We start from the raw sequence: 1,007,456 nt of genomic DNA, 5'->3' as shown, positions 1-1,007,456 counted from the left end.
GGCCAATGGCATCCTGGGGTGTATTAGAAGGGGGGTGGTTAGTAGGTCGAGAGAGGTCCTCCTTCCCCTCTACTCTGCCCTGGTGAGACCTCATCTGGAATATTGTGTCCAGTTCTGGGCCCCTCAGTTTAAAAAGGACAGGGACCTGCTGGAGAGAGTCCAGCGCAGGGCAACTAAGATGATTAAGGGAGTGGAGCATCTCCCTTATGAGGAAAGACTGAGGGAGCTGGGTCTCTATAGTTTGGAGAAGAGGAGATTGAGGGGTGACCTTATTAGTGTATATAAATATATAAAGGGGGAGTGTCACGAGGATGGAGCCAGGCTCTTCTCAGTGGCAAACAATGAAAGGACAAGGGGTAATGGATACAAATTGGAGCACAAGAGGTTCCACTTAAACCTGAGAAGAAACTTCTTCTCAGTGAGGGTGACGGAACACTGGAACAGGCTGCCCAGGGAGGTTGTGGAATCTCCTTCTTTGGAGACATTCAAGACCCGCCTGGACACGTTCCTGTGTAGCCTTATCTAGGTGTTCCTGCTCCGGCAGGGGGATTGGACTAGATGATCTTTTGAGGTCCCTTCCAATCTCTAACCTACTGTGATACTGTGATACTGTGATGTTTCAGGAACTTGCAAAGGTGCTTGGCTGGGTAGATTAGGTAGAGGAGTAATAGTAAGTAGATGCACTGGGGTGTGTTCTGCAAAGCCAGTGACAATTAAACCTGCTGAGAGGTGTCTTTCTCAGGGAAGTTGTGGAGCAGTTGCTTGGAGCAGTTTATTCAGCCCATTTCTTGTTACACATAGCTGACTGATCATTGTTGTGTAGAGACTCAGAGATCTTCTTGGACCTGAGAACTCTCTCTTACAGCCTCCACAGACTTGAAGATCCTCTTCTGATCCGATTTTGCTTTCCTAAAAAAAAATAATGGAGGGGAATGGAAATGTAATGATTATCATTGCAGGCTAAATGCAAATCAGGACTCATTACACGTCAAGGTGTAACTGCAGTTCCAGATGTTGTAATGTTGATGACCCTCACACACTTGTGGTTGCCGTCTTGTAGAGATGCTGTGGTTCAGTGCGGTCAGTCCAGCCCATGGCATTTGCCTGGTGGCTTTTCCCCCTCTAAAGTCACAGGTCTAAGCCCTCCCCTGATGCACATACCCATGAGCGTGCATTGGTGACATCGTTTTCATATTGCAGCGATCGCGAGTTGAGATTTACGAGAGGCTTTACAGGCTGATATTAAGGCAAGGAGCTATTGCCAATATTAATCTATTACTGTATTAGATCATGCTAATTATATTTTAAGCTGAAATGATTTCAGAAGGTTTGAGAGGCAGTGAGGGCTCTCACAAGCCTTCTCCCCCTTGCAGAGGAGGCAAGGTTCAAGTATTATTTTCTCTTCCATAGGGGAAGAACAGCTGTGTCAGGGCTGGGAAGTAAGTTTATACTGATTGAGTTGAATTGCAGAGTGCCTTTTAGGTTGCATTCAAATCACAGCAATTTTGCTTCCCTCTGTGACAGAGCAAGGAGCTCTCCACTTTGATCCTTGATGTAGACTTGGAGAGAAGGGGGGGAAAAGAGCAGGGAAGCTTTTGTTTCAGGCGTGTTGCATTTTCCCTGCCTGACAGCGTGTCAGTGGTAGCTGTGCTCTGCCCATGTTACACACCCTGTGGAGCGTGGTGGGGATCAGGACATGCAGAGGGACCTGGTTGTGTCTCTTATAGGGTCTTCCTGGTGCTGAGCACTGTGTTGGCGACTGCGTCATCTCCTGATGAACGAATTGGCTGCGTGTGGAAGCAGATCTCAGTCCAAAGTGAGCAGGGTCTCTCTTTGCCTTGATGGGGTTTAGATGAGACCCTTTAAGGAAACTGTTTTGTGTTTTGTCTTTTTATTCCTCTAAGATCTTAGGGTTAATGAAATCAGTGAAATTGGGAAAGGCTGTGATGGACAGATGGCCAAAAGCACTTGGAAGTGCAAGTGGGTTTGTGCCAGAAGGATCTGGCTGATGGGTGGATGGTGTGTGCTGTGGGCATGGACAAGGACCAGTGATGCCGGAGGAGCTTCTGCCCTGCTTGGGTGACGCCGGTTGGCTCCACCTCAAGGTTCCCTTCCTTGCCCTTCTAATAAGTTCTATCCCTTCCTTGGAGGCAGTGTTTGATCTCCCAAGTAAAATTCCTTCTTCTAAATAAGCCAGTCCCTGTCATGATTAAACATATATGTGTGCTTGCTTTTCCCGTACGACTTCAGCAGCTAACTGAATGCACTTAATAATGTTTTTTGCTGTATTTCAGTGGTGTGAGTGTACATGGAAATTACAGCAAAGGCATCATTTTTTTAACAGCTGTGTTTAGTTGAATAACAGATTCAGAAAGTGCAGACTTTAATTAATCTGTGTTTTCTGCTGGGATTTCAGCACCATCTGATTTACTTTTCATGGCTGAAAAGTGTAATTGTAGTTTTTCCCTTTAGCTGCAAGTTTATGCTCCCAAGAAATTGATTTGGTTCTTTTCCTTAAAGCAAACTCAGTATCAAACTAATGGTACCTGGTCTGCAGTACAGATGATGCCCTCGCTTGGATGGCTGCGGGGCGGGGAGCAGGAACCATCCAGCGGCTCGGTTTGCTGGGAGATGCGGCGTTTCCTCCTCCCTGCCTCACTGTGTGTCGCAGCGACACAGCTGCATCAGCCATGCATTCCCAAAGGCAGGATTGGAAGGGCTGTTTGTGCAGCAAGCAGCCCAAATCCTGGCCTGTTCTGGGGCTGGGGGGCCGTGGGTTGGCTGGGAGGTGACAGTGGGTGTGCCTGGAGGAATCACTGAACAGGAAAGATTTTCCCTACATTTAATGTATTTTTTGAGTTGGAATTATGGTAAGAAGACTCTCTGTCTCTGTGCTTGCTCATCATTGTAAGAACGTGTTTGTGTGAGACTGTTGCAGTAACTCTTCAGGTTTTACACAATCACAGAATTATTTGGGTTGGAAGGGACCTTAACCATCATCTAGTTCTATCCCCTGCCACAAACACCTTTCTGTTGCTCAAAAAAGCCCTTCTCAGATGGAGATGCTGATGTGTGCATGGGGTTTGTGCACATAGGGGTGAAAGTGAAGCCATGGCTTGAGGGTTCATGATGCTAAATTGCATTTTATTGTGTGCTGTTGATCACTCTCTCTCTGTCAGGATGAATGTGAGCACTGCAAAGGAGCCCTTGTTTGGGAATTTTCTTTAACAATCAGCCTGCCATGGAAATGCATCCTTCTCCCACCCCTACTTTTGCCCTGGGATGGGGTTCCCTAAGCTGAGGATGAGGAACTGAGGCTGGAGCCCAGCCCGAATGGTCAGAGTTGCTCAGGCAAGTTGCTGCTCTCAGTGCCTGCTTGCTCCAGAGAATTTGCAGGGTAAAGTCCTTATGGTGCAAACCCATGTGCGAATCAGCCTTTTGCTGGTGGCTTTCTTGTGCAAGAAGAGCTGATTAGACCCTCTGTTAATGGTGGTGTGCTTCCAGCAGTGCTTGTTCTGAGCTGGGTTAAAGGGAAGCGGAGTCTAGAGAAGGGCAATGAAGCTGATGGAGAGCCTGGAGCACAAGTGTGATGGGGAACAGGGGCCGGGGGGGTTACTATTAAGAGAAGGCTCAGGGGGGACTTTATCGCTCTTTACAGCTACCTGAAAGGAGGATGGAGCAAGGTGGGGGTAGGTGTCTGCTCCCAAGGGATGAGGCAAGAGGAAACCACCCCAAGCTGAACCAGAGGAGGTTTAGATGGAGCTGAGGAACAATTCCTTCCCCAGAGGGTGCTCAGGCATTGGAACAGGCTGCCCAGGGCAGGGATGCAGTCACCATCCCTGCAAGCGTTCACACACCGTGGAGACAAGGCCCTCAGTGCCATGGGTTAGTGGTGGCCTTGGCGGTGCTGGGGGAACAGTTGGACTGGGTGAGCTTAAAGGTCTTTTCCAGCCTGGTTCATTCTGTGATTCTATGAAGGAAGGTTTTTGCAAACTAAGGGCATTACTTGCATTCTTTGAGGAACTCTGTCAGATGTACTTCTCCCCCATTTTTATTTTATTAGGTTAGCAAAGGTTTTGATGTCTTAAGGGCTTTGTGTGCAAAGCCCCCAAGGTCTAAGAGAAGCAGTACATTTAGATTCAGAGTGTAATCTTCGGATGGCTGCTAATCTGAATAAGATAAGGAAAAAATAAATCTTGATGGGTTTTAAAACTTATTTTAATTAAGGTTTTTCCTTTCATCTCACCAAAGCCCTGAATTAGCTCCTTCATTCTCCCACAAATATGACTAGTCCCTGTTGTGTGTAGACACTCTCACACGCATGGGGCTTCTGCAGAAGCACCAAACCCAGATTCAGAAACACTGAGGGAATTAAAGCAGGGTTTGTGCTAAGTGGAAAAAAGGCCAAACTAACCAGAGCTTTGCTGGAGGATGCCTGGATTCCTACAGCTTTCTCTGTTGAAGACTGTGGGACTAGGAGAGGCTGTTACCAGCCTGGGGAGCTGTGGATTTAGCAGTTTGCTGCTCTGTAGTGGCTTGTCCATCCGCTTGTGTCTTACTCTGGCGTTGAGTGTCCTTGGATGGTTTTACTCCACGTGCTTTCCCTTGGACGGGTGTGGGAGATGATGCTGAACACAGCAGGGACATGGACCCAGGTTTCCCTGGCTGGGAGATGATGCTGTAAGCTGCTCTGGGCATCTTGGGTTTACAAGACATTCCTGGTGAGATTTCTGCTAAAACTGATGCATTCCTGCACAATGTTTTGGCCTTGATTAATGTTTTTCAACAGGAATGTTTCTAATAGCTCCAGTTTGAAGCTCTCCTGCACTCTCCTTGCCATGCAACGGTTTTGCTTGGGCATCATTTGATAAACACTGATGCGAACCCCTCGCCGGAATGACAGTTGGGACTGGGGGTCCCAGACTGGGGCACAGCCGTGCCTCCAGGCACCGGCTTTCCATTCCCTTCCCATGGGATCTCCAAGAGACCATTTGGTGATGCTGTTTGGTGGGGTGACCTGCTTGCTGCAAAGTTTGGCCTGGGCTTGGTGCCAGCCAGAAGCAAGGCTGAAAAATCATCGGGAATCAAAGGAGCCACCTGCACGCCACGGGGAGCTGCTCACCGGGTGGTACGCGAGCTCTGCCAGCGCTCATCGGAGAGCCTTGTTCTGCAGCCCCGCTCCCCTGGGGGAGGCAGCGCTGGAGGAGGCTGCTCCCTCTCTGGCTTCGTTAGGGATATTGAGAGGGGGAGATGGATCAGATGGATCTGCCAGGATACTGCTTCGTCTGGGGGAGAACCAGGGGGGAGATGCTGAGAGTGATGGGCTGGAGCATCTTTGGGGATGCTGATCCTGCTGCAGAGGAGAGGGGACAGCCTTGCCAAGAGGAGACTGTCACTGTGTGAAATTCCCTCTCGGAGCTGTGTGAACCCATGGGCTGCATTGCCAACAAATAGCTGGGGAGGAAAATTAGGTCTTTTAAAGAGCATTTTTATCCTCTGCTGGTTGGTAAGAATGGACCCGGCGAGCAGGAGGGAGGGAGGGAGGCAGAGGGGTGGCGTGATATGCAGATGCCTGTGTCACATGCACACACACCGGCTGCGCTCCTCGATGTGTTTTCACCCAGCTCGGGGGCTGGCAGCTCGTGGTTCTTGCTTCAGAGGGCAGATAGTATTTATTTGGGAGAGAGGGAGTAAGCAGGAGATGTGTGTGCATGCGCGTAGTTGTTTGGGTTTTATCTAAGGAAGACATGTTAAATCGCAGCCCAACTCCAGCCCTACACGTGTAACTCCTGGAAGGATCTAGCCCAACACATCCAATTTTGGGTCCCATCAGCCTGCATAGGGTCTCCTGTAAACAGCTGGTGATGGAAATTCACACGCCTGCCATTCTTCCAAGGGTATAGTAAGGGATTCAGAGGGGAGTCCCTGCCCTGGAAGGGAAGGGGAAGTCGGTCTGCAAAGCACAAGTAAAACACTTGGAAAGGAAACTGATGCTTGCAAAGCTGGGCCAAAAAGGGAGGATTTTTATAGCATGCAAATGTTACCTATAGTTATTTATACACCCTCCTCAAAGGTTATTTATACCCTCTCCCTGCTTTTGTGCAGCTGGCTGGACAACATTCTTCTGTTAGGTGTTTTCAAGGATGTTCTCCAGCCATCACCCAATTGCAGGGCCACAAGTTTCCAGCACCATTCCTGAGAAAGGAGGGGGATTCATGGCCTGCAACCTCTGTTGTTTTTCATTTATTGTAGTGTAAAACAAGAAGCTGCCATTGGAACACGTTATTTGTCACGCTCGTGTAAACAGCAGAGACCAGAGTCGGGAGTGAAGGGGTGAGGCGGAAGCACTGGAGCGCTGCCCTGATTGGGATAGTCAGTGCAGTTTGTCACTTCATGCCTGAGAAGCGGTACCTTTGTCTTGTTAGAAGAGATGATGGTGTTCACAGGGTGGGTTTTATTTGCTGCTGTCACAGGAATGAGGTGGTGGTCAACTGCTGTTGTCAATGGGGAACATCACTGCCTGTGGTTCCTGTGCCTGGGATGTAGCTAGTGCTGCATCTTTGTAAGGTGACAGCGAGGGCTCCTTTTCCCTGCTACTGAGCTGAAGGTGATGCTGTTTCATTTCCATCTGTCCTGCTTCTATTTTACCAGTGTCATGGCTTTGAAAACCATGTTTGCATGTCAGATGGTACTTATTGCAGCAAAGGGGATGAATATGCCTGACAATGATAGTGTTAATAAAAGCAATCAGTTCACATAGCTGAAGGGGGTATCTCCTTGCACCAGGTATCAGGAGTAAGTTTTCCCCCATTTCCTGCATCGTGCACTGATCAGGAGCAGCGTGTGGTTACTTTATTGTTTCCAGGAGCACTGGGCCCAGCCACCGTGCTGGAGGTCACAGGCTTGGCTGGCTGCTTCATTGATCCAGCCTGCTGCAGCAAGTTCTTTATTCCTCTGAAAGGTGGACTTGCACTTAGAAAGCAAACAACCTTGTAACATTTCTGAGGCTGAAAGTTGCAAAACTAGTGGCTTTTGTGACCAGGGATGCTGTCTTTGTTGGTCCCTCTGGGAATAATACATGAATCCAAGGGAATGTGCTATCCAACAAAGAGGGGTTTTTAAAAAACAGGGGGAAAGGGAAGGGATTGTAGCTTCCTGTGCACTCAGTAATTAGGGCTGGTCCTCTGCAGTTCCATGGCACGCCAGTGACTGGGTTTGGAAGCTGAATGTGGGTTTCCCTGATGCACACCATAGTTTCCAGTTCCATGTGGACTGTCCGACATCAGTGTGCCGACTTTGTCAGCTGCCTCTTGCACGGCGCTTCTGCAGTCCTGGGTATTTGCTTATGACAGATGAGCAAAAATACCTTCATTGTCTTTTGAAACCCATCGTGTCCCATTGAAACAGCGACGTTGCGTACGAGATGGGTTTTGTTTTTAGAACTGCTGAAGTAATGGCTTTTGTGCGAGACTTTTCCCTGGAGGAGGCTCAGGGAGCTTAGCGCATGGTTTAGCTCCATCTCTTGTGTTTGATTTTTGTCTTCCTGCAGTTGTGGTCTCTCCTTTTGCTGCCCTTTATTTAAGGTGCTTTAGCGATCCTTTGTTGGACATGGTGGGTCATTACTATGAGGGAGAGCTCCTGGATGGCTTGGTGAATGAGACAGCGTTGAGCTGCTTTCAAATAGCAGGAAACTGGGCAATAGCCAAGTTAGCCCTTGGAGTTGTCCACCTCCTGCTGTTCAGCTGCTGACAAAGGAGATAACCGTGCAAAGTTATCACAGATTAGACTATGAGTTCTTCCTACCCCGAGCTGAACTTCTCCAAAGTTCCCTGGAGTTCCCATGCTGGAGGGGCAGAGCCATTGGTTGCTGCCGATGGAGACTGAGCGATGTTTGTATATCCAAAGCTTTTCTGTTTCCCTCACCATTGTAGCTGTCCCTTCTGCAATGCCTCAACGAGGAGACGACTTTCTTATCATTATATTTTGCAGGAAGAGCCTTCCGACTCCTCCTGAACCTGCGAATGGATTTCTCAACCTCCAGCCATCCGAGGTGTAAATGAGATAGGAGGGGAGCTTTGCATGAATCCTCTCTTCCCGCCGGCAGCCCGCTGTCTGCCTGCTTAGTTCTGCCTTTTTCTTCCATTGCATGGATTATTTTTCTCTCTTTCATTGTAAATGCCCACCAAATCTGTTGCTAATTCTTGCCAGCGCTGTTGTTTGCTTTGGGAGGTGCAGCCGTTGTGCAGCACAAGGGGCAGGGACCCCCAAATTCTGAACAGTCGTGATTTACCGTGCGGCTTGGGCAAAGTGCATTTGTTGCCTTGGAAACAAATAGCAGCAGTGAACAACTAAATGAAATTTATGGAATCAACTTCAATAAATCTTGATGATAAATGTGCAAAAACATACACAATTTGATGAAGATCTACAGTATGCAGATGTGAAGGATGATAGTTATAGAACTGCTTCAGCTCTGATTTTGGGCTGCCACAGTTGGGTTCCCATAATCCAGGCGCTTTTTTGTTGTTTCTGAGGAAGCTGTCTGTTTCTTTTCATAGATATGGCATTTAATTTTAATTTCCAGGGTATCTTTTAGTTTAATTGGCATGCTGGCTGATTGCAGTGTGCTGTTTTGTCTTGTGCAGATCCTGATTCATATCTAACTCAGGATAAAAATAAAATTGAGAACTGTGGCAATCTGAGGGAGCAACAGAAGTGCCACGGCGCACGCCTCTGAGAAGGGGGCAGAGCTTCACAAATTAATTAAGGCATTTAGATGTAGGACAGCTCCCTAATTCCTTGTATCAGCCTTTGTGTTTTACAAGGCAGGGACAGGTTAGTGCTTTCATAGTTACAGCAGAACTCTAGAGCAGGCTTTCATTCTCACGAGGAAAGGTCTTTGTATCTACCCGTGCACAGGGACAGGGTGGAGGGTTTTTTTTTGTGTCACAACAAGTGATATTTCCTAAAATTGGTAATTTTTGCTTCTGGTTTGACCTGTGGGTCCATAAAGCTTCTGGAATATCAGGTCCAGGAACTTGTCTGGAGACTGTTGTAAACCTTTAGCACAGCCCTTAATGCAACTTGATGTTTTCCATTAGTTCCCTTACCTCTTGTTCTTACAGGGTCTTATTTTCACGATGTTATGCCACGTGAGGAATCTTTGTTTCTTCCTTCCATGGGGTGTTGGGCCCCAGCTTCGTGCTTCAGCTGCAGCAGCGTTACATGGGCCAGTATTGCTCTGTACCTGCTGTGGTTTCTGCTGCAGCCACCCAGTAAGTGACCGGGGGGAGGTTCCATGGTTGGGACCCAAACCCAAGCTTGCTCTTATGGGCAGGGGTATGGACATCAGTTCCTTTAGGAAGTTGCCTCCCTGTATCTTCACCCAATTTCTCTGCAGAGGCATTTTTTCCCCACTGTGCCTAATCGGTGCTTTGGTTTTGATGAGCAGTGGAGGTCTGAAGGATGGATTGGACATATCTTGACCTTAGCCATCTCTTTCCCTTCTCTTATAACCCCTTCATCTTCTTGGCTTCCTCCTGGAATGAGAGGTTGTTTCTGAGAGTGAAGACTTCCTCTTAGTGCTGTACTTGGACTATGGGCAAGTTAAAAAATCAGGTTGTAACAGAGGATCCTGCTGCTGCCTCAGTGCGTGGTTTGCTGCTGTTATTTCAGATGCACCAGTTTTCCTTTGTTGCTTGGATCTACCCAGATTCAGAGCCAAGCCCTGAAGCTGCCAAGTATCTTTCAGCCCACAGACTCAGTGCTTCACCATGTCAGCCATAATATGTTGTATGGGTTTAGAAAATCCCTCTGTATGTTAAGTCCCTAACCTGCAATTCATCCCAGGCCCACCCCGCTCCATACCGAAGTTTGCAAAGCAGCTCCACAGAGCCCAGTGCTTGCAATGAGCCCATTGCAGTGCATTTTGCTTTATTTTATGCTCTCCATGCTCATAACCTTGGCTGGGATCAAAATTGAAGTTACCCTTAGATGATAGGCGTGCGAGGCTGTAAACCTGAAGTGTTCTCAGAAAGCCCATGTGTGCGCTGATGGTTTCTAAGCTGTGCTCTGATGTTTACAGAGCACTGTAGGCTCTTCCCATTAACATACAACTGTATAAGACAGGTTGAACTCCATTAGGAGCTAAATTTAGTGACTCGCTAACTTCTTTCTGATATGTTTTTATAATTTCATTGTATTATGACACTTGGGTTTAAATTTGCATGAGTAAATGAGCCTCTCACCAAGTCAGGTAAAAAGATTTTTCACTTATCTACCATGAAATAAGACATTAAAAAAAATGGTGAGAGCAGAAAGCAATGTATCCTTGACATATTTAGTTTACATTTGTTTCAACTGTGCTGACGGAACATTTCTAACCATTAGTGATACAAGGAAGCTGTTTGTGCTGCTTTAACAGGCTAACGGATTTCACATTATGGAGACATTTTGTAATTAGTTTAGTATTTGGGGGGAAAACATTGTTTTTGAAAATATAAATTTACATTTAAATGCATTCACAAGGCAAATTGTAAGACGTAGTGACTGAAAGGTTGGACCAGATGATCCTTCAGGTCTTCCAACCTGGGTTATTCTAGTCTAGTCCAGTCCATTCCGTTCCATGTGGTCAGTGAAGCTCCTGCAGTTGGTTGAAGATCAGACTTCACACCTTCATCCCTGCCATCACAGGGAGTTCCAGCAGCTTCTGTTCCACTAACATGGACTTATAGTCCGTATTTAAGACACAGCCGAACCCGTTATTCAGGATAACCTTGGCAAGACCTGAGCAACGGAGATCTGCAGTTTAAAGGTATTTTTCCCCTCTTGTTTCCTATCCAAGGAGAGGAGAAAGCCCACCCAGGCTCTTGGTGCTGGTGGGATTTGGGGGATGTATCTGGGCAGAGGCCAGCATGGCAAGAGCATCCCTCTGTTTCAGGTGGGCAATTAGCAGCAAGGAAGCGGCAGTGATGCTCATTTGGTCCTGACCTGGGCTGTAGTGACGAGACCATGTGGAGGTGAAAGTCCCTCTGTTAATTATGTGGCTTTTTGCTCTCCCCAGCTCTTGACGTCACCGGTTTTAATCTGTTTGTCTTATTGATTTTTTTCCATTCTCCTTTCCCCCCCCTTTTCATTAATAGTGACAGATGCTTTTAATTAAAAAGAAAAGGCAAAACAAAATCCTGAGTAAAACAAAAAGAGAATATTCTAATTTGGCATGACATTATGAGGCAGAATGGCTCCTGGCATGCAAGGTATGGAAAAGGTCATCTTCCACGGCTACAGCCTTTTGCAACGGTGGAATTAAGTTCAAACTCAGGCTGGTTTTGAAGTCTTAAGTCTCTCCAGGGATTCCTTTCATAACATCTTCGAACTGGATAACACTACAGTAAATGAAATACACTGCACTGGATTAAAGGGTTATTTCCCCTGTGTGTCAAGCTGACACAGAATACCAAACCTCAGGTTGCCTCCGAGTTGTCTCTATCTGCTGATACCCTCTCTGCTTCCCATAACAGCTCTTGGAGTTTGTGCAGGGAAGTTTTGTGATTATTTATTTGGCTTTGCCGCTTGGTGAATGCGGAACGATTTTATACAACAAGGAAGCAAAATAAAGCAGCTAAATGGAGAAGGAATTTAATGGGCTGAAACACGTGAAGGAAGCAATGCAGGAAAGAGCAGAGCTGCCTCTTCAGGTCTATACGCTGCTCTATAATTTATACTGAAATACAAAATATAGATCTCTGCATTGCCACTCATATGTTCAGCAGCACAGAGCTTGCAATAACAACAGGGTAAGATATATGCTACTGCGCTCTTATCTGACTGTACCAACAGTTAAAATTTGTTAAGGATCATTTGCAATGTGTTTTGTTGTAGAACAAATGTTCATTTTGACTTTGAACTTGGTGTGTGCTGTAGCTTGCGCAGATTGCGTTTAGCACCGGGTAACCAAACCACTGCCATCTGCACAGTGCCAGGGACCACCGTGGCTGAGCTCCAGAGCACGTCCCTCCCTCTCCGCGCTGGGGAAGAGATGTGTGGATTTAAACATTAGCGTGTCAGCTCCTCTAGCTCCATCATGGCATGCAGAAAAGGTCTTGGTTTTTCCTTTCCCTACCAAAACACGGATTAAAGGCCCTCTGAAATGATGAAGCACCTGTAAAACACTGATGGTGCAGTAACTTTTCTGACACTGAAAAAGAAAACTCTTTCTTCTCCCTTCTTGCCTCTTCCCATTTTATTTTGTCCAAAGTGGCCCAAGGCTGGCTTTGTCATATGGAAAACTGGAGTTTTCCTGTAAAGTGTATGTATAACACAAAATGCATCTTCCCTATTCTTGATACGTTGGGGTTTCGTAAAAATAGGGCACTGTGCTCTGTACGTCGGTGTGTACCTCTGGTTTCTGTACTCAGTATTGAATCTATCTTATGTCTCTGTGGCTCCACATCCTCCTGCACAGTTTTCTCTGGATTTTCTTAAGGATATCACTGGAACAAACACTACCAACTGCTGCTCCTCTCAACCAACCCCAAAACTCTCCTTGATGGCTTATGGGATTGATGAGGGCTGCTGCCTATGCTGCCTGCTCTTCACGGTGATGGAGAGAGGGGCTGGGCTAATGAAAAGTTGGATTTGAAACATGATTTGTCTCCATTAGCTTTTGGGATATGGTGCGGGCTGGCCAGGACCTGCATGCTGACCTTGGGCTCCATGGAGGATGTTCCAGCAGGAGCTGCATGTGCTGTCAGGGAGGTTCTGCTGGCGTGCTCCTCGAGGAGGTGTCTCTGCAGGCATCAGGTCCCTATGTTTCCAAGTGTTATTCACATATAAACACCCACATGCATTAAAAACATTTTGGAAGCGATAGTTTTGGGTTTCTGTGGTCCATGAGTAATGAAAGCCAACAGCATTTTTAGATTTACCTCTCGCTGAACAATCCAGGAGCAGAAGCAAGGGCAGGGAATTTGCATGTGCTGCTTTTCTGGGTTGGCTGGAGGTATCGGCACGCTCCCGCGCTGCAGCCTTGAGACGGTCTGTGTCTTTCCAGGAGGCCTGAAATCTCTCTGGAAAAGCTGGGACATATTGGAAATCTGCTCGGAGCTTTAGCACTTCCTCCGGATTATTGCTTCAAGCACTTAAAAATATATTTTATAACACTAAAATAAATGTTAATGAGTCTGCATTGCTTATGGCTAACAATAGTGTTTCTATTTAAATAGAGCAGCCTAGCAGGGCGTTCAGCGGTGGAGGAGCTGGATGAGGAGACCTGGCTTTTTGTTTCTGACTTGATCCTTGATGTCTTGAGCAGTTTTATTCTCTTGTGCTTTACTTATTCCCATTCTGCTAAATAGCAGTGAAAAGCTTCCTCGCTTTGTTAAAGCGCCTGGGGTTTATCAAAGGCCTCTGGGCAAGTGTTAAATACTGATCTGGGTATAAAACCTGATATTTAGTATTATGTTTATACCTCTTCAATGTTAGCATGTATTTTTATATACTCCTTGCAGTGACCTTTGTGCTTTTCCAATCAAATGAGGCTGGAAAATGAGACTCCTTTTCCCACCAGCAGGAATGGCACCTTCTTAGTAATTGTGTAAACATGTTTTTTGGGGGGGTGCTTTCGGTGTTTGGGCTGGGGCTCACAGTGCTGAAGGTGCCAGTTACATACAGAAGATGGGAGAGTAGTCATGAGAAAAATGATAGCATGGAAGTCAGCTCCTTTCATCTTTGTTCTTTTTTTTCAGTTGCTTACAATGAAATGTAAGCAGTTGAAAGCAATTAAATGTAAGCAACTTAGCCTGTAGGGACAGGCCAAGGGGAATGACTTTAACCTGACAGAGGGGAGACTGAGATGAGCTCTTAAACAGAAGCTCTTCCCTGTGAGGGTGCTGAGGCGCTGGCACAGGGTGCCCAGAGAAGCTGTGGCTGCCCCATCCCTGGCAGTGTTCAAGGCCAGGTTGGACACAGGGGCTTGGAGCAGCCTGCTCTAGTGGAAGGCATCCCTGCCCATGGCAGGGGTTGGAGCTGGATGAGCTTTGAGCTCCTTTCCACCCAAACCACTCTGAGTCTATGAAATTACTGCTTAAGGATCTCAACTGCCATGTTAAGTGGATGGTGATTTGGGGAGGCAAATGGGGAGGAGAAGGCTATCCCATGGTGAGTTGGGGAGCCTTGGACTGCCTTAATGAGCCTGCTCAGGAGCAGGGCATGGAGTCAGTGGTGGAAGAGGGGTAGGAGTAGATGGGATGGCAGGAATTCAACCTTGGCACTATGTCAGAAGCACCGAGCCCTTCCCTGAGCAGCTGCATCCCCCACAACTGTGGGAAGCCAAATGGTTTGTTTGTGTGTCTACATGGATATGTGGGTCTGTGCATGTGAAACCCACTTAGCAGAAATGCTGCTATTAAAGCAGATGGTGGGAGATTAATCTGGGTTTTAGGGTCTTCCTCCTTGCTGGTACGGTGACCAAATTATGCATTCCTTCCTGTGCTAGGAGTCCTTTCATCATTACAGGGTATGGATGAGTTGTGTTTCCTGAAACTCAGCTCTTCCCTTGCTTTCTCAACAGCAGTTGAGCTGACGCAGCACTTTGGGGTGCAGAAGTGTGTTTGTTGGGTTTGTTTGACCCATGCTCTTTCCACACTGTTCTCTGCCTTTTCCCTGTGCTTCCATGTGGTCTTGACCCATCTCAGTTTAGTGGGCAACTGCCTCCTCCTGCAAACCCATGGAAGCCCCTCTGCTGCTGTTCCAGTGCTGGTTGTTATGCTAGATTATTTTCCCCCCCTTTTCCATTATAGAAATTGCTCCTTCCCCCCCGCCCTGCCATATCACTGACTGCTGCTTCCTCCTTGACACTTGTGATATTTGTGTGTATGCATGAAAACAGTAGGAAGCATTTATGTAGGTGTCACTAATTTAATTTAATCTGATATGGTTGTATAGAGAGGACTGTTGTGCACTAAAATCCTTCTCTTTATTTTACAGTCTCCATCGTCATCAAATACAGCTCCTTTCATTCTCCTCTTCCATTCACCTACCCAAAGACCAAACCTGGAAATAGCAACCAAAAGAGAAGCCCACGTCATACACAAAGCAGGGAAAGGTTGAAATAATTTAAGGGTAAGTAATCTTTTTTACCCTTCTTCTAACTCCCAGCTTTGTATGTAAAGCTACAACAGTAAGGGCAAGGCTGGATAAAGAAGCTCTAAAGCAAATAGCCAGCTGCTTTATGTGTAAAAATGACTGAAAAGCTGATTTGGTGGTGAAAGCAAGGTATAGCAGCACCTTTGGCAGGTGAGAAAGAGCCCTGAAGGGCAGCGTGCTGGCATCTTGGAGTGTTGGCACTATTTGCTCTCACCCTGGTCTGATCTGTGCTTCTGTCTGGGTAAAGGTGATGTCTCTGTATGGGTCATGGGCTTTGGCTGGGTTTGGCTGGTTGGAGATAGCTTTCCAGTGGAAAATGATTGGGAGTTCAGCATCTCCAGCTACTGAGAAGCTCATTTGTCATCTCCTCCTCTCTTTTCCACTTTAAACATTACTCAGCTGTGGTAGCAAGCTACGGTTGATCCGTTTGCGTGGGGCAGGATGTTTTGGCTTGCTGCTGCTTTCTGCAATCCCCTGGGTGTTGTGGGCTCCGTGAGCTGTTCCTGGAGAGCAACCTGGTGGTGCCAGTGCTGGGATATTCCAAAGGGAAGCGCTGATGGGGGCTGGAGGAGGGATAGACCTGAAGGGCAGAGAAAGGAGGGCCTCTCGGTGGAAATGTTTGCCTTAAGGCTTTTCTTTTGCTGTGAGGGTGGCAAATAAGATAGGATGAGATAGAAAATCAGCTTTTGTGATTCAGAACCCTGGGTGAAGCATTAGTAATCTCCAAATGGTAGGGAATGCATTTTCCCACCCTAGTCCCAGATCTGTGCCTGCATATATTGCATTTCCACACATGTTCTGTCGTAGATGGACAGGATATGTGTTCGCTTACATTAGAGAACTTAGCTTTAAACATCTGGGTTTTCTGGTTTATTGCTGCCTTTTTTATATCCTTTTTTTTTCTTACCCCTGCAATGTTTGTTCATGCAAAATTCATATCTGGGAAGGGCATCTTAAATCCCTGCTTCTGAGTCAAAAAGGGAAAGTATGGAAGTGAAAAGAGAGATTGTATCATTTAAGAAATATGATTCATGAATTAATCCTCGTCTGCTACACCATCTGTGGCATGTGTTTCAATACAAAAATCCTGTTTTTATGTCTCTTTAAAAAGCTTTCTTCTTGCTGGCTGCCTGAGTTTTCTGCAACACTAATGGGGAATTAGCTTCTTTCTGGGGAGAGACTGGTGGTTTTTAGTCACAGCCTGGGCAGGAGACCCCAACCTGTGTCCAAGCTGTGCATCACTGGAGGGGACACAGGTTTTTGGGGTGACAGCTCTCTGTGTAATGCCATGAGTCTGACTTGACTGCAAAGCCTGTACACGACTGCTTTTTGCATTGGAAGTATAGCTGGGTCTCCCGCTGCTGTGGTGGGGATGGTGCAGGAGATGGGCAGGAGTTGCAGGCAGCTGACTAGATTGTTCTGCACAGGAGTGACAAATCAGTGATGGGTTCTAGAAGTGGACTGGCAGGGTATTTTGTACCTGGTGCTCTGGAAAATGAGGGATTGAGGTAGTCCCCATCCTCTGTTTCCTAGTAATGATGTTGTAATCTCTCTGTAGATACAGAGAAAGGGTTGCCCATCACTGCCCAAAGAGGAGCTGCTACACTTTGTGCCTTCATGAGAAATAAAGGGGCGCTGGTGGGTTTTGGGGTGACTGGAAAAGAGTCTTCTTTTTTAATTTGATTCCTGGAATTGTTCTCCAGCTTTTTACAGAGAACAGCTTTCCTTTTATTCCGTAAGCTGTACATCTGGTTTGCTGCTGGTGTCACACCTGAGGGGTGTGAGCCTTTTTTCTCCTTTGCAGTCAGCATCCATGGGCGTTTCAGCATGTGGATCCAGCACTGGTCCCTTTCCTGGATCAGTCCCTTTCCTGCACCAGGGCATCTTGCTGCTAGGGGTTGCCCCATCAGTTTCTCCTCTGCTCCACCTGGGAGACAGGTAAAAGCTTGAGTGCTCTTTCCTTTGTTCTGGAGGAGCATCCCAAGATGCTGGAGATGGTGGAGGGCTCTTACCCTTGCCACATCCCATGGTGGCCTCAGCCCATGGCACGGCAGTGCACCCACATGGCTGCAGCCTCTTCTCTGCCTTGGTCACTAATGTACTGTAAGTACAGCTCCGGTGAGCTCCCAGGCACTGATAATGCTGATAGATGGAGGTTATCCCAGAACTCCGTACCAGTGGTGAAATATTGCAGGTTTATTGCCTTTCCATTCATTTTGGTTTCACGCCTTTCTGCCTTCCTGACTCATTGCTGCTCGGCCTCTGCTTGCAATTTCTATTTGCTGCGGGAACACCCACTGGACAAGGCGGGAGCGTTGCAAGTGCTGATGTGATGCTTGCAAGAGCTTTTGGAGCTTTCCTGCTTTTTAATTGAGCAGCTAAAGGCGGGACGGGTGACAGAAAGGAAAACGTTAGTGATGCCTTTTGTCACAAGCATGAATAAAGTATTCAAATGAAGGAGCAGCAGCAGAAATGCCTCTTGGGTTGTGTGTGGCTGGCTGGTGTGAGGAGTTAGGCTGAAATGGCCATCCCTGCATTTAGCATAGGCTTTGACCCTAAAGGCCTCCTGACTGAAACTGGCTACCAAGACAGTATCAACAGTGGGAGATGCTCTGCCCCGTACCCAGGGCTGAGCATATTTAGGCTCTTGCATGATCCCTAAGAAATGTTTTCCCTTTCCCCTCTGTTATTACAAATCCCTTTCTGCCTGCTCACTGGGGAATGTGTAAGTGCACACAATTCCACAAGCACCAAATACCCCAATGCTACCGTAAATAGGGAAGTAATGTCAGCAGATGCTTAACTCAAAATGAAATTAGTCTGAATTACAGACTTCTGCATGGAAAATGCTCATGGAAATGCAAACCAGAACAGCACCCAGCTCTGTCCATCTCACACATGCACCCACACCTTGTCTTTCACAGCTTTTGTCTAACTTGAGCTACTTCTCATGTGCCTTTACAATATTTTGCAGGTTTGCATGTTCCTTAATTGCTTCAGTCATTTTCTTTATCTGGGTTTCTAATGTGGCCATTCTTCATCTGCTGCATGCTGTAGTCTGGGGTCTGTTCTGTGAACCTCCACCTCTGCTGGGTGTTTGCTGCTGCCTCCTGTGCCGGCTGCTGCACAATCCCGTCACCACTATCTCCATAAAATGAGGGTGATGGACGCTGAGAAGGTCCTGTGCTTATGCAGCCAGCAATAGCATCTTGCAAACATCTTTCACACCCTATAGAAATTCTGCTAGTAAAAGAAACGCAACAAAACCAAGCACTAAACCACAGAAATTTGACCACAAATGGGAAAAGGGAAGCAGTCCAAGCATTTTCATAAGCATATTCCATTAGCTATGGGGTTTTACTTTTTATTTCAAGCTCTTATTAAAATTCAGCAGCTTTTATTTAATGAAGAAAAGGGAAATGTTTATGCTCAGCATAGGCTCTTATTTCCATCCCAGTGTGAGCCTGTGAACGTGGGGTCCGGTGGATCTCCCCTGGTTTCTCTTCCCTCCTTCCAAGGTCCCCCCCCCCATCAATGAGGGTCCCTGCCTGGGGCTGAGAGGGTGACGATGCTCAGTGGCAGAGCACATGTGACAGCAGCCAGTTTCTTGTGAGAAGCTAATGAAGAGATGAGAAGCATCGATTCCCCATCTATTTGTTAGGACCCCAGTGAAACAGCTGTTTGTTTCTCATAAACAATTATGCCAAGACGGAAATTGGCTTGTGTCTGTACGTACTTTTTGGATGGGGGAAATTAAGCAGTAATAGCTGGAAAAATAATATGGGCTATGAGATAATAGATGCCTAAGGGATAAAATTAAACAGTATTTTACAACGAAGGAAGAGGTTTTGGCAATAAATAGTTTGCGTTTGACTTCTTTTTGTTTGCCAGAGGACTGGTGCTGTTTGGGAGAGGTTGTCCTGGGATGTGTTTTCCAAACAGACATAGGAAAATAGTGAAGGTCTTTTTATTGTTTTCATTCCTCCCAAGACAGATGGAGCCAAGGCCGGGGTGCAGCTCACACTGTCTGCCCCACTGCTGTGCTGTCTGTGATGGGGATGTGGACACCAAGGCTTGCTTTGAGATACGCTGCTAGTGCAGAAGGATGCTTAAAAGAAAACAGCAAGGTTTAACAAAGCGGACACAGGAGTTGTTTGAAATGCCATAGGGAGGCCTAAAAGCACAGGAAGGGGGAGTGGGTCCAAACAGAGTTTATTCAGGATGCATGTGTGCCGGTGTGGCACTTGGCTGGCTTCGGGCTGATGCAGAAGTCCCTTTCCAGTAATGCAACAACAGTGGGATGTGGTTTGGCTCTGCCATCCCTGCACTACGTGCTTTTCCATACCTGCTCTGTGAGCACCTTGCTGAGGAGTAATGCTGTTTTCACTGTTTCAGGCGGCTGGTGCTGCCATCTCCTCCAGTTTCTGCATAGGGGATGTGCAGAGTCAGGCCAGGCAAGTGCCTGGGCACCATTGCAGGCCGTATTTCGTTCCTTTTCACTCTGTGGGAAATAAAGCACAGTTCAGAGCTGTAAACCCTAATCTCACCCTCCTGAGGACAGATCTGGGTGCAGCAGGTCGAGATCTGAGGTCTTTGGCTCATGCTTATCCCTGCTCTCAGCTTTCAATCTCTCAAACCCTAGGGAAAGCCTCCCTGCCGGGTGGGAGAACTTCCTAGGTACATCCAGGGCTCACGGGAGAGTCCTGAGGTACATAGTGCCTGGGGTCCCCATTAGCTGAAGTGGGACTTGGGATTGCTCAGCACCTCTGCAAATGAGGCCAAACTGTCTAGTGCATGGAAAATGAAATCATTAAGTCACTGTTGCATTAAGACTCTGTTTTTTATTCATGGAGTGTAATGTGATTCATTTGCCCTTTTGCTCTCATGTTGAGGAGGCAGTCATCTCATATGCATCGCTGGCTGCAGGGAGAGGGGTTTATTTATTTATTTCTGGGTTTGTGTGTGTTTATGAGAGAGGGAGCAGACATTTTCATCAAGTGCAGAGCAGCCACGGAGCTCAGATCCTCTGTTTTATCAGTGGTCTCTGTAGCCACTGCCTGCCGTCATTCAGCTCAGCTCATTTCTCCTTCTCTAAGATCCTTGTTCCTGCTCCAGATTCCCTGTGCTGAGGCAGCACTGGAGCATGCCAGATGTGTTACAAGAGCCACTGCACTTGCCCCGAGCCTGAGATGGAGACACGAGGGGCACACCAACCTCTGGAGTCAGAGCATCCTTTGGTGCCCCTGGCAGCCCTTTGCAAAGGTGTGGGTTAAGCTATTTACCACCACTATAGATACCTTAGCACCCACAGCCACTTATGGACATGGCGTGGGATCTTGCTACTATGTGGTAGAACATAGGATGGGACTTCATGAGCTGATTAAAAAGAGCTGATGAAGACAGTGGGTCCTTAGTGCTATGGGTTGCTCTTTTCTGTTAACTGCAGCCCAGGGAAATCATCCCTTCCCGAAGTTAAAAGAAGAAACACACCAAGAGAGGGGAGAGTATAGAAATGAACAGGAAAAACACCATCTTATTAAATGTTAGCATGGGGAGCATTAACTAAGTCACTAATTCCAAAGGAATGGTAATGAGTAAGCCACTTTGAGTCACTGCTTCTTGTGGGGCAGGATGGGAGCAGTTCAGCTCCGGGTGCTGGATCTCCACCTGCAAAACAAGAAGTACAGAATTCCTTTTCAGCCCTGACAATCCCAGCCAGCCCTTTTCAAGCACAGAGCTCTGAACTCTGTCTTGCTGTCACATTGCAAGTGATCACGACACACAGCACAGTGACCATCTCAGAGTCCTCAGGTGACCCTGGATTTCTAATGCTAGAGGGTCATAATAGGTGTAAAGATCAATAAGGCATAGTTTAGAAGCAGGAGGCAGCAGGAGGAGAGTTAATTATAGAATCATAGAATAGTTAGGGTTGGAAAAGACCTTAAGATCATCCAGTTCCAACCCCCCTGCCATGGGCAGGGACACCTCGCTCTAAACCATATCACCCAAGGCCACGTCCAACCTGGCCTTGAACACTGCCAGGGATGGAGCATTCACAACCTCCCTGGGCAACCCATTCCAGTGCCTCAACACCCTAACAGGAAAGAATTTCCTCCTTATATCCAATGTGGTTCTTTTTTTTGCCTTGTCCTTTTATTCCCTTTTTAACCTCTGTAGACCAAACCCATGCTAGGAAGGACCAGCTAACCGGAACACAGCTTGGGAGCAGGAAACGAGGTCTGAGGTGCAGGCGAAGGAGAAGGCTGTTCTGCAGGACATGAGATGGGTGCTTAATTTGGTGATTTTCCTACACTTTGTTGATGGGGATGTGTAAGAAGAATGGGTCAGGTGTGGGTAAAGATAAGGAGAAAGGGTTTTCAGAAGAGCTTGGAGCTGGGAGCCGTTTGGGAAGGGGAGGGTTTTTGCCTCCCAACAATTTGGGTAGACAAAAGAAGGGAGGTGATTTGGAGTGGGGAGGCAATAACACAGACCTTCCCCGCTCTTTGTTTTCAACCAAGAAATGCACAAATCGCTGCTGATATTGCTGAGTGGTTTCCTGCTGCTCTGGGGCTTGATGTGGAGCTGCAGCCGTTCCTAGCCTGGTTCCTGACTTTGCCGTGCAGTAGCACAGGAAAGAAAGCAGAGCAAATCCTCCCTGGCAGAGCCATAATTGTTCCCTGCGCGGTGCCTGCCGGGAGAACCGCGTCGCCAACACCTTCACCTTGCATCGCGCTTTAGATCCTGGGTGGGTTTTGAACAGATTAATGCCTTTTGGAGAGTTCTAGGAAGGTCAGAAACAGAAAAGAGGCTCTAATAACAGTATAGCAACCAGCTGGTTGCATTGGGTTTCATTTTACTGCCATAGTAACACCATGAGCCACAGTGTTAATACCGTGCCCACTGAATGCCATTTCCTCCCCTTTTTTTGTCAAGACACAAGCCCATAAGAAGATATTTTCTTCCCAAAGAATTTCCATGAGGCAGTGATAGGCTTTTCGGAGGGGATGGTCCTCGTACCCAGAGATGTAAGGTGGGTAATTTACAAGGCAGTGTGCAAATGCCAAATTGTTAGGCAGAACTGCTGCTGATTTAGAAGGCAGCTAATGCTATAAATGTGCCAAGTGCCAGTAGAGTGTTTCTACAGATGGAATAACTGGAAATATTGGAGGGATTCCAAAGGTTTAATCAAATTCAACCAGGGTTTGTTTTTTTTTTCTTTTTCTTTTCCTTTTTTATTTTTTTTAACTGCAGAATTCTCTAAGGGATGTGAGTTGAAATAGTAGATTATTCCATTGCTTTTAGTACCATGGGGGAGATTTTTGTAGATGAACATAAAGCACATACTTTCAAGCAGACACGTAAGTGGGTGTACAGATGAGAGCCAGAGAAGCAATGCTGGGAAAGCTGTGCTGGTTGAGTTTAGAGGGAACATCATCTTTAGATACCCTGGCAAGAGGGTTCTTGGAGGTGGACTGCTGGGTTTTCAGTCAGGCAGCACAAAGGGAGCAAGGGGAAGGGTTTGTGAACGTGGCAGCAGCAGTGGCACTGGTCCTGCACCTTTCTTCTGCTGGAGCCACGCAGGTTTTGGTGGGATTCTGGTCATGAGCATCCTCTCTGTGGCTTACTGTGCAGCGCTGGGGCATGCATATGTTTCTGCACAGATGCACACCTTCCTCTAGTCTTGTTGACAGCCTTTCCAAGGCTTCTTAGTTAGCCAGACCATATGTGCTTGGGCATGGAGATAGTGTGATCTGGAAAGAGCATCGCATTATCCTTGGGCTGCAAACACCAGCAGGAGCAGTTCAGAGCAAATTTTGTCTGCAAGGAGATGCAGAGCTCTTGGGCTTGCATCGCAGGACATGCATAATGATCGAACACGATTTCTTTGCTCATTTGTCAAAACCACAAAGCCATTTGCCTTTGTTCTCTCCCCATATCAGCTCTCCGTGTCCATTCCTTAAATATTCACCCAAAGCATGGATGAAAGCCACCAGGGAGAGGAGACATTGTGGCATGTCTCCAGGTAAACCTGAAGAAGGGATGTAGGACCTAGCTGGGGAAGGGGTTGGAAATTGTTCCATGGAGTTTCCTGTGCCATTGGTGCAGATAATGAATAGCCTGTCCCCATTGCTGGCAGGATGTTGTATCAGGGTGCGGTGGTTGGGCCATGAACCTCTGAGGGCGTAGGCAGCAAGGAAGGATTGTACCAGAGTGATGCTGTGACAGGCGCTGAAGCTTTCATCTTGCTGGGGTATTTTTGTGTGGCATTTCTTCCATGGTATTTCTTTTGTAGATGGCTGGATTGGCTCCATTAATTGTCATTTATTCATTCTTTTTGTATGGGAAGAAGAGTTCCCTGCTTTTCCTGGAGTGTTTCCTATTGATCCTCTCTGCTCTTGCTGCTCTGGAGTCAGGGACCGTCTCCCTCCCAGGCATTGCTGTACTCTCTGCCTACTTTCTGTGCAGACCCCCATGTCCCTATGCAGCATTTCTCACTGAATAAATTGCTACAGTGCTATTAGCCTCAATGCCACAGTCTGCTGCTCCTGCCTTCCTGCACCCACCTCCATCCTGCAATTGATCCAGCCTGCTGTCTCCTTGCTGCAGTCCATATTGCCTGCTGCCGCTGCATACAATGGCTTTCGAATGGAATTGTTTCAAAACGGGTTAGAAACATCCACTCCCTTCATGAGACTGTCCATAGTGTCAAGCAGAGCTGGGAGCTTTGACACAATTCTACTTTGCTGAAGGATGCAGAAAGAGTCTTAATTTTTTGTGGATTTTTTTAATTAAAGTCAATGCGGAAATTAAAACCTCTGTGGTGGTGGGAATCAGGTCCCTGAAGATGCTGTTGTCTGTGGATCTGTGTCCTACATTGTGTGTCCTGCTCAAACAATGCTTTGGAGTGCCTCAGCTCCTGGCTCCTGGCTGGCTCTCAGCATTGCAGGGATTGGGGATTGCAGAGGCGAGCCTCTGGTGCCCGTGGTGCTGCGCTGTGCAGTGCTTGCTGGCAGCTGTGTCTCAGGAGGCATGGGGATGATTGTTGTTCTGTTGATGTGGTTGCGATCTAACTTAGAGTTTTGGAGGTGTAGCCCGTTGCGGTCTTCTCTGGAGGTGTTTAACTGTTGTAATGTAACAGAACCATAGAATGGTTTGGGTTGAAAAGGACCTTAAGTTCATCCAGTTCCACCCCCCTGCCACAGGCAGGGACTCCTTCCACTAGAGCAGGTTGCTCCGAGCCCCATCCAACCTGGCCTTGAGCACTGTCAGGGATGGGGCAGCCACAGCTTCAACATAGAAACTCTCTTTGTATGGTATACACCTATAGCTGTTTTCTCTGCAGATGCAAAAAAGCTTTTGCAAGTGCTACAGGAAGAAGGTTTGGAAATAGGGAATAATTTCACAGGTAGTTGTAAGGATCACCCCGGGAAAGCTGTGTTTGTACAAAAGGTGGTACAGTGCTTCCAACAGCTGGTGATGTTCCTTTGTTTCTCATTCGTCATCCGTCCCTCCCAAACTCCTCTTCACTCCAAATACTCGCACAAGAGCCCTTCTGAAGCAACATTTATCTCAAGTGCTGCTATATCAGGATTCATCGATCTTGTCATAAGATCATCCACACCAAATTGCAGCTCTCAGGGTGGAAGAGTGACACATGCACCCGGTTCCCCTAGGCCTGTTCTTTGGCATTGCCAAGAGACTTGACTCTGGGGTGGGACTTTGTTGGATCTTACTTTGCAACATGACCCACCTCAGAATCTCGTGAGTAGCCCAGTTCAACATGATGATCTGGCTCCAGGAGGTGTCAAGGACCCACCTAAGCAATGAGAGTGGATTTGTCCTCAGTTCCCTGGCACCCTCTTAGCCAGTTTGCAAATCCTTCTGGAAATCTGCCTGAATTCAATCTTCTCCAAGCATTCCTTCCTGCCCTTGCCCAATAGCCCTTGGTCTGGCAGTCACTGCCTCTACCACCCGTTGCACCTCCTGGGGAATATCCTGGCTGTGTCTTTCCAACACTTGCAAGCCTATCCTTGCATTATGCTGAAAGTGGTCTGAACAGGCTCCTGAACAAATATCTTTCGTGCCTACAGATCCTCCTAAACTCTCCTCTAGCATCTTGTCTTCAAGAAGTGATGGAATAAAAGTACCACCACAATAAAAGTTACCCTTGTAACCTTCCTGCCCACTCTTGAGCTCCTCCCTGTCTGCTGATGGCAAATGCAGTGATGCTGCATCAAACTGAATTTAGGATTCTGTCATAGAGTCAACAAGGTTGGAAAAGACCTTTAAGATCATTAAGCCCAATTGTTATCCCGGCACTGCCAGGTCCACCACTAAACGTGTTTCTTCCTCAATACCTTTGGGCATTTTACATTGTCCTGGGTTCAGCAGTAGCAGTCATTTTTCTCCTTCCTAGTAGCTGGTGCAGTGCTCTGGTTTTGACTCTCAGCCTGGGAACAGCACTGATAACACCGATGTTTTTAGTTGCTGCTCAGTGATGTTTAGTCTGACCAAGGACTTTCTGAGTCTCATGCTCTGCCAGGGAGGAGGGGAAGCTGGGAGGAAGCAGAGACGGGACACCTGACCCAAACTGACCAAAGAGGTATTCCATACCACAGCACGTCATGCCCACTATATACACTGGGGGCAGTTACTCAGAAGGGCTGAGATCACTGCTTCATTGGGCTGGGTATCGGTCGGCAGGTGGTGAGCAGTTGTATTCTCTTCCCTTGTTATTTCCCTTATCATGATTATTATTGGTGGCAGCAGCAGTGGTTTGTGTTATACCTTAGTTACTGGGCTGCTCTTATCTCAACCCATGGGAGTTACATTCTTCTGATTCTCTGTCCCATACCTCTGGGAGTAGGGGAAGGGCAGGGTTGGGGGGCAGTGAGGGAACGGCTGTGTGGTTCTGAGTTACCGGGTGGTCTTAAACCACGACAGACACTTAATAACGATATTACAAATTTGGTGTGGTTGATGAGATTTTTGCTCAGACAAGACCACCTATAATTGCAGACAGCAATTTCAGTGTTTGCATAGGTGTTGTCATTTCTGTTGAACTGTCAAGCAGGACCTTATCCTGCTGTTGATGTCTATGGCAGGCTCAAAAAGAGGTTCAGTACTAAACCATCTATCAGGAAATTCATGGTTCACTACTGATCTAGGTCCAGATCTGAGCTAGAGGTGAGGTGCTCCTGTCATCATGTTGTGGTCCCAATCCTACTTCTCATCCTCAAACTCTTTCTTTGCATCTGTTATTAAAAGCTGTTACCCCAGGAGTTTTATTTCCTCTCTTCCCCAAAGAACAGAAGTAAATATGCACAGATAATATTGTGTATCTGTATTTTAAGAGCTGACCTTGTGTGCCACAGCTAGATATCATCCCAAATCTACTTAAGTTTACGTGGTTGTGTCATCTTCCCTTTGTTGGAGAGGACATAACAAGACATAATACAAGGTACAAGCTGAAGGTACATCACCCACAATAAGATTATAAACCAGAATCTCCTCTTCTGGGGGAAGTGCCCCAAAGGACAAGGTTTTGAGGCTCTCCATCAGGATTTTCTGTCAGAAGTTACTCATTTTTCTCTGAATGCTGAAATGATCTTGTTCCAAAGGGAAAAAGATGAGGTTGCAGTCCATGTTTGCTTTTGTCAAGTGTAACGTCTTCAGAGCATCTTGTTCTTTTGGTGCTTGTAGCCCTCTTCTGAAGGAGGGAGAGGGGAGTCTGGGTCCCTTGGTTCCCATAATGGAGTCCCTGGCCATCGCTGTCACCTCTTGATCCTCCAAGAATGGCTCTGCAGGTCTGATCCTTCACATGTCTGATGAGGGTCTGTCAGTGATGTGTTTTCTTCAGATGGAACAGAACATTTCTTTCCAAGAAAATACAGACAGTATGTAGGAAAATAACTGTCTCTTCCAGGCTGTACTGATTTTCTTGGGCATTGGGATGCCCACCAGGGACCTGCTTCTGCTCTTCATTCCTCTCCATCCCCACTGCACACTGTGTGGTCTTTCTCCTGCAGCTCTTAGCCAGGCAGAGGTTTATATTCACAAAATTTGGCTGTCCTTGGTCTAATTATTTCATTAAGCACAAGGGAGCTCAGATCACAGTTCAAACGGCTGCAATTTGAGTGAGCTTGAGACAATGTGAGAGGATTAAATAGTAAACTTGTGTCTCTTTGTCCAAAAAATATTCAATTTGAGTTGAATGTTTAATTTTCAGAACATAAGGGTTAGATATTGATATGGTTTGGCAGAGAGTTCCTCACTTGTAAGACTGCACTGAGAGTTCCTCACATGCTGAGACCAGTGCTTGAAATCAAGCACATCTTCCTGGAAATACACTCTGAACAAATAATTGGCCCCAACAAAGAGGTAAGATTTAATTGCTTATTATTGTAGGAGGTCCTCTGAAATGGTCTTCTGGTCTTAAATCCTGTGGATATCCATAAGATATTGGAGGTGGCTTTTCTCAGAGAGGGGAACTGCAAGTGTCTGCCCATTACCCAGACTAATATCTTTGCAGGGGCTGAAGGAGAACCATCTTCATGGGTGGCTTCTGCTGGGGAGGCAGCCATGGGAAGCCCTCCCATAATGAACATGAGAGAAATACAAAGACCTGAGTAGCCTGGAGATTCAAATGCTGCATGGAATACAGCATGGAGCGGGATGAAATGGCTGCAGCCCGGCGCTTGTGCATGTCCCGTACCCCTGCAGCCCTAAGTGATGTTTTCATGCTTTTAGTGGTATTGTGCAAGGCATAGCTGAGGGAAAAATAACTCTTTGCCTGCCCAAGATGGGTTAATGGAGTATTTTATCTTCTTTTATGTTTTCTCTTTTTAATACTGTGTGCCTGCATCTACTCCAGTAGGGAAAAACAATGCTAATTGAAACCTTTTAAGGGGTTTGTAGTAAATGAGAACAAACATTAGCAGGCTGAGGAATTTAAAGGGAATATGGTCAAAATACTAGTGACAGTTTTAGTCAAAATATCTGAGTTTAGGGACTTCCAGAAGTGGTTTTAGTTAGCTTAAACTTGTTGAGCATAGCAAGGATAAAAGGTGGTGGCTGATTTCTGCATCAGCAGCATGAGGGCTGTCCTAGTGCCTTTCATTTTTCCTGTGAAAGAAGTCAGGCTTGAGCATCGCATGGTAATGGGTCAAAAATACCTGGTTTTGACCTTTCCCACTCACTGATGCATCGATGTCTTCAACCTGCGTGGGTGTGATGAGGTGTTGTATTAGCAGATCCTCATTGGAACCAGCTCCATCCCATGCAAACCAGTTGGAGGCTTTCAGGTAACACCAAACTGAGCCCTTTCTGCTGCAAGTAGTCATGTTGCACTGGGGGATGTGCTGAGGTGGCAGCCTTTTCTGCATGGATAAAGTGGTTCCTGTACAGGCATATTTATGGCTTGTAAAGCTTTTGACTGAGAACATGCTGTACAGAGCAAAGGGACACAGACGCATCATAATACTGAATCAAACTCCTTTGAAGTCTGGGTCACTTTACTGGTGGGTTTTTTCATTCTGGCCTATTTTGTTTAGTGTGCCCTTTCTCTTTAGCCTGAAGGGTTGTGCTTGCTTAGTTCCTGTAGTGGACACCTTTTAGTCGACCAGAGGATGATGGCATTGGCTTTGCTAACATTTCATTTATTCTTTCCATGCTAGCTTCTTTGCCTGAAGACTCTCAGTAGGTGAGGGGTTAACAGCACGCTCATGCTTCTTCCAGTTACCCCATCAGGACTGTTGAAAAATTAGCTTCTCCCCACTTACAGCACTATAATTAGGATACAGGAGTTGTGGGGAATGATTTCACAAAGTGACTTGGTGTACTCGCCCATGCACCCCAGGGAGCCAGGCAGTTATGCATACATAATTCTACTCTTTGAATATTTTCTCTTTCTCTGCATAATTTCTCTCTATTCATCTTTCCAGTGTCCTTCTGAGATAAACTTAGAAGTCTCAGCTTTCAGCATTTAAAAAAAGATCCTGTGCCTGCATGTGCACTATTTGCATTTAAACCAGCAGCCGTTCTCCGGGATGGAGCGGAGGGGTGAGGCCAGGGAAGAGGGTGAAGGAGCCTACAGAAGGAAGCAGGAGAAGCCCTTTAGTGCATCACAACTCTCCTGGCTGGGGGACGATCAGAAGGAGGTGATGAGGAGTGTTCCATTCCTGAGCTCCAAACTCATTCATCATTTAGGCTTTGCTAGGGCAAAGCTGCTGTTTAGCTGGGGCAGGTGCTTTGTGAAGGTTACTCTGGTCCCCACAGGCACAGTCTGATACCCTTGCTTTCAGTTCCCACACAGGGCAGTGAAAGATCCCTTTGGCTGTCGGCAGGTCTTGGTTTCCTGCCACCGTCCTTGAGCCAAAACCTGTGACAGAGCACTCAGTCACCTGTGCACAGTCAATATTTTAGCTGCGAGCTAATAGTGTTATTGCACTTTGCATTGGGAGTCTTCAGTCTTTGCTGCAAAGAATGATGTCTTTGTGTCTTGTAATAGCTGGTGTAAGGAGCTGCTCTGGTTTAATTAAACAAGAGCCTGAATTTGAGTCCCCTCAGCTTTGCTCATCAGGAATTGGGGTCTGGGAGCCAGGATCTGGGATGACTGGAGTCACACACATGGATGCTCAGCAGCAGGGGCTGGTTTGGACTTTTTCACCTAGGGGTCATTGATGCACCCAGGGGTGCACCCCAGTGTTACAGAGCTGACCCTTTGAGGTGCAAGTGTGTTTTTGTTTCTCATGCCGTGCTGATGCTGTTCTCAGTGAATTTATTGCAGTGTGATAAGCGAAACACAAAGTAACTGCCAGCATATTCCCACTGTCTTCAGAGTCAGTTTATCTTTATAAACTTGCTGTTGACGTGATGCAATTTCTCCCTGTTGCAGTGTAGCTGTAGAGCAGCAAAGTTGTGATAAAAGACAACTTGTTGAAGGGATTCTTTGTCATACTCCTGAATCATCTACCATTCCTTTTTTTCTCCCCGGTGCAAGAAGTGTGCTGGTGCTTTGCAATTATACCTGCACTCAATGCCTTTTTCTTTCTTTCTCCCCCCCACCTCCTTCCTCTCAAGTGATTCAAGTTCCCTACTGTACCCTTATTCATTCTTTCTCTTTTGGTTCCTTCTTCTCCTTCCTTTTTGTATTTTATCCACCACCTTCTCAAGGCACTGAAGCTGTAGCTGCCTTACTGTGGGCTAAGGAAAAGCCTCTGTTGTACTTCCCGAAGAAAGCTCATTGTGTGGTGCCATGAAAAAAGGTTTAAACAGCACAAGGGAATAAAGGCACCACATTCTCTGAAAGTTTTTCTTTTCTTTTTATTTTATTTTTTTAAGGAATAGTATATAAGCTGCTAGGAAAGGGCAGAAATGTCTCCTGCTTCTCTCTAGTCATGCCTGTCAGGCTGTGAAATTCTAAGGAAACCTGTTTTTTACATGGGAGCTTGAAAGCTAGACTACCCCACCTCCAAAGCTTTGCTGTTCTCTACATTACCCTCATAAGCCTAACAAAAAAATCCTAAGATTGTTCCCAAACAGCACAGAATCAAAGCTTACAAGGCAATAGTGTAATTACTTGCTTTCTTTTTTGGTATCGGTTTATAGCAATCTTATGTAAGATGCTCAAATACTTTCAAAGAGGCCTTTTGAGCAGCGAGAGCTCTGTTATTCTGCTATCAGCAGAGTTGCTGGAGGCTGGCATCAGTACAAACGAGTGATGGGTTTGGATCCTGGCTGCAGTTCTGTGGTGGGGACAGGCCCTGGATGTGCTGGATCCATCACTGCTGGACTGCTGCAGCCATCCACACCACATCCCTCCTGTGTATGTCCATCCCTTCCTGGTCAAAAAGGCTTTGAGATTTTCATTGATTTATATTTAATAATGATGATTATTCATATTCTTCTCCTTGTTGGCAGAATCTCACCCAGCTGCATTGGTGCTACCTGGGGTGATAAGCAGCAATCCACAGGGTCAGTGAGTGAAGGGCAGCGCTGCCACCTGGTTTGGGAAGTGACAGTTGTTTGGCACCTGCATCAGGCATCTTGATCCATGGCACTTCCCTCTGGTGGGACTGTGTGGAAGAGTGAGCTTTGTCCTCTGATGAACACCCGGTGCTGGGAAGGGAGAAAAGGGGAAAAAGGGAATTTTGTCAGCTTCTCCCATCAGTGCTCAGCGTAGCTGTAATGGCATCATGCTGCTTAAGTAAAAGGAACATTAAAATGCAGTTCTCTTTTTTCACTGCTGATGAGGGCTGATTACTGCTGGTACTTGGCTGGATGTGGACAATGAATATCCACCAGTTCTGAGTTTTGTTACTTTTCCCATTATGTCTTTCCCCCTCTTACAACTTCATACAATGCTGTGGATTTGGTGCAACTTAAATCAGGGGAGGAAGGTTTTTGTAGGATCATAGAATCATTTAGGTTGAAAGGGACCTTAAAGCTCATCCAGTTCCACCCCTCTGCCACAGGCAGGGACACCTTCCACTAGAGCAGCTTGCTCCAAGCCCCTGTGTCCAACCTGGCCTTGAACACTGCCAGGGATGGGGCAGCCACAGCTTCTCTGGGCACCCTGTGCCAGCGCCTCAGCACCCTCACAAGGAAGAGCGTCCGCCTAAGAGCTCATCTCAGTCTCCCCTCTGGCAGTTCAAGCCATTCCCCTTGTCCTGTCCCTACAGGCCCTTGTCCCAAGCCCCTCTCCAGGTTTCCTGCAGCCCCTTTAGGCACTGGAGCTGCTCTGAGGTCTCCCCTTCAGGAGCCTTCTCTTCTCCAGGCTGACCCAGCCCAACTCTCTCAGCCTGGCTCCAGAGCAGAGCTGCTCCAGCTCCTGCAGCATCTTCGTGGCCTCCTCTGGACTTGCTCTGGCAGCTCCACGTCCCTCTTGTGTTGGTGGCCCCAGAGCTGGACACAGTGCTATGATCATAGCTATGTAAAATAACACTTCCCTTAAGGCTGAAGGTGCACCTAAACCTACTTGGGTTTCCCTATGAGCATTTATTATTTCTGTTTGTGCTTTGCTTCCCCAATAAATAGGCACAGTGCAAGGGTAAGAATGTTTCTGTGTAGCAAAGTGAAATGAAAATGTTATTGCTTTGTTTCCAGTAGTACTGCAGCCAGCAGTGTTTAGTTGTTCTGGTAATAACATGGAAGGAAAGTCGCCTTGTATATTGGCATCCTTGGTAAAGAGAGTGAAGTAAGTGTCAGCTTTAAAGACAGTAATAGTCCTGTTTGCAAATTAAGAAATGATGGAGAGTCTGTGGCTCGATGGTGTTAGGGAGGAAAGCTAAAGCGGATTTACAGATGGAACTGCAATCTCAGCCATCTCTATTAGCTGCCCGTGAAATCCCTCCCTTCCTCTCTCTGCGCGGGAGCTACAGGACTGTTGTCATGATCTAAACCACAGTAATTAATCTGTGCTTAGAGATACCATGAAGTGAGCTGAATTTCTGTAATGCATCCTGTTTTTCATAGCAGATTCTCCAGGGGGTCACCAGAAATGCCCTCACGGAGCTGAAACACCTTCACAGTGCGGTGGCTCTTCCCAGTGGAAAATTATTGTGTGAAAACAGTCGGGCTGTGCAATGCTAACAGGCAGAATGCATCCTTCCACCCATAGCATCCAGCAGACTCGTCACCCTCTATCCTCCCAGGGGTTGGAGACCCTGCCCCTGCCACCCCAAGGGGAACTGGTGGGATTCCTGTTAGAGGAGGTGCTTGTGTTGGGACACGGGCACAGTGTCCACACCAGTGTCACGTGTGTGTATCACGTACCCTGGCCAGGCTTGCCTGGAATTGCCAATCTGGACTCTACGAAGTACTTTGGATGCTGCATCTTGGCAAGTGAGGGCTGGTGGCAGATGCTAACTCTTTGTTTTTTCCCTGGTATAAATACGTTCAGGCTTTTAGAGGTGGTTATTATTAGCATCATCGTCCACATCTTTCAGGACAAAGTGCCCTCGGCCCGGCAGGGAGTGTGGGCTGCAGCTGGTGACCGGTCACTAGTGATGTGCCCCAGGGCTCCATATTGGGGCTAGCGTTGGTCAATATCTACTGATGATCTGGATGAGGGGATCGAGTGCACCCTCAGTGAGTTTGGAGGTGACACCAAGCTGGTCGGGAGTGTTGATCTGCTAGAGGGTAGGAAGCTCTGCAGAGGGATCTGGGCAGGCTGGAGCACAAGTGTGATGAGGAAAGGCTGAGGGAATTGGGGGGGTTTAGTCTGAAGAAGAGAAGGCTCAGGGGGGACCTCATCACTCTCTATACCTACCTGGAAGGAGGATGGAGCCAGGAGGTCTCTTTCTTCTGGTAATAAAGAGCTCAGGTCTGATCTCTTCTTTCAAGTAATAAGCAATAGGACAAGAGGAACAGGCTGCCCAGGCCAGTGGTGGAGTCACCGTGTAGATGAGGCCCCAGCGACACGGTTTAGTGGTGGCCTTGGCAGTGCTGGGGGAACAGTTGGACTCGATGATCTTAAAGATCTTCCCAACTGAGTTGATTCTGTGATCTCTCTCTGGCTTATCAAATGGCTCAAGCCGGGTTTGCCTCCTTCAGAACTGTTCTGCTTTTACTGAGCAGTGTGGATCCCAGGAGGTCTGACACAGGCAGCTATGTCCTGAGCACACAATGCTTTTTAAGTGCACCGTGTTGCAGCACAGGCATATGCACGACCTACGCGAGACATGGTGTTCTGGTTACAGACAGACCTCTTCCTCTGCAGCCTGCAGTCACTAACCCAGCCTGCCTGTATCTACCAGGTACACAACCACGTGGGGCTGTGTATAGTATTTCATGACGTGCTTTCATTATCTGAACTTACACGACCTATTTCTGCCGTGGTATCTCTCAGTTGGTGGGAGGTAGGAGCACATTATTTGTTTCACCGACTTGTTTGCTTAACTTTTAACTGGCAGAGTATTTAAATAGAGCATCTCCCTCTGCATGTCTTGTCTATCTAGGCATTTGTTCCCGTTGGTGTTACTCTCCTCCTCCTCACATTCCCCCGCCTGTGTTGTAGCACCTGTTGTGTTTTGCCACAAATTAGACTGTATCATTTTCTCAGTGAGGATCATTTCTGCCTGTGCTGCTCTGAGTGTTGCAGGGCTGGATCCCACCAGGGTCTGTGGGTACTACACGCAGCACTGGGGAGGGCAGTGGCAGAGCTCCAGCAAGGGGAGATGGTCACAGTTCTTTCAAGCCCAGACATCATTGTGAAATACCATCAGCAGCTTCAGAAAGGTGTTGCTTTGGTTCCTCACATACCTTTTGCTTGGGTTCCCTGGCCTTCACACCAGACCTTAGAGCAGCTCCAGTGCCTAAAGGGGCTGCAGGAAACCTGGAGAGGGGCTTTGGACAAGGGCCTGTAGGGACAGGCCAAGGGGAATGGCTTGAACCTGCCAGAGGGGAGACTGAGATGAGCTCTTAGGCAGCAGCTCTTCCCTGTGAGGGTGCTGAGGCGCTGGCACAGGGTGCCCAGAGAAGCTGTGGCTGCCCCATCCCTGGCAGTGCTCAAGGCCAGGTTGGACACAGGGGCTTGGAGCAAGCTGCTCTAGTGGAAGGGGTCCCTGCCTGTGGCAGGGGTTAGAACTGGGTGAGCTTTGAGGTCCCTTCCAGCCCAAACCACTCTGTGGTTCCATGAATCCCACTCTGTCACCCAGCAGCAGCACTCTGGTTTTGACAAACATGAGGTCAGTGTGTGTTAACAGTCATTTAACATCTTGTTTCACCCGGTGCTGTGTCTCCTCTTAACAGCAGGCAGTGGTTCTGCTGCAGGGATGGCAAGAGGGAAAAGACAAGAGGCAATGTTTCTCCCTTTGGCTTCCACTGGCTTTGGGGTGTAGAGGGATAACCTGGAGTGCAGGGAATACTGAAACTGCCACACATGCACCCTTTTCAGTAGAGAACGGATTAGGGAGCAATTCCCCATAGAGTATTCACTTCTCCAACAGCATCATGTGAAATCTGGACACTGATATCTAGGATATGCCAAAGGCTGTCAAACCAGAGTCCTTTTTTTATCACAATACTCTTTGATTAAGATCATTATAGCAACTGGTAGCGGCAGTGCTGTTAAGATTGAGTTGGTATTTCTGTCTCAGGGGCTGTAACTCAGCGTTCAAGCTGTCAGCCCAGATGCAATTTCAAAAAAATAAAAAATGAGAAATGAAATTTGAACCCCGAAATGGTTTCATCCATTGAGCTGTTTTGGAGCTGGGCTTTAAAAGAGAGCTTTTAACTTGCTGGGGGGGGGTGTTTTTATGGGCGATACGCGTCTGCACGTTAGAAGGTTTTCAAGACTGTGTGACTTCCAAAAACTCTCTTGTATTTATTTAGTTTTTCCTTAGCTTATAGTGTGAGAAAATGGTCCTATGTGTAAAAGGGACCTGTGCATAGTGAATTGGGTCTAAACACAATTATTTACTAGTTTAAGTCCAATTTGATTTGCTGTCCAAAGACATTTCTGTATTTAGTTTGAAGCTCGTTAAAAAGGGGGAAATAATACAATGTAGTGATAGGACAAGGGGTAATGGGTTCAAACTTAAACAGGGGAAGTTCAGATTGGATATAAGGAGGGTGCTGAGGCACTGGAATGGGTTGCCCAGGGAAGCCATGAATGCTCCATCCCTGGTGGTGCTCAAGGCCAGGTTGGACAGAGCCTTGGGTGACATGGTTTAGAGTGAGATGTCCCTGCCCATGGCAGGGGGCTTGGAACTGGATGATCTTAAGGTCCTTTCCAACCCTAACTATTCTATGATTCCATAATGTCGTGCAGCTTTGCATTTCCGAGCACATCAACATCATTTAATGCACAGTGACATCATGTAGGAAAACCAGAACAGGAGCTGTAGAAGCTGTGAATGCCAGGGTAGAATATGAACAGGCTGGATAAATGGCGAAAGATAAGGAACGTGGTTAATCCTTATGTGCTCAGAAGCTGTAAGAGTGGCTTAAATCACGATTTTCAGAAACATATCTTTATTTCTTCTTTGTGTGTGTTGTTTTTTGAGCCTCTGGGTTGCACTTGGTTCCTATTTTCAAGTATTTCTTTGCAGTCTGGTGGGCTAGACACATACTTTTGTTTTAGGTGAGGCTGTCATGTCATCGCTCGACTCCAGGAGCTCAGGCATTCGGAAAAGACACCAAACAGAGCTGATCGCATTGGGTGAGCTGGAAGCACTAAATTTAGATCATTTTAAATCCCTCACTTCTGTAGCGCTGCGAGATTGTTAACTGAGGTGAAAAAAAAAAGGATTGAAGTACTTTGTGAGTTTCAAATTGATAGCATCCTTTTAAATCTTAGCATAAATTCAGTGGCACTTCACCTCCCTCCCACAATCGGATCTAAAGAGTGAGGGGAACGGTGTCATTTTTTTCCCCCCAAGCTATACAAAGAACACATCTCAGGGATGTATTAATGAAATATTAGCAAATCAATGCCAGGAAAAGCAACAGTATAAGCTCTAAGAGAAATCTGTGCTGGTAGGCAGGGGAGTTACAGCAGTGACCTGACACAACTGAGCCAATTCAACCCAGAGATCTGGTTGCTATTGAGAGAAAAATATGACTCGCTCAAAGAAAGGAGGACGAAAGCCCTTTAGCACGATGGAGTTGCACCGTGTGTGACACCTGCATTCAGTAATGGGCACGGTGGATAATAGGCAAAGAGATTGTGCAGCAAAACATGCGTCATTTACCTTGGAATAAAGAGGTTTAATTTCTGAAAGGCTCTCAGCATATCTTGAAGTAAATGGGAACCGAGGGCATTTGTCACCTGGCAGACTGAGACACGGAACTGGGCTACTCACCCCGTGTAAATAAATGTTATGGGGGCTCAGGTTTGTGTATGGCAATTTCCCACTTGCCCGTGAGCTAACAGAGCACGGTGGATTCCTGCGGGAAATTGGCTTGACCTGGAGCATCAGCACAGGGGTAAAGGGTGGCTGGGTCACCAGAATCACAACTGGGAGCCTGTTTTGCCCACGGAGATGCTGAAAAGTCTGGGTTCCTCCCAGCCCCACTTTGCATGCCTGTTGTCCGTGTGGTTGAGTGACAGCTCGTTGTCATTCCCTAGGTAGAGATGTAGTCTAAGCCATGGGGCTCACAAGCATCCTCTGCACCACAACCCATACCCTAGTAGTTACAGCACGCAGCTGTAAGGGTTTTTTCATGTAGGAGAGCAAACTTGTTGTCATAGGTTATTTCCTTGATGCAAACCTCTCTGTTAAAAGACCATGAAATGTTTAATATTCTCAGACTTTAAAGATGTCTTCAGTCAACGTGAACCTCGGAGATCTTCGCCCTGAGCTGTGATTTCCAGCTACTTCCTTGCTTCTTTGGGTTTGGCTTGTTTTGCTGCAGTACTTGGCAGAAACCCCAGTACCTGCGTGCACGGTGAGCTGAGCCCTATCTGTTTTCCAGCACAGGTTTCCATTCTTTCAGATCTCTTTTTCTGGGCACAGTTGTTCTCTTTGCTCTCTCCCATCGGATGGGTTTTAGCTTTGCAGCCAAGGTGTCAGCACAACCTTGGCAGGGCCCTGGGCTGCGTTTGATTGCAAAATCATAGCGCTGCAGGATGCCTGGACTCCTGGCCTCTCATCCCGTGGGATTTCTACAGCTTCCTAAAGTTATTACACATAAGTGGGGTCTGTCATTTCTAGCAGGTTATTCCCAGACAAATAGCAGTGAAAATGTTTTATGGACTTAATCACTGTGAGTGGTTTAACTGCTTCTTTTCTTCAGTGCTTAGTTTTTGCTGCGATAAGCCAGTCCTCTGTCAAGACCTCTGTGGTTTTTGGGTAGGGGTGAACCTGAAGCAGAAGCCCTCAAACTGCCATCCATCCCGTAAAACCCTTGTAAACCAGGGGTGAGCCTGGCTGTAGCTATCAGAGTGATACATCCCCCTCTGCTTGCTGCTGAAAGAGCTGTTTCCCCATACAGTGTTTTGAAACATCAACAGACTTGGAAATCAACCTTTTCTTTTCACAACGAAAGCCCTTCAAAACTCTGCATCCAGGAGCACACAGGGGGCTGGCCGGTCCTGACAGCTTCTGATCTCATTTAGGTGGTGACAGCTTCCACCTCACCGTGCCCAGGGTAAATTGGCTGGTTTTGAAACAGCTCACATTTCTGTGGGTCTAGTTTCAGCTTTGCAGCCCTAAGCTTACCACAGCCCATTTATCAGTTCCTGCTCAGAGATTTTTAGCATGCACTGGGATATCATGTCGGTTTAGCAAACAGGCAGAGACACATGCTGCCCAATACCTTCTCCATTAACCTCTCCAGCGTGGCAAGCCAAAAGCCATCACTTTAAATTGCTGCAGGCCTTGTCCTGCTGTGAAAGCAGCCTGTCCCCTGTGCTTTAGATATACTTCCACATGCCAATCCCCATTTTTAAGATTCAGGGTGAAAAACCAGGCACTGCCTGCTGCATCATTCACAGCGTCACCTCTCCGTGGTAATGACAGGAATCCTCTAAGTGACTTCAAGATGTCTTTCCTTAAGATGCCTTTTCCTTAAACAAGAACCATGGACACAGCTAGAGGACTAGTTTAAGACCTAATTTCTGCATTGCTCTGAAGTTTTTTCAGTGGGTCATCGCTGTTCTCTTTCTTGCTAAGAGGTAGGCTTGCTTTTTTGTGTTGGTGTCTGCTAGATCATAGGGGAGATCCTCTCCCAGTCTTCAGCCAGGAAAGCATCTCCATTTCAACAGAAGAAAGCCTGCAGTGACAGCAGCGTCTATACTGTGGTGCTGTAGCAGCACAAGATGGGGCACCCAGCATCTCTGCCCACTCACCCTCATCCCTACCATGATACCAGGCAGAAGCTCTTCCCTGTGAGGGTGCTGAGGCGCTGGCACAGGGTGCCCAGAGAAGCTGTGGCTGCCCCATCCCTGGCAGTGTTCAAGGCCAGGTTGGACACAGGGGCTTGGAGCAAGCTGCTCTAGTGGAAGGTGTCCCTGCCTGTGGCAGGGGGTTGGAACTGGGTGAGCTTTAAGGTTCCTTCAGCCCAAACCAGGCTGTGGTTCTATGATTCCTTCAAGCTCTTGTGTTGCAACTGCATTTTGTTCAGCAAAGGGATTTGTTCAATTCCTGCTTTGGAGCTGTAGGCACTTGTGCAGGTAGAGTTCACCTGAGGTCCTGGGCCACAGCAATGGTTTCGGTTGCTTCCCATCCCACTCCCAGCAGAGACTGCCTGCCCCACTTTCCTTGCAGCCTCCATTCCCACCAGCTCCTGCTCCCGCTCCCAGGGGCAGAATTGCTTATTTACTGCAAGTGAGATGCCCACACATCATTTGCTTTAACCGAGATACCTTTGAAAGAATTTCTACAGACTGAATTTGTAATGCACGTCTGGGAGCATTTTTTTTCCGTGGTTATTAGCCCTAATGAAATCCCAGGTCATTTTTAGGCAGCCCGTTATCGCTGTGATCCAGAGCTCTGCACTCATTTCCAGGAGGCTACATCTTCAAAATGAACTTCCTCGTTTTGGGGTGGACCATCCCCAGCACTGATCCCTGGGGGTCATTTCCCCTGTGCCACGGGAAGAGTTTGGGTACAAAACTCAGGCTCTTCTCCCAGATCAGGGTTTACCCAATACACATTTTACGCATATCTTTGGTTTTAAAACCTTGCTGTGTGGTTTGGGTGCTTCTTGGCTTTCAGCTTTGTTGGCTTTACGTAGTGGGGATTTTGCTGTTATTTTTTCATGCATCTGTCTACCTGCAGCTCTTGCAGTGGTACCTAGCTTCTTTCTGTCAGCAAGTACGTGCGTGGTCCGGAGCTTTGAATGGAGGCAGCTCTCATTGCAGGTTTCTGGTTTTCTGTAAGATCTTGATGGCATCAGATCTGAAAAGGTGGATCTTTGCACTGCCCATTCCTCATGTGACATAAAAATGCATGTAGAATTGAAGCTGCAGCATCAAGCTTCTCAGGTCCTCATTATTATAGGTAAGTCTAAAGAGATGAGGGTGGCCTAATTGAATGATTCAGTATAGATACTCCTTAACTCAAAAGATACGGAGATGCACTGAAGCATATAGGACTCTGCTTTGTCCTTAGACACCATCCCTGTCCCTTACTCTGATTGTAATGAGGTTAAATAAAACCTGCACAACAAATTTTACTGGACTTCCATCAAATTGCTGAACAATGGCACCACTTACGGTGCATACAAATACATCTTTCCACTCTCCGATGGAAAGTAATTTATCAACAAGTGGTCCTTGTCCCTGTACATGGAAAGGCTTTGTGAAATACACTTTTTACAGCAGGCTATGATTTGTACAACGTGTTTCTCTGTTACAAATACACCGTATTTCATTTTAAAATGTTAAGATGCAGAGTGAAAAGGAAGCATGTAGTTTTGAATAATTTTTGAACGGGAAAGGTATCCATTGTGCAGAGCCACCTTGAAATGAATAGATCTGCATTAAACGTGTTCTTGAACTTGATGATGGACTTTGATTTAATCCATTGCAGAGGATATTTCACCAATGTAAGTGAAACACATGGAAAGGGAGAACTGGGTGATTTATCCTTCCCTATCGACCTTTGTGTTTATCAGCCAGTGACGAGGGTATTGTTCCCCTTCCCCTTTTATCTGTTGCTTAGGCCAGTCAGCAACTGGGACACCCATCAGCAGATGGGGGGCAGGTTCTTCTGCCTGAAGGTTCCCAAGCCGTGGAAAGCCATTTGCCCCACACCTGCTGATGTTTGTCCCACGCAAACAGCCTGGACACAGCGCATCCCCTTCCCAAGCAGGGTCCTGGCCCTTTGCCTGAGCTTGGAGAGCACCATGCACTGAAGTTGAGCCATGGCGATGGCCTGGACCAGCCTCAGGTCTGTGCCCCTGCTTGGAGTGTGAAGGGTGATGTTTGGTTTATCTAAATGAAGTTTTTTAATCTGGGGGATTTAAGCTTAACTGATGAGCTGGAAAATAATGCACCTTTCAAAGCATGCTTCATGGTGTCATCCTGTCTCCATGACAAAGGAGCTCTTGCCTTGGAGCTGGAATTGGTGCCCCAAGTTCTCCAGGCCCTGGTGGGAGATGCTGGGATCTCAAGGGTGAGAGTGAATGGAGCAGAATGAAAGGAGCCAGCTGTTCCACAGCAGGGGATGGAAACTCAGTCTTTCCTCTCAGGCTGTTAAGAAACAGGAGAGTATGATGCTTCCTAAGGCTTTTTGGGTTTAGAGCTGGGGGAAGGCAGAGCTGCACAGGGATGGAGGGCACATGGAGGCACCCACGTGCTCAGAGCAGATCCCTGTCTTGTCTGTCTCCGGTAAAAGGATTTAGAGGTAACTTGTCATAAGAGGAATTGTAAATCTCCTCCTCGTTCTGTGTCTGTCAATGTTCCCTTGGAGGGATACATTATTTTTCAGCTGTATAAGCGGCCTTTCCCAGGTACTGTTGACACTCTCATTTTCCAAACACAGGGCTGCAGCTCTGCCCCAGTGAGCTGTGTGTGGCAGGCGGGTGGCCTCTTGTTATTGTTGAACTGGTGTGAGCAGCCATCTGGAATCTGGAGCCAGATCACTGCAGAGGGGGAGAAAACAGGCAGGCTGCAGCATCCCCATATGAGCAAGATGAAGGATCCAGAGCAGGCAGCCGCAGCTCAGCACCTCCTGGCTGTTCTTGGTTTTCTGCCTCAGCACTGATGTTATTTTAATGTGGTTACGTGGCTGTGATTAGCAGAGCAATTTGCAGCGCGTTCTTCAAAATTGCCAGTCAATTTGAGCTCAGAATAGATGAAAGCTCCCGCATAAGCAATGTCTCCTGCCCCCAAAAGTGCTAAACAGTTTGGAAAGTCCAAACAGGATTTGAGGTGCCTGTATGGAGGTGCAGATTCCCCAGGCTCCTGCCTTGTCCGCCTTCTAATTGCAGACAGGTGAGTAATAGTGTTAAACCTAAAAGGGAATAAGGTGTTGCATGGATTTTGTTAAATCCCTTGAAGATGGACATGGGATGGGGAGGGTGCATCCTTCCCACCTCCTTTTATCCGATCAGTAGAGCTGGCTGTAGGGTTTAGAAGAGAAGCTACTTGCTCTTCCTTTAGATAATAAACATACCTCCTGGTCATCTTCACCTCTAAGGGTGGAAACAGTTGGATTTTGTACTAGTCAGGCCGGTACTGTTGGCACTGAGTGCTTGAGTGACGTGCACCACAGGTACTGATGGCAGTGTTCAACCAACTTGACATCACTGTTCTTCCTCAGTGGTATCTCCACTGCCAAGCCAGAGCCTTTTTCCTTTGGAAATGGAGCCAAGCAGGCTCCATTTTCCTTGTATTTCCCCTTTTGTCACAGTTTGCAGGGGTCTGTACTGAATATCAGCCATCGTTTTGGTAGGTAGATGGAGGATTTGGTTCAGGTAGCATTGGGTGCCCATCCATCACTTGTGTCCTCTTGAAAATTGAGATGTGCTGCTCTTTGGGCATCGTTGTAGCCAGACATTCCCACTAGGGGGTTCTCCCTTAAATGTTGGCATGCATTTGAGGGCCAGGGCAGCAGAGGCAGGTGATGGAGGGGTGCGTGACAGCGGGGACATGAGCAAAGCGCACCCACAGAGGAAAGCCTCAAGGTGCATTGTATGTATTGCTTTTGCAGAATACTCTATTGGTAGCAGCTTTCTGCACCTCTACAGCAACAGCAGATACCCTCATGCTCACAGTGTTCATGTACGAGCCAGATTCCTCCCTCCAAGCCTGGTTTATTCAAGGTGAGGTTGTCAGTGGCCCCAGTATGTGCGCTGCTGGAGGGCTGCAGCGCTCAGTCACTGGGCAGAGTTTGCCTGATTGGATTGCATGTCATGACTGGTTGTCTTTGAAGAGCAAGCCCTGTTTCCAGCCATGTCAGGATCTGCAGGGAATTCCAACATGTTCATTTTTATCTCAGGTACAACATCAAATCAGCAACCTGAGCAACCTGCTCTAGTGGAAGGGGGTTGGAAGTGGAGGAGCTTCAAGGTCCCTTCCAACCCAACCCATTCTATGATTATGTGATGAGTTATCTGTGATCTGATCTTGGTTTTCCAGCAGAATCAGTAGGAAAACAGGAATTCATCCTTTGGTTTGCATTTCATAGGCTGCTTTTGGTTTGGCTTTGACTTTCTCAGCCTTGTTCTTTAGGGTGTGAGGCTCAGAAGTTTATCTAGAGATAGGATGGGATTTTTTTTAGCTTTACCAAAAAGAAGGAGGGGTTTTTATTTTTAGCAGTTCCTGTGGTTTCCATCATTGCTCCCAGTTTAGCCAGGATACTTGGGAAATGACACTGAAGTGTCCTTGAGAGGCTGGGGACGCATCACTGCTGACTTCTGAGAAAGTTTAAAAAACAAGACAGATTGTTTAATTTTGAGGAAAAATGGCAAAAATCCTGTTTTGTGGAAAGCAAAGCACTCAGCGGGGCTTTGCATGAGGCGAAGACAAAGCAGCAGTCTTAAAACATAGAGCAGAGACAAGGTTTCCCTCCCCGCTCCACCATGCCTTGCCTCGCTCATATTGTGAGCGCAGATTTGGGTACAAATCTTTTATTTTTACTGAAGAATTGATTTCATGGCTGCCCTAAGTGAATAAAGCTGTGATGTATTAACTAATGTCACCCATAGGATGTTTACCTATTTATCTTTGCTGCAGTGTTGCCCCTAGTATTTTATTCCTCTCCTTTCCGAGACTCGTTAACGTTGCAAACATAACCGGGGTCCTCCTAATGAAACAGTTGCAGCCGAGCGGCTCGATGTGCACAGGAACACCTCCAGCAAAAGCTGATAAATGCTTTTGTTTATGATTTTTTTTCTCTTCCTGCTCTGTTTGCATGGAGAAGGAACGGGGAAATGTATTGGCTTCCTCTTAGTTGTAACAAAGTTTAACAAAATGGGGAATAATGTGTGCTGGGAAGCAGGGATGAGGAGGTGGTTGCGGGACCTGCAGAGCATCTCTGGGGCAGTGGCACGGGTATGGCTGGGTGACGCATTTTCAAGGGAACTGTGCTGAGGCTGGTGGCAGCTGGTAAAGGGTCTGTGGTCCCCAGCAGCTCCCTGGTGAGAATCACAGAACCTCAGAGTGGGTTGGGTGGAAGGGACCTTAAAGCTCCTCCAGTTCCAACCCCTCTGCCACGGGCAGGGACACCTTCCACTAGAGCAGCTTGCTTCAAGCCCCTGTGTCCAACCTGGCCTTGAACACTGCCAGGGATGGGGCAGCCACAGCTTCTCTGGGCACCCTGTGCCAGCACCTCAGCACCCTCACAGCAAAGAGCTTCTGCCTAAGAGCTCATCTCAGTCTCCCCTCTGGCAGGTTAAAGCCATTCCCCTTGTCCTGTCCCTACAGGCCCTTGTAAAAAGTTCCTCTCCAGATTTCTTATAGGTCCCCTTTAGTTATTGGAAGATTGTTCTAAAGTCTCCCCTTCAGGAGCCTTCTCTTCTCCAGGCTGACCCAGCCCAGCTTTCTCAGCCTGGCTCCAGAGCAGAGCTGCTCCAGCCCTCACAGCATCTCCATGGCTTTCTCTGGACCCACTTGAGTAAGTCCATTTCTTTTTTGTGCTGGAGTCCCCAGAGCTGAGGACAGTACTCAGGTGGGGCTTCATGAGAGTGGAGTAGACAGCAGAACGCTGGTGGGGCTGCACATCAGGCACCTCAGCTATGCTGAATGGGGAGCATCACTCCCTTGCACATGGGGTTTGTGAGAGCAGCCCAAAGCATCAAACTGCTTTTCCTTCCATTCCTAAATAGAAGGAATTTGCATCCCAGGAAGGGCTCTGTGCATTATAAGAATAACTCAAGTTCCTGAGCTGCATGGTGGTGGAGGGCTGGTTTTCCTGGTGCCGTATGGCTGTACAAACACAGCTCCATACGCATCTCCTGTGCCATTCCCAGCGCTGCTGGCCCTGAGCCGGTGGGACGAGCGGGCAGAGCCACAGCAGCAGCAGGTTGTGCTGGTGGCCTCACCCCAGCCCAGTCCTTGGGCAAATGGCTGCTGTGATTTGTACCTCTTTGTGCCCCTGTAAGCCAGTGCCAGGAGCGTTCCGGTCCTCTGGTGTGGTGGTTATTAATGCAGGGGGAGCATTTGGGGAGTCCCAAGCTGGTTGATTGGTATAGCAGGGTTTGAATTCTGCACTGAATATGACTAATAATCCATGACCTGGCTGTGATTATAGATGAAAGAAAGCTGATGAAGAGACCCTGCAGTGGCACAGAAAGGAATTAGACATTGTCTAAAGCCAGGGCAGTGCTGGAGCATTTGGATTTCACATCTGAGATTCATGGGTGAATAATTCAGCACTTGAAAAAATGCTTCAGCCGCAGTGTGACATCTCCACATCTTCTTTCAGTGATATCCAAGACTTTAACTAAACATCGCTTCCCAGGGAGCTGGGGCAGCTGTCCAGATATTTCTCCTCTTAAATATCAGCATTCCAGATTGTTACCTGGATACGAATGGAGATTTTGGACCGATATCTTAGGAGCTGCAATCTCTCTTCATGCAGGATTTTGCCTTCAGAAATCGCCTTCAGCAGTTGGCAGAACCCAAAATCTTTCCAAGTGGAAATTAAGAGATGTAGCTTTATATTTAATTGATGCTATTGTCTAGCCGGGTGAACTGCTAAGGCATGCAGAGCTGGGGAGAGGGGTTGTCTGGGAATTCTAAATAACTGAACCAGCTCTCAGAGGCAAGTGTTGGCAGATTTATTAAATCTGAATAGGAAAGTGGAGGCAAAGTGGAATGCGTATAAACCAGCCTTGTAAAATGGCTTGCTGGTTTAGAAATGCAGGAGTCCTATAACCTAAATCTGCCACTGTATTTTAAAGCTAAATACAAGGCTATTAAATCACTGTGTTTGAATGGTGAAGTATAACCCTCTGGAAGGGTAAGTGTTAAGTGTTCGTACAACCTGAACTCTGCTTCCTCCAGTGTATACATTAGAATAAGTCTTTAAATAAATGATCACATGTTATTCCTAGCCTAATTCATCCCAAATTATTAGCTAAAAATGGATGGTACCTTATAGCTGTCATCAATTCAGGCTCCTTATCAGGCCTAATAAATTCTTTTCTTGGTCTGGTAAGTGTTTTGATCATCTGCTTTTCCTACCTACCCTTATTCTCTTTTTTAGCCAGAAGCATTTGCTCCTTTAGATGCACATCACAGGATGAGACTAGGAAGTTTTTCAGCACATAAAATTTGGTGGTCCAACTGTGTCAGCTGTAGGAAACTACTAACACTGTTATGAAAATATGCGTAAGTCAGTGGGGACTGTCGTTTCTCTCAGTGTAAGTCACTTTTGGCTTCTCCTTGCTTGGCAGACCCAATGCACTAAGGTGGTCTCTGGGAAAAAATGATGATGATGTATTTAAGAGCTGCTACCCAGTTGTGTAACTAGAGGTTTTGAAAGCAAGAGCAAATGATCAGAAGTAACCCCAGCTTTGTACTCTGGAGCTAAGAAGCACAGGCTTTCCTTTCCCAACGCAAAGAATATGCAGGAATTGCATGAAGTTGAAGGTTTAAAAAGGAAATCATATGGAAGAGCCCATCTGCTATCAATACAGTTATTTGTATGTATATAAAAAGGAAAAAACCTTCTAAAACTTAGGTTGTTTATGAAGGATCTGTCTAGAAACTTGGATATAATGGCTGAAGGATCTTTGTCTTCCATATCCCTGAGGAACATCACCCTTTTAACCAGGGTCTCTCACCTTTGCCTCCTCTCTAACCATCTGCTTTCTGTAGTTCTCAAAGCTGATGGTGACTTGCATTTTAGTACCTCATGTGTCCCGTGGTAAGGGAACTGTAGTGAGGACAGGAAATAAACCCTTCTGCCTGCAGGCAGCTCCTTGTTTCATAGTTAATAGGAGGAGTAAATGTCCTGGAAAGGAGCTTCCGTGGAGGAACTGGGCTGGGTAGAGACCACCTGAGGGTCCAGCTTTTGTGATGGAGCTTCCTTCCACCCACCACATCTAGGCACTGCAGTCATAGGGGGAAGGAGCCCCTGCCACTGCCGTGAGCAAGGATTGTGCATGCAGTGCTCCTTGAGGCAGTGCTTTGCTTAAAACATGGGAGGAATGAGCCCTTCCTCCTCCTGCTCCAGCTTAGTTCCTTAATTCCTTCTTGTGCCTGAGCCAGGCACTCAGTTGTTTGCCCTTTAGATCTGTGCTTTCATGAAAATGACGTATACTTGAGAAATTAACACTTTTTAACCTGAGTCCACCTTGGCCAATTGCTAATAAGAGGCAAATGAGCTTTGCTGAGATTTCCCTTTTCCTATAACATTTCTAATTTGAAGATATTAGAAAAGAGAAATGTTTACCCCACTAGGGTTACTGCAAATATCCTGATGAGCTTTCATATCCTCCTCCAGCACCAGGCAGTGTAATTGCTCTCCTTAGTCCAAACTTTAATATATTACAAATTTGTACAGTAAAAATATTCCTCTTTTGTTCTATTTTTAAAGCTGGTGGTTAACAGGGATGAGAAGAGAGTGTTTCTGATGGGGGAACCTTAAGAAGTCAAAAAAAAAGGTGACTGTAAAGTTTAGGACAATCTTTTCTTCAACATCCCTCTGTGAAATCCCATTTCCTTGTGCTCTTCTGGCTCCATGTTAATCCATATCTTTAAACAAGATTTTACACCCCCTTCTTCAGCTGGGTTATTTGATAAAATCCAGTGTGCAAGGGACTGTAAAACATCCCCTTTCTTAGTAAGCTTCTGTAATATTAATGCACTTGACCTTGGGCTCTCATATTTCCTGATTAAGTTCATAGGAAGAGTTTGCTAAGCTTGTAAGATATGTCTTGTAGAGCTGTCCGTAAATACTGCAGCAGAAAGAGAATTTTGGTGATAAGTTCATTTAAATGAAGCAATTCTGCCCATCGAGAACTCCCCATCCCAAACTGTTCTTTTATGGCTTTTGTTATTTTAGATTAGACTGATACCTAATTAGCTTTGGAGAGATCCCTGTGGGACTGTAAGGTTAATACCCCAGTATGGCACTGAATTTTCAACCTTTGCAGATTTATGTGAGTTGGAGTTTTTAATCATTCCAGCCTGATTTTCTCACAAATAAATGGAGGCCCTTAAGATTTCTGATTTATCTTAACTTTATATCTGCAGACTGAGTGGAAACTGCATGTTTGGAATTACAGTTGTTCTTAAGGTGGAAAGGCAGAAAGCAACATTATGGGCTGCCTTTGGGAAGCCTTTTCTTCTTCTACCTGTAATTGCTGGCAGGTCAGTGACAGCAGTGGGTATTGCTCATATTAACCCCATCAAGGCAACACCTCATGCTAGAACAGCAAGAGCAGCTCTTCTTGACAAAGCAAAAACGTAACTTCTCATCTCTAGAGAAAAACGCTTCTTTCGCTCTTATCCCATTTGTTTTGGCCTGAGACTCCACTGTGGTACCCTGCACGTTATTTTTGTAGCTATCATGTAGTGTGTCAAGTGCCCTCTTAATTCCATCAGCAGTTTGTCCGCCTACAGCGAATCCTCAGTGATCCGGAGTCGCACCCCCAGCTCGGACACCGCCTGGCCATCTGCCAGTGTGACGGCCCACGCTCGGCATGGACATCGATGGGTGAAGTGAGTCTGTAGGACACAAAGTAGGTACAATCTGTCACCTGTGTGCTTCCTACAGCTCTCTTCGGTCCCTTCCAGTGGGAGGAAGTATCACCTCCATGCATAGTCTAATTAAGCAGAGCCATTGAAAGATTACAGAGCCCTTAAAATTCAGCTGTGAACCAAGGTGGATGTGCTTGCTTATCAGTTTGTGGGTAAGTGGTGGTATCTGCTTCCCACTCCCTTGTGGGGTTGTTTAAGGACTTTCTCTCCTGGTTCTGGCTGAGGCAGGATTTTACCTCTCGTCCAAGCTAGGATTGATGGTTGAGAGATGAGGCCCCTCTTAAAGTTGTCCAAAAGTGTCTGTTTTCTCTCCCAAGTGAACTATGTGTTTTCCTTGGTATCTCTTACAAGCAGGATTGACAACCTGGTTTAGCTTTTCCTTGGCTCACCTAGTATTTGTTTCAGAGAACGAGTTAATTTGCTTTATTACTTTGCACAACAGTCAGTTTACCTCTAATTCCCAGTATTGGGTGATTTTTTGGGACCTCTCTGCCAGTTTTTGAACCCTGGGATTGGAAGGGCCTCAATCCTCTGCCACTGTGGTTGTCTCTTGTTTTGCTTCTTTGGTATATTGCTAATGGGGGTGGTTTGTGTTCTTATGATTTGTTAGTAAGCTTTGTCAATGAGCTGTTCATTCTCTTTATGCCTTCCATTACAATTAATTGATTTGATCTTAGATACTCCTGGAAATCTTTGTATGTATCTGGTGTTGAGAGGCAGCATAGGGCAGATGTGCACTATTCCCAAGTATTGGGTGTATCTGAGTTCCTGTCTACTGAAGTCAGCTCTGCTAGGACATAATTAAACCTGCTGATTTATGACCCTCAGGGAGCTATATAGAGTGTTTCAAGTCCTAAGATATGTGCCTGTGCTGTGGAGAAATGAGATCAGGGCTCTTCCTCTTTCAGATATATTCAGGTCTTGCTCTTCCAACAAATATCCTCTTTTTCTCCGTTCTTTACAGTTTCGATGTATCAAGAGCTAAGGTTAGGAAATCCCTAAAATCCTCTCTTGCCTTCCCTCATCCCATCCCAGACAAAGATAACCTGCTTCTCTAAATACAGTAGAAATCCTAACAAGCTGTAAAAAGAAGGAGCTAACCCTGGCTAGATAGCTGCTGCTGTTAATTTTCTTCTAAGGTGACCTTTGCTCAGGGGGGACCAGGAGTCCTCATCCAGCAGCCTGTCTGCTAAGACAGAAAGGATGTATTTAGCTCATGAAATTACAAGCCTGTCCTGGGGATCAAGTGGCAGTTGTACCTGTCACAGTTTTCATCACTGATTTTTTTAATAGGCTTGTACCAGTGGCTTAATACTAGATCTGTCATCAGTTGTAAAAGTGTTTTTCTTTGGATAAGGCTATTCTTTTTAGTAATTGTAGAGACATTTTACTTTAGGCCATCTCAGCTAAACCAAAGTTTGTATTCTTTTTCATTTTCAGAGATGAAAATCTAGCCCTCAGCTTGCCAGTGCTTTTCAGAACTACACAGTGGTGATGATAATTATTGCTTAATTTCCTCCTGACCAAAAAAGAAACCCTGTGACTCTTCTTCATAGCCCTCCCTTGCTCTTTGTACCCAGGAATCCTCTTCGTGCTTCTTGACCGTAAAATCGGGTGTTCTCACTGGAACCCTCACAAGTTTACCTGGGCTCCTGCATTTCCTCACTCTTGTTATTCCCAGGGGAATAGTTCTCTGGTCCCACAGTGTGAAAAGGGATATTTGTTTTATCCCACATCTAGTGAAAAGGGATATCTGTTTCTTACTTACTAGAGTCACCAACTTTCTAACAGGTTCCCCACCGGCATGTCTGACGATGTGGTGTTGAGCTGTGCTCTTCCAGTGCTGGTGTCCTTCGATTTTGGACTTGGACCATCTTTCCCCCCTCCTCGTTTTCTCAGTCTCTCTGTTCTCCACATTACTACTTGAACTTCTATATCCCTGTGAGGTTCCCCCTCTCCCCAGTTACTGCCCTATCCCTTGCACACACATAGTGCAATGACTCCCCTTCTCTGTTTTGGTACTCTCTCATCTTTTGGGTTTAGCTCTCCTTTCCCTAATACAGTACAGTATTATGCTGAAATACACTGTATTTCAGACATTCCCTCATGTATTTCAGCTTCTGAAGGATTTTAATTGCTGCCTTTTTCCCTTTATGATATACTGCTGTTCTTGATGTGTGAGAATACATTTACAGAGAAAGCTCCTTCTGTATTTTACCTGTGCTTTGTCAGGAAGGCTATAATTTTGTTCACTTCCTTCCTTTTTCCTTCAAGTTGTTTGTGACAGGTCTGAAATACTTGCACCTTATGTCCTCCCAGAGTAAGGTCGGAAACTGTCATTTATTTCAGAGTCGGCTCTAAAATAGGCTGCTCTTCATATCCTATCTGGGGGTCTGCTGGAGTTAGGGCTTGGGCTCTGTGATAATTGTTGCATCTGCTTTCAGCTGAGGAAAAAGTGGAGGCTTGCTATGAATATTAACAAGCCATCCATCCTTTACACCTTCTGGGAGCACACTACTTCTTAAAATTGTTTCTTCTTTTCATGGTTTTTGTGTTCTCCATTTTCTCTACAAGCCCTTTTAGTATCAATTTCATTTTTTTTTTATCCCTCACATTTATTCCTGGATTGAGGCTTTTATCTGTATTTATCATTGGATCACAGAATGGTTTGGAACTAGATGATCTTAAGGTCCTTTCCAACCCCCTGCCACAGGGAGAGACACCTTCCATTAGACCCGGTTGCTCCAAGCCCCCTCCAACCTGGCCTTGAACACTGCCAGGGATGAGAAGTGTCAGTCTGAACCCATTACCTATCACTACAGGCCCTGATGAAGAGTCCTAGGTTGCTGAACCTATTCTCAGCTAATGCTGACTCTTATCAAACCTTACCTTCTTTAGGGTGTAGATGTCTCACTGCTGGGATTGACCCACAGAGGCCTTCTTTGTTTTCTGTTTCTCCTTCACTTGACCTTTTCTCCTATGTGCTCACCATCATTGATATAAAAAACCCAGGGAACTGCTGGGAGATACAATTTCCTATTGAGTTTTTCCTGGGAAGATAACTTTGGAACCAGAACCCTTAAGTCCAACATCCCTTTTATGAACTAGAAAAGGACTTCATGATGGGCAGAGCAGGAGGATGGTTTTGTAGTGTACTTTTCCTTACAGATTTCACCTTTCCAACCCTGTTGGTTCTGGTAACTTCATGTACTCTTTATATCTTTTTTTCTTGTCATGGTGCTGGGCAAAATTCAGAGACCCTTGGCCTAAATAAACATGTAAATCCTTAGAAAAACAGGTTTACTTAGAGCTGTACTTTTAGGCTTCGTAGTAAAATACATCCCCATCTGCTGGCAAGTGAAAATTTTGTCACTTCACCCACCAGTTATCAAATTATAGTGAAAAAAAAACAAGGATCAAATGGAATCCCTGGAATAAATTTGGGAATTTCAGAAGCTGGTAGGAAAACAGCATCCTTCAGGTCAGGGAGAGAGCTGCAGCAGCTCCTGGGGTGTGGTGGGATCGTTGCCCCACCACACATTTTCTATGGGAAGATCTCTATCCTGTGTGCTGCCCAGGTTTTGTCAGGACTAAAAGGAAAACCAACCCAAGGGCGGGGGGAGGAATAGGTAAAGGAAAAGAAGACAACAGAAAACCACTTGGCTTTCTCCCTCTGCAGAGGTCTCGCTGCCCACTTGAGCTCAGGAGGAGGCGCGTGATGGGGTGGCCTCGCTTTAGAGAGGAGCTGTGCGCTCAGCGATGCAGCCTGGAGGGGCAGGAAATGTGGTTCTCTGGGAGAGCTTGTTTCTGCTTACAGCTGATCCCTGGCAGATGCTCCTGAACTCTTGCTTTGTGCTTCTGCGGAAGAGTTCATGAAGTCCTGCAAGAGCAGGAGACGCCGTTGTTAGGAAGAGCACAGCATGTTCAGCATTCGTTTGTGCCACGGGTAGAGCTGAATTCTCTTCTACTATTACTCCACTGAATGTAAAAAATCTCGGAGACATTTACATGGTATTTCTTTTTAAGTATATAATGTTTTCATTCAAAAGTATCATAATTCTTAAAAGACCTGTCAGAGGCTCTGACATGTAATTAATTTCTCTAAAGCTCTTTTTTTGAAAGCTACAACTGCATATATGGAACACCTGCGCTTATTCACAACTCTGCAGGAGAAAAAGCCACGTCTTCTCCTTCGCTTTCTTCCCCCACTTCTCCATAAAAAGATTTTCCTTCACTTTCACTACTCCCTCTCCATCTACCCTCATGATCTACAACAAATAAAAAGCACTCAGTATATAAAAGCTGTGTGTAAATAGGAACTGGCACATTGGGTTTTTGTCTGGGTGCTGGTGACCTTTTGTTTATTCAGCTTTAAGCCGAAACACTTGCAACTTTAATTAGGGAAGAGCTATTGCTAACCCCTAATCTAGTCCGTCTAATATAATTCCCATATGTGTAGGTGGGCCTTCAGTCAGTCGAGTAGGCTGTTTATTTTTACCTGGTAGATTATTTTTTTCTCCTCTGCTTAGGAGGAGAGTATTAAGCTTTAACAGTATAATGCTGGTGCCCAGGAAATACGAACAAGGAGATGTTCACCTAGCTGTGGAGATATATATATATATATATATATACACATGGCCAAGCACTGATTAGGTGGTGGTCATGGCTAGCTGGCTTTGCTTTATCCCCTGTAAGTGCTTCCAGGGTGTCACTGCAACCATCACTGCTTCTGCTGGAAAATGCTATCAGCCAAATCACTGCTGCTTCCCAAGGAAGAGCCTGTGGAGAGTCCTCCTTTGGGGGAGGAAATCTGTCCAGCAGGTTCCTTGGCACAGTCTGTCCTTAAGCCAGCGTCTGGGGTACCAGGGCTATCCAGCTGGAGATGCTGAAGAGCACATCCTTTTCCCGTGGCACCTCTGACTGCAGCAAGGTGATGGACCCTTACCTGTACAATTTGTAAATCCCCATTCAGGACAGCTGCATGCAATACTGGGGGGAATGGACATTTTCTAGCTGAGAGAGAAGTAAAGCAGCTTTTTGGTTTCTTTGTAGAGGACAGGCATTGAGCAGATGCATTTTCCCTTCATGGTTGCAGAAATCTGCCTTTGTAAAATTAGTGTTAATAGCAGCATGCTTAAATCCAACATGTGCAAAAAAGTGCCAGTTTTAAGTGACCGTAAGGTCCATCATTTACGTGACTGGAGATGAATGTGGGAACATGTCCAGATGTTTTGGCTTTGTAATTCAGGCATTTCCTCCTCCATTCTATAGGTGAATAACGAGCATTCCTTGACTTCCTTTCCGATAGGGAGCATTGCTCATGTTGCTGTTGCTCTTCATACCCTGTTGAATTTACAGAAAAAGAAATAATCTGGTTTTACTCCAAAGAACATCATCAGAAGGGATGTTTTACCAGGATATTGCTGTATTGCTGTGTTGCTGTATTGCTGAGCAGAGGGAGCTAGTGGGGCCTCAGCTGGGACACTGGCTTTTGTTCTCTGCGTCTGCCTCCACTCCAGCAGCAGCAATGCCTGTAAAACATCTTGAGTATCATGATGAGTATTATGAGAATCAATCTTGAGTGCTTTGTGTTAATTTGCCATCTGGACTGAAAGGAACCTGCTTGCAAGGCAATAGGAAGGTCCATTTTGGGTGCTGCATTTGTATTCTTCCAGATTCATCACTAACAGCTTTCCTACAACTCCATTAGCACAAGCAGTGGGAAAATTGTCAGGAACCATGAGGAATGGAGGATTTTCTCAGCTGTGATGCTGAGGGTTTTTCTGGGGCCCTTGCCATTGTTTACCTGACTGGAGTCATAGGGCTGAAAGGGATTTCTCCAGGTCACCAAGTCCTGGTATTGCTGTTACGGGCAACTGCATCCCATTCTTTTGTCCATTAATTTGTCTATCCCGTGCTTACATCTAGCTGAATTATTGTTTAGCTCCACTCCTTGCTTTCTGCGACTTTGTCCCTTTGATCTCCTTTCTTAGCTGCTATCTTTCTCTGTCGTGCCAGCTGTGATCTTAGCAGACCAATGCCCTAACGTATGTGGTGCAATCAAGAAAAGCCCTTCTGAATTCTTCCCTGGGCCTGAACCACCCGTGACCATCCTTGCAGCACAGCCTGCCAAGCTGTGCTCCTGCCCTCCTCCTCCAGAGACCTGGAGTTCGTATTACTCCATGGCTTTGACCACCATCTTCCACACGCCATCCTCTTGCTCCATCCACTCTAGCTCCAGTCAAGTTCATAAACTTCAAGCTGGTGGCTGATTTTCCTCCTGTCAGTTCTTAATAGCATGACCCCCATCATGTACCTCTTCAATGGCTTGATGCTGTCTGAAATCCATATTCTCTCCCTTTTATACTTCTGTCTGCAGATGGCTTTGTGTTCTGTGCCTTCCTGCTACCTGGTGTATTCTCTGCCCATTGCCTTTATACCTCAAACCTCTCTTGGTTTAACTTTTCTTGCCAGGGACCCAGCTTTTCTCCTCCTCTTTGTTATTCCCAGCCTTCTGTTTCTTCTTGTTCTGCATCACATCAAGCCTCTTTGTCAGCTTTTCTTTCGCAGTCGCCGGTGTTCCTCCTTGTCCCTCTTGGGATGCAACCTTTAATGGTCACACTGCTCCCAAAAGGTCCCCTTGCTCAGCAGGTCTCAGCGAACGTCATAGTGTCTGTGTCATTCGCACTTCATCTCTCTCTGACTGTATGTGAGGATCCCCTGTCTGAACTCTTCTCAGTTCTCTGCAGGTCATTTCTAGAGCTTAGCTCTGCTGTCCCAGTTACTGCAGTCGACTGTGTTGTCCTCAGGCATGTCCCCTTTATTCTGCATTTCAGTGTCTTCATTGTTTTTTCCAGCCTTTGGATCACATCCACTGGAAAAGTCCCTTCTGCGCTTCCCTTCATGCACACACACCCCGAAAAATAATAATAGAGGATTAAAAGTCTCACAGGTTTCCCCACCTACAAACTCTCTTTTTCTGCCTCCTTGGCTGCCCACTGCTCACTTTCTCAGTCCGTTGCCCAAAATGAGCCCTGCTCTCTCCTTGAAGGTTGGCTGTTGAGTACCTGTCAGAAGTAAGGACAGGCAGAAGCCTCCCTCATGTGTGTTTGCAAACTGGGGTCAAACCACAGACTCCACAAACTGAAGGAGCCAGAAGCAGGCAGGCAGAGAGACACAGAAGACCCTGCTCCTTCCTCCTCCAGTGGAAATCCCAGCAATCATAGGGTGATGCCTTCTTTAAAATGCTTGGGATCATTCTTGGTGAGCTTGCTAGTGGTTTATGTCCACGTTATTTTCTCTCTGGAGATGTTTTGTGTGCTGGAAGTGACAGATTTACATTATTGGAGAATTACTGTTTCTGGTTTGTCCTATGTTTTATTCATTGGAAACCATTACTTTGATATGGCTGTGATGATGTTACTGGTTGAAAACAGGCCACCTGTGGCATTTTACACCAAATGGCTATAAACCAGTACACCCAGGCAACAAACAGGTCAGCAAACTCATGCAGATATGGTGCTTGTGCTTCTGAGCTTAAATCTGTGGGTCTCATCTTACTGTATTGATAAAACAAAGACTTGACTTGTGAGAAGAAGCTTTCTACAGCAACACTGGGTCAGGTCTTACCCTTCAACCTAGTTCCTGTGGGTTAAACATTGAACAGTGAGGAAAAGTTCAGTAGTATCCTGACTGGGTTTATGTACTTGGTTAACTTGAAATGTTGCCGTGATTCCCCTGTGAATATGAATATTACTGATTATTTAAATGATGGTCATACTCCAAGTCCTTTCTAGGGCTGAGGCTATGTTTCTCGTGAGACAGCTTGGCCTGTCCTTCGAAGGACAGCAGGTTCAAACCAAACAAAAGCAGGTTTCACACAACACAGAAGCTGCCACGTTGCATTATCACCACAGGGTGCTGTGGAGGCCAGCAGTGTCAACAGGGTTGAAAATAATTGGGGAAATTAATAGAATAAATTGTGGATGGAGTGTCTGAATGCTGAAGCTCTTCAGCTGCAGAGTCTCAAGCAGGGCACCATGGCAGGGCCTCTACCCTTTTACTTTGTGTCTGTGGGTGACTTTGCCTCTATCAGAGCATCACCTCTGCGCTTCAGAAAGGTGGTAGAGATCAGAGTACACAAAAGGGTTGATTGTGACCTGTATGTTGAAGATGATAGTCCCATCACCTGCACAGGGTGCAATGAAGTGACCAGTATGCTCAGATCTGTAAATGTGCATAGCCAAATGTGCCATCCTCCAACCCTACCTGCCCGTGGGTAATTGAAGTGGAAGATCTTTGCACATGTCTCTCCCACCTGGCAGACCATGAGGGTGTGCAAACATATCTACCAGGGCACAATCTACTGAAGCTCCCTACTCAGCTCTGCTTTTCCTTCTCCTGGAGCATCAAACAGCCCCCTCCCAGAGGTCACGCTGGAGCACATGTGGGGCCATTGGTATTTCTCTGGTTTCTTGCAAAGCCTCTGCTTCTCCTGAGGCTTAAGATAGTCTATTAATATTTTCATTAATATACATTTTAAAACCTTCATTTATTAATATTTATATATTAATTAAGATATGTTGAATAGGCAGAAGATGTTATCAAGGAGGCATGAAGTTGTAGGCTCACTGGAAAACGCAGAGCAGCTTTTGCACTTAGAAGTTAATCTTCAGGTTGCATGGAGATAAACTCCCAGTGATGCCTGGTCTGTGCTTTGGCATTTGAAGTCACTCCTGTTACCCATCAGTGATGCTTCATCTGGAGCTTCTCTTGGTGGCTGTGGGATCGTGGGGTGGTGGGGAGGGTGGGGGTTCTGGCAGGAGAGAGGGGTCTTACTGCAGTGAATCAACTGGCATGCCGAGAGCTTTGAAATGCGGATTTGCATCAAATAAAGCTCTCAGGGTTAGTTAAATATTCCTCTAAATATGCAGAGGAATTGAGTTACTGATGCTTGTTATTCTTATCTTACTCTTGGTGTCACAACATCTTTAAGTTCAGTGAAGGTTTCACTTACTAAGACGGTTGTAAAGATTTCACGTTAATTAAGAGGACTCCACTGCAAATCTGAATATGAATGAAGTTTGGCTGCTGCACCCAGGGCAGTGAATGCTGTGGGGAGATCAGACAGTGACAAATGTTGATTAACAATAAAAACACACACACAAAAAAACCTCTAAAACAATGCTTCAATCTAGAACCTCTTCTGTGAGAGAGAAAAAGTTAAGTTCCGGTTGCCAGAAGGAAAAAAAGTAGTTTCTGACTTGAATTTACAGTCAAAGAGGTGAAATTCATCAGGAGCACTGATGAGGGTTATCCCGTGCCACTCGTATGTGGAGTCAGCCATAGCATGGTCTCCCTGTCCTTAGGCAGGTGATCCATTTAATGTTGGGGGATCTTCAATGGAGGAAGAGAGAAAATCTGGGCTTGATTCTGATCTTGGCTTTGTTGCTTTGGAGAAGGATCATAAAGTCTAGGCAGCCCCAACTGGTGGCGACAGAACCGAGATGAAACTTCACCTAACGGGGATGGTGCGGGCAGTGGTAGGTGTCAGGGGAATGGGGCTTCCAAGGAAGAAACTCTCGTGCTGCAGTGTTTCGAGTGAAGAATGAGACCAGAAATGCTTTTTTTCTCCCCAGAAAATCTGCTTTTATGAGGGTGTTTTCATACCTGTCAGTGCTGGGAAGAGTGCACCAGTGATAGGTAGCTAGGGCAATCAGTTGGCACTTGGGATATTTGCATTTCTCTTGCAACTCAAAGCAGAGTTGCTGTTGCCTGAACTAGGGTGAGTCCTCTCCTATTTATGTCTCCGCTCACCCATCTGGAGATAACAACATTTACCTTTGCCTTTGCAAAGCAGTTTGGAGCAATGCAAAGGGTACTGCAGAGGTGCAGAGCAGCGCTCCACCTTCTAACGAAGGACTTTGGGGAAGGAAATGGTGATGTATAACATTTTAACCTCACCCCAAATACATCTGATTTGGCTTTTGGAGTGAAAAAGTGAAAATACAACAGGCTAAATAAATAGTATTTGTCCTCTTAAGCAGGGCAAGGGCAGCATGGGAGGCTGTGGGGGGTTTTATTGTTATTTTTTATCCACGCTTCCTTGAGCCCAATTCTGGGAATTGTCCTGACTGCCGTTATGTTTGTGGCAATGTGCAGGTTGGCCAGATGCAGCGGGGCATGGAGTGAACAGAAAGAGGTTAAATTGATGGATGACCAACAAGAGCAGGATTGTGCCTCAGAAGACCAAGAAACTATCCTGATTAATGGGGTGAAAGAAAATGGTAAGGAACTTAATTACAGTACATGAGGGAGCAGTGACAACTTGCAGCCAACTTATTTCCCTAATTCCTTCCATGTGTTTAATTTTAGCAGTGGGCAGGTATCTTTGCAGTGTGGAGCAGTTCAGTAGATGGGTATTTTCTGCACAGATGTCACTGCAGCTATGAATCTCCACCTTTTTAGGTCTTAACAAGTACTGCTTTTGCCCATACATATGCATGGTGGGAAATGTTCATGTGCACACGCAGTTTGAATTACAGATTTGAGTTTGGTTTCTTAGGGGAAAGAAGTCCTACAAGACTATGCAGCCCTCTGCCTGGTGGGATTTCTTTCCTCTCTTCACAATTACTTCTGAACCCACTAGCTAGTCTCGGCAAAATTTGGCTGAAGGATACTTAGCCCCTACAAACTGGTTTAAAATTAGATTGGGTAGAAGAAACAGACCCAGATTAAGCACCCATGGAAAGGGAAGGCTGCAGCTGTGACTCTTCCCGCAGCCAGCCCAAAATACCTAATGTTGCTGTATCTGTTTAATTGATTCCATATTTGCTTTTGAAAGCAATAACTAATTGGGAGTAACAGTGCTCTGCTGCCTGAAAACCTGATTGGAATAAATATGCCTCTGAGCAGTTTCTCAAGTCATTTGGACTGTAGTCACCAGCCACAGTAAATGCAGGGGCAGTCCAGCACTGAGGCAGAGCTTGACATTCCCATTCTTCACCATGTTCTTATTTTTACTTTCATGGCTTTTTACATTTTCTATTGGCCTGTAAATCTTGAGAGAGAGAGAAGTTTATTTATATATAAAGGTTTGACCTTACTAGATAGAATAGTTAGGGTTGGAGAGGACGTTAAGGTCATCCAGTTTCAAACCCCCTGCCATGGGCAGGGACAACTCCCACTAAAACATCTCACCCAAGGCCTTGTCCAACCTGGCCTTGAACACCGCCAGGGATGGAGCATTCACAACCTCCCTGGGCAACCCATTCCAGTGCCTCACCACCCTTAAAGAACTTCCTTCTTATATCCAGTCTAAACTTCCCCTGTGTCAGTCTCAACCCATTCCCCCTTGTCCTATCACTACAGTCCCTAATGAAGAGTCCCTCCCCAGCATCCCTATAGCCCCCCTTCAGGTACTGGAAGGCTGCTATGAGGTCTCCATGCAGCCTTCTCTTCTCCAGGCTGAACAGCCCCAACTTTCTGAGCCTGTCTTCTATACGGGAGGTGCTCCAGCCCCTGATCATCCTCGTGGCTTCCTCTGGATTTGTTCCAACACTTCCGTGTCCTTTTTATGTTGAGGACACCAGAACTGAACATCTTGTATGTTCAAATCCTTCTGTCACTTCAAAACAAGGTGCTTAGAGGCAAATGCTGCTGTTATTCATTACCAAAAACCTGGAGCAACTCCAGACTTGAGGATGCCCATGAGGACCCTGCAGCGTATGCTGGTGCCAGGTGAAATGTGCACTTGCACTTGCCCCTGCGATGTGATACTGGAGGTAACTGCCCTTGTCAGCCCATCTCCTTCATGACTGCACATGGTAAAGCCACAGCTGATGACAGTGGCTGGAGCTGCAAGGAGATTTTCTAGCTGTCGTCTAATCTAAAGGCAGTACAGTCAGTGTTTACCTCTTCAGTAAAGATGGGTGATTTCTAGAAACTGATACTGTGTCCATGAAATTCAATTAGCGAGGGCTTTAAAAGTGCTTTAATTAAATATAGTTTCAAGACTGGTTTGGGTTGGAAGGGACCTTAAAGCTCACCCAGTTCTAACCCCCTGCCACGAGCAGGGACACCTTCCACTAGAGCAGCTTGCTCCAAGCCCCTGTGTCCAACCTGCCCTTGAACACTGCCAGGGATGGGGCAGCCACAGCTTCTCTGGGCACCCTGTGCCAGCGCCTCAGCACCCTCACAGGGAAGAGCTTCTGCCTAAGAGCTCATCTCAGTCTCCTCTCTGGCAGGTTAAACTCCCAGTTTAAACATGGTTGTGTAGGAGTTGCCCCTGAATCCAAAGCAGTGAGCCACATAGTAACACTGCCCTGGGGATGGGGCTGGTGCTGTTTGCCTCCTCTCACTCTAACCGTGAGTCTGGTCTGTCTTCAGAGCTGGCTGGCAGCAGACAGCTCAGTAGTTTTCCACTCAGGCTGCCCATGTACTGTTGAGTTAAACTGAGAAAGGTGGTTTTGTTTCTCCAGCATTTTAACTGTAGCCCTTTGGAGTATTGTTTACTTCAGAGCATCACCTGAACATGCACCTGATCTTAGCACGATACAAGCCCTAGAAAACCAAGTTTTGGCATTTGTATTCCACAGGAGTTCACTTACACAAGTATAAACCTAATGGAACACCCAGAGACAGTTTATTTCATATAATAGCATCTCTGCACATTGAATGCAGCATTTGAGGTTGAATTTCAGCTTTCTGCCTCTCCCTCCTTTGAGTCCTGCGGCATTCAGAGACATTCTTCTTTTATCCTCAAATTTTCCATGCTTCCTGTCAGCTCCAAGCTGATTCTTATTTTATTTTACTTCTGAAGTGGAACTGCACTGGTTAATTTGTTTTGGTGCTTAAGGAAAAAGACACCACCTCTGCATTTCTGATCTAAAAACTGGTGGGAGGGACTCAAAAATCTGCTCGTTTATTTATGTAATTTTTTAACCCCTTTTTTCAAGGGAAACAGCACAGATTCCAAGCAAGTCAGTCTGGTCTTTTCCAAGCCACTCATGTTGAAGACATGCACTGCACTGCACTTCTGGTTTGATTTGTATAGTGGTCAGAAAGTTGTTTGAAGTCTGCAGAGTGCTGCATGGCTCTGACTGCAGCTTCCTTCTAATGGCTTAAGACTTAACCAAATGGCTCTGTCCCTAAGGCTCCTGTAGCACAAAACTGCTGGAAGGGTTTGGGATGAGATTAGGGGGGTTTTGACCTGCTCTAAGTTTGATGCTTGGCACAGGCAGGCAGCCCTCCATCACATCCTGCTCCTTTTCATGTTGCCCACTTGCAGGTTGCAGCTCTGACCAGCACAGTGGGTATTTCATAGTGCTGGTGTTTCCCTTCCTTTTCTAGCTGTGGTCCCTTTGTCTAACCTCATAGGCAGTGAAGTCAGTCTTTACCTCTTCAGTAAAGATGGGTGATTTCTAGAAACTGATACTGTGCCCATGAAATTCAATTAGTGAGGGCTTTAAAAGTGCTTTAATTAAATATAGTTTCAAGACTGGTTTGGGTTGGAAGGGACCTTAAAGCTCATCCAGTTCCAATCCCCTGCTATGGGCAGGGACACCTTCCACTAGAGCAGGTCGCTCCAAGCCCTGTCCAGCCTGGCCTTGAACACTGCCAGGGATGCAGTAAGAGGCTTGCTTTTCTATCAGTTTTGAATAAAAGCAACCATGTAGGTGCCAAATCCCTTTGGATACCCCATTCGTTATGACAGCCTGGTGCTCCAACTGCCTTTTAAAGGGCTTGTCGCTCCTTGAAAAGCCTGTGTTGCTTCTGCTTTTGCCCCCCCCAGCTTTACATGGAGCCACCATAAAGTCACTACATGAGCCACTACAGAAGGATCGGGCTCAGCTCCACGTCGGCAAAGCTTTATGGCTGGTATGAATGCACACATTGGGGTGTATGTATATCCATATATATTTATATATATATATTTAATACAGAGATATCAGAACATGGTTTTGGATGAAAAGACACCATATTTAAATTTCAAGGGTCGTCTCATCCGTTGAAGCAGAAGTCAGATAAAAGTATATCCATGACTTTATTCTGCCATAAAAGCATGCGACGAGGTAAAAATACAAAATCCTTAGGTTGAAAAAACCCATCCTTACATTGTTAAAAAGGCATTTTTAGAGAGTAGGGAAAGATGGCAAAACCCACAATAACTCTTAACAACAATTGCTTTAAACTCTGTGGGACTTTCTACTTCCCCTTGGTGTGGACAGTGACAAAAAGACTTTTAAAGCTTCTTAAAATAGCCATAATTTTCTGCTTCTCAAGCAGGAACGCAGCTCAGGTACGTTTCAGCTGCAGACACCACAGGGGGGATGCTTTGTTTCTTTAAGGATCTTATTTTTCCCTTAATTTTTTTCCATGTTAATGGGAACATTTTTATTAGGCTTGTTTTGTTTTTTAATAACCTTGTCAGATTGGAAAGGCAGTATCCAGGTAACGGTATGTATATGAGGAGGAAAGAGCGGATGGGTTTGGTTTGTTAAACATACTCTTGTACCTCTTCCAGCTGGCTGCAGGAGGGGAGTGTTTACCTCTCCCTTCCTTGCACATCACCATGTTAATTACATCCAGAAGGGATCTTGTGGGAAGGGTGTGTGCAATTCCCAAAGGAGCGGTTGGGAAAAGGCACAGCATGGGAAATGTCATAGCATCCTAGAATGGGTTGGGAGGGACATTAAAGCTCATCCAGTTCCAAGATCCTGCTATGGGCAGGGACACCTTCCACTGAGCAGGCTGCTTCAAGCCCCATCCAACTTGGCCTTGAACACTGCTAGGGATGGAGCAGCCACAGCTTCTCTGGGCAACCTGTGCCAGTAAAGACTACTAAAGAACACTCTCATAGTAAAGAATTTCTTCCTTATATCTAACCTAAATCTCCCATTTCAGTTTAAACCCATCACTCTTTGTCCTATCACTACAGACCCTGATGAAGAATCCCTCTCCAGCGTCCTTGTAGGCCCCCTTCAGATACTGGAAGCTGCTCAGAGGGATCCACGCAGCCTTCTCTTCTCCAGGCTGAACAACCCCAACTTTCTCAGCCTGTTTTTGTATGGGAGGTGCTCCAGTCCCCTGATCATCCTCAGGGGCTTGCTCCAACAGCTCCATGTCCTTCTTACATTGGAGATACCAGAACTGCACACAGTGCTCCAAGTTGGGTCTAAGCAGAGCAGAGCAGAGGGGCAGGATCGCCTCCTTTGACCTGATCACGCTCCCTTTGATCCCTACCAGGCCCTAGGGGAGAAAGGGAGCGGGGCGTTGAGCCCAAGCAGAGCTGCGAGGTTGTTAAATCCTCTTCTTCTTTCTGTCCTCCCTCCCTTGTCCTTACCCTTCCAGAGTCGCACGCCCTGGACGGCGATGAGAGGCCTTGCACCGCCGCCGACGCCGCGGTCACGTTCTCAGCCTTGACGACAGCTCAGAAGGAAAACCACGCGTGCCACCGGGCGCTGCCTCCCCTGACGTCCAAGAAGCCCTGCTTGCTGAGCCCCCCGTCGCCGCTGCGGCTCACGGATGTCCCCGAGCACGCCTCGGATGACTCCTCTGCCCACGCCATCTCCCTCACGTCCTGCGTGACGAAGGGCATGAGCTCCTGGTCACTGCCGGGTGACTGCGAGAAGGCTCCTTTCACCATGATGGAGCCTGGAGGCATGTCAGCGTTGACGGGTGACTGCTTGATGCAGCCGAGCCGGACCTGTCTGGGCTGCTTTATTGAATCAAAGGACGGCATTGATGCAGAGCCGGGAATAAGCTTGAAAGTGGGGGATATAAATAGGGATTATGACACCTGTTCAGTCTCTGATATAGGGATTCACTGCATGAGCACAGGAGAAACCATGAGATATGGGGATCAACTGCTTTCAGACCAGCTTTTAAGCTTCCCTATGCATAAATCGAGGGCAGCGGACAAAAGAGATGCAGAAAAATCTGACAGTGATTCAGAGGACCCCACTCAGAAAAATTATTACGAGGGATTACTATTAGACAAATGCAATGGTGAGGAACCTTTACTAACAAATCCCAACCAGGAATGGGGCTATTTTGAATCTTTCATTAGTGAAAGTAAAATTGAGCTGCTTGACCTCTGCTCCAAAAATGAGCTTTCTGTAAATCTGTTTTCTGAGGAAGATGTGGATAATTACATGTTCGATGACGACGATTCTACCTTGGGAAGCGATGTCTGCTCCCTAAAGATTAGATATGAATCTTTCCAGGACAACGTGCGGGAGAAGACCACCACCCTACAGGAGGACGCCCAGTTCAACTTCTTCCCCAGCGTGTTTGGGAACTGCACCAAAAGGGACAGCAGGAGCACCCTGAAAAGGGGGCCCAGCGGTGCCACCGACCCTTCTCAATTCAAATCTGAAGAAGGCATCATCTGGGGGGAGGAGGAGGAGGATGGTGAGGAAGAGGACGGTGAGGAGGAGGAGAAAGCTGCCTTAAATAAATCTTGCAACAGCACGGAGATGGTGCAGTACGTGGGCTCCAAGAGGAGCCACTTCTTGGACTCGGTGAATTCCACGGAAGACTCCGGGGAGTTCAGTGACGACAGTACTTGCACAGAGTCCTCCTACGACGTGCTGCGGGATATCAAGGACTGCAGCCGGTACCTGTCCCGGGACCACTCTGGCTCCTTCATTCAGCAGAACTATGGGTTGCGGGCTAAGAGGAAAGTGCGATACAGCGACGACTACCTGTACGATGTGGACTCCATCGAGAATGAGAAGATCCTGGATAAGAAGGAGTGGCTCCCAGATGGGCCCAAGGAAGAGGATGATGATGAGTGGTGCCCCAAGAAACGGCGAAAAGTCTCTCGCAAGGAGCCCCCCGTTATCATCAAGTACATCATCATTAACAGGTTTAAAGGGGAGAAGCATATGCTGGTGAAGCTCAGCAAAGTGGATGCCAATGAGACAACTGTTACCCTAAACGAGGAGCTGCTCAGCAAATACAAGAAGCTGGCCCCACTGAAGGGCTTCTGGCAAGAGAGGCAGCAGAGCCGGCTGGATTTGCTCAGATCGTCTCTCTACCACAAGCAGAATTTCTATCTTAACGGCTCAGATGCTTCATTCCTCCCTCACCCACGGAAGCGAAAATGCAAGCTAGCAAACAGGCACCGGATTCAAAGAATTAAAGCCATCGAGCAGTCAGTGAACAAGCTGGGCTCTTGCTCCTCTGATCACAAGCAGCCTTGCAGCAGTAAAGAGGATGCAGGCCTGAAAGGGCTGCCAACGTTGGCCATCGCTACCCCCAGCTGTGCCAATGGATTGCACGTACATGACATCCCGGGCATCACTGCCGTGAAATGCAAATCCCAGGAACGGGAGCACAAGGGGACGGAGAGGAAGGTGCTCCGCAGAATCAAATTCAAAAGTGAAGCCAGGTTGAAGTGCAAGAAGATCAAAGCTGCTACCAGCACGGCGGAGGGTTCCCCGGCACTGGAAAACCAGGACTCGGCAGTGCATCTGAAGGACGAAAACATACCCTGTGCTTCAGACAGCTCCCATCTCCCGGAGTGCCAGGAGGATAAGGTTGCTAAAAATTCTCCTTTCCTACCATCCACCTCCTCTTCAGACAAGCCTCTGCCATCTGCTAATATCACCACCAATGTACCCCTGATCCCTGGAGGGTATCTGCAGACGTTGTTAGATGCTTCTGATTTGTCGAACAACACCGGTATCTCATACTTCACCCAGCATCCCTCCGAGCAGCAGCAGCACTCGCTCCCCAGCATCGTCCCAGCGGAAAAGCCCTTCCCGGCTCTGCAGCCGGCACAGAGCTGTGTGCTCTCCCCGCCCTCCGAGTCGGAGCTGCAGCAGTCTCCTGGCCACTTGGAGATGGAGCAGAGCAGCTTCGGTAGCATGTGGCCAGCCAGCAAAGCTGCTGGCAGCAACCACCAGGACTTCCCCGGAGACATGCAGGAGGCGGCCGGGCTGCCGAGCGAGTTTGGCAGCGGCGGCAGTGCCACGGGTGCCGACGGCCTCCCTGCCTCTGGATACACTCAAGTCACTCTGAACAACGGCAAACTGCTTTACCAAAAAAATTACATGCCGGATAACCAACAAGTGCAGTCTGATGATTCCTATCAGTCATGTCATTTTAATAATGGAGAGGGGCGCTTTCATTTCCAGCGAGGTACACTAAGTACAGATGATGGCAGGCTCATTAGTTTTGATTCAGTGGGTTCATTGTCAGTTAGTTCTAGCAATTACAGTTCTTTAAGTTTAAAGTCTTGCGAGAAGGACGGCGAGGATGATATTAATGATGATTTCTTGGCCCACTGCAGTCCCAAGCTAGTGATCCAGCAAAGCATAGATGAAATCAGCCCGTTGAAGGAGTCCACGGACCTTTTAGACATCTCCAACTTCACGCCTGATAGGTTCCGCCAGTCGTCGCTTTCGGAGATGTCCCCTCCGGACACCCCCAACCTGTCCCCGCAGATAGCTGGCTCCGACACCAAGCCTCTGGGCACCCTGAAGGGCTTTCAAGAGAACCCCCAGGCCACCCTCAACAGCTCCGAGAAGGTCAAGTGGAACTGTGGGGTCCTGCAGAGCGAGGATCAGGCAGATAATGGGTTTGCTTTAAATAATCACCAGTTCCAGTTCCATATGTTCAACGATGAAGATTCTGTCAGCCTTCTCGAAAAGAGTCCATGCTTGTCAACATTTAATGAGCCATCTGGTCAAATTAGCACCAATAGCAAAGTGTCAAAATCGAAGAGGAAAAGTTCATCCAGCAAGAATGTGGGTACAAACCAAAGCTCTTCCCCGAAAGCCACCCGGAAAAAATCGCCCAAAACCAACAAAGGAACCGATAAACCACCAGGGAAAAACTCCAGGCAAGCTCCCAAATCCACCAGGAAAGGGAAGAATGCAGTGGGAGTCAATGGTGAGAAGGCTCCGGCTGTTGGCAGCAGGGTGGTCAACCAGCTAAGCAACGTGGCCACTGCCACCAAAGGCCTTGCCGAGAGCTCTCAGCACTGCAGCCCAGGCGGGGTGAAACTGGGCAAGCACAATGGGCTGTCTGGAGAGTGGGCGCTGGGAAAAGAGGGGAGCACGGGCTGGTCGGAAGCCAGCTTGGGCAATGCCACCAGCCTCCTGGACGACGATCAGCGGGAGTTTGAGGAACCTTCCAACATCCTGTCCAACATCGCGTCGGGAATGGCGGATGTCCAGCGGTTTATGATGGCCTCCATCGAGCCCTTGTGGGGGCCCGTTAGCCACAACAGTGTTCCAGACATATTCCGGTCACCGGAATCCAACAGTCTGAAACTGAAAACTCTTAAGATTTTGGCAGGGACATCCCAAGAGTCAAAGAAGAAGGCGAATGGTGGCTCGCCACCCGCAGCCAAGAACCACAAGTCGAACAACAAGGGCTCAAGCAAAAACGGCAAAGCAGCAACCTGCGATCCCGGTCGTCCCAACTGCTCAACCGGGTTCACCACGGACATTCCCACTCCCTTTTTTGATAAAAACTATAGTAACCTGAGCACTTTAGGCAATAACGGACCTACCCATAAAAAACTCTACCGTCACAAATCCAGTTCGAAATCGCTGCGGGATGAGAACTGTAAAATCAAGCGAATGGACCGCGAACAGCCCCACAAGGACCCACCCGTGACAGCTGCTTTTGAGAAACTGAGGTAATGCTGCACCAAACTGGCTGGAATGCCCCTTAACCTCCTTCCCACCTGCTAGGCTGCTCCTCAGTTTTTCCTTCCTTGAAAGCAAAAGTTGCATGAAAAAAAAACAAACACAAAAAAAGACATTCCCCTTTTTTATCGTTTTTGTTTTGGGGTTGGTTTGGGGGTTTGTTTTGGTTGAGTTGGTTTGGTTTTTCCTTTTGAAATGCATGAAAATACTTCTTACTTGCAAGCTACCTAAAGAATGACCAATTTTCTGGCTTGGCTGGGGGTGAAAACAAAACTAACAAGGCTACTCTTTCCTGCTGTTTGGCTTCTTCGGTTTTTAATTCCTTATTTATTGGGGGGAAAACGAAACAAACCACAATTTCATGCTGTTTTTAATGATTTTGGAGAGACTTTTTTTTTCTTTTTTTTTTTTTTTTTGGAACATTTTGTAAGAAAAAAAAATTAAAAACAAACCACAAAAAAATTTAAAAAAAAAAGAGAGGTTATGCATCCAAAAGCCAAGATCTCAAAACTTAAAAGGCTGTTTTCCTTTGCAAATGAGAACTCGCTCCTAACTGAGCTTCACGTGGCAATTTTTGAGTGCTTTCTGGCCCCCTCTGCTGTTTTATCTCCTAACCTGCATCATCTAAAGCTGCATCTTCTCCACCCGCCCGCCTTTAGCGCGTTCGCTCCGTCGTGGTGGTGACTCCAGACGAGCTAACTTGAGATGGCATCAAATGTTTGATTTTTTTCCTGCAGGGAATCAGACTCCATTCTTCTTAAAGCAGAAACAACACTTTTGGGTTTTCCTGTATTTGAAGAAGAGACTCCCTTTTCTAGAAAGACGGTTGATGTTTGTTTCCTTTTGGTTTCTTTTTGGGTTGGGTTTACTTTTTGGTTTCCCATCGGTTCCTTTCTGAAATCTGCCTTGTGGTACGTTGAAATGTAAGTGCTGAAATGAAGAGTTTGAAATTGTGGGAATTTTATTCTTTGAAAGCAAAACCTAATCTGGTATTCTCTGTGAAAGACTGTTTTAAAAGTCATACTGTTGTACAGTAGTTTATGCACTATTACCCACAACAACAAAACAATTGTGCCAAACTATGAACAAGTGACTGTATTGTATATATTTTTACTTCTCTATCAACATTGGGTTGTGAGTGTTTTCTGCAGCTATGCCTTTTGGTTTTACTAGAAACATTCCAGTTGTTAAGTACTAACCACCCCCCTTTGAAAGCACCTGTAACTCACCAGGAAAACGATGTTGTTCACTTCTACAACTTACCAAAAGTTTTATGGACATGACTAAAAGTGTGCCAAATTTACTTACCTCATTTCATGGATTCACCCTGTGGTTTAAAGCTCATAAAGGGAAAAAGAAAAAAGAAAAAAAAAAAGAAAAAGGAACAAAAAAACAACAAAAAGAAAAAAAAAAGGAAAAGAACGGGGGGGGAGGGGGAAGGAAAAAGGAACTTTGAAACCGATGCTGGGAAATGGTAACGTCCTCTCTTTGAAACCATGAGCAGAACAACTTCATGGTGAAGTGCTGAGTTTCAGTATAGGAGAGAGCTGAAATGGTGGAGGAGTTCAGAAACCCACTGACACGGTAAGTTTGCCAGGAACTCAAGTGTCTGCATCTAGAGACTACAGAACAGCTGCTTTTCAAGTGTCTGTTTTCTTAAAGCAAAACCTGTAGCTGAAGATCATTTGAAATGCAAAGTTACATTGCTAATTCTTTGTATCTCAGTTTTATATATTTTATAAGAACCTGGGATGAATTCTAAAAGAGTTATAAAAACAGAACTAATACGTTTCGTACCTTTATTGCTATTTACTTTTCCTTTGAGTAGTTTCTTGAACATTTTCGATGCAGAGCCTGTCCAAAGCGCTCTCCTTGTCATAGCTTTGGTGTTTCCTACATGTCTAACCTTGCGATGCCAATATAGTTTGAACTTTCAACAGCGAAGTCATTAGTTTTAAACACAACTCGGACCCTTTTCTTTGATTCAGTTCATAGGATCATAAAAACAAACGGAGCTATTTGTGAAGTCACCGATCAGGGCCGGATCATACATGACTGGACTTTATCAAGACAGCATTAAGGATTGAATGCTAAATGTATTCTCAAAAGGCCTTATTTGTAACCCTACTCACCACACCCTCACCCTCCACCACAATAACAAACCCAACAAATATCTCTTTTCCTTGTGCAACTGAGAGCCTGTGCATTTTGCTGCTGATTTCTTACGGAACCTTGATATGCAAGAGCCCTGCTAACTGGGAGCTGTTGGGAGCAGAAGGACATGAGGCTTGGACATGTTTATGCAATAGAAAATGATGAGAAAGAGGAGCCTTAATAGCAGTCAGACAGGTCATGTTCTTGACCTGGTCGTGAGCACAGGACTACACTTGGGTCTCCTTACAAGTAGGTTTTTCTCAGCCCAGGTGCAAGGCAAAACAGCAGAATAGTTGTAAGTTAATTTAGCAAAACAGCAGAGTGAACACTTAGAGCTGAAGTGGAGCTGCAGAGTGTCGATTTGGAATCAAAATGTTTTCAGCATTTGCAGATCTCCAGGCACAGCTTAGGCTCAGCTCTGAATCCCGCAGAGAACAGCAAGGTAATTGCACTGCATTTTGCTTAACAGATGAAGGAAGGAACTCTGAACAAAACAGGAATTCTGAAAACCATCCTCTGAGTTCATTTATGCCATGAAAAATGCAATGCTGGTGTTGTCCGAAGCAAGTTGCTCTGGATGAGTGCGGTCCCTGGGTACCCTGCAGGGTGCAGCATCCCATCCCAGCTCTGGCTCCCAGGGGTTGATCCAGAGGATGCTCAGGGTTTAATTAGGAGCTGTGCTAGAGCTCCATCCCTGGGTGTTAGGCTCACCTGCAGCCACCATCCTCTCCCCTGCTTCCCCAGTATGTGTCTTTTCTGTTTGTATGGTCATGAGGTGCTACAAGCTCCAGCCACTGCCATGTTCTTGATGTATCCCGTTTTTTCAGCATTCCTTCTGCATGCTGCAGGATGAGGAGCTGCCAGCTCCCTTCTTTCACAGATTCAGGCTGCAGCATCCATGGAGACAGGTCAGGTCCAGGGCTGAGATACGGCACGGCTCTTCTTTTTGACCCAGAACCATCGTTTGCAAGCACATTTCAACTGGCCTGCACTGTGCTCGTTATGCTTAATATCATGAATATAGGACTTATTGTAGTAAGATACTCTGTACTGAAACAGGTAGCAATATTTATTGCTTGTGAGAGATGTTCAATAGGGCATGAAGATATGGCATAAAACATATCAGCTGTTTTACTATATGTTGGAAATCCATGAATACCCAGCTAGGTGTTTCAGGATGCTGTTAACCACAAATACCAGCTGCCTTGTTGCTCTCTGCTTCAGTCCTTCTGTCTTTGGCGGTCATTCCTTGTCCTCCCATAAAATCTCTGACTGGGAACATTTTCATGAGCCTGGCTTCCTTGTGGTGTGGAGCTGGCTCTTCTCTATGTCTGAAAATGTGATCTCTGCTGACTGAACTCCAAATTTGGACCATTTGTCCTCCTCCCTTTTGATCTTGATAGAACCATAGAATGGTTTGGGTTGGAAGGAACCTTTAATGGTCCCTGCCATGAGCAGGGATGTCTTCAACTAGATCAGATTGCTTAGAGCCCTGTGTAACTTGGCCTGGAATGTTTCCAGGGATGGGGCATCTGTCATCTCTCTGGGCAACCTGTGCCAGCATTTCACCACCCTCATCATTAAAGATTTCTTCCCAATGTCCTTCTTCACAGGGCTGCTCTCAATCCCTTCACCCCCAGCCTGTACTGATACTGGGGGTTTCTCCAACTGAAGTGCAGGACCCTGCACGTGGTCTTGTTGAGCTTCATGAGGTTTGCATGGTCCCACCTCTCAAGCTTGTCCAGGTCCCTCTGGATGGCATCGTGTCCCTCAGGTATCTCAACCACACTACTCAGCTTGGTATCATTTGCTGAGATTGTGTTCAATCCCTCTGTGTTACTGATGAAGATACTAAACACTGCTGGTCCCAGTATGGACCCCTGAGGGACACCACTTGTCACTGATCACCATCCAGACATTGAGCTTTTGACCACTGCCCTCAGGATGTGACATCATCCGTCCTCATCCACTGAACAGTCCATGCATCAGATCCATCTCTCCCATTTAGGAAGAAGGATGCTTTAGGGGATCATGTCAAAAGCCTCATAGAAGTCAGAGAATCAGAATCACAGAATCATTACATAGTTGACATCCGTAGCTCTTCCCTTCTCCACTCATGTAGTCACTCCTCATAGAAGGCCACTGGGTTGGTCAGGCAGGACCTGCCTTTGGTGAAGCCCTTTCTATTATTCTGTGCATCCCTTGCCAAGTCCAGCTCCAGCTGCTCCTTGGCCTTCCCAACCCCATCCCTATACAACCAGGCAACATTACTGTACTCTTCCCAGGATACCTGCCCCTGCTTCTACTGCCTGTGCGTTTCCTTCTTGCCCTTTACTCTGACCAGTGGGTCTCGACTCAGCCATGCCAGCCTCTTGCCTTCCTTTCCTGATTTCTTATACCTGGGGATCAAGAGTTCTTGTGCCCTATGGAAAGCATCCTTCGAGATCTGCCAGCTCTGCTCTGCTCCCCTGTCCCTGCAGGCAGTTCCCTTGGGGGGTCCTATTGACCAACTCCTTGAAGAGCTGCAAGTTTGCTTTCCTAAAGTTCATCTCCACTTGCCTATCACTACCTCAAGGTTTCCATCACTCCCCACCCTTGCCTCACTCCTTGCCATTCCTCCTCTCTTTCTCCGCTTACCCTTCTTGTCAGTATTGGTGAGGTTTTGTTTTCTATGGCACAGTTCCCAGCTGTGGGAGGACCAGGACATGGGTCCCATCCATCCCTGCCCACAATCCATGCACTCTGGGGCTCCCCGTGTTGGCTCCCATCTCAGCTCATCCTCCAGCTCAGTTGTACTTACAGCCTCCTCTTGCATCTTCTTCTTGGGCTCCTGCCTGTTTGGGACAACTAATCCAAGCCAGGTAAAAGACTTATTCTGCAGCATCCATTAAAATGTCTTTCCTACTTTTTCTTGTCTCACTCCTACTCTAGAGGCGTCCCACTGGGCGCTGTATGACAGAACCAGTGTCAGTGATGCTGCTCTCCTAAAGCTGCACTGTGCTGGCACACTGTGGCTTGGGCAACCTATAATCAGCAATGAAATTAGGAAGGGGAAACCAGCCACTTGTAAAGGAAGGTCATAAAATCCATCTGAGGAGAACAACGTGGAGCACTTCTTGTGTCTCTTGCTCCACCTCCTGAAGGAGTCCTGTGGAATGGGAGCTTCAGTCTCCCTGCAGTAACTGTGCTATGCAGGGGATGTCCTGCAGAAAGAAACCCTACAGCGACCTAGCAGTAGCCAGCCCACCCCCAGTGACCATCGATTGCTGGAGGTACTTGCATACAGAGGTTTTGTAAATAGAAAAATAATCAATGATGGGGATTCAAGTAATAGGTTTTTATAAAAGAAAAAAAAAAAAAACCTCTTTTCCAGGTTTACATCTTGCTTTTCTTTTTATAAGCATAAAAAGGGGGGATTTCTTGAACAACAGCTTGAGAATAATGACCATGGACCAGATTTAGGCGTTGTTCTGGGAGGAGGAGGAGGTGAGCAGAGCATTAGGGCTGTCCTTGCTGGTGCTGCACTGTCCTGCCGAAGCCAGGCCTGCATTCAGAGAAAGAGCTGAGGCTGTTTTCAGCCCGGCCGTGGTCGCTTTGTGAACCCATTGCTATTGGTTTTTCTTGGCACTATGGCTCCAGTGAGCCACGAACCAAAATAAAGATGTTTTAAGCATTTTCATCCTTTACCTGCTGGACCAGATTCTTCTTTCCCTAAGGTCCCGATCCAGCAAAGCCCTCGGGTGGTCCCATAGGCTCTTCCTCCCCAAGTGCTTTCCTGGATGGCAGCGGCCTTTGCTGCTAAATCATGAGCAAAAACTCCCTTGAGGTCAGTGTAAGTGAGCAGAGGATCAGGTGTGTGGACTTCAGTCAGTGCAGGATCAGGCCCTCGGTCTTACTTTCTCAGCTCGGTGTGTTGGACCTTGTGCAGCTCCCAGGGGGTCCAGTGGAAGTTGCATGGTTCAAGCCGCTGACGTCTGTTTGAGAATGTGCCTCTTTATCTCTTCAGCATATGAAATAATGCAAAAAAAAAAAGGAAATATATATAAAATAATCAAAGTACAATGTCTGTGGTAGAAGCAAGGCTTTCAAATCTGTTTCTCAGGTAAACAAGTGACACTAATGACAGTGGAGTAACAGCCATCTAAGGGAATTGGGATCTAAAGCAGGAGGATGCCCTCCATCTCGCAGGATGCTTGGGTTGCCAGACACGTTTACTGAGCCTTTGAACACTTGGTACAAAAGGAAACCAGAAGTCAAATTGATACTCGCCACTACCCTTCACTAGACAGACAAACGTCCATTGCAAAAGCACAAAGGGAAGACTCAAACATAGACTAAACCACACACACACATATACACACACAAAAGAAAGGTACCAGTTAAACTCCTTTTGTCTCTTACTCCCAGTGGGAAGCAGGGTAGAAATCCAAGGAGCTGCTCCGTTCCGGGGCGTTTCGACTGCTGCCTCCAGAGATGTGAATGTACTTTACTGCTCCTTGAGTTCCCTCCCATAGAACTAGAGGCACCTCGTTAGGAAGTTGCTCCTGTTTTATGGTGCTAAAGAAAACTTTTATCCCCCCCTTGAGCATTTAAGAACTATAAAATGGCCCTTTTTATGAATGTAACATATCCATTTCTGTTCCACATTTTACACTGCAATTTTAACATGTTTGGAAATGATTTGCCTTTTTTCTTTTAGAATAAGCTTTATAAATATTCTGTAGAGTCAATTGAAGTATAATTCTTAAGGATCACTCTAAGACGCCTACAAAATCTTGTATATTTTTAAGTGTGCCAATTTGTAAAATATTTTGTAAGTGTATATTTTTCTTAGGAAAGTGCTGTGAAGTGTTTGTATGTGTGAGGTTTCCCTTTTTTTGCACCTCCGGGTGTTAATAAAAGGATGTATACTTAAAAGTTTCTGGTTTTAAAAACCAAAATACAAAGACAAAAAAATGACAACTTTTGTTGGGAATTTTGTAATAAAAACAACCCCCCCCCTCCAAAAAAAACAAAAAGAGCTGTTGTGAACGAGTGTAGTGATATCGTGTAAAGGAACCTGGACAATTTGTGAGCGCTTTGCTGTTTTATAGATCCTCTTGTAAATTATTCTTGTAAGATTTTGGGTTTTGTTGTTCTTGTTGCAAAGGTTTTAAATATTTGTGACTGACTCTGTATGGTGGAAACGTCATCTTGTTAACTTGCTGAGGTTTGTTATATTGTTTATGGAATAAATAAAAACCTTTAAAATCTCATTTTAAGATCATGTATGAAGAAGAAATTAAAACTGCCGTTTATTGACTATTAGGAATTGTTTCTTTTGAACAAATCACCTTAAGAGATGAGGACCGATCCCCTCCGCGAACGCTCCTGATCCTGGCCTGATGGCTCCATTGGGCTGATGTGCCTTAGCATTGCAGCAGGTTAGAGATGGAGGCACGGCTGTGGATGGGCAGAGGTGTGGAAAGCACTTGGCTCACTTCTGCTGCAGAGAAGTGTATTTTTAATTGAGGAATGGGAACATCAGCAAATTGACACGGAAGGAATTATGGGTTCGTCTTCCAAAGGCATGGAGATGGGCACTGCAGCATGCTGAGACCCGAGGCTCTTCCCAGCCCACAGTGCCCGGAGAGAGGGGTTCCCATCCCATTCCCAGTGCTGGAAGCACCCCCTGCACTGGCCTTTTCCTGGGTAGGAGCAGGTGGGTGCAGTGGAATGCCCCATGGTTGTGAGCGCTGCTGTTTTCAGTTTCTTGTGAAAATGCTCTAGGAAACGGTGGGGTTTTAATTCCCATTCTGGTCATTAACTCTTCATGTTGACAGGAACAATGGGAGGGGGGCATTAATTCAGCCTGAGGGCTTCCCAAGCCCTGCCGAAGAAAGCAGGACATGGGCACTGTGTTTAGCAACCAGGTCAAGGGATCAGCTTGGCACAGGGGCAGGAAATGAGCCCCCAGAAACAGCCTTGGCACCTTTACAAGCTGCCTAAGCTCACAAACTGCTTCCAGAGCAGTGCTGCCTCCCCAGAACTGGGTCAGGCACAGTGGGGCACAGGATTTCAGTGCTTCTCACCGGCCACAGAATCCCAGACTGGTTTGGGTTGAAGGGACCTTAAAGCTCACCCAGTTCCAAGCCCCTGCCACAGGCAGGGACACCTTCCACTGGAGCAGCTTGCTCCAAGCCCTGTCCAACCCAGCCATGCAGATCCCAGTGATGGGAGCCTGGAGCAGTGAGTGGGGCAAGCACTGGATCAGGGAAGCCTGTCTGCAGCTCAGCTTTGAGAAGGACCAAACCTGACCTGGTGCTGTGTGCTGGTAAGTAAAAGTGCAGAGGGACCAAGTCAAGGCCATGGTCACCCAATCCATCCAGCTTGCCCTCCAACGTGGAATCAGACCCACAACCGGCAGACTGGACACAGCTGTAGCTCCTCAGTGCAAGGTTTAGATGGAAGTCTTGGGGATAGACTTTTTAGTAGGGCCTCTTGCCATAGGACAACAATGTCTTGAGCAGGCATTCCCCCTTGGCAAAGCCCCAGCTATCCTGCACAGGTTAATGATGATCTTCCAGTGCCCCTGTGCTTTTAATCTGGGCATTTACTTGCTTTGTTTCGGTAATCAGAACTGGTGATCCCAGGCAGGGATTGATGGAAGGGACCAGCACAGAGACGCCATCATCGCCTTGGCAAAGTAAGTACTAAAAATGAAGATAAACAGCTGGGAAGGGTAAATTAGAGTTAAATTGCCTCCACTTGAATTGCACAGTCCTATCTTTGTAGCATTTTAAAGGCAGAGGTTTGTGCTTGTTCAAAGGGATAAATTCCCACATTTAAAAATCAAAATACAGTGAAAACTACCCTATAAAATAAGGCACCTGTTAGTTGTATAAATCCCCCATCTTTACCCAAATAAAACACATTTAATTAAGCATTTGTATACCTGAGTAATGCTACAGAAAGGGCTCTGTTAAAGTGGGTTTGTATTTATCTAACACATTTATATTAGATGCACATGTAATTAAAGCACATGTAGCTTCTGGATGAACCAGCATCCATCTACGTGTACGGCCCAGCGGCTTTTCCGGGTGAGTGAAAGCAGAGACAGATTTTAATGAGGATGTGATTTAATAGCACTGGGAGCTACTGCCTCAGGCTGCAGACAAACCTGCCCTGGGTAAAAGCAGCCTTTCCTCAGTGGGTCCAGCTGCAGTCTGACTGCCGTCACCTGGAGCAGCAATGGGATTCTGCAGCCGATGCCACAGGACGGCTTAGGAGGAGGGGTTTGCACAGCAGCTTTTCAACCTGTGTAGGTGCTTTGCCTGGTTAACAGGAGCAGTAGTGAGGAGGTAACACCAGGCACACACACATACCCTGGGAAGAGTTAGACTTGGAATCGGTCTCCTACAGCATTTCCCGCTATGAGGTTACCTCTGCCTAAAGGCTACTCTGCTGTACCTTGACTCAAAGCCACCTTAATACCCATGCTCACCACCCCAGCAGCTGGTGTGAGAAACCCACCCTCCTTGTGCTGCTTTGTGAAGAGAACACGGTTATTTCAACACTCGGGAAGTGGGGTGCAGTAAATCACTGCAGGCCTGTCCCCATCCCCATCTGGGAAGCTCATCTGCATCCAGGTGAGAATTCCCACAAGGCATCCCAGATTTCCAGTCTGAGCGATGGCATCGAGCCGCTTCAGTTGATCGGTAACCTGGTGGTGTGTCTGTCTTTATCACCCCTTCAAACACACCTTAGTTAAATCCTGAGGGCTTGGGCACAAGTGTCCCAAAGCAGTGCAGGGTTCCTGCTGTGAGGGGTTCCCGCAGGATCCTGCTGCTGAGGATGGGCCACTGCAGTGCTCCGCTCCCTTTGGCCTGCTATAACCCAGTGTCTGTGGTCTAATCCACAGAGAGGAGACAGCCTGGTTTAGTTGAGCCAGGCAGGACTGTGGTGGCTTTTCACCTGATCAGAGCATGGAATGGGAGAAGCTGATCAGTTCTCCAATGAATTTGGTGGGGTTTTTCCTTTTTATCTTGCCAAAGCTCAGAGGCTCTTTCATTTTGAAGGGCAGGGTCACCGTGGTTTAATGTGTTATTACCCAAGGCATATGCTGAAAAGGGACACAGATTGTTTGGGTGCTGTTTGCATGGATTTGGGACTATGAGGGTGCATTAGATGTGGTTGCACTCATTTTGGGGAACCACAGCTGTGCCATTTTCCAGCTGCTGAAGTACCTGACTGGCTAAGGGTGCACAAGCCCATGAGGGACTCATTGAGGTCTCCCTGTCCCACAGTGGGGAACGGCATGGACTGAAATACATGTGCAAGCTGTACGTTTTGCTAGGGTTTTGCTTTAATGTAATCAGTCTCTTGCTGCAGAGCACACTGGGGGAAGATGTGCAGTACACTAAAACCAGAGAACCTGCAGTGAGAGCAAAGCAGTGACAGGAAAAGTAACTCAACAGCACCTGAGCTCTGCTTAACCACCCAGTGGGCTTCACAAAAACCACCCAGAAAGGGTCAGAAGGGCCAGCCAGGCACAGGACTGCATCCCGAGGGCGCACCTTATGTAGCATTTAGGGTGGTGTAGATCCAGTCAGAGCAGACATCAGAGAGCAGTGCTGCAGCCCGAGCTCTGTCGAACATTTGAGGTCATCCTGTGCTGCAGCTCGGTTGGATTGTGGGATGTATCCAAAGGAAAATGGGCTGGATGGGCTGCAGCATCGCTTGTTCTTTCTGCTGACCCTTCCTGGAGTTGGTAACACCGCATCTCAAGGACTCGGATCTTCCTCTTCCCAACCTGTGCCTATGGGCTGGTGCCTGTCTCGCCAATGGACCGGCTCAGTGCAGCCACCACCCTGCGTGCCACTAGCCCTCCTGGAAAACCTGGAACGAGATAGCACAAGGTGGGAATATTCCCCTGACATGAGCTCACGCTGAAGCGGTTGCAGGCGGGAGGCCTCTAGAGGGTGTCAGGTGATGAGTTTACATCGTGGATGCGTTTCCCTCTCTTCCTGCAAGAGAGCGGATACAGAAACCTGGCGGTTGCTTTGTGTCGGGTGTTTGTAAGCGCTCCTCTTGGATGTGCTTCACACTCGGGAACGACGATGCTTCCCGGGAGCCCTAAATGAGGAGGCCTGTTGCAGTGCTGCAAGCATCTGTGGGCTTTGCAGCACTCGAAGCAGCAGCACGTGATGCAAACAGCTCTATCTGTGTGCTGATGCTCCCACTTGACCTCCACACATCCATAGCCCAATGGCTGGCAATGCCTTATGCCCTACACAGGTGGTTTTACACCATCCAAGGTGGGAATTGGCTACAGGCACTGGAGCTATTGGCAAATCTTATGGTGGGGAGGAGGAGGTTCAGGTGCACCCAGGGCATCAGGTCTCATCCTGGCCCCCATTACCAACTAGATAGCCCACCTTGAGCTTATTAAAGCTCAGCTTCAATAGCAGCTAGCTGATATCCCTGCCATTTCATACCAGAATCAACCACCACCTTCACCCCGTGAGCCTTTGCAGATGCAGCAGTTAAGCTCTTCAGCTCATCTCATTCAGAAACCCAAACAGAATCCCTTCCCTCAGGCCCAGGATGCAGCCCTAGCACCATCTCCAAGCCTGTCTCTTCTCCTGCTCCATAAATGCACCTATCCACTGCAGGGTGCTGGCTCCGGTGCTTGGTGGAGTGGAGGAGGTCTTTTCATCTCCCAAAGTCAACACGGAGCCCAGACCTGCCCCAAGGCTTGGATGTGAGCCCTGAATCTCAGATGTGAGCCCACCGAGCCTCACAAAGCCCAACAGACACCCAAGCTGCTACTGTCCTTTACCCAAGCCACAGATGAGCTCTGAACCCTGCTGCTTGTGCTGCCATAGTCCCAGCACAGCCAATGGTGGTCCACTGGCCTGGAAACACCTCATCCAACCCCAGGTATGAGCTGTCAGAATGGGTGATGGGTGGTTTATGTTGATGCATACTCACAGGCTTCCCCCATCAAACTGCTGGGTTTTGTGTGCAATTACACCTTCACAAATAGATTTTATGTGGCAGCAAAAGCACTGGTTCAGTAAAACACTTAAACACACACTTTATCTTCAGCATGTTGGAGATTATATCCCTCTTTAGCAAAGCATTTAAGTATGTGCTTAATTTAAGGATTTAATTAAGGATTTTAATTGTAGACCTCAGTATGTGCTTACCTGCTTGGCTGAATATGGCTGAGATTACTATGTGCTGCAGATTTCTACATAAAGTAAATGACTAATTCTGAATGAAGATGCCACATTATTCCCACATAATGAAGTTAAAATATAAATAGGAAAAAGGCAAGAGAAAGTTAACTTGATTCCTACAGCTCAAAGTAGAATTCATGACCAAATCTCAGTTTATGAAAATCGAGTATTATCAGTTATAGCCTCTGAAGTGGAATTGCAGATCAATAGGAAGGGGCACCTTAAAAATGAGTCTCCACATCATAAACTCTAATTATGAGGAAGGAAGGATGCAGACATCCCCTCTTTCACTGGAGACAGAGACCTTGAAACATAAATGGTCACCAAATAACAGGGCATTTTCTCTGGTCATTAGAGGTTTTAAGCTGATTTCTGAAGGGAAGAGAGCTTCTGCCATTGCATCGCCAGCCTGTCTTCTGGCCATTTCTGTCACTTCTGAACTCCCTGACAGATTACATCTAACTAACAAAAAATATCACACCCCCACACCCCCCCAACCCCCCCCCAAAAAAAAAAGGATTCCAAAATCACAGAATCACAGAATAGTTAGTGTTGGAGAGGACCTTAAGATCATCCAGTTCCAACCCCCTGCCATGGGCAGGGACACCTTGCACTAAACTGTGTCACCCAAGGCTCTGTCCAACCTGGCCTTGAACACTGCCAGGGATGGAGCATTCACAACCTCCCTGGGCAACCCATTCCAGTGCCTCACCACCCTAACAGGAAAGAATTTCTTCCTTATATCCAATCTAAACTTCCCCTGTTTAAGTTTGAGCCCGTTACCCCTTGTCCTGTCACTACAGTCCCTAATGAAGAGTCCCTCCCCAGCACCCCTATAGGCCCCCTTCAGATACTGGAAGGCTGCTATGAGGTCTCCACGCAGCCTTCTCTTCTCCAGGCTGAACAGCCCCAACTTTCTCAGCCTGTCTTCATACAGGAGGTGCTCCAGCCCCTGATCATCCTCGTGGCCTCCTCTGGACTTGTTCCAACAGTTCCATATCCTTTTTATGTTGAGGACACCAGAACTGCACACAATGCTCCAGGTGAGGTCTCAGGAGAGCAGAGTAGAGGAGCAGGATCACCTCCTCGACCTGCTGGTCACGCTCCTAAAGATACCAACATGCTCCAACAAGCTGAACGCAAACAAGTGCCTGGTTCTTTGTGTCCTCGGTAGCATCTGCTGCCACTGGAGCACTTTGTCCACCCTGATACTGGGACAGAGGTAGGAGTGATGCTGCTGTATTGTCCTCACCTTGCTGCGGGACTGAGGCTTCACTCCTGCATCACCTACTCTGCTGATGTCTTCAGATGCTCTGAAGCTCACAAACCAACTCATGCTCAAGAAGATACACGGATCTGAATTCCTCCTTAGGATGTTTATTTTCCTGCACGCCTGCAAAGCATGTATGATTTAAATACACACCAGTGATACCCCTGTGAAGTACAGCAGTCACTGCGCTTTAGTGCTGAGGGGAAGCAAAACGCCCCTGTCATCTCTTTGCCTTTTTGTTTGCACAGGTTCTTTGTCATTTTACTGTCCCTAGTTAAAGCTACATCATGCGGGGGGAGATGTGGTTGCTGTCTACAAGTATTTGGAGGAGATAAACACATGCAAATGGGAGAGGAGGAGCTGAGATTCCAAAGTGTTGGAGGAAATTAAGGAAAAGGAATGAGCCTAAATCCCAGCAATGTGAGGAAGTTGTTTATCAGTGCTGGATGGTTCTCATCACCTCTCCTGAATCAGTAAGAATTGTTATGCCCGAGGGTTGCGAGGTCCTGGGTGTAAAGCAGCAGCTGGAATGGCCAGCTTCTTCCTATTCTTTTTTTGTTTCATTATATTCTGAGATACAAAAGTTCCATTTCCCCCGCTTCATTTAATTCCTCCTCAATTCTCAACACTTTCTTACCATCTAAACACTTATTTGTCAAGCACTTCCCTCCTTCTGCCTGGGCTTCTGTGGCTGCAAAGCATCTTCCTGATTTCTTCCAAGAGAAAAGGAACAACAGAGACACACTGGGTCTGGCTGAGATGGAGTTAATTTTCCCCTTCATTGTGCTGGGCTGTGTGCTGGTGGCTGGAAAGGTGTTGGTAACACACCAGTGGTCACAACACACTGTGAGCAGTGCTCCACAGCATCAAGGCTGGTTCTCCAACTTCGCCTCTCACCAGGAGCCTGGTGGCAAGATCTTGGGAGGGGACAAAGCCAGGATCCAAACTGGCCAAAGGGATATTCCATACCGTATGATGTCGGCTCAGCAATAAAGCTAAGAGAAAGGAGGAGAAGGGGCATTACGTTTGTCTTCTGGAGCAATCACTGGGCATATCGAAGCCCTGCTCCCTGGCAAGTGGCTGGACATCGTGTGCTGATGGGAAGTAGAGAACAAATCTTGCTTTCCTTTGCTTCTGTGCATGGCCTGCTTTTGTGCTGTATGAAACTGCCTCTATCTCGACACACATGGTTTCTTTCCATCTTGTTTCCCTCCATTCTTCTGAGGAGAGGAGTGACAGAGCAGCCTGATGGGCACCTGGTGCCCAGGCAAGGTCAACCCACCACAGTCCTTTTTGGAACTCAATATGGGGCTTGACACAACAGCAGGTTTGTATTAAGCATGCTGTAGCTGTAGCAGTTATGAAGTGTTGAGGTTCTGTGTGGGTCATGGAGTTTGTTGGCTGCACTGCTTATCTCTCTGTTTTGCTGAGCTTGGGAACATGCCAGTGCAAACAACAGCCAAGTGCTTTGTGCTGGCGTTGATGAACTTACTGTGCTGGGGAGCTGTTCCTGTGGGGAGGATAAAGAGCCCAGATCCCTCATGGTGAAAGCCATTCTCTGTGTCTGAAAAAGTGATCTCTCTGCTGACTGACCCCAAACCTCAGAAATTCTCCTGAGCCAACCATTTATCCTCCTCCTTTCGACCTTCATCTCCAGCTGCCTGTCACTACCTCATCACCAATGAAAACCTGGCTAATCCAAGCCAGGAAAAGACTTTAATTCTGCAGCATCCCTTAAAATGTCTTTTCCACTTCATCTCATCTCATCTCATCTCATCTCACTCCTGCGCTAGAGGCATCCCACTGGGAGCTGCATGAGGGGACTGGTGTCAGTGATGCTGTAACATTGCTCCCCTAAACCCCTCTAATCTGCTCTGCAGCCACCTCTTTGTCTAAGGACATGGAGGGGTTTTTGTGCCCTATGGAATCCTCATACAGCAACAGCAATGTCTTTTTGCTGCCAGCAGTCAACAGACAAGCAAAGAAAATGTATGTTAGCTACAGCTGCTGCCTGTGGCCAGAGAAGATGGCTCTGGCTGTGTGAAGGTACCCAAGACGGAGAGCACAGCATGACCTGGCTTCATGTGCTGCCACAGACTGATGATGATGTGCTCTGGTCCTGCTGGGATGGGACAACAGGGCTTGGTGGTCAGCCCACCATTAGCTGCAGTGATCACAATTAGCTGCAGCAACATTCAGTGCAGTGGCTGAACATCACACTTGGTAATGGCTCAAGAATGGGAGATTGGACACTGGGTAAGAACTAACCTCATAAAAACTGATAGGAAAGAGGGTTCTGCTTATTCGGAATGTAATGGTGTTCTTGAGGGAGCCATGACTGTTTGGAAGACGAGCTTAAATCCGGCTCTTTGCTGGTGCTTTGTCTTTGCTCCTGCCCTGCAGCAAGTTTATATATTGAGCCATCTTAAAATGCAGAAGGAGAAGCAATTGTCATCCAGAGAGAGACTGACCAGCAGTTATACCTAGAGGGTTCCCATTCAATAGCCTTTCCTGCAGACAAGCCACCCAGGGAGATAACCCAGGCAGCCAAAATGACATCGCAGGCTCTTATTGATCTCTGTGTCTGGGGGACAGAAGGGCTTAAACTACAAGTGAGTTCCCATGGAAGTGAGCTCCCATCTTGCATCTCTTTGTTTCCGGCATAAAGCATAAAAGACACTTCTATCTCTTCTTGTCTATACTGCACCTTTTTTTCCTTACCATCACAATGGATTCAGAGGTCTTCCAGACTGCATGGTCAGGCTTCCAGCCTTTTAACGGGAATAACCATAGTGGTGTATAAATAAAAGCAGCTTCAGACAGCAAATCCACCTGCAAAGAGAAAAGTATTTAAGGGCAGTGTTTTCCGGAGCACACGACATTTTATAGCTAGGTTCTATGGCAGAAGTGTCTCAGGAATGGTGGCTGTAAGCTGGCAGAGGGGATGCAGGTAGCAAGATAAATAAGAAACCCAGAGCCACAGTGAGGGCTCAGCCTGTCCTGCTGTCTGAAATGCAGCACGGCTTACTGCAGCAGCAAACAGCCATTTTTGGTGCGAGTTGGTTTTGCCTATCAAAGTATCACCACTTCAGAGAGTCACTCAGCATCACTGAATGTGCCTTCAGATGATGATCCAGAGCAAATAACCCAGGTAATGCTTGACATAGCAAGCTGTCTATCAAACATCATGTGCTTCTTATCTTTTTGCATGTTGCACATCTATCTTCTTCTTTGAGAGGAAGGGAAAGAGAAACCTGTGGCATTTAAAAAATATAAATGAAACGATGTCTTCAAATGTGGTACCAAAGCTGTGATGACCAGGATCCTTTATGCCTTATACTGTGTAGTACAGTGTGATCATGGAAACCTTGATTTGGAGTGCAGGGCTGTGATTGACATGCTCCTGTTTCAATGCACTACCAGTACAGACAGCAGAAAATCTCTGCCAGTTCTGAGCCGTATAAGGTACATGACCTACAGATGAGTCAATCTAATTTTATCCTGTAGCGAGCACTCGTGCACCTGTATAATGAATAGCACATTATCACATCTGTGTTTCACTATCTCAATATAGTATGTTTAGTCCTCATATCCTTCAGTTTATCATGTTATTTACTATTTCATCTAATGTATGCTAGCAAGATGCACCCTATTTATCCTTCTGAGGACAACAATAGCAAGAATAAATGCTAAACTAAAGGAAGGAATTAAACAAAATAGCAGCTCTATTTGTGCTATGCTGAGATGCAGTTCTTGGCAGCCCCAGAGATTCAACAGTCTGGTATTTATCACGACAAAACGCAGAAACGTCTGATGATTACATGAAGGGAAATAAAAAGACTGAACATAAACTGCAGACTGAGAGATAAGGGCAGGTTTCTACAGCAGGCAGCTGCTAAAGTGGTGGAGTGTCAAGTCAGCCCCGTGCTGCATCAGTGTGCCCAGGACAGGGCAGTGAGGGGGGCAGAGCTGAAACCAGTGATAAACAGGACAGTTTAATACCAAGGAGGAGAATTAGGCAGCCTGCTTAATCACAGTATTTAACACCATGAGGATTATTTTTAAGGCATTTATATCACTCCTTCCTGTCCCATCAGATAATGCTGCAAAACGCTGGCATTGGCTGTGGAGACTATTTAAGATCTTTCTTTCTGTGGTGTTCAGTGAGATGCCTCTGTTCAATAGCCCCTGTGTCAGAGATTTAGCATTGACATGAGTCCCTTGAGGACATGCTCTGTCCCTGGCTACAAGGTGGGCCCAGCCTTGAGGCACACACTGGATTTCACCCTGGCTCTGTTAGAAGGTGAGTGCTTGGCTTGACCCCTCCACAATATGCCCTGATGCAATGGGGAGGGGTTGCACTACCATAGATCCTTCCTATGAATAGGCTTAACACCCTCAGGGGGTTTTGGGGGTAGACTGATGGACAACTTATCTCCTTGAGTGTGGGAAGCTTCCGGTTTCTCTTGGGACTATGATACCAAGATCACTGAAACCAAGAGCTGAAGAATAAGATTTATTAGTGAATCTGAAAGGCATTTCAGACAGTCATTTCACAGCTTTGGTCAAAGCTGTTTGAAGTTAGGGTTAGGATTTGAGCACAGGAAGATACAAATCTCTCCATTACTGCCATATGTGTAAAGTTCTGCTAACTTAGAGGAAACAGGCTGATGGAGGCTCAGGTTTGAGCTGCGTCGTGGAGCACAGAGTGATCATCAGTGTAACTTTAGGGCTGTGGTTACAAACTGGGCTATGATTTCAGTTTGACAAAGGAAAAGTGCTGTTGCCTGGATCGCTCTGGACATGGCGCAGGCCACATGCTTAGTGGAAGGAGGGAGGAGGAGGATGAAATACATTATTCTGTGCAGAGGGAGAGAAGCTCCTGGCTTTTAGCAGTTGAATCCCAGTGGTGGTTGTCCTCCATTTCCCTGACACAAGGACAGAGCTGAAATAACACATGATCCTTCAGGTTTGGTTTCATTCCCTCCTTGTAGAGTACAGCCTATTTGATGCAAGATTCAAGGGAATGATGAATTGCACCCTAGAGCTGGCATTTCCTAAGGGCAGTTCAGGAAAAACATACAGACATGCTGCATGATACAGACCTACAGGCTCTGCAGGGTTAACACAGGTACTAGCATGAGCCTCTGCCTGGCAAACTCTTGTGACAGATGCTTTCCTCAACCTCGCTGCCCCAAATAAAACCGCCAGCCTTCTAGGATCAATAACCTCCTCTTATGCAGGTGAGGAGATTGCTGAGTTACCCTGGTAGCCTCCTAGTGCAGACCCTGTTGCTCAACAGTGCCAAGGGCATCAGAAGCAATTAAAGAAAAATGAGAATTGATCTGAAGAATGCAATAATCATCCATCTGGCTGTAGAGAAAAAGGATTTTATCACCAATACACTAGAAAGGGTAACATTTACTTGAGGATAGGTATTATGGCACCCACAGAAGTACCCCTGAAGCCTCAAGGACTTGCATCATAAATGATTTAATCTTAAAGAAGAAGAGAACAATAATGTTGCAAATCAATCCAAGAGGCTATGAAGGCTAGAATTGAGCAGGGAAAGGGTTTCTGCCTCCAGTCTTGGCCCAAAGTAAGCCCAGAATCTCCCTAGACCCCATGCCTGCCCTTCCATAGCGATTTTGCTTCCCAGCATGTCATGCCCAGCTTGTTTTTGTAATCACTCTTACATCTACTCCTGAAAATACAAGGGCATTCACCCTTTGCTGTTCTCCTGTGTCCTGTCCTATGGAGGCAGATGTGCTCATTTCAGGGTAAACTTCAGTGGGGAGACAGAGAGCCAAAGCTGAGTAACAAAACAAGGGGGTTTTGAAGGAGAAACTGAAAAGTGCCACAGCTGTATCTCTGCTTGTGCTTTGGTGGCTGCTCTTGGACAGGCAGTTCTGTCACTCTGTGCTCAGCTTCCCGTTGCACTAACAAGGGACAAGGAGCTTCACTGATCTTAGTAAAGCATTCAGTAAGCACCACATTTTTCTTTCATGTTCTGGATGTCTCTGCTATATGACACACACATCAAACCCTGCCCGCAACGGAGTAATTAAATGGCAGCGCTAAAGGGATGTCATAGGATGGGACTGACTACAGCTCACCCAGAAACGTCTCCCCAAGTCCCAGGCCCTTTGACGTGATTCTCCCCCCTTCCTCTGAATTTCTTCCTGCATTAATTTCAGCCAGTCCTGAGATTATTAGAAAAAGGGCCTTGGGGGACTTGTTCAAAGGCACTGGCACCACGAGCGGCTTTGCTTTCTGAAGCGAAGCATTTCACTCCTATCTGTCTGGACACACGAGCTGCTCAGCACTGCTTCATTAGGCGAGTTATTTTTAAATTCCCAGAAAGAGCAAAACATTGAGAGAGGAATTAGCATTTGCTGTTGAAACAGCTGCAGAGAAGAACAGGCAGACACCCACTGCGGGTCCCCCCTGCCTGCCCTGTGATTAACCAGGCAGCAGGACCCGGAGTCACTGACACACGTTCAGGCTGCATATCAGAGGTTAGAAATCATGCCTGAAGATGAGGATTGGTGAGTGACCATCAAAACCGTGGTTTGGGTGTAAATAAAAGGGCAAGTATCTACGCTGAATAAGAAAATGTCTTTGAAAGATCTCTTTCCTCCAACCCCATCCTGTGTTTCCGACTTTCTCCCTTTTTCTCTTATGGACTTGGACACAAAATATTCCTTTCTGTTTTCTGAGTACACACCAGTGAAAAGATACAAGAGTCATTGCCTCTCCAGGGTCCTTGCCTGCCCAGAGTCCCTACTTCTCCTAAACAAAACCTAAACCCCAGTGAATACACAGCTCTTTCAAAATGCCAAGGCTGCCTTGTGTTCTCACTTTGTAACACATTTCAGTTTCCCGGTGACTAATACTGCTCTTACAGCACAGAGTTAAAGTAAAAGGCACGGCAACAGAAGTGTGAGAGGCAGGTTCTGGTAGCTGTGTTTTTGCACATGCTGATTGCCCTGCGGCTTGTGCTGCTCAGGGCGGCTGTGGCTCACACTGATAATGTTATACAGGAAAAAAAGAGGTTGGAAAGCTGCAGCCTGTTACGGTTATGGCCTAAACCTGGAAAGGGAGGAGAGGTGATTCCAAATGTCCTTTACACCTAACTGGGGGCACACACGAATCACGGCTGAGGCAGTGTGCAGCTGCTCCACCTCCTCCCTTCGCCCCTGCCTGCAGTCACAGTGATTCTGTATTTATTCAGAAGGAACCTAGCAGGAGCTGTTCCAATAACCTGCTCCCGATTCCAGACTCATATGAAGGCTGAATTCCTCTGAATTAATCCTTGTTCAAACTACAGCGTTTCCTTTGGAAAAACCCTATCTCATTACGTGTTTGCAGTGATTCTGCAGCCACAGGCGCTCTGCCAGCCGGCAAACCGTAGGTGGACTGTTTGCAGTGGACAACTTTCACCACTGCTAAAAATACACAGCAGCCTATTTGAATGTCCAGCTACCAAACACCACTTTGCCAGCTAAAGAACCCTGTAATGTCAAATCTGCCATCTGCCCTCCTAGGGACTGCGTTTAAAATGCTCCTTGGCCTTTAATGTCTTAAGAAGCTGTGTTCCTTGGGTGTTTTCTCACAAAGGTGTGCTTTCCGGCCCTCAGGGAAGTCTTCCTGGAGCCCACAACCTAGGTAATAAAATCTCCCTTGTCTGTGTCTCCCTTTTTGGTTGCACAGAAGCATCAGCTCCTCTTGGCAGAGCATCTCATTAGGAGCTCATGTTCAGCTGATTATTCCTCTTCTGAATCAGTGTTTTCTATGACTTTGTCACCCACCCCATCGTCCAGCTGCGGCTCTATTCATAGGCTAACGACTTTACATCTGCTGGCATTGAAAAACATGTTGTTTACTTAAGCTCAGCTCATTAAGTGATTCAGATTAGGTTTGGTATCAGCGACCTGCCCTTAACTTCTGTGCACCTGCAGATCACCAGTAACGATTTTACATCCTGTTGTAGGTCACTGCTCACACACTGAGTGGCATAGGGTCAAGAACCCATAGGAAAGGAGCTGTGCCTCGTTCCGTGATGCCTCTGCTTACAATTACACTTGGAGACCTGTCAGTTCGTTTTCAGTCCAATTAATACTTGTCATATTGACTTACATCGGTTCCTCTTCCTCAATCAAAATACCGTGAGAGACAAGATCAGATGTCTCATTAACTGAAGGTTTATTCTACCAGTGCTACTACTTGAAACCATGACATTCAGGAAAGTGTCTGGTTAACTCGACAAAGCCTGCTTTTCAGAATGTTACAGTAGCTTCCTGAAATGATTTATTAGTGAGGCTTCTTACCTACATTATTTTGCTTGGCACTGCTGTCAGCATGACAGACACACACCACATTTGCTCCAGCAAAGGCCATGCTTTCACTCCCATCCCCAGATGGACTCAGCCTTCAACTGAGTCTCTGTAGGGCCCTCTTTCTTGCAAAATGTGATATCCATCTCTTCTGCAGGCAGGCTTGTGCCTGTTTGTGAGCACTTCAACAGGACACAAGTATTAAAGAGGCAGATCTGAAAAGGGAAACTGTGGAGTCAGCATAATGAGAAGTGGTAGGCAGCTTCTGGTTGTTTAATGAGCACGAATTCAGTGTTTTGGGAGCCTGTAAGCAACTTCCTTTCAAAACCGTGCAAGAGCACTTCTCTACAGCAACCAAACCCACCAGCAGTTACTCCTTCTTAGGTATCCTTGATCCCAGAGCATCAAGCACTGTCTGTCATTAACTTCTTAGGAGACAAAACAGCTGCCACAGATCTCATCTGGCCTCTTCTCTATCAGCTGTTCACTGTGAGAGGCCAGGCCAAGTGTCCTGTGTGCTCCAACCACTGCAGCTCAGGGACAGGGCTCCAAATGAACCATGCTCAGGGCTGTTTGAGTCACTGTTGTTCTGCCCAGTGCTGCAGAGTCCTTTGTGTCTGGGATGGCCCCACAGCTTCCTGCACTGCATCCTGCACCGGGGCGTCTCTGGGCAGAGCTCAAGGACGTTCTCCAGACCCCACATTTGTTCTGATGTTTCCAGCTCACTCCTTTGAGGGCTCAGTGCTGGTGTGTGTGAGCACTGACACCCAGGAGCGGAGTGACACCGAGCAGAGTCTGCCTCTGCCCAGACAGAGAGAAAAGGAAAAGGGCTTCAGGTGGTTCTGACACCTGGAATGGGAGGGGGAGAATCTCTGTTTTGAGCAGTACGGCACTGCAGGGTCTGCTCAATCGCAGCCTCGTGCAGTTGTGCCCTTTCTTGGCATGTAACAATTGGTTGTTGGCTTTTGGTGCTGCTCCTCTTAGGAGAGGCAATGGAACAAGGATTACGAGACTGCTGCAGGTCGATCCGCATTGGGAAGATCCTGATACAGAGCGACGAGGAGACGCAGAGAGCCAAAGTGTACTACGCCAAGTTCCCACCAGACATCTACAGGAGAAAGGTTCTGCTCATGTACCCAATACTCAGTGAGTGTCTGTTCCGTGCAGTTCGACTCGTCCGGACAGGGAGGACGTGGAATTGAAAGGGAAATTGCCAAATTTCAGGGGCTTTGATGAGGTTTTGTCCTTGGTTTAGGTGCCATAGCAGGGAATGTGTCAGGCTGTGCCAGAATACGTGTTAGCCAGCCTGCACCAGCATGAATGCAGAGCAGATCACCTGGGCATGCCTGTGTTTGTGAGAAAGGCTGCAGCATCAAGACTTGGTATCAATTTAACTTTTTAATATGTTCCATGAGAAAAGACTCAACCCATATTTTTCTCATGCTATTAAAAGACATTTTTGGATTAGTATTAGAATCCTAGAAGTAAATTACTTTAGAGTACAGTTAATACTACCAAAAAACCCATAATCTGGTAAGTGTGGTGAGGAGTTTGTCAGGATGAAGTAACTTTTCCAGGGTAAGATTTAATTCTGGTTCTACACATGGAGCTCTTAATTGCTATTTTACTATTTTAGATGAGCTTTCTTGCCTCGGGGCTTTAATCAAATCCACTGCCTTCAGTGCCCAAACCCAGCAGAGCTGTTTCAGAGTAGGGATGAAGTTCCTTCATCAGGATACCAAACTCTTCTACAGTTAATACGTGCAGAGGTGATAGCTCTGCAGTGGGAAAGGATGGTGTTGTCATTCAGTCACACCCCAATGTGAGCACGGATGTCCTCGGGTGGCTGAGGACAAGTTCTCCAACAAGGGGAGAGGGGAGATACTAAACAGATCATTGTTTCCCCTTTCAGGTACTGGCAATACTGTCATTGAGGCTGTCAAAGTTCTTGTAGAACATGGCGTACAACCAAGCATCATTATCCTGCTCAGCCTGCTCTCCACACCTCATGGCAAGTTGGGGCTTTCGCCTTCTTGAAAGATGCCAAATTTATCATCCAGGAATTCCCTTTTTAATGACAGATGTTCACCCTGTTCTACCAACACACTCTGGACGGAAGTATGTTAGAACAGACTGACCCAGTCAGGATAAACAAATGTGACTCTATGACATTACAAGAGTTTCTTCATATGTTTTATTATTGTGGAGTTGAATGAGGGTATGTTTAAAAATCTTTTTGACCAAAGGGGGAAATACTTGCCTTGGGTTGGTTCTGGACAGTTCCAGCCTGAACACCAAATCAGGTATAGTAACAAAGCACTCCATCATTACAGTCAAGCATTAATGCTAGGGTTGTATAAACTGCTGCACTCTCTGCTTTAGCTTGTTTATTCTTTCATAGCCTGAAGTTTGGGGCTGCCTTGAAGAACAAACACACCTTGTGTCTTCAGCTGACACTGTGCTCCTGGACACGCACCTTTCACTGCAGCTCTGCCCTCAGCCTGACCCATGTGATGCAGAGGAACCTGCCCAACTGTGCCATGGCACTGGAATGCAGCACACATAGTGTAAGTGCAAGGCACAGCGTAAGGATCTCGCCTTTAAGTCAGCAGCAGAAGCTAAAATGGAGCTTGTTCAGTCACTCAGACACGTGGGTTTCTCACATGTTCTTCTGCCTCATTTTGATTTTGCATTTGTTTCCTGGTTCATTCTGGAGCTTTCAAACCCCGATGTGTGACTGTTGATGTGAAGCGGTTCTGAAGCTCTCAAACTATTTATTGTTTCTACCTGGACCAAGTGAGATGGAGCTGCTGTTAAGGAAAGGGGAGAATCAGCCATAACTAATTGCAAATAACATCCCTAAGTCACTCAGAAACCTTTAAAGCTGTTTCTAACTCTGAGCCATAGAGCTGTGCTACCATAAAGACATCTGTTTTAACAGTAAGACAAAAACGGATCCTCTACTGCCTGCTGAGCAGTGCTGCAGGCAGCAGGCAGGGATGCTGCCTGTGCATCTTGTAGGCAGCTCTTGTGCTGCTGCTGCCTGGCAGAGACACAGCACTGGAACAATGACATGGCTGTGACCAGAACCAAATCCAGACAGGGCACAAGAACCTGCTCAGAGAATCCACATGGCTTCAGACACAGCTCATACTCCTACCTTAAAACCACCCTTCAGCTAACAGGATGAAATGGGAGGTCACCAGATCATCTTCCTGTTTCTGTATACGAGGAACTGAGTTTTAAAAGGCACAAATGGCACCTCTGTGGGTGCTAAATTCCTACACATTTCCTATTGTGTTTAGCTGCCATCCTCCTCTCACCAGCCCCCTCCAGAACATGTTTTGCTAGCAATGAGGTGATTAATTCTACTGCATCTTTCATCAAACACAGCTTAGGGTCCTCCACGAGATTAACATTAGAAATGCAGGTTTAGGTGGGTAAGACTGAGGCACTGGAACAGGCTGCTCAAGGAAGTTGTGAATGCCCCATCCCTGGCAGTGTTCAAGGCCAGGCTGGACAGAGCCTTGGGTGACATCGTTTAGTGCCCATGGCAGGGGGCTGGAACTAGATGATGTTAAGGTCCTTTCTAACCCTAACTGATAGCGGTAACTATTCTATGATTCTATGCTTGAGGTGTTGGAGCATGCCCAAAGACCAGTGAAGCTGGTGAAGGGTCTGGAGAACAAGTCTTACAAGGAGAGGCTGAGGGAACTGAGGTGTTCAGCTGGAGAAGAGGCTCAAGGGAAACCTTACTGCTCTTTGCAACTGCCTAAAGGTTGTAGTGTGGTGGGTGTCAGTCCCTTCTCCTAGGTATCGCTATATGACACAAGAGGGAATGGCCTCAATATTCCTTACAAAATAAACTTTTCAGGCTTTAAAATGGGATCTCTCAGAACACTGTGGGAATCCCTTCCATCCTCTATGGGAGACAAGTCTGGACAGCCGCAACCCTTCCCTCTCCTCAAACTAGCACTGACACCCAGTATGGCACAAGCCCCCTTGGGTTCAAAGCTGAGACTGTAGGGTTTTTTCTCTCCTGTTTCTATGTACTTTCAGCCAGTTTCCTTCCCACTGGGTGTTTCAAATTCCTGTCCTCTTTTCTCTGCTGGGATGCCATTAAGGAGATGTTCCACCCCTGGAGGACGGATGCCATTTGTAGTTTCAGTGGCAAGAGGAACTGCAGGAAAATTTCGCTTAAGAGCCACCCTTACAACACACTTGTAGTCCAGTGTTAATTCAGTGTTTTACAGAAAACAAGAGAATCTTGCCCTTTATACAGCCCGACAGTTGGCTTTAATACACAACACACACATCTGCAGCAGAGAACACCACGTCGTGGTTACAGGGCAAGGAAAGTGTTCCCACCAACTCACTGCCACTTTTCAACTCGCCCTTTATAACCCTTGCCCACCCCCGCCCTGGGCGCTGGCGCCTCTGCCCCCCACGCGCTGAGGTGACGTGAAATGGCCCCGATACTGCCAGGCCCCACCGTTGTTGCGCTGTAACGGCCCCACGGGCGGGCCCCGCCCAGCGCCGGCACACTCCGCACCACCTCGGGGCAGCGGAAGCCCCATCAACCAGTCCCCCGCAGCCCTCGGCCTGCAGCCCTCGCCAAAATGGCGGCGACTCCGAGGCTGCTGTCACCCCGCGATCCTCCGCACCCCTCTCGTTGGACGCCGCTGCTCCTCCTCCTTCCTTCCCCCCATCCCCGTCCCACTCCTCCCATCCCGCAGGGGGCGGTGACGCCTGCGCAGACGTGTGTGCGCCTTCACTTCCTTTTTGCCGGCGGCCGCTTCCGGGCCCCCGTTCCTTGGTAACAATGGAGCAGAAAATGGCCGCCTGAGAAGGGAGGGAGGGCGACGTTGCGGCTGTTCGGGGACGGACGGAACGGGGCGAGCTGGGACTGAGCCCGCTGAGGAGCGGGGAGAGCAGCGGAACGAGCGCTGGGGAGGCGGCGGCGGGCGGTGGCGGCGGGCGGTGAGTAGTGAGGCCCAAGGCGAACTCTCAAAATGGCCCGGAGGAGGGAGAGGCCCAGGCCCAGGGGAGGCGGCTGCGGCCCCCGCCCGGAGCCGGGGTGGGGGCAGCCGGGGGTTGTGGGGCCCCTCTGCCCCTACCCTGGGTCCTCGCCGTGCGGGCTGCGGGGTCCCGGGCAGCGCAGGGCGGTTCCTGGCTCCGCTGGGCTCGGGAGGCCGAAGCCGCCCCGCGGCAGAGGCGGAGCGGGTGCCGTGATGGAGCTGGCGGCGGTGATGGCGGTCTGGGCGCGGGTGTGCCCGGGGCACTGCGGGGATCTTCGGCCCCGTCTCACCCAGATGTGCCGGGCTTTGTCACCCTGGGCGCTTTTTCCAGTTCTCCCGGGGTGTGTGGCAGGGCCTCCCGCCGGAGCGGGGCGAACCTGTTCCTCCATTTGGAGCTGGAGGAGGGTTTGCGCTCCCCCTCCGAGAGGGCTGCTGGGCCCCTCACTCTCTAGGCATCTGGTTGGGCTGGAGGAAGAATTGAAATTAGCCCCTTTTCGGAGGGGTAGAGTGCTTGGGGGAATTATAGGCACTGCCTTGAGCCTCTCTATACGACTCAGTGCCTACTTAAGGAGTTGTAGCTTTTCAGGGTGGTGTTTTCAGGCTGTTCCCTTGAGTTGAGACGTGAAGTCTTCTTGTGGGACACAGGCAAGAGGAGCCCTTAGCATGTTCTGTTGTGATGGTCGTGATCAGCTTGGAACCGGTTAAAACCCGTGATGTTTGCTACTCCTGCCCTCTGAGTTTCTAGTTAATCACGTCATCTTTGCTCTGTCATCTTAGTTTCCTGTGCAAGTTGTTCCTTCCCTTTTTAATACTGTTTATTGACAGTCAAGGTTTCTGTTTACTGTGTTTTCAACATCATTGTCAGGTCCATCTAGATGTATGTATTATTCTATCTTCAGTGATTTACTTTAGTAGATGAGCAGTATCTGGTTGTATATAATTGTGTGTGTGTATATATATATAATGTTGCTATTAAGGTTTGTTATGTGTTTTTATTTTAGTGTGTAGTAGAAGGAGCCTGACAAAAGGTGTCACAGCAAAAGATACAGGGTTGTTTTTTTATTTCACCATTTTTCAGGAAGATAGAGTCTTTATACAGAGAAGCTTGTAAGCTAGAATTCAGACTCAATTGTACCCAGCAGTACCATCACACAGCTCGTTTATTTTCCCTGTTCATATGACCAGAACTGGTTAGTTTCAATTTGAAAATGGTTGTCAGAATGCTAAAGAAGCTCTGACACCAGTTTGCCCCTGAATTTCAATTGCAGTGATTTGTCAAGCCTTTTCTTTTTACTTTTTTCTTTAACTAAACAGTTGGCTGTTTCTTGTGCATTTAATTGTCATAATTGGAAGTCAGAAGCTTAGTTTTGTTGTAGTGGTCAACTCTAGCAGTTAAACAGACTGTATTCCCTCCACAGGTTTACCAGTTTGGAATTAAAGGATTTATAGCTTGGAATTATGGCTTGCCGGCTCCTAACAAGAGCAAGCACACCATATGTTATAAAATTAAGGGTTTCTTGTTACGTTAGACCACTAAAGCTCAACAACTACAGTGTTATCTTTATCAGCAATTCTGACTACATGGATGTTTGTCACTGAAGTAACCACACCAGCATTTTTCAAGCGTGTAGTGGTTGTAATCTGTATCATGTTTATTTTCCCTATTACTGTATTCACAGACATGCCCAAATGTACTGGAAAGCAGTGTTACAAGTTCTGGAATCTCCATTACATGTCTTTTTCCTTTCCTCAGTTTGTACTGGTATTTTTAGGGGGATTGAGAGTGTGATTCTTAATTTGAAATGGTTTCAAAACACCCATATATTAATGTATCTGCCTACCTTGTTCCTTTATTTCTCTTCTCTTTGGGAATATAGCAAAATACATTCCTTAATCTTAGTAGAATGCTTGTAATTGCTGTGGAGGTGGTGTACTACTTTTTTTACAGCCATAACATAGCATTATAACTTCATATACTTGAGTTTAAAGATTGTGCTTAAGTCCAGTTTAATACGTCTTAACATGTTACTGGACTGTTCTGATTTTTTTTTTTTGTGGAGAACTCAGTTTCCATGTACTAAAACTTTGAAATCCCCAAACCTAAATTATCAGCTGTTTATCTAAGGTTTTGCAACTTAATCTCAGTTTTGAGTACTTGCCATCTCCTGAGCTCACAGAAATGAACCTTGGAAGGGATAAACCCAAACATGACTGCCTCCTTCTTCAAGATAATTTTATGATGGCCTTGTGCATCTCAAACAATACTTCTAAACAGTGTAGCAGCTTCAGAAGTTAGTCAGAAGCTTCAGATGGTGAGCACGTATAGCCAGAAGCATTGCAGAGACTTTACTTAGCTTTTGCATGGGTTCCTGGCTGCAGTTAAAATCGTAAGAAGCACACAAGCCTGTGTCTCCTTTAACCTGTTTAGCTTTACATTAATGAGGTATGTGTTATTAACTTTTTGCTGATGTGCAGTATTTAAGCTCAGCTTTTTAGGGAGGTCTGCAGAGTCATATGGTCTCATAAAACCATCTAACAATAAATGAATATGGAAAAGTCAGCTCACATTTTCTCTTAATTTAGTAACTTAAAAACATTTTGCTTGGAGCACTCTCAATTTCAATATGCAAGATGTGTGTGCACGTAGTCATGTTAAAATGCTTGAGCTTTCCTGCCTTGGTATATCATCAGAAATTGAATACTTTAATTCAAATAAATTTTTGCTTAATTTGATTTTCTGCTCCTCTATTGGGCACTAGACCTCAACAACCAAAATCCATGTATCGGAATTCCTGTGTGGGTTGTGGTTGCAGTGATTGTCAATATCATACCAGCATTTTGCTTTCAGTAGTAGCTGTATTAGCAGCAGTGTTGTGGAGATGGTGAGATTTGGCAGTAAATTTAAAAGTGGGGGGTTCTTTTCTAATTGAAACTCAGTTATGGTTGGCTCAGTGCTTTCACTAAACTAAACTTTCTGTTTCTTTAGAAGTCAGAGCAGTGCATGCTGGTCACTGTATAGTTTTGTGGGTACAACTTCCTTTGGTATCAATCTTCTTTATACCACTGGCTTTCAGTATCAACACTGATTACTTGCGTGCTCCATTACTTCTTCCTTTGAGCTTCAGAGTGGCCTTTCTGCTTGCTGGCCTGGAAGAAAGCTCACTTCTGGTGGAAAAGAGCATCATTTTGTGAGACTCCAGTTCTGGAAACTTGCTACATCTTGTGTACACACTAAGCAGATTATCTGAATTTAAAGGCAATAGGTAGTACTATCTGAATTTTATTTTCAACTTGCATGTGAAAAAGTGTTTTAGTAAGTGCAGATGCTAATGTGAAGCCCTGCATTTTGGCAGTTCTTAGTGCATTTATTTTCAGAGCTCCATCTTCATTCCACATGGGCTCAGTGTTCTGGGATTGCTGAGCTTTACCCTTTCATACAGAAGATAAAATTGGAAAACTGTAATGAGCTTTCTTTGGTTTATAACTAGGTCTTTTTGAGTTGGGAATTTATACAGCAAGTTGCCTGCTGTGCTTTAGATGCTGTGGGACTGTTGGAGAGTGCTGGGATTCTGTACTCCTGATTTCTTCACTTTCTGACTTCTCAGGAGTGTTTCTCTTCATCTCAACAGTTGGTTCCCTTGAAATGTTTTCCTTCCTCTTTTTATTCTGTGGAGTTTTCTGCAACTGTTCTGCAAAAATATTCAACTCCTTTCTATTGTTTAAAATTTAGGTTCAGAACTATATCTCGTTTTAGGGCTTTTGCTTTGAAACATACTGGGGTAGTGAAATAGCTTGAGTCCATGTTTAACACTCCTTGCTAAGCTGGCATTTAAATTCTATAGCAGTTTATATGGAACACTATATAGAAGACAATTCCTTTCTAGCTTTTCAAAAGTGCTACATATTCCATGATATTTTTTGAGGCAAAGAGGACATAGTTCTTGAGTGTTTTAAAATACAGTAGAAATCTAGTAAGAGTATCGATACTGTTCATCTGAGTGTCAATACAAAACAAGAACAGCAGGAAAAGAAAGAGTGTATCCAAAATTCACAATGTAGCTTTGAAAACTAGAAAAGTTTGTTACTTGTTACTGTTTTAAAGATGTAGGTGAGTAAATTATACCTGTGTTGGCAAAGGCTTTGTTGTGCTCATGAAAGGAAACTTGTGCACCTGTACAGAAATTAAAAATCAACAAACCAAACTTGACATAATGAAGCTCCATGTATAATGCAAATACTTCACTGTTTCATTTCACTGGTTTATGGAATCTTTTTCCTTTAATGACAGGGTTCACTGACAGTCAGGTTTTTCTCCTGCTTTTGAGCTTGCAGACTTGAATGATGAAATATTCAAGATGAAAATGTAGTTTCTGTAATGTCTTTCTGCTGGTTTTGAGTATTGAGGAACTGGATGCTGACTGACACGGAAACTATTTTTCAACTCGTAGTTCTAGGATAACCTAGTAGTTGTGAGGTGGGGTGGCTCTGATGAACACTGCACATACAGCTGGTTCTGTTTAAGCATAAAGAACCCAAAGTAACAGAACTGCCTGTTCTGGCTGCTGTTCTGATGTCATTTGAGAAATGGAATTGGAGAGAGTGCTGCGGCTGGTCCTGCCAAACGGGATGGTATGTTAGAGCTGCTGAAGTCAGAGTTCATGGAAAGTGCTTCAAAGAGACAGCTGTGTTGTACTTCTGCTGTAGAGCTAAAATGTCTTTGAGTTATTAAGTTTAGTGAAAGCAGGGAAGGGGAAAAAATAGTTAATCTGCAACAACCCAAACCAGAAAATAAGTATTTCTGGCTTCCACTCCTGAGTCACTTCTTGTAGTCAAAGGGTTTGATAATTTCGGCAGACTGGAAGTAAGCAAGGTGCTCTACCGGTTGAAGTACCTAATTATGATGAAGTTATGAATCATAAATGAGAAATTAGCCTTCTGCTGAGCACATCTATGAAACACTCATATTGCCCTCATCTTTTTTGTTTATGCAAAGGTAACTATGTTGCTGAAACAGGAGGTGATTCAGGCAGCATTTCTAACATACAGCACGCTACAAATTCTCACGTAACATTGAAATACCAGTAACACCTAGATGGGGAGTTCTAGAGGAAGTTACAGGCAGCGCATGAGTGTTTGAGTTGTTTATGCTATTTAATTCAGTGTCTTTATCCTGTTAGAATTTGAGTCTTGCCCCATAAATCTCATGATGGTTTCTAATTTCTAGGTATTGCTTTTTCTAATGTCTAGGTATTGCTTTCCATTTAACCGTGCAAATGAGGGGTTTTTGAGTTTGACACATCTGGTAAGTGTTACCTAGTTAGCTGAATGAGAGTTTTAATGTTACACGTAATCCTTGTTTTAATTAAAAAAATCAGCAGTGCAGGCTAAAGCAGTGTCTTGGTGTTTGATAAAGATAACTGATAGCGGGAGATATTACACATTTTTGAAGGAGGAAGAGCTAGTGATTTATCACTGTGCCTCATGGTCCATTAGTACTTTTCTGGGAAGAATTCTGCAGTATGGAGATACAGGGTTATTGTTGAAGGTAAACGGGTAACATGAGTAAGTTACCACTGCTTGCTGTCCTACTAGGTTGGTTTTAAGCTGTAGTAAATTCCTGATGGGTTGGATTTAGTTTACACATGACTTGTCATAAGGGAAAATAGAAAATATTTATTGTACTTTATTGAAGGGGTATCTGGTACTTTATTGAAGGAATAAGTAGTATTTTATTGAAGGAATATCTAGTACTCTTTTAAGTTTTTCCTTTCCAAATAAGCATAGTATTACTTCCTTTTGAATAAAAGAATGTAACAAACATTATGTTTTGTGGGAGTACTGGTTTAGCTCCTGAAGTCTCTAGCAGCAATGGAGAGACATCTGGTCATTTGTGCTCTGAAATCTCTGAGATTGTTAATGCATAACTGCAGGGAAGATATTTTGCTGACTTGTGGAAGGATGGGAGCACCAGTTAAGAATTCACTGTAGTTAATGTGTTTGGATATTCAGCTGGTGAAGAATCTTCCCTCTCTCCTTTTTATTTTATTGAATAAAATTATTTATTCTAGTTGTGATTCACTTGTTTTCTACAACCTTTAGGCAATTCCCCCTGTTTTTCCATAAAGAGGTTTTCATCACCTGATGTCCCAGCTGAAGTTGGCGGTAATCAGCAGATCTGGACTTCCTGCTCATAGACATGACCTTCCCCACCCTTTGTCAACTCACTGCTGACAAGGAAGGACAGTAAAGAAGGAAATCGTGACTCTTTTAACTTGGCTAAGAACAAAGTCTTCCTCTGAGTTGAACTAAACCCTTAGGAGAAACAGAGTTGAAGCATACCTGCTTATTAGATAATCAAATCTTGGTTGCTGTGTTGTAAGGTAATAGTATACTTGTTGGGTTTCCCTGTGTTACTGTAGTTGGCTTCCTTAAGACGGTCTTAATTTTCTGCTGTGTATGAGCTGAGAGCAGACTCCTGAGTGAGGGACATGTTATTTCACAGTACTGTACCATGGTGAAATAGGAAGGAGGTGATACAGTAACTGCCACCATGGAGATCCCGTGCTACAGCCAGATGGGATCTGTGGAGTCATGCTGAGGCAGTAGTAGTCTAAATATTCTAGTAAGTTCAGTCTGGTAGAGTAGAGCTCTGCAGTGATGTGAGGGGTGAGTGAAGCTTAAAAAGGACAATGAGCTAAGTGGACAGTGAAAAGACAGAAGGTAGCAGAAGCCTTGAGGCAGATTGCTGTCAGTAGTAAGTTAGGGAGAAGGTGCTGATGCACATACACGTGTTTCTGTATTTCCATTGTGTAAACATCCCATATAGTTTCATTGCATTCCTAGGACATTGAAACTAAACAGCATGAAATTGGGGTATGGTGGGGGAGTGTAATTATTACAGAAGCTTGCAAAAGGAAAACACAGTGAGTTTGTCACTAGTGAAAATAGTTGTAATGTAAAATAAATTCTTAATCTAAGAGCCTACTAGTGGAGCTTTTTTCTTAGCAATAGCATCTTTTCAGTCTTGACCAAGAGCTGATCTTATGGTTCAGGGGGAAGAGCTGAGATGGTGGAGGAGAGAAGAGGAGCAAACTTGTAAATCAGTAAGACTGACTTACTCTGAGCATTTCCTAAAGCATCACCTATTAAAGTGTACATCACTCTGGGGGTAAAGAAGATACTTATTTCCCCACGCACACATACTTTACTTGTTCTGAAGCTTCTTTAGAAACTCCTGTTTTCCATGACCAGGAATGGTGCCCCTTAATTTTCTGAAATGGAATAGGCAAATGTATTTGAATCCAGTAGGCATTACATAGTTAAGGTGCCTGCAAGCACTGGAATTTGCAGTTAAAAGGAAAATTTCATAGCATAAGCAGTAAACGAATGTCATGCTTTGTGTGCATAGCGCGGTTTTCTTTCTTAAAAGCTGTTGTAGAGTTAGTCTAATGCTTACAAATATGTTAATACTGCCATCTTTATGAAGACATTCTATGTGTTTTCAAGTCAGTAAATACCAAGGTGGCAGTCACTCGGGGGAAAATATTTTACACAACTTTATGCTGCTTCCATCCCTTAGCATCTTAATACATTCCCTTATTTTCTTAATCTTACTGTCAGCCTTTTTTTTTATTGTTGCGCTAAAAAAGGGGATGCTGGTTAGTTTTGATGTATATCCCTGGAGAACTCGTATGTCTTTCAAGGTTTCAGTTTAGATGAGAGCCTCACTCTACTTACGGCTTTATTCAGCTGTTTCCTTTAAAAACAGCTGTCTTTGTGTTTCTAGTGTCTTCTTGGAATGACTGTGTCTTTAAATGAAGTTACTTGGAATCATAATTCTGTTACAGAAAGCTTGTAAAAAGTTGTTTGAGTTTCAAGCCAAGCTATGTTCTCATTAGAAATACATCTGAGATTTGAAGGGCATACACATTCCATCGCTGAGCCCAGTCAGAGCTGAACGTACCTGCTGAAACCATTGCACAACTTCCACTGTGAGAGGGCTCATTTATCAGTGTATTTGACAGCACGTCACATGCGAGTCTTCAGACAGGCCATGACATCTTCAGATTGCACTAGAGATTTAGGCGTGCAGAGAAAGCTGATAGGCTTCCAGTTTAAACAGTAGCAACCCTAGAGATTGCTGCTGCTTACTGATAAAAAGGTCAGAAATAAGCCTAATTGGTAAAATGACAGAAATTCATATAACCAAGTAACACCAGTAGCCTTGCAAACTGTGTTACTGAGTGGCAACAGGTCACTTATGCTGTAGTGTGACTAACTCAAAAGTGAGTTTTACTATGTCAGAATTGAAGACATAGAGGGTTGGAGCAGCTATTTTATAATTTACACATCTGCAGTAATGAGATGCCCCATCCTCTGGAATTCTTGTACTGTTACATACTGAGGTTTTCAGTGCACTTTAATTTTCTCAATAACAGCTGAAATAAAGTGCCCCTGGAGAGCGTGTGGTGCTGCTCTTCTGTGGAGAAGCACTAATATAAACTGTGGGCAGTCTTGACTTGACAGCTGTGCTGACAAACCCAAAAAAGATGCTTTTTGCACTAGACAGATGTCGAAGTGTTGGAAATGTTCCAGTGAGAAACAGAAAAGCTTTATTCTTCCAGTATCTTTGTGTCACATGAAGTATGGTTTAAATGAAAGGAATGTTTTCTGATGGGGAATGTTATTGCAGAGCTTTTTAGCATGCAGAGGATTAGCTTGCTAATCACCTCTCTGAGTAACTAGATTCTACCAGTTGTAGGGGAAAATTCTTGATGTTGTGAATAGCGAGGCATAGTGATTAAGGAAACTAGTTATTATTTTAACTTCATTTGATATATTTGCATAGTGCAGCTAGTGCCAGAATGTCTCCTGCTTTGCATGTCTTTTGTTGGAATATTTATCCAATATCGACATGGCATTCATCAATAATTTTTTTGAGACATTGTCACGTATCTTATGCAAATGAAAACCAAGGAGGATAAGGTTATAATTAAAAAGATGGAATACAGAAGGCAGCTCTTTATATTGGGAGTTATATCTGGTGTAAGCTGTGGAGTTCCGTCCTGAAAATTTTAGTTAGCAATATTAATAATTCAGTAAATGTTGAAACTTGCAAGCAAATTCTTCTCCTGACTTTATAAAGTTGGTTTTAGAAACCCTTTTCCTTTTTTGAGGAAATGAATAGGACACATGATGTTTCATAGCAGCTTCATCTTCTGTATTTGAATTCTTCATAAACCCCTTCATTCTGTTAAAATTCACTTGGATGGTGAAGAGGGTGTTTGTTTTAGCAGGTAGGAAGAAGCAATAAATGTATAATCCCATGCTCTTTTAGAGGGTATGATCAAGGATGGCTTATGCCTTGTATTGGTATGGCACTGTAAGGCATGCTTTGAGAGGCAATTGCAGTGTTAGGGATATTGTGTGCTAAAAAGCAGTGTCATGGACACCAAGTCAACTAAGTAAATGTAAAGATGGGACTAAGGGTTATGGCATATTCCATGTGTTCATACTTCCTGCTTTATTGATGGGCACAGATTTTTGTTTGTAATTCATTAAGAGGTTTATGCTTGGAGAATGATTTCATTTTTCATCCCTTGCAGTTATGCATCTCATCTTAACTGAAGCTTCATTAATAACCTACTTCTCCCCCCAGTTTAAGGATAACAATTAAGACTGCAGTACAGAGTAAATAGGCCAAAATTCCATGCCAGTATTTCACTACACTGGATAAAGGGTTTGTTTTCTCCTTTTTAGGTACTCTTCCACTCATCAAGATGGAAAGCTCTGATTCCAGTGATAAAGGGAATATCGATCAATCGGAAGCACAGCGTCAGAGGCAGCTGGATCGGTTAGATCGAGAAGAAGCTTTCTATCAGTTTGTAAACAACCTGAGTGAAGAGGACTACAGACTTATGAGAGACAACAATTTGCTAGGAACACCAGGTAGGTAATGCTTGTGTGTGTACATTTGCAAGGATTGCTTGTAGATGATTTGTGTCATTTTCTGTTTTCCTGAAACTGTTTCACCCATTTAGTTTGTGTGCTGCAGTTGTGTTCCATGGGAGGAAGTAGCTTCTTGCTGATTTGCGTATATTCACATTTGAGTGGTCCCCTGACTATTGGAGAGGTAGTCAGGATGATGTGGGTTCATCAGATAAAAAAGCCTAGTGTTCACACAACTTGGTGGGAGCACCCAGAGTTGTTCCAGTTGTGGACCCTTGGACATTTTTGATTGAAAAGTAATCTCCCATAAGCATCTATGTAAAAGTTTTGTGCTGGTGAGTTAAGAGTTTGTAACTAGGGTAAGTAGTCTGGTGTGAGATTCTGCATGGGCATTTTAATGTCAGTTTTCAATTGACTTAATACTTTAAATTGACTCTTTATATACCCAATTCAAACTAGCTCTAATTTAAAACATTGCTTGAACTAACCTAAAATTTTTCCATGCTTCTGAAGGTGTTATTTTAAATGCTTTACTCTGGACAGCCATTTAATTGGTATAGGATGACAGCAGTTGCTAACAAGTTGTAGAGGTTACAGAACCAGAAAGCACATCTGTCTTGAATAGGTTGAAACTGTTGGATCTTTCCACTTCAGCAAAACTTACTTGGGACAGTCGTGCTGAAGTGTCGGAACTTCCCCTTAGCAACCTGCTTGGCAGTCTCATTATGGCAGGATTTAATTAGACAAAAAGACAAGCAGTGGCTTGTACCTTCTGTAGAACCTTTTGATAATGCTTGCCATACATATGATTTGGAAATATTTTTGGAAAATTTTGCTTATTTTCTAAGGTGAAATTACTGAAGAAGAGTTGCTGAGAAGGCTACACCAAGTTAAAGAAGGTCCGCCACAGCAAAACAGTGATGAGAATAGAGGTATATACAGTATTTGTGAAAACTCTTAACTTTAGCACCCCATACGGACCTTAACTTGAGTGCAGGAGTGGAACAAGTTAAGCCTAGGCAGGTGCAAGGTGAGCTTTGGTTTGGAACTAAGTGAACGGTATGTCTGATACCTGCTGCAGAGGTCAGTTTGGGACAGATTTCACTCATAATGCATCTGTTACTGGTATCAAGATAAAGTTTTATTTAGGTTTGGTTTTGTTTTCTTTCAGTTTTTCTTTTTTGTTTTCAAAGGTTGTCTTCCTGTGTGCTCCCTTCTGGGATGCTCGTTGGCAATCCTTCTCTTTTTAGTCACCATTCTGCCCTTCCAAAGGTGCTACATTGCTTTTATCCCCCTTCTATAGAGATCGGTGGAGGACGCTTGGAGCTTACCACTGGGGTTCATTCTTTGATGAGATAGATTTGCTATAAAGCTATTCTTCAAGTGAAGGGTCAAGATAAACTTTAATTGTCTGTTTAGCGGTTGATAGATCATCTAATTGTCTGGAAAGGAAAACACAGAATATTGATGTGTTAAGACACCCGAAATGTGACTTTCCATTCATTTAATAATAGACAGTGTGTTATTTTGATGACTTGCTTGCTATGTGGTGGCCGCAGCCTATCTGTACTTACTACAAAAATGTCCACTCCTGCTCCCTTAAAAGAGCTCTGGTAGCTAAGAATTGTAATGCTGCGTGTGAAACCACAATAGCACTTGATAGGATTAAGCACTTCTAAATTGTCACTTGTTAAACTAAGCAATTACGTTCTTGGAAAAGATAGCTCTAAAATTAGCTCAGTACTCTAATGTTGGTAGTTCCCTGTCTTTTTCACAGGTGCAGAGTCCGCGGAAGATGTTTCAAATGGAGATTCTATAATAGACTGGCTTAATTCAGTCCGACAGACTGGAAATACAACACGAAGTGGGCAACGAGGAAACCAGTCTTGGAGAGCAGTGAGCCGGACTAACCCCAATAGTGGTGACTTCAGATTCAGTTTGGAAATAAATGTCAACCGTAATAATGGGAACACAAATCCAGAAACTGAGAATGAGCCATCTGTAGAGCCTTCCAGTGGGGAGGATTTGGAAAACAGCCAAAGTGACTCTGAAATTCCAAGGTCCGAATCACCATCTGTAAGGCAGCCTGGATCAGAAAGGAGCACTTCAGAGGAGCTAACAACTGAGGAAGCTTCTCCTCCTAGAGGGCAGAGGAGAGCAAGAAGTAGGAGTCCAGAACAGCGGAGAACGCGGGCTAGGACTGATAGAAGTAGGTCACCTATTAATCCAGTTAGTGAGACTCCTCGCAGGTCTCATCACAATACATCATCTCAAACACTTGACCACTCCTCAGTGAATGAAGTCGAGGGAAGCTCTAGAACTAGGCAGCATGTGACTTTAAGGCAGCATACAGTGGGGACTGAGATGCCAAGTGAAAATGCAGTTCTGTTTTCAACCCCTGAAACAAGACCTGTTCCTCAAGCAGCAGGCTCTTCAGAAACTAACGGTACCAGTGAGTCTGCAGCTCCTGGGCAGAGGCCTCCTACCATAGTGCTTGATCTTCAGGTCAGAAGAGTTCGTCCTGGAGAGTATCGGCAAAGAGACAGCATAGCCAACAGAACTCGGTCCAGGTCCCAGACACCCAACAACACCGTCACCTACGAAAGTGAACGGGGAGGGTTTAGGCGCACGTTTTCACGTTCAGAAAGGGCTGGAGTGAGAACTTACGTCAGTACCATTAGGATTCCAATCCGTAGGATCTTAAATACAGGCTTGAGCGAGACTACATCAGTTGCTATTCAAACTATGCTAAGGCAGATAATGACAGGCTTCGGAGAGTTGAGTTATTTTATGTATAGTGATAGTGATGCAGACCCTAGTGGCCCAACTCCAAATCAGAATGTGGATGCTTCTGAGCCACAGAATGGAGGTGGTGGTACTTCAGGCAATGAAAGTACAGATGTTAGCTCAGGAGAGGTGTATGAAGGTGGCAATGAAGGTGGTTCAACATCTGGTGCCAGGCGGGAAGGTCGGAATACAAGGGGTTCAGTCACATTTGAAGAAAGTGGTTCTTTACCATTCCTTAGCCTAGCACAGTTTTTCCTACTAAATGAAGATGACGATGACCAACCAAGAGGACTCACCAAAGAACAAATTGACAACCTAGCAATGAGGAATTTTGGTGAGAGCGATGCTCTGAAAACCTGTAGTGTGTGTATTACCGAGTACACGGAAGGCAACAAGCTCCGGAAGCTGCCTTGTTCGCATGAGTATCACGTCCACTGCATTGATCGCTGGTTATCAGAGAATTCCACTTGTCCCATTTGTCGCAGAGCAGTCTTAGCTTCCGGTAACAGAGAGAGTGTTGTCTAAATGAGATCTGGATTTATGGCCAAGCAGCTAGTGTGATAGTGATGGGCAAAGAAGTCACTTCCTTTATGGCCACTTTTTGAGTGGTACCTCAGTGTATAATAATGACTTGGAGTGAATCTTCCCTCATGAAAGCATTTTCTCTGGATTCAAGCTTTTAAAATTGGAAAGTTTCTTTAATTAGAGTTTTCGAGATTTAGTCAGTTTGGGTGTTAAATTTCACTTGTCCAAAGACATCTACTCACTTTTTTTTTCTTTGTGAAGAGTATTAAGTTCTTTCTCCCACCCAGCCCCTGCCATCCCAGTCCAATAAACATTATGTCCTCTAGATTGTGCTTATGAGGAGTTCTTTGAGAAGTCATCCCAGCTAAATGTACTTGAGTCAAGGAGGAGTTTTTGCAAGAAATCCAACTATCTGAAAGAATGTGAACTTAATTGCACACTTGAACCTACTTTTAAGTTTCATCCTGGGTTGATATTGGACATGTCTGTAAATAACACTAATGTTAGTTAGCCCTTTCCCCATCACTATGACACGCTGTAGGATGAGCTGTTAGCTTAACTGGGATATTTATCTTGTTGTGGAAATATAAGAATTGCCTATGCTTGTTTAAATAAAGAAGAAAAAAAAATCTGTTTTAAAATTGTAAAGCTTTTTTGTAGAAGCTCAGTACTTTTCCAATGCACTGTTGTACTAACGCATTAAGAATTAAAATTGTACCATGCTTAGAAATCAAGAATGCTTTTCATACAGAACCCACCACACAGAGAGCAAACTAAATACAAGAGAGCTGCTTTTGTAACTGTGTACCTGTCAAGAGCAGTGCATATCTGTACTATTTATGTGAACAGCTACTGTAATATAAACCCAGTTGAATTAGACATCTTAATTGCATTAAAAAAAAATGGAAATTAAATGTTATAATTGCAGTGTTTTGGCTTGGTAATGCCACCAAGAAGGAGACTATTCTAGTGGCTGGTTATTTCTTGGTATGGTTGCTAATACGTGATAATACAAACCAGTATCTACCAGTTCATTCAATGACGTTTATGCTTAATTTTCTATCAACTTTTACTTCCAGTTTTTGAGGCAACTTTCTGTAACTATTCAGCAAATAGGTATTGACAGGTTTTGGTTTTTTTTTCTTCCCAAACACCTTTGATTATATTGACAACCCCTGCATCTGTTGAGTGAACATGCAGATATATCCAGTGTTAGTAGCCTGTGACTGGAGTGCCACAGGAAAATAACTGAAGTATTAACTGGAAACCATTATCAGAGTTAGATTAAATTTGAAGATGATAATTGATTATGGGATTACACTTAACTGTAGCGAGGTCTAAGTGTATCAAACTCTTTATGCTCATATTGGACAGATTAAAACAGGATTAATTTACTTCTTAAATTATGTGTGACTTTGAAATGGAGAATTGGAGAATGTGCCTCAGCTCATCTGTGTCAGGGAAAAGATCCTTCACCCTCAGTGATCAGTTTTGGTTTATTCTGTAATGATTGTTTCCTGGCTTTCACATGTGACAGGGAAAGCAATATGTATTTGGACTCCAGGGCAGTAGTTGCTGAGGGATATGAACTGCTCTTGCTGGCTCTGTGGGAAACGTTGCTTGTTCCTCACATGATAAAACCAAAGCTGGCTTATCTCTTTTTTTCCTTTTCCTAATTAAAACACATGTTTGGTGTTTTACAGTGGTGGTCGCATAAACTGTAGTCTGCTCTGAGCCATTTGGACATCTCATCAGCTAGTTAATGATTCCACAATGTCCCAAAATTCCAAAGTTTTCCTACGTGTGCGTTTTGTGGTGCTTGGTTCAGTGGGAAACCCTGACTGGCTCTCGAGCTCGCTTTCCTCCTGGTGGGGCTTCCTGAGTGCATTCTTCTTGAACAGACGAATCAATAAGCTTGTGGGGTTTGCATTTTTCCCTCTTGACATGCATCACTGTATAATTGGAAATGAGCTGTTTCAGGTGCTGGACTCTCTATGCCAAAATTTCCTCAACAAAACAGCACTTCTGAATTTCTTCTAGTAGCCTTCACGTCACAAATACATACACTATCAGTTGCAGTTTCCAGTAGCTTTACTGACTTACAGAGCCTAGAATTAGAAGGAAAAACCCCTCTTTATGTGAATACCATGTTAGATTTCTAAAAGCCTGATGTACATCTCTGAGGACTAATGCTGGTGACCAGAAAGAAAGGAGCCCACTAGTGCAAATCAATGTGAAGCACGGCTGTGATACCTGTCATTCAACATAGCTTTCTTTTTAACGTTCTGAGTTTCCAGTAACTGTTCACATTGGTAGAATCAACTTTACACTTTTGTTATAGCTTAATAGTGGCATGCCTTAACATTTTATCTTTCTGTAACAATAGCAACTAATAAAATATTGGAGGTTTCCCAAATGGTACCAAGAACAAATAATTTAATCTCAGGTCAGGAGACCTTGAGTGTTCTCAATGTTTTCTATGCCTTTTCCTATGCTGAGTGTGCTGAAGGTGCTGGGGGGGGAGGTTCTTGTCTGATGTCTGAAGGAGTTGGCAGAATTAAATTGCTGATACAGCAAAGACCTCTTTTTTGTAGCTGAGTCATCTGTTGGCCTCTGGTAATTCAGTTTCTATTCTTTTAAAGTTAAATGGGAGTTAGAAAAAGCTACTATTAACTCTTGGGTTGCTAACCAAATACGGAGGATGTTCTTAATGTAACAGGGTTCACAATTAGCCTAATTTACGGTTTATGGATCATTTTGCTATTGAGCATTTGTACTTGCCACTTAATCATAGAATCAGAATAGTTAGGGTTGGAAAGGACCTTAAGATCATCCAGTTCCAACCCCTGGCCATGGGCAGGGACATCTCACACTAAACCATGGCACCCAAGGCTCTGTCCAGCCTGGCCTTGAACACCGCCAAGGGTGGAGCATTCACATCTTTGGGTAATTCCATTCCAGTGCCTCACGACCCTTACAGTAAAGAACTTCCTTAATCTAAACTTCCCCTGTTTTAAGTTTTAACCTTTCTCTTAGGTTACACCTTCATGGAGGGATCCAGCCATGTTAAATCCTGGCTGTAGCCACAGAAGGGTTAAAATGGCCAATTTTGCTATGTTCAAAGGCCTGGTTGCACAGAAACGGGGAGTGAAGAGGTAGAGGCTGCCCGCCTGCCTCTGCTGCCTGGTTTGCAGTGCCACCGTGTGGGAGCCTCTCTCAGCCTTCCTTGCTCGGAGCACGGCATCTTCCTTGTAGCAGCGTGGTTCCTTTCACACTGGAGGCTGTGGCTTTATTTTTGAAGGGAGTTCTTTGTTATTGCTTGCCTCAGTAGTTATCGTGGTGGCTTTGTCACACTGCTAAACCATCCACGCTCCTGCTGGGAATATCTTATCTGGTGTGAGAGCTTAATTCCTTTCCTCCTTGTACCAACAGGCCCTTAATACACAGCAAGTCACAAGGCCAAAACAGGGAAGAACGCACAGCGGTTTTGTTATTTAACAGTATGTTTGATAATTTAACTTAGATTATGAACCAATACAGACTTCTGGGTGCTTGCATTCTTTTTAACTGGGGCTTCGTCCATTAAAAGACTGTGATGTTACTCCTGGGGTTTGTTACGTTTCTCTTTGCACAAGTCAGGGTATTTTCTGCAGAGAAGTTGTAGGCAGTGGATTGATCTCATTTAGAAATGATTGGTGTAGGTACTGCACATTGCTCAATAAATGACCTTTTGTAAGAAGGCCGGATGTGCAGGTGCAGCAGCTGCACTGACACGAATATCCCAGCAGTGCTGAAGGAGTTGGAATTGTCCATTGTGCCCACTTGCAGATGAATGGATTTCCCACCACAGCTGGCACAATGAACCACAATGGCTGTCACTCCAGTTTCCTGTCACTTGGCTGGATTATGCAAATGTGGCAAGGCCAAGTGATGTTTCCTGGTGTATCTGTGTCCGTGTTTGTCTCAAAATGGTTGCCTACACAAAGAGGAGGTTCCCCGTGCTCTCCTAATGATGAGGGGCTAATGTGAAGATGAGAAAAGAAACGCAGTTACAGTCTGACGATGCATGTCTGCCTTTTACTGGTGCAATGAGGGAGTTTCTGAATCTCCCAGCATGATCTTCACCATCACTCTATGATGCAAAGCATCATGGTGGCTTAGCCACAGCCTTACGGCTAGGTTGGGATGCTTTTCATTAATATATGTGTTCACGTAACTGATGTTTTTCTCACTGATCATCCTTGCTTGGGGAAGGGTGTGTAGTACGCGTGGAGCTGGTGAGGTTCAGTGGTTATGGCAATGCCTGCCTGCGCCTCTGCCTTCTCCCATGAGGAGGTGCTTTGGATGAGGCTTGGCTTGGAGCCACATTAGGGGAATTTATAACAAATTCAGACATATTTCCCACCCTCACATACACTGGGCTTTTTGTTTGGCTAGGGAGGGAAGGAGAAGGGTGGAGAGAGAGAATCAAGGGTAACTTGCCCAAAGTACATAAAACTTGTGTTTTCATCCGTTATACCAGGGCTTCCCAACCTCCTTTTGATGGAAGTTACCTCTTTTTTTTTTTTATGGGAAAACATGCCATTGAGTTTGCTTTGATTGTTTCATCTGGTTTTGTTCCCTTAAGCTAAAATACCAAGGCCCCATCCTGCATTTCACTACCTGTTAGTAAGGCTGTTGGTTGGGAAGCCCTGAATTCCACTGAGAATGTAACAGATTTCTTTATTTTTCCTTATTTTCCCCTTTTTCGTACCGTGCTTTACATCTGTTTCTACTGGACATGTTTAATACCAAATGGTACTCTGAGGTCATGGGACAAGAGTTTGACCAGATTTGCTAGCTAACATTTAGGAGGCGTTTGTTCCCTATGTAAGATGTCATAATGCAAATTTAAATAGACTCAATAAAATGCATGAAGTGTTCATTTTGTGCTTGATCATCACTCCTTGGGTTTGTCCTTCTTATGGTGGGAACGTGCTGGAGTAAATGATGATGGATGTCGTAGGAATCTATTTCCTCCATAGGCTTTTTGCTTGAGGCTGGGCAGAAAGGAAGGAGCCAGAATGGTAGAGTTGACTTCTTGGAAGGATTTATTGCTCCCTTACCACATAAAACTGAAGCAATAAATCTCACTGTCCCAGCCTAGTGTAAATCTGTCAGTGGATGATGTGAGATACCAAAGCAGTGTCTGCAAATGGTCTTTCAGATCATAGCTGTGACTCCTATGGATGCCTGCCAGTATCAAGGCCCAGTGATCAGGGCTGAGTCTCCCTAAGACTACAGTGTTCAGTGGCTTTCAGGAGAAGCTCAAACCATCCTAAAGTCAGTACCTGATGTACGTGCAAATACTTGAGTGGGAAGGGAATTTTTTAGGGTGTGGGAAGGCATCTTCATTATCAGCTTCCCTCACCTCAGGAACCCGGGAGGGGCGTGATGACAGTAAAACAAAAGGGTAGGAAGGTGATGGATAGCTTGGAAATGCGATACCCGGTGTTTTGGGTGCCATGGTGCTCAACAGCACTGTGAGTGATGCTCTTTGGTGGGTAAGGAGGAAAGTCGTGGGCTTCTCCAAGGTTGCACTGAGTCAGGATTCAGCTCCAGTTCCCTCTTCCCACAGGGAGAGCTCTTGGATAAGGGTGGTTTCTATTTCCCTTCCATTCCCATACGCTTTGTCTTGAGCTCTGTGGTCTGTCTTGCTCTGTAAGTGTGCAGTGCCATCTGAAACTGAGTTTTTAATGCTGGTGTCAACTCTTTGGTGACTTCATCCATGAAGCAGTTCCCACACTCTGTATCAGGAGTTCTTTGCTAGGTCGCTGTCTCCAGCCCCACATCTCTCTTTAGGAAGTCCTTTGGTTTAGGTGGCCCTGTATTTGTTCCTTAAAAGCTGTCAATCAACCCCAGTGGCTGCCCCATCCCTGGCAGTGTTCAAGGCCAGGTTGGACACAGGGGTTGGGAGCAAGCTGCTCTAGTGGAAGGTGTCCCTGCCTGTGCTAGGGGGTTGGAACTGGATGAGCTTTAAGGTCCCTTCCAACCCAAACCAGTCTGGGATTCTGTGATTCAAATTGCTTAGAGTCCAAACCATCCTTGGAGCACGTGTGTGGCTGACTTCATCCCTGTGTTTGTTTTCTTTAATATATTTGAGGTCTTTGTCCTGGCCTGTAAAGCTTTATATAACCTTGTTCCTCCCTTTTGGTGCTTAGACCTGTAACCTTTTACACTGTACTGGTCCTCCCCTCAGGGCACGTTTCTGTGGCAGATCCAGACCTTCACAGGGGAATGTGTTTGGCCCTTTGCTGGTCCTGCCGCTGGGTGGGAGAAGAAAGGTTGTGTTTGGCAAACCTATCCATCCCGGAGTGATGGGAATGCAGGGATATCCATGTATTTGGGGGTGCTCACCTCCAAAAGAGCTATTCTGGAAGAAGTGGGATCCAGTGCTTGGAAATAGGAGGGAAGGAAAGCAAAGGCTGGCTGCTGCTCACTCGCCCTTCCCAGCTGCTTCAAGCGCAGTTGAACCTGTTTCAGGGCTGTTAATATAATGAACTTAAATTCAGCTCTGTTGTGGCTCCCTAAACCCTTACAATGAAGTTATATAGGGAAAATTAAACCTACTTTTTAGTCTTGAACTGGAGGGGCATTGTCTGTGACGCTAATGAGATGCTGGTGCTGCATGCTCCAACTGTTCCCCTGAATAAATCCCCTGTTCAGCCAAGCATGTGGAAACGCAGGCGGCAGGTCCCCTCAACAATGATTACTTCATAAACCAGGAGTCCTCCCATATTTGCTGAGGGTTTCTTGGGATTTGGCACCCTACGCCAGCAGCGTCCTGGGTTCTTGAGGAAAAGGCTGAGGTGGGATAGCGTTGGGATAGCGTTGGGAGTCGGGTTATGGGAGCTGCACAGGGGCTGCGGTGGGTTCTCCCATGGCAGCAGCAGCAGGGACACCAGCCAGGCTCCTGGGTGTCAGCAGGGATTATTGTTTGCCCTGGTTTGATGTCTGGGGATGCATTTGCAGAATGTGATTCCTCCAGGCTGAAGGTTCGAGCCCTTTGGTTCTTTGCTCTGGAGCAGGAGCTTTGCTCATTGTGATGGGTCCTATAGGAAAAGCCATGAGGCAAAAAGTGCCTGGCTCTGTTTCCCGGCTTTAATACCTGCTCTGGTCGTTCCCCTTCACAGCCCTGACACCATCCCAGGCCAAGAGCTTGCCCACAGGCTGCCTGGTACTGAAGGGTGCTGTGGGTGTGAAAGCTCTCGAAATGAAGCTATTTCAGGACAGGGTTCATCTGATCCCAGAGCAGGGATCTGTGACACGAAGGGAGGTGGGATTGCTGCACGCCCGCATTGAGCATCGCTCGCTGCTGGCCGAGGGGAAGCAGCACCAGGCAGGTGAAAGGCAGGAGGATCTGCAGTGGGAGGAACAGTTTAGTCTCTTTGCTGCTGGCACCTTTGGCATCCTCTTGCTTTAATTTGTAAAGATGCATCTGAATAAACTGAAATGTGGGAGGCTGGGAAATGCCCTAAAAGCTGCTTGCTGTTGGCAGTGCTGCTTGTCCATCTTCCCTGCTTGCTGTTGGCAGTGCTGCTTGTCCATCTTCCCTGCATGTGTGGTGGCCAGGAAGGACAGGGTGTGGGAAATAATGGAAGGGGATGAAGGACAGAAGAGGGGAAGGGAAAAAGGAGGTGAATTATATTGAAGGAAAACTAGGTAAAGATGAATAAAGAAAAGGCTTTTGAGCTGTGCTCATCTGAGTGGGACTGGGACATCAACACAGGTGGAAGAACACGGGCGGAAGAAAACCATGGGATCATCAGGGCTGGGTCACGAGGGTGCAAAGCAGGTCTGGAAGAAGAGACCTGGGGACCATGGGCTGGGGCCCTTGGGGGCTGAGTGGAAGGGCTGCAGGCACTGCTGGGGGTGATGTAGGGTCAGCCACAGGGCTGGTCCGGCCTGACCAATGCTCCGGATGAGCAGCACCTGATGATAACCACACAACCCTGCCCCGAGGTGCGTGCCAGAGCGGGAGCTGGAGCAGGTGAGGACAGTGGGGACATGCACACACTCACACACACACACTCACACCCCGCAGCCACAGGACGGGCTGTTTACACAGCCCTGCCGAAAAAGCCCCCATGCTGTGTGTGTTCCCAGTGCGGGATCCAGCGGGGCTGCAGGAGATGGGGAGGGACTTGTTCGGTGCAGCTCTTGTGCCAGCATCAAAAGGCAGCACACCCCGAAGCCTCGGCTGGGATAAAGCACGAACAACAAATGGCTCCCAATGCAGTCAGTGCTTCTTGCAGCCCAGTGTGCTGCTCCGTTCCTGCACTGGTGGGGTGGGCTTGGTCTGGCTCCTGGGTACCACAGGGAGCCTGGTGTGTCCACTCCCTCCCAGCCACACATACCTTGCACTCCCCCCTCTCCTCCTTTTCCCATGCCTCCACTGTGCTGTTTGCCTTAGATCTAAGCACAGATGCATTTTTCCTGCCTGGCTTTGCCCTGCTGCCAGTATTAAGTGGTTTCCCCTATTGCATTTTGAAAAGTCCCTGGGACCCAACCCGCAGGAAGATGAGCGTATCCCGAGCTCACCCCAACGCTCACCCCCTCCAGCATGTTCTTTCCCTTCTTTGACACATCCCAGGACCTGGGGATGGATGCCTAGCGCTCCATTTGGGGCAGCGGATCCCAAACCCCCCCCAGGTCGATGCCCTCCCATCCCTGCTGAGCACGGGTGCCGCTGAACAGCCCTGGGAAGGGATCGTTTCCAAATGATTGATTGCTTTAAATAACGACAGCAAAGCAATGGCTCTAGGAAGGAGTTGTGTTTAGAGGCAGAAAAGAAACACTTCGGCCACTCATCAATGCCTCCTTCAAAGGCATTTGCAGGCTGGGTTTGGGTGGTTTATTTATTATTTAAGGATTATAATATTTAAGTGTCCTGCAGAAAGAAAACAGATGGAGAAGACAATGAAAGAGAGCAAGCCCAGCCCAGAGCCCGCAGGGAGAGGAGCAAAAAAGCACTCTCCAAATGCCCAGTAACCACTTGCAGGTGGTCAGCCTCCCCCACTGGCACATGTACACGTGTACGTATGTGGGAGTAGGCATGTATAAATTAACAATAACAGCTAAATGGAGCTGTAGATGCCATATATGCCATTAGCATACATACAGAGCTAAAACCATATGTAATTTGTAACTATTAACCTAAAACATTGCCATGTGGTTCACATTTGAGATACAAAACATCCATGTAAATGTTGCCTTTTGTAAGTACAAATGTAAACCATTATCTAGAATCAGCTTGTTTTAATCCATGCTCTTGCAATGTTACTGCATGAATAGCTACATAAACACTTAACTATTGTGTTACGGTAATGAAAACACCCTTTTTTTTTGTTGCTGTTGCTCGGTTTGGTCTTTTCTAGTTTTCAGCTTTTCTGCTGGAAAACTCAGGGATTTGCTCTCATCTAAAATACTCTTTTTTTCCCCACTTTTCCAGCTTTCCATCCATTAGGGCCAGCCCCAGGAGCCTGGCAGAGCCTTGGTCTCAGCCAGCAGTGAGGCTGAGTGGGGATTCCCACTGTGCACATGCACAAACACACCTATGGAGGTACATCTGTACATATATATCTATGCATTGATTTACCTGGAGCTTGTGGAGATGGGCTGTGACGAGCAGATGGGCTCACCCATCCCTCTCTGGGTGTCTCTGTGGGTGTGCAGCCCACTGGTATCACACACCCCAGATGTGCAGGGGTGATCACGGTGCTCAGGTCACACTGACTGCTGTGTTACCTGTAAATGAAGCTCTGTGCAGCTCCACGTGTTCACACGGTGCTTTCCACTCTCAGGCCTGGGATGCAGCTGTGTCCCTGCATGCACCGCACCAAGTCCTCCGGAGGAGCTGGTTGCTGTACTCTCATTCCCTTTGAATCTCTATTTACCAGCTGTTATCTCCTGGTGGGTCCTGGTTTTAAAGACTATTTGCAGTAAACATCCCTAACTTGAAAAAGGGTTGAGATGCACTTTAAAATTAAACAAAAAACAAAATAAAAGCCTGAGCTATACAAAACTAATGCATCCATCAGCTTTCATCTAATGGCAATTGAAGCACCCAGCATAAACAAATCATTAATACAAAGCCCTTGATAAAAGCCTTGTTTTCAATGTCTCACAGCCACAGGAACATCACTTATGCATAATCAGCCCTGGTGTTTCCCACCCTCAACCCTCCCATAACTGCTTTTATTGACAGAAAAGAGTAGCTCTCCTGTGATCAGTGCTAACACCTGGGAGGCCTCACCATGCCCCCAAACTGCTGCCAAAAGGGAGAAATGGTACTGCTAATAATAGTTTTAAGACAAGCTGTGGTGCTGTCCCTGTGTGAGAACCCCCATGGAGCAAAGGCACTGGTTGATGGAAGCCAAAGCTGTGCTCAGGGGAATGGATGGGAGCCTGTCCCTGTCACAGGGATCTCACTGGCACCACTTTGGGCACCAAGATGCTCTCAGCTTCTTCATTGGTTTTAGTCCTTTGTGCCTTGGGCGAGACAAGGACCGTCCTCCACCCACCACATCCAGCTTCCACCCTTCTCCATTGCATCAGCAGCTCGTATCTCCTTTAGGTACCAGTACCTCAGCACAGCCTTTCCTCAGGGGGTATTAAAGGCTTGATAGGAATAACTCCCGTATTAAACTGCCACCAACCCAGCCACTTTCCTATGGAGATCCTGGGCAGGCACCAGGCAGAGAGTTGGCAGCAGTCGGGAAAGCCACAGGGAGAGGAAACCTGGCAAGACACAGGCACGGAGATTGTTCCTTTTTAAACTGGTTTTATTCTACACCATTTTTTTAAACAACATTCATAAAACATTAATTACAAAAATGTGCTAATAGGGGGGAGGTTGGGTTCTTCTTTTTTTGTTTTTGCAGTTCAACAACCAGGAATTCACATTTTGAAAGGATACTCATACTGTTTAAGACACACATTCAAATACTTGACTTGCAGATACAAAATGTGAAGGGAATACAAATGGCTTACAAGGAGCAGATGGCACAACAAAAGGAATCATTTTGGACTTCAAGGCCTGACTTCTGCATGGAATTGTGGCTGCTTTCAGGCCACTGCTTTCAGCCCAGGACACTTTGCAGGATCCGGATGGGGCAGGAGCTTTTCCATCCGGAGCTAACACCGACCACAACAGCCCTGGAGAGCGGCAGGGCTGGAGAAAGGCACCACATCAGGCTTCACTAAGCAGGGGGTGATGGCAGCAGGACTGGAGGTCCTGCCTTCAAAACAAGCTGTCTCATGAGTTACCCAAAATTCATGCCTTGCCCCGCTGCTTTTATGTGGAGTTGGCTCCAAACCCACCCATCCGAAAGCAAATATTTGGCTTCATCCTGCTGGATTCCAGGGCAGGGGAGGGAGAGCAGGGTAATTTCCTAATTGCCCTCAGCCTCTCCAGAAATGTCCTGTCTCCAGCTTTATTAGGTTTAAATGGCTGAAACAGGATATGCTGGGAGAGTTGAGGCCTCGAGAAGCCGTGTTCTTTCCCAAACCGATTTGATTGAAGCCAAAAACCCGACGGCACTGAGGCGATCTGGCCGTCACCAACCAGCAATGATGCTACACAAAAACCTGCTCCAGTAAACAACTTGTCTTACAGGCTGTGATTAAAAATGAACAGAAAAGAGAAAAAGCTTCATTCCTTAATAAAATGGACACTAAGTCTTGCCTCTAATCCTATGGTTAAGAGCTACGCATGCCTTGCTGGTTGGAGGTGGATGGAGGGTGAGTGCTGGGAAGTATGTTACACAAAGAGGAGAAACTTCAGAGGTACAAAACATCCTTCCAAAGCCATGTTTCACACAAAACAGGAGGGTCGGTGTTTCCTTCCCTCCTGCTTTGCCTCCACAGGGAACAGGGACCCAAGCCCTGCTCCTGCAGTCAGTGCCGGTGTTTTATGACCCTGGTGGCAGGGCTAGGGTGGGAAGAGGGGACACGGGGACACTGGCAGCATCTGTCCTTGGTGGGAGCACTAAGGGCATTGCAACGTTTGCAGCGATAAAGCAACACATCACCCCAAAAGGAGCTGGGCAGGATGGACCTGCCAAAGCCCAGTGATAACCTCAGTGTCTCCACAACTAAACTCCATGGAGCCTCCGTGCCAAGCTGATAAAGCACCCGGAGCAACGGTCAATCCCTGGCCATGGGGACGGTCACCTTGCAGCCACCCCTGGGGCTCAGCCACAAACCCCACTCAGATCTGCACAGGGATGGCAGCTCTATCCATCCCTGTGTCTACTTTCCTTCCAGAGGCTCTCCAAAAGAAGGGAAACAGCTCTATTTTGGTTTATTGCTTGCCAGATGAGCCCCTCTATAATGGTACCAGCTCCATCCCTGCCCTGCGTTATGCAGAGGACATTGGAGGAGTATTTAAGGAGCACCCATCAATCACATCACTCTCCCCAGAGGTTAAACCAAAGTGCCCAAAAGAGCCACCCAAGTGTGGGTTTTGTGGCATAAAGGCAGCGGCTGGGCTGCGGGAGGGGGCTGCCCCACTTGCCTTGGCAAAGGAACTGGTGCTTTCAAAGTCATTCCAGTTTTCTGCTTCCAGCTGGATAAGGAGAAGCAAACTCCGCCAGCATGAAGATTACTGAAGCCAAAATAACCAAGGTAACCCCCAAACGAAACTGTTGAGTACAGAGGCACGTGAAAGCTGGTGATGGTTGCAGTGAAGGCTGGAGGGGGGAGGCAAGGGGCAGCTGGATCTGCCCCCCTCTGCGTCCAGAGGATTTGGTCCAAGTTACCTTTATGCAGGTTGTTACTCTGAGGTCTGTATGGCCACATACCGATGCAAATGTCAGCCAGGGTTACAATCCACCCTAAGCCTCCCAAGATGCTGAACCAGAGTGATCTGAGCAAGCGTAGATGAGATCCTCAGCACCAAATCAGACTGCCCAGTGCAAATCGCTCCTAGCACCAACGTACCAACGCCAGAAGAGACGTTCTATCACTGTGGCACTGTCAGGCATGGAAGGTCAGGAATGTCCTGGCCCAGCTGCAGGCCACCTCCTGCTCCTGGCTCCTCCGGACCAGGCAGCTCAGCCCGGAGGGTTGCAAACCACCCACAGTGGTGGGAGGCAGAGCCAAAACGTCTTGAAAGTAGGGGTCCAAACCCCATGGTACCGCAGCAGACCTGCAAAAGCCCTCAAGCTTTGATGGCAATTAGGATGTGGCCTTTCCACAGCTCCCACAGCAGGACAATGTTAGGAAACCTCAAGCCCAGCCAATGAGTGGCTAGAATTTGTGAAGTTTCAGCTCTGTGACTTCCAAACATGCATTTCCCTGGCCACAGGACCTCAGGGCAGGGCACGCTGCAATGAAGCAGCTCCCACAGATGGTTCCAGCTTTGTTTCACAACTCCAAAAAAGCTCTAAGCCATGAATCATGGCAATTCCCGAGCAGCTCCTGGAGCTGCTGCCCTGCTCATTTGCCCATCACCAGGAGACCCAAAAGCTGAAAACAAGCACCCCCCGAGCCCTTCCAGCTCGGCTGGTGCTCCCACTCCATCCCTCAGCCAGAGCAGGAGGAGTTAAACCCCAGGCCTCACTCTGCAGCACCAAAAAAACCAAAAGGAAAAGGGAAGAAAAGACAACAACTCAGTTTTGAACACCCTCAAGCTAAAGATTTAGAAAGGCAGCCCCAGCCAAGCCCCGAGCAGGGCGCTGCTGGGACACGTCCCGTGCTTGCTGTACACTTACATAAGGCTACACACGAGCCTGCAGCTCTCCAAACACCCTGGCCATGGAGCAAAGCAGGTCCCTCCCCACTCCCTTCCACCCCTTTCCCACCCAGGGCACTCAACCTGCTCCGTGGTTCCCAAAACTGGCCAAGCCCAGAGTGCCGGGCTCCACCTTCCCCTCCCATGCCAAGGGAGCAGGGCAGGAATCAGAGCCTGGCACTCACAGTGGAGGGACAAGTTTGGGGGGGTTTATTAGGACGCTGAATAAAAAGTAGTTTTCATAGAATCAGTCACAGAACAGTTCAAGTAGGGAAGGACCTTAAGATCATCCCAGTTCCAAAACCCTGGCATGGGCAGGGATGCCTTCCACTAGAGCAGATTGCTCCAAGCCCCATCCAGCCTGGCCTTAAACACTGCCAGGGATGAAGCATTTATCACTTCTTTGGGCAACTTGTGCCAGTGCCTCACCACCCTCACAGGGAAGAGCTTCTTCCTTGTATCACTGTGAATGCTGCCTCCTGTTCAGCCCTTGTTCATCCAGAGGAGGACATGGATGTGCTGGGCAAAGATAGGTAGATCCTGATAGGAAGAAACAGGAGGGGTTTTAGGACTGAGCTTTTGGCACCTATTTGCTGTCACAGCACAAGACTACAACAGGCTAAGAGGATGTTCAGGCGACCAATTCAATTTCTCCCTGTTAATAGACGTTCAAATGGCCACAATCCCACCTCTCACATGCCACGAGTCTGGTGGCATTTAACATTCTTTTAAACTGCCTGAAACTCAAGGGACAAACCACACACACAAGAGGCAGCTTTTAGCTCACAAACCAACCTCAAAATACTCCCCTTTATGTTGACAGACTACTCCAACCTTTGCCCTTCCTCTTCCCCTCTGTGTTTGCAGACAAGGTAAACCTTTCATTGCTGTTGCTCAAACATGCCTTCTCTGATGCAGAATTTGCCCTCATATTGATCAAGGGCAGGTTCTTGACCAGACAAAGATGCTGAAAGCGGTTTTGGGAGGCTGGTCCCAGATATTGGTCCAGGATAGGATGAGGGGTGGATTCCTTTGACGAGACTCACGTAGTCCATGAATGCAGCTCATCACTCGAAATCTCCTAGAGGGTTGATAAAAAGAGCAGTAGGCAGAGACCACAATTCAGGAGGGATGAACATGGGTACCACCATCCCTCTTGGGAGTCTTGCTGGCTCCTGGTTGACACAGAGCTGGTCTGAGGCTGCTGCAGCGTTAAGCACACATTGCAGTGAATGCGGGCTCCTCCTGGGGCAAAGACCTTTGCAGGCAGGCAGAGCATGTAAGGCAAGTAGAAATCTGTAGAAATCTGGCATTTGAAGCATAAATCACCTTAGGACCAGCAAGGTTTTACCACAACAAAGTTTCACGAGTGTGCAGTCATCGGAGGTTCTGCTGTGCAGCCTCCCGCTCAGGCCAGACATGGGTTTGAGGCAGCTCTGTTCGTCCTCTTGTTGGTCTGAATAAGCTGTTTCTTGTATTGAAATCCCTCATAAGCTTTCCTTCAGGGGGCATTAAGATGAAAAACATGATTTAAAGAACTTCATTGAACAAAGGCCCCAACTCACAGAAAGACTTATGATGCAATGTATTTCTTTCATTCAGTTATCAGATGGCTTTGAAGATGCCCCACTGCCAATGCTCCCAACTGAAAAGCACCACTTTAATGCCTTGCCCTAGGATAAACCCAGCAAATCCCAATGCGGACAGAGCATGGACACCATGATTCAGTTCCTGGCAATGTCCTGCCTCCCACTGAAGCTCCTGCTGCCTCCTATGGCCTCCTAAACCAAGCGATGGGTCAGCAGAGCTGTAGCAGATGATGCAATACAGGCAATGAAGGGTAATAACAGTCACAGAAAGGGGTAGAGAAGAAAGAGGCAAATGGACATCTTGTTTTATAGTCATAAACAGACACGTCACAACACACCAGTTAATTTTCCAGCTCATACGGGGACAGAAGGGCCACAAAACCACAAGACCTTCTAATGCACTAGCCAACATGGGTTAAAACCAGGACCAGAGGGACATGCGGGATCCTGAGCCTATATACAAAGGTCCCACCGCTGCTCACAGGATGGCCTCCAACGAAACTAAGTTTCAACAGCAAAGCTTTGTCTTGGTGTTACAAACCCCTACATGAAGGATGGGGGGACTGAGAGATGATACCCATGGCACACATCCCTCTTTAGGTTTCTCACTTTGTAATGGAGATGAACAAAACGAAAATCCAACAAAGGATGGTTTTGCAACCAGGATAAACATGAGCGTTGTTTCTTGCTCTCTCCTGGGTTATTATTCCCAGGAAAAGGTACCCTGGTCCTGGCCAGCACCCCGGACATGGGGACCCACCGAGGCAGGAGGACTACACAAGGCTGAGCTCTGCCTTCGTTCTGTGTGGTGGGTACCCATGGGCTGCTTTCTTGAGCTCTCTCCCTCTCCCCCTGGGGACAGGATTGACCCCGCTCTGCACAACACCACACAGGCTCTGAGTTAAACACTGCCAGGGCTTTTAAACCCTTTGGAAACACTGGGCTTCCCCTGCCAATACTAACATATGGTTATTGCTGCATAATACACAACTGGCCTTAAAAAAGAGCAGTGACACCCTGTACCCTGATCTAACTGCATCCACGCACCCATGGGTGCCCTGTGCCTGGCAGGGAAGCTGCCTCCTGGCATGAAGTGAACCCATAACACATGGGGATCCATACCAAACCCTGTGTGCCTTGATATCTCCAATGTGTCCATCTCAGCTGCTTGCCCATGGCTTTCACCTTGTGGAGCCAGATCCTGTGGGCTGTGCTGGGAGCTGCTCCTCTCTTTCACACCTTGAAAGTCCAATCATTAGTCACTGAGTAAGAAAACAGAGGTGGAAAGTGGCTAAGGGACCTGCTGGTCTCGTCCATGTATTTTTAAGGCATATTTTGCAGGAACATGTTGCTCCTGCGTGGCTCTGGTGGATGAGGGTGGAAAGACTGGAGCTGGCTGAGCTCCCCATGGTCCCAGCTGCAGCTCCCTGGTGTGTGGGAAAGCAGCGGAAAAGGAAACAAGAAGGTTAAAGCAGGACACGCCGACCATTTATTTGGTTTGTGCATTGGACCAAAGCAGCCTTTTTCCTTCTTCCGATCCGCTGGCTCCAAACCAGCCTCTGGTGCTGGACGGAAGGGGGCTGTACGGCTTGGACATGACACCCAAGTGGCACCGGTGGCAAAGGATGGGCAGCTGCTTCCACAAGCTCCATCTGCAGCCTGCTTTGAAAAGGCATTTGTTAGCTGTAAACCTCTGTTGTGACGTATAGAAAACCAGGGAGAGGAGCGGGAGATCAATCAAGTTTGGTTCCTGGTGAGAAAGTTCTCCTTAGAAAAATGGTTAAAGGGAAAAAAAAAACAACCCAAAAACAGGCTTTGAAACCAAAATTGTCCCCCAAAAAGAGCATTTCTGCTAGTTAAAAGCCTTTAACTAGAAGAACTTTGTGTGGGTTTTTCTTTTACAAACATAGTGCATCTGCAATCACTGGGAATTACGGTCCGTTGAGGAAAGGACCTGTGCTTGGGCTATGGACAGGCTGCTGGTGGTGACAGTGAGTGTCAGTGAGCGGGGTGTTATATGTGTGCTTCAGAGGCTGGACAGCCTGGCAGCAGCTCCCCGTTCACCACCGCCTCCGAGGACAGCATCTTGTCTTTGCCAGAATCCAGGCGCTGCTTCTTGAGCATCCTCTGATGGACCAGTGGGACAACAGAGAGCACCAAGCCGCCGATGATGGGGGGGACTCCGGCAAAATAAAAGGCTGCGTCGTAATTCCCAAAGTAATCATTGAGGTATCCTGGAAGAAAGGAACAACAGTGATTATAGCCATGTCAGTCCAATGACCAACTTGTTTCCTCCCTTGAGTGCTCCAACCATCAGATCTGGGTTTTTAAACCAATCCTTTTTCCACTGCATTCCTTGGAGTTTGTATGCCCCTGATTAAAGGATGTGCACAGCCAGCACTGTGTAGCAAGGAAGCCAAGGAAAGCCTCAGCTGTCCTTCCTATTTAACCAGAACAGGACACAACTGGCACACATCCCAAACAATCCCATACACAAGCTGAGGCAGTGTTAAACAGCCAAACATTTCAGGTGACTCTTCCCAGTGCCTCGCTGGCCAGGATCTCATAAGAAAAATGGGCAGAGGCTGTTCCTCTGCAGATGACCTCCATCTGGAAGGCAAACCTCCTTGGTTTGCTTATGGATATTTTATCTACATGGGGATTTCAGTCAGTTACAAACAATAACCGATCCCTTAAAAACCAGTGGGGTTCTGCACTTGTTGGTTTGACAAGTTCTGACACAGCCAGGAATCCTTGGAGAATAACACATTGCTATTTATCAGCACTGGAATATCACTCCTGCCTGGGGATTATGTCCATGAAACGAGCCCCTTCACTCAGCAAGCCTGATGCAAAGGTACTGCATCTGCAACCCCATGTTCCTTCACAGGGGTGTTAAACTGAATTTGGCTGCCAGAAGCAGAGAGATCAGAGGCACTTAAACAGCTTTAGCTTTGCAATTGCTGATGCAGACATTCTGCTGCTCAAGGGCCAGCTTCATCAAAGTGCTCACTGTCAGGGACATTGTGGTTGTTACTATGCTTAAACCCATACCCAAGTCTTGGGAAGACATAGGTTCAGGTGGTTCCATCTTTTACTTTGATTCAACAGTCCAAGGGCTGAAGTTATCTGTTAGCCATCAGTCTCCAGATATCTAAAATGACTTCTAAAAAACTAATTATCTGCAATTTTTAAACTCAGATTCAAACATAAATCAATCCATGTGATCTTGGGTCACTCTCACTGTTCCCCCTCTGGTCACCTTTCATCACCCTGGAGAAAGGCCCCAAGATGCTACAGGACATAGTAATGAAGTGATGCTACACCCATACTTCAACCCCCGTGCAACATGATAACTCAGAAAATTCAAATGTATTCAATATATCTCATCTAACACCAAAATATCACCAGAGCTGAAAGCTTCTACAAGGATCTGCTCCCTCCCAACAGTTGGGTCCAGGTCCAGCACCGCAGCACTACCCACCTGCTATCGGCGTACCCGCGGTCATGGGTACAGCCATCAGCCCCATGAGGTACCCTATGCCCTGGGATGCCTGCATGGGCCCCACCAGCTCGAAGGCAATGGGGGCCATGATGGTGGTGAAGAAGCCATCGCAAAGGCCGAGGAAGAGGCAGATGACAATGACACCCTCAAACCCTTGGCACTGGGGAATCATCATGCAGAGGATGCCCAACAGCACAAAGGATGCAACCTGGGGAGAAAAAAGTGGGCATGTCAATGGGGTGCAGGATGAGTGGGGATGGACAGCAGGAAGTATCATGAAGACGATCCTGAACGGGTCAATGGCATCGCCGCCTCCTCTGGACCCAGCAATGCCATCCAGCCTCTGCTCTCATCTCGGAGAGGCCTTTATGAATAACCTTTTAAGAAGCTTTGGGAAGGATTATCTGCTGGATTAGCTGCTACATTTCAGCAGTTTGTTCTTCAGAAACCACAGGAAGGTGAGAGGCTGTCCAGCAATTTGGGATGAGCTGGGACAGCAGATTGTGATTGCTGAACGGACACCAAGACCCCAAGTCAAGCGTGTTACTTCTCTGCGCACCTTTCTATAATAAATATTCTTCCCTAAAAGCAGACACAGGTGTTAGCTAATAACCAGAAAAGGATTTGCAGTCTGTAGTTGACAGTGATTAAGCAGAGTACAAATATTGATGCAGAGATGCTACCCCCGACCCACAGTAGTTAGCCAGCAGCTACATGGAGGGCTGGACACAACATACCTGCAGGTAAATCTTCTTCAGCCCAGGAATGCAGTCACCGATACGGCCTGCAGTCAAGCGCCCCACCCCTGACATGGCTCCAAGGCAAACAGGGAGGATCCAGTCCTTCTTGGTTTCTTGAAATCGCTTCTCCACGTATTTTACCTAGGATGGACGGAAGGATGCAAGGATGTGAATCCTCAGTTAATCCCTCTCGTATCCTGAAAAAGGGATGAAACTTCCCACAGAGAGCTTGTGGTTGTGTGACCCTCATGTCTACACCAAGCTGACCTGCACGCATCAACCCAACAGCCTCCTCTTTTCCTGTTACCAATGCTTGTTCTCAGGAGCCGTGTGAAGCGACCATTCTGCACACCCAGGCACAGAGAACACACAGCAGCATTAATAAGCTGCTTCCTCCCATCATTCTCCCTGTTTACAGGACATGCCTGCAGCAGTTTCTTAGCTTCAAGGCTTTTGGTGGCCCTTTCCCTAATGCCCATCTCCACCTTCCCACCTCTTCCGTGCCTGCATAGAGAGGGACCTCCCTTCAATTCCAGTCCTAGCCAAGGCTCTTACCAGGTTTGTGTAGGGTACGAGATATCCCAGGACAGCAGTAGCGATGCCAAAGGCCCAAATCCGATAGGTCTTCCTCCGGAAAATCCTCAAGTTGAAATACTTGCGTGTCTGGGACCAGCATTGCTGCCGCATGCTCCGGCTGCCCAGCTTGTCCTGCCCATCCTGCCGAGAGTCACAAGAAGGCAGCAAGATGGGCCGATAGGTCATGGACAAGAATATCTGGATGAGCATTAAGGCACTGAGTATTTGGAAAGTATGTGCCAGCCCAACGGCTTCCCCAACAACCTTCAGGAAGAAGGGAAGTGGCACGGAGATGAGGCAGCTGCCGCCGGCCACGATGCCGTTGGCCAAGCCAAGGCGGCGCTTGAAGTAGTGACCAAGGATGACCAGCGAGGGCTGGAAGGCGAAGGAGCTGCCACAGCCAAAGAGGATTCCATATGTGAAATAACGAACTTCCAGAGACCTAGTGGGGAAAAACCCAAAACACATGGAGGTGGTTATGTTACGCGCAGGTAAGGAAGCCTTCTCCCCTGTGGTCCCAAGTCAAGACCCAGGTTTCACATGCCACAGGTGCTAGACAGACAGCCTGGCCTCAACGAGCTTATTCCTTAGCCAAAGCAAGGATTATCCTCATTTCCCAGCTGGCACTTTAAATCTTCCAGAACATGAAGGCTAGCTGGGGAGTGCTTTCTGCAAAGAGGAGAGGGCAGCAGCTGACCTGCCCTCCTAGGGAAGATGACCTAGCATGATGGTTTCAAGCAAGGTTTTCTGAAGGTAGCCAGGGTGGGTTATTTTTAGCTGGAAATACATTTTTTTTCCCCACTGAAAGGACTAATTGAAAACATTCTGCACCCAGTGTTTGAAAGCAGAAGGCACCGGCCTTGCTGGTTATTAGGCACTTAGGAAGGAAACATTGAGTTTCTGCCCAGACTCCAGGCTGGTTAATTAAGTTGTTGTTCTTTAAGCTGCTCTGGGACCTTCAATTAGACAGTTAATCAATCTCATTTGTACCTTACACTGGTAGCTGCTCTCAAGAAGGGAGCAAAGTGGCTGCTCTACACAACAGGTGGAGAGCCCTTGGATGGAGCCATTTCCCAATTGCCAGCCCAGTTTTGTCAACAAAAGCAGCCGAGAAAGGAGCCTAAATTTAGGCAGTGCAAATAACCCATTGTGCTGCTCACGAGATGAAAGACTTCTCTTCATCCCCATGCAGTATACTCAGCTGCAAGAGTCTGGGAAGAGAGTGTGATGGGACCTTTTGGGCAGCTCACCCGCCATGCATGCTGCACAAACAGGGTCTTTACACCAACTCTCAGACCAACTCGTGCGCTACTGAGAGCTGCTCATGCAGGAAACAAGAAGACAGCAGCCCAGATCTAATGGAGAGTTTGAAGCTGAGAAAACGTTTACAACCTCATCATTTCTTCCATTACATGCTTGTCCCTTTAGCTAGCCAAGCAGAAAGCAGAGCGCGCTTGCTGTACCCAGCGGCTCAAAGACAAATGACTGTCACAAAAGGCAATTTCCAGCTACTCTAGAGTGAAGCCACATCAGAAATCCCCTCTGCAGGAGCCAGGCAAGCAGCTGGGCCATGCAGGCTATCACTGACCTCCCACACACCAGCCCTGGCCATCTCAGCTGGGTCACACCAGCTTTGGCACACCACTAAGCTGACGTGTTGGATAAATGGAGACAAATGCTGCGGTTGGCCATCTGCTCTGTGCTGATGCTAAGACACCCCTGCATGAGCATGGGCTCCTTTTAGCTATGCTTTTTAGCCAGGATTTCCCACCCTGCTTGCTGGGAATTGGCCATCTGCCGTGTGGCGGGATGGGCATCATCTCCCTTGTTTAACAAGGTCTCCCATGGTGATGATGAGTGCAGGAGACACCCTGATGTGTGCAGCAAAGAGAAAAAGCTTCACCCCAACCCCACCCAGAAAACTTCAGCCTTTCCCAGAGCTCTGCTTTTCACCATATTTTGTTCCTTTAGTGGTTTCCATATGAAACTCCCAATACTTTGAGAACAGGAGGTACTGAACATGAGCTTTGGAGGCTCATGGCTGAGTGGGGTTCTGGATCAGCTTGATCCAGTGCTGGGAACACCCTGAACCTCCACTTGGACAAAGCAAACCCATTTTAGAGAAATCAGGGTATAAAGGCTTGTTCAGGCTTGATCCAACCCTGCCTGAGCCCACCAAACCCAGGCTGTGTCTCCCTTTACAGCAGCAGCTCTTGAACAGCAGCTCCCTCTGCATCAGTGCATGTAGCACAGCTGGCAGTGAGTGGGTCATCCCCAGCTGTGGCTGGGGGAGCTGGCAAGGGGGATCAGGAAGAAAAGCTTCTCCATTGTTCTGGGTGATCAGGACTTGCTAGCTCCAAATTTCAGGTCTGGCCTTCGCCATCCAGATGGAGCAGTGCCAAATCCCACAGCCATGCTGCTCTTCCTCTAGCTCGGCTGTGCAGAAGGCAGCTTCCCTCGTTGCAGTCCAGCTGCAAAGAGGCTCCTTTCTCCCTTAAAAGGCAGCCAAAGGAATGTGAACTGAGAGCAAAAAGGCAGGAAATGGGAATTTCAGCTCTGGAGCTCTCCTGGAAATAATACTCCTCTCTGTCTGTGCCGTTGGGTTCTTTTTAAGCCAAACACAACGAACCACTGGCAGCGATACGGTCCCAAGAGCTCGTTTTCTTTGCACGAACATTTTACAAGAGGGGGGAGAATATTACAAGCTTCGTTGATTAGAAGGAAAGCAAGGTTACATGGGAAGCGCCTGTGATCTGCACTGCCAGGAGCCCAGCATCCCTTCAGGACTGACTGCACTTTCTATGATTACTATTATCTTTAGGAACACAAAGGGGTGGCACCTGCAGAGGAAGCTGTGGAGTGTGGTTCTTTCCACACTGGTGCCCATGCTGCTTCCCAAGGTGGTTTTAGCATTCCAAGGCCACTGGCTGAAGTTTGCCCCGCCACCCAATCCCCCTCCATGTAACGGGGGGCTCCCACAGCTGGGGACCTGGGGACCCATCACATAGCACCCGTCCACAGGGAACCAGGGCTGGAGCAAACACGAAGGCTTCAATGACCAGGGTGAAAGGGAGCTAGTGGACTGCTATCCTGTGAAGGCAAGGTGAGCAGGGAGGAGCACAGCAGAGGCAACTTGCTTGCTGGGAAACTAGTGTGTACCTGCTTTAAAAAACCCCACTTAAAGTATTTTTCATTAAAGCAATATAGATTTTAACTGAAATCCAACCCAAAGCAATGCTTTTTCTACAGAAAAATGATTCTTTGGAGGGTGTCTCCATAGTGCCCTTGAGACACCATTTTAACAAGTGCTGCATAAAGGAGCACAGAGGTGACATCTTTTTGCTCCCACAAAGATGCAAATGTCTTGGGTTGGAAAGACTCTCACACCAAATCAGATATACCTAACATCCAAATGCACCCCCAAACTCATTAAGCATTAATTTACTTTCAGTGCAAAATGTGAAATTTGTTGCAAAAGAGAATGGTTTTGCCCACGAGTGTCTCTTTGGAGCTGCCTGCAAGAGGCACCATCAACTTCTCACTGTGTTTTAAAGGTCAAATGAAGGACCCAAGAGCTGAAATCCCATAAGCTAAAGCACCTCACTCTTGTAAAATTTGCTCTGTTGTTATACAAGGACAAAAGAGCAACTTGGTTCAGTTTGGAGAGTAACAGGCTGAGCGCACGTGAGCTGCACATGGGCTGTAGGGATGCCAGGAGCCCTCTCACCTGGATGGACACCACCTGCTTTGCCCCAAAAGGCAGCAGCAACATGTAGGCAGAGGGGTTGGGGGGAACAGCGAGGAAGAGGAGCTTGCTGAGGAGCTGGGTGGCCTCTTTGCAGCCTTACTTGGTGAAGGAGCTGGAGAGCAGCCCGATGAAGGCGATGGCAGCTCCCGTTGCTGCCGTGGTCCTGCAGCCGATCCGGTCGGTGAAGATGCTGACAATGGGAGAGCAGAAAAAAATCATGCCCATGGCCAAGGAGCCGACCCATGCTGGGAAGAAAGAGAAGAAAGGTGATGGTCAGGGTGGAACATTAAACAGGGGCCAGGAGGGGAAAAAACAGGGACCAACTCAAGCTTTGAAGGTGGCCATTCAGAGAAGCAGCCCCACCACGCTGTTACTAATGGCACAGCTCACAAAGAACACTGTTATCAACTACACTGCCCACCAGCATCATGGACAGAGTGCAATCTGCAGTATCTCACTGGTCAGATTTTCCTTCTATTCCTCTCCACTGGGTTCACACGTGTCATAGGGAAGGTGTTGAGCTTTCCACGCCTTTTTCCTAATGGCCCTTGTGTGATGAGGAGCCCTAATGATGCTTCCACTTATGCTGTTTCCATAAGGACCCCCCCCAAGCTCCTCAGAGCCCTCTGCTCCCTGGCTTTAGGTATAAAGGGTTTCCTATCTTGAGCTATAGCTCTGTGTTCCCAGGTACCACACTCATCCAATCACCACTCCCCAGGGACAGGACTGCCTCACCTGCCCCTTGCCCCATGTTCAGTGGGGTTTTCTCACTGCAGCTGAGCTGATGGGAGACACATGGGCTGTGCCAGGTCAGATCACAGCCCTGGCCCTGCCAGGTGATGACCAAGTGAACCATGATCTCATGTCTCCTTCCAACCCACCTCTGGAGAAAACCACTGTCTGTCTGCCTTTTTTTTTTTTCCAGAAGCTTTTATTATTCCCAGATTATTTCAGCTCATCATCTTCTCCCTGCCCTCCGCTGTCTTTAACGGTTTCTGTGACTATTTCTGGGAGGAAAGGCAGGATTTCAAGAAAAGCAATGTGGTAAGGAAAAACATCTCAGTTTACCAGCTCCAAGGAGAAGAAAGCAGTCCCCTTTGGTGGGGCATGAGGCAGGATGGACAGAAAAGGGGGCCCCAGCCCTACCTGGCACCAAGTGGAGGGACCTCCTGGAGCATCTCCCAGCTCCAGCTCTGGGCTGCCAAGCACAGTCTGCCCCACACAGGCCCCCAGACATGTGCTCCCTGCTTTTTTTAATCCCTTTTTTTTGGGCTGTTGTTTTTTGCACCCAAACCAAACACTTTACAAACCCTTTTAGCACAGCCCTGCACAATAACAACCCCTCCTTCGAGAGCCGTGAGATCTTCAGAAAATAGCCAGGTCCCTTCAGAAAATAGCAAACCCTGGTTCTATAAGAGCCTCTCCAAGATCTGCCTTTCAAAAAGGACCACACAAAGAAGCCCCTGCTAGCCTGGGAAGAACTGACCCTTCCAAATTAATTATAAGTTTTCTAGGACCCAATTTAATCTGAAGTCTTCCTTAAGAAATGCAGAGCAGAGCAACGAAAAGAAAAGCAAGGTCCGAGCTGGAACCTCGTGGGACTCGCCAGGCTCTTGTCTCAACACCAGGCAAAATACAGAAGGGTGAGGGAGACAGAGAGGACCCCCCTCTCCAGCTGATTTTCTTGGTTATAAACACAAGGCACAGTGCAATGAAAGTCCTTCTAATAGGATTAGGTGGCACGGCTCCAAAGAGCCGTCCAAAACAACTCCGAGAGGGGGTGAGGGGTGGGAGCAAAGCCAAGATGGAAAAGGCTCGTTAAATTGGATAATATACTTCCAGAAATGTTCCTTCTACTCCAGCCAAGGCAGTAAAACGTTAGATGGCCCCATCATGTTTGAAGTTTGTTATTTTTGGAAATTACTTTAAGAAACGCGGAAATAAAAGCATAAAGCAAAGTATTAAATTTAAAGGGCCAGATTCAGAGCTTAATAATGCAGAGATTTACATGCAAATAAGCAGTATCAATCTCTGGCCCTAAAAACACGCACTCACCTGCAGAGATCAAAGCAAACCCAGGGCGAGAGGCTCAGCAACAGGCGCTTAAAAGCTCCTCCAGCTTTGGGTTTGTCAAAAGGAGATAGCACTCAATTAAAACCGGTAAACACAAAAATAGAGTCCCGTGGCAAATTGCTCTACCTTAGAGAAAGGGCTTACCACAAGCAATGAATAAAAATAGGCTTGGGGAAGAACATAAAGTTAAAATTAGTAAGAACAATAGCCTCACTTCCAGAGCGGGGTTTTGTCTTCCCAGCGAAGCCCCGGGAAGCCAGGAGGGCTGGGCGAGCTCCAGCACTGGAAGGAAACCTCAGCAAGATCTGGGGGCAGCAGAAAGCCACCTTGGTCCCAGCTCTGGTCCCAGCTCTGGTCCCAGCATGGTTCACACCAAGGGAGCCCCTGGAAAAGGAGCATTGTGAGTCCCTCACCATCAATTTATCCTCACTGTGATGGTGGTGATCTCCTTCACCTGGGTCAGGGCAAGGCTGGAGGAAAGCCAAGGCAGAAAACCACAGGTTGGGATAAAAATGAGGTTCAGGTGAAGTGTGGCCCCAAACCTGCACCTTTAGACAGGGAGCTGGAGTCTCTGGATCCGCTCCAGGGAATGAGGGTTTATTTTTAGCCATGTGTGTAACACAGTATTGGAGTTTCTCCTGGATTTTCCTAGACATGAAGGGCAGAGGCAGCTATTCCTCTGGTGGAAATGAGACAGGGCTTAACCAGCCTGAGTCAGGGCTTCCCTTCGGCAGCTCCTCCGATGCTGGAGAAGTTACGACTTGATTTAAAGCCCACGGGATAAAAATAAAAAGAGGGGAATCTTTGCTTCTGATTTCCATAGGGTTTGGATGAGATTGTTAATTCCTCACCCGGCCACACCTCGCAACCCTCTGTGGCTGATAACCTGGGCCAGATACTGAAACACACCAAAGACAAGCCCCCACAAGAGGTGTGAAGCCTTATCAGTGGCATGGTGCGATCAAGCAGATCCTGAAAGAAATGATGGACTGAATCCAGCTGGTGATGGGGCTGGAAGGAGCTCAAGAGCTGCTCAGAACTTGGACAGGATTCAGGTTGAGGCTTGACTGAGTCTCAAGGTGCCATGAGTCCAACCACGTCCCTGGAGCGTCTGGTTTTGGAGCTGCCTGGCTGAATGCTGCAGGGGGATCTGGCTGGTATTGGCCAAGAAACCCCTCTCCAAAGGTTGCCTTTAAGGAAACACCAAAAGCTTCAGAAACCACCTCTTTAGGGTTTGTTTCTGGGGTTTTCTTTTAGGGGAAAAAAGCATTTAAAGTGATCTCCTTTTTTGAGGAGGAGCAAAGATGACTTCTGATTTGGGGCTGATAGCATTAGAAGTAGCTCCACACATGCTGTCCCTCCCCAAAAGCCATCTCCCTGCTCACCCTGCTTGGCACTGTGAGATACATCAAGACCAGCCCTACCCATGCCACCCTGCTCCCACCCAAAATCCCTCCTGAAGGCAATAAGACAGGAGCTGGGGAGCCGTGACTGCCCCTGATAATGTACCGCATTCCTCGCTGCTTACTCTGGCAGGGATCATGACACCCTGCTGCTATCCAGGTCACCGGCAGCCTCCAGAGCTGATGGGACCTTCCTGGTGGTCCTAGGGATGCTTTGAGGTATGGAAAGAGCCCATCATGGGGTGAGTGCCCCTTTGTTGGAGCAGAGAGGTTGACCAAGGGGAGCAGCATCCCACCAGCAGCCCTCCCACAGCATGATCACAGAGGGTGAAGCTCCAGCTATTCAGGGTGGGAATTATTTTTTCCCACCTTGACTCACAAAGACAGCCAAACCGTTGGCCTATGGCAGGTCCACAGCAAAGTGTCCTTCAACACAGACACGGGAATACAGTGGCTGAGGATCTCCAAGAAGAACATGATGCAGTGATCTGGGAGATGTGGCCAAGCTGAACCTTCATCCCTGGCACCGCTCACTCTGGGCTCAAGGCAGTAGAAACTGGGCAGGTGACTCATCTGACCACCAGCCCAACATCACCAAGCTGTGCTGATGATGGAGCTATGGTACCAGGTGTGCTTCAGCCACCATGTTCTCCTCCTGCCAGAGGGTGCCAACGCTGCTGCAGACCCAGAGGAGGACTGGCACATGGGGGTCAGGACCTGCAATAGGGCTGGTGATGCCAACGGACCAGGGAGGGCTGTGAGCACCATGTCCACATGTTCATGGCAGCAAGAGATAAGGCAGGACCCGTGGGGTCAGTCCAGGCAGGTCCCACTTGCCAGACACCGGATCAGCTTTCTTTCATGCGTGGCCATCCCAAAAGGATGAAAAGCTCCTTGATGGCTTTTTCCTGAGCCGAATAAGGTTTCTGGGAGCGGAGCAAGGTGGGTGGCAGGAAGGTGAGAAACAACAGGAGAATACATCACCGCTCCGAGACGCAGATCCTGGTATTTAGCTCATTGTTCCAAAAAACATCATTAAACCCTCGTACTGCGTAGCACTTGCGGCCAAGCCTATTTGTTCCTTTAAAAATTAATCTCCAGGGAGAGAGAAGGAAGGGACGTCGCTCTCAGACGTGCTTCCCCGCTGACCCAAATACCTCCGGCTGGAGGGATCAAGGGCCAGGAGGTGACCTCAGATCCGCCACTGGAGGAAGTGTCTTCCCTCGCTTCCCGCGGCTTCTCCCGCTTGTGCGGTGCAGCCAGGACACGGCGGCTGCCGGAGGGGATGGGGACATTCTGCAGCGGGTCGCCTTCCCCCGGCACTTGGCATTTCTTGGATGAGAGATGCGGCAGCCAAAGGTAATTCACTTCCATCTCCCCATCTGCACTGCTTCTCCAAGGAATAAGTAGCCCCTTGACTCCCATTTTCTGAGGACAGGGAAGCTCTGCTAGCATGATAAACCTCATCACACATCTCCAAAGCCCTTCCCAGCCCGACCTGGATCCCTTTGCGGGTGGCCTGTAAGTCCAAGCAATCTGATGGCCCTACCTACATAGACACTGTGGGGAAGCAGATGACTGTACCCGTCCCCTGTGGAGCTGATGCATGCCACTCGCCGCACATCTGCAGTGGAAATGAAGCAGCTGTTTTATCTTGTGCCCTTAAAAAGCAATTTGCGTCATCCTCTTGCTCAAAGTACAGCCTGAAATGCTCCCGGCGGCTTGGCCCCATGTGCTCAACACCCCCCATGGACCGAGCCCATCCCAGCAGGGTAGGTCAAGGCTTAAATGAAGGCAGACACAAAGTCACATCTGAGGAGGCCACTGCAATGCACAGCAGGAAGGGAAACTAAGCTAAAGAGCAGCAAACCAAAGCTGAGGAGCAGCTGGGCTCCTCTGGATGGGAGGTGGTGGTAGGGCCATGCGGTGGCAGCCACCATGCATCACGTGCAGCTAAAAGCCAGATAAACTCATTAATTGTATAGCAAGCCCTGCTTGGTACCATACCCTAAAGCTTCAGAACAAAGTCCTCCTTTATCAGGTTTGGCTGTTTTCCCCCCCCCCCCCCCCCCTTCTTTTGGGAACAATTCCATAAAAGACTGAAAATTGGAATAAATGGAATTATTCAGAGGAATTATTCAAGGTCAGGTCTGGCTAAAGACCCTTGCAGTGCCCTGTTCATGACAGATTTAGAACAGACTAAGGAAAAGTGGGAATGTCACTGGAGAAGTGGCAACTACCGTTATCACTGCACATTCCCATGACCATGGATAACGCAACAACTTCCCAGACCCAGCAGGCATCCATCCAGTCCTTGCCATAGGAAACATAAAGAATCAGGTTCTACCTGGTCCAGGAGCACAGGGAAGCAGAGCAGGACAGGATGGGAATACACTGTGCTTTAAAACACACTACATCTCTCTCGATCAGGCCTCTCTGACTTCCCTTGCTGTCAAGGACACAGGGGACTTTTAAGGGACAGTGCCCAAGCCACCTCCTGTAACCACTAAGTGGCAGATACCAGCTTATGTGAGAGGAAAGTCTCAATATTAGCTGTCCTGTGGCCATGTTAAGCAGAGATGGAGACAGATCTGTGGTTTTGCTTGGCAAGCAGCAGGCGCAGAGTGTTTTCCTGAGGTTCATGCACTGAGCATCTCAGAGGAACTCAGCCCCAGCCATATTTTGCATCGTTTCATTCCAAAACCATAAAATTCAACCCTGTATAGAGCAAAATGGCGATGGAGCTCATGTCTGAGCTGCATCACGTCCTCCCCATCCATAGCCCGGCTCTCACTCAGCCTTGGAGGCCCCAGAGTTGGTCCAGAAATGCAAATCCTTGTGAAATCCATCCAAAAGCAACAAGGCAGCATATGCTCTGCAGCTGAAACCCACTGTGTGCCCAGGCTGGATCGTTTCTCCCCAGCAATCCCCTCTGCAGGCCAGGAAGGTTTTTCTTCTCAGCATCGCCTCTGGCTTACAATTTCTGAGGGATGATTCACCTACCACACATTAAAGTTACCCAACAAATAGAAGCTAAGGTTGCAACAACTTCGTCTCAACACAGGCTCCCATCCACCATGACCCATCCAGACATCTATCCATTGACCTGCACCCTTGAGGAGGCTGGGGACTGGTTACTCCAATCTCTCCTGATGTTGGATGACTGCAAGTGATGCTGGGTTGGACCAAGTTTACCCATGTCCCATCTGGCTGGGGGAGAGCCAAGGGTTGCAAGTGGGAAGCTCTTGGGGTTCAACTGCTGTTGGGCAAAACCAGTGCCCTAAAGCAGCTCCTGCTTGAATGAACTGGTAAAGCCTCTTTAGTACCAGGGGGAAATCTGGCATGGCCTGGGGGCCAGCATCCCTCCTTCGACTGCACTGTCAAACACCTCAGAAGCCCCTGGCAGCGTTTTCATCCAGCAATTTTATGGAAAACAGAAAAGTTCCATTTTAATTGGTGAAAATTCCCTCCTCCCACCCGTGGAGCGCCAATCTGCAATTAGCCTTTCATGTCCAATGATGTTTATTCCTGACAGAGTTTATCTTGGCACAAACACGCGCTCTGAAATGCGCACACATTTGAAGACTCAAACCCTGCATTTAATTCTCTATCTGCTTGTTAATTCTCATTGTTCCCAAGCCCCTTTTCAAAACACACCCACAGGGAGAAGAAAGTATTTTTTTTATATATATATAAAAAACCCCTTCCAGCGTCAGGAACACCAGCAGTGAGCACAGAACCACAGGCACCAGCCCAGGGTCCAGCTACCCACAAAGCTCCCAGTGCTCACCCCAATACATGGTGCCCAACCCAGGTGGCCTTCATCCTGATTCCTTCTATCTTTCTTTATTGACATAATTTTTCTCCCCAGATGTGATGTCCCTCGGATGTCCACCCTGCAATCACAGAGCCATGGAATGGTTTGGGTTGGAAGGGACCTTAAAGCTCATTCAGCTCCAACCCCTGCCACAGGCAGGGACACCTCACACTAGAGCAGCTTGCTCCAAGCCCCTGTGTCCAACCTGGCCTTGAACACTGCCAGGGATGGGGCAGCCACAGCTTCTCTGGGCACCCTGTGCCAGCGCCTCAGCACCCTCACAGGGAAGAGCTTCTGCCTAAGAGCTCAGCTCAGTCTCCCCTCTGTCAGGTTACAGCCATTCCCCTTGTCCTGTCCCTACAGACCCTTGTCCCAAGCCCCTCTCCAAGTTTCCCATAGCCCCTTTAGGCACTGGAGCTGCTCTAAGGTCTCCCCTTCAGGAGCCTTCTCTTCTCCAGGCTGACCCAGCCTAGCTCTCTCAGCCTGGCTCCAGAGGAGAGAGGCTCCATCTCTTCTGCACATCTTTGTGGCCTCCTCTGTATTCTCTCCAACAGGCCCCTTCTTGCACTGTTGCCCCAGAGCTGGATCAGAACTGCAGGGGGGTCTCCCCAGAGTGCAGCAGAGGGGCAAGAATCCCCTCCCTCGACTGCTGCTCACACTCTGGGGATGCAGCCCTGCACACGAGGGGGTTCTGGGCTCAAGTGCACACTTGATGCTGGGTCACACTGAACTTCTTGTCAACCAACGCCCCCAAGTTCTTCTTCCTCAGGGCAATAAAGACAGTATCCACCTCATGAAATGAAAGCAAGAGCAAAGGGTCTGGGTCAGGATTTAAGGTTTTGGTCAGCACTAGGGACAGGGTAAAGGTTTGGGTCAGGGGACCCAGTTCTCCCCAGCCCAGTGTGATAGGCTGGGGTTTCCTTCAGGCCTCATGTGCTGGCTCCTCACCCTGTGTTTTGAGGGAAAGGGTTCCCATTGCTGACACCAGGCAATGATTAACTCCATCGGGATGGTGTGGGTCAGCCGCGGCCCTGAACACTGGCTGCTGCACGTCCCAAATTTTAAGCCTTTGGGAAAGCCATGACCCGACCAAACTCCACTGGACTTTGACTGTGATTAACCTCCTCCATTCACTTGCACAAGCACACAAAGCACTCGCTGGGAACAGCTCAGCACTTATGCCGCAGCCACCCTCCTGTCCCCAGCAGTGCAGCAGTGGCACCCTCCCTCTTCCCCTAGCCCAAAATCATGACATCTCCTCCAAATCCCCACTGTGGCCACTACTGGCAGGCTCATCCTGGTACCAGTTCCTGCAGCACGCAGACACTGGTACCTACATGAGTGCTGGGGGGACTCCTGAAACCCCAGGAGGGCAGGAGGGTGACCCTGTGGGCACCTCACTCCCTGCCCCTTGCTTACCTGCACCCCAGTGCCCCACCAGCCGCCCCACACAGGTGGCTATTGCGGCACTTCCCTGGCTCAGAGCAGCTTGGCTGCTCTGGGACACGCTGCCGGATGCAGAGGTCGTGGCTCCCGGCCAGCACCAGAGCAGACAGCAGAGCAGTACTGTAACACGTGGGCCAGGCCAAGGGGACAGTGCCAAAGAGGCCCTTTACACTAAGGTCAGCGGTTCATCTCTCGGCCAGGCACAGCATCGTGTGCATCCCTATGGGTTCCTATGCCCAGCACAACCCACCACCACCACAGCTGGCATCACATCTCCATCTGTATTATATCCAAGACTCCAAAAATCTCCAGCATTACTCTGGGGTGAAAGCACCTGGGACATCTCAACCCCTGGATGCCTCATGGAGAAGACAAGACAGCTCCCAGCCACTGATGGAAGGCAGGTTGAATACCCTCCCAAAATGCATCTCCTGGCCCAAGAGTGAGCCATCCCTTGTGAAATCACCAGGCACTTTCTGTCTTCTCTCACCCCCCTCCAGCAAACCCTGCCTGGGAAACCTCTGCCTTCAGCAGGGAGGCTGGGGTGAGAAAGGATGCTTTTTTCCAAGCTGCAAGAGACAGAAAAGTTTCCCTCCTTGCCAAATTTCTCCCAAGCCATCTTCTGTTTCCCATCAACAGCAAGAAGAAACCCGCCAGCTCAGGTCCATGCTCCTCCCACTGCAATTCCCATGGGCACTTGTCAACATCCCAGTAAAAGAAGGGAATTAAACCCACCCAACCTGGTTAGCCATGACGCAGGGACCACAGAGCGAGGACCGGCGGCTGGAAAACAGCCTCTCTGCTCTGCTCTCACATCTCCCCCACGGAAACTTTTCAACTCCAGTTTCTGGCAGGAGCAGGGTTGATCCCAGCTGAATTCCTTCCACTTACCAGCAAATAAATAGCAGTTAAACGGAGGGAAAGAGAAGAAACACCATTTTTACTCAAAGGGAAAACAAAGAGGCCAGGGAAAATAAACAGGCGAAATGTTGGGCTGGTCACAGGCTCATGAAGATCTTTTTCCCCTCCTGGTCGGGTACTTGACAGCCTTCCCTGCAATTCATTATGGGATGCTCAAAACACTTCCAGCCCTTTGCCAGCCCTGACCATTAAGGAGAGAGTCACAGTGCTCTTCAAACCAAACCAGCAGCCCTGGCCACAGCTCCTCCACCTGGCCCAGGCACTTGAACCACCCTTTTCCAGACAAATAAGTGCTGCTGCAGGACATCTGTGATCTCCTCCCAGCCCTGACAGACTTCTGCCCACCCTTTTGTCCAAGCCCTCCAGTGATGGGCATCTCCAACCCTCCCCTAGACATCTTGTACTCCAAAGATCTCTCCCAACAACACCATCCCTGCTGCACAATTCCAAGGCACCACTTTGCAGCCTGTCCCTCACCAGACAGAGAAGATAGATTATTGCCTTTTTAGCAGCTTTTTAGGGAGCTGAAGGCAGTGATGTGCCTTCCCTCCTCTAGCAGGAACAACCCCAGCCTGGCTGTCAGCACTGCACATCATTCCTCTTCCTCTCCCAGTCAGCCCAACCCTTTCGCAGTGTGTGAAGCTTAGCAGAGATACCTTCCCATGTCCCTCTGATTAATTGTCCCTTATTCCTTCCCTCCAGTGCAATGTGGTTCCTGGCTCTTGTCACATTGCACCCCAACAGGCACCTCCCAAAATACCCAACCTGCAGGAGCCCTGCAGGGATGGAGGGCTCCTGACACCCCTAATGGCTGTATTATTCCCAGCCCTGTGTTGGGGTGTCCTTGCCATGGCCTGCAGCCACTGATGGGTTTTGAACCCCAAAGGTTGTTTGACGCTTTGGAGAACACGGCTTGGGTGTGTGTGCTGCAGGTAACCAGGCAGAGGCCTGCCAGCAGCCCTTCTCCGTTGGAATGGGGGTGGCTTGGGACGAGCCAGATCTCCCAAGCACCCACTGGAAAAGGCTGGGGTACCCCAAAGATGAGTGATGTTGAAAGAAAGCATCCCCCATGTTTGTCCCAGCATCAGGCACTTGCACTGCCACTTTAGCCCCACCACGGTGCTGCACAGCAGCATCCTCCCCACAACCACCCCCCATCCCATAACCACCCCATGGAGCTCCCCCAAGTTCCAGAGGGAAAAATGCTGTCATGGCCTCATCCTGAGCCCCCCCTGGGGCAAGCACCCCAGAATGGGGAGCGCTGGGGCAGCCGCGATGCCTCCCCTGCGGCACCCAAGCAGAGCCGCCTACCCGAACATTATCAAACTATTCCAGTTATGTTACTTATTTGCTTACACCCAACATGGCTCCAATTTCCCCCAAGACAAAGTCCGCCCAATACCAGACTACACACGGGGTTAGCGATATGAAAGGGAAAATCAAGGCAGCGGCAGCGGCTGCTGCGAGCATCATCTGAAGGGAGGCCCCTCTCCAGGCTGCTCTGGTTGGCTTTGAAGCTGCTTTGCCCCCAAGCTTCATTCACAAAGCAGATAACACCCCCCTGCAATGGCCTCTTCCATCTGGGCTCTCTCGACAGACACAGCATCAGCTCCCTGGGCTGGTGGCAGTGCTCAGCCCCAGCACAAGGGACAGCGCAAGGGGATGAGTGACCGCAGAGGGGGACCCATGAGGAGCCTCCTCCGCTGAGTGAGCACCTTTAAAAACCAAGCTGCACGAAGAAAAGCTGTTTGTAAGCAGGTTGAGCAGAGCTCTTGAGCAGCACACCTGCCCCAGCCCTGTCCATGCAGCAAAATGGATCCGTGGGGGAAGATCTGGGCTCTTCTGATAGCCATCAAGGAATTATTTCCTCCTCCAGTACTGGAATGTTTCCACGCAGAGACCCTAATGCCTTTGGATAGTGCTCCTGAAACCTACTGATGGGGAAGAAAATCCCCATCAGTGCAAGGCTTGTGTATTAACATTAAACCAAACGCCTGGGGGCCAAAAGCAAGATGAAATATCCATGTGATTTCAATTCCTTGGCGTTTCCTTACATTAAAGCACACATCTGAGAACAAGTGGATAGCTCAGAAGAAATAGACCATGCTGTAATTAAGCAAATGTGATAGCTAAAGGAAACTGAAGAACAGCAATATTTTATTGTATTTAATATTTTCTTTTTCCCCAAAGAGAAACAGGTTATACCCCTGTGCCATTGGGCTGTTACTTTCAGCTGACCTGGTCTCATTTGAAAGTGTTTCAGACACCGAGTGGCTTTGACAGCCCTGCCCTTTGATGCTTGGAGTGGGTAGAGAAAAGCCACAGCCAAGGTGTTGGGGTTTGGTACCCACTAATCAGTGTTTCTCATTAGCATTCCAGGAACCCAGCCCCAGGCCCTCCACCTTGAATGGGGATTCATAATACATACACACACCCCCTATCTATGTGCATATAGACTTGCCTGTGTGCAAAGAATCATAGAATGGCTTAGGTTGGAAGTGATCTTAAAGCTCACCCAGTTCCAACCCCTCCCACAGGCAGGGACACCTTTCACTAGAGCAGGTTGCTCCAAGCCCCATCCAACCTGGCCTTGAACACTGCCAGGGATGGGGCAGCCACAGCTCCTCTGGGCACCCTGTGCCAGCGCCTCAGCACCCTCACAAGGAAGAACTTCTGTCTTCTTAATCTCCCCTCTGTCAGGTTCAAGCCATTCCCCTTGTCCTGTCCCTACAGGCCCTTGTTCCAAGCCCCTCTCCAGGTTTCCTGCAGCCCCTTTAGGCACTGGAGCTGCTCTAAGGTCTCCCCTTCAGGAGCCTTCTCTTCTCCAGGCTGAACAAGCTCAGCTCTCTCACCCTGTCTTCAGAGCAGAGGTGCTCAAACCCTCAGAGCATCTATGTGTACACACATATACATATATATTAAAAAGCAATCCCTGGAGAGCTGTAGCCCACATGATGGCTGTGGGAAGAGCTGCACTGTGGCTTCCCTGGAGCCACACAATGTTTAACAAGAGAGAGGGGAGCCAGGGACAGCCCATTCCACTCAAAGTGCCTCGGCAGCAAAGTGATTCGAAGCCCAGTGAAACATTAATATGCTTCCCTGGAGAAATGCCTTCACTTTTTGCTGCATCAAGGACTTTGAAATCAAAATAAATAACAGGGCAGGTTAATGAAAGTTTCTATCAGTTACTGGGTAAGTTTTGGTTCTCCTGCAATTCAGGTTTGAAAGCCACACATCCTACCTCTGTGGCAGGGAGCCTCCTCTTTCTCCCCATGGAAATAGTGCCTTTTGGGGTAGGGGCAGGAATCAAAACTACCCTGTTTCCACAGGTGCAGGTGTGGGATTGCTGTAAGGTAACATGCTGCAGTCCCTGGGCTTGTTTTCAAGCACCTGAGCTCCAGTTTCTGTCATGAAGCCCATGCATGCCCAGGGGCAAAGGGAAGAGCAGGGGCTGAGCAGCTTCAGCATTGTAGAGCTGAAGCTCTTTCTGCTAACCAAGGACCACCTTTGGACTGGGGCTGCCTGTGGACACAGCTGAGCCATGCTCCCTGGCTGCAGACAAGCAGTGACCACTGCAAGCAACCTGCAGCTGAAATATCCCCCCAATAAATCTGTGCTGCAGCACTCACCAAGGACAGATGCTCTAGCACAGGAAGAAGGCATGGAATGCTGATCCTTGTTTGCATCCACCAGTTGCTTTGACCTGGCCATGGAGCTTCACTGTGCTGAGGAGCTGGGAGGTGCACAAAGGTGTGAGGGAATGGGGTCATGGAAAAGACACCAGGGCTTCTCTGCTGCCATTCCCGCCGGGCAACGAGACAACGGCTGAGGGCCGGATGGGAAGCACAGGGTGTTTGCAGAGCCAGGGAGAGGCTCACTTCTGTCTTGATTTCTAATGAGACTAGCACCAGCTGCTTCTTGCTTAACCAGTCTGACCATCGGGCTGAGCCAAAACTGATTCATTCATAAGAAAATGGAACAAGAGATCGACTCGGCACCAGGCCTGACTAATGGGGAAAACAGCCAACAACCTGCTGCTTGCACACCAGCCCCAGCATCCTGCTTTTTCAGCTCTTTAGCATCTTCCCAAGTTCAAATGCTTGGACAAAGCCTGAGCTTTGCCCCAGCATAGCGGGTGATAAAAGAAAAGACTATGTGCTGCAAGAAGTGTCAGTGTGTGGCCAAGGGGCCACCATCACCCAGCAATGGCATTTTGCAATAGCTAATTCCTGCTTTTGAAGCAGAGGAAACATTAAAACCTTCAAAGTCATTGCTTTTCAAGCTGCTCTGCCTGGCATCATGCTCCCAACAGCTTTTGGGGCTGTTATTTTCCTCCTTCCCTCTTCATCCTGCAATAAAAATCTAAGCAACCGCCCTCATTGTGCAGAAAAACTCCCCACCACCCTGCTGTAAAAACTGCTTCTGCCTTTTTCTGTAGTGCGTTTTGCTTTACGAGCCCAGTGGGGCACAAACAAGCAGGGAGAAGCTGCAGATGGGGTGGCTGGGAAAGCTGGCATTGGGAGGATGCTGCCCCAAGGGAGGGAAACAACCTTCAAAATCCAGACCAGAGCTAATCTTATCTCCAGGTGTATTTTAGGATGGGCCAGAGAGGGTTAACAGCCAGCCACAGAGGTCGAATCAGGACCTGAAGTACCTCTACTCCTTGGTTCATGCTTTGGTTGATGAACTGAAGCAGGGCAGAGTTTAACAGCTTATGCTATGATTTCTTAGCTTTGGGCAACACTTTTGGGTTTATATGAATCTCCTTTAAAAGAGGCCATCTCCAAAAATGTAGATCACAAGGGCCGCGCTCTCCCAGACACAACACCATCCCTTCTGCCCAGATGTCTTGAGTTTTTATCACCCTACCCTGAGGACATCAGGACAAACATGGCAAAACTTCAGCTCTCGGTGAGAAACCCACCCTGCACCACTATGGGTCTCAAAATTCAAGGCAGAAAATCCACAGCCAGGCCAGTCTGGGCAGGGAAATGCCCCAAATCCTGATGCTGGGAGCACACAGTCACCTCGATAGCCACGCAGTTCCATGGGGACAGTGGAAAACTGGGACCCCACGGGTCACAGGAAAGCAGAGCTCTGGGTATCAGGATTGATGCCTCACTCATCTTTCCACACCAGCTCCAGAAGGCTGGGGAAGAGTTGCCAAATATGAAGTTTTCCTTCACCCACGTTGGTGCAGAGGCACTGGTCAAGCATTTCACACACAACACTGGGAGTGGAAATGCTACCTGCAAGGGCTTTAGGATGTACACCCTGCTGTCCCTCCCGAGGGCATCCAGCTATCTAGCATTAACCCAATGCACACATGTGGCAACAAGCTTGCACCCCACAACCTGCCAAGCAGGACAAGAAAAACCAGCAAGGGATGGAAACCACATTCCCAGTGTGCAAGGGAAAAGGACCCAGAAAACAGTTGATGACATCCCTGTTGGTTGTCACCTTCCCCTGCCAGCGGTTCCTCACTGACTGTGGGCGAGCTTCCCTGGCATTGGGATGGTCAGCATGGCCCTTCTTTGATGCTGAATCTCCCTGCGGGCATGGGACATGGTGGGGTAGGAGAAGGAGTTGCCCCATGGAAGACTTCACACCTCCAGCAGCCCCATGGTTTATATTGAAAATAGAAACAGAAACCCAACACCAACAATATCCACCCCTTGGCAACATCCAATCTCAATAACACTGTGCTATTATTATACTCTGCAATTAAGTGATAAGCTATAATTGCCTTATCTGATGGAGCTGGGCACGGCAGCTAGGCAGGAGCTGGCCTCTGAATCCCTGTCCCGCTGGCAGGCAGGGGTGGGTTGGGTTTATGGATGGAAGGCATCACCCCAGGCACTTTAGAGTCCCCCATTCAAAATCCTCCTTGGCAGACAGATGGACAGACAGGACCCCAAAGAAGTACTGGGTTTCTTCACCCCAAACCTGGGTCAACAGCATCACCTCTATGCCTGTGTGCTGCCTCACTTCTATCCCCACAGACTACGGTCGGTATCCAGTGAAGGTACTGGTGGCCTCCTCCAACTTCCAACCAGAAGATGGTCTGCTCTAGCCAGGATGGAAGCACATGGGAAAAAAATAGGGCAGCTTTTAATCCATTCTTCTTGCAGGGAGGTAGAGGCAGATGGTTGAGAGACCAAAGTGCAAACCCATGTCACCAGCTGCTCCCCAGCCCTCCCCAGCCCTGCTTCAGCATCCTGTGAGCAACCTGTGGCCATGCAGCCAGGAGAGCCTGATAACAGCCAGGACACATTGAGAGCAGCCCCCCAGGACAGGATTTGGCACACTCAGCTGATCCCACTGGATCAGGGTACTGCTTCTAAAGGAGGCAACCGTGGTTTCCAAGCCCAACATCTCAGTGTACAGCTCTCAGGCCATAGCAAGTCCAGCTTGGTGTTTTCATCCACACATTCAACACCTCTGGAAGAGCTCTGATGGGCCACGGCATCTTACCCAACAAAACCAGCCCTGATTTAATTTGTTCTCTTAAGCTTGGTGTCCCTGCATCCTTATTCTTGCCGTTTTCCAAGTCCTTCAGTACCCGACCTCAGCGCCTGACCCCACGAGCTTTCGGCAGAGCCGTATTCACCAGCTGTAGCAAAGAAAAACAAAATCCTCCCAAATCCTCCCCACGTGACCATTTCCCAAATATCCCCCAATCTGCCCAGCCAGCGAGGCCGCCAGCTCCCTGCATCTCCAGCCCAGAGGCCACGGTGAGGGGTGCCGGGTCCACACTGTGCCCCTCTCCCTGGGCCAGCGGGCTCCCGGCAGGGTTCAGCCACAAGAGAGGCCGATGCAAATCCCATCGTTAGCATTCTTTCCGTTTTAATAACCCAAGGTGTTACCAGCAACAGTGTTACTGATTTTTATCTCCGCAACAGCGCCTTTTAAGCGTTCCAATTTGTTTTTCTTGGAGATCTCATTTTGTTTTATTAAAGCTGACACCGAAGAGGGAAAGGAGACATTCTGGGCCCCGAACACAAATATCCCGTTTAAATAACCCCGTATTATTTTCTTGGAAACGCTTCTGCTTTGACTTTAATTAAGCTCTCCCCGGGCTCGCGAGCTTGGCGTGCTTGGCTTTCAGGCGAGTTTAATCCCAGACAGCCCCAGTGCTCCCCACTTCCATTGCTTACACAAGCCTTAAGAAATAAACTCGGGTTTGCTAAAATACGTGCATTAATAGGTGGCCTGCCATCAAGAACGTCTTGGCATTGTCTCTTTGCTATCAGCGGACCATAGAGTAAGAGCGCAGCCCCAGCTGCCCTGCTCCCTGCAGCACCAGACCCGAAAACCAGCTTTTCTCTCTTATTTTTTTCACTCTTTTCTGCCATAACAATGCTGGGTATGGAATGGGGAGATCCATCCCTAGTACCTGACCATGCCCCAGAGCTGTCCAGGCTATCAGAGGCTCATCCACCAGCTCAGCTCCAGTGGCCACGGTGCCACTGCTAAGCCTTGTGCAATCGCATTGGGTGCTGCTGTAATATCAACAATTACCCCCCCCCATAGTAGAAGCGCTTTAGGATGATTGCAAGGTTAAAACACTCCAAAAGTTGGGAAATCCCAGGAGGGAGCTTGTCTGGGCATCATCTGGTGCATACCCATTATGTAATTACCGTCAATCTTTAATCACAGATGAGGTTTTTTTTGCCATCGGACCCGATTCAGATGGAGCACAGGAGGCACAACCCTCACTTAAGGAGCTGCCATTCGGTTTGGTTTCCACTTCGGTGGGCCCCAGTGTGCTGTGAAACGAGCTCCTTCTGCTTCACACAAGGTTTGTGCGAACCCTCCAGCCCAAACTCCTGGCTTCTTGGCAAGCATCAACACAGCCACTCACGCAACATCCCCCCGAGAGGGAAGGATTTCATCTCCCTTTTACGCACAGGAGCTGCGGGCGGACAGATTAAGGCCAAGAGCTTGAAACAAAGCCTTTGTTTTGGTGCCTGACGCAAGATGGCCAAGAAAGGGGCTTTTGGGGATGCCACTGGGCAGGGCAGGGGGACTGCAAGTCCCTGTTCCAGCTGATCCATAGGGATAGGGTGATGGGTGGGTGCTCAAAGCAGGACCCTTCACTGCAGGCACTGCAGGGGGGTTGCTTCTCCTCCCCAGGGAGGGCCCCAGTGTTTGCCCAGGGCAAACCCCAACAAGTCAGCCCATGCAGCGAGCGGCAGCACGTGGGGCTTCCCTGCTCCAGGGAGACGGGCTGCTGGCCCTGCTCTCTGCTCTGCACCAGGGAAAGAAAGACAAAAACCATCACTGAGCTGCTAAATCCAAACCCAGAGCCAAAACCCCCACCCAAAGATGGGAAGAAACAGGGTCTTGGTGAGCTCGGCTCCTCCACCACAGGGTTTTGCAGACCAGATGCTCCCACAGCCATGGTGCTGGCAACACCAACCCCAAAACACCATCTCCAAGGTTCCTGCACTGGGACACAGTGCTGAGAGCTTATATCGCAGCAGTGTGGTGCGATGCTCTTCTGCCTGTGTCCCATGGGATGCAGGTACGGGCTATCCCCAGGCTGATGCTCCCATGGAGTGTGCAAAGCAAAGGTGCAAAGAGGTGATGGGGTTGAACTGCCAGCATGCCATTACCATCCTCTCGCCCACCTCACACAAGCCAAAAAGGTTGCCTGGAGCGCCCTGAGTTGCTCCTTGCATGGAGGGCAGCACAGCACAGCTTCCAGGCATGCCCAAGACGAGTCCCAGCGAAGCAACCCGCCACAGGCTGTGACCTGGCCACCCTTCCTGAGGGTTTTCCCCTACGCTTCACCCCATTCTGGCTCTTGAGGGATGTGCTCCAGAGTGGGAAGCTCTGGAACCAGGTAAATTTTTAGGGATCTACAAGTAAAAGGGCAAGGTGGGGGAAAAAAGCCTGAAGATGTGCTGATGGAAAAGCCGCCCTCCATGGCTGCACCGCTGCCCGTGGGGTGTGCTTGACGGAGGATGCAGGAGCTTTGCTGCCTGCGGCCCATGCCCCGGGCAGGCAGTGGTGCGGGCAAGGGCGCTGCGGGCAGCCCCGCATCCCGCCTGGCCCGGGAGCTGGCAGGACCTGTTGTACGAGGTGCCTGGGAGAGATCGGAATGGCTTGCGCCTGCGAGGAGCGTGTTACAGCAATTCCCAGCACACGTCAGGAGGGTTTTGCAACCGCCCCAACTGTCTCGGGGTGGATGAACTGAACGGAAAGAGCCTGGAGTGAACTGAGCTCCGCAGCACCCGCGGCAGGCACCAGCAACGCCCCGGTGCGAGAGGCGGCAGGGCCCCAGGCAATGCCCAGCCCAGAACATGCCCCGCACCAGGCCCTTTTCCATAGGGATGAATGCCAAAAGGCAGCATTGCCTTCCCTTGCAATAAGGGCTAATTGATCCTTCGAGGAAGAGGAAGGGAAAGCCCAACAAATACCTGCTGTAATGGGTGCAGCAGCATTTTTCCATTGGCATACATGGTGGGGGTACCTAAGTCCACTTGCCCCTCATTGCCAGAGCAGGTATGGTGATGCCACAGGCTCATGGCTGTGGAAAGTCAAGGAAAAGTGATTCCCCAGGGAACCACTGGCTGCAAGAGGGGGGACACACAGCTACTGTCCCAGTTGGGAAATGCTGGCATCCTCCTTCATGCTTGCCTGGCTCATAGGAAACTCCTTAGAGGTTGACATCCCAAAAGAAGCGAGTGGAAGAGACTAAGGTATTAGGTGACATGCCAGAAAATTCCCTATGTCACTGAGACACCAGCCAAAAGTGGGCAAAACCCCAATTACTGAGCCAGGGTGAAGCCTCAGTGGTTGCCAGCATCAGGGGACTGTGTTGGAAGCCCACACTGGGGGCAGCAGGCAAGAATAAGCACATGCGGCACTGACTCAAAAGCCACTGAGGTCCCCGTCAGCTCGCTCGTGGCTTCGCCCTATGGCTGGCACATACCCCACAGTGCTTTAGCAGAGGTCCCAAGGAATCACCGGGATAAAAAGCAAGAAGTTACTCAGACCCTGTATCGAGATGCTGCTGACTGATCCGAATCCCTCTGGAGCAGCAGCTGCTGGTGCCACTGTCCCACTGGGATTGGCAACCTGTTGACATGATAAGAGCAGGGCTCCTACCCTGGGTTTACCCATATCCCCAGTGAGAATTTCCCCCCTACGGGATACAAAACCAACCTTGGGATGGTGGAAACCCAGGTTATTGCTCCTTTCTCAAACAGCCTACAGACTACACAGGGAGTTCGGCAGCCCCAGCTCCACATCCACGCCGCCTGGCAGTCTCCATCAGGCCACTGGAGTTTTGGGAAGACAGCTTCTCCCTCCCCTCCCCTCCCCTCGTACCTGGTGGGATGGGTGCCTGAAAGTGCTGCCCCACAAGTGTGATGAGCAGGGAAGGTGTCTGTAACACGTGGGATAAAGAGGGAGGGAGCCAGAGGAGCTGCCCTGGGACACGAGCGGGTGACAACGCCCGTGTGAGCTATGTGCAGCCGGCACAACGGGCACTGCAGCGAGGTCAGCAGTGCCTTCTGGCTACGAGGCTTCACCCAACCTGATGGGTCAGGTCTATTTTAAGGTGCTGGGTGTCAGACACCACAGCTGATGGTTGGCTTCCATCTGCTGAGGGTTTTTAAGTGGATTAAAGGGTGACTGATCAAACTCCTGGATTTCTCCCCAAAGGGGAACTGAAATTGCTCCTTTGCTGCTGTCCCTAAGCCCCATGGCATTGTACATCGCACCCTATCTCACCCCACACCTCTGCATCCATCCCAGCCCCTTCACCCTCCAACCCCTCCTCCTCTCAGCCCTGTCTCAGCGATGGAGCTGAAACCCAGCACCTTCACAGTTTAAACTAGGATCAAATCTCTGCAAGAAGGGGTGGTTTTGTTTGTTTTGTTGTAACTGAAAGGACCAAAAGAGAGACAACAAAGCCAAACCAATTGCACAACCCTATGCACCGCTTCATATACTGCAGCAAGGTCATGGGAGCTGCCACCACTTGAGGACAACGGCCACCGGGCAATACAACAAAGACTGGAGCATCTCCTTGGCTAGGTGGGAAAGTGTCTGTAACACTTGGAGGAGACTTTAAAAATGAATTCAAAGCCACTAAACCAGCAAGTGCGCTGGCTGGGAGGGCCCCTGCAGTCTCTAAAAACAAGAACCTCCCTTAGAAACAGTGCTCTGGCCTCCTCATAACCTCAATCGCTCCCGATGGCCCCAAGAAGCAGGTTTGATGACGCAACTGTGTTTTGTTTGCTTTTCAGGCTGCTTTATCTCACACGGCACCTTGCACACAGCTCGAGCCATGAAAACCCAGCTCCTCCAAAACTCACTCCCATTCCCTTGTGGTCAAGCTCCAGCTCCCAACGCAGTAGAAGCTGAGCTGGGAAGAGCCCAGCACACCAGCATCCCACTGTGGGAAATTCCCAGTAAAGCTGGAAAAGCTCCGTGGTGCCCTTTGCACTCCCCAGATAGCAGGGCTGGGTGATAAAGGGTACCTTTTTGGCTCTTTTTGACAGATTTACATCCCCATCCAGGCAATGTAAATACTGTTTATGAGAGTGCATCCCTCCTTGGGGTTAGGAAATGCAGAGGAGGGCTGGAAACCTGGTTGGACATGAGAAAGCCATCAGGAACGTCGAAGTCCACAGTGCCCTTGGCCAATGCATCTGTCAGATGGGGCCAGGGCAGCTCCCTGGCAATTAATTAAAGCTCCAAATCCTGTGGATTTAGGTAAGAAGGTGACAACCACAGCATCACCTTCAGGAGTCAGGGGCTTTCTAAGCACCAGCACTGGGTGATGACACCCACCACAGGTGTCAGACCTACCACTGGTTAGTAATGTATGTAAGAGTGTCCGTAAGAGCATCCTCACCCTTCCCAAACCCAAACCTCATACCTGGGGTAGGTGCCTTCCATTGCAGCAGGCTAAATGAAGTGCAGCTTCATGGCAGCAACCCCTGTTTGGTGTCACCCGGGCCATGGTGTGCTGCAGAAATTCAGCTGGGACCATTCCCAAGAATTACCTCTTGTGATTTATGCTCTCCTTGGGGTTTCCCTTCCCAGCTCCTAGTGCTCCAGCCACACTCACCCACTCTGGGACTCTTCTTCAGGCCAGAGAGGAGTCCTTGTCTTCTCTCCATCTTTCACTATGACTGTTAGCACTGAAATGCTTCATTTTCTCCAAGGAACAAACTCATTCTTACCAAGGCTCTGTTACAATACTGGAGTAAAACCAGCCTTTTCCAGCTAAGCTCACTGTCCTAAGGATGTGAATCAGTGCTCATGAAGAAATTCCCCCCTCAACAGATGGGAATTCAGGTATAAAGGTGACATCAGCTATGCCCTGGCCTCGTGGGCACAATGAGATATGATAAGCCCAGGGATATGGTCCATCAGCCCAGATTCCCTGGGCATGGGGTGCTCCATCAGCCTCCACTCTGCTAGACTAATGTGGGAAAGCTGCTCTCTAAGCTCCTGCACACAGGCCAGAGGATGCTGCTGGACACACGGATGTACTCAGAGGAGCTGTGGGTAAGCCAGACCAGCTCCTCAGGCCATCCTTCTAAGTGCTTGCAGCAGCATTTGCAGTGACCAAAACATTAAATATTAAGCAAAGAGAGTTAATCTGTACCTGGCCTATTGACACAAAGTGGAGGAGGGGAGAAGAAAAAGATAAAATTCTCTGTACAAAATCAATGTGTCTCTCCAGGCTGCCCCACCAGCACTTGCCAGACCTCCGAGCACGGCATCAGGGATGCATTTGGAGGAACAAGATGCACCAAGAGGTGCCACCCTTCCTGGCTCTCCCCAGGTAGCCAGAGTACCCACTGGGACTCTTGGGTGGCATGGGTGCAAGTGGGTGCTCCTGGGCTGAGAGCAAAGCCCTGGCTGGGGTCAGACTCACCTTCTGCTCACCTCTGCTAGGGTTGGGAGAGCATCCAAGCAGTGATAGATATCAATATCAGTGCCCGGTTAATGCTTACCAGAACCATTCTGCCACTCAAATTGGCTTTTTGGGGCTGGGGAAGATGAGCACACCGGGGCGGCTCAGCATCAGCCTGCACCTGCCAGGACCAGCACGGGAGCAGCCGTGTCCCATAAGATCCCTCAGCACCGGAACAAGCCTTGTACAACCGGAGGGAAACGCTACCATTCATTTCCAGGCAAACACTTTCAAGCATCACTCAGCACCTCTCCAGTGGAGCACACTGATTTTTTTCCTGCCTTGAGTGTTCACATGTATATTATTTTTTCATTCCAGCCCCAGCATTCCCCCCCCCCCCAACCCTTCATTTCCCCCCCCAAAAGAAAACAAACCCGAAAGCACAGAGTGTGCCTTGCAAAAGTCCTGGCACTGGCATCCAGTGGTGAAGGGGCACGCGGTGGTCCCAGCCAGCCCAGTGCTGCTTGTTGACATACGTGGCGCAGTATATTTCTTTAGACAAAGCAGCCTATGCATTCGATGCATTGTTGCGAGAGGGTTTGTTTTCAAAGCCTGACCCCAAACCTGAACTCCACAGATCCTGCATTTCCCAAGATCAAACGCGAGAAAACGTGACCAATGCAAACAAGAAATAAACCTTGATAATTATAGCCAAGTGCCTGGGCGGCTATTGTTTAGTGCAGACGAGCACCCGTTTTAGCATAAACATAACCCTATTTTTAAAGGGATGCCTCACAACATCACTCCTAATTTTGCCTCCGGATCTCCTCTTTGATACAAACCCCATTTTGTTCCTCAGTCCTGAGAACAGAGAGGAGATTTAAGAGCAGAGCCAAAACGCTAAGCGATGTGCCGAACACCAGTCTTGGACCATGTCCTCATCCCCTGGACCTGCTGGTTCACGGGAGACGAGGGGGAGCCCGGGGTCTGGCTGTTGCTGCAGCCAGCAGGAGCAGAGGGATGTCAGGGGACAGACAGCACCAGTCTTTTCAGGAAGGCCCTATCTATCACTTAGCACTTGGAAAGGAGATACAATATTTTCCTGATCGTGTTTGCACGCAAACGAGCGCCGCAGGGAAATTATGCAACCCTGAGCAGGGAGGGGTGGGAGCAAGGGAGGAAGGGTTGGAGGGGGGCCCCATGCTGCACCCCGCTGCCCTCAGCCCCGAGGTACCGCGCTGTGGCTGCAGATGGGCTCCATCACCACCTCCTCTCCCCTCCACCGCCGGAGCCCTTGCACCGCAGCCTCGGAGCAGAGATGCAACCCTCGCACGGCACAAGGGTTATTAATGGCCTCTTCATTAAGCACCCAGGCCAAAATGCATATATTCGTCACTCAGGCAATTTAATTACCGAGCCTGGATTCACCTCGCACACCCACACGATTTCTTTTTCGAGGCCTCTGTGCGGTCATAGCCATAAATAAATAGGGAGCAAGAGGCAAATGTCGACTCCTACAACCCCTGTCTTGGGCATGGAGCCTTTAAACCACCAGGACTTGCAGCATTTAATTTCTTTTGTTACCGCTTCTACCTTTAGAGCTCTGCCTTAGGCTTTCTAGATATGATCACAGAGAGCAGGAAACAGAGCGCTACGCGATGAGCTTCCTGGGGATCACACACACACACGCACACACATAACAGCCCATCAATCACTCTAATTACAACCGGCCACATGTCCTCAGCTCTCCGCAGCACTCCGTTACTGCCCATAATTACACGGTCACATCGTTTCTCCAGTAACAGTATCTCCGAGTTAATTTGTGATTGTAGCTGTGGTATATCTCATAGTGCATTTCATCAGCATGATCACTGGTCATGCATCAGCTGAGCAGAGGGAATGCAGGCAACACTGGTCCCCAAAATAGTAGTTTAAAGACTTCACACGCCCCCCCCCAGCACTACTGCTCTCTGCAGCACACTCACGCTTCAGTTTCTGACTCTGCCCATGTCCCATCCAGGGTGAGGACACACTACAAGCAGATTCCTCAACGCCAAGTGGTTTTCTCTACCCACCAGATAAAAGCAAGCTGGGAAATGGATGTTCATCATGAGGATGGATATAATCTTCTAGGGGAGGATACCAAGACCTAGGACAAGACTAGGCCTGCTAAGACCAATGTCCACCATGGACCACTGGGGACAAGCACCTCGTCAGGCTGATGTCCCACTGCCAAGTCTACTTAAACAGTGGGGTGTGCAATGAGAAACAGCCCTATTAACATTATACAGCCTTGACGCTGGCTGAGCCTGTTAGGTCCTATCAAACCACACAACTGGGTGCAGGTTGTGTGTCTTCCTATTACCAGGTGGTAACTACTGGAGACCTTGCGCCCTCGGCGCGGCCATGCAGGCGGCACTGGCAGACCTGCCCTATGTAGGCTTTCCCACCAAATCGATGCAACTTGAAGAAGGCGCGTTGGTGAGGCTGATGCTCTCCTGCAGCCACCCCCGAGAGCGATCCAGCAGAGAAGACAGACAGACAGATAGACAGACAGCTTGAAAAACCCGTAACAAAATGACAGGGATAATAAAAAATAAAGGGGGTGGCTCACACACACACCAGCTGATTCACTAGCGTTGCTCTCCTTACTCCAAAACACACCAGGCAGGACAAGCTAAGGGCATGCTTTTCAGATGTATTAATTTTAATTGAGTACATAGGAGCTTAGAAACACATGATGTTGTAGGAGATAAATATCGCCACAACTACAAGGATGGAGGGGGCAGGGAGCAATCGCGGTTCAACACATCCGAGAAGGAGCTTTCAGCCGCGAAGCCACCTCGGTGCGCTCCGGGAAGCAGCGGCGGCCGAGCCGCACCTTCCCCCCTCCGGCCGCGGACCCGGCTCCGCTTCTGCAAGCTCCGGGAAGGGACCGAGGAGCCCGTACCTGTTTTGAACTCCAGCGCGGGGTCCTCATTGCCCTCGCCCAGGTCGCTCTGCAGCATCATGTAGAGGATCCCGAAGGAGTTGTGGATGCCGAAGATGGAGCCGTTGCACCAGGCGGCGGCGAAGACCACCACCCAACCGAAGCCACCCTCGGGGGGCTGGAAGGGCGCGGCGGCCCCGCTAGGCTCCTGCTCGGTCCCGGTCTCTGCCCCGGTCCCGGTGCTTGCCCCGGTTCCTGCCCCGGCCGGGGGCTCGCCCTCGCCCGCCGCCGCTACCGTCCCCTTCTCGTCGCGCTGCTCCATCGCGGCCGCGCTCCGGCCGCCGCCCGCAGCCCGACTGCCCCGCAGCCGGTCCCAGATGCCCGCCGCCCCCCCCGGCCGGCCCCCCCGCCCGCCCCCTCCTGCCGCAGCCTCACTCCCCGCCTCCCCTCCACCGCCTCCATCCTCCTCCTCCTCCTCCATCGCGCCGCTCGGCCCCCGGGTCTCTACCTGCGCCGGGGGGTGGCCCGTTCCCCCCCCCCCCGCTTCACCCTCCCCCTTCCCCGGGCCCGAACAGCGGCAGGAGGCGCTTCCCCGACACCGCCCTCGCTCGCCGCCCGCCCGCGGGGCTTAAAGGCGGCCCCGGGCCCGGTTGCGGCCCCGCATCGCCCGTCGGGCCGCCGCACCGCCTCCACCGCCGCCGCCGCTGCATCCTGCGGCGGGCGCAGCCCCGGGGCGGGCCGCAGCCAGCACCGCCCTCACCGGGCCCGGCCGGGGCGAGGGACACACCGGAGGCACCCGCTGCTCCCGCTACCCCCGGCCCGGGAGAGCCCCGGCCCCGCGTCCCGGCCGCCGGCTTGCGGGAGCATTCCGCAGGGGAACAGCCCGGCGGTGGGGCCGCTGATGCTGCAGCTCCTTCTGCCCCACCGGGGTACACAAAGCAGCAGGAACAGGCTGAGCGATAGCAAAACGCAGCCTCGATGAAGGAATTTATTATCTCGTTTCATGCCGGGTTGCCTGTGGGATCTTTGGCTCCCTGGCATCCCCTACCCCGAGAGGTTTGAGAACGTTTTTGTTACACCAGCAAGCTCCATGCTGTGAGGTGGGGAGGTGAGAAGCCTGCAACGTAAATCCCAGCAGCGGGATGCGGGATGTTCCCCAGGGCTGTGGGTCACCCGACGTTACCTCTGCGCTGTGGTTCACCGAGCAGGACGGGCAGGGATGCGGCAGGGATCTACTCTCACCTCGCTCTCTTTTTGCAATAAGCTCTCCCTTTTCTCTTCTTTCAATAAATAATTACAAACCCACCAATATATTAAAGCCCGTCTTTTCACACGCTGAAGGTATTTTCACTTTAATATATGCCAAGTCTAAGTTATTATTCTTTCTTTACCCTAATGGCTGTGTCAGTGTCAGATTCCTATCAGAGTGAAATAATACATCCCAACCTCACGCTGCTCTTTCTTTACCTCCAGGGGTATTAATTACCGTCGCCTGGCGAGGCAGCGGGGCAGGGTGCGGAGCAGGCAGCAGGCAGGGCCCCACTTCCAGCACCGTCTCCTCGCTTCTCCCGCCGCCGCAGAGCAGCACCGGCCCAGGGGCGGGCGGGCTGCAGGGTGGGAAGGCGTTTGCCGACGTGCTGCGGCTCGCCGGACCTGGCGAAGACCCTCCGGGACACGGCTACAGCCAGAAGAGCCTCTCCTCGGCCTGCCTGCCTGCTCCTAGGTGCGAATCACTGCCAGCTGCAGGTCTGCTCCATTGCCATCCGCTTTCTCCCCCCCAGGGATGAGGAGCAGTGAGTGATTCCCTCTGGCTCCCCGCAGCCTGCGTGTGCGTTGGACAGACACAAGCCGGAGGGCTGCGAGGATGGGAGATGCGGTTCCTCCCCACGCTACCCCGCATCTCCGCCACGCCGATGGATTAGCCTTAAACCCCCCCTTCCCTGCAGGGTGCCCCGCGGTGCCGCCACGCTCAGCTCAGCCCCGCTGCCGGAGGAACTGCATTTATTTCCCTTCCTCTCCGGTGCAGTCTCCTCCCCGGATCCCCGTCTCCGCAGCGAGGCTGGGGAGGCTTGGGAGCGTCTTCCACTGCCCTCTGCCGACACGAGGAGCCGCAGAGCGGGATTCTAACAACCATTTCAGCCTAGGGCCGCCTGAGGTTGCTGGGTTTATCTCGTGAAGCCCCAGCAACCTGAGAGGGAAGGGTTTGGGGGACCCGAGGCTGTGGGCAGAGAAGCTGCCCCCCTCTCCAATGCTAAGTCACTGATGCTGCAGAGCTGGGGATGGATTAAAAACAGCAGAGAGAGAGATGGGAGAGCCCTTTGCCATAGCACACACCATTGTAAGGGGACTTCTCCTCTCCAGAGCTACAGAAAGCACTCGTGGAGTGGGAATTTTGGGGTGAATAGTACTGTGGACCTTAAGGCAGGCGCAAAACCCACTGAGCAGCATCTCCAATCATGTGAATGTTGGCTGCACAGGGTCCTGAGAGTGTTTTCTTGTGCTGGTCATGCCAGGTATTGCTGCATCTTTCTGGGCTGAACAACACCAGTGGGGCTGGGGGTAAAATCACAGGGCAGGGGTAAGTAGGGGTTAAAGGGCTGAGCTGGGTGAGCTGGTGGAGGCTTCATCCACAGGGGAGCTGCAGCATGGAAAGCTCAGGGAACATTAGGCAGAAGCAGCTCTGCTATCAGTGTAAGACCAGCTTTTATTTAGACTGGAGCATCCCACCCAGAGGGTTTGCAGCTCAGTAACCATGGCTAAAAATAGAAGAGAGAAAAACACAGTTACAGCTGCTCTTGCCTGGTTACACTCAGTGATAGAAATACCCTCCTGTGTCCATGGCATGGCTTTCCCCAAAGCCCCCAGCCCGCTGGCTTGGTATGGGGTATGGTGAAGCTCTTTGGTACCCACATCCGACATCCCTGCAGAGCTGGCATGTGGCACCTCATGTCATGGTCGAAAGGATTCTGGTTGCCCAGGCAAAGCGTGGCTGTCAGCAGCTTGTTCCTTGTCTCCAAAATGCGGTGCCAGAGCCTCTGCCAAAGGGATTGGCAGCTACAAAACATGTGTGCTTGGCTTTGCGGAACGGGGCAGTGACAGAATAACACATCTTATGCAAACACCTTGGGAAGCATTGCAGTGGGATGTGGCCTAAGAGGAGAATACAAATTCCTGCTGGCTTTGCAACCTGTCTTTGTTTCAGGGGGTGTTGCACAGTGGTGTGGGGACACTGAGGACAAAACATCACTGACAGCATCTGCTGCCTGGTTGAAAGCACCAGGAAAACAGCTCTGGTAGCGAGCAGCTCTAGCAGAGACATTCACATGCTGGGCACGACCCCTTCCTGTCATTAGCAATGCTTTTCTCTTCAGATTTCAGCAGTAGTCAAGACAGCTGTTACATCTGGCCTGACAAAGACACCACATACATTATCCCAGAGGAATAAACAACTTGAGAGCAGCCTGAAGGGACATGGCAGCAGTCACCCACTGGCAGGGATGCTGGGACACAGTGTGCAGAGCCCAGGGCTTGTCATGGTGAGAAGGCAGCAAGAATACCAGAGAATACCAGGACTTGTAACGCTGCTGGTGCTGCCTTCAAAGGAGAGCAGCCCTGACAGCAGGCAGCCAGGCTGTGGGCAGCACACTGCAGGGCTGCTGCCTGCTACACCCAGCCAAGGCAAAACGCACTCTGTAGCATCCTTCCACTGTGACCTTCACAATGGCTGGGATCAAAATACTAGAGGTGGCATTTTCTGCCTCATTAACGAGATTAAAGTCGATTCTACTTAGTTGGGTTGAAAAATGAGGCAACTTAAGCGTGCTGGTGTGAGCAAGCAGGTTTTCAGGGCACTATGCGCCGTCAAGCCCCACATTTGTCTTTATTTGGTGGTGGAAATCACAGCACCATGCTCACTCTAGCAGCTGCAGGCTGGGTAGGGAGCATGGTCTGGCTCAACCACAGTTGCAGCCCCGCCTGATTTACCATACCGTTGAGCAAAAAACGCTATTTCTGACCAAACAGAGCAAGAAGATGGATTCATGTTGTATTAAAGGGCTTCTGAAGTGGTTCAGCTGCCTGCTCACCTTCGCCACACATTTGAAGAGGTGTGAAGAGCGCTTCCTGAGAGTGCTTCACTGATTTTGTGCCTTTCCTTTGAAATAGGAGCTTAAAGGGCATGTTCCTGTGGGAAAGTGGAAGATTCCGTCTGGAGCCACCAATCCCAACCACAGTCCGGCCGCCAGCGGCCACCCTGGCTCTGCTGTGTAACCCCACAGGACCTTGGTGAGAGGTGCCAGAGATGCTTTGCTGACGGGAAGAGCTCAAACCGGCGCACAAAGGAGGCAAGGATCCAGCTGTAAATTAATATTTTATAGAACACCAAGAAAAATCAGAGAGGCTAATTACAGCGATAATCATCGCGGCCCCGAGGCATTTCCATGGAAGTCAGGAATTACCCAGGATTACCTCACCCCTTGCAGCAGCCTGCGCGGGAGGCGGGCGCGTGCAGCAGCAGCACAGCACCAGCACCTCCTCCTGTGCTGGCTGGGGGTCTGTGACCCAAACCATAGAGCAGCCAGGGCTTGGCAGCCTCCTGGCATCCGACTCTGGATGCACAGAGCTTGGTTTGCTGAGCTGGGTGTGATGGAGGGTTGGAGTTGTGGGGTTTTGGGCTCGGTGCTTACTCCAGTGTCAGTGTCCCCAGTGCCACTATTGTAGGAGCCATCCAAATAGGTGATACCTACTTGTCATTGCTAGCAGAGGAGTTTGTGGATGTGCTCCCAGCACAAGCTGTTCCCATGGTACCTTAATTACTGGTAGGAACTGATAACTGCATAGCTTATCCAGGGACAGAGCAAATTCCTCATCAGCTCCTGAGTTTGGAGGTGGAGATCACATCCCAGCTCCAGAACGGCATGAGGTTGGCCCTCCACTGTTTACGGCAAGCCTGGAGCATCTTCACAGCTGCATGGCCAGGAGGGCTGCCTGCTCCTGCCCCATGGCCCATAGCAAAGCCAGCACAAACGTCTCCAGGGCTAACAGCTCTGGGAGCAGAGGAGTATCAGTGCAGCTGGTTTGTGCAGCTGAGATCAAGCAGGAGTGCACCACTGGTCTAAGACCCAGCCTGCAAGTGAGACAGGAAAAAGTACTGGGTAATAAACCCACACCTGGTGTACACAGAGCTGGGAAGAGCCTGGGCAGAAGCTGGTCCTGGGCTGGAGGTGCTGCTCAGCTCTGAGGGTGCTGCTGCCTGCCTGCACCCTCCCCAAACCATGCTGCAGCACCCCTGGAAACAGCAGAGATACCAGGCACAAAGCATCCCTTCCCGTAGCTCTGCAGAGGGCATGGAAAAAGAAGTTCCTAATCTGCAGAGTTGGTAAAGAGGCAGAGAAGATCTGCAAGGACATCCCAGGGAAGGACTGTCTGCCAACATGTTCACTAGCACATGGGCCTGCCACCACCTGAGACTGCAGTAAAACAGCAAAGGCCCCCTGTGTGCGGGAGCCGGGCTGACTCTCCATCGCTCTCCCTCTATCTGTAACAGGAGTAGCGCACTGCCTTTCCCTGCCCAGCCCTGCCATGTGTGGACCAGATGGCCAAGCTGCATGGAGCACCCCGGGCATGCTGCCTGCTCTCCTGCCTGTGCCCTCCAAGCTCGGGCATGTGCAGGGCTGTGAGCACACAGGCAGCGCAGGAGAGGGTCCAGGGGCTCCTGATGGACATCACTTCCTTACAGAACTGATGGACAGGGGCAGAGCAGTTGATACCATCTATCTGGACTTGTGCAAAGCGTTCGACACTGTCCCACATGACAGCCTTGTCTCTACACTGGAGACACATCAATTTGATAGGCAGACCACTCGGTGGATAAAGAACTGGCTGGATGGCTGCACGCAAAGACTTGTGGCTCAGTGTCCGGCTGGAGACCAGTAACAAGTGGTGTCCCTCAGGGATCAGTGTTGGGACCGGTCTTGTTCAACATCTTTGTCACTGACATGGACAGTGGGATTGAGTGCGCCCTCAGCAAGTTTGCCGATGACACCAAGCTGTGTGGTTCGGTTGATCCGCTGGAGGGAAGGAATGCCATCCAGAGGGACCTTGACACGCTTGTGAGGTGGGCTGATGCCAACCTCATGAAGTTTAACCATGCCAAGTGCAAGGTCCTACACCTGGGTCGGAGCAATCCCAGGCACAGCTACAGGCTGGGCAGAGAAGAGATTCAGAGCAGCCCTGAGGAGAAGGACTTGGGGGTGCTGGTCGATGAGAAAATGAACATGAGCCGGCTTCAGTGTGCGCTTGCAGCCCAGAAAGCAACCGTATCCTGGGCTGCATCAAAAGGAGCGTGACCAGCAGGTCGAAGGAGGTGATCCTGCCCCTCTACTCTGCTCTTGTGAGACCTCACCTGGAGCATTGTGTGCAGTTCTGGTGTCCTCAACATAAAAAGGACATGGAACTGTTGGAACAAGTCCAGAGGAGGCCACGAGGATGATCAGGGGCTGGAGCACCTCCTGTATGGAGACAGGCTGAGAAAGTTGGGGCTGTTCAGCCTGGAGAAGAGAAGGCTGCGTGGAGACCTCATAGCAGCCTTCCAGTATCTGAAGGGGGCCTGTAGGGATGCTGGGGAGGGACTCTTCATTAGGGACTGTAGTGACAGGACAAGGGGTAATGGGTTAAAACTTAAACAGGGGAAGTTTAGATTGGATGTAAGGAAGTTCTTTACTGTGAGGGTTGATGAGGCACTGGAATGGGTTGCCCAAGGAAGTTGTGAATGCTCCATCCCTGGCAGTGTTCAAGGTTGGGTTGGACAGAGCCTTGGGTGAGATGGTTTAGTGCAAGGTATCCCTGCCCATGGCAGGGGGATTGGAAGTGGATGATCTTAAGGTCCTTTCCAACCCTAATTAGTCTGTGATTCTATGATTCTATGTAATAGCATCGAAACCTGTGACCAGAACAGGCACATGAGGGACAGCACATGGAAAAGAGCATTTCCCAACGATTGCAGAAGCAATGTGCCCTCTGATCTGCAAACCTGGTGATCACCAGATAGTGATTTGCAAATCTTCCCCTTTGGGGTTCAGCATGGGATCTCTCCCTGTATCTGGAGTCCTCAGATCTATTTAGCATCTTAACCAATGCAGTGTGATCCATCACGACTGATCATGAAACCACACGGACACGTGCACACGTAGCTGCCTGCTGTGTTAGTGCCCTCATCACCATCGCACAGGGCAGAGGTTGCAGCACACTCATCCATGTCTAGAAAAGAACAAACCAACAGTGATTAGGATTCCCTGCAAATCATCTCCTTTCCTGGAGTGCAGATCCAGGACTAGAGCTGGGATCACAGAGGAAAGTAGCTGCTGTCATGGGTTGTCATGGGATGCTTGAGACCAGCTCATGCATAATCCACTGAATTCCTCCATACAGGAGGGATTTGGATCGATTTTAAGTGTATTCAAGCACCTAAACCCAGGTGAAGGGGCCTCTGTACTATGAGGGGTTCCTGGGGCTGAGGACCAAGATGGTTGTGACACCCATCAATTTGCAGCACAGCAAGCCCCAGAGCTGCTCCAGGTATGTTCTGGGTGTGACTGATGGCTTCAGCTCTCACCTCGGATGCATCACCCATGGCAAAAGGGATGCTCACACCTCTTGGCCAGCGGTGAGTCCTCTGAATCCCCGTCCCTGTGACAAGGTGCTGATGAAGGTTGTGCTGGTCCTGGAAGGAGCATCAGCCTGTCTCACCCTGACCAGCTGCACTCCTGGCTCTGTTAGGGTCAGGCAACACTTTTACCTCTGGTAGCACCAGCTCATGCATCAGCATGGGGACAGCACAGCCAGACAAGGAAGTCCCGGCTGAATCTGAAGCAGCCAGCCTGAGCGGCCAAGCTGCTATAGCCACTTGAGGAGGATCCATGAGGACACCCATGGCTGGTGCTGGCACAGGCTGCAGACCTGCCTGAGTACCTCCAGGCATGTCATAGCTGCCCTTACACTGCAGCCTGCAAAAGAGACAGGAGCTGGGATGGGACATAGCCTTGTGCCAGACCCCTAGGTCCAGCCTAGTGTGTATATCAGCTGTCCCTTTTGGGATGTCCATGCCATGCATCCATTCTTGGTTTCTGTCTTTGATGAGGACCAGGAATGGCCACAGCAGTGCTCAGGATTCGAGGTGCAGCACCCTGATGTGCTGGGGAACAGGGAGCTCAGCGGTATCCTCTTTGCAAACACGGCTTAATCCAGCCCTGGAGCGCTCCGTGGGAAAACATCGAAGTGTGAATCATCCTACTCCAAACCTCAAACCATATCACAGCATCCCTCGCTCTGCTGAAGTTCTCCCTCTCCCCCATACGCCCCAGTGGGAAGCAGACACTGATTCCCACATCGTGCTCGTTCTGCCCTCTAGTAGCGGCTGGAATTACAGCAACGGGCTGTTTGTGAGCGGGGCCTCACCGGGGGCTTGGGGAGGGATTGGGGATCACCAGGGCTTAGGGACGGGGTCATTGCGGAGTCTGAAGAGGTGGCGGGGAATCATCAGGAGTTTGAGGATGGGATAGGGGTTCACCAACGGTATGTGGAAGGGGGTCAGCAAGGGTCTGAGGAAGGGGCAGAGGGTCACCAGGGGTCCGAGGATGGGTAGGGGGTCACCAGGGGATTGGGGAGGGGGTAAAGGATCACCAGAGCCCGCCCTGGCTCCGCTGGCATCCCTGCCACGGACCCGCAGCCGGCACGGGCAGAGCCGAGCGGTTTTCCCGCAGTCGCAGCCCCTGAACGAGTCATTCCCAACGCCGCTGCCGAGCCAGCCTGGAAAACCGCTGCCGGGGCGCGGCGGGTGGCACAGGGCAGGCAGCGGGGTCCGCACGGCCCGGCCCGGGGCGCTGGGACCGGAACGGCCCCGGGGCTCGGCCGTGGGAAGCGGAGCGGGGCGGAGCGGGGCGGAGGCGGCGGAGCGGGCACATGCGCCGTGCGCGCACTGCGGAGCGGCGCGGAGGGGCGCGCAGCGGGAACGCGGCTGCCGCCGCAGCCCTGCGCAGCCCCGGGGGCAGCCGCGGAGGGAGAGACCCCCCCCCTCCGAACCCCCGAAGCCGGCGGAGGTGAGCGGGGAGGGATGCGGGAATGACGCGGCACGGGGAAAGAGGGGATACCCCCATCTGTGAGTTGCAAGAGGGGTATCATCGCTTGGCAGCCTCTTTATTGGGGTCCCCCTTGGCTTTGCATCCTTTTTGGGAAGGGGGCATCCGTGCATGGAGGGGATCCCTCAGAGCTCTGCATCCTTTAATGGATGGGGGGTTCTCCACCGCTCTGCATCCCCGCATGGGGGGTCCGGGCCGCTTTGCATCCCTGGGTAGCAGGGGTGTCCCTCATAGCTTTGCATCGTGCATGGGGGGTGTGTGTGTGTGTATGTCGCTTTGTAGCCTCGCATTAGGAGGGGGCTGTCCAAGCTTCTTTGCATCCGTGAGGGGAGAGTGCCTGTCACTTCACACCTACCCACCGGGGGGGGGAAGGATGATCCTTTGCATGGAATGGAGAGAGTCAGGCTGCTTTGCACCTTTTCATGCAGGGGAGCCCCCAGATTACTTAGCACATTTACATTATGGGTCTCTGGGCCTCTTTGGACCTTTGCATGTGTGGGGGATTGCTTTCACTTTGCATTCCTGCATGGAGAGTGGGGTACCTGCCTCCTTTGCACCCTTGCATTGGGGGTGGCACATCACTTTACCTCCTTGCATCGTGGGGAGGGAGGATCCACCATTGCTTTTCGGTTTTACATCATTGTGGAAGATAAGCTGGTGTTCAGCGAGAGGCACCTATAGCCAGCATAGGGTAAGGTGCATCACCCCCTGGCTGGGGAATGTGGGGGGCACGGAGGGGCTGCAGCATGGTGTGAGCCTGGGGAAGCAGAGGGGACAAGGCCAAGCAGGGCAGAAGCCTGATGGCAACTGCCATGCATGGAAGTCCCTAACCTAGGGCCCTCCCTGGGGTTTGGAGCCCCTCCAGCAGCCAAACAGGCAGGTTGCAGGCAGGCACACACCCCCCAAAGAACACAGATCTGGGGCCTCCATCCTCCATGATTCAGCTACTTGCAGCGAGCTTTAATTCTATGGCTTCAAACTCGAGTTCTTGCTGCCTCGTGGTGGTGTCAGCACGATAAAATACCTATGGATTAAGATGCTTTTTAGTGTAGTTTGTGGCTGCTTTGTCTGCGGCTGCCTGGCAGAGAGCAGCCAGGGGCCGGATACAGTGCCGGACACGAGCCGAAGGGAGGGAGCACAGAGCTATGGGCAGATCAGCAATGGCAGAATTAATAATTCATCTCCAAACTTCAGCATGCCAAGGCACACCCCTCAGTTGCTGCATCTCATTGCCTGGGTTTTAGAGAGGTTGCTAGATTCATTAAAATATATACATATAATGACAGCATTTGTGTATCTCAGTAGCATCCCCATGACAGGTTGAACAGCTTGGCACTGAGGAGAGGTTGAAGAGGGCATCAGCCAGGCAAAACTTCATCTGGCAGCTAGGAGGTTAATGTGCACCGTGCTCTTCTGTCACAGACGCAGAGCACGCTAAGGGCTCTCACACATGATGCCTGTGATGCAACTTAGACCCCAAATGTCCGCTCCTTCCCCAAGGAGCTGAAGCCCACGAAGAAAACTCCAGATGAAGCATATTTTGCTTTGAGCTATCATCTCCCTTGGCCCACTTCTGAACCAAAGATGCTCATCCTCCATTTTATGGTGGATGACAAATCAGCTGCGGATGCCAAGATCTTGACAAGTTACGAATAACAGCCCTCGAGCCCAAAGTGTTAAAATAAAACAGGCAGGAATGCTTCCCTTTTTTGCAGAGCTGCTCATCCCAAAAGGCACCCTCTGGGAAGGGACCACCCGAGCGCATGGCACAGCCCTAAGGGAATCACACTTGAGCTGGCTGGAGATGCCAGCTCTCTGGCTGGAGATGCCAGTCCTGCGGCTGTTCCCGAAGGCAGTGAGAGCTGGCTTTCCAGAAGAACCCTCACTACTTGCTGAGGGTTTCCTGGGTTTATCAAAGCTCCTTCTATACTGGGCAGAATAAGGGTGGTTTGTTCAGCAGCATCCTGGTCACACAAACCGCCAGCGAGCAAGAGGGGTCCTTCTGTTAATGAGCTGAGCACAAAAGGGAGAGAAATGTCATTGAGGGTTTTCCTTTGGTGATAGAGAGTCATGAAAAACGACACATGATTCCCTGGTCAGCAGGGATATCTTCCAGCCAAAACACAGCCGGGATCAGTGCCGCTGTTCCCACCACCCCATCCCTGACTCCTCCTCTGGAGGTCGAGACAGGCACTGCTGCTCCCAGGCAGCCTCAGCACAGGAGCCACACACAGAGCCACCAAAGGATGATGGAGGAGGATCACACATAGTTTTTTCCACCCCTTTCTCCCCATTTCTCCCTTCAACATACTGGGGCATTGCATTTGCATGGATTTTGTTTGTATCCAAAGCAGAGACAGAGCCAAAAGGTGGCTCTGGTGCTGGAGCTGGCAGCAGCTTCTATGGGATGGGAAGGACCTGGTGAAGTAGCCCTTGGCTCCACGAGCACCACTGAGAAATGAAACCACACATCAACTAAAACCTAAGGAAAACAAGTATCTGAAAGCCCATGTGCCAAATCACACTGTTTGCTACCCACAAACCTGTAAAGAAGCATCATTTAGATAAAAAACAGTGCAAGGAGCCTGCTTGCTTTAAACCCAACCGGCAGCAGGATGAGCTTTTTATACTAACCCCAAGGTAACGAGGCCGTTGCATTTATGGCATCCTCCTAAGCAGGCTTCTGTTGAAGGTTGGTGTTGCAGAGCCCAGCCTTCAGAAGCGTTTGTGATTTAGAGGCAATTTAGTCGAGTGCTGTTCCTAGAGCTGAAGCCTTCTGCAGTAGAAAGGGAGGGGGGGAAAAAACTACTGTGGCATTTACTAATAAAGCTCTTTAGGAATATTTTTAGCTGTGCTTTAACGTTCTGTTGCACTTTGCTGTGAAGTGTTTGCTCGCTGAAGCCTCCTGGCAGTTGTTAGTTGTGGTAGAGCTGCCTTTAGCTGAGTTAGCAGGGGAGGAGAGCTGCAGATGGACTGGAGGAGAGGTGCTGCTGCGGGTGGGTGGTGTGCCTTCCTATGGGACATGGGTCACTGGTGCAATCCCAGCCCAGGGAGTGATGCAGCTCTGCCCCAGGGCCAACCGGAGACCCAGCTCCCTCCTCCCTTTGGATGGAGGGCCTGACCCTTCCCCTGCTGCTGCAGCTCAGCCCCAATCTGTTCTTGGCAAACAGCAAATATTTCTCTGTGCCACCAGGATCAGGGCTGAGACCTCTCAACTGTGCCCCAGCTTACCCTGCAGATGGGGGACCAGAAACAGCATCCCACATTTTGGGGCTTTTCAGTCCCAAAGGCATTTTGCCATCCAATGCTTTGACATAAGACATACTAATCCTTCTCACTTGGGATGGGGCTGGGATGCTTTCCATGGCCCCAGACCATGTGTCAAGGTGGACATCTGGGTGCGGAGAGGTCCAGGAGGTGATGTTGCTTCTCCCAGGCCCATCAGCCTCAGCACAGTGAGAATTTACTCCCACTGGAGATCTGCCCTCTGGTTTATTTTAAGCAAGGGGAATGCTGGAGATCCAACCAGTTTTAATGCATTTCACCTTTGGACAATAGCTCTGGAGTGATGACCGGCTTCGCACAAAGCAGGGACATTTGTCACGCTGGTAGCATTCAGTCGTTTGGACTAGCAACAGATTAAAAGGTGGTCACAGATGCATTTCATAAATTAGAGCAACGAGTCCTTGTGGTGCAGATCACTCTCCATTTTGAGTGAAGTAAATCAGCAGATCTGGTCCAGCTCTAGCAAGGAGGTTTCTCCGCATTGCAAAGAGCCACCTGCACAGTTCCTGCTGGTTGTTTTTTCCTGAGGCATCAAAGCTTCACCCCCTTTAGGCTACAGACTCTGCTTTCCCTCCTGAGGCTGCTCGTGGTCCACAGCAGCCAAGCACCTGAGGATGAGAAGCAGGAATTTCAGTTCCCATGAGGCAGAGGTTGCTGCTGGTGACCCTGCAGATCACAGAATCAGCTAGGTTGGAAAAGACCTTTAAGATCTTCAAGTCCAACCATTGCCACAGAACTACCAAGACTAAACAGTTATCACTGAGGGCCTCATCCACATGGGTTTTGATCACTTCCAGGGATGGTGATTCCACCACTTTGCTGGGCAGCCTGTTCCAATGCCTGACCACCCTTTCAGTGAATAAATCTGTCTCCCCACTAAGGGGTATTGCAGGAACACGCTGACCCAAAGGAGCTGATGGACAGGCATGGGCTAGGAAGGACAGAGGAGGACAGAGCAGGCAGGGAGAGCAGTGGGACGGCCAGGCAGGCAAGTGGCTGAGCTGGGGAAGGGGAAGGTGGGCAGGGAGCTGCAGTGCTGGTGCCCACTGTGGGCTCAGAGGGAGGTCATGTCATTAAGTGCATTGTCCAGCTCCTCGCTGATGGCTTTGTACTTCATCTCCGCATACACTTCGTCTTCTAGATCTGTCCTGTTGCTCTTTGAACCCTCCTGCACTGATTTCCAGCCCGCTCTGGGGCAGAGCTCCACAAACCAACAGCTCAAAGGGCTGCTGATGCTGCTTTTGCAGCCACCACTTGCATCTGTCTGCACAGAAACATTGCACAGCCCAGAGAGCCTTCCCAGCCCTCTCATACCAGATCTGCTCTGCCAGGCTCCACAGGACAGGCTCCTTCAGGCACCTACCAGCCCAGCTGAGTGTCACCTCTGCCTCTTGTCCTTTGCCTGACTCCAGAGTTGGCTTTTTTCCCCTCTTTTCAATATTTCAGGACTGCCTTATGTCTCCTCCCTCCTATGCCCACAGCCCTTCTGTACCTTGCCATTGCCAGGGTACCTGCACTGAAACACAGGCTGTGGTCCTGAACAGGCATTGTGAGATCTGGCCCTTCTTGTTGGTTTGATATTAATTTGTAACCTCTTTTGTCTTCTGTTCAAGGATAATGGGTTTTTCAACATACCCCTTTGGTTTCTGCACTACTTGGGCTCCTGGCATCCAACCAAAGCTTTTGCTCCCTTGCAAAACCCTCCAGTTCCTGGCAGTGTCTGCTCCTCAGTGCTCAGCAGCACCCTGGGGAGCCCAGTTTGGGCAAGAGCTTTGATTGCAAGGGTAGAGCAAAGGGACTGTCCCCAAAGCCTGGCCCAGAGCTGAGCTCCCGGTCTTTAGATGGCTGTGCTCACTGCACCCTTACCCATGTCCTCCCCAGATCCAGGCTCAGGGCTGGTCTTGGCCATCTGACACATGGTGAATTAGGTTTCTTTTGGCCATCTCATACAAGCTCAGCTGCTGCTTCCTACACCATCCATGTGGGTGTGCACTGTGCTTCAGTACCCTCGCACAAAGTATACCTCAATGGCTGATCATCCTCCCCAGCTCAGCTCCGCTCATTACTGCCATGGCTCCATTCCCAATCGAGGTTTCTCCTGCAGGAAATGCCCAGCAGTAGATAACAAACCCCAAAACTGCCTTCTGTCCCGCCCTGGCCCCATGAAGGAGGATGGCAGCAGAGCATCATCCCTCTGCTCTCTCATGCAGTATGAAGCAGGACACTGAGGCTGAGCTGCAGGTAGGCACAAACCAAACATCTCTCATGGGGAATAGCCAGCATGAGAAGCCTGTTGTCACCCAGCCTGTCCCTTCCTGCAGGGCCACCCAGAGCATGCATGATCCTTCAGGCCACTATGGACCCCAGCACAGGAATCCAGCTTGGCTTTGCAAGTCACAGCTCTGTCTCAGTGGGAGAAGGCAAGTGGGTCTGGGGGCAGAGTGAAGGCAAGGAGACAGTTGTATACATGAAGAGCTATTGCAAAGAATATAAGGAGCAATGGCTGGACACAAAACTCGAATCTTTTGGACCCTCGACAAAACAAGAGCTGCTTGCCTGCCCCTGGTGGACCCCGAGGACTTAAGCTGCCAGATGTGATGTCTGCAGAGATGAAGGATGACATCTGGAAGGAGCCAGCTGTAGGGGTCACCTGTAAGCCAGTCTCTGCAGATCACACTGCTAGTCTGGTCTGCTGGAACCTGGGGCTGGCAGTCGTGGTCCAGGGCAGCACTGAGCTCCATCCCTCCTGTTCTCTCCCCCTGCATGGCTTGGGAAAGCAGGGGTTGCTCCAGGGTCTGGGATGCTGCGGTCAATTTGCTGCTTGTTCCATGGGAGAAATCAGCTTCTTAGGGCAGAAGATAAAGCTTATTCCTTGTCTCATCTCCCCTGCCTGGGTATCTCAGCTGATCTTTGCTTGGGCAGCAGTGAGTTGGATGTGAAGTGGGCACTTTCCAGTTACCATCATCATGAACTGTGTCCTTGGTCCGACAGCTAAGCTCTCACCACTGCCTTTCACCTGCAATGATTCCCACTACTACAAGATCTAGAGTTATTGACCTGTTCAGTAGTTAGGGAGGGAAGATGAATGATGGGAGAGCCCCTACAGTGTGCCTGTGCCATGGCAGCAGCTCCTGGGAAGGCCCCGTCTCATCCCATTCCTGCCTTCCACCTCCAAGAAATTCCTGCTGGGTTTGCAGCTCTCATCTTCCTCCTCCTGCAGCCTGACACTGGCATTACCCCTCTGATTGCTCCCCACTTCCACTGAGGAGATAACAAAGCCTCGTGGATTTTAGTCCACAGGAGCAATACTAGAACCTGCCTGATGTTCCCAGACCCAGCAGAAGAGATGCTCACACTACAACAATGTCCCAGAGTTGTGCATGGAAATGGGAAGGCTCAGACCATTGCAGTTGGTTGAGGTTGTATCTGTGAATCCCACACCCAGGAAGCACCTAGAGAAACTGGGACTATCCATGAGAAATAGATAAAGAGAAGCTAACCTTGCTGCCTGTGGCTGGAAAAGGCCATACAGCCACTTAAACCTGAGTGGGGCTTTGAAGATGGAACATCATGGGGACTTGTACCGTTATGCCAAAGCAGCAGAAGGGTGGGATGAGAGGGACTGTGCTGGGCAGCTGTAGCTGGAATCACCTCATTGCCTCAGAGCCATCTGCTGTATCTCCTAATGCACCCTCAGCTAGAAAGGAAAGAAAGACCTGAGCCCTCTCCTAAGCTGCAATCAGAGAGGAGAGCAGGAAGGGAAGGCTTCATCCCCACCTACAGGCACCCATGGCCAGCAAGGATAGACATGTATCCCAAGGGAGGGTTTTAGGAACTCCTTTCCACACCCATGGTGCCAGAGCAGGCATCTCACAGCAGAACCCAGCCCAGGGCGCAGACACCTTGCACCAAACCCATGCCGGCACACACATGAGGGACCTACCTGGGGCAGGAGCTGCTTGCAGGGGTGATACCTTCAGGGCAGGGCTAGTACACCCAGCTGAGCTTAAATAAACGCCTGGCCCATGGGTGGGGATGTGGATCCCAGGTGAAGCTGCTCAGGGCCATCAAGGGCTAGTAGTGCCTATGGGAAGATGGTAATTTGGTCCTGCAGCTGTCCAGATGTGGCTTTACTGGAGCACTGCCAAGCTGGGCTGTACTGGGGGTGCCATAGTGGTGCTGCTAAGCCTGGTGCACATGGTGTGTTAGTGATGGCCCATGATGCTGAGCACTGAGGTCGGGTCTGGTATGGCCACATGTGTGGGAGAAATCATTAATTGCTCTTGGCCAAACTCTGTCTGTGTTTGGAATATGAGCCATTAACCGGGGAATATGAGCCATTAACCCAGCAATGGAAAAGTTGCCTGCCCTGGCTACCCTGGCCTAAAACTGTGTGTGCCTAACTCCTTGGTTTCTTCTGCTCTGAGTCTTGTTAGTGCTTTTGGGGGGCAGATTATAGGGACCTTTCTTCTCCAGGATGCTCTCCCGTGGCATGGTTTCAAATGCTGTTATCAGACCACATCCCCGCCCTCTGCCCCTCTTCAAGGCTGTCCTTGCTGGGAAGTATCAGACCTCAGATCCTTCTTTGCTTCATTCCCCTCCGTGGTCCCCATGAGGGCTGGAGGCTGATTCCCCTCAGGCCCCATGCACAGGACAAAAAGCCCCGGTGCCAGTGGCCGTGTCCCAGGCGGATGCTGAGAATGGCTCTTTGTTCCCTGTTTCTAATTGCTGGGCCCAAGCAGCTCATTAACTGCTCTGCCCTGCACCCTCCTGTCCCTGCAGCCGCTGCTCCGTGGGGACATGCTGGGGCTCAGCCTCTGAGTGCACATTGTGGGGTCATACATGAAACCATCTTGAGGGGAGCCTGGGGTGAAGCTGCCAGTGCTGCTCCTCTCTTTATAAGCCCAAGTGGGGTTAAGGGGGTGCCTGCGAAGAGGAGCTGTGTGTATCCAGAGCAAACATCCATCAGCAGCATCCAGAGCCTCCCCTGCAAACTCCATCACAGTTTTCCCAGCCAAAATACACCCGGCTGGGAGAAGCCTCTAGGGTGTTTTGGGAGCCAGGGACAGCACCAGCTCCCCACATATGTGCAGTGACTTTGGGAAGGGCACACGGTTGGCTCTAAGGAGAGTTCAGGGCTGGGGTCCTTCCCACGGTGCCCTGAGTGCCCTGGGGCAGAGCGGAGCCCAACCATTCACCCCCTGCACATACAGATCCGGGAGCACAATCAGCCCTTTGGGAAGCTCGATATGAATGATTTAGGAACAGGTTTTGGACTCTTTCATGGAGGGAGCTTGCATTTGCATTTGAAAACTGCGAAGGAGCTGGCGGTGCTGGGGGGGGGACGGGAGCGCTGGCGGGTGCCATCAATGGGAAACTGTTCTGTCGAGCGCTCCCGGGGCCAAAAAATGTGAACTCTGCAGATTTCTGGCTCCGTTCATGGTTGGGATTGCTGTGCCCGGCTGCTCTGCTCCCAGCTATTAACGGCGCTGCTCGGGAGCTGGGTTTCCTTTGCTGCCAAAGCAGAGCGGGCGTTTGCGAAGGATGGGGTGGATGGGGGCGTGAAATGGGGGATTCATCTCACTGTTCGTGCCCTCCGGTCCTTACCGGCCCCGGATCCAATTCCTGGTGATTTCAATGCTGAAGCCATCAGTTTGTCTCTGCATTAGGGGTGGATCTGAGGCCTGATGCACTCGTGTCACGTAACACCCCCTTGTGCAAGCCTGTGTGCTTTGTGCCTGTCCATGTCCCAGTCCCAGCCTGCAGCACCCCAGGAGACACCACCGTGGTTAATAAATGCCCCTTTCTGTGCTCCTTTCTCAGCCTGTTTCACACCAATTGCCCTTTACATCAGTGGGGTGACCTTTCCCCAGCACCCCCTTCCTACCCCACTGCGCCCATTATCCTCCTTCGTTGCCAGCTTCCAGAGGTTCTCTCACTGGAGATGGGACTGCTGGATGCAGGCATCTCCCTACATTTCCTCAAGCCCCATAGAAAATGAACCATCCCCAGTTCAGGCAAGGATGGGGTGAAGCAGGGGGCATGTAGGGTGCTACAGAGAGCTGGCCATGGCAGCTTGCCCTGGTGTGGTGTGTGCACAAATAAAACCCTGGAGAGCTTTGCGCTGAGCTGGAAGTAATGGCATTACAAGCGCTTGCTCGCTTCTGGCTGCTGTTTGGGTTGGATGAGGCTTTTCAGGGCTGCAGCACAGGGGGGTTTGCTCCTGGTTTGCGCACAGCTCCAGGAAGGGAAGTGGGAAAAGCTCCGTGGGTATGGTGGCTTGGCAGTGGAGCACAAGGGTAGGGTCCTCACCTCCATCCTGGCATCCGTGTGCTCACTGGTTTGCACCCGCAGAGCATCCCCTGCTTGGAAAAGCCCTGATGCCACTGCATGAGCTGCACTTGCTGTGTACCGGTGCAGGCAGGATGAGTGCCCTGGGCAGAGAGCAGAGGGAATGGGGATAAAAACAGACAAATGGTAAAAGCTGAGTGTTTCTTGTTCTCTCTTTGCCCAGGAGAGGCGTGAGGGCTCGCCGGCAGCATGCCGCTGGTGAAGAGGAATATCGAGCCCCGGCACCTATGCCGGGGGGCTCTTCCCGAGGGGGTGACGAGTGAGCTGGAGTGTGTCACCAACAGCACACTGGCTGCCATCATCAAGCAGCTGGGCAGCCTCAGTAAGTCCCAGCACAGCGACCTCGGTGTGGGATGGTGGGATGCTGGTGGGATGCTGATGGGACGCCGCAATTGCTTGGTCCAGCTCCCATCACAGAGAAATGGGGCTATGTGAGAGCCATACGGGCTGCAGCCATCCTGAATTCAGTGGGAATTATCCAGCTAATTAAAAAAGGAGGATGCTCAGGGTCAAGCCCAAATGGGGACTTGATGACATTTTTAAGACCCATTTTCCTCCCACAGTTGACCTGTGCAGTGGGGGACAAAAAAGCCTTTGAGCCTCTTGCTTCTCGAGTTGGCCTGAAACAGGAGGGTCAGGTGAAGATTAAAAAACCCCAACCTATTCTTTTTGATCTTAGAGCTTTGTGTGAAAGAGAGGTCTATATAAAAGGTCTAAATCCTCATCTGTCTTCCTATGCTGGGACTGGTTTCAGCAGAAAAGCGGAGGATGAGAGCACTGCGCACACCAGTGTGCAGATTTAATAGGGGCAACCTATTTCACTGCTGAGTATTGACTTAAAATAGAGAAAGAAGCACAGGCTTTTCAGGGCTCCCCCTCTGATTTCTCCCCCCTCCAGAACTAGATTCTTCTCTAAAATACTCCCAGAAAAATAAACCCTGTCTTTAGGGAGCTGCTGGAAGCACGGGAACTCACATGAGCAGCACCCATGGATGCTCAGGCCATGGCTCCTCATCCAGGGGATAAAGGAATCAGATATAAACGTTTGAGTCGGGTGACAGGCTGAGAGGATTCCAGAAGTGCCTTGATCCCAGGAGCCATTTGATACATGGTTTTGGAGGAAACCTGGAGGTGCTGGGCTGGGTGCTGGGATAGGGGATGAGATGGGATGGGTGCTGTAGCCTGCAGATGTCAGCAGTGCTCTGCCAGGTGCCCTGCTCAGTCCTGTGGTAAGCACAGCCCTAATGAAGAGTTGTCATAACACCGAGTGCTGCAGGGAAATAACTGCTAAAGTGAAATAAATGACAGTTTCTCGCTGCTGTAGCACTCTCTGCACTGCCCTGCTCTTGGTTTTCCACCTTCAGGACTGGGTTTCTTCAGGTCATGTTGTGTGATGGCGGTTTTATGGCTGCATCTGTCCTGGTAGATCCAAAGGCTTTTTGTGGCACAGAAAGTGATGATTTAGTGCCTCCCATGGGTACCACTGTCACTGAAAAGGATGCTCATGCACAGAGGAGGGGGCAGGAGCAGGGTGGATGGTTTGTGCTCACCTCCCTTTGTGCAACACTTTGTCAGGTCTGGGAGAGAATGGGGCTCAGCTCCCAAAAACCATGGCTGGGGAGGGAGCCCCATGGAGCCAGTGAGGGAAGGTGTGAGGTGCAGGGATGGGCAGGGCGAGAGCTGCCTGACGTGTGCGCACTGCCCTCTGCCAGGCAGGCACGCAGAGGACATCTTCGGAGAGCTGTTCAATGAAGCCAACAGCTTCTACATGAGGATGAACTCACTGCAGGAGAGGGTGGACCTGCTGGTCATCAAGGTGACGCAGCTGGACTCCACGGTGGAGGAAGGTGAGGGGCTGGGGCTGTTTTGGGGTGGTGGCTGGGTGCTCAGGGCCAGACTGGCCCCAGGTTCATGGGGCTGAGGCCACCCCTGCATTCCCTCTTCCTGCGCCCCCAGTTTCACTGCAGGACATCAACATGAGGAAAGCCTTCAAGAGCTCCACAGTGCAGAACCAACAGGTCGTGTCTCGCAACTCCATCCCCAACCCGGTAATGGAGATGTACCAGCGCTGCGACAAGCCCCCACCGCTCAACATCCTCACGCCCTACAGGTAGGGAGGTCAACACATCACTCCTTGGGGGGACCAAGAGGGTCCTGGAGGTCCTTTCCAGGAGAGACACCAGGGTTGCACCCCATTTGCTGCTCAGCAAGGGCTGAGAGCCTATTTTCTCCAGCTGCTGTGCCACCATCCCCATGGTGTAGGGTGGTTGGGATGCACTGGTACCCCAATAGTGACTCTTGTGTTGGACATGTTCGTGGTGGGGCAACAGCTTATGACTGTGCTCGTACCACCCCACTGTGCTCAAGGGAAGGGGGGTGTTCTCCTATGGCTGATAACCCACTCTCCCAACCCACCAGGGATGACAAAAAGGATGGCCTCAAATTCTACACTGACCCCTCCTACTTCTTCAACTTATGGAAGGAGAAAATGTTGCAGGCAACAGAAGATAAGAGAAAGGAGAAGCGCAGGCAGAAGGTAAGGGGCAGGTGTGGATCCTTGAGGGGGGGATGTCCCAGGACCTGGAGGACAATCACCTTCCTGGTGCATCCGGTGTGCTTGAGCCCATCGCGGGGGACACATCTCATAGTGCTGGGTGGTGGTCATGGAGGAGCTGGGCTGAGATGGAGCCGTGGCTTGTGTGTGCCCCCAGGAGCAGCGGCTGGTGGAAGACTCCACCCGGGAGGTGAAGAAAGTGAGGAAAGCCCGCAACCGGCGCCTGGAGTGGAACATGATGGCGTATGATAAAGAGTTCCGGCCCGATAACAGGTTCTCACCATCCCCCTATCACATGGCGTCGTCGGAAGGATCACTGTCCCCAGATAATAGGCAGGTTTTACCTACTGCACATTTAGCTCACCGCCTCTGCTTTGCTTTTCTGTCTTTGGGGGGATGTGTTGCCTGTAGGAGGGCTGGGATGGTAAACCATACATCCGTGGTAGCTCAGAGGCAGCTGCTGCCTTCAGGGTTGCAACCAGGACCTCAGGAGCAGCCTTGGTGATGGGATAAAGTTGGAGCACTTTCCATTCAGCAGCTAAGGGAGGAGACTCTGTTGGTGTTCTCCTCCCCTCCACTCTCTCTCCGCTATTGCACATCTATATTTTGTGCCCATTTCTTGCTTTGCTGTCTCAACCCCAAAATACTCCCAAAAACCCACATCCCGCTGACACCCCCCCACCCCGACCCCCTTTCCCAGGAATACAACAGTTGGGTTTTCCTGTGCCATAGATCTTACGCATCGGATGCGGCTGACCACTCGTACCCAGCGAGCCCCAACCACCCGGCACAGCTCCTGGCACCAGCGTCCCACCAGGCCCCAGTGGAGCACAAGGAGGGGGTGCTGGTGGCTGCCCCCCCCCAGGAGCACGTCTACCGCCCGTCAGCAGGCAGCCGGCAGAACAGCCTCAACCGGCTCCAGCAGCCCCATGTGCCGCAGCCCCCCGAGGCCATCCTCAATGGGCCGAGACCTCACCTAGTCAAGGAGTACGGGTAGGGCTTCAGCCTGCTCTTCTCTCATGGAGGAGGGATCCCCAGGGGAAGGGGGGCTTGGTGAGGGGTTGACCACCCGTTGGTGGGCTGGTGTAGCAGGGAGAGCCCTCCTCTGCAGCCAAACCCACCAGTGAGACCCACCTCCAAATCAGTCAGGAGCAATTCTGGGGTAACCCCGTTCCAGATAAGGCAACAAGGTGGATGGAGGGGACCATTTTCCCACTGCATGCCCTACTGCCCATCCCACAAGCAGAACCCCCCACCTCCATGACCCTGGGACAGAGCTTACATGAGGGTCCAGAGCAAACCAAGCCACAGCAGAGCCAGTCGGGTGCCCGGGATGGGTGATGGGCGATGGGTGCAGTCATTCCTGTCCCACTGACATGGCTTTGCTCCTGTTGCAGCCCGCAGCCGGTGCCCATGGCAGAGTACTTCGTGCCGCCCGCCCCGCCGCCCCCCCCGCCCGTCATCCCCTCGGCACAGACCGCCTTCGACAGCCCCATCTCGGCTCCCCCTGCGCTGGCCCCCGGCTCTGCTGGCCCCCCATCCTACGCACCCTCACCCCCTCCGGTGCCCCCCGGGCCCTACTCCGCTTCCCCGCCGCAGGCTGGCCCCATGGGACCCCCGGTGGCACCCCCGCCACCGCCGCCAGGGCCCCCCGCTATTGCAGCCTCACCGGCACACTCGGCATCGCCACCGGCTCCCACCGTGGAGCCTCGGAAGCCGCAGATCCCGCTGATGCCCATGAGCGATGCCCGGAGCGACCTGCTGGCGGCCATCCGCAGGGGTGAGTGGGGGCAGCAGGAGGAAAGGGGGGACAGGTCCCCAGTGCTGCCACTTGGTGGCAAAATACCTCTTGGCAAAGGGCTGGCGGTGGTGGTGGTGGAGTGCAAGACAATGTGTGAAGATGGTGGCATCCAGATAGGACCTGGGGCGGGAAAGAAGTGCAGTGCAGGGAGCTAGGGGAAACCCATCATCAGAGGTGGCGTGGAGTTCCACAGGGATGTCCTGAAGCTTCTGTGTGTGTGGCCTCCGTCCATGTTGCAGTAGATGTGCTCCAGGGTCTTTCCCATTTCCCTTTCCTGCAAATCTTAGGTTGAGTGGTGGATTTAACCTTCAAGAAAATTCAGGCTCTTCAGGTCCAGTGGAAGCAGAGGAGGAGCTTTACTCCGTTATGTAGCCCTACAATCTCATGCATCATGTTATCTCATATAGCTTTATAATCCTGTGCATCTTCCTGCAAGGGGGCTGCAGCCACCTCATTTCAGCCAATACTTTCAACTGGTGGGATGCCACACATCAGGTGCACCCATGGGTGCTGGCCACGTTGCCCCTAAAGCCTTCTCCCCCTTTCCTACCTCAGGAATCCAACTCCGGAAAGTCCAGGAGCAATGGGAACAAGAGGCCAAAAAGGAGCCGGTGGGCAACGACGTGGCGACGATCCTGTCCCGCCGGATCGCGGTGGAGTACAGCGAGTCCGACGACGACTCGGAGCTGGATGATAACGAGTGGTCAGACTGAGGGGCCCCGGGGCTGGGCGGGCACGGAGCATCCCAGCTCCGTACCAGGGGTGTGCAGGCACCTTCCCCAACCTCGATGCCGACAAGCGCGGGCAGCCCCGCTCATTCCGGAGCTTTGCTTTTACACTATGTCAAAACCCCTTCAGGCAGCAGCAGCACTGGTAGGATACACCTCGGAGGCAGTGAGACCCGAAGTTAGCAGCACCTTCATGTTTAATGACTGCTCTGAAGGCAGGATTAAATAGGATTACTTAAGGTTTACACCTGGAGCAAGACCAGAGACCAGCCCTGAGTGTGCTTTGCTAGGGAAGGGAAACCCAGAGGCAGTAGTGCTTTGTCAGCTAGACATCAAATGTGTTAATGGGAAGCTCCTGGAAAAGAAGCCTGTTTGCACAGCTGGTGCCACCATGGGTGTGCAGGGGTGGCCAAGCACTCAGTTTGGGGATGCTCTGCTGCCTGCATTTGCAGGATCCGGCAGCTCCAAAGGCTACGAGTGGGCAGGAGCCTCCTTCCCTATAGAATCATTCAATTATAGAATAGCTTGGGTTGGAAGGGCCCCTCAAAGCTCATCTTGTCCAAACCCCTGCAGTGAGCAGGGACATCTCCAATTAGACCAGGTTGCCCAGAACCACATCCAGCCTTGCCTTGCGTGTCTCCAAGGATGGGGTATCCACCGTCTCTCTGGGCAGCCTGTTCCAATATTTTACCCCATTTCGTATAGGAATGGTCACCACTGTCCTGTTGCTCCCTGGAGAAGACCAAGGCATTGGTGACCTGAGCCTGTTTCCATCCTTTAGGGCTACTTTCTGGGGGGAAAAGGGTGAAGGCAAGGCTTGTGCAGCTGGCAGGGAAACACAGCACTTGTCTAGGCTTTGAAAGGTGCAATGTGTGATGTCCTCAGGGGAAAAGGGGCTGCTGGCAAGGGAGCAGAGGTGTCAAGGGAGCTTCCCCAAGCCCAGCTCTCCTTGGCCTTAGTGCTGCACCATTTCAGTATTATTTGGGGAAAAAATAAATAGGCAAAATGCTGCTTTTAGGTAAACTCTCAACTTGCACTTTGCAGCCCCAGAATCTGCACTTGTACAACTGGGATCGGCTCAGATCCAGGCACTAATTCTGACCTGATCCTGCCCCATCCCTTACCTCACCACTGGGCACTGATAGGGGACCCCAGAGAGCTGGCACCCCAGCATGGCACTGAAAATACCACTTTGCTTGTCAAACAGAGCATGATTCATTCAAAGCCTTTCACACAGCTATGAAGAGGGGAGGCACAGGCAGGCAGAGCAAAGGGGTGGGAATACTGAGCATATCACAGTATGAAATAGGGCAGGGAGAGGTTCCCCAGCAGCAGAAAATGGGCCAGGACCAGCCATGGGCTTGCCCATCCTGGTGTCTCGAGGTTCTCTCTTGTGTTCCCATATACCATGAGTTCCTGCGTGGGGTTGAACAGAGCCTCTATGTTGCATCTCTTCTGGGGAGAAGCTGGGCTCTGAGCCCACCTTCCTGGCTCTCCCAGTAGCCATGAGGGTGGTGGCTCTAAAAGCAGTATTTTGACTATCTAGAAGCAACCACACTGCTAAAGGAGGTGGGAGGATATGGCTGGGACCCAAAGGCCAATCCTTACATTCACCCTGAGCAATACAAGTGTGAATGATACCCCAAGTATCCCGGGTTTGCCCCCCCTTTTCATTAGAGAAAGCTCCTCTTGACTTCATCAGGGCTGATTTCTGGAGCAGGAACTCCAAATAAAATCCTTGGATTTAACCCCAGAATTCCCTATCTCAGCAGCACAATTTAAGCTGCTCAGGCACTTGTCCTCCTCCACCTGCCAAGGGCAGCCTCTCCCAGCAAGAGGAAGACCTGACAGTGTGGGATTAGCTGTAGGGATCAATCCCAGTTCCTACATCAGCCTGCTGGGAGGTTCCATGCCTCCCATTTCACTGATCTCCCACTGCAGGCAGGGAGGAGCAGAGCAATAAGATGCATAGAACAGCTCATCTGCAAAACACAGGGAACAGGACTGACCAACCAAGGCATGGAGACAGTGTACTGCAGGTGACCAGGAAGTTCCTGGTGCTTGGCACTCACCTAGACCTCTCATTTCTGATATTAACCCTCTGAGATGCAAGGGAACTTGCTGCAAAAGCATTTGGCCAAAGCCTGGCACCTCTGTCCAGGCACAGAGCCCCTGTGACTGCCTTTCCTTGGGAACGCAGCTGGGATTTGGCCTGGAGCAAGGTCACAAGAAAGTCTTGTAAAGATTCAGAGCAGCACTGAAGCAGCCACCTGGTGGCATTTATTGGGGAGCGTTATTAATGTAGGTGCAATCACAAGACTGTTTGTATGTGAAGAGAAACTGGATCACTTAGGAAGAGTAATAGCCCTTTGTGAGGGAGGGAATAGCAGAGGGCTCTTGGAGCTTCTGTTACCTGTCACAGTGGTAGAAGGGCTGCAGAGCTGGCTGCAGGGACCCAGCTAGGACTTGGGCAGAGCCAAGGAGTCCCACCAGCACATAGAGGCAGGGAAGGGGCTGATTCATCCCAGTAACACAAAGCTGAACTGATCCTGGTGGAAACTGGAGAGGAGCCGAGTGCTCATCGGAGGCTGCGTGCCTTCTTTACATGCACGAGTTGCTTTGTGTGTGCCATGTGCTGTAGCCCCCCACTTCCCTGTCACTTCACAGTGACTTTGCTGTGCTTGGGGATGGCAGCAGTCAGCCAGCCCATGCTACTATCAGGGTCGATGCCAGTGCATGGCAGAGCACTTGACAATCATGTAACCCAAGCCTGCCCTGTGCGGGTAGCAAAGGTCACCCCATTTCCTCACAGCTTTGTGTTCTTACACCATCCCTGGACATCCCAGCACATCCTCATGTTTGTAACCCACTTCATGAAATTCCCAGCCCGATAGCACAAGCCCATTTCACACACTCAACTCCAGAGTAGGACCATAACCTCCCAGCATTGCCTATTGCTTGAAGACATCATGATCCAGCTCTTCCAGGGATCTGAACTGCCTCAGCTCCACTGAAGCAGTCTTAATACCAGGGTTGAGGCTGATCTACAGGGTAGCCTTTCCCCAGTGAGATGTCTACATCAGAGCACACTGGTCAGGTCTTGTGTAGCTGGTGGAGAGATAACCTGCATAGTGAGTGTGGGCTGTAGACAACCATTTCTAGTCTGATCATGGTGCACCTTGCTCTTCCCAGCTCCCTTCTAGCAGCACCACGAGGGGCAAGCCCATGGTGGCACAGAGCCCCAGTCTCATAATACAGCCATTTCTGCAAGGTCAGCTCTGCTGGCAAGCCACCATCCTCAGTGCCTTTGCCTGAGGGACTCAGCCACATTTGAGGATGACCATCTCTATTTTAGGTGCATTCATCTATTTTTTGCCCAGGTGACCTATGAAATCCAACACAAGGGACACAGACTCTTTGGTTGGTCTGGCCTAGCTGTGCTGGACCTGGTTGTGCCACAGTAATTAACACAGGCTGGCTGACCCATATGCTGTGTACTCTGTTCTGCACATATGTGCCTATTTCCATAGACTCTTCCAAAAGTAGGCCAGGCGGTGTTACGCAACCTGGAAGGCTCAAATCCTCATGTGGGCTGATATAGAAGTGAATACTTAAATATTTTATCGAGCTTGGCAGCCATTAAAAATACAATCCAGGTCGCAGACGATTGAACTGCTCCTTTCTCAAGTGTACCAGAATTGGGCTGAGGAGGCTCTCTTGTACATTAAGCTATCATATTCCACATTAAAATATAGCAGTGGCATTTCATTGCCAACAGATAATCAAGAGTGCCAAACATTTAATGAGCCCAACTGATGTCCCAAGAGTTTCTCTTCCCATTTTATCTGCTTTCTCCTACTTGCCAAATGATGGGCATAGATTAAAAATAATAAATACGATTGCCAAGGGAGTGAAGTATATTCTGTGTGCCTACAAATAGATTGGGCCAGAGTAGAACAAGAGTAAATAAGCCAGCTTGGTTCTGCTTAGAGCGCTGTAGTCCTCAAGGTCCATCAGGAACCTCTTGGACATCTCTGATATAGCCGAGAAGGAACATAATGGGACCACCATGCCCATGGTACATTGGTCATGCCTGTGAAGGCTGTGTCAGGTGTGAAGTCTGGGTCTTGAGCAAGTTTCATGAAGGCTGGTGGAAGTCTGGCAGTGTTCACATCCTGACTTTGCGCCCTCAGAGTCTTCTTGACTTTGAGTGAGCATTGCTGCCGACACCGGTGGCTCTTAGATTATCCGTGTCCTGAAGGAAGAAGGGACTGGGTAGTTTCTAACTTTCCATCCTGGATAGAGCCCTAGAGAGGAGCAGTCATCTCATCCCGTGAGAGCTCCTGCTTTTGCAGCTGTTTTGTCTTGGGAAGGTTTTACTCTGGTGACAAACACAAGGCTGAACATGGCTTCCTCAGACAGTTCCATTCAAATCGGAGCCCTCGAGTTTCCTCCCAGTAACTTTTCCATCCCTATCTCTTTCTCAAGTCTCCCAACGGCCTGAATGGAAGCTTTGCAGACTTTATTGGGAACAAAGCCCGAATTAACACCTCAGCTTTAATGATAAGTGGAAGTTCCACTTGGAGGGATGCAGGTTGTAGCAACCAAGGTGGTATTCTGAGGGGTGTTTTCCAGAGGTGTATGGCTGGCTGTTTCCTTGTGGATGGACTGTGGGAAGCACTCCCCATCATGGGGTGCTGGCAAGGGCAACAAAAGCCCTTCCTTTCACCGTGATTCCTGTTCTCCTGTAGTAGTAGTAGTTATGTAGGGGTAAGGATTTCTCAGCTCACACGTCACTTTCCAGATTAAAAGGGCAAGGACTCTGTCCGGAGGATTTCACAGTTTACAGCAAAGACCATATAACCTGCACTGCACTTTAGAAGCCTCAAATGCTCACTCACCCATGAATTTACCCTCAACTGGGCAACAGCACCTTGAGGACTGTTGTCCTTTCCTTAGGTGACCCCACAACCAGCACCACATCCACATCCCCCACCGAAGGCATCAGTGGGGTTCCCCTACCCCTTCACTGCCCCCATGCAGAAGTGCCTGAGCAAAGTACAGGAGTGCCAAGAAATGCTGGTTTTGTCTCTGAATGGGTCACCATGCCCTCAGGATGCGCCTTTCCCAATCCTCACACAGGATTCCTCTGCTCCCCTGGGATGACGACGCATGCCATAGGAAACATGCCCAGCCACACCATTGCATCTACCTGCCAACACTTGGAGCTGCCCGTGCAGTTCATGCAATAGCGTCTAAGCTCATAGAAAGTGTCTTTTCTCCTTCAGGCACTTACATGCAAACCTAGGTTTTGGAGGATTTCAATCCTTTGGGGTCAAAGAGTTGTTTTTTGTGAATCTGATCTTCCTTTAACAAACCCCAGGTTTTCCAGGACCACTGTCTCAAGCTCCACTTTCTCCAGGTAAGAACTGGGCCTACATTTGGCTTGGGAGGAAAGGAAAAACCACAGTCAGGAACTTGAGTGAGGGGCTTGCCCCAAAGCCTTCAGTATCCTACCCACAAGCAGTGTGGGAGGAAAACAATAGGATGACCCCGAAGAACACCATCCAGGAGTCAGCCAAGGCAGCCAGGCTGTGTGCTCCCTTAGCTTTGTTGCCCCTTTTCTGGTGTTGGTGTTGACCCTCAAATACAACAGTGATAAAAAACGTTGCAGATTAAACACCTGAGACAGAAGGATGTGAACTAACTGCCAAAAGCCAGGCTGTGCAGCTGATATTGCTGTGTTACAACAGCTAGAACACAGCAGTTCCAGCAGCCTGCTCCTCCAGACCATTCATGGCCCACAGATCGCAGCATATAAACTATGCTGGTACATTAAGGTGAATGATTTAAGTCACCCCTTGATTTGGGGTAGCTCAGCTGAGGAATCCAAACCCAACAACCCACCCCCCAAACTAAACCAACCAACCAACCAGCTTACATGTGATGTCCAGAAGGAACAATCTGTTCTGTCTCCTTCCACTGGACCTTGAGGGAAAGTCAGACCCAGCCTCTCCTCCCAGGTAGCCACCAAGAAATGGAGCAGTTATCATCATAAGCACTTCTGAAAAGCAGCTCTTAAGACACCAGCATTTAAAACCAGAGGAAACATCACATCAGCCCACAAATGCAAGAAGGAAATAAGTCTCTTCTGGCCATGGAAGGTACTTTTGTCCCTGAAGCACCCACCCCAGCTCAAGTGTTTCAAATCCCATTGATTTTCACCTATTACCAATGCTTGTGCATCCCTGGTGCCTCAGCTGGGAACACTTACTCCATAAAAAGCATCTTCTTGCCATGAGAAAATCAACCATAAGAATCTTATTAGAAACAAAGTGGACTTTGGGCCTGATGGTGTTACTGTGATGCAGGTGGAGGAGCCGCTGATGTCCCACTGGCACATCTTTGGCACAGTCCTGACAGATCTCCAAAAATCCTACTATTACAAGCATCAAACACCACCAAAGTCATTTTTATACTGAGATGTTTCAGGTCTACCTTTAGCTCTGGCCAGTTTCCCACAAACGGGGCCTCTCTTTGTGGTGCCTTTCATCTCAGATCAGAGCAGTTAGAAAAAGGAAAGAAAATCCCCACCAAAAAAAGAAGCCTTTTTCTCCAAAATGCATTTTTAGGAGTGTTTCAGGGCTGATGGCTCCTCATCATGAAAGACCTGGTTCATCCTGGGGATGTTTGACTCATGTGGGGGGAATCTGGAACAGGATAACCCCAGCTTGAGTTTGGGTTGATGCTGAAGCACTGCTGGCACTTTGCTTTCAGCTGTGCTGTGTCACACATGGGGCTCAGGTCCAGTGCTCCTCAGTCAGGACAGCAGTGGGGCCACGATGGTGTGGCAGCTCCTTACTGACACAAGTGCCTTTCCAGGAGGTCCCCACTGCACGGCCAAGGAACACAGGGCTTCACAGGGCTGAGGGAGGGCAGAGCATTTCCAAGCACTGCTGATGCTCAGCCTGTCCTCACCTTGGTGGAAACATGGACCTGCCCAGACCGTGAGGTATCCACTGGGATTCCTCCTTCCTTGTGCATGGGTTGTTACCCCACAGCTGCGCAGGGATAGTTTTGGGTGCATCGTTTACTCCGATCTTGGCCAAGCCAAGGAAACCTGGCTCCAGCAACCACACGTCTCCAGGTGCAGATGCACCTTTGGTATGGGGACAGTCCCCAGGAGGACATGGTGGGCATGTCAGGAGGGGACAGACGCTGTCCCCACTTTGCTGTGGGACATGCACACAGCATGAAAGGCTGGAGAGCCTTTTTCCTCCCAGGAGCCATCTCACTGCCAGGTTTCCATCACCTTCAGTGTGAGCAGGAGCACAAGCCAGGCGCTGCAGGAGTGTTATTTTGGGGGACATTGAAGGTGAGGATCATCTCCTGTGCCCTGTGGCCAACAGCCCAGGGGTCAAGGCTTGCCCAGGCTGGGCTGGGAGCACCTCAAACACCCCAAGCCCCCTCTGCACAACCCAAACTCAGCAGCTATGAACTAGGGAGACCTCCCGGAGCACTGGAGCAACCAACCCTCCTAAACCAGAACATCAGTGAGCAGACAGCTTGAGCTGAGCATTTTAAAAGCCCCTTTTGGCAGTGGTCAATTCAATCACACACACAGCCTGGAGCCAGGGCTGGGGCTGCTTTTTATAGAGGTTGGCTCCAGCTCTGCAGGGGTAAGGACAGGGAGGCGCCATCCCGGTGGCACATTGTGGTTGGCTTCCTGGGATGCTCAGCATCAGTGGGGCTGCCTCGATGCTCCTCCAAAAGGCTTGGTTTTAATACCAGGAGAAGCATTACCTGTATTTCCTTTGACTTGCCATTTGATAGAAGCAGCTGACAGGAGATGGGCAGCTCTCCCAGGGGAGGGTCACCCACCACAGGCCATAACTTGGTTTCCAGTATTATATAGTTGACATTAAAAACGGAGATGTTCACTGTCTAATGGGATCTTTTAACCATGTGCACTTAGTCAATAGGTGAGTAGATGTTGCTGCTTGTATCTATCTACCGTACCCAGTTGCTACGTGTGAACAAGTGTATTTCTCCCCAGTGTTGTGGGTTCTGCCTGTCGTGACACGATGATGGAAAGGTAGGGACTACGTCGGTTGCAACACGAGCTTTCTTCTGTACAGTGTAGAGAGGAAACGTGGATCGATCCGAAGCACCGCTTGTAACTACATTTGTTCAGACAATGTCATCTTAATCCCAAACTGTTGACACTTTATGCATGTGCTAATTAAAAAAAAAAATAAAAAATATTAAAAAATAAAGATTTTAAGAGGTTAAAGTAGATTTGGGTTCGGCTCTTTGTCAGCTTCCCCTCCCTGGGTCCATTCGCTGTGAGTTATCAGCCCTGTGATACTCCCTTCTCTATTAGAGGCCAGGGCACAGAATCAGCAGCAGAAAGCTGTGATATCTCTATAACCCTTCATCTGGAGAAACCAGCTTTCAAAGATCAATTCATTCCCATGGGTATTTAATCCCTGACCGCCTGGGTAATCACAGGGCAGAGGATGGCTTGCTGATGGAAACATCTCCATCCTTGTGCTTGGAGGCTCCAACCAGCAGGAGCCGTTCATTCCCAACCCGTAAATCAATGTTGTGAGCAGTTCTTATCCTCAATCATAATCCAAGTAGAAGGAAACACAGGGAGAGGGAAAGCAGAGACCTGTGCTAGACTCATTTCATCTGAAATCAAAACACAGACACACACAGTATGGCACGTACCTGGGACAGGAGCCCAAGTCTTCAGATGTTTTAATTTTAACCCTCCCTCCCCCTATTTTTGGATATCCTCTTGACAAATCACTTTAACAGTTTTATTTACAGTAATAAAAATAAATTACTCTTACAGATGAATGTATAATATTATACACAATAGAGATACAGTGCAATAACAGCATTTTTTTTCTCACTCGTTCATAAAGTGCATTGAAGGGGCTTGATTTAACCAGAATTGAATGATAACTGTACATTTTCCATTGAGATCAACTTTCCCAGTCAAGGTTAATAAAAACACATCAAAATAAGTTGCTGTTCTGATTGCTGTGCAATGGCCTTGTTCCTGCAGAAGCAGATAGATAGGATGGGAGGCAGGTTGGGAATGGGGATGAACTCCCTTCATGCTAGAGGATTCACTCTCTAGGAAGGATGCTGTTTTTCCTGCCGGGGGCCTGACCCTGACTTACTCACAAGGGACATCAGAAACAAGCCCTGTCCTCACTCTACGTGGTATAGGGGAAAGGCAAGGCAGAGACAAGAGCCACCTGTTTTGCCACCAGTGGCCAGCACTTCCTCTCATCCTTAGCCAGATACTGCCAGATGGAAAAGAGTCTTTCATGGGACAAGCCAGATGTTTTCCAACTCCCAGATCCTGCAATAAGGCCATAAACCTGTGCTTGTGATTTCAGTGTCTACTGATACAATGTGCTGCCAGACATCCAGCATTGTGCCCGCTCAAATTGTAAAGGAATAACCTTGCTTTAGACACAATTCCACTTGACATCAAGCAGGATTTGTGAAGGCAACTATTACCCCTGGGGTTGGACGCAATCTGTTCCCATCCCTCAAAGTCAGGGACAAAAAAGAGCTTTGGACCACCCATTCTTATTTGAGTCTTTGCTGAAAATCCATTTTATCTCTATAATGCTCTGTATTGCAGAGTTTTCCAATGGGAATGGGAAAGCTCCATTCTGGGGGTTGCAGGGACAGCAGGAAGGGTGGCTCTCAGGGATTTTGCAGTAGGCAACTGCTTTGTTAACAGAAAAGGTACAAATGGTACATGCGAAGTCATCAGCTTGACTACCTCACCCAGAGGAAAGGTTGCATGTGAACAAAAGGAGCTACAAGGAAATACCATATGCATTGAACAATTACTCCTGACAATTAAAAGTGAGCTGTTAATTAATTGTTAACAATTACGTGAGTCATCAGTGCTGCTCAGTACACACCAATGCAAGTGATTATCAAGATCAACATCTTTTTCAAGACCTCCCCACCCCAAATTTGATGCTTCTACAAGAAAGAGGTACTTGATCGCCTACTGAGAACAGTAATGGTTTCTTGGGGTTTTAGTCAAAGTTCAATTAAAACTCTGTTTGAGATGAACAAATTGTGGCTGCCACATCAGGACTGAGATCCTTGAGATATTTGCTGTGAGTTACTGAAATGAAGCTGGTTAAAAAGAGGCGTTTTCATGGCTCAAAGTCCCAAACTGAACAAAACGGGGAAAAAATCCCAGAACCAAGCTCCTCTGTTGGCAGAGTCTATACATTTCATCAGCCTTCTTTAAGTTATTGTTTCTCAGTTGAAATACACTGGGACAGGGACCAGGGTTTGTTGTAAATGCATAAACTCACACTTACCCCTAACACAGCTCCATGAAACTCAGGGCATTCATACAGCTGTGTTTTCATCCCATCCAATGGTGTCCCTGGCCTTTTCACAGTATATATGGAGAATGTTTTCTCTTTTCTTTCTCCTGCTCACCCTTTTGTCATCCCCTTGACTAAAACAGCCACCACCAACACAGAGAGCATTTCATACCTATGTTCTGCTTGCAACTCGTGGCAGAAAAGCCAAAGACAAGCAGAAACCTGGGAATAAGTCAACCAAATAAGCAGTGAATTAATTTCCCTGGCTGCGCTGATCTTTGCCATAGGGCTGGTTATATACCTCATGTAATTGTTCAGGATCAAAGTTCTGCTTGTTTCTGCTGCTGTAGATCTAGACCAGCTCCTGTAGGGTCCAGAGTGATATGAATGGAAGCAGAGCCACCCTTCATCTTTCATCAAAATCTATTTGCAAAGCCCAGTTTTAAAGGTACAATGGCAAGATCTGAGCCATTCAGCAGCATGAGGAATGGAGCTCTTCACAACCAAACACTGACCATCCCTCTCCAAGCAGGTCCAGTTTCCACCTGGAGTGGCCACAGGAGAATTCAATGCATTGGAAAACTCCTTCTATTTTCCAGTGTTCCTCTTATTGTTGGTACCCCAACCACATCTGATACCTTTACATTCCTGAGAGCTGCTTCTTACTTATGGCAACACAACCTTATCCAAATTCAGGCCCTGTATTCTGTACTAAGTGTGTTTCAAAGCCAGCACTGAAGGACAGCAAACACCAGGGCAATCCCACCCTGCACACAGCATCACTAACTTGGTATTAAGTTAGCTCTCCTGATGTCCAGCTCAAGGAGGTTCGAACATCCAACACCCTCATTGATCTCCAATGTTGTCACACAAAACTTCCTCCAGTAAAAGAAACAAACCACACCAACCAAACCACACCAAAGCAAAGGCGCAGTAAAATGATCAGGCATTTCCACAACGCAACGCATGGCAGGGAACTTCTACCTGTTCATCTTCTTCCTCACTTCATCTTGGTTTCCCCTCCTTCCACTGATGAAAAAGGAGAGGAAAACCAGCAAAGGAAAACTACCTAGGAAATGTATTTATTTTTATTTAGTCAAAAGAATGCAAAAAGCCAATTTATCAACGTGTTCTTTAGAGATCTCTTGAGACATTGCCTGAAGCCTACCAAGTGTTTTAACAACATCCATGGCCACCTTTAACAGACTCCAAGAAAGGGATCCTGTACCATCACTTAAAAGAATAAGATCAACATTTTATACTAAATCTGAGCACGCAATATACTTGTGTCGTATCTTGATGCTGATTGTGGGTTCGATCTAGTGCAGCAGAATAAAAGTTTCCTTAGTGCAAGGAACAGGTTTCAGTTGGTCTGTATCAAAGTTGTTTTACATGTGTTTGGGTTAGTACCAAGCATTTCAGTGAGAACATCTCCACCTCCTTTCTGGCTTCACTGTCTGGTAGGGGCTGTATCCTCAGCTTTAGCTCCTCACACCCCAAATCTTTCTCCTACTGCTGTGGAGACAAATGATTTTCCATTGACCCTTGTATGCTTTTGTCAAAGCTTACCAATAGATCCCTCGAACTGAGACAGGTTTCACTTAAATTCTAAAAAGAACATGATTAAAATCAAAACCTTCAGTAACAGGGAATTGGCTGGAAAGCCAAGAAAATGCAACTTTTTACATGTCACGGTTTCTCTAGAGCTGATTAGTCAATACTACATTTCATTTAAAGGTACAAGACAAGCTGCCCAGGCGAACAAATGCTGTCTTCTAGATAGGGTTGTATAAAAATGGTTTAAAATGCTCACAACCTCTCAAAAAATGGTTTAAACTAACTTGAGTTTTCACACTGAGGAGCTGCAGGAACTTGACTGTTAGAAACCAGAGAAATAAAATGAGCAGAGAAAGTATATTATATTCTATATTATTCTGTCTTATGTATTTATTTACTTTAAAACATATACTGATTCAATGTGGTGCCTCCTGCCCACTGCCCAAGGTATTCGAAAGAGAAGGGAAATGAAAACAAAGAGACTGGCCACCTTTCCAAGGTAGGCAGAAAGCCCAAGCCCCAGGCACACTTTGGAGATCCATAGCTTCCCCATGTGCATTTAGCTTTGAGGAGCAAGAAATTAATTGGACAGACGCAGAGAGAAAACACAGTTGTGTTTGTATCCAGCCATAAGGTGACTGTGGACCCACTACAACCTCACAAAGCATTTCTGTCTCCCACAGCACACCAGTGTACACACTGTGGTTTGGTGGTGGTGCCATTGGATGGTGTTGATAGGAACCTTGGTCTGTGTTGCCCATGGTTCAGTAAAACCCAGTTCCTGCTCTTAAAACAGGCATTTTGAATGCTGGAGATCACAGCATCTTTAAAGGGGAGCAATGTATTTGGGACACCACTGGTGGGGGACTCCTGGCTCAACCATTGAGTTGCTCCTGCACTGGGCCCCAAAGCAGCACCCACCATCTGAGCACCCTGAGCAACCCAAGATGCTTCACCCCAAACCCTGCCATCTCTCTGAAGGCTGCTGGGTTTCTTGCTTGCTTTTTAAGTGAACGCACTATTCCACTTCTCAGCCAGAAGAAAGCACAAAGTAAAGGACACTTCATCATGGTCTCACTAACGCACAAAGCACATGACACAGCAGAGGAATGTGAGGGTCCTTTAGCTTCTCCGATGAAGCAAATTAAACTGGTAGCATCCGTAATAACACGTGTGATTACAGAGGCTTCCCTCTAGGGGACCCCAGCAAGCCCGGACCCGTCTTTGGAAGAAAATCCACCCCCCCCCCAAATGATCCATGTGAAAGAGAGCGCAGCCGGGGGAGCGCATCACCTCACGGCCCCAAGCCGGGAGGGGGGAGAACCCTTCCCGGCCCCCCCAGAGTTTTGTGATGTGGGGCACTGCGGTTGCCCCCCCGAGCCCGCAGTCACCTTTTTCTCCCCTTTTTCGGCTGGGGGCTTGGGGGGGGGCAGGGGAATGGATTCCCCGGGTACCCCCATCCCTGCGACAGCCCAAACAGCGGCCGTCCCCTAAAGTGCCTTTCGCCCCACAAGTTCTCAAAGTGCTTCACAAAAGACATGTAAAGAGTGTGCCCCCCCCGGGTCCCCTTCATCCCCTCCGCATCCCTAAAGCCACCCCGGTCCCCCGAGCCGGAGCTGTCCGCGCCCGCGGTGCTGAACGCCGCCCCCCGTTATTGCATAGCATCGCAAGCCCTGATTTTAGGGGGATGGACGCCCCGCACGACAACCCCACGCATGAGGACCAGCCCCGCCGGGAGGGGACACGACACACACGACACCCGGAACCTTAACCCGCTCCTGTCGCCCTCCCGACGGCTGCCACTTGTGGGATGTGGCGCCGGAGGGGGCTGGGGGGAACCCCTGGCTCCTTACCCCGAGAGCAGACAAACGCCATCGAACGAGGATCCTTTTTTTGGTGTTTTTTTTTTCTTTTTCTTTTCCTTTTTTTTTTTTTTTTGGTGTTTTGAGTTTTTAAATAAAAAATAAAATGTGTAAGAAAATAACATTTCTAAAGGAAACCATTATCATTCTACTCTCTCTTTCTTTCCCACTTCTTCTTCCCTTTTCCCTTTTTTTTTTCCCCCTCTCTTTTTGGCCATCTTTTCATGGAACGAGATGTGCTGCCCGGGGGAGTTCCTCCCGGTAGGAAACAATAACGACAGAGGGGAAAAAGAGGAGGAGGAGAGCGAGGGAGCGCCTCTCGCTCCGTGCTCAGTCCTCACACATCGCTGGATGTCCTTGGTCTGGAGGAGAACGTGGAGGGGATGCACCCGCAGCAGGCCAGCCACAGCGACTTCTGGATGTCTGGGTTTCTGAAGGCGTAGATGATGGGGTTGATGAGGGAGTTGCAGGTGGCGGGCAGCGCCAGGGAGTAGGTGTAGACCACGGGGTAGCTGGAATCGGCCACCAGGGAGTAGATGGCGAAGGGGATCCAGCACAGGGCGAAGGTGCCGAGGATGAGCGAGAGGGTGGAGAGCCCTTTGCGGGTGGAGGTGGCCTGCGCCGTGGCGATGAACTGGTGCTGCACGGCGATCTGCTGGGCGTGCCGGAAGGCGATCTTGCAGATCTGCAGGTAGAGCTGCATCATGAGGGCGAAGAGGAGCAGGAAGGTGACGGCCAGCACCGCCGCGTTGTCCTTGGTGACGGGCCGCAGGATGCTGCAGGCGCTCTGGTCCCGCAGGCAGTTCCAGCCCAGGAGGGGCAGCAGCCCCACGCCGAGGCACAGCAGCCACATCAGCAGCACCATGGCGCAGGTGAAGCCCAGCGTGCGCTCGCTGTGGTAGGTGAGCGCGTTGTACAGCGACAGGTAGCGGTCCACGGTGATGGCCAGCAGGCTGCAGACCGAGGCGGAGAAGGCGGCGAGCAGCAGCCCCGCAGCGCCCAGCTCCGCCGCCTCGCTGGGCGGCCGCAGCAGGTACCGCACGGCGAAGTTGGCCACAAGCCCCAGCCCGGCCAGGAGATCGGCCAGGGCCAGGCTGCCGATCAGCAGGAACATGGGCGCCCGCAGGCTCGGTGTGTAGAAGAGCACGGCCAGCACCAGCGCGTTCTCCCCCGCCACCGCCGTCCCCGTGGCGCAGAGCGCGATGTCCCAGGGGTTGACGGTGCCCCCGGCACCGGCACCGGCCCCGCCGCCGCCAGCACCACCACCGGGTGCCGCCGTCCCCGGCCAGGCGCTGGGCTCCGAGGCGTTGCCGAGCCCCGGGAGCCGCTGCTGCTGCGGCTGCGGCTGCCACGGCTCCCCCATGGCGGCGGGGCCGTGCAGCATCGCTGGGGAGAGAGGGAGAGGGATGCGGTGAGGGGCGAAGCACACGGGCTCCGAGCTGCGGGGAGAGGCACCGAGCCCCGCACCGAGCGCCCCCGCCCGCCGCAGGGCGCATCCCCGCCCGCCAGCCCGACTGCGGCTTCCCCAGGGAAGTCACCCCCACCCCGGCCCCACACGCACCCCTCGCCCCGGGGAAGCGGCTCCGCTCTCTCCCGCTCCTCCCGACGGGCTGAGGCCGAGCACAACTCAGCGCCCCGCTGCAGGCAGCACCCTCCATGCGCTCTGCCCGCGCAGCATCCGCAGGCGCTGCGCACCCCGCCGCCGGGGGAAGCACAGTACCGGCGGCCCCGTCCTCCCCCCTTCCCCGGGACACGACTACCTTTTGCCGCCGATTTATAGCGCCCGGGGGGGCCCCCCCCCCCGCCCTTCCTTCAGCCCTTTCTTTTTTGCGTGCAGCGAGTAGAAATAAATGCTATTAATAGGCCAGCCCTCGCATGTATGCGGCGCCGCTGATGAAGCGGGAGGGCAGCGGCAAGGAACAGCCTGCATTAACTTTCTCCTTCCTCCCTCCTTTCCCATCCTATGGAAAAAGCCGGTGCAAGATGCTCCCTGCCGGCTGCAAAGAGCTGCAAGATCCTGCCCTGCCCGGCGCGGTCCCCTGGCAGAGTAAATCCCCCCCGGGGCTGGTGTGAAGGTGTGAAGGTCGGGGGGACTCTGCCAGCAACCCGCTGCCTCCAGCATCCCCCCCCCCCCCTTCCCTCCCTCAGCCGCGACCGCCCGGCTGTTGTTTTACCTGGCTTTAATGCTCGAGGATCAGCTGGTTTCCCCCCGTCTTTATTTTTTCCCTTCCCAGTCCTTCCAGCCCTTGGTGTTAAGCCTCATTCCTCGGCGAGCATTGCTAATAACGGTGGCAGATAGCTGGCATCGGCTTGCACTTAATATTCCTGCCCCATTGGATCTGCTGATAAATCTCAACTCTGACGTCAAAGTCTTCACTTATATTCATGATCCAAGTCTGTGAATCAGAGCCGCTGTGATCAGAATAACAACGAGGCTGGCTCCCTGCTCCACATCCCGTCCACACCCGCAGGCACGAGGGGCTGCGCGTACCCGCGCCCCGCACGCTCCCGCCCCGCCGTTCATTCATGAGCATTCCCGACACACCTCCCCAAGGTCGGGCCCTGCCACCTGCGTTCTGCGGATGCAGCCTGGGCACAAGCCAGGCCCCGGCGCTCGCAAGGTTTATTTTTACCTCCTGTGCCAAAGGGCCGCGGGGATGCGGCGGGAGGGGGTGATCCGGTGTGCCGCTCAAGGGCAATGCCCAGCGACAGCAGCACCAACCCCACTGCACCCCCGGGGCTGGCAGCCGGGGTGCTGAGGGGGCTCTGTGCAACCAGGCAGGGGCAGATGTCACACCCCAAAGCCTTCATCCCGCACGGGCTTCCCTGCAGCCGGCATAAAAGCCGGGACGGGGAGCATCAACACCCGGGAGCTTTGCATGGGATGCCCAGCCTGGCACCCTCCCTCCTGCATGGGAGACCTGGCCAAAGAGGTTGGGTGCAGGGGTCTGTCCCCCGCACAGCACTGCAGCACCCACCCAGCCCCAAGGCTTCCTTCCTATTTAGAAAGGGATCAACCTGGAAAGGAGCAAGTCCCAAAGACACGATTATTTCTGCAGCCACACACAGCTCCGCGATTCAGCTCAGGAGCAGCACCTTCAGAGCAGGATGCTCAGCTCCCGGCTCCGCAATATTTTGGCTACACCTTCTCCCCCCTTTCCCACTGGTTTCATAACACTCCAGCTTCACTCTTTCATCCCCCTCTCTCTTCCAGGCTGTAGCTATGCAGCGCAGCAAGCTCCACACCGGGAAGGATTCCCACCTCCTGATGTGCAAAGATACTCGGGTGAGCATCAGTGGTTTTGGCTGAACCCCATCACCCCAGTGAGGAGCATCTGGGTTCTTAATCAGGCCAAGCCCCATCCCAGGGGACTTAAATCGTCACCTACCTGGGGATGGCAGCCTCGTGACTGCGCGCCGTTGTGTGACATGAGCAGCACGGAAAGGGGCGGAGGAAAGGCGAGCGAGGAGCTGAATGAATCCTCTCCCGCTCCCGGTAATTACGCACTGCTCGGGAGAGGCGAGGCGGGTGCGGAGCTCTGATTGACTCCCATCCGCAGCTGCTCCTGCCAGGAGGGGGCTGCAGCAGAGGGGATGTGGTGGCCGGGAGGGATGCTCTGCAGGGACACGGCTCACACAGGGACCCCAGGCTGAGATGGATGTGGGCAGTCGCAGCCCAGCCAGGCTGCTGGACCACGAGCAGCCCAGGTCTGAGCTGGGCCGTCCCTAATGTCCCCACCGGATCTGCTGGGGGCTGCCAAATCCCCTTCCTGGCAGAGAAGCAGCTGCTGCAGCTCCAGACCCCCAGGTCCAACATGTGCAGATGCACCATGCATCCCCCCAGTATTGCCCTCGGACACACAGACATGAGTTGTCCCAGCCTGGCCTTTGGATCCTCTCATCTGGAGATGCCTCTTGCATAGACACACATGCACCCCAATGGGTCTCAGCAGACACCAAACCCCATGGTCTCACTGGTGGTTCTTGGATTTCCCACTCCCTCTGGCATCCAACCCTTCCCCTCTCAAACACCCAGGTCTCTGCTGATCCCAGGCCCCATCATGGCCCTGATAGTCTCCTTCTCTGCCCCATGCCACAACTGGGCTGCTGGAGTCTGCATCCTGGTGACAAATCAGGCTGAAAGAGGTGTCAAGGCTCTGCCAACACATCCCCATCCTCCTCTCCCTTTGGTCCCATATCAAGGAGGTCACAAACCACCCCATGTGCTGGCCACACAGCTGTGGACCAGGGTATTTCCCTGTTAGCTGGGAATGCCCTGGACCGTCTCAGTGGTGCTGGTACCACTGGGGAAATCGTGTGTGTCGGGGCAGCCAGGGCCTCAGGGACACCCCAGGAGTGTCGTGGTGACAGCAGTGTCATTATCTGGCCGTTTTAAGACCAAGGTCACCCCAGAGCTGCCCCGAATGCAAGTGGTGTTACCCCTGTGAGGATGCATTGCTGCACATCGTATTTGGATGCCCCATCCCTGGCAGTGTTCAAGGCCAGGTTGGACACAGGGGCTTGGAGCAACCTCTCTAATGGAAGGTGTCCCTGCCTGTGGCAGGGGTTGGAACTGGATGAGCTTTGATGTCCCTTCATCCCATTCCATGATTCTATGATTTGTAATATTCGAGCACCTGCTTTCTATAGTTGCATGTAATGCTCTGAGCTCCCTGGGTATCAGCAAGGACCTTTTGACAGTATGTGAAGTACACTTTGTCTGTATTCGAATGAGACTCCACAGCAAGCAGTAACAATCAAACTAATCAGAGACACCAGCAAAACCCTGGTGCTGTGGGTACACTGTGAGGCCGCCAGCCCTCCCTGGGAATGCTGTTCAGCACGGACAAGGCTTCCCCTCCCATTTCCCACATTCATTTCTCATCTTCCTCCTTGGCTTTTGGCCCTTAGGAGGAAGCTTTAGTACTAAACACCACAGGGTGCTGCCAACCCACAGCAGGACTTGACCTGGGCCTCATCCTGCCTTGGAAATTGTGCTTTTTTGGTTAAAAATGAAATGATTGGTAACGTGGCTGCTTGGCAGGCAGGAGATGAGCTTGGGATGCTGAATCCATGTCCCCAGCTTGCTTCCCTACAGCCATTCCCATAGCCAGATCTTCATGGTGATTGGGTGACCCTATGAGGAGCTACTGAATGCCTGGGTGGGTATGGGGTGGCAAATCACTGATCAATCAGCTGCTCATCCAGGGCAGAGCACATCTGTAATCAGAGTTTGCACTGGGGCTGCTGCTCCACAGCTGTAACAGGCAGTACAGAGCTCACCAAGAGGAATAACCACGATGCCAGCACCCCGCAAAAGCCAATGGACTGGCAGCATTCCCACTGCTGCGTGTTGGTTTGCAAACAGCCATCAAAACGCCCTGAAAACCACAGGCATCCAAACCAAGGGACAAAGGGTTTAGTTCCCCTGGGCTATGCAGGGAGCCCTGCACCACTGCTGACTGCTGTTAGCGCAACGGGGCTCCACAGGCAGTGGGCATGCAGGGAGCTCACTGGGGCATCCTCTGCTCTCCATCATGAGCTGTAATAAAACCCCACCTGGGACACTCTCGATGGAACAGATGTGATGCAGTTCGCCGTCATTTTTGTTCCTCCGAAAGCATTGAAATCGGCTTTATTTCTTTTCCTGGGGGAAACGTCATTCCCTCCCTGCATCATGAGCTTTCCCCGGCCCCAGCTCTCGCTCCTGCCAGAGCAAAGCCTGAGCTCACTGCATGAGACCCCAGGATGAGTGTGCAAAGCCGCGCCGCTGGAAGCTCATCGCTGTATTTATACCAGCACCTTTTCCGCAGCGAGCGGACACAGCCTCATTTCAGCACCTCTGTTGTTCCCTGTTACTCCAGCGGGGCTTGAAGGGCTGTAGGATGGTAAAGCAGAGCTATAAATAGCAGTGCTGACTGATCAGGGTGGCAAACAAGCGCCAGCCTCCCCAAAACAGGGCCATCGGGGGCCGCGCGCCACCAAAGAGCGCAGCAAGTCCTGCATTCAAAGGCTTTGCATAATCTTTGTGACTATGAGGAGGAAATGAGGCCGGTTTCATGCTGCTGCTCGAGAGCAGGGACTTCTCCCAGTGCTGCTTCAGTTGCTGGGTCCAGCCTCCCATCCCGGCAGGAGGAAGGACTGGGGGCTCCATCATGGGTTTGGGATGAGGCACCCAAATCCAGGCAGTGGAGGAGGTGGAGGCAGGCAGGAGTCTGGTTTATGAAATCATCCATCCCTGTTGAAAAACAGCTGATTCAGCTGAAAAGTCTCTCACAATTGGCTGGATTGGGCCCATTTGAGGGTCTGGCTTGCAGAAGTGACCTCTGCCTTCCTGCCTGCAACAGCACCACTGTAACCCTACTTTTACCCCTCCATTAGATACGGATGGAGGGTTGGCTTTTGCAGCACCAGAGAACACACATCCCAGCCTAACCCATGCTGTGGAGATGTGCAAGACCTTGTTGAACCAAAATGAGGTATCTCTGGTGCCTGCAGTCCTCATCCAGCTCTGGGACAACAGCACAAGAGGGACATGGAGCTGCTGGAGCAGGTCCAGAGGAGGCCATGGAGATGCTGCAGGGGCTGGAGCAGCTCTGCTCTGGAGCCAGGCTGAGAGAGCTGGGCTGGGTCAGCCTGGAGAAGAGAAGGCTCCTGAAGGGGAGACCTCAGAGCAGCTCCAGTGCCTAAAGGGGCTGCAGGAAACCTGGAGAGGGGCTTGGGACAAGGGCCTGTAGGGACAGGACAAGGGGAATGGCTTTAACTTGACAGAGGGGAGACTGAGATGAGCTCTTAGGCAGAAGCTCTTCCCTGCCTCCCACTGGAGCCCACACAAGGACAGGACCCCATTGGTGCACACATGGAGACAGGACCCGGATGGCACCAAGCACAGGGAAGGACTCCAATGGCGTATAAGCAGGGGCAATGCCAATCTGTGCCAGAAGGGAAGGAGCAGATCTGCTCACTGCAACTTCTCCCCCATCCCCACCAAGCACTCAAGCCGAACCAGGGGAAGGATTTTTCCTCCTTCCTTCAATGGTCTCATTCCCACCTGAATGATTTAGCTCCGAGCTTTCCCGAGCCAGAGGAACATGTTTTGGAGCACCTTTGCTGGCACACACCATGGCACCATATGTCAGCTCAGCTCTGGCAAGCAGGGCTCCTCGGGCAGGGGGATGTTTCTGAAATAAAGGGCTTTTGCACCATGTTTTCCTCCTTCTCCCAGGCTGTATTTACTGCTCTCAGTGGCCACCTCATCAGCAGTGACTGTGTTTCGCCTACGCCGCCATAGGGAACACTGGGAGCATGTGGGATGCGAGGCAAAATATTAAGGCAAATCATTGTGGTAATTAATAATGGACGGTAACCTGGTTTCCGTGATGTGGTGCAGGGGAGAGGAAGTGGTTTGGAAGGGGCAGAATAAGGAAGATTCTTAAAGAGAATGAATCCAGAGCCTCCCTGCAGCCATGTGCCGGGCAGCCTTCCCTCCCTGCTGGAGTCCCTGCTGCCATCAGCATGAGCTTCCAGCTTGGAGCGAGCTACTCCGGAGGAGCTCAGTTGTTGCACCCACTCTGGGATCACTTGAGCCCCGCAGAGATGCAGCCTGAGGACCAGGAAGGTCCCAGGTCCATGCAGAAAAGCCACTGGAGGTGGTGATGCATCAGCACTGAAGGATGCGCAGCTACCGCACACCATCATTGCTCCATCACGAGCACTTAACCCTGTGCTGGTCCCCCCTCGCTGCCCACCCAGCGGGAGAAGCTCCCCGTGGCAGCACTCAAAGCACCTCCAGCTCCTTCCCCGCTGGGCAGGAAGGATGCTGGGTTCCATAAATCCCGGGGAGCAAACTCTCAGCTTTGAAGTGCAGCAAAGGCAGCTCCGACTCCCCCTCGCCCAGGCACAGCCGGGCCTCCCTATTCATTGCTTTAATTCAGGCTTCTGACATTTAAACAGGATCCTACAAGGATTCACAGTGCCAGGCTCCCCTCTGAGCATCTCCCTGGAATGAGGCTGGGGACCACACTGCCTGGACCCAGAGGCCTGCTCTGAAACAGGGGGGATGCGCTAGGACTCCATCAGGAAGAGGTCACGGCTTGCTGGTAAGTGAAATAATTTGTACAAAGTGAGTAACGGGCTTGGAAACACATCCACTTGAGTCAGGTACAGCCAAGCGCTCCCATGGGATTGTGTGAGCTGCTGCCCCTCCGCCCTGAGGCTGCACCCCAGAGCTGTGCTGTGTGCCCCTCAATCCCTACAGCGATGCTGGAGGTTGCTCGGCTGAGAAACATCATTCCCTTGAGATTCCCACGCTGGATTTATGGAGGAAAAGGACTTGCAGAGAGAGGGAGAAAGTGGGAAACCAGGAGAGGGTAAAGACCCTCCAAATACTTCAAACCTGCCAGGTCCGAAGGGGTTGGGGAGGTCTTGGTGCGAGTTTCTGGGAGCAGAGCAACGGTTTCCCTGGCATGTGCAGAAGAACAAAGCATGGCACGGATGGAAGCGGGTTCAGGGCATGAACAGGAGCACGGTGTGTGGCATGGACAGAAGCAGGGCGATGGCACAGGTCACACCTGCCCACAGGGACGTGTCACCCCATGCTCAGCAAGGACTGAGGTCCTGCACACTGCTGGCAGCACCGGCACTGGAGCCATCCGGCTGCTCACCAGGAATCCTGCTTCCCACCGCCAGCACGGAGCCACACGGGGTTTACGGGAGTCCCCAGGCAGGGCGAGGGCAGTGGGAGAGGTGGGATACGAGGGATGGGAATGCACCTTCCCGTCCAGTTTGGAGCTGTTTCCCTCCCGAAAGGTCAGCTCTTTTGTCAGCGCTGGAAGTCACAATCACGGTCCCTGCTATCAGTGTAATTGTGTTTGATGAGTCACTTGTTTAACGGGAAGAGGCTGCTGGTTGCTATAGGGATGGCAGCAGAGGGGAGAGGATCCCTTCATTACCCTAATCACTGCTTGTGACGGGGAAACACAACCAGGACAAACTCCCCTTCACTCCAACTGCCCGACACAGTTTGATATGCCGGGCTCTTTCCCAGCCATGGTGCTGCAGGGACGGGCAGGCAGGTCCCTGAGCATGGGACAGGCTCACGTTTGAAGACACCACAGGGCTGGGAGATGGAGGGGACCAGGGAGGGATACGGATGAGCATGGGGCTCAGTGTCTGGCTTTGGTACCTTGGGGAACCTGGGAGCTGCAGGGACTGCAGTGGCTTTGGGGCGATGGAAGGAGACATCGATGAGCTGCCCACCACCAGCTCACTAAACACCATCCCTCCTTAGGCTGTTCCTGTATATCCTAGGGAAACAAGTGGCTCCTTTGCAATGCAGCCAGTGCCCCAATTGGCAAAGGTGAGACAGTGGCAGCACCAGGGGAGCTGTGGTTGTTTGTCACCTTTGGCAATGAGGCCACTGGTCACTGTAGCCAGTGGCCAAGGTCACCAGCACCCATCACCTCCCAGCCCGCTGTTTGACAACCTTTCTTGTGCTGGATTTCATCACCATGGGGCACCCCCCCCAGAACCAGGCACCTCTCAGGGGTGCCTGCTTGGCCCCTCCATCCTCTGCTTCACTTTCTCCCCTCTCATGCCAACACTGGGGGTTATTCCCTGATCTGGGGCTCCCAGCCACTTCCACATGGGAATGGGGGGTGTATTCTGCCAGATCCATCCCTGCAGACCCCCCTCCCATTGCTGCCAGGAACCCCACGTCTGCACCAGGCTCTCCCTGGGGACACCCTTGGTTTCCCAGCTCTTCGTTAGGAAGCTCCTAATTACCACCATAGTGTTCATTGATGCCGCTCCACCGCAGCGCTCTCGCTCTGTGTACATGGGCTATACTTAGCCCTGCTGCTCCTGCCCACTCACACCCTTTCCTCTGGATCAGGAGTATTTGGTGCCTCTTAATGATGGGGAGAAGAGTGGGGAGAACCCCCCAGCAGTGCTGGGTTTGAGAGGAGCACCCTTTCCTCTTCACAAATCCCACTGTGAAAATAAAAGGTGGGGAAGATAAAAGGAGGATGGCACCAGGGGCAAACCAAAGCTCAAGGCAGCAGCCAGCCTGTTGCCTCTTTGGTGGGCAGTGCTCAAAGCATTGCAGGAGAACCCATTTGTGGATGTTCTGATGCCCTGGTTGCATTGACAGCACAGGGGAAGACTCCCATTGGCTCTGCTCTCCAAGCAGCTTTGGTCCCATCCAGCCCAGCCCCACAAGCGTTTTGGGAGTTCTTCATGCTGGCAACACGCTGTGTCCTTGGTAGGGGGGGAATTACCAACATCCCCTGTGCTCCATCAGCTGCTTGGCACAAGGTTTGTGAATCCCACAGCTTTCTTCCATGGAAGAAAACCTCTAACCCAGCTGGTCCTGGAGCAGCTCTGGGGATGAGGACATTGGGGGAGCAACTGTCACTGGAGGAGATGCAATGGGATAAAAAACACATGGGAACGTAATGGTCCCACAGGTACAGCCCTGTCTGCCTGACGCATTTTTTGGGTGGCATGGTTTAGTGTGAGGTGTCCCTGCCCATGGCAGGGGGTTGGAACTGGATGATCTTAAGGTCCTTTCCAACCTTAACTGTTCTATAATCTCACCTCCAGGTGCTACACAGGGACCAGCTCAAGCATCTTCTGCTGTCATCCTCAGCACATTGGTCTATGGGTGCCAAGACCCTGAACCCTGTGCTGTGGGGTCCCAGATCCCACTGTGGTGCTTCCCAATTGCTGGCTCTCAGCTCCCCGCCTGCAAACAGTGGATGGGACCCAGCATGTGCTGAGCAGCAGCGTGACTCACAGGTGGCACGGGGACGTGGGGATGCTGCCGGTGCCATACGGCTGCAAGCACCCAGGAGCAGGGATGGGGGCTGAGCACATGGCTGGGTCCCTCTGTCCCTGTCCACCATACCCAGCCAGGGGGGTGACATCCATCCCACCCGCACCAAGTGACGGGGGGTGATGGGACACCCCTTTCCTCCCACACTCGTGCCTCGGGCATTGCATGTACAGCCAGGAGGAATGGAGGCAGGAGGAGGCCCATGCAGTGTCACAGCTCTGCAGTATCCCAGAGCACCATTTACTTGTTTCTGGTTTACGCTGCGGGTGAAACTGCTGCAGAGATGACAGCAGAGAGCAAGGGCCGGGGCGAGCTGCAGAGCCACTGGCACCCCACAGCACCCAGTGCCAGCACCACAGCGGGTTTGTCCTCATGGAGCCCACACAGGGCGCTGCTGGAGCTGAAACCCGCTACCTGACCTGCATAAACCAGTGCCAAGGTCATGTCGGTGTTTCATGCACTACACGAGCCCTAGCGCTACACACAACCCCCAGGGATGCTTTCAGGCAGCTTGGGGAGGAGGATGAGTGTGAATCCCCTCAACTCACCCCAGTGTGATGCTGCTCCTGTGTCCAAGCTCCTTCACCACAGTCCCCACTGTCCTCAGGGCCAGGGGGGCTGCTGCAGCCAAAATCACTAAGGAGAGCCCAAACCTTGTCCTTTGGGAAGAGAGCAGCAGTTCCCATCTGCTTCATGGGGTGTCTGTCACTGAATCTGCCTCGTTGGATGCCTGAGTCCCACAAACCCTGCCCTGTTGGGTCCCTGCATCCCAAATCCTGCCTTCTTGAGTCTTTTCCCCCCCAAATCACACCTTGTTGAGTCTCAACTGTGCAGATCCTGCCTCAGCCAGTCCCTCACACTTAAATCCTGCCTCTCTGGGTTGCTGCACCCCACGGCTCATGACCCCAGAGGGAACAGCCATGCCCACATCCCCCTCTGTCCCATTGGGAGGGGGAGATGCCATATGCCCATGCAACTAGATGCTCATTATAGCCCAGTGCATGACCCAATCCGATCCAAACCCGCCGAGCTCGGGATAACGCGCGGCCAGGTGGCCATTTCAGCACGGGAAAACCATCCCCCTGCCTTCCCGTCAGGTGCTCCTTGAGACTGGCACACAAGAGGCAGAAGAGCTGCTTTAAATAGCCCAGCGCAAGCGGCAGCTCGCAGGGGGGAGCGGGAGGCAGCCGCGCTCCCGCTGCCGGAGCTGCGGCTCTGAAGGTCGGCTCCGCACGCAGCCTGCGCCCGCTTCCCACTGGGACACGAAGCCCAGGGCTGGTTTTTGCCACTTGGGCTTCTGAAGAAAACAAAACCCCCATCCAGGAAAACCACGGCGGAAACACGGGGAAAAGGAGCCCAGCGCCGAGCCCGTCCCTGGGAGCATCCCTGCACCCTCCCCCTGCGCTGGGGCTGGGGACCAGACCCCCAGCTGAAACGGGGGTTTCAGCCCAAGTGCAGACTGCTTGGATTGCCTGTCTCTGTTAACCGGGAAGAGGGGGCTGATCGCTCTGACAAGGGTCTGAAAGGCCCTTTGGGGATGTTCTGGACACCAGCGGTCCCCATGCAGGTCCGGCAGTCACAGCAGAGGCATCGCCAAGGTGCCTGCAAGCACCTCCCTCCCTCTGCTCCATTTACACAACCAAGCAAACCCAGAGGCATCTTTTACCCCCAGTTACAGCATTTGCATCCTCAAAACCTCTCAAGATGAGGGTGATTCCGGTGCCCACAGCATCACAAGGTGTGACACGGTCCTGGGGCCAAGTCCTCACCTTCCTCATGTCCTGCAGCAGGACAGGTGCTGGCCCCTGCTGCCCACCCACAGGGGATGGAGGGTCTTAGGAGGAATGCCCCAAAACATAGTGTTTTGGCTACCCTAGATACTCCAGAAAAGGACAAAACCCTGCTGGGAGCAGGGCAGTACCACTCCCTCAGCAGGATAAATGGACAAGTTAAAACCCAACATCCCTCAGCTGCACCATCCAGCTCATCCCTCCATCTACTGCTCCTGGCTCATGAGCAGCTCTACTGCAACAGGAGGAAAGGAAATGCCTGGCTTCTCCCAGCACCCGAGGAAGAGGCGATGCTGCTCAAACCCAGAGATGCTGCTGTGGTGCCACCCCAGAGCATTGGCTGCTGAGGGGCAAGCGGCAGAGCGAGTCCATCACAGACATATAAGTTGAAGGGAGACCTCCCTAAATGCCACCCACCAGGCTTGGAGGAAAAGCAGGGTGAAAATGGATGGGATGAAACCCAAAGCAAGACATTTCTCATGCCTAAACCTACAGCGGGGAGATGGAGACGGGTCTGTGGGCCAGGAGAGCGGCTGCTCGATGAGTCTGGGGCATCCCAGCTGCTGGCACGAGCACTCGGAGGAGCCAGCTCCCTTCCAGCAGGATCTGCCAGCCTGGCGTGGTCTCTGTTTCAGTGCTGAGATATAATTAGTGCCAGTTCTTCAGGAGCTGCCACTCACCATCACGCAACGTTTGCTTTTCTTAGGGATATGACTAACTGGCAAATCATTAAACACGCTCCGGGAAGGAGGAAAAACCCAGCTTCAGGAGCCACGCTGCAGTTCCAGAGAGCAGAATGAACCTCAACAGTGCCCAAGGAGGGATCTGTGAGCCACCCTCCCACCACAGGGATGCTCAGAGCATCCTGGTGTTGGAGCCACCAAGATGCTGTTCTGCAGGGATGTGATCACAACGGAGTCGAGCCACCTTCCCACCAACCTCATCACTGGTACCCGCACACGGTGCTGCAGAGGATGCTCTCCCAGCAGAGCCCCTTCAACACAGCAGGTTTTGGCCTCCAGAAAGCCTGGAATTGGATCCCACTCTTTCTGAAGGTTTTATGTTTTGTTGGAAGGTATTTTTAGAAGATAATGCGGTTGCAGCTCTCTCAGGAATTCTGCTGTCCCCAGGCCATTGCTGCTGAAGCACTTGGCTCAAAGTGTGGAGGAACAGCACAGAGAAACTGGTTTAACCAATCCAGAACCTCCTCCTGATGGAGGTGAAACTTTGCAAAACCGAAGCTTGGATTTTCTGCCATGCCTGAAGCTCAAGAAACTGAGAGGCCCCAAAAACTTAAGCCTCGGTTTATATCCAGTTTGCAGGTCAAAGGAGGTGATCCTGCCCCTCTACTTTGCTCTCATGAGACCTCACCTGGAGCACTGTGTGCAGTTCTGGTGTCCTCAACATAAAAAGGACATGGAACTGTTGGAACAAGTCCAGAGGAGGCCACGAGGATGATCAGGGGCTGGAGCACCTCCTGTATGAAGACAGGCTGAGAAAGTTGGGGCTGTTCAGCCTGGAGAAGAGAAGGCTGCGTGGAGACCTCATAGCAGCCTTCCAGTATCTGAAGGGGGCCTATAGGGATGCTGGAAGGGGACTCTTCATTAGGGACTGTAGTGACAGGACAAGGGGTAATGGGTTAAAACTTAAAGAGGGAAGTTTAGATTGGATATAAGGAAGAAGTTCTTTACTGTGAGGGTGCTGAGGCACTGGAATGGGTTGTCCAGGGAGGTTGTGAATGCTCCATCCCTGGCAGTGTTCAAGGCCAGGTTGGACAGAGCCTTGGGTGCCCCGGTTTAGTGTGAGGTGTCCCTGCCCATGGAAGGGGGGTTGGAACTGGATGATCTCAAGGTCCTTTCCAACCCAAACTATTCTGTGATTCTATGATTCCATCCATGAGAAACCAGGCAAAGACGGGGAAAAACTCTCAGTTCAACTCTTCACTTAACTGCACCTTAGGGATAAGTTAATGAAAAAACCTCCATTTTGCTCTGTCTGGAGGCTTCAGACATCCTTTAATGCCACTCATTCTCTGGTCCTCATCACCCACAATATGTCCCCAGGCACCTATCAGGAGGCTTTGAAAGGTGCCATTGAGCATCCTTGGCACAGGGCTGCTTCTCCATCCCCATCAGCAGCAGGTACCAGTGTGGTTTGGCTCTCTTTCTGCTGAAGTAATGGCAAAGAATGTTGAAGGAATAAACTGGATTTTCTCCAAACCTGTGGCCTTTTGCTTGGAGAAATATTGTGACTCAAGATCTGAAAATGAACAGTGTAACATCAAAGAGAAAAGAAATTGAGAAAGAGGGCTTGGAAAGGATTGCCGAGAATAACACTTTTCTGCCATCACCACCACATGCTCCCTCATGCTTTTCACTGCACCTTTGCAGGGAGGAGCTGAGGGTGGAAGGCTTTGACCAGGGTCTTATCACACAAAGACCTCTGAGATACCACCCTGCACAGCAGAGCTTCCAGATGTGGTTTCTCTTCCCTTGGGCCATCCCTTCCCTCCCTCCATTCCTTCACAGCACAGTCCCTGCTCTGCCCTCCAAGCCTGCAATGAGTGGTTGCAGTAGATGCAGGCTGCTTCTCACAGGAGGGAACACTAATAGAGTGCTAATTAGGATACTTAATTGCAAATGAAATTACTCAGCTCCTGCTGAAAACCACCTGCTATTGACTTGTGTGCCTACACCTAGGACAGTGAAACATGCAGCTTCAGCTGCATTTGACCTTACCTTCACCCGTTCCATGGTCTGGTGGGCAGCAGCAGTCTGAGGTTCAGTCTAGCTGGACAGTTTGTCCAGGGCTTCAAGCCAAGTAAATGTCTTTTTCCACCTCTACATCCCTCACACAATATGTTTTGCTAAAGCAGCTATACTCCAGACAAAAAACCATCTCAAAATGGAAACGAACCCTGGATAGATGTGGGGATGTTCCTAACTCCAAATGCAGCTCTATGCCCACATCCTTGCCTTTCTCCCCTTCCTGTGCAGGCTCATTCTTGCACACTGCCTGGGACTTGGAAATCATCAGGGAAGACCGAGCTGGGACTCTCTGAACGTATTTCACAGAGGTTGCAGTGTAACCTGTGCCTCCACTGCATGCCCCAGCTCTGTGTGGCTCCCTGGGGATGGGTCCAAGAGGCTGAGGATGCTTTTCAGCAGTGCAGCACCAAAAGCATTTTGCCCTCAATAAATCTGGGCCGACGTATCTAGACTAATACTATGGGGGCTCTGATATTTTAAGGTGTTCATAAATCCTTTCTTAGCTTTGCCCTCCAGGTCCAGCTCCTCCTCTTGGGGTTTCTAAGCTACCTTCTATTCAAGGCCCCTGGGCTTCACTCCCTGCTCAAGCCAACACGGTTCGTAGGTTTAGTCCCCACCATGGCACATGGGTCTCAGACGGCGTATGTTCCTATACTCATCATCTGCCACATTCCAGATCCATCTCCTCAGAAAAGCACTTCCCACCATGGCACAAGGTGCCCTGCAAAGGGACGGGTTATCAGCCTCACTGCTGGAGACTCTTCTCATAAAGCCACAGACTGGTTTGGGTTGGAAGGGACCTTAAAGCTCACCCAGCTCCAACCCCCTCCCACGGGCAGGGACACCTTCCACTAGAGTAGCTTGCTCCAAGCCCCTGTGTCCAACCTGGCCTTGAGCACTGCCAGGGATGGGGCAGCCACAGCTTCTCTGGGCACCCTGTGCCAGTGCCTCAGCACCCTCAGGGAAGGCCTTCTTCCTAAAATCTCATCCCACTCTCCCCTCTAATCCTAATCTATCCAGATCATAGAAAGGATTCAACTGTTTTCCTTTACAACACATCAGCTAAGGCTGATGTTGCAGGGGTGGGAAGGAAGCAAACACAAGTAACCCCAAGGTTAACCAGTGCAACAGCAGCAACCACTGGCAGGACTTTACATGTTGAGAATTAATGATGTTTCAGGGGATTGCTTCCTTTTGATGAACACTGAGGACCACAATGGGAAGGTTTTACTTGTCTCAGGGGCCTTTGTTAGTCTATTTTCTTTCTTGTACCAATCAAATATGATTTGTTTTAAGCACATGCTAACCCGAGCTGGCATGGTGACTTCAGAAGCTCCTGCTGGTAACCAGAACACGCCAAGCACAACCACCAATTCATGAACAGCCTGTTCCTGAGGTCTTTAAGGCAGAATCTCACCGCAAACAAGCTGTAGGAACTGCTAAAGTAGAAGCAAAGATAGCAACACAGGGTGCACTTTGCTTCAGTTGCTGGTCAGCAAAGACAGGTCTTCACCCTTACTCCAGTTCAGGAGTCCTGGAGCAACAAGAACAGCCCCCAAATGCTAGTATCAATCCTGCCTTACTGGTACACTCAAATCTAAAGCCACTTTGCTTCCAAACGCTCTGATTTTGGTTGTTTGCCCTCAACAAAATAAATTCAGGGTAATACTCTTTCTAAAAGTGACTGAAAGTCAAATTCACATTCACTGGAGTTAAAATTAGCCCCGTTTATTTATCTGTCACTAATGTGTGACCCAGCAGTACAAAGACCAGACAGCATTTGGGATTTAAAATGTGTTTTTAAATGCTGTCATTTCCCAATCTCATTTGCTTCTCTTGCATTCTGACCTAGTCCCATGAATTCCTCCTCACAGGGGCAAGCTTTTCATCAAATTCTCCCAATATAAAAGTGAACTCCAGTGAACCACAGTGAAACAGAGACCTGGCCTGCCATGAACTTGAAAAGCTCCAAGCATATGGTGCTATTTTTGCTTTTAAATGTCTCTGTTCCAGATCAGTCAGATAATATTTGCAACAGTCTTAGAGTGCAACGACAAGGGGTGAAAGAGGGAGAAGGAAAAAGGAAATGAAGGACAATGGCAGAAATACAGGGGATGAGGAGATGAAGGAATCCCAGTAGTGGGATGTGCCTGGGGTGACCTCTCCTCAGTTTACCAGCACATCAATTATCTACAACACTGAATTAGTCATTTCTCTTGGTTTAAAGTAGTTACACACAGGTTATGAGCATGCAAATACAACAGGGTCCACATCTCCCAGCCAGCACGGAGGGAGCTGAGAGCCAGCAGCTAACCGATTACTTTCATTTCTGCCTCAGATGGAAATACAAGGAAAAGCCTTTGGGCCATGTGCATTTGATCATACATGATCTTTATTGGAGACAGGTGGGGTCATTTATTATACAGAAGTAACATCACACCATTCTCTTCCAATTTAATTCCTTTTAAGTCTCCTTATAAATCTGTAGCAAAAGTGCACTTTGTTTTTAATCTATAGTATATATCTTTCAATATTCTCTCTCAGTCAGGTATTTTATCTGTAAAAATGTATCACCAGATATACAAAATACATGTCTAGTGTCCTACATTAAGGTCTGTATTTACCTGTTAGATTATTTCACTCAGTGCTCTCTTTTAGTTTCATTTTTTGCAAGACTTGGTGATGAGTCTTCCGGGAGTGGCATCAGGAGAGGACTCTCAGCTTGTGAAGGGAGAAGACTATTGGCCAGGAACAATTTTCACACAATAGGAACAAGATGACAAGAACATTTGCTGTTGGTGAACACATCTCTGACAATGACAGTACTCTGTATAATAAAAAAAACAATTAAAAAAACCCAACATCCATATTTTAACTTCTGGAAGAGATGTGCCGGGAGAATGGAACCTGTACCCAGTTGGAATACAATGGCAACGGTTAATCTGCACTTTGAAGACAGGAGTTACTTACTAACATTCTGGTCATGGGAAGAAGAAACAAGAAACACAGAACCACCACAAGAACCTGTTTGTGAAATGCTGGTTTCCTGAGGAGTGTTTTGGTAAAGTATTTTCTATCCTGTACAAGCCACAGAATTGCATAAGTTAAATGTCCTCAAGAACAAGCAGCACTGGTACACACCATGAACGGCTGTGCTGGGAACAACGACACAGAGGACAGCTCTTGTCACCTAACAAGATGGAGAAAGGAAAATACTCATTTCCACTGGTAGTTTAGAGCCAGCTGCAACAAGCTTTGGCACAGCAACAGCACTTGTAAAACAAAGTTACAGAAGATTTTCTGAGATTCCTTACAAACTTCCTCAGTCTCTTCTTTCTAGTTATCCTTGAGATTATATAATAGACACACGTAACGGATAGTTACTTTTCATTTCGGTCTCCAAAAGACTGACAATTTCCCCTGTTAAGCAAGGCCTAGAGAGGTAAAACAATCAGAAGCATTTTTAGGAGAGCGTTGGGATTCCCAGATCAACACGAACATTAACAACAGACGATGAGAACACTTAGCAAGGGAAGCTCTGGGTTGGTTGGTTGGTTTTCCTTCTTACATGTTCATTAACTTGAAGACTAAGAACAACTGGATTAGTGACATAAATAATGCTTCCCTTGGTTAACCCTTCACAATTAGTGCTATTTCTGTGTATTAGCATAGATTCAAAATGCTAGTTGCATCAGTTTACTGTGTACTGAAATGTTGAACAGATCCTGTTTCAGAATGAGGGCACTTTTGGTTTATGCAATAGCTTCAAGAAATGCTTTAACTTCAAGCTTTCTACAGCAACTGGTTGCCAGGCTTGCTCTTCAAAAGGTAACTGCTTTTCTGCTCCCCTTAAATCTGCAGCAACGTGGCTTTGAGTCAAAACCTCTGCTTCAAGAGAAAAACGCACAATACGGATAACGTCCTATACCTTCTGAAGAAGAAACAGAACAGTAAAGACAAGAAGCAGCAGCGCTGTTAGTGTTATCTAAACCCAACATAATGCATAATGGGGCAGTTTACAATGCTGCGGAGTGAGTTTTTTGTCTGCTTTTTTATAAAAATTACAGACTTGACATTTCCAATACATCTTAGCTTTGTACTGCTTCTCAAGTCTGAGTCACCAAAAATATCCAGCAACCAGCTGCTGCTCATATCCTAAAATATGCCTTCAGCTGACACTGAATATTGAAATCATTCTGCTAAAATACAGAAAAACGATGATGGTAGAAACCAAGGTATAGCCTCAGGCCAACGTTACATGGTAAAAATCCTATAATGCTACTTTTAAATCTCTTTTTCAGTTCATGAACAAATAAGCAGCCAGGTTTCAAGTAGAGGTAACACAGATTTTGGAAGATAGCACGCAAAAAAAGCCCAGAAAGAAAACTGGAGCAAAAGCTCTTCTTGTTAACGGCAGTCAGCACTAATCCTCCACGAAATGGCAGGGAGAAACCTTTAGTCACCCCGCTGGATCTGTTCTGGTCCTACAGCAACAACGAGGAACTGCTTCTGCTGTCACAAATATGCTCCATTTGGACATATCTTGATCCCTTTTTTCTTTTCTTTGTATACAGGTATCTTTTGTCTTAGTCTCTTGACTGGTAGAAAAGAATATAGCCAGATTCTGAGTTTTTGGAAATGTCTGATGTTAATCCATAGAATTCTTCAATGGCCTGGGCATCAATTTTCTGGAAATCAATGAGAGTTAGAATTAGCCTCAGTCAAAGCATCTCCCGCAGAACCCCCTTCCCAGAGAAAGCCTTCTTTCCAGTTCTTGGAGGTGATGCTGGAAAGCCACACACTATTCATACAGCAACATTTCAGTAACATTGAATACAATCAAGACATCTTTTCCATTTAATACCTTATTCACTCTTGAAAAAAAGGACATCAAGATGAAATAATAAACCTCTCTGAAGTGGTGCACTCTTAAGCTGATCTATAAAAAAGGGATCCATGAAAATGTATCCTTAAAAGAGTAAATGACATTTTCGTGTCTGCTTTCTCATCTGGACTGGCATTATCCTTCCTGACTCTAGGTTTGTAGTGTAAACAAAAAATGCTGTCACTGATCATCAAAGATTTTTGTGCAGCTGGAAGTACGTAAGGACCATCTTGAGCAGATCCAACATGCACCTAAAGTAACTCCAGATTTTAAAGTTCTTGTGACCCTCTTACATAGAGAAGTCCTGAAAGTGCCACTGGTAATTATACCACAAAATCTGTGGATCTCATCTGATTATGCTGACCTGGTCATACGAGAGCTGCCCTTCCTCAGGATCTGCTGGTACAATGCCTACTGGATATTATTACAAAATTTGTGTTTTAAGAGAAATAAATTATTTGCCATATGAACAGAACTAAATGGTGTGTTTATATTTAAAGTTGTGAACTATATGCAGAAAAGCACTTCTTCACTTTACACTCCAACCAGCAAGGCCTGTAGGGCATTTGAAAGGGCTTTTGATGATGCAAGTTCTACAGTCTTGATCCCACTCCTGAGAAGAACTGGCTTCACATTACTATATTTGATTCTGCAGTCGGAGGAGAGCAAGCACAGAGACCAAACCACTGAAATAATATACTCCCAATGACCTGTGTTGCTCAGCACTCCACTGTGTCTTAGCATTTCAAAATACCTTTAGGTTTCTAGATTCACAGAGATGAGGGGCTGAAGTAGCCTGAATTTGTTGTGGAGAACCAAAGGAAGACTAGCCTAACGTTCTCCTTTATTCCCCTAAAGTTGAGGAAGCAAAGAAATGCTCAGAGAACAAGAAGCTCTGGGCTGAGCACCTGCTTTGATCATGAGAAGGAACAGCAGAGACCAACTTGTGCTTACATCTTAAAAGCAAGGGAGCACGCTATGACTCCACCAAGAAGCCTCCTCAGCTACAGAGTCTATTTGGCAGTGAGCTAAATCATTGCTCACCAGACTTCAGCATCACCAGCAAACACAAAAGCCCCGGTTTCTCTACACAGAACTGGCAAACGTGCAAGTTTAGGCCATCCTTTCCCCAGCCTTTCTGAAGCACAAGAAAAACAGATATAAGAAGTTTCCAGAAGGTGCATCTAACTACAGGGCAGAGCTGCAGAAAGCTGGGGGGGGAACCCCAAACAGATGTTTTGTCTTTCTGTCTTCTCCATTCAAGGACTTCAGAGAAGCTGAGGGCTTTTGCATTTTCACACACTTTATTAACATAACATCTACTACGAACTTAGACACACATTTAAACAGAAAAATAGCAAATGAACATTTTTCAGCCATTGCAATATATTTAGCAGACAACTCAAACATGTTTTATTCTAAGTGCCAACTAACTTGCCATGCAATCAAGCCTATTTCTAGGACTCATTTTGAATGCAACTCAAACATTTGATGTAGATTAATTCATCCCACAGATATTTTTAGCTTTATCACAGCAAAACTGACTTCCTCCTTTATTTTGCTATCCACAAAAAAACAGAGTGGAACTGAAAGAATGTGCATATGCACTTTATTCTTCCCATCCTTAATTGGCCACATATATTGTGGACAGCAAATTTTTAACCAGTTGTAGCTTTAGAGTAACAACCAGTTGTTGGTTACTTTTAGGATTCCCTAGCCTTACCTGGCATGAAGACTATTCTTCCTGTTAACTGAGTTTAAATATCCCTTGCTCATCTTCAGACAACTATTCTGGTTCCCCAAACCAAATCCTTCTTTCCCACATGATTCATAGCACTTAACTGGATGCTGCAGATCTCTGACCAAGTATTTAAGCAAACACAATCAATCTCCCTCTTTCATCAATGTGGAGAGCTCCCCGGATGGACATTTTCCCCTGTTTCAGATAAACATTGTCACTGTGATGTATCACTTAGCTGCTCTAATGACAACGTGTCAAATTAGCTAGAGATCATTTACTTGGGTTTCTCAATTAATTTTCTTGGCACCAGATCCCATTTGGACTGATTTGCCTCCTGGATTTGATGCAGCTCCTTTTCACATATGCTGTAGTATGTTTGATTACCATCTATCTTCAGTTTAATTGAAAGTTGGCTTTCCAACCAAATCCAAACAGATAAATAAACATGACTTCACTGCTTCTGACATTTACTGGGTAATAAGGATAAACTACTTCCTACTGACAGTTCAGAGCTATTAATTCACATCACTTGCCAAAAATGCAACAAAGCTTTTTAACAGTATTCAAGGGGAAAAAGCTTTCTCTGGGCTCTCTTTCAGTTGTAACATCTTTACATAGGTAGAAGGGCTTTGGACTCATCTTCTGAAGTCTGCTAAGTAATACCTGGTTTGCTATGGAGCCAGTTCACACCTAGAATGTTAAAAGTGTCCAAGGATTTAAAAAAGGGTAAAAAAACCTTTCAGGTTCTGAAGAATCTCTGAAGAGTAGAAGGCTCCTATCCTTGGCCCCAAAACCAGAAACTTATGCAGAATATCCACGTTTTAGGAGCTTTGGGAGGGTTTTACCACTCCATTTTTGAGGACAACCTCTGTAATGTCATACATAGCAATATATTTCCCCTACTGCCACCTTATGACTATCACAAGCAGTCTGAAAGCAGTACTTACTCAAGTCAGAATAGCTATTTCAAATATCTAGGCAGCAGATGAAGTGACAAAAGTAGTTGTGGCTTCAGTCTTTCAGTGCACAGCCTGCAGCACTAGTAAGGAACTAACCCTCAAGAGCTGATAACTAAGTGGGATGAGAGAACAAATGAGTAAAACTGCAGCTACTTCATCCAGCAGCCTGTAGCATCAGGAGGGGGAGAGCAGTCTCTGCTATCCTGTTCTCCTTGATCACAGAATCACCAGAAATTCAGGTGAGTTCTAGAAGGTGAATGAAAGAGTGGTATTTCTTTAGAGAAGGAAGGCAGAGGTAAGCTTCACGTTCATCACACTTAGGAGGCTCTAGCAGCTACAATGGACAGTCAGTAAAAAGATCCTGTGGGAAAACCCCAGGAGGAATCCTGGAGCTCCACCCTCCAAAGCAGGTCAAGAAGCAGCTTGTTCATTAGAAAGGGACAATGATCTCAACTGAGATTGTGCAAAAATCACATGCAACTTTCCATGCCCTCCTCTGGTAGGAACAAAGACTAAATTGCACAGAAAACAAACATATGCAAACACCAGCCAGGGAGAGAGAATCTTCTAGCAGGAAAAGGAATCTTAAGCTTCTGGATCCCACAGCCAGGGCAGAGTTAGTGCTACAGGACAGAACTATGCTGCTGATCATGATCAAGACAGTGAAACCATGGAAAGCACAAACATAGAAATTCCAGATCAAAGAGCTTTATTTTTACAGCATTTTAGATAAATTCTGTAAAAGATGAACTTAAAGGCATGATTAAAGCCAGAAAATCAACTTAAAGGAAAAAAGAAGGCGTCCCTCCAGAAGAGAGGAACTACATACTTGTGACAGCTCCTTGAATTTACGGTCCCATAACAGGCAGTGCATATTTAAACGCTATGTTTTGGCACATCTCTAAGTGACAGCAGTGTTTGCAGATAAAAAGAAACCCTGTTTTGACCTAAATAATAAGATACAACATAGAAGTGGCTGATAGAAAGCAAATATAGAACAACAAGATGGTTATTTTATATCTCCTTTTAAAATGTAAAGTTGTAAATGTTGGCTGGAAAAAGACAGTCAATACTTGAATTTAAAAATATTGAGGTGAATGCTGCTTCCAAAATTAGCTGACACAATTACAGACTTTGTTCATGACAGACAGAGAGGAAAATAACCCTCAAAATATAATAATGGGAGAAAGGCAACTGTTCATAGTCATACAAGCTGTCCAAATTATCAGGAAGTCACCTCTGATGCTCAAAGCTAAGAATGAAAAAAGACAAAAAAGGAGAACATACTACATCTTCTTTATTTCAATGCAAGCAAAGACTTTGCTGTGCCTATTTAGATCAGGCCTTAACCTTCCCCATGAGATCTGAGAGGCAAATAGTATATTTCCATCTCTACAAAAAGCAGTTCTACTGTGGTTTTTGTTCTACTGTTTGATATTTGCTTAATAATTACATGAAACACATAAACTTATAAATAGTTTGGGTATTGGTCTTTACAGTTATGTTAGTAGAAAAGTTGAGGAAAAATCTGCTTGAGCAGAGTGTTAAAACATTATTGCTAACAGTCCAAACGTCTTGGTATGCTCGCAGGACCTTACTAGAGTCTCACATCTTTTTCTAACAGTTTTTCTACACTTCAATTTCTTGGAGAAAACTGCCTACAAAAAAAGATCAGAAGTTCTTAGATGCAGCAATGAGATGCAACTATCACAAAGCAAGTTAGTGGCAAAAAGGAGTCCCAAAGGTGGGTTGAAGTTAGAGCATTTTACATCTGGAATAAGATGACTTCAGCCTGACGAGGTGCATACCACCCCATGCCTGAGGTGTCAATGCAACCCTTGTGTTTAGTTGCCCTTCTCCATACTAGTCCTACAACAAAGATGCACAAGAATGCCCAAGGTGCCTGAGGTGTCAATGCAATCCTTGTGTTTAGTTGCCCTTCTCCATACTAGTCCTACAACAAAGATGCACAAGAATGCCCAAGTTTGCCTTTTACATGTCCAGAATTATTCTGTGCACAGGTGTCAATGCAACCCTTGTGTTTAGTTGCCCTTCTCCATACTAGTTCTACAACAAAGATGCACAAGAACGCCCAAGTTTGCCTTTTACATGTCCAGAATTATTCTGTGCACAGGTTTCACTGAAATACTTTCATAGGTGCAAAAGCTGATCCCAGGCATAAAACCAGAGCTGGACACTGATGATGCCTACACTTGTTTTCACCATGTTGTAGCGTACCTACCTCTACAATGTCATCATCAAACAGCAACCAAAAGCCATGGCTCTTCACAATGGTGATATAATGTCCACGGTTTGGACCACTGTCAGAGAAAAGGATTGAAGACTTATTACTCTTGTGCCTACAAAGGCAAGACCACTGCTTCCACAGGACTCCAGCTATTACTGGCAGTTAGATTTCCCAGCTCCTTGTGTTGTCTAACATTACTCATAACATCATGTAGGTTCTTACACTTTGCCAAATTGCTTGAAATAAAATTTCTGTCTTGCCAAATGCAATATAGCCAAACTACACAATTTGTAAGTATTTCATATAGTCATTCATGTATTAAAAAAGCAACGTGAAAGCCAGTTTGTTTTCAGTCACTGATTTGTTACATTCACCACTGCTGAGTACTTTGACAACTTGAAAAATATGAGCTACCAGTCTACTAACCTCAAATTCTGAGAGAACAGCCCAGGGACATGAACCTTTCAGCTTTACTTTTTACTTAGGTTCTACATAAGGCTTTAAAATAACCTATATTCATATCAGCTTCAGGCAGAAGAAAGTACTTCTCTAGTCCTTCCAGAATTGTGTGTAACATTACCTGTCACAGAATGAAACTTCTCTGTTTAGAGCAACTAAATGAAAAGTAGAGCTATAAGGGCAAAATATTTAAACACAAATTCTGAGAAGTCAAATATTTAGAACATACAGTTTCTCTTAAGTCTTTGGTAAGTTCCTAGTAAAGAACTGAAGCCCAAGGAGTCACAGGGCTCCTAAAAGATGGGTTTGAGAAGAAAAGGCAAAGCCATTTAATACATCTGAATTATTAATCACCACTGTTAAAACGTGTAAGTGCAGTTACAGGTACTGCAAATTAAGAATCTACAGAAGAAAATGAGCAACCTGCTTTAGTGAAAGGTGTCCCTGCCGGTGGCTGGGGGTTGTAACTGGAGGAGCTTTAAGACCCCTTCCAACCCAAGCCACTCTATGCATAGGATGAAATCTTAAAATGATAAACTCCAGCACAACTGTACCACAACAGAAATCACCTAGAATTTTATGTAGTTTATTTACACTAAAACCTGTGCAATATTAGCACCTTGATTCTATTGTCTTGCTCCTCACAAGCACAATTCAAAACATTTGGGTGCTGTAATAACTTATTACTTCAAAGCTCCCACTTCCAGAGGCCAGATGTATTTTCTTTTTTGCTTTCCATGACTTCTTTTTTTCCTAAAAAATATTTTCCTCTTTGCTTTAAAAAAACAGAATTAAAGCCACAACAACAACAAAAGTAACGAATAGAATATGGGTATTTTAAAACCTCCGCAGTACACAGCTTACACCACATGGTGGCACCAGCTTCTAAAAAACCTCCAATGGTTTCCCACCATGAGAACTGTAACTTCACTCTATTTTCGTTCGTGTTTTTCCAAGATTTGTTTTTATTTCACTCAGCTTTCCTGGAAAGTAGGGTTGGGAATGGGGTTTTTTTTCTTGTTGTTTTTGGGTTTTTAAAGCCTGCTCTTACTTTGCTGCAGCTCAAAGGAACAACTTGTCTGAAATTGCCATCATATCTGAAAGCTGATGAAAGAGCAAACCTTAAACTGGCACTCAGAAGGCAAAATTTAAAGCAGTAAAAAGACTGAAACACTGTTGGACAACTAGCTCTGATGCTGCTCAGCATGCTCCAATACTGTCAGGTACCACACTGATAATATAAAATGGCATATAGTAAACAGACTCCTTTGAAATTCCAAGGAAATACATTTAAGGTCCAGAAATCACAAAACCAATGTACCTGCCACAATGAACAACTACAGCCACGAGGTCATACATTCTGTCAGGATTCGTAGCATCTCCTGAAGTGTTGAAGAGCCGGAGCTCCAAAGGAAAGACTACCCGGTAGGAGAGTTTGGTGTATCGATGCAGCTGGTCCATGTACTTGAACCTTTTTAAGTGCAGAGCTAGAATCATGGGCAACTTTTTCACTCTCATTCTGAACCACAAAAATATGTTAGACAAAGAACAAGGTGTTAGCAGATCACCTAAAACAAAGCTTTGTTCAAAACCAATTTTAATATGAAAAAGCTTCTTAGAAGGCTTCTAAAATGCTGATGAAGATTTTCAAAAGGCTGCTTTTCTCATGTATATTCCAGTGAGAAAATGCAGTATTTATTCTGAATGATTAACTACACAACCAGCATCTAAATGCAGGACAACTGTCTATGTTGAAAACATCAGGTTTTCATCACGAGTGGAAAGAAACAGATAAATCTGTCCTGCTGCTCTGGCTGTGACCAAGTAGGAGTGAAAAGTAACATTTTTGTATATGGTATTCATAGTGAAAGCAGACGGGATGGTTTGCAGTGGCTTTAAGCTGATTAATGCTAACTGGGGACAACACGAATGTGTGGAAGCACCAGATATAAGCTCTTCTAGGAGGAATACAAAATGAATCTCTTTATTTCTCTCTGATGAGGTTGCCATAAAGTTATCTGGTGTCCCAGCTTTTCCTTACTCCTTTCACTAACAAACACGGACCTAAACAGTCTTAATGTTTCGTTTCACTGAATTCACAAGGTGTATTTTTCCAACAGCTGCCCATTTTAAGAAGCATTTACATTAGCCTGAATATTTGAACCTTACCTCTTCTGTGCTTCCTGTTTACTGCGGCACTGCTCACAATAGTATTTATATTCACTGCAGAGAGTTTCAGTATTACTAAATCCTCTGTGGAAATGAAAGAAAAGTCAGATAAGCAGGGATAGTCACTCAGACCATCCAGTTCTAAGTTACTGCTAATAATGCTGAAAATAACCAAAGTACACACAGAAGATGAAATTCTTCTTATTCGTATTGCTCATACCCCCCAAACACATTTTAGGTGTAGCTGTCCCAGCCTTGGGATGTACTATCAATGTTCAGCTGGAAAAATTACAGCCTCAAGTATTAACTGCATACTTTCTGGGCAGGAATCAAACACAGTACATAAACAGCAATACTGTGATTGTGTGTTGTTTCCAAAGGTAGCCACTCCATGTTTTCCAGACATTAAATGTTAAGACCTATAGCCATTAGCCACTGACTAGCCAAACCTGGATTATCTTTCAGCTCCTAACAATTATACATCCATTATAAGCTATTAAAAAGCCAGATGCTACATGCAACTTGCAGTATCCAAGCAGCTGATAAGCCTTGGAGCTAGCAGTTGAATACAAAGGGCAAATTTCTATCAGGAAAAAAACCCATAAATCTAACCACAAATGTGAGGACCAGGTAACTGCAATGCAGTAACAATGTTAAAATAAATAGCAATTTATTATGAAACCAAACATACCATGTTTCATTTTGATAAAGCCTGACTATATCTAACTAAAATCCCCATAAAAGAAAGTGAAATCAATCTTACATACCACTAAGAAATCACCATACTCATTAGCTACTAAAAACCACTGAGGAACCAGCAGCTTCAAAAACTCAGGATAAAAGTAAAATGAACATGGTTTAACATATGAACATGGTTTAGCGTAAGTCAAAGCCTAGAGCTGTCACATAACAGGTCAGCTACACCAGCTCTTTCCTTCTGACCAACGGTAGGAATTTTTCCCATTCCCAAATACTTTCATTTACCTTAGGCAGTGTGTAATTGATGTATTTTGTTCCACATCAACCGACAGATCCAGAAAGTCCTCATCTTTGCTACTAACCTTGAAAAGGAAAAGAAGAAATATTTCATAACAGTTTAGAACTGGCAGATTTCTTTTAACCAGCTGTGGAATGGTTCAATGTCCTCGTTGCAAGTAGAGAGCTTCATGATAAAAAGTAAATATACACACACAGAGGCCTTTTCTTGAGGTGAACTAAAACTGAAGAAATAAGCTGTGTTGTTGCAATCCAGAGAGGAATATTAAGGAAAAAAAAAAAAAAAAGAACAAAACCAAAACACAGGAAAAAAAGCCACAAATAACCCAAGCCCCAGACCCCTTATTGCAAAACATCTCTCCCCCTTGAGACTCCAAGACACATCTGCTTACTCCACTGGCAAAACCAAGTTTTTAACCACTCAGAGCTGGAGAAGCTCTAAGTGTATCCCACTCTCCTCTACAGACTGGTAGAGCTTCCTGCTGCATTTCAGAGTTTAACAGTAAATAGGAAGTGGAAAATCAGGCAGATGGGGTTTCAATTAAATGAGTTAGCAGTCAGGAAAAGCAGCTTTCCATTTGTGGAACAGTCACATTTTGTTTCAAAATTCTTGAGACAATCTTAATATCATTTTTAGAGCTTTTACTCACCTCATAGCCCTAACTTAGATTTTAAATGCCAAGAACAGTCATTTTAGTTGTAATCACTTCTCTCTTTTTTCTCTCCCCATCTGGGTTTTCATTTTCTTTTTTAGAAATATTAAATCAGAGAACATGACTAACTACAATTTCCTGATCTGAAGGTGGTGTGGTTCTTCTAATTCTAGATGCTGCAGCACTTCATCTGCTCTCAAATAGAGTGGTGATGGACCAGCACCAAGAAGCACAGATTTCCAGTTTAAGAAATTCAGTTTAACCCAGAATTAAATAAATAGTGAGCAGCTCTGATGTAGAAACACAACATCAACTATCAATCACTGACACAGGAAATAACATGAAGACAAAAAGGCAGCTTGTATCAGTCAGGTGCAGACTGCCTTGATGGAAACAGGGAGGAGGAACAGAAAAAACACTACGCTTTTTCTGAGAAACATACCTTAATGAGTATTGGTTTGAACATAGAGGTGATACAGTCATAAAATAGGCTATGCTCCATATTTTAATAGAGAGTGCAATCTCATCTATCCTAATAAATGAAAAAGGGTGCTTAGTATCAGGGAAAATGATCCAGAGCCTGTCAAAAATCTAAGAGGTTTGGGTTTGTTTTAAACGTACAGCCTCACAGTTAAGACATCTGGTTTCATTGGTTAGTGTTCCTTGGAAGATTTCATGGACCCACGTCAGATCAGTCTTGTCTCCTTCTTCACTCTCAATGCTGCCATTCTGTAGTTTGCCATTCTGCTTCTCCTGCTTTTTCTCCTCTTGCAGTAAGTCAGCAATAGTGTTAAGTAGGTAGTTTAGGAATTCATGTGCATCCTGCTGCATATAATTATCAAATAATTCTGGAAAGAAAGAGATCAAAAAGAATGAAAATATACAGATACTTCATAATATCAAGTTACTGTGCTTTTAGCAATCACTGCCTGCCCCTTCCCCTTCTCTATCCTATCATACAACTGTGGGTTACACATTCAAGAGTCTTTGAAGACTTGCACTTTGTTGTTCTCACAATAGACATTAGCTTACCCCCCACCTACTCCTCAGCTGGCAAGAAATAGGTGGATGAAAAATAATATAGAGGAAACTGAGTTTGGGCATTTCTTGGAACTGAAGCAAACCACAAGTGGTTTGAGGGGGTTGCTGCTGGCATTTTTTTCCTTTGGGGAGGGAGAAAACTAAAGACATTCAGATGTGTTGCCTTGGGCTATTAGTTCATTAAGTCCAGTATCAAGAGGCAAAAATCCCCTACTCTGAGTTTATCTTTCAAGTTCAAGCAGGGATGATAAATCAACACACAGAACTCTTCCTCACAGAGCAGCCCTGGGAAATAACCACTCGTTCTCATCATTAGGAATTTATCCCACCACAAATGTAAGAGAGCAAGCTAAGAGTGGCTGAGTCTCCTTGGAGAGTTCAACTCTGCTGAGCTCCACGACATCTGTGTAGCCCAATGACAATTTCTAGCAATGGCTGAAGTGTGCTGACTTGCAGCAGACCTCCACAGAGCACCATACCAATGGGGAATAACTGGAGCACCAAGACTTGTGTACATGCTCTGTACTTGGTCTGTGCAAGTAGAGAAACAAAGATACCCAGATAATCCTCTTTGACAGAGCACAGTTCTGATATAATCTCTGTTCCTATGCTACAGAGGTGGTGAAAAATCACACCACAAACAGGAGTTCAAAAATCTTCCAGAAATCTGTTAAAACCTGACTATTTGGACTCATTAAGAAGGAAACTGGTTTTATATGCTAAAATCTACATAAAAACTTCATTTATTCATTTACCATTTTCTTTCCTCAATCGGGAAATAAATTTCTTGGGTGGGATGACTCCCACCTTCTTCTTTTGCGTAGCAATACTGTTGAAGAGATCAGAGAGGCACGTCAGGAGGCTTTCCTTCTTCCGAGGCTGCACTTTGTATGCCAAAACTTTTTCCCGAAATGGACGACAGAAATAAAGTGCCTGCAAGACTGAGTTGCAGTAGCAGGTATTGCCGAACTGGTTGAAACAGAACAGAAAGGAAAACAAACGTTCTCAGATTAGGTTTGTTAAAAAGTAGTAACAGAAAGAGGCTGCTCTTTAAGAAGGTCACATACTGACAATGGAAAAGTTGTCTGTCAGAGTTCATTTACTGGTGAAATACTAGGAGGCATGGTGTAAAAGACTCATCCTTGTATTATCCCAGCTGGTAACAGCAAGAAAAGGAAGAGGAGACACAGCACAGTGATAGAGAATGCACAAAAAAAGCAGGAAACCAATGACAAAATAAATTCCAATTGAGGGCTTATCATAAAAATCAAAACTTCTGGAGACAAAGAATGCTGATAATGCTGCCTGGGGAGATGCAGCCGATACTGCCGTGAGGGGTGCCAATGGTACAGCAGAACAGAGGGACAAGAGAGAAAGAAGAGACAGCATCAGTCAGCTTCAGTGTGTCTCAACTGTATTACAGCAACCAGGGGTCAGTGCATGACCTCCTATGTTAGATTTGCCTGTGTCAGATACACGAAGTACTTTATAGAGATAGCAAGGTACATGTTAAATATTTCCTGTTTATAAGGAAATACGACGGGGAGTACATGATGCAGGCAAATTCAAAGAGCAGCTGGTTTACATCTGCCATATCTGAAGGCAGTGTCATTTCAGAGAAAGGAGGACAGTGATAACTTCCAGAGGCAGTGCTCCACATTGCTCAACAAGAAGAAACACTCAGAGCACAGAGATACGAGTACATCACCCACAAGAAATACACCACGGGTTTTCCACTTGTTTTGTTGCAATTTATTGGGCAACTATATCATACAATGCTGCTGCTTTAAACATTGAAACAGATTCTGGGTTTTCCAGTCTCCAGATATTCTGGTGATGAGATTCTGTACTTCAATAGCACTGAGAGCTAAATACTCTAAATAAACAAACTGATCTTAGACTACGTTCTGCAGTCACGTTTCTATGTATGAGTGGTACTCAGAGAACATCGCCACTACTGTCCACCAAAATTTGGGGTGATCACTGTAGCTGACTGATTTCAAGTTAATAATTAGAAACAGAAAATTAACAGTTTAATTCATACAGCTAAAAAGGTCACAGCATTATAGTTACATTAACATTAATTTACACCATATGCAAACAACACGGAACAAGACAAAACTGACATGAGAAAAACAAGCATGCAAGCTGAACACATATGTGAATTAGGATAGAACCTAACTCATGCGTTTGTTACAGACCTAGGAAACAAACTAAAGCCCAACTACACAAATTAACTAAAACTAAATGCTAACTAAACTTGCATAAAAGACAAAATAGGCAGGAGAGCTACCACAGGTCAGATGCACTGTTGTTTTCAATGAGGTATCTAATGAATTTGTCTGTAATAATTCCAGGAAATTAAGAGAAAAGAAGCTAGAAATTAGCCATTCTAAAATAATAACAATAGAAAAGAAGGTCACTGTACATCTTAAGTCAAAAAAGTTTACAAAGCAAGTAGTTAATGAGATTTCAGGACTGTATTGATGGAGAAATCATGTCAAAAAAGCATGAAGTCAACTGATTATACATGTCATGCTGTGATACCCAAACAGAGAGATATTAAAACCAAACTAAACAGAAGACCCAAAGGAGATAAAGAATCAAGATTCCAGCCAAATAGCTCTGAAAATTCCTGACAGTAAGATGCAAGATGCTTTGCAGTAAAGTGAAAAGGTGAAAATTCAGTTCATGGCATGCCTTGGGTTTTACAAACATCCTTCTAAGTATTTCAACTCTCTTTATTTGCTACTACCCTGACATAAAGTAACGCAGAAGACCTTTTATTCCTGAAATCAGTATCTTGCATGTTAGCATTTTAGCTATTGCACTGCATGCCAAATACTCTACAAAAAGACCATGATACATTTTATTTCAACAATTCTGATTTTTTCTCATGCTATATCAAAATTGAGCAATTTAGGGCATTGGGAAACTTCTGAATCTCCTGGTTATTGATTTACACTTCTCACTATTAGAGTGCTCCACAAATAAACCCTATTACATAGTGTCATGGTTTTAAACTGCAACCAGTATGCAATTAGAAGTACAAAGCAGTCAGCTCTTTCCAATCATGACTTTAACTTTGCTAGAAATTCCCCCTGGAAAAAAAAAGAGGGTTCTAATAACCCCCAAAACCAGCTTGGCAAGGCACTTCTCACAGGCTGATAAGTATTTCCAAACCTGAAGCTGTTTGCACAGATCAAATACACAAGTAATGTACAAAGTCCTTAAACACAAACGAAATACAGGTACAAACATGAAGGTTTTAAAACCTTTTTCTCATGGTTTCTCTGGTATAAATGTTTTAATTAGATGCCAAAACACAGTGGGCTTTTGCTTCAAAGTGACTGTATATAGAGTCAACATTATCTGACTAGGAGAACTTGTAAAATTGCACTCTGTCAATGTAAAAATAAAGTCTGAAAAGCTCATTTTAAGATAGGAGCCTCTTGAAATGGAAACTGAGATGAAACTTGGGAACAAAACCATTGTTCCTTCCCTCTTGCGCTTCAGTTCAACATCACACATACCTATTTTAACAGGCTGTCACAGAAGGAACAACCAGACCCTTCTCCCAGACTGCAGTGGCTATAGCAATAGTCTGACTGCAGGAAAATCTGGTTCAGCTCACTGATCCAAAGAAAAAATAACTATTACAGAACAGAGCCTACATTGTCCATGGGTTCAACACCTGATTCTATTTGCAGTGCAACCCCATGTACTAGTATTGATGCTGAAACCATGACACTGCCCTTTTAAAAGCTGCATTGATTATGAAAGAACCTGAGATAACTTAGGACAAAGCTCTGCAGAACAACAGCATGAAAACAGTCATCCTGAAGAAATCGGTTGCAAGGAATAAGGCACAACAGTATTAGTCATATTTTCTTCTTCAAACCAGAGAATGGATGTGGTTATAATAATTTTGGTTATTTTTAGATGCTATTTTTCCTCTTCACGCTATTCATCGCTCTGCTATTTCTGTTACAGTTGGAGATGCCTTCCATTTTTTCTCATTATGGTGCAAACCTCAGCAGCTTTGGAATGGCCATTAACACCATGCTTAAAGAACATAACTCAATGTGTTTAGATAGCCTGGTGTTTGAGAACATAAAGTGCTAGAAACCCACACAGAAGTCAATTAAACGAGTTGGTAATGAGCTGCAACATGTAACACATTAGTAGCTATGTTAACCTTATTTGGTGTCAAGAGATCTGTCAGCTCTCAATGAAATGTACCTGGATGACCAGCAAACAGAAGCATATCTAGTTTCTAGTGAGTTTCCCTGTATTTTCACACCATAAACATGATGCCACAGAACCACTGTCCCCGTTCCTATTAACTGATTTCCTACATTAATTGGTAAAGGATGTCAGGGCACCAGCTGCTTTTTCCTCCAGAAGCACTGACAACATCAACGCTGCCTTCTCTCCAGAGTTAATGTGGGTAGACAATTGTTATTGCCCAACAGACCCCAGTCATGTCAGGTCTATGCAAACTGACAGATACAAAAAATACATCTTTTTAGAAGGTTTGTTACACAAGGCTGTCCAAACATACAAACAGGAGTATTACTACATGTAAGAAAATTACTGACCAAGTCCATGTCCTTCATTTCCTGGCTATGTCCTCACATACAGAAACTTCCACTAATCCCAGGAATAACATGTCTTCAGAGAAGTAACGCATTTTCATTTAACAACCTCAAGGCTCCCATACACTGCAGCATCAGTGTAAAATCAAATCTCGCTTCTCTTCAAGAGCCTATGAACAATCTACACACTTTTTTAATGTCTTCTCCAGCTAAATACTGAAATCCTGTAACTGGAAATGTACCTGAGTAGGAAGGTTTCTCTCAAAGACTTTAAAAACAATAAAAATAAGCATATATGTTATACTATTAAATTGATATCTGGGTTAATAACAAGGCACAGCACCATACTGCACGATGTGGTGTTCATGCAGTCCCATTTTAAGTTAGAAATACTCATGAAGTTCTAATAGGGAACCTTCTTCAATTCAAAATCAGGATATGAATTTAAAAACATATCAACTATGGAAAATTCACTTACATTGACCAAGCCAAAATAATGCTCATTCACAGGGAACTGTTCAGGACCAATCTCTTTCTCCAAAGCAGAGGCATTGGCGCCCTAAAAAGAAACAGAACATTAATGTTTGACAAAAAAAAAATAAAAAAATCCAACAGAATTCATACTATCCCTATAAAACCAAGGAAATTGAGAAAATAAGTTACCTCCATTGAGAATCAGCATCTCGCGTTTCTTATGTTCTTCAACATGAAACCAATATGATGCTTTATTATAAAAGCTACCATGGTTCCACTTCAAACCTCAACTTCAGCTGGAATTAGAGCTGTCTGATCTAACAGATGGGGGGTTACATTTGAATTTATTTGACATTTGACAAGAAATTTGTCCTCACTGAAGACTCCAGGTTAGTCACAGTGACCTAGAAACACCCACTGAGATTTAGCCAAGAATGCATTGTAAAAATAAAAGAGACTAACACACAGAGAACTTCTAAACTGAGAGGGCAGAAACCATACAGGCTATAAAACCCATGAAAGAAAAGATGTCTTTCTGTCCTATGGGCTGCACAAAAGCTTTGATGTGGCTGTTTATTATTTGCATCTCATATAAGGAATTCTTGAAAAAATCTTGCCTTCACTGACACTTTACATTAGAATTACTGTAATTTTTCTAACTTCATTTCTGGAAGGGTCTACGGACAAGTGAAACATAATTACAAAGCCCAGAAGAATGGAAAGAAATTTGTCAGACATTCCTCAAACTCAGATCACCTGCAAGTGCTTTGGCTTTGCTACCCTTAATTTAAGGACTATGTATTAAGCTTAGAGTATATTTTGGTACATCCTTCAATCTCCATCAATACAAGGACTGCATTATTTTCGATACAAGTGAAACATAGCACTACATACTGATATGGTCTTACCTGTCACGATACAAGAACTAAAGCACAGCAACATTCTAGTTTCAATTTTAACTTTGTCCACTTCAAATTCAAAGCAGTTTATGCACCTCTTTCCATGTATTGCCTTCTTTAAATCTACCAATACCCTACAGCTGAGCTCCCACTTGGGATCTGGTATCTTCCCTCATACCACTCCATCTTGTCCTCTAACATTTATCTTCCAACAGTCCTCAGCTGCATCTTGTGCTGTTATCTACTGAGTTACCATCATTCAACATGGAATCCAAGCACTTTGCATTCTTCACTTCTGTTTTAAACATCCAAGTCACTTCACCTATAACCTTCTGCAAACAATAAGCAGAAATCCTTCTGCAGAGGTAAGCCCTCTTAAAACACCTCAGAAAAGCACTAAACAAACAAAAATCACAGCCCAGCAAAATTCATCTGTTTCCCTGAAGCTCATAATGTTTTTTAATTGCTGAGCAAATATTTTAATCATTTCCCTCAGCATTCTGCTATTGAGATAAACCACAGACAAGTAGAGACTACAGACAGTTCATCTGGACTGTCTTTAAGAACTAAAATGTTCTAAGAAACAGGAAAGAAAGCAAGAAATAATTCAGTTTATCAGAAGGAATGGAAACTCTGTAGTTGGATCTCCCACACTGGATTCATAGTGCATTGCATATATCAAAACAAGACAGAAAATGAGGATGGTTCAAAATTGGGTACTACAAAAAACACAAAAACATTCACTAGGTGCTGACAGATTTACAAGCAAGACTCTTTGCAAGCAGCAATTACACAGATATTTTTCGAGGCAGCAGCGCCAGATCAAGCAGCTCCTCTCATTTGTTTCCCAACAGCTATTCCCTGCTTCCAAGTACCTCTTTTTCTCTCTGCTACCTCCCCAAATCTAGGCATACATACAGACCTATGGGGAAGAACTGCTGATACAGGTCCCTTTACTTACATTGCTCTGAGCAGCACTGACACTGGCTAACACCACAGCAGGCAACTATAACGTACATGCTTTGTGAAAGCCACAGGTTTTGAAAAGCTTTTGGTCTTGAAATCAGAGCTGAGTGCTAAATGAGGTTCCTTTGCTCTGGCATTCCACATGCTTTGAGATTAAGGAAGGGATACACGTAGAATCTGCAGGCTTATGAAGTTCAGATTAAATTTCTCTGGACTCCTCTCACCTCCTCCCTGATGCTGTATTATAGAAACACCAGAGAAACAGACAACTAAGGCAGGTACCACAACTTACAGAACTAGTGAAACTAGACAACCCTAATGCTCCATTCTGCAAGGCAACATATGGAATAAATACCTCAACAAAGATATAAAGGCATAAAAGTTTTCATTTTTAATCAAACTATGCTATAAAGAAATTAATAATCTCCCACAAACCAGTGCCATAACTCAGCTAAACCACCAGCCTGTATTCCTCACGTATCTACCCATTAACTTCACAGCTTACATGAGTCTGTCTTTCAAGGGCTTCCTTGCATCACTTGCCCAGGCTTTGTAAATTTGGAACTTAAGTGCAGGGCCAGATAAAAATATGAAGGCTTCTTTTATAAATTAAATGCTAAAGTTGAAGTCAACCTGCCCCAGAAGCTGCATTAACCTGACATTCAGTTGCAATGGGTCTGAAGTTTCTTGTCAGAGAACATTTGAAATTAGCATCCCAAAATCTGAAAAACCAAAACAAGACTCAAAGTGATTGTGGGAGGAATCAAAGCTCACAAACTACTTAAACAGTTGTGAAGATGCAAACTTGCAATTTAAATACCACATAACATACTGAAGCAGCTCTGGATGATGTGCATGCCTGGCATACCACAATAAAGTAACTACACTGCAAACAGTACAGAGTGATTTATCATGGAGTGAACGTCCAGGAGAACCACACTACACCAGACAACAAGGATGGAAGGGAAAAAAAGGGTGACAGCACAAATGGCTTGTGTTTCAGGATGGAAATACATGATGAGCTTGTGAGTAAGGCTGCAGAACTGGAGTCAAATTCAGCTACTCACAATCCACAATCTTTGCAACTGAATTTGTTCTCAAGACACTGCTTTGTTACTCTGGCTCAGGAAGAGATGGTAAAACTTTCTGTCTGCAGCAATGTGAGCAGGAACACAACACCAATTTATATAGGCAGCACAACCAGCCATGGAGGAAACATCCCCCGCTTTAACTACAGTGGTAATACTGGTTTACTTATATAATTAGACTCAGGGAGATGAGAATTTATCACTTCCACGGTGGGGGAGGTAACAACTCAAGTTTCAGCAACTGGTAATGAGGATTTCTAATCTTCTAGAAATTACTGGGATTTAAAACGTTGTTGTGGAGGTTGGCTGCACTTCCCAAGAGCTTCCCTGTTCTGCTCACACCCCCACCAGCAGAACTGACGCTGAATCCAGGGCCAGCACACTCAGCTTGGTGGGTTTCTGCAGCTCTGGCACTAGCAGTCAGATAGACAAATGGAAAGCTGCCACCAAAAAGACCCCAAAAGACCAACAGTATTTTCTGATAGCTGCAGTGATTTTCTTTATGTATATAGCTAATTAAAAAGGGACCTACCCAGGAACGCTTGTGTTCACTGATTCCTATTGGAAATGACAAAGAAAACCATATGCAAACAAAAACACTCAAACTTAAGGTTGGGCCAGATGGTCACTGAGGTACCTTTCCAAATCCTATGGAGTTTTCCTCCATTTTGCATACCAACTCAGCGAGGTACCAACAGTACATACAGGGAAGTTAGGGTAAATACTGGTTTTACTCAATCCTAACACCAACAAAGCATCTCTAAGATGAGTTTTGTTGAGTTTGGTAAAGCAAAAAGGGATGCTAAAATAAAAAGGAATGCAAAACGACCAGTTTCAAACTCTTTCCTGAGGTAGCTGCCTAACCAAGTCATCGCAGATGAAGTGATCCCACAGTACAGCTGAAGTTTTAACTGAGGAGCCCATCAAAACCAGGTTTGAGATATATCAAGTCTTCCAACTTGCAAGCTATGAGGCTTTTTTGCTCAGTAGAAAAATCTTAAAGCTTTATTTTCATTTCAATACACTAGGCAAGTGGAAAAAACAGCAGTAGACTTCTGTTTCTTAGCCAGATTACACTGCTAATTCATTGAATCACCAGAATGAGATAAGAAATATGCTTCAGCATTATGGTCTCTTACAAATTCTGCAGTTTGTGACTATTTCTGCAAAGATGATGAGGATTTTCCTGGTCTAAATTTAACTGATTTCAGAAACTGGAAACGTATCAACAGCTTCCAGGGTTCAAATACTTCTATGCCCTTGAAAGCATTTGAATTTGTAATTATTCTCACAGAAAAATAGCTTATAGATTGTATTCACTTATCTGACAAGAGCCATAAGAAGAAATTACTGTTGGAAGATGAAGTTATCACTTCTCTACTTACTGGGCATAAGCAGCTTTACAGACGAAATTCTATTAAAGCTCAGAGCTAAAGAGTTCTTCTCAAACTGCCGCTGAACAGAAGAGCTGGGAGTTATTAATGACAACTGCATAGCTCCGAGCACAAACTACGGTCAGCTAATGAGAGCAATCCGCATGTCCAGCATCCACATGGATCTTGCTTCAACTTACAACTCTTCCCTTTTTAGTACTATGAATTTTACCAAGCCCCAGTGAAATCCTGATCCTCTGCAAAACTTGGCTGAGAGTAAGTGGGATATTATTACAGACTAAGTAACTTGATCAATTTTTTTACCCTGAACTAACACTTTCACACTTTGGAGGAATTCACACTTCCATTTATAAGGATCTACTTTTTGCTGCTACGAAGGTAACTTTGCAGACATTGGAATGGTTTTAAAAGCAATGTCATACTATTCTTGATAAGCATGTGAGCAGACCTTATGAGCATGGAGCTGCTACAGCTTCAGTAAGAAAAGGACTAAAATTAGCACGACACTGGGTCAGTATTCCTGCTGTTACTGGGAGCTCCTGTCAAAAAGAATCAGGTCAGTGCTGTACTGCTGCCTGAGCAAACAGGGATCAGAGAGGCACTGAAACTGTAAAATGAGGGACAAAAAAAACCCCACAAAGTGGCTGATGGGGAAAGGGTTACAAGTGGGAAGATCCCACTGTCCTGTCTGCAACAGCCTTGAAATCTGGTGAGGGGAAGCCAAGTAGTTCTTGGCATTTACCACTGGGAAGCTGCAAGTCTCTCAAGGATTAGAGAGCACATGAGGAGGTCACAGGCAGCTGTCCCACACCGTTTGAAGGCTGCTAGTCTCATCTGCTTTCACTGATGGTAGAGTATCTCACATTAGCACAGTTACTACCTATTAGCAACTGGGTGTACTTTCTAAGCTGTAGAGGTGGATGTGTGACAGTTATGCGACAGGCTGAAGACAAAAAGTAGTACAGGAAGAAAACAAGAAGAAACTATGATGAAATAAGAGGGATAGTAAGTGAAGATACAAAAAATATTACCATTAAAATAGTCATTAAAGAAGACTACAACATAAGCAGCATTTCTGGTGTGCTCTCATCACATAGTGTTTTTGAAATTACACAGGAGCATCCATGCAACAGCAGATTGTCAATGGATTTCTAACCATTCATGACTAGCTCAACATCACGAGACAAAACACTAGAGATTAGTTTGATTTCTTAGAAGGACATGGAAATTCAGACACACCTGAGCAGACAGTGAACTCCTCAGACAAATGCTACCGAGTTTTTTAAATGCCAAGAGGATGAAGCAGTTGCTTGAAGTACAAGAGGAGGAAATAACTAGAACCACGAAGCTCTTCTCAGCTTTTCAAAATACACAACCACAAACTTGCACTTTCTTTTTTTAATACTAATGTTCCTGACAAAATCTACAAGAAGTCTGAGTAAGTCCTTGCTGTGCTTATTTTGGGATGCTCCAAGATGCGAGATGCTCTATTTACAGTTCATTTGTAGACAGCAGATTTTCAGAAGAGAACACTTAAACTCTGGATGTATATTACTGCTCTAGGAAAAATCCTAACTGTTCATTTATAATGTTTAAGCTGTGGTTTCCTATGCTTGTCTATACACTTCAGCTGCTTTAGCCCAATCTAAAATACACACAAGACTGATCTCATCAGCAGATTACTCTTAACAAGCTAGAGAGAATCAGTTAACATAAAACACTCTCCATACAATCCACAGAAATCTGAAGATAATTTCTCCTTGAAGAAAGGCTGGGTTTTTTTAGCTCAGTGCAAAATATTAATTTCCCCATTACATGCTTTTTACACAAGTCTTTTATCCTTCTGCTATTGCAATTAATAACATTCAGTTCAAACGCAGTAATTAAAGCATTGCAACTTAAGATCTCTCTCAACTTCCATTACAGCTGCAAGCTCAGAAGCTGCAGAGCATGTTGAGAGAACAGCCTGTTGAAATCAAAATCCCTTATGATATACTACCTTGGGCTCAACACTAACTCAGTCTTTGGACTGGAACCAGCTTCTTCTCACTGAGCACACACATGTACCTGCCTGCAAAAGACATTTCCCTTAAAGAAAGGCAAAAAAGGGACATATCTAGGAGATACATCAGTGCCCAGAACATATCTGGTATATGAAGTCTCTAATTATTCACTCAACTCTTTCTTTTTAACAAGTTAGAGAAGGATAAGATCTAGCACAAGTTAGAGAAGGATAAGATCTAGAATTCAAAAAAGAGCTGGGAAGCAGCTTTCAAGTGGCACAGAAAGGCCCCAAAGGACACCATCATGCAGCCTTCAAGATGAGAAGAGCTGGTTAAATATACTGCATAACTGAAAACTGGTATTTAAAGAGCCAGCAAACAAACTAAACCAAAAACACCCAAGATGGGGGGAAAAAAGAACAAGCTGCCCAAGCCAGAGCTACTTAAAACCTTTCAGGAAAGAGATCTGCACGAGATGATACATTTCATAAAGGCTGCCTGCACTTACTTTGCTGTATTAGCTGTGATAATAGTTCCAGCTTCAGGACTGTGAAAATCACCATGTGGGGGACTGCAGAAAGGAGCAGAGCTGGGGTTGTACTTCTGGAAGTTGACAGGACATACCATCATAGTTTCCTAAACACAGAATTAGATGTTGCTTCCCCACCTTTGAAAATGCCTTGTTGTGTAGCACTTAAGTGAGATACAGAGAGCTGGCAGCTCAGCAATCACTCACTGTGATTTAGGGTATGAAATTATCCTTTTCACGCACCCAGGAAGGCTGCCATTCCAGGCATAACAAATTACGGTAAATTGAACTTTGGATTCTAACACTTCCCATGCTTACGCAGGCAAAACAAACTGATAATCTTGAAAGGAGCAGGTATAACATGTCACAGGCTTCTCAAGACTCCACACTTCCAAATCAGAACCTTCTTTATCTGCACAGTCATTCCGTGCACACAGGAAAGGCTGGTGTTGCCTGCTCTGCAACAGGGAGTAAAGCTTACAGAGCACTCCAGCTCCTGCCAGTATCAGGGAGACCACAGTGAGAGTAGGAAATGCAGCATTTCACAATGAGTTTACTACCATGAAGTGTGTAAAACCTGAAGCCTTAATTAGAGTGGGTTTAAATAAATTAATACAGAATGCTTTGTAAACTGTTTCACTAAATGTTTATTCAATCAGGAGCTGGTATTGCAAGGTCCACAGGATCTGTGCCTCACAAAGGCAAAGCAGGTCATACACTTGTGAAACTCTGGAATTTTATGCCCTATAAAATTAGATAGTAAAGCTAGGCTCCAGTAAAGAGCACAGATGGAAAAGATGCTGGATTAAAGGAAGCACAGGCACTACCTGCTTTGCATCTCAACCTTTGTAATGTGGTTCTATAAGCAACGTGTTTCCCACTTCTTAGCCACTGTCTCAGAGATCACCAACATGATCACAGCTCATTCATCCACCTGAGAAGAGCTCCACAAGATTTCTCCTGACCTTGGGTTTCTCTCAGGTGACCTAGTAACACACATAAGAGTGGAGGTCTTCCTAGTATAGCTCTCAGGTTATTTTATACAGGTTATCCTGTAAAATATCCAAAATATCCACGATTTTATCCTGAACTTCACACATCAAGTAGTGGAGGAACAATACTGTAAAAAATGAGGAAGTGGATGCTGTAAAATCCTAAGCATCATTCAAAGGAAACCTGTGTACCCTCCACATGAGGCAGCACTTAAGTGCAGGCCGGCTGCATTGCCCAGGCTCACATCTCCAAACTGCTACAAGTCCGAAATCAGGAGAACACATCAATAACTACCCATCACACATGAGTATTAAACTAGAGCACGAACAGCACATGGAAGAACTTTGCATGAAATAACCTACTCAACTGTTTGCAAAGGGTTACGCATATTTCTGCCCCCTGAAACAAAGCAGGTTATTCTCCAGCTGGGTTTTAAGTGCAAAGATGAATGTCTGTTTCCCTCAGCTTCACAAAACAACAAAGAAACAGAACTGGAAACAGAAGTCTGCTTAGCTAGCTCTACCTTTATCTACCTTTCCACTTCCTCAGTGATTATCTTCCCAGCTATAAATGCTGTTTCTCAAAAAAAGCTAAAACAGAGTTCTACAAACACAGGTGAAACAACAGTAAGCCAAACACCATACCTCTCTGACAGGAAAGCTCTGCTTGGACTCAATAGTGTAAGTTATTCAAGTGGCAAATGGAAATGTATTACTTACAAATGATTCAGTCATCTCTAGCACTGAAGTTAGTAATTATATCGAGGCCGTTCTGATTCAGAGAGGTACAGTAAGACTGCCACTAATTTGTATCCTGGATTTGAGCTCTTTGGGCATGTCTTACTGGTTTAGCAAACAATGAGACATGAATCTAGGGGAAGTGTTCCTAATTAGCCTACCAAAGAACACCAATGTTTCTGCTACCAGCTTACTACAGACTTTTCACAAAATAAGCTGTCAGAGAGGAAACAGATCCATGCTTCACACCTTGCTCCATTCTAGTGCTCTGCTTTCCTTCTGTGCCACAAAAAGAAGTTATTGTTAAAGCAACAAAAAAACCTCTCACTCCTAACTCAAAACTCAGTTCTACAACCAACTGCCTCAGCAGGCACATCCTGCATTAGATGATACTGTCAGACCATGGAAATTCAGCCCTCCTTGCTCTCTCTCTCCTCAGTCAAGAGAGGATTTGCACCTGTCTGTGACCATGTATATTCCACAGAACTACAAAGATATCACTTCCAAATATTTTTGGAACAGGAGCTATGCATTTTTCATCAAGAGGAACAAAGTGCCTCAAGAGTGGTTTCTGTTTCAGTCCCCCAGTTAATTCTGCAGTTGATTGCAAAAAGAAAACAAGAAAATCCTGGAGTCCACCATACAGATAAGGCCTGTGAAACAAAATTAAGTCAAAGGACAGAGCAGAAAACCAGAGCTCTGGCTGGCATCTCTTGGCTATGGATGTGTCCTGCCATATGGTGCCAGCAGCCTTACCAAGCAATGAATCACATGCAAGTGTACAAGCATTTTCCTGTGAGTTTCCACCCTTTGCAAGGCTGTAGTTGCCACATGAACATTACACAATCGCTGAAAAGGGGATGGTGCTCACACCAAGGAAACACAACGATCATGAGGCACTGAGAGCTGATCCACCCTACAAAACCCTGGAAGTTACTTCAAGGAGGGGGATATCATCAAAATTATTATTCCATGACTGTCTACTAATGAGTTCAGGCAGTGAATTTCATTTTTAAAGAGATACTACAGAAGAGTGGAATGTCAGAAACAGAGAAACACCCATCCCTGATGGTGCTGCTGATCGACTTAAGGGTTTGAGGATGTCAAACCTGTGCTTCCATTTCCAGCCTGAAGCACAGATGATGAATTGCTGGTAAAAACTGTGTATTTTACTAAAAAAAATAAATTAAGTGCTCTACAATCACTACATATTAACATAATCCTGAAGAAAGTAGCTTCCCAGAAGGAATTTGTTAATGTAATTTAATGTTTTCATAAAGAAGGTTTAGGTTTTTTATGTTTGCATTATGACAAAGCAAACAGTACTTTGACTTACTGGATATTAACTGAAGTAGATGCAAATAAACTGATTCAATTTTAAACTGTAACACCCAGACTTTAATTCTCCTGAGGTAGCTGAAGAAAAAAAATGGTTAAGACTGATGGTAATTTTAGCTCAGCCATACACACACCTAAAACACCAGTGCTGAAAAACTCCACAGCATTGATTAAATGGCTATAGAAGAAATTTAGAGGCAAGATTCCTACAGTTAGTGCTAGCAGAACTCTGTTTTCTGCAGAGAACTGAAGCAGTTAAGTTCTCCACTTGAAACAAAAACAGTCAGGAGAGCCTGCTCCCCCAAAGCTGCAGCACTGTGAAAACACTCCTCTTGAAAAGAACACTGTACTACAGAAGGGACATGAGTAGGGTGCAAGTGTCTGCTTAGCTTTCATCTATCACCCCAACCAAAACTAAGGTAAGCACAGGACCAAAACTGAATCCAAGATTGAGGATGTACAGCTAAGGCTCTAAAACCGTATCACAAGCAGCAGGATGGCTGCACTCAGGTTTGGCTATATGCTCAGAGGAAAATGCATTGCCTTATGTTTGCCCTGTTAATCTGAGGTTCAGTCAGCTGATCTCAGGAACGCTTCCAAAATATTATATGTGATAGAGTCAATGACTTGCCTCCGGGGTGCAGAACTCCACAACGAAGTCATGATTCAGCCACCTTCTCATGACCTTAATTTCACCTGTGCTTGTGATGGGCAATGAAAAAATACAGATTATGTTGGGAAAAAAAGAGAAAATCTAGGGAGATTTGTGAAGTGTGGAGTGCTGGGAAGTCTCCTGCAACACCAAGAGCTCGAAGATCAGGTGCCTATTGCCACACATTAAAAGATAAAATAAAATTAACCTCTCTTGTTAAGAATATTACTGTGAAACCATGATGGTTCACTTCAGCTGGACCTCAAGTTAATCAAACCCAAATCAAGTTAATCAAACCCAGTCCCAAATGTGGGACAAAAACCGAAAACCCCTGTGCCCTTTACACACAATGAAGCCAGTTTCAGCATGCTGGTACACAAGAGCTCCTCTGACACTGCAGCCTGCTCTTTGCCTGTTTCAGATGAGATCTGAAACTGAAGTTTGACCACTTGGAGCAACTGAGATGTGGGACTGTGAAAACCAAACTACTAAAACTGAATTGTATCCTGAATTGGTGTTGGATTTCAGCAATTCAAACCCCTGTTACAGCCCACACTTACTGAACTCCTTACAGTAAGAATCCCTGTGAAATGTTTGGATGGCACAGTGTTAACAAGATGCTGTATTTTACTATGAGTCACTGTTTCAGTGCCAGACACCACTCACCAGCCTCTACAGAGCAATGTACCTTCATTACAGATTCTGCATAATCATGCAATTATCAGTCTCCCTCTCACTACATTTCCACTGCCAACATGGACGATACCCTGTTATATGCATCCATTCAAGATGATTGAAGAGCTTTTATAGACTAGTATAACCACTTCTAACCAGAGCCTGGTTATCACAACTAACCACTGTGAGCTGAGCCAGGAAGGCTGTTCGATAACAGCCTCACCTCCTCTCGCTCTGGAGGAACGCACCCACCTGCCCCAGACACGCTTCTGCATGAGGCGGGCAGCTCACACACCATGGACACTTCTCCTTCCCGCAGAGCCCCGTGTGCCCCCAGCCGCCCTTCCCCACCTAGGACTGGGGCCTCCTGACTCCCAACCCCTCCTGACCCCGAACCTCTCCTTACACCGAATCCCTTCTGACTTCGCACCCGCTCCCTACCACCCAGCACCTCCGCCCCGCTGCCCGGCACAGCCCCGCGGAGGCCGCCCCGTTCGCGGCTGCGGCCCGGCCGCACCTTCCCGAAGGGGAGGCTGGGTACGGGTAGCGGGGCGCCCCGCCAGCTCCCGCAGCCCCCCGGTACGGGGTTGGCCGGCGGCGCCTCCCATAAACCCGCTTTTTAACCACTTTTCCTGGCTCTTCCTGCGCCCGGCCGTGTCGGGCCCTTCTCAGCACCTCAGCGCGGGGCCGGGACGGCTGGGTCCGGCGGCGGAGCCCCTCGCCCGCTGTCCCCAGCGCTCCCCAGGGCCCGGCGCGGCGGCAGCGGCAGTACGGCCGCGGGGCTCACCATGGTACAGATGGAGGCGAGTCTCCGGACCGTCATCAGTATTTCCATCCGCCCGACGCCGCCGGCGCCATGTTGGGACGCGGCCGCCCAACTGACAGCGGCAGGTGGCGCAACCTCCAAATGGGGCCGGGCGCCGCCGGTGCGTCTCGCAAAGGCGCCGGGTGCGCACTGCGCCGCGCTAGGAGGGTTCCCCGGGCATTTCGTTCCCCCCCGCGCAGTGCTGCTCCTTCCCCGCGCGTCTTTCCTCGGAGCCGAACAGTCGGACCCTGCGAGGGGCCCTCGCCCCGGAGGCCGACGTGGCGTTGTGCTGTCAAGGCCTCCCGCAGGGTTACTGCTGCTTTCTGGGCCCGTGGTCCATGCAGCTCTGGGGATGGTGGGGCCAGATGTACTCTTGACTCGTGCTTCCAATTCCCTTGGCCCATGGAGGTGGGATGGTGCCTTGGTGGGATGGGTGCTGCATGTGAAACTGGAGGAAGGCATCACCTTCACGGGCATGGAGCTGGGGGACATCACTAAATCATCCAGCAAGGCAAACTATGGCCACCCAGGAGCCCTGAAACACCTCCATGTGAATGCTGGAGCTCTGCATGTCCCGAGAGTCTTCTCAGTGGTTGTGAGCACCCACAAAAGGGCTATGATGACACCAAGAGTGATGATGGAGTGGGACAGTGGTTTGGCACCAAGTAATCCTTTGTTGTTCTGCACCATGCGTCCCTGTTTCAGCAGAATCACAGAAATGGCTCTTTCAGAGCACAGCGCTACGAATGACAACAGCATCTATTGTAAACCCAGAGGAGAAGGGGTGAGAAATGTTGCTGAGTTGCCATATAGCACTTCACACAGTGCATACCAAAAACAAACCACAGAGCATAGGAAAATATCCCTTGGGAAGCCAGGGATGGGTAGAAATGTTTGTCATCAGGAGGATCAGAGATACTGAATAGTGTCAAACCTGGAAGGAGGTTTTTTCATGTTAACTATAAATGGAACAGTGCTGATGGAGGTGTCTGGACATCCTCTACTCATGCTGTGCACTCAGTCAGCAGCAATGGGACTGTTTCCACATGCTGCCCCTTACTCCAGCCCTGACCTTGTGGGAATATCTGTGGGGAACCAAGGATAGTTCAGTTTCCAAAGCACAAACTCTTTTTATGAGGCCAAGATGTTTCCATTCTATTTGAGTTGCTCGCCCGCAGCGATGTTCTCTTACACACATTGTACTTTCCACGTCATCTACTACAGGCTCCCGAGGGAGAGGATTCAGCAATGTCAAAAAGAAATCCTTACAGGGTTTCCATGAAGAGCAATGTGACAAAATTAGGGACAGGAAATCCAGAAATAGAGGAATTTGTGCCGTGTTTAACCAAATTGAACTATGTATTTAAACGGTTGTCTCCCTTACATCCCAAAATAGGATCAAATATGATTTATCGTGGCTGTCGCAATAGCATCTGAGGACACTTCCTTTCCCTTTGGCCTCAGGAGCAGAACAACTCTGTGCTGGGTACAATTATGGTGCTAAAACAGCAGTCTCGTCCCCAGGCAATATCTTCTGAGGTTGCTACTGAAGCATTTTTCACACATTATCCCCATGATCAATCTCCACACAAGGTGAAATCCCAAGCCCACAGAGAGAGGCTGGCTCCCTGAGCACATCCCATTCCAGTCTGTTCCTTTATCTCCTGGAAGAAAAAAAAAAAGCTTTTTATTTGCCTTTCCCACCTATTTAGTTACTGGGAGCAAAAGGGTGGTTAAACCACTACTTTTATGTACAAGGAGAACTGGCCAGATGGTCAGACAAAGCCTCAAAGATCAGTCTGCTGGTGCTGGGAAGATAATCAGGAGCAGGGATGTGTGCATGAGCCACCAAGTATGGGTTTAATCACAGCATCTGCCAAAGCAACTGGCGTTTCCCCAGCACCACATTTAGTGCTTCTGCTCAGAAACGAGCTGTAGTGCTCCAGCCATGGCACCACAACCTCACTTTGCTCTACAGAAACATCTGAGAGGTACTCAAGGCAAGTATCACTGGTACAAATAGCCTTTTAGAGGAAAGAACACTTTTACCAGTGAGAAGTGGGAGTTTTGCCACCACTCTTTCCCCTAGGCAGAAGGGAATCACCATTTCCCAACACACTGGCATCTTAGCAAGGTTGTTCATCTGTTGCTCCTTGTGTGAAGTGGATGAGGAACAATCATATCCAGTTTTAAAGGCAATTTGACATCCTTATATGAAAAGCACTATGGTAATAGCAAATATTTCTATTTTTAGAAAGCTCCATCTCTGAAGATGTGTAGGGCTGCCAACAACAACAAAAATAGCAAATCTTATCAAAGCCATAGCCAAAAGCAACACAGCCAGTAAAGAAATCTGTGCAAAATCTGGTGTGGAAATAGCATCATCTCTGTGCAACATGCAAAGGGGCAGATCTGTGCATGGAGCAACCCAAGGAGTGGGCAGTGAAATGTCCAGAATCTGCCAAATGTTTTCAAAGTTGCTCAGAGTTTTGCAAACACAGTCCCTCTAATTTAAGCTATTGTTTCTCCAAGACAATTCAAATTTAAAACATGGGTTTCTTAGCTAAATATAAGTCCATTGTGCACAAACAATGAAGATCTCTTCTCAAAACAGCTCTTCTCTACATGCCAAGGGTTATACAATCTCAAAGAGGGTGAATCCTTCCGAGTGGTTTCACTCAGTGCTAAGCCTGTTTTGACAGCCTAGAGAATCAGATAAGGAAAACCTCTGGCTTTGATTCTGTATCTTACTCTGACTCTTTCAGGCTTAGAGACTAAAAGTTATGATTTGGGATGGAAGAGCTTGAGAACAGATTTAAGATTTTGGAGAATATGCTGCTTTTTTTAGTGTCACTAAACCCCCTTCTTCCTGGACAGAGCTTACTGCTCACAGTAGGAACAAGCTAACCCTGGGTTAGGGCATAAGGAATTTAGATTGAACCATATTAGTAAAAGAACTGGAAATGGATTGGTCTGCATCCAGGGTGCAGTCTAAAACTGCTTTCCCATTTGTCTTAAGCAACCAGATGCCATCACAGCTGCCCAAAGAAGCAGTTCAACATTTCCTCCACCATTGGTCTTTCATTCCTGCCCCCACACATCTCCCTTCTTGTGTCAGCACCAGCATCCATCCATACAGGCACATGGTAAACAGCTTCTCCAGCCTCTCCACATGCAGCAGCTGCTCCACAGCCATGATCAGTTTTGGTACCCTACCATGCACCTTCACAGCATCCACCATGGTTCTGAGATGCAGAGAGCGGCAGGCCGTGCTACAAGAGTTCATTTAAGCAGCAAAATCCTAGCCTACATCTCCTCCATTCACCTTCCAAGGAAACCAAACAGTTTGCTGGCTCTTTCTGCTGCTGTTTCACACAGTGTGAACTGACAGTGATGACTGTAGGAACTCTTGCTCACCTGCTGACTTTATGTGTACTCACTCACTTTTGTGAGATCCTTCTGGAGTTCCTCGGCACTGGCACAATATCTGGTTACCCAAAAGGACTTTAACTTCTGTTTCTGTTGATTGTGTTGCTTCTCTTTTGGAGCCAGCCAGCAGATCTGTATTCTTCTAGGAATCATAGAATCATAGGATGGTTTGAGTTGAAGGAACCTTAAAGCTCATCCAGTTCCAACCCCTGCCATGGGCAGGGACACCTTCCACTAGAGCAGCTTGCTCCAAGCCCCTGTGTCCAACCTGGCCTTGAACACTGCCAGGGATGGGGCAGCCACAGCTTCGCTGGGCACCCTGTGCCAGTGCCTCAGCACCCTCACAGGGAAGAACTTCCTCCTGATGTCTAATCCAAACTTACTCTCTATGTCTTTGCTTATATAAAATATTCTCCATGATCTTGCTTAACTTATCTGGCTTTTTTCCCTGGGCTGAAACTCTTCTGGCCACCTAGAAGCTGATGGATGTTTTCCTGTTTGTTTTTATGGGACGACTGTTGTGATGAATGCTTTTATATTACTAACATATGCTTTTAATAGCAAATGGTAACACAGGTTCCAACATCCTACACTGAGGTGGACAGTTACTGCTGCTAGCTAATCCCAAAATTTATGATGTGTCCAGCTCACAAAGTGCCCTGTTAACTGACCGCAAGTTCTTGAGCATTTTCCCATTCCTCCTCTCATTTTGCCTGTTCTTACAAAACTCATGTGAGATTAAAGCATCCTGGTAATGACATTTCCTGGAAAAGGCTTTTCAGTGTTTGGGACTTCGACAAAATCGGGCAGCAAATTCACACTGGAAGATTTGAAAACCATTCACATAGAAGCCATGTTCCAAAAGACACATGATTTGGTGGCTCCCCCCCCCCCCCCCCCAAGTACAATGAAGCACAAGAGGCTCCAGACATTTTGTTCCTCCTCTTCATCAGCCACCTCTTCATCAGCTGATTGTCATGGTGGTCAAAATAATAACACTTATTGCTTACACAGCAACTCTGCACAAGTACTGCTTCAGAAGTAGGTTTTGGAGGGGAAACAGAGCCTTAGAAAAGTGACATGTCCATAAATCTTCTGACTTTGTGCTTATTTCACTGGGCTGCTGTGCACCAAAGCTGGATTTTTCTAAAGCCAGTTCACACTCAACATATCCTCTGTGATGCTGGCGTGGAAATTGAGGCTATTTGAGAGCCTGTCCCCCAGTGCTTTTGGAAGGGGCAGTGATCCAGAGACCTGACCTGATTTTCCCTCCTCCTGTGCTAGCTCAGAACCGTACCCCTGGCCACTAAAACTTGCTGGGGAGAACTCATGTGGATGCTGTGATCAAAAGCAGTGGTGTGAAAGCAGCTGGGCAGAAAAGGCCCTTTTGATGGCTTCAGCCTCTATGCAGTGAGCCATGCCTATCTTCTGCCCACTAGAAGCATCCAGAAGACAGGAAAATATGCATCCTCAGGTCTTTATGTTTTGTGGGTGGATTAGCTTGTGGTGCCACTTCCCATTAACACCAGGGCTCCCACACAGCGCGACAGAGCCCACGTCTCAGAAGTTGCTGCCTGCTCCACACTTACCTCTTGCCACTGCTGCCTAAAGCTGCTCCTGCCCCTCACGAGCCTCCTTAGAGACATTTGTCAAAGATGAAAGCTCCAACTATATTTTCTGTAGTTGAATTTACATCTGGTTTATATTATTTGCAGTTTTGCTTTATCTGGGTCATACCCTCCCCACAGCTCTTCCCTTTTTCTTCCCATTATCCTTGAGAACTGAGAGCTGATTGTAGCTAGTGTATGGTTACACACTGTCATCCCAACAGACCTTGCAGCCGCCAGCTGTCTTCAAACAACAAGGAGTTTTCCTATGGAAGTCATTCTTTCTTCATTCCCTCTGTCTGGCTCATCTCTCTGAAGGATACTGAGTCCTTCCTAAGCCTGTCGCCAGCTCTAAATTCACTTTTCCATGTTTGGAGAAACTGTGATGTCCCAACCCAATGCTAACCCACATTCCAGCAGGCCATTAAGACCAATGATGTGTATAAACCAGCAGATCAAATGTATCCTGGAGGATACATACGTGAGCTGGTATTCTTGAATAACCCACAGCTGCCTGAAAACTCTGTGTGTGTGTGTAAGAAATGTGTTTGTTTTCCTGGGGTGTCCCATCAGCTTCAGCACTCCGAAGGGGCCCAACCTCAGGACACAATAGGAAAGGGAGAACAACAGAGCACGGAGTTGGAGCCAATTGAAAATGCAAAGAAACTGGACAGGCAGAACGGGATTATTCAGAGTGGAATTAGAGCAGGGCAGGGGGGTGCCTGTATCTCGCTGAAAACACCACCGTGGTGACTGTGAAACACGAGAATCTCGTTTTAGCGAAGAGCCAAGGGACAGCACAGCAAACAGGCAGTGCGGAGAGATAAAGCAGGGAGCAGGGAGGTGGTGGATGGAGGCACACGCTGGTGCCCGGCTGGAGGAATGTCATGGCTTCAGTTGTGATTGGCTGGGGAATGGAGGAGTCAGTTTTCACGGGGGCTGATCAAAAAGTTCCCTTTTGCTTTCCCAAGTTGCTGTCTGAGCAGAGGCATCGGGAAGAGGAGCCCAGTCGCGCTAACATTCCTTAGGAACACTGCTTAAATGAAACGAGAAGGCTTCTCTGTCCGAGGATATACAGCCAAGAACAGACGCTGGGAAGCTGTTTTCCTTCTTTCCTCCCCCAAGTCCTGCAGGAGTTGAGCAGCTCTCCTTCCTGGCATGCGTCTCATCTCTCAGGATACTATGTCACAGTATTCTACTAACTTTCTCTTGCTCCCCATACCCGAGTATCCCGTGTTAGACTGCGTGCCCAACAAAATCATCAAACTCGTGGTGCTGGGCGGCAGTAGCGTTGGCAAGACAGGTAAGTCCACAGGTGTAGCACTGTGCTTCTCTTGCTGCTGTACTTACAAGCTCATTTGCAGCTAGGATAGACCCAAGGCTGTGAATTAACTGTTGCAGCTTGAAGGCTGTAAGCGATTTGAGGGTTTTCTGCACTAAATAATGGGTGAGGCAGATGTGCTGTAGCCAACATGAGGTGGCAGTTAAGAGGAGAGAACACTGTTGGGAGCTCTGTGCTCACAAATGATCCTACCTGGTCCTGTGCAAATTATTTAGCCATGTTTAAATTTGTACACCCCCAAAAAACGGTCTTTATTCTCTGTTGTAAATGTTCTATGCTCTGCAGACAAATAACAGCATACAAATGTGTCTCCCTTATTATTCTCCAGAGGAGAGGAGAAGAAAAGAGGGTAACGTGAGAATTATTGCTTTGGATATATGGTTCCTGATTTCAGATGTTATTAAGGCTAATTCTGTTTTACTACATCTGAGGTTCCTCAGGACTCAGTAAAATGTTTGGTTGCTTTGGATTTGAAGCCACATTTTGATCTCATGTTTAAGTAGTGTGTTGAAGAGAGCTGTGAAGTCAATTTGATTTAAGGGTACTAAAGAGGTGACCCAGTATCCACTGTGAGAAAAGTGTTATTTTAAATTAAGTCTGTGATAGAGTTGTTTGCAGAACAACCCCTTTTATTTAGCTATTAACTAAATGGTTTTGCAAATGATTAGGAATCTGCTGAGAGATGAAGCACTACAGGAATAAAAGTTACTGTTTCCACAACAGGATCTGAAGTGTTATAAATTGAGCAAGAAAAAGGAAACTCTTCCAATCCGACAGTGCAAGGAGGGTGAATAGGAAGGCCCAGGGCGCTGCAGCACAACCCATGTGTGCAGAGCACATGCAGTTTGTTTGCTGGGTGTGATTAGGTTGCGCTAATGGGTTTCATGAGGAGGAGTGAGCAGTTTTAAGGCTGGGAAGAACCATTACATGCATCAGCCTCACTTTGTATATGACACAGAGGTCTCAAGTGTGGTATTTGGATTAGTTTCAGTTTCCTGGCTTGTTACTCTTTTTCCAAATCATGTCAAAACAGAGGTCAGGCTTGTACCTGCAGTCACAACAAAGCAACCTCCCAGTCCTACACTGAACAGCGACACTCAGTCTAAGGAGTCATTTCCAGTACAGTATGTGAAAAACTGCGTTAGGTGTCACAGCCTGGCCCCAAATACTCTTCTGTGAGTGTTGAGAGAAGCATTTGCCGAGTAATATGTGAGCAATTCAAAGATTAATGTGGTTTCATATTATCCTAACTCTTCCAGTAAGATGTGACACGTGTTCTGCAAAGATTGATTTTGGTTCACATTGAAGACCCATCTTTTCTGCGTTGTTTTACAGCCCTGGTTGTGCGCTTTCTCACAAAGAGATTTATTGGAGACTATGAGGCCAACACTGGTGAGTCTGCTTTGCACTGCAGCACTGAAATCTGCTCTATTGTGTGACTGGTGCATATTACAGGAAAGCCAAGCAGTGTTATATGTCCATAAGATGCATATTTTCAGTTAATAGCCTCAAGCTATGAAAGCAATAAATCAAAGGCTCATTATTTATGATCGTGTTAGCTGGGCTTTTTCCAGCTTGGTGGAAAAGGATCAGAGTAAAAGGTTTGCTTGGGGACATACCTATACTAAAATGCAGGCTGAAGGAACAACTTGCATATGGACAAAACCATGGAATCCCAACACAGCTCCCTTTGAAACCCCAGGGAAGCCAGAGGAATTCCGAAGTGCGTGAAAGGCACTTCAGATGTTTTTCTGTGTCCCCCCTTTTACTTTTGCTGGCTTTTATGACAAGGGAGACTTCCAAATTGAAGTCTTCTTTCTATAAGATAAGTAAAATGACCATGCAGACTGATTCACTGCATTTTTTGTTTAATCTGACACCTCAAAGGAGGTATAAATGTGAACTGTTTAATTCACAGCCTCTCTTCTAAGCAAGTGCCAAGTGTACTGGCCATGTTGTATGTACCCTGTACTCATACCTACTTGCACATCCCACACGTAGACCACCTCACATTTTTGGGGTTAAGGAGGACAGGAAACAAAGTGGTGATTGCTTCACTTTGGAGATATGTGCTGGACTTAGAATGATGAGTTAGGAAAGGAGATGGCAGTGAAAGACCCTTTGATCTCTGCCTATCTGATGAAATACAACCTGAAAGCTCCTCCTTCCAGCTCACTCTCACTGACCCTATGTAACCTTGATGGTTGGCTGCACTGTTGCTCTTTCTTCTCCTTCTTCTCTTCTATGAGAGATTGTACATCAAGTTAGAATTCTGAGCTTTACAATGGATTGCTGCCAGAGACATTGCTGGGAACCACATGCTTTTCTCATTAAGCTACCAGCCCAACAGCCCTGCTGTAGAAGAAATAAATATGCCAGAAATAGGAAGCAGGTGGCAGTGTATTTGTGATCATTCAACCATGCTTCTCCTTCACTTGGCTATCAGGTGGAGCACACTCAGTGTCTAGAAGTACCTTCTCTGTTTGTTGCAATGCATTACAGAGTAGGAATAGTATGTTGTCTGGTCTTGGTTCAGGAGTGCAGCATCTTCCCATAGATCAGTACCATCTTTTCAGCTGAAAATAGGATTTAAAAATTATCCCAGAAGGGTTAGATCACCTCACAGAGGCAGTATTAAACCATAATGTGGTAATACTGGATTCAGATGCAGACATTTAGACTTCCTCATATTGCAAACGTTTCTCTGAGCTCGGACTCCTTTCCACTGGAATAAACCCACCTTTTTCCTTGAGCAAAAGATGATTTTCAGAGGTGATGGCATTATCATCACTAACTGATCTCCCTGTTACTCTGAATTTCCTACTCTTCAAGAGATGGGATTTCTCTATACATTGTTTTAGATACAGCAGTGACAATTGCACTTGAACAAGGCTGAAAGGCTGCACACAATAGCTGTGGCTGTAGCATTTCTTCACATATCCATACGACTTGTATCAAGTTCTAAAGAAAATTGATGCTGACATCAATCTCTGAAGCTGTCCTTATCACAACCACAGATAATTCATGAAGTTTTCATTGTCACTTAACCCACACTCCAGCAACAAACTAAAGTTCATGCCCAAAATAGTAATGGTTTTATTAGAGCTGGGTCAGTCCTGGATGGTTTGAACTAGCACTTGGCTCTGAATATGTGTCATGCAGATTAATATGAGTCAAAGTATCCAGTCTTTGGGGATTTTAACCAAACTCTGACTGCTAACGTTAGGTATATCCCAAAGAGCATCTTTGTGATTTGTATAGAGTCACTTATCCTGTGTCTGTAACTAGAATGCTTCCCTTTCTTAAAAGCTTCCTGAAAAATGCACTAGGACACAGCTCGCCCCTTTTACAGACAACCCCTCAATGTCTTGGGTTGAGATTAGAAATACAGGAAGTCCAGATTTCAAAAGCTAACAATGTGGATTGAAAACCTGGCTGGGATTTACACATCCACTTTTACTATTTGATTCTACACAAAGTGCCACCTTCCCCAGCTACCCTCCTAGGTATGCATTCAGAACATCCACACAGCAAATACAAACCCACTTCACATAAGCAAACAGCCACACAACCCCTCTGATGCCATTCACTTTTTCATAAGCACCTATAAATCATAAGCCTCAAATACGTGTGTTTCAACAGTTCTATTTTGCCTTTATGTACTTTCTTCTTTGTTACAGCCACTGACTCTAATGATGTTACTTTTCCACCAGGTGCTTTGTATTCAAGAAAGTTCACCATAGATGGAGAACAGATCTCTCTACAGGTGCAGGACACTCCCTTTGTTTCACTGGAGGTAAAATATCTGCTCAGTGCATTGTACTTCACAACACAGTCATTGCCTCTTGCTTGTTGCCAGCACTTCCATCTGTAAGTAACTCCATCTAGCAGCAGAAAAATACCCAAATACATTTGGGGCTCAAACCCAAATGAAGAGTAATGGATGTCCCTTAAACCGATCAAAATGAGCCTTGAAGAGGTTTAATCAGGCTCCTTTAAGTAAGTCAAAATTAAACCAAATCTATTTCAAACATATCACTGCATCCCAAGCCTAAAGAGCAGTAAAATCACAACCTGGCTCCCTTCTGCCACCTTCTTGGTTGTTTTATTTCCTGTCAAATGGATTCTAGCCCTGCATGGCAGAAAGCTCACCTGCTTAGAGGCCCAGCTGGGGCCAGAATCTCTCTTCAATAGAAAGGTATTTCTTCCAAGGGGACAGGCCTCACAGCAGTTGTCATTTCCAGCTAGGGTGGCTTTCCAGTGCTTTCCTTAGTCTTTATTAAAAGCATTCCTTATTTTTAAGGTGATAGCATTGACCTACAACCCTCTTTCTATCAGTGTTTTACATATTCTAGATTTAATATTTGACTAGGAACCTGCTTCTAGAAATATTTTTCCAAGCAGGGTTTAAGATTAAGATGTCTTTTCTGGAAGATTTGCTTCAAATGCAGAATAAGGGGATGAAAATAGTGTCAAAGCAGCAGGAAATAATGAAATCTGCGTTTCTGTGAATGGTGGAAATCTCATGAGAGTAATAATTCTTCTAGAATAGCTGGGATTTCATGATAAAATTAGATATACCCTTGTCACCATCAAATCTAAGTTTGCAGGTTTGGCCTTAACCTCAGTCTAAGCTCAGACTTGGCCAAATATATGCCTGGATGGGAACACCACCTTCTCTCATGTTCTTTCAGGCTAGCCCTAGACAACTTTATCCACCCTGTTTTGTCCACACAGACCCATGCATGGGTACTTCATTTCTGTGCTGTACACCTGTTCCACCCTGAGTTTACAGAACAGGATAAGCAAAGCTCCTGCAGCCTGTTTCCATTTCCATTTTCTCTGACGACTGGAAGTAGATTCAAGTGGGAAGCTTTGACTAAGAGCAGAGGAGAGGACCCTTCCTTTACTCTGGACACTAAAAGCAAACAAAAGCTGCTATGGAAGTCCTCCAAATATTCAAGTGGGATTTAACAGTACAAAGGCCCTATGCCAGCTTGCTTAGAGAAGACCTGCAAAGAGAAGCTGTGGGTGGTGATTAGGCACAATTGGGACTGCCTGATAAACACTTTGCAAAGGGAATCCCCTCTCTGGTCTATCCCATGGAGAAAGGAGGGAGTGGAAGAATTTAATTCCCTCTTTCACACCAGATACATGTTTATTTTCCTGTTTTAATTAAGACTGTACCCTATAATTGTGTGATTGTAGCCAGAGCTCCACAATATTTAGTGATGCCAACAGCTGAGGTTTCTCACTTTCAGTTTAGTTAGGAAGGAGTTTCATTTTCTTTGTCCCAGTCGAAGGTCTGCACAGACACACATCTCTTAGCCTGTATCTCTGTTTGCATCAAATGATGTATCTGAAACATTTTGAAGGGGCTGTTCCTGAACAGGGTTTGTTAAAGCTGGGAATAGTTTGGATTTTCTATTAAAATCCTTAAGAGAGTGTCTTGCACTTTGCAGCCTGAACACAGTGTTTTGGGAGGAAGTCATGCGGAATCGCTCAGGATTGTGGCCACACCGGAAATGTTAATGTTTAAGACAGAAACAGAAGCAACCAGATCACTGGTTTTGTTCAGTGAATCATTGCTGCTTGCTCTATAAATTGCAAATGACTGTGTGTTTCAAAATTCATTCTGGAGCAGAGATTTCCATTTAAAAAGTAGTCCATTAGCCTTTGATTGTCCTGAATAAAGCATTCCATTTGGGATTATCCATCCATCTCACTCCTGGGTGGGCCTAGCTGGTAACTGAGAATTCCAGCTCATTAGGGCTCTCTGAATGTACACCTTCTCCAAACCTATTTTCCAGTGCTTGCCAGAGCAATTAGTTCTTTTTACCCATGAAAGGATTTTGCTGGTGAAAAGAGGCTTGAAGGACATGGAGGGTGGCTCATTATCCACAGCTTGGATACAGCCCAGATGCCACCAGTGCAGATTGCCCTTCTTCCCACAGCCTGCCCTGCCCTGGCTTGAGTTCACTTTAGTAACCTTTTAAACAAGGCTGCTAGTGAGGAGCTCTCTTCACTCCACGTGCAAACCTGATGGGGTTTGGGATTTGAGGGTTTCGGAGGGAGAGGAGTGATAAGAGCATCTGTTAAACAATTTACTGCTAACAGCATTTACTGTTAGTGTGAGCTGGCAAGGGCATAGAGCTACCAGGTAGTGTATTTACAGGCAATACTGAAATATTTACAAAGGTCAGACAAATAAGCGGGGCAGTTAGTTAAGGGGCCTTACAAGAAACCTGGAGAAGGACTTTTGACAAGGACCTGTAGGGACAGGACAAGGGGGAATGGCTTTAACCTGACAGAGGGGAGACTGAGATGAGGTCTCACCCTCTTCCCTGTGAGGATGCTGAGGCACTGGCACAGGGTGCCCAGCGAAGCTGTGGCTGCCCCATCCCTGGCAGTGTTCAAAGCCAGGTTGGACACAGGGGCTTGGAGCAACCTGCTCTAGTAAAAGGAGATCCTGCCCATGGCAGGGGGTTGGAGCTGGATGATCTTTAAGGTCCCTTCAGCCCAAACTAGTCAGTGGTTCTATGACTCATTCCAATTAGCAAAATGCCTGTTGAAAGCTGTAACTCTAATTTATAATCTGAGCCTTCAGAAATTCTACTTTCTTCTTCTCACAGAAGAGCCTTGTCACTAGCCTTTTTTCACGGTTTAATCTACCATAAAAGAACTGATCAGTTTTACTCATTCTTTTCCACCTCTGCTTCCTGAAGCCAGGTTTTATAATTCATATTTAGTGCCTAAATAAAAATGAGCTGTTCCGAGAGGTTGCTGAACACACACAGGTTCTGTTCAAAATAATGTGAATGGCAGATATATATTCTATAGATAAATGGATAATGGAACTTATGTTCTAATAGTGTTACTGAACTTGATGAAGATTTATTGACTAGAATTTAGCTGTAATGATAACAGTTCGGGCTCTGTATTCATGATGTTAAACTCCCTCTAAAATACACAAAAGGCTCTAATTCCTAGCAGCTTCATCCCAAGCTGAATCCTGAAGACGCTTATTGCCTTGTTGGATAGAAAAGAAATGACAAAGTTCCAGAAAGCTGTAATATTGACAGTCAGTTCTCACAAAGCAAGCACACAGGCAATAACTGCAGCAGGGATCTCCGTATCTGCTTGGGTTACACGCCAGCATGGATGACAAAGAGCAAAGGATTAGCTGAAAATAGCTTCATCTTGAAAAGTGAGCTGATCTCTTTGCAAGCCCCAACAGTATTGTGTTCACTTTTATATCCCCAAGGCTGGTGATTATTATGGCTGTCTGAGTAGGAGTGGTGATGGACTGAACAAACATGTGGCTAGCAAAACCTAATGTAAACCCATTGCTGCTCTGTAAATGAGCAGCGAGGTTTCACAGCATTTTCAGTCCCAGCAGCTGGTTATTTGTAACAAATTGCTTTTTAGAAGTATCTTTGTCTTTGGATGTCTGGTAGAAAAACCTGTTAGGCCCCATCAGCATCACTGTCTATGGGGACATTGAATACAGCCTTGGAAAAAGCCCTAAAACCCCACCTGGGGGACAACCATTCACTTGCGGTACTTTTACTGGCCTGCTGAGTTTAATAATGCTCTTATTGTGCCCATCACAATTTTATCCGCAATAAAAATGTGGGTTTTTATCACACTGGTTTAGTGAAATAGAACAGAGAACAGACTTTTCAATATCAGTATTTTGGCTGTTCTCTTCTTTCCAACCAATTTTTCCTACACCTCTCCACTGCTTACTTTGTGATGTGTTACCGGCACAGTGGAAACTTCTCCTGTCCCTGGTACATTCCCTGGCAGTCAGAGAGGTTTCTGCCCATACATTTAGAAATAGCCATGCTTTGAAACACAGCTCTTGAGTAGCTATAGCAGTGCTGTAGGACTGATTATTCTGCTTCCTATTCCCAGTTTCCTAACTTCACACCTCTTGGTTTTGATGGCAGGATGACACTGACAGCATATGTTGCCAAGAGCAGATAAACAGATCAATCTACTGGGCAGATGGCTTCGTTTTTGTTTACTCCATCACAGACTATGAGAGCTACAGAGTGATCCGTCCCCTGCACCAGCACATCCGCAAGATCCACCCAAATGCCAACATCCCCCTGCTCCTGATGGCGAACAAAGGAGACCTCCTGCGAGCCAGGCAGGTGTCCTCCAAAGAAGGGCTCCAGCTGGCCAGTGAACTGGGAGGTACTTACTATGAAGTCTCAGCCCGAGAGAACTGTGAAGGAGTGCATGAAGCCTTCCAGCAGCTCTGCCAGGAGGTCAGCAGGATGATTGGGAGCTGCAATGGAGAGAAGCGAAGAGGCCTCCACCTTGTGCGACCCAAGTCACCAAATATGCAGGACTTGAAGAGACGTTTGAAACAGGCTCTGACTTCCAAAGGGAAATCTGCCACTACGCTTTGATGTAGACAACAGGAACGGCTTTCTACAGCCCTGAAAAACAGGCAAGAAAATAAGATGGAAATAAGGGGCATTGCTGCAATTCAGCAGTCTGGTAGTGTGAGGGGCTCTTCCAGTTTGTCTTTACATCTTCTGTACAAACCCCACACACATTCAGCAAAGGAACTTACAGAATTTGCTCTTTGGGGCAAGAAACTGTGATTTAAAAACCAGATTGTCCCGAATTATTTCCTTTTTGAAAGGGACACAGTCAAATAGTTTAGGCTTAAAATGTGGATTTTATTAATAGAAACAATTAAACCCTCCTTTTAAGAGAAGTGACTACTCTAGGGGATGGTTGTATTCCCATAGGCAAGAAGCTACAGCAAGACACGAGGAGAGTGATATGACCTACACTGAGCAAGCAAATTGACCAGATTTGCTTAAGTCACGAGACTGGAAAATAAAGGCAAAAAGTAAATTTAGGGCATAAATAGTGAAAAGTAGTAACTGAAAGCTTTAAATTGCAGTTTAGAAGGTGTTGTTAGCAAGATGGGGAGAGGTTCATGCAGATGCAAGCTTCAGCCTCACAGTGTCTCTTTAAAGGGAGATGTTTAAAAATCACTAAGTTTTTCAGATTATTTTTCTTTAAGCACACATTGACTGTTTCTGAAAGGGGTTATATGGGTGAAATACTACTTGTAGCAGCATTCTGTAGTCAGTTTCTCAGCATTGTACTTATTTTTCTGTAGGTTTCCTACATGGCAACCAGAGAGGGATAAGCAGCGCAGGATGGTTTAACACCTGCAAAAACCAGACTGTATTAATCAAGAGCAAGGAGGTGATCTAAAACTGTTGAACTTTTCCTTTCCAAACTAGGCAGATTTCAAGCTCAAGATGCTGTTTTAGAGAAAGAAAACCTTCACGTGAAGTGAAGATTCTTCTTTTTTGAAGGAAAAGAAGAAAAGGATTTATGATGCCTAAAATCTCTGGCTTCAGGAATTTGTCATTTTGTTATTTGCCTTAAGACCAGGCTTTACACAATACCTCGCAGTGCATCCAAATAATTGGTCTATCCACACATACTTCACTGGCAGCATCCCACTGCATTGTATCTCAGCATGTGCAAAGGGATTCCAAGCTGTATCCTGTGAACTGGATGGTTTTATGGTAGCAATAACAACAACGTGAAACATCCGTCATTCTGTGCTTAATGAGAGTAGAAAGAAACTGGGTTGGACCATGTGAAAGTTATGATGCACCAACCTTTGCTTTAAACACACCATACGAGCAATTCACAGGCCCATGGAATGAAGTAAAGCTCCGTGATTTACACTCAGGAACAGAGGGAAAACCCTTGTTTGATGGATACAGAAAGATCCTCGCAGCTGCACTTGCAGCTGGCAATACTGAGCTAAATCAACCTTTTACTCATTACAAGCAGTGAAAATGTAAATTGAGTCTGATGAGTATTTACACAGCTCAGGGCTTGAAAATGGGGTTTACATTTTTCTTGTCCCTATATTAGACAGCTCTCATCATGATTTCCCTCATCACCTGCATTTGCTCTATCTACAGCTCACTTTGTGGTTTATTTATTGTTTTCCACAGCTGGTCAGCTGGGAATGGCTTGTGTTCTCATTGATGTAAACTGCTTTTCTTCACACAAAAGGACTGCGCCTTTTTTAGCGGTTAGTTTCAATCGGTAGTAGGAGGGGAAAAGGGAAGTCAGATCATCCAAAGAAGGACTCAAACATATCAGAGGATTTCTACTTTAGCTTAAGGCTATTTAACAGTTCAATGTTTGAACAGTGCCATTATTCAGTGCAGGCACTTTGGGATGGTGTTTATTAGCACTGAATTTCAATATTTGAAATGACTAATAGCAAATATTAAATCTGAAGATTGAGTAACATGGAATAGAGCAGTTTGTGAGCCGCACACAAACTGCAAATGGTTTACATTGGAAAAATGATGCCATATTTTGAATAGCAATTAAAAGTTTTACCATCGCAGCCTGTGTGTCAAGGGCTAAATTTGCCAAAGACAATTTGCTGACAACATTTGTTCTCATGAGAGCCTAAGACAATTCCGTGCTCTCACTGTTCAGTGTGGTTGTAGCTTACTCTTGCAGCTCTAATCCTTTCTTATTTGGGGGAAAAGATTCAACAGATTTCAAACCTTCCAATGTTTTGTTTTCAATAGTGATTAATAAAAACATTCAAAGCCTTTCCCGAGAGTGTACAAAATGTCTCACATCTTTAAATGTTCCTCGCTTAAACTACGCTAACAATATACCTTTTTTGCCTTCTACAATCTAATGCACCCTACATGTATTGCTGCATTTGTATTCCTACAGAAGTAAGTATTCCCACATTCCTGTGGCACTGGTGGGGAAAAAAAAGCCTACATTTTAGCTAAGGCCAAGAAACACAGAAACATTTAAGTTTTCTCCTAACTACTAACATGTGGCAAACATTTCTTCTGCTACAGAAACTTTAGTATTTCCTTTGTTCATTGACCAGCAATACAAATCCTGTTAGAGCTTTGATACTGGGTTTAAGCCAGGACATGCCATCTACAAAAGACAATAGAGCTCAGGCTTTTTACTAGCAGGGCAGTCTCCAAGAGCTAGGACACATCATTGGGCCACTGAAGCTAAGCAAGGCTGAGGAAGGAGAATGGTGGCATGAAAAGCAGGGAGAAGAGAAGGCTATAGAATTAAGTACCTAAAAATAATCATATAAAATATCAAAGTTTAGTCATGTAGAACCTGATCCTGAATTAGAACCTTGAGGCAGCCAAGGAAAAAACATGTATTCTACTGAAAGTTTAAAATTAAGCCTCTAGAGAGAAGGTACTTGGCATAAAGTCAAGAGAAGAGAGGAAAAAACGATTGGAGAGTGGGTTTTTTGTGGGGGATATCAAGGCAAATTCTCTTCTCTGTTATATTAAGTCCAGATTAACTCCATTGGAAGCAATACTATCAGCAATAAGCTATAAAACTCATTTTTCTTTTACTCCCATCTCTTTTCATTCTCCTGAGCCATTTAAATCTTGTGCACCATCTGGTTTTCAAGATGGTTTACAGCTGGGTTTACTTGGGCACAAAGCACTTGAGTGATTTGCCCCAAGGTTACACAGCTGAGCAAGTGCTTGAGAGGAACTCACAAACTGTGTCCTTTGTAATTAATTCCCAATGCTTCACAACAGCTACCAGACCATACCACCTCCCTCAAGGTATGCACAAAGCACAGTGAGTTGTGTTACAGAAGAATGTAATTAAAAGTTGGGAAAAGTTACTTAAATTATAAGCTATGTTAGGAACTGCCTGAGCAAAGCATTGCTGACATCCTGGAACTGGATGCAATTACAGTAATAGCAAGCCTGGCTTTGAGTTATTGAATTTATTTGTAAATGGCTATTTTCTGCAGTATTCCTGTCAGATGCATTTCTCACACGTTTCCAGTGGTTCCCAATGGAAATACAGTGTGACTTGGGAAAATCAGGCTCCATTTTTAACTTTTCCTGTGACTTGATGATCTTGGCCAGGTCTCTTAATCAAAGTTATGTGTCCATAAGGATGAGGAAAGATATTAACACATATTTGCTATGCAATTCAGCATCCACAAGAGAGACTCACCAATGAGAAACAAAGGACTTGCCTGCATTGGCAGTAGGGATGGCTTAAATCTTGATTCTGTATTCCTTAAATTCAGAGTGGTTTGGATCCCATGTTTACACTCAAAACATAGGAACAAATGGAAAATTCAGATCTTGATTTCAAGGAAGAGCTCAGATAGAAATATTTGTATCCAGGGTCCATGCCTACACACAGGATTTATGCCAGGTGCACAGATGAAGAGGAAAGAGTAACTTTCTGAGACATCAAAGAAACTTAGGCTGTACCAGAAAATGGTTGTCTAATTGTTTTACAAGGCAAACTGGAAGGCTGCCAGCTCATTGTTCCTGCTTGATTTACCTCTGCCCATTACAGGCTGGAGGACTTTGGGTCAGAATCACACTGACACTGCAAGAGCAGCACCTCTGTCTGCAGAGCCAGCACATGACCCCAGAGCGGCAGAACACGATGATGTATTTGCCAGGATTCTATGGTTCATGTATCTTCAAGAGTTCTTATGAGCTGAACCCATCTCCTTTGGGGCTAGCACAGGAAAGCTATGCAACTGAAAGTGATAAAGCTCTCCAGTTTCACTCTAAAAGCCCCCAAAACAGGAGCAATGGTGCTAGAAAAGATCTATCACCTCTGGAGACAAAGCGAGACTCTTCCTTTGATCATTTTTCACCCCTGTTCTCACTGGCTATGCCCTTCCTCATCCCTCTCTGTTCATGCCTTTGTTCTCATTTAGCAAGCAAAACCTCCTGCAATTGTTCTTCCTTTGGCTTAGAAATATAATTTTTGCTGTTTAGTTTAAAACATATTTCCAAGTATTTTAACTCCAAACATGGTTCATAGCAAAAGAAGTATGTCTACTCAGCCTTTTGACCTTATTTACCTAAAGCATTTTAAAGCACATCTAAATGAAGTCAGTTCAACTGTGTATTTAGACAACCCTTTGAATTCCTGCCATTTCTCCCCAAGTGCTCTCACTGCCTTAGCCCGATATTTCCTTCCCTTCTTTTGCGCTCACAGTGTTGAGCTGACTTCTGTTGTGCAGTCATTGCTTACTGAAACCTTTTCAGGTCTTGCAAAGTTCTGCTGCTCTTCTCTGAACTCTCTTTGGTTGAATTAAGCAAGTCCTCTTCTCTAAGCAGTGGTGCAAGTTGCACCTGAGCTCAGAACAGCTGCTGATTTTCCGCTCTGTCAGGTTTTTCCCATTACTGAAGGTTTTGGACTAAACAGGAGCATGGAAAATAATGCAGCAAACCCAGTTCTAGTCTCCCTTCATCTGTCAGCCTCCTCTGGTGACAATAATTTGATCCATCACAAAGTGAGCAAGGTTTATCCTAAATAACACTGTTTCAGCACGGGTTCCTACGGATGGAAAAACACCAAATATGAAGCAAAGTTGGTAGGCTCTGCAAACCCAAGGGTCTAATTCATTCAGGAGCTGTCAAACCAATCTTCTTTTCCTTAGAAGATACATTTCTTACATTTTCCTTTTTATCCAAATGGGTTTCAAGACCCAGGCTCTGGATCTCATCACACAGACACTTACTGTCTGCTCTGCAGCAGGACAAGGGGATGCTGCACACTCTCCAAATGTGATGGGTGAAAGTATGTGAGCCTCGTGTTGTTATTATGGATCATTGTGGAGACTGTTCCTAAGGAAAGCAGTTTTCCTTTTCCTGGGTACTAGTGCATAAGCAATCAGTAACTGGTCATTTTGAAAAGGTATTAGTCCTGTTTGCTGAACCTGGAGACACACTGTACCTCCTCCTGGTTAGAAAGCTCACCAGATAAGCAGGGGTTGGGCTTTTTCTGAGGTAGCCTTTGAACTCTCATGAAAAGAGTTGAATTATGTCACTTGCTGACTGCGATCCAGGTTTCCAGATGCTCGCAGGAGCCACCACTCTCACAGTGTTCTGCAGTGTATTTCACTTCAAAACTCAGTATTTTCCGATGCCATGATGAAAAAATGAAACAATTTTGGAATATCACACCACAACAGCCTATTCTGTTGCCTGCCTGGTTTTGATGAAGACTGTGGGTGTCTGGGCTGCTTTTACATGTGTTGGGAACTGGAACTCGTAGTCATGCTCTACAAGAAAAGGTGTTTATCATTTCAAATGAACAAGACTCTCCATTATTTAACCTGCAGAACAAGTTACCTGTCAGACACCTGAGCAGTTCTGTCACTGTCCTTAAAGAGCAGTGGGATAGAGGAATGAAAGAGAAGCATAAAATCATGATGCTCCTATGTGCATTTGATTTCCAGTAAGAGAGACTGTCTCTCCCTCAAGCATTGGGGATGCAATGGACCGGCAGCAGTGCTGAATGTAGAGAAAGCAGTGATGGCAATTCTGGCTCAACAGCCTGTTCTCTCATCCTTTCATTTGAGATGGTCAACATTTGTGAGAAGAATGTCCCAAGGCACAAAAGGTTTACTGGGAAACCATGGGTTTTCCAACATGATGTTTCTGGAGCTACAGATCTGGAGGTGCTCTTCTGAAATTGAAACCAGAAGCCAGACCTTGGAAACCATCAGCATTTCTCATCCTCATCCCTTCAGAGCAGTGCTGAAACCACCATGTCTTTGTCACAGTCCAGCCCATGTGATTCCATTATGCCTATGTCAAAGTCACTTCTTCTCCTAAGGGACTACAGCAATACTGTTGGTCTCAGTGTAGACCATTCTTATCCACCCTTTTAACTGCCAAGACCACCTATGGAGTCCAGAGTCCAAGAGCTAGTACAAAATACCAAATATATCTGACTAGCGTTCATCAATCTGTGCTGGAGAGCAGTAACTGGCTTTCAGAAGAGCCAGAATCTGCCAAAATTGCAGCTTTTGAAACTCACAATACATATTTGTGTCAGGGCTGTGAAATGATCCATTTCTCTTCTGCTGGCGTTATTTATTAGTCAGCTTTAAAGAAAGCAAGAAGTTTTGTTTCTAAATCCTGAGTACTAATCATTGAGATGCCTCTCTTTATCTATTTTTGTGTTCTTAATTTTAGCCATTTGCACTTCTGAACCTCGCACTGGGGAATGAAGAGAAACAAATGGAGCCAAATGTTCATCTCTTATTATATGTTTGGCAACGCACATTTCCCCACACTGCAAATACATCCCAACACTGGAAGAACCAAGAACCATGAACAGGGCTGAGAGAATACACTCAGTCTGCAAATCCCTCAACCCCTGTGCTGTGGCTACTGGTAAAAGCCACTAGTAAGACATGAATATACCTCTAAAAATCATCAGTGCTCGTCACCACCTATTTATACATGGTTTGCAAGGAGTTTCAAACCTGAGACTTCCCAGGATGAGGGGAGAAGGCTGTCAAGGGGTTAAACATTTCCTGCCTTTAATCTCAGATCACGTAATGTGGAATGAATGTTTCAGCTCAAACTGCTTCCTTGCTCTGACAGTTTCATGGTGTGAGGTCAAAGTGTGGGAGAGTTGGGGAGAAAAGAGGGGAAGCATGGGGCAGTGAGCTAATAAACCCAGAGAATCACATAGACACCCAGAGAAATGAAGAGGATGGTTTCTCAAGCAGCCCCAAGCCAGCTGGAATGGCTGTGGTGGAGTCATAGGCAAAGTGTGTATGACTTTAAGGGCTTCCTGCTCCAGGCTGCCTCTGCTTCTCCCATGTGTTCGTGCTTCTGCTCTGGGCACAGTTCCCACGCTACATTGCAAAATGTGCCTTGAGTTTCTCACAGTGTCTCTGCCCAGACACAAACTGCAGCTTCAGTGCTTCTTCACCCTGCAAATGCAGGAGGTGGGACTCCTCTGGGGGTACTGCTGGCTATAGTTACCATTCCTACCTGTGTGGATGTTTCCCTGTGCTACCAGATCCATTTCATACACCAGAGGGCTCCACTCAATATGTGGAGTTGTGTAAAAACTCATCGGGTTGCAAATCAATTTGGTTTTTTTTGACCAAGCTGATGTCAGATCACTTCTTACACAAAGAGAGACTGGTCTGGTTTGAGTTCATTTGCAGGGCTTCCTACAAGGACAAAGCAATCACCCATTCATGACTATCACCGAGGCAAAATATGTTTCTACAGGTCAGTTCATCACATACCTGTCTGTTGTCACCTCCTCTTCTGCGGGCAAAAGTTTCCATTTGGGAATTTTTACTTACTTAGTGTCTGTCAACTGACATAAACTTCTAATCACTGATACAGGGATTGGGGAAAAGGAAACATAAATAATTACACAAACACTGAAGTAAGCACATTTCATCACCCCTCGCGCTTAAGCCAAACACAACAGTCTCGACCTCCCTTGGTTACACTTAGTCCACCCCAATTCCTTGCTTCTCTTTCTAAAACACATCTGAGGAAGGGCACCACATGTTCCTTTGGTGAGCTGATGTTTTGTCATTTAAGGGGGTGTTTTGTGGGTGTGAGAGCTGCTGGTGACAGGCACATGGCACTTCATGGCCATCTCTCACATGGGTCACCTCTGCAGCTACACATCAGTGTAGTGAACCCTACAGTTTATGCCCAATACACAACTCCAAGTAGCAAAGTTAAGGACAACCCCGTCCCCAGATGATGTCAGTAACACAAAGAGATTTGGTAGATCAGCCCACTGCTGAGAAGAGTAAATTCTGCATCTTCCCACCAAATGATAACATACGTCTGAAGGGAATCAGCTGACAAATCCTCTTGCTCAACACCACTCGCCCCTAAGCTGCATGAAGAAAACAAACTCCTTTCATGGCAGGAAATCCTCAGGCCAGTTTGTCACCAGAGTTCAGAAAGATTTAAATAACAGAACTGCTAACAGTAGATTTGGAGTGGTGAATGATACAGCCAGCAAAGCTGGTCAGTGAGCATTTCTGTGGGCTGAGGTACAAATCCTGTCTCAAGACTATCAGGCAAACGTGGGTTCTAATGCTTTCAGGATAAAGATGCAGGCTCCTGCAAGAAGGAGGACTCCAGAACTGCTTTTAGGAGTTCAACGTGGAAACAATTTATGATTTAGGAAAAGGTCAAACTCCTGCCTGCAGCTCCAAACATTTTATTTCTAAACTGGGCCACAAGAAAATTCCCTATGTCAGAGCTACTGGTTCTCAGCATCCAGTTTCAGCCTTCAAGCTGAGCTGAAAGATCCTAATTTAAGTGTCTTCTTTAATGCTACTATATTTATTTTGGAACATCTTTTGTGGGACACTACCAGTTCTTCTAGTCCCATACCTTCTCACTCCCTGTCTCAGTGGCATCTTTTCCTGCTAATGCAAGCCACTGTGTAACCTAAGTGACCAGGAACACTGCAGGGTGTTGCTCAGGTTGTCCCACCCCTGTGCTTCAGTTCCAATGAAAAGAAAATGCTACTTCCTTCCTTTGTAATGTGGTTTGAGCTCTATCAGTCAAAAGCCAGGTGTCACACTGCTTTCAATATTCTGTGGCTGCTCCCTTGTGTGGAGAAAAGCTGATGGTTTGTTATTAATAGAGCAGGAAGTGGGGATTAAACTTTGCTCTCTAATTACACACAACAGCTACAAGAGCTCTGTAGCTTCTGGGTAAACCTAGGAATGAACTACTGTTTCTAAGGCAAGTGAATCCCAGAAGGAGAAACCCAGATTGATGTCTCACAGGGAGCTGAATTAAAGCAAGGTCAGGCTTGGCAGACTGCCTCCTCTTCACCTTGTGAATGTTCTCCAAGGGATAGATCTGGAACATAACTGTTTTGACACAGGGCTTCCTGTTGCAAACGCTCTGTGCAGGCTCCACATCAAGCAGCTGGGATGTTTTTTTATATGTGCGCCAAAGCCACATTTTCAAGTGGTGTAAATTGCCACAGCACCCTGACAGTTGTATGGATCAAGAGAAATCCAGCTGCCTGGTTTTATTAGCTGAGCATTCAACCCAGCCTCAAAATCACCCACAGCAAAACCATCTCTGAGCCTAGGAAGGTAGTTTCACACATGCAGACCAAGCAGGACAAGCATATTTTCAAAGCCCAGCTTACCTCTGCAAGTGCAGAGAAAGCTTTGCAAGAGGTAACCTTTGTGTCTACTGGTTGTCTCCATTAAGTCACACAGAAAACGTTTGGAGAGCTGTGTAAACAGAAGCTCTGCATGTTTAACAGCCCTCTGATTTGCTTTAAAATCCTCATGCATATTTTGAATTCACTTCATGCTGGCACAGAGTTTCTACCTACCAGGATTGATGTCTCTGGGATATCAAGTACCCTGTTGTGCAGCATCAGACTACCATGATGCATGAGAGAGTGCTGTTGCCTATCAGACTATTATAAAACAAGTATCATATTTGCAACAAGTAAATTGATTATTTATAGATGCCCCAGTACCTTCTAGCATGGTACAGGAGTTCGTGAGCTGTCACTGGCCATGTTGGTACATCCAAACAGCACAGCAATTGCCTCTGCAGCCATGCCAGACCCAGAGCTGAAAGCAGCATAGCTCTGTTAGCACAAAGCTGCATTCTAGCTCATAATCCCTACTTAACTGCAAAAATGTAGCACTAACACAGCACCACTGCTTCCAGTTTGGGAGCTGGTTTGGTCAGCATTAACTGAGGACTCACTGCCCCACACTCTATTGTATGATGGGGACATGCCCTTAGTGTTATACAGCTGGGTATTTGTTCTGGAAATGCTTGTATGGCACTGGAACAATGCAGTGTGATGTTCTTCTAAGTGGTCATAATGAATAAAGCACAACCCATATAATCATAGAGCACTGCTCAACATCATGGGAGAAATACAGAGAAGAATTACCGCCCCACTGATCTTGAACAGCACAAGAAAGTAAATAATCTTACCACAAGTATTCAGTGAGCAAAACAAAGCCTAAATTCATCAGCAGTGTCATCTCCCTGCCTTTAAAGTTCAAGCAGTGTTTAATAAATGCGCTATGGTATAAGCAGCCTTTCCAATTGCTGCACACTTACTGTGCTGTGAATTGGAGATGTGACAGATGTTGTTCTCTAAACATCTAAGCTCACCAAAGCATGTTCATGGATTATAACATCAGTGGTGGCAGTAGCATGTCCAGAACTCCAGGTCTAGGAAAGCTATAACATAAAAATAAACAGGACTCGTTGGTCTGGTTATTTAGCAGGGCATAAAAGCAATTAAAGAGATACTGAGGAAACCAGTCATGGAAAATTGAGGTCATACTATTTATATTCAGTTTATGGTTATGCTCCTTCTTTGGTGTTTTTCCCTCTCTATGCTCTACTGTTACTTCTAATGATGATGGCAGCTCCACAAGCATCAAGATCTTTGAGTGCTTGCCTGGCCATGCCCAATCTACCTTTCAATGTTCTAGTAAATCCAGTTGTCCCATTTCCAATGCTACCTGTAAAGTCAGGAACAGGAAATGAAATGAGCTATAAGGAGCTACTCAGCCTGGGCCCATCATGTGAGTCTTATGTAGTCCAAATATTTCAAAAACAAACCATCATTTTAACACCAGCATATTTCAAGCAAATATAGAGCAAAAAAAAAGAGCCTTGTCACTGTAAACCTGCTTTTCTGCATGTCCTGTGTGCATGAGATATTTCATTTGATTTCAGAGGAGCAGCTTGTTGAACAACTATTTTCCTTGAAATCCCAGCCTCTTTTAAGGAAGGTATTTTAATCTCAGTTCTAGGAAGCAGGGAAAAGGAGCTTGAACACTGCCTAGTGCTGCAGCTGTGGTTCTCAGATCACATCCCTTGGTTTACAAGGCCATGATAAAAGACCTGCAGTTGCTCTGCAGAACCACACTGCCTTTTCCAACCGAAAAATGCCGGGCAGGTGCATGGCAATGTGCAGTCATTTCCTTATGGATAAGAGCACTTTGTAGCCCCAAAAGTCTGGGAATTGGTAGTCTTGGCTAGATAAAACGTTAAAGGAAGGATAACAGCAAGTTATTTGTGCATTCTATTACAGCAGTTAGTATATTATATACTAAATGATTATTCTCAGTTCCTCATTTGTAGCTCATTTCTTCAACATCCTCTCTATGTACTCTATGGGGGCAGTTATATGTCATTGACACTTCTGAGTGACAGAATTGCTGTGTGGAGTGGTATACTTTATACCAGGCTTCAAGGGCAACATTTTCCACTACCAAAGTCCCAAACTATGTGCTTTAGCAGCCCCCACTCAGGCATCCAAATAGGCATCTGGAGATTTAATGAAAGAGGATGGCTCTTCACCAGATGTCTGTGGACATATAATTGATCTATATGGGCATCAGTATAGAATCTGGCAAAATATCAGCTGGGAAATTAGTAGTTAAACCACAGAAAACAATGAATGGTATAAGGATTTTGCATAGACAGAAAACTATTCAAAAGAATGGACCAAAAAGGATCAGGCTGGTATGGACCAAACACCAGAATTCCTGAGGAATCATACTTGGAGTCAATCTTAAATATTTTTATGAATGACCCTGGCACAAACTGTCAGAACACACGAATAAAACTTGCTGATGATGGAAAGCTGGGAGGCACCATCAATATACAGGAGGGTCAGAGTGCCCTACAGGAAGAATGTCATTCCTCTGGGGAATTACATCATAGTAATAGGAGCTGAGAACAAGAATTTATCTTCTAATTATGCAGAAGCAACACAGGAAGAGAAAGGGGGACGTATATTACAGTAGCATGTATGGATATCAATGTGCTGCAGCTATCAAACAGGAAATGTGATTTGAGGATATGTTGGGCTAAATAATTGCAGCAAAGGCTGAGCACGAGTGGCTCTGTACACGCCTTCCTGAGGCCTTCCCTTCAGTACTGTCCACAGCCCTGATCACCCATATTCCTTATAGGACAGGAACAGGCAGAGGAATTACTGAGGGTAGGAAATCTGTCATATCAGGAGAGACTGAAGCCATAATTATAGTTTTATATCTCTGACCTCCAAAGATCCTGGAGCAGGCTACAAATGTGGCTTTATTGTCCACATGGCAGAGCACATTGCACACAGAAATATTAGCTCAGATGTGATTGAACATTCCTTCTTGGAAGGACAAGTTCTAAAGTAAGTGGGAGAAGGGCATACCCTAATCTTCTATGCTGAACTGTTGCACCACATTCATCCCTATAGCATTCTTCACTTCAGTATTAAAGTTTTCCACCCTGGTCAGATTGACTGTAAGGGTTTTAGATACACAGAAAAGAGGGGCTATTGTGGCTGAAAAGAAATGGTTATAATAAAGATGACTGATCCTAAACAGAGAAGAATTCAACTCAGAATGATAATGGGGGATTAAACAGGATTTCCTTCTGCACCACCCTAAAGTTTGAAGTTGGGACGATGTGGAGGCTTCCATAGTGCATGCATCCAAGAAGCATGGCCATGGCCTGGTGCTGGGGCCCCACTAAACTCCCCCTGTCCGCAAACCTGCAATGACACCTACTGGTAACTGAAGATGTTCCTGCTCACAAGCTGTGAGCCTGTTTGCTTCCAAACTTAAGAGAGGTTTAGGTTTTTTCCATTATCAAGGCTCCCCACAGTGGTTTTGTACATCCCAGTTTGGGAAGCTGGGCTCTATTTAGCTTGGCTTATTTGTAAACCACTCGTTTATGATTTTGGTTTTCTGTTCCAAGCTGGATAACCCATGCTGGAATACAGCAGTGCACATGACTGATGTGTATGGGCACTGGAACCTCTTTACTCCTGTCACCTCAGGCCAAGTCAATCAGGTGTATATGGCATGGAGCTTTCACGGAGCACTCTGATACTTCCACACTAACAGTTCTGTACTGCTGCAGGACAGTTGACCTTAAACCCAGCTCCTAATTACCTGCTCTCTGGAGGCCTTGGAAGGTGACCCTCTTTATCTGTGGTTGTCAAGAATAACACCCTGTGATCACCTGTGAACTGGTGAAATGAAGCAAGTGTCACTTCAGATAAAATAGTCCCAGTGCGGACAACAATGGAAACCAACAGTGTTTGCTAGAAGTCTTAGTTTAGAACCTAACACTGGAAAGTTTCAGAGCCAGTGATTGTACATTTCCTTCTAAACCTTTGTTTCCTTACCTGGAAGTGAAGATTTGACAAAATATATCCACAAAATCTGTGGGGGTTGATGGTGTGCTTAGCACTTCCCAAAGCAGAGGAAGGCAGGAGACATGACCAAACTGTGAAAAGGCTCAATCCTCAGCTCAGAGTTAGAATTAGGCTTTCTAGTTTTGAAGAACTAACATGGAAAGAAAGGGAGGAATGGAGAGGGAGAAACTACATATATTATGGAAGCTGATAGGGTTTAATATGTATTCTGTCAGTGCAGCAAGATTAATGCTTATACAGGCTGCTACAAATTACAGGAAAATGCAATCAAAGTGATTAGACTCAGGAATCCCACATGAGATTTTTCTGACTGAATTCCTCAGATTTGTCCCAGCTTTTAACTTGTCTCTTTTGTCTTTTTCTAACATATTTCCGGATGGCACCACAGCCATGCACAAATCATGACAGGTCCCTAAATTATTCCTGAGACTGTAACAACTGAACTCAAATTGTTCATTTGCATGAAAGCAAATCTGCAGTGAGAATGTTCTGTATGTGTAAATAGGTGAAGAGTTGGACATACAGATTGTCTGTTGGCATCCCTGAAGAGCACACAGCCTAAATTATCCTCAGTAACTTTGGATATCTACAGCGTAGACATAAATATCTGAGGGCAAGTTTTCCAACTTCTCCCTATAACTAAGAGAAATGAGTACTTGAAGGGCACACTTTGTCTTATCCTAGACATATGAGAATATATCTGCCAGGGTGAGATGAATTGTGCCTCGAAGAACCTATTTTTCCCTTATATGGAGACACCATATTGTATGGAGACATCATATTGTATGGAGACATCATATATATATCAATCTTATAAGACCTTGTTTAAAAGATCTTATAAGAGAGTCTAGACAACAATCTGGTGTGGCAAATATCTAGTGTGGAGACATGAACTCTTTCCCCTCATGTTAAGAGAAAGACCTTCTTACAACAGCTTTTGCTGCACATAGCATGAGCTTCTACTGCAAAGCCATAATCATTAACTCCTTTCATGAAGGGATTGCAGTTTTGTAATTAAATATTCAACTAAAGTAGGTGTTAGGTACTGATATCTTATGACCACATTAGCCCACATATATTAAAGCTTATCTTTACCTCTTTAATGGGACAAAGAACACCCTTAACAATGGATGGTCCAAGACTGGGCATCCAAGGCCCCAGGTGTCTCCCACACTGGCACAAATCCACTTAATCAAGGGTGTACCAATGAGTTGTCCCAATGGCAGCACCAGTGCCTGATGGGGGGTACAACTATGGGAGCCCATTCTGATTATACCAGATTTGTCTTTTTTTTCCCTCTCAAATCACCTCATGGTTAAGGGCTTCTCTTGTTTAAACATGAGGAACAAAGTCAACCACAGGTTTAACTTCATACAGCAGATCCTGTGAGCTTTCCCTGTATTGAGCACAGTCCTTTTGGGAGCTATATAACTACAGTCACTGAGAGGTGCAGGAAGCCATCACAGACTGCAGAGCATCATCTGAGCCCTTAATTTGGGCATAAGTATCATTTTGCTCATCCAAAACTTTCTGTGGTAAAATAACATATGGAGCACAGTATCTTTTTATGTGTCTCCAGGAAGCAGTTTAGCTTTCAAATGGACTAATTTGTCCATGGCTATAACAGGCAGAGAGCTAATACAGTATTTACTTAATTTGGCAAATCTTGAAAGCTTCCTTTAATTAGAGCTAAATACAGTGTTCTTGAAGGTCCTTTATTTATACCACTCGGTGTCCCCACTGATAGAATCGATGAGAACTCAGCCTGCAAATATGTTTACCCTCCTGCATTTAGAGCTCAGGGCATTCCACAACACTTTGAGGCCAAGGTCTGTGACTTAAGAGAACCAGTTCTTTGACTGCAGTCACTTCTTGTGAAAGTGTTTTTGGCCCAGAATGACAAGGCCTGTGTAGGTCCCTATCACTAAAATACCACAAGCTATTCTGGAATGAAAAGGAGTCATGAGACTAAGCCAATGTCCTCTGGATCACTAAAATTCCAAGAGGCTGATCCAATTTAAGTCTGTCCTAAGAAAAGATGGATTTCTTTGTTCCACAAAATCCTAGTATCATTAAAACTTCTCTAACCACATAAGACAGTAACATCTTGAAGAGCTGGAGAATAACACTGTCTGTTATCACACCTGCATGAACTGCCAGAATTCAAATGCTTGTTTTCCCAGCAACAGCATCAAAATGAGCGGTTCCCATCCAAATCCACTCCAATCCACAGCATGATTTGATTAGCTGCACATAAGGACTGGATTAGCAGTTGATGAGCTATTACAACTTGAGCTGCTGCATCCTCACTGTGTGCAGACTTGGGCTTGAATTCACCTCTCCAATAGCCTGGCTGGTGCAAGCTTAAAGGACCAACTAGTTTGGATTACAGCTTAATGTGGGGACATGGCAAGGGTTGGTACTACAGCCAGCTCAGGTACCTGCACAAGCTACCACTGCCAGGGATTGCTGGATAAATATGAATGACAAGAATGTGACAGTAATTTGGCTGTGTCAGGGGGCTGGAAAGAAAGTGGTTTTAGTCCTAATGTCACTTCAGTGAGAGCTGAAGATCTTGGAAAGGTTTTTCCAGGGATCTACTAGATGTGAGTGTTCTCAGGGTTTAGGAGACATATCTCCTTCACACTTAAACTCAGCAGGACAACTGCTGTCAAAGAGGAAAAGCACCTGGACGAGGGAAAAAAATGAGTTATTTATAAAGCTGCTGTAGAGGTGTTTGTGTCTGGATCAGTTCCTGAAGCACCTAAGCAGAGGAATGTCTAGCTACCATCCCTGATCATGACTGGGATAACTGGGAGATACTAATCTCATGGATTGACACATGGTACCAACATTCCTACACATACACAAAGGCTGCATGGAAAACAAGGATGTTTCTTGTTGCACAATGCCCTGGAATGTGGTAGACACCTCCAAAGAAACTCTGTGACAAGTCTTATTAGAGGTAATACAGCAATTCATCCTGAGGCACACTCTGGAAACAAACAAGGAAAGGCCTGGAACTGATTCAGGAAAACTGGACTTTATTTGGCAAAGCACAGAGCGCAGCACATGCCTCCAAACCTTTCCAGGCATTTCTTCCCCTCAGGCCCCAAGCCTGAGCATTATTCTTTTGCTTTGTTGTGGACAGAAGGATGGTGTCCCTGGATGCTGCCATGTATAAGCAGTTTCTGGACTTCCTCAGGGTGCAAGACTGGACACAGAAAAACCTAACATGCAAAAGTGCCTTTTCCTCCACCTTTCGTAATGATTTATACCTCTATAAAGAAAGGTGAAGCAAATGGAATTTCATCAATCCAGCACTGCAGCATTTACAGCCTTTTAGTGATGTTAAGTAGCAGTAGGAAGTTTAGGAAAACAGAGAGTCAAAGCTGCTGGATGCCAATGTGCAATTAATCTGTTTTCATTTGCTACTTCAGGTTTTATTAATACAACAGAAGAAGAGTCAGGGGACCAGAGCTGAATCAAACCCTTCGCACCAAGAAGATTCAGGGGGTTATTTCTAAAGTCTTTTAATTTTCAAGCATACAATAAATCCTAAATGTCTCCACCAGGATTAGGCCAGAAGCCACCCCCAAAAAATAAACATTGCAAATATAAACTGTCCCAATTCTTTTTTCTTCCTGTCAGCAAACAAAACAGCATCAGCCTGTTTACACAGAACCAGCTTTGCAATTAAACAAGGCAAAAGCTCAACAACTGATTTGCATTATTTTCCATGCAAATGGAGCATTTATCAAGGCAGCAGAAAGGTAGGAACAGCCAGTTCTCTCCAAGGAGCAAGGCACAGCGGGGTAAATTGCATTGCTTGTTGATATATATATAAAGAGGAACCACAATAAAAGAGCAATGCAGTATGAAGAGCCAACCATTTCCATTTTACTCTAAGAAGCTATTAGTATGAATTAGAAGCTGTTAGTCACTGCCATGTGTGGGTGCAGGACAGAGAAGAACTAAGATCACTCGCAGTGAGAGCTTTCCTAAATCCATAAATAGCTTTATTAAAAAGTTACCTCCCTACCCAGCACTGCAGCTACAGAGCAAATACCAACTGCTTTGCGTATGATTGACCCTGATACCACCCTCAGCAAGGCACAGGCACAGGGACTTGTTCTCTTTTTAAGCTGGTAGCTGCTGAAGCCAGGGTTTGTCCCCACCTCAGGACACATCAAGCACAGTGTTGGTGTCATATAATAATGATGATTAAAATCAAAAAAAACCCTACTATAAGGGAAACCCCATTTTATATAAGGACAACTGTGTACTCATAGAATCCCAGACTGGTTTGGGTTGGAAGGGACCTCAAAGCTCATCCAGTTCCAATCCCCTGCCATGGGCAGGGACATCATCCACTGCAGCAGGTTGCTCCAAGCCCCTGTGTCCAACCTGGCCTTGAACACTGCCAGGGATGGGGCAGCCACAGCTTCTCTGGGCACCCTGTGCCAGCGCCTCAGCACTCTCACAGGGAAGAGCTTCTGCCTAAGAGCTCATCTCAGTCTCCCCTCTGTCAGGTTCAAGCCATTCCCCTTGTCCTGTCCCTACAGGCCCTTGTCCAAAGCCCCTCTCCAGGTTTCCTGCAGCCCCTTTAGGCACTGGAGCTGCTCTAAGGTCTCCCCTTCAGGAGCCTTCTCTTCTCCAGGCTGACCCAGCCCAGCTCTCTCAGCCTGGCTCCAGAGCAGAGCTGCTCCAGCCCTCGCAGCATCTCCATGGCCTCTACTGGACTCTCTTAAGCAGGTCCAAGTCCTGTCTTTGACTCCCTCAAACACAGATCATCCAGCATGGGAAATGACAGCTCAGGGTCAAAGTCTCTTTATTTTTGAACATTTCCAAATGTGATGCATTAGGACTTGGCTTATAACGGAGAGGTTTAAACTGCAGACTAAGACCTAAGCACAGTTTCATATTTGGATCAATCTGTTGGTTTGTAAATGTTTCCATTATTTGCAGCCACCTTTTCATGAAGCCTCAGCTCTGTGGGTGTTTGTTCTGTATTTTTAGGCACATTCAGGACCAATTTAAGATTATGACACATAGGTGGCTTTGTGAAGCTGCATATTAAGGACATATTGCTTTTGTTTGTAGAAAAGCTTATTCACCCTATTTAAAATAATCCAGCAAGAAGTAAATCAACATGGTGTTAAGAAAATTTCTGTTTCAAAAGATGAGATCATGTAACCTTAACTTTCCTGCCTGTTATTCACAGTGGGTAGGCAGAATTATTGCACTTGTGCTTTTGACAACCTTCATGTATTTAGTCAGAAATCTCTGTTTCTGGAATCTTTCTGTGTTGTCATGGAAATTATCACCATGTCCCTAAGATTAGGATAACAATTTTATGACAAATTACAGGAGATAGGGAAGGGGAACATTTTGGCAGAAGACAATACTTACAAGGAAAAATCACACGACAGTTTTGCACCCTTAAAAGGCTTCCAAACAAAGATTAGTTTCTAATCTCTGCCCATTCTTTATAACTGGGCAAGGACAAAATCTATCAGTCTGCTGAAGCTATTTTTTGGTAGGATTCAATATAGAGCAGCCCATGCAGTCCCATAGCCAGGCCATCTCAGGCTGATTCCAACAATTTGTCTTAAGAGGCATACACCAAACTCTAGGAACAAAGCACACATGAACATAAAGATCTCATTGGGATTTCTGACCACTTTAATACCTGAATCATGCAGACTGTCATAGACACCTTGTGCAATCACCAGGTTCCTAAACCTTTATAAGACTGTTCCTACAGGAAAACTATCTGAATGGCACCCCACATAGATTTGTAACAACAGGGGAAACCCTTACTACATACACAATGGGATGGGAAAACTGATTTTAGCAGAGGAGAGAAAGATGCATTATCCGCTGTTGCTGTCCTATGAAGTTTGCAGAGGTGTCCAAGGCATCTGGCAAGTAAAGAAGAAAGATCTTCTAGAAGACAGAGACCTGTTGTTCCAGGCTCTATTCTAGGCCATGTATGCTGCCCTCCTAGCTCTAAAGAGCCAAATGCAGGAGGATTCATCAAAGGGCATTTTCTCAAGGAGGGCAATTTTCCTGTATGAAGGAACCATGTGGACATGCAACTTCCAAAGCAGAGGGATTTGGCCAGGTTTTCAGGGGGCAGCTGCCAGATCTAAAGCAGGTTCCTGCTACTCCACAAATGAAGCAAGCTCCAGAAGTCAGCTGAAAACAAGCTTTGCCTTCGCTAGACCTATGGGCTGTGAGCACCAAAAGATTGGTCACAATAAGATTAGAGCCCAGATACTAAACAATTGTTTTCTAAAATATCAATCTTGCTGCCTTTCACAGTTACCTGCACCCACTGACTAGAATATGAAAAAATGCATACTCTCTGCTACTGACTGACCTACTCTACTAACTGACCTACAAACAAAAATAGCACTTTTTCTGTGCAGCTGTCTAGAACACAGAAATATCCAAGACAATTCCTCTAAACAGAATTGATAGTGCTGACAATCTTCAAGTGAAAAACAAACGTGGAAAAATTAAACTTAGAAAAATGGTCAGAATGTTTTTTTCTTTCTTTTTTCTTTTTCCACCTTTTGCTGGTTGCATTTAGCCAGAGCACAGCTTTGTGTTGTATGCATTGCTATGGGCTGCCAAGGGAAGTGGTGGAATCGCCATGCCTCAAGGTATTAAAGAGACAGTAGCTGTGGTACTTTGGGGCACAGTTTAGTGGTGGCCTTGGCAGCGCCTTGGTTGGACTCGATCTTAAGGGTCTTTTCCAACCTAAATGATTCAATGATTCTATGTCTGAGCTGTGTTTAGTGCACCTCTTACAAAACCTATAAGAAGACTCGATTAATAAGATCCTGGATAAAAAAAAAAAAAAGAAAAAAGCTCTTAGCAATGAATTGAAAATATTTTGGGGTTTTTTTTCTAATATTGATACTCAAAACTGCAACTACATCAAGATTTTGGAGTTTCAACATTTGATTTTCCTCCCTAATTTCTCATTAGAAAAATCACGTCTTTCATTTATCATATAAAAGATTATTCACATTAAGAGATTTGGCAAAGTGGGATGGTCCTAAAATGAGCCATGAAACATCCTAAGTGCTTTAGTTTTGCCTTTCCACACCATTGAGTGTCCGAGTAGCAATTTCAACCGTTTACCAGTAGAGGACAGAAGCTGACAATAATTTGAGGCTGAAGCCGCAAAGCCACAGCAAGATTTTGGTTAATTAAAGTGCTAAAGCTGAGAAAAGGAGTAGGATGCAACATAAATCCATCACTTACTAATGTATAAGTCTGCTAAAAGCTCTCCAAATGGCAATCATTGCAGCTGACATAAAAGAAGGAAGCTCACTGCTGAGGGACGAAACCTCCTGCTTGAAAAACAAACTAATTCCCTTGTGTTCTTCCTGTTGGACAGTAACTAATTTCAGTCCAATTATTTATTTCAAAAGAATAAAGAAACTTCCACGTCTGAAAACCACACAGAAAAGTGGTTCAACACAAAACATCCTAGTCCTGGTAATGGTGCCAGCTCCAAAGAAGCTGCACCGTTGGGGTTAGGGTGGCTTTGAAGATTCGAATGGCTGGTTAAAGTCCTGCACAGAAGGACCAGGGAAAGACAAACAAGCCTCAAAGGCACAACACCCCCTCCCCAGACCTGATAGCATCCTTTAGCCACTTCAAAAGAGCGCAGGTCTGTTTGATATTCACTTTTCCTCCTTGAATTTGGAAACTTGTAAACAGAGTGCTGGGCCAGCAGCCTTGAGCTGAAAGCAGGATCCAAAGAGGGAAGTAGGAGGGGTCCATGGCACAGCTGGCCAGGCCTGGCTGTTGTCAAACGGGAAGGTCTATCTGGTGTTGGCCCCTGCAGATCACACAAGATACAGCCCCTTTGAGAGTATAGGACCAGATACATCTGGGAACTTCCTGGCCTGGCACAAGGTTACTTACTATGTAGGATTTCATGGCAGACCTACTGTACTTCACTGCAGTTCTTCAGAGCTGTCCAGCTTCTCTGAATGACCCTACTACTGGGATTTGCTGTGCATGTGTACCGTCCTCAGCCTTTGGAATAAGGAGTAGATGTTCAACAGCCAAAGAAGAAACCCCAAAACCTATAACCATAAAGGATGCAAATCCAGGAAGAAAGCAAAAATAACCCAGTGTTTATTATTTTTAGGTTAGTGAGAATTTTATGAACCATCTCATACTTGGGTGACTGACTCATGATGCTTTAAAGCCTGAGGATGTCAAACCTATAATTATTTACTGCTGGAAAATCAAAGAGAAACACCAATTTTCATAAACCTCAAGCTTCAGAACAGAAGCCAATCTCTGCTTGCACCAAGGGCCTCTTTTTGAAGTAGGCTATTTTAGAAAGGCTCTTTATGGCAATTCCTCTGAAACACCCTGTCCTGGTGTCTGCTGGAGATGGCAACCAAAGGTAAATGAGCCACTGATCAGATGGATTAGGAGTTCCTCGAGCAGTGAGGTGCCTGCTGATCAAAATATGTGATCAGCAAAGCATGTGAGTAATTCCTCCATGGGCTCACTGAAGCCAGCCATGTCAATCCTGTGGTGTCACCACTTTTGTTGCTACTCTGTTAGAAAATACTGGTTGGGGAAAAACACTGTGCTTGAGCTTCTGGGAGTTGGTATTTCCCCCCAGAGCCCTTCACCAGCCTGACTTGCAAGTATCTTTGTACAGGTCCCACACAACTTTTGCCACAGTTCTTGCTGTGCAAAACAAACTCCTGTTGCCCTCCCGCCCTTGCTCTGCTCTCCAATCAAATCCCACTTCCTGCCTTCTTACTTAAAATTGGAGTCACTTTGCCATTTCCCAATATTGACATTGCAGAGGGGGGTTTGTAAATCCCACCACTGCCACCAAAATGACTCCAAAAAGCCAAGGAGAAATGATCTTTGGTTTGTGATTTTCCCTTCAGAAATTCAGGTGGGATGAGCTGCCAGGCTCATCTCTGAATGCAGCACTTGTGCAAACAGGGCTCTACTGGAAGGCAAAGAAGGACAGAAACAAGAGATCTAAAGGCTCCAGTCTGTATGTGCTCAGGCTCCTTCCCTTTGCTCTACCAGGGTGCCTTGCATTAAAAGGAACCTCACTGTTTAAAGGTCATGTCAGTCTGCAGCTGGCTATGAAAGGCTCACCATGAAAATGCTTCACCAGTGAGTGAGTGGCTGGGTGGAGATGGCCTATGCACAGCCCCTGTGCTGCTATTGTCTGGCATTTTGTCTGAATGGGTTTGGAAGCCTCTTCCATGAAGAGCTGATCTTTTCTCCTCCTCTGCTACTTACTTCTCCCACTTTCATGTTTTGTACTTCGAAGCTGTGCTGCTTTTCTAGCCAGGGTCAGCACAAGGTCATGACTTGTGACATGAGGTTAATGTAGTTGTTAAGTAACAACATGAGTCTTTTCAATGGCATGAATATTCCACCCCACCCTCTCCCAGACACACACAGGCTTTCTGTCTCCCAGCTGAAGCCTCAGTTGAATAAAAAGGGGATCATGAGAGGCTCTTGGACAATATCCAGAGCAGTTACACATATTTCAATTAATAGCAGCAAAATAAGCTATTTAATACATAGCACTGAAAGGTTTTCAATCACTTTAAAAAGTTGGGCAAATACTGGGACTGTCTTTTGATAGCTGGAAATGAATGATAAATATTGATGTAGTGTTGATACTGCATTGTGGACAAGAACAGAAAAGAGCAGGTTTATCCAAAGCTCTACACGTGCTGAGCAGCTGCAGTCTTCATTTACTTTAAGGGTGGCTGCAGATGCTGAGGAAACAGTTTAGGTGATCTGGATGAGATTTAGGAGATGGAAATGGGAAAATCATGGAATTGTATTTCAAATTTGCAGTCAGGCACTTTGAAGTGAGGGCTGTCTTTGGGAGGATGGGAAGGAAGAGGGAGATGAAAGAAGGTTTTAGAAAGTGTCAAGCCAAGATGCACCAAATTTTCTTCCTACCCTCTCCTGACAAACCACTAACAAAGGCATTACTGGACCAATATCTTAACAGACATTCCCCATGTCTATTTTCTGTACTTCACATGAACATACTCCATGTAGACTGTAATTGTCCAACATAAATGACAGCAGGATACTGGGTCAGATATTAGCATCATAATGTGGTACAAGGCCCTGGTTTGATAACCACATGCAAGTGTGAAAGGGGCCATAGTTAGGGCCAGAGAAGAGAAATCCTACCAACTGTCTGCTTTGCTAATGACACAGCTTTGTCTGTGTCTCTGGATTCTGAGGGGGTCTCAGAATAGTTATTTACCTACATCCCTTAATCTGATGGCAACCTTTTGATCTCAGCTGGATCTGACCACTCAGTTTACAAAGTACAATTAAAGACAGATAAAACCTCTTGAAAACAAATCTTTCAAATCAGAAGACCCTAGTAAAGAAACCCAATGATCTTTAAGTCAAAACTCTGCAACTTCAATGACTAAGAGTTTGAATCTAAGATCGCTCCTGAAAGAAGAAAGGGGCTGAGGCTAGTTATGCCTCATGGCTGTAAGTATGAATCAGAAAGGCAAGGCAAAGCAAACCAACAGTACATGTTCCTTTCAAGAAAGAGAAACAAAAATCCAAATATCTTAATTTATCAGACTTTATCTGCAGTAGTCACACAGCTTCAGACTTGCAAACTCTCATTGCTTGGTCTGATTTGTAAACCACCAGGTATTTCACAGCTCCTTTTCAGTTTGACAGATCTATCAGGAAAAGAAAGCAGATCTCATTTCTCCGGAGAAGTAGAAGTCAAAGCATTTTGAAATGGTTATATCATCAGAATTGGGAATACAATGCAATTTTGAGCTGCAGTATAAACTTCAAAGCAAAGGTTTTGTGTTCATAGCAAATACTACACAGCAGAAGCACAGACATGACTCAAGTCCTTCTGGAGGGTGCTGTACTCAAAACTGCTGTTTCATAAGATGCCACATCTAAGGAGGGCCATGTTAGTTACCAGATTCCCTAGGTGTCAAGGACAGGAAAAGAAATCAAGCTGTTGTCTTTCTCTTCAGTTCAGTTGCCACCCAACTGGTGGGTGCAGTGGTGAAGCTATGGAATGAGTTGCAAAGGACCAGCACCTACCAGGCACTGCGTTCTTTTTGTTTCAGAACTGTAAAGGACTATTTGAAACACAGAAAATAAATACATTCATTTACTCTTTTGTGTACAGCCCAAAGTGTTGTTTCAGAATCTCTGCTGTGTTGCTTGCTCAGTGATAGATAGCTTTATTGTTCTAGATGTGCGTGATGTTTTACAGAAACCAGAGGTACCAGACTTTGCTTTAGGCAATTGTCACTAAAGTAGCTTTAAAAGCAACTGTCATGGTTTTATGTGGGTTTCTATGGACTTACAACAGCTGTCCAGTTATAAAGCAGCCTACAAAACATCTGTGAGAGGCCCCAAAGGGAGCAGTTGGTTCCTATATGCCAGAGATGCATAGAGAGTGGGAGTTAAATACAGCAGGACAATTAGGGCTCGAGGGAACTTGGGCTTTTCTTTCATAAAGATGTAGTGAACTGTTTATGAGAGGGAATGGTCAGAACCAGATATGGGGCAAACTGCAGCCAGCACCATCTCTCCTTCCTCCCTTGCCTTGCAGGGGATTTCTAATCTTGACTCCCAGCTACTCCTTGCTTCCAGCTATGCTGTCTTGCCATTGTATTCAAGAGTCACCAAAGGGCTCAGATCCCATGGTCTCCCATCTGAATTCCAGCTAAGAGTGGCTGAACAGGGCCTGCATCCACCAGCCAAATAGTACCTCCAGCCCATGTGAAGTTTTTCTTCCAGTCTTTTCACCAGAAGAACATTTCTTTTTTGCTATTTACTTCCTTGGTAGAAAATAAAACAATAAAGTAAATTTCTAAAGTACAAAACTTCCTCTAATGGAATACCTACCCCTAACAATGTTCTGCAGGTATTTTGAACGGCATCTTTTCTAATGTAGTAAGGCACCACCAGACTTTGAACTAATTCAATAAAATACTTATCTAATGAGAAGAAACGAGGAAATAAAATATATTTTAATCACAAATACTTTAAATAAAGGCAAAATTTTGTTACTGAAATGAATTCCCAAAATTAATATGTGCAGATAAGGGTAAGTGGGTCATGTGCTGTGCATTGATACAGCCACACTGGAGAGTTAGAGGACAGAGCCTACTACAGAAACATGCCAGCAGAGGGTACTCATACTTTGAACATCCCAGCGCTGGGGTGCACTGCAATGCTCTTGAGGGCTGGAGGACAGTAGGGGACCTTCAGGAGTAAGCAAAGTATCAGAGTGAATGGAAAAATGTCCCTAGCTGCTCACCACCCACCTCTCACTAAAGACTTCATAGGAGCAGCTGTGAGTAATGTAGCAAGAAATAGAACATAAATCAAACTTTGAAACTGTTGCTGAACACAATGATTTATAGGTAGTTTCCAAAATCTGAGAAGCAGAAGGTCAGAACTGTTACAAAACAGCTAGATGGATGAAACTATCATAAACATATTTGTCACACCTTTGCAGGTAAAACGTTATACCTAAGGGAATGCAACTCCAAATGTAATTAATATAATCAGTATGTACATACTCATACCAATACAGGACTGGAAAATAACAGAACAAAAGCATGTTTTGCCTCTTCATGCCTTAACTGATACAAAAAAACCCCACAAATCCCTTTGCTGAAGCAGCGACACCACTACAAAACCTGGGTTTGATCAGGGCTCATTCTCCCCAAGACCCTACCTTCTACCACATGGGCAGATGAAGAGCTAGGAGTAGGCAGGATATTAAGCAAATAACAACTCCAAAAGGCAGCCATTCCAGAGGGAAAAGGGAAATTAAGCTCTGTGATTTTTTTGTTATAAAGGCAGCCTGAGAGCAGAGAGCAATAAGAGAATTTTATGTTTCAACTATCATATATTCTATGTCTTTAAGACCACCTTGGACTTTAGGTGCCGTATTTAGGTGCCTCACCTTAATTTGTTGTAGTCTGACCACACATTGTTAAGAGCTCACAGGCTCTTCTAATTTAGCTTGGTGTCATATAAGGACAGGTATCTAACCTGCTCCTTAACTTACTGCCCAGACTGCCTTGCAATGTTGTTTTAGTCAGGCAGAGAACACACCTGTTGCAGAGGTACTGCTGTATTGAACAATTTGGCAAATTCTAATTTAAGAGTAGCAGAACTGGAAAGTAGTAGCACTGGAAAGAAGAACAGGGGAGTATGTTAGTATCAGCATTTTGGTTTGTGCATGCACCAATAAGTATAATTAATACAGCTGTCCCTTTTTTGATCTTATTATTACCTTATTTAAACCACAATACTACTTGGATTCCTCCTCCCCACCTTTGTTTCTGCTTTGGATTACTTTATGCTAAGTTACATAGAAGCAACATCTGGATACCAATAACTCCTAGAAAAAAGGAGTTTCCTTATGATGTATTTAAGAGGTAGCCTTTGAAGAACTGAAATGTCGTCATAACCAGTACTTAATAATACAAGATTACTGAATACCAAGTTGCCTTTTACCTCATTTTGAGCCCTAAGCACCAAATTAACTGCTACTGTAACATCACTACTGCAACTTAGAGTCGTATCAGAGGTAAATATAGCATGCCTCAGTTTGACTTGGGGCCTTATCTGGCTAACCCTTCAAAAACTTCCACACAGAAGCCTTTCTCTCCCCAGCATCAAACGAAAGGATTTGGGAAGTTCTCTTTCTTCTAGAAAGCAAGCCAGCTGCTGGACCACGTTTCACAATTATCAGAAGTATAAAGAAATGTACAAGCTGATGTAAGTAAAAATAAGAGCAGCCCCTTGAGTTCTGTTAAACACAGACGTGCTTTGTAGTGCTGTAGTGACTAAACTTCTGCGTGCCTCAGTTTCTAAATCTGTACTATGAGTTGTAAACTGGGAGACTGCCAGGAGGCAAATCTGCAAATTAATATCTGCAAACTGCTTTTTGATGATTAGGTAAAAAGAAATTAAGAAGGGCTGAGTGCTATGAGTAAAGAAGGTGAGCTTGCAAGTGGACTCAGCAGAGGGGAACTGCCACGGAAGATGAAGAATGTGGTTAGACCAGAAATGAAAAGATGCCATGAAAGCTGCAAAACTGAGAGAAAAGCATCTTCAACCACAGGAGGGGACTCCTGCATCCATGAGGTGGAGCAGCCAACTCAAAATACTGTTTCTGGTAATTCATGTTTTGAGATATATTTCAATCCTACAGTTGAAGAAATTCTTCTTAACTAGCTAAACTCTAATGTACAGATAAATAATTCACATAGAATGGGGTTTGAGCCAGAAAGGACCATAAGATTATCTAATTCCAACCCCCTGCCACAGGCAGGGACACCTTCCACTAGACCAGGTTGCTCAAAGCCCCCTCCAACCTGGCCTTGAACACTGCCAGGGATGGGGAAGCCACAGCTTCTCTGGGCACCCTGTGCCAGCACGTCACCACCCTCACAGGGAAGGATTTCTTCCTTATAGCAAACCTAAATCTCCCCTGTTTAAATTTGAACCCATTAGCCCTTGTCCTATCACTACAGTCCCTGATGAAGAGTCCCTCTCTCAAGCAGGGATGCAGCATTTATGGTTTGATTGGTTTGTTTTTAATACAAAGATCATTACTCTGACCATTGAATCTCCTGGAAAAAATGTAGAAAGAATAGTTCTAGATGTGAGTGCTGATTTCTGGTCATGAGAGTTGAATAGATTTAATATCAATTTCCTTTATGTCAGAAAACACACTAGGATATATATGAGACTATATTCTCAGAGCAGGTGGTTCTTAAATACATCTTCTCTGAGAAGGACCAACAGTGCAGATATTGCATTTCTTCCGAATTCAGAGCAGGGCTTCCTATTTCAAACAAAAGAAAATATTAAAATGGCTATGACCAAAAGATTCATTTTAATTAGAGTGCAAGATATGTACTTAAATGAATATTATATGATAGGTCTGTGTTCCATTTCACCTGATGTCTCCTGAGTTTTATTAAAAATATTATTAAAGGTACTTCTTGAATACAAGCAGCAAGTTTTGCCTGTCTGTATGCACTAACAAATCTAATTCAGAAGAGGACTGGTATCGTCCACTGGCATGGAGTAGCTTCATATCAAAGTCAGATTCTTTCACTTCCCTGTTAAATTATTTCTACTTCTTTCAGTATTCTGAAGCTCATGCAAGTATGGATGCCTGAGCTGGAGGGAGTCATGCCTTACCCACAACTCCTTTACTATGTTCACACTCCAGAGTCTTAGTAACTTAAGCCAACTTTTTGTAGTAATGCTTTTGCTAATGTTTTGTGGAAGACATGTGTTCTCTTATGTTAACTCACCACTGGAATGTGTTTAACAAGGTCCTTCTTCCTAAGTCATGCATAGCTTAAATTCAAGGCAGGCTGCTAAAACTGGTCAGAACAGTCTCTCATGGCTGCTTACATTGTTTGACAAGACCAGCCTATAAATACAGGTAAATATTTTTGTGTAGAGAAACACAAAAAGGTTGGAGTTTATAGACAATGTGACTTGAGTGTTCAGGAAGAGAACTGGCTGGAAGAGAATTAGTATTGCAATGGTCTGTGTTGAATGGAGGTACCTTTGTTTAACTGAACTTAGCACCATCTCCTGTATCAGAATTCAGCTTAAGGGTGAAGCACAACAGAGGACTTTAATTACTGCAAAGATCCATAGCTATGGTTAAGAAACTCATTTACTGGTCCATTAAAACTCTCCAAAAATCTGAGGCAGCTGGTCCAGAATCTAAGGTGACAACTCTTTAGAGTTGTATGTCTCTAGAAAAGAGCCTAGAGATGTTACACAGACACGCAGGACTGAATGCCTGTGTCTGCCAAAAACCAGCCTGCTAACAGTCCCAAGTTGTGTCAGAATTCTATTTAAAATTCAAGCATTCCCAGGAAAGATTTATTCTATGTTCATAGCTGCATTATTGTTGTGACACTTTAGATTTCTATTCTAGCGTTTACCTAAAGAGGTAATCTACAAGTACTGAAATGGGGTGTGCTGACTGTAAGCTCTCCTCACATCTCCAGTGGCATTGCAACATGCAGAAGGAAACAACAAGAGCTGCAGGTCCCCTGGGATAGGCTGCAGAGTTCCTAACTGTCAGCTAAACAAATGTAACCTCATGATTTGGATATGGAGAAGCTTGGTCTAGGAATGTGAGAAATAACTCACACCAGATGCCACAATGGCATTTCCAGAGAAGTCACTTTAATGGTATAGTCACACTTTAAGCAGCTCTATTGCTTATTTCCCTGATCTCTTTCTCAGTGCTGTGGCAGAATGACTTTTTGTGGATTGGTTTGTTAATAGGTAATCCCATTTAATGAGTATCTTTGCTGCAAGGCAGTCTTGGCTTCCCACCCGTTCACTTTGGAATGTTTATATTTAGCTATTTACTGGAAACACAGCTCCAGCTGCAGAACACAGCAATTATTTTGGATGGGTCTTGTTTTTCCTCAGGACATGTCTTTTTCTTGGTGTAGACTGAACAATCTTACTAGAAATATGTCACTTTGCCTGAAGAGAGTTATGAAGAATAAGTATGTTTAACTAGTATGGGTCCAGATCTGCTGTTAGATCTTGATGAGACTTGCAGCCATCCCATGTTCTTCTTTGTAACCCCTTTGGGTGTATATCGCTCTCATTAAAATTTGATTATTGTAAATATCAAAGGTATTCCAGGGCAATTTTGGTAGCTAAAAGCTCCAGGGAGAAAAGATTCCAAGGTGTCTCAGTATAATCTGCCTCTCTGACATCTTGATGTTGAGGTGCTTCTTCACTGTCTTTTAGGTTGGTGCTCTAATCTATACCATAGATGGACACTGAGTCTCATCTTCCATTCCAGTGGGTTCAGATCAGGCAACAACACAGTAATCCCTATGGAGATATTTTCTCCATAGGTATTTCAATGGCTTTGACCCCTGCTGTGCTGAATGGCTTGCAGCAAGCTGTTGGTAGAGAACTGATGAATGTAACCTGCCTGTTTTTACACTCTTTATGAGGCTTATGATCTTCAGTTTTCTTCTTTAACATACTTTGCTCAGCTATCACAGTACATTGTCCCAGTGATGATGGCTAGTTTGCCACCTAGGACTTGATGCAGTATTTTTTTCAATCTAGGTGTAGGTTACATGTGTAAAGCTGGACGAAATACAACTAAATATAGATGCTTCGAAAGATACTGCTCTTGCAAAATACTTGAAAGATGTTGTGGTGGCATAAACAAAAAAGATTGCTGGTTTAATTTTCCAAATGTAGATGTCTTCCTAGCAAAGAACATTGTATGGCCAAGCAGAATACAAACAGCCTCTGCCCTAGAAGCAACCTTGCTGAAGCAGGCAGAGCACATCCCAAGACTGGAAGGCAACTGGCCTTGTAGTTTTCCAAAGAGTGCCCACTAGCAAACAATTCAAGATGCAAGTTGGTTAAAATCCCCAAGCTTGTATCTACTGAGTATTTTACACTTATGCTGGAGAAATAAAAGCGCTCTGTCTGTAACCTTGAAATAATGAACAAAACCTGAATGTACTCCAGAAATAGCACACTATGCTCTATAGTCCATAACCAAGACATACTCATTGCTGCTGCTACTAAACCCTTGTGACAGGGAGTTTATGTACACTAAGAGCAGTGCTGCAGACTTCCTGTGACTCCTGCTTCTCCAGGAAGACTATAGTAAGCTGCTGCAGTCTCACTTGGGACATTAAGGGGAAGAGTTTCCTGTTAGGGACAGGATAATACCCCCTGACATATGCAGCCTTTTCCTCTCACCCAAGTGTCCAAGAAGCAGAGTTCATAAACACAGACAGCAGAAAGTCAGCATTTGCTTTTCAAAAGTTAACAGAACAAAAGTGGCTACAGGTCGAATTCTAAATCCTGCAGAAAGGCATTATCTAGTTAATACTCTGTATCAGAGAGCAGCAGTACCTTCCAGGCACAAAATTATACAGATAATGTTCCTGAAATGGATCAAGTCTACTTATTATCTGTTATCAGTCTTAACTAAGAGAACAGTGTTGCAATTAGGTTTGATCTAGTAGACTGAACATCAGACTTGCTTTATAAAGATAATTGCTAGAAATTTGATGGTACCTTATCTCCTTTCTTCAAAAAGTTAACGTGGGAGGGGAGTCAAGGCATTTGGGCTGAGCATCACAGATCAAATTCAACCCTGTAAAATAATAATGGAAAATTCAGTGGGACCTAAAATTGGCCTGATGAAATGTTATTTTATCTATTGTTGCAATATCTTTTTTGGTAGCTGCTGTATTTCTGAAGTGACATTTAAAATCCTGCAACAGAAGGACTGTGATAAATGGTTTTGGTTACAAAGCAGCTGCAACATTTCAACAGTTTAAAAGTTACGAAATAGCCACTGATACTATTTGAAACAGCAAATCAGGGAAGCAATTTGCTTCATGTACCTTAATTTCTTTTCCTCATTTTATCATATCTGCTCCAGTGCAAAAAGCCAGATGGGTTATTCCCCTGCTAAGAAAAGCCAGATGCCCTCTTTATATCTGCCAACACAAGCTTTGCCATAAGCAGAAAATAAATGTGTTTACCTCTAATGAAAACATTCAACAGATCCACCAAATAAAGTACTCCAACACCATTAATAACTGACCACTGTTAATAAAACACACCAAGGAAAGATAATATAAAATAATCCTAAACTATTAATAACATGCACAAGATTCTTGTCCAATATTTCTTAATATTCTGTTTTCATTTATAAATGTCAAACACTGGGACTCTGACTACTTCCTATATATATACAGTTTGAACCCATATGTAGCAATAATTTACAGAAAACACATCCAAATGCTGCAAAAAGAACAAATGTGCTGCAGAACCAGGCAGGATGAATCCAAACCATGTGCTTAGGACCTTGGATTTACCATAATCCACTGTGCCTCCATGGACGTGAACATCCATTGCTCTGCTTTCCACAAAAGGGAGATTCCAGGCCATTTAATCATGAATTCCTGGGATGACTCTCTCTCCATGTTTGTGGGATTTGTTTTTTAATTGTGTTTACATTCTTGTGTGTGGGTTGGGAATTTAGGTTTGTTTGTGATGAAACATCAAAGTTGAGTCCCAAATTAATACTGTGCGCCTGTGTATTCTTTGCACCTTCCCACAACAGGACAATAGAAACACACATGGTGACCAAACTTTATGCAACATTAATGGGATTCAACTAATCTGTGAACCTTTGTGTGATGTGATTTTTGTTTCCCCATTCAATTTTGCTACTGTTATTTTCCCTATTGATTTCCTATTTTTTTTTTTCAGATTACACCAAAAAGCTTTCTAAATCTTCATGTGAAAAAAACCCCCTCAACGATTAATGTTCTGTGAACATGCAAGCAGGCTTAATTGATATATCTAATTCTGTTTGTCAGAAAGTGGCATTTTAATCCTGACACATGCATTGCACAGGTATGTGACCCATAATCTTTCTCCACATAGCATCACAGCGGTGACTGTACAAATTACACCATCACACATAGGGAGTTATCAGCAGCTAGAGCAGAAGAAAAGCTCAACTTGAGGTTGCTGTATTTTTTCATAGAGTCTTCTCAGTTACCAAAAGTTACACAAGTAACTTAGAACTACTAGAAGATAAGAAGTCCCCAAGTTCTGCAGGACTTTGGTGTTTCACAATCAGTAGAGTGAAGACCAGGTTGTGGGGGTTGTAAGCAGTGCCAGTGAGCAGCTGAGCAGAGTGAGATTCTCAGCACAAGGTTAACCGAAGTTATAATTTGAGTGTTACCAGAGAAACTATTTCTCTTCCAAATACCAGGATGTTTTTCAGGCAAAATGTTTACATCTGAAGCAGCATGAGCTGCCATTCAGATTTACACAATGCATTAACTGCTAGCACAACAATCCAGTGGAGCAATCATTTATGCTTTCAGGCTGAATGTTCAGCTGTGGTTTGGGATCCTTCTTCACCAGGATCAGCTTCATATTTAGCCACTTTGCTCTTTTAACTGCTTGCTTCTGTACTAGTAGGGAAGAATCATCCACACATAACCTCTGAATTATAAACTAGATCACGGAATTCATCCAGCTATCTTAAAAAAAAAATGTATGCATTATTTTAAATATGGTCATATATTTTAAATAAAATAAATTTATAAAGATTTTCACCTGGTTTATTTTTTCAGATGGTTCAGCATCCTGACCTGGTTCACAGTCCAGCCACACAAATTGCTGCAGACACAGCTAAGGGTTGCTGTGCTGTGTTGCAAGCTCAGGAACAAGGAGCAGGTAGGAACCAGTAATACAGCAAAGGCTTCATATCATCAAGCCACAGCCTTATTTACAATGTGGCTGCTTTTGCCTGGACTAGGATAGAAATTAATTTCAGTTCCTTACTTGTGTTAGCTCTGCAGAAGAGACCTGTATCCTCCATGAGTCCATTTAGTAACCATGACTCAGTGGGATTCCTTTATTGCAAAGCCAAACCAAAATTCCAGCACACTTATACAATAAACTTTCACCATATCTTAATTATATATGGGCACACTGTCCACTCAGAAAACAGGTCATCGTGCACGATAAAAATCTCCAGCGAGTGCTAACTAGACAGAATTCCTAATTTTAATGATTAGCATCCATTTGAAATTTCCCTGGGGTTTGTCTTCCTAATACCCCAAGTTCACCCACACATTTCCTGTCCTCACCGACTGAGCTGCAGGCTGCACGAAAGAGACTGGTTCTACGCTAAGGTTTAAACCTCTCCCTCAAGTGCTCCAGTTCCACAGAGCTTAGCTTAAGCCTTTGCTTGTAAGCTCTGGCTTAATGAGTACAGGCTCTGGAGTGAGGTTGGCTGACAGCACAGGTGCTGCCTGATGTCTCTGCACCAAGATCTAGAGCTTGTGTCTGAGTTGTCAGCTCATTTCCAGCCATCACATAGCTCCAGCCTGTCACTCGTTGGACTTGATGATAGAATCATAAAATCATAGAACAGTTAGGGTTGGAAAGGACCTTAAGATCATCTAGGTCCAACCCCTCTGCCATGGGCAGGGACACCTCACAATAAGCCATGTCACTCAAAACTGATGCAAAGCTGATGGCTGTGCTTGTGGTGAGGGAAGAGGCAGAGAGCGTGAGCAAGTACCTGTGCAAACAAGCACAAGAGCACATTGCTGAGGCACATGGGGAAGCTCCTCTTGTATCTACAGTGAAGAGTGATCTGAGGCTCAGCACTCAAGCACAAAACTGCATTCAGCATTGCTGCAGAACATGCAGCTTTCCAAACACTTCATGCTGTGGTCACACTTGGTGTGCTTCTCAAGGTCTTTTCCAACCTAGCTGATCCTATGATCCTATGACTGTTCTTCCTTCCCCAAACAAGAGCTTAATTGCACAGACTGAGACCAGTCAAACACTTGATGTGCTAAAGGATTCTTTAGTTCAGAGGGGTCTGAGGGTGTGATGCCATCCACCCTTCCAACCATCTCAGCCTTGGTGCTTCACAGGAAATCCTATCAAACAAGTATGGGACATGTCCAAATGATCAAATGTCAGGCGTGTGCTAGTTCCACCTGCACTGCATGTTACCTACATTAATGTACAAAGGTTTCCTTCCTAACAAATCCTTCTCTAAAATGATGGTTTAATGTTCTTTTTCTTCTTTATTGGCAGAAATGTCCTCTTCTTTACTACTTCATGACTCCCTTGACTGCAGTAAGAGTACTTAGGGAGGTAGGACTAGATGACCTTTGAAGGTCCCTTCCAACCCCACCTATCCTATGACTACTTCCAAGGTTGGATGATGAACCAGGGAAGAGAATTATAGTGCAGAAAGTACTGTTGTTGGGGTTTGGGGGTTTTTTGTTGGCCTGAAACAGCTCTAGTTCACTGCCTGTACCCAAATGTGATCTGGCACAAAGAAAGGCATGAAACGCATCATGATTTGACAGTCTGCTGGCTTGAAGCATCAGTGTTACAGGGAGCTGCCTGAATAGGAGCACTGGAAGCTGGACCTATTTACAGCTCGCAGTAACAGCACACAAGTTAGCACCTGGCTGCCTCCAGTGCCATCCCTTCTCTGGCTCTTACAAAGCAGTGTGAAGTGACCCACTGCCACACAGCACCAGGGCACCGCATGGCAATGGGCTCCCCAGTTCCCTACACTTTTACAATTTGCCAACAAATTCAGCTAAAGCACAAGATGAATACTTCCAAACTGTTGCTATTTCTGTTTATCGCATGCAAGAGCGACCAGAATGTAAATGTGAAACGTAATTTACCCTTAAATTCTGTGTTTTTCTCAGCCAGGTGAACTACAGTTTGCTCCTTGCACTTAGAACAGCATCAGATTTTGCTTTTTGTTCTATTTTACAAGTTTTTTTTGTCAGGCAGAGGTCTAAGGACACTGGTAGGCCAGGAATCATCCCCGGGGTGAGCAGAATCACCTCAGAGAGCAAGCGGAGTTGTCTCTAAAGGAGAGGAGCCACTGCTCCCCACAGGACCAAGCTACCTGGGCTGACGAGGGGGGTCCTTTCCAGAGGGGAACCCCCCGCTCCTCTCCTCCGCGGCTCCCTCCCCTCACATCGCGGACCGGGGTGAGCGCGGCCCCGCCGCCCGCTGAGGTGACCCCGCGGATCTCGGGCGGGCCCCGAGGCGAGCGGGAAGCCCTGGGCGGGAACGTGCCCCTGGCCGCCGCGGCGCCCCCTGGCGGGCCGGGAGCCGGGCTCCGCGGTGTGGGCGGCCCGAGGAGGAGGAGGAGGGGAGCGCGGTGAGGGCAGGGCCGAGCCGAGCCGAGTCGTGCCGTGCTGTGCTGTGCTGTGCCGGCGACACCTGGGCGGCTGCGCTGCCTCCTCCTCTCACGTAGGTTTCGACTTTCTTCCCCGCCCGGAAACTTGGTGGAAGGAGCCGCGCTCGCCGCTGTGGCAGGCCGGGTTGGCGCTGGGCTGCCCTCGCCTCCTCCTTCCCCTCCCCGAGGGCCAGCGAGCCGCGTCCCGCCCGCGGCGCCGGCAGGTGAGCGGGTTGTGTTAGGGGCGCGGGGTGCGGGAGGGGCGCGGGGTGCCCGGCGGCGCGGAGGGGCCGCGGAGCGCTGAGGAAGCGGCCGAGGGCTGCAGCTCTCGCCCGGGTCTCGCAACTGAGGGCTCCTCAGCCGCGGAGCAGATGGACGTGTTCTGTCGCTGTACGGGGCAGCAAGCGCCGAGCAGAGCAGGGAGAGGCTGCCGGCCCGTCCGGAGCCATTAACTCTTCAGGGGTCGGTCTTGCCCGGGCCTGTTCAGGGCACCGCGAACTCGGCGGTCTGGCCTCGGGGAGAAGCTGTAGGGCAAAACTCTGCTGTGAGGTGCGAAGTTGTCAGGTTTCTGGTGCTGTGCTGGTGATTAATGCAGGAAGGACCATATAAATAGCAGCTGAGATGACAGGCAAGGCAGAGGAATGCGACGGTGTGGATGTTGTGGAAGTGCCTTAAAGGTAAGAAATACAGGTGATGTTAAACATGAGGAAATCTGTAAGAGGCTCGGGAAGAAATGTTTAAGGGATACGACACAACGGGAATGCTCTCTGTTGAATGCAGAAGTGGTTCATAAGGGGTTTACAGCGGGATGAGGCAGTGTGCAGCCTACAGGACGATTGCACCCCGCTCTGCTGCTTGGTTGTGTGCACTTGACATCTCTCTGCTCCTGACATTGGCCTTGCTGTCCGATGGAAAGTGAGCAGAACAGGCAGCAGCCAGCTGATGCCAGGGCAGGAGGTGGCAGGGAGAGCGGGACAGCCCCTTTCGGTGGCACTATAGGCTTAGTTTGCTTTAAGCCATGCTTGAAAAGGCGGTTTTCAGTTCCTTGAGCTATCTGTTTAGTCCTACTTTACCTTGGTAAGGTAAGGAAAGGGAAGCGAGTATTCCCCTGTCGCTTACCAAACAAAAGAGAGTTACATTTTCAGCTTCTGCTCCGGTTTTTTAGCCAAGGCAAAAGGACCAGCACTGTATAAATGCCCCATAGGAAACATTATTCCAGCTCAAGTGCAGATAAGTGTTAGGGGAGATCTGGTCTGTGCAAAGGATATGCTGGGCAGGGTCACACTGGACAAGCCTGTGGAGATAACAGGCAGCCCAGGGAAGTATCTGTCACTGTCACAGGGCCCCAGAGTTGTCCAGTCTAATCCTTTAGGCTCTGGAGACTCCGGAGCAGCCCAAGGTTTGGGTGGTGTGGGGTAGCTTAAAGAGCTGTAGTTATCCTCTCACAGCATTGCCAGTTGTGTGCTGTGCCTCTGGGGGATGGCGCTGACGTTTGTCCTTGATGCTTGAAGGCCAGAGAGCTCTTCTGGCAGTTCTCCAGCAAAGAGAATGCAGATTGTGCACATGGCTCCTTCAAAACAAATCTTCCTCTTAAGTTACATACTCAAACTCTTTTACAACATAACTAAGCAGATGTAGCCTGTCTGTTGCAGAGAGGGGCTAAAGCAGTGGCAATGTTTATTCCCTCCCCCAAAGGGATTTGCTCCCTGAACCAGCTCATGAAATCAACAGCACCAGTGCTTGTGGAGGGGAAAACAAAGAGGTCATATGGCTGAGGATGGAGCAGAGAAATGATAAACAGGAGGCCAACCTTTCATGGGGTTTGCTAGCCTTTGGAAAACTCAGCCCTGCTTCATTCACCTCATTTATGTGTCTGCTCTAGTATGCAAGCTTGATGCATACGTAAGTAATTTAAATAACGGAGATACACTAGCATAAAACCCCAATGAAATGAAATGGAGGGAAGGAGCTGTGGTGAGCAGTAAGAAGGAACCTCATCTACTGAAAGGCAAGTTTCTGTTAAACTTTATAACCAAGTGAATAGTGAGGGAAGTGAGCAAGGGTTAAGAAACAAACCCAGCCATATGGCCTGGGGAATGAGAGCTCTAATAGGTGGAAGAAACAGCTCCATAGGGGACCCGGCAGCTAAATGACCTCCAAAAAAACCCGTGAAGTTCAAAGATATCTGATAAACAGGTTGAGGATTATTCTGGGTAACATTAGTGCTACCTGGATGGCAATTCCAGTAGCTGCAGTTAGAAATTGTAATTAATGGTTTTGTAAACCATAGTCATGCTGTACTTCCTGAAGTATGGCTAATAGATGAATTTAAACATGTTTATGAATCTCAGACTTAATAGTATAGTAAGAATAAACTTGAAAGTATAAATATAACTGCAGAATAAAATATGTTGCTCGCAAAGCACCTCCCTGCTGTAATTTGTTTCTTTTCCTTGTTCATTGCCATATATTCCATGTTTTCTGCATTGAACTGCTATATTGATTTAACTTTGAAAATGTAGCTGCATCATTTCATTCTGCTCGTGTGTATCTTGCCAGAGCAGTCACAGCTGTTGTCTTACTCACAGGCCTGAGTATGTTTTGCTGGTTTAATACAAAACCCTCTTGTTTGGCTTTTCCTTCTCAGCTTACTTCAGTGGTGCTGTTCATACAGTTGTTAGGAATTGCATTTGACAGGCCTGTCCCTTATCAGTTTATGTTCCCTGATTTATAACACGTAAAATGTTGCTCATGGCTTAGAAATTTCTCAACACAAATTGAATTTGAAAATATGAAAATATCTGGCAATTTTTTCTGATGCTTTGGGTAAGAAGTTGCCCGTGAGCCAGTGTCTCACAGACCATCTGAAGTGTTAGAGGGGATTTAGATGTATATGAGTAATAGGAATTACTGTGCTGGTCCAGGAAAAAACACTTAAGGCTAGAAGGAGGGAAATGGAATAAAGTCGGAGGAATTTGATGAGACAATCAGCATCTTACAGGCAAAGGCTGGTTTTACGTACATATAGTGGTCCCCTGAGTCTAGAGGGTCTGTGCAAATTTTGTTTGAAGACTGTAGTCTTCCTTATTTGGAATATTCCGGAGGGGAAGCACTGGAAGGGATTATGGATTTAAAAAAACGTGTTGCCTGGCTTTGTCTATTCTGCCTGGGCCTTAACTCATGCAAGTTTTGTAGGCAGCTGAGCAGACTCTCTTTAAAAGCTTGTTTTCTGACTAAAGAGGTTGAGATAAAACTTGACCTGTTCCTCTCAGAGTTTAAAGGGCTCCCCCGTGACATCAGTCGTGTTGTGGTTGTTGAAATTCCAGTAAATCATGATCAGCCCTATTTGTAAAGTTCCCGAACTTATTAACCTCCCACCCCTAGACTCAATAAATGACAGATTCTCACCCAGTAAGCACTATTGCAGGTCTCTGAACAGAAAAGAAAGAAATAATTAGCACAGTCCCTGCCCTGGGAAACTTAGATCTGAGGATATCCTCTTTGACATGATCTCAATTGGTAGTGAACAAAAATTGCCCTATGATTATTTCAAGTAGGATACCTAAAAATAACCATAATGGGTCTTTTGGGCCTTTTTGTACTTAGGATAAAAAAGAGTTCCCCGTGAGGTTAACACCTGGGGCAACTTTACTCATAACCTCAGCAGGCTGAAAACTGAACAGAGAAAGGAGATTGCTTCCCCATTCCTGCTGAAACCAGGACTTACCACGGGTGGCTGAGGAAGAATGTGGTTGCTGCATTGATTTGCGGCTAGTGGAAGGACTTTGGTCAGTTGTTCCAGCTCTTTTAACTGGTGAGGCAGCCATACCCGTTTTAAGGTTATTTTTAGAACAAGAGAAAATATTAACTATCAATTTACACATACTGTAAATATGTGCCTAATAAGAGGTAAAATAACAAGGGTTCTTAAAGACCTGTTTCTGACACCGGCGTGGACACAGGTTTAAATGAGGGTAAGATCTGGTTGGGAAAGAAAAACACCAACCCACAAAACAAATAATGCCTCTTGCAGTTTTGTTTTCCCCTAGTTGTGAGAGTTCAGTCTAAAGTTAACAAGATACGCCAGGAGAAACTGTATGATGAAAAGGCATCTTAAATTACATGTGCAACTGTTCTTAAGCCTATGAACCAGTAATACAGATGTCTTTAGCAGCAAAATGTGTCTCATCTCTTTTAAAAATGAGCCATGTTACTGTTCTTTAAATCTCTAGGGGAATGTAATTCTTAATCCTGAGATTTTTTTGTTTTCTTTTAACTGCTTCTGTAGTACTCACAAGCTGCTTTCTGTGGTGAAGGGTATTTCAGCTACTGGTTGCAGCAGCTCTGCCTGCCCACAGGCACCGGTGGGAGTTTTAAGCTAACTTCAAACTTAGCTGCATGCCACCCTCAGGAGCTGCATAACGTAATTATTTGAGAAGACGTGGGCTAAGGGATTAAGTGTTGGGTTTTTTTGTTTAAATGGAGGTAACTTGTTTTCTTTCTTTCTCCTTTACCATGATCTGATGGCATGATGGAATGTAAAGGGGAATTACAGACTTAATTATCTTTTAATTGAGCTTTTTTAGTTAGTGGGAACAAGCTTGGGCTGGAAAGTACTCTGCCCTGGTTTTGATATAATGCCCTCTTACCCTGTGAAAGGAAATCTGGGGTGTTGTGTCCTGAGGAGGGTGATAGGCCCTGCTGCTGCTGCTGAGGGCTTCAAGCATGGGCTGGGGCTGTCTGGAGCCATTGAGAAAACAGAGCCAGGACTGGGGGAAATCTGATGGTCTCTCTAGAATAACACTCTCAGCTGTGTCGCATTTTTGTTACTGACCACTGGTTTTATTTTGCAGAGTTTAGATCCAAGTTCCTATTGATATAAAGGGATGTGATTAAATACTAGATTGTGCTAAACTCTAACTTAAAAACAGAGCACCATTACAAAACATAGTGCAATTGTAACTGAGACCAGAATTTGCCTTGGTGTGGATAATGAACAGTTCTGTGCTACTTTATCCGGCAGCAAAGCTCTAATCTGATGTTTCTGATGTTAGCAACTGTAAGTATCTGATTGTTGATAGGAAAGATTTCATCACCAGGTGCAAAACTCTGCTTTCATGCTGCTGGATTGCTTATGGTAAAGTTATGTAGAAAACAGTATTTGCAAAGGTGGTGTTTGTTTTGTCTTTTTTTAACTAACCTGGACGATGAAATGTTTCATGCTTAAGGTTGAGAATAGCCAAGGTTAATTTCTTTAAACTGAAATTAGTTTTAATTAACTATAAAGTAACACTTGATGGAGTGTGATAGAGGGTAAAGCTTTGTAGGACTTTCTCACAAGACAGGCAAGGCTTAGAGGTATGTAAATACCATATGTCTACCAAAAGCAACAGTCTTTCTCTTCCCTTCTTCCCCCTTTCTCACATTAACATGTATATGATGATGACTGCCTTGGTAGGGATATCCCAACAATGACTTTTAAAACCATGCAGTTACATAATGCACAGTCTGCTTCTTCCCTTGTGTGCCTCAGAAATTCTTTGATAAGGAATTATCTGATTTATATTACAAATACAACACCCAGATCACAATGAACAATGATTTACAAGTTTGCTTTCATCAGGCTACTGCAGGAGTAACAGCTATCAGGGCTGAGTAGTTATGGAGGCTTTTGCCCCAGACAAGCCTCTGCACATGCTTATTTCAGATTCTGTATACTGTGGTGCTACTTTTGCTGTAAAGAAGGAATTTACAGCTAGACACAGACCATGATGTGTTAAGAGCATCTAGTATTCGTGTATAGCCAGTGGACACATGATCTTTATCTCCTGTCCTCAAAAGCAAACCCAACTCTTTGGAAAGTAAGTGTGTTACCAGAGATGTAGTTGAACCTAGATCTGAACATCAAATCTTTTAATCCCTTTTTGTCTTGTTTTTTTAGCTTTTTGCTTTAATTGCAAGAGAAGCTTTCATTATTAATTACAGATTAGGTCGTTTATCCTTAAATTATAGTATTGGATTCCTTCCTTCTTTGTCTGTAGAACACTTCTCCCACAAACATCAAACTGATTTTTAGGGGTGGAATTGCAGATAGCTGCCAAATTCAAGATGTAGGTGAGCTGAGGTGAGGGTGGAGGTGGGGGTATTTAATTTCCTAGAGAGAGGTGATTAGACACAATAGAAAAATATAAGGAACACACAAAGAAAGCCAATGTATGCTGCCAATGGTGAAACTTCTGTAGGAGTCTTTGAGTCAAGTTCTGTGAAGACGCAAATTGACTGGAGTAGTACAACAGAAGAATTCATGTGAGCATAAATGGAGCAGCTTGCACCTTTGTGTGAACACAGGGTGTGGAAAGGATGACAGATATAGCAGAAGTATCTAGCAAAGGTGAGAAAGCAGGGAGAAATATCAATAAACCAGCTTTTTCTGCAGCACTTGTCTTCACTTCTGTTTGATAGCACTTAACGCATCCATTTTTCAGAGCACCATGTTAAAATATAGCCAGTGCTTAATCCCCTTGGGAGAGAAGTGGAGGTGGAAAACATTTTACACCACTACTTAATTCTTTACGAAGGAGGGAGGAGAGAAATTTATTGGTTCTTGTTACCCTGATAATATTAATGGAATGATATCACCAGAATCTCCTACTGGGTGGAAAGAATTGGGATTAATTGTTGGAATTACATTTGTGTTATCCTGCTACTTTAGCATGCTGGGTCCCTGGTGAGAGAGTTACTGTTCTGTGGTGTCATTAACAGAGATGAGAAGCAAATGCTCTGAGCATATGGTAGGGAGAGAAATTAATTTTAAGTGCCAGCTTCTTAATTTTTCAAGTCAGCTCCTAAAATTAGGAGTATGTTTGCATTTAAGCTGTAATACAAAACTAAAAGGTTTGCTTTTATACTGAACTTTCAAATATACCACCAAAAGAGGTTTCTTAAAAAACCTGATCTATCTTGAAGTCTGTTCTGCTAAACACAGAATCCATGAACCATGCTGGAGAGCTGGTGTTGGAAGGGTTGCTCAGGAGAGAACTCCTTAGGCTAGTGTTAGTCAACCAAGCCTTTTAGCACATCTCTCAGCATAGGGTTTCCTGGAATGATAAGTCTTCTAGTAGAACAGGAAAATGGTTCTGATTATAATTAACAAGAATACAAGTAGTTTTTCTGTTTTCTGCTTGAGAAAACAGATGCTTGCCCAGGAGTTCAAGCAGATCAAACACAAAACTGTCCAACGAGCACAGAAACACCAGGGAGTTAGAATAAAACTTACTTTCAGACTTATAGTTAAAGAATAGGCATAAATAATAGGAATAATATAAATTTGTGAAATTGACATTCTTCCTTTATACTGAGTACAGTAAAGCAGCTTTGATACAGAGTTTCTTAATCAGTGTTCATCTAAGTGCTGAGCAGTTACTCTTGGAGGTGGCTTATTAGAAACCCTTCAGCTTGTAGACAAAGTAAATTAGGGAAAGGTTACTTTTTAATTTAGATACATACATTTACCAGTTACAGAAGCTTTTATATTCAGTGGCCTGATCTTCAGCAATATCAGAAAATGAGAAAGATAATGGGACTACCCAAAACTCTTATATCACCACCTGAAAGTGCTCTTGGGTTTGGTATTGTGGCTTTTGTGAAAGTTGACCTACTTGAAGTACTGATTTTATAAATCTTCTAATGTTTCAACAGTATTTTCTGTGCCACTGCTGTCAACTAAGGACAGGTTACTCGTGGTTGTGAAACACTGCAGTTAATAGTGCATTTGATAGAAACCCTGTCCCATTTCATGGACGTGAAGCCCTCATTCAAAACAGCAGTAACACTCTGCAAAAAACCTGTTATGGAACTCTTCCACAATGTATTTCTCTAGGATGAAAAAATATTGCTATTCTGTGAAACATGAAACTTCCTAACTGAGTGAAAACTGTTTGAAGGCAGCTTAGCAGAAGTCCTGCCACTTCTTATGGTTTGTTGCTAAAGCACTGGGTTTGCTGCATTAGAATCCATCTTCACCTTGTTTTTATGTAAGCAGATGAGGTTTGGGTTAATGCCCTGCTGGTGTGTGCCCTTCGTCATCTTAATCCAGAATGGACTGGCTTTGTCCACCCCAAAGAAATTAAGGAATTGTTTAGCCTTTAGTTGGAATGTTGCATTTCCAGTCTCCCAGGGAAATGCAGTTATAAATATAATAACTGGCATAATTATTGCAGGGAACTATTACATAGCAGTAGATGTGGGGCACGCACCCTGCTCCCAAAGCCAGCTTTTACATTGGGGTTTTCAGTAACACAGTGTATCAACATATAAGTGTTAACCTGCAGGTGCATAAAAGCATAAACCAGTTGTATTTCCAAAATATTTTCCAGGGTACAAGTAGCTTGTTAATACTAAGAAGTAGTTATTTGACAGATTTCTCCTTCTTTTAAATGATTTTTTTAAACTAGTATGAGACATTCCTCTAGTCATCCTAATCTGTTGTGTTTTGTATCCTTGCTGCAGACTGGCTGCATGTTTCTTTATTTTGCAATGTGGAATGTGCTCTGGGTCACTCACCACACTTGTGGTTTTAGAAATCAGTTGGTGAATAGAAACAGCCTTGTTTTTTCTTTTTATCCCCAGGAGGTGCCTATGTGATCTTGGGTCACTTGAGATCATATTTGAAGACATACTAAAACATTAAATTCCCATGAATTGATGCCTCTGTGGGTCTGTATTTTAGCCTCTGGGGATGTTATTTCTGTCTTTAAATGGGAATAGCATCAATGTTAGAGCTCAAAGAGATGTCATTAAGGTAAATATGCTCATGACTGAAAGTGATTTGTAACCAATGCTGGCTTTGTATGAGCAGACAGGCGTGGACTGAGTTGTGTTGTAATTTGTGCTCTCTACTAACAGTGGCAGAGTGAAATGCCTTAAAAAATGAGCAAGGAATGCTCCTTTCTTACAAGAAGCAAGGGGAATGCCAAGACTTCAAATGATAACTTGGAAGCAGGGATGCTGCGCTTACGGTAGCCAGGTACCACAGTTTCTGCTAAGCCACTGTGGAGCACACAGAAGCACAATGTTGGAAAGATTTCTTAGATATTTATGCTATTTTAAAGGGATCTTTTTACAAATAGCTGTAGAAGTAATTAATTGGTTCCATTTATAAGGATGCTCTGGAGAATGGGACATCATTTGCCTATCAGGAATGGTGCTGAATGTTTTGCCATTGGTGTGGTTCTCAGCATGTTCCCTACTGGAGCTATTAACAGCAGTGTACATGTGCAGACGGGGTGTATATCTGAGGTTCTGTGCCCTAGCAGAATTAAAACTAGAATAGGCAATGTGCTAATACTGTCAGGAATAGTCTTGCTTTGGCAGGAGAATAGATTAGATAGCCTGATAAGTCTTACTTTAAACAAAATGTTAAAGCCTTTTCTTGTTGCAGTGCAAGGAATCCTACTTCAAAAAAGAAAAGCCAGCAGTTTTTTTAGTTTAAATACAGTAATGATAAAGGTGATCCCAAAGAAATGTTTCCTCTAGCCCACACAGGTAAGAAGTAAGGGATTTCTACTGGTTTATTTCCTTCAATTCTTTGCCATGTGTAGGAATGGGGTGTGTTACTTTCTAAGTAATTCAGACTCCTTGCATTATACTTTACAACATTGAAGCGCATTAAAGCAGTAACATATGTCTCTGTCAGGCTCTAATGTTTTCATGTAGTCAATAAGTAGTAACTAGGGACCAAGCTAGATCTCGATGCTATGATTCTCTGGTAATATGTGCATTGTGTAGAAGCTGAAACGTGTGAGGCCTTGGGGGAGATCCCAATACTATGAAGAAAGACAGGAGCAGGGAATGTGCACTTGGGGTGGCGTTGTTGGAAGGAAGCTGGAGAGGGGAATGAGATGACAAGAAGAGAAACACAAAAGCATTAGTGGTTAAAACAAGTAACTGAAAATTGATGGAGACTGCATAAGATTGAGTATATATCAAACTTCCCCTTAAAAGCTAGAATCCCAAGGAGGTTACACTGGTCTGCTTAAGCTGAGGGTGAACCATGCCTGATACGTTTAAACAATACATTTTCTAGACACTTCAGATCTTCCTTGTTGTGCTGAAGTAGTCATCTTTGCTGAATAAGATGCTAGCAATTTTCCTCTTACAGAACATCTGCTTTCTGACTGAATCACCCGGCAAGCAGCAGGCTTGTTGGAGCCTGCTGTCTTCCCCACTGCTCACCAGCCCCTGCCTTGCCGAAGGCTGTGGGCTGGGTTTCATCACAGAGGTGCTGGGCTGAGGTTCCCTGGTGTCTGCAGGAGTGTCTGTCCTAGCAAAAGGACAGTGGTGGCAAAGTAAAACTTACCTTGGTGCTTTGGAATGGAATCTTCACCCCTTGGTTTTGATAATCTAGGAGTGAGAGGGTAGAACAGCTTAGGGTTACAGGGAAGAAAAAAACAACAAGATTGTGGCGATACTTTTATCTTCCACGGGGTTTGAAATTAGTCATAAATGGGATTCATCTTGTATAACCTTTAAACACAGAGAGCAGAGAATGAATTTGGTAAATAATCTGAACACCCCCCCCCCCATATAAAAGTAGTTTATCAGCAAAATTACCGTGGGGTTTGTTTTTGCTGAGAAAGTGGATTTGTTTCATCCCCTGCCAAAGTTTTATGCAAATAACTACAACCCGAAGCACCAGTATTTCTTACCGGGAGATGTTTGCCTTGGAAGCACCATGATTCCTTACCTGCTGGTGCTGAGCTGATTGATTAGAATTGGTAGGTGACATCACTCAGTGTCTGATGTTGAAATGGTTCCTTTTCACTGGTGAGAGAATTCAAGATCAAATGGAGACTTTTTATAAGGCAGCCTGTTTCAGGTGTGGAGCTTAATACCAAAGAACAGTGCTATACCCCTGCTTTGATTTGCTTGTGTGCTGGCTGTGAGCTGTGCTTTCTCTTTTGGGGAGCACCAGTCAGCCATGCAAGAGTTAAAAGAGTAAGTGCAAACAGGAGAACTGGCTATGTACATCCAGCCCAAGCGCTTTTCCAAAGGGGAAGATGCTTTCTGGCACTGCAGTAGCAGTAGGTGAAACAAACAACTCATGCCCTGTACCCACCTGGAACTGTGACAGTACTTTTGAAGTGAACAAGTTTCCATGGCTGGGTAAAAATGCGCCTGTAAATGGCTTGATTCTGTTGGTGATACGTTATCCCTTTAATTAAATAGCTGACTTGTGCTTGACGATTAATTGGAGTGATGTATGACTTTTATTAGAAACCCATGACTAATTTTTTCTTGCTGTTCTCGCTATCTTATTGTTCTTGCCTACCCTCCTCCAAAGGTGCTGCTGCTGTGTGCCAGCCATGTCCTCCAGGCACTGGTGCAGACCAGTGTTCACTCTTGCTCGGGCTTTTACCTGTTCGAGATAAAGCAGTTGTTTTCAGGTATTTTCCATGTTGTCTGTCAGAAATTTTCCATTTCATCACAGCTCTGCCATTCTTTTTGTTTTAAAAGACTCTAGGGCTATTTACAGCAACCTAAAAACTACCACCCCCAATTCCCCCCCAGAACCTCCCAACTACTGGAATACAGAGCTTTATCTAGTAGCGTATTTCCTACTTCATTAAAATAACTGCTTGCTTAAAAACTTCCTTCCTGCAGTAGTCTCTGTGCCTGTAGCAAACTCAAGTGAATTCTGTATTTAATTACAGTAGGTGAGATTCAAAATGGATGTGACTGGATACATATCTATTAATTTTAATAGAGCAGCAGTTGTAAAGAACTTAGATACTGTTCTCCAGATCCATAAGAGGCTGAAGCTCAAACCTTCCTATAATGTTACTGCAGCAGACTGATGTGGACAGTTCTTTGTGTTTTTTCCACTTAGGAAGCTTTAGTCTTTTTATAGGAAATTTGTTTCCATGGGTGAACTTAGGCATGGATGAGTGGGGAACAATGGATTGTTTGTTAAAATTAACTTGTTTGAAGGGAGTGGGCTTGAAAGGAAGGAAATGTGCTTTAGATTCAAGTTTCTTTTGAAATTTCTTCCCCTTCTTTTTCCCTCCCCAAACCATGAAACAAATCCAACAACTGGAACTCCCCAAACTGATGTTTCACCATACATAGCTTGAAAATAATCAGTATGATCTGGAAAGCCAGAGAGAGAAACTGTCAGTTTAAAAACCACTACCTGGGTTATCTTTTCTTTCCCTTCCTTTCTCTCCCTGGGCTGTTCTTCCTCAAGAACATGCAGCTTTTGTCTTGGATTTGTAGTTCATGCATTGGACAGGGTTTTATACAGTCTGTGTCACTGGTCTGTGTAAAGTAATTTAAGCTTCAATTTATCCGTGCGCTGAAGCATTTTGCTGAATGATGTCCTCATATTCTTAGATCCCTGGGTTGATCATTCACAGGGTTGCTCTGAAAGGAAGAACCTTAAGGGCATGAAGATACCAGGGGGAAGTTAAGGCAGGAATACAATGTAATGTTTAATTGGCTCTATCCAGAGAGGACAGTTGCTGCAAGTCTTTGTCTCCCTTTCCTTAGAGCTCCTCTGTCAGACAGTGACTACGAGTCAAGTCTCCTTGCTGCTGGGCTGAGTGCCCGATGCTGGCTGTCATGGCTGATCCCACAGCAGAAGAACATGGGTCCCAAGTCAGTGAACTCTGCTGCGAATGTGGTCAGTTCCACCTCTTGCTGGACAATCATCTCTACAACTTCCAGGATGAAGTGGATGATGAACTCATCTGCCACATCTGCCTTCAGCCCCTACTCCAGCCTATGGACACCCCTTGTGGACATACGTACTGTTTCAAGTGCCTTGAGAACTTCATGCAGGAGTATAACTTTTGTCCCATGGATCGGAAGAAGCTCTCCTTCCAGCAGTGCCACAAGTCCAGCCTTCTAGTACGAAACCTGTTGGATAAGCTGATTGTCTTCTGCCCTTTCAAGGCTGAGTGTCAGCAAACGATGCAGCGGTGTGAACTAGAAGCTCATCTGCAAAACAGGTGTGTTCCCATTCACATTATCTTATTGCTTCTTGTATAATGCCAGCTGTCTGTTGTGCTCCTGACCAGAAAGAGCCATTCACAGAACAGTGCTTAAACTGGGGCAAGGTGGGACACCAGAGATGACAGAGGGTGAGGTCAGAGAAGTGGGTGGGTGAAGACAGTGTAATTGTGCATGTGTGTGCTTAGGGAGGCAAGCTCACATGTGCTACAGAGCAAAGGGCAAGGTTCTGGCCTCCAAGCTGTCCATGGACACAAAACCCATCAACTGGATATACATTTGTGTGTCCTAATCTGGGGCACTTCACTCTAAAATTATTACAAACATGCTTCTTCTTGTTTCACTTGCGCAGAGCAGAAAGGCACAAAATCAACACTTTGGGAGCAGGGATCGTGCAGTGGTGCCAGTTTAATTGGGCCAATTAAGATGTGCAATACATAACTCTTTGATCCAAATAATGTAAGTCCCTCCAAGCTGCACATTATGCAGTTGCTGAATCACCTACTTATAATTCCATTATCTCCTCTTTTCCTGAGAAAGAGAAGCAAATGAAAAACACTGTTTCTTTCTCCCTTGTGCAGAAGGAGACATCTTTTTTATAGCTTGCTCTTGGCAGCAGGGATGTGCTTTGATGCTTCCACTGCTGGTTGGGCTGTTGGCAGGCAGAATAGTGTTGCTTTAAAAAAAGTGCAGGTGACAAAGAGCCCTTGCCATGGCGCTTGAGGAACACTTGTCCCCACCTAGTTAATGATTGCAGAGGGGGAGCTAAGTACAAGCTGTACTGCAGGCGGAAGCAGACCTTCTTTGGCAGTGTGTCTGTTGTCAGTGGGCAACCAGAAATGCAACAGGCTTGTTTCCCTTCAGCAGCATCACAGCTTTTTGTGGCAACCACTGTGCAGGGAAGTTGCATATAGGATACCTTTGCAGTTCTAGCCAAGGATATAGCCTTGTGGTTCTTGCTTGTCTTCAGTATCCATGATATGAGAGCTTGTGTTAGAGCCAGGGGAAATGACAGAAGATCACAGAATGGTTTGGGTTGGAAGGGACCTTAAAGCTCATCCACTTCTAACCCCCTGCCAGGGGCAGGGACACCTTCCACTAGACCAGGTTGCTCAAAGATGCTCGTGTGCATCTGTGAAATCTGATAATCTCCTTTTTCTAGAACCATCTCTTGGCACTTCTGGCTTGTTATCAGGCAGGGCTGAATGCTCCAGGGACAGGGCTGCTTAGTTGTGTAGCTATGACCCACACCAGGGCTGGGCCTTCCTCTCTGCTCTGTAAATCTCCCCTGCTATCAGTAAACTTCTGTCACTTGTTAATCCCTCTGGCACAGGAGTTAAAACACAGAAAAGGGAGGCACCTTTAAATGTTTATGTTAGAGACTTGTCTGGAAACTCTGTTACTCTCTTATGCATTTCATGGTTCTCAGTATCTTCCTCAGGGAGATACCTAAAAATCACCTCAGCTGTGGGCATAGTTGGGCTGAAACGGGGGAAACAAGAATATAATTATACTGGGATTTTGGTGTTCCTGGTTTTTAGTTTTAAGTGAGATTAACAAGTAGCAGGAAATTTAAGGGAATAAGAAGCACTTAGAAACTTGTTTTCTTGGGAGATTTCTCTGCCCTTTGCAAAATGAATTTCTTTCTTGACATCTTCGAAGGGATGTGCACAAGTGGATCAGTCAGATTCTGTCTTTAAGTTTCAGGGTCATCTTACTGCTTGGAGAATGAATGACTAGGAATAAGCCAGAGGAAGTAATACTGGGATGAGACTTGTTTAGCCAGAATGTAAATAGTTGGTTTTAATTTGAAAAGTGACTCTGGTTAACACCCAATACTACTCATGTCTCTGAAAGTGATGCTTTTGCATTCATCACCCTCCTCATCTGCCACCTTTTTTATATGTAAATACTCTCGATAAAGAGCTTGTTTTTGCTGAGCTACAACACAGCCAGACTGAGCACAGTTTGTTGAATGTAGAATTACTTCTTGGAGTAGTTAGTGGGATTGGATCTCTAAATTGCTCCTGGTCAAGCAGAGCCATCACCTGGGTGGACGGGAGGTGGAGTGCCATCTGAGAAAACAAGCTTTGCTGCTCTTGCATGTTACTGGTTTGTTAAAAACAAAGCCTGATTCAAGGCTGAGCTTGAAACTTGAGCCACTTCCTCTGCATAAAGATACAATTCATAGGCATCTTCGAAAGGTCAGAGCTAAGTACTTGCTTGCATTTTAACAGGTCTTGCTTGCTTCAGTGAGTGTTTGCCAGGTAAATATTTAGTAGGGGAGACTCCCATTGCTATTACATTCTCCTTTTAAAGACAATTTGCTTAATAGTTTTGGACGTAGTAAAATACCAAACCCTCTCTGAAGCTGGTACAAGTGATCCAAGCCTTGCAGCTGATGAGATCTTGAACAGGCTTCTTCAAACCTTTATCAGTCAGAGCTCACATGCGCAGGGTGAACCTTGCAGGCAGAGACTCACTGTCACTGACAATCTCTCTCCAGGTGTCCTGGTTTCAAGAAATACAAAGCTGAACTACAGCGGAAAAAGAACCCCATTTCCAAAGGGAAGGAAGATCCTCCTGCCAGGGTGGAGACAAACACGCCCAAGGACCCAGAGGTACCAAGTGCAGGATCCTCACTTGTGGCAGAAAGCTCTGCAGCGGCTGTGGTATCACTGGGAACTGTGGAGCCTGGGCTGGTTAATCCAGCTTTTGAGGAGACTGAAGAAGGTGAGAGTTTGATACAGAAATGTAATGATATAATTACATTTTCTAATATAAAAATGAAGTAATTATCTCGGACAGTTCAGATTTTAAAGTGTCCCCAGTGTTCTTGGAGAGCCTCAGTGCTACTCAGCCATTGGTAGCCATCAGAGTAATCTCTTTCCTCACCTTGTCCTTGAGCAGAGGGGAGATGTACTCATGTGCATGAGGTGTGGCAGGATCTGCTCACAAGCACAAAGCTGTCTGTGCAAAACAGTTCAGAGAATCTCTGTTAGGCTGCAGTGAATACTCGCAGTGTTCTTTGCAGAAACAAAGGCAGTCCCTGTCAGTGTGAACACGGAGCACTTAAAGCACTTGCAGAAGCCAGATAATAATTAGGAAATGTTCCAGCTTCTTCTTAATCTTGTGAAGAAGGTTAAGTATACAGTCAGTGTCCTGGTGTGGTCAGTACCTCGCTGATGGTGTGCAGCAAGTGGGGGTTTTAAAGCACAACTTAGTCTGGGGGGATTAATAGTTATGAAAGCCTTGCAGATAAAAGTAACCACCTCCAGCAGAGAACTGCTTGTCTCAACCCCTGTTAGAAGGCAGCAGAATGGAAATCTCTGTGCCTCATCTCAAAGCTAGTCTGGGTTTCCAAGTGTGCAGTGCTGGAGCTGGCAACCTGTGCCAGGGTTAATACAGGGGTCAGTTGACTGCTCAGTTGGCTTTTTCCCCAAGTAAACCTGGGGCAGGTTTTGCATCTCCCATGTGTCAATTGCACTTCACCCTGTCAGGCTTCATTAGTGTTGGGCCAGTAATGTTCCAGTGCTGGTAGATTTAATATAACTTGCTAACAACAACTTTCATCTTCAAAGTGTCTTGAGAAGCATTGCCTAACCTTCAGTATGCTGTGAAATAGGTAAACATCGCTCCTGTTTGACAGGGGGGATGGGAAAAGAGGAGGAAAGGAAATTAGAGGAGGGAAGTTGCAGTGAGCTGCCTGTGGTAAAGTCACTGCAGCGGCAGAGCAGTAATTACAGCCCAGTAGTCCCCTTTGCTAATGGGCATCGTGGAGGCTGGCATTTGTTATGTGTATGCCTCTAGTAGGTCAGCTGTCACCACAGCAAAATAAATCTCTAAATAGTAAGTGAAACATATTGAATGCCCTTTAATAAAACTCAAGAATTAATAATGGAAGAGTTGAACTTCACAATAAGCTAGGAGAAGATGGGAAACATTCTAGAGAAGCTTTAAAGAAACAGGGGCCTTTTAAGCTTTGAATCTGACCTATTCTTTCCTCTCTCTGTAGCTGCTTTCCCTCCATCAGCTGCTTTGAACACAGCCTGCCAGTGCTGCAAGTCTCATGGTGCTATGTGAAGGGAGATTCTGTTAATGTGTTGTCTTTCCTCTTCAATTTCCCCAACCAGACCTTCCTCAGAGAACTAGTCTTGTGGCTGAAACAACCACAATTGAAATTCACCGAGAAGACCCTGAAGAAGAGCTGGGGATGAGGATAGTTGGGGGTAAGGACACCCCACTAGGGAACATCGTTGTTCAGGAAGTCCTGCGGGATTCTGTCATCGCTGCAGATGGAAGAATAGCACCTGGGGACCACATACTGGAGGTCTGTAAAACCCCACTGGTAGTCCCACTGCTTCTCTTGGCTTGAGATGAGTGCTGGAGGAGCAGAGTTTCCTAGAAAAACAGGGGTATCTCTACAGCTGAGGGTTTTAGAGCACTGACAGACGTCTGTGTCAGCAGCATTGCGTACCCGCTGGGAGTGAGGAGTGGACTTTTGAGGGTTCTTTCCAGACACACTCGCAGTTACCTTGCATATGTGATGGCTTTCTGAAATCTAGAGCATTTTGGGTAAACAAGAGTTCTATCTGATATGTTTCACCCAGTAGCACCATTTCCCTTCAGAGCACTCTGCTCTAGTTAGGAAGTATTGTAATTGCTTGCTCTGCTATGTTGCTTAAGCTGCATATTCTCAATGGGCAGGTCCAAAGTTTAAGACCTTACGATTTGAAGGAAGCATCAGATATGTACTGTGAGTAATAAGGAGCACCAGCCTCGCACGGTGCTGACCCAGGGTCAGGTTTAGTTTCCAGATTCATCATGCTGCATGGCAGTGGGCTAAGCAAGGGGACAGAAGCTTGTGTGCAGCAGCAAAGCCTACACACAGTGAGAACTGTTACCACCTCCTGGCTATGGCTATGGCTGCCCCATCATTTGACAAGCCATAAAGACCTAATTACCCTCCTGGGCTGTGGACTTCAGTGAGGATGGGCAGTCCCATGTGCATAAGAGGCCGAGACAGTATCTGGTTTCTTACAATCTCTGGTTTCTTACATAGACCAAGAGTAACTTCTGTTTTATCCAGTTGAATTGCACATGTCTAAGTCTTGTTTGGGCTGTAAATAGGACAGGCCCCCACACTTAGTAGCCCAGTTAATATCCTGACAGAGGACTGCACAGTTTTCTCTGACAACAGCCAAAGCAAAAAGTAGCTTCTCAGAGTTACCTTGGTAAAAGCATGATTAAACTGATGATTCCAGAAGACTGTAGACTATGGACCACTCCAACTTAAAAGTGAGGATGGGTGGTCTCCAGTTGGAACCTTGCCTTCAAGTATGTATAGAAGGCTGGAAGTTAAGGGATAGCAGTTCTGCGTTGCCATGGGATGGTTGTAATGATTTAATGTTTTGCAGTTTCAGGTTCAGTAGTTGAGTTGGCCTGTCTTGTCCCTCCTCCTCTGTTCACCATCAGTTACGGTCTCATTTCATCTGCTTTCTTCTGCATCCTGTTTTAGACAGCTCTGCTCTGTAAGGTGCACCAGAAGCAGCAGCTTCAGTCGCAGCATTGCCCAGGGAGTTGCGCATCCTGTCTCCAACTTTGTGATGTTCCACACTGAGGACAGTGCCTAAATTATGTAGGTTCTGATTAGTGACTCCGGTTTGTTTGTCTTTCTAGGTGAATGGCGTCAACATCAGCAGCGTGACTCACTGCCAAGCTGTCTCCTTCCTGCGCCACCCAGGTCCTGTTCTCCACCTCATGGTCCTGCAGGAGAAGGGTTTTTCCAATAAGACTGCACAGCAGGATTCCTCTTCTGCTACAAACCGGGAAGTGATCCACGTGACCTTGATAAAGAGAGACCGATCCGAACCCTTGGGAATCAAACTGATCCGGAAGACAGATGAGCCAGGGATTTTCATTCTGGATTTGTTAGAGGGAGGTTTGGCAGCCAAAAACGGGAAGCTGAGTCGGAATGACAGAGTCCTGTCAATAAATGGCCAGGATTTGAGGCAAGGAACACCTGAGGCTGCTGCACAGATAATCCAGGTAATTTATTACATGGTGAGGCTGTACAGCTAATGACTGCAGCTGCCTGCGTTGATGGCAGGGCTCCTGTTCTGACCCAGGGGCTAACAGAAAGCACTAGAGCAAACTGCATTCCCTGAAATGTCTCTTTGGGAAAGTGACCTCCCTGCGGATGTGTGGGAAGCACCGCTTCCAAACGAAGATAAACGTGGAGAGTGGGAATCCATCGTGAGTCACCTCTGACTCTGAAGCCAGGCACTTGCTTGTGGCACTGCAGTTCAGCTGAGGCAATGGGATCTCCTCTGTGGGGTGGTGTTTGGAGCTGCTCTTGCAGAGTGAATATTTGTATGCACTGTGTAGATGCATGCAGCAGAGACAGAATGCTCAGAACAGCTTCTCCTCTTCAAACACTCAAACTGAAGGTGATGTTGGGAGGTGGGATAGGCTGGCAGCACAGAACAGAACCTTTGGACTGATTTGAAGCCCTCTCCCCATTTTGCCTATATTTGGGAAGGGAGTCTTGAAATAAGGCACCTCAGGCTAAAAAACTTCTAAAATACTAAATGGGTAGAAGAGAGGTGGTCTTTCCATAGGAACGTGCTCCTGGTGCAGCATGCCAAGTGTTTTGGTGAAAGGAGTGGGCAAGGAATTCTGGTTAAGGATTAAGGGTTGCTACATGTGCAGCAGATATCATGTAGATCAGTTAAAATTCTTTATGTCCCTAGGTAGTGACCTCCAGTTTCTGTTTTTATCTAAGGATCCTGACACAATACATCTCATCACATACTGTTTATATCCCGGAAAGGATCTGAGGTCAGCAGTGAGGGAGAAGAGCCAGTCCTTTTCCTGGTAATCAGCAGAGAAATGCAGTGATATAGGAGAAAAGAGCAGAGGTTTAGTACTGAGATCCTTTTTTATGTTATACACGTGATTTCATTCTATGGAATTTTGTTTTCATTCCCCAAGTGCTGCTGTAGTTCTTTTGTAATGTGCAGAGGTAACTCCCATATGAGGAATTCCTCCTTCATCCCACTGAAATCAGTAACCAGGGTCTCAGAGCTGGCTTCAATGGATTTGGGGATTGAACTCCTTTTGGAGTGATATTTGTGTAAAACTTGTGACAGTCCTTCCAAGATCATCTGTTCCTCTGAGGCCTGATTCAAATTCTTGGTTAAGTGCAATTCTAACTTTGATTGCAAACCATTTGCAGAAGAGAGTCCTTCTTCCTCTCTTGGAGAGTACCATTTACACCTACATATATCTGCACAGCCATAAGTACTGTACGTAGTCTGGTACTCCTGGTTGAAGAGGAGGGCAAATCCCCATCTTAGGATGTGATGTTTACAGTATATGTTATGAAGACATGGATGTGTGCTAGCTTCTCTGGAAGATTTACTCTATCTGAAGTGATTTTGGAGGCAAGAGACTTCCAAGCTCTGTTTTAGAGCAAGAAAACCCAAACAGTTAATGTGGTCCCTTTTCCAAAGCCAGGGGATTCAACTGCTGCCAGGATGCTGTAGCACCAGGGAAACAAGGTCCTGTGTCAAGAAGGGAAAGTGGCAACTGGGCTTCTCCCATCCATTGCAGGAAATGCCCCAAGCAAGCACAAACACCTTACCCCAGTGGAGCCCTTCACAAAGAGGTTTTGTCAGATTATCTGAAAGAACAACCCAAATGAGAAGAGCAGTAACAATAGCAACTACTTCCCCTGCAGTTCAGCCAAGGCCAGACATGCAGCTGGTTAAGTGTTTTAACTGGCAGCAGTCTTAGACAAAAGGTCACGTTTTCAGGTACTCTGGGAAAAAAAAAAGGGTGGGAGATATGGAACAATGGCTGTGGTACATAAACTGGGAGGGAAAGAGCTTTAACGAGGTTCTTTGTAATAAAAAGCATCCAGTACTTACATCCTGGTCATCCATCCTGGGTCCAGTCAGCGTCCTGGCTCTGCTCGTTCTGCGTTACACCACAATGTGCTGGTTTGGTTATTTGTGCTCAAGTGGAGGAATTACTCATCCCTTTCCACTTTCTCTTGGTTGGCATTCCCGGGGAAGGGATGCACGAGCAAAGCCTCTGCTCCTGCTCCTCTGACTAACATCTGCTAATGCCTTTCTTCTTTTCACCACAGGATTCTGTGCCTCTTCACAGAAAACACTGCATCACATCACATAGCCCCGTTTCAGACCCTCCGTGGAAACCATTGCCAACCCTCCTCTCTCCCCAAGAACATGACAGGAGCCATCCCTAATTTCTAATGTATTTGTCATCCTAGTTTATTCACCCTCTCTTTGTTTCTCCTGGCAGACCACCGAGTCAAGAGTGAACTTTGTGATCCTGAGGCAGCCAGGCAGCCAGCTGCCAGAGCAGGTAGAAGATGGCAGCACATCAAACAGCAGCAGCAGCAGCAGCAGCAGCAATGGGGGAAGCCCCGTGCACCATCGGAGGCGAGTAGACCAGAATCACTACAGACGGAAATCCACCTACCAGAAGGTGAGGTTTGTTAAGTAACAGCAAAAGCATTCTTGGTCTGACAGATCTATCGTGTTTGCTCTGTGATGGCCGTTTATCATAGAAGATTGATCAGTAGCTCCAGTTCTTCAGCTGTTGAAAAGCAGCAGGTTTGTGACTTTTGATACTGGAGAACTGTGTATTTGTCACCTACTAGGAAACAGGGTCAAAATGTCTTTTAATGTCTCTAATGTCAATGCAGAACTGGTGTCTAATCCTTTCTTGTCTGGGAAGACAACAGGAATTTACCATCCACGAGAGGCTTGGGACTTGCTTCGCAACATCCATCCAGTACACAACATAAAGGGTGTTGCATGATGACACTGAGTTATGCTTCTGGTTTGGAGCTTCGCAGTAGAGGTAGAAACTACCCAAATTACACGAGTGCTTCTGTAACCTCAGTGTTATGGCTCCATTCCTTATTAAAAGGGATGGCATATTAAAAGAAACAGTATGAGCAAGAGGAGAATCATCAGTCTGTGGTACCAAGAGAGATTTGTTGTACATTTACAACTTCCATTTGAGCAAGAAAACTGGCTTATAACTGTTTAGACTTCTGTGTTTAAATGTGTCTGAGTTTAGTAAGTAGCTGTCATAAATGGCTGGAATGTGGCTCTTTGATTGAGATCCTACAATGTCACATGCATATTGCTTGTGCAGCACATGCTAATGTGTTGTTTTCACAGCAACCTAAACATTTAGTAGTAGTCATAGAGAGGTTGATTGCTTGAGGATGAATGGCCTCGAAATGAGTTCATAGCTTGTTCTTCAGTGCAGAACTGTTCTCCTCAGAGTGAACTTCTCTACTGCAAATGAATGTGGGGATCATCAGGGGAGCAGTGCCTCGGTTGCGGTGGCGTCACTTTAGAAACACAGGGTAGCATTTCCACCCAGAGCAAGTACATGAGAAGCTGGCTTTGCAATGCAGCAACATGGTCTGTTATTTTCTTCCAGATCTGGGCTTCTCATGTTAATTGTGTTAATGAAGCTGCATTTTGTACTGTCATTGCTTTGTAGGATTTACCTCAGGGATACGCAAGTCATGAAAAGACAGTTGCAATAAAGAAGGAACCAAAGGAATCTTTAGGAATAACAATTGGAGGTGGAAGGGATAACAAAAACAAGCTCCCTATATATGTAACGAGTGTGCAGCCCATTGGGTGCCTCTTCAGGGATGGCAGAATCAAGCGAGGTAAGGAAGTTCCTGGACCCTTTATCCTTTGGGAACTGGTTTGTTTGGGTCTTTTCAGTAAAGGTTGGACTTGGACACTAAAGTGAGGCTGGGAACAAGATTCCACATAAGCCTTGAGGGAGAAATGGGCTTCACAACAAAAGGTCTGTAATAATCCTATCATTTAATCAACAGGAGACGTACTTCTGAGCATAAATGGCATTGATTTGACTCATCTCAACTACTACGAAGCTGTCTCAGCCCTGAAATCTAATGCAGCTTCCCACTCAGTGGTACTGAAAGCCTTGGAAATCATTCCACTGAATGCACCAGAGCCCTCTCTGGACATCAAGGAGCAAGGATTCAGCTGGTCTCCCCTCTGGATCATGTGGCTCGGGTTGCCTAGGTACGGTGGTTTTGGTGACTGTACAGAGATCTGTTCAGCCGCAGAGCTGACTTTCACCCAAACGCTAGAAACTAATTGCTTTGTTGGTTGTCTTGGAAGCATTGCTGGTGTTCTCACTGAGCTCTAAGGCAGCGGAAAGCTTGCTTTGTTAATGAGATCACTGTATAATGGATGCTTAAGAAACTTCTGCTGCCTTTCATGGTGTGACACATCATTCCCTCACTTCTGTTGGGCAGTAATTGTACTTCAGAAGTTCCTGAAAACCCTTCCTTCCTACGAGAACACAAAACATGAGGAGATTTTGGCATCTCTGGCACTGAGTTGATGTATAGTCAATGTAGATACAGGTCCTGCTAAATTATCATTAACCAGAATTGCTCCGTGGCTCTTTCTCAATCACACAACAGAAGCCTGATACAGCAGATACCTGTGCTAGTTTATAGTTTCTAATGTGATCATCTCTATTAGGGCAGGCATTCTTTCAGTCCCATTCTTTCTGGCTATCATAATTGTGTCATCTTCAGCATGAAGCAGAAATGATTCTGCATAGGTGAGTTTTCCTGCTGCTAAGCTTTGGACCACAGACTGAGCACAGATTTGACTGTCAGCATGGAAAGTTCCAGATGCAGGGTTGGGGCTTTGAAAGCTTGGATTTCTGTCTCCTTCCTGAGAGGTGAACCTATGGTTTGCTCACTGCTGCAGTGTCATTAATACACGTTCAGCTGTGAGGGGTAGAGCTTGTGTCATTCCAGCTGACTGGAGGAGGATCGTGGAGATGCACGTGGAACAGTAAAGCCAAACCCTCCTGTGGGATGCCTGGATTATTTACAGCTTTGTTTCTTGAGGCACCTGAAAGAAGAAACACTGACAAAGCCTCTCTTATGTGACTCTTGTGTTACTTAGCAGCCTGCAAATGCTAAACAAAACAGCCCAAGGAAGGTCGATTTTGTCTCGAGTGACTGTAACTTGGCTTGGACTCAGCACCCTCCTACCAGGCTCTCCCAGGGAAACAGCCTGTCTGTTCTGTAAAGGCCTGGTACAAACCAGCCCTGAGCCTCACCGGGACAGCCCAAACCAGAGTGTGAACCCTCAGACACCAGCTGGTGTTTGATCACTGATCACTGCCTTCATGTCAAGAGTATAGTGACATTACGTGCCGCTTAATGCCCTGCTTGCAACACCTTTGCTGCTGGTATTAATGCTGCTCCCCTTCATTTGGCTCCACAAAGGGACAGTGTGTAGTAGTAATTTTCCATCTAACCTCAGGCAACTGGTACTGAACCAAGTGGCTGCTATCTTCCTTGCATTTTTCATCTTGCAGTGAGCCTGTGGGTAGCTCTGCTGTCCTTGTAACTTACTCCTTCCCCATTCTTTGCTATGAATTGGTGGTGGTGAGTGTTGCAAGTTAATTGTATGCTACTGCTTATTGCTGCTGAGTGTTTGTCGTCATGACTGTGTATGTCACAGAAGACAGCACAGGAACTTTGATTTCTTCATAGTGTTACATTAAATCAATACCAGCTACTGGTAGCATAACAAGATCTCAAAGTGCTGGTTTGGAAGGGAGGGGTTGTCCCAGTTCATTGCACACCAAGTCCTACAGACACTAGAAATACCAAGTTTACAGATGGACTTATCCTTTCTCTTTAAACACATTGACTCTTGGAAGTGGTAACTGTGCACAGTGTGGCTGAGACTGTGCCTAATGGCTTTACTTAAGTTCTATGCTGACACAGCACTTAAGCACTGTTGATCTCTGGGCTATTTATGTGCACTGCCTGCTACACACATCTCTCATAGCTGTGTTCTTACACTTGTGCTGGTACCAGGAGAAGAAAACCAGGGAGGCATCAGTAAGGTAGAGCTGGGTCTTGCAGCGTTCATGTGTGAGGAGCTCCCACAAGAGTAAATTACAGTTTGAAAGCAGATAATTGGATCTTTCTCCTACTGAGAAGTAACCGAGGCGGCTTTGAAATCTGAAACTCATCTGCAAACAGCTCAGGCGAAGCCCTCGAGGCCAAAACGTTTACTGGGAGAAGTTCAGCTGCTGGAACACCTCTGTGGGGTGAGCAGCAGCAGCTTCACGCAGCGGCAGCTCCTGGGTGCCAGAGAACACGGGAGGCTTGCCCAGGCTCCTGCCACACCTTTCCAGACGCCTTGCAAGGGCTCTGCGTGTCTTTGTGCTGCAGACTCAAGGACCAAGTGCTGTTGGCACTTACACAGCGCGTTCTCCAGGGTAGCCCCAGTGCTGCAGCAGCCCCAGGCTTGCTGAGAACAGCCCTCAGTGGCTGGGGTTCAGGAAGTGGCCTGTGAGGTGCCCAGTGCCTTAACTGTACACTGCTGGGTGAGCCCTGGCAGGGAAGACCTCTCCTGTCCTGGTGTGGTAGTTAGCAGAAGGAAAGCTACCCTACCTCACCTTTGCTTTGCTTTCCATCAGCAATGCATTGCTGCTGTGTGCCTTCCCAGATGGAATACAGAATTGCATGGGTATAACTGCTGTACATGATCCATTTGGTTTTGTCTCTACTGCTGTGCACGTTCATCAGTAGAATTCATCAGTCTTTCAGGTCACAAACCCCTTCAGAGGATGGTCATTTTCTGTTAACTCTTAAACCAGCACTGACAATACTGAGAGAGGATTTCCAAAGGACTGGCATCCTCAGATGTGAAACTTACCCCTTAAATCCTTGAAACAGTAAAATGGCCATGAGGCTGTAACACAGCTGTGCTTTCCACAAGAGAAAACCTACATTTGCAGTTTTCCTTGACACACACCTGTGCCTGTCTTTCTTTGCAGCTACCTTCACTGCTGTCAAGATATCGTCCTTAGCAAGGGTAACCTGGAGAGCTGGGGCTTCAGCATCGTTGGGGGCTTTGAGGAAAGCAAAGGGAACAAACCATTCTTCATCAAAACCATAGTGCCTGGGACGCCTGCCTTCCGAGACAGGAAGCTCAAGTACGTATGTCTGCATCAGAGACACTGCTGCTTAGGTCAGTGTTTTACTGAGGGGCTAAAGGTTGATGACTTGTGACCCTTAGATACTCATCTGTGCAGTTAATGCTGTTACTGGTGTCGTACCAGTCCTAGTACTGTATTAATTACTGTTTTGGTTTCTTTATAAAGGTGCAACTAAAAGGAATTAACAGTTATATTTTAAAAGGCTGTAAAGGTTTTAACTGAGTAGCTGGATAAAAGTAGAAAAGGGATATTTGAGACAAGTGCAGCACTATAAAAACAGAAGCAGGGCTGCTGTTGTGCTAGGAATGCAGTGTAGGGAGCTGGGCTTTGCTCACCTGAAAATGGTGTTAAAGACCAGAGCAGGGCCAGATCCTTGCTGGGAGGACTGAGGGCAGGTGGGCTCCTGTGCTGTCCCCACTGGACACCAGGCAGGCAGTGGGCTGCCTTCAGCCCCTCACATCATCACAGCTGACCCCAGTACAACTGCTTGGTGCACCAGAGAGGTGGGCAGAGCAAGCAGGATGCCAAAACCTCTGTGTACAGAGCTAGAGCCTCGTGAGCACTTCACCTGAGTGACTGCACTCGTCGCTCTAGGAGTGACCTTGGCCATGAGTGTGTTTATCAGCACTGATTTGTTTTCTGTAACTTCTTGCTCTGCTGTCCCTCAGGTAGCAGCAGTGTCCTCTTCCCTCACCCTCTGACTCAGAAGTGACAAGCTGCTCCTACAAGGAGCTGATGATCTTGGCTGAGAGTGGGCTCGATGACCCTGGTGGTCCTTGGGCACGGTGTTAGCAATAACCAAGTCCTGACAAGCATTTTCCTGTCTCTCGCTAGGTGTGGAGATGAAATCGTGGCAGTAAATGGGGTGCCTGCGATTGGAATGAGCAACTCAGAACTCATCCCGATGCTGAAGGAGCAAAGGAACAAAGTCACACTCACTGTGGTGTCCTGGCCAGGCAGCCTCGTGTGAAAGCTCAGCCACCCCGCACCACAGTTCCAGGTATCAGCTGCCGTCACACAAAGCTAAACAGACAACCCAGGGAATGCAGAGCTCTCGCTATTGCCATGGAAGACTTCAGCTTCCTTTCTGCAGGAACCATTTCTTCACTGTGCTGAGGTTATCTACAACCCTGGCTGTTGGATTCGAAGCCAAGGCTAATCTGAACAGCTGTAGCTCTTTAGGATTGGTGCAGAGGAAGCTCATTTTCCAGCATTTCTCCACAAATCACTTTTGAGGCGTTTTCCTCAATTTTAGAGCTCTGCTTCCCATTTACTATTTTGAACAGGTTCACCCAGGCACCACTGTCCCATTTCCCTGCTAGTTTAGTTCTGCTGCCTGATCTCGCTGCCATTCTTGAACATAGAGTCATTTTATACATGTTTTTAAAGCCACTATTAAAGCTATGAGGATGGGGACCGAACTGAGCAGTTCCTGCAGCCCCCAGCCTTGATGGTTTTAGGTTACTGAAACCCAATGAATGTGTTTGTACATTAAAAACCCAATGGTAACACATAGCTGAGGAGCTGCTAGGTCAGTGTGGTGGAGCTGTCTGAAGCTCCCATTGCCAGGCAGCTGCTGTGAATGCTGATGGTGAATCCCCCCTCCAGGCCAGTGTGCCCGGGGGGGGCTGCAGTCCCATCCAGAATGGAAGCCAAGGCAGGTTCGTTTGACCTTCACCCCCTGCCACGTTCCTCCCTGCAGACTCCAATGAAGCAATTCCCTCCTTTTTAGAAGGCTGTTAATCACAAGTGACAGATCCTTCTCAACCCAGGTTGCACTGAGACATCTCTCCTGTCACACAGCTCCTGCTGTGACTTTCACGGGGCCAGCTCAGACCATAAGAATCAAAAGAGCTTTTCCCTCCCCTGTAAAAATGCTACCTAGGATGAATGTGTAATTCCTTGTAGTAAACTGACTGCAGGGAAGTGCCTGTCATTGTCTAAAGCAGGGCTTTTCTTAGGGCTGGCTACTGTGTAATTAGCAGTTACTACAGAGTGGAACTGTTCCTCACTAGTGACTGAGTTGTTTACACACAGGGTGACTTCACTTCCTTCAGCTCTTAGCTCAAGGCAGCGTATTGCAGCCCCTGTTATCAGAGCCCATTAGACAGAAATAGCTCAGGATCCAGTCCTCAGAAGCATCCCCAGCACACAGCGTGGCCTCTTTGCTTGATAAATACCTCTGCAGCCTGACAGCAGCAGCATTGCTGGGCTCTGCAGCCTTCTGTGCCTGTTGTTCTACTGAATGCTGACAGCAAAACAATTCCAAACTCGGAAGGTGCCTGTGGAAACTCAACCCTCACCTGACGCAGAGAAGATCCTGAAGTGAATTTTGTCTTTCCAATCACCGTGCAGAGCCTGTGCCTGGCATGGAACACTAAACATTGATGTAGATTCCTTCTGCTAACACCAAACCTCACCTGTTTGAATGAAACGCAGCAGGAGGAAGCCAGGCAGCAGTCAAGACAGTGTGAGGGAGGAGGATGCTGCAGAAGGCAGCATGGTTTTGACTCTTTGCTCCATCTCGTTTCAAGATGCCTTCAACATCACCAAACCATCCTGGTAATTTAAGTGTTGTTTCCAAAATCATTCATTGTTAATAATGTTGAATTTGTTTTGATGCCTTTATAAATTATTGTAACATTCCTGAACAACGTGTGTGATGGGTGCCTTTTTAACCCTTCTTTCTGGTGTTTCACTAGTGCCCCCAGACCAGGTCACTCAACAGCCACGCCAAGAGACTGACCTTGGGAGGCAGTGAATTATGCCGTTGTCCTCTGCTTCTCCCAGGGAAGGAGCTGGACTCCTGGCATTGAACAAAAGCACATCCCAACTCTCCTGCTCCTGGCTGCAGCCCTGGAGTGCCTCCAGGGCCCAGCATTGACTGGCATGAAAAGCAAACCCAGGGGGTAAATCAAGCTCCATTTAACAAGGCTCAGCTCCTGATTCAGCGTGCTGCACAGCTCAGCACTGCTGGGGCAGCTGCTGCTCCCCGTGTCCTACCACACCAACAGCAGTGCAGGATTCCAGGTACCAGATGGACCAAAACTCCCCACCAGCATCTCCCCAGTTCCTCCCACCCAAATCCTCTCTGCTGCTGCTCCCTAAACCCAACACTAAGTGCAAACAAACTCTGGAACGTGAGTTTATTTGGCAGTCCAGGGGCACGAAGGTGTTGCACAGGAGTGCTGGGGATAACCAGAGAGAAGCCCCTAGGGGCAGACTGCGAGGTGGGGCTTCAGTCACTCCAGTATTCTGCTCCACTCAGGAAAAACAAAAGTAGTGAAGGCAAAGCTAATTAAAAGAAACTCATGCTCTTAGGATGATTTCCCACTCGTAGGTGTAAGACATGACTGACAGACCCAGTTTTGCAATAGGTAACAAAAAAGCCGCTGGGTTTGAAGTCTCTGCACGCTGTGAGCACACACAGGACTTCTTGAAGCCCTGGTCAGAGCAGCCTGGGCCTCCTGCTCCACCAGGACACGGGGTTCACACAGAGAAATCAGGAGGTACTTCCGTAGCTATAAAGAGATTTATTTGGGGATGGAACTCTGCACTACCTGAAGCCAGGCTCTAAGCTGGCTCTCGGGATCTAGGGCACACTCTTCTTTGGACAATAAAGTTCAAGTCGCACTCACTGTCCTATTCAGAAAGGAATGGTGATGATGACAAAAGAACCACTATGACCTAAATGTGTTAGTTTCAGCTGAAGCCGTCTTCCATCAGAAACCATAGGATCTGATACACCACAGTCCTCCCCAGGGCTGCTCGGGAGTAGCTCAGTGCTCTGTGTAACTGGAACTGCTGGGTTTTGTTTTGTATCAAAAAAGCAGAACAAAAAGAAGAGAGTTGAGCTGCAGCTCTCACCCGCTGCAGCAGCGGCGGCTCCGCTCGCCCAGAGTCTGCCTCTTCCCTTGGGAAACACGGAATACAAAATGAACCCCCAGCCCAACACATCCCCAGTGCCACGCTGGTTCCTCCTGAGGGCTGGGGCTGGGGGTCACTCCTTGGTGTCCTGCTCCTCTCCCTCCTGGGCACCGTCCTCGCTGGTCTCCTTCTCCTCTTTGCTGCGCTTGTTCTTTTTGTGCTTGTGGCGCCGGTGGCTCTCGCCCTCCTCGCTCTCGTGTTGCTTCCTGGGGGGGGAGAAAGGGGAGAGGGAGGTCACAGCAGAGCCTGCACTGGCCAGAGACACCCACACTGATGCTGCTGTAACGCAGAACTGGAGATATGAGAGGTGCCCAGGGCACCACGGTGCCACTGCAGGGGCTATGTGGCTGATCCGATGGTAGCACACGTGGCTGGAGTGAGGGCAGGTGATGCAAACACCAGAGCTGGGTGCTCTACACCACACAGGGTGGGCAGCACAGACAGGCTGCTGCCAAGATTCAGTCTGGGGTGGTTTTTGTAAGGAGCTTCTGTGTCCTTCCAGCTCCTGAGAGAGCTCAAACAGCTCTGGCACATCTGAAGCTTCAATGTGAAGCACTGAGACTGCTGAGAGAAAGACGATCCTAAATCTGAGGTGTTTGAAACTCCTGCTCCTCTGAACATCTTGGGGAATCCCAACCGGTTTCGGTTGGAAGGGACCTTAAACCTCATCCAGTTCCAGCCCCTGCCACAGGCAGGGACCCCTTCCACTAGAGCAGCTTGCTCCAAGCCCCTGTGTCCAACCTGGCCTTGAACACTGCCAGGGATGGGGCAGCCACAGCTTCTCTGGGCACCCTGTGCCAGCGCCTCAGCACCCTCACAGGGAAGAGCTTCTGCCTAAGAGCTCATCTCAGTCTCCCCTCTGGCAGGTTAAAGCCATTCCCCTTGGCCTGTCCCTACAGGCCCTTGTCCCAAGCCCCTCTCCAGGTTTCCTGCAGCCCCTTTAGGCACTGGAGCTGCTCTAAGGTCTCCCCTTCAGGAGCCTTCTCTTCTCCAGGCTGCCCAAGCCCAGCTCTCTCAGCCTGGCTCCAGAGCAGAGCTGCTCCAGCCCTTGCAGCATCTCCATGGCCTCCTCTGGACTCGCTAAATCCCTGCACTAGAGGCAAGAGAGGGGTCAATGCAGGTAGATAGAGGCGTTTCCTAATGGGAAGTAGATCCTGTTTCTACCTCTGCTTACTCATAAATGACCTGGCGCTTCACTACCTTCATGCTTTAGATCCCCTCTATCCTTTACCCAGAGCTGCTGCCTGACAACATCCCCACACTGAGATCAGCCTCCAGCTCCCCTCAGGAAGCAGGAAGTGGGAGCTCTGGTTTTGCTCACTCTGGTTCTTGGCCCCTCCTGAGAGGAGATTTTCTGCTGCTTGCTTCTCACAGCTGCGTTGTTTCTCCTCACAGCCTGCAAACCACGTGAGCTCTCCCGAGCTGACCATGGTGTGGAGGGGCAGGATGGAAACACAGCACGGAGTGCAGGAAAAGGATAAATGTATCCCAGGATAAGTGACCACAGGGCAGACAGTGCCGCACGATGGGGACACCATCGGGTGTAGAGCAATCCTTGCCACAGCTGGAATACCAGTTCAGCAGCAGACGCGTAACTGGCGGAGCCGCCGCAGCCCTGCCTGGAAAGCTCTTGCCTGAAGTGATTTCTGCCTTGTTTAATAAATGGCTTCAGAGTCATTAAAGGGAAGAAGAAAGTACCACAAAAGGCCTGTGCCTCTCCCCAGCACATCCTCAGCCACCGGCGGACAGTGGTTTATGCCTGAGCAATGCAACTGTCCTTTAATATTGGAACAAGTGTCAGGGATTTCCTTCAGCCAAACTGCAACAAAACCCTTTCATCTTCCTGCCAGTGCCTTCCCCACGCTCAGATCTCAAAGCACTTCAAGCAGGGATCCAATACACACTCCAAGTGGCCATAAACAACTATTCCTCCATTTGCTGTAGCTACAAACGCTTCCCATCCTACCCCTTTGGACAAGACAGGGAGCATCTGTGTGTGGTCTCAGGAGCCCAGGAAGTCACCTCACTCCCACCTTAGGCAGTGGCCCAGTCCTATAAATGGAGCTCTCGAGCAGACTCCGACCCCACTTTGTGAGCTCCATCCTGCTCCTGCAGTCAGGTATCTAAGCTCGACTTCAGTTCTGAGTGAAGGAAGTGGAGAAATAACCCTTCTAGCTATTGGCTTGTTAGTCTGGTATCAGCTCAGCTTCCACTTGGTTTCTATTCAGCTTTTCATCGGCCTGGCCTTTCTTCCCATCCCTTTGTTTCCAGCCCTTCAGCAATCAATCCTTTCTTGGGTGAGAGCAGCCTTTTACCTCCAGCCATTATGTAGGAGTTTTTCTGATACCCATTTCAAACCAAGGGTAATCACCTACAGAGCTGACAGAATTTCATCTAGAAGGAAGTAAGCTGAAGCACCAAAAACCAAAGAGCAAGTAAGCTCAAGTCATCACCAGGGTGTAAACTGACATAGCAGCAGCATCGCCCTAGGTGAGGGGAGCTACTTTGCTAGAACAACACTCACAGGAAGAGCACCTGGAGCAAACACATTCACTCAAGGAAAGCTGGGATTTTAGGACATCCTGCTCTGCTCCAAGTGATCTTTGTCCCGATCATCACTATTGGAAGCACTGGGCACAGAGCTCTGACAGCGCAGCGCTCAGCCTCCTGCTCCAAGAGGACACTTCAGATTTCAGGCTGAAGCAAGCTCTTCTTTTCTGTGCAAGAACACATTGACACCTACAGCTGACGCTTGTTACGGTTTTACATTGACTTTGTGTGTCCTGTGCTGCCCTGATGTGATGCTCAGCACAGGTTAAAATCTCCTCTGCCCACCAGTGCTGCAGTTTTGCTGGCAGTGACTCAACACCCCGCCAGCTGCCTTACTGAAGCACCAAGGGCCCCTCTCCCTGTACAGACAGCCCTGTCACCTGCCCACGAGCACTTCCTCCTGCGCGGGCACCACGCCTCAGGAAGCCAGCGAGACGCAGGGTGACAGATCACCCGAGATCCCCAAGCCTCCTGCCTGCAGCCCCGGTGTGCTCCCGTCAGCAGCACAGTCCAACCCTAAGCCAAGTTCTTACCGCCTTGAGGATTTATGCTTGCTGCTCTCGTCCTTGTCGCGGTGCCGGCGCTCCCGGTGCCGGTCCTCCCGCTCCCTGCTGCGGTCTCGGCTCCGGCGGTAGTCGCGCTCGAAGTCGTAGCTGCGCTCCCGGCTGTAGTAGCGGTACCGCTCGTCGTCGCTTGGGGAGAGAGGGGAGAAGTGAGGCGGGGAACACAGCCCTCGTGATGCTGAGCATCAGGAGCCGTGCCCGCAGCACTGAGGACCCCATCCTCACCGCTCACTCCTGTCACCTCTTACTCCATCGAGAGGCTGAGGTGTTTGTGATGCTCCTGAATAAACCTGTGGCAACGATCATCTGCTGCTGCTGCTCATCGAATCCAAGCTGCAACCCAAGCCCTGCCTCCAGCCACAGTGAACATTCCCCACCTGCCTATTACACAGCTCTTAAGCCCCACAGTGACTATTATCACAGCTTTCTCCCAGCCTCTCAAGGCAAAGGGTTTACAGAATCTCTTCTCTGGATTTGCCAAGAGGGTACCTCAGCAGCACATGGCCAATCCCTTGGGCATTCTGCCCCCACAATCCTTCTGCAATACGCCCAAGACCTCCAGCTACCTTGCTCCAAACCAACAGCAAGATGCTCTTGCCACCCTGCCTCCCCTGGTGCTGGGTTTTACCTCACAACACAGCTGTCCCAGATAACCTCCAGCTCTTTCATGTCAGTCTAAGGGACTATCTTCTTCCCCATGAGTTCAAAACTCCAATTGTGAGTGCAGCTGACGTGATCTTTCTGCCTGTATCTGCTCAAGGCACCTCACTCATTCAATCCATGTACACAAGGGGCATGATGTACCCTGAACTCAGGTTTACACTCACTACACCTCACAGTCCCTATTCAGCTTCTGAAAGCCAAAATCTAAAGGGTTAAGTCCCACTACAGGAAACAACATTCAGACTCTGAGAGAAAGGAAGCAGACTTCCTAAGGCTCCTGGAAACAAAGAAACTCCATCAGCATCATCCAAGAGTGCTCCAAAGGACTCTTCGGAGGACGGCTGCTCACCCTGCCCTGGCAGCCATGAGCTGAGAGGTCAGCGTGCTGGAAACCACCCAGCAATGCTAACAATGTGCTCAGGGGTGCTCATCACAGGGGGAGCCTGCGCAGGAAGTGTGGGGCTCTGAGCAATTCAAACTGCAGCAGGTTTGTCTCCTGTCCTGCTCTGTTCTCCCCCTTCCACCCACAGCACCCACAGGCTTGTGAGTTAAAACAGACAGGGGTTTAGGGAAAGGTTGTCCTATTTGCTCACCCCTGGGGCTGAGAAGCTTCAGGCAGGCAGCACCCCTCTGCTAGGAATGCACATTCTGATCATGTTTTGAATGACTACAGGTATTGCTGAGCCTGAAGCCTGCAAAACACTGACGCTGCCTGTGACAGAACAGGAAAGTGGTGGGTTTAGAAAGCATCTTTGCAGGGTACCCTTCACTTTAGCTTCTCCAGATCAACACTGGGAGGCTGAAAGCCAGCAGGGTGGCTGTCTCCAACACTGCTTGCAGAAAGGCCTGGGTAAGGATTTAGGTTTCACAGCCCACTGCTGGGGCATGGCACTCCTTGCCCTGAAAGCCTCTCTAGGAGAGCCCAGCAAAGCCCGGGTGCCTTGTCCTTTCATTGACAGGTACACTTAGGAGACAAGAAGCAGCAGCTTCTATGGCCGATGGCTCACACTGAGCTGTGAAACACCCAGGGCACAGAGAAGGGCTATTTCATTTACTGGCCTCACATTACAGGTGGGGGAGCAAGTGTAACTGGTTCTGCTGGATTCAAACAAAAACAGCCACAGGAAATCAGCCAGGGCCACCGGCTCCCAGTTTGTCCTGTGGTTATTGATCCAACGTATCGCTTCCCAACTTGAACTGCTACAACTATAACCCCATCCCTTGTGCTCCAGGGCAAGGCCAGAGCTCCCTGCTGGGACCTGTGAGGAGAGGCTGCTGGATGACAGCACTCACTTGTTGTATTCACTCGTGGTCGGGGTGCGGTCTCGGTCTCTCTCCCGTTCCCGTTCCCTTTCCCGTTCTCGCTCCCGCTCCCTCTCACGCCTTGAGCCTGAGTATTCCCAGTGGCTGCTGCTGGAACTGCTTGTGCCCTTGTCCACCGTTGTCACCCAGGGCGTGTGGGATGTGGAGATGGGTGGGTAGCTGATGAAACCTGAATCTGCAGCGAGAGAGCAGAATCCTTACTTCAGCATCCTCCCTATCCCTCCCATTCCAGAGACACCCTCTGGAGATACAGCTGAATCCAAGGAGATAACAACTCAGTCCCTCTTGTCCTCACTCCCCCTTTTTTACTTCCAGCAGTTTAAGGACATGCGAACACCCACTCCCTGAGGAAGATACAACCAAGACCTGGAAAACCTCCTCAGCCCCTTACCCTGCACATCCCTGCAAGGGCTGTGCACTCCCCTAGCTCCTGCCGAACAAAGTCCTGCTACACAGGACACTCTATAAGGTCTCCATGGAGAAGAGCTTAAATCCAGCCCTCCCAGACATCCTGGCTTGGCAGCAGAGGTGCCTCTCCCGCTGCTGAGCCGTCCGATTCCATCACCCTTGGCTCTTGGCCATCCCTGCAAGGCCTCACTTCTCGCCTGAGGGGGTACCTGGGGAGGGCTGGGACACCATCTGCTAGTGGAGGAGGAAACCTGATGAGCCCAGAGCCACCAGCACGGGTGCAAAGGAGACAGCCTGGTGCTGCCTGTGGCTCCTCAGCACGGTGAGGAGGTGCTGCTCCAAGCAGTGGTCGCTAAGGAAGTGGGAGAGAGCACGGGCATTCCCCACAGGGCTGCAATGGAGGAGGGAATCTGCTGGAATTCTGGCAATGCCTCCTCCATTACAAAAGGTGACAGAAGCCTGCCTGTGCCTGCAGGCAAGGAAGAGGATACAGAGGGGGAGGAGGGCATTCAAAGCTCAGAGAGATGCAAAGCTGATGGCTGTGCTTGTGGTGAGGGAAGAGGCAGAGAGCGTGAGCAAGTACCTGTGCAAACAAGCACAAGAGCACATTGCTGAGGGACATGGGGAAGCTCCTCTTGTATCTACAGTGAAGAGTGATCCGAGGCTCAGCACTCAAGCACAAAACTGCATTCAGCATTGCTGCAGAACATGCAGCTTCCCAAACACTTCACGCTGTGGTCACACTCAGGGTGTGCTTCTGGTGAGTGGGATAGTCTGGGGCACAAGCCCTAAGGTTAAAGCATCCATGATGTCCACCAGCTTAAGAAAAGCCTGAACTACCAAACACCAGAGAACAGAGGTATTTTCAGTGCTCACCTGCAGAGTTGTAGCCAAATGGAGGTGGCTGCCTGTTGTTGTAGCTGGCTGGCTGGCTTTGGAGAGAGAAAAGGATGTGAGTAACTAACACCAGTGACCCACCGCAGGTGTGTCTGTGCTGGAAGTGTACCCCATGTTTTCCTGAAGGTCTGTAGGAGACCCTCATGGGAAACCCACGGTGTCACTTTGCACTGCAACCATCAGAAATACAGAGGTGCAGTTGCTTTGCCACAGCTTCTAACTCAATTGCTTGATGGGCTTTACCCATCCCTTGTCAATCAGGCAGCCCTCTGCAAATAACAGTGCTTACAAGGTACCTGAGGAATCTTCAGGGAAAACATCTACCAACTACTCTGCACTAGACCTAAGCTCACACCTAGATTTTACCGCTTCCTTTCCATGTCATGAGCATGACAAACGAAGGTGAATGCACAGAGGATTCCCTATGGACTCTGCTCTCACCCCTGCCCCAATCCAAGACCCGACCGAGAATTCCCAGGCCTGATTTTAGACCTGCCCACCTCCCTTTCTCCCTGTGGAGGAGCTGTGCCCATGGCTCAGCCCAGGTGTGGTCTTACCCATCCAAGGTTGGGATGAGGAGAGCTGGTGGTGGTGCCAGAGGAGGTGGGAACAACCCTAGACAGAGAAGCAGAAGTCATCACAGAGATCTCACAGCTTGCCATGAGGAACAAGACCTCGTTGCCAGTTACAGTTAAAAGCAGTTTAAAGCACCCTTTTACTCTAAACAAGGCTGTTTGAAGTGGAATAGTTTTCCTTCAGGGTTGTATCTCCTACCAACATTAAACCCCTACAGCTATGTTGGGTCTGTGGGGGTATGGAGAGAAAAATAAAATAACTACCCTCTGTTTTGACTTAGTCATCTTAAGCATAAGATTCATGAAAGAGTAAAGATTAACCTGACAGCCCTGTGCAAGACAGACACTTGTGGTTCTTGGGATGGAGACACTGCATCTACAGCAGAAGTTTTATTGCTCCATTGGGTAAAATGGGTAGCTTTGTCCCTCAGACAGCACGTAACAGAGTTCACCTGGCTTGGGCTGGTTTTGAAGAAAGCCAATTTTATGAACACACACACTCAGAAACCCTAAGACACAGCCCCAGTGATGCAGAGCTGTCTGCAAGGGCTGGCACTTTAAAAACGGGCCCAATGTCACACACATGAAGAGCTGTTCATCATCTTTAAGAAAGCACAATTAAGCAGAAGCTTATGAAGGCCACTTCCAGAAGTGGCTTAAGCCTTGGAAGCCAAAGTCCTCAACCTTGGCCAGTCTGGAAGTCAGAAGCATTTGCTGACTGCTCCTAAACTTGTAAAACTTGTACCTGTCACTATAAGCAACCATCACTTCTATAGGCAGTTACCAGTGTCAGCAAGAACAGGCCAACCAACCACCCACTGGCCTGGCTTTGCATAAAAATTCCTGTTTATTATTAAACAACAAAAGAAGAGGAAATTGTACTGCTACAAAGGACAGGAGCCATTTACTGACAGTAGTCACTGAAGCCAGAAGCTCCAGGTTCTTTTTCAAGTCAATGGAGCCTGAGCCAGCACTGTCAATGAAAGCGTGTCAACGAAATTCATCACCTCTTACTGTGAACACTAAAATGGGCTAGGAGAACCCCTTCCTACAAGGGTCTCACTGCAAAAAGAAGTGACCTCTAGCCCAGCTACAGCTGGAAACAAGGTGGGGGCCGTGTCTCACTCTTAGATGCTTCATTTTTTCCCCTCCTTTTCCCAAGATCTTCCGATAAAATGCAATGCCTGAAGCATTTCCAACCCATCTGCTCACCAAGCATAAGCACTTCAAAGTGCTACTGTTAGAACACCTAATGAAGGTGGATCACCCTCATAACCATAATTAGCAGGTATCCTCCCTCAACTCCCTTTCTAAGCCCTCACCTCAAGTGGAAGTTCCCTGCCACAGCCTGGTCATTCTGTCCACCTCACCCCTCCCGAACAACTTTAAATGCACTTGACTAGCAACATTTAGACCAGTTTGCATCCAGTTTCACTACAATACAGTTCCTCTAAATCAAATCTTCCTATGAGCAGGTTCCTTCTATTACAGCAATGAAAACCAGCTCTGCAATGTCACTGCACACTGAGAGGAGTCTGGAAAGTGATGTTCTAACAAAGAGGAACTTTCTGAGGGAGAGCAGCACAGCCAGTGTAGGTTTTCCATATTTCCATTTGGGAAGCCCAGGGCAGAACATGAATACAAAAGCATGGACACAAAAGCTGTGAATCAAGTCCAACATGTCTGACACACAGTGAGGACAAGCACAGCAGGTCCAAAGTGCTTTGGGTGCAGACCTTTTGCAAATACATGAATCAAGTAAGAGGGGAGACTGAGCTGAGCTCTTAGGCAGAAGCTCTTCCCTGTGAGGGTGCTGAGGCGCTGGCACAGGGTGCCCAGAGAAGCTGTGGCTGCCCCATCCCTGGCAGTGCTCAAGGCCAGGTTGGACACAGGGGCTTGGAGCAAGCTGCTCCAGTGGAAGGTGTCCCTGCCTGTGGCAGGGGTTGGAACTGGGTGAGCTTTAAGGTCTCTTCGAGCCCAAACCATTCTCTGATTCTATGATAAGTACACAGTACACCAAGGCAGTGGCCTGACAGCATATCCAACAGTCACCATCAACCTTAGATTTTCAGATCTATGGCATCTGCTCAGAACCATCACTCCAAAGGTGTGCTACACAAACAGCTGAATTTGTTTTCCCAGGATTAGGGCAAAACTTTCAGCTGAAAGAAATTACAGCCAGAGGAAACTCAGTTTCACAGCAGCTCTAAATTAGTGGGGACCTTTACTTATGCACAAGATTGGCTGTTACATTTCTCTATTAGCATTCACCATCTCTGCTGCACAGCAGGGAGCAAAGGCTTTGATGCAAATAACATTTATTCTGCTCAGTCTCACGCTCCAAATTCCTCCACAAAAGCACCAATCTGTCACTCAAACTTTTGCTGTGCAAATGTCATAACAAGAACTAAACCATTTCAGATCTCAGTAAGTGGCTTCAGTGCCATCTGAAGTTCTGCATTTCACTTTCTAGACTGGTCTTCAGAGACACACTGAGCAAGTGTTAAGAAGTCCTACAGATCATTATTTAGTTACAGAATACAAGATAAGCTGCTCGAGTTCAATTCTGCACTGGAGTTTATTAGCCTTAAACTAACTGTGCTCTAAAATGAGTCTTGGTGTCATCCCACCTCGTGTTTCTTACTCTAATGCTCAGACAGAGCCATCTGGGTGCTCAACATCACTGCTGTTATCAAGAGCAAATCAGCACCTACCTGGAATAGGCCCGGGCGGTGGAAGACCTATGGAGACAAAGAAGCAAAACGAGTGAGGACTGCAGGTAAAGCATGTCATCACACTCCCTCAAACTAAACTTAAAAGCAGTCTTTGGAATAAAATTCACATACCTGAGCCAACAGACCAGCAGAAAAAATGGTGCTATTAAGCAGTAATTAGCCATTAGCTGTCACTTTTTAAGTATTTAAGGGCAAGGTTAAGATAGGCTGACAGAGAGACTGTACAAAGACTGGCCAGGTCTAAGGACCTGTTACTTGATTGCTCCTGTCCTATAGCATTTCACAATTAACCCTTTGCTTTGCTCCAAGCCTGGGATGCCCTGACTCGCAGCCTCAGACTGCCGTATGCTGCCGTGTGAACACGTACCTGGAGGATGCAGGGGAGGTGGAACAGAAGTAACTGGTGGAGGAGGGTGGAGGAAGTGTGGTGGAGGTGGCCCAGCCAGCGGAGGTGGCGGTGGGCCTGCTGGTGGTGCAAACGGCTGCTGCTGAGGGGGCTGTTGGGGCTGTGATGGCTGCTGGGGCTGCTGGGGGGGTTGTGGCTTACTCCCGTGGTCTCCAAGCACCTGGGAAGGCAAACGAATGAGAAGAGAGAGTTTAATCTTGTTCCTAGCTAGGACCTTGCTGTGCTGGCATAAAGAGAGTGTATCACCAAAACCAGCAGCACTGTGATACCTGGGAAGACCAGGCTGTGCTATACCCAGCAGATAACATCTTTGGGGAGGAATAAAGGTTGATCAAGGCAATCAACATCCTTAGCAAGGGATCTTCTCCTACAGAGAACAGCAGAGACTAGAGTCTAGCTCAACACACAACTGTGCAAATGACAGCTGACAGGGATGAATGCCTTTTGTTCCAAGGACCTGCCACTGATACAGGCTTTGGATTGAGAGCTGCCTTATTTGAGGGTTTTATCCCAATTTATTTCTCCTGAGGGCAGCAAGAACCATTGAATCATAGAATGGTTTGGGTGAAGCCAAATTCTGCTCTAAACTGGAAGTCAGCAGAAGACTGGATTCACATCTGTCTGACAAAAGGTCACATATGGAATGATCAATACACAGATACCAGAATGACCTGGAAATAGCAGGTATCCATGCTTGTAAGTGGGAAGAACAACAACCTTTTCCCAGCAAATTCTCTCTTAAGCTAACTCTTTTTAGAGCCATTGCTGGCAAAATTCAGAGAACTGACTATGAAAAAAATAAACAGACCACAAACCCATTGTAAAAACAAAACCAGGAATTGTGTCTAGACAGGGGAGAAGTTCCACATGTGGGGCTTTTGGTGAGTTAGGAGTGGTTGGCAGGAGGAAGGTGGTTAAGAGAAGAGTTCTCAATACATGGTCCTCAAATGATATACGTAGCATCTTCCTATCTAGGAGCCAACCAGAACATTCTGGTCATACATTGGACATGGAAGATCAGAACTGAGTCCAGTTTTAAACCCCAGGTTTTTCTTTCTTACAAAAGACAATATCCAGTAACACAGGCCCACCCCAAGTCAAAAGCATGGGCTGCATCTAATGATGCTTAGATTCATCAGTCTTAGTTACTTCAAAGTCAAAAGAAAGACAAGCCCCAAGCAGAAGTTGTCCATTGCAGAATTGGAGATTCCAAGCCAACAGTGAAAGGGAGTAATCCATGTAAAAGCCTCCTAGGTATGCATCCCAAGAAATAATTTGGGAGGGCTGATGGGAAAAGGAATTACTATGGGATGGGAAAAGGAATTACTATGGCATTACCATTCAGACTGGCGGATGAGTCTTAAAGGACAACCCCTGGCTCCTAGTAAGATAAAGCTTTTAACACAAAGTTAATTCAACTTGCAGAAGGGAATGATGCACGCATATGCCATGATACGGTTCATGTACTACCTCCTGCTTTGCAGATGGCAACTGCAACAAGGGAGGTCAGGAACACACAGACATTTGCTCAGTGTTCACTACAACTGCAATAAAGCCAAGGCATTTACCTGGATTGGGTTTTCCTCAGAGGCATGTTTATCACGGCGCCTTCCTTCTACTCTCCTGATTGTGCCAGCCTGGCCACCGATCACATCGATCGTCCCACCCAGCTTCCTGGTACAAAGCAGATGCATCTTTTTAGGCCCAAAGACAACAGAAGGAGCAATTTTCCCTACTATTGGACAGATTCGTCTCCTACATTCTTTTCCACCAGGGAAAAATGCAGAAGGAGCATTCAAATTGCACAAGTCCTTGCTCACTCTTAGGGGAAGAACATTTTTGTAGGAGATCGTTGTAAGGTCATCACAATAAAAAGTTTCTGGGAGAGAAGAGCACCTGCACCTTAAGTTTAAATGTCCTTCATCCTATATTTATGCAACAATTGATCTGTCCAAGCACAGCCTTAAGGCATTTTCCTGCAGTCAAGATAGAAAAATATCAGCACTTTTCCAAGTTAGATAGCAGAATTCTCTGTATCAGTAGGAAATTCAGCCAAAGCAGATATAAAAATGCTGACCAGTTGGAGAGAGACAGTTTTCTCACTGAAATCTACTCACTTTGAGGGAAAAAAAAACAAACCAAACAACTCATTGCTAAGCCCGTGGTTCTGATTCTGCTATGGTTTACAAAGATACTTGACCTGATCCTGACCAAAAGCTCTGCCGCACAAGCAGAATCTTGTGTGTCAGTACTTTTAAAACCAGACTGCAAGTTAAAATGACAGAAACACTGTACAGTTACAACAGCAACAGCTTGTTCTGCAGTGGTCTTTTCCAAAACTTCATGATATATACTTCACAGCTATAAAGAAATCTAACTGATTTTATGGCACTGTGAAAGGGGAAGAAATGTCAAAGTGCTTAGATGCAGAAACTAAGTACAGATTTAAAGCTTATATTTGAAACATAGAGCTGTCTCTCTTCTCAAACTGGGACGTTGGAATACAAAAGCATTTCTGCCAGACAGGTGTGCAAAAGATGCAATGTGAATAAAGCAACAGATGTAATGAAAATAAAGCAACACCCAGATCTACTAAAGCCTTGCCTCTTCTGGTTTCACACAGCTTTGTTTTAATGAAGCTTTTGCTAAAACCCTACCAACCTCACCAGGTCAAAGAGGCTTCCCAGCAGAGGCTGCCAGTCAAGTGACTCAATTGTTTTGCTTTGTCCAGCCTTGTGGCTCCTCTCTCTCATTGGAGAACATAACTAATCAGCATGCACCAAGCAGCATAGCACACAGGTTAGAAACCAATAGCTTCTCTCAGGAGCTGCCAAACACGTAATCCACTACCACTTAAGGAGGCAAAGATTAACATCGTGGGAGTAAGAATAAGCCAAGTAAGCACAAGCAGAAGCAATGTGAGCCCTCAAAGCTGAGGGACTTCCCTTGGCTTTTTGACTCCCAGAGATGTCCCTTCAGATGGGAAAGAGGTTTCCTTCCCTGTGCAGCAGTACACTAAGGATATCATCAAGGAGAAGTAAATGGGTAGGCAGGAGTTGTACACTCCTCTGGAGAGCACTGCTCCAGAACATAGTTAATGAGTGACCACGGTAGCTTCCTGTAGAGTTTAAAAGCTTGTTTCAGGCTTGAAGAGATTCAGATATGGCTCAGGTAGATCTCAGCTACCCCTATGAAGCCCATAGTGCACCCAGGCTTTAGGTCTGTACCATCTCTTACCTATTAGGAGGAGGCCCAGCCTTCATGCGTCCTCCCACCAGAGCCAAGAAGTCAGTTTTGAATTCTGTTTTGATGATGTTGTTTTCCACTTCTTTTTCAGCATTTCCTGTTCTTCCTTGCTGAACCTGTGGAAGGCGATGTGTTACACACGTTTAATGCCCCTACTTTCAACTAAATGTAGCATCAGAAATTAAACTACAGCAAAAGAAAAGGGCTCCCCCAAGGAATAATTACAGAGCTCTTGCAAACAAGCAGCCCATTCTGTAGTCAAGGTTGCAGATATTGCTGTAACCTGGCTGGCTACTCCAGCCTCAGCCTGCTGTCCACTGTCTCCCATTGTAAGTCCAAAAGTTTAATAAGCTCACAGCCCTTTCCATTTAGTCTTTAATTCAAAACTGGAAACAGTAATATTCACTGTATGGAACAGCAAGTATGAACTCCTTGGCTGAAGTTCTGATTAACAGCTGCTGGCCACTTGATGGCACTTCTGCAAAGGTTGATGGCCAAAGCAGTCGCCAAACACAAAAGGCTGCCACACAACTGCAACAAGTAAACCAGCCATGGATGCTCAGCTTCCCTACCTATACTTCCCACATCTACATCTGTCTTCCAACCAAACACCCCTATATAGCAGGGCAGCCTCAAAGTCAACTGGAAATTTCACTCAAGTCTTGCTCCTGCAGTGGGTTCAAACCTGCCAAGCAGATCGAACTGTTTGCTCCATAGAGAAAAGATTTTTAGCAGAGAGATTTCAACTTTAAAGATGTATTTTTGTACTTCTCATCAATGAAAAGGAACACAGAACAGTTGAGGTATTTTCTGTTCTTACACCCTCATCTCTGTGATTACAATAAAAAGCCCCAGTTTTATTGTAGCCATATGCAGGAGTAACACACCACCTACCGTGATCTTGTTTTCAGTGCTGATGGGAGGAGCAGGATCCAGTCCAAGCTGAAGCCGTCGCTGCTTTTCACAATATGCTTTCCATGTTTCTTCATTGAATCCATAATTAAAGTAATCAGAAAGATCAGCACCTGGCAAAGGGAGCAGATTTGTCAAATTGTCTTTCAACTGCTTAAATTAAGCATTAAGAAAACAGAAATCTGGAGAGAAGAGTTTACTCTCTGCTTCATCCTGTTAGAAAGCCTCTGTGTGCCACAGTGGAGATGGCTGCATCTGTCAGTGGGAGGGGAAACACAGCCTGAACAGCAGCAGGACCATTTGAGAGACAGAACACAGCACCTCTACACGCTAGTAACAGCAATGACACTTGCAACAACTTATCCACCAACTGGATTTTTTAAGATTGGCTTCTTGCAATTGTCCAAATAGTTGAGTGCTGGGGAGAGCACAGGAATGATGGTTCCAGCCACCACCACCAAAACAGGATGGTGCCACAGAACCTTTTCTTGGTAGAGCTAAGTCAACAAATTCTGCTCCTGACTGTCACTGCCTGTGCTATTTTGAGAAGAGATTCTGGGACTCACCCATGTCATGACACAGGGCTGAAGTGGAAGTTTTTTATGGATACCTCTCAGACTACAGAATTACAGAGCAGTCAGGATCCTGCCTCTAGCATTCCAACACCGTTATCTTACTCCTTCTAAGATCGTTGTCTTTCCTTGACAGTCCTCTGTGAAATGTGCCAATTCAGCAGGAGCACTTCTGAGTAAGAGAGGTGGCCACAAACTGCGTGCCAGGAAAACATTGATGCAGAGGAAAAAATATAGCTGCAGCTCCCCCTGTAAGGCACATCTTACAACAAGAAGCATTACAAAGCATCTCCTAACCCTGCTCAGATGTCCCTCAAACATCCCCCTCACAGAGGTATTCCCAGACAGACCAATCCTAAACCAAGGATCTGTTAGGTAAGGGCTAAGCAAAACACTCTGCCCATGCTGAGCTTGGATCTGTACAGTGAGGTTTAAGTTTATGTTCTAGGCAGGCTACTCTTCCTGTTGTACCACCCAAACATGCAAATTGCAGGAACACAGACTCAGCAATGTGACATTTACATATCTATTTTATCACCCTGTATTTCAACCTTGTATCAGTCCTTCCACACTTCTTCCTCTCCTCACTTTAAAGAGATACCAACTTACTGAACAATTAACTATGAAGGATATAAACCTGAAAGGCTGTTGAGTAACAAGCTACTTATCATCAAAAGTAAACTAAAAAGCCACACACCTCTGCAGACATCTTCACTCTATTTGGACTTACATTGTTTTAAGGCTAGCTGCCTTCAGTTTGGTCCAGGGATGTCAGCATGACCACAATGATTTCCTTGCTTCATCTCTGAAGTTCCCCTCATTATTTTCCCTCTAACTTACTTTCTTCCTAGCCCCCTCTTTCTCACTTCACTCTCCATGGGAAATCCCCTGCAGAAGAAAGGCTACATTTCCTATTATGTCTGTAGTAGCTACTAATCACCAGAGTGCTTCAGTGCTGGTCTGATACCGTGATATGTCAACGTAGTTATTAGCACTGTTTCACACTCAACGCCCTTCATTTCAGGTACTCAAGAGACACCAAAACCACACCACAGCCTTACAAAAGCACTACTTAGTTAGCATAGCAATATTTCTGAATGACAAATAAAGAACAGGGGCTGGTTAGAATAATTATTTCTGCAAAGGGGCAAGTGGAATTTTAGTTTCAGTTAATATTTTAGCATAGCACATTTTAGGAGTAGCACAGCAAAAATCTGCATCTCTTTGGTTCCTTCATTTACTTTTGTACCAAATTCAAATGAAAACCGGAAGTTTACTTGTAGCACCCTACAGCTGTCATGCAAGAGTCACTTCTGAGTAGGTATCCTGCTAACACTAATCAGGAAGACAAAAGAGACCCTGTACATATTAAAACCCACTGTGCAAGGCACTACTTGTCTAGACACAGTCTAAATAATACTGTCCAGAAGAAGTAAGTGAGAACTGCTCACTCACACACCTGGGAGCAGAATCTGGGAAGAATTAGGCAATGCCACTTTTCCAAAAGAAAAATCCTAGCCTTTCATGTCAGAGCAGCATTTCTCTTCCTTTTGCTCAACTGTTTGCAGCATAAGAATTCAACAAAGACAGACAGCTTTCCTATCACGACGTGCTCACTGAGATTGGCCACAGTGAGACAGAATAACCAAGGTACTGCACATGAAAAGGAGACCATTCATCATCAGCCAAATCCTGATCCTACTCAGTTGACTTTCAGGCCCAACAAATGTTAACCTATCGCTATCTGTGCAATGTTTGCTGGAAGTAGGGAATTAACAAAACAGAACATTATAAAAAATAGTTCTTCCCTTTAGGGAAGTTAAATTAATAGAGCAGACAAAAACAATTTTCAGTAGAAGCATGGCTGGCTCAGCCAGTAAATGTCACTGATAGCCTCGACAGGCATCAGAGGTTAAGCAATGGCCATTGCTCCAATTTCTTTATTCCCTGGCAGCAATAAATGGACAACAATTACATGTGAAATTCAACAGAGCCCACTAAAACTGTAGAAAATATTTACCAACAGAAACTGTGAAGCCCCACCTGGTTTCCTCCATGGTTTGTCTTCAAATGAATCTAAATCCACTTCGATAACAGGCAATCCATTTATGTTCCCTGCAGCATCTAAGTCAATACCTTTGGGCTGCAACTTGGCTTTGGAAAGAGAGAGAAACTGTTACTATTTTTAATGCAATGCCTTTAATCCACTCATTTGTTGAGCAAATTATTCCAGTCAAAAATAAAGCACTACTGTGAATTCATTGCTGGCTTCATAGCACGGAGGTAACCACAAGCAACTCTTTAATAACCATTACTTCAGTCACTTTATAAATAAAGAGCCAGGGTGTACAGCACTTGCAGCTGAGCAGCAGGGAAAAAATTCAACCCAAATTGGTCCTACAGACAAATGCACTGAATTATTAGAGCATCAAATGCACCAAATTTATCCCAAATGAAAATAAATTATTTTTCTCCCCAGGCAAAATATTTATTTTTCTCTTCCCAAGATTTTCTCCTAACAACAGGTTTTTTCAGGATCAGTCTCAAACGGATCCTGTACTAACTGGAGTCAGCAGAAATCTCTTAGGTACACAGTCTTCAAGGGGAATTTGTTCTTATTTTCTCAATCAGAAGGTAAGTCTTTTGCATGAAGAAATTAATGGAAGGCAGTATGTGAAGCCCATGGAAGGCCAGTTTCACATATGAGGAAGGATGGAATCCAAGTCTTGATATACAGTATAAACTTGACTGAATGGTGGGGAAGATTTCATTTGCAGGATTACATAGAGCTGATACTGAAGGCCAGAGTCTGTTTCTTTTAGTATCTTACACTGCAAGTAGCTCCATATACTGACCACAGAGTTAAAAGTTCTCGAGGTCATTTAGAATGTTTGGCTCCAGTGCAACAACATAGCTCAGAAGCATTCTGTCTTTCTACTACGAAAGTAATGATCAATGTATTTTTTTTCTAATTTAAATAGAATTCCAATCAACCTGTTCAGTGAGTAAATCACTGCAATTAAAGTAATTAAATCATTCCAGTGCTCCCTGCACCCTCAGACTGTCCCAGAAGTGCTTATCTTTAGGAAAAGCACTTACTATTGCTAATTTAAATAAGATGCACTAATTCTATACCCTTCCAAACAGAGATCAAGACTTGCAGCTGCTCCAGCAGTCAGTGCCAGGTAAGTGAAATACTGGAAGAGGTGAAGGATAAAACCAAGAGCAATACCTGAAGCAGATGCTCCATAGCCTCTACCCGTTTTTAAGTTTAGATTCATAGGAGTTCCCCTATATGGAAAAGAATCGTTACATTGGTATTTGAACAAATTACTTGCTTGTTTTCATACAAAGTATATTCGAGCCCTAACAACCTTCAAAAGATGCTTAGTTCACTTGGGTTTATCATGCATTTAGTACTAAGTCTCAACACCTTAAAAGTGAAATTCATTTTCCACGTAAGTTTCTCTAAGCCCACAGAAACCAGCAAATACATTTACTGACAGACCAGAAAACATAAGAGGATTGTCTTGAACATGAAAGGGAAATGTTATTTCCAAGAGTTGCAGCTTCCATTCTGTCCAGGAACGTACTTAGTATTTAAGTGAACAGCACGGAAATCACAGCTGCACATAGATCACAGAATGAGGAGAAAGATAGAAGCAGCAGATTTCAAAAGGGATGTCTGCAAAATCTAGTGAGCTGCTAGGAGATGGAGCACTGCTACTGAGAGCACCCTAGCAGGCTGAAACCACTGCTCCAAGAGAAGGAAATTATCAATAAAGTGGAAACGTCAGAATATGCTGCAAAGCACATGCAAGCCATTTCCTCAAGAGAAAGGCTGCTAGCAGTAAGCAAAAGTGCTGTCCTATTATTTTTATTCAATGCAAATGAGGTAGAGTTTTAAGTCAGTGACATAATTCTACTGGTTCACAAACCCAGCCTCACCATTTCTGAAGTATGAAAAATCAGACAGCTGAAAACCAGAAACCTCACAGCTTATGCAAATTCTTATCAAGGCACATTCGGGTTCCTGACCTTTTCACAGAGGAGGAGTTAACTGCAACATCCCACTTTTGATTTCGCCCAATAAAGTACAGTAATTATTCAGTTAATTTTCCAACAGCAGACCCATGAAATTATCATTCCTATTTTACAGCTGGATTCTCCAGCCAGCCATTGCAGGACAGAGCTGTCCACCAGCTTCTAATCCCATTCTGGTGTCTTAGCAGTTACTCGCATGTCTCCCAGGAGACAGATCAGCTCTCATCCCCAATTTCAATCCCAATCAATGCACTAGAGCTACCTCAGATCAAACCCCAACACCATTATCAGCAACACATACATGTATGATGGTGCTCCTGTTTTAATATTGCCAATAGTAACCTTCACGTCATCATCATCACTGTCACTATCGCTGTCATCTTCTTCATCTTCACCACTTGGAAGGGCCTGGCAACAATGAAAGCACACAGGAGCTCATCAAAACACAATACTGATCAATTCCCTGGGACAGTAAGACAAATCTTTGTAAAGCTCCCATGATGAAGGTCCCTTAGAAAGAATGATTCTGATATATACATTTCTATTGCACTCTGAGGTTATACAAAGCTGTCTCTGGAGGCAAAAACCAGAGAAAGAGGCAGTGGAAGAGCAAGTCTCTTCCTATCCTTTCAACTCGGAGCCACTAGAATGCATTTTGAAAGGTCTGAGCCTGAATCAAAACCAATTCCCAGGACTTTGGGCTTTCTATCCCAGTGTTTCCCATATTTACTGACCCTCAAGAAGTCATACTGAATATTGAGCTGAAGCTAAAATCATGTTCTGCTTTTCCTGCCAGCCTGCAGCACCTCATCTGCCTCTTCAGTGGGCACAAGCAATACTTGAATGAGGGCTCACTGCCCACTACATAAAGTAGGCTGAGAAGAGAAGCCTGTTGCTGTAGATAGCATTGGGAACTATCAGTACACTCCTACAGTATAAATGTAGTGTATTAGGCAGTACCAGCATCTTTACACTTACATCATTCTACCCATGGACATTAAGAAGCACAAAAATAACTGTGTCTACCACTTGCAGTGGAACACTTACATGTTGTGAGATCTCTCGGTCTTCATTGCTGACGGGCCGGTTCTCCTGAGGAGCATCTTGCAACGGATGGGAAGACTCTGTGTGTCTGGTAAATGTGATAGATAGGAGAAAGTGGGTAAGACCCATCTAGAGGTTCACCTACAAACATTTCTAAAGCATTCATCCAGATGACTTTCATATAATCACTTTATTCATGTAGTGTGTTTATTCTGCTGGCAGCCAGCTCAACTATATGACAAAAAATTAATCATCCTTGCTTGGCTTTGTGTTTTGTTGAAACAAATCAGTTTAGTGCTTCCCAAAAGCCTGACAAACAGTGTGGGCTGCCTAGCCAAACACTACTCTGTGGCTAATACAGAAGTAGCAGCTGGAATAGCTTTCAGCTTTGGTTTGGCACAATCATAGAATGGTTTGGATTGGAAGAGACCTTGAAGCTCATCTAGTTCAACCTCCCTGCCATGGGCAGGAACACCCTCCACTAGATCATGTTGCTCCAAGCCTCATTCAATCTGGCCTTGGGAACATAATAAGCAAAACTTCACCTTGTCCTTAATGATGCTACTAATTGTACATATGTTTACTAAGCAGCAAAGGCATCTGTCTTGCAAAAATTAAGGAAAAAAACGGTTCTAGTGTTCTACAAATAGCTTACATTAATGAGTAGTTACATTTCAAAGAAGACAGGTAATTATCCACCCAATCTTCCCACTCATTACAAATTAGTCCTAATGCAACTGGTGGTCAGGTTGAGATTTACCTCCAATTAAAGTCTGTATAAATGTTAACACTGTTTATTGCATTAGCCAAGCAAGAAAGTCAAACTGGTATTCCAGAAACGAGTATGCCATGTTACAACACTGAAACACAAAGAGACATCATTTTTCTCTAATGTCGTAAGTAAAACCTAGCAGAACTTCAAAATAATTCCAGCTTTTCCAAAGAGACCATTAGAACAGCCCACACCCAGGAAACCCAAATCCCCACCAGCACTTTCTGGAGACATTGCTATTGATTTAAAACCCCATGTCACCTACTAAACATACAGAAGATTATCTTCAAAAAGAAATGTATGTAACTCCTAACAGAATCCAAACACTGTTCAGATTAAAGCCATTTCAGAGGTGGCAGGGAAGGGGACACCAAACAAGTGAGCTGAAAGATCACGCTAGCGCAACTCAGAAAGCAGTTACTGAGCATAAAAAGAACAAACAACATGAGCAGTTACTGAAACTCCCCTATTAGAAAAGCCCCATATATAAAGAAATTCAACAATCAAGCAAGGATCAGAAACAACGGGTGAAGGTGGGGCAGCTAACCAAGGAAGCACAGGTCCCATTGTCCCCAAGTTCCTGAGGTGACGGGAACTGAAGACACACTAAGTTATTAAAAGGAGCCAAGGTGTCTAAGGGAAAACCATCCTCTGAAAGTATTTCAAAGCTGCAGACATAAGCTATTACACAGGGGTCAGAAGATGTAGCACTGGAGAAAACCTCACAGGTGGCTCCAAAACCCTTTGCATTTTGTTTGCCAAATCCAAGCAACTCATAACATTGACCTCCTCAACCCCAGGAATTTTCTTTAGAATCCCAGATGACTGAAGTAAGGCAGAGTGGCAAGAATTACCTTCAAGTCACATGAAGTATCTGTGGGTGTGCATTAAAATGTATGAATTGGAGTTCAAATAAACATTTGCTAAGTCTTTCCCTAACCTGTTTGCTTCCCAGGAATGAGCAATCTGACGCATCCACAGCCATCAGCTGCATGCAAAAAAGTCACGACTATTTCATTTCCCCAGGAACACCAACTTAACCCTGTACACTGCTGACATAACAGCATCCTGCACAGGCTGCCCATATTTAATGCATCCTTTAGGCTAAGGAATGTCAACAGAGAGAGACAAATACTCCAGGCAAGCCAGGAACATATCCCTGGAGCTGCAGCCATGGACAATATAGCAAACAAAGAGTCGTTTTTCTTAAAACACCCCACAGCTCTTCATTTAGGAAGATTCTCATGCAACAAAGAAGGGGAAAAAAGAGAGAGGGAAAGAAAAAGAGCACTGGCACAAGCGCTAACAGTTTTCCTTCACCCATCTTGCAGTTACTGGATACTCAATTTTTAATCCTGCTGATAAAGTAAAAATACATTCAGATAAAAGTGACAGCAATAGAACTATGCAAGCTAGCAGTAAATTTCTATCTAAGCTAAAAGTTGTTCCTTCTCACAAAGCCCATTTGATGTTTTAGGTACCAATTTACCATGTTTTTTGGTTTAGATACTTACACCAGAAGTAGGACATTATCCGTTACAACCTCAGAAATTCCAGATACTGAATTCAAAATGACCTTAAAATGACAATAAACAAACTGAACTTTTGAAGGTGCTGAGCACACAGAGATCCAGTGAAGACCAAGTCCTCTGAAAGCCACGTTACATTTAAAAATTGGAAACTTTATATTCCTGCTGAGATAAAACTCTGCTGATGCAAAACAGTTACAACTATAGGGGAGCACTTTCCATATACAGAAAGCAAAATGGATCACTGAGCTCCCAACACCTTGATCTGAAAGCCTGACCCAAACTATATAGTTCATAGATCCCATGTGGTGATATGGTTATGACAGGATTTTAACCTAGCTGAAGGATGTTAGCTTTGCCAGGCTAAAGCATAAGCCACAGTTTTACAAAGGCCAAACCTCAAGGCACCATTTTTCCCAGAGAATTAATTGGAAATCAGATCTGATTTAAAAATAATAGGGGAGAGGGAGAAAAGGGGCTTAAAAGTCAGTTTTAAGTCAAACCCAGTTCACCTTCTAAATCCATAAATGCTGTGCCAGCCCAAGCTTGGCAGCTGGGGGTGACCCCATGGGATAAGAAACAATGAGGCTGAAGCTTCTGGCAACAGCATCAGTGTAAAGCATCCCCGAAGCTATGCTTAAACATTGCTTGAGCTTCTCTGCAGCATGGATCATTATAATGCATAAACAGCCTCTAGACTCACCCAGAAATTGGTCCATCTTCTTGCTTACCAGTGGTGTCATCTGAAAACCAATAATGACAATAAAAAATAAACTGATTCAAGTGAAAGAAAAAAGCTAAATTTAAGCGCAAAATGCATCACAGCAACAGAAATACCTAGCAGCACCAAGGCACTATAACCCCAATGTTCTCTTTTCAATGAAGTTCAACTAGAAATGAAGCAACTAAAAAACCACAACAAATCCAACAACCAGAATCTACTACAGAAGTGAAGGATCACACCACTGACACACAATGAAACTCAAAATACACATCCACAGTCTCACACAGAAGGAATAAAGGCAAACATCATGTAAGGGACATCTGGGAAGGCCTTTATATAGCCCATTTAACATGCCAGGGGAAAAGAAACGTCAAAGCAGTCAGTTGGAAAGTCTATGAGGGGACAAAGACGTGTAAATTAAGTCCTACGCTTCTCCCTAGACACACACACGCATACACGAGTCCAGGGTAGACCGGGGGTTCACCTGCATCAAGCGGACTAACAGAGTTTGGATGATGAGGAAACCGCGCTTGTAACAAAGCGCCGCATCAACCTCTTTGCATCGCAGTGTTGTTAAAAGGACAATACCCCTCCCTCCCTCCCCCTCCAAAACCGCAGCCAACAACCCAGGGTAGCCCGGCCCCGCACACCGGCCAGGTGGGGCCGAGGCGGCTCCCGAGGCGGGGCCGGGCTCTCCGCGTTGCCCCCCACCCCCCCGGGCCGGGGCGCGGCCTGGCTGCGCGGCCGGGGGCGGCAGTACCTACCGCCGTAGAGCCAGTGCTCCTCGTCCTCCTCCGCCTCCAGCGGCGCCGCGCCCGGCACGGCGCCAGCCGCCGGCGGCTCCAGCTCGGTGGCCATGGCTGCGGGGCTGAGGGGAGCGGGGCGCCCGCAGCAGCGGGAGGAGGAGGAGGAGGAGAAGCGGCGGTGGCCGCCGGGGCCCCGCTAGGCTCCCGCCGGGGCCTGAGGCGAGGCGCGCATCCGCTGCGGGGAGGTCCGCAGCCACCGGGCCGGCCGAGGACTTGGCTAGCGCGCCGCCATTGCTCTTTCTTTGGTCCTGAGGGCGGGAGAGCTGTGGGGGGAACGGAGGCGAGAAAACCCCCCCCCGGCGCGGGAGCGGAGGCCGCCGCCGGGCCTTAGCGCCGCCCGCCCCGCCGCTACAAAAGGCGCCGAGCACCGGGCCCTGGGCGACGGCCCCGGCGCAGGCGGCGGCGCATGCGTGGGCTCAAGGCGCATGCGCCGAGGGGAGCGGCGGCGCCTGGGGCGCGCGGGAAGGGCGGGAACGCAGCTCCCCTCAGCGGGACCCGCCATGGGGACCGGCAACTGCACCGGGCAAGGCGGAGCGGAGTGGGAACACGGTGGGTTCCACATGGCGCTGCCCGGCTGAAGAGGCAGATTTCCATCTCCCGATCAAACTGAGCCTTGTCCCGAAAGCCCAGCCAGCGGCACGGCTGGAATTTACCGTCACCGCCACCAGATGGGTCAGTCTTTCATCCTTACCTCATAAATCCGACGAGATCCGCAGCCACAGCCCGTACAGGACTCGACACACACCTCAGGCTCGAGCAAGAGCCTGCTTCCTGCAGAGCCAAGCCCCTGCACTTCACAACAGCACCATCGGGAAGTGTGGATGTCACATTTAGACTTTTCACAACGAATCTGGTACCACTGAGACTCTAGAAAGCTCCAGCTACTGAAATCAGCCCAACGCGGAGAGCAGAGGTGCACAAAGAGCCATTGTGGCTCATGGACATATCCTGGTAGGAGCTCCCCGAAGGGCACAAGGAATCCAGCACAATTCCCGAAGAGGTTTTAGGAAGTGCCTGTAGGCAAACACTGCTGTGTGTTCATTTCACAAGTCCCAACAGCTGTTCTGTCAATAAAACCGTATTCACAAAAGGAGCTGGTGACACTACCAGAGGTTCAGTACTTTCGGGTGGGGGGGAGATTTACACATCCCATTTCCATCTTTCCAGCTCCAAAGTGAATTTCACACTTTACACTCTGAAGATGTAGCACCTTAACTCTGCAACTCAAAGCCATCTGGTAGCTTCTGCTTTAGAGCAGCTGTACCAGTGACTATTACCCTCTCAAAGCGATTAATGCCATCAGTAGTAGTAAATGGAAACTTGGAGCAATGTGATTTTCAGCACTACTCTATGCTACTGAAAATTACAAAGAACCATAAAACAAGTTACCTTTTCAATGCACTCAAAAAATACTGTATCAAAGTTACTTCAGAAACATCACTCCTCACTGCCGTTCAAGTGTGGCTGTGATGCATTCCTCCTCAGTGCCCTCTGCTTTCTGCTCCAGGGGAAAGGAAGCGCTGAACAAATGCTCACTGAAGCAATTGGAATAGGAATTGGACAGCTGACATCCCCTACTTACACACTACTGATGATCTGAGATTAATGTAAAAAGAGGTGGAAAACTGCACTCATATAAAGAGCCTCAGCAGTGGCAAACAACAGGTTTTACAACAGTTGGGGTTTTGTGCTACATGGTCCCAAACCAGCACTTGAATCTTACAAACACTTGAGAATTATCTAGAAAAAAAGTGAAACCCAATAGGAATTACATTAGTTTTGAAAGGAATTCAATTGCACTTGGGTCAAAACAGCAGTTAGGACAATTAGCTTCTTAGTTTTCAACTTACAACTTTGGACTTCATCTCAGATTGTGTAGTGTCCCTCTATGGCCATGGATTTCGCTATCTAATAGAATGTCATTTTAAGGTGAAAATAAATTAGTCTTTGATAAAGGATTAGATGTGTTGTAATATAATTAATACATACATACCTAATTCAGGTATGTAGGAAACTAGTGTGGAATTCAGCTCATGAGCTGCCCTGTACTACTGAGCTGTACTATATCCCTGTGGTTCTCCCAGCCATCCCCATTATTATGTGGACACTCTGAGCCATTTTATACATGCAGCCTTAGGGCTCTTTTTACAGAAAATCCTAACAGACCATATTCTGCAAGTCCAGCTTTGAAGTACATGTTCTCCAAGTACAGCTTCAAAGCATCTCAGATCAAGCACCCATCACAACCAGTAGGCATGTTAGTGCATTGTCTACAATCCTGCCAAAAGGAAAACTCCCTTTTACTTTTCTTGCCCTATTCAGACACTTCACTGTCATCCGCATCCAAGGATATCCCTGTGGATATTGTCAGTTACTCACATAATTTACACTAAAGATCAGTCATTACTTTTTGTTTAATATATGCCTTTTAATTTAAAATTCTTTTTAGTCTGAGAGCTACTGCAATTCCTCCTCCCAATTTTATTACAAAGTTAGATATCCCGTATGATCCAGAATGTTCTAAAAAAAGATGGTTTTTTTTCTAGCAGAAATCTCATTTGTCATCAGTGAACTCAGAGATACACTTCTCTTTCCTGCAGAAATTGTAACTTACTGTTCAGAAAGAAGGCTACTACAGATCATACAGTTTATATAAAGAATGTGAAATTAAATGTAAGTGTATTAAAAGTATAATTCTCTAAACAGATCCAGTGATTATAGAAAATTCAGTTGTTTACCCCAGACCCAAATTAACAGAGTCCAAATGGGTTCCATCCACTAGATTGGAAATTACTAGTTCATTTGGATGGAGAAATAGAAACATAGAACTATATCGGGAAAGGGACTAAGTAGAAGGGCTTTTTGAAAAGTAGAAGCAGAATTCAGGCATCAGTCTTGGAACTAATCATTTAGTAAAAACATTTTTGTGAACTCTGCAAACTGAATCAGTCAGTGACAAAGGTTTATTTTACAGGAGGAATGGGAACACATGTATAAGGAGTTGGAGGATGGACAGGGCCACTATAATGTAAGTACTGAGACATTCTACAGTACAAAGTCAAATGATGAGTCTGGACTGATGGGATCAGATATGAGTGTTAGGAGCTCATACAAACTAGAAATGACTGAAAAGTCCCCAGCTTATCACAGAAAGACTATGAATCAGAAATGCAATACAGCCATTGAGGAGACAGATGTGATCCTTTAAATTTAATGGATCATACTATTTTCACCAAAAAGCTGGAAATATCTACATGGAAATACCTGGTGCCTTTGCCATGAGCCATCATCTGGAATATCCCATTGTTTCTGGTCAATCCTATTCAAGGAAAATTCATTCAAACTGGAATACATGCAAGCAAATGTATGTAGGATGATCAGAAATAGAGAACTTTGCTTTTGAGAGGTGACTAACATTTCATTTTGTCTATCAAATGAAGTCTAAAGGGTTTATGTCTCAAAGATGAACTAAATAATTAAACTCAGCTGGAACAACTCTAAGCTGTAGAACAATAGTGACATGACAAAGCATTATAAATACACTGGCACAGACATAGTTAGCTTCACTACCGAACAGTTCTAAAAGTGCTTTCCAATAGTATAAGCCAGGGCCAAATCCCAAATATTCTTATAATGGCCCTTTGCTAGTAGTCTAGACAATTACAGCTCATAAACCCTGACAGGGCATTAACTTCATGACTCAGCCCAATGTTCCCTATGTTTGGCTCAACACCACAGTAACATTCTCTGAATGTTTCTAACAATGCTCAGTAACAGTTAAGTGCTTTAACAGCACAGTCCATCCAGATGCTCCTGTGTTTGTCCAAAGCAACTGAGCACACCAACTCTGAACAAAAACATAGCACGTGCCCATTTCAGGAATGCAGTTATGTTTTCCCCAGGGATGAGCTAAAGGCTTTCATTTTAAGACCTTCTGTCACAGCCACAAAGCCAGCCTGTTAACACACACAAAAGGCCATATTGTCCTACCTTCACAATCTCCTATAAAAGCCTATAAAATGATTTATTTCACTTACACATGAGCCACACTCAGGTTAAGCTGCCTTTGAGGTACAACAGGGTAGGAGAAAACCCTCTGCTTATCAGAGAGAAGACTCCTAGGAGAAGGCCTTGCAACACCAGGCCTGTAACCCAACCGAATGATCTGCAAGGTTAGATACAATGATTACTTTGCAGTTTTCCTTATGGAAAGCCTTCCTCAGCTTTCCAAGTGTTGTTCTTTAAACCAGCCAATTCCTTAAAGTCCCAACACGAGCACTTGACCTGGTCCTGTCCGGGATGTGTCTCACTGAAAGAGAACCCAATCCTATTGCCATTCCAGTCGCAGCTACAAGGAGAGACGCAGACGATAATTTTTTTCCATAAACACATCGCACTGTTCAAAGGTTTTCATCTTGAAATTTAATTAAAGAAAAACATCTCAAAGTGATGAAGCACATCTGACTTCCAGCTTCTTGTAATGGCACAAGCCAGTGCAGTGAGTTGTAGAAAGTGAGCTCAGAGTTTCATTTTCATTTAAAAAAAGGGAAGAAAAGAAAATGAGAAAACTCTCAAGATGTGGTCCGGGTGTGAGGTCCTATTACAAAAGTGGCTGTTTACTTGTAAACAAGATTAAAATGTAGTGAACAAAGTTTCATACAGCTTAAACAAAACCACTTTTCTGAAGCAGTACAAGTCATGTTTCAAGACCATAAGAACACCAAAAGCAGAAAACAAAAAAGGCAGAAGAATCACATAACATTACTTACTAAAATGATAAGTAATTTACATTGAATAGTAATAGCTTGACATTTTTATTGCTCCAATGGTAGCATTTTAACAAGTAAATGTAGTGAACTGTCATAGTGGGACAATCATAAACATACTTATGGGTTTGCATGTGGAGTTTTGTACCAATCAAGGAAAGCATAGAAACTTTAATTTATAAAGACCACACCAGTAAAAGTGTTCTCTGTTTTAAAGCCACCCATCTGTTAACTGAACCCACTTCCTAGACTTGTCTCTGCATGTCCTAGATTATTTTTTTCCCTCCTATGTTAAAACAAGTTCACAGATGCAGGTGGGCAATCAGCAGGTAGGAGCTTTGATGCTCTGCCAGTGTTCTTTAATACTTCAGTACTCCCTAGATACAAAACTTACTAGATACAAACCCAAGTATTTCCTAGATAAAATCCAGAAAGGAAAGTCAGTGTCAGAATGTTGATATGAAAAACTGAACATTGATTTGGTAGACAGTGACTGCTTTTAAAAATCCACTGCAAACTCACACTACTGATAGTTACACTAGTTCCCTTTTCTCCTTACTCCCTGCACGTTGTGTTCTCTTTTGCTGGAACCAGTCAAGGCACTTTCTTTACCATTTCTATTACACTTTGCTAATACTGATATCTTACGTTGCCACAGATGCTTTCCCCAATGGAAAAGCATCCTTCATAAAGACATTTACCAATTAATGCTGACTTCTTATGGTCAACAATGAGCTTTTCTGTCTTGTCAGATAGAATTACCTGCTGATTTTTCAAAGCTGAGGATAGCCCAGGCAAAAAGGAACCTGTAGGCAGCGCAGAAGTGCAGAGTTCACAGCAGTACTTACAGCTGCCTTCCTTTTTAAATGAGCTATGGAACGTGTGTCTTTCAGATGCAAATATAATACTGTGTGCTGGATTTGCATTTTAATGCAAATTTATCTACTTACTAAAACATGGAGCTTACTGTAAATGGCAGTTTCAGCTCTCATATTCTTTACCAGCTGCTTTATGCTCACAGATTTATATGTCTATTAAAACACAAAGAAGAGACGCTTTCACTGTCTGAAGACTATGCAGTTAACAATTAAGAACAAAGTACAACATACAGAATTTATATACGTGAAATGTAAACTTTTAACATTCTGTGCTTAAGCACCCTGTGGTGCCCTGGAGAGACCCAAGGACAGACAACCTGCTGTGGGCAGAGCAGCACATGGCCAGGCCCATGGAACTGGGACAAAGGGATACAGGTGGGAAAACTGAGCCACCACCTTGTCCTGCCTTGAGTCTCTGGTCATATCACAGCACTGGGTAGTCAGGGCAGAGCCCAGAGGGACCCGGGGCTCCTGTAGCTCAGGGTATTCCCTCAGCTTGGCACAACACTCAACAGAAACAAGACAAATCAAGCTGAGTAGTTCTGAATAGGGTGAAGTCAGCACCGACTGAAGGGGATTCTGTTAGCAGCAAGACTGAAGACCACTCAGCATTCACCACTGGCAGTTACTAGAGCTTTCATTCTGCTTGCTTGGTCTCTCAGTTGGAAAAGAGCATTTTGAAATAGAGTCACATAAAGAACCTGCTGAGAATTCTTGAGTTTCTTACACACAAAAGGCAAATAACAAAGTTCTGGCATAATAATAAGAAACTTCCACTGTTCAGCTAATGAAGCTAAGCTCCCGTCACTTACTCCAGAAACTTTTGTAAGGGAAATACACAGAACTGGGTGTGCTGTTTCAGTTTTGGTTTACATGGCATTTTCCTGGCATTAAGTTTCCAGTTAACAACTCATCCTAAAAGCAATAAATTGGAGAGAACGCTGCTTGGTTCTGAGATAGGAATCCGAGTTGTGAGGTGTAGCTAACAGTAAATTCAGACAACAGCTTTTCATTCATTATGTTACCAATGCAATTACACAGCTGTCACCAACCTGCCAGTCAAATGAAACCTCTGCAGCAAGTGTACAAATTGCAGAATCTGAACCATCAGTCTGTGACTGGGAAGCTACTACAAGCGCTGGAGCCTGACACTCAGCTGCACATAAGAACAGCACAGGATTTGATGTGAAGTAACAACTTGTATAAAACTGGCCTCTTGTAAATGCTGTGTACAAGAAGTCTGCCCTATGACAGTCATTAGAATGCACTGGTCTTACAAATACTGTATTTTAATACAGTATTGCATACCAGAAAAGTTGCAAATACATTCAGAGGAAATCCCAAGTAACCCTGAAACTAAAAAGCAACTTAGGATGAAGTGATGAGGAGTCAAGCTGCTGCAAAGAAATGCCTGGACAATTGTGATGATACTCATCACAATGTGCAGATACTCAGTCATCTGCTGGGTTTTGTCCAATTTCTTATTTCATTTTAGGAAAGGGAGAGAACTTGCACCAATTTTCATTTCCTTACTATTGCCAAGTGGTCTTGCTTAGGCCAACCATCACAGGAAGCTTTTCTACAATTACTTCCCTGCCTGAGATCAGGCAAACAGGGAAGGATCCAAAAATACCTATGAATTCCACAAGGCACTTGTGACTCTTCAAACTGTGCCTGAATACCAAAACATATGCATGAACCCTCCCAACTGATACACTTCCTTCCATCAGCATATTTGATGGACAACTACTTATTTAGATCAAATCTATTTCCACTGGAAAGGAAGCCATGTCACTCAAGTGCTGAAGTACTATCAGGGCTACGAAAACACCAAAAGTGTTAATTCAGCTTTGATTTGGCTGTTCCAAATGTTTCTCCTTAGTAATGAAGGTCTTCAATTATGAAACTTTTTTTTTCCTCACATACAAACAAAACAGAACTTGACATCCATATATTCCTAAATTAAAGGGGCTTTGGGATATTTAGCAGCCACCATCTACCCCACAAATGCAGCTCTTCCAAAGGTGAACAATATTCAAGCTTCCTGTTTCAGGTGCTACAACCACCACCTGAAATCCTTTAAAATATGAAATAAAAGACAGAAATGCTATGCATTTTTCATCCATTTACTAAACAAAGTGCAACTGAGCCCTACACATCTGATAGTATGTACAAACTCCTTATGGCTTTACCATAAAAAAAAGCATGTGAGTGGGTCTATACAATCAGAGGGATACAAGCAAGGGTAATGAGTAAAACCACACTGGACTGTTGGCAATAGAATAGGAGCTATATTACATTCTGTAAACCTTGGCATACCACACTTTACATTATGCAAAGAGTAACTATTTACAGATCCATAGTGGGCAAAAGAATTAACCCCCTAATGTAGATGATGATTTTGCAAAGTGCAGGACAAAACCAGTGCTGTTGATTGCGAGTCCTATGCAAGCAGGTTATACTAAAATCATTACTACTGGATGTTTACCTGGACATTTCTACAGGGGGTTTCTAGGATTGTGACATTCAGAATGAAATAAGAGCATGACACAGCATTAGGATGCATGTTTGAGGACAGCAAATACAGAAATCATAAGGCAGCATGCTCAGAACGAGTTTAAGCAGCACTGATGTTAGATCCCTAGTGGCAACTTTATCAGTTATTGGTAATGTTAAAAATTCAGAGTGCAACATAGAAGCCTCATTTAACATAAAAAAAATGTGCAAATTTTTCTCTTCTTAACAAAAGAAAGTAACATAGCAAGGAAGATACTCTACTGAGGAACGTAAGTCACAGCAAAGTAGACCATCTTCTTTCCAAAATCATCTACAAGGCACTAAGGGTAGAAAATGACAGGTAACATGAAAGACCAAATGATGTTCCTCAGTCAGGTCGAAATATGGGATATTTTGGTAAGAACTCTATTAATATTACCTGTTGAAGAAGGGAAAAAAAACAAAAACAGAACACAGTAACCAAGAAGTTCAAACCGTCAGCACAATTTCCATGCAACATCAGCTAGTACGTGAGACTAAACGTATCTGAGATGCTCTGTAAGGAGGGGATGTTGCTCAGAGGAACAAAACAGAGATTTCAGTCTGTTTGACCTACAGGGCTTCTGGACACCTGACTTTCTGGGGGTGACTATCTCTGTTCTTCAAGCCTACAGTCTTCATGGCTATACATGAAAGTGAATGGGGGAGAAGTAGGACCACCAAAATACTTCAAATGCTGCTTTCCTATATGGACTGTCTTGGTTAAAGCTTTATGGGATTCAGAGCTGGCAAAAAAAGGGGAAAATCCAGACAAAACCCATAGAAATGCAACATCTCTGCACAGATAATTTATATAATAATTTTGTATATCAGGGGAAAACGTGGGTAAGATTTAAGAACCATGGAGTGGTGTGGGAGTCACACCAATGCCCACCGTCCCAGCTGATCTCCCTCATCACAAATTACAGCCCAAACCCAAATATACTGCAGTGCAAACACACAGTCGCTCTGAGGAGAAAACATGTTTAGTGGTGACAAGTTCTAAGCCTTGAGATCTGCCACAGCTGCTCCTGTTAAAAGTGGCCATCATGGGTGTACATCAAACACAACTGCAAGCTTTTCTGAGGTACTCTTTCAGATAGGGTGACACTGTAGTAAGTTAAGGATTTTCCTTTTCAAATCAGTTATGCTGAACACCAAGCAAGCAGCAGAAGTTAACACTTACATATTCCATCATGTTGCTGGTTTCACATTTCCTTTTACTCAGCTTCCAGTGCAAACCCAGCTAAGAAAATAAATATCAAAGCATTAATGCATAAGCACAGCTCTGGTTTGATGAGCAATGTAACACGCACTACCAATACCAAAGTGTGAGGATCTGGAACACTTCAGACACAGGTTTAAGATCAGTAGTAAGTAAGGAACTATAACAAGACTAGAGAATTCCTACAACATGCCAATTATGAAATTTACTGTTCTTAAAACTGAAGCCCCAAGCATTCTGACGTTTCTTACCTTATGATATAGTCTGTTATTTTCCCATTCTAATAACTTCTGAATTGATCTTCTAGTCTAAAAAAAATAAGTAAAAACTGTATTATAGATGGTTCAGAAGCCAGCTTCATCCAGAAGAATCTTCCTATTGCATTGCTGTTTTAAGATTAAAGTAAGTTAGTTTTATAAAAGCAGAACTAAGCAAAAGAGAAACTGTTAACGGAAATCCAACCACTTCAACTCCCCACTCCTCAATATCACATCTTCAGGAAAAAAAAAAAACCCAGTTTCTTTTTTAACTTCAGACTCAACTTTCCCAGAATTCACTTACTTTGTAAGAGATCCTTTTGAATTGGTATTCCTGCCTACCATAGCCAAGGCAATAGAACAGAAGCTCCCACATCCTCTTGGCCAAATTCTGTACCCACTACAACACAACTGACTGACAACAATTTACACACAGGTGATTCCCAAATTTTGCTTATGTAATTGTTATCTGAATCCTGAACAAATCTCACCACCACAGACCTCCATCTCACAAGAAATACTGCCTGAGTCTTTAGCTCCTGGATACTAAGGTGCATGTTCTCGCTTTCCCACACTTGCGGGAAAGGAGATGATCTTTGGACTTTCAGTCATTTTTAAGGTCAAAAAAAGAAAGACCACAGTGATGATGTACTATGATTCCTGCATGGTATGCCACAGAATTCCATTCACCTATCTCTTTGCTAAAGCTAATAACAGTAGGTGAGCTACAGCATCTCATTTAAAGAAAGACACAAAGACTTAGCAGTGGAGAACCCACCACTTCTTTGTAAGTTTTTCCAGGGCCAAAGCTATCTTTGGCATTAAAACATACCTGCTGCTTCCTGTGGCGACTTAGTTTCTTATTGCAGCCTTTGAATCTCAGTCACACCTTTCATTGTAAGGTAAGTGTACAAAGACTGGCTGGGCTGGAGTTCATTTTCTTCACAGCAGCTTTATGGTGCTGTGGTTTAGATTTAGGATTAAACCAGTGTTGATACTACATCAGTGTTTTAGCTATTGCTGCACAGCACTGACCAAAGGGATATTCTATGCCATGTAATGTCATGCTAACAATATGGGCTATTCTATTTAAAGTAGTCCACTGCCCAGAGACAGGTGTCAAGTGATTTGCCTTTGCATCATTTGGGTTTTCTCCTTCACTTACTAAACTGTCTTCATCTCCATACATGAGCTTTCCTTACTTTTGCTTCTCTGATTCTCTCCACAGTCCTGCCTTGGGGGATGAGGGTGAGTAATCGAGGGGCTGGTGGGTGTTTAGTTGCTTGCTGGGTCCAAATCACCACAACAGAAGATTAAGAACCATCTTATTCTTGTGACAGTGATCAAATCACTCTATAAACACACACACATACCCACAGAAGTAACATGATCTTCCCTACTCCTACTTGGTACGTATTATTTGCAGCTTTGAGAATTAACACTACAACATCACATGGGCATTTATTTATATTTTCAGTAGCACAAGAATATTAAATATGGCTTTAAAACTGCAAATATTCCATCTGTATCTCTCAAACATCTTCCTCTGCAGTAAGAACGTTTATAAAGGCAGCTAAAATGAGCTAAAGTCTTGTAACCTTTTAGTGCTCCAGGCTTCAGCAAGTAGCAGTTTCACAGGTTATCACATTCTGCCCTTGGTGTATTTAATTCCTATTGTTTTTCTTAGCGAAATCTCAGTGCCAGTCAATGCAACTGTTAATTCCTTAAGCATGATGGAAAGTTTGACAGAATACTATGTTTTCTCTGAAAGAGCAATGCCTAGTCCTCAGTTTTGCTTTGTTTTAGTAAAGATAAAGCCAGATTACTTTTTAAACAGATTTTTACTTAAGATCTTTTCCTACAATTGAATTGACAAGTGTGAGAGTTTATTTACCCAGTGCACCTACATACTGTTTACATTAGTGGATAATAAGATTTTATGGCTACAAGACTTACAAACTATGCAGCTGCAAAGAACAGCATTACACTATACCTGTTATGTATCTCTTAAACCTTTACTGCTGTGATAAATCAATTCTAGATGTAAACCACAGAGATTATTGAGATCAAATTTACTTCACAGTGCTTAAACACTTTCAGAATTATTCCTCTGTACCTGAGCACAAGAATTACCAACTTTCTGTTAGGGAAAAAAAGATAAATACAGAAATGAAAAGGGCAGGATTTAAACATGCCAAATAGAAAATGAATTTGTGTTTGTTCTTTATAGAAACAGCAGAGTAAAATATGTCAAATAAAGCACAGCTCTGAAATGTTCTGGCATCTAGTACATGTGAAAAAGGTGATTTTTAATTTAAAAGCTATATTTATTCTGGGTTGTGGCTCTGTGTGTGTGGGAAAAGTAACTTGCACTCCAGTCTGTGAGGGCCTGTGCCCAGTTCTGCACTCATTTAATGCAATTCTTACACCTTTAGATATCCTGGGAAATGAGGGTATCATATACTCTATCCTGTTCTTCACACTGAGATGGGAATAGCTATTCCTAAAATTATTAATGGGTAACTTGGCATCATTTACTTCATTAACAAACACAGTTTTTCTATTCTCTAAGTAATGGAAAACAAAATCACCTTTTGAATGCGAGACAAAAAAGGATTTGCAACGGAGATGACAATATTAAGTGTTATTTAATGTTATCAGCAACTGCAAAATAAATAGAATAAGAATAATAAACACTTACTCTTTTGTTAAGACAAACTACAGGCCAGAGGCTACAGCCCAGCGTGCAACAGCAGCATAGACAGCCACAAAGCAGCCATTTTACATTGATGGGGAGATTCTTTCTTAAACAGGCATTCACACGACTAATGCTGGTCTTGAATTCTTCCGGGGCAACCTGCAACAGAAATGCTGAACCTCAGTGGGAAGGCATTACACTTGTGTTTGCTCAATAATTGCCTCTACAGGATAAATAAAACATAATGTCATTATGCAATATGACCCCGTCCTCTAAAACCCTGGTCACCAGTGAGCAGGAAAAGTCACTTTTCTTAAAACCACTTCATTTATGGTGCATGCTTTGCAAAAATCTGAATTAAAACACTGCTTAGATGAACAGCCTCACCCTGACTTACTGCACCACTCATAAATCAACTGGCCTGATAGCAGTGGCTCCAAACAAAACCAGAAGTGGGACACAGCTTTGTAGTATAAACACATCACATAGAAAAAAGGATGATATTGTCCAAATTAACTTCACACCAATGGAAGCTACACTGTGCCTGAATGAGGGTGGACCTCTGTCCATAAGCGAGTTCCTAAAATGATCTATACTGACACAAGACCACAACTTCACTTGTGGCTGCTCCCTAAAATAGGGAAGCCTAGAAAAACATACCCTGGGTTATACTCAAGGCAAAGAAATGCATCTTGTGCAAGGTTATGAGTGAAGCCTAGCTGTTAAAAACAGATTATTTAAATTAAGGAATATTCAGCACAGCTTACTCAAAATATTTTCTATGTATTGCCACTGCAGGGTCACAGCAGAAACCCGCATTTTCCATCAGAAATAAGCTCTTTTCTCACAGCAGCATGTTAGTTACAAAGGAGTGAGAGCACTCACCTATTTACACATCCCAAATCCCTCATCTCTCCACAGAATCTAAATAACTTCTGACAAGTCCAGTGTCAGAATTTGTGGTATGGGTTCCACGGCACTCTTAGTTGTAACACAATCCAGTGTTTGAATGCACAAAAGCAGAATAATCAGATCCAGCTTCAGTATACTTCACCAGTCAGACACAACTCCAAGAAACAAAGATTCTTCCCTAACTACTTGCCATGTTGAAGAACAGACCTCTGGAATTAGTGTCTATACAAACATCTGCAACTACTACATAATCCCTCCAACCAAGTAAGCCGAATTCTGTGCATTTGATTCTGCAAACAAGGGCAACAACAACCACAAAAAGCATTAATTCAATGACAAAGACTCCTTTCACCAAAGGAGCGAAACTCTGCTACAGGAAATGGAGAGGACCTGATCCTGCTACTGCCACCTATTCACAAGCTGAATTCATTAAAACACTGCAGGAAAGGGAGTAAATAAATACAACATCTGTTTCCTGGCCATTCAGCTCACCATGCACATAGAGTCAGAGGTCACCTGCGTCTGTACACAAGCCAGGCCTACAGTTAGCTATATAACATCAGAACTTAACATTGTGATTATTTTATAGCAGGAATAAGCACACAGAAAGAATTTCTTTTGCAACTATCCAGGCTCCCCCCCAGTATTAGTGAGACTGTCTTGTAAATCTTTTATCGTATACAAATGGAGCAAGTGAAGATTTTCTTTAGACTGACAGGGATATCAACATTTAAATGTATTTTACAATTGACATCTTAGTTTAAAAAAGCAAGCAAAAAAGAAAATGGCAGAAAGAAACAGAGCTCCCATGTACTGGGTCTCTTACATTGAACAGAGTGAAAACAAAATCACATTGTAATGTGGAAAACTAGCCTGTACTTCAGGTATCTGAAAGAGTTTCACAGATCTCTTTCCAATGCCAGCTCCTCTATTTAGGGCGTAACAAATACCAGATGCACATGAGCAAGAACCATTTCCAGTGTGGGAGAGTGGTTTGTAGTAACATACAAGTGGGCTGGTTGTGCACAGTACAAGTGCACATTGAGATTACACACATGAACAAATGGGCATCCTCAGATCTCCAGGCAGTTTACATGTCAAAGAAATGCCATTTGTACATATCTCAATGTCAGGAACAAGTCTTTCGGAATTTGTACATGTATCATTCTATCTGTTTATTTCGAAGATAAAATAAGTTTTTTCTTTACCTCATTAGTATTTTTGCAGTGAATCCCACTAAGAAAAGGGAATGTTTCCTTTTCTATTAGACACAAAGTTTACTGGACCTTGACAACAATCCACCCCAGACCCAAAATACAGCTGAGCAAACCTACCAAAGACAACGGACTGCAGAATCTAGAGTTTAACATGAACTCTCATCAGTGATAACATCCAACATGAAAAGAGATCGCACAGGGCTAATAAAGCCCTGGGATGGTGAGATTCCTGGTTTCTGTGCTACTTTTAAGGGAGTCGCTGGTCACATCAGGTTAACAGTTTGATGCTGCTTTACAAGAACAACGCTGAAGTGCTCTCCTCCTTACAGAGCACAGCACTGGAAATGGCTACACTAGAAACCAACTTTGGATGCCACCAAGAAATAGAGAAAAACTATTTCAGAACCTTTGGGATGATGGTTGCCTTAATTCAAGTAATATGAAATCACTGCCTCTACATGCTAATGCAAAATCCAAACTGAAACGGGAAGTTGAGGTTAGATACAAGGAAGCTCTTCACTGTGAGGGTGGTGAGGCGCTGGCACAGGTTGCGCAGAGGAGCTGTGAATGCTCCATCCCTGGCAGTGTTTGAAGCCAGGCTGGATGAGTCTTGGGTGACATGGTTTAGTGTGTGGTGTCCCTGCCCATGGCAGGGGGTTGGAACTGGATGATCTTAAGGTCCTTTCCAACTCAAACTATTCTGTGATTCTAATGCGCTAAATACTATCATGTAAAGGTGAATCTCTTAGCTGCAGCATAAGATGAAATTTCTCAAGATGGTTTTGGCTAACTCAAGCTATTGGGTGTGTTTCTCCCTTCAGGAAATGCAATCACAGCAAATACTTCATTAACACCTCTTCATTTGAAACTAAAGGAACTAGTGATCAAGTTAAGCCTCATTCTGTGATGAACAGAAGCAAAACACAGTTTTGTTGCTCTCAGTTTATAGCTCAGTAACAATTAAGTATTGTTACAAGTGACAAACTATCTAAAAAAACCCCAAACTGTTCTAATTTAATAATAAAATGGGACCGAACTGAAACAGTCACCGAAGAATTCCAGTGGTTTTCTGGCATGATTCTAAACCTTGTCATTCCTGTGGGTACAGATACTGAAAGAGTAATGAAGTGACTAATGTATTTCAAACAGAGAATTAACAGCACCTCATGCACAAAGAAAGCTCCCTCAAAGTCTAGTTTTGAATCATTTTGGGAAGTCTCTTGGAGAGTTTCTGTCTGGGTCTTGAAAAGAATGAGATAAGGACATAGCTCCTGGCTGTGCAGTACACCTTGTAAAGAGACATTAGCTCCTTTCAGGTCTTCAAGGGAAAGGGAAAAAAAAAGCCAACCCAAAAACATAAAAGGAAAAGAGGGGGTGTCATAATATTTTACAACAGGATGTGAGAGAATCTACAAACACAGGAAGAGAGCAAGCAAAGCCCAGCAGGCCTGAGCCCTCTCCTGCAATCATGGTGATCACAAACCCTATCAATCACACGCTGCAATGGGATCACAATACCAAGAGCACATTTTATGGCCAGTGTTTCCCTGCACTGCACAGTAATCGCTGTGTGGGACCCTCAGTGTTTGAAGAGCAGGGCAGGAAACTCCACTTTGTTCCTTAAGGTTCACCACCTCCAGCATTTTCTTGTCACCTGGAGCAGTGTGTGCTATTGTGTCATGTATCATGAAGAGTATTTGCTGAAAGCATTTAAATACTTGCTCTGAAAGAATTAATAATCCTATAAAACTGTAGCACACACAGTTTAAATTTAGGCCTAAGTTCAATCACATTATTAAAAGTTCAATATTGCCTCTGCATTAAGTGCAGGCACATCTTTTCTTTCATTATTCAGTTGGAAAGAATGCTCTATTTGAAAGCCAAGCTCAGCGTTCATCAACCAGCTGAAGCTTGTCCTCATCCTGCAAGATAAATATTAAGTCAATCTAGCTGAATTAGCAAGGCCCAACACAACACCTGACCTATCTGATATTGCCCTTTGTTTTATTGTCTGCGTTATCCCCAAATATATAAATTCACCTCTCCCCCAAAAAAGCCACAAACATGTCTCAGTTAAACATGTAAGATGTAATTAAGGGCATCTGGACTTGAGGCTGATTTACAGTAACTATCCAGGCTCTATAAAATCTGAGAGAGGAGGAGGAAGGGGAAGGAGATCAGAGACCATGGAAGTATTTCAGATTTAAAAGAAGAAAACCAGCAGGTTTACTATCATCGTTATGTAGGTGGGCAAACTAAGGGTCAGGAAGCTTAAGTAAACTCCTATAGCTACATAGTGGCATAAATCCAGAAAGTTGGTGCCTTTGGGATAAAAGTGTAGCCAGACAGTTTTACCTATTTAGGATTTTTATTGTGCATTGGATAGGTTTCCACTCAGTGTTTAAAACCCCGGATCTTCATCTGTATTTATTAAAAAGAAAAAGCATAGCATAGAGAACTCTATCAACCCCACCTAATGGCTTAATCTTTTACACTCCATTAGCAGGTGGGTTATATTATTAATGTCCATTCACATCAGACAACAAAGCCATTAAACTTAATGTTACCCAGCCACTGAATAAAGTATGGCATTGCTTTATACTTATGTGAGCTCATAGTAAATGTTTTCATCACAAATTGTTAATAGAAACAGCCACTGTGCTATTCAAAAGCTAAAATTTGTATTTTAAGAACAGTAGAAGATGTTAAAGTGGTGTTTCAACTGACTACAGTGCTTGGTACTGAGGGTATTCAAAGAAAACCTCCTAACTAGAAACACTGACTGAGTTTTCATTTCCAATAGGGTGGAGGTGATTCACTGCCACAACCAGAGGAAGCAGCAGATTATTTCTTGCAATTCAGGAAAGTATTAAAACCCAGAAAACCCGCAGCTGTGGTTTTTAATGTCATTCATGGCAGCATGTAGGAGGCAGCAAGAAAAATGTGTTTACTGCCTCATTTGATTGGCGTTTTCCCCTGACAAAAGGGATCTAATTTATTTCCAAGGTCTCCTTAGAAAGCTCCTCAAATCCAATATGAGAAAAAAAGATAAGGGGATATCAAGAGTCTCAACTGAAGCAGAATACCTATACACAGAAAATCCCTGCTCATGTGATTCATGTTGCCACTGATTACATCTATAGAACAAGAAGGGTAAATGCGAAGAACTTCCTCTTTCCTTTCTCTGCCAAATGAAGTCCAAGCAGTCAGCTGAGCTATAAATTAAACTTTTGTTCACTGTCTATTTAACAGGAAGAGGACAATCAAGTGGAAAATGTGACAGGCACTGATGTTCCTATTAAAAAGTGTAGGTTTGGGGGGTTGGGTTTGTTTTGGGTTTTTAATATACATCAACATATTTTAGACAGAAAGAGATGAAATGATATAATCAGATTAAGTTTTAACATTTCCTGCCAGGCTTATTTATAATGAACTACAACTTGACTAAAAGCATAAAAATTGCTATTTCCAAAATGCCTTTTGTGGGTTTTTAATAATCAGAAGGAGCTTTGAAGAAAAGAATGAAACTCTGACATGCAAGGTGGGAAAATGCAATGTGTTATCACCAGCCCTCACATTAGATGCTGTGGAATCAAGTGAGATTTTTCCTTTTGAGCTCAGCAAGATTCTGAAGCAAGGCCAGAGTCCTTTTACCAACCAAAACCTCCAAACAGCACCTGCTTTTCAAGTGTCCTCATATCAAAAAAGCTGGACAAATTGAACCCAAGGATTTTATTCACGATACTCTGGGGTGAAAGGAAGGCAAAGAACCCCAGACGGGTTTGGAAGAAGCAGGAGACACCATGCAGCTGTATTTCAGTCTATTGTTACCATGACTCAACAGCTCCTGCAAGAGGCAGCGGAGGCAGTAGCTCTATGCTGTGACACAGAGAAATCAAAGAGCCAAATAAACTTGTTCCTCACAAATTCTGGAAAAGATATACAAGTCAGGAAACAGCAAAAGAAAAGCACTGGAGTGAAAGAGCAGAAAGAAAAATCCTAGAGAAAAAGAATTCAGAATTTAAGCCCCCAAAAAACTGCACACACAGTTATGAAACTAATGTAAATACCATGATCAAGAACTTGGTTAAAAGACTTCATTAACAGCTACAAATTAATACTTCTTAAACTTGAATTTATGACAGGACTCCAGGGACAGCAAGGGACTTGTCACCACCCCTTTTTTCAGAACTAAATTACTGTATTTCTGAAAAGGTAACAAAACCCCTACATTGTTTGTAGATTTAACACTATGTTTTGTTCCTTAAAGCTTTGATAAGGATTCTCTTCCAGAGATCTGTCTAAATACAAACTCAAGGCTTGACAGACATGTTCAGGAGCTAATCTGGTATTTGGAATAATTTAATTCACAAAGGAAGCAGCACAAACTCCAGATACTCATAAAGCAAGGTGAGATGAGCCTTGCTTGCATGTTGATTGCCTGCATGAGACCAGCATGATATTGTGTTGAGCTTTGCTGTGTTTAGAATAACAATGACAGCAATCCCTGCAAATCATTTTCCTTGTTTCAAAGCACACTATGGGCACTGGGCATCAACAAGCGGGTTCACACAGGGCAGCTCATTCAGTCTTCAGAGCTGTGCTGGCCTGTGCTGCACTGCACAGTTAGGAGCATGTATCTGCAACACACAAACCACTGAATGTACTGGATCTTCCCATTGAAAAGAACAGTTTAATCTCACACTTACCTTCCCTGTCAGAACAGAAGGAAATTCTGTATCAAACTTGTTGCTCAAGCCAAACCTTGAAAACAAAAGAGACAAACAAAATATATTCCACCTAACTTACTTTGTTTCCCTTAATTTAAAAAAGTCATAGATTTTGTACTTTAAAAAAAAAAATCTATTCATTTCTTTTGCACTTAAATTTACATTATTTCAGGAGCTTTCAATCTAAGTTTGTATAAGGTCTTGCATATCATTCATAAGGTCATTTACAAGACAAAGAAATGCAGCTCATTGCCTTACTTCAATACCTTCAGGTCACTGAAAATGAAAAAATTCTTTTACAACTGGATAGCAGCAAGTTCCAATCTTTAAGAAAAACTCCTCCATCTATTAAATTCCAGTTTTACAGGGTTCAGTAATCCTTTTCCTGCTATTTTTTGTACTCATGCAATTTATTCACATGCAGCAGATAAAGCCAGTTATAAGGAACCCATCTGTCACCAACTTGGAGATTTATAAACATATAGTTGTAAAAAAGTCACCTTGGGCTGAGTTAAACCATCTCATGCAAAACGTGTAATAGGCTAGACAGAGAACAGTCTCAAAACAACTATGAGCTTCAAGAAAATTAAGTCTTGGGTATCACTGTGACTATTTTCCATTGAAGTATTCATAGTTACGAGCAAGAGCTTCATTACAAACAGTGCAACCTGCAGGGAGCTACACTTGCTTGTAAAACCTGTGTCACCATTAGCTCCCAAACTACTGAATCAACAGCAGTTTCCAAAGCTACTGTGGTGGATCAGCAGGACACCAACAGTGCAGGTGACTGGGCTTTATTTTCTTTAATGAATGTAAGTAGGCAGGAAGTTAACCAAGAAAGTTAACTGCTACTGAACCTGCCAGCTGCTGCAGGACACAAATTGATCTTTCATCCCCTCTGCTAACTGCAGTCTTTAACCTTTGCAATTCAGCTGTTTAATACAACAGCAGCAGCTGGCCTCTCAGCTACAACCTTTGCATCTGAACAGAGCTTCAAGTTTGTAAAGTTAAATATATTGTACATCAAGTTCACTGCGAGCTCTGCTGAACCCTCTCCTGACTATATCTGTTCAAAACAAGTCCCAGAATGATCCCAGACCAAAAGGGGAGCACAAATACAGGTGAGTTTGTAGTAGCAGCCTTCCAGTATCTGAAGGGGGCCTATAGGGATGCTGGGGATGGACTCTTCATTAGGGACTGTAGTGGTAGGACAAGGGGTAATGGGTTAAAACTTAAACAGGGGAAGTTTAGATTGGATATAAGGAGGAAATTCTTTCCTGTTAGGGTGGTGAGGCACTAGAATAGGTTGTCCAGCGAGGTTGTGAATGCTCCATCCTTGGCAGTGTTCAAGGCCAGGTTGGACAAGGCCTTGGGTAATATGGTTTAGAGCGAGGTGTCCCTGCCCATGGCAGGGGGGCTGGAACTCGATGATCTTAAGGTCCTTTCCAACCCAAACTAGTCTATGATTCTATGATTTACTGTAGAAGGAAACCTGGAGAAAAGAGTATTTGCTTTTAGCAAACTGACACCTACCTACTCCTTCCTGCTCACCTGCACATATACTGGTGTTGCTGACATGCCATCAGTCCCCTATCATTGTACAATACATACAAACAGCATAGTAAGTCAGATCCACATTTGGCAATGAACGTCTTTGGAATTACACAAAAATGTAAAATAAACCTCAGAAAGGAGCATATTAGCTTGTGCTGTCTTCTGAAATCCAGTGAGTAAATTGGAATGTTGGTTATCAATACCGGTGAAGTGCAGTCAAGTTCTTCAATGGCTAATTAAAGAAGAGCCTTGGAGCACCAGTCACATAAAACATTAAAAACATACCCCAAGAGTAGATCTTAACTGAAGTGTTTCTCAACCTTTATCTTTTAAGTTACTCTAAGCACTGTAACCAACTGCCACCTATTTGCATTTGTTTCATTCAACAAACTTTAATGGAGAAGTTTCTAGAAGTGAATGAGTGACCAGAACATCAGCACAGTGTGAGCTGCTGTGTGTTGAGTGCACTGCAAAGCCAGCACGTTAAATTGGTGCTACAAAAAACAACAGTAAAACCAGCAAGGTTTTAGGCAAACACCAAGGTTACTGATATAAGCACACTTTGCAGAGGTTACATTCTCTGCAAATGTAACCTGGCAAATCAGCCTCTGCTTTTTGTGGCTTTCATTTTGAAGCTGAAATCTTCCAAGTTTTGTTATATATTTCTTTTTAAGAAAGCTTCAAGAGCAATAAGGTAGCCTTTTCAGTCTTTCAAAAATCCAGAGAAGACTGATGATGTGAAGCATATACACAAGCTTGTTCTGAGGAATATGGACTTTCTGTCTAATAGCAATGATCACAGAGTTGTAGCAATTAGACAACATAATAAATGAACTACTAGAACATTCAAGTAATACTGCAGAATTACTTACTCTACTCATGTAACAGACTAATTCCACTTAAGTCATTCCAAAGGTCCACCTAGCCCAGAACAGACTCTTAAGAGTGTCCAGTAGCAGATGCCCAGGAAACAGCAAATGGAAAAAAGAGAAATAGAAAGGCAAATGTGTACAGGCATTTCCCCAGAACGCTCTTCTGACCACCAACAATTCGTAGTTCAAAAACCTCCAAAGCCACAAGTGTCTTTTATCTCACTGGTCACATATCCTCCTTGAAATTCCCATTGCACCACCAATTCCCATAAAGAAGAACTGAAATCACTGCTTTCTGATTTAGATCTATTAAGAATACAAGACCACAACATATTTTATCACATTAAATTTGAAGGCTGTTAATGTCACGAAACACATTTAAAATCCAAAACTTTTATCAGTTGTCAAGACATCCTAGTTGGTTATAATGCATACAAGGGACCTCAGTTACAGAAATGCCTCTTTTACACTGCCCTGCAAATGGCTAAAAGAATATAAAAGGTTTTGACTATATCAAAACCAGGACCATGCTATATTATAATACTACATGCTGTCAGCATCTCTGATGGCTTTAGCACAGTTTTATTACAGTGTCTCTAGAAGTTTTACAGACTCTCCTTGTGATTACCACCCAGGTCAGGAGCATTTAATTTCTCTTAGGGCACAGAGGGCAATTCAAGAACCAAATAAAAAGATTTATTTAGTTCTTTTTAGTGATGTTAAAGCAGAAACTTCTGTAGTTCTCCAGCTTTGCAAAACTCTGTACAAGTGCTGAAGTATTAGAATATTTAATGTAAAAAAGTTTAAGTCCTAAAGTCTTGATTACGAGATAAGTAGCTTCATGATACTTCGGTTGCAGTTTTCTTGCTGGATGACCATTATCTCCAAAAGCCAGTCACTAGTTCCAACAGGCAGCAGAATGAGCAGGAAGACCTCACTTTCTAGTTTTTCTTTCTCTCCTTCCCTGGTTTAATGTATAGCATCAGCAAGTCCCATCATCTTATTTTCCCCCATTAGTGAAGTGGGGAGAATGCAACTTCTCATAGGAGCTGTAATAATCAACAATCCATCTTCAAATCAAAGACTGAAATCAACACCCTGAACCATTGCAGACCCCACCTGCAACAGGTATCACACTGTAAACTGAAGAGTTTTATAAAGCCAAGGAAATAAGGTTTCCTCTCCCCAGAACTAAAAAGGGAAGACTTTATAAAACACCTTCTTCTATCTAGAACATACAGGTGCCTTACCTTCTCTTTTTTTGACTTAAGTAGCACTTCATTCTCATCTATCCCACTACTCTATAGATAGCAATCACTCTTACTAGCCTACACAAGCTAAACCTGCTCAGTCACCTCATACAATAGGCTCTCCAACCTCCTCTCAGCAGTTCCTTTCCCGCACCTCATTCAGGTTATGTTTAACAGATGAACACAGATCCTACAGAACTCTTTATGAGGTATCATCTAAGCTTTGTCCAGCATTTGAGAATAAAGAAAACACTCATCAAGAGCCCCGAGCTGCAATTTCCTTGCACACTTCTCTTCCCAGCCTAGCACCTTTTCCTATGAAAAGTCAGCAGAATAACTGACGAGCATCCTTACATATGGATTACGCTTTGGAAAACTAAGGTTTTGGTAACTAGCAGAAGGCTGAAGTAATTTGCTATTTTAAATATGTGGAATTTTAAATACGGGGAAGACGGAGTTATATCAGACAATAATCAAATACCACCTTATCACAACTGAGAGCACCTGGCTCTTCCCCGCCTCCCCTCATTGTTGACAATCCTTTCATAGCACCTGGATTGTGGATCCCTGGGGGACACTCCTACAGAAAACACAGTAACAAAAATTCACTTGTATCCTAATCAAGGAAGTTTGCAGACTTAAGCAGGAATCACAACCTCCAGACTAAGGGCAAAAATATGCTTAACAGCTATTTCACTGCCTCATTACTATCCATCCACATGGACTTAATGATATGGAAAAAATTCATCAGCTAAGTAAAAACATAACCAAGTTAGAGTCTGTTTACTGCTCTGGCTTTGAATGAAAGTTATTGCCATTGCTTTGGTGGGCATATGACTCAGTCTTCACTAAAACTGTTTATGTTGAGATATTTGGATTCACCAACTAGTCATACTGACTATGCAAGAAAGAGTAAACAGTGAGTTTATAGCTCCTTCAACCAGAATCTCAGAAGCAAATAAAAGGCATTTACTACGTCCTAGCAATTTCTCTGTGCAAAAATACAAAAGCTTTTGGAAAATAATGACTATTAGTTGACTTATTCACAGTGAGGATTTTCCACAGTGTTGAACAAGATGAGCATAGATTTTAGTAACTGCTTTCACATACTCTCTTTATGAGTAAAATAAAACAAGTACACTTTGCATGATCGCTCTCACCATGCACAGGGTTAGCTAAACTGTCAGTGCACAAAACAAGATTCTACTAAAACCCCTAGGAAGGTTCTTGGAACTTATATTTAGTACTGTTGGATACTGCAGAACTCTGTTAGGGTCAGGAGCTCAGTGACAAGGTCAGAAGACTAAAAACTCTCATGAAAGAAGCTAACACATAGTTTGAACCTACTAACTTGAGAGTTTTACAAAAGAATCGTACATGACAAGCTGGACCAGAAGATAACCCTGGAATCAGAGCATTATCCCTTCTCTACACCAGAAGTATCCGAGAAAGCCACTGTCAGATGAAGAACAGAAGGCAACTGAAACAAAAATCCATGGAAAACAATGGCTTTAAAAAAAAATAACTTTTTCTTCTTCCTTATTTATTTCCTCCTTTTTTCTTAATAGCATCTGACTCATTAGGGCAGAAATTTTTATCAGACAGGTTCAGAAAACAAACACAAGTTTTACTCAATGTTATATCTTATTTCAGTAACTAGAGCAGGCTCGTTCTGAAGCCAACTGATTTCAAAAGCAGCAGCATCTGTGTGATCAAGAAGTGACAGAATTTCAGAGCTGATACAAACCACAAACTCTTTAGGAAGCAAAATATTTCCCATTTAACAGTGAGGTTAGGATTACATACTGTGGTGTCCAGGGTTTATTTGCACTTTACTGCTAACATCCATTAACTGTTTTCATTAATATAAAGAGATTTAAGAATACATCATGAAGCTGCTTTCTACTATTGAGGCAGGTATACTTGTTACAGGAGGAAGGTGGGGAGGAGTGGAAGAACGGGAAAACAAGGTGGATGGGAGTTTGGTTCAGGTAGTTGCAAGGGCATGTATGCTAGCTCCTGGTTTCCTCACCGCTTACAAGTACTGTTTTCTTTTGATGCAGACACCACTAATTGAGAAGAATTCTTAGAGATGCTTCTTCCCATCCCCAAAAGATGCTGGAGCCAAGAAGGATCTTTGAGGAACATCACCAATACACAAAAAGCATCACAACAGACAAAGCAAATGAGTATGTAACATTTTTTCCACTTTAATGCTTAAAACCCGTTAACTAATAAAAAGGGTATGTGGTCTCCTGATCATTCTGCTCATGTTAGACCCATCGTTTAGTCAGGCTACATGTTACTTGGGGTCAGGGCAGAAGGAAATTTCAACAACACAAGCAAATGCACTGCGGAGCAGCAGAGCAACTACCCACTGACAACTGCTCAAGGCAAACCTGGCTCAGACTTACATGATGGGCACAGCATCAAATCCAACATAAGTTCTCTAGGATGAGAGCCTTCCCCACCCAGAGTTTTTGCTGCAGACACCTAGATCACACTGCACCTATTTACAGAGAGAAATATGGTTTATGCAAATCAAAGACTCAAAGCAACACAAAGCTTGATGGATCCCTGCAATACAAAAACTTCAGTACCTCCCTCCCTTCTTGAAAACTAACATCAACAACCAACAACTTGTTATGGAGATGCTTTGATATATTAATTCCTCTACTTGCAAGGGTAGGAATACTAAGAGAATCCCTACATGTAAACATTACACATAAGGTCACGCAGTTTGCTCATCTCCTGTCTCAACTGTTTAACCAAGCAGCAAACATTCTCCCTTCTGTTGTGTGTGTTCTGATGACAAGAACACTTCACCTAAACCAAACTCACAACCAAGTTTGGAACAGGTCACCTACCCATGGCCATGTGCATCTGCTGCAGCGCAGTGCAGAGGCTCCATGGCTCTGCTCAAGCAGAGGAGGATCACAGGGAAATTTGCTCACAGGCTGCTCATCCTTATAGGCTGCTCATCCTCAGCCTCACAAGCGGCTCATCCTCACGTCATGTGGCCGTTAGTTTTTATCTAACGGGTTATTTGGAAAGAGAAGCATATCCAGCACTGCCAAGGCTCATTAGCTGCTGCTCTTGCACTCACCAGCTAACCAAACTTCGGTTGCTCATTCCTGACTTTGGGTTGCCTCCACGGAAAACAGTTAGCTTCCCGTTTTAACACGTTGAAAGCAAAACTCCCCTCACACAGCAGGCGATGGGAGCGGGCAGGGCGCAGGGCTATAGGTCACGGCAACGCGGGCAGCCCCCGGCCACGGGGGAAGGGAGGCTCGGAACAAACAGGGACGGGCACAGTCCTCCCCACCTCCCGGCACCACCCGCAGGCAGCCGGGCCCCGGCAGCTCGGGGCTCCCCCACCACAGCACAGCACACCGGCCTGTCACGCTGCCCCGTGCCCGCCGCCAGCCCCCGCTCCTTACACGGTGATGTGCCCGGCGCCCCGTACCGCTACGGGATCCGGCGCATCGCGGGGCCGCGGCAACTCCTGGCTCCGCACCACCGGCTCGGAGTCCTCCTGTTCCTCTTCTTCCTCTTCCTCCTCCTCCAGCTCATAGATAGTGTCAAAGTCCGCCATGTTGGGCAGTAGTACGCTCATCTCAAGCCCTCCCCCGGCGCGGGCTGAGCCGCGCGCCTGCGTACCGCGCGCTGGGGGGCGGAGCCACATGCGCCGGCGGTGACAGCGGGAGCCTGGACGCGCAAGCGCAGTGTAGTGCGAGGCAGCATGTGCGCTGAGGAGGGGTGGGAGAGTGCGCGTTCCATGGGGTAGCACGATGGCTCCTCACCTCTGTGGCGGGTCAGGGCCGAGCACTGGGCTGTCCTCCGGGCAGACGGTGTCCCCTGCACCCTCCGCGGTGTCCCGGGAGGTGCTGTCCGCGGCGGCGGGCGCTCGAGTTGCGGTGGGTCCCGCTCACAGGGGCCGTCGTCATGCGTCAGGTGCGCGCGTGCCCTTCCCGCCTCACCGCAGGGAGCAGCGAGGTCCTGAGGGGAGACGATGGCGGCGGTTGCTCAGTTGGCTGTGGGCACGGCGAGCGAGCAGTGCTCCTCACGGTATAAGCCCCTTCACAGGTGTATTAATGAGGCGGTTTTAATAAAAACAGCCGGTAGATGCTTTTTCCTTCCTCCCTTCTGGCTTTTCACTGCCTGCTTGTGTAATTTCTGCTGCCAGCGTGGCCGAGGTGAAGGTGGGCAAAAAGGGCATCGTTTTCATGACGAGGCACGTTGAGTTTCCCCTAAATTTTGAAACGGTTGGTTGGGGCTTGTTGGTCCATTTGGGAATTGGGTTCTGTGCAGGGTAAGGGAGTGGTGAGAGGGAAGAAAATCTGCACAGGACTACCAGGTTGGGGAAGAAAAGTGTCTTGGAATAGTTCAGAGCGGAGGAATGTCCCTAGCATGCAGGTGTGAATTATTACTGAGGTAAGATTAGTCAGATTAGCACTTCATTAGTCACCTGCTGCAAGTAGAAAGTAAGCATTGGTGTTTGTAGTTGCAATATAGGAATCAGAAATGAGATTCAGAGAGGGTTTGTGGGTTCTTTGGGTTTGGGGTTTTTAAATGTAGCTACCATAAAGTAATGGATTTGGTTTGCGGCCAAATCTGAATTCCTGACCCACAGCTACCACAAGGAAGGAAGCTCATCGCATCCTAAAAGAAGGAGAATGGGTCTCCATCCCTTTCTGTTGGTTTTAGGAGATGACTTCCCTCATAAAACACCTTTGCTGTTGTTTCTCAGAACGATTTAGGCTGCAGCAAGGTACAGGTTACTTGATTGTGAAAAATCTTGCTTCTGAAAGCAAAATTGCATTGACTACAGTTTTATCAGTGTCACGTGCTCTTCAGCACATTACCCATCTTATGTGGAGTTGCAGGTAAATAGCAATCTAATGACTAGTTGCACAGGACAGAGAGGGAGTTAAACCTATTTCAGTTAACGCATATTGCTCTGTTTAACACTCAGATACGTAAAGGAGAAAGGTAAACTGTGGACATGGACAGTTGCAGGTGGCTGAGGAGTATTCCACAGCCTGCTCTGGTGAATAAAGAGAGTGAAAGAGGCAGCTTGTGATGTAGTCTGGCATTCCATACAGTCATGATTCTGTGCACTGCTGGTGTGATCCAGCTCTCACTGGGATAAGCGGTTCTGCACCGACTTGAGATGTGGATCGAGCCCTTGAAGAAGATTTGTGCTAGATTTTTTTACAGTGCTTAGGACCCCATCTTGGAGTCTGTAAAGCCTTGCCTGGTTCCTGTGCCTTACATGGGTTCTGTTTTCTTCAAATGAATAACTGCTGAGAATTCTAGAAGGATAAAACAAAATGAGAGACAAGCAATATGTCTACTGTGAAGTGAAATAAAACCCCAGCTACTTGTCTGCAGGGATTTGCAGCTTTAATGTTGATATGTAAATGATGAGATGCAGGTGGTAGAGGAAGGTGTGGTGAGCAATGACAGATCCAGCATTGGTCATGCATGTTTAATTGCAAAGCCTACATTATAATGCATCTGGTGCTCTAATTTAATAAATAACCTAATGTTACAGGCACTTGAACGGCTGTTGAGGCAGGAGTGAGCAGTTGGTGGAGTTCAACTGTGAGCTTTCAGTGCTGAAACACGTAGCAAAATAACTTCCTGAACTGAAGCATCAAAAGAGGCAGTGCAGTTTTGGCACAGTCTGCTGTGTGACCTCTTTATAATGAGTGTCTGAGGTATTAGCAAACCCAGAAATGAAGTTTCTGTAATTGAAAAGGTACTTTGCTATCCTAGCTTCATATTTAACAGCTTATGCTATTTAATTAATAGGTTGAAGTCAAAGTTCAGCTGAAGTTTCAATAGACTTTTTTGTTCTATTTTTTTTGAGTACTCTCTCCTAACAGGAATGATGACTGAGTAAAAATAGGCCATTTGAGAAAAATAGCTTTTGTAGCCCATATCTGTATTTGAAGAATGCTGCTTAGTGTTGAGTTTGATGTAAATACTGTAGAGAATGTTTTCAGTATATTAAACTTTATGGCTTCACAGGAAGAAATATTGATACGCCTCAGTTTTAATATTTCTTTTAGGTTGTTATTAGTTAAAATTATTAGAATGATTTCTGGAGAGATGATGGTCTCTGGCAATGTTTATCCACCCAAATCACTTCCTTTATTGAATAAAAAATGCTCGTACAGAGAGCATGAAACACTATAAGAGTTCAGGAAAGATAGGAGTTAAAACAAAGTACAGTAATAAATACAACCATGTTGCAAGAGCATGGAAAAGTGGCTGCTAATGTAGACCTGAGAAATACCAATGCTTCTTTCAATATATTTTTTCTTTCTTTGTTCCGCATCAGTAGCCACCACACTGTCATTCAAAAGGAAGAATATGCAGCAAGAGATGTCATGTTGGCTGTCATAATTCACTCTTCAGACCTTTAATGTTTCAATGAAGGGAGATGTTGTATGATAGGAATATACTCTTGAAGTCTGAACAATGTTATTTCAAGGCTGGTGGGCAAACTGTTGTGTTTCTTGGTCAGTACTGATTCAAGAAGTTTTTCCTGGTTTGCTTTTTTCTTTAGCTCCTAATGGGAAGAGTTCTGGGAAGACTGAGATAAACTTGTACAACAAATCAACTGTTGGATGTAGTGGTTAATAATGAGGTGTTGCTTGGTACATGTTGCTACCACTGATGTAAAATCATTGTACCATGTAAAAAGAGCATTTTTCCTAAGAACTGTTACCACCTGTGTGACTCATGAGCAGCTTTGGCGAACTTACCTCAGTTGGAATCGGGATTAACTTGACACAGAAGCAAGTTAAGCTGTGATGATGTCAGAACATCTGTGTTTATGCTTAGAAGTGTTTTGGTGAATAAGCACTTTCAGTGCTGCTTTCAAACCTGCTCAGTTAAGCTTTGTTTTCTTGGCTGCCCTGCATGTGTGAGGCTGCTGTAGACTTACATTGCCTTCCAAGTTGATTTTTGCACTTTCTTCTCTTCTGAGAGAAGCAGATGCAGTAAGTGGTCCTTCCTGAGCACAGAACTCAAGTCACATCTGGAGAATTTGCCATGGCACTAGGCAGTAACTGTAGCAGAATGCATACAGAACTGCATGAAGGCAAAGCTTGAAAATGGTCTGCAGGTGTATTAAATAATTCAGCACAAAATGTGCAAGATAGCTGTGCTGCAGCCATCCCTCTGGACAGGGCTTTTACACATGACTGAACATAAAGGTGTGTTTTGTGTTGGATGTAGATGATGAACCAGATGTCAAGATGACTGAGTGATAAGTACCTGAGGCTTTTTTTTAAATCTCTCCCAAAATGTTGGCATTACCTAATGGTTTCCTCTGTGGGAAATAAAAGCATAACTTTTCACTGGGATCTGTAACCAGTTTATAGGTGGTCCTGCTAAATCCTGGAATTTTTTATGAGAAAAAGACCCTGGTAATTTCTGTGAGTAGTAGAGTTCTTTTTCCCTTTTTGTGTGCATCCAGCATCTCATTGCATTCTTTTGTTTAGAAATAGAAATGTGTAACTAATGAGGCATATTTGGCTAGGTTCATTTGATAAGGAAAGTTGCAGGTGATGTGAGAAGTTTAGTGAAACTGTTTTTGTGATACAGATATTTTGCAGTGGCTGGAAGGTTTTTGGCTGTGTGCAGGGGTCTGCAGCTCTCTGCTGCTTTTACTGACAGTTCTCAATGTGGAGGCAGATTGATTCTCAAAATCAGTTTCAAGAGGTTGTCAAGTTTCTGATCCAGGTTTTTGACCCTTATTACTGCTACAAGCAGCCAGTTGGGTTTGTTATGCTCTCTTCTCTGTATATCATGATTTTTATAAAGATCTTATAATAAGGTCCTTTCCCATTTCTAGTCTAAACTATCTTGTCATTTCTGTAACACACAAATCTATAATTTTCTTTATTTTCTTTCACAGATTAATACTTAGAAGTTAGCACGTGATTTTGCTTTATTAACTGCTGCATTAAGTGTCACCACAGACAGTTTGTAGTAAAATGTTCCTTCTTGATTAAGTATTTATAGACATTAGGCCTGAGAAAGGCAGTTGTTCCCAAAGCTTTGGCATTTCTGCAGGATTCTCATAAGAATAAAGATGATTCAAATAAATGTCAGGAGGGATTTGCTGGCATTAGGCAGTTGTGTGATGCACAGTTTTCTTTTGATATCAGCATGGTGTTGGAGTGGCTCATTACTTTGCAACTCGAAATACCAATCAAACAGCTGAATTTAAACAGTGAGATGGTTTTCTATTTACATAAAGTAGAAAAGGCAGGAAACGGAGAGCCTGGGGAAGATACCCACTGGGTGGGAAGGATTGTGTTTGATTCATTATTATTTTAGTAGGTGCTAAAGGAGAGTGTAGCTAAAGTCCTGGAGAAGTCTTCAAAGGAAGAAAGATAAATACTGGGAAATGTTACTTACAGCCTTTAGTGTTTCTTCACACCCACTTAAATACAAAAATTAAATACAAGGGCTGGATCACATCTTCTGAAGCTCTTTTACATAAGCAATGTAGGAGAGTCAAACACAGCTGCCCAGAAAATAATAGCCATGGAGGGACTTGGTAATGGTTGAGTTGCCTCCACCCAGCACATATCCTGTTCTTTGAGCTCCCATGCTGATCTTGGGAGTATGAATGTAGGATAGACTCTGTCAGGCTGTTGTGTAGTCTTTAAAGGGCATTGAAATGTACCAGCGTGTTGTTCTGAACCATGTTTTGATTCGGGATGACATTTTTTGGCAAAAATGTAATGGTGTAGGCTACAATCACATACTGTCCAAACCTGTCAGAGACACAGTAAGGATTTTTTTTCTTTCAGCTGCTTGCCTGTTTCCCTTCTTTATGGCTTACCATCCTCCTAATGTGGTGATATGACTGCATGTTTAATAGTTCTGTAATCAAGTTTAATAAAAAATATCCTGGCTAGTCTAAAAGAATTTAATAATTGGGATTATTAAATTGGATTATTTTGAGAAACAGTTATGCTGCTGCCCTTAGATTTAAAGGGACATTGTGATCTTGATAGGGGGTAGTTATGCATGGTACAAAATAGGGGGAATACCTTTTTATTTGACTTAGCAGTAGCCAGAGAAGATAATCTGATACAGTTTTTAAGCTTAGAGATCATTACTTAGTGCATGAAAGAGACTGTCTCCTCCAAATAGTTATTAATACATACTTTGAATACATTTAAGATAAACCTGATGGACAAAATTCAGGGTGAAGATAATAAAAAAGGGAAGCACTTTTATTGGCAACACGGATTTTAAACATATCATAGGAGGTGCTTTGTATCCCATCTGACACCTATAGTAGTCTCATTTAAAATGTTTCCTTTATGAACTGTGGTGGTTTTGAAGTACAGTCAGTGGCTTCAGTGGCTCAGAACAGCATGGTGTTTCCTACCGGCCTAGCAGGTGAAGAAGACAGAGTGGAACTTGCTTAGACACTGCCAGGTGGTAATACTAAGTATGTTGAATGGAAACCTGGTAAATAATCATATAAGCTTTTTATTTCAATTTTGGCATAAATTAGAAGAGAAATTTTAAGTTAAGTCATGCGTTTCTAGTGTACAAATCTAATGAATAAGGTGTTGTATGTTACAGTTCTTTACTTGCCATTCTTCTGTGTCGATTTGTTTCATTTCATTAAATGCAAAGTGTTGGTACAGCAACACTGTTGTGTTTAGAATGTTTCTGTTGTTTTCAAAAGTAGCATTTTCTCAGTACACCTAAGTGTGAATATTAATTAACATCTACGGTTTAATTACATAACATGTAACAAATCACATACACCCAGCATCTTCTATCTTATGCAATAGTACTCTATTTTGTAATCAGTTCACTTAGTTTTCTGTGTATACATGATCAGATGATAACTACGTTTACTTGAATCTTCAGTTGCATCATTTTTGGGTCAGTGTCTGAAGGAAATTGCCTCCTCCTCAAGGATTTTAAGTGGTGAATCTTAGCAGCACAAGTTCCCTGAGATTTCTGCAATAATTAAAACATTTTGATACTAGTCCCAGATCCTGTACTTAGAAATCAGCACTCTGAAGACAATCACATGAGAATAGCCTCTTGGAAAGCTGGGTGGGGGTTGATGGGAGAATCCTTCTGTTCATTCTGAAACTATGACCTGGTGAATGCCATTAGGCTGTAATCCATTTATTCCATGTGGTGGTGGAAACAGAGAACTGGATATTTCATTTGGACTGAGTGACCCAGAGTCACTCTGAGCTGAGCCCCCACTGCCATCAAACTGAGAGATTTTCTTCTTGATCAGTTTTCTTTCTTTCGCCCGGCGGTTCTGGAACCAGATTTTCACCTGTGTTGTTACAAATGATACTCCATTAGTTCAAAGCAGTGGTCAACTTTTTATAGTAATAATAGCGGTGAAAATATAGATATGTTAAAATTACAAAAGCAAGAAAGAAAACCCAAGAAACCCAAACAAAGAAAACAGCAAAAACTACAAAGAATTCCCACAAAACCACATAAACCCCCCAAAAAACTAAACCAAACCACCAAACCCAAAAAGCCACCAAACAAAACACTGGATTTGTGCAGCAAAATGTTTTTTAGTTACTCCCTGTGAATTTTCTGCATCATAATCAATAGGAAATGACTTTTTTTCTTAGTGTAAAGTGATTTTCTTAGACCTGGTGTAAAGTGAACTTGCTGTGTTATGTTTAGGAACGTAGGAATCAACTTACTTAGACTCATATTTACCACTTCTTTGGGCAATCTGCTACAGTGCCTCACCACCCTCACAGTAAACAACGTCTTCCTTATATCCAACCTAAACTTCCCCTGTTTAAGTTTAAACCCATCACCCCTTGTCCTGCGCTGCAGTCCCTGATGAAGAGTTTAAACTTTTCTCTCTGTTCAGACTTTTAGTTTAAGTATCTCTATCTTCTTTCCTTGTGCAAAAGTGTAAAGGGATAGAAACACTGCTTATGTTTTCCTCATTATCATTTTTTGTGTTACTTTACTTTTTTTGTTACATCCTTTAAAATGCGCTGAATACAATACGATACAGAAGGTTGTAGCATTGCTTTGTATTAAAAATTTCATGATTATTTTCTAGATACTGTTTTATTAACTTACTGATAATGACAGTAAGAAACTTTTAGCTTGGTCATGAGTCTTGTAGAAATGCAGCCAGATTATCTATTTTGTCTACATTATACTTTAAGGGAATTTGCAGTCAGAAATTGGATGGCTTTAAGAGCAATAACTATGTGAAAGCAAAGTGCTGATTTTATGCAGTATCACTGGCTCTTCCAGGAGTGCCTGTGTTCTAAATCAGCCAGCTTGTGTAGAGGTTTGGAATCTTTCATAACTGCAGTTCTCTGAGAATTTTCCAATGCAGCTCTATTGTAATGTGTAACAAAATGCAGCCCATCACCAGCAGACTTGTTCTCCAGAGTTACTTTCTGGGGCCACTTCCGTCTGTGGAATATAAACTATATACGATTCAGGTCTGAGATTGAGCATCATTGCACTACAATGGTGATAAGAATCCGGTGCTTCATTGCTTATCTATGCATCCTTACACTTCTAGCCTCAATTGGTCCCTTTCTGTTCCGTGCTCTTGCACAGACTGAATGCAGAAGTTGAGGCCGCTGGAAGAGGGAATATTTTAGAGAACTGAATATATTTATATATATATATTCAGTATACTGAGAAAGAGCAGAAGTTTGTAAAGTTCTAAACAGAAAGATCTCTTCTTAAAATTTACCTGGGGGCAATAAATGTGGTTGCTAAGGTGGGAGATGCTTTATTCAGTATTGCCAAATCTTCCCTTATTCTCCAGCTGTAGCAAAACCATTGCAATTCTGTTGCATAAGGAAGGTTGAATTCACCAGTAACTATCTTTGCAGACTACAGATCTGTGTGCTCTCAAACACAGTGATTTTAGGAAATTCTTTATCCTGAATCCCTCTAGTCTTTGTATAGCTAAGACACCTGGGCCCCTGCTCAGGAAGCTGTGTTAAGGACAGAGCTTAAATATGTGCTTGATGTGAATGAATGCAAAGCTGCTGTCCAAAGAAGCAATAGATGCACTTGGAAGTTTCCTGAATGGGTAGTCCTGGCTACATGTATGTATACAATAAGCATAAATATTTGGCACCAAGTTTTAGAGACTAAAGCATCCTGCATATGTGGTCGTTGTGAACTACTACTGTAGGTGAAGACCCTATGAACATAATAGCAGAAAAGAGATCCTGACTTGAATATCAAAGGTGGCAAAACCTCCTTAAAATGTGCTGAAATCTGCTTGACTGAGGAATGTGGCCTGTGGAAATGATTTTGAGAAATTTGTGACAGAAATTGCAGAGATAGCTCTTTGAATGCTGGGTTTGCATTTTTCTGGCTTACAGCTGAAATACATTCCATGCTTTGAGTTTTTTTTCTGGCCACCATTTTGTGTGAGTGCAAGAAGTGAAGTTATAACTATTCTAGTTGTGTAGCAAGCTGCTGTGTACATAAGGATTTCTTCCAGTATAAATGAGTTCCTGATCTTTAGTTACTCATAACTGGAGGTTTCTGTCAAATCAGCCTGTTTGTTAATTTGTCTTTGTAATAGTGTATTCTCTGTGTCTCCAGTGTACTCAGAATATATCCTGGTTGCCTTCGCACTGCTTTTGGATACAGAATGGGAATGCTGCTCCAGCCCCTGGCAGCAGCAGCGTTTGGGGAATGGGAGCACACGAGTCTCTGTGTACCTGTCTTTCAGATAGTCCCAGATTTGCTGCCAGTTCTGACTTTCTCCTTATCGTAATATATCTGTTGCAGTGAAATTCCTTCTCTAATTCTAGTCTCTGATGATCTGTGTAAACAACTCGGTACTTTTCTTTTGTTCTTGTTTTACCTGTTTAGGAAAGAAATATTATTAATATGTTGAATTGGATTTTTCTGTAGCATTTTTCTTTCAAACATCTCAAACATTTTACAGACTACAGAATTCTTGCCTGGGATTGTTTTCTGTGTTACAGAGGTAAAACACAAGGTGCAGGGCGAACGAGTGAATATTGGTTATCGTAACTGTCCCTCTTTATCTTGCTCTCTCTGTAAACATACATTTAAATGTAAAGCTCAAGTGAAACACACCCTGAAGCATCTTCAATAATTCATAGCACTACATAATTGGTGCTGGCTATATTTGATCTCAGGGGGGTTTAATTTCCGTGCTTACTGAAGTGACTTTGTTTATAGGCAGGCATAAGCACAGGATTTCGAGACTGAAGTTCAGTCACAATTTCTTTAGTTGTACTGTGTCCTGATTCTTTCTTTGAGTTCTTAGAGATCATCTCTCTAGCACAAAGAAGGGTCCTATTAGAAATGCCTTTGCTTTCTTGTGTGGCCACAGGGCATGCTTAGAAGTCTAATAGTAATTTGAATTTATTTCTTTGGAAAGGTTGAGTCTTGCAGGATGCTGAGTGCCTGTGGAGGTGTGACTGGCCTGCTCTGTGTCCTGAGCTTCCCTTTAGAGTTGTAGGCACTTGGCAATTTGTAAGACGAGGCAATAAAATACTTGTAAAAGGATTTCAGTATCGCCTCCTCTCTAATGTGTAAAAGAAATATTCTTACATGTAGTGGATAAATAGTGTTAAGAGAAACATTAGTAGATGTTTAGAAGGTATCTCTCATTCCACTGACTTTGTTAAACAGTTCTTTGTGTAGTAATACAGAGAGATCACTTCTCAACTTATTTGTTCTCTTTTGCACTTTCAGCAGCCAAATAGAAAATTTTCCTTTCTCTTCTGATCTTCCCGGGTTTTTTTTGATGTGAGTTTTCTGGGACAAACTGTAGGACAAAGACTCCTTTAAAGTGGTTCCCTAAAATCTATTGAGGTGTTAAGATGAAGCACACGCCACACAAAGGAGCGACAAGGAGATCTTATCAAAAACCCCTTTCACATTCAGAAACACAAGCCAATTGGCTTGGAATTTACAAGCCCTAAACAAATGTCAGACTCTTTCATCTTAGCAGAGGAAAAAAGGACAGGAATAGATGAAGGAATATTTTTTCCTCAGTTCTCATATTTTGGACCAACACTGAGGATAGACTGGGATATTTTTAGCTGAAGTCTAGAGGTAGACACAGCTGAAGACATTCTGAAATGCACATAAAGATGTTTTCCCAAATCCTCTGTCACTTTGACCTCTAGTGTACAAAGTTTTCCTGCTTCAATTCACAGGACTAAACCAATCATCAAACTAAGTTGGGTTGTTTTTTTTTTTTCAAGATACAAACTGTTGGCTTTGAAATATTTACTCAAAGTCATAGTTCTAGTGTTAACAATAGTAGAGATATTCAGGTTCCTTGTAAACTGAATTCTGAGGAGGGAAGCTTTGAAAACAAGTTAAAATTCAACAGGGTTATTCCGGCTTCACTATAATCAGCAAATATAACCATGATTTGAGGGGGTGGAGAAAAGGAGTAGTTTTCCCCATTCCCCTTGGTCATAAAATTCAGAGCATTTCTTCTGAAGACAATAAAGCTGGGAGAAGGCCTCTTTATTTGCTGTGAAAATCATCACCCTTTCCGGCAATATAACTCCTGAAGAAAAGAGGGAGAAGGAAGAGACAAGACTGCATATCAAAGCAAAGCGAAGTGTTAAAAGGGTCTGTTGCTTCAATATGACAGATAGGCCTCAAAACCTCAGACAATGTAGGCCAGTGGAAAAGAGATGTCACAACTAGTTTACAAAGCAAAATAAATTAGCATTAGAGCAGAGGCCTGGCCTTTTTTCCTGCTTTCCTGTTTTGCTTTCTGGCTCTGCTTCTGCTGTGATGTAATCTGCAGTACATGTACATCACTGCTGGCTTAAGCAACAACGCAAAATGTGCTGGCTATAGTTGAATATAAAAATTACATTGTCCTTTTGTTTAGTCCCCTCCAAGTCCATTCCCATTCTGAAAAGGGTCATTCTCAAATGAAGTTTCATGTGAAATTTTAAAAGATATAAAATCTGTTTTCTAGGTCCTTGTTTAGGTACCTTCTTTTCAGTAAGTTTCACATTCTGAAAGCTCACTTGCTCTCATGAAATACGTATTTTACACTGTTGATTACATCGGGTTTAGAAATGAATTGGTCTGAAGTTCTGCTCTTACATAAGTTGACAGGGCATTTTTCATTGATTTTTCTTAAAACCAGGATCAGACTGTAAGGAATTCTGTGGAAGTTCTTTGTCCCATTTTGAGAGCCTGTCTGGGAAGGTGCCTTTACCGAGCCCACTTTTGATGTTTGTGTTTTAAAATTTGTTATTGCATCATCTGTTTGCAGTGTCTGTGTATTTGAAGTTATAAAAGCTTTGGTTCTGAATATACAGCTACAGTCCTTTTAGTAAAAGGATTTTTATCTGTTGAGAGGATATAGTACTTCTGTGTTTGTGATGTTGTTTCATCCTGGAAATTGACTGTGTCAGGTAAATTTCCAGTTCACTTTTTCTGCAATTTAATTTTGTGTATAAAATGCTAAATGTGAATATTGAGTAAGAATGTGGCATATTTAATGGAGTCTAACTAGAGGAGGGAAAAATTCTCATTTAACATCTTCTCCCCAGAAATAATCCCCATGGTCTTTAGGACAGTATTTTTGTAGGCTCCCTCATTTAATTACATGTGTTTGGATTTCTGTTATTCCATGCTGCTCACATACATTTATGGGAGTACATGCCACTAGTGAAGTTAAAGGTATACACAGATTTATGGATATAAATATACTGTAAAGTTTAGGGTGGTAATTACAGAATTTTGGAGCAATGACTGTATTAAGCAGCCAGCAGCCACTTGGATATCATGAATAATGTATGGCAATAGGGCAAACCAGAGCAAGTCTGTTTCAAAGAGCAGTTATAATGGCAGCAAGTCATTGTTCTTACATTATCTTCTAAAGAAGCATCAATAAGTTTAGCCTTGTTAGTTTTTAATTTCATTTTTCATAACTTTTTGTGTGTCTCTGTTAAAATTTCCCATTTTTTTTGTGGTGAACATTAAAACACCAATGAAAAGTGAAATTTTCTTGCTTTGCAAAATGCCACCTTCATGCTTTAACCTCCCAAACCCTTTTTTTTTAAGCTGGGTTGATATCTTGAGCCCAGTTCTGTGAAGTCCTGAGCTGGTTTTCACACTTCAAAGAAAGGGCTGGAGGAATGTGCAGCCTCAGGACATGGATCTGTTGATAGGCAGTTTCACCTGTGCTGTATTGTCCATAAAGTATTTTGGCATGTTTGTAAATGCTTTTCAGACTAGTGATGAATTTAAGCACGTAATTGCTTTTCTAAACTGCAGATGTATTTTATGAAATTGAACAAGTGTGTGAGAAACTTTTTGGGGTTTTCCATATCTGTGCAGTAAGTGTAAAATTAGGATTTGAATTTTGAAGTCTGTGTTATTCTTCAGGAATGTTAAGACATAGTAAATGCAGTGACAGTATGACTCATTGACATTCACTAGTCTTAATTGAATTTGGTCTATGCTCAGGTCTTGCATCACTTCTACACCTGGAAATCTACAACGATGTTAATGAATTAACTGCTGATTTACATGAGTATACATAAGGGGGGGGGGGGGAAGAAACTATAAATCTACCTGACTTTGAAGACCTTTGTAGAGGCTTGGGGTGGAAGGATGACACTGTGGTATCTTAACCTTCACTAGGCATTTTCTATATAGTAACTGTGGGAAAACAGGGTGGAACTGTAAGAAACAGTTCCCGGATTGATTTTGCTCTGGAGCATAACCACTTGTCTCAAGCAGCAGAGCTGATTTTCTGTCTCCTAAGATTGCTCCAATTGTAATTGCTCTTCTTTTTTTAGAGCCTTTCCTTTGATGCTCTCTAACACACACTTATGACTTTTAACCTTAACAATAGATGTAGCAATCCTTGCTACACCCAGTTTACACCTTGGGAATATACATGGAAAGGTTCATCTGGCCGGCAGCTTGTGACAAAATCAGGCGCTTCAGTGAGTGACACTTGCAAGAAAGTGATTTTTAATTGTGGAATTTTAGCAAGCTGCAACATTCTGCTACGTGAGAAAAATACATTCAAACCGATTTGAAACTAAATGCAAAGGAAGTTTAACTGATGAGATATATGGTCTGCAAACAGAATAGTACACGCTGATCATTCAAGTCAGATTACTGCTCTAGGAATATTTCTTCCCACCTGGTAAAGCAAGGTAGAAAAATAAGATGCAGGAATAATGGCAGAAAACTGCATAATCACTGCAGCTGGATCAGAGCACATAATTTCCTTTAAAAGACTGAGAAGTATGTAAAGATTAAGCTGATTATATATTGAGATCTACCTTGTGGCACAAAATCATTACATAGTATTTTTGTGTGTAACTGTTCAGTGTTGCTTCATTCACTGTTTTGTAGTAGTCTCAAAACTGTGGTTTTCATCCAAAAAGCTTTACAGAAAGGTACAACAAATATATATGAGGGAGGTGCAGTTCTGTCTAAACACAAGAGCCATTCCACAGCAGTAACCGTGTGAAGCCTTTTATAGGATGAAAGTGAAACTAGCGCAAATTTAGTTAAAACTGCATTAAACAGCAGGAGGTTAAATAACTGTCATAAATGAACCTATGTGCTTTGAGTAAAGTTAATTATTCATAAGATCAGTGATAGCAGAAGATGCTTTCTCAGGTTGAAAGTTGAGTGTGCACTTACCAGTAGTATTAGTTTGCACTGTTTTCCTCATCCATTCATAAGAGCTATGCCTTTGGCTGTTGGGGGAGATTTGCTGTGTATTAATTGTATCTACAGGAGGTAACCCCCCAGGTCCAGCAGGATGGAGGGAGCTGTAATCAGCAGAAGTGTAGGAGACCTGTCCAGGAGACAAGCTGTTGATCTGAGCAGCAGCAACCGTGCTGGAAGGTCCTGGGCCATAAGCGTTCCAGTCCTCCCTCTGTGGGCCGTAGTGGGATCCCCAGGTTCCCGCAGGCTGGCTGTGGGTGTCCAGAGCTGGCACATGATGGTATCCCATGTAATCTGGATAGGATGGAGTAGACACAAAGTTTTGCACTGGCAGGTTGTTGTTACTCCTTGCAGTTCCTGGATACATGCTGTTCTCCTTATCCAAGAGAGAGCTCACATACATGGTTGTCACAGGTCGTAAATACGTTGTCACAACATTTTGCTCTTCCTTATTTTCTTTTGCTGCTTCAATAGAATTGTGTTTGGTTTTCTTTAATAATGCCACTCTGCTTGGAATCTTCTACTTCATCCTCTTTTATTATCAACTGTGTCACCAGGTGCTGGTGGTAATGGTTTACCAAGATCTTGCCTGACGTCAGCCTAACTGCCTGCCTCATAATTACATTTACATTCAAATGAAGGGCTGCCCAACCCCACCTTTCTGCTAGTTCTGGTGCTTTCTCTTTTAGAGAACTTTTATCTGCCCTGTTACCCTTTCCTGATATTCAACAGCAATTCCAGTACTGTAGGATGATGCAACAGTTGCTTGTACTTGTAAAATAGAAAATAGACCCTTTTAAAGTAAGTATGATGGAAATGTTTGGTGTTCAAATGATTCTTGGCTGAAACCTTTATTCTGTGATGTGTTACTGATCAGCAAGTAAATCTGTTACTTTATTTCTCAGATACTAAAAGAACCCCTAATTTTTACTTAAAGGACACAGACAATTTGAATAATTATAAGTCAGTAACTTCAGAATACAGAGCACCTTGTAAACAGCATGCCTTGAGTATAACTGCCTCCAAAATTTCCCCCTCATTTTTGGTGTTTGTAAGTTGGAGAAATTAAGGCTTTAACTGTAATGCACATGTTTGCGCATAGAAAGTGATTTAAAGAGATCCCTTCATCTGGTGGCTGTTGCAAACTGATAGATTTTAAAAAGCAGACAATAAATCTTCCTAACAGAGGTGGTTCCAGATGTACAAAGAAAATGACTGTAAAGAATAGTGAAAAAAACCTTTGATTACGCCCAGTAGTATTGTTGGCTTCTGTTTCAAAATAATCTCCTTGAGAGGCTGGGTTCCTTCCTCTGGAGCTGTTGTATAGTTGTCTGCTATAGCAGCGGCAGCTCAGGTAGGTGAAATCAGCAAGGGGAAATGTCTGGGTTGCCACCTTAGTGGCTCAGAACTGCCTCGATGCTTCTCCAGTACATGCCTCATGCATGGGTACTGTGTAGGTCAGTGCAAGTGTTTCCACTGAGAAAAATCATTCTGAAGCTGCATTTATATGTTGTTACGAGGAGCTGGATATTACTATGGGAGAACTAAACCATGCTTATGGCTTGAGAATTGTCTCTATATATGGTTGTCCAGATACAATTGTAGAGTGAATTTGATATATTTTTATCCCGGATGGATTTCTTTGCAATGAGCTATTTGTCAAGGGGTATGCTTGCAAAAGAGGTGCAAATTACAATGAGTTGCTTCCCTTTTCAAAGGTGTGGGTTTTCATTCAGTATGCTTTGTGTTCTGACACTACTTATATTCACACATCCCTTCTAATTCCAGCACTAAAGGATTCTAAGTGTGTACTTAAAGACGGGAAGGATATTTCTGTTCTGAGTTTGGAGGCATTTTTTGAGGAAAAAAAAAATTACTGAGAAGTAAAATGGCAAAATCTTGTTAATTCATTTTGCCATATTTACAGGTTTCTTTATTAATCCTTGGGATCCTGAGAATGTTGAGGAAAGCTGCATCATGGCACAGGGCCTTCTGTGATTGACGTACCCTTACGAATATAGACATTAAAAAAAATCAGAAGAGACTCTTGTTCCTTTAATCTTGAAAGAGAAGGAATTGTAATACACCTTGGAATTTCTGTCTATTCATGGGCATTATGCCAGTAGTTAAATTCTTTTTCATTAATTCTGTTTCATTAACAGGTATGCAGAGCTGTCAGTCACAGACACATCCATAAGAGGGTGAAGTTTTGTCTCCATTGGCTGTATCTGAAGTCCATTGACACAGTACAGATGCACATTGGTTGCTCGTGGATTTCAGATTGGACATGTTTGACAGCTAAGAATATGGTTTTCACATCTCATTGAATGTCATAGAATGCATTACATGATGGAAACATTTTCAGTCCCTGATCTTCCTCTTTCATTATGGGATGCCTCAGCGCATACCCCCCACAATTTCAGTATCACCTAATCCTATTTTTTGTATCTCAGAGCTTTATCTTTTATTCTGTTCTTCTTTTATCTTCTGTTTATGCTCCTCCTTTCCCTTTCTTGTTTTGCCTGTTCCATTATCTGAATTTTCTTTAGATCTATTTCAGTTCTTTCCAGAATGTAATTAGATCAAGATACGCCGATGGCGAATTGCTACACAGATTTGATACCAGCTAACAATAGTAAGCTCTGAGTAAGGCTTTTTGTTTAAAAAGATTTACATAGCAGGATAAGATTACTGGGCAGGACTGCAGATTTTTAACACCAGAGTGAGTATAAGATAACTGAAATGGAATAACATTCAAATGATCTGCATCTTGACTCTTAGGCCTCCCGTATTGTGTAACAGAACCATGTGGATATATTAAAAAGGAACAATACCTTCTTGTGTAGTATAGTAGCTTGAGGCTACCAAAATTTTGAGGTTGGTATTTTTTGAGAGCTTACTGATGGTTCATCTGAATCTGCCTTCAAAACAATCATTTCTTGGCCATGTTTATGTCTTTTCATCCCCCACATTAGTAGCTTCAGAGCTACCAAAACACTGCATCTTCAGTGTGTAGTGGTAACTTACACTGTAATTCAAGGAACACCTTGAGTAACCATTGCTGTTGGTGGGGTAAAAGGTAGTAGGCTAGACATCCCAAACTCTCATCCATATGGGAGTTTGTACTTACACCACTTTCTGCAGTGGTGATAAAGATAGGACAGGAAAGATCTGTGTGGTATCAGCAGCAAGAGTGCTGTGCTTTTTGGCATATTTCAGAGATAGATTGCCAGAATAACTGAACTCCAAGGTTATGATTTGTTGATGTGAAGTTGTCTGTGTGTAAAATTAAACGTAGTTTGAGATCATTGGGAAGAAAATTTCTCATTTTCTAACAGTGTTTGATGAAAATCTAGCAGTAATAATAAGCCTGGTGATAGCCAGTATTGAAGTTTTGCTTGTACAGGCAGTGTAGATGGTGCACTACGTACATGTGCTGATCTAAAGAGCATTTCCAAACCGGCTAATAATGATGGAATCACAATGTGCAATGAAATGTTTTAATGACAGCTATTACAACTGCTATTTCAGGGACTACTAGTAGATTAGAACTGGCCTGTACACAGGAACTTATATTAAAGGTGTTAAACCTGTGATAGTTTTTATTAGGAACCCTTACTCATAAAGTTACTCTTGCTTTTATATGGAGATAAGAAGAAATAAATCTGCCCCATCTTTGAAGCTCGAAAATGATATGAAATCTGTTTGGACTTTTGTCTGTGAGGTGAAAAGGCAGGTAAGCTTAGTGTGTTCTATTCTGGGTAAGGTGATAGGAATAGGTGTTTGTTTTCCTGCCTCCAGATGACCACTCTAATTGCACATCAGTAACATCAAGCTTAGGAATGCTTCTTGCCCATGCCTTTAGAACTGCATGCTTGGAATTTCAGTGGAACAGCTAGCTAAGGACTTTGTTAGTGAGCTGTGTATTGCTAGTTGTTTGCAGTATCTTGGAGATGTTACTGAGTCTTTTTCAAGCTGGGCTTTCCGTGCCTACCCATTCCTCCTAAAATTCCTAGTTAGCTGTATAAATGTTGAGGAAGGGGCAGTCAGTACGTGGCATGCTGTCAACTGAGGCCAGTTCTGCTGGAAGTAAAATGCAGCTAGTCATGAAGGCAGGAAGATGGGGTTACAGCTTCCAAAAATTGTATTTACCCTCTTTTAATGAGGCTGGTTTAATATGGGGCACCCTGGTGTTGCAGACACCTGAGTTAGGTCTCGTTTTCAGGGCTTGAAATGCAAGTACGTGCTAAATGATACCTGTACTGACAGATGTGGCACAGCCCAGAGAGCTCAGTGAGTGATGCTGCTGAAACATTCTCATTTGCTGGACTGAACTCTTCTGGGGAAAAAGAGGAAGGGAGATATCACAAGTTTCAGTTTGCCACTGTGTTTTATCCCTAATGTGTATTTGTTTTTCATAAGAGATAAACAGTAGAAGTAAAAATGTCAGTTGTAAGGGAAGCTTTCCTCAGTGCTTTCATTTTAGTTTTGTGCTCTGAAATTTTTGCTATTAAATCCTTTTGAAAAATGATGAAAAGTGATTTGTTGGAAGTATGAGGTTTGAATTTACCCTTCTGTCTGTTCCTCTACTAGTTTTCTAACTGCTGCTAACAATGACAAACTGTTCATTTCTTTATGGTAATTTTTGCATTTTATTAAACATAGCAAAAATAGATTTCATGTATAATCTGCCCCAATGTTGCATTTGCCAGGAAATAATTGTCTGGAGCTAAAGAAGGGTCTTACTATTCCGAAATCTAAATAAAGTAGTCTGTTACAAAATCAGTACAAAATAAGAGTGCATCTTACCGCTGAAGCACCAGAGCTATTAGAGTCACAGAGCCTGCATGTGAACTCCAGGTTAAATCGATTCTTCTTGGCAGCATCAGGAAAATGAACAGCAGATCCTCTATTGACATTTCTTTGGTTTCCTTCCCGAGTCATGTAGCACAGGGCTCCCACTTAACTGTAGCTCTTGCTGAGCAGAGTCCGTCTAGATGGCATTATGGGGTGCTCACTTTGAGTCTGAGGTGTTCTTTGCTGCAGTCTTTCATGAGGCAACAAAGGAATTGACTGCCTTTACTGTTTGCCATCCTCGCCATAGGCATGGGTTATATTCCTGGTAGACTGGCATTTCTGTTGTACATAATTAACTCTTTGTTCATACTCCCAGACGAGAGATTATTGTCTGTATATGTCCTGCCTTAAAGTGATTGTAATTTACTGGGACTCAGAAGACCAAGAACGTGCAGGGGGTATCTTAATGAAGCCTCTCCATTTATTGTGATACCTCTTAGAAGAGAGTTTGTTACAAAATGCACAAGGAAGTATTAGCGCTTTTTGAGAATGAAAAGAGCTTGCAAACATTTTCATCCTAAAGCCTATGCCTGTTCCTTTACCTAGTGAGGTTTGCACAATATAGTGTCCAACTATTATCATCGAGGGCCAGTCCAAAATGTGACAGGCTGTGTAAGTCGTTTGCAGGGGCATGTCAGCTTGTGTTGGAGTAAGCCTATACTGCACCAGCAGCCTCAGTAAGGGTGCTAAACTAGGAGTATGCTCTTTAATTTTTATGGTAACATCCAGAATGAATCTCTTTGAATCAGCTCCTTGGGGAAAAGGTAGCACATGCCTGGTTCTCTCTCATATGTATATTAATGATTACATAACCCCATAGCAATTGCAGTTGCTGTGTATTTGAATTTTTTTGGTTTAGAAATGTTACTTTCAATTGTGACTCTCAGTTGCGTTAAGTTTTTATAGAAGGTCCAATTTGCTGTGCCCTTCTTGATCTTTTTTTACCACATAGATCACAGTTCTTGCTGGGTAGTGGGGTTTAAAGGTTAGTGAACTCCTCTGAAAATTGGATATACCTTGATCATTCTTCTAATCACAATTAGGATTAAGGGCTTAGATACTCTTGTGATGTTGTCTAAGGTATGCTTTTCTTCTTCAAGGCACTTTGCTAACAACCAATCAATCTCCACAGCAACTCTGCTTTAGTGTCCCTAGGTTTTAGATGTGATCAAAAGTGATAGGTTATATGATATACCCAAAGTCAGGAAGAAAGTAAGTTTTACTCTAAGGACCAGTACCAGTATTTCCTGACTCAATGATATTGGACCAAACTAACGTCAGTTGATTTGGCTCCGATTTTACATCTTATTTTTAATTATACACAATACAATAAAATATTTTTCTTTTGGTTTTGGTGATCAACTCTTTGAAGCATTAAAACACATTGAAAATAATTAGTTGAACAGATTGCTGGTAAGTTAAAAAAGAAATAAAATGAACACCTTAAACCAGCCACTGGTGTAACTAGAAGGTTAATAATCTCTAAGGTATTGCCCTGGTTTATAGATATTGCTTTTGGAGCAATAAATTTTAACCTTTGAACATGTGCTTCTGCAAATAAAATCCAGCCTTATTTTGTGTACTTAACAACTTCTGATTGGAAACACATAGCAACCTATAGCCAAGCGTGCTCTCAGCAAACTGGAGCAGAAATGAGGCACATCTTCAAAGTGGTCACTTATCTTCCTCAATAACTCTTCTACAAGTAAACAAGATAAACCAGGTCCTTTTGCCAGATCCCCCTCTCTTTGAATGATGTTTAAATAATTCGAAAGAGAAAGAAGTTGGATTCCTTAAAGTTCTTTCTTGAAGGACCTTTTTCTTTTTAAAATTCTAATACAAATTTAAACTCTATCATGAAAATGTGGTTAAAATAGGTAGCGGTGAACTTGATCTTGCACAACCCTGTGGCCATGATTCTGTGCATTTAGCTAAAACTAGGTCCTGAATTACTGTGTATCAGTACAAAAGACAAGTTTCCTTCTGTATTCTTACCTTCTGAAAACCTAAATGTTGGCATTGTTACTGATTTTTCTGTAGTTTGCAAGCAGAATTCTGTGTAAGCGGCCAGTGTGAGGATGCATTAAGTTAAATGTATGTGTGTATAGACTGCAGGTAAAATATCTAGCATTTCCCTCTGTAGACAGAGCGGCTGTTGTGGGTATTTCCAGTGGATTCCTCTTTTGGACATATGCAATGGATCTGTCTTTTGGGAGACCAGTGTTTTGCTTTGGTTGCCATGCTCATCAGCACAGGTAGTAAATCACTGTTCCCCCTTGCTCTCTGGTATGTTCTGCTTTTCATAACATGTGAAAATGAGTAGGAGCCTTTCTGTTGCTGAACTTTGGAGTTTCTCGTTTGAACTACCTGTGCCAGCCTTCAGACTGCTCTTGCCAGCAAGTGGAGCAGCATTGTGAAAGTGGGGATTTTACAGTGTAGGGATGTGTCTATTCAAAGTTGAAGTGTGGTCCTTCTCACAACCGTAAGATGCTAAATAAAATAAAAAAGTAGTGAAAACTGCCAGCTCCCTGAACCGTCCTGGTCTTGCCATTCTCCTCTACTTCTGTCTTGCAAGCTTTTTTAGCATCACCCTGCTTTTAAATTCGATACTAAAATTCACTAACAGACTACTGGGGAAAATCTGCATGTTCACTTGCTACGTAGCTGATACCACACTGGAAAATGATTATGAAAAACTCATTTATTTTAATGTTCTTTATATACAAAGTAATTTGACATTACCAACATTTTGATGCTCTAAATAGTACTATTTGTTAAAATTAAGGAAATAAAAAAGAATGTAGTGCCTAAAGGACTTAACGCTCCTAAGTCTTATTTGCAACAGTGGCAGAGATTCAGGAGGACACCCTGATGAAAATCAGCAAGGATGGGCTTCCTAAATATCTGAACTGTTTTTGACAATGAGGGTATCAATTCCCAAATCATTTTTGTGCTCTGAAAATTCTCCCTTTGCAGACAGGTTATGCACATGCAATTGGTAGTCATCTTGGGAAGTAAGCATCCAGATTATGCTTAAGTACTGGTTACCTATGGAATTCTGCGTAATTTGGAAGGGATCTGCCCTTTGGAATTGAGACCCACTTAAAAACTGCTGAGAGCTTATATTTGAAGTATTTGTGTGCTTGGTCTTCCATTATTTTTGCTTCTCAGACATTTTTAGGTTCACAGTAGTTCTGAAAAGTGGACTGAATATAAAACCAGTTGAATGTAATTATTGTATCTTTATCCATGGGCTGTGCTACCCCATGAAGTGAAGTTACTTTTTACAGTATCTTCACTTTTTAACAGGATTCCGGCCCCCCCCCCCTTTGTTCTTTCCTGTAGGATACAAAATGAGTCTTATACAGTCTTTCTTCCACCAAAACCAAACTTGGGGCCAAAAGTCAGAATTCCAGAATGCTTTTGCAACATTTGTGGTAAGATTGAGGAGTGCATGTGTATACCAGTGTATGGAGCATTGGAAATCATACCAGTCAAACCCAGAAAATTCCAAAAAGCTCATCCCTGACCTTTGCCCTTAACATGTAGTGAGTGCAACCACCACAACCCCGGCTTTCCATCAAGTGGGTCAGAACGTATATGCCAGGTTTTCATTTATCAAGAGCCATGTGTAAAGTCCATGAAAGTGAGTATGTAGAACCTGTGTGGAGATCAAAGGAGAAGGAATACAGTCTCTGCCTGGGGTGAGGGACAGACAGAGCACCCCCTTACACACCCCTTACAGCTGCCCTCAGCAAGGCTGGATTGCCTGGGGCCTGTTCTGTGCTTTTTTGTCTGCTATGTCCTGTAACAAGTGACTGTAGCTGGTCCTGGCTCTCCTCCCTCCCTGTGCCGTGGGGCACAGCTGGGCATGGCATTCCCTTGCAGAGGTACCCTGCAGCAAGGGCTCCTGGCACACAGCAGTTCCATTGTCCTTGGGAGCTGCAGACCTGGCAAGGAGCTCTTGGCTTACTGTCCTGGAAGCTTATGTGCACAAATCCATGTCATGCTGGGGACTCCTGCAAAACAGCTACAGCTGTCCTCTCATACTGTAGTGCTCCATGTACTGGTAGTTTATAGTGTTCATTCTATAGCAGCTCTTCCAGCAGCCTTACTGAGAGGCCACTACCTGCTGCAGATTCCCGTTGTGCTGCAAACCATTCATGGGAAGTGGAGGAGGAGGAGGAGGTGGGAATAAAGAACTGGGCATTTCTGAATGAGTCTGTTGGTCAGGAACTGGCATTGGGCTCACTGAGCCAGAGTCACTCTGCATAGAGCCAAGGCTGCTGCCATCAAAATGAGTCATTTTCTTCTTCATTAATTTTCTTTCTTTGGCTCTGCGATTCTGGAACCAGATTTTCACCTGCAAAGGAGCAAAGGGAATTCTTTTTAGTTGCCAATAGAATGCAGTGTGGCCCTTTAGATATGTAGGGGTCACAAAATAAATTGCAAGAGTACCAGTGAGAAAGTAAGTGGCAGACTGGCATGCCACTTGCCAGGGCTGCTTGTTTGTTTTCATACACGCAGTCTGGCCTGTCTGGTAATAAAATATTTATCAATATCTTGATATAAAGTTTTCAGTGTTAATTTTACTTTTAAGAAGGTATTTCTTTATGGAGTAAGCTTTGGATTTTTGTTTTTACTTTTGTTTTACACAATCTAACAGAACAATTTCATCTGTCACAGTGATGGCCAAAAGAATATGAGAGTATCTTTATATTAAAAGCTACAGGTCAAAACCTGTTTCTGGCCTATAAACTGAAGCACAAGAGCTTTGCTGTTTGGATGCTGCACATGAATTGCTTAGCTCCAGTATGTAAGCCAATGGAAATACACTTCTGAGCAGAATTTCACCAGTGCACAGCTCTTGGTAAACAATGTTACTTCAAAATAATGTCCAAGTGGTGCCTTAATAGCCAAGTGCCTTTTATTGTTTTTCTAGATGGAGCCAGAATCTGCTTGTGCTTCCCACACTGTGCAGTGCTTTACACTGCAGTCGCTGCTCTATTAGAGTTGTCCTTGGGAGAGGTGAAGCAACTGTTGAAGAGTGTATGGAGTTTGATTAGGACAGGACAAATGAGAATGTGAAATGAGGTTGATGAGTAATGGTCAGTTGAAAATACAGCAGAATTTGTTGAGATGTGAGAGGGTGAATATTCTGTGGCAACTGAAATGGCTTTGTAGCAGTCCACGCCAGCTGTTTGTCCTTCAAAGTGGGTCTATATTGTGTCTAGTCAGTGTAATAAGTCAAGCTACTTCATTCAGATATGTTGAGTTTTCTTGTAGGTGTTTGGCTGGCAAAGGAAACACTTCTGTCACCATTTTCTAGAACCCAAAGAGAAATCGGTGGTTTGCTGAGAAATACTGATTTGTAGCTTTTTGCTAGAAGCTAGAAAGGGGGGAAGATTGATGCTCAGAGGGGAGGTAAAACAGTAAGAGGTGTTAACGTCTGTGGCTACTAAGTTGTGCTTTAAAGAAAACCACTGGTGAAGTCCCACAGAACACCTTAAGGAGTTTCTGGGACAGTCTGGGTGCAATTATCCTCAAGGCATTATTATTCCCATTTTAGAGCTGAGGAAATTGGATATACACAAAGCTTGTGGAAATTTGAACTAGGTCTCTTTAAGTCCCAGGCTATCATCTGAGACATTTGGAGTTAATTTTGTGCTCTTAGTTTCTGGAATCTCATTTCAGTACTAAATTATATTCCATTAAAGCAGTCTCAAGTACTGTCAGCCCTCCTGCATTCTGTTTGTGCTGAGGTAACCTGGTTTCACCCATGCGTTTGCCATGTGTGCTTTAGTGTTCACACCTGCCTTTAAATCTAGGCTTTAGTTCTGGTTTGCTATTAAACCAGGGATGAAGATCTGCAGCAGTGATCCAGAGAGAGCTGTACTAGGCACTTCAGAGTTGTGTGGCAGTTATCAAAGAATTGCAAGTAAATACAGCTCTGTAATGCTAGACTGAAAGCTAACATAGTCAGGTGTATCTGCCCAACTTGTTCTTTTCCTGTTGCCCTCCTTCCTTTCAGTGTTCAGTTGTGTAACTCTTCCCCTCAAATCCATCTTTCTTCTTTCTAGTCCTCATCTCCTTTATTTCTGCATCCCTGCTATATTAGCAGTGTTTGGGTTTGCCTTTTCCTTCATTAGATACTACATCTTTCCTTCCTTGTTCAGTTGTCCTTTTGTCTTGAGATACTCATTCCAGTGTCTTGGATGTGAGTTTCTTCCTGGCATAAGCAGGAAAAAAGCTTTTCTAGAAACTCATTTCAGCTTTTAGGCTGAATGCAGTGGGACTTGGGACAGAACAGTGTGAGTTCAGCCCTACTCATACGATGGAGTTGTTCAGTTTGTATGAAAGGGTAGTAGCAGGGCTATAGATCAGATATTAATCTTACATTTTCAATAGTGACTTCAGAGACTGGAATTAATTTCATTCATGACATACTGATGATGATGAAGAGCAAATATTGCAAACACTGTTGCTGTGTTTCCCAATATATGTACTTGATTGCAATAATTTTAATTTTCAATAATGAAATAGTCCTATTCAACAGCAGATTGAGAAATACTTGCAAAATGGGTATTTGCTTCTGTGTTTCCTTGAGCTCTTTCAGTGTGTGTTGTGTCAGACAAGTTCAAATTGGATGAACAGTACTACAACTGTGGGTGGATTTTGTACTGTCCTCATTAGAGCCCATAAATCAATGGGAAATCAGGCATCATCTTCAATGAATGATACTGAATAATAACTGACTGGGAAATCAACCAGTGGTGTGATGCTTTGCAGATAGCAAAGGCACCAAATGAGCACATTGTGTCCTGAAATCTGTTCAGGGGGATCCTTCAGTAAAGCTTTTAATGATCTGTTTTGATGCTTGTTTCAATGTGCTCATCAGGGAACTCCCCATTAAAATGGGACTGAACATATGCTCAAAATGGGGCACTGAGTGGTTTCAGAACAAATTATATGTATCCTGTGATGATAAACGATTGTGTTTCGGTTTACACTGTGGGAATAGAAATGGAATCTGGAAGGGATGGGAGGAAATAGGGGCAGGAGAAAGGAGGAGCGGGTATGTGGGAAGTCTTTAACAAAAAGTAAAAGGCAGCCAATGAAATGAATGCCTTCAAGTGTCCTGAACATACTTGAGCTCACTGCCATTCTCTGCTAAGCCTGACTTTGTCAGGATCAGTTACAGAATTCCCATTGGCTTCAGCAGGACCAGGATTTCTGCTTTAGAAATTCCAGTGAAACCTTCTCCCTGCTGCAGCTACCCCAGAAAACCAGAGAGAAATCAAGGCAGGATTCTGTTGATATTTTAAAACTCCTGTTTCTCAGAACAGGACTGATGCTCTGGTGAGAGCTGTAAGGTATTTGGGACTGAGTGTAACCAAGGCTGCCAGGCACATTTTGGTGTTCTTAACCAGTAGGTTGGTTATCTCCTCCTCAGCAATCATAAATGCAAAAGAAATCCTGAATGGGTGATCCATACTCTACCTGTCTCTCGGAAAGTCTTAGGTTTGCAGCAAGTTCAGACTTCCTCCTGATTGTAATGTATCTGTTGTAATGAAATTCCTTCTCTAATTCTAATCTCTGGTGATCTGTGTAAACCACTCGGTACTTCTCTCTTGTTCTTGTTTTACCTGTTTTGAAAGAAGAACAAATTGCTTCAAGCTAGAATGTTTTTAACTTTAGTAACACAAAATATGTGGCTTTATATTGAAAAATATGTTTGTGGATATTTTAGGCCTGATCCTCTATGCACTTACCCAGAGTAACTCCAGTCTCAATTTACAACACAGAAGGTTTGTACCATCAGTTAGGCTTTGCCCCTTAGTAAATAGATGATAAAGTGCTTCTCATATTCTTTATCAGTCTTCTTATCATCTGGGAAGAGGGAAGGTGTTCTGGCTAAGAACAAGGAGCCAGGAAACCTGGGTTCTGTTCCCAGCTCTGGTGCAAGCTTCCTGCCTGGTGTTGAGTTGCTCTGGTTTCTCTGTCCCTACAGCTGATACACCACTACCTGCTTGAAAGGGAAACTCTGAAGGACATTTTACTGTGTAGGAAATACTGAGAGCTTCCAGAATTACTCCCCTCTTGTTGCCAGAAAAATTAATATGATACTGTGATTGTTACTGCAATTTGGAGGTTGTATTTTTCCTTCAAGCCTGGCATGGTCTATCCACAACTTGGTAATAGCACAGGGGATAGTAACATAGATTTCCAGATGACAGTTAATAGAAAAGAGAAAAAGAAAGCAATAAATGCCTTACAAAGGACATTGAACAATGATAGAGCTACAGCATCTGTTCTTTTGCAAGCATTCTGCTGCATCCTTTTAGCTGTGGGTACAGCTGAGTGACTTGGACGTGGCTCAGCAGTACCCTGGCCATTAAAGGTAATGGCAAACGACATGAGCCAGTGAACACAGATGCAAGGAGCTGAAATTTTATGGGTTCCATACAGGATAATTTCTGAGAACAGAATGTGTTGGGAGCCGTGAAAGAGAATTGAGATGGGGAAGGCTATGGGTGCTTCCTCTCACCCCCCTTTCCTGGCTTGTTAATGTTCCTATTAGGCAATCAATACACTAGAGCTCACCACCTGCTTAAAGCCAAGGCCCCTGAGCCCAGCCTAAGGGCTTCCTACATTGCTGAAAGATTGGATCGTTGCTGTGTTAAGACCAGTGTTACCATCTCAGCTAACCATGGTTTTGCCACTTTTTGTGCTTCTGTCTGTATTTGCATGGACATCTCTGCAGATGTATGTGATCAGACTGTAAATTGTCTGGGACAGGGAATGCATTTTCATTTGGTATATTTGAATGTCCCACTGTGGTCCTGGAGGTTGTGAATGTTTGTGTCCTTAGTGGTTGCTACAGTAGAACAGCCCTCTTAGATTAAGGTTCTCTCTAACAATGCATAAAAATCGAGGCATATTGTGGCTTGCTGCGTAAGCATTCTGCTGCAGCTGCAGCTTCACTTCATACAGCAGCTTGTGTTTGCTTACAAGTTTGAGGAACCAGTTTTTTTGAGTTACAATAATTGTGCTCCTCATAAGAACAGTTAATTTTGAATGGAGAGAACTGGAATGGATTTTCAGGCACTGAGTTAGTAAAATTTCAGTCTTTGAGTAGATGACCACAGCAGAGCACCCCAGAGCAACCACGTTCCTCTCCGGGAGAGAAAAGCTGGAGGTTTCATGTATCAGTGGTGGCAAAAGCCTGCTTTCTCCCCAGCCCCTCCTCCAAACTCCCCTTGCTTTTGAAGTTTGACATCAGAAAAGATCAGAATTCAGTGTACAGAACTATAGCAGAATCTTAAAGTACTTTATCCCTTGATTCATGGTTTGGTTTTACAGGCTAACATTTTTTCCCCCATCTGTGGAGGAAGATGTCATATCTCTTTGTTCAATAGGTGAACATATCTAAAGCTAATGTTGCCTTCCACTTGCTGGTAGTGGCTCGAGCCACATCACTTTTTTTCTCTTACAGCATTTGACAGTCAGTACTTAGCTACTTAGAAGAATTCTTAGCTCTCCAAAGCTATTACTTGCATTAGAAGCTTCTTCAGGCTCTGTTCGTTTTGAACTGTTTGTGCAGATCCTAAATACAGACTTGTTTAGAACTGGAAGTCCTGGTCAGTGTGATGCTGTGAGCAAATACTGTTACACCTCTAGTTGTGGATAACAACTGGGTCACCCTATTGGACTCTCTGTAGGACTTTTCCCAGGGTTGTAGAGAAAGGTCTGTATCAGAACTCGATCCTTCAGCTTCTGTGCTCCATGGTGTTCATCCCTGGGAAAGCACTGTGCATTAATAAGGCCTTTACAATGCTGTGGGCTTGAGGGAATCCAATGGGGAAAACAGGTGTGTGCATGTTTGTGTGTGTTCCTCACACTGGGGTTTCTGCTGAGACCATGCAAGCAAAACCACTGTGCCTTCCCTGAGAAGGTTTTGCTGCTTGGCTGAGGTATGTAATGTGTAGGACATTCTCATTCCAGTGGCATTTCTGTCATTGCAAAACTGCAGTGAAAGCAGAATGAGCCCCATTATGTTTACACTGATAATCGAGTGAAAAGTGCTGCTAATTTTACAACATTATCGGAAGAATTTGAGAGTCTCTGAAGAAGAGCAGTTACTCAGGTCAGTCCACATAAATACCGGGACATTTGTTTTCATTAATTGGAAGTGTAAATTGTTTGTTTAACATATGGTCACCCGTGGTGCTTTAATGCCTCACTTGGTATTTTTGATCTCCAGCCGATGGTTTAGTTGTGCTTTTTTCCCCTCTTTAAATGAGAATTTGGAATGATTTTATGGGTTAAAATGTTTAAAATGTTTCCTTGGTCTCCTTTGTGGTGTTAAACTGAAGTACACAAAAGAGCAACAAGGTGATCTTATCTTGAACTCTGTTCTCATTCAGAAGCCATAGACAAATACAGAATATTCTTCTATTGCCAAAACAAGACAGTAAATTTCAGGCTAAGCCTTCCTGTTTCTGGTTTGAAATGCTTTAACCCCTTTTATCTGAACATGAGAGGGCTGGGCTTTTTGGTTTTTTAACTGAACAAGAAATTAAATGTATGTAGAAAACAGAGCTTTCTCTCATCAAATCCTTTGTTTGTGTGTGAGTAGCTTTCAGTTTATTTTTAGTAAAGAATATAATATCTGGTTTCTTTTTGAAGGAAGATTGGGAGCTTTCACATCTACTTTCTTTAAAGAAAGTTAAGAGAACAATTCAGAAAGTAGAAAGGCAAAAGGAGAACATTTCCTTCCTGAAAGTCAGTGAGGATCTGAGAAAATTCTCTGATTTGTCACATAAATCTTGTCTTTAATAGTTTGATTTCTTTTGTGTAGGGAGACAACAGCCAGTGGGAGCTGAGACCTGACAGAGTCTTCCAGAGGATGCTTTTATATTGGCACAGACCTGTTTTAGACGGTTAGGCCTTTACGCAAACCGTCATTGATGGCAGTGAGAGTCTTCCTAATGCCTTTGTTGGATGCTGGGTTGGAATTAGGCTGCATATGGCATCTCCTTTCAAAGGCAAAGTACATTTTTATTTGCCAAAGTTAACAAACAGCAGCAACAAAAGCTATCTCTAGTTTAGTCCTTTAGCTTCTAAATTGCATCTGTAGGATGGAATAGAGGCACTCTGCTGCCTTCTGAGACAAATCTTCTACTGGTCTTATTTACAGTGATGCATTTTATTTCCAGAAGTATTACCTGAGCAAAATTTAAGGTGGGACTAATGGGTTCATCAGAGGCAGCAGAATGATGTTCTTTACTTCTCAGACTTCTTTAGGAGCTAATGGCAGAATTTAATGATGCAATGATAAAAGTTAATATTTTAATCCAATTCTTTAGTCAAATCCTACTCACTTGGGTGACTGAAACTATCGGCGTATCACTTCCTATAATCTGGGTTAATCTTTTGTTAGTGACATTATTTTAATCAGCAATATAGTGTCTGCTTTATTGGAAATGTGTTCTATCAGGAGCAGATACTATGGAATTGCAAGTGGCTGGAGAGGTTAGTGGTATTTGGGTGGAAGAAAAATGAAACAAAAGAGCTTTGAAGCAGCACCTTTGCCTTTGTGTTGGGGGTGTGGACTTCCTGGGCTTGATGAGCTGCTTGAGAACAGTGAGTTTGTCAGAACTCTTATTTTACAAACAGTGACTGTTGAAGACTATTGACTATTGCCTCTGGAGGGACAAGAAATGAGACATTTCAGACTTAGGAAACTTGTCGTGAGCTACAGTTTAACAATCCTCTTCTATCACACCCACTCTGGCAATTTTTGTGACTGGCCAAGTTTTGAGCTGGGGGAAGGGAACGGCTTTCCCATTGGTCATAAAATTCACAGAGCATTTCTTCTGAAGACAATAAAGCTGGGAGAAGGCCTCTTTATTTGCTGTGAAAATCATCACCCTTTCCGGCAATATAACTCCTGAAGAAAAGAGGGAGAAGGAAGAGACAAGACTGCATATCAAAGCAAAGCGAAGTGTTAAAAGGGTCTGTTGCATCAATATGACAGATAGGCCTCAAAACCTCAGACAATGTAGCCAGGAAAGGGGGGGAAAAACCCAACTCCACCATCGGACCTCACAACTAGTTTACAAAGCAAAATAAATTAGCATCAGAACTGGCCCTGGCCTCTTTCTAGTGCCTCCACTCTTAGCTTTTCAGGAATATTCTTCATCTACCTCCTAAAATCCAGAAGCTCTACCTACTTTAGATAGATGTCCCAGCGTAGAATAACATTAGATGGTGTTGGGTTATTTACAAAGGATTGTAATATGGATTCTGTGGTTGAATGTTTCAGAGGAAGTTAATGTCTGTACTTGAGGACTGGAAGCTTGCTTAAGTCAGCTCAAAACATGAATCAGCTGCCTGGCCTGAAGACATGCTCAGTTCACATCTGCATCTTGATGTTTGTTAAGAGATTAGTGTTAAGTTTTTGAGTTTATAGATATGGACTGTCAGAGATCAGGCCCCAGTTTTGTTTTGGGAATCTCTCTAGATATTTAAGCACTTTGGAAGTGTAGGGAAATGGCAAATTCTCCCTAGTGTAACTTCACTGGTTTAAGTGAAGTTGTGAAGCAACAGTAATTTTAAATAAGTCTTGAAGATGGACATTGTTCTGCATGTGATGTTCTGTAAAGTTACATCAGATAAATCCTCAACCAAACCACACCAGGCTGCCCTAGTGTGAACTTGGTCCAACCTGTGTAACACGAGTGACAGTATTCCTGCCAGGAGTGCTGGTGCCATGAGTAGGACTGATATTATTACAAAGTTAGGTGAATAAAGGTGTGTGAAACATGGTGAAATTCTGTATTTTCTACATTTGTTCCTGTTACACGTGTCCAGAGAACCCATGCTGAAGAGAACAGAATAGGATCACAGAATTGGGACCTTTCCATAGACATGAAGAATTTTCCCTTCCCTTCTGTTGACTTCTATTCTAAATGCTAATGATTACAATTTTGAATGTGTTCTACTATTCTGTACTAAAGCTCATTGGCCAAATTCTGTCTTGCACTTTGCTAGTGTAAATTTTTGCATTCATCATGCAGAAATAACTGACTCTAAAGCAGTCATTTTTATCACCTTTAAACAAGGATTGGACAGATCTCCCTGGATGGATTTTGTTTGGCAGAAGATGCAGGTGGATTTCCAAGTGGCAAGATGGGGGAAATACCATTGCCAAGGACTGTATAGACTAAAAAGCAAATGAATAACTGAATGTTTTTCAAAGTGTTGTATATTCTTCAGGCATTCAGCATTTTGCAGGAACAGCCTCTTAAGAGACTTGCTTCTCCTCCTTAGGTTTGAGAGAATATAACTTCTTCAAAGACTACATGCTGTATGTTTGCAGGACATTTGGTGCTGATGCTATAGCGCTTACCATCATCATCAGAAAAACTGTCTTGTGCTTGCAGAGCTATTTTTATGGAACGACAAAGATAGGAGAGCTGTCACCTATGGGAAAAGCCTCTGCTCATAATCACTTCACCTCTGTTTCAAAACTTGTTCCCTCCCTATTTTATGGTCACAGAAGTGCAGTTCTTAAGATGTACTTTCAGCTTTGTGAGCAGCTTCTCATTGCTGCTGGAACTGCCTGGTACTTAACTGCTCCAGCTTATTGTTTTGGGCACCGGTTTACCACAGATGTATGTTGTTTTCTCTCAGAGGCAAAAAGTAAAGTTTACTCCTGTGTCAGTGATTGCAGACCTCCATAAATGCATTGAAATCAAAGGAAGATATTTGTAACTTGTTCTAAGGTGATTTTATTCTACTCTCCATTAAGGAATTTCCTTGTAATTATGCTTTGTGTGTGTGGAATTGCCACCTCAAACATGCAGTTGTTGTGGCTTTGTTCTGTTCTGTTACAATGACAGGTTGTCTTGGCTTTGCTTGCTCTGTCAAACTGGGGCTTTAGGAGAGGAGACAGGAGCAGTGTAAGGGTTAGAGAAGGGTCTTTTCCCATCTGTGTTCTTGGTTGAAAACTAAGTAATCAGTGTTTCCTCCTTCATGTGTTTGGAGTCAAAACACGTTTGCTTTCTCCTCTATCCTGCGCACCTTCAAGAATGCAGTGACTAAGCATTAAGATCCTACCTGCACTGTGTTTAGGATCAAGTCCCAGTCCCTCCAGTTCCAAAGTTACAGGGAGAAACAGACATTCTTCAAACAGAGAGAGTGATGGATGAAAGCCTCAGTAGATCTTTTCTGTGGGAAATGTATGCCTGTAATGCTAAACCAGGATGATAGTCTGGCATTAAATACTGAGATCTTCCAGTTTCAAGTAGCATAACCTCAAAACCTTCACTGAGTACCAGTTGAAGGCATGGTTTTACAATAGATATTCTATTTAAAGTTGCAGAGTAAGACTTGAAACCATTTCTTTTTTGTTCCAGATTAGGTGTAGGTAACAGAGTATTGAAAGACCTGGAGGGCCTGAGGCAGTGGCAGCAATTTCAATCAAGTGTTTTGTTTGTCATCTGTCAGGTCCTGAGGCCACAAAGGACGGATAGGAGAAGATAAATCATGAAATCTCTGGAGATGGAAACATCACTGGTTCTGGATCTTATTTCTGTAGCTGCTACAAGTCAGACTACTCAATGTAAGTAAACCTTTGGAAAGAATCCATACTGATCTTAAAAGGGTGAGAGCGCAGGAACATCTCTAGCACACTTCCAAGATACCTTGTAGAGATCACTTGCCTTAATAATCATTGTTTCCATAATGAGATATTATTATTATTGTTGATAGTATTTTGCAACAAGTAATGAACAAATAATAAAATCAGTGTGTCTAATTTCTGTTCTGATCACTTCAGGTAAGTCTGAGCCTCAGTTCTTCCATCCTTAAGAATAGTGGCTCAAATCTATTTACAGGGACTAACAGAAGCTAATAATAATAGGTGTGATTTCTTCACTCTTGCCTATACAAGACCTTTACTGACATTCCTGAAGGTTTGCAAAGTGACAAAAGGGTAGTGCTTAGTGTGTGCATATAGCCTTAGGGAGTAGAAAATTCCATCTAAGAAAATGCTGAGGGGTTTGATCATGATCCAGTAAAAGGAACAGACTTCAGTGAAACAGATCTATTGGCACTGAGCATTCCTGGCCTAGCAAATCACAAGAAGAGGGGAAGAAGCAGCAGAAGAATTCCTTATCTGGGATTTTCCCTAAAGCACGACCCAGTAGCCATTAAATGAATGATAGGCTCCCACTAACTTCAGAGGGCCTTATGATGGCCTTGGGCATTTGGGAGTGTATGCTACTATGACATGCTGATTTCTTCAGCTTTTCCTGAAATGAAGATGCTCAATGTCTTGTTGACCCATTCCAGAATAGAGTCCCAACACTTCCTGTGAATGCGCTGCCCTGTGCAGGCTTGACATTTGGAAGGTCAGGAAGCCCTAAGCATGTTTCTTGAGCAGACAGCAGGCAGTTAGAATGTGGTATTGTCTATTTTCTGTATGTATATGTATATATATATATAAAAAAATCTATTTCACAGTGTGTCCACCCTGCTAGAAAAGGGACAGCACAGACAGGTCAAATAAGTCCTTTTTCTGAAAGACTGCAGTTTAAATCCACAGGAGCAAAAGGCAGGTGGGGAAAGAAGAAATGAGAGGCTGGGGGGTTTTGAGCAAGTGTTCTGCCATCTGTAAATCTCTGTTTGTGAGTAGTTCCATTGCTCTTGTAAGGGCTACTCAAAAGTAAACTGTTTTTTATAAGACCAACCTCTTTTGTCTTTGCTCAGAGTATTCAGTGAAGAACAAATTTGGTTTTAAAATACCTACTGCTTCAGCCACCCCAAAAGTCTATTCACCCAGAGTAACAACCTATTCTGATTGTCCTGTTCACTTCTGTGGATGCTCTGAGCTGACGTTCTGTGCAGCAGGATTGAGGATAACTCGGTCTGTCCATAGAAATTAGATGCACTGTTTTAATACAGACAGTTTTTCTATACAGTTGCTTTCATTTTACTTAAGTCTGTTCTAAGCAATTGCTTTTCCATCAGAGATTGATTCAGTGCTTGCTTTGAAAACTATTATTTACAGGCATGTGTGGAACAGAGCTGGGGTAAGAGGAAGGGCTGAAAGGAAAGGAACTTTCCTGGGATGTAACACTGGAATACTGTGAGCATCTCTTTAGGGGAGGCATTGAGCAGCCTTAATTTCTACTGATCTCAATGCATGGCAAAACTGCTCAGCACCTCAGAGGATCAAATACTGTTATATAGCGGATTGGGCCTCTGTTGTTTTCAGGCAGTTTTCCTTCCTTTCTTTCTCCCCTGTCTTGTTTCTTTTTTTTTTTCCCTGTTCATACAAGTTAAGGTTTTTGATTTAGGGATGCTCTATGTTTCTCTATTTTCTGTTGTTCCTCATGACAGTCAAAAAATAACCTTTTCCTCTTGCTTCGTGACTTACTTTTACTGCTTAAATGCAATCGAAGACTTACACATTGGAGACTGAGCTGTGGCTGTATTAACTGATTCTGTTACCAGGGATCTCTATTCTTGCATATCCTGAGAGTTACTACTACTGAGTGAAGCAAAGTTTTCCTTATCACTCCTGGGTTTAGAGCATTGACTCATTGTTTGATCTTGCAGATCTCATTTCAGTGTTCTGAGGTTTAGAGAAGTTGTTTCGAATATGAAGCCTTACTTCCAGCCCCCTACTATGTATATTTTACTTGAAGTTTTCATAAATATTTCTAAAAGTTGAGGAAAATAAGCAAAGTATAGGTGGTGTAAAATACAATACTTTTATCATGATTTCTTTCTGCAGACATGCTGCTACATTCCAAGCGATAGGATTCCTATTTAAAGCAGTTATTTGATACCAGATTTTTTTTAACATCTCTGAAGTGAAAATACTTCTGAAGTGAAAATACACATTATTGGTGTACCAATAATGACTTTGCATTTGCCTCAGCATTAAAGGTCAAGCATGAAATGTAAGTAGTCAGCAGATCAAACCCAGCATCCAATAACTGAACCAACATTTAACTGCTAGCAAAAGAATCCTTCAGAACAATTAGGATCTATCTTTGTTACACTGGACACTTCCCTCTGAACAGGGAACCTGGCAAAAACACCCAAAGAATGCAAAAGCAGCAAAATCTCTTCTCAGCATAAAACTTCAGTGCTCTCCTACCTGTAGAAGTGGATTGCACCGTTTTCCTCATCCATTCATAAGAGCTATGCCTTTGGCTGTTGGGAGAGATTTGCTGTGTATTAATTGTATCTACAGGAGGTAACCCCCCAGATCCAGCGGGATGGAGGGAGCTGTAATCAGCAGAAGTGTAGGAGACCTGTCCAGGAGACGAGCTGTTGATCTGAGCAGCAGCAACTGTGCTGGAAGGTCCTGGGCCATAAGCGTTCCAGTCCTCCCTCTGTGGGCCGTAGTGGGATCCCCAGGTTCCCGCAGGCTGGCTGTGGGTGTCCAGAGCTGGCACATGATGGTATCCCATGTAATCCGGATAAGACGGAGTAGACACAAAGTTTTGCACTGGCAGGTTGTTGCTGCTGCACCTTGCAGATCCTGGATACATGCTGGTTTCTTTATCCAAAAGGTAACTCACATACATGATGCTCACAGCCTGGCTTTGTCTTGCTGGGACATCCTGCTCCTCACAGTGTGTGTTTGATCTCTCTTCCCCTCCTCTTTCTCTCTTTTCTAGCCCTGACTGGCTCTATAAATGACTCATGCTAGCCCTGATGTCCCTTTACTACACATGATTAACAATGGTTTTACCAGGTGCTGCTGGTAACAGTTTACTAAGGTCCTGCCTGATGTCACAGATAACTGCCTGCCCCAAAATTACATTTGCATTCAAATGAAGGGCTGACCATGCAGGCAACCCCACCTTGCTGCTAGGTCTAGTGCTTCCTTTCTCACAGATCCTTTATGTATCACTATCCTGGTTCTGTACTTTTGAATGCAGTTTGAAATCTCGTGGTCTTCAAGCAGAGTTGTGTGTGTAGTTAACCAGTAACTATTCAGGCAGAAGGAGTAGTATTTTTTCCTGAGGAATACATATCAGAATGTAGCCCTAGGTTATAGTGAGTTAAAGCCTGGTATCTGCTGGGCTGGTAGTTCTTTTTTTACAAGGTGCTGTATTATTTTAAACTGGAAAACTAAGGACCAGTTCAGTCTTTAACTGCAGCTTTCACACAGTTTCTTACATGAGCCCTCTTCTTCAGCTCTTAGTCTGTGTGGGAGAGCACTTGGAAACCGCTGTAATCCTGCTGATTTTAACATTACAAAGGATATACAAGAAGTCTCATAGTCATTTTGAGCATTTGTTCATAGGAAAAGTCTTGTTGATGTTAGCAAGCCTATTCATGAGCTGGCTGCTTGCCACAGCGATTGAAGTGTCTCTGCTCGACCTTCCAATGTTAACAGAAAGAGAATCTGTTATTGGGAGAATGCAGAATTTGTCACTTTCTCTGTGTCTTGTGTCATGTTTGTGATATTGAAATGAGTGGTAGTTTTCCCTAAAGGTTGTTCTGTTCTGGTTGCTGTGCCTGTTCACAATAAGTAGCACCTTTTCCTAGAAATACAGGAACACATCCTAGCTTTTTAGCTCAAAACAAGCTATTTCGTCCCTTTCGGGAGCAGCCCCATGTTTGTAAGGAACAAATTGCTGTGAGATTATTTATAAGCAGGAGCCAGGAGAGAAAGTGTTGATTTCGTTTTTTTTCAAGATGTAGATCCCTCAGCATTGTCTCTTAATGAGATTTTCCTGTTTTCATTCCTGTTCCTTTAATGATGTGATACTTAATTGCACCTTTATTAATGAACCAACTTGTTACAAGGGTTTTTTGTCTTAAACAGGTGCAAAGTATAATGAGGTTTTTCTTTGTTCAGAGGTGTATTTTGTCTCTCAGAGTATTTTGCACTTTAGCACCATTTAAACTTACAGGTTCCTCCTGGTTCTCAGGAGGAAAAAATCACTTCTCACACCTGGCACCACCTTTTGTGAGAGAATGCTTTGGCTGTGCTCACAAGATGGGTTGTGACTGTGGTTGTGGAAACCCCTTTTCTGCCTGTTCATTTCAAGGCTAAGTGGAGCAGCACAGGCTGTCTCCTTTGAGTGTTTTAAGTTTTTCCTACTGGGTAAAATTTGTGCTCTTTCACTTCTTCTTGTGAGCTTTTGGGGATGGTGTTTTTGCCAGCAGCATTGTTGAAAGGTATTTTAGAAAGCACTAGGTGGGGGAAGTTGGCAGAAACTGTTCCTTCTTGCATATGTGAGCTTATTCAGTTGCAGTTTACACATCTGTGACAGCTGGCCATTCACAGTGACTAGCACAGCTACTGGAACAGACCCTTCCAATATGGGGGAGTCATTAATCAGCACATCATGTATCTGAACAGCTTAATTCAACTTCATTCTTCTAGATCACAAAATAAATCATGTTGGTCTAATTCCAAATTAGCTGCATCTACACAGCCTGTGTCTGTAGCTAACCAAAGAAATGGGATTTAAATGCCACATAATCCATAGATACTTTTTTTGCTTTAAACTGGAGTGTTTCACTCCCTTTCTCAGTTATTCAGAGCAATGTGGTTGCTTGCTAGCTCTCAACTTCAGGCTGTTGCAATAGTTAGATTCTTTACAGCTTTTTGTTGTAACTTGATTTCTATTTCCTTTCTTCCTCTTCAAAACTGTTGGGAACTGGTCCTTTTAAGCATTTCTATACCACACCTGAATGCAGGTGTACCAATAAATCAGCTAGAAGAAGAAGCATCGTTTGCTCCTTTATGGTTACAGTAGTTGTAGCCCTCCAGCTGCCTGAAAAACAGTCTAATCACCTGCATTGAACTAAATTTTTCCTGCTGCCTAATCCACCCCCAGCACAAACACTGCAGACAGGCTGTGTGTCGTAGCCTGGATCCTGATCCACATTCTCTCGTGTTCAGGAATGTTGGGTAGACCAGGCCATAGCCATGTGTTCATTCTCTATGTTACTACAGCATTGTTACATGGGAAACACTGATTAGTTTTTCACAGTGGTATAATTTGGTTCCTGAAGCTACTGAAAGTAGTAAAATAGTTTATTCAGGATTATTAGAAAAAAATAGTAATTATGACCGTTTGATGCTTTCACTCAATATGTGTATGTATTGGCATGGAAGAAGACTATTTTCTTGTTTCGTAATGCTAAAAGAAAGAAATTTACAATCTATGTTTGTTAAACTGACAATACTTTACTCCTCTGGCCACGTGCTGTGACCTCAAAGCAGGAAACAGCTTCCATGGGATTCTCAAGTACCATGAGTTGGGCTGATTTCAGCAAGTAATTTGCTTTTAGCTAGTCCAAGGGTTAATTTGTATCATTGTTGAACCACAGTCTTTAGACTTAGAAGTTTTCTAACTGCTGGGGTATGTGAACAATCACATGCTCATAAAATTCATTTAAACTAAATCTTTTCATAGGTTCTCTAACACAAAGTATAAAGGGGTTTGGATTTGAGTTGCTTTTCATACTTTATAGCAGGAATATGTGTTAGTAAGAGGTGTCATCTTGGAAAGAGCAGTCTATAGGTATACCCAACCCTTTATAAATGTGCCATTCTTCAGTCAAAGCTTCTGAGAAAACAGTTCAGAAGCTTCTTCAGTTGTTTGTTCTATCTGTAAAGTGTGTGTAGGCAGTACTATAGGTGTGCAGTATTTGGTGCTGCTACTTTTGGTAAATAGATCTTAAAGTCAGTGCACTAATACGGCACATTCACAGGTGAAAAATTCAGTTCCTTCAGCAGGCCTTCAGCAGGTAGCTGGTGGCACACTGGATGCCCAAGACTTCCATGTACCTTGATACCACATACAGCAAGTTCAGAAGTTGGAGCTAAAACTAAAATGAGTTTTGGTTCAGGATTGTAGCCCATTTTAAAGGAAATTGTCAATATATTTTAAATTCTAAACTCTTCCTCTCCAACTTGGTGAAATTTAAAAACTTTTTACTTTTTGTATTATTTTACCAGTGATCCTACACTGAGAACTCTGAATTGCATTTTGTGGTTCTGAATAAAGCTCTTTACAAACATTCTGGTTTAGTGCATTATGCTTTTACATGCAGGAGCGATGGTTGCCGAGCAGGAGAGAGTTTCTACCTAAGCAGAAGCCTGGAGTAACAAAGCAGGAGCCTGTCTCTCTTTCCTGAGTATGTTTTCCTGTAACTATACTTTGAAGGATATAGTAATGTCAAGCTTTCCTACCCTTCTCATCTTTGCTTGCTCTAATGTAGCAATGAAAAGGGTAGGTGATAGTCTGAATAACTGACTTGAGTGACAACAGCCCTTGGATGATGTATTAGCAGCTTCGCTGGCTGGAGCGATGTGCTTCAGGCCTGGCACATTAGAAATGACATTGCCTTGTCTTTGATTTTTATGAGCAAATATTACAGAGCAGATAATAGGTCTGCTTTAACAAAGGCTGAACAAAAAGCAATAAATAGCATCCAAATTCAAACTGTCTTCTCAAGCATATATTTTCATATGTCTTCCATCATTCTTTTGTGAGTAGCAGCATTAAGGCTACAAAAGCAGTTAGGTGGAATTAATGGCCTTGTAAAATATTATTCTGCTTCTCAATAGCTTCTATTATGTGATGATAAATCGTACACATTATCAATATGAAATGATATTTCTCCAAGTTGGTTTGTGAAGAGACCAAATCCAAGATCTTGTAGATCTAACAAATACAGTGACAATTCTGTGTTCTGGGCTCATATTGAGATGCCAAAAGGTGAATGGAAATGAGAAACTGCCCTGAATTCTCACGAGAGGAAAGAACTTCATGGGTTTGAAATAAGCATAAAGCACCTTCCCCCTATGGCCTCTTTGGGATTCATGTTTCTAGTTCCAAATTTAAGTAGTTTCTATATTCAGAGGTTAGGAAGTAGCACCCACCATATACTGGTTGGGAAAACATCTCCTAAGGTGGCATTATCTTAGATAGTGGAGATGACGGTGTGCAGCTGTCGTCAGGGACTAGGCAGGAACATTGGAATGCTATAGTCCGCTTTGATTATTCCTGTTCTGCTCTATGAGTCTCCAGAGCTTTTCTTTGCCATGGCATAGAGCCATAGATTTGCTAAGACTGCATCCTAAGCAAATTCCATGGTGATCTGTCTCGGGATACAGATCTTCTCCTACACATCCGTTTCCTTACCTACAGCCTTACAGAACTGTAGTAGCTCCTTCCAAGTTTTCTGAGCTTTCATTGCTTTTTGTCCCCTAAGAGCAGGAGCACTCGTTTTTGGAGGTGTGTTTGTTCCTGTTCCAGCCCTGGTCCTTTACTCCTGTGAAGCAATGGGGACAGCTAGTGGTCAGCAGGCTGAATGGCAAGGAGATGTTTCAAATACATCTTTCAGTGACTATGAATGACCTTATTCAGGTTTCAGAGCTCTAGGGCAATTCCATACGGAACGTGAGCACCTGAAGTGACGTGAATCGCATCTTGTATGTATACCCATGCTGGTGAAGGGTCCTGGCTTCTCATTTTGGTTATGTTGCAGGGATTTTTGCTCTTTCATTAACTATAACATTTCTTTTTTGAAACCTGAAGTAATGCTGTTATGGAATACGCCAGATGCCTTCAAGTGAACTTTACAGGGAATTCTCTGTTTAACAGAGTGCTCAAAGGTCTAAAATGTGCTGCGATAAGCGGCACATTATTGAGCTGCCACATAGGGGTGGGTGACTGAGTACACAGGGCTGGTCTGTCACTGATCCATTCCCCCTCATGTAATCCAGTCACGCTGCTGGTGTGGTGATGACAGTGAGGAAGGAGTAGAGCTGTGTTATTTTAGTCTTGTATTCTTTAAGGAGTAGCTGTGTTTCTTTGTTAATAGGTCTGTGCTGACTGCAAGATGGCACTGCTTAGCTCTCTGTCGTGTAAGGGCACAACTCCTCTGAACAGATCATAAAATGAAGAATGAACACTTGAGAGAGATGATTCTCAGTGCCACTGTTTTGTTCACTTGCCTCAGGCTAGACAGATAACGTTCCAAATTCATCTGTAAAATAGAAGTAACACTCATAACCTCATGTGATATGACAGAATTTAATAGATGCCACAAAAGAGATCCTGCATGAGGAGTGCAAAACATGAATTATTTCTTTCATCATTTGTGAAATGAGTTAGCCAAGATATGCTGATATATTTATCTTTAGTCTTTAGGATGGCTAAAGTAAATGGCTGCCTCATAAGAATATAGTTCTCTTAGTTCTGAAGAAGAGCGTCTGTTTTCCTACCAGTTGTTTTCAGGATACTCTGTGCTTTGAATCGTTAACACCTTGCACTGTGCTGGATCTCCTTAGGCTGTGTGAGTCATGCCACTGGCGCAGTGCGATTGAAAGATGTGGAACTCCTGCAGCAGAACCTGGTAATTCACTACCAAACATAGGAAGAAACCAAAGCTCAGTAAGCTTGGCTGCCCCCCAGGAATAGAAGGGAAAGCTTGACCAAGAAGCCTACTTTGATCAGGTTATACCTGATGTAGCAGCAGACCTGATGCATAACAGGTCTCAGGCCCTGCAGACCTCCCCTACTTTGTGATGAGTACGAACTGGGTGGCCAGCTGAGCTACATAGAATGTGATCTGGTGTTCCAGTACTCTGGGTTTGTGTGTCTCTGTATGTGTATGTTAAACACTGTTCTGCTGCTGGAAACTCACATGTCTGCAGGTCTTCCAAATTTAGAATAAAACTGAGTTATTTTTTAATATATGGCAAAACTAAAGGAGGCTGTAAATCTTGACTAGTGAAATTTTGTCTTTTGGTTTGGGTTTTAAACCTCCTGTACTAAATGAGGCTGTAAATCTTGACTAGTGAAATTTTGTCCCTTGGTCTGGATTTTTATCCTCCTGTAGTATAGAAAATATCCCTGGAAACGCTCAGTGTAGGTGGCTGCTTCACAGCTCCATTTCGTACAGCTATACAGTTACTTCTGAGTGGTCACAGAAATAGCCTCTCGTTCAAGAGGTATTTCCCACTAGGTGGCACTTTCAATACACAGCACAAGACAAAGCCTCCGTGGCTGACTAAAGACTCCTATTAACTGCGATTCAGATTTGTAGTCAGTAATTGACCAAGCTAAAAAAGGCTCAACGTAGTGCTGCCTGCAGCAACTTTCACAGCTCCTTTAATACTAACATTGATTAAATCCCCACCCCCAACTCGCTGTAATTAGCTCAGATATTATTCCCTCTCCAAATCCCTGCATTCAGCCTCCTCCACTGTTCCATACCCCCCACCAACAACCTGACTAACCTTATCTCTCCGTGGAAATCAAATGTGATACCGTTGTTTAAAAGAACAAGTTTTATTTTGATTTGCCAGATACAACCGAATTGAAATGCTGTTGTGTTTCCCCACTGCTAGTAAACATGGAAATACAGGAGTTCTTCCTCTGTTTGCTTGGAGGTGAGTTGTAACCTTTTCAGGGTGGAATACAGGCAAGACCTAAGAAGGAGAAGATCCTCAGTAAAGTTGCGTGATGTTCACTGACCAAATGGAAACCCAGTGGGAAATGGGTAGGGCTTAAAACGTACATGTCCATGATGGAGTCGTGTTGACTGATGTGGGCTATGGTCACTACATGTCAATTTATTACTAGGAAATGCACCACTCACTGCTGTTGCTCCTGTTTATCATCCTAAATGTTTGAGTGTACAGCTATTTGGTGAGAGCAGAAGCGATAAAAATCCAACCAGCAGCTGAGGAAACCTAGATTCAGTTTTCAGCTCAGATCACCAAGTTCAGTTTTGCTGTTGGCACCGTATTTAACTTACAGAAGTACAATAAATCTTGAACTGTTCAGGGGTACAATGCCAAAATGCTGTTCTTCACCATGAGTTATGAACAGAGGAGCTCATGTCACTGAGAGAACTGACCTGAGTTGTGTTTTACCAATGGCTCTTTTTAAGGACACAAGTACATGCTCAGCAGCTGAGGCATGTGAGTGTTTTTGGGTATTAAGCTTGCATATGGCTGAGTGGTTTATAAGGCTCAAAATTATTCAGTAAACTCAAAAAGAGCCTGTAAGCTATTTATGTTGACTGTGCCCTTTCGAGCAAAGCTACTCTAAGTAGTAGGCTTGCAATTGGCAGCGTTAAAAATTCATTATGAACCAGATGAGCCGATTTAAAAATAAATCAAACACTTTTGGTTCACTTGCACTGGTTTGCTGAGTGTGTTTCTGAAAATCCCAGTATAAACTCAGGAGCTGGAAACGCTCGAGTTTGGTGTTAAAGGCAAAACTTCCATCCTGAAGGAAGCTCTGAAGTCTCTCATGTGGTGGGTGTAGTGATGGGTTTAAAACCAGAAATGTGTGGGCACTGAATGTGTTGATTTGGGAAGGTGCCATGCCTGGCATTGCCCCCGGAGTGACCTGATTGTAGCCCTAATGTGGTAGAGAATCTGTAGCAGGGAGGCTGCTACTCAGATCTGTACCTGACTTAGAAGCAGATACGGTGGCAAATGATTTCTAAAAGGGGGAATGCTTCAATGCTCCTCTGCCTTTCCTGAGAAGGTGCTAGATGGGAGTGGCTCTGGTTTCTATACAAGGACCAATGGCATGTGCAAGTCACTGCTGCAAGATACTATTCAGAACAAAGAGCTGAGAAGGGTTTGGATAAAGATGTGGTAATTGTGATGTGAGTCAGAGGAACCATAATCTTTAAAGATTCTCAGTCCTTGTGCTTCAAGGTTCACATTGTCAAGGTGGTTTTCCAGAACTGTGCAGCGTGTGGTTTACTGAAGTGTTCCCTAAACTATCTGAGTTCTGATTATTTGAAAGACAGTATATGTGAATAAATCCATCCTTTCATTTCCTTTGCATAATAGTCCTCATTTCTACTGTTACAGCTGTATAATGATATTTTGTACAATTTACAGAACCCAATTTTCATGAAGAGCAAAGTATTTGCAGCTATTTTCTATCTTTATATTTCTAGCAGCCAGATAAGTATTTTTGCTCGAGTCTAATCTGTTACACTGGAACTTCTGTGGCTGCTAAGCTGAGCATGAGATAGTTTGGGGGCAGATGATTATCTGCACAGATACTTCTGTCAGCTGTTTATACATCACTTGGCATAACTATGTGGAGTAAGGACACTTTGAGAATAGTCATGGTTAACAATGTGTGTTTGCATGTTTGCTGAGCTTAATGCCCTACATCCACTTTTCCTGAATATCTAGTTATTTACAGAGCCATCACTAGTGGAACACAGGATCATCTCACAACCATGAAGTAGGTTAGCCTCATAATACTGGGTGTAGGTACTAAAATAATGCTTTCTGTAGATTGAGAAATGAGGCAGAGTATTCATCTGGCAAGAAGTCAACAGCACAGCAAGAACTTCTAAGTACAACTACAATGTATCTCTTAAAGCAAGATCCAGTGTCTTACACGATGCCATTTCTTATTCTTTATGCTTGTTAAATCATCACTGAGCATATGACCTTGTGTGCATGATGTGCTGAAGCAGAGAAACTGATGATGAACTCTGCAAATGTCAGAACTCTTCCTTTCTATCCTGACTTACTTTTTCAAATAAACCTTTTGAAGAGAGACATACACTCAGTTCTAGTATATGGATTCTGGCAAAATAACTAAAGAATATCTTTAATTACTCCTTGGGTTGCACAAGTGGTGTCTCCAAAAGGTACAGGCAGTAAAATCAGAAGCAAATCTAAAGTGTTATGTATCTTCCTCTGAGCCTGTTCAGGTCTTTCAGCACTGAAAGGCAGAGCTCTGGAGACGAAGGCAGCATTTGTCTGGTTCACTGGCCTGAACTTTAAAGTTGATGAGAGTCTCAGCTGGCACAATTCACATAGAGAAATGCTAAATGAAGGTGAAAATTGCATCAGTTTATTCTCTTATTTCAATCTGTGGCTGTTAACTGACACCTGAGTTTAGGATTTGGAAGATGCTGCTCATGTATTAATGAAGCAGTATAAAATAACTCTGTAGTAGGTTCTTTCTTTTCTGGTTTGTCTGAAGTAACTCTTCCCTACCTCAAAAGACTTTAAAATGAAACATCACAACTAACAGGCAGGCAAGGTCCTGTGCTGGGTAAGGCAGAGATGCCTTTCAGTTTGGAAAGCAGCACAAGAGGGCTATTGCCAGTGTGGCAGGAGATCAGAAGGTACTGGGTGACTAAGCAGTGCTGGAGGTTACTACAGCAGGTGTTTCTCCATGGCCATCAGTCATACAGAGGCAATCTTTCAAATGCACAGTAAACAGGATTATTGTACCAGCACTGTTAGTTCTGCACAGCAGAAACATTGTAAGTCTAATGTGATGTGTTAGCTTTATTTTTCATACAGGAAAATGGGGGGCTCACATTTGCCTGTAGGCACACAGGGGCTCTGGAACAGAACCAGGAACTCCCCAGCAGTTCTGACTCTGCTCTGTGGATTGACTGACTGTAGTTTTTCCTGTATCATTCACTTTCAGCCATTTTTCAGCTTTACTTGGTGCTCAAACATTCCCCATCTCCCTCTGAGTCATGTCCTGCTTGTTCTCTTCAGAGTTGCTCAGGACCAGCTATATAATAATATTGATTATCTCAATGACAGTTCTTACCTTTTCTTTGTGATGTGAGTATCCCTTCCTGTCATGTCATGTCATGTCCTCTTTCTGACTTCAAGCTTTGGATGCAGAGATTGCCCCCTGTGTTACATGGGTTTACATGGCACTTAGTATCTGTGGCCTCCTAAATCTGCCCAGGAACTTGGGAAAGTGTTGTAATGTAATTTCCATTCTGAAAAGTGGAGCTCACTTCTGATAGCTGTCCTGATGAGCCCCCATAAGCAGACTGATGAAGACTCTTGAAGATTTCCTGACTTAGTGAGAGAACCCTCTGTTCTGCTCCTGCTAAAGAACAACAGGAGTCTAGTACATGGATGGGGCTCCTGTGTTCCTGTAGAGTGTTTTACTCAAGTTTACTCTGTAGAAAGGGGGCTTTATACACAGTATGTAGGAACTTTCATGAAAAAATAACCATTTATATAATCATAATTATTTCTATGCTATTTATTCCTCAGGTATTGCTCTGACTGTAACTCCCAAATGTTTTTTCCTGCCATATTTCCTTTTCTGACCAGAACTATTTCTTTACTTCTCTGAAGGCACAGGAAGGAGTACTTGAGGTCTCAGGCTCAGTATGTTCTTTCTTTTTTTCTCAAAGCCTTCCAACAGGATATCCCATTTTCAAAATAAATCCAGCATTTTGGGTTTGGAAAACAGGAAGGGCAGGCCATGGAGTGGATGGCAATAAAGATTGCTGCTGAGATTTCCAAACTTGGACTTCACATTTCAGCAGAAGGTGTACAGGACAAAACCACAAACCTTCCCTTTTAAAGGCTTTTAAGGAAAAGAAATCCTAGCAGGAAATGTTAGATGGAATCTGTTTGCAGTCTTCTGTCTAAAGATATATCTTATCTGCAAACAGTGCCAATTTACATAGAGACCAGCTTGTAAACATGAGGAGAATTCTTTTGTAAACTAGGTTTAGATATTAAGTCTGCTCATCAGTGCATGACTAAACACTGAAAAAAGCATCTCATTCCTGTTGGTGCTGTGGGTTGTTTTTTGGTTTTGGGGATTTTTTTTCCCTTCTACTGCAGTCATGGCACAAAAAATTAATGAGCCATCTGCTGAAACACAGTTTTGCTCAGTAAAGCAGGAGGGAAAAAAAGCAGCTTTTTCCTCAGAAGAGTCATTCTTTCAAACTGTTCATAGTGATATCTTCCTATTATAGTGACAAACCCTTTCTAAATTCCTCTTAGATTCGTAGACCCTGAGAAGCAGCTCTTGAGTGATGTGTGTTCTTTACAGATGAAGCTGCTGAGCATCCTGGTACCCAGACAGATTACGTCTTTAGTCCTGCCTGTGAGAAACCTGCCAGGATGAGGTACCTGGCAGCTCCCATGCAAACACCCAGTGCTCTGCTCATTGCTCAGAGGAGGGGTGTGGAAGTGGAGGTGCTCAGTAGATAAAATTATGCTTACACCATACTTGCAGACTAAGTTGGAAACATTCTTCTGTTGTAGTCTGCCAAGAAATAGATCTCAGTGCAGATATATGGATCTTGCTATATCATCAGTGGCATACATTTGGGTGTTTTCATGCCTTGCAGTAATGACAGTTTTTATCATTAGCATTGGTTCTCAGGAATTTATGATGAGGAAGATGCTACTTATCAGACTACCTCCATTTGGGTTATCCCTTGTAATCCCAAACTTCATCTGGCAGGTAAACATTTTTAAGCATTTACTACAATTAGGATCTTCTTCTATCTCATCCAAGAAGTCTTGTTTTATAAAATCTGAGCTTAGATGCTTCCTGTCCTGACTGATCCACTATAGAAAAAGAACCCCCACAAACCACATAAACAGGTTCTGGTATAGAAATATCTATTTCTAGAGAACCAGACAGAATTCAGCAGAAGTCCAGTATGGTTAGGTCTTCCTTGCTCCAGAAATGGTTGGGAAGGGAAGGTTTAGGTAGTTTTAAGAAAGACTGATGAGTATTGCAAATTAGATTACTGGTAGTACTGTTGTAAACAAGGAAAGAGTTGCATCTTCCTCCTGTTCATAGCTGCTACTGATTTATGAACGTTAGCTATAGGGGATGTAATTTGGTTTCAAGACATGTCAAAGTGATATTCCATGTCCACTGAATGCATCTGATTTTGCCTAATGAACAAGCGGCAGCAGAAAGTGCTCCAGCTGGTGCTCAGAGCTGCTTTTGCAGCAAATGGCCCTGTTGCTATGAGACAACAGGGAATCTCAGCTCGCTGCAGTGCCTGGTCTGACCCATACCCGGTACAGAAGGTCTGTTCCTGCCAGATGATGCAGCCTGAGTGAGTCTTAGTGTTTTACAGGACCTGCTGAAGACTTATTAAAATGATGTTGGGATGTCACCGGAAGGAGAAAGAACCAGACTTATTTGGGATGTAGATTTACAAGGAATGATGGCAAATTAAGGATTCCCTTTAAACCAAGAAGATTACAGATAGAGGAGGACCCCATCCGTAGGTTTTGCACATCCTGCATTACCTCATGGATCAGGGAAGAGAAACTCGGGCACAAAGACCTGCAGGTCAGCATAAAGATCTAGTGACACATCAAAGGGAGAGGCTTTTATTTATAAATTGTTCTGTAAAATGTCAATACACAATAGGAAGAGATAAGGGAGACACTCTGTTTGCCTCCATTCGTAGGCATCAGGCCAGAGAATACTGTAAGAGGTCTGGGAGTCTTTGAGCCCAGTGACTCTTTGAATCTCTGCTTAACACTAAATTCTTTGAAGCTAATTATAAACCCAGCATATATATATATATATATATCAAGCCATGATGTCTTAAAATGAGGAAGTTGGGAATGTGTTGTAGTTTTGTAATGTCAGTAGAAGTAGAGTATTTCTTCTTGCTGTTTCCAGTTCCATCGCTTGAAGGTCTAAGCAAACACTGGTTTGTGATAGGGGCTTTGAGCTTGGAATGTGGAATTACTGTTGCATCTGTTATTCTAGAATAATCAGTGTGAGCTGCTTCACATGCTTCTCTGGCCATGGCTTTGTATGCTGAAATCACAAAACAGTGTTGTGTATGGTTGTGATGAGCGAAGGATTCTGCACAATCAGTATTCCTGTCAATGAAAAGATCTCATAGCTTTCAAACACAACCTGAGTGTACAGCTCACGAAATGGCTCCCTCGCGCATCCCTGTTTGTGGTCACATTGAAATCCAGGTAGAGCAAAGCTCGACAGATTTAATAGAATACTTTGATTATTTTCAGCCTATACACCTATAGGTTTTCCGATACCAACACAAATGCTGTCATGAGTAAGCAAGTGTGTGACAAGGAGAGCTTTAAAAAAAGATGTGACTGTTGTTTTCTCTCTAGTATCTGTAGCCCAAAGTCATCTGCACAGTGCAGCTGCTCACAAACAGGCTTGGGAGAGGGGGGAGAGAACTAATACAAGATGTTCCTTTCTTATTTCAGTTAATACAAAGTGTGCTCAGGGTGTCTTTTCTTTCTATTCTGTCCTTTTTTTTTTCTTCCCTTTGAGGCATGCTGTAAATATTAGCAAAGAAAAACCTGACACGTTCCTTTGAACTGATCTTCATGTGTCAATAATGAACATCTTAAGCAAACTCTAACACCCTTTTGGGGAAAAAACCCTTTCCCTTCTGTGTGATCAGAGGAGCCCAACAGTCAGAGCAGAATTGCTTTCCTTGCACATTTGCTTTATCTTAGAGGAGATAGGAGCTATTTTTGCTCCCTTCTGGTGATACTGTAAAGAAACTAACAGAAGCAGAGAGGCTTTTGCAGGTCCCACATTGCAACACAGCATATAGCAAGCAGAGCTTTTAGCTCAGAGCTTAGGAATCCTTTGGTTTGTCAGTGTAGCTGTAGTCTACTCCAAGCTACCAGTAGCCTAATGGAAATGCAGCTTATAGAAGAGTCACTCTCCTGACAATTAGATAGTTCAGAAAAGAATGAAGTGTGGGTCTTGAGTCTTAAGTCCCAGCTTCCTCAGAGGTTCTTGGTGCAGCTCCCATTGGACTGCTGTTGGGATCAGGTGCTGGATTGAGCCCCGTGTCATGTGGGAGGGAGCATGGTAATGTCACATTATTGCTTTGCAGTAGCAGGCTGGGCAGTAAGAAATGTGTGCAAGGATATCTGGTCAGAGGAAGGCTTGTTACCTGATTAGAGTCGTGACATCTTCCAAGCCCATAGCGAGGGCTAGAGTTAGGTCAGTGCTTGAGAAAACACCATTTAAAGGCATAGCCAGCAAAGGCCAATAAGTAGGGTTGAGGGCTGGTCTTATCTGCAACAAATACTTGCCAAAGCAAGCTCCTTAGCTTGTATTTTCACATAAACCCATAATGGGGCTGTTCTGAGCTCAGCAGGATACAGATTCAGCTGAGCTACTGCTGCTCTCAACTGAGTCACCTCCATGTCCACCCCCTCCTTTTGCTGCAAGCAGAGGGCAGATGGCTGTTGCTGGAATTAGGCAGGCACTGTACCACCTGCTGCCAGCTTTTCTGTTCCTCATCTTTCACAGATGAGGAGGAGGAAGGACCAAGACTTCCTTCATGCTGTATGGCACTACGTAGTATCTCTGAGGAACGGGTTTCCCTGTCCTGGGCTCAGCAGGCACTTGCTGCACTACTGAAGAATGCACCAGAAAGCAAGCAGCAGTATGAGAACAGGGGCCCTTTTACCCTGGACTGGAAAAGGAGAAACAGAATTCCACACAGCATCAATTTAGTGGAAACCAAAAGTGTTCCAGAGTACCAGGCATTGCTGTGACACAGGTCCCCTGGCAGCATCACCTCTGTTCCTGCCCATGTGGAACTAACACTCATGGGCAGTGTTACGGGGCTTATTGCTCCCCTGTGTGGGAGCAGGGTCTCCCATCCTGTAATTGTCAAGAGTACCCAGCAGGAATCCTGCTGGTCATCCTAGAGACAGAAGGGGCAGCAGTACTTGCCTAACACTAGGAAGTTTTATGCTTGGATAATGCCATGTCATTCGACTTGCAGTAGTTTCTAGGCTCTTGTTTGTAGAGCACATGTAATGGTTTGTGGCTCTGGAGTTACAAAAGCTAAGCTGCTGTAGAGTGCCGAGAAGTGTTTGTCCCTTTTGTTGTGTGGAGCAGAGGTTCTGCTGAACATTCGTCATGTAGTTATGGAGGTAACTGGCTCCAGTGATTCAAGTGATGCTTCTCACTTGTACCTTTGTGTCTTCCTTAGCCTTTACACAGAGGAACCAGCTCCTCTCGCACTGCTCAGCCCTTACAGTGTGGGGTAAACAAATTTGCAGTTTCAAGTGTGTTCACTGGTAATTCAGAGGGGATTTAATAGTATTTGTCTGATTAAAGTGGAATTCAAAGCTGGGGCAAGTTTGGGAATCCCTGAGTTCATTTTTTTCCTGCTTTATAATGAATTGATCTTTACCTTTGATGTAACTATCATAAGCATTTTTTCTTTGTATCTCAGAGTGCTGTTCACTGCACAAGCAGATGGTGACTTTGATTCCTTTTGCCAAATAGCTTACAGTCTAATAGAAAATGCAGCCAAAAGGTGGGAGGATAAAAGAGAAGAGAGAACATTATTTACCAGGATAGCAGCAGAGCTGGAGCAGAAGCATCATCTCAGAGCTGGGTGGGAAGGACATCACCAGCTTGAGGGTGCACATGAAATGTGCCAGCCCAGGGCAGAGCTCAGGACTCGGAGGTTCCCAATTAAATCCTCTTACATCTCTAAAGAAAATCAAAGGCAAACCAGCCACTTGTTTAAGGTTCAGGATACTCAACATTTTGAACAGCAAATGCAACCCAAGGAGCCTCCCTTTGGAACAAGGTGAATTTCTGACCTCTTGTGGTCAGCTGTGACACTGTGGCATTTTATTCTATGGAGCTTGTTACCTGTCTTCAGTGTGAAGTCCTGGCCTAAATTCAAGAGTAGGTAAGATAGGCTTTTATATACCTATATTCAGTCTCAAGAGAGAAGGTTATTCCTGAGTGGTTATTGAGTGCTGTGAGCTGCTTTATGTGGCTTCCTTCCTCTGTTGCCTCCCTGTGCTATAAACCTTGTAAACCATAATTGAGCCTGAAGGTCTGACTAGGTGTTTTTGAATGTTACTTGATTTAGATGCCATTACTGTTGAGGTGATCTGTAACAAAGGAACAGTGATTAAGCAAAGTCCACTACTTATTTTAGTGAGTAACTTTCTCTAGAGCAAGATGCTTTCTTCTCACACACTGAAACACCCTCCCACTTCGCATCTGTTACTCTTAACACCAGTGCTGTTTATATATAAAAAAGTAAAAATAATCAGAAGAGTAAAAAAACCCTCAATTTTCAGACTTGAATTAAAAATTCATGTTATAAATCTTTAAGTATTTGAGTAAATTGCTGTTAAAAATCCATGAAAAACAATTTTTCATGCCAAATTGTTCTGATCAATTTTGAGTCTTCAGGACAGAAGCTGAAGTTGTGAAGTAGATGCTTCATGTTTGTTACCTCTTGGCACCATTTCCCAGTGAGTGTCTGATGTCATTCTCCTGAATCATCTTCTCTTGTACATCTCCTCTTAGAAAGCCTGCAAAGCTCTGCAGAGACCAGTGAGAAAGAGTGTAGTAGAGCTCTGTGATATCTACTCAGTGTGGAGACTATCCAGTATACAGATCTGTTCACCTGAGCTCACAGAATCCCAGACTGGTTTGGGTTGGAAGGGACCTTAAAGCTCATCCATTTCCAAGCCCCTGCCACAGGCAGGACATGTTCCACTACACCAGGTTGCTCAAGGCCCCATCTTGTGCTGAATTTGGGAATGAGGCTCCAAATCAAGCATTCCATAGGAGCAGCAGAGGCAAACGTGGGAGCTAGCCTTAAATTAAAGCTTGATTGACTTGCTAACAGGATTATACACAGGGGACTGCACTCAGTGAACCAGTGATGTCCTTTTCAATCCTGTGTCCCCAAATCATGGAGCATGTGTCACCAGTAATTGCCAAGTGCTTAAAGAGGGCACAGAACTGCTTGTAAAAATAAACTTATGATGGCATCCAGATTACGTAATGACAATGTCCATGTCAGGGGCTGTAAAGACCTGTGTCACTCATGACTCTGCTGCTTCAAAGTCAGATGTCACAGCAGTCTAACAGCACTTGGAGAGGCTCTGGGAGAGAACTGCCAAGAGCATTGTGCCTGAGGAATTCAGTGTGTATCTTCACACAGTTTGACAAGGCCAAGACTCCCCTTTTGGGGGGTTTCCCCAGTGAGCTGCCTTTCTTCTCCCTTGTGTAGTATTGAATGAGGATCTGAGCTCCCACAGCTACTCGCCACATTCACAAGGCATTTCAAGTCTAGGAAGATGTTTTGAGAAGAGTGAATGGGGGAATTCTGGCAGTGGAGCTGACCAGATGAGGCAGCAAAGCTGCTGAAAGGCTCCTAGGAGGAATGCTGTGGCTGGAGGAGCATCACAGTGGGTGTATGTCAGATTGAGATCTTCAGACTGCAGGGGACATGCCAATGGCATATTATACCCAGATGAACACATTAGAGCTTTTCCTGCCTGATTTGTTCCCCAGCACTACAATGGTGCAGAGGATCATTGACATTGAGAACATATGAAAGCCTCTCTTGATGCATCCATGACTTACTGCAGATGTCATTTTCCAGATACAGGTATAGCTCCAGGGTAGAGATGTATAAACCATAAACTCAGTGCTCATCAGTCCTAATAGACTGCTCGATGGAAAAGATTGGTTCAGAGAGTGATATTTAGTGAATTTTGATACCTGTGAAAGGAAACAAAGGTAAAGTCCTACAACAAGGACCAGGCCTTCTGAGTGCATGTACTCTCAGTGCTACAGAAGTGCCAGGGGCTTTCCAGGACTGGCATATTGTATTGCCTCATCCTCTCAAAGCAGTATGCAAATGCTAAAGCTGTTAAAAGCCCACTTGACTCACAGCTCCTCCTCCACTTGACATTTACATTGAAGATCAAGATTAGGAGAAGCAAATCAACATACCTGTATTTAAAATCAGGTGACACTCTACTGGTGCCACTTACAGATGGCTGAGGAGCTGTCAGCGAAGTAGAGGAGGAGGCTGACCATCAGCATCTGGTTTTGACAGAGGCACAGAGAGGTACCTTCAGTGAGCCTTTACGTATATTCACAGTGGATCTGTGTGATGTTACTATGAGTTATGAATGGTGACTTGAGTTCTGTGACAGGAGGAAGACTTTGTGAGGAATTCCAATAGCTCTGTGGGAGAAACTTCTTTACTACTTCCATGGCAAAAAACCCCATCACAAAACCATACACAAACCCAGCTACCCTGGGAACATGAAAGCACAGCAGAGTATATTCTGAGTAAATTTTAGCTAGGTATTAAGGAACAGGGAGAAAATGAGTTACATCTTTTCCAAATGACATGTTTTTCATTATTCACCTCATGGCTGGGTTCATTTTATGGTATTTGTGGAGGGAGAGAGAAAATTACAATCCTAGAGAGGGGCATTAGGCAGATTCTGTCTCTGAAGCAACATGCACAGCCCAAGACAAGCACGCAGGAAGCATCACTGATGTGCTGGTGTTTTGGTTTGAACCCTTATCAGTAAGCAGTGCAGTAATTCAGTTACAGGGAAGATTAATGATACTTTCGCTAGTGTTTTGGTTTGTTGTCCTCTATAAGTACATGTCAGCTGGCAGGTTCCAGTGTAGACTCCAGTTGTCTTCCCCTCTCCCCTGATTGTCCAATCCATCTTCCCAGCATAATTTTGTCCACGTAATCTTTTCATGCTTTTCTCTGCAGAACTCCTGAGTTCTGAGTCCTGAGTCTTTCTAAAGGCTTCTACTGGCTAACTCTAAGCCATCTTGGCCAACAGGCCTTTGTGCTTCTCCCAGTCTGCAATGCAAAAGTCTTTGCATTCAAGTCCTTCAATAAAACCATCTATTTCCTTTCAGCTTTTCAGTTCTTAGTGTGGTAATTCCAGGTACTAAACAGTTTGGGCATTAGAGAGTTCAGAACTCACTCAAAGCCTGAACCATGCTTAAGCATTGAATTCTGAGGAGGTCTCACTAAAGGCAGCCACAACAATGAACATCTGAGACAAAGAAAGGTGTTTTATTTCAGCATGTTTGATATACTATTTAAAACAAACCCCAGGTTTACATCTTCATTATAAGACTAAAACAGACAACTTGGATCTGGAGAAGTTTCTCTTATGCTGACCAACAGTCCAGTTTTAGTCCAGTCTCACCTGCTTATTTCCCTGAGCTCATTGTGTCTGCCAGGTGATAATCACTGTGTGAGAAACAGCACATCTGCTCTGGGAAGGATGGGGCAAAACCATTGCTACATGTGTCTGTGCAAAAGAACAAGAGCTCCAAGCTAGCTGATTTTCCAGTGTTAGCTTAGTCCTAGTAAAACGAGTTGTTTAAGCTCATTCTGAACTAGGTCTAGTCAAATGCTGACCCTGCCTGCATTTTGAAGCTAATTTTGGTCACTAATTTATGCATCTCTAAGCACGATGATGTATACATAATGTCTCTTGGAGAAACATTTGTTAAGGCTGACAATAGTAACTGCCAGATATGCTGTAGGTGGAGTTGTTTCTAGGGAAAAGAGTTCCATGCTTCAGCTTGAAGTCCTCTGTCATCCCTTTCAGGCTGAATGAGGAATGAAGCTGAACCAAGAGGACTGTTGACAAATAGAAAATGAAGGGTGTGGAGGCAAAGCTTATCTGACTCTCCAACGTAGCATGTAGGTAAAACACATCCACATGTGTGACCAAATGATGTTAACTTGAACTAAATATAGTGCTTCAGGAGCTGGCCTGGGGTGGTGCTGGATGAACAAAGGAAAAGGCTGTACTCCCTCTCCCAGGGTTATCTAAACTGCTGTGTCTAATTTTGCCTCCCTGGGTTTCTGGAGGTTGCTGTTAGCACAAGGCAGCCAGCAGTGGCGGATGGAGCAGTTCCCTGCTCTGCAGGTCAGCCCCAGGAGCCTGCTGCAGGGTACATGCTCCTCTGCAGCTCCAGGGCTGCAGGTGAGCCAGCTGGATGCCAGGCAGGAGGAAATTCCTGCAGCCCTTGCTGGAGACAACCTTTAAATAACTTCCCCTTTTCCTGTTGTGCCCTTCGGTGTTCAGATGAAGCAAGGACAAAGCCTACTAACCCTGAGGAGTCTCCAGGTGCCATTTGGAGCTCTCTCAGCAACCTTGGCACTAGATGGCCTGTAACTTGCGCAGTGCTGTGTGCTTGCTGAGTGCAGGAGAGGAGGGAAGCTTCAGCTATCCCAAGTCAGGCCCTGCAAGGGAAATGTGAAACATTGAGTCTGCCTAGCCCTGAGAAGTTCATCTCTGTCCTCTCATTATCCTCTCTCCTAGTTAGTGGAGGCAGGGAAAATGGGTGGGTGAGCAAAGAAAGAATTGTTACAGCTGAAGGGAGAAGTATCCCCTCGATCCTCTCTGGGTGTCTGCACTCGAGGAGATTGCTTTTGTCCTTCCATTTCTCTTTATGAGACCTGAATCCAGACTCACAGAGTACAGTCCAGAGACTTGAACAATCATCCTTGCCTATCAGCTTAGCAACATGAGGCACAAAGCACCCCAAAGATGTTTTCTTAGCCTAGCATGACTCAGTGCGCTGCTGAAGTCTCTGCTACGTCAGAGCTTCACCTAACCCATGGAAAACAAGCTATATCTTAAGAGGAGGTTCATTTCAGAAGCTGATGGAGTCTGGGAGCATTCCAGAATTGGTTTTAGTTTGCCTCTGGGAAGGCTTGAATGCCAGGAGCTAGGGAACAATTCAGTGACAGCAACAGCTTGTTTCTCAAAGATTTAACTCTGTGGTGCTTGCAGGGATAAGGAAATAGCTTCTCCTGATCACTTTGAATAAATGTTTCATGAACACATAAATAGCTAATGTAAAAGGAATTTAAATGTGTTATCCAGAAACAATTCACTCTTGCTGAGTCTGAAATTGTAAGGAAAAAGGCAACAAAGCCATTCTGTAGTTAGTACTGCAAGCAATGACGTGCCTCTTTGCACAGAAGGTACTACATGTGGTTGTGCTAACCAAGCAAAAACACCCCTGTACAAACCTCTTGTGCCAGGACCTGGTACTGGCAAATCCAAGTCAAGTTACCTTTTGAATTTGCACCCTTAACATCAGACTTGTGATTTCTTCTTCTCTATTCACACTAATTAGCCTCAGATAAAGGATCCCGCTCATGAATCAGGCCTCTTCTCTCCAGGATTCTAAATGCCAACCTGCTAAGGCCAGTAAATGCACTAATAAATACATTGCTAATCTCTTAGTATATGAAGCCTGGGGCCTTTTGAGGAGGCATTTACGACTTAAGCCTCATCATTGGATAAGCAGGTGAAATAACCCCTGCTGTTTGCTGATTCCAAGAAGGAATTTGATCTGTTACCTGGCACTGCATCTTCCAGTGGGGACCTTTATCATATTCAGTGGAGAAAGGGACCTTAGGACCTTTTTGATTCTTATTAAATTATACTTTCTGTGCAGCATTTAGTTAATTTTGAACTATATGGTGGGGTCAGGACCCCTTTGCACTTACAAAGGACAGTCACTACTCTGAAGTGCTGATAAATAAAAGGGTATGTGGAAAGGAGCAGACACAAAATTAACAGTACAGGCAAGTGGTGCTGGTCAGGTCAATTAGTTTAAGTATTCTAGCAATTGATACCCCTGTTATAAGACCATTCTTTCTTTGTGGACATAACCCAGAAGAGAACAGTACCTGTAGCCAGTGCATAATAACTGCTTTTACACCTTGCTAAATCTGAAGTAAAAATGATCCAGATGAAGAACTGGTGGGATGTTAAATCTGCCAGGTCACTTAAAACGTACATCTCTCTTAACTGGGGCATTAATTCAGATCATTAAGGGGAGTGATAGTAAAAAACCTCCAGAAAAAGCAGCTTTTCTCAGGAACACATTTATCTTGAATGAGGGAAGTTATAGAGTTGGGTGAATTAATACTATTCACAAAGACCCTGAACTCAGTGCCTGGAAACAGTCCGGATTTATGTGAGTGACCTGGTTTGATTTCAGCTGCCTCATCAGTCCCCTAGTACTGGAGTTGTCCTGATGAACAGCCTGGCAATGGGAGCAGCTGGAAGTGCTGCTGAACTCACTGCATACCGGGGAACTTCTTTCCAATGGCAGCATTCGCATTTGAAGGAGGAAGTGCAGGAGTGCTCCCAAAGAACAGACACAGCATTAATCACTGGAAACACCAGGGACTACCTAATTGTACAGCCACATCTGGAATATTCACCTGTAAGAGACATCTTAGATTGAACTCTAATGGGGAGGGGCGCAAAGGGAAGAGGCTGAGGTGGCACCTCTCCATTTCCCATCACTTAAAGTAGGTTCCCTTAATGCTAAGTCCACATTCTCCAAAATTTTTAAAGACTTTTTCTAATGGCTTGTGGTAGTTCATATAGACCTTATCTTTGAAGCACATTGAATCTGGGATCTGCTATGGAAGAAGTAGTAGACTCGGTGCTAAAACAGCACCTGCCATGTGGATGCTGCAGGTGTGCAGAGTGTAAGGTTTGGATGGAATTACAGCGTGTGGACCATTTAGCAGCAGCTTCCAGGTATTCAATGGGCCTTCACATAACTGACCATTCCAGAAAAGATGGGAAAACCTGGTTGTTCGCAGAAGTAATTTAACACATCTTAGACTGCATTGGCTTGTTCCAGAGATGACAAGAAGCTTCTGTGACTTCAGTAAGTCGCCCCAGCAGATAGCTTTACCACTCTAGGCCAGGAATGGATGAGGATACAATACACATTGTCCTCTCTAGAGGGAGGAAGTTCATTTCCAGCCTCTGAGGCCCATTACAGCTCAAAATTCCAGATGGCCTGTATTTTTCTGAGTCAATTTCAGTTTCTCTGCTTTACTCAAAGTCTATTTTGAGTCATTCCATCTTTGAGAAGAAATTTCCTCTAGAGCTTCACAAAGATCAGACCCAATGAGCTGCCACTAGAACAGCTCTACCTGTTGCATGAGTGGATTTTAAAATCTTGTAACTTATTACAAGGCATTTTATAAGCATTTTATAATAGCTTCTGACATCAAACAGACCCCAAACAGAAAGATCTTTTGAACGGAAATATTATTTTCTACAAGGTCAAACCTTTTCTTCCTCCCTGGCCCTCCTTAGGGAAGTTCTAGAGGTTAACAGAAGTTCAGGGATGATGCCTTCTCCACAGTAATGTAAGCACCTGCAACCTTGAAGAAGGACATGTAGTCATAGAAAGGATGGAATTATTTAAGTTACTGGCCTGGGTAATACAAGGTGGTGTTATGCTTGGAACATTACACCCACATGGCTTTTGTGTGGAAGACAAACAGAGGAATCAGACTGGGTAACCTTTTGGGCTTCTTGTCTTTCTCTGATTTCTCACCTTTTTTCCTTTGCTTATTTTCAACATCTCTGTCTATCAGGAAGGGCTATCATCTGTCAGCTCGCTCTTTTGAACTGCCAGACACCAGTCTTGCGTCTGGATCACTCTGACTCATGAAGAGAGATGTAGTTACCACCTTTGAGTCACTTGATTGAGCAGTGACCCAGTGAAATAGGAATAAGACTATAAAAGGGGGCTGGAGTATCAGTTGTTAAGATGGGGGGGGGGGGGGAATGCAAAGAGCAGAAGCTAATCAGAGGATGCAAATCTCATGCCACTATTTGGACAGTATCTACTTCATCATTCTGATGGGTACCAGACATCAAGGCTGAGCAAAGCACCCTATGGAAGTCTGTTCTCAAAACTGCTTCTGTGCTTTTCATGTTGCTTTTCCGGCCCACACGATGCGCCCATAGACTGCACCACTTCCCGGTACTCTCTTGCCATCGCAGAAGATCAAAGTGAATCCTGCCCCAACACTCTGTGCTCTGAAGCTCTCGTTTGCCTTCAGTGCGAGCTCTGCAGGGAGGCACCAGTACTTCCACTTCAGTGCTTTCACCGTTAGATGTCTCTGAGCGATCATCGTTACCGCAGGCAGCGCTGCGTCAGACCCGCACAACGCTGCCACCCCGGGAAGGTGCTGCCAGTGACAAAGGGGTTGCGGATGCCCTTCCCTGCTCTGCAGGAGCCGTTCAGGAAGGCACCAGACCCGTTTGCCAGCCCCAGATGTTACCTGGGTGTGTAGCATTTGGCCCTCTGTTTAAAAATGCTTCTGTGCTTAATGCTAATACCTGTCTCCTTAATGCCCTGAACATAGGAAGTGTGGTTATTTTTATAATAGTACCTTACTGCCTTTTGACCATGAGTTTGAGTGTGCCTGGATTAATTTTACTGCATATAGTGATTGTCCTGAGTGCAGGAACCTGCTTATCGGAGGAAAACTGAAGGGCTCTGGGCAGGATTGCAGATTGTGTTTTGCAGACTTCTTTGTTATCTAGAGATGGGAGCTAATGCGAGGCTCGTGCCTTTGGGGCAAACTGTGCTATCGGACGAGGAGGCCTCTGGTTATCCCTGCTGTTTGCTACCTGAAGGCTGCTGGATGCCATCCTGGATGACTGTACGTGCAAAGGACTTTTGAGCAAACGAGATACTCTCTTTACACATGCAATCACACAAACATTTACCTCTCACTGTTGAGACTGTGGCTTGTCAACATGACTTAAACCCTTATAGCATCCTGGCAGGTAAATCCTGTTGCCATGGTGGCAGATTTTGGAATACATCTCACATCCCTGAATGGCATCCATGGTCTTCTCACTGAAGCAAACCTAGTTTAACTGGTTCTGTGTATGTAGGAATCTGTCTGCATTGGTTTGTGTAAGGCTCTGAGCTGCTCAGTGCCGTACATGTTAACAACAAGCCCTTGGTTCCAGGGCAGTCATTTTCCAAGGGCCAACAGTGAGTGACAATTCCATGAGCAAACAGAACAAATTTAACTTCTTCAATGAAAGAAAATGGGAGGTAATATCTTATAAAGAGTTAACACACCCTGAATGCTGCCCTTATGGTAACGTTGCTGTTTGCCTTTGTAATCAGTAACTATTTTTATATAACCCACTTCAGGGTTTTTTTTTGCTCTTTGGTTTTTCAAATATTAGTCTCACTGTTTAAATTTGTATGTATGAGACCATGTCTATGGCTACATACACAGTCATGCAGAGCTGAGGGCATAAAGATTTGCTGTGCAGAAGATAAGAGATTTGGTATTATTCATCTGTTAAAATAGGATGAGAAAATAGTCCTAAAGAAGGCAAATCCATTTTATTCTGTATGCCTTTGTGTGGTTTACCTTGGTTTGAAGCAAACAGAATGCTCTTGTGAGTATAAAAATAGCACACAGTTGGGATTACCAGGGCAGAACTTAATCTTAGGCCACTGTAACTTGAACCTATTCTTTTCCTTTTTCATCTAATATTTCTACTTGACAGTCCCAAGTTAGCTCTGAATACTTGGAATTGTTCATCAGTGAAGTCATCTCCAGAACAACCTCCTGGAATTAGTTCCTAATGGGATTATTAGGCCAGTGTTTGTTTTGTGGGCTCTGAATAGCTGACATAAACTTAGACATTGTTATTTTGCTGTCAAGATTGTATCTGAAGCTCTTTTGCTTTCCCAAGATTTCAAATCTAATACAGCAGAGCTCTCAGAAAGTAACAGCAGCGTTTGTGTTGTGCACTGGGGAGAAATGATCTTGACCAAGTTGCCAACTACAGGCTTCACACTAACCAAGCAAATCAAATACAGCACAAAAACCAAAAAGAGAAGTTGGGTTTCTCTTTTTTTTGATGCATTTTCATAGACCCTTGTTCTGAAAGTGCTGATTTTACCCAAAAGACTTAACTTCAGCAATGAGGTGAAGTCTTGTATGGATGAGCAGCGTTGTGCAAGAGTTGTGCATGGGGATGATGGTGATGATGAAGTGGAGCACAGTAGTGTTTGACAAAGTGGCACAATGACACTGTTCAGCAGTTTAGATAAGGAACTGATGAAAGAGTCTGCCTCCATGTAAAATCACAAGGGAGATTTTGCGAAAGCAATGCATAATTGTGCCAGTAGCAACTCCCAGTGGCATTCTCTTTAATACATTTGGCTTGGCTATGGAATAATTGAAAATGCGGTTGATCAGAACACTATTGAGGGTGAATCTGGAACATTCTGTACACTCAGTGCTGTGTTATATGACACTGGGACATTGCAGGCGGGGTGGAGCATAGGAATTGCCATGCTATGGGAGACCTCTGGGTCTCGCTGCCATCAAAGTGTCTCTGATGGCCAGAGCTAGATACCTCCAAAAACCACACAAGAAATCCTGGGATCCACAGAACTGACCAGGGGGGTGATTTTATCAATGATGATTATTCATTTATGATTGTGATTATGTTCTAGGTATTGAGTATTTATCTCTCTCTTATCTGTACCCAGACTAATAAAGTAGTTCCTGATTCCTAAAGAAGTTTGGTCTTCAGTATTGCTGGGACACATGGAGTTCTGCAGGCTCCTGTATGAAGCTATCACCTTTTTTCAGAGCTGCATTCACCTTATGCTGCTCCACTGGATTAAGGAAGAGCAAGTAAATACTGATACTAGTTCTGTTACAAACTTCCTCCCCTGTTCCTGTCTCAGGCACCTCCTTAAACCATGCAGTTTAATAAAATGTGCTGGTAAGTAACCATCCTGCAGCATTTCCAGTGCTAATTTCTGGATCATGCTGTTCCAGAGGTATTTTAGTTCCTATCAGCACAGTTACGTGTGCTGGGTCATAGCAGATGCTTGGAATCAACTCTACACTCAGGCTGAGCTTTAACCAGGACTGATTTGGTCCATCAGGTGTTAGTTTGTTTTGCAGAGCAGCTCCTTGCTCAGATGTCTCTGAAGGTCTCACTCCAGTGCAGGACAAGCAGAGACTTTTCCCTAACCAAGAATTCCTTGTTTATTTTATTCTGGTTTGAGGTATGAAAACTCTTTGAACTTGAACTCTTCAAACCTGAAACTTGACCCTTGTTTTCAAAGGCATGTTTTCCCTACCATGTGTTCATTGGGTTTATACCATTTTGGGTTATTGTTTCCTTTAAGAATGAACTTGGGAATAATGATTGCCTTTCAGTATGCAGTTCCCCAGTAGCCTTTTTTTCTCCAAAAGAAGCATTTAATTTAATTGTTGTGAGATGAATAGGCAGGAAAAGGAGATACAATGAGAGATAACGTGTTCATACTTCTAAAACCTTTAGACAAGCTCGAGTGAGTTCTTTAATTAACCACAGGAAGACTGTATGGCTGCTGAATGAATTAGCAGAGAAAATACAACCTGGAATGCCTGAACCCTGGTAATGTGCTGTTGGTCTGGCACAAATGGTCAGGAGAACCTAAAATGAAGCTCTGATTCCTTTTTGCTTGTGTGAGCATCACACCAACTTGAGTTACACCCCCAAACATACAATTCTTTAATGAAGGCAATAGGAGAAGTTTTGGGGGACTGACGTACCATACCCTGTGTGCTCTGTCAACAGACCACTCTCTGAAAAGCACCCACGTTCCCACCTGTGGCACTGAGATTTGTTAAATGACATCCATTGGCCCCTTCCTCAGAATGCTGTGTACAAGGCATTACAGACACATCAATTTCCCTAATGGCTTCCTGTTCCCTGGGAAAACTTAGACCTCAAAACCCATCAGGAGGATGATTTAGTGCAGCTCCTGAGCATCAGTGCGTTGCAGTTACATCAGTTGTAGTTTCTGCATCAGGTGTTCTGGAAAGCTGCCAGGATGAATACTCAGCTTCTCAGAAGAACTAAGAAAATGGGTGCAATGGTCAAATGTGTCATGAGACAGGCGCCTTTGCTGGCCTTTGGATGTGGAAACAGCTTTTCCTAGGCAAATCCCTCCTGAGGAAACCCCAGCTTGTAGGAGAGGCAGGGAGGTACTGCAAGAGCAGGGCTGGCTGGGTTGCCTACCTGTGTTTTGAGAGCAATTCTGAGCTCTACACTAAAGAAATACTCCTGATTTGGAGCCAGGGTCTAGACATGCCACAGAGTAGATGATGCTGAAGTGGTTTGGTGAAGCTGAGCGTTTCCCTATGTAGATGAGACTTTCTCATCACAGTGCAGCTCTTCCATTTGTATGCTTGCTTTCAGCAGAAGGGAAGAAAGAAGTGAATCATCAAAATCTACTCTCCTCAGAGGTGGGAACATATCGTCAAGGATGTATATCATCATACCCTGTGCTCTACTTTTTCCATCATCAAAAAGGTGGCCTCCACTTTTAAGACCTGTTACTGAAATTGACTTGGCTTAAGAAATGGTGTCTGTTTCTGGGTGGTAACAGGGATAATGAGGGCACAGTGCTGGGCTTATGAAACACACTTCAGTGTTACAGATCAGTGGGACTGGGAAGGTGTCTGCATTATTACAACCTTTATAGGTATTTCCAGATACTGTACAGAGTGGAACACTCACAGTTGCTTCTGAGAAAGTTACTTCTTCACAATCAGTATGCACAGATGAGGAACTCTTAGTTCTTATTTCACAACGAGCCTCCTGTTACATGAGAACACAGGGTGCCACCTCGTACCCAGCTGCTGCTACATGTATCTGGCATTTTGTAGTACCAGAGCTTTCAGAGGAGGGTACATTTCCATCCTCAAAGAGAATGAAAATGTAATAAGCAACTTGGGGGAAAGTTTCTCTCATGTATTCTGACTTTGAATCCCAAGGGGTTTCTGTTTCTACTCTTAATACTGTTTTTCTTTGACCCCTTCTAAATGTGAACGTTCTAATTATCCACAGAAATGTTCAGTTCTCTTTTAGCTCTTGCTGAATTCCTGCAGGTCACCAGCCCTGGCTCATAATTTCATGAGTCACTGCTGAATATACACAAATGGTAGTTAGGACAGTCTGACCCTTACCTTCCGGCACAACAATGTTCCATTAACAGATAACTTCTAAGAAACCTTTTCTGTTGCATATCCTGTGCGGTTTTGTCATTATTTGAAATTAGGGATGTATTTATCTTTCAAAAATGGCTTGGGGAGGCAGTGGGGTCACTCCTGCAGCAATGGAGATGCAGTTTTCCATTCCTCAATATCTCCTGTAAAGCTGAGGTGTAGCTGATGCAGAGCTGTTACCTGTCACAGGAGCTGTGAAAAGGAGGGGTTGGCTTGAAAGGACTCTTCAGGCATGAACAGACTGTTCTGGACGAATGTTCCTCTCAGCTGCATAGTAAAAGTATTATCTGTATTAGTATTAAGGATATTATTAATGATGGGACAGTAACAAGCTCATGTTGTTTCTATCCTATACGGCTATAGATAGGGGATGTAAACCTTAATGAATGATAATTACACTCTCATCATTCAGAACTTCCACTCAAAGCTTCTCATTTAAAACATGTAAAACTGATGAAGAAATGCTCTTGTTTATGTGGGGACACAGAGTTTTTTGGACAGGTTTGGATCCTGTGCCCTGGTAAAGGACTGTCTGACCTCAGCCTGTTTAATTTCTCTTTCTTTTGTTTATGACAACCCATTCCCAAAGGCAAAGCCATTGCTGGTATTATTTTGCTGAGTAGTTCTAGCAGACACGTAATCAAGCTGATCTACCAGAAGTAGCTGCATATATTTAGCATATTGCCATAAGGTTTCAGACAAAGGGATTCACTTGCTGAGCAGCAATTCAAAGTGTTTCTGACCTGTGATCTTGCAGGTATTAAAAGTACATGAAATGAAGGTGACAAGAAACTACCTTCAAGAGTAGTTTCAATTAAGTCTTCGAAAACAAGGTATTTTCCAGTGCTTTTCAGACTGAAGTACTCTTCTGTACAAAATTCCTTATAGAAAAATGGGTAATTTGGCCTGCTCTGGAGTGCAGCCTCTTCTAGAGTGCAACTTGCCTTGAATCACTACATGGCACTTGTTGGAGGAGAGCAGGTGAAGGAAATGGTTTTAACTAGAAACGCAGGAGGAGGGGAGGGAAATCCTCATAGAATTCTAGAATCAGAATGGTTAGGGTTGGAAAGGGCCTTAACATCCCTGATGACTTAATCCTTCAAGGGGCAAAAGGATGTTCTTTGAAGTCACTCAAGGCCCATTTGCTTATGCATAGATCTACAAGGCCAGGAGGGGCCATTGGATCACGTGGACTGACGTGGTGTATCACAGCCCCTAGAATACATAGGTGTAGTGATGGAGTTAACTGGACAAGGGGGCTTCAGCCAAGCAATGGCCCAAGATGAGTTATGGTGTTCACATGAGGAGTATGCAAAACAGCCCAAGGCACATCCTGCCACTGCTGTTCCTCGGCAGAGGTTTTGCAGTGTGAAGCTGACTGCACACCTTGTCCCAGTCAGCACCAGTGAAGCTTGCTGGGAGCACAGTGCCAGTCTCTGCAGTCACTGTGGATCATGGTTAATCAAATGCCACCTGGGTGTTGACTGTTTGGGGCTGGGAATTGAGTGGGGAGTGCTGTTTGAAGTGCAGTGGAGGGCTCGTTGTACTCCACATTTTATGAGCATATAACCTTAGCAAATCTGTAGGAGCCATTTACTGTCAGAGGAGGTAAAATTACCATTCCTAGACTTAATATTTCAAAAAAGTGCTTTTTTTGGTCCCTTTTGCTACCATTTTATAGCTCATAAAGAATGATTTGGTTTTCCTCCTATGTTTCTGTTGTAGTTTATGGACCTGCTAGCTAATAAAATTTCAGGAAAATCTAATTCTATTGAAAAGTTCAATTCAGGGTTCTTTTAATAGGAATTTTATTTGAACACCCTTGTTTTACCATAGCTGCCAGCAACAAGAGGCTTTGCTGGAGAACACATTTCATTGCTCAGTCGAAAGATGTGCTGGATTTTAATAATTTCCAAGGGCAGGAGCTGCTACTAAAATGACAGAGTGCTGTTGCCTGCACAAAAGCCTCCAGGGACCCGAACAAAAGCATTGCCAGCAAAAAGATTGCAAACAAGGACATTGTGCTTTTGGGTCTTGGTACTGTGGGATGGAAGGAAAATAATGGAATTGAATTGAACCCTTACACCTATTCTTGCTCAGTCCTGTGCACCAGCCTTCTATTGCACAAAGACCCTTCTGAAAGCCAGCAGTCTCAACATCTAATGTCACTTTGGGTGTAGGGAGAAAGGCCAGGATGGGTTGCATGCTGCGTGCTGCCACCAGGGTGAAAATTGGCTGTTGGCCTCTGTGTTCAGGGTGAAGTTCCACCAGCCCTAAGGCTGCCAGCTCCCAAGTGAACCAGAGTCGTTGCTGAATTGATGGACAGTGCAAAGGTGGGTTACAGCTCTTTTGCCTTCTCTCTCCCCCTTCTGTGATCTTGCGCTGATGGGGCTTCTTGTCAGAGTTTTCCAGAGAATATTCAGCTGAACATTCTAGAAACTATTTTTGGGCTGGTATTTCTGGGCTGTGGGTGGTATCCTCAGACACCTGGAGGAGGATGCACCTTTCAACAGAAGAGCAGCAATGATGACATGATTAACTTCACAACATTAACTTAAAATGCTGCAGATTTTCATTCAAGTTCCTCCTCCTTCCAAATGCTTGAAAGAAATGAATAGTTTTAAGATACTTCATGCTTCTAGAATGTATCTTGTCCCATCTGCAGTCTAATCAGGGGTTTGTTCACTCTTGTACCCCAGTACAGTCTTGCGTCCAGTTTCTTCTACACATCCCTGTTGGCTCTCTAGAGTAGTCTCAACTTGCTTGCCAGACTGAGTGCTTAGTGCTTTGAGAGCAAATAACAGAATCCCAGACTGGGTTAGTTTGGAAGGGGCCTTAAAGCTCATCCAGTTCCAACCCTCTGCCATGGACAGGGATGCCTTCCACTAGACCATATTGCTCCAAGCCCTGTCCAGCCTGGCCTCGAACATTGCGAGGGAAGGGGCAGAGTTTGCATTTTTCATAGAACTTCTTGTTATTGTGATTGATCAGTAACAGAATTTGCCTTGTCCAGTGGTTGATGGAAAAATCAACATAGACCAAGTTCTGCTGTCACCCAGGAGTCCTGCAGCACCAGTGTGAGACATTCAGAGCACGCTTTCTTCCTGGACACTGGGGAGTTGGGATGTGCAGGTTCTGTATGGAAAGCGTATGGAAAAGGTTAAGTTTTTTGGATTAACCTCTGCCTTAGGAATAAAGCACAGACAATGGTGCTTTTTCTAGTGTTGAGTGAAAAAAAAAGTTCTTTGTACCCTGAGTAGAGACTATCCCCAGAGTCCTGTCTGGTTCTTGTGTTCACTCTTGTCTTCAGCTGTGTTTGAGCCTTGTTGTTTGTGCTCACAGTTGCTGTTTCTCTGTCTGGGCTCATGCATGTTGCTGCTTTCAAGGGTGTAGTTCCTCAGATATACCTACCAACTGGTGTCATGGGCTGTTCTATGCAGTGCCCTGTGCACATCAAGTAGTAAATGGAAATCTCTTGTTTCTCTTTTGGCATCCTGATCACCCTTTTCCACCTCATAAATCATGGAGATTGTCAGCAGTCACTTCTGTATTGACTCCTGGCACAGGGTCTGTGTGTTCCACAGTTGGCTGTGTCACCTTCTAGTTTCCTTGGCAGTGGTGCTGGATGCACAGACATTGATTTGTGGGGCTTCTTGGAGGGAGACTGATATGAGCCTCAATGCTGACTGGGCTATATCCTGGAGGTTGTTGCAGCATCTTAATACAGAGTCAATGATACACTGCTTCTCAGCCATTTCTGCCAATACTTTCACATATGGGATCAGGGAATTAAGAGCTGTCAGTGAACCATAAGCCTGTGGTATCTGCCAGGATCCTTGTTCTCTGCAGTCCCATTTGAGGCTGAAATTGTGCTTTCTAGGCAGCAGTGTCTGCTGCACTGTCTTCCAGTCTTAAACAGTATTTAACACCCTTTAAATAAATCTCCCTGAAAGCTTTGGGCCAGCTCCTTGTTTGTGGTCTGTGTCACTCGCGTTTGCAGTGGAAGTTCTTACTCTTGATAGGTCAAAGATTACTGGAAGCTGCTTAAATTAAAGCCCTAAACTTTTCTGAGCCATTATCGCCTGCGCTTGTTCAAAAGGGATGTGGTGCAACCCTGGTCAAACTTCCAGCATCTTGTTTCAGTAGTGTCAAACCCAGGAATAATTTGTTCAAAGGTTCTTTGGCTTTTGCATGTTGTGGATAGGGGATGAATTTTGGCATATATCATTATGGTCTTAAGACAGTGATGTTGAGAGCAACGATGTTGTGTTTCACAGAATCATGCAATCACAGACTGGTTTGGTTGGAAGGCACCTTAAAGCTCAACCAGTCACGGGCAGGGACGCCTTCCACTAGACTAGGTTGCTCCAAGCCCTGTCCAACCTGGCCTGGAACATGACTAAACTACAGTGACACATAGTTCTTCACTATAATCAATACAAAATCACTGTAATCAGGGTATTATGGTGATGGTTTAGTGGGGTTTTGAGGTACACTTTTACACTCTAGTTAGTTGGCTCTAGGCTTCACCTTTGCCATGGCCTTGTTGCAGAGAAGATCAGTCAGCAGTAAGTGTTCAGATACTTACTTCAGATACTTACTGACCAAAGCCTGTTCAGATACTAGATCTGAAGAAAATCTGTTTTAAGGGAGGAATGGAGGCATGTCCTGCATCAATAACATAATATAGAGCGTTGAGTGAATTCACCCCAGTCTGAATTGACTTCTTTAGCTGCAGCTCCGAATCCAGGGAGTAACAACTGTCAGCATCTGTGGCAGAAGCTCTGGGGAAGAAAACTAACACAAGATCACAGGGTTCTTTAATGCCTAAATCATGACATTAGCACTCAAATGAGTCTAACAGAAGGGGAATTGTATTTCAGCATTTCTCATACTTTAGATCTCTGGTAGTATCATTTCTCAGCTGCTTTAAATGACGTGGTCCAAGCTGTTGTGTGGCAGAGACTTGAGTCTGGCTTGTCAGAAAGCAGATAGTCCAACCGAAGTGTATACAAAGGGATTATCTTTAGCTGTGCGTTGAAGTGGTGGAGATGAAACCTTACACATACTCCAAAAAAGAAGGGAAAAAGAAGTCAGTGATTCAGTTCTCTTTATGGATTTTTGATCCTTAATGCTTCAAGATTTTAATGTCTTGTTCTCAAAAGATTCAGCACATATTTATGTGCCTCCTGCAGGTCTGTTTTAAAGGACTTTTTCTCTTACAGACATCAACTAACACAGCTAAACCCAATCTAAAATGTCTTAGCAATTGAATAAACCCATAGCAAACAAAAATATTGAGATATGAAGTGTCATTATTGTGTTCTCCATCTTTCTGTGGGCAAATTCTGTTCACCAGTAAATGTCAGTATTGCAGATGTGTGTCTATCTTCGCAATCCCTTTCGTCCCCCATTAAACCAGAGCCCTGACAAGCATCTTTGCAGGCACGTGTGACAAACTGCTTTTAGTTGTCTGGGAAATGTTTTTGTTTCAGTTTCATACTAGAAATATTTCATACGATGGATGCTTCATGTCACTTCTTGGGACTCAGGTGTAAGGAGTTCTTCCCTTTATGGGAGTTCTTCTTTATCTGGAATATATATTATGCTCATTTCCCCGTAAGTATATAACCATGCTGGAAAAAGAACACTTTCCTTTATGGCTTTGTCATCCCATGCCAAAGCATTCTAGTGTTACCTAGTTTTACTGTCTGTATGTAAGCATTAGGTTTGCCAGCCTGATTCCAGTTGTCTTCCTGTAATATCATTTTCATCATTTCATTCTGGTGTGACTTCAGAATAACATCTGGATGGTGGTGGAAAGAATTACCCAGCTGCACAAGTGCTGGACACGTTGCTGGAAGCCTCCTCATAGTCTGTTACAGCCTCAGAAAGAAAAGGGGGCAGATGGGGACATGGATGGGCTCTTTGTCCTGCTGTCCTGCTTTGGAACAGCAGCACCGCTCAGGTGTGATTTCACCTTCTGGCTCTTCAACCTGGGGCTCTTTTAGACTGAAAGGGTTTTGGTGGTTCGTTGCCATTGTGGAGGCTTTCAGGTGTTTTAATCTCCTCACACATTAGAAGCGACAGTGTTTTGGAAGGTTGGTTTACACCTGTTCCAAAGGCCACCCATGCCAGGGACGGACTGCCCTTAGTCTACGTCTTTTCTAATCTCCTAAACTTTTCTATGCCTGGATTTGGATGTGTTTTGTGTTGTTTGTGTATTACACATAGTTTGCTTGCTTGAAATACCAGCACAAATGAGGAGAGAATCTTTTAGCTATTAGTAATAACCAAAAATATGTCTGATCCCTCTAGAGCAACATCTAAGACTTAACCCAACCCAAACGGGGTGACTGGGAATGGCGAGATGGTATCAGCAGTGTGGGAACATAAACAGCAGCAAATAAGCTCCCATGAAATGCAGCCTGTGCATTACTTCTTCCCAGATTTCAGGCTCCCATTGAAGAGTTCAAAAACAAAGGGAGGGTCTTGAATCCCTCTTGGGATTTACACTGTCCTTTGCTGGACATTTTTCACATATCTTGACATAACTTGTACTGTGCTTACAGAAAGATCTGCAGATTTTGTCTTTAAAACAAATCAAGTATCCTTCCTCCATGGTCACTGGATTTGAATTTCCTAAACCCTGAATACCGAGTAATGAAACGGACTGATGGTGTGCTTTGTTTTGATGTCTTTAGTCTTCCTCCAGTTGTGATCTTGGCTATGTGGTAACCTCCCAGAACCAGTAACAACACTAGCAAAGAGATCTAGGAACCGATATGCACACCAGCCTCAGCTTGCCTTTTCTATATGCTGGCAGTTTCAAAGACAGAAGGAACTGCAAACTAGTTTTGAATTCACTTTTTGGAGGCAGAGCTCTACTCAATGGATATTGCTCAGATGCTGCCATCAGATAGTTGCTCGCCCATTATCTGAATGTACAAAATACATCCAGGCAGAGACAGAGTTTAAACTTGTTATGAAGTTATGCTGCATAACAGGGATACTGTTTACTTGGGGGATGATATGGTCCATCCCTGACAGAGCTTTCTAAATCTCTCTTAAGCCTTTCTTTATTATTTTGTCTTGGTAGTGGGATGCTGTAGTGGGATGGTTCACGTTTTGGGAGAAGAAAATTCTACAGAACAACCCAAAACTTAGTTATTCATTATCCAGACAAGAATATTTACATGTTACATGTTGGAAAAGAGAAGAAACAGTACTTACCTTGTAAAAGACTGTCTAATCTTCCCCTGTGTGTCTCTTGTTGCACTCAGTGTGAATGGGCACTTGCCTGAGAGCATTGTTTATATGTCATATAAAGAAATTAGCAACAAAATCCCACAGTCCAACAGGAGCATTGCTCTGGTTCTGTTCATGCATGTGCTCTTGTGAACAGCTCTTCAAGCACTTCTCACTATCCTTGGCCATCAGTTTAAGTTGAAGGCCCTGCTAATGGAAAAGCAGGACCAAACCAGAAGGGAATACTCATCTGACGAAATCATGGGAGATGTTTCTGATGTTCACTTCTGATGACATCTCTCCTGTAGCACTGCTGCTGAGCACTGTGCACAGAAACAGAAATGGAGTGATCTGAAGGGCATGTTTTCCCTAAGAGGATTAAGAGGTGTGACTGTGCACTAATGCAGGTATTAGTGCAGCTCAGCCTGGTAGGTGTTGGGAGATTCACTAAATCCTTGATGCAGGCAAAAGTTGTTGGTGTCTCAGTACCAAGATTCTTCTGCCTCTGCATAGATTTTCCAGCTACCTCAAGTACTTACTTTCTCTTTTCAGGTCTTTTCCCATTATATCACATTGGAATAGGAAGCATGAATAGGGTTTGCATACTCTGTTCCATTTCTCGTTTTACTTAGAGACTACTCAGAATTTAAGCCTATTAAAAATACTCCTCTTTACTGAATGAAGCTAAAACAATAAAAAAACATTGGCTTTAGTCTTGCTTAAATAAAAAAATCCCTGACACCTCAATACTAACTGAAGTCTTAGGAAATGGATCATCATTCATTGTACCACCCCTGGGATAATGTTTGGAGGAGGAATTAGTTAGCAGATTTAGGGTAGTATTACATCGCATCTTTTGCTTTAAGAGCTGTGGCTTGCTCAAGTCTGGAGGAGATTCTGGCTGTACTCTGAACAAGTAAAATCTTGGGTACATCTGGAGGCTGCTTTTGTCTTTATCAACTGGGGGTGTTCTTTCTTCCCTTGACTGAATTGTATGTTGGCTATCAGAGACACAGAGTAGAGAATTGATGCTCTGTGTCTGAGTGGGAGTTCCCTTAAGGAAGTTTGATGCAGCCGTGAAGAACCTGGCACCAGCAAGAGCCAGGTCCTTTACTCCCAAACCAAAGAGCAACCATGCATCATGGCCAGCCCCAAAATTGGCCTTGGCATCATTGGAAGAGCACATATTTTCTTCTCAATTCCCAACTTTTTCTTTCTGGAAGGAAATAATGATACAAAGGGAAGGAATGAAGATGAAGATGAAGGACAACTTCAGTTTTTCTTTGCAATCTGATGGCATATCCCATTTATCACAAAATCATGAAAGCATCTAGGATCTCAGGAAGATTAGCATCAAGGCAAGAGAATGTTGCATCAGCACAGACTGATCTCACTCAGCAGGGGAGGGCTGCTGAGTCAATAGGTGTCACTGCAATGGCCTGATCCATTCATGAGTCATCAGGACAATAGGAGGAATTACTAATGGAACCTGCAGCGCAGTTTGAACTTCAGGAGCAATCCATCAGATAGAAGCAATCAGTCATGATGTTCAGATTTTGATCTGGCTGTTTCAGTGCTTGGGGAGATAACGTTTTGGCTTCAGTCATGGGGTTATAAAGTTACGTCTTGCTTCTGTCTTTACATTGTATCATGAAGGTGGTCTGTGGCTTGTTTCAGAAGCTTTGGGGAACGACAGGACAGTAATTCTGTGCATCCCAGATGTCTTAGTAGACCTGATTAAGGATGCCCGTTACCTTGATCCACCACATTCAGGGTTCTCACCCCCTTCCACCTGCTATCCTTGCTTTACCCCTACTTGTCTCTAGTGCTCTATGCTAAGATGGCTTGTGACATTCTAGCTGGGAGCATAAACAGTGGAAGGCAGGATTTGAAAAATATATGTGAATAAAAGGTCAAAACTCTTCCAGGAAGGAACAGAGGTCTTGGGGTTTTGTTTTTGTGGGTTTGTTCTTGCTTTTTTTAAAATACATAGTTATGAAAAGCAATTTAACCTTTGGGGGTTTGAGGAATTCACTGTGACAATGGTCGAGCTTAAAAATAACAACTGCTACTCCAAGTAGAGTGTCCAGAGATGACCAGGTTTGTTCTGCTGGTTCTGAGGACCACCAGGTGCATAGTCCCAGCTTTAAGAAGTGATGCTAACCATGCTCACCCACAGTGGTGGGCCTTGCCCTTCTTTTAGCTTTGCAGGAAAACAGGGGCTTCATTATGCTGTTGATCTCTCTGATCTTACCTGCTGCCAGGTTTGAGTTGTTCTGCAGCAGTGTTATAGTGGAAGAAAGAAAGGCAAAGGAGAACAGCTATTATACATTACAAACAACTGGGAAAAGAAGGATATGTGGCAAAAGGAGAAGCGCTCTTATCAGATCTGACTCAGGCAAGGAGTCCTGTCTTACTGACAGATGCATGGTCCTCCTTCCCCAGTGTGACCTGGAGGAAGTAAAATTCCTGCTTGATTTGCAAGTATCAGCAATGACAAGTGCACAGGAGGAATATGGAAGGTTCTCCTCAGGAATTTCATTACCTTGGCATTTAGCATTTGGTACTGTGACAGCTTATATTCTAAAATACCCTTCATTCCTATCACTTCCTGGGAGCAACAGCCCTGTCTTAAAGGCCACTTAAAGAAATACAGAACAGGAATATGCAGAGGCCATGTTACTCTGCCCTTGTGGTTTGTGCAGGTAACAGTAAGTATTCCTTGACTCTGCAGTGTGGAAGGGAACAGACAGGTCTGACTTGGTGCATTGGTGTGGATGAGGAATGATGAAGTGAACCACCAGAAATATGATTTCCTGCATTGTTTCCTATGCCCGGTTGAAGGAAGTAGTTTAAATGGAGTCGTTTCTCCTCTCTAAGTGTTAATGAATACTCATTCATCAGGCCACTCATCATAACTGTCCTCAGTGCACTGGGATCGTGGGAAAGTCAGGGGTTACTGCACAGGTTTTGAGGCCTCACTATGCACAAAAGGTATAAAATTGACAGTATCTTCCACTCTTTCAAAGCAATTGCACTTCACAAACCCTCATAAGTTAAGTCTTATTATGGGAGGAAGGAAAAAGGATGTGGCTGGAAATCAGCTTTCTAATGTGGCCACCGCAACATCTGTTTATTTTACTCCTAAATCTGTCTCTTTCTAGTCCCTGTTTTCTTGGATTTTTATCCCCTCAAACCACCAAGTTCCAGTAGTTTAAACTGAGATTTTCTGGTCTTGCATCTCTACATGCTGCTGCTGTAAAAACAAATACCTTTTACATCATATGTCTGATACACCGAAAGGAAGGGTCAGAGAAGCCACATACCCTGGCTGAGAACTAAGAGAAAACTTACATTTCTTGATTCCTAATGTTACACTTTTCCCCCCCAATTCTTTTCCATGCGAGAGAGCGCCTGCCACAAGCGTAGCTCAAGCTGTGTGTGATTAATAATTCACAGTTTGTGCTAAAAGCAAATCAGAGTTAATTTTGTATCTTTTCCTTCCACCATTTACTACATGAGTTTCTCCGTGAAGGAGGCTCTGTGTTGCCGCGCGTGCAGTGACTCATGCCTTATATAAGTAACTAAAGCATTTTATAGTTTACAGAGAAGAATGTTCTTGCTCATTATGTGGATGAAAGGAGATCGCTGCATTTCAAATGACATGTATAATTTAGGCACTTATTTCTAGGACTGTTTGGAGCAGGGAATGAAGAGAAACTAAAATGTTTGAAGTGATTTGAGTGCTTCATAGTTTTTAATGTGACTTGCAAAATACACAGACCACTAACTTTTAAGACTGTGCTAATGGAAGAATGGCTCTAAACCTCCGGCACACTTTTTTCCCCCTAATAACAGTATATATTTTAAGCCATAAATAGAAACTAGTATTTGTTAGACTGTAAAAATCTGCGAAGATCCCATATTCTTTTCTGCCAGTAGTTACCTGCTGTGCCTCCAAAATGGAAAGAGGAATGGGGAACAGTATGTCTGAAAGATGAGCCAACTGGTCAGGAGAATGGCATCCAGGCTGCACTTGGCTGTTGGTGGGAGATGATATTTTCCTCAGCCATCTCAATATTAGACCTTAGCTACAAAATCAGAGCATCGAATATTCTGTATTTCAACAGTGTGGAGTTATTCAAGTGAGAATCAATAACATCATCATGGCTGTGTACTGGGAAATCCTTATTTGCGTTCCTTTTGGAATGTTGTGCTAAACTAAATGAAATATGATTTCTGGAGTTTTGAATATTAATAATCATCAAATGCTGTCATGTGTAGAGGGGATTTGGGCCTGTAGGGCCCAAAAGACAGAACAAGGGGAATGGCTTTAACCTGCCAGAATGGAGGTGGAGATGAGCTCTTAGGCAGAAGCTCTTCCCTGGCACAGGGTGCCCAGAGAAGCTGTGGCTGCCCCATCCCTGGCAGTGTTCAGAGCCAGGTTGGACAGGGCTTGGAGCAAGCTGCTCTAGAGGAAGGTGTCCCTGCCCATGGCAGGGGGTTGGAACTGGATGAGCTTTGAGGTTCCTTCAACCCAAACCAGTCTGGGATTCTATGTTCTGCAAACTATCTTCACAGGTGTAGGTGCTTTGGTGAACGTGAGTTCTTTTTAGCATGCAGAATTCTGTTTCTGTTTCTGTCGGTCCCCTTTGTTTGTGTATTTTGAATGTACCCAGACACCAATCTCTGTGTTTCGTGGGCTGCTTGAGGATGTCTCCAGCAAATCACCTCCTCATTTTCTGAGATGTTTGAGTCTTTAAAGCAGATGCAGTGGTTGGATGCCTTTGAGCAATGACACTGGGGCAGGTTATGGCCCATGTTTGGACCCCTGTAGATGTTAATGAGATCTTTGCCTTGTAAAAATCTCCCAAAACTGTTGCATTATTTATTTATATTCTGCTTCAAGGACAACACTTTTCAAGCCAAGAGATGACACAAAGGAGCCCTGGGCTGTATAAATATAGAATCCTTTTATTTTTTTTGGTTAATAGATACAGTACACTTTTTGACTACATAAGAAAGCGTTGTTTTCAGTGCATACATTCTTCAGACAGACAGGAACATGGCAGACAGACATTCCTTAGTGTTTTGGGTATTACATGACCCTTAGTTTATTTTCCTTAAGTCCCAGGTTCCTGGGTTTTTCCCAGTTTTCATTACCTGCTTTGACAACTCAAGGTCTAAGGGAATACAAATTGAGTAATTAGGATGTGCTGGCTCTTGTGGCACAGGATTGCTGGGCAGGACAAGGGGACACTACTCAGCACATGCCACACTACTCTTCCTGTAACCATGGCCCTATGGCATCATATTTGCTTGGGGACCAAATGTTTCAGGCCAGCAAGTTTTCTTTCCTATGATAGCATAGTATGAAACAACATACATCAAACAAACAAGCCAGGACTTGGGCTCAACACTCGCATGGTCACCTACACAGCAACTGACTCCTGACAGGGTTGAACCCAGAGCCCTCCCTGCAGTTTACTTGTGTAAGATGATGCTGGTGTCGTTCTTTGGCAAAATTCTGTATCTTTGTGATGTACTATAAAACCAGGAAAATGATTCCCAGGGTTTGGCCATTACTGTTTGCAGAGAGGGACAAACAAGTTATTGCTACCTTTGTATTTTCACTTCATGGCAAGAGAAAAATTATAGGCTGATCTCTGAGTGGGATACTGATCCCGTCTGTCTCCTGTGTTCAGGAAAACCCAGTAAGGCTTTAACCTTTGTGTAGTTACTTGCCAGTGATGTTTCCCTGCACACATTTCCTGCTGGTGTCCAGTTGGTGCTGGTGGGAGCCAGAGACCATTGACCTGAAACCACATCCTGACAGGGCCAGACCAAATGTATAAAGCAGCTAGGACATGATAAGGCAGTGCCAACGCTCAACATGAAGGATCATTGAGAAGGTAAGTCACAAACTGATGACTGGCTCGTTACAGGCTTGCAAACATTCGTACATATACGAGAGTATAAATACAAGGAGAGAAGCACCTGGATGCTCTGGGTTATCCTGGGCCTTTGCCAAGCAGGTCAAGTGAGGAGTAGGGTTTGGATTAGTGGGATGTTTTCAGCAGAGAAGTTTAGGGCTGCAGGCAGACCTACAGGTATCCATCTTCAGCATTCAATGGTTTTCTTTGAGAGTATTACTCAGACTTCAGATTTTTCTCTGACCTTCCTTGATACCCTGAGTAGATGGTTTGGGGCCAGCATCCTGGTTAAGAGCCCTTTCTTGGGAGAATAACCTGGAAGAACCTCACTAAGAAAGGACTAGGAGAAAGATAAGATCCACATCGTCAGTCACCAACCTTTGTTTTGCTCCAGATAACACTATTGAAAAATCAGTAGATTAAAAAGCTTCTCTCATTCAGGGAAGGATACAGAGATATTCCAGACAAACCTGTATCAACTTTTTTCCTTGTGAAAAAAGCTTCCTCTACATTATCTAGTTCAGCCTCTGCAAGCACAGAATATACAGGAAAGAGCAGAGTGAAATGAGCCCTACACCTCATCTTACTTTAAAGGCAGAGGAAGGGAATCCAAAGGGACTGTGAAGAACAAATATCAAGAAATAGATGAAGAGTAGAGAAAAGAGGCGGTAGGAAACTGCAAAAAACACCAGCCTGAGCAATACCATACAGATGAAGGCACTTATACCCTTAGACACCTACATAGCAGAGGATTGCTGGAGAGGAGACAGCACATTTGTGTGAGCTCTGAGTTCCTCTGCCCCAATTCTCCAGGGTTACAAGAGGATAAAACCAGTAGGAGTAGGCACCATTTAAAGACCACAAAGGTACATGTTAATGCCAGGCAGCACTGAGCTCAGGTTAGATAAAGCAGGAGTGGAGTGAGAATCCCTGAGAAGTCTGCAAAAACAATAAACATCGCATCATTTAAACAGCCTGGCCCTTCTCTGGCCAATACACCAGCTAGAACAGAGACAGTGGAACCTCCTCACCCTTACCATGAGCTGCATGGTGACACTTCCAGGAATGAGATAAACCTGACAGATTCCTCCAGATCCCTGTTTCCTAACTGAAACTGACATGGAGAGTAAGTGAGAGCTGGAGATACTCACAGCCGAGGGGAGAACTGCTATAAAATGGCACTAGTAGGTACTGTAAACTGGCGCCTGGCCTGCAAGCATTAGTGAAATGTTTAGTAACAATACTTAACTCTGTTAGGTCTGAGTATCTCTTTTGACTAAAATGTTACAAATCTTACTGTATAAATGAATCACTATATTTGTTTCTACTGGGTAAACTATATACATCATTGTAAGAAAAGAACCATAATTAAATTAAGGGAGGAGAGAAAAGGACAAACAAAATATTAGTAAATAAAATAGAAGACATATGTTCAGTAATACTTTTCAGGCAATACTTTTGCTTGTTACATTTACTATAAGGAGGGGAAAAAATCTTCCACTCAGAATAAACATTGGAAACAGAGCTGCCCAAATATCAGTCACTGGCCATTTTCAGAGCACCCAAAGGCCACTGTGGTGGGTTCAGGGGTGCCTTTGCTCTCTGAAGAAGTGACCGTTGATACAGCTCAAGGTGATTTTGCCACTGCAGAGGAGCCCTGAGTGTTCAGGGGGCTGCCAATGCCACTAGTGTGTTAAACCTGAGCCCTTGAGCTCTGTTTTCATGTCATCTCTCAGCATACTGATAGATGCTGCTGAGACGCAGAAGGGGCCCTGGCTGCATCTGCTTGGGTCCCATTCAGGAAGCATGCTCCGTGTTCTTCTGGTCTTGAAGAAGCATCTACCATCCATCCTTGATGAAGTGGAGAGATGACACTTACTCTTAAGGTCTCAGAAGCAGACCATTCACCCAGCAGTGTTTCGCATTCCTTTTCCAAACATAGCATACTTGCAGGGTTTTTCCCTGTACGTACTTAGTTAAAAGTTTATAAGTGAAGGTTTTAGATGTTGTCATTTTCTCCTCCTGCAGAAGAAGGCACAATAACAAACCCTCTCACACTGCTGCCATTACCAACAGAGCCAGACAAACTGTCTGCACCTCTTTGCTTTTTGCCATATGAATAAATTATTCCCAAAGGAAGTGATTGATTCTTTGATCAGAGCTATAGACAGTTCAGTTCCTGCTTGATGAAAAACTGATCCAGTGAGCTCACTGGGGCTCATCCCATCAATTTCTTCCCAGTAGTTTCTTCTGTTACACAACCAGTTCTACTAATACATAGGTATTGAAATACAAAGAAGTGCAAAAATGACCATAAAGCAAGTACAGAGCAGGTCCACTATGAACAAGTGAGTTACTGCACGTGATTTCCTTAATACATATTTTCTGAAGGTAAGGAGCAGGAGAAGTGCAGTGTCCAAGGACCCCTACTTCAGGTGCTGTAGTGTTCACAGTTAACATGGAATGGGGTTTGGAGATTTGCTTCCCCCTTTGATAATACCTGAGGCTTGTTTGTGTTTACTTCAGTGTAGCCAACTGTAACCCATCATCCAGAAGTGTTCTCTTTGCCAAGGGAGCAGAATAGTTTTGCAAGTGTTGGGTTTGGTTTTTTTCCTGTAGTTTGGAATAATGAAGAAAAATTCTTTTTCTCTGAAGAAGTCAAAACAGTGTCAAATAGGAGAAGAAAAGCAAAAAGCTGCAAAGACCTTGGAAGAAACTGTACAGACTCATTTATAGATCTGGGTTTGTGGCTTAGGAGTTTATAGCTGTGACTGTCAATGAGCGTCTCTCCATCTTTGCTTACAACCTAGAAACTTCTTCACTTCCTCAACTTCTAAAGTCAACTTATTTTTGTGTTGTGGTTTAAATGGCAAGGGTTATCTGCTTATTTTTGAAGTACTTGTGAGTATGCATGGGGTCTGCATGGGACCAAGGCTTGCAGTTTAGCATGGGCTAGCATTCCCAGGGTCACACTCTTCGGATATGCCGCAGAATCCAAAGGAAATCCCTTTTTCTTTAATTTAATTTGGGTTTTTTTTAGTAAATAGCATGTGTGCAAAAAGGAAACAAAAATGCTGCTGCCCTGCTGGTGCCAAGGGTGTCTGTGCATTTATGCGTACGCACATTCACACAGACATGTGCATGCGCACTGGGAAATTCTGGCTATTTAAGCTTAAGAAGGTTCTTAAGGCAGTGATTTTGACTTGCAATCATTACACATGCATCTCCATCGAGGTGCCCTATTGCATGTATGCTAAATAAATTGCTCTTTGAACAAGGAGAGAACACAGGGAAATGGATTTAACCACATTGTATTCCCTGATGGCCTAAAAGACCAGCCTCTTTCTTGATTACGTGGGTGCTGTCTGCTTTCTCAGTGCCATAGCATTTCAGGTATGCATCCTATAAGCAATGGAAATCATTAAATCACAAATTGTAACCAAAATATTTGGAATTTCAAAATATTTCAGTAACATTTCCAGAAGGTGAGATCCCAAGTCAAGGATGATGCTTCGGGTTTGGATTTTCTCCCAAACCTGGCTGTTGTTTTCCTTTGATCCTTTACACCATCATACGAAACAGTCCCTGCAGGAAATGTGCAGGACCAGGAGGATGAATCTGGTTTTCACCACAGGCTTTACATGACTCTTGGTGACTCTTATGGAGTTAAATGTGAATGAAGGAACTTGTAAATGGGCAGATGCCAGTGAGCAGTCCCAGCTAGGGCAGGAAGGAGCAGAAGCAGTTCTGGGTTACAGCTCCTCTTACGATTCTAATAGAATGTTAATTTACTGCATATGTTGCAATAGGCCTTTGAAGATAGGAAAGAAGATGCTCTTAAAATGTTTCTCTTCACATCAGAGATGTGCCAGAAGAAACATATGAACCATTGTCCTGTTAGATTTCCCTCCTGGTTTTACTCAGCCTCTCTATCCAAGCATGGAGGCATGAAAGAATCCAATACGAGTGAGGAGTAAGGTGCCCTGAGTTGGGCTGGTTACACTGGAGGGGCCGAGTAGTGAATGACAGAATTGTAATCTGGAGGTGGGCTGTGGCATTCCAGGTTTGGATCCATAGGGAGGAGAACAGAGTCTTCCAGTGTGAAGTCCATGGTGTCCTCTTCTACCTGCACTGCTGGCTGGTATTTGACAGCCTCGTGGTCAGATAAAATGGATTCTTTGCTCTTGCTAACAGCTCTCCTCCTGTTGGGAACAAACAGTAGATATATGGACCTTGTCTCCATAGGGTTTTGTCTCTATGTGTAATTTATGGTCAAAATTATTGTTAAAAAGAAATATATAAAACATTTCAAGTTACCTTTGCAGCATCCTGTAAGACAGCGACATTTTACAGGTGAATAAGGGAACTGAATTAGGTAATTCAAATAACTCAGTGTTGTAAAAGGAGATTTAAGAGTAAATCCAGGAGTCCTGTTGCCCTGTCTGTTTAGCTTACCACATTCCAGTGCACTACATATATATCTTAGATATAAATGCACCTGTCCTGTACATACACTGATATTCTCTGTCATTGTTCTGACACAGGTCAGTAGAAATTTGACTTTTCTGAAAGCAGAACTGAAGGCAATGACTTTTCTTTAAGTATAATAAAGGATGAAATCATCTATGACAGACTCTAATTTAAAATGATACCGAACGCAAGAGTGTGTTGAACACTCTCTTGCAGGGTAGGGCAAAATCTCTCTTATATCCTCTATCCCTTTAACATCACTGAGCAGTACAGTAGCAGAGGGCAGCAGTTTCCAGCATCTCAGCTGCTGGCCTGTGACTGATGCTGTTACAGAGCCAGCTTTCATTTTCTGCTGTCTTCCCTTATTATAGGTGATGAAGGCAGTGGGAGAGCAGCAACTTCCATCACATGGAGCAACCTCAATGTTAAAAGTAGGAGAAGCCTGGAGGGAATTTGTATCACAAGGTGACCTTGAGGAGCAGCAAGTGTTGTGGAGACAAAAAAAGGTACTTTCTGTCATAGACTGCCTAAAAGTACTGTTCTGTTAAGCCTGGTTTCTTCCATCAGAGGAATTCATTGGAAGAGGTCTGGATATTGAGTAGTTTAAGGCTGGTTCTCAAGAATGCCAATGTGAGAATGGCTTTTGAGCTTCTCCACTTTGCTCAGGACCCTTTAACAAGCATCTCTTTGGAACCAGCCTTACTTACGGGCTGATGGTGACAGAGCTCATGTCTCAGTTCAGTGACTTACAGTGTGCTTGGGAGAGTTTATCAGGCGCTTCATGTGTATTTCATACATGTTCTAATGACCCCAACCTAATCTGAACAATCAGCACTTCATCAGAGTTGTATAATTCATTAGACTGATTTTATTTGTACTGCTGCACTGCTTCATTCCCCAACACTTGATGGTGGATTCAGAGTGTGGTGCTCTAGAAAGAAAGCAAAGCCAGTTCCTGCTCCAGGAAACCAAACAATAGGTAAGAGACAGATACAGCAGTTGGAGCAAGGGGAAGAGAACTTCATCACAAATGTGGCACATTCTGCTTTGTGTTCACCATTTAGACTTTGCTTCTTCATCCAGAGAAAAATGGGAGTGGAAACTTCTGTACACTGTACATTTGGCAGCTCTCCCTTTCTATACACACACAGTTTCTCTGTAGATAAATTCTTCCCTGGCACAAGCAAATGAACCACAGCTTTGATTCACTGTTTATGTATTTTTCTTTTTGTTGCTCTGTTCTATTGACTCGTGTCAGACAATTTCATGGATGCTCTGGCTTCGCATTTGCCAGTTACTAAAGTTGTCAGTGGAGACTGAGGAGCTTGAAAGTATCTGTTTAACTTGGCCCCCAGGCTGCATATCTCAGGGTGCTGGGGAGGGAGAAATGTTATTAGGGTTTAGGTTGGCCACACAATGGGAAATGTTCAGACCCATCTAGACTCCCAACAAGTGTTCCTGTTAGGTCTCTGCCCCTGTAGATCAGGGAACTGGATACCTGGGATTAACTGCCCATCCCTGAAATCAGGCTGGTGTTTGAAGAAGGATTCTTAAACGCTGACATCTAATATTTGCTCTAAAGACAGAAAGCTGATGAGTTAGGTCAGAATCAAGTTCTGTCATTAGGTCATGGCAGACCAAAATGCAATTAACTGCCAGAACTAATCCTTTCATCTAAGTGCTTTTCCTAAATTAAAGCTATCCAGGGGTCCTTGCAATTTTCCCTTCAATGCTGTATATTACTGGTACTTCAGTCTACTCTGTTCATGCTCAGCAACAGAGAAATATATATATGCTTAGACTGTATATTGGAAAATGAGACTGCAGCATCCCTTTTCTGTCTGTCCTTGAAATCTCATTTGCTACCTAGACACTGCCACACTGAATCAGGCACCAGCCTGGCCTGCGCTGCCAGCCAGCACTTGATGCTCCAGAGCGAAGCAAACCTCTACGCTCTGAGCCAATTGTACCACCCATATAAGAGAGAAGAATTCTCCCTGAACCCCACTGATAAACACTCTCTGACTGAGGACATTAGATGTGATTAATCACACAGTTATGCAGCAGAAGTTCATAGTGCTTGTGTAATTAACTAATTTCATTAAGAGCAGGCCGTGGCGTGCTTCAGTGCTTCTCCACTGCCCCAAAAGGTGTTCCTTTACTGATTTGCCTTTGCCTGACGTGTGAGTACTGCAGCTGCAGGAGGTGATAAAGGAGATGTTCAGTTTGGATAAATCTGCTCATAATCACGAGTTTCTCAGCCCAGTCCCACAGAGAATACCAGTGGCTGTTTGTGTTCTCAGCACGGCAGAATACTGAACATCAGGCGTGTGAGTACTGTGACATTCAGTTGCTCACTGACCCAAACAGGTCATATTTTGGACCACAACCAACCTGAAAACTCATTTGTCTTTGCAAGAATATGTACGTTTGGGGCAGGATAAAGGGAAAGATGAGAATCTGAACACTGCCACTGTGTTTGTGTCTGTGGGGGGACACAATATAGCTAGGAGGTCTTGGACACAAGCTTGAACAAGTGTGGTTCAGTGTGGTACTATGGGTAGTGAGGGATGTTAACAGTTCCCATTTTACTGTGCTGAAAAGTCAAGGAATTAAACTAAATGAAGAGAATTTTAGCCTGAATATGAAGTAATCTTTCAGTCTTTTCTAAGTTTTCTGGAGAGGTGTCAGAGCTGGTTAGAAGATACCACAGGATAATCCTGTGATAGCTGGAAGGCCCAAATGACCTAATAAGACTTCTTCATCCTACTGTATGAAACAGGAGTTTTGGTTAGAGGTAGAAAACCACTGAGAGCTGGGAAATCATTACTGGAGCTGTTGATTTTATGTGAGAGGGAGCCAGTTTCTATTAGCCTGAATCTCAGGGTCAATGACTTGAAGAAGAACGTGGACAAAGAGAGATGACTGTTAGAAAATCACCCTTTCAGTGAGGGACTGGAGTGCCAAGTCTAGCACTTATTCCCAGCGCTGTGGAGCAGCTCTTACTGCTTTGCATAAGATGCCCTCAATAGGAAAAACAAGTAGACAACTGTGTCCACACTTGCCCCATCCCTGGCAGTGTTCAAGGCCAGGTTGAATGGGGCTTGGAGCAAGCTGCTCTAGTGGAAGGTGTCCCTGCCCGTGGCAGGGGGTTGGAACTGGATGAGCTTTAAGGTCCCTTCCAACCCAAACCAGTCTGGGATTCTGTGATTCCACACAGAATTCCAGGCCTTGCTCAGAGGCTCTGTTTAGGGAAAAATGAAGAATTGGGCTGAGCATTGCCAAGTGGAGCAGTTTGTCTGCTCCTAGTAACGTGTAGGAGCTCCAGGGCTTTGCTGCAGCTTTCATAGGTGTTTAATGAGGCACAGAGTAAGATGATTAATATTTTTAAATTTGTCTACAATAAAAGAAATAAAAGGGTTATTTTTGCTCCTGATGGTTATGACTGATTCACAGTTTGCTTTAATATGTTTTAGATGGGGTGCTGTGCTGAAGGAATTAAATCCTGGCTTCCTCCCAGGCAGTATCAGTGCATCAGTAGTCTACCGGCACAGAGAGCTCAGGGGGCTGGAGTCAATAATTCACTGTTTTGAAACACTTCTAATGCTAAGTTTAGCTAACATAAAGTCCCAGCAGGCCAAAGCCAGTCACTCAGTGAGTGTGTATCCCCTAGCATGGGGCAAGAGTGGGTCACCTGTCCCTTCACTGCCTCAGTGAGATGAAAAGTGCTGCCATCAAAACCAGGCTGGGCACCGCAGCCTTTCACACTCTCCATGTAGTCCTTGCCACTCTGAGCATATAGTATAATCCTAGAAGTGGCTTACATAACTCCGGAGTAGTTACTCATTTAAAGTTACTTCTATTTCGGGGAGCTCAAGTAAGGTCATAGTGCAAGGTACTGTGTGACATAACAGTAAATACATGTGCAAACTCAACGTGTTCATCACAGAACAAAACCCATCTGAAACTGAGTCCTGCTGGGCAGCAAACATGTTTCTGTTGGGCACCTCGCACTGGACACGAGTGCCTGATGCTCCTGAGCAAAATCAATTTATTCCAGTATTACTGACTTTGGCTTTGGCAGAGCTCTCAGTGATGGGGTCTGGATGCAGCATCAACAGCCCAGAGCATATCAGCTGAGCCTGTCAGCTGGTGCCATGGGACTTGGCCAGAACTGGGGAAGTTATTTCAGAGCAGCTCAGGATAATTGCTTTAGGGGGGAGAAGGGAGAGGGAGGGAGGGAGGACAACCGAGCTGATACCAAACCTATTATAATCTTAAGCAGTAACTTGATTATAGAGTCTCTGGGAGCATTTTAAGGCAGTGCTTGGCAGTACTCTGTTAATATTCTGAGATGCGACCTGACACCAGAGTCATCCCATCATTAAATCCCCTCTGATTTGAATGTGCTTCCCTGAATGCTGACTCCAGTGTCATTATCCCAGTCAATCTTTCTGTCTCTCACTACAGCAATTGTTGTGACTTTCAGCTGCATAAAATGCTTAAAGCTCAGAAATGGTCAGTCCAGTACAACATTAGTGCCAGGCCCAGAGTACCAAATTCATCTTCACTAAACTCTTGACACTGACACTCCGTGGGGTGTAGTGTTGGCAAATTTTAAACTCCACAGAGAAATGAATGCAAGATAAATAAACAGCAAGGGTTTGGGCAGAAATCATGAATGCAGTCACCCTGCTTTAGAAAACATGCTAAGCTTTGAACAGTTTTGTTTTAGGAAAGAAAGACTGTTTGAAAAGGATCCAGGGTAAATGTTTTTGGTAGAGATACACAATTAACAAGGGTGACTTTATCTCCCCTATTAAACCAGCACTCCCTTCTGACCTCTCCTGGACTGTTCTATAGGCTTTTGAGGCTTGTTTGTAGAAGTCAGCAGTGCACAAGTGCCAAGGGGTGTCATGTTCCCAAATGGGGGAGGGCATCAGGATGCTCTGCCGCTACATTAAAAGTATTATTTGGGCCAAGGATAGTCTGTAAGATTAAAAAACAAAAAAGCAGCTGGTCAGATAGCTATCTCAGCTGGACCTGAACCACTCATTGAAAGCTGTGGCCAAGAAAAAGCACACCTCTGTGTGTTCAGTGGGACTTGGGGTCCTGGGAATAAGGAGATAACAAACCCCGCTTGCTGCAGGCTTTGCTTTTCTAGCAGAGCTCTGTTAAGATGGTCCTTCATGGTGTGACTGGCACAGAATGTGTCAAGTCTCTTGCAATGAATGGAATTCCTGTGAAAGTGTGGCCTGTAACTGGGAGAGCCCCAGCTGTGTGGGTCAGGCAGGGATGCTCTGAGCCAGCTGATCTGTGGTACTGGTTCATCCCAGTGGGCTGAGAGCAGTGCAGGAGGTTTTCCTGGAAGTCTCAAAAAAACAAGCTGTTATGGAATTCCTGTGTTTCTACATCTGGCTGGATGCTGTTTTTCAGCAGAAAGCCTGGAATGGGAAGAGAGAACCTTCCTCTGCCAACTGTTTATCCAAACAGGAGAGATGCAGTAGGGAGACAGCAGTCACAGGTGACTGACAGAAATCATTAGGAGGATAAATCCTGTTGGGATGCTCTGTGTGTGTGTGTGTGTGTGTCTGTGGTGGGTTTGTGTCAGCATGCCGTCATGCAGATTGAGAGGTGAATCAGTCCAGGTGAAGTGTCACTGTAATGCAGTTCTGACATTCGAGCTCCTTTTCTTAGAGCTGGTGCCATTTGGTCTCCATAGCAATGCACAATGCTGGGCAGAAATCCTCAGCATGTGCACAGGATAAAACCATGGAACCGTGTCTGGATCTCTGCTAATCCCCCAACAGGTCCAACACTGGGACAGTGCTGCAGCAGAACTAGCGCTGAACAATGTTATTCCTGACGTCACACTCCTATCCTATGGAATCTGTACCATTTGAGTGCTCCCTGGTAGTGCTTCCAGGCTCTCCAGCCTTCCTTAGGTAACCTTTTCCCTTTCCCGCTTTCTGTTTCTCTCCTGCCTTCAAACATCCAGGAGTTTATAGGTTTAAGGCCTGAAAAGATGCAGCAAACTCCTTGAATGTTGCTTTTCTCTCTGAGTGAGGGTGTTAATCCCCTCTGAAGTTCCCTTTGGTTCTGGCTGTGCACTCTCATGTGAAGTCCCCATACTCTGCAGAAATTACACTAGCTTTTTCGCATCTATCATTTCTTTCAATGTAAAAAAATGGTGACATGGTGTAGAACAAACTCTGGTGGGAAAGATCACTGAGTTTAATACAGAGGAAACTAACAGAAATCTCATCAATAGATAACAGAGAAAACTCCAGACCTCAGCATCAGAAACAAAGAAGCAGTTTCCTGAATAAGAAATTGCCTTCAAAAGAAGTAGCCCAAAGTACTCACGCTAGAGCCATGATCCCGTAGGGCCAGGAGCGGATTTCCAGCCTCTTCGGGCTTTTTATCTCATCTGACGTCAACACCATCCCGCTGTCTGACTCCTGAGGGGCAAAAGGAGGAGAGCATCAGCAGAGCCCCAAGGGATAGTGACAGCACAGAGGCTTTTACATTAGAAATGGTTCTGTGCGAGAAGAGTCAGACTGAACACATTAAATTCAGTAGAGGGAAGTGATGCTGCTGCTTTTAGGCAAGTTGGTAGAGTTTCACCTTATACAACTGTCTGCAGCTGCAGAGCAGACAGAGCAAGGGCAGGAGAATCCAACTTCTCCTTCACTGTGGGCTGTAGAGGTTGGGGATCCGTGTCTGTCTGCCAGGAAGGTTGCCATCTGTGTATGTCTTGCCTTGTGTTGGATACTGACACTGCTTACTGATGTAAGAGCTACCAGCTATTCTGTGTGATCACAAGATTCCAACTAGCAACCCAGAGGGCAAATGTTCACATCAAAACTCTCTATTCTGTGCCGTTCAGTAAAGAGTTTAGCACATAGCGATGTCTCACTGGTATATGACATTAAGCCCATTCTTCAGACTATTCTCTATTCAGCATCTATATGATCAGTTCTTATCCAGCTTTTCCTCTTAATGCTGCTGTTTAGCCTGAGAACATCTGCCTTGGTTTTGTGATGGATCAAGTTTTTGATCTGTGTTTTGAAAGAGCACCCTTTAAAATGAACGTATCACAAAATAATCTGACATTTTCAAACTTGAAATTGGTATCAAGCATGACATATGGATACCATCGAGGTAGGAAAGCTGGTATATGAATAGACAGGAATTCATAAAGGGCATATCCAGTAATGCTGGCTCCTCTCAGAAAAATACTTACTATAAATACGCTATTAGAAACATGGACATATTAAAGAAGTGGCAGTTCAGTATCATTTAGGTAAATTCAAGTGTTTTGCAAAGATCTGTACCCTATAAAGCTCATTGTACTTTGGTTATGGATTTTTTATGAGATGTCCAACTAAACTGCCTTGATTTGGTTTAAAATTGAGGCTGTGATTCAGCTGCACTTAAAGCTGAGTCTCCAGGTTGCAATTAAGATCAAGCTGTCACTGTGCTGAGCGCTCCACAGGTTCCCAGACATGCACAGCCCTTGTTTTAAGTGGTTTAAAACCACTAAAAGTCCTGGGGGGATCCTTTGCATTTGAAACATTTTGTGGACAAGGGGTGATGGGTTCAGACTTAGACAGGGGAAGTTCACGTTAGGTAAAGGAAGTGCTTTACTGTGAGGGTGGTGAGGCGCTGGCACAGGGAAGTGGTAAATGCCCCATCCCTGGCATTGTTCAAGGCCAGGTTGGACAGAGTCTTGGGTGACATGGTCTAGTGGAAAGTGTCCCTATATTTGGCAGAGAGTTGAAACTGGATGAGCTCAATGTCCTTTCCAACCCTGACTATTCTGTGATTCTCTGTGGTGCTGGAAAGTTGCATGTCTGCCTGTCAGTCAAAACCAAGAGAGCAAAAGATTTCAATATTTATTCTTATTTTACCCGTCAAATGTATTGAAAATACAATCAGTTTTATATAATATACCAGAAAAAAACAGTCCCAGAAAACAATAAATAAAAAGCCAAAGCCTTTTTATAAATGCCTTGGTAATGTATCAGTTGCTAGTCAGATCAGTCTAGAAACTGGTTTTCAAAGCACAAAGTCAAGTCCTAAATGGATTAGGTCTGTCAAAACCCCAGCTGCTTTGCATTTTGCTTACAGAAGAATTGCTACAAGAATATCAAGAGACTCCATTTAAGCAGCACAATTGCAGGGAGGTGGTGGAGCACTTTTAAGAGTTCATGGGCAACTAATTGGGATAAAGATCTCATCAGCATTAATGTCTTGATATTTAGGATAATTTTAGTAAGCCAAGTGCACTTACTTTGTCCAAAAGCAGATCACACCGTCATTTTGCTTTAGAAGATCCTCATTGAAATATCACATTTATTTCTGATCTCTTAATGTATTAGGACTTACTTTAAAATGGCACGAACAGGAAGCATTTAGGAAAGTAGTGCTCATGCTGGCAGCAGTTATCTCTTACTGATGCCAGATCTATCTAGTAAATGTCTTTGTGTGATTCAGAGGGACAGATTTTTATCCTGCAAGTGGAAAGTTGCAGGAGTCAGAGCAAATTCTAAGCCTTCTAATCCCTAAGATGCACTGATAAAGGCACAGGAATTACATCTGGCAAAATACTAGGGAATAATGGTGCATGGTAACAGGAGAACAGGTGAGAAATACACTGTCAGGGACATGAAATATGGATGTTTGATCCTTCCCAAGAGAGCTGGCCTGAGGAATGGTTTAGATGGAGGAGGGGGGACAGACCAGCTTGTTTCTGTAAACTGCATACATCCTTCTCTCCTTTTACTGCTCCTACCCATCTGATGCATGCCCTTTTCCTCTTCATGCCTCCTCCTTAAACTTTGATCTGCCACCTCCCACCCTTGGAACCTGTAATTTCAAAGGAAGCCAAAAGCAGAACCATCATTCTGTAACAAAACAAGCTTTTGTTTTCCACTGGAATGAAAATGAAACCTTTCACCACGCTCTCACCTTGCAGTGCCATTGAACTAGCAATAAATGCATTCACTTAGGGCAAGGAAAAGCCCTTTGTGTGAATCATGTAGAGCAGGAACTCAAATCTTGGTTTTGGCTATCCAGAACTGAACACCCTCACCAGCACCAAGTGTTTGGCTGTCTCAGGCAGCCAGAATGTGTTCTGGACACATTTCCTTCCTTCCAAAGGCTCCATTTCAATGAGCTGTCATTTTCTTATGGTGGAAAAAACAATTGAAATATGTAATATAAAGCCCCTTAGCCTGATCAAAGCCAGGTCATCATGAATGAGCTTCTCTTTATTTATTAAGCTAAATGCAGGTCCCTTTTTGTTGTCACACAAACCTATGTGTGAGATGCTCAGGCTAAATCTTCTGCTTGATGTGAGGCCTTTTCTTACCAAACAGATTTCAAAAGCTCTAATAAGTGCTTGTGGTGCTGGTGAGGAGTGATCTGTGAACCCAGTTCAGAAGGATGCAGTCACCTCACTCACCTCATGCATCACTTTCTCCTTTTCCACTGGCACCTCATCAAACGTCTTCACACTCAGTGGTCGCTTCTTGCTGTTGTTACTGAAAGCAAGAGAGTGGAGGGGTCAGCATGAAACCTGAGCAGATGCTGCACCAGTGAGTAGCTCAGTTAACACCCCAGCACAGCCCAGCTTCCTTTTTTCATCTCTTGTAACTAAGGAGCAATGTCCTCACACATTTGGCTGCCCAGCTCCTTTAGAACAGCCATACTGAGAGAGGATCACAAACAGGGCCCACCTCTGTGAAGTCTTCCTTCCCTCCCACCCTTGAATGCATTTTCCTTACCCAGTTTCCACTGCACTCCAGCGATTAACACAGTTGTTCAAGTTTTCTTCCACAGGGCAAGTTTTGGGGTTAGATTCTCCGTCAGGACACAAGGTGATGTTCAGTGGGATATAGTCTTTACCATCCTATATAGTTAATAACATAAGAGAACATGAAGTTGATAAAGGTCATTTTGTACTGCATCTCAGATATATAAGGTTACTGCATTCTGTAGAGCTTTACACTGAAGTCCGTTCCAACCCAGACCATTCTGTGATTCTATGATATTGTCATTGCATTCCCCTATTCTTTGGGAATTCCAAGGGACCAGCCTCATCCACTGTGTTTGGGAGAAGGGAGGGAGCGGCATGAAGCTGCAAAACCCCTGCAGCCAATACGACTCTAACAGATTTTGGAGTAGATCTTTTGCTTGTGTTCAACTTAAGGAGCTGCAGTTTAGGAAGAGCCAGTCCTTCAGGTGGCAGCCTTAGAGGGTTTGGTTTCTTGTCCTTACAAGGAATTGATGCTGCACATCTTGTTAAGCTCTGCATTGTCATTACACCCCTGCAGTAACCTTCAGAAAATGCTTTTCCTTCAAGTCTTGTCCAAATTTGCCTTGGCTTGATTTTTTTCTTTTCTTAATTTTAAGAGGCAGTGAAGGGCCCTATTCCCTTATCAGGATGTTTTGTCTCATTCATTTCCTTTGGTTATAGGAGAAAACTCACAAGCTCCTCATATTGCACACTGGGTCCTCTTCAGCTTAGCTTCACTGAACGTGTTTACAAAGTGGCAGGAGCTGCAGGAGAGTGTTTGATTTCTTCTTCAATTAAATTGCTACATAATGGCTCTGGGTGTTTTTACTGAAGAAGAAAACAACTGATTTAACTGTTATGAATTTAATAATTCTGTAATTGACTTTCTGAGCTTTAAACTGCATTGTTTTAAAGCTCTGAAGAGCACAGGTGAGCATAGGCTCAGAAAATGAGGCAGAAAGGTCAGACCAGCTACTGGTAGTTGTATTGGGTTTGTGTGGCCAGGTTTAGATAGCAGGGGGCTACAGGGATGTTTCTTGTGAGAAGCTGCCAGAAGCTTCCCCCATGTCCGATGGAGCCATTCCCATTCCCCATCCCCCGCAGTGCTCAGGGGGAGGTAGAGAAATCAGGGGTGAAGTTGAGCCTGGGAAGCGGGAAGGGATATGGAGAACGTGTTTTAGGATAAGGTTTTCTTTCTTATTATCCTGCTTTGATTTGATTAGCAATAAATGAAGCTGATTTCCCCAAGTTGAATCTGTTTTGCCCATGATAATAATTGCCAGGTGATCTCTCTGTCCTTATCCCAACCCAGGAGCCTTTTGTTCTATTTCCTCTCCCCTGTCCAGCTGAGGAGAGCAGCAACAGAGCAGCTTGGTGGGTGCCTGGCATCCAGCCCGGGTCAGCCCACCACAGCAGTTCACTGTGCTGGAATGCAATTAAAACTGTTTGTGAGATAAAGCCCTGTTGTTCCTCTAAGGGGCAACTGAGCCTTTTTTTAATTACTGTAAGTTTCTGCTTATTATGGATGGGTAAACATCTAGTTTTGAACTCTAATCCCCTTTGAATAGTTAACGTTTTCTTTACTCATCCCAGTAGCCATTTTCCTGCTATGAAGGCAAATCTAATACTGCTGCTCGACATAGTCCTTACCTGTGCACAGGAATGCACATACTTCCCCTTCCTTCCCCCCTTCCCCCCCATAGGTAGGCATTTGTTGAGGAACAGTTTGTACCACTGTACCTGCTGGACATTGGCTTGCAGAAGGTCTCCTAAGCGCTCCACAAGCTCGGTGAAAGTAGGTCTCTCAGTGGGAACGCCGTGCCAACAATCCAGCATTGTCTGGTAGCTAGATAAAAACCACAGGTATTAAGGAAGGAAAAGGACAGGAGCTTTGCTTCCAAACTGTTTCATTATTGCTTGCTTTGGTCATAGTTTTGGACTAAGACAGGCACAAATCTCCACGTTGGAATTCTGTTCTACTTCCTACGTGGGATGCTTTTTCCTTCTATAGTCCTGTCTCAGCTGAGCCTGTAGGCTTTTTGTGTCACATAACTTAGAATTTGACTTCTGGGCCCCACTGATATTGCTGAAATAAGTCATAGTTATGGGTGCCTAGTTTCTGTCACACAATTGGAAATCAAGGCCGACACAGCAGTCTCCTGAACTGAGATTCATGAACTGCAGCTGACGTGGGGAGATCTTTTAATCTGGTCAGCAAAGGTCAAGCTGACTCAGTCTGTCTTTAGCATTCATCTGTGGTATTGGGACACCCAAGACATTCACAACTACGTTTACTGAAAACAAAAGCCAAAATACATAGCTGTCGTCTCCTGAGGTCTCCTTCCCCACCACACCTCACTACAGTCTCTTGTGTAACACTTAAGTGGCACGTGTCAGCTCTCAGTACAAAGCCAGGAGCTCTTACACTTCTGGAGTGGAGTACTCTGGAGATCTCATCCGGGTGCCTTCTTTGAGACGTCGGCAGAAGTCCTCATCTATCTGCACTCCAGGGTATGGTGAGGCACCTGGGGGGGGAAATGAGGAGGAGGCTCCAGAATGGCACAATCCCTGTTTCCCAGTCCAGTGGCATCAACACTCATCAGTTATTTCTGCTGCTTATTTTTGGGCCACTCAATTATTAGTGTGAAACCTGGGAGGACAGTTCATAGCAACTGTAATTGCTTTTGGGATGTACACTGCTGTAAAGGGATTGAGAGTATTCTATTAACTTGCACACAAGTTGGCCTAGCAGTCATCAAGTGAAGGAGTGAGACTTATTTCCCTTCCCAGTGGGAATGGTTGTCATCAGAGGAATGACTTGTGTAAATGTGTGTGTGCATTGAAGGTTGTGATCTTTCTTGTACAACATTTGCACATTTTGGCATCCTAGAGGCTGGATGGTGAATTTGGAAAGAATTGAATCAAGTCTTAACACTGGGGATTGAATGGAATCTGGATCTGTATCCAGCCCTCGAGGAATCCACGTGTGAGGTACCATCTATAACATTCCTGCACTTTTCCCCTCCTCTTTGGAAACACCGTCCTGTGCTGTGCACTTGGGGGCACAAGAACAGCAGAAATTTGTTGGAGTAAAGCAGTGAAGTGGGTGCCAAAGTGTGGCTGGTCCCAGAGTTACTCTACTCTGTGAATCTGACCACTCAATTTGCAAAACTGTGCAATGGGGAGCAAAGATCCTGGCAACGTCCTCAGAGGGCATCTCCCCACAGCAAATAGGCTCTGTGATGTTCAAAGCTCAAGGACACTTAGGCACAGAACATCAGAATTCCCTTGAAGTGCAAGTAGCAGGTGACAGAATTAAGAGTGTTTCCTGGAGTTATGTAGGTTGGAAATAGTCAGTAGCATCATTTCTGTTTTACATCTTGATTTTCCTTCCTAATTTTGCCTTTGGCCTGTCATTATGATTGTAATACCCTGGTAATTAAATGTTCAGCTCACATGGCATCACCCCTTAGCCAAAGATCTCAAAACAGGCTTCTGTCAACTCACAGGATCTCTCTGAATAAGTAGATGGATAAAACCTGTGGTGTCGCTTTCCCAGAGTTACACTGTGGCCAAGGGGACTATGTGATAAGCCTAATAACTTGGATTTGGGATGCTGAGGCTCCAACATGTGGCAAGGTCTACACATGACATTTTCCATGGGGGAACTCTCTTCCAAAATGCTCCAAGCTGTGGCACACACAGGATATGGTAGCACTCTTTTGATCTTGGTTTTATTTTAGGAGGATAATAAGATGCTGATGTTATGCTGCCAGGCAGTGCTTGTTTACAGAATTGTCTCTGATTTCTTTGTGAACAGTGCACATTCAAATTGCAGGAGACACTGACACTCTGTAATGCACCATGTAAGTGATTTCAAGATGTATTAAACATTACTGCCATTACTTGACCTGAGTTGTGCTCAGCCTATTTCAATAACACAAAGCTCAGTGCAAATTAACAGTCTCTCAAGTCCTGATTTCCCTGTGTATCGCCATAATGGATACATTCTGCCAGCCCTTCTGGAAGCAGCCATCCTGCTTCATTCATCTTCTGACCCCGAAAGGACCCATGGCCAAACTAAAGTGCACTTTACTAGTCGGTCCTTGTTCCTGTTTTAGAGGGTGCTAAGTGTGTGGGACCCAGTAAAAAGCAGCACTTGCAGATGGGAGCCCAAACATCCCCTGCAGCAGTGACAAATAACTTCCATCCCTTGGCTCCCAATGATCTGTAAAACTTTTATATAAGAGAATTCAATCAGTGACACAAATCCTTAATTAAATATTTATCAGGAGAGCTGCAGATGTGAGTAGTGCCAAGCCACAGGCATGCCTGGGTGAGCTGTATGAAAACCCTCTTAGCCAAGAGGACTGCTTTGAATCTGTGCCATGGGTTGAGGAAAGTAGTTTGGGATCTGTGTCATAGTGAGGGCAGGGGCTGGCTCTGTGGAGAAACGTAGATTCCTCTGCATTCAGAAGAGGACAGTCTGTTGCTCCAAGTAAGCACCTCCATTAGGCAAAGAGACTATCTCAAATTAAACCAGACAAATTTCATTTAAAACAGTTAAAAATACTGATTAATTTAAGTGACTGTATTTTAATTTTTAAATTAAATTGCATTAAATTCAATTACAATTTAATTTTAACTTTAACTTTTAGTCTTAAGTAATAAAGGCCAAATGACCCTAAGTTTGCATCTGTTAAGCCTTATCAGGACCTTTGAGAGTAATACAACCAGTTTGCCCTCTGCAGTGGTCCTTGCCATCATCAGTATTCAGTTCATTTGGTTTCTTGGAGATGCTCAATGGAGAGGCTGTCCCCTCTGAGTGTGTCTCTGCATGCTAATGCTAATATATCTGCTGGAGTAATCTATTGGAACTGAGGCATTGCCCATGCTTCTGGAGCCTCATCCTTCTGTGGTGTTCCAAGACACTCAGCGGGTGATGCTGTTACAGAGCCATGTAGGTGGTGCAGCCAAAGAACAGGACTCTAAATAAACAGGGCTGAACGCTGGAGAAGGTGATAACTGCCACTTGTGTCAACCATTTGAGTGTGAACTCTCTTCTTTTGCATGCTGATACGAACTAGAGAAAGGTCCAAATCAGAGACTTGGACTGAAATCTGGTGGGATCTTTGCAGCCAGCCCCAAATAAAGTTTAGGCTAGAAGCAGCTCCAGACTTTGCATCCACATCTGGACTTGGCATCTAGAGCTCAGTTTCAACTGATCCATGAATCAGAGATAGCAGAAGATTAGAGAGTTCACTTTAAAATTCATCAGCTTAAGTTGACAATGGTGCTTGTTTTCTTTTTTCTGAGTACTGATTAGAAAGCCAGAGCTGACATTCCTAAATTCCCTCAGGAAAACAGCACTTGCCACTCTGCAAAGTGAATGTGAGAGCAGCAAAGTCCGACTGTCTGCAAGACTGCATGTCTCGGGTTCAGGGCTTTATCTGCTGGACAGTAACCAGATGTCAGTGAGGCTGAGATTTCCAACAGCACCGTGAGGTGAAATGTCTAGTGCATACACAACACCATTAGTACTCCTTCTGGCTTGTAAATGATACAGCTAGAAGATCACCTTCTACCCCCTCTCTGCCAGAATGACTTACACAGAGTCTAGCACTGGTTCTCCTATCAACCTGTTGGCTGCTGCTGCCAATACATTGTTCTTACTTCGGCAATCTTACTTAGATTTTGTGGGGAAGATAATCAAGCTGGGATGGAATGTCATGTGGGCAGACTCCCTTGTGTTCCAGGGGCTGCCACTGTGTCACCAGTGGCATAATCCTCTGGAGCCGTGGAGCTGGGTGGATTCCTGAAGCAGTTGGGGCTGCTTAAAAATACAGTTTGACAGGGGAACTTCTTCATTGCTGTCACAGAAGTATATCAGTCCCAAGCAGCAGATTGTTGGTTAGCTCTGGGCTCTGATGCTTTCAGTTATTACAGATGTTGGGTCCGGGCTCTGGATTGCATTTTGCTCCCCCTCCCCAGTATTTACTAGTGTTGTCAGGAGGGGTTCTTGCTGACCTCAGTCCCATGTCTGTATTTTACACCTGATCTGCACTGTGCACTTGCACCAAGTGAAGTAGAAACACAACACCACATTATCACCTTTTGTTAAAAGCCTCTCTTAGCAATAGAACCATAAGTTAAGGGGGAAAATGGGTTTTAAACCACTCTTACCTAGAGAAAATATTTCCCAGAGCAGTACTCCAAAAGACCACACGTCGCTCTGTGTCGTGTAGATTTTGTCAAAAATAGCTTCTGGAGCCATCCATTTGAGGGGGAGCCTGGCCTGGGAATGCAAAAGACACAACGAGTTGCCAGACCTGTTGTGACTGATCTGCCCAAGCCCATGAGGAATAAACCCCCAAGGTGAACATTCCAGGTTTCTTCCACTTACATCTCCTTTCCGCACATAGTCGGGGTCTTTGTAAATATCCCTGGCTAGCCCGAAGTCACAGATCTTAACCACGTTGTTCTCTGAAAGAAGGATGTTCCTTGCTGCCAAATCCCGATGGATGCACTGCAAAGGAATGAGGACAAGTGAGATCAGAGACTTTGCCTGGACAAGGAGCCCCTGCTAGAGCAGGAAGCATGAGACCTCCTTGGGAAACGGAAAGATAAATGAACTGGTGTGAACAGGTTAGAGAAGGAAACTGTCTGTGGGACTGTGCTGAAATGTACTGTCATATGCAGAAGAGACAATGACTGAGGGGACAAACCATGTGTCACAGATCGTTTTCTATGTGAAATTACCTTCACAATATGGTGAGCTAAAGGGAGGGCCAAACAGGTCGAACAGCAGCTGCAGGTCCATTTGCAAATGCAGTGCCTTGAGTGTGTGTATGTCTCTGCCTCTGCTGCCCTGGGAGCTGGGCAATAGGTGCAGATGCTCAGTGTTGTGCATACTTTGGCCTGTGTATTGCATTCAATCTACTTGAAAAGCAGGCACCCGACAGGCTACAAACATACTTCTTTTTGTGTCCAAAAGGCTCCAGCACTGCTGACAAGCTAAATAAGTAGCTGGCTACTCCCTCTTCATTTTTCAGTAGTTCCTTTGTTGGCCATACCAGAAGGATCTTTATGAGAAGCCTTTTCTGCATTTATTTATGAGACAGTTCCACGAATTGTCTTAGGATCTGTACACACTCCTTCTATCTAAACTCTCATGTTACAGATGCCAGTCCTTGCAGCCAAGAACATGATGGATATTCCTTCATGACTCCTTCAGTGCTACTTATTGCTTAACCACCAGAGGAATGTGATCTCCAACACTTTAATACAAGAGCAAAAGGCAGATCACTCAGGCACAAGGGTATATTTGGATTTTCTCTTATCAGATACTCATGGCTCTGTGAAAGAAGGTCAGCCCTGACGTTCTACTGAGCTCACTTTTCGGGAGGCGAGAAACTCCATGCCTTTGGCCACTTGAAAGCTGTAGCAGATCAGATCCTCCAAAGTCAAGGGCCTCTTGTACAGATCCTCAGCATCTACAAGAGATCACAGACAGAGCAAAACACTGGAGAAAGAGCTTCACCCTTCTTAGGCATGGGTGCCACTTGCATGCTGGCGAGCCCAACCCTGTGGCTGGGTGTTGTTGCGTGAGTTCTCTACAGCTCTGGTTTAGAAACCCCTGACCTAGAGGCAGGAGGTCAGATGATGAAAAAAGTTCCTCCCAACATTAATCATGTCATTTAGCTACAGGGAAGACAACGTCTGGGGATAAAAGTGAGGGAAACTATTTATAGTGAGCGAGTGATGGGACTGGGGGCAGACTGGCCCCACAGATCTGGTAAAATACTGCTATTACTCCTCTTACACAGCAGGAGCAGCTTTTATATGCACACATCATTGCAAATCTCCTTTTGTGTGAAAGCTGGAGCGGGGCGCAGGCAAGAGAAAGGATTTGTGATTTCAGGGACAAGCCAGGCTGTGCACAGGCTTGTAAAGTGTGGGGCTGTGGGTGGTACGAGCCAAGCAACAGACATCTTTACAATAAAAGACCTGGCATGAAGGAGGTTTCTTTTACCTTCTTCATCATCTTCTGAATCGCTGTAACTCTTATCTTCAATAAACCCAGAGCTGGCAGAGCTTCCCGTGCTGGCTACGCTCTCGAGGCGCCTCTTGATCAGTTCAGTCAAATCACTGTTGGACTCATCCAGACTTTTCTCTGCTTGGTCAGAGTTTTCCTGTGACTGGAAATGGTATAAACCTGATTTTTAGCTTTGGATGAAGCACTGCCTGGGGATTCAACGGCACAGGGAGACAGTGTCCTCTGAAGATGAGCTCAAAACAGGTTTTGAATGTGATGTTTCCTGAATAGCACAGCTAATGAAGCCTGGTTTCCCATTTATCGATACAGAACCCCCCTATGTTACTGCTAGCAATATTCCACCATAAAATTAGCAGGAAGCTGGCTGGGGGGAGACTGATAGATCAGTAGAGAGATACTGTAATTTTGGGGGAGGGTTCATCTTTTCCTAGTTCAGTTAATAGCAGTTTTTTCACTACGACATTGTTGCTCCCTTTGTGCTGGGTAGTATCTCACCAGAGTGCTTGGGTATTTGCAGCTAATTCCTTAGGAGGTGCTAGGAAAGAAGAGGATGTGAAGGAGATCCTATAGGGAAAAAGGGCTCCTTTTCTTGCTCATGCAATTTGAAATGCGGTGAGGCAATCAAGTGCCTATCTAAATGCCAAACTGTCTCAGTGCCAATGTGGAAAAGAATCCAAGTTGCGGTCAGTGGCTGTCAACCCTCTGCCTTGTGGCCATGAGAATCCTGCCAGGTTTTTACCTTGTATGCAATGAAATCCCCTCGTTTCCCTCTGAGATAGTTGGACAGATTTCCATATTTGCAGTATTCTACTATGACCATCAAAGGACCTAAAAAGACAGTGAAAGTCAAATGAGTTTTGAAGCACTGCAAAGTACTTAATACTATCTTAGCCTCACAAATCCTCTTCAAAGTAAGTAAACGCTGTCACTCCTATTATACAGAGGAGTGAATTTGGTAACAGAGAAGTGACACTGCAGAAGCACACAGTCAGTAGTGGGTACAGAGAGGAGGGAATACAGAACTCAGTTTTCCCCATTAGGTGGTAACAGTGGAAAAGCCTGAGAAGTCCTATCAATATCTTCCTTTCTCATTTCTGTGCAAACTGCTGTAGAATTCAGTGCAATTGCTGCTTTTATCCAACTATGCATATGTTTAAGATGCTTTTATGTTTTGGTGTGTTCTACTAGGAAAGGGAGAAGCTGCGTTCTATAACTTTAGCATAATCACTTTATAACTAACCATGCTTTATAACTAACCATCACATGTAAGATAAAGTGAAACAATGGGACTAGAATGCATATAAACATGTATTACTATCAGTCCTAAGCAATCAGACTTCCATGTCCAGGAAACTTGCCCTGTCTGGAAGGTCTGTGCTTCAAACTGAGGAGTGTGAACTTGAAAGGAGAAAAGTGCTGAGAGCTGCACTTGGCTGTTGGTTCTGCCTGGCTCTGTCCGAACAGCTTGTGCTGCAGCCTGCCCCTTGTCTGGGCTGAGGAGTACATACTGAGTGAAAAGGCTGAGAGCAGGGCTTTGGGGAGGAGCAGAGGGGTCAAGGAGGGAAGAGTGAACTTAGAGATTGTGGTTGCTGCAGCCTTTCTGAGGCTGGATGATGAGTACTGCTTGGAAGCAGATTGTCCCAGTGAAAGGGAGACGGTGAATTGCAGCAATCATAACCAGTTGCTTGCTGATAATACATTGGGTACTTAACTTTGGTTAAGAACTGTTGACCTCTTAGTAGTGCTGCCACTTTTTAGGCACCTCTTTGTATTAAGCTACTTCATTGACTTGACAGGAGAGAAGAATCACCAGCATTTGTAATGCTGCTTCCCCTTTACTCACAGTCCCAAGCAAAGGCTACTTGCTTGTGCATCCTCATCTTCAAACCCTCCTCCTAAAGCTGGCCATCTCCCCATGGGCTCTGCAGTGCTACAGCAGCTCCTGTGAGTTCCCCCTCCATGGCTCCCAGGTTACAGCAGCATCTGTGGTTGCTGGTTGCTGACTGCTTCTGAGGAGCTGGGAGTATCCTGCTGGAGGGAAGATCTCTTTCCTGGCATCCCACCACATCCACCTCACTGAGGTTTTCTTTTTTCCACTGTGACTGGTGAAGTTTGGGAAGTTTTTTGGGAAAATGATAGCTTTGGAGTCTCAGATGACAGCAGATGTGCGCACCAGCTCTCTCACTCTTTCCCCTTCATTTCTTTTACTCTGTTGGTTTTTTTTTGGTTTGGTTTGGTTTTCCTCAGCTCTCCTAAATTTGTCCTTTGGGAATTGTTAGAAGATTCACTGTAAGCAGTAAACAGGCATCTTTGAGAGCTCTTACCCTGAAGTTAAAGCACGGTATAACAAGAGACAAGGATGCTTTGTATGGCAGTCTGGGAAGGGATGTTTTACTGACAAAGGTCCAAGATTTATGGAATCCTTTGTTTAAGTCTGCACTTTGCAGCGGATTCTTTGTATGATGTAGAGCCAGTGGTGTCAGCTCAGCCCCTTGGCAGCCTGTGCTGTTCCTGCAGTCAACTTTGGTCTGCTTCAGGTTTCCTGCCCTACTGCACAAGAAATGCCTGCGTCTGCACAGCAAGAGTGAAGTGCTTGGGGAAGGAGGAGGCCTCAAGTAAGTGTGTGCTCAGCCTGGTGCATCTTCCTGATAAGGCTGGAGAGAAGAGGGAGAAGAACCTTTGAAACGATCCTTAGTGCCTGATGTGGGGGAACTGGGGACCAAACTGCCATTAAGCATGCTGCCTCCCTTCAGCCCATAATCCATTTTGTAAGCAAGTTTACAAAGGACAGAGAAAAGGAAAACAGAGGAGTGACACCACTGTCTGGGAGAAGATGTTCCAAACCCATTGATGAGATAGTGCCATATTCTGCAGTAGCAGAAGGTCTCCTAGCAGCATAGGGGTAGAAATGTTCATGCTTGCATTAACTGGATGTGCATGAGAGTTGGACTCCACCACAGATACGTCCAAACACCACTGTAGCTGCAAAGTGTTTCTTTTTTGCTGCTTATTTACTGAGGGCTTCTCACCTCCAGCCTTGGTGCAAGCTCCCAGCAGGTTAACTACATTCAGGTGATGGCCTATGTGGATGAGGATCTTCAGTTCAGACATCAAAGCCTTGCATTCGTTAGTAGTTGCACATTCTGCTTAAGATAAACAGGAAAAAAATCATCTTTACACAACAGGATATTTTGAACAGGACACAGCCAGATCCTGTTTACACTTGGAAACAAAACCTACCCTGGTTCCTTGCAGTATCTTTGCTTTTCAGACTCTCAAACAGATCATAATTCATCCCTTTCATTGTCTGTTGACCTTTATGAAGTGGAGTTACACTTTATCTTTTGGGTGACTCTTCCTTTCTGTGGCATGGGTTACAGAGAGTGACTGTCCTGTAGGAGAACCCTCCCCCCAAATGAGATACCAGAGAGCCTTTGCAAGGACTGAATTCTGCAAGCTCAGCAAAGGAATCACCAACCTTTCCAAGCAACAACAGCACACAGAACGGGTTCCTCCATCTCTAAGGGTGATGTGCAGTCTACTATTACTTCTCTACAATACCTCAGAATATGTTTTTCCACAGTAGTGAGCAACTCTCCGCTGCAGGGGATGAAGGAATCCAACACATCTGTAAGTTGGGTCCCAAAATGTACTGCAGAATGTACAGCATTGCTGAGCCTCACCATGGGAGATCTCATCCACCCAAGAAGTACATTTCCCAGCAAAGCAGAAGGGCCCATATTTGTGTGTGCACCCTGAACGTGACCTTGGTCAGACAGTGATACTGTAGTTTCATTCTCTTTGGCTGCCAAAGCTAAGGAAGACACCCTCAGACCAGGACGTTGTTCAGATGCTGCCTTGTTTCCTCTGCCTTATTCCAAAGCTTTCTGATGTATTTTAACAAAAGAGCTGTGTCCTGTTTCCTCTGGTTTTGCCTTTGCATCATGTGTGACAAATATAACCTCTTTCTGGGTTTGTAGACTTCTCCATAAACACATCTTTCACCAAACTGTGTCAGAAAGAAGGAGCTACTCCAAGCCCACAGTGTTTGCAGCTGGGTGTGTACATGGGTGGTTTTACTCCTGATTTACCCTGGCATGAGCTGGAACATGCCTGGCAAAATCCAGACAGGACGGCCTCTGGAAGTGTTTCAGATAATCTTGCGCATTAACTTTTAGCCTTCACCCCAGAACTATACCAGCCTGCTTCATGGAAGTGACAGATAGTGCTGGAATTACAGAAGTGCAGACGTCTCCAGAGCTTCTTTTTTCTTTCCTGAATGCATTGACTCACACTAGAGAATCTTCATCCAGGAATATGATGAATTATGGGCATGTTAGTTGGGAGGCATGGATTAGAGCAGGAGGCTGCTGCCTCAGCTCAAGGAGGAAGGTGTAAAATGAAGAGGGAACTGTCAAATAGTTTGTTGGATATGGGCAGGATGGTAGAGCTGACACAAGGATCAGTTGGGAAGCACAGTGTGGAAGTGAATGAAACCCCTGAGCTATCCATGGCAGCAAGTTTTGAATGGAGAAGGGAGTGTCTGGATCAGGAGCTTCTAGGATATTTCAGGGATCTGGAGATGGGCATGGAACAGAAGAAACCACAGGAGGAGAGAAGATAATCTGAAGATCCAGTGACTAATGCAGAGGAGAAGGACCACATTTGGAGGAGGTCCAGGCAGGTGGTGAATGGATGGGTTTGAGCTTTGAGAGAGATGGGAGGTAGCAGAGCACCAGTAGGCAGCCAGCAACAGAAGCCAGATTCCATGAGAGAGGTTCCTGACTCATGGCATTGCAGGGTTAATACTGTCATGCAGCAGCAATGCAGAGCAATGTGCCTGTGAAAAGCTCCATGTGAGCATGCATTGTACCTCTGAAAACATCCAAGTGAACAGTTAAAAACCTCCAACCCGTGAGGCAGTGTAGGGCTGATGCATTTATTCATTAGCTGTCTGCAGAGGCTTTGTATGTAGATATTACAGGAAAGAGAAGTCTCCAGGTTCCCTCCTTCCCCACCATGGAATGGTAAAAGCTTTCCTTAATTTCAATAATTGCAAGCAAGTGTCTCTAATTCACTCCCTTGGCATTGCTTTTTCCAACCCCTTGAACTATTCTACATCTGGAAGGGCTGTGATCGAAGGCTTGGATCCAATTGCAGACTATCTAATGTAATTACATTCTGTAATCTGTTTCCCTCCTCACCCCACAGACCTGGAAGCTGCTGTTTTCCTCCTCTAGGAATACAAGACTTAATGAGCAGCACAGCATGGAGCCCGCTCGTTGTTTCCTACACCCTAACATCCACTGTATAATGACTAATCGCTCCCCCATGACAAACCCACTCCCTCCTGGACACAATGAACTTGGGACTGGTTTGGAGCTGAGAACTGGAAACCTCATTGCCCACAGGTTCCCTGGGGAATCTCGGGTGAATCTCAGAGGGATATATGTACCTTTAAGCATTTTTACGGCAACTGTTTTGCAGGTTGAAGATTTATCAATGCCAAAAGCAGACGCTTCCACCACCTTCCCAAAAGCACCATGACCCAGTGTTTTACCTAGAGAAGCAAGAGTCAAGAGTGAGCTAAGGGGGACTTGACAGTCTGCATCAGGTAAGAGGGAATCATGCATTCTCAGCTCTGCAAGACACACAAGGCTCCAGTGCCCAGGCACAACGTAGACATAGACCGATAGTCAACAGAAGCCTGTATCACATATTTGCAGCATATGGATATAACCAGTGTGATTTATATCCATATGGCTTTAATGCAATACAGGATGTGATAGAACAGGGTAGAATAAATCAATCTGCATTCAGCTGAAGGCAAGGCTGAATACATACATGTGGCTTAAGGGTAAAAACATTACGTGTAGTCATCCTGAAGGCCAGGAAAGTCAGAGTTTGGGTTAAACATAGAATTGTGGAACCCTCATCTCTCATAAATCACAGTCTGGAGAGGTAGCCAGCTAAGCCATTCAGGCAGTCAGAACCCTTTAGCCCTTCACTTATTGACATTTATTTGACATAAAAGCTATGCCAAATGGAATTGAAGATGATAATCTTTCTATATTTTCCCTTTCATTTAGAGCTTCATGCCTGCGTTACCCAGTGTGCTCTGAGGGCTCTGCCCCAAAATGCAGCAGAGCACACGGGGCATCATGGTCTGTTTTTTGGTTCTAGTTTGACCCTATGTCCCACCATTATCTCAGTTTTTGTTATTTTTGTCTGACTTCCTCCTCGTTCCATGTTTTCCAGCTAAAGCACCAAGAGCACACACAAGTACAGATAGATTCCCTACACTCATCATTGCACACAGATGTTGCTGTTTCTCTATACAAACACAACCTGCTTTTTACATCTGCTTGCTCCATCATCCTGTGAGCTGAGCTGTTGAATGAAACTTGGTTCATTTCTTCCTGATAGGTCTTTTACAACTCAAAGCCAAGTGCAAATGATGGGTAAGGAATTGATTGTTTGGTGAATTGATAGATTCCTTCAAAACAAAATTCACTGGAAGGCTGTCACCTTTCAGGTTGACTGCTCTTTCTCTTTTCCTCTATGGATGTGAAGCCATACTTTTGGCAGGAACAGTACCTGGAGGTACCTTCCTTCCCTGCCAAGGGTTTGGCTTCACTTCTCCAAGGAAGAAAAGGAGGTGATAGCTATTTTGAAAGTGACAGCATCTTTGCTTTCTTACTAAATCCCTTGTTTCCTCCCCCATTAAGGATGATCATGAGCCCTGTGACTCACTGCCAATCCCCCCCAGGACAGTAGTACATGGGCACTAACTGATAGGCTACTTCCTGGGTTATCCAACAGATCCGTTGAAATAGGGGAGCCTTAGAAACCATCACTCTTCACAGTAATAATCCCCCAGGCACTCACCCAGCCGCAGTCTGTCTCTTGGGAACTCCCATTTACTGCTGTCATAGGGAAGACGCTCACACTGTTCGTCAAGAGGCATTTCCTCTGGATCCATTATAATTGACAGGTATCCTGTTTTAATATCTGTGGCATCAGGCTAAAAACAGGGAGGGGAGAAATTACAGTATTTACCCTGCAGTTCTAATGGGAGAGAGTTGCTGGCTGGGAGCATCGTGAATTCCAGGCTTAGCTCTGAAATGTATGCAGACCATGAATGCATCACTTCAGCTTCCTGCCTCTCTTATTTTTATGCCTGAGAAAGAAATGTTTATGTATGTCTGCCACTCGTGAGTGTTGGGAAGAGTCACTGATTGATGGTGGTAAACACCCTGAGGACACAAAATCTGTCACTGTCTTCTACCTGTATCTGTTAAAGGAAATCAGTGTTTTCCTTTGGGAACTGCACTTCCAGGTGCACTAGGGAGCGTTCGGGCATTTTCACTGTGTTGGTGAGAATCAGTCTTGATTCTCCATTGTTATCCACTTCATGGCTATTGCTTCTTACCATTTAAAATGGATCAAAAGCTGGTGAAAGCTTCTAGTGAGAAGTTGTGACTTGGTGGGTCCTGTGAGCAGCCTTGTACAGGGCAAAGTGTAATAGGAAATACACTGTTGTCACAACTGTTAAACTGAGGTCAAGGGGGAAAACCTGAATGTAATCACTGTATTTGCAATAGAAGGGAAAGTTTTTCTCAAGTACTGGAGATCAGCACTGGGACTGTGTTTTGGTGAGTTACAGAGCAGAGGCTGTAGTTGCTTTTATGTTTGCTGTTTTGTTTTAGGAAAACCTGACCTAAATTCCTTGGAACTTTTGTTTTTTGAGTCATAAAAGGGGGGTGAAAGAATAGCGACTTGGAGACAAAATAAGCGTGGTTTGAGCTCATTTCTAGAGCAAACATCCTAGGATCTTTCTTCCAACAGGACCCCCTTTAATACCCATGTTTCCTAGACAAGTGCTGAAATCAAACCCTCATTTTAGGGGATTTCAGATTTGGTTTTAGTTTCCTAATCTTGCAAGCCAGTTTGGCTCATAAGGTGAGAGGAGCCTGGTTTAATGGTACCATGGAAGTGGTAAGAATCTCACAAGTGTGAGTGATCTCTTGAGAACTCAAAGGACTATCAGCAGGAATCTTGGACTGAAACTTTACAGGAACATTTTGCACACTTTTTCCACCATCTGTCCCAGGCACTCATCCCCAAACCCCGATGCTTCATCTGAAGCCCAGTCCCAGCCCCTTTCTGCAGTATGGAACCTCTCTTACTTTTCTCAGCTTCCGAATGAAGAGAGTCAGAAGAAGCCAGAAGAGAGTAGCAGCCAGACCAGTGCAGACCAAAATGATAACTTCAATGTTGGATTTCTCCTCAGAACCTGTAGGTTAAATGTACAACCAAATCTAAATGCAGCCAAAGTCCATGACTGGAGCATAGTTCTCCTCATTCCCACACAATCCATGTGTTTCACCTTAACTTAGACCTCACCTTGTATCTTAATGAAGGCTGACGTGCTGTCCTGGCCCATGTCATTGGATGCTTTGCATTCATAGAGCCCTTCATCATCCTTTTTCACTCGCTCAATGACCAGGGTATTATTTTCCATGGAAATTCCTGTGGGAAGGGATTGCAGTCACTATTACCACAGTAACTTAAGTGCCTACGAATGCTTTTAGGAGACAGGGAACTGAAAGTCAGCTCCCATCCAAGCAGGCCTGGTATGTGCTGTTGTCAGGAGATATTTGAATGCTGTGCTCCTCACTGTCGTCAGGCAGCTGCCTTTCCCTGACACTTTTTTCTCCTCAATACCTGTGTAAATCCCTCAGGGATTATTTAACCAACAGCAAATGTGGCTGTAAGTTTGTTATGAGCAAAGAGCCTGAGAAAGCTTCTAGGGAACTGATGGGAAGATAGGGTTTCTGGTAGCAACAAATGCAATGGGAAAAAAGGGAACTTGGTGAAATTATTGGAGAAAGCCAGTGTCTTGGAGGGCTGTGGGAAGTTATGGGAATACTAACATGTGGAACACAGAAATCAGGTTATGCACATCCCGGGAAAAATCACTGTGTGAAGTCCTGTATTCACAGGGAGCAGGGGCTAGAGGTGGAGTTTGACTGGATTTAATTTTCCTCATTCATTCTGCACATTTAATTTTTCCTCATTTATGGTACAAAACCGAGAGATTGTCTTGAAACAGAGATATTTGGGGCAGAAATAGGGAAGCAGGTCAGGCTTTGAATCCAAGAGAGAAGGACATTTTGAGTTTCTGGGTGTTCTGCCCATGAATCCTGATGTTAACAAGAGTACTGCACGGCACTCGCCATGCTCTGTGCTGAAATACTTACCCTGAGGTGTTTTTTCCCAATATTTTATTTATGTTTCCATTGGTTGGATGAGTTACATGCTTGTCCCTCCAGAATTATTTATAGAATTTCAGTAGCTATAAAGAGTTTCTCTCAGAACAGCCTGATGTGAATTATGGATGATCCGAGACTTCCTACCTAGTCCAAGATGCAAAATTAAAGTCACAGGAGCAGCTGCTGACATGGGATTCTCCATGATTTATAGGAGATCTCAGGACAGAGAGCTGAGGCGCAGGTAAGGGAGTCCATTCTCCCTGTCCTGCTCTCTACCAGCTGAGCTGGGAGCCCCTTCCCATCACTGTGCCATAGGAGACAAGGACAGGGTGTGTAGCATGCCATGGGATGCGCTGGGCAGCAGGTGCTGCCCACAACATGCACCCATATATTCTAATCTGGCAGTCGAGGCCTGTGTTATAGGACCCACATGGCAAGCAGGTACACTCTGCATCTTGGTTTTGTACACAAGTGGTTGTCACAGAGGAGGCTGAAGAGCAGCACACTGTACTCCTTGATGTACTAATGCCATGCTAATGCATGCACACTACCTAGCTGACTGCAGACACGAATGCTGCAGAAGGCAACCTGCATAAGCACACAGTGGGTTGCAACCACTGGCAGCTTTGACCTCAAAGTCCAAGTTGGAGACTGCTGCAGTGGTCTGATAGGTTTGGATTTGTGTGTGTGTTTCCTGAGGCTGGGTACATGATCCTGACACAGCCATTCTCAGAGTAGCCACAGCATTGTAGGTCCTACGTGTACAAGTCATTATCCTATGTTATGTACAATAGCAGTGTGCCTGGGGAGCAAGCCCTCACCTGATGCTGCTGAAATGGGGTAGCCATTCTTCCTCCACGTGATCTGAGGTTCTGGTGTCCCACCGACTTTGCACTCCAGAATGATCTTGCCGCTGATGTTAACCTCCAGGTCTGTGAGGTTCTGTATCACGTACGGTGCTGCCTTTGCTACAGTGACAAGGGAAAACAGGTCACAGTGAGGTTTGAGAAGACACCTCCCTCAGCTCTGCCATCTCCTCTCCTTTAGCCTCGCACATGGCCTCTCTGGGCTGGAAGTGGCAAAGATTTGGTTGATGAGTGGTGGCAAAAAGCCCCCAGAAGATTATGGGAGGAGTGGGTGAGTGTACTTGGTCTGTTTCCAAACTGACTAAGCTTAGATTCAGATTCAGCTCAAACTTCCTTGAGTTTCTCATCCTCTGAGGAGAACAGAGGACAGTGAGTGGGTAGAGCAAATGCAGAGTGAATACAAAAAAAAAGAGGAGGAGGCAAAGAGGAAACAGTTCTAAGGATTCTGTGTCCTCCATCATGAGTGCAGTTACCTGCTTACTACAAAGCACATTAACCTCCACATTCTCTTCATTTACAAAAGGTACAGGAAAGCAGTGAATAAAATCACAAGCACAGCATAAAACCACATAAAACCTGCAATAAGGACAGTAGCTGGTGGTGTTAGTACATTTAAAAGACCTTCTTTGCATGGGGTAAGGAGGGCTGGGGTGGAGGGGCATTTCCACACATTTTCCAGCAGAATTGCGCCTCTGATGTGCCAGACAAATAACAGACCCCAGTAATCCTCAGAGGAATGTGATGAAGGTTCCAGTTCTCCCATGGATGTATTCCCAGCTGAGCTGTGTTTTTCCCATAGCCATCATGTGGAGGTGTCTGTGTAGGTGGAAATTTGACTAAATGAGTAAAAATATCTGCCAGGGGAGAGAAAAGTGAATTGCCTGAATGCAGAGAGCAGAGGGAGCGCAGTGCCTCCTGTCAGAGCATGGACCAAGCCAAGCCCCAGCCCTCTGTAACACCAGGGGAGATTCTTCCCTTCCTCCATACCTCAGGAAGAGGCAGGTACTCATCCCATTTCCTAACCGCTTGGGTATCAGAGCTGTGCTGTAGGTGAGCATCTCCCCCTGTGCCAGGGTGGTGTGGGATACACAGGGCAGGAGACCGGATGGGAAATGTGCTCCTGTGCTTCAACAGGGACAAAGTCAGCTCAGCACAGCCTGGTTTACACCCAAGTGACAAGTGCTTGTGGCAGCAGAGCTGTCCTTTCAGTGCTTCGTTAGCCATTGATGTAAGTGGAGAAGCAAATTTGAAGATCACTGTCTGAAAATGCAGCTTCTGATGGACTCTGTCTCCTGCTCCCTGGCTTGCTGCTGCTCGTTGCAGTTCCACTGCTGTTCTGTGCTTTGGGATTTTCTTCACTGATGGAAGATACCCAATAAATTCACCCATTCCAGCAGCACTTGTTCTTGTGAGGAGGCTTAGGAGGCTTAGAGCCACTCACTCACTCTCTTCACTACGAAGCAGAAGAAACTTCACTGATTCTCAGTGAGTTCTACTGTGTCCTGCCCTTTATAGTTACATAGCTAAAGAAATAGGCTTCAGGACCTGTCGTGTTACTGGTTTCATGAAAATAAAAGAGTTGGGGGCGTGGATATAAGTAAGAAAATATTGTATGACAGTGAAGTGCTTCCCACTTACCCAGACTAAATGGTACCTGTCACTTATTATATACTTGGCCAGTGACATTTGTGATTAAATCTGCTGGGTTCAAATCTATTTTGGTGTCTGGCAGCTGCAAGTGGGTGGACTCTTCCACCAAAGTCATACAGATCTGGGGTGACAGTCCCAAGTGATAGAGCTGTGCTGTTAGTAATGTGGTGGGGGATGCTTTCCTCTTGAATCAACACTGTATCTGCACCCAGCAGGGTGTTAGGAAGATAAAATGCAGCTGAATTCACCTCTGTGTGTAAGGGAAATATTTTGTACAAACCCAGCAGTGGCTGGATGAGTAATACGTGTGAATCCACATGCAGTGATGTTTGAAAGGCATCCAAGGGAGCAGCAGATGCAGCAGAACCCCACCACATCCCATTGCCACCTTCCCCTGGCAGGACGTACCTCTGACGAGGAGCTGAGTGTGCTGTTCCAGCGTGTCGGTGCTGTTGTGCTGGTTCTGGGCTCTGCATCTGTAGAGGCCACTCTGTTCCTTGGTGACGTTAGTGATGACCAGTGTCAAAGAGATGGAATAGTTGTTGGTGTTCCAGATGAGTGAGTCAGGGGGAGCTGCTTCCGAGGAGGGGGAATACCAGCCCAGGTGGCTGTAAATGTACTTGGAGGCCCGGCAGGTAAGCTGGACGTTGTTCCCCACGATGGTTGTCACTTGTGGGGCTGTTTGTAACCCGAATGGCACATCTGGAAGGGAAAAACACATCTTTACAGTCTTGTCACAACTGAGGACATCCCTGGTTGCAACCTGATGGTCAAATGTCAAAGACCAGCAGTCATGGGATGAGCCAGTTTTAATGGGACTTGTGTGGCTCGGGTACCTCTCACATCCCAGGGCTGACCTGTGGTAGGCCAGCCCTCAGTAGTGTAATCATTACATTTGCAAGTATTGAACTGAAAGATTATAAATAGAAGCAGTTAATGGTCTAAGAGAGTTTAATCAAGAGAGATTTCTATCCAGGTAGACAAATGTGTTTGTGAGCTCTTCCCTTTCTATCTGCAATCACTGCTTGAAGTTATAATTGCATAAGAATAAAGAAACCTGTTCCCATTTCTCAGAAGTTGCACTCTCTTTTCCTCACCACTGAACAATCTTCCCAATTCTCTCTTACTTCAGCTATGCCAAGATTTATTTTCATTGCATGTGCCTTGGTGGATACTTACCTGATCACTGAATGGATTAACGGATCCAGTGACGTATCAGACCTTGAGGGCTTTATATTTAGCAGAGAAATACTTTGAGGCATGAGTCCCATCTACCCAGAGCCTGGCCTACAGACACAGTCCTATCACTGCATTAGCCACCAGAGACACACAATTAAGTTGTGACTGAAAGATATTCTTTTCCCCTTTTACTCTGCTAGTTTCCATCATCTGTCAGCCCAGTAAGCTTGAATGAAAGTGCATTGAGAACCACAGTGACCTGGAGTTATTCTTCTGGCCAGGATTTTCAAGCAGCTGAGAGTCCTGAGGAACCCCTAATGAATTTTACCAGGCATAGTGCAGGGTGGGAGACTTGCTCTGGACCTTCTGAACATGAACAGTGTTTGCAATAGATCTGATAGATCACTGCTTCAATACCGAGCTGTTAGTAAGATGCTTTCTTAAGGTGGGATGAAACGGATGGTACTTTGAGAAGGACAGAAGTTCAAGGGGAGCATGAATGCATTGCACTTGCAATTGGACAAATTCCACGTGGGAGCTGGAATCTGGCCAGGGGCTCACACTGCAAACTCTTGCAAGAAGTTCTGCTGAAGCTACAGCTGAGCATAAATAGCAAAGCTGTTGAAATAACTGATCTGTCTTATAATAAACCATAGATTATATAAAATAGAGAGCCCTGAAGGAGCTTTCAGATATGATTAAAAGTCTCTCTTCTTCACAAGTCATCTGGAATAGGACCAATGAGTTTTGCTTCATGGTTTTTAAAGACTGGCATCAGAAATGCTTTATGAAAGATCCAAAAAGAGAAGAGACCCCTCAGGCCACAGCTGTGGAAACTGTTATTTTTCTTTTCATGGAATTTCAGTTTACTTTATGCAGTGTTTTGTTAGGCTCAGTTGTTCTCTTGCTTAGTGCTAGCTGTACGTTCAAACTGACTTGTGTGGTACATCCATTCCTCACAACAGATGTCCTGTGGTTCCAACATGTCAAGATGATGCTTATCATAAAGGGGCGGAAGTCTGAGGCCAGCAGAGCTTCTTTAAACAGGAAGAATTAAAGAGAAAACATGGGATGTGGCATGTGCAGTATCTCAGCATCTCCCCTCAACCTATGAGACCAAAATAGGGCAGAAGCACCCTCATAATGTGCCTTTCTCTTAGCTTCTCCTCTAAGCATTTGCTGCTTGCTCCAGCAGGGGTGATGGATCTTTAGTTAGCTCAGTCCTTCAGTAAGCTGAGTGGTGTGGGAGATCTCCTGAGATCCCCTCCACTCTGCATGCTCTGATCCTACATGCTGGGTCTCAGTGGAAGTACAAAGGGATTCCTGGTAAAGCAGTGGGTAGGAGTCTGGGCACATCACCCTGGGTAAAGCCCAGTGAACCCCTGCAGGTCTCAGGGCAAGCCAAGCTTTGGCTGTAAGCAGCAGGGCTGGCAGCCCTGTTTGCCCCTACTTCTGCCTCTCAGGAAGCTTTTTCTGCAGGTGGATTTCTACTTCCAACTCCTGCAGCCTCATTTGTTCTGCAGGGGAAATGCTGTGTCTCTGGGGACAGGCACTGGCTTGTGTGTGGCGTCAGTGCAGAGGGGTTTTGACCAACTTCACATTCCGGGAGCACAGGGCTGCCTGTTTTTCCTTTCATTCCTTCTGCTGACATTTTTTATTTAGCATTCTGAATATTTTTAGCTGGAACCTGTGCTATTCTCTTCACTCTTGTAGCCTTTCAAGAAGCTCTTCCAGCTCCAATAGAATATTCATTGATTTTCATTACACTGGAAGGAGAAGAGTGAGAAAAAAGAAGTCTCTCCTGCTCTCCTCTCTCTTTTCTCCTCCAACCCTAATTATCTGGGGAGTAGCTGCAGCTTTCAGAGCACATTAGAAGTCAGTTCATCTCTTCGACTACTTTGCTTACACAATCTTGAACCTGAGCAGTGATTAACTTCCTCTCTCTGAACAGATACAGTGTTTTATAAGCCTCCTAATAAGTTGGCTAAAAGAATGCACCATGGGGCCTTTTCGCTTTTATCAGCAGTCACCAAACATTTGTCTTTCATATTGTATTACAGTGTAGTAGCCGCGAATCTCACTCTCGGCCGTGCGGGATTCCAGGGCAGAATAGGGAAATAAGCCACTGGGGGAAGGTAAGAAGTCAGCATAAATCAAAAGAAAGTCTGGCTCCATTTGTCTTTACAAGGAATTAATTGTTTTTAATTTCCTGTGCTTTGCACAATAATTGCTGTAACTCAGAACTTCTGCTCCTTCCCAAATCCCATCCCTGGGCCTGGCAGGATGGGGGTTTGCCATCAGGCCTGGGCATGGAGGGAGGGTGAGAAGAAGAAAGGGTGAGCCCCACCACTGGAGACAGCACAGAGCTTTTCATAGAGCCTCTGAACATGTCAGGAGTAAGCAAATTCAGAGTGGCAAGCAGTTGTGCAACAGCCCAGTTCATGCATTGTTCTGATATCTAACAGCTGATTTTTATCTCGTGTTTGAAGTATAACACTTTCTTTTGGGTAGAAATCTTTAACTCCATTTTACAGAGTAGTTTTTGCAATCAGATAAGCCCATGAAAAAGGGCTTTTGTTATAATTTGTTATTCTTATCATAATTCATTTATATCCCAAGAACATTCAGAGGCTTCATCTGGGTGGGATCCCATTTTGTCATACGCAGTACAGTCATACAAAGGCTATAATTTGATTTAGTGTGGACCTACAGTAATATATAGTTGCTCTTACCAAGGTACAGGCTAGAGATTAGAAGGTAAATTGTACTTGTTCATGGCAGAGGATGCCTCCAGGAGACATCAGGTTAGCTTTACACTGCCCTGGGAAGGTTGCAGTCTGACAGGAGTGTCCTTTGGTGTGTTAGTGGGTGGTGGGAAGTGATGTGAGACAGTTCTGAGCAGCTGATGGCTGTGACAAAATGTCACCTGCCTTAGATGGGGGCACTCCTGTCAAGCCTGTGATACGCAGAAGAGGCCGGAGACAGGTTCTGCTTCCACAAGGAACAGTAATGAGCATTTACACAAAACCAGACCACTGCAATTCTTCCCTGTGAGGGTGCTGAGGCGCTGGCACAGGGTGCCCAGAGAAGCTGTGGCTGCCCCATCCCTGGCAGTGTTCAAGGCCAGGTTGGACACAGGGGCTTGGAGCAAGCTGCTCTAGTGAAAGGGGTCCCTGCCTGTGGCAGGGGGCTGGAACTGGATGAGCTTTGAGGTCCTTTCCAGCCTAAACCACTCTGTGATCCTCTATGATTCTATGAATTAGAGTTAGGCCAGGGCACAGTGGGTAACACTGCTACTGCACTGCCTTGGGAGTTCCTGGTGCCATGAAGGGCTTTAGGAGAGCTTCAGTGGGACACTGACTGTCAGGACATCTGCAAACTGGAGCATAGAAGGTTCCACGTTAACATCAGGAAGAACTTCTTTACTGTGAGAGTGACAGAGCACTGGAACAGGTTGCCCAGGGGGGTTGTGGGGTCTCCTACATTGAGGATATTCAAGGCCCGCCTGGACAAGTTCCTGTGTGATGTACTCTGGGTTACCCTGCTCTTGCAGGGGGGTTGGACCAGATGACCTCTTGAGGTCCCTTCCAACCCTTGGGATTCTGTGATTCTGTGAAAAGGGGCTCAGAAAGGCTTCAGGGCTGGATGATAAGATTTCTCATCACGTTGGACCCCTTATATGGTTTGGTTTGAGCGTGATCTCAAACCCTGCTGACCCTTCACTGAAATGAATTCTGCTGGCAAAGGAATGGTTTAAAAATAGACCCCAGTGCTATTTGTGGTGTCCGTGGGAGTTTGTGTGGGGGCTCTGCACTGCAAGAACAAAATGGCTGTGGACATTATCCCACTGGGATAAATACATGTTTCTGAGATGAGAACACCAGGCTGAAGCAAGGCATGTCCCAGAAAGCAGGTGCAGGCCCAACAGCATCTATGGATGTGTCCCTGTGTCCCTCTGCTGTGTCCTGACCAAATACTCAACCCTGACTTAGTGGAACAGGTTTTGAGAGTTCAGCTCTGTGTTACCTTCAGATTTCTTACCAGGGAGAGGTTAACTGAGCCCAGTTCCTCCAGGACATTTGAAAGCAGCTCAGGATCCACCAGCTTGTTTGCTGGTAGGAGATAATGGAGATCAGGTCTTTCAAATCCACCAACTGCTGCGTTAGTTGTGGAGTCCCACAGCCAGCAGCTGCTTGGCAGAGACCAGAGCTCTCTGAAGTGCTGCAGACATTTGCTAGACATTGTCCCAAAAGCCCACACGTTTGTGTGCTCTCAGGCTCCAACTCAGCCTTTATCTCAGCTTCCAGCTTCACCCTGCATACGTTTAACCAGCTGTGGCCTGCTTAGGGCATTATGCTGTCTGGTGCCTTACAAACATTCCCTCCATGTCCCTCCATGTCCCTCCAACACTGAGAGCAGAGGAAGCTCCTGGTGAGAGTAACCCAGTGGTCGCTTTGCCTCCTCCAAGTGCACGCAGCAGAAGACAAGTGCTTGTTCCCCACCTGGAAGGCAGACCTGGAGCAGCAGCTCTTGCAGCAGCCCGGCCGCTCATTGGAGCAACATGCATTACTCAGCAGAGGGCCATCACATAAAGGAACCCAGCAGCAGGTCACTCTGTTGCTATTTTCCCCTGCATCACGACCTACTTTAGGATCAGAATGGCCACATTTAGAAACACTGCATTTCTTTCTAATCCACAAACACCACTATTTTTAAACACAGCACTTTTATAAGTCTGTCATGCTTGTTCAGCATCTGCCTCTTCCCCAGAATGGCACAGACTGACAAGTCTTTTCTTCACAGGCAAGAATAGCTCTGTCTTGCCAAGCCCCGTTCACCTTCTGGTCTGTTTTGGTGGAAACATTTCCACCATAACCACTGTCAGTTATTTTGTCCAGTGATTCATTTCCTTCATCATCAGAATTTTATGATTAAAGCAATTGGGTCTCAAAACATTGCTAGATTGAGCTTAAAATAACAAATCTGAAGTATTAACTCACTGTGGGGGGAAAAATGCTACGTATCTTCAGCACTAAAATAAAATAGAGTTGTGAATGATATGTGGATGGATCTAACCGTTTGAATGTGCATAAGCGAGGTGCTTATTTAGTTGCTGCAGCATTGGTTTTAATCACCAAGTGTTGCAAAGGCCTGGGAATAGCTTGGGAGCATACTGCTTTGGGTAACCCATCCAAATGCAGCAGCTGGCGTAATTCAGAGCAGCAGCAAACCCACATGAACACTCAACATCTGGAGGTGGTGAAGTGTAAAATTAATAGGTGGTCTTCAGCCTGCCTTGGACATCTTGAGGCCCTCTTGTTTCGGAGGTGTATCTCCTAAATGTGCACCTTGAAGGGTGGTTTTGTAAGAAAATAAGAGTTAGGGCTTTGGAAAATGTCTTTTGGAGGCTTTAACCCTCTTCTGTCTCCTTAAAGCGGCGTTCAAGGCCAGGTTGGACACAGGGGCTTGGAGCAAGCTGCTCTAGTGGAAGGTGTCCCTGCCTGTGGCAGGGGTTGGAGCTGGGTGAGCTTTAAGGTCCCTTCCAACACAAACCAGTCTGGGATTCTTGTGAAAGAAGCTGTAAATGGAGGTAAAATCTTTCCCCCCTATGGCACCATCTTCATTATCATTGGGTGACATTTTCATATTAGCACTTCTGGGCACCAGGAATGGGAACAATGTTTGGTGAGCCCTTCTTTGGGAACCAGCCTGATTTGAAATGCGCTCAATTACTTTAGAGCAATTGGGTCAACCAGCACAGGACACAGGAGAGGCAGAGGAGTGCAGAGCACTGCCAGGAGAGAGCTTTGTTTGTCCTCAGAACTTGTTTCCCAGAGAAGAAACCAAGGAGTGAGAATGAGACATTTACCTTCCAAGACACTTCTGCACTCTTTGTTCTAAAACTTGTTATTTTGATGCAAATTCTAAGAGCCAGCATGCACTCATCCAGAAAGTGAGCACAGAAACGATTCAGTTTGTTCTGCTTAAGCACTTGAATAAGGCTGTCCCTGGACTCTTCTCTCCTTTTAAACTCCCATCTCTCCTAAAAGCGTTACTGTAGGCCTTGATCTCACTACTAAAGAATTTGTGTGTTGAAAGGTTAAGCAGATATTTGTTTGGATTTGTGTTCTTTGGAGAAATAGCATGTCCACCTCCTCCCTTCTTAAAGGGCACTGCAAAGGCTAATTGCTGAGGCAGGGATCCAATGTCACAACAACTCGCAGTGATAATCAGCCCTGGATTAGGTCTCAGTATTGGCCTTGCTCACCTTTGCTGTGTCTGCTGACTGAATCAGAGACCAAGCACTCTCCTGAGTCAGGGAGAGGCTTCAGACTTCTGGAAGCCTACAAAAGACTTTGCTTTTGCTGGAGGTTTCATAAGGACAGTGCTCAGATGTCACGAGTGGTGCTTTAAAACAGAGGCAGCAAGACTCAGGGCCTGCATCTGCAGCTTGAAAAGGGCAAAGGAGGCATCAGGTCTGATGCTGAACAGGTCAAACTCGGCTGTGCACTGACCCAGGACCCAGGATCCAGCCTCACATGTGGTGAAGAGCCTGGGAGTGCTCCAAGAACACACCATGCAGCAGTTTTAATGAGCACTCCCCAGCCACATGAAACCTTCAGGTAAATCAGATCATCAGCATCTGGTTTTTGTGTAGTGCCTCCTGTGTTGCTTACCTGAGACATAGAACTCGATGCTCCTCTCTTCTTCTCCAATCTTGTTTGAAGCCACACAGTAATAGATTCCTGATGCACTGCTGTCTTCCGTAGTCAGTGTGCTCACAATCTGCAAGCACAGAGAAAAGGCTTTGAGTGTATGGAGGCTTTACAGGGACGCTGGAGAGTAGTTGTATGTTTTCTGGTAGAAAAACAGTTGACAAAGTAGTTTCTAGTAACGAGTGATGCTCACAGACAAGTGCTTCTATAAGGGTTTTAGTCTCCCATTTCATATCACCTCAGCCCAGTTAATTATCTTCCTTCCTCATTTCTAAACCTCCCCATTCTTTTCTTCCTGTCCCCCATGTGAGAAACAGTTTCCCTGTGACACACCACTGAAGGTTGTGTGTGACAGCATAAGCAAAAAGCTGGAGGGAAGGACCTGGAAGATTCATCTCCACTGGAAATGCAGCCCCACATCTATCTTATCTTCTTTTCTGCTTCTCAGTTGTGCTTTCCATGGGTAACAGGTCACCACATCTGCATGGGAAGCAGGTCATTCCTAGGAATGTGGTATAAAGGATTTTGCTTTGCTGTAACCCCAGAGAAAGGAGGGAGCGATGTGGTCCCATTGGGCCCTAGCTCACTCTTATAAATTGTGCTTAGAAGCCCCTTGTTCCCATAATCCTTCCCCAGAACTTGCTTGGTAAGTAAGGAAGCTCTGGAGATGCTGCCTGTGCTATGACACTTGGCAGATGCAGAAGGGAAGGAGGGTTGTGAAGGAGAAGGAAGGAGCTCTTGTTCTAAGCTTTACCACATAGAGAAAGGAAGTGGTTCAGTTATTTGAGGGGCTGAACTCAAAACAGATCCTTAGGAACTTGTGCTCCTCAGACACCCTCAGCCTTGCTTTTGTGTAGGACCTTCTTAAAGAGGAGCCAGCACTCCCCTACCCCTGTCATCATGCAACATCTCAAGCTGGTGGAGGACTTTCCACAGGTCATGGCTTTAATTATTTCTAGTGCTTCCTTTGGGCTGCTGGCAAGAAAGCAGGGTCTAACCCACCAACACAGAGATGTTCTGGCAAGATTGCTTTGCTTCCCCTGCAGCCATTCACCTGAGGAACTCTGAGCCCTCACATTTGGAACAAATACCACTTTCTTTGCCATCCTCTCCAAGGACTTAGAGAATCAGAACTTAAAACACCCTCTGGCCCTTTGTCCATATCTACAGAGAGTGCTTTGAAGTGCACAAAGGCATCTCTGGACTTTCTTTTTAATATCCTAAGCTAAACTCACACAAGACATTCCTTTTCTCCTCATAAACCTGCGCCATGAATGTGTCTGTAGCTGTGCAGGATGTATTTTCAGAGAGTTATTTAAGATTTGCTGAGCTTTGGCACTTTAAATCCTGTAGGGAAATGAGTTTCAAAGGTTTTGATCCCGTGTGCATTTTACATTCTAATGAGGAACATTTTCAGCAAAATAACAGGTAAGTGGAAAAATATCTACTTTTCATGGGCACCAAACACAGAAATTAACTGAGAGTAGGGACAATTTGGGGGTGAAAACAGGACCCAGCTCCCTCTGGTGTCCACCAAAGAAAGCTGTACACTTCTGACTTCTTTATGATGTGAAAATAGCTCTAACTTGGAGATAAAAACACCCAGAGAACCCATCTGCTCCTCCTCCTCTTTTTATTCCTGTTGCAGTGGGCCTAATGCCACAGGTTAGTACAAAGCACACGTTGAGAGTGCTGCCCCTGCCTTTTGAATTACTGTTTCATCAGGACCAGCATCTTTCTTATGATTACGGTTCTGAGGAGTGTATATTTGGGAGTAGAAAAAGCCAATGTAAATGTACATGCTGAGGACAGAAGGGGATAAGTTTGGACAGCTGTTTAATGGCTATTAGTCTTGTGGAGTGACAGCTCTAGATGGGAAGTTGAGGGAAATACTGTAGAGCCTGTTAAACTTGTACAGGGAATGTAATCATCCATGTTGGCATATGGCCAAAGTATTGGGGCTGACACTGTGACTCTTCTAAAAACTGATGCAGTGCCTTAAGGTGCATTTGGTGGCCCAGTTGTGAATGACCACACAGATATGCTTGTGAACGCACAGAGATGACAATGTCTCCAACTGCATAACCCAGGAAAGGTCTGACAGGGCAGTGGGGGAAAAGCAGAGCAAATAGCTCTACAGAGATGTCATCTTAGCTAATCCCACTTGTGTCTGGCTGTGAAGGTGAAAGAGTTAAAATTATGGTGGGAAACAATCTGCAGACAAACTCTTGGGAAAAAAAAGACTGAGGAAAAGTTAGAAAGTCATTTTCTTGTCTGAATACTCCAAATCACTGTTACGCACTTGGGTACCACTTTGCTACGCACCTGAGCACAAAAGGTAACACACTTTAACTGCCTTGACTTAGAACTAGCACCACCCAGAGTCCTCCAAAATGTGACTTTAGACCAGCCTCATCCAGCAGAGAAATAGATGGGATTTCACAGCTAGAAATAAGGATTTCAAGTGATTTTCTTGTAATAAGATGAATCCCTTGAAATCATTATGCATCGGCTTCTCACTCTAGCTGTGTGCTCCTGTGTAAATCCCCGAGATGGGAAGCCAGTTATCTTTCCAGCATCCTGCATAAAGTTCTCAGTTGCCAAACAAATCTAATCCTGGTTTAGTCCTCAACAGTGTGATGCTTCGGAACATTAACATGCGATACCAAAGGGTGTCCAAATCCTTCTTCCCTCTACAAGAGCACATAGTTTCATCTTTTACCAAAAGGAACCTGAAGGAAACCTTTAGGAATGTAGCAGTGGTATCTGCTTTTGAAGTATCTGGCTGGTAGGGATAAGGATGTTGTTCCCTTAAATGCCATCCCCGTACTTTCAATGCAGCCATTTCAAGTCTGCAAAAAGTAGGTGAAGGAGAAAATGGTTCAAACTCAAGCAACCAAACACAGAATCTGTTCCCATTCATAACAGTGATAACTGTTCACAGGGTTCTCTCTCTATGGAGTGGCACAGTCCCAGCGTTTGGGGACCTGTAGGATAGAGAGGAAAAAATTCAGAGGGGCCAATCTACTTTGTGTTCTCAGTCCATGCACCTGGCAAAGCGTTTTCCATTCCTGGAATCAGAGCCAGGATAGAAAAGTTTGAGACCTGTTGGAGTGAGTCCAGAGGAGGCCACAGAGATGCTGCAAGGGCTGGAGCAGCTCTGCTCTGGAGCCAGGCTGAGGGAGCTGGGCTGGGTCAGCCTGGAGAAGAGAAGGCTCCTGAAGGGGAGACCTTAGAGCAGCTCCAGTGCCTAAAGGGGCTGCAGGAAACCTGGAGAGGGGTTTTGGACAAGGGCCTGTAGGGACAGGACAAGGGGAATGGCTTTAACCTGCCAGAGGGGAGACTGAGATGAGCTCTTAGGCAGAAGCTCTTCCCTGTGAGGGTGCTGAGGCCCTGGCACAGGGTGCCCAGAGAAGCTGTGGCTGCCCCATCCCTGGCAGTGTTCAAGGCCAGGTTGGACACAGGGGCTTGGAGCAACCTGGTCTAGTGGAAGGTGTCCCTGCCCATGGCAGGGGTTGGAGCTGGATCATATATTCCACTAGGAAGATCTGTGGAGTTGGAGCGGGGTCCTGAGAGCTCACCAAAATCCTTTGGGCTGGTTTTGATTGCCTGGGTTGAATTTGGAAGTAAAGGGCTCCATTTCCTATTGCTTAACCTAAAGGCCACCCAATATTGTGAGCCTGAAGAGGGGATGATTAGCTAATAAATAATTACTATAAAAGAACACATGAAGTTTAAGACTTGGTAAGAAAAGAAATAAAATGACTGATCTCTGAAGAACAGCTTTGACAAGTAACTAGACATTGCTGCTGGGAAAACTTGTAACAGAACAGTTCAATACAGTCCATATGTCTTGCACTGTAATGTTCCTGAAGTGATAAAAAAAAAAGCCATTTTGGAATCAGCCAAAAAACATTCCACAGCCGTGTACCATGAGTGTTTGAAGACATCTTGTAGTAAGGACCGAGCAGCAAGACTTTTTAAGCTGGAGCCAGCATGAATTAATATATCTTGTTATTTCTTGCTTTCTCTTTGCTTTGTCTAATCCCCCTCTCCAACAGCTTCAGTTAACAGTTCTCTTGCACTTCGTTAGCTCTGTGTGGGTGAGGATGAGGAGTAGAAGATGTGGGTGGGAAACTTCTCAGCTGTGTAACTCTGCCAGAGCTGGGGAGGAGGTGGAATTATAGGAACTTCACCAGAGACCCCGCAAAGAGAATACTCAGCTAGCTCCCAATCCATCTACTTGAATGGCACAGCATAACACTTATTTTTATAGCCTGACAATTCTGATCCATGAGTTCAGTTCATTCATTCAAAACATGCTAAAGGATGGACTGAGAACAAGCGATAAGAGAACTCTGGGAGTTGAGTGGGAACTTGGAGGGTTTGCTCTCATCTCTGGCAGTGGGTGTTTCTCTCCCTGTAAAATGAGAACAACCCTTGCTTTCCTCATGGAGCACAGCAGAGCGGACGGTAGTGCTGTGTGATCAGGAAGGGTGCTGTACGGAGCAGGAAATGCAGTACTGGAGGAACTGGTACATGTTTCTAGTACGGATGGACTGAGAGCTCTCTGGCCATCTTTTCCCCTGCCACAGACTAACATGCCAAGGCCCGTGGGAGCTTCCTAGGGTGTGCTCCCACCCAGGGGGACAATTTAAACAGCCCTACTGAGATGCTCACACACTTAGAATCACAGAATAGTTAGGGTTGGAAAGGACCTTAAGATCATCCAGTTCCAACCCCCCTGCCATGGGCAGGGACACCTCGCACTAAACCAGGGCACCCAAGGCTCTGTCCAACCTGGCCTTGAACACTGCCAGGGATGGAGCATTCACAACCTCCCTGGGCAACCCATTCCAGTGCCTCAGCACCCTAACAGGAAAGAATTTCCTCCTTATATCCAATCTAAACTTCCCCTGTTTTAAGTTTTAACCCATTCCCCCTTGTCCTGTCACTACAGTCCCTAATGAAGAGTCCCTCCCCAGCATCCTATAGGCCCCCTTCAGATACTGGAAGGCTGCTATGAGGTCTCCACACAGCCTTCTTTTCGCCAGGCTGAACAGCCCCAACTTTCTCAGCCTAAAGACATCCCACTTAAACACATCCCACTACTCCAGTCTCCTCCTTTTGCTCCTGAGGTTTAAACCTGGCATTTTGGGGGCAATTTTCTTGGGTGGTTATGGATTTCTGTCCTTTTCTGCTATGTCCCATTCTCCCAAGCTCAGACCAGTATGTCCCGTTTACTAACAGGGAAGAAAATAAAATAGCATCCTAACTCCTTGCAACTCAAAGAGGAAATAGAGGCAGTTCAGGCAATCAGGCATGTTTCACCTGGTGTTAAAAAGTAGTCTTTAGATGTAGCTACACAGGAGTTTAAACCACAAAGGGAAAGATTCAGCATTGACTCAAAATCATCAGGAAAATTAAAACTAGCACGCTGCAATTGCCTCAACCACTATTTGACCAAAAACTCAGTGAAGTACATCATAACATTAATGATAACCACATGCTTTTCCTTAGGAATTAGACTCAGCCTTAAGAATACAGGAGGGGGTGAAATTCACTTCTCCATCTGTGGAATAATGGTGGAATAATCATTATGGTGCAGATGGCAAGAGAACTCTCAGGTTTATATGCCACTTTTGTCAAATAGCTGTCTAAAGATCGCATCAAACATCAGTGGGCTGCTGGAAAAATCCATGCTTGCTGCCCTGCAAGCTGGCTTTGGAACAAGGTTCTGGATCTGGTGAATTGTTCCCATATTCTCAGCAGCTCTATAAAGTTAATGCATTTTTAGCTCGTCGGTGGACCAGCATATACTGCTGCAGTTCTCCAAGGGTGAGCTGTAGGGATGCTCAGAAATCTTGGAGACAAGGTAAATCCCACCTTCTGCTCTGAGGCTCCAGCTATCACAGGGCAGGCTCAACCCACACAGGGAAAATAACCCCTCTCAGCTAATCCCGGCTTCATTCCACAGTCAATAAAAGCCACGCTCAGAATCCAACATCTTTATTATTTCATCTGGCTAGTCAATGCAGATGAATTACTTGCTAGGACATGGTGGGAATGGATTGGGCTGTTTCCTGTCTATTCCATTTGTGGTGGGAATAATGACTGATAAAACACAAGGAGAAGGCTGAAGACTATGAGTTTTCATCAGTGTCTCTTTCTGAATTATATTCTATTATCTAAAGACTAAAGACTTTACCCAGATAGCCTTGGACTTCAGAAAGGGGGAAGGAGAGGAATTGTCTGCTAATGTAAGCAGGGAGACAGAGTGCTGAAACCTGAGATGCATAAAGTCTAGTTTTATTAATTTGAATAAATCAGAATCAGGACATAAAAGTTATTAGGAAACACCTCAGAATGTTTTTTCAACCAGTGGATCATCAGGAGATGGAAATAATGAAGGTACCATAAATTGTACTATTGTGTAGCTTGTAAGGCAGTACATTTATGAAACTTTAGTAATGAAATATGTGAAAGCTCAAGGTAAAGGGTTGTAGGCTGAGGTTTTGAACATGTCTGACAAATGAATGCTGCAGGATGCCTGGAGCCTGCAGAGAGCAGAGGTGGCTGTGCAGGGCAGAGCGAGAGGCAGCCTCGGGCTCCTTGTGGTACCCAAGTTGTGATCAGCACCAAAGCTTTTAGGGAACAAGAGGAGCCCTTCTAGGAACAGCTTTGGGGTCTTTGTGCTGAGGTTCCCTCATGGTCCTCATTTCCATCACAGAGTTGTACACCCCTTCTCCAGGCACTCTGGTGTCCACCATGTTTTGCAGGCAGAACATGGGGGTGTCGGGACTGAGCTGTTGGTGGGTGCTGAGGACTCCTCTGTGGGAGTGGAGCTCCATGTCCCCTCTGATTGCTGTACCTGGAGATGGCTGCATCTTTTCTTTCTAGGTGAAATAGGTGACAGGGGAAAGCTGGGAAGACCCTAATGATGCACTAATATAGACTGAGGATGTGTTTGGAGTGCCCCACTGGATCCAGGAGCTCTATGGCACTCGTAAAACACCTCATTCAGAGACTGCAGCCAAATCTCATCTTAAGTCCACTACCAGACTAAAATTCCACCCAGTTGCATATTTGCCTCAGCAGAGTTGGTAAAGGAAGAAATGTGAGTGCTGTACATATGCATAAACCAAAGATTCTAATTTTGTCTGGAGGAGGTGTCTCACTGTCCCAACAGACAGCTTTTGGGTCACAGTAATAGTGAAACCCTGCACTTTTATACAGGCACTAACATAACGTTAAGACTGATCATCAGGTACAAACTAAGCTCCTGGACACCAGGTTTATACAGACTGTGTGTATGGAGAGGAATGGTAGTCATGAGAGCCACAAAACTCTCGCCAGCCCATGCAGCAACCAGAAGAAATTCTGTAGGTATGTGTCACCAACCTCCCTTTTTACAAGTCATTAGCATTTTGTAGGTAGGTGCTTCTAATACTCCTAGAGAATACATTAAAACCAGAGCTTAAGGGGCACTATGCCATATAAATAAATCCAATTTATAAATATCTTCCAGCAAGGGGAAAGCTCAGCAATGAAATGTGAACAGTGATTTTCTCCTTCCCAGCCCAACCTCCATGTTTTCCGAGCTCTGGTTTAGATTATGTTCAGAGCTGGAAAGCTCCATGAGAAAGAGCAGATGGTTAAGGCACTGATCCTGCCAGATGCTGATTTAGGCTGGACCCAATCCAGAAGAGCACTTAAGCTTTGTGCTTAACTTTAAGCATGGGAGTAGCCCAAGACTTATCATATGCTTAAAGGTATACCACAATACAAGTTGCAGCACTCAGCACCTTGCAGGAATAGGCACTAAACTATCTGAGCATCCACCTCAAAAACACTCCTAAAGCCACAAACGTCTGTAAGACCAAGAGGGATAAAACAACTGTCTGAGCCAGACCACAGCATCTTCTCCAATACATGGCAGAAACCTGTGGGTCAGATGCAGCAATTTCTCAAGGATTATCACAGAATCAGAGAATCCCAGGCTGGTTTGTGTTGGAAGGGACATTAAAGCTCATCCAGTCCCAACTCCTGCCACAGGCAGGGGCACCTTCCACTAGAGCAGCTTGCTCCAAGCCCCATCCAACTTGGCCTCAACTCACTATCACCACAGGTACCCATGAGGCATTAACAGATAATCCACGGCTGGGATCATTGCAGTCCATGCAGGAAGCGTGCTCCCAGTGCTGTTTGGAAGGGGAAGCAGGTAGGGAAGTGTAGAAAGATCTTCCCACTTCATTGTCTTGGTAACATGGTTGGCAACCCAAATGGGCAAAGAAACACTGACAACTTCAGGCTCTGCAAATGAGGCCGTTGTAGACCTCTTAAATTCCACAGCTATTGAACTCCTGCTGCTGGAGAGTAGGCAAGGCCAGGCAGCACCAAGTGCTCTCTAATGGTAATGAACTCGTGGTGCTTATCAGTTGTGTACACTTCACAGGACCCCTCCTGCACTGCACCACCATTACACTTTCTCAAGACTGAGGGATACAGAGAGGGTTTTGACCCCAAAATCTTTGGAGAGTTTTAACCAGGGCATGTGACATCATTGCCAGAATCCTGGCATTTGTAAACAGCAGGGATCTGAGAATGATCCCAGGGCTGTGGAATGTGAAGCATGCCAACAACCCTCTGCAGTTTGGGAAGTGCGGGAGAGCTCCGTGTGAGCGCAGCGTCCCCTCTGCTATTCCATGACATCATGGCTCAGGCATCCACCAGACACATACCTTTCTTTTGTCCCCATGCTTCAGGGTTATGTTCTCAATGCTTCTGATCTTGTTGCCTACGACCATGTTCTCATGAACCACCATTTTTTGTCCTTCGGGGATGCATCTGGGGGTAGAAAAGCAAAGGTGGAGTTCAGGAACCCAAGTCACAGCAGGTAGCCCTGTGTTATCATTAAAGACAGAGGATGTCATTCTTAGACAAGAATCTTAAGTCTTAAACCTCCTAAAAGCTATTGCTGCTGGACCTCTGTGAAACTTCTGCATTCCTTCATCTCAACATTTCAAATTTCCTTCTGAAGCACCTTGATAGAGATGGACCAAGATCAGTACGTGACCAGCAAGGAAACACCCAAGTTCATGGAGACTGCAAACAGCAAACAGTGGGGAGCTAATGAAATCCTTTGGGTTTAATGTGGCTGATAGGAGTTTTGCTGCAGCTCAGTGCAGTTGTGGCTTTGGAAGTGCTCTCTTAGCACTCACAGTGCATTTCAGGATTCAAAATGCCAGTCAGAACTGTGGGGAGGTGAATGTCACTGTGTCTGCTCAGCTTTCCAACGTGAAGTGCAGGCTGAGGGAGTAGAATGGATAAATACTGGGATAATGATAGCAGGAGGCTCCTTTGCTATTGCGTATTCCCCAGCTGACAGCCATCTGCCTGTCTGTGATCAGTCTTCATTTCTGGATTGTGGGCAGAGCAGTGTACGTAGCACATCACGCAGAAAAGGTGTAACTGCACCATCCAAAGCAAAAGGCTTTTGTCTTCTGTAACTACAGCCCTTGGAATAAATGGTAGAGGCACAAGCCTTATGCTTGAGAGCACACAGGCTTCAGCAGTGCTCCTGGCTGAGGGTGCTGCCAGCTCTGCAATAAAGGAGGGCTTTCATTTTAAAGTTGACAGTTCATAGAACCACAGAATCATGTAACAGTTGGAAGAGACCTTTATGATCACTGAGTCCAACAGGAACCCAGCACTGCCGAGGCCACCCCTAAACCATGGCCCTCAGTACCGCATCCACGCATCTTCTAAACACCTCCAGGGATGGTGACTCCACCACTGCCCTGGGCAGCCTGTTCCAGCGCTTGACAGCTCTTTTGGTGGAGAAATGTTTCCTGATATCTCATCTAAACCTCCCCTGGCACAACTTGAGGCTTTTCCCTCTCAGCTCCAGTCCAGCGTGGCAGGGGGTTACAAACTGTGACTATGGGATGGCAAGTTAATGAAGTCAAAATGGGTTTAGTTCCAAAACCAGCTGCAATTGCACCTTACACAAGTTATAATGGTGCACAACAGGGAAGTGCCTTCTGCCTGAGCAGAGGTCCTGCACTTCCCATGGCTGCTCCTTCAAGCCCACCACAGCAGATTAGGATTATAGGAGTTAAAATGAACAGGGACTTTTATACATGATGACCAAGGGCTGATGCTGCAGAAAACTGCTCCATAAATCAGCTGTGCCTTTGCCAAGTCCACACAAGGCACATGGGCAACACCCTGGGTCAAGGGAGGGTTTATAGCTCTCCAAAGAGCCTAATTAAAAGATGTCTTGAGTGACTTCCTGCAAGGCACAATTCTGCCTTGAGGATGAAGGGAAAAAAATCAGAGGAAGCAAATCACATCACAGCTCTAAGGAACAATGATAGTGCTCTGGGATTCAAAGTGCCCTACTGAGGAGGGGGAGAGAAAGAGAGAGAGAGGAAGTGAGACAACAGAAGGAAATGGGGTCTGTGTCATTTCCCACAGGAATCCTCCTACAGCTTCTGCTGGAAAAAGATAAGGCTGCCCCGGAGGCCAGGAGAGGTGGACGCCACTCTGCAATTGTATTTAAATTGATAAGATCAGAGAGCTGGAACAAGGGTTATATGAGGTCTTTTGCCACCAGGTCACTTGTTCAAATCTGGCGTAATTCAGCATTCGTGACCAATTCCCTCTCCCTACACAGAAAGGTCTGGAAAAGATTTCAGGTCATCTCTTTGGCTTTCCTACAGAATGCATAACCTGTTTCCTTATGATGTTTCCATTCTGCTCTCATTGAACACCTCTGAAGAAGCATCTTGTGCCTTTGCTGAGCTGCAATGCCAGCAGCCCTAAGCCTGCAGCTCTCTGCTGCTCTATTCCTTCAGGACCTGTATAACTACCTAAATGAGGTAATGGGCTATTTCCCTTGTGGAAGGACACGAGGTCATGGTTTAGACCTAGCCTGAGACTACATCACCCAACATCACTGCAACTGCTGCAGCAGAGAACCTGGGGAAGGAACTTTTGCTTGTGATGTTTTGCCTCATTTGTGGCTTGCCATTGACAGCTTTGAGAAAATAAGGAGCCATCCAGGAATTTTCTCCCTTGCTTCCTAGACCTGCCTTCATCTTTTTATGGATGGAAAAGCTGACTTTATCACTCTCACTAACAGGGAAGAGTTGAAATGCAGTCAGAATTGTTTTATGTGCCTCCTGCATGTCCCCTGGGAGTACCAGAGGAAGCATTCAGACCTCAGCCAAAACCTCACTGTATAGATCACCCTCCTCATATAAGAGCAGGAGCAAAGAAGAAGTCTGCTTGAATAAGGCAAATCTCAAAAGGCATCTTGTGTTTATCTTGTCTCCCTCCTCTATGACAGTTTTGACCCAATGGCTTGCTTCTGTCTCTCCACTTCAGGCTGCCTCCAGACTAGAGCCAGGAAGGGCCCTCAGTGAGGTGTGAAGGCCTCATTACTGCTTCCAGCTTCTGCAACACAGATGCTGCCACAGGAACCCCTGCTCAGTGTGCACTAGTGAAGACAGCCCTTAGGAAGCAGCATAAATTCCATATGGCCTCTAACTGAAGCCAAGCCTTCAGCAGGTTTGTCTGACAATAGCTCTTGCAGGGGAAGAAAGAGTGTTACCCATACACAGAAAGCACCTGTTTAGTTTTTTCCTTGTCAACAGTGTAGGCTGTATCAGAGGTGTGAGAAAAGACCCTGATAAGTCAGAGGGACGTTGCTGGTCAAGATAAAGAAAATTCAAGCCTGATCTTCAGTCATTTTAAACTTATTTGACACAATTCTGATAATATCAGAGGTGCTCATAACTCCAAGAAGATCACACACAGCTGGGTTCATAACCCCTGACATCTTGAGGTTCATTGGGGATTCATTGCGTGTGATTTTTAACTAAGATAAGTAAGGCAAAACTGACTTGAAACTACCAAACCGTTCTGCACCACGCTCACCCATAGGAATGCCCACTTACAGCGTGTCTGTGAGGCTGCAGGGCTGCCACTTCCACTCGATCTTCGGATCAGGATTCCCACTCACGGTGCACTGGATTTTGTGTTTGCTTCTTAACTCCACCCGCTCAATCTTATCAAAGTCAGTTTCCTTTTCATAGATTTTGGGCCTCTCTAAAGAAAGAAAGAAAAAAGACAAAAAAATGCAAATGAGCAGATTTACACCCATAGTCATGGTCCTGGTTCTGTTAAAGGTTTTGACACCTTTTGCCGTGGTCATTAGGCAGCGATTGAGTGAGGGGAAGTTGTAGGGGAATTACCAGCAGTACTGAAAGTATACATTGGCAGAAACAAAGAATCCCAGACTGGTTTGGGTTGGAAAGGTCCTTAAAGCTCCTCCAGCTCCAACCCCTGCCACGGGCAGGGACACCTTCCACTAGAGCAGCTTGCTCCAAGCTCCTGTGTCCAACCTGGCCTTGAACACTGCCAGGGATGGGGCAGCCACAGCTTCTCTGGGCACCCTGTGCCAGCACCTCAGCGCTCTCACAGGGAAGAGCTTCTGCCTAAGAGCTCATCTCAGTCTCCCCTCTGGCAGGTTCAAGCCATTCCCCTTGGCCTGTCCCTACAGACCCTTGTCCAAAGCCCCTCTCTAGGTTTCTTGTAGCACCTTAAGCACTGGAAGGGGCCCTCCTCAAAATGGATATTAGTTATGGTATGTCAGAAAATACACTGAAATTCTACCACATTCATCCTTACTGCTTTCAGATGTTGTCACTGACCTGCTATCCTCTTGGAAAACTTATGCCATGAAACACCAATTGGTCAGGGACTGCAGGATCAGGCTCTTAGTCTACAGACTGTGGGCAAAACAACTTTCGACTTCTGATGTCACCTCCTGAGAGGAACCTTATCACACAGCTGTGGTCCTGCAGTGCTGTTACCATTGTGCAGGTTCTCCCCAGGGTTTGGGGAAAAAACAGTCTTTTTTGATCTGAAAACTTTGCCTTCCTTTTTCTATTTATGTGTCCTGTGCACTGGATGAAGGGGTGAAGAAAGCAAAGAAGTGGTGGGGAGAAAACACTTGTAGAGTAATGCCAAGGAATTCTCACCATTAGAAATGTCAGTGCATTATACACATCTGGAGGGGTTGCAAGATCACACCCTTGGACTAGAAATCTCTCAAGAGCAAACTTGTGTGTGACACATTGAGGGCTGCTTGTTGCCAGCAGGAAAGGAATGCTTTGTCCCATCTCCTTCCAGCTCCCACAGGAACACACGAAGATGAGGAATAACGCTAAAAAATCCCCAAAGTGAACTGAACTTTTCCTAACCTCAGCGAGGGTGGGTTTGAGTTGGGGGTGAAAGCACAGGCTCTTCCCTTATGCAGACAGCTCTGCCCATCCCTGGCCATATCTCTTTGTCTGCTTCTCATAACAGGAAATCAAACAGATTTATTGGTCGGGGTCCCTCTGTGGACATCTCTGTGCAGCCAAGTGGGGCTGGTTTGCACTGAGGGCTTTTGACAAGTTGGGAAGTGAATGTAGATTAGATTCCTATTTTTCGGGTTAACTTATTTTTTCTGCTGTCAGGGAGGCCCCCGATCTGTAACCATGAGCCATGGCCCACCTCATCAATCTGCAGCCCTTCCCCACTTCTTTCTTAATAGCTTTATTTCCCTTCCAGCAATCTGCTCCTACAGGAGGATCTACCAGGCTGGTCCCGTGTATTGGTGGGATCCTCACTTTCCATTTCTCCTGGTTGCCAGGTCAGACTCGGAAAGATCTGACCATCATTACTCGAAAAAACATCAGCATTTCCTTGTCCAACACTCAGAAGGAGTATTGGCTGCAGTTGGTTCAGCCGTATCCTAACTCCTGTATCTTAGTAGTTCACTATACTCCAGTAGTAAAGCATGAGCTGCTTTAAAGAACCCTTGATAGGTCCTGACTAACATTTCACTTGAAAAACCCCAATGACAGGCCTGGTTTGGCTTTCCTCTTGTGTTCCCTTTCGCTTTTTGATCCCCTTTGGTTGAGTCTTGTTTCCCTGTCTGCCTCCAGATGATCTGTCAGGCTCCAAAGATCCACTCCTTTGTCCCTTCACCCAGGTAGAGGAGTTGGCTTTTTGTAGAAGGACAAGATGGGGAAGGGAGTAGATGGGAGAGCACTTGAGGTCTCTCAGACTCATCCCCATCTGTAGGATGGACACAGGGCTTCCTGCACCGCATTGCTTGGGTTAAGCAATGTACTGCAATGTACTGAATGAGCGCTTGGAGATTTGAGAGCAATTCACAGGACAAATTGCTGGGACTAATGTTGAATTTCCTCGTAACTGGCATCTCATTTCCCATCAGTAAATTATTTCTGATCATAAAAGTAATTCTGTAAAACTCCCCGGAGAGAGAAGCACATTTTTCATTATCTTGGACATTTTCCTTTTCAGGCTCCAATCCTGTGTTCGGCATGTCTGGGCTGACCTCAAAAGCCTGATTTTTGCTTGGAGAAAGAGACTCTAAGTTCAGTGTGAAAGGTTACTCAAGTGTTGGGTTTTCTGGGCTCTAAGAGCAAAGCTTTATGCATCTGGGGAGGGAGACAGTTATGTTTGTGTGGGTTTGTGTGTGTGAAGGAGGGGGACAAGGTTTGATTAGTCTTTTAGTATTAGATTTTTCTATACTCTCAGTGAAGTGATGAACACATTGACTGTCATTTAAATTATCCTTCTAAAAAAGAAATCGTAATTTTAACTTAATTCAAATAAGAACATACCTCAGTGACGAATGAATTCTTAATTCCACAATTACTTTACTGTACAGCACTATTAAATATTACTTGAGACCTAAAATGAGTCAAAATGATTCATCAATTGAATCAATTATTATTTATGAGGCTTAGGCAATTCTTTTCATAGTACTTGAGGGGGTGGCTAAGAAAACCTCCCCATCCTTTCTTCCACAGGCCAGGTTGGATGGGGCTTGGAGCAACCTGCTCTAGGTAGAAGGCATCCCTGCCTATGGCAGGGGGTTGGAACTGGATGAGCTTTAAGGTCCCTTCAACCCAAACCATTCTGTGATTGTATGATTCTATCTCTGTGCACTGTCACGGCTATTTTACCTCTTACCATGCCCCCAGAAGGGAACTGAAGCCTCTCCCTTCACTTTGCTCACCACTGGGCCAAGTCCTCTTCACAGAAGTTGCCTTCATCAGTGACAGAAACAAGTTCACTGCCTTCTGTGGTGGGTTCTGGCCTTTTAGATCTGCTCAGCCTATAGGTGGGTATCGAGCTCAGTGGGCTTGCATCCATACCAGTCCCACAGAAAAAGGGCTCCCCCTTAGGGTGTTGAGGAGTTTTTAGCCTAAAACCAGTGATTATCTAAGGTACACCCAGTAGTGTATTCCTCAGATAACACTCTTCCTCCTCCAAACACTGCTTTGCTCTCTCTTTCATGTTTGCTTACTAAGCAGCACCGGGGATTATGCACAAACTCTCTGTCTTTGCTGGTGTTTAGACATGGGGAAGGCTTGGGCTATGAATCCAAACACCCTCCCATAGAGCCTTGTGCCCAGCCACTGATCCTGCGTGCTACAGGAGAGGTGATCTTTAAATACACCTCATTCCTAACCTGAAGCTTCCATTGCTATCCCCCTGCATGCAGACCTGCCTCAGTTCCATATCCGTCCTCCACCATCACCACCCCAGCTGAATTTTCCCAAGCAAAAGCCAAACAAACCTTAAAAGCTTTCTCATCTCTGGCTGCATTTGGATCACACAACGTTCAGATGCCTTTGAATGTGTCAAAATAAATGGGGTTTTGTCCTCTCTGGCTTGAAGTGTGATTGTATCCCCAACTCAGAGGTGCAATTGCTGGTGTGAGAGCTGACCTGAATAACTAAAGACTTTCCTGCTGCTGCACTGTGAAATGCAATCAAAAAGCAGTTCTGCTTACTGTACATTTCAAATTGATCAGCATTATGTAAATCTCACCTCACTTTCTAGTGTTATCTCTGGTTTGTGGCATTAGGAGCCAATAATATGCACAAGGATTGGGACGTTTACCCTCTGGCATTACCTCTGCTGCAGGAGACTCTCCTATCTCTAAATTCATTGCAGATGTTATTCTGGGGTTGCACATTTGTTCACTAAAGGAGCATCCAAATATAGAGGACAGCACATGAAAAGTTTCCCTGCCTTTCTTAGAGAACTTTGCTTTACTTTAGTGCCCTCTGACTGACCTGCTCTTTATGTACCTTCCACTCTACCTTTTAAACTGGGTTTCAAAAGTCTTTTCACATTAAGCACATCATTAAAATAACAGAGTGGTCCAATGAAGCATTTAGTCAAACTTATGTCCTTGGCTGGATGTGAGGCTTCATGAAAACTATGATAGAGTGGCAACTTGTTTTCTATTTAGCCTCTTCTATTTCCCCAAAGCAAAAAGAATCTGCACTTTAGTGTCTTTCATCTCATGTTTGTACAGTACTTAATGGCAATATCAGCTCTGCAGGTCGGGCTAGGTGAACACTGTAAGGTGCATCAGAAACACAGGACCTAAGTTTGGACTGGTCAAACAGCATGGAAAAAAGAGGATGAAATCTCCCCCAAAGTAAAACCACTTTGTCTGTATTCTTATGAGTGAGCACAGTGGTTTGGGTGGTTTGGGTGTTTTTCTTTCTTTTGTTAAATGAGTTAACCTGAAACCAAAACTTTTGTTTCAGGCTGAACACAACATTGTGTTTGACCCCAGCTCATTCTGCCCGGGGGGGTTGTTCCATTCTGTTCTACTTTGTGCAGCAGTGCTCACAAGGTGGCTCTGAAGTGGGGGCACAGCATTGTCCCCATGGGACCTCGGAGGAAGCAGATGCCAAGATGAAATGAGTGGCCAGAATCTCCCCAGGAGTCAATCCCACGGCCAGGAATAGAATCACAGGCACCAATTATCGGTCGCCTGCCTAATCTCTAGTGCACACACCCCGCTGCTCCATTGTCACCCGCTGTTCCAGGCTGGGAATGCCAGCAGGGTGGAAGGGAATGGACGACTAGCCATGCAGCTGGGTACTGTATGAGCAGATACCAAGAGAAATCACTCGGCCTACCCTACAGGGAATGATGTTGTTAAAATGGCAGTGCAGCTTGCTGCTGCTTCTCCTGGCCTTGCACTGTCACTTTTGGATGTGCCCATCTTCACCTTGTAGGAAGAAAGGTTCTGTATTACCTTCCCAGATTTGTCATTCAACCCCAGTGCAGCCAAGCTTTGGGGAAAAAGCAGGGGTTTCTCTCCTCTATCTCCCCCATCTCGTTTCCTGTTAGTAAACAGAGTTCACAAGCAAATGCATCATGATGAATGGGGTAATTTCTAGCGGATCAGGCACTTCTCCAGGATTTTTGTCTCTGCCCCCTTTGCCTGCTTTTCAGAAGAGAAACCCAGCAGCTCCTCTACCTGCAGGCTTGGCCAAGAGGCAGCATGGAGCCACATGCTGCCCTTCTCTGCCTTCCCCCGAGCCCTCTGGTTTAAGGGCTGTCAGAGGGAGGTTGCTGCTCTGCAGGGACGTGAGCTGAATGCTCTGGAGTTTTCTGGCACACTCCAGCAGGACCCCACCTTCCTCTTCCGAAAATCACTTTGGCTACTTCCAACAGCATGGAAATAGCTCATCCGCCTTTGTCATCAGGGGCTCTCCTGGGAGCACACAAGGGCTGGACTGTGGAGCTGCAAGAGTGCAGGGTTTGCATGATGCTGCTGAGAAAAGTCTTCCTTATTTGTTAATATAGCATGCTGGAGAGGCCCATTGCAGTCTGTTTGTGCTGCTGCATCTTTGCTTTCATATATCCCCCAGGAGGAGACAGTTGTTTCTCTGCAGCCTGTGTCTGGTAAATAAGACTTGAAGGATAGGCTAGAGCTCTGGATCTCTTTGCCTTTGCCCTTCTCATCTGTGTGTCCTGCCCATCCAAAGCACTGGCCACAGCCCATGAGGAGAACAAAGCAATAGGCTTGGGGAGGAACACAGTCAGCAGTGGTTGGATGGAGACAGGCTGTGCTTTCTTTTGACCTTTCTGGTTTATTTGGCTGGCCCAGGAGGTGGAAAGTTAGGTTTTCTATTTTGACTTTTCCTGACTGGGTCATCCCCCAAGGAGCTGTGCAGGAGATGGATGTGATACACAAAGTAAACCAGGCCTGGCGGGATACAGATGCGTGCAGGCAAGATGAAGGTAGATCATTTTATAGAGCCCTGCTTCTCATATCTGGCTCAGTCCTTTAACCTAGACATCAGCTGAGTTGCACTAATAATCCAAAGGCATTTATGTTTCTCACAGTGCAATAATGTTCATCTTAGAGGTTTCAGTGGCCCTTCCGTGCCCCAAAGGCTCTGGGAGTCTGGCTTCAACTGGCTTTAGTTGAGATACATCACTCCAAGAGCTCTTTTTCTCTGAACTGGCATAGCACAAATATATTAACCTCATCCCAAAGGCTCATTTCCCTCTCCAGACTGTTTCTGGGTCTGGTTGAGGTGATGGGTTATTGTTCATATGGATCACTGCATATTTATCAACTTTTATAGAGATCACTGGGGACTCCTTTGATATCAACTCATCCCTTGCAAGCCAAAGAAGGTCAGGCACAGAACTCCCTTTGCCTTTGATATTAACCCAAATATGAAGAGCTGGCCTGACTGCAGAGTAGGGCAACGTGCATCACAAAGTGCTCTGGAGCTAATTCTCCCCAATAACAAAGCAAGGTGTAACTGGTCACCTTGCTGACCTAACAAGGAACACATGGCAACACACATGAATTCTCCATGCACCCCTTTTATTCCAGTCCTTGCCCTGGAGAGAGGGAATTCATAAGGAGCCTGTGAAATACTGCTGCTTATGGTATAGGCTGTTTCTAGCACTTAATCCTGTGTTTCTTATGTATACAACACAAGAGCTTTGGGATCAAGGACTACGCGAGGGAAGGTAATTCCAATTGACTAGAGCAGCTGGAATCCAAAGCAGTATTTGCTGGAAGAGCTGGAAGGGAGTATAGGAGAGAAACTTTGGGACACAAGAGAAAGGCAGAGTGCTGCAGGAGGTTGTGCCCCCCATTTTCGAATCAACTTTTCTTCAGTACAATCTCCACTCACAACGTGGTGGTCAGAGCCTGCTGAGTGCTCCAGAAGGGCTCAGCAGGAGCCCTGATCCATGCAGATGACTTGTACAAGGGTGAGAATGAAACACAGCCTGCTTGCCCAGAAATAGATTTGAGGGGGTTTTGTTTGTGTTTTGTTCTGAAACTGCTTTGCGCTCCAGCCTGGAATAACTCTTTTCTCCCACATTTCTCCTCCTTGGCTGGCTCAGATGTGCAGCCACCAGCTGTTTGCTGCGATTGTTCCTTGCTCCTTGCTCCTTCCCCTCCAAATTCTTGGGGACATTATTTTCTTGAAGCTTTTCTCAATAAGAATTTAATCAAACAAAACAAGCCCACGGCAACCCGCCGCTTCTTGGACGCTGTTTGATGTGTAAATATGTAAAGAAGGAGTGTTTGGAAAATGCAGTCAGCTACCTCCTGGGGACTTGAGTCCTACCATGAGCCAAGGTGACTCCGCAAGGGAGATGTGTGCTCCTGCAGGATTAAATTCCAGCTGCAGCAGGAGCACTGGTGACCAGAGGCACAGAGAAAACACTTCTTAAAGAGACATTTTTGAGTAGCCACATGGTTCTCACCCAGGCCAAGCATCCAGGAGCCAGGTCCGCCCCTCGGATGGCATTTCTGTCACTCCCATACTGCTGTTATCTGCCCAGTTTGCTCCTTCTTGCCTCTGTGGAGCTGAGATGATGGATCCCTCTGAACTCTGCAGATACTCATTGACTTTATGGCCTTATCAAACCAGGGAGGGGGTGGGGGGGAATAGCTCCTAATATTTGACTCATTGCCATGGAGTGAAATACCTTGCACAGGCTGTGCATGCTTTATGTCAGAACTACTCTGATTGCTGCCAGTGAAGTATACAGGAGGTGACTCCAAGGAAAGCCTGCAGCTTTCCTTGTGCTGGTCCTCCTGCAGGTCAGGAGATAGACTGCATACGGCTCAAGCAGCTGGCTTCTGCTCTTGTTCTCAAACTGCTTAAAGGGCTCTCTTCTGCTGCCATTATTATGGAAGAAAACACACTGCAAAAATTGATACGTTGCAATTTGTCAAATGAGCCCTGCTGCTATTTAACCTGTGTTTGTGAACAACAGTTCACAACACCATTAACTTCAAACCTCCTCTAGACCGAGTTCAGGTTCCAAGTTGATGTGTTTGTCACAGCACGCTCACTGCCAGTTGCACTCTGTGATGCTAAGGAACATCAGCAATGTGTTATTTTGTAGAGACTCACAGGAGAGGGGGCTGTATCCTTACTTATCATTCCTTCAGTGCAGTGTGCCCTTGCAGCAAAAGGAGAACATATTCAAATGACATTTATCTTCTCATTCAAAAGTCTTATTTCAATAATTTTACATCTTCTCTTTAATAATATAGATGAGAACTCACTCACCTGCACAGATGCAGCTCTGACATTTAAAAGGCTGACCCTGGCTTTTGGGGAGCAATGCTCTTACTCAAGGAAAGGTGTTACTCCTCAGTACTAGGGAGCTGGTACTTGGTTGTGTACTCATCAGGATCAGGTGCTGAACTCACTCAGGCTCCACCTCTTAGATATCCCTGCCTAAAATGGCTAGAAAGGGTGTTCTGGTCTCCTTTTCCTTGCCTAAGTATCTGCTCAAACTCCAAGCAATTTAATCTATTCAGGTGCAATACCAGGATATCAGTCATGATGACCAGAGATAAAGTGTCAAGCTGATTGTTGAGGATTTAAGGGGAAAACCAATCTGCATTCAGCTTGGAGATTTGAAAGTAAAGCAGATGATGTCCAGCTCTGAAAAAGCAGTCCCTTTACTCAAACTGAAAGCAAAGCAAGAAGGCAGTGTGCTGCTGCTGGATAAGCTTCAACAGCAAAATTTGCCTGTTTTTGTCTCTGCCCACATGCACCTCAGAAACAACCCCCTCCTCGGGCTGAGTGCTCCATAGTGTGCCAGGTTAGTGCTGCAGAGAGGAGCCTGGCAAAGGCACCAGAGGTTTCCTGGGTGCTTTGTGTCAGCCTGCCTGTGATCGAGGCAGATATCCACATTGTTTGCAGCCTTCGGCTTAAAAGCAGTGGCATTCCTTGGCAGGTATTTCCCTTTGTTTGCTCTCATTTGTTTTGCTTGCTCTCATTTCTAGGATGACTTTCTATTACCGCAAAAGAAGCACTTGCTGCTCATTTCCCCTCTAGTTCACCATGCAACACCTCCTTCAGCCTGTACCATCGCTGCAGCTCCTGGACTTTGCAGCCTCTTGAGAAATGGTGGGTTGGCAACTCCCTAATTACTCCTGCTTGAAGTCTTTGTTGGGCTGATCTCTCAGAAAGGTTAACATGAGCACCACGCTAGGCATGCACTGTGTGAGAGACACAATACCACATACTTGTACATACAGTAAAGATGAAAGGCTCGTACTGTACTTCAGAGCATGGGATGCTTTAATCCTGAAATAGCATCTTGCTGATAGTAACAAGGTCTGTTTGTTTTTCATATGCCTATTTGGGGAATGGCTGCTCTTCAAGTAAACATTCTCTCTTGCATGAAACCACCAGTATTTACCTTGACAAGATAGTTTATTATCATTCTTAATTTTCTCTTCCTTTGAACATTTCCGTTCTCTTAACAGGATGGCAGAACCATTGTATAGAGAAACAATCTCAAGTGAACAAACTCCTGCAGCTTAGCACAGCCCTGCTCATCAGCTGAGCTCAGAACCTGACCATAAGCATGTCCTCAGCTCCCTCCACTCCTCAATCACACATTACTTGATGTGATGCTTAAGGTGATTTAAGATGCTATACCTTATTTAGCATTTTTAATAGGCCAAATGTGCCTAAGTGACAAGTTCTCCATCTGATAGGCATTATTTCTGAAAGGTGAAATGAGAAAAACACCAATGCAGGAAGTTATGTGGTGCACCAGTACATAACCATACAAAACAGGACAACTGAAAACATTTTTAGGTGTAAAGAGGGTAAGGAGAAAGGAATTAACCACAGAAAAGACATCAAACCTATATCAAGAACTTCATCTATCTCACTGTCTGAGTGGAGCTTGGGAAGTGCAATGGGAAGCAGGGCTAACTTTTGCTGAACTCCTACTTGGCTTCATGATTCGATCCCTGTTGCCAAATTCAATGGATTAAAAGAGGCAGTGGATGTGCAGAGACACAGTGTGGCTCTGCCTTCCATTATCCCAGCAAGGGAGATTAATAAAAGTGATGCCAGTATCTATTTTCCTCTATGTCAAGTGAACCTGCCTCAATGCACAGCACGGTTTACTTCAGGTTTCCCCAGACTCCCCTGAAGATGAATCCGTCTCTCAAGTGCTCTCAGCAGATAAATGACAATACATAAAATACAGACTTAGAAGGTATTTCATACAGGATGATGGGTAGACATAAAAGAGGGGGCAGCTTATCTAGTTCCTTCCGTCAGCTCTGCTGGGACCTTTCCTGTCCCAGCAGATGTTCTCCAGTGCTTTGCCCAAGGTAGCTCTTAATCTCATGGGGTAAAACTTCTGTCACTTCTCTTGGGAAACCATGCCCCTAGCTCTGGACCTCACTAGGATATCTCCTCCCAGACTCTATTAAAACTCGAGTCCTGTTCACTTTCAAGCCATTTCTGCTTCCCTCTGTGGAGACCCTGTCCCAGCACAAAGGTGCTGCTTCTGAAGTACAGTGTCCTAGTGTCAGACTAACTCCTTAGAGCAGCTCTCCATTCTGTGCCTTTGGTTTAACGTGGTAAAATGAGGTAGATCTCAAGTGGTTCCTAAGTGAGATGGTAATCTATGCACAGTGCTGTATCAGCTCCTGTCAGCTAAACATGGGCAGGCACCACCCATTCCTACTGGCAGGTAAAGTAGGACCAGACAAAAAATGAGGAAGAACCCAGTAGAAGTCATTATAAACATCAAGTCCTTACCTGTCACTACCAGCTGCATGGTGAGGTTCTTGTAGAGGCCATACTTTGCATTGCTGAGGACAATGGTGTAGTTTCCAGCATGCTTTGGTCTCACGTCTCTTATGCCCAGTCTGTACTTGAGTGGCTCTGGCTCATAGCATGTGTGGTTGTCCTTGATCAGTTTGCCATCTTTGTACCTGTTTTGAAAGTCCCATCAAAGCTCATCATATACTTGTGTGAATGTCATCCATCAGGAAACCCGACTGCTGCCCAAATTAGGGGGGTAAAGAGTCATCCTTCAAAACAGCAAAGGTTGGACGGGGCTTGGAGCAAGCTGCTCTAGTGGAAGGTGTCCCTGCCTGTGGCAGGGGGTTGGAACTGGGTGAGATTTAAGGTCCATTCCAACCCAAAGCACTCTAGGATTCTGTGATGTATGACCACTGCTTGAACTGGACATCTATTCCTTCTATCTTTCCACATTAAAACTGTGTAGTGTCTGCAGTGCTATGGGATGGCTTCATCCAGCAAACAGGAAAAAAAGCATTTTAATAGATCTGGATGAACAGTGCCTCTCACATGCTCAACTATGATCAGAAATGTACATCTAGATGCCTTCAAATTATGCTGCATGTGCAATGCTAAGTGCAGGAAATCACGGATTAGCCAAAATTCATGTCATCAGTTTTGAAACAATATATTAATTAGGCAAAAATGTCTTTCTGTATGTATGTGTGACCCTTTACTGTTGCTGTAAAAGCTGGAGTCTGTGACCTGGAGAATTTACAGTCAATAGAAAGGTCAGTGAGGAATTCATTTCCAATATGCAGATTTGGGTTATGATTATGGAATAGGCCAGACTTTGCCACACACAGAGCTTTAGGCTTGGTGCAAGGAGAAGCTGAGGAACCATGTCCTTCTGCTTGAGAATGCTGGAAACCTCCTTTACAGCCATTTAAACAACTGTACTGAGAGAGCTCCAATGTCAACAACTGTGGCTTCGAACACGCAGGGAAGGCAGCTCTGGTGGTCCCAGGCAGCTCGCAACCAGCTCCACGCTGAGCCCCGGGAACAAAGCCTTGGCAGAGGAGAGGGGACGGACCCCACTTCAACTCACAAAAACATTTCCATCTCCTAAATAACAGCAACATTTAGAAACATCTCCTGGCAGCACTGATTGCACTGATGTGAGTGAGTATTAGAGAATTACATGTTGTTGCACTGCTGAAAACATGCAGCAAACCTATCCCTGAGCATTCCTTTGCTGACTGCCACAGGCAGGGACACCTTCCACTAGAGTAGGTTGCTCCAAGCCGCATCCAGCTTGGCCTTGAACGCTGCCAGGGATGGGGCAGCCACAACTTCCACAACACATTCCCCTTCCTATGAAGCTGATCCATTACAGTCCTGGTGGAGCCATTAGTTTGCTTGGGAGGATTCACTGCATTGTCTGCAAGGATCTGACATTGCTGGTGGTGCAGGGTTGGAGAGCATTATTTAAAAGCCATGAAGAGAAACAATTTCTGATGTTGAAAATGTGTCCTGCAGTTTTCTGTTATTCACTGCTTCCTTGCAGACTGGCAGCCCTTCCCCAATAGCTTCCTACTTGAATCTTCCAAACAGTTCCGTGTCCAGGGTAAATGAAAACTCCATTTTCCTTGTAGGGAGCTTTTCTGCATGACAGGACAGGAAAAGAGCATGGGCAAGAAGTATGGCTTGCCCAGCTTCGCAGAGCAAAGACAACATGGGAAGGAGTCAAATCTCCATAGCTGACCTGTGAGAGCACAGCTATGAGCATTCCCAGTTCTCATCTTTATCTGTGTGATAGGAACAGTGAAATCTGCTCTAGACAGGAGTCCAAAACAAGGTCCAGTATCCCTGATTTTGCCCAAGTTGATGGTACTCACCAGGTGACGGTTGGGCGAGGAAAGGCATCCACCTTTGCAGCCAGTTTCAGTGACTTGTGTCCTGATGTAATCTCATAGTAAGGCCCTTTCTTATGTGAAACTGTAATGAAAGGTTTGTCTGGAAAGAAAGGAACAGGAAGACAGTAATGGAGATGTGCCACACAGTGCTCACATCTTTGGGTTGTGTTGTGTCTGCCCTGGAGTTTTAGCAATAGAGACCTGCAGAAGCTGCAGACAACTAAATAGACTCACCAGCTGTTACCACAGTTCCCCTGAAAAGCTCAGCCACAGCCAGAAAAGGTCTATCTCCAGATGAAGGACTTGATATTTAAAGCAAGGAGTACACATCTGCATTGCTGCTAGAACAGTGTGTACAACTGTATCCTAGGCTGCATCAAAAGGAGTGTGGCCAGCAGGTCGAAGGAGGTGATCCTGCCCCTCTACTCTGCTCTTGTGAGACCTCATCTGGAGCATTGTGTGCAGTTCTGGTGTCCTCAACATAAAAAGGACATGGAACTGTTGGAACAAGTCCAGAGGAGGCCACGAGGATGATCAGGGGCTGGAGCAGCTCCTGTATGGAGACAGGCTGAGAAAATTGGGGCTGTTCAGCCTGGAGAAAAGAAGGCTGCGTGGAGACCTCACAGCAGCCTTCCAGTATCTGAAGGGGGCCTATAGGGATGCTGGGGATGGACTCTTCATTAGGGACTGTAGTGATAGGACAAGGGGTAACGGGCTCAAATTGAAACAGGGGAAGTTTAGATTGGATATAAGGAAGAAGTTCTTTCCTGTGAGGGTGGTGAGGCACTGGAATGGGTTGCCCAAGGAAGTTGTGAATGCTCCATCCCTGGCAGTGTTCAAGGCCAGGTTGGACAAACCTTGGGTGCCATTGTTTTCATGTGAGATGTCCCTGCCCATGGCAGGGGGGTTGGAACTGGATGATCTTAAGGTCCTTTCCAAACCTACCTATTCTGTGACTACGATTCTACAATGCCTGAGGTACCTCTTACCCAGTGCAGCAGGTCTGAGTTTCCAGGACATCAGCAACCAGGTCTTTCAAAACAGTGCAACTCCCAGTTAGTCCATGTTATAGAATCATAGAGGATCACAAACTGGTTTGGGTCGGAAGGGACCTTAAAGCTCATCCAGCTCCAACCCCTCCCACGAGCAGGTTCACCTTCCGCTAGAGCAGCTTGCTCCAAGCCCCTGTGTCCAACCTGGCCTTGAACACTGCCAGGGATGGGGCAGCCACAGCTTCTCTGGGCACCCTGTGCCAGCGCCGCAGCACCCTGACTTAGTTTCTGCCTAAGAGCTCATCTCCCCTTTGTCACATCTCAAACTCTCTTTGAACACACAGTGCTGAGTGCTGCTCCCTCACAGATTGATTAGAGATCATAGATGATTAATTGGTAACTAGCTGCCATTCTCCCTTCTTTAAGCTTAACAATCTTTGTTCTTGGGTATTCTGGTTCAGCTGCAGAACTCACCATACACTGTAACTGTGACATTGGCCTCCAGCCGTGTCACATTGAATGTTTTGCACACATAGAGGCCTCCGTCTTGCATGGTGATATTTTCAATTGTCAGGCTGCTGCCAACCTTATACACCATGCCACTCTGGTCGATGGTTCTCCTAGGATAAGGGTGCTGGAAATCAGAAAAAGAGGGGTCAAAAAGCAGCATAAAGTGGATTATTTTGCTCATCCTTTTAAAGTCTGCCAGTAAAGAAAAGCAGTGATTCACATCCAAATCATCATATCTCCCATCAGTGAAATAAATAATATGAAAGACAAACCAGCAGGAAGAGCCCTTGTGTGAGGTTTCATTATCAAGTCTAATAAGAGAGGGAAGCAGAGTGGAACTGCTGAAATGTGGGCAGGAAGGTCAGCACAGGGATGTGTCACAGGTCAGCCCTTCTCAGGGACCACATCCCAGGGATCTCAGTGCAAAACTGCTGCTGGCCTTGTCAGGTCAGGGTTGTGCTTTGGGGTTTTGTGAGGTTTTGGGGTTTTCAGTCACAGTTGGTATTTTTCTATCTTTAAAAACTCCTACTTTCACTAAGAAATATATTATGACAGAAATACAATATATTATGACAGGCAAGTGCCAATGCAAATTCCTGAAGACTTTTAGAAAGCATTATTGCTTCCGAGAGGATTTTTTGATCCCAGAGATTTGGCCAAGACATTTCACATGTATAATGTTAGAAATCTAAGGAGGTTCATGGAAGAACAACTCCCATCATATGAAGTTCAAGAAACAAACTTCAGGAATACCATATTGCTCGCACTCTATAAATTCTATGTTGTATTTCCTGCAGCTTCTTCACCAAAACAGAATCATTCTTTAACAAAATTAATCAAAAATAATCAAGTTTTAGGGTTCACATTTTACGCTTCCCCAAGAGGCTGAGATGCTGCTTTGAAATGTGTGTTTTGTGCACTGAAAAGAAAACAAGCAATCATTTTTATTCTAAACATCAAACAGAACCATGAGCAGTATTTCAGATAACTGATTTGGAAAATACTCCATCTTCCCTCTGGTTTTCCTTAGGAGAACTGAAGGGTTTCAGTACATCAAAGCAAATGCTCAGTCTCTTGAAGGATTCTACTTCCAATCTGGCATTTTTGTATTACATTCCACAGAAAGCTCAGGAACCTGCACTCGGAATTTTAATGTCATTCTTTGATGGAGGTCTCAGCAAATACATTTGGCTTTTGTTTCACTTATTCCTACTTAATAAACACCAGGACGGATGAGCACACCGACACCTTGAGCCTTCATGGCTGCCACTGTGAGCTGAGATTTAGCCTGAGATTTGCAGTTTAATTTGCAGGTTCAAGATGGTCAGAGAAGTTTTTGATTGATCCAAACTAAGACTACAATCAATTGTAGGCTTACAAGTGGTTGGACGTATCTCAGAATAAGTAGTTTACTCAACCCTGTGCAGAGATCTTCCTTTTGGGTAAGGGGAGACTGTGAAAGCAGAATACAGAGTTTTCATCAACTCACTTTCCCACTGGGACTTGTCCATATGAGCTCGATTCGTCCGTTGATGAAGGTTTCTGCTCTGCATTCCAAATAGAGAGTTTCTCCAACCAGCAGTTTCTTGGGAGTTGCTTTCAGAGCCAGGTTCTGTACTCTGCCCTCTGCAATGAAAAAAACAAAGCTTTCACCACTCACACTCTGCCAATCACTGTTGAGATGGAATCTGCTCTCCAACTGCCTCTCCAACATCTGCTCCTTTCTCAGGTTCCAAAACATCTCACCTTCTTGTCTCGTTTCTATGGAAATAGTGGGAAATGCCCCCACAATGGGAACATGAGATCAGTTGTATAAATGTCTGATACCAGCTAATCAAACTGATCACATGGACTCAGTAATTCATTAATTACTTCTCTTGCGTGTGCCAGGTTCGGCTCCAACCCTCATTCATCACTCCAGAGCTATCCTCCAAAGGGTTTTCAAAGCCAACTCATCCTTCTGAGTGCCTCAACATCTGCCTATCTGCGAGAGGATTCATCTCTGTAAAATATGAAACATGTTTCTCATGCCCTCTGATGCCCAACAACCTTTTCTTTCTGAATGGGATCCCCAAATCTTGGTCTTATATATTTATTTATGCCTTAAATAGGTCAACTCTGAAATAAGCCTGCATCAAGTTTATGGTGGCCCACACTGAACAAACATCTGACCACTATACATGCTCTAGAGTAAGGTATTGCCTGGGTCCTTCTGGGCTACAAAGGAATGATCTAATGGGCTTTGTAGCTTTGCATTCATGATTCTACTAAAAAATAATTACCCCAATAATGAAGAGAAAGAGAGAGATTTGCAGGAGTTATTTGGCTGCCATTCAAATTTACAAGCCTGTTGTTCAAAGCTGAGAGCTAATTGTATAGAAGGATGCCATGACCTAATGGGAATGAAGTCACAATAAACCCTCCCCTGTCAGAAATATAATATATGAGAAGAGAAAGTACATCAAAAACAAAGGAGAAATATATCCTAATGGGCTATATATAAACTCCCAGTAATCAAAACTGTCATGTCTACTTGCTTCAAACTTAGGTTTGAGTTAAGCTCAGCTGTGAATACAAGGGAGAGGGTACAATAAATACCTCGAGAAACTATAAAACAGTGCAAAGGTCTCAATTAGCAGTTTAATGAGCTTTTCATACCATGATCTTGTGTGTTTAATGAGCAAAGAGAAAGTTACTGTTTGGTTGCTCCTAAGCCAGCAGTTGTTTTAATGTAAATACAGCTCAATCCAAGCAAACAAAGCCTTGGTGGGGGTTGAATAAAATGCTTCTAGTTTGTACCACCTCAATGCTTGGTCATTTTTCAAACCCAGGAATGGATCGAATCCAAGTTCTAATGAATAGGAAAAAAGGGGAAGAATGAGTTTGCTTGGACTTACTACAGATCCATACCAATTAGATATATCAAATAGAATTGAGGCTAACCAAGAAATAATACCCAGGGGCTTAGCTATGAAACAGAAACCTTGTGGTGACTCCTTGACATGCGGCTGTCACTCACCCAACCTCTGTGCTAGGTAGTAGGAGGTGAATACGCTTCCGTTCACTGTTGCAGTGCATGTGAGGACACCAGAATAAATGAAAGCATGAGAGGGGATGACAAATCCTCTTCTTGGGTCCCACACCATCCTCTTGAAGTTCATCTCTACAGAATACGGATACTGAAAGAGAACAGATGGAAGGCTTGTGAGACATTCTCCTTCCCTTCAGACCACAGAGGCAACCAGCCAAGGCTGTTCTTCCTTGAAGGCAGGGTGGCTGTTTGACCTTTCGGAGTGGTTGGTGGTCTCATTCCATACATACCTTAAGCAACATCAACATAAGCAAATAGAAAAGCCCTCCCTAAGGTAGGACTGTCTTTGAAATCTGAAACTTGGACATTGTAACTGGGCCTTTGATTCAGTAGCACCGGTGCTTTCAGATCTTACGCAAAATACCATGCTACCAATTGTAGGAACCATGTCCCTCATCTCTTTACTGGAAAAATAATACAGCTATCTTGTATTAATTCTGTTGAGTAATCCTTCTGGAAGTGCTTAAGAACAAAATTTGCTGCTTCTAATGCTACATGTAGCTACCACATACTCTCCTGGGATCTCATAGTACTTTAAAAATGTTTATGAAAAAGAGAAATGTTCGTGTCACTAACTCACCTGACAGCAGTCACTTACAAGCTATGGGCTATGGCTAGTCATCAGGTTCTCTCTATAGCACAGAAAGGGGTGAGGCTCTTTCAAAGCAGCCTATTGATGTCCAGGATGCACAGAAGGAAGCAGCATGGATGACTTAAGGTAAAAATCAGAGGATGCAGGAATAAGGAAATTTAGTAACATAGATATTTTTGGTCCTAAATGCAGAAATATTTATAATGTTCTGAAAAAATGGTGTCTATAAGTTCTGCTTATGAGGAAGAACGGGACCTCAAAGCTCACCCAATTCCAACCCCCTGCCAGAGACACCTTCCACTAGAGCAGCTTGCTCCAAGCCCCTGTATCCAACCTGGCCTTGAACACTGCCAGGGATGGGGCAGCCACTGCTTCACTGGGCACCCTGTGCCAGCGCCTCAGCACCCTCACAGGGAAGAACATGAGAATATGTAGCACTTCTGCTTTTATTCTTCTTGTTATGCAGCATGCAATTTGTTTTCCTGTCTGCAAATAAACACCCATCTTGTATGGCAGTGCAGTTTAAATGGGATTCAGTTTAAATAATACTCCTGTTCCAAAGAAAATTCAGCTTCAGGCTTTGCGAGCTGATGCTCATACTCCTCGTACAGACACGGGTTGGCACGGATTTAGGTCGCTTGTTATTACATTTCCAGCACAGACCAAAGACAAAGGAATTAGGACTGTGGGACAGTGACTGGTGATGCTGCTGGGGAGAGGAGGAGGCACAGCAAGACAGGAGCTTTCCTTGGGAAAAGCAATTCTCTTCTGGCAGTCATAGGAAACATGGATTTCATGTAAATACTCTTGAAGTAATCAAACTGTGGCATTTCTGCTCAGAACCATTAGGGAAACTCAGAGAAATTACAGCAAGAGATCTGAGACCTGAGGCTTAGTCATGCTTTAACACCCATGAAGGTCAAAGCTGTAAGTGGCAAATGCACATTGAAACACATCAGTGACTAACCGGATCTGACAGGGCTGAAAGGGCTTTTTTTGCCTACAATTAAAACCATGTTAAGCAACATTAAAAGTTTGAACTGTGTGCCTTAGCAAGGGTTTATTAATAACACAGATGATCTGCAGGGTTAGTTGGGATCTGTTTAGTATTAGCGAGAGGTACCTTTCCCCATACATATTTAAAGACCAGAGAGTGCGATGATTTTAAAGTATAATGGTAACACGAGGAACCTCATTTAGGGGAGAAAAAAAGTACATTTTCTACAAGAATAATAAAATGTGATAAAGCTGAACTTCATGGTTTGGCAGCTCTGCTCCCTGATGGCAAGGGGAAGGCAAAAATAACCCTGCTCAGGAGGCCCTTTTCAACACTACCCACCATGAAACATCTTCATAAAATATGCAAATATATATATTTAAACAATCAAACCATAAGCGTCAATGGTGCTTGAAGGAAACCGCAGTGGCCTTCCTCCCTTTGAAGTGCCTTGTCTGCTGCAGATTAAATTTGGAAGAAGAGGATGTTCTAAATCTGTCGGATCGCCCTGTTCCCCCCCATCCTCACCTCCACCCCTCTCCCGCCCCGCTTCCTCTTCGCACGGGAAGCCGCCACCTTGGCTCCACACAGCGCTGCGACGTTCCCAGACTGGGCGAAACAAGCACTGACTTTCCATAGATGGACCCAGGCTGGTGGCTCCTGAAGCCAACGCTGCTTCCCGAAGATTTCATTCCGGCAGCAGCTTGCAGCAAGGTAAAGGACTTGAGGAAGAAAGTCTTTACTACAAGGGTGGTGAAACACTGGCACAGGTTGCCCAGAGAGATGGGGGATGCACCATCCCTGGAGACATTCAGGGCCAGGCTGGATGCGGTTCTGGGCACTCTGATTTAGTTGAAGGTCTCTGTACGCATTGCAGGGGGTTGGACGAGATGAGCTTTGAAGGTCCCTTCCAACCCAAACTATTCTATGTGATTCTATGACTTCAAGTTTGGGTTTGAACTCATTACAAGGAGAGAATTTATCTGGCAAGCAGGGCTGGCTATAAATATGAGCATAAATGTGGAGGAGTGCTTGGTCCAGGGTCCAAGGGCACATTTAGGCTCACATGACTGTGCTGGCAGCAGAACCCCTGAAATGAATTTGGTTGAAGGAGGCTAAAACAAGATGGGGATGTTTCATTTTTATAGCCAAGGAGGAGAAGGTGATAGCACTTATCAAGGCTAAAGTGCTAAGCTATAGCTGGAAAGGAGCGTTATTCCTCCCCTTTTAGTTCCTACTGACAACTTTTAAGCAGAGCTCTGTTAAAGCCATAAGGCCGGTGCTGTCCCTCGGCACGTCTACTGGAAATGTGCCATTGGGCTCAGCAGGAGCCAGAGCACTCTCTCAAGCCTCTGAAATCTCATGTGCTGTCTCCCAGGAGAAGGAGATGTCTAACAACCAGGACATCCAACTGTAAGAGCAGAGGTGCATCAGCCTATCTGCCTGTGCTCCACTGGCACACTCCATCCAGCAGAACAGCCTCATCTCCCAGCCCCTCCAGAACACCCTGTGGAGAAGGGGCAGAGCTGTTCCCATTGGCACAGCTCAAGCAGGGGAACAGAAAGGCACATCTATCAGATAAAGCTAGGGTGGGAGCCAGGAGACCTATGTTCTGTTCCTCACTCTGTGGCAGGCTTCTCTACAGATCAATTCTAAAGCCCTTCAAATGCGTGACCAGACCTCCATCAACTGAGGAAGCCCCAGACCTTCAATTTCCATTTTTATTACACAAAATGGCCTTGGCCTCCATAGACCATTCTGTAACCTTAACATTCAGCTGGAACTGCTGCCCAAGAGTTGGATGCTGCAGCCATTTATTCCCAAGGCTGAAACTTGCTTTAAATCTATGAAATCGATTAAAAATGGGCAAACAGCTCTGGGAAGGTTCAAGGTATAAAAGAAGTTTTCAGGAGGATAGCAAATAGCCAGGTACTACACTAAGAATTCTGAAGAAGAACTGAGCCAATTTATGGAGGAACATCAAGCCACAAGAGGAGATAAATATGTGATAAATTCAGCCTGTCCCCTGGAACACCCTTGTACACAGCGCAATAGCAATAACATAGCTCAATAGCAATAACACAGCTCAATGGCAATACACAGCTCAATAGCAATACACAGCTCAATAGCAATACACAGCTCAATAGCAATAGCACAGCTCAATAGCAATAGCACAGCTCAATAGCAATAACACAGCTCAATAGCAATAATGCAGCTCAATAGCAATACACAGCTCAATAGCAATACACTAGCCAGCTTCATCCATTGTAGTTTGTATTTTGCCCACTGTGCTGGCAGCCCAGCCTCTGAACTGATTCTCCGCAACACTCACTTACCTGGGTGAGCTTGGGTTTGATATCTGGTGAGGTGACCCGGCAAGGGACAACAACTGTTTTCTTAGCATCTAAAATGTAGATTATTTCGGGATGTTCTGGGTGAATCTCCACAAATGGATTTCTGTAGTCTGCAGGGAAAAGAACACTGATTTGCAAAACTGCTCCTTTACTCCTCAGTGACCATAAGGGCAGGGTAATGTAGTGGTAAACTGCCCATAGAAAGCTCATGTGGCATGTGACAGGACACTCAGGCACATCTTGGTTCTTTGCAAATGCCGGTATCATCTAGGGATTATAGCCAATGGCCAAGTATGAGAATACCCCATTTCTAACCCTATTTTACCAGTGTAATCTTATAAAATCTCCTTATCTATTCTCCATCTGCAAAAATGAAGTTCATAAATCAGCTGCACAGGTCTCCATGGTGCTGGAGTTAGTTCTTTCCCCAGTGCTCTGGATTACTCTCATAGGTGGTATCACCCTGCAGCACTCCTGAATTCCACAGCAGTTGTTACAATGGCTTTACAGCAGTAGATGTAGAGCAACTGGAAAGCTGCTTCCTGTAAGTGAGGATCTCTAGAGTACTGCAGAAGGCATGCAGAAAGGGGCTGTAGACCCAGGATAGACAAAGCCAGGCAAGACTGATATGTGTAATCCAACAGTGAAGGGACCTGGTCACGCTCTTGGGGACCGCATATATGTGGACACATATTTGTGCCACAATAAATCAGACTGCACATATGTATACAGTAGAAATACATAAAAATCCAAAGTAGTATAAGTTGATAAAGCTCCTGAGTGTCCTTCGCTGATTTTTCATTGTGTGCATACAGTGAAGGTCATTAGAAAATTAAAATCATGTTTATGATATCCTAAACCCTTCAAGATTCTTCTAGAAAGCATTCTCTGATATTCTTATGGTACAAAGTGGCAAATACCCTTCAGCCCATGCTATACCAACAGCACCACAGGGTGTAGACAATCAGTCACTTTTGGGTTGGATTACACTGCTGATAGGAAAGGATGTGCTCCCTGGACAATAACCTCAACCTGCTTATTCTTAGCTTGGGACCTGCCTTTACACACTTAATTACAGTTTGGAAATGGGTTCACCTAAAACATGGGAAATAGCTGACATGCTCAGCTTTGTGAACAATCTGGGTTGCAAAAGTATGCTCTAAAGTATTGTGATAGTACTTTCAAAAAGGATGTGCTATGAGGAAATTAAACCCTAATCAAGCCTTAAGCTGAGGAACCTGGTCTCCAGACCACGACTCTGTAGCTGATTCCAATCCCTGAAACTAAGGAAATATTTATACTCAATCCGGATCAGTAAAATCCTGGATTATTGGAAGTTGATCCTTGGATTATTCATTACAGGAAAAAGGGGAGAAAGAAGATTTTTGCGTATTCGCAACAAGCAGAGTGCAAATAAGTGTGTGGGGAACGGTATTCGTATCTATTTCTAGATAGCAATAAACTACCTAGGACAACTGATGTGCCATGTCACACGGGTCAGGAGAAGAAAAAGGGCCAGAGGAAACATGCTATGAAGAAAGGAGCTTCTTGATACCAAACTTCACAAATCTGGATCAGGTTTTGACTAATTGCTTTGACTGGAGAGATGGAACTCTGAATTTGAAACTATTCCTGCCAGTACTTTTAGAGGGAATTTCAGAGCAGCGCTGTTTGTTTAAAAAGTAACATAAATCACAAGGCAGCAGCTAAGCAAATGTTAAACAGCCCTAAAATGTCAGAAAATATTGAACTATGCAGTGATTGAAATGTCTTAGTCAAAGGGAATACAATTTCTCAAACATACTTCCTGTTCAGGGAAAAGAAATAATGACTTAACCCCGTTCTCCTCCATCACCTCTCCCTACCTCCAGCACTGACCTCGACCAACGGTGCAGATTCAGCGTAGACCCAAAAATCATCTGTTTCCAGCTGTAAATAGGGCAGATACTCATCATGGTGCCATTAAATGACTGAAGAATGGGAAGCATGAATTTACAGAAGCTGTATTTCAGTCCTAATTGATTTTAATAGCAGCCTGCACCTGAATTGCTGTATGTGTAGCCAGCAGCTAAAATTACACTGTCCCAGATCATAAGCTACAATCTGAAGCCAAAATATATAAATCTAGCCTTCTAGCATCGGTCTGTGGAATCTAGACAGTGTTTATAAATCCCTGTGCAGTTAACAACAGCAAAAGGCAGGCTGGGGTTATAAAGATGGGGTTGGGAAAGGAAAGGCTGGCTTGAGCTGTTATTGATTGTTGATCACTAGTTGATGTCAGGTCTCAAGGGCACTATTCTCACTGTTTAGAAAAGGAGGAAAAGGTTTTGTGTTTTGTGGGTCCCACCCTGTCCTACAGTGAGGTCTCCTAGAGCCCTGTGCAGTGAGCAGATGGCTGTCATTTGTGTTATCTCCGTGCTTTATCTAGTGTATAGCTTTAGCCTGAAAAGTTCTCTGTCTACCAAAGGGATAGATTAAGGGAGTGGAGCATCTCCCTTATGAGGAAAGACTGAGGGAGCTGGGTCTCTATAGTTTGGAGAAGAGGAGATTGAGGGGTGACCTTATTAGTGTATATAAATATATAAAGGGGGAGTGTCACGAGGATGGAGCCAGGCTCTTCTCAGTGGCAAACAATGAAAGGACAAGGGGTAATGGATACAAATTGGAGCACAAGAGGTTCCACTTAAACCTGAGAAGAAACTTCTTCTCAGTGAGGGTGACGGAACACTGGAACAGGCTGCCCAGGGAGGTTGTGGAATCTCCTTCTTTGGAGACATTCAAGACCCGCCTGGACACGTTCCTGTGTAACCTTATCTAGGTGTTCCTGCTCCGGCAGGGGGATTGGACTAGATGATCTTTTGAGGTCCCTTCCAATCTCTAACCTACTGTGATACTGTGATACTGTGATACCAAGGGCCTCCTTTTCTCCCTATTTCAGTATTTCAGTACTGGAGCTCCTAAACAGGGTGGGATACTTGTGTGAGCGAGTGGAGCAGCTCCCAGTGCCAAGATGCTAATATGGCACCTCCTTGCAGTGCTGAACTACTACAGTTTTGACATGAGAGCTTAACCATCTTTGACCATTGGGGAATGGGATCCTGGAACGAGAGGAAAAGGCAGCAGCAGGTGGAGGTCAAGCACTCACTGTATTACCCTGGGTATGTCAGGGAGGCTTTTTTCCTCCCTAATTGGAATCCTCTGTGCAAAAGAAAACCTGATATCATCAAGCACTTAAGAGTACCAGGACACAAACCCCAGAGCCAGCCTCTGTGGGCCCTGCAGCCTGTGTGTGCTTTGTTCCAGCAGCTCTAAATCCCGTGTAAACAGGAGCAAGCGACCAACCCCACTGGGGTTGGGAAGGAGACACTGAACACTTCCCAGGCTGTTCCCTGAAGAGATAAGCAAACAGAAAGTGGCTCAGCTTTGGATCTTAACAAAATGACAACAAATAAATACTGAATAGGGAACTAATCAACTGCCAGCTGATACCTTCGCTATGGTTTGTGCAGACAGAAAACTGAGTCCATCATGAAACTCCCAAGCAGTTCAGGCTGTGGCATGGAAAAATGATCTGCTGGAACATCAGGAGTGTCACTGTCAGCTTCCCAAACGCATCCACCACCCCAGGTTCATCAGCAACCAGTTAACTGCTTGTAGCAAAGTCTCTCAGAGACAGAACTTCTTGGAACAAAAGGGACAGCCTTACTTTTCCTTACAAATGATAACCTGAGCCTCAAGGAATATCTCCAGTTGCAGATGGCAGAAATCAATGGCACTCAAGTGTTGCAATGTGGAGAGCTGTGGCATGGGAAATGCAGGTGTCATCCTCTCTCAGTTCCCAGCACTGAACTCTGAAGGGGGAAATTGTCAGCAAAGAAACAATTGATGAAAATAGAGTCTTTCCCTGTAGCTTGGCATATCTGTTCCTCCTGAGCTGGGGAATAACGTGCCCTATGAATCTCACCCATAAAGAAACACCCATCAGTTCCCATAGGATAAATAAAGAGAATAATTTACTGTGGGCTGCAAAGCTCATTGCATGTGAAGAAAGACAAGAGCTGCAGCACGCTGGGGGTTTATCAGCTGCAGCACCAGGTCCAAGGCAAGGGAAAGGCCCCTTCCCTTCGGTCTCAGACTGGCTGGCTGGCTCTCCAGGTCAGTGGGAGTTTGCAGGAAGCTGCAGCCCGGCCGGGGTGTTACTGTTTACCCAGCAGGGCTCAAGAGGGAACACAAACACCAAGTGAAGGAAGCAAAGGCAGCAGGATGGTGGAGGGGAAGAGGCCTGCGGTCCAGCCATGGGGAGCAGCCAGGCAGCAGTATCGAGCACAAAGCAACTCAGAGGTCAAGTGCCTACAGGAACATTGTTCACTTGCAGGCAGTGAAGCCCTTCAACCCACAACAGTGTTTAAATTCTCTTTCTGTTTAGGAAAAGGGATAAATTGCTGCTTGAGATGCGCTTGGGGATGGTTCCTGTGAGCTCAGGGGTGTAATAGCAGCTGCCTGGGGAACGTGCAGCTCCCTCCCCAGACCCTGCAGTGACAGTGTGTGAACACTGGTCCAGGACCCCTTCCCCTGGCAGTGACATCGGTCCTTCTGTTCAGAGCTATCTGGAGCAGAGGTGACTATCTACAGGAAGTGGCGGAGGGCTGGAATTATGTCATGCTCACTTGGCATTTGAATCCCACTCTCCAGAGAGCTCATGGCCCTGTCCTGCCAGCTGAGGATGCTGGGGGACTTAAATGCCCTCAGCACTGCACCCCAGGAGCTCAGCATGTCGTATACTCCTGCAGCTCTTTACCTTAGAGCATCCTGTCACCTGCCTGTGTGTTGGAGACATCCTCCTGAGGCACACACAGGATTCTGTACAGGACTTGGGGTGCTTCTCATTTCTGCTCACGTTTCATACACCGTGACAGCAATTTGTCTCTTGATATTTGTATCATATCTAAAGCTGTGGAGATACCATCACCTCTCCCTTCAGATACTATTCCATCAGCTCATAGAGTGATAAGCACGAAGTGGCCTTTGAGGACAGCCATCCAGGGCTGTTCATGTCTGTGAAATTCCTGTTTTGTTCCTGCTAAAGATAATTCTCTCTCCCTCACTATTTATTTTCTTCATTCAGTCCTACCTTAGCTGGGAGGCCTGGGCAGAGTTTCACAGGTTCTTTAAGTTCATGTTTTGACATAATCCCCATGAAGTTTGCCTTCGTTAAGGTCAAAAGCACTGAGAGGAGGTTTATAATCTGTTCTTTAGGCTAACAGGAGCATTAGCAACTAAGAGACTCTTTGGAAAGCTTTACAAGGAAGTTGCCTGGTCTGCTCAATGGACCAAAGCTGCTTCTAGGCACAGGAGTAACTCCTGTAAAGTCACTTGGTTTGAAACTGGGTCTTTGCAAAGAAAGGACTTTTCAGTTTGGCAGGTCAGGGAAAAGGCTTAGTGCTGGAATGGTCAAGTTGAACAGAAAGCAGAATATTTTCTCTTCAGGCAAAACAAAAGTGACTGCAAACCCCCCAGAAGACATGCTGAGTCAACATGAAACATTCTGGTTTGGTCAAATTCTTCCCCTGGAGAATCCTGTTAGAAACACAGGAATACTTGCAGAGAAAAATAGTACTTTCAAAAGCGGTACTTCAAAAAGTGTGGCAGCAAAAAGTAACTGCCAAACAAATAAGAGCCAACATGGAAAGAGTCATTGAAAAGAAGAAAATCTCCATCCTGTGGCTGGAATTATGGTTCCAGAACCAGAAGAATTCACAAGTTCTGACTCCCCACAACACCAGATTTCAGGCAGACACAGTCCTCCAGCCCCATCACTGAGAACAGGTCTCCTGCATTAGCTGCTCCCAGCTGCAGAGCTGGGGTATGGCTCAGCCATTAGCACCTACAGAGTGGATATGAAATAGGAAGGAAGAAGTGGGAGAATTGTGTGAGATTTGGGCTGTCAGGCTTTCATGTAGAAATTCTTTATCAATGAGCAAGGGAATTGTTACCTCTTCCTGCTGGGCTGTCAAGTGCTGTCACTGACTCAGTGCCAGGAACTTAACGCTGCTCGTTCAACATCGTATCTTACAAGGCTCCTCCACTTACAAGTGACCCTCTAGGATAGGATTTGAAGATACTGAATGTCTTGTTTCAGTACTGAAAACATCTTTCTTTTCCCTTGGATGCAGCCCTAATACTTGTGGCGCAGCAGAGAGGGTTCTGCACAGTGACATAGCCTGTGTGTCCATCTCCTGTGTCCCTAAACACTGTTAACTAGGTTATGGTGCCAAACACTTCCACCAGGCTGTGAGACAGGGGGCTTATCTGGTGGGCTCCCCATCCAGCAGACAGCGCAGCATTTGCCTATCTCAGCTTGCTGAGTGTCTGGCAGCAAGTGTAGCTGTCTGAGTGTCTCCAGTGTGAAAGAAAGAAGGAATGCAGCTCCAGCCCTGTCCTCACTGGTAATATCTTCTGGAAGGCAAGCCAAAGCCAAGCCAGGGCTGTCACCCTGGCCCTGCAATTCTGCTTCTCATGTTCATGTTATCTCTGTGAACTGTCAAGAGAATTAAGGAGGCAGAAATCAGCTTCAAAGAACATCACAACGAAAACATGATCTCATATGAGGGGTGCTTTCATGTACTTCCATCCTCTTTAGATTGCTCTTGGTGGGGAAGGAATGAAGAAAATGGGGCTTCACATCTCTGGGCTGTAGTTTGATAAAGAGGAGACTGTGGTTGATGTGACACTTTGTCCTGCTGCAGCACACACCTCTCCTCCTCATTCTTTGCAGTAGCAAGGGAGAGCTCATACCCTTCGCTGCGGATGGCTGGGATTGCTCATAGCCTTCCCTGGGAGCATGCAAGAAATGCAAGCTCCAACAGAACAAGCTGCTTGGATGCATCCCCCTTTTCCTTCAGCATGGCCTTAACAGGACTTGTGCTGATGGAGGGAAGCAAAATAGAATTGAGCTCATGCTCCTTCCTCCTGATGCATTCATTGACTGAGTGGTACAAAGAGGGATAGCAAATTCCTCACTGCTGCATAGAGCTGAGGGCTGCAAGGGGAAACCCCTGCAAAAGCTGAGGCCACCTTTCAGCTGGGGCAGAGCTCTTCCTGCAGACACCCTGAGGACTATCACACTTTAAGACAGTTGCTTGGCTGATATAACAGTATTTCAAATAGCTGAGAGCTGCAAGTCCTGACTTCTCTCTAGGCTGGGGGCTGGGAGAACCCTTTGGGAAGGTGGAGTGGATCTTTCCCTGATTTGTCTTTTTTTGCCTCCTTCTCTAAGCCGTGTTAGATCTTACATGTGCCCTCGGAAACACTCCAGAGAGGCTTTCTGTATTTTAATACAGAACAGACAGCCTGCCCTTTGCTTTGGACAGAGATCCCAAAGGCTGAGGTAGATGAAGATGTTCCTCACAGGGAAGTATCTGTTTGGTAGGGAAGGGTGATTGCAGAAGAGAGCCAGAAGCAAATGGCCACGGGTGAGCTGCCTTGGGAAGGTTTGCAGTGGGAGTGCTGTCCACACGAGACTTTCTGACTTTACTGGTGGAGAGCTGGCTCAGCAGAGACAGGATACTCTGCAGATGGAGGGTGGGCTTCCCCCATTCCCCCTGTGCTCTGACAGCAGCCACCAGAGAGTTCCTTGGCTGCTCTTCCCATTCTGCCTTTCCCTGCAGAGATTATCCCGTCAAGTTGCAATGAAGCTAAACCAGGCAGTTAAAAACCACCCAGCTAGTTCTGTTCAGCCCAAAGCTGCTTTGTATTTCCAGCAAGGAGATGGGCAATGGAAGAAGGGGGTCGTCTTGCTCTTTAATTATGATCCTTGGGACTTGCAGTGGCAGTGGGAAGCAGAAAAAGCCCTGGGAACAATTATTTAGGATCAGGATCCTGAGCTCTCCCCCCAGACGGCTGGTGCATGGAGGCTGACCCTGCCACCTTCGGGTCCCTCATGATGGGGCTGATGTGCAGGGTCACAGCTCAATTGCACCGGGGGGAGAGCTGCTGAATGCCAGGTCCTGACAGAGCTTAGAAGCTCCACCAGGGAGGCTGTAAAAACAGAAGCGAGCACAGGAAATAATAGCCCATAAGCAGCGCTTCCGATACAATCATGTTCTCATTTTGGTGTCAAGCAGCAGGCCAGGAATGAAGGGAAAAAATACCATTCCCCTTCCTTTTTTGGCAATAATGGCTCATAACCTCAGAGGAATCTCCAGCCTTCAGGGTCTGGCTCTACATTTTCTCACTCCATCTGGCTCAGGCTCATAAACACACTGCTGAGCACTTGCTCTCTCACAAGCCATCTGGTGAGGTGGCTTTTGGACCTCACCCTGGTCTGGCACTCTGGGAACTGAGAGTTTCTTTGCTGGGATACAACTGATGGGTTTCTCAGTGATGTCCAGGCATCAGAGCCATTTCCTTAAGAAGGCATGTTTAAATAGGGAAGAATATCGTAGGTAGGTTCTGAATGTCTTGCTTAACTATGCACTGTTAAGTGGAGTGAAGAGCAGCTTTCATGTCCCTGAAAGAGCCCACTGGCTTTCAACAAACATACACAAGAGTTGAATGGAAGAGCATGCCTTGAGTGCAGCATCCATGCCAAGGTATAAATAGCTTCATTTCACAGGGGCCAGGCAGCTTCCTTAGCCTGACAGCCAGATCCCAGCAGGCACTTGCATCCGCTTGGGGATGGAACAGCTTGGGATTGGAACAGCTAGGACCTGGATGCAAGACTTGCCTCTCTCTCTGCTTCACCCATGGAACGTGTAGTACAAGCTGATTTGTTTTCTCCCTGCTTCTCCTTCAGTAACTTTTAAAGCACAGGAGGGCCACAGAAATGATCAGAGGGATGGAGCACCTCTCCTGTGAGGAAAGACTGAGAGAGTTGGGGTTGTTCAGCCTGGAGAAGACCAGGAAGGCCATACTGTGGCCTTTCAGCACTTAGAATGAGCCTGTAACAAAGATGGGAAGAGACTTTTAATCAGGGCCTGTTGCAATAGGATGAGGGGTGATAGCTTTAAACTAAGTGGAGGGAGATACAGACTAAATGTGAGCAAGAAATGTTTTACAGTGAGGGTGGTGAAATCCTGGCACAGGTTGCCCAGAGGGGTGATGGATGCAGCATCCCTGGAGGCCAGGTTGGATGTGGTTCTGAGCAAGCTGATTTAGTTGAAGATATCTGTGCTCATTGCAGGGGGTTGGAACTGGATGAGCTTTAAGGTCTCTTCCAACCCAAAGTGTTCTATGATTCGTGATTGATTCTGTGATTCTGTGACTAAGAGCTTTTGGAGGGGGGAGGGCATATGACACAATGAACTTGCATCTGAGTACGGCCAATCTTGAAGGGTGATTGAGAGACAAGCACCAAGCAGTGCTGTTTTCCAGGGGAACCTTGGCACTGTAGGCTCAAGCCAGAGGACATCCTGCCATTTCTTTCAGCTTAGCCCTGTTCCAAGTGCATCCCTGACAAATGTTTCATAACGTGAGATGTTTTCTTAGAGAAAATCCTCAGGCAGTCCCAAAAGATCCATAACATTTCCTGCACGTGCTCCTGCCTTAGAGTGATGAAGGCCTGGGTAGGCAGCCAGGGCGTGAATCAGGAGAGAGAATGGAGTTTTCAATGCACTGTTTCCTGCAGCATAGGCACTGGGCTGAGTTAACAACATGAGATGTAGGGCATCTGAGCAGTGTGTAATGAGAAAAGGAAACAACTCAGCACAAGAACGGGGGTGGATGAAGCAACTGGGGCTTAGAGTAACAGGAGAAAATCAGAAGAAGGAAATAAAAAGGGATTTAAGAAAGAAATGACTGCAGGAACTGCCAAGTGGCACCAGAAAGGTACTTTCCAATAAGAGGAGGACTCGCTGGGAAAGCAGGATGAGGGTGGAAAGGGGCGGTTTTCAGCAGCCAAAAAGAGACAGGAAAATATCACCCCCATGAACCAAACAGGGGTGCTCACCCAGTTCAGCTGTGTGGGCAGCTCACAGGCCCTTGGGGATGGAAGTCACACCTTGAGAGAATGTCACCATCATTACCAGTATCATGGCGCTCTCAGACCTGCCCAGCAGGTACGTGTTTTCTGTAAGTGTGAGTTTGCTGAACTGTTGAAATCGTATCGAACTCACTGCCTCTCTAGCATTTGTTTTAGGAAGAGGAATCAAAGAATCACATTTACTAGAAAAATGAAGTAATTCTGTTTCATGAGTATTTGTGGGCAACTGACTACTGAGCCTACTCAACACCAGTGTCATCCCCTATTCACGACACTAGGAGTCAGCTCCTTTATCTGACTACTCAACAGTTTCAGCTTAGAAGATCCAAGATGATTCAGTGGCTTAGTAATGCATTTGTTAAGTAGAACTGAAAAGAAACCCCCAGCAATTTGGGGCAATATTCTTCTAACAAGAATCTGTATCACTGAAATGGCTGTTCAATATGATATATTCACCTAACCACAGAGGAGCACCCTCCTCTGATGTTTCTGCTTCCATTTGGTATTTGATCTGAACTCAGTAATTCTGACACATGGGGCAGAGGCAGCTCAAAGAGAACAAAAATGAGCAATGGGCCATTTTGTACAATAAAATATGTCTAATGCAGTCATCCAGCTTTGCTAAGTATGTCTCACAGAGGGACAAAGCTGCATACAAATGTGTAGGAGAGAGGGATTACAAAGAATGTTGTTGGGGAGTTTCATGCCTGAGGAGGAATGGAAAGAGAGAGGACTTGGGTATTCAGGATGAATCTTAGGAAAAGCACTGAGATAACAAAACCCTTTAGGATAAAAGAATTTAGTCATAAAACAAAAAGAAAAGGACAAGAGGTTTAAAGAAATCAGTGTATCCGTTATCTGGAACACAAAACTAGATGGGACAATCTGGTTTTCAAGTCCTGGAATTGAATGAGATAGGTAATTTCTGCTTCTCACATCTATGTCCCTGTGAATCCAGCTGGCATGGAAATCTGAATATATCCAGCCTCTTCAGCATGTCAAAGCCAGTGCTGGGCCAGTGGGAGGTGGGATTTATGGAAGCACCTGGACTGGTTGCTGTTCTGCCTAGCATAGATCCCACCCTGAGCACAGCTTGTATTGGCAAAGAGCTGTAGCAAAACCCAGAGTGAAATTCTTACCTTTCACAAACACATAAATCCTGGCCATGAGATCCTCATCCGTGGGGGAGTCATCGTGGATGCAGGTGAAGTACCCGGTGTCGTTGGCTGTGACTCTCCTCATCACAAGCATGCTGCAGCTCTGCCTCGTGCTGTTGCGGCAACTGCTTATGTGCACCCGGGGGTCTTCCTTCTGGTCCCCCCTCAACAGCCAGCTTACAGAAGGTGCTCCCCTGTAACACAACACACCAGGATTAAAGGTGGAGTCAGGACTTCAGACAGAACTTAGGCATCCTTCTGGCCCTTACCGGTGTTCCCAGTGTTCCTACTCTCACCATTTGCTGATGAATGATGGAGGTTGCTGGGTGTTTGCATTTTTACCCATCAGAAATGAAGGTGGATCACCCCCCCTTCTTCCCCAGGGCAAGGGAGATTCCTGAAGTAGTCTGTGGGAACTGTAGCAAGCTCGGTTCTGGAGGGAAACTTCATTTTCAGGCTTCCTGAGCATGAGTTTGTTTTTACAACACTATATTTTAGCCACTTCAAACATTAGAAAGCTCCAGATAAAATTATATGTTTCTTCCAAGCTGAGGACTTTGCATATTTTAAGAGCTAAATTAACTTATATTTTCTTATTCTGAGGCTGCCTGGAGAGAGGAGGACATTTATGTAACTTCCCATCACCTTTCCTGCTTAATCAGCAGTGTCTCAGTGTTGATTTCTGTGAAGGGGCTGGAACTAATCACGTTACAGATCTTGGAATATCTGCTCAAGACACATTTTCTTCCCCAATTTACCTTGTCACAGCAGTCAGAACATCAAGCAGGGCAGCTGAGGCACCACCTCACCCACCCAGGCCCCCCTTGTCTTATCTGTGACCACAGCAAATGTCAAATGCAGTTGTGCATAGTTCACCAACAAGAAAGCAAGGTCTTTTTATAACCCATTGCAGGACTTTGAGAGAGCTTTCAAGTGGTCAGAGTTGGCTTGGTAACAGGCCCTGGTTGCACTAGAAACATGAGGCCACACACACCATGGCAGTAGGAGCTCTCAGAGCTCTCTTCTGCTTGGGCTGCACTTGAGGGCTCTGGTGGTGTACTAGTACATGTGTGTGAGGTGAAGGTGATGGTTTTTGGTGCCAGACTGGGTGTTGGTGGTCAGTGTGGAAACTGGTGTGGTGTGGGGGTAATTGTCCATGGATTTGTCTGGGGAAGAAGTTAGCATTAGGAGGCAGTTGTGTCTGTGATAGCAGAGGTGGGCAGCGACTTCACTCACCCCTTCTCACTCAGTGAATTCCCTTTGACCCTATGGCATTTGCTGAGCTGAGGAAGGACTAAGAACCTCTGGATTTCCCCAGCCGAGTGTGGCCGGGGAGAAATCCGGTCTAGACACACGGACCAGACGCATCTAACAAGCAAACTGCGTGAAGTTTCCAGTTAGCTGAGAGCTAACTGCTCTTCCTGTGCCAGTGGCTTTGTCGTGGTGCAGTAGGTGCAGTAAGGGAGGGTGTTTGCCAGCAAATACAGTGACACTTAAACAAACATCCTCTTGGCTTCTGTTTCTGCCCATCCTTTTGTCGCCTTCCTGAAGATGATGTGGACACGGGCCTGAACTCTTGAGGCTGTTCCCAGCACAGAGCTGAACAAGAACACTGGGAAAAGTGTGAATATCCTCTCTGGTGAAGAGCCTCACCCTCCCTTTTGGATGCACTGTTGACTTGGACAACCCCACCTCACCCGTCACAGCAGCTTCCTGTCCTTCAGAGCACTGAATGATTCCTAGATGCAGAGGTTCCTCCCCGCTGTTCTTTCCCTACCTTACTGACGTCATTAGTGATGTAATGACCAGCTCGGTCAAGAAATGGCACTTCAGGCCCGGAATATGGAACAATTCAGGCAGTCAACTCCCAGTGTTTCACCGTGTCCCTGCCCCTTTGCCGTCATCCAGTCTGGTGTCCATCAGGGCTGGAAACCTGCACCAGTGGCTCGGAGGAGCAGGTCAGGGATTTCACACACTTGTGCTTCCTTACATGTGCCTGCTTTTTCCTCCCCTATTTTATCCTGGTGGAAGATGAAGGCTTTGGCTATTGCTTTGGGATTTTCACAAGCCTGGTAAAAGGAAGTTGCAGCAGTAGCTTTGGCCAGGCCTGCCAAAAATCAGGAAATCCTGGCCAAGACCCTCAAATGAATGGAGTTTAAGGGAGAAGGGATGTTCACACAGAGTAATCATAGTGTCCCCTGCTTGGCCTCCTGTCTCCTGCTGTCCTCCACACAGCCCTAATGCTCCCTGAAGTATGGAGGGCTCCAGAGCAACCTTCAAGCCAGTCCAGAGCCCATCTGTGAGTATGCCAGAGGAGGCAGGATGACAGACACCCACAGAAGACCTGGTACAGGGAATCTTGCACCCCAAGTGCAGAAATCACACTTCTCTCTTCTATTCCCAGCTCTTGCATGACCTGAGTCAAGGAAGTGAGGTGCTCCAGGCCTCTGCCAGCCTGCTTTTCTGCTTCTCAGACCCATCATGTGGATTTATGGCTTTGCCTCCATAATGCAGTTTGGGACTGAATGCTAATAATGTCTTCACCTATTTATTCATCTCGTGGTATGAGAAAAACAGGATGTGCCTATAGATTAAAAAGGCTGAATGGAGTTCAGTTCTCTGATGGAGAACTGCTGAAAAGTATTGATGGAATTGGCCTGGAGCACTACACCGAGTTCGTGCCCATGTAACGTGTTTTATGAAAGGCTGCATCTAGATTTTAAAGGACTGTTTAAACTTTATTGCCATCAGGCTTGCTGCTTGCCAAGCTAAAATTACCACTGTCAGGTTGTTCTGACCTCACAAGCCGCATGGCTAGCTGGAGGTACTGGGGGAAACCTGCCTTACGCTCCAGAAGACATCACAGATTTATACAGTGTGAGTCGATTTACTTTGCATTATAACAATGACTTAAATAGGACAAAAATCAGAAGGGATGTATGTGTTAGCATAACCCATAGCCTAGATTTACCTTCCCACTGCTTTTTCATACTGTTTTCAGTAACTTCTGTTGCAAGAAACCATCCATGTAGTGGCTACAGTCAAGGGGACTTTGCAAGAAGGTGTAAAATAATGTGCATGCATGACAGAAGCTGTGGTAGTTTGTATTACCTTAAGCCTTCCCTCCTACAGCATGCTTGGAAGGAATTAAAGCCCTACTTCTCACAGTGGTTTAGCAGATCAGTCACACTTAAATCAAGTGACACCTACACGCACCCCAGTCAGAGACCTCTCTGTGACCAAGCGAGTTAATGTATGTTCTGACACAGCAGAAAGTGCTCTGACTCTGTATTTGCCAGTTAGCTGTGTCCAAACCCCATATCCCCCGTTTCCAGAGGATCATCTCCCTGTAAATGCACGTCATTACCACAGTTTTACTTCTTTTTTGTTGTTTTTACACATGGTGCCAAGAACTGAGGAGTTGCCATCATTTACAATATCAGCAGTCTGGTTTTTACCAGTGTTGGTTATCTTTGATTTAAGGAACATGATTTGTTTAAACAGGTCAGGGCTTTTGAATGTACACATACTAACTGCTGTTTATTTAATTGTCATAAGCTAGATGGTGTTTGAGGTTAGGAAGTTTAAGCTCTTTTATACATGTAAAGAGGTAGTGACATGCCCTGGTGAGCTTGTTTGTCATTTGCTTATGGACAGGGAGTGAAGGAAAGATTTGAGCTGCAGAGTGGCTGAATCTGAACCTATTTTCAGACAAGGATCTCCCAGCCATGTCCTTAACCATGGTACGTCCCCCTTCCAGAAGCTTTCCCATGTGCTGATTTAGGATGTTGCTTGGGCCCCTTTTACAACATGAAGAATCAGGCCAAGCCAAATGCTGACCTGGGACTTTCCTCCCTGCCCTATTACAGCCCATCAAATATGGAGAAATGCATGAACAGCACTGGTCCCCAGCTGGCTATGCAGCATCCATCCTACCCAGCAGCTGTCCTGTGCCGAGGTAATCAGTGCAACAAAGGAAATCCAGCATCACTGGAGCAATCCTTACCTGCATTTTATCTTTAGGGTGTCTCCCGGTAGGATGACAATGTGGTCTTTGGCAATGCTTAGCGTTGGTTTCTCAAAAGATTCTTCCTCAGCCAGACCTGAACCAAATGAAGAGGAAACCATCATTAGACAGAATATTAGAACAGGCACAATACAGCGCAGGCAGCTTTCTGTTTTGGAAATAGGTCCTAATTCGGGGCCCAAGCAGTAATTGGTTTATACTGATGCAATTCAGTTGAGTGTGGAGTTAGTGTGAGATCCCCTCGGCTTGTTTGTAGTTTCCTTTATTTATCTGTTTTCTAACACTGAGCACCTGCATTTTTGCCAATAGTCTTTCTCTCACTTTATTTAGACCTGGCTTTCTGAATTATTGCAGATAGAGGAGTTATTACTGTCAGTTATAACTGAGTTATTGCAGATAGAGGAGAACAGATTGTTTTCAAAAGGATTTTACCCCCATAGAAGGATGGAAGGAGCCAGGTCTTTGGGAAATCATTTGATGGGAGAGCTCATACGTTATGTTTTAATCAGTAAGAATAGAGAAGAGAAAATGATTCTGGGAAGCAGCTCTGACTCACAACTGTGCAGCATCTGCTGTATGAAAAGTGAATCAAACTGCTGCTCTTTTCAAAGCACCATCCACAAGTGCTGCATGTGAACTAAACAGGGAGCTGCTGGCTTTGAGGGCAGCATGGCCCTCAAACATGGGTGTACAAGGGACATCTGCACATCTGGGTCTGGGACCGCATCATCACTGCTGGTGTGACAAGGTTTGTCAGGCCTCTGATGACAACAGTCTTTAATGACAGTAGTGATAAAGGTCTCTCTCATCATTATCTCCAGGCCCAAGAGATGTCTTCTGAATGTGAAGCTGTCCTCACACATATCTGAGTGTACATCCCAATGATAGAATTGTCAGAAAGTGCAACTGAGAAGAAACAGAAATGAAGTTGGCCAGGCTTGATTCCTTGTCCAAATTCAAAGTAACATAATCAAGGGAAGGAGAAAACAGACTTAGATAAGTATCTCAATTTCCAAAGCTCTGGCATTAAAGCTGTATGTTTTCTTTCCCTTCCTGCTTTTCAAATCTCTATCTTCTCCTTTGCCTTGAGCTTGATAAGCCAGAAATCTTTAGCTGGGCTTGTAACAACAGAGGCATTATTATCAGCAGAAAAGTGAAGGTAACATATCTACCAAAAAGAGAAACACTAGGGTTTAACTTTTCAACTGGATGAAACAGTGATTTTCTTGCCTCCCACCTCCCAGCTCTCATCTCTTTTTTGCTGAATTCAAGTAAAATGCTCTTAGCCTGACATATTCCCTCAGCGTGGAGAGTGAATCACTCCCACTTGAAGAGCCTGGCTTCTCCCATGTGCCATTCAGATTCCCATCAGTAACTCAGTGGAGGCCAGCTAATCTCACAGCACCACAGAATCCTTCCCTCAGGGGCTCCTGCCCAGACAGCATGGTGATGGGCTCCCCTGGAAGGCATCCTGACCCTTCCTGTAGACCTCTAGCTGAGACGTTAACCTAGTCCTGGCCATTGCCCCAGCACCAGAGACACCCCCTTCAGTTTTGCATGACTGTAACTTCAAAGTCCTTTGCAGAGTAAGAAGTTGGACTCTGGACAACACAAACCCCTGCAGGGGATGTGTGTGACATTATTTAGCATGGCCCTACCTAGAACTGTTATTACATGTAGTGCTGTGGAAGCAAAACAGCCAGTGGGTTCCAGCCCTGCAGTCTCCCTTTCTTCTAAGATGTACCATTATTCCTAAACACGTTCAGGGTGGCGTGCAGGCTGCAGCACCACATTTAGCAAAGAATCAATAGGAAAAGCCCCAGATTCTACAGGAGGAGACACTATAAGGCAGGTACTCCAAGTCCCCTCCTGTTTCTGGGAACAGCCATTCTCACTGCGCATAGGCTGAGCTCTGGCTCATGTAATTTCATGGTGCTGGGGGATTTCAGTCTGTTAAGCTCATGTGCTTTGCAAAAACTATTCAAAACCTGGATACATGGCCAAGGAACTCATGGCCAAGTGCCATTTGCTGGCTGAGGCATGTTTGGGTCCTGGGTGGCTCTCCCAGGACACAGCCACCACCATGCTCTGCTCTGGGATGGTCACGCTGTAGCTTCAGCCAGGTACCCCTTCGACTTAGAAAATCCTGGGGTTTGAAATAATCCTTTCTTTCTTTCCTCTTGTGCCTGCAGTTGTTCTTATGGCTCAGAGGGGCTTAGCTGGTGTCTCAAGCTGGCCTTTGCAGAGGCCTGAATATCACCTCTCCTGTGCAAGTGTGATGCTTTCAGTGGGGTCTGGAGTGCAGGGTTAGGGAGCTGGCACCAGACCTGAGCTGCTGTTGGGACCAGAGAGCAAATGCAGTCCTTGGGGTTTGTAATATTTGAGACTGTTTTTGCTGAAAGAAAAGGTATTTTTCAGTTATTCTGTTTATTCTTCTGAGCTGCTTCTTTCCCAAAGTTTATTTTGGCTTTTGGAGCTGAAGAAAAGAATAAGCAAAGTATAATTTCAGTGCTTTCCTAGCCCATGGAGGACAGGAGGAGAAATGCCTCTGCCACACACACATTTGGTGGCTGCTGCCAGGTGACAGAGGGTTTATATAAATGCAGCCTGTGCCCTTTCTGGAATAGCAGGGCTGGAAAAATCAGGTTTGAGGGCAAAACTGGGAGAGCAGTGAAGGAAAAGGTTGGGCTGGGCTGCATCAGGACACCTCAGTGCCAGGACTGGCAGGATGATGCCTCATGTTTTTAACCTTCCCTGGTCCCTTTAGAGCTAGACTTCATTTTGGGGGGGCAAAGCACGGGACATGTTTGCCCTGGGGCATGTTGGATGTGAGGAAAGGGATCTACTCCACTTTTGTATTTGGTTTATATATTAAGGAACTCATGGCTTTTGGAAGGCGTTAGGATGCTGCACACAGCTTCCTGCAGGGAGAGCAGGCATGCTGTACCATACCTGGTGGTGCACACACTTGCTGAAGCTAATGTGCTTTGGTTGCACATCTCCAATTACAATGTCCAGGCCTAAACTAACATTCTCCTTTTCTCTGCTAAATAATTCTGGGCCTGCTTTACAGCTACAGGGGTCATAAAATTAAAACCAAATACTCATGCCAGCCTTGTCATTACCATAGCAAAGCCCTACAGGGGAACAGACAGCTTCCATGTGTGAAGGCCCAGGAAACAGCTCTGGTCCCATGGCTATCCCTGCCATTTCTCTGTGAAGCTAACACCGCTGCCTGGTTGGGGTGAGGAACCAGCATCCTTCCTTAGATCACAAACTGGTTTGTGTTGGAGGCGCTTTAAAGCTCATCCTGTTCCAACCCCCTGCCACGGGCAGGGACCCATTCCACTGGAGCAGCTTGCTCCAAGCCCCTGTGTCCAGCCTGGCCTTGAACACTGCCGGGGATGGGGCAGCCACAGCTTCTCTGGGCAATTTCTGGAATAGTTCAAGCTAAGTTGCCTCCTGCAGAGCTTCAAATAGCTCTTAACACAGCATCCCCTCTGTAAACCAAGGGAGAAAGCCAGGCTCCTCTGGGAAGTGACATGGAGCACCTGGTGCAAGGTTCCTGCCCTCACTTCTTGCCAACGCAAGTTGACTACAGCAAGACTTAAGAGCATCACTAGGCTAAAGGCAGCCCCTAGAAAGAGCCCCAAGTCAGAACAGACCTTCTGTCCAGAGCCTCTCTGCACCGTTTCTTTTGCTGAGAGTTTGTTTTTACCTTCAGTTTGGACTTGAACATTCTGCTGTTGACAGTGAAAACCCCAAACACAGCACAACCACACAAATCCTTGGGAGCGAGATGTGAAAGGCTGATACATTGTCCAGGGAAGAAAAGCATATTGAAAACTGCTTTTCCTGGGATAATCTGATGTAGCAGCACAGCCAACATTAAACACAGGAGGGTCCCCAGGCAGAGGGTAATGGGTGACCTCCCTCACCTCTCTGTCAGATGATTTCTAGCTCTATCTCACTTGGCTGAGGGAGCTCCCTCCCACACTAAGCGAATGCCTGATTGTTCATGCTGGGACCATCAGTGCACACAGATAAAAACTGGTTTTAATCTCTGTTTCTGATTGTAGCAGTCTTCCTTCAAGCATCCTCCAGGCACTGTAACTACTCAGTGGCTATCCCCAAGGGAGCACTTACAGATGCGTGTGAGATTGAAGGTGTCATGCATAGCGACAGCTAACATCAGTATGATATCTGAGTAAGGGATCCACATACCCCTTTTGGGCAGTGCAGTGCATGGAGGAGGGAAAAGCTGAACAGTATCAAAGAGCACCTGACCTCTGCATCAAATGGCAAAGAACTAATTGCAAGGCAAACCAGAGATGACTGTGTTGACAGCTGAATGAAGCAGGTTAGACTAACACCGCAGGGACTTGGGCTCACAAATAGCTATTTGCACATGGTTGAACTCCAGGGACTATATATGTGTGTAAAGTTACTCTTCTGCATAGATCTGGGCCCTAGGACACATCAAGTCCCATTAGAGAGGACTGGAAGGCAGAGTCTGGGAGCTGATTTTAGCAGGAGGAGGGAAGAGGCACATACCACAACAGTTAAAAACTGGTTTGTCCATTGCTGGCAGTACATGGGAGACACTTCTGTGAGCCACCTAGAAACAAGCAGGAATCCCCAGAGTGGTCCTGCAATGGAAATGGTCTGTGTGGGCACAGAACGAGCAATGTAGGCCAGAGGCAGAGCTTCCATCCCTACAGAAGCTGCAGAAGTTCATCCAACATTCAATGAGCAATCATAATCTCATTCAGAGAGACGGCTTCAGACTATTAGAGTGCTTGTGTTAACCCAGGAGTATCTGCTGGCAGAGCAACAGGCTTCATGTTTTCCCTGGTTTTCCAAGCCAGAGAAACCAGCATTTGTTTAGCTGACTCATGGGAAAGGGGAGCAGTTCACAGCCCTGCTTCTCCTCTGCCTGCCACAAATAGGAGCTTGTGGCTCCGCCAGAGACAGTAGTTTGGGTGTAAATGATGCCAGTGACAACCAAAAATTAAATCATTAGTCTCCAGGGGAGGAGCATCCACAGAGCACAGCAAAACCAACTGCTCAGTAGAGAAAGTGTTTAAAGATAAGATAAGACATTGGCCCTGCTCTTGGGATTTGTTCCCACAAAGCTTTTCCTCACCCATAGTTGCATCAGCACTTCCTGATGAAGTGGCACCGGCTCACTGGTTTCCTCCTGGAATCAGCAGAAACCCTTCAGCAAGGCCAACTCTGTGCTTACGACCCCCTGGGTCAGCCAACAGGAGCCGTTCTCAGGTGTTTCCATGATGAAACCCCAACCCTTGGAGCTCCACTACACCTGCCCAAAGGCAACTCCCTGCACCTCCCCTGCCCTGTGCTTTCCCGGCTGTCCATGATATGGATCAGTTGCAGATTTATGGAAAGAGGTCACAGAAAGCCACTCGAGGTCAAAGCTGTTTGGTCTTTGGCAGCAGCAGCTCATTAATCAGAGCCATTGTTTTCCCTCTGACACTGCAGAGTGTAGAGCCCTAAGGAATGACAGAGATATCACCACCCTGTGCTTATGCTGAGTTATGGAGTGAGGGGACACGTCCTTGCTTTGTAACTGGATGACAAGTTGAGAACTTGGATCTACAGCCATAAGATAAACATGAAATCTGGGAAAGGAGGTGGCAACATCTGCAATCATCTGCCATGCACTCAAGCAGGGCTTCAAGTATTTAGGAAATGCAATAATCTCATGACGATGGGGAAAAAAAAAAAGGCTGGGAATGTTATTTCTTGATCCAAATTATGGCAATTCCTCTGGGAAAGAAAAGACCTGGCACATCTCCATGCTTAGCAAATATGCAGACCCAGTGGGAACAAGATGCACACACAAAGAGACCATGCTCTGTGCTAAGGACTTCAGGGGGAAAACCAAAACATGTGAGGTATGAAACTGTCTTTGCCTCTCCCCAGCGTGGTCTCCTGAGGGATGCTTCAGGGTTGCAGATGCGTTTCCAATGATTCCCAGACAGGATTACTTCATAGGCGCTCCAGACATAGCTTTCATTCTTCTTGACTTGACCATCCCGAGGAGGGGGCACATTCCTCAGTCAAGGCACCAAGTGAGAGCAGGAACAGGGGCACACGTGGGTCTTAGGCACCATGGGGAGCAGCCCCTCTGCAAGCCTGATGCACCTCTCTGCTGGTGGCCTTGGCCCTATGGCTCACCCACCACAGCACGTTCATCCTGCCCTTCACCGCCTCCCAGAGGGCTCTAAGGGCTGGAGCAGCTCTGCTCTGGAGCCAGGCTGAGAGAGTTGGGCTGGGTCAGCCTGGAGAAGAGAAGGCTCCTGAAGGGGAGACCTTAGAGCAGCTCCAGTGCCTAAAGGGGCTGCAGGAAACCTGGAGAGGGGCCTGGGACAAGGGCCTGTAGGGACAGGCCAAGGGGAATGGCTGTAACCTGCCAGAGGGGAAACTGAGATGAGCTCTTAGGCAGAAGCTATTCCCTGTGAGGGTGCTGAGGCGCTGGCACAGGGTGCCCAGAGAAGCTGTGGCTGCCCCATCCCTGGCAGTGCTCAAGGCCAGGTTGGACACAGGGGCTTGGAGCAACCTGCTCTAGTGGAAGGGGTCCCTGCCTGTGGCAGGGGTTGTAGCAGGGTGAGCTTTGAGGTCCCTTCCAACCCAAACCAGTCTGGAATTCTGTATAGCTTATGATTCTGTGACTCAGCAAATAAGGACTAACTGCTACTCAGTCTTCAGATATAACGTAGCATTTATCTGGAAGTGAATCTAGACAAGGTTTCTCCCCTTTCTCCAGAGCACTGGGTAGGAAAATGGGATAGTAAAAGGCTGCATACATCTGCCTCCAGTAGTTTCTTCCCATGCATCCCTGTGTCCCTCTGTCAACTCAGAACTGTCCCCACAGGTGAGCTCCTGGGATGCCTATCTGTGTACTGATGGATAGATAGCTGGATATCAGTTGCCCATAGCTACAGACAGTAGACCCATGCATCAAGTTATGATTCCAGCCTGTCCAACCCTGCATTCAGCTCCCTTTAATCTGATCAAAATTGCTCTGTGCAAGATGGTTTGTACACAGTGAGTAGTAACTCTGAAAGTTTGGGATGCTAAGGAAGGAGTGCTTTAAAACTCTTCTAACCAAATGACTGCATTATTTTGAGTAGCTATCACCAAAGTAGCTCATTCATCATGGGTGACATATAAGGCTGCAAAGTCAACAGCAGTAATTCACAGGCTTCATGTGTGTCACAGCGCAGCACCAATCTCTGTGTTCACTCACACATCAATGGGATCACATTGGGCACCTCTCTCTCTTTCTCTCAAACTGATTTGCTTTGTACAGCTGCAAATAATGAAAGCAATTGTTGTGCTGACTCTATTCCAAGACCCATTCTCAGCCTGCTCTTGTGCACAGAATGGATCCATCACTATTGAAGTCTCGCTTGATAGGAGCCAGGACCACAAGTAATAATCTCTGTGGATACCCAGTTTTAACATTTATACTGGACTTTGGACTTTTAACCTGGAATAAAGGGGCTGCCTGCACATAGTATGAGAGTAAAGCTCTTCATCTGGATGTTTTGTTAAAGATACTGGACTTCTTTAAGTCAGAGCAGTAGTAGAAAGGTTTTCAATAGGTCTTCTCTGTACAATTTTATGCCTGTCTCATCTTTTCCTATTGAAATGTCAGTAGCCATCACAATTTTCTTTCCTGTGTGGCTATAATAATGGTAATTTATTCTATTTTATCTTTTTACTTGTTGATCACATCATTACTGAGCACTCCATGGCAGACTGTAAATACATCTGGTGGTTCTGTCCCATGGTGGCACTTCGCATGGGGGGCACCGAGGTACTATCAAAGCTGCACGCAGGTCGGTCCACTCGCAAGGCAGGAGGCAGGGAGGATGTGGTGAGGTTTGGTTTTCCATATGCAAGAAGTTGCCTTCGGTTCAGTGTTCAGGCAGTACCCATTCATGCATCCACTTCGAACTCATCCCGACTGCCAGTAGAGGTCAGACTTTAAGCTGGCAGAAAACAATACAGAGGAGGGATTTCCCTTAGGTTTCCATAAAAGTTGCTGTCAGGAGCGGCCATCCATGGTGAAATGGAGAGTTTTTGCCAGGATTCTTTAAAATAACGCTAGTTTCACACGTGTTGAAAGCCTGTTGTGGTACTGGGTTGTGCAGGCACCTGGAGCAGACTGTTAGAGCCATAGAGCTGATCTACCCCATCATCCATATAGTGCAATCGTGAAACAACTATCAATAATAATCATTCAGATCAGTCAAACCTGTTCCTGAATGGCAGCTTTGGTACCACGGGTCTTGGCAAGTAACACTCACGTAAATGGAAAGCAAAGAAATGAAAAGGAGAAGTTGGGGAATTCCATTCCACTTGGCCATACCACACAAATGGAAGCCCTGGCAGCGTTAACCCCAAGTACAATCCCACTTTCCATGTAGACATGTATTTACGGAGCTGTTGGGGGTGATAACTTTGCGGTTCACCTCACCTGGCTATTTCAGCTCTTAGCCAGAACATGCATTAACACAGACGCTCTGTGTGTGACCTGAGGTGGTTTTAACAAGCGACACAGTATTTCAAAGCACTGAGTCAGTTAAATTATTGTACTGTGTGTCAGCTTACTCCTTTGACAATGAAATACGATGATAATGCACCCTAGGGAAAAGACTTTGGAAGAGTATGAGATGGATATGCTAGAGAGACGTTAAAATGACCAGAGAAGAGTGAGAAGTTACGGAATGACTGGTTTAGCAAAAGGTGTGGGTTGAAAGTTATTATTTTAGAGTATCATTTTCTCTGTGTTCTGGGATATTCAGTCCATGATCAGCAGCCCAAACCTAAGGAAGGGAACAGTTAAGATACTAAATACATGCAACCAGATCTCAGTTTTCATAGAATCCCAGACTGGTTTGTGCTGGAAGGGACCTCAAAGCTCATCCAGGTCCAACCCCTGCCACAGGCAGGGACACCTTCCACTAGAGCAGCTTGCTCCAAGCCCCTGTGTCCAACCTGGCCTTGAGCACTGCCAGGGATGGGGCAGCCACAGCTTCTCTGGGCACCCTGTGCCAGCGCCTCAGCACCCTCACAGGGAAGAGCTTCTGTCTAAGAGCTCATCTCAATCCCTCTTCTGTGAGTATTTAACTTAACTGTGACACTTAAGGTATCAAAGATACTTATATAGACAATTTTGACTCAATATCATCATGTTCTGGCAGTTTTCTGCATCTCAAGCAAAATGTCAGCATGGTTTAAACCCCCATCTCTTTTGCTGCTAATCTGGTTATATGACACATCATTTTACATGACGACCAAGAGCCCTATTGATAGATGTGATACTCCTCTCTTGCAGCACACACTGTAATGGGTCTTTAGAACATTGGAGTGTTTAACTGGAGAGGTTGTAATCATGGGAGATCTGATACCAAGGGCAACTGTTTATCTGCTTTTTCTGTTGCAACTGTTAAAGAGTCTAGGGAGAGAAAAGAATATCTTCCCAAGGCTGAGTTAGAGCAGCCTGTGTCATTCATCTCCCAAAGGAAGCAGTGATGCCAGCCCTATCTTTAGGAATATTTAAAATTAGATTTGATAATGTGTTAGGAGATGTCCTTCAGAAAACAGTTGCTGGTGACCTATATGAAGTAATCTCTTCAGAGCTTCAGCTGCCACATTTAGGCAGTACTGGGGCCACGATGTTGGGCCTGACCTGGGGTACAAGTCTCTTCCCTTTCCAAACTTCTTTGGTGCTACCTCAGCACTGTTGGGATTCAAAGGCACAGCGGGTGTTGTCAGCTTTGGACTCAGAAGTGTCCACAAACCAGACCTCAGAAGAGGACAACAACTGTTTTCTAGGAAATGCAAGAGCTGACGGAGGAATTTGGATGAGGTTCTACTGAATGCTAAGAGGGTGGTTTGCAAAACGACCTCTGAACATGCTCCACAGCTAAATCCTAGTGTAGCCATCAAACATGACTGCCCACTGCCCACTCGATACTTATGCATTAGCTGCTCAGAGAGACAGCCTCTTGTCTCCAGCCACATGCCCCAAGGTTGCCTACTTGGAGCCTTGCTGGTGTGAATCCAGCAGTCAGCCCTGCTCCTGTGGGTGCTGCTGTGTCCTATAGGCAGCATTGTACCTGTTCTGGTGGAAACTGGGCAATTTCCCAGCCCTTTGCACAGTGGTGACTTCCTCCTCCCCATCTCACTCCTCATCCCCAGCCTTCTTTTCTAGTTAAAATATGAGCTTGCCTGGAAATACTTCTTTGTAAGGAACATCTGTGTCCTCCTGTGTGATGAATCACTGACCTGCAGAAGGAGCAGGCCAAGGGAAGGCCACGAGAGGGATGGAGAATGGGGAAGGTGGATGGTCAGAGCGAAGCAGAACAAAAGCTCACCCCCATTAGCCTTGTTTTATCATTTTCCTTGAGCTATAAATCCAGAAGCAAATGAGTTGAGCCAAAGCCTCCCGAGATCAGCTCAATGGGTGCTCCACACTAACCAGAGATGAATTTGATCATCAGAACGTGTCAGAAATGTGTAAGCTGAGCGTCAATGAAATCTGTGTGGTGGGTAATTACTTTGTTTTCTCAGTTTCTTAACTTTACCCATTAAGAAGAAATGGGCTGAAGCTGACTTTGGAGTCGGTGCCGGAATCTGGTTTCGATCAGCTCTGTGTTCCACTTCTGTCCGTGTGCCTGTCTCAGGAGGGTTTCCTCTTTTCTGTTTGTTTGTTTTGAAGGTTGCTATTTTGGGAGACAAGATAAAAGCTGTTTGCTGGGGATGGGGAGCGAGAACCTAACGATCCCCTTCAAACCCAGTCCCAGTTTCAGTTACATTTCCGCAGCCCCAGGCGATGTTATGTTATCTCTTGCCTGTAACCTCCCTGGGTAGTTTGGCCTAACTAGGTCTGGAAGCTGGTTTCCTCACTGGTTTGCATTAAGCTGGAAAGTACCAATCGGACCCAGGGAATTGGCTGCAAATCACTTATGAAATCCTTCTTAATGACAAAGTCCATCAGGCCATGGAACAGGGCTTCAATCGCTTCCTTACAGCCTCCACCGCACTGTTACCCTGACATGACCCCAACTTCTCCCCTGTTTGTTAGGCAGCTGTGACATAATGTTTTTGATGGCAGGGTTTGGAGGAATTCTGCTTGTGGCAAAGCAGGAATCTGCTTCGAATTAGCACTGCACATATTTATCAAGTCTACATAGCATGGCTGCCTGTGTCACAAGTCCCTTCCTCTATCCCCTGCGGGTTCCCACATCAGCTCACTTAACCTCCTGAGGATGGAGGAAAAGCATTTGCTGGTGTCTGGGCACAGCCTCCCACAAGCCCAGGGAAGGGGCAGCAGGTGGGTGATACCATAGGTGTGATTCCCAGGGCTGTCCTGGCTTCTTCAGAGCCAGATCCTGACTTTGGGGGTTACTTTGAGGGGCTCTGTGAGGGGTCAGACACCTAAAGGACTTAAGGAGAAGACCTTAGAGCAGCTCCAGTGCCTAAAGGGGCTACAGGAAACCTGGAGAGGGGCTTTGGACAAGGGCCTGTAGGGACAGGACAAGGGGAATGGCTTTAACCTGCCAGAGGGGAGACTGAGATGAGCTCTCAGGCAGAAGCTCTTCCCTGTGAGGGTGCTGAGGCGCTGGCACAGGGTGCCCAGAGAAGCTGTGGCTGCCCCATCCCTGGCAGTGCTCAAGACCAGGTTGGACACAGGGGCTTGGAGCAAGCTGCTCTAGTGGAAGGGGTCCCTGCCTTTTATTAGATCTTCTGTTGCAGCAGATCGTCTGGAAAAACTGTGGCATGGAGTTGATGACTGCACAGAGACATTGGAAACGGCAGATTTCCTCTGTAGTGTCCTGCTTTTAAAGGTGCTTTACTGCAGTCACTTCCAAGCAAAGAAAACACTGCTGGGTACCCAGGAGCGGACCCGGTTTGCATTAAAGCCACCTACGCCACTCAGCAAAAGCTGGGCAGGAAATTCTTCTCTCTTCATGTCTAAATATTTAAGACCTATTTATTTATTTTAATTCCTGTTGTGCATAGGGATAAAGCACAAATCCTTCAAAGGTTTTCCTTATTATGAAAAGCAGCACCAGAAAAAGACTCAGCTAAAAATAGCCAGATATTTAGGGCAGCCCCCAGTAGTGGGAGACACAGATTCAGAGGCTTGATTCCACCGAGGAACGTGGTGTCTCCAGCATCCTACACATGCAGCTCAGTGACAAGGTCATGGCATTGTAGGGTTATGACCAGAAACACCATCCTGGCTGGGTAACCTTTCCCAGAAAACTGCATCTAACCTGGCCACTTTCTACACAGAGTTATGCCACAGTGTCATCTTGTAATGAGAATGAGACTGTTCTGCTTTCACGGCTGGTTTCAAGCAGAGCAGAGCCCTGTTTGAAAAGCTCACTGCTGTTTTCTTTCCCTAAACAGCTCACCTCTTCGGCCCAAGAGTTTATTGCAGTTCCTGTAGACAGCAAAACATGCAGTTGCCCTCTGAACAGTAAGATTATTGGGCTGGATAGTTAACAAATCAGTAAATCTGACTCGAAAAGTAATTACACAAGGAAAGCAGCTCCTGGGTTTGGAGCTCTCTCTTGACTCCCTCTTGTAACAGGAGCCCTGTTAAGAACTGTACAAACATGACTAAGAGAAAAGAGAATCATGAAAGTTAAGTGAGTGCTGAATGAAAGCAAAGTGAAAACTTTATGTCACTAAGAAAGAAAAATGTCTCCGTTTGGGTTCAGGAGGAGGAAAGTACTAAGGCAGGAGATGAAAGAATAATGCAAATCATACAGGCAATTAATGAGGTCCCTTCCCATCCTGACTCCACACATACAGCCTGGATCTGCTGCACTAAGATTTCAGAGAACTAATCCCAGTAATGAAATCCAGATCTGAGGCACTGCAGAATGAGCCAACAGCTTATCAAGGTACAGCAAGCATTTGCTGGCCTCCTGCTTGCTTCTTCCAGGGCTCTGCTCCCTCTTGTCATGGTCAGTCAGTGTAGTTTTTAGTACAGCATTTTGGTCTGGCAGATGTGAACTGTGTCACTGAGGGATTTCATCACATGCTGAAGAAAAGCAGCAGGTTCCTAGGGCCTCTTGCTGAGTATGGTGGTATTTGTGCACGGCATGTGTCAGGGGAAGAGGGGGAAGACGCACCACTGCAGAGAAACATACATTGAAAGGGCAAGTATTGCACAGACAACTAAAGGTGGGGTTTATTTTCCTCTGGATGTGCCATAAGGCTACACAGATGCCTGGATCTGCATAGCCAAGCCAAGATGAGACCAGCCACTAGTCCAGCCAACCACATGGCAGACTTTGACTTGGAGAAACATGCTTGTTTTCCAGCTGGAAAGGGAATCTGACCATTCTGTTGCACTCTTAAGCTATCGAAATGTTTATATCAATATAAAACAGGCTCTTGGGGAGAGTACAAAAACAAAAATGAATTTTCAGGCTCAGACCTCAGATGCCAAATTGTAAACCCTTGGCTAAAAGGTCTTAGGGTAGAAAGAACTGCAGAGCATTAACTGCATAGCAGTGGTTCATACAGGAGCCATAAGAATAAAGATAGTATTTAGGAAAATTGTGAGGCATTTCATTTGGGCTGCAGTGCAAGGTCATAGGATGTAAGCAGCTTTGGGAGGAAGAAAGAACATTGTTTGATAGTAACAAGAGCTGCATGTCGAGCACCAGTCCTGCACTGCTTCTTCACAAGAGCTGGTGAGTTGATAGGAACATTTCTACAGTGGGAATAGTGCTCTGAGCCCAGGCTGACTCCACCTTGCAGTGCCATATAGATATCATCACACTGGGAAATGGCACCGTAATTCAGAAGCAGTTTCCACTGTGAGGAAACAAACTCTCATGTGCTCACATCCCAGCTGGGAAGAAGGACACAGAACCAGTTTTGGTATTCAGAATGTATTAGATCTATTTTGGAATTACAAGGCCCTAAACCAAGTATTAGATGGGTTTGGCTTTTTAAAAACCCTTCTAAAGGGTTCTCTGTGTTCATTTTTCAGAGAGTTTTGTTTGTTTTGCTTTTGCCCATGAAAATAGAGTTTATCTTAGAATCACAGAATGGTTTGGGTTGGAGGGACCTTAAAGCTCATCCAGTTCCAACCCCCTGTCATGGGCAGGGACCCCTTCCACTAGAGCAGGTTGCTCCAAGCCCCATCCAATCTGGCCTTGTACACTGTGAGGGATGGGGCAATCTTAATCTTAAAAGGTTTGATGTGATTGTACCAGGGTATCAAAAAAGCACGATGCAACAGACTGTGATGGGGCTTGGAAAACATGAACCAAGTCATGCAAGTGGAGTGATACTCTCCTGATGTGTGACTGCCACATAGCCCCATGCCCACATGGCAGAGGTGCAATCCCAGGGCCTCATTCAGATCAGTTTTGCTGCTGTTCACCAGCAGCTTTTCTCCTGGTCTCTTCAGATACATGGGGCAGCAATGTCGCCTGTGCAGCCTGGAATGGTGGTGAGTGAGCAGTGCTCAGCATGGCCTCTTTACTGATTGAGTCATTCTCGGTATGATTCATTGAGCTCAGACCAGCCACACAGTTATTCCAGAGAGTTATTGTGTTGATGCAGTGGACAAGGGAACTTTCTCTTTTCCCTGGTTCTCAATAAAATGGGGGATGTTAGGAAGGAGGCAAAGAGAAAGAAGGAAAAGTTGTCATTTTTCCTTTGAAGTCTTCAGTTCTGAACTTGGTTAGAATCCTCCATGTGTCCTGCATGGACTTGGACCCTTGTGACGCAATCTGTTAAGCCAGTGAGCTGCAGTAGGGACTGAATGCAACTAGGACTTCAATATCTCACCCTTCCCATGTGTCTTATTCACTAGTGGAACAAGAACCTTCCCAGCAGATCCAAACTGACTCTTCCACTGGAAGCAGCAGTTCAACTTCTTGGACATTCCCACTTTGCATGAAGTTTCCAAGCTGGATTTTACAATTTTATCATGTACTTCCCTATCCTCTCATTGTAATTTAAAGGGAAAACACATCTGTGGGTGTGTTGTTAGATGGTAGAAGGATTATGGAGCTGTAACTCAGCTATCTAGCAATAAAAGGCAGGAAGAAGGATCATGTAGGACTCTTCCACCTGCAAACTTCTGCAATATGCTAATTTATGTGTTCCACTGGTGATTCCTTAACTGAACATTTATTATTGGAGACCTGAATCCTGAGGATTTGGAGAACAGTAACATGCAAATCTTCTTTCCCCTTCTCATCAAGCCCTGCTTTAACAGTAAGGTTTAGGATCTGCAGTCTCTGCTGACCCCCAGGACAGCCACAGGAAGAGGGAGGAAAGGAAATGGTTTTGTGTTCAGATCCAAATATAAAGTCAGCTTGATGTTCTTTTCTCCCTCACCCAGCGAGTCATGCTCCTTCCCCTTGCAACTTCACCCAGCACTGCAAACTCGGTGTGCTTTGGGGAGTCCCCAGTGTCGAGCCCAGCAGAAGTAATCCAGGTACAAAGTTGGGTGATTTTCTGTTTAAAATGGAAAAGGATAAAATCTGCAGCTTTAGTGCTTTTTAAAAGAAAAGCCTGCTCACCCCAGTCCTGGGCAGAATTCAGCAAAGGAGAAAGGTGTTTTGCATTACGAAAGACCTCAACTCTCATTCAAAACACAGTGAGGCTCCTCCTGAAGCTCACAGCTGCCACCCTGCCACCCTCTCTGTTCCCACCCCATGGTGAGGACGAACAGGCCATGTTCCCCAGTGCACAGTGAGAGGCTGCCTGGCTTTGAGAGCAGGCAGGAAACATCAGGAGTTACCCTCAGATAACCCTGTTTCCCCACCAGTTCATCACTCTCCTGCAGATCCAGGAGGAACACATAAGGTGCTGACAAGCCCCGAGATCTTGGCTCCCTCTTAGGCATTAAATCTCTTTCCCCATGACACGAGCTGCTCCTCTCAAGGCAGAGATCAGCTGGTGGCACCTGGAAACCATGGGAAGCTCATGAGGGCAAAGCTTTGAGCTGGTGCTCGGGGTGGGGTGAAGGTGCCCCCTCGCCCCGCTCACAGGGGTTCATTGTACCCAGCCTGGCTTCCTTCTCATAGTGTGCTTTCATCTCTCCTGCTTTTAAAGAACGCAGCCATCACCCCACCCTGTCCTACAACAACTGTGGGGCTATTTACCACTTTGAAAGGAAATCCCATGTCACAACCCCTAGGAGCACAAGGAATAATGTCCGGAATTCCTTTATCTGTGACTAGGCCTGGCGCACAGGCCCTTTCCCGTTTCTTAAGTGTACACAAATCTATTCTTTTCCTTTGTCAAGGCAATGGGCCCAGATTTTAATGATGAGTTATTAAAAAAAGGCAAAAGAGGCTTTGGCAAGACTCAAGAACAAACGTTCTCTGACTTTAGGCCCTTTTGTTCTTCAAGGTGAAAAGGGACTATGAAGAATAAGGAAAACTGAATCACTGGGCTTTGCCCTCCATAGTAAATTTGACCTTCACTGTTTTTACAGTACCTAAAATTGGTGTCCCGGGCTAATCAGGGAAGTAGTGTGATAAATGTCCCTTCACGGCTGCTCTGCACGATGATATTGTTTAACGTGGCTCTTTGGGCATTGCAGTGTGTGTAACCCCCAGCTCCAAGGCTTCCGTTCGTGTCTCCATGCCAAATTCTGCCCAACTAAAGGTCATCATCAGCTTGCAGAGAGATGGAGTTAAAGACAGTAATGGACACTCAATTCTGAGGACAGTGCTCCCCTCGGATGAGAGGATGGAAAGGAGTGAGGGGCAGCATGTACTTAAGTGTCCCCGTGCACATGGATCTGGAGCTCCGATGTTCCCTGCACCCACCAGGCCTTACAGCACTGTAATGTGTTCTGTTCACACAATGGAGAAGATTAGGGGCTGCCGTGTCTATCTGAGACACCCTCCCAGGGCTGGCACATACACAGCATCTCCATGATGCTTGTGCCCTTCCATAGCATGAACCAGAAGCCTCCAGAGTTGCCCACCAGCATCCCAAAGTGCTTCTCCATGGGCAGCTACATCAGGCGCTGATTTTACCTCCTTGCAGCCAGCAGAACAGTGCAGGGTGCAGCCTGGACCATCAGCTCCAGGAGAGAAGGGAGGGAATCTATAGTAGGAAACAACCGGGAACAAGGAAGTTGCAACAGCACTATTGGCCCCAGCAGCATGCGGGAGGCGGGCAGGAGGAGGAATCTTTCCAGGAAAAGAACATTTGTATCAGATACTTCCAAAAATAAAATATCATCCTGGTGCAGAAACGTTCTAAATGTTGGCAGCACTGCTGGCCTGGCTCGCTGCTCTGCAAACCAGGCTCCAGAAAGGGGTTATGATCCTTCACTATCCAGTCCTCTCATGCAGAAAGAAGGCCACATGCCAAGGGGGGGGACGGGGACCACGGGGCAGCTCCAAGTGATTCATGGCACCCTCTTTTCTCTGGGTGGTGGGATTAGAAAGCTGACAGCCTTGTTGCAGTACAAATAACTCGCCAGCTGGAGTTTACTGGCTCCTTTATTTATATTCCTCCAGCACTCAGGCGATGCCAGATGTGCTGTTCCTGATTCATGTGTATTGTGTTTGATGTCTCATCAGAATCAACCCTGGGCTAAACCCAGAAACTAAACTGTTTTTAGCAGAGATAAATATTTAGGCAAGTCTGTGATTGGCACAAACCTGTCCCTTCTTTTGCATCCCTTAACGCTGAAATAAAGGTAGCAGCTCAGAGCATGAGCACATCAGAGATCCCATCTATGCAGGAGGAACATCGTGTGCTCTTGCATCTGCCATTTAGAAAGTCTCCAAAGGAGGGGAGAATCTGGCAAGAGAAGTTCTTCCAGGGGCTGAAAGCGGAGCATTTCCACAGCACTGTGTCTGTGCGCTGGATCACAGCATCAAATCAGCACCTGCTCTTATCTGAGCACTGTCAGGCTTGCTCCTGTCTCTGGGGCATGACAGACAGTTGTTGATAGTAGATGCTGTCATAGACTGACAACAGGGGGAATAAATTCCAGTGCTTGCCCTGCCCTTTGTCAGGTGTTGGTCTGTGTGTAATAAGCTGACTTTGGGTGCCTCTTAGTCTTGATTTTCCTTTGCCTTCCGTGTTGTGGTTCACAATGTCTGCATATAACACAAAGTCAGTGATTTCATTGTGGCACAGCCCACGGGCCAGTCAGCCCCTACTGCTATCCTGCTTCCAACACAGGTACAGGATGCTCTGAACTCCTAAGGGAAATGCCAAGCTGTGTGAATGCAATTCATGCAAATCAGAGTGAACTAGTCCCTTAAGTGTCCCTGCTCTGTCACTTTGCAGTCAGTGACAGTGATTTAAGGCCACCTTATTCGTGACTGGGGTTTTATTTCTCAGCTCTACTGGTTTAGTTTTCCAGACTGTCCAATGCAATGAGGAGATAAGCCCAAATATTATAGATCATCCAGGCTAATGTTGACTGTAAGGATCACAGATATTCTTACCCCCTGTGTCAAAAAGACTCATGACTTAAACCAGCATTGTCCCAGTAGGGAAACCCAGTTCCATACAGATACTTGTCATTATACAGTTACTGCATCACTGTTTCAAAGAGATAAGACTGTTGTGCAACACAACTAGAGGCAGTTCTTCCTTTTGCCAGCCCAGTGTTTCTGACTGCATGCATGTGTATTCCAAGGAATGCTGATTTTGGATGCAGGTACTATGGGGAGTACACAACCCAACAGTGCTGATACCCCTTACAAAGGCAGGCAGGCATCACAAACATAGCACAAAGCACCCAAAGTCCTGGTTAGTGGTATTCAGGAATCCCTCCCTCCTTTGTATCCTGCTTGCTATCTGCTTTTGAACGAGGTCAGGAGAGATTGTTATTCCCATCAGAGTGGTGCTGTGTTGAAATGTGGAATTTTTCAGGAATTTTTCATTAATGTTGGCTCTGGCAGATCAAATATTGGCCATGCCAAAGATAACATGCTTGGGAATATGTTCCTCTCAAGCACAAAGATACCGTACCCTTAGCGCTGCAGTTCACACAGCACATGGATTGCCACAGCTGACAAATAGAGTAATAGCCATGAAAACTGATAGTGCCCAGGTATTTTGGTTTACCTATGTATTTTCATCTTATTTTAAATGCCAGGAAAGCATATTCCAGTGAAAACAAATTTATGTTCATCTCTTTTAAGTGAGAGAAACCACTTGGTAAGAGATGAAGCAATTGTAATTCTGGCTTAGCCCTGATGTCAGGATCAACTTCCTAACTCTTCCATCATTTGATCCTTTTTAGATGGCTTAACTGCACCTGAAAAGAGACAGATTATTGGTCATGTATATCCAAAGCAGTGGCTGAATGAGTGCTACATGTTCAGGAGACTTTCCAGGCTGGCTTCACAGCGTACTTTGCTACAGGGTAAGTGAGAAATTCATGATGATGGTCAATAAACCCATCTGGTCCCTGGTCTTTGGCACTGAGAGGTGTCTGACAGTCATTCTGTGGGGCAGACTTCTCCCTCAGTAGCTAGGCATGGCCAACACACATTGATCCTAATCCTTGAGAGCTTCTCTCTCCTAATCCTAGCCACTACCCTGACCATATGCTTAACCCTGCACCATGCCCAGGTCCAACCTTGACCCCCCCCCCAGACTCCTTTTATCCTGCCAGGATGCCCCAGCAGAGATGTCTTTATGCCTGCTGGAGACAGAGATGTCTACTTAAATACTTAAAGATCTGCCTGGTCAGCTGCTTGGGGAAACCAGAATGCTTTCCAAAGAGGAACATGTCTCTTTTTTGTCCTTTAACAATTATAAAATAAGTATTATTTTAATTTATTTCAATTTATTTAAACCTCAAGGTTTGGTGTCCAGGTATGAGATGTGTGAAATGGCTTGTTTGCAGGTGTATGTCCCACTCATATTCTGTTTTCTGCATGGCTGTGCCTACCCTCTAAGGGCCTCTGGGGGTGAAGATCTTTCATGGAAACTGATGTTTAAACCTTAGCTGTAGGTTTGGGGAGGTGCAGATGTCATACCAAAACATCCATGGCTGAGAAAGGACAGTACCAAAATAGCAATAACAATAATAATGGTAATAATCGTAACAGTCTGCATTTCTAAGATTAGTTGCAAGATGGCTTACAAAGGGATTTAACCTTGCAACATGTTTGTCAGGTTAGTAAGTAATTGCTGTTATATACTGCTGCTGGAAAGTGAAGACAGATAAGATAAGTATCTTACCTAAGGTCATACAGGAAGCCTGCAGCACAGCAGGAATTAGAGCTCGAGTAAATTGGCTCCAAGTTCTGTGCTGAGCTGCAGGGTCATCCAGGGAAAGGCTCTTTGGTTCTGCAGGAGCTGGAGGGACCTGGAACTAGTGACTGTCTGGTGTGGACAGTGGTGCCCTCTCCTTTGAGGGTGGCCAGTGGGTCAGGCACAGGGGGCAAGGAAGAAACAGAGTACAGCAATGTATTTTGAACCTTGCTGCTCAACTGCAGCTCCTTCCTCCTTCCCAAAAGTGGGCTCCTCGTGAGGGGGGTTCCTCCTTTTGCTTCTCAACTTTGCTAAATGCAGTATTCCCTTGTGCAGTCTGATATCTGTAATCACCTTATCTCTACTAGGGTGAACGCAGTGTAAAAACAAATGAGCTATAAGGGTGTGAGGGCTGCCTTCAGCCAAGGAGGAGGGGAAACTCCTCCTGAACCTCAGCACAAACACTCAGTCGCACTCCAGGCTCATTAACCAGCTCTCCAAGAAGTACCTCTGACATAGATGGGCGCAGGGGAGATGAGAACAAACTCTCAATCTGGAATCCTTTAACTGTAACAGACACTCAGCAGGGGAATCCATTAAACAGGAGCTGAAAATTAGCTTTGCAAATTTCTCTGTGCCAGGAGACAGAGTCAGAATGAAAACCAAGAGGCTTTTTGGAATATAGCTGCAGCTGGAGTGATGGTGCATCCGCTTGCACCCATGCATGTGTGCGTATGTGTGCTGCTTTATTCCTCAGAGGGAAGTAGCAGCCTGCTGCATCTGCGTGGGCTTAGAGGCTGTGGGATCTGCTGCATTGAAAGAAATGAAAGCAAAACTTGCAGCCTTGCAAGCCCTGAGCCTCACTGGTGGTACCCAGCCATGTGAGCAAGCACTGGGAGCCAGCCAGAGCTCGGAGCCGTCTGTAGGACAGGACACACCTTTTGGATGGGAGAGGCAGCGTGTGAGGAGCAGGCGTCACTGTGCAGACTGTGCAGGGCTGTTTACAGAAGGCTGGGTAACAATGACTGATCTAGTCTTTAATCTTTTTCAGCTGCTTGGCTCTGTTCCTATGCAAAGTAAGTGAGAGTGTGACATGTCAGGGCAAAAGAGCAGCAGCCAAACCCAAATTCTATAGGAGTCAGTCTGGGGAGCAGGAGAGATTCGTTTCTGACAGTTCAGGCCGTGCCTGTCACGGTATCCCAGTCCTGACGCTTGCAACCTTAAATGCCTCCATGTAACGTCAAGTGGCTTTTTCCCTGGTGGTGGAAGAGGAGGATGAAGCAAATCTGCTGCAGTTCCTGAGCTCCTGCTTCTTTTCAAACCGTCTGTCGCCCCATCCCTCCAGCGAGGAAGGAAGTGGTAATCTCCCTGATTTACAGAGGAGGAGCAGAGAGGCACAAGAGCAGAAAACATACCTGCACTGCAGAGAGGAATGCAATGCCAAAGTGCCCAAAGCCTGGAGACCTGAATGGGTACCTACAAACCAAAGAGTGCAGATCACGCAGCAGCTGAGCTGTGGTCCTGAGCAAAGTGTCCATGTTAATCAGTGGAGTGAACACAGCTGTAATTGCATCAGCCATTCCCCATCCAGAGATTAGCGGTGTTACTGTATCATACCCTGCTGCAGCCCCTCTTCTGGAGTAAGTGCTGCCAAAGCCATTGCAGATGTGCCCCAAGCCAGCTCCCTAAGTTGTCTGTCAAAGGAAAAGGGACTGAAGTTGAGTTACTTAAACATCATGGCTCATGTCCAGCCCACCTGATGTCCTTGCTGCTTTGGAGCACAGCATCTGGCCAGCAGCTGCCCCAGCGTCCCCCATCCAGCTGAGAGGACACCCCACAGACCTGGCCTGGGGTCCTTGAGTGCTACCCCTGCCACTGTCTCCAAACACATCCCTAAGTGCATCATCACCTCTGCTGAAGCACCTTCACTTCAGGGCTCAAAGACAGGCTGCTCTTGTGCAGCATGTCAAACGAGAGAGCAGTTCAAGGCAGAGGAAGACATCAAACCAAATGATGCCTGAATTCATGTTCCTAAGAATGGAAAGGAAATGCAGCCCAAATGAACTATACAACCACAGAAAGTTAATGTATGCTCGTTTGTATATCAGGCCATTGTCCAGGGGAACTCTCAGTTTCCTCTTGGGATCTATAATGAATAGACCTATAAGAGAATGTTATGGTGGCAGAGATTTCTCTTTTCCTACTATTTAACTTAGAACAATATAGACTCAAAACAAAACCACAGCCTTTCAAAGGCTGGCAGTACAATACACTAAAAGCAAAGCTTTGACCATTAAATGAAGGAGCATGAGAGAAAGATCTTTGCCCTATGTGTGCTGGGAATCCCTCTTAATTCCTTTATCATATACACTGCAAGATCAGGGTAAGGGATCCCACCATGCCCAAGTGTCACTGCTTTGCTTTCACTACAGCAGATGTCAAGCCCACAACCAAGATAACCAGAAATGCCTTTCCTGATAAGCAGGAAAGTTGACTACAGGACTTAGGCTGTTCTGGGCTCTCCTAATTATGCTCTTTAACACCTTTTACTATCCCATTTCAAGTCTGGTTAACCTAGTTCTAGATTTGAGGAGACTGCATATGATGACACCAGCCAAGACCAGATGTATTGGTCAGTCTGGGAATTGAAGAATCAGCAGCCCAAAACAATGGCTGTGCACAGCATTAACTACATGATTCATCAGGGTGCTTATCCTGAGCTATAATGGTGATGGCTTATATTAACTACCACTGCTGCTCCAAGGATGCAAAGAAAATACAGAGAAAGAGTTTAACTCCTGTGTCAGAGATGTCCAGAACCTGTCATAGCAATCCCAGAGATGCAGAATAAAGCCTTCACAATTTCCCTTCTGCAGGGTGATTTGCACCTTATCACTTACAAGGTGTGATACAGGAAAGAAGCAGCCACTGGAGTAGTAGTGACAGCCCTGCTGGTTTTTCAATGCCCATCCCTTTATGCCCTGTCTGCACATCTGCAGTGGCTGTTTTCATGCAGCAAACCAGCCCCTAAAGGACATCCTGCAGTACTGCACAGGTGAAGCAAGGCCTTTGGACCCTGGAACTTCAGACACAATTGTATTTGCAAGTGGGTCTGATTTATGCTGGTTAGAGATCTATGCTTTCAGCTTTGTGTCTCATGCTTCTGGCCAAACTGATCCGACCTGGTCAGAAAGGCAGACTGTCACAGTTGCACTGCTTAGTGCCAGGTCACACATCCATGCTGTATTTAACAGTCTAGATTAATGTTTTAAATTAGAGTGACACTGCAGTTAAGTGTACAGTGGAAGAGCGTGAATGCAGCTCTGCAAAGTCCACTCTGTGGAAATCAAAACTAGCTCCGTTTTAGCTTTCCCACTAATCCCACTCTGAGCACTGACTTTTCAGCTTTCCTGCCCTGATTTTCTCCCAAGTGCAGGACACAGGAGATTTATACCCAGACAAAACCATCTCCTTTCCTCTCCTTTTGTCCTTCTGCAAGAAACTCTCCAGAAAGCTGAAGGTGCTGTCATGAAGAAGGTTAAACCAAATTGTGCACATATTGCTGGGTAGGGAAAAGGAGAGCCTTTCTCTTGGGAACATTAGTCTGTGCTCATAGACTTGCAGGATGTCGTAGTGCCTGTTTGTGGATGCCTGCCCTAGATGACATTGTACCAGCTCTGACATGCAGGAGAGTGCATTAGGAAAGGAGGTTAGTCATTTATTTTTAATAACAATATAAGAACCACAGTTATGTACAAATTAAATAGATATCAACTTCAGCAACCAGAAGGCAATCTACTTCATGATTTATTAAATCAATAATAGCATTTCACTATGTAGGTCTGAACATAACATTTCAAATGCAAAGCAAACAGCAATAAAAGCAAGCAAAGTACAGGGGTAATTTGTACCAAATCTTTTATGCTTTATATAAAGATCACAGTCCAATTAATATAGTGTGAAACCCCAACTTTCTCTTGGGGGTCTTTGTAGCTCCTCTTCCCAGTCTAACAATACTCTTCTGAAATAAGCCAGGGCATATGAACAACCACCTCTCCCAGTCCTTCTGGTTGGGAAGTCTGTACATCAGAACAATCCCCTGGCTCCATAATGCTAAGAAGAAATCAGCCCTATGTATATCCTCCCTCAAATTTAACGACAAGGTTTCCTGCAGGCTGCAACACTGTCTGGAGCAATCTGGGGGGAGCCTTTGCCATCTGCTGCTTAGCAGCCTGGCACCTTCCTGAATTCACCTTGTTTCTTCATCCCAACAGTCATGTCCTACTGGGTCTTTAGTTTGAGCCACACTTCCCTCTCATCAGGGCAGGGTTATATCGCCCAAATTGCCCCAGAGGATGAAGCAACTTGAGAAAACAGTCCAAATGGGAGCACAGCCTAGAAACCCCATATCAGCTCCAAACCTATCAACACATCACACTGAAGACTTGGCTTATCTCCTGCCTGGACTAAGTCAGAACCTGATGTTTAAATGGATTAAGTAATAAAGCTGTTAACGGGATTATTAGCAGCTTCACTGTAACAACTGGGTCTTACTTTCCCAGAGCCTGTGGGATCATTGTACTTGGAGAAGTCATCACTGAGTGGGACGATGAGCTGTGAGAAACACGTAACTCTGGCAAGGTGAGATAGTCCAACTGCACTCAGATCATTGCCAGGGGAGGCTCTGCCCCAGGGAACCCCTCCCCGTCCCATACTCACCTCATGCTGACATAGGGTTCTGGGGATTAATCACTCGCTCTGGTAATTCCTATTGGACCAAGCCCTGTTCTCTTGCCTGCACTGGCTTTCCTTGAGCACAGGAACCCAAGCAGGTTACTTTGTGTTCTCACAGTGAGTTTTCACTTCTAAAACAAAGGAGGATTTTCCAGCAAGGTCAGGAAAATCTCTACCTTTCTAAAGCATGCAGCGAGAGAGCAGCTTGCAGGCAGGGCTTTTCTCACTCAGGTTGGACCACAAAACGTGTCAACAACCGTAAGAAACTAAATGTTCTGTCACACAAAGGGAAATTCGACAGGCTGTTGTCTTCAACCAAGCGACAGCTTTAAACCTGTGTAACTGAGAGGAAAGCTTGTCCCAAGTGCAGGAACATGAAGTGAAAGTAATTCAGACATCACCCATGCATAGAGAAAAGAATGAGGGCTGCCAAAAGGTTACCTGATGCGCTTCACACTATGTCAGAGCTTAAATTGTGTTTAAAAGGTTCTCAGGGTGACATCATTGTTTACAATGAAAGGATGATTCCAGTGAATGTAACACAAAACCCTTTAAACTTGCTGAATTTGCTGTGCAGCTCTGTCCTGCTCTGTCATGCAGCAAGAGCTGATGCCACTGCCTTGCCTCATATGCATCCAGAAGGAGAGCTGGGAAAAGCATTTCTCCCCATACCTGGGCTCTGCATTGTTCTTTCTTCTGATGTTCCTCATGGATTAAGGAGCAAAGCAGTACCTGTGCTTTTAAGGAGTGGATGCTCATGAAGCTCTTTAGCAACTGTGGTATCAATTCAGAGTGGAGAAGCAGTGAATGGAGGGGGTACCCTTCCCTGAGAGGAGATGGGGATGTACTCAGTGCCCCAGTGCTGGACAACAAGGCACCTGGGGGATTTATTTGTCTGCAAGGAAAGACAGAAACCTTGAGGTTTGCAACTGATAATCCACAGTGCTTTACTTCCCTCCTTTCAAACACAGTTTTCCTGTTAGGGGCTCTGGGCAATCTCTTTCAACAGCCATTTCCTGTATGGAGGCGTATTGTAATTAGGATTGCCCACACGAAGGGCTTCCAAATGCTCCTGTGTGGGCATGTGGGATGGCTCCTCTGGGAGCTGGCTTCAGGCAGCTGGAAGACCAAGTGAAGCAGCAGAGGGGAAAACCACCTTTTATAACTCCTGTGTGGAGCACACCCTGTAGTAGGTATCTGCACACTGAAGGTCTGAAACACCGACCCCTGCACAACCCAACCCAAAAGGTTGGGAAGTCCAGGCTCAGTTTTGAGGGATGATCCCTATGGCTACAAAGGGCCAAAATGAGAGAACTGAGGATGGGAACTGGGACTCTGGGAGGCCCCACACTCACATCACTCACTGCAGGCTTCTGAGGAGGGGGAGGAAATTGCTTTAACTCCTGAATCATTGTATTCAGCACTGATTTCAGTTAATGAGATACAAGTTAACAGCAAACAGGATGAATGCTTTACAGCATGTGTATTTGTGTGGCGTGTCCCTATGAGCAGTCCTGTTTTACTCACAGCTATAGAGGGGCAGGCAAAGTAGCCCCATGGTGGTTGGTGCTTTTCCTGCAAGCTGACCTCAGTGTATCTGTAGGAAGAATCCAAGGTGTGCAGCCTGTGAGCTGTGGGCTCTAAGGAAGCAAACATTTTGGCCGAGGTGGCTTAGATTCGTGGTGATGTTGTAAAAAATGGAACAGGTAATGAGGAGGTCAGGCTTCCTTGACCCTCAAATCAAGAACAATCCCAGCAGGGCTGCAGACTCCCCTCTCTACTTCCTTGGCAATCATGTTCCCACAGTTCAGAAAAACACAGGAAGATCTAAGGAAACCTATGTGGAAATGCAGAAGACAAAGGCAAGTGATCTGAAAATAGAAGGCTGGTCCATATATTTCCTTTACATTCTGGGCCTGAGTGTAGTTTTTGGCTGAATACTGAAATCTTGAGGGCCATATGCTTTTACCATTCCTGGCAGGGCACAAAGGAAAACTGCCTTGTTCAGCCTTTCATCATTCAGAGGGTTAGATGAGGTTCTTCCCTTGCTCAGTGCTAAAAGCTTTACTGCTTAGAGCCACAGCAAAAGCCCTGACCACTGGTCACACACCCCCCATATATGAGCTGTGACTCCTGCATTTCTAGACACCAGGGAGGAGAGCTTGCAGAACTGCTGCTTATGAAACCCAGTACAGCAGGAACGCTCAGTGCATCTGCTGGCAGCAAACAAGACACTGAGCTGCAGGTCTCGGGCAGTCCCACTTTGGTGTGCCAGATCAGGCACAATTGTAAAGGAAAAAACCATTTGGGTACAGGGAAGAGAGACTGAGCAGACCCTTCTTGTGCAAGGGCTGAGAAATTCCTCTTGGCTTCTTCTAATGTAAAAATCCAAGGAATCCTGAGGCCTGAGGGGAGTTTAGGAGACATCCAGGAAAGGGGAGGAGAGCAGGAGAGGGATGTAGGATTGTAGTGGGGACAAAAAGTATGTGCTGCAGAGACGGAGTAATCCAAGGACTTGGAGATGAGGGTGTTGGACTGCCTCCTAAAGCAGTCCGCAGACTTACTATTCATCAGAGTACATACTTGTATTACACTGTTAGTAACAGCCTAATGCAGAAGTTAACAACATTTGCACAGGGCTCAGCTCCCTTAGACTGTGAGTTCACTGCTTACATTTCCAGAGCCTTTGAAAGCAGGGAGCCAAGACAGCCTCTGGGGTACATGAGGTGCAATGCCAGTGATGGCTGCACTGCTTCAAGCCCTGTCTTGGCTATGGCAAAGAAACACACTCTGTGAGGTGGGGACTGGATTGTTCCAGAGATTCTTTCCTTTTTGTATTCCAGTTATTGGTGAATACAGGAGATAGGATCAGCTGATAAAAGCAGCCACAAGATTTGCCTAGTTCGGTGCTGAATGTATGTCAGTATCTGGTTGCAGGTGAGCTGAGGCTCCCCAAGTTTGAACAAGGCGGACAGCCATCAGTTTTGCTCATCACAGCCCCATGAGATCACACTCCCTATCTTCTCTGAGCCTCCCTCCTTCCCCGCTCATGGACAAGGCTCTAAGGTCACACCTGTCATACAGAAAACCTTGCTTCACATGAGTTGTTCCAATCTTGCCTTGCTGCTGCTGATTGCAAGCTCTCTGCTGCTGAAGTTGTGCTCCCTGGAGCAAACTTCAAGCATGTGCTAATATTAAATGCCATTTCCAGATAATAACCTTGGCTGGGGGATTTTGGCAGCTTCTGCTATTTTCTCTGTGGCCTTAAAAAGAAAATGAAAGAGGTGTCTAACTTGGTGAGGAGATCAGCTCTCTATTACACACATTTCATGCCAGGTTATTTAGGTAGCCAACTTTTTTGGTCGATGTGACTGAGTACACTTCGATGCTGTGTCCGAAAGTGAGGACTGGAGGCACAGGAATGTCTTGATTAGCACTCAGAAGCCTTCATATCCTGTCAGTCATCTGAGCTGGTGTCTGAAGGAAAACACTAGGGACACATCTATTTTGTTCCTAGCTGTTGGTTAGACACTCCAAACATCTTTTAATTACTTCCACTTGTAATTCCCATTCCAGTGGCATCAGGCCGGTTAGGAGAAGAAAGGGAAGGTGGAGCAAGGCTGAGCAGGGGAAATATCAAACGAAGCAGGCAGGGCTGAGCTTCAGTGTCCTTCTCATGCTCACTCTGAAAGTCAGACGCTGCCTCCTGGCAATCTCCTGTGTAGTGTTAAAAACTGCAGCTTGCTGTTGCTGTTCTGCAGGGTAAACTGAAAGCAGCTTCTCTGTTCATCCCCTCCTATGCTACTGGTCAAGTGACCCTTCCTGCATACGCTTTGCACATGTCTTTGGGAGCAAAAGATGTATTTCATCTCCGAACATGCATGGCATAAGGCATCTTCAGCCTCTTTCAAACCACATTGTCAGTTGGGAAGGCAAACATAGGGAAAACACAGACCACCTATCACTGACTGCACCTAAGAAATCTCTTGTGACTGGAAACCTTTTGCCTTGTGCATAAACCGACAGATGTATTACCTATTCAGCCCAACTCAATACATGACTTCAGACTGGAGTAGATTGAGCTATTGCTTTGTACAAATAATTCATCATAAAGTGAACAGTTCAAAGAATATACGAAAGGCCAGAGATAACTCAAATGCACCCCCTTGCTCTCTTAGATACCTATTAGCAGACCTATGGGGAAACGTGCTCAGATAAATATTGTTTAAAGAACGTACTGTAAGTTGTTATAACAGCAACCTTCCCCAAACAGCCTGGCTTGTATTCGCAGTATTCTTTTGGGTACAATGCTGTTTTTCAGAAGTCAGGGAGTATTCAGAAATACTTGACATTTTTTTCCTTGCCTTAAATGGATGAATTAGTGCAGAGATTTCCAGTTGGTTTCCAATGTGGCAGCTTCAGGCAGCAGGCTCGTATATCACAGCCTGAAAAAAAGGCTCCTCTGCTTTTTATAACATTTTCCCACAGTAAAGCAAATGTTTAGGAATAACACCAATTAGGAGACACATTTCTGGTTTGCTAGAACCGATAGACAGCCAGGATTGTCAGCTGGCCAGCCCTCAGCCTCCCAGCACTGACAGCACAGCGAGCATCCCGGCCAGCAAACTGGGAAAGCTGGAGCTCCTGAACCTTTTGACTCAGTTGCTGATACATGGTGTAAGTGAAATATGTATGATAGCAAGGCAAACTGCCCATTCTACTCTATTTGTAGAAGAGGTTTCAAACTGAAAGAAGAAAAAGCTAATTTAAAACATGCTTTAATTTCAAAGGGATCAGGCAGGACCTAAGTTCTATTCTTTAATCTTGTTCATTTTCCAGTATTAAATCACTGCAATTACTGAGTTTACCCCAACACCTGAAGAGTTATTTGGATTGGTCATACATTAAAATCTTCTTAATGATAACATCAGGGGGTAAAAGATACTAAATTTTTGATGCAAGATACAAGGTGTTGCTAGTGTAAAAAGTCTTTGCAGATTGTTGTTTTTAACCAACTCACTCCATACCCAAAACGTGCCCACTGCACAGTAATTACTACATCATAAGTTCTGAGAAGAATGATCCTAACTGTTACTCTAAGGAGTAACATAAGCTGTGTCATGAGCAAAAAGAAAGTGGAAATGTAATGTTAGGTGTGGAAGTGTCTTAGTAAATTTAAAGGTGCATAAAAGATTTTGAAGCTGTGTTTTATAACAAGGCAGGAAATTATTGGGATGATATTTGCAGGTCTCTTCACCCTGATAAATACCCACAAGGATTGAAAGCACAGCGTCAGGAGTAGAGAACTTCATCCTTTTCATTCACATTCATCCTTTGATCTGGATGGATTTGAAGGCTATGGTTAACTTCTGTCCTCTGCCATCCCTGGCACACCTAGGCAGCCTTGGCCAGCCGCTGAGCAGCATGCGGAACATAAGGACACAGAGGTTGCAATCAGCTGCTACTACAGGAGGAAAGGACACCCAGACTCCTGTGCTGAGGACTGGGTTGAGCTGAGAGAGTTTTGGGGACCTGCAAGGTCCTAACAGGGGATGGATCCCCTGCACCTCACTGCCCTCCCACAGCACATCAGGTACTGAGCATCCTTCGCACTTGTAAAACCTTCTATCTGCATTGCAGAGGAGACTGGCTGGCTTTGGATCAGTCAGGTTCTTCAGTGCAACCCTGCCTAAATTTGACCACAAAGATCTCAGAGCAGGATTAACCTACAGCCTGCAGAACAGATCTGTGCCTTGGGAGGTCAAACAGAATATAGCCGAATTCATTGCTGGAGATGAACTTTGAGGGAAAGGTGGCGGAGGAGTTAATACCTCGATAATATCAGAGCTATCCAGAATCCTCTGACTTCCTGGCCCTGTTTCACTTTGGCTTCCAGCCTAATTAGGGCACACTGAGACTGTGCTAACATATTATCTTTTCCTAATGATGGACAAAGGTCTGACATCCATAATCCTGCTTCCAAATCCATCATCAGCCTTTGCCTACAGGGACAGCTAGCGATGTGCTTGCCTTCCTTTCCTTGTCACAGGATGCAGACATTGCCTTCTCTGTGCCTGGCACTGATAGGAAAGTTAATCTGGACCAAATTCCAAAATTATTAGGACCAAAATTATTTGGAAGGTAACCTGGTACGTGAGGATCCAACTAAGCCCTGAAACATGGGCAGCATCTCCAGCCAGGCTTTGCACCTAGCTCCTCTAATGGCACTGTGCTCCGCTTCATCCCAGAACCTCAGGAACACTTGTGGCAAGACACTTTTCCGCCTCTCTCCCAACTACTTGTCATTATCTTGCTGTGATCCATGAAAGTGATTTACACCTTTGTGGAATTTGCACTGCCTTTCTGGTAATACGCTTTCCGTGGAAAGCTTTTCCAGGCTACTCTGACACTGAACCTGACGCAGCGTGCAGCTGGCTGCTCGCGCATGTGTCAGCAGATGGAGCATGCCATGGGAACCCTCCGAGGGCTGCACAGCCTTCCTGCACTGCTCCAGGTGCAGCTCAAGGTGTGGGCGCCGGTCTCTGCACAGTGTGGTATGGGACTCTGTGGTACATCTCCTCTGGGTTAGCTCAGGCACCGCTACCAGGGTTTCTGTGGTAGAGCAGCTCCTTTCCACCCATGCTGCTTACTACTTCAGTTTTTAATCTGGATGAGCCCTTTGGAGCACAACCTCAGGCTTAGCTCTTTATTCTTTAGGTAACCGTGGGGAAGGTACTGTAGGGGACATGTGGAATTCAGTAGGGCTAGTGCTTGCAAATCAGTTCCTTTCTGCAGAAGGAATACGTTAAATCCCTGAATGAATGCAAGAAGCTCAAGAACAGTGATGTTTCACAGGGTTTCCAGAAGCTATCCTCTTGATATTAAACTACAAGAAGATTATAATATGCTAAAGAAGCCAGAGTCTGCTGCTGTGAAATACATTCTCTCTATATATATGTAAAAGAAATAACCATTACTGTCATAAGGAATCCCCCAGTAAATAACAGACCATCTCTCTTACACCATGTGCAATGTCCTGAATGAATAGTGTGGTAATCCAGCAAAATCCGTACGCTTAATGAGATAATCAAAACTCATACGGCAGATGGAAAAGCTCTTCTAAATCTCATTAACCTGCCTCTTGGCTTTTCCAGATATAAACCCGGCAGTAACTCCGGGGGGACACAGCACACTTGGAGTGGGGTGAAGGACGGCTGGAGAACCGGGAACCTGACCCAGCGCCTGGGCCGAGGAGGGGACAGAGCTGCATGAGGAGTGAGTTAGGCACTGAGCTATGAAAGGTGGGCGCTTCCTGCGCGGGCTGCAGCCGCACAGCCCCGGTCCCCACACGGCTCCATCACCCCATCCCCACCGCTCCCGGAGCCGGGCCATCCCCATCAGCGCTCCCGCCGGGCGCGGCCCCGCGCCTGCCCGCTGCTCCCGAGCGCCTCCTAGCGTTCACCGCGCACCACTGGCCCTGAGGTGCGGAGCGGGCGGGGAGCGCCCCGTCACCCCCGAGGTAACGGCGAAATGACGGTGTGAACGGGTCTTACCGTGCACCAGGAGCAGCCCCTGAAGGGCGCAGACGGCCAGGGCGGCGCTCGGGCCGGGCAGCATCGCCGGTGGCTGCGGTATTCCCTTGCGAGGCGCGGGAGGAAAGGTCCGAAAGCCGGGATGAGTTTTCTTTCCAGCAACAAGTTAGTGGAGGGCTGCGCGCTGGAGCGGGGAGGGAGGGGAAGGAAGGACGAGGCGTGCAGGAGCTCCCACTTGTTGGTTCCAGTTAAATCGTTCTTTCCATTCACTGCTTCATCCTTGGGCTGCGGATTTTGTTTCCTTTCTTCCCGAGGTGCAGGTTTTCACCCTTTTCTTCCCCCTTTCACAGTAACTTTATTCCTCGTTCTCTATTTCCCGGGGTGGCAGCGGCAGTGGTGCGCAGCCTGAGTAACCCGAGGGGTTAAAAAGCAGAGCAAAAGCACCACAAAAGTTTGGCACAAACTTTCCTCCTGCAGCCAGCGAGCCGCTGCTCCAAGCAGCCCTTCGCTTGGAGTTCGGGAGTTCCGCAGAGCCTTCCCTTCGCTGCGTGCCTCCAGCGAGGTGCAGGTGCCGCAGGGATCGCAGTAAGAGCAGAGCTCTCCGCTTCAGGACGAGAGGCAGCCCCACGTCCCCCTTCCTGGCTACCTGCCGGGGGCCACCCCGCAGCGCCCGGGGCTGACAGCCGGCAGCCAGCGGGGCTTGGGCATGGCCAATGCCCACCTAAGGTGCTCTCCTCTGCCTCCCCCCACCCCGCTGGGCTCGGTTTGCTTTCGCTGGGAAGTTTGATGCGATTCCGAGATACTTTATAGGGACAGGAAAGAAAAAAAAGGAGGAAGGAGAGACGTCACGAGCCGAGGCAAGGGGACTTCACTCGCCCTCCCTCCCTGTCATTTCACAGAGCTCCTGGATTTCCTGTTGCTGCTGCCTGGGATGGGGCAAAGAAACGAGCCGAGTTGTTCCCCGCTGCTTCCCTGCATTGCCTGTCCCTGGAGCTGCGTGAGCATCAGGTGGCAACACCTTCCCCCAGTCCTGTCCCTGCTTATCCCAAAGGTGGCCAGGGTGGTGGCATCTCTCTGGGGCTCCAGGGGATGGGAAGTGCAGAGGGACACCACCTGAGAATCAGACTCTCTTGCAGGAGTGCTGTCTTTACTCCCTCTCCCTGGTTATTTAGCACTTTGTGATTCCCTCTATGCCACTCAGTGTATCCTGCTGGAATGCCACCTTTGTCCTCTCTGTACTTTTTGTGGCAGCCACTGTTGGGTATCTCTTATTCTTGGAGCACAGAGAAAGTTTCTTGTTTGAAGAGGCTATTTCAGGCAGCCCTGATGGTGTTATATAGCACAGCTGCCTCCCTCATCTCTAGCAGCAGCAGCTTCTGTGTCACCTGAGCATTATCTCCATGCATTTGGGTGTGGACAGATCCATCCACGTGTGCAGGCTTCCAGCCTGTCCATGCCTTTGCATGATTTCAGCAGGGGGGAGCACTCCCATGTTGGTGGGGACAGTGTGGTTTTGGCAGGGGACACACCACTGCTCCCCCTTTCTCCTGTGCCCTGGGAGACCTCTGTCTTTTCCTGGTTCAGGGCTGCTCCAGCCGTAAGTGCCTCTTGGGCCAGAGCAGCCCCAGCTGTGAGGGTCATAAACAGGGCTTGATTGGTGCCAGGTGCCCTGGGAGCTGTCCTGATGAGCTTATGGAGCACCTGTGGAAATGCAGCCAGCACTCAGGTGTGATGGGGACAGACTGATTCTGTGCTGCTGCAGTGCACATACCAGCTATGGGGCTCACAAACCACTGCCCTGTGCTGCTGAGGAGAGTGGTGGAAGCTCTGTGACTGCTCACACAGGTTGTCATTCCCAGTAGTGCCACAAATGAGACATGGGTTAAATGACAGTAAAGCGCTGTCAGTCCCAGTGGCTGAATGGTGGGGTTTGTTTCCGTGGTTTTGGTACTCTTGCTCAGTTTGTTTTCAAAAGAAGAGAAAGATTGTGCCTTCTCTGTGTGTGTATCAGGGGTTCCAGTGACACTGAGCTGTGACCAGGCTATTAAGAAGTTTTTCATGCCTCTGTTATACACTTCTAAACTATTAATACACATAACAAATATGTGTGCTATAAAATGCATTAGAGCAAAGTGAGACATGAATATGGTTCTGTGAGTACAAATCCATATGTTATCCTTGCAGGACAGAGGGCCAGAATTGATAGCTGGTGTAGAAATGTCCCAGAGTCAAACAGTGAATTGCACACAGAGTAGCCTCAGGTATTTCCAGTTCTGTGAACATGAAGCATCACTTCTCATGCACAGTGTTAAATCAGGAACGCTTTTCTCAACACCACAGGATGCCATCTCTTAATGATGTATATTTCCATACAGCTGCCCAGATCATTCTGAGATGACAAATGCATTTTCTATCCCTAAAATGAAGTTGTAGAACATACAGCTTCCCCCAGATCTGTATTACAGTAATGGACTTCCAAGTAATTAAGCAAAGCTCAGTCTTACAGGGAGCTTAACTAAGGAATAAGCATTCTACCTTATAGAGCTGTCCCTTATTTTTCATTCACATGGAGGTGTTTAAGGATTCATTGGAGGTCAGTGACCAGCTGCTGGCAAACCATGCTATGGTTGTGTAATGCCCCACATAATCTTTTATCTGCTGATAAACTTAATTGAACTTTTAATTGAGATGAAGTGCCTCTGGTATGTAGTTTCACCAGGAATTCTGTGTGAGAACGTGGCCGAGTGGGCCTGGGAACCCTTTTTCATTCTTGATTTTCTCCCTCAAAATATGCAAAATGAGAAGTACAGTTATAGGAATGGCACAGCTTGTTCCTGAGCATCTTCATGTGCCTGTGGCAACCTCTCAGAGTCCTAGCAGACTTCCATAACACAGCAGCATGGACTGTTCATACAGACGGGAGAAACAATTCTCTAACTGGACTAGAACCTCTTCATTATAATACAACTCATTTTGCCATGACAGTTATTACAGCCAAGGAACTCAAAGTTCTTAACTAATATTAACAAATGCCTTAGCCTCACAATACTCGTGGGAATTGAAATAAGGCTAGAAAAGGTCATTTCATTTCCAAATGGAATGCTTTTAGCTTTGCAAAGGCACCTGGCAGTGTTTGTTGTCTAAGTAGAATAATAACAGTGAGGAGATGGAGGTTGCTGTGTCTGGTGGAAATACTGGACAACTGGGATGCAGAGAAATAACATGTAAGAGCTTGGCCTTATCAGTATCAGGGCTATGGACTCATGCATTGTGAAGCACTGTGTGTTTTGTAGGACCAAGGCAGTGTAGTCTATGAGACTAGAGACTGCCCCAGGGAGTTGCCTAGGCATCCGCTGGAGTATCTTCCATCCTTCATGGCATTGGCCTGACGTGGAGGATTACATGTGTCAGCCCCTTCTGTCAGCTTGGCAGGGGACGAAGGGCCGGGAAACCCTTTGCTTTGTCTTGCTTCTCTGTTGGTGCTCACCACAAGCAGTCATGTGTCTAGGGAATGCAGCAGAGGGAATGGCTGTTGATCAGAGCAGGGCCTGGAATTGCATCCTCTACTGTGTGCTGTCTTTAGCTTTAGCCAAAGGTAAAATGTGTCCAACCTAAACGCAGCTGTCCGCATGCTGGGTGTCTGATGTGGGCTGCTCTGCTTTGTGGCTGCGGAGATGGGCTCTTCTGACTCATCCCATCAGTGCAAACCTCTGGTTTACAAACCTTTGGCACATGCCTGTTTGCCTCCCTCAGGAGTAGAGGGAACAGACAAGTTTAACCTATATATCTACATTTGATATGGGTAATTCTGCCCCGTGTCCTCAGGTAGAGGTACTGAGACACAAAGACAGCCTTTCCTAAGAGCTTTGTGGAGACGGTCCTGACCAGAGGCACGTTGTGCGGGATGGAGCTGTTCTCCAAAGCAGCTCTTGCCCTCTCAGTTGGGGGGTGCTGATATTCACAGCTTTGTGCTAGGCTAGTGAGTGCTGGCTTGGGCTGCCAGAGCTGAGCTTCGCCTACGGAAAGAGAAGAAAGCAGAACAGGGTAAGGGATTGAAAGACTGTGTTAATGTTTGTCTGTGTAGTGACTACCTTTAAGGACAGCAAGTTGGCAGGCCCATAGATTTTCACTGCAGGACCTAGAGCATCTTTTGGATGGAGAGATTTCCATGCCCTGTTAATTCCAGTCCCTGGAAGTGGTGGTGGAAACAGACACTGCTAATTTGCCTTGCAATTTATTGCATTGTTCTGGGATAAAATAGGGCACGTCCTATGAATTTGGCTATCATTTATTTGATGTATAGGGTGCCAATTGATTCGGAGAAAACTCCAGGAGGCATATGCTAATCTCCAGGACAGGTGAGGTGCTGGCTACATATGGGTCTCTAAGCCAGTAGACAGAACTAAAGCTGTCACTTTGTAGGATATGTAGCCTATTCCCAGTCCTGCATCCCTCACACAGACAGTAGCATTGCCACAGTAGCTGCCTTAATCCTGTGGAGAGCTGCAAAGCCATCGCTGGGTGTGCCTCTCTCCACAATCTGCTCAGGCTGTCTTTTATGCACACACATCCTCCAGTCCCTTGGGGATCAAAAGACAAGTTCACATTGGCAGTCTGTGAGCAAACAGGGTGGGGAACTTTGTGATGAAAGCATTGTTCACTGGAAAATGGCATGTTATGAAAACAGAAACCTTCTGTGGGAAGTCTCAGTTTGGAGTAACTTCAGCTGGGGATGCAGTTTCTAGGGAAAGCAAGCACCATCCCGGCCCTGCCTGCAGCTTGGTGATCTGCTGTGGGTGCAAGGTCTGGTTTCAAGACACAAGCCTGAATTAGGTGGGAATACCGTGCTCATACATCTAGCAGGAGTCCTCTGTGCAGCAAGTCCATTGGCTCTCCTGTGGCTGTTTCATGCACCTTCTTGCAGACACGTTTGCTTCCTTATTCCTTTGTTTTGAAAAATACAGGAGAAAAAAAAAGGCCTCAAGAAAACCCCATTTGCTTCAAACACAGAATGGGAACAAAATGTTTCTCTAGCTGGGAAAAACATTTCCTGCACAGCTTTGTTCAAATACACAGTCGTGCACAGGCGGTTAGAAGCCCAATAGCCAGAGATGTGGGGCCAGCAGAGCCACGGGCACGTTTCTGGTGACTTGCTTCTCCTCTGTGGGATGGCAGCTTCAGAGGGAAGGACAGGAAGCACACGCAGTCATTAACAGTCTCTGTGCAACTTTCTTCTTTATACAAGAAGGGGAAACAAGACAAAAGGTTTAATGAATCACCCAAAGCCACGAAGCAAGGCTGGAAGAAGCCTGTCAGTCACTTAGGGCAACAACAAAGCAAAAGTGTAAGTAAAGCAATATACTGCAAGCAATTTCTTTCTTGAAACCTGTCAGAAATGAGGAGTTTTCCTCTGATGTGACCTTTTATCCATCACTGGCACCATGCTGGTGGGTTCTTTCCTCGCTGTCTGCTTGAGGCTTGTCACTGCTTGCATCTGTGCCCCATTCCCAGCCTGATCTTCCCTTACATAGTCTTTCTTGCACTAGTGCAAAACCACTGGGGACATGTCTGAAAAATTCTTAAACACATGTGTTCATACACCAGAGGACAGCAGAACACTTCATCCTTCTGCTAAAACATGGGAGATTAAAGGGTAAAGACTGTTCATCTCCCATTATATGCTGCTTTGAACCGTAATCTGTTGTTTTAAGGTTTAACATGGGAGGAATATGTGATGTTCCATCTCTTTGTGTTTCCTCTCCAAGGTTGTTTTTGAACATCTCCTTCTAGCTCTTTGACTCGACTCCTTTATAACTGAGTCTGCCTGGGGAGATCCTTACAGCTTATAAATATAATCTAGGCCCGGGGCCCATATGCCTCATAGGAAGAATTAACTGGTTTGGAGCAGGAGACAGACTTGTGAGCCAAGAGTACAAAACAAGAGAAATGGTGGGGAAAACAAATAGCCATCAACAAAGAGAGGCAGGCACAGCGTTTGATAGCTTGTTCTGCTAGAGACAAAGGTGCCCCCCTAATGAGGAAGGAGTTCATAATGCCAGGTTTCATCCATACACAGTATTTCAGGTAAGAAAAATATTCCATGTCTTTTAAGGTTTCTTCGTCCAGATCTTCTCCCTGCAGTGACCTTCCTCAGCGAGAGGCCAGATTCCATGTGAAAGGTTTTCCTTCGCCAGAATATGAACTTCAAAGTGTGAGAAAAATGGGGTTTATCCAGCCATAGGTCTCAGAGTGAGCGACCAAGAATGCTCTTTTTATTTATTTTTCTTTGGATTCTAATTCCCTCTTTCTCCCTCTTTGGGGATAAACCAGGATATTCTTAGCACTTAGGCTAAGAAACATGGTTCATTTCCATAGTTCTCTGAAGACATTCCCTTTACACTGAAGGTTTCTGCCCACATCTTCAAAGCATGTTCACCAATTAGAACTGTCTGATTCAAATAACTGGAGTGGAGGGGAAAAAGCCTTAGAGGAAGAAAAAGCACAGATAGGCCTTGACAAGTGGCAAGGCAGACCAACACTGGCGTTTCCAGAGCACTCACATTAATCAAGACACTAGCCACATTGATCACAAAAGTGTTAGGGTTAATTCAACCGACAGCAGAGGGCTGGAATCCTACACTGTGAGCTTTTTAACTGGCACCAAAGGGACACTGCGCCCCAGTTTATCACTTAAGTCTTAAAATGTTTCAGTGCTTACTCCAAAGACTTTTAAAAGCTGTGTTATAGCTGCTACACCCACTCCAGCCTTTCCCTACTCATGCTGCCTAGTGCAAACTGCAGTGAGAGTTTAGGATCAGCCTGTCCTGGCCTATTTTCTCACCCTGTTTACTACCTCGTAGTGATTGCAGCATCTGGAGCAATGCGAGATGTTCCCTTCAGCACTGACCTGGAAGCCTGATGGGGAGAGACCAGGACAGCCCCAGATGTCCCAGTCTCTGGGTAAGCCATCCAGCAAAGCTCTGCAATCCAGCCATCAGCTGGAGAGTGTGTGGTCCTCTTGCAGTGATGTGGATGTCATTAATCATGACGCTATTTTTGATTCCTGTTGCATATGCTGCAAGAATATGCTCAGCCCTCCTTTCACTGAGCTGCCATCTTTCTGTTAGATTTCACAAGTAAATGCTTCTTGTCTCCATAGGAGAGCTTTGAGATTATCACTGATTACACTAGCTCCAAAGTAAACCAGAGAGAGCTACAGACTCGGTGCAGCCAAGCTTGTGAGGCAAAAATAGCAGGCTGGTGTGCTGAGATGATGGAAAGAATCAAAGAGACATTGTCTACCAAAATTAAAATGTCTGCAAATGAGCTTTCGGGCAGTGCAGAGCCAAAAGAAATGTTTCTTCCATGGACTTATTTATTGTGGAAATCTGAAAGGAAGCAGTTGCTAAAGACAAATGGACATTGTGCTGGAGGTTTTAGAAACGAGACATGGTGGCACAAAGACACTGATAGTGAAACTGCCATCACTGATCTTCATTGTCCAAGCCAAGGGGGACTGAATAAAAGCTTGAGCTGAAGCCAATAGAAGTGAATGGGAAGATTCCCACTGCCTTTAATGAGTTTTTGGCGCTGAACCTAGATGAAGAAACATAACTGGCAATGAATAAACTTGATTCTAAAAATCCTTTCACCTTTAACAGAGTGGTGTTAGTAAAATGACAGAGAGAATCCGTTTATGGTGCAGGGGTTTCTCAGAAGGTGGCTATATCCCACACTGAACAAAATATCTAAGCTCCTTGTGTTGTCCTTGACCAGGGCAGGAACAGCAGCTATCAAGCTGGAATCTCAAAGCAGAAACACCCAGCAGAAAGCCTCTCTTCCACCTTTATGTTAGCAGCTTTGGCATCCTCTCCCCAAGGCCAGCCACTGTTACCTGGAAAGGAAGAGGTGCCAGGCTGGAGAGGACAGAGGGCAACTGTGAGCAGCCATCAATAGAAACAGAAAATGCTTAAAGAAATAAGCACCTGCCTCAAGGCTGCGGTGTGTCCTTATGATGGAAGGACTTGGTGCAGCCCCGGGGCACTGCAGAACCAAGACTCATGGGCACAGTTAATTGTAAATTGAGGAAGGAGGTGCAGAGAGACCTTCCAGGAGAGATTCATCCCTGTCCAGATCCTGCTCACCCCGGAGGGTGGGTGTTGAAGGAAAGCAGAATTATTTCATCTTTGTTCCTCGTCTATGCTTCAAATGGAATCCAGTCTTAGGAGACCATGATGGCTTTTACAGGCAGGCAGACTTGGATGTAAGAGTCTTTCTCAGCAAGGTCACCGAGTGAGTCAGTGCAAGGCCAGGAATAGCGCTCAGGACCAGCATGGCTTTGTGGAGCTGGAGACAACAGGCTCTCCTTTGTCTCCCGCCCCGGCCAGGGAGGCCAGCTCAGGCCCTTGTTTCAGTGCAGTCCATGCCATGAATTTCAGTGATAAAGCCTAACACTTCTTGGATGCTGTTTCCTGTAGAAAAAAGCTAGCAAGACCTAGCAGTTCTCAGCCACTCCATTCTGCTGTTTTGCCTGTAAATGAAGTCAGATATGTTCTTCCTGTTTTGTGCTTTTCCTCCTCCAAGCTTCTCCATTAGCAGCCTCTTAAACTCAGTGGGGTGTCAGACATTAGGTGGAAGGAATGATCAGGGCATTAGCCTCCTGTTTGACAGCGTGATTCAAGCTGTTTCTCTGCCAAAGCCCACCTGTATGTTCCTGGAAAAGTCACTGGATCTCTCTGTCCTGTTCCTCATCTGGAAAGCTGGGTTAAGGATATATCCCAAAGACACAGGGTTTTCATAAAAGTTGTGCTCCAGACTCTGCAGGAACACCAGCTACTGAGTACTGTAGTTATCCTGAGCAAGGAGTTTCAGCCTGGTTAGACACTGGATTTACTAGCAAGGTGAGAATGTGCTTCAGGGTTGAATGAGAGAGGGATGTCACTGCAGCCTCCCATGGCACCATGGTGTGGGGATGAGACTGACTGGTCCTGGGAAGCTGTATTGAAACTGGAGTACAGTAAAGCCTGCGTCCTGTGGCAGGTGAGCTCTGCTTGTCTCTGCCCATGGGATCAGTGATGGGTGAAGCTTACAAGTGAAAAAACCCACTGCTCCTCCCTTATAAAAACCCCAAAACTTAGTGTTTTCTGGGGCCAGGCACCTGCCATACCACAGCCTAACATTTAAAGAGCGAAGCAGTTCTTTTGAACAGCCTTAATATCCCTAGCAACGCCACAAGGCTTTTTTTCTGTAGAGGTTCTTTGTCTTCTGGGCATCAGGAAGAATGAGAAATGCTGCAGGGATTTTGTGCATTAAACAGCAGAGGTAGGAATAGCAAGGGCTTTCAATAGGAGAAGCAAGGATTTAAAGAGCAGCTAGGTGGGCTCTGAAGGTTGACTTGTGCACTTCTCATCTCTGTTTCTATCTCTTAGCATTTCTTTGTACAGTATTTGTCTTAGTCTCTTGGCTGGTATGTTGGGCAATTAGGACTGAGATCTCTGATCACAGCAGCCTCCTCAGTTGTGTCTCCGGTGGTACCTTCTTCGGGGAGGATTAAACTCACAGTCTGTTTTAAAAATGAAACCCAAACATGAAACTGCTCTTTCATCATTTTTCTCTTCACTTCAAGCTCCTGCAGCCAGACTTGCCCATTGCTCCACAGAGCACAGAGTCCACATTCACTGCTGGAGGAACTGCCATCTGCAGCTAACGGCACGTTTGCTCTGAAGCTGTCTCTTTCTTACTCATATGATTGTGCAATGATTGGTAGGCCATAGAAAACTTTCTCTTCTGTGGAGTCCAGGGACAGCCTCAAATTTGTTGTTCCTTGCTACTGGCTAAATCCAAGGTGGAATTGCAAGCGTGAAGGCAAGTTGTGCTGCTGCAACAGCCGCCATGCTGCACAGAGGAAGCCTTGGCCAGTTTGCAGGAAGGGACCAGAGGAGAGCTCCACTGCTTCTGCTTTGGGTTTGCCTCTGTCCAGACTCGGATTTCAAAACCAAAGGACCAAATCTCTCAAAACCAGTTGGGAAGGAGGGGAGGAATTGCACTTCTCTCTGTCCACACAGTGTGTCACCCTTACTCCATGCCGTTGTGCACTCATATAACATTCCTACAGATCATAAATGGCTTTTAAAGGAGCCAACTTATGGACTTAACGGTCCATAAACTGGCGCTGTGCAGGTGAAATGGGGATTTTACTCGTGACATCTTTAGCCTGCAGGAGCATTAAACTAGCAGTTCCTTTTGAAGGAAGGGCAGCCTTGGCTCATGAGCCATTGCGGTATCCTGCCAGCACCAATGGGTTGCTGGGGGTGTTGCAAAGCCAAGAGCTGCCTCTTCCTTCCCATCATTATCCCAGAGCACTAAGAAAAGCAGTTGTCCATTCCTTCTGGATTCATAGCCAAACTTCCTATTTCCACCTGCCAAATGCTGCTTGCTGGAGCCAACAGGCATGAGCACCAACACTGACAGCATAGCCTCCTTAGCAAGATTTGACTGTTGCTTCCACATCAGCCAAAGGCAAACAGACTTGACCTCTCATTTCTCCTGCAGCTCCCCATGACCTCATCCCATGTTTTCAGATCTTCCCCTCAGCTCTCCTGCATCTCCTTCAGTCATAGCATTTTGTTTTCTTTCATGTGCTTTCACAAGACCTTCACCTACCTGTCCTACTCCATTCTCATGGTGTTACTGGTAGTGCCATACTTTCACCTTCATTGCCTGTTTGGACAGTTATGCCACTAGTCCATGCCTAGCTACTGTGCTGTCCCAGTGTCCCTGCACAGTGCCACTATTGCTCTGCACTCCTTGGGTTTCATCACGAGCATTGTGTTACTCTGGCTTTGACGTGGACTGCACCACCCTGCGCCAGGGAATAGCAGGTTTGACCTTGGGCAGACTGGAGGGAATGTGCTTTTGGTAATGGTATCATTCCCACTTTCCTTGATGAAGTAGTAATGACAGTTCGTGTGGAAAGAAGAGAGGTGCAGGATCCCTTTGCAAGGAGACATGTAATTCCATTGGTGTACCTGTGGGGTTCAGCACATCCTTCTCTTCCCAAGCTATATTGGCTTTATTCTCCATTTCAGGGTTTTTTTGTTACTCTGTTAGAGGTACATTGCAATCACTGTCAGTGGGGCTATCTCCTGAGTAAGGGACTATTCAAAATGCACCGAAGTCACAGTCTCGCAGATGGAAACTGATCCAGAGATGTAACAAAGAGCATTTCAGATGGTACATTCTGCCAATTTTATGCACTGTATTAAAATTCAATAGGCATGAAATGACCAAGAAATCTGACACTTTTATAGAAAATGTTTAAATATATAAGCTGCATCTTCTGTTAGCGTACACTGGCAGAATCAATAGAGCTCTGCTGCTGTACACTGCCTTTCTGTGCCGTATCATTAAGTAACAAATGAGTTGTCTGCCGTAGATTGTTGGAGTATGGTCACAAATTGCAGACTGAAATCATTAGCCTGTGTTAAAGCATGTAGCATTCTCCTAGAAGAGTCTTTCTTTTAGTCCCGTGAACATCAAAATAATGCTGCAGCTTGATGGCTGAATAATAGCACGCTTCAAATCCCTTCTCCTAGCCCCAGAAACCTGCACTGAAGTTTAGATGTCACTTTGACAAGTAATGTCGTGACATTCTTACAGCTCTAATATTAACTCAATTCTGTGTGATTTGACTGTTCTCTATCCTCTTCCTTGAGTCAGAAAAGCAATGCCCCTGAATGACAAGGAAAACATTCCAGGGTCAGCTGCTAATACTTGCTTTTTGCCATCTAGTTTGGCAGTAGCTTGTTACAAGTGCTGGCCTGGAAAACAATAGAGATTTTGCAATGGTTTGCAATGTTATGGTGATGAAGAATTATTTACTGCTTCAATCTTGTAGTAATGTTGATGTCAGTCCTCCACCCTCTCCAAACAAAAAGCAAGATAGGGAAAATTCTTGAGAAAGGGAGAAAAAGCATGGATCTGATTTTAACAGCAAGAGCCCACTGAACACTTCCTTTCCCCTGGGTGAGTATCTTGGCTTCCTCCTTTCCATGGGCCACGTCCCCCTGAAAATGATGGTAGTTGCTTAAACTGAAAAGTCATGTTGTTCACTTCCAATCCTGGCTTCTTTTAGTGCATTTTAGCCGCTGGAAATGAGGAGGAGAGCCAGCAGCATGGGAGCAGCCAGCTCCCTGTGTACTCCAGCAGCCGACCCACACACCATAGCGTGGGGCTGCTGCCATGGCTGCAAGGACTGTGCTGCTCTGAGCAGGAAAGCAGCAAATCTTTGTGATCTCAGACATTCCTTCTGCTTTTCTCAGAGAAGAGAGGCAGGTTTAAGACCTGTGGGATGCTTGCAGAGAGGCAGCGTGTATCTCAGGATGCTGGTGAGAAATAAGACTCAGCTGGGAGCAGCATGAAGGAATAGCTGAGGGGGAAGCAGCTTCCTGTAATGTCCCTCATTCAGCACAAAACCATTTAAGAACATAAGGCCATCAATAGTATTTTCATATCAGAGATTCATCTTCTCCATCATCCTGCCTGATAGTGGTTCAAATTAAAGGTATGTAAGAAGTCAGTAAGGAAATAGTCTTTTCCAGGGTTAGTTTCCCAGCCTGAAACCATCTGGCCACATGCTGACTGAGAGGTGGTGTCTTTTGGCTTAATAACTGTTGGTGCCTTTGCTATGACCTTAACACTCTCTTCTCGAGGGCATGGATGCATTTAATATCCACAACAAGGTTTCCATAGCCTGTCTGCAAGGTGCATGCAGAAGCATCTTCCTTTAAGAAGCCGCCTGTGCACGACACCCCCAAACAAAGACCATAACCCTCTCATTCAGAAGCACCACCTCCCCTACCCACAGCCCTGCAGCAATTCATTCTGTTTCCTTTCCCTCCTCACGAGTGACCTGTGCCACTTTCCCCACATGACAGTGGGTTTAGGGTCCCTCCAGGCTCTGCAGCTCAAGCTGAGGTGCCTCAGAGGGGAGTTAATCATAAAGGTGTTTATTTCTTTCTCATTCTTTTAAGAAGCCTCAGGATATGAGCATGTAAATCCCAGCCACAGACTGGAGTAAGCCTGCAGTCTCCATATAGAAATCACAATGGATATCTGATAGTGCACTGGGCAGTGCATTCACTCTGATTTATCTGGACACAGCGCTGTCACCAAGGACTATCTTGCCCTCTATTCTTACATGATACGATAGTTAAAAGCAATGCTAGAGATGATTTGATCATTTATGTTTTCAGCTGCCTGTGGTCTATTGCCACGTGTTGTCTCTGATGTGACAGAGGCCCTGAGAGCCATTATATGGGAAACTCCAGGGAAAATGGGAAAGCTGCTTATTTTTCTTGGCGTAGGAATGATTGTTCTGGCCAAAGTGAGTCCAGTTTTGTGTGTGTTTATATCATGCTTCATTATTTGCATGGCTGGCCCTGGTATGGGCTTCAGGGGCTGGTGGTTTTGTAATTTGTACAACCCTTGCTCTGTGCCTTTGCTGTAGTTGTGGCAGTTTCCTTTTTTATTACCACTTCCTCCTGAGGGAGCAGTAATTCATGGTCAGAGGTTAACCTCATTTGCTGAAGCAGCCAACTTCTGCGCCAATGCCTCTATAAAAATGGAGAGTGGGGACAAAGAGATGGGAAATAAATAGAAGAGATACTCTTCCAATGACATACACAGCCATTCTTGTTGAGACATAGAAACAAAGGGATTTCTGTAGTGGCTGGGATCAATATCAAATCCACTGTTTGCCTTTATCGGTATATCCTAACAGTTCTTTGGAGGAAAAGAACAACTCCATTAAGTAAAAACTGTGGAGGCATCTGCCTGTAATGGGCTTTGCTCTCTAAGCCAATCCGCTTCCTGAGCCAAATGCCAGTTGGTGGCTACCTTACAGCGCAATATTCCCTTTTCACTACAGTTCTGTGCAGCTCTGGGTCCTCCCCTTGTGCACACAGCACTGCGAAGCCCTTGACTTGGATGACAATTCATGGTAATGAGTTCTACAGATTAGCCAGGCATAAAGATGATTCTTTCCTTTGCATAGTGACAGCAAGTGGCTGCAACTCAAACTCTCACACTTGTGAAGGCTTTCTCTACCTACAGCTTTAGAAGGAGCTGGGAGGATGTGTTGCATGACAGAAGCTGCTGTGAGGCTTCACAGCAGCATGAGGGACAGGACAGGGTTTGTGTTATGAGACCTCGAGTATTGATTTGTCTGGGGAGCTCACGCTGCTGGGTGAGAGCTGAAGTTCAAGGGTTAGTGACTGGCAACTAGAGTGCATTCCCCTTAAAGGCCAAGCTCTTGGAATGACATGGATGTGCCAGCTGCTGCTGGCAGGCTCTTGGGTTTTTTCTCAAGGTAGAGTCTAGCTTTGTATGTATGTGTGGGACTGTGGAGTGCAAAACCAGAAGGCAGTATTGGTGATCAGGCAGTTACCCAAGCAAACATCAAGCTGAGTTGCTGGTTTTATGACAGGGCCTGTGGTTTGATTGACTGCTGTCAGGAATAGTCTGTTCTAAGAGATCGCTCACATCTCACCTGCCAGCCTGCTCTGCTGTTTGAGCACACAGATCTGTTTTCTACTGTACATCCAGCATTGTACTGTCAGCTAATGTTTTCTGATCTTCCCCATTAGCCATCAAGAACAAGTAACCACCATCACTGTTGTTGGCTATTGCTTATTGATTAGCAGATCGGTTCCTGGAACTAATGCTGCTTCAGATGCACTAAACTGAGCAGCAGTAATCCATCTCCTTCACAGAACTGTGGGAGTTGTGTTCCTCACTGAACCTCCCTCCATCATCCCAGGGGGTGGGGGTTGACAGGACAAGCTCACAGCCGTGGGTGGGCATCCTGTGTGTCTCAGACAGCCTCAGGCATCACCTCCCCTGGGTGTAGTGAAGCTGCTTCTGATTCCTCGTAGAGCTCTGTCCTAATGTTGGTTCAGCATAGATGCCTCTGTTAGCACTTGTGGACAGAGCAGCTTATCAACCTTGGCTGATAGCTGGCAAGCTCTGCAATGTATAAATCAGTCAATATGTTCCTAATTCAGTCCCCAGAATTGGGCTGAATGGGATGAGGCAATAATTTTAGGTTGCAGGAGTCATATTCAGCTAAGATGAGTTGGCAGCTTAACTCAGACTGGAAGAAAATATCCTAACTACAATAAAAAGCACTCTAAAGCCTGGCTCTAAGTAAGTATTGGGCTTTGACACTTAACGGGAAGAAGCCAAATTCCCAGCTGCCAAGAGGATGCCCAGCTCCCAGGAATGTAATCTGAGATTCTTGGCTCACTTTGTCCTAACAATTTAATAGTCATTTAGGCTAAAAAAAGCCCCAAAGTGTTGTCCATCAAAGTGATTTTGAACATAAGTTACAATTGTCCAGGGAACTCCTCTAAGTAGCTACAGGGTCGATTGCTTGCTGCAGTCTGCAGATACCCTCATCCCAGTACCTTGGCTATCCCCATCGATCTCCAAACACAGCCCTGCCCTGTCTCAAACTGGCTAGCCAGAACTTGTCATGGAGAGGGAACACCAGCCGTGAACCCCAGTCCTGTGCTAAATTCCCATGGAAAACAATGTTGAGGTACTCATCCCTGTGGTTATTTTTTGGCAGGTCCTGTTTGGTAAACTGCCCGTGTTCCGTGTTTACTGATGGGAACAGGGTGGGGATCGCTGCTGCACTGAGTGATTCTAAATATATGCTGCATCCTTTCAGCAATGGATAAAGCAACTCCCTTGGTTTGAACCAAAGGACTCCAGCTCCCCTTTCAGAGCACCCAAACTGCGTGATCCACAGGCTGCAAGATTCCCTGGTGACCGACAGAACATCCTGGAAAAACACCCAAAGCCTAAACAAAACAGGCTCCTGTGAGCTAAATACAGGGATACACAGGAAAAGCTTTTAATCTTGGATAGACAGTCAGAATTGTCCTGCCTTCCTCTCCCAGAAAATAAAAAGAGAATCCTATAAACCGTATTTTACTGTCCAAGACATTGTCTGATGAATGAGAATGGGAGAGGGGAAGTAAGAGAAGAGGGAAGACCTTGAGAAAGGATGCAATCCTAGGCTTGGCTTTAGGACATGAATACAAAATGCGCCTCACTCTCATGGAAATAGATAAAGTTTCTCTAGGAAAAATGTAGATGAGCAGCATCAGCATTGCATTTAATTGTCTTTCCTCTGTTTTGGACAATTGTTTTTGTGGGGCTCAGTGATAACTGATAGAAATCTCACCTCTGGCAGAACAATGTACAGTGTTAAAAATGTAAATCCCACAGAACTAAAAGCACCTAGAAACAGCTCTATAAGGGCCAGAGAGTGAAGCTCTGTCTGTGGAGATGTGCTCAGGCTACAGGTTATCTTTGGGGCATTTGGAAGAAGTTTTGTCCTTTTGCACCTCCCTGCAGATCCCATGCTGAGCAGACCTTGGCCAACTCCAAGCCCTGAAGAGAGGTATCTAGGATCCCCCTGCATTCAATCATACATCCCAAATTTCCTTATCATCCTCACACACCCAAGCTTGTTTTGAGTCTTTCTCTGACCGTTTGGTTCAAGTCAGCTTATGATAAGAAGGAAAAATCTCTTTATCCTGAGTCTATCCCTGTTTAAGAAACAAGCAGGGGATTTCATAAGGAGCAAGGAGAGATTGTGCAGGGAGGGGAGCAGGGAGAAGGCTGACCCCAAATAAAGCCTGTTATTATCTTACTGTCATCTTACAGAAGAACATGAATGTACTACTGACAGGAGCCCCACACCACAGACTGGGAGAGACCCCCAGGAAAAGTCAGGACTGTTGCAGGAATGTGTGGTAGGACGCATCCTAAACATCCTACCTTGCATGAGGGACCTTCTCAGCAGGACCCAACCGGCGGTCCTGCCCCTGGGGTGCTGCATCACCAGGTCAGTGGCTGAGTTTGCCAGGCAGGTTGGTTTGTGCCATGGGCAGGATGTGGTGCCAGGGTGGTCAGGGGTGAATATCAGGTGTATTGAAACAGTCGACAAAAGAAGTCCTGTGAACTTTCCCCTGGTTGGCATTCCTCTCCGTGCTAATGGTATGTGTTGGACTCTGAGCTCCAAGTCTCTGACCTGCGTGACGGAACTATAGTTCCTATGTGCAATCACAGCAAAATCCCCACTGATGTCTACAGGAACAAACTCCATGTCTTAGGATTGGCTTTTTCCCCCCCTGTGAAATGCTTCCAGAGCAAGTCTGCGCATTCCATTTCTTTTCAGGGCTTGCAGTTAAATATCTGTGGCCTCTGACCCTGAATTTCAGGGTCTTTATTTGAGCACACACAATTTCATTTCATTCTCAGGTTAAAATCTGGCTCTTGGGGTTGCTTCTCTCAGCTGTCTGAAGTTACAAACTCCTACCAGCTCTTCCATGGGTGTTCTCTGCACACAAGGCAGTGATCTCGTGTCACACTCAGACCCATGAGTACTCATGCATCCCTAAATTAATTTCTAGTGGCGACAGTAATGCCTCATTCTAAGATTAAGGAAGGCAGATGGGGCTGACCCAAGAGAGCATTAGGTGTCCATGGCTGTGGTGCCTGCATGATGGAGCAGCCCATGGCCCTTTAAAGGAAACACATGTGATTTCTGCTCTGGTGTCCAAAAGCTGAATTACATCCTCTGTGCCTCAGGACTGGTTTTTCGTCACCACCCTTCCCTCTGGAAGTATTAATAGCTCTATGGTCAAACAGTTTCACTTGTAACAGGAGGCGGAAGAAGAAAAAGTAGACCAAGGGCTCGAGCCAGATCCTCACCTGACGTAGGCTTTGTAAAAGGAGCCAAACCTACAAGTATCCCAGTGTGTGTGTGGCTGTTTATCACTAAGGCAAAAGCTGTTACTGTGGTGTTAAAACTTCTGCAAGCAGAGAGGCAAGCAACTGCTTTTGTCAGCTCGATTGCTTCTTCATCCTAAATACGTGTAGCATGTCCAGGACACTTCTGGCATCTGAATCTGGAGGCAGAGCATTAACCTTTATAAACTTCAGGAGGGATTTAAGCTTTCTCTTGATTTCCTATTTTACCTCTTGTGGTTTCATACTTTACCTCTTGTTATGTGTTACATAGCAGCGTGGCAGGAACAATGCACGGTCCTTTTGTAATGCCTTTTATTTAATGACTTCAGAATGCTTTGAAGCCGTTGACACTGGACATTAGAAGTGGGTCAGTTCTGCCTTCCTCATTTTAGAGATGAGGACAAACAGGTAGAGAGGTTAAATGATTTGCCCTGCAGAAAGGAAATGTATGGATAGTGCAATTTGCAAGAGGACATAAAACTTTTTGGCTCTGTTGCCTCTGTGCTTACCACAGGAATGGATTTCCTCCTTCTGTGAAAATGACTTCCTCTGTGATCATTGACAGTGAGCCTGCCAGTCAGAGAGATATAATTACAGAGACTCAAAAGAAGATGGGCAGCCCAGAGCTGGGATTCCTCTCCCTACAACAAACTGGAAGGATGGATGACTGAGAGAATGGGACTAGCTCATGTGTGTTCAGCTGATGGATGAAGTAACCACAGGAAGTGTCAGGGCCTCCCAAACCAGCTTTGTACCTGCCTCCCCATGAGTGTGGGGCAGAACTGGAGCACAAAATCAAACTGCAGGGTCCTTTCCCGTCCTGTGCTTCTAGGAGACTGCAGAGCTCCAGTGAATAAACCCGGGGAGCCAACAGCTGTAACAAGGATTTCTTCTCTCCATTTCTGTTTGCTTTCATTGCCGATCAGACCCTCAGTGTGGAAGTGATGAGGAAGCACATTGCTGTCAATGATCTCTCTTATTCTATGGCCTCATGATAATTTGTGGGTTTCTGGTAGTGACAGTTTCTGCAGAGCTGGGGTTGCACAAGAGTCTCACTTTTCATTTACTGGTAAATGAAGTTTCCAGCCATCACAGTTGCAGGGAGAAGCCTGGGTGACAGGCCATAGAATACACAGCTTGAAATACTGCATGTCAGGTCATCTGCATCAAATCACCCTGAAACAGAATCAACACAGGTTGCAGCATGCTGGTTTATCACCTAGCAGAGGTATTGCAGGCTTAGAGTGCAGAAGCTGTTGTGAAGCATTTTAAGTAGATCAGATTTACTCCCGGTTTATGTGACAATACAGTGACACCAGGTCAAATGGAACTGAATAGTGTTTCAGTGCAGGCTCAACAAAGTATCTCAGGAAGCTTAAAAAGGCAGAACCAAAGGCATGATTGTGCTACACCATCTTAGAATTACAAAAAGAATAATCTGCATTCATACCTGCTCCCTATCCAAGGGTGATACAGTCCCACACAAGCTATCATGCACTTTGCAACTCCTGTTTTCAGTTGCCCTTGCAACTGAAGGCAAACCTGAGGGTTTCCTGCGTGGAAAAGCTGCTTAATAAAAACAAGTCCATGGCAGTTCCTTCAGTGATCTTCACCTTTGGCTTGAAATCTGCCTGCACTTGACCTTTACCTTTGCCTTGAAATCTGCGTGTATTTGCTTCCACTTGTGTCTGTATCACGTTTGCTTTCCATAATCAGGTTTTGAGTTGTGAGGGAAAGTTTTTCAATCTAGTGATTCCTGTGGGACCATCTCAGTGCTACTGCAATCAGCTTGAAGTGCTTTTGACTGCAGTAGAAAATGTGCCATATAGGCCTTTGAGGAGAGTCCTCTGACAGCTAAAGTGCTCTTAGACTAAGCAAATCCACCCCCAAATACAGTGATTCAGTTCTGCAGTTTTCCTCCTTGCATGTATAAACACTGCAGAGGTGTGATGATGTGCTCTTGCCAAGTGACTTGTGTGAAGTGAGGGGATACATGAGCAGGAGCAGGTCAGGGGGTTCCAAAGTTTCACTAGATTGTAGTCAAGCTTCATCATCCTACCAGATGTGACCTATAGACAGGAGATGTCAAAGTGATGCCACTGTTCCCTTTGGGAGGAAACATCCATGTCCTTTGCTCTATAGCATGGCACAAACCCCTCAACAGACCTGGCTCAAGGCTGTTGTCTGAAGTTTAAACCATAACCCCTATATGAATGAAAACCTATTTCATTATCCTGACAACTTCTCCTTCCTTCTTGGTGGATCTTTGCAGAGGAAGGGAGAAGATGAGGTCTCCAAAGGCACGACAGGATTTCCAGCAGGAAGGGCAGCATGTTCTTATCTAGGACACTTACTGGAAGGGGAAGGATGGGGAATGTTGATTCATCACTAACTGTTGTGTAACAGATATTTAAGAAATGGCTACATTTGTGTGCTGTTTATAAATAATTGTGGGTTTAAATGCCATGGCAAGGGTAGGGTTGTGCTGGGAATTGCTGGTGTGAGCCTGGACAATCCGGCAACTTTGTGAGCAAAACAGCACCTTTTTGTAGGTATCTGCAGAAATAAAGAGGGTTTGGGAATCCCTGGAGCCAGAGATGAGGGACCAAGGAGTTATTTAGAGAAACAGAATATTCATGCTTGAACAGGGACCATGAGGTGTACAGGGGCCGGAAGAGCCAGCATGAGCAGTGGAAAGCAATGGCAGTCCCTACTCATCCACTTGAAATACGGCAGGAGCTGACAGCAACTGCAGGAATGGTCTGTTTAGACAGAAGTTGATTTTCACAGTGGAAATCTCACACAAACCCAGTGTTTGCTTCCAGCCCTCCAAATGGACAAAACAGCAGGAATTTTGACACCTGACTCTCTGAGCAGTCATTTTCAGTGAACCTGCAGGTTCTCTTCTGCAGGCTGAAGGGCAAAACTGAGTGTCCTTCCCCACAAGAGGGTTTGTTGCAGCCTACCTGCTGCCTTGGCCTGTGAGCACAGCCTGGCTGAGCAGGGCTGGGATGGGTAACTTTGGCCAGCAGTTAGGGGTGAATGTGTTTCTCGCTGTGTCCAATCTCTGTCACCTGTGTTGTTCTGTAGCTTTATTTTGTGCCAGACATAATAATTATTTAAGGGCAATAATAATGTTTATTTAAAACTATTGCAGCTGAAAACAGCAGCAAAAAATAAATTGTACTTTTATATTCGAATATGGACAATAATATTTTTGGATTAGCTCAATATGTGTCAACAGGACATAGATCATTGCATCTTCCCCTTTTCTTGTTATCAGTCACACCAGCAATGGCAGAGGACACTTTCCCTTTGCTCCTCGAGGCAAGTCTTCAAGCAGCATTGCTTTTAAGCTGTTGCTGATTGTCATGTCAAAAGCAACCAGATTTCAGGAGCCAAGCAGGGCTTCTCAAATGATTTAGGATCCTGGGTATTGAGAGACTGAATGCCAAACAGCCATTCACTTTGGGGGAGATGGAAGGCAATGGAGACACAGAACCCCAAATGATGTATTTCCCTATTGACACGTGCATCTGAGAGCCCTGAAATGTCAAAATCATAAAAATTGCCCCAAAAGCTTTTAAAATGATGGCAGGGATTAGAGCCAAGCCCCCTGTGATGCATGAGCACCATGCAAGCAGTGAGTGGAGGTGGGTAGGATGCAGGGGCTTTATGGGCTGGGACCAATCATTAAATCACAGCACAATCAGGCTGGGAGGGAGCTCAGGCTTGAGGTCACCTGATTTAGCCATCACTCGGGCCAGGCCAGCTCCATCTGAAGTGTAACCACTTCTCTTACAGGGTACTTGATGAGGCCTCATCCAGCAACTTGAGGACTCTGTTCTGCTGCACATCACCTGAGCACTGCCTGGGAAGGTAAGCTGGTTTGTTTTCTGCTTCCTTTCTGTGAACAAACAAGTATTTCCTGGTTCAAAATGTGGGGGGAGAGGAGCATGGGGAGGGAAGAGGGAACCACAGAAAGCAGGAAATATTCTCCCCAGCTGTGCGAGAAGAGGCTGAGGGTGGGGAGGCCACCAACATACAAGCTATTAACAGGGCTGAGGATGTGTTATTTTACTTGTAATAACCAATGAAACCAGCTAATAACGGAAAATTAGAAGGTAGGCAAGGAAACCCAAATCCTTCCTCTACAGATCAGCCTCAGGAAAAATGCATTCTCTGATAGGATGCCATCAGGGTAAAATTACATTTTAAAAGTATCTCTGCATGTGCTGCTAGTAGTGCTAGATTATTGGAGTGATGAGAACTGTTCCCACTTGCTGGTAATTTCCATCAGTGCGCCACCATTAACTAGTGCATCCCTGTCTGCCACCAAGAAGGAACACCAGGTCAGTTTTGTCTGAGTGAATTGTGTGCTTAAGGGCCATGAGTTTCATTGGACAGATGAGGAAATGATTTGAAGCGCTGTCAGATGAGAGTACTTGGCAATGTCTGTGCTGCTTTTGGGAGGGGGGACCTGAGCCTGTGCTGAGGTTCAGCTCCTGTTGTGGGAGAGGAGAGGTAGGGATTGGAGCATGAGGCTGACGTGGGCCTTCTCCAGCTTTGGTGTCCCTCACTGTCCCTTTCCACAGCAGCAATATGGGCTCTGCCCCACATGGACCTGGCATTATGTGCTGGGGATGTGGTGGTGGGTACAGCTGGCTGAGAGCTGCCAGCAGAAATCTTCCCATCCCCTTGTGTGCAGGCTGTGCGTGGGTGTGAATTTAAGATCTCACCCATCTTTGTTTCACCAACCAACATTTTCCCTTGTTTCTTCATGGCTGGATAAGGTAACCATGCAGGGGTGCTCTGTTAGTCTGTGCCTTACACTCACTTGTTAGGGGCTTGTTAGGCCCATTTGGGTGGCTGATGGACCCAAAAATCACCCCTGGATGGGCTCAGGGAAGGTGAGTGTGGTCCCGAACAACACCGTGTGGGAACAGACATCAGGTCACGTCTAATGAGAAATATTTACATGTCCGGGGCTGATAAAGCTTCCTTGTGAAGCTGCCAGTTTCCTTCCACGGGCTGTGGGATGGCTCCATCGTGGCTCTGAAGGAAATGGGGATGGGGTGGAGACTGCCCCGAGAACTGCATGGAATACTTTACTGATGAACTCTGGAGAATCCGGAGGGAAGCAGGGGCAGGAGGGTGGGAAGGGGAGTCTGCTGCTCACAGGCAGCGGCTGCAGCCTTGGCTGACACCGTGGGGCACTTGGCACTCTGAGGAAGGGTAAATGCAGAGGTAACTGGGCAGGGATGTGGGTGTAGAGCGCTTAGCTCTGAAAGGCCAAGTTTCCTGTGGCCTTTAGCACTCCTGCTATACAGTTCTTGAGCTCTTAAGTAGGAACAGAAAGGTCACCATTGCCTTCCCTCTGACTTGGGACTGCTGTCTGATGCTTCATTACATGGGGATGCCCTGACTCACCCCATGCCTGTGGTGAGCTGCTGGGCTTTGGCAGCACCATCATCTAAAACAGCACCTCCTCCCATGGAGCAGTCATAAGGAGCTAAAGGACATTGTGTGTTCCCCTTATCCCAGGAAATCCTGAGGGATACAGAGTTACAGCATGGTCATGCTTCCACTGATAATGGGCTTGGGTGGAACCAGAGGCTTCCATGCAGTTTTGGGCTTTTTCCTCACATTTCTTAATGATTTTCTGCTACTTGAAAACTAGTGTGAATTTCTACCCTAATTATGACAACAATAATGTGGGAACTTGGAGTAAGATAACAATAATAAGTAATTATAAGTAACAATCAATTAGTCACACTGAGCTCTTTAAACAAAGTGCTTCTCATCCCAGGTGATTACCATGCACTTGCAGGCACTGGCCGGTGTTGCCCCCATTAATCTGCAGCTGGGGCTGTAGCAGAATTGATCACTTCCCTGTACTTGCATCTTACAGAGACATCCTGTGCCATGGAGGACACAGATCATTAGGAAACTGCTTTTAGCTCATCTTTTACTCCTCAGCATCTGTCCTGCTTTCTCCTGACTGATGTTGGTAATTGATAGCCCATTCTGTTGTCTCAAAAGAGATCCAGACAGCAGGACATGGGGCATGGATAGCACAGCCTGCACAGCTGCCAGACTCTGCATGATTTAAGCCTTTTGTGCCTCAGTTTGCCCACCCATGGGGTAGGAGAACCATGAAGCACCCTGGTACTGGAGATGCTGTGGGGAAGCTGAGGTTTGCTGAGCACTAAGTGAAAACATGCCCACACTCCAGTGGGATGCAGCGCTCCGGGGTGGAGCTGAGCAGCTGGTGAATGAATCCTAGCACCTTCCTGTGCCTGGTGCTTCCTGGAACCATCTGGTCCTGACCTGCTCGAGAGCAGCAAATGGGACTAGAAAGAATTGCTGTCTCTGAGTGAGTGATGTGGGGTTGCAGGCCTGTGTTCTCCATTCGATGGTAATGATCTCTCCTGAGGAGCAGAGAAGAGATGGGGAATAAAAGCTGCAGTGTACAAATGAGTTGCTGGAGGCAAGTCCCTGGCATTCTGCTTTGGTTATTTAAGTGGGAAAAATTAAACAGATGTAAAAAATGAGATACATAGAGAAAATGGGCTTTTCTTCATTCTTTTTTAAACTTTAAATACTTAGCAGTAATCACATCTGGCTTGATCATAAGCCGTGTAACACTGAAGGAATGGCACAGAACTGATGTTCCTAATAATTCCAGGTGGGCACTTTACAGTGAGTAGTTAAATATTAATATTTTATAATTATTTTAGTGGGGAATATGTGTGTGTGTGTGTGTATACATATATACACATACACACATAGAGAGATCTGCTACAGGACCACTAGCCCCACCAGTGGCACAAGCAGACACTGTGTTTTCCCGTGGGCCATGGAAGCCCAAGCCTGATCTGGGAGCTTTGAAGCCAGGTTGATGTCAATTAATGTAAGAGCAAGTTTCCCATCCTTCAGTTAGTTGGGGTGTTGTTCATCAGCGTGACACCCCATACAGATAGGCAGCCTGCATCTGGTTTGGGTACCAGTCCTTTGGCACATACACTTTGAAGATAAATATATTCTGATGGTATCCAGGGACACTGGCAAAAAAGAGAAACCATTTTTGTCTCTGCACTCAGTGGTTTGTCAGGGGTGAAATGTTTCAGATGCTGGTGCTTGATTGAAAAAATATCAAGCAAACCAGAAGCTGAGCAACTTTGGAACTGATTTCTGACAGCAGTTACATGAGGCTTAGCAAGATGAACTTTCAGTGTCCCCGTAAGATAAAGTAGACTAGAAAATTGATGTGATAAAAGAAGAGATTGGTGAAATAGACATTTTTGATGTGCCACCCTGAAATACACTGTATTTCATTAAATTATTCATTCAGTTGGGGGAATAACATTTAAGCACAATAAGATTAGGAACTTAAAAAGACTTCCAGAGAGCTTCATTTCTCAGAGAGCACATTCAGGGACATTCTGACATTTAATTTCTTAGCAAAATGTAAAGCGAAGCTAGGAAATGGAACGCAATTAACATTGACTTCACACTTGGATCCAGTTTTGCATCGGTTCAAACAATGCAGTCAGAGGTGAGTGAATAGTTTGCTTAGTGACTTGCCTCTTTATTTCTGCTTACCAATGCCTTGTGAGCAGCTTGCAGTTTTCTCCAATACCCCCATTCTTTCCTGGGAGGTACTGGTTATTCATCAGATAAGTTTTATGAGTAATTCTCAGTCTTGCCTTGCTCAGTTCTATATTTAGATTTTCTGCTGTGGTGGCTAATATTGAGTGGAGGCTTAGGTCACACATTACTATTTCTATTCTCTGACCGAGTGCAAATACACACGGTGCTGAGCCCCAGACTTAACTTCAGATGTCCTCTAATTCCTGTTAATGTTGTTGTCCTCTCTCACACTGGTCAGAAATGACTTGAAAAGGCAAAAGTACAGCTATGGATTGACCTCAGCACCATCTCGAGCTGCTGTGGCAGATATCTGATGTGCTGCTTTCTTACTCCTGATTTTAAAACCACCAAATACAAAAATCTGAAGCAACATTCAGTGGAATGTTGCTTCATTAGCAGAATGTCGCTGAACACAGACCTTCTCTTTGCCATTGCCCTCTCTAGAGAGCAAGCTTAGATAACCAGCCTAGATGGAAAACCTCATTTTTAGATATCCAAATCTACATGAAATGAATCCTGTTTGAAGTAAATAATACCCCAAAAATCTCAAGACAGCTTTGAAGAAACAGCTTCCTATCAGAAAAAGAGTTGTAGCAGACAGATTTCAATCACTGGTATATATTTCTGTATAGCTGCAAATGCATGCTGACCCTCTGTGTTGGACTGGGCCCAAATCTAGTTTTGCTTAGAAGATTTGCTACAGATCCTCCTATACGTCGTGGTCTAAACCCAGGCCATAAATCAGAATCACGCAGTCTACTCCCCATGCCCTTACACTCTCTCAGCATAGAATTATAGAATCACAGAATAGTTTGGGTTGGAAAGGGCCTTAAGATCATCCAGTTCCAATCCCTTGCCATGGGCAGGGACACCTCACACTAAACTATCTTACCCAAGGCTCTGTCCAACCTGGCCTTGAACACTGCCAGGGATGGAGCATTCACAGCTTCCCTGGGCAAGTCGTTCCAGTGCCTCACCACCCTAACAGTACAGAACTTCTTCCTTATATCCAATCTAAACTTCCCCTGTTTAAGAAGCTTGGGTCAGACCGACAGGCACAAATACCCTTTTATATTCTGATGAACCCAAATCAGATCCTCAGTGCATCATTACCTTTCTGTGGGTTACTAAAGTGTACCACTGCTGTATCTCCAAGCTCTACTTCTTACAGTTTAAAACCATTTTCTGCTAGAAATTATTAGGGGGTGAACAGTGCATTGTTTGAAATGGAGACATTACTGCTCAGGAGGTTTTCTGCTTTTACTTGGGGCTCCATGTGGAATGCCAGATCCATTCACATTGCCAGTTGCTGCACTGGAAATGTCAGGTGCTGCACACATTTGCTGTATGTCTCCACAGGGGTTTCTCTCAGTATGCACATTCTGTTACCCAATTTAGAGGCTGAACATTGATGTCTTAAATGTTTGATTCAAAATTCAACAAATAACAAGCACTCAGGGTACAGTTCTGCATTGCATTAAGAAAGAAAATCTCTTTTGAGCTGTGAAAAACAATGTTCTACAATTTCACCTTGAATTACTCCCCTGAAGGCAGTTTTTGGAGAAGGAGCCAGGCTGGTGCTGGGGCACCTACCTGAGTAACAAGAAGGACCAAGGTCTGTTCTGCTCCTGCTCTGTTGTGGGCTGCCCTGTGTCACTTTATGGGGGGCTCAGAAACTTGGGCATCACAGACGCCTCAAAGGAGGTGCCAGTGGACATTAGCTTGAGGCTTGGAGGTCCACGAGAGGAATCATGGCTGTCCTGAGGGCTTTCCTTCTAAACCTTGTTTGCTCACCTCTGAAACAGGACTGCATGGTTGACCCTGCCTTGGGAGGGAGTAGTGAGGTGCTGTACAGTGAGGCATTTGCTATGCAGTGATTGTGTGAGCAATGAAATATAGACAGATCTATGCTGGGTTTAATCCAGCTAGCTCCAGGGTTGATAGTTGGTTCTCTGCTGCAACAGGCCAGGCTGGTGTAGTAATGTAATGGTGTAACTCCTGCAGGAATGACTTTCATGGCCTGTGGCTATTTTTCCTGCAAGTTGATTGTGAGCAGGCACCTTTCTAACTGTCCTTGGCAGCTGGTTGATTTACTAAGGTCCAGGTTCCTCCTATCTAAGTGTAGGTACCTAACTGAGGCACCCCAGAGAGATGTGCACCTGCAGGGGGGATTCAGACATTTGATGGACTAAGGTTGTTTGCTGATGTCCATCTCTTCACTGACAGCATGGTGCTGGAGGGCACCTACATTCATTGCTTAGGTGACTGCTTTAGGAGCTTGCAGCTTGTGTTTTCATCTGGCTTCTGCCATATTTTTCTGCACAACTTCAAAGAGTTGAGTCTCGTGGCTTCTGTGTGCTCAGAATCCCAGCGGAGGCTGTTCCCAGCTCACTGGAGAGCTGTTCATCTAACACTGTGCTTACTGGCATGCTGTTAGTCTTTCTTTGTGTTTTGGCTTCTTTCATGTCGTTTCCTCCAGTAGACCAAATCAGAGATTTATGCTAGAACTGAAAAATGGCTCTGGTGTTCAGCAGCTGTGTCAGGAAAGTTGTGCAGGTGATACTGCAAAACAGTCTTTCTAGCTTGATAGACTGCCTCTATTTGTCATTTTCCATTGGGTTTTAAGCTGTTTGATGTTTTCAAGGAAGTTCCTTTACTCCCCACTAGGAAAAAGACATGGAAATGGGAACACAGATCAGAGAAAATATCACAAATTCTGTTAAGAATCAGTAGGTTGAACTGGTCTGGACAATGTACTTCTATCATGCTTATATGTTAGAAACTTGCAGAACATGCCACAGTTGTATGTTTTAGTATTATGCCAAGAAATGTTCTTTAGTGAAGATGGGATGAGGTGAGTTCAAAACAGAGCTAACAGCTCTCAGATTAATGGATGGGTTTAAAGGATGAGTAGGAAAATTAGTGGTCATGACTCACTAGGCAGGCTTGCTGTTCAAGAGTATGCCTAAATCCAAGATGTGCAAGCTCAAGAATCCTGATAACCACGGTCTGACCTCTGAACCACACTGTTACATGCAGGAACATAAGGATCCCCATGGCGATTTCATGAATGCTCATCTCAGGAGAACTGAACCCTGCTGCTGCTTTCAGGTGCTTCTGCCCAATTCAGATTCAAATCCAGAGCTTGGTCCATCTTTTTATACCAAGCTCTGGTCTGTTCTTTTAGAAAAGAGCAGTCAATGATATAAAAATGCAGTGACAGTACAGAACGTGGTGCCATTTGTCAGTGGTGGATCAGGGCAAAGGCCGAAGAGAAGAAAGCAGTTGGCATTGCCATGTCTTTCATTAAAGAGCAGAGTCAAGTGAGGTGCTGTTGAAATGAAAAAGCTGTGATGTTCAGGAGGAAGGGGAATTGCAGCTAGCAGCCCTAACCTGAAATGACCATTACCATACCACTGTAACCATAGCTACCCCTCCTTGAAAAGAAGTGCAGTGAGATGTGTAAAACCATCTTGATTAATGACAAAGCGAATGACTCTCATACCCACTTGGAGCAAAACAAACCATCCTTTAACATAGCTTTTAGTACAGCTTTGTTCCTGAGAAAATGGAAGAGGGAAGGTGAGGGCATGATAAGAATGAAAAGACCTGCCATGACTCTAAGTTATACTTTAAGTTAATGCATGTAAGAGGGACATGTTCCAGGAAAACATGGCCAATAGTAAAAGAAATTCAATCTGTTACTTTACTAAATCAACTGCTGAGTGGATTGTGTATAGATTCATGCAGGCAGCATGTGACCAGAGGTCTCTGTTGCTAGATGGCATTGCATGGCAGGTCACTGAGGTGTTCCTGGAACAATGCGGTATGACCACTTGAAATCAGCCTGTTTCTGCTCATCATTAAACCGCTGTGAATCAGAAACAACATAGTTCACTGCAGCATCGTGGTTGCTCTTCAGCTCAGAAGATCTCATGCAGGAGTCAAGGGGAGCACAGCTTTTATTCCTGCAAAATGACCAACAGGAATAAAAACTCTTGAGAATTCCTTTCAGCTGGCAGTGGTTTAAGATTTTTGGATCAGAATTAAGGAATTCTCCCCAATCCAGCCAAAAGAGAGCAGAGCGGGTGTTTACCAGTCACCTTTGGGTAGAAAAGAAAGCAAAATTCATCTGTTAACCAGCCTATGAGTGAGTCTGAAAAAAGCCCCATGTCCTGTCCTGGAAAACAGAGTGTAGTGAGAGCTCAAGAATTCCCAAGGCAGTATGTGCTCACAGAAGACAGCTATTGCATTTAGGTAAGTAAACCACTGTCAACTGCAAATAAATGTGGGTAGAGCAAAAGGGATTAGGTAGAAAGAAGGGGTTCTGAGAGGAGCACAATTAAATACTTATCTTTTGTGCTGTGTCCTTGGGGAACTCGAGGGCAAACTGAACATTTTTCATAGGATGTGCGTAAAGAGATATTTTTCCCTCACTGCTTTTGAGTCCTATACATGTATTTGCTACAGGAGACTGGTCGTTTCAGTGGCTGATATGTATAATCTAGCTGTTTGGTAGGTAACCAGGGGTGAAGAAAATGGTTAATAGTGCTTGCTGTTTTAACAGAGTGCACTGGTTTGTGCTGAGGCTTTTAACAGCTTTTGGTGTTTAATGCAGTATTGTCCAGCTCAGGCTTTCCCAGACCAGCTCTTTCACTGCTTCCTCCTTCCAAAAATCATTATATTGGCTTATAAAAGAGAGTGAGATCTTCACTAACAGGGCAGTGAGCTGAAGGGCTCCGTGCTTTGTAGTTGATGCTTGAAGGGAAACTGTGCCTCAGATGTGTGTGAAGGACTGGAGACCACAACCTGGCTTTACCTTCACCTCCCTGCATGAAAACGTGTTCCTTGCAGGGACAGGAGCGGATGGCCTTAGGGGCCACCAGTGCTGCAAACAGCAGGTGATGCCCAGGGAGGGCCCAAACAGACTGTGCTGCATGTTAAGGGGCCTACCAAAGGGATTGCCCTTTTCAGGCATTGCCTTTTGGTCCTGTACAGCTTCATGCATCATTTCTTCATGTGTTTACCCTCAAATTACCTTGTCCCCAGGTCCAGCTTGCTGTGCTAACCCCTACTAGCTATCAGGAGAGCATTTGTGCAGCTTGTGAACCTCTCAGCACTCCTTCTGTTTTCAGAAATCAATGAAGCTTTCCTCAGACGCTGACCAGGGCCAGTCTTCAGGCAGGGTTGAACGTTTCAGTAGAGGTCAGAACACCACATTGTTTCTGTTTTTATCCTGTCCTTTTCCTCCCTGTGGAAGGGGTTGAATCTGGGCTATGGCAGAGAGTCTGAGCACGGTTGAGAACCAGTCTGCGCCACCAACAGTGAACCCCTGTTCAGTTTGCCCCTTGGTCTTTTGTTGCTGTTCTGTGGCACTTATTTTCTCTGGTTGATGCGTTGTCATTTTTTACATTTTCTCAGTACTTAAGAGTGAAAAAAATGGTAGTTTTATTCTTCAGAGTTCTGATAGAAACACTTCTGTGTCCGTGCTGTTTGCTCTCTTACGCCTGACGTGCAGGATGGGTAATTGAGGAAATTCTTCTTCACCAATAGCAGTAAATGTTGGTGTCCATTTTCTTCCAGAGAAAATGATTTCTGTGCTTCTTCCAGAAACTGAAATGACTCTTGCTCTTTGGAAGGAATTATCTTAAATTGTTGATGCATTTCCCCCACTGTTGTTCTCAGCGCCACATTCAGGGACAGGATGTGAGTTTTGTAACAACTTAAAAATACAAAATCATTTGGGTTCAACCATAAAAATTGTGTGAAGTGTTCTGCAGCATATTTAATCACAGAAGAGAGCTAAACAGTCTTCAGCAAACTTGGTTCATTTGCAGCCAGTCACAATCCTTCTCCCAGTTATTCCCATTTACTTTGACTCATAAGTGCTGAGGTAGCAAATATTTTATGGGCTCAGGATGAGAAGTCTCCATCCCAGCTGCAGTGCTCAGGGGGATCCTTTCCTGAAGGCCAGAGGCTGTTTGTATCTGTCCCAGACCCACAGCTGGGACCTGCCCCTTGTGCACAGGCCATTGGGGATGCTGGATGGGGCAAGTTGCTTATCTGCTCTGTCAGGGGCCTGGCCATGGAGGTTCCATCGCTCATGTTCCACGCATCTTGGGACACTCAGTTAAAACACCTCCGAAGGGCAGTGATGCAGCACTTCCATGTCTCTCTGATGGCTCCCACAAATGGGAGCCCAAGCAGATGAGCTGTTTGGAAACAGCACTCCAGGGTTATTGGTATTGTCAATAGGGCAGAGACAGACGAAACAGGAGAATATGTGGCGAGCACATTTTGAAATAGCAAGAGACCAAGTTTCTAATAGCCTCACCAGGTAAGAGTGTCAGGCTGGGAGGGACCTCTGAGGCTTATCTCATCTATCCTGCTGTTCAAAGCAGGATCTACTGTAGCCATAGATTGGATGGCTCTGGCACATAAAGCCTTTGTGTGTCTCAATCTCCACTGCTGTTACTATTCTGTGTATATGCAAGCTGGTGGGGAGTTTGAACATGTGGCCATGTTGAAGTTGTTTTGGCATTTTTTGCTCTCCTAAGTGCTGCTCTGGCTTGGGTTCTTTGGGGAAATGCTTCTTGCAAACAGATGTGCTAAAATGAGAAAATTAAAGCATCTGCTACTGTTGTGGCTGGTGTTAATCTGCAGTTTCTGTGCTGTGCCTTTGACTGCTTTCTGCGGTCAATAAAAATAGAGGATTGTTGTATTTTGGTTCAGTTTCTTCCTGTTCATGTTCTCCATCTGACTCCCTCAATGGCTCCCTGCAAAGTCTGAGACCACAAGCTTTTCCTGCTGCCTCCAGGGACAGCTCCTCTGGTTTTAGTGCTGCCACCAGAAGTAAGTACATTGTTAGTGAAATCTGATGCGCTGCAGTGCTCTTGTAGAAGAAAGTTTAGCAGCATCTTTAAATAGTCCCAGCCACCATAAGGAATATTCTCTGCATGGCAGCTCACCTCTTGAGATTAAAGACCTGAAGATTCCCATGAGGGAGGTCTTTGGTTTGCTGTGGGGTGGGTGAGCAAGAGTGAACCTTACAGCAGGGACTGAGGGATGTCTTTAGCTCTTTACTGAGGTGCCTGTCCTGAGTGCAGCTGTACACTGCTCACCTCTGCATGGCTTCATCTCACCAGTGTCTGCCCGAGCTACTTGGTTCTCTGCAGCGGGGCTGTTCCTCAAGAGAATCCCACAAGCTAAACCCATCAGAGCGCGGAGTGAGAGCAGCTTGCTGGATCTGAGAGCCGCATGTTCTAAATGTTAAGGGAATGTCGCAGGAGATGCTTAACAGACACAAAAGGTCAGCACTGCCCAAGCTTTCAGTAAAACAAAGGCCAACTATTTTTAACTTGAAGTGGGAAGCCTAAAGCCATGAGCTGGCCTGATTGCAGAAGGCCTGTACTCCTGTGATAATCAGAGCTGTATGCATAATGTGAGCCCATCGCTGCTGCAAGCTGCGTCCAAAATCTGTTCTGACCTCTGCTAATGCCACGAGCCTGCAGTCGCAGATGGGGCCTGACCTCATGAGGTCCTGCAAGCACAGCACTGAAAATCCACTCTTGTCTTGGAGAGTTACTGTAAGAAGCAGTGAGTTCATGAACCAAAGGTGGGGGTTAACAGAGAGACACATGCATAATTTGCTTTACTTAGTTGTGTCCCCATCTTCAGCTCTCCACTACAAGTGAGTGAAAAAGCAAGAGGCTCATTGCCAGGCCGGTGGGACAGACGCAGGGCTCTTGTGTCCTCACAGGACACAAAGCTTTCACTCCAAGGCTGTTTTCAGAAGTAAATATACCTGTTTTCTTTTTAAGGCAGCTGTGAAGCAATGACGTCAGTGCAGCTGCTGGCAGGAGTATAAGCACTGATGAGAGAAGGTCTGCACCTCTGTTTTGTATGGCTTTCTTCACCCTGGTGTTAGAGCCAAGAGAAGCCAAGTGCTGGTCCCAAATCACTTCCCAGCATTTCTCAGTGCTGCTGTAGAAATTGGGACTGTAGGTGTAGGTCTGTTTTCATACTTGTAGCTGGTATAGAATAGAAGCTACTAGGACTTCTTGGTGAACTTCATGAACCCAGCAGGCTCTGAACATCATCTTGGATGTTGCACCACACTTCCTGGAAGTTCAGCTTGTCATGTCTGGTGTGAGTGACAAAGCTGTGTCATCCAGATAAAAATACAAGTTCGGGCCAGTCTTACTCCTGCTGAAATAGTGTTTGCAGCAGGGCTTTTCTCAAGTTTATGGAGGACATATGGAATATTCTGATTTCCTACCAGTCCAGAAGTTCAGGCCCAGTGCTCAGAGGGGCATCCTTTGCCTTGCAGTGATAGGCAGGAACGCTCCGCTGTTGTTCCATGCAGTTGTAAGACTGGATCACTTTCTAATTATGGCACTCTGGGAGACTTTTTCCTTAAGAATAAGTTTGGAAAGCTTTTAAGTAGAGGAGCCATTTGTTTCATTGACGGCTGCTAAGAGCTGGGGACAGAGCCTTGCACTGATCCCGGAGCGCTCCGCGCATCCTTGCACTTGGATTGACAGCTTGCAAGCGAAGCTGATCTGTGCCGTGGGGAGGCTGCCAAGTGCACCATGAGGTCACTGCCTGCAGCAGTGATGCAGGCGAGACTGGAGAGGTTTTGTATCCTAATTAATAAATGCAATGCAGCCCGGGCCTGTTCTTGGCTGCCTTTCTGGCAGCTCTGGTAGGAAGCAGTCATCAGTCTGACAGAGCGCTGCAGCGTGTTGTCATCAGAGCAAATGGTGCCAGGTACCCAAATAGATGACCCCAGGGTTAGAATCAGCTCAGCTCCCCAGTCAAACTTTGTATTCCAAGGGGAAGTTCTGCTAGTGCCGTGGTGGGTGGCTGTTTTCAGCTGAGCACAAGCAGGGAGCACACATGGCCCCTGCTGGTTCTGGATGTTAGGATACCATCAGCTCATTCCCTTTTTGCAAGCAGCACAAAGTGGTTTTCCATAGTACTGTAAGAGCCTTGGAGCTATGCTTGGTATAAAGCCCAGCTACCTCACTTGTGTCTGTCATCCCTTTGTGTCTGATGAGTGACCCAGAGCTCCTGAACGCCTCCACCATAGACCTCTTTTGTAGTGCTCTGTGTTACTGCCACATGCTGTTGAGGAAGACAGCATGTACCCAGGGTGTGGCAGTGGAGTTACAAGAGGGATGGGGCCCTTGCTTTTTCCATCAAACCCACAAGGAATGACAGCTCAAATACTTCTTTCTCCAGGTTTGCAAGGACCAGACTCACACATGGGTACACCCTGGTGCAGAGCCTTTCCTATATTTCACCCTGCCCACCATAAAGCACCACGCTAGGTGTTTGTACACAACAGCCTCCCTCTGCTCCAAAAACCAAACCCAAGTTGCCTTTCCACAGTGTCCCGCAGTGCACCCTCCCTGGGCACTTGCCAGGGTTTGCCAGTACAATTAATAACAGTTAAAAGCAGAGCAGAGCAGCAGGGGGATAAATGCCTGTCTCAGTTAGTTTCAAAGCTGTTGCAGATTGCACGCTCCAAATCACAGAAAGGAGCTGATGCCATGGGTGAGGAGCAATGGTTAAAAAAAAACCCTGGTTTCTTCCTGGAGAACTGAAGTACTAATTAGGGCCATGGACAGTCAGCTAATTCAGACCTTAATGAGCCCTAAGGGGCTGAGACAACAAAAGCTCAGATGGGTACACTGCTGCGCAGCCTTGGAGCAGGGCTGGTTTATTAATAAGAGCCTTGACAATAGATGGAGCATCGTACGTGCAACTGGGAGGAAGCTGTGGAAGAGGAGCCTGTGGAATCAGGTCCAGCCTTCTCTCGTGGCAGGTTTCACCTGGTAAAAAGCCAGATGCATGTCAGCAAGACTTGAGGGCTCTGTAGTGCCAGCCCAGAGAGCTGCAAAATTGGGTTGGTTTGGGTTGCAAAGAGAAGTGAAACTTGTCCAAAGGTGAGACTAAAGCATTCCTCTTGCGTTGAGGACTTTGGAATGGATCTTAAAGTTCTTCTCCAGGTGATTGCTCTTTGGTTTCATTTTGAAAGAAGGCCTTTTGTATCCTTTGTTTTCTGAGAAAACATCTTTGGTACGGGCATCGCAAGGATCTCTGTGTGCATGAGCAGGCCTGGATCTGGCCTTGTCCCCCTGTCACACATGTGCAAACATGGCTGACATCTAGCACAGGACATTTACATGCCTTTAGCATATAATCCAGATATAAACTAGGATATAAGGCAATAAAGAAAACAAAACCCCTCTCACAGCAGCCTTTGCAACCTGCTCTCAGAGAGCCCCGTGTACCCTTGTATCATCTTTTCTTGGCTCTATCTGATGCACTGGGACCCTTTGTGGTCATTATATGACCCTTCCCAGCAGCGCCTTCCTCTCGGGTATTTGCTGTTTTGAAGGATAAATAAATGCTTTTGACCCCAAACAAACAGATTTCCCTTTTGGGGGTATCCTGGCAAATGTTCCCAGTGTCTCCCTGCTGGCTGCCAGAGCTGTGTGGCCCTAAGCCCTGCCAGGGGTGTTTGCTGCTGTCCTGCCCTGCTGTACCTGTGTGTGCACAGGCATTCCTACCCCAGTGTTCTTCCCAGGCAGGGAAGGGCAGGATCTGGCCTTTCCTCACAGGTTTCCATGAGAGCTTGTGCCTGTCTGTCTGTAGCACCACTTACCTGCATTCAATCTACCAGGGAGTTTGGGTAATTGAAACAATTTCGCTTTCAGAGCTCAATTTTAATGAATTCAGTTTTAATTTAATTAACGGTTTCTCACATTTTTTGCACGTTTTCTCCTTGCTAAACTAGAATGCTAATGGGGGAGCAGCTGAGCATGACGTTAAGGTGGCTTTCAAAGAGGATAACGGAGAGGAGGAATCCTCTGCACACACAATGGGTCCTCCCAACCACAGGAACATCTGGGTTCCTCTCCCTCCCCATCAGTCCGGTTTTATGTACCTGTATTACATTATAGGGATGTGAAAATCCCTCTGGGGCTGCTGCAGTTCTGTCTGTAGAAATAAATGGCCTTTTTTGCAGAGTGCTTCAAACCTGATCTTGCTGGGAGCTTGGAAACCCCTTCCCTGATGTGTGAATGTTGTCCCTGGTCACCGTGGTGCTGAGTCCATCCCATCCACCACTAATCCTTTCAAGATGCTGTATGCAATTTTATTGTCTATTGCATGTGTCAGAGTAGGCCTGTGCTAAACCTGTGACTACCAAGCCCCTGCTAGAGAGCAGTTAGGTGTTAGCTCACATGGAAAGGTCAATCTGGGCAATGGTAAGAAAGGTTTATCTTGTTTCCCTGCTCAACTAAAGGATGGTGCCTTGCTCCTTGTTTACACACCTCAGGAATAGCTCCCTGCTTTGTAAGTCAGGATCCCACCCTTCCTCTCATTGCTGAAGTGTGTTTCCTGACAAAGTACAACCTGTCTCCTCCATCTGCTGTGGGGATCAAAACAGCCGGGAGGGAGCTCTCTGCTCCAGCCCCCCATGCCTGGCTCCATGCTTCCCGAGCGCCCCGGCAGCGCTGCTGGGGGGGAATGACCGGCTGGGATGCAGTTGTACATTGCTGGGCTCGGTGTGCTCCATGTGCTGTGTTCCATCCTGTGTGGAGGCACCCCAGCAGCTTCAAAAGCTGGTGCTCACCAGGAGCAGGAGCCCAGAGCACTCAGCGTGGTCCTGCTGTGACCGCAGGCGGCCAGCATGTTCTGTAACACCTTCCTACCTGTATCAGCCCAACTGCATGGCATCTTCATTTCATTGTCTTTTACTATTTATAGCTAAGTTTGTAGCTGTGTTCTGTTTTCTGCATCAGGTCAGTATTGACAGCCTGTGCTCCTTAAATAGCCCAGCCAGGCAAACGTGTTGTTCGCTGCTACCCTCTGCTCTGCTTGTGTCCTGCTCCTGTGCTGCAAAGGACAGTGTGCATCCCTCCCACCTACATCCAGCCTCTCGTGTCTACTGCATGGGCAGTGTCTTGAAGAGTCTCTGGCTTTTTGTGTTACTGCAGGTAGAAATGGCTGCAGTGTGGACAGGGAAGAAGCGCTTATTTTTGGCCTACTGAACGTGGTACCACAAAACAATGGGATATGTTATAAATTGTGACCTTTGAATCCTTATTTCTGGTCTCATATCCTGAAGTTATTTTGCTGATATTCTTGATACGTGAACCTTTGAAATTTCATTTTGTAATCTAAAATCCTAAGAACATAAAATACTGCAAGGTTCTAGAGCTGGGGGACCTGCAAGACAAATGCAGGTGTCATGTATCACCTCTGGCTCATTTGCAGAGCTTTTGATTTAGGAACCAGTTTTAGCCCTTATGTGGGCTTGTTCACTAACCTGGTGGCTACAGTAATATGAGGGTGTCTGGTCTTGTTATTGTGAGTGAAACCTGCTCTGTCACGTACATTTGTCAATCGAAATTCCCCAGTGACAGCTATTCTGAGTCGTCATCTTCTGGGAAGCAGCCACTGGAAGTCTGTTCCCCCCTGTTCCCAGTTTCCAAGCCATTTAAAAGAACTCTGATAGAAACTGGAAGAGTCTTAATCAAAGATGAAGAAATTAAATACCACTGAAACTGCTCTCACTCCCTTTTTCCCTCCCCATGGTCACGCACACATCTCTCTGCTATTCCTCCTCCCTCTCCCATATCAGCTCCTCTGAGTCGAGCATTCAGCAAAGATGGGGACCTAAGGGAATGCTTGGATGGAGAAGGGAGTTCAGACACTTTTATGCCTGTGTATACTGTGATTCTTGACTCTGGAATGGACAAAGCTGTTGTGTTACTGCTCTAACAGTTGTGAGCTTATTCTGGAGGTCTCTGCAGCTGCTTGGCCATTGACTCTTGGAAGTATCCTAATGCCATAAAGAGACTGATACTTCTATCTGTATGATAGATATGATGTATGTGTCCACTGAAATGAAAATGCTATGTAGTGAAATCCCTGTGGATTCTCTGCATCATCCTTCCAGCTGAAATACATTTGTGGATGTGTTCGATGAGGGTACTTGTGCGGAAACAACTCTCTTCTAAGCATTGGAATAGTTTTTATCCATTTATTTAAATTCCCAAGCAGGAGAAGACAATCCCAACCCCCAGAATCCCAAACCCACATGTCTGTAAGAATCAGGAAGCAATAACCTTTTGGTTGAGTCTGGTTCCCTGGCACCTCTGCTCCCCCCTAGCAGTGCAGTGCATGGAGGGAGTCTGTAGAGTCAAATGGAAAGAGAATTACTATTTACCGGGTATTTTGCAGCCTTGTTGTTAGAAAACTGAGTATGTGAAAGGGCTGGATTTGGATTTGGGATTCCTCATCCCTCCCTGTGCTTAGCTCCCTTCCTCCTTTTCACCTCTGACTTACTCAGTGTAGAATTCATTACTGTGACAATGGTACCTTAGGTGAGCACGAGATGGATGCTTTGCCTTTCCTCCCAAGTCAGTCCTCCTCCTTCCCTCCTGCTCCCCAGCTTCTTTTCTCAGCAGCATCCTTGCTCCTAATCTGGGGCAGTAACAGGGCCCAGGAAGGCACTGGTGTATTGGTTCCCATGTGGAACCCTTTTTCCCTGGATTTGGCCAAGTATCTGATACACGTGGTGTATCAGACACCGCTGTTTGGTGGCCAGTTCCTGGGACAACAACAGAAGATAAACGATTCTCAAAGCTCACAGTGATAACAAACTGCTTCAACTGTTTGGCATTGTCAAGGAGAAGCAATGTGAAGTAGTAACACTCTTTAATTCATTAATGTGCTAATTCATGTTTGCAGGCACTTCAGGCAGCCTCTGTTCTCTGCTTTTTATGAACTGCAAGTACAAGGCATAAATATGAAAGACAAGGCTGCCACTTGCACAAAGAAGTGAAGACAGTGATACAGAAACATTGCCTGAAAGCAGAACCCAAATTCTTTCCTGTTCTGCTGAACTTGGAGTCCATCAAAAAGACAAACTCTGCATTTTCAGGACTGAGAAGAAGAAAAGGGCAATCTATTTCCCCATTAACAGCAAGCACCTGAGGGGCAATGGAACAACAGGGAGCAGCCCAACTTGGTGAATGTATTTTTCTGTCAAAAAGCCTCTCATCAATCTGTTGTCACAGATGAATGTTAGTGAGCAAATTGGGGCTTAGAAATGAAATGGAGTTGTTGTCATACGAAGTGTGTCTCCTTTCAAAACCATTTCTAATGGTATGTATTTCTTCGTATTGATTTCAAGCAGCTCTGGCTACAATACAGGTCCTATTTGGCATGAATGCTTCTCTGGAGAATATCTTGCAGGTGTTTTTGTGGACACAGATGTGTAGTTGAGAAATCAAATCAGCGATGCAGTGGGCAAAGGGAATAGCTTCAAAGATTCACCCATTGTAATGGTTTGGCATTACTTCCTCAGCATCTTTGCTGGGACATCTTTGTCCAAACAGCCAAACATGCTGTTGTTCTCAGGAGAGAAGAACCCATCTTCCCCTAGTTTCTCTCTGACAGTCTAGTGCACATCCAGAAGATAAGAATGATGCTCATAGAGAGGGAAAAAGAAGTGCAGATTGCTCCATTTGGAAGAAAACAATTGTTTTCTCCCATTTTATTTGAAGTGGAGATGGGGTTTAATGACAGAGTGTTGCTGGGTGGAAGGGATGTGTTATCCCTCACTTCAGATGGCAGCAAGGCTGGGTGAGCAGGCACAGCCCTCTCCAGTTTGGGTCATCCCCATGTAAAGCTTTGATTCTGAAAAGCATCCGAGGATGAAATAGGGCTGCATTCACGGTGTTAAGGGTCTTTCTATCTGAGCACAGAGGAAAGGGCAACCATGAGCCATGGGCCAAGGCTGTTTCTTCCCATTGCTTTTCAACATGGGCAGAAGGACTGTGAAGTACTGACACTTGTGATTATTGCTATTGTGGTGCTATTTGGGGCCTAGGAAGAGTTCAGGCATCTGGAAACGCATTATCTTCACATTTGGCAAGATGAACATTTGGAGGAGAGAGTACTAAAAACTTGCTTTTCATGATCACAGGCTCATTAAATCACTGAGCACTTTCCGTACTGCGAGCGCGCAGCCATGGACTATTTTGAGGCTTCACTTGTTCTTCTGCCAAGTCCTAGTCTCCAGAGCAGCTTTATTTTTGAGTGGGAACTGAGGCCTTTTGGACAATGTCAAGCATCATCCATTGCATCTGCCAGTTTGTGGCTGGATTGCGCAACCCTCACCCAGCCAATGGGGCTAAGTTTAGATGTGCCTCGCAGGGCGAGTGTGGGACAGCTTTGCTTAAGCACAGGCTGGAGGAGCAGTCCCAAGCATGAGGTTCAGTTGTCTAAGAATTGAGTACAACCATGAGGAAGGCTCATGTGATGTAGCCCTTTCTTTGAGTTCTGTGTGGTAATGACGTGAGCTTTGCTGTAGGCCAGGGTTTATAATGCGCTCAGTTCCTAAACCCCTTGTGTTTCTCAGCAGCAGAACCTCACCCCTTGTGTGGTTTCAGCACACTGCCCCAGCAAAGGGGCTTTCTCCTCTTTTCTTGTGGAGTCATCTCTTTGCCACTGTGCTTCTCACACCTTTGCTGGATGCAGACTTTGTTTCCTTTAATGAACTTACTCTTAGCTCAGTAGAGTACACATGAGATACCACCATTCCCAGGCAGCCATGCTGCTGCCTAAGCAGCCGTGTTCTTCCTGCAGCATTTGATGGAGGGTGTTGGGGCTTTTTTTTCCCTAGTAAGGCCTAAAGCTGCTCTGAAATGCATTTGCTGCTTGGACTGGAGTTTTATGTCCTGAGAAAGGCTGAAATCCTGACAGTCAGCAGTAAAACCCTGAGGTGAGGGGAGGGTGAAGGGCAAGGAGCTGCTTTATAACCTGGACAAAACTGGGAATATGTGGGTGCAGCACATCCAGAAAGCACAAATCCCTGCCTCGCTGCTCACTGAGGAGGATGCAGAAGCTCGATGCACTCGCTCCCCTCTTGTCCCCCACTTTTCAGCTCCGAGTGAAGCTGTGCTGCCTGAGGCGAGAGCGCATCCATCCCTCTGCATCCCCAGAGGGACTTTACCAGGGCTTGTGCCTGGGAGGGATTAGGCTGGAGCGTGGTGAAAGGAAGGAGGGAAACCTGAGAGGAAGCTGAGTGCAGATGTGATGTGTGCGGGAGAGTCAGCACTGAACACAGAGTTTCTAATGTGGACGAAAGCACCGAGATCAGATCCTGGTGTTTGCCTGGTTAATTCAGAGGAAGGTTCCACATGGATGTGGGTATGCGGTGAAGGAGGCTCTTCCTCTGCTGCTGCTGCCAGCTTTGGCTCAGTTCATCTTCAGTGGGGCTTTGCCTGGTGGGAATAAAGCTCCAGCACCTTTCCTGAGGTCAGTGCTCACCTCACAGTTGCAGCCAATAGGGCATCCATGGTATTTCTCTCTGGCCATAGGACCTGGCTGTATCATGTTGCTAACAGGAACCTTGGCATGTAAGAAGTGTGGATGTGAGCCACTGCTGCAGCCCAGGAATGAGGGGAGATAGGCCAGGGCCACAGATTTGATCTTAGAGGCCTTTTCCATCCTAAATGGCTCTGTCATTTGTCTGGCTCTCTGCAACTCATGAGAGGAGGTTTGCACATCCTTAAGTTATCCTAAGGGAGTTCCTGCTTGCAGTCTAGTTTGAGATACACTTTTTCCTCTCACTGCTGTCATTTGTTGTCAGCGTTCCTAACAGATTGCTTGGTGCTGCTCACTGAGCCCCAGAGCACGGAGTTTATTCCTGGGAGCAGGAGCTTACAGATGTCTTTGTCAAGGTGCCACGTGTCAGCAGCTCAGTACCTCCAGGTGCCACCGCATCCATCGTCCTCCACATGGTGCCTTTTCCCACCATCAGCAGGAGCAGTCTTCACTCTGTGCCTGGCTCACTGCTGATCTGCAGTGCTGCTGACACTTCCATGCCTGCCTGGCACTGCTTAATGGAAACTCAGCTACAGTGAGAGCAGAGAGAGAGAAAATGCTCAGGATGAAAAGCGGGAGAGAGATAACACCCTCTGTACACAGCAAGAGGCAGTTTCGAGGGAGGGAGCCTTGCAGATCCTTATGGAAACCTGCTCCAGGTCTGGAGGGACGTGCACAGAGAAATGCTTGAGAACTGGCTGCGGGGAGGCACCATGTTCCAGTTGGAAATGGAGACTGGCAAGGATTGAGGCAGGATACGAGATGATAGCAGCAGGGCTTGGGCTGGAAAGGAGTTTGCATGTGGAAGCCAAGAGCCCTGCAAACCAAAGGGCCTCTTATCACACTGCCTTCTCCAGTGAGAGGTGAGATGAGGAGGCTGTGGAGCAGGGCTGGCACTGCCTGCTCAAGTGGTACATTGTTCCCATTGTTCTGCCTAGCTGGGATCTAGGCTCCATCACACTGATTTTGAATTTAAAAGAGCTCTGGCCATGCCATTTACTGCCATTGCATTTGAATTCCATTGCATTTGAATCACACCATGAAACCCAAACAGCTGATGCTAGGGATGTCCTTAACCCAGGCACAACCTTAACAGCTTGTACTGTACCACTTGGGCAGGGGCAAGGTGAGGAGGGGCTTGGGGGGGACACAAGAGGTGAACTCAGAAGCTGTGATGTGCTCCCTGTGGCAGGTGCCTTGGTGTGCTCATTTTCCTCAGTACTGAAATGAAGGGGTGCAGGTGTGCGTGCACACGGAGCTTTCCCAGTCGGTGCTGGGCTTCTGTTCACCACTGCATGAATAACAGGGAATAATGTCACTGGGAGAAAGGATGCTGTTTAAATGACTCGTGCCAGACTTTGTTTCAGTTGCTACAACTGATGGCCAGGCACCAACATACAGCAACATCCTTGTTGCAGATGAAGGCACACCCTGAGCTCTGTTTGTGTGATGGCATCGGGCTGGGAGGTAGTGAGGAAGAGGAATTTTTGTCCATGAATTGGAGCACATGTTAAAAATCACAAGGAGAAAGCGAGGAGGTTGATGCTGAAGGGCTTATAGCTCCCAGGGCTGGGCAGAGCAGGGGAACACAGGGTGATGACAACTCCAGGCTTTCTGAACGAGCTGTACTAACAAGATGTGTCGGGGAAGCAGGAGGCCAATGGATTAGATATCTAAGAAATGAAAAAAGCAAAGAGGAAAGGAAAGGGAAGAAAGGAAGGAGAGGAACTAAAAGGGAGGAAAGGAAAAGAAGAAAATGAAAAAAAAAAGGGAAGAAATACATGGATTTGTAAGTTTAAAGCTACATGTTGGTCAGTCCAGTGCTCCCCTATGGGGAAGAGGAGGCTGCATGGGACTTGGCTGGGTCCATTCAGACGCACTGCACAGGGTGCCAGGGATGGTCTTTGAACCCAAACCAGTCTGTGATGCTGTGATTCTGCACCCAGCAAGAGGGGCACAGGGACAGGGATGTAAACCAGGAAGGCAGGTGGAGAACATGGCTTCAGGCATCGCCTCAGCCTGGCTGGCCATGGGGACACAGGGTTGCAGGATGCAACCTGCATGTTGGAACCATGCAACATGGTCCTGCAACCTATCAGCCATACCAGGCTGCTCTTTGAGGCCCACTGTGTGTCAGTCTCTCTAGGACTAAATCTCAACCACTCATTGCTTCTGCAGAGCAGGGTGGTGGTGTCACACGTCCAGTGCAGCAGTGTGGGTGCACCCAGCACCCATGTTGTGCAGGGTGCCCGGGGTGCTGCAGCAGACACCGGTCTCTGCACCGCGTTCTCTTTGCTCACTCCTGGCTTTGTTCACCTTGTGGAGCCCTCAGCCTTTCTGTTCCTGTCAGGCCCTGATGAAATGTCTTACACTGGCATGTTTGAAATGCTGTCCCCAGTGCACCATCCCCTTCCCACCACCTCAGTCTAATCCATCACTGGCTTTAGCACTGATTCTCAGGAGCCAAACAACAACAGCGCTTCTGCAAGAGCAGCTTTAAACTGATATGAGTGTGAGTCAAGAGGAACAATTAAAAAGCACACTTTAAAACCAGTGTGTTTTACTCAGACAAGCAGTGCTCTGTCATCAGTACTGCCTTCATTTGCTAAGTCATTTTACAGCCCCCTTGGCCTGCAATCTGCCCGCTGTTAGCTCCGAGTGATGCGCTAGACCAGGCAGGGACAGTGACCCTGAGCCGCTTGCTGGCTGGTTCTTTATGCTTAGCTTCACTTGAAGGGTCTGGGCCGCAGTGTTTGGACAGAAACACTGCAGAGACAGGGTTATTTATTGAGCCCGTCTGTTGCCATTGGCAGGGGGATAGCCCATCACAATATTGCTGTTGGTCTTTAGACTCTTTGCACACCTGGCAGCGGCTGTACGTGGTAGCAGATCAAAGTGAACAGCCCCTGCTGTTACCAACAGCTCATGCTAGTTTGGTGCAGGTATAAATAACCCCTGTCACTGAAGCAGTGCCCTTTTTGAGCTGCCCTCTCTGAATTTCTCATCCTCCAGCCTGGGAACAGCACAGGAATTGCAGCCCAGGGGGTGGAATTCAAACTGCATTTCTACAGCGGTTTATATTATCCTTTCTCTTCCAGCAGAAGCTTTCTGTTGGTGTTTGGTGCAGAATAAGCATGACTGGGTATTGCTAACATGCCTTTTAATGAAAAGATGAAAGAATTCCAGAGTCGGGGCAAAGCCAGCGCTGAGCAGTCTCCACATTGCTCTTCTCCGGGGTTCTTACCTCTGGCTTTCTGGGGACCTGTTATTCCCTAACTGCAAACCATTCCCGGTAGCTCCTGACCCCACAAACTCAAAATGGGTCTGTCTGGGGAGCGTGGAGGAACACTTCAACAGTGAACGTGGGCTTTGGTGCGTGCTGCCTCTTCAGTATGTGCTCTGATTTCTTCTTCTCCCCACAGGAGAGAGCCTGAACTCAGTCCAGTATCCTGTGTGCTTGTAACTCAGCAGGGTCAGCATGGCCAAGGTGCAAGAAGTGTATGGGAAAACCCAACCCTTTGGTTCCCATTGCCAAGTAAGTGTTGTTATTCCCCACTCCAGTATAAACCCATGTTGTATCCACACACAACAGCCAACCTGCTTCTCCCTGTCCAGGGATGTCATTAACAGAGCCCCTGGGTGGCACTAAGTTATGTGTGAGGCTGAAACCACTCATCTGTCATCAAGCAACAAAATCAAACTTGTTTAATGGTACATCCAGACAGTAAAAATCAGGCCAGTAACTGCACCAGCAACACGGATAACAGCAGCATGACACATCCTGGCTGCACGCACAGCAGGCCCCACGCCGTTAGTCAGCCCCTGCTCTGCAGCACAAAGTTCTTGCTCTTCTCCATCCGTTTCCTTTTGCTCCCAGTGGTCCTGCCCACACCTGACGAGCAACTGGAATCCAGGCTGGGGCAGGTATCCTGCCTGGATACGTACCTTGTGTGTCAAAGCCCCTTTAGCATCACCTTTGCAGTCACCTTTACTGTCACCAGCAAACAGCGGATGCCTTCAGGTGGTGAGTCGGCTTTGTGGGAGCCTGCACACTCAATGTCCTTAGGGAATGGGCACAAACCATCTTGGGAGCAGAACCAGAGACCACATCACCCATGTCAGCTCGGCTACGAGTATATACTGTGTTTGCTCCTATTTTCTTTTCCTGGTCCAAAGACTCTGGATTTCCTTTGTATAGCGTGAAACCACCGCAGCAGCAGGGCTGGCCAGGGACTCCTCTCTTGCTGCCCCGTATCTGTGGGGGAGTGAAACTTTGAGGAAATCAGTGCATTGGTCACATATTCCCTCACAAAATCAGCCTGCAGGGTAAGGGCTCTGCTAAGGCTTGTGGCAGTGTTACAGCTCCCCTTGGCAGCACGAGAGATTAACCCTCCCTCTTCCTGACCCACACAGCACCCACCCATGGAACAGGCACCAGTGCTTTTGCCTATTGGAGCTGGACTCTTGGTGACTGCCACAGGCTTTTGTGTCACTTACTTGGGTGTCCCCTGGGAGTGCTGGCCATGGACACCAACACCGCAGTGTTTCAGCCAAACTGAAAGCTAAATTCCACTTTAAGATGTGCTAAAATAACTTAGACTCCAAAGAAGCCCTGCACAGGGGTGATTGATGGTGGAAAAGCTTTCCTATGTCCAGGTCAGCCAGCATCAAATTGATATTAAACCGACCTGGGCAATATGGCACAACAAAGCTCTGCTCAGCCCATTCATCCTGACAGGCCAGCTCTTGCCTGGGTGAAGAAAGAGCCGGTGACAAAGGACTTGCTGAGATAACAGCAGTGACTTCATGCTGTAAATGACTTATTTGTTCAAACCTGCTGCACTCTTCACACTTCTGGAGTGGTCTGCAGTGAATGTGATTTGATACCAGCCCAGCCTAGATAAAACCTGCCTTAAAATCGCTGTCTTTAGGAGGAAGAGGTAAACTATTGCCAAGCATTTCCAGTCTGGATCAGTCCGGTCACTAACCGCTTGGATCAAGCACTGCTTTCAGTTACATCTGCAATAAGTAAATCTGTGGTAGGTCACTGGGGTTGTTCCAGTATATGTCAGTGCAGACAACAGTCAGGAATGGGATTCTTACTCTTATTCACCTCAGTTACACAGTTCTAGGGAAAAACCCCACTGATTCAAAGGAGTCTCTCATGGGTTCCGTACAGGTAAGAGGGGCCCTGACCCTGTGGTTGGATAATGGCCATTACTTTTTGGCATCACCCCCCACCATGCTGTGGGTGAGGGCCTCCTGCTCTCTGATGTCCTGCAAACCTGCAACGGCTTGAATGCAAACCTGCACACGTTCTGGGTCATTGCTGCATGAAAGTGAGCTGAGAAGGGAAGCAAATGTACCAACATATCCTCTTATTGCTTCTCCAGATGGAAAACCACACCAAACCTCTCCCGCAGAGAGCTTCTCCTGCCTTCCAGGAGCAGCCAGGAAGCCCCTTGGAGCCTCAATTCTCAGAGGTAATTTATGAACCAATTTAATACCATGGTTTGTTCTGAAAAACCCAGATCCTTGCAAAACCATGCGTGTGTTCCCCTCGAGCTGTACAATGGGTGTAACAGCCAGGCAGGCTCTAGCTGCACCCTTACAGCTCTCTGCTGATAGAGCAGAAGGGCAGAACATGCGAGCACAGCCCTGTGTGTGCACAGCCTCATCTCCACTCGGAACGCGGTCACCGGCAGAGGCAGCCAGCACTGACGGTGCCTCGGCCCAAGCACTTCTCCAAGCACTGATGTTGTCTTTCTGAGGCAAAAGTCTCTGCAAGGGTTTAACTTCTTTACATCCTCTCCTAAATGAAAAACACCATCCCCACAGTGGCCGTGTCTTGGGGACCATTTGTTGCTGCTGTAACCAGTAATGAAAGAAGAGGAAAGCGCTCTGTGGCTCTCAGACAACGTACAGACCGGCTTTGGCTGGTGTGTGGACAGTGAGATGCTGGAGGGAGGTTTGGGAATGGTTGGAATGGGGGGAACGTTTTTGAGCCATCGCTGCTGCTCAGCCCAGCCTGCAGAAAGGGCCGAGCAGAGAGGCCCTGTCAAACCTGCAAGAGGTGACAAATTACTGTGGCTCTGAAATGAGAAAGGTGCAAATCTTCACCAGGATGCATTTTGCCTGGAGTGAGCTGGAAAAAAAGAGGATGTGAACATTAAAAGCATTTAAGAAACACTGTGTAGCTCGTTTCCATAGCAAAGGTAAGGGGTTCAGACAAATTAACACGTTCGGGTTTGGGGAGGTTATACTTGCAGTTAAACAGCTCCTGTCCTTCCTTGGCAGGGAAGGATTGTGAAACCCTCGATGGACAGCGCTTAGAAACGCTCTTGAAAATGCCGGTTATTCCTGCTGCATCCCCAGCAACGTGCAATTCCAGTTTGCTCTTTAGAACCCCAGCACAGATGGTGCATTACACGCTTTGGAGGATGCTGACCTCCTGCTGTACTTAGTGCAAAACCTGTGTGCTTCTTAGCTACAGAATAACAAGAAAATCTATTGTTTGGGAAGACTGGGATCTGTAATCCCAGCACCATCAGTCAGATTGAAAGCCTGATTCCTTAAAAAGCAGAAGCTCAGCTGTGATACCACGGATATACACACACAGATAACACAGAGATGGCTTTGACGTACAGAGTCATTCATACAATATTCCAGTCATGTCACAGACATATCAGCCTAAAAGCTTTACCCCTTCTATTGCAGTTCCCAAGCGGAGCCAGGGCCTGGCTCTGCCCATGGAGGCTTGCCCACAGATGCTGCACAACAGCCACACAGCCGGACAACCACACAGGCAGCAGGTGAAGCACCACGACAGACCAACAACAGGCACAGTAACACAGATGGTAAGTTAAAGTCATTTCCCTACCCATCACCATTCATTGAGGACTGAATTCTGCACTTTGCTGTGAATGGATAACAGTTTTGGTGAAAAATGGTGGACTTGAGCCTGTGTTGAAGTGGGTTTCTAACCAAGGGCTCAGGCACCAGCTGGTGTGTCCCTGCTGCTACCTTTTTGGTTGTTTTGGACTGTTACCCCAAATTGATGGCCTGATGAACCTAGTGCCCTGAGACAAATGGGTTTGAAACTGGGTTTCTTTGGTTTTGGTTTTATGCAACCAAAGTTCTTAGTAGCTGAATGCTGGGTGGCTGGAGAGGGTTAAAACCAAGCAAACACTGTTATTAAATGACATACCTAAGGTGACTGTCAGCCACAGGCTGCCGGGGCCTTTGTGCCCATGGAGTGCTCTTCTCTCCAGCCACCACCAGGAAAGCAAGCCAGGGCACAGGCACAGAGTTCAGTTATTGCTTGAGCCAGCTTCGGTGCTGCTCTTGCTCCCAGCACACGTGCTGAGTGACCAGGTTTCTTCCCCATTCCCTGTGAGGGCTTTTCTTGGTCCATTGCACATCTTGGGCAATGCGTACGGCTGCCTGCCTGCAGTCCCTCCTTCCCCACAGCTCCCATTTGCAAACGTGGAGTGCACAGTTCTGGCAAACAACTCTTTTGGCCTGCAAAGAAGGTGGGGGGGGTAGGAGAGGGCTTCTTCAAGGGAGGTTTCGTACGTAACCACAATTTGGGTCTGCTCCCCCAGCAGCACACTTTGGAGCCTCCCAGGTGACAAAAGGACCAGGATCATCTGGACAGCACAGCACCAGCTCTCCACTGCAAGCAATAAGGTAAGCAAAAAAGCTTGGCTCATTGGGGCATTGCTGAAGCAGGAGGCAAATGTGAAGCTGAAATGTTTGAGGTCTGGGTGAGCCGGTGCCTGGACCTGCTCTAACTGCGGCCCCACAGAAGCCCTCGTGCTCGCATCTTTGCCTCTCTGCTCTCTCTCCCCCACAGTAGAGCTGCCTTCGGTTTTGTTTCCTTGTCTGACTTGTTTCCTAATCTAGCTCCCATATGGTCAGTCCATATGCCAGCAGACTGACACTGCTCACCCAGGCAGGCACCTGCAGGACAGGTAGGAACAAGGAGAAAGTCAGGGAAACCTACCTCTTTGGCTGCAGTCATTGACTGTAACTCGGTACGTGTGCCTGTGCTTCTCCACACAACACCAAGGCATTGTTCCCAAGCACTGCTGGGTCCGGATACTGTGATGCCATAACCTGTTTCCTTGGGTGTACCTGTATTTTGGGCTACCTAGAAATACAGGACTGTCTTACCTGGTAAAGGCCATTGGGTCTCTGGAGAGAGCACTCTGCCTTTCAGGGGTGAAGCACTCGGCTCCTTCTGCCTGCAGGCACTTGCCAAGGGAAAAACCAAGGCAGGAACCTGCTCCTCTCTCCCCAGGTCCAGCCCTGGTCCAGTGGAACAGCACAGGGCCAGGCTCCCTCCCCTCCAGAGCCCACCCCCTGCTCTACCTCCACGTGCTCTGAAATGCTGCTTGCGTTGCTCCCAAGGTGTTTGGGATCAGCTCTCTATGGAAGATGCAGCTCTCTTCATGCTTGGGCTGGAACTGAGCAAAGTGCAGGAACAAAAAGCGCTTTAAAGCCACGTTTGCAGCAGGCTTGCCCCGAGCTGCACTTAGAGCAACCCCTGCCAGCACTCAGCGGTGCTCTGCCAGGGTTGGACCTCCAGCTACTCATTAATCACTGCACTCAGTTCAGATGGAGACACAAGGCACGGGGGAAGCGGGGTAAGTCCACAGCAAACCTACGTCTTGGGTGCAGACCAATGTCTTAGTGGCTGCTCTGCTGGAGCCCCCCCAGCCTGCAGGGAAAGGGAGCCCGCTCTGAGGGAAATGATTTAAAATGCCTTCAGATGCCTTTTCACTTCTTTTTATTTAATTCCATAAATATTTTCATAAGGCTCAGTGTCTTTACAACACTTCTTTAAACACTTTTTCTTTTGTTTTATACACACAACTTTGACACTTGTTTGACAGGGTCAAACAGTCCAATAGAAACAAAATAATAAAACTGGCAAGTGCGGATCAGCTGCGTTACCAAAATCCTTTTTTTTTTTTCTTTTTTTTTTTTTATATTTTTTGCTCTTACTGATAAAACCCCAAAAGCACTAAAATATCAGGTATTTGGCTTCAAACTAGAATTTTAAAAACCTTTTTTTTTTATATATATATTTTTTTTTGTGTTAAATTCTCTGCTACAAGTCCCTGTCGTCAATAGTGCCTTGAAACTCCTACAGCCTCTTCTGTTCTTCTTAAGGAAAAATAAGCTTGGTGATGCCATGCAGAACTTACAATAGCTACTAAATATACATGTTCCCTGAAATGTAGCTGCAATGAAAAGATGACAGAGCATAAAGAGAACAAAACCAGAAACCCAAAGCACCACAGTGTACTATCAATAACATTGCAGGGGACGGCCAGTGACCATCCAGAAACTGAAACAGATTTCAAATATATTTCTCTATGTATTATTTTCTATTTACAACTGATAGATGCACCTAGGTTGGTTCTTGTTTGAGCTTTTTGGAGAGGGTGGGGAGGCGGAAGGCTTGAATTTAGATCCTCTGTTCTATTGTCTAGGTCAAGGGGTAATGCATGTCATTTACCTAGGGAAGAGGGTATTTTTATTCTTTATATATATATATAGATTCAGCCAGAGAAATACCGTAAACATGTAAGTTTGTTACAACTCTCGTTTCTGCACATGGAATGGTAAGTGGGTTCCTCCTGTCTGGCATTGAAACGAAAGTCTCTATTGGATGCTCAGTCAAAATCACCCCAAATCTGCGTCTGCGCTGCTCCCTGGCACACGAGCAGCCCGACCCTGCTCCCTATGGGGAGGCCACAGCAGGCAGTGACAGTGGGACCCAGTGCTGGTTCTTCTTTGTGACAATGCTCCATCTCTTGCAGCACCGTGGCAATTTATGGAGGGGAAGAGCTTTCTTGCGCGCCATTGCCTGAGAGCCAAGCCCCTCTTCCCTCTGGAACAAAGGCCCGCATGTGCTTTGCCTGCCGCCGGCCTCGGCAAGCAGGAGCAATGCGAGTTTGGTTTGGCTTTCCAGTTAAGAAAGAAGCTGCGAGTCCAACAAGTGGCCTTGTCAGATCAAGCGAGTCTTGATTTATGATGCAAATAATGGTGTGGCGGTGGTGTTTCGTTTTTCCTAGTGCTGAATATTTAGGAAGCATCTTCTCATAAAAATTATGGATGTCTCATTCTCACTCTCTGAGGCACAAAACAGTAAATGAACAGGCTTAACTAATGTGCTTGTTACTTTTTTTTTTCCCCTAAGCAATTAAAAAGGCAAAAGGAATAAGTGAAATTTTCATCATGTTGACAACAGCTTGTAATCATCTCTCTCTTTCTCTCTCTGCGCATCTCTCCAGCCACTCAGAAAGAGTACACTTAACTCCTGAGAACCCACCTCATCCGTGCCTTTAAATACCCCTCCTCTCACTGAAACCAAGTAAGGTTTGCTACATATTCAATATCCAAACCTGGCCATCAAAATGCAGAGATACAAAAGAGCACAAAAATAACTTCTGATATAAAATTGGGTTGCTTCCTACTTGCGATTCCCTTCCCACTGGCACAGAGGGGCTGCTCTTCCTCTCCCAAACACTGACCTGCCTTTGCTGTTTCTCCAGAGTTTCTAGATGACTAAAAAATGCAAGAGAGGTTAGTTCTGTACTTAAAATAAACCCCATAGCCACTGCCTTGGAATATGCCCTGAAATAAAACAGGCTCCATGGAAATAATGAAATCACCTCTGCTCTTCCCATTCACTTGTACTAGGGGAGAAAAAACCTCTAGCTCCATGCATGGCCTGGGGTGCTTCTGTGGTGTATCAGGTTCAAAAGAAAACGGCACATTCTGTGATCAATCACTTCATCCCACATTACAAAGGAGCTTGCAGAACAGCTCTGCAAAGGTTTTTAGCTTCTTCTTCTAAATGTGGTTAAACAGATTCATTTGCCCTAGGTGAAAAAAATCATCCTAGTGCACAAGGATTTGTTGTACAAGCTTAAACACAAGCTCTGTGCTTGCAAACAAACGTACTTAAGGCTGAAATTGCAGGGAGTGTTTTTGAGACTAGAGCTGTGAACCTCCAGAGGGAGAAAAAGAGAGAAGGGGACCTGAAGAGTTCAGCTAATCCCTCCAGAGCCACCGACAGGGATACACCTCTGCTGAGCCACCGATGGGGTTAGATTGAACTGATCTCTGATTTAGATCAGGCCACGTAATCATGGGCATAGGCTAAACCTTGCTAATCTCCTCAGGTCACATCCATCTCTTTCCTGAAAGGCAGTTCTCAACTCGGCATCAGTAAATACTTCCAGTGACTTGGGCAACGATCCTTCCGCTACCAGGACACTGCTGGCAGCTCGGGGTTTAGGTCAGTGCCCAAGCGAAGCCAGGGATCTCGTATGCAACAGAGGGGAGCGGGCAATGAGTGCAGCCATAGTCCTCCTCACTGGTGGGATCACTGCTCCTGGAAATGGCAATCAGTGGTTTATTAATACTAATTAATGTGGGCGAGACTGTGGCCAACAGGATGGGACCTTAGTTCCTGAAGAAAGAAAGAAAACTGGCCATTTGCTGGAGCCCAATAGCCAATTTTCCTCAGCTGGATGGAGGGCGTGAAGCCATCAGTTGTTCAGCTTTTATCTTTGCAGGGAAAACAAAGATAGGAGTGGGCTTTTCAGAGTCGTGTCTCAGCTTAAAAAGAAAACAAATCAAACCCCACAGAAAGGAAGCTGAATGCAAAAGAAATCAATAAAAGCCCCTGATATTCTTTTCTCAGTCTTGCTCTGAGTGTGACCAGATCACACTGAATCGAGAAAAAGAGAGTGCTTAAAAAGAGTGCAAAAACTCACTGAGGAAAACCCATCTCTCGCTTCCTAAAGAGCTGAAACCCTTTCTGCTGGTTTTCACCTGCCACAACACAACAGTTAAAGCCAGAGAAATACTGCGCAGCAGAGCATGGTGCACAAGGGAGCACATCCAGACAGGCACGAGGCAGACCAGAGGATGCAGGACGGGACGGGGAGCGGGTCGATGCTCATCGCTGAAATGGCAACTCTGGGGACAGCCAAGGAAGGGACGGAGAGGGAGGGAGGGAGGGAGAGGGAGCGGAGACCTCCCGGCACTCCAAAAACCAAACAACCCCCCATAAATAAAATCAAATGAAATATACACCAATGTAGTCCATGAGGAACTTCCATGAGGAATTCACACAAGCGAGAAAGCATTCTGGGATGCCAGTGACGACTCGGATGGAAATGAAGAAGAGAAAAAGAAACAAAACGAAATCAGATGTCCAACCAATGGAGTAAAATAAAACAGGTCACATGGTCAGAAATCATTGGTGCTTCCTAGTTTCTAGTAGCAGATTGCTTCCCAAAAACAACAAAAAAAGTTTTTGGTCCTTCTATATATATACATATATGTATATATATTATTATTTTTAAAACGGGGGTACATATATATATATGTATATATATTTAGTTGCAACAGTGCTTCTCCGAAAAAAGGTCCATCTATAAATAAAATTTTATTTATTTTTATTTTTTAAGTTTTAGTTCTTTTAAATTAAAATTCTCCATCTCTCTAGGTATTATTTTTTGAATGGTGTTAACCTGCTGAAGTTTTGCCAGAACGGTGCCTGGCTGCGTCTGGGTTCGGTGAACTCGAAGACCTGGGACTGGGATATGCCATCTGTCACCATGTATTGTCCCTGATTTAATGGATCCTGGGGTGGTGGGTAGGCTGGAGGAACCGACTTGGAGTAGCTCACACCTGCATCGATGATTGGGGGGAAAAAGAAACAGATCAGTCAAAGTGCAATTGGGTCAGTAGTCTTTCTTCGTCATGCTATCGCTTCTTATCGCTTAATAACAGGGTCCCAAACACCAGGGAGACGTGCTAGAGACGGCAAACCTACAGAGGAAGGCAGCGGCTGCCTCAAGCTCAGCTCGGAGGTTTCCTACACTAGACCATGTGTTGAAGGCTTGGAAAAGGTCCGTTACTTTTGTATTTCTGCCCTCATGGAAAAGTCCTGTGTGACATAAGGAGGCCCAGACCCAGCCAGGCCACATGCAGCATCAGCCTGGTCAGACAGAGGCAGACAATCGCATCCTTCACCCCACTCACATCTAACACTGGCTGTGTCCAAGTGTGGCTTTACCCTCCCACCCCACTGTGCTTCCAGAGTGGTTCTGTCCCAACCAGTGACCCTCAGGAGCACTCAGCACTGGTTCCTGCTCCAGGATGGAGTGGAGCTGCTTTGGAGGAAGTACTGTCCTGCAGGGCCTGCGCTGCCCAGCGCTGTCTGCCTACACAAAGGGCAACTCGCTGCTTCCTGTAGGAGTTTGTAGGACTTTTCCATAGGGTTAGTTTTACATTTCCCAGTTTGGGTTCAGCCAGAGCTGGCTGCAACACAGAAAAGGCTGATTCTGCCCAATCCAAACTGGCAAGGCTACACTTCCAGGTTCTAGACACGCAATTCCCACATCCGTGCGGCACAGCTCCTGCACAGGAATGGGGAAAAGGGGAGCTTCAGCAAGCTGGGACCTACACACCCTGCTGTAAAGGATGGTGTAGAAAGGGTGGCTCTGGGTGAATGAAGTGGAGCAGAAGGGGTGAATGTCACCACCAGTGCAGACTACAGCATTACAGCTACTTCTGTATTCCCTTCCCACACACCACTGATGAGGGAGAATCCCTCCTTCAGCCTCAGGGCAGCATGATGGGCTGGAACCACAACTCCAGAGAAGGGCAGGAAGGAGGGAGGAGCAGGGCTCTGGAGCAGTTGCTGTAAGCTCTGGCCATCTCTGGATCCCCTCTGCCGCACGCAGAACTGCTCTTCCTTCTGCAGGGAGGGCAGCCCCAGCGGCGTGGCGGGTGGAGGCTTCCCAGGGCCATCGCCAGGCCATGGCCTCCCCTGGCTTTAGCCCCCGAGCAGATCAGTGTCCTCGTCTGGAAAGCGGGATGGCATCACCCACCTACCTCACACGAGGCTTGTGAAGCTAAATTAATTAATGATTGTAAAACACTTTGAGATCCTCGGCTGGGAAGGTGCTAGAGAAGGCAAAATACGGTGATTAGCACCCAGGTACCACAGCAACATGTGTCAAAGAAATGTGACTCTTTGCATTCAGTTCATGGTTCCTGCCCACACACAGACACATGCTTCATGGGACCAGCCCGGCACGGGGAGGCTGCACACAGTCGGATACTTACAGACAAGGGAAAAAGCCTCACAAAGGGCACTCATAGAGCTCACTGGACAACTTCTATAGCTTATTGCATTCTAATTCAGGATCTCTTTTGCATATGAAGCTGAGGCTTTAGTATGGGTATAGGAAAGAGGATGAATTCGCTTCTCCTGCTATAGGATTTAGCAGTCAGGGGTTAAGTCCTCAGAGCTTCAGGCCAAATGGAGACACCATCTTGACTATGCCTAACTGATTTCTCCTTCACAGCAAATACCATCAAATCATGCAGCTCTGTCCACTGCAGGGAGCAGCCAAGACCTTCCCTTACACTGGACAGCAACAGTTCCATGATTCATACCTATCAACCTTTAACAAACTCACCACAGGTAGTACTTCAAACTCATTTGACAAGCACAACCTGGAGATGTTCTGTGGTTGTGTCTGCACGCTGCAGTAGGGTTACTGATCAACAGGCTTTCCCCTCTGTCTTTCCCAAGCTCCTCTCTCCCACAGGAAGCCTGCAGAGCAGAATGTGCCCCAGAGCCCTTGTGTCAAATGTGGACAGGGTCAGTTCTAGGATACCTGACACAGCTTCTATAGCAGCCTCGCTGACAGGCCCCAGCTGTCACTTTGTGACTTAAGCCAGCGACATTCCATAAGGGCAGAGCATGGGCTTGAGCTCATCCCTGCCCTACCACTTCCATCCCTTCTTCTACCACTGTCATACTCCAGGGCACCTTGCTGGAAGGCAGGTCAGCGTGTGGGCAGAGTCTGTTCTGGAGGGCGGACTCCAGCCCTGAACCTGTACAAGAGCACACAGATTCTCCTGGAGGCCACCAGCCTTTAGTGCCTTGGCCACTTTTCCCAGCAGAGACTGGTGAGGAACTTTAGGATCTATAGGAATTACTTCAAAGGCAATAGTAAGTCCTTGTGCCACCAAGATTACTAACCACACATGACTACTAACCACAGAAGAGCTGTGAATCTAAAGCTGCTGCTAAGGGACACAGGGCAATTGTTCCTAGCTTTGGAGGACTAAACCCACACTGCTTTAATGACACAGCCCAAAGTCTTTTGCATCCTGTGGCTGCAGAGTAGCCACCAACCTTGTGATGCACCAGTCGAGCTCTTTACTGTCTCTAAAGCAATTTGTGGAGGTGAACTGATGTATTCTAACCACGATGCAGAAATGCTAATAAATCTGGATCAGCAAAAAGTTATGCATTTGGAAACCTAAAGAAGTAGAGAAAGGACAGTCTGGCTAAGGTCCACTGCCACTGAAGAGAACGCAATCCACAGCCTGTCTTCTCCAAAAGAGAACAAGGCAGACTCCCCTGGCCAGATCACCAGCAACCCCTCCTGTTCTCTCCCAAAACAGCCTTTTTGGTCCAGGCTCCTAAAGAAATGTCTGCTCACTGGGCCATTGGCATTAACATCTGAGCTGGACCCACGTCCCGAGCTCCTGCCTGGTTCTACACGAGCAAGTAGCTGAAGGTTTGTGCATATTTATCATATCCATCCCATTTGTCAAGTGCCTCCCTGGCCTCAGAGACCCAAACCGTGGTTCCCAGTGGTGTGCAATGACCAGGTGCTTGTGGGCATGCAGAGAGGTACGTTTGTGCTCTGGCAAGTAAGGCTGAGAATTCCATAGGATACGTCTTCCTGTGAAACTGGGCTACAGCACTTAGTAATAGCTTCAGGTGCCCCAAGAATGGCTTTTTTGGGGGAACATACCCACATTCTAGACAAGGTGCAACACAGGAATGGGGTGGGGGGGGATTCTCCTAATCCACACATCTTCAAATCCCAAGAAACAGCAATTCTGGGAAGAAGCATGGCAGGTATTTTGCTGTTCTGCTCTGGAGCCTTTTGCTCCCTCATCAGAACTCAGGGCTGTGGTGCAAAGCTGTCTCTCGAGGGACTAGTTTTAATATGCAAAGCCATAACTCCAGGGAAATTCCAGCAAAGCTCTTTTCCAATGCTGCTGTGGGCTGCTTGGGGAACAGCATTCAAAGTGCCAAGGGGAAGGATCAATAGAGAAGCAGTGATTTCTAGGCACGGCTGCCACTGCCTTCCCAAGGCCTCAGAAAGACCAGCCTTGGAGCTCCTTCTGCTGGCTCCTGCCTAACTCTGCACTGCCAGATCCTTCAGCAGGGTGGGGCTGTGGAAATGCTCATGATGAGAACAAGAAAACTCCAGGGTTTATAATTTGGTGCGACAGGAGTGAGAGATGCTGCGCTGTCAGTTCAGTCACTGCGGCTTTTAGCACTGGGCAACGTCACCAGAAACCTTCCGGATCTCTCAGCTCGGAGGAAAACAATTAATAGGATTTAAAACTGTTCTTTTTCCCCTTCCAGGTTTTTGATCTGAGGTTATCACATGACTCCAGTAGCACTGGGAGCTTTGGGAGCACGCTATGAGCACACAGGCAGTCCACATGGACACGTGCAGACAGACCCAGGCAGGACACAGCGGGACACACGGTAACACTGCACCTTTCCAGGGTCACTATACAACATAGAACACACTCAGAGTTCCCTATATATAACCACAGGAACTCCCCTTACAACCTGTTTACCCTCAACCTTTAAGACTTTAGCTTATACTTGATCAGGAGCTATTTATTTCATAGGCTTTTCTTCCACCGAGCTGTCTAGATACCAGTGCTGTCATTAGCCAGAGCTGAGTGGGAGACAATTGGATCTCAACACCTGCTTTCTCTGGAGGTGCTGGTAGGAAGGGAAGCAGCACTGTGCTCTGAGCCTCCACCTGCCTCTGAGCCCAACAGCACCTAAGACAACTGACATCCTTCAGGAGCCATGCTCAGAAATCCCTTAAATCCCATTTCCTCCTGAATATCCCAACCCATACACAATACGGGGTAGCCGGGACCGTTCCTCAAGGACACTAATTGTTGTACTCGGCAATAGCAACAAGTTTCAGTTACGGAAATCAGCAGTAATGACTGAGCGGGTACAGCCCTTTGCCCTTCTTCAGCACATTTCAACAGAGGATCTCAAAGCACCTCACCGCTGGTCACTGGGTTGCTGCTCTGTTTCCAGGTAGCAAACTGTGCTGGCTCTGATCTTAGTTCTGCTCCCTGACTGCAGGCCTTGCTTGTGCAGCACGAGGTGGGGCGGCAGCGGGTGGACAGGAGACAGCTTGAGAAACGCAGCACAGGAGAACGACTGATCTTGTGTCCTGGCTCCTCCACAGCCAGGTACAGGAGCCGCAAACACTGAGGTAACTCGACCTTCCTGAGCCTATTTATCAAGTCTGTTCCTGCAGCCTGATGTCATTAGCCTAGACACTGAGATAATGATCCCTCCTGTGATAAGCAAAAGCTAAGCGAGGCAAGATGAATAAATGATACCAGGGCCTTATCAATCACAGCCAGGTGAGAACTAATGTATCCCATATCCTCCAGCACCATGCGCTGACAGCAGAGATCATGCTGTGCTGGTTCCACAGACAGAAGAGATCAGTTCATCCATGGTTGCCCTGGGATGCAGCCCCTCACCTCAAGCAGCACCCCAGGATAGAAGTGCAGGAGGACCTGGGCTGACAAACTTGGCTCTTCCAATGAGGGCCAGTGGAAAACCCAGGAAGCCCATTTCACATCCTGTCAACAAACTCTCTCAGTGCCCCTTGCCCAGTCACTGGTACCATCCTTGGGGGTCTCCCAAACAAGAACTTATGATTTGCCCTAGCCTGTAGTGTGTCTGACTGGATCCCAAATGATACTACAGGCTCCAGCTGGGCTACTGATGCCTTGAGTGAGAAGCCATCTACCTATGAGATACCACCAGTGAGACTAGTGCCTGTGGGCCCAAAGCTTTCACCTGCACTGCTCTGGGTCAAAGGGAAGTGACCCAGATTATCTGAACATGCAACTGCCCCCCCGTTTTAAAGTGGTTAGTTCCTGTGTTGCTCAGTCTCTTTCAATCTCCACGAGGCTATGCCTACATGTGGGAATGGGACGGGGAAACTGTCAGAGCCACATCAGTCTGTTTAGCAAGGAAGATGCAATAAATAGGCTTCAGCACTCAGAACCACGGGAGGCACCTACACACTCCATTTACCTGCTAAGACTTGCCCTGGCCAGCTGGCTGGAGCCAGCACAAGTACACTAACACTCATCTCATTGGCCTCTGCAGCCTTGCTGGGGCAGAGCTTGCAGTGCAGAGCGTGAGAAGTCAGAGAAAAGCTGCTGGGTGTTTGGGTCAGGGCTTTATGACAGCTCACTGTGAGCTCAAGTGATCAGAAAGGAAGAAATCAGCAGGAAAATGCAGTGATTCAGAGGGTGGTTTACTGCAGGCCAAAGCATTTGTGCTGGCTGATGAGTTAACCCCTGCTGGGGTTGCATAGCTGACTGTTCACAGGCAGATTTAAGGACAGCAAACCTCTAAGCGGAGGGCTGGGGGTGATGGTGAATGAATGTGTGAGTCCCAGACCACGAGGCTAAAGACTCGTCTGGGCCGAGGGCACCCGCTTTGGTAAAGCTATGGCACAGTGCACAGGAGAAGAGAGAAGGCAAGAAGGAGCTGGCTCATGGTGAGGGGCTGGAGAGCTCTCCTGGGGTGGGGAACCCTGCCACCTACCACTGGGGTCACTTCTGTATGTTTGCCAAGAGGAAATGTTAGTGAGAAACCGTGCTTTCAGAACAGGGTCTGCTTCCTGGCACTGGAGCCTCCACCCCCTGACACCCCTGGCTGTCACTTACAGGGGCTCTGGGGTTACTGCTGCTTCTGCAAGTCAAGACAAATAACATTCCTCTGTTTCTTTCCTCTCTCTAGGAGACACCACACTGAGTTCTGTTCTGTTACCACACCGACACTGAGAGGAGCTCAAGGGCAGTAACCGAGAGGCAACATCCGGAGCAATCAGTGCGGAAAGAAAACACCCACAACCACCAGCCCCTGTCTCTATCTGCTGGTGAGGTGCAGAGCCAGCACTACCCCTTCACTTTATATCTAATGGACTTAAAGCCAAAAATTGGTTTAATGCTGTCTTAAGGCACCTGCTCTAACATCATTACATTTTGCCCAATCCAATAAGGAGTGCAAACCCTTCTGTAGTGCTGAAACTTCACCTTGTGCATCATTATATTGCTCTGGAGGAGAGTCTGGTGATGCACAGACCTGAGCATGAGGAGAGGCTGCCTGTGCCCCACCGAGGACCCTCTAGACCTAGTCTAGCAGAAGGTGTCCCTGCCCAGGGCAGAGGTTTGGAACAGGATGAGCTTTAAGGTCCCTTCCAGCCCAAACCTGTCTGGGATTCTATGATTTGGGATCAAAACTTCTCAACTCACTGAGAGCTGTGCGCCCTCGTAACCACCTGGATAGTTCCCATGATTTACAGAGCAGAGTTCTAAGGTTTCTTCCCTGCTATCAGCTGATCTCTCCCCTCTCCCTCGCCTGATGCAGCTCTGGTAGTTCACTCACTTCCTTTCCAAGCACACACCAGGCAGCTCCTGAGCGATCCTTCTGGGAGCTGTGGTACAGCAGCACATGAAACCAGCAGCAGTTTATACTATTCGAAAACTGTTTTTCTGCTTCACCTCCAACAAAGTTGATTGCATTTTCCGTTTCACCTCCTTCACAGCTTTTCTCTCCTCCTTAAGTACTCTGTGACAGGGAAATTACCATGGCTTCCCATATAAGAGGTGGAGGGAACAACTGAGATAATGTAAAAACAAGGCTGTAACAGGGATCCCTGGACACGGAGCAGGGCTCTCACCACGTCAGGTTGAGCCATTGAGCTGTCAAGCCCTGCTGTAGCCAGAGACCCTCCTGCAAAGTCCATGAATCTAAATGAATAAATAGTTCCACTGAACACAGAGGGAGTATCTCTACTCTGAAGTGGCTTTACTGCTCTCCAGGTATAACTGATGCTCCAAAACCAACTTAAAGCCCCTTCCAACACTACTGTCCTGCTCCTGGAGACTGTGTGGCAAGCGCAAAGGCAGCAACCTCCTGGAACAGGGTCAGCCATCATCCTGCTCCCACCCCACAGCTGCACCTCAGCCTCAGCAGCAACCCCAAGAGCCTGCCAAGATCCTCGGCAAGAAGCTGCTGGCAGTGCAAGTAACATGGATGGTGAGATTCAAACCTCAGTCACTAAAAGCCAACTCTGAGGAATTTCCTCCTACCTCCCTCTTCTCCCTTGCTCCACAGCCTCGTGCCTCAATCTGGGTCTGGGTTCAAGACAAACCACAGAGTAAGAAAACTGAGTTTTCAGCAACACATTCAGTACCTGTACTTTAATTAATGTATGGCCAGGCCATGATCACCACAGTGTAGGACAACAGAGCTGCTAATTTAATCACCCTATTTGTTGGTTTTCAGATTTCACATTGTACTAAAGCCCACCCGGTTTCCCTTCCCTCGGTGCTTGGGCTCTGACTGAACTTGTCTGACTTGAGGTTTTAATCTCATGAAAAGAACTGCCAGTGTTACAGCACAAGCTTGTTCTTCATAAAGGAAATGCTGACTGATGTTATAGGAGCTAATTAATTTTATAGCTAGAGAAGTCTGTAACAGCCCCTCCTTTTCATCTCAGAGAGAAAGAGAGAGAAAGAGAGAAAACAAGAGAGCAATTGCTGTGCAAGACATAAGTACAGTTGGGCATACTGTGCTTGTCAGGATGCAAGTCCAGTGATTGAAGTGGGAATACTGGTAGGCATGCTCAGGCACCTCTGAACCGTGTCCCTTAATGACTGAACAGTACAATTATTAATTAATGCCTTAATAGTATACTTAATTGACAGCAAATAATAATGTAATCTGGTTTCGGCACCATGCACATCACACTCTCTGTTTTCCAGCTGTGACCATCCCCGTGGCTGCCGCCGTGCTGAGGGATGAGCACACCAGTGGTGAGGGGTGAACCTGCAAACCCAAGTTCGTACCCACGCCTTCTCCAGCCCCGGGTCCCTGAGCACTGCCTGACACTGCCCCTGTGCCCGTCTGCACGCTCTGAGCTCAGGGAGTCTGGCCAGGAGGGTTTCCAGAGGACACCTCAGAACACAACACAGGAAGTCAGTAGAGAGGAGAAGACTCATGACAATGGAGAGACACAGCAAACCAAGGAGGTCACAGTTGGCCTAGCAAACCACTACTGGATCAGCAAAGCCAGTAGACAACAACAAGGCAAGGCAGAAAGCAAAGAGCTCCTTCAACTCCTGCAAAAACCAACCCACTGCCTGGACAGAGCAGGGACAACTCTGCCTGGAACTGCCTATAGCCAAGAAGCGATGAGCTGGCTCAAAACCCATTTGCAGGCCTAGGTGTGCCACGAGACTTTGGTAACGAACTGATGTGTCTACAACTTTGTGAAGCTTTGGACAACCTGAAAAATGACCCCCCTGACTTCCCCTCTGTATTTAGCATTCCAAACCCTGTAGCTGCAAGTCATTGTCAGAGATCATGAACACTGGCTGTTTCACCGGTTGAGACTCTGTGTGGTATCCAACATGCCATTTATTAGTTGGCTGTAGCCTGCCTGGGTGGGAAGGTGAATCTGACATTAAAGGGATCAAGCCTTTACTGAGAAACTTTATTTCCTAGAGCTGATGCTATTGTGCTGTTCTTCAAAAGTTACAGGTAGCCCCAGGAAACATGAGTTTCCCCTTCCAAAAGCAGGACAGGGGTAGATCCCTCACCTTCTCCAGTGTTTTAGCCATCCTTCTTTCCCTGCTAATGGGAGGCTTTGGGAATTAGCAGAACCCCTACACATCTCCACACTCATTCCCATTGCAGCCTGAGAGAAACAACCGAGAGAGATTTCTGCCCCCAGGGACAGCTTCTGGACAGCAGACTGGAGACACAAGATCAAATTCATCTCTGGTGCAATCCCACTGGCTTCAGCCACCTCAGACCAGAGATGAATTTGGTCCACAGATACATTAAGAAAGGATACAAAGCACAAACGGTGTTTGATATATAAAAAGAGAGAACGGGGAGGGGGAAGTTCAGGGGGACGCTGGCTCCTAACCCAGCAGGACTCAGCCCAGCCCGCTCCACCCTCACATCACCAGGCAGGGTGCGTGTTGCCGGTTACCTTTTTGCTTACTGACTTTCTTTACTGTCATTGCCGCTTGCCGCTTTTGATTCTCAGAAATCTCAAAGCCTGGAAGAGGGAACACGGCAAACACAATTCAGAAGGTTGCTCATAAAGCCCCTGTCCTTTGGGGAGGGGAGGAAAGGATCTGCACTCTTTGGCAAACACACAATGCCCAGGGAGGCCAAGCAGCCCCCCCAGAGCTGTGTGCATGGGGAGGTATTTGAACAGCAAATCTTCCTTGCAGGGACAGGCCTCTTTCTAACCTCACTTGTGCAGGGGCTGTGTGAAAAGTAAGATGAGACCCATTATTATTTATGAAGTATCATAAATAGGCCGAGTGCTTTACAGCTGAGCAGCACAAACGGATCCTGACCTGACTCTGGTTACAGTCAACTCATGGGCTGATGCTGAGGGAAGGACATGGCTGGTACGCCACTGATATCACCACCCTCCTACTCTGTGTGAGATATGCTTAACAAAAGCAGAATTGATGCAGCCAGGAGACTCTACGGTCAGATGGCCACAGACTTCCTCCTCCCAAACTGCCCACAGTAGTCCAGGCTTGAAGCTATGGGTATTATTGAGGGCCAAAACTAACTGGAAAGAGACCTACTGATGACTGTGAGCGCAACCAAGGACATCTGAACAAGGCTGGACTGTAACTCTAGTACCAAAAATTGGGCTTCTCCAACAGCTGGGGCTCAACTAAGCAATACCAACAATCTCCTTTCAGATTCATTTTATATTCCTCACCTATCTTTTCATCTTCTTTTACCATCTTCCTTTCTTCTCTGAAAGCTCTAATCCATCGTAACTTATCCTCCAGTTTCTTGGTAAAGAATAAGTGCATTTCCTCAGTCTCCTTGTTATGAAGCTTGAAGGCATTCTTCATGCTGACATTGAAGTCATCATCTCTCCCATCTTCTGTATCCACCACTTCATATTTATCCAAGTCTATGCGACCTTTGTAATACAGAATATCTCTTCTTATCAGATCCTACAGAGAGAAAAGGAGAGATGGTTGATCATAAAATACTTACAGAGCTTGAACTCAGCAGGGAATCCATGGCAAAACCTGGTCAGATTCTTCAAGCCTCATCTGCTGTGATGACATTTCTTGCTGGCTAAACAAACAGGGTAGATTATGGGCACAGAGGAACAAAATACAAATCCTCATGCTTCAGTTTTTGCTCACAGGCATAGAATCATAGAATCACAGAATAGTTAGGGTTGGAAAGGACCTTAAGATCATCCAGTTCCAATCCTCCTGCCATGGGCAGGGACACCTCGCACTAAACCGTATCACTCAAGGCTCTGTCCAGCCTGGCCTTGAACACCACCAGGGATGGAGCATTCACAACCTCCTTGGGCAACCCATTCCAGTGCCTCACCACTCTCACAGTAAAGAACTTCTTCCTTATATCCAATCTAAACTTCCCCTGTTTCAGTTTTAACCCATTCCCCCTTTTCCTGTCACTACAGTCCCTAATGAAGAGTCCATCCCCAGCATCCCTATAGGCCCCCTTCAGATACTGGAAGGCTGCTATGAGGTCTCCACGCAGCCTTCTCTTCTCCAGGCTGAACAGCCCCAACTTTCTCAGCCTGTCTCCATACAGGAGGTGCTCCAGCCCCTGATCATCCTCGTGGCCTCCTCTGGACTTGTCCCAACAGTTCCATGTCCTTTTTATGTTGAGGACACCAGAACTGCACACAATGCTCCAGGGGAGGTCTCACAAGAGCAGAGTAGAGGAGCAGGATCACCTCCTTCGACCTGCTGGTCACGCTCCTTTTGATGCAGCCCAGGATACGGTTGCTTTCTGGGCTGCGAGCGCACACTGAAGCCGGCTCATGTTCATTTTCTCATTGACCAACACCCCCAAGTCCTTCTCTGCATGCCTTTGAGCAGGTAAGGTCCTTCCATCATATTCCACAATGGGAAGTCTTATTTCATAGGATGAGCCACCAGGAAGTACAGGACCTGATGGGGTTCCTGTGCTGCAAACCAGATTGAGGAGAAGCAGAGATGCTGAGGAACCAACCGGGGTCTGTTTTGGCAGAGTGAGCAGTGACCATCTCTGTTTTCCAACCACATTCTCACAGAGTCAGGTCCCTTCCCCTTGGAACCATTCCCCATTCATACCCAACTCACTGGCAAGCAAATCACCCTGATTCTCAGCTCAAAGAGCCCCCAGCCTGTCTCTGTCCTGTTACTCCTGGCTTTAACCTCTTGTTCCAGCTTACATTTTTACTTTTCCCCCTCTTGATGTTCACAACCTTTACAACCAAACCCCCTCAACCCCATCTCCTCCCCCATTTGACTATTGCTACCATACTGGTGTAGGAGGAGTCCTGGCCCCTGTAAAGACCCCTGTGTCTTTATAGGAACAGCTAACAGAAAGCAATCATCAGAAACAGAACACTAACAGCACAGGATGGCCACAGAAGATGCTCCAAGTTACAAGGCATACACAGATTTAAAAAGCCAAGTTTAGCAACACACCATCAGGATTTCCTTGCCCTGCCCACTCTCAAAAGCAAATATTCAGGGTTATTACATTAGTTAGATACCTTTTTATTTTTGAGGGTGCCCTGAAGGTAAACGCCAGGTCAAAGATTTAATTTAAGGGGAAACATAAAGATCAATGTATAGTCTTTATTTACTCAAGTAAGACGCAGCAGTGAGGTTTTCTAAAGCCAAGCTGCAGGTATTGGTTTAAACCAATCATTAAGCTTGCAAAATAAATGGTACATCATCATTTTTTAGCCAAGTAGCTCATGGATCTGCCAGAGAACATGAACCATCACGAGACGGGCTCTGGGCAGGGGCCTGGAGCCTCTAAAACTGCTCTGCCCACTGCTGCTCACCCCCAGACAACCCCCAACCACGCTGTGGGGTGAGCAGCATATGTCTGCACATGGGGACACCCACTGTCCCCTGGCCTCCAGACAGTTCAGTCCATGTTACAGACACATAACTGTACCTGGGCCATGTCCTTCTTAGTGACCTCAGCATCTCCTACTCCCACTATTCCCTTCTTCCCTACTGTGCAATGAATGGATATTATTTCCCAACTTTTTGGCACCCATAGTATGGGAAGCATAATAAGTATTTGATTTGTGAGTATTTTATCACTTACATTCCAACATCTCTTAAAAAGTAACATTATTACATTTATATACTCACACATTACAAGGCCAGGTCGGATGAGGCTTGGAGCAACCTGGTCTAGTGGAAGGTGTCCTTGCCTGTGGCAGGGGCTGGAACTGGATGAGCTTTAAGGTCCTTCCCAACCCAAACCATTCCATGATTCTATGATTCTACTTAGCTCCTCAGCAAAGCATCTTCAAATGCACTTGGCTTTCAGTAACATTTAGGAATTCATTTGGGCTGCATGAGAGGTACACAGCAAACAAGGCCTGCTGCTGCTCCTGGTTATCCCAGGGATGATGTACAAGAGAATGAGGAAGAAGTTACTAAGCTATAGAATTCACCTTCCTTTATATACCGGCTCTGTTAGTACAGCATTATATCTGACCCTGCTAAGCCAGGCTGATGAGTGGCTGGTTTACACTGGCCAGTTGTAGCTGTCACACAACACTAATTACAGTAGTTAAAGCAGGTAAGAGCAAGAAGATGTAAAAAGACAAAAAAAGACGTTCCAAACCTGCTCAGTGGGGAAAGGCCAAAGAAATTGAGTTGTTTAATCTAGAAAGGCCATAAATAAAAGGAATGTGTTATTGATATTCCAATATGTGAAAGCTGCTTCTCTTCTACAGAGGCTGGTGATCGATTATTCCCTGTTTTGATTGTGGCTTGGCTTAATTTACCACAAGGGAGAAGAGAATGAGATACCTGGAAAAAGATGTTTCAAGCTGTAAGAGTCTTTCTGCACCAGAACAGGCAAAACAGAGCAGCCCTGGGCTGGCATTCCAAGCAGACTGTCAAACATGAGGTTAGACAAACATCCATCGGAGATGATCCAAGTGTACTTAACCCTGCAAAGGGAATGGCTGATCTCCTGGGGCCTTCCCAGTGCTGTGTCTTGGTGATGCCTCTGGCAAAGGTGACAGATGGAGCAGACCATGGGGTGAGAGCAGGTGGGGTTGGATGGACCTGGGGATGCAGCCGTGAGGCGCAGAGCAGGACACGAGGAGCAGTGACACAGACCTGCAGCCTCTGCAGGCAGCATCCACAGGAAGGAAATGGATGCATCTGGGTCATCTGCACTGATCTGTCTAAACAGGATCTTCTTTTCCCCTACAGCTTCTGTGAGTTCCTTTTCTCTCCCTAGCTGAGGTTAATTAAGCTCTTGTGAACAATGCTCTGCAGTCTGCTCACGTAATAGGTACGAAGGGTTCATAAGGAAAAGATGAAGCCAAATTTGATGGGAGCACAGAACAAAGTTTGACACATTATATAAACCTACCACACTGCTCCCTGCACACGCTGGGGGCTTGCAGCTGAAGTGCCTGTGCTCAGGGGATGGGCCTGCCTGTATGGCCTGCTCAGGGTATTTACTGCTCTCACTCCAGCTTAACAACCCCCATTTCATTGTCCCTTCTCTGAAGGGCAGAGCAGGGGGGAGCCCTTTTCTAGCTGTTCTTAGAAGAAAGAAATCCCCTTTGTGCCCATTTCAAGGAAACCAAGGCTGAACTTCCATTGGGAAAGCTGAAGCTGGGTGTGCCTTCCACAATAAATTATGCACCTACCCCCAAATTATTGCAGTGGGTATTGATATCTGTAGGAAGGATTACCTTGTAAATCAGGCTGTTCAATTAAATTGACTTGGACTTGGCTTCAGCACTGCTTTCTCCTCCTGCTCTCTAGCTTTAATCAATCCCTTCTTTCTGCCACAAGCACCTCTTTGCAGGCTGTGGTTATGTGAGCCCCTGTAAGAGTCAAACCCTCCCGTGATGCTGCAGAGGTAATTAGATACTAACCACAAGGCCAGCAATGTGACTGCACAGCTAACTGCTAGTGCAAAATGGCAGTAGAATTAAAAGCTATTGAATGGCTTACACAGCACACGAGGAGGGAATTTCACCTCCATCGGGGCACAGGTAAGTTCTTGAGAGGATGAGGTCCCAGGTAGTTTGCTCCCATTAGCTTTGTGTGCAGCCATCGTCACCCATTTCAGAAACTCCTCCTATTTATTCCTGGGGGTGATGTGTGAGGATGGATGGGGAAGCCTTATCCAAGAGCTCTGGTTTTAGGATGGCATGTTTTTGCAAGAGCTGTGGTTTACTCTGTCGTGGGTCACACACTGCTTCTCATGCATAAAACAAACCATCTGTAAAACACAAGTGGAGAAAGCAGTTTCCAGCCATGAGTCACCAGATCCCTCTTATGAGCTGACAATACAAGAGATGCCAACCACAGAATGTCCTGACACAAGCTCTTCATTGCATGTGTAGGCTTTTGGTCCTGGTTATCAAAATCCTGCACGTTCCCATGGCAGACCAGTTTCAGAGTGACTTGGGGGGGAATTCCACACTGGAGTCCCTAGGTCCTGGGCTCTGCAGTGCAGCTCCTGAGGTTGGCTGGGACTGGCTGCAGGTCTCTGGGTGACAGGGAATTTCCCCCTCAGTTCCTCCCCATCTCTGTAATGGGATAATGATGCTGGTTAATTTTACAATGCAGCTCGGAGCTGCAAATAAGTCCTCAGTGAAAGACCCACTGGAAGCCTTTGGTGCACAAGAGCATCAGATTCAGAGCCTGCATTTCTGATACCAGAAATAAACCTAAGCCCTGCTGTGGTTGGATGGCACTAACTGAGCTCTGCTATCACTGCTGGACACAGCAGTTTGGGATGAGTCTGCCTTTAGGAGCAGGGAAATGGGATGAGGGATGGATCCTATTAGATCGGGGCATGTAGCAACATCTCTGACACCACCTCAGCCACTCGCTTCCTACCACAAGCTTCCTAGGATAGGCCACATTGGTACAAGATCTCCAGGGCTGTGATGGGGCGAGGGGAGCTGAAACCTCTGTGACAGAGGTTCAGGCAACTCCTCCCTGCCCAAGCACAGCTGTGCTGGGGAGCTGGGCACATTCCCGATGGATTATTCAGCAGTGTCTGTCTCCCGACTGGGCAGAGATGTTCAATTCATTCCTGCCAGCTCCATGAAGCTGCAGTGTGGGATCGGAGGGGGAGGACTGGAGCTGAAAGCATTGCTGGGGAAATGCTATTTTTGCTCAATGTATTTAGTAGAACATCGGTGGCATTTTGGTGCCTTGTTCCACCTCAAGCCCAGTCCCATTGGTGAGGTCAAGTGTGTTCCCAAAGAGCTAATCACAGGAGATGGGAACCCTCCTGCAGCCATTCAGCAATTCTGGTCTTGCCAGTTTGCTCCCAGGGGCTTAACCTTGTGCTGCTGAAAGGCCACAGCAGGAAGGGGTTAGAAATTCAGCTCTGGAGGTTGGGCTTGGGAGCCAAACTGACACCCACTGCAATACCGGGAGCAATAAAGTAGGCACAGAGTGTACTGTACATACAGCATCTTGCCTCTTGCGTGGCTCTGTGGGTAGGCTGAACCTGTTCCCTACCCAGAAAACACAGGCTGCGCAGGACTCTAAATCCAACCCTTTCTGATTTCACCACTGAGGGTCACTGAGCAAAGCACACAGGGCTGTTTTGCCTATGAAAAGGAATGTTTCCTTTCCTTCAATATGCCTATCTGAAAACTAAAATGCTTTTTCTAATACATATCCTGTCAATTGCTGGAATTCATCCTTTGTGTTCTGCTATCTCCCAAGGAGACTAATGGGAAGATCAAACCTCCTTGCTGTGCTCTATGGTCTGGACCTGCAGAAGATGGTTTGCAGCCACCTTCATCAATGGGCATGAACCAAGCTGTGGGAACACTGTTCTCTACAAACCTGCTTTCATACTTTGCCCATTCCCACCCTGCTGTAGGCTGAAGCCAGGCCTGACCCAAACCAGGGCAGTTTGTGGAGATCTGTGCTACTGGGAAGGAAAGGGAAGGGGTGGGATGTGCTGCACAAGTCAATCAGTGTTCCTTGTGGGTCAAAAAACCACTTCAAGTAACAGGAACTGTCCCCGTGCTGCTCAGTGTTTGCAAACAAGACTCTCAGCTGGCCCCGAAAGACCTATTTAGCCTGTACTAAAAGCAGGGCTGTTGTTTTGGTGCAAAGATCCCCCCATATTTTGAACAGAAGCAATATGGGAAGTAGACTAAAAGGGCTCAGAAATGTCTCTTTTATCTTCCCATTTGGAAACCTGAACTGCAGTGGGGTTTGACAGGATTATTTTATTTACTCTCTCTCCTATAGCAGTGCTATTTCTGGCTGACTGTCTGGCGACTGCTATTAAACTGCTCTCATTTTGCTTCTCATCCAACCTGCTTTGCTCCCAGAGCTCAAGGGAAGACAGCAATAGCAATAAACCACAAGCTGGAGTTTGCACTGCCTTTTGATTACAAGAGACACATAAAAACTGAAAATGAAAACTAAATGTGTTTCATACAGTCACTGATCTTCCTGTGCTGTCAGCAAACACTAAACACGGAGCCCCATCAAGGGCTGTTCCACCACTCGTGAAAGAAAAGCATCATTTGGTGCAGAAACTCTGTTAACTCCTCATACTTCATACTGTCATTTCCAGCCTCAATGCCACAGAGCTCTTGAGCCCATTGGAAAATCCAAACTATTATCCAAGAAGAGAAAAAGGAAGATCCTCATCTATTCCATGATGTGCACCTCGAGCATCCCCCGGCATAACAAGCCACGATCAGAATTAATGCTGTGTGTCACAGGCCTGGAAGTGAAGTACTGTGATTTGCTAATTTAAAGCATGCCTGTGTCAAACTCTCTCAACTTGAGGGTGATAAGAAAAGTAGACCCTGTGCCTTTAAGGCAACAGCTTTTAATGCTACCATCATCAAGGTTTGACTTAATATCTTGGTAATTATGGTTAGCATACTGGAATATGTATTATTCTTTCCTGATTATAGACATATGGTTAAGTCAAGCTGAGGCCAGTGCTTGCTTCCTACACAGTTTATTCCCTTCCTTTCTGAAAGGCACTTTTGCATTAGGGTAACCAAGTGACGGCCTCTCTTGAAGAGAGCACCACTCTGTCCTCAGGCACACTGCAACGTCCCAGCTCTGGCTCACAAAACACAGGCAGAAAATTCATTAGCAGAGCCTGACATTAATCCAATAGCTAAAAGTTCCCCAGCTTTGCAAAGATCTAAATCATGAGCTCTCCCAGTGGCTCTTTATCAGGGACTGCAGATATCCAAACCAGCTCAGTACTCCCCTTCTGAGCCAGGGTCTGGGAATGATCTGCAGAACCTACCTGCACCCTCTGCTATTTCAGCATTCACTTTATTAGAGACTGAAATGGTTGACATGACCATTTCATGTTATTAAACTCACTTGGTGGTGACACTGAGAGGGAACCAGCGCTGTCTCCAATGGCAAAGTCTAACCAAAGAGATCTGTAAAGCTCTGAAATCATTTTGATATATGAAATTCTCCCCCTAGAAGCTGGCTGCCACTGAGGAGAGCTGCCTGCTGTAATGTCAGCTTCCCCACCTGCTGCCACTGCTCTTCATGCAGCCCTCGTAAACCTCAGTGCAAGTTTCCTGCTTGGAAGAGAGACATAAATACACCTCTTCTGGCAGCAGTAACATCTGTCAGCCCATTTGAATGCGGCCCTTTATAATTACTCATTTTCACAAACTAGGTCTGAAGTCCTGTCAGTTCTCCCAGACGTGGTGGCCATGGAAATGCATTCGGAATTTCTCAGTCTGAGGCAGCAGAACTTCCACTGGCAACCAGGGATGGCTGGATCTGAGCGGTGCATCACACCCTTCCTGACAGCTGAACTGCATCAGTGACTGGTTCATCATAGTCACATCAATACAGTCACAAGGTTCAAGACCGTCACATGTTAACGACTATCCTAATATCCAGCCCTCTGCATGCGAACAAACCATGAACCCGGTAACCACCAGCTGCCCGTAAGCCCATTTGCAAAGACAGGCCCTTGGCTCAGTTCACACTGCAAAAACCCTTGGCAAAATCCTAGGAGATGCAGCCAGTGGGAAGAAAACATGGACACGGAGAAGCTGCTCCACCAGTAGCTCTCAGTCCATCCCACCCATCTGCTGAGTCCGGATCACCTTTAGGAGATGAATGAGCAACAGGATACAAGGGGTGATTTCAACCCACAAAGATCAGGATCTGGTCCACCAGCAACTCATGTAATCAAGTGTCTGCCACAGAATCCATGTGTATTACTAGGGGATTCAACAGCACAGAGCTGCCGCAGTGCAGACACGTACCAGGGAGACAACAGGTTGTGGAGGTAAGGATGATGTGCAGGTAACTGCAATGAAGAGATGGAGGAGTGGGAGGTGTTTGAAATAAATGCTTGTCTTCTAGATGCTCTCAGGGTACCTAACACACTCCCATCAAACTAAATTATCTGTGATATATTTAACTAAGGATCTGGGTTTAGTTCCTTACTTCTATTACAAATTTCTTTTGACCAACAAACAGGTAAAATTCAAGCATTATACTTCAAAACCAAACCTATTCTCAAATAGACTGCAGCACGATTGAGGATGTATCACACCTATTAATTTACTGTATCTGAAGCAAACCCACACATGCAGATGTTCTGAAGAGGAGGATCCACTGAGGTGTCCATTCTGAGTGGTCCCAAAGCTAGGTATGTTGATCAGACTCATTGACTAAACAAACCTCATGCAAAACAGGTCAGGTTGTCCATGAATTTCCCACTGCCTGTGCCTGGAGGTCAGATCCTGCTTTGGAAACCTCTAAAGGATTTAATTCTCCCTGTACAGGAGGCAGGGGAGGAGGCAGCCCTGGGCCAGCCTGAGCTCTGAGACCTTCTGGAAATCTCAAACATTCCCTTCTGGACTCACACAACTCCAGCTCCCTGAGGGTTTGCTGAAGTGGGACATCAAAGCACTGAGCTCGGGCCATGCACAAACACCTGAATTCCTGTGCCTGGTACCAGGCTGTGCTGCAAGTGTCCCAGGACATGGTGCTCTGCCCATCCTTGGCCAGGATCCCTGTGGACCTGGTCCCTGGGGATGTGCAGGGCATATTTCATATGTAGAGTAACATTAAAGCATGGGGTAAGGAAGGATTCCTGCATCATGATATAAAAAGTGCTTCCCAGAGAAAGCCCTGGGATACAGTGCTCTGGCTCTAAAGCAGAGGTTATCCTGCTAGATGGCTGCCTGCTGGGATCTGTAACAGCAAAGCCTGACACAAGGATCGAGACAGCAGAGGCTATAAATCATTCAGATGTCTTTTATACAGGATGTGTGATCCCAGAATGTGAGCTCACACTCCTCTGGATTCCATGCTCAGACAATCTTCCTTAATGATGTCCACAGAAAACATTATCAAGATGGAAAAATCCAGCTGCAACCCCATCTCCCTCGTACCCCAGCACTGAAAAGTAACAACTGCAGTTTGATGCTGGAAAAAGAGACACAGGAGAACCTACTACAAGGTATGAACCATATGCCCTCATATCAGGCTCACCAGGTGGGCACCACCCTCTGCCCTGTCGCACACACCCCACCACATGCCTTTTGAATAAGGGAAGAGGACAGTGTTACACCAAAACTGTCTGCATACAGGCAAAACCTCCTGAGCCCGAGCAGGCTGCTGGGACTTGCTGAACACTCTCCAGTCATACTGATGACCATGGAAATCCCAGCTCTGATTTTAGTGGGAGGTAAGGGAACATTCAATACCTCTCTGGATCAGACCCAACTGGATGCTGCCTTAGGAACTGGAAATTCAGGGTGACAAAGTGTAGGAGGTCAGGATTAAAAACTAACCCCAGCTGCATGCTGCCAGGCTCATTGTGACAATGCTCTGAGCATCTGACTTGGCCAGTGTTGCTCTATGGCTGGTTTTGTTTTCACAGAGCCAGGAAAGAAGCAAAAGGCAACGAGAAGGGAAAAACAAGCACCCGCATTCCAGAAGGCGAGACTTCAGTCAAGCATGACTCAGGAGCAGAAAGTGCCACCCACTGAAGCGCACTGGCCGCGGCACCGCACACCGCGGCAGCGGGCAGTGATGCTGCCGTGAGTCAGGAGCCTCCCACATCCCGGCCCACGCTGCTTCCTGCGGGACACAGCTCTCCTCCAGGGGCTGCCATGCGCCCGGCTCGGTCTCAACCTGTCCGTAGCGGATGAGATGTGACAGGAACACGGCCCCGGTGCGTTTGCCCGCAGCTCACCCTCACTCCCACTTGAAGCCGGGCCAGGGGACTCCCTCAGCTCTGTTATCTGCAGGGCTGCAGTGGGAATGTCAGTGAATCCTGGTCAGAGGCACCCAGGGCTTATGGGCTCTGTCACTTCACGTCATACACCTGTGATAGTAATTAGCTGAGATCACCTTAGCAGGACTACAGCAGTACAGCTGTGATGCTGCTGTTTAACACAGCTGCTCCCAAACAGTTCACCTGCTGCTATTAATACTATACCACATTAGCATCAGCATTCCTCACTACCTTCCTCTGCCTTCATGGCAGAGATATGCCCTGTAAAATCCAGCACAGCAGCTACATGAGCTTTAAAATGCATCTCACCAAGTGACAGCACACACACCCTGCCACGGACCAGGCTGCTGCCTGAGACTTCTTTGAGAGGCAGCAATTACCATTTGATGCAGTAATTGAGCTGTCTGCCCAAGAGCCAGGCATCATCGTTCATACAGAAATTCCAGGGCTATCAACTCCCAAATCATATACAGCAACCAAAACTTCAAACTAGAAGTGAGGCAATGAGCCAAACAAGGGGTGCATGAGAAAAAGGCATGAAATGAACAAGTGGAGGCTGGATTTGCTAGGAGCATAAAAATCTCTCTATCACAGTATACTCACCATCCTGTAACTCAGTATCTCTAGCATGTGGATTGCCCCTCCTCAGTGCCATCCATGTCCTCTTCTGCACGTGAAGCAAACAGCCACCTTGCTCTACAAACCACTTTGGACTGGAAAGCCTGTCCACAGTATGTCCCTAGCTGTGCTGCTTCCCTCCTGGATGTCCTTACCTTCTTGCAGAGAACCAACTGGTGATCAAAGAGAAAGAAAACACGCTGCTGGTTCCGTCCATAAGGCTGGTAAATCCAGGACATCTCCCCCGTGTAGATCAACTCTGAGCTGCGGTCCAAGATATCGTCTCCCTGGAGGGCACAGAGAAGGAGGCCGAGTGAAGCTCTGCTCCCAGCCAGGGCAGAGGACATGGTTCTCTTTGCAGCATGGGGAGAAGCAACAATTAAATGAGATTTTGGCCCTTCTGAAGCTCTCAAAGCCACCCCCTGTCTGACTTCAGGCCAGAAACTGGAGACAAGGGATACTTCCGAAGGAAGTGTGGATACTCAAAGCATGGTCATTATGGTTCACAGTGCAATGACGAAAGGGCTGCTTCAGATACTGTCCCTGCTCCCTCCTCTCCAGCTACCCCAGACCCTGGAAGTTGCTGCAGGTGCTGGTGGTATCCTGAGAGCAAAGCCCCTTCCTCCTGCCCACAGCAGAGCCACTTTGTACTCAGGGTAACAAATTCCCTGCACCCGCTCCCTTCAGAACAGCATCCCAGGGCACGTCCCCTCCTGAAATCCCAAAGTCATCGACACTGGGCTATCAATTCCCTCACCCATGTGGCTGCCAGAACTCATCCCTCCAGATTGCTGCCTATTCCCACTCGTTCAGGCGGTTCCAGTCCCTTCTCCCATAGCTCATTAGAGCTCCCCATCTCCCAGAAGCTGTGAGGACCAGCCTGGCTCCCGCAGCCGGCTGCCAGGATGCCCTCACTCTTCCTCTGCCTCCAGCTAACGCTTGTTTTCCTCTCCCAGGTTTTTTTAAGGATTCATGAGCAGATGGTCCTGCAAACACAGCGCCCGCTCTCCCACTCTGCAAGGGAACAAATGCACTCACCCTCCACTAATTGGGATGAGCTGGACTCCTTAAAAACTTAATTAAAAGCTATGGATTAAAAAAGGGTGAATTCACCCCCACTGGCCCTGTGGGCATCTCAGTGGCTCCGAACCACCACAGAAGGAACAATCAGGATGACTTCAGCTGAAAGGTAAGGAGCAGGATGCAGGAGCAAGGGACAGAAAGCTTTATTCCCTCCTTTTTGGCTCTGAAACTACTGCAGTTCTGACTTTGATGGCAAACTAGAACCAATTTCTGGGACCAGACCATCCCCAAATCTCAGCAAACAGCTTGTAAAGGCCCAGCAGCTATGGGATATGTAGATCAGCATGCTTCTCTGGTGGAGCTTACACTTGTAGGTGCCAAAGCAACGCAGTCACCCCCACTCCTAATTTCTTGGTGAGGATTTCAGGCTGCTGCTCAGGTAAATGTGTAATTAACCTCTGAGCATTGATTGGAAGCGACTGCCTGAGTCCCTGGGCCCTGTGACAACAGCAACTTCATTAAGTCTCTGCATCATCATGCTGCAGCACAGGCTTTCAAATCGCCTTAGCGAGGTATTTATCTCACTTCTGTGGCTCGGGTATCTGATGGCCTCATTAGGGATAACTTCCCAGGAACACAGAGGGTCATTCCCAGAAGGGACTGGCTGTGCATCATGCAGAGTCTCAAGAGGCAGGGTCTGATTTCAGCCTCCTGGCCAGAAACTATGGACCTGACTGCTGCTGCAACAGCTCAGGTATGTGCAAGCCCTTGGATAAGAAGCCTCTGAAGAAAACACAGGAGAAACTGTGAGCTAAATACGAGCTTATGTGAAGAAGATTCATACAAGCCTATGGATGGGAGCTTTTATGAGAGGGGGCGACCCTAGAAGAGGCTGGCTGCTAAAAATAGAAAAGCCAGTTTTGTCTTTTACTCCTGTGGTAGCATCTCAAGCCTGAGGACACACAGAAGGCTCTGTAAACACTTCTACTTGATTAGCTGAATCCAAACTGTGTAGTCCCTGCAAGCAATATAACCCAACAAAACTCGGATCTGAAACGATAGGATTTGTATTGCATTTTTCATGTTGAGAAAAGAGTTTATATGTACAGTCTATAGGCTGGAAAGAGATGATTTCCAACTCTGGGTTAGCAAATTTGGGAAGAGATACTGCAAACAGTTTTGGATAGCACACGCTGGCCAGCCTGCAGCCCATGAGAGCAGCATCTCCCTGGCCTGCTCCTCAAGCCCTCAGCTGCTAGAGCAATTCACCAGTGTGGTTGTGCCACTGGAGCCTCCCAGAGCAGATGCAGTGAACCTCGAAAGGCATTTCCCTGCCCCTCAGCACAGTTCTAGCCCCACTTTGAACAGCAGGAATTGTCTTCTGCTGGTGGAGTGTTCCTACCGGGGGGCTCACAGGGTCAGTTGCAGGGTGGTGGGCAAGGTGAGGAGTGTTTTTCTGTCCCACTGCTATCCTGACTACCCCAGCATGCCTCAATAGTGAGTCCTGACTTGAGGCAGGCTTTCCACACTGCCTCTCCAGTCCTTCTCTACAGCCAGGCCTGGGCCTGGATCCCTCCAATCCTACGCAAAACAAGGAAAAGAAAAATCTTTTCCACTTTTTCTCCAACCAACTCCTAGCGAGGCTCATCTATATTCTCTTGTATTTAAGAGAAACACTGCTGGAAAAGGAAAAGACTGAACTTTCAGTTACTCTGAACTGACAGATGTCCTGACTTCAGCAGAGCAGAGCAGCAAAATGGCCAAGAGAAGACTTAGATGGCCTCCTGAGGTCTCTTTCCCTATAAGCCTGTAATAAAAATCCTAAGCCTGTATCAAGGGTTTCACTGTGCATCCTGCTACATAAAAAGGGCAGGAAAAAGAAAGCCGACTCCTCTTTTCTTCATGCAGTCACAGGCAGAGCCCAACTACTTAGTGTGCGGTAATGGGAGCAGGTCACCCAGATCCAGGCTGGATGAATGCTTCCTGCTCCCTTGAGCTTGACACATAAAACCCAAGGGCTGACCACAACTTGAAGCAGAGGGTCAGCTCTTCTGTTGCTATGGAATTTGCCCATCATCAGCTCCCCAGTTATGCTATAGGTGACCATCACTGTCTGTAACAAGGAACTGGGGAGAACCAAAGGGGTTTTACTGGTGTTATGAAAAAAAGGCTGTTGGGAGCGCCAACAGAACAAGGAAGGGCACAGCCCTGTGAGCTGGAGCAGGCTACACTTCCCAGCCTGCTCTGCTCCCTCTTCCCAAGAGCAATCCCTGAGCAGATGCTGTCCCAGGCTCAGAAATGCTCATCAGTCACAGGACCCGCTCCCCTGTGCCTGAGCCCACCTCCTGACATGGCTCTTCGCTGTCACCACTGGGCACAAAATCCCCTTTCCTAGTTAACATTCAGCAAGCAGGACTCTTCTCCCTGCCACTGCTGTTCTTTAATTAGAGATTGACAGGCTGATTAGCACTCTGGGCTACACAAAGATCAGAGAAAGCAAGAGAAATGTTGTCCTTTTCAACAGGCTCATTTTTGATACCTTCTGCTGCTGGGGGAAGGGAAAAAGAAAAGAAGGATACGCAAAGAAGGATGTGTTTCAGTCCCTGATGCGATTTTTCCCCAGGAGGGTTTCTCATCGGGCTGCCCTCCCTTTGAAAACACTACTTTGGTTGCATGTATCTCTTTCTTTCATGTCATTCTTGGATTCAATAACGTAATATTAGGCTGCGGCCCACAGTTATGTATTACGTAATTAAGGGCACCAAGTCTTGATTGAAAGGCCCCACAAATAACAAGAATGGGAAGACATTTAAAAGAACAGTGTTCATTGTAGTTCTCAATTATATGTATTTTTCCCTCCATGTAAATTCAACACTCTTGAAACCTGCCAAAGTGGAAACCCATGGTAATCTCTGGTAGAGATATCTGGGTATCTACATAAACCAAAGTAAGCCGTTTAAATGGCAAGTTAAAATGAACAAGGCTCTCTCCTGTGCCAAACATCCAAATGATGATGGGCTTTGTGGAAATCACCTCTTTAGAGTACTGCTGTGTGTGTACATATGTAGATATTACCCAGTAACCTTTGAGATCTGTCACTCTCTCTCAGAGGGCAAGAGCACAAGGAGGGACTGAGTGTGCAAAGGCTGCCCAGGATGGGCTCTGTCTGGCCTGTTTGAAGCCCGATCCAGAGGAGACTTCGTGCGCTGTTCTGAACCCATTCCAGCTAACTTCTTGTGCTGGTTTTGCCTGCCTGCCTTTAAATGTCACTGTTTTGATCTGAGGGTATTTAGCTGCAAGGAAGGGGATGATGCTGAGCAAGGGGAAATAGATGTTGAACATCAGGAAACACTTCATAACAAGGAGAGCTCTCAGACACTGAAAGGTCTCTGCGGGAGGTGGTGGAAGCCCTACATTCTGTGCCATTAACAACTGAAAGGACAAAAGGCACTACAGAATTCGGTGTAGGCAGGGAGAGCACCTCTCCAGGGCTGTTTATGTGTTGGAAATTCAGGTTAGAAAATGAAGAAGTGAGTCATAGGTGGCAACAGGCCAAGCCAGGCTTTTCGGTCAGGACCACGCTCCTAAGAATTATACAGGAACACATTTCAAAGTGATGGGGATTATTTCTCATTTACAGCTGTCAGTGAGATCAGAATCTTCCCTTAAGAATCTGCTCAGTCATTACTTGTATAAAGCTGCCAAAGCTGCCAATAATTCCTTAAGACTTCATGCCCTGACTGCCACAGCTTATCAGGTGCCATGAGAGTCAGGGTCCCATTGGCAAGTTAAACCCTCAGCCCCTAACTATATGACTTCTTGGAGAAGAAAACCCAAAGCCTGGTTGACTCAAGGATGTTCACATTTTTCAAACACTGACCCTGAAATTCACCTTCACGAGGCCATGCAGAAAATCTTGAGGGATAAAAATGAATCCTGAAACACACAGGCACAACTCCATGGGATTCAGTAAAATCCCTTCTGCTTAAATTAGCTAGGACATGCCCCCTGCTTTTTCTCTTTGTTTCAGGATCAGCAATATGCACACAGGCTCAATAACACCCTCTCCTTGCAAGAAAAATGTGTGCACACACTTTGTATACAAGGATGTTTCAAATATCCATTCACTAAATGTTTGTTGTTTGGTTTGGGGGTTTTCTTCTCCTGTAACAGCCTTTTCCCAACATCTCATCGCAAAACACAGGTGAATTTTGCGATGAAAATGCAATTTCAAATCAGAGAATCAACATGGCTAGTCTAGAGATGTTGAGGAAAACCAGACATTGCACCAATGAAAGATCTCAATGTGCTTAATACATTTAGTCTGCTGCTGAAATAATTCACCAAGTGCACCATCAGAGAGTAGAAGACCACGATTCCCAGGTCATTGCTGGAGGACACCAATTCAAAGTGACCTGCCATCAGCTTTGTGCTTCTGCAAATGCTCATCCTGTTTATTATTAAGTGCTCACTGAAACAGAGAGAAGACACAAAGGGATAGAAAAGGAGCACTTTTGGGCACAGACTCTAATCAGAGGATTAAGGCCACAGAAGGAGGGGAGAGCTCTGTGGGTTCTACCCTTGGACACAGATAACAAAGGCACATTCCTCAGAGACTGGAAGAAGCCAGGGAGACATACCAGGAAATCCTCTTCTACTCCATAACTCCCTATGTGCAGAAGATGAGGGCTTCAACCCTTACAGGCTGGATGAAATATCAAGCCCTGATGGTCTCTGTCCTGGTACACATGTCCTATAGATAAATATCAGCTGAGTGGAGTTTCTGGAGGTTAGCAGCTTGGGTTTGCAATGCCTAAAGGTCTAGGACATATCTAGGACAGAGCTAAGCATCTGGCACTGCTTTTCATTTCTCCCACATTAGACCAGTTAACTCCTGAGTATTTTGGGGTTTGTGCATCCTTCTGACCATTACACAGACATCTGTGAAGTAGGGGCTGCATCTGATGTTACTTTAGAGGAAAGAATGAAGCAGTGAAGTCCTCTGCTGGACCCAGCTCTCATCATTTAGTATTCTCATCACAGCTCCATGACTCTTCTTGATCCAGAATACAGAATAGAAATGGCAAGAAGGTTGTTTTCCTTTGAATGAGGGCAGTAGCTATATTCCCATCAGATCTCTGAGTGGTTTTGCTAGATTATGAGAAGCTGAAGGACGTTGCTGTAATATTGTGCTTAAAATCTGGAGTAGTTGAAAAAAGCCTGGAGGAATGATTTGGCAAGTTCCTGAGGACAGGATAGAGATAAAGAATGGGCGCTGCTAAGCAGGAATGAATTATCGAGGATATGGCTAAATAAAAATGAATTATCAACTCAGCTAATGAAATAGAAAAACTGCTATTCCATAGATCCTATGTGGAGGTCACCTTGGCTTTGCATTCACACATGAATATTCACTGACTTGGAATTGATCCGTCCTTAATCTAGGTTTATTTACAATGAGGGTCTCAGTATTTCTTACAAATGACACACATCAGCTCATCACATGGGCTACTCTGAAGGCTGAATATCTATGTGATGGTCCCATGCCTCCTTGAGGGCAGTTTCTAATACTGAAAATGAGCCTGCGTGTCAGTACCAGAGGTTTCTTCACATTAAACAATGATAAAACAATCAAGCAAATCATCTTCATTCTCTGCTCCCAGAGCCAGTCATGACTTAACAAACAGCTCTGACTGCTGCATTTATGGGTTTCGGCAAGAGATCCCAGCCTGAATCCAACCTTCATTACAGCAACGAAACTAATCCAGTCAAGGAGGATACGTGATCCACCTGCATTTCCCTGCCTCTCCTTCCAGTCTTCCTAGGTCTTTTCTGGAAAAAAACTAATTAAAGGATTAATCCATCTTTCCCATAAACTAATCTACACAGTATGAGCTCGCTGACCTGAATGGGGAGTTATTCCCAGATCTTCATGACTGTGAGGAAGAAAAAAGGTTGTTCCATCACTCTAAATATCTACTTACTAGACACAAGGAATGATAACACAGAGAGGATTTTACAAAAGCCTTTGTCCTTGCTCTGCTTCAAAGCCCTCTTTACAGATCACATTCATACAATGACTTTTACAAAATCAGGATGAAAAGAACAGAAGAACATAATTTTAGGATGCCTTTTTTGTTAACACATGGCAAAAATGCCAGAGACTGGAGGCCTGCTGGTGAGGAATCCCTCTGCTGACTTTGCCTTGCCTGTGTTTCTCAGCTCCTTAATTACATGATCAGTACATACAGGGTTGCTTCAGAAATATCTTTGAGTGGGTACTCATTTTAAATGTGCAAATAGCAGCTCTAACTTCAGCATAATGTTTTGCCTTGTAATCATAAAGCAGCTTCAAGAAGAGTTTTCTCTATTTTCTTAACTGGTCACAATTCCTAGGCCTTTTTGCTATCTCTTTACTTCCTTCTTCCCTAAAAACAAAGCACAGAGCCGGAATGCACATAGTTTGATCCACATCTCACTTAACCCCCAGACAACAGCATTACAATTGCCAAATTTACTCCAGATTTTTATTGATGAAATTGGAACGGAACCCTAGATTTTCTTCAGAGTACTATTCATGTTTTACATGTTAAGTACCATCTCTAAAGTCCCTAAATATGTCTTCTCTGTCCCAAGCTTAATCCCAAGTCTAGGTTGTGTGAAATGAACTATACGGTCTTGGATAATTCACCAGCTGCCTGGAATTTACTTCTTCCAGGTTTATAGCACTGAAATGAGGGCTGAGCATTTACTGTACCTCCCAGTCCAGAACGGAGGCCTGCCACTGAGCTATCTTGTCAATGTTCTCCAGCCTCCGCTTCCGCTCGTTGATCTGCAGAGTCACGTTCCTCATGACGGCGAGAGCAGCAGCCACATATCTGTAGTCACTGTCAAACACAAAAGGGAAGCCCATGAAATTCCACACTGAGGTGCAGTGGAAGTGCACATAGGCTTAGCATTAGCAGCAGCATAGTCTCACCATCCTTTTAGAAAGGAATGCAGGTAGGATTTGCTTCTCATTGCTACCATACTGTACTTTTTCCATCAACAGTGTCTTTCTGGATCACCACAAGAGCAGCTTGAAACTGAAGTTGGGTGTGTAGAAGACAGAGAAGCCAGCCAGCCCCTCAGCTCATTCAATGAGTACAGTTGAGCCTCTACAATGTATGACAGTTATGAATATTGCTCTTTAAAGTCTTCAGATCCTCAGCTAAAGAGCATCCTAAAGGAAAGTCTGGACATTTTTATAGTCTCTGCCTTTGCACCTGGTCTTTTTCATTTTAAATTGAACATTAGGAACTACTTTTCAATCAGACACAAGGCCAGAGCATCTTCCAAGCCATAAGAAGACCCCAAGAGTGCCACAGGGCATTTATCCCACAGCCTTCAGGCTTAGTGCAGACTTCAGGTGAGCAAATCAAAGCAGTTCTTTGTTTTTCATTCCTGGATGGGCCTGTGAGTGTAATAACAGAGAGTGAAACCAGCCTCCTGCCAAGGCCAGCAAAGATGATGATCAGTCTTTTCAAAAAGTGATGCCGAAATCAATGCTATTGATTTCCATCCTCTGCCTTCTTTTCCATTCCAAGGAACCTTAATGTTAATTTCAATTGGAAGGACAGACATGGCCAGCTGCCATAATGCCACCATAATATATTATTAAGTTAAGGGTTGATATTGATTGCTGACTAATGAGAAAAGCTGCCATCCTGGGCAGCTGCAGGGGGAATGGCTCTATTGATTATTGCTGGTGACAGCACGAACAGGTGAGTGCTGTCAATTACATCCCTTTCCTCATGTGAATCAAACGGGACAAATACTAAGAAACAATCACAAGATGATATACAACAGAGTATGATTGGCTATTTTGCTGCCCTTTCTTGGATGAAATCTAGAGATGCATTTTCAATTTTTATTCAATTCCTACATCAAAATTCCAGCTGAGGTTAAAAAAAACCTCCTACAAATTCCAGAACATCAGGACTGGTCCTTCAATAACACAAAGGAGAACAGAGGATGGGCTGTCTGACATAGCCACCATGATACACAAGGAAGAATTTCTTGTGCCTTCCTTTGCAAGGCCACCTGTATGAAGTGAGTGCCTGGTTGTGTAACAGAAATGGAGCTATGCCAGGGAGACATCAGTCTGGTCTTCAAAATGTCTGTGAGTTCTTGTAGGGAACAGGTAAGTCACTATGGTCAGAAAGGATCTGTAGAGGTAGGGAGGCATGCAGGACGGTCACTAACTGTCTCCTAGCAATTATGCTCCTGCAGAGAAGGGAGGCTAATGCCAGTCCACCCATTAGCGGCATGTCCTCCTTCTCACTCATGTTCACTCACTCTTAACTCCAGCTCAGCTCTGCAGCAGGAATGCTCAGGACACCAGGAAGCTGCACTTCAGACCTTCATATATTTAATTCCTATTAAGCTGGAGTGAATCTCTAAGAGGTGAACAGATGCACCTTTGTGAAACATTCCAACGAACCAGTCTCAAAACAACAGCAACTGAAGGGAGCCAGGCTCTGAAACACCCCTGTGCCTGCCTCCACATGAGGTGGGTCAGTACCAGCCAAGCTGGTTTTCATCTTGGTAATGCTAATTCACTAATCTAATGTTATGTTTGAAGAGCAAACCCCATGCAGTAATGAAGGAAGAGTCATGACTGAACTTTTTGGGCTCCTAGCCCATGCCTGTGGCAGAGCTGGCAAAAACTCAAGAGGAAAAATAACAGAAGCAAAGCATTTGGCCAGTGAAATAATAATGGGATGCCGTTAACTATAAAATGAAGGTATAGACATGGTCTATCAATTATACTGGGGCTGGAATGACCACTTCCCAGTGCTCAATCAGGATGCAAGTCTAGACTCTTGCCAGACATCACATGCTAATGTCAGGGAGAGTGGTCAGGTTTCCTATTCCAGCTCTGCTGTCCTAAACTGGTGCAGGGAAGATCCACAGCTCTACCAAGTATGATGCTAGTGAAGAAGAAAAGAAAAAAGAAACAGAACATAATATCCCGCTGTCAGATGAAGCTGACATCTTTGCTTCCATTGGAATTCCCACTCCTTTCCAAGTTTTGCCTTACTCCATAAATGGTTTTACTGATTCAAACAGTATTTTCTACACACTAAATTCTAATCAGAGTGCCTGAGAGACTCTTAATTCAGCCAATGATGAGCCTGACTGCATGGTATTAGTGTAATTTTCTAGCTTCTGTTTCCAACTCTCAATCTCACCATGAGCACTGTCACACTACAAGTGCATGAAGGCAATTTACCACCTGGTTAACGGGCCCCTGGGCTCCCCGGGAGGCTTCTCAGTTTCTCTTGTTCATAGCTGACCCTGATGGTATCCCAGCCTGCAGGTACATGGCCTTCCCAGTGTCTTATATTGTCAAATCATGATCTTCCCGAAGATTATTTGCTTTTCCCACCTCAGGCTTTGCTTACCTTAGCCCCAGTTCCAGAGCAGAAAACAGTTTCATGTCAAGCAGACAACCACTGCAGCCTGAGTTTTCTGCACAGCCCCAGTGCAGAATCATACATTCTCTGTGTCTCGCTCTCCTCCTTCATTGCACTGAGCTTGTCTGGGATGTGAAATGGGTTTCCTGAAGGATCAGTCCCTCCCAGGCTCTTTGAACACTTGAACTGGAGGAGCTAGGCCACAGGCAAGTGTGGTACAATCCACCTCATTTCATTTTTAAAACATCCCAAAGGAAAAAGGAATGTACTCTCCAAATAATTCAACCCTTGTGTAATCACACTGTCCACATCCCCTTTGGCATTGCTACCAAATAGCTCAGAGAAGGTCACTTTAAACACAGATCTCTTCTCTCTGAGGCTCCTTATGTCTTCTCATTGTAAAGCCGCATCTGAATTCACACTCTAAGTACTGTGGGGACATCACATGGCTGGTAAGGACAAAAAGCCACAACATTTGGGATCCTAGAGCTGCTTTCTGAGGCCCTTGTTCCCATGAATCCACTCCAAGACTGATTTGATCTTGTTATGAAGAGAAAAAACAGAAATTGGATCTAGAGCCAAATGCTTGTCCAAGTTGGTGATTTTGAACTCAGCATTCAGCTAGCATCAGTCAGCCAAACTCATGAATCAGGTCAAAGCAAATGCATCTCTTTGCTCATATCACATCCCTCTGCACTTTCAGAGCTGGGTTTGGGGAAAAACAAAACCAACCAAATAGTTGCAGAAGTTTCTGAAACATCTGTGGTTGTTTCTGCTCTCTGAAGCACTTCCTTTCAAATGGATTTTGGAAAAAGAAAGCTAATTGGCAAGCCAGGAGAAAATTCACTCCAGGGGGCCTGATTCTTCTTTCACCTTATTTTCTTAGCAGTATATCTCAAGTGATATCACAGGTCCTATTCCTGATTTACTCTAAGTCAGGGGGTCAGGCTGATTGTCCTCAGCAGCAGCAAGAGACCCTGGGAATGCTGGGAAGTAATCAAACTGCTGGTGCTTCTCTGAACCTAAATGCAGTGGCAAAACCAGAGGTGCAGTCAGGCTGAAAGCAGAGCAAGTTCTGGGTTCTCCCCAGCTCTGAGCATAATCAGGTTTGAGCTGCGGGTGCTGGCCCTCTATTTGCTGTGTGCTGAGGTCCTCTTCAGGACAAAGGAAGGAGCCTTTCACCACTGAATGCAATTAGGCAATTTTTCAAGTGTAACTGGTAGCATCAGAAAGTACATCCAAGGGTAATTAGTTCACATGTCTGATTATAACAGAGATGAGTTTGGCTCCATTGAGAATCAGCGCTTTGAGAAGCTTTCTAACTGTCTGCTGAACCTTTGCCCTGCTTCAATGTATAATAGATGTCATGAGGAGAAGAGCTGGACAGCAAAAACCCAGCCCTGTGTGTGTGCAGAGGCCACGTGAAGCAGCAGTGAGCAGAACCCTTTGGTGTAGTAGGAGACCAGCATACCTGTGATCCTGTGCAGTGTACTTGAGGAGCTCTGCGAGCTGCAGGGGGTACTTGCAGATCTTCTGCACTGGTGTCAGAAGGAAACCATCTAAGGCAATATCAATCATCTGCTGCAACAGACGACACGCTTCGAAGAAATGCTGGTACCTGCTGTCTTTCATCAGCTTGGAAAGCTCCATGCATGCATCCAAATGGTTGTTACAGTACTCCGAATAGATCCAGAAGCCATCTTGCTGTGAGAGGCAGGAGAAGAGGGATGCACACGGAGGGGGGTACATGTCAGACAAGTGCTGTGAGCAGTCAATCACCCAGATTGCCAACAAGAACATGTTACAACTAAAGAAGAAAGAATACCCTAAGCAGGAGGAGGAAGTGCTGATCCTAAAGGAAGGACTTTTCCTGCTGCATGGCTGCGCTTGGAAAAAAGGGAAGCAGAGAGGGACCTGTGTATTGATGTGTGGCTGAGGTCTCTGTAATGCTGTGTTGAAGTGAAGCCCTACGCAGTGTTGTCGGTGCTCTCAGGGTCAAATCGTGTGGTGGGGTTGTCTTTCTAGAGACAACCTTATAAAAGGTTAAGGTAGAACAGAGCAGAGCTCTGGCCTTTGATAATACAGGAGCAGAACCTTGTTAGTTCTAGAGCCCTTTCCCTCATGAAGCACCTGGCAAGTGTTTAGGAGCTGGGTATATTTAAAATTCCCTTTACCAACAGGGAGCTCAAGTCACTAACTACTGTGTTGCACCTGACCCACAATCCCTATTTCTCAGTCCCATGAGGGCCTTCCTGGGAATAACGGGGCCTGGTTTCTTTCCCATCCCCACAGCTGACCAAGAGCTGACACTTTTCTCCTCCTGAAGCAGATGACGAGCAAGATAACAGGATCTTAATGTCCTCATCCCTCAGTTCCCCCAAATGGCTAAACAGGGATCATTTATCAGGAATTCATTAGCCAGCTTCCAGCCTGTGTTTGATGACAGAGGACTGTCAGATATTGCTCTGAATAACCACAGTAATTCTTGCTATTGTCACTCTACATGAATTGACAGCACAGCCTCAAGACATCAAATTTCAGCTACTGATTCTCACCAAGGTTTCTTGCATCTTTTTTGCACAGAGATCGAATGTGATGCTGCTTTGGAAGCAAGCAGCAGAGACTGCAGGCTCTGATAATAATGAGCAATATTAATGCCATCGTGCAACTTCTCAACAAGAAACCTGCTTTTCAGTTGGAAGATCAACAATGTTTAAGAGATGCTGTGAACCTGTTTAGGGATGCCCTGCTGAAGTTTCATGAATGGCTATCAGAAATGTCTCTGATAAGAAGTGAGCTGTTGCCAGTAGAGCCCTGGCTATAAGTAATGGGGTAGCACAGTGCAGGGTCTGCCTCCCCGGCTCAAGCACCTCATAGCTAAGCTCTGGTAACAGCACTTCATTCTCCCTGAAGGAAAGTCTGGAACTGCATGACTGTCATTTTCTGGGATATTTACAGCACTGGTCAATGTATCAGCTCCTGTAGCATGTGGGTATGGAACAGTACAATGGGCTGGGCACAAGCCTCCAGGACTATATGGTCAGTAAAAACATCCTGTTCAGTGTGCACCTAGCGTGAGCTGCACCTCCCCACCCACCCAACAGCTTTGCAGGGTAAGGAAACTGAAGCTCTGGGGGGTTTTCAGCCCTTGAAAGTGCATCACAGTGCCACAGCAAACAGCCCAGGCGTTTGCTCTCCTCTCCTTTTTCTGTGTAATGCACAACTAAGGCCTCTTTTTACTCCTCTGAACTCTCCTACCTCTTCCAACCTTCTGGCCATCCATGACCTGATTAGGCTGGCCTGTGAGCTGGTTTAACTCATATTCTGAAGAGCAGAAGAGGGTGGGGAGTGAGGGACACAGCACCTACATAACATGACTAAGGGTGGATGTTAAAAGGTGTTGGGATTCAAATATTCTAGGGTGTTATCCAACTGCTTCACTTCATATTTTCCCTTCTCTGCATCTCATGAAGTAGATGGAGGGCCATGGAGTAATCCCTGATATGTAACCAGAACAGCACTGATGCACAAGTTATTCTGAGTGGTTCCTGCCTCCTGACTTTTTCTGCTACTCGCCTTACACCTTCCCTCCCCCCAAACCAACCCCAAAACTCCCAAACAAACATGGCCAATTCACTCACGTGTTCAAGGAAACACGGTCCAATTTCGCTGAGATGGGGGTCCTCGTTGTTGTACTGTTTCTCCAAGTCCCGGACAAAACCCATCTGGAATCTGTAGATATCTTCAATGTTGCCAAAAATGATTTTTAGCTGTTCATCACTGAACATATCCCTCCTCTTCCGGCACTGCTTTAAGTAACCCTGTAGGGAGTAAGAAAGAACAAGCCATCAAATAACCCAAACACACTGAGGCTGCTCCCAGATTATTCTTGAGGAAGGAGCAACTAAAAACAAGAAGATGGCCCTGAAAACAAAATCCACTGCTATGGCATGACAGTCTCCATCAACTCCTCTCTATCAGTAAGCATGCAATAAAAAAAACCTGCCTTGAGATGCTACGAGTATTGGTTTTGATAGACAGCAAGCATCTCCTTTGCAAGTTCCCACTGCATCCTACAGTAGACCCACAGCACTACTCTTGTTAAGGACACATCAGACCCAGTACACCCAGGGCTTCACAGCCTGTGGTTGGACTCAATGAACTTGGGAGTCTTTTCCAACCTAAACAGTTCTGTGATTCTGTGATCATGCTGAGAAACACTCTATTGCCCAGAGAAGCTGTGGCTGCCCCATCCCTGGCAGTGTTCAAGGCCAGGTTGGACACAGGGGCTTGGAGCAACCTGCTCTACTGGAAGGTGTCCCTGCCTGCAGGGGGTTGGAACTGGATAAGCTTTAAGGTCCCTTCAACCAAACCAGGCTGGGGTTCTATTAATGTGTGACTGTCTATTAATGTCCCTTGGTCTAGGGAGCAGGTATGGAGGGTGCCACCATCCTCGCTGTTTCAGCACCAAGTGAAATACTGAAGGCAAGCACTCTTCAAATGCTCCCTGACTTGAGAGGCAACACAGACTATCCCCCCACATTATTCATCTTCCCAAGTTCAAGATGAAAGCGGGGGGGCTTTTGTTCTATGTGATGGTCAGGAACCCCAAAAGTGATGCAGTAGGAGGGTAGGAGTCTGGCTTGCCCAACTAACAGAGCCCAGTGGGAGTAGCCCAAGCTGGTGATCAATGCCATCTAGAAGAAAGCAGCAGCATTTTTCTGTACCCTCTATTCCCTTAGTGCAGATGTGCTATTCCAAACAGCGCAAAATGAGGGGATTTTTTTCTCCTGTTTTCTCAAAAATCGTCTTTCACTGCTTTTCTTCCTTTTTTTTTCAGTAGGACAGAAGAAAAGGCTTTGTAGCCTTCTCTGTACAAACAGCAGGCTCCCTTGAGTCTACACACATTAAAATCAAGTGGAGAAAGGGGGGAGAAAGAACCAGGATGTGGAGAGTTTAAATAAATTCCCCAGAATCACAGAATGAACCTGCAGGAGGTTTGGAAACAATTCAGGTCTCCTGCATGGACAGAGTGTCCAGAGCAATAATAAACATCCTCCTTGCTGCTTCTTCAACAGCCCACGATGCCCACTGAGACTGAGCTTAGCTGGACAGCACACAAACATAAACTGGTAGGCGAGCACTGCTCTGAAGACTTCCTGACCTAGAAAGACCAAAGGGATCAATGTTCTGGCAAAAAGGGTAACACACCAAGTTGTGTCTGCCTCCTGTTGCGCTGACCCTGCCTTATCCATGAACTCATCATCCTTTCTTCAGCTAAAAGCTCATCCAGTTCCAACCCCTGCCACAGGCAGGGACACCTTCCACTAGAGCAGCTTGCTCCAAGCCCCTGTGTCCAACCTGGCCTTGAGCACTGCCAGGGATGGGGCAGCCACAGCTTCTCTGGGCACCCTGTGCCAGCGCCTCAGCACCCTCACAGGGAAGAGCTTCTGCCTAAGAGCTCAGCTCAGTCTCCCCTCTGGCAGGTTAAAGCCATTCCCCTTGTCCTGTCCCTACAGGCCCTTGTCCAAAGCCCCTCTCCAGGTTTCCTGCAGCCCCTTTCAGCACTGGAGCTGCTCCAAGGTCTCGAGACCCCTTAAGGAGCCTTCTCTTCTCCAGGCTGATGCAGCCCAGCTCTCTCAGCCTGTCTTCACAGGAGAGGTGCCTCAGCCCTTGAAGCATCTTTGAGGACTTCAATCATGAGGACTTTTTCAAACACACTTGCCTGAAGCACAAGTGGTCGAGCACAGAGGGTGATACATGGAGGCTCTGGGTGTCTGGAATGAATTTCTGGCTCTGCCACCATCTGCGACACTGAGCACATCACCTCCTCCCCCTGTGCTTCACCTGCCTGCACCATTCAGACTAGAAATTTTACAAGGCCAAGTATCAGATGTTGGCCTGGTCAGGACTGTGGCCTCTTGACCGAAGAGAAATAACAAGGGGGGCATCATGAGATGACTTTGGCTGCCTTTAGTATATAGGAAGAGAAAAAGAAACAAAGGGAAAAAATGCCAGCAGCTCCAGTTGAGGGCTATATTTGGGCACTCTAGATGCTTAGTCACACAGAGGAACTGCCAGCTGGTGACATGCAGCTGCTGGTCCACAATGCAAACTATTGGAACGCTATAATAAACTGTCCTTCAGCCTCACCATGTGGTTCCTGGGAGGGAGAACTTCACAGAGATGAATGAGAAATACAACTTTGGCCGACCTGGCAAAGACCCAACCTCTGTGATGTCCAGCTTTGCTAGAAGGATGCCACTACCCTGAAATTCCTGGCTTTTTCAGCTGAGAAGCTTGGGTTATGGAATACCTTCTGCATGTACTAAATCTAGGTCTCTCTTCTTCCAGGAGCTCCTTGATGACTCATTTTCCTGGGTTTCCCTCTCATTTTTCAAGGCCAGGAGGAACGGGAGCAGGCTGGTTCCCACATTACAGGACAAATACAAATTCAAACTATCAAGGAACAATACAGAGTATCTTTTCCATGCTGCTTTTCATGCTTACCTGCTTATCTCAGATAAAACACAAAGAAAGCAGATGTTCACGTGCCCATGAGGCCAGGCTCTTTCTGACACTGGCTCTTTCTGACACTACTTTGGTGTCAGCAGCACTAAGTGAGTGCCTCAAGGTGTTTGTGTTGGACCTTTGCCCTGCTGCAGGCTGCCTGCAAGGCAGCTTCCCCCCTCACATGCTGCTCTGTGAACTCACTCACTGCACGGTTTAGGGGAACATCTTTCAGCCCTGGGGTTGCTATTGGTTGCAGCTACTGTCTTGAACATCCCCTGTTCTTCCTGTGCTGGTTCATTGCTTCACCCGAGCCACGTGCTTTGGAGAAGCTGAAGAAGCACATCTTTGAATAGGCACCTATAAAGCCAGAGGGAAAAGAAAAGAACACACAGAGTTCCCAAGTCTTATCCTCTATCCAGCCTGTGCGTTTGGAAAGTTGGTTTCCAGCTCAAGCCAGCAAAGGGGAGACTGAAGATTTATATAGAACAGGCAGCAAGAGCCAGCTAGAAGGCTGCTGCAGAGTTTTTCCAGTAAATTTACTTCTGTTACATAAAACAATGTCATCTTCCTTATGCTCATCCCGTCAGGTTTGCTCAGAGAAGGGATAACTGACTGATGAGCAGATGTTGGAGAGCGTTTTGCTCAATGAAAACCTAAAAATAGCTGTCAAACTGTCTCTCTTTAAAGTACTTTTCCATGTAGTCCCTGAAGTACAGGCCAAAGTTGGAAAGTATTTGCAGGAGGTTAAGTGCTAAGTTTTCTTCACCCCACAGTGGGTTTAGAGACAGTCAGGAGAGGTGGCCCATCCAGCCCTCTTCTTCTTGTCCAGCTGAGAGCAAGGTGAAGGAGAGAATAAGGAGATAGCTACTGCAGGTTCTACCTTTGAAGGCAGCTGTGATGATGTTCCAGTTTGTTGCCATCTCTGAGCCAGTTTGGGGCTGTTTCTACTGTCCTGTAGATCATCCCTTGGTTTGGACCAGCACCATCTGGGCTATAAAAACACTGCTCTCCAGAGCAGTGCTCACAGCATCGAGGCGAGCACTATGCTGATCCACACATAACAGAAATAAGCAGAAGAACAAAGCTGAGTCTGTTTGGATTGAAAAAGCAAACTTCAGCCATGTCTGGTCCCAGGCAGTCAGGACTCTAAAGCACTTGTTCAAATACGGGTCTAGAGCAAGCACTGAATGCCAGGCTCTGTGATTGCCCTGGGGCTCACCTAAAACGTAAACTGAAGTCCAGCAGGACATAAGCCTGTTCCTCTAAAGGGCAAGAAGCAGGCAGCTTTGGAACACAAAACCAGGGTGTGCACAAGCAGGCAGTGAGAGGTACCTACAAATTGCACACTGGGGAATAGATCTATGGAGTGTATCTATCCCCACTGATCCAAAGCGCTTTCTGCAGTCCCTAACCATTCTAGGATTCTATGATTTTCCTAAGCTCTAAGCCTAAAATTCCTATTACTGGATATTTCCTTAAGGCCAAATCCTTTTTTCTTTCTTTTCTTCTTGGCTGTATTTCAGAATATTGATCCATCCACTCCTAGTAATGCAAGCCAGGGAACACCCCACATTTTACCCCTGAACAGAACTCTTTTACCAGACAGCAGTCAGGCCTTTGTACTCTAAGCCAGGACACAGCAGCATTGCTCAGGGCAGTGGCTCTGTGTGACAAGCCAGCTGCTTCATGCAGGTCTTGGCTTGCACAGGTCATTTCATTCTGGTGCTGGCAAGCTCATGAGCTCCTCACTTAGCAGAACTATGGGTATTATGAATAATAACATGGTCTATAATAATATAGTAGCAGATAGTGGAAATACATCTTGAAGCAGAAAAGAGCAATTGGAGGGCTCTTAATCACCTAGCAAGGGCTGTGTCCTCTGATAACATCTTAAGGTGCCTCAATGGTATTGGGATTTGTTATTCATTATAGCTCAGCAACAAGAGTATAACTGCTCACTGCTAAACTCAGTACTAAATCAGGCTCAGCCTTCACCACCCAGCCACAACTCCTCTTTCATCCCCTCCAGTACGTCATCCTGCTGCTGTTTGTCCTGACAACTTATAATAAAGAGCAAAGGGAAGAGGGAATTTGCCACTGTCACCAGCCCTTGTGTCTCATCAGCGGCTGGCGGCTGGCCACTTGTTCCTCCGCACAGTAACACCTCCATACACATCCCTCCAGCAGCATGGGGAGGTGCTCAAACCAGCCCCTGTCCCTCCACCTCCAGCCCCCCTCCTCTCATGCACAAACAGAAACAGTCATGTCATGCAATGCTGAAGTGCCTGGGATGACTGAGCTGTCTCCCAGTCTTCTCGAGGCAAACGGATTGCTCTGATTAAACTGAGCACAATGAGGCTCTCTTCAGCAAGGGACAGCCCATCACTTTGCAGATGAGAATGCCCATGTCAGTCCTCCTCCTTCTTTAAGAGAAGCAGCTGAATCATTTCCTGGTGCCCTACCTGGAGGTAAGATTTATCCCCTCAACATTATTTTGCATCATAGAGAGTAAAGAACAAGCCTTAAGAGATCTCTTTCCTATCTGGGACATATCATTAGGTGCTGTAAATCAGTGCTACCCCACAGACATCACTGCAGATACACCTACCTGTGCCTTCTGAGAATATGATTTGGCAAAATCAGATTGACATGGCTGGGAAGTGCACGTTAGGTTTTATTTATCACAGAATGGTTAGAGTTGGAAGGGACCTTATTTAGCTTTTCATCAGAAAAGTGCAAACACAGGAAAAGAAACGACATGTGGAAAAATTCCTGCAGTTCTTCCCTTCCTCAGTACAAAGCCCTCTGACGGAAATAGCACAGTGAAATTAAGCTCATTTGTTTCCAAACTGAAATCCCAAGACTCTTCCATCTTTGAAAAGCGTCACAGATGCGTTTTGGATGGCTTTGCCTCGTCAGTAGGGAAGCAGCAGTATGAAGGGAGGAAGACATGTTTCTAAGCAGAATTCCCAGGGGGCTTCACCACATTGACTCTGCAAAGACTGGGCACAGGCTCACTAAATCCCAGACATTCAGAGGGATCAGCTGAAAGCCACAGGCTTTAGTTTTAGTGCTAACAAACTTCTGTCTTTAGTGATAGTATATCCTCAGCACATGAAGCCCAAGCTGTCCTGCAACACCATGCATTCCCCTTCCTGAACACCCAGCACCACATGCACTGTCCTTTGGGCTCAGCTCACAGCACTAATTCTGTGCACTGCAGGACAGTAAAGGGTGGTAGAAGCTAATTGTAACATCACGAAGAATAATCAAGTTGAGGATGCATGGGGTCAGTCACCAAAGTCCATTTGCTTGCTGGTCCCCTTACACTGGATAAAACATACTTCATTTCCTGTGATGAGAACATTTTGCTCTCAGTCTCATCATAATAAAAGGCAAGTGGGGGCCATCCTGAGGCAGGGGAAATAGTGAACCCAGTGTGAAAGACACAGACGAAATGGGTAACTGGTTGATTTAATTACAGCTTTATTTCCTCAATCACAAGTTCAAAAGCATTGGGCTTTAATTAAGAAGACTGCTTGAAGGATGTCAACCTCATTATTGTTTAGCCAAAGAGGTATGGAAAACTGGTCAGAAAATGGTACTTTTATTTAATACAAACTCAAGGTAATGATCAGATCCAGCACATCAATACTTACTGACAGAAGCTGCTCCTCTGTTAGACATGGGACTGAAACCCACCTACTGCATCTTTTTCCCCCATCAAAGACAAACCCAGACCTCAGCTTTCAACAACCCACCCCATATCCTGCAGCTCCACAACCCCCACTGTACCTCACAGATGTCCTTGAGGTGCTTGATGTAGTGGCGCTCCGTACTCATGATTTCATTGATGACGTTGGCTCTCATCTGGTCCCGGTTCTGGACGGTCCTGCCGAGACACAGGCAGTCGGCGCTTGGATCCAAGTGGCCATTCTGCACGTCGCTGGTTCCCTCCTCCACACCATCTTCTTGGTTTACCCATAGCTGCGAGGGGAAGAGGGGAGAGAAACAGGCTTAAATCAGGAAGCCAACAAGTGAAAGTCTTGGGCTGCAGGACATGGGGAGATACTGGACCAACTTCCTCCTTATAGCAACAGTAATGTTCTTGCCAGTGGTGTCCTCAGCAGCTTTCAGCCCAGACAGTCCCTTTCCATTCACACTGGTGCAACCAGCCCCAAACGGTTCCCTGCACACTGCCAAGCTCCTCTCCTGAGCAAGGGGATTGGCAGTTTTGATCCCAAACATAAAATGATCATGTGAAATGTAACTGGACTGTTGGATGCTGTCAAGTGCTCTGAACCAGGCTGTAAATACATAAACCAGAACAACCTAAAGGAAATGGCAGTTACTGGGGTACAGCCCTGCTTGGCCAGTTCCCACACACCATCAGCTGGGGTCTGTCCAACCAGGAGGAAACCTCTAGGAGGACGATAAGCCCTTTGCTCTTTCCAGGTGATTGAGCTCAGAAGGTTCAGAACCTGCAGGAATGTGATCGGCAGCCCAGGCTGACCGGGTTGTGGCACTGCTGTTTCTGTAAACCTCCCAGGCCAGGATTTGTGAATGAGCATTGATTTTCATTTCACAGCAGCTTTCCTCATCATTTCACATGAAGAGCCTTTCCACTCGGGCAAATGCCCAATCTCAGCATCCTGAGGTGCTGATCCCTGAACCACGCAGAGATCAGAGCGGCTGAACAAGCCTCCTCAAACCTGGGGGCTGAGGGCAGCTGTGGATGGGGTGCCAAGCACCTCTAAGCACTGAACACTCTAAACTGGAACAAATTCCCCCCAAATCTCTGGAAAGGACAGCTGCATTTTCAGCACACCGAGTTTCCTTTCCATCATCAAACAAAAACCATACATGAACTTGTAAACTAAGAGAGAACTTGGATTTTTAAAGCTCAGCCTCCTGGAGTCAAGTGACCATGAGAGAAAATTCCATTTTCATTTACAAAATAAAGCAGGACAGATCTAATAACAGTAGAGGGAAAGGCCCAAAAGCAGGAATCCTACAGGCTTGGGAACTTCAAGGCAAATAGCAAGCTTGCAAATGCTCATGATTTCTGAAACCCTCAGAATTTGCTTTGCCTTTTGTGCACTGCAGGAACACTCCCCACTGCCACATCTGGGACCCTCGGGAGACCTGCTTATTTCCTTAATGAAATTTTCGCTCCTTCCTGCTAGGATTCATGTTCCCAAAAGGAAAAAAACAAACCAAAACCCCACAGTTCTAATCGAGACAACTTCTACTTTAGATTAAAACCAATGCAGCAATTTTATCAGCAGCAGAGGAAGCTGAACGTGCTTCATCCCCACACTCTGCAGCCTCAGCCGCTGAAAGGATTAATCCCACTGCGCTGCTCAAACACTCCTGCTTTCTGTCTTAACCTCTGAAGTTCCACCTAATTCAAGTGAGAACCATTCTTCCAGGGGATCACTTGAAGTCTGGACCATGACTCACACAGACGAGGTATCTTGGCAGCAACGCTGCTGACCCCGGGCCAATCACTTCAACTGGTGGCGGCTCTCTGCATCTCTAAAGGGGATAATCCACCTTACCAGTGACATTTGTCATGAATATTTTTGAGGCTGGCAAACTTTAGGTTCAAGTGGAGGGCTCAGAAAACTCATGTGTACCCTGAAAAATGGACTTACATGAATAACTCTGAACTCATCAAACTCCTGTACTTGTATCAGGAAGCTCTTCCCTGTGAGGGTGCTGAGGCGCTGGCACAGGGTGCCCAGAGAAGCTGTGGCTGCCCCATCCCTGGCAGTGTTCAAGGCCAGGTTGGACACAGGGGCTTGGAGCAAGCTGCTCCAGTGGAAGGTGTCCCTGCCCGTGGCAGGGGGTTGGAACTGGGTGAGCTTTAAGGTCCCTTCCAACCCAAACCGTTCCATGATTCCATGATCCATAAGCAACAATTTGGCCAGACAGACCTTTGGTGTGACACAGTAGAGTTGGTTTTGCAACTTCAGCTCTCAAATCCTCTTGTGCCTGTGCTGAGAAGGAGCTGGGCTGTTCTGGGGCAAGGGAAGGCTGCACCTTAAGTGTTAACGTGTCCTCTGACCCAACACCAGCACCCCAGGCCAGATCCTCTCTGCTTCACTGACCTGCTCGCTCAAACCACAAGGGTGGTGTGCTGCAGGCGACAGGAAGGTGGAACAGGCAAACTGGGGGTGACACTGGTTTTTCCCAGTAACATTAAATGTCATATTTAGTTGATTCAGACAATGCTGCAAAAGTTCCTATTTTAGCCCAGTCCAGAGGCACCTCTAAGTAGGGTGTTCACTACATTGGATGGCGCTTGGAGCAACCTGCTCTAGTGGAAGGTGTCTCTGTCTGTGGCAGGGGTTGGAACTGGATGAGCTTTAAGGTCCCTTCCAACCCAACCATTCTATGATATAAAAGCTATAGAAATGTGATTTATCAACTTGCAGCTATCCCCAAATGGTGCATAAAATCACCAAATGGCACTGTTCCAACATGAGCTGACCTGTAATTATTATATATTTAGACTGCTGAATGCACACACTGTATATAGAGGACATTTTACTTGAATAGGCTCTGAGGGCTGACAGTCTCATAATAATCACAAAGCATGATAAAACAAACATTTTACCAGCCATCTGGATTATTAATCTCCTTCCATTGGATATTCACAAGGACAAAACTAGCAGATAATGTGCCATCCTGGATTCTAACTCACAATTAAATCCTATGGCAGATTAATGATACAGGCAGATCCTTCCAGAGAGCTGCTGCCATTCCACTGAATCTCTGCTCACCACTGACTTCATAACAGATACCAGTGTGAGCAGCCCAGCCTTCACCAAAACCTGGCATCAAACAGTGGTCACTCCAGTAACTGCAGCACAAAGCCTTGGGACTGGTTCACCCACCAGACCACCCCTGCTCTGGTTCACCCACCAAACCACCCCATGAGCTTCAGGGTTTGTCCCCTCTCCCTTCTTCTGATGGTTCTCTAGCGCTGTGCCCTTGCTTTCAGCCACGTGCACTGTTTCATATGCATGCTCTGTTGGACTCTGCACTGGATTAAAAAGATCACTTGCTTATTTGCAATCAAGTAGGGCTCATGGTGCAGAGCTTTGCATAAGTAAAACATCATCCGTCTCCGCGTGCCTCTCCAGTGATCCAGCACAGCCTCTCTCTGCCCTCAGGAGGAAGTACAGGCTGTCCTGGGCTTTAGAAATGCCCAAGGGCAGATGCTTCTCCCCTGTCTGTTATCAGAGAGGAGGTGAGAACCTGGCACATGGGGATGCTGCCTGTCCCCCAGCAGCTGCCCTGACCATTTCCAGCTTCCCTGCCCTTCTGTGTGCCCTTTCCATGAGGAAGTGTGGGACTGTGGCCGGGATGCCATTTGGTGTGAAACAGCAAATCCCTGTATCCTCCTCCAGGACAAGGAACAGGACATTTGCCAGCAGAAGGAAAGCAAGCTGAAGCAAGTAGATTTTCCCTCCTGTGGCCTTAACCAGTGTTTTTTCCCACAGCCTGAATTTCTTACTCTGTAATCTGGCTGCAGCCTCACCATCCTTCACTTCCCTCCAGTCCACAGGGTCTTTGGTACCTTCTCTGCTCTTCCCACAACTCACCAGCTTCAGGTAAACCCACTTCCAGCTCTTCCTCTCCTCTAAAACTGCTCACTCCTAGCTTCAGTAGTTCCCTTTACCTGAGGTGAGAAATACCCTTCACTCCTTTCTGGAAAAGGAGAAAACAGGGACTCTATAGGGACAGCTTCACAACTCTGTATCTGTGAAAGGTGAACACAAACAGCGCCAAAGAACTTGATCTGTGTTTGCGCCCTGTTTCCTCCAGTTTAAATGTACAGACTCCCATGGGCTGCAGCTCCACCACGTAGCAAAACTTGCTTGCAATAAACCAGATGTTCTACACTATGCCCACCAAAATACCTGAGCTAGGATCCTATTTCCTAAAATCCAAAAGCCCTCACTGTGTGATGCTACGTATGATGCAAAACGGAAGAGCGGAAGCTCAGCAGCTCCTGCAGAACCTCACCAGAGGCTGGATCTTCCTTCATGACCAGTTTGGCAGAGGACAGGGATGAGGCTGTGAAGATCTGTGCCCAGTTTGCCTGCTTTAAAAAACGGCCTCAAAACATCGGTTCTATACCTGCAGACAGCCCGTATGGGGAAGGGCCCCAGTGCCAGCACTTGAACCTTTGGGGATCTGGTGATTGCTGAGCTGAGTGACATGAGCTGTCATGATAATGGTATCTGCAATTAGCCCATTTGGATGCTAAAATGCTGCTTGACTTTAAAACCCCAACACAAGCCCCCATTTGTCTGCAGCTCATCCTGGATTGCTGCTCCGCTGCGGGCGATACCTCTACCAGCAGCTATTTTTATGCCGGATTTGCCACGGGAGAATAAAATCTCCTTTGGAAGGCAGTGACTGCAGCAGACACTGCAGCACACACTGTCCTGCTTGTCCCACAGGTAACAGCCACTTCAGCCCATCCTCTCTGCTCTGGAAAACCTCACCTTGATGCCGCTGCCATTGGCACTCAGTAGATGCAGTGACTGCAGTGATGGACAAGCAGGTGAGTGATGTGCTGTTGTATCAAGATCCCTATGCGTGCAGTGAGATTTTAAAGGCAAAAAAAAAAGACCTCTTTTTTTGCCTTGCTGATGGGCAGCAAGATGTGGCTGCTTCTCAGAGCTACCCCTGCAATACAGAGCAGTCAACTCCTACAACAAAAGCTAATCCCACCTACCTGATAAAATTCATGAGCTGCTGGGCACTAAGACAAGACTCTGGGGTTAGAGTCTGCTTCTAAACAGTGCCTTAAAAGCTTACACCAATCCATCTAGCACTTCTCCTTCAGCATCAGAAAATAAAGTGGGTCAAAGGCAGCTTTTTCAGCAGGAAAATCAATCTAAAATTACAACACTTGGGGAAAGCTTGGCAACGATGAGAGAGAACAAGGAGCATTGCTGCACTGATCCACCCCTGCAGTTCCTCCTATGTAAGAGGTATGGACTGCATAGAATTTATACACCATCTTTGCTCAGGCTTTTAGAGGACCATTGCCCTTCATTTCTCATGACAACCAAGGCAAAGGGCACTACATGAAGTTGCAGTAAAACCTTCTCAACCCCAGATCTGCCCGTTAGCTTAGCTCAGTAAATATAAGGCAGGAGTTGAGGTGAGAAGAAATATATTCTGGAAACTCTGTCTGCCTCATGGTATCCAAAGAGATTAAGGAGATCTTTATAACAAAATCAATCCCTTGCTCTGCCCAGGGTAGGTTCATTCTGCCACGTCTTTGGGGAAAGATTCCACAACACTAAACATCCATAAGCTTTCATGGTTTTCTTTCTTTCTCAGTGGAAAGATGCCAGAGCCCAGACATGATGCCATTTGATTTCCTGTGTTTGGAGTGCTTGAATCTCACTTGGGCCTCACTATTTTGGAGATGTGATGCTGGGCTCTGCAATCAAAACTTTGTTTTAAGACTTACTGTATTTTCTAAAGGAGACCTTAAGGTACAACAATCGATGCATTTCCAGCACTGGGCTATTATCCTGGGCTCTAAATTTCTCCTTACAAACACTAAGTGTATTTTTTGAGTGGATGTGGAAAGCGCTGGTATGCAACAATGAATTTGTACCATATCGTGTAATACCATCCACAAAGGAGAGAAGAGCAATCACCAGAAGAAGCAGCATCACCACTACAGGAATATGTCCCTGCTGGTTTTGCCCCAGTTGTACCTCCCACCCTCTCAGATCCCTAGAAATAGACAGGACATTCAAAGACACTGTGCAGCACAAGACTGATGGGTGCACCCTGTGGCTGCCCAGCATGCTCGCTTGATAACATGGGCTAAAATACAACATAAACACCTTCATCTGTCCTAAACCCAGCTCATCATTCAGCCTTAAATCTAGTTCTGGGGTTCTCATTCACCTCTTTAATGACTTAAGGCTTTTCGTAACTTTCTCATTGAGTGCAGCAGCTTCCAGCAGAAAACCATTCCCCATCACTTACTAACTCCTAATTCTACTTCTCCTATGTTGTACCTTTTCTCTTCCCCCAAAAACATCACTTTACCATCCAGTGAAAGTTCCTGTGCTCCCAAACTTTATGGCTTTCACGTCTCCTCATTATTCTAGCCAAGTCTCAAGCTACTAAGAGGATAACTGCAGGTGTTATGCGTTAAAGACAACAGCTCCTGTACATGCAGGCAACTCAAGTATGGTTTTTGTTTGCAGCCCTCCCAACCATGTGTGTAAAGGAGGCCAAGGGAATCAGCAGGTTCCTGTTTTCCTCTGCACTTGCAAATGTGAATTTTTCCAGCTATGAGATTTTGTGAGTGCCAAATGCTTTGCCAAACATTTTCATATGATCTGGCTGGAGAGCAAGAAGCGTCAGACGTCTCAGTGCAAAGTAGGTTTCCAGCCCAGGTTTGTCCTCAGAAGTGATCCAAATGACTTTTAGAGGAATCTGACTTTGCAGTGACCTGCTGCTGTTAGCAGGGACCTGCTCTGTTAGCTCCCTGTTAGGACCTACACGAGGCCTGGAGTCTAAAACAGCCTGTAATGAATCCTGTTTGATTCTATACCAGCCTGGTCTGTCCTGTCATCCCGCACTTGAACTGTTTTTCATCCTCTGCTACGTAACATGGTGTTCCTTTTCCCTCCTGTACTTGCATAAGAGAAATACAGATATAAAGGAAAGCAATTCTTTTGCAAGTAAAACTAGAACCACCCAGGCTAAATCAGGCAGTTTTCTGACATCATCTTAAAAAGGCAGGGCTCCAAGTACAACAGAGAACAAACCAGCCTCCTCATTATGAAGGAGTGATCAGCTGCAGAAGTACTACAAGGGAGAAAACTGCAGAGTAGAGTAAAGGGAAAGGGTTTAGGTCAAAAGGTCTTTGACTGGACTCTGAAGGAGCATAGGCCTGCAGCAATGGTCCTGAAAGTAAAAGAAGGGTCAAAGGCGCCTTCCCTAAAGGCTCTGCAGGCATCTGGTTCGGATAACTTACTGAGAAAGACAGAGACAGTGAGGGGGGAATATGCAAGAATAGAAGTGAAGAGGCAAGCAAGCGACCTCAGCCAGCGAGGGGAGGAGAACATGACAGCCCAAATGGCAGTTGTTTTCTCAGCACAGGACACCCAGTGAGTGGGCTGCAGCACACAAGTGCTGCGGGGAGAAATCAGCTCTGCTGTATAAACCCGAGTGGCAAATTGTCCCCTTCGGCCTTCCTTGCAGAGCAGTGCACAAACTGTGCCAGAATTCTGCTTGCATGATAGCTGGAATGCCTGGGACTTAGTGTTAGGTATTAACTATCATTCACGGCATCAAAACCATGTGGTTGCCCCTTTGGGAGTGCATCAGTTGGTGTCAGGGCAGAGGGAGATGGAATAACCAGGCTGGCCTCTTGCAGAGCTGATGGAAGGACTGATTTTGTTGGAATGAAGTCAAGCCACAGGATTGTGGCATTAGACAAAATGGGCAAGAAACCTGATGATCCTAAGCAGCAAGGTTTGTTCCAGGATGTTATTCAGACGTTTGTGTAAAACCGTCTCAAATTTGTTGATCCCTCTCCTTTGTTCTTCCGAGTTTCTAAAATCCTCCTCCCAGCCTTTGAAAAGTGTAGGGAGAGATGGGAAGTTCAGCCAAGCTGAATGATGCACCGTTTGGGGCCTCACAGCAAACAGGCTGTTTGTTTAGGTGTTTGGTATGGGATTTAGCAAACAGGACAGTGCAAAACAAGGCTGTTATCACCTACCATGAACAGTATGTTTACAACATCACACAACATCTTTTCCCCAGAATCACAAACAAAACAGGACTGGTCAACGCACTGGAAAGTTAAACTGGCCCAGAATATTTCAGCCTCTAAATCAAGCAAAAATAAAGACACAGACTTTTCCAGTTCAGCCTTTGCAGCCAGCAGCACAGACATGGGCTAGAGACACTGGGAAAAGCATTTTGTGCAATGAGATTATCATCTGCATCACACCTGATACAAATCCATTTCCAAACTTGTTGCCTCCACTGGCTGCAGGGTCAGACCCACAGCGTCCTATTCAACTAAACACTAAACACACTCTGATATTCTGGGCCAGAATAACTATGTAGCTCATTCACATAGGCAACCCAGGCTCCAGTTCCAGTCACTGATCAATCACCCTTGGCTCTGGTCAGACCTAGGACAGACATAAGAGCTGCATGGACAGACACAAGAGCTGCATCATGGTACCATGGGGGATGCATTTTAACCCGATTTTCCTAATCCATATGGCTGTTTCCCAGATGAAATGATGTAATCAAACAGGGATGCTGATGATGCAGGGTTGCCCAACGCAGGGCCGATGACAGGCAGAGACCTAAAGCAAACACAGCATCTCCTTGGGATGCAGCACAGTCTTCAGTGTGTGTTTCAGAGAGAAGTCTTCCTCTTCACACTATGAAGCCTGTCAAACTGCCTGGAAGGCTCAGAGGAAAGTCATCGTTCACAGTTTCACAGGGCAAAAGAAATCATCATTTTCTTATTCCATAGCATAGGAGGAATTAAACCTCTGATCTCACCTATCAAACCCTGCGCAGAAGGGAAAGGGGAAGGAAATGCACATGGTCAAAGCCTGAGGAAGGCTCGAGAGTGCCCAAATCATGTGGCGGGAGCTGATGACAACAAAAAGGGCATCTTCTTGTCCCTTGGCTTTTTTAACACATACTGAGCAAATGAAGGCAAGTGCTCAAACCCGTCTGATTTGTGATCACCACTGGAGGTGGCTGGGCACAGCAAAACCTGCTCCAGCAGGAAAACACAGACCAGCCAAATGGTGCCCTGCCTCCTTCAAAAATAACCAGAGCTGGTTATGGACTAATCAGTGAAGTGATTTGACATCCCAAAGTGCTGAAGAGTCAGACAGCAGCACTGCTTTTGGCTGTGGGGGGTGGTGCTCACATCTCCCTGTGCTAAAGCTCTTCCAATGCAGGTCACTGAGAGCTGCTATGAACTTGTAGGCCCCACCAAATGATCTACTCATAATCCACACAACATTAAAATGTTTTCCCAAGCAACTGCTTAAGAAGAGAGGCTACAACAGACAGCAAAAGCCACTCCATATGCCACCAGCATGAAAAGCTGCACCAATATCTATTCCATCCCCCTCTACCCCACACCCATTTCTTTTGAAACCTTCTTTGCTCCCCATTTTTGCACAGGAAACAGACACACTGGGAACAAGCATCAGTGATAACAAGCACAGGAACCAGTTCAATTCACTGACAGTTCTGAGCAGCCTCAGCAGTGCTTCATTGTAGTGGTAAAAAGAAGAAAGTCACTCACCCTCACGAAGCTGGCGGGAAACCATCCTTCTTCATCATCGATCTGACCCCACCACCAGTCCTTATTGGAAGCATCCAAGACCTTGATAACGTCTCCTGCTTTAAACGCCAACTCCCGGTTGGCCATGGTGACGTGATCCCATACTGCCTCAGCACTTACAAAAGAACCACCACTGATCAGCTTTGGAAACAGAAAATCAGCAGTCAGTACGAGCTCGGTTCCCCAAAACAAGCACATGCACAGCAGCAGCACAGAAAAAGCACTCAGCCAAAGGAAAACAATATTCTTCCATTCCAATCCAGAGCCATTTCACTATTTCACCATTCCATTATTCCATTTCATGATGGAGTTCAGGCTGTGACAGTGTCTACAGACCAATGTTCTGCTCCTAACCACACCACACAAGCACTGCAGGTGGATGCTCAGGATCTCTCAGGCCCCAGCCCCATGCATGGGAACAGCAGCACCCCCCCTCTCAATGCCACCACCATGTAGTTATGAGCATGCACATCCACCAGGGCACACGGCTTTCAGATGCAATTTGGTTAGTGTAATGGATAGCTGGGAGGTCCCAAACATGGCAAAACCAAGCAACAGAGTCCTGCAAGGGAATCTCTCTTCCAGAACAAGTTGCTCAGTGAAAGGTTCAGATCTCAGCTCGAGGCTCAGAAGGGTTTCCATGCAAATCCAAGCAAAGTTTGTCAACATATGCAGAACATTCTTCTTTAAAACTGAAAGTTGTATATTTATTCAGTGCTGGTGATGTGAGGTACTGACATCCCTCGCTTCTGAAACCTTGAAGCTACCCAGCAGGTACAAAGGGGCACGTGGCACCCACTGACCTGTTCCAACCTGGAGCACAGCCCAGCTCCGTGGCACACTCAAACATCACTCTGCCCACACGAAACCCTGCAACACTGGCTGTCCTAATGGTGTTCCAGGGGCAGATTCCTGCCCACGAGCAATGACTGAGGCCAGACCTGTGTCTGACAGGACCTCCTGAACGTCTCTCCACACATACAGTCACCTTATTACTGGGCCAGCACCATGGCATGACATCACCAGTTCTCATTTCATTGTGAGCCATCAGTTTTCTATCCAGCAAACTCCCACTTAACGCTGGCAGGAAGGACCCATCCAAACACTGGTGCTTGTGCATCCCCAGGACAAAGCATCCAGGCACGCTAGGCCACCCGCTGCTCCTCAGAATGACAGGCAGATAGGTTTTTAACAGAATAATAAACTGTGTTTGTGATTCATCCACAGGAATTCTGCACTCAACAGTGAGACTGCCCGAGCAAATAGAGACTTCACCCATATGCTTATGAGCTTGTCAGAGCCATCCTGAACCTTGTTCATTAATTCTGCTGAGACTCGCTGAATATGTGCTTGGGCTCGCCTCCAAATCCAAATTTCAGCTCACAAAGAAAGAGCTCAGCACTGCAACCATTACAGACCCTCCACATGGCAAGACTTTAACAGCCACAGATATCCATTCAATTTAGGCAAGCAATACAAAGCATAAAGACAATAACCCATCACAGCGGTTTTGCAAGTGTAAAAGCACTGGGAATGGTTAGAGAGCTCTTAACAGCTCTTTTATAAGCTTGGCTTACTGAAGTGCCTGCTAATAGCTACCTGCACAGTAAGAACTTGCAGGAAACCTTCTAGCACTGCTGCAGGGTTTGGAGCACAAACATGTAAGAACATTCAAGTCCCTACAGGCAATTCAGTCAACAGATTAAAGGACGTGATTCACTGTTTCCCTTGAACTGGGTTTCCTTTAAGAACTCAAGCTCCTCAGGTTTGTGACAATTACAGCTGCAGTTTCAGTTATTCAATTAGAAGAGTCAGTTGTACATAAAGCAGCACCATCTAAGAGAGCCTAACTTGACACTTAGTGCCTTTCATCCTCAAAGCCAAGACCTATCTAGTCAATGGACCCCTCTTGTTCCTGCAGTAGGTAAAGTAAAACCATGTTCTTCCTACTTCCATTTTGCCAAATCATCCTTTCTGATTCAAAATGAGCTGTAAAAGAAATATGGCTTCTTTGTGGCTCATATGGAGGACTTCTTGCCTCACAAGATCACCAAACAGCAGACAGAAAACAGAGGCATGTGTTAATAACAACCTCTCATTGAAGAATCAAGCAATGGACCTGACTGATGCGCTAATCTTATCGCAGATGGTAGCAACTGTGGGGTTATCTCATGTCTGGGCTTCTGAATCAGAGCTGCAAGGAGCTGGGCGCAAGAGGATCCCATTTAAACCAGTGGCAGTTGAAGTCAGATGATGTGGGACCCCCCCTTAGATCATGAGATGTTTCAGTGCTTCCTCACACATTTCATTGCTCTAAATCAAGGTTTCTAGATGCTTTCATCGATAAGAATCAGATTAAACCACAAAGAACCCGAAGACAGATCTGAAAGAATGAAGACCCCTTCAATATATTCAAGACCAGATAACAGTCATCTGTTCTGTGGCCAGGACTGAGCTCTTCTCCTTCACCAGCGTTTCCCCTTGCTGTATTTATGGCCACTGTCCAGCCTGTGGTTTCCCAGGCTGACCAAGCTCTGCTCTTTCAGCCTCATCTCAGTAGACAGCTCTTCCTTCCCCTGAGCATTTCACCAGCCCTTTTCAGCAGCCGGATATTTTACCTGCATCTTTCTTGAACACAGATGACCAGAACAGCAAATGCTATTCCCAAGGAGACCTTACCACAGCTCTGTGATAGTGTGAAGTAGTTATTACAGTGTCACAGAAATCCTGCAGTAATACATAACATCTCCTTCCTTTTCCCATAGCTACCTCCCACCAGTGGCTCACTGTGATCTTGCATTTAGCTTATTTAAATAAATGAGGTAGAGTCTTTGTCTGGAAAATCAGTGTTCCTGTCAAAAAATAGATCAGGTTGGCCTGACCCTCGTTCCTTTTGTTAATGTCATGGGGTATTTCAGCCCATTTTCCAGTGCTGATGAACCAGGAACAGAGCTATTACGCAGAAGCCACATTTCTGTTTTTTCTGCTTCAGCTGACATAAGACTTTGCTGTCACTTCACACACAGGCAGTTCTGGGCACGAGCTGCCACAGAAACGTCACTGGGACCCAGCTTCAGAGGGACTGTGTTTCAGAGCCTACTTTGCAAAAGCACATTTCTGAGCCTGAGGCACAAAACCCCAGCTCCGAGAAGCCCGGCTCAGCCAGCAGCAAGGGCTGGCAGGGACTCACAGAGTCAGGAAAGCAGAGACCTAGGAGATGCTCTCAGTGGAGGTCAGGAGCTGAAGTGTCTTTGCTTTGCAAGGTGCTTTTTGGTACTCAAGGAGAAAGGCTCTAAGCCCTTGTCTTTCACTGCCTAGTGCCAGCAGAGGGAAGAAAGGCCCCTTCAGCCAGTCCTTTCCAGCTGGTCCATTCTTAGTCCAAGGAAGGGGTCCACATGCCAGAAGCCTGCAGGCAAGCCTGGGCCTTCCAAAAGACACAGTTCAGCCTGTGAAAGGAGGACAGTGGGATGGCAGAATCCGAGTTCCAGCCACTGCACGTGCTGGGTCCATTGAGAGAATGTCAGAGCCTAAAATTAAAAGATCCAGTTTAATTTATTTTGCAAGACATCTTGAGCATCTGTGGAGCCGTCTGCCTCGTGCAGGGCAGGGTTACAGAGACAGAACCTGACATCTGCAGCAGCCAGAGATGAGCAGCTAGAGAAAGGTCAGGATGAAATATTATTTTCTGAGCAAATTGAAGATAGGAGCTTTTCACTCCCAAAAGTTCACATCTCTTGGATTCAAATCTGCACTTCAGCACCGTGGTCAGACACACTCAGCCAAAGACCGTGAAAGGGACTTGTCTCCTGTAATATTAAATGTATACCACGCAGCATGTGGACTCCTTTATCACCAGGGAAGAGAAAGAGACACATCTGGAGTATGATTCACCTCGGCTGTTCCAGTTGTCTACCTTCAAGTGAGGTGAATCATGCCCCAGAAATGACTATTTCTCTGTGTTTAATTAGGTGATGCAGGAGTTTACATTCCACCATCTCACATTCAGCCCAGCTACAAATTGGCCATCATTAAAAACGGGTAACAAAGAGCTGGGTTGAACACTAATAATCACAATAGGAATAGTCCAATCTTAAATCACACCCTCCCAGACACAGTTTCTCACTATGTGAAGGTTGCTGTAAATAATATCATGTTCTTTGGGCTCACCCAAAGTCACAAAATTTACAATAAGGATTTGCAAAAAGTGTCTTAGGAGGAGAGGGAGGCAGACAGAAAAAATGCAGTAGGTGATAATGTACATTTGGCTTTGACATACCCTGAACACTGCTTGTCTTGCAGGTGGGAGTCCTAGCTCCCATTAAAATCAATTCTTCTTGTCAGCTGGTTGCTCAAACTAAAGAGCGCAAAGAGGAAAGTTCCTCGTTGCCTTCTCCATGGAACATCAGAGCAGAAGAAATGCCCACGAGCATTTCTTAACAACAGACCTGAGAATAATGTGTACTGTTTGATGGGAGACCTCAGAGCACTGCCAACCACTTTGGGGAGGAGGAAAAGCTCAGTAGGTTGGAGGTAAGAAGAACTACTGGGATGTTGCCCATGGTCTAGGGACAAGAGTCATTGCTCCTCACAGGTCCTCTTTACCTCCTAGCAAACATCTGGCCATGGTTAAAGGTAAAAACCAGGACAGACAGATGAGGGATCACTTCTATTATCCCAGCACCATAAATAAATTGATTTAATGAGGAAAAGAGAAAAGGAAAAAAGATGATGCTCTCTCATTATACTGACACATATCTGGAACGCACACTAAGAACACAGGCATTATCACTGGATCACCAGGACCACACACATCAGCCTTCCAGGGATTTCCAAAGCACTCTGTAAACCTCCAATAATTCAGTCACAAACCCTCCTTCTAAAGATGCTTATTTAAGACACTCCTAACACTCATGTACAACAGATAAATGCCTTCACAAGAGCAAGTCAAGTTAGTGGAAAGGAATTAAATCATTCCTACTTAAGGTCCGGCTGGATTTTCCCTTCTCTTTGAGTCTGGTGTTATTTCCAGGATGAAACATGGCAACAGGAAATACCGAATTACATGAGAGGTGCTGCCAAAGTAAAATGACAACAGCAACAACCAGTACAAGAGGGTTTCAGAGTACTCTGCAAGTCACAACCTCAGGGATGCAGAGCCATCAGTGCCTGCCAGCCCAGAGCCCCTGGCTCTGGCACACCGTGGATGCCATGGCAGGGATGCTGAAGGATGTACCACAGCAAACACATCATGGTACATCAATGTAAAACCTCTACGGAGCTCACCTCATTGTGATGGTCCTCATCAGTGTGGGGAAAGCTCAGAAATGCCCATCCAGTCAATGATCCCAACTGTCTCTTCCTTCCCTTGTGCTTTCCAAAGACTTCAGCAAAGGGAGGGATTGTCATTAAAGTCACAGGGGGGCTTCCAAGGAATATAAGGGAAGAGCTCAAAAGTAGTAGTTCTACTCTGGAATTCATGATTATTTCTTTCCTGGCCATGGCTCTGTGGCACTGCTCTCAAGATGAAACAACTCTCCCCATCAAAGCAAGCAGGAAAATCAAAATAGAAGGAATAACAAGAACAGCACCCGTTACACAGCATGATAGAATCACTCTGCCTAACCCTATTACTACAGCAAGTCTAGAGCAAACTTGTACAACCCAAAGGAGAGGAGGGGAAGGGGGATGCTGTGAAAGCCCCTCCTTCAGCAGCAGGTCCCACACACCTTGTCACCTCCTACCTCGTGGTCCTATCTACAACACATCCTGATCAAACAAGCCCATGATCAGTGCCTGGGATGTGTTTCTAAAGAAAACTTCAGAAAGTGACCTCTAAACCAAGGCTTACAACATCTTCCAGTCTACTGCAGGGCTTATATTTACCAGGCATGAAGCAGCTGTGCCACTGCAAAGGAACTCTGATGCATCCTCTTGGAAAAGGGGTTTGGGGAGTGGGTGAGCCTCTGCCTTCAATGCATCTGGTGCGTCTCCCCTGACTTCGCTTGATTCTGAAGCCATGGTGAATGGTTGGAGGCTGATATCTGCTCCTCAGCAGCTGCCTGCAGTGAGGCAGCCGAGTATGAAACATGTATTTGGGAAATCAGCCACTTACACAGCTTTGCTAAGTATTCCCAAAGAATCAACCCTTCCTGCCTTCTTGTGGGCCAGCCTGGAGAAGAGATTAGGGACTTGCTGGTTCCTGGAGACTGAAATGGGCACAAACCATCAGAAATATTCTTGGGGGGCGTGATTTGGTTTCAGGCCACACAAACCACTGTTGCCAATCCATGCCTTTTCCAGGGATAATAATCAATGTTAGCCCACAAGATTCTGTCCTGAGTTACCAGCACAGAGTTTCTCCCTAGTCCAAAACTCACTTCTTGTAGAGCCACCTCCCCAAAACACCAAAGAAATCTACCACAGATCACCATCTCCTTAGAAAATTCTAAGTACCTACTGAATTTGCAGGAGCACAGCCTTTGGTAACATGAACAATCTTAAGGCAGGGAAATATTCTTCTATTTGATCATATATTAATGCATCAAGAGAGTTATAACAGCTTTAAATATAAGTTCTGGGTAGTTCCTTTTCAACTCAGCATTACATCAACTCTGTGCTCCTCCAGAGGAGCAGGCTGTGAAAGGGGACATGGAGAACTGTGGTGAAACTGCACTGTTGTTCAGATTGTTCTTATCCAGACATGCCCTTCATTCAGACAACATAAGAGTACTGTAAAATAACAATAGCATTTCCCACTGTACAATAAAAGGCCCTTCCACAATGGCAGCAGGAAACACCTCTTCAAACAAGGATATACAGAGAGCTGGCATTTAGAGTAAGAAATCAATGCTCCAAGCAATCCCAGCAGAACGGGGGCCACAAACCATCTGCAAACCTCCAGCCAAATGAGAATTCCCACTCTGCTTCCCAGAAGAAAGGCACCTGACACTGCTTTACCCTCCTGGGTTTTAACTGCATTGCTCCCTCGTGAGTAGGAACACAACACACAGCAATGGGGCCATTTACTGCAACAGCAACACTGTCATCTTCAAGTTTTCCCAAGGAGGCATCTGCAGCTTTGCTGGGACCCACTTGTGTGGATCTCCCATGAAACCCATGTACCCGGTACGGCACAGGAGCAGTTTGATGGTGCTCCACTGAGCTCCACAAGCAGCAGAAGCCACAGCCCATGTTTCTGCCCACCACGTTGCTGGTTTTCACAACCAGGAGAGGCTGATGGAGCAGACAAAAAGGTAGTGTACAGGAAAATGTCAGCCACCCCCCATCATGTTGTGCTTTTGCTCTTGTGTGATCTCCCAACAGTCCCTGTGGCTGTGTATTTATTTTTAAAGCTCTCCTCAGAAATGAGACAAACTGAATAATGCCGAATCACAGCGAATTCACCACACAGCTCATTCACAAAACAAATGGGAGGGCACTTCCACTTGATTTGCTTATTCTCTGAAGAGGTGCAATCACACAAAGGTCAAGCACAAGGCAAAGACTTTCCCTTTCTGCTTTCAAGTCCTTTGATGAATTTAACTAATGGCTGGATTTCAGCTGAAAGAGGCTGATTGGAATGAGAGAGCCACTGATATCCCTGTATACTGGAAAGACAGTGACACTTGGTTGGAAGCTCTATGCATATATGTATCTAAAGGTGGAGAATCAGTACAAAGGTTCATTAGGACTGGGTTATTTTATTATTCATTGATTTAAATTCTCCTGAAAAGATGTGGCCTGAAAGACACGAAACCACCCAGCCCCATGCACGGTGCAGCAGCAGACCTCAGGCTATGCCATTAGCCTTCTTCTCCACCTTATTATGGCCATTGTCTATGGCATCCCTATTAATAATAACAGCACAACACAGAGCTGTGAGTGCCCATAAAACCCAGGCAGCAATGAGGAAAAGGCCCAGTAACAAGACAGAGTTCCCCCACTAAAGCACTGCCCATGTGGTTTGCAATTGGCTCTGGGGCAGCAGCGAGCCCTCTGCTTTGATGGCACATATGTCACTGTAATTGCTTTCCAATCCCTTTTGCGTACGGGGCACATTAAGCCTCCCTTTGCCTGATGACATATCTTTCATGTAAAGTAATTACAAATAACCACTAACTGTAATCTTTTAACTCAGATGAATTATGAGATTGGTTCTGGGACTCAAAGTTGAAATTGCTCCAGGAAAACCAGCACCTTCCATCAGACACAGGCAGAGCAGCTCCCGGCACCTTCCTGACATGTGGCCAACACAGGCTGTCAAGCACGAATCCCTCCTTACAGCACATGGAAAACAAAGGTCTAAATACTCTTTATCACCTAAAACTAAAATACCTGCACAAATCCCAGTCTTCTGGGACTTTAGTTGAGTTTAAGTTTAAATGATAAAGAAGGACTCCTCATGTTCCTAAATGAAGGCTGGACCTGACTCAAAGAGCTGGAGTTGTACTGGAAACCCTTCCCATGGTCAGAGAATCAAAGCTGTGCTTTGGTTTATTCCCAATTTAACGTTCCTGGGGTGAGCCTGCATTGTGCTGCCTGGGTGAGAAGCAGCCGGGAGATCACCAAGCCATGGTTCCAGTGTTAATGAAGCACTGGCAGTGGCGGCAGAGGCTGTGGCAGATAACATCGAGGCGCTGTGTACAGAGCACTGTGGGGCTGGGGAAGCTGATACAGTCATCTCTCAATTACCCAAGGTGCAGAACGCTGCTGATAAGCAACGCGGATATTACAAGATACATATAAATTAGGCTCTGGGAATGTACAGTGAGGGCAAGAGGCTGCTGTGGAGCCCTGAGCCAAGGAACCCAGCAAGGAGACACAGCACAGAGCAGTCAGCTGTGCACAGAACACCCCAAACATCCCCGTGCCCATGGTGTAGCTAACCCACAATCTCCAAACCAATTCGTGGATAACAAAGACTTGACTGAAAACGTCAGGAACACCAAACCTAGCCTTTTACCTAAGGAGCATGTCCTTATTGAAATGGGAAAGCAAAAGGCTTGATCAGACTGGCTGACTGTAGGCAAACTGAATTCACCTGAGCAACTGGACAGTTTTTGCAGGGAGGGAAGATAAAATTATCATTGCTCTGAGGAAGGCAAGAGCCCCTGGTGGTTCAGAGATTAGGTATTTTAACATGGACATCACCTGCACTGTGGGGCATGGGAGTTTCCAAAGCAAAAAGGAATGAAAGAGCAAATTACACCAATTACTCCCAGAGGACTGCATTATTGGACACAACACAGCTACCCAACAAAGGCAACAACCCAAGATCTGCTCATCCCAAATTGGAGTCTTTTATCCCTGAAGCTGCAGGAGCTGCCACAAACCTGATGACACATGGGCACATACCCAAGCAATACAGAGTGCAGCAACTTCACTTGCCTAGAATGAGGCATTCATAGTGAAATGAATAAAGTGACAGGCCTGGAACTAATGAAAGCCTAAGTAGATACTTTGTCCTATAAAAGCTGACACAGTTGGCCAGGGTCTAAAAATCATGAAAGGAAATTACTTCAAATGTAGGGCTGTTAATACAAACCAGAAACATCATTCCTGGATGGCCAAGTACAAGGAACACGCAGTAAAAGCCCCTTTGTGATATCAATCACTGCAATGTGTTTTGAAACACCTTTTAAAAATGAAGCAGATGCCTGATTATGTCATGTTAGACCACAAGGTATGAGAAAACACCTTCAGTAATAGACTTAATAATGCATAATTCCCATCCCTCAGTATTTTAGCATGAGGTCAAAATGATAACACTGAAAAAAAGGAGAGCTATTTTTAGTAAGTGATGAGAACCTGGAATGTAACAAGCAGTGGCTGTTACTGTGCAAATCAGAGCCCAGGCTGGATTAAAGTCCAGATCAATGGATTACACTGATTACACACACTGCCCAGGCTCCTTATTCGCTGTTCTGATCTCTTAATTTCTTCGGGTCAGTCGCTGCAGCACATATCTGATGCAGTCAAGGAGTGGCTTGTTGGCAGGTCAGCACAAAGAGGGGAACATCATCTCCAGATTGGTTTGCAGTCTGAGCTTCCAGAAAGGTTTAATTAAATGCAAGTATGAAGTGAGCAGCAGCTGGAGAAAGCAGACATGATCCCCAGTAACCAACCCTTGGCTTTGCGTGGCTTTGCAGGGCCACTAACAGTTCCAGTGTCCAGCTGCTCCTGTGCAAACCAAGTGCCATCCAGGGAAAATTCCACTGCTTCTGTCTCAGGCAGGAAAAGGAAAAACCAGGATGAGCAATCAGAATAAGGAATGACTGGACAAAGCTTTTGGCCCCTCAATTATGCTTCAAGGGAATTATTCCAGGAAAACTGTAAGTCTGCCTCACATCTTTCAGTATTACAGTATTGCCTCTGGACCAAAACACAGTAAGCATCCTGAGCTAAAAGGATACGCCATGACTGCTGCTTTTGGGGATGCAGCACGTGGGGCAATGGAAAAGAGAGGAGTGACACAGCAGGGTGGGTATCACAGCACGTACCTTTGCTCCTTTAGCTTCAACAGTGAGATAGCAGACACAATACTCTTATTCCCACCTAATTGACTGCATTACCAAGGGTTCTTCCTACTAAGAGCTCAAGGGACAATCCTGGATGTAAGAGGCTGTCTTGTCAGTGAGGTAATGAATTGATGCTTAGTTAAGTGTGTGTAACTCTTGCAGATTGTCATCAGAGCTGTAAGCCTATTACATGGATTGGCCAGATCAGTGAGGGGATACGCAGCCTTCCACCTCTAAGCTGCTTTTCTCCATTCAGGTTAGGAATGAATGGAAGTCACTGCCTGATGGCTTTGCAGATTTTACAGGAAACTGCCACAGCCAAAATGTCCTCTTCAACGAGAATAATGCAAAGCAGACACTTGCCACAACCCTCTCCTTCAACTGGACTGCAGCTTGCATCTACACTTCCAGAGGGCTGGAGCAGCTCTGCTCTGGAGCCAGGCTCAGAGAGCTGGGCTGGGTCAGCCTGGAGAAGAGAAGGCTCCTGAATGGGAGACCTTAGAGCAGCTCCAGTGCCTAAAGGGGCAACAAGAAACCCAGAGAGGGGCTTTGGATAAGGGCCAACCTGCCAGAGGGGAGACTGAGATGTGATCTTAGGTAGAAGTTCTTCCCTGTGATGTGTCACCTCATCTGCTGTACAAACAGCCCCTTCCCATCTCTCCAGGTCACAGTGCACAAGACACGTGCAGGTCCCATCCTTCTCTGTTCCACCTTTCCTCTTCATAAGAGACATTTGCTATCTAATACACCAAAATTATCACCTGGATGGTGATGATGAAAACAGTCACATACCAAGAGAACTCTGTTAAAAAATCTAGAGGGCAAAGTTGTCACAGATGAAATATCATTGTCCGTTATCTGCTGGCAAACACAGGACATAATGGCAGCCATTCCACTTAATGCCTTACATTCCAGCTCCTTCAAACCAGCCCGTCACTGCTCTATGTAAGCACAGTGTATATTTAAAAGCATAATTTCCATCCAAAAAGACTGTAGCTGGAGCAATATGACTCATACAGTTCCCTGTGCATCAGAAAGCATGTCATGAAGACTGGGATCTGTGAGCCAGCTACCATCTGTGGACAAATTCAGCTGTGGACATGGTTCTTCAGACCAGTTGATGGCAAACTCCCTCTGACACAAATGGCAGTTTTGGGGCTGCTGAGACCCAAAAGCCCAGCCCCTCGCTTTCAAGAGAAGAGACACATTCTCTGAAGCTATGTGAGAAGGAAGGGATGTAAATATTAAAGAGAAATACACTAGAATTAAAAGGCTTCTATCCCCATGTACCTACTCCAGCACTTCATAGCTGAGTAGTTATAGCTGCAAAGTCGGTTTCATTTCTGCCATAACAAAGCCATCTCCACAGCATAATTAGTGTGTTCACGTTCAAATGGGTCCAAACACATGGAAAGAGGCATTCAAATATGATTTGTTTTTCAAGGCAACGTGATGTTTTCCCTGGCTAATAGATTCGATTCATTAAGGAACAACAAGAGCCAAGCAAACCCTTTGCAGCAAACGTGTGTGATTTTAGCAGCCTTTCCTCCTTGGTGAATTATCCATCAACAGAAGGGATTTCATGTTATTATTTCTTACCTGCTATGATTTGAGATCCTGTTTTAGTCTAACCTGGCTATGCATTGCTTACAAATGATCTGGTCTGTAACTAATGCTTCAAATGGTGGTTATTCCTAATTTCCTTAATGGATCAATTAAGTCATCTGCACTGTTCTGTTCCTGGACTGGATGACTACCACGTTCACAAGCAGTTTTGAAGAGAGCTGGATTGCACCTTCCTGTGAGCAGCTATTTGAGCTAGGATTCGCAACACTATAATAAAGCAAACATCAGAGATGTCTGAAGGGGGTTTGAATAAATAATTTTCTGCATTGTTCACCTTCCTCTAGAAATACCACTCCATCTGTTTATGGAGCAGCTCCTTTCTCTTACTTAGGTAAAATTAAGGTCATTCAAACAAAGGCAAAACGTGCACGTCCCCAACGCCCTACAACCAAACACATTTACACAGCCACACGTGTACCTGGTCAAGGTCATTAACCAGTCAGAGGGAGAAGTACAGCTGTCAGGTCCAGGGTGGTGAGTAATCACCTACTGCATCATTGCTGCGACAGGCACCCCGGGACACGGGCTGGAGTCAGAACCTGTCCTCTGCAATTAATCACTAATCGGGACGTGTTACGACAAAGAAGTCAAACAGGAGCTCTAAAGGTGAACCAAAATGTGGCTTCTGAAACACCTACACTGAAGAAAACAAAAGGCAGCTCTTAAATCTGAGGAGAAAGGCAAATGGAGTGTGTATAAAATCCATACCAGCCTCTGGGTGGAAAACATCCAGCTCCTGCTGGGACATGATTCACCCCAGAAGAACCAGCAGCAGTCCAGCTCTTGTGAAGCTAACCTCTAGCTAGGTGGGCTCTGCTGATATGGAAGATCTCTCCTTTCTCTGGCCTGTTCTATGTCATTGACCTACAGAGCAAGCCCTGATTCCTTTGTATGGAAATAGCGGGGCACTGTCCTCTTGGTTTCCTGCACGTAGCTCCTACTTGGGCTGGACTGTTGGGATCCAAGTCATGTATAGCAGCCAGATAACCCTAAACCTGCACACTGAGCACTTACGGTTATGGTTAGTACTTGAAGGAGCGTGTTAAATGAACGTCCTGCTTCAGCTTCAGGCTTCCAACGTGGAATTCAAGAGCACAAGAGGACCAAGGGCACCTGGGCTCATACTCTGAAGGAAAGCGACCAACTTCTCAGTGCAGATCTTCACAGCAATCTAAACTTTTCTTATTTCTACTTAATACTATTCTGCTCAATTGCATGTTGAGCAGGGCCAGCTTCATTTGTACAGTAAGACTCTGTCCTTACTCAAGTGAATAGTGACACCAGGGAACATCTGAGAGTCCACGCTCACCAAACACACTGGATTCTTCCTTCATTGAACATCTAAACCTCATGCCTAATGTCTCGGCCGATTTCAACACTGCTTTCCACTTTTAGAGGAAAATTTTTAGAGCAGAAGTAGTGTAAAATATGAATGACAGGCCAGGGAGGTTGCTACACATGGGCACAGACAGATCTGAGGGTACATTATGATGGCCCAGTTGTATTTGTACTGAAACCTCCCCAAATGGAACTTGTTAGAGCCCATTAGCCCCAGTGAATTCTCATCCATGGATCTGCTCCAAACTCAGAGGAGTTTGGCTTTGAGGCTGTGGTTCACCTGAGCACACAGGCAGATGCTCTCTTGTCTACTCCCCATCAAGGGACTTTACCATGTCCTGGCTTCCAAAGCCCTTGGCTGGTGGGAGCCCAAACAGGAACAATACCGATGCAGGACAATAAATTCAGCTTGAGAGACAGGAATGGGCAGGAGGTGGCTGTGTCAAACCAACTCTAGAGAAGGTCAGAAACCTCAAAGGTGTGCTGGCTGGTTTCATAATTCAAGTCTTAATACTTGATAGAAGGGGCTGTCCAACGTCTGCTCTGCCTCATAGGAGAGTGTGTCATTTCTACAGTAACATCATGGAAAGAAAATCATTTCCCCTCCAATTCAGTTGCAGTCTTTGATAACCTGGATCACAGATGGAGCTGGCATCACACAGGCTTAGGGATCCTGTGATGTAGCACAAAGGCAAAAAAAAAACAAGTGCAAAAAACTAGAAACAGGACCCAACATTTGCTGCAGTCTTTGATACCTCCACATCGTCACTGCAACGTGGAAGAGGTGATATTATTCACTACCATTCTCTGATGCTATCAAACAGATAGATCTGTGAGTATATCTGAGGACTAAGAAATAAAGCTGATGAACAGAAAGCAAACTCATTCCAAGCCCACATCCAATGGGAGAGATGCTCCTGGAGCAGGGAATCACAGAGCAACAGTGGCAGGAACTCTGGAACACACTGAAAGGAGAGCCAAATCCATATGAGGCTGTGACAGTCCCTCTTCCCATGCAGGAAGCGACTCACTTCAGACGGATACTGACGGCGTAGGAGGGACTCGGGGAAAGACAACAAATTTCATCAGAGGTTCCAGAAGGATTAATACCCAAAAGAGATTAAACCTGTTAAAAGCTCAGCTAAACTACCACTGCAGAGCCTGTGCTAGCACAGTTTAATAGTTCCACAAGAGGCATTATTTATGTATAATGTAGGAGTCTGAAATGGAGAAAGGCTGCATTTTAACTACTGAAATGGAAACACCAACAAAGGGTTTAAAACAAAGGATCTAGATGGTGAGGAAGCCTTTGATCAAAACCTGAACTCCTTTACCCAGAAGGAGGAAGCAACAGCAGAGCTGCAGCAGCGCAGGAATGGAGGGGACAGTGCAGGAGGGCAAGGCCAAGGCCAAGGCCAAGCCCAGCAGCACGTGTGCAGCTGCAGCCGAAGAGCCTGGCGGGGCAGAGGAAAGCATCCATTTGCTGTAGGACAGGGCACCTGGAATGCTGCAAGGTCACAGTAACACCAGTGTGTTTTAATCTTCCCCAGTTACTCCCTCTCTAAGCCACGCATGTGCTCACATCCCCCCCAAACACCTTCACAGTGCCTATTCAGAACTCGTCTTACCACAACGATCCTGTCAAATTAATTCATCATTAAGGACAGGGTTTTTTCCCTCACTACTGAGTGTTAATTAGCCAAAGGGTTGCCATGGGAACCTAGCAAAGGGAATGAGTACCACACACTTCACCATGCTGGTAGAACGTGGGCTAGAGCCCTGCAACAGGTTCCACAATACGCTCCAATGCCTGGGGTACGTTGAAGCCAGATTTGCTCCCTTGATGGAGGCTTTGATGCCCCTGTACTCAATAAAAGTTGGGAAAACTTCTAAAGACCTGGACACTGGGCCTAGTTCTGCTGTGCACGAGGCTACAGGCAGGCTCCCCTTTTCCTGATGGTTGAGCAAATACAGTTTTATGACAAATGTACAATAATTCTATGCCACATCCCTGGCAGTGTTCAAGGCCAGGTTGGATGGGGCTTGGAGCAACCTGCTCTAGTGAAAGGTGTCCATGCTCATGGCAGTGGTTGAAACTGGATGAGCTTCAAGGTCCCTTCCAAAACAAATCAGTCTGTGGTTCTGGATTTTTACCACTAAGACACCCTAAGGGAGGCTGCTCCACCACCACACTCCTGCCTGATAATCAGAAACTGCCTCCTGACAAAGAGCCTGGACTTTGCTGTGCTCATCCAATACCAACTTACCCTTTCAGTTCTTCTGCTCAGCAGATCTTTGTCCTCTGATCACTTGTAGACAGTGGCTCTGCTCCTGCTCAGTCACTACTTCACCAGGCTAGACAAGGCACTCTGCAGCTCACCCTTTGCAGACAGAGCCTCCATTCCCCCAACTGTCCTCATCCCTGTTCCAGTTCAAATACATTTCTGTTGAATATTGGCACTCAAACCGTCTACTCCAAGTGAGGTTGAGCCACTGTCTGGTACAGCAGCATCAATCTCTACTGGAAATTCATCTTCTAATACATCCTTGGATCATACCTTCCTTTCTTTCGGCCACATCACACTGTCAGCTCCTCTTCAGCCTTTGATCACCCTGACAGAGCTCAGTCTTGTGCCTGCATGCATGACAGAAGGCTGCAGCAGGCACTGCTCTCCCTGCAAGCCACACACTGTTCCCTGCTGCTGTGTGCTGATAGTAACCTCCAATCTGCTGTCTGCTACTCTGGTTACCCTAGTAATATTCCATAGCTGCCTTTCCTAATGCAAAAAAGACAAAAACCAAGGCTTAAATCTCTTTAAATAGTCAGTTTTCACTATCTGGGTAAAATTAGGTCCAAATCTCAGCACCAGACTAATGAAGGTATTTCAGCAGAGGCACAAAATCACAGCTTCCCCCAGCTAAGAAAACCTGCAATAAAAGCAGGGATTTGTTGGTACCGTGCTGCGCCAGCTCCTGAGGAATGCCGGAGCCGCAGGTCACCTCGGCATGCCAAACCAAGGCACATTCCCCCCTCCCACACCTCCTGGAGAAGAAACAATTCTGGCTATTCCAGCCTGTGAATCACCAGAGACCACCAGCAGGGCCCAACCAGGCAGAGCCATCCTGCAGAACGCACCATGCTGAGCACAGCCACCTTCCCACCGCACCAAAACTGCTTCCTTGGGAAGGATGGAGCCAGATAGGGCTTTTCTTAACCTTTTCCACCTTCTTTCACTCCAGAGGGATGCACATGGCTCACGTCAAAGCTGCCTGAACGTGGCACATGGAACTGGCCCTGAACCTGCTTCTGCAGAACATCCCATCTCCAAACACCTCCTCCGGCTCCAGGGCACACCAGCAGACCCTCCTCTACTCACACCTCAGCTTCAGCCATCGCTGCAGCTCAGCACATCTGTGCAATGAGTAACCTACACCACCTCTGTATTTTGGGAAAAGGAAACGGATGTCCAGGTTCACAAGAGCAGTATCTGTGGGGAGGTGAGCATCCACATGAAGAAAATTGAATTTCACAGAACTATTGAAGAAATGGGGCTGAAAGAGATACCCACTGCCAAGTTCCCCCATCCCTTCACATCATTCTAGCCAGCCACCAGCAGAATTTTGTTCTCATCTTGAATAAATAGTTATTTTTGCCCTTTTCCATACTTTGAAACTTTCTCTGGCACCCCCATGGAGCTCAAATCCCTCCTCAAAACACCCTTCTGGGAAGAAACATCCATGGCTTGTGCTAAAAGCCCCAGAAACTTTCTTTCATGGGCTGATGTTTCCTCAGCAGCTTGCTTTCCTCTTAAATAATTCAAGAGCCCAAAACAGGCATGAACACTGAGGAACAGAGATGGTCAGCCAAGGTTTGAACAGACAACCTGAAACTAGGGAGACTTGGCTTCTGAAAGGCAGTATTTTGCAGAAGAGACAGTCGATAGGATCTCCAAAGCCCAACGCACGTTGTTCTACCTTAGGTCAGAAGAACATGAAGCTTTCATGTCAGGTAGTCAAAGCAGAGGGAGCTTTCCCCAAGCCAAGGGCACAAGGATGATTCAATATTAATGCAGGTTTAAGGTCGATACATCCCACTGAGCTCAAATTGCTGTTTCCTCAATTAGTAGTTCTCAGTTCTGTTTCAAGCAGACAGGAATCCAGAAAGCACCAGCAGAGCTGGGAAATCAATGTCAACCTGCTGGATTTCCCAATTTCCAATAGGTTTTATGTTTAGCTTATATGAATGTGAATGAGATCAGGATTGGGTCTTCTTGTCCCAGGGTAGGATTGGGTTACCTGCCCCTGGAAGATGTCTGGTAAAGGGAAGAATAAGAGGCAGAGACCAAGAATGAAGGGAAATGAAGCAGGTAGCTATGGCATCCAAATTTGGGAAAAGGTACAGTTATACCTGGATAATTCCCACACATTTCTGTGAGCATCCAGGCCAAACCTGACTCGGTACAGAGAGTGCCACTGGCCTGGTGCATTGTGCAGGTGGGTGGTACTGCCTCTCTTAAGCAACACTGATTAACCTAGGGCTGGCCATATCCACCAGCAACACTCTGCTCTAGACATACTCCACTGTCATCTGTGGAGCCACTTCTCTGTCTCATCCACAGAGTGGTTATACCAGATTTAACTGCTGAGATTGAGGCCAGGACCTGGCCCAAAGGAAGGGACAGGGGAGACAGACAAAGGTTAAAGCAGAAGAACAGAATGTGAAGAGGAAAGCAGAGGCTGGAGGGGCCTTCAGTTGCAATTCAACCACTGCTCGGCTCAAGTGACCTGACACAACACAGCTGTTTGGGTTTCTTAGCCTGGATTTGAGGATCTGCATCCAAAGAGAAACCCTCTTCCCTTGTGTAACACACTGAAAAGCTTCTGTTTTCAAACCAGCCTGGGCTACTGCAAAGACTTATGGCTTGTCATTCTCTTCCAAATGAGTGATTTCTGCTCATGTGTCTAACTGAAAGCATTAAATATCACCAGAACAAACCAGCCCTTGCAGACAAGGGACACACTGGGGGAGAGGGCACCAAAATACAAATGAAGGTAAGGCAGTGCAGCCAAAGCAGCCATGTGCCCAAACAACTCCCTATCAGTCCTCCCAGCACTGCCTTAACAATTACTGCTGCTCCTGTGTCTTTTTTAGAGTTACCGAGTGTCTCTCCACTGCAAACCTCCTGGGTAAGAGATGTAAAACCCTCCTGGTCCTTCCCTCCAGGGCTTAATCCCCCTTTATTTGGGCCAGATGGGATGCTCTGCTGGTTTATTCCCCCTGAAGCCCCCAGTCTCAGGCAGAGAGAGCACGGACGTGAAACCACCCAAGCTGGGAGCTGCAGATGAGCTGAATGCCGACAGCCCTGCAGCACAGACACTCTCCTTATCTCCCCTCTCCGCTCAGTGCTCTTCCTACGAGTCTTTTCTCTAGCAGCTTTAATTTAAGCATCGCCCTGCACTAGAAGATGCAGCTCTCGTTGACAGAGCTTTACTGGGAAACACAGATTTATGCATGCAAATGGTTCAAGTCTGCAGAAACTTGCTTTGGACATAGCTGCGAGTTTGCTTTAGAGGCTGCTCTGAAAACGTCACTGTAGAGGATCTAAACTGGCTAATTCCACCAGTTCCATGCTCACTAGGGCTACCAAGGCTTGTGCAACGCTACTTTCACCATGGTGGAAATACTCACAAACCAGTACACCTATGCCAAAGATCCTGCAGCCTCAAGGTGATTTCCCCAGCACTAAGCCATGAGGCAGCAGCACCATGGCTGCATCTGGGGCAGCTTGGAGCTGGGCTGCAAAACATCACTTGGCATCACTTCCCTATAGTTTCCCCCCCCCAAATCCCAAATTTCTCTGTGGTGCCCAAAAGGTGATGCAGGGGTCAGTCCATACACAGCTCCTCAGGCCTCAGGCACTGCATTTCAAGTTTCCAAGCACTTTAAAGCATCTCATCCCAAATTCCTTGCTTCAACCAGGACAGAAACTGCTTTTCTCTAACATGGTTTTTGAATAGGAATTAAGCCCAACACACACCCCCAGTTCCCTTTTTTCCATATTGCAAGCCCAGCGCCGCAGGGCTGATGAGCATGGACCATCCTGAGAATACCAAAGAAAATGAAAGCAGCTGAGGAAAAACTAAAGCAACTCCAGAAGCATGGAGAGGAAAGGTGGGCTCCCCAGCTGGACAGGGAGGAAAGCACCTGCTGTCCATGGGGAAAACTGCTGCTCACGTGCAGCTCCTTCCACTGCAGCACCTGAAGCAGCAACAGGAGCTTTTAAATTACTGTTATCTCAACCACCTGCGTTTTATTTGTGCCTTGTAGAAGGCAGATTTCCTCCTGTTATTTTTAAACTCTGCTGCTCAATACCTTACAGATTACAACCTCTGCAAACAGGCTGGCTCCTGTGGAAAGGTGCCTTATTTGCTGCATCTCCACATCCCATCCTCAGAGCTCGCAGCACCAGACAGAGGGCCCCCAGGGGTGTTCCGCAGAGAAAATCGTGGGCAGTTGATACATAAGGGTAATTCTTGAACTGAAACCTGGAGGGACTTCCCTTCTTCTTTGCTTTTTGAGTGGGCTTTTTTAGTGTCCTGCATGGAATTTTTTCTTTCAGAGGTGTTTCTGGAACATTAGCAAGAGATTGTGCATGATAACGGTACCACAACAGGAACTCAAAGAATCATAGAATGGTTTGGATTGGAAGGGATCTTAAAGCTCACCCGGCTCCAACCCCTGCCACAGGCAGGGACCCCTTCCACTGGAGCAGCTTGCTCCAAGCCCCTGTGTCCAACCTGGCCTTGAACAGTGCCAGGGATGGAGCAGCCACAGCTTCTCTGGGCACCCTGTGCCAGCGCCTCAGCACTCTCACAGGGAAGAGCTTCTGCCTAAGAGCTCATCTCAGTCTCCCCTCTGTCAGGTTCAAACCATTCCCCTTGTCCTGTCCCTACAGGCCCTTGTCCCAAGCCCCTCTCCAGGTTTCCTGCAGCCCCTTTAGGCACTGGAGCTGCTCTAAGGTCTCCCCTTCAGGAGCCTTCTCTTCTCCAGGCTGACCCAGCCCAGCTCTCTCAGCCTGGCTCCAGAGCAGAGCTGCTCCAGCCCTCGCAGCATCTCCATGGCCTCCTTTGGACTCACTCCAGCAGCTCCATGTCCCTCTTGTGCTGTTGCCCCAGAGCTGGGTAAGGACTGCAGGGGGGGGTCTCCCCAGATAGTTTATTACTCATCATCCCCTCACTGATACACAGAACATACTGAAGGCCCCACAGAAGCGGTGCACACACCTCCAGAACCGCTCTGCCATCCGGCACAACCCCTCAGCTGCTTCCCTTCGCTGTGTTAGACACTGAAGGCAACCACCTTTCCCTGCAGCAGCTGCAGCGATGAGGCAGCAGCCTGGCGCGTGGGACTCGTGCTGCTGGCAGTGGGATTAGCATATGAACAACCCAGAGCAAACCCAGCTCAAACTCAGCTGGCGGAGGAAGAAGGATGCGGGGACAGTTGGGGTGGACAAAGCTGCTTGGTTGCCTGTGGTGGCTCTGGTAAGCAGCGTGCCAGCCCGTAAGGACACATCTCCATGGAGAGAAACAGAAAGCATCTGGATCAGGGTTACCTGCAGTGCAAGACTGATCTTCCCATCCTCCATCACCTACAAGATCTCCGTGTGGTCTGTCACACTGATGGGAAAAGCAACCCCTGCCTGGCTGGTTGGGGTTTTTAAAAACATAATTTAATCCCTGTTTTCAAACAAAGCACAGCTCCCTGCGCCAATCTGGGATTATGCCACTGACTCCAGAGCATGTGGATAAATCTCATGGCAGACAAGTTAACCTCTTCTTAAGGAAAGACACTGGGGTCTGCATCAGTGCCAGCAAAGCCTGACAGGTCCTCCTCTCTCAGAAAAGCATTTCTGCCCTAAACAAGCTCCAGAGCAAGGCACTGCTGTTGACACTATCTTCCAGCCACCCTGACATAACGGATCGTGGATGTCAGGGAGGACGTTATCAGAGCTCGCAGGTAATGGGAGCGGTGCCACTGCACTTCCTACCCACATCCTTCTGCAGGCAGCCTGACCACGTTACTGGGAACGCCAGCACCCATCCAGGCAGCTGCGGCTGAAAGATAACCACACGCCAGACCCGAGGTGGAAATCACTCTCCCTTCTTACCTACATCAAGATACTGCTTCGATTTCTTTGGGTTAAACATGCACCAGGCCTGAGGAGTCATTACTAGAGGTTGAAGGCTGCCCACTCTCTGGCTTTGCAAGGGAGCAGCCTCAGGGAGGTTAGGTTTGGAGGAAGAAAGTATTCTAGTAATTAATTCTCAGCTCAGACTCCGCTCATCAGTAAGACAATATTAAGAAGAGGGAGGTGATGTGTGATCCCTAAAGTCACTGTTGTGCATCAAACAGCAAAGGGTTATTCATCAATCACAGAAAGGTTAAAAGACTCCAAACTCCTGTAGCACTGTTCTCCAGCCTTTCTAAAAGCTCACTTGCAGGAGAAAGGCAGCCACATTCTTATTTCACCTTAGACAATACTGTGTATTGAAGCAAGGCAATAATACTTATTCTAGCTGCTGCTCCAAAGTGCCACTCACATATGCACGTACAAGGACTGATGCTCATCCTGCATACACACAGAACTTCAGCAGCAAAATACCCAAACAGGAAAGAGCACAGGAAACTGAGTATTCCACTTGCCACTGGACCAGCATTTCATTTAGAAACAAAGAGAAAATGAGATAAAAGACAAACATGGCATGCCAGAGGAGGAAAAACCCCAGTGCCACAGAAACCTGATGTGCACCATTTCTCATTTTAAACAAATTGGTTCTTCTGATTCTTAGAGACAGAACATCCACAATTGCAGTTATAGGAAAGCATCTGGATTTGAGGCTTGCAGCTGACATGCTTTGAACATGGGTCTTCAGTATAGGTCTGGTGCAAACACGCTGCTTCCCCTGAGATGTCAGGCAACATCACCTGGCAAACGACTGGTATCTCTCCTCTTTATCCACAGGGCTGTCTATCCCAAGTAACAGTATATTTTGTAATAAAGGCCAAAAATCACCTCGAAAATATGCAAAGCCTGGCAATCTCTGACCTTCTTCCAAATAGCGCAGCTCTGACATTTCACTTTGTTATTCCAGGCGTGGACAAACAGTTCTGATAAAATATCTGTCACAAACCAGTCCCTTACGCCCAGATCACAACAATCTCTTCTCTAAAAGGTTCTCTTAGACCATTAGGAACTTAACTCCAGACAGAAAAGAAATGGAAGAGCTGGAGCACCAAGGCAGCAGCTATGCTTGTTAAACTGGTCTCCATTTTTCAAGTATCCTCTCAAATGTTACAGAGACCAGAGTCCTCCACTGCTCTGAAATCATGTGAGGTCTCTAAACCCCACCGAGTTTAACAAGGAATGTTCCATCCCGAAATCCCCCCCACGTTTTACAGGGTGTCCTGACTCTGAGGTTTCCAGGTCCGAAACACTAACCAAATAAACAGTCTATTTCTTCCAGATTTTTCATGCTTCAACGTTGAAAAGGCCAAAGCACAAACACAGTTCCTGGGAGTCAGGGAAGCTTCGCCATGGACTTTGTTATCAAAGACCCAGCTGCCAGGTTTTGTGCTTCTTGTGCACAGGACTTCACCATTTCCCGCATTAACTTAGTGCCATTTACCTTCGTCTCCTTTCCCAGTGGTCTAAGTTCTTTGCATTCTTGAGATAAAACTTCTCCTGATTAGATCTCAGGCAGAAGCTCTTCCCTGTGAGGGTGCTGAGGCGCTGGCACAGGGTGCCCAGAGAAGCTGTGGCTGCCCCATCCCTGGCAGTGTTCAAGGCCAGGTTGGACACAGGGGCTTGGAGCAAGCTGCTCCAGTGGAAGGTGTCCCTGCCCGTGGCAGGGGGGTGGGATGGACGAGCTTTAAGATCCCTTCTAACCTAAACCAGTCTAGGATTCTATGACCCTTAACTGACAACCCTTAGCATCAAGTATGATCATGCTGCCCTGGTCTTTACATTTTCCATAAATCCCCTACATGCATGTAGGTTCATATTTCCCCTAAAGCAGGTTCTGAATTGATCAAAGTGCTTCCTCCTTCCCTTGCCCTCCCTCTTCTTGCCATTATGGATACACTGCTTTTTCATCTAACAGACTGAAATCCTGCAATACACATACAACCTACTGTAGCTGCAGTAGCCCAAGGTTGCACCACATCAATTCACCAACACACACAACAGGCAATCTCTGGGCTCAAGGCAGTTCAGTCCTTGGCCTTGACAACAGTATCTTCAATTAGGGACATGAATTACAGTAATGGTGGTGGTGTGGGTCCAGTAGGACTGGAGCTGCAACATTACCTGGGGTCAAACAGTGATGCTTTCCAGACACTACCAGCCAGGACTGGATTTATACATTTCATCTACTGCCTGTCAGCTTTGTAAAACACCATCTTTCTTTCTGTCCTGCCCTTCCTTTCCAGATTAATTTTATTAACAGCTCTCTTGATGGGCACTATAAACCACTGTTCACATTCAGGCCCCTCTGAAGAGGACAAATCTCTACACAGATCTGTGATCTGAGGGTGACTCTTCACACACGCTCCCACATTCCCCTTGTCTTTTCTCATTGGGCTCCCATCCTCTCTGTCCCCTTCAGAGGAGGTCAAAGCAATGACACAACCAAGCACTGAAATACCACAGCTGGTTTCTTTGAGGTTCATGTATGGCACATCATCACTCCCAGAATGCAAGCAAGGATGCAGAGGACCTGTGGCTTCCAGGTCCCTGGGGTTGGCCCCACTCAGCTGCTGGAAAACCAAGGTGAATGCTACTGTTTTGTAATATATACTTTACCTGCACCACTCATGCTCACAAATAAACCCCAATGTCTTATTTTCCACTGAATGACAGCACTGCAGTTCAGCAGATCCATACAATCACTCACCAGCTTTGTGTGTTGATTACTCCCTCCCTTTTATTATGAAATAAAATGTCAGACCTTTAATTTTAATCTCTGCAAAGCATTTGAGTGGTTTAGGAGCAGTTTCTCACCTCTGAAACAACCTGCTCCATACACAAGCCCACATCTGCTTTCTGATTTCATCAGAGCTGCAAACTAAACACTACCAGGCTGACTCTCAGCACAAGCAGCCAAGGCCTAATCTCTGCTGTCTGGGGCTGAAATTGTTGGAGTTCACGCTATCAGATACTGAGATTTCAGGCTTGATTTCCATCTTGATGCTGAGCCACAAGCACAAGCCTCAGCTAATTCTGTGCAGCGAGCCCTCAGGTTGCACAGCGCTATCCTAGCCACCCAGCTAAGGTGCTTAGGAGGCATCAATCACTGCACTGCCTAGTGTCAAACACTGCAGTTAAGATTAACGTGTCAAGCTAGGTCAGCCCAAAGCCCCCCCCTCTGCTCTCCTCTGCAGCTATTTCTCCGCCAACACCAAGGGCACTACCCCTTTTCTGCTCTTTGATCTGGTGTGGTGATGATGTTCCTCTCCCCAGTGTTTGCTAAGAGGCTGCAGCAGCCCTGTCTCTCACTGAACATATTAATGAACCTTTGATGGAGCTCTTGGATCCTGCCAAGGCAATGAGGATGCTTCACAGAAAACAATGAGACTCATGGGTGGCCAGGGGCTGTGCAGCACTGCCCTGGTGCTCAGCCCTGCCAAGAGCTCCTGATGGCAGCATGATCCTGACAACGCCGCTGCCTCCATCCAGAGAAGAACATCCTCTGGTGATGATTTACATGGATAAAATGCTGCTATCCCTGCTTTCCCAGCACTCTGCTTCACTGAGGTGCAGCATATTTGCTCCAAAGCACATACAGGCACACTGCTAAATGTTTAGCATCTCGCTTCCTCCTCCTCCTCTCCCTCTGAATTCTCCCTGCCTTGTTTTAGCCTGGCGTACAAGCGAAAATTCTAGCCTGAGCTTCATTAGTATAAGACATAAAAATAGAAGCACATTATCTTTTGTAGTTCTCTCAGTCAATTCATCAGTGGCACGAAGGTAAAATAATTGATGTTTGTTTAGTGAAGGATCACAGGAGAGGTGGCTTTGTGCTTTACCTGAACCTGAGCATGGGTCTGTGGTGCTACAAACTTCGCCCTCCCCACTCTCCATAGCTATAAAAATACCTGATAATGATGATTATGGTAATACCTCCCTCCTTGCTTCAAAAATTAACACAGGATGGAGACTCCAATTCAGCATAAACTGGCAGAACATCCCTGCTGCAAAGCACGAACCTCCAGCAAATCCCCTCAACACTTCCAACCCAATCCTGCCCACCAATTCCCTCAGCACCTCCAGAAGCTCTCTCCGAGGCCAGAGCAGCTGCATGTGCCTGCGAGGACTAAGGTCAGCACAGGAGATACCCAAACCCCATGAGCTAACTCGATCCTTCACCAAAATACTTCCTGCTTTTCCTCCCTAACACTTCACTGCCCACGACGTGGCAGGCTGAGCCGATGTGACAAACTGTCGGAACACATTGTTTTAAGCAGAAAAAGTTAAACCTACGCTTTAAAGGTAGAACTGGCCCCTTGGAGTGCCTCTGTCACACTCAGCCTTCCTGCTGGAAGAACCAATGGCTCTGGGAGCAACTTGCTGGGAAAAGGCTCTTAACAAGCTGGTCAGAGCTCCAGTGTCTAGCAGCAGCAACCTCCTGGGTTTTTATACTCACATTAGTTCACAAAGGTAACCACAGAGGTGCAAAAGCACCTCAGCACTTGTCAATCCCCAGACACTAACCTATGATAAGATGCTGTTCATTGATTCCATAAAGTAACGAGCAGTTATTACCTAAATCATTCCTGCTGGCTCTAGAAATAACATCTGTTATCGAAGAGGAAGGACCACAAACACCACCACTCCTGACTCTAAATTCAGACATTGTGGTTATTATTGCTGTTGTATTAGTAATGACCTATTTACCACAAGGTATTGAGGGTGTCAGATCCCAAATGCCTTTGTGTTCCCTGCTGGAGTCCAAGATTGCTATTGATGAACTTCAGGATTTGATGGAAAGGAAATGAGCTGTGTTTAAGGCTCCTGGCACTCTTACTGGATAAATGCCAGGGAATTTTTAGATAGAGCAACAATAAAATACCAGGAATCTGAGACAACATCTCCCTGTAAAGCCATTAGCAGCAGAGGTCTGTCTCTATACATGCAATAACCGCACACATGAGAAACTAAGGAAGAATCCCACATGTCCAAATTCCATGCAGTGATGGGTGATGATGTATTTGGTTCCTAAAGATGCACACAACTCAAGATCTCTCACATGCACACAGGGTCACCATCTCAGTGCTCTGTAGATGCTGATTACACAGCCACGTACCCACCTGCACAGGTAATTCCTGATGTGTGCGCCTGCAAATCAGGGCCTTGCTGCACACACTGTGCGCCTGCGAGCATGTAGCAGCCAACAAACGTTTCATATTCTTTGCTTGTAATTACATCAGGTAGCAAAAAACCACCCTTTTCTTGGGGTTAGGTACGAGTATGTGTAGAGAGCACCTTACAAATGGACTGGGAATAGGCAAATGCCGAGGAATATTCATTAATACAAACTCCAGAGACTAAACCATTAAGTTTTCCTACAGAAAGTGGTGGTATATTTACTATTCCTTCAAAATTATTCTCCTGAAAGTGCACAGGTTGAACATACTGCTATCTCATTCAATCATGAGATAACAATGACAGCCATGATGACAGCCACAATCATGACAGCCACCATGGAAAATTCATATGTGAGAGCTATAAGAATGAGGAAAGCTCAGAAACTTTATTTGCCCAACAGTGTAGTTCATGGTTTTGGAAGTTCCCCCCCATTAGGCCTATCAGGATTAGCCAGAACCCTGGGGTTTCAGCTCACAAGTGTTAAAATGGTGGTGCTGCTGCAGGTAGAGAAAATGGGGGAAAACAATCTGCTCTGGATTTATGTATCAGCAGAAAGTAGGGATAGCTTATGAATAAATAGCACAGGATGGGACAGAATTATTTAAGAATTAAAGATTGGGTTTTGTTAGAAGATGCTCTTGGTGATGAATACAGAAGACTCTTTAAAAAGCAGCTATTGAAGCTGCTGGACCCAGATAAGGCTCCATAGTTTCATCTCTCTAGCACCCCAGCAGAGCAAATACTGCCTGTGCTTTCTAAGGTCCTCCATAAATCCAGGGCAATTCTGGCTAAGCTGCAGAGATCAGGAAAGTTTGGGATAGGCTATCGAACTGCCAAGATAAATCCTTTCCTTACAGCCAAATCCACCTCTACCAATCTTTCCAAAGCAGTAATCAAAACACTGAGTCCAGCATAGGAAACATCTCACTTGTTTCTTCTTTAGGAGTGGTTCCAAAACCAAGATTTACTTGCAGTATAAGCTCCCAGCACCTATAACCACATCAGCACCCATCCAAACCTTGAGCTTTCACTTAACCAGTCTTTTCAGGTTCACAAAGCACTGGTGGACACAAGACCCAGAGTGATGGATGGGACTGACAAGCTTTCCATCACAGTCCAACTGGCAAATCCCACCATCTGTTTAAGGCTTGAATCCACTCCAGCTAATAATCATAGAACATTCCCTTCCTCCCTGCTCCAGTGTTACCAATGGCCCATTTTCAGAGCCCCTCTACACGTGAATCCATCTGTCCTTGTGAGATCTGCTGCTCCTCTCTGCTGTTACCATTAGAATAAACTCCATTTTGAGCTGATCCTGCTGCTGCTGCCCCTTCACTAAGCTGAGCTGCCCAGAGCTGCTCCAGGCTCAAAAAGCCCCATATAGAATCATTTGTTCTGCTCAGAACCAAAGGATGTCTGTCCCCTCAAGTACCTGTTGGGGCATTGCCTCCAGTCTCATGAGAACTGTCCCACTGAAGATGCTTCAGTTATTTTCTCGAAATCCATGGCCCAGTGGATCATGCTTTCTGCATGTTCTAATTTTCCTCATCTCCAGCCCCAGTTTTCCCTTTATAATCCCACTCCTCTATACTTAATTTAATCTCTTGTATCGTATCCTTCTCCCTCTTTCATCTGCATCCTCTCAATTCAGAGCCTGCATCTCCCCTTTCCTTGCCTTCTTCCCAGATCACGGATGGTTTCTTTGCAATGCAGTCTCTTCAGATTCAGCTAAACCTACTGCAAGCTCTCTTTCCATGTCTCTCTGTTGCTCTAAAGCAGTCATTTAAATGTGTTACTGTTAGCTCCCGGAGTCCTGGGCTGAGCTCTGCCTGGACACACTGCTGCTTCAGCCCCTGCACAGCGCTTGCCAAGATTTGGATCCAATGCAAGTCACCATCAGCAGCCCTGAACACTCAAGATGGACAAGAAACAAGGTAAAATGTCCTTCAGAAATGTCACCAAACACAAGAGAAATGTCAGCTGCACCACACTGCCCTTTCAGGGGTCTGCTGGGAATGACACTGATGACATCTCTTAGATATAGGACTTCATTCTGCCAAGACAAACACACCATACTCTGCCAGGTACCTCAAGCCTTTAACACTGATAGACATCAACCAGTCTCTTATGGAGGCTGAGAATACATCTGGTGAAAGATAAACAGCAGAGGATTAGGCAGCTCTAATGCTCAAGTTGCACAATCTGATCTAATATCTTTTAGAAGGTGATTGGAGTAAATAGCAAAGCATGGCCCCAGCTCTACCACTCATACAGATAGAAGTATTGTCCAGGGACAACAGCAACCCCCTGTGTGGGAGCAACAGCTCATCCAGTCCACCTCAGCCTAACCTGGAAAATGCAGATGGTCCTCTCAAAAGTGGGGTTGTCCTATAGAAACCCTGGGGCTTCCAGCTTCCATCCCACTGTGCTCACAGTGCCTGGTGAGCTCACATCATGGGGGTTTGAGAGGGGAAATTCCAAGCAGAAAGCCCCAGGACACTCCCCTTCCCACCCCACCTGCAATGCAGCTGGGCGCAGGGGGGTGTCTTTCCATGGCCACTGCAAGGAAAAGGGATTCAAATCGATGTGGAAGGAAGCTGAAAATAACAATCCAGAAAGCTGCAAACATCTGGAAGACCAATGCTTTGCTCCACAATTTGGAACTGATTTCTTGCCTCAAATAGATTTCTGGAGGGACTGCAATTAAAATGAGCTCCACAATGCTGTAAAACCCTTACTCATTTCCGTTTCACTTCTTATTTTTGCATCTTTGCTTTCTAGATCCTTTCATATTTCAACAGCCACCCCCTGGCTTTTAATTGTCCTTTTCTTTCCTCTCTTCTTCTGGCCAAATCACTCTGCATCCATTTTCCTGGTTTATTACTACAAGGATTATACTGGTGGTGGCTGACACAATCTTGCAACATTTCCTTCTGAATAGCTGGTCAGTGTGAGCATTGACTACAGCTGTTGAGAAACCTCAGGGAAACCTCTGAGCATCTATCAGAGGCAACTGATACCCTCAGGATGCCCTTGTCACATGCCTCTAGGACATAAATGTCCATCTATTGTCCTGATTCCTGCTCCTAAGCCACAGGGAGGGAGGAAAACGGTAGGGAAGGAAGGATGGACTATGGGAAACCAGCTTGTAAAGCAACTCCATCTGCCACTGAGAAGTGCAGCGCTGCCCTGAGCCCCATGCCAGCCTTTGCTGACCATCATTGTGCAGGGATGGACATGAAAACAAGACAGAAAACATGGGATTTCCTGCCAGCCCAGCAGCAGGGATGCCACACAGCAAGTCCAGCCCTTAACAGAATCAGGGTTGAGTTTTACAGATGCATTTATCCTACACAACCTTAGTGCTGAGCTCCTGTGGATAAAGCAGAGAACTGCTGCTAGTCCCAAGCCTTTGATCTCCATTGGACTTTTGAGGGGTTTCAGGCACCCGTTTCCATTTAAAATAGAAAAAGTACTCAGTATTTATACAGCACAAAGGCTTTTAAGTAACCCAACTTCAGGAAATAGTTTTAAGATGCTCGAATGAAGAATGTCAAGTATTATTGCTTGAATTTCAATCTGGGTTTGGAAAAACCTGCAAAAGTAAAACTGTCTGAAACAGAAAGAGACCAGGGCAGTAAAAGGGACCTAAAGTCACTGCTGGTGATGGTGAGATGTTTCCAGCTATGGGAGGAATGCTCAAAGAAAGGGGTGCAAGTCTTTCATGTCCATCTAAGACTTGCCACCATAGACATTTCCTGCCAGGTTTGACAAAACAGGAAAGAACATGCCCCAGAGAACAACCTTCCCTTTGGGGAGAGCCTGGCCAAACACAGAAGCTCTAAAAGGAAAGACTTGGGAAGTAAGATATGAGCTCATGTTACTCAGTTGGAGAGACAGCATGTCTCTAGGAGCCAGTGCTTCCAGGGCATCCCACCATCAGAGCAGGGCCAGGCTGCCTTGGGTGGCCTTCGTGCCATTCCTTCATGCAATGGGTGCCTCTCCTGCACCTTGTTACTGGCTGTGAGGCAAGGACCATCAGTTACCCTGAATCTTACACCAAGGAAGACTGAAAAGCTTTTGCTCCAACATTACTATTTTTACTGAAGTATTTTTGCTTAATGCAGATTAATTTCTTAACTGCACAGAAATACCACAAAAGGCTTAAAGAAACAAACAAACAAAAAAAGAGCCTCATTGGGATCAATTCAGAACAAGGAACAACTGTATTATTAATGAGGAAGGACTGAAGGCACAGAGGTAGAGACACCTTATCCAGCTGAATGCTGTTCCAACAGCGAGAACAGTGAGGATGAAACCTGATGTTGCAGATGTAAAACATCTGAGGCCAAATTCACCTTTGGCAGAACCCTGCTGACATCATTTAGCAACTCCTCTCTGCTGGGATCTCAGGTGGGATTCAAGATGTTGCTTTTAACCAAAGGAGGGAGCTGCGGTCTGCCAGAGGCATCATCAAAGCCCATCTCCCATTTGGCAACCCTCGGTCTGCTCTAATCCCACCTACCCTGAACACAGGACTCTCCATCTTCACCCTGCCATGTCACACGAAAGGTCCATTTCCTTTTACAAAAGGAGAAACAAAGATGTAGATGAAATGACTTCTGCAGCATCATCCCTGGGGCTGCAGAGAGGCTGGAAATGGGGGGCAGCTCTCCCAGATGCCAGCCCTACAGCACCCTGTTCTCTATTGCTCCAAACACACAGCTCAACCCAGGTTTTTGCATGAAGCATGGAGAGCACTGATGGATGGTGGCCTGAACAGCACATCCCCTCTGCTGAGCTCCAGAAACCTTCTTGGTTATAGCAGAGATTTTTCTGCTTTTAAAAACACAGAAGATTTCATTTCTCTTGTGTTCAAGCCTCAGAAAGTGGGGAGCTAATGGGGGTGAAGACAGAGTGCTCTGGATAAACAGGTTATTCCATCACCATCAACTCTTGTGTCTCTCTCCATTTTCTCTCCAACGCCTCAGACATGGTCCCAGAGAGGGCACAGAACACTCACGCTCTGGCTTCAGCCAGCACAGCAACTCACTGCCTCCTTGGGAAGGCTTTGGTATTTTAAACCCACAACAGAGCTTCCTCTTTGCTGGAAAGGCAACCATGAGCTCAGCCACAGCAGAAGGCCTTGCAGGGCCCTGGGACATGAAAGCAGCTCAAAACCTGCCGGTTTTATTGGTCAAATGATAACCAAGCAAACAAGTCCTGTTCCTTATTTCCTTTAACTCTGCTAGTGCCCATTCCCATCCCAGGCTTTCAAAGCATCAGAAATGCAGGGATTCAACTCAACAGCCTCGAATTAAGCCTGGTATACTAGATGAGAACCAGAGATATGGCACTGTCGAGAGGGTAAGAGCACCCAACCACCATGCCCTGCTTGGTGTCCCATTGCTTCCTGTCCCTCCGAGTGTGCTGCAACTCATGACACTCATCAGATGGCTGTAGGATCCAGACATGCTCTCTGACTTGAGCCAGATCCATCTCACTTGGTCTTCTGTTTGTGCTCCTCTGCCTCTCCATGATTCATGATGCTTCCCCTCTTCCCCGTGACGCTTAGTGCCCAAGAAGCAAACCGCATCTCCTCTCTTATCCTTTATGTTAAGGCATATGACAGCACGGCCACTGACAGGACCAGGCAAGTGCTCTTATGGCTGCAGAAGCCGTTAACATGATGCTCAGCCCCCTCTGAATTCCACCCTCTGCACAGGCACCATGCAGTGCTGGGAAGGAGCTCGTGGGGAGCCAGGCAAGAGCAGGAGATGAGGGCTAAAAGCGGCTGTTGACTTCACTCTCCCATGCGGGTGGAGGCGGTGGAGGTGGAGGGGGCAGCATTTATTTCCAGCTGCACTCATCTCAGTGCTGAGATTTTATAGCAAACAGCAGGAGGGGGGGAGTGGGGAGAACCAAAAAGGAAAACGGCAGAGACTTTGCAGGAAAACATGTTAAGGAAGAGGAGAAAAGTCGTTGTCATCATCACAGCCCTGAGACTCTGCTGTTGTTACTGGGGGGGGGGTTAAATATAACAAACGCCGATGCTACTGCAACTGTGTTTCTGCACAGGACACAAGCGTGGCCAAGGGAAATAAGGCCACTTGACCGAGCGGCACACGCTAATGTGTGCTAACGAAAGGATGTTACAAAAGGCTGCTTGCAGAGAGCTGCCTCCTAATAAATGGGAAGTTTTTTTCCCTCCCTAAGATTATGTAATGTGTTCTTGCTGCTGCTGACTCATATTTTCCAAAATATATCTGGGAAGGAAAACATATGCACATGTGTTTTAATCTGTTCTGCTTCCCTCTGTATGCAAGAGAAATACATACGAAGATGCACAAGTACCTGCACATGTATGCACGCATGTGCACATTGCTGTGTGCAAGGATGAGAGAGGGACAGCCTGCCACCTGCTCTAAAAAATAGATTAAACCATCACCATTTTCTGGGGCAAAACACATCAACTGTTTAACACAGGGAGTGTGGGAGGAGAACAAGAAACTGGGAAGCTAGGGGGGAGATGGGAAAGCAAGACACAGTGGGCATGCACTGCCTACAACCTCCAGCCAAGCCTAGGCTCTGGGGACCAGACACAGTCTCATGCTGAGCTTAAAATCGAGCTGGGAAAATGGCTTTTGGGGCCACTGTGAGAAGCTGCAAAGAGCTGTGGGCTCAGAGTGGCATCCCACCTATCAGAACCACTCCTGCAGTGGGTGCTGGGTGTAGTGAGGCCTGGGCTTTCTGATAGATCTAGGGTCTTGATCCTGTGTGAATACACTTCCCAGGCTCCAGGTATGCAGTGAAGAAGCCAGGCTCCTCCTGGCTGAAGACTGATAATTCAAAGGCAGTGGTTAGTTTTCAGTATACTTGCTCCCAGGCTGCAGGTCTGAGGTTTCGTTTCTTTGCTCTGCACCTTCACACTTTAAATGCTTTCCAAAGGACCTTCAGATGCTTCTTGCCAAGGCCTCGGTGTCCAGTGGATGGGATCGATCTCCTGCTGGGCTCCACATGAGTTATTCATCTACCCTGGACCACACTGAAAGTCCATCCTCATGTCAGCTCCTGATCACGAAACCAAGGCAGATGCCACGCTGCTGAGAGCTGAGCTTCCCCATAGCCCTGGGTGCCTGTGCCCGTGGGGCTGGGGGCTCCCCGTGTGCCACCATGGTGCCAGGGAGGTGGCTCAGAGCAGGCACAACCATCTTCCTCACCCACCTCCTCCTCTCACCCGTTTCAGCATGAGCCCAGCACCCTATGTCCCCACAGCCCTTCTCAATGGCACAGACATGTGACGTCGCCCCTGACCCTCCTCACTCTATAGGTACCTATGGAGAGGGAAGAGTCCTCCTCTCCCTCCCCCTCTATCACATAGGTTCACACAAACACACACTCCTACATGCAGGCACCATCAGTATTCTGCGTTTCAAGCACCCGGCTTTGCCTGTGTGCAGCACTACAGTAACACAATCCCAATTTAATACCTAAACCCACATCAGTCAGCTGCTGTTTAAAGGCTGCTCTTTCTTGTTTTACAGGCACTTGAAAGCGTTTCATCTGGATTCAAACCCTCTGTCTATAATTGTTACTTTTAAACTTTATTCTCGGAGAACTTCACAAAAGACCAAACATCCAACGTGACAAAACCCTTTGGAATAAACCTGAAAAACAAACATTAAAGATTGATCACACTTTTCCTAGATTATACTAAAACTGTGAAGCTCCACCAGATAAGGGAAGAGAGCTGCGTCAAATTAATCAGCACCTTATCGAGCCAGGAAGAAAGAATTGTATCAAAACAGAAACGTCAGTGCATTGCCTATTGAGGAAAACCTGTTCAGATACGCTGAGTACAACACAGGAGAGTGGAAATATCAGAAACAGCACAGGGAATGTGGTCCATAGAAATCCTGTCAAATGAACCGTTTTCCGATAATGCCAGCATTGGACCAATTTTACTTGACAAAACTTTCCTACAGATATACCCAGCAAGTTGTCCTAGTGCTTATCAGTGGGTAAGAGACTGACCCTGAGGGTATTTCTCTACTTCTCATTTGTGTAGCTGAGGCTATGCTGCATTTTTCAATCCTAAGAAACACCCCAACACACGGTTTGGATCTTTGCTGCCTTCAAAATCCTTGTGCTTTGACTGATTCTTCTCCCAGCGTCTTTCCAGCATGAGCTGCAAACCCCCTCATGGCCAAAAGCTCCGAGCTCCCACAAAGACCCACAAAGACCCAGGAACTGGCACCAGAAGCTTAACCCTCTGGTCACTATAGACACCCTCTGGTCAAACATCCTGAGCATCAAGAGGGAAGTGACGCAAACAAACCCCATCAGCAACATCAGGGATGTCTGTCTGATGCCTGCTGAGGCTCTCCCGTGGCACAGGGCATGTCCAGGATGCTCAGGTACATCCCTGCCCATGTGGCAAACCCGATGACAGTTATCCTCATCATTCCAGGCAGGACCCGCTCCGCAAAGGTCACAAAGGGGAACAGAGCTGGGGACAGAGGACACAGCCTTAAGCAGCAGTAGGACAGGCAGGCACGCTGCCTCCCACCAGCACCACTCGCTCCACCTATAGTCCCCACTGCCCTGCAGCAAGAGCACAGACTTCTTGGTCAGGTCCTAGGGAAGGCTACAGGGCTTCAGGAACAGCTCAGAGACGTCCACAGGATCCCAGAACAAAGCAGCTTGCAGCGCAGCCCCTGCTTCACTTAGCTGGAGATGCTGCCTGAAATAGCAGCACAGCGTTGCCGGGATTCTATACACTACGTTAGACACGTTTTAGCTGACGCGAAATAAGGGGCAGGAGCTAAATCACATGGGACCTTCCACAGGGGCACGGACAGACCCTTCTGCTCGTGCAGTCTGCTCCCAAATCACCCCAAAGCTCCTGCTCCAGCTCCACCATTAACCCCCTCCCTGCCCCGCACTGCCCTCTGACCACAGCGGGCCTCAGTTTCCCTGGCTGTGATGCCAGCACACTTAAAGGAGCACACTCCTGTGGAATTTGCTATGTGAATAAACCAGAATCAGTCAAATCCAAACCTAATTCTTTAAGTACCTCCATGCAGGTGCTCCTTCACCCCTTTAGGCTCTCTTTCGGTAAAGCTCTCAGGCCTGCTCAACACAATCATCCCAGGAGAGCTCTGAGAGCTTCTTGCCCTAAGCTCTGCTGTCCTAGTGAACATGCCACCAGTGTGGTGCTTCCAAAACACAGGGATACTCCACAAAACTGGAGATAAGCAGTCGAGGCTGCATGGTCCTTCACTGGTGAGGACAGCAGGGTTAGAGACAACCATCCATCTGTAAGCTCTTTCAGATTAAGACTCATTTCTACTCAGGAAAGAAATTCAACCATAACCAAGAAACTAAACACAAATAAATCATGGCTCCTCCAGCAGCTTTTCCTCCAGAGCATCTATTTTTAGTGAGAAGCATCAATCACCACAGCTTGCTGTCTACAACAGTTCCAACAGGCAAAGTCCTGCTGCACAGCTGTGCCAACATGGGCACACATGCATGTGCCAGAGCCACCATTCCTGCCTCCTGAGCACAACAACGCTCCACGGCTGCAGAACACAGCAGAAAAGGAAAACCAGGAACTGATGGGTCTCAGCTATGCCTCAGTAATGGGTGATATTCCTTTTCTAGAGCTGGGAAAGAGGAGTCACAAGGGGGTGAAAGACCATGCCCAAGGCCATGCAGTGAACCAGTGGGAAAGCCAGGAACTATCCTCTGCCATCGCTGTAGCCCCTGGTCAAGCACCCTCTGCACAACAGGACAAATATTACCCAGTGCCTGTCATCAGGGAGTCTTCCTGAGGCTTTCTAACTTGTGGTCATTGGAGGGTCCACATACAAGAGACAAATCCCTGCATCTTACCAGAATAGCTCTCATGACGTTTCACTGGAGATGCACATGGAGCACAAACATCACCCCCCGCTGAGAAAGAGACACATTGTGAATGTAAAGGAAGAGAGCCTCCCTCCCTGCTGTGAGCAACATACAGCACACACATGATACATACCTACATGCAAGCACTGCACACAAAGAGCACGGGGTCTCCCCTCACAACCAGCACTCCTTAAATAGAGCAATCAAAGGATGACAGCAAGATGGCATGAACAACACAGGAGAGGGGTTCCAGGCACAAATTAAAACAAAACCAAAGAAAACTTACATGGATTTGGGGCAATTTCCCTTCAGACATTACGCACAGCAGCTGGGCTGTGTACTGATACCTGATCCAAAAAGGAGTATAGGCACATAATGCAAAGCGATGGGGGCAGCAGTCAGGTGAACATGAAGCTCTCAGCAGCAGTCATGTATGGGATGAGAAAGCACCTCTGCATTCCCACAGCAGGGATCGCACTGGGCACATCTTCATTCACTACAAAGCAGAAGCGAGTGCCGCGCTGCTGCTATCCTGGGTGAAAATCCAAATGGAAGGGCAGGAAAGAGCTATCAAGCCAGAGACTTCTGAGCTGCCCCAGCCCCCTTTTAACTTGTTGTGTGAGATTTAACACAGAGGTGGGGAACAGGCAGGGTGAGGGAGGAAGCCTTTCAAAACCCAAAAGGGATCCCTCTTATTAGGCTTAAAGAAAGCATTTAGAATCACAGGGAACAGGGGACTGGCAGGGATCATCCTGACACACATGCTGTTTCCAAAGCCCCCAAAGAGGGGAAAATGCACCTTCCCCACGGCAAGAAGGGGGCCTGAATCTGTAAGACAGCAGCTCGCCGCTCGGGAGGAACAGACTTTTTATGGACTGTGTGGAACAGGGTTGCTATGATACAGTCAGAGGCATTTCCATGAATCCTGTGGCAAATAACATTGAATCCTGCTTAAGCAGACAAACAGCAAGGCAGGTCTCGCATCACCCAGCCTCAGCAAATACACAGGAACAATCACTGACAGAGATTTTATGCATTATAAAGATGCTACTTGCATACAAATGACTACTTTTCTTTGGGGCCATATTTTCCAGAGGGTCAGTGCCTGGATTCATTTAAAGGAATGACCCCTCTTCCCAATCCCTGGGCTTGAGCATCCCCACAAACATGAAGAACTCAGTGTTCACTGATGGGGGGAGTTATGGGGCTGACCTACCCCCAGGAACCCTGCCACAACCAGCCACATACATGACCCCCGTCTTCCCACAGAGCTCAGGGAGAAGGAGGCCTCCGCTACATGTTTGTGCACTATAAAATACCTACACCCCAAATTTCACGAGCACAGTCACTTGTGAGGACAGCGGGTCTACTGGAAGTGACCAGGACCGCTGTCACCCCAAACAGCTGCTCATGCAGAGGGGCACAGATGGAGCTGTTCGTGAAAGCCCGGAAGGACAGAACTGTTTAACCCAGTGGGAAACAGAATCAGAGGGAGAAAACTACACAGACGGGGCTGGGGGAGATGGCTCAAGGCCTCTTTGAAAAGGCAGCCACTGAGGACTGGGGGTGGGAAACACAGACCACCCTTGCTCACTGTTCAGCTCGTTTCCTCTCTTTCCCCCGAAGCCCAACACGAAGCCTGATAGAACAGGAACGATGCTGCCACAATAACAAAGTTTTCTGCTCCCAACTTTCAGGCTCCTATTGCTCTGCACAAACTGCTTTTCCCAGCCTTTGGGAGGATAACAGGCAAGAGAGTTGCAATAGAGTCACACTAATTCTCTCAAGCACATTCCACAACGGCAAAACCCATGCTCCCAGTGCTCGCTCCCCGGGAAGCTGAGCGTGCTCAGCACCCACGTCCTCCCCATGCATCCACTGGGCAAACATCCCCTAGGAGCACACACACGGCTTCGTCAAGGGACCCGAAGGTCCCATCAGGTCCCAACACACGCAGTTACACACCCTGTGCACACACACACCTCCCAAATATCACCCGAGAAGCACACACTCTGGATCAAGGAATGCACTTTGCATATGCTAGAAAACCACATCAGGTACTGAGTGTTCCTCATAGAAACCTTATTGAAGGGTAAACCTCCATACGAGAGAGCAAACCTTGAGGAAAATAACGTTACATCCCAATCTTAACTCGCTCTTTTATTTTGGTTTAGATTTTTCCTCTCATTTTTCCACCCTTATTCCTCCAAATCACTGTGTCGCTTGAAACCATCTCCCTGAAGGGATTGTGTTGGCTGCTGTTTGATTGATTCCCTTTTCCATGGTGATCTTAGCTCATTTATCCTGTTTCCAGGTGATTCTGCAACCTATAAAACTAATGACATACAATAGCTAACAGTGCTCTGTGCTCATTTATTGTATTTCCAGGAGATTCTGCAACCTATAAAACTAATGGCATACGATAGCTAACAGGAAAACAAAGCAAATTTGAACTGTTTAACAACCCAAACCATCCTCAGCATCAGATTCATCATGTTTTGCTTAATAAAAGGAAGATTCCCTCCGTCTCTTCTGAAGTGAAGCCGATGCCTTTTGCACAGAGAGCTACAAGTGAAGAGGGGCAAACGGAGCCAGCAGGCACCGGAGCATCTTCGCTGCTCTTCTAATGGGTCTTCTACCCATGAACATGGGCTGCTGCCACTAAACCCTTCGTGTCAGCTTTGGGGGCTGTCACTACCCCAGCACACAGGGAAATGTTATTTACAGCTAAAGCCACTTTGAAAGTGCCAGATTTGCAGCATTTAACTCCATTTCCAACCATGCCCCCAATCAAAACCAGTTCCTAAGCTCGGCTATGCATTTAACTTGCAGCAGACAGACTCTCACGTGGCAGTAACTACATGTCTCCAAGTTCCAGCCATGTCTTCATCAGTCAGTTCCATGATTATTTGGGTTTGCCCCATTAGAGGAGGACATCAAATGACTAACAGACAGGTGGAATTAGCATGAACTGGTTAAATTATCACACGCAGTGAACATCAGCAAGAGATGGAAACATTTCCAAACTGTCACTATTTTGGTTTGAGCAATTCTGTTTTTTCCAGAGGGGAAAATAAAGCATAATACATAAAAAACTTCTCAACATTTCTAACAGAGACCTATTTTCGAGAGGAAAAGCCATTCCTCTCTTCAGACATTCCCTTCATATCCTTTCTAGACTTCATGCACTGCCACTGGAAGCCCCCGTCAGCTCCCGAGCAGTAAACACTGCAGTTCTGGTCTCCACAGAAGGACCTCTAACTACTGGACACCTTTTCAGCAAGCCCATAATATACAACTTGGCACTTCGTTTTCAAGAAAATCAATGTAAATAAAGTCACCCAAAGAACCTGTCTCAAAATCTTGTTATCCTTGAGGTGGGCAAAGATTTTTCTTACATGCATTACCAAAAAATTATATAGATACGCACACACGTACGGATACAGGGAAGGAAAGAAAGGCAAAACAGACTCTCTAGAGAAATCAAAGCAAACCCCAACCCCTCCGTATCTGTTGCTTTAGCAAAGAAAAACAAAGCATGCATCCCCCTTTTCCTCTTTGATCCCTCCTTCCCAATGTGTAGAGATAGAAATCACATACAAACAGGAAAAAACCCCACCAGGTTACGTTTCAGTCCCCCTCTCATCTTTAAAGAAAGAAGCAGCTACATCAGTGTGGCCACAGAATTTGGAGGCTTTAGGGCTGAGTATTGAGAAATCAAGTCAGAGCATCAAGCAACACAGATAAAGCAAGTCCAATTTCTCTCCCCCCTTTTTTTTTGGTGGCTGAATGTTATTTTAGCAAAGATTTAATCCTCTCATAAGATTTCTCATCTCCTTCCCCCCCAAAAAAAACATCCAGAGCTCAATTCAATTGCAAACACCAGCATCTCTCACCTGGAAGCTACATGGTTACTCAGATACTGCACATTAACTGCTTGCTAGAAATATCACACCAAATGACTTATTATTCACTGGAGCCCCTATTTTAAAGGAAGCAAACAACCCAGCCATGCTTACCACAGAAAGATATTTTCACTCTGCTTTTAACTAAACAGGAACAGCTCTATCTCACCAGCACAGAATGATAGAGGAATGGATTACTATTATTTATCACATTTAAAACCCAGGCAAAAGCAGCTACACTTACAGGCATACTTAAAAGACAAGACATGACAAAAGATTTAGGGAGAGATAATATACCAACGTCATACATATCACAGCGAGGCCATGTTGAAGCTCAACGCGATTCCCCCCTCAGTAAGCAATCTCTCTCTGTCTCTCTCTCTCTCGCCTTTCTCTCGCGCTCTCGCGCTCGCTCTTGCTCTCTTGTTGAATTGCTACTGGTAGTAGTAGTAGCCCCCAACAGCTCAGGAGAAAAAATCCATTAACGAGTGCCCAGGAAGAACATGAGTATGACATTCACAAGCAATAGCACCACGATCACTGCAAAAACGACCACCGTTTGAACATCCAAGGTCATGGTGCAATGCAGAACACTGTAGTGTTCAAGATGTGGGGCTGGTAGATTTGGAGAAGTCAACCTCTGCTCTGTAAGACTGTCCATACATCCACCATGCTAGAATAGAGGAGAAAACTGTTCCTGGTTTTGGTTTTTGCTCGTAATGCTTTGTGGTCTGCTTAGTTTCTCCCCCTATCTGCTGTCTCTAGCTCATTCTGGAGCCCGCTAAGTGAAGCATCATCACAACCCGTGAGCACTTAAGACGCAAAATCCTTCCTTTAGGAGAAGAAAGCGAGCGCTGTCTGCAAGCTTCTCCCTCGCTCTCTTTCCCCCTCTCTCCCGGTCTCTCTCTTGCTGGCTGGCTTGCTTTTTAATTCGTCAAGCCAGTGCAGATAAGGAGCCTGTGTGAGTGTGACAGCTCTGCAAGCTGCTGCGGCTGCATCTCTCGGAGAGGAGCGAGGCGGACCCTTGCGCATACAAATCAGCTCCGGTGACCAGCAGTGAAGGGATCCTGGCTGTCACTCAAACGCAGGAGGAAGCGCTGGCTCCATAAATATGCGACTCTTCCGCCCGCCGAGGCAGGAGCACCGCGCACGCAGGTTCTTCCCCTCCGCTCCTGCCGTTGTTCGGGGCCGGGAGCCGGCGGATCCCAACGCTGAGCTCCGGGAAGGCGGCTCCGGGCTTTGTGTGCGGCGCAGCTGCGGCCGCTCCGTGCGCAGGGACTCGTCTGTCCGCCTGCGCCCGGCTTCGCGTGGGAAATAAACCCCGGCAAAGAGCCGGTGCTGGTGGGAGCCTGCTCACAACAGGTAGGGGAGCAGGAGAGGGAGCAGGGAAGAAAGGAACGAAAAGGCAACCCTGGTGACTTGGGAATTCGCTGTGAGCCTTTAACGTGGGAATTCTGCAGGAGAATCCCTTTTTATCTCAGGGTAATATTCACATCATCCCATCATAGATCTATCGCACAGCTTCTCGCCTCAGCACTGGGCTTCTCCGTGTTAAGAGTTAAACTGAATTCCTGTTTTACAGACAGAGATGTATAAAAGGGGGGTGGAGGGGACGACAGGACAGGGAAATTCATTCCTTCTTCATTCCTACAGTAAATCCACATACACGCCCAGGGTTGATGGTCCAGGTGCCAGCTGCTATCCCAAACCGCACTCTCAGATCCCAGAACCAGTAGTTACCTTAGAGAAGCATCACACACACACAGAGTGATGTGCCCAGCTGGGAAAAGCAAATGATTCCACAGACAAATACAGAAATGGTGCTAGTGCATGTACATTAAGCAGTGAATTGTGCATAGAGGGGCTGTTCACCAGCACCTTCTAGGAAACCTGCTCCTTTGAACACACCCAGGACAGTCACACACAGGCCAACATGCACCAAACAAGCTCTTAGGCAGTTCTCCAGGAGCAAACAGCAAGAGTTCAGGAGGAATTTCATGTTAAAACCTGAACAGGCAGGGCCTAGATTTGACTCGCCTTTTTCCCACCACAGCATCCTTCCAGGGCACTCAGAGAAGGGACAAGCAGGATTATGCTCCTACCCCCACTCACCATTCAAACCAACACTAACCCAGCTGCTTACTGCAAGGTGTATTTCATTTTCCTTCCTCTGCTCTATGGCTTGCTGAGGGCTCGCTCAGACGCAGCAGGCTTCTACATCCACCCCACACCACCAAAGGAGAGACAGTGTCTGGTGGGTGAGGGCTGAGTGTCTCAGCCTCCACTGAGTGCTTGTGAAGACCAATGCTCACCCCATGCTCCATCCTCCTCCTTTCTGACCCCCCTGTAGCACATGAGGGCTGTGATGTGCCCACAGACACAGGGTGAGTTGTGTTGAGCACTGCTAAATAAGAACGGTTTGGGTTAATCAGGTAGTCCTTTTCTTCTCTTTTTCCTTCAGTGTGGTAACTGAAAGCCAGAGGCTGCCTCTCAGCAACCGAGACCCTTACTCTGTTCAAGTGGAGAATTTCTCACTCAGGAGGACAGTGAAAGGTGATTTTTCACCTGTATATTGGTAAGAAGCTGCTCTAACCCTGCCCCAGGCAGGAAGCCCCATTAGCACATGTGCCCAGATGATGGATCTGCCTGATCATCAGCATCCAGACCTGCATCTCCTATCAAGGATGCATTTTTGGATAGCCTGCCTGTCTAATGCAGTTTCAGACTAATCAGAATAGAAAACATAAATTAGATGTGGAGTATTTATTACTGTTACAATCATTTCCCAAAACAGTGCAGGCAATTTTCCAAAAGCCAAGCCTGACCTCCCACAAACGCCCAGGAACTTCCAGTTTCAGTCTCAGTAACAGCAGTGACCTCTCCAAAACACACAACAGGCCCAAATTTAGAGACATCTTTACAGCCAGTTCATCTTTTCCTCTGAACTGCAATGAGCACAGAGGGAGCCTGAGTTAGACGCAGCCTCAGATCCAGCCTTAACTCGTACAGGAGGCACAGCAGAGATATTCCCCCTGCCCACAGCAGCCTGGGGGGTCTACAGCCACCTCCACAGCCACAGCCCATCCATCACTTTGATCTGCGCTGTTTGTGTCCTCTTAACGCCAGGAATGGGATGTGACCACACGCTATCAAGGCAGATTCTGCTGAGCCTTTGCTTATAGACAGAGGGAGTGAAAATTAGGCAGGTAAAAGCAGCAGAGGCCTAAGAAATATCGAGAAAAAGGTGCAGTGGCTACCAGACATGCTCAATAGTTACTTCCGTAGCTGAAGAAGAGGATTTCATCACAACCAATGTGCCTGGCAGGTCTCAGGCAGTCACTCTGCAAGAGCTGAGCCAGTCACAGCACAGGGGAGGGCAGAGACTATAAATAGAGGCGGCGGAGCCACCCCCTGCCTGCTGCAGGCAGGAGGTCCCCCCGATCCCGCTCATCACCATCAGCTCCTGCGTCACCAGCGGCTGTGCCCAGCCCGGCTGCAGGCGCTGCCGCAGCCCCGGGTCCGGTACAGCATCCTCCTCCCTTGTCCTGCTTCACAGCAAACACCCCAAAGGATCGGGGGGCGCCCCATCCACATACATGTGTATGTGAATGAGGGGTGCCCAATTCACATACACGTGTGAATATCCAGTGAAAGCTGTGTGTGTATCAGCCACCAAGAGTGATCAGCACAGATTTACTGCATCAAAGCTTCCTTCTAAATGATATTCACAGTATTCCCAATAGTACTTGCTGCTTTATGTAATTTGCCATGCCTTCTGCATGTACCAAATGTTAATTCTACTACAAAAATGGATGGTACCTTGTCTTCGAAGCCTCAGAAAGAACACCTACACATCAGGGCTTTATATAAAACCACCGCAGAGTTTTTAACTCCGTGCAGTGCTTTCTGAAAAGTTCCCTCTAACCTTCGGTAGAGCCGAGCTGAGGAGCAAGAAAAGATTTGTTCCAGTTACATAAAATACCACCTCCCCTCCCAGTACAGCACATGCCCTTACACTACAGCAGCTTGCAGGAGCACAGTAATGCAAGATCAGCGCTGGCTTCTTCTGTATCAGAAAGCAGTTCTGAACCCCAGCACCTCTCCAGCAGCACATTAACTAAGGAAGGGGCCAGGGCTTCCTCTAATACATCACTTACACCTCTATCTAGACAAAACCTGCATATACACATATATAGATACGTTTATATCCCAAATAACAGACAAATCAGAAGGGCCCCTACAAAAACATTAATTACAACATGGTAATTTTGAGGCAAGCCTCTGATGCCAACTCTTCACTCCTTATGTGTGTGCAACACACTGGGCTCAGACTTGTGACCACGACTCCCTCCAATGGATGTCTCCAGCAATTAGCACAACCCACTACTTCCAGCTGAACAAATACAGCTCTACTCAGGAGTGAGGATTTATGATTTGGATGCTTAAAGATCCCACATTCCATCCCCACTGAAGGGGACACCATCCCCACGTTAGCTGGCAGGATCATCCCGTGGCATTGTGGCTGAACAGGGCTTCAGCTCCAATTCCCTGTTCTGCCATAGATTCACCGTGCAGATGAACCTCCACTGAGGCCGTCTCCTGACATGCAGAGGCATCTGTGTTTTCTAACACATCAGCACCATCTTCCATTAACTGCAAAAATGAGCCACTAAATCTATAACCGCAATGCAGACACAGTGAATACCAGTAAGGCTGTCGTAGTGGAGCTCTGGGACCTGGCATGGGGACCCCAGCTCTGCCAGGCCAGGAAAACCTGCTGAGCAACATCAGTTGGCCAAAAGAGATGAACCTTTCTGTGAATTAGGGAAAGTTTCAAACAAATCCCACAGTCTCATGATTCGGAGTGGGAATAAAAGTATGACTTGTGTGGGCCTGGACGAACCATGGCCAAGGGGGAAACAGCTATGGGCAGTTTTTTACTGTTCCCCCTCTGAGCACAAGCCCTGTCTCAGACCTGTATTTCACCATGAGAGAGGTTCAATCTGCATTAATACTGCCGCAAAGAGGAGCAGTCAGCAGGGATGTGTGGGCAGGAGATGGGAACTGCTCCTCTATTCCCAGTCTCCTCTGCTGGGCACTCACTGACCCCATCAGGCATCATGTGGGGTTTGAGTCACAGACTCCATTAGAGATTATAAAACCATCAAATTAAGTATTTCTTTTCTAAATCTGGCCAGGAATTAAGGTCAGGGTTTCAGAGATTAAAGGCCAGTGGGATTATCATTTGCTAACTTTCCAAACAGGAGGATTTTCTTAAACCAGGACTTGCCTCTTTTTCCCTTCTCTTCACAGCAGCTCTGCCACAGAGTCCTCTATCCCATCCTTCAGCCAGATGGGATGCACCAGCCTACGAGCTGCAGCAAAGGGCAGTTTTGTTCTGAATAATCTTCATTATCTTGTATGTTCATTGACCGGCTTCACAGGAAGCTTTGAAAATCCCCAAATGCCGAAAGTTCGTTATCCAAACTGAGGTATGGAGAAAGACTTTTGGCACTTAAAAGATTATCTTTCCAGTCACCTTGCCTGCCCACTCCATCTTCAACAGGAAAGCTTCCTCATGGTCCACATCAGCTTGGGACTTTCTTCCAGTAATTCCCTCTACTTCCTTTTTTCATCCTTTTCCCTTTTCTTTACGCTACACATCTCCCTTAGTAGCTTTTATTCCACCTCACCCCTGCCCCAGCCCTCCCTCCCGCAGCAGCTCAAGGGCCCTCTACCATAGAGACACACCAGAAACAAAGCGCTGTGGTGGCTGGAGCAAGCACAGCTCCCTCCAGCATGGTCCACACTAACCACACAACACAAGTGAGCAGATTCACAGCACAGCTAGACAAGAAATGATTCATTTACAGAACTAACAAAAATACAATTACAGAGAGACAAAGGGGGAAGAAGGAGAGGTGGGCAAGGATAAGATGATGATCTCAAAAGCTGCTGAGGCATAAATAGACTTCAGAGGAGGAACTGTATGAGAAAAGGCTGAGTCGAGAGCCTGCAAAGCAGTGAAATGAAAGAGAAGGTGGATGGGGAAAACAAAAATGAGAATTTCACCAAAAGATGGGAAGCATCACCCTGACATCTACACCTTACCCTTGGTAGATACGCTATATACAGACACACATTGCTCAGGGAAGCTCTAGTGGTAAACTCTTACCCATTCCTCACCAGTTCTATTTTTATCTCAGGAAATAAGAAGTGACAGACAACAGATTTATGGCCTCAGTGCAGAGACTGATTTATTTATAACCATTTATTTTAATACTAAAGGCCAGACAACAGTGCAAGGTAGGCCAGGGAGGTTGCCATATGCTTGTACACCAGCCCTGCTTAACCACAACCATGTTCCAGATGAACAGGTCTGAACCCCTTGAGCAAAGGGCAGCAGTGACATGTCAGGTACTAACCTTGCACCACATCTGGAGACCTCAATTAATACTGGTTCTTTCTACAGACAGAGCCAGCATCTCAACAGATGGTGCTCTTTCCTCTGCTGAAGAATTTAAAGCACTTGCATGATGCTGTGAGGGGGGAAATAAAGCCCAAACCTTGTCACTGTTGTTACAAGGTACCCAGATGCTTCTTCCAAGGTACCCTGACTAGGCATCACCTGCATCCCAGCATGGCTTAGTGCATCCCTGCTAACATGCTGTGCCACACACACACAACTGCAAGGCTCTACCCCAGCATTGGCTGAACCACAATGGGGAGTGATGTACAGATATCATCAGTTTTCATAGCTTTTGTAACACTACACAGTGCAGAAACGGCACTGGGAGCGAGCCTGTCTGGGGGTGGATTTCATTGTGCTTGTCTGGATTGCAGCAAGAACAGAGCTGCTATTTTTGAGTTTACTTGAACTTGAAGCATTAAGACAAACTAAAATCTCATGCCCCCGGCAATCATGGTGCAAGTGCTCTCTCTTCTCCTTGCATCTGTTCTGCACCCCAGCCTGTGCTCTAGAAGTAACCTGAGACTCCCAGTTTTGAAACAGAAAAGGAAAACCCCCTCAAATGCAGCAGAGGTCAGATGTGGTGACACCAATTACCCTCATCACAGAGAGACGCTTCAGGGAGCCATGAAGCTCAGTTTAAAAGGACTCATGGAATCCAGATTTCATTTGCACCTTACATAAGCTCTCTTTTGCCTGAAAAAAAAATGGCCTAAAAGAACACACAGACATTGACTCCTTAATTTTACTTCTCAAGCTTCTGGGCTTGCAATTGAGCCTGAGAACAAGATAACGATGCAAAGCCCGAACAGCAGAGAAATCCAAGACAATTCCCTTCCTTCCGCTGCTCCCTCTGGGAACTCTTACGGGAACTCCAGTGCTCCTGCTCTCATTTCTGACATTAAATTGCAGAGATCTGCACATCAACACATGCCTGGCCAAAGTGTTAAGTGAAGAATCACTGCTAGAATTTCCCTTACGAACCTCAGTGTTGTCCTGGACAAGTACAGCTGCAGACACAAAGAGAAAGCTCTCTGCTATGAAAAGCAGAGTGTATTTCAGCTCTGCCACAACACAGGAATGTCCTTTGAAATCCACTGCATCCCATTTCCTATGCAGTTAAAAAGCAAACCTAACAAAGTATTTTCACCTGCTTAAGCCCGCAGAGGTCCAGCCATCAGCAGTGAGATGCTGGGCAGAATGGAAACGGCGTGATCCATGATGTATGTACTGAACAACAATGTCAGGAACCACACAGGGAAGAAAGCAGAACAGAAGTTGCTCTTTCTGGATCTGCTCTGTGCCTTTGCTGACTGACCTGGCAGAAGGGGTGGGTTCAGTGAGCAGCACCTGCACCAGGACTCTCCCCTCTCCTCCAACCAAGGTTATAATCAGCTCTGCTTAGAGGCATGGCCACATCAGGCCCTGCCCCAGTGCACCAGGAAAAGCACAAAGGCTTCTGAATGTGGAAGCCCTGATGCTTTGCACTCCCTGGGACTTGTGATTCAACTTGTTACTGCTGTTCTGTCAGCCTGAGCTTATGCCGAGGGAAATATGGAATTATCCACCACCTATTTATTAGGAAAGCTGAGCCCAGGCACAGTCCCACGACTTGCTGTGAGTCATGACATGCTGTGGCAGATGGGAGCAGAAGCTACGGCCCTGCTTCATGCAATTGGCTGAGGCTGGTTAAGAAATCCTTACAGCCCTCCTCATTCTCCTTCTGTTGGCTTTGGCTTCCCTGGGTTTATCCTTGTCAAGATATTGAGTAAAGAAACAACCATCTTATTAAGAAGCTGACCCATGGGTCTCATGTTCTTCACACAAATTAACCTAGAGAATTAGATATATTTCATACAAATCATGTTCTCCTCCTCTCTCTGCCTCCCCAAAACAGGAGAGGGAACAGCCTATTGAATCTGGCATTCTTTTAATGAAGAAAACGATGCAAGGCAACCTAATGAAGTGGGAATTCCAGCTGGATATCACTCACTGTACGAACAGCACTTAAAATGCTCATTTTTATCAGCAATAATATCAGCATTAAAAGAAGGAAAAAGAAGTTTATGGCTTTTTCTCCTGCCTCCAAATGAGGCAAATGAATGCCAGCAGCTTTCATTTCCTATTCCACCCGGCCCAGCGGGATGGCGTGCAGCGAGGCTGCGGTCCCCTCTGATGCCACGCTCCAGCCTGCAGGAGCAGCCAGCACTGCCTCTCGCCCACTGCTTGTGACAATGTGCCACTGCCACGAGCCAAAGGGCCGCTCGCTGTGCGGGATCACACGCACAGACCTGCCTGCTGGGGACATGGGAAGAACCTGGTGCTGCGCTAGCCTCCTCCAGAAGCACAACTGCACAATCACCACCAACAGGACAGAGCTAAGGCAGCCAAACCACTGCTCCGAGCTTCAGCAACCTGGAAACAGCTACAGCAGCACTGTGGTGTAATACACTGCACACCCAACATTATCTTGGGTTAAATCCTACAGCGTGGCAGAGCGGGGGAGATACAAGTTGGGGTCCCTCTACATATGAATGCAGCTTTTGAGGTTCAGTGGAAGATCACCAGAGCTCCAGACCAGCAGCTGGACTTCATTTCTCACCCACACCCTCCCCACCAGGCCACACTGGAGACTTCAGAGCCTGAAAGCAGCTCCCAGATATGCTGCTCCAGCAACACTCATCTCTCTTTCCCTGCCCATCTTACATAATAGGCAACTTTATTTATTTTTTCATAAGATGTCTTTTCATAACAATAGAAACTATTGGAGACTGAGATAACTTGATGAATTTCTCCTATTATCTAAGAGCTTAGTCACGCGGGGAATTAGTCATGTTCAAAATAACAGCCAGGCTCAAAGAGATTCAGAGCAGCCATTCTGGAGCAGGAGCAGTTAATGTCATAAATACATTAAGATGTCAGCTTGAAGCATTTCAGAGATTTTTCAAGAAGTGTTTAAAAAAAGAAAACCCCTTTGAGTAGCTACAAGGAATCCGGTTCCTCACAGTTAAACCAGCACTGTGCAAACCTGCTGGGCTCAGACACTGAGACCCTGCACGCCAGAGGGACAGATGGACTTGGTGACCACGCAGCGTGTGTGGTTTCCCAGTGCGTGCATCCTGCTCTGTGCTCTGTGAAATACTGCCTCACATTCCCATGGCACCCTCCAAGCAATGCTCTCAAAAGGTTTTCCAGACATCCCTGATGCATCATCAAGACGCACCTCAGGAGACAGGGAAGTTATCAGCCTGTCTGTTATCCAGCATGTAGGAACCGGGGCTCAGAGCCATGGTTTGTACATGGGGCTTGAGCCAGGCCTCCTCCAAATCCCTCTGGGACTGACACAAAGGCAATCCTCAGCATGTATCAGGTATTTACCCAGATACTTTTATTACCATAACATCAACTCTTTCTTAACCTGGACACTTACTGTGTATTTGTACAGCAGCACTAGTAAGAGACTGTAATTGGAAGGTTAAAGAAGCCCCAAACTGGGACTGAAACGGGGAACAGAACATAAACCATGTGGGTGAGAAGAATCCCACTCAGAAATGCATTTGGTAGGACTGGCTTGAGGCTTTGGGAGCTCCACAGCATCACAGCACTCACGGAACACTCCAGTGCATTCAGAGCTCCTTCAACCCAAGAATCAGCCTCAGAGACAACACAACAACATGCAATAAGGACTCTCCTATGGGAAGAGGAGCTCTTGGCTGAGGCTGAAGAGATGATGCCCAAAGAGCATCCTCTGCGCGCAGGTCACTGCAGTGTGAGCAGAGAGCTCTCTGCTCCCTTTGATCTCTGCAGGAGCCCAGGGTGCTCTGAGCCTTTTCAAGTCCCATTTTTCCCTAATGCCTGGATACTGCAAGATCCCTTTTCCATCCCGTCCTGGCTTCTCTCCACCAGCTGCATTTGCTTATCCACACTTTCAAACATTTCAAACTGCTTCCTTCCACTTGTTTTTTCCCAACTTCACATGGAGCTTTTTGGGATTCTGAAGTACAAATAGTCTCTGTACTTTAAATATCCCATGACGTGCAGACTGACAAGTGGAGAAGAATCAGTAAGGAAAAATATAAGGAGTTTTCTGGCTGCTGCTGAACATCTCCACTTGCAGTAGCTGGCCCTTTAGTCACTGAATCCCTTTTTAGTATATTTTAAGCTGTGATAACTTACAATAGCTCACTTTTTGTTTGCGACAGAAATGTAAAATATCAACAGATTGGTTTTAAATATTTGAACAACATGCACTGTCAAAATATATCTCTATGTGCCTGGAAAAAACCAAACTAAAAGGCTGGGGCTCTGTGTCTATTGAAGCCAATGGCTGCGCTCACTTTACCTTTCACAGGCACAGTATTAAGGCCAGAAGCAGACCCCATGTGAGAAATACCGAGGAAGATGTACACTTGTCTCTCCTGTACCATAGCCAAAGGCTTGGGGGAAAGCTCTGCCCTTGTCAGATAAAAAGCCATTCCAGAAAAGGCTGTATTTAAGCGTGATTTGAACCAACTCATTTGATTATCATGCTGGATCAATAGTCTCTGCGAGGAATGCCTAACGAAATAATGATCGTGCTCCCAATCCCGTCAGATGTGTAGATTTATCCTCATCACGACCAGTGACAATTAGTTTCATCTTTCTAGGTTAGAAACAGATACTAGAGGAGTTTAGCAACTTAGTACCAATGAAGCATGGAAAATACCCTCCTGGGATGCCAGCATAATTGGCAAAGATTAATTGTTTAAGAAACAGAAAGCAGCATATGCAAAGGAGCACAAAAAGAAGCCCCGACAGCTTAATATTACGGAATAATGGTAGGTTTAAGGGGCTGATTTAGAAATAAAGAGCCATCTGCCAGGAAAACAAAAGGTACTATCACTCGTAAAGCATAAGTGACACGCTTCTTAGAGATGATTAACTCTGAAAGGGAGCAGGTCTGATCCTTTAACCCAACCCAGCACTGACAGCAACAGAAAACAGCACTTTGAATAAACCAGTGCTGTGCAGAATTTGGGAGCAATCAGTCTAAAATCCAGGTTTAAACCAAAGTGCCCGAGTAGAACAAAGTCCAAGGATGCTCTAAAATGCATTTCTACTCCTGATCTCTACTTGATACACAGAAAAGAATATGAGAATGAAAAAAGGCAGCTGAAAATCCATAGCAGAGGCTCAGTGCTTGTGAAAACTGGCCCAAATGAAAGGCAAAGGTCCCTCACTGCATGGTAACAGCTTAATGTGTGTGAAAAGATCCAACCTCCACTTAGGAGTAAACTGAGCCATTTTGTATTCCCACAGCACATTCCAGCCAGTAGACTGAGATGATAATATTCACACTGACTTGCTGAAATGCAGCTACTTCTGGTGCGGAGTAACTCATTTGTATAGCACGGTACACCAGCATGGTCCAACATTTTAAGTACTATGAATTAAAGCAACTTACCAATGGGAACAAGAGACAAAATGTGCACTAGATGGAACAGAGCTGGCTGTGCTGGCATTTGGCCAGGCCAGCTGGACCAGGCTGCCTTGTCTTGCAAAGAGAGAGCAGGATTTGCAGGGACGAGGCGTGGCCAGGACCTTGGCTTGGCAGCACATCCAGCAGGAGCTCTGCACGCCCATCGGATCCCTGGACTGCAGCTTCCATCCCCAGGGAGCCAGGCTGCTCTCTCACAAGTGACTGCAAAGATCTCTGCTGCATTTAAGTTATTTGGCTCGGTTTTACTTTGTTTTGTCATCATTTTTTCCCTTATTTCCAGATGATCTCGAGATACATGGAGCATCCTCAACTACTGCTCTGTAAAATACAGAAGCCACCACCCTCTCTTTTATTTTTTCCCTTATTAGAAGGAGCAATATTGGGAAATTCCTGGGTAGAACCTGCTTCAAAATCAATCATTGGAGTTTCCCCCCCAAGATGTTTCGAATTACAGGCTATTCAAGCAAACACTACAAATTCTCTTTAAAAAGAGGCAAAGATTAGGCTAATCAGAACAAAATAACAAAATCTCCCTTATTGCCAGCAGCAAGAAAGGAAGCTGGAAAGATAAGAGGGCGAGAAAGTGTCAAGTCTTGTGCTATGTCAATTAGAAAAGCAGTTTGCTCTGCACCACATCCCTCCCCTCCCACCAGAGCTCATCAGTCACCCAGGAGGAAAGGAAAAAGGATGAAAGAGCCACTTTCCATCCCCACTTTTCTGCCAGTACAGATATCTCTGACAATGTAAATGGGCAAACGGGTGAGAGGTGATTTGTGGTGCTTAGGCACTGGAGGAGAGGGGAGAAGTGCTGATGTGTGGGGCAGGGGGAAGGAAAGCCTGGATGCTCAGAGGGTGGGAGAAGGCGAACCCCCCCCAAACTCTTGCTGGGTGCAGACAAGCCTTAAACAGGACCCCAGACACATTCACTGTGTGCTGCAGGCTGCTGCCTGCACCCCCACATTCGCTTCCAAGCACCAGCTTCAGTCTTCCCGAGGCATAAACCGCTAAGTTCCTGCTTGTGGGAGTGTGGAAGAGGGGATGAGGGCAGGAGTGAGCTGCGCGGGGCGCCACGGAGCTGGCAGCTGGGCATCAGCAGAGAGCGGGCAGCGATTCCTGCTCCAAAGCATCCCTGCTGCCAGCAACATCTGCCGGGTGCCCCCAACGGAGCCCGAACACGGGGCTGAGCCAGGTGACACTGATGCCGCCCGGCACCGGAGGCAGGACCAGCCCGCAGGGATGCCCGGAGGCTCCCGCTGGGATGGAATGAGCCCAGGAAAGGGTAAAACTAAAACCCCCGCAAAACCCAGCGCGGAGAGGGGAACGCAGAGGGAAATGCCTTTGTAAAGCAGAGCTGGGCAAGGAGGGACAGTGGGGAGGAGGATCTCAAGAACCTCATCTCTTCACAGGGAAGTTTCTGATGGAGAACCAGGGACCCTTGCTGCTATGGGGGAACTTCCCTCTGCTCCCCCAGGCAGACACAGCCCCTCGGGGCTCTGCTCCAGGCACCGCTGCAAACTGGCAGCGTTTTCCTTTATAAAGCAGAGCTGTCACTGTTTCAACTGCTCCCCTGAAGCCTCCACACTTCAGAGGAGTGTTTTACAGTCTGATGCAAGCAAAGGCAGCGGCGCTCCGGCTCCCCCCGCACCGCAACTCATCATCCTCAGAAGGGGCAGATCTGACAGGTCCCAGCGGCGGCCGCCCGCCCGCAGCCCCGCTCCGCTGCTCCTCTCCCTGCCTTCCTCGTCCCCAGCTCTTACCCCACACATCCCACATGCAAGCACCTGGAAAACCCTTTGTTTCTCCCCCACAAACCCACGGGTTCACCCTCTGGACCCCCCTTGCCCAGCGCCTGCCAGCGCCGCTCCCCCCTCCCACGCCCCAGCCATGCACACCCTCCTTCCTTTCCTTTAAAATCCCTCTTCTGCTCAGCAGTTTGGGAATGCCGACTCCATAAAATGGCTACAGAGTGATCAATGGTTTCAAGGACAGGGAGTAAAGGAGGAGTCAGGAGATAGGACGGAGGCTTATTTCCCTGGCAAAGTACTGCAATAAGAGGAAAAGAGAAAGCCATAGCTACCTGAACTCACCATTCCTGATCCATCCCTTAGCCACTGCATCTTGCTTCTGAGGATGTCCTTATTATCAGAGAGGGGAAGGGAAAAAAATCCCTACTGCCTGGTGAGGGCTGGCAGGAAAAAAAAGAAGCCCCCCACCCCCACCCGAGCCTGGAGCGTTCAGTTCAGGCAGACATCCCTCAGCCCGGCAATCCCGTGCTGTCAGCAGCACGTTAGTAGCAGCCTCCTCACTACCTGGATTGTAGTTGTTTATTTCAGTCACAGAGCCAGGGCTTTGTGGGGAGGGGGATGTCCTGTTCCTTCCCCTTGCCGTGCTTCCAAACTCTGCAGGAGGGAAGGGAAGGGAAGGAAAGGAAAGGGGGGACCTAGAGGAACTTGGGGAGGGTCCTGGAGGGATCTAGCACACCCCTGCCCGTGGTAGGTCACCCTCATCCCCAGTGCTACAGGACTCCCCAGGCTGCAGAGCCAGAGCCTGCCTCCATGCTCCTTCAGGGGCAGGGGATTTGGTGAATCTGGAAGGGCAGTAAGTGCTCAAAGCTCTCCACATGCAGAGTAAGTCCCTTTCCCACTGAAACTAAAACCCCAGCCCAGCAAAGGGCTATCCCCCCGTAGCAGCCACGCTCCACTCCACACAAACAGCTTTAATCCTCTGCCCATTCCCCTTGCCTTTTGCTGACTTTCTGGTCAGAACAAGGAAACAACAGCCCCCTGCACAGTTAGGAAAGACAAGACAGTCATTAAGCGTTCATCATCCATACGGCCACCCACCACGCCGGGGTACAGGAGATGAGTCTGTCTGGTGCTGGTTAGAAGAGGCGGCGATAGCATATGGGATGTGCACAGCCAACTGGAAACAGGACTGAATCCTCCCAGTTCCTCCAGCTGGGACACGTGTGTCGACATGGTTCTCCCCATCTTACAGAGGGGACATGGAGACAGAAAGGAGTTGGCCAAAGTCACTCCAAGAGGCTGTTGCGCTGCCGCCGCAGTCCTCTACCATCCTGCAGGAGCCAACTGCCTGCAGGAAGGGGCGGCCCATGGCAAGGACTGACACACACCTGAACACAGCCAAAATACCCCACCAGCATCTCCTCTCTGGCAGCTGATGCAGGGAGCTTGAGAGGCAGGAGAGCACAGGTACAAAGCGTGGAGATGCGGGAAATGGCTGACATCCTGCTCTGGGTAGAAAAGCCACAGCCAGGACACACTTATGCTGGATCATCCTGTATAAAGATCCAGTTTTACTGCAAAACCCGCAGAGAAGCTACAGTCTCTCTAACACATTTGCAGAGGATTTAGGGTTGTGTTTGAATGGGGTTTCCTCCATGCCCTCCTGCCTCAAGGGCAGGAAAGCATTTGAATCTCCTGCTCCGACCTCCAGAGGAGGCAACATTTTCCCTGCAGCTGGAGATCGTGAGTCAGGAAGCACCGTGCAGCTCCTCGTGACTGCCGCTTTCTGCTGGTCCTGCACGGAGCGAGCAGAGCCCGCGTGTCTTCACTTATCTATAGAAACAGGACAAAGGGGTGGGATGCTGCCCAGCATCTCTGCACTGCTGGGGCCCCACGAAGCCTGCTCTAGTTAAATCAAGCCATATCCCATCACCTTTTAGATCAGCAGTGACAGCCATCATTATTCCCTAAGATGCTGACGAAAGAGTCAGGAGCCAAACCCTTCTAGACATCCAACTCTGGAATTCTGCCCAGGTTTCCTTTGTTAAGTGACAGAAAGCCCAGGTAACTTCTCACATCCAAAGGAGGACTCCCATCTGAAAATCCCACCTCTGAAAACCATTCTGGAACGGTATCAGCCTGGGTCTGCTCCTACCTTCCTCCCCAGGAGGGCCCAGCCTCCCACTGCACGGGACACATCTCCTCAGCCCTGGTTTTCACAGGGCTCACAGGTACACCATGTGTTTGGATGTCAGTCAGATCCACTGCAACTTCACCACCTCATTCGAAAGCTGTAGGGGTTGAGGAGAGCTGGGACAGAAGAACTGACAGACAGACACACATCCCTAATGCATGGGGCATTGTGCCCTTCAGAAAGTTGGCCTATAAATAAAAGCAATGATCAGGTTATCTGTAACTGAAGGGTAAATGGTTTTTTCTAAAGGAAATACTAAGTGAAAGATGCGTGTTACTCTCAAGCACACACACTAGTAGTACAACAAAGACTGTTACACACAAGATCATCTTTAAAACACACATTGCATCATGCCAGCAATTCCACTAACATCAAAGTTACACTCCTCTTAACCTTGCAATGCAATGCAAACGGAGGGAGCAGTTGTCTGGCACATCCCACGCCACTGCTCTAATTGTAAAGCAAATCTGGAGGAGGAGGAGGACAGTTTTTGTTGAGGCTTGTTACACACCAGCAGAAGTTACTCTGATTCCTCTCCTCCTGCTGTCAGCTCTGCTGAGGCCTGTCAATAAGGCGAATGTCCTCAGGCTCCACCTCTGACCCTTGTTTATGCTAAACTGATTTGAGAAGTAAACCAAAGGTTGCCATGTTCATTCTTGCTCTCTGCAACGGTGACAAAAGGCAGCAAGGGCCAGGGATTAACCAAATCCCTGCATCAGCATCAGTCTGCACTCAAATCCAACCTTGCCCAGCCCAGCAATTCTCTCTGGCACATACAGTCTCAGGAAGAACCCAGCTGTGTTTTCCCTACACTGAGTTTTCACTGCAGGCTCCTGCCCTGGGACTCAGCTGTGACTTCTGCTATGAATGACAGTGAATAGTTCAATATTGCTTGTAATAATTGGAGGCAATCCCTCTATTTCTATAAAGGCACTAAGGCAGGTAACAGAAGGTCCTTTTAGCTGTACCTTCCCCACCCCTCCACTGGCTGTGTGCAGTGGGGATACTCCAGAGCTCCCAGCCCAAGGGGACCATCCTATGTGGCTGCAGACAAGGTCATGCCAGATGATGGGTACATCTTCCCTTTGGGGGGACCCCACTTTGGGCTCTATTAAATGCATATGAGCAGAAGGACACTCACTATCACATCGCACTGCTGAAAAGGCAGAAAGTCATCTCCATCCTGTACCTCATTCAGTATTTTCAGAGTCATGTAAGGCATACATCTGAGACTTGAACATTCCCACTGATACCCACTGTCTGATCCAGTACCTGCAAACATCCCCCCCTGCTCTCCCACAGTTATTCACTACTATGCTGCATTATTTCAGGGTAGTCCTTGGTGCAGATCCCTACTTTTGGGATCCCACACTTGGTGGTTCATTTTCTTGCAACCTGCAAGAGCAGCAAAGGAAGCATAGCAGCATTATAGAGTTTTACCTGTCTCTAATCTTTTCTTGACTGTACTGTATTACCATATCACCACTAAAATCTCCTTTAGATCTTCAAGGCCTTCTTTCTTTAATCCCATTGTAAGAATACTGCTATAAACTGCTCTTTGGATGTGGAAACCTCTGCCACATTCAGAGATGTGGCACAGCAGGGGAGGGAGAGATGCTACTCTCCCTCTCTTGCTGATGCCTTCACAAGGGCATTTCCCTTCCTTTGCTTTTCACCCACTCTCTCTCCTCCCCAACCACCATGCTGATTGCAGGCATTGGAGAACATCCCCCAGCAGACACTTCCCCATCCAAATTCCAGCCTCATTCCAGCAGAAGCCCAGCAGTGCTCTTTGGAGAGCCCCATCACACAATGGTTATTTCACTGCAGATGTTCTTCAGCACGTATTAGAGAGCACAGATACATTCTTGCAGCCATTATCTCTACTGAAGTGCAAAGAAAAGGCACCAAATCCTACAGGTTAATTAATGGGAAAGGAGGGGAATCTGTCTAACCTCTAATAAGAATTATGCAGCCTGGCTTTATAAACCAATCAGCCACGCTACACAGCTAGGAAATATGTACCTTCCTGCAGGAAAAAGCCCCAAACCCTATGGAATACTTGCATAATGGCCCAGTGCCTCTCAGATTAGCAGAGCTTCAGGCTCTTGCAAAGCAGTATTATTATTTATGGTACATTACGAGATTGTTTGTTTGTTCTTTAATAGGAGATGACATATTCAGAAGCTCCAGATAAAAGTGTCCTCCTGAACCAACTCTGACACTAAGATAGTTTCAGCCATAAATTATAGGACTTGAACAAGTGCATAAAATCCTTTGCTCTGATGTAAGCAATGGGGATCTTGCTGCTGACCACAGACAGGGGATACGATGATGATCTCCCTCTTGCAGATGCAAACCAGGGGCGTTAAGGTCTTCTCTTCATTTGCCTAAGGTTACACATCCAAACAGCAACAGGGACACAACAGGGAGCCAAAACTTGTGTGTCTCTGCTCCAAACCACCTCTCCAGTCCAAACCAGCTACATGCACATACACCCTGGCACAAACTAGAGTTAGTTGGAACTGGATGATCTTAAGGTCCTTTCCAACCCTAACTATTCTATGATTCTCGTTTAATTCTGTGTATTTGGCATTATTCATTAGTCAGTGTATTATATTTAGCCAGTCAGAGCAAGACACTAGCTCCAGGCAGAGGTTTGCATCACGTGTAGCTTGCTCCTACGGCAAAGGAGGTAGAGGATGGGATGGCCATAGCCATGCTGCCCACAACTCTCCTCAGAGGGCTGCTTGGTTTGATTTCACTGACAGAACCACAGCTTTGATTTCTGAGGGGATGAGGACACACTGAAACTCTGATGAGACCCCAGTGTGTCTGCCTGTTTTTAACAGCAGGTTGTTACAAGGTAAGCTGTTGAGCTGACAGCAGAGGTCCCCCAGGCACCCAGGCGTCCCCGTACCTTGGTAAGGCAGCAAACACTAAGCCCTGTTGCACCTCCCTCCAGACCCACTCCCTGCCATGCTGCCCCATGGTTTTCATCTTGTTTACTACTCCCTCTTCCTCATCACCACCAGGACGACTCACGCCTCAGCCCATTTGCTTTGCTAATCTCTTGCAACTTCTTCCACCAGTGGCAGTTTCACCCTCCCACACCTGATTTCATTAAAACACCACGGTCTGTTGCCAAGGAATACGCTCTGTTGCCAAGACCTCTGCTTAAGAGGCAAGAATTCATAACCTGCAGTCAAAGGCACCTCTTGGGTGGTGGGGAAAGCACCCCAGTTCAGATCCTCAAGGCTGGTACGAGGCTCTGCAGCATCAGTCTCCTTCATGTCCATCTGTCACTAGCACTGCCCTAGTTCTGCTTATTCAGGGAAAATCCTATGGAGATTTAAAAAAGGCATAAACCTAAATTTGACAAAGAAAGGGCTTTACAAGCAGCACAATGCTCATATAGAAATTCATTTTGTTTGTGTACTTAGAGATCTGCAGCCAAAAAAAGAGTATTTTTAAGAAAACTAGAGCTTAGTATTACTGTTCATGAGTCTATCTCCAGGGAAACAATAGATGCACTCAGGCATTCTAAGGTCAGCAGGGACTAGCAAAGCCATATGCCCAGTAACTGTGCTCCTTCCTCTTGCCTGGAGGGATGTTCCCTTGCAGGACACAAGGGCCCATGGCATGGCCTTGCCTGATCTCCTAGGGGCTCTCAAAACTTCAAACTCTCTCGCAAACCCCGTGGGGAACCCACTGGAGCTGGGTGCCTTCAGACAAGGCATCCCAACGTGGTTCTACACCCACAGACATGCCCCAAAACCTGGAGCAGAAATGCTTTCCCTCCCTCTGAGGCATCTGCACCAGCATAACTCCCAGTGATGAGACGGTCACAGTGTGACCCAGCCAGGGCAGAGCTCCCACTGGAGTCCAAAGGATTGTTGCTTGGACACATTTTACAGTTGGCTCTCACTAAACAACACATCCAGAAGGTGAGTAGATTGCTCTCCCAAGAGCTCTCATCAGGCAGGTGAAGGCTTAACGAGCAGGTCACATTTAGGTTATGGCCACAGTTCATCATCAAAATGCCCTGAGCGATGCAGAAGTCTTTTATGTCTGTTCACTGCTCTTCTAGCTCTATTATTTAATACAAATACCATGTCCTGTGGCCCTGGATGCTGAGCTTAAGCAACTCAGTTCACAGTTGTGTTTTCATGGCTTCAGTTAATCCGAGTTACAAGTACACAGTAAGAGACTCTCAGCCAAGCAAGGTGTGCAGAGAGGAACACACACTGGAGTAGGGACAGCTCCTGGAGCAGCTGAACCTCAGCCCCACAAACACAGGGTGTCCAGTAACAGACACCCAGGACAACAAGGAGTGTTTTGGCCTTCTCTAGAATATGTCTGTTCAGTCCTCTCATGCATGTTTGTCTCTTGTGCCTGGGTCAGATCACTCTCCAGGTTTTTAGTGCCCTTCTGCACATCTCCTTTTCTCTCCCATGCCTGCCATCAGCTGCAGCAGGCAGGGCACAGCTGGGTGATGAAGCAAGCAGGGAAAGGAGCAGCTGGGACCAGCCACAACCTCACCACAAGAGCTCCTTGTGCTGGAGCAGCATCTGCAGCTCAGCTCAGCGTAAGGAAACCTCTTTGTTGAGTCCCTCTATAAACTGGGACTATTGACTTTCAGAATCAGGAAAGTTACCCAGAGAGATGCTCTCCTTCTATACTTGAGGCTACTAAAGCACCATGAGGCTTCCCTCCTGAGAGAGCACTGCCTTGAGTCACCCTCTGGAGTCAAAAGGAAGGCAGACAGGCTCTCTCTTCCCCACCCACCATCCACAGAGGGATGTAAATTCACCTGATAAACAGTGCTGCAGACTGAGGGCTGCAGCTCTCCAAACACACTGAATGTGCTACGTTCATCCCAGGCTACTCCTCAAGACCCTTCCAAGTCACTGACACAGCCAGTCCATGGCTCTTCCCCACTGAGCTCCATCTGCAAAGGAAAGTTTCAAAGTTGTTCCACTTACAAAAGGATACAAAATTCACTCTCCCACATTGCCTTTCTTTCAACTTCCATCCCCATTCACTTCCCTAAACCTACAACTCCTTACTGGTGTCCTTTGAAATCACTAAAACTCATCTGCCTACAATAATTACTAACTCAGTGGTTTAATTCCAAATGAAATGAGATCCCTCTTGGGTTTGTTTTATTATTGCAGAGGAAACAGCCCATAGGCTCAAAGAGTCTCTGCCTTGCTAGGAAGAAAGCAGTGAGAAGGGGTATTGCTCTCCCGCTGTTCCCATGTCTTTCATTTCTACGCTGCCACACGCTATGATACGCTGCATCAGTGCAGCCGGGTGTGCAGTAACATGAGGAGACAGGCAGATCCGGGAGGAGCCAGAGGTCTCCCCATGGAAGCCACTTCACAGCAGGGATGCTCGACAGCAAATACAGGGTGTAAAACACAGACAAGCATCATCTAACATCTTCAAGAGCATTTACCATCTCAAGTCATAAACCATCAGAAGTCTACAGAGGTCAGATCTCAGGAGCAATTATAAACCCACAGTTAAATAAAGGGGTTAAACCCAGCCACAGCACTGCCTGGAAAGCCTTTCTATAGAAAACCAATTTCTTCATTAAACACGCATCCCCACACACATACAGAGCCATAAATATGTAGCATTCCCTCCCTCTAGTGGCTGGAGGCTTAGAAACTAAGGGTGGAAAATTACCCTGCAATTCCTGGAAACAAATGGAGTTTGTCCCAGCTTGTGTTCCCTGAAACCCCCGGGAGCCAGCAGTCACCCCAGCAGGTGAGGTACTGGATCCTTTGGAGCAGGATGCAACAAGCTGATATCTAGAATTAAGCCTGTTCTCACTACACACCGATGGGTCATTGCTCCACAGTCACTTACTCACTTGCATTCAGTTTTCTTCTCCACAACGTTCCACTTCATGAGGCTAGAAGTTGTTAATGCTCCAGTGCCAAGAACATACAAGAGCAACTCCGCACTTATTCTCACCATGTCATCCCACACCAGTCAGTCTGCCAGGTCTGCTCACACCTTACAATGTCAGCATGCTTGTAGTAAAGCATGAGGCATAAAGAAAAGCCAGCCTGAGGAAGTCTGACCACACAATGGTGGGACATCCCAAGTGTATAACTTGAGATGATGTAACACAAAAAGATCCATAATAAACTGTTTCTGAATATGTTCATATTTGTGCTAGTACTGCTCGAGGATTTTAAAGCTCACCAAAGCCTGAGCTCTGTACCACACATCAGGTTCCCAGGTTTGGTTACACAGCTTCTCTATTTATAGGAGAGGTGGGACTTGTTTTCAACATAAGCTTTCTGCCACTCAAACCACCCTCTAAGGATAACCAGTATGGTACATGGCCTTCACTTTCAATAAACAGGTATGTTTTTAGAAGGACAGCATTCTTGGAAGGAATGCAGCACAGCAATACCAGGTCAAGAGAGCTCTTTTCCACTAACTGCAGTACAACCCTACCATTGCTTTTATTTTAGTCACACTCAGTAAGAGGCATCATCACATCAGCACAAAATATGTGTGTGGGCACAAATGCTGGAGGAATACTCTCAACAGCAGCAAAAATGTTCTTATGAAAGGCAAGGGAGAAAGGAAGAGAAAGGTGAGGGATGTCCTCCAAGCGAGTTGGTGGTTTTGATTCAAAGCTAATGCTTGCAAACATTCTTTGCTGTTTTCCCAGCCTTACATGCCAATCAGAAGTGTATCTGGGTCTTTTCAACAGCCTTGGAAAAAGAGCATGAGTTTCAAGTGGGAAGGGCTGAAGCTCTGCACAACCAGGAAAAGAACATCCCAAAGGAAAACCTGTTTGGACCTCTCCTGGTGCAGGTTAACAGAGCTCCCTGCAAGCCACCAGGGTCCCACTGCTCCTGAGCTAACACACTGTGACAAGCCTGCCTGGGGCTTCTGAGAGATCAGTCTCATTGTATGACCATAATCATTTAAGCACTGGCTTTTGAAGTGGATGCAAACCAGAATACATTCACCCAAGCAGATGCCTGTGAGAACCAATGGGACAGGCAGATGTTAAAAACCACATTTATGCCATAATCTCATTAAACTATATTTAACCCAAATCCCATTAAGCTGTACTGGCCTCTTCATGCATCTCCTTCACAGCTACTCATGATCACAACGACCAGGTCCACCCTCTGCCCTCGAGAACCATCCTCTGCCATTTGGTACTTTGATTGGCAGTGAAGCTTGTAATTAGGTCCCAAATGTGCCACAACATCACTGCTGAGTACAAGGGATTAGAAAGAGGTAAAGACTTCAAGTGCCCATGTGACGTTAAGTCAGAACATCATCTGCTGCCTTCTGGGGTGCTAAATATACCCATATTTTACTATACACTTGTCTACTTAGCTATCTCAGAGCAGTCTGTATCAGTCCCTGAAGAAGGCAGTTTGCTATTTTTATATAATGTGCTTAGCCATTTTTGTCACTGAAGTTGCACAGATATATTCTACACGGGACTTTTCATCCTTCTAAACTTCAACACAGGAAAAAGCCACGCTACAAACTAATCTGCACAGGTTCTTAGAAAGGGATGTTGTCAGGAGGGATGAGTGTCCTAATGCCTCCGAGACTCTAATTCCTGTAAACTGACAATTCCAACCACATTTAGAATGTGGCATGAGAAATAAGTTATAGAGGCAGCCATTTAAGTTTTCCTGTATTCCATCTACAAGAATAGCAGATTGTTGTGGCTTATTCGGGATTTTCACAAAATAAAGGTGTACATGATGCTCCTCAAGAAAAAGATACACAAAGTTACTTGTGCAAGCTAGGTAAGACTCGCTGCAAGATCATCTTTTCCATCTTTTCCCCGAATCTTAAGCTGCTGGGAACACGACAAGCAGAAACATTGACTTCACATGCTAAAGACAACCACTGAGACTCCTGAAAACCTCAAAGGCACAGTGCTTTTACACTGTGTGTATGGCCCTTGCTTGCTTAAAGTGCCAAAGGGGAGCTCAAATGGCATTAAATCTGAAGGGGGCCTATAAGGATGCTGGGGAGGGACTCTTCATTAGGGACTCTAGTAATAGGACAAGGGGTAGCGGGTTAAAACTTAAACAGGGGAAGTTTAGATTGGATATAAGAAGGAAGTTCTTTACTGTGAGGGTGGTGAGGCACTGGAATGGGTTGCCCAGGGAGGCTGTGAATGCTCCATTCCTGGCAGTGTTCAAGACCAGGTTGCACGAAGCCTTGGATGACATGGTTTAGTGTGAGATGTCCCTGCCCATGGCAGGGGGATTGGAACTTGATGATCTTAAGGTCCTTTCCAACCCTAACTATTCTATGATTCTAAATCCATGAAATATACAACACTGTTCAACCAAGCTGCACTGGGAACTATAAATGCAGCTAGAAAACTCCTCTGAGTGTGCTGGACCAAGCCAGGCACTTGCCATTTACCCCCTGCATCCTGCTGGGGTACTTCTGGTTTTGAAGGGGTGGGTTTGAAATGTACAGGACTATTTATAAAACACAGTTTTTCTTAATGAAGCCAATATAAAAATAGCCTTTTGGGAACAGCAGACAAACTGTAGAGACATCACCAAAACATTCCCGTGTGAAGTGAAAAGGTGTGAAATAACATGTTCTAAAAAAGAAACGTGTGGCTCATGTTTTACTCTGCTTCCACTATGCAGCCATATGTTGGCTGCTGTGTTCTATTAATAAACTCAGTGCTCTGCCATCATCCCACTTTGTGTCTGGATAAGCATGACTGGTGCACAGCTTTGGGTACATAAATACTCACTGCTGGTACCTTCAGCGGACAGTAACGCTCTGGTGGCAGCTCTGCCATAAAGAGAATTTGATTAAGCCTCCTGCAAACCGTTCTATTAAGAACACACTGATCCCATAAAAGTCACAAATGGGAAGAGTAGGGAGGGCTTCCTCTGTGTCTCTAAATGACTCATCTCTCACTAATACACAGGCCTTTCCCTGTGAGGGTGCTGAGGCACTGGCACAGGGTGCCCAGAGAAGCTGTGGCTGCCCCATCCCTGGCAGTGTTCAAGGCCAGGCTGGACACAGGGGCTTGGAGCAAGCTGCTCCAGTGGAAGGGGTCCCTGCCCGTGGCAGGGGTTGGAGGTGGATGAGCTTTGAGGTCCCTTTCAACCCAAACTAGGCTGCGGTTCTACGATTAATTCTTTTCTGCCTCTCCCCCAGTCCATTTTTACATATCAATGCTATTTTTACATTTAATAGCAGCCCGTGTCCCCATCCCAGATGGGGCAGCTCCTGTGAGACTCCAGGCATTCTTTCCTCCCGCTGACTTCAAGCCTACGTAAACCAGAGTGAGCAGCAGGACTGAGCTCTGGGGGCTCTTAAGTATTCACTTCTTTTTGTGATATTCTTAATGCTGAATCCTGTAAGACCTCAAATCACTTTATACTCATTTACAGGAATTACACACAATATTCACTTGCTCTGTCACTGAAATGGAGCTGCTTGTTGAAGGCAGCTGTTATTTCTCAGCCCACACAAATACCATACAAGAGATTAATAGAATCATAGAATAGTTAGGGTTGGAAAGGACCTTAAGATCATCCAGTTCCAACTCCCCTGCCATGGGCAGGGACACCTTGCACTAAACCAGGGCACTCAAGGCTCTGTCCAACCTGGCCTTGAACACTGCCAGGGATGGAGCATTCACAACTTCCCTGGGCAACCCATTCCAGTGCCTCACCACCCTCACAGTAAAGAACTTCCTTACATCCAATCTAAACTTCCCCTGTTTAAGTTTTAACCCATTCCCCTTGTCCTGTCACTACAGTCCCTAATGAAGAGTCCCTCCCCAGCATCCCTGTATGCCCCCTTCAGATACTGGAAGGCTGCTATGAGGTCTCCACGCAGCCTTCTCTTCTCCAGGCTGAACAGCCCCAACTTTCTCAGCCTGTCTTCATACAGGAGGTGCTCCAGCCCCTGATCATCCTCGTGGCCTCCTCTGGACTTGTTCCAACAATTCCATGTCCTTTTTATGTTGAGCACACCAGAACTGCACACCATACTTAAGCCCCAAAGTAAAGAACACTCAGATGCACATTGTGCCACAGCCGGCATAAACCACCCAGATATTAAGGCAGGTTTAGGTTGTGGAGGTTTTCTATTTGGGGTTTTGTTTTGGATTTTAACAAGCTTTCTATAGAAAATGTTCAGTTTCAGGTAAAACCTGAAAGCAAAGTGTGTTCAGAGCACTAAACCTTCCTGATTGTTCTAATTTGAGCCTACACCCTCATAAACAAGGAAAATACTTCACAATAGCACAACTGGATAAGAAAAGCCCGAGTGCACACTGCTCCATCACCGCGGTGTGAGGGAACAGGAGAAGATGGGAAAATGTCTTACTGGACATTGCAGTCCTCCTGTCTCAAATAGGAGTTTTACATCTGGATTTACGGCAACCCCCCGAAATGCTGTACTGCTGCTGTGCTCATTCCATGGCTCTTGGTACATGATGGGCAAGGGTGCCAGCAGGGATGTTCCCAGGGGAATATGCATAAGCAGGACTCACAAATCCCTGGCAATCCCACAGAGCTCTGCAGTTACAGCATGTGGGAGCTTCATGCTAGCCCTGTTGCTCTTGGGGGTCTCCAGTAACTCCAAGCCTAGGAGCACCACAGGAGCACAAGGAACATTGGAAACCAGTCCCTTCTCAACCATCCTGGATGTGATGGGCAATCCTGATCCTTTCCCACCTACTGCCCTGCCAGGGCCAAGACAGTGCTCCTCCTGTGGAGCTCTGCTACAAAGCTGAGAGGTGTTAGTAATACTTTCAACCATCTACAGAGCTCACTGACAAAGAGTTATCCCTGAGGATCACAGGACTGACCTGCCTGTGAAAGAAAGCCAAGGTACACTGCAAAAGCTCCATAAGAAACAGGTACTGCTCTGACTGGAGCTGTTTGGAGCATGTTGACAGGAACAACAGGGCAGTTTATCCTTGATGAAATTCCTTTATTTTTTGGCCTCTTGCTTTATTTGTTCCTTCAAGGGGATTAGTGCTTTCTTGAGTTAAGACAGACTATTGAACCCTGAAAAATCAGTGTACCTGAAGCTTACTGGAAAACTACCTCTGGTATGTTCCTACACTATATTGACTGTGTTGCATACACAGTATTTCAGCACATTAAATTACTTCTCCCTGAAAGCTCTTCTCCCACTGAGCCTGTTAATTGTTTCTGCTTTTAAAAGTTATTAGTTGGGTATAGATGCTGGTTTAATAACCCCTGAGACTCTAAAGCAGGTATTGGATAAGCAGTAGCAACAAAAGCCTCGCTGCACCATCCATTAAACATGACTTGGGAAACCATCACTGCCCCCAAAGAGAAGAAAGCATCAGCTCATTCCTCATCTTTCCATGACATTGCCATAATAAGGCCAACTTCCTCCCCAAGGCAGGGCTTCATCCAGCTCCTCCTGAGAGCAAACCAGCTCCCTCACTGACATGAGGGCACCATGTACAGTGCTCTTAGACATGGAGATGGACAAGGCTGCACCCCCAAAGCACCTTCAGTCACCATCTATGCACAGGTACTGCTACCTGGGCAGGTGGACAGGAGACACTAACATCATCACAGAGCAGCTGCCAAAAAGGCAGTGTCAAGCTTCAGTGTTACAGAAGCACTTTCAGGCTGAGAATGTGTCCCACAGCATCACTTTCAGGAGCTGAGCCAAGCTTTGGGAATCCCAAATCATCCCTGGGCTCTCACTGCTTCTCCCACTCCTATCTGTTTCCTCAAGCTGCTCTTGCAGAGACAAGAGATGCTGTTCCCTTTAATAAGACACATTCCAGCAAATCAACAAATACTTTTCCTTCAACAAGGCTCTTGTTCCTATTCCCAGACATGCATTCACGAATATCTCACGCCTGCTTTAGGAATCCCATCTGAAACTGCACACCAGAACATTTTAAAGACTCATGAACCAATACGGTGGGAGGGAGAAAAGGAAAAAGAAAGCTGCCTGAATGAGATGATGAGACAGCAGAACACATACCCCAAATGCAAGCATTTCTGCAGGTCAGAAAATGAGTGAAATATATTTAAGTTCCTTTGTGTCTGGTCTAAAATGAGAAGTGCCCTGGGCATGGCCATGAAAACACGCTCCTTTCCCAACTGTCTGAAGCACCAGCACCATGTCAATCTGAATGAAGCCTCTATGCCATCGTGATGCCACCACAATGGCAGCACACAGCAGGTTTCTCAGCAAGACCAGCCCCAGGCCAGAGACACAAGTCTCCAACCAGCAAATATCAGCAAATACCCCAATACGAGCAGGGGGAGGTGAAGGAGGATTCCCAGATGTTTGCAAACACCTCCCAAGATGATTACAAGTGTGTCAAATACCTCATTATTCAGAGGAAAGCAAGAGAAGGGTTTATGGAATCAGGCCCCTGGGGTGTCTGCGCTGACATTTCCTTTATCCATGACATTAGCAGCCACCTTCCTAAAAATCAAGGCACTGATACATTCCTATACAGAAAGGGAAGCAGCTAAACAACAGAGCATGTGTGGGCATCCTCCTCTGCTCGCCATGGCTTTCATCTGCCCAACCCGAACTCAGTTCAATCACTTCTTTTTCAATATCAAATTAATACAACCAAAGCGACTACAGCCAAAATGACACAAAACATGAAAGCCATAAAGTGTCTTCCAAACATACTCCTGCCCTCTCGTTTTGCTTTTCACCAAGTCTCTCGTGTATCAGTTAAACCCATATCCCTCTGTCGACTATGGAAATCAGACTGCCAGAACCTTGGAGCAAGCACAGGGGCTCTTCTAAACAGCCAGAGACTGTGTGATGTTTAGCTGGGTGGGTTTAGTATTCATGGCATTAAAGCTGACTTCAAAATGCTCAATACCTAAAATCAAACACACACTTCAGAACTTTTGGGTTTTGTGCCTGAGCAGTAAACGTAATACTAATGCTGACAATATACTTCAGCTACTGACATCAAGAGAAGTGGTGCTGCACGAGTGCAAGGAAATAATCAGCACTTAATATTTCATCCAAATGTTTAATTTTTAAACATTGGAGTTGTCTGGGGTGGGAGGGAGTGTACCAGTTTTAATTATTTAGGTGGTTTTACAGCATCTTTGAGGATTTCTCTTGGTGCCCTGCACAGCTCCAATGCCAGCTGATCACCAAATGATGCCACACATTGGGTTTCAACTTGGCTGCTCAACCAGTGAGCTTTTCAATCAAAACCTCTGGTCCTGACTGCCAGTTGTGTTTGATTCCTGAGAAGAAGCATCTTTCCCTGAGCTTACACACTCCTGGGAGAGACCAAGCCCTTCTTCCAGCCCTCCTTCCTTCCTTGGGCCCTGTCACAAGGCAGGGTGAGGTGGACATGGCTCTTCCACGCCTGGCCTTCACTGGCACTCTGGGTTTGACACCTCTCACAAACAGACAGTGGTTACCTCAACATTCAGCACTGTTGCCAGCAAAGCAGCATCCTGATGGACCACACAGACATCCCAGGGGAGAGGCATGTCCAGCCCATCTCCCTCTTGGTGCTCTGGTCCCACCAGTCTCTCTGCAACCAAGGACAGCCCCAGCCACATCCGCTCTGGGTGAATTAAACCTGACATCATGCTTGCTTTCCTTCCCTTAACCCATCCCTGCTTCCACACACAGATGGTCTTACCCTTCTCCACCTCACCAGTGGCCAGAGGAAGGCAGAGGTGAATCAGTGTTTCTCTCATTCCCCAGCACATCACAGCTTTGGGTGCACAAAGCGGAGTTCTGACCTTTGTCTCCCTGACAAAACCATCAGCAAAAGGCTTTTTTTAACTGATGATGTTAAAATGTAGGAGGAGGATCTGCTGTGTCCCAGGTGGACTTGCAGACTGGCAGTCAGAAGGATCATCCTCTCCCTGTAATCAGAGCTACATTGCCATGGATATCTCTCAGGGAATAAATACAAGCCTCTGCAATCCACTTTTACACTCACTTGCTTGTCTCTGTCTAGCCTGTAGCACCCCAAGTATGGAATGTGAAGTGTTAGGACAAGACATGCTGTCAAATCCTGGATATATATCCTGCCAAAATTCTGACTTTTGGAATCAAGCCTCTACTGAAACCATCTCAGACCTGCTTCTGTGCAGCAAAAGAGAGCAAGCACGTTCCATGACTGTCTGTACCATGCCTGGGGAAGGCACAGAAAGTAACTCCCAAATAGCCTGTCACTAAGGGTAAATACATTGCTGAGTGTTTTTAATCCCCCTCATGCTGCCCCTTCCATAACCACGTTTCAATGCCTCCCCACACCAAGGGCTGGTGCTGCAAGAGCTCATTGGGGTTTTCAGAGCCATGTGTACAGACCAATTTTCAGATCACCTAGAAACAACGATATTCAATGGGTTTTTTGTTTTCCCAGCTTCTAAGAAATAGATGGGGGAGTTAATATTAGCTCCTCCAGGAATAGTTAGGTGGCTAAAAAGAGAACAAAGGTGATAAAATAGACTGTCTGCAGCAGCTGCAGAAAGGGTTTTATTCCTTCAGCCTGTTATCTCCAACAGCCTCTGCCTTTTGTTGTCACTTGATGGAAGAGCTGGATAAAACCCTTGGGTCAGTTCTGTGACACCCACCATCAAAAGGGAATAGGATTAAATGCACATGAGCTAAAACTGATCACTGGCAGGTTTGGGCCTTCTGCCCAAATGTATGTCAGCTGATAAGGAAGGCAGAACCTCTGGTCAGCTCAAGGGCTCTTGTGTGCTTTATAAAAGAGCAGACATCACTGCACACCCAGAAGCTGAACATCAGCGTGGACACAATGCATTCCCCAGAAGCCCTCACTGAAAACCCCAAGGGGCTTTAGAGAACTGAACCTGCACCTTGCAGCTTCCCCAGTGGAGAGATGCCACCCAGAGAGACAGAGGTGGGTTTGGCCCAAATCACAGCAGGTGTGGAACCATAAGCCTCAGTGTCATCTCTGTCCAACCAGGGTGTGCTCATCACAGGCTCCTGACGTTCCTTTTCCCTCATTTCTGATCCCACCACACAGCACTGGAAGTGGGATCCCTGGGATCAAATAAATGCTGCCCTTTCCTGTGCATCAGTATTCCCAATCCCTTTCAAATACAGCTTTTTAACTGCTAAATTACCTGATGGCTCAATGTTCACCCTGGCCAGGAAAGAGAGAGACCCTATGAATGGGAGTGATGTGGGTTAACTCCTGCCCTGCAAATGCCCAGCTACAACTAAGCTAGAGTATCAAAAGCCACGAGTTAAATTCCTCCTGGATGCTTCACTTGCTATGAGCTGGATAACAGTGGGGGAGCTGCATAATTTGTTTCCATTTCTGTGACTGCATTCTGCCTTTTTGGGCCACCACCAGGCCTGGCTTTAATGGCTTGCAAATTATACCCAGAAACACTCCAACTATGTTGAAGTGCTAAAGGACTTTTTTCCCCCTTCTCAGAAACAAAGGCTTGCCCTGCTGCTGCCTTATTAAGTCTATCATGAGTATGCCTGCTTGGAACACTGTAATTACAGGAATTTTAATAGGGTTTGTTTTTGTTTTATAAGCTAAAAAATCAGGGTTCTGGAGAAAAATGGAAAAAGAAAAGACCAATGGACACAAAAACAGTTTCTAGGAACCACATGAGTGTGAAGAATTGCTATTTGTGGCTCTGGATGGGGTTAACAGTACAGGAGAGCTATTAAGCAAAGAACATTCAAAAAGCAACAGAGCTCCAAAGAAAGTATGGGGTAATCACATTGTGTCCTAGAGCCTCTTCATGGTACAGGGTAGCATTAGAGGGAGGTCTACAGTACTGTGAACAAAGTGGACTTACTCCATAGCACAGGCTGAATGTTTGAAGGTCCTCAAGAGGAGGCCTCAATGCTGTGTCCCTCATTCCCCCAAAAGTAATCAAGGAAGGCAACACCCCAGAGCAGAACACAGATACCACCTTCCAAAATACATACCAACAGCCACAGAAGCAGCTTCCAAGTGCATCCCTGTTAAGTGATCTAGTGTAACCAGAACATGAGCCACAACATCAGCGAGGCTGTGGCAGATAGTCCTGACATCTGTGGACAGGCAGGTTTGCAACACAAACAGAAGCTTGGTTCCACTTGGTACAAACTGTACTATCCCACAAGGGAAGGACACATATCTTCCCAGATGAACTCCAAAACTCAAAGCCAACTCCTGCCCCAATTTCTGCATAACCATCACATGCAGACAGGAGCATCAGCCTGCACAGGTACAAAAACTAATACCTGTTACAGAAGAAAACAGCTTCTTGTGTTTTTTCCTTGCCAACTGGGACAGCTGAGAGCAAACGATGGCTTGTCACTGCTGTATCTTCCTTGCAATGGGAGCAAACCTGGGAATCCCACAAGGAAAGTGTGGATCTGATTCTGTTACGACTGATTTGGATCAGCAACCAGCAAGATACCTTTGTGCCCTGTATCTTGCCGCTCCTCCAGACGAAGCTCTGCATCTATTAGCATCTGCTGCTAATAAACAAGCAGCCAAGCTACCAGCTCACTGCTATTTTTGGATTAGAAGCCTGTTGTGAAAGCAAAGGAAATTTCCAGCTGTCACAAAGGCCTTTAACCTTCATTAGGTGGGAAACTACCTGCTGTATATTCCCACCAGGAATATACTCACATACAGGTTCTTTAAATTACCTGAAATGCTATTAGCTTCGTTTCAACATTGGAAGCTAAAGGCCACTGTCAGAAGAGAGAAAACAGGATCTAAATTAACATTACCCACAAGTGGAACATAAACCCAACTCTGCTGCTGAACCAGTGAGAGACAGAGGAGCCATCAGCTGTTTGGTACAGGAGGCGCTGAGCAGTGAAGGAAGATCCCTTGTCCTGTGCCAGAGGCTCTTGGAACTAAGCCACATATCTGAGGTCAGAGCAAGACACATTCACACAGCCCATGCCATGAGACTCCTATGGAAGCAAGAAGCTCAGAAGAGAAGCAGTGCTCTGGTCACAGAATCTGATGCCTTATGTCTTTACAGACAGGTCTGCAAGAGAACAGTGAGGTATCACACAGCACAATACCAAAATAAGCGCTTCTATCACAATCTCAGCATCAAAAAAAGCAAAGTCATTGCAGATTGCATTCAAAGGCAGCAGTGGGATGATTCCTGTAATAAACACCACCTTGTCTTGTATTGCAGCTAGCCCTGACAGTTTTCTGACTAATCCACATACTGGATACAAATGGGCCTCAAGCAAAACCACAGATCCTTAGTAACTCTCTGCTTCACAACTGAGATCTCAGTTCAGTTACTTAAACCTTCTATTAGCACTGGGTGTTCCCAGCTGGATTCTGCCAGCACTCAAATCAGAGCACATGGATCTCAAGGTATGAAGGGTTTGAAGCCTGGCCCAAGTCACAGATCACCTAAAAGTCATAGGTTCATCCAATGCTGGCTTTTCGTTCCTTTTTATCAAGTGCCAGCAGGCTGCATGCACCCAGTGCCAGTGAAACTGGAGGCAGAGGAGCACAGGACAGAGCACATGAGCCAAACACAACACAAAAGCTCCAGCACAAAGGCCAGTTTGAAGAAAGAACCCAAACCCACCATGTTCCTTTCATTTCTATTTGAAACAAAGATGCAATTTTCCCCTCAGTATTATAATTTGGGGGTAGGTGGTGAGGACTGACTCAGGACTTGTGAATGCTTCGGGCTGGCAGTGCTGCAGCAATGGGGGAAACCATCATTAAATGTCCTTTCTCCTCAACCCTGGAGACAATCATTGCCACCAGGGATCAGAGGGCTACAACCTAGAGGGGTTCTCCAGTGACATTCTGTTGCCCCCTCTGACACACACAAGCCTGAGCTCTCGTGCCTGCTCCAATGCCACCCCTACGCTTTCCCCCTCCCCATGTCCTTGCCTCACTGTGCACAACCTGGAGCCCTGAATATTCACCCTATTCCAAAACCATCCGTGGCAAGGGGTAATGGGTTAAAACTGAAACAGGGGAAGATCAGATTGGATTTAAGGAAGAAGTTCTTTACTGTGAGGGTGGTGAGGCACTGGAATGGGATGCCCAGGGAAGCGGTGAATGCTCCATACTTGGCAGTGTTCAAGGCCAGGTTGGACAGAGCCTTGGGTGACATGGTTTAGTGTGAGATGTCCCTGCCCATGGCAGGGGGGTTGGAACTGGGTGATCTTAAGGTCCTTTCCAACCCTAACTATTCTGTGATTCTATGAGTAGGAATGAAACATGTGTCACTATATCTGCACATCAAAGACCTCGCAGGCACAGCATCTGCAGGCTGGGAAAGGGAAGACACAGAACAGAGGTGACAGTAGGGACTGACTGTGCATAGGGGGAGCTCCCCACTGAGACTTTGTCAGAGTGTATTTAAAGATCTGGGTGGCTGCAGCTCCCCTGTGCTTCCACAATCCCTGCTCAGCACAAACCCGGCTGCACCAGCCCCCTCCCTCCCCTTGCAACCCTTTTAGTATCCAAACAAAGTGTCAGCCAGAGACAGAGGGAGGCTAAAATCTGCTGCTGAAGAGTTGTTGGGTTTGCATTTTTGTTTCCCACTTTAGTCTGCATTATCCACAGCAACTTGAATATTCAGATAATTCAGATAACAGAAACCAAAGCCTGCAGGATGTGCGAAAAGGACAGAAAAGAGAAGCCAGCCTCTTTCCAATACCCCAAGAGATGCTCAAATCCTTTTTGCTTCTCATGATCCACCAAGTGTCATTCCCCCCCCCCCCCCCCCATCCCACTGAAACACTGTGTTAAGGCACAACGTTTCTAAAAACCTTTTAGACATTCATTTCACCACCAGACGCATTCAGCCTGAACACATCCTCGCAGTCACTTCAGCACTTGATGCACCACCCCCAGAAAAGGTGCTGGAGTTACCTCCTTCCTGGTCCTGGTGAACATCACCCCCAAAGCTCAGCATTACCAGTGGATGCAGCATTAGCTTGTCTGGAAATTTACAGCTGATGGACTGCTCCATAATGGTCATGCCTGAGCAGGCAGCTCAATGAGAGGTGCCTCACTCCTGGTATCCAGCCAAATTGGCTTGTAGAGCTCTAACAAATTTCCAGGGAGAGAAGCACAGGGCAACAGATCACTCAAAGATGAATATAAGCTGCCTGCTATTTCTTGGTTATTGATCAGAGATCCCTTCAAAGCAGCATACAGAGCACAGCTCAGAAGCCACTGCTCTAACTACCACACCTGAGACACCAGTTGCTGGAGCTCAGCAAGTTTCCATAGCTTGAGGCCTGCCCACAATCCTCAGATTTACCACAGAGAGGAGATGCCTGGATGACAGAGAAGGATACAGTTTTAGGCTCTGACCTCTCTGAGATTATTCTCAAACCAGTTATCTAGTGGTGCTCTGAACATGTCAGTCATAAATCCACTTACTCCAAATATAAATAAAGAATTCCACCTTCCTTCTGCACAAACCAGCACAGTTTGAAACTCTGAGATGCTGCAACTCCATGAACAATCATCCCCACCTCTTCGTACTCCATACTGTTAACCACTCACCTCTGTGGACCTGGCAGCACAGGGATTCCTCCAGCAGCAGCACTGAAGGGTGCAAAGAGGTGATGAGACCACCTCTGCCCCAGCCAAGCAGCACATCTCCAGCCTCCTAATTTCATGCCAAAGCCTTCAGCCCGTGCCACAGAGCGTGCTAATGAGATGACTTACATGACTAACCAGCACAGTGCGAGTTGTACATGTCAGCCAGTGCCGGCTGAAGCACGGTGCACAATTCCCTCTGGGAGAATCCTCCTGCTTTTGAGAATATTTATTTTTTAATGAACACACGACTATGAGTATTCATGAGGCTACAGGAACAGAGCAGAGCAGCAGTGTGCGCACACCTCAGTCATCACTTCAATCTGGTTTATACTATTCGCAGGTTTCTTCTATCCTTTTCACAGCTCCAACAAAGAATAACCCATTAGCTGAACTCAGAAATGAAGCCCAACAGCTTCAAGCTATAAGTAACCAAGAATAAACTCTTATTTTCACCATGCAAGGGCAAGCAAACAGGAAAGGCAAGGAGAAAGGGTGGAGTTAGAGCCATTATATCTTTCTTAACAACATATTACTGTAACAGCAAATAATGCCTATATACAAAAGCTGTGCCAGATTGTCAGAGCTGAAGACACATGTGAGCTGCAGAATCACAAACCAACACCCTGGCTGGGTCTGTAAACAGGTTTCTGACCATCAGTTTAGGTGTTCCCCTCACAGGAAGACATCTCCACAACCAATCTGGGTCGAATTTAGTGGATTTGGTCAACTGCAGCACCACTGAGGCACCCAGACAAAGCATGTTGCTTGATGCCGAGGATGTTCCAGAGGTCAGCGATGTTCAGCACCTCTCTTCAGCTAAAAGGGCTACAGGGTTTCCCTCCTGGCACCTTAGCAGTGGTTTTCCATCCTCAGATACCCTGTAGGAGACCTTAAATAACTCAATACCTTTCTCCCAGTTTCATTCTTATCCCTGCTGCTTAATAAGAGCTGGAAAACCTCATTTTTAAATAATGGTTCTCATCATATTCAGGGATAACTATTTTTGTTTAGGAATGGAGCAAAGAAATGGTATAAATTATGCTTAAGAAAACCCTTTGGCATTTTAACAGCACTGGAAAGAACCCATCTCAGAACAGTGCCTTATAATGGATGTCTCCATGGATACCTCTTTGTCAGCACCTCATTAGATAAGAGCTGAGACATGTAAGAGTATCTTCTCCTGCATTTCAGAGGCACCTCAAAAACACTAATTATGCAAATCTCCAACCTCTAACTGATGGCTACTTGTAAGTTCAGGTGAGAAAATGCATCAGCTGAGCCCTGCTAAGACAGAAGGGCATTAGGCTCTTTTACTATTGCTGACAAGACAATTACCAGAGACGGGGGCCACAAAACTGCTTTCCCCTCACCCCACCTTTCCTTTTAACAGCAAGAAAGAAAGGAAAAGACAACTGGAGGGGCTGAATTCAGAGAGCAGCACCTGGGAAACCTGTGGTGTTTGAAAGAAAGCAGAGTCTGGGTGGCAGAACCACCACCAGGACCCAGCCCTGAGCAGCTCAGACAAGCGCTTTTTCTGGATACTCCTCGGAGCAGTGACTGATTTGTCTCCATAGGGACAAACACTTCCATTAAAACAGAAATCCAGCTCTGGTAGAAAGAGAGGAACCACAAAGCAGCCTGACTTCCAGAACAGTATCAATGGCACTAGAAAGACAAAGGCATCATTGAGAGAGCCATGTTACCTGTAAGCTTGACACAGTTAACAAAAACCTCAGGAACAAGGTGAATGTGGGAGATGGGTCCCACTGGTACCTCCAATTGGTTCTTCCACTGCTGAGCACAGCACAGGTTATAAATGCTGCAATCTCCTGCTCCTGAAGCAGCTGGGAGCCCACTGAGATCTGAGTCTGGCTCAGCACTGCCACAGGGAAAGGTGTTTCTCTATTGCTGAGCAGTCGCTGTCAGTCTAACTCACAGGAGAAACCCTTTGGACTGCTGTTATGCTGATGTGCAGCAGCCCCATGGGACTATCCACCTGCTGGGAACGCCGGTGTGCTGCTTCTTGGCACTGCCTTCTCTGCTTCCCAGGTGACTGCAGAGAAACAGGGAGCTCCCAAACAGGGAGAATCTTCCAGCACCAGCCAGCTGCGTGCTTGAGCCTCTTCCCATGGCGAGGCTCAGGACTGAACCCACAGGGATAACCTCCAGCAATCCTACTGAATCCTTAGGGGGATAATCCAAGACATGAGTTACCTGTTGGAAGTAACTTTTACTGGAAACCTTCCTGTGCGGTGCTTCCATTTCAGGCATGCTGCTTTGGAAGCTCTGAACTAAGTGAAGCCCTGAATGTTTCTCACATCCAGAACAAGGATGGATCACCTGAGAAACTGCAGTGCAATGCTTTGAACAGAAATTGGGGTTCAGCTGCTCAGTTATGACTGGCCCAGCTCAGACCCAGCTTAAAACTGGGTTCAGACTAAGAGAGGTGGATAGGAACATTGAGAAGTGTCCAGAAAGTTCCTGGGAAGGTCTCAGAAAGAGTTCCCCTCCCAGCAATCATCTTGCTGGCAGCTCACACTCAAGACAAACGGATTGCTCACATCCCTCTCCAAAGTGCATACAACAGCCAGCTTGTATGTCCCATTAATGGTCAATTCTAAGTGTCCCCACTATCCATGTCTACAATGAGGGCATCAGCACTTCATCATTCCCCTAGGGAAGGTGCAGCAGGGAAGGTGTATCAGGAGGACACACCACCAGGAGATGCTGCACACACGTTACATCACCAACCTATTAAGCTTTTGATGGCTGTTTAATGAAAGTTCCTCTGATGATCCTTTGCAAAAAGCTTCTTCAATCTCTGGGAAATGCAGTGTCAGTGGGAGATGCCCCCAAGCAGGTCAGTCTCCCCAGCTTCTCTACCAGTCAACACCAGAGCTCTCCATCAGTGATCCCTGTGGCTGCCTGATCCACAGCCTTCCTGCCTTCCACACCAGGCAGAAGCCATCCCTGGCTCCTGCTGCACCATTCTTCCACCCCAAGGCACACCAACACCAGGCACAGTAACTGCAAACTCTGCTTTCTCTTCCTGCCACCTGATTGTTGCCTGAGCAGTGACTGTACCCCTCTGAGCAGACCAAGTATTTGCGTTTCATCTGTCAAACACACCCCTAGTTTTAATTACTCAAGAATTGCCTCCCTTGTGGCTCATCTTCATTATTAGTCTTTTATCTAAGGCTGTGAGGTTTTGAGTTTTTCTAATGACAATTACTTGTATTTATAGTGCCTATCACCCCAAAGAACACCTGAGCACTCTACAAGCGGGAATCACTTCACTTCTCCTTCAACTGTAAGAACCTCAGCAGAGCAATGAGGCAGCTCTTGAACACACAGTGCCATGGGCTTGGAAGGAAGAAAGTTTCCCCAGCTTGGGACAAGGAAGCAGAAGAAACAACTTTACACAGGGTTTTTCTTAACACTGAGACCTTTAGCACAGTCCTACCACATCAGTCAGTCCCGTTGGGACACTGCCATGCAGACATGGGTGGCTCTTCAGACACTGACTACAGGAGCTCTGGTGCTCTGGTTGTGCTGAAAAGAGGTATTTTGGGTTAGCCTTTCAGGCTGATGACAGAGCTGTGACACACAGATAATGCCATTGAGGCAGGTACCCTGAAGTAAACATTGACATCCTGCGACTGGTGGAGAGCTCAGAGGAGGTTCAGGCACTTCTCAAACACAGGAAGGAAGCGGTGTGGTTTGCAGAGCACAAGAGCACTTCTGAGCCTCAAATGGCACTCATTTTTTAAAGGGCAAACTCCTGCAAACCTCACTTATGAGCATTTTTTTCCTCCCAACTGTTTTCTCTAGGAATCCCCGTCACAGAACAAAGCCTTGTTGTGCATACAAAAGATACATCCATTCCTGCCAAAAGCCTTCCTTACATAAGCAGAATTCACTGAAAGCCTCCTGACTTCCAGCTCAGCTCCAGTCTCCCAGGAGTGCAAACCAGGGCTTCCAGCTACCAACCAAACACCATTCTACTGTGATTTCCTGAAGACTGGATCAGAGCAGTTACCCTGCTCATGGTAGGTGTGGCAGTAGTTTTCATCTAACATCTCCTTCAGAGCAGATACAAAGGAAGGGAATGGCTGAGGTTAACCAAAGCAATACTGACTACAGCATTAGAACAGCTGAGTATAAAGGATCATAACCTGTACAGAGGTCAGGGAGTCAAGAGCAGTTCATTCATTTCTACCACAACCATCCTCCATGACCCTGAGGAAATCACATGGCTTTCTGGAGTTTCATTTGCCTATTCAGCCTCACACAAATCACAGCTCATGTTGGGGTGACTGGAGGAAAGCACTCAGACAGCAGACTTGCCCTCCACGTGCACTTCTGTGATACACCACCTTTTTTGTCAGAGGCCTTTTTATTCTTCATTAATTTCCTCAATAACTACAGCTTTCAGAATATGTTTTAAGACAAAGACATGCTTGAATATTAATATTATCAAAAATAGTGGGAGCTGAAAGTATGTCCTTGATCACGCCTAGACAGAACCAGATATAGTGGATTTCTAGTATCTAGGTAGTAGATACAAATAGATTGATATTACTTAAACTTGGAACATGGCTATGCAGTATCCAGAGGAGTGATCCAATAGCAAAAGGCCTTACCAAGTATCTGTTGTCTACTGACCAGTGCATCATTCAGCTCCTGAATTGTTACCTGCAAAGCACTTGGAGGAAAATGGTCCAGGGGTGCTGGGGAGCTGCTCAGAGCCCACCTGCCAACCTCTTCTCTTTTGGTAGAGGGAGTGACAAACACCACCAGAACCAACCACAAAACTGAAGCTCAGGAAACTTTAAAGATCAGGAAGCTGTATCTGAAGACTGCAGGCGAAGGGGCCTACCAACCTCAGGGTTCAGAACATCAGTGTTCAAGTCAAACAACTGGCCAAGGAACATGTGATGTCAAACCTGGGTCTGAACTCCATCACTATGCTTCACAGCCCTCAAAGGGAGCAGATCAATTCCCAGTTCTAAGCTCCTAATAAACTCCTGCTCCCACCCTGTTACAGCCAGCAGCCCAGAAAGGCATGAATGGAATTCATCCAGCACCTTACAGAGCTCCCCACCAAGGCCTGAGTCTTGATACGGTGGAGTACCCCAGATGTTAACGTCTGCAAACAGACCTAGCTGTTGAAAAGAAACAGCATACAGGATCCCAGAAGCCCTATTCCCATTGCTTATGCCCGCAGATTTGTTTCCCCAAGGGTAGCACAGAAATGTTCATTTGGCCCCAGAGCTGGTTTGGTAAAAGCAGCAGTGTTGGCATGAGAAGCATTCACACCAACCAGGCACTCAGCAGCAAGGGGACCTTTGTCATGATGGGGAAAATGAGGAAGAAAGGAAAAACACAGCGAGCAGGAGTGGGTTCATCTCTGAGTTAAGGCTGTTTTAGGTGTAAGCCTGGGGGAATTCACTTTAACACTCCATTTCAGCTTCTTTTTTCCCTTTCTCTTTCACACAAACTTGCATCTCTCTCCTGTCAGACTTTGATGGCTTTATGTAACTGTTTAAAAATTGAACAAGCTTCTTAACTTAGGTTTAGCAGAACACACTTCTTTTGCCTCTCGGTCTCGAATGCACATTAAGAATAAAGATTTCCGGAGAAAACAAGACCTTTTCCATCCTCTGACATCAGCCACTGGAGTACACAAAGCCACGGCCTTGAGGACTGGAGATTTTTGTACATTCTGTTCCAGAACAAGCCCTGGCATCCGCAGCCCCAGTGGGCTTTACAACTGGGAGCTGGGAAGAAAGCCTCATCCCAAAGAAAACACAGGTTCACCACCACAGCAGCACACACAGCGCTCCAATGGGGGGGAATCCTGGAAAGTGGTACTGAGGGAAGAAACCCAACCCCCTTGGCAGGAAGGTATGGCAGCAAGAGCCCTGGGGGGGCAGGCAGGGGTCTGCCCCACATTATGGCCTGAGAAATACTCCGTGACCTCCTGCCATCATGAGAATCACTTCTCTGTCTTTCCGCAGAAGTCTCTGCTCTGTGTGACTAAGATGAAAAAGCTTGAGAAGAGATTTCCTCAAGGCTCAGAAAAGAGAGGCAACTAACCCCCCAACATTTTCTGTGTTTGGATTCCCTAAATACATCAGTTTCTAAGCTGGAACCGTGTTCGTTGATGCTCAAGGTTGGCAATGGTGGTGGAAGAGGCTTTGGGGAAACCTAGTAAAAACATTTAACAACAGGATTTGTAATTAAAGTCCCTCTCTTCTTTTGCTTTGTCTATTAGAAAGTGTCTGTCTCTGTTTGCATTGTGGGCTCTTTAGGGCAAACACTGCTTCTTGCTGTTTGCACAAGCTCAGAAAAACAGACTTGGTCCCATCCATGGCCAGGAGCTATATTCAACAACATGCAGCACAAGCATCTCTCACACAAGCCGGTTTGTTCCTAACTTGGAGCTAAACCACAGGGCTTGCAGCACAGGGGGAGGACTGCAAAAGTCACCAGCCACAGGCTCTGCTCCGCTCCAGCTTTGGGAAACAGTAAGCAAAGAGCACCCAGTTCTGGGTGACAACCCTGAGCATCCCTGGACATGGGGATCCCAGACAGCAAATCCAGTGTTCATGCTGCACACCAATACTACTGGCCTTCCTCAACACAATGGTGATGTGCTTCCCCCAAATCCAAAGGGACACAACTGCAGGGAGCACTGCAATCCCAGGAGCATAAACCCAAACTGAACATTTCGATACTCAACATCTCTGGCGTTCAAACAACCGGGACATGATGTTTTACAACACTGCTGCACGGAGACCAGCATTGCCCCTGCTAAGGATGGGAATCATGGAATTAATCCCAGACTGGTTTAGGTCGGAAGGCACCTTAAAGCTCATCTAGTTCCACCCCCCTGCCACAGACAGGGACACCTTCCACTAGAGCAGGTTGCTCCAAGCCCCATCCAGTGTGGCCTAAATGCCCAAGCACAGCAACACCTGAGTTTTCCAGTATCACACAGTGAGTCATAAAGATGACATTCAAAACTATGACAATTCACCATGATTATCTGCTGTTTGTCTCTAAACAAATTCCAGCCCACAGCCCAGCCATAAATGATCTCCTAAAACAACTGCCAAGTCATGAGCACTGTGGTTTTTTCCCTTTGTTGCTTTTGCCTGCCACATTCTCATGCAAAATGTCCCATATCCCCAGTTCAGTGCTGTCCCTGGAGGAGGTACCCTTGACACCCACCTAACCCCATGGTGTCATATCTGTGCCTCCCAAGTCAGTTGCATGTGGACAGTCATGCTGCTGTATCAGCATCCTACAGTGAGCAGGATTCAGCTTTGAGGATGCAGCCCAGCCCATGGGCCATACATGGGACAGGTTTGCCTTAGGGACTCTCCAAGCACAGAACAGAAAGAAAATCTAAAGTGCAGAGCCAAAGTTTACACTGCAAATGGGACCTTAGAGTCTAAAGGCTGAATGGAGCAACAACTAGACCACAGGTGCGTAAAAAAGAGCAGTGTCTTGAGGAATATAAATGCATTTTTAGAGCCCTGACCAAAAGATTTTGGTTTCATGAGGTTTCTGAATGTGGCCTGCTTAGATATCTGCATCCAGAGGTTAGCATGTGGATCTAAGCAGACAGCAGAAGCATTATCAGCAAAAGGAATGCCTAATGCAGACTTGCAGAACAAAAAGCAACTAACAAAATAACAATGGGACGAAGGTCCTGGCCCTGCCTCAGAGGCTGCAGAGGTGCTGCTGCCAGCAAGAGCTGGGGCTCTACAGCAGCACTGGGGCTGACAGGGTGCAAAGGGAGAACATCAGGCTCATCCCCACAAGGACGCTGCTCTGCAGCACAACAGAGCACAACACCTGCCTTCATCACCAGAGAGCTTCCACCTGCACTAAACTGCCCCCAGACCAGGCTGACCTGCACGCAGCCACCCCTGTTTTCTTCCCTATTCCATACAAAGTCCCCAAGGGATCACCACCTGCCCTCGGGACTCCCACAGAGGCAGCTGCAGCATGGGACCAGACCTGTGCTGGCCTATATGCTGCACATTTATATAACCAGTATAGAGGCAAGTCCTTTCTCACCACCACCAGTTACCAGTTAACCCCCAAACCACAGCAGCACCACTCAGCTCAGCTCCTCTGTGTCTAGCAAGAGTTACCTACTGCCAAACTTCTGACCTACTTCTGCCTTGTGTTTCTCCCTCCCTACTCCTGCCCTCAGTCCCCAATTAAATCTGTGTGAGATTTCCTCAATTATCCTCTTCCTGCTAATAGATGTGGAAAGAGGATGCCATAACAATGTATTCCCCTGGCAATGGTTCAAAATAAATCTCAGAATTAATGTTGAAGAGTGCAGGATGTAGAAGTGTTTTAATTAAACAGAAATGTACAGGAATGAGCAGATACATTTAAGAAAGTTGATTTTTGGCTGGCACCAAAATACTCAACCTCTCAGCCATGCACAGAGAATCCCCGTGCTCTCTTTTGACAGGCCAATAAATCAGCACTAATCTCCCCTTTCTGTGTAGCTGTGCATGCTGAGGTTCAGCTGTTTCAGAACACAGCAATACTCAACTGGCACAATCTAAACAGCAACATGGATGGGGTTCCTGTTTGGGATACACTCGAGTTTGGAAGAGGCAAAGCATCCTAATACTTGAAACAGCCACATACCTATAGCAAAGCAATACCTAAAGCAAAACAATAGCAACCTCTGTTTGGAGATTGTTACAGGGTAATGTTTCTATATGGAAAGAGGAGGAACAGGGATGAAGAACTCCTGTTCAAAGACATAAAGTTAGATGTTCCAATACAGATATATTCTGTATGGATATAGGGATAATGTGAACACAATTCCTAATTAAGACAAAACACATCTGTGAGGAACAGGTAATGAACAGAACCTGGGAATCATTGTGCCCATTACAGAAGACATTAAGCCTTTGTTCAACTTCATAGGTCCCTTTTGACTCACCCCAGAGAGGTATTGTGAGATAAGAAATTGCAAGTCTTCATAAAAAGGAGGCTTTAATCCAATGGAAACCATACCTGCACACCTAAAAGCTGCATTTCCGTACCCAAGCTCCTACTTCATCTCCTCTAGAAACAGAGCCACAAACACTCTACACTCTCTTAACAGCTAAATAGGAAACTGCACTTAAACCCATCACTGCAAAGGGAGCACAGTGGAGCAATATTACAGATGGAAGAAGAAAGTTTATTTTAAGCCTGGTAGAGAGTAACACACAGCATGTTAAAGGGAGTCAGAGCACATCCCTGCTGCAAATACCCAGAAACTTAACAGGGAGCATGTGCACAAGTACACAGTAAATAGCTTGTAGGGTGAGCTCAAAATTATTTAGGACACTGCAGTGCTGGATGGGTTGAAATGAAAACATGAAGACTTAAGCCAAGATAGCAAAGGAAAGGCCTCTGTGATGAGATGTGAAACCACCTCCCTCAGCAAGGAACTGATGGGGTAAGAATGCAGGAGGCTGCACAATCAAGGAGGCTTTCGCTGTGCTAGAGATGGACTGAGAGAGAAAGGAAAGGAAAGGAAACATTTTTTAACTATTCTCCAGCATTTCCTCATGCTCTGGATGTTCTCACGTTTGTTCTCATGCAGGACCTGGATGTTAAATATTATTAACACCCCCGGTAACGTGCTGTCTCTCAAAACCATAGTCCCCTTTTGTCTAAGAAAGGCAGTAACTCCTGTCCCACTGACATTATAGGCAGCAATACCCTGGTTCTCTCTGGAAAACACACTTCAAATACCTCCCGTGAGGCTCTAAACACAAAGCTGCAGCTTCCCCTCCTGCCTTCCTCCCTCCCATTGCTGTTTGCTGTATGTACACCAAAGGCTTCGTTTTCCACCTTACTGCACATGCACTGAAGCTATTTTTGGCCAAGAGTGACGTGGCTTTGTTTGCATAACTGGGTTCCCACCTCATGATCTGCCGCTCTAATAGTCTGCAAAATAATAGCTGCAAAATGTCTGATTCCAAAGAAGTGCCTCTGAAGTTCCGTTTGCCTTGATCTTAAGACCAAAAAAGAGTAAAAAGGAGGAAAAAAGTCTTCCTGCAGCAGCACTTATAAAATGCTTCAGCACGATGTAACCCAAATTATTCAGCGAGGAGCAGCTGGGATATGGGGATTTGATTCTCCTCTGGGGTATCAAACCAGAAAAGCCAAATCAAAACTCACAGGGGAAGATAAGCATTTTACACAGTGGAACTGTAACCACTGCAGCCAGATCCACCACAGACCTGGTTTGTAACAACTCATGTCAACCCCAAATATCATCCATAGCTAATGCAAACTTATCAGGGCTGGCTAAAAACAAAAGTAGAGCTCAAAATAGCAGCATTTAAGATGAAGCAAATATGTTGGTTGGACTATTCTCAACTGTCAAAGCTGAGCTTTTGAGATCTCTCCTGAGGAGCATCTGATATTTGTCCAGTGTTAAAAGATGAAAGTGAGATATTGTAGAAGAGAGACAGCCCTAATGAAGACTGTAGGGAAATAAATCATGTACAAAAAGATCCTACCTTGGCTGGATGGTTCTTCTTGTCCAGTCCCCAACTACTGGCAAAAGACAGACAAAATCCACTGCCGTAACAGCTCTAGTACTGGAAAATGCTTTCCTAATCTGTGCAGGCAGAAGAACTGACCATTTCTGGTTTAGCACATCCTTGCTTTGAAAATTCCAGTGCTTCAGATTCTTACTTGACTCCCAAAGCAAGCTTTGCCTCCCACGACAGTGTTGCCTAACCAAGAACTTCACATTTGGGCAGGATTATAGTTCATTTAATACTTGAGACATCTCTCCCTTCACTGTCTTCCTCCCCCATCCATCACCCTTATTCCTGCCTGCACGCAATAGTAAAAGGACTTGAGGCATTTCACTTGCATCCTCATTGGCTTCAGTGAAGTCACACGATGAGTAGCACAAGAACCATGGGCAGCTCAGTCTCTTAAAAACCCTGGTCACAATGAAGAGATGGGACAGAGGCTGTGGTGGGGAACAGCTCTCCCTCCTCATCTCTAAGAAGGCATTTCCCACCTGCACAAACCACTGAGCTGCCAAAGACAAAGAAACATCTTTCTTACCCTGAACTGAAACAACACATCTTTGGAGCTTAGCTCACAATGTTGTGCTGTTGTATTTCAGCAGGCTTCAGCGTCACTGTTGTATGGAAGAATCCCATCTCAGAATCCCACCTCAGCAGCTACAGAAGAGATTTTGAACCTACAACCTGTGCTTTCATCTTTCCCTCCCAAATTTAGCTCCTGTTCAGCTAAACCCTGGTGACACTGCAGTGCCCCTGAACCACAAATGCAGCCAGAGCTTCGGAAGCTCTACAAAAGCATTTGTTCCAATATTTACTCAGAGATTGTTCATGCTACACCTACCACAGACTTTAGTTTATTGAGAACATAGTGCACTGGGCAAGGGCAAACCACACAGTATATACTGCTGCCAAGCAAAACGGCATTAAGGTTTTAGCAATGCAACACAAATTGAGTTTACACTAAAGCTTCTTTTGTATAAACCATATCCCAGACTGAAACACAGAGACAGAGCTGAGTAATGAGTTGAAGCAGAGCAATCAAGGTGGAACTAGTGAGCAGCAGGGAAAAGGATCTGTTCCAAGCTGATATTTAAGATGAGAATAGAGAGCTTAATTTGAACTATAAAGAGGTGATTACACACAGTCACCATTACACACACATTTAACACTACGTGGGATGCAGCAACCTGCAGTTGCACAGGAGACACCCCAAGGTCCAACTGCACTATAAAGACCATCACAAACTGGAAACCGAGATTCTTCTTCATTTACATTTATATGTAACCTCTAAACAGCTGAAAGCCTCTTCTAAGTCTGGAACTTCAAATCCCTCTCGTGCTACCCAGAACATAAACCCACCATGCAAAGTTCACCATTTCATCATTTCAAGCTTCTCCCTCCCGTAGGTGGAGTGACCATGCTATAAGCACTGCTTGTTCAAAGCTTCTGTCCCCTCACCACTACTCTGTGCAAAACCACGACAGTCAAACGTTATCTCTAAGAAAGACAAAATAAGCAGAGCATGGTAAGTGCCTAAGTACTGCTCACTTCTGGTACTAGCAATCCTAAAGTGTGTTTTGTACTAATATTCATCACAGTCACTGGAGAGGCAAGTTCAAAGCACAGTCCAGTCATGCAAAATGGATGCAAATGGATTTAGGAATGACCTAGAGTTCACTGGAGACTTAAACACATTCATTCAATGTTCTCTGTGCTCTGATCAGTTCATAAGTTAAATTGGATTAGACACATCAGACCTCAGGTGTCTGAAAGGCTGCCCACTGCTGCAAGCCCCAAGAACACAGAGGTCCTGCCTGAGCACTCTTCACACAGAGAGGTGGGACCATACAACAGCATCAGAGTTATGAGGCTTTGAGACAGGGGCATCAGGATCTTTCAGCCTGGCTGGATTGCTGTTTCCCCCTTGAATGAGTAAGCCAACCCTTAGATAGTTTTAACAATACTGCACAGACAGGGGTTTTAAGAACTTGGAACAAACATTTATAAACACCTCACCGTGGCTTCATGGAGGAAAGCAATATAAAAGCTACATAAAACTGTGCAGATCAGACACACTCTGCCAGAAAAAGTAGTGAATGTTTAAAACAAGGGAAGAGAGATTCCAAGGGGCTGCATTTCCCTGGCAGGCCTCCATATGTGCATATAGAGCTCTCGTAACCAGCACAGTGATATTTAACCTAATGAGCAGCAGGAAAGCCACGGGTGCTTTTCCATCAGCCTCTTCACATGGACGCAAGGACCGAAAGATGACTGCAATTACATACAGCTCACGTAGCAGAATGCAGCAGTCCACAGTGCCCACCACACCCCCTTCCTCCCCCAAGGAGCAAGGCAAGAGAAGCATCATGGTGCAGGACACATTTCAAACAGAGGGAAAAAAACATCCCCACTAAACAGAATGCTCACTCAGCATTATGCCACCAGATAAAAATAGAAAGCAGCAGAGCTGGTACTGAATAGTAAGTAGCATTCCCTATTCATTGCAGCACTGTGTGAGCAAGAGAGAACCCAAATCAACTTTCCCTTCACTCTGTTCTCTTGGAGGCCACATGTTGTTTGAATTTCCTATTCCTCCTAAACAGGGCAGTGGGGAATCAGCTTTGGGGAGCTGTGACTCGCACATCCTCCCTCTCTGCAATGGCAGCCCCCCACCAGCCTCTGGAAATAGCTGATGACTAGAGAGGACAGGCTGGGTTGGTGGTGTTTGGTGAATATTCAACACCTCTGCACAGCAGGCCTGCCTATTCTTAGCTGAGGGAATGTCAGAGAAGCTGGTTTACATGCAAAGCTTCCATTCTAACTAATTAGACAGTGGCTTCCTCCAGCATATAGATTTGGGCTTCAGTTCCTTGAACAAGAGCACAAAGGACAGGAAGGGGAGAAAGGAGCAGAAAACAGGCATGTATGCAGTCACCTTTGCTAAGTTAAAGGCTAAAAATCACATCTCTGGTCACAGGTAAGATAAAGAGGACTAACACACACGCCTCCACACATGGAGAGGATGGTGCGGATTTTAGGATGGGCTGAATGTCCTTCTGGAGTACAACCCCACAGCATTTGTCTATGGAAAGAGACAACTCAGACTGGACAGCTAACTGTAAAACAGGGTACTTCATTGCTCTAACTGGAAGCAACAAGACCCTTCATAAACAGCAGCAGAGGCCAGGGATTTGGGTGAGGATGAAGCCAGTCCAGGGTGGGATTGTCACCCTCTGCTTCTGCCACCCAGACCATAGAACATCCTAGAAGCTGCTCCTCAACAGCTCCACATTCTGTGTGACATGTAGTGACACCAGTACTCTTTTTGCACAACCACTCACATCTCTCCAAGGGCCATGATGGCACCAATGCTGCTAAGACAAGCCCCATGCTTTGTCAGTCTCCTCTTGCTCTCTCCACCTCTCTCATTTCAATTCAAGATGGGAATCAGGCACAGTTGCTGCAAAAGCCTGGAATTCTAAATCACTCCTCCCTGTGCCAGCTCTGCCACCTGAGCAGCCGTCAGCTGCCAATGGATGAACCCAACAAGAGGTACCCAAACCCACAAATCTTACCTCAAATGTATAAATCTTGCCAAAGAAGAAGTTTCTTTCTGGCAGAGGTGATTTACAGACCAGTAGATCTTCACTCAGATTGGGGCAGAGGCAACATGAATTTTCCAGCACTGCTATTGTAAGGCACATTTACACATACGACTATATATCCTAGGCTCCTTGCAGCACTTACCACAGCATCTCCGATTTATAAACCCCAGCACAGGTTTCACACCTGCCTGTTCACCATAACTCAGGCTGAGCAATTGGCAGCACTGAACAAGCCTCTGAAGGAACCTTCATTAGCACCAAACCTAACTCCCTGTGCTAGTGATGGGTCTTTCACATGCCCGTGTCAGAGCCGAATGCCGCACACAAGTGTCTGCACTCAGGAGAAGCTCATTTCCCTTTGCGTTTCCACATTCTTCCTATACATCACCACTCAAGAAGCAAAGTTCCTTCACTAACTCTTCCCAGACTTCAGCTATATTTTTGGTTTGCTGATGTTTCCATTTTCCGTGGCCTTTGTAAGGCTGCTTTAATGTCAGGCTGCATTTGCAGTCAGAAACAGGTCTGGTTTGACTGACACGACCAGGACACAGACCTTCTTGTTTCGCATGCATTCAGAAGCAATACTGTGTCAAAATAGAAGAGCACCTTGGTTTCCAAGCAGAATCTGAAGGACAGCTGAAGGCTGAAGAACATATGGCTCCTCTATAACCAGAACAGCCTTCCTGAGTAGAAACAGTTTATATCTGGAAAGCAAGATAGGACCTTGGAAAGGGAGAGAAAAGGAAAGGCTGAACTCCTTGTCTAGCTAACCTCTGGCTTGCATCTCAGCCCACAAAAGGTCAAGAAAGAAAACAGGAGTGATGCAAGATGACATTCCAGAGAGTCAAAAGCAATTGGAATAGCAGTGGTCCATCCCTGCATGTGTTCCCTGCAAGCCAACACTCGACACAAGCAGGCTGGAGAAGTCCGTCTCATTTACTGGCATCTTACTGCTCTATGATGGAAAGGCAGACACAGAGGACAGGTCCTCCCTGGAAATCACACTTAGGAAAGCAGCTCATCAGGTATCAGCAAAATGAATGCAATGCAGGATTGGTGAGGAAGGACAATAACCAGTAAGGAAGGGGTGGGAAAGAGCCACAGAGATGCAACTGCAGAAGGTCACTTCCCCCCTCTTGATTCCATGAGGGAAATTCCTGGCTCCCAGATCATCCTTTGTTTGCCTGCCCTGGAGGAACAACAAGGCCTAAAGCTCTTCTGCCCTATGCACTAGAAAACTCTCCCTGAGTCATGCTAGTTGCCAGCTCACAAATCCATGGATTTTGGACAACCCAGAGGCTTACTGTCGGGTACCAGTAAAACCAGATGATATGGTTTTGTATCTCAAATGATACAAATACAAAACAAGACCATGGAATAACCAAGGTCTCCAGCCCTCAAACACATGGCATAGCACAGATGGAAAGCAATTCCCACATCCAAGCATGGAAACCTATCAGACAAATGGTACCATTTTTGCCTTCTTTTCTGATTTTCCCCAGACAGACATGGGCATGCCCAGGCCCATAACAGCTTTTACTTCCCCTGCTAGAAGCATCATTCACAAAAAAAGAAGCACAGTAGATTGGGCCTACCTTTGCAAAACACTTCAGGAAAGAATCAGGGCCATGAATTTGGCACCAAATCCAAAGGACACGTGGTTAAAAAGGGAAAATCATCAAAACCACAAAGCAAATCTATAGGTGACCTGAAATGTCACAATTCTTTCCACCTGCAAGGAACGCTGAGATGAAGAAATGGGAGGCCCAATGCCTCTGTTAGACCATAGAACCTCCAATATACATTGAAAAGAAACTAATCCAACAGGAAAAGGGTAACACACCTCTTCCTGTATTGCTACAAAATAGCTCCAATAACAAAGAAATCCCTATCTGTGGCTGAAGGGACCACAGATCCAGGAAGCTGTTAGTAAAGCACACTGTTAGTTGCCAAGGCTAAACATGCAGCAGGTCAATGCTCCCCCCGAAGCAGGCAGAGGCATATGCCAACCACCACCTTACCCTACTGATCTCTAGCTTCTCAGCTCCAGGCCTGAAGAGGTTCCATCGACGGCCTCCGTTCCTGCAGTTCCCGCGCACCTTCAGGGTCTTGGAAGCCTGTTCGTTCTCAGCTGCCAGGATAAAATCCACAGGAAAGGGGGAAAAAAAGGGAATGACAAAAGAGAAATGCTGTGCTTCAGCTCAGGCTGGGGGCGGAGGCTGCTCTTTTCAATGAAAGAAACAAAATTGTTTGCAAGAGACTCATTCAACTTCTTCTTTAGAAAATGAGAGCAGGGAGTGTATTTAGGTGCTTTATTCAGTCCTCTTGGGATCCAAGAAGAAAAGTGCAGCTTGGATACTACAAAACCACAGCACAAACTGAGAGCCACGTTCAGAAGTGGTCACACGAGCTGGGTGGGAGGTCAGGGTGCCCTCCCATGAGCACCAGGCGGCACAAGAGCCTCTACATGCACCACTACTGAAAGCGCAATAGCTGCTTGGGACATGACTGTTCACAGCACTTCTGCAGTTTGGACCTGCAGAAACCCCAGCTCTACACTGTGTTCTATGTGATACAATGCCTTGAGAAAGACACAGCTCCTGGAATTTATGAAGGAAATAAAAATGGAAAAGTCCATAAGAGCTGTTTTTCAAAGAAACTGGGTTACTTCTCACCCCAGCATTTCAGGCCAGTCCCTCACAGATGCAAATCTGATCTAGCCTTAAGCAAGCTGTACCACTGACACCAAACCTCAGCCTGTCCTCACAGATGGAACATACCCAGGTACAAACCAGCTCGTGCAGGAGAGGCAAGTAGTGGAGAGGGGCTGGCAACTCACTTTTCAAAAATGAGTTCTACTTTTCTAACCAACCCAAATTTTCAGCACCACATTCTCTCCCTCCCTTTTGGGGTGAAGATGCCATTCTGTGAGAGACCAGGATTTTTCCCTACCACATTTGGCAAGGGTAGATTTTAATCCCTTCTCCATCAGACTCCTCATGTTCCCTAGCTTGGAATGACAGCCGCTGGGAGGAAGGAAACAGAGCTGAGCCCTCAGCAGGTAGCCGTGGTCCAGGCAGCACACTTAGATGTGCTTCTGTATGCACACACACACGGGTGTGCGGGTGTTCCCATCCCCTGGAAGCTTGTCAACCCCTTCATGGGGAAAGACATCTACAGAAAACAGCCAAATTCTAGAATTCTTCCCTGGAAGATGGATAATGCTCATTTTCTTTTCCCTGCTGCACCTCTAATGCAGGCAGAGGTTTCAGACTGGGTCAGACCTGAGGGGTTTGAAACCAGGTAACGAAAGGTAAATGGTGCCAGACTTTGGGAAAAGGGAGATCCACACCTGTGCTCCTGAGGTTCAGGTCACCTTTACCTTCCAGGGGCAGCACACACACACACACACTACACACTCCCTACCTCCAAATCAAAGAGGTGAGTACCTGTTCTGCCCAGGACAGCAGCACAGCATGGAGCAGGGCCAGGACCCTGCTGCAGCCCTGCCATGGCTGGGTGGGCAGCAATCCTGGTTTTCTTCCAGCATTGCTGGGAGAGAGATTGCACCGAGGCCCGTTTCCTCAGTGTGATGCTGATGCAGGCAGCCTGATGGTATTTTTAGCAACAGCATTTCACTTTCTGCACTCGCAGAAAATCAAACTGCAGCTTGAGAGCCGATTATAGCAAGAGGCTGCTCCCAGACTCCAGAGGCAATGTGCCCACGTAGTAACACTCAGGAACAAACACAGTGATGCTCACACCAAGAGGTGCCTGCATTACTACCTGTGTGCTAGAAACACCTGCACCCTGACACAGGAGCCATCAACTGAAGAGGCAGCCACTTTGCCTTCTCCTCCCTCTTCTTATCCCTGATGTGCTGCCACCATCCATTCTCTGTGCAGATCACCAGCATGCTCCGGAGCAATGCCAGCACACTCCAGCAGCACTCTCACACTTGAATTTGCGGTGTTCACAGTATCCTTTCAGGAAGTAATTTCCTTACTCTAATTATCAATCTCTTCAGTTAGATGTTCAAAAAATGATGTCATCTATTCAACCATCAGCATATTCACCTGCCAACACAAGACCCTTCCAGCAAATACCTTCAGCAGTGCTTTCTCTAGTGTTGGTTTAAGCAGGACAAGTGCAGAGGATAGCTCATTATAGTCTTTGGCTCATTAGATCCCTTCTTAAACAGGAAGAGTACTCAAGCAGAGGAGAAAAACCCCTCACTTCTTGCCGTGTCTCCAAACAAGCATCAGATTTTAGTTGAGATCTCTGTATCCATCATCTCTTGCCCCCTCCAAATGGCATGTACTCACAACAGAGGCTGGGAAAGGGGCAGAAAGCCAGGAAGAAACTACCAAATGAAAACTCACACAAGTTGCAGCACAGCTTTTACACCTGATGTCCCCGTTTGTCTTCTTGTAACCAAATTATAGGAATTGTGTTAAGAGACATAGAGAGAAAATAGCTTTATGTCATCGAACTCTGAATACAGATACATCTTGTTAGTTAGTAAGAAACTCCTCAGCATGTGGCTATCAGAGCTCCCTCACCTGGCTCCCGGATTGTAATGAGCACAGATGCAAGCTGCATTTCTGACTTCCCAACCCTTACTGCCTTCAGCTTGCTCTGAGTGAGCCCAACACACGAACCTGGGAGCAAAGCACCACAAAGGTACTCACCACGTCTTTTGAGCAAGTGCTGCATGCGTTCTCCTGGCTGGTCCAGCCCCGTCGGCGTGCTCTGGGACAGGGGCTCGGAGCGGCATCTCTCCACGAGGACTTTGAAGGGTCGTGTTTGTGGGGATGGTTGAGAAGGATGAGATATGGGCTGGCAAGAAAAGGGTCAGAGAATTACCAATATGTGTCAAACCTCAGACAAAGCAATCACAGTACATACAATTTACAGTGCAACATGCCTTAGACCTCCTCACTGCAACCTGCACCCACTACTTGTTTCTGTAGGAAAGCTCTGGTGATGGGGTGCCCTGACTCCCACTGCATGAGGCTCATACCTTTAACACAGCACAGTGAGGTTGGACACCAGAAGTCTGCTTCAATGGGCACTCTGAACTGGAAACCCACGCTTTGAATCTTTCACTAGGTTACAGCTATCAGTCACCACTGGTTTCCACGCAGAGCCATGCTCAAGATACTTGTGAGTAAGCAATGGAAAATGGAAGAGGTCTCTTCAGAAAGATCACCAGCACTTGAAAGACATAGTCACAGAGTAGTAAGTTTGCAGTGGTGAGGTTCAGAACAGCCTGTTTATGTGTGTGCTCATGCAGCACTGTAATAATAGCATCTGATGCTACTATTATAAAAATAAAAGTTACAAGTTCTTAGAATAAAGCTGGGATACCCATCCAGAACAATTCCTGCAAAACAGCCTTCCTGGTAATAAGATCCATGTACAAGTGAATTAAATTAGTAACAGGATGTCATTTTTCTCATTCCCAAAACCCTTAACAAAACACTCCCCTCCCGGTATTACCAGAGGTCATACAAGGCTTTTTAACAAATCCATAAAAAGAAGCCTACAGATGGCAGGAGGTGAATAAATGTAACAGCATTGCTTATTGCTGTGCTACTGGAGTCACTGGGAGGGTACAGAGAAAGGCCTCTTCACCTGCAGATAGAGTGGAATCACTTTGCTGGAACACATAACTGCAAAAGAAGATACCAGACCCACAGATGTCCTTCAAAAGACAAGACTTACATCACTTACCTGCTAACAAAGGTCTAATACACATGCACTGACCCCCCTGCAACCCAGTATCTGTAATATCAACCCTCTGTACAAACACAACTGCTTTTCTCTCGAGGTATTTCCTACCCACCCTACATCACCCCCTGGTGCGACTGGGGAGATGCACCCAGCTGCTGTTTGGTAACATTAATCCAAAGCAGGAATTAGCATTTATAGCTAACTGGAGAACAACTATGGAGTTCCCCTCACTTTTGGGTGATCCCAACTTTTATCATTCTATTTCAGGAGGGGCAGATGCTGAAAGACACAACTTGTACAGCAATATTTTGCAAAATAGGATTTTCTTCACAAAAAATAATTGCAACCCAAAATCCTACTTTTCAGCGTATTCTCTGTGACATGTGTCACTGTGGAAGTCTTGTATGTAACCTTAGAGTCAAGAAATCAGCAGAAAAATCAGTTTACAAAGGTCAGGAGCACAAAAGAGGAGGTGCTCCTCACTGGGAGGCTTCTAGCCTCAGTTAGAGTTGTCATACATCCATGGCCCTGGTAATAGCTGAGTGCCTCCTATGGGTCAGTGGATCTGTCCTCAGACTTCAGCAGCCCCAGCTGATGTGCCATTACCTTTATGTACAGGTAGAAGACAAAGCAGACAGGCTGTAGTTACCCCAAACAGCACAAGGGAAGTCTAGACAAAATAAAGCTTCATCTCCCATTCCCTGCTCCCAGCACCAGCTCTGTGCCCAGTGAGGCTTCTTTTGACCAGGTAAAAGCCAAACAAAACCTTCCACCCAGAGAAGTTCTGGACACACTGTCGCTTTAGCACACAGGCCAGCAGCATACTATTACACTGATGGCACCAAGGATGGCAGGAGGTGACCTGTTGTAACTTCAAGGCTGGTAACTAGACAAAGGCAAGACCCAACAAGTATTTGAGGAAAACACGTGGAAATGTGAATTATCCATGTGTTCTGTGGCTGGTTATATATACATATACACGTAAAGCCTATCAGCTTTGCAAACTCAACCTGCTTTTCTCTGACAATGCTAAAAACGTGTTTCCCAAAAAAAACCCTACCCCACTAAGGATAGCACTAAATATAGGCTTTAATTCAAGATTTTGCTAGCACCTCATGGTTATTACAAATATAAAAACCTGAACAGCTTGGAGACAGGCTGTAGAAGCTTTGTCTCCTCCAAAAATAAGATGATTGTCAAACATAACCATATTAAAGGCCATAAATACACAGAATCTTCTTTCTGTGACTAAATCATACCTCGCTACAAACAGGAGTATAGTGGCAGCAGTAGGATTTAAAAGTAAAGTACAATTTCTTTATTTGGAAGAACTATGAAGACTTTTGGAAGCACAACTACCAGCAGCATGCTGAGACCCAACCCAATTTACTGCTAATAACCAGGAGATGAAGAGAGCTCTGAAGATCAACTCTCAGCAATACCCATTTCCTGGTTAGCGTTATTAAACAGTGCAGGAAGGGAAAACACAAATCGACTCGGCAGCCCCATTTCTGCAGCTGCACCTGAAATGTTCTGTAGCAGAGAGACAATAAACCAATCTCAAGTTAAAGGTCACTGTGGGAACTTGTTGCACATCACGTGCAACTTCTGATCAAACACAGAAAAGAATGTTGCTGTATCTTCCTCCTGCGCAAAGGCACTTGCAGCTGCAGCAGTAAAACTCCCAACCTGTGGGAGGATCTGATCTCTGCCCCAGCTATCAGATGCCAAATCTGCAAACGCATCCTCTGGCATGTGCACACTCAGGCAAATGAGTAATCCTGTGCTTCCAGTTGGACCCACCACACGGGGAGAGTCTCATTTTCCCACACAGAGCAGCACAGCGTGCAGCTATTGTACAGAATCCTAAATCCCAGTAATGGGGTGGAAGCACCGGACCTGCACACGCAGCATGAGCTGCTCACAGCATCACCACACTCCACAACAAGGAGTTACAGCCTTTATGGCACCCACACAGGTTGGCTCTGGTGTGGGACTCAGAGAAACAAACTGGATGTCTGCTCAGGAAAGACATCTGCAACCATCTGCAGTGGTGCGGAGAAGTGACATTGATCAGACAGCCTCTCTGCAACCACACTGGCTGGGAACACTGAACATCCTGCTGGGCCTGGCACCTCATCCTATGGGACAGACCCCTTTCACAGGTTGACAGGCCTGGAGAAATCTCATTTTCACACTTCTGGCAATGGTAATTCCTCCAGGAAATGACGGCACAAAACCAACTGGTGTCTGTGTGGAGCCACAATAGCCAGAAGCAAGCTGCAGCCTGTAAATCTTCCAGAGATAAAATTCAAAATCCTATGGAAAAACTGTCCTGGTTTCAGCTGGGGTAGAGTTATAAAATAACTTCTATTATTTATAAAATAAACTCTTATTTCACAAATAAGCCAGCAGAGGGCACAGAAAGACTGCAGTGAAAACCCTCTGCTCCTTCACGGCAAGACTGACACAACCCAAGCGCTCTGCAGTGCTCAGCCCCAGTGCGTGCCCCTGCACAAGGAGGATCTCTGCCAGCAGGAGCCCTGCACCAGGTTCTGGGTCCTGCAAGCTCGAAACTGATGCCTGAAATATGAACTCAGATGCATATTTTGCAGCCTTTCCTCGTGTCGTTCCCAAAGGAGGTATCAAATCCCCACAAACCCTATCCAAGGACACACGGTGAGGTTTGAAACCCCGATGGAAAAGCCAGAACCACGAAGTAGGCTGTGTGGTATCAAAACTTCCTTCCACCCAAGCATCACCACAAGCTACTGGAAGTGGTCAAATACAACATCTTGGGGGCATGCCTGACTCTCTGCAGCAGCATTCTCCCTTTTGGGATGCTGTGGTGGTTTTAGAGGTGGGACAAGGATAATTGACTTCAGTGGGGGCATTTGTTCTGGAAACTTTCATGGCTTACAACAGTCTAGGATGTAGCAAAACCTCCCTGTCACCTCTCAGTACATTCCCCACATCTATCTCAAAATAATGAAGGCACTCACACTCCAGAGCTGCAGCACTGAATGGTGAAATCAGTAATTCATTTCCTATTGACAATCTATTTTGACCTTTACTTTCTGTCAGTTCTTCAGAACATTTTCTGCACTCTTTCACAAGTTCCCAAAACAAAGGAAAATTTGGGATGGGGTCTAAAAGCAACTTGGCAGGGGGGCAGTTTGACAAGTGATTTTCTACCTTCTTACAGCTGTTCTTAAATGCTGCCGCAATATTATTTCCTTTACAGCATTAAGATCAAATCCTATTGAGCTTTTACTCTATAACATCAGTTAGCTCCTGCCCAAAGACATTAACATTTAAGAAGGTAAGATTAGGAAAGAAAGAACCCCACATCAATTGCAGAAGAATACAGCTAAACAGATCTGCTGATCTGCTAAAATCAGTATGCAAGTCCCTTAAAGCAGCAGGGCCAGCAACTGTCCTAGGGAACAAGTGCCAGCAAAGAGCTGGATTTAGCCCTAAAACAATAAGAGGCTGGAGTTTACTGCTACTGTCACGCTCAGGCTGAAGTTATTCCTCTTCCATGTTTATTTTTGGTAAAACATTTCCAAGTGCCACTCCCTGATGAGAGATAGGCAGGCAAATCCCTTGGGTATTCCAGGACATTTGTTACTGGAGCTGCTGACTGTCCAGGTCTGCTCCTATCCGAGAGCATCCCTCCTTTAGCATTTCTCTTGGCTGCTCTGGGTTTGATGCTGCCACCAGATCACTGCCTATTTCTCCGTCCCTACTCTGAGTTTCTGGGATGCAGGAGGTGTTTACAAGCTGTACACTTTCTCTTCCATCCCATTGCTCCTGCCTGGAGAGGAAGCCACAGCAGTCTGGAGGCTGTCCTGCTCCCGCCACACTCAACGGGAACTCGGGGGAGGTTTCCTGTCCAGTTATCTCAAGCACCATATTTAAGTTTCTTGGTCATGTTTGTAAGCTGCGACAGCTGAGCTGGAACTTACCCCATCTCCTGTCACACAGCTGACCTGGGAAATGGCTCACATTTTGCCCCAAGAGCTCTGCCATCAGGCATGCAACCATTGCCCTCAGCTACCAGAGATGTGGCTGCTCTGGGAAAAGAGTGCCAATGTTTTCCTCTGCTCTCATTAATCCTTTTGTGCCTCTCTTATCTTGCTCCTGCCCAGAATGCTTTCAGCTTGCTCCCTGTGAAGGGATATCAAACCACAGCCCTCTCATTCAAGCTCCTCCTAAACATTTCTTCAGGAGACCACAAGAAGTGACTAACCACTATCCACCCCACTCCATAAGTGCCTGGAATTACACTGCAAGCTGTCTTTATCCTTTTGCATTACACAAAACGAAGCAGAAAAACAAATCCAGGAATAACTAACAATGGCTCTGCCTGTTTTAGCTGGAGTCACAAGTTCAGATTTTTTTTTCCCAGCATTTCTAATCTGCTGCCAATTTTCAATCACTTCCCCTCTTGGCTCCGAAGCTACAGTGACCCCTTTTCCAACAGGGAGCAATGTCATCACCTCTGTAACATCTCTGGGCTCTTCAAGCCCAAAAGGAAAGGAGAAAGTTTTTTCACAAACTGGTCCAATTTCCTTACCTGGCACCTTAAAAACAAATGAAAAGTAAAATAAATCATAATTTTAGCCTCAGCTAATCAGCAGGGACCCAACAGAAACCAACTGGGCTCCACACTGGGTCCTACCATGGTTTGTGGACAAACCTCATCGATTCCACAACTGGCAGGGAGCAACATGAGCCTGGAACAGCTGGCAGCACTCAAGGCTGGGCTGGACAGGGCTGCAGCAACCTGGTCTAGTGGAAGGTGTCCCTGCCCGTGGCAGGGGACTGGGTGACCATTAAGGTCCCTTCCAACCCAAACCAGTCTGTGATTCTATGATGATTCTATGAGACTGCTACTGCTCAGGGATTTCTGCTCCATTCACAGAGATACATGTACAGGTGCTACAGTGGTGGAATGAGAGTTAATGGGGCAGTCTATCAGCTTTGGGAGGGCTTTTCTGGATGTGTTCTAGATGTTATGCTATAACCGGCATCACCCAATAAAGATCAACAACCACCACCCCTACTGCTTTTTTTAGGTAAGAGAACACAAGGTCCAAAGTGCGACTGGTGAATGCCAGCTACCCATAGTACACTTCAAACCTCTAGATGTTTCAACAGCACTTGTCTCACAAGTTTCTACTTCAAATTAACTAAATGCAGAAAGGGCAAAGGTTAAAGGTAGTACCTGAAATACATAAACTATTACAGCCCTCTTCTAGAAGCACTGATACAAATGTCTAAAGGGTTGTAGGAGGCACAACTCTGGAGGTTCACACTAATAGCTCAGGGATATGCCACTGATCTGACTCCTCTTGGACTGACCCAAAAGCTGTGTCTCCTGCCATCATTCACATGACCACCTACTTCACTGAAAATCCCAATGAGTGATATATAAAAATGCTTTCAAGTGCAGATCATCTCCATACAGTACCACAGTATGGTCTTATTGAAACACTGTAGTAAAAGTTACTCATACCTTTGTATTCTTGAGGCGCCCAGAGGAGACAATCCTGGAGAAGCGCACTTGGAAGGGCTGGCACTGATTGAACTCCATGAGCTCCACAGAGCTCTGCTCTGCAAACGAAGCAGCTCCACGCTTCCGCAGGCGGCAGCTGCTCTGCCCTGGAACCGGACCTGGAACTGTGGAGCACTTCAAGAAAGTCACTACAGAGAAGTTCACATCAGTAACTGCAGAACAGCCCAGGCCCACAGCATCCAGGTCATCCACAGGAAAAGCCTGAGAACATGGCAGATCCCTGACCACAGCCTGTATCTTCTCTGGAGTACTGCCTGAGTCCTGGACCTTTGTAGTCAGCTGTGGCTGTGGAAGGTGGATCGGAGCCTCAGTCATTGCAGAGAAGTCACCATCTGCAGCTGAAGAACAGTCCAAGTCCACAGCATCCAGATTATTCACAGGAAGATCTTGAGAACATGGAATTTCCTTGCCCACAGCCTGTGACTCCTCTGGAGTACTGCCTGAGCCCTGAACCCCCAGCTCACTTCCAGACAAGTCTTGCAAAGGCAGCTTAGGGTTTCTCAAATCCTGTATATCCAGTTCTGGCTCCGAAAGCTCCCGAGCCACTGCTGGAGACAGATCCATGTCTTTAGCAACGACTGGAGCACCAGCCACATCCTCAGCATCAAGTTCAGTCAGGTCTGGCTGTGGAATGTGGATCAGAGCCTCAGTCTCTGAAGAAATGTCACCATCAGCAGCTGGAGAACAGTCCAGGTCCGCAGCATCCAGATTATTCACAGGAAGACCTTGAGGCTGTGGCAGGTCCCTCCTCATGGCCTGTGTCTTCTCCAGAGTACTGCCAGTGTCTTGAATCCCCAGCTCACCTCTAGACAAGTCTTGCAAAGGCAGCTTAGGGTTTCTCAAGTCCTGTATATCCAGTTCTGGCTTTGAAAGCTCCTCAGCCACTACTGCAGATGGATCCATGTCTTCAGCAACCACTGGAGCACCAGCCACATCCTCAGCATCAAGTTCAGTCAGGGCTGGCTGTGGAACGTGGATCAGAGCCCCAGTTACAGAGGAAACATCACAGTCAGGAGGTGAACAGCCCAGGTCCACAGCATCCAGATTATTCACAGGAAGACCTTCAGAATGTGGCAGATCCCTGCCCGTGACCTGTGTCTTCTCTGAAGTACTGCCTGAGTCCTGACCATCTTTAGTCAAAGTTGTCTGTGGAAAGTCCATCAGATCCTCAGAGGGGTCTTTAGTATTTAGGTCACTGAAAGAGCTGTCTGCAAGCCCTGGCCCAAAGGGACAAAGTGATGTTTCATTAAATCTGTCATTCTCGCTGCCCAGAGCAGAGGATCCAATGTCTTTCAACACTTCTGTGGTTTTGCAATGCTGCGCTGGCTCCTTCCCCGCTAAACTCTCAAAGCTCAGATTATCCCATGTGCCTGAGTCTGGGGACTGCAGACACGCTCCCACTGTGCAGAAGGCCCTTGAGCTCTCATTCTCAATAACCAAAACCTCTTTGTGGGGGGCAACGTCCTGCCTCCAGCCTCGGAAACTCCGCTGAGGCCTTTTTTCATCAGGTGAAAATGCCCTTGAGGAGCCTCGCAGCCTCTGAGCTGCCTCAGCCATGCTGGTTAAGAACCTCACAACACCACCAAAGTGAGTGGCTTTGGTTGCACTGTTTGACTTTTTCCTCTGGCTGAGATTCTCCTCACATCTCGTATCAAAGTCACAATAAGATGTAGAATGATCAGTTATATTTTCTATGTTCTGGAAACTGGTTTCAGCCCTTTGATCTGGAAGCTTTGAATTATCTTTGCTAGTTAATGAAATTCTTTTCAGATAGCTCCAGACATCTGAGCTTCCTCCTTTTCTGCCCTCCTGGGGGAGCGCAGTACCACTCTTTTGATTGTCCCCTTCTGTAATTGCAGGGCTCTGAAAGTTTTCACAATTCAAAGACTCACTCTTTCTAGCTGGTATTCTATGGCAGTTACTATCATTATCTTCACTGTGTAACCTGACATTAATATCCCTGAGACATTTACTTTCATTGCCATCAATTTCAGGAGCGCTGATATTCAGCTCTATGTCTTCAAAAGAAGAGTCCAGATCATCAATGTACCCCGCGTAAGAGTGGCGGGAAGGCCTCCGACTGTCATTCAGCTTCTTAACCCTGTAGACAGCTCTCTGCCCACTGGCAGGATGGTCCTCCTCAGGGTCACAAGCAGCCTGGACTCCAGATGCTCTCAAATCCACATTCTTAGACATTCTGGAGCCTCTTCCCTTTTTTGATGGCCTTACCCTGTCCATGAAAGATGGTTTCTTCAACTCTAAGACCTCAGAGGTAACTCCCAGCAGGATCATAGACTGGGGTCTTTCTTTATTTGTAGAGAGTCCTTTCCTTCGTCTAAAGAAATTCCAGATCCGGTTGCCCTTGGTTGTCTTCTTATACCTGGGTGCCTCCTGCTGTTCATTTGGGATGGTATCATTGGAGGCGCAGTGCTCAGCACCACAAACCTCCAAGGCATCAGTACTCCCTTGCTCCATGTTTGCTTGGAAAACCTTGTTGGCATATCCATTTGGAGTTACCACGGGACCAGTATGCCGGTGGCCCTCTACAACTTCCATCGCCCTGCCTCACAAGCTGGTATCAGGGGTCACAGATGCATTATCTTCAGATTGTTTTCTTCACAAGACTTAAGGGAAAAAGAACAAAATAAATGCAATTAGGAACAGAAAGAGTTTTTAGAAGACACATTTGTTAAAAGCATCATAGGTCAAATCTTATCCCAGTGGCGGTTTTGCCATTGATTTTAGTGAGGCTGAAATTTTGCTCCCGAACCACTTAAACTTTAAACCAACTTAAATCTGATTTAAATGACTGAAGATTTAGTAAGCATAAATAAACTTTCTGCATTAATAAAGTTACCAGAAAGTACATACAGGATACCGTACATCACATCTTCCTTTTGCAGATCACTAGAGCTCTGAATACATCAGATACATGACAGAGAGGAAAAGAAGAAATCACAGTACAGTGTCCCTGTGCATGTCACTGTCATCTTCACCAGCCTCATCTGCCAGGAACTGGTGCTGCACTCCCAGAGAGTTCAGTCTCTTCAGGCAGGCACTCAAAGAAAAGTCAGGATGAGGCTCTTCCTGGAACCAGTGCAATCCTGAAATCCTACAGTATCAGAAAACTCATCAATAGCCAAGCCACTATAGCTGTGGCACCAGCACACGAATCCCTCACTGGAACTGGACTGCTAAATGAAAGCTGCTTGGCCACCGCTCAATACTACACAAAACACACATTCCTCTCAAGTGATCTCCAACTTAAGTGAACAGGATTAAAAGTACAAATGCCCATATCCAACAGCAATGGAAATCACCCCAAACCCTTTGTGGGAATACATTTGAACTGCAGCTCATACAGACCCTAAAGCTTTCCTTTCACTGATATACTTCCCTCCTGTCTCGCTGCTTCAGCTTCGTAAGTTGGTCCTGGGTTTGTTGTCTACCTTCACAACGTGCAGAACTACATGTCAGGCACTAAACATGGTTAAATTCCCTACCCTACTTTCAGCAGGAAGAAGGAAGCAAGAGTGGGAACAAGGAGGACCACAGCCCCAGAGAAGCGGGTTTGGCAAAGGAAAACCCCTCCATTTTACCCCGAGCTGAGGGAGGAGACAGGCAGTCACACTGCAGCACTCCGGCACAAAGGCATGAAGCTCACTCCTGCTCTTGTCCCTTTCACTCTTACTGCTCTGTGAACAGTTGCCGTATCTATAAAACCCACGAACAACAACAACAAAACCAAACAAACCAAACCCAAACAAAACCATTAAACTCACTATTTCCACTACAACAAAGACTGTGCAGCAGCTACTGCCCTGGACAGCTCACGGACAAGGCAAGGCTCAGCCTTGCATTCAGGGAAATAAACCTCTGTTTCTACCTTGCTACCACATCCACCTTCAACAAGCGATAACCCAGGAGACCTCTATGGATGGCAGAGGCATCAAGGAACCAAGTGAGGTTGAAAACTTTAACAGAAGCAACTACTGTCCTGCTCTTTTTCAGAGCAACAATCACCTGGCTTTCACTACAGCCATGACACAGGGGTTGTGCCAAGCGGTTTTGGGACCAATGGTACTGAGGGCAGCAAAAATGAATGTCTGCTGCTGTGCTGGGTTGACCATGGCCAGCCGCTGGATGCCCACCTCACTGCACCATCACTCCCCTCCCCGACGGGACAAGGGGGAAAAGCAAGATGAAAAAGCTCATGGATTGATATAAAGATATGGAGATCCCTCACCAATTACTGATACAGGCAAAACAGATTTGACTGGGGGGAAATTAATGTGATTCATTGCCCATTAAACTGATTTAGAGAATGAGAAACAGAAATAAAACTAACACAACACCTCACCCCCCATCCACCCTCTCTTTTCCATGGCCCAACTTCCCCCCTTCCCTGCTGATGGCTCTACCTCCCCTGAAGGGGGAATTGGAAGATGGACCATGATGACACAACAGGTCCTCTCTGCTGCTCCTTGCTCCTCATGATTTATCCGTGCTCCTGCGTGGGGCCTCCACACACCTTTCCTGTCAGGAGAACCTCATCCTGTGGGAGCTCCACACACCATTCCCGTCAGGAGAACCTCATCCTGTGGGAGCTCCACACACCATTCCTGTCAGGAGAACCTCATCCTGTGGGAGCTCCACACACCATTCCCGTCAGGAGAACCTCATCCTGTGGGAGCTCCACACACCATTCCCGTCAGGAGAACCTCATCCTGTGGGAGCTCCACACACACCATTCCCGTCAGGAGAACCTCATCCTGTGGGAGCTCCACACACCATTCCCGTCAGGAGAACCTCATCCTGTGGGAGCTCCACACACCATTCCCGTCAGGAGAACCTCAGCCTGTGGGAGCTCCACACACCATTCCCGTCAGGAGAACCTAATCCTGTGGGATCTCCACACACCATTCCCGTCAGGAGAACCTCATCCTGTGGGATCTCCACACACCGTTCCTGTCAGGAGAACCTCATCCTGTGGGATCTCCACACACCATTCCCGTCAGGAGAACCTCATCCTGTGGGATCTCCACACACCGTTCCTGTCAGGAGAACCTCATCCTGTGGGATCTCCACACACCATTCCCGTCAGTAGAACCTCATCCTGTGGGATCTCCACACACCATTCCCGTCAGTAGAACCTCATCCTGTGGGCCTCCACACACCATTCCCGTCAGTAGAACCTCATCCTGTGGGAGCTCCACACACCATTCCCGTCAGGAGAACCTCATCCTGTGGGAGCTCCACACACCATTCCCGTCAGGAGAACCTCATCCTGTGGGCCTCCACAGGCCGCCATTCCCATCAGGGAGCATCCCCCTGCTCCCGCACCTCTTCCCGCCATCTCCACTGACCTCAGGGATCACGGCACCATTCCTCACCTTCCTCTACCTCCTCATTCCTCCCTGGCACCTTTGCCCTCATGCAGACACATTTCCATGGCAGCACTCCCAGTGCCTGCGGGCCCCGTCCTGCTCTGTGCTGCGGCCCCACCTCTCAACAATGGCCGCCGGCACCAATGCCTCCCCCCATGCACCCGCACGGAGCTCATCCGTTGCCCTCCACACACCCACCTGGCTCAGCTTTGCCCGCTGCCTGAGCCTGTTGCCTTCTGTCCGTGCTGCACTGGAGACTGGGAACGAGACCTTCCCTGCGCAGGCCCCAGCACTGCCCGAAACCCTGCAGCCCAGCTTCACCCAGGAGCTGTGTCCCTGTAGGGAACACCAGGGGTTAGCAGGAGTATTCCTGCATCTGATGCTCCAGGAGGAGACCGGTTCCCCATTCCCTGGGCTGTCACTGTGGCCATGCAAGCTCTTCACAGACATCCCCACCGCGATTAAAAGAGTAACGCATTTGAATGGATCTGAAGTGAAGAAAAAGCCCTGTCCGAGGAGTTTCAAGTTGTGCAGCCAACTGGCAGCAAAAGACTAAAAATCACAAAAGGTCCCTCTCTTTTTGTTTGCTCTTTCCAGCCTTATGGCTTATTGCTTGTGGCTGGGTGGATCCTGCATGAGGAAAGAAGATTCAAAGACAACAGGCTTGCCTGAGCAGTCCTTGGATGGATGCTAACAACAGAGGCTGTTGCTCATGTGTCAAGCAAATAGAGCCCATAACAGCAGACACATTCCCTATGGCCTTCCCCAGAGAAGCAACACAACCCAGAAACACGGGTTGCAAGGGCGGCTTTCAAATAAATGTATGTATCTTAATTCCTCTTAAAAAGCAGCTTTAAATCAGATGCAAACTGAGCCACCATCACAAAGCCAACCCTGAGCACCCAAAGCAGACAGGAGACCAGTGCTTGGTGGCCTTCCCTTCCGCCACAGCTTCACCTGAACCTCTCCCGATCTTTGAAACCATCACATTTGCTTTGACAAAGCTCTCCCTGATGGATGAATGGAGTAACAGGACACGGGCTTTTTGACCAGCTGCTAACAAATATTTATGTGAGAAAAGCATCTTGTTGTCTAATCCATGCCAATTAAGCCTGTGGGACTGCACACACTGAAACCACACACTGCCCTTGGCAGGAGCCAACTCACAGCAGTGCAGCTTTGTTAGTGCCTGCAGTCCCAGCACAGTCCCCTAAACCAGATCCAGCCCAAGAGCTGACACTGCATTGTATCTATCAACTGATACAGCCACCGAAAGCAGTGTCTGCCACTGAGCAAACAGCAGCAGCATGCTTGTGGGAAAGCCTGAATAAGCCAAACAGAAAAGACAGCCTTATCATGGAATCACAGAACAGTTAGGGTTGGAGAGGACCTTAAGATCATCCAGTTCCAACCCGTCTGCCATGGGCAGGGACACCTCACACTAAACCAGGGCACCCAAGGCTCTGTCCAACCTGGCCTTGAACACTGCCAGGGATGGAGCATTCACAACCTCCCTGGGCAACCCATTCCAGTGCCTCACCACCCTCACAGTAAAGAATTTCCTCCTTATATCCAATCTAAACTTCCCCTGTTTAAGTTTGAGCCCGTTACCCCTTGTCCTATCACTACAGTCCCTAATGAAGAGTCCCTCCCCAGCATCCCTATAGGCCCCCTTCAGATACTGGAAGGCTGCTATGAGGTCTCCACGCAGCCTTCTCTTCTCCAGGCTGAACAGCCCCAACTTTCTCAGCCTGTCTTCATACAGGAGGTGCTCCAGCCCCTGATCATCCTCGTGGCCTCCTCTGGACTTGTTCCAACAGTTCCATGTCCTTTTTATGCTGAGGACACCAGAACTGCACACAATGCTCCAGGTGAGGTCTCACGAGAGCAGAGGGGCAGGATCGCCTTATCAACCAAACCACACAGGCTCAGGGGCAGCAAGGCCCATAATGACAAAATAAAACCTGAGTACGGAGAAGAACAGCTTTGAAAATGTCTTTCTGGGTCACAGGAGGAGGAGGTTTTGAAGAAACCCACCTATATTAGCCAGAAAACCACTATTCAGCAAACCTCCTTTATTTTTCCCCTCTTCAAGCTTCAGGTGCTTTGCTGATGTCAAGCTGTAGCAAGTTACCACCTCACAGGCTACAATCTGTGTGGGGGGGACATTAACCACCGACAACATGAGGTAGTGCAATTACCTTACACCTCTTCCACTATCCTCTGAACTACCTTGAGCCCAAAGAAGGTGGCTCAGCCACCTCAGTTGGCTGTGGCTGGTGCCTTTGGTTTACCAAACACACATCATCTCACCTGGAAAATGGTTCCCTAAAACCACAGCTATCAATCACAGCTCCAACTAACAGGAGCTGCACAGAGCCCTTTTGTTCTTCTCACACAAGCAGCAGCCCTTCATTCTGAAAAGTCTCCTCCCTTTTCCAGGTCACTAAGGAGGACAAGTAAGTCAGAATTGCACAAATTCCCAAGCAAATGGTACTGGGTGTTTTACACAAATATTGTGTCCACGGCCATGATTTGTCTCTAAATTCTTTCCATTCCTTTGCACTACCCAGATCTTTAAGGAAGAATGAGGTACTCTCTATCTCATTCATAATTGCATAACTTTTCCTTGGCAACAAGGCTTTTCTTGCACGATACAGGCGGGAGCAACAGCAATTTTGCTCCTTTTAAGTGTGATTTAGCAGACATGTACAAGAGCAAAAATAACAGCACAGGCCCAGGTAACACCCACCGAAGCTCGCAGTTCTCACAGACTTAAAGGACACTGAATCAGGCCCAAGCAATCTGGGCTGTCACAAGCCACTACTCAGGGACTGATGCTTTACTTGGGCAGCCTTGTTATTCCAAGCTGGCTCTGAGTAAATTTACAGGAGTTATCCACAGACACAGCAAAACAACGGTATCCACAAGTCTACCAAAGGCAACAGGGTAGTGAGACTAGCTAGCAAAGAAGCATCAGTTAGGAAAGGTCTGACCCAGGCTGTGTCCAGCTCTGGGACAAGAAGACAAGAGGGACATGGAGCTCTCGGAGCAAGTGCAGAGGAGGCCACAGAGATGCTGCAAGGGCTGGAGCAGCTCTGCTCTGGAGCCAGGCTGAGAGAGCTGGGCTGGGTCAGCCTGGAGAAGAGAAGGCTCCTGAAGGGGAGACCTCAGAGCAGCTCCAGTGCCTAAAGGGGCTGCAGGAAACCTGGAGAGGGGCTTGGGACAAGGGCCTGTAGGGACAGGACAAGGGGAATGGCTTTAGATTAGCTATGAAGAAAAAATTCTTTACCATGAGGGCAGTGCCCAGAGAAGCTGTGGCTGCCCCATCCCTTGCAGTGCTCAAAGCCAGGCTGGACACAGGGGCTTGGAACAACCTGGTCTAGTGAAAGGTGTCGCTGCCCATGGCAGGGGGTTGGGACTGAATGAGCTTTAAGGTCCCTTCCAACACAAACCATTCCATGATACTGCAATCCCCAGGCACTGTGGAATTCTGAAGAATGCATACTCCAGGTTACAGTCAACTCCTAAATCCCCTCTATGAAGTGACCCAAAAGAACTATTTTGACTGGGGCCCTGAGGAGCAACAAGCCTTTGAAGGGATCAAAGAGGAAATTGGCAATGCGGTTGCCCTTGGGGCAGTACAGACAGGATCACATGGGATAAATGTGCTCTCCACCACAAAGCCTCTGGCAGAAAGCACCTGGAGAAACTTGAGGTCAACCTGGAGCCAGGGGTACAGAGAATCTGAGGCTCACTACACCATGACTGCAAAGGAGATACCAGCAGCACAGAAGGGAGTTCAAGCCACATCAGAAATAGCTGGTAAAGAAGCTCTTGGAACAGCGACCTGTGCTGCACTGGATGTCCTAAGGACAGCATCTGCTCCTGCTGCAGAACAATGACTCCAGACACCCCTCCAAGGTCTCCATCCCCCTTATCTCACCTTTCAGCAGTGCTAAATGTGCTTCGGAACCCCTTGGCCACCCCTAGCATCACAGGGTGCTGCCGATTCCTGCTAAAGGCCTGGGGAACGCACAGCAAAGGCACCAGCATCCTTGCAAAGCAGCAGCGAGGGCTGGAATGCACCAAGGGCCCCCAGGGACACGATCTTCCATTCGGCTCTTCCTCTGCAGGATCCAAAATAACAAACAAGAAGGAGCCTTTGGCCATTGTTTGTCGGGGAAGGGGGGTGACGGGGAGAGGGCACGCTGCGTGGCCTGCCAGAAGGCATGGCTGAGCTAAGGAAGTCCTGCCTGGGCTTCAGTGTATCCGCTCCTCTCCAGGAGGGGCGGGGGGAGGCAGGAAGGAGAGAAAATAGAGAACAAATGATCTTATAACCCTTGAGAGAAACCTGTCTGCTCTCGGGGAGCGTATTTAGCCCAAGCACGCGGTGCCTCTTGCTATACAAAAGAACAAGAGGAAAGAAAACCCCGCCAGTTCTTCCGTTACCATGTTCTACCACTGAAAAAAAATGGGAGGAAACAGATGTTAAGCTCTCCAGCGTCAGGAAATTATCTCTTTCATGAGGGTACGGTTACTTCAGTGTATTTAGGTCAAATAAATAGGGGGAGAATCATGACTTGTCCCCCTTTCTATGTCTCCTCGCATGTTTCAGCCTCACTCAGTGCCACTCCAAAGGACCAAAGCCACATCCATGCCTTCACAGCACGCAACAAGGTGATGCAGGCAGGGCTCAAGCCCCTGCCCACCCAGCAGACCCTCAGCCACCCTCACCATGAATTGCTGCAGCCCCTACAAAATGCAGCATCCTCTGTTTAGGGGACAAGAGGACAGTGTGCTGCTGAGCTTCGGCCGGGCACAGCAGTGCTGATGATTGCAGATTAGTTTCTTTTAAATAGAAGTGGAAGGAAAATGGAGAAGAGACTCAGGTGAAACATCTGCAAAAGGGATCTCCAGGCCATTAGCAAAAGCAGTTACGGTTTTCCGGTGCTGGGCTCCCGGAGGAGCGCTGAGCAAGTGCCCATAGGAAGTGACCATAGAATTTAACCAGTGTTTTACATGCTCTGCAAAACAGGTTACACAGGAAGCTAAACCCCCCTCATTAGGGGCAGGAGGCAGAAGAGAGCAGTTTGAGTCCCTTTCCAGTGTGGAGCAGACAGACCTTGCTGAAACACTGACTTTCCAGCGGAAGAAGGGAATCTGCAGCAATGGCTGCACTCCATCACTGAGGAAAACCAGACCAGTTAACAGCAGGTAAACATACTGCTTCCCCTGTGGCAGCCCGCATCTGCCCCACACAGTTTGCACTGGTTTAAGCCAAAGCTTTTACAGTACTGGATATGGCTTTGTGTTTCTGTTAATTCGATATTCACCAGGCAGACGGATGGATGCGCAGACAGATAGCTCCATCCCTGTATTCAAAAGGACGGAACTCAAAACTTGGGTTTGAGTAAATCAGTTCACTCATGTATAATTTAAACATTACTTCCTTCCCATTACAGGGAGCTTTGGAGTTTATGCAATGGCTAAACACAATGAAATTAGAGCAGGAGAATCTTTTTGCCTGTGGCCAAGGAAGACAGAGTTGCTCAGCTGCATCTCTCAGATAAACTGGACTTGCACTGGTGCTGCCAGGGGAGGAACCAGCTCCTCACCCGGGGCTTTGTGGGCCTGATGGACAGCGCAGAGAGGTGCCAGGCAGCTTACCAGGGTACCAGCACTTGGCTCTGCATCCTGCTGAGCCCTAATACCTTCTGCCAAGCCAGCAACAGCTTTATATATGCAGTGCCTGTGTTGAAAAGGGGAGAGCACCATCATCTAGCTCCTCATGCAGAGTTAAGCTGGAGAAAGTCAAGGAGAAAACAGAGGTTTAAAAGCCCGCGTTAACTGGAATCAAAAGATGAAGATGTAATAGATTAGCTCCTCCTGAAGCTGAATTTCTGAGCAAGGCTTCTGCACACAGAAGGCTTTAGCATTGTACCTGTAGCTAAATATTTCTCCAGACTCCCACAGCTGACCCATGAATTGCAGATGAGAAGCCACCCTTTACCCATTTAACCGGCATTGTGGCTGTGGTAGCATTAACCTCTGCACACTCCTGCACATTTTCATAAGCCCTTTTTTGCAGGTCTAAACTCTTTCGCTATGCAGAAAATAAAGCCAAGGTGAGGATCAAACAGATCCCAAAGGAGACTCTGCTACTGACACCCAGAATGCACAAGGACTCCCAACAAAAAGGGGGAGCTTGAAAACACAGCCATCTTTCAGACCCAGGTTATGTTTTGAGGCACAATAGCTGTTTCCCCAATCTTCTCAGGTACTTGGCACCAACTGTCACCACTGTGATAGAGAAATATCTGCTGTTACATGTCGTTTTTTAAGCTGTTCAGTAGTCAGTTGAAAGTAATTATATGTAAGAACATTTCATTACTATCCAGTAGCAGTTGTAGGTACTCCAATACCACAGCAATGAGCTAAACTGCAACAGTACAGGCAGATTCAGGGGTCTACACCCATACACACCCCATTACTGTCAGCTGAACAACATCAAGCTGCTGGCTGCTGTCCTTCATGAGGATGCTGGGATGCAATGACTTCATGATGCTCGTGACATTACTCTGCATTCCCAAATAGTCAATTTAGGAGGGATGCCTCAGGAGCTTTATAGCCGGGACATTTCTCCACCATCAAACCCTTAAAAATCCCTTCCTTCCCCCAAAATCCTTCAGTAACAAAGCATGGCTGCCCATAGCCTGAGCCGGAGAATAGAAGGCAGTAGCCAGCATTTAATTGTTTATATCTTGAGACAAAGAGAGTGTCTAAATAATTGTCTATTGTATCCCAGAGACAGTACAGGAAAGCTCTTCCCCTAGCAGGGAGCCTACAGGTCACACATGCTTCTGCCATAACATTTGCTATAAATAATCTTCAGTTGAGCAAAGGTTTGTGCTAGTTACAAAGCGGAGTAAGGCAGGCACCGTGCTCCTATCGGTTTCAGCCATTAGCCATCCCCAGAGAGTGCATATCCTACCCTATTGTTCCTGCTCAAATGTTTGAAAGAATTATTTTTTCCTTGCTTCTTTTGTCTGGGGAATTTATTTATATTTCCTCTTTGACATAGAATTACTACTAGAAAAAATAAGTGCCATCTTACAGGGCAGCTCACCAGAACTGCACTGAAAGTAGGTGCAGAAGGTCACATTTGTAGTTCTATTGCCATAGTTACGGACCTTGCAGCCTGTGATTCTGTGTTAATGTATGTTCAGTGCATCCAGCTCAGGATCAGAAACAAAGAGCTGCATGCCAACGACAGCCCCAGATTCCCATGCAAAGCCTGGGAGCACATGCAGCAACTGGTTTTGCTCAAGCATTTCCAAGAATTACTTCAGCGTATTACTCAGCAACTCCCTTATATTGCCCTGGCGATGACAAAGGGCATCTCACACGTACTTACCTGCTCCCTCTAAACCCTACTTCTACCTCCAGACAGATCCCAAGTGACCTATTCTTTTTAGGCAGCTATATAGGTGGGATTTCCCCTGTACTTCTTTCCTCCCTGCCCTTTTTCCTTACAACAGTTTGCACAGGAACCATCAGCTCTTTCAGATTTCTTCATCAAACCTCACGTCAAAGGAGGGAAATGGAAAGGCAATGACGCAGACTGGAGTGCTGCTCCCAGCTTTCATGAGCAGGCTGCTGAGAACAAACCTGCTTCACAGCCTTGTTTCATAGCACAGCAAACCACATCAACCAACACCTCCTTCCAACACAGACACAACGGCACAGGACTGACGGTTGCTATACATTCATCATAATGTCATAGAAAACGTAACTCACCAAGCAAAGGTGAGGTATAGCCTTACTGTGCCCTGAAATGGGTGGCAAGCCTCAGATTGGAACCCAGGGTATCAGGCGTAAAGTATCTGTCTTCAAGAGCAAACAACTGTTTTAAGAGTCTTCTGCAATGCTTTTGAGCAAAATCCAACCCAATTTCTGGGTATATGGAGGTTTGAAGTTTCAAACAGGCCAATGACACCTACTGCTGTGTTCCAGGATACCCAGCTTGGGAAGACATTGCCTATAGGTATGTGAAAACCTAATCTTTGCAGAAAAGCACCATGACTGCTGGGTGCCTGCTCTCCGGCTGAGGCTCTCACCCCAGAGATGTACAGAGATTTTAGAGGTGCCTCCTGGCCATGCAGACACCTCTCTCCCGCCTTCCCCCCTCACTAGCAACAACAACAAAATCACCCTTATTTGCACCCAGAGCCCTCACACAGTAGCTGAGACCACACAATCAGCCCTGGCTGGCACACAGAGTGGTTGCTCTGAAGGAACCATCAGCAGGTGATGTCTGGAACAATGCTGCTGCTGCTGTAGGTGTTACCCTGCATTCCCCCAGTTCAGCTCAGCCAGAGCTGGTCCTCACATGCACATCTTATAACCCAACACTTCCAAACTTTAGTTTGTCAGTGGAAGCCTGCCCTGCTGACCCAAAACGGATACTAAACCAAATGAGCATCATGAGCACATCCCCTGTCTGGACCGCTGCACACTCTGCCTGATGTGGCTTTACCCTTCAAAAGGGGCTGTCAGCTCACATTCCTCACACGCTGGGGACCCGCTCAAGCCAGCCACACTCCACTGGGCAACAGGGCAGGAGCCGGCTTGGAACACAGGGAAGCCACATCGAATTCAATCAGCATCATTACTGATGAGTTCTTTCATCTTTTGGCTGTGCCCCCACCACACACCCGCCATCAGGATAGGGCTATGCACACATGTGATGTCTCCTCTGCCTTCCCACCTTGCCCTCCTGAACAGTACACTTACTCATTTTTAGGGTTAAAATACCCAGCTGAGCAGGAGCAGCTGAAGTTTCCCCTTATCACCACTTATAGAACAAAGCCTGAACCTTTTCTACATGGAGCTGGAGATTATGTTCCAAGTATTGGGCATCTTTTTATTTCACCCTTTTCTATATTCTGTTGAGTGCCTCCAATAACTCCTTTTCAACAGCAAGTGAATTTATTGCTATGGGTGGCAAGGGACTAAACAAAAACTATAAGCAGGAAAAGACAGAACCAGTCACCTTTAAAGTGCCCATTGCATTCCCTCTGAAGGCACATCTCTCCATCTCCAAGGATGAGCCCAGTGCACCTACATCTTCACCCCTTCCTTAAAGCACAGTTTGGGAACACATCCAGACAACATCTAGTTTTCACAGGAAACTGCACAATATGGATGGGATATACAAACATTGCTATCATGCAAAAAAACAATGTGCTGATTACATAGAATCCCAGACTGGTTTGGGTTGAAGGGACCTTAAAGCTCGCCCAGTTCCAGTCCCCTGCCACAGGCAGGGACCCCTTCCACTACAGCAGCTTGCTCCAAGCCCCTGTGTCCAACCTGGCCTTGAACACTGCCATTACACATTTCTCCAAGGACATGCACCCCGCAGGAGGCACAGGACCAGCCCGCAACGAGTCAAGGCAACAGCACCTTGTGTTTCCTCAGTGATGAGGCTCAAACCCTGTTCAGCTTGTGTGAGAGCTGCAGGAACTCCCACACCAGTGCTCAACCTGCCCGCACAGGCAGGGCAGGGCCAGCCCTGGCTCAGCTCACAGCACTGACAGGGTTTGCAGTGTCTCCTGGATGTTATTCCAGTTGTGTCTTTCATTTGGCTGGAGCTAACACTCAGCACTGAGGCAAGATCCCCTTGGCTTGCAGGCCATACACTGGATCTTTGCTACGTGCTGACACACTTCCTTCCTGTAGTAAAATGAACAGACTCTCCATACATACACTGAAACAGAAGTCTTTAAGGAGCCAATCCTTCCTGTCCATCCTACTCAAGAAGCACCAAAAGAGCCCTCTGAACTGTGGACATACCCAATCACTTGGCACCTGGGTTGCAAAACCATCAGGATGAAGATGGCTAATGCTGTAACAGGTTACTGGTCTCAGTGACAGCACTTTCCCCACATCCCCTGTGATTCACCCTTCACGTCAGCAGCATGGAAAAAGTGACCTCTTCCTTCAGAGGAGACAAAAGAAGTGCTTAACAAGAAGCATTTAAGAATATGGGCTTGTCCAGCAGAAAACCTGAGCAAAACTCAATTACCAAAGAAGCCAGAGGAATCTTTCCTTAATGTTAATTGCTGTTGGGCATTTTCTTGTTGGTCTTTAAGTACGTAGTCCCTCGTGCCCATAGGAGCATGCAAACAAGAGCGAAAGCCCCCATGGATGGCAGGGAAGCATCCTTGGCATTAGCAGAACAGCCACTATTTCACAACTACTCGCAGCAAGAAAATCAAGAAACCCAACTCGATCAGTGTGCCAAAAATAATCTCCCTGAAGGACATGGCAATGGGGAAGGGTTGCAAAGAGCTTCCCTGGCACACAGGCAGGCAAATGCTTTGGGCCTGACAGCATCAGCTGAGGGTATGGATAAGTCAGGCAGCGATCGCTTTGCCCCACAGCCCCAGAGGGTGACAGAAACAGGCCCAGGGACATCAGGAATGAGGCAGTAAGAGAAACACATGTGTACACAATTAAATCCCATCTTTTTGATCCTCATAGAAAAGGCATATGCCCATGTTCAGTTTGGTTTCAGCCCCAAAAGAAGCCTGTGCTGAACCTTCCTCCCAAGCTCCACTTCCTCTGACTCCCTTCTTGGTCAGGTGCGGTAGCAGAGAAGGGACAAAGGAAGAGATAAATTAATCAAGCACCTAATTTGGGAGCTGGATATGAAGTTATGACCCAGCATGACAGCAATGCAGCTCCATAGCCTCCAGGCCAAATCTGTCTGCTGCTTACCCAGCTCAAAACATGATCTCCTCATACCCTCATGACTAGAAAGCACAGCTTAAGCCACATGAGGCTGAACCCCAGCTTGTTACCACCAGCAGAAAGAAACAGCATGTTAACACAGGGCTCCAAGGGTAATTCGATGTATTCTTTACATACACCTTGTCCCATATTGCTGTTCCTCTAGAAACCCTCCTGCACGCTCAGGAAATGCTCACAGCCCATTCACCTCACAGACACCCCCAACCACAGCTCCTACCAACCATGTCCCAACTGCCAGGGGGGACAGCTGCACCTTCAGGTTTCCCCACTTACACACTCAAACAGGTATTTAGATGCCTAAACTAAACTTGAATTAGGGACCTTATATTCATTCTTGCAATGTATTTACCCTCATGCAGCAGAGGATGTATAAAGAACCATGACAATGTAGCAGAGGATTCTCCAGCACCACCATTCACAGACCTGGTCTCCAAATACCTAAATCAATGGCTCAATCCTGCTCCCAGCAAAAGCTGCACCTCCTTTTGTGAGTGTGTCTGAAGGAAGCCAGGCAATGCTTTTGTTGTTCTAAAGAGTGCCCACAGGAACACACAGTGATCAGGTCAGTGTCCCCTGGCTATAGCACTGCACCAGCCCATGGAGCTGTCCCACATCATCCTGCAAGAAAGCTTTTACCCCATGAAAACATCACTGTGTTTTCAACTCTGTTTTATTAAAGGTGTTTATGCTGTAGCTGTAAATAAAGGTGAAACCATCCAGGAATCAAAGCAAGGTGCCTGGAAAGATTAGACAGTAATTATCACTTAAAGTCCAAGCCTGAAACCATACAAACAGACTCCCTCTATTTATTATAGACAGTTTGCATGGCAATGCCCTAATTCTTTATGGGTGCAAACCCCACTGATTATAATCAGAGGGGTGTTAAGAAGTACAAACACACCAGCCTGGATCACACAGGGCCTTCCACTGCTTCCTCCTATGCTCTGGACAAGGGCAAATGCTCCAGAGGAAAGAGGCAAGAACTTTATTAATGAGTAATTATGGAATAATCTGCATCTTGGGGAATATTGCTTCTAGCTCTGTCAAACATGGGCTGGCTTATGCCCCGAAATGCATCTATTTTCTTCCCTTTTATACAAATATTCCTAACTAATGCCACTCATTATCTTCATAAAAGTTTATTAAAATGCTTGGCTTTAACTTTGTATGGCAAGAAGTCTCAGGGCCCAATTACTGACCATAGAGAGAGCAGGAAGGCAATGCCTGCCCTTGGGGGTTACAGCAGACTGAGGAAACATCAATCACTGAAGAGTAAGAAGCAAAGATGTGGCTACTGCTCCAGCAGATCCCATCTGCAGGAATCCTGTTTGCAAGCACCAGCTTACTTCAGGCAGCTCACAGCATTAGACCAGCTGAGGAGTTCAGCTCCCTTCTGCTTGAGGGAGACACCACTCCAGGCACATGTGCATCCCAAACCTTGCTTTCCACAGGTGGAATAGTGACCTACCCCCCTGCCACCCTTATCCAGAAGGGCAGCACCTCACCTAGCGACTGAGTGACTTTGTTCCTGTTTTCCCTTCCTCTCAGCAGCCCACTCTTAGGAACGGCAGTGCAGCCTATTCAATTCCAGTTGTTGGGTGGTGACAAGAGCCCTCCCAGCTCTGGAGCTGGGTTTGCAATCAGGAAACCTGAAAATGATTCCTTTATCATAAGCAATTGTGGCTGATCTGGTACCACCTTCTGCAGGCCTGTGCTGGAACCCTGCAAACCTTCTTGTGGCTCTGCTTTAGGTTCAGTTTGTTCACCCAAAAGGAAATTAAAACCCAAGCAGAAAAGGGTTTAAGATCCGTCTGCAGTCCCATTACAATATTTAAGGTTTGGCCCTTATAAAACTGCCTTTGCAGGAGCAGAAACCCGCATTCAGCAGCACTTGTGTAGCAAGGGGAAACAGAATGATGCAGCGACATGAAACGCTAGAAGAAGCCACAAGGTCTAAGCTGGAGAAGTGGTGAGACTTGTGGTGCTCTTCCACCTCCATCCAGGTCCAAACAAACCCAGTTTCCACTTACCACAAGCCTTTTCTTCAAGGCCAAGGTCTTTGCCATCTGTAACTACCACCTTGGGCAACTGAATAGAGGATTCTTGGGAAATACCACTTTAAATGCAGACAGACCCTACACAAACTACACTCACATGTTTCTTCTATTGTTTAACTAAATGTAACTCTGAAGCTCAGCTGAACAAGTGAGGAAAAGTCACCCTGAGAACATGCTCACAGCTCCTGGCTTAGAGCAGGGGAGCCCCTAGGTGAAACCAGTTCCCTGCAACAGGCTCTTATCGCTCTGCTAAGGCTGGAGGAGCAATAACAGGAAGAAATTGTTTTGGCAGGACTTACACCACATAACGTAAACTCACCAGCTGCTGCCGTGTAAAACCTCACTGGGAAACACACAGCCATCATCCCTGTGGCTGAGAACAGCATCCCTGGGATGTGGTGGGCTCCATGTGCCCACCCTGCCAGTATTGCCTACATAAAGTACTACCTGCACCATGGAGCCATGCACAGCACAGTGTGACAATGTTCAGAAGCCACCACCTCAAGCCCTGATGCTACTTCTCCTGGCTTTCCCCGTTATCTATAAGCACATGCTCCAAGTGTGATCACAGAGAGCCACAGAGGGGCATAGGGTGTGCTGCTCACCTGCTCTCACGGCTGCCAGTGTCTCTCCCAGCTCTGCTCTACAGTGTGCAAACCAGAGAAGCTTAGGATGTGCTTTGCACACAGGAGTGTTGTCAAACTCCCTACAACAGGCAGGAAGGATGGGAAGATGGTAACAGGCTCTGGGGCTGCTGCCTTTGCTCCCAAGAAATGCCCTTCCAATGCAAACCCAACTCCTTGCACTGCTCAGAAGCACAGTTGCTGCTCTCCTCCTCCTGCTTGCTCTCTGCTGTGCTGCCCAAGCTCAGGCATGACGCTGGTGCCACCCTCCAGCCACCCAGCCGGGAGCATCTTCCACACCAGCATGGGTGAAGAAGGCCAGGCAATGCTGGGATGCTGTGGAGAATCCCAACACAACTGCCTGGTCGAAGCTTTAAGTCCAGAGGCTCCATGACCACAGGGCTCCAGCTAGATATACGACTTCATGTACTTCAGCTGAACAACCCCAGCGCGGAGGGCAGCCGCTCACATCGGTGCCATTGTTTTGACACACAATAGGCATTTTTCATACGCACGAGTGAAATGGGGCCGTTTTAAACTGATTAATAGTTCCCTCAAACAAATCCCTAAGTGTACAGAGGCCTCCGACAGACAACGTCAACCCAGTTTCAGTGGGACAGCATCAGCTGCCACCCTGGCACACAAGGAGCAGCAGGAGCAAATGAGCTACAACCGCTCCCAGTGTGGCTTGTTCAGACGAGGGACACAGGACAGCTGCTGCCAGGCTCTCCGTCCCTCTGCCAGGCACGTGCATCCCCACAGCATCAGAGAAGCCTTCTAGATCACTTTCTCATGCCAGCACACAGTGGCATCAGCCACCCGGTTTCCAGAAGCCCAGCAGAGCCCTCAACCTGAAGCTGGTGTCCATTGAAGTGAAGATACCAGCACTTTGCTGCAGCAGTGACAGAGCCTGTGGGCATCTCCTGCTGCCTCCCCAGCCAGGGCTAAATCCAAGGGGACTCATCTCCTCACCTCCACATAGCAAAGTGCAGTATCTGGATGAGAACTCCAGCACCAAATCCCCTTCAGCACAGGGCTGGTTGCTGGCAGTCCTGCGCAGCCTGTGCACAGAGGGTTGGCTGCCTGCACAGCCTCCCCAGGGCTTTACTGGGGCAGCACAAGCTCAGCTCTTGGGACACAGAGTTTGCAAGAGCCTTGGGAACTTCCATGCATAGTTCTGCCCCGTCGTGCAGCGGTGGAGGAATGTCATGTGTGCGGCTTTGCTCTTTACACCTGCCCCAGTCTGGTGCTTTCCCTCTTTTGGGATGACAGCCAAAAGCCAAGGGAAACCCAGTGAGAGGGAGCTGGGCAGGCAAACCCAGGGGTGAGCAACCACCCCTGGTTCAAACAGCAAAGCTTTCAAATGCTCTTGCTCTGCCAGCAGGCAAGTCATAGCCAAACATGACACACAGCCCTGCGTGAGAGGAGCTGCGGTTCGCACGGGTGAGGAGCTGTGGTTTGCAACAGGGAGAGCACAGCCTGGGAAACACGGCTATCGCTGCCAACCATCTAAGCCACAGAGATTAGGTAAGGAAAAAACAAAGTGAAAGCACACACAGGCAGTGCAGCGTTCACTCCAGTGCTCAGATAAGAAACTGAGGCATGGATGGGTTAACGGGCACCCTCGGTCACGCCACGAGGCTGCAGCAGATGAAAACAGAGCCTGCCATGTGCTGTACCTGCCTATTTACACCTGTGCCATCCAGGCCACGGGTTTTAGTATCTCAGAGGTAGGGCTTTGATGAGTTCCAGCATCCCCACACACCCAGGTACACCGATTCTGCATCACTCAATGCATCTGCTACGCATCACCCACAAGCATGAGCAAGCCAACCAGCAAGAAGCTGCCAACTGTGATGAAGGACCTTGCCCTGACTCCGGTTTCATTCCAAGATTCCCTTAACCCTGCAGATTCCCATAAAACCCCGAGCAGCATTAGCACAAACACAGGGATCTGGGCTAAGCGTGAACTCGGCACAAAAACAGCTCCGAGCTCCACCGCCCCACCAGAAGCCCTGGATACTCTGCAACATCCTTTTAACACAGCGAGACATTGTAGGATGTGAGCAAGACCGAATCCTGCTCTTGCCCCAAACAATAGGCTCTGTAATAATGGTGCAACCAGAATTTCCTGTGCAGCGGTGCACGCCAGCTCCTGGGAGAACACACCATGGGAAAGCACTGCAGCGCACCAGGGCAGCTCCTCCAGGCTCCCGGGATGCAGCTTCCGCAACAAGCACAGCACCAGAACCAAGTCCAGGCCGGGAAGCAGGCGAAACCACACCAGCAGCTTGGAACAGAAGGCATCCAGCCTAGGAATGGCTGTGGATAATTCATTACTGCACCGAGCCTTTCCCAACATCTGGACGCGGCTTTTCTCTCACGGATGTTTCACTACCCTGCAGCCCTTGTGCAAACATCGCGTCAGAGTGGGCTATGATTTGAAGGCTTCAATCTCAACTTGGCCGGGGTGGACTGTTCAACATCACGGTGCAGGAAGCTGGGAGTGGGGCTGACCCAGTGCATCTCATGGTAAGGCAACTAGTCCTCAGATGGCGCAGGTCCCAGTAAGAAAAGAACCACTGCATCAGGCACAGGGAAGAAGCAACTACATTCAAAATGCTCCAGTGTTGACCTGTTAAGATCTTCTGCTGCGAATGAGGAACCAAAATGGATTGCAATCCCAAACACAAAGAAAAGCAAATTGGAACTCCTATGGCAAAACATGAACTGGGTATTCCACAGCTCTGCTAGGCTCAAGAATGTGTGAGCAGGAAAGGACTAAACCAGTGCCCAACACAGATACCACCAGTGCCCTGCTCCAAGCTCAAGAGCTTTTTGCCTTTCACCTGACAGCACAATGCAAAAGCTCCAGGGTGGAAGCTGCAAACATCATGTGCTGGGGCTCTGCTGCCACCCCCTCCCAGTGCAGAGCCCTCTGACCTTCCTTGGCAGCAGGAGATGCAGCGTTCAGCATCCAACACAGGGTGGAGGATCACCCTCATACAGCATCTTTCTGACATCTCATCCTTACCATCTCTCTAGCTCCGCTTGTGACACTGGTCATCAAACACTGGTGTCATATATAATCTTTTCCAAAGAGGGGCAGAAACCATTTCTGCAAGTTTTTTTGGTCCTAAAGATATTTACCTGCCTAAAGGTACTGTACTGGGTTTGTGTGCCAAGGTTTTGGTAGCAGGCAGCTCACAGGGGGGCTTCTGTGAGAAGCTACCAGGAACTTCCCTTTTGTCCTCTTGGAACTAACACAACTGGCCAAATTCAGACCTTTACTGCTGGATTAGCACATATGAAGCACCAAGTGTTGCAAAGCATATCACTATGGGCTGTTTAGAGACCCGGAAAGTCATGTCTCTGTTCCAGAGATACATTAATACACAACAAAAAAGGACGTTTTTCAAGGAAAACTGCCAACCCAGCAGCTCGCATGTTGAACAGGAAACAAGGAAAGAAAGAAGAGGTTTTCACTCTACTTCTTCCACCAGCTCACCTAACTTGTCTCTGCCTGGCTCTCCCCAGCTATGAAGAGGGGATGAAAGGCATCACAGCCCCACACAGTAGCTCCCACCAGGCAAAGTTGCAGCTGAGCACCAGAAGCTGTGGCTGCCCCATCCCTGGCAGTGCTCAAGGCCAGGTTGGATGGGGCTTGGAGCAAGCTGCTCTAGTGGAAGGTGTCCCTGCCCACGGCAGGGGGTTGGAAATGGAAGAGCTTTAAGGTCCCCCCCAATACAAACCACTCTGTGATAATTCATTAGCATGTAGGTGCACAGTAACCATGGTCCATTTAGGCACAGGGGAATTCTTCCCCAAGAAGCTGTGGTTTCCAGATGTGCATCCCTGCCTGCTGAATTATCAAGCTGAGCTGTGCCCATCTCCCGTGCTACTGAAATCCTCTATGGTGTTTAAAAAATGCCCCCTTCTGGCAAATTATAACTCAGGTTTTCAGGTCATACTGCTTAGATGAAAACTCCAATAAATCTGTCATTTAACGGAAAGTTAATGTTGTATCTTCATGTCAGCACTGAACATGGAAATAACCTCTTCTCCACAGCCAGCTATTGCATGTTTGATGCAAGAAGGCCAAATGCAACAAACCTTAAACACAAAGAACCCTAAAATATCAAGGCTGGTGATGCTTATGGCCTGAAACACAGCTGGCAAGAGGCCACCAGGCAAGACACGTGGTCAGATCCCTTGCTCGTGCTACCAGCAGGAACCTGGCCATGGAGGAGGCAAAAATTAGGGAAGTCTTTGAGATCACAAGACACAACCGACCAGCCAGGTAAATATAGGCAGAAATAGCTGCCCCAAGCATAAGCAGGCTGTGGTAATGAGCTGGGTGGTTTTCAGCTCCTGTCCTGAGGTCCTTGGGATTCCCAAGACTATTTCTGAAAGGTTTTGGTAAGATAAATCCAAACCAAAACCCATTTTCACATTTCATCCGGAAGTCTCACAGGAGCCTGCCAGCTGAAAAGAAAACCACTGAACGGGATGGTTAAGAGGAATTAGCACTCAAGGAAAGAGCAGTAATGGTGGCAGGAGAGGGCAGGAGGTGCCTGGGGAAGCAGGATGGGAAGAGGTTTCAAATAGGTATGGGACCAACCAAAAAATGGAGCAAAGGGCAAGAAGATCAACGTGTTGCATCCTTGACTTTTAGTTCCCAGACTCATCTTCTCAAGGCAAACCTTTCCCCAGCACCTGCAGCTCAACTCCTCAGGAGGCTCTCCCAAAGGAGATGTGCTTCCCTTCCGTTGCCTGCACACCTATGTGCGATGCACCTGCTGCTGCCTCCTCCCATTCGCAGCTTCTCCCCTTGGACCACCAGCTCCTGATGCCAAAGGACTCAGGTCCCACCACCACAAGCGACAACCACCATCAGAACCCTGGTTTGAGACAGCCAGCAGCAGCCAGCTGAGCTCCTTGGCTCTGGGATGGGTCTTCTGTTACAGGAGAGCACAGCAGAGAGCTTGCTGCAGCCTCTCTGAATGACAGAGCCCATCCTGAGGCCACAGAGCCACACATCCTGCCCCACAACCCCACCACAGCGGGCACCAGTAACACAGGAGGACACAAGGTTTTGCTCCAAGAGGCTCTTGGTACATAAACTCCCCAGTACTATGGATGCCAGGCAGCACAGCATACCCCTTTCCTGCCCTGACACAACCACCCCACTGGCTCTTCTAGAACACCTTGAAATCAAACCAGGACACATTAACTTACTTTAAAAGACATAAATTAGGCACTTTTATTTTCCCCAAAGCAAATCAGTGAAGATCCAGTGGAGGGAGTGAGCAGCATTCCATAAATACTTGATTTAAACAGTTACAGTACGTTTAGATCCAGCTCGCTGCATCACAGACAGAGGCTTTGATAACCTGGAGCCAGCACAACCTCCGAGCCCTGTGCAACAACTGCACCATAGCTCAGCCCAACTTAAAAATGGAGCTGGGGCTGGCAAGCATCGTGCCTCGTCTTAGAATAAAGCAAGAGGGAGGAGCAGGGAGGTTCTATCAGTTATTAATCCCTGTATTTTGAAACATCTCATCTCACAAACGTGAAGGTGTAAAACAAAACCACAGAGGTGGCGATCTGAACATGGCATCAAACAGGAACCCTCCAGCCAGGCTCTGTAAACACATGAGTAAGCCTTTCTCGCTGAGGTTGCCCCATCCGCTTCACTGGGACTACTAAGACCAGTCAGGACTGAGCCCTCCCCACCAAAACCTATTTGCTACAGCCAACAGAAACACCCTCCTGGACTCAGCCGTCCTTTGAATCAGCCTGGGTGAGTAATGACCCAGTTCTTGGGCAGCTCACCCAAGCGTAAACCAGGCATAAACTACTGAAAAGTGACACATACAGTGGAAAACTAAACCAGAATCGGGCCCGCAGTCAGCTCGACTTCAACTTGCGCTTCTTCAGTAGATCAGACAAAAAGAAACATGAAATAAACCCGTTTAACGTTATGCAGAGATGGTTTCTCACAACTGCGCTGAACTCCGCGACTTTGCGCTCACATTTGGGCTGCGGGGGGTGCCCTGCAGGTACCTGCGCAGGGGAGGACCCGTATTTATCAGTTCAGAGCACAAAGCACAGCGATGTTACTACCCCTCTCCCCCGACGCCCACTCCGCCCGGAAGGGGACCGGCGCTGGGACCCGCAGCCGAGCCGGTCGCGGCGGTGGCCAGGCTCTTACCTCTCCGCATGGCCTCGGCGCCGCACGGTAACTCGGTCCCGGGAACTAAGTGCAACTCTCCGCGGGTGTCTCCAAGTTGAAATGATGAAAAATAAGAATAAAAACTAAAAATGATAGCAATAAGAAAAGACGACTGGTGCGAGGCTCCTCGAGAAGAACTAAATTAAACCCAAAGAAGCAGCCGGACAAGGGGTGCCGGTGCCATGCACGGCCCCGTCCGCCGGGCCGCCCCCGGGACCTGCCTCCCGCCGCCGCCCAGGGGAGCGCTCCCCGCCGGCCCCGGGACCGGCCCGGGACCCCCGGAGCGCTCAGAGCGCGGCGGCGAGGGCGGCCCCGGGCCGGGCGAGGGCTGCCCCGGGGGCCGGCGGCCGCCCTCGGGCAGCGGGGCGCGGGGGGCGCCCGCCGAGGCCCGGCGCGGGCCGCGCTGCTCCGCCGCCGCCGCGCATCCCCCGCGGCCGCGTCCCGTCGGGGCCCGCCCGGCGCCGGCCGGTGCCCGCCGCGCCCGGGCGCTGCCCCGAAGTAAGGAGAGGAGCAGAGCCGAGCTGACACACACTGATCTCCGCCGAAGCGAGCGGGAGCGCGCAGGGAAGCGCTCTGCAGCCGGGCCCGGAGGAGCCGCTCCGCTCCGCGCCGCTCCCCAGCCGCAGCCTCCGCGGCGCCGCCCGCGCTCCGCGGCCGCGGGGGAGGCTCCGCGCCCGCCGGCAGCGCCCCGGGGTGCCGGGGCCGCGTCCAGTGGCGATGCCCCGAGAGGAAGGCTCCGGTGAGGAGCAGGCGCTGCCCCGCTGCCCGCGCCCTCGGGCGGTGTGAGTGCCCCCCTCCGCGGGGAGAACAATCGGAGGAAGCGCGGCCGCGTCTGCTCCAGCCCCATCCCGCCCCGGCACACCCCGGGCCTCGAGCGGTCGGAGGCCGAGACCTCGAAGCCTGAAGGCTGCCTCCGGCCGGGGCTCCTCTGGGCCCTCAGCCCCTCAGGGAGCAGCACCGCAGATGTGCAGGTGCCCATGGCTGGCACTTTGCCGCAGGCACAAGTCAGGCCAAGCACCAGGTTTCACCACGGCTTCTCCGCTATTGACCAGCCCGCGCGTTGAGATTAGAAAACTACCTCAGTTCTATCCAGGGTCCTCAGTCCTGAATGAAGGTACCATGATGGACTAGGTTCACTATTTAGCTCTTTCGACCTTCTTTTGTTTCCCTGTCATTGAAAAGGACAACTTCTTTCTCCCCTCCCACATGGAGAAATGCCCTTTTATACAGCCACAAGCCCACCTGAGCAAAATCAAATCATCTGGGTTCAACCAGGTGCTTCAAATTGCTCACCTGACTGCCCAGTGGCACCTGGTGAAGCAGCAATGAGCGCTGCCAGCCCCTCAGCCCCAGCACTTCTCCAGGCATTCCCATCCTGCCAGGGGGTGCCCTTGTGGTCTCAGAGGGATGGAGAACAACACCTTTTCCGCAGGGGGAGTGAGGTCCTGAGAGTCTTTGTTAAGGGAGGACAAGAGATGGGGACCCTCAATGGCCTGGGAGAAGGAGACGGGTCCTCGCTGAGGTCTGACAGAGCAAACAGCATCACGGCACAGCAGCATTTGAGGCTGTTTTCACTTTACCAAGGAACAGCTCATCCTTGCTGGTGCCATATGCAGGGGTCACATCCCAGCTCCTTCCCATCCCATAAAGGACGTAGGGAAACATCCATAGGCAGCCCCAGCACAAGCAGTGCTGCCTGTCTTGGGTGGTCAGACACATGGGACAGGGGGCTGGCTGTGAAAATGAGGGCTCTTCTCCAGGCTGCATTTTCTCTTTGCACTTGGAGTGTTAAGCCATGATGTCTCCCATTCTCCTGCTTGCAGGGGACAGCTAAAAGCTTGCTTTTCCAGAGAAGAAACATCGAAGTCAGGACATCTCACACCTTCAGAAGCTGGGCCTGGAGAAAACCTGCAGAGCTTAAAGGAAAAGAAACAACTCACAACAACCACAAAATCCAGGGGCAGCAACACTGATGTGCCCGTACGTGCATCTCCCACGGATGAGGGCAACACCTCGCAACCCTCAGCCCCTTTTTCCCTCCCCAAACCCAGCTTTTATGATGTATCAGCCCTTAAACCTTGACAAACAGCCCCACTGGGCAGGACTTCTTCTCCCCTCTGCTAAAGCAGCACTTGCCAACAACAGCCGCCTTAGCTAGCTAAAGGAGCGCTGCATGAAGTGATTCTGTTCCACTCTTTCCCCTTCTCCCAGCAATGGTATTCCCATTTCCTTCAGCTAAAGCTGATTATTGGCCACAAATCACTGAGCACAGAAGGGGGCCCTGAATTTGTGACTGCTCAGAAACACCTCCTGCACTTACCTGCTCTAGAGCAATGCTCTGGCCCTCCTTGGCTGCTTCTGTAGGGATGACCATGCTGCAGGAAAAGCTCTAAAACATGGACCATTAGATGACCCATAGGGAACATGAGACGTCTTCTGTTTTCCCTCAAGATACTGTTGTGTTGGGGGGGGGGGGTATTTCCCCTATGGACTAGAACAAAACCTAGACCAGGGACCACCCATCACCAGCTGACCAACAGTGATCACTAAGACAGCATGATTCCATTCTGTCTTCAGGAGGGTCTATAGCTCTGTCCCATTCTCACCTACTGACTCCTGAAGCTGGATCTTGGTGTTCATTGTCAGTGGTGTCTTGACAAAGCCCTGAGCAGTGACAGTGCCAGGAATTTGGTTGCATGCTCCTATGAGAAGAAACCTATAGCTGTATGGACACAGCAGCTGTTTCACCACGCAACCTTCCAGAGGTATCCTCAGCATCCCAGCATCTTCCTACCCTGCCTGGGGTGGAGGAGGCCAGCACCATCACCCTAGCAGCTCTGGGCTCCCGATTACAAAAGCCCCCCCAAAAAACCCTCTTACTAGTAGAAGGAGCAGAAGTGTAACTGGGTTCATTTGAGTAAGAGCCTAAACTCTGCAGAAACACTGAGGATACCAAAAGCAGCAGAAAGACCCAAACCCCTGGTTACAGCAGGAGATTCCTGGATAGTTACTTCCAGTGCTATGCAGAGAACTGAATGACTGAAATGCAGGCAGGCTTGCAGTGAAGATGGGCAGTTCTTGTCTCAACTAGGAGGTGATGGAGCCCAGGTGAGACATCAAGGACAGGAGCAAGTGGACTTCCCTTTGCCTATTACATTATTGCAGCAGATTAACAACCTTAAGGGACCACAAGGGCCAGTGAAGGTTAAAGCAAGCCCAGAAAACACTGAACTGGCTCATTTATTGATTTATGTTTTCCAGGTCTAGCACAGATTGGCAGCTTAAGGCAGCCCAACGGTGGCTTCCCCACCCCTGTTCCTTCATCCCTTCCTTCCCTCCTCACCTCTACCCTAGCAGATGCCTCAAGTATCACCAAGGATGTGACTCCCCCGAGGCCACCTAAACAGGACTCCTTCAATATCCCTGAAGTGAGAAAAGCCAAAACAATAGTGATAAGGGATTAACAGCTTCTTGGAAACCCAAATAAAGTCTCTGTAGTGACGCAGGTGACAGAAACTGTGCCTCTGTCATTAAGGCAGTCCGACTGCTTCCTGCCGGGATGCCTATAGGGAGCTCAGCCCTATAGCAATACAGAGGCAGCTTGAGAACTGCAGCAGCTGCCTTGTAAAGGAGACCTTGAGTGTCTGCAGGGGTTCAGATTTACAGCTGGGTCTTATGGACTGGGTCAGGAGTGGGTTGCAAAAGCCCCTGTTTGAAAAGAAATGGATCATATCAGCAATTTCTTCTAGTAGATACTCAGTGGAGGGATGCCCAATCACCATAGTGTTACCCCATCCATAACCTAAAGTCCTTTCTTCTCTCTGTGGCCAAATGGCCATCAGTCTCATCTGTGTTGTGTGCACTGAAACCAATGAAAACAAGAGATCATAGAATCATAGATCCCCATCAGAATTCCACCAAAGCTGTTTGTTTGAGGGGAAAAACACCCAACCGCCCCATACTTGGGAGCCAAATCCAGACACAGACACTCCTAAACCCAGATTTCCCATCCCTGTGGTTTTTGTGGTGCTCCCCTTGGCTTCCAGGTTAGACCTGGCCTGGGGCTGGACAAACACATGGTGGGGGGGATTAAACTCATGTGAGCTTGGTTTGTGGTGTCAAAGGAGACAGGCACTGGATGGCTTAGTCCAAATCCCAGTTTTATAGCCTATAAGTAATTCATTTAAGTGACCCATAGTCCAGGTGATATGGCCCTGAGGAGCTCGGGGGCATGGATGGGGACAGCTTCCACTTCTCCACCACCAGCATGATGCTGAGTTAAGGACAGTGGGCTGGAAATACAGCAGCATTTATCCTACCTTTTAAATAAAGCACAGCCTTGGTGCTTTGGCTGCAGAGAGCAGGAGGGGACCCCTCTGTCCCTATGGGAAGGGGAATGAATATCCCCACCCTGGTGTTAGCATTCCTTCACGGGAGGGTTTGGTTTTGTTACAGGTCCATCTGCACATCCAGGATAAAGCAGTCCCCCTAGAGCAGGAGAGCTGAGGCTCCCTTTTCCCCATTTAAAGTTCTGATGGCTGGAGGATGGAGCAGAGAAACCTTCTACTCTTCAGCATATCCCCAAACCACACTCATTAACTCCTGATTCCTGCTGTAATGAGGGTTCATTTGTGCTCTTTGTCCCCCTTTAAGCCACTCAAGCAACGTGCCAGGTTTATTCATGGGTGACTCCTGTTCTTGCCCTGGGCTGTGCTTCCTCCTCATTTGCAAGTGCAATTCTTTAGGGAGGGGAAAGAGAGCCCAGGAGTATGTTCCTGGAGCAGCACAGGAGCCCTCACAGCATTGCCTACACCCTGAGAGCCCAGGCGGTGGCAAACCACAGTGGGAAGCAAATTGAGGCTGGGAAACCTGGAGGAAAGGGTGAAATCCCAAGGCTGAACACAAGGCACATCGCTGGAGTGGCTCCGCTTCCATGGGAGCTCTCGTGGCTCTCCATAACTTAGAAGAAAGCTTCCAGGATGGTTTCTGTGCTGCCTCCACTCCTCTGGCCACTGCTTGGTGGGTAAGGTCTCGCTGTCTTGCAGCATCACTGATGGGATGCTCCATCCATAGAGGTTTGTGTATGTGGCGCTTGCTCGAGCATCTGCCATCCAGGTCTCTTTGCACCCCATTTCTGTGCTCAGCTCCCCACATCATGGCTCTGCCCTGCAGCAGGCTCGGCTCCACCCAGGAACACATTAAGGAGAATCTTGTCTTAACAAGAAACCAACTGGCAGAGGAGCAAACAACAAACAACAACAAGAGTCAGCATGTACCCAGCCGCCCCAGAGCCGCCCCTTGGAGGCAGCCCCGTTGCTCTCAGCCTCTCACAAAGGCAGGAAAGCATTCTGACAGCACCATGGTAGGGTTTGGGGTTTGCCCCTGAAGCTGCACTTTGACTTGGGGTCAGAGCCAGGGCTCCTGCCCTGAAATCCCAGTTTGCCAGTTTCCAGCTACTGCAGAGCTCTCACATGGGGCTGGCAATGAACAACACAGCCCCCAAATCCACAAGTAAATGTACCCTTTATCCCTTCACCCCTAGGGAACTGCCTCCTCAACCCCTCTCCCTCTTTCTATGCAGCTCAGACAAGCCTTAAACACCCTTTCCTCTGTTTGCCATCCCCAGGATCCCTGGTCCTCAACACTTCTCCCTAAGCTGGGCTCTCCCAGAGCCACCACCCAGCCCCTGAGTGTGTGAGAGGGGCAGGAGCAACGGGCAGGCCCCTGAGCACCAAGTGGGAAAACAAGGAAACATTTCCACGTATTAACTTCATTTCCTTCATTTCCTCATCCCAGCAGCCTTGTGGGTTATTAATAGCACACTGCAGATGAGTGCCACGGCTCCAGCACCCCTTCGTGCCCGGGGGATGATGCTGGTGGGATCCACTCACTAAACATGCAGGAAAACCACGTCCCTTGCGGCTGCCCTGCAAATACCTCACAGGAAAACAGCACTGAGGAAAGGTCTGGGAGACACCCAGGTTTTCACTGCTTCCCCACGTGGGATCCTGGAAACCACATTTCCAACATCAAACCTCCTGTGGACTCCTTGCTTTCTATTTGTGGAGGAGGAAGCTATGGGCTCCTGTGTTTGCAAAGCAAACGCTGCTGTGAGCCAGTGCGCAGAGGGGAGTTAGGCAAAGGCAAAGCTGCTGCACAAGCTGGGAGCAGCACCCACAAAAGCAGAAAACCCCACTGGCCCCATCACTCACAGCACAGACACGAGTGTTTCTTAAAGCACATAACTCTTCTAACTCCAGAAGTGGCTTTTTGAGGGAGCAGAGGACAAGGCAGAACAAAGCCAGATGCTTGCAAGGCAGTCAGTGAGGTTCCAAGTCCCCTATGGTGGGTGCTTCACCCTGGCTGCACCTTTGGGATGGATATGCTTTCATGTCCCACTCAGGATGTGCCAGCAAGGGGAGGGGGGGACCCCTCTGGGACCCACCAGTGACATGGCCAGGACTGAAAGCCCCATCTCCCCACTGTCCACAGGCCAAACTGCCTTGTCTGCCCTTCGCTGCTCCCATGTTATAACCTGTGAGAAGACATTTCTTCAGCAGCATCCTCCTCCCACTCCCCACGTGCCTCAGGCAAGGGGGAAGGCACTTGTGAGACCACAGCCCACATCCACGCTAGGGATTAGAGGTGAAGCCGGGAGGGAGAGCCGGAGTGGGCAGGAAGAGGTGGGCAGGAGCCTCTGCGTCCCTCCCCGGGTTGAGGAGCGATGTTCTCACCCCAGCCCAGCTCCCCCATCATAGGGTGCCAAGCCCTTAAGCCAGTTACAGCAGCTCTGCTTGAACCAGTCCCAACGTGCCTCTGGAGATGGGCACGATCCCCAAGCACAGGAGCCAGGAGCAGCCTTGGGAAGATTCCTGCAGCGTGATTCACACTCACCCAGCCCGGAGCAGCGCAGGGACCTGGGCAAAGCCCCTGCAGCAGCCCAGGGTGGAGGAGGATGGAGACCCAGCACCCAGGCAACATCCTGCGGTTGGTTTTAAGCCTGAAAGATGTAGTTTTGTTTATCCAGCCTGCCCCGAGTCCCCTGGGCAGGGGAGTTCCTCTTGCTGACGGCTGCGGACCTGGAGATGCCACTGGAGGGAAAACCCACACTTGAAAACACCTGAATTGAAACTAAAGCTTCAGAGCAATGGAGAGTTTCCAGCTGCCTTCCAACGCTCCCCAGGTGCCAAATACCCTCTGAAAATCGCAAACTCCATGTTTTGTGGGAGCTTCCTGACCCGGCTCTCCTCAGAGCAGGATCCTAAACCCAACCGTTCTGACCCTAGCACTGACTCCATCACCTCCTCTACGTTGGGTATGGTCCTGGTGTCCTCCAACACTGCATCCCCAGTCCTTCCTACAAGCCAGCATTTAATGCTTGGATAGAAGAGCAGCACGACCCCCCACAGACAGACCTTGGAAGGGTTCCTGGAGACCTGCCAGCTCCTCCTGGGATCTGAAGACGGAGCCGCGTTCCCTCAGGAAAGCTTGTTAAGGAAGCTGAGATGCTCCTGGGACCATCCGGGGCGGCTGGAGGAGGTAGACGGGAGCTCCTTCACCCAGCACCATGGCCAGGATGGCTTCTGCTGCCCCATCCCTCCACATCCTCTCTCTAACCCCATGCAGAAGGGATATCCAGCACTTCCAGTGCGGAGCTTCGGTGGCTAATGCATTCCATCTGCTGTAGCATGGATAACACCCTCAGAAACATCAGCTTCATGATTCACTGTTCGGGCATAATGGAATTCCTAACAGTAAACAGGGAGGAGGGATGTGCAGGACAGATCAATGACAGGAAGGATTGAAATGGCAGGAAGCACGGAAGTGTGTGAATCTGGTGCCAGCATAGTTCAGCGGGTGTAAATATATACATTTATTATTTTGGCTTATGCTTTGTTGTTTATCTGTATTCTTCCAGTTACACACTTGTGTAAATAAACCCCTGCATATCCTGGGGTGTATTTTGAGCCAACTGAAAACCCTTGTTTCTGACTGCTCATAAAGAAGCTTTCAATGTCAAAGCTGATCAGTCTTCTCACCTTACTCCAGTGCTCTTCCAGCCATGCCTTATCCCAGCAGCCTTTCAAAGCCAGCACTGTCATCCTCTGCTGTTCAGACCAATGTTTGGTGTTTGGTATCACCCTGGCTGCAGACACCTGGGCAAACCCACCACCAACAATGCAAAAGCCTGTGTCTGAGTGCATCCTGCACCAGCAAAAGGGAAAAGGAGTTGTTTTTTATGCTTGCCATGGGAGGGTTGATCCTCCCAGCCTTGCGAGTGGCTCCCATGGGTGCTGTGCTCCTGGCAGATGATGTTATGCATCATTAGTGGTACCTGATCACCTGCTGGGAAGAGATTTCGGGTGAGAGGGACTGGAGAGAGTCAAGGTGTAGAGAGGCAGCCTTGTACCAACAGAAAAGCATGCATCACTGCATAGTTATCCCGGCAGAGGCTAGGACTTACCTTGGTTGCAGGCAAGTGCTTATGCAGCGAGGGTATCAAGTGATGAGTCCTGCAGGAAGAGTGCTCCAGGGCTCTTAGTCCTTGTCCTGGAAAACCAGGGCTTGAGTTCCCTGTCACAGGAGGGCAGTAAAACCGTGCTTCAGCTCTGGCTCAGTGCAAGAGCGCTGCCCCACTCTGCTCTGGCTGCCCCGGCAGTGGCAGCGGAGGCACCCCGACAGAGCCGATGAGAGGGGAGGCTGCAGCGCAGAGCTCGGGGTGCAGAGAGTGCCTGCACTGGTCCCTTGAAGCGGGGGTGCACAATGGGCAGGGCTGCACTGGGTGCTCCCTGGTGCAAGTCCTCCTGCAGCAGGGGCTGAGCTGCGGGATGGTGTCAATAGGCTGCAAGGTGTCAGGGGAGCTGAGAGGGAGCAGGACCGCTTGCTCCAGGCCCAGACTGAGCAGGGGCCTCAAGCGTCCCCTGTAGCTCATGGAGGAAAGAAGGAGGCCGTTAACCCGGGATGCTGGGAAATAAGTAACAAAAAATGCCAACAGAAAAAGAAGGAAGAGGACAATTGAAAGCAAGGGGCTTCCTCCTAAATCTGTTGTCCCCACCCAGAACTGCTTTGCTGTCCTGCAGGGGGTAAGGAGCAAACACACTCGCACCATGAACAAGCGGGTGATGCACTGCTAAAGAAGATCTGTACTGGTGCTGCCAGGAAAAAGCGGTGGGCCGTAGTGGTAGGGGAGCTTTGAAGGTACTTTGGTAGGTACTTTGAAGGGCACAGAGGCACCCATCTGTTGGCCTGACCCGGTCTCAAGGGAGGTGTGTTGCCTACCAGGGGCATAAATCAGGGATGCTGCAGAGAGGCTGCCTGCTCTGGTAAGCCCCATGGACTATTACCCACTTCTAGTGATCCATGTGGGTGCTAGTGATATAGATAGCAGTAGCCTGGAGAACATGGACTACAGAGCCCTGGGAGAGGTGGTTGGGGGCTCTGGAGCTCAGATACTCTCCTCATCAATTCTTCAGGGTAAAGGGGAGGATCTTAAAAAGGCTGGGAGGATTGGCCAGGTTAATAAAGGTTAAAAGGGTGGTGCCATAGTCAGGGGTTTGGGTATTTAGAACATGGGACTCGATTTGGGAGGCCAGGTGTACTGGGGGCTGGTGGCACTCGTCAGGAGCGGTTTTGGTAGGAGGCTTGCCAGACTGGTCAAGGATGCTTTAAACTGGATGTGTTGGGGGAGAGGGGCATTGTTCCTTCCAACACACCCAGTCGTTGCCAGCACCAATAGCAGATGCTTGGAGCAATGTAGAGATATTCCAGCCAATGAGCCTGGAGCTCCGCTCAGATGCCTCTATACAAACACCAGTAGCATGGAGAACAAATTAGAGATGTGTGCACATCTACAGGGGTATGATACTATAGGCATCACAGAAACATGGTGGGATGGCTCCTATGACTGGAGTGTTGGGATGGAAGGTTACAGGCTCTTTAGAAAAGACAGGCACAACAGGTGGGGAGGGGGAGTTGCCCTTTATGTCAGGGATAGGCTGGAGTGTATGGAACTCTATTTGGGGACTGGTGAGCAGTCAACAGAGAGTTTGTGGGTCAGGGTTAAAGGGAGAACAACGATGGGAGACATTATTGTGGGGATCTGTTACAGACCACCTTATCAAGGGGATTCTGCAGATGAAGCATTCTATAGGCAGGTAGGAACAGCCTCATGCTCACAGGCCCTTGTCCTCATGGATCAAGCCTATTGACCACTCTGACATCTGTTGGAATGACGGTATGGCGTGGCACAAGCAATCCAGGAGGTTCCTCGATTGCGTGGAAGACAACTTCCTTCTGCAGGTAATAGAGGAGCCAACAAGGAGAGGCGCCATGCTTGACCTTGTGCTCACCAACAGGGAAGGGCTCGTTGGAAATGTGATGCTCCAGGGCAGCCCTGGATGCAGCAACCACAAGATGGCCAAATTTGAGATCCTCAGGACAGTGAAGAGCATGCAGCAAGCTGGACTTCAGGAAGCTGCTTAGTAAGGTTCCATGGGATATAGCCCTAGAGGGCAGGGGGGTCCAAGACTCTCGGTTGAAATTCAAGGATCACCTGCTCCAAGCTCAGGAGTGTTGCATCCCAACTAGAAGGAAGTGCCGCAGGAGGGCCAGGAGACCTCCTTGGGTGGATAAGGAGCTGCTGAGGAAAATTCAAAGGAAAAAGAGGCTTATAAGAAGTGGAAGCAAGGACAGGCAGCCTGGGAAGAGTACAGGGATGTTGTCCGGGAAGCTAGGGACCAGGTTAGGAAAGCCAAGGCCCAGTTAGAATTAAACTTGGCTAGGGATATTAAGGATAACAGCAAGGGATTCTATAGTTACACTGAAAATAAAAAACAGACTAGGGACAATGCAGGCCCCCTCCAGAAGCTATCGGGAGAGCTAGCTACACAGGATTTGGAGAAGGCTGAGGTTCTGAATGACTTCTTTGCCTCGGTCTTCACTGGCAAATGCTCTGACCGCACCACCCAAGTCTTGGGAGGCAGATGGTGGGACTGTGAGTATGAAGACCTTGGGCCCACTGTAGGAGAGGATCTGGTTCAAGACCATCTTAAGAACATGGATGTACACAAGTCCATGGGTCCTGATGAAATCCATCCTCAGGTCCTGAAGGAACTGGCAAATGAAGTTGCTAAGCCACTGTCCATCATATTTGAGAAATCATGGCAATCAGGTGAAGTTCCCAATGATTGGAAAAAGGGAAATATAACTCCTATTTTCAAGAAGGGATAAAATGGATGACCCAGGGAACTACACACCAGTCTCACCTCTGTGCCTGGCAAAATCCTGGAGCAGATTCTCCTGGAAGGCATGCTAAGGCACATGAAAAACAACAAGATGCTTGGTGACAGCCAGCATGGCTTCACCAAGGGGAAACCCTGCCTGACCAGTTTGGTGGCCTCCTATGATGGGGCTGCAGAACTGATGGACAGCGGTAGAGCAGTTGATGTCATCTACCTGGACTTGTGTAAAGCGTTCGACACTGTCCCACACGACATCCTTGTCTCTAAATTGGAGAGACATCAATTTGATGGATGGACCACTCGGTGGATAAAGAACTGGCTGGATGGCCACACAAAGAGTTGTGGTCAATGGCTCAATGTCCAGCTGGAGACCAGTAACGAGTGGTGTCCCTCAGGGATCAGTGTTGGGACCGGTCTTGTTCAACATCTTTGTCGCTGACATGGACAGTGGGATTGAGTGCGCTGATGCCAACCTTATGAAGTTTAACCATGCCAAGTGCAAGGTCCTACACCCAGGTCGGAGCAATCCCAGGCACAGCTACAGGCTGGGCAGAGAAGAGATTCAGAGCAGCCCTGCGGAGAAGGACTTGGGGGTGCTGGTCGATGAGAAAATGAACATGAGCCGGCTTCAGTGTGTGCTTGCAGCCCAGAAAGCAACCGTATCCTGGGCTGCATCAAAAGGAGCGTGACCAGCAGGTCGAAGGAGGTGATCCTGCCCCTTTACTCTGCTCTTGTGAGACCTCACCTGGAGCATTGTGTGCAGTTCTGGTGTCCTCAACATAAAAAGGACATGGAACTGTTGGAACAAGTCCAGAGGAGGCCACGAGGATGATCAGGGGCTGGAGCACCTCCTGTATGAAGACAGGCTGAGAAAGTTGGGGCTGTTCAGCCTGGAGAAGAGAAGGCTGCGTGGAGACCTCATAGCAGCCTTCCAGTATCTGAAGGGGGCCTATAGGGATGCTGGGGAGGGACTCTTCATTAGGGACTGTAGTGACAGGACAAGGGGTAATGGGTTAAAACTTAAACAGGGGAAGTTTAGATTGGATATAAGGAAGATGTTCTTTCCTGTGAGGGTGCTGAGACACCGGAATGGGTTGTCCAGGGAGGTTGTGAATGCTCCATCCCTGGCAGTGTTCAAGGCCAGGTTGGACAGAGCCTTGGGTGACATGGTTTAGTGGGAGGTGCCGCTGCCCACAGCAGGGGGGTTGGAACTGGATGATCTTAAGGTCCTTTCCAACCCAAACTATTCTATGTTTCTATGAATTACCTGTCTCATTGCAGAAGCATTCAGACACCTCTGTTTCCTCCTGCTCAGCTGCCAAATCCACTGTTCCAATAAAATCACTACTGCATGGGGGTTCAAAAGACAAAGCAATCCTTCCATACACCTCATTGCACCAACAATACCTTGTGCTCCTTTTTGAGCATCTCACCTCTGAAGAGGGCTTCCAGGTGTCTGATGCTGTGTCCATGGTTCAGATGCCAAGATCACTTTATCGCAGGTTTAAAGCTGATCCCAAAAGTTACTGTTCATGGCCAGTTTTACCTCTATTAGGTGCCTCAGTCACTGCAGCTCTCCTGCTTCAAAGGTCCAAATGCCAGCAGCTCTCCCAGATGCAAGGAAACTGTAGGACACATTTGTTGTGTTTAATGGAAAAGCAGAGTTGAACCTCTCCCTGAGTGAGCCTGACCTAAACATCCTATCAGCTCCTCTCATCCTGGGGTCCCATTGCTTCCTCCTTGGCCCAGGCCTCTCAGCAGCCTCAAAACTCCTAAAAGGAGGGGCTGAGGATGCTGTGTGACCACCAGAAATATTCCCAGGGTGGTCAGCGTTGGGATTGAGGAAGAGGGAAAAGGCCCTAACTAAGAAGCCGTGCTGTGCCGTCCTCCTGGGGAGGGAAACAGCCACTAAGCAAAAGTAACATGCTGCAGGGCCAGGAGAGACGCTTGGGATGCACAAGAGGAGCGGAAAGACCTGGCTTCACTCTGTAACCTCGGCACTCCTGGTGGCATCATGTTATAGGCACACAGCAAGGAGTTTTCTGTTTCAGACTGGTTCAGGGGTGGTTTGGGGAGGAAACAGCAGAAATCAGCACTCCTCCCTCCCCGGGCCTGGCTCAGCTCCAGATTTCACCTCCCTCCCCGCCTTAGTTTCACACCAAGAGGCACTTTGTTATTGCAAACAAGTGATTTATCCAAAAAGAAACAGGAGCCCTCAGAAGATAACAGCACATCCTTGACACGACGTTAACACGCACATGGAATTTAACATCCCCGCGCTGCATAAAAGGCGCAGCGAAAGACGTAGCCGAGCGCAGCAGGGAGGCAGGAGACGAGATCAAACAGATCACATCAAACAGAGCAAACCTCCCCATCAAAGCCAACACGACTTTGCATGTCACCGCTCAACGGCACCGAGCCGGGGCGGAGGAGGAAGATCCTCAGACGTGCGGGAAGCACACACCGGCACCAACAAGTGAGTTCCTGCCCTCCCTCGCTGGGCCTCCTGTGGGACAGCACCGCTTATCCCCAGCGCCGAGCCCTCTGCATGGACACGCAGGCAGGATTCGCCCCGGGAGGAAGGCAGGGCAGGGGCTGGGAAGCATCCCCCGAGGCTGGCAGGAGGAGCTGCTGTTACAGACCCGCATTGTGCTGGAATTCCCGAGGGAAAAGGGCAGGGTGGAGCCAAGCACGTGAAAACTGAATAAAGGAGAAACCACCCAGGGAACGGAGGTGAGCAGTGAAGGGAGGCAGCAAAACCCCACCTCCTGCAGCGCCGGAAGGGATTAACCAGGAGTAGACAGAAGCTGGGATCCAGAGAAGATATGGATGCTCCATCCCTGGCACTGCTCAGGGCCAGGTTGGACACAGGGGCTTGGAGCAAGCTGCTCTAGTGGAAGGCATCCCTGCCCATTGCAGGGGTTGGAACTGGATGAGCTTTGAGGTCCCTTCCAGCACAAACCAGGCTGTGGTTCTATGACACCGCAGCACCCTGAACCGGAGCCTACCTGCACTGCATTACACAGGGTTCAGCACTCAGCCCAGACAGCCAAAGTGGAGCCGAGCTCACCACCACCACCCCAGCAGCAGGAGAAGCCCTCTCTGCAGGTCCCATTGCAGCAGCGCAGCACAGCACAGCCTCCCTCCCCATCGGCACCCACTCCTGGAGATGCTGAGTAACACCCTGGAAACCTTCCTGTGCATTTCCGAAGAGAAGGAAAGAGAAGGGAGCCTTCCTCAGGCAGTGCTTGGCACAAGAACAAACGCAGCCGCCTCCTGTAGCTTTATAAAGCACTGGTTTATTTATCCATTGGCGTGTCCCTGGCATCCTGCCCTTTAGACATCCCTTCTCGAGGCATAACAGCTCCTGCCTGGCCCCAGAACACCCTTTAGGGACATTTGAGGTCAGCAGTGATGGCACCAACTGCACTACCCAAGGGCCAGGAGCAATAACCCAGGGGCAGGGTCTGGCCCTGTGGTACCTGAGCGAGGTCAGCAGGACAAGGATGGTGCCCAAGGCACGTTAATGGTCATGAGGCATCCACGGCCAGGCTGGGAAGTCCACCCATGCATTGGGGGCTGGGTCAGTGGGGTCTGTGGCCAGGGATGGGCTGGGATTGAGCTAGAACCCTGCACCCCTACAGGACAGCCCAGGAAGGGCTAAAGAGCCACGGCTGAGCTTAAATGGGCTCCTGGGCGCATGGGTGGGGGTCCCAGGTGAGGCTGTTCAGGGCCATTAAGGACTATTGGTGCCCTCAGTGCTCTGGCAGCTGGCTCTAAAGCTGTCCTGTGGGAAAGCAGGGGGAGAACTGTGATGCTGTGTGACACAGCTACTCAATGGTGTGTGAGAAACAGCAGTTGTGGGCTCGTCAGCCAAAGGCAGCTCATGTAGATAAAGAATAATGGAGGAATAATGGTAAGATGCCCCAAATCCCCCTGTGCTCTTGTCCAGACACTTGATGGAAAAATAGATAGGGATAAATAAGGAAAACCCATAAGGAAGCCCAGGTAGCGTGAGCAGACCCACGCAGAGGTGGGATCCAGCCAACAGTGCTGCAAAGCCAGGCTTGTGTCCTTCCAGCAGGATGGAACACGGCTGATGTATTTTACAGGGCACCACATCCCTTGCTGTGGGGTTATGTCTTAGAGCAGCTGATGCTGCAGGCTCATGGGAGTGTGAAGCTCCGGACTGTCTCCGCGTTTCCCCCCATTGTGCCCCCAGAAAGCCCTGGGAATGGCTTTGGGGAGCGCTGGCTCAGCCTCCCTGCCGCCGGATAACTGCAATAACTGAGCTCTCCCTTAGAGGTCAGCCCAGCACCAAAACTGGTCCGAAACTGCCGGCAGGCGGGTGGGATTCCTGCCCGGAGCGGGAGCTGGGTTCGAAAGCTCCTCGGGGAGCGCAGGGGTTGTCCCAGCACCTGAAGGTCTCTCTGGAGGGAGCTAAGAGCAGTCAGGGATTCAGGACCCTTCCCCAGCCCTCGGACTCAGGCTCAGGTCAGCAGCTTTCCTGATCCCGTTACAGACTGGAGCAGTTCCAGCGGGAAAAGCCTCGTTAAAGGAGTGATGCTCAGGGATGTGATCCAGCCCCCCGCGGCAGAGCAGCATTAACCAGGACTCAGGCATTCCCTGCATGCAGCCTGGTCCCCGGCCCCGTGTCTCTTTGGCTTTCCCTGTTTCCAAGCTGGAACGTTATTTCCAGTTCCTGTGTTCCATCCCTGAAGAGTTCAGGGGCACAAAGGGCTTTACCTGCCCGACAGCCTCTCCCATAACAGCAATCCCGTTAAGTAGATCCTGCCTGATCCCACTGGCTTTGTGCACCTTTGAAAAGGGATTTACCTTGACCAGTGCTTTCACACCCCCCGAGCAGGGAGTTCTGCTTCAAGTGAGGATTTAGAGAGCTAGAGATTAAAGGTAACATAGAGCAAAGCCTGGCAGAGCGGGTGGTGCAGCAGAGACAGTGGGAAGGGCTCCATGGCCCCAGATCCCCAACAACTGCCTGGATCAATGGGCTGGCCCCTATCACACCAGGCTTAGGAAACAGGGGCCAGGCTGGGCTTTGCCTGGTCCCAGTTGGGATCTCAGTCCCACGGGTCCTCCCCCAGCACCCACATTATTGCTGAGCTGCACCCTAAACTCAAAGCCTGGAGCTGCCCTGCCCCAACCACCCCTTCCTCCCCTGAGGTGAGGTTCACAGTGTTCATGTTTTGGGGGTTTTAATGGGTATCCACAGCTGGGACCTACATCAGAGCCATGTTCAGCGCTGGAAAGACCCATTTTGCTCCAGTCTGGGAAACAAGAGCCACGAGGAATCCTGCAGGCATCACAGATGCTCACATCTTCCTGCTGGAGCGATGTTGTTGTGTGGAAGCTTTTTAAATGACTTTGGAATAAAAAGGGGAATAAAAGAAGAAACACTTCAAAGTGGGGAACATGTCTGCGTGATGACAGCTGCCTGCCAGGGCGGTCCTGTCAGCAGAGCCTTGTTTGCACTGAACGAGCCGATTTGTATTTACTAGCAGGCAATTAAGTTTGAAGCATTCCCGGTGGGATGAGCCATCCCAAGTGTCCATCACAGCATCCTCAGCAGCACGGCTCCACTGCCACAGCCAGATGCTTCTCCTGCCACGTGTGCAGCAGGAAGGTGGTGTGAGAAGGGGGAAGCAATGCAGGGACAAGGTGGAATCATCTCCTGCAGCATCCCTCTGCCAGTCCATGCCCTGGCAGTCCTTGGATAATCCCAGACTGGTTTGTGTTGGAAGGGACCTTAAAGCTCATCCAGCTCCAACCCCTGCCACTGGCAGGGACACCTTCCACTAGAGCAGCTTGCTCCAAGCCCCATCCAACCTATCACACCATTAGTTCCCAGCTGCCTCCCATTAGAGCCACCAAGCATAAGTAGGGGTGACCTGTGCAAAGCCCTGAAGCTTTTCAATGGCTACAGGCATCAATGGCTGTAGACAGCAGATGGTGGCTGCGCTCGGCCTGGCACAGGGCAGTTTCCCTGATAGCTGATGCTCGGCCACATCTGGTGGTCCAGGAGCAAAATCAGTCACAGTTTCAGTGAGGATGCTCCCATCTAAGGAGGTTTAGGGCAGCACAAGGAGGAGGAGAGGCAGCACACACCCCTGGTTGCTCACAGACCTCTGCAGCAGAGGTTTGCCCTTCCCGCTGGCATGATAGATGGCTGGGAATCTCCAGTGGATGGAGTGAGAAAAGACAAAGCCTCCCCAGAGCATCCGCCTTGCAGCCAGGGTTTGTTCTGTGGCTGCTCCAGATTCATTAATGTAGCAGCTCATCAGCACTAAGATAATTACAGCTCTTTACAAATGCAGTTTTTGCCTGAGGAGGGGAGGGAGGGAGGGAAGCAGGAGCCTTCTGAGGCCTTGGGATGATCCTGAGGAATGCATGAAACAGCATCCAAGCTACTGCCAGGATAGAAGGTAGCTCTCCTTCGGTGGTATTTGGAGGAGGCTGGGTGGGAAAGATGTTCCTGGTATCAGCATCAACCTTACAGAGATACCCACCATCTCCACCACGAGCTGCAGCAGGACCCCATGGCCAGCACAGCAGGTGCCATCACAAATAGAACTGTTTGGGCAGGGAAAAGCCCCATCTTCCCCAGCTTCCTCATTCAATTTGCTCTGAAGGCAGCTGAGCCCTGAGCCAGTGTCCTGCATCACTGCCTGCCCCTCACCCTGCCTCTGGTCTGTGCTCCCTCACACCTCAGACTGCAGATGCTCAGAGAGAAGCCGGTTTGGGGAGCATTGTGTCTGCACTAACAGCAGGAGAGGTTCCATACCCCCATACACACATGGGGTGATGCATCCCCATCGCTCTTGCTCATTGTTTCTGTTCACCCAAAGCTATCACTTGGCTCAGGGTGTTCCAGCAAATCTATTTCAGCTTTCCTCCCCAGTTCCAGTGATGCAATCACCCAGGCTGGGTGCTGAGGAGGAAGAGGAGGGGGTGAAGCAGGACTCATGTAGACGGATGGGTTTCTTTCATCCAGCAGAGCAGACGCCTCGGCTCACCTCCACAACCTGCCCCATCCATCATCAGCCACATGCTCCCTACACACTCCTGAGCACCTCATCACCCAGAGCGGTGCTAATTAAAACCCATCAGGAATGAGCCATTCATCAGCTATTAGGTGAGGGAAGCTGCAGTTCTCAGCAGTGCCCATGAGCACATGCCATCACCCAGGGGTACACACAAAGCCCAGCAGAGTTGGATACAGAGACACAGCCTGGAGGAACTCAGACCAGGAAACTCATGCTACTAAACAATAATGCTGATGAGTTTCCCTAGAAATGCTTATTGCTTAATAGAAAAACAAATCAAATCATCCCTTCAACCCCTTCTACACCAAGGAACCTACTGGTGAGCCCAACCAAGTAGCACAGGGCAGAGGTGGAGGCGAAGCTGTCACTGGTTTTCCTGCTGCCATGGATGCCATGGGAATTCCTGTTATAATATATCCTCACCACCATCAAAAGGGGCCGATAAGAAACCTGGAGAGGGGCTTTGGACAAGGGCCTGTAGGGACAGGCCAAGGGGAATGGCTTGAACCTGCCAGAGGGGAGACTGAGATGAGCTCTTAGGCAGAAGCTCTTCCCTGTGAGGGTGCTGAGGCGCTGGCACAGGGTGCCCAGAGAAGCTGTGGCTGCCCCATCCCTGGCAGTGCTCAAGGCCAGGTTGGACACAGGGGCTTGGAGCAAGCTGCTCTAGTGGAAGGTGTCCCTGCCCATGGCAGGGGATTGGAACTGGGTGAGCTTTGTGGTCCCTTCCAGCCCAAACCACTCTGGGATTCTATGGTTCTATGGAATGTTGCTGGAAGGGAAGGAGCCCGGCTCGCTGCCGTGTGCTGGCTCAACCCCACCAGTGATGCTTCATTAACTCAGAGCCTCACGATCTCTGCTCTCCATCACCCACATCAGTCCCGGTCACCACTCAAGTGCAGAGACAGAGAATGAGAAATGAAGAGGAAAAATTCACCTCTGGGGGCTGGTGTCTTAAATGATGGATGCTCTGCAGGGTTCATTTGGCCGGGTGTGGTACGGAGCAGCCGCGTGCTGTGCTCTCTGAAGCATCTCTTCTGTGGCCTTCTCCCACCGAAAAGCCACTTCACTTGCAAATAATCAAGAGATAGAAGGGGAAGAAAGATTAAATCAAGCATAAAATAAGCAGGAGGAAACCAAACCACAATTGAAATCCAATGTTCTCTAAAAATCTGAAGTTTATTCATTAGAATTCAGTGAAAGGAACATTCATTTTGAAACACAATCAATACAGTAAAAAGTTGAAAGGACGAGTAGCAATGAGACCAGAAAGAAAACGAAATAACCCCAAATTCAGACAAGTTGGTCACTGGGGAGGAGCTGCCTCCGGTCCCAGCTCTGCAGTGGGGCAGCACGGCCCCAGCTGGGACAAGGGGAATCACTGTATGTCTGTATTACCAAGAGGCTTTTCTAGCTCATCCCTTCACCCAAGTGGGGCCTCCAGAAGGGCTCAGCACCCAGAGAGGAGCAGGAAGCTCCAGCTGGAGAGGAGGGAGCCTTAAGGGGCAGAGGGAATGTGGAAGGCGGAGCGCCCCAGGAATGTTTGCTGAGCGACCTGCCCACCCCATCCAAAGCCAGACACCAGTGGGTGAAGAGCTATTAAAGACATAGAGTTGAGCCCAATGGCTGGGCACCAGTTGCCTTCTCTGCTGGCGTTGGTGGGGGGGCAAGAAGAGGAAAAAACTTGCTTTGGGCTGTAATCTTTTAGCTTTCCAGCACTTACTCTTCCTGCTGCCCATCACTGCTCACAACCACAGCCCTTCTGCACAGAAGCTATTTCAGTGCAGGGCTGCAAACTGCAGGGGCACAGCCCCTCCAGAGTCAAGCAAACAAAGCAGCACATTCATTCAAGTAAGTGACAAACACAAGCAAGAAGAGCCACACGGACTGGTGTTGGGTCTTATCTTACCAGAAGCTCTCCCTGCATTCCTGATCCCAAAATTCAAGGTATTATTCCAAGAAGATGCTTTATTGATGCTGGCAACGCAGGCGGCTTGGGGCTGGAGCTCCCCAGGCTCCAGCCCAGCATGGCAGGAGAGGAAGAGAAGGTGGAAAGCTCTGTTAATCCCATGTGGATCTTGGGATTATGGGAAGAGCAATCCTCAGACATGGCCACACTCCCAGCCCAGCCAGGGAGCACCAAGGGGAAATTCATCCCTGGCTTCAAGAGCATCACCATGCATCAACTCACACCATCTCCTGCCTGGGGAGTGAAGTAAAGCCCCAGTTGGACAAAAGAATTTAAGCAGACAGAAGGGGAAGCCCCAGCTGAAATCCGTGGCTTTCGGGCTTAAAGACAACATTTGAGGGAGAAATCACCAAAATCCACAAATTCAGATTGAAAACAAAGCTTAAAAAGTAAGAAACAGCAGCTGATGAGCGTGACAAAACTGCCTGAAAGCAAAGATGTCCCAGCGGTGTGTGCAGAGAGGGGTGCTGGTAACGGGGTTTCGGAGCGGGCCCCGGGTATGGAGTGGAGCAGGAGGTGACAGGAGGTGATTTCCTTGCATTGCACAGGCAGTGGGAGCAGCAGCAGGAGTTGCCATTTCTCCACGGCAAGGGTGAACCACACCGCTTCGCCAGACACCGCACACGAGGAAAGGAACAGTCCGTGAAGATTCCCCATGAATAGAAAATGCCAAACTATACAAAAATAGATAAAATCGACCATTTTCTTATGTGTATAAAAACAAACAAACAAACAAAAAACAAAACAAAAAAAAAACCCCTAAAGTCCCCAAAATGCAATACAGAATTACTTGGTAGACTGACTCAATGTCAGTGGTTTCATCGCAGGTTAACAGCCGTAATTCATCCCTTTGAGGCAAAACCTTCCATGCATTCCAAGGGTTCCTCAAGGGGAAATTCCCTTAACACCCTGGCGAGACAATCTGAAGCCCTTTTCCATTAGAAAGCCTCCATTACCACTCTCAGATCTGAGCTCCTCAGGTAAGGCAGGATCTGACTAAGGGCTGGATCCAGACCAGGACCAGAAGCCCTGTTCCTGTTTAGCCCGGGACAGACGGGTGGTTTAGGAAGAGCAGCACGTTAGGCAGTGAAATCCAATCTCACTACAGCAGTGATCATTTACAGGCTGGGTTAGCACACTGAAAACCCTTCATTTCTTTGGGTTAATGGAGCAGAATATGCCAATAATCCAGCAAATGAGCTCCAAAACCGCTTCTGGAAAGCTCGTTTAAAGCCAATGGGTTTTTGCTTCATTTAGTTCCCATCTAATTAAGGGGAGAAACCTTTGGTATGCAGTCAGATTATCAAGTCTTGGCTGTATTGCTTTCACCCACTCGAGTCTAGAAGCTGTTTGCACTGAGCCTTCCCACGACGTACCTACAACCAGAAGGATGATCCCTAGAGACATGCGCTTGCAACGGAACATTCATTGGAGCACCGAGACACTTCCACACCTCACCAAGACTTTGGCAAAGGCTGCACCATGGAGACACAAAATGCTACAAGAAACCCCCTGAAACCCACGAGGTGCCTTTGGTGACACGCTGAAATTAAGGAGTGATTAAAACACCATCAAGGAGCTGCTGTCAGGGCAGGCAGAGGCTGTGAACGCCTGCGGGGCCAACCGGGTTCTCCTCTGCAGGCTGGGGATGCGGAGCAGGAGCGGCATCAAGAGCCAGGTTTGTCCCATGAAATCCTCTCTGGATGTGCAAAGGGATGGGAGGAAAGAAACGTGGCACTGCAGTGACCCCCTGCAGCAGGACTGGGATGAAAACACTGGGAAATGGAGGTTTCAGCTCATGGATATAGAGATGGGTCTGCTCTAACCTCTGCAGTCTGCTCAGGGATGAAAACACAGATAGAAGCAGGCAGGCAAAGCCTGGCTTTGCCTTTCCCTGCTCCTTCAACACACACAAGGACAAGGCAGTAAAGAATCACTTCTCAATAGGAAATACCAGCACCTCATTTTGCTTGGGAGGTGGAGGGGGGACCAAACCCCGACCAGCTCCTTGGGCCTGTAAGTCCGGTGATGCCAGGGAGCTGCTGAGGTTTCCAACCGGAGCCACATCCCTGCAGGGCTGCGGGTCAAGAGAGGAGCAGGAGCTGGCAGGACAAGCGGGTCAGGGCTGGGAAGAGCTGCCCCTTGCCCTGCACTTGGCTCTGGAGCAGGGAGAAAACACCAGAGGCAGCTCGGGAGGAAACTCTGGTATTTCAGTTTGTGATCGGTCCATTTAATGCTACAAATTCTGCTGCAAAGAGAAGCAGAAAAGGGGCAGCTCGGGGGAGAAGAAATCCCATTGTCAGGAACTGAATTAAAGTGAGGATCCAGGGAGAGAGGAAGCAGCTTTGAGAGCCATGGACAGGGAGGTTTGGTTTAGAGACGTGTGTTTGAGATCATGGGGTGAGGCCACGGGAGATGCCTTCAGCGGACGCCTGCAGGAGCTCGTCTCAGCTCGTGTCCCTCCTCCACACTCCCTCAAACAGGAAAACCAAATCCCAAACCTGCAGCGACCTCCATCCCTTCCATCCCCTCCAGGCAGGAGGAGGAGGCCGTGGAGCCCAGCTGAGGCTGGTACATTCTGTGTTCCAACCATCAGAACGCTTCCCTCGCATGAGTCTAGGCAAAGAAAGCAAGCATCAAGTAATGGACATTAAAGAAACCAACCCCAGACCTTCCTTCTGAAGGAAGTAACAACACCTGCAACTTCACAGCTACAGGCACGAGGCGGAGTTAGCTTATTCCAAAGACCTCATCCCTGTGCCCACGGCGTGGGAGAGGGCAGGAGCCTGGGACAATGCACGGGAAAGGCTGCAACTGGAATTCTACACTGAAGGCAGACCACGACACAGAAGGGACCGAGGCTTTGTTCTTGAGAGGGACAGCACATCTCTCCAAGTGTGACATCTCTGAGCAAATCGAAACTAGACCTGGGGACGCGATGAGCACGCACACACCAGCTCCTGCTCTCCTTGGGGCCAGGGAAAAGGAGTAATAAATAAGAGTGTGACGGCAAAGTTCCCCTTTTGGCTGAGTCTCCTCCATCCTCACTCTGGAAACAACATCCCTCCTCCCCAAAGGGAGGCTGAGATGGAGACATTCAGTGTGAGCCTGAACCAAAACGTTTCACCAAGAAGAGGAAGAACCCCCCCCCCCCGGCTGGGATTTCCCTCAACAGCTTCCCCAGGCTCCAATCCTGCAGGAAAACCCTAACCCTGCCAAGGGTCCATTCCCAGCTCTCACTCCAGCAGCAACGCGAGCACACGCGGGGGCAACACGAAGGTGCCCCAGTGTTAACACACAAATCCCGCAGGCGACCCCGAGCCCTGGCAGAGCATCCGCAGCACCGAGAGCATGGCCAGGGCTGCAGCAGAGGAGCTCCTCAGCCCAGGTCTTGTTTCAAGTCACTCACTGCTTTATTTCCTCCCTCCCTTTGCAACCCCTGCTGCTCCCTCCCCGGAGCAGCTACTCGGCGTCGGTGCGGCCGAGGGCAGCGCTGCGGGCACCAGGGGGGGCTCTGCCCTTCAGGGGCTCTCCACAGCGCTCCGGGCTCTGCATGGAACCACTGGGATGCTGCGGAACGCCCTGGGCGATGCCCACGGGTTTGCACTTGCCGCGCTTCTCCGGGGAACAAGCGAACCCAAAGCCTGGGGGCAGCTCGGGCTCCGTCCCGCCCGAGGGTACCAAATGGGGCAAGGTTTTGGTGGCGGCATCTCCACGGTACCTGTAGGAACCGGCTGCCTCCCGGGACCACCTCGCGTCAGGCTGCAGAGGCAAGTTGTGGGGTCTGAGCGGGGGCCTGCTCAGCTCCGGCTCTGGAGACTCCCCAGAGATGCTCTGGGAAAGAGGCAAGAAAGGGGACACGGGGCCCGGCTGCTCCGGGGGCTCCCAGGCACCATCCATGGCGGTGGCTGGAGTGAACTCCCAGAGCTCCATCCCCGTGTTGGGGTCGTGCTGGAGGTGCTGCAAGCCCGGCCAGCTCAATCCGCCATCGGGAGCCACCAGCTCGCCCTCCTCCTTGCTCCTGCTCCTCCTCGCTCCACCGTCCCGCTTCGCCCAGAGCCGGCCGGGCTGGGGGCCGCCCCTGGCAGCCTGGGGCTCAGCAAGCTCGAACTCCAGGCTCTCCGTGTCCAGCGACCGGCTCCTGCGGTCCATGGAGAGTGGTGCCATGGAGGGGCTCAGCCCGTGCAGGCGCAGGTGCCGGGGCAGGCTGGTGACGCCCCAGTCGCAGCTCTGGAAGGAGCCCGGGGCGAACCCCGGGGACATTCGCTCGTCACATTCAGCCAACGACTCCTTCTGCCCGTAGCTGTCCTCAAAGGCCTCGGCAATGTCCTCGCCCGCAGTCATGTCCGGATGCTGCTCGCACTCCCCTTCTCCTTCCTGCTCCACGTCGACCACGTCGAAGGTGACCATGGTGGGGAGGGCAGGGAGGTTCTGGGTGAAGGAGGAGCCGGAGGCTGAGCTGCCCAGGCTTTCGGACAGGCTGGAGAAGAGGGTCCCGCTGCTGGCGAACTCCACCAGAGCTTGTGAGAAGCTCACAGCATGCTCAGGCTCGCTGCCCACCTGGGGCTTGCTGCTGGGGGTCTCCTCTCCATCACCATCCTCATCCTCTGGGAGCCTGTAGCCAGGGAACATCCCTGCTTTGGCTGGGGCGACGCTGCCGTGGATGGAGTCCCGGAACAACCCACGGTCTGGGTCCGACTCAAACCCCGGGTTGTTCTGCACGAGCTGAATAAGGCAACTTCCAGCTTTTGGGCTGTTGTAACAGTTTTCTGGACACAGAGTCCCTGGAAAACCCCTCCAGTCTGGATTTTCAGCTCTAGCCACCGAACCCGCGCTGTTCCCCCCTCTGTTTGGGGCGTGCGAGGCCACCTGCTCACCACCAAGGCCACTCTTTTTGCCCATTGAGCTGGCTGCTCTGGTTTTACATTCAACACACTGCTTCTCAAGGGGACACTTCTCCTTGCTGGGAGCATCAAGGCGTTTCAAGACCGGTTCCCGCTGCAGCTCCCAGTACAGCAGCTCTTTCTGAATGGCCGCCAGCCCCTCTTCTTCCATTTCCATCACCCCTCTTTTCTGGTCGATCATCTGGATCAGGCTCTTCTCGGCAGGGAGGCAGAAGTCCAAGAAGTAGCTGAAGATCCCGGGGCGGGAGAGTTTGCTTTCAAACAGGGATTCCTCCCCGTGAGAGGGACTCATCAGCGCATCAAACTCATAAAGTGCATCACCGCTGTAACTGTCCCGGGGCAGGCGATCCTTCTTGAGCTCACCCAGCCCGTCCCCAGCATCATCCTCCGGCCCTGGCGTGGTGGAGTCATAGTAACCCTCGTCACTGTTAGGGGCGGACTCTTGCTGGTCACTCTGTGGCGTCAGGAGGTCAACGCCATCCATCGCATCCCCTATGAAGGGGTGGGCTTCAGCCTCATGCGAGGCATGGGTCTCCAGGCTGCTGCTCGACACCTGGGCTCCGTAGCTCCTGTCACCTGGCACGTTGCTGCCCCATAGGTGGTGGAGGTACTCCTCTGCCTCCTCGGGTATGGCCATCTCCTCCCCACCGCCCTGGTACGTGACCAGGCAGGAGCTCCGCTTCGCAGCATCTCTGCTGCGCTCCACAGAGATGGTGCTCTCGGCGATGTCGGGCTCAGCAATGTCATCTCCACACCCCGTCAGGGAGTCAAAGCTCTTCAGGGACGCAGCATCTCCCAGGATGAGGCTGAGCAGGTCCCCAGAGTTGAGGCAGGGGGGGTCATTGTCCATGAAGTCTGGATGAAAAGCCATCAGCATGTTACCATGGTCAAACTCCGCGCACACAACAGCGTCAGCCTCTGGTTTTGTATCCAGGGCATCCCTCTTCCCTGGCACTGTCCCCGTGTCACACTCAGAGCTGCCCTCAGCAGCAGTCAGGCAGCCGGGCTCGGCCTCCCCACAGTTATCAGCAGTGCCCATGGAGTGCTCATCCTCCGGGCACCCCATGCAGGCTGTGCCAGGAGGGACCGGTGCCAGTCCCCTTCCCTCTGCAGCACCTTGGCTCTCCGCTGCCCCTCCGGGAGCTCTGCTGGCCTCCTCGGTGTCCCCGCTCCACTCGGGGAGCTCGGCTTTCTCACACTCGGCCGCCTTGCTCTTCCGGTGACGCCGGATGCTGCTAAAAAACCCTTTCAGGCCTTTTTTGGGTCTGGGAAAAGAGGATTTATCTCCATTGGGCTTTTTCTCACAGCCCTCAATGCTCCCTGGTGGTGAGCTGTCCTGCTGGCCAAACTCAAACCTGGCGCTGGCGTCTACAGCAACGTGAGCGCTCTGGGAGCTCGGCAAAGGGCCGGGATGCAGGTCCCTGCTCCCCTCCGCAGGGCTTTCCAGCTGCACCCCACCACCTTTGTCATAAGCAGCACTGCTGAGCCCGTCGTGGGTCTTACATTTACTGAGGCCCTTCTTAGAGTTTGCCTTGCCCTGGCCTTTGCTCCTGCCCCCGAAGAAGCTGGGCAGCGTGCAGATGCTCCTCTTGCCTCCAAACAGCTTGAACGCCGTCTTCTTCAGCTTCCCGGGTGCCGGCTGCGGCTCCGCGGCTGCGATGGAGGCACTGCCCTGCTCAGGGAGCTGGTCCCTGCTCTCCTCCCGCTGCTGGTCCCCAGCACAGGCCATTGACTGTGTCCTGGTCCGGGCAGACTCCTCCGTGCAGCCCGTTTCCATGGCAGCTGCCTGGTTTGGGTGCATCTAGCTGGAAAGGGTGACTTTGGGAGCGGAGTTCTCTTCTGGGCACGGAGATCGAGGCATCACAGCTGAGCTAAAGCAAAGAGAAAGGGGAGAGATGTGAGCGGAGGGCAGCAGATGGTACAAAGCCAGAGATGAAGAGTTTGGTCACCAGCTAAGACTGGAGCTGCAAATGCCTCCAAAAGCCACTCAGTTCCTTCCATTCCTTAAAACGGGCATAAAAACATCGTGCTGCTCAAATGCAGCAGTTTACAAGTGCAGGAAAACCATTCCCACTGCCCAGGGACAAACAGGTCTCATCCCTGAGCCACCTCCCTCCAAGCCCTTTGGCTTCCCGGCCCTTTTGCCACCAGGTTCAGGTACCAGCCACCCCTGAGCTGGCAGCGACAGGCTGGGACAGGGACTAACACCAGCCAAAGCCCATTCCAGCCCTCCCAGACCTAGTGTCAAGCTACAGGGAGCATTCTGATGGGGACCCAGCCAGGATGCAGCTCACGCTGAGCACATGCCCAGGAGGAAAGCTGCTCTAATGCACTTGTTAGCTTTTTTAAGAGGATTGCAGTTGCTTTCCAAACTATCTCTCCAGCGAGAGGGAACTGCATCCGAAGCAGCCACAATGAACCGCCCTGATCAGATTATCCCAGGAGCGGAGAGGGAGGTTTTAAATCTGATCCCGGATTGATGTCGGTAACATGAGAACTCAAATAATAACGTTTCCTTTGCCAACCTGAGGCTGGAGGCAGTAAATACACAAAAAGGCCAGGTCGGACACAGGGGCTTGCAGCAAGCTGCGCCAGTGGAAGGTGTCCCTGGCCATGGCAGGGGTTGGAGCTGGATGAGCTCTGAGGTCCCTTCCAACCCAACCCAGTCCAGGCTGCTCCAAGCCCCGTCCTACCCGGCCTTCAGCGCTCCAGGGACGGGTTTAACCCCAGCCCCGCTCCGCCCCCGGCGCTGGGGCCGGCGGGACCCTGGCTCCCCACTCCCCAGCGCACCCTGGGCACGGCAGCGGGAGGCCCCGGCCCGGAGCCGCGGGGAAGCGCGGCCGCCACCACCGCGCCGGGCGGTAACGGCGGCAACGGCGGCAACGGCGGCCCCGGGCCCGCCCGCAGGAACCGCGCCCCCCCCCACCCGCTCCAACGCCCGGCACTCACCGGCGGCCCGCGGGGCTCGGAGGGGCCGGGGCGGGCGGCGGGGCCCGGGGCAGCCCAGGCCGAGGGGCCGCCGGGTCCGCGCGTCCGCCCGGCGCGGCCCGAGGGGCGGGGCCTGCGTCACGGCGGGGGCGGGGCCTCCCTGACGTCAGCGTGGCCGCGGGTGGCACCGGGTCCTAATGCCCGCCCCGGCACACTCATCCCTGCACCCCCGGCTGACAGCGCAGGGCAGTGCCCCTGCTCACAGCACCCGCTGGGCAGCCCGGCAGCGGGGACACATCCTTTCTCCAGCAGAGCTCCACGTGTCCCTGCAGCCACACACGGGCGCCACACGGGAGCGGCAGCGTGGACACCCGAGCACAGGAGACACCCTCAGCTCCTCCCATGCCTGGAAACCCGCAACAGATTTGTCCCTAAATCGGGGGGAAACGTGCCTCTGCAAAGCCCCTAAAGGCCACGTGCCTCTGCCCTGGCAGCACTTCCGTTTGGGATGCAGTTCGGGCAGCATGGACTCAGCCATCTGCATTCTGCTCCATCCCAAAACGCTGTCCAGAGCAGTGTGGTTTATCCATCAACTCCGTGGGGTGGGAAGAGCCACCAAAGCTGCTCCAGGCAGTGATGCCCTAGAGTTGTCCCCATTGCACATCAGGAGAGCTGGAGTGATGGAGAGACCCATGGAAAGTGGGAGCAACCGGCAGGCAGCACCCATGCCTGAATGCCCTGCTCCAGCCTGAAATCCCCTTCCAAAGGATGCTGGGCTCTTTGATTAAGGGATATTTTATGAAACAGGTCACAATAGTTTAATAAGAACATTTTTAATTAAAAAACAGCCCCTGCCCAACCCCAAAAACCCCTCGACCATGACATGAACTCACCGAGGTAAGATGGTGTTTAGAGACAGAGCTGGGGGCTCTGGGAACAGCTCTGGCCTCTGGGTCTTATCCCAGCCCCTGCCTGGGCTTTGCACTGACTTGTGCCCTGGGGTCCAGAGCACACAGGCACAGTGATGGGCTGGGCCAGGTCCAGGATTCCTTCAGTGCTTGCCAGGCTGCTGAACAGAGGCACTTCAAAACCTCTGGGAAAGGGGGTTTAGAAGCAGCTGAGGTCATAAAGCCTGATGGTGCCTCCCTCCATCCCACTCTTACCCACGAGGAGAGGAGGTAAAAGCAGCCTTTAGTCCCCTCCCTCTGCTCTGCACACCTTTTCCCACCCCGTTCTCCAACCAGTATCAACTAAAGATGTAAAAACCTTCAGTGAAGAGGGTTTAGAATCAAACCCAGCTAAACCAGACCCTGCTTTACCATCACCCTGATGCAGACCAGGAGCTCAGGTCTCTGTTTTCTCCCGCTCACTCCCATCTTTTTGCCTGGGCACTGCATTTTGGAGACACCTCCTAAGCAGAAATGACTCCGTGATGACAAATTCAGGTGGTTGCACGCTGAGCAGGTGTCACAGCAGCTTTTAATGTGGGTGCTCAGCACACGTAGAGGGCAGGCGTCCCTCGCACTGGGCCGTGTGTCATGGCTGGTGTTGGAGGTAGTTTGCCAGGGCTGTTGGGATCTCCAGTTTGCCGAGGGCATGGAGGTGGGCAGCTGGCTTCAGGAAGCGCCTCAGGGCCAGGCGGGACTGAGCCATCAAGGATTTGGGATGAGCTGTGAAAGGAGAGGGAGGGGAAAAAGGAGGCAGATGGTTACCTTCAGGACACACAACCCCACTCCCCTCCAACACAGGCATGATCCTAAGCAAAGGATAATAATAATGGCAGTGATAATGAAAATTATAATGCCAACAACAATAATAATTAATACTAATCCAATAAATTAATGAAAAGCAATGTCTTTGCTAGGGCTGTATGTGCTTACACCTTGTACTGAGCCCCAAGCTCTGCAGCATGTGTTTTATGGGAGCCAGGCACACAGATGGAATCTTCCACCCTCACACAGACCCAAGTGCATTTTTTCTGGACACAGGCAGTATAGGAAGGCCAAAGCCAAGCAGCAGGAAGGGGGGGAATGGTGAAAAGCAGCCTCTAATTCAACAGATGAGGGTGGTGAGGCCCTGGCATGCAGTAGCGTGTAAGCCAGTCACCAGTGGTAAACCTGTTCTCCATGACTTGTGACGTCCTTCTCTTGCCCTGTTCACAGTTGGTGACTTAGTCTTTTGGCCTGAGTGCACCAACCATTGAGGGAGAGGGAGGAATAAGAATTCAGACTAAACCAGTGAGAACACTGCAGAGTTTGAGAGACCCAGGCAAGTCAAGTGATGCTGCAAAGGGAGTTGATGCTTGTGGGAAAGCCTGGGTAAGGCTGCTGGGAAGCACAGGTGAAGGGAAGGGGGATTTGAAGCAATGTGCATCCAGATGGAGAATGAATCCACATTTCCAGCCCCGGGGCCACACTCACAAGTTACCTCTCGCATGCAGCAGCAGCTCCAGGCTCTCACTGCGTGGTGCGGCCTCATACACCGTGATGTTGGGCAAGTACACGTTGGCTCCAAAGTCAATGAGCAGTTTTATGAACTCACTCCTGCAGCCGTGCCTCAGGCAGGTTTCCAGCAGAGTCTTGGGCTCCTTGATGTGGGCGATCACACTCTCCTCAGTACAGTTATAGTTGGGATCAGCCCCATAAAGCAGCAGCCTCTTGAAGCACTCCAGGTGCCCGTATGCAGCAGCCAGGTAGAGGGGACCAGAGCAAGCCACCGAGTTGGCCACCCACTGGGGCAGCCTGGCCTGAACGTTGGTTTCCGCGCCGTGGTCCAGGAGCTGCTGCAGGATGTCCACGTTCCCGTCCCGCGCGGCGATGAGCAGCGGGGAGCAGTTGTTGTAGATGCTGCCGCAGGGGCTGGCCCCCGCCTCCAGCAGCACCTTCACGCACTCCCGGTGGCCGTTGCTGACCGCGATGAAGAGCGGGGTCTGAGCCTTCACGTCCAGGCTGTCCACATCTGCCCCGTGTGCCAGGAGCACCCTGATGCTCCGGGCACAGCCCCGTGTGGCAGCCAGGCGCAGCGGCGTGCTGGGGATGCCCCAGCCGCTCTGGCGGTTGATGACCCTCTTGTACCTGTCCTGCCATAAGAGGTTCTCCAGGGTTTGGGGGTTGTCCTCTGCTACCGCTCGGTTCAGCTCCTCACTTTCTCTGTTGTTGTCGTCATCTTCATCTTCTTTGGGCTGGAGCATGGAGAACATTTTGGTGATGTCCATGAGGCTCATTTTTGTTGGTCTGCCTCCTGTGTGCCACTTTCATCATAAAGGGAAAGCCACAGATCTACGGGACAACAAAAGCACCACCACTGGGTTAGAACCAGCCCCTGGCACCAGCACTGTCCTTTTGTTATTGTGTTTTGACAGACAAATTCAGGAAGATTCTCCATTTCTTTCCCAAAAGTCACCATCCCTGGAAGTGTTCACCCACCATGGAGAGGAGGCCCTCAGTGACATGGGTGACTGGTGGCCTTGGCAGTGCTGCGGAATGGTTGGACTTAATGATCTTAAAGGTCTTTTCCAACCTAAATGATTCTGTGATTCAAAAAGGCAAATGATATTGAGTTGTGATGCTGTTGACATGCTTATGGCCCTGCCTCCATGGGTGAAGGAATCCATGATGGAGAGCTAAGGCAAAGGTCACTGCTACAGCACATATATGGGCCACCTCCCTCAAAATGTTGTGATTGAGAACATGCTGATGTACCTGAATCTGGTGTTGCAGTTCAGATGCTGCATGTGGAGCTCCCAGGCTTTCACTTCATTATCTTTATCATCATTTAATGCTGTACTGTCAGCATTGCAAGGACTTCACACACTGCCACTTTCAAAGGGGTTGCGCTTCAAAACAGATGAGGTGAATATGATGGTGGCCAGTTTAAGGACATTGAACATCACCCTTCCTGAAACTATGCTGATATTTGGAGTTAGCAAGCCCCCTACTCTCTCCTGTCTGCTTGAGCTGGGCTGCAAGAAGGGTCTGGCAGCGTTCAAGGCCAGGTTGGTGGGGCTTGGAGCATCCTGCTCTAGTGGAAACCTCCCCCTGGGGCAGGGAGTTGGAACTGGATGAGCTTTAAAGTCCCTTCAAGCAAAACCAGTCTGGGGTTCTGTGATTTCTACAGTGGGGCAGTGGAAGGTGAGGGGACACTGAGCTGGTCACAGCACGGCTGGGACTGGACCCCAACACATCTCCAGGACACAGGATCCAGCCTCACCATGGCTGGGCAGCAGCAGGGAGAGGAATGCAACGGCCGGGCCGGCACCTGAGCAGCTGGAAGTGCTGCCGCCGGGAAGGGTGCTGGAATTCCTCACCCCTCGGGTCACAGCTCGGGTTTCCCTGGGGAGAGGCAGCAGCAGCAGAGCCGGGTGTCCCCAGGCAGCTCTGATCCTGCCCCGGGTGAGGCAAAGAGCTGCACTGAGCAATCGGCCTCTTTCTGCAAATGGAGCAGCCACGGGAGGCTTGGCCTGCATTTGCCTGTCCAGGCAAGCCATGGAGGCTCAGAGGAGCCCCAGCACAAGGCCACGCTGCAGCTTGGTTAAGTGGGTTAAGTGTAAGGACAGCAAGTGACAGCAGAGCTCTGCTGCGCTTCCACTGGTTGCACTAACCCAGACAAGGTATACAGGAATTATAACATTACTGTTACTCATTAGACATGGAGCTGCTGGAGCGAGTCCAGAGGAGGCCACGGAGATGCTGCAAGGGCTGGAGCAGCTCTGCTCTGGAGCCAGGCTGAGAGAGCTGGGCTGGGGCAGCCTGGAGAAGAGAAGGCTCCTAAAGGGGAGACCTTAGAGCAGCTCCAGTGCCTAAAGGGGCTACGGGAAACCTGGAGAGGGGCTTTGGACAAGGGCCTGTAGGGACAGGACAAGGGGAATGGCTTTAATCTGCCAGAGGGGAGACTGAGATGAGCTCTTAGGCAGAAGCTCTTTGCTGTGAGGGTGCTGAGGCGCTGGCACAGGGTGCCCAGAGGAGCTGTGGCTGCCCCATCCCTGGCAGAGGTTTGGAACTGGGTGAGCTTTAAGGTCCCTTCCAACACAAACCATTCTATGGTTCTATAATGTAACAAGCTCTGGAGCTTTGGATCCCCTCATCAGCGTGGCTAATGGAGTCAGGAGTTTAGTGCAGCTTCAATTCAAGAAGGCCCAGCTTTATTCCCAAGGGAAATGGACTGGAAAAGTAATATCCCCGCAGAACACACATTTTCAAAGGGATGTCACTTTGACAGTGTAAGAGTTCACATGGGGATCTCATAGCTGCTCCTCAACCAGAAGAGCCCAAACCAAGCTGACAGGATGGAAGCTGTGCATCTTCAGACACGCCAAAAAGAGGTTCTGACTGGAGCTGAAGGTAACACAGAACAGATGATTTACAGCTGGTTCCCAGTTACCTCTGACTGCCGGATGCTGCCTGGGCAGCGTTACGCTGGTGCCTTACCTGGTGATGCTCAGAGCCAGGGTTGGTGAGGCAGCAGTGGTCCCATGGCCAGGTCCTCCCTTGGTTTTAACGAGAAGAGAGAGGATCCTGCTGTGATGGGGTGGACGTTGCCTCTGTGTGGCCGGAGCAGCGCAGGCTGTGGAGCTCACAGCTGAAATGCCACCGCGGGCAGACGGGCCAGGGCGCAGGGGCTAATTTTAGCCCCTCAGGGGTTTTATCTTACCACTTCCATTCTTGGAAAGCTCCCCCTGGGTAAATATAGAGAGGGGCAGTGAGGTGGGGGGGCTGGGACAGGTGCTGGGGCTGCTCGACCCCTCTGAGCACACACAAAGTGTTTGTTCCACCCTTTCCTTGCAGGAATCACAGGGTACCGGTGGTTTGACTCCCTGCTGCACCATCAGCCTCCACTTATCATGGTCACCACCAATCACCCTCATTGATTCTCTTTAAAACATCGCCCAACTGCTTTTTCCACTTCCAGAGCCATGCAAACAACCATTTGAAACAACCAGAGTTATTAAACATAGGGAGGACAAAAGGCACTGAGGAGGGTCCAGATTCCTCACCCAAGCTACTCCTCAGGCTTCCCCCCCCAGCTCCACCTGCCAGAACCAACCCCTGCTTTGGCTTCATGAAAATCAGCAGCACACAGCAAGGCAGAAAGCTTCACATGAGCAAACAAAACTGCAGGGAGCAGTGACGGGGCTGCCTTATCAAAAGCTGTCAGCTGCTAAGTGCAATCCTACTTTATCCAGTTCCCTGTAAACCTCTTCCAAACTTCCCAGCAGTGGAGCAGGAGTGTCGTGACAGTTGGAGGCAGTGCTATCAGCAGGACGAGATAACAACAGGGGAACCAAATCACCCAGCAGAATTATCTCCACTACTGTAAGAGTAAAATCGGGGCTCTGCAAAACATTTGTGGTGTCCCCACAGCCACCATCACACTCCCAGTTTGCAGCCATGCTGTGGAGAGCAGGACAACAGCCAGTACTCACAGGCCTGAGACTTCTGCTTCCTCATAGTTTCACTCCAAATTCACTCAAAAATAGGTTACCTCAAAAAGGTCAATTTTCCAAAATCAGTGTTATAGATGGAATTATGGAGTAGGAAAAATACGGATAAGCATCAGAGCAAAAGCAGGAGTTCAGGGTTTAGCGAGAGTCAAGAAGCTGCAGCCACAATGGGGGTGCTGCAGGTAAAAAAGCTGCGCCTGGCTGGAAACGCCTGCAACAAAATGCAGACATAAAAGCAGCAATTAAAGATCCTGTGTATTTTAAAGGGAAAAACAAGTGGATACAGACAACAAATGAATACACTCATTAGAAAACATGAATTGCAGGGAACTGTAAGGGAACTGAGAGATGAAAGGGAAACCCTTGAGTGGAAAATGTAGTAATAAACTGCATATTCCTTTGTTGCTACTGCTGTTGTTTAGTTGTTAAACAAGAAAAGAAGGCTCAGACCCAGCTCTTTAGTAGGGAGCAGTGATTAAACCAAATACTAATGAAGCATAAACTACAAACTACTCGCTGATAAATCCACCCTCGACTGGAAGAACATGAAGTGACACCTCCCTGTGCTCCCTGAAGAGCCACAGCACTGTGTTAAATACTGTCCTGCATGAATATTTAAATCAGCAGATTCAGGTAAACCCCAACCAGATGAGGCTGACCCATTTTGGAGAAGCTTCCTAATGCTTCCAACATCAGGGAAGGCAGAGGATTGGGAGAAACCTTCACCTCCTGCCTGAGCTCCAAGCTCTGGAGTCGCCAGCTGACCTGACCTGTGCTGCAGGCAAAGCAGCTCTTCATTAATTGGGGAAGAATTAAAGAGCAGAAGTGTATTTAATGCCAATCAAGAAGGTTTTTTGGGAAGGTAAATCCCATCCAACCAAGTTGCTTCCATTAAAAAGATTAGAGCTATTAACGCAGCCGAGCGAGGTAATGAGCTTTCAGGTTTAACAGCCCTAAGCATTCCGATTTAAAAGTTCGGTGCTAAACAGGACCAAATAAATCATTTTGCAGGGATTAAGGATTTACTGACAGCCCCCATGTTTGGAAACACGCAGTTACTTCGTGGTGATGCTTCTGCCTCCTGCCTTTGAGCTCTAAGTCACGGCCAAACCACAGCAAAGCCTTTGAACTGGGGAGTTTCCTCCGTGCCAGTGGGAACACCTGCACATTCCCAGCGCTGCTTCCTGCCGCTGGCCACCTCCTCACCACCCAGCCCGGAGTTGGGTGATTCAGGTGTTAACCACGAGAGGGCACGAACACCCAACGACCATCCCTTCCTACAGCAAACGCACCCACAGCAGCTCCAGAGCCCGGGCTCCGAGGCTCTTCACAGTTTCGTAGGTGTATTAATCACAGTCACGGACTGGTTTGGGCTGGAAGGGACCTTTAAAGCTCAACCAGTTCCAACCCTCTACGACGGGCAGGGACACCTTCCACTAGAGCAGCCCTTAAAAAACACCCCACAAACTTCAGCAATACTCCTACAATGACTTGAAAGGGAGCCTGCCCCCTCAGAGCTGGAGTTTGATTCCACATGGAAGTTTCCAATCCTCCTCATGCAGATGCTGTCAGACAGCACTTTCCCCAGTTGTGAATTAAAGCTTTATCAACTGCAGGCAGTGTTAATGCTAATAATCCAATTAAGTGCAAGCAAGGCTCATTTAGATACACGAAGGATTTCACTGCAAAATTAAGAACATTTAAAATTAGCAAGAAGGAAAAACACTCTGAAGCACCTGGGGACTGAGAATCCCCAAGTGTTGTGTGTATTTTTGCCTCCAAGTGCTTATTTTACAGACTGTTATTAAAACAGCCTCCATGGCTTCTCCAGGCACAGACAGAAACCATTCACATGGATCTACAAATCCAAGTGGCATCCAGAAGCATTTTGTACAGCCTACATATTCATCAAATCAATCTGTATCACCTCATCTCTCTGCTGTGCAGAGCTGTGCTTAATTGTACAGCTGGACTGGAGCTGCACAGCTCCAAGTTATCACAGCATCAGTGCCCATCCTAGTTATCCACATGGGGCATGTTTCGTACCTGGGATTTGCCTCTTCCTTGAGGATTCTCTCACCTGACTTTGCCTGCATTCAAAAGAACTCCACTTGGACTCACAACTGAAGTTCTGACTGAAAAGAACTGGATAAAGGAGCATTTTCAGATGATAGCGCTCATTAGTGGACAGACTCCAAATTCTTCACTCAAAGCTGTCAGGAAGAAATCTCTTCACCAGGTACCATGCAATGCCCACATGGGTCAGACTTGATTCCTTACAGCAGGCCAGAAGAAAGGTCTCCTTGATTCCCAGAAAGCTTTTTCGGTCAGCCTGGAGCCACCTGTACAGAGATTTAACCATGAGTGCTGGATAGAGAGCTTTTCAGGAGGAGGAAAACACTGAAAAGGAAGTGGGATTTAATATATAAAGAAAAATCTGATTAAAAGAAAAATCAGAGTAATGAAGTGTACAGAAGATACTGTGATTTAATACAGCTTCATCTCTTTTGGTGGCTGTTTTTTAAGATGCTGAGCAGTGCTGCACTCAGCCCCTCCAAAACCAGGGAGGTCACCTGGCTTCTGGTCTGGGAGAGAAACGAACTGGAATCACAGCATCACAGAATTGTTTGGGTTGGAAGGAACCATAAAGCTCATCCAGTTCCATCCCCCTGCCACAGGCAGGGACACCTTCCACTAGACCAGCTTGCTCCAAGCCCCCGTGTCCAACCTGGCCTTGAACACTGCCAGGGATGGGGCAGCCACAGCTTCTCTGGGCACCCTGTGCCAGCGCCTCAGCACCCTCACAGGGAAGAGCTTCTGCCTAAGAGCTCATCTCAGTCTCCCCTCTGACAGGTTACAGCCATTCCCCTTGTCCTGTGCCTACAGGCCCTTGTCCAAAGCCTCTCTCCAGGTTTCCTGTAGCCCTTTTAGGCACTGGAACCGCTCTAAGGTCTCCCCTTAAGGAGCCTTCCTTACGGAGCCTTCCCTTCTCCAGGCTGAACAAGCCCAGCTCTCTGGGCTCAAGCACACACTCCTGGGTCATGGGGAGCTTCTTATAAACCAACACCTCCTCCCCCCAACCCCTTCTCCCCAGGGCTGCTCTCAATCCAGTCTTCCCCAGCCTGTAGTTGTGTCTGGGACTGCCCAGACCCATTTTAAGATAAGCTCACTACTCAAGTCTTTAACACTTCCAAGTGTGAAGTTCTGCTTTGACTTTAATTAACCATCACACAGATCACAGTATCACAGTAGGTTAGAGATTGGAAGGGACCTCAAAAGATCATCTAGTCCAATCCCCCTGCCGGAGCAGGAACACCTAGATAAGGTTACACAGGAACGTGTCCAGGCGGGTCTTGAATGCTCCAAAGAAGGAGATTCCACAACCTCCCTGGGCAGCCTGTTCCAGTGTTCCGTCACCCTCACTGAGAAGAAGTTTCTTCTAGGTTAAGTGGAACCTCTTGTGCTCCAATTTGTACCCATTACCCCTTGTCCTTTCATTGTTTGCCACTGAGAAGAGCCTGGCTCCATCCTCGTGACACTCCCCCTTTATATATTTATATACACTAATAAGGTCACCCCTCAATCTCCTCTTCTCCAAACTGTAGAGACCCAGCTCCCTCAGTCTTTCCTCATAAGGGAGATGCTCCACTCCCTTAATCATCTTAGTTGCCCTGCGCTGGACTCTCTCCAGCAGGTCCCTGTCCTTTTTAAACTGAGGGCCCAGAACTGGACACAATATTCAGATGAGGTCTCACCAGGGCAGAGTAGAGGGGAAGGAGGACCTCTCTCGACCTACTAACCACCCCCTTCTAATACACCCCAGGATGCCATTGGCCTTCTTGGCCACAAGGGCACAGTGTCGGCTCATGGTCACCCTGTCGTCCACCAGGACCCCCAGGTCCCTCTCCCCTACACTGCTCTCTAACAGGTCGTTCCCCAGCCTAACTGGAACCTGGGGTTGTTCCTGCCCAGATGCAGGACTCTACACTTTCCCTTGTTATATTTCATCAAGTTATTCCCCGCCCACTCTCCAGCCTGTCCAGGTCCCTCTGGATGGCAGCACAGCCTTCTGGCGTGTCGGCCACCCCTCCCAGCTTAGTGTCATCAGCAAACTTGCTGATAGTACACTCAATTCCCATCAAACAGAGGAGTCATTTACTTCAAAAAGGCAGGGTGTTTATTTCCATAGGGAATAAAAATAAACTGTAATACAAGCAAAACTTCATGGAACAAACACATTTAGAGGAAAAAGGACAACAGTGCTCCCCTAAACATGGTACAACAGGGGTTTTTAAGCAGTGCATGAACTAAAAGGACTTACACAGCCATTGCAGCACGTTCAACAACATGGGATTTATCACCCACAATCTTATACAACTGTCCCTCAACAGGGACACCAACAAAACCAGAGACTGACAAACAGCACAAACACTGACAGTTTCCAGCTGAGCACCACACAGTTTTGGGAACATTCCTACAAAGATCAGTTTGTGGACAATAGGAAAAGTACGTGTGTGCTCAGTTACACGTGACTAGATCCAGTGCTACAAGTTATTCCAGTAGTATGCTGCTACATTAAATACAGATGAATATACACAGAGAAATGATGAGATACACATCAACCATTGTCACCTACCCTCCCTCCTCCATCGCCTCTGTAGTTCAGAGGTGCCAAAAGAACATTGAGATCCCTGCCTGAACCAACTACACTGACACAAACCAGCACTGACCTGGCTGCTCCTAGTGCTCAAGATGCTTATGAAGACATGGATTTCAACATCACCTGGTTGGAGACATTCCTCATCCAGTTAGTCAAGTGCTGTGTATGAATCCAAACAAAACTACTACATTCAGAACAGATTCTTCATCCCTGCTCCATCCTGAGGCATGGGAAGTGCCTATGGGTGGTATAGGGAATAACATGTTAGGTCCATAGGAAGCACGACCCAGCAACTCAGAGCAAAGACTAGGGAAGGGAAGGAGAGCAAAGCAGCAGCCACCTTGTGAATTGCCACTCACGAATATCCATCACTGAGCAGTGCCAAGTGATCTCTCCGGGAGCACATCAGGCACTGGAGCTACCCAAAGACCAGTTTTGCCACAAGTGAACTGAAATAGCATCTGTCACAAGAGCTCTTTCAAATGCCACCCTCTGCAGGTGTTACAGCTCTGTTAGATGCCAGGGTGCTCCCTCTCAGTGCTCACCATATCCAAATCTGACACACCACCTGGCACAGGTCACTTCAGATTTCTAGCTGTAGCCCAGCAAAGACTAACTCAAAGTGTAGATCTCTTGAAGCTTTGTGCACTTTCAGCTCCCAGCAGAACCCTCACCAGGAGCTGAGGAGCTCACTGAAGCTCACCAGGTACCTAGGACGAGGCCTCCTTCCCCATCCTCACAGGGTGGCAGCATCCCTAAGTACTGAAATGAAAGGCATTCACTAAGAGCAGGAACAGGACACACAGCCACAAGTGTATTACACCTCCAGGCTTTAACAAACTGCTTTTTCTCTCCCATGACAAAGGACCAACTAACTACAACTCCACAGGCACACCAATCATTCCCTTTTTTTCCTCCTGTAAACCAAACAGCACCAATTGGATTTTCCCTACCACAGGCAATAACTGCAGAACAAAAAGCAATTTATAAACCCAGAGTTATGAAGTTCACATTAAGACATTTCAAATGAGAAATGGAGATACACGAGCCCCTCTTCTACTTCCAAGTAGTAGCTTTAACAGAGTATTGTAGGCACTTGCCCATTGCAGTGCTTTACCTATTAGTAGTAAGAGAAATACAATGTAGAGCATGACACTGTGATGCCATGGGGTATCCTGGTAAAGCAAGATGTGCTCTGGAAGAGTTTTACACAGAGCAAACAGGACCCCTGCTCCTTCCCAGTTCTTGGAATCCAAATGGAAAGCAGCAAATTGCATTGTTCACTCAACAGCTCCATGTAAAAAGCTTTGTGGCTTCACAACACATGAATTCTCCACTAGAACAGACAAGCTACAGGAACTTTTCACCTACACAGTACTTGCCAAGAAGATTCCTACGAAGCGGATTTACATTGCCTTTAACACTTTTAGGGAACATATAATGAAGTCACTTGCCACTGTCAGCAGGACACTTCATGAGGAGCGAACATGGGGTTCTGGCAAAGCTCTGGGAAGGAATCCAGCTGAGCAGACCTGAGGATGTGCTGCAGCACTTGGAACAGCTTCTCATTTTTGGTCTTGAAACACCCAAGAGTTACTATCAAAACTAAAAAGCTTCCAGCTAATTGGTTTGCAAAGAAATAAGCTCATAGAAAGACAGGAAACACTGGAATTTTTTCCAGCTCCATACATTTACAGCACCAGCAGGAATGATTTTTAATACATTACATCCAAGAGGTTTAAAAAGACAGACCATTACCCTTTTATTTTGGCTAGGTCTTGCATTTCAAAGTATAAAGTCATCCATTATTTTGTTACTGAAGTCAAAAGCAGCAAGATTACTAAGAGCTTACTAATACTTTCAGTATATAGAGTAATCTTTCACAGTTCTATGCACCTGCAGTAATCTTGTCGTCAAGAAGGATTTGTGGAGATGTCAGCATCACGTTTCAGGAATAAGCAAAGATGATTATACTTTCTCCAAGGTAATATATGGTAATTCAGAACTCAAGGCAACAAGGTTGGTGGAGTAACTTGGAGCTTCACAGATCTCTTTTTAGGGCAAAGAGATCCAAAAGCAGATGCTCGTCTTGAGATAAAGAAAAGATGCATTCAGAAAAGTGCACCCTTCAAAACAGATACATCCTTGTTGCATGATGCACTATTCTTATATGCAGCCACACAAATTCCAAACATCATTAAAATCCTGAACCAGGCCTGCTTGTGCTTTGTTTTTAAATAGCTCATGCACTGTAGTTCTACCTTGAAAACAACTACACTCCTTGCTTTAAAACTGACAAACCTGCATATTAAAAACCAGTTGCTCTTTGCCATTCTAGGCATTGAAAAACTCTGGTTTTAGGTATTGCCCTTTTCCCTGCTGTCTTCTGATACACTTAAAAGATCTGTTTTCCTACCCAAAGTGAGACACTCAGGGGAGTTTTGGGTTTTTTCCCTTTCTACTTGAACACTGAAGCTAACCTGGTCATTTCACCACATATGAGCACATGGGCAATGGCTATTGCATTTTCTGCTGCTATAGTGGAATGTTTCTGCTTTTCGCTGCAGATTGGGAGGTTTAACTTAGACAATGTTTATAGTTCCTTTCAGAATTTTATAAAACCCCTGGTTTTAAGACCTAGTGGTAGCATCTAACTGAAACACCAAGATCCAGAAGAAAGCAGCAAAGCATCTTGAATGAAGCTGCACGAAGAAACTCTGCTCAGTTAAGGACATCTTTAGAAGATTGCCCAGAACAAGTACTAAGGAACAACCTTCCCAGCCAAATATTTTCCTATGGGATAAGCCCCTCTTTCTCTACAAGACTTATGGATAAATGGAATATAAGTTTCTGTTTTAAACCCCAACTTTGAACTGGTGTCTCCAGCTGAGATTCCTGCAGTTTAAGGAAACCAAGCAGTGCTAACAGCAAGAGTGAGCCCAAGCTGGAGCCACAGCCATGAGCCAAGACATCCACTCTGTGTTCCACTATGAGGACATGTCCCAAGTTAGGTTTTGTCACCAGCTCCACAGAAGCACAAAGTTCATCACCATGAGACAGTACAGACAAAACATCTCTAAGGTTCATGTAATTTTAACATCCAAGACAACCTGCACTATGATCACTCAGCACATGATGTGAAATAACCATTTGAAACCCCATTTCAGTAGCAGAACTCCCCTGATCTGTAACTACTACCTTGTCAATGGACATAAGGAGAGCACATCAACTATGTAGCTTCAAACTACATTACTCTCTTGCCTCAATTTAACCAAGATCATAAAACAAGGGATAATAAAATCCATACAATTTTTTCCCTATCTTTTCTCACTTGTTATCCTCCCTCTGTCACAAAGCTACAGGTTACGCAGGCTTTGTGGCTTGCTGCCCTCTCACAGTCAGTAAATGTGGTCCTTACCCTTTGAAAGGTCAGGTTAGAGGGAAGCTACTGTACTCAGGGGATCAGCAAAGATCCTGGAGAAGCCAGAGCAGGTAAAAAAACTGGTTTAAAAATACTGCCTACAAAGACAACCAAATACTACACTCTACACTACAGGAATAAAAAGAGAACATTGCATGGGTAGACATTAAAAGGTCTCCATAAAAAGGCACAGGGGGGTTTGGTTTTGTTTAACAAATATGCATAGGAAACAAAAAATGAATCAGTTCTGCCACAGGGTTGGGGTCCATGCAGATTCATTCACAGCTAAGAAAAGGGGGGAAGTGTTATTAATTTAAGAGGAACTGACATTTTTATCATTTTAAGATAAATGCACCATCACTGAGAGTAACTGGATTGTATCTTTCCTACTCCAGTTGTAAACACCACACAATCCCTAAGCCCCATGTAAATTGGACAAGACTTCTTTCAGCTTGAAACACCAAATACTGGCAGCAGTCATGAACCTTAACCACGTCGTGCTTCCAGTAAGCAATAACGTTTGCACGAACTCAAGGCAGCCTCCTGGGCAGCTCTGTACACACCATCTTCATTTCAGCTGCAAAACGATGGGAACCAAACCAAACGCAGCCTGGGTGCCCTACAGTGAGCACAGCTCCCTGCCAACACACCACTCACACTCAGCTGTCCATGGGTAGAGGGTCTGCACCTCCTGGGGGCACAGCCCCCTCAGGCCTCACCACCACAAGCGCCTGGTTCATCGAAATCAGTTCTCAGAGCTCATCAGTGGTGCTGAGGTTTTCCACCCTTCACTTCAGAGTCCAACACATGAGGGATGTCACTCAGATCCTGGAGGTCCCGGTGATGAGACAGGTTCTCTTTGTGCTTTTGGTCCACACCTGATGGAACATCTACATCCCCCATCAAGGCACCGTTGCTCAGCACAGGAGGTGGTTCCCCTTCATAACCCTGAGGAGTGTTGAGCATCAGTGTTTTTGAAGTAGTATGTCCTACTTTAGATAAGGAGGAGCCTTCACTGGGCAAAGGACCATCAAGAAAAGGAAGTTTCTACACAGATAAAAATGACATGAAAAAAACAAATTAATGGAAGTTGCTATTCCCAGATGCTACAGATACACAAAAAACAACTGCCAACAGAACAGCCCTGTGCCAGTGCCTCTTCTTCAGCTCTGTAATCCAGCACTGAAGTACACAAGCATAGATCCTTACATGTTTGTATCCAATCATTGTTAAATTAATAAAACTAAAGTTTTCAGCACTCACATTAACCTACCAAAGGACACAGACAGTTCTTCTCATTGGTATATTTTTAGGCGACTCTCTCACTAATGTATTTTTAGGGCTTTTTTGGTTGGTTTGTGGTTTATTTGGGTGGTTTTTTAATACACATAGAAAGGATATTGTGGACAGAGCCTTTCAGCATAAAGAAAAGCTACACTTCTCCTTGCAGACAGTTGTAGAGGACTGTGGAGGGTTCCATGCACCCACCAAACTGCTCTTATCACTCCCCTTCTCAGCAAGATGACGTGGGGATAAAATAAGATAGAAAAACCCTTGTGAGTCAAGATAAAGGCAGTTTGATGAAGGACAAATAGAGGCTGTGCATGGAAGCAAAGGGAAACACAAGATTTCTACTCTACTTCCCAGGGAGCAGGGCTCATTACGTGCAGTAGTGGCTCCAGAGGACAAACACCAAATGCCCCTCTTCTTCCTTCCTCTCAGCAAAACTACAGGGCTTAAACTGACCAGACTATTTTTGGTTTTCTTCTCTGACTTGCACTGCCAAGTAGAGATCTGCATTTTCAGACAGACAAACACAGCTCCCTGGAGAACCTCATCAGAGCTGACCACACCATGAAGCGTGTGGGTGTTTACTGTTCTGGGCTGAAGGAAAGACATTGGTTATTCTGGTCACAAGATCTCTGCCCTCCAGTACCACAGAACACACATAGTAAGTGTGCAAGACTCCCCCACCCTGCTTTAGCAAAACACTTCAAATCTGAGGAAGCCACTTTCAGAGGCTAATTCATCCCACACCATCCAGTTACGTTTCAGCTATTGCATGGAAGTCAACTTAAGTAACTCCACTGTTTATCACCTGTGATTTGTGACTAAGAAGGCAGGAAAGAAAAATGAGGGGATGAGCTGCAAACAAGAACATTTTTGTATATTCACAGTATTTATGTGGGGAAAATCAGGCCCATTCTTTTCTTCTCTCCTTAAAGTCTGATGTGAGTAGAGTTGAAATCCAGATGTTCTTTTTAAAACTGCTTCATTTAGAGAATTAGAACATCAGGAACCCGCAACAGAACCTGACCTACCACAGCTACTACCTAGCAGATGAGAATTTTGTGTAAATCCAACCTATTGACTGCAGCAATGGCATTTAACCCCTCATTTTGCCCAGCTCTGCCCACCTTGTTGAAGCCATTGTTCAGAGATAATGCTCAGCCCCAGGTATATTTGCCAAAACCACTGTGTGTTTTAAAGTGTTATTAACATTCAGGACTCACATTTTCCAGTTCAGATGCATTGTCCTCCAGTTTCATCTTCTGGCTCATGCAGTTTAGCAGATAATCCAGCACACACTGCTTTGGATGCATTCCTTTGTCAAAGCGGTTATACATCCCACACCAAAACCTCAAGGACAGGGCAAGGAAAGGGAATCAAATGGTTATTTGTACACTACTGGCCAACAAACAAACTAGATGCTGTTTAGGGAACAAATTTTCAACCAATTAAGATTAGTGACATTCTAAAAACCTGCCAAAGCCTCGGATTAGAAAACTCAGCATCTGTGGGTAAATACTTACAGTTTAAAAATACTTTTAAGGATTTAAGTATTATGAGGTTATGATCCACATGTGCTGGCAGCAGGTATTAGCATTAAGATGAAAACACGCTTTTCCCAGTAGCAGACTTACTGGAGGCTTGGGAGCTCACCCTCAAGCCCTCAATTTGCTCTGCTGTTATTAAAGCCCTTTGCCTGCCAGTAACCACACACAGCACTTAAAAACACATTTACATCCCTTCCTCCCTCAGCAGGGAGCAGGAGTGAGGCAGAAACAAAGCACCACTAACCACTCCAGCTGTAACACCCTGGGCAAGCAGAGAGACACAGCAACAAGAAATCCCTTACCTGACTGCGTGAGCTTGCGAGTGATGAGCACTGAAACTCCTGCTTAAAGGCCGTCCTTAATATATACATATATACAAAAAGTGAGGAAAGGAGGAACTTTGCTTAACAACTGCCAACCCCTATCATGTAAATGTGGCAGAACAAGCAGCCAGGGGGTGTGTGGGGTCTATCTACATCTGAAGTTCTTTTCCTTGCCTTTCCTCACCCTCTTTCTCACCACCAAAGTCTTATTTTAAGTTATGTTACCTGCACTTATTTAGCAGTTACCTGTGCACTATTACTCCCAGTTTATGGATGAGGAATGGAGGGGAAAGGTAGAACAAACCATGTTCATCAGTGAACTGCCAATCTATGTTACAATGAAAGAAATGTCCCTCTTCCCTCCTTAAATAAGGAACTTACTGGAAACTGAAAGGTAGTGTGTTAGGTTGAAGCTCTTTGTAAGCTGTAAATCCTTTGTACAAGGGATTTCTCAATTCCTGCTTCTTCTGCAAGAGGAAAGGCCACAGAGAATGGGTCTTCTCAAAGATTCTGTCAATTACAAATAACAGCTTATCAATAAAAGAAAGAATGAAGTTAAAGGGATAAATAACTCTGGCTGAGCTGAGCAGAATCACATTAAGGGAATTAAGAATTATTTTTGCACAGTATCTGATTCATTTCATAAGCACAAGATATATCATGGAGGAATATATAATCATTTAAAATGGACTTGACCCAGTCAAAAGGGGTATCTGCAAGTTAATACTTTGGCTCAAATTAAAGCATCTGTCTTCAGGAATATAATTCATCTATAAATTGTTTTCACACTCCAGAACAGAAGTATCCTTCAAGACAAGGTTACCCTTAACCAATCCATAATTACATTAAAAGCACGAACACACAAACCTGCCTTTTTCCTGACTTTTAAAGAGACTTCTAGACTGTTGGCTCTCTAAACTGCCAATCTACCAACTCACTTCATATCCTCACGCTCCTTATGGCAGTTCCCAAGGAAGTTGCCAAACTGGCAGGAGTAGACATGGTCATGGATTTCAAGAAGTAAACGTTCATTGAACTCAAAAGAGCACGGGAACTGCTGCATGAGCTGCCACACGCATTCAATGAACTGGGTGAAGACAGGGGAGACTTCTTTGGGGTCACCATCCAAATGGCCACATCTAGAGAGAAGCAAATAAACCAGGGTAAATCCTGTGTCACACAACAAAAAATAATTCCCTCACCATTAAACCACTGGGAAGTTTTTTTCACTACCAGAATAAGAAACTACTCTGCAGAGATAGAAAAAAATCCCCATGTGGTTTTTCTTACAGCAAGTGCACATTCAAGAGTGCCACCCTCATTACTTGCGTCCCAAGGATAACTCTTAGGAGTGATGAGATTTGTGCCATGTCAGTTTCTCTAAAGTCAAATTAGCCATGGAATAGTCCATGTAACATTGCTGCAAGCATCACAAGAAATATTTGTGAACCAGGAATCCCTGAGCCTATGCCATGATGTTTGCATATGATGCAAATATAACACCAAGTTAATAGCCCTACTATTCCTAACCGGAATCTGCTTAAGGGATGGCAAGTCAAATGGGTTTTTAATATTATACTGGGCTCAAGTTTATGCCTTGAGCTTGTTAAAAGTTCAAGTCCTGAATAAATATGAGCTGAGGTTTTCTTCCAGGAAGTGACTGCAGAAGAATCAACATGTCTTGTCAGAACATCAGCACTCCTCAGGTAATGTGAGTGTGATTTTACAGGTAGGAAACCCCTCAGAACTCAAACAATTTGTTCAAGACCATTTGATTTTGTAAAGTAATAGTAATAAAAAAAGCACTGATGAAATAACCCCAGCAGATACTGGCTTTATGTCACCAACTCCAGTATTTTCCATACCTTTTCTTCTCTATCCTGTATTTTCATTAACATTTTCCATGAAGCTGAAAACACTGCATTAGTTTCCCTTTCAAGCCTTCACCAAGTCACTGTACCTATAATGTGCTGCTCTTACCTGTGTGAAAACTTGTGGCCCATTGCAATCCATTCCTTCTCTATTAGGACCTTCAGTTTCAAAACAGGGATGAGAAAAACAGCATTATTTTGTTTAGAAAAAGGAAGACTTTGATGCTAACATCTACAGAGCTTACAACCATGTTGACCCTCCTGGTATGAGAGACCAGTGAAAACAGTAATAGTGGTTTATAGATTAGAGTTGTCCAGTTACCAGCACTATATCACTATTGAAATCACAAGTTATTTCAAGAAAGTCCAGTACTATTTTGAGGGAGTTTCTATGTTGTTATAATAATATACAAACACATTGAGCTAAAAGAACTAATAGCTTAATATTAATTTGCATTAATATGTTAACAATCACTATGTACTATTAACACAGAGTATAGTGATATTCAGCAAAAAAAATCAACTGGAATACAACGGACCTTTAACACACAAATAGGAGTGTAAGAAATACAGCTGTGTACTGCGCAGCTGAGGATTAAATGAGAATATAGTTCTTTCTATTTTAAACAGAATGCCTGTGTTATGTGTAAGAAGACAACAAGGAAGCACTATTTTCCTTAAACACATGTCTCACAAGGGAACACATGCCTGATCCTGGATCCATTATTACTTGCCTTGCAAGGTCAGATTTAAAGATCAATTCCTGATATCATGATGCAGAGACATAAAGAACAAAAAAGCATAAATTCCTAACAGAGGTCTTTGAAGTCATACTGTGTTTCAGATTTTCCCATTCCTTACACTTCTGTTGTATTTATTGAGGAATAAATAAGCACTCTCCTGAGATTTGTGCATATAAACCATTTGCTCAGAGGACAGACAAGCATTTGTTTGTTTTAGCTACTGCTCCTTCCCCTAAGCAAAAGCACATTTCTTAGTTCATACAGAATTGGCCAGAGTGCAGCCAAAGCCCAGGCAGATGTTTCACACTCTGTCATTTTAACTGTTCAAAGACTGGAGTATAATCCAGACCCAAAACAATAATTAGTAATGACACCATGGAATGCAAGGAAACAATCCTAGCAGTGCAACTCACAGGCAGAAGGCACAACTTACACTGCTCTGATTTCAGGGTTTCTTTTAAGGAAACTGCTGAGAAAGAGCAGCAGCCTTTCAAGTATTTAACAGCAGAGGAATGGAAGGATAATGTCACATAACTGCTCCGTATATACAGTGCCGGCTTCAAATAAGAAGCCTACAGTAGAAGCAAATGGTCAAATTGATGTGTAATGGCTTTAAAAAAGGTCTTCAACAATGCACAGATTTTACCTGATATACAGGTTATGTGCTGCGCCCTGCACACGAATGAGCTCAGCCAACTTTAAATCTCAGGAGATAAGAGGCCATTCACTCAGTCTTAAATGACAAGCTGCTTCACTGTTCTTTTTTGTGGATTGCTGCCAGAGTTGCATCCTTTGCTCACTTATCCCTAGCTGAAATCTCATTAGTGGCTCTGCCATGGACATTCAAGGAAACAAAGATTTGGGAATTGTAGATCAAGTGTGTTTTGTCCCCATGTGTTCAGAGCAATTAAAGCTTGTTTATAGAATCAAAGCTGCTTTTATATAGGTCACCTACTGTTTGTTCCAGGAAATGGCCCAAAACATTCAATTATGCCTTGTTTACAAACCCAGGGAGCACTTTTTGGTTTTGAAATTCCAATGTTTGTGTTCTTACCATGAAGCCTTTAAAAGTCCTGTAGAAAGGATCCAAGAGGAGGCTGGCCAGGGAGCAGACCTGCGCCGTGCGGTCCCATCCGTCTGAGCAGTGCACCAGCACACTGGCTTTCTCATCCTTCACAGCCTGTCAAGAGACACCAGACACAAAAGTTGAGCAGCTTTCTCAGTGTGTTATTGTAGTTAAATATGATATCTCTTCAGCTGTATTTACCTGACTGGCCTGAAAGCCATGAGAAAATTTGTCATTTCTCATCCAGACCATGGGAAAACACCAGTTTGGGGCACATCACCATCAACCCACAAGAAACCCCAACCAGAATAAAATGCCATGGTGTGCCTTGTAGGCAACAGAGGCTGTCAAGAAACAAAGACCCTCTAATCTCAAAATGCTCTCAGTTTTCTGAAAGGCCAAGAAATTTCAGTTCCCTCCTCTAAGGAAAAAACTTAGTGCATAAGTAAAGAATAACTGGCTACATGGGGACAAGAGACTTCAAGAAAAACTGTAAGTGCTTATCCCAACTTCCTCCCATATGGATCACCTTGTGTTGGTGATAGAAACACTAAATAGCTTCTTGCTGGCTACAGGAAAACTTGAAGAGAGAAAAGACAACACGTACAGAAGGTCCCTACACTCACCACATGCTGCCTGCACACCCTCTACTATCACTGAAGAGCCACATGCCTTGGTGACTTTTCTCCTTCTGCCTGACTTGCTCTGAAGAAATGAGGACTCTGTTGAATAATTAAAATTAGCAGTGCTCACACTGCACAGCACCAGGAGAAAATAACCTGCTCTAAACAACCCCTCATTTAAAGCAGTTCAGAGCAGTTCAGTAACTAATGAGCACAAGGTTATGAGTTGTTTGCATTGGTAATTCCATGTTAGAGACATTTAGAAAGGTCATTTACTGGCATTGTGACTTTATTTGTTTCAAAGGAGTTCTAATAAAGCCTAGACAACTGCAACAAGCAGTGGCAATGCAGTGCACAAGGACAACGTCCCAACCCCTATGTCATTTAGTTTAGGCACAGGAAGTGGCTAGGGGTGAGCCAGCTGGGTGATCTGCTGATGTTCTCCAACTGCAGGCTTGGTTTTGAGAACTGAGGCCAACCTGACCAGAAATGTGTTCCCACCTTCTCTCCAGAGACATTTGCCAGCCTTAGAGCAGTCCCTAACAGACAAATATATACTTAATTCATCTCAGGTTACAGTTTTACCTTGGCAAGAAAGACACCTGCATCCATCACAGCCTTAATGTGCCGTAACCAACCCGAGTTCTCCAGGCCAGTGAGGAAATCACTCATGGAGGGGGACTTCATCTCACACACTGAGAAAACAAACAAAGGAATTAGCAGACATTCCATTAACAATATCTTTTTCTTTTTTCCACCTCCTCATTATCTTTTCACAGCACCAGAGCTTGGGAGATCCCAAAAGCTCACATTTCCACACTGTCAGCAACATCCTGCCTGAAGGACACAGAAACCACTGGCTCCATACTTAAATACACAAACCAGCAATTTTTAGCTGTGAGAACCTGAAGATCTGAAAATATCCTCCTCCTCCTCTTTTTAAATGGTGGCTCATTATTTTTTCAGCTGAGGTTTTTTCCAACAAAAGAAAGTGTTTAGTGCTGTTTCTTCAGTGTAAGTCACCTTCACACACACATCTAACCACCACTAACATGCAGTGACCAAAGACCTGAAGAACGGAGAGTTTTGGTTTAGAGAGAGAAATAACAGGTTAAACCTTGAAGGCAAATGAGATGCTATATTGAAACCCAGCAAAGAAAATACTTCTGGTAATGCAGCTCAATAGCCTGTAAGCACCAGTAAGGTTTTTATCACTGTCTGAGAAGAATACGGGAGTAAACAAGTATTTATTCTGCTCTTCTTCCACCACAAATAAATCTGCCAGAACAGGCAATTGAGGACTTGTACTTGTCATCAGGACAATCTCTTGGTTGTGTGAATAGCCTCATTTTTCTCCAAGGTCACCATGGGTCCTGCAGTGCCACCTGGCAATCGGTAGCATCAATTATTCAACTACTGTGAGGCAAGATGACCATTATGCTGCTCACTAAAATATTACACTTGTACTCTGAATGACAGCACTTGTATTAGAACTAATCACAGGGACCAAGCAGAATGATTTGCAGCATCCCCTCTGCACAAGGACAGTAGCAATGCTGGAAAGCAGCAAGCAGAGCAGTCTGGTGTGATCCAAGCTGTGCATTCACCTTTGATGGAACCTCTCCAAAACTACATTACTGAGAATACAGGCCTGACTCATTTCTTCTGTGCTGCTTCACATTTTTCCCCCGCTAAGTTCAGAGTCTCACAGAACAGCTTAATTATCTGAGCAACTCTGCATTTTAATATCTATTTTAATGTACTAAAACATGCCTTTCATCATTAAGATGTATTGAAGACAAGTTCAGTTAACGGAATCAGAAACAAATCAAAAAGAACTATGTATGTAGGGGATTAAAGTCTTTGGAAGATCATGCCAAAATTTCTGATCAGAAATACTGTTTAACGCTGAACTGCTCCAAACTTTCCAAATGCCCAGAAAGTCATTTCTTCAACAACCTATGTCCATTTTCTTTTGATAACTCACAAAATAACAGTACAATGGAGTATTTCTCCAGCCTTTAAATTTGGCACATATAAGAAATTCACATTCTCTGGATCAGGGGTAAAGAAGAGTGGCCAGTAGCATGGCCTGCACGCACCTTCCAGCAATTTCTGCAAGCTGCTCCTCATCACATGGATGTTTTCTATGCCGATAAATTTGAAGCGAATGTTATCATAGTTATCTTCGTTCTCATAGCCCTTCCCTGCAGCTCGGTTGGCCATGGCATTTAACTGTCACAGGCAAGGGAACAAGAACAGGAGAAAAGAGAAAACTACAGCAAACAATATGCACAAATAAACAAGTCTGTTTTGCAAGCCCTTCTTTCTAGATCTCCCAGAAAATACACTGTACAAAGTCACTCCTCAGTGCCACTTCCCACCTCCCAGACACTGACACAGCTGTTTCACTATATGCCACTGTCTCCAGTCCATCATTTATATGTAGAGACTCAGTAAGACCCAGGACAGGATTTTTTAGGGTGGCCAGCATGAAAACCATGCCCAGTTTCACAATACTGTTGTCATCAAAACAGGCAGAGAGACACTGTCGCTGCCTTAAGTGTGAAGCTATGCAGAAGATTCAGACAGAAGCATATGAAAGTAAAACTAGGAAAGCCATTTGTATGAGTAACATACATACATGGTGGTACAGAAATAGTAAGAGAATTCCAAAGCTTTTCACAGACATACATGCACAGATGAAATAAAGCCACCTGAGGGAAACATAGAAATGTTTAAGTTGAGCAGAAAGAATACAGCAACCAACTGGAACTGCAGAAAAGAAGCAGAAAAGAAGCCAGCTGCTCTAACATTCACCAAGCCAGCCTAAGAGCTACCAGGAAATCTTTAGTGGGGACCAGGAAAACCCAAAGGAGCACCTCAACACCCCATATATTTACTTAGGGAGGAGTGATTTGAATCCAGAGAGAAGGAACAGTCAGATATGGTATAAACATCTGGAGAATAACTAAACAACCATTGTGGTTCAGTTCTACCACACAAGACATGTTGTAAGGAGAAATGTGACCAATTATAATTCCTCCCTTCTTCAAATACTTTAGAACAAAACTGCCATCAATGACAGGTATCAGTAGAACATCTATGATACTGGAAGATGTCTGAACCAAAACATCATGCAGTTCTTGCTATAAATAACCATGTAATTACAGAATAGGTTCTCTCTAGGAAATGTCACACTACAAAAAGCCAAAATACATTTCAGACCACCAGGTGAAACATTCTCCATCTTCCCAGGAAGACCTTTTCCCTTCTTGCCCATGCCATAGTTTAACTAAATCTATAATTTCTGTAAGATAACTGCGATGTCTGACCAGTGAAGCAGGTTCTCAGAAAGCTCAACTTTAAAATAATCAGAACACTTTTAAATCTTTGTATTTAAATAACTGTGTACTATGAAAATCCTCCTGTTCTAATTTGCCTTCCAATCAATATTCTTACAGGAATCATTTGAGTTGGTTTCTGAATTCAGTCCCTCAAGAAAGTTACTACAGATTTAATCTTTCTTCAATATCCTCTTACATAGACACCTCAGCAAAGAAGTTCTAGCCTCACATAGTGGCTATGGGTCAGGAAAGCTGAATTGTATTGAACTCCAAGCTGCACATCATGAGAACATGACTGTTTCTACAAAAGCAAAAAAAAAAAAAAAGAAAAAAGGAGGAACTGCTTTTCTCCATTGTTATCATACTCTAGGCAGCCCCACTCTTTCCCAGGTCTACTGACAAAAGCACTTCAGCCTGGTGGATCTGAATCCTAAAGGCTTCCCTCCAACTCAGTGTATTAAGGACCAGCTCTCTGCAGGAAAATGCTTCACTGGCTCAGCTGTTCAAAGCCGCCGGTTGCTTCAAACAACTCTCACCTCAGCCCGGAGTATGCCAACATTCCTAACAGCACTTAATGTTGCTGGCTTATTATGCACAAGCATCCATCACATTAAGGCACTGAACCAGGAGCCTGATTCTGAATTCCTGATTCAGGACTGCCACAATTTAACTTAATGCAGTGTTAAGAGTTCTGAAAGAATGAACTGGAAACAGCATTACTACTTCAGTCACAAGCTTTAGGAGTAGCCACAAACCCCATGAAGATACCTTTGGCCTTGTGTCTACAACATACATGAAGGGGCTCCCAGGGTTGGCTTCTCTGATGGCCTGCAGCATCTGTTCATCCTCCAGACAGCGTGCGCTGAACCCAGACAAGGGTTGGCTACAGCGGCAGATGGCAGCCTGCAACACAGAACACCTCACCTTTGCCTGCTTCCACATGGTCTCTACTGCACTGTCCCAAAGAACACAGTTTGTTGGGTTTAAGTGTCCCATTCTCTTTCACTAAAAACCTCCTACTTCCACAGACATGCAGAAATATTACTGGAACATTTCTCCAAGCTACAAGTTTGGGAATCTTAAGAAAGTACTGAGCTCTGCTGCAACCTCAGGGCTGTACTCTCAAACCCACTATGCTCTGCATTATGATCAGTACCCCAAATGTTTTTACTTGGTTTCTATTGTCCAAACCATTAATTTCCACAACTTTGCTTATCAGTTGTTACTGTGCCATGCTCGGAACCACACTGAGTATCCTTTGGGGAAATTCCAGCAGTTGCCAGCACAACTCTACACAGTTGCCCACGTCAAGGCATGCTTACTCAGAAAAACAATCATTTGACTGTGACATTTTCCTAACATCTGCATCTAAAACATGCTGAGACAGCAAACTTAAAAATGCACATTCTGATCTTCAGTAGAATCCTTCACTTATTCTGAGCTGGTGGGGTTTATTTCAGGGTGGTTCCTCCTCTTCAACTCTAAGAAAATCCAGCTGACTTAATATGTATCTTGCTAAAACATTACTCAATATAGCAAAGAGTAGATTAAAAAACCTACATAACAAGGCATTGCTGAAAGCTGATTAAAAAAAATTCCAGACAGGAAGCTTAGAAAGTCTGTGCTTTTTGCACAGCTCTGGATGTGTCCCAAGTGTTTGCCTTTAACCAGCTTATTCTGTGACTCAGAACAAGCTAGCATTAAAGGTGATAAGAGAAGCACAGTTCTCAAATTGAAGTTAATATGCTCTAATAATTGCCTCAGTTTTTCCTTTCACTAAAAGGGGATGGACAAGAAGGGGAACCCTCACTTGCCAACAAAGACAGCAGACAGTGAACAACTAACATTGTTTTCTTTGTACAAGTAAGAAAGCACTGGAATCCGCCCTCTGCTTCTGAACCGTGAGCTCCCGATCACCACTGCCTTACTAGCAGCTCGAGGCACCACTATTTCTGAAGGATACGTGTTGCAAACCTAAGTAAGAAGAAAGAAAATGCACATATTACTGCTTAGAATTCAAAATGCATGAAAAATTCATCTTCAGCTGCTGATCTAACATCTATGAACAACAGGCATAGATTGCTTGCTGCAGTGTATCTAACACTAAAGTTTCAAGCCATTAAGATGTATTTAAAAAAGTAGGATAGGAATAGGTGCAAAATAAAGCAGTGTGGTGAAGAAAACAATCAATGTTGCATCTGGACTTTAAAAAACGGACTGCACTGTGCAAAATATATATTAAAAGGAAGTTCTTTACGTCCATTAATCTTATGAAATGTTCCCCATTTGTCACAAAAAACTACATTAAGAACAACTATGTTTAAAAAGTTCCTTCTTATTCAACTTGAAATGAGCTTCCAGCATCCTCAGAGACCAGCTTTGTCCCTTTTCCTTGAACAAGTACAGTCTTTGCAGCAGTACTTGACAGATAGGCTGTTCTCCAAGTCTGGCTTTACTTTAGGCTTGACAACATTAAGTTGGAAACCCTGAGGAAATTCTAAAGCACTGGCACTTGAGGGCTACATACTAGCAAGTAAAGCTTCAAAGTGATTAATACTTTAGATGCTCACATTCAGATGCCCTAATCAGCTAATGGAAAAAGCACTTCTCACATTTTACCTCAATTCAGGCATCCAAAAATAGTCATTTAAAATTACCAGTCAATTATGACAGCACAGGCTTGTATTTCTTCAACCCAAGCCACAAAAGCAAAGGAAGCTTGTGGGGGAAGGGAACAGAGAGCAGGAGGAAGTGATTCAGGACTTAATATACTGGTATCTTCCTTGGAGCTGTCTGTGTTTTAGACAGAAAGCTCTGACAGTACACAACATCAGAAGAAATAAAAAGGGAAATGAAATGAAGCATGAGTTTGAGTAAGCTTGCTGAAAAATGCTTTTGTTTTATGTGGTATAGATCCAATCTGGCTTTACAGGGGAGAAAGAAGAAAGCAGCAACAGCAGCAGCCAGGTAGGACTGAAATGCATGAGTGACCTGATTTAGTAGAAGATCCAACCAACCAAGAAAAAACTGATTTCTGCTACTGTTCTTCTCTTCCCTATCTAATCCCTTCCCACTCTGCCTCATTTCCCACCAAGCCAAAATGCTGCCACTTATTTCTCTTCTACACATCTGCCACCAGCCTGGTGGGACAGGGATTGGAAATACCAAAAGCAGCAAAGGGTACTTCAAGTTTTTGTAACAGATGGTTTGACATTCCTCTAGAAAAACAAGTATCTGGTACTTTGCCAGGGAGATCAAAGCAAGCCAAGGTGACTCTGCAGCTCTGTTCTGTTCTTCCATAGAACCCTTATCCTCAACTTCACATCAAGACTATGCTGCTTCGATCAGAGCCAACTGAGCTCATTCCCCCCCTGAGAGACCACTTATGAAACACTAAGACTGCTGCATGTCCTTAATAACAAAGAAGAGATATTGCATTAAATGACTGATGTGGGCAAAAATTACCTCATAGTCTTTATTAACATCTGTTAGCTCCCAGTAGTCATTTGGAATTCCCATACGCTGGTAATCTACTTTTAAATCAATCAGCTTCCATCCAACCTCCCGGCTCTCTTTAGACACTTTAGGATTATAGGAGAAAGCATAAAGTTCTTCAGGTTTTGCTGGGAAGAAGGAAGAAAAAGATTAACTGGTTAGAAGTTTTCTTTCTTTACTTTGTGTACCTCACTACTCCAAGTAAACTTTGACTCTCACTCCTTAAAATAAAACAACTGAGCACTACATAGAAGAGCAGGAAAATTTTAAGCATCCAAACCTCACATTTACAGGTTTTCATTCAGGATAGTACTAACAATTCATATGGAAATCCTCAGGAATTTCCAATACTCAGTTCCCACATATAGGCAGACAAGTAAAACATTTTGTTAGAACTAAGTGAAACCTCAAAGTAGTAATTTTTCCTGATCACATTTCCTACTGAAGTCACTGCAACAGGCATGTTAGATGAGATTTATATCATAGGGGTTAATCCATAAATGAAAACTTATCTGAGAAGATATGTTTTCTGTGCAGAGTCCATAAACCAGCTCTTGCACACCTAGAAGTTCATCGCTCAACAGTGAGTTCAGAGCTGCATGGAAAACTTGACAGAAGGCTTGAATATTCCTGTCACCCAACAAAAGCTTCACGCTGTGTCTGACAAGTGCTAATTTCTTCTTCCCTCCATCTCCACCACCCCAATTTCCTTCCCTCTCTTCATAAAATGCAAATCCAACCAATAACTCATTCAGCTGATTCCCAAGGCAGAAAGTGCTCCAGAGTGAAACCTGTCAGTCTGATAAAGTACCCAGGTTACCAGACAGGTAACCCATAGCTGTCAATCAAATATGTAAAAATCAAATCATCATATGCTCTGACAAAAAGCCATGAAGGAAGCGTACATAAAGGAGTTTCAAAGCAACAAAAGAGAACTTAAAATCTAGGAAAAAAAAAAAAAAAGGAAAACCTACAGCACTCTACACAAATAGCCATAATACAAAGGAAACTGCTGGAAGCCTCAGCAGCAACAGCTCCTATGCCTCAAGATGCTACATTAAGCCTCTGCTTTTCAAAACTGAAAGAACACTGATAGCTTCCAAACATCACCAGAAGCTTGCCAGATGTCAGACCTAGGAAAACTCCAAAGCTCAGAGCACAAGGGACATGCTGGGAACAGACCCAAGCCTAAATATCATCAAAAACCCCCTGAACTTCGCAAAAAGCATTCCCACTATAGCATTTCTATGGAAGTCCTGTGTGACAGCAGCATGAAGCAGACTGATGATATCAATTCCCTTCCCTTAGCCTACTGACACCATTACAAAATGCAATTACAAATGCCATCCTTATAATAATGCCAAACTCCAAATATTGGCTCATAGAAGGAGCACCCCACAACCAGAAGCTGCCACAGACAGAAGCCAGGTATGAAACTCAGTGGAATGCTGTCCTACAAGAAGAGCAAAGAGCCTGAAGATTCATCCATGATGGACTAAAAAGCTGAAGCCAGAAGAGACCACAGGCTTTTGAGGATGTTTTGCTTACACTCTAAGAGTGACTCTAAGTGACACCAGTCAGGGAGAAGCAGAGGATTTCACAACTGAACAACAAACACTGACTGAAGAGCAGCCTAAAGAGGTTGTTGGGAAACAAATGAAAGATGCCAACTTTTAAAGCTTTATTTGAGGGGTTCCAGAATTCTGTGAGCATCCGCATGAACTGGAAAGGGCAGAACTACACTCACCCAACAGCCAAGTCACAGAAATGAGTGACAATGGGCACTGCCTCATTCCCACTGCCACAACAGATGTGCATTTCATGCAGAAGTGAACACCCTGGAGTCCACATAGCATCACTCTGCTTACTGAGCCAACCCTCACTGATCATCTCTGGTGGTGGGAACAGATTCTGACTCCACATCCTCCCCTTTCTGTACTGCCACCACAAACACAAAGGTCTGGCAGGTAAAACTCTACCTATGGCTTCCAGCTTGAAGCACTTCAACAATTAGCAAGGCCTAAATACCTGGTTGTGAGAGTTTAAGCAATGAGGTATAAACTTCATGACAGTCACGTTCCTGCCCAATAACAAAGTGAGCCACGTGGAAGTTCTTGCAGTGAATGAGGAGTGGATATCCAGCTGTGGTCAGAGGCAGCTTTTCTACAGTTGCAATATGGTGGTGCAGAATCTGAAAAACAGGAAATAAACAGTGGTTTTCAGAAGGCACTTACAAGGTCACGAGCAGTACAAGCAGTTAGGGAGTTCTTCAAATACCATCAGTTGTTTAAGCTTGCTGCATCTAATTTCAGCAAAAAGTGAGTTTGAGATATTTATCAAACAAGCATGACACCCCAAATCTGTACACAAAGGCTGGTAACTAAGAGCAAGACTGAAAAAGTACAGATGTATATAAATTACCTTGAGACTGACATGCAGCTCAGTTTACATGGTTCACTTTTTGCCTTCCCTCCACCCTCATATGCAATATATTTTGTCATTCCCATTTTTAATGTAGAATTAATTAAAAATGGTAATTTCAGTCCTAATTTTGCACTTCTAAAAGCTGTACATTCAAGTTTGGCGACTTGAGCTTGAGATAGGAAACTAGACAAGTTTTTTGTGTTCCTGGAATTAGCACTAATTCAGTAAGCAACCTATATCAAGTCCCATTACTGTTCTAGCTTCAAAACCAACCATTTCTGTTAAGCATTTGGTATCAAAATACTATAAAAGACCACTACAATATTGGAATTCACAGACCTGTTTGTTTTGGACACGAGATATAAAGTAATTTTTATACATACTTCTGAACAGACTCCAGGTATCACAACATACCCATGTTTCTTTCCTGACATCAGTAGAGGCATCTACATAGATAAGGTGGGTGGCTGTCAGATATAACGTCCCATTGGCTGCCTTCCTATTTGTGTAGCGATCTAGTAATTTCACATTTTCAACCTGCAACATAGAAAGAGTATGAAAAACTGAGTTTAACTTTGAGTGAGGAAATATCTGTTGAATCACAATCATTTAACTCCTAATATACAAAACAGGAAGCAAGACAAAAAAGTACAGGAATTCAAGTCACCTGCAACAGTAACTCAGCTTTACGCTATAAACTCAATCTATTTCTCCAGCAATTAAAGCCAAAAAGGTTAAGCAAAGAGGCCAGGTTTAGTGACAGTGTGAGCAACAGGATTACTGGATGTGTAGCCAAGACAATCACAGTTTATTACTGTGCAAGGCTGGAGCAATAGTAAGTCAAAGAGCTGTGAAAGACTGTCCATGTTCAGTATAATCACAGTATTCCTCCTCAAGAAACAGCCCCCTCCACTCTGACTTCCTACTGCTCAGTCCCTATAAACAAGTATTAGTAGCTACTTCTCCCAACACACTTCTTAGGTATGCATGTGCGTTTCATAAACCACACTAAACTAATTAATAGAACCAGTTTCTATGAGCATCAATGCAAACATAATAAAACGTGAGGTTTTAAGTATTGTACATTATTTGACTGATTTTTTTCCAGGCCTGTTTGCTTCTTAAGGCACACAGATGGCATTTTTTTATTCATCATTAAGAAAAATAATGGAAAACAAAACCCCAGAAACATATATACAAAACATATGTACAAAATAACAGTACACAACACACTAGTCCTAGGTACTGCATACATAAACTTCCTTAGAGGCCATTAGTAGAGATAAAGCATAGCAAATATCAGCAGATAAACTGGAAGAGCAGAGCTCTGGGCTATGTGTCCTCCTGGCACATCCCGTTTTCCAGCACGCATAATAACTGCATCTAACATTGCCCTTTTCAGGCCACTAGTGACAACCAGGTCCAGCAAAGCCCCTCAGGCAACACGGGCAAGGGGCATCCCCAAATTAGCATTATAGCAAATAAAACAACACAAAATAGAGCAAGCAGCATCTTTACAAACGAATAATAATTAAATAAGTCAAGTCTGGGCAGGCAGCTGTGTGAAGTAAATACAATTCTTCCAGCTGTCATGCACACAGCATTCCCAGAGATCCTGTTTCACTTAACTGAAAAAGCACATTTTGATTCACTTCTTTACACTGAAGAGGTCTCTGCACTTTGATATAAACGAAGTTTACATGAATCAAACCTAAAACACCTTTTGATCAGCACCCTTACTAAGTATTGCTTTTCCAAGAAGGCCATACAGTAAGAATTACTTATATATCAAGAACTTTTAAACCTTACAGACTTATCCATGACCAGCTTGAAATATGTAAGTGATGCTCACGGACAGCTATGCCTTGAACGAAAGCAGAGCCACGGCGTTGATTAAAAATACAACTTTAAAACAAAAACAGCCTCTAAAAACTCAGGGCCCTGCCCAAAGCCGCGGTCGAGGCCCACCGGCCCCCGAGGGGCTCCACCTCAAACACCCCACACCCGGCCCTTCTGGCGGCCCCCAGGCACCGCGGGTGTACCGTGAAGGGTGAGCAGCTGAACTCCCGGGTCGGGTCGGCCCGGCCGCTTACCTTCGGCGTGGTGATGTGCTCCATGGCGGCAGCACCGCCCGCCTGCCCCTACTTCACCTCAACGCGCCCGCGCGGCCCGGCCTCCGCGCCGCCATTTGCACGGGGCCGCGCCCGGCCCGCCCCGTCGCAAATCTCGCGAGAGCAGCGCGGGGCGGTGCCGCTGCCGCCCAGCATGGGGAGGGCAGGGCTGGTGATGGAGGAGCTGTGACCACTTTGGTCTCCTTGTGAGCGCCTGCTCTCGGCTCTGCTGTTGTGGTGAGCTCATCATGGACCAACACCCCAAGTCCTCCCCCTCAGAGCTCGCAAACCAGTCTTCCCCAGCCTGTCTTAGCCTGGCATTGCCCCAGCCCATGTGAACGACCTTGTCCTTAGCCGTGTTGAACTCCATGAGGTTCACCCAGAGCCAACTCTCAAGTGTGTCCAGGTCCCTCTGGACCCCATTCCTTCCCTCGAGCATGTTGACAGCATCTCATGCCATTAGACTTGCTGAGGGTGCTCTATCCCTCTGTTCATGTTGCCAACAAAGATGCTGAAGAGCACCGGTCCCCGTGCTGACCCCTGAACAATGCCATTTGTCACTGTATGCACAATAAAACCCCGTCAACAGAACACTGAACTCCTGTGTGACGTGACTGAAAAGCATATTTTGGCTGAGGAAAACACACTTGTTCCTGAGTGAAGGATTACTTGACACCCGCACTCCTGCAATAGGAGTGCGGGGGGTTGGGGGGGTTGCTGTTGAAAAGGAGCTTCCTTTACAAGTGTTATAAAGGTACCAAAAATAGCTTGTGATGATAATGGTTTAGATAAAATCCAGTCGCAGTTTCAGTCCTGCCCGAGTGCTGGGTGTTCTGTCCCTTCAGAAGCAGACAACATGATGTATGCATACGGCCAAGCCTGTTGCTGGGGTGTTGATGCCAGGGTCACCTGAATAGCACCAGGCATGAATTTGGTATTTGGAGGTTGTTTTTCTCACTATAATGATCCTCAGGAAATAGCTGCTCAAGCAATAGCCTTGGGAGCACGGATTTTGCCCATATTTTACAATTCTGACTGTCACAAATAGATTCAGAACTATCTTCCCAGAGAAGAAGAATGCATCTGAGAAGCACCACAGCCTTCTTGCTCATTGCCTTGCCATTTGAGTTGCACTCCTTGGGTTTTAATGTCTTAGCATGACGTGGCATTGTTTCTCCCCCCCAAAGCATCACAAGGCATGCTCCTATAAACTGTTCTTGCTGCCTGCACTTGGGAAAACGGAGATAAATCTGACTTTTGCAGAGAGCTGGGTTACTGAGAACTGACTTTGCATGAACATTCATGGAATGGGACCCTGAGATAAGCCTCAGCAAGGCCAAAGCAGGCGTGTTTAGTTTCAAACAAATCTCTGTAGATACCATTCTGTGCTATATAAGACTAAGACTTCAAACCTCAGCCTTCAAACAGCACAGACCCTGGGCTTCCCCGAGGACACGGAGCTGTTCTTCCTCACCCTGGCAAGTGGGAAAGTTGTTTCCTGGATGTTATTTAGCAGCTTCCATTGCACGCTGAGCTCCCTGTTGGGTTAAAGCTCTGCATGAATGGCTGAATCAAGGACTGAGAGCCAGGAATGCTGTCTGCCCCTGGGCGCTGTGCTGGGTTAGCTGACGACTGAACTGGGCTGCTGAACTGGTACCTCTGGAAACAGGTACAAGCACTGAGACTTCTTGTACTATAGAAACAGGAAGAGAACACACTGAATTAGATGCAGAGCAGAGCAGTGCTTTGTAAGGATCTGACAGGTACTCTTCCTATAGTGTAAGACACCATCTAACAAAATACAAGTGATCCAGTGCTTTAAAATATGAATGGCAGAGGGGCTGAATAGGATATTCGCTACAATGCTAACATGTTTCAGGGCTTAAACTCTTTGTTCCAGCACACAAAGCTCTGACCCAGTCAAGCTTGTTAGCAGGGACAAATTCATTCCTAACTATTTTTCTCTGATGAAATGGAGTTTTCTTTTTTGGGAGACAGGACTCAATCCATCGTGACAAAGGGTGGATTATCTGCCTCTCAGCAAGAGATTGAAACCTAGGAGAGTGAATTCGGATGTGGGTTTAGGAAAGCTATTGAAAGCATGCCAAGAAGTGTATAATACAGTGCAGGAGAGCAGGGATGGTACTTGACTGCAGCGTGGTGTTAGGATGTTAGCAGCATCTGGAGAATGGAGATGTTTTTTGGCAAATGAAAGGGGTATTACTGAGGACTGGAGCCAAACTCAAGTGCTACTTGGCTGCAGACAGAACCTCCCCTGGGGTTTTCTCCTGCCATACTCAGACAATTGTTTTTCCCCATTTGTAATGAAGCTCAGATTTCAGTATCTGTGCATGCACTAAGGATGAGTGTTTCTCACTTAGTGAGAAAATCAGCCAGACCTTTTCCTGAGGCCCAGCTTTTATTCAAGGGTAAACAGAGGGGCTTTTGGACATCACGTCTTGTTAGAGATCAAATCAAGGAGGGATGTTCCATGGGCTTGCAGTGGAAAAAGGATTCTTCTGTGCTGTCTCTCTGAGAGCCTCCTTCTGTATGTGGTGCAGGTCTGTGGATTTGACTCTTTAGTTACAGTTTTAATCACCTTATTCATGCTTCATTTCCCACTGTAAATGAAAGGAATTTTAGGCTGCACATTGCTTTTTCCTTCCAAGTGGCTGCATAAATTCGCCCTTTTTTACAAAGTGACTGGTTATTTTATTGTGAAATCGTGCTCATGGTGTCCCCGTTGCTGACTTGAGTCATCCCATTGTCAGGGAAAGCACCCGCAGGAAGAGAGATGAACAATTGCAGGTTATTTGTCAGCACTAGCATGGGGGCCTTAAACTCCCTGAGTGATAGCAAGTGACAGCAAGATGACTTTGTGTTTCTACCTTCAAAATACAATATAGACGTTGGTGGTCTTATGCACAGACTTCCAGGAAGATCAAAGTGCAGGTATATGCTTTTCCTGCTGTCTCTAAGGACAGACAACTCATACCTTCTTCCAGTGAGGCTCCCTGATCCTTCCAAAGTCAGTTGTCCGTGACTAACATGGCTTGTTCCAGTGTGCAGTGGTTCCAAGTTGCTTTGTCAGGTTGCCTTTCCAAGGAATATCATCCCAGAACTTCCATGCCATCTCTGTTCACTGCTGACAGGGTCAAAGTGGCTTCTAGAAATGAGCTGGGAAAATAGTGGAGCAGGATAAAGGAAGGGAAATAATGATCTTAGCAACAGCAGTTTTCCAGGGCTGGGCATGACAATGGCTCCATCCTCCCTCCACTCTCTGCTGTCCTTTGCTAGATCCACCTGAGAACTCACACACACCAGGACCAGCCGATGTAGGGTGGTCCAGCAGTGGAGCAACCCTCACATCCATCCATCCATCCATCCATCCATCCTAGTTCCCACCACACCAGTTTCATGTGGCCTGGCCAGTCCTGTTCCAATAGTCCCAGCCCTGTGTGGATGTATTGGTTGATTTTATTCTTGTGCACCCCAAACCCATCTACACCCTGTTGAAAGGTATTCTCTTTCATCCTATTTCATTTGTATTCACAAAACACAGTTAGCTCCCTCCTAAATACTCCAATGCTCAATACATCTCAGGTGTTGAACAGATTCGCCCCCCTCAAGGCTTTAGGAGCCACTATGCTTGTGTTCCTTCTCATGTGTTTTAGGACACATGGATCACTGAAAGGAACCTTGAGACAGAGCTGGATCCCATTGTTTGTCTGCAGCTGCTCGCCGTGGATGCAGCTTCCAGGAGTAGAGGTGACACTGGGAGCACAGGGAGCACAGAAATGAGCACCCTGGGCATGCTGGGACTGGATGAATCCTAATCCCACGCACAAAGTGAATGGCACTGACGGCAATTCACCTGTCTGTGGCACCTCCCAGAGGTGGAAACTGAGCTCCTCTACTTCTGCAGTCTCAGGGAGACTATCCTGTGTTGTTTCCATATTGATCACGTTTTCCAGATCATCACAGTGTCAGCATCTGATCTTCTGAGGTCTGTGTTTCCTGCTAATTCACTATGTGTGTAAGGCACTCAGTGTCTGTATGAGTTATTCTGCTTGTAAAACAGGGTAAGAGGAAAAAGAAGGGTAAAAAAAAGATTGGAAGGTACTTCTGGAGGTCATCTCATCCCACCTTGTGCTCAAGGGAAGACTGGCTTCAATTGAGGTAACTATAATAATTACCTACATTAGATAGAACCTCTGAAGAGGTGCAAGAGGAAGGGGAATTTACATAAGATTAGCCTTGCTGCTGAGGCTCAGAATCCTGAAGCTGATGCTCTCTTTAGCAATTCTATTATTTCCATTAGTGTGAATAATTTCTTTCTCTGCTGTTATAGCTTTGTTTTCTAATGTGCACATTTGCGGATGTTATCTGCTGATTGCTTTTGGCTACAGACCTCAAACCAGAGCAATTTAAAGACAGAGGAAGAACATCACTTAATGCTACAGCAATACATCAGTGTATGACAGTGACAGTTTAATGTGCATGATCAGGGAGAAGGGAGCTGCCATCCTTTCTCTAAGGCCATAAGCTATGCTTCCACAAGGGCTATCAGGTTGGACAGCACTGGGTTTACCAATAACTAAGATTATATTGCAGGCTGCAATTCAATAAACAGAGCTGTTTTCTTGGCTGATGATGTTCTGACAACCAGCAATTTTTCTCAGTCACTGTGTATATCAAACTTCATTTATCATCCTTGGGATTACCAGCAGAGCACTAGGCAACATGCCATAGGAAACAATCGTGTGCCAGAAGGATGTTCTACCACATCTCTTTTGTTTGAAGTTAGTTGGTTTTTATTATGATTTTCTCTTCTCTGCTATGCCCAAGGAGGGATGTGCACAGAGGATCAGCTTCCTGATCCTGGAATTCCACATCTCCATCTTATGTCAGATACCTGCAAGGGGTGCCAGCCCCCAGGGAGGTGTCAGCCATGCACACACTGCTGGAGGTAGAGCAGGAGAAAACGAAAGGGTGGCTTTCTGCTTCTTGCTCCTCTAACTTCAGCGTCAAACGGAGACAACAAAGCAAATTATTGAGGTCCACCCTGAGTTTCTGTTGTGAGATAATTTATCAATTGTATGCTCTAATGAGTAAAACTAAAAGCCTCAAGTTTGGGGTTTTTGATCATGGGTATTTAAATGACGTGTAGATGTGGCACTGAGGGACACAGTTGAGTGGCGGGCTTGGCAGTGCTGGGTTCATGTTGGACTTGATGATCTTAAAAGTCTTTTCCAACCTAAATGATTCTGATACTGTAGGTTCAGTTTAACTGCCTGAACTGAAAGAGAAACTCTCCAAGTGAAGGTTTTATACACATGCTGTGTGTGTCAGAGATGCCACCAGTGCTTTTTGGTTACGTGTCAGAACGTGCCCTGTGTCAGAGGCTCCCTCCCACCTCTGCAAACTGAACCCTCACTCACAACAGCCTGTATTTCAGTCTGAAGGCTCCCCACTGCAGTCCTGACCTAACAAGTCCTCAGCCCTCACTGGCAAGATCCTCTTCTGGGGAATGTGCCAACCCCAATGGATTGTTCCATTTGGTAACACTTCTGCATTTGGGAAAATATCACCCAGCTGAGATGACAAAGTTAATTCCTATCTAGCATATGCCTCACTCGAGCAGATGAAGGCTGCTCCTTCAGTCTTACAGTTCTGCTTGTCTCTGCCATGTCTTCTGTTCCTGTTCCACCAGCCTGTCTATGCAGGGGCTTATTTCTGCCTAATGTTACAGCAGATCTGCTGCATTTGTTACAACACCAAAGTGGAGCTCTGCTGTGGAAAGAGACTGGAAAATAAACAGCCAAATCAAACCTCATCCTGGATTCTATCTTCGTTACGAGTCAGTGAGCATGGATCACACCTGCCTGAGTAACAAGTCAAAGGCTGCACTCACCCAATGGCTTTCTGTCTAGACATTAATAACTAATGAAGATACACAGAGCAAATAGTGCCCTTCATCTCAAGCCTGCAGCCCTGTTACTGTCAGTGGAACTCTGAGTGTGATCTATGTCTTGATTGGAAAGCAAGCACTACTGGTTTTGCAACTGAAATTCATGTTTGCTGATCTCATGCAAGACAAAACAGGCTCCAGCTTGGTGCTGCCTGTCTTTGGTCCTTCTAGATGGCAGACAGGAGAAAAAGGTAGCCAAATTTGCTGTTGCTGATGATGAGCAGGTGAATACATATGGCAAATGGGAAAAACCCAGGCCGTTTTTATCTTCTGTGTCAAAGAAATCAAAGATTTTAGTCCAAACCTTTAGCTGATGGTTAATCAAATGAAAAGTTTTATTTCAGGTGAGGAACCTACTCTTTTAATTCTTCCCTTGGTTAGAATGGGGCATCTTAAAAAAGGCCTTAGAAAACTCTGTATGTTGGTTAAGAATACAAAGAGATGCTTTACCCAGAGGTGTAAACAAGCAGTGCATCCTGAAACGTCCCAGGGAGTACCAGTGCCCATCTCACCACCTCACAGCATGGGTGGAACAGGAAACAGGGCTGGATTTGGCTGTTCCTCTGCATCACCTCTGTGCCTGTGCTGGGGCTCTGCGGCCAGCTCTGCTTCAACAGGCAACATGGCTCCTTCCAAGAAGGGAGTTAAAAGTAAAAGCCTGTTTTTTCAGCTCTGTGTGTTGCACTGTGTCATTAGGACACGCGGGCAGCACTGGGGTCTCTCTTTTGCTGCCAGGATAGTGGTTTCTCAGTCACTGGCACCCTCTGGTGGAAACGAATCCAGGAGGATTTTATTGCTCGGACACAAGGTCAGAGCTGTATTCTTGACAAGGTGTTTCTTGGCAATTTGATGCACAGTCATTCAGAATGAAAACAGACACTGCTAAAGAGAGGTTTTCTGCAAGGCTTGATCCTCAAGGAAGTGACACCAACCTCCAGCTTCAGCTGCTGGCTCCTGTAGAAGGTTTCATAGAATCATGGGATGGTTTGGGTTGGAAGGGACCTCAAAGCTCATCCAGTTCCAACCCCCTTCCACAGGCAGGGACACCTTCTACTAGAGCAGCTTGCTCCAAGCCCCTGTGTCCAACCTGGCCTTGAGCACTGCCAGGGATGGGGCAGCCACAGCTTCTCTGGGCACCCTGTGCCAGCGCCTCAGCATCCTCACAGGGAAGAGCTTCTGCCTAAGAGCTCAGCTCAGTCTCCCCTCTGTCAAGTTAAAGCCATTCCCCTTGTCCTGTCCCTACAGGCCCTTCATTTCCATCAGGAAGGACTGCTTGCCACATTCCTTCCTCCCGGCAGCACTTCAGTTGTCATCATCCCTAACAGCAGGAAGAGAGCTCTGTGGAGTGCTCAGCAGGTCTCTCTGTTTCCCTTCTTTCTCTATTGGGGGTGAAACCCCACCAATGGCGTTGTTGTTTGTGGAGCATGTTGTGGGGAACTTGGAGTTGGGAGCAAGGAGAGGGCATGGCCCTGGCCACATGCTAAAATGAAGGAGGATCCTGTGAATCCTGATGTCAAGTACTTTTCAGAGCTGGGGGCTATATCCAGAACTGTGACTGAGGCCTCATGTACCATCAAAACTATGATGTGAATGAACATATCCTGGTGTTTGTTAGTTCATTTGGGGCAAAAGCATCAGCAATCTTAGCAAAAGTGCAGTTTTGTGACACAAGCAATTCCTAGTGATCCTAAGAGTATTCCCTGATGTAATACAGGAGCCACTGCAGATCTGGCCCAATAGCCTGAGGACACACATCTCAGATGGCTGGAAAATGAAGGGCAGCAGCCCAGAATCTGGGCTAAACTTCAAAGCCACACTTTAAATTGCTGCCCTTCTTTTTGCTCACTGATGATTTTGCATTATATCTGAGATCAGTCGGGAAGAAGAGAAAGACTTTGAGCAGGAGACTAAAGTAACACATGACAGAACTGTTGGATGTTTTAATGTCTGGGGGATTTAGTCCCTTATCTCTAATGCCAGCTGGGGAGAATCAAAGACTTTTCTTGGTATTAGATGAAAATTAAAACATCACTTATAAGAAGTGATGGTTGAGCTGAAGAAGGTTCAGAGGTTCACCTTGAGGTTTGGCTTTGATTAAGCATCCAGAAATACCAATGCCTCTTCAAATGATCTGAACCTCTTGGAATGGACAGGACAGGGAGGACTCCCTGTTTCTCAGCAATTTCCTGGCACAGGAGGATAGAGAAATGTGGCCACTTCCATTCCTCTTCTACTCAGAAATCATCTGGAGAGGGTCTTATTTTAATAGCCGTGGAGCTGAAATGTCAGCAGGTAAAAGGACTGAGTGAATCTCTAGAGAAGGCTGTGTTCTGTGAGGGCAGCAGCTTGCTTTACTCATCTTGTTCACGTATTTCCCCCGCCTCGATTCCAAGTGATGAGTTCTGCTCTCCATCCAGTGCTTCCCTCCCCAGTGTACCTGTGCCATGCAGAACTCCCTGCTGTGTGTTCACATGGGTGTTGTAGGACATTGGAGACCTCTATGGCTGAGGGGACAGAATGGCATCAGAAACAGATATGATCCCTGTTGTATCACAGGGGTTTGTATCCTGCTGAGTTCTGCTTTCATTACAGCCTGTGCAGAGGGGTTGCAATTTGAAACTGAAACAACAAACAACGTTGGGCCTAAAACCTGGATGAACAGAATGGTTAGAGTTGGAAGGGACCTTAAGGATCATCTAGTTCCAAATGATGCCACAAGGGAGAAAGACTGGCAGCCGCAGCACAAAGGAGAGTCCAAGTGCTCACCTGACCTGACAGTGGAGCATTATCCACAGTGTGCTCTCTTCTTTACTATACACTGTAATTTCCTGCACATTTTATTCAGGACACAGAAAAAATATAGATTTATATATTCCTGTTAGCAGAAATCCTCCATTTTATGCTGCCAGTCATAGAATAAAATATAGAATGGGCAGAAACACAAAAACTCTTTCCAGGATTAGGTTTTTCTTCTTTCTTAAGAGCTGCTGAGGGACAATGGCAGCTATCCACTAATGCAGAATGACACTTGGCTGCGTGTGCACATGAAGGGAAGGAGGGAGGATGAAGCTCGGGAAGACAAAGGCTTTGCATCAGCACTTTCCCAGTGCAACTACTCTTAGCCCAAGTGAAACATTTCTCTAGAGTGACAAATCAGTTTATTTAACATGGAAGAAAGACCTGAAGCTCTCTGGTGGCACTTTGACATGTCCCAGTGGTGCATTTCTCCAGTTGCCAATTAAACTGTAAAGCCAAATTCACCTTGACCTGAGGAGCCCCAGCAGGAGAGGAGCTTTTGGGAAAGAAGAGAGCTGGTGCAGGGAAGCAGTGAGTGTGACAATGCTGGGTTCACATAAAACCCCTCAGACAGGTTTGCTCCCCTCATGTCTCTGCATGAGAGCCCTCCCCCTTTAAGAATGGAGGCCTCTTCTTTGATAGGATACCCTCATAGGATCATATTATGGTTTGGGTTGGGAAGGACCTTAAGATCATGCAGTTCCAACCCCCTGCCATGGGCAGGGACACCTCACACTAGCCCGTGTCACCCAAGGCTCTGTCCAACCTTCATGCACTAAGTCCTTACTCACTAGCATAAACTACTCTTTCCCTAGCACTTTCTGTGGTGAATGCCAGTGGAATCACAAAGAAAAAGGGATTAAACTGAGGGGTTGTGACATGAGGCCCCAAACCACAAGCCAGTGATTCTGAAGCCAATTCCACAGTGCATGTACGAGTGGCACGGAGCCTGCCAGCAGATTCAAAGCGGAGGTAAGTGACTGATGGCATATGAGGTTCCTGTCAAGTGTCAGAGCAATTGCAGAACTGCCAAGCACATCACAACTTGTGTCTGCACAATGCAGGGAAGTGTCAAGAGAGACAATCACCAGAGACATCAAAGCAATTTCAAGAAAGAAACAAGCAGAAAGCACTGTGAAGGCTTGTACCAAGGAACAGAAGAAGGAGCCTTGCAGTGGACATCTAAATCACTACTGAACTGAATCCCCAGTGCAGTGCCTGCAGGTAAGTACAGCACTGGGACTGAGGTGACACAGGGGTTTGAAAGGATTGTCTCTCTGCTGCCTGGCATGTTTCTATGTGTCTGTCTGCCCTTCTCTGGATCTGACTCAGATCTGGAACCTGCAGCTTTTGGATCCCAAATCTCCATTTACTACATCACCTTCTCCTGTAGAAATGCAAAAAGGAAAAGGGTTTATAAAGGCATCTACCTTATTCCATCTTCTTTTCTTTATGTAGCTGTGAAAGTTCTGTTCCTGCCTGAAATTATCTAGTAATTTTCTTGTCTTTATTTTCAATGTTTCAAGTGTTCTTAAGAGCAGCACTGCCAGACTTTCAACATATTGTTATGGTTATCACCTTGATAAATATAACCCTATTCTGTCTGCTTACCCCTCTCGGAGCCTTCCCTGCTGACTCCTTATCCTCCTTCCTATCAAGCTTCTTTTCTTTATTTTCAGCATTTTCACTGCTTTTTCCTCCACCAGTTTCCAGAATCTTCATGACTACTCTTCACCTCTTCTACCACCTCTCAATTCCTATGCAAACATGCAGTCCAATTCCCTGTTAGCTCACAGAAAGCCTCCAGCTTGTTAAAACACCACTGAAATGCCTGTGGGGTTTTAGCACTTTCCACTGCACTGGTTGAGAGAAAGCTCTTGTAACTAACTACGCACAGAGCTCCTCCTCACAGGCACAGTCTGCTGTGCAGTGCATCAAGTGTAGCTCACAGGTGAGCTGACCTCACTGCTGATCCCTGTGTACATCTCCTCAGTCAGGATGCTTCACGTGATGACTGTTATCAGTTTAGGGCAGAAACTAAGTTTCTGCATTATATTATCCAGCCCCTTACACAGTTTCCTTGACTGACAGTTGGGTGATACACACACAGAAATACAAATGAAATTGCTATTGCATAGCCTAACAGACACCCTGTCAGGACTTATTTCTGACCGTGCTCTGATGAACCCAAATGCCTGCACAGACCTTGACTTAAGCTTATGAAGCATGATTCAAGCTGTCATGATACTTCTCAGTGACTTGACTTCAGCTCAGCTATAAATGCCAAGCCTCTGATAGCAGTCTTTTAGATTTAGCTAGGAAATGCCTACTGCAGAAAAATCCAAGAGAAAATAATGAGAGCCCAAGGGGTCAGATGCTCAGCCAAATCAGGCCTGGAGATTTTAAGAGGTTTTCCTGTGAGATTTCAGCATTTCAGGCTTCTAATCCTTTAAATTCTGAAGCAGCTGCAACTCAAAGGAGAAAAATTGACACCTAACTAAACAATAATAACAAATCCAGACTTGTTTGAACCCCAAACACGTTGTGATTTGAGCTGGCAATGAAAGTTTGGTTCAACTCTTACTGTGTTTGACTCTTAGGTTCCTTCTGCAGCAGCAGCAATTGTTCAGCACCACTCAGGCCTGATCTTCACACATCCTGAGCTCTCCCTCATCTTCACACAGGCAGCTCTGGCAGCTCCTGCTGACTCGAAGACTCATCCCCTCTTGAAAATCAGGCCCATTGTACAGGAACAATCAAGAGCATTCAGGCTGCTCAGAAAGCTCACCTCAGTAAATCACCATCTCAGTAAGTTCTGCCACTCTGTCTTCAGGTAACCTGCCTGGAACAGGCGGTTTGTTTTTCGAGGTGAGGAGAACCAAGGGACAGTTCAGCCTTGTGCTGACATCAAGAGGGGGCTCGTTCCAGAGGGAAGAGCCCAGCAGGGAACACACTCAAAAGATCAGTGGTAAGAAAGAGCAGAAATGAGGCTGGTTCTTCAGGGAAAAGAGATTTTCAGTGGGGAGAAAAAGGACAATCACAGGGAGGGAAGGGGCTCTCAAAGCCAAACTCAAGGAAAATTCAAGACCTGGATTTTTACTGAAGTCTCTTGGAAGCTGCTGGTTCAGTCAAAAAATAATGCCCCCAAAAGGGACTAAGGGTGTTACATCCACTGCTGTGAGCTCCCTCTGCCCCACTCTCTTTGCTGGGAGGATGAACAGTACCAACTGGGTTTAATATGCCTGGGTTTGTTTTTAAAGAGGTGGCAAACTGGGAAATGAGAACATAAAACACAGGCTGTGGTTTTTGTGACCAGGCAAGACAGTACAAAGGAGTCATGTGGGACACAGCAACTATTGTAACGGTACATAGAGATCAAAGGCAGAGCTGTCTTCTTTTTCATGCAGAAGGAAAAGAAAAGAAGGAAATTGGAGTGTTCTCTGCTCCAACCAGCACCCTCCATCCCTAATGCTCCACAGTGCCTGCTCTAACATCAGTATTGTCTGCATTTATGTTGATAAAGTAAAGCCCTGCAGCAGCAGGACACTGAGCACACAGCACTAAACCCAACCAACAGGCTTCCAACGGGCAGTAACTGTTTCTATATAAAACACACAGAGTTTGTGTCTCTTACGGCTCACAGGACTGCTGTTTTTTTTCTGCAGAGGCAGCATGCACTTTTACAGATATTAATGTTGTTGATTCTGCAGTCTGTTCTTACCTAAAACCTGGCCAAAGCATTTAAAGAACAGATGAAGTCATGCAAGCTTACGTTAGAGAGCTATTTTCTCAGTACCAGAAGGACACCTTGGTACCACATCATAAAAGAAAAGGTTTAAATCTCTGTCTTCAGAGGACAGTTGATACTGCAGCTTCCTTGACTCCAGTCATGATTAGCTTCTCCTGTAGCTTCCTCATTACAGTGGCAGAGCATGGATTTTGTTACGTAACCCCAGCATGCCCCCTGGTTCAGGGATGAGACCCCTTCACTAATCCAGTAATGATGTGCAGAGAAGGCTGTGTGCTCACCCATCACCTTGGCACATGGGCCTCCTGGCTCTACCTGAATTACTGCCTTCTGTGTCCCTGCATTCTTTGCTTCCTTAATAAGAACACAATAAGGCAATACTGCCATAATGACTAATAAAGGGACTCTCGTTAAAGGACAGATCTTGTTAGCAGGCAGTGCCTGTAGGGAGCTGCCTCTCTGCATGATACAGAGCCAGAATGAGGAGGCTGCTCTGGGGGACTCTCATTTGCTAGCACCAGCCTGAGTGCCAGGAACAGCTCCCTGCCTTATACTAACATGGGTAGAGAGTCAGGCTTCAATAGGTTAGTGAGACCAGAACTGCCCAGCTGCATGGCACAGCACTGTTTTCAGTCCCAGTAGGCTCACGGTTTGGGCTCAGAGACCTCCAGCAACATTTACCTAGCAAGCCTTAGTCTCAGGCCAGTGGGTTCCTCTGCTCCGTCCCATCTGCCTTGGGCTGGTTCCCACCACCAATCACAGTCATCAACCTCCCCTGAGTCTTGGCTTGTACCGTGACTCTTCTGTCCTGTCCCATCTTCCCTCTTCCCCTAAACTCCTCCACTGAGGGACTATATGGGCATGGATGCACAGGGGGAGCCAGGCAGAAGTGCAGGATCCCTGCATAGGGGGAGCAGTTGCTTTGGAGCTTACATTGAGCTCCATGATGCCTCAGTTGGTTTTCTCTTTCTGACACCACAAGCAGCCCCAGGTCTCCAGAGCAGCACTCGCCTTCCAGTGTCTTGACTCAGTTTTCCTCACTAGGCTCCCCATTCACTTCACAAATCTCCCAAGCCTGGTTCCCTGCCTCTTACTCTCTCCTCCCAGCTCATTCCTAGTTTCCTTCCTTAGACAGGTCTGATCCTCTCTTTCCTCACGTTAGATCCTCCCTATGTTCAACATTCATACTCAGCTAGCTCCTTCCCTCTTGTGTTAACCATTCAATGTGCATAAAGGCAGCAGGGAGGTAAGGGAGGAGAAGGTTGGTGTATGTTCAGTGGTTAAGCAGAAACCTTCATTCTCCAAGGCTCTGGCCAGCACCATACATCCACACTCCACCTTTCTGTGCTGAAACATGCAGAAGAATAACAAGTTGCAGAGGGCCCCCCCAGCCATGCAGGTAGCTGCTGGAAGCAGGGGCATTGCTGATGCACATCAAGCTTGGTAAAAATGAGGTCTATGGAGTGCCTGGTGATCCATCAGAGAATATTGGCATCATTTCTCACAGGCAGCTTCCACTCAAGAGCCACACTCATGCAATGCAAAGTTCTCAGTTACCGCAGGGCACAATTCTCGTTGTGCCTCCATATTCCCCTGTATTTTCTCTAGGGCCAGTTCTGGCTGGTGCCAACACCCAGCATAGTGGTGTCCAACCTGATGTCAGAGGGGAGCAGTACAGGCAGCATCAGAGGAGAACTGATCAGCACCTGACAGGATGTGACCATGGGGCTGCAGGCTCCTGTTGCAGACAGGGGTTAGTTTTTGACTTGTTCTGTATCAAACGTTCACTTGGCATTAAGAAACGATAAGAATATACCTGCAATCTGGTGGCAGAGTTCAACCTTTAACGTTATAGGAGACTGTAAAATACTGAACAATGGCGCTGCAGGGAAGGCAAAGCAGCTGCAAGTCAGGAAGCTTCCATGTTGTGCTTTCTGCTTAGGATAACAGGGACTTTTCATCATCCTGCTGCCTCCAGAAGATTCACAGGAGGGAACGTGCATTTCCCTAAATAAGAGAAACAACCCTTAAGTGGGGAAAAATAAAAGGACCTCTCTAAGGGCTATTTCCATGGTAACTTGTAAATTCAAAGCTCAAGCTGTTTTGGCTGCAGGGATACTCAGAATAGGTAACAAGACTGTTAATAACAGGAAACCATCATCACTGTCCTCCCATGCAGAACAGGCTGGATTACTTTTGTTTAAAACTGCCCCCAAACTGGCACAGAACAAGGATGAACCAACAGAACAGAAGGGACTAGAACAGGAACTTACTCACAATTTAGCCTTGTAGCTCACAACCAGCATCCCAGTATATCCCTGTAGCTCTTTTTAACCTGTCCAAATTGGAAGTGGGTTACCAAGTTCTGTAAGCACATACAATATTTTATACACAAGTACATTCATCTACCCCTGCAGCAGTGAAGTGGACATGACAGCACAGAACAGACTGTGGCAAAACTGAACATGAGAAACAAATACCCCCTGCAACACACACATATACAGATCCTGAATAGGAACTCACAAGGGTTTATCCTTCTAAGTGAGGAAGTGAGGACAAATACTAATGTTGTTAAAAGCAGTGTATGTGCAGAGAGAGATCAGGTGAGGGCAGCCATCCTTCAGTGGTAACCAATGAACAACCTAAGGCATTCCTTAGCATTTGAATACCTGCCTTAGCAGGTGGGTTTGTACTCTTTTAACTTGGAAGATAGGAGGAAATAATTGCAGCCCCTTATCTTTACTGAGATACATTTTATTATGATGAACTGCACAAAGTGCTAAGCTCAAAGTCTGTCTGATGCTGCTTTTCCTATAACAACCAACAATAAAAGTTAGATTTTACTCCTTCCTAATAGTGCTGACCTTGAATGTATGAGTAAACTCAGATTTGCCTTAAGGCAAATACAGCTTTGGGTTTCTAGTATGACTTCAGTGCAGTGAGAGGCCAATCCAAGTGAGCACATCACTCCCCTCTGGCTGGGTTGAAAGGGTATTGGGGTTGCTTGGTGTTTTGTAGCTCAGGTCCCACGCAGTCAGCCAACCTTACCCTTGCAGAGCTGAAATACAGGAGGGCAAAATGCATCTCTCACTGTGCTGAGCAGCATTTGGAAAGGTCTCTAGTTCCAAGCAGAGATTTCATTTGACATTTCTGCATCCAAGGATCTCTCTAATTAAATTTGCCAAAAAGCCAGTTAAAAAGTGATGCGTGGAAAGGGACTGACTGGCGAAGGTGATGAGTGCTGATGCCTTTGGAGATTGAAATGTGACTTAACTGAACCTATGAAATGGTTACTAAAGCATAAAGGTGCGAGCTGCTATCTAATATTCAACCTACAAATCATCAGAAGGGAGCTAACTTGGTGCAAATGTTGATCAAAACTCCCATGTTTGGGCAGCCTCCCTCTACAAGCAGTGGCAACCCTCCTAAAACTTTATGTGGGAACCGCTTCTGTGTACATCCAAGAACATGTGTTGGAGTGTTCAAGCTGCAAACAGTGCTACACATTACCAGCTGACTGCTCCAAAGGATGCTGCCCTAATTCCCTGCTTCTCCAAGTGCTCACTTAGCAACAGTTTTCTTCCTCCTTGCGGTTAAGCACAGAACGACCATGCTGCAGACATGGATCCTGCTCGTAGAGCAAGGGGACTAAGAGAGACTGCAGATAGTCTGGGTTTATTTTCAGTTCACAGATGAAGAGGTCATTATACTCCTGTGCTGCTGTGGGGCCTTTAGAACACTGTAGGATTTTTCCTTCTCATGATCTTAAAATAGGCATTTTGTCCCCTGAAACATGCTGTTAATTCATGGATTCACTGTGTGTAGGGAAAGCAGAAGTGGTGCTTTAACATCTTCAGGCTCTTGGTTTTCAACCACAGAAATGAACCATCTTAAAGCTTTCAAAAGTGATTTTTCCCTACATTTCCAGATTAAAGCCTTTTTTGTATCTATCTCATTAATTATCATGTTAAGCAAGGTAAAAATTACCTTGACACCAGTTTGTACCAATTACACTTTAGAGCCTACTAGAAGCTGGTTATCCCTGTATTTTCTTTCTGCTCTGGAAACTTTATATCTTTACTTGCCCTCATCTTGTCCCCAGCTCAGCCCCATCCTACCACCTCTGACATTTCAGGACTGACAAGCTCTTGAAGGAATGAAGCTTTGATTCCAGGATAACCCTGGGCATTCTATGTCCCGCACCCCTTAGCTTTGCTTAAGGGTGCCCTGCTAGTGGGAATGCCAGTGAGAGATGTGCCATCTCCAGCAGGAACTGGCGGCTGCTCCCTGCAGGAATAAAGGAAAGAAATGAGGAAGGTGGAGTAGCTGCAAATGGGTTTCAATTAGTGGGTCTTTGTTGCTGTAAAGAGAGGGGATTAGAGACAGGTCACAGGTCAAGAGATAAAACATCCTGAAACTGGAGCTTGGGTAGGGCCTTGGTGGGCAGTTGATGCTCTGGGAGCACCGTGCTAGCAGTAGAAGACAGGGCAGTGACTGAGGTGAGCACCCACCATGGTCCGGGGGGCTCTCTGTGCTCTGCTGCTGCTGCTGGCCCTGCGCTCCCGCTCGGGGCGGGCAGGGGAGTTCTGCCACGGCTGGGCTGGCAGCCCCCAGCGCTGGCACCGCGGCTTCCAGTGCCCCGAGCGCTACGATGGACCCGAGGCCACGCTGTGCTGCGGGACCTGCAGCCTGCGCTACTGCTGCTCCTCCAGAGAGGCGCGCCTGGACCAGGCCCGATGCCCCGGTGACCCGCCGCAGCCCAGCCCCAGGCCTCCGGTGCCAGGTAAGCTGCTGTGCCTCCGGCAGATGTGCTTCCTTCTTCGCATCCCCCGTAGCATCCCTTCCCCCGGTGGCATCAGCCAGATCCTTCCTCTCTTTCTCTGCCCTTCAGAGCTCCAAGCTGTGACCACTGGGGCAGAAAGGGCTGGAGCCCTGGCACAGTGCTCATCTTGGTGCTGTGTGGGCCAGTCACTCATTCCCTTCTTTAGAAGAGGGAATAACTTGGAGCTTCACTCAAAATACCTTTCTATCCCTCTCAGAAAAACCTTTAAGTTACTAGCAAAGTAATCTGTTAGCACCTCTGATGTTTATGTTCCTGCTAGAGCATATGTGTTGCTGACCTGTTCTGTTAAAGTATGTGCATGCCTCTAAGTAATGTATTTAACTTATTTAACTGTACTGTACTTATTTAACTGTAAAACTCCACTACAAGTTCTTAGTTCAGTAGCTGGGGCATTTGAGTACTGGAACAGCTCTTGCCTGGGTATCAGTAGCAGATGCTATAGGACTGTCTGGTCCAAACTTCTGGGCTTTAGGCTTTTTCACACAAACCTGTTGTAGCAAATGCCAGTTTCTAATCTTGCTGCAGCAAGAGCTGAGAGTAAAATTACTCTGCTCCCTGGTGCATGCACGTGTTAAGGAATGAAGAACAGAACCTAGAGTACCCCATGGGTGAATGCTTGGCTAATGTTACTCTTACATTTCCAGTGCCTGTGTACCTGCCCTTCCTTCTTGTTGGGTCCGTATTTGTGGCATTTATCGTTGGTGGAGCCTGCGTTGGAATCTGCTGCTGCAAATGCTTAAAATCCCAGGATGAGGAGCAGCAAAGTGGACTTGCACCTGGCCAGACCTGGCTACTCGAACCTGATCTTCCCTCTCGTCTCTCCAGTTCCAGTTCTGCCACCAGAAGCTCACCAAGTAATGGTCCTCAGAGCAGCAGCATCTGCATGACTCTGGCTCCATCCCTTCCTCCATCCCTGCCCATTCTTGGGCTGCCTGAAGATGCTCAGTTCCTAAGTCCCCCACCTGGCAGTGGACAACTCTTGCAACCTTCATGTGCTATGCACAGAATAGCCACTGATCACACTGCAGTAATGGCTCCAGCGTCCTTCCTTAAAAGAACAATCTATGGGCATGGTGCTAATACATCTCCTCTTGGGGTAACACAGAGTGACCAAATAATGTACTCAGGAGCACATGTTTGAGATGACACAGCAGCAGCCATGAGCTGGATGCCATTTCACTATTATAAACAGTTCTTTTGAACTGAAATGAGGACTTAAAAATGTTTAATGCTATCAGGAAGTGCATCGTTTTGGGCTTTTTACAGTTCTGAAGATGACCTGTTAGAACTTCTTTTAGGTTCTTGGGTTTTAACACGTGTTATTTTAATGCTATAGAAAAAGACAAGGTCCTGAGGCTGGTGTACCTGCTCAAGGAACAATAGGAATGAGTTTCACCCTCCTTTGGTCCTCGCACACCATGCTCCAGGGGACATGGCTGAGGACTTGATTTCTGCAGCTGTGTCACTTCTCAGCAGCTTGGGGCAGGGACATGCCTCAGTGGAGTTATCCATTGTGGACACTTGCCAGCCTGGAAAGCACCAGGAAGACTCTGCTTCATCTACACATAACTGAACACTTCAGCTGATGAAGGGTTACAGGGTAAGGGAAGAACAAAACCAGACTCCAGTGAGTTTCCTGAGTGCATGCAGGAAAAGCCTGCCTACTTTGACTCCTGTTAAGATGCAGCCATCCCCTCACGGCAGGACACTGAGAGAAAGAAGTTGTCAAAATATACTTACTGCTCCCTGCTGGAGCGTTTCAACGCCTCCTCACAGCATGGACACCTGCATGATGAGACTGTGAAGGCATGGGAAAAGGACTCCACAGGGGTTACCAATAGGAGCAGGGGCCGAGGCTTAAAAATCTTATGAGTAAATGCCAAAGCTTTCCTGGTGATGGTGCTTGATAAAGATGCTTAGAAGCTTCTCTTGTAAGTCAACGGGACTAATATACATTGTGAACAACTGTATGCCCTTACACTATGTGTATTTGACACTGCTTTATGTATATTTTACTTCAGAATGTTTCATCTTGATTCCAGTGAGCAGTACATCCTGCTGTAATGCTTATACTAAGCACATATCTATCCCAGTACCCAAGTTTGTAAGGGCAAGGTGATGTATTTGAGTAACCTCCTGATTCTTCCGTGGGTCTGAATTGGAGATTTCACAGATCCAGAGCTGTGACTTAGTTTTGTTTGGCCAGTTTCTCTCAAATTTGGAATAAGAATATAAGCATGTAAACAGAATACCCTAAAAATAAAAGCTTCCCCAAAGTACCAAGGCTGGTGTCGTATACTTCTTTTAGTACTGAAACATAGTGAATTAAGGCTTCCAGAAGTCAAACTTGAACTCAGAAGTGTTGTCCTTGTTAGGGTGAGCAAAGGGGAACTGGGATCTATTGGTAACTGCGCCGATGCACAGCACAGCAGCTGGGATGCTAGTTTTAAAGTTAGGCTTTAAACTTAAGAATGCGGGTAGCACTCAAAACTGGTTTCCTCTTTACAAAGTAACTGTTGTTTGCAGGTGGCTTAGAAAAATCTGTAGTTGAATGGAGTTTGTAATGTGGTTAAATGTCTCATTTTGATACTAGATAATGATGAAAGCTAGCGTCAGTTCAGAGACAAATGACGAAAATGATGTTCTGGGAAACAGAGACCAACTCCCATCACATTTGTGCTGTTGGGAAAATCTATTTTATGCTTAGTAGACATTATAAACGGAGACCAGGTGGTTTTATCAGCTAGTCCTTCCTTTACTAAGACATGACTATTCTCTACTGTGGATGTTCTGAAGTAGAAAGGTAAAGTAGTATGTGACCTGACAGTAGACCGAAGCTCACTCTGCAGGATGTACAGAGCTCCTGTCAGCTTCAATTGAAACTCCCCAGGAGGCAGCTTCAGGATGAAGATTTAAATTAAATAAGAAAGCCGAGGAATAACCTTCCTGATACCATCAACCAGAGAAGGGTCAAGAGGCTCACATGTAACTCTGAAGAATTAAAAGGAGAAACAGTTGATCAGAGCAGAACAGCAAAGCTAAATGGGTTTGGGAACGCTGCCTTAGTTGCTCTCTGGTGGGACTAGTGGCTGCTTGGAGCCACCATACCCTCCTTTTCCTCACCTTCCTCTATTCCACAATTGGAGAGCTGAGACAGCAGTTACAAAAAGGAGGCAAAGGGGCAGACAAAAAACTGAGCAGACACTCACGGCAAGGCTATAATTGGGAAAGGGATTTTCTGCATCCCTGCCACAGCATTTTCTACATAGTTAAATTAGTTTTAACAAATGTCTGCGGCAGCAAAGCCGGGTCAAATATGTCAAGGGCTCGATACTGTTTTTAACAGTGCAAGAGAAAATAAGAGCTAACTGATTTGTTGCACTCCATGGGCTGGAGAGAGGTTTTTCAAAGAACCATATGCTTAACATCTCCCATCAAGCCCATTGTAAACTGGGATTACCCCGGGCTCAGGGAGCATCTGCATTAAAAGCAGATCAACTCTTGTGGGGACTAAGGCAAAAACACGGAGTATTTTCTATGTAAATTCTATCCCTTTACTAATTTGAGAGGCCTTGCTACAGAGTTTAGCACATCTTTAGATAGAAAGGATATGTTCATGCTAAATCCCTTTTTTTTCTTTCCTAAACTGCTTTTCCTGCTGTAAGCTCAAGCAGCAGCACTTAGCAGAGACTAATGGGCTACTTAGCATCTATTGTGCTGGGTCCTTTGCTTTGTTTGCCTAATGATGCCCCCACCCTATTCCCCTCAGTTTCTCATTAAGAAATGATTTATACTCTTTGCTCCTTAATCCTTAGTAATGACACAGGTGAGCTACATTGTTTCTGGTGTATTCCTTCTGGATTTGGGGAGAAAGAAGAATTAAGAACTGCAAAGGTGAAGATGATAGCTTCAGCCCTCAAATGCTGCTTATAAGGCCTGAGGGTCTGTGTTCATGTGGGTTTTTACCGGTTTGTGTGTGCATGGGGTTGTCTTGGCTTGAACAGTGGGTGGGATTTTCTTCAGCTTCAATCTGGTCCTAATTGAGCGGAGATAAACCAAAATGGATTTAGCCAAGACTTTTGGGACAGATTGAACCAAACTAGTTTAAAGCACAGCAGGTTCCTATGTTGTGTTAATACCTTGGCTCCACAATATTCCGTTTTACTCCTTTTTATTCACTCAATCAATGCACGACATTGATCAATCCCCTCTGTGCCACTAGAAAATAAACCCAAAGCAACTGAAAGAGCTTTTACTTCTCATGCTATAAATCATGATTTGTCAAGTACTGAATAAAAGCAACCCCCTTTCTGAACAGGTATCTCCAGCTTTCCTTGGAGGAAACTAAGCTACAGAGTTGTTGTTGAAGGTATTTCCCTTTTCCAAGGCACACTGTACTGGCAGAACTGTGAAAAGATTCCAGCAGCTTAGATGATTCCACTATTGGTATTAGCAGTAGAATGGATTTCTTTGGCTCAGAATAATGATGGATATTTGCCCTGCATTAAGTGACAGACTTGCTTTTATCAGCAGAGCTGCAAGGTTTTAGATGTAAACCCAGAGGTGACTTTTATGGCTGCTGTATGGGGTGGGTTTTCATGTTTATGCCAAGGATAATCATTCCAATCAAGCCAATTCAACTGTGGACCGAAACAGGAATCCCCTTCAAGCACAGCTACACTGATTTGCTATTCTTCAGTGCCAGGTATTCTGGCAAATGGACCAACAATTACAAGCATGTAAAAGCCCATCAAAGTTACAGGTTTCTGTGGGATCTCAAAGCAAGGAGCTGCATTCCTCATACAGAAGTTATACTGTTTCCTTAGGTCCTTCCTACACCAAAGTGGAGGTAGTTACAATGTAAGGTCAAAGTTGCAGTGGAAAATGGTTTGTACTTCTACTGCTTTGAAGCTTTTATTTGTTGTTTTTACATCACCACTTGATGGTGTACTGGATGTTACCACAGTTTGCAAGGCAGTGCCTAAGCAAATCCCCACATGCTGGGAAGTGCCTGCCGCAATCCCAGTGTCTTGATAAAGGTGCATAAGGGCAAAGGAGGTTCATGGAGCAAAATGAGACTGGAGGGTTTTGACACATACTGGGGCATGGAGGGATGGACAAATCCCAGCTGGGTGGGTACATGTGTCTGCACAGCCACTGCCATAGCATCTGTTACGAGAGTGGATGTGCTGCTGCACCAAACCCCACTGATGTGGAGGAGAGGAAGAGGCTGCAGTCTCTTGTTTCCAGGAGAAAATCCTTCTGTGGTCCCTCATTCCCTCCAGGACCTGTGGGGGCTGCAGCTGTAACCAAGCACTCTTGGCGCTATCCTTTCTGCTTGGTTTTTAAACTAAATAAGCTCTGCTGAGCAGGAGCACTGTAGGAGGTGCTGATGTATGATGGGAGCACAGCAGCCAATCATACATGTCTCCTGACAGCTGGGAAACCAGGCAGTGGCTGCTTAGGCGATGAAACTGGGAATGGTTTTCCTTCCCCAGGAAACGTGGCATGGAGCTGGATATGGCGGCCTGCACACCAGCTGCCTGCATGCTTTCATATTGCTTTGTGCATGGATTTTGCTGGAATTATTTGTATGGAATAATGTTGGTTTTTCTCTCAGCCCTTAACAGTCGCTATTTTATGGGGGAAAGCTTTCCATGTAGTTCTTCTATCATGGGACTGCCATCTCCTGTTTATCAGAAACAGGGACAGATGGATGGGGCCCAGGAGAGGTATGTCATGCCAGGGAGCAATACCTGCCCCCTGATACTGGGTTATGACAAGAAGCAAACCCCAGCACGTTGGTGTTTGTGGTTAACTCCTGTTTCAACTGCTGGTTATTTCAATTCCTTCCTGTTCAGAGCACCCAGACAAATGAAAAGCTTTTACAAATGAATGAAGGACACGGCCCAGTACGAGACTTGTGTGTGCACAGATTAAAATACAGTACATTTGGCCAGTCCTTTTGGGAATTTGCTAGGGAAAACTTGGGAAGAACAAGGTGAAAATGGGTTTGGTGAAGCTGAAGTTCAGAATCCTGTCCATCATTTCACTTTATTCCAGTTTACTCTGTCAGAGCCTGAGAAAGCTGATCCTGGCTCTGGATGTCATGATAACTGGCACTGCACAAGACCAGGTCCTGGCCTGTGGGCACTCAGCTCCAGCAACATTTCCCAAATACAGGCATACTGCTGCTCTGAACTGACAACATGCTCCTACTACAGATGCAGTTGTACTGACAAATGCATACTCTGTACCAGTAAAATGACTTCTAAGAACACATCAAGCTCTGGAACAGCTGCACAGGGTATTTTCTTACCGAGTTTCCATAAGGGAATGGAATTGCTTGCTAAGACACTCAGCATCAGGATTCTGAATAATGCAGGAATGCCAGGAAGTCTGGCATTAAAGCAGACAGGAGAAGAGATGTATGTCCCTTTATTACTTCATGGATTGCAGCTGAATTTCTTGGTTTCTCTGGGTCTTTAGGCAAAAGGATAACTGAGCCAAATGAATTTTGGGAGTTGGAGATATTGGAATTCAGTTCTGCCCTCAGCAGAATCCATGATGCAGAATTCAACTTGCAATGTACCCTGCACATGTGGGGGTTTTCTGCACTACATTTAATGTCAGAGGACCCCCCTCTGCAAAAGTCCATCTGGGTTCTGCTCACTAAAACTGGGCACAGGGGCCACAACGTTATCCCACTTCTCATAGGGATCTCATTTTAATGCAGTTTTTGTTTGGCTTCTTCACACAAGCCATTAAGGATGCAAGTTTGTGGCCATGTGTATATGTGAAAAACATAATGGTTTGCCTTTCAGTGTAACAAACCCACCTAAAAGTGGTTCTGTAGCAGCAGGAACTACTGAAGCTTGGCCTCCTCTGGAACTGCCTCATGTCTATGGGCTCTGATGCCTGGTAAGGTGACAAACAAGTGATGCTCTCCCAAGGCTCTGCAGTAGGTCACACTGGGGGAGTCCTAAAAACACCCTCTCCATGGGAGTATTAACAGGGTTTGTCTCTTCCACTTGACTATGGGTTTTCATGAATCTTGTAGGAACTTCAAGTCTTTGAGGTTTCAGCTCCTGTATCACATACCCATGACTTGATCAATGGATTCAAAAGGTAATGGGGAAGATTAGGAAGTGGCACTTAAGTAGGAAACAGTACAGCAGTCAAGTTATAGACTGTGCTGTGCCAGTCTCTCCAGCAATCAGCTCACCTTTGTAAGTTGCTGGGTTTTTCCTCTCTGTTCCTTCATCTCCTGATTTCGAATTTCCCATTTCAGTACAGATCTTGAGCTGACTTTGATGTAAAAACCACATACTTATTTCCCCTGGAAGAATGCTCTTTGCATAAGCTCTTGGCCTAATCATGAAGAAAAGTATTGCAAAATCTCTCCATCTCCTGCTGCTGTGATCCTGTCATTCCAGGGCCTTGGAGACAAACGGCGAAGAAAAGACATCCTGATTTAGAATAACTCATGTTATTTCCAGGGAAACCTCCTTACCTCTCAGATATAAAAATGAGCTGCCACATTTATTCCTTTGTCTTAAAAAATAATATCTGTAGATAAAAGCAGGCACATTTTGTGCCTTGGGGATGGTTTTAGGAACAATTTTCATTTAACTTGGTTAAACGGTTTTAATTTCTCTGTGTATTTCATTCCCATTCTCTCGCTATCAAATTCATGTTGTACCTGAAGATAAATTCAACTGCAATGATGCAAAGGAAGGTGAGAGAGCAGGAAATGGTGTACGCATCAGAGTCCTCCAGTAAATAGAACAGAGATGTTCTGTGCAGCCAGGTGAGCAGCATTCTTTGGGAACATTTAACAGCTTGTGATGGGGAGTGCTGGACAGCTTTTAAAGGGAAGGGCAAATTCCATCAGTCCCTGCCACAGGCACTCTCACTGCTCAAGGATGCACTGATCCATTCGATACTTGGCATCTATTATGCAGAGCTAAATCACACATGATGACTGTGTTTCAATCACAGTAGAATTCAGGATCAAAGATACCAGCAACCCTCAGTTACACAGAGGCTTCTCCAGGTGATAACAACAGAGTTGTTTGCTATGAAGGAAAACACATTTATTACTTTATCACAACCACGAATATAAGCAGAGGTCCTGTGTGTATGAAGGGTTTTGCCAAATAAGGTGTGATCTGCCTCCTGGGTTAGAAGCAATACTTTCTCATTGTGCCCCTGCTTCTTCTGTGGAATAAACAATCCCAACTGATTTCCCTGCTCCAGATGATCTGTCCCAGCAAATAAGCTTTTCATTTATTTTCCTCTTGCCAAGGAGGAAATCTTCCTTTGCCATTAAAAGATGGTTGCATGGGAATATTGATCAATGGTCTATGAAATGAGAGACAGAGTGAGAGAGAAACTCTTGGTTGATAGTTTAGATAAAGACTCATCTAAAGCCATTCTTCTGGGTTTATCCTCTCAGTAACTGTAATTTCACAAGACACAGAGGGAACAGCTTCATCCTCACTGCAGTGGATATGTGCATTGCTGCTTTCTACTGGAAAGCATCAAAACTGCTCATCTATGCATCAGGAGTCCTGTATTGACATAAGCTAATGGAAATGTATCCCCTATTTATTGGGCGGGTATCCCCATTTTAGGAAGCAGAAGGCCATTTTTGCCTGCTAAGGATCTGAGTAGTTTCAGAGGACATCTGTGGAATGGCCAGAAAGCTACATATTTGTTTCAATATAAGCTCTCACTTCGAAGAGGAAAACAGACCCATGTGAACCGAGGCATGTTTGGGTAACATCCTTAAAAGACTCTGAGATGTATTCCAGCATGGTCCCAAAAAAGAGCTGGACTGGCACAATTAAGAGACAGAGCAGATCTGGGAGAAGCAGTTAGGCATGAGAGAAGGGCATAAGGCAACAGAACCTCTGCACTGGTGGACTACAGCTACAGTTAGTCATTCAGCCTGCTTTGCTCTCTCTCCAGTCACTGCAAAGACACAGAAACCTCTGGAAGGTGAGCCAAGATATGCAAGTTAAGCTCCCACCACGAGTAGGCCCCAGAGATCTGCATTCCCTCTGCCCACTTCAGAAGAGTAGCTTGCTATTTCACTACGTGAGGCACTTGGGGTAAGCCTAGAGATAAAGGTGAAACTCTTCCTCCAGGTTTTGTAGTGTGTAACACTTGCACAATGCTGCCTAAAGGGCTCCAGGTTCCCTTTCCCTTTTGCTGTTAGGGAATTAGTACTATATATATTAGGCAGAATTTGAAACATAAGAACAAGAACAATCTATTCTGAGCTCAGATCAGTCCCAGGGGATTAACAATTTGCTTCTTGTCTCATAGGAAACAGGTATTCAAAAGCATTTAGCTATTTTAGGAGTCCTCTCTTCACATAATGTAGGAATCTGAGTGTCAGAAACAGCAAAACCACCATCTCCTGAAAAACAAGGTCTCTTTAAATTGTCTCTAGTTAGTAACCTAGAAATGCACCCAAAGTCACTGCTCCGAGAGAGAGCACTGCTCATGCAGACACCTCCTCCCTGGTGGTAATGCTTTGGGGATCTTACCTGTATCCCGGTGATGAATTCCTAATTAGATGCAGCCAACTTAACAGCACTTTTTAGCCTACCTTTTCTTACTCATGTAATTGTCTAATCCTTATTTGAAACTCCCTAAGCTATTTGCCTTAATAATTTAAGTTTTGTTCATGCTCTGGGGTTTGAAGAACCAGAGCATAGTTCCTCCTGCAAGAAAAATCCAAATGGTGTTTCTCTGTGGCTGGGAGTTAATCTATTCCAAGCAGTGCCTCTGTTCCCTAGTGCTTTGCTTACCAGAGGTTAGCTCTCTGCTGCTGAAAATAGAAGATACTTTAGCATTTCTGTGCCAGTGTGTGCATGTAGGAATGCAAATCTGTAAGAGCCCCAGAGTTCATCTAAAATGCTAATAGAATTCTACACCTCCCAGTTAAAGAGCTTCCAACCTAAAGAATTCACAGTGCTCACTGCTCCTTCGCAGACGTAAGGAACAGAGCTGCAGGTCTCTCTTGCCACTGGTCATCAGGGAGTGGTCGCCACTTTTACTGCTGCTATGCAAAGAAAATGGTCAGGACTTTTATTAAGGACAAGGGTGTTTCTTACCTTCTTGACCTCTAGAGGTGTTAACTGCACATGTGGGGACAGACATTCTCTTCAGTGCTTTTTCAACAGTTATAATTTTGCTCAGGTGTAATCTAACACTTAGAGCATCCTTCTATACACCAGAAGAAAAAAGCCATGTTACAGTGAACAGAAAGGGAACAGGAAGAAACCTACCACAGCTTGCATGCAAGAAGCATATGGCCCAGCAGTCACAAGCTCTGCTATCAGAATAATGACATGATGAGCAGGGACAGCCCTGGAGAGAAGGCAAAATAGGGAACAGCACAGCTGTGAGCTCCCCCTCCTTACCTACTACCCTGAGCAGCACATCCTTGTGTGTGTACACACAGCATTTGTACACTAACTCTTTACCATCAAGTAATTAACTTGTTCAGACCTCACAGGAAGAGCTGCTTTATGTCACAGCATAATGACAAGACCAAGATGTACAGGACCTGATCTTGCCACCTCTGTCCAGCAGAAGTCCTGTTCCAGCCATTATGTCATGTGAGTGACGAGAGGAGGAGAAAACAAGAAAGCTTGCCTGGAAAAACTTCATCCCAAAGATCACATTATTCCTGAAACCTGGAGAGCAGGGCCTGAAAAGGTTCCACAGATCCCCCCTCATCTCTGCACAAACATCAGCTCTCCTGGGACCAGCAAGGTGATGTTAAAGCACCCAAGTTCCTGCAGAGACGGATCCTGAGAGGCAAGGTGCGACCTGGAAAGCATGTTTACCAACAGGCTGAGATGAATTTTAGATCTCTCAGGAGGCTCCTGCCCACGTAAGTGCAAATACTTGTTATTGTATCAGAAGCTCATAACTCTGCCTTGCAGTGATTAACATTCCCATCCCGGGTCTGCAGGAACACAAGCCCTAATAACAACTACTAAATCTCAATACAACATCCAGCCACCTTAGTCATCTGTTTATAAAAGCAAACATCTTCACATCATCAACTAGGCAAGAAGCTGAAATCTCCCCAGGGGAGAGGGTTAGAGAGAAATTTTGCTTAAAAAGGAAGCTTGTATCATCAGGATGAAAAATCCCAACCAAACAAAGCATTTATGTGCTGTGAAACCCAACTGCAGTAACGAATAGCAACCTTTGTGTCTCTCTAATGCCTGAACAATTAAAGTGGATTCTTCCCCTCCAAAATTCAAGTTCAGTCCATTATTTAAGATTGCTTCACGTTTATCACAGTGAGCAGAGAATCCTTTGTTTGTGGCAAACACAACTAACATAATAAAAACCTTCCCATTCTTATAGGTAGAAGTAATGGATAAAATGGATAGAAGTAATCCTTAACTCTAACTCAGTTCCCCATACGTCATCACAACTACAATGCTTGGAGCACCTTATGCCTGCTCACCGTCATCATCATCATCCAAAGAGCAGCTGAGGGAGACAAGGTGGGTTTCTTCTTAAATGAATCAGAGAGAGAAACCAAATGTTGAGGCTGCTCTTGCTGAATGTTTTCAGGCAGCTGAGCAGAACCCTCACAGCATGATACATCCATAAAGGAAGCAGAGGTAGGCTGGGTTTCACATGGCTGACAGCACTGCTTGTGCTTCAGTTCCTTCTGGAAGACAAAGTTTCTTTGGGAGAAGTATAGCAAATATCGTTCACTGCTGTGTGTTTGTAGAGGCTACTGTTGCCAGTGGCAACTTCGGTCAGAGGAAGGTTACTTGGTGCTTTAGGGAAAAGTTTGATTCAGAGTAGATGACAAAGACCTCTGACATATGGAAAGGTGGGTGGAAGGGAAAGGGCAGAAGGCACAGGGATACTGTGCTCCTCGCTTCATGTCACTGAACAATTCCATTGCTCAGCATTGCTGCTCCAAGCAGGATGCAGTCACACATCTAATACGTGTTGCTCCACATGATGCTCTTAGTTTCCCTGGCTAACAGGTCTCATTTACTTGGGAGAGAAAAGAATAAAGTTGATGGCTCAAGTTTACGGAATAAAGCCTAGCTTTTAAGTTTTTAATAAAGCTTCTGTAACTCCTGAATTCTGTCAGCCTAGATCAAGGTCACCTTATCTAGATGTCTTTTGGTTTTAGATTCAAGCCTGCTCTTGTGTTTAACATTCCCTGATGCTGGAAAGGACCAAAATGACAGCAAGACCCTGTTGTAAGGACAAGCAATTGTATTCAGACAGAGTACATTTACACACAAGCAACAGTTTCTGTTACAGGCTGATGGTGCCACAGTGTCATTGCCACATTTTCCTCTGTCAACTTTGGGGCTGAATTATAGCTTTAATATCTGCGGCTCTGCTCTGACAATGATTTGTTCTTTGTTGATCTGCACTGTAGAGTAATGCATTGTTAGAGATGCTTCAGCTGGTTATAACAGAGCATTGCAAACAGAAAACCTCTTCACTCTTACAAAGTCTGTGTCTCTATGGCCATACATTATCTAAACACATTCAGAATTTGTCAATCTTTCAGAACATTTGGGTACAGGCTTCTGATAGAACAGAAATACATCTTTACACTTCATCTGTTGATTGAAACCAGCAGCACATTCCAGTGTAACACTTTTCCCTGTTCCATATTTTCATCACAATCTCCATTCAAAATGCATCTTCCATCCATTTTTATGCTTATTTTGCTTTAAATATTTAATGATAAACACAAAAATACAATATTGGATCAATGTGGCCCTTATTTCATAAACAATTCCCAAGGGCTGCATACATACACACAGCTTAATACATAAATAAGGATGCAGCAGAGTCTATATTATTATTATTTATAACTGAAAGAGCACTATAAATGTACTTGACTCTTCACAATTCAGGAAGAACACATCAGAATCTTTTAAGCTGAGCTATTACAGGAGTCAGCAGGTGTTCTAGCAATGAAGAAATTGAAAGCTCAAGCCCTCATAGCTGTAAGTCTTCCTTAGTTTAAGGAATTTATAAAGGTAAATAGAAGCAAGGAATAATAATGGAAAATTCCACTTTATGAGGATAAAGGAAGGGTGGATGTAGACATGTTCTTAAGGGAACAAAGCTTGACAGGGAGCTGACAGACAAGCCAAAGCCTTGGTTCTTCTGGGTAGATAACTTTTCACTGCTGAATCCATCTATGGATTGTGCAGATGAGAGGAACAATGAACAAATCAAGTTAAACCCTTCTATACCATACCTCTTCAGACTTGACAAACCTTGACTTCCTTTCCATGCACCTAACCTGAGCCACAGGCCTGCCAGGCAGCCCCACACTCTTTGAACAGAAGGTTATGACTCAGGAGATCCATTTGTGAGCAGGATGGACTTCCAAGCAAAGTTTGCCAGGCTCTCAAGTCCACAGTTCAAAACACACTGCAATGTGAAGACACTTAATCCAATTCTCATCTAGCTGTGGAGAGCTAAATTATTGCAAGTTTAAAAGGAAGCTAACGAAGGCTACAAGTTTTCATAGCTCTCCAGCTTAAGTGTAGTTTTGGAAAGCATATGGAGTTGAGGTAACCAAAACAGAATGATACTTTAATGACACTTTGCCCATTAGGGTATTAAGATCAGTCCATTTGTTTCAGTTGCTTTTAATTATCTCCTGTGGAGTCATTCTGGTTTTATACTGGTGTAAACACATCCCATCCCATGCTGTTTAATTTCTTTAAAGATTTTGTTTCCCTGCTTCCAGTTTTATGAGGACTTTAACTTCCAGGTGTTTAAATCAGCAGCAAAAAAACCCCACAATCTCAGAATGAAACGGAATCAATTCAAACTATATTTTAACTTTATGAGTGTTCATTTTCTTATATTAGCAATTCCCAGACACCAGTCTCAGGCAGGATAGCCTGACACTTTTAACCACAGAAATCTTGTCATTTTGGAACAACCACAGGCTTCTTGTTCTTGCTTAAGATTCAACAGAGGATGCATCATAAAGGGGCCTTTAAGGGAACCAATTCTATTATTCCTGCTAGCTGGTGCAATGACAACCATTGTGAAAGTAATATTACCGCCATTAAATCAAGAAACTAATTACAATCAGATCATCAAGCTCATTTTCTGCTGGAGACTTGCTCTACTGGCATGGGGGAGAATGATTTCCTCAGGAGCACATATAGGGCTGAGCCAAGTCCATTGCTTTAGTGTATTTCTGATTCTCAAGCTACCTGAAGGAAGCTCGGAAGCTCAGAATCTCAGGAAGGTTCATGGGCACTTGTGATCACTAGATCTGGGCCAGCAGCTCTCACAGAAAGGAAGGCTGGGAGCATGCAGATATGGCAGTCTGGCTCATGCACACCTATGGAGTCAAAAGGAATCGGACTCATCTTTCTGCACTATCCCAAGTGGACACAGGGCCTTCAGATGTCTGCATCAAAACTAAAGACACTATTTTTGCTTTTCCCTTTCTTTTCTATTATCAGGAGCTCCCCATCCCCAACTCCACCAGCAAAGATCACTGTGATACCACATGTAATGGATTAAGTCTGCCTATGTTGATGCTTCTAAAATAGAGAGAGAATAAATCTAGTTCACATAACGAGACATTAACTGCATTTGACAGTACTTGCGAGATACTTCACACTGAAAATCCTCTTTCATACACAAGCACTGTAAGTCCCCTGTGCATGTCAGCATTTAGCCTGTCTGCCAAAGTCAATGTCAGCTTCCTACTGTCTATCTTCTCCCTCTGTAGGTGGCTCAGCAACTCAAAAGATGCATAACTATTTCATAAATACCCATCAGTTTGCTTATTAAACTTGGGGAAAAAACACAGGACTTTGAAAGTTCTGATCTTGTACTTATTTAAGAATGTCATGATATGATGATTCACTCTAAATGGCAACATAACCAAGTAGACAACTTTGCATTATCAAAGGATAATAAAGAAAATCATCATGATAAGATGATGCATTTTATCACAGCAAGAAGTGCCATGATTAGAATCCAGGAATCTCTGCTGTCATTCTGTCTGACCTTCAAGGAGTCATCTACTCTTCATGCCTTTGATTTCCTACCTATAGTGTGGCAGCACTAATACTTATTTTACATCTCTTTTGAGAGTAATTGATGTTTTGAATGTTCTTCAAAATTGTATGATGAGTCAGTGCAGAATGTGTTCCCATTTGTATACTTAGTTGTTTTTTAAGGATATTTTAGGCACATGCATGCTGATATGCTTCATATGAACCCTTAGCAGCCTGGAATAATTGCAGACCAAAAACAAGGCCACCAAAATTTACCTACATGAGTCCATTCTGTTAATGGGACTTCAGAGTTAACAGTTCCGCAGTTGTGTTTTCTTTATAAGCAGCACACACAGAAGGAAAGTATACATTTCCTTAATAGCTGCAGCATTATTCAACACACAGTTTAGGGGAACATTCCACAAAGCACCAAGTGGTTTGTGTGATTACCTCTAGCTATCTGTCCCACAGGAGCTGGGAACAGCAGCCATGCTCCAAGTGAACTACTGTTAAGAATCTGAGAGCTTCACCAATACAATGCAAATCACTATCTAAGATTATAGAGGCTGTATTTATTGAGAAGATCTCTCTTAGACTAACGTTATCTCCACACACACACAGACAGGAAGTGGCCCAAACTGGTTGCCAAACTTCAGATTTGTGTCCACTTTCTGCGTTATCAAACACTGCCAGAAAATGAAGTTAGAAGTTCTTCCTTCAAAAACACAACCACCTGAAACAACTCACCTCCTCACCAGTGAGGAAATGCTCAGAACAACACTGATGTTCCTTCTTCCAGGACAAGATTCCTCAGAATTAAGCCTGCCTTCAGAGGAGATTATAAAGACCTCAAAGCAGTGTCCTCTGAACAAACTAGTTCACCTTCTGCAGTAGAAATGGTATTCCACCAATAAAGAATTAGAAGAGCAAAAAGAGCCTTGCTAATATGACTTACAGCATGTGTAGGACACTTCAATACCACAAAATTGATATCACAGAAACTAGCTAAGGAATGAATAAATACTGTGTGTTTACAACAGATGGATCTATGATGGGTTAAACAGAGCAGCAACAAGAAAAGCTGCAATTTCTAAATTAAGGCGTTTTCTGAACTGTCAAAACAACTCATCAGTCTGAAGCAAATTCCCAAAAGAGCAAACCTATTACTGAAGGAAAATGATTAATAAGTCTAATATCGATCTGTTGAAAGTATCTGACTTTGCCTTTCCCTTTGAAAGCTCTTCCCACGGCAACTCACTGGGAATTCATCCGGATAGTCCACAGGGTAATCGTTAAGCAAAAATAGTAAAAGGAGAGAAAAAAATGAAGAAAATATTGAACATTTACTCTATGGGTTTCTAAGTTTTCTTTTTTCATGTGAATTAATGTTATGTGCAGGAAAAAAACCCCAAACAACGTGCCTATCTATGGGAATGCATTACTACTCAGAAGCACTGAGGAATAACGCACAAGTACCCAACTTGGAAAGGACTCACAACGATATCTGCAATCTACATCTACAGTTTGTACTGAAACACACCCAAACATGTCAAGGTAGATGTTTGCTATTTACCACCATGTCAGGACCCACAGCAAGCAAGAATATTCATCCAGCTGAAAGCCCAAAGCAAAATCAGGAAGGCAGAGCATAGTTACGCTAATCCAGCCTGCGCACTGAGGTCATCACCAGCCTTGGAAATGCAGCTGTGGTGCCCTTACAACCACAAGCGGTGATTTCTGCTTTGCTTCATCCTAAGGACACCCTCTCCTCAGGTTACACTGGGGAAGGTGTACAATGCTCTCCAGTAACCCACAGGAGCAACACAAAGATTGGTATAAAAAGACACTTGTTACAGTCTTCACAACCAGGATCTTCACTGGATATTTCTCCCAAGGGTGGTTACCAAGCCTGACCAAGGTGAAAGTGTACCTGCCTGCAGAGATGCTACTGAGACATAGGGCAACACAGTAAGAGACAGTTTACCTTTTTCCCACAAAGGATTTCTAGTCCTCTTTTCTCCACCTTGGAGCCTTGTGAAAATGCAGCTAATTGTGGTTTCCTGCTACTAACCAAAACATAATTAACAACAGATATCTACAAGTACAGGTCTGCATTTTTCCTTGCTGAAAATCAGTGGACCCTTTCAACATTTAATCTGTATGCACACTTCTGTCCTGCCATGGACACCAGCCAGTCTCCAGCAACTAGAAGCAAAGATAAATCCATTTCCTAATCAGAGATGTGAATTAATGGAAACTGAAATGACCATCTTAAATCTGGCAAGCCCTGAACAACTTCCTGAGATGCTGAATGCCCTCGAGTGTTTCCTTTGTAATGTTTCCAAACTATCCTCTCACAGCAATAATTCATGGCTCTGAGGTGCTACTTGCTGGTACTTTCAATGAAGCACTGATAAAGAAAACCTCTATTGTATGAGTTCTTGCATTTGTCCTTCATATTTCCAGAGTTCAAAACAACCCACCTCAAGCCACCTGCCTTTCCATATAGAATAATGCTTATGAGCATCTAATGACAATCTAATGAGTCACATTCATTTTCTCCACCATCAGAATACACTGAATTCCAGTGGCCTCACGCCATAGTCCTCCAGCTGGCTCCTGAACCTCATTGTGTCAGTCCAATTAGTTCTGCTGGCAGCATTCATGAGATTATGATTATTTGAGAAACATACCTAGCAAATACGAGTTCTTATGCGGCCCTCTGGTTAAAAGGGATATTACAACTTTAATAGAAGGAGACATCAAAAAGAGTTTACCCACACAAAGGAATTCAACAATTGTGTTTAAATTTAATGTATTATATGATAAAGAGATGACTTGAAGTAAAAGCCTGTTGCTGCTTCTCACATAGTGTTATTTATGGCTTTATACAGGACCAACTCCATGACATTACCAGACAGAAATCTTAATGCCTTTTGACACAACTGGGTTGAACCATCTGTTATCACCCACAAATCCTTTAAAAACAAATACTGGTTCAAATAATTATGCTGTTCAACATATTAATTTCCTATCCACCAGCATGGGGAACCACCATAATGAAATGATGGTTTAAGGCAGACCAATGAAAAGAATTAGCTGTACCCTGGGCTTCAAATCAAAAGCTTTTAATATTAGGATCACATCCTCCACTGAATAAATGTCAGAGAAATGAACTTGATAGAACAATGCATTTTCCATGCTCTGAAATTATGAATTTTAAAAAGGACCACATGAAACTACAAAACCTTTAACCTCTAGGAAAAAAATTCAAAGACCAACCAGGTCAGTAATAATCTAATATCCATAAAAACAAAGGAGAGCATCAAGCTGCCAGGGAGGTATTTAGTGGAAACTGCGAGGATCTCAGTTACTCTGTATTACTACCTTGATTAGAACTTTAAATAAAAGCTGATGTTTCTCCCAACCGTATTTCACCATCATTTATAACCCAGAACATGAAAATTGTCAGCCTGCCTCTGAGATTCTTCTTGACACTGATCTTACCCAGCTTGGGTGCTTGCTAGCTTGTTCACAACATTGCTTTCCTAGGAAGGAACACACAACACAGAGCAATCAATGAAAGGTGATTCTTCGGGCTGGAGAGGTTTAGTACACAATGCAGAGTTTGCTGATCTAAATGGCATCCACTTTCTTAATTTAATTTTCCTCCCTCCATCATGTTGACAGCCTGGGTCTCATTGCTATTCAGCTGACTCCCACTTCCTGCAGCATGGGTAATTGCCCCTTCCATTTGCAGTTGCACACATCCCTGATCACCACCATAATTTGTATGGATGGAAAACGTAACAGAAGTGGTTAGCATGTGTAAATGACTTTAATTTCTGTAGCAAGCTACAGAATGACTTTAATTTCTTGTAGCAAGCTAGATGAAATGAAAAGGGCCAGCACCACACAGTCTGCTCTGCAGAAAGCAGGGAACAACTGAATCTGACCTGTTTGTTCCACTTTGCTTTACACTCCTCTGTACCAATGTATTTATCTGCTCCTCTGCAATACTGTGGATCTACCTCATTATGCTGGCCAGGCTTTCTTTATGTTACAGGTTTAGTTGCAGCGCAGAGTCCTCTCAAGAGGGAAGAGATCACTTGAGCTGCTAACACTATGTGCTGTGTTCAATCACACCCGAGAAAAGGGTCCTGAAGACCCCAGCCAAACTGAGACCTTGGGAAGTGAGTCCAAATGCAGCACGAGGTGCTTATGAGGATAAAGCGCCTCTGCAACTGACAGGCAACAGGTTGCATGCCAGGCAGCACACTGTGCATCCTAGAACTGAAGAATAAGCTTTTCTTGATGAAAAGAATGATTTCACTGTAAGAAAAAAGGTGGTGTTACAGCTAACCTGAACCAGCAGCATCAAACCAACACCACAGCGTAGAGAAGAGCTGCTTTTATTACGAGGTAACCTATTAAAACCGCACCTCAAGGTACAGCTAGATTTCACACCTTGAAAGACAAACCTCTTGTACCTTATTTCCACATCGGGCCCGCACTCAAGGCAGCGGCCATGCTACAACAAGCACCCTAAGACAACGCAGGGCTTTGCATTACCCACACTGGCCCCTGGCCTGTCCTGGCTGCATCTGACCGTGCTTCCAACATAAAAGATACACAGGTACAGGCTGGGCAGAGAAGAGATTCAGAGCAGCCCTGCGGAGAAGGACTTGGGGGTGTTGGTCGATGAGAAAATGAACATGAGCCGGGTTCAGTGTGCGCTTGCAGCCCAGAAAGCAACCGTATCCTGGGCTGCATCAAAAGGAGCGTGACCAGCAGGTCGAAGGAGGTGATCCTGCCCCTCTACTCTGCTCTCGTGAGACCTCACCTGGAGCATTGTGTGCAGTTCTGGTGTCCTCAACATAAAAAGGACATGGAACTGTTGGAACAAGTCCAGAGGAGGCCACGAGGATGATCAGGGGCTGGAGCACCTCCTGTATGGAGATAGGCTGAGAAAGTTGGGGCTGTTCAGCCTGGAGAAGAGAAGGCTGCGTGGAGACCTCATAGCAGCCTTCCAGTATCTGAAGGGGGCATATAGGGATGCTGGGGAGGGACTCTTCATTAGGGACTGTAGTGACAGGACAAGGGGTAATGGGTTAAAACTTAAACAGGGGAAGTTTAGATTGGATCTAAGGAAGAAGTTCTTTACTGTGAGGGTGGTGAGGCACTGGAATGGGTTGCCCAGGGAGGTTGTGAATGCTCCATCCCTGGTGGTGCTCAAGGCCAGGTTGGACAGAGCCTTGGGTGCCCTGGTTTAGTGCGAGGTGTCCCTGCCCATAGCAGGGCATTGGAACTTGATGATCTTAAGGTCCTTTCCAACCCTAACTATTCTGTGTTTCTATATCAAGTACATAGCAGCATGACCCCTTTTAACCACGTACCCCCTCAGGCCCTGCCCTCCTCAGGGGCTCACAGGAGGGAGGTGGCGGCCCCGCCCTCACCGCGCCGGCCCCACCCGCTGCCCTCAAGGCCCTTCCCTCAGCCCGGCTGCTCGCCGGGGCGGAGCCGTGGGGTGGGAGCCGCCATTGCCGCTGTTGTAAGCGCACAGCGGAGGGCTTCGGGGGTTCGGCGGCCTCACCCCGCGCTGGGGCCGCCTCAGTCAGCGCCGCTCCGCCGCTGCTGGCAGCGCCCGGGGGCTGCCGGTACCGTGTGTGTGGGTGGGCCCGGGTAAGGAGCTCCGTCCATGGCGGCGGTGTGAGGAGAGGAGGGCGTGTGGAGCCCGTGTGAGGCCGGAGGGGAAGGTGCCGGTGTCAAGGGGAGGCGGAGGGGGGGCAGGCACAGATGGGGTCCCCGTTGTGTGACACGTTACCGGCCTGGGCAGCAAAGCCATCCCAGCAGGGCGAATGGAGGTGCTGGGGGTCGTCCCCGGGGGGTTTCAGGAAGGCCTGTTGTCTGAGCTAGCCGTGTGGTGAGAGGCTAAGGGTCTGGGTCCTGGCAGGGTTTTCTAAAGCGAATTTGTCAGCTAAAGTAAGTGTTTAATAGTTTTGGAAAGTTTATACCCGTGATAGGGTTGGTTCAGCCTGGAGAAGGGAATCACCTCCTTCGACCTGCTGGTCACACTCCTTTTGATACAGCCCAGGATATGTTTGGCTTTCTGGGCTGCAAGTGCACTTAGTGTTGATTAATATTTAATGGAAGATCAGACCAACTCTTTAATTCTGGGGACTGTCAAATCGAAAAAGGAAACCTCTGGACATTTACTTGCCTTACTTTATGAGAGTAGGTAAGAAATAGGAGCAGAATTATTCTGGATAAAGTTATTTAGGTCCTTAAATTCAAAGGAAGAAGGGGTATTTCATCTTTCTAATAGAAAAAGGTAAAGTAAATAAGAGCAAAGCTTGAAAGTCAGCCTGTTACATGACAGGTGTCTGAGGTTTGCTTTATTGTTGGAGCTTGAATCTGGAGAACTTTATTTCTCTTTTTCACACTGGGGTGTGACTAATCTGAGAACATCAACTGGCTGGTGCTTGTTATGTTTTCTTTTTAATTTTCTAGACTAATTGAAGCAGAACAAGAAGTTTTGCTTTTTGAGTGGTGAGAGGCTTATCTAAAGGCAAAAAATACAGTTTTTTTCAATTACTTTTTGCTTTAATGAATGAATGTATCCAAATGTTGCTGTAATTCACTACAGATTAGAAAGGAATGCTGCTCAGAATTGGTTGCTGGTGTTTAGTGGTAATTGTTACTGGGTGCTTACCCAGCACATCTTACTGCGCACTACTCCCATGAGCAGTAATGTTTTGAAGGGTGTTGACCCTGTGTGCTGATGAAGTAGAGATTTCACTCACCTGTTGGGGCAGCTAAATTGGGTGTGGGCTGAGCTCTAACAGCCGTCCATATGTTCCCCAGTGCCTTAAGCAACCCACTCACTCCTGTATAACAACCTACTACATGCTGTTTTATTTCCAGTGCTGCACCATGCTGACTGCCCCAGCAGATAGCTCTGGTGACTACAAAAAGCAACAGATGGAACTGAGCTGGAGCCATAGCAGCTCTGGTTTGCAGTACTCAGAAGATACCTTTGAGTCCTTCAGTGAGGAGGAGGAAGCCCACTGGCAGAGAGAAAGTGACCCACCTGAATCGTATTGTTCCACAGAGGATTTGGAGGGCTCTGCTGTGTCAGGTGTGTTGGAAAGCATGTCATAGTTGGCAGGCTGAAACCATTCAGGTATGTAGAGCTTGCCATGCTTGAGACCTCTCTTGAGATTCATATCAGTAAAAAATGTAAAAACTGTACACAAGTCCAGTAGAGATATCCCTCATCCATCCAACATTTGACTTGGGTGGCCTTTTTTCACTCTGCAGTAATAACTGCACCATTATCATTAGGAGTACTTCTCAAATATGGTTTAGGTGTGAAATCCCAACAATGTGGGGAGAATTTGTCGTCAGATGTGCATACATGAATATAAACCATGTATAGTGTAGCACAGGGTATAGATTTAGGTATCAGAGCTTCAGAAATCTGAATAGAAATGATCATTACCTTAGTGTCAGTTCATGTTACATTGATGTAACTGAAGGGTCTAAGAGATTTAACAGTTTTGCTTAAGATTTTTGGGGTTTACAAATAGGTTTTAATAACCAAGGTTTACAAGTGTTTTAATGATCCTTTTTTTTCTGGAGTTGTAACATGTTATTTTAAATTATTTCATGTCTAACACAGAAATCCTTATTTCTGGCATCAAGGAGTACAAGCTGTGTGTGTAGAGAGCTTTTTTAATAAGAGTTACCACTTTTTATCTTTACAAGGTTAATGCTTCGTAAAATTATGGAGTCTTCTGAATACTACCAGTTAAATGAGAAACTAGGGAATCATTCCAGGAGAATATTTTTGGAAATGGAATGCTTTCTGCAATATATCTTGTTGCGAACAGCATGTATAAATAATAAAAGCTACAGAAAACCTGTCATGGACACATTATTTCCTTGTATAAGCCCACTAAATTTGAGATGAAAACCCTGAAAATGGAGAAGTCAAGCACTTCCATAGTGTGCTCAGTAGTTTGAACTGGGACCATGCCATGTGCATCTTGCTGACGTGGTGGTGACTTTTCAGACCCCTTGAGTCTTTTCCCAGCCATTCTGTTTCACATCTTTGCTATTTCTTCAGTTTCTGTGGAACTGGAGTTGTACTGGAACAAGCTGGAGAACAGGGAGCTGACAGAGATTCTTTATTTTCCCTGTCTCATGTTATTTTTCACCTGGATTCATTCCTCAAAACAGTTGACCTGCACTTCCAAGAGTACTTGCACAGGAGGAGCCTGTGCAGGGCTGAAAATAAGTAATGGGCTGAATGTGGGAGGAGGTAGATTGAGGTTAAGTTGGCATTACAGGTAAAGTGTCTGTGTCACAAGCTCTAAGCAGTAGCCTCTGTTTTTCTCAGTGTATCATATATTGTCATTCAGTGGGGTGATAAGAAATACTTCATGTGACAGCAGCTTTCTCAGCACCCCAGGATCACTGATCTTGCCTGTATAGTCCTGTGGCTTGGAGTTCCCGTTCCCTCACCAGGGAAATCTATCTCATTAAAGTGGAGGATTATTTGCCTCCCACTTTTCTTTTTCTGCAGTCCTGTTTTCTTTACAATGTATGTTCAAAGCTACCTCATTTTCCTTGTAGATGAGCAGCCTGAAGTAGCAGATTCTGCAGCTGCAGAAAGAGATCTCGTGGGACGCTGGATTGGTCTAATAACTAAAAAATCTGACATTAAGCAAGACAGATCGGTCATCAAAACTCATGCTGGTGAGTTCAGGAACTTTAGTAGAGGTTGTAATTCTTCCTCCTTTTGAAAGGGGGTATAGACTTTTAACTAGACTTAATTTTTTGGTGCGAGCTCTTAAAGTTGAGCCAGGAATCAGCCTGGTTTCATTAGCTACGTAATTAAGTATGAAGTTTCTCTTTCACGCTTTCTCAGGAAGCACTTTGTATCCCATAACACACACATGGCTTTGCCTCTGAAGTGGTGACATTGTAGTGATGCATTATCACAAGATCTGGATAAATACATTTAAAAGTGTATCCACATTTTAAGTTCAACTGTAATCCTCAAAAATCTTACTTGGTTATTTAGCTTTTCTCCTTTTCAGGTAGTTGGACTGTGGGTCTTTTCCCTCCAAAATAAACAGAATTGTATTATAAGTGATGCTAATTATTGAATTACTTCCTTGCCATGTTTTAGTTCCTTTCCCAAGCTGAGGGAGGCAGCAGGGCACCAATTTTGGCAAGAGCAATGGAGCAGCTTTACCCAACACAATGATGTAGTGGCTGGAGGAGGAGGGGAAAGGAGGAAGGAAGGATTCTGTTTGCATGTACTGGTTATGCAAGGAACTGTGAGAGCAGATGGTGGGATGCAAGTCCTGCTTAAGTCTTTCTAAAAAATGGGTCAGAGATACTATTTCTGATGAGAAAGAAAAAAGTGAATTTAAAAAGAGCAAGAAAGCTGTAGTTGAGCAAAAATAATTGAAGCAGGAGGGGAATCTTCCTCAGTCTGTATGTACATAAAAAGTGATCGAACTCTGAAGCGTTGCAGGTCACCTGTAGGAGTGATGAACTGGGGAGATCCTCCTGCCTAGGTGCTTAATGGCACTGTATTTATCCACAAGCATCCTCAAACCATCCATATGTATCATAGCAAAACATGACCTAAGATAATTTTTAGGCTATTCTTAATTGTGTGGCTCATTCACAATAGTGGTGAGTCAATGTGTGAGCTCCTGACTCATCTTCAGCATTTATCTTTCTGTTGCTGGATTTCCAAGAATGCCATGTAGTCAAGTGAGAAGACAGTTAATATAGAGTGGAACATCTGTTCTGCAGTATAGTCTTCCTAAATTATTATTACATCAGAATCTTGAGACTGTTTGATTCATAGGGAAATGGAAAGGACCTGATGAGCTCATTGAATGAGTGATAAATGATGGTATAACGTGGAGAAAGTTAACCGTCTCTGCAGAGCTTTCCCTCGGAAGATAACAGTTGGGAAGATTGGGAAGATCGTCTCCTCTTAATTTCAGATGTTTGTAGTTCTGCATGAGGGAATGTTCTTCCTTTGGTTTATGGGCTTTGATGGGTGAGGAGAGTCAGAACAGTTGGTCTTGAGTAGCAAGCTCTGTTTCATTAGCTTGTGCTGATGTATAAGGGGCTGTGTTGTCTTCTGTCTGCTTGTCCTGTTGCTTGTCATTGTGGCAGCTAAGCACTTCTTAGGTACATTGTCACGCTTTTCCCAACCATTGTCAACATTAAGAGCATAAAATAAGGTTCACACTTATGCTTCTTTTATGTGATTGACAAGTTATCCCTAAACTCATCAGCATCAGTCATACTCAGCCACGTACTACCTTGTTTTTGTTGTGGAATATTAATATAGAAACAAAATTGTCACAGCAGCTTCTGGATACTAACAGCTACAAATGCCTCCTGCTCTTGAACTTCATTCAGTACTTGGTAACACCTAAGCTTCTTGTTAGGTTATCAAATTGGAGATTTTTTTATTAAATAAAATAGAAAATGAGCTTACCATTATTCCCCTCAGTAAACTCAGCAAAATGAATTGTATGTGCTGAGCATGCATGGTACTTCTGCATTTGTCTTCAGGTAATAAAATAGAGCTTTTTTATTATCTTACTACTGATAGGATTAAAGGGGGGGATTCCTGGTTTGCGTATGGGAATGTCCTGGCATGATATTCTTACTTGTTGTAGTTTTCTTGGGGGGGGGTGAAAGAGGAAAACCCTGGCTGCTGGCCTTGAGGGAAGTGAGAAGTTTTGTCACAGTTTTCTTTCTGTCTTCCTCTTCCTCTGCCCCTCTACCTCTGTTGTAGCAACGAGCTGTTATTAGATAAATGCATCACAAAATGACTCTTAAGTCCCAGTTTCCATTTAAATTATTCTAAAGACCATCAGCCACCTTTACTGCAAGAAACTGCATTTCTTCAGGTGTATGTAAAAGTCCAAGTGGGGCTTTCTAATGCTCTGACTTCCGCTGCGTTCAGAGGTTTGCTCTCACCTTTGTAATCTGTCTGCATTAAACACTGCTTGTTTATTTTTCTGCAGTGTTACCACTGCACTATTGCTGGCAAAAGAGAGAGTGCTTTAGTTGTTAATGTTACTTAGAGGCACAGAAAGGCCTGAGCAGCATCAGACAGTTTTCTGGCTGAAATGCAATTCAGTCAATATCACCCATTAAGCCATTATTGTTAGTATGATAATAGTGTTGATGCTGGGAGATCTGTAAGTAAAAAAGGCCGGTGGAGGTACAGGCACATAAATACCTGTGGTTTGTGGTGTTAAGGTGAAAGGTGCTGGCATGTGTGTGAAGAGGGAAGTATAAGCATTTTTTTCCATCAGTTTTTTTTCCAGCTTGTTCAGCGTATTTCAGAGTTGATCTATTTCATATTCACTCTCTGAACAAATTTCCTTATGTCCAAGTGTTTGATTATTGACTTGCCAAATAGTAGTAGTAGTAATACTTTATTGAAAGTGTTCATTGGAAGTTGTAGTAGTCTATTTATGAGCATAGAGAAAGCATCCTATTGCTCTGTTTGGTGAAGGGAGCAGGTATCTAACAACCTGTGCTGGTGCTTTCCCATTCCTGAGGTTTTTCAGTACCAAAGGTTACTACTTGATAACATGTACTGGTTATGGGATTCCTGCAGACCTAGTTAGGCCCTGAGACTCCAAACTTCAGTTATGATTCTGTAGTAGGATAATGTTAATGTAGGCTACATGGGGGAATTCCAACCAGAAACATCTAAGTGGAAACCTCTGCTTGTAAAGAAAGTGAATCCAGTTCATTAATGTCTTTATGGAACTGGGAAAGAGTTTCTTTTTCCAAAAGATGTGGATTCTGCAGAGTTCTTGCTGTTCTCTTGTCTCACTAATGGTAGTGGAAACTGAGGGTGTCCTTCACCATGCTGGAAGAACTTTATTACAATTATTAATTTAAAGCCAGTAAATAGCCTGGTGTATCAGTTGCGTGTTACCTGCATGAGGCTTTCAAACACTGTTTGCTGGAGGTGCTGCCTCTGTGTTGATCTGAACTGCTGCACTCAATTGTACCTCCTGAAATGCAGAGTTAAAATGTTCCTAAGAATAGTTACCAGTTCCCACCTTTCATAATTACCTCTCCTTTAACTCTTACATTTTTGTTCTTCTTAAAATAGAGTACTGGTAGCACATAATAACAATAAAGTGTCTGCCTATTTTCCTGTTAAATCAGTTAGACATCAAAGGAAAAGGAAGCTCTGCTAAGCTTTTCTTTACTTTTCTCCCTCCACTCATACAGATTTTAAATGTTATGTTTAAAGATGTAGTTGCATGCAGAAAGCAAAATCTATGTAGGTCAGTTATAAACTGCACAGCAGGGTTTAGAACGTAGACATGGAAATGAGCTTATCTCTGTTGGTACACACTGAGTGCTGCTTTAATCACAGCAGCTTCTTGGTCCAGTTTGTTGTTCTTCACTTTCTCATACTCTGTGCTTTGTGACCTTACTGCTGTATGATACATGGCTCTGACTGGATCCCTATTCTGGTGTCTGGTTTTGCTGCTCTGGTCACCTGTTCCTGCCTTATTCCTCTCTAGCACGGGGAATGTGGGAATGCAGGACGCGGGGCAACCTAGCAGCAGCAAAATCTACTTCTGGAACAGTAATTGACCTTGACAGGGGTTCTCTGTGGGCAGACGTGCAGTGACATTTAAGTCTGTCACACAAATGGAGATGGAGCGTTCAAGCATGTCTAGTTTGGAGATGGAAAGGAGGGAAGATGTGAAAAGCACAAGAAATAATCCCAAGCACCACAGCAAGTGCTGAGATCCAATTTTCCTTCAGCAGAAGGACAGGGGAACCTTACACAACCAGGAGAAAATCTGAAAGTGTCAACAGTTGTGCACTCAGACTAACTTTTAACTGTGTCCTGACTATTCTCATCAGTTTGTTTTTGTTCCAGTAAAATGACAGTCCTTGATCCTTGATCGTTTTTATTCATTGAGCTTATTTACTATTAAGCATGAATTAATATTAAACAAGTAATCTTTTGAAATTGGTTGTGCAGTCAGGTTTAAAATGCTGTTCTGTTTGCTGCTGTTTCTTCTCAAGTCTGTAGGTGCAAATGGAGGAGGTGGGTGGGTGTATGGCAGCTCCCAATTCATGCACTATTAGAAACCAATTCTGAATTAAATGGGCTTCTGGATGCCAGAAGAAACGTAAGTGAATGAATTAGGCTGGTATTAAACTGTCACAAATGTTCAGCAGAGCCCATATGCAAGATTACTGCTTTGCTTAGGCTTAACTAGAGATCGCCTTATCCTTTATAGGGATTGACTGCATTTCTGAAGAGATGCTTGGATTCCTTGCATGATTCCACAGCTCTGTCTTGTGTATTTGAGACTAAACTCATTGCAATGCATTTAGGCAAAGTTCTACATTCATGTTGTTCAGTGTTTTAAAGATTTGTTGTGGTTTATGCCAGGGTACTCCACAAGACTGGAATGCCAATGCACCGATTGCAGGATAACACAGTGAAATAGGCAGTGTTTGTCTAGAAAAAGTAAAACTGGATTAAAGCACTGAAATGGAGGGGTTTTTGATTTTTCCAGTGGAAAATTCTTTTTTCCTATTCTTTTCCAGCTGAATGGGCAGTATAATTCATTTCTGAAGACTTTGAGTGAAAACAAGCTGACTCTTTCGGTTGTTAGAGTGGAGCCCTGAGAAGGGAACGCTGTGTTGGCATTAGCTACATGCAGGGGTGTTCATGAGACTTTAGTAATGCTTACAGCAGTGTTTTGTCTTCTCATTTCTCCTTTAATTACACACCTTAAAGTGTTTAGTTGGGCCTCAGCAGTTGCATAAAAGCAAAACCTGTGTAATAAAGGTAGAGAGGTACTCTCCTTGTTTATATAACTGGAAGCAGTGGTATCTTACGGCAGCGTGGTACTACACAGCATTGTTACAGGCTGATGCTCATGAAACACCCTATTGATTGGCTGTGTTTAAGCCTGTGGAAAATCTCCCTCTAAGCATTGAATGAAGCTGTAATTCCATCCTTGCCTGCCCATCTGAAGTATAAGCTATTTGTAATTACATGCCACTGGGAAGGATAAGAGAACGTGAAAGATGTTGTTTAAACAAGGTCCTAGAAAGAGTTCAGGAAATGATCATTGAAGCTTTAGAGGAAAGTATTTTCTAATATAATTTTTAAAAAGCCTAACTGTAGGTTGTAGAATATATTTGAGGTGTTTTCCAAAGTTACTTCAATAGGTGCTGCCCTAATTTTTCAGTGTCTTATGGGTTGCTCCTCAGAGTTACTAGGTGAGTAGCTCTCTTTAAATGTGAAATCATTTTGGTTTAGCAAGTTTCAGTTTCATATAGGAAGAAGCTGAATCTGTATTAGACAGTAATGGAAACTCAGTTTAAGGTCACAGTACTTAAGTACTTGCTTTACTAATGTATACATTTACTAATGTATTATTAAGTAGCCTAATTCTCCAGGGTTCTTATCCCCTCCCTTCTTTGCAAAACTACTCATACAGATGTTTATTCCTACAGTTATCATCCAGGTTTGTATTTAAACTTTGTACTGCTGTTATTACAGTTGTTGACTCTAGGCTTAACATTGGGTTTGGGTTTTTATTGGGTTGCACGGATAGAAGACGAGTAATTCTTCTCTTTAATACAGTGATTAACGCTTTTGTTTTGTTGATTTATGCCTGACAGAAATTAGCGAACTCTCAGATGAAGAACTGGATGCTCTCAGGTCCTTTTGCACTAAGAAGATAAATGGGATGCATAAGCAGCTGATCTCCAAGCAGACAAATGGTGACAAGCCAAGAAGGCTGCAGACGGGATTGACAGCAAAGAAACCAGACACAAGTGACTTGAGCTGCATTGTTCCTGATGGGCTGATGAACAGAATCCGCCTGAAAAATATCAGGGAGACTGTTAAACAGGTACTGCAAGGAAGAAAAAAATATAGATTTTGGGAGAACTACTGCTTGAGAAAGCTGTAATATAAGGATCAGATCAGGCAGCTCTTATTATGGCACACTCAGGCCTCTGAGAGATTTTTGCTCTGTTTCTCAAGATTTACCTTTCTCATTTATTTGACACTGCTGCAGAACTGTTGCTGGTAAACAACCCATCATTACAAAACACGGTCTGATGATAAAGTCCTGATTTGTGGGGTTGAGCCGGGCTGGGTGGGCAGTTACTGCAGTCCACAGTAAACCCTGGATCAGCTGAAGAAAACAGCCTGCTTTGATGGTTATGTTTGCAACTGTTATTTATGGAAGTATTCTGCATGTTGTTTGCTTGTGACTCCAGTATTAGAAGTATTCCAAAAACAAAGCCTCCCCCTGCTTCCAGCTTAGACGTGAGGTCATGTTAAGAAAAACATGCCCAATAGGATCTTGGTGACATCAGTTCCTTTATTAAGAAGCATCTGTCATTTTTACGCAGCTCAAAGTGCTTTTCTTTTTCACCAGCCTGGTGCCTTTTCCCCCCTGTAAAACAGACATTCTGACATGGCTCTTCCTTTCAGCTCTGCATCTGAGAGCCTTAAGACTAGTCTTTTTTTGGCCAGTGATACTTGCATTCTTGCCTTGTGCTTGCAGATGGATTTGAATATGTGGTGATACAGATTTGAGTAGTGACTGTTACCTACAGATGCCTTTGCCTGTGAATCTGGGCCTTGGAAATGTCTGTACTTTGAGATTAGTACAGAATGTCTGCATCTGGGCAAGTATTTCTGGTAAAGCAGAAAATGAGCTTTGAGTAGTAGTCAGTAATTTATTTTGGTTTATTTCCATGTCACTTGCTGGCTTTATTGTAATAGCAGAGCAAAAGTGATAACATACTCCCCTGCAATGCCTGTGCGAGGTGAGCAGCAGTGATACTTTTAAAGTCAGTTTTTCAGGCTTCCTCTTTGTTAAAATTGCTCTGATGCTTCAGCCATCTGCATTGTTTCACTGTATTAATGGTAACCAACCCACCATCTGAATTTTGTAGAATTTTTATTGCCTCTTATTTGTCTTACAGTGTGGTAATACATTTTCTAAGAGCAGTAGCTGACTGCTGTGTCTATTTGTTTCTGGCTTTACCTCAGCGTAATAACATTTTTATGCAGAGAGGTCGTCAAGGAAAAAGATGAAGAGGTTTGGGACTTGACATTTCAGGATTGATTCCATTGCTTTTGTAGTAGCTTGTTTGGTTTATGTAACCAGGTGGAATCTGTGTAAATTACATAAGAGACTATTATTGCTATTTCATAAATGCACAGATGCTGGGATTTGTGTAATGCTTAAAGACTTTGTGGTGGGTAAACTGACCAAGGAATTAAGTAGTACTGTAGGATCAGTACTTATTACAAAATAATTTACAACTGCCTGTCAAAGCAAATCATTGTCTTTAGACTGTATCTGTATGTTTATTGCTTGTTCTTAATGGGGTGGTCATATTTTGCTAGGACAAACTTTGCTCATTGCATCCAAGCCTTATTTTTCAGGTGACAGAAGCTCAAATACACGATCCCTCGGTGTGCCCTGACTGTCAGGAGAAGGAGGCAGAGCTAGCCAAGATCACCTTCTGCAGAAGAAAGAAGGTCCTGATGGAAAGTGCTTTAATCCAAGAGAAACTGGAAGAACAGATTTACTTCAGAGTAAGCAAATGTTATTAAAGAAAAGTTGTGGTACTATCTTACCCATACAGTAACTAAAGAAATCCGTAAGCCAGGTTTCCCTCTGACTTTGGGCAGTGGGATCAGATTGACCTAGATGCAGTGCAAGTCAAAATAGAATTTGTCTCCGTATCATTAATAAAATGCTTGGGACTAACATACTGACCAAGTAATTTGAGCTTCCTTATTTGTATTAGCTGAAGTTCTTTCCCAGGATGTTACGTAGTTGTTGTGGGTATGTCTGGATTATTTCTTCACAGCTTGTTTTCTGATGGACTGTCCAAGACAAAATATAAGTAACAAAATAATGTGACAATAGGTGATTGTGCTCCTACTTTCTTATTCATCTTTTGGTGTAGAAGTCTCAGGATAGGACACTGCAACATTTTATGGTGGCTAAGGCCTCTCACATAGACTGTTACTGCTTCTTGGAAGCACTGCCTTCTCTGTGTCTACTGTCACAAAGGGTCCAGCTTTATTTTTAGGAAATAACCCTGGAGCAGATGGTAGGCAGGGTAAGCTACAACTTGTAGAATGCCTTGGGTCTTCTGGTGCTATTCCTCAGGATGATCTTCCTTCAGGAAAAACTCTTCTCTCCTTTCTTGAAAGGGAGTCAGATTGAAAGCAGGTCTTTTCTAAGCAATGAATAAGTAGTGCTTCCTGAAGCCCTGAGATTCATCTCTGTATTTGTGAGCAGGGTGGGAATTTGTTTTTTTGTTATTTAATAATGCCCACTGTGACTCCATTCACTCCAAACTCAAATAATCCGTGTTTCCTTTTTATTTCAGGATACGCTTACGCTTCTAGGAGAAGCACTCGGAAGCTTGCCCAAACCTTCAGAGGATCCCAGGAACCTAAGGCAGAGGCTGAAAGGTAAGGAAATACTCAGGCCTGAAAGCAGTGAACATAACTCAGGGACATAGAGAATGGGGGGAGTTTTCTGGGGGCAGTCCCATCTGAATGCCAAGGGCTGTGGATATGACATGTTTTGTCAGTGATGAATTGGGTGATGCTTTAATATTCCTGCAGGTGGAACCCGCTGTGCCCAGCATGCTGGTGTCTGGGTTGTGATTCAGCTCTTTATTCATCCAAATGCAAATGTTGCAATATATTGTTATCCAGCTATATACATTTTTCACATGATGGGAGCCAACACTTTCTATTATTAAGCTGACAAGTAGTAAGGATTGTTTTTTGTGGGATTGCTTGTGGGATTTCAGAGCAGCTCACAGCTGCTTCCATCCATAAGAAAAATAAATGATTCCCTTTTCCAGGGTAGGGAGGTGTAATTACTGAATCTCAACTCAATCTTTGCCCACTGTCTCATGGTAAATGCAGAGCCGCAGGTGGAGGAGGGAAAGAAGGTTGCAAAGTGACCACAGAAAGGAGTAAAATGAAATATCCTATTTATAGAACTCAAATAATGAGACTATAACAGAAATTGATCAGGGAGTCTGTGGATGCCAACAGGACAAGAAATGATAATAAATGAATCATGGGACCTAATGTAACATAGGTGTTTAAGATGGGAAAAAAACAGATTAAAATGGGAATGAATAACAAATTCAAGGGGGATTGAGATGCCAAATAATATTTTTGACTTTTTTTTAATACACTTTGAAATTTATTGTAATCCTTTGTGATTTGTTTTCATGATGGCAAAGTCACTGTCTTCTCAAAAATATAGCTGGATGAAGGATTGGTGTATAGCACACATCCAAATAAAATGGTCTAATGATCTCAGTGGGCTAGACAATGAAGTCAGCTTCTCCAGAGCTTCAGATGTCTCCTGCTCTATGGGCACGAGTGCAGCCCACCTTTGTGAGCACTGCTAACAGGAAGAGCTCATTGCATTGTTCTTGCAGTGACCCTGCGACCGTTGGGCCTATGTGGGTCATCAAGTTACTGTTTCCTTAGTCTCCAGTTTCTTGACTTCTGTGTGTTTAGATCTCTGAAAGCTGTGGGAACCTTGGAGGAATAACCTATTGATGAACTCTTCCTGAATTTGTGTTACAAATAGAATTAAGTCTTATTGTTGCATTTTTTTTCCCCATTTTGGGACAAATGTATAGTGTTGAATTTGGTTTTATATTTTTGTACCTATGTAGTTATTTTCTTCTGTGTGCTATATATTAAGAGTGCTTGAGGGCTGTTTAGCCTCTTGTTTTCACTTCTCAGAGATCAATAGAATACCTGGAAAAAAAGGCTTGGATATAGAGGTAGCTAAGCTGACCTGTGTCAGTGAATATCTGCCTTTTGGTGCTTAAAAACCTGCCTTGAGTGATTTCACTGGGAGTTGATCCTGAGTAGGTCAAGCCCCAAGTGAAAACATAACACAGCCCTAAGCTGTTCAGGGCTAGCTGTCCTTACAGCTTCATGGGCAGCTCAGTCTGGTTTCTTGCAAGCAGCAGGTTTAGTATTCCATCAAAAATATTTCCCTAAACTTGGTCTTAACTTTGGAATTGTCACTGCAGAATCCATAGCTACCGTCTCTTCCCATTACTCTGTAATCCTTAGAAATGTTTAAATCCTTTAAATTTCCTACCTTCCAATCTTACAAACCTGTTCTTTTGAGCTACTTCATCCTTCTTCCTTACTTTGGGCTGTACTTGCTGTTTCTCTCAAGTCTTTCAAAGCCTCCAGCAATCAGCCCAACACTGGGCAAAGGATACCTGTTATTCATGGGAAGTCTCATAGAGGCTGTCAGGTACACAAGTAATGATCAGGAGTCAAATCCGTTGTAACTGTGATTTTGTTGTTTTTGGCAGTGAGTGCAGCTTTCAGCCCTTACAACAACCACAGAAAGTGACTTCCAGGACTCTAAAAACAGATTAATTATTCCCATAAGTAAAAGATAGCACATTGATTTTTCTGCTTTCAGTACAGAGATGCTTTCTGGATACACTGAAATACTTCTTTGCAACTCTTGTCAAGCTTTTATGTAAATACACTGAACTGTGAGCTGTTTGGGGTAGGCACCTGACAATGTTTGTCTGTAAAATAGCATTCCTGCTTGCAGTTCAGCAGCTGTGTGGCTCCTGTTTGCATAAATGTTACAAAGAATTCAGATAGCACCTTTGAAAAATCAAAGTGTTTTGCTCCTGTCTTTTGCATGTGTTTTCCTACTGCTTACTACAGTTCTCATTTTTCTTATCAAAAATGTCTGTGAGATCTGAGTGTTTGCCTTCTGCTTTCTTGTAGCAGCTATTAGGGATGTACAATGGAATGAATAATCCAAGTCTCTCTATTTATTGCACATTCCTGCAGTGGCTGAGCTTTGAGATCCCAAAATTCTGCCATGGAGGATGCAGGAGAAGCAAAACCAAACAGTGGATCGTGTCTCTTCCTTTTCCCCTCACAGGAGCTGCCCCCTCCCACGTTCCTCAGCAGTAGGCTTTTCTTTTGATCCAGAGAAACACTCTAAAACTATGATCAAGAAATATTGATTCATGGGCTCCTTTGTTTCTGCTTACTGGGGCATAAAAGGAGTGAGGTGGATCAGGGCTGATTCATGTGGTAAGCAGCCCTAGGACTGAAACAAATCAATCTGCCCATTAAAAGTACTTTGGAGCTTTGCTTTCTAGCTTTGTGCAGCACATGGTTGCGTTATTTAATCTTCTCAATGATTTGTGATGTGGTAGGGTTCATTGCTCTGAACTTTGTATGAATGCAGAAGGGTTTATCGTATATATCTTGGTTTAGGTGTATGCGATATTATAGTTCATAACTGACTCTTTGGATAAATCTATATTCCTCAGATTATCATTCAGATCAGTTTCCTGAGGACAGCAGCAATGTAATTTCCACATTCATCTGCCCTCGCTTTCTCTATAAAAAAACCCAGCCTGATTCCAGGCTCAGTCATTCCTCAGCCTTGTTTCTAACCATCTGTTGGGCCACGGGGCTTTGTATTTGTCATTTGTAAGAGTCACTTTAGTGTTCTATTTTTTTTAGCATAGCTGGTTTGATCAGCTTCCAAGGATTGGAGCTGAGCTCACTTATTCGTACTGGGAGCCTGACAAAACTCCTGAGCTGGTGCACTGAGGACAAGGGTTTGCTGCTGGAAGGGATCGTGTTCTCTGGAAAATTGGTGATGCCCAGATTCTTCTTCAATGAGAATCTGAATTGTAGCTTTCAGTTATTGCAAATCCTGCACACACACTCCAGCAAGAGCTGGAGTACTTCCAGCTATGTATTTTTAAAGCATTTGAAACATACTTGCCTTCTTCCACCTGAGACTTTTATCACCATTCAGTATGATTTTCAGAGAAGGACTTTGTATTGTCTCTACTCAGTGAGAGCTAATGTAAACGCTACATGCAGATTGTCACTGCCTGCAACAGGGTTGGTCTTCTGAATGCCACCGTGCTTAATGTGGTTTAATTCTGTAAATACATACATTAATGTTACAAATACTACAGTTGCATTGCTTTGATGCAGCTAGCTAACTGCTCCCCTTCCCTCCACAAGGGTTCTGTGCATCTTTGCACTGACAGCAGCATGATCTGTATGGGGGGAGGCTGGGAAGTGAAGGGGAGCGTATACCTTCTGTCAGTAAGGTACTGAAGCCTTTGTCTTTCAAATTACTTATAGAATTGACTAGGGTACCTTAAAAAAGAAACATTTTCCAGCTTCTGGGCGTGGATATTCACTGCTTATTTATTCATTTATTTTGTAATAAAATAGTACTGTTTGTTCTCACATAGACTAGTGTGTATGATCCATAAATAGGTTTGTAAAATAGATCTGTAGCATGTAACAGAATCTTTTAGAATCTTCTGTGAAAATTCATCTCTTTAGTTACTTTAAGAACATTTACATCCTTCATCTTGACATTTTTAACTAGAACATTTTTTGCCTACAGAAGTAAGTTTACAGCATCACAGTATTATAGCTTGTTTAAAAATACATACAGCATTACTGGCAAGTGCAGGCAAGCTAGCTACTTGAGCAGGGCTTGTAATTCTACATGGTTCCTACTTTTTAAAACAATGAAGTATATTAATATTACATCCATCACTTTGTTAGAAAATGTGACTTAGAGATGCTACTCACAACAGAGCTGCCATTTCCCCATGACATATTACAGGCTGTGAAAATAAAAACACACCATTGTATGGTTGGTTTAAAAAGAAGTACAAGCCTAGTTTAAAAAGGGTATTAAGTTGGTAAATTGGGTTTCAGGAACACTGGAGGTCTTTAATCCACTTGCAGTTGGGATGCCACTACCACCCCATGTCACTGAACCTCACCTGAAGGAAATACTGACTTACCACCTGCAAATGCACATAGGGCTGGGTCCTGCATGCCCTCTGCATGGAGCTGCTGCTGAAGAAGTGGAAGGCTCTTCAGCTGGGAGCTTTCAGGACCAGGCTGCTACTGCTGAGTGTCTGTGACCCTGATTTACTTTAAGGCTCCGATTGGATTTCACGGTCTTCAGCCAGATGATTAGATCGGTGCAAAACAACACAACTCCACTGAGCTTTACTGAGCTGCTGTGTTGCTTTGCAGTAACCAGACCTGACCTTCTGCCTTCCACAGGCCAGTGGGTTTCTGAAAGAGTGTGAGCAACACTTCTAAATGCACTGGTTTAGTAATACAACAGAGATCAAAAATACATGATTGCCTTGGGTTTACTTTGCACAAATGAGACTATATAAATATATATATATGTATAATAAAGCTGTAGGAAATCTCCAAACTGCCAACAACTCTTATAAATGAGATAAAACAGGGATAGGTTTGCTTAGAAATGTCACAGTTGCCATTCTTTTATTATTTCCATGTTCAGGTAATGCAAGAGCATTTCATGGTGGATCCTTTGGAGTCTTTTTATGAAACAAGTCCAGATGTGCTTTGAAAAATGCTCTTTTCTTGGTCTTTCTGATACTCCTCTTGTGCTTTCTGGAGTCTTTTACCTCTCAGTTTCCACTTGTGAAAGCAGTAGGTTACTAGGGATGTTGTTAACAAAGAGAAGATGATAACCAGCACTATTACCAGTGCAATGGTGGATGAGAGGGACCCCTCTAGCTGCGTGGTTTCAGTGTCTGTTGTGGTGTTCAGGTTAGCAAAGCTTTCATAGTCTGGTGAGGCCAGAAGTGCAGGTAGAGGGACTTCTTTGAACTTGGGCCTCATTGGGATGCAGTGGTTGTTCTCCCTGGGTCAGGATTTCTGAAGAAGCAAGAACTAAAGATGCCTTGTCACCTGTGGCATCCGGGAAGCAGGTTTCTCCTCAGGATCCCTAGGCATAGATGGGGCTCAGAGGCTTTACTGGCTGATGGAGCCAAGGAGGGCAGTGGGTTTCACAGAGTTTGGAGTGCAGGTCATCTATATCCGAAGTTGTGCAAGTCAAATACGTGATGGTGTCTCTGTCATGGGGCAGGGAAGGCTGCTGTCAGCTGGCTGCAGTTTGGGGCTCTTTTTCTTGAAGAGATAACCAGAGAAAATCAATTTTCCAGTAACATTGTGATGGTAGGGCTTATCCACAGGCGTGAAAGGAAAACAAGCACTGCAACAAGTGTAGCTTATACCTTAGGGGGTTTCTTCACGGAGAGGTTTCTTCTTCCCTCAACTACTCCTCATAGAGTGAAATCAAAGGTGTATTTTCTTACTGAGGGGTAGCTTGGTTTTGCTGATGTCAGGCATTAACAAAATCAGTTGACACAGTAGCTCTCAGGTTAACGCAGGGGAGTTATTTTCCCCTCTTCTTCAATACTTGCTCTCAGGCTTGCCTTGTCTGAAGGGGGTTTGGATTTGGGTTTTTTGTCCTCGTTACACTGGAGTTCAAGAGATGTCCTCACTGGCTGTAGATCTGGAACCTGGCAAAATGACCTGGGTGAGAAAGGGCACAGTTATTGAAGAGGTGAGCTCTCCTAAAGGCAGGAAGCTGTAACCTAGAATTAAAACCCTTACTCTTTCGTAATTCTGGTAGACTTTCAAATACATCCAAATCATTTGGTTTTGGTACATGCTGTGTGTGACAAGTCCGAACAAACTTATTCATCTGAGCACTTCTGAAGTCAAGAGCTGCTCTGGAGAAGGCAAGGAGCTGGTCTTCCCTGTTCCAGATCTCACGTTACGGTTAACTGATGAGGAGCAAGGCCGCTCTGCTTTTTGCCTATTTCTGCTGCCACTCAGGACAGGAGGATTTGGCCCCAAGATATTGTACTTTGAGGAGCTATAAGCACTTTCAGAGCTATTTATTTCAAATAACAGCTTGCTCTAAACCCCCTCCACCCTACTCCCAAATGCTTTGAGGCCAAAATTAGGCTTCAGAGCTCTCGCCGCAGAGCTGTTTGCTCAGAGGTGCTCTGACAGGATGCAATTGTAATTCATCCTCTTCACAGAAATCTGTGGTTCATCCCACTCAGGCTTGCAGAGCACTGAGGGTCTCTCTTTCTAATTAACAGCATGCTCTGGTTTGTAATAAAGACTGTTTACTATAGCTTAGCATTCTGTTGGTGTTAAAAGATGTAAATGAGCAGCTCTTGCCAGTTTGGAACAATATGTTCACGTAGGCAAAAATAAATGTTAGTTTTAAAGTTGAAAAGCCAGATTTTGCTGTAGTTTAGGACAAAAGAACCTGTGCTTGCAAATCTGATTGAAAGTTCACTTCACGTAGGGAAGCAAGTGCAACATACCACATCTTTGATGAATGCCTGCATGGTGCACTACTGGCAAGTCGTATATCAGGAAGTTATGACACTAGAATATTTCAGTGCTACTTGGCTATGTATTTAACATCCTTCTCAAGAGCCTGAAGAAAAAAAAACTGCACTAAAAGAGCTTAAGGAACTGAGAAATGCCCTTCTGATTTATGGAGTAGCTAAGTGTCCACCACCCACATGAAAGTCTAGGAAGGTGGAATTGTCTCAGTGCTAATGAAAATCAAATCTTGCCATACTTGCCTGAACCTGTATCTCATCTCATCTGTATCCACAGCTATTAGATTCCTATGGGGAATAGAAAATAGAAAAGATAGAAAAATAATTAGGTATCTGGTACTGTTCCAAGAAGGTAAGTGAATGTTATTTGTAACTTCATTTCACCATCATCAGTTCAAGTATGAGTGCTTTGAAAAGCAGAACAGGAATGCTATTAAGAATTTGCAAAGTACTGCTTGTGCTTCAGCTGCATTTTGGGAGGAGGCTACTTTTATAGGCATTAAGGTGCTGTCAGCGAGTTGAGGGAAGTGATTATTCACCTTTACTGAGCAGTGGTGAGACCATGGTAGCAGTAGAGGTAAATTTCTTGGCTCATATTGCAGCATCCTACTAAGAAAGGGTTGGATCTCTGGTACTCTGCTTAGACTTTGAGATGGTTCATGTTCTTTGTAATCCTTGTATGAGGTACACGGTTGTGCACACACACAGAGAGCACACATTTCAACTTAAGTCAAGTTCCATCTGCTGAAGTTTCAATGTCAACACATTCCATGAGAAAACTTTCCATTAAACCCCCTAAAACTTCCCTTCTTGTCCATGCTCTAAGTGAATTCAAGCAGTAGAGAATAAATTATTCTTACAAGCTGTTTGGTTTGTGAGTCGTAAGTGTTCAGTGTATTTTGTTTGAGCATTATGAGCGTGCAAACTAGTGTCTCAGTGCACATTTAATCCCTACCACCATTTAATAACATAGAGGAGAAAGGGTCAGGTATTTACAAGAATAATTTGAGTGATTTTTATTCCCCCCCCTCCCCCCCCAAAAATAGTGGTTTGCTGGAGGAAACTGCATGAAAGTGTATTAGAATGTCTGTAAGCTCAATGCATACTAAACAGTCTCATGAAATAGTGATGTTTTACTTTGGTACTTACACAAGCATAGGCTACAAGTCCTTGCCTAGAGATGGACTTCGCTATCTTTCTGTTTTAGCAAGCAAATGTTCAAAGTACAGCTTCATATAAAATGGGGGGAACTAAATCTGCTCCTTGTTTTCTAATATCCTTAGGACAGGCATTGTCTTTTGTTCTTTGAGCCAAACCTCTGTGCCTCCGAGTACTCCAGCAAAGCAGAGACAAATGTGTTCTTGAGGCTTTGTGTAGCTGTTTGAGGGTGGAAAGGAAGAGCAGCTTGGAAGCAATTTGTATGAGAGGAACAAAGCAAATTACAGTAACAAAATGAGTCTCAAGTGTTAATTAATGTTGTTGGCATCTGTCAAATCTGAAGTACTGAAGAGAGAAGAGCGTTGATTTTACTGACACTCCTTTTATAAGGGCAAAACTTGCCTCTGTTTGCTAGTGATGACCTTACCAGTGTTCTATTAAAAAGCGTAATGATAATTTGCACTGAATCCTTAAAAACTAACCAACCAAACAGTCAAAATGCCTGGTGGGAGACCAGCCTTGGAGGAGGTTTTAATGGGCTCTGGTTTGTTTGGATTCTATGTGTTTGGATAACTCTGTTTTGTTTCTCTGTTTCAGATAAAGGATGCATCGAGTTTGGTGGCTGTCTGAAATCCTCAGCTTCATCAAAATGATGAAGGCCAGAAATGAGACCTAAGCTACTGCATTTGTGTTGTTTTAATAGGAAGCTGATTGTAGATAGCTGACCATTAGGCTAACTCAAACCTCCTTTGACTTCCTGATGATACTAAGACTGGTTGTTAAAACACATAAACCAGCAGTAAGTGAGAAAACATACAATACTGTTCTCAAGTGGGCACAAACCGATCTTCCCAAAGTAAGGACGACTGACCTCAAACTATGAACCTGCTCTTTGTGAAGTAGCATTAAAAAAATCTCTGATTTCAGTAGCAGGAGAATCTTTGGTTCCTATCTTTGTGTGTGTGTTGTGCTCCTCCAGACTGTGTTTTCAAGCGCTGAATTACTTCTGGTTTTTATACCATCTTAAATATATATTGGCTTTTTAATAGAGTTTCAGGCTTGCTTGCTTTCTGCTTTCAGCTTGCTTGTAAATGTTCCTGCTGCCTTTCAAATTGTCTCTTCTATTTTTATTGCATTACGGAAGAATGTGCCTCCTGCCTCTAAATTTGCATCTTTTTGATGTAGAAAGCATTTGTATGAAATGTATCCATCATGTAGCAAACCTGCTATGTAAATGCTGCTTTTCTCTTCCTCCGGAGCTAGTGTAACAAGACATCTAATACCCTTGTGCCCGAAATTGCAGGTGAAAGCCAAGGGGGAGTGAGAGCAAATGAAAGCAGGGACAAGGGGAGGGGGGAAGGAGGAAGGAATGGGAGAAGGAAAGAAGGAAGGAAAGGCTTCAGAGAGCTTGTAGTGAGATGTTTTAGCCTTGCTGCTTATTTTTCCCTGCATCTTTGATAAACTCGCATGTAAGAGCAAAGGGCCAGATTTTAGGAATGTCTTAAATATGTACATAAGTCCACCCTTGCCATTTGGGCTTTGAAAACTGCAAGGGTGAACTTACATACACCTTATGAGTTGTTGCACAACATACGTCCAGCATCTTTGAGTGCTTAAAATACTTTTGGAAATCATAAGGTTTCAGGTCTACAAAGTGTTGGTGAGCTTCCAGCTGGGATTCCTGCTTCCCAGTAGGTTCTGGAGGTATGGGCTAAAATGGTAAATGTTGGGTTGTTACAGAGCAACTCTTCAGGTATGTTTGTAGTGTCATGGGGTTTGTAGGTGTTAAACACAGTGGGCTTATCTGAGAAGTCCTAAAATCAAACCACCTCTTTATGCCACTGGTTTCTGTATTGTTCATCTCAGAACAGAAAATACACTGTTTTTTACACATAGTCATCCTTAGAAACATGTCTTGCATAAACCCCTTGTGGTTGCATCCAGTGATATAAGTGACAATGTAGAGAAAGATTTAAGCAAGTTGATTAATCTTGTAATTCAGTGTATAAAGTTCTAGCCCTGGTCTCTCAGACTGCTGAACACTGTTTTTATGCCAGTGAGCAAGAAAACTCTTGCTTTTAGCAGTTACTCTGTCTTCATTAGACCTGAGATTTTATGCCAGAAGAGAAAAAAAGTGAGTTTTAAAAGCACTTGTAATAACTCATTCCAGCATTGGTCAGATCCATAAACCAACAGAAAGTTCCTATAAAAGGAACAATATCCAGTGGGATCCTGCTTTTCCTTAGAGCTGCGGTGGGCTTGGCTAACTTGAGGGGACAGCCTGTGTATGACAAAGGTGATTTCTGAGCAGAACCTGGTACCATCTTACCTCTGCATAGGAAGGTGCTGAGCAAAACAGCTCCTGTTGATGCAGATGGAAGTTGCAGCGTGCGACTGCTCAGGCTCGTGTGGGCATGGACCATAAGTGTAACATGCTCTTTCCCTGGGCATTTAGTTGGTAGAGAACCATCACAGAGCTAATTCTGGGGTCTAAGATTTTAATTTTAGTTAAGCAGTGCCTGAAGTGGGGAGCAATTGAAGCACCAGGCCTGTTGTGTTGGAGATTTAGACTCTCTCTGAAGTTCATGTTCACCCCACTGATTTTATTGGTGACTTCTCATGATAGCAGAATGTGTTAATTTAGTATAACTGTGATTAGATAAACACTAGCAGCTTTTTTAGGTGAGATTACAGCCTTCTTGTCACTGCATGCTTTGGCAAATGCTCTCTTTCGTCTGCACAAAGCCCAAATCCTTATGGAAGATGATGGTGCCTGTTCCTGGACCAAACTACACGTAAGTTAAGTCATGTTACAGACTAAGCACTTGATGAATTTCATCCTTAAAACTGTTTCTAAACTGTACTTGTGGTAGGTATTTTAGACCTTGTCTATATGGTAGTGAGAGGGAAGTTTATCATTCTGATCAATGAAATTCTTGTATGACATTTTGAGGGTAGCTTTGAAACTGTACATTAAATGCTCCCTATAGGTGTTCTGACTGGCTGAGCCACACTGCAATAAATGTGTCAGGAAGAGACACTGAGTGTTACTCCTTTCAGTGCTCATACCTAGGGAAGGGTTTGATTCTTTTTCCCTTTTAAATCTGGGAAACAGTGCTGTATCGAAGTACTGTTATCTGAACAGCTGAACATGTATGTTCCTTCATGCTCATCACTTTGAAATAGCTTTTAAAATGCACTAAAGCCTATGTTGAAGTTGTCTTTCTCACAACAGCACGAACTAGTCCTTGTTTTGCAGAGTGGATTTTCTTGCTAAGCCATTCTTCACTTTTCCTGCTAAAGGCACAGTCTTATATCATCAGCTAAAAAATGTACCTTGTGGAATGGGGAGTCTTTTTTTCCCTTGAGAATTGTCTTTCATGCTTAACTTTTTGCTAATTCAGTTCCTACTCATTTCTTTTGCACAATATTCTCTGCTCTTCCCACACACCTTTCAAATCAGGGGTGATTACAGAGGCAGCCTCTCAATTCTTCCCTTACTCTGTATTTTAAATGTTGCTTCAACTTGCTCAGTGATTTTTATTCCCCCCTTCCCAATTTGCCTGCTTCTGGGATCAATTTATTCTGCTCCTCTGTGGTACTGGGTTCTTTGGAGTCAGAACAAGTACTTACCAGTCCAGGTACAAGTGGATGTTTAATTGTTCTCTGGAGTTATAGGATGTATGAAACCTGAAAGCTGTTCAGAGCTCAATTCAAATGAACAAACCCCAAACCTAAGAACCTTCATAAAATAAGATCTGAAGGCAACCCGTGGCCTTTCCATTCAATTCTCTTCTACATTGCGGGTGAAGGAGTGTGACTCTGGGCTAACTGGTTGTGAAAGGGAGATGAACAAATGAGATGTTTCGTATCCCCCTCCCTCTTCTCACCTCTCTCCTTTTTTTTATTCCTTCCCTACTGCTAGCAAGGAAAGGAATTACAAATGGGATGCTTGCAGCCTTTCTCTTGGATCAAAAACCTACCAGGATTGAAACTCCCGCAGGGATAACATTTTGTCTTTAAATGTGCCAAAGAGCAAAAGCCTATTTGAACATTCAGGTCTTCATCCAACTCATTTGAAAAGAAAACTCTTCTCCTTTCAGCCAGTGTGCCTATTCGTGACGAATAGTTACAGCCCAGGACTACAATATATTCCATATCATATTCACCTTTAAAACTGTGCGAGGAAAATAAGTTGTTACAGGGTGGGAGGAAGCAGGGGGCTGAGAGGGGGAGTGATGAATGTCACTTTAAATGCAGCTACTTTGTGCCATTTCTGGAATAAGAGCACGTTTCTTTTCCCACAGCATGGGCTGGAGATAGGCTCTGTGTAATTTGAGGGCTGTAGCTAAGCAGAAAGCACCTTGCTCCTCCTCACTGCCCCCCTCTCTGGTCTGAAAGCCCAGGCAGCATGTCCCTGGGGTGGGTAGAGCTTGTGTGCACTGTGGCTAAAGGAGTAGGCAAGAGGGGAGAAGGGAATAAAGATTTTAAGGATTCAGTGTGTTCTGGTCTTTTTAGCTCCAAATCACCTTCCAGATGGGAAAAGTTATGTGAAATAACTGCATTTCAGATCAGTTAATGTGTCAGAGAGCAGTGGGTTACATGACAGGCGTCTGTGCATTGCTTTAGCTGAGGCTGGCAGGGGCTGAGGGACATGCCACCATCCCCTTTGGGGTTCAGGGGCTCAGCCTGCATGCATAGGTAGTGAGACAAAGCTTGTATGTGTGTGGAGAAGTGGGTGCATGAGGAATGGCAAAGGGTGAGGGGTCACTGGAGCCCTGGTGGGGATAGAGAGGAAGATACACGTTCGGTGAGCAAAGGAGGGTGTGTTCACAGGGGTGCTTTGCACACCTTGGTGCTGTAAGAGAGGATGTTACACGTTTGTCTGTGAAGGGTGGGTGGATGCGTGCATGGAAAGCTCTTGGTACCCAAGGGAGCACGGTCGCACCTCTGACTAGAGCTGAATAAGCCCCAACGGGGGCCCCGAGTGGCCCCGGGCAAGGCTAGGGGGCAGCGGGGTGAGCAGTGCAGCCCTGGGTGCCGCTCTGCTCCGTGCCGTGCCAGCGCGCTGGTGCCGCGCCGGGCTGCGCCGTGCCAGCCCCGTGTGCCGGGTACCGCACCGCGCCGTGGTGCCCCGGCTGCGGAGGCTGGAGCAGGATGCAGCCCAGCAGGAGCAGCCCTTGCTCGGTGAGGCACCCGCCGGACCAGCAGCGCGTCTGCAGCAGGCGCTTCGCGGTGCTTGGGCTTTTTGCTGCTGCACTGTGCACCCCGCGCCAGGAAAACGAGCTGTGTTGGGAGATCAGCTCCTGGGGTAGCTTCCCTCTGAAAGGGCCACACGTGCCCCTCGCTAACGGGGAAGGGAAGGACGCTTTTCCCTGTGGCCGTTTGGAAAACCGCGACCGCTGCCCCCCTCGCACCTCCACTTTGTTTCTTAAGGAGCCTCCCGTTCCGCGCAAAGGATTCATCATAGCCATGCAGCACTCACCTCCTCCGGCCACATCTTCCAACGCTCGCTGGGCTACTTTCGGAAGGGGAGAGTGGTCAGGGGGTGGCAAGCTGGGAGCCCGTGCTGTAGCCTCACCACGGAGGTAGCTCCAGACCTTGCGATCTGACCGGTTTTGTCCCCTCCTTGGTCTTCAAACCGGAGGCAGATAGTGCTGAACAGGCGCGTTGTCGGTGCTGCAGATGCAGGGAGGTGGAAGAGCTCCACGCACCCACCACCTCAGCAGCACTCACTGATCCCAGCCAAATTCTTCAACTTTATTTAGGGGGAAGAAGAGATCACATGGGGAGCCTCACCGAACTGGGAGGAGCTTGTTAGTGCAGAATCAGGTCACTAACACAAAACCCGGGACTTAGTCACAGACAAAGATTAATGGTGTGAGCATAATCCAGGCATGAAAAACAGGCTGAGACAAAGACAAGGGTTGCTTGTGGGAATTAAGTGCTTCTGTTTTCCTCCCTTATCTGTGTAATTAAGCAGGGTGATTTCTTGCTCCTTTTATCAGGTGAGTTTTCCTAATTGAGGAAGAAATAGACTGTAAAAGAAATGCTTTCAGCTTCCAAGTGCTTCTGAGCACATCCTTCCTGGCTTTCAGTGTGGCATTTCCACAGGCTTTTTGAATGTCTTTAAACACTCCTGAAAAGCTGTCTGTCTCTGTCCTGCTGCGTTGTGTCCATTCAGTCCTACAGAGATAGATGCTACAGACCCCTTCCAAAACATGCACATGGCCACATAAGATGGTCTAGGTTGGACGAGCCCATGACTCCAGTCTTGAATTTGCATCTCAGACAAGGCAGGGGCTCATCCCTTATTGTTCCACCAGCTTAGAAATCATTGTGGAATCAAGTTTGTACAGCACCCTGTTCTAATCTCTGCCTTTCATTCATTAGCAGATGGCAAAGCTCCCACCAGGAGCACAGGTAGTACAGAAGCTGTCCCTAAGTGCGGAAGAGCTGACTGCTGCCAGGACTGCAGCAGGATCCTTATGGCTTGTCGTGTCTTTGTTTGTTTAATCAACTGCACGTTCCCAAAAACCTGTGATGGATTTAGATTATTGAGAGGCCAAGCCTCAAAAAGCAGATGCCTAAATACATACACAACTTGCGGAGGAGTGGGCCTGACTTTTATAGGTGTTAAGCAACTCTTCTTCTGCATTTCCATCTGCTTTGAAGTCACATCCCACCTTCTGCCACCTTCCCCATGGCCACGCTTTTAAAAAGAAGTCAGCTTTGAAAAGTAGGCTGTTTGGTTCTTTGCTTACAGAGGCATCCTGCCCAAAACAAGCTCCATCCTAAAACATGAGAGATGAAGAGGAAGGCAGTGATCAGGTGGATTCCCACAATGAAACTAAGAAGCCTGATGTGTCTGGTTAATACAAAACTACAGGAAAGCTTGTCTGCTGCACACCCAAAAATGACTCAAAGTGGTCATCAAGTTGTACTTGCCTACAGAGTGACTTGTCCTTCCTTCAGCTTGAGCTAGCTTAACCAGCTTTGGTAGTTAAAGGCTGAAACAGGCAAAATGTTGATTCTTGGCATCTTAATGAAGCGCCTTTGCGTTGGAGATGCCATCAGTCAGGGTATCACATCAAGAAGAGCACCTTCATGCCATTGTAGACCAGAATGTGTAAGTAGCTCTGAGTCCTTTGGTGTGCAGAGCACTTCTCTGCTGCTTATTTAGGGAGCGTAACTTTATGCTTCTTGCTTTCATTTCCCCATCCTGGGGTGCCCAGGGGTGACTGGTGCCTGTTCCACGCTCCCTGCTTCCTGGGGGTCTCCTGAAGGAGTCACGGGAGGGAAGGAGGAGCTCGAGGGGAGATGATTTGCAATTGCATTTGGTTGTTTTTTAGGGCAAATCAATGGAGTGGAAAAACCCCACTGTGTATCTTTACTACCATACAGGCATGCTGCAAACACAGCTGGAACCTGTGCCTGTGCTTTGAACTCAAAAATAGTGTGTTTCTCAGCTAGTCTTGATGAAAACCTGGCTTTTATTACCTGGAGACTGACCTTGATGTATAACTTCCATTTCAAATGTGCAGAGGCCTGGTTTTCAACAGAGATGCCATCTGTTGTTCTGCAAGGTATCTTCTTTGGTTTTATTTCTCTGAGTTGCCAGCTAGCAATGGAAGAGAAGATAACAAAGCTTAGCAAAGCTTTTGCAGGTCTAGTTAGCCCTTACTTACTTTATCACCCCCAAGTTCTTTGTTTCTGACTGTCAGAAGTTTTCTGTCTTCTGCATTTCATAAAACTTCCTTTTATATTTCTTTTTAGACACAGCTTCTCACTGAAGACTCTTATGTCAGCTTCTTAGTCAAGTATGTCAACTGAAAAAGCTATATATAATGCGTGCATCCATACATATTTATATATGTGCATACTTTTACATATGCAAAGACCTGTAATACAAACTTCTACCACTTTGCAGTAGTGCAAGGGTAGTTCTTCCTCCATTTATATTTAACTCTCCCCAGCATTTTGCCTGTGAACTCCTAAGTTAAACCAATAAGGAAATGTCTGTAAATGTTCTAATATATTTTTATGCTAAATTGAATCTTTTTTCCAAATACTTGTGCATAATCCAGCATGACTAATACCCTGCGAGCTCTCACACTATCACATTTGCCACTTCCTGCATCTTTTCTATTTCAAGGCTTGTCACCGGACAGAAACTTTTATCAAGCACTTTGAAGGTTATGGCTGTGTAAGAGAGCTGTTGACCAACTACAGGAGCAGTATTTATAAGGTACAGCTCTGTCTCCTCCAGGAAAACTCACACTTCCCAGAAAATCAGTGCTTCAAGGAGATACTTGATACCACGGCTAAGCCCACATCTCCCAGTCAGCACTGGCATACAAATGCCCAACTGCATTGCTTTCCCTAGAACTTAGACCAAAGTATCTTTGTGCTTATGACCTCCCGACAAAGAATGCTATTCCAAGTTCATGGGAGCCATTAGAAAGACCACAGCATGTGCTGACAGTAATTGAAGGGCTCAGAAGAAAAATGAACATTGGAACTCCTTGAGAAGTTCTTCAAGCTTTGAAAAATGGTCCAAAGCGCCTCTCCCAGTCTGCAGTGAAATGTTCCTTATTCATCACTGCAGAAACCTCTGATGTCCCAGTCACATTGTTGACATTTCCATTGCTGCTTCTATTTTAAATGCGATAATTAGTAATTTTTCATGCTTCCAGATTGTCCTTTCCCTTAGAAATTTCAACTACAACCAGTGACAAATGAAAGCACACCAGCTACCACTATAGCATAGCAGTGTGATACAGAGATAATAGTTTCAGGGCAGTGTTTTCTCCTACCTTCAATGCTTATGTTGTTGTCAAGGTGCTTGTCTTATGATGTAGGGGTTGAAACCAGTCCATTATGTGTAATGGGCCACCATCTCATCTTGGTGCAGTGAGAAGGGGGATATGGCTTTCCTCATTTAGAGCAGAGCAGGCATGCATTCAAAAAGCAGAGTTCCTCAGCAAGGCCAAGCCATCAAATTCCCCTTCATTTGATAAAGTTACAAATATTGATTGCAGGGAAAGAGCAGAATTTGTAGCCAAACATAATGAAATGAAACCCCCTTATGCGGAACGTTTCAGTCCTTGTGTGGTGGTGGTGTTCTCTTCAATCCTAACCAGAAGGTTTGATCTTATTAGGAAAGATAAAATTGTCTTAATAAAGCCCTCAGTTAACTGTCTATTCCTGGATGAGTGCACAGTGTAAGGATGGCTTTCCCTGATACATCTGTCAGTATCACTGACTTTAACAGAATGCAGCTTGACCATAAAACACGGAATGAGTGGTGAGACTTCAGAGGCATCACTGGTGGGAAATCGGAGTGTTCCACTCGCACTGTGCATGGGGATCTGTGAGATGGCTTCTGAAGAGCACTGCCAGCCCCCGAGTTCTTTATTCCAGAAAGAAGGCAGGCAAGAGCAGGGGTGGTTGGAGTATACAAAAGAAGTAAAACCGAGGAACTGTTAGGAACTCTGAACCAATCTCTGCTTTTTTGGGGGAGTAAAGAGGAATTTAGTGATGTTAAAAGGCATCCCAGCTAATACTGATGGAAGGAACTGCTGCTGCACGCAGTACAGTGTTATCCTGTAGGATTCATTTCTGCAAGTGTGCAGGTTGAAAGCCTTGAAGGATTTTTGTAAAGGATTTTTGTCAGTGTTCCTGTGGGAATTGTCCATCGTTATGAGCCTGCAGTTGTGAGACACACACTGCTTACACATGCAAAGAGGAAATGCCCGTTGGGGCCCATTTCCCATATTCCTTTTTCTCTCTATGTGTAGGATCATTTAAAAACATCCTTATTCAAAAGCATCTGGGACTGACCACTGTCAGAGTCCTGGGCTACACAGACATGATGTTTGATCTTGCATAGTAACTTTTGTTTTCTTCCCATGAAACAGTTCTGGTTTCATGTCTGCTGGGTGAGGAGTAAATCCTAGTTCAGAACAGTAACAGGTATCTAGATTTTTCCACTGAGGCCAACTCCTTCTGAGTCTATCTACATAACTGCCTGCTCCTAGCACGAGGTGGCTAAAGAGCTAATGTATTTCTTTTATCAGCTCAAAAGCCTCATCCGACCAGCTTGAATCAAACAATGGAAATGTAAACTCCAGTAAGAGCATTCTAAAGCACGCAGCACAGGTACATCTCATTTTATGCTGCTGCACTGCAAAGGTCAGGGCTATTAAAGAGGCTGACATGTTCTTCACAATGACCTCAAGTAAGCCCAGAATAGATTTCTGCCAGCACCAATCTTGTCATGCCTTGGATTTTCTTTTGTTGCTTCTCCTGCCTCATGTTGAGCGCTGGTTAAATTTAAACACCATCGTGCCTCTGACAATCTCTCCCATTCATGAAGTAGATGGGAGACCTTGGAATCGTCTTCCATTACCTAAAGGGGCTGATGAGATCTGGAGAAGGGCTTTTGGCAAGGACAGGTAAGGACAGTACAAGGGGAATGGCTTTAACCTGCCAGAGGGAAGACTGAGATGAGCTCTTAGGCAGAAGCTCTTCCCTGTGAGGGTGCTGAGGCGCTGGCACAGGGTGCCCAGAGAAGCTGTGGCTGCCCCATCCCTGGCAGTGTTCAAGGGCAGGTTGGACACAGGGGCTTGGAGCAAGCTGCTCCAGTGGAGGGTGTCCCTGCCCATGGCAGGGGTTGGAGCTGGGTAAGCTTTAAGGTCCCTTCTAACCCAAAATAGTCTGGGATTCTACAATGTGTACCCTTGTGAGGGCACTTTCCTGAGCTACATGTACCTCCTGTGCTTTGTGTTCGGGCTCCTGTCCTCCCACCTCTGACTTTCATCTAAAATTGAGATAGAGCAGCTTCCAGGGTGTAAGGCAGCCCTTTTCCACAGCTGGCAGACCCAAGGTGAACAGGACCTCTCATTTTCTTTCAACAAGGAAACATCAGCTGCTTCCCTTCCTTGGAGACTCCAGGAAGGCCAGCCAGGAGGCACTGGAGCTGGGCTCCTCTGCAAGCGCTGACTCCTGGGATGTTACTATTGGAAAAGGGAAGGAGCTGGGTCCAGGGTCTGACAGGGGAGTGACTGCAGAGACTAGAACACGAATATGGACACTGGTGGTGCCTAGTGAGGAAAATGGGAAAGCAGGATGAAGAATCAGATGTGAAGACAGGACTGGAGCAGAGAGTTTGGCAGTGATGGAAAAGAGGGAGACCTGAAGGAAATAAGCAGCAGGCTCTGAACAGAGTGCAGGAAGAAAGGAGGTGGTCTCAACAGGGTCGCTGATGTACAAGAGTATGTCTGACACTGGTTTTGGTGGAAGGAGAGTGGTGAGTCCCCTTATCCTGGTACCTGTGGGTGCCTCTGTCTTCCCCCTTTCTTCCTGGTCCTGGATCTTTGGGGTCTGTGGACCTGGGTGCTTCACTGCTGCTTCTGTCTGATAAGCACATCAGTAGCTCTCACTGTTAACTCAGCTAAACACAGCCTTGGAAAACGTGATTCAATTTCTGTCTTTACTACTGAGATTCAAAGGCCAAGTTGCTGCAAAGGAAACCTTTCTTGAAGTGTTTATTAACTGAATGTTCCTTATTTTCCAGATACTCAGTTTGAAGCAATATCTCATCTGCAGCAGCACCATACACTTAAAGCTGCAGCTGGACCTGAGTTCTCAGTGTTTAAAGCACCATATAATGCCAAGCACTCTACAGAAGCATGCTCTCATTTTCTAAATGGGAGATTCCAAATTAAGGAATACTTTTAGAACATAAACTTTCTAACCAGTTTTTCACCAGGTTAGAGAAAATGCAAGTGTTGGGACAGAAGATCCTAAAGATGTATTAGTAATGTGAACCTTAGGAAAGCCATGGCTACATTAATCATATGTGCTCAGAGTAGGGTCTGAGTTTGAAGTCAAGTGGGTTAAACTAACCAGAGAGGAAATGATGTGTAATAAAGCACTCAACAAGGGTTCAGCTGTTTCTGAGGAACCCCCTATGGAGGCAAGCCATCAACAACAAGGAGAAAACCAAAGGGTGAGTAGCTGTTCATTAATTGAGAACCATCCAGCCTATCCACTGAGTAAGGGTTGTGCAGGAGCAATCATATGTGATTGTGTGAGTGAAGTCAGTAGCACACAGCATAACAGATTCACATTGAGATTGCACTGGGGATCTGGCTTCTGGGGTCTGAATGCTTGACTTAGCATTGTCCACAGTGTTCTTTTAGCTTGGAATATTGTGTGTAATATATAGAAATGCTTTTAAATAAACCTGGTTTGTGTCCAAGTCCTGTCGTTTTCACACTGCTGCTGTCACCGCTTCTGAAGGAGAAGCAGCTGGTGTGCTAAAACAAGTTATGGACTTTGAAATCCCGCAGGGTTAGGAACTGAGTGGTTGGAGGCAGATATTTACACAAATGTCATCTTTTTGGGCCTGCTAGATTCCTCCCACTGTTTTCCTCACTGGATTTTATGGAGCAAAGTGTAAACATTAGCTCTGAGGTGTTTTGTGGCTCTGGTCTGCGTGTGATGCTAACAGTAACTTGATGGGGCTCCATGGTTGTGGTTTCTCAGTGGCTTCTCTTCTGGTTTTCTCACTTCCTAACTAGGAAGTTGGGGGGCTTTATAGTGACCTGGGAGTCAAACTGAGGCCAAGCGTTGCCAGCAAGGAGGACCCAAGAACTGAGTTAACTGCTCTGTTCATCATCTTTGGGCCAGAGCAGAATCCAGCTCCCACCCTCTGATAGCTGTGTAGGCCCATGCTACATGAAGACAAATCAGCAACACTGGGTTTAAAGTGAGCAGGTGTGTGTTTGACTGCAGGAAACAGGGCTGGTAAATAGGAACTTGTGGAGTTTGCTCATTTATTTAGAAACAAATGAAGATAGCTGATATTTGATATAAAGAGATATTTGAAGATATCTCTTTAAGTAAGGAAATTGTCATCTGTTTTGTTTTATTCATACTCCCATGAGTGTAAATGAAAACTGATGAGTGTCTCTTAATCTCATCATCTTGGCACAAAATAAAGGGCTCCTTGTTTAATTCCTTGAGAAAGACCATGAGATGTCTGAATCCCTTGAGTTTGTGTGTTTGTCTGCATCTCAGTCTGTGTATTCACCTCATCTTTGGTGGGGGCAAAGTAACTTCCCACCTGTGTAGTGGTGTTAACTTGTGAACAGCTCTGTTGGCTCCTTTCTGCATCTACCCCTATATCTACCTGTGTTACAGACCCCAGCATTTCTCCCCCTATTCTGCACTCTTTGTTCCTCCTGCTCCCCACACCCACTGCTCCTGTGTTTGCTGGGTGCCTGAACTCTCCACTCAAAACCTGCCCATGTCTTTTGTGTAGCTGTCAGGTGTGGCTAACTCCAAGTGGTATTTATGTACCATGTCTCTCCATGGTGTGCTTCCTTACTCTTTGAATTCTGATGGTATAAACTCTGAAGGCAGTTGTGTTTGTGCTGGAAAAAAGCAGTGTTTTCACTGGTGCAGCTACAGTCGGAGCGATGCAGTAGAGTTCTGATAACTGTCATTCAAGAACAGGAGATGTGCGATGCCAAAGCCCATGTGTCAGCAAATCTCATCTTCCTGTGGTGCGTGTTTTCCTCCAGCAGAGAGTTTTATTATATCTGTACAAAGTGCAGTGTTCCTGGTGCATTTCATTTGCCTGGGAGCTCTTTGCCAGCAAGGGATGCTCTAATCCTATCTCAGCAAAGTGGTGCTGGGGTAGGGCTGACTTTAGGAGGATTCCCTAGTGCATGCATTTTAAACCTGGAAAATGAATCTATGCTGGAGAGTTTTGCTGACTTTAGTATCACCCAGCTGCATGGTTCTGCTAAAAGTGGAATTGGTACCAGCTAAAGGAGCCTTGGGAGAGTTCGGAAATCAGGTTAAGATCACCACAGGACACAACTGGCTGGTAGATGTGTCACCTGCCTGAAAGGGTGTAGGTATAACTACCAGAGAGCTGTTGATATGTAGCATATGACATTATTATCAGCAGAAGTAGTAGTAATAAGGGTGTGTATATATATATATATAAGTAAATAATATATGAAAGTAATAGCTAAGACTAGAGCAAAGCCTTTCCAAAGGCTTTATCTGTTAAATGCCAGGAGTACAACCCTGGAGCAGACAATCCTGGAAACCTGTTTTGTTGAAACAAGTGACACTGAGAAATTCCATATGAAACCGAAGCGTGCCGGGATGCAGAACCAGTACTTCAAAGGAAGCTGTTTTCCCAACCTTCTTGCAATGGGTTTAAGTTTCATTAGAAGCTCTCTCAGGCTTCATCATGACAGAGCTGCTTAAGCTGGTATCTCACGTGCACAATTCATGCCTCAGCATCTGCTGAGTACTGTATATAAATGATCCATTTAAATCCACATCAGTGGTCCAGGAGTCCATAGGCAGGCTTTCAGAGCAGAGCTGGTTCTCTTCCTCCCCACTGTCAAAAGCCTTTAAGCTGTTTAAACTCCTGCTTCCTAGTGCCCCCCTCAAATTGAATCACTTTGACACAGTAATTGGCACAGTCTCATTGCCTGGAGCATTAATGCTTTTAATGATGTCCAGACAAATTCACTATTAAACAAGTTCCGAAGCAGCTCGGTGGGAAGTGACTTGGGGAAGCAGAGGATCAAAGCACAGAGCTGAGAAATGACTCCTGAAGGGCTAATAACTTCGGATAACTTCTTAAAGGGAGAGCATTCAATTACGGAAAGAGCAGCTCTGATTCTTTACAGAAGTATGATTGGGCTCTACAGCTGTTTGCGTTTTGACTGGAGAAAGCCTGGAGCTAGCTTGGGTGGCTGAAGGAAGTTCTAGACCAAAAATGAAAGAGAAGAACCAGGTAGGATGGACCTGTCTTCTGGGCAGGGCTCGGGTGTGTGTGGCTTGCCAAGAGACAGCAAATGTGTTGGTGCTTTCTTCTGCTCCCACTCGCCCTCAAGACGCTGCACCATGGGAACGAGCTGGAACCTGCTTTTCCTGGGCAAAGCCATCCCCAGTAACGTGCTTACCTGGCTGTGAGTGAGGACTCAGTGTGACCTGAAGAACCTGAATCCTGATCATATCCAAGATGAGAATCCAGCTGCTCCCTTCCTGCTGGACCCACTTAGAAGGGACCATCCTTTGACTTCTATGCTCAGTACATTTGATCCAATGCTTGAGGCACAACAAGCACAAACCCTTCCTTTTCCTTCCCCTCCTCTTCAGAGCTATCTCAGACACTGGTGTGGCTCTTCCTCTCCTGCCTTCATTCCTCTTCATCTCTTTCTTGTCTTTGCTCCCTCTAGTGTTGCCATGTAGGTGCTGTCCTGATCTCCCGCTCTGGGCAGGGAGATGGTTAAAGCATCCACTTTTATTTCCCTGCCTTTCACGTAAGGTGGGAATGACATCAGCCTGCCTGTCAGAGCCTTGTAAGAGAAAACAACCTTCCTTCTCCCCCTTGCCTGTCACAGACCTTGAGGCCACCTTAAATACACCTGCATCTTTTTGATGCTCTCCAAGTCTTTATTTCATTCTTGGTTTGTGGTTTGGAGATTTGTTTTAAAACCATTCAAACTTCCTTCTAATTCAGGGAGTTGGGGTAACACAGGATATAACACTTGGCATTAGAGCCACAAGGTTCTGGTGATGCTGCGAGAACATCCATTGCACCTCGATACTGTGTTGGTTCATTGTTGGCTCTCAGGTTTATTCTGGCTACAAAAGCTTCCTCAGCCATGGGATGTGCTGTCTGGCTTATTAGCTGAAAATCAGAAAACCATAAGGGACTGGAGAGCTGTGCGTGTCTGAATCACTGGTGCAGAGAGAATGTTTAATTAGAAATGGGGACTCTTTGCAACACATAACAAGAGTCCTTCCAGAGTTTTTGCTGAAATTTAACTGTTTATTGTGCTCCAAACCAGTGTTTCCTCCATAGGCTGTTTGCATGAGAGTATCAGCGTAATTGTATGTGGGTATTTCAAAGATGAGGAAATACTCTGAAGCCTCCCTTTTAAACTAGGAATCCAGATCTAAACTGTAGGCACCAGTCTGTTGTGTTTGGGCATTACTTGTTGGTGTTTAACAAATCAGTTTGGAAGGTTTAGAAGAGCCCTCTTTAAAACCACATAGTTTCCCATCACCCCTGAAGATGAACTGGCACTTCTCATGTTAGGAAAGATGACTACAGCAAACACTGGGCTTCCTGCTTTAGTCTGAGGAATCACAGCATCGCAGACTGGTTTGGGTTGGAAGTGACCTTAAAGCTCATCTGGTCCCAGTCCCTTGACAGCTGAACATGGAGCCCATGGTGAGTGTGTTCACTCTCTAACTGCCACCCTCTTCCACTCACCCTTCCAGCAAGCAGCTTCCTGAAATGTGGAGCAGGGAGGTTTGTGTTATTATTGCCCTGCATTAGGCTGCAGCACAGCTTGTCACTTTGTCTTACATGTGATGATGGCTGGAATCGGACCCAACCTAGTGGAAAATGATGTGGTTATCATGGGATTTAACTCATCAGGTTTTCTTGCAGTGTGTCTTCGTGCCATCAGTCAGCTGCAGAGCTGAATGCCTGTTGCATCACGGGGGAATAGAGCAAGTGATATAATACCCCATCTAGACCAAAATGTTTATGCTCCAGGAATACTTGGACCTGTTGCTTCCAGCTCAATGGAGTAATGTTTCTTGGTGGTGGTAGACACTTCTTCACACACATTAAACAAGTAGAAAACCAACGCTTTCTTGAGAAGCCCAAAATATTACTGGATAGCATATGGTACCCAAGATACGAGTAAACTTGCAACATCCACTTCTGTCTGTCTTCCTGTGGTATGCTGAAGGTGTTGCTTGGGGATTTTTAGTGTAGAAATGGAGTTGCTGCATGGCAAGGCAAGTGTTTTATACCCTGTCATCTGTGAAGAAGAAAGCAGATACTCTGTTAACTCCTTAGAGACTGTATTGCGTGAGCATCCTGTGAGTAAGAGGATGGGGTATGGTGATCCATAGAGAGTCTTGATTCCTAATCACCCATGGCAGATAATGCAGCTCCCTCCTGGTGACCCTGGGGATTGGGGGTGTCTGCCCAGTGCTGCAGGCTGGAAGGTGCTAGAAACCTTCTCCCATCAAAGCATACTAGACCAGCAGCACTGGTCCACAGCCCTTTCCACGTCCCTGCCTGGGGAGCTGAGGAACGAAAGCAGCTGGGAACAAGCTGCTGTGAATGGTTTCAGTGTTAGTGAATGTGTGATGAGCTTTAGGGTCCCTTCCAACCCCAACCAGTCTGGGATTCTATATCTGAGATCATTAGTTGCATCCAGGTTCCGAAGCATGTGATATTTGTGTGACATTTGCCTTTTCAATGGAACTCTTTTACCCATAGAGTGTGGAGGTATGATATTCTGGGAGCCTGTTCTGGGAAAGCAGACACTCCAGGCTGCACTGAGGACAGTGCCTATTCAGGCCTGATGGTGCAGCATGTGAAAGTCTGGGCTTGAAGTGAAACAACCAGGGCTTTGCCGATAATAGCCGGTGACCTCTCTGCTTCCCAAGAGCTGGCTTACGAAGAGAAGCACATGGTGAAATGGCAGCTGCTGAAGCCTGAAGCATGGAATGACAGTCCTAATCCAGGCATGTCACCTTCTCTGATCAGCAGTAATACATGTTTTGCCCTCATTGCTGCACCCTTGAAGAACTCAGCCACATACAGCGTGCTGTAAGGGTTCAGAGGGGCCATTTCCAACAGCGTTAATGCCGCCAGCAAATTGACGTTATTGAGATGTGATTGCAGGATCCTGGCAGCAGGAATGAAAGGCAGCAGAAGAGCTGCTCCTTTTGTTCCACCCAAATGATACCAATCCCTGGCCATGGTAATGATACCTTCATTAAAATGTGCCAGTCAAAAATCACTGTCTTTCTTTCAGAGTATGCATTCCTAGATCTCTTTTCTCAGTGTGACCATAGGGGGTTGTGATTGCATAAAGTTAGAATTAATGCTTTTAACAAATATCAAGGCAGGGATATTGGGAATACGAACTACAGAGCTTCTGGCTGGCTAATAAGACCCATCTGTTATAAACCATGTACAGTGTAGTATGACTGCTAAACAACAGAAGCTTGACCACTTGCATAAGGAAGATCTTGATGGGATCAGAGCTGCTCCAACAACTGGCTGAGGGCATTGCAGCTTGGGCACAGCACAAGCTGCATCAGGACATGCTCATCCATCTCAGAAGGGGATGGTGTGGGGCAAGGAGTTGAAGTTAGTGTTGTGATGCATCTCAAGCTGGGCTCATAGTTGGTATTTGTTGTCTTTGCAATGCTGCCTGTGAGGAAAGGTGTATCCTGGCTCCCTTATTGCACCTAAAGGATGCTAGGAGCACATGGAAAGAATAAGCCTGAATCAGTACAACTGAACTTGTAACTGGAAGCTGTGAGTGAGTCAGCACAATGGCAACCAGTGGATCCATCAGCTACTCAGTCCCATCTAGTAGAAAGGATGCTTACTGTGTCCCTTTGCTCACCAATTCCTTGAAGGGTATTGTCATTGCTCACAGAGGTGAATGTTGTGGAGCTCTGGGAATGTTTAGGATCATATCCAGAATAAGCGGGTTTCTGATGCACAGCTTGCACTCTGGAAAACCTCTAGGAGATTGCAGGAATGTGTAGAAACAGTACCTAAACCACCATCTACCTTTCCCACTTGCTTCTGATGAGTGGAAATAACGTAGAAAAAAGAGGATGGGAAGCTGTATGAGGTTACCTGTATTCAAGTTCCAAGAATGGAATCTGCAGAGCTTGTTTTCCATCCCCAGAATAGCTTAGTACAATATTCTCATTGCTGTAAAGAGTCCTGTTGTTGCTGATACCAGTTAATCCCGGAGTCTCTGCTTGCTGTAGTTGGTGGGAATTCTGCATGTGGATAGTTCGCAGGACAGAGACTTCTGCTCTCCAGGGCCTTGAAGTGTGATCCCATATGAAAAGCGTTTTTCTTTAGTCAGGTACTAGCAGGTTATTGCTCAGTGGGAAGAGGCAGAAGTTTAAGCTTGTGAAAGGTGTTCCAAAGGTCCTAAGGAAAGTAACTAATTGCAGTGAGTCTCATTGCAAACTGCCCATTAGCGGGATTACTGCTTTAAATCCACAGAGCAAATAAGGGCAACTGACAGCACCAGCTTCAGAGGAAGGACAATCACTCCCTGAGCTGCTTTAGATGTTAGCAGCAGCAAGACACAAACACTGCAGACACATTGAGAGGTTAGTTAAAAGCCTTTTGGTTCATCTTCAAGCACTTTGTTGTAGGGTAAACCAGCATGGTATCAGAAGGGGCCTTTTATCCTGAGCTTGTTTACTCCAGCAGCACAAACCAGGATCCCAGCTTGGCAGTGAGAACATTGTCGTGTTTGATCTGTTCACTTTTATCTGAGGCACTAACATGGTATTCTCTGGTTCTTCCCGCCTCTGCAAAGCCATTTTGCAGTCACTGTTTTAAAGAGGGTTTCTGGTGGTGCAGAGAAGCCCTGCTGTTCCACCCATGGGTGCAGATCTCCAGCTCTCCTATAGAACCAGACCCTCTCCTCTCTCTCAACAGAGAAGGGCAGAAAGCCCACTGAGGAAGGCAGATATGTGCAACCTGAAAAGATCTCCTGCGTCTTTCCTTTGTTGCGTAGTCTGAAGCACGCTTGTTCTCTTTAATGTAGGCACCACTGAGGACTGTAAGAGATAGTTTGGATTCAGCTTAATGGCAGTAAAACTTAGCAGAGACTGGGCACTTCCAGGAGATAGGATCTTTGGTGGGCCAGGTAGGAATGGGTGCTCTGGTGTCTTTAGGGCAGGAGAAGCAAGAGGTTGAATGGAACTTGGAGCAACCTGCTCTAGTGGAGTGTGTCCCTGCCCATGGAAGGAGGTTGGAACTGGATGAGCTTCCAACCCAAAGCAGTCCATGCTGTGATGTGTGAACAGGTGCCTTCCTCTGCAGCTGCAGGAGCAGTGGAGGAAGAGTCCTTGGCCTGATGAGAGATCCTACCGGCAATGGTGCCAGTGGTGGCACACCCCAGCCTCCCAGTGGGAGAGCTGCTGATTATATTTCTTTGGTGGCATGAGGACCATTCACCACATCCTCTCAGCCTTAGAAACAGCAGCTACAGAAAGAATGTGAAATGGTAGCAGATGCTGAAAGGTCAAATTTGATTGTTGGTCACTGTTCCTGACACCTTCCACACTCAGAAGCACACTAGCATCAGACTGTTAACTGCTGCTCCTTAACATTATCTGCTTTCCTCTTAACTTTGCTGTTTCCTGCTTCGTGGGAAAGGCTCCAGTATCAGCACCAATATCCTGCCTGTTCACAGCTGGTTGCCAAGAGGAGACACCTGCACTGTGGGCTCTGCATTGCTCAGATAATACTAATTACAGCTCCGAGGGAAGCAGCCACCTGCCCCCCTTTGGCTTGGTGCTCTTTGTGTTCCGAATGGCACAGAACACAATTCCTTCTCCACAGACGCGCAGTTTGCCCTGCTGAGAGCAATTCATCACCACTTCCCAGGTTTCCAGATACTCCGTTAGTGTTCCTGAGACTGGGAACCTTACCCTTGCAGCACAGGGTGAGCATCAGGGCTTGTGGCTGCTGCCTGCTGCTTTGTTCCTAGCTTGACTTGCCTGCGTTTACAGAGGCTGAATGTATTGATGTGTGTATAAAAAGTGGTTTGAGATCATTAGATGAAAGGTGGCCAAATAGATATTCAATTCAGAGATTTATTGGTTTCCCCCTGTGCTTTTGAAGATCCTCATTAGCTTTATCCAGAGCCAGGGAGCTAAATAACCCAAGTCCTTCTCCCGTCCTCGCATTAACAGCCCTTTCCTACTGCAGCCAGAACTTCCACAGTGCTGACCCCAGGGCAAGGGGAAACTGGAGATTGAAGGGGTTTAGCACACTGAGCAAAGAGAATGAACACAGGTCTGTAAAAGGACCGAGTGCATTAGGATTGCCCAAGCACCCCTTCCCTTTATCCACTCCCTCACTTCAGCTTTCTCCATGTATTTTCTCATCTCTGTACAACTGCAGTTCTCACCCCTCAGTACCTCACAGCCATTCTGTATTTACTCTGCAAGGGCAGGTTGTTTCCATCTCATTTGGGAAGGGTTTAGTATCTCTCTAGCAGGATACATTTACTAATCTACCTGATGTGATTGTGGGGCTGTATTTGTCTTCACTATCTGGAACCAGGCACCTTTCCCCTTCCCCAGCAAGGACCCTGAGCCACCCTGGGGGTTATTCCTGTGAGTGCAAAGCAAGTGAGTGCTTAACACAGGTTATTGTGCTCTCAGGTGCAAGATTAGAAGTTGTTTTCCTTTCTCATTCCTGCATAGTCAGATTGCTCCTTAGGCAGAAGGAAAACACCGAGTGACTCACTGATGTGCAAGACACAGCCAGAGACTTCCCAATCACAGTGAGGGGTTTGAGGGGAAGCTGTGTGCTTTGGAACTGTACTAATACACTTGAAATGATCTGGAAACCTGTTGCCTGCTCAGTTTTCCCACATGCTGCTGGGAATCTGAAGCTGTTAATGTCTCCAGGCCAGGGGCATCCTCTAGGAGCTCGGTCACTGGTCTCCATTCAGAGGAGGAGTGGATTCATCACAGCTGTTCTCTTTACATCCAAGAAAGGGCCATGATCCTACAGCGATGTGTCTGCCTGCTCTTTTTGCAGTTCCCTTCAGGACTGACTGACATCCTCATGGGACTCCCTTTGGGATCTCATTTCCAGGTCCTTGCTTTCTCATCTGCTAAGGGAGTTGCTTTGGTTATGACCAAATGTCTTCAAACAGCGGGTAAAAGCAGAGCTCTCCTGGCTCCCTTGATCTCTTCAAGGGACATTTGCTCTGGAGTCACCTTTCTGCCTTCATTTCCTTCCCTACCCTATGCCTGGTGTTTTCTCCCTTTCATTCTATCCCATTATTCCTCCATGGTCTCAGTGTTGGATTTGGTTGACAGATTTCTGCTCAAGCCGTTTTCCACTAGAAGCTGTTCACCAAAACCCTTCACAGAACATCCACTGACACAAGGCTTCCAACAAGCACTCAGACACTCCAGACCTCCTTGTGCCGTGGCCATGAGTCTTTTGCACTGGCCCTGGTAGGCTGTTTCTTCCCTTGTTTGTGTCTCAGTGCAGAGGTAAAGCTGGGTAGAAACACTCACCCTAGGAGAGGCAGGCAGCTCGGTGAGGCTGCTTCCAGCTCACCCTTCCTGCATGTGCTTGTTTCATGAAGAATTTCAGAGCTTCAGTTTTCTGTTCCGGTTTGGGACACAAGAAGGTTTGTGGGGTAAAAACCCAGAAGTTCCATCAGCTCTTGGTCCTACACTGACATCATATCGCATTGAAGAGAACGAAAAGAGAAATGCAGGAAAGAACAGCTAAAGCTCTTCGTGATCTTTCACTGTTGTATCCCTGTCCTCCCATACACTCGTATCCATCATCTTCCCTTGCTATACTCTAATTATAGCTTCCTTGAGGCAGAGACCTGCCAGTGTTTCTGACAGTGAAGTGCCAAGCACATCTATGGCGCGTTACAAGTAATCACAGAGAATGCATATCTTGTGAAATGTTGGAGCTTTTCCTGTTGAAAAGCACAGTAAATCCTCTCTGCCATATGAGGTTACATTGCAGTGCGTGCCACCCTTCCTTCGGATTAACATCCTCTTCCTCCGGCATTCCTGCTTCTTGCAAAGGAGAAGCATTCTCCTACATTTAAGGGTTCTGTTTCAACCCTGGCAGCTTCAATGCGACCCCCAGTCCTGACAGGCAATTTGGATGCCTAAGGTGGGTAAGAATAAGGGTCAGTCACAAAATCTTCTTCAGCTCTCCATGGAGTCTGTGTGTTCACCGAACTTTAACTCTTTACTACCTAAAATGACACAAAATAGAGTATGAGAGGCACCGTGTTTAGGGCTGCATACTTCTCCCTGTCCTCCCTGGAACCTGGAAAAGCAAACAGGGATGTAGTCCTCAGGAGACATGGGGCTCTTGTCACCAGACGTGTCATTATAAATGTCCTGAGGGCTCTCTCTGGAGCTGGCCTGCAGCACAGACCAGCACCCCAACTGCCAGGTGAGCCACTGAGTAACTGAGTTTACAGGGGGAGATGGAAAAACAACAGTTCTTTGTGCCTTAATATAGAAGCAAAGGAGATGAACAGCAAGATTCAGTGTCTGGAGGAGCTGGCAAAGCCTTTCTGAAGTGTCTGTGTGAAATGATGACTTGTGTTTGCAGAGGTCTCCAGTGCTTTTGCCTGCTTCTGCTCCCCAGATCGCTGGTTCTGCCTTTCCTCTGTCAGCCCAAGGGCCTGCAGAAATGTGCACTCCCATCTGCCAGGGAGTGACATTGGCTGTTTGCAGCAGTGTCCAGGGGGGTCTGTGCCTGTTGTGTTGCCAAATACCCCTCGTGCAGGCTCAACAGATGAGATTTAAACTGCTTCGTGTCACCGCTCGCTTCAATCCGAGTGCAGATGCTGCTGTTTAGCACAATGAGGTTTACCTTTCCCCCTTCTCACTCGCACCTCGTGCCTCGTATAAAGATGACACTGAAATGACAATCCTGAGGGAAACAAAGGGCAGGAAAGCCTGAATGATCTCGAATGAAGTGAGGAGCCCACCAGTGACAAAAGCTTCTTTCAATACCAGAGCTTCCACATCTGTGTGTGCGTGTGTGTGGGTGAGTAAGAAAGCAAAGATCTTGAGGTTTGAAGTCTCGGGTCCTTCACAACAAGGTAATGATTTCAGGCTGAAAGCAGCATTCGACTGATCTTTTAATAGAATTCTTGGTCAGAAAAGATCTATTCAGAGAGGAGCTCAGACACAGCCGGTAACAGCCTGACCCTATCTTACATTAGACCTAAGGTAGTTTGTGACACAGTTCTTTGTCAGGAAACAGAATGTTTCTTTCTCATTACAAATCTAAATAGAGTTGCTCCAAATTTTCTTCATCAAAAGGGAATGAGCATCATTGGCTTTTTTCATGTGATTCTGAAGTTTGCTTTGCTTGCATTGCCTTTCCTCATCTGTCAGGAGGCCTTCTTGAAATGAGATGGCTTATCCCTCTCGCCACGGTAGGATTTGGGAATAAGTAGTTTTTCTTTAAGACCCTTAAGGATTCAGTAATTTTGTGTAATATCATTTGTTACAAAGCTAAATGATGCCCAAATATGCGGAAGAAGCTTTAAGCAGACAGTGGTACCCTTCATGTCATCACAAATGACGTGGATTTTTCCAAACCTGTAATATTGAACTCTCCAGCTCGGAGGAATTCAGGATAGTGATTTTAGGAATATCAAAGTAAGAAAAAAAATCCATATGGAAATCAATTTTTATTGCTTGCCTTTATAAAAGTAATTTGTTAGTTCCATGATGTATTAGCACTGAGGCCTTGCCTCACTCACTGTTAGGGTACTTGGCTCTTAGCTGCCCATAAATCCAGCCTCTGAACCATTCCTGCTGCTGACCTGCAGCGTGGCGTAACTCTCAGTATCTAGTGAGGCTGGTCTGAATTCAGGGACATGCAGCAATTGTTTTGCTCCTCTCTGTGATACCCAGTATCCATAAGTCAGAAAAATTCCATGTCCCAAGCATTGAATGGAGAGATAAAGAGACATAACTGTTAGGCAGCAAAACCAAAGGATGTAGTGAAGGATAATGATGATCACATAGGAGATGCCCAGCATCCCAGTAGAACAGCCTGCAGGTAACACATGGTTGGGGCTTAGATGATACTTGTCTTAATAAGCAGGTTATTAAAAGTGGTTTTGACTATGAAGCATTTGTCACTGCTCTGTTGCTGGAGACAGGCTGCTTGAGGCAAGCACCTGGGCAAGACATTGGAGGTGAGCTCTGAGCTCATCCGGGGAATCACTTCCTATAACTCTTCCTTTGTTCCTTCACTTTCCCTAAGATGAAGAAGATGTTTTCCAGGTAGGAGCACTTCATAAGAAAAGTGTGTTGACCCATGGGAGCCAAGTCTATGAAAGATGAATGTGATGCTGTGAGCTCCTGAAAGAGACCAAAGGAGGGAGAAAAGGCTTGGACAAAGCACCTCTAGCAACCTGCTTTGTCAACTGTCTTAACAATGTTTTAACCTTAGTCTCCCTGAAAGCCTTTGGTCCTGCTGGGCCACCACATTGCCAGCATTGTCATGGGAGCTTAATGGAGCTGTTGAATAGCGTTATCAGAGTTGTGCTTGTTATGATTCATGTCATGCCAGTGTTCAAAATGTTGTGGTCTGCCAAAAGGCAGGAGAAATCCACTGATGATCTGCCCCAACAGATGGAAACATGAGTGAGATTAACACTGTCAACGTTAGTAAATGGTGATTTGTAAATGGTGATGCCATTTTGAACAAGAGAAGAGAGAAGCAACGGAACAGGTTGGTATTGTGTGTAGCTGTGGTGGATGGAGGTATCCAGGTGCACCAGCATGAGGGTCTTACTCTAAGAGATAGTACTCAAGGTGTATCTTCAGTTTGCAAATGATGCCTTGAGTTTGTATGGCTCCTGTGTAACTCCAGGGTTTGAGGTGACAACTGGGATGGGAATTTGATGCCAAAACTACGTTTTGGTTTCTTTTCCTCCTTTTCTAATCTTCTTCCTCACTTCATCACTAAGAGTCGAGCCTTTGCCTGCACTAGAACTCAACTACATGCTGTCACCTTTCATCTGCTTGGTGTTGAGTGAATTGAGCTGAAGCTCCCAAGCACAAACCAGGTTACTGCTCCAGAGAAAACAGATCTACTTAGCACAGTAAATGTAGGAAACCTCTTGATGTGTATCTGCCATCCGAGGTGAGCCCTTCAATGGAATATGTCTCCTGCTCTTCAGGAATGAGCCTGAAGACATATTGCTGGCTGGGGAGTGCTAGGAATAAGTTTGTGTATCAGTAGAGATCACCAACTTGTACATTGGTATTCCCCACTCATCACAGGGAGCTGTGCAGTTCCAAAGATCATAGATCAGAATATGAGATTGATTAAAATGAATCTTATACTTCAACACAAGGAGTTGATTGTGGATGAACAACAGCACAGCCAGCAAGGTTTCCATTTCCCACGCGCTTTCCATATCTTCAACAGCATCTCATCATCATCTTTTTCCATTGAGCCCTCAATAATTAGCTCCCACCTCACTGGGACTATCTGCTCTGCTTGTCTTCAAACCAGCCAGCAATAAGCAAGCCCTTCCTGCTGATCACAGCATGGCTCTGTGCTAATATGCTACTAAAACCACCCAGGCAGGATAAAGGCTAGTAAAAGGCTTTGACAGAGTTGTAGGATCTGTCTGGGGTTGGTTTGCAGGCTTACTCTGGCCCTTCTCATTCTATGTTTGCCTCAAGCCTCAAGCCAAGGCTTGTTCCTAAGCAAAGGAATGTGTAAGTGGGAGAGAAAGGTAATTCTGTGCCTGTGTGTGTGTGTGTCAGGACAGACCAGATCTTCCCTGTTGAGTGTAATGTGGTTTCAAAAGCGGTTGAAGCTGGAAGATGCAAGTTTAAGACCTTGAGCTACAAAAATAGTTGTAGAAGCAAATGCGTAATGTGACATTACACAAAGGGATTAGTGGGAGTGAGAGCAGTGTTAAACTTTGCTCTGTAATAGGCACTGTGGGAGACAGTTGCGCTCAAAAGAACCAGCCTCACACGTAATCACTGCATCTCCACCTAAATGATGGACCCCATGCTCGTAGCTGAACAGAACAGCTCACCTCACCTCTGAGCAGAGGGAAATTACACTCATCAGCGTGGAGCTCAGAGCACAGAATGGGGAAGGGTAGCTTTGAAAACTGCCCCTGCAGCTTGAAGACAGTCAGAAAAGCTGCTGTGACCTACTGATAATATCAGCTTAGAGGAGCTGCCAGCAATTCCGTTCCTTATGTAAAGAGGAAAACGTGGGTATGTGGGCAGTGATCCCTAGGGGTAAGGAAGGAAGAACTCTGAGGCTGTGGAGAGGCAGCCAAGTGGGAAGGGGTCTGTGAGCCCCGAAGGCAGGGCACGGTGGTGTGATGCTCAGCTGCCTCCTCAGACAGGAGAGTGTCTCACCCTCCTGGCAACACCTGCAGGGGAATTAACACTCCACAGTTCCATGGACAAATGGGACTTCGTGATGTAAGTGCGTGGTGGCCATGGGTCTCGTCTGAGCTGATGGAGGAGCTGTGCTAAAGACCAGAAGTGTAGAAGCTCCAACTTGGTAGGTCAATTCAGAGGGTCCGGTTAACCTGGTGTTGCTTCAGTTTACAAAGGACAGGGAAGCAGGAACATCATCATATTCCTCCCAACCTCTTAGCTCTCCTTTTGAGCTGAAAGTAGAGGTTTGACTCCTCTGCATGACCCCTCTTCCTCCTTTCTTGTCCAGTAAGGGTCTCATCTGCGGCTTGTTTGGGGAGCTGAAGGTACAGACAGAACCTGTGTCCCCCAGAGCAGCTATATCTGTATGAACACAGCAGGCTTCAGCAAGTTAAGTCTGTTTCTAATTCTGTATTTGAAAATGAGCCTAAATGCCAGTGGTGATGTAATGTTCATTTACATTTAGATTCTGTTTCTATTTATTTTTACTCCTATTAACTGCATCTCGATTCTAACAGGGTTTTTTTATCCATCCAGGCTCTCTTTAATATGAAGAGCTCATTTTTTTACTTAAAGCCTGCCAAATTTAATGCCTTATTGATCAAATAAACGAAGAAGAATGACAGGTAGAAGGGGAAATAGACGTCTCCTCCCTAAGGGAAGGCTTATAAATTTGATATGAACTGTTTCTCTAGGAAATGTTCCCTCTGATTGCCACTAAAGTGGCTCTGGAAGGAAGTTAGAGGGTATCATTCACCTCGTGTTTGTCCTGGATACGCATAGCTGGAGAGATGCTTTGGTTTTAAGATACCTCCTGTGCCATATTCCATAAACATGAACTGCCTATATGTGAGAGATGGCTTAAAAATAACTGCCTGTCTCTGCTCTGCAGCCTGTCTCCCTGCAGAGCTTTGCTCTCGGTGCTGCTGCGGGCTCTGATGCTCCCGAGGGCTATCCTGGAGGTGAGTCCTGCCAAAGAGCACTGCCCTTAGTTGTGCCCTCATTTGCAAATAGACACCCTTCAAATGCAGGACTTCTGGTCCCTTTGATATCCCCAGAGCATGAGGCAAAGACAGGACCTGCAGATGGCATCGGGAAATCCAGATGCTTCTGAGCATTGGGGTCCTTTATTCTCCCAATAGATTCTCCCAGACAGATCAAGGAGCTTTATCTTTAGAAGAAGCAGAAGGAATAACAGCTAGGGTCATCGGCAAGATTCCTCCCTGTACTTAGTCCCATAAATACCCACGGGGGTGACAGAGTTCCCTGAGGGGATGCTGTTGGTAATTGCAGGAATAATTAGTTTCCTATTAGGATACACACGACATTCCGTCTCGCTCCGAACCATTGTTTCAGGCTCTCCGCAGACAGACACAAACACTGGAGTCGCCTACTCACACTTCTCTTCCAACAGAGAGGTTTACAAGAGTCCTCTTCTTTTTCTTAATTTAAGATCCTGAGATAATTACATGACTTCAGGAGGCGAGAGACTCATTGTGCTGTGACTCAATGCAGGCAGCATGCGAGCGGGAGGCTATTGTGCACAGAAAGTTATATTAAACTCATATTACAAAGGCTGCAAAGTGAAGATCAGCACCACCAGAAAACAGCAGAATGGAGGCTGAGTCTGGGGGTTTAATTAGCCCCTTTGCCCGCTTACAGTGTGCTACACTCCTTAATTACATGATCACATCTTCTTCCAGAGGGCTGCTGTCTGCAGCTTAGAGAGTGATGCCAGCTTCCTGCACCATTACTTTACTTTCTCAATAGAGCACCCAAACCAAATGTGGCAATTGCTTTCCACTCTGTTTTCCTGTGATGGTGCAGCCTGCATAACATAGGGTGCAACCCATCCTACACATTTCCACATGTCCAGCAGCAGAGGTATGACCTTATCTTATTTACTAGCAGGTTGCATCGTGTAGGTGAGCTCACAGACACTGGTCTCCTCAGTCACCCCTCTGCTCATCATAAGGGAATGTGCTGTGCAGTTACTTCTCTGCTGGGCATCTCTCCGATGCAATGAGCTGTCTTTACAAATGGTGTAAGCTGCAGTAGCTCCAACAAACTTTGGAAATCTATATACTGGGATGAAATCTGCTCCTTTAAATAGATCCAGGCAGATTTACAGGCAGGAATGCATCAAACCCTCAAAGATTTGTTGTTGTTGTTACAGCTTTTATTTCCTCACAGTTATTTGCTTGCAGCTTCAGTATTTCTCAAGTTAGCTGCCTCTTCATTTTCCACTTTCCTCCCTTGCTCCCCTCCCATCAGGACTAATGAGAGCAAGAGGCTTTTAAAAATACCCTCTGTAAAATCCTCCTTGTCAGACCGCACTCCACATCCACTCACTGTACAAGCTGCTGTGATGCATCCGTGAACAGGACAGTCCCAGACATGACCTACACACTCTGAGAGGTGAGTGGGAGCTTTGTTCGCTACATGCTGCTCTGAAACTGGTCACATCCTTCCTTTGCCACTGAGTAGGTCCACTAAGTCTTCAGAAGAGCAGCAGTTCTGTGGTGCTTCTTGTGTCATAGGCACTAGTCCTGAGTCAAACTGGAAACCAGCCACTGCTCAGGGCAGCAATGGCATCCTGATCTCAGCCTTCCTTGGTGGTGGTGTCAGTACTCAGTTGAAGGGTAGGAATAGAAGTCAAAGCAACTTTGCTTCCAAGGGTTGTCATCTTTTCCTCTACTTCAACACCAGCTTGAGAAAACCAACCACCCTTAGATCGTGACAGAGAGTCTGTCAGAAGCAGCTTTGCCTTTCATTTGACAACCATCTCTGCAGACAAAAAACTGGATTGTCTCTGCTGTGCAAAGAGCCAAACGCAAGAGAACAACATGTGTATGTGCAAGGGAAGGCCACGTGTGGACAAACAAAGCCAGGAGGGCATTTGGTTCACGGAAGAGTCACTGGGACTCATTCTCTTCCCTGCTCTACACTCTGCAGATAGAAATGGGCCCTTTGCTTTAGCCTAATAATGAGTCCAGAATGCAGTATAACGAGTGCTACCACTGTCACACAACAGACCTTAAAGTTAGCTTTCAACAGAAAGGGACAGACTCCAGCCTCTTTGTCTGCAGCTTTGATTAAACTCCTGCTGAGGTTTCCCTTTGTTGATGCATTCCCTTTCAGGCAAAGGTGAAGAGAAGGGATGAAAACCAGCCAATGTCTGAGAGCGTGTAGGCTCCCGTCTCTATCCCTAATAACACCCATGGATCTAAGGCACTTGTTGCCTTTTCCTGCTCAGTGTCTTGGCTGGTTGGGTCATGTGGCTTGTGAAATGACTGGTTTAGTGAGGGCACTGGCTGAGATGATTGACAGCTTTTCCATGTCGGAAGACCAAACTGGCTCAATCCACAGCAGGGAGCTTTAAAGCCTTCTAAAAAGAGCAGAATCTCCACTGCTCGCAGGAGCCCATTAGTGATTTTCTGCTTTTGAATCTAAGTTTAGGATGTACCATTAGGATCCCAGATAACCTTATCGGAGATGTCAGAAGGAGCTGGCAGTGTTTGGTTCCCGTCTGACCACAGAAGCGAAAAAGGGGAAGCAAAGAAAATGCAGATAGAGGAGGAAACACTGGCACAGGGAGGGTTCTCCTGGCCTCTAAAGTGGCCTTAACAAGCATTAATAGATAGCAGATGGCAGTTTGTTATTAGCAGAATATCAGTGTTTATCAGGCAGTACATGCTAGGTGAAATGCTTGGTTACAGGCCTGATAACGAGTCCATCCCAGAGGAGTGTTTCAAATTGGCTGCAGATTGTGATGAGCTTTCCCCCTCTTTCCCCCTCCTGTCCTGAACTGCCGCTCTCACTACACCCACAGTTGTTTTCTGTCAGGATTCAAGAGTGAAATGAAGCCATTTCTGATCATTCCCCATCAGGAGTGGCTCCTGGATCTCGTTAGTACCATCACATCTCATCAGGACAGTGACACAGCCATCTGCAGCCGCTGTCTGCTCGGGGACGTGGCAGCAGGAGGATGTGCCATCCCTGTCCAGTATCCTCAGCTACCCCAAGGCATGACACAAAAGGGTGTTAAACTTTTCCTATACATACTTCTTGTGGGACTTACATGGCTTTACTTTAAAATCGTAGGAAGAGGAGAGGTGGCTTTTGACTTTATCTGCAGTTAAAGGTTTGGTTTGCTTTCCTGAGGGAAGATTATGGCATGATGAGCACAGTGTTGTATCCTGGTACAGAAAGGAAAACACTGCACAAAGTTGGGTCTGAAGCCAATCTGTTGAGCAGCCCAAATCCAGCTGTATTGTTATTGCACAAGATGATACAGGCTAAGACAACAGCAAAGAGTGAAGCCAGCCTGAGAGACTTTACAGGTCTGAGGGATGTAAGCATATATTGATGGCCAGGGTGAGCAGGCTTGCGGTAATGCACTTGGGAAAGGGAAGTATGGCTTTGGTTGTGAAGTGTGTTATAAGGGACCTGAGGGAAGAGCTGATAGATGGAAGAAATGCCCTCTCTTATCAAAGCATATGGGATGGCTGATTTCCACTTGAGCAAGGCCCTGCACAGGGGTTCCCTTGATGTCCCTCTTCTTGTCATGTCATCACTGGAAGGAATGTGCTGAGGTGCAAGAAGATGCTCGTTCTACCCACGGTGCAAGCAGCTGTTAGCTAAGAAATGAGTTGCTCAGAGAGGTGCTCTAAAATACAGTGTGATTACGATGAATATCAGATCTCTTTCAGAGGACAGCATCCTCCCATAGACACCACATCTCTGCCCTGTGAATAGACAGCAGAGTATCACTGCTTCCTTAAAAAAAGAAAGGTTTTGATTGTGAGAGGAGCAAACATGAATCCCCTTCTTTCATTTTACAGAAAGAGGCTGACTAGGAAACTAATTAAGTGGTTGGTTAACTTTATGCATATAAGTAGCTTCATTTAATTCTGAGTCAAGTTACTGCAGCTCCCTATTGAAAGCATCAGCAGAAAGGCGGGCAAGTACATCTCCATAAAAATGCTGTTAATCTTGAGAAGACCTTGAATGGCTCCAGCATTCCCTAATGGAGCCTTTCATGCTCTTTTCTTTTCCCCGCTTCATTCCTATGAGGAGCACTTCTGCTTGTGTGCCAGTAAAAGTACAGTAATTCAGGAAGAACCATGAACCTTCCTTGAAATAACGATGTGTAACTCCCGTTGAATAGAAATGGAAACAGAAGAAGGATGCATATTATGAACTACAGTAACGTTACATGGTGCTTTTCATGATTACATGTCCCTGATGGGACTATTTGCACAGGAAAACACAAATTTATGTGTATTCATCATGAAGGGAAAAGAAGATTTTCACGTATTTAGGCTTGGGTTCACAACAGAGACAACAGGTAAATCTAGCTGGTATTTTGGGTGTGAGCTTGCATCAGTGCTTGAATCCTAAGTCTCCTTGTACTGAGCTGCTTGCACTCAAGCTTACACTGGAGCACAGCTTTTGGTAAACCTTGGGGTGCCTGCTACTCTGTCTTTAAACCCCTCCAGCTATTGGTTTGATGACTGTGCAGAGGTGGGCTTCATGTACAACACATAAAACGCCATCTACCCATCGCTTTTTCACCCTGTGGTGTGCCACGATGTGGGGTGGTTAAGGTTGGAGAAGAGGGTCATCCGGTAGCTTTAGGTATGGTTGTACCATTACCTGTATACCTTTCCCTGTTCCTGAACGGTCTGTATACCTATGCATGTTTAATTCCTCATATTTCTTTGAGTACCCTTCCTGTTTCTGGTGTGACTGCATCTGTAGCTCTTTGTGGACTAGACTGAAGGAATTCAGTTCTGGTGTCCTCAGCATAAAAAGGACATGGAACTGTTGGAACAAGTCCAGAGGAGGCCACGAGGATGATCAGGGGCTGGAGCACCTCCCATATGAGGACAGGCTGAGAAAGTTGGGGCTGTTCAGCCTGGAGAAGAGAAGGCTGCGTGGAGACCTCATAGCAGCCTTCGAGTATCTGAAGGGGGCCTATAGGGATGCTGGGGATGGACTCTTCATTAGGGACTGTAGTGGCAAGACAAGGGGTAATGGGTTAAAACTTAAACAGGGGAAGTTTAGATTGGATATAAGGAAAAAGTTCTTTACTGTGAGGGTGGTGAGGCACTGGAATGGGTTGCCCAGGGAGGTTGTGAATGCTCCATCCCTGGCAGTGTTCAAGACCAGGTTGGACAGAGCCTTGGGTGACATGGTTTAGTGTGAGGTGTCCCTGCCCATGGCAGGGGGGTTGGAACTGGGTGATCTTAAGGTCCTTTCCAACCCTAACTATTCTATGATTCTATGAATCAGCCAGCCTTCTCCTCCCTGTCCCATCCCTGTCCTGGTTTTGTTACAGGCACATGACATGAGGTGCAGCTCTGGAGAGTTGTTTATCCCTGGAGAAAGCCCGTTCCTGCAAGGCTCAGTTTTTGTTCTAGCGGGACACTTATGCTCACAGACTGAACTCTAGAAGCTGCAGGATCCACGGCTGTCAGGTGTCAATACTTTATCCAGGAGCCAAATTTAGGATATAAAGGTTCAGCCATGGGTTTGGCTGGGTTTTTGCTTGCCTTCTCAACAGGCAAGAAGACATGATGTGACAAGAAGACATTAGGTGATGTGGTTTAGTGCGAGGTGTCCCTGCCCACGGCAGGGGGGTTGGAACTGGATGATCTTAAGGTCCTTTCCAACCCTAACTATTCTGTGATTCTAAGGGAACTGTACAGGATGATGGCCAGAGAAAGAGGATCCACACCATTGCAGGTACTGCATTATTTATGGTGAGTGTAGAGAAACAGACTGGGTTGTACCAGTCCGTACCAGACCATTGAGTGCCAGTAGTAGTGTTGGTGGTAGATATGGTAGCAATCTCTATTCATAGACTCATAGAATAATTCAGGTTGGAAGGGACCTTCAAAGCTCATTTAGTCCAACCCCTGCAATGAGCAGGGACACCTCCCATTAGACCAGGTTGCCCAGAACCACATCCAGCCTGGCCTTGAATGTCTCTGGGAATGCTGCATCCACCTCTCTGGGCAACCTGGGCCAGTGCTTTACCACCTTCACTGGAATTCTTCCTCACATCCAGCTGTACTGGGAGGAACTGGTGTCCCCCAGATAATGCTGCGATCAAGAGAGTGATCACTTGTTTAAAAGCGGAGGTGGCACGTCTTGCAAGGGTGTTTGCAGTCCGGGGCCTTGGCTGTATTCCAGGGTGAGTGACTACATTGCACCATCCTAGGACTCAGATCCATTTGGGGTAGCTGATTCTCCCTTTGCTCCCTCTTCTGAGCTGTTACATGCACTGTTAAACATCTGGCACATTCCACCCCAGAGGTGAGACCTTCCTAAATTGTAAGTGTACTTTATCCCCAGCATTTGGTAGCACAGAAATCTCAGCAAACACAACTGCTCCTTCAGCACATCCTAATTGTTCTGGGGATATGTGGGGTAGGACACTGATATTAATTGCATGTCATTGTTCCTGAATTCAAATGTTCCTGTTTACTAACCTCCTCCCTCATTACAGACCCATTACAGTCCTGAGCCACTGGAGACTTTGAAGCTCATCTATTTGTCAAATATGTTTTGTGAGCTAATTCTTCTGTCATCCTTGTTGAGTCTCTGTATCCACTGGTTACAGCCCAGCAATTGCCACTGTACTCCATCAGTGCATCGTCTCACCTGCCTGTGCTGTCAAAGATGATACGAATCAATAAATAACTTGAGACATCATGTGCCTGTGCCAGAAATATCAAGTCTGATGTCACTGTTATGTTAATAAATTAACCAACATTAATGATTTATAATTGTTATAAATAGACGCTCATTAGGAAATGGGGGTTGCTTTGTTTTCTGCTGTGTGTTTTCAGTTAGCAGCTGCTGAGCAGCCCGACTGTTTTCAAGCTGACAACTGTGTAGGACCCAGAACAATTCATTTTCTTAGACAAAGGCAAGAAGTTTTCCCTGGAAATGATATGAGATTTTTCAATGCTGATGTGGGGATGAAAGGTCAAAACTCATTAAAACTTCAGCAAAGCAGAAATCAACGTGAAGAGATTTATTTGGTGCTTCATTTTTATAGGCCTTGATTTATGCAAGTGCCTAAATGCATGTTTAATTTTCCATATCTTTAATTTCAGCCACTTAGGGTATTGTCGAGTCAAAAATTGATGAGATTTCAGGGAGTGCCTGCGGAATAAACCTGAAAACCAGCATGCTTCCCAGGCCTGCAGTGAGGCTGCGAACCGCTGCTGCTATCTCCTTCTCTCCACTAAGCAGTACATGATGGGAAGGACCCATTCTTTGAGGGCCACATAGAAATTAAACTATGCTTTAAAATGGCACATGGAAGAGTCATTCCAGGCTGCTTATCTGGAGTGCTTGCAGGAGTGGGGGGCTGCAACATCTGGAACCAGATGTGTCTGTTGTTCAGACCTGGCTAAGTCTGATGCTGTCCATGGTTACTTCTGGATAAAGAGAAGAACCAACCTTTTATGCTATCCTGTTTAATGTTTTCCTCTCTGGAACCTCTGCAGGCCCCTGACTGTTTCCTTCCTTTCTCTGCCCTGCTAAGTAGCAGCTGTGAAATGGAACAAACAACTTGTCTGAAGACTTTTAGATGCTTTCAAATGGTCTCTGTCAATGTCAGCTGAGGTTTTATTCCCATAATCCCATAGCTGTGCCTGGCATCTTGTAACTCACAGATCTATGTCTGTAGGAAGCAGTGGATTCCTTCTCTCTGATTCTTTCAGCCTCTTACTTTTATGACTACTTCATATCATCAGTCTTTATTTCCATCACAAGTTAAAGATGGCTTTCCCCAGCGGTTGTTTCCAGATGAATAGATCTGAGGATTTACAGGGGTTCTGGGTACTCGGGACACAGGAGCACTGCTACTCCTGAAACATGCCTTGTGTGTGATGGATGGGGCATATTATCTGAATGCTAATAAATACTGAGCCACAAATTGCCTCCATTTTTCTTCATTCCTCTGCTGACTGTGGTCGTTGAGTGAGGCTAAACCCAGCCTCAGACATGTTATAGGGCTAATTAGTCCTGATTTCTTTCTTTGTTCTCTCTTTTCAGCAGGGCAATATGGATGTGCTGCCTCTGGGTGCATTAATGTTACAGCCTCATTGCCTTGCCTCCACTGAGAGCACACAGTACACTTCGGTGAGAGATGGATGGGATACAAAGCTGGTGTAGATCTCATCTGCACAGGACCCTTGAGCATCATGTAAATCCATCAGTAGGTTTGGATTTCTTACTAAGCTCTGCAGGACCTTATTATAGGGATGCTGTCCTTTGAATGTACATTTGATTGCATGATATAATGTCCTCTATCAGATAAATACTTGCTACAGCATCATTTAGATTAGACATTAGGCAGAAGCTCTTCCCTGTGAGGGTGCTGAGGCACTGGCAGAGGGTGCCCAGAGAAGCTGTGGCTGCCCCATCCCTGGCAGTGTTCAAGGCCAGGTTGGACACAGGGGCTTGGAGCCATCACTTGGTCTTATGAGATGTGTAAGGGAAAACATTTCACGTTCTTCACAGCCCAGACAACCAAACATCTCTATATAGTACTAAACAGGCACTGAACTTGCCGTCTGATGGGGCCTTGGTGCCTGGCAAAGCGACCCCTGACTCCAGGTGCAGGCTTGCATGGCTTGTGTTTGCTGCCTGTATTTCTGTGTTATTACTGCCACCTGTGTTTATTTGCTCAGAGCAAGCCTGGACCCACCTGATGGCGTGGATTTCTGCAGGATCAAGCTCAGCTCCGAGCATCTGGCTTTGCTTTGTTCATCATTTCCAGAGGAGGCTGATAAAAAGCAATTCAGAGGTGCCCAGTGGGTGCAGCCATACAATGTGCCAGCGCTGTCTGCACGTGCTGATGAGACAACCTCAGCAGTCCTGAGGTTTGATCCTACTCATCCAAATACACAGAGCAGGCAATCCTGTTAAATAATTGAAGTGGGTTTAAGTTCAGGCCTCTCACATTTAGTGCTTTTCAACTCTCCTGCCACTTATTTCATTGCTCTTTGCAGAGGAATTGTGCTTTTCTGGTGGTAGCCTTTGCCGTGCTTCATGCCGCTGGCTCCGGCCTCCCTGCAGCAGCTGGGAATGTCATCGCTTGTTTCCATGGAGACCAGGATAAAGCAATAAATAAATGTGCCTGGGAATAGCAAGCTTTCACTGGGATAGAAGCAGGGTGAGAATCGTGGCCTGATGATGTAGTTACACCAGGAGGACGGGAGAGACCCCAGTGCCCTGCTCATGTCTCCCAGAGCTGCGTGATGTGCATGGTGCTGGCTTTGGGTGGCCTCAGCATCCCCAGGTGGGTGAAGGAGCAAGCCCCAGCCATGGGTTGTTCTTCAGCACAGTTGCCTATGGAGAAATCAGTGCGTTGGGTGCATCTTATTGACAGGCCAAGGGGAATGGCTTTAACCTGCCAGAGGGGAGACTGAGATGAGCTCTTAGGCAGAAGCTCTTCCCTGTGAGGGTGCTGAGGCGCTGGCACAGGGTGCCCAGAGAAGCTGTGGCTGCCCCATCCCTGGCAGTGCTCAAGGCCAGGTTGGACACAGGGGCTTGGAGCAAGCTGCTCCAGTGGAAGGTGTCCCTGCCCGTGGCAGGAGGTGGGAACTGGATGAGCTTTAAGGTCCCTTCCAACCCAGACCACTGAGTCTATGATCTTCCATCCTTGCTGTAGTGCCTTGACACAATCAGATGACATCTATTTCAGGGTGTGCTTAGTTTCCCTGAGTGATGCTGAAGAGCATAAGGTGGGTGATGTACATCAGACCTTTCAAACGGCAATGGAAACTTTAAACTGTGTGAGATGTGAACTGTAACCTGTTTGTGCTCCTTTCTGCTTTGTCACATGTATTAATTACTGCAAACATCACGCTGATCTGTAAGCAGGCAGTCTTTTCCAGGCCTTGTTCTTAGTCATTGCTTGAATCACTCTCTCTTTATCTTGTTTAATTCTGCTGGGACACCCAGGCAATTTTCCAAGCTGTGAGCACAGGCTTGTGTAGGAATCATTGCCTGGCGTTGATGCTTCGGCTGAAGATTCTCTCCTGTGATTTACCAATAAACCAGCGAGATGCTTTGCTGCTGGCAGCCTTATCGTGCTGAAAATTGTTTTGCAGGGGAGATGGTAAATTATGGTCTTTCTGCAGTCAGAGCTGTTTGATGGAGCTGGTTTTGGTGTCTTAGGCAGTCAAACTTCAAGTCCTTTCTGCTTCCCCTCCCTCATGCTAAAAACACAGTGATTTTGTGTTCTGTGGCTTGCAGAAGTGGCTGCATTTCAATAGCGTTTCTGTATGCAGTGTAGAGAGGCTGGCATAGCAGGAGATACCTGCTTCCTTCTCTTCTTGTTCCAAAGGCAACATGTGAGCCACTGACGGGCTGGGTATTGTGCTACACTCATGGTTTTATATACTCCAGCCTAACCTTCCTGAGATCTTTGTTGCTAGTGGGGATCCAAGTCTTATGGCTAAAGGGATGCTGAGGGGAACCATTCCTTCTGTAAGCCTCCTGGCACTCTGAAGTCTGCCCTGTGCTTCTGCATTGTGCATTATGGGTCCCCCGTTTACAGTTGTCTGAACAGGTCTGTGTTAGTGGTTTACTGCATGTGAATACTTATTTCACTCTCCTACGCCCTCTGATTCCTGCCTTTAGTGTTTGCTAGCTTTACCTTTAGGATTCCTCTTAACTGTAAGTCCTGAAACAGGCTTCTGATAAGCCATCACCTATGAATGCCATTAAAAAATGCCAGGATTGTCCTTGACAGATCATCTGTTCTTTTCCTGCTCCGATGGGAATGAATTTCTAATTATAAAGAAGTTGGAAAACTAAAGCAACCATTCTGTCCTTTCTAGAATCCTGTTTGACAGTCCCATTATCCCCAAGAAGAAAGGGCCATCCTGGTGCAGTCCCAGAGGAGAAGGTTTAACAACCCTGGAAGCGGTGAGAGAAGATTCACGCTGATGTGAGGAAGACAGATGCGTGTGTAGTTCAAGTTCATCTTGACAAAGTCATGCTGAAAATGCCAATCTGACAACGTTAATGCTGGCAGGAAAAGGAATGTATGAGGGGGCTGGGTAAGTGGTGCCTTGTTCCAGCTCATGGTGGGCTACAGCAGGGAGCCTGCACCCCTCAGTAGTGCCCATGCACCCAGGGTGACACATCAAGGTGACAAAGGACACCAACCCAGAGATGATCATTCGTCTTGGGGTCAGTGGTGAAAGAGATGTGAGCTGAGAGGGTTCTGCCTCAAGCAGCAAGGTGTATCTGCAGGGAGGGCAAAGATGCAGCCCTGTGTGACTTTGCTTCGAGCTCACTAGCATGGGTGCTGGTGGTGGGGTGGCTGCAGCAGCACGGAGTGGAACTGCAGTTTGCTGATGAAGGGAGGTAGATAGAGCAGGAGAAAGCTGGTGCTGGGATACGCTTTGGTCTCATCTGTTCGCTGAAGCTGGGCTCCTCAGAACACCCATCCCTCAGGAGTTTGGTTGTAGTCTGATCTTTGTGGTCACAAAAGTGGTGTGAACGTTTGTCCTTCTCCACTCACACGTGTCAGAGCGATGTCTCGCACCTACCTCCATGGAGGGCTCTTGTAGGCGAGAGCCTGGCACCGGAGCATCACGTTCTGACAGCATTCCCTGGCTTCTTTGGTGGTGTAACGTTTGGATGTAGCCTCTGTGGAAATTCCTCTGAGGCTCCGTGTCTGACAGTCCAGATTGCTTAGAAGGGTTTCAGGAGGGATTATGTCCTGTGGGAAAGTGTCAGTATTTCACCTGACAAAGAGGGAAGGGAAGAGAAAGGAAGGGTAGGCACCCTGCAGGGCTCTGCCTCAGAAGGCAGAATGGAGCGTAATAAACAGGATTCATTGTCCACTCCCTCAGAAGATTCTCTTCATCCAGGTACTGATCTTTGCTGGTCTCCCATGTGGCTGCTTAACACCGCTTTGTCTGCATTGATTTCCTTCTGCAGATCACTTCAGCTCCTGCACACTTTGAACTTCCCTTGCGTACGTGACATGCTTTGTTGCCCCTGGATATATTGCAGGACACAGCAAGCTGGTGAGCCTCTGGAACCAGTTTGTTTGCGTTTAAACTCCCTGGGTCTGCTCTTATCATGAGATTGACAGGCAAGGGCAGCTTTTAGCTGAGGTATTTTGTCCCCTTCTTGCTGATTTCTTCCCTGGTGCCATAATAAAGCATCTGTGAGCAGGGATCTGAAGCTGGACTGGCTCGTCGTTGGCAGCCAACATAAATGAGTCTGTACAGAAAGAATCTGAGTTGTCTGCTGTGGGTCAGCTCCCATCTCAAGTATAAACCAAAGCTCATGTGGCACAGAGCAGAAAGCATTCCTCGCTTTCTGTGGCAAGCTTTGCTGATGCGTTGAGGTGAATTAATACCATCAGCAGAGGTGCTAGAAATCACATCGATCTCCACCACTGCCTTATATTTAATATGGGAAGTTTTGGGCTTTGTTACTGCAATAGTGTACAAAACAAGGCAGAAACTAAGAATTGGTGATCTTGGTAATAAGGGGGCTGTGTCAGGACAGAGGGAACGTGCTGCCAGCATGAGGAGACATCACTGGGGGAAGGCAGCCCCTTCCTGCCTGGGGCTGTCTGCACTGGGTGGGTGATAGGATGCCTCCGAGTCTCCATCACTCCAAATGACAGAAAACCTGGGAGTCAAGACCTGTATCCAGTTCTGTTGCCTCAGTGCCAAAGTCAGAGAGAACAACAGTGGTGAAGGGAGCTGAAGGATTGACTGGGAGAGTTACAGTTGCTCAGGAGGCTAAAATTGCTCATCATGCATCATGTGCCTTGAGGGCAAGCCGGGAGGATATAGCAAGGAGATTGGGAGGATATGAAGACAAGGCAGAGACAGATTGGTGGTGGGAGCTGTGGAGGAGCCCTGAGGGTCAGGGAATAAAGTCAACAGCAGGAAAGTCAACCAAGTACTGTTCTCTCCAGCAGCTGACTTGTCTGAGGTGGCCAAGGATGGAACTATGGGGTGTTTACAGCCAGCCTCTGTGGGACTGACATATAGTCAGAGGTGTCTTAAATGGGGACGGCAAGGTGCACCAGTGGTTATGTTTTGCAGCAGGCAGATGAAATCTTCCTGGTTAGCAGACAGAGCAGTCACAGGCGGTCACAGTATGTCAACACCATAAATATTTCAGGATTTCATAAATAGACGGGGTTCAAGACCAAAACCAATCCAGAAGAATATTATCCTGTAACTTGGATGCCAGCACTGCAGAGCCAGCTGACTCCTACCCCAGTGTCTGGTGCATCAGTGTGTTTGGTACTGTATGTACCAATGCATCAGACACCCAGGGGCACATTGCTGATAACAATTCCTCACCTCTGAGTCTCAGAACAGGAGGGTGAGATCATGCTTAGGTGGAAGCTGAAGCGATCAAGGCGAGTCTTTCAGTAGTTCAGTAGTTTCTGAGATGGTTTGCACCCTCCAAGTGTGATCTCTCCAAGGACCCTGCTTTAAAAGTCAGTATCTTGGGATTAACATTCTCAATGAGCAGCTGGATTCACATCTGGACATTATGCTCACCCCAGGGTTTCATTAATAGGTCAGCATTTGCAGCCTCACCATGCCAAGCAGTTGAGTGCTCTCCAGCAGGCTGCAGATGTGTGTCTGTATAAACAGCAGAGAGTTGATGCTATCCACATACCAGCCAAAGACCTAAGCCTGCCTTGGAGCTGCAGGATTTTCTTTGTTCCCAGTTCTTCAAATGACCACATTCATTCTGTTCACAGCAATCTCACTACAAACTGGGTTTTGGGGGAGAAGATGCCGTGCCGATTTCAGGACAAATGTCCTTAAGAGTATATTCACACCATATAAAAGCAGGTGAGTATGTGAAGTTTGCAAAGGGCTTGCTTTCTGCACAGCTCTAAGGTGGTTCTGTATTCTCCAGACACCTCAGTGCTGTCTATGCAAGTGGTGACTGAAGTACTGAGATCCTTTAGAGGTGTTTGTATGCAGAAGCTCAGGGATCCTTCTTGCATTTGAAACGTACCCCACAGTGTCTGCTGTGTGTGCCTCTCAAACGCCTTGTCCCACTAAAACTGTTACAGGAGCTCCTTGAGTGAAGCTGGGCTTCTCATCACTGCCTGTCAGCTTTTAAAGACGTAAATGATGCAACAACTGTAGTTTGGTACAAAGGGAATAAAAGCACACACCGAGGTCGATGTGCTGCTCGTGGTTAGAGCTAAGCAAATGGGATGGAAAAAGGAGATAAGAGGAAAACGGATGCAATGTGTCCCTGCCCATGGCAGCAGGGTGGAACTGGATGATCTTTAAGGTCCCTTCCAACCCAAACCAGCCTGTGAATCTGTTACTGGAAGGGGAGGAGTAAATTTAAATGGTCCATTACTGTTTAATCTGCACACGATTTCCTTTTTCCTTATTGGTGCCAGGATCAGGGTGAAGAGTTCAAGTCATTAATTTAAAGAGACTGGATCAATAAGTGCTTAAACAAGGGGTTTTATTCTTGTTTCCAAGCATAGATTGAGTTCTGAACACTTGTGGAAGGTCTGGCAATTCAGCTGGGCTCAGCAATGCTGTGCTTTTGAGTGGTTTTGGCGTTGGGGTTTTTATCCTTGTTCATTTGGCTTCTTCTTGTTTAATGGAACCAAAGAGGGAAATAGCAGCCACAGGAGAAACTCTGCTCTTGAGCAAGCTGCCTAAGGATACAGAGTAGGAAAACAATGGACAGCAAGGGGTTCAGAGTGGGTATTGAGATTTCTGTAGTACTTTAAACTCAACCAATTCATCAGTGCCTGGTACCTATTCAGTCCACATGAAACAGCAAGTTACAATGCACATCAAAAAGCCTCTGTCATTGCTCCTTCCTCCTCCTTAACTGTCAGACTCTGTGAAGTGCTGAAGCAGCTGTCCCAGGGCTATGGATACAGTCAATTACAGGGTTGTAATTAGGAGTCTTAGCTGCTGGCCATCCTTTTGGTCTCTCTTACCTTGCTTTGTCAGACTGAGCCCTCCTGAAGTGCTCTGCAGAAAATCCAGGACAAGTTTTTCCACTCTGAATCCAGAAAACTGAACATCTGAGTCTCAGATTTGGTATTGAAATCCTCAAAGTGACATCAAACCCACATGCACCACACTGCGGCCGTTCAGGACCTGAAGCACAGCAGAGGATCTGATCCAGGAAGGATCCTGTCATCTTCAAGAGGTTTCAGTTCTACATTGCATATTTTACATTTGCATTCAGTATGTAATGAAGCCCAGATCTCTGCCAGTGAGACAAGTAACTGCTCCTTCAGCATCCTCAGGCCTTTTGCATCTCACATACTCAAGGAAAGTAGGTCTTTTACAGCCTTTCAAGAAACGAGCATGTTTCTTATCAGGAGTGGAATGCTAACGTGCCATTTACAGGCATCTTCCAGCAAGGCAAGAAAACACTGTTTGCATCTTCATTTTTTTGTGTCCTTCCTTCTTTTTGGGAGCTTGGAAACTCATTACCTTGCTTTCCAACTTCAGGCAATGTTCCCTGTGTGCACATTTTATGAATCGCTGTATTCTGTGGACTGTGTTAAGGGGACATAATGTGCTTCCCGACTTGACTTCCCTAAACTCTGTCTCCTTTTTAAGGTATCTGAAACTGAAATCATTCCTGCTTGGTGTGTGCTGATCTATACAGCATGACGTGTCTGCCTCTTTATGCAGGAGGAGAGCAGAGAGTGGAGAAGGAACAGCTGGTAACACGTACAGTATTTCTTACACACTTCACTACTATTAATATGGGCTAGAAGGAAAGATACCAGGAGGAAGATCAAGGGGGTGGAAAGGAGAGGGAAAACACAGTTTAAACCAACTCCAGCTGATGTGACCTACTGTGCATTTGCTTACTGTTGAGCACAGGGAGAGTTCAAATGGAAGCCTGAATCTCCACAAAGGATTTTCCCTCTATAGAAAGGCTATTTCCTGATTTGTGCGGCGTGCCATGGTACAGGACTGACACCCGCAGCAGAGATGCTTACAGGGGCAGGCAGACCAACACTGGCACAGACCCGTTCAGCCTCAGACCTGCATCTGCAGGCACCCAAATCTTGCTCTCTGTGCAGGCTTTGTGCAGAGCCTTGTGTTGTGTAAGGCTGGAGGAGACACTGGAGGCACAGGGGAGCTCCTGCTGCTGGGCCATCAGAGATGAGCCCTGCAATAATGAGATGGAAAATGAGCTCTCCCAGGTTAGAGGTAACACTGCAGGGCCACCCGTACTGGAATCCAGCACTCCAGAGGGAGCTCAGTGCAATACTTTGTGCAGGGAGAAATGCTCATTCCACTGCAGGATGGGAGCAACAACGTCCTGGAGTGCAGGGACTTCTTTGCAGGCTGGTCTCTGAAGCACGGATTGGTACTTCCTCTATCGAGTGTAATAGAATGGAAAGGTAAACTCCTGCCAGCCCTGTGTAATGAGAAATACCCACATCGGTTCCACCACTAGCACTAGCTTTGCTGGTTAATGATTTCTAAGTTCTTAAGTATCCTCTCGACAGCCTCTGTGTTGATTCATCAACTTCTCTAAGCTAATGAATAGATAGACAGAAACCAGGTAAAATAACTGCAGCTCCTATTCCCACATCAGAATTCCTAACAGAGGAAAGTTACCTGGCGTTCCTTTCCTTTCTATGAAACACATGCAACCTGTACTGCTCTCCCTGTGGAAGTAACAGGTTCAGAGGAACTCTTGCTCTGCTTGCCACCGGATTCAGACCTCTCAGGAGAAATGGATGCAGTTTTGAGTGAGATTTCCTTAAAAAGAACCCCAAACCCCATCTTGAAATCAGTCTTTCAGCCTTTCTCTCTGTTATTCTTGATGCAGGTAAAGAAGGGGCCATGTAATGAGTGGGATTAGCCAGTGGGACATCGGAGCTCCCAACCTTTCAAGACCAGGTAACAGCAGCATCAAAACATTCATATGGACTTTGTCTTTAAATGCAAGAATCCGAACCTCTCATTTGTCCAGGGCTGTATTGGCAGATGTGAGATGAGTGCTGCAGCCTGTTCTAAAGCCTGGTTGGGTTTTTGTGTAAAGGGAACTTTGTTTTTCATGTGGGGATAAAGAGGGGGTTTTCTGGCTTTTCAAAGCTGCTTTCCTCTCGGAAGATACATTCCATGGTGTGCCCATCTTCTCTCAGAAGGTGTCATTGTATTTTACATTAAGAAAAGAGGAAGCCTTGCAGTGCCCTGTGACAGAGAGCTGATGCTTATCTCACAAACTGAGAACGGGAAAGAGAAGTAATAAAAATGAAGAAAATCAGTGATGGAACTGACATTAGACCCTTAATCTATTTCCTTCCTTCCACCTTAACTCCAGATTTAGATCAGCTCTTGCTGAGCTGAAACTGGGATCACTGACAGCAGTGCCAAGTCTTGCAGGAGCTTCAAATGCAACAGCAATTTCCCCTCAATGCATCTGAAATAGTGATATGGAAGTTTCTAATGGCCCTTTTGCTTGCATCTGGAGCAGGCCACCACTAGCTCACAGGCTGGTTTAAGGTTTCTCCATGGCGTTTGGCTTAATACAGTTTTCATTGTGTGGCTTTAGTATACTGCATGAAGAAAACACTTCACCTGGACTAAAAACACATCTCAGAAGCAAGAGGATACAAAAGCAGATCTTTTCTCCTGGCTGTAGGCCAAAGCTTCATCTTTGTGATGCTATAAACGTTGGGTGTTAAATTATATTGGCCGTCCAGAGATTGCTGTCGGAGAGGTGGAGGGGAAGAATACTCTTTATTCCCTGATTTGATGACTGAGTTTGGTGCTGATGTATGTAGCATGGGCAGAGGGGTCGGAATACAGCTGTATTTCACACAGCAAAGTGTCTAGCTAGACCTGAGTTTATGGGTGCAGGATGGGAGAGTTTGCTTTGGGCAGCAGTGGTTCAGAGATGGATTTAATGCCCATCACAGAAAGCAAGTTTAATATCTGCTCTTGGTGCACAGTGACAGGAGCTGTTTCGAGGATGATCTATGTGATGAGGGCATACAGAGCACAGAGAGGAAGGTGAAGCTGTGGGCTCCATGCCACGAGGTGAGCCTGAGTTAATTCCTTGCTAATACTAGCACTAATCAAACCAAATACTCTTGGAGGTATGCTGACCTCAGCTGTTTGTTTTCCCTGCAGTGGCTCTTCAGTGTGGGACAGTCTCTGAGTTAATGGCACAAGTTCTGCCCCTTTGGAGACAGTTCCGTTTCATGTTGCTGTGTCCCCTCCCTGGCCAAGCAGCACCATGTGCAAGCAAGCAAGCAAAAAGGGAGAAATGGGAGAGGAGCTCCCTTTACCTGTGGCACCACACAGAAAACCTCAGTCTGTGTATTTCACAACAGATTGGCTTGGAAACGTACCTTAATATTCCATCCATCTTATCCATAGAGTTCCTGCAGGTAACAGCTAGGAATCATGGATTCAGATGTCATGGAAAAACCTCATAGTTTTGTGGCATGGGTATTATGAGACCGGGAACTCTCTGTGGGTCTGAGGTTTGACATTCCAATAGGGAAAGTAAGGCAGGATACGGTATGGGGGTACAAGACAGAAATCAAGTGTGCAAGACTTTTCCAGGCTGGTTTGGGCAGAACATGATGGCAGGTGAAGGGAGGTGCTAGAGCAGAACAGCAGGACCAGGGACTGAGAGGGAACAGTGGATTTGTAGAGGCAATAGAAGAGAGATGGAGGAAAAGCAGAAGCCAGGTGTCTGTGGAAGCAAAGCCTGGCACGGCTAGCTCAGGAACAAGAGGAAGAAGGAGTTAACAGCACTTGCTGCAGCACTGATTCTGCTCATACCACTGCTTTGGCCATGGTAGCGTTCAAAACACATAGAGATGATCCCAGCCCAGCCTCCAGTGATTCCGTCTGTTTCTCTGTGCCTTTACTTCTGGCTCTGAATTCTCCAGGGGAACCAGAGGGCAGCACAGGGCTTAAACAACTTCTTTCCCCTCACCCCCAACTTCATCGAGATCCACCACGGTCTTTGCCAGCATTAGTCTGAAGCCTCATTTAGTGGAGGAAACTTTGCATTTAATCCACAGGCCTATTAGGGAAACAGCACAGCAGGAAACTAGTTAGAGTGTTGAGTAGAAAACAGACTTGCTAATAAAGCTCTTGTTCTCATTACAGTCCCAAGGTGCTGAACATCTTTCGTTTTAGTAAACAGAAGTTGGCAATTTTGAATGACACTTCCTTTCCCCCCCCCTCTTAATACCTTGCGGTCTGCTTCAAAGGCAAGAAAATGAGGGATTTCAAACAGGATCGTGCATCTCTTGTATACAGCTAAGCCCTTTGCTTGACACTTCTAATCACAAAGACAACAAAAACTTGGCTGTTTTGTGTCAGTGTAACTTTGTTGTCTGGTGTGCCTTGGTATGGCATAAATAGAAGGAGGACAAGGCCCTGCAGACCGTGTTTTGCTCATTGTTTTGGCCTCTCCTCTCACCAGTCCTTGTTTTAGCATATGTCTGTCTAGAGCCAAATTTCAGTCTGTTCTGTATGCCTGTGGGTTTTGGGAGACCTATTGCTATGAGCATCTCTGTGACTGTTTGTGCTTTCCTTAGGAGCTGAGGGATACCAGCTTGTGATACCTCTTGCAGAGCTGCTGCAAAAGGGATGAAGTGCAAAGAGTGATTCACCTAAGAAACCAGCACGGAGCTGTAACAGATGACTTTGTTCATGCATTCAAATGAGGTGGGTAATTCTTTCTTAGGGTGGAAAGATGGATGAAATTCCCTTATAGTCTGATAGAAGTAAAGAGGCTGTGGCTTCTTGCTCCTTTTCAGCCAGCTTCCCTGCTTGAGTTGCACCTTGATTCATTTTCTCAGGGTTAGGGCTTCCTTCAGGCTGCCGCCTTCTTGCCGTCTCTGCACTAACCCATCCGGTTTGATGGAGAACAGCAATGAGGCCCCTTAATTTGTGACTCTTCTCAGAGGCCTCATATATTCTGTGGGGTTGTTTCCTCTGCATTTGCTCCCACTGCCAAGTTGATGAGCTCAGTCTTTCATTCTCCTCTGGAAGTTACAGCTCTGAAGTTTGTATCTCCACACTATGAGCTCTGAGACAAATAAATCAGGTGGCTTCTTTGCAGCCTCTCTGCTCAGATTAGTTGTTCTCTGTCCTTTATACAAGGACTTGTAGCATCAGGCCCAGATTAGCTTTTCCTGATTGGATCATCTGTCTTGTAGAAGACATCCCCTTCTCTTTCCTGCTGCTCTGAGCATGCTGCCTACACGGTGCTGTTCATGGAGGTGACTATGGGAGTCCGAGCTTCAGTCCTTAGGAGAATACACTCTTGAACAGTATAAGCAGCCCAAACTTCCTTTTAAAGCCAAGGATGTAATGGTTTCAGTTACAGAATGTGAAGTTCTGGAGAGAAAATGAGCACTTTTTTATACTATTCAGAGTAACTTTGTCACTGGTGATCAATAATAAAGCCTGCTACTTGTTGGACAGATTCTGCCTCTGAGGGCATTGGAATAAAGGCTTTGGCAACAGAAAGACAGAGACAACTACATTTATATAACGTAGGAAGGAGATTTCCCTAAGGAGACATAACCAGAGGCTCTAAGTGTCTTGAAGGTAACCCAGTATATATCCCTTACTTTGCTAATTCCTTTCCAGTGCGATAGTATAATCAGTTTCATATGGTGATAGGACAGAGAATGATGACCTGAAGCTAAAGCAGCAAAACTGTAGGCTAAGCATCAGTACAGTTCAGCAGCTCTGAAAGTTAGCACCAAGAACAGGGACACGTGGCAGAGGGATCAAGTACCATTGCTTAAGGGAATCAAAATTGGGAGCAATTAAGGATGACTTACAAACACACCAGTGTTATTTAGAACACATTTAGCATATCAGAGAGAGCATCAGTGTTTTAGAGAGCCAGCTACTCTGTATTGTTGTTGGGGTGAAAATCTATTCCCTTTCCTATCTATTACCTATCTATCACCCTTTTGGTAGGGTGGGACATTCCTGCCACTGCAGCAAATGTTGCCTGGATTAGCAATGGGGTTTTTGTCATTACAGGGCCAGGGAACTTGTTGGATGGGAGCAAAATCCCATCACATCCATTGCACACGTGCAGCGGGCTAAGAGTGGACAGGCACTTCATTACACAAGTTAGACGCAGGTGGCAGTTGGCAGTAATGTGTTTGTTTTCAGCTGTCTGCCTGTACTTGCAGGTGATGAATGACTTGAAAAGGCAGATTAACCACTATTAGTGATAGGGAGAAGAATCAGGTTCCTGATTTATTTCCCCCCTCCTCAGGTTTTATGCGGGTCAGGTTAGTTTGGTATGAACTCATGCTTTACAGTTGAGCAGCAAGGCGGTGAAGAAGCAGAAAGACTCCTCAGCACGTCCTAGGTAGGTACCACTATTAAAACCATCAGTGATATGCAATGACCTTTCCTTGTCAAGGTTCCCCAAAGACTGTTCCTTTGGAGCCCTTGACGAGCCCTTGCATGCTGAGCAGCACAAGCAGGAAGAAGCATTGCATGGTTTGTCACCAGGCTCTTTGTTGATCGTGCACATCCATTTAACATCTAACTCAGCTTTACTTCCCACTGGAACACAGTCAGCAAGGCCAACCCCAGTGTGTGCTTAGGTGCTCTGCAGAGTTATTCATTTACTGGCTATGTTACAGAAGGTGGCAACTCTGGTTTTTAATTTGGATACAGGGCTGATGTCTCTCAAGGAGTCTTTGTCCCCATATTAGGAGGGAACAGCCAGAATACTGTATTACTGTACTGCAACCATCCCATTTTTTCCTACATCCTGCTCATCTGCCTTTTTTTCTGACAGAAGGTTTCATTTCTTAACTATCTTTTGGCAAATCCTTGTTTTTTCCATGTTATAATTTCATATGTTTGAAAGTGAAGCTGTTTGTAGCCTTCTTTAAGCTTGGTTCTGCCTAAATGTATTTTAGGGTTGCTTGCAAGGGTTGAGAACACACACAGCCATCCCCTCTTAGGAAAAATGGGGGAATACATCACAGAATCCTGTTTCTTTCTTCCCTCTTACTTACCTGGGAACCCACTTCCCATTACCCTTTAAGCAGTTCCCTGGAGAATTACATTTGCAGTTATATTACATTCCTCAATTCCCCATTTGGGTCTCACCCAGCGATGAATTTCACTGCCCTGTGAAGCAGTTTGAGGTTTTGCTTTCCTGGGGAACAAAGTGAACATGCTTACACAGATTTATCATGATTTATACATGTTAAACAAGTGAATCTCCATTTCAGGAGCTGCTGGATTTGAGATCCTGGTGCGAGGTGGCCATGGGGGCAAGTTAACAGCATGGTGACTGTGAGGTGAGTGAAGCGCTGAGATATGAGAGGTCTGTTCTCACCCAGTTAGACCTTAACTCTATGTTCCCCTTGTTCCAATGCCATGGAAACAGCAAAACTGCATCAATTCCTCTTGGCCAGGCCTTTGAGCCCCTCTGTCATTGCAAACCTTCAGCGTTCGCCCCTGGTGATAAAAGAGTTCCAGAAGAATGCATAAGAGTGGTGAATCCGTTTGGGTGCAGTGTTGGGGAACAGGAGAGACTTCATGTTACAGCACACGTTAAATGGCTCTGTGTTTGCTAGGAGGGGCAGCAGCCCGGCTGCACTACAGGGGGACTGCTTCTTGTGCCCCTTCCTCTCCCACTGCCTTTATTTCACACCCAGCATCTTCCAGGAAGGGTCCCAGAGGAGACAGATGTGCTCATCTGCAGGTTGTTTAAGAACACACCTTCAGTTGCTGTTAGCCAGCTTTTGGGGTCTGGGCTGTTACGGATAAAGCTGTGAAGCACCAGTCATCAGGGCTATACTACTGGTGAAGAAGAAGAGTTGCAGTCTAGAAATGACATTGGGTTATTGCATAGAAATGGCAGCAAAGTGCTTGGAGCTCAGGGCTTGGAGCAAGCTGCTCTAGTGGAAGGTGTCCCTGTCCGTGGCAGGGGTTGGGACTGGGTGAGCTTTAAGGTCCCTTCAACCAAAACCAGTCTGGATTCTATGACTCTATGACATGGCCAGTTTCTTCTGTTACGTTCCTGAGACATTGGGGAGCCAGCTGCAAGGGTTGGACAGGTCCCACTGCCTCTCCGAATTAACAACAGCAGAGTAACGTAAATGAGACTCCTTTGACAAAGGCTAACAGCCACATTCTGCCCTCTGCTTCATTAGAGTAAAACAGAGAGATTTCAGTGCCAACAGCAGACCCATTCTAGTTTTACACTCAGGTAATGGAATTTGGCCCAAAGAGACTGAAAAGAACCGATCTATCACGTTTATGTAGTTGAATATAACTGTTGTGCTCTGTTCAGGAGAGTATTTTAACAGGGCTCCATATAATATTGCCTGTACTCTGTGACTAATTCCTACAGCCACACTAACTTAATTCTGTAGCAATTTAATGACTAAGAAAGAACTAAATTGCTTGGCAGGATAATGGAGGGAAGAAAGACCGTAGCAGGAGGGTTAAGCACGGCAGATTTCACTGGCCACAGGAGTACAAACTGAAACGCAATGAAACAAAGTTCCTGGGAGAGCCATAAATAAGGAGTTTAATATATCACCAGCAGGTACAAGCTGCATAATCTGCTCAAAGGCATTGTGCTATCATCTGCTGGAAGCCAGGCTCCGTCTTCACCTGACATGAAAACAGTTTGAGAGCCTCAAACCATTAGCTCATAAAGGGCACAGAAAACAGTGTTGTTACTGTGGTGCTTTGGCTAATTCCATCTCTGCATCCCCAGAAAACAAAAGATGCTGAAAGATGTAAATTGTTCTTAAAACCAAGTGGTTGTGTGGTTGGTTTTTAGCCATTATGGATGATGTTGGTAAACTAGTGGCAAGTGGGTTTACTTCTTCCCCTGCGGGTTTTACAGTTATTAAAGTACAGAGGTTCTAATGTAATTCATTGAAATCCATTCTGAGGAGGGTAGAATAAAACATTCCAAAGGGCTCAGAGTTGCTGAGGTTTTGAGGATCCTTTCAGGCAGATTTCCAGGAGCCTGAATGAACCCTGGAAGATGAAGCCTCAGAAATACACGGCTTAAATAATGAGCTTGTAATTGCAGCTTTGATGCACTAGGAACAGGCATTTTGGTCATTCCCTCTCCTCAGCTTAGCTGGAAACTGCCTCCCCTTAACTCACATTTACTCTGCTGAGGAAGGTGTTTTACACAGAGCACTGAGGCTCCCTTGGCTTAAGTGGTGAGGCTGTAACAGCAAACTGGATCAGCAATCATTGTGTTACCCCTTCTAGCTTTGATTTCACTTCCCAAGCAGGAGACCAAGATCAGAATGTAATGCTGCTGGAAGCAGATGTAAATCTGTTGGTCAGGAAAGGATGAGTATCATTGGGAATGCTCCCAATACAATCTTGGAATAGCAGAACTCCTTTTGCATCACGCACTTCCTTGAAACCCAGTTCTCTGTCTCCACCTGCACACTAAGTGTGCCAGTGTGATCCTTTCCCAACCCAAAGGTCTAAACCCAGGTTTGGTTAGAAGATGCTGAGCTAATTTCTTGGAAAGATCCATTTGGTTCCAGCCCTCCCTCCCCTTACCCTTGTGTAGCTGCTGGCCCAGAGCATCTCCTTCCTCGTACCTCCATCTGAACCTGACCCAGAACCTTTCCAGCTCCATCCGAAGCTGAGGACAGGTTTCAGTGCGGATGACAATAGTGTTTCCATTGCATCTGAGGCTCCTCCAGGCTGGCAGGCCTGTGCCTGCAATCCAGAAGCAGGTTTCTCAGAGCCACGAGTGCTTGCCTGGCTCTTCAAGGGGACAAGCAGCCATCAGCACGTTACCTGGCCATGAAAAGACATTGCCTGTATAGAACGTGTCAAATCCTGTCCCTGGGGTGACTAGCTGCTGAGAGGATTGTCAGCCTGCGATGGAGGAGCTTGAAATGGTGCTGGATTAGTGCTTCGCTCAGTTTTCCCCTTGTTTTTAAAGGAAAAGGGGAATTTAACCCTGGGAAGCTGTCCCAGCTCTGCAGTTTGGGATATTGCAGCTCCATTAATCAGGTTCAGCAACAGCTTCAGGGAATCAAATGTTTTTCTGTGATGTCTTCTTAGCATCTTCCTCAGCCCTGAGGTGGAGAGAAATCTGGTGATGCAAAAGAACCAGGAAGTCACTTTGAGCTGTTCAGCCCCCTCAGTCCTTGACATCCCCCAAGATAAAACCAGGAGCTGGTTACAGCCTGTCTCACGCTGACATGTGAGTACTGCTGTAAGGAATACCCATTCATTTCCTATTGCCCAAGGAAATGCTGGTTCTCCTGAGCTGACAGGAAAGGCTTTGCTTTTATTTCTTATTTCTATACATAATTTGCAGCATCCTCAGCCTTACCTGTGTTCATTTCACCTCGGCCCTGGAGTGCACAGATCACGGTGGTACTCTTCAGCTCTCAGCAGCACCAGCACTTGGTAAAGTAGCTCCATCCCCTGAGTTAACCTGGAGTCATCATGGAAGAAACCAGAGCTCAAACTGAGGAGTGGGACAACAAGGACAGGGCAGGAGGGATGAGCAGAGAGAGGAGACCTTCTGCATCCTGCTCTCTGCTGGGAGGCAGGGAGGCTGACACTGCTGCCATAGGGTGGGCTGGATGCCATAGGATGGGTTCTGGAGCGACTGCATTGGGATGGGTTGTGCAGAAGGCTCCCTGCAGGCTGTCACTGTTCTTGTGCTCCTAACGCCGTGCTCTGAACATGGAAAGGAGGAGGAGGGAGATGCAGGATCGGTGCTGTACCACTGCCGGGTCAGTGTCTGTGGCTGCCCCCATTTCACTGACAACAGGATGTTATTTTAGCTAAGTATTTTGTTTAAGCTTTCACCAGGTTTGAGGCTCAGGGGATGATGAGAGTGGAGAGAAAGAGGCAGCTTTTCCCAGTGAGAGGTTGGTGAGGAGACACCGTGTCTCCCTCTCTCCTTCACACAGCCCTGCTGAACTGTCTGAGACCTTCTGGTTATGGATCTGTCTGCTGGGGCCAACAGGTTCCAAGATGGCCTTGTTTAACAAACCATTAATACATGGAAGTAGCTGTCTTTTTCCATCCTGGAGTCTCTTTCTTCCCTCAGTATCTCCTGCTGTTGAAAGCCCAGGTTCACATTGTAATGAGATTATCACCACTATCTCTGTTGGAATTAACTAACAAGCAAAGCAGGGGCAGGCAGGACACTGAACACTGCCAGCTTTGGCGAGGAGATGGGTCACTGGTTCGAAGGGCACAGTGTGTTACCAGCTTGGCCTCTGCGCAGCCAGATGACCTGTTGCTGTCTCCCGCCTGTTAATGCCAACACAGTAAAACTGGGAATTAAAAGCAGTTTCCTGCAGTTTGGTTACAAATATGGCTTTGACCACAGCTACTGTAGGGAGCAGTAGTGTTACTGGGCCAGTCCCAGGGTGGGGACCCCCTGAAGAAGGTGTCTTGCTGCTTGCAGAGCAGTTTGGGCATTGGGTGATGTAGTGACTGCCCCCTTTGTTTTCATAGCTGAGAATGAGAGAATGAGGAAGCTTCTGCCTTTCACTGGGTTCAGTTTCTGCTGTCTCACTGCCCTGTTCTTCCCTCCTGCTTCCCCTCCTGCCAGCTGGGACAGTGACCCTGGGAGAGCTGCCAGACCTGGGTGCGCTCCAGAGCTTCCCAACGTTTCCCATCCTCTGAGACCATGGGGATGCCTGCACCAGCCCTGCACCAGAAACAGCTCATGCATGGCATGGGAGGTGGGGACTGAGACACTGCACAGGGAGAGCTCAGCCTGCTTGGGGGCCTGGGGGAGACCCTGGCCCCATGGCATCAAGCTGCTTGTGATGGGTGCCCAGAGCCCAGCAGCCAGTGGGACCAGTGTGGGTCTGGAGACAAGGGCATTGGCAGGGAATAATGGGATAATGAAGGTTTAGCACAAGGACAAAAGGGACTTCTACAGCAGAGAAAATGCCTTGCCTTCAGCGATGGGGGATGTTTATACAGGGAGAGATGGGTGGAGGAGCAGGAAGCACAAAAGAGCCAAAAAGCTCTAAACAGGGACAGGAGGGTGGAGCCTTTAAATAGACATTTGGAACATCACCATGTACCTGCTCACGCTGCATCCAGGCACATTCCCAATGTGTTAGCCACCACAGGGTCTGTTCAGCGCTGGGAATCATGAGGCTGGGAATGCTCTAGACTGTGTTTACACCCTGAGCAGTCTGGATGTGAGACAATGTAAGACTCAGAGGTAGAGTTCTGGCCTGACTTTAACAACAGTGCACACGTAGCTGTGATTTAACGGGTGCAGTGTCAGTTATGTGCCATACATTCAAATACACCACAGAGTTGTTGGTGTTCAAATCCATTTTGGTTTCCCTTAGACCACACTTCCCTACAACCAATGTGATACTGATGCCTGTTTCAGCACAAAGAGACTATTCACTTTTGGCTTCTTCCAACTTAGCTAAGCGTCTGAGGGCTGTGGCAGCTCCACAGGGAATTCTGTGCCATCAGTTCACTCCTCCTCACACGAACGATGGATACCCCAGACTCACTCCTCTCTCTGGTCTCAGCTGCAGGATGCTGGCACAGGGAAAGGGCACCCGGTGCTGCTGCAGAACTCGCTGCTTGATGGATGGAAACCAAACATCTTGAGTTCCACCTGGAGCCGCTGGCAGCGGATGCAGGGCTCAGAGCAGTCGCGTGGTGGTTTCTCATGGTGACACGTGGCTCGGTAAGCCCCTCTGATAGCTTCCTTATAGCTTCACGCTGCTGAAAGCCTGGCCTGGGCCTCATGATCAGTGATAGACCAGAGGGGCCCCAGGGAGCCTGCCCAGCAGATTAACACCATGAGCTTTGCACCAGAGAAGAGGGAGCCGGTCTGCACGAGCTGACAAGTTCTGTGCCTCAGGATGCGTTTAGCTGATGGGGCAGAGAGCAAAGACACAAGTCCTGAGTGACTGGGGCTTTGCTTTGAGCCTCGTGAACCATGTGTTTGTGTGGAGGCAGAGATTACATAAAGGAGTGGGAGATGGGGAGGTGTTGTTTATGTCACAGGCTCATCCTGTATGTGTGAAGTGCTGTGGATGCAAATAGCGCGGTTTAGAAGCTGGGTGCTGTTGGGGCACCCACTGAGCGAGGAGCAGGGCTCGACAGTCCAGTTCCAGGCAGCAGACCATGGCTGGACAGGATTCATGGAAGAAGACAGGCAATACTGATGATGCTCAGGGGCTTGAAAACATCCACGCCTTAAACCATGGAGATTGCAAACCCAAACTGTGTGTGGAGGAAAACCATCACCCTGTGTCCTTCCTGCCTGCCTGAACACTGCCGCTGCCCTACAGACCTGTTCAGAACCCAAAACCCCATGCAGAAATCACACAGGTTTGGTTACTGATGCTTGGCAAACAGCATGGCCTGAGGATCAGCGTCACAGCCTGATCTCCAGGCAACTGCTTCTCCACCTCGTACCGTCGCTCTCCCCGAGAAGGCAGGGATAAGGAGTATTACTAAGGAGGCAGGCAGGCTGCGAAGCCAGCGCAGCGCTTGGGAAGAGGGTGCTGCTGCATCTCCGCTCATAAATCAGGATTATCACACCAGGGGAGGGGAAGAGAACCCAGAGCAAAGGCATCTGGTGTGAGTTATGTCTCTGAGCCTGCTGGAGCTCTCCATCTTCCCGGGGCGCTTGCCTCTCCTGCCAGCAGCCATTAATCCCCTCCTCTCCTGCCGAGCGCTGAGCCGGGGCCAAGGCAGACACTTCTTGTGCCTGACAGTTTGGGGTTGGGGAGCTTTTGTCTCGTTTTAACCCTTGCTGTAACGAGTGCTTTCTGCAGGCACGGGTGCCAGTGAGGGAAAGACAAAGCCGGAGCAGCGCTCTCTTTGTGAGGCATCATCGCCCCTTTTGGCTCCAATACATGTGTGAAGAGAGGAGTGTCTGGGGGCACAGCAACCTCCCTACAGCACTGCCTCTCTGCAGGACCCGTTTCCTGTACTGTGCTTTCCCTGCAGGGGAATCAGGGGGACACCGGCAGCAAACCTGAACTCACCAGCTTCTGATTTCACCCAGGCTTGTGGATGCTCTGGATGTGATGCCCTAAGAGTAATCCTGCCTTGATGCAATGAAGCCGAATCTGTATATCATTGTTCTTGTTTTGGGGGAAACACCAAAGGGGTTTGTTAGCTCTTTGCATGGGCAAAGCTGTCCTCACAGTGGCAATGGGACAGTAGAACCGTGGCCTGAAGACCTGTTTTGGGGGATTTGTGCTACCAGAACACGGCGTGTCAGAGAGCATTTACAGACGTTTGCTCAGTGTTTATGTCAGATTTCACCACAGCATGGTACTAGCATTTACATGAGTGAGAGCTTGCATTTCTCAGCCAGTAAAACCTCATGGATTTGAGTCTTTTGCTCCTCAGTGAAAACGGGGAACTTGAATCCTTAATAACTGAGTCTGTGTTTCTTAGAAGGGTATAGATTTGAGGAATAAGTGTGACTCACAAGAGCAGATTTGATCTACTTTTCCTGTGAAACAACACAAGTAATGCCAGCAAGCCCGCGTTGAGGGGTTCGTCTCGGTGACAGCCAGGGATGTCGTGAAGAAGCTGCAGTGTATGGGTGAGCGTGGTGCTGCTGCCCTCTAACAGAACATGCTGGGTTATATCCTGTGTTTCCAGCATCCTCACTCTCACACTGCTTCCCTCTGCTGCTCGGCTGGGAATTCCCATCAGTTGCCATGAGCTGCTGGGTCTCCTCCAGTGGTTTGCTTGGAGGGAGCCGAGTAACTTGGGATGACAACGCAGCATGAGGGTAAATCTCAGCACTGCTTTTCCCCTCTATAGAGACTCACCTGGACTAATCATTGCAAATGGATGTACCCAGGGGACGGGCAGGTTCCGAGGCTCTGGTTCCAAGGCCTTGCAGGAAGCGTGATTTGACCTGAATTAAGGGAATTCTCATCCCCAGCATGGTGATTTGCAGTGCCTTGTACCCTGTGCTGGCTGTTCACCGAGGGATGCACAATGAGGGTTTCCAATGTGGGAAGCGGCTGATGGAGCCGCTTCGCTGTGCTCAGAGCCACATCACCCCTATGCAACCCTTTACATGTCCTTTACGTCCATTCCCGGGGCTTTTTTGTGTCATTCAGTGGGTTATTGGCATTGTCACTGTGGGGTTTCTAGCTTTCCCTACACACACAGCGTGCTGTGCTGGAGGCGGACACCTCCAGTCCCTTCCAGACTTTCATTACCAGTTCTTCTAATTAAGTTAAGAGCACCCAGGGCAGGAGGAGCTCGATCCCACCCCGAGGCCCCGCCTGGACCCCCGGGTGTCCCCTATAGCAGCGCTCCGCCTCCTTGTCCCGGTGCCTTCCCGAACCCTTCCTCACCCCTGGAGTCTGCCCCGCGGCGTGGCGGCGGCTGCGGCCGGCAGGGGGCGGCAAAGGGCAGCGCGGCTCACGCGTGCGCCGTAGGCGCCCCGGCCCCTGGGCACCGCGGGGAGGCCCCGGCTCTAGTGGCCGTTGCGGAGCACCGGGAGCGGCGCTGCCCGGCACCGAGCGCACCGGGAGGGCCACCGGGACCCCCGGCGGCCGTGCGCAGGCGCGGGGACGGGAGCGGCCAATCGCAGCCGCAGCGCTACGGTCGCGGTGGGTGACAGCCCCGCAGGGGAGCTCCCTGGAGGACCCTCGGGCCCTGCCTTGCTGTGTGAACCCGCTTGTGTGCAGGGGGGAAGCCTTGTGCCATTGCCCACCCTGGCTGCCTTCTGTAGGAGTAATGGAAAGCTGTTGGGCACCTAGTGAATGTCCCTTGATAAACGACTAGCCCTGCACACTCACTTATACATATATGTAACTTACATACATAGGTATGCATAGCAGATTATTGCTGCTGGAGTTGCAGTACTTCAGTACTTTCTTAGGACAACGGGGTGGTTTAAAACACACCGTGGGACACAGGCAGCGAGTTTCTTTCATTAGAGAAGAATGTCATTAACTCCAGGCTGTTTAGTTAAGGACTCTCGTGTCCGATTCACTTGAACACTTTAAACCAGGGCGGGAGACGGGTTTTGTAGGGGCTTAGAAGAGCTTCAGCAGGCTCCTGGGGTCGCGGAATGTGGCTGCAGAGGTGTTAAAACGCGGTCCGAGGAAGAGGGCACTGAAGGGAAAAGAAGCAGCAATACAAAAGATGATGCTTCCCATACCGGGAGTCGAACCCGGGCCGCCTGGGTGAAAACCAGGAATCCTAACCGCTAGACCATATGGGAGGCGCTGGAAGCTCTTTCCTCCTCCCTCCCCACAGCCCTTCCCAGCCCTTCCCGGCCCCTCCAGCCCCCCGGGGTGGAGCGAGGCCTCGCTCGGCGGCCCCGCACGTACCCCGGGAGCCTCGGATCGGATCGGATCGGATCGGATCGGATCGGATCGGATCGGATCGGCCCGGCTCCCTGCCTCCGTAGCGCCTTTGTGCCAGGACGGCAGTGCCCGCACCCAAGATGGCGACGGGCGCTTCACTGCCGCCCTGCCCCGCCCCTTTCCCCGCTCCTGGCCCTGCCCACCTCGCCGCGTGTCACGTGACGGGAGGGAGCGCGCGGAAGAGGGTGGGTGAGCGTTCACGTGATTGGTGGTTGTGTCTCGTGAGCGGCGCCGGGGGCGGGGGGGAGTCCCGGAGCGCCGCGGCGGGAGCTGGCGAGGCCCCGGCGGGGCTGCGGATCCACGCGAGGCCGCGGATTTGCGGCCTACCCCGGAGCCGGGGACGCTCGGGCACTGCGGAGCTCCGGCGGGCACCCCCGCCACCGCCTGCGGGCACCGCCGAGCCGCACCGGGAGGCGCCTGTCGCGGATAGAGGTAGCGGGGGGCGGCGGGGCCTGGCTGAGCAGCTGTCGGGCCCGGTGGGGCTGGGGGCGGGCTGGTGGGGCCGCTGCCGCCGCGGTCGCGGGTCGCTCGTTGTGGGCTACGGGGAGCTCGGAGCCCGGCCGCTCTATGTGAGGAGACCCCAGCGGGCAGCGGCTGCGCGGGGTCCCGCTGGCTCCCGGCGCCGGCCGCGTTGCTCCCGCTGAGGCCTGTTTGGCCGCACAGTGACGGGAGCGCCGCTCGCCAGGGCCGGGCTCCAGGGTTCTCCAGCGAGGGGAGGCCGGTGCCAGCGCTTCCCCCGGCGGCTGCAGCCGGAGCTGTCGAGTGCCCGACGGGGCGGAGGCTGGGGGGGGTGGTGTCAGTGCGGGAGCGCTTCCCCTTTTGCACCCGCTGCCCTCTCGGGATGGGATGTGGAGGTTGAAGTGGAGCCTGAGGGCAGCAGCGATCTCAGGTGGTGTTCTCTCTGCAGGTGGGTGATGCCAAGCACAGCCATGAAGAAAAAGGTAAGAGCCAAAACACGGATCCTCTGCAGTTGGGTTTTGCTTCCTTGTATTTGCTAATGTTGCTCTGTGTTTGCACCGTATCTTGGGGCCTTCTATGGCTTTTGGGTGCCTCAGAGTCAACAGATGTATCCTGTGTTTGAAGTCGTTGAAATGAGTTCAAGTTTGTTCGCTGGCTCATCTCGGAGCCTCCTATGGTAACTGCTGTGCGTTTGTGGTGCCTGTTGCAGGGCCCTCTCTTGTCCCTCCCGCAGCGTGAGGGCAGAGGAGACCCTCCTGAAGCACTTTTATAGGGGGGCCTGTAGCTCCCTGTGGGGAGAGCACAGTGTATCTGCAGGGCTTTGCTCTGAGAGGCTGGTAGGTGTGAGTGGACCAGGAGAGCCCTTGTCACCACATCAGGCATGTGCTCAGCGGCCCAGGGATAACCTGTGCAACAGGATGGGCTGATTCTGCCTCTGCAGCCCTGAGGCTGTGGCTGCTGCTGGTGTCCGGTTGGGAAATGAAGCCGGTGCCTCCCCAGCTGGTCTCTGGCACTGCTGTGGGCTGGGCAGGCCATGGGCTAGTTGTGCTCTGTTAAAGCGATCCTTGATGATAGACTCGGAGCTGTCAAGGGCTGGGTTTGCCTTTGTAGCTGGAACTTGTTTAGCAGCTGTTTTTGAGCCTGTGCTGCTGCTGGCGTGCTTCAGGTTGTATTTTTAGATCACAGTGTAGAGGCTTTCCTTGTGTGACTGGTGCCCCTCTTCCCCCTCCAGTCATCCCCTTTGGCTGCCAAAGGTGCTGCCTTGCCTTTGGCCCAGTGATCCGCACAGATCAAGGCTCAGGATGGGGCTTGGAGCAAGCTGCTCTAGTGGAAGGTGTCCCTGCCCATGGCAGGGTTTGGAACTGGATGAGCTTTGAGGTCCCTTCCACTGCAAACCAGTCTGGGATTCCATGACTCTGGAGTCAAGTGCCTTCCCTAGATGACAGCTTGGTGACTTGACCTGGGCTGTCCCATCGGCTTCTAACGTTCTGCTGCAACTTGAACTGTAATGTCTATTTCACCTCTTGGGGAAGAGAAAACATGTTGTGATAAGGAAATGGGTGCAGAATATCCGTGCTGGGTGGGCATGAGATTGTTTCCAGCCTGATCTTAAAGGCTTGAGATAAAGGTGTTCTCTCATCTTGGCAAAGTCCTTTACTGCCTTCCCCTGTGGTGCTGGTGCACTTAGGACTTGTGTGGGTGCAAGGGGATGGGGTGGGGGAGGCTGGAACAGCTCCTGCTCTCACCTGGTGCTGGTTCCCAGTCCTCTGCCAGGATGCATTGGGAAAAGGGGTGGTTGGAGCCAGGAGCATGGAGCCTGGAAGGGCAGAGATTCCCAAGGGGCTGAGGGGTGCAGGTCAGGAATGCAGCCAGGGTGGAAGGGGTTTCACTTGGGCCACGATTCAGTGGCTGTGGATAGCAAAGGGGGGGTAAGGGTGTCTGCCTCCTGCTTTCCCAGGTACTCTGTTTGCCTCTCTCTTCTGGTGCGTTTGCATGTGAAATGTGTTGGTCTTGTGTTCTTGTGGCTTCAGCAGTAAGCTGTTCACCCTGAGGGAGGCAGAAAGCACTTGCTGCTCTATAGTAGCTAATTCCTCTGTATTTTCTCCTTCCCAGGTGCTGCTGATGGGTAAAAGCGGGTCTGGGAAGACCAGCATGAGGTCCATTATCTTTGCAAACTACATCGCCAGGGACACGCGGCGTCTGGGTGCCACAAGTAAGAGTTCTCTTGTGTGAAGAGCGGGCTCTCAGGGTGCAGACCCCCTCTGTTAAAGGGGAGAGGCTCTTCCCTGCAGCAGTCCCACCTCTCCTCTGTGCTGGAGCAGGTGGGTGCTCATCCTCCACACCTCACAAGAGCTTCACCAACAAACAAAACACCCACCAAACACCCAAACCACCAACACACCACACGATTGAGGAGTGTTCAGAGCCTCATGTATGTTGGAGAAGCTTCCCTGTTGTTGGCCAGCTGATCACAGTGGTGTCTCTAAGCACCCGAGCTTGTGGCAGGGTGAGGCACTTGGCTTAATGTCTTGTGCCTTTTTTACCTCCAAAACCACTGATGTGAAAAAGCATTAAGTGATGCCTCTGCCGCAGGGGTAGGAGTTGTCAGGATCTGATGCTCCTCCCTGGGAAGTGCTGGTGGGGTGGTCCGCAGTCCCTCTTTGCCATATATGTGGCCTGTTCATAAAGTTCACATTATCTGTGTTATTGATTTACTGTTTTTAAGGCTCATTTAAGGCCTTGCAGGGTGTGCTGTATCTTGTGTCATTCTTAAGCTATCACAAAGATCAGAGCACATGCTGCTAAAGGGGAGCCTCCTGCTGTGTCCAGGGCAGGGAATAGAAAGGCTTGAATTACTGTAGGAGCTGTCTCTGTAGTGCCTTCAGCTACAGGTTTACATCCAGCAGTGATGTTTGGATGGGGTTTTACAAGCTGTGGGCTGTGAAGAACAGCATTTTGGCTGCCCAAGGAGGCAGCTCTGAGCTGGGTTTGTGGTTCACTCCTGCTGTCTCTTTCCAGTTGACGTGGAGCACTCCCATGTTAGATTCCTAGGAAACCTGGTGTTAAACCTCTGGGACTGCGGAGGGTAGGTACTGTTTGATCTGCCTTTGGAACCGCTGGGGTTAGCTCTGGGGATGGGACAAACCAGAGGGATGTGTGTGCTGCTTGTGTGGAGGCAATAGAACAAGCTTCACATGTGCACTGTAAAACTGGTGTGACAGCTCTGGAAGGACGGATGCCACATCTTGGGTTGTGTGCAGAGGCCACGCTGCCTCTTGAGCTATCCCTGCATAAAAGGCACGGTGTGTAAGTCCGCCCTTCCCTTGCTGCCTCCTCCCTTGTGCTGGCAGCAAGCCTGAGCCCTTCACCTGGGTGGGAGGTGACGCTGGGTTCAGCATTGCTCATCACCAGCGTGATCCAAATGGGTGCTTGCTGAGAACTAAAACTGCCAGAGGGGAGACTGAGCTGAGCTCTTAGGCAGAAGCTCTTCCCTGTGAGGGTGCTGAGGCGCTGGCACAGGGTGCCCAGAGAAGCTGTGGCTGCCCCATCCCTGGCAGTGTTCAAGGCCAGGTTGGACACAGGGGCTTGGAGCAAGCTGCTCCAGTGGAAGGTGTTCCTGCCCGTGGCAGGGGTTGGAACTGAATGAGCTTTAAGGGCCCTTCCAGCACAACCCTGTCTTGGATTCTGATTCCTGACAATGCTAAGCCAGACCTGGTTGCTCTAATGGGAGTCTGCTTTGTTGCTCTGCTCCTTCTCAGACAGGACACCTTCATGGAGAACTACTTCACCAGCCAGCGGGACAACATCTTCCGCAACGTGGAGGTCCTCATCTACGTCTTTGATGTGGAGAGCCGTGAGCTGGAGAAGGACATGCACTACTACCAGTCATGCTTGGAGGCAATCCTTCAGAACTCTCCTGATGCAAAGATCTTTTGTCTAGTGCACAAGATGGACTTGGTGCAGGAGGATCAGCGGGACTTGGTGAGAAGCTGATAGTTGCCATAGAAATGCTTTCAAATAGAGCATCTTTGTGCTGATGCAAATTGTGATTTGATACTTCAAATCCAGCTCCACCACCGCTGTTCTTGGAAGGGTTTCTCAGATGTTAAATGGCAAAGCCCTCTAAGCTTTTCCTGCCTCTTGTGAATTTATGTCATCTCCATCTCTTGCATATAGTGTGATGGAGAATGGAACTAATTACTTTTAGTGACAACTACCCTAAGCATTTTCCTTTCTAACACTGATTCTGGTACTTCCATCAGACCTTGGCTCCCCAAAGGAGGTAGAACTGAAAGAAATCCAGTAACCTTGAACCCCTTGCTCACATTTGGATGGCTTTGCACATGGTGCTGACAGTGACAGCTGGTTTCTCTTTACCTGTTGCTTTCAGTCCTGCGTGGACTCTGTTCTAAAGCATAACCAAAAAAACCCACCCAAAACCCCCCAAAAGAGTTGAAACTCTCCCATGTGACTGGAAGGTGGTTTCTGTTGGTTGGGTCTGTTATCTGCTGAGAGAAAACACAGCTTTGTGGGTTAGACAAGCACATCCCTGCCTGCTGGGCCACTGCCTGGCTTGCAGCAGGTTTGGAGACCCCTTTAGGCTGTTGGCTCCTGTCTGAAGCAAGAAGTCTTATTAACCTCTCCTGTGATTGCTGGTGAGTGTGTGCCTGGGCAGCCCAGAGGAGCCCTGTGGGTGCAACCACAGCCTGACCTCCCTTACAGACACTATTCCACGTGCAGGCTGGGTTTGGATCACTCTTAGTGCCTGAAAGGGCTGATCTCTGCTTCCAGTTTTAGTTCTGCCTCCAGCTCAGTGCAGAAACGGCTCAGAGCTTGTTTGCATGGTTGATTCAAGGAGGTTTTCCTCACTTCCCTGTGGGACAAGCCTAAAATCTTCTGCCCTGTCCAGATTTGTCTGGGGCAAATGCTGGTTTTGTGCAGTTAAGCAGACTCCAGCGAGGCCTTGCTTCAGATATGCTTTCAATGCACACACATTGAAATCTGGTTTAAGGCATCTGCTACTCAGAAGAACATGCAAATACTTGGCCAAATCACTGTAAATCTTACTGAAGCCTTTGGCATCCCAGGACCCACATGGTCGGTGTTGCCTCACGCAGCATTCCCTGGGGATTGGTTAATGTTCCATCCAGGGATGGGGCAGCCACAGCTTCTCTGGGCACCCTGTGCCAGTGCCTCAGCACCCTCACAGGGAAGAGCTTCTGCCTAAGAGCTCATCTCAGTCTCCCCTCTGGCAGGTTCAAGCCATTCCCCTTGGCCTGTCCCTACAGGCCCTTGACCAAAGCCCCTCTCCAGAGTGATGACAGTCCTGCCCTGTTCTTAGTGATGAAGCTTTTTGCCTGTGACCAGGGACTTGTCAGAATGTAGGTCCTTGGAGACACTCACATGTGCAGCTCCTATTTCCACTCCACAACACCCATGGTTATTTCAGCTTTGAGTCCCACTCAGATCTATGGCAGAACAGCCTCAGCCTGCCTGTCCCTGCTGCTCTGGAGGGGTTTCTCCAGCCTGGCCTGGCCAGCTCTGCTCTTGTCCTCTCTCCAGTGCTGTAGGTACTTGAGATGGGTTTGAAGTGCATGCTGCAAACACAATACAGCAACCACACCGAAGGCAGGAATATTGACACTCATCTGCCAATCTCTTTTCTATTCCCAGATTTTCAAAGAGCGTGAGGAGGACTTGAAGCGCCTTTCCCGTCCCTTGGAATGTGTTTGTTTTAGAACTTCCATCTGGGATGAAACACTCTACAAGGTTTGTACAGCTTCCTCCCCACATCTGGCTGCTGCCTCTCCCACTTGAAAGCAAGAGCATGAGGAAGGTGGGTGGTTAGTTGCTGCTGGTTTGTTAATGGCCATCCCTTTTAGTTCTGCCACCACTGCTGGTGGGGATTAGCTGTTGTAAATGGCATCAGAGCATCCTGGCTTTAATTAGGACAAGTAAAACCCCACCATGTGTTGGAGTCATGGTGGCAGTATGTTAGTGCAGCTTAAACACTTCGCCTGGCTACTTTAGAAACAACTTCTGCATCTTCCAGTCATGTTTATCCAGCCTGAGTGCTGGGGGGAAGCGTGTGGCCAGGCACTGACCTAAACCCGGGTCAGGAGGTGGCAGTGAGGTCAGCTGAGCTGAGCTTAGAGGATCCGAATCTGAGTGAGGACAGATGCCTGTCAGAGCATCCCTTGTCCCTTCTGGGTTTGTCACTGACTCACTGGGTGAGATGAGAGCTTTGTGTTTGGAGCTGCCATGTATCCCTCTGCATGCTGACCTTGCTCAAAATTAACAGTGACTCTGGAAACCTGAGCAGGTTTATCTGGGAGCAGAGAAGCATTGACAGCTTCAAATGAGGAGGATTTAAGCCTGTTTAATAGTATTCTAGTTTCTCTGTGACTGTTGTGGAGAAGAACTTGACCTAAAGAAGAGTTTACTCAGGTCTGGGGTACCACTAGTGATTTCCACTGTAGTAGAGATATTTGGATATGGAGATAGGAGAAGCTTATCAGCCTTGCTTAGGCTATCAGCACCCAGAACTGGTTTGGAGCATGTTGCATTACGATAGGAGGGGGCAGAGAAACGCTAACTCAGCCTTTATGTTGTGTCTTTCTTCGTTGACAGGCTTGGTCCAGTATAGTCTATCAGCTGATCCCCAATGTCCAGCAGCTGGAAATGAACCTGAGGAACTTTGCTCAGATCATCGAGGCAGATGAAGTGCTTCTGTTTGAGAGAGCCACATTTCTGGTGAGTACAACAGCTCTGCCCCTCAGGTCCTCTGCCCAGCGTGGGACAGGGTTTCCCCCTGGAAGGAGCCAGCACCAGATGGCAGGAGGCCTTGATCCACACCTTGTGACACTGAAAGTAGCTGACATGGCTCCATGGCTTCAGGGACCTTCCCAAACTTCCACTTCTGTCTGTTTTGCTGAGGGCTTGATCAGCATTTCCCTCTTCCACGCTATGAGAGGGTTTCATATCCCCATTCTATTGCTGGCCATGGGACTTCCTTGAGAATTCCTTTCTGCACAGGGCAGGAACCTTCTGTTCCTTCAAAAAAGCCTTTTCAGGGTTTTTAACTGGGCTTGATTGCTTTTTTCTTTTTCTTCTTCTTTGTCTGATCTCTACAAACCCAGAGTATGGATGGGCAATCACAAGCAATGGATTTACAACAGCTTTCAGAGTGACCAATGTATGCTAACTGCTTCCAACCTGTTCTATCTGCAGAGTAAAAGTGTTGGTTAAACCCACCATTGCTGTGTGTCCATCCCTACTCTTGGTTTCGGGATGGGTCTCTTAAGACTCACACAGATCTCTCGCTGACCTGAGGAATGGGTTTGATGTCTTGATTTTCAAGTGCTTTCCTTGCTGACCAAATACCTGATTTTGAAGTGATGGAGGGAACATAGAGAAGGAGCTGTTGCTTTGCTCACTTCTTAAACTACCAGAAGGAAACCCCCACCATTTGTGGCCAGTTCTGCTTTTGACCTTTTGCAGCTAATAAGTGGTTCCACCCTGGTGTGTGTAGCAGTACTTTGGTCAGAAGTACCTTTTTTACTGGAAAAGAATAATCTTTGCTGAAAAACCCTGGTACTGATTTCAGTGTTGTGGTGACTTTTAAAAGAGGCTTTTTCTTCTCAGTGTTTCTTTCATGTATTTAAGCTTCCCTCAGGATTCTTTTCTCTTGAAGTGAAATCTTCCTCTGAAATTGTATTCAAATCACAGTAGCAGAAAATCCCATCTGGGGAGTTAAGGAACAAACCTGCATTCAGGGAAGGCTTTTGGTGTATAGAAGGCTTTGCAGCCCTTGAACCTGGCTAAACCTGTACCAGTATGAATAACTGGGCAGGTTTAAAACAGTAGGAAATACATCATCATTTAAAGGAGTTCTAAGGGAAAATAACCCCAAAACTTGGTTCTCACAAGGCTGTTAAACGTGACTCCATAGGTAGAAGAGTAAGAGTTTGACATCCTTGTGTGAGGTATCTGACACTTCCAGTAGTGGTTGGTTTCATGATTCTTAAGAGCTTAAAGCACACAGCATAAGGCTTTAAAATACTCCTTTTTGGTTTGCTGTGAGAATGAAGATGGTGTAACTTACATTGTGTGCCATTCCCCTCAGGCAGTAATGCAGATCTCAGCCTGTTAGCTGATGAGGGTGAGGAGTGAAGGGCTGTAGGGTACCACCTTAGTGAAAGTGGCTGGGGTGATGCAGCTGTGGAACATCTGCAAGGATTCCTCTGGATCCCTGCAGCCAGGCCCCAAGGTCTCTGTGTTGCTGCTGGACTGTGGGAGAAAGAGGAGGGGAGCCCATGTGGGTACAGGCAGCTCAGCACAGGCTTGGTCTGACTCTGAACTGATGGAGAGGGAATCCTGAGGAAACCAGCTGCCTTCATTCTGCTTCTCTTGCAGAGGAGCAGCCCGCTTTGGCTTTGAGGGCAGCGTGTGAGCATCCTGCCTGTTGCAGAATGGGAATTCCTCAGGTTCACTCCTTAGGAATCTGCAGCACAATAGCCTTGGGAAGGAAAAGCTATTCCAGCATTGGTGAAGTGCCCAATTCCTCTACTTAAGGTGATGGCCTGGCATTTCCCCTCCTCTCCTTGCACCTTTTCTTTGAGTCAAGATTTAAACTGCTGCTGGGTTGGGGTACTCAGACCCCAGATCAGCAATTTTATCTCTTGCGTATCTTACAATACTTGCATCTACCTGTGAAAGGCTTCCTGGTGCTTGTGTTACTGAGCTTGTTTCATCAAGAAAGCACCAGTCTTGTTGCAGACAGGTTCCAAGATTCAATCAGCCAAAGGCAAAGGGAATCTCAGTCCTGGTCACCACCTGCTTCCCATAAAAGCCTGAGGAACCTGCACTGACAGGAATCCCTCACTAACTCCCTGCTCTCTCCTTCTGCCTTCCAGGTCATTTCTCACTATCAATGCAAAGAACAACGCGATGTCCACAGGTTTGAGAAGATCAGCAACATAATAAAGCAATTCAAGCTAAGCTGCAGGTGAGCTGGGTGCAGCATCGGGTGGGGAAGATGCCTCAGCAGGTACTGCAGTGTTCTCCAATCAAACAGAGGCTCTCCACACTGATACAAGTTCTATGAGATGCTGCAGTTAAATTGCACTGTGCTTCAACACCGAGTTAATTGTTGTCCTTTGTGACTTCCTCCTTTGCTGCTGGTTGAAAGAGATTTGGTTGGAAACCCGTTTTCTTCTCCTCCTGGGCAAGGCAGGGAGGTTCCAGGACGGAAGTGATGATAAACTGGTGACAGTTGGGTGCTGCTGTGGGAGGAGGAGGTTTGCAGGCGCTGTTTGTTGATGTTTTGACTGGACAAGTGGGAAGTCTCTTGCCTTTTGAACCTCCTCCAGGTCCCACAGGCTGTTGGTAGTATCTGCAAGTGTTTGAAGCCTGAGCAGCATGGAGGAGGGCCCCTGTGGCTCACAGCTGTCTGCAGATGCTTCAGTGTTCAACTGTCCTTGTGCAGGGCTGAGCTGTCACATCCATGGGGCAAGTGACAGTGCATGGGCACAGCAGCCTCTGTGGGGTTGCGTATCTTGAGTTACCTTTGCCATTCCATGTGCAAATCACTTCAGATTGTTCTCAGCCTAAAGTAGAGAGTATTTTTGTTAAAAGAGAATAAAACCCAACACCCAAACATGTGGTCACACCTGGTGTCTCCTGCCAAGTGGGACTCAAACACTTCTTTGTTACCAGCAGCTCATATAAAGGGATGTTTGCTCTGTGGGCACCGAAGCTCATGGAGCAATGCTACAGCAATCAGTCATTTACTCTGGTTTTCCCTTTCTTTCCCTTTTGTCTCCCATCTTAGTAAGCTGGCAGCTTCTTTCCAGAGCATGGAGGTCAGGAACTCGAACTTTGCTGCTTTCATTGACATCTTTACATCAAATACATACGTGATGGTGGTTATGTCAGACCCTTCCATACGTAAGTTGAAGCAAAGATCAAGCCCTTGGCCTGTGTGTGTTTGTAGGGACTGAAAGCTGAATGAGTCTGGTTTAAACTGTGTTTCCCTTGGGAAACAACAGACACTGGGTAAAGCAGAGAACCTGATTGGAATGAAAAGACAGGGAGGGATTTGAGCAGGGGGTGGCTAAAAAGTGGCCGCAGGAGGCAAGAAGACATGTGCCTGGAGAGCTGAGCTGTGTGTTCCTGTGAGCGGAGGGAACCGCTCTAGCAGATGTGACCTGATTTAGTAGCTCGTGTCTAATAACCTATTTTGGGCTGTTCTCCTCTGGCAGCCCCCGTGATGTTTGGAGAGGAAGTAGAGCTGGATCATGTTGGAGCTCTTGCTCTCACTGCCTGGACTGTCTTGGTGGGCCAATGCCTCTAATTATAGCAGCATCTATTTATCTTAAGGAAGAAGCTGCAGGCGGCAGCGCCAGCCCTTGGGGGCACAGAGGGACTGTTTAACTGTTCACACAGCTCCAGTTGAAACGGCTCTTGGGAGAGTTTGAGGTGCTTGAGAGACACTCTGCTGGACACTGTGTGGCTGACACTGTGCTCCAGCCCCCTGCCATGAGCAGGGACGCTTTCCACTAGATCAGGATGCTCCAAGCCCCACAGGCTTTGAGGAGTGGGGTTAAAATAAGAGAGTTTGTGGATGGGGATGTTGCTTTCTCACATCCCTTCTAACTTGCTCCTATCTCCCCTGTCCCTGTTCCGCCCTAGCCTCTGCGGCCACGCTGATCAACATCCGCAATGCCAGAAAACACTTTGAGAAGCTGGAGAGAGTGGATGGACCAAAGCACAGCCTGCTCATGCGCTGAGCCCCAGCCCCGGCCCCAGCACAAGGGCTCCCGGGGGGCAGAAGAGATGGATTGGAACTACTTATTTTCTAGGAGAATCTAACAATGTGGGTGTGTGTCGGGTTTGAGATGAGTTGTGCTGCTTTGTTCTTGCTCCCTTTGATGGTGGACACTAGGCTGGAAACACTGCGGACCTTCCAAAGAGACTTCCCTGGTGTGCGTGGGGTTGGGAAGCACGAGGGACAGGGGACGTGCTCCTGGTTGGCACCGTGCACCCAGCAGAGCTGGTTCGGCTGTTGGGCTCCCAGGTAGAAGTGACAGGGATGCAACAGTCACTGTCCTATTGGCTGGGTCTAGAACACGTTTATAAATTTCTCCTTCAAGTCATGAGAATAAATTTTTGCTACCAGGGATTTCGGATCCGAGAGCTTCGGGAAGTGGGATTTCTTCCTTCTGAAACCCTGGCAGGCTGATGTGCAGTAGCTGCGTTTCTCATGGTCAGACTCAAGGCCAGTCCAAAGTTTCATTTAAGATAATGTGTTTGCCACATCAATTCTTGACATTCCTGTCTTACTTTGTACATGGTTTATGTGTGCTATTGCCACTGAGCACAGGAGCAGGCACTGTGAGTTTGCAGGGTGGCAGCTGATGCTGTCAGCTCTTCCTGATTTTTCTCTCTTGCTGCATCAAATTACTATATAAAAAGGGCAATGGTGGCTGAGCCTGGCTCCTCTGTTCTCCAGATGATGTTTCCCCCCTCAATCCTTGCACACAGACAAGCTGGGATTGGGGATCTGCAGCTCTGCTGGTGCTCTATTGGACCTTGTAAGTGATGCCCCATCCCTGACAGTGTTCAAGGACAGGTTGGATGGGGCTTGGAGCAAGGTGTTCTAGTGGAAGGTGTCCCTGCCTGTGGCAGGGCTTGGAACTGGGTGAACTTCAAGGTCCCTTCCAACACAAACCAGGCTGGGATCCCTGTCAGAGAGGGACTTGCCAAGATTCCTATCAATGAATCAGGTGTTTGAGCTTCTGGAGAACTTGTGAATGGGGTGGAGCCGCAGCAGAGGGATCCCCTTTGTCTTCAGTGCCTGCAGATACAGAATACAGTGCTGGTCCTGTTGTGGGAGCAGCAAATCTCAGCCACAGTCACTTCTGTCTGATGTTGGGATGGAACAAGCCGAAATGCGACTATGGTTTCCTCTTGTGGATGCTGCCCCATCCCTTGGACAAGGTCAGTGACTTGATGGAGAAACTTCATTTGTTTCTGCCCCCTGCCCTTGGCATTGCTGAGAGGACCAAGAGGATGCATCGCTGCTGATCCGTGTTCTTGGAGCCTTGGGATCATCACTGAGGGGTTACTGGGAAGGTCTCTGCCTGCAGAAGAGGGGCAGTTGTGGTTTATGGATATGGTTCCAGCACAGACTGAAACACTTTCTGCTGAGAGAACATTCCCACAGGATACAGCTCTTCCTGACAAAAGTACAGTGGGAAATGCTGCCCATCCCCATGGATACCAGGAGCTGGTGCTGGGTTTCCTCGGGGAATGAACTTTACCATGTGAAAGTGCGATAATGGCAAGGGGGGAATGAAGCTGATGTCTCTCCAGATGTTGCTCTTACAAACAGACTTGCACACATCTGGCCCTGAAGAACTGCACACCTTGAGGAGAGGGTAGAGGTGCAGCCTTTCCCTTCAGGACTTGACCTTGGAACTAGGAGAACAAGAAGCTCTGTGTCACCTGTCGTTAAGATGCTGAATCAATTAATAGAACCCCAGGCTGGTTTGAGTTGGAAGGGACCTTAAAGCTCCTCCAGTTCCGACCCCTGCCACGGGCAGGGACACCTTCCACTGGGCACCTTGCTCCAAGTCCCATCCACCCTCATGCTGACCCTACGTGAGTCACCCACACTTGGCTCAGTGCAGGTACCAGGAAGGAAATGGTTCAAGAACCCATGAGCAGAGAGAGGTGTGGGGCTGAGATGGCCACAGTGAACAGGACCTGCAGCCCCCCCAGCTCCAGGGAGCTCCAAGAGGAGCAGAGCTGGGAGCAAAGCTCTTCCCTATGAGGGTGCTGAGGCGCTGGCACAGGGTGCCCAGAGAAGCTGTGGCTGCCCCGTCCCCGGCAATGTTCTGCCCATGGAGGTGAATGGGGGGGGGGTCCCCCATGCCTTGCCTCATGCACAGTTGCACTCCAGGGACCCCTCCCTGGTGTTTAGGGGTGTCCCTGTTTATGTGTGGGGGTATTTTAGGGGGGGGTCTGGTGATTTATGAGGGTTTGTGGTGGTGTTTGGGGGGAGGGTCCTGGCTTAGTATGGGGGGGACCTCTTGAACTCTGCTCCGATTACCCCCAATGGGGTACTGTTGGAGAGATGGCTCTGGAGAGCCCAGCTATTTTACATGGATTTGAGGGTGCTTGGGAGTGCAGGAGTGGAACACCACACCACCACCATGGCCCACATTTGCCTCCTGCACCTATGGGTGCTCTGTGGGAGGGTGTTGGGGTGCTACATGCCTCTGGGGATGAAGGGCAGGGACTGGGATGTGTGTGTCCCCCCCATCATCCGTGGTGAGGGGTGTGTGACACCGGGGGGGGGGATGGACGACGATGTCTTAGCCCTCCCCCCCCCCGTTACCACTGTCATGAGTTTTCCAGGTCTCAGCAACGTGTTCCATAGCCCCCCCACTTCCAATTCAGTGGAGGGGGGTTGGTCCTGCGTTGGGGTGGGTGCGCGATGGTATCAGTCTGGGTACCACCCCCCCCAACCGCTATATCTGTTTCCATGGCAACACTCGTCTGCGGGTGGGGGTGGGTGTGAGGAGCCGCCCATTGGCTGTTGATGATGTCACCCTATTTTTGGGGTGGGGGTGGGGTGACCCCACCCATTTTTGGGGTGGGGGAGGGGAGCTCCGCCCTGCGTGGCCCCTCCCCTTCCTGGTCCCCGCCCGTTTAGTGGGGAGGCCCCACCCGGCACCGCCCCGGCGCGGGGCAACGGCGGCTGCGGGATGCACCCGGAGGAGGCGCGGAGGACGGTGAGAGCCCGGGGGGGGGGGGCACACACGGAGCGGGGGGGGACCGGTCCCATGGTGCGTGGGTTCTTAAAAGGGCAATGCCCGCGGGCGGGGGAGGGGAGGAAGGGGTGGGAACCGCCCCCCCCGCACCGGACCTATGTGTGGTTTTCCCCCCCCCTCCCCCAGCAATGGTCGCTTCCGGGGTGGGCCCCACCGCGCTCTTGGGAGGTCACAAGGGGGGAGGGCATGGGGGGGGGCGACGTCGCGGCGCGCCCCGCCCCGCCCTTCCCTCCCCCCAACTCCGCTTCCCACGCCCTTTGCTCTTAAAGGGCCAGACACCCCCATCCCTAAATCCCACCCCCCCCCCATTCCCGGCTCGTTCACACACAGGGAGGAAATCCCTCCGGGACAGCGGGATAGCGATGGGGCGTGACACCCCCCCACCCACCATTCACACCCATGGGTGGCGATAATGTCCCCCCCGCGGCGAGGGGCATAAGGACCATGCAGGAGGTTTTCCCACGACTTACCCCCCCCCATCCTCAAGGTCACCCCATGGTTTGGGGGTACCCCCATAAGGGGCTATAGGGTGGGAAAGAGGCCGTCGTTATTTATACCCCCGGGGGGGGGTTGTGTAAGATGAAGGGAGTGTAGCGGCCTCTCAGCCCCCCCTAACCCCCCTGCCTGGGTGGGGTTTGGGTGCGTCCGGGCTGAGAACGGAGGAATTCATGGCACTGATGAAAGCCCCATAGAGGGTGTGTGGGGGTGAGGCTGGATTAGAGGGGGCTTTGAGGCCACTGCCCCCCCCCCCCACTGACACATCGCACTTTGTCCTCCAGCCCTATGGGGCTTTGGGGTGCCAGGATCCCCCCCAAAGTAGAGCTGGGGGGAGGGGTTAAATTACCCTTTTGTGGGTTCCCCCCCATAAATGTGTCTGGTTGAGCTGGGGGTCCTGGGGGTGTCCCGGGGGAGTACCTGTGTGTGGGGGTGTGTGTTGGGGGGGGCCCTGGTTGAGAACGGGGGTGTTTTGGGGGCTCCCTCTTTGTAAGGGGGGTGTTTTGGGGGGTCCTGGTGATTTGTGAGTGTTGTAGGGGTGCGTTTTGGGGTCCCTGGCTTTATGTGGGGACATTGGGGGTGCTCTTGGCTGGAGCAGGGCTGTTTGGGGGATGTGTCCTTTGCTCAGTGCATTTTGGGGGGTCCCAATTTGAGTATGCCGGTACCGGGGTGTTCCTCGTGATACCTATGTGTGGGGTGTGTTTGGAGGGTCCCTGTTTGAGTGCGGGGGTCTTGGGGGACCCTGTCTAACAGTGGGGGTGTTTTTTGAGGTGTCCCTATTTGTATGTGGGGCATTTGGGGGGTCCTGGTGACTTAGGAGTGTGCGTTTTGGGGAGTCTTAGCTTTATGGGGAGGTAATGGGGGGTCTCTGCTGAGAGTAGGGCTGTTGCGGGGGGTGTCCTCTGCTCCGTGTATTTTGGGGGTGTCCATTTGAATACGCGGGTGTTGGGGGTGCCCCTGCCTTTGTGCGTGCGTACTGGGGGGTCTGTGCTGTGAGCGGGGCTGTTGGGGGGGGTGTCCTTTACTCAGTGCGTTTTGGGGGTCCCCATTTGAATACCTGGGTATTGGGGGGTGCCCCTTAACCCGAGGGGGGGGGGGAGGTCCCTGTCTCGGTGCGGGTCCGGTGGCCCCTGTCCCGGTGGGGGCTCCCCCCGCGCCGGGCGGCTGTCCGTGTGTGCAGGGCGTGTGCGCTGGGTGTGCCCGGGGAGGGGCCGGGCGGGCCGCGCGGTGCAGCCGACACTGAGCGCGGGGGGCTCCGCGGGCCCGGTCGGGGCTCGCTCGGTGCGGGCGCAGGTAGGAACAGGGGGAGAGCCCGGGGCGGTGGAGGGGGGGGGCAGCGGTGTGGAGTGGGGGGGGGAAGGAGAAGATGAGGCGCTGCGGGGGATCTGACCCGCGGGGCACCCCATGGACCGGCGGCACCGCGCGGGGGGGGGTGGTGGCGGGGTGTGTGTCCTAAAGGGGTTGGGGTGCGCGGTGCCCCCGGTGCGTCCCGCGGGGCGCCCCCCCTTCACGGTGGCAGGGCCCCTTTAAGGAGCTCCACCCGGGGCCGAGCCAGGGTGGGGCCCCGGGGCCCTTCACACCTCTCGGACCGGGAGCATGGTTCTGCCCCGGCAGGAGGGGGGGGGGATGAGCACCGGGCACCCCCAGCGCGGTGAGTGCCCCCCCCCATTATACACCGTGTGAAGCGGGGGGGGTAACGGGTGTCGCGGCCCCTTTAAGGCGCGGGGGAGGGAGAGGAGCGTGGTGGGGCCGCCACCGCCCCGCGGGGGGCACGCCCCCTCCCTCCCTGCCCCGCCCCGCCCGGCCCTGAGGGGAGGGGCGGGGGCGCGCGCGCGGGGACGGAGGGGCGGGGCCGGGTAAGCAAGAGGTCAAGCAGCATGATTCATAATGGCCTTTATATATTCCTCTTATTCTATGAGCTTATGAAACCACAGGTTATTACTTATCCTAGAACAGGGGTCATTCAGTCTTCTTTATACTACGGAATAAATCACCCTAAAAGGATCCTTATTCCAGTCTTGTATGAAACACATCTAGCTAGAGAGCATATCTGATTTCTAAAATGCAAAGCTGAGACCCTATTCTGTGAAATAAACTCCCTCTGCCAGAACTTCAGCAACAGTTAATTGGAGTAGCTCTTCTGAATCCATAAAACTGTGCTGGGTTATGTCGCTGAGATCCTCCTCCATGCTTGTTTAAAACCTGTTTATATAGCCTTCCCTCAGGCAGAGCTCCCATTTAAAAGGCTTATTTATTTTTTTCTGATTTAGTTTACTTAATAAGTATAAAAAAAACCCTTCCAGCAAGGGGTAGCGGAATGTTTCAAATAGTTATCAGGGGATTTGTTTATTCTCTTTAACACCGTTAATTTTACAGTTTGCCTTTATTAAAATATATAGCTTAAATGAAATGGCTTGCTCCAGACCTACTTATCCCATATTCTTATTCAATTATGCTGAACATTCTCTCTGGGGTAAATGCTCACCAAAGATGGAACCTGCTAATGCCAATCATTACAATGAATTTACTCCACTTCCTGCAGAGTTATTCTGTTTCTAGAAATATTGCGCCACACTTAAATTGTGCCCATTGAAAACGTGTTTCTGCTCCAGGACCCGGAGGTGTTATTTTTCACCCTTAAATGTGGATCATTAGAAACCCTAATTCCAGTCTTTATGATACAAACAACACCCAACCCTTAACATTGCAGCAGCAGCATTATTTTTTCAGATTCCATTTCAAGTTGCCTGGAGCAGTACTGTCCCAGATGTACGTAGAATATTCCAATAACTATTGCAAAAAATTGATGTTAAAATAGTAACGTTCATAATGAGTTAAGCTATTTATAGTTTTTCTATTGTTAAAATGCATTAACAATTTTCAGCTGTATGTATAAATGTATAGTTCAGGTTCTTTGAGTCAGAAAATCATAGACTGAACTTCATTTTAGGAGAAAGATTGTTATAAAGAGTCAAAATTATCTCTGTTCTGTTTAGATATTAGATTAGAATATTTCAAGGTAACTAATAGAAACACACTACATTGGGATTTGATTTTTTTTTATCAGGATGATATTGGAAATAGGATATTGCAGATAGCTGTCTGAAATACTTCATGTTCATTGGCAAATCTAATGAAAGAAGAAATTTAGGCGTGACTAGGGAAGAAATGAAGATCAAACCCCAAATTACATTTTATAGTACTGTATAAAAACATAATTCCTGCCCTTTGAACAACGTATGCAGGAGTGGCCATTATATCAAAACTTCATGAAATAAAATGAGAAAAGATAACAGAAAACTGAATCAAAAAAGTTACGGCTCATAGCATATATCTGCAGAGCATGAAATCAACACCAATTCAATTCAGTGTATCAAATCTCTACCTATGTAAAGATATAATTAACTTGTGACTAATTAAAAGTCTAAAGGATTATAACGTTGATATTTTGGTTGATATTCCATTGCAGTGCCTTGTTCAAAACTTTATAAATACAGTATCTTAATATGACATTTTGTCAGCTTTCGGGGGGGAGGAGTGAAAGCAGCAACAAAAATTACCAAAAAATTACTCCTGTAATACATTTCTTGTGAACTTAATGATAATAAATCATTAGAAGAATGGACACAGATAGCTTATTCAGTCTTTTATTTGAAGACTCCTAACATGACAACAAAGAGTCAAGACAGTCTGGATAAAAGGTCAAGATGTGCCACAGATCACTTGCATAAATTTGGGCATTTGATTTGTGCTTCATATTCTGTTAAATGAAGCACAATGGATATAGAAATGAATAGTGCTTTTCCTTTTCAATGGAATCCAAAAAGTCTCAATCCCTGTAAAAATCTATCCCTTGAATACCAAAATTCCCACTTCCCAGTGCTGGTCCCC

General features: G+C 46.4%; 23 protein-coding genes, 3 long non-coding RNA genes and 1 other non-coding gene across 58 annotated transcripts; 11 read left to right on the top strand and 16 right to left on the bottom strand.

Moving 5' to 3' along the window:
• The first annotated feature begins 14,951 nt into the window (after positions 1–14,951).
• NEXMIF (neurite extension and migration factor) lies at positions 14,952–75,818 on the top strand. Of its 3 annotated transcripts, none has more exons than XM_061347787.1 (4): positions 14,952–15,120; positions 48,608–48,726; positions 58,907–59,031; positions 64,097–75,818. In XM_061347787.1, the coding sequence occupies exons 3-4, from the start codon at positions 58,956–58,958 to the stop codon at positions 68,401–68,403; spliced, it is 4,383 nt and encodes a 1,460-aa protein (XP_061203771.1). In that variant the 5' UTR covers positions 14,952–15,120; positions 48,608–48,726; positions 58,907–58,955; the 3' UTR covers positions 68,404–75,818. The 3 variants fall into 3 exon arrangements, with proteins under 3 accessions (XP_061203771.1, XP_061203772.1, XP_061203770.1); XM_061347788.1 differs by having other exon boundaries at positions 48,590–48,726; XM_061347786.1 differs by lacking the exon at positions 48,608–48,726.
• Positions 75,819–90,548: 14,730 nt separating this feature from the next.
• LOC133209266 (uracil phosphoribosyltransferase homolog) lies at positions 90,549–92,694 on the top strand. Of its 2 annotated transcripts, none has more exons than XM_061347784.1 (3): positions 90,549–90,646; positions 91,377–91,538; positions 92,305–92,694. In XM_061347784.1, the coding sequence occupies exons 1-3, from the start codon at positions 90,637–90,639 to the stop codon at positions 92,427–92,429; spliced, it is 297 nt and encodes a 98-aa protein (XP_061203768.1). In that variant the 5' UTR covers positions 90,549–90,636; the 3' UTR covers positions 92,430–92,694. The 2 variants fall into 2 exon arrangements, with proteins under 2 accessions (XP_061203768.1, XP_061203769.1); XM_061347785.1 differs by lacking the exon at positions 92,305–92,694 and adding an exon at positions 92,029–92,290.
• Positions 92,695–95,182: 2,488 nt separating this feature from the next.
• RLIM (ring finger protein, LIM domain interacting) lies at positions 95,183–109,626 on the top strand. Of its 3 annotated transcripts, none has more exons than XM_061347780.1 (4): positions 95,184–95,372; positions 105,170–105,358; positions 106,207–106,290; positions 107,136–109,626. In XM_061347780.1, exons 2-4 carry the CDS (start codon positions 105,190–105,192, stop codon positions 108,668–108,670), a joined length of 1,788 nt encoding a protein of 595 aa, XP_061203764.1. In that variant the 5' UTR covers positions 95,184–95,372; positions 105,170–105,189; the 3' UTR covers positions 108,671–109,626. The 3 variants fall into 3 exon arrangements, with proteins under 3 accessions (XP_061203766.1, XP_061203764.1, XP_061203765.1); XM_061347781.1 differs by lacking the exon at positions 95,184–95,372 and adding an exon at positions 102,456–102,513; XM_061347782.1 differs by lacking the exon at positions 106,207–106,290 and having other exon boundaries at positions 95,183–95,372.
• Positions 109,627–124,310: 14,684 nt separating this feature from the next.
• Positions 124,311–158,570, bottom strand: SLC16A2 (solute carrier family 16 member 2). The gene is made up of 6 exons (XM_061347777.1): positions 158,096–158,570; positions 132,703–132,847; positions 128,834–129,296; positions 128,276–128,419; positions 127,518–127,746; positions 124,311–126,267 (listed from the first exon to the last, which is right to left on the bottom strand). Exons 1-6 carry the CDS (start codon positions 158,553–158,555, stop codon positions 126,047–126,049), a joined length of 1,662 nt encoding a protein of 553 aa, XP_061203761.1. The 5' UTR covers positions 158,556–158,570; the 3' UTR covers positions 124,311–126,046.
• Positions 158,571–167,022: 8,452 nt separating this feature from the next.
• LOC133209263 (actin-binding protein WASF3-like) lies at positions 167,023–183,156 on the top strand. 2 transcript variants are annotated; one of them, XM_061347778.1, is made up of 10 exons: positions 167,031–167,169; positions 172,598–172,734; positions 177,008–177,166; positions 178,557–178,691; positions 178,801–178,954; positions 179,263–179,380; positions 179,556–179,731; positions 180,131–180,391; positions 180,796–181,178; positions 181,755–183,155. In XM_061347778.1, exons 3-10 carry the CDS (start codon positions 177,034–177,036, stop codon positions 181,910–181,912), a joined length of 1,518 nt encoding a protein of 505 aa, XP_061203762.1. In that variant the 5' UTR covers positions 167,031–167,169; positions 172,598–172,734; positions 177,008–177,033; the 3' UTR covers positions 181,913–183,155. The 2 variants fall into 2 exon arrangements, with proteins under 2 accessions (XP_061203763.1, XP_061203762.1); XM_061347779.1 differs by lacking the exon at positions 172,598–172,734 and having other exon boundaries at positions 167,023–167,169; positions 179,556–179,671; positions 181,755–183,156.
• Positions 183,157–195,640: 12,484 nt separating this feature from the next.
• Positions 195,641–199,307, bottom strand: LOC133209261 (G-protein coupled receptor 12-like). 3 transcript variants are annotated; one of them, XM_061347776.1, is made up of 3 exons: positions 198,704–199,307; positions 197,900–198,137; positions 195,641–197,111 (listed from the first exon to the last, which is right to left on the bottom strand). In XM_061347776.1, the coding sequence occupies exon 3, from the start codon at positions 197,107–197,109 to the stop codon at positions 196,063–196,065; it is 1,047 nt and encodes a 348-aa protein (XP_061203760.1). In that variant the 5' UTR covers positions 197,110–197,111; positions 197,900–198,137; positions 198,704–199,307; the 3' UTR covers positions 195,641–196,062. The 3 variants fall into 3 exon arrangements, with proteins under 3 accessions (XP_061203760.1, XP_061203759.1, XP_061203758.1); XM_061347775.1 differs by having other exon boundaries at positions 197,900–198,121; XM_061347774.1 differs by lacking the exons at positions 197,900–198,137; positions 198,704–199,307 and adding an exon at positions 197,287–197,835.
• A 14,180-nt stretch (positions 199,308–213,487) lies between these two features.
• Positions 213,488–243,632, bottom strand: LOC133209269 (ubiquitin carboxyl-terminal hydrolase 12-like). Its single transcript, XM_061347790.1, has 9 exons — positions 243,402–243,632; positions 231,345–231,425; positions 227,024–227,237; positions 225,849–226,075; positions 224,563–224,639; positions 223,579–223,662; positions 222,731–222,928; positions 220,945–221,023; positions 213,488–215,805 (listed from the first exon to the last, which is right to left on the bottom strand). Exons 1-9 carry the CDS (start codon positions 243,447–243,449, stop codon positions 215,704–215,706), a joined length of 1,110 nt encoding a protein of 369 aa, XP_061203774.1. The 5' UTR covers positions 243,450–243,632; the 3' UTR covers positions 213,488–215,703.
• Positions 243,633–245,194: 1,562 nt separating this feature from the next.
• On the bottom strand, positions 245,195–290,083 carry LOC133209260 (uncharacterized). Its single transcript, XR_009724645.1, has 4 exons — positions 290,019–290,083; positions 285,021–285,097; positions 258,008–258,247; positions 245,195–246,990 (listed from the first exon to the last, which is right to left on the bottom strand). It is a non-coding gene; the product is annotated as an uncharacterized LOC133209260 (long non-coding RNA).
• Positions 249,086–260,425, top strand: LOC133209259 (ras-like protein family member 11A-like). Its single transcript, XM_061347773.1, has 4 exons — positions 249,086–249,758; positions 251,133–251,189; positions 253,511–253,593; positions 257,750–260,425. The coding sequence occupies exons 1-4, from the start codon at positions 249,614–249,616 to the stop codon at positions 258,215–258,217; spliced, it is 753 nt and encodes a 250-aa protein (XP_061203757.1). The 5' UTR covers positions 249,086–249,613; the 3' UTR covers positions 258,218–260,425.
• Positions 290,084–294,638: 4,555 nt separating the features above from the next.
• LOC133209258 (ligand of Numb protein X 2-like) lies at positions 294,639–323,225 on the top strand. 4 transcript variants are annotated; one of them, XM_061347768.1, is made up of 11 exons: positions 294,639–294,923; positions 307,246–307,706; positions 310,214–310,440; positions 311,841–312,037; positions 313,387–313,755; positions 316,036–316,221; positions 317,257–317,431; positions 317,606–317,816; positions 320,614–320,772; positions 321,610–321,775; positions 323,131–323,225. In XM_061347768.1, exons 2-10 carry the CDS (start codon positions 307,306–307,308, stop codon positions 321,743–321,745), a joined length of 2,061 nt encoding a protein of 686 aa, XP_061203752.1. In that variant the 5' UTR covers positions 294,639–294,923; positions 307,246–307,305; the 3' UTR covers positions 321,746–321,775; positions 323,131–323,225. The 4 variants fall into 4 exon arrangements, with proteins under 4 accessions (XP_061203752.1, XP_061203753.1, XP_061203756.1 ...); XM_061347769.1 differs by having other exon boundaries at positions 307,260–307,706; positions 321,610–323,215; XM_061347772.1 differs by lacking the exon at positions 294,639–294,923 and adding an exon at positions 295,158–295,376 and having other exon boundaries at positions 307,260–307,706; positions 321,610–323,215.
• A 1,067-nt stretch (positions 323,226–324,292) lies between these two features.
• Positions 324,293–348,864, bottom strand: LOC133209268 (pre-mRNA 3'-end-processing factor FIP1-like). The gene is made up of 16 exons (XM_061347789.1): positions 348,430–348,864; positions 347,645–347,684; positions 344,644–344,728; positions 343,898–344,004; positions 342,785–342,843; positions 341,596–341,706; positions 338,963–339,093; positions 338,060–338,184; positions 336,391–336,496; positions 334,784–334,982; positions 334,396–334,422; positions 331,664–331,721; positions 331,086–331,141; positions 329,772–329,976; positions 327,786–327,944; positions 324,293–324,908 (listed from the first exon to the last, which is right to left on the bottom strand). The coding sequence occupies exons 1-16, from the start codon at positions 348,521–348,523 to the stop codon at positions 324,776–324,778; spliced, it is 1,695 nt and encodes a 564-aa protein (XP_061203773.1). The 5' UTR covers positions 348,524–348,864; the 3' UTR covers positions 324,293–324,775.
• Positions 348,865–351,370: 2,506 nt separating this feature from the next.
• Positions 351,371–375,037, bottom strand: CHIC1 (cysteine rich hydrophobic domain 1). Of its 3 annotated transcripts, none has more exons than XM_061347794.1 (6): positions 374,806–375,037; positions 367,669–367,723; positions 360,834–360,989; positions 358,127–358,183; positions 357,837–357,896; positions 351,371–351,814 (listed from the first exon to the last, which is right to left on the bottom strand). In XM_061347794.1, the coding sequence occupies exons 1-6, from the start codon at positions 374,979–374,981 to the stop codon at positions 351,806–351,808; spliced, it is 513 nt and encodes a 170-aa protein (XP_061203778.1). In that variant the 5' UTR covers positions 374,982–375,037; the 3' UTR covers positions 351,371–351,805. The 3 variants fall into 3 exon arrangements, with proteins under 3 accessions (XP_061203778.1, XP_061203777.1, XP_061203776.1); XM_061347793.1 differs by lacking the exon at positions 351,371–351,814 and adding an exon at positions 352,871–354,043; XM_061347792.1 differs by lacking the exon at positions 351,371–351,814 and adding an exon at positions 352,871–357,050 and having other exon boundaries at positions 374,806–375,035.
• Positions 375,038–376,209: 1,172 nt separating this feature from the next.
• Positions 376,210–576,739, top strand: LOC133209257 (uncharacterized). Of its 3 annotated transcripts, none has more exons than XR_009724642.1 (4): positions 376,210–376,251; positions 458,487–458,621; positions 563,521–563,643; positions 576,368–576,739. It is a non-coding gene; the product is annotated as an uncharacterized LOC133209257 (long non-coding RNA). The 3 variants fall into 3 exon arrangements; XR_009724644.1 differs by lacking the exon at positions 376,210–376,251 and adding an exon at positions 408,478–408,587; XR_009724643.1 differs by lacking the exon at positions 376,210–376,251 and adding an exon at positions 442,721–442,797.
• CDX4 (caudal type homeobox 4) lies at positions 381,479–389,512 on the bottom strand. Its single transcript, XM_061347766.1, has 3 exons — positions 389,075–389,512; positions 384,115–384,260; positions 381,479–381,710 (listed from the first exon to the last, which is right to left on the bottom strand). The coding sequence occupies exons 1-3, from the start codon at positions 389,502–389,504 to the stop codon at positions 381,504–381,506; spliced, it is 783 nt and encodes a 260-aa protein (XP_061203750.1). The 5' UTR covers positions 389,505–389,512; the 3' UTR covers positions 381,479–381,503.
• On the bottom strand, positions 396,754–411,567 carry LOC133209253 (homeobox protein CDX-1-like). Its single transcript, XM_061347765.1, has 3 exons — positions 411,135–411,567; positions 401,459–401,604; positions 396,754–398,321 (listed from the first exon to the last, which is right to left on the bottom strand). The coding sequence occupies exons 1-3, from the start codon at positions 411,565–411,567 to the stop codon at positions 398,070–398,072; spliced, it is 831 nt and encodes a 276-aa protein (XP_061203749.1). The 3' UTR covers positions 396,754–398,069.
• LOC133209249 (vascular endothelial growth factor receptor kdr-like) lies at positions 452,667–577,526 on the bottom strand. Of its 2 annotated transcripts, none has more exons than XM_061347745.1 (30): positions 576,767–577,526; positions 544,197–544,293; positions 540,173–540,384; positions 529,037–529,164; positions 525,040–525,199; positions 523,510–523,646; positions 521,985–522,144; positions 520,501–520,618; positions 518,618–518,793; positions 507,623–507,773; positions 504,401–504,506; positions 495,621–495,729; positions 488,173–488,466; positions 486,070–486,216; positions 484,380–484,505; positions 484,163–484,269; positions 482,862–482,997; positions 481,429–481,533; positions 479,003–479,119; positions 476,713–476,801; positions 475,950–476,115; positions 475,313–475,410; positions 474,321–474,443; positions 474,101–474,212; positions 470,343–470,442; positions 469,658–469,763; positions 467,907–468,031; positions 467,585–467,663; positions 464,482–464,576; positions 452,667–457,847 (listed from the first exon to the last, which is right to left on the bottom strand). In XM_061347745.1, exons 1-30 carry the CDS (start codon positions 576,828–576,830, stop codon positions 457,643–457,645), a joined length of 3,948 nt encoding a protein of 1,315 aa, XP_061203729.1. In that variant the 5' UTR covers positions 576,831–577,526; the 3' UTR covers positions 452,667–457,642. The 2 variants fall into 2 exon arrangements, with proteins under 2 accessions (XP_061203729.1, XP_061203730.1); XM_061347746.1 differs by having other exon boundaries at positions 479,003–479,116.
• Positions 576,771–624,010, top strand: LOC133209256 (uncharacterized). Its single transcript, XR_009724641.1, has 6 exons — positions 576,771–576,910; positions 577,645–577,753; positions 592,476–593,660; positions 598,373–598,447; positions 622,054–622,166; positions 623,972–624,010. It is a non-coding gene; the product is annotated as an uncharacterized LOC133209256 (long non-coding RNA).
• On the bottom strand, positions 622,324–786,023 carry ARHGEF9 (Cdc42 guanine nucleotide exchange factor 9). 10 transcript variants are annotated; one of them, XM_061347747.1, is made up of 13 exons: positions 784,748–786,023; positions 778,182–778,329; positions 775,512–775,621; positions 683,085–683,264; positions 673,535–673,726; positions 666,868–667,047; positions 664,698–664,930; positions 660,526–660,655; positions 652,901–653,032; positions 641,584–641,827; positions 640,828–640,896; positions 631,189–631,348; positions 622,324–622,886 (listed from the first exon to the last, which is right to left on the bottom strand). In XM_061347747.1, the coding sequence occupies exons 1-13, from the start codon at positions 785,966–785,968 to the stop codon at positions 622,784–622,786; spliced, it is 3,102 nt and encodes a 1,033-aa protein (XP_061203731.1). In that variant the 5' UTR covers positions 785,969–786,023; the 3' UTR covers positions 622,324–622,783. The 10 variants fall into 10 exon arrangements, with proteins under 10 accessions (XP_061203731.1, XP_061203733.1, XP_061203735.1 ...); XM_061347748.1 differs by lacking the exon at positions 622,324–622,886 and adding an exon at positions 627,406–628,774; XM_061347749.1 differs by lacking the exon at positions 631,189–631,348.
• LOC133209255 (uncharacterized) lies at positions 724,324–725,072 on the bottom strand. The gene has a single exon (XM_061347767.1). It carries the CDS (start codon positions 724,501–724,503, stop codon positions 724,324–724,326), a length of 180 nt encoding a protein of 59 aa, XP_061203751.1. The 5' UTR covers positions 724,504–725,072.
• On the bottom strand, positions 785,968–789,047 carry LOC133209271 (uncharacterized). The gene is made up of 3 exons (XM_061347795.1): positions 788,407–789,047; positions 786,024–787,431; positions 785,968–785,974 (listed from the first exon to the last, which is right to left on the bottom strand). Exons 2-3 carry the CDS (start codon positions 787,361–787,363, stop codon positions 785,968–785,970), a joined length of 1,347 nt encoding a protein of 448 aa, XP_061203779.1. The 5' UTR covers positions 787,364–787,431; positions 788,407–789,047.
• Positions 789,048–832,617: 43,570 nt separating this feature from the next.
• AMER1 (APC membrane recruitment protein 1) lies at positions 832,618–837,130 on the bottom strand. The gene has a single exon (XM_061347743.1). The coding sequence runs from the start codon at positions 836,897–836,899 to the stop codon at positions 833,657–833,659; it is 3,243 nt and encodes a 1,080-aa protein (XP_061203727.1). The 5' UTR covers positions 836,900–837,130; the 3' UTR covers positions 832,618–833,656.
• Positions 837,131–839,472: 2,342 nt separating this feature from the next.
• On the bottom strand, positions 839,473–841,283 carry ASB12 (ankyrin repeat and SOCS box containing 12). Its single transcript, XM_061347740.1, is given in 3 exon segments — positions 839,473–839,696; positions 840,454–841,252; positions 841,254–841,283. Coding segments are annotated over 3 exon segments (963 nt in total). The 3' UTR covers positions 839,473–839,562.
• A 3,419-nt stretch (positions 841,284–844,702) lies between these two features.
• Positions 844,703–871,491, bottom strand: LOC133209251 (myotubularin-related protein 8). Of its 2 annotated transcripts, none has more exons than XM_061347759.1 (14): positions 871,369–871,491; positions 869,690–869,812; positions 868,880–869,042; positions 866,822–866,979; positions 865,202–865,330; positions 864,125–864,259; positions 862,112–862,244; positions 860,595–860,704; positions 859,375–859,500; positions 857,687–857,736; positions 856,645–856,845; positions 856,088–856,216; positions 855,060–855,186; positions 844,703–846,807 (listed from the first exon to the last, which is right to left on the bottom strand). In XM_061347759.1, the coding sequence occupies exons 1-14, from the start codon at positions 871,390–871,392 to the stop codon at positions 846,793–846,795; spliced, it is 1,623 nt and encodes a 540-aa protein (XP_061203743.1). In that variant the 5' UTR covers positions 871,393–871,491; the 3' UTR covers positions 844,703–846,792. The 2 variants fall into 2 exon arrangements, with proteins under 2 accessions (XP_061203743.1, XP_061203742.1); XM_061347758.1 differs by lacking the exon at positions 844,703–846,807 and adding an exon at positions 851,167–853,593.
• A 16,690-nt stretch (positions 871,492–888,181) lies between these two features.
• On the top strand, positions 888,182–890,659 carry LOC133209244 (protein shisa-1-like). The gene is made up of 2 exons (XM_061347739.1): positions 888,182–888,684; positions 889,389–890,659. Exons 1-2 carry the CDS (start codon positions 888,414–888,416, stop codon positions 889,883–889,885), a joined length of 768 nt encoding a protein of 255 aa, XP_061203723.1. The 5' UTR covers positions 888,182–888,413; the 3' UTR covers positions 889,886–890,659.
• Positions 890,660–909,447: 18,788 nt separating this feature from the next.
• Positions 909,448–968,452, top strand: CUNH8orf48 (chromosome unknown C8orf48 homolog). 5 transcript variants are annotated; one of them, XR_009724640.1, is made up of 8 exons: positions 909,448–909,556; positions 910,725–910,938; positions 912,438–912,560; positions 918,531–918,763; positions 920,317–920,469; positions 921,276–921,360; positions 924,958–925,046; positions 929,907–930,544. XR_009724640.1 is itself a non-coding variant. In XM_061347760.1 (7 exons), exons 2-7 carry the CDS (start codon positions 910,734–910,736, stop codon positions 968,308–968,310), a joined length of 873 nt encoding a protein of 290 aa, XP_061203744.1. In that variant the 5' UTR covers positions 909,448–909,556; positions 910,725–910,733; the 3' UTR covers positions 968,311–968,452. The 5 variants fall into 5 exon arrangements, 4 of the variants coding, with proteins under 4 accessions (XP_061203744.1, XP_061203745.1, XP_061203747.1 ...); XM_061347760.1 differs by lacking the exons at positions 924,958–925,046; positions 929,907–930,544 and adding an exon at positions 968,237–968,452; XM_061347761.1 differs by lacking the exon at positions 924,958–925,046.
• Positions 968,453–988,556: 20,104 nt separating this feature from the next.
• TRNAE-UUC (transfer RNA glutamic acid (anticodon UUC)) lies at positions 988,557–988,628 on the bottom strand. The gene has a single exon. It is a non-coding gene; the product is annotated as a tRNA-Glu (tRNA).
• A 342-nt stretch (positions 988,629–988,970) lies between these two features.
• LOC133209247 (ras-related GTP-binding protein A) lies at positions 988,971–1,000,554 on the top strand. 2 transcript variants are annotated; one of them, XM_061347741.1, is made up of 10 exons: positions 988,973–989,205; positions 989,681–989,714; positions 991,345–991,444; positions 992,251–992,317; positions 992,991–993,213; positions 994,906–995,001; positions 995,863–995,985; positions 998,148–998,239; positions 999,065–999,180; positions 999,925–1,000,554. In XM_061347741.1, exons 2-10 carry the CDS (start codon positions 989,688–989,690, stop codon positions 1,000,020–1,000,022), a joined length of 942 nt encoding a protein of 313 aa, XP_061203725.1. In that variant the 5' UTR covers positions 988,973–989,205; positions 989,681–989,687; the 3' UTR covers positions 1,000,023–1,000,554. The 2 variants fall into 2 exon arrangements, with proteins under 2 accessions (XP_061203726.1, XP_061203725.1); XM_061347742.1 differs by lacking the exon at positions 999,065–999,180 and having other exon boundaries at positions 988,971–989,205.
• The last annotated feature ends 6,902 nt before the right edge of the window (positions 1,000,555–1,007,456 follow it).

This window comes from Neopsephotus bourkii, unplaced genomic scaffold, assembly GCF_033783945.1.
Source record: "Neopsephotus bourkii isolate Nb327-2 ecotype Australia unplaced genomic scaffold, CSIRO-AGI_Nbou_v1 NB_324, whole genome shotgun sequence".
NCBI lineage: Eukaryota > Metazoa > Chordata > Aves > Psittaciformes > Psittacidae > Neopsephotus > Neopsephotus bourkii.
This window is presented reverse-complemented; position numbering and strand designations above follow the sequence as displayed.

Bases quoted from the DNA above. Each gene is read 5' to 3' on its own strand.
- NEXMIF (XM_061347786.1), top strand. From the start codon at position 58,956: ATGGATGACCAACAAGAGCAGGATTGTGCCTCAGAAGACCAAGAAACT. The intron at 59,032-64,096 runs GTAAGGAACTTA...TTACCCTTCCAG, and splicing joins TAATGGGGTGAAAGAAAATG to AGTCGCACGCCCTGGACGGC.
- LOC133209266 (XM_061347784.1), top strand. The intron at 91,539-92,304 runs GTGAGTGTCTGT...TTCCCCTTTCAG, and splicing joins GCTCATGTACCCAATACTCA to GTACTGGCAATACTGTCATT.
- RLIM (XM_061347780.1), top strand. From the start codon at position 105,190: ATGGAAAGCTCTGATTCCAGTGATAAAGGGAATATCGATCAATCGGAA. The intron at 105,359-106,206 runs GTAGGTAATGCT...TTATTTTCTAAG, and splicing joins CAATTTGCTAGGAACACCAG to GTGAAATTACTGAAGAAGAG. The intron at 106,291-107,135 runs GTATATACAGTA...TCTTTTTCACAG, and splicing joins AAACAGTGATGAGAATAGAG to GTGCAGAGTCCGCGGAAGAT.
- SLC16A2 (XM_061347777.1), bottom strand. From the start codon at position 158,555: ATGGAGGAGGAGGAGGAGGATGGAGGCGGTGGAGGGGAGGCGGGGAGT. The intron at 132,848-158,095 runs GTACGGGCTCCT...CTTTCTTCCCAG, and splicing joins CGCGCTGGAGTTCAAAACAG to CATGGGTCGGCTCCTTGGCC. The intron at 128,420-128,833 runs GTAAGAGCCTTG...CGTCCATCCTAG, and splicing joins TCGTACCCTACACAAACCTG to GTAAAATACGTGGAGAAGCG.
- LOC133209263 (XM_061347778.1), top strand. From the start codon at position 177,034: ATGCCGCTGGTGAAGAGGAATATCGAGCCCCGGCACCTATGCCGGGGG. The intron at 179,381-179,555 runs GTAAGGGGCAGG...GTGTGCCCCCAG, and splicing joins AGGAGAAGCGCAGGCAGAAG to GAGCAGCGGCTGGTGGAAGA. The intron at 180,392-180,795 runs GTAGGGCTTCAG...CTCCTGTTGCAG, and splicing joins CACCTAGTCAAGGAGTACGG to CCCGCAGCCGGTGCCCATGG.
- LOC133209261 (XM_061347774.1), bottom strand. From the start codon at position 197,383: ATGGAGGGTGCTGCCTGCAGCGGGGCGCTGAGTTGTGCTCGGCCTCAG. The intron at 197,112-197,286 runs GTGCGTGTGGGG...CTCTCTCCCCAG, and splicing joins CCGCTTCCCCGGGGCGAGGG to CGATGCTGCACGGCCCCGCC.
- LOC133209269 (XM_061347790.1), bottom strand. From the start codon at position 243,449: ATGGAAATACTGATGACGGTCCGGAGACTCGCCTCCATCTGTACCATG. The intron at 223,663-224,562 runs GTAAATGAAAGT...TCATTTCCACAG, and splicing joins TCAATTACACACTGCCTAAG to AGGATTTAGTAATACTGAAA. The intron at 215,806-220,944 runs GTAGGTACGCTA...ATTGATTTCCAG, and splicing joins TTGATGATGACATTGTAGAG to AAAATTGATGCCCAGGCCAT.
- LOC133209259 (XM_061347773.1), top strand. From the start codon at position 249,614: ATGCGTCTCATCTCTCAGGATACTATGTCACAGTATTCTACTAACTTT. The intron at 249,759-251,132 runs GTAAGTCCACAG...GTTGTTTTACAG, and splicing joins CAGTAGCGTTGGCAAGACAG to CCCTGGTTGTGCGCTTTCTC. The intron at 253,594-257,749 runs GTAAAATATCTG...TTTTGATGGCAG, and splicing joins CTCCCTTTGTTTCACTGGAG to GATGACACTGACAGCATATG.
- LOC133209258 (XM_061347768.1), top strand. From the start codon at position 307,306: ATGCTGGCTGTCATGGCTGATCCCACAGCAGAAGAACATGGGTCCCAA. The intron at 316,222-317,256 runs GTGAGGTTTGTT...ATTGCTTTGTAG, and splicing joins GGAAATCCACCTACCAGAAG to GATTTACCTCAGGGATACGC. The intron at 317,432-317,605 runs GTAAGGAAGTTC...TTTAATCAACAG, and splicing joins GGATGGCAGAATCAAGCGAG to GAGACGTACTTCTGAGCATA.
- LOC133209268 (XM_061347789.1), bottom strand. From the start codon at position 348,523: ATGGCCACCGAGCTGGAGCCGCCGGCGGCTGGCGCCGTGCCGGGCGCG. The intron at 344,729-347,644 runs GTGAGTCTAGAG...CACATTTACCAG, and splicing joins GAAGATGGACCAATTTCTGG to ACACACAGAGTCTTCCCATC. The intron at 336,497-338,059 runs GTAAGAGATGGT...GCTTTGTACCAG, and splicing joins GCTGGGCCTCCTCCTAATAG to GAAGCTGGGTGGGACGATCG.
- CHIC1 (XM_061347792.1), bottom strand. From the start codon at position 374,981: ATGAGCGTACTACTGCCCAACATGGCGGACTTTGACACTATCTATGAG. The intron at 358,184-360,833 runs GTAAGTGTTTAT...TATTTTTTTTAG, and splicing joins TAGTTTGTCTTAACAAAAGA to ACTAGAAGATCAATTCAGAA. The intron at 357,897-358,126 runs GTAAGAAACGTC...TTATTTTCTTAG, and splicing joins ATAACAGACTATATCATAAG to CTGGGTTTGCACTGGAAGCT.
- CDX4 (XM_061347766.1), bottom strand. From the start codon at position 389,504: ATGTATGTGAGCTCTCTCTTGGATAAGGAGAACAGCATGTATCCAGGA. The intron at 384,261-389,074 runs GTAAGTGCACAC...TTTCCTAAACAG, and splicing joins AGTGCAAACTAATACTACTG to GTAAAACAAGAACAAAAGAA. The intron at 381,711-384,114 runs GTACACAGAGAC...GTAACAACACAG, and splicing joins TGGGACTATCTGAAAGACAG to GTGAAAATCTGGTTCCAGAA.
- LOC133209253 (XM_061347765.1), bottom strand. From the start codon at position 411,567: ATGTATGTGAGTTACCTTTTGGATAAAGAAACCAGCATGTATCCAGGA. The intron at 401,605-411,134 runs GTAGGAGAGCAC...CTTTCAAAACAG, and splicing joins GGTGCAATCCACTTCTACAG to GTAAAACAAGAACAAGAGAG. The intron at 398,322-401,458 runs GTAGAGTATGGA...GCTCCTTTGCAG, and splicing joins TAAGACTTTCCGAGAGACAG to GTGAAAATCTGGTTCCAGAA.
- LOC133209249 (XM_061347745.1), bottom strand. From the start codon at position 576,830: ATGCTGCCCGGCCCGAGCGCCGCCCTGGCCGTCTGCGCCCTTCAGGGG. The intron at 488,467-495,620 runs GTAAGCAACACA...TTTCCCTTCCAG, and splicing joins CATCGAGTTCTATGTCTCAG to ATGTGCCATTCGGGTTACAA. The intron at 467,664-467,906 runs GTAAGGAAAATG...TCTTGCTTTCAG, and splicing joins TGGAGTGCAGTGGAAACTGG to TAACAACAGCAAGAAGCGAC.
- LOC133209255 (XM_061347767.1), bottom strand. From the start codon at position 724,503: ATGGACAGTCTTACAGAGCAGAGGTTGACTTCTCCAAATCTACCAGCC.
- ARHGEF9 (XM_061347747.1), bottom strand. From the start codon at position 785,968: ATGGACTTTCCACAGACAACTTTGACTAAAGATGGTCAGGACTCAGGC. The intron at 667,048-673,534 runs GTACAGTGGGGG...TACTCCCTACAG, and splicing joins ACCTCAAGGACATCTGTGAG to GGTTACTTAAAGCAGTGCCG. The intron at 641,828-652,900 runs GTAAGGACATCC...TTCTCTCTGTAG, and splicing joins AGTTGGTTCTCTGCAAGAAG to GATCTGATAAGAAGAGATAT.
- LOC133209271 (XM_061347795.1), bottom strand. From the start codon at position 787,363: ATGGAAGTTGTAGAGGGCCACCGGCATACTGGTCCCGTGGTAACTCCA.
- AMER1 (XM_061347743.1), bottom strand. From the start codon at position 836,899: ATGCACCCAAACCAGGCAGCTGCCATGGAAACGGGCTGCACGGAGGAG.
- LOC133209251 (XM_061347758.1), bottom strand. From the start codon at position 871,392: ATGGAGCACATCACCACGCCGAAG. The intron at 859,501-860,594 runs GTAAAACTGTAA...GTCTCTTGACAG, and splicing joins CAGGTGTCTTTCTTGCCAAG to GCTGTGAAGGATGAGAAAGC. The intron at 857,737-859,374 runs GTAAGAACACAA...TTGAAACTGAAG, and splicing joins GGACTTTTAAAGGCTTCATG to GTCCTAATAGAGAAGGAATG.
- LOC133209244 (XM_061347739.1), top strand. From the start codon at position 888,414: ATGGTCCGGGGGGCTCTCTGTGCTCTGCTGCTGCTGCTGGCCCTGCGC. The intron at 888,685-889,388 runs GTAAGCTGCTGT...TTACATTTCCAG, and splicing joins CCCCAGGCCTCCGGTGCCAG to TGCCTGTGTACCTGCCCTTC.
- CUNH8orf48 (XM_061347760.1), top strand. From the start codon at position 910,734: ATGCTGACTGCCCCAGCAGATAGCTCTGGTGACTACAAAAAGCAACAG. The intron at 918,764-920,316 runs GTACTGCAAGGA...CTTATTTTTCAG, and splicing joins TCAGGGAGACTGTTAAACAG to GTGACAGAAGCTCAAATACA. The intron at 921,361-968,236 runs GTAAGGAAATAC...TGTCCTTTCTAG, and splicing joins CCTAAGGCAGAGGCTGAAAG to AATCCTGTTTGACAGTCCCA.
- LOC133209247 (XM_061347741.1), top strand. From the start codon at position 989,688: ATGCCAAGCACAGCCATGAAGAAAAAG. The intron at 989,715-991,344 runs GTAAGAGCCAAA...TCTCCTTCCCAG, and splicing joins GCACAGCCATGAAGAAAAAG to GTGCTGCTGATGGGTAAAAG. The intron at 998,240-999,064 runs GTGAGCTGGGTG...CTCCCATCTTAG, and splicing joins CAATTCAAGCTAAGCTGCAG to TAAGCTGGCAGCTTCTTTCC.